The sequence below is a fragment of the Syngnathus leptorhynchus genome, chromosome 10, assembly GCF_054491065.1.
Source record: "Syngnathus leptorhynchus isolate UIUO chromosome 10, UIUO_Slep, whole genome shotgun sequence".
Taxonomy (NCBI): domain Eukaryota; kingdom Metazoa; phylum Chordata; class Actinopteri; order Syngnathiformes; family Syngnathidae; genus Syngnathus; species Syngnathus leptorhynchus.
Window position 1 is genome coordinate 5,141 of NC_141204.1, and position 1,103,831 is coordinate 1,108,971.

At 45.1% G+C, this 1,103,831-nt stretch overlaps 97 protein-coding genes, 5 long non-coding RNA genes and 1 other non-coding gene across 224 annotated transcripts; 49 read left to right on the forward strand and 54 right to left on the reverse strand.

Annotated features, from left to right (window-relative positions):
- Nucleotides 1–1,140: 1,140 nt before the first annotated feature.
- Nucleotides 1,141–5,852, reverse strand: LOC147049694 (uncharacterized). Of its 15 annotated transcripts, none has more exons than XM_085922981.1 (6): nt 5,179–5,852; nt 4,608–4,652; nt 1,997–2,100; nt 1,825–1,882; nt 1,651–1,751; nt 1,141–1,520 (listed from the first exon to the last, which is right to left on the reverse strand). In XM_085922981.1, the coding sequence occupies exons 1-6, from the start codon at nt 5,272–5,274 to the stop codon at nt 1,493–1,495; spliced, it is 432 nt and encodes a 143-aa protein (XP_085779107.1). In that variant the 5' UTR covers nt 5,275–5,852; the 3' UTR covers nt 1,141–1,492. The 15 variants fall into 15 exon arrangements, 4 of the variants coding, with proteins under 4 accessions (XP_085779107.1, XP_085779109.1, XP_085779108.1 ...); XM_085922983.1 differs by having other exon boundaries at nt 1,142–1,520; nt 1,993–2,100; XM_085922982.1 differs by having other exon boundaries at nt 1,144–1,751; nt 1,993–2,100.
- Nucleotides 5,853–6,575: 723 nt separating this feature from the next.
- Nucleotides 6,576–21,600, reverse strand: zswim8 (zinc finger, SWIM-type containing 8). 3 transcript variants are annotated; one of them, XM_085922468.1, is made up of 27 exons: nt 20,709–21,600; nt 20,279–20,432; nt 18,800–18,894; nt 18,343–18,515; nt 17,827–17,934; nt 17,365–17,446; nt 17,131–17,251; nt 16,426–16,627; nt 15,973–16,148; nt 14,512–15,706; nt 14,110–14,241; nt 13,759–13,938; nt 13,204–13,387; nt 12,860–12,958; nt 12,402–12,526; nt 11,718–11,973; nt 11,137–11,289; nt 10,680–10,902; nt 10,295–10,584; nt 9,905–10,128; nt 9,712–9,763; nt 9,260–9,636; nt 8,762–8,936; nt 8,525–8,686; nt 8,078–8,197; nt 7,435–7,613; nt 6,576–6,974 (listed from the first exon to the last, which is right to left on the reverse strand). In XM_085922468.1, exons 1-27 carry the CDS (start codon nt 20,884–20,886, stop codon nt 6,771–6,773), a joined length of 5,619 nt encoding a protein of 1,872 aa, XP_085778594.1. In that variant the 5' UTR covers nt 20,887–21,600; the 3' UTR covers nt 6,576–6,770. The 3 variants fall into 3 exon arrangements, with proteins under 3 accessions (XP_085778594.1, XP_085778595.1, XP_085778593.1); XM_085922469.1 differs by having other exon boundaries at nt 9,260–9,331; nt 9,467–9,763; nt 20,709–21,598; XM_085922467.1 differs by having other exon boundaries at nt 9,260–9,763; nt 20,709–21,598.
- A 420-nt stretch (nt 21,601–22,020) lies between these two features.
- On the forward strand, nt 22,021–25,098 carry degs1 (delta(4)-desaturase, sphingolipid 1). Its single transcript, XM_085922476.1, has 3 exons — nt 22,021–22,256; nt 23,060–23,802; nt 24,048–25,098. Exons 1-3 carry the CDS (start codon nt 22,175–22,177, stop codon nt 24,192–24,194), a joined length of 972 nt encoding a protein of 323 aa, XP_085778602.1. The 5' UTR covers nt 22,021–22,174; the 3' UTR covers nt 24,195–25,098.
- On the reverse strand, nt 24,288–30,178 carry ddx51 (DEAD (Asp-Glu-Ala-Asp) box polypeptide 51). Of its 2 annotated transcripts, XM_085922471.1 has the most exons (16): nt 29,688–30,178; nt 29,216–29,508; nt 28,953–29,125; nt 28,409–28,559; nt 28,186–28,331; nt 27,718–27,789; nt 27,443–27,549; nt 27,266–27,374; nt 27,058–27,206; nt 26,494–26,695; nt 26,302–26,417; nt 26,108–26,224; nt 25,723–25,824; nt 25,594–25,657; nt 25,377–25,511; nt 24,288–25,157 (listed from the first exon to the last, which is right to left on the reverse strand). In XM_085922471.1, exons 1-16 carry the CDS (start codon nt 30,113–30,115, stop codon nt 25,137–25,139), a joined length of 2,385 nt encoding a protein of 794 aa, XP_085778597.1. In that variant the 5' UTR covers nt 30,116–30,178; the 3' UTR covers nt 24,288–25,136. The 2 variants fall into 2 exon arrangements, with proteins under 2 accessions (XP_085778597.1, XP_085778596.1); XM_085922470.1 differs by having other exon boundaries at nt 24,288–25,511.
- Nucleotides 29,367–49,686, reverse strand: piezo1 (piezo type mechanosensitive ion channel component 1 (Er blood group)). Of its 5 annotated transcripts, none has more exons than XM_085922464.1 (55): nt 49,041–49,634; nt 48,124–48,219; nt 47,462–47,627; nt 47,246–47,387; nt 46,885–47,113; nt 46,544–46,757; nt 46,121–46,292; nt 45,638–45,748; nt 45,494–45,566; nt 45,202–45,296; nt 44,998–45,077; nt 44,730–44,910; nt 44,447–44,552; nt 43,974–44,155; nt 43,512–43,660; nt 43,276–43,434; nt 43,052–43,110; nt 42,779–42,945; nt 42,238–42,414; nt 41,863–41,988; nt 41,560–41,760; nt 41,166–41,370; nt 40,818–40,922; nt 40,505–40,661; nt 39,883–40,126; nt 39,582–39,678; nt 39,041–39,206; nt 38,665–38,754; nt 38,416–38,498; nt 38,271–38,330; nt 38,088–38,188; nt 37,798–37,942; nt 37,556–37,612; nt 37,081–37,253; nt 36,902–36,999; nt 36,550–36,723; nt 36,149–36,407; nt 35,643–35,831; nt 35,341–35,493; nt 35,084–35,258; nt 34,706–34,841; nt 34,394–34,541; nt 34,123–34,275; nt 33,824–33,885; nt 33,592–33,750; nt 33,372–33,519; nt 32,952–33,140; nt 32,619–32,711; nt 32,337–32,509; nt 31,856–31,978; nt 31,701–31,780; nt 31,390–31,579; nt 31,103–31,244; nt 30,853–31,013; nt 29,367–29,508 (listed from the first exon to the last, which is right to left on the reverse strand). In XM_085922464.1, exons 1-54 carry the CDS (start codon nt 49,102–49,104, stop codon nt 30,897–30,899), a joined length of 7,593 nt encoding a protein of 2,530 aa, XP_085778590.1. In that variant the 5' UTR covers nt 49,105–49,634; the 3' UTR covers nt 29,367–29,508; nt 30,853–30,896. The 5 variants fall into 5 exon arrangements, with proteins under 5 accessions (XP_085778590.1, XP_085778587.1, XP_085778588.1 ...); XM_085922461.1 differs by lacking the exon at nt 29,367–29,508 and having other exon boundaries at nt 30,300–31,013; nt 49,041–49,477; nt 49,621–49,686; XM_085922462.1 differs by lacking the exon at nt 29,367–29,508 and having other exon boundaries at nt 30,300–31,013; nt 49,041–49,477; nt 49,563–49,662.
- Nucleotides 49,687–49,966: 280 nt separating this feature from the next.
- Nucleotides 49,967–52,024, forward strand: aprt (adenine phosphoribosyltransferase). The gene is made up of 5 exons (XM_085922477.1): nt 49,967–50,183; nt 50,582–50,685; nt 50,914–51,047; nt 51,543–51,621; nt 51,699–52,024. The coding sequence occupies exons 1-5, from the start codon at nt 50,095–50,097 to the stop codon at nt 51,836–51,838; spliced, it is 546 nt and encodes a 181-aa protein (XP_085778603.1). The 5' UTR covers nt 49,967–50,094; the 3' UTR covers nt 51,839–52,024.
- cdt1 (chromatin licensing and DNA replication factor 1) lies at nt 50,725–55,331 on the reverse strand. 3 transcript variants are annotated; one of them, XM_085922474.1, is made up of 10 exons: nt 54,755–55,331; nt 54,443–54,672; nt 54,126–54,320; nt 53,837–53,982; nt 53,483–53,583; nt 53,225–53,413; nt 53,003–53,146; nt 52,689–52,890; nt 52,405–52,578; nt 50,725–51,939 (listed from the first exon to the last, which is right to left on the reverse strand). In XM_085922474.1, exons 1-9 carry the CDS (start codon nt 55,214–55,216, stop codon nt 52,415–52,417), a joined length of 1,833 nt encoding a protein of 610 aa, XP_085778600.1. In that variant the 5' UTR covers nt 55,217–55,331; the 3' UTR covers nt 50,725–51,939; nt 52,405–52,414. The 3 variants fall into 3 exon arrangements, with proteins under 3 accessions (XP_085778600.1, XP_085778601.1, XP_085778598.1); XM_085922475.1 differs by having other exon boundaries at nt 50,725–52,284; XM_085922472.1 differs by having other exon boundaries at nt 50,725–52,578.
- A 176-nt stretch (nt 55,332–55,507) lies between these two features.
- Nucleotides 55,508–65,743, reverse strand: nvl (nuclear VCP like). Of its 4 annotated transcripts, none has more exons than XM_085922034.1 (24): nt 64,863–65,742; nt 64,513–64,644; nt 63,993–64,066; nt 63,741–63,808; nt 63,272–63,324; nt 63,092–63,182; nt 62,975–63,017; nt 62,341–62,511; nt 61,937–62,030; nt 61,534–61,622; nt 61,219–61,353; nt 60,998–61,099; nt 60,806–60,923; nt 60,431–60,575; nt 59,744–60,323; nt 59,513–59,617; nt 59,168–59,230; nt 58,608–58,727; nt 57,923–58,022; nt 57,462–57,568; nt 57,023–57,099; nt 56,655–56,740; nt 56,342–56,439; nt 55,509–56,116 (listed from the first exon to the last, which is right to left on the reverse strand). In XM_085922034.1, exons 3-24 carry the CDS (start codon nt 64,047–64,049, stop codon nt 56,072–56,074), a joined length of 2,547 nt encoding a protein of 848 aa, XP_085778160.1. In that variant the 5' UTR covers nt 64,050–64,066; nt 64,513–64,644; nt 64,863–65,742; the 3' UTR covers nt 55,509–56,071. The 4 variants fall into 4 exon arrangements, with proteins under 4 accessions (XP_085778157.1, XP_085778160.1, XP_085778159.1 ...); XM_085922033.1 differs by having other exon boundaries at nt 64,513–64,714; XM_085922032.1 differs by lacking the exon at nt 64,863–65,742 and having other exon boundaries at nt 55,511–56,116; nt 59,744–59,962; nt 60,026–60,323.
- On the forward strand, nt 65,501–69,679 carry zic2b (zic family member 2 (odd-paired homolog, Drosophila) b). 2 transcript variants are annotated; one of them, XM_085922035.1, is made up of 3 exons: nt 65,501–65,672; nt 65,763–66,916; nt 67,913–69,679. In XM_085922035.1, the coding sequence occupies exons 2-3, from the start codon at nt 66,379–66,381 to the stop codon at nt 68,521–68,523; spliced, it is 1,149 nt and encodes a 382-aa protein (XP_085778161.1). In that variant the 5' UTR covers nt 65,501–65,672; nt 65,763–66,378; the 3' UTR covers nt 68,524–69,679. The 2 variants fall into 2 exon arrangements, 1 of the variants encoding a protein (XP_085778161.1); XR_015067394.1 differs by lacking the exon at nt 65,501–65,672 and having other exon boundaries at nt 66,765–67,458; nt 67,913–68,058.
- Nucleotides 69,680–70,057: 378 nt separating this feature from the next.
- Nucleotides 70,058–73,372, reverse strand: fbxo28 (F-box protein 28). 2 transcript variants are annotated; one of them, XM_085921859.1, is made up of 5 exons: nt 73,100–73,372; nt 72,759–72,868; nt 71,931–72,069; nt 71,057–71,252; nt 70,058–70,804 (listed from the first exon to the last, which is right to left on the reverse strand). In XM_085921859.1, the coding sequence occupies exons 1-5, from the start codon at nt 73,280–73,282 to the stop codon at nt 70,332–70,334; spliced, it is 1,101 nt and encodes a 366-aa protein (XP_085777985.1). In that variant the 5' UTR covers nt 73,283–73,372; the 3' UTR covers nt 70,058–70,331. The 2 variants fall into 2 exon arrangements, with proteins under 2 accessions (XP_085777985.1, XP_085777986.1); XM_085921860.1 differs by having other exon boundaries at nt 73,004–73,151.
- A 108-nt stretch (nt 73,373–73,480) lies between these two features.
- Nucleotides 73,481–76,605, forward strand: polr1c (RNA polymerase I and III subunit C). The gene is made up of 9 exons (XM_085921858.1): nt 73,481–74,002; nt 74,269–74,340; nt 74,410–74,517; nt 74,788–74,920; nt 74,996–75,127; nt 75,238–75,390; nt 75,591–75,743; nt 76,128–76,244; nt 76,391–76,605. Exons 1-9 carry the CDS (start codon nt 73,826–73,828, stop codon nt 76,507–76,509), a joined length of 1,164 nt encoding a protein of 387 aa, XP_085777984.1. The 5' UTR covers nt 73,481–73,825; the 3' UTR covers nt 76,510–76,605.
- chchd1 (coiled-coil-helix-coiled-coil-helix domain containing 1) lies at nt 75,389–80,562 on the reverse strand. The gene is made up of 4 exons (XM_085921865.1): nt 80,414–80,562; nt 77,666–77,825; nt 77,398–77,516; nt 75,389–77,154 (listed from the first exon to the last, which is right to left on the reverse strand). The coding sequence occupies exons 2-4, from the start codon at nt 77,802–77,804 to the stop codon at nt 77,044–77,046; spliced, it is 369 nt and encodes a 122-aa protein (XP_085777991.1). The 5' UTR covers nt 77,805–77,825; nt 80,414–80,562; the 3' UTR covers nt 75,389–77,043.
- Nucleotides 77,662–84,053, forward strand: pcca (propionyl-CoA carboxylase subunit alpha). Of its 2 annotated transcripts, none has more exons than XM_085921853.1 (22): nt 77,662–78,062; nt 78,457–78,636; nt 78,713–78,826; nt 78,923–78,976; nt 79,177–79,308; nt 79,413–79,449; nt 79,527–79,605; nt 79,688–79,790; nt 79,860–79,954; nt 80,087–80,237; nt 80,385–80,528; nt 80,751–80,825; nt 80,918–80,986; nt 81,052–81,127; nt 81,202–81,415; nt 81,514–81,616; nt 81,858–81,956; nt 82,041–82,094; nt 83,364–83,504; nt 83,603–83,680; nt 83,776–83,850; nt 83,932–84,053. In XM_085921853.1, exons 1-21 carry the CDS (start codon nt 78,009–78,011, stop codon nt 83,842–83,844), a joined length of 2,121 nt encoding a protein of 706 aa, XP_085777979.1. In that variant the 5' UTR covers nt 77,662–78,008; the 3' UTR covers nt 83,845–83,850; nt 83,932–84,053. The 2 variants fall into 2 exon arrangements, with proteins under 2 accessions (XP_085777979.1, XP_085777978.1); XM_085921852.1 differs by having other exon boundaries at nt 83,935–84,053.
- On the reverse strand, nt 83,076–95,461 carry vps8 (VPS8 subunit of CORVET complex). The gene is made up of 46 exons (XM_085921851.1): nt 95,317–95,461; nt 94,944–95,012; nt 94,650–94,780; nt 94,328–94,424; nt 93,952–93,984; nt 93,702–93,756; nt 93,495–93,619; nt 93,207–93,293; nt 93,069–93,136; nt 92,722–92,875; nt 92,587–92,646; nt 92,409–92,516; nt 92,173–92,253; nt 91,828–91,998; nt 91,626–91,700; nt 91,470–91,505; nt 91,302–91,392; nt 91,168–91,214; nt 91,006–91,095; nt 90,835–90,881; nt 90,354–90,576; nt 90,184–90,273; nt 89,785–89,836; nt 89,679–89,721; nt 89,520–89,592; nt 89,284–89,403; nt 88,977–89,048; nt 88,603–88,722; nt 88,398–88,454; nt 88,143–88,225; nt 87,843–87,927; nt 87,670–87,768; nt 87,318–87,407; nt 87,069–87,115; nt 86,848–86,992; nt 86,615–86,704; nt 86,322–86,489; nt 86,163–86,211; nt 85,776–85,858; nt 85,480–85,560; nt 85,255–85,424; nt 84,734–84,983; nt 84,628–84,672; nt 84,469–84,549; nt 84,255–84,384; nt 83,076–83,789 (listed from the first exon to the last, which is right to left on the reverse strand). Exons 1-45 carry the CDS (start codon nt 95,386–95,388, stop codon nt 84,259–84,261), a joined length of 4,239 nt encoding a protein of 1,412 aa, XP_085777977.1. The 5' UTR covers nt 95,389–95,461; the 3' UTR covers nt 83,076–83,789; nt 84,255–84,258.
- Nucleotides 95,462–95,674: 213 nt separating this feature from the next.
- Nucleotides 95,675–98,539, reverse strand: cdk1 (cyclin dependent kinase 1). Of its 2 annotated transcripts, XM_085921862.1 has the most exons (9): nt 98,379–98,539; nt 98,218–98,302; nt 97,679–97,717; nt 97,339–97,495; nt 97,001–97,124; nt 96,553–96,723; nt 96,308–96,471; nt 96,100–96,241; nt 95,675–95,909 (listed from the first exon to the last, which is right to left on the reverse strand). In XM_085921862.1, the coding sequence occupies exons 3-9, from the start codon at nt 97,713–97,715 to the stop codon at nt 95,793–95,795; spliced, it is 912 nt and encodes a 303-aa protein (XP_085777988.1). In that variant the 5' UTR covers nt 97,716–97,717; nt 98,218–98,302; nt 98,379–98,539; the 3' UTR covers nt 95,675–95,792. The 2 variants fall into 2 exon arrangements, with proteins under 2 accessions (XP_085777988.1, XP_085777987.1); XM_085921861.1 differs by lacking the exon at nt 98,379–98,539 and having other exon boundaries at nt 98,218–98,368.
- A 1,179-nt stretch (nt 98,540–99,718) lies between these two features.
- On the reverse strand, nt 99,719–101,281 carry borcs7 (BLOC-1 related complex subunit 7). 2 transcript variants are annotated; one of them, XM_085921863.1, is made up of 5 exons: nt 101,060–101,278; nt 100,634–100,696; nt 100,296–100,339; nt 100,200–100,220; nt 99,719–100,097 (listed from the first exon to the last, which is right to left on the reverse strand). In XM_085921863.1, exons 1-5 carry the CDS (start codon nt 101,207–101,209, stop codon nt 100,046–100,048), a joined length of 330 nt encoding a protein of 109 aa, XP_085777989.1. In that variant the 5' UTR covers nt 101,210–101,278; the 3' UTR covers nt 99,719–100,045. The 2 variants fall into 2 exon arrangements, with proteins under 2 accessions (XP_085777989.1, XP_085777990.1); XM_085921864.1 differs by lacking the exon at nt 100,634–100,696 and having other exon boundaries at nt 101,060–101,281.
- cyp17a1 (cytochrome P450, family 17, subfamily A, polypeptide 1) lies at nt 101,064–104,748 on the forward strand. The gene is made up of 8 exons (XM_085921855.1): nt 101,064–102,180; nt 102,279–102,417; nt 102,489–102,724; nt 103,034–103,120; nt 103,374–103,595; nt 103,664–103,833; nt 103,963–104,066; nt 104,358–104,748. The coding sequence occupies exons 1-8, from the start codon at nt 101,836–101,838 to the stop codon at nt 104,609–104,611; spliced, it is 1,557 nt and encodes a 518-aa protein (XP_085777981.1). The 5' UTR covers nt 101,064–101,835; the 3' UTR covers nt 104,612–104,748.
- Nucleotides 104,674–109,077, reverse strand: ctu2 (cytosolic thiouridylase subunit 2 homolog (S. pombe)). 2 transcript variants are annotated; one of them, XM_085921857.1, is made up of 16 exons: nt 108,802–109,077; nt 108,167–108,241; nt 107,903–107,981; nt 107,533–107,592; nt 107,339–107,399; nt 107,152–107,261; nt 106,768–106,997; nt 106,181–106,316; nt 105,987–106,118; nt 105,830–105,921; nt 105,666–105,754; nt 105,514–105,597; nt 105,396–105,441; nt 105,234–105,306; nt 105,090–105,148; nt 104,674–105,024 (listed from the first exon to the last, which is right to left on the reverse strand). In XM_085921857.1, exons 1-16 carry the CDS (start codon nt 108,855–108,857, stop codon nt 104,979–104,981), a joined length of 1,428 nt encoding a protein of 475 aa, XP_085777983.1. In that variant the 5' UTR covers nt 108,858–109,077; the 3' UTR covers nt 104,674–104,978. The 2 variants fall into 2 exon arrangements, with proteins under 2 accessions (XP_085777983.1, XP_085777982.1); XM_085921856.1 differs by having other exon boundaries at nt 105,396–105,597; nt 108,802–109,075.
- A 153-nt stretch (nt 109,078–109,230) lies between these two features.
- wbp1la (WW domain binding protein 1-like a) lies at nt 109,231–112,229 on the reverse strand. Its single transcript, XM_085922239.1, has 4 exons — nt 111,575–112,229; nt 110,670–110,772; nt 110,068–110,229; nt 109,231–109,967 (listed from the first exon to the last, which is right to left on the reverse strand). The coding sequence occupies exons 1-4, from the start codon at nt 111,635–111,637 to the stop codon at nt 109,525–109,527; spliced, it is 771 nt and encodes a 256-aa protein (XP_085778365.1). The 5' UTR covers nt 111,638–112,229; the 3' UTR covers nt 109,231–109,524.
- Nucleotides 112,230–114,636: 2,407 nt separating this feature from the next.
- Nucleotides 114,637–123,159, reverse strand: fbxw4 (F-box and WD repeat domain containing 4). Of its 2 annotated transcripts, XM_085922237.1 has the most exons (9): nt 122,804–123,159; nt 122,292–122,387; nt 121,885–122,070; nt 121,675–121,807; nt 121,497–121,582; nt 119,133–119,198; nt 116,129–116,269; nt 114,977–115,118; nt 114,637–114,803 (listed from the first exon to the last, which is right to left on the reverse strand). In XM_085922237.1, exons 1-9 carry the CDS (start codon nt 122,986–122,988, stop codon nt 114,669–114,671), a joined length of 1,170 nt encoding a protein of 389 aa, XP_085778363.1. In that variant the 5' UTR covers nt 122,989–123,159; the 3' UTR covers nt 114,637–114,668. The 2 variants fall into 2 exon arrangements, with proteins under 2 accessions (XP_085778363.1, XP_085778364.1); XM_085922238.1 differs by lacking the exon at nt 119,133–119,198.
- A 4,985-nt stretch (nt 123,160–128,144) lies between these two features.
- On the reverse strand, nt 128,145–131,536 carry fgf8a (fibroblast growth factor 8a). The gene is made up of 5 exons (XM_085922012.1): nt 131,508–131,536; nt 131,393–131,429; nt 130,670–130,850; nt 129,336–129,442; nt 128,145–128,429 (listed from the first exon to the last, which is right to left on the reverse strand). Exons 1-5 carry the CDS (start codon nt 131,534–131,536, stop codon nt 128,145–128,147), a joined length of 639 nt encoding a protein of 212 aa, XP_085778138.1.
- A 7,098-nt stretch (nt 131,537–138,634) lies between these two features.
- On the reverse strand, nt 138,635–141,076 carry slc2a15a (solute carrier family 2 member 15a). Its single transcript, XM_085922561.1, has 9 exons — nt 141,004–141,076; nt 140,781–140,926; nt 140,259–140,391; nt 139,973–140,160; nt 139,787–139,897; nt 139,617–139,718; nt 139,444–139,519; nt 139,212–139,339; nt 138,635–138,892 (listed from the first exon to the last, which is right to left on the reverse strand). Exons 1-9 carry the CDS (start codon nt 141,074–141,076, stop codon nt 138,635–138,637), a joined length of 1,215 nt encoding a protein of 404 aa, XP_085778687.1.
- On the forward strand, nt 140,811–148,885 carry LOC147049716 (galactose-specific lectin nattectin-like). Of its 2 annotated transcripts, XM_085921708.1 has the most exons (7): nt 140,811–141,341; nt 147,779–147,826; nt 147,964–147,985; nt 148,070–148,155; nt 148,217–148,351; nt 148,460–148,568; nt 148,646–148,885. In XM_085921708.1, exons 1-7 carry the CDS (start codon nt 141,261–141,263, stop codon nt 148,720–148,722), a joined length of 558 nt encoding a protein of 185 aa, XP_085777834.1. In that variant the 5' UTR covers nt 140,811–141,260; the 3' UTR covers nt 148,723–148,885. The 2 variants fall into 2 exon arrangements, with proteins under 2 accessions (XP_085777834.1, XP_085777835.1); XM_085921709.1 differs by lacking the exon at nt 147,779–147,826.
- On the reverse strand, nt 144,743–145,746 carry LOC147049717 (galactose-specific lectin nattectin-like). Its single transcript, XM_085921710.1, has 6 exons — nt 145,635–145,746; nt 145,480–145,501; nt 145,310–145,395; nt 145,114–145,248; nt 144,897–145,005; nt 144,743–144,819 (listed from the first exon to the last, which is right to left on the reverse strand). Exons 1-6 carry the CDS (start codon nt 145,680–145,682, stop codon nt 144,743–144,745), a joined length of 477 nt encoding a protein of 158 aa, XP_085777836.1. The 5' UTR covers nt 145,683–145,746.
- Nucleotides 148,886–157,871: 8,986 nt separating the features above from the next.
- On the forward strand, nt 157,872–160,213 carry tlx1 (T cell leukemia homeobox 1). The gene is made up of 3 exons (XM_085922327.1): nt 157,872–158,298; nt 158,946–159,183; nt 160,003–160,213. The coding sequence occupies exons 1-3, from the start codon at nt 157,872–157,874 to the stop codon at nt 160,211–160,213; spliced, it is 876 nt and encodes a 291-aa protein (XP_085778453.1).
- A 2,012-nt stretch (nt 160,214–162,225) lies between these two features.
- On the forward strand, nt 162,226–163,380 carry sdhaf4 (succinate dehydrogenase complex assembly factor 4). Its single transcript, XM_085922783.1, has 3 exons — nt 162,226–162,392; nt 162,764–162,877; nt 162,952–163,380. The coding sequence occupies exons 1-3, from the start codon at nt 162,314–162,316 to the stop codon at nt 163,059–163,061; spliced, it is 303 nt and encodes a 100-aa protein (XP_085778909.1). The 5' UTR covers nt 162,226–162,313; the 3' UTR covers nt 163,062–163,380.
- A 168-nt stretch (nt 163,381–163,548) lies between these two features.
- cep68 (centrosomal protein 68) lies at nt 163,549–168,043 on the forward strand. Its single transcript, XM_085922782.1, has 8 exons — nt 163,549–163,749; nt 164,495–164,762; nt 165,092–166,036; nt 166,487–166,616; nt 166,707–166,876; nt 167,032–167,145; nt 167,215–167,302; nt 167,379–168,043. The coding sequence occupies exons 1-8, from the start codon at nt 163,673–163,675 to the stop codon at nt 167,465–167,467; spliced, it is 1,881 nt and encodes a 626-aa protein (XP_085778908.1). The 5' UTR covers nt 163,549–163,672; the 3' UTR covers nt 167,468–168,043.
- Nucleotides 168,044–168,763: 720 nt separating this feature from the next.
- Nucleotides 168,764–175,723, forward strand: hells (helicase, lymphoid specific). 4 transcript variants are annotated; one of them, XM_085922996.1, is made up of 24 exons: nt 168,764–168,889; nt 169,204–169,240; nt 169,681–169,778; nt 170,066–170,184; nt 170,619–170,741; nt 170,859–170,891; nt 170,964–170,991; nt 171,077–171,135; nt 171,198–171,239; nt 171,316–171,543; nt 171,723–171,905; nt 172,050–172,193; nt 172,321–172,517; nt 172,723–172,816; nt 172,921–173,082; nt 173,307–173,434; nt 173,497–173,644; nt 173,763–173,846; nt 173,962–174,081; nt 174,146–174,262; nt 174,330–174,489; nt 174,748–174,844; nt 174,927–175,003; nt 175,168–175,723. In XM_085922996.1, exons 2-24 carry the CDS (start codon nt 169,233–169,235, stop codon nt 175,254–175,256), a joined length of 2,538 nt encoding a protein of 845 aa, XP_085779122.1. In that variant the 5' UTR covers nt 168,764–168,889; nt 169,204–169,232; the 3' UTR covers nt 175,257–175,723. The 4 variants fall into 4 exon arrangements, with proteins under 4 accessions (XP_085779122.1, XP_085779121.1, XP_085779120.1 ...); XM_085922994.1 differs by lacking the exon at nt 168,764–168,889 and adding an exon at nt 168,922–169,125; XM_085922995.1 differs by lacking the exon at nt 168,764–168,889 and having other exon boundaries at nt 168,921–169,240.
- A 181-nt stretch (nt 175,724–175,904) lies between these two features.
- On the forward strand, nt 175,905–178,085 carry calhm3 (calcium homeostasis modulator 3). The gene is made up of 4 exons (XM_085923000.1): nt 175,905–176,405; nt 176,583–176,710; nt 176,776–176,903; nt 177,326–178,085. Exons 1-4 carry the CDS (start codon nt 176,119–176,121, stop codon nt 177,758–177,760), a joined length of 978 nt encoding a protein of 325 aa, XP_085779126.1. The 5' UTR covers nt 175,905–176,118; the 3' UTR covers nt 177,761–178,085.
- A 114-nt stretch (nt 178,086–178,199) lies between these two features.
- Nucleotides 178,200–180,837, forward strand: LOC147049723 (calcium homeostasis modulator protein 2-like). The gene is made up of 3 exons (XM_085922998.1): nt 178,200–178,829; nt 178,980–179,575; nt 179,857–180,837. Exons 2-3 carry the CDS (start codon nt 179,024–179,026, stop codon nt 180,289–180,291), a joined length of 987 nt encoding a protein of 328 aa, XP_085779124.1. The 5' UTR covers nt 178,200–178,829; nt 178,980–179,023; the 3' UTR covers nt 180,292–180,837.
- Nucleotides 180,838–181,718: 881 nt separating this feature from the next.
- Nucleotides 181,719–185,407, forward strand: LOC147049724 (ras-related protein ORAB-1-like). The gene is made up of 6 exons (XM_085923001.1): nt 181,719–182,051; nt 183,265–183,337; nt 183,669–183,764; nt 183,991–184,086; nt 184,551–184,682; nt 184,978–185,407. Exons 1-6 carry the CDS (start codon nt 182,038–182,040, stop codon nt 185,176–185,178), a joined length of 612 nt encoding a protein of 203 aa, XP_085779127.1. The 5' UTR covers nt 181,719–182,037; the 3' UTR covers nt 185,179–185,407.
- A 1,552-nt stretch (nt 185,408–186,959) lies between these two features.
- ncapd3 (non-SMC condensin II complex, subunit D3) lies at nt 186,960–196,046 on the forward strand. Its single transcript, XM_085922993.1, has 35 exons — nt 186,960–187,361; nt 187,796–187,968; nt 188,141–188,303; nt 188,372–188,538; nt 188,667–188,819; nt 188,891–188,952; nt 189,032–189,119; nt 189,183–189,316; nt 189,496–189,568; nt 189,667–189,792; nt 189,851–190,109; nt 190,288–190,326; nt 190,411–190,497; nt 190,560–190,633; nt 190,707–190,841; nt 190,970–191,190; nt 191,255–191,446; nt 191,528–191,625; nt 191,700–191,809; nt 192,056–192,163; nt 192,275–192,389; nt 192,473–192,562; nt 192,622–192,860; nt 192,931–193,010; nt 193,172–193,306; nt 193,435–193,568; nt 193,814–194,013; nt 194,114–194,224; nt 194,387–194,554; nt 194,673–194,755; nt 195,027–195,088; nt 195,170–195,217; nt 195,312–195,371; nt 195,533–195,581; nt 195,762–196,046. The coding sequence occupies exons 1-35, from the start codon at nt 187,310–187,312 to the stop codon at nt 195,763–195,765; spliced, it is 4,092 nt and encodes a 1,363-aa protein (XP_085779119.1). The 5' UTR covers nt 186,960–187,309; the 3' UTR covers nt 195,766–196,046.
- Nucleotides 196,047–197,781: 1,735 nt separating this feature from the next.
- Nucleotides 197,782–204,504, forward strand: LOC147049726 (uncharacterized). Of its 3 annotated transcripts, none has more exons than XR_015067445.1 (8): nt 197,782–198,136; nt 200,768–201,285; nt 201,624–201,785; nt 202,091–202,220; nt 202,620–202,822; nt 203,074–203,189; nt 203,388–203,546; nt 203,983–204,504. XR_015067445.1 is itself a non-coding variant. In XM_085922512.1 (8 exons), exons 1-8 carry the CDS (start codon nt 198,058–198,060, stop codon nt 204,052–204,054), a joined length of 1,389 nt encoding a protein of 462 aa, XP_085778638.1. In that variant the 5' UTR covers nt 197,782–198,057; the 3' UTR covers nt 204,055–204,504. The 3 variants fall into 3 exon arrangements, 2 of the variants coding, with proteins under 2 accessions (XP_085778638.1, XP_085778639.1); XM_085922512.1 differs by having other exon boundaries at nt 203,438–203,546; XM_085922513.1 differs by having other exon boundaries at nt 202,620–202,723; nt 203,438–203,546.
- A 1,182-nt stretch (nt 204,505–205,686) lies between these two features.
- On the reverse strand, nt 205,687–213,024 carry prkg2l (protein kinase cGMP-dependent 2, like). Its single transcript, XM_085922514.1, has 20 exons — nt 212,954–213,024; nt 212,600–212,758; nt 211,565–211,915; nt 210,402–210,568; nt 210,182–210,295; nt 209,973–210,078; nt 209,786–209,849; nt 209,624–209,701; nt 209,320–209,414; nt 208,981–209,049; nt 208,786–208,884; nt 208,543–208,690; nt 208,304–208,440; nt 207,929–208,018; nt 207,666–207,807; nt 207,427–207,590; nt 206,798–206,920; nt 206,464–206,526; nt 206,332–206,398; nt 205,687–206,256 (listed from the first exon to the last, which is right to left on the reverse strand). The coding sequence occupies exons 2-20, from the start codon at nt 212,695–212,697 to the stop codon at nt 206,161–206,163; spliced, it is 2,271 nt and encodes a 756-aa protein (XP_085778640.1). The 5' UTR covers nt 212,698–212,758; nt 212,954–213,024; the 3' UTR covers nt 205,687–206,160.
- Nucleotides 213,025–215,297: 2,273 nt separating this feature from the next.
- On the reverse strand, nt 215,298–232,532 carry col13a1 (collagen, type XIII, alpha 1). Of its 11 annotated transcripts, XM_085922349.1 has the most exons (30): nt 232,415–232,532; nt 231,412–231,462; nt 230,120–230,155; nt 229,953–229,979; nt 229,608–229,634; nt 228,888–228,914; nt 228,786–228,812; nt 228,465–228,491; nt 228,013–228,084; nt 225,865–225,948; nt 225,691–225,732; nt 225,595–225,612; nt 225,450–225,476; nt 225,312–225,347; nt 223,505–223,582; nt 223,316–223,351; nt 223,183–223,239; nt 223,085–223,108; nt 222,863–222,916; nt 222,675–222,719; nt 222,530–222,571; nt 222,397–222,447; nt 222,232–222,258; nt 222,049–222,135; nt 220,751–220,804; nt 220,624–220,677; nt 220,486–220,521; nt 218,613–218,699; nt 217,020–217,058; nt 215,299–216,924 (listed from the first exon to the last, which is right to left on the reverse strand). In XM_085922349.1, exons 1-30 carry the CDS (start codon nt 232,499–232,501, stop codon nt 216,922–216,924), a joined length of 1,362 nt encoding a protein of 453 aa, XP_085778475.1. In that variant the 5' UTR covers nt 232,502–232,532; the 3' UTR covers nt 215,299–216,921. The 11 variants fall into 11 exon arrangements, with proteins under 11 accessions (XP_085778469.1, XP_085778475.1, XP_085778468.1 ...); XM_085922342.1 differs by lacking the exon at nt 228,013–228,084 and adding an exon at nt 227,429–227,470 and having other exon boundaries at nt 215,299–217,058; nt 225,865–225,945; XM_085922341.1 differs by lacking the exon at nt 228,013–228,084 and adding an exon at nt 227,429–227,470 and having other exon boundaries at nt 215,299–217,058.
- Nucleotides 232,533–233,301: 769 nt separating this feature from the next.
- On the reverse strand, nt 233,302–249,279 carry LOC147049729 (collagen alpha-1(XXV) chain-like). Of its 2 annotated transcripts, XM_085922363.1 has the most exons (3): nt 248,432–249,279; nt 245,279–245,348; nt 233,302–233,430 (listed from the first exon to the last, which is right to left on the reverse strand). In XM_085922363.1, the coding sequence occupies exons 1-3, from the start codon at nt 248,708–248,710 to the stop codon at nt 233,393–233,395; spliced, it is 387 nt and encodes a 128-aa protein (XP_085778489.1). In that variant the 5' UTR covers nt 248,711–249,279; the 3' UTR covers nt 233,302–233,392. The 2 variants fall into 2 exon arrangements, with proteins under 2 accessions (XP_085778489.1, XP_085778488.1); XM_085922362.1 differs by lacking the exon at nt 233,302–233,430 and having other exon boundaries at nt 244,191–245,348.
- macroh2a2 (macroH2A.2 histone) lies at nt 248,432–264,855 on the forward strand. 7 transcript variants are annotated; one of them, XM_085922355.1, is made up of 11 exons: nt 248,432–248,993; nt 257,365–257,429; nt 261,335–261,766; nt 262,524–262,707; nt 262,907–263,013; nt 263,143–263,346; nt 263,416–263,520; nt 263,601–263,700; nt 263,785–263,874; nt 263,956–264,130; nt 264,272–264,855. In XM_085922355.1, the coding sequence occupies exons 4-11, from the start codon at nt 262,536–262,538 to the stop codon at nt 264,435–264,437; spliced, it is 1,119 nt and encodes a 372-aa protein (XP_085778481.1). In that variant the 5' UTR covers nt 248,432–248,993; nt 257,365–257,429; nt 261,335–261,766; nt 262,524–262,535; the 3' UTR covers nt 264,438–264,855. The 7 variants fall into 7 exon arrangements, with proteins under 7 accessions (XP_085778481.1, XP_085778482.1, XP_085778484.1 ...); XM_085922356.1 differs by lacking the exon at nt 257,365–257,429; XM_085922358.1 differs by lacking the exons at nt 248,432–248,993; nt 257,365–257,429 and adding an exon at nt 260,277–260,293.
- A 541-nt stretch (nt 264,856–265,396) lies between these two features.
- On the reverse strand, nt 265,397–290,060 carry gbf1 (golgi brefeldin A resistant guanine nucleotide exchange factor 1). Of its 3 annotated transcripts, none has more exons than XM_085922336.1 (41): nt 289,708–290,060; nt 289,503–289,646; nt 287,752–287,855; nt 287,533–287,599; nt 279,371–279,502; nt 279,036–279,154; nt 278,766–278,874; nt 278,583–278,643; nt 277,708–277,762; nt 276,667–276,796; nt 276,366–276,586; nt 276,126–276,285; nt 275,636–275,847; nt 275,384–275,482; nt 275,107–275,301; nt 274,754–274,937; nt 274,463–274,594; nt 274,297–274,385; nt 273,980–274,182; nt 273,758–273,881; nt 273,213–273,338; nt 272,876–272,958; nt 272,557–272,793; nt 272,393–272,486; nt 271,931–272,107; nt 271,654–271,718; nt 271,425–271,548; nt 271,278–271,349; nt 271,093–271,187; nt 270,864–271,017; nt 270,417–270,645; nt 269,953–270,110; nt 269,552–269,801; nt 268,839–269,065; nt 268,535–268,685; nt 268,189–268,319; nt 268,021–268,122; nt 267,623–267,736; nt 267,372–267,549; nt 266,914–267,078; nt 265,397–266,838 (listed from the first exon to the last, which is right to left on the reverse strand). In XM_085922336.1, the coding sequence occupies exons 3-41, from the start codon at nt 287,845–287,847 to the stop codon at nt 266,609–266,611; spliced, it is 5,550 nt and encodes a 1,849-aa protein (XP_085778462.1). In that variant the 5' UTR covers nt 287,848–287,855; nt 289,503–289,646; nt 289,708–290,060; the 3' UTR covers nt 265,397–266,608. The 3 variants fall into 3 exon arrangements, with proteins under 3 accessions (XP_085778462.1, XP_085778463.1, XP_085778464.1); XM_085922337.1 differs by having other exon boundaries at nt 268,851–269,065; nt 289,708–290,059; XM_085922338.1 differs by lacking the exons at nt 287,533–287,599; nt 287,752–287,855; nt 289,503–289,646; nt 289,708–290,060 and adding an exon at nt 279,751–280,430 and having other exon boundaries at nt 279,371–279,643.
- On the forward strand, nt 282,113–301,954 carry pitx3 (paired-like homeodomain 3). Of its 3 annotated transcripts, none has more exons than XM_085922351.1 (4): nt 282,113–282,358; nt 297,336–297,481; nt 300,069–300,274; nt 300,706–301,954. In XM_085922351.1, exons 1-4 carry the CDS (start codon nt 282,129–282,131, stop codon nt 301,246–301,248), a joined length of 1,125 nt encoding a protein of 374 aa, XP_085778477.1. In that variant the 5' UTR covers nt 282,113–282,128; the 3' UTR covers nt 301,249–301,954. The 3 variants fall into 3 exon arrangements, with proteins under 3 accessions (XP_085778477.1, XP_085778478.1, XP_085778479.1); XM_085922352.1 differs by lacking the exon at nt 282,113–282,358 and adding an exon at nt 292,390–292,615; XM_085922353.1 differs by lacking the exon at nt 282,113–282,358 and adding an exon at nt 292,390–292,615 and having other exon boundaries at nt 297,348–297,481.
- A 2,499-nt stretch (nt 301,955–304,453) lies between these two features.
- Nucleotides 304,454–309,225, forward strand: LOC147049733 (inactive pancreatic lipase-related protein 1-like). 4 transcript variants are annotated; one of them, XM_085921519.1, is made up of 13 exons: nt 304,454–304,595; nt 304,697–304,848; nt 305,071–305,190; nt 305,498–305,632; nt 305,715–305,823; nt 305,896–306,015; nt 306,461–306,577; nt 307,358–307,476; nt 307,809–307,937; nt 307,986–308,115; nt 308,199–308,313; nt 308,552–308,719; nt 309,120–309,225. In XM_085921519.1, the coding sequence occupies exons 1-13, from the start codon at nt 304,541–304,543 to the stop codon at nt 309,187–309,189; spliced, it is 1,539 nt and encodes a 512-aa protein (XP_085777645.1). In that variant the 5' UTR covers nt 304,454–304,540; the 3' UTR covers nt 309,190–309,225. The 4 variants fall into 4 exon arrangements, 3 of the variants coding, with proteins under 3 accessions (XP_085777645.1, XP_085777644.1, XP_085777646.1); XM_085921518.1 differs by having other exon boundaries at nt 307,809–308,115; XM_085921520.1 differs by lacking the exon at nt 307,809–307,937.
- A 1,877-nt stretch (nt 309,226–311,102) lies between these two features.
- Nucleotides 311,103–324,026, reverse strand: hspa12a (heat shock protein family A (Hsp70) member 12A). 5 transcript variants are annotated; one of them, XM_085921508.1, is made up of 13 exons: nt 324,001–324,026; nt 317,498–317,574; nt 317,293–317,417; nt 316,986–317,172; nt 316,745–316,849; nt 316,476–316,592; nt 315,670–315,832; nt 315,573–315,587; nt 315,189–315,281; nt 314,350–314,454; nt 314,017–314,275; nt 313,811–313,914; nt 311,103–313,743 (listed from the first exon to the last, which is right to left on the reverse strand). In XM_085921508.1, exons 2-13 carry the CDS (start codon nt 317,567–317,569, stop codon nt 313,112–313,114), a joined length of 1,977 nt encoding a protein of 658 aa, XP_085777634.1. In that variant the 5' UTR covers nt 317,570–317,574; nt 324,001–324,026; the 3' UTR covers nt 311,103–313,111. The 5 variants fall into 5 exon arrangements, with proteins under 5 accessions (XP_085777634.1, XP_085777631.1, XP_085777633.1 ...); XM_085921505.1 differs by lacking the exon at nt 324,001–324,026 and adding an exon at nt 319,569–319,846 and having other exon boundaries at nt 315,189–315,278; XM_085921507.1 differs by lacking the exon at nt 324,001–324,026 and adding an exon at nt 317,831–318,185.
- Nucleotides 322,680–328,813, forward strand: eno4 (enolase 4). Of its 7 annotated transcripts, none has more exons than XM_085921513.1 (15): nt 322,680–322,772; nt 322,834–322,978; nt 323,525–323,653; nt 323,731–323,915; nt 324,059–324,192; nt 324,273–324,439; nt 324,516–324,647; nt 325,150–325,218; nt 325,632–325,796; nt 325,904–326,029; nt 326,160–326,334; nt 326,608–326,669; nt 327,398–327,515; nt 327,824–327,918; nt 328,437–328,811. In XM_085921513.1, exons 1-14 carry the CDS (start codon nt 322,735–322,737, stop codon nt 327,904–327,906), a joined length of 1,728 nt encoding a protein of 575 aa, XP_085777639.1. In that variant the 5' UTR covers nt 322,680–322,734; the 3' UTR covers nt 327,907–327,918; nt 328,437–328,811. The 7 variants fall into 7 exon arrangements, with proteins under 7 accessions (XP_085777639.1, XP_085777640.1, XP_085777643.1 ...); XM_085921514.1 differs by having other exon boundaries at nt 328,446–328,811; XM_085921517.1 differs by lacking the exon at nt 327,398–327,515 and having other exon boundaries at nt 324,516–324,608; nt 328,437–328,813.
- shtn1 (shootin 1) lies at nt 323,364–336,593 on the reverse strand. Of its 5 annotated transcripts, none has more exons than XM_085921522.1 (15): nt 335,647–336,055; nt 335,307–335,367; nt 333,793–333,887; nt 332,071–332,236; nt 331,905–331,993; nt 331,379–331,460; nt 331,153–331,247; nt 330,920–331,066; nt 330,335–330,488; nt 329,996–330,107; nt 329,831–329,913; nt 329,652–329,752; nt 329,282–329,332; nt 328,961–329,081; nt 323,364–324,159 (listed from the first exon to the last, which is right to left on the reverse strand). In XM_085921522.1, the coding sequence occupies exons 1-14, from the start codon at nt 335,785–335,787 to the stop codon at nt 328,962–328,964; spliced, it is 1,497 nt and encodes a 498-aa protein (XP_085777648.1). In that variant the 5' UTR covers nt 335,788–336,055; the 3' UTR covers nt 323,364–324,159; nt 328,961. The 5 variants fall into 5 exon arrangements, 4 of the variants coding, with proteins under 4 accessions (XP_085777648.1, XP_085777647.1, XP_085777651.1 ...); XM_085921521.1 differs by lacking the exon at nt 323,364–324,159 and adding an exon at nt 327,116–328,900; XR_015067358.1 differs by lacking the exon at nt 323,364–324,159 and adding an exon at nt 327,117–328,702 and having other exon boundaries at nt 328,775–329,081.
- Nucleotides 336,594–337,037: 444 nt separating this feature from the next.
- atp6v1ba (ATPase, H+ transporting, lysosomal, V1 subunit B, member a) lies at nt 337,038–348,609 on the reverse strand. Its single transcript, XM_085922376.1, has 14 exons — nt 348,312–348,609; nt 343,907–343,962; nt 343,624–343,722; nt 343,444–343,537; nt 343,277–343,354; nt 342,641–342,780; nt 341,458–341,559; nt 340,875–340,972; nt 340,665–340,788; nt 339,306–339,456; nt 338,667–338,749; nt 338,494–338,598; nt 338,213–338,342; nt 337,038–337,831 (listed from the first exon to the last, which is right to left on the reverse strand). The coding sequence occupies exons 1-14, from the start codon at nt 348,430–348,432 to the stop codon at nt 337,689–337,691; spliced, it is 1,524 nt and encodes a 507-aa protein (XP_085778502.1). The 5' UTR covers nt 348,433–348,609; the 3' UTR covers nt 337,038–337,688.
- Nucleotides 348,610–351,050: 2,441 nt separating this feature from the next.
- Nucleotides 351,051–375,768, reverse strand: vax1 (ventral anterior homeobox 1). 3 transcript variants are annotated; one of them, XM_085922845.1, is made up of 7 exons: nt 375,633–375,684; nt 366,681–366,777; nt 357,266–357,434; nt 356,911–357,180; nt 356,257–356,322; nt 355,742–355,929; nt 351,051–352,744 (listed from the first exon to the last, which is right to left on the reverse strand). In XM_085922845.1, exons 4-7 carry the CDS (start codon nt 357,122–357,124, stop codon nt 352,211–352,213), a joined length of 1,002 nt encoding a protein of 333 aa, XP_085778971.1. In that variant the 5' UTR covers nt 357,125–357,180; nt 357,266–357,434; nt 366,681–366,777; nt 375,633–375,684; the 3' UTR covers nt 351,051–352,210. The 3 variants fall into 3 exon arrangements, with proteins under 3 accessions (XP_085778971.1, XP_085778968.1, XP_085778969.1); XM_085922842.1 differs by lacking the exon at nt 357,266–357,434 and having other exon boundaries at nt 375,633–375,768; XM_085922843.1 differs by lacking the exons at nt 356,257–356,322; nt 357,266–357,434 and having other exon boundaries at nt 375,633–375,768.
- pla2g4f.1 (phospholipase A2, group IVF, tandem duplicate 1) lies at nt 369,617–371,062 on the forward strand. Its single transcript, XM_085922846.1, has 5 exons — nt 369,617–369,728; nt 369,799–369,978; nt 370,064–370,236; nt 370,326–370,512; nt 370,692–371,062. The coding sequence occupies exons 2-5, from the start codon at nt 369,837–369,839 to the stop codon at nt 370,907–370,909; spliced, it is 720 nt and encodes a 239-aa protein (XP_085778972.1). The 5' UTR covers nt 369,617–369,728; nt 369,799–369,836; the 3' UTR covers nt 370,910–371,062.
- kcnk18 (potassium channel, subfamily K, member 18) lies at nt 371,563–374,290 on the forward strand. The gene is made up of 3 exons (XM_085922562.1): nt 371,563–371,797; nt 371,877–372,023; nt 373,467–374,290. The coding sequence occupies exons 1-3, from the start codon at nt 371,563–371,565 to the stop codon at nt 374,288–374,290; spliced, it is 1,206 nt and encodes a 401-aa protein (XP_085778688.1).
- Nucleotides 375,769–376,545: 777 nt separating the features above from the next.
- Nucleotides 376,546–385,087, forward strand: slc18a2 (solute carrier family 18 member 2). 2 transcript variants are annotated; one of them, XM_085922003.1, is made up of 16 exons: nt 376,546–376,641; nt 376,720–376,927; nt 378,700–379,021; nt 380,140–380,198; nt 380,274–380,357; nt 380,886–380,978; nt 381,381–381,470; nt 381,550–381,593; nt 381,762–381,822; nt 381,958–382,053; nt 382,550–382,628; nt 383,159–383,210; nt 383,290–383,353; nt 383,425–383,544; nt 383,736–383,869; nt 384,367–385,085. In XM_085922003.1, the coding sequence occupies exons 2-16, from the start codon at nt 376,795–376,797 to the stop codon at nt 384,475–384,477; spliced, it is 1,542 nt and encodes a 513-aa protein (XP_085778129.1). In that variant the 5' UTR covers nt 376,546–376,641; nt 376,720–376,794; the 3' UTR covers nt 384,478–385,085. The 2 variants fall into 2 exon arrangements, with proteins under 2 accessions (XP_085778129.1, XP_085778128.1); XM_085922002.1 differs by lacking the exon at nt 376,546–376,641 and having other exon boundaries at nt 376,821–376,927; nt 377,547–379,021; nt 384,367–385,087.
- Nucleotides 385,088–386,612: 1,525 nt separating this feature from the next.
- On the reverse strand, nt 386,613–399,339 carry pdzd8 (PDZ domain containing 8). Its single transcript, XM_085922001.1, has 5 exons — nt 398,250–399,339; nt 397,235–397,360; nt 396,101–396,203; nt 389,410–389,572; nt 386,613–389,329 (listed from the first exon to the last, which is right to left on the reverse strand). Exons 1-5 carry the CDS (start codon nt 399,176–399,178, stop codon nt 387,042–387,044), a joined length of 3,609 nt encoding a protein of 1,202 aa, XP_085778127.1. The 5' UTR covers nt 399,179–399,339; the 3' UTR covers nt 386,613–387,041.
- A 535-nt stretch (nt 399,340–399,874) lies between these two features.
- Nucleotides 399,875–403,837, forward strand: edaradd (EDAR-associated death domain). Of its 2 annotated transcripts, none has more exons than XM_085922387.1 (5): nt 399,875–401,137; nt 401,572–401,654; nt 401,917–401,959; nt 402,577–402,644; nt 403,065–403,837. In XM_085922387.1, exons 1-5 carry the CDS (start codon nt 401,092–401,094, stop codon nt 403,500–403,502), a joined length of 678 nt encoding a protein of 225 aa, XP_085778513.1. In that variant the 5' UTR covers nt 399,875–401,091; the 3' UTR covers nt 403,503–403,837. The 2 variants fall into 2 exon arrangements, with proteins under 2 accessions (XP_085778513.1, XP_085778514.1); XM_085922388.1 differs by having other exon boundaries at nt 399,877–401,137; nt 401,575–401,654.
- Nucleotides 403,675–411,307, reverse strand: LOC147049744 (uncharacterized). Of its 2 annotated transcripts, XM_085922385.1 has the most exons (5): nt 411,290–411,307; nt 409,034–409,152; nt 408,095–408,283; nt 407,842–408,017; nt 403,675–407,444 (listed from the first exon to the last, which is right to left on the reverse strand). In XM_085922385.1, exons 3-5 carry the CDS (start codon nt 408,171–408,173, stop codon nt 404,004–404,006), a joined length of 3,696 nt encoding a protein of 1,231 aa, XP_085778511.1. In that variant the 5' UTR covers nt 408,174–408,283; nt 409,034–409,152; nt 411,290–411,307; the 3' UTR covers nt 403,675–404,003. The 2 variants fall into 2 exon arrangements, with proteins under 2 accessions (XP_085778511.1, XP_085778512.1); XM_085922386.1 differs by lacking the exons at nt 409,034–409,152; nt 411,290–411,307 and adding an exon at nt 408,380–408,967.
- Nucleotides 411,308–412,396: 1,089 nt separating this feature from the next.
- On the reverse strand, nt 412,397–417,981 carry exo1 (exonuclease 1). 2 transcript variants are annotated; one of them, XR_015067478.1, is made up of 14 exons: nt 417,851–417,981; nt 416,810–416,984; nt 416,609–416,728; nt 416,407–416,530; nt 416,181–416,318; nt 415,874–416,086; nt 415,589–415,779; nt 415,413–415,515; nt 415,091–415,301; nt 414,812–415,016; nt 414,287–414,689; nt 414,162–414,192; nt 413,497–413,666; nt 412,397–413,321 (listed from the first exon to the last, which is right to left on the reverse strand). XR_015067478.1 is itself a non-coding variant. In XM_085922970.1 (13 exons), exons 2-13 carry the CDS (start codon nt 416,968–416,970, stop codon nt 413,207–413,209), a joined length of 2,154 nt encoding a protein of 717 aa, XP_085779096.1. In that variant the 5' UTR covers nt 416,971–416,984; nt 417,851–417,981; the 3' UTR covers nt 412,400–413,206. The 2 variants fall into 2 exon arrangements, 1 of the variants encoding a protein (XP_085779096.1); XM_085922970.1 differs by lacking the exon at nt 414,162–414,192 and having other exon boundaries at nt 412,400–413,321.
- A 65-nt stretch (nt 417,982–418,046) lies between these two features.
- Nucleotides 418,047–421,442, forward strand: yipf4 (Yip1 domain family, member 4). The gene is made up of 6 exons (XM_085922971.1): nt 418,047–418,627; nt 419,053–419,206; nt 419,275–419,446; nt 419,911–419,988; nt 420,060–420,173; nt 420,521–421,442. The coding sequence occupies exons 1-6, from the start codon at nt 418,570–418,572 to the stop codon at nt 420,656–420,658; spliced, it is 714 nt and encodes a 237-aa protein (XP_085779097.1). The 5' UTR covers nt 418,047–418,569; the 3' UTR covers nt 420,659–421,442.
- A 106-nt stretch (nt 421,443–421,548) lies between these two features.
- birc6 (baculoviral IAP repeat containing 6) lies at nt 421,549–457,800 on the forward strand. Of its 4 annotated transcripts, none has more exons than XM_085922969.1 (73): nt 421,550–422,019; nt 423,608–423,789; nt 423,857–423,994; nt 424,533–424,726; nt 425,044–425,155; nt 425,372–425,454; nt 425,526–425,751; nt 425,852–426,021; nt 426,208–426,266; nt 426,394–428,031; nt 428,498–428,647; nt 428,714–428,939; nt 429,011–429,171; nt 429,312–429,443; nt 429,796–429,927; nt 430,226–430,392; nt 430,456–430,589; nt 430,669–430,830; nt 431,167–431,298; nt 431,380–431,477; nt 431,550–431,697; nt 431,953–432,086; nt 432,235–432,381; nt 432,468–432,655; nt 432,728–433,039; nt 433,128–433,227; nt 433,381–433,595; nt 433,835–434,043; nt 434,473–434,828; nt 434,941–435,160; nt 435,248–435,384; nt 435,498–435,635; nt 435,714–435,841; nt 436,048–436,179; nt 436,288–436,503; nt 436,735–436,918; nt 437,110–437,286; nt 437,447–437,580; nt 437,686–437,839; nt 437,909–438,025; nt 438,205–438,365; nt 438,449–438,575; nt 438,668–438,778; nt 439,004–439,262; nt 439,355–439,929; nt 439,990–440,165; nt 440,231–440,327; nt 440,420–440,614; nt 440,693–440,893; nt 440,999–441,278; nt 441,367–441,623; nt 441,728–441,836; nt 442,126–442,350; nt 442,469–443,321; nt 443,392–443,535; nt 443,827–443,956; nt 444,127–444,258; nt 444,348–444,509; nt 444,576–444,749; nt 444,961–445,160; nt 445,248–445,575; nt 445,751–445,968; nt 446,202–446,366; nt 446,648–446,819; nt 451,375–451,597; nt 451,717–451,862; nt 451,962–452,072; nt 452,682–452,893; nt 453,404–453,565; nt 453,739–453,816; nt 454,552–454,740; nt 456,119–456,253; nt 456,630–457,800. In XM_085922969.1, exons 1-73 carry the CDS (start codon nt 421,809–421,811, stop codon nt 456,849–456,851), a joined length of 14,982 nt encoding a protein of 4,993 aa, XP_085779095.1. In that variant the 5' UTR covers nt 421,550–421,808; the 3' UTR covers nt 456,852–457,800. The 4 variants fall into 4 exon arrangements, with proteins under 4 accessions (XP_085779091.1, XP_085779095.1, XP_085779092.1 ...); XM_085922967.1 differs by having other exon boundaries at nt 421,551–422,019; nt 436,051–436,179; XM_085922965.1 differs by having other exon boundaries at nt 421,549–422,019; nt 444,961–445,575.
- A 1,528-nt stretch (nt 457,801–459,328) lies between these two features.
- On the forward strand, nt 459,329–471,486 carry ttc27 (tetratricopeptide repeat domain 27). Of its 2 annotated transcripts, XM_085922963.1 has the most exons (21): nt 459,329–459,439; nt 459,506–459,650; nt 461,361–461,538; nt 462,183–462,315; nt 462,467–462,607; nt 463,276–463,378; nt 463,624–463,782; nt 463,975–464,108; nt 464,301–464,413; nt 465,125–465,191; nt 467,580–467,693; nt 467,866–467,961; nt 468,577–468,699; nt 469,269–469,496; nt 469,613–469,711; nt 469,941–469,993; nt 470,193–470,358; nt 470,479–470,676; nt 470,754–470,865; nt 470,923–471,023; nt 471,197–471,486. In XM_085922963.1, exons 2-21 carry the CDS (start codon nt 459,560–459,562, stop codon nt 471,320–471,322), a joined length of 2,535 nt encoding a protein of 844 aa, XP_085779089.1. In that variant the 5' UTR covers nt 459,329–459,439; nt 459,506–459,559; the 3' UTR covers nt 471,323–471,486. The 2 variants fall into 2 exon arrangements, with proteins under 2 accessions (XP_085779089.1, XP_085779090.1); XM_085922964.1 differs by lacking the exon at nt 459,329–459,439 and having other exon boundaries at nt 459,461–459,650.
- Nucleotides 471,487–472,246: 760 nt separating this feature from the next.
- Nucleotides 472,247–493,045, forward strand: ltbp1 (latent transforming growth factor beta binding protein 1). Of its 5 annotated transcripts, XM_085922124.1 has the most exons (31): nt 472,247–472,942; nt 473,607–473,680; nt 477,206–477,611; nt 479,130–479,263; nt 480,103–480,270; nt 481,211–481,408; nt 481,486–481,766; nt 481,854–481,956; nt 482,297–482,359; nt 482,751–482,873; nt 483,692–483,850; nt 484,217–484,393; nt 484,719–484,738; nt 485,101–485,203; nt 485,524–485,610; nt 486,003–486,128; nt 486,255–486,380; nt 487,360–487,479; nt 487,858–487,980; nt 488,104–488,232; nt 488,345–488,473; nt 488,611–488,739; nt 490,050–490,187; nt 490,275–490,436; nt 490,556–490,645; nt 490,704–490,832; nt 490,924–491,064; nt 491,139–491,315; nt 491,532–491,684; nt 491,938–492,087; nt 492,189–493,045. In XM_085922124.1, the coding sequence occupies exons 1-31, from the start codon at nt 472,560–472,562 to the stop codon at nt 492,359–492,361; spliced, it is 4,674 nt and encodes a 1,557-aa protein (XP_085778250.1). In that variant the 5' UTR covers nt 472,247–472,559; the 3' UTR covers nt 492,362–493,045. The 5 variants fall into 5 exon arrangements, 4 of the variants coding, with proteins under 4 accessions (XP_085778250.1, XP_085778251.1, XP_085778252.1 ...); XR_015067411.1 differs by lacking the exon at nt 492,189–493,045 and having other exon boundaries at nt 491,384–491,684; XM_085922125.1 differs by lacking the exons at nt 484,719–484,738; nt 485,101–485,203.
- A 710-nt stretch (nt 493,046–493,755) lies between these two features.
- Nucleotides 493,756–499,715, forward strand: rasgrp3 (RAS guanyl releasing protein 3 (calcium and DAG-regulated)). 2 transcript variants are annotated; one of them, XM_085921923.1, is made up of 17 exons: nt 493,756–493,836; nt 495,262–495,376; nt 495,498–495,597; nt 495,740–495,802; nt 495,905–496,036; nt 496,289–496,436; nt 496,584–496,757; nt 496,838–496,954; nt 497,143–497,415; nt 497,484–497,564; nt 497,674–497,787; nt 497,860–497,975; nt 498,046–498,193; nt 498,453–498,489; nt 498,830–498,976; nt 499,042–499,376; nt 499,495–499,715. In XM_085921923.1, exons 1-17 carry the CDS (start codon nt 493,810–493,812, stop codon nt 499,501–499,503), a joined length of 2,136 nt encoding a protein of 711 aa, XP_085778049.1. In that variant the 5' UTR covers nt 493,756–493,809; the 3' UTR covers nt 499,504–499,715. The 2 variants fall into 2 exon arrangements, with proteins under 2 accessions (XP_085778049.1, XP_085778050.1); XM_085921924.1 differs by having other exon boundaries at nt 493,835–494,050.
- A 774-nt stretch (nt 499,716–500,489) lies between these two features.
- LOC147049751 (cadherin-1-like) lies at nt 500,490–507,191 on the reverse strand. Its single transcript, XM_085922974.1, has 18 exons — nt 506,941–507,191; nt 506,278–506,392; nt 505,765–505,853; nt 505,400–505,540; nt 504,811–504,951; nt 504,505–504,660; nt 504,275–504,419; nt 503,873–504,045; nt 503,588–503,716; nt 503,326–503,511; nt 502,990–503,234; nt 502,768–502,910; nt 502,537–502,628; nt 502,166–502,298; nt 501,873–502,091; nt 501,671–501,801; nt 501,411–501,554; nt 500,490–501,298 (listed from the first exon to the last, which is right to left on the reverse strand). Exons 1-18 carry the CDS (start codon nt 506,992–506,994, stop codon nt 501,080–501,082), a joined length of 2,655 nt encoding a protein of 884 aa, XP_085779100.1. The 5' UTR covers nt 506,995–507,191; the 3' UTR covers nt 500,490–501,079.
- Nucleotides 507,192–512,217: 5,026 nt separating this feature from the next.
- Nucleotides 512,218–516,348, reverse strand: LOC147049752 (uncharacterized). Its single transcript, XM_085922975.1, has 8 exons — nt 516,023–516,348; nt 515,262–515,401; nt 514,548–515,199; nt 513,988–514,486; nt 513,614–513,684; nt 513,436–513,526; nt 513,245–513,363; nt 512,218–512,977 (listed from the first exon to the last, which is right to left on the reverse strand). The coding sequence occupies exons 1-8, from the start codon at nt 516,212–516,214 to the stop codon at nt 512,558–512,560; spliced, it is 2,184 nt and encodes a 727-aa protein (XP_085779101.1). The 5' UTR covers nt 516,215–516,348; the 3' UTR covers nt 512,218–512,557.
- A 456-nt stretch (nt 516,349–516,804) lies between these two features.
- Nucleotides 516,805–517,771, reverse strand: tmem97 (transmembrane protein 97). Its single transcript, XM_085922977.1, has 3 exons — nt 517,628–517,771; nt 517,401–517,545; nt 516,805–517,212 (listed from the first exon to the last, which is right to left on the reverse strand). Exons 1-3 carry the CDS (start codon nt 517,742–517,744, stop codon nt 516,947–516,949), a joined length of 528 nt encoding a protein of 175 aa, XP_085779103.1. The 5' UTR covers nt 517,745–517,771; the 3' UTR covers nt 516,805–516,946.
- Nucleotides 517,772–518,643: 872 nt separating this feature from the next.
- LOC147049754 (ras and Rab interactor 2-like) lies at nt 518,644–530,544 on the reverse strand. Of its 2 annotated transcripts, none has more exons than XM_085922972.1 (12): nt 530,279–530,544; nt 528,642–528,730; nt 528,061–528,158; nt 527,248–527,452; nt 527,026–527,137; nt 526,788–526,860; nt 526,571–526,662; nt 523,100–524,632; nt 519,816–520,124; nt 519,429–519,560; nt 519,171–519,334; nt 518,644–519,001 (listed from the first exon to the last, which is right to left on the reverse strand). In XM_085922972.1, exons 2-12 carry the CDS (start codon nt 528,699–528,701, stop codon nt 518,645–518,647), a joined length of 3,135 nt encoding a protein of 1,044 aa, XP_085779098.1. In that variant the 5' UTR covers nt 528,702–528,730; nt 530,279–530,544; the 3' UTR covers nt 518,644. The 2 variants fall into 2 exon arrangements, with proteins under 2 accessions (XP_085779098.1, XP_085779099.1); XM_085922973.1 differs by having other exon boundaries at nt 526,580–526,662; nt 530,279–530,543.
- A 587-nt stretch (nt 530,545–531,131) lies between these two features.
- Nucleotides 531,132–534,487, reverse strand: tslig3a (tRNA splicing ligase complex subunit 3A). Its single transcript, XM_085922891.1, has 8 exons — nt 534,328–534,487; nt 533,805–533,953; nt 533,592–533,726; nt 533,170–533,351; nt 532,952–533,032; nt 532,751–532,867; nt 532,487–532,654; nt 531,132–532,252 (listed from the first exon to the last, which is right to left on the reverse strand). The coding sequence occupies exons 1-8, from the start codon at nt 534,405–534,407 to the stop codon at nt 531,635–531,637; spliced, it is 1,530 nt and encodes a 509-aa protein (XP_085779017.1). The 5' UTR covers nt 534,408–534,487; the 3' UTR covers nt 531,132–531,634.
- A 451-nt stretch (nt 534,488–534,938) lies between these two features.
- slc24a3 (solute carrier family 24 member 3) lies at nt 534,939–554,563 on the reverse strand. The gene is made up of 17 exons (XM_085922976.1): nt 554,144–554,563; nt 549,366–549,491; nt 542,930–543,006; nt 542,522–542,596; nt 542,355–542,439; nt 541,933–542,036; nt 541,088–541,162; nt 540,968–540,993; nt 540,833–540,886; nt 540,622–540,749; nt 540,249–540,409; nt 539,932–540,175; nt 539,448–539,614; nt 539,024–539,138; nt 538,438–538,550; nt 538,283–538,348; nt 534,939–538,083 (listed from the first exon to the last, which is right to left on the reverse strand). Exons 1-17 carry the CDS (start codon nt 554,304–554,306, stop codon nt 537,934–537,936), a joined length of 1,929 nt encoding a protein of 642 aa, XP_085779102.1. The 5' UTR covers nt 554,307–554,563; the 3' UTR covers nt 534,939–537,933.
- A 2,618-nt stretch (nt 554,564–557,181) lies between these two features.
- Nucleotides 557,182–569,283, reverse strand: btaf1 (BTAF1 RNA polymerase II, B-TFIID transcription factor-associated). The gene is made up of 38 exons (XM_085922328.1): nt 568,863–569,283; nt 568,014–568,137; nt 567,750–567,864; nt 567,237–567,371; nt 566,636–566,835; nt 566,174–566,307; nt 565,894–566,026; nt 565,744–565,812; nt 565,552–565,641; nt 565,374–565,469; nt 565,108–565,284; nt 564,875–565,015; nt 564,634–564,758; nt 564,312–564,432; nt 563,980–564,084; nt 563,721–563,870; nt 563,465–563,607; nt 563,157–563,331; nt 562,874–563,077; nt 562,201–562,621; nt 561,928–562,106; nt 561,692–561,845; nt 561,510–561,619; nt 561,158–561,359; nt 560,927–561,075; nt 560,667–560,819; nt 560,469–560,590; nt 560,234–560,401; nt 560,071–560,148; nt 559,861–559,990; nt 559,652–559,793; nt 559,456–559,586; nt 559,230–559,349; nt 558,901–559,053; nt 558,603–558,811; nt 558,363–558,522; nt 558,108–558,278; nt 557,182–557,991 (listed from the first exon to the last, which is right to left on the reverse strand). The coding sequence occupies exons 1-38, from the start codon at nt 568,880–568,882 to the stop codon at nt 557,842–557,844; spliced, it is 5,559 nt and encodes a 1,852-aa protein (XP_085778454.1). The 5' UTR covers nt 568,883–569,283; the 3' UTR covers nt 557,182–557,841.
- Nucleotides 569,284–569,968: 685 nt separating this feature from the next.
- On the reverse strand, nt 569,969–572,780 carry ccnj (cyclin J). Its single transcript, XM_085921707.1, has 6 exons — nt 572,389–572,780; nt 572,087–572,179; nt 571,673–571,883; nt 571,309–571,608; nt 571,006–571,165; nt 569,969–570,900 (listed from the first exon to the last, which is right to left on the reverse strand). The coding sequence occupies exons 2-6, from the start codon at nt 572,153–572,155 to the stop codon at nt 570,609–570,611; spliced, it is 1,032 nt and encodes a 343-aa protein (XP_085777833.1). The 5' UTR covers nt 572,156–572,179; nt 572,389–572,780; the 3' UTR covers nt 569,969–570,608.
- znf518a (zinc finger protein 518A) lies at nt 572,551–578,449 on the forward strand. 2 transcript variants are annotated; one of them, XM_085921703.1, is made up of 4 exons: nt 572,551–572,565; nt 573,514–573,707; nt 574,723–576,667; nt 576,731–578,449. In XM_085921703.1, exons 3-4 carry the CDS (start codon nt 574,726–574,728, stop codon nt 577,372–577,374), a joined length of 2,586 nt encoding a protein of 861 aa, XP_085777829.1. In that variant the 5' UTR covers nt 572,551–572,565; nt 573,514–573,707; nt 574,723–574,725; the 3' UTR covers nt 577,375–578,449. The 2 variants fall into 2 exon arrangements, with proteins under 2 accessions (XP_085777829.1, XP_085777830.1); XM_085921704.1 differs by lacking the exons at nt 572,551–572,565; nt 573,514–573,707 and having other exon boundaries at nt 574,711–576,667.
- On the reverse strand, nt 577,875–590,167 carry blnk (B cell linker). Its single transcript, XM_085921706.1, has 25 exons — nt 590,033–590,167; nt 589,804–589,936; nt 587,289–587,402; nt 586,953–587,015; nt 583,437–583,483; nt 583,018–583,122; nt 582,589–582,645; nt 581,771–581,817; nt 581,385–581,428; nt 581,177–581,291; nt 580,817–580,908; nt 580,676–580,748; nt 580,494–580,519; nt 580,389–580,414; nt 580,278–580,305; nt 580,125–580,185; nt 579,958–579,982; nt 579,849–579,873; nt 579,740–579,770; nt 579,557–579,623; nt 579,460–579,488; nt 579,348–579,367; nt 579,201–579,284; nt 578,969–579,124; nt 577,875–578,634 (listed from the first exon to the last, which is right to left on the reverse strand). The coding sequence occupies exons 3-25, from the start codon at nt 587,295–587,297 to the stop codon at nt 578,488–578,490; spliced, it is 1,377 nt and encodes a 458-aa protein (XP_085777832.1). The 5' UTR covers nt 587,298–587,402; nt 589,804–589,936; nt 590,033–590,167; the 3' UTR covers nt 577,875–578,487.
- On the forward strand, nt 588,743–616,170 carry dntt (deoxynucleotidyltransferase, terminal). Its single transcript, XM_085921705.1, has 11 exons — nt 588,743–588,933; nt 589,788–589,962; nt 591,545–591,685; nt 593,745–593,915; nt 594,766–594,837; nt 595,042–595,165; nt 595,468–595,600; nt 599,202–599,304; nt 603,639–603,887; nt 604,004–604,087; nt 615,951–616,170. The coding sequence occupies exons 1-11, from the start codon at nt 588,743–588,745 to the stop codon at nt 616,035–616,037; spliced, it is 1,530 nt and encodes a 509-aa protein (XP_085777831.1). The 3' UTR covers nt 616,038–616,170.
- A 12,738-nt stretch (nt 616,171–628,908) lies between these two features.
- Nucleotides 628,909–644,714, forward strand: hs3st1l1 (heparan sulfate (glucosamine) 3-O-sulfotransferase 1-like1). Its single transcript, XM_085922254.1, has 2 exons — nt 628,909–629,144; nt 643,407–644,714. The coding sequence occupies exon 2, from the start codon at nt 643,581–643,583 to the stop codon at nt 644,490–644,492; it is 912 nt and encodes a 303-aa protein (XP_085778380.1). The 5' UTR covers nt 628,909–629,144; nt 643,407–643,580; the 3' UTR covers nt 644,493–644,714.
- Nucleotides 644,715–651,195: 6,481 nt separating this feature from the next.
- Nucleotides 651,196–652,108, forward strand: LOC147049763 (uncharacterized). Its single transcript, XR_015067434.1, has 2 exons — nt 651,196–651,478; nt 651,578–652,108. It is a non-coding gene; the product is annotated as an uncharacterized LOC147049763 (long non-coding RNA).
- A 3,493-nt stretch (nt 652,109–655,601) lies between these two features.
- Nucleotides 655,602–659,119, reverse strand: LOC147049764 (homeobox protein vent1-like). Its single transcript, XM_085922446.1, has 4 exons — nt 659,004–659,119; nt 656,399–656,625; nt 656,069–656,316; nt 655,602–655,976 (listed from the first exon to the last, which is right to left on the reverse strand). The coding sequence occupies exons 2-4, from the start codon at nt 656,601–656,603 to the stop codon at nt 655,716–655,718; spliced, it is 714 nt and encodes a 237-aa protein (XP_085778572.1). The 5' UTR covers nt 656,604–656,625; nt 659,004–659,119; the 3' UTR covers nt 655,602–655,715.
- On the reverse strand, nt 657,881–664,256 carry LOC147049765 (kinase non-catalytic C-lobe domain-containing protein 1-like). The gene is made up of 14 exons (XM_085922565.1): nt 663,969–664,256; nt 663,250–663,340; nt 663,084–663,181; nt 662,819–663,003; nt 662,568–662,678; nt 662,355–662,502; nt 662,141–662,290; nt 661,762–661,953; nt 661,533–661,615; nt 661,242–661,398; nt 660,839–660,961; nt 660,646–660,705; nt 659,847–660,001; nt 657,881–659,351 (listed from the first exon to the last, which is right to left on the reverse strand). Exons 1-14 carry the CDS (start codon nt 664,254–664,256, stop codon nt 659,120–659,122), a joined length of 2,073 nt encoding a protein of 690 aa, XP_085778691.1. The 3' UTR covers nt 657,881–659,119.
- On the reverse strand, nt 664,010–670,725 carry LOC147049766 (kinase non-catalytic C-lobe domain-containing protein 1-like). Of its 9 annotated transcripts, none has more exons than XM_085922442.1 (15): nt 670,400–670,725; nt 668,790–668,988; nt 668,314–668,372; nt 668,056–668,202; nt 667,752–667,869; nt 667,562–667,674; nt 666,871–667,428; nt 666,672–666,786; nt 666,509–666,580; nt 666,154–666,215; nt 665,777–665,935; nt 665,606–665,683; nt 665,441–665,528; nt 665,216–665,308; nt 664,010–664,157 (listed from the first exon to the last, which is right to left on the reverse strand). In XM_085922442.1, exons 1-14 carry the CDS (start codon nt 670,463–670,465, stop codon nt 665,256–665,258), a joined length of 1,887 nt encoding a protein of 628 aa, XP_085778568.1. In that variant the 5' UTR covers nt 670,466–670,725; the 3' UTR covers nt 664,010–664,157; nt 665,216–665,255. The 9 variants fall into 9 exon arrangements, with proteins under 9 accessions (XP_085778568.1, XP_085778564.1, XP_085778563.1 ...); XM_085922438.1 differs by having other exon boundaries at nt 665,216–665,314; XM_085922437.1 differs by having other exon boundaries at nt 664,103–664,240; nt 665,216–665,314.
- A 3,221-nt stretch (nt 670,726–673,946) lies between these two features.
- Nucleotides 673,947–738,571, reverse strand: adgra1b (adhesion G protein-coupled receptor A1b). 3 transcript variants are annotated; one of them, XM_085921954.1, is made up of 19 exons: nt 737,958–738,571; nt 730,368–730,439; nt 725,979–726,050; nt 724,661–724,732; nt 724,393–724,464; nt 723,660–723,823; nt 720,539–720,752; nt 717,097–717,261; nt 715,081–715,300; nt 714,818–714,967; nt 713,695–713,856; nt 713,255–713,476; nt 701,632–701,842; nt 701,115–701,323; nt 687,286–687,413; nt 684,672–684,795; nt 681,475–681,620; nt 679,545–679,640; nt 673,947–679,277 (listed from the first exon to the last, which is right to left on the reverse strand). In XM_085921954.1, exons 1-19 carry the CDS (start codon nt 738,182–738,184, stop codon nt 677,855–677,857), a joined length of 4,149 nt encoding a protein of 1,382 aa, XP_085778080.1. In that variant the 5' UTR covers nt 738,185–738,571; the 3' UTR covers nt 673,947–677,854. The 3 variants fall into 3 exon arrangements, with proteins under 3 accessions (XP_085778080.1, XP_085778081.1, XP_085778082.1); XM_085921955.1 differs by lacking the exons at nt 701,115–701,323; nt 701,632–701,842; XM_085921956.1 differs by lacking the exons at nt 723,660–723,823; nt 724,393–724,464; nt 724,661–724,732; ... (1 more) ...; nt 730,368–730,439; nt 737,958–738,571 and adding an exon at nt 723,230–723,467.
- Nucleotides 738,572–746,751: 8,180 nt separating this feature from the next.
- Nucleotides 746,752–766,033, reverse strand: LOC147049768 (gamma-aminobutyric acid receptor subunit pi). 2 transcript variants are annotated; one of them, XM_085922234.1, is made up of 10 exons: nt 765,873–766,033; nt 761,611–761,703; nt 755,189–755,301; nt 754,428–754,495; nt 753,071–753,288; nt 751,905–751,987; nt 750,237–750,374; nt 749,945–750,097; nt 749,335–749,528; nt 746,752–749,177 (listed from the first exon to the last, which is right to left on the reverse strand). In XM_085922234.1, exons 1-10 carry the CDS (start codon nt 765,902–765,904, stop codon nt 748,821–748,823), a joined length of 1,449 nt encoding a protein of 482 aa, XP_085778360.1. In that variant the 5' UTR covers nt 765,905–766,033; the 3' UTR covers nt 746,752–748,820. The 2 variants fall into 2 exon arrangements, with proteins under 2 accessions (XP_085778360.1, XP_085778361.1); XM_085922235.1 differs by lacking the exon at nt 765,873–766,033 and adding an exon at nt 762,016–762,739.
- A 6,020-nt stretch (nt 766,034–772,053) lies between these two features.
- cfap46 (cilia and flagella associated protein 46) lies at nt 772,054–793,653 on the forward strand. The gene is given in 59 exon segments (XM_085922901.1): nt 772,054–772,140; nt 772,452–772,526; nt 772,590–772,708; nt 772,925–773,056; nt 773,198–773,262; nt 773,923–774,087; nt 774,474–774,597; nt 775,419–775,513; nt 775,827–775,952; nt 776,291–776,390; nt 776,684–776,782; nt 777,233–777,423; nt 777,580–777,805; nt 778,155–778,272; nt 778,985–779,326; nt 779,444–779,559; nt 779,690–779,796; nt 779,972–780,184; nt 780,385–780,550; nt 780,639–780,794; nt 781,861–781,965; nt 782,396–782,577; nt 782,735–782,866; nt 782,946–783,111; nt 783,520–783,586; nt 783,664–783,799; nt 783,870–784,053; nt 784,191–784,344; nt 784,417–784,431; nt 784,721–784,944; nt 785,076–785,183; nt 785,264–785,422; nt 785,506–785,654; nt 785,860–785,958; nt 786,036–786,099; nt 786,197–786,337; nt 786,403–786,603; nt 786,671–786,777; nt 786,857–787,039; nt 787,144–787,282; nt 787,900–788,094; nt 788,566–788,754; nt 788,937–789,056; nt 789,377–789,559; nt 789,672–789,845; nt 790,206–790,303; nt 790,390–790,460; nt 790,828–791,000; nt 791,075–791,181; nt 791,284–791,360; nt 791,470–791,634; nt 791,749–791,816; nt 792,002–792,110; nt 792,253–792,355; nt 792,476–792,588; nt 792,666–792,747; nt 792,912–793,048; nt 793,123–793,200; nt 793,418–793,653. Coding segments are annotated over 58 exon segments (7,776 nt in total). The 5' UTR covers nt 772,054–772,140; nt 772,452–772,477; the 3' UTR covers nt 793,528–793,653.
- Nucleotides 793,654–799,876: 6,223 nt separating this feature from the next.
- Nucleotides 799,877–806,165, reverse strand: valopa (vertebrate ancient long opsin a). Its single transcript, XM_085921562.1, has 5 exons — nt 805,796–806,165; nt 802,830–803,040; nt 802,626–802,743; nt 802,152–802,385; nt 799,877–800,113 (listed from the first exon to the last, which is right to left on the reverse strand). Exons 1-5 carry the CDS (start codon nt 806,160–806,162, stop codon nt 799,877–799,879), a joined length of 1,167 nt encoding a protein of 388 aa, XP_085777688.1. The 5' UTR covers nt 806,163–806,165.
- A 5,454-nt stretch (nt 806,166–811,619) lies between these two features.
- LOC147049771 (uncharacterized) lies at nt 811,620–815,422 on the reverse strand. 3 transcript variants are annotated; one of them, XR_015067425.1, is made up of 4 exons: nt 815,361–815,422; nt 815,100–815,297; nt 814,863–815,022; nt 811,620–813,690 (listed from the first exon to the last, which is right to left on the reverse strand). It is a non-coding gene; the product is annotated as an uncharacterized LOC147049771 (long non-coding RNA). The 3 variants fall into 3 exon arrangements; XR_015067424.1 differs by lacking the exon at nt 815,361–815,422 and having other exon boundaries at nt 811,620–812,734; nt 813,324–813,690; nt 815,100–815,351; XR_015067423.1 differs by lacking the exon at nt 815,361–815,422 and having other exon boundaries at nt 815,100–815,351.
- A 4,500-nt stretch (nt 815,423–819,922) lies between these two features.
- On the forward strand, nt 819,923–822,097 carry nkx6-2 (NK6 homeobox 2). The gene is made up of 3 exons (XM_085922435.1): nt 819,923–820,400; nt 821,571–821,743; nt 821,834–822,097. The coding sequence occupies exons 1-3, from the start codon at nt 819,923–819,925 to the stop codon at nt 822,095–822,097; spliced, it is 915 nt and encodes a 304-aa protein (XP_085778561.1).
- A 1,549-nt stretch (nt 822,098–823,646) lies between these two features.
- On the reverse strand, nt 823,647–895,435 carry inpp5a (inositol polyphosphate-5-phosphatase A). 3 transcript variants are annotated; one of them, XM_085922280.1, is made up of 16 exons: nt 894,878–895,435; nt 887,196–887,237; nt 883,305–883,405; nt 883,014–883,101; nt 865,619–865,682; nt 864,083–864,186; nt 859,854–859,906; nt 858,769–858,888; nt 853,408–853,492; nt 842,398–842,493; nt 842,126–842,200; nt 837,162–837,235; nt 829,164–829,275; nt 827,287–827,355; nt 826,333–826,369; nt 823,647–825,269 (listed from the first exon to the last, which is right to left on the reverse strand). In XM_085922280.1, exons 1-16 carry the CDS (start codon nt 894,956–894,958, stop codon nt 825,220–825,222), a joined length of 1,251 nt encoding a protein of 416 aa, XP_085778406.1. In that variant the 5' UTR covers nt 894,959–895,435; the 3' UTR covers nt 823,647–825,219. The 3 variants fall into 3 exon arrangements, with proteins under 3 accessions (XP_085778406.1, XP_085778407.1, XP_085778408.1); XM_085922281.1 differs by having other exon boundaries at nt 826,282–826,369; XM_085922282.1 differs by lacking the exon at nt 894,878–895,435 and adding an exon at nt 892,818–892,873.
- Nucleotides 895,436–906,425: 10,990 nt separating this feature from the next.
- On the reverse strand, nt 906,426–913,357 carry pwwp2b (PWWP domain containing 2B). Of its 2 annotated transcripts, none has more exons than XM_085922673.1 (3): nt 912,382–912,553; nt 909,049–910,786; nt 906,426–908,094 (listed from the first exon to the last, which is right to left on the reverse strand). In XM_085922673.1, coding segments are annotated over exons 1-2 (1,740 nt in total). In that variant the 5' UTR covers nt 912,384–912,553; the 3' UTR covers nt 906,426–908,094. The 2 variants fall into 2 exon arrangements, with proteins under 2 accessions (XP_085778799.1, XP_085778797.1); XM_085922671.1 differs by lacking the exon at nt 912,382–912,553 and adding an exon at nt 912,704–913,357 and having other exon boundaries at nt 906,427–908,094.
- Nucleotides 913,358–916,574: 3,217 nt separating this feature from the next.
- On the forward strand, nt 916,575–940,508 carry stk32c (serine/threonine kinase 32C). The gene is made up of 12 exons (XM_085922641.1): nt 916,575–917,009; nt 923,505–923,560; nt 927,826–927,977; nt 931,769–931,942; nt 933,720–933,757; nt 933,894–933,983; nt 934,451–934,554; nt 934,741–934,857; nt 936,063–936,188; nt 936,294–936,422; nt 936,874–936,941; nt 937,788–940,508. The coding sequence occupies exons 1-12, from the start codon at nt 916,928–916,930 to the stop codon at nt 937,975–937,977; spliced, it is 1,326 nt and encodes a 441-aa protein (XP_085778767.1). The 5' UTR covers nt 916,575–916,927; the 3' UTR covers nt 937,978–940,508.
- On the reverse strand, nt 940,352–943,136 carry LOC147049776 (uncharacterized). The gene is made up of 3 exons (XR_015067454.1): nt 942,994–943,136; nt 941,463–941,554; nt 940,352–941,254 (listed from the first exon to the last, which is right to left on the reverse strand). It is a non-coding gene; the product is annotated as an uncharacterized LOC147049776 (long non-coding RNA).
- A 1,536-nt stretch (nt 943,137–944,672) lies between these two features.
- On the forward strand, nt 944,673–951,362 carry LOC147049777 (uncharacterized). Its single transcript, XM_085922564.1, has 11 exons — nt 944,673–944,788; nt 946,782–947,121; nt 947,198–947,314; nt 947,385–947,626; nt 947,717–947,882; nt 948,411–948,510; nt 948,585–948,660; nt 949,195–949,320; nt 949,996–950,163; nt 950,279–950,336; nt 950,951–951,362. Exons 1-11 carry the CDS (start codon nt 944,673–944,675, stop codon nt 951,047–951,049), a joined length of 1,608 nt encoding a protein of 535 aa, XP_085778690.1. The 3' UTR covers nt 951,050–951,362.
- A 648-nt stretch (nt 951,363–952,010) lies between these two features.
- tmem254 (transmembrane protein 254) lies at nt 952,011–954,318 on the reverse strand. The gene is made up of 4 exons (XM_085922211.1): nt 954,152–954,318; nt 952,828–952,931; nt 952,538–952,597; nt 952,011–952,458 (listed from the first exon to the last, which is right to left on the reverse strand). The coding sequence occupies exons 1-4, from the start codon at nt 954,236–954,238 to the stop codon at nt 952,341–952,343; spliced, it is 369 nt and encodes a 122-aa protein (XP_085778337.1). The 5' UTR covers nt 954,239–954,318; the 3' UTR covers nt 952,011–952,340.
- Nucleotides 954,319–956,908: 2,590 nt separating this feature from the next.
- mxtx1 (mix-type homeobox gene 1) lies at nt 956,909–958,653 on the forward strand. The gene is made up of 3 exons (XM_085922566.1): nt 956,909–956,930; nt 957,240–957,466; nt 957,943–958,653. The coding sequence occupies exons 1-3, from the start codon at nt 956,909–956,911 to the stop codon at nt 958,651–958,653; spliced, it is 960 nt and encodes a 319-aa protein (XP_085778692.1).
- A 2,604-nt stretch (nt 958,654–961,257) lies between these two features.
- Nucleotides 961,258–969,319, forward strand: LOC147049780 (rho-related GTP-binding protein RhoQ). The gene is made up of 5 exons (XM_085923058.1): nt 961,258–961,793; nt 962,069–962,127; nt 966,223–966,387; nt 966,493–966,588; nt 966,997–969,319. Exons 1-5 carry the CDS (start codon nt 961,652–961,654, stop codon nt 967,156–967,158), a joined length of 624 nt encoding a protein of 207 aa, XP_085779184.1. The 5' UTR covers nt 961,258–961,651; the 3' UTR covers nt 967,159–969,319.
- A 13-nt stretch (nt 969,320–969,332) lies between these two features.
- Nucleotides 969,333–972,759, forward strand: LOC147049781 (uncharacterized). 2 transcript variants are annotated; one of them, XM_085923056.1, is made up of 3 exons: nt 969,341–970,097; nt 970,675–972,345; nt 972,446–972,759. In XM_085923056.1, the coding sequence occupies exons 1-2, from the start codon at nt 969,791–969,793 to the stop codon at nt 972,204–972,206; spliced, it is 1,839 nt and encodes a 612-aa protein (XP_085779182.1). In that variant the 5' UTR covers nt 969,341–969,790; the 3' UTR covers nt 972,207–972,345; nt 972,446–972,759. The 2 variants fall into 2 exon arrangements, 1 of the variants encoding a protein (XP_085779182.1); XR_015067495.1 differs by lacking the exon at nt 970,675–972,345 and having other exon boundaries at nt 969,333–970,097.
- Nucleotides 972,760–973,544: 785 nt separating this feature from the next.
- socs5b (suppressor of cytokine signaling 5b) lies at nt 973,545–982,802 on the forward strand. Its single transcript, XM_085923057.1, has 2 exons — nt 973,545–973,948; nt 976,647–982,802. Exon 2 carries the CDS (start codon nt 976,683–976,685, stop codon nt 978,348–978,350), a length of 1,668 nt encoding a protein of 555 aa, XP_085779183.1. The 5' UTR covers nt 973,545–973,948; nt 976,647–976,682; the 3' UTR covers nt 978,351–982,802.
- On the reverse strand, nt 980,963–984,201 carry LOC147049783 (uncharacterized). Its single transcript, XR_015067496.1, has 3 exons — nt 984,075–984,201; nt 983,066–983,811; nt 980,963–982,990 (listed from the first exon to the last, which is right to left on the reverse strand). It is a non-coding gene; the product is annotated as an uncharacterized LOC147049783 (long non-coding RNA).
- Nucleotides 984,202–987,564: 3,363 nt separating this feature from the next.
- Nucleotides 987,565–991,704, forward strand: LOC147049784 (uncharacterized). The gene is made up of 3 exons (XR_015067437.1): nt 987,565–987,737; nt 988,099–988,276; nt 991,126–991,704. It is a non-coding gene; the product is annotated as an uncharacterized LOC147049784 (long non-coding RNA).
- Nucleotides 991,705–991,909: 205 nt separating this feature from the next.
- On the forward strand, nt 991,910–993,203 carry prop1 (PROP paired-like homeobox 1). 2 transcript variants are annotated; one of them, XM_085922449.1, is made up of 3 exons: nt 991,910–991,988; nt 992,555–992,784; nt 992,868–993,203. In XM_085922449.1, the coding sequence occupies exons 1-3, from the start codon at nt 991,910–991,912 to the stop codon at nt 993,201–993,203; spliced, it is 645 nt and encodes a 214-aa protein (XP_085778575.1). The 2 variants fall into 2 exon arrangements, with proteins under 2 accessions (XP_085778575.1, XP_085778576.1); XM_085922450.1 differs by lacking the exon at nt 991,910–991,988 and having other exon boundaries at nt 992,620–992,784.
- A 214-nt stretch (nt 993,204–993,417) lies between these two features.
- On the reverse strand, nt 993,418–995,512 carry mcfd2 (multiple coagulation factor deficiency 2, ER cargo receptor complex subunit). Of its 2 annotated transcripts, none has more exons than XM_085922153.1 (4): nt 995,356–995,512; nt 994,822–994,993; nt 994,547–994,706; nt 993,418–994,206 (listed from the first exon to the last, which is right to left on the reverse strand). In XM_085922153.1, the coding sequence occupies exons 2-4, from the start codon at nt 994,974–994,976 to the stop codon at nt 994,075–994,077; spliced, it is 447 nt and encodes a 148-aa protein (XP_085778279.1). In that variant the 5' UTR covers nt 994,977–994,993; nt 995,356–995,512; the 3' UTR covers nt 993,418–994,074. The 2 variants fall into 2 exon arrangements, with proteins under 2 accessions (XP_085778279.1, XP_085778278.1); XM_085922152.1 differs by having other exon boundaries at nt 995,327–995,442.
- A 314-nt stretch (nt 995,513–995,826) lies between these two features.
- On the forward strand, nt 995,827–998,343 carry haao (3-hydroxyanthranilate 3,4-dioxygenase). Of its 2 annotated transcripts, none has more exons than XM_085921979.1 (10): nt 995,827–995,988; nt 996,067–996,145; nt 996,558–996,641; nt 996,759–996,865; nt 996,997–997,086; nt 997,158–997,201; nt 997,278–997,423; nt 997,539–997,616; nt 997,721–997,803; nt 997,875–998,343. In XM_085921979.1, exons 1-10 carry the CDS (start codon nt 995,900–995,902, stop codon nt 997,945–997,947), a joined length of 873 nt encoding a protein of 290 aa, XP_085778105.1. In that variant the 5' UTR covers nt 995,827–995,899; the 3' UTR covers nt 997,948–998,343. The 2 variants fall into 2 exon arrangements, with proteins under 2 accessions (XP_085778105.1, XP_085778107.1); XM_085921981.1 differs by having other exon boundaries at nt 997,539–997,607; nt 997,875–998,332.
- LOC147049788 (transmembrane protein 229b-like) lies at nt 998,106–999,415 on the reverse strand. Its single transcript, XM_085922567.1, has 2 exons — nt 999,383–999,415; nt 998,106–998,893 (listed from the first exon to the last, which is right to left on the reverse strand). The coding sequence occupies exons 1-2, from the start codon at nt 999,413–999,415 to the stop codon at nt 998,414–998,416; spliced, it is 513 nt and encodes a 170-aa protein (XP_085778693.1). The 3' UTR covers nt 998,106–998,413.
- A 1,381-nt stretch (nt 999,416–1,000,796) lies between these two features.
- On the forward strand, nt 1,000,797–1,016,984 carry ttc7a (tetratricopeptide repeat domain 7A). 4 transcript variants are annotated; one of them, XM_085921977.1, is made up of 20 exons: nt 1,000,797–1,000,918; nt 1,001,172–1,001,358; nt 1,002,203–1,002,366; nt 1,002,445–1,002,613; nt 1,003,759–1,004,071; nt 1,004,361–1,004,439; nt 1,004,519–1,004,688; nt 1,005,103–1,005,166; nt 1,005,268–1,005,405; nt 1,005,884–1,005,967; nt 1,006,107–1,006,211; nt 1,006,899–1,007,016; nt 1,007,666–1,007,723; nt 1,007,897–1,007,969; nt 1,008,151–1,008,311; nt 1,010,810–1,010,926; nt 1,011,045–1,011,157; nt 1,011,386–1,011,520; nt 1,012,422–1,012,624; nt 1,016,156–1,016,984. In XM_085921977.1, the coding sequence occupies exons 2-20, from the start codon at nt 1,001,229–1,001,231 to the stop codon at nt 1,016,372–1,016,374; spliced, it is 2,613 nt and encodes an 870-aa protein (XP_085778103.1). In that variant the 5' UTR covers nt 1,000,797–1,000,918; nt 1,001,172–1,001,228; the 3' UTR covers nt 1,016,375–1,016,984. The 4 variants fall into 4 exon arrangements, 3 of the variants coding, with proteins under 3 accessions (XP_085778103.1, XP_085778104.1, XP_085778102.1); XM_085921978.1 differs by lacking the exon at nt 1,000,797–1,000,918 and having other exon boundaries at nt 1,001,082–1,001,358; nt 1,003,759–1,003,889; nt 1,003,947–1,004,071; XR_015067382.1 differs by lacking the exon at nt 1,000,797–1,000,918 and having other exon boundaries at nt 1,001,082–1,001,358; nt 1,012,385–1,012,624; nt 1,016,156–1,016,304.
- Nucleotides 1,016,985–1,022,039: 5,055 nt separating this feature from the next.
- Nucleotides 1,022,040–1,024,875, reverse strand: calm2a (calmodulin 2a (phosphorylase kinase, delta)). Its single transcript, XM_085922131.1, has 6 exons — nt 1,024,742–1,024,875; nt 1,024,023–1,024,053; nt 1,023,170–1,023,313; nt 1,022,990–1,023,096; nt 1,022,785–1,022,920; nt 1,022,040–1,022,705 (listed from the first exon to the last, which is right to left on the reverse strand). The coding sequence occupies exons 1-6, from the start codon at nt 1,024,742–1,024,744 to the stop codon at nt 1,022,677–1,022,679; spliced, it is 450 nt and encodes a 149-aa protein (XP_085778257.1). The 5' UTR covers nt 1,024,745–1,024,875; the 3' UTR covers nt 1,022,040–1,022,676.
- A 3,373-nt stretch (nt 1,024,876–1,028,248) lies between these two features.
- Nucleotides 1,028,249–1,040,924, reverse strand: LOC147049791 (uncharacterized). The gene is made up of 25 exons (XM_085922568.1): nt 1,040,920–1,040,924; nt 1,039,946–1,040,001; nt 1,037,772–1,039,853; nt 1,037,552–1,037,674; nt 1,035,420–1,037,408; nt 1,035,212–1,035,345; nt 1,034,747–1,034,917; nt 1,034,507–1,034,686; nt 1,033,394–1,033,985; nt 1,033,090–1,033,230; nt 1,032,785–1,033,002; nt 1,032,618–1,032,693; nt 1,032,245–1,032,535; nt 1,031,934–1,032,170; nt 1,031,579–1,031,731; nt 1,031,134–1,031,312; nt 1,030,776–1,030,968; nt 1,030,584–1,030,703; nt 1,030,392–1,030,511; nt 1,030,220–1,030,240; nt 1,030,069–1,030,130; nt 1,029,803–1,029,995; nt 1,029,535–1,029,663; nt 1,029,292–1,029,427; nt 1,028,249–1,028,451 (listed from the first exon to the last, which is right to left on the reverse strand). Exons 1-25 carry the CDS (start codon nt 1,040,922–1,040,924, stop codon nt 1,028,310–1,028,312), a joined length of 7,743 nt encoding a protein of 2,580 aa, XP_085778694.1. The 3' UTR covers nt 1,028,249–1,028,309.
- A 1,230-nt stretch (nt 1,040,925–1,042,154) lies between these two features.
- On the forward strand, nt 1,042,155–1,044,887 carry epcam (epithelial cell adhesion molecule). The gene is made up of 9 exons (XM_085922776.1): nt 1,042,155–1,042,499; nt 1,043,094–1,043,195; nt 1,043,289–1,043,547; nt 1,043,629–1,043,694; nt 1,043,781–1,043,847; nt 1,043,929–1,044,027; nt 1,044,110–1,044,307; nt 1,044,384–1,044,428; nt 1,044,514–1,044,887. Exons 1-9 carry the CDS (start codon nt 1,042,436–1,042,438, stop codon nt 1,044,535–1,044,537), a joined length of 924 nt encoding a protein of 307 aa, XP_085778902.1. The 5' UTR covers nt 1,042,155–1,042,435; the 3' UTR covers nt 1,044,538–1,044,887.
- An 838-nt stretch (nt 1,044,888–1,045,725) lies between these two features.
- plekhh2 (pleckstrin homology domain containing, family H (with MyTH4 domain) member 2) lies at nt 1,045,726–1,059,034 on the reverse strand. The gene is made up of 30 exons (XM_085921983.1): nt 1,058,905–1,059,034; nt 1,057,776–1,057,904; nt 1,055,152–1,055,214; nt 1,054,929–1,055,078; nt 1,054,761–1,054,844; nt 1,054,603–1,054,684; nt 1,054,342–1,054,527; nt 1,053,472–1,054,241; nt 1,053,034–1,053,109; nt 1,052,874–1,052,968; nt 1,052,648–1,052,807; nt 1,052,445–1,052,578; nt 1,052,060–1,052,173; nt 1,051,824–1,051,910; nt 1,051,587–1,051,745; nt 1,051,439–1,051,519; nt 1,051,196–1,051,369; nt 1,051,013–1,051,121; nt 1,050,791–1,050,903; nt 1,050,395–1,050,574; nt 1,049,748–1,049,845; nt 1,049,156–1,049,333; nt 1,048,691–1,048,849; nt 1,048,508–1,048,605; nt 1,048,304–1,048,445; nt 1,048,086–1,048,222; nt 1,047,866–1,047,995; nt 1,047,646–1,047,732; nt 1,047,424–1,047,552; nt 1,045,726–1,047,032 (listed from the first exon to the last, which is right to left on the reverse strand). The coding sequence occupies exons 2-30, from the start codon at nt 1,057,896–1,057,898 to the stop codon at nt 1,046,859–1,046,861; spliced, it is 4,272 nt and encodes a 1,423-aa protein (XP_085778109.1). The 5' UTR covers nt 1,057,899–1,057,904; nt 1,058,905–1,059,034; the 3' UTR covers nt 1,045,726–1,046,858.
- trnai-uau (transfer RNA isoleucine (anticodon UAU)) lies at nt 1,049,933–1,050,026 on the forward strand. Its single transcript has 2 exons — nt 1,049,933–1,049,970; nt 1,049,991–1,050,026. It is a non-coding gene; the product is annotated as a tRNA-Ile (tRNA).
- A 508-nt stretch (nt 1,059,035–1,059,542) lies between the features above and the next one.
- On the forward strand, nt 1,059,543–1,091,020 carry thada (THADA armadillo repeat containing). 4 transcript variants are annotated; one of them, XM_085922403.1, is made up of 39 exons: nt 1,059,543–1,059,727; nt 1,060,027–1,060,134; nt 1,060,218–1,060,333; nt 1,060,403–1,060,533; nt 1,060,613–1,060,761; nt 1,060,841–1,060,873; nt 1,060,938–1,060,986; nt 1,061,065–1,061,249; nt 1,061,457–1,061,551; nt 1,061,653–1,061,876; nt 1,062,053–1,062,774; nt 1,062,852–1,063,006; nt 1,063,083–1,063,238; nt 1,063,318–1,063,425; nt 1,063,501–1,063,624; nt 1,063,700–1,063,845; nt 1,064,066–1,064,137; nt 1,064,213–1,064,291; nt 1,064,363–1,064,498; nt 1,064,571–1,064,707; nt 1,064,776–1,064,913; nt 1,065,106–1,065,266; nt 1,068,932–1,069,041; nt 1,069,990–1,070,122; nt 1,071,702–1,071,824; nt 1,071,911–1,072,033; nt 1,072,181–1,072,272; nt 1,073,684–1,073,773; nt 1,074,666–1,074,797; nt 1,078,937–1,079,105; nt 1,080,822–1,080,925; nt 1,081,652–1,081,734; nt 1,084,402–1,084,766; nt 1,085,301–1,085,431; nt 1,086,174–1,086,246; nt 1,086,372–1,086,522; nt 1,086,611–1,086,733; nt 1,089,910–1,090,085; nt 1,090,162–1,091,020. In XM_085922403.1, exons 2-39 carry the CDS (start codon nt 1,060,062–1,060,064, stop codon nt 1,090,486–1,090,488), a joined length of 5,694 nt encoding a protein of 1,897 aa, XP_085778529.1. In that variant the 5' UTR covers nt 1,059,543–1,059,727; nt 1,060,027–1,060,061; the 3' UTR covers nt 1,090,489–1,091,020. The 4 variants fall into 4 exon arrangements, with proteins under 4 accessions (XP_085778529.1, XP_085778526.1, XP_085778527.1 ...); XM_085922400.1 differs by having other exon boundaries at nt 1,064,066–1,064,291; XM_085922401.1 differs by having other exon boundaries at nt 1,059,684–1,059,755; nt 1,064,066–1,064,291.
- Nucleotides 1,091,021–1,092,155: 1,135 nt separating this feature from the next.
- zfp36l2 (ZFP36 like 2 zinc finger CCCH-type) lies at nt 1,092,156–1,095,282 on the forward strand. 2 transcript variants are annotated; one of them, XM_085922726.1, is made up of 2 exons: nt 1,092,156–1,092,576; nt 1,092,692–1,095,282. In XM_085922726.1, exons 1-2 carry the CDS (start codon nt 1,092,484–1,092,486, stop codon nt 1,093,883–1,093,885), a joined length of 1,287 nt encoding a protein of 428 aa, XP_085778852.1. In that variant the 5' UTR covers nt 1,092,156–1,092,483; the 3' UTR covers nt 1,093,886–1,095,282. The 2 variants fall into 2 exon arrangements, with proteins under 2 accessions (XP_085778852.1, XP_085778851.1); XM_085922725.1 differs by having other exon boundaries at nt 1,092,157–1,092,576; nt 1,092,689–1,095,282.
- Nucleotides 1,095,283–1,103,831: the final 8,549 nt, after the last annotated feature.

Here is a 1,103,831-nt window from a genome sequence, read left to right on the forward strand (position 1 = left end):
GGGGAAGGGAGTACGTAGATTGTGCTGCAGGAGGTCAAGTTGTGTGGGCGGACCGATCAAACCTGCAGTAGAACCTGTTCAGCTGGTTAGCAAGCCTTGGTCTCTCCACAGGGCGGGGTGGCTCGTTTCTTGAAGCGCACAATGCTCTACAAACCTTTCCACACTGTTGAGGGATTAGGATTGGCAGAGAGGTGTCTCTCCAGGCTCTCCCCGTAACACCTCCTGGCTTTCCTGACCTCTCGGTTCAGTGTTTCTGGTCTGCTTGAACAAGTCCCGGTCGCCGGTCTCGTAGGCCTCCGGCTTGGCTTTCCGCAGACTCCAGAGGTTCGGTGTAAACCAAGGTTTGTCCTTGTTGTATGTGCAGAAGGTCTTAATCTGCACACACATATCCTCGCAAAAACAGATGTATGATGTGACAGTGTCAGAGAGTTCATGCAGGCCTGAAGTTGCAGCTTTGAAAACTCCCCAATCGGTGCAATCAAAGCAGACTTGACTCCACTGTCCACTTCCTCACAGTCCTCACTACAGGTTTAGAAGTTTTTAGTCTCTACCTGTAGGCCGGGACCACATGAACTAGTTACTAGACAATGATCCGAGAGGCCTAAAGCTGCACGAGCCAGACAACAACCCCAACAACATCAAACCCCCCAACAACATCAAACCCCCCAACAACATCAAACCCCCCCAACGACAACCTCAACATCATTCCCCCGATTAACAACCCAAACATCCACCCCCCCCCAACATCCACCCCTCCCAACATCAACCCCCCCCCCCCAACAACCGCAACCCCCCCTAACAACCGCAACATCAACCCCCCCCCCCAACAACAACCCCAAACCCAACATCAACCCCCCCCCCCAAACAACCGCAACGTCAACCCCCCAACAACAACCCCAAACCCAACATCAACCACCCCAACAAGATCAACAACCCCAACAAGATCAACAACCCCGCCAACGCCAACCCCAACAAGATCAACAACACCGACAACGCCAACCCCAACAAGATCAACCCCAACAAGAACCCCCCCCCAACAACAACCCCCCAAACAACCACAACACCAACCCCCCCAAAAACCCCAATAACGTCAACAACCCCCCCCCCCCCCCAACAACAACCACCGCAACAATAACCTCCCCAACAACAACCCCGACGACAACAACCCCAACAAACCCCCCAACAACTTCAACCACCCCAACAACAACAACCCCCCAAACACAACCTCTCGAAAGATTTCATGACCACAGATGTCTGTCCGACAGGTATGTAGTCATTCAATCTTGTAATGGCGGGCTTCTTGGCCACTGGAACAATGGTGGAGCTCTTGAAGCATGAGGGCACCTCACACAGCTCCAGGGAGCGGTTGAAGATTCGTGCAAAGGTGGGTGCCAGCTGCTCAGCACAGGCTTTCAAGCAGGAGGGTGACACGCCGTCTGGGCCCGGTGCCTTCCTGATCTTTTGTCTCCGGAACACCTGGCGCACTTCCTCCTCATGGATCTGGAGTGCAGGCACGGCCTCTGCAAGAGAGATAGAGAGAGAGAGAGAGAGAGAGAGTAGGTGACGGAGGTGTGAACAGAGCGGTTGTGAGTAGATTGTTATGTAGATTGTGCTGCAGGAGGTCAAGTTGTGTGGGAGGACCGATCAAACCTGCAGTAGAACCTGTTCAGCTGGTTAGCAAGCCTTGGGCTCTCCACAGGACAGGGGATTTGTTTCTTGAAGCGCGTGATGCTCTGCAAAACCTTTCCACACTGTTGAGGGATCAGGATTGGCAGAGAGGTGTCTCTCCAAGCTCTCCCCGTAACACCTCCTGGCTTTGCTGACCTCTCGGTTCAGTGTTTCTGGTCTGCTTGAACAGGTCCCGGTCGCCGCTCCTGTAGGCCTTAGGACACAGAAAACACACAAAATAAGACAAAGAAGCAGAGAGTGACCCACGGAGGCTGCCGTCCGCGGCGCCATCTTGGTCTCACAAGACTGCTCAAGAAGTTCAACCTGCCGCGGGAGCTGCTGAAGACCTTCTACACTGCCATCATCGAGTCTGTCCTCTGCACCTCCATCACTGTCTGGTTTGGATCGGCCTCCAAACAAGACAAGCACAGACTGCAACGGACAATCGGGACTGCAGAAAAGATCATTGGAATCAACCTCCCATCTATCCAAGACTTGTACCTGTCCAGGACCTGGAAACGTGCAAGCAACATCGACAAACCCTTCTCACCCAGATTACAGTCTGTTTGAACTACTCCCCTCTGGACGGCGTTATGGAGCTCTGTACGCCAAAACCAGCAGACACAGAGACAGCTTCTTCCCCCAGGCTGTTGCTCTGATGAACTCACACCACTCTTAGAGTCTCAGTCATTGCTGTGCAAAAACATCCTGCTCTCCACACCTTTTGGGATTGTCTACACTGTTTGTACTATGCGTCTTCTCTCCATCCATTGCAGCCTGGTCATCCCGGAAGAGGGACCCTCCCATCTGTGGTCTCTTCTCAAGGTTTCTCATTTCCCCTCGTCCGAATTTTGAGTTTTTCCTTGCCTTCATGGGAGTTTAAGATCGGGATGGCTGAGAATATTTGTCATTTTCACATAACCTGAGTGTTGTTAGTCACCTAAATGTTGAACAGAGGCTGTGATCTACCGAAGTCAAATTCCTTGTTTGGCACGCTCAAATATGGCGAAGAAAAATTCTTGAATCTTGAACAACTCCAACCCCCGCAACAACAACAACAACAACAACAACTCCAACCCCCGCAACAACAACTCCAACCCCCGCAACAACAACTCCAACCCCCGCAACAACAACAACAACAACTCCAACCCCCGCAACAACAACAACAACAACTCCAACCCCCGCAACAACAACAACAACAACTCCAACCCCCGCAACAACAACAACAACAACAACTCCAACCCCCGCAACAACAACAACAACAACAACTCCAACCCCCGCAACAACAACAACAACAACAACTCCAACCCCCGCAACAACAGCACCTAGGCCTGAGCACCTAGGCCTGAGCACCTAGGCCTGAGCACCTAGGCCTTAGCACCTAGGCCTTAGCACCTAGGCCTTAGCACCTAGGCCTTAGCACCTAGGCCTTAGCACCTAGGCCTTAGCACCTAGGCCTTAGCACCTAGGCCTTAGCACCTAGGCCTTAGCACCTAGGCCTTAGCACCTAGGCCTTAGCACCTAGGCCTTAGCACCTAGGCCTTAGCACCTAGGCCTTAGCACCTAGGCCTTAGCACCTAGGCCTTAGCACCTAGGCCTTAGCACCTAGGCCTTAGCACCTAGGCCTTAGCACCTAGGCCCAACAAAAATACTGAGTATGACATCACAAAAAACAGAGTATGACATCACAAATGACAAACATTACCCCACGTGCTCTTTTCAAAATAACTTGGCCAATGCATTTGTCTATTAGATTTGCTGCAATTCCAAATTTCACCAAAGGATGGTGACAAATCTTAACATTCAACATCCAAGAATTTTTATTCGCCATGTTGGGGCGTGCCAAACAAGGAATTTGACTCCGGTACATCACAGTCTCTGTTCAACATTTAGGTGACTGACAACACTCAGGACATGTGAAAATGACAATATTCTCAGCCATCCCCTGATCTTAAACTCCCATGAAGGCAAGAAAAAACTCAAAACTCCGACGAGGGGAAATGAGAAACCTTGAGAAGAGACCACAGATGGGAGGGTCCCTCTTCCAGGATGACCAGGCTGCAATGGATGCAGAGAAGACACATAGTACAAACAGTTTACAACCACATGATACTTAATAGGACATATTAAACTTTATTTTAAATTAATTAATTTGTTAAGTCGTTTTAATTATGATTTTGTATAAATAGTAGGTAAACAGAAAATCTACTACACAAAATGGGCAGTTTACTTGTTTGAAAGGGAGTGGGAAGAAGACTTATTTACTTTATTTGATCTATTTTGACATGAGACCTGTACTGAATTACACGTAACACAACTTTGAATCTTTTGAATAAATGAATAAAGTCATTTAAATTATGATCTTGGATGAATACTAGGTATAAACACAAAATCTACGACACAAAATGGGCGGACTTTACTTGTTTGAAAAGGAATGGGAAGATGTAAGCCCAGTTTAATTTATTTATTGGGAAGAAATTACTTATTTAATTTATTTCATCTTTTTTTGTTCCCAGGCAAATTTGGATTTGCTGCCATTCCAAATTTCCAAAGTGAATGAAGGAATGAAGTCATTTAAATTATGATTTTGTATAAATACTAGGTATTGACACAAAAACTACGGCACAAAATGGGCAGGCTTTACTTGTTTGAAAAGGAATGGGAAGAAGACTTGATTTATTTAATGGGAACAAGTAAGACTCATTTAATTTATTTCATCTGTTTTTGTTCTCAGGCAAATTTGGATTTGCTGCTATTCCAAATTTCCTAAATGAATGAAGGAATGACTTGAGACCTGATAGGACATATTAATGAGAAAGTACACTAGGAGTTAATTGCAAGTTGCAATACTGTTGGTGGATCAAACACGGCTGTCTGCAGCCAGTGGAAGTTTTAATAGGAGGTGTTTAACATAAATAGAGGAAGAAAGGGGTACTCACTTGAGACGTCTTCGCCAACGTCCAACCATTGTAGCACCGTGGAACCTAAAGGAATAAAATAGAAGATTAGCATTTAGCCTCAAGCAACATTCCCAGATACAACTACATTTCAGCTAGGGTTAGCTACGCAGCTATACATTGCTGTTCCTATTGCTAAGTGAACGCTAGCTACATCGACAACGTCAGTCAAACTACACAAAAGTAAATATCTTTAAACATAATGAGTTGTATTTACCGTGTACGCTCTAGACGTTCCAGTTGCAAGCAGAAAATATAGATATTTCTGTTGATAATCGTCGTGTTTCTATCCGCGGGTTTGAATTTATGACGTCATTTCCGCGGGACATGACTGCGACGTAATATTATCTAAAAGGGTAAATTAGAGTTAAATAAAGTTCTTTTTTAATCAACGCAATACAGCCGTTGACCAGGGAAAATCGTCGAAATTCGGGCATTTGTGGCTGGCAGCAGATGCCGAATTCGACGTCCGAAAACACACACACTGGCGCACTCACTCGCTCGCTTTACAGGGCTAAAAAAGTACTTTTTAAAAACAATGAGTTGCACTTACCGTGTACGCTCTAGAAGGTCTAGTTGCAAGCAGAAAATAAAACATTTCTCTTGTTAATCGTCGTGTTACTAGCCGCTCTGTGTCCCTTGGCGCCATTACTTACTCCCTGTTGAAAGCCGCGCCCACTGATTTGAATCTCTTCTTCTTCTTCTTCTTCTTCTTCTTCTTCTTCTGGATTTGAATCTCAGCGGAAGTTCCGCCTATATACGTCATTTCCGCGGCACGACTGCGACATAACATTATCTAAAACGGTAAATAAGAGTTAAATAAAATGTTCTTTTTTAATCAACGCAATCATTTACAACCTTTGACCAGGAAGAATCGTCGAAATTCGGCGTCTGTGACGACAGTTGCGGCCATGTCCGCGTCACATGACCGTGACGTGGCGACGTCATACAGCAACCGCTGTTTTGTTAAGTAGACTTACGGGTATTATCTGTTGACACAATGGTGCAGTTTTTACCACATCCACCGCTTATGCATGATGGTGCGTGTTCGAGGCCCGTTTCAGCACTTTTTCTTTTCTCCCTTGTCTGTATATACCTTAATATTCGAACAGCGAATCCACTTCTTACTTCCTTGTTGCGAGCCACGCCCACGGATTTGAATTTCGGTCATGTCATTTTTCTCCGAGTACCAGAAACGTGTTTAAAAATACAATAAAGTGCCACAGGCTTACCTTTCAAAGGCACATTTGAATGCATTGGCAAATTTGTCTCGTTCAAAATGTTTGCAAGAAAACGACACAGAATTAGGAGCATGCACATATCAAAATAGATATCCGAGAAACTGGGACTTGATCCATCCCATTGCTGAATGCAGGACTGCCACACCCAACCAAATACTCACACACCTCTTTGATTGACTCAACCTAAATAGAGAGAGACAGCTCATTGAAACTCGACTTTTTGCTTTTAAAATCATTTTCCCTAATATGTGTGATTGTGGAATACGAGTGAAGCGTCGAAATTCTCCCATTTTTATCCAACTTTGGGGTCAGCCATTTTGCCAAGTGCTGTTGACTGAAAATGACATCACGGTTGCCAGATCTCTCGTCACAACCAATGACCAATTTTCTGAAGCTGAATTGTGACGTCATTTTCAGTCGACAGTAAGTAGCAAAATGGCCACAACAAAACAAGTGAAGTTTGCCTACTTAATTTATATTCCACAAGCAAAATATTGTTTGGAAAAATGTGTTTCAACAAGTTGAGCTGCACACAACATATTATTATTGTGAATATTTTGGGGCTGACTTTGCCTTTAAGAATGCTTTTTGTTAGATAGCAATACAATGCTCTTAACTGCAAAAAGGAGTGGACCCAATACTTTTCTTGAAAATGACAAAAGACCGTCGTCAACAGACCAAGCTTTGTCTTAATGAATGATTTTCAGTAGAAATTGAAAAAAATCAATCTTATATTTCAATGTAATTACAGTCAGAAACACATGTTGTCTGACACAGAAAACAGGAACCTCGAGTGGACGCGTTTGCTCACTGTATATTACTGGGGGTGAGATGGGAGCAAAGTTTCGGACAACAAGTGTTGGAATGTGGCTGGCTCAGCCCATTGTGATGCACAATGGATTCTTCAAGGTGAAAACGTTGCCATCTCCATGGAAATGCGCTGCCATAGCTCCTTAGTCTGTTTGCCTCTCTTCAGGTTCTGAAGCACATCATTTAACTGCATGACACCCACGGGTGTGAGACAGAAAGCGGCTCTGGCGCTGCGGATGATGTTGACAAAGTCATCGTAGTCGGCGGGTGTCAAGTGAATGAGCCTGTGATGGATATACTGCAAAGAAAAAGGAGAAGGGCTGATTGTCAAACAATTCAACAAAAAAAGCACAAAGGACTCGTCAACTCCATTCCTTGTTTCTAGCGCTGTGTTGGGAGCTTTTACTATCACGATTTGGAGTAGATATTTATTAGTAAGAAAAATATTCAAGAACAGTCATATCACGTTTAGTAGTCGCTCAAGTGCAAGTGTATGGAAATATTGACTTGCAGTGTCAAGTTTTAGGAGAAAAACATAGTATGTCCTGAAAGAACAATTTGAACTAAAGGAAAACGCTGTGTTTTTCTTCAAAAGGGGTCTTTGGCCTGTTTGCCCTGTGTCACAAAGCCCCAGAAAACGTAGATCATTGGAACACGCAAGGTCCCTCTGCAGCGGTAAGGGGACGGCTCCTTCATCTACTGACTCTGAAAATGCTAAATATCACCTCTTTAGCAATCCTGGAATTTTGGTACCATACCTGCAGGTAGGAATGTTGGCAGCGCTGAACAAGCTGGTGGAAGGCAGGGGTTCTGAGGTGGGTGTGAAAGTGAGCAGGATTCAGCCTCTGAAGTGCCTCCATTATGATCTCCTGTAGAACAAATGGACTCAGGACACCTTTAGCCGCTCCCACGCAGAATTGGTACACATAGTTGACTCCTGAAAAAACACAATATAGTATATAAGTTGCTCAAGACAGTTTGATCAACATCTGAGGGAGGCTGCCGGCGGTGATGGCCAGGCAATGCAGAGTTTTGGTTTTTTTTTTTTTTATAAAACACAAACACATTGTACTGTAGTATTAATATCCAGAGACAAACAGAGCAACAACAAGAAGGTCAGTCTTTTGGTGGGTCGAAGGTTAAAGAATAATTAGCTCTGCCAGCAGCTATAAAGCGACCTCGCAGCCCTGGCAACATTGAGCAGGGGCTGTTTCATTAGAAGAGAGTGCAAGTCATCATTTTTGTAAGGCACGATAAACTACATGTGTGATGTGTGTGCCAACTTTGATATGTTTTTACGAATGTTAAGACCTTCAAAATATGCTTCTTTTTTTTTTTTTTTTCCAAGAAAACTGCATGGCCACGGCAACGGTCTCGGACAAAATAAAAACCTTTGCTCACCGAGTCTTGAAGCAAGTGCCAAAAGCCATTTGACGTCGTCTGTGTAGGGTGGGCTTCGGGAAAAGTTGTTTGGGTGATCATTGTGAGCTCTTCTTCCCAGCATCTCCAACGCTAGCATACCTGAGAAAAGGAGGTGGAATTTTCTTGTTATTAGGTTGTGTAGCCCTCTCCCCCTCTCTCTCTCCCCGTCTCCCTCTCTCCCTCTTCCTGTCCCCATCTCTCTCTCGCACTCTCTCGCTCTATCTCCCTCTCCCCGTCTCCGTGTCCCAGTCTCTCTCTCGCTCTCTCTTGCTCGCTCTCTTTCTCTCTTTCTAAGACAGTGCGCTGTAACAAAGGAAAAAAGCCTGCTGGTGAGAGGCCTAACTGATATAATAGACTAAAGATCGGCCACAGTTAGTATTTTTGAGACTTTTCCAGAATGTTTGAATAAGAGAAAACAATTCTCACCAACTCTATATGCAGAATGGAGATAATGCATGCCCTGCTGACTGATTGGCTGAAGGTGTTCATCCTCTGCGGAGTAGGAAGCGCTCGCCAGTAGATTCGGCTGGGAGGAAAGCGAGGAACCTTGGATAGCCTGAAAGGTGGAGCCGGTATGGAGATTGCCAACTAAAAAAAGATGACAGATGTGGTCAGTTCTCGGTCTCTAATGTACACACAAAAGCAGACACGGCCAGTCCTGACCTGCTACAGTCGAGTTCATTGGTAGACTGCTCTCCGAATGATAGGGATAGGCAATCTGAGTCATGGGCGGCACGGGGATTGCAGGGAAGCTCACAGCACTTGCTGCCATGGAAGGCGACGGAGCAGTAGCCACAGAAAAAGGATACTGGGCACCAAAAAAGGCTGGGTGGATACCCTGACGGTGAGACAAAAACACACGGCAGTGAGAAAGGAAGAAAGGAATTTGACCTCAGCTGTGTTAGGGATTTCGCAACTAGTATAGCTTGATAAATCATGGTTGTTGTTGGGGTTTTTCTGGGAGAGAGGGGGGGGGGGGGGGTGTTAAAAAAAAAATTAAGGGAACAAGGCAGGGACAGACTATCGTGTCATGAATTAGATCAACAACATATTACAGAAAGAGCCTCCTCAACTGGGAGAAAAAATTAAGGGAACAAGGCAGGGACAGACTAACTTGTCATGAATTCGATCAAGAACATATTACAGAAAGAGCATCCTCACCTGTGGGTATGCACCTCCAGACACAGGAAAGACAGCCGGTCTTGGTGTGTGCTGAAGAGGATGACCCAAGTACTGGGGGGAACAAAGGGGGGGACAAACTGTGGGCAGATGGGTTTGTATGGTGGCGTAGGGGTGAAGGCCATGTGTATGAGCATGAACCATAACCTGCCCTGACATGCCGTGGGACTGATATATGTTGGAACCCACAGAGATAACTGGTACAATAGCTGCCGCCGCCGCCGCTGCCGTAACTGCTACTCCGGCCGACTCGGCATTGGTCGTTCCGACCCCGCAGCTGGTCTCTGGGGTCCTTCTGCTGACACATCCCTTGGCCCCACATCGCCCCAAAGTCTCTCTTTGTTGGCTTAGGCCTCCTCCTATGATCGAATGTTCATACAGCCAGTACCACTGATGAGCCACCTCAAACAATACCTCGGGATAAACCCCTCCACCTTTAGCTGCTTCTTCGACAGCTACACAGGCTTTTTCTAGCATCGTGTTGTCCTGGGATGGGGGGGGGAGCAGACAAAAAAAATCAGATTAACTGCATCCATTTGTATTTTTATATTATTTTAGTCTGCCTTCATAGGCTCATTTTGGATTTGACAATCAAACTGACAACAGTTAGAAGAAACATTAGAGCACCTGTTCTTTGCACTGCACCAAGGCTCTCTGGATCTCATTCGGGTTCAGAGCGTGCGCATGAGGCAGGCAGCTCAGAGCCAGTTCGGCAGCTGCACGAACCATATTGAGGTCCCTCGCCCGTGAGGCCCGATCAGCCAATGACGCCACTTCTGGCGGTGTGAGGTGACCATCCCAACACTCCATCAAAATGTTGAGGGCAGCACTACCAATCTCCATAGCTTGTCCTGAAAGGGTAAGGTAAATGGCAAATGAAAAGAAACCCAAAAAGCATACACCTTGACAGTGAGTTAGAGCAGCAATTGAAATCCCCAAATTGTGTACTGGCACTGTCTACACTTTCAGTACATAAGGTTCACTCAACACGTCCGTCCACAATGTACCAAAACACACCAGTGATCCAGGACACATGTGATGAGTAGGTTCTGGACAGCCAGTTGGGAGAGACAAAGTTGTGGAGACCGAGAGCATATAGGCCAATCTCAAAGGCGCACAGATGAAGGTTTCTGTGAGGTCCCTGATGCACTCCGCTAACAGACGGCTGGGTGAAAATGGAAGTAGATGAGTTTCCTCCAGCTTTGATGAGCACCGTCTTTGCTAACTCAAAGTAAAAGTGAGCCGCGGCCTCTGAGGGCTGGTTGGGGACATGAGGCGCGTGGCATTCCGGACGACGTCCCTTGTATCTAAAAGTACAGAGGAAAATACATCTAGAATCATCTGACAATACCGTCGCTGCCAGGCTGGCGGGCAGGCAGCCAGGCAGGCAATAAGCGCTTACCTGCTGGTGTCCGTGCTCTTGGCCCTGGCCCCGCACCCTGCACGATTTGATCCGCTAGAGGAGGAGGATCCCAGTGAATCTGAAGACGAGCTACTGATGCTGTCGCTATCTTGGCCCCGACCCCACGACGTCGCCGTCCATCCGCCTCGTAATGGCCGTCGACTCAGAGTGGGAGAACTGTCTGAGGTCGTCTCCGGAGCGCTGCTGTCAATACTTGCCATACCTGTGCGGGCAGATTACATGAAAAGTGAATCTATTCTTTGTTGTCGTCATCATTCAACACAATCCAAAACATCAAGGCGGGGGTTAAAAATCTTAAAAGCGCATTGAGCGTGTTAAGTATCACTACGGTGAACGCTGACACTCAGCGACTTAGGGTTTTAGTGTGAATAAAACAACACGTGCTGCTACGATAGAAATATACAACAATCAAAATGAAACCAATTGCCAGTGGTACCAGTGTGTTTCTTCTTCTGTCGGGCAGGAGATCCCCAGCAACGTTGGCCGTATCCACAGCGTTCCCCAAGTGCCACTCTGCTCGACACGGTGTTGTTGTCAAGCTTGAATGTGCTTGACTCGCTTTGATAGTCACTTTGATTGCCTCCCGGGACTAGATGGAAGGAAGCAAAGTCGCACGATACCATACAAATCAACACGTATATTCTGAAGCAGCAATAAGAACAAGGTGGAATGGTTTGAATGAGTCAAGAACTGACATGAGCGGAACAGTTTAAAGGTGGAATGGTTTGAATTGCAGTCAAGAACTGGAGAAATTAGAGGGGGGAAAACTGAATGAGTCCATATACTTGTGGGTCTTGGGAGAATGGAGAGTTCTTGGAATAAGTAGGCATATCGGTTAAAATGCGTACAATTTAGAAAAGAAAAATTCAATTCTTCAAGATTTGGGGGGGAAATGTCGAATTTTTCATATGTGGCAACTTGGGAAATGGTGATTTGAATGAGCCTACGGTTGTGACTTTCTATTGGCAACGTTGTCAATGAGGACATTTTGCAAGGACCACATCTCACAATGCTTACCAAGATTAGGAGCGTTGCGTCCTGCAGTGCTGCTCTGCACCGATTTCTGCTCATCCGCCGGCTCTTGGTGAGCCAATGCGGCGGCGGCGGCGGCAGCCGCCGCCGTGGAGTTGAAAGATGTGCTTCCACACGAAGTCGAAGGGCCGTGTTTGGATGGGCTGCGTTGACTGGATGCTGCGGGCTTCTTGGAGTAGAAGGAACTCAGGGTCTGAGGTTTGTGTGTCTGACCCTCTCTGTCTAATAATTTATCAAGGATCTGAAGACGGACGGATGACAAAAGAGAGGATAGTGTTGAGTAAGCAAGGGAATGAAAAACACAAGCATGTACAAACAACCAAAGTGACATTTCACTCAAATGCTGAGCGGAGAAAATGGCTAGCGTCGTAGATCATTCTAAGAAGAATGGGGTGCATCAAACATGACGGAGAAAAGTGGAGCGAAAGCGGCTACTCTACTGGATATGGTTTTGTTCTTGGAACCTCTCCGAGCGGTGACCTAAGTCAAAGTCAAAAGTCAAAGTCCGCTTTATTGTCAATTTCTTCACATGCCAGGCACACAAAGAGATCAAAATTACGTTTCCCACCGTCCCACGGTGACTAGACACAGTACACAACATATGAAAGCGTCTCTCTCGTATATTGACAACCCTAACATGTACAGTTTGTCAGCACAGACTGTTTTTACCTTCTTGAGCTTGGTCTGGTCATCTTTATATGTGATCATGAGGGCCAGAGCCAGATCTCCCTTAACCCTTCTTGTTCCTTCACAAAGCAGAGGATGTTCTGCTTCACTTACTGTCGTCTTCATGCCTGCATACACAATGAAAGATGATTGGGTCTGGAGAAGACAAAAAATGTGTGAGGGACAAGGCGAGACGGACGTAAGGGGTGCTATTGGGATTGAGCCTATGACTCCCAACTTAATGACCCGCTGGATAAAGTGGCTCGGGAGGGGGAATTCTGGCTTTCTCTGCTAAAGCCGTTGACCCCGCCCGCATAAGCGGACGGAAATCCAAAGAATGATCGCTATAGTACATTGCACACACAAACGCCTTCATTCTAATGATGACACTACATATTATCATGTCGAATGCAAAATGACGAAGAAACAGCAAACTGTGAGCGGGGAGCATATGTACCGACCTAGTGCTGAAACAGCTGCATCAAAGCCAAGCTCTTCATCGCCCGGCTTTTCACTGCTGACCTTGCGACTGGAGGAGCTGCAGCCAGTTGGAGAGACAACTGCACAAAGACAAAAACAGGTTGTTTGGAATTTCTACCCCAGTAAGGCTATTTGACATCATAACAGACAAGGAAGATGATTTGTCAAGAACGAAACAGGTGATAACACAAACAAATAATGCGACACATAAACAGATGACGATAAATGTGGGAAGAATAATAACAAAAACAAATCATGCAACACAAACAGATGACGATAAATGTGGGAAGTGCTAGGCGTAGACTGAGCCACATTCGGTTCTTACCTGGGGCAGAGAGGACATCAAAGATAAAGCTGGCCAACATGAGAGGAGGGACCGGTCTGTAACCACAGTAGTTTCCATCTCGGAGTTGCACGGCCCTCTCTCTGATGACCGACATTTCCGGAAGACCCATGGGAAGTTTCTTCAACAAAGCCACAATATCTGACTCTTGGTAAGCCAGCTTCACCTGTTTAATTCACACAGAGTCAGTCCGTCTTCTACGTGAGATACATTTGTTTGTTTTTATGGCGTTAGATGGGGGCCCAAAGTTTAAAACTTCAAACTCAAAATGCATGTGTTGAGCTTGAATTTGGAAAGAGAAAAAAAATGGCGATGATGGTGTATTTCAAGGCAAAATCATTTTTTAAAAATGTTTTTCATCTCATTTTGATTCACTTTGGGAATGATTTGAAAGAAATGATTGATTGAAAAATAAAACAGGAAATACTGATTTCATTATTCTGCAGACAAATGCTATCTGAACAAATCTGCTTCAAAGCAAACGTAAGTTCCCTCCCTCCCTCCCTCCACACTTGAAAATAGCTGTAGCTGATTGACCTCGAAAGCTTTTGTCGAAGCTGGCGGTCTCTGGAGTTCCAAGGAGAACATCCCGGTGTTGAAGGCCAGGTTATGGAGCTCCGGTCGATCACTGAGTACAGTGATGAGGAAGGCCGCTTTTGAAAAAGTGTTGGTGGCTACCTGAGTCTGACGGCCTGTCGACACTTTATTCTTCTTACCCTAAAGAAATACAAAGGCAAAGATGAGGACTTTATACATCCATAGAAGTAAACATACTACATTTGAAATGTATTTGAAATCATTTTTGTTTTCTACACAATGAAATCTCTACAGTCCAAATCACAAGTCGTAGCCGCTACGACCGCCTAACGACTTACTAAGCTCACTTACCTTAGTCTGTGGCTGCTCCACTTTTAGGTCCGGAGGGTTGGCCAGGAGCTCCTTTGCTAAATCCACGGCCAGTCGACACGCTTCGTTATTATATCCGTGAGCATGTAGCGACTCGGCACAGGCAAACAGCACCTATCCAAACGACGGCATTTTGGCACATGCTATTGAAAGAACACCATATCCACTCGTCCCTTAACAATCATTTGTTCATGACCACATTGAAACTCAAATCACTTGTGTCTCCAATCCGCTTTATGAATGGAAATGCCATCAAAGTGTTCCAGCAACACCGCCAAAAGTATGTACCGTCATCCATATTTCAAAATATTAGACGCATACATGTGTTCAACCTTGATGTCAGAAAATGAAGTCATTGTCTCACGAAATAATAGTTGGACTCACCTCCATTCGTTCCTCCTGCTCTAATGGTTTGATCCCTGCAAAGATGTCGGCCCCGTCTTCATGGCTGTCAGCCAGCTGTCTGTATGCTCCCTCTTCTGAAGCAGGGCTCAGGTAGTAAAGCTGGTAGTCATCTTCACACACAACTAGTCCACCATTTGACGCTTCCGCTTCTTTCGGAGCAATTCCACACACAGCGGCTTCTCCACTTTCTGCTTCTGTTCCAGCACGCATTTCCTCCTCAAGCCCACCAAGAGGCTCGGGGGAAGATTCATTGCACGAAGTGGCAAGCGGCCGGTCACCGTGAACTGGCTTGACAGCTCTGGTCTCTTCCGAGCCCTCCTGTTGCGCCCGGTACTCGAATTGCTCGGAAACATCAAATACAGCCGCGTCTGACTCTCTGAAAGCGACGCTGGCGTGACTGCTGCTATGTTTACAATCCAAAATGTCGCCATTCTGGCACGAGTCTTGGGGCAGCGGAGCGTTGGAGGGAAACATCATCGATGCTGGAGGAGTATATTCAAACGTGTTGCTTGCCTCAGCCCCCAAAGTCAGACTACAGCCATCGTCAAGGCTGAGTTCAGCAAGGTCTGGCTCCAGAGAGCTATCCTCGCTGCTGGTTCTCTGTTTAGCGTTGATATTTTGACATCCTCCTAGAATAGCCCCCTTCCCAAAGCCCTTCATCAGTTTCAACTTCCCCCCGGAGGTGCTACCTGTTCCTTTGTAAAAGCACTTTCCTTCTCCATCTTCCAGAGACAGTGAGAGACCCCCTCCTCCCAGACGAACCAACATAGTTCCCCCGCCGTTGACTGCAATGGCCTTTTTTTTGGTTAGCACCATCTCCTTTGGCCTCACTACAACCTCTTCTTGAAACGACGACCGAGCGCTTCCTCTCGAATGAAGATCTGATCCTCTTAGTTCCGAAGATTCCCTGACAGCCGGTGCCGCCGCGGAGGCTCTCGCTGCTCTCTGTTGCTGCATTCCGCGAGGCCAGGACAAGTTGGCTGTCTTCTTTTCAGCGTGACAGCATGTGATACCTTCCAGAGGGTAGGCCATTTGCCAGTTAAAATAACATGACTCCACAGCAGGTTTAAAGCCCTGGAAGAGCTTGTCCAAGGACTTGCGATGTTGCCCACGCTTCACTATCTCTATAACCTTAAGGTGCCGGTGCTTCAGATGACTTGCCAGTTCCAGACGCCTAGGAGAGAAGGGACAAGATGTATTTTTGTCAAAAAACAAAACAAAAAAAACAATCAATCGTTAGGTCACTGTTGTTATGTTCGGGATATTCATAAGGCTTAGTACGTTCGTAGAGCTCCAGTCCAATGACAATTGCTGCCATCGTAGATGGACGGCCATTTTGAGTTGCACGTCTTGATTTTGTTCGGGATTTTTTGAAGGGGAGAATAAAGCTGACTGAACAAAACAAAATGTATACATATGTGCTTATGCAAATCATCTGACCTGCAGGGGCTGATAGTGGGGTCTAGCACTGCTAGTTTCCACAGAACCACAATTTCATCACACATGCTGGCACAGGCGTGAGCCGCTACATCTGATTGACCGTTGGTTCGTCCAGTGTGTCCGCTGGCACTGCTGTGTGATGCAGACGTCCGAACACTATACCACCAACTGATGATCTGGAAACAAACACAGCAGACAAATATTCAGAAACAATAACAATCAAATAAGCACCACCACAATTCCTACAAGAGCAATAGGGAACTCGCAGCCGTCGCCGCCCGGCCCCTTCAAATATCTCGTCGAAAATGTCTTCGCTCCTCTGGCCCTAATCCAAATGTTTCTATTTCAAATATTACGGACCTCGCAGAGCTCCTTGCGCAAGCCCGAATAATTCCTAGAAAAATAAACAATCAGGGGCCGTTGTTCAGGCTCTCGCAAGCACGGACGATGTACCTGTTCATAAGTCAGGCACTGCTCAGTGAGTATCTCGAGGAGTGGGGCAGCATTGCTGTCTCGTCTCTTGAACATCTCTCTGACGATGGATAGAAGGTTCCAGATGCCTTCTGGCTCTCGGCCTCTTAAAGGTCTTAGCAGACAGGCCCATTCGGCGGCAGCCGGTGGCTCAGTGGAAGACAGATACATGGAGTTGACGTCGCTACGAACACAAAGGCACGCACAAGCGATTAACAGCAGAGTCCGACTTAACGGCCGCCGACGTTGAATCGGTGTGTCGAGGTCTTAAAGATGCACGTGGACACGGCGGGGACAAACGACTACGCGTGCCCGAGATCCCTCAGGCGGCCTTTGGATTTGTGTCTTCTGACCATAAAGGTGGGAAGAAAATGCTTCATGTCAAACTTAGCACATTTTGGAGTTGCTATCATACAGTACATTATGCTGCATATGGAGTTGTAAAAGACAGTTTCATCGGTAGCAGCGCTGCACACGGCTATCGGCGGTGTCGCCATTCGCAAGTGACGAGGCATTGTTTTCTTAGCATGGATTGCACTTTATACAAAGAATAGCAAGAATAAGATGAAAATATTCAACTTTACGCAGAATGCGCACCACAGAATCATTCAAAGAGTTAACCCGAGTCGGTAAACGTTCACCGACAATGAAAACCTTGATAGTGTGTTTCCATTTGAAATAAACAACCTGAAGACAACAGGTGAAGGTCCGCAGAATTTATGCAGTGTCTTTTTGATGTTGTCACTCAGAGTGGATTCATCCAAATACCAGGTACTCTGATCAGAAACCGATGGTCCAGCTGTGGGGTCTTCAAGCGCACATGCACACACACATTTTGGGTTGATTGTCATTATTTTATTGCTGTTCATTCAGGATCAATTTGTAGTAGTCTCATATATGGGATGTTTTGGGCTAATTTACCTGGAGCTCCACACAAGGTGTTGATCGCAGTAGACTGAGAGGATAAGAGTTCATCAAGTAGTCGTTGGGCTGTGGGTAGAATCTGGAGAGACAAAGCCATCCGACGCACAAAGTACAATGAACGGTCTTGGCATGCCCTAACGCTGGCACAGACCACACTGCGCCGGAAAGTGACAAGTTATATTGGATTTGTTCCAAATTCATAGCAGCATAAAGAGAGGGGGGAAGACATTAGATGTAGAACATTATATGACAAAAAGACAGGAAATATAGTCTGGACCTCCGGTTCTGGGTCATCAACGACTCTATCTGTCAGTCTTTGTCTTTTGACATCATTCGATACGGCTTCACAACTTTTCAATCAGCCTCTCGGCCATCGCCTGCAACTTCTGCAGCAATTGCATTCTCTCCTTTTAGTTGCTTTCCACTCAAATGATTTGTTTTATTGAAATGAAAACATACCTGTTGAGGTAGCTCACTAATAAGATACTGGGCAAATTTCTGCAGCTGATCCCTCTGAAGCCTGGACAAAGACTCTGACACCGGGGCCCTCAGACAGACAGCTGAAGCCTGTCGCGAAAGCCAGAGTTAGAGTTATGCCATCCCTCTGACAAGCGCCGGTCGAGAGGCAAGCGGCACTTTGGACTTGGACTAACTGCAAACGCTTCATGGAAGACTGGTGACAAAGGAATGAATTACTATTTAAAAGTGCTGTGGAAAAGGAGAGGCTTGACTTTAGCCAGGTGCCTAAGATGAAAAAAGATGGCTTTAACAACAGCGCCAATTTGCCGCTCCAATTTTTTACTCTTCACTTTAAGACCCAAGTTTGACAATGTTAGCTTCGGATAAGGTGACGGGGTCAACGGGATGGGATGGACGACGATCAACTACGATGGTAAAAATACCTTCTAATATGATGGTGATCATTTGCTTGAAATATTTCATGTCAGCCATGCTTTTTTTTTTTTTATAACTTACATTGTGAATCCTGAACAGACAGAGTGCCACCACATGGGCACACCATTTTGCCCCAGCACCACACGTGCAACTGCAGGAAGTGATGCGACAGCGATCAAACATTACTGCCACGTTGTAGGTGCCTCTAGACTGTCCAGACTGACTGGGCACCACACTTGCACTGAGGTGGAAACCTAACAGAAATGGGGGGGACACACACACAACATTGGCACTGTGAACTACTGAAACGTCGTGTTTTCAAAAATCTTAGCATAAAACAGAGCAACCAAATATAGTTACATTAACAAAAACAAAACACACACACACACACATATTGCATATTATTGCAAATATATATATATATATATATATATATATATATATATATATATATATATATATATTGCATACATATTGCCGCATTGCAAAAGTGCGGCACTCCTTCATGCATGTCTATCAAGTGTGGCAATATACACACCAATTTGCAGAGGGTCTTTTACGGCTCTGATACGGTGCAACTGCTCACCACGCTGAAATTCATCAGGACTTCCGTTTGCCAGGCACGAATACAACCTGCAATCAGAGGAAGTACACATCAAAAAAGGAAATTGAACAGCAGCGCCTAGTTGGTAATGAAGTCGTGCAAACACCGTGAGCAAAAGTCTTGAAACATTTTGAGAGCCATCGTGTCAACACGTACAGAATCATTTCAAACAACTCTAGAAATGATGAATAGAATCATTTCAAACAACTCTAGAAATGATGAATAGGGCCCGGGCAGTGACATCTGTGAGATCCCAATTGTTTTTGTAGGAATTATTCCTCATTAGGGCCCGAGAATCAACCCAGATCCAAAATGATGCCGTTTTGGACTTGGCCGAAAATTCATGAATCTTTGCATCCACACCAGACCTGAGAAAATATTGACGGTCAGAGCCCAACTCTGCAGCGACTCGTCTGGCTTGCAGCTGGCTTAATGCCAGCCTGTGAATGATACCAAAATAAACAATTACAACAACAAAATATTTTGCTGCGGGCGGTTGGCATCCTAGAATGTCTGCAATGCGATTATTGTTCTGTTGTGGCGAGCGCCCTTCCCTCTTCATCAACGAGAGGGATGCCTCCCGCCTGGACAAACTGCTGAGGAAGAGGGGTTCTGTTGTGGGCGCGAAGCTGCCTGGTCTGACGGCGGCGGCAGAACAACAGGTGTCAGCCAGGTTGCTGCTGCTGCTGCCCATCAAAGACGACCCCGACCATCCACTGTACGCCACCGTCTCCGAGAGGAGGAGCAGCTTCGGTGACATCTCCACGGAAAGGAGGAGGAGATCATTTCTCCCCCGTGCCGTGAGACTTTGGAACTCGACGTGGGGCAGAGGGGTGTGTGCGCTCACGCTCAAATTGATCTGGGTTCCTCACGTTTAACATGAAGTCTGTTTCATTGTAAATTGAAAGTAAAGGTTTTTGTTTTTTTAGTAGTTAAAACAGTGGCAGGTAATCGCCAGAGTGCCTCTGCACCTAACTGTTGACTTAACGATGCTTGCAAGTATATACAAGGCTTTAATCAAATCGGATATTTCATCCGTTGGACTATCTTTCTGTTTCGACGGAATGACAGACTGACGACTGACAGGCAGGTGGAGCGATGAAATTTGTCGACAGAAGCGCAGTTAAAATAACTACGGTGCACTCACGATTACAGTTTGGTTTGGCTTGAAATGATGTTGAATTGACGATGGTCAAAGGATACCCTGGCCGCTGACAAATGCGGGCAACGGTTACTGATGGGGTCGACTACTGTGGAAGTTTTACGCATCCAAAAATAGGGATCTCACAGTGTTTGCTGCTCCACTCAAATAATGAATCATTCCATTTATTGTTGGGACCTCGCAGCATTTGTTGCTTGGGGCCATAACTAGATTTCTAAAGTACCATTTTTAAGTGTACGTCATGGGCCCACCTGATGTCGTCCTCATTTTCAGGGAAGCTCCAGTATGCAATTCGTAGCTGAAGTTGTTCTGGCACAGGGGGGTAAACCTTCTCCACTACCTCAAATGGGATGTGAAAGGCTACTTGTTTGGCTGACAACTCCACCAATGGAATTACCTGACCATCTAAAAGAAAAAGAAAAAATGACATTAGGCACGATAAACACATTAGTATCGTCTTCACGCTATATATCGCCATGTTGTCCAGCTCGAGAGGGGACTGTACATTACATAAGCCTGAGGGAAAAAAACAAAAGCCTTTGTATATCACACAAAAAGGAGAAGAAGAAAAAACGTTTCATGCAGTGCAGTCAGGCAGGCTTACAATTTAGGACAGCAGCAAGAATGACAGAAGTTGAACTTAAAGAGTCAATGGATAGAAAATAAAATCGCTTCCCCAACCTGTAGCCCTCGCAGTCGGAGATGCGGCTCCAGCAGATTGCTTCTTCCATCCCCTCCAGTTCTGGCAGAGGCTCTCAGCCTCAGAAATGAAAGAGCACAAAGAGTCCTCCTCAAATCGGTCAGAGTCTTCAAACGAGAATCTCTCCCCCTCTTCCCACTCGGCAAACATCAGTTCCATTCTGGCGACGATCAAGATTCATCCGCCGGCCGGCGGATCCGTCACTTGAGTTCTTCTTCACTTCTTGTCCATTGACTAAAATATCCAATGTTTGGACTGGTTTTTGTGTTTCATTGTTTGTTTTCTTGGGACGGGGACGAATATGACGTGTTTCTAAGCATTTGTTTCTATAAATCTGAGTACCTGTCCGGTTACAGTCTCGAAGAATTTACCATTGCGGGTTGGTCTTGCTCAGTTTAGGCCTAATATTAAAATAAACAACTGGTATTTACCTCAATGCAATGACAACGTTGGTGCTATACAGACTTCATTCACACATTTAGACCATTCCGTTGAAATCTCAGGTTTTGCTTTCGACAGGCTATTCCTTTACGTTGTTTCGTTCCCACCCAAAATGATGCGTTCCGTTTCCGTTTGACGTCACTTCGGCGTTCAAAGTGTTCCCGTGTCGAAAAACAAGGTGTCTAGCAAATGTTTTGTTTTTGATTTTTTTTTTTTTATCAGATTTTAAGTCACCACCAGACTAATGTTTCTATTCTCCTTCTTTTTTCTTCTTCTTCGTCTCTTTTTTTTTCTTCGTCTCTTTTCTTCTTCGTCTCTTTTCTTCTTCGTTTTCTTTTTTGAAAGCTTTATTCATATACTCGATACGATAACAAAAACACAACGCAACCGAAACAAAGAATACGTCTGCAAGGGGCTATCCACTTGTCATAAGGTCAGATAATCGGTGATGGATACATTCAAACCTTTCCGTTTTGATACAATGAAGGGATTTCAGATAGGTCGACCAGAAAGATTGTGAGAATGGGCGGGGACTTGAGAAGTCTGTGAATAAAAAAAACAACTTTGCAAGACAGAGAATCAGGCTATAAACCAGCTTGTTGTAGTCAAGAAACGTTCCAAATATCACTATGAGGTCTCTTGAAATAGGTGGAACGTCAAAATATCCCTGAGTCCAGTCATGCGCTCTCATTTCAGTTTTGTTTCATAAGTTTATTGAGCAATCCAAGCTGACAAACAAAACATCAATATATGAAAACAAAGGTTTTTTTTTTTGTGCTCTCCTCCAAAAGCATCGAGTCTTACTACGCTCAAAAAGTAAGTGCTCGATTGTTTCCATCTCGTTCTCACAGAAGATATGTGCGCGCATTGCCTGCACTGCAAGACTTCCGAGTACGTCATACGGGCGGGGTGCAGCTGCAGCGGTGGCGAAGTGCAAAGTAGAAGGACCACCATTTTATAACGTCGTATATTTTCAACCCGGGGAACTCGTCCAAGTTGTTTCGAGATGGGGAATCGGGTCACTCGTGAGGACTACGAATGGGTTTATACTGACCAGCCACACGCTGACAGGAGGAAAGAGATCCTTGGTGAGTTAGCATCTTTGAGCAAGTTGCATAAATCCCAAACCGTACAGACGTTGCTGTGCCGCCTCTCTTATTATCATTCTTACGATTCAAGTTATCCCAATTGGCTAATGGCTAACGGTTACAGATCAGTTGCGATTGACGTGATCGTGCCAGCAGCTAAGTCAATGCCATCACTTAGCTTCGCCTATTTAGTTATTGGCTGTGTCGTAATGTACGCGATTTCGGTCAGACCAGACTAGTCTGTGTGTGGAACGGTTAGTTAGTTCCCTTCACTCCTTTGGTTTTGAATATAGCCCTTCTACTCTTCAAATTAAAAATGGTTTCCCAACACGCGCACCGTTAAATACGTCATCGTTGTTACATACACCATACCATGGACGAATGCTTTTGACTCGATTGGAAACTGTAAAGATCAGCGTACTATGCTGTGTAAATGGGAATGGGTTGTTCGAATAGAAAAAAAGTAGGAGTAAATAAAATGTCCCCCGAGAGGTGCGCAAAGTTCTGCTGGGGGTGGGAGTTAAAACTCTTTCCGATGGGCTTCGTTCAGGACTTTGCTCAGAGGCACGCCCCGCCCCGCCCCGCGCTATTCAAGCGGCGTTCTTCCGGCGTCCCTCATATCATAAACCCGCTCTATCAGCGTCTTTTTAAACGTCACTTAGAAACCTGCGCATTCGCGGAAGCGCAAAGTGGCGAGGGATCACTGTACATCGTGTATATAGATATATATATATATATGTTTTTTTTTCCTTGACACGACTGCATATTTTCTGAATATAACTTCTTTCCCCCCCTCCCCACAGCAAAATATCCACAGATCAAGTCTCTGATGGGTCCTGACCTCCGGCTAAAATGGATCGTGTGCATGATGGTGGCCATACAATTTTTAGCATTTTATTTGATCAAAGAATTGGACTGGAAATGGGTTTTGTTTTGGACGTATGCCTTCGGGAGCTGTATCAACCATTCAATGACTCTGGCTATCCACGAGATCTCCCACAATACAGCTTTTGGAAACAACAAAGCCATTTGGAACCGATACTTTGCCATGTTTGCCAACCTCCCTATCGGCTTGCCGTACTCTGCCTCTTTCAAACGCTATCACTTAGACCATCACCGCTACCTCGGAGGAGACGGTGTCGATGTAGACATCCCGACTGATTTTGAAGGCTGGTTTTTCTGTACACGTTTCCGCAAGTTTGTCTGGATTATTCTGCAGCCACTTTTCTACGCCATTCGACCCCTTTGCATCAACCCCAAACCCATCACGCAATTGGAGCTGACCAATGTTTGTGTGCAGCTGGCCTTTGACATTGTGCTTTTTTGGGCGTGGGGAGTCAAGCCGGTGGTGTACATGCTGGCTGGCTCTTTGCTGGGTATGGGTCTTCACCCAATCTCTGGTCACTTTATAGCCGAGCACTACATGTTCCTCAAGGGCCACGAGACCTATTCTTACTACGGCTCGCTCAATCTGCTGACCTTCAATGTAGGGTATCACAATGAGCACCACGACTTCCCCAGCATCCCGGGACGTAGGCTACCTATGGTTAGTATACTTGAAGGTGTCACTAATCGTCACAATTATTCATGTCGGGCAAAGGTGATAGCCAACACCCCACAAAACAACCTCTAAGAGCGTCGGCGCCATTCGATAAATCTTATTGCTTAATCCGTCAAAATGAAACCACCGTTGAGTCAAATCCTCATTTAAATGCTATGCAAATTTTTCAGGCGCACACATTTTGGGCTGTGCGTGGTGGGCAGTACTCCTAATTGTCGGTTCTTTTGCAGGTGAAGAAAATAGCAGCAGAGTATTACGACGGCCTTCCCCAGTACACGTCGTGGGTTAAGGTCCTGTATGACTTCATCATGGATGACACATTGAGCCCATACTCACGAGTAAAAAGGAAGCTCAAAGGAGATGTCAAACTGGAGTAATTTCTTACGTTTCTGTGAAGTAGGAAAAACCAAAAACTAAGACAATTTATGTTTTGGAGATATATTAATATAAATACACACACACACAAAGTGTTAACATTCAATTGTGTCTTGTTTTTAATTCATGAGAAATTACCTATAAAACAACTTACCATACTTTCACAATGTGTAGGTCAAATATTTTCCTGAAATAAGTTGCAGTGAACCTTTTCAACTAACGACCTGTCATTGTGAATTTTTAACATTTTCTATGGATTCTGCAACCTATTTGTCCATGTATTAACACTTGCAAGCAGTTCATGAGCTTTCACATTTTTCTGCAAATTTCTTTCAGTATCAAATGCAATAATGACAGGAAATGACCACATTTAGCATTAAATGGCAGCCATCTTGGTTCTACAACAATTGTCTGCTTTATTCCAAAGTTTTCAATAAAGGTAATATCAAAAATGTAAATTTTATATTTTATGGATGGATGGGAGAAAAAAAGAAATGAATAAAAATGGATTATATCATGTATTAGCCGCATAGTTGATAAGGACACTTCTATTCGGTGGTGACGATAGTGATGAATAACAGACTAACGTGGGAATAATTTGAGGTATAGGAAACAAAATGATATACTTTATATAAGGTGTAAAATACTTGGTTGAAAACAATGATTGTTAGACCGTTTTGGACTCATGCAGATACTGTCCGTGATATTTGTTGTCTTGCGGACTGTAGACATGCACGTTTGAAAGAAACCGCAATAGCGAGTGTACAAGGTGACATCGTGTTAAGGCATTGTCCTTTAACAGCATAAAATGTTATTGAAATATTTTGTCATGTTGGCCAATATTTGTGTTAAAAAAAAAAAAAAAGAATCAAGTAAGACCATTTTCCATTCATTAACTGCTCTTCCGTCAGCTCACATCAGGGGGGGGGGGGGGGGGCATCACATCATATCTGGTTCGCGTTGCCCTTGAAAAATAGGAAAGGCATCATATTGGTGAGCAAGCAGTTTTCCCCACTTCGATGCTTCTATAGGTCTGCTATGTGCTTGTAGGCTCAGCAGAATCAGTTCAAGCGCAATGGAAGATTTGTCGGGCTGCTTTCCAAAGGGCCAATGCATTGACTTGCACTTGACCTCTTGTTTTCTGTGTGGTTATTCACTCATTAAGTCCTAAAGCTACTACCGACCTTAATGGCAGAAGCAAGCTCTTGTAGCGTTTGTTGATATCGGTCCTCTAGACTCTTCAGGCTTTCGGGTGCAATGATCTGCTTTTGGATCCCCCGGCTCCCTGCCTCAGTAACCATCTGAAGGAAGTCTTTCTTCTGAAGGGCCGACAAAAGATGTGTCAACGTACAAACCAATGATTTTTGTGTGGCTTTATGTATCAATGAAGATGTGTAATACCTGGACTTCAAGCAGAAAGGTAAAGGCCAGGCCAGGTTTTCCAGCTCTTGCCGTTCTTCCAATTCTGACAAAAGAACCCCCATTTAAGGTTCAATTGTTGCAACTCCGCATCTTTGTACGAGAGCTCACCTGTGAACGTACGTCCTGATGTACTGTGGCGCATCATAGTTGACGACACATTTGACCCCAGAGATGTCGATGCCTCTGGCGGCTGCATCCGTGCTGATCAACCTTCAAATGCCAACGTTCCCAATTACAATGTCTATATGGATGTATGTACCTGGCGTTGGCACGACGCTTTCATTTTGAAATACACGCCGACGCTCCGTTTCTTCAACTTGAAGAAAATACGCTTGCGGCGTCCGGAAGAAATAGAAGGCTTGTGGAAGGAAGGAAGGCGGGCGAGCGCATCGACGAACGCGACGGCTCGTCCACTGATGCCACTGTGAGTCAGCCATTAGGCTCTGCGCTAAACGCCCGAGGTTTTTTCCAAGGAGTGCGTGTGCGTTCTTACATGTGGAACTTCCCTTGTTCAAATTCTTTCAGCTTCTTCTGTCTTTCTCTGGGAGACAGTCGGGAGGAGAACTCTGCTACTCGGATGCCGCCAAAGAGTCGTATCAGCAGGTGAAGTCTGAGTCGAACAAACAGAAAGACGCTTTTAGACAAATACAACCGAGACTAATCCATGAAGTTGCTTTCCTCTCTAACCTGTGAGCTGTCATTCTGGAGTTAACAAAACAAAGAATGGGTCTCAGCTTCAGGCGCAGGATGAAGAGGAGGAGGATGAGAGGCTTTTGGCAGAGCGTACAGGGCACATAAAATTCCTAGAAAATATCCAAGCGGTGGCTTTTCAGTAAGAGAATCCATTGGCGTTCGTTCGCTCGCTCGCACCGAACTAACCGTCAGACTTTGGGGGAAGTCAAAGTGCTCAAGTTTATGGGTGTTGACAGTTGGCTGAGGAGACAAGTGGCGAGTGGCAGCGGCGTTGGTGGAGCTGAAAAGTCTGGGCTGATGGAGGCCTAGCTGCTGCAATTTCTCTGGATTTTGCGTGAGTGTGGCAGAGAAAAGCAGCTTCTGAAGTGGCATTTGAGGAGGAGATAAGCTGCAATGGCCACAAATGAACAACAATATGATAAAGCCCACAATACAATGACTATGATTCAAAGATGGAAAAAGAAGCTCATGTTATTGAGGCAAAACGGTACACAATAACAGCCAAAAAAGCCATTTCGTGGCCATGTAAGCAGCACTTGATTTATCATCAGGAGTAGGAGTGTGCATAGTAGTGGCAATTGTTTTGTGCTGTGCTGTGCTGTGCTGTGATGCCAAACAAAAGGAGTGGCAACAAAGTAGTCGTTTAAGAGTGTCAATCTTCTTCCTCCAATTGAGATGCAGGCAACAGCCAGTTTCAAACACCCACCTGCGCACTGCGCAATCATTGCAATGAGACCTCGAGGGACTCACCTGGCCGCTGTAACATACAAGGGTGCTTTTTGCCTGGAGAAGGACACCTTCTCTGCTCTCGCTTCTGCCATTCCATACACTGCCTTCACCACCTGGCTGAGCCAAGACTGGCGCATGCTGTCAATCATCTTGTCTGCCTCGTCAATAATCTGGGCCAAACGATGCAAAGAGTTTGAAAATATCCAACCTTTGAATGCCGGGAACTTACAAGAAACCTAAGGTGCTGCAGACATAAGCCCGAATTCTTGGTAATATGATCCACAAGTCGACCTGGAGTAGCGACGACAATGTCAGCTAAACAGCGTCTCACTCCCCCTCTGAGGAGAAGAAATCAAATGGATGACATCAGCTTACAGCTCCAAAGTTTGACTTGGACCATCATCACCTGTGTTCAGAAAGCAAAGCCTGCTCTGCCTCAAATGACTTCTGGCCTGCCAGCATGACCACTTTCAGGGCGCTTCCCTCCGCATAGGATGTAAAAACCTTGAAGACCTAAACGGAGCAAAAGCAACAACCGCTTCGGGTCAGTGAAAATTCAGAATCTTTTCTGGATCAAACTGAACATTTGGATTCACCAGTGCAAGTGATGACAATAATCCCAACGCATGCGCAAACGTTTCGCCACATACAAGTCAAAAGACGCGCGCGCGCGCACGAGACCTGCTGAGCGAGCTCTTTGGTGGGTAACACGGCCAAGGCACGAACTTGGCAAACGACCCTCTTCATCAGCGCCTGAAGGACAACATCATCATTAGTTTCCCCCGAAGCTCAAATACGTATCATGAATCCGGATGGGTGCTTGACATTCAAAAGAACAACATTAGTTTCCCTAAAGCTCAAGTAAAACGGATGCCGACGGGTGCTTGACATTCTGATTCGGATCATCTTAGAATCCAATGAGAGCAGCGAGAGAAGACAAATCCCTGTAAGGGCTCAATGAGCGGAACGCGCTTTATCGACACCATCCGGTGGGGGGGGGGGGGGGGGGGGGGGAAAGGGATGATTATAAAGATTTTGACAGATGACGGTCTATTGTGTCCACTGGGACTCCATTTCAAGAGTAGTTCAGAGATACCGGTAAAGCAGGAAAAGAAATCCTTGTACTTCAATTTTGAGTGGGCAGCTCACTTGTAACACAGGGATGACAAAAGCCAGAGTCTTGCCACTGCCCGTTGGAGCAGAAACACAAATGTCTCTGGGTTGATAGCCAGCTTGCCCAATCAGTAGTGCATTGCGTGCACCCTCCAAGATGACTGGGATGACCTCTGCTTGCACTGCGGGTGGAGAAAGGGCACACACACACACACATTGAGCACCGCACAGCACATGTACCAGACCGACATTGAGTCACCTGGAAAAAAGTGCTGAATTCCATGATGGTGGAGTTTGTTTAGCAGCGACACACTAAGTCCTCTGATATTCGAGCAAGGCACCAGTTTACTTTTCAAGTCCCGGGGGATCACATTGGGCTGAGCCAGCCAATCGGGCAGTACTCTGTGAACCTGGGAACAGTGTGCATGCAAAACTGAAGCAACAACAAGAACCGTGGCGATATTCGCTTCTCTGTACCCTTTGAAGAGTGTTACAGTCATTTAACGTGTCAGACTCGAGCGCTGGTTCAAATTTGCCCGTTGCTTATTCAGAGTGCTCCCAAAAGGCGGTCCCCATACTCGGGGTTCCGACCCTTAGTCGCAAGCCGACGAGTCAAATATGAAAGAAAGTAGTCAAAAGTGGAATGACTGCGCTGCAAAAGCTGATCCGTTTCAACAGCTCATCTTTGTAGTGTATTCAATTCTAGGTTGAACATGATTTGCAAATAAATATATTCTGAGGGTTCTTTACTTGCTTTGGCCAATTCGGAACAGTCGATAGTGAGCATCATCAATTCATTGTACCTTTTGAACTGGTCTGTTTTCAAATCCTCCCAGAATTGTGAAACCAGATGGAGTAGAAGGCATCTTTGAGCTGGGATTCGGGATGTCATCATCTGGCGTCTTTTCAACCTCTCTGTAGCTGCTGACGGCACCAGGCTCCTGAACTCTATTAATTTCACAGTCTGAAAGCAAATCTATCAACAGATGGAGAATTATCGTGTCATTCAAAAGGTACAGGAAATGTTGTGTATTAAAAAAAACTACACACACACACACACACACACCTGAGTGGATATTCTTTTGGTTCTCCATCTCAACTTTCTTTCTTCTCTTCACTTCATCCTCCGCAGGATGGATATTGTCCGAAACAGCCTTGGATTTCCTCTTTTTGCATCTTTGGCTTTCTTGGCTGCTGTCATTAAAGGCCTTTCTTTTCGTTTGATGACCCGATTCTGTTTCAGAACATTCTGTGAAACGTTGCTTCTGATTCTCTTGTGCCTTCAGATGCAGTTTTGAAAGTAACACCTGGGCTCGGGACTCCTTAGAATTACTTCCATCTTCATCGTCTCCAAGATACCTGTTGATTTAAAAATATTTAACTAATAGCTAACAATTTTTCATTTCCATTTCTAGCCGAAATAAAACACGAGACGTTTCACGTGGTACATTTACGTTCATGGTCACAAAGAGCTCCTGAAGTTTGCTAAAACGAGAAAGCTTCACAAACACTTTCAGTTAGTGGCCAGTATTTCCTACCTGTTTACCCGAAACAAGGACATTGCACTGAAATATCGAACTTCTGCGTGCTGAGGGAAACTAATGATGATGCGTTTTCTTCTGCTGCTATTTATTTCTCTTCTTCTACTACCACCAAAGCCAGCGCGGGGTTTTCTTCTTCTTCGAGGTTTAAACTGCGGATTAGATGCCTGAGGTTCATTACCGCCACCCACAGGATGAGTAAATCCACTACTAGTTTGGCATAACAGGCCAATGGATTTTAAAAGCCTAAAATGGCTGTAGTGTAATTCAACTGAAAATGTATCTGGGGAATCCGCCTTGTGCCACTTTTTAGCAGGTTGCCGGCATTGGCAAATGCCACACGTTTTTTTTTTAACTGCCTTTTGTTTCGTGCTGGCTTCTGGCCACCGATTGGACCATGGAAGCATGCCATTTCGACAGTCCATCAAACTGTGTGAGCAGGCCTGGTGGAGCGAGGCAGACTTTGTATTTTCCTTCCTTCCTTCCTTCCTTCCTTCCTTCCTTCCTTCCTTCCTTCCTTCCTTCCTTCCTTCCTTCCTTCCTTCCTTCCTTCCTTCCTTCCTTCCTTCCTTCCTTCCTTCCTTCCTTCCTTCCTTCCTTCCTTCCTTCCTTCCTTCCTTCCTTCCTTCCTTCCTTCCTTCCTTCCTTCCTTCCTTCCTTCCTTCCGCCGAGCAGTTGCCTTCGCTGGACCTGGCCTTGTCCAAACCAGTGTTTGGTCGCCTCAGGGTGCAGTTTTGGCATGTTGTCAGAGTTTAAGTGAAGGTCTGGCCTGGAATGCTGGGCTTCCTTTTATACACAGCCATCAACTGGTGAGCAAAACCTTTGTCTTACCGAAAACTGACCATTCTGTGTTCATTAAAATATCCATATTCCTGCAGTCAAGCAGCACATTTATTTTTATACATCACACCTCATTCAGAAGAGTTTCAGCTGTCATACGAGTCATTTCTATAGCCAATGGATGAATTTAAAGTCAGCCTTTGTTCCTATGACGTGGTAAGCGACAAAACTTCTGTCAGGGATCGTACATCAAAAGAACAAAGTGCCGACCTGTAACTCACTCAAAGGGCTCCTTAGAGTAACCCTAATAAATAATTTGGGGGGAAAAAAGGCCGTTTCGATATGGACGCCATTACACCGGGCACGTTTTGTAAACATAGACCTGATAAGAGAAACGCTATGTATTTCTGCCCATTTCAGTTAGCGTCAGTCTCTGCCCCGGACGTCCCTGGTCCATTTAATCATGGTTTCCGGTGATCGATAAAGGAAGATGAGTTTTGAATAAAGCTCCTCTTCCAGCTCCAGCTCTCCAGTTTCACGCACCTGAAATGTTTCCATAAAATGGATTAGCATAGAGGAGAATGAATGAATGGCTTTTCTTTGCCAGTGTACTAGAAAGACCAGAGACTGACCAGGAATATGTCCACACAAAGCTTCAGTATACGGTCGACGCACGGAAGCTCCTCAAACATGATGGAGTGAGAGATCTCACTGAAGAAGCCTCGGACAAACTTTCCAATGACCAAGACCACGGAGACGTACAAACCCATGATTCTAGAAAGAGGACACGGTAGCGTAACAAAATCAACAATCTGTATCAAACGAAGGTGAATGGACACCTCGAGTGAGAGAGGCTCAGCGGGGGATCAAACAATGATGTATATTTTGCTCTCATCATCATCACCATCTAATTCCTCACCCATATCCAGCCAGGAAGCCAAGACTGGGGGGGCTGACTTTGTCATTGAATATGATCATGGACAGGAGGCCGCACGCGGAAGGGGCGCAGCCTCCTATGGCAATGTCCCACCATTCCTGTTTGCCACTGGAGTCGAGTGAATTGTCACTCTTCAGCGACAGGGTGATATTCTGGTAGCCTTCTTCGTTTCCTGAAACAAACAACAAAAACGTGCGGATGGCACCCCACCTTGCAATGTATGTCGCTGGAGGTGTGATTTGATTGAGCATATGGGGAGAAGGCAAATATATTTATATTGCGCTTGTCGTGACCTTCGTATAGTTGACTGGCGGGTTTGGCCTCTGCTCCGTTGGGCGCCCGGATGTAATTTGGAAACATATTTGGAACGTGCCTGGAAAGAAGACAAGTTGCCAGTCAATTGACGTCGACGGACTCCCAAACGCGGCGGTCGTCTTTGCAAACTTACACCGGCTCGGTGCGATTGCCGAGCAGAAGAGAAGCCAGGTCGGCCCTTACGGGGTTCCCGGGTTCCAGGTCGATTGAATGTTTGTCAAACGTGTGCTCCACGGTCCCTCCTTTTCCCAGGTCCCTGTTTGAGATTAGCAAGCGGTTCGGTTCGGCCTTATGGTTGGCTGGCTGCAAATAAAGGTGAGGTGGCAAGAAAAACGCTTGCCGTTCTCAGGGTCATTAAAGATCATAAATTCACACAGCTTGCCTCGAGGTCGCCATTGTAAATGAGAACGTGTTCTCAATTGGCTTACCTGGTAAAACATTGAATTAAAAAAAAAAAAAAGGGGGGGGGGGGGGGGACGACGACCATTTGTAATTGTAACGTAAAGTCAATGGCCACAACAAAGATGTTAGCATAATTCCAATCCTCTTTGTTTGAGAAAGACAGATTGTCGAAATCTAATCTAATGTTTTGTAAGAAGAAAAGAGTTTTGGACCTTTGGAAATTCCACGCCAGACGCAACGTTAGGTCAGCGGGGCTTCCCAGCAGTTCTTTAATGACTTCCTGTCTGCTCGGGGGACTTATTCTCCACACTGAGCCCGAACTGCCTTCAATGGTGGCCGTCACCACGTCCTCGTAGCCGTACAGAGAAATGAACTGCATCGCCACCTACGACAAAAGTGGCCGAGTCAGTCCTCTTTCTTTCTTTCTTTCTTTCTTTGCTCCATGATGCTCCAAATGCTTTCAAAGGAGCAAAAGGACTCAAATCGTAACCCACCGCATTGTTCCCAAACTTCTTGGTGAGGTTTTCATATTCCACCTCTGTCAAAGGTTTGATGGACTGCTGCTGGACACTCATGGTGAAGAGAGGCTGCGCAAACAAAAACAATGCGCCATGGTGAACCAAACTCCAACAAATCCGACGTGTTCAGAAAACAACAGAACATATTTGTAAACAAAACATACAAAGAGGGATGAAAGAACTGAATCAAATCAAAGAGAATAAAAAGATGACAGAAGGTGGATGGAAAGAGGGTACACGCGTCAAGATTGCAGCAGGAACAAATTGCACCATCGTTTCATGAAAAGAATAGGCACGGCGAGCGATTACCTCGTAGCCTCCCAGCTTGACGGTGACAGTCACGTCAATGGGGTGGTTGACGACACCCACCACGGATCTGACCAATGAAATGAAGAGCAGCGGAAACCAGATGATGCACACCAAGAAGATGATGATGAGTCCGCCCATTCCGTATTTCACCATCTTCTTTTTCTTTTGTCCTTTGGGCTGGGGATATTTCTGGACAACATGTACGCATGTCAAGACATTGCTCAGGCTATGATGCTTTCTCTCAATCGTTAGAAAACAGAAGATCAAGATTTGCTCGTGTTGACATGGTAAAAGCCATTCCCTCCCATCAACGGCCAGCTCGTTTTGGAATGGCTCCCGTCCGATCCAGAAGAGGCCGCCTCGCCTGCTGCCCTCTTTAAAAGAGGGGGCATAGGAATATAGGCTCTCAGAGGTTCTTACCTTTTCAGTCTCACGGCTGCATTTGATGATGAAAATGTTGGCGTAAATGTCCTCCACGCACATCCAATCGGACAGAGACAGAGTGGTGTCCGTCCAAACCCAGTCCATTACCGCCCGCAACTCTACAAGGAAAGGAACCAGACGAAAACTGCACGCCAACACACATAGCGCACACCGTCAACTGTTTTCCACAAAACACTCAGACTGCAATTCTTCATACCCTTGAAAGAGAAACAAGTTGAGGTGGCTGTAGTTTTTAGTCAGGAAGTTGCCAAGAATACGAGTCGGGTAGCCGCAACGGATCTGGTACGCGGACAGGGCAAAGTAAATACACTTGACAAAGTACCACAGCTGGGCCACAAAGTTCTGATTGAATCTCCTAAAAACAGAAAAGGCGGTAAGGGCTGGCCGGCCACTGCAAAGTCACGGAATAACAAAGAAAAAAAACGGACCCTTCAGTGACAGCAGGGAGGATAAAGAACATCCACAGGTGTATCCCCAAGACGAGAACAACCTTGGAGAAGAGACAATGGTCAATGGGCTGTACTTGGAGCGCGCTTTGAGACCTCACACTGCTGACGTGGCACGGCACGGCACGGCGCGAGCAAGCGGGGCTTGGCTGTCGACATATACGTCCACTTTTAAAGAACATTCGTCTGCCAATCGTATTCGCACCCATCTGGTAGAAGTGTAATTGCCCGCCAGAGAATCGTCTCTTGACTCGTTCCCATACCAAGCGGGGCTTGCCAACCTGGAAAATGAGCTTCCCCAGGACGGCCTTCCGCAGGTACAAAGCTCTGTCGATGATCATGGTGGTGAACTGGATGAGGAGCATCACCAGAAAGGCTTCAGGAACTTGGTCCTCTGACAAGCTGGAGGCAATATCAGCTGCTGCGCTGTGTTTCTAAAAGACAAAATGCAACAAAGGGATTAAGGGACTACATCTCTCGTCCTTACACACTCCAAATCAAACGAGAATACTTCACATATGGAATGTCTCAAGCTTTGAAAGCAACGCTCACCCCGAAAGCCCAGAATCCAAAGACAATGATGATGAAGTCGATAACATCGGTCAAGAACATGAGCGCGTAGACGTCAGCGCCGACACGATAATCGGCTCGGAGAGTATCCAGGAAGAAAGCCCCGACCGGTCGGTAAAGTCCCCGAATCCTGTCCAGGGAGACGCAAAACTCGACTTTTGGCTGCATCCTAATAGTCTCGTGCGTTCAGGGGAACAACAGCGTTATTTGGCCTTTGTCTCATCTACTTTCGCTCGCCAGCTAAATTCAAGTGTGTTTGTATGAGAGGAATAAAGGAGCGACTGGTGAACTGACCCGGAGAGAAAGGCTTGTTTGAGCTTGCGTCCGACGGCCCGTATCCGATCGCCGACCGCTTCTTTCCTTTTGCCTTTCTTCTTTCTCGTCCGAAGCTCTTTGTTGGGAGGAGCTGCGCTTTCAGTGGCGGCCTTCGCTGGAAAGAGAGCAACATTGAGTGACTTTGGTAGCCCAAGATCAACTCAAGTCCATCAAGTCAGAAACAAAAGTATATTGTAAAGAGTTGGCATCCATGAAGTAACTATGCTATTACTCTGCATGCTTCTCTGGACAAGCATCGATTGACAATTGTTGTGCAAAAAAAAAAACAAAAAAAAAAACAATTCACGCAGTCATTGAAAGGGAACGTGTCCAAGTGTTGACGAGTGCGCCGCTGACCTCCAAGCTCTCTGGCTTTCTTGCGTAAGCGGAACCCGCTCTTTTTCCGCGTCCTTTCCCCAAAGACCTCTTTGTTGCTCCCGCTCATTTGCTCTTTTTTCACGCTTGTGGAATGATTCCAGCCGCACACGTGTTCTTGTGTGTCCAGGGATGCTGCTGAGTCAGCTGGAAAGAGCTGATGTACAGAAAACTAGTCAATCAAATGGCCAATCCTCGTCAGAGTTTGAGTTGCTCCTACTACGTACGTACACGCATACCTTTCCACGTTGTTCCAGGTTGAGCTTTTGTGTGCTCGACACCGACGAGTTTAGCGTGTCATCTTTGTTTTTGCCTTTTCCTTCACTGCCGTGACCTGATGAGTGACTACTTTCTTCCACCAAGGGGTCTTTGTGGTCCCACAAGCCATAACGCTGCGTACACATACGCATGTATGTATATACGCCTCGTAACGCAACGCATGGCAAGCGCACCAAGGATGTGGCGGCATCGTGCGCAGGCTTGAAAGCTCACCGCATCCGTTCATTGACCTCCTGTGGGAGAAATCCAATCAACAACTCACCATGAGCAAAGATCTGTGGAAGAAGAGAGCCAGCAGCTGGAGGAGGTCGTATCTTATGTAAGTGTCCGTTTTCTCCACGCCGAGGATGCGCGGTAGAAAGAAAGGCTTGTCTTCGTTTAAAGTCATCTCGTAATCGCTGTTCCAGGGAAAAAATCCAAACTGAAAAAGGTATTTGATCACCACCATCACCTGGAGGGAGACAACATCGAAAAGAGCCATTCGTTGGCAGTCGGCCTCAATTGGTGACTTTCCCCGTCAGTTGCATCATTTTGGGGCTTTATCCCTCCAAATCAAAGCCCTCTTTCTTATGAAACGCTCCAATTCTTCTGCGTGACTTGCCGGCAAAAAGGCACGCACGCTACCGTGGCGGTACTAAGCGGTGGATTCCAAACAACAAGCGCACATAGTATTTTCCACGTCTTATGTACGAACCTATATTGAAATATTGATGAAGACCCAATCTGACTGAGGATTTTTGATCCAGATCGGAGTCAAACGGGACCTACCTCTGTGTAGATAATGGCTGTCATCCAAAATGTTTTGCTGGGTTTGGGCACAGTCAGCATAGCCCACAGAAAGACGCTTATGGGCAATACCAGGGATATCACGGAGGCGCTGACCACGTGATTCAAGATGATGATCAAATAACAAACCAGCTCAGAGTTGGCCGCCAGCACATTGTGTGTGGCAAACAAGAGCTTCAGCATGCGGTTTTGTCTGTTGTAGAACGCCGTGCTGTCTTCCAGCTCTTGGATCAAGAAGTCCCTAAGGAGGCAAAAGAGAGTGTCACAAACAAACACCTTTCATCTGTAAATGTCTGTCGGCCGTGTACTCGAGGAGGAGGCAAAAGAGAACGTCACAAAGCAATACCTTTCATCTCTGTAAATCTGGTCTGTCGGCCGCGTACCTGTCTCCGAGCACTTCGCTGGCTGTTCTGGAGTGTCTGCGCTGTTGTACGAACGGGCTCTCAGCTGTCAGGTGGCTTCCGACCGGGAGTTCTGGACTCGAGAGTTTTGCCGTGCTGTCGCGTCTGGGTCTGGGAGGAGACGAGTCCTCCGCAATCTGTGTCTTCTCCAAAAGGCTACAAACATCAAGCAGACATTGCTTTGCTAGGATCCAACTGTTAACTTTCAGGGGAAATTCGTGATGGCAAGAATTGCTTCTTTTCTTTGCACTCACTAACCCGGAGCGATTGCTCTCAGTGTTAACTTTCAGGGGAAAGTCGTGATTGCAAGAATTTCTTTTTTCTTGGCACTAACCTGTATGGATTGCTCTCAGTCGGTGTCCCGTAGTATAGCGGTGGGCTCTCAGCGCCTTGAGAATGGTCACCCACGGAGCCTGCTGCTGTGCGAGGAGGCTGCCGACACAAGTGTTTCAGTCAGGCACGTCTTATAACCAACGCTAGCTACGTATATGCTACGAGATGCGTTGTGTTTACTTGTTCTATCTTGTGGATGAAGAAGTAGCGTTCGTTGCACAGAACGGCCGATGTTTCCCTATATTGCTTCGTCAGCAGGTTGAGCCACTGGGTCAATCCGTCCGTGACCGCCAGTACTATGGCCCATAAGAAACGTACGATATCCAAGATCCTCTGAACAATCTCTCGGCGACCTGTGGGAGACAATTCCATAGCCAAAATGACAACGTTTCCATTTTCAAAACACCACTTCTCCAGTTCAGGGTGTGCTGGAGCCAGCTCAGCTGACAACGGGCCAAAGGCAGACTGTACCACTCGGGGCTCTTTTTTTTTTTTTTGTTTTTTTTTCTTCTTCAATACATGCGACATTGCCCACGAGCGCAGTGGAAAAATGACAGAATTCTCTGCGGGAACATTCGTCCAGACAGACCTGGCAGCAGCAGCAGCAACAACAACAACAACAATCAGGAGGCTCGCCAGGAAAACATAAACTCACCAGACTCCTCCGGCTCCTTGAATTGGGGATCTTCAAACACGTCATTGTCCTCGGAGCCTACAGAAAGGGACACGGTGGTGATTGGTTCGTGCTGTGTTTGTTGTTCATTTGCTTTGTCTTCTTGTAGAAAGCACAGGCAGATGCCTCCGGGTTGGCTGCGGCCTTGCCCAGCGGCCTTGCCCAGCGACCCTTGCCAGGCCTTGGGCCAGACAATATTCAACATCCCGCAAAGGCGTCTGTACCTGTCACGGAGCAAGATTCCTCTGGCCAAGTGTGCGCTGTGGCACTCTCGTCCTCCACCGGTTCACGTCTTCTCTGCGACCTTCGCTTTCGCTGATGTTCTTTGAGAGCTCTTTTCACATTGTTCACCCACGCCTGATAAGCCAACTGGGAGAGCAAATCAACGAAGCATTGCGACGCGTGGCCACACCAATTTGACTTACAAGAGCTGCGTCCGTTTTTGCTGACTATTTGAAGTTATTGGGGCCCAAACGCTGGCAGGACCCGCCGATTATTTCTGTGCCAGACTGACCTGATAGGCGGTCTGTTTCGGAGGCTTCTGCTCCTCTGACAGCACTTCACATTCCCCCTCGCTGTCCGATTCAAAAAGGTAGTACCACCCTGAATGCAGCACTGTGGGAAAGGAATGACATACGACTTTTGTCTTCTTAACGGCGTAAGTGCAAATAGGACAACCCAATGGCGTTTCTCAGACCTGTTGCGTGGTCGAGCCACGATTGAGACCAGCTTCCGTTCTTTCTCTCCCTCTTCGTTTCTTAGAAACAGGCATAAGCACCCACAGATATTCACACGCACGTCGTATATCGCCGCCAAAGTGGTTTAGTCTGTAAGTTTCCTACCAGCACTCGGACTCTGGTCGTCTCGGTCGCTAACTTTATGTCCATCTTTGTACCTCTGCTGTTTAGAGCGAATTCTTTGCATTCTGGCAGATAACAAAAAGAAAAGAGATGAGAAGATTTGCAGCCCCGAAAGACATGCAAGCTGTGGTACAGAACATACACCAATTCTCAAGGGTAACCAAAGGATTTGGACGTAAATGAAGTACGACCTATGTTAGGTTGTCAAACCCCGGTCTCGGAAACACTTACGATCTCTTGAGCTGCGATAACGATTTCATCTCGGCCTGTTGGTGGGATTTGATGTTCTTCATGATAGTGGCTTTGAAGAGCTCAAACCCCCTGCCATTCAGAGAAGAAAACACGAGCAAGACGTCATTGCCATTAAGAATGGAACGTTGAAAAGAGTTGACGACAATAATAATAGTAATAAAAGCATGCCAGTGGCTGACTGGCTCATTTCCATCAAACAAATGAGTTCTTGTCACATTGCCCTTTTGGCATACATATGTATGTGTGTAGACACAAACGTAACAAGCATGCAAAAATCATTTCACATGATTTTCTTGTCCCAAAAGAGCAAAGGCCAATCGGCATTGATTCCGTTGTGTATATTGGGAGCGCTTACCTTGAGGCTTGTTTGCCAAATGCCTCCAATTCCGCTACAACGTGGAAGAAATAGAAACTGAGGAAGACCCGTCTCTGCAGCAGCAGGAAGAGCAAACAAATGCTGTCCCAGATGATTCCAGCTTCCTCGATGGGGAGGCTGCACTTCTTATCACTAACTAAGTTTGCTGTCAAGACAAAGAACAACACGGCATTCACCTACATGTACACCACGGATTCACGTATATGTATTATTATCCTGGAGGCGGGGCTCCGAGGCGAGCGCCTGCATCCCGGAGAGAGTACTTAATAATTGTAAATAAAAAAATCAATATAGAGTACTGAAACCTGAAAATACAGTATAAAAATACTTAATAATTGTAAAAAAAAAAAAAAAAATCAATATAGAGTAGTATATTGATATCCACTAATTTCAACTAGGTCTACTACTATGACAATTTTCAGTCACATGGCTCAGTCTTACGCTTGACCATGCCATGTAAATGATTGGTCATAATGCAATAATACTTGTTACTCACAAACACCATAAGGATGACACTTACGATCGTAGTACCCCTTGACTGTGCAGACTAAACTGAAGAGCTGGATCATCCAACAAAAGCCCTTTTGCATCTCAATAACAAACACGCATGCCAGAATCTGAAACAAAGACATCCATCAATCCAAATCAAATACAAATCAAATCAGCATTCAATCAAAGAGAAGAAGCAATGTCGTAAAGTGATACTGGTGCAAGCGGTTTGGTACGCAGCCTGTGAGCGACTCTGAACGCTGTTACGCGCTAGCAAAAAAAAGTCACAACGCGGTCACACTCTCCACCACAAAAGCCCATTGCGTACTTACTGATAAAATATTTTTGGATATGATGACTGTCACATTATAGATGATGAGACAGTCCCACATGGCAAGGCGCGTCCTGGAGGCTTGGACTAAGAGTTGGGTCCCAAAGAGCAAAAAAAAAAAACAAGCGAGAAGGTATCCCAATCCAAACACGGAGACCCGAGTCGCTCCGGTCATGAAAACCACTGACAATACAAACCAGAATAAGTGGCGGAAAACCAAAACCTTAGCCATGTCCAGGTAACTCCTGAAAACAGGAGAGAGAGAGAGAGAGACAGAGACAGAGACAGAGACAGAGAGGAAGCGTTACTCATACAGCAAAAGTAGCCAAGACAAAAAGCGCAAACAGTCAAAATGGCAGTCAGTTTTTGGCAGCAAGATATTCCTATGATAGACAATTGTTCTTCCAGCAAGATTTTGTCACAAGCCATGCTAGAAAAGCACAACTACGACGGCTTGAGTTGGACAGCCCCAAACAAATCGTTTCGACTCCTGATGCAGAGCACAAGAAATATTGCGGACTTTGCTTCTGGGGCTTTGTCCTCGGCCTGAAAGGTGACGTCACGTTGAAACATAGCCATCTAAACCAGAAGAAAGCGGCTCTCCTTAGAACAATCCCACTTACCTGCAGTTGACAAAGTTAGGCGCAGGATTAAGCTGTCCACCTTTCATTGGATCAGGGTCGTCTGTATTGTCTCCAGCCAGATGCACCCACTCCTCGCACTGCTCGCATTGAAATACTTTCCACTGCTGGGATGCGCAAATCAGAAGCAGAAAATCCACTGTGGAAGAGACAGAAGCCATTAGGATAACGGAGAGGGGGGTGGGAAGAGAGAGAGAGAGAGAGAGAGAGAGAGAGAGAGAAAGAGAGAGAGGGAGAGAGAGAGGGAGAGAAAAGCCAAAATCACAGATACAAATTCCAATCAACGTCAAGCAACCTATGAGGCTTTTGGAGTTGGGCGCAGAGTAGAAGTCTGGCAGATAAAGCCATTTGATAAGAGCAGAGTTCATCAGAAGTGGGGTGTTCCACCGCCATGGGTAATCTACGAGGAAAACAAAGAGACAAAATGCAGATTTGCACATGATGAGGATGGAAATAAAACAAAACAGTGGCTGGATGGCATGGATGGCAGGGAGGGAGGGAGGGAGGGAGGGAGGGGTACGTGGCCCTATGCCTCATTAAAAGCGGCCGTTTTTAAAGGCATGTTGGTTTGGATGTCATTTGTAGTACTTCTTTTGAGGAAAATACATTCAAATGTAGTCATATTATCCTGGTCAAGTCTCACCTTTACACAGAGCAGGTGGTATACCCACACATAGTACGTATTGATAAACGGTGAAGATGGCCAGAAAGACACAATATTTTGGCCATATCCTCGCAATGGCCGCCCGACGTCGTCTCACCAAGATGGCCACCAACCAACAACCGTGGATTATAACCAAGAGGTTCATCCGTTGGCCGATCACATTCACAGTCATCAGTAAGCAGATCTTTAGAGAAAAACATAGTTGACTTGGTTTTGTTTGTCTCTGGGATAGACGATCTTTAGAAAAAAAACACAGTTGACTTGGTTTGATCTGGGATAGAGGATAAGAAAATGTGTCTCCAAATCCAACCGGTTTAATAAATAAGAGCAAAACCCCAAATAAATGACGAAATAAGGCACACAGTGCTTTCACCTCTAATCCAAACTTGTAGAAGGCGTAGTTGAGCAGGTACTTGAAGCAGGCTAGGAGGCCTTGGTCTAAAGTAGCCCTCGTGGCGTCTGGGAACAGAGCAGGTACTTTGGAGGGGGCTCGTCGCAGCTGACGATAGTAGTGGGCCTGGTGGCGATACACTGTGGCCTCAAACACCAGCAACAGCAGCACGGCTAAATGCTTCTGGAGAAACACGACAAAGGCTCATTATTCAGACCTGTCTGCTGCAACTATATAGATATAGATAAAGATATAGATAGATAGAGATAGATATATAGATATTACCTTGCTATAGTCCAGTACACTCGCTGCCTTCCTGATGCCAAACCAGGCGGCCGGGTCCACCGGTGCCTTGTACAAGGACGAATTCAAGATTTCCCTTTGTAAAAGGTTGGTCTCGTTTACAAGCGGCTAATGGCAAAAGAGAAAGAAAGACAAATGGAAGAAGTGAACACATGCGAAGAAATACAAGTGGCTGTTTGTTGTGGGCAGATCATTGTGACTGGGAAGTAGCTGGCAAGCTGAAAAGGGCCTCGGGGTGCGCTGGAGCCAAAGACAGACCGCACCCCGAAGCGCTCACACAGCCCCAGACCAAGACGCAATCGTCACAGCCACCTCTCGACAGCGAGCGAGTGACTGCGGCGTTTGTGCAATTCTTACCAGGCTGCAGTTGTTGGAGTACTGGGTCGGGCTGACGACGCTAAGCTGGTAAAACATTTTACACATGATGATGACGCACACCCAGATCGTGGACAGGCTGGAAGCCATGGGTCGGAAGCCACTGAATGGCATGGCCAAAGACCACAGCGTCACCAGGACCAGGTTAAACACAGATGGCTACAAGAAGCACAGAAAGGATTGGATTCCTCAAATGCACATTGTGGCTGGCTGGCGTGAAGCTTCAATTCACTTCACTTCACTACACTACACTGCTCTGCTCTTCTCTTCTCTTCTCTTCTCTGCTCTGCTCTTAGTTGAGGTGCTTGCTGGAGCCTGTCCCGGCTGACATCTACATCCTGAACTGCCATGCCATATTCTTCTGATTTCCACAGTCAATTCAATCAAAAGCACCTCCCAGAATACGGTTGCAAGTGGAGTCAATGTAGCTAGTACGTATATTGTTTTGTTGTTGGGTGACGATCATTGCCAATCTTGTGTGGGGAACAAATAAGGTGATTTTAGCTTTGATGTATCTATTTACCTCTTCAAGTGCAACCCACACGGTGTAGAGTGCCACCATCTTAGTGATGTGAAGGTCCAGAAGAGTCCAGAGAAAGACCTGAGCTTTGTTGAGAATGTCGGAGGACTTGTCCAACAGGACCAGTAGCCTGTCAACCACCAGAGCCCATTTACTGGGCATGAAGTCCACTGAAAAGAAAAGGAAACAGGTCGCCATAACAGCCGTCAAACTTTTGGGAAATTCACTCTCGTGTCGTAGGCGAATCTGGAGGAAGCGATAAAGGTAAGTACGTACCTTTATCGTCCGATTCGTCGACAATAGCGGTTAACGGGGTCCGCTCGCAGCTGCTTTTCCTGGAGGGAGGGAGGGAGGGAGGGAGGGAGGGAGGGAGGGAGGGAGGGAGGGAGGGAGGGAGGGAGGGAGGGAGGGAGGGAGGGAGAAAACAATTCCAAGTACAAAAAGTAGCAAAAGTCACACCGTCCTAATACCCAAAGGCAAAAATGTACCAGCGCACTTACCGCTGAATCGGTGTCACGTGTTCGGGGTCAGTAATTCTCATGAAGGGCTTGTGGAAATAGTGCAACTGCAGAATACAGGCCAGCAAGAAGAATCCGGGGATCATAATACTGGTGAAGAGCTCGGAGAGGGCAAAGGTCTCTAGACCGATGGCTGTGAGCCTTCGGACACAAAGGCGGACTCGATTGGATGGATGGACCACTTTGGAAAAATAACAAGACGCGACAGAAGATCATACTGTTGTTCTGTGAGTCCGGTCAAATTCTTCCAATAACCAGGGAAGTCCTCAAACTGGAACGTGTAGATGGAGATCAATACCAACATGGTGTAGGCCACGACCAGCCACCAGAAGAGCTTCAATAGACGCCTCCAGACAGAATAGTAGAGCTTAGAAATGGAGAGACTATTGTCATTAAGATCATTTTGGTTAGCACAGAGGTGGCAAGAACAAGAAATAAACAATTTGTGCTCCTTGTTACTTTGGGGACTTTACAAAGCAGGCTTTGGTGAGTCGATGAAATATGGCAAACAGTGATCCGACCGGCATCAAATCCGCAAGCAATTACAGGAGGTTATTTTCCAAACACTCTTGTCATTGTGCTAATGTTGGTCTATAAGACCCTGAATATTATTGACGCTAATATCACAAGCATGTCGTTTCATGGTGCTAGTAGGAGTTTGTTTTTCTATTCTCTCTCACCTGATAAATACAGAGGCAGAGGAGGAAAAGCAGCATGTAGACCAGCTTGAAGCCAACAAGTTTGCCCACAAAAGAGACCATGAGGAACATCCCAGCGCAAACGTAGATCCAATATTTGGCATAGAAACTGAGCACCAAGCCTCCCAGGACCTTTGGCAGGGATTGGTTTGTGGAATCCATCCCTTGACAGGTAAAAGAGACATCTTTGGTGTCATGCAAAGGACCTTTTTTGGCCCGCACGCAGCATGAAATACAAAATCGGAACTCTTTGTACAAATGAACAGGTCTTCTAATGGACGTACTAGATATTTGCCCCGTCTGTTCTCACAGTCATAATATTTTGGACCAGTACCCAAAAACAACAGCGATAAGGTGTTCCCACCCCCGCATATACCATGACACAGTGTGCGCAACTATCATGGCATTTTCTAATTGTGTCTTTTAACGTTGACGTGTATTAAACTTGACACAACCTGTTGAAGTGACTTCTTCTAGTGGTGTGGCTGTTGTCCTACTCTTGCTGAATTTTTCCTTCACCGACTGACGTACTAAAAGCCAGAACGTTGACGTGAACAGGAGCTGAAGGGGAAAAATACGTAGATGGGTTGCAATAAAACGTTTTGTTGTTTTTTTTAAACAGAATGACACAAAAATCTAATGTATGGAAATGTACGCACCTTCTAGTGGATATATAGGCAAAGAGCACGTCTTTTTTTTTTTTTTTGTCGTTCAAGAAAGCAAAAAGGTTGGTCATACCATAGCTCCCAGTCTAAGACAGGGGTACTGGGCTTTATCCAGCCCTAACTGCCTGAGACTCATGCTTCCCACGGTGGTCGGAAGTTCCGGCGCAAGCTCCATGGCCCAAACGTATTGCAGACAACACAGTGCCAGCGCGTAGAGCATGATGAACGGAGAACAAAGCATGGCTGCGCGTCGTCTACAAACACAAGACGAGTGCAGAGATTTGAGGTACGTAGATGCGCAACGTACGCATGCGCGGCGGCGTCTATGCCTGCTTTTCAACCTTGCACGCAGAATCCAGATGAGACAAGCCCACAGGAGCAGCACAAATGTCAGCCAGCTGTGGTAGGTGATGCTCCAGACCTGCAAAAGATGACACGTTGTATGTAACATTTGCTTCGTTCATTCGACAGCTACGTGTTAACATTTGATGATCCTGATGGCTTTTTGTCATGGACTATGTTCGTTGCTTTGCATCAAGAATTACCATCATCGCTATCAGAGCGCAAACGTAACTCTGCCGCATGATTGTCTTGGCCAGCATCGAAAAGGGGCTTTCGGACGGCCGGCCGACAGCAGAACCTGTCGAGGAAAAACACCCGACACTTAGCGCAAAATCAGAAAGGTACAAACCCGTCCTCCATAAGCAGCTCACACCGCGCTAACCAGGAGCTCTCAACTAATGGCGCGTTCCGACTTCACGTTAGCTCGCCACGGGATTTCCTTCATGCGTGATCCCCAGCGCATAACATACTTGCTATCATGGGAAGAAAACATACCATTTTGTGCTGGACCTTCCTCTGCCACACTTCCCCCTTGACTCTGCTCTGTTCCCACACACAAGAGCATGCGCTGAGAAATGGGGGGGGAAGAAAAAGTATGATATAGAATGATATATTTCAAATCATCAGTCCTGACTCTACCTGTACGTCATCTTCACAGTCATCCCGCCTCTTTTGAGTCCACGCGCTCAACTCTAGCGTCTCGTCCTGTGGCTCCTTTGCATTTTTCACCTGCTCTTGCTTGTCTTCCTCCTAAGGAAAGAAGAAAAAACATGATTCCAGCGCTTCGGTTCTGAAGTCCAAAATTGGTTTTCTACCGCTCGCCCGCCCGCCCGCCCGCCGTACGTGCTCCCACAAAAACAACTAAGCATTGATATCAAAATCACAGCTCAACCTTGACTTGATCACGTTTGACTGTGGTTAGTGACTTTCCAATTTCACTGGTGTAGAAAAGAGATTGCAAAAGTGTTGCAGTCTGGCGAGAGCAGCACCCAAAAGCTCTCACCCAAGAATCGAGAAGGGTTCAGTGTTTAAAGACAACTATAGAGTCGCAAGCTCACAGTCCAATGACTCATTTTGAATGGCAGTTAGGGAAGAAGAAGCAAGTGAACTGTTAACAGAGACCTGGTTCAGTGATCCATGGCCTCCTGTCTTCAGAACCATTGCTGAGATGACGTAGAGAAGGAACAGTATTCCCGGGTTAACATACACCGGCCAGTCATATTCCGTGTTGAGGCTGAAGTCGTACGGTGTCGAGCAATTTCCAGCTTTGATAATATCCTTCAGACCAAAGAGCCTAAGGAGAAACAACCCAAAACAGAAAAGACGACGTCACCATCCGAGCCATCTCAGTGAAATTGCCTTGCCCGCCTGCATTTATTGAAGCATTTGCTTAATTTGGCAGGCAGGCAGGCAGGCAGGCAGGCAGGCAGACATGCGAACCAGTCAATCAATCTTACGCACGTAAACGCATCATGTCCCCAAAGATACACCTGACTGCAGTTACCTTCTTGAAAATGATGACTGTACGTACGTCTGTAATCTTACCTTGCCCACAGACTGCGAGGTGGAAAGAGAACCTGGGCCACAAGACACTGGTATAGGTAGAGACAAAGAATGTGACCAGCGGTGAAGAAGCCCACCATCACATAGAGCGTGTTGAAAGCCAGGGGACTCATTGGAAGGTGACATGCCCACCACGTGCAGACAGCCAGGAAAAGCAGGAAGTAGACGGCTGAGAAAGCCGAGGGCAATGCGATTCCTAGAGAGAAACAAAGGCAAAAGGGCACATGCTGGAAAAACATTTGATTGATTAGTCCACTCACATGATTCCCTCCCATACAACAGCCAACTCGACTGGCTAAAAGAAATATAAACGCAGGTCCCACCGGCCAAAGCAAGTAGGCTGACGGCAAAGATTCTCCAAAGGTCCAGCAGTACTTTATGGACCACGGCCTTCAGACGCTCAGCCAGCTGCTTGGCCAAGGTTGCGGTCGAAAGATCCCGAGCGGCGTCGCAAGGAAATGATCCTTCCTCGTCCTCGGATTCTTGCTCACTTTCAGCCTCGTCGTTTGTTTCTTCTTCCTCTTCTTCTTCTTCTTCTTCTTCTTCTTGCATCTGAGTGAGGGACAGGAGAGTATTTAAGGCTCATCATGAAGCCAAAACTAAATTTGATCCCATCCAATGCCTACTAATTACTGGCATTCCCAAATCCCCCCCAAATGATCATTTCACACAATAACAACTTACAGTGGTAAGATTTGCTGCAGCCAGTATGTCTCGGGTCATGACTAATCTTCTACAAAGGATGATGGTTAACAAAGAAATAGCACACAGCACCAGGTCGGGACACAGTAGGCGCAACACAGTCCAAGGATCCTCCAGTGGAAGCCTGAGGAGAAGACATTTTTTCATATTGGAGCCTTGGGATCCCCCGGGATGAGCTGGACCGACCAGGCGGCATACCTGGACAGTCCGATATGTCTGCTTATGGTAGCCATGTGCGAACAGTTGTCACCAATAGCAATGTTGAGAGGAGGATAGGTGTATAGGACGGTCTGGAAGCAGACATGAGCGAGTAGAAAAAGCAGACTGGTACAAAATATGGCTCTGATGAAATGGCCGGTATGTCCTGAAAGACAAAACACAAACAACATGGACATATTGAATGGAAGAATAAGGATGCTATCGGGCTCCAAAAATAAGCCTTCCTGGCGGGGCACCGTGAGTAATGCTGTGGTTGTCCTCCCAGCACCAGCACCAGCACTAGCACTAGCACCAGCACCAGCACCAGCACCAGCTTGTTTGACACAAGTGGACTGCTGTTGGGTGCATAGGAACAAACACCAGTCAGGAAGGGTGAAGGGATGCGACCTTCCCCTCCCCTCCCCTCCCATCCACCAGGGTGAACCCCAATGTACAGGGGCCAAACCAGGGGGGTTATATGAGCGTATATGATGAATGCATCTACAGTGAGCGCTTTTCTATGTAACCGTTGCTAGACGACAACAATAATGTTCCATTAGTTTGACGCGAGTTGAAGAGAAAACTCATGGTGTAGAAGGAGCCATGCCCGTTTTGTCATACGATAAGTGTCTTTTCTCAGTCACACGGGCGGGCGCTCTTACCTCTGATAGTGTGTTTGTTGGGACACAGAAACCAGGGCAGCAACAACAGGTAAACAAAGTAGACCAGGGAGAGTACGTTGTAGCGAAGAAGACAAGCTGCACAAACACAAATGGCAAACAGCATATTTGCCACTGATACGGCACAAGGAGAATGTTCATGCATTTACAGGTACGGCGGATCCCCGCTATTCACGGATCGGTTTGGCCTGTGAATGACGAGAACACTCTTTGAAAATTTTGGTGCATACACTGTTCTTAAAAAAAGCGTCTGAACGTGTGAAATAAATTGAGGTTTTTTTGTTTTTTTTTTACAGGGGGGGGGCTCGGAAAGAGTCTCGCCCAGGGAGTAACTCAGTGTAGAACCGCCACTGAGAAGGGGGAGTGCTCGCAAACACACTGTGCAGTCTGTTATTAACAATCAGAAATCTTACAAGCTACAATTCAATGAATTATACTGAAACTTGTGTTAGTAAATATCTTGAAAGACAGGTGAAAGGCACACATATGGCTTCTGTCAATCCCAAGGTAAATACCTGACATTTCATTTCATATTCCACGTCAAATGAAGTGTATACCACACACGTATACCAAAATGGAAACTTTTTCTAAACTACGGATATGACACATCACAACTTGCATTTATCTGCCCAGAACCAAGTGAATCGATGTGTTGTTAAGATGAGCCCTACATGTTTTCCAAAGATAGGGAAAGTTGGAGGTAGTTGAAAAGAACACAACTCTTAAACAAACGTTACGCCCTTAAACATAACGTTGATGTCACATTCAACGTGTTCCTGTCGAAAAGGCACATGACATGACGACAGTTTCGCTTACGGAGCTTGGAAAGTAGTGCACGAGAACAATGCCACACTTGTTGTCTTGACTGTTTTCATCAATTCGAAAGTTCGACTGCTTACCTGTTAACAAGACGACCGGCAGAAAAAAGCAGTAAATAAGCCAAACAGTCACTTGAAGATCCATGTCCCAGCAGGTCAATATGAACCCTGATGGCTGCGAAGTTTCGATCCAATGTTCACATATTTCAAGACCAATGATTGTCAATTTGCCAAGTGATTCAAGAAGGAAACCGTCCCGGTAACGTTGCTCGTGTACTTTGGGAGGACACGAGTCCAAAATGCGTCCTTAATTGTCATATCGCCGCCCCTCGGTGCCGTTTCGAAGCAGAGGGAGGCGACTCATTCCGCTGGTTCTGCCGGCAAGGAAAAGCTTGACTTGCGTGTCTTCCGCTGGAAGTGAGCCCAGCCGAAGTAATGTGGATGGAAAAAGTGATTCATGGGCCTCTGAAGGACGTTCATACTTCATAGTTGCTGCCTGGTGGTTGGTCACCTCGCCTCTGAAAAATGTTGTCCTTTAAGTCCGCAGAAGTGGAGCGTATCAAACCATTTGTCCTGAACCAATTTATCCTTACTGTAACTTACTTTTCATTTGAATAGTTTGTTGGATTGACAACAAATTTCAACTCGAAGCACTACTCACCTGTGATAGTCTCCACAGATGGTGAGCCGACTATTGTTGAACGGATGCCTCCCTCACCTGTTACAAAGCATTGCCAGTTTGCAAGTTATTAGCGCCCTCTAGCGCAGGCGTGTCAAACTCATTTTGGTCCGCTACAGCAGAATGCGTGTGCGTGCGCACGCACGATATATATCACGATATATCATCGCAATACGTTAATTTGTTATGCTAGTTACTCCTTTTTATGCATTTCTTTAAAATTGATTTCTTTCTAGGAGTTCAGCTATAGTGTAGTATAGTTTGGTTTTGTAATGTCTGCGTTAAAAAAAAAAAAAAAAAAATACATACATATATTTTTGACTTAGTGTTCTTGCCGTCGTTTGCGATTCAGGACGCATGCGCGAGTGTTGTCATGAACTTTATACGCTTAAGACAAGCGTATAGCAAACAGCAGCCCAAGTAAGTGGACATTAAGGATCAGTGCTTGTCACTTCAATGGAAGGACGCTCCGAATCCCAAATTCAACTGCTTCGTCGGCATATCCATGCCTTTCCAGACTTTCCTAAGAAGGGCATCTTGTTCAGGTAACAGATCGATCACTCCGAAAAAGGTTGCTGCGTCTGATCTATTACTCCTAAAACGTTTGGCTGACTGACCAACGCTTTTCAAATATGCTCTGGCAAGCGCACATGATCTATTTCTCTTTAGTTTTGAACGAATAAGGCATTAAATGAACGAGTGAGTACCCGGAAGCAGGTTTTGACGTGAAAAGAATCCTGAACTTGCTCAATTCTTTTGGATTTTTGTCAACTTGTGCAGATTTGACTGTATACTTGTGCACGCCCACTTATAAATGAAATATGATCACATTGATTTTCTAGCCAATTTTAATGCCACATTCTTGACTGCTATTTGACCTAATAACTGGTGTGGCTCACTGATTCTCATGGATATAAAATATCCATTTGTGTGTCTCCTCCAGAGATATTTGTCCCATCCTGAAGGAGCCAACTGCCTTAACAGCAGTTATTGACCTCTTTGAAGAGCATGTGAAAACCAAAAAGTGGGAGGTGGATCTGATCGTAGGTAAGAAGCCTCACTTCAATCACCATCTAATGTAGACAATCTGATTTGCAAGAGATCTGTTTTATTGTAGTGGCTACCAAAAGTTTTGCCTCTCATCCAAATTGATTCTAAAAAAATAAATAAAAAAAAAAGCAGCTCGGAATTCTTTGTCACAGTAGTGCCTGCGCTGTTATCAGGATGATTTTGGCAGAGTACAAAGCCATACTATGTTTTGTGTTTGACTGGTAGGTTTAGATGCGCGTGGTTTCCTTTTTGGGCCTCTTCTTGCCCAGCGGCTGGGAGTTGGCTTTGTCATGGTCAGGAAGAAAGGAAAACTCCCAGGAGCCACCGCGTCTGTGGCCTACGATTTGGAGTATGGCAAGGTACAAGCGCACAAGAAGTCACACTCCAAATGCTGCTGAATGTGTCATGAAGCCACTACATTTCCTGCCTTAATAGAAATAGTAGTAGTATCAATTTGGCCTGTGTAACGCCGTGAATTTGATTTGTTTTAATCGCGTGATCAAGGCTCACTTGGGCCTGGCCGGATCTTGCGAGAGCGGGAATAAACATGAGTCATTGGTGACACCAGTGCTGGCTTGGTAAGCACGCATTTCTCCTTTTGTTGCCTACGCCAGGAAACAGGGCGACAGTGTCATGCATTACAGTCCTCCTTTTATTTCGCACTATTCTAAACTCCGTAGTTTTGTTCTATCTTACAAAAAAAAAAAAATCTGTGTTTAGGATTGAGAGGTAATAAATAGATTTTGCTGGAGTAGGGAATGTTTTTTTTTTGTGTCTACTCGGGACCAGTCCGCGGTGGACATTTCCACCGCATTTGGTTCTAGGTATCCATCCAATTGATGGTACGGTTTCAGGCAGAAGTAGAGATCCAAGAGGATGCAATCACACCGGGGCAGAAAGTAGTGCTTGTTGATGACCTTCTCGCAACTGGAGGTGAGCTCTTTAATTTGCTGTCCAAGCCAAATGTTTCTCTGAGCGGCATTCTGAATCGGTTTTCAATGCTTCTCTAGGTACTCTGTTTGCAGCTTGTGAACTCCTGAAGAAACGACACGCGGCTATTCAAGGCTGCATGGTGGTGATCGAGCTGACGGAACTGAAAGGCATTGACAGACTGAAAGCGCACAGTGTATTCTCTCTGGTTCAGTACTGAGTACGATGGCATTCTTTCTCGACTATGTTGGACGGCTGGCTATTGGCCTTTTAGTACGCCATCCAAAAATGTATCCTCTTCAACCTGTATTATTTCATGGTCTGTAAAAAAAAAAACAAAAAAAAAACTCTAATTCCAGTGACGTTGGTGAACAAAATAAATACTACGATCTTTTCAAATGAATAATGACAATTCATTGCTGGAGGTATAGTAAAAATGAACTAAACAGTGTTCAAAAGTGGGTTTGTGAGGCTGTTTTTAACACTCCCAAAAAGTGTGGCGACCGCGTGTGTTTCGTGTCATTCAGTAAGAAGTAAATGGAGCCAAACATTTGCCTTCCTTTCCAACGCCATCTTTCTCAGATGACGTGAGATGTTTTTGTTCCTTTAATTTTTGCTCGTTAATATTTGCTCACAAAACTCTCCATCAATTATCTACAGCTATACCTGTATAAAAAAACGCAAGCAATACAATTAATTGAGGGGAACAAAACACGATTCCTTAAACATTTGCATAGCAACCCTTAATGAATGAGGTGAACGAGTTCATGTGGCGGGCTGGCTCACCAAATTGCAGTTAGAATTTCTCCTCTTGGCCAAGGTTACAAGTCAATTTGTCCAGAATTACACTCAGGTCCAAGTGCTTGTTCAATTTAAGGTACAAGTCCTTCCTGACTGGATGTATGGAAAGCCACTGGGGGTTGAGCTCCGCCAGCAATCGGATGTGTTTCTCCATTTCACCTAAAGGGGGAGAGAGAGAGAGAGAGAGAGAATAAATCCTTTAGGAAAGCGGAACAGAGTGCACTTTTCCAGATGATACGCAAACAAAAATCTTTTTGGTGGCGACTAACCTGAAGTGAAAGCCGATCTGGAGCTGGTGACCATCCGCTTACAAAGGACTTCCATATTTAAAGCTTGTTTTTTTTCAGACACAAAAACATTTCGAAGAATCCGAGCTAGCTCCCCGAGCCGGGACATCATGGAGAGACGTTCTTCCTGAGATGGACTTCGGGTCATGGCCGCCTGCAGCTTCTGGGCTTCCTTTGCCCTAATCTAGAAGAAAAAGAAGCAAGGGTGCGCTAACAAACGACGACACGGTATCGTGATAATTATTGTGCCAATGGTGCGGCGACGACGACAACAACAACAAAAGTAAACTACTTACTCTGTCTAACAAGGACTGCGAGACTCCATTCAGGACATTTGGAATACAAAGTGAAGCTGATGTTTGCTCGCGGGTCACATTTTGTGGCAACGTCTCTCTTTGATCTTCTGCCTTCTCAACCAGAGAAACCAGTGCTTTCTCCATCTAGGTGAGAGGGGGGGGAGATCCCATTTCATTTCCACTGAAAATGGGTTAATAATCTAGAAAATCCATTTGCCAGACCTTGGGTGTGATGAGAGATTGGGCCTTGTCCAAAACCTCCTGTGCAGTTGCCAGTTTGTCCACGCGAGGAGGTTGCGGCAGTAAGCTTGCTTGCACAGCTGGGACCGTGTCCACGTTAAAGTTCGGGTGCCAGCGCGTCAATTTGTCTTCTGGCACGCAGAGTGGAGGTTTTAACGAGGAGAGGAAAAGCTGAAAATGAAGGGATTGGGTTTGAAGTCCTCCGTTTGTTGCCAAAGCAAAAAAACACGTCCAACTGACCTTGTGGTGCTCTTTGACAATGGAAAGCAGCTTGTGATGGAAGATGCGTCGTCTCTCCAAAAGAGCAGAGGCCGTCAATGCGGGTCGACCTTCCTTTTGGCCTAGAAATGATAAATGGACATTGAGTGAATTGATCAACATCCACTGGCCTAGACAATCTCATGAGCAGATGACTTGTGGCAAAACTCAATGAAAACGATTGGCTACGAATCCATTTATCCTACACAAACGCCAAGAGAGAAAGTCTTAGGTCAACAACAGCTCAAAATGGCCTTGGCTTTTCCGATGTGGACTGACATGAAGTGGCCACAGAGGGCTTGGAGCAAAAATACAGTAACGGAAAGGTTTACACACCACAGCAAAGTACAGGTTCCACAGTCAGCTGGTAGCTGCTTTTCTTGATACAGTTGTTGTATGTCGGGATGTTCTTCTCCTGTCTGAAGGCGTAGGCCTCAGGGAAGACCGTCTTCATTTGGCCAATGTGGTGTTCTTCAAAGCGTCTGCAGATAGCCAAAAGATACAATTGTAAATACGCTAGCATCCAGCGAGAGCCATGCCTCCCATACGATTGTAAATACGCTAGCATCCAGCGAGAGCCACGCTTCCCTGAGGGAGTCCCTGCTTTCAGTATGCTCACGTTTACCTGTGCATCATGTCCTGGACTCCCTTTTTGATCTTGGCCAAAGTGGCAGTCTCCAAACGGTTGAAAAGCATGGCGACCACCGTGTCCGTGCTCCTAAACATCCCGGCCAGCACCTTGAAGTGGTAGGGCAGGGAGAGGCCCGGGGGAGTGTCCTGGGCTAGGTTGTGATACTTCTGGTATGCTGGTTGGTGAACGCTGTGAGACGGAAGTCCGCTTTATTGTCAATTTTTTCACATGTCAAGGCACACAAAGACAACTGAACTTAACTTTTCTATCTTACCGCATGAACGAGAAAAACGACAAAAAAAAAACCTCACCTTTCCTCAACTTGCAGCTCTTTCTGTAACTTTTCATCCTCTGAGTCTTTCTCCTTGGCCTTCTTAACTTTAGCTGCAAGCTCTTTTGCTCGCGTCACAGCTGCCATTGACACAGCAACGGAGGATGAAACGGATGATGGCGAAACACAAGTCGTGCCGGGGTCATCGGCTTGTTTCTTCAGCCTCCCAATGAGCGGATTATGGGACGTAATCGTTTCTCTGCAATGAGCCTGAAAGATGGAGTGAAAGTTTTTGCCAAGTTCATATGTCGTACATTTAGCTAAAGAAGTTGGCTGGGAACCAAAACATTACCTGTTCGTCGGGATGAACGGGGATACGTTTGTTCCTGCTCAATCTTGTCGTTTTATCTTGAACCTTCATTGTGTCGACAGAACAAACTTCTATTTGACGCTTCTTTGCTGCGCTGTGTTCCGTGGAGCCCAACACTGCGTCCGTCCCAAGTTTTGCATTGAGAGAGGTTCGCTTTGGAATCCGAGCTGTGGGGGGGTTATCTTTGGAAAGATCACACGCTCCTTTCGGTGAACTTGCTACCGCGTCGACGATTGGCAGAAGGTCATCACGGGCTTGACTTGGGGACGACTTCGAGAAAAGGTCTTCGTTTGAGGAGGAAGAGGCGACTGCTCTTGTTTTGCCCGCGCTGCTTTTGGACGAGCCACGACCACCACCACCACTAGCAGCACGACTCGGTTTGACCGAATCGGCCGTCCTTTTCTTACGACGAGAGAAGAAATCTGTTACCAGAGCCTGCGACATGATTAATAAGTCCTGCGGAAACTTGAGCAGCCTTGAGTCGTAGCCGAATGAAAGCCCACCTTGTCGGACGGTCGTGATAACAGGAAGGACAAACAATTTTCCCGCTGAATGGAATAAGCCGCGCCCACATATCCACCCCGCCCCGCCCCTACTATGCGGCTGATTTGCCGTCGGAGGGGTGAAGCCACCAACGGCCATTTTACGTTGCCAAGCTCTAATCCTGTCCGGTCGGAATACATTGCTTTCTCCCTCCGCCATGTTATTTTCTGTCTCTACAGCAAAACATGTACGGCATGCACTTGGCAAAAGTTGTTTAAAAAAAAAAAAAAAAAATTGTCCGTATGGTAGTGTGCTTGGTGCTACCCTAACATTTCGTGGTAGGTCGCTTGCGCCTTCATTGTCCATTCATTTTGGTTTAAAGTGTTTTTGTCCTTTGTTTCAAGTTTGACAGTGTACATATACTGTCAGGTGATGAGAAAGAACAATACAATTAATTACAGAATTTGTAGTTATTTTATCTAATTAATCACATATTAATGTCATATCAGATAAAGCTCCCCATATAAACATTTCAATTCTAAGACGTTACAAAATTGTCATTTGCCACTCATGAGTTGTATACAGCAGGAAATCCCAATTTTGTTGTTGTTGAAGTGTGCTTGGTTAGTCATGTAATTCAAAAGAAAAAACTGATTGAAAATATAGATATAGCTGATTCAAAACAGCAAAACATTAGCTCCACTTTTTTTTCCTATGTAGAAATTTAATGAGGGCTACAAATGTTTACATTGTAATATAAGAGCATTTTTTTATGATGGTGAATTGTAAACTGGGAATCCTTTTTTGGTCTTGCACTTATCCTCTCAGGGAAATTTTCAGCTGCTCATACATCATCTGGTCCTGCAAAGAAATACATGTGTCGAGTCACAACATGTTGCATGATATTTTTTAGGTAAAGGTGGATCAAAATAATAATACCTCGTCAGATGGCATTTACTACTTTTTAATGGTCTTTTTTTTTTTTCCTAATTTCTTTTACGTGAAGTAGGCCAAAAGAGGCTGAATCATAGCGTTGATTCAAGTGGATGGATGACATGGTTATCAATTCCACTTTTGATCATTTACCTTTTTTGACACTGATGGTTTAACCTTTCTTAAGGCATCTTCCACATTCTTTTTGCTCACTCTGATATCAGCGACAGGTTCAAAGGACAATGTATGGCCTGTGTAAAAAAAGCAATTTTTTAACACTTATTTTCCTGTTCCCTCTTTTCCCCCTTACAAACACGACAAATACAGTATAATATGGGCTGCAGGTATACAATATTTTGGTATTTAGTCTTACCATTAATCAGAGTCAATGAAAATGTACCTAAATTATAAAAAGCTTGAAGGAGCTCGTTTAACAAATGACATTTTACAATAGAATTGAAGTTACCAGACGATTGAATAGGCTGGGACTTCAGGTAGGCCTTCAGAGCATTAACTGATGCTTCCCTCACTAATGCAGTCAGGTCAGCACCACTGTAGCAAACAGATAGGATTAAATTAGGATTTAAAAGAAAAAAAAACAGACTAACACGTAGACACTGAATAAGCATGTAATCAGAGTGCTGTAACAGTACTACTGAATACCCATATTCTAAACAGAGGCTTAATAATACATTTGTTGCTACAACATCCGCCAGTCAATTGGGGACGCGTGTGCGTGCGTGCGTGCGTGCGTGTGTGTGCGTGCGCGCGTGCATGTGTGCATGTAAAAAAAAAAAAAAAAAAAGACTGCTGACATTTCCATTTGAGACTTACGTGAAGCAGTCACAGCGTTCATCATAAGCAATCTCTTCCAGACTAACATCTTGGTCCAGCTGAGGTTTGGTTCCATTCTACAGGATAGATAAAAAAATATATCATCATTTCTATTATGTGTATATATGCATGAGCCTTATTTGTGAGTCAAACCATTTGTCCTATCAGTTTTAATAGACAGCGGTTAAGTAACAGTTTTTTTAAAATAACTAATTGTGTTCATGATTTCTCCATTGATGATAGTCATTGCATTCCTTTGTTCAGACAAATTGCTCAATTCGTCTGAACAAAGGAATACAATGGCTGTGAACACTATATATCGTTTGCTAGACGGATTTTTGCATCCTTGCCTTTTCATCAGTGCGGCCCTCGAACGAAAACATTTACACAGCCCTGGTCAATGTAATGTAAAGCAAAGTATAAAAGTCAGATGCTTTACCTTTGTAATGGTAAGCAGAATTGCATGGCGGTCAGCTGGGGGTGGCAAACCCACATACAATGTTTTATCTAGACGACCCGGTCTCAGTATGGCGGGATCAATGATATCTGGGGAAAAAAAAGGAACAATTATATATTGTTATGAAGTAAAACAAAAATAACCCTAGCTATTCAACCACAGAAGCGAGGAGTAACACCCCCGCCCAATCAAAGTCGCTCGTAACTGTGAGGCTTCACCGTGATTAGTACGGTACGCTTGATCAACTTTCTTTGTTTGGCTTGGCTGGCGGTGGGCGTTGGGAGTCTCACTCTCTTCCGAGAATCGTGTATTCAGCCAATGTGAAGAGGTGACGACGTCATTATGCTGACGTACGCGACAGCACGCACTGAGGCTGTTTTGGGCTGGCCTTACATGGATATCCTAAAACATGAATATGGGTTTCCCAAAAGCCGGATCATTACCTGGTCTGTTGGTCGCAGCCATAATAAAGACTTGGCGCCGACTTTCCAAGCCATCCATTTCTGTTAGCAACTGGTTCACCACGCGAACGCTGGCTCCTGACTGGATAGAAACAACAGGAGTTTCAAAGCGGACCGTAAAAAGATGTGGGCATTCATTTTACGATGCAATTCTAGGAATAATTGGAAAACAGTCGGGTAGTATTTGCCTTAGGCTTCTGAGAATAAGCGCTAGAGAATGGATGGATGGATTTGGGCATCCCACCACCGCGTGCACAATTATTAGCAAAGCTGTCGTTTTGAGGATTCAATTTGGGTCGGAACAACTCCAGTGCTTTCGGGCAACCAAAACGTTCAAAACCCCAAACTTGAATATTTCAGAGAGTAGAAGGGAGATTCTGGCTTTCTTCGGAAAATGTCTTTGTGTGCACACTTAATAAGCAACTATTAGCGTGCACAAAAAAAACCAAAAATCGGTGCTCAATACAGCCAGCCTTCGTTTCAATCATGAAATGCTTGATGGTTGCGTGATCACGCCCTCAGTCATTTCAAGAGCGCTGAAAGAAAGACTTGGATTGTTGGCAAGCTATTAATCAGAATAGCATGTTGAAACCAGATACTATTGTTACGGAAAACAAAAGGACTCGACGGGCAAGCCGCAAATACCGCCGAGCACACGTGTCCTTACCTCGTGGCCTGAACGTCGAGGACATAAAGCATCGATTTCATCAAAGAAGATGACGCAAGGAGCAGAGTTACGGCCTCTTTGAAAGACTTGTCTCACCGCTCGCTCACTTTCACCAACATACTGAAGAAAAAGAAAGGACATGCACGGGCGGTGACAGTTCAGTATTTGGTTGATGCCGTGCTACAAAAAGGCCTGGTCGTTTCGTAATCGCACGTGTACACATTATCATTGGCGTCATGTCAGAAAAATCGGGCACAATGATGGATTTTCACAGAGTAAAAACACTTAGCAAATGTCCTACACGTATCGCCGTGCAGTCAAGAAGCTAGTCTGGAGTACTGCGCCGCGACACCCATCTATCCAGCCGCGTGCTCTGTCTGTCTGTGTCTGTCTGTCTGTCTGTCTGACTCACTCACTGACTCACTCACTGACTCACTCACTGACTCACTCACTGACTCACTCACTGACTCACTCACTGACTCACTCACTCACTCACTCACTCACTCACTCACTCACTCACTCACTCACTCACTCACTCACTCACTCACTCACTCACTCACCATGTTGAGAAGCTCTGGACCTTTGACAGAGATGAAGTTGAGACCCGACTCGTTGGCCACCGCCTGGAACCGCGCATTCAAACATCAGGCAATGTGCAAAACGTGGTTTTCTCACATTTTGCCAAATAGGAGTTGCACTCGTTATGAATTCAGAACAAAACTTGTATGTGTGTGTGTGTGTGTGTGTGTGTGTGTGTGTGGGGGGATTATTTCAATCAAACTGACTCTGAGAACGATAGTTCTAAGCCAATGGATAATACAGACCTGCGTAGCACAATATTGACACGTTAGTGGTGTTTGTGTCTCGGAGAACCTTAATAATGACATGTTAGTGTCTTGGAGAACCTTAGCGAGAAGGGTTTTTCCACAGCCCGGGGGACCAGCCAGCAGCAGTCCTGATGGCGCACTCAGCCCGAGAGCCCTGAACTGCTCAGGGGAGCGCACTGGAGCCTGCGTGCGTGCGTGCGAGCGTGCATGACACATGGTATGCTGTTAGAGTCCGTCATTTACATACAGTATATACTATACTATATACTACTAGGTACATATCTATACATGCAGGTCAAAGCGCTTTACCAAGATGGCCATTGTAAGCTCTTCTCTTATTTCACGAAGGGCTCCCACATCGTCCCAGGTGACATCAGGCACGGTGGCAAAGCCCTCCCTCTTGGCCGAAGGCTGCACGTGGGAAAGAGCCGCCTCAAAGTCGGACATGATCATGGAGAGGCCGCTCAGCTCGTTCTCTGCTAGGGCGTTGGCGTTCTTGAGCAGTCGCAGCAGGTGCCGCAGCTCCCCCTGAGAGAAAGCGAGTCCCGGACGGAGCTTGACCATATCGATCCGGTCGGGATAGGTCCTTACCGGCAGATGCTGGTCGTCAGCCGCCGCTGCGTTCTTAGGAGGCCACGCCGGACGCTTTTGCTCGCCGCTGTCGTTTGCCGCCGCTTCCGTAGCACGCGGCCAATCGTGGTCCGGGACCTCGCTTTTGATTTCCTCTGGCCTTTTGACCGCCAAGAGAACCCTGTTGACCGCGTTCATGGCCGCTTCGTGGCAAAGCGCCGTGAGATCGGCACCTACGTATCCCGGGGTGAGGCGAGCCAGCTTGCCAAAGTCAAAACCTTCCGGAATCTTCAGCTTCCGACACAACGTCTTCAAAATCCTGACAAAACACCACATTTGCCCGGCTATATGTGAGAGCGCCAAACAAGTTACTACTCCAAGATGGAAGTTCCTGACAAGGTTTACACTTGATGGCTCTTCACCGACCTGAGACGGGATTGTTGGTCCGGGATACCGAGGCATATCTCTCTGTCAAAGCGTCCGGCCCGACGCAGGGCGGGGTCCAGGGAGTCGGGCCTATTGGTAGCGCCGATGACCAGCACTTGCGTTGCAAATGAGATGTTGTTCAAGTCTGTCAGGAGGTTTGTGGGGGAACAAAACCTTACTTTCAACTTGAAGGCTCTCTGGGAATTGCATTTATTTCACTATTCCTAAAGACAAAATGATTTGGGGAATCAAATGTACTCTATAAAGAGGTCCGCTGCATAGACATTGTTTTTGCAGAAATTCTTCTTATTCAGGCCAATTTTGTCCACGTACGTACGGGCCTGCACGTTTGTTGGTTTGCATGTAGCTACCTACCATCCATGCAGGTGAGGAGCTGGGCTACAATCCTCCTTTCCATGTCTTTGGAGGCCATTTCTCTCTTTGGTGTTATAGCATCGATCTCATCAATAAACAGGATACACGGAGCTGAGCTCTGCAACAGAAAGACGCTTCAAACAGCAATTTAGGCACGGACGTGGATTTGTTTGTCAAATCAAGTCGCCCAACCACAGCGAGGTCAAAGAGCTCCCTGAGCTTCTGCTCCGACTCTCCTGATACTCCAGACACTAGTTCCGGAGCGGACACTTTGAGCAAGGGCAGGTCCAGTTCCTGAAATGGAATGGACACTCAGCCATCCCTGACTTCACAAGATGATGTGTGTGCTGAAAACGATCGCATCCCGTGATGGATGTCAGCAACATCTCGGAATGTGGTGGATCTCAACTCACCCCCGCCACAGCTTGCGCCAGCAGGGTCTTGCCACAGCCGGGAGGTCCATGGAGGAGAAAGCCCCTCGGAGGAGCCAAACCCAGGTGCTGGTATATCTCGGGGTGCCGCATGTGGATGAGCAGTTTACACACGTCCTGAAGAAAAGCGGGGCATGGAGTCAAAAGGCGTCACACGGATTGAAGTGAAAACACAAAGCAGAAAAACCAGGCAGGTCTGGAGTAGAAAATGACGACAGTACGATGAACATTTCTGGTGCTACTGTACAGAATATGTAGTATATTGTGTTAACAGTACTGATGAAAAGTATACCTTACCTTCAATGTCTCCTCATTACCACCAACATCTTCAAACTTAAGAGTGGGATACTGCAACTTTGTCCATCTGGATTTTTCCAAGGGTGTTCCTGCATTTGTCAATAAGATTGGGATTGTTTGCATCCGGGTGCATCTTGAAAACTCTCTTGACAGCTGCTCATTTCATGTCTGCTGAGCAGTGAAAGGAAATAGACCGAACCGACTGACCGACCGACCGACCGACCCTGGTGAGCGAGGCTCTTGAGCTGCCTGCCATGGAAACTTTGGTGCCAATTGATAGCTGACTTTTGAAGCCAACGGGGAAATGGGGGGAATCCTCCTTTGTTCACGTGGCCAACTCGGAATTCAAATTTGGCCGGCGTTGTCAAATCGGAACGGTTCTACTCGAGTAGGAGTTTCTGACCTTTCTTGCTGGAAGTCAGGCTCGTTGCATTTTCTTCAGGGCTCTTTTTCCTTTTCGCTGACCTTTTGGAGGACTCCGATGTTGAAAGGTCTTTCTGTTGATCCAAAAAATACAAACGTTTTCACAAGTATCTGTCGTCGAACTAGCCACTATGTGGAAACAGAAAGCCATCGGATGACTTCGACCCGGCGCGAGATGAAAAAAGGAAGGAAGACTCGGACGATAACTTTGCTTTTATGGCTTTCGACCACTCACTCCAATCCAGAGATGGCGAGTTTTTCAATTCTCTTAAGCTGTAGATGATGCTCAAATCAGAGATTTATCAAAGTAGACTCCAAATGGTGCATGCAAGTCAATCTGAGCAAATGTGTCGCTCGCTTGTGCGCGTTCCCGTTCACACTCACCGCGTCGCTCGGCTGATCTTGGCTCAGGTCGATGAAGATGTTGTTCTTTGCAGACCTTTTGCCTCGATCAATGAACCAGCCGCCTGCGGACACTTTACTGGCATCCGGCATCTCGCTCGAATCGGCGTTCCGGTATAGAGACGCAAGAGAGCTGTTCATGTGACTGCTGTTCTGCAGGAGGCGAGAAAGATGACAAAGAGTCACTCGTGAAGGCCAAGGAGTTTGTGGGCCGCGTGAAACAATACCACTTAGCTTCATTTTCAACTCATTGTCACTTTCTCTGAATATCCATGTTGCAGAACGACAGTACGTACTATACGGATTTTTTTTTTACATACCTACGACATTTGAACCCGAGTTTATTCCTTGAAACATTTTAGGCTTTTAACGCTACCTTTATCCGTCCCGTCAAAGGGTGTTTGCATACATCGTCAATCGGATTTATTTGGCTTTCCTAGCCCAAAGTATGCAGCTGGAATTCACATGAGCAGGAATTCAATGTTCCCGCTCTGGTTCCTGAGCACAAATTGGGGAACCCGGGCATAGGGTATCCTAATCTAAAGCAACAATCGTCATTTTGCAATGACAAATAATATTGCCGAGTGTGACTTGTGGCAGGTAAAGAGTCACTTACGGGATGATCCGGTCTATCTTCCGAATTGCTGCCGTCGTCGTCACTATGAAGCCCAAACGCCGTGATGTCAGCGCACGATGCCGAGCGCAGAGATGCAGCCAAATGTGCACTAATTACCTGGATTCATCCAGGACGTGCTTAGTTCGCTTTGTCAGGTGGGCATTTTCCACTTCATCCGGCCCAGACTCCCATTTGATTGCTTGGTATACTGGGAGCAGAGTGGGAGCAAAGAGTGCAATTAAAGATGGAGACATTTCAATGTCAACAAAGTTGCCATTCTTATCTTATCCGACCTACCTTTCTCAACTTGAATTCTGAATGCCGTCTTGTTTCTTCTACCATACTCCATTCTACAAATAATCAATCTTTCAAATGAGCATGAAAACAATAGAACGGCAAACTTTATTCATAAAAAAATGAAGTCTTTGGATTTAATCATCTTCACAATGCCTAAATATTGCTGTTGAATTTAAGGTTGAGCAACGTGCACAGTTCAAATTTGAGCATTTTGACAATATTTATTGTGACTTTTATTGCACCCAAAAGAAGTCCAAAAGTGAAGTCAAACCCTTCTTTTTCTAAACACAAATTTGGGTGTGACATCCAAGATAAATTTGACCCAAAAAAATAACGTATCAACTTTAACTTCTCAAAATGTACCGTGTACACACACACACACACACACACACACACACACACACACACACACACACACACACACACACACACACACACACACAGTGCATCCCTACTGTTAAGCCCTCACCTGTATTGTTTTTGAAGTTCTAGAGCAGCAGAGCACAGATCTACAGCATTAGTGCAGGAAGCCAAATACTGAAAAAGAATTGAAATTGAACACAGATTGGGGTTTTTGACAAATTCAAACACCATCCTATTGAAAGTTCCAACACGCACTAGTAGAGGGCATGGGTGGACTGACTGACGGACGGTAAATCACAACTTCCATACTTGAAAAAATACAGTCCAAACAGGCAACGGAAAGAGAAGACGTACATACCTGTTCCAATCTCTGTCTGAGCCGAACATCCAAGCAGCCAGCACCTCGGTTCTTCATGCTCTCTGATTTGGAGACTTTTAAATGAGGAAAAGAAAATTGAAAGTTTCTCCTGTTTGGTTTGACACATGACTCAGAGACTTTTTTTTTTAATGTATCATCTATGTTAGGCAACTGTTTAATTTTTTTTTTTTTTTTAAAGGTCACGGCAAAACAACGCTCGCAAGAGAATTGCCAGTCACGGCAAAACATTTACTTGCATCCAAAGAGTAATGAAGTCAACATCATGATTATGCGCAATTTATAGCTCCCTTTAACTTTCATTCAACCGAACCAGCACAAACAAAGGTGGTATGAAACACGTGTTCGCCACATGTAGGGACGAGACGTCAAAATGAAAATGCTTTCCAGCAATTTGTCCCTCTAAAGAACAAAAGAGTGTATATTTGGCCAAAGAACTGGGGACGTTACTATGTAGTCTGGTCAATATCAAATGTACATATTGTATGAAAAGCAGAGCTACCTTCTGCTGCAGTGACGGCTCCACTTTTGGTCACAACGACGAAATCTGTGACTTTGGATGATGGGCTCTCGGCGGCCCTCGCTGCTTTTGTGTGCTTGGCTGAACTGATGTGTGCCTGCAGGTCGTTGGCACCTTTATTTGCCACAGACACAAAAGTGCCTGTCTTACATATCAAGCACTCTGCTTCATGAGGATCACGACCCTGGCGAAAGCACGGGAATTTTGTATTCAACTCCACCGTGAAGGTGCATTTTCGTTTCGGCATTGCTTGTAAAAACACTAGGTCAAGGAAGAGCTATGCCACCTCCCTTACCCCTTTTTTGAATTTTTTAGAAGAGTGCAAAACAGACCTGTGAGACGTGTTCGCAGAAATATTGCCTCACGAAATAGTCATAAAAAATGCTTTTTAAAAAGCGGAAACGAGTCCGTTTTCACGTCGCGAATCTATTGATCCGGAGCGCTAGCTGGGTCCAAAATTGACAGGCTCTACAGAAAATGGATGGATGGAATAGCTCCAAACAAATAGTTAGGTAGCGTCCTTCAACGCACGGGAGGTACTGCGACGACGACGTGGCGTCATTTCCGGCGCGACAAGCCCGCACGCCGGTGTTACCCTACCCATGCAACGAATCGGAGCAAATAAATATATATTTTTGCTGGCTAAATGGCATGCTTAGAAATGTCGATACGTTACCCAGAAACCCGATTTATTTGTGTAACTATTGGTCAGTCCACAAATGAAAAAAAGCACTCGACATCTCGAGTACTTTATTTCTTCATGTCTACGTTCGGCACCAACTGGCAGTTGTGTTTATATGTTCCTAAATAAATACTATTTGGAAACGTCATAATAAGAAACAAAGTCGTCGCCATGGAAAGGAAGGCCAGTTTGAAGGCGGCGGCATTCGTGTGTCCCGTGACGTGTGCCCCGCGGCCTTCGGAGAACGCAGCCTGTGAATTTGGACGCACAAGGCCTGTGTCCAAATTCACCAGTCGCGTCCTCCGAAGGTATTCTTTCCAATTGGTTTGGCAGTTGGCTAACCAGTAAGCAGGCGCATTACCGCCCTCAACTGTACTGGGGTATATTTGCCATCCAATTTGATCCACATTCAACGTTCAAACGAGTCAAGTGCAAGGAAAACGAATCTATCCAGCAGCTGGTGAGATGCAGATATAAAATGACAAATGACTGCTTTTCTATACCCTCCACACATGGCAGCCATAAATAATCCAAGTGAAATTCTTTGTAGCCACCCTGTGCTTTCAAGCTCCATGATAAGATGCTTCCATCGTGCTTCCAAGGCAGCACGGTGACGTCACAGCGGTTCGCACGTCTGCCTCGCAGTTTGGATTGGATTGGGGGGGGCGTGGGTTCGATTCCATCCCTGTGTGGAGTTTGCATGTTCTCCCTACGCCTGCGTGGGGTTTCTCCGGGTCTCGTTTCTTACTTCTGCCACAAATAATAAATGGATAAGGTGATTCAAATATTGTCAATCGGATTCGAAGAGGACCATTCAATGTCTTTTTATGGTATTCTATAATTGTACATGCTTTGTACGCGTGTTATTATTCAAAGTGGAAGCCATACATTTTGGAGCGGGGATCGGGAAGACAAGGACGCCGCCGCCAAATAGTATTGGATCGCGGCCTGCCGACGGCTATTCCTTGCCTGCCTGCCTGCCTGCCTGCCTGCCTGCCTTCCTTCCATTCACCTTCATTTACACACAAAATAAAACCATGGAGGCTTGAGCTGTCGGGGACGAGTTTGAATTTGGTCATCACTGTGCATTGACACGGAGACGGAGCGAAGAACGTCTTTGGGTGGGATCGATCCATTTTGGACTGGATAACTCCAAGACAGTCGAAATGAAGCGGGTAGCTGTGGTTACCAGGCACAATGGCCTGGTAGCTCCGCTTGGTAACAACAACTCTGGAGCTACAAGCATCATTTCGCTAGCCCAAAGGAGAGCCGTTCACATCGTCGCCCCTTCGAGCGACCGATGTAGCAGTGAAGGCAAGGAGTGTTTATTCAATACCAACAGGAGCGCCGCCGCCGCCGCCGTCGTCAAATCTGAGCTGGTTTGCAAGTGGACGGGCCGAATTTCCTCCAGACAGAGGTTTGAGCGGACGGCTCCGTTTGTCTGCAACCAAACTTTTAGCTCCATGCACGACCTGGTAGACCACGTCACCGCCGAGCACGTCGCATCAGGGCTCGACACCCTCAGTCACGTCTGCATGTGGAACGAATGTGTACGCGAGGGCAAGGCGTTTAAAGCCAAATATAAACTTATCAACCATATCCGCGTGCACACCGGGGAGAAGCCCTTCTTGTGTGCCTTCCCCAACTGCGGCAAGATGTTTGCACGATCCGAGAACCTCAAGATCCACACTCGCACCCACACTGGTAGGATGAACGATTCTCTATTGGTAACGTTGTATCAATGACAGACAGCCATGATTAGAATAGGAAAAGAGAAAGGGGGGAAAAAAGACAACAACAACAACCGTCCCCAATGGATAGGATCTCCACCGTGTTTAAAATGGCAAGGTTCACTAATGAGTCACATCCGCCCTTTGCACTTACTGTACGTTCCGAGAGAGACGAAATAAGGCTTTCATTAATTGTGTCTGTGTGATGTGGAGCTCGGTGTTGAAAATGTCACATTTGAGTTGGCTTTTGAAACAAACCCTAGCAAAGCATTGTAACTTGCCTCTGAAAACCTCTCGCTTTCAATTTCAAAGCAGTGAGTGCTTTGATTTCAATGTCTTTGTTACATAACTGTTATTGGAGTTCAATACACTCAGGCAAGAGATGAAGTGATATTCTAGTTCGAACATTTCATTAAAAAATGGAGAGAGGGCTGCAATCAGCCCGCGGCCCGTAGTTTGGACACCGCCGGCCATGTATGTGGCGTAATGGTCCAGATGAAAGACTCCTCAACAACGGTAAGTCGATTCGATCAATGATATTGATTTGGAATCAAACATATTCAAATGGAATCTTCTAAATAACAACACATTGCGTCCATTTTCAATCGTGTTCATGCTGGAGCAATTGACATGGGGCCAAAGGCAGAAGACACCCTGAACTGAAGTAACTACAGTTTCTGTTATTGTGACAGTGGACAAAAATGTATTGAATTGGAAACTGGATCATGACTGGAACATAAATAATGCAAGCGTACATGGTTCTCCGTGGCTACGACAGATTTCCGTCAGGGGGGGGGGGGCTGGCTACATGTGCATTTGCTGTGGCTATCTAGCCCCAATGAAATCATCAACGGATGCTAGTCGTAGCACGGTTTGGTTCAGGATAAGCGGTTGACAAAGGAACAAAAGTCATCTGTTTGCGCTCGCTGAAGCTACGTACGTATGATTGTGGCTTTTGTTTGCGTTCCAGGTGAGAAACCATTCCAGTGCGAGTTTTGCGAACGACGCTTTGCCAACAGCAGTGACCGCAAGAAGCACTCCCAAGTTCACAGTTCATCAAAACCGTACGACTGTAAAGCTTTGGGCTGTACCAAGTCCTATACGCATCCAAGCTCTTTACGCAAGCACATGAAAGTCCACATCAAATCGTCACCTACCTCGGAACCCTTTGACCTGTACGACTCCATCCGTCAACAGCCAGCGCCTCAGCCTTTCCTCGAACCGCTTGACCTTAAAATGAACCATCTGTCACCCAACAATAAAAAGACTCGTTTTGACTTTGATAACACGACAGCCAACAAAGTAAGCCACAGGCTACAGGCAAGTTCATCTCAATTGGCAATGCCGTTGGACCTATCTCTTTCGGGACTGAAGAGTGACCTTGCCCTGCAGCAGCAGCAGCAGCAGCAGACTCACAGGAGCCCAGGGAGGAGCCATCTGTCAGTCAACCCAGCCATACCTAAATTTCCAAACATGAAGGAGTGGTACGTGTGTACCAGAACTACAGCATCCAGCTTTGCTCTCCCTCACCCAGAGGACATCAAATCGGAACCAAGCGATGAGGAGGATTATGTCACGTAAAATGGTGGCTTTTAGGCGTTTGCTCGTGGAACTGTGCCCTTTGTTTGAGGAAGCTGCGATGCGTTGAGGTGCTTTGACATTAGCCCTGGCTGCGCCACACCCAAACGCCCTTGCTTGGCCCCAGCCAGATGTTGCAGGTGTTGATGCGACAGGCCCGTTTCCTGGTTTTAGATGAGCCCAACGCTAGCTGTCGCCATCAAGATACAGTACATACAATGACCGTGGTACAGAGCTGAACTTACAATTTTATACGTGCTCATTTTGATGGTGGTAAAAAAAAAAAAAAAAATACGGTGAGCGGGCACACTAACCGTGTCTCATTCACTTGAATGAGAGGTGGAGGGAAGGGCACAGCACAGCACAAGCTCACTCTTCTCAGGAGATGATACCGGAGCGCTTCAGACCGGCGCCGCAGAGTGACCATGATGAGCCAAGTTGCACAATTGGGATCATCTTGCCACGCACGCACCTGTTGAACCGCAAAGGAGGCTGTGTGGAGGGCTGGGCTGGGCAGGAGTGCTCAGGGGGGGGGGTCTCACTACGGAATTCCTCAAGACGCCACATGCTCGACTTTTTTCCCATCAAAAATATGAACTACACTGCTATGCACATTTCAATTGTATGATAAAAATGCTCACCTGAGGTTCTGTTTTGTTATTATTGATTGGTGTTTGATGATGTCAACACTTTTTTTTCGGGATGATTATGAATATTTGAATGGATGATTACAAATGCAAGCCGGACTGTAGTTTGGTCCAAAAGTCTTTGCAGTCACATTATTATTTTTTTTGCTGGACCTTTATATGATACAATTGACTTGACTGAAAACATTCCAAATGTCATTGAAGAATTGAATTGAAGATGTTTGGCGAAAAATAACTTTGCAACAGTCTCCTCATCATAACAATTCCTTAGGCGTCAACAGCCCTCATTTACTTACCGAGCATACGTACGCCGATGGCGAACGCGAGTCAGCGATATCTCGGTACTTGAGTTTGTCAGCGTTCCAGCTTCCGACCGTGCGTACGGAAGAATAACAAAGTATCGGCCTCTGTAGAAACATCATCAACGACATCTTTCAAGCCATTTCGACTAGCACTAAGAATCATTGGACATGATTGGTTTGCTATTGAGATCCTAAATAATTCGCCATGACTTTCACCCTATTGCCTTTTATGGATGGATGGATGGATGGATGGATGGATGGATGGATGGATGGATGGATGGATGGATGGATGGGTGGGTGGGTGGGTGGCTGCGCTTACTGTATCAATCAGGGGAGCCCGAGTGCAGCCCTACGCCTGATTCAAGCCAGTGACTGTCCTGATCGTTTGAATCAGGCGTAGGGCTGCACCTAAAACAGACTGGACACGCAGGAGTCGCTGAGCTCAGTGATTTTCAAAATTGTACCTTTCACCTAGATTTAGCCAGTCATGGATATTTTAGAGTTGTTTGTTGGGAGCCCTATGCCAAATAGGTTTTGGCCTTAAACTCCATTTGGTTGTTTTCCTTTGAAGAGGTTCAAGTTGACAGGTAAAAACAAAAGCTTTTATTTGGCTTTGGTAGCAACATGCCGTTTATGAAGAAATCATGCCCATTTGCAAACGTTGCCACACATTTGAGAGGCCGGATTTTTTTCAAAGCAAAATCCCATTCCAATATGCCATGATCCCAACTTTTGAGTCACGAATGGAGAAGGAAGGAGACAAGAAGCCAATGAAAAGGACGTGGTTTCGACCTACCGTGAAAACATAACACAGTCACGAGGGACGAAAAAGCAGCAGCTTAGCACGAGATTGAAAGAAGGGTCATTTTTTACGACACAAACGTTTGGATTTTCTTAAAAGCTCGCAGCTTTTTCTGGTGCGTTTCAGTGCCGGCTCTCCGTCGCAAGCCAGTTCTCCGGTGGTCGAGGAGGCTCGGGCCCCGTCGCTCGCGCCGGCGGCAGCATTGGATGTGGACGCCGCGGATGCTCTGGCCTTGGCTCCTCCCAAAGCAGCATTACTGTCCACCAGTTCACGCAGTTTGTGTTCCAGTTCGGCCAGGCGGGCGTTCTGTTCGCCGATGACCTGCGTCTGTTCCTGCAGCTTCTGCTCTTGGTCCTGCAGCTGTTTCTGCTGTTCTAGTTGCTTGACACGAATTTCTTGCATCTCCCTCCGCAAAACGGTCACCGATGCGCCGTTGACTTTCACCTGCTGCTGCACCTTGGTCAACTCGGAGCGCGACGGCGCGTTCTTGGCCAACAAAGACATGGTGCTTAGGGAACTTGAGGAACCTGCCACTGAAAGAAACAACATTGGATTAATACTTTGTTCCCGGGTGGCGTTCACGCAGACGATGGGTGCCGAGGCGGCCCGTGGGCTGTTGGGACTTTTTACTCTCTATTAACTTAACCCTTTCTGGATTCCTCACAAATTGCGTCTACGCTAGCAGATCCATCTGTCCTCACTGTGAGCTACGCCGTTTGACTTTTCGTCCCAAAAGAAAAGTCAAGGATATTTGAAATGAACTTGGAAAAAGGGAGGGAGACTACCAGGAGCGGAACCGATTAGCCGCCCGGACAAGTCGGCTCCGGGCAGCTTCTTCTTCAGAATGGGAACAATCTTCTCATCAAAATACTCCATTGCCATGGAGGAGATGTCCCTCAATTCTTGAAGAACCTCATGAGCTCGCTGCGGAGCTCGAGTGGAGTTCACGTATCGAAGCACGCGGTAGATCTCATCGATGACCTGACAAAAACAAAAATGAAACGCTTTACCGAGACAGGAACCGAGCAATAAACGGTAACAATCAAATATGGCAAGGCCGAGTTGATTGGCTTAAAAAAAAAAGCAAAAAAAGCCGATTCCATCACAAGATGTGTCTAAATGACATGTATTTACTGTACTATTGTCCACCTGAGTATCAAGAAGAGTATTCAAGTATTTTTGAAAATGTTTAAAAATGAAGGCCGGTGAAAGAACGGAAGGAAGAAAAGAAAAAAAAATAGTAATAATAATTATCGAGGAGTCTGGTAGGATGTGGGTGGAATGGCCAAAGGAAGGAGTCTTAATGACGGATGGGATCGGTAAGAGTACTCAGTCCTTCGTGACTTCCTCCGTCAAACTGGGACGGGGCTTACGTGTCGGCTCTCTCTCGGACACGGGTGGCCAGTGACTCCAGGAAACAACACTGACGCTATGCTGCCTGCGTCCGAGTCATGTTGCAAAAGTCACGCAGGAGAGGAGCGGCGTTTGATACGTTGGAAACATTCACGCAAACGTTAATCAAAAGCTAACACATTCATGCGTGCAGTTGTCTCATTTTAGAAAAACCCAATTCTCAATGTATTCTTGAAGGAAGACTTGACGATCAATCCAATAGACAGTGTCTCTGGTGACTCTTGACTTAAAATTCAAATGGCCAACCTTTCCGGGGATGAAGCAGCAGAGATTGGAGTCGACATATTTCATGAAGGTCATGTTGAGGAGAGAAAGCCGCGTCTCCACTGCAGCGAGTATGTCCGCGTGTCGAGCCAGCGAATGGTTTCTCCGTTCAGACTCTCGTCTGGGGGGGGGGGGGGGGGGGGGGTTATAAATGAATAACTGTGTGGTCATAATGACAAAACATTGCACAAGATTTGCCTCAGACGCTGGCTCAAATTCTATCAATGGAGAGATGCATACTGCGGCCAAGAGCTCGTGTTTTCCAATTGCTGACGTGTCTTTCTTTTTTAAGTTCCAAATACCTTACCTTCAGTAGACTCGAACATTGCATGGCGGTCAACGGTAAAATCTGGGTGACTTATTAATGCCCACGGTGTTGCAAAATCGAGATAAACGGTCCTCGCGGCTACCGTAAAGACGGCAAAATAGAAAACAAAGAGGAAAATCAATCAGGATGAGCTATACAACAAGTACCGCTTGTGCTCTTTTACAATGTGCATTCAATGGGGGCTTGTTGATTGTCTTTGTTGCTCTGTCCCACTCGTAGGTTTTTATTTTGTGGCTGACTGAGGGCGAAGCAATTGCTTGCCTGTACAGCCCTGCTTATACTTGAGCCCCGGCGGAGCGGGCATAAAATAAAGGCGCTGGGCATGAGCGGAATGCTTAGTTTTCTTCGCAAAGCATCATTAGAATGATGGTCTCGTTATTACGTTGCTTCGTTTTATGGTGCACGTTTTATGTATCCGTCCGCCCGCCGCTATCCACTAAGCAGAGCCTAGTAAGCTTTTTCTTCGGAGAGTCGACCCTTACCTGGGTAGTTGAGCTTTGACTTGCCTCTGACACATGCTGTGATAACGCTCCACTTTAAGGAAGCCCTGATTAAGAACACGCTGGCAGATCATATCCATTCGCTTACAAACCTACAAACAACCAAAGTCAATGTCAGTCATGCATTTCACAGCTGCTAACAGTAGGTGATTGCCATTTGACTTGCATCATAATTCCTATTTAACTGTGCACACGTACAGATCATGCTAAGAATACAAGAATCTCACTTTTACGCTCCAATATTTCGCTTTGAGGTGACCGTACTGATTGATCAAATTCTAATAACAGTTGAGATTGCCCGTCACGCCTTTTGTTGTTCTTACCGAGCGCAGCATACTGATTTCATCGTAAGATAAAAAATGGAGGATAGCCTCGATGGCCACAATAGGAAGCCCTAAAAGCGGGTTGTTCTGATGGCTCTGATCCACTGCTTGTTGTTTGAGTACCGCAATATCTGAAGGTAATGAACTAACGCGACTATCGATTCGCTCCACGTTGGTAGCCATTTTGGACTCTGCTAAAACGGATATGACGTTGAGACCCCTTCAACTACCGTCTCCTTAGTCCTCGGCCCTGTCCGGAGAATCACACTACGTACGTTCGTTCGCTCTGCGTCCCTCGGTCAAGTGTGCAGGAGTTGAGCACTAGGGTGCGAGCTTGTTACGTCACCCACCGGGTTGCCGCCATGTTTGGATCTGCCCCATCGATAGTCTTTGTTTTGGCAATTTTCCTTTTGTATTTTCGAGTTCTTGTTTATGCTCTTTTATCTTTTGAATGCCAATTTTTTATCTACGATCCCCTTTGTTTGCTATTTTGTCTCATAAACGTCTGATATAGAATTTGATTTTCTTGGTCCTGTTTAAATTTTGAACGTAAATGCCCATTTATATTTATGGTCGGTCCCCTTTTGTCCAATCGGTGGTCAACATCTATTGACGTTTTCATATTGTTACCAAACTGTATCCTCCTACCCCCCGCCGTATGTAAACGTCATCGAGCAAATTAAAAAATAATAATAATAATAATAAATCTGGTACCGGCACCGACCTATGGAGGACGCAGCTACCGCGTCAAGACAAGGGAAGAAGCAGACGAAGAAGAAAAACAAGAAGCAGAAGAAGAAGCAGCAGCAGCAAAAGAAAATAACAGTGGAAATGGTGGACGTTAGTCGAAATGTCGAGGAAGTCCGTAATCGGATTCTTTTAGGAGAATTTTGCGTGAGAAATGTGAGTTACGTTTTGCCATAATAATATGATGTTCTGTAGTGGTGATGTGGCAGAGCAGGATGAAAACTCTGAAATTCAGGTCCAAAAAGTACCGGTGGTTCACTCAACCATGTGCATTTTCCTAATGGTTGAGTCCAAGCTGGTTGAATCAACATTTAAATTATTCCCGGAATTGAAAAAAAAAAAAAAAAATGTTAAAGGCACGTTTGCTTTGGTTAGCAACAGAATGTCTATCAACCTTATGATGATTCATTTGTCACGTTTAGGTTCACACAAGTGATTTCCCAGGAAACTACCCTGGCTATGACGACTCTTGGGATATGCAGGCTTTCCAAAAGGTAAGTAAGTATCTTGTCAATGCCAACCGTTTCCATCATTTTGTATTCATAACTGTACATGTTTTCCAGCGCTTCAGAATTGATGTGGCAGAGGTCAGCGAGAACTTGATGGAGTTTGACATGGTGGGGATCGACGCAGCTATTGCCAATGCCTTCAGAAGGATCTTACTAGCAGAGGTTGAAATCTTTCTTGAAGAAATACAGATTTCTGTTGGTTGATTTTGGCTGGAGTTGATGGCATGCAAATAATTCCGGCACCAAAACGGAGCCTTGCGGGACCCGATGTTCGAATACCGTGACCTCTTGTTCCCTATCTGCACAAATTGGGTGCTAATAGGCATGCCATTTATACCATACCTATTTAGTTTTTCAATCAACGTATGCAAAGAACGCGAGAAAAAAAGGGGCACGTCGGCTTGACATGAGAATATTTGATTGTGCTTGTAGGTGCCCACCATGGCTATTGAAAAGGTTTTTATCTATAGCAACACATCTATTGTCCAAGATGAAGTGCTGGCACAGAGATTAGGCCTCATCCCCATCAAAGCAGATCCCTTTCTCTTTGAGTACAGAAGTACCGGTAAGCCACTTTTAGCTTTTTTTTGTAACACTGACTTGCATCGCTTACTTGATAGGGCATTTGGTTTCATTTTAGAGAAGGAGTATGCAGAAGAGGAAGTTTCCGAAATAGACACAATTCAGCTATCCCTCAAGATTAAATGCACCAGGAACGCTAAAGCGGGCAAAGATATCTCGGATCCGCGAGAACAATATTCAAACAACAAAGGTAGGGAAGGCCGTGCGACTACGTAGGTAGGTATATTCCGTTTGAATGAATCGGAAGGAGGAATTTCAAAGCGAAGTCACCTTGTTACGTACATATTGTCGTTCTTCTAGTCTATTCCAGAGATATCAAATGGGTCCCAATCGGTAACCAGGCAGACGTGTTTGCTGACTCCAATATTGGACCGGTACACGATGACATCCTTATAGCGCTGCTCCGGCCAGGACAGGAACTGGACATTGTCATGCATTGCGTCAAAGGAATTGGTGAGGAAAAAGCCACAGTATTATTTATTTGTCCTTTTTGCATAAACAGTGCCAACGAAGTAGTGGCCCGTTTGAACGTCATCCGTGTAGAAATAAGCAATTTAACAACATTCATTCATTCATTCATTCATTCAAATAGGACCGGGAATGAACGGGTTCATTCAGTGCGTGATAATTACGTGTTTTTCTTCTCTGAATAGGGAAGGATCATGCCAAGTTCTCTCCCGTGGCCACAGCGAGTTACCGCCTCCTGCCGGAGATCACCCTCCTCGATACAGTGCGGGGAGAGAAGGCGGAACGTCTACAACGTTGCTTTTCCAAAGGAGTTATACAACTGGAAGATGACGATGAAGGTAACATTCCCTTACGCCAAAGTCAATTCAAAATGGCCTGATTTAGCACATAGCTCCAAGAGAGGGGTAGGTCTTATGTGTGTCTTGGGCTGTTACCAGCAACTTTTCACAGACCTAGTTGTGCGTACAACGTGGGCTGCTATTTCAAAATGTTGTAGGGGGCGCCACTGAGGCATCTTGTAAAAAATGATGCAAATATATAGAGAGAGAGAGATATTATTAAGAAATAAAATAACCTGTCATGTGGTTATTATATGTTCAAATTTTTTTTGCGGTTGTTATCCCTTTTTTGAATTGTTTGGGAGGGCCAAACTTAGTTGCCAGAAGAAATGAATTCCCGATTCCTAACAATGGATTGAAAGCTTTGCGTTTGTTTTTGTTCAGGGGGCAAGATTGCTAAAGTAGTCAACAGTCGCTTGGATACATGCAGTAGAGAAGTTCTCCGTCACGATGACTTGAAGAATGTGGTGAAACTTGGACGAGTGCGAGACCATTTCATCTGTATGCTCTTTTTTATTCCATGTTCATTTTATGTGCATTGAAACTTGTCAAGTGATGCGGCCATCTCCACCTAAATCTTTTTAAGGGATTGTGGTGTTGAAATAAATGTGTGCAATTGGAATTGATTGTTTTTCATTTTCAAACAGTTTCTGTGGAGACTACTGGAATTCTGCCCCCGAATATCCTCGTCACAGAAGGCATCAAAGTCCTCATGGCTAAGTGTCAGAGATTCCTCAATGCACTGGACTCGACTGACGCAGAGTGAAAGAATGGGAATGACATCTATTGCGGGGCTTCCTGTAGAATTGTTAGTTCATAGCTTCATTTTGCAATTAAACTTTGTGGGGGGAAAAAAAAAAAAGCATTTTGTTTGAATTTATTAGCAGTGTACAAATGCTGAAATGCCTATATAATGAGGTTTAATGACAGCCCTAGCTCGAGGTGAAAACAAGTACCAGGCAGGCATGACGCTAAGCTTGGATAAAATGAGCAAATATAGTCAAATATCAAAATGACAGCGCTAAAAATGGGTACACACTGAACACAATCGACTTCAGGCCGCAACATGATCATGGTTACAAAGGCTAATTGAACAAACTTCTATCCTTGACATTAATGAGACAAGTCAACATTTGGTGTAACTGGGATGGCCGTCCGAGTGAAGCCAAACAGCAAACAAATAAGTTTGACAGCCCTGGATTCGATTGACCGAGTCACGTACCTTGAATTGACGATACATTGCTCCAAATGTACGACACGGTGGCACATTTCAAGTCAAACACAAAATACATTCATGTTCCTAGATCTCAAATCGTAGAGTGGGATATCTCTTCAGCAGGGTGTTGGTTTGTTTTGGCGTCAGACGTCCTCCTTGAATACTTGTCTCTCCTGCGCTATTTTTCGTTGAAATCTGCAAATGAAGAGGGAGAGAGAGAGATTGATGCTGTACTGATCCCAGGGGCAAGGAAATCCACCAGCAGAGTGGCTGTACATATACAGATGAAATGGGTTGGGTACAAAAATCAGATCAATGCGCTTGAATTGAGCAGAGGTGGGCATGCCGTCTCCGTTCCCAGACCACGCCAATGTTCAGTGTAGCAACTGCCTTCGATAGAATAGAAATATCCGAAGCTTTCGTTTATATAACAGATACCTGAGCTTTTTCAACACACGAGTAGAAATCGGCCATTTCTTTGGAGCACAGGCTGTCCACAAAGTTGTTCTGTTTCCAACAGGCCATCATGACTGACAACTCTGTGATACAGGTGGCCTCTGTAGGGGGAAATAAATAAAATCACTGTTCAGTGGTCTGATCAAAACATTTTCGGCGTACAGCCAGAGACAGGACAGGGTGGGAATGTATTGTTCCGTCCGTTCGTTCCGATGCTGCCACTACGTTACGCGAGCAAAGGTTTACCTACCTCCTTTCTTGGCTTTGCGGCTGGTCACGGAATCTCTCAGGACAAGGGCTTTGTTGGGTTTCAGTACAGGTCTTTTATTCTGTTTGCAGAGCAACCGGCTGACCTTTTCCTGAAATAAGAGTCCGCCCTGGGAAGCCATTACATTGGGAGCCGCCGCAGCCTCCAGGCGAGAAGAAGAAGAAGACAAAAACAAGTAGAAGAAGAAAAACAAGAACACGAAGAAGAAGAGAAAACGTAGAAGAAGAAACAGTAGAAGGTGAAAAAAAAGAAAGAAAAGAAAAGTCAAGTAAAATAGAAAATATCCATTGGGAAAAAACGTGAGACCTTTCTGATTGGAGTCGTGATGGCAACGCGCAGTATCCTACCACCACCCGCCAGATTGGTGTTCGTTTTAAAGGTGAGAAGAAGAAGCAGGATCGTGCACCAACACAAAACGTTTGGGAAAACCACAGCAAACGTCCTTCGTGGTGGACATATGCTTTCTTTCATTGCATACATTCATTTCAAACTCGCAGCAAGCATAACTGCTGCTGCTGCTCGCGACGATGACGCGCGTCCTCGAATGAGCGCGCTCAGTATTGTAAAGCTTGATTTGAGTGCAACACCAAATATCCTTTGAGATTTGCATGGAGCTCTACTACTAAACTCTCTACCAGATCATGGATCCAAAATAAATGACCAAAAGGCTTTGTATTCCAAATGTCATGATAATGACATGGTAATAATGCATGTCTGTAAGGACATCATGTCAACCAATGAGCAAGAAAGATGCCTTGGCTGGTGTGTTGCAGCATGCCCCCTTCCAGTCTGGATGCAAGGCCAACTATTCCACCAAGCCTAAGACCAACGAAAAGACCTTTGACAAGATGTTAATCGCAAATCGAGGAGAGATCGCTTGCCGGGTGATCAAGACCTGCAAGAAGATGGGGATTCAAACAGTCGCCGTCCACAGCGACGTCGACTCCAACGCCGTGAGTTCAATCGGACTCTTGAGACAACAAGTATATGCGGACGCCGCTGTCCAAAGTGTTTGGTGTACCTACGCAGGTTCACGTCAAGATGGCTGATGAGGCAGTATGCGTTGGCCTTGCCCCGACCAATCGGAGCTACCTCAACATGGACGCCATTTTGGATGCTGTCAAAGACACCAGATCGCAAGCTGTAAGCTTGAACTTTTCCTCGCTCATCTATTCTGATTGTATATTGACGCCCCCGGGATGTGGCTGCTGCTGGGTTGTTTTTTTTTCTCTCCCCAAGGTTCACCCCGGATATGGCTTTCTCTCCGAAAACAAAGAGTTTGCAAAGAGACTGGTGAGTACGAGCCTCGTTGGCTCAAAGCTTTGATAACGAACAGCGTGTTGGGCCAAATGGACTTTAGGTTCCTAGCATTTGAAAGGAATACCTAGTTCCTCAGGTTACGTTTTCAAAATCTCTCGCCTTCAGGAAATTCTGCTTCCATGAGTTGAGACGGCAACTAATAAAGAAAAGCTATTTAACAATTGTTTTTCTAGGCAAAGGAACGTGTGACATTTATCGGCCCAGACACTCATGCCATTCAAGCCATGGGGGATAAAATTGAGAGCAAACTCATTGCTAAGGCTGCAAACGTCAACACTATCCCAGGATTCGACGGAGTGGTCGAGGTATGTGAAACATTCTGCCTTTTCGAGGATTGCATTGCTTTTAGTATGTTTGCTCAATGCGTTGTTTGAAAAATCCCATTCTGTTTCTTTTCTTTTTGCTCCAGACTCCGGAGGAAGCTGTAAAAATTGCACAAGACATTGGTAAGAATAGAATGGAGGCATCGTGTCAGGCGCGTTAGCGTCTAATTCTCGCTTGCTTGTTTGTTTTTGCGTGCTAGGCTACCCAGTCATGATCAAAGCATCTGCGGGCGGAGGAGGGAAAGGAATGAGAGTTGCGTGGAACGACGACGAAACAAGGTACGGACGGACGGACGTGCGCGCACGCGTGCCGCCGAAAGAAACAAATCAATCAAAGGATGAAATGTGTTTGTTTTCGCAGGGAAGGTTTCCGCTTTTCGTCCCAGGAGGCGGCATCGAGTTTTGGCGACGATCGACTTCTCATTGAGAAATACATCGATAACCCGAGACACATTGAGATTCAGGTAGGGGTACGCGTGTCTTTTTGTACGGCAATCCCATATACCGGTCGGTGTCTCCGCTTCTCCTTGTAGGTGCTGGCTGACAAGCACGGCAATGCTCTCTGGCTGAATGAAAGAGAGTGTTCTATCCAGAGGAGGAATCAGAAGGTGGTGGAAGAAGCTCCCAGGTTAGCAACAGTGGTGTTTGCGGGCTCAGCGGTTTGCATCATGAGGACAAGAACTCGGGGCGGGGCGGGGCCGATGAGTGTTTCGACACGAGCAAATATGTCCTATTTTGATGCTACTTTGGACTTTTCTAGTACTTTCCTGGACTCGGCGACAAGACGAGCCATGGGCGAGCAAGCGGTTCAGCTCGCCAAGGCTGTCAAGTACTCTTCTGCCGGGACAGTGGAGTTCCTGGTGGACTCCAAGAAGAACTTCTACTTCCTGGAGATGAACACCCGGCTCCAGGTAGATAGATGGCTTTTAAGGTGCAAATTGCTACATTTTGCACATCACGGTCGTGCGAGGCAACCTCAACCGAAGGCTTATTCAAATAGCAATCCGATTTGAGCCGCAGTGAGATGTTTGTTATACAGTAACGACTTTGGCTTCTAGGTCGAACATCCCATTACAGAGTGTATTACCGGTCTGGACCTAGTTGAGCAGATGATCCGAGTCGCCAAAGGTTACCCGCTGCGGCACAAACAGGAAGATGTCCCGATAAACGGCTGGGCCTTGGAGAGCCGCGTCTACGCTGAGGTTGGAACGGCTCGTCTCGCCTGCTCGCTCCGCTTGAAACGCTTCTGTAACAAATGAAATGACGTCCCAGTATGGAGACATTTTGGTCAGACGTATTGTCATCCGATATTTGTTAGTACGTTGGGAATGTGCGTTTTCCTCTATACTATAAAAGAATTGGACTAAACATGGGAAAGTTGACTCTTCTCAACTTGGACTTGATGTTTTCATTTGTTCTTTTAGGACCCTTACAAGTCATTTGGACTTCCTTCCATCGGAAGATTGTCCCAGTACCAAGAACCGAGAGATCTCAACAATGTAGGTCGTGTGCTCATGACAATTGGCCCAATGTCTCCGTCCTTGCTTAGATCAATTCAAGATTTTGAGATAAATCCATTTGTTGCGGCCAGGTCCGGGTGGACAGCGGCATCGAGGAAGGAAGTGACATCAGCATCTATTACGATCCGATGATTTCCAAGGTTGCTCAAATATTCTACTCAACAAGTAGATGAGGAAGGCGCTGATTTTATGCTTCTGTTTGAAGTTAATAACCTATGGTGCCACAAGGGCTGAAGCCCTTGCCAAGATGGAGGATGCTCTGGATAACTACGTCATCAGAGGTATTGTTTGCAGCTAGCTTTTCTTTTGAAAATTGCCTTGCTCTATCGAATGTGGGATTTTGGTTTGCCTTTAGGTGTAACCCACAACATTCCACTCCTGAGAGAAATAATCACCCATCCGCGCTTTATTTCCGGCGACATCAGCACCAACTTCCTTCCGGAGATTTACCCCGAGGGCTTTAAAGGTCACCAGCTACAAGTGGAACAAAAGCGGGAATTGCTAGCCTCTGCTGCAGCACTTTACATCACAGCCCATCTCTCTTCCCAGAACATCCTCGGTCACTTGAGGTGAGGAGTGAGGGAGGGAGCGAGCGAGCGAGCGAGCGCGCCATCCGTCCAGCTGGGGCACCTCCAAAAACGATCCGTCTTGTGTGTTTTCATTGCAGGGTAGCCTCAAAACCCGTGGAGAGCACTTGCTGGGAGCTACGCGCACAGCTCGGACAGCAATGTCACCAAGTGCAAGTTCACAAATCCGGCGACCTCTATTCGGTGAGTTAAGGTCGCTCTGTTGGAGTGGCAACAAGCAGAGGTGCAACATCCCGGCTTTTTCAATTGCTGCATTGAGGCAGCTTTACGCACCTACCTAATTAGTTTGCTTTTAAATTATAAACCACACTTAACCTATAAAAAGGTGTGTCTTTCAATCTTTCTTTGTAAGCGCCACTGGAGCTAATTTGTGACATCAGCTTATCAGAGTGTCTTTTTTTTTTTTTTTTTTCCTTCTTCCTAGGTGCACGTGGACGGAGAACGGGTGGATGTCCACGGACAGTGGAACTTGGCATCCCCGTTGCTACCACTCACTATCAATAGTAAGCACAGAATGTTACAGGTAATGAATAAACCATGCCGTTCTGAGGTACCTTTACTACAGCCGTATTCACAACAGTAATATATCGTATTTTGTTTGATCCAGTGTCTATCCCGAGATGCTTCTGGACACATAGTTCTACAGTATCTGGGCACATCGGTAAGGTTTGAAGCTTGTAGGAATTTGCTTACATGACATTATGTACACAATACTGTTTACATCCATTATGACATACATAGATACATAACTGTTTACGTCCCAGTAGGGTTGTCACGATACCAGAATTGGAGTAGTCGGTACCGATACCTGTCATTCTCGATACGAAGTCGGTACCACGGTAAAAAAAAAAAACACAACAGAATCCACTTGCTTTAAAAATCACTCATTTATTTGAAACTAACTGCTTACATTGTATACATAAAAAAGAGCAGCAGCGGGATGGAGCAATAAGTCAATAAAAATAAGCAAGGCTGATCATAAAAAACAATATTCAACTGTATACATCCCAAAAAAAAAAAAAAAGGAGACCAGCAGTGGCATAGAGCCTTCAAGTCAACCGTATCGCCCGCCCCGGCTCCAAATGTCGGCATATTCGGGTTAACATGATTTCTAACGTAACGTAACGTGGTGGCACAACTGTGATAATGAAGGGAAAATCACTCACCTGGAATTCCTGCCCTTAAGGTGTTTGGCCATGTTGGACGTGTTTGGTCAGGAAGCCTCTCGAGCATTTGTTGCACGTTGGCTTGCTTGTTCGACTCTTTGAGCGACCTGACCTGACCTGGCCGGCCGGCCGTTCGGCGTGTTGGAATCCCACTCCCACTTGCTGAAGCCATTGTTAAGAAAGACCCAAAGTGGGCTTTTTTTTGGGGTTTTTTTCCCTTCTTCTTCTTCAGCGCCGCTGACTGCTGCTCTGTGCTGCTCGCATGCGTATACTGCCCCCTCTCAGTTCAGGCAAGAATCGACACAGCTCGCTCTCCAAGCGAAAAGTTAAATAGTCGGTCTTTTTTGCGTGTTGGTACCGAATTGGTTCCGGAAGTAAAGGTTCTTGTGACAACCCCTACTTCCCAGAGGAGTGATTGGCTTGCAGAGACATTCCCTTGAGTCACTCTTTTGATTTATAAAAAAAAAAAAAAAAAAAAACGAGACTTGACCTGTATCTTGACTTTTTTTTTCTTCCATTTTATGTATTCAGCTGAATGAAATGTATTTGTTAATGTGCATGCTGGGAACGTCAGTTATGATTAGATTAGAAAAGTTGGGAACCACTGCCGGGGCTTCCATTTTGTTAAGGTTTAATTTAATTGCTGTTGCCCTTAGCAATGAAGGTCATTTTGAATTGCGTGCATAAGTGTAAAAAGTGGGATGAATGTTTCCAGTTGACTGATTCCAACCTTAATTGTGTTCAAACCTTTTCTATTTCTGCAGTTCAAGGTTCGCATTCTGTCCGAGTTGGCTGCCAAGCTAAACACATACATGCCAGATAAAGTTCCCGAAGACACCAGCAGCATCCTGCGGTCGCCTATGCCTGGCACAGTGGTGGCAGTTACTGTCGAGCCTGGCGACCAGGTAAACCACCATACATGGATGGCGCTGTCTTGATGCTTTTTTTTTTTTTTGCTCTCATGCTCATTGGCGTTTTCACGTTATTGTTGCATGTACTGTAGGTTGCAGAAGGCCAAGAGATTTGTGTCATTGAAGCCATGAAAATGCAGAACAGTATGACTGCAGTCAAACAAGCAAAGGTCGGTCGGTCGGTCGGTCGGTGTGACCACAATAGATGAAATCTCATTTCAAACGGACTCTTAGTGTGTTGTCGTCCATCTTTGTTTCTTGCCAGGTTAAGCGTGTCCACTGTAAGGCAGGAGAGACGGTTGGTGAAGGAGATTTGCTTGTCGAGCTTGAATAATTCCAGGTATTCATGATCCATCCCTCTTGAGTCATAATGGATGATCAGTACCAGGAAAACAAAAAACCCAATTTCTCCTGTCCCCAGCAGAGATTGGTGACCTCAACAGTGCCTGATGGTGGAGCTTTAGCAATAATATCAATCCTATATTTCTTGTTTGCTTTCAAGCCCCTTTTATTTGAACATGCTAATAAAATCATTTGAGCACACTGTTTGGCCTGTTTGGTTTTTTTTGCACATGCCTCAAAAAGAGCATCTGCCAAATCATTTGGAAGCAATTGTATTTGCAAACGTAATATACATTTAGCGACAAGTCTCACAGGTCACAAACGTATCGTACGTCATTCGAGCATCACTGATGAGGTGGGAACAAAATGAGTATGTTGGAGTAGAGTTTGGGATGAGCTCACCTTGCTATTCTTCCAACAGAGGTGGAGGAGACAGTTTAAGACTCAAAGCCTCTTGTGCCGGATGAGCTTGAATGAGTGTCCCTGCTCGATCACTGCTGCGGCGCTGAGAGAGCTCCGTCAGGATGGCCAACTGAAGCGGCAATTGAAAAACAATGGTTACATCAAATGGCTTTTGGTGGTGGTTGATGCAGTGGCGCCGTGCCAAATGACTTACCCTTGATGGGCCTTTGTATAAACAACGTAGCTGATCCCACGACTGCTCTTGTTGAAAATCCAGCGTCACCTCCTCCAAAACCTACATTGCCAGAAGAAACAAAGTTGTTTCATTTGTGACAACTTTTTGTCTCAAGATCCCTCCCTGTTAAATCCTGACCTTCTTTCGACGAGCTTCATCGTGATGCAAGGATGAAAGTCGAGTCTGTGGAACGGATATTCAGCAGAAGATTGCAGCAGAGCTTTTGGGTGCCTAAAATACAGACCTGTGCGAGGGATGTGCTCCGAACTCTCTTTGGTACATTGTACTGCCCGCCTTTTCCTCGATGGATGGTGGAACACTTGTAGCAGCTCCACTGCTGCTGCTGCTGCTGCTGCTGCTGCTGCTGCTGCTGCTGCTGCTGCGGCGGCTGCTGCTGCTGCCACTCCTGCTGCTGCTGCTCTGAAGCACCTCCCAAGCCACAGTCCATAGTTTGCTGCTGCTGCATGCACTGAACGTGGTATAGGTGACCACAGCTGAGAAGACAGACAGATGCATTACTATTGAGAATGTCATTGCACATTTACGCTTCATGTAGGATCACGGCACATTCGCAAGCCCCTCGGCTAGTCGGTGTACGGTGAGCGTCCGTCCGTCTGTCCGTCTGCCCGCCCGCCCGCCCGCCCGTCCACTTGAGGATCCAGAATTTGGGAATGGCGCTAGGGTTAGCGCGTAAAATGGAGCTTTGGCCTCGCCAGTGGCAACACTCATGTATGTACGTATGGATGTCATTTGACATTGTGCTACCTAAATAAAAGGATCTGCTCCGCCGGGTCCTGCCACCTCTTGTACTGTTGCAGGCAAATGTTGCAGTAGTCTTGTCTGGGGTGGAGTCCCTTTGTGACGGCCGTGCGCAGATGAGCCAGGGACCAGTGCAGGTCATGATTTAACAGACTCGTCGTCGTTTCAAATAAAGTCTGGAACACAAAATGAGTTATGTATATGACAAAGCCTCCCCCCTCGTCCATTTACCTGTTCATAGTTGAAGGTGTCAAGCATTCCAAGGATAAGGACTTGGATCTCTGCAAGTTGTCCTTTCTCGTAAACGGGACTCTGTAAGACAAGAGCTTTGGTCAGATGGCAAGTGACACCACCACCGGGCCGGGCCGGGCCGGGCCGCGAGTCCTTGTGCCGGCCACGCTTTGTCTGCTGGAGGTCATTCTCATTCGACACGGAACGGGTGCCGAGTTCATACCAAGAGTGAAATGGTATTCGCTGAGCTATCGACGCTTCCGTTTCAACAAAGGTACAAATGCGCGGCCGCCCACCTGCAGTATCTGCTGGATGATAGCGGGCATTGAAACCAAGCTGCTCATGCTGTTGAGAACGTTCATTGTCAGATCCTTCAAGACTGCAAAAGGAGAGCACAAAATGCCGCATGAACAAATGAGTCGCCGTTCAGGAGAATGGCAAGCATTCATTTGGTCAAAAGAACGGCTCGGGACAGCCTGAAAAAAGATCCCCTTTGCCGGGCACCGGTGCTTAACCACGGTTTGGTCATACATGGGCTTTTTTTTTTCTTCTTCTCTCCAAGTCTCCAGTATGTAACCTTCCGGGATGTGGTACGCCTGCCCCTGTAGCTCACATGTACTACATACGTACTGTGGCCAAGCCAAAGTGACACAACAAAGTAACGGACGAGTGAGCTTCTTTACCCTGTTTCTGGGGAGTCATCATTGTCTCCAATAAGGAAAACCACAGCTCCTGAATGGAAGAAAAAAAAAAAAAAAGAGCAGTGACGCATAACAAGGCAAGCTCATTCCTCTCCATAGCCAAAAAAGTACTTGCGCTTTCTCGACAGTACGAGAAATGACCTTGATTTGCGGCTGCTGGAGTTTCTTGGAGTTGCGCCGACCCAAAGCGATGATGCTATCCAGGGAATTTTCCACGCTCTTCAATACCGTGGACTGCTTTTCTTTGTCGTCTTCCTTCTGCCCTCTGCTGGCGTCAGCGGTCAGTAGTGAAAGCTGCTCTTTTAACGCCTATGGGGGGAGAGTTGAGGTGGAGAGCGAGACAACTGTTTTTGCTTCAATCGATGAAATGGGCAGCACGAACTCAGTCAATGGACTTCAACGATTCCGATCGCAGGTCGAAACGGAGGACGTACCTCCAACAAAACGGTAAAGGCTCCGTTGCAGTCTCCCTTCTTCTCAAGCAGATAAGCCGCGGCTTCACTGTGACGGTACTTCTCGGTGATCTAAACAAAGGATGAGACAAGTCAATCTCATCGAATCTCCCGCCTACACCTTTGGATGAGGACGCCATTTTCTTCCAAATTGCAGCGGGAGCAAGGCCGACACAACATTTCAGGTCATTTCCAATCGAGACAGATTGTCGTACTTGTATCGCTTCCTCCAATCTGTAGTGCTGTGAGCTTTGAAGGAAAGCCAAGAGCTGTTGAGGGGCAAAGCGGCACAGTAAGTCCAGCAGACGCGTGTGAAGATCACGTTCCAGAGGAAGGCTGGTGCCTGGATAATGACGCTCCCTAAGAAAGAGCAAACAAGTTGTCGGCGACGCAAAAGAAAGCCGGGCGGGAAAGCTTTGTACGAGAGCCGGCCAACCATGACTCCGTGAATGAGGTCAAAAAGTTGAACAGTAGCTTGCCATCCTGTAGAAAGAGAAGACCATGACTGTAAGCTGGACATCAGATGATCTGACCAACACGTACTACACTCGCTCAAACCAAATTTGAGGCTCTCTTGAAAAGACCACAAGTGCTTCCTTCAATTGTTGTTCACTTTGCAAATATTGATTTGGTGGTTTGGGACTGATGTGGCGGACAAACGACTCAATGGTTTGCGTGCACGTACCGGAAGAGCGCAAAGAATTTGATCCACCTCTTCGGCAAAGTGACACACAACCAGGTCGGCGGATTTGCTGGCATCAAAGATGATCAGATCCTGTCAACATACGTGTGGACAATTGGACAGACGTAGCGCCATCAAAATGACATATGTGTCAAACCAGGGCAGAGACAAAAGGTTTCCTGATGGAAGAGCGAGCCTTCTGACCAATGGGACAGGCACGCACAACGCACGCACAACGCACACTTCTTCACGTACGGTCCAGTGATGTCAAAATGATTTTTCCTTTGATTTGACTTTTCCATTGCATGACTGGCAATCATACAGTATGTACCATCTTGAATCAAGAGGAGCTGACCTGAATGTGTCGGAGCGTTTTCTTCTTGATGGTCTCTTTCTCCTGGGACGTGTGGCTTGACATGGACATCAGCTGCTCCACGTAGCTGAAGATCTCGCCCTTCACGTACGCAAAGAAAGACGCGCACGTTGGAAAGGGCTGGCTCTCCATCCGTTCCAGCTATCTTTTCTGACCTTTCTCAGAGGGTCTTTTAGGTAGCAGTCGACGGTCTTGTCGTACATACGTTTCTTGTCGTAGAGAAATTCCAAAATTTGGTAGCTGGATTGGAAGGGACGCACAAAAAGACCATATTTGCAAAGCTATTTCCTATAATATGTAAGGTCCGCTTGCCGAGGAAAGGGTGAATGCTGTGGTTTCATTGCAGCATGCCGCTCTTCCATTTGATTGTATTTGTTCTTTTTCCTCTCGCGTGCGTGCGTGCGTGCGTGCATTTCCTTCAGCTATCGTGATGTTTTTTTTGGTCAGCTACTCACAACTTGGCTCTCTGCGACAAAGTCACCAGCTTTTCTTCATCAAACTGGACCACTCCTCCAACCTGGAGCAGCTGCAGCAGAACCTTGAGAACAAGAAAAGAAGCAAACATAGCAATATAGCAAAACAACCTTCCTTTCTTGTCTAGAAGCAAGGCTGGCTATTTTTTGAGAATGATCATCGTGCAGACCCCAACGAAAAATCGGCGAGCAGACATTCTCGAGCGTGATGGTGAATATTTTCCATTCAATTCAAACCTGCTGTCGTTCGGCGTGTCGAGAGACGTCGTCTGGTCTGCAGAGGAATTCCAACACCTAAAACCAATATCGTAGAGAGCAATGACCAATGCAAGTCTGGCTGGAGGCAAATCATGCGTGTTCAACTTCAGCTCTCAAGTTGGGAAAGTGATGAATTTCTTTCCAATTTGGAATTTCTTTGCTGGTTTGAAGCAATCCAGCTTACCTGATCAAATAATTTTCTGTTGACAAAAAGCGTGTTGTCCGCTTTGGACAGCTGCCGGGCCAAAAAGGCAAAAAGGCCGCCCACCTGGCACGGTGTAAAGTCTGGGTTGTCCACCATCACCTGGAGCACATCATCCATTCCAAAGCATCAACATTCACGTCGTCAAAGCAGAGCAGCTTTGAGTGAGCAACAAAGGAGCGGCGGGCGGGCGGGTGTGTGTCATTGGATCTTGAACATTTCTTTGAAATCTATCGTTGCGTTGGCCCTTTTCCAACAAAAGAATCTTATGCTGTCCATGCAATAGATCCAATGGCATTGCTTGAGTGTTGAGAGAGAGAGAGAGCCCAGCCCTGTACATGTATGTATCATTTTACCTGAAGCAAAATGTCCACTATCCTCTGCTGGTACTCGATGGCTTGCTTGTCATTTTGAAAGTCTTCAAATGTCTAGAAAGAGGCAAAGCAAGCATTACTCATCATCAGCGCCTCCACATGAGAATTTCCTCCAGGGTTTACGAAGGCATGGAACTCGAGGTCCCCCGACTCTCCCGGGATTTTGTCTCTTCCGCCGGGGGCAGTTTAAACGCCAGTAAACCGGCTCTCGGACAAACACCAAAAAGCATTGAGGAAAACTCAGCAAAAAGCCCGATTCACTCAGCACATCGCATTGCGGAAAACTCACCATGGCCAGCACATTCAGGAATTCTCGAGTGTCAAAGTGGAGGAGGGTATGGATAAGAGGGTAAGCGTCAGATGAGGATGAGGATTCCCCTGTGTGGAGCACAATCAGGTACTCAAATACCTGACAAACACAGAGAGCCGGGGATTACATGCCACTTCCGATCGACTACAAAACAAAAGTGCCAATATCGTGGTCCGAGCACCCTCCATTGTTCCATCTGGCTGACGCTTTGATACCTGAATCTTGACCTGAAACACAAGATCCTCGGGGATGTTTCCTAGGGGATATGCTCTTCCTGCCAGACAACAGCTTCACACACACACACACACACACACAATAAACCCATGGATCCAGCTTCAAAATGGCTGCTATTCAACTACCCAATCTTAGCTTACCTGATGTACACCAACAGTTTGTTTCCCATCACGACTTGTTCAGCTGTTCAAAATCAGGCCAAGTATTAGTATTAGTATACAAATGAGTTAGAGAAAGGAAGCTGACCTGTTAAGCTCCTTCCCTCCCGAAGCGGGGGCCCAATCGCAGCAAAAAGTTTCTGAAACGAGAGGTCATCCTTTTTTGTTGTTTTTTTTTCCTTTTCAGAACAGGAACGGAGGTTTTTCAATCTCTGGATACGACTACGAAAGATGACGTCGTCTGAATGAACCGTCTTGTGTTGCTGAATGAGCACAAATGTCCACTGACCTGGCTCTCATTGCATTGACTTGATATGAAAGTCAGTCAGTCAGTCAGTCAGTCAAAAAAAAAAACCTTCAAAATCAAACTCTCCAAAAACAATCGGATAAAGGTGTGACACAAACCCAAAAAGCCAACAAAATCAGATCTCGGCTTAGCAACGTTTGTATTCCAAAGCCTTCTGATGACGAGAGTTTTCTCGAGTACCTCCATTGGTGTGATGTAGTCATTCATGCCACTGTTGAACACGTAGATCATGGCGTCATACAGTTGGTTTTCCCAACAGATTTGAACCACCTTGAACACACGTTGAATTCAATTTGAGGGGAAAGCAGCGACGACGACAATTGCACACGCAACGCACTCTTCTTCCACACCTGCTGTATATCCAGGCTTGTGACATCCAGACGCACGATGCATCTCTCCAAGTTGTCCATCAAAGCATTGCTGTGGTAATGGGCCAGGAGATCCTTCATAATAGGCGCGGGGAGGTGACCGAGTCGCTCCGTAACGACATAGGACTCCAGCGATTCCAGGAAAACACCCTTGGCGACCACGTTCTCGGCGAGCCCGGCGTAAAGCTGCTCAAATAGTAGATCGCTACAAGCAAAACACACATATTGACTGGAGAGTCACAAGAAGGGTGGAAATTATTGACACAGAATCAATACGTAAATAAGGACACAAAAGACGCACTTCCACTACCCGGCCGGATTGGTCGCTTAATGATGGAAAATTGGAGCAGATTTCATTGACTGTGGATTTTTCTTCCATGAGCAGAGGGCTACGAGCAACGTGTGTATTTTGCCCACATCTATTGTGGCGTTTGCAATCGTGCACCGCATCCAAAATACTTACGGCCTTTGTAGCAACAGGCAGAAATCCATCAGTACGGGAATGGCATCCTGAACACAAACAGACAAGCACTGACAGTGAACATGCCCAATCAAAGTGCGGGAGGTACCGGATCAAAAAGGCAGCCGCATAAGCGTAGCGTTTGGACGACAGTCGAGTCTGGAATGTGCTTACGTGAAAATGTTGCTCCATCACTTGGATTCTGCCTTGTTCTGGGCACTTTTTCATGGCGTGATCAGCAAAGAGCAGCAGTATCTCCACCATCTCCGGCAACACACACACACACACAGTTAAGATCCAATTGAAGTCCATAGCTGACAGGTTTTCAAAGCATACCTTGTCACCGACAATTCCCTTTCTTTTCACAGGATCTCCACACAAGCCTGGAGAAAACACAAGGCACCGTTAACATTGTCGTCATCCGTGTGACCAAGGATTCGTGAGATTCATTTGTTATCGCGAGCGCTCACCGATCACAGCCTTAGCTGTTCGCTCATGGAAGGACCAGGCCAGCGAGAGAGCTTCGACAAAATGTTCCTGCTTCAACAAACAGTCGATACGCTGCGTAGGCGGAGAGAAAATCAAATGAGGGAAGAACCACAGCGGACAACAAAGGGAAAAAAAAAAAAACAAGTTACCTCTCTCCAGGTTCTGAGCGTCATGGAATGGGCTGACTGAAAGAAAAGAGCAATGGGAAAGCGCTCGACATTAACGGTGACCTAATGGCTACCACCAGCACATGGTGTCGGGCCACCTCGGCTTTACAAACGCCGGGACTCCAAAACAGTACCTACCTTGGTGCCCAAACAGACCATCTGTCCTGCATAGCTTGAAATGGACTGGTAGCAAGCCTTCTCTCCAACTAAAGCCTGGAATACAAAAGAAACGGGAGCCAAATGAACACACACACACACACACACACACACAGTAAATCCAATTCAAGGCAACCATGCTATCAATCACTCATTGCAACTTTATGGCTTCAATTTTTCTCACCAAAGCCCGGGAAACATTTCCTCCTGTGGCCAGCGATTTGAAATGGCGGCTGTTGTATACCAGCTGCACCTGCTCCAAGTCCAAAATCTCCAAAATCTCCTGACTGGGACGGTCCACAACCTGGAGCTTTTCCTGGCTGTCGACCAGGACTAAAGTGCGACCGTTAATCCACTCCAAGTAAAATGGAGAGAGAGAGAGAGTCAATCGACGATACAGGAAACGCACCTTGCTTTACAGCTAAGCGTACATTGGACGGTGGCCGTGTGGAATCATTGAAAGGATCTGGTCCCTTGTCATCTCAATATTACTTTCCATTCCAAGGCCGAGATTTGTGTCGCTACTTACATTTAAACTGATAATATCACAGCTGAGATGAATATGTCTCTGTTTGATGACATGGATGGCACCCATCTCCTCTCTTTTGATCTAGGAATGGAGATGAAAACTGTACACTGGCAAATTGAACACCTTTGACCAGTTCATGTAGTCACTGCCACGTAATAGATGAAGACACCCAGAAATAGACGTAGTCACTTCCAAAAACAAATAGATACTGTGGCTTGAGGGACTTGAGTACATACCATGAGAAAGTGGACGGTATCTCCTTTGGAAAAAGCCAAGAAGGGGTGGACGGCCATTTGGACAGAGACAAAGTGCCACGCAAGCTGCGGGACGCTGGATGGTTCCGACTAGACGCCGACACAAGACAAACTCCTTGCTACGGTGCGTCTTTTGCATATGTACCTTGAAGAATCCCACCTTGCTGTAGGGAAAGGTCATCCAAACTTTGAGGGAGGGCTTGAGTCCAATCACCAGAATCTGCATCCAAAAGAAAGCAGGCTAAAGCGGCTCGCTGGCTGTTTCAAACGACCACGAGGGCTACGGCGGGCGCACCTTTGTGAGGGAAGCCAAAGCCAACATGGAATAATGGCATATCGGGTGCTCGCTGAAGTCTGGATACGCACGCAACGGTTCAATACAGCAAACCTCCCCTTTGGAACCACTGAAGAGACATCTGGAGTCACACGAACGCATGCCCATGACTCTCCTGGAAGCAACAATGCTTTCAGATCAAGCTTGCGCATCTCTTCGGCACTTAGTCAGTGACGTAAGATTCGAGTCACATCACGTGATAAAAGTGCTCGGATGCTCTATAAAGCGCTTTGCCACAGCTGAGCACGCCCTAAAGAAATGGCATTGCGTATCGCGACTACGGAAATGGGGCAAAGACGTCCGTTGACCTGAAAGCCAGCTCAAAAACGGATCCGCCGCTATCGCTGCATACTGCCAGAGTTGGGTCATCTGTGAACTTGGAGCAAAAAGAAGGGAACAAATGAGCAGGCAACAATTGACGTTTTTCTCCACACACAGCCGCTTACCTTGACGTGAAGGATTGCTGTTCCCGGAGGGTGCGCGTCTGTGATAGTTCGAAGAAGTTTCCCATTGGCCAGATCCCACATGGTAATCTTAGGAAGAAGAACACACCCAGCCGGCAATTAGGAGCCAGCTCCAATGGGCAATCGGAACGCCGACAAAATATGGTGGCTTTTTGTTTGTTGACTCGGAGCTTCGGGAAGCCAATTCAGACAGATGATGGCACGAGCTTACTAAATTGGGACGCATGCCAGCTTGGTTTTGGACAAGCCCCAAAATGATCAGGATTGTACCTGTCCGTTGGCAAAGCCACAGAGAAGTCTCGAGCAATCGTTGTTGAGGCTGAGGGCAGAGATTGCGCCAAACTCCGCACCCGTCGTTTTTGTTCCGAGACACAGTCTTAACGCTTGGTTACCATCTGGAGAGCAGAGTTCAAGCCGACACGTGGCATCAAAGCCGGGCTCGGGAAATTCAAAAGCACAAATCTGGATTTGCCTTACCAAAGACCAAAGCCAGACCGTGAGACGTTCCCACCACAATCACGCCGGCAAGCGTCTGAAGACGACCGACAGACAGACAGACAGACAGACAGACAGACAGACAGACAGACACCACAGCGTACGCAAAACATCAAAGCGATTCGTGAGCAAATTCCCAAGTGTATTTATTCCCCGTCAAATTCAACCATGCGGGATTGGATTCGGTTGCTCACGACGTGCACACGTTCCCAAATGAGCTCCCCATACTCACTATCGCAGTTGGTAAGCCAGCATCAACCTTGTCCTGAGGGAAGATACAAATGTTGTCTTTAGTCAAGCAGTTGTTCGGCAATACATTTTGCAAAATGATCAACTCAAAACTAGTCAACGCATTTAGTTGTTTGCCCAAAGCTCAAACAACTAGTAGAAAACGGACACTGAGGCACAACTTAGTAGGGTTGTCACCGACATTTTCAAATCAATTTGTCTATCATTTCTATTCATTTTGATCATGAAAATAGTTGTCACCAATCATTGACGAGAGCGGTCTTGAAAGCACGTCAACATTGACGCGACACAACCCGAAGTCTCTTTCTCTTCGCTTCGACTCTTGGTGATGAATGCGAACGAGCGTGCCGAAATATTACCGCAGCGGAGACGATCTGCGCAGAAATGCCCTGAAGTACGCTGTGTCGTAGAACCGATCCGTGAATGGCCGCTTTCCATTTCCCTGCCTTCTTCTTCCTTCAAGCCAGCCAGGCCATTTTAAGAGTGACAAAAAGAGCGTTAACACTCACGCCACATTTTTCAACGGAGCACATTTAGGTCGTGTTTTTTTCATGTACAATACAGTATGTGCAGTTGTGATACCTTCATTTGCACTGTGTTTAAAAGTACATACTGCACGCAACTTCAAAACATGCAAGTGTCTCTTTGTGTGCGTGCGTGCGTGCGTGCGTGCGTTCGTGCCGTTTGAAGTGAGCCGGGTCCCCGCTGTCAGAGCTGGCAAGAGAAGCAGTATCGCAGGAATGGGCATCAATATTTTCAGTATTCAGCACACACGTATCTTCCAGCACAAATGGTTCCTCCTCATCCTCCAGCTGCAATGCCATTGGGGGGAAAATGCACTGTTTCTATTTCGCCTTTACTAACATGAGCGACATGAGTTTTGGATTCAACATCATCTACTTTGTCATGAGGTGAGAAGATTGCCATCTCTTTAGGATCATAACAACAATACTGAAATGAAATCGACTACTACACCTGATTGAGGATGCTTTCCAAGGTGGGAGGTGTGTCCACTTGGGGAATGTCGAATTCCTTATCATCGATCTCAAGAGAAAGGTACAGCGTGGAGAGAGGCAAGCAGTAGGCACTGTTAGATACATCACTCCCCAACTGAAATGCGGTCAGCATTTGTGGATGATGTAATCACCCTCCTGTTTTGTTTTTTTTGTTATACTGTACGTACTATTTTGTTCTCAGTCATTCACCAAGCGTGCCATTTTCACCATGTTTTGCGGTCTATTGTCAATTGTACTAAATGTTCTGCAACTCAACACGTCCATGAAAAACAATGTTTTCCCACACACAATCTCTGCGTGTGTAGCTACACTTGAATATTTGTTGGCCTTACCACATCCTCGTCCATTGGATCGAGCTGCGAGGAGGAAGAGAGTAAAGGGCCAGCGTCCAAAGATTCCGACATGTTGAAATGGTGTCAATTGCTGTTTACTTTGCATTTTCCACCAATATGCTTCCTCATCTCTTCTTGTCTGTGAATTTGACCGGCGGTTGACAAGAAACATTCAGGTGCACTAGCGCCACCTAACGGACAGGAGTTTCAAGTCCCATCGTTTTGTGGGTTTCCCGTTTGCTGCTGCTGCTGCTGCTGCTGCTGCTGCTGCTGCTGCTGCTGCTGCTGTATTTTGTTGTACGTTATCTTTCGTTATTGTTTTGTGGTTTTCCAATTTCAATCCCGATAAGCGCAACCATTTCTGTGAGATGAGCGTAAATATCGCTTTATTGAGAAGGATGACAAGGACAACATTTTCAGGACTGTCACACAAAAGTATTTACAGGATAAACATGAGCGCTATATTTCAAAGTAAGTTAGGTCTTCTTGATGTTGGCCGAAGGGAGGCTCGTCTTGTCCAAATCGTCAAAATAAGGATGAGTCAAGGCCTCGCGGGTTGAAATTCTTTTGGGAGGATTGTATGCCAACATTTTCTGTCAAAAAGAGAAGGAAGGCAGAGTGGCTTTACTGCATTTTGAAACAGTCAAATGTGATGAGCTCCCTCCATCAGCTGGCTGCACTTTTCGATTGACAAAGCTTCATGGGTTCAAGCAAATTGTTTTGTACAATAGGCAGGTCTGACAATACTTCCCCTTTCTCTCTGAATAAACCAAATGAACTTACTTTGAGTAGGTCCAGACCATTCTTATCCAGGTTTTTCACCATTGACGCAAGGTTGCCAGGCTTCCATTTGGGAAAAGTGCTTTTATAGTCAGGCAGGCTTTCCACGTCAGGCCAAACAATGTTATCTGGCGTTCCCAGTGTCCTACAAACAAACAAACAAACAAAGGGTATTAAAGGAAAGCACACTTGCGACTACTTGGGACACTACCTGAAAATTCTAAAAAGCTGGTCTATTTCAGAGTCTCCTTGAAACAGTGGCTTCTTGGTGGCCAGTTCCGCAAAGATGGTGGCGGCGCTCCAAACGTCGACAGGAGTTGAATATCGGGGGGAGCCCAGGAGAACCTCGGGAGCTCGATACCAAAGGGTCACTACCTGGAAACAGACCTAGGACTTAGCAACGTCGAGACCACGACGTCTGTTCGTCGAGTTGCAATCGATCTGAGGGAAATATACCTCGTGGGTATAGACCCTGACGGGAACGCCAAAGGCCCGAGCCAGGCCAAAGTCAGCCAGTTTGATAACTCCCTTGTTGTCGATCAAAAGGTTCTGGGGCTTCAGGTCTCGATGGAGGACTCGACGACAATGACAGAAATAGATGCCCTCTAAGATCTGGTAGAGGTAGCTCTGAAGAAGCAGGGCAAAGAACATGAAAGGTACAGCATAGCTGGCTGATGTTGTCACGTGAAGAGTGGAACATCTAGTCATATCGGTCGCTTTTTCCTAACTTGAAAACAAACGGCATTTTTCTCTTTGGGCTCCATTTGAGCGCCGCACTCCAGTATTTGTGTTGTCCCTCGGTATGCGGACCTTTTTGCTCGGAGATTTTTCCAACGTAACAAATGTCCAACATTGAGAAACACGGACCAAACAAAAGGAGCGTGCTCTATAAACGGAGCGTTACCTTGACCAACATGGGCTCCATGTACTGGCCAGAAGGAATGGAGTCCAGGTATTTCTTCAGGTCCATGGAGAGGAACTCAAAGATAAGATAGAGACGAGACTCTTGCATCAGGACATCAAGGAGTCTGTGGAATCAAAGGGCCTTTTCAGTAACACCGTGTGACTCTGCACTCTTTTGCTCTCTAAATTTGGAAAAGATTCATTGGGGAAACAGACAGCACGATAGAAACGGCAAAGTGAGCAAGTGCGTCACTGTGAATAATTGCACTTGGTGGAAGTGGTCGCCACCCAGTGAGCGTGCGTGCGTGCGTGCGTGCGCGCATACGTACGTGTACGTACCTCACAACATTTGGGTGCTTGAGCTCCTGAAGCAAGGAGACCTCTCTCACCGCAGTGCTGGGAACCCCTTCCTCCTCACTCTCCAAACGGATCTTTTTCATTGCCACGATTTGACCAGTGGCCTTGTGTTTGCCTCTGTATACCACCCCATAGGTGCCTAATGAGAGGAAAAATAAAAATGGACTGGGGGTGAGAAGTTGTGTCACGAGACTGGGGAGCCTTGCTTGTTGAGGTCCTAATGGAGTGTGCGTGCCTGTGTATTCTGTAATGCCATATAACCAAATCAACAAACAAGAATGAAAGTGAATTTCTGGTAAAACATGAAAACATTTCTACCAACCTTCTCCAATTTTCTCGATTCTCAAATAATCGTCCATTGCTGCCAGAGGGGGAGAAAATAACACTTGAATGAGGACTGGAGCAAGACTGCATGCAGTTTTGCATCCATCTTGTCAGGGTTCACTAGATCTATCAGTGATCTATAGATATCGATATTGTTAACGTGCCACTAACACATAACCAACGTTAGAAAATCGTTGTGGTTGACTATCCATGGCCTTGGAGAAACTTGCTCTTTTAGTCTTGTCCACATTTTTTCAGGTAAAATGATTCTACTTGTTTTAATGACGCTGCCCCGGGCAGTTTGATTAGAAAAACACATGATTCCAAAATTCGAACCAAATACACTTTTTGACCGTTGTTTTGGCATTTGTTTGTTCGTTCTCTCTCTGTCTGTCTGTCTGTCTGTCTGTCTGTCTTCTCGCCTCGAACGTTAGCAGATCCACGATGAAAAGCTCCGACTTCAAAAGTGCACCTTTCAACCAAACTACCACAATGACTTGGTGAAATGGTCGATTAAACCGTGGCGACGAGCATTACCTGATTTGAGAAGAGTTTTGCTCCTTTTGTAGAATACGCTCTATCTTCGAGTGCACTCCGACAGACGACTGGCAGCGCAGTCAGACTGGTTTGAATAAGACGCCAAGCAACGTGAGATTCAAAATCGACCAATGAGTTTAGGCGACGTATTTCAAAAGTACCTATCAAAAACGGATCCCGTCTGTGCTCACGGGAAATGGGCGTTCGTTCTGAAACGCTCTTTCCACGTAGCCCTTAGTATTTTGAACAATCTTTCTTCCTTCCCACTGATCCCATCGTGGATGCTATTGTATGTTTATGCAAAACGTTATACATAACCTAAAGTTCCGTCGTGGAAGCAGGCCGGAGGAAGATCACGTGACGCAGAATGGAAGCCATATTACGTTGCCACAGTCGCGAACAACGTTTTTTTCTTTTCTAAACGCTGTTAAAAGTGCCACTTTAGGGTCCTGTATGTTGGCTTCAGTGTTTGCATGAAATATTGTCAGTGTTCAGTGAAGGAAATTTCACGAGCTCGTTCGTGTTTTGGACGAACGTCAACTGAACGTAGCGCATTTTTGCTTCGTGAACGGGCTCACTCAATCTGTGGCCAAGAAAGGTTTTTGAACGGCAGTCCATTTTCGTAGCAGGTCTTCTCCTTTGACTTCAAAGGCTTAGTCAGGCGGGGTCAAATATTTGGCAACCGCGCCACAATCAGTCGCACGGCGCTTGCGTCATCAAAATGCGACGCGTGCTTTTTTGTTGTTGTTGTTGTTGCTCACACTCAAATACTATGATGCGACAATGTAGTGGATCAAGCACGTGTCACTGTCATTGCAGACCCCACGCCTAATTCATGTCATGTAGATGTGAAATATTTGATTAGACATTCAAATGGCTGGTGTTTGACTTCCTTGGCAAGTCATTAGGTTCATATACATGTCATATCCAAAGTGTTACCTTTGATAAGAGCGGTAGAGAGAGCAGACCTTCACCAAGGCCAAATTCGGTGTCCCTGCCAAAACAATCCTTTCTCCCATCACCACTAGTCCAGGGTTTCTGCCTACTTTCTTCCACATCAAGCAAAAAGAACTCGAGTGCATTGACATTTATGTCAGTCATTGCTTTGCCGACTAGATGATGTCTCCTTAGTACGCGTCGACGGATGGCAACGCCAATTTCATTTTCGTACCATCGGGTCCCAGGAAGGAACCGCATTTGCGATTTGCATCTACAGCGAAGACGTGGTATGGCAAAACAGTTGATTCCGTATATTACCATGAACTGTACACCTGAATTCAGAACGCTAGGCTGTATTGAGCGTGCGCAGCATTAGGTAGCAGCTCAGCAGCAGGTCTCAGGGACACCATCATGGTCATGCAGCTGTTTGGGCCCATAAACTGCTGATAAGTTTGTCCTTTTGTCTGCTGGTGATGCAGTCAGTGAAGGGCATTTGATAACATGTACTCAATGTTTTAGCTTTTTTTTTTTACCATTCATCTTTTTGAAAAAAATGGAACCGTTTTTACTTCATGGGTGAAAACAATGTTTTAATGAGAACAAAAACCATCATTGTTCATTCGTGTCCCATGGACTACTAAAAAAACCGGAATAATTTCACATTGAACTCGTTTTAAGACTATTCTAAACTTCAGTGGCGGCTGGATTTTACCATTACATAAAGCAGTTCCAGCGCATGTCTGGTTCCCACTCTTCTGTAATATTCAATGGTAGGAAATGTTTGAGCAACGCTTAGCGGACGCCGTGACGTTTGTGCAACTATTGTGAGTGGATATGAGAATAGGTTGTTGCAAACATAATACACATAATCAGACGACTTGATGTCCATCTACTTTAGCAGGTGGATAAGTTGATCTTGCAAATTTCTAGAATGCTCCACACTGGGGGAGAGAGAACAAAGCAGCCTCAGCATCACGTGATATTATGGCTTAGGGTTGAGACAAACGGTTCTTTCTACTCAAGAAGGTCACGTTTAGACTTACTTCTTTTGGATGGCCTCCTGCCTAAATGGAAGAAAAGAAAAGAGAGGAGAATGTTTCAATGTGCATTTCATTGGAGTCAGGAGGAGAATGACTTACTGATATTGTAAATGTGTGGTTATGATGGACATTTTTCTCAGACTCTGAAAAGACAGATGAGAAAGAAGGACGTTAGCAGCACAATTGAAGGTACACAGTGTGAATGCAGTGATGGATTTGTTTATTTTGCCCCAATCCAGTTGCTTTCGGATGAAAAATAATGGAATCAAACACATTTACAAGTTTCTTTTGGTCCCTCGCCGATCACAACACAGGGTTGTGTTGACTGCCTACCTACCTACAGCCTCCATCCATCCATCCATCCATCCATCGAAACACACGGACTCAAAAGAGTGTTTCTAATCCATCCGCACAAATGTAGTACGTACTGTACTTACATCCTCCGAGTGTAGGATCGCGTCCTCCTGAATCACCATATTTCTGGCTGCTTGCCCGAGAAGCTGGAAGGCATCGCAATACAATTTGGATTTCCATCCCAAAACAACATCCATCCATCCATCCATCCATCCATCCATCCATCCATCCATCCATCCATCCATCCATCCAGCAACCCATACATGTGTTCATTCTGAAGTTGGGCTGGCTTTTCGGGCCCAAATACTGCATGTCTGCATTGGGTCTTCTCCAAATCGGCGAGACAACACCACCAACTTTACAGAAGGCTAACCGATTCGTATTGAATAGAGCGGAATGATACTCACATTGCTGCAATTGGAATTCAAGCGCACAAATGATTGGGCCTGCCTGTTCCCATTTCATGGGAAGCTGCTGGAGAAAAAAAAGCGCCTCGATGCTCAACCTACCTCTTGGCTGCGGGAAACTTTAAGCACCTGGCGTGTCAGGGCGATCACGTCTACGCTGCAAGAGCCCACTTTATCAGATAATAATCCTTTGACGGACTGGCCAAAGCGAGGTTGAGCTTCGGCCGCCGCAGCCGCCGCCGCCGCCGCCATGTTTGTGTTGCCACGGGCTGGCTGACAGACAGACAGACGACGGCGCGCGAGTTGGGACAAAACAGTGCAGCATTTTGTGCGTTCGCTTTTATTCGTGATGGGAGCAACCATTGCAGTTTACCAGGCTCTCGCCGTATGTTGCTGCTAGAAAGAGAAAGGACAACTATCCCCTAGGAACTTTGTGCAAATTCTAGGCCCGCGCATGGAATTTTTTAAAAACGACTTATTCATCATGTTATTGTGTGATGGGGCGGGCGATGGAACGGAAAATATGAGGTGACCCGGCCGCAACTAAAACGCCTACTTTACAATTTTCATTGAAACAAACGTGCATGTGTGAGAAAGCCACATATGTGGAGATAACCCACGCTTGGCACTTGTTCAAAGGAAGCCAATATTCTTTCTATTCATTGTATATATCCTTTTTTTTTTGTTGTTGATGAAATGTACAAAAGCATGTTTCATGATAGTGTTTGTTCCATGTTTCCAGGGCTGTTTGATTTGGTTTCAATTGGCACCGTTTCAAGGATGTGACATTGAAGGAGCAGCATAAAAAGGTGCTGTGCTGCAGCTCAGGGTCTCTCTCTCTCTCTCTCTCTCTCTCTCTCTCTCCCCCCCCTCCACTTATGCTGAGCATTTCTCAGACTCAAACAATGGACTGGGATCTGTGTCTATATGGGTGTTTTTTCACGCTCCTTAGTCTTTTAGCCCTGAAGTTAAGATTAAGAAAGCCGGTCCACAGCGACCTCCGAGAGCTCCCGTGCCTCCCGTCGTTCCCTTTGATCGGCAGTCTGCTGAGTCTCCGGAGCGTCCATCCCCCTCACGTGCTTTTCAAGAAACTCCAGGAGAAATACGGTCAGACGTACTCACTGATGATGGGCTCGCATCGCGTCGTCGTCGTCAACCAGTACGTGCATGCCAAAGAAGTGCTGCTGAAGAAGGGCAAGATATTTGCAGGGAGACCGAGAACAGTGGGTGCACCGTCTTTCTTCTCGTTGAAAAAGTCCCTTGCCCGCATGCCCGCCTGTCTTTCCTTGTCCACATTGATGCTCCTCTCCATGGGATGAAGGTAACCACCGACGTGCTGACCAGAGATGGGAAAGACATCGCCTTTGGAGACTACAGCGCTACGTGGAAGTTCCACAGGAAAGTTGTCCACGGAGCTCTCCACATGTTTGGACAAGGCTCTGCCTCCATTGAGAAGATCAGTGAGTCGCAAAGTGAATGACTTTTGATGAAATGTCGCCTTGAACTAAATGTGGCTCTTCTGCTTTGCCAGTCTGCACACAGGCCCAGTCCCTTTGCTCCATCATGTCGGAGAAAGCTGCTAGCGAGCCTTGCGTTGACCTTTCTCCTGACCTGGCGCGGGTCGTCACCAACGTCATCTGCTCGCTGTGTTTCAACTCCACGTACCCGATGGGAGATCCTGAGTTTGAGGCCATCCTTCTTTATAGCCAGGGTATTGTGGACACCGTCGCCAAAGACAGCCTGGTGGATATTTTCCCCTTGCTCCAGGTCAGCAAACATCATATGTGTGAAAGTGCTTGAATTGCTCACGTGAGAAACGCCGACGCATGTATTTGTACGCTTGAATTCTCCCACCGGACCGTAGCCGGACTCATATGCGAATGGCTCGACGGGCGATCGGTCGGGCGCGCCTCTCGACCAAACTCCTCGGCTGAGATAAGAGCCGGATCGGCCGTGACCCTGAACAGATGAATGAATGAATGAATGAATGACGCGTCGTGCCATTTCTCCGTGTGTTCGTAAACTGTGGGATGAAAATATCGGTGGAATTTTGAAAAGAACCGTTTGATTTTGCAGCTCTTTCCCAACGCAGACCTGCGTCTCCTGAAACAATGCGTTTCTACCCGTGACAAACTTCTACATCAGAAATATGAAGAACACAAGGTACGCTAGATCCATGTCTTGTTATGTCTGGACCATAGAGGAGGCTCATGGCAAAGAGGAGAAAGTGCTCAATCCTAATTGTCAAGTCATCAATAAAGTGTTCAAGTCAATCGTGTGAGCTTTACGGGTTCAAGGAAAGAAAAAGGTCTGAGCTGACATTGCAGCGTACGGGGGGGGGGGGCCTTCAATGAGATCTCGTCATTTTGGAATATTACAGTAATGGCCGTGTTAAACGCTGCCCCCTCCCCACCAGGCCCAGTACAGTGACAATTTGCAGAGAGACCTGATAGACGCTCTACTCCGAGCAAAACGCAATGCCCAAAACAACAACGACGCGGCAGAGATGAGTTCCGAGCCTTTGGGCCTGAGCGACGACCACATCCTTATGACTGTGGGAGACATCTTTGGAGCCGGGGTGGAAACCACCGTCACCGTCCTCAGATGGGCCATCATCTACCTCATCTATCACCCTGAGGTAAGGCTTATTAGGAGCTATTTTGGCAGATGGATCATGCCAGTGCGTGTGCGTACGTGGGGGCCCAGGTGCAGAAACGAATCCAGGATGAGATGGACAGCAATTTAGGGCGGGACCGGAGCCCCCTCCTGAGCGACAGAGGCAGTCTTCCTTACCTCGAGGCCACCATCAGGGAGGTGTTGCGGATCCGCCCCGTTTCCCCTCTCCTCATCCCTCACGTGGCCCTCCGGGACACAAGGTACACTTCCATTCTACAGTACAATCGTGCAAAATATGCCTTCGTGTTTAGCTCTCTGTATGGAGCTGTTATAGCTTTGTTTCCGCATTCCAGCAGACGTAGCCAGAAACGGACATTTTTGCTTTTCAGCCTCGGAAATTTCAAAGTGCCAAAGGGGACCAGAGTTATCGTCAACCTGTGGTCACTGCACTACGACGAGAAGGAATGGAAACGGCCTGAACTTTTCGACCCAGGTGAGAAGCAACCGATCCAATATGATATACGGCGAGTACATTGTGGTCGTGAATGACAAAAGTAGAGGAGAAACGGGTGGGAGCATATTAGAAGCAAAAAGTGTGGCAGGATTTCTACTTTCAGGATCTGGATTTGAAAAGCTAACATGTCACCTGATATGCCACAAGGATGGATGGATGGATGGATGGACGGACGATTCAAGTGGTGCTCTGGGTGTCCCAGTCGCCAAATAGAATGAGAAAAGTACTTTTTAGTGTGGACAGTCGCATTTCATTTGCCCCCCCCCACAGGTCGCTTTTTGAATAGCGAAGGCACAGGTCTGAGCAAGCCGTCGTCCAGCTACATGCCTTTCGGCGCCGGGGTCAGGGTGTGTCTCGGCGAGGCCTTGGCAAAGATGGAACTCTTTATCTTCCTGGCCTGGATTCTGCAGCGTTTCACCTTTTCCAGCCCAGCGGGTCAACCTCTACCCTCGCTGGAGGGCAAGTTTGGCGTGGTCCTTCAACCGGCCAAGTACAAGGTGACCGTCACACCCAGATGGAGTTGAAAGGCGTAGCGCAATTACCTCGAGTGACTTGACTTTGAAAAGTAACAAAGTTAACGCATGACTTTCAGCAGACGCCACACTGGCAAATATTTTATTGTTCTATAACTATTGATATTTGTACATATAATAAAAGAAAATCAACACTCTGACTTGACTTGAGTTGTTTTTGTCATAATAAAGAGAGCTTTGTGATTTCCCTGAACAGAAATGGACTTTTTTTTTTTCTCGAGTAAGTTGAAAATCAAGAATTTGGTTGAAAAAAAAAACAGCTGACGTCCATTGGAGATAGGTCCCCAACTACGAGAAGGAAGGCGTGCGTGACCACAGGAGATAGCAAACACGGTTCCTGATCCAGACAATCGCTCAACTAATCCTCCAGCAGGAAATCTCGGATTTCCTCTCTCATGCGAGACCTAAAGAACAAAAGAGTAGCGGCGTATTGTTTTCAGATTTGGAGAAATGCAAAGGCAGCGCTTACCTCCTTTGCCTGGTCTGAGCCTCCGTCAAGACGTATCGAGGTAGACGATCCGCCGAAGACTGAAAAGCAAGGGAAAAGGCTGTTGCCGGCTGCCGTCGCCGGCTTCTACGTCCAAAGCGACCAAGGCCTCGCGTGCCAACTCACCATCTCTTGGACGGTCAAGCGACAACTGTAACACAGCAGGCCTCCGATATCCGCGGCGTCTGGACTCGGAGCCCTGTGACGAGCGGTCAAATGGCCGTCCGCGCCGATGTGGGCAAACCGCCCTTGCGAGGAAGGACCTTACAGCCATTGTGGGAAACGTACCTGGCAACGGAACAGCGGCCTCTCTCTTCCGCAGTCAGTCGTTCTCCTTGGCGACAAGGTGTCGATTCTGGAAGCCAGCCAAATACGTACGCGGGACTAGAAATGGGACAGTCGCTACCTGCGTTTGCACTGTGAGCAGCCACACGTTTGCTCTGGGAGAGGCGTTCAGAGATTCGAGTGGACTGGAAGGCCGAAGCATTTTCTACAAAATGCCAAAGGCGAATTTAGGAGTTGAACCGGTGTCATTGTCACCTGACTTCCAACTTGTACCTATGGTCGTATCCAGGGAACACGCGCAGAGCAGACATCTGTGGCAAGAGGAGGAACTCTTACAAGTCGTCTGCAGCTTTTCACCGGTTCTTGACAAGAGAGCAACATTTCAGAGTCACATTTTGGCCCACTGACGTGAAGGATTGAGCCAATGTCCTCCCAACCTGTATATAGTGCTGACTGTGGATGGGAAATCAACTTGCAGTTTATTGACAAAGCTCTCGGTCAGACGTTGGACGCTGGCCTTCTCGCCGCTCTGTTGAAAGAGGGCACTTTTGACTTTCGACCTTTATCGTGCCAGTCCACGTGGATTGATCTTGCCTTTGTGTGCAGGTTGGGTGTGAAAACGCAAGGCACACGGAAGATGTGGTTATAATAGGCTATTTCTTTGGCCGAGTAGTCCCTCATTGGCTTCAAGGACATCACGTCGCCGTAGCGAGAGTCTGAGAAACTCTGTTCAAAGGCACCAAAATTGGTTACACTTTCTTTGACTGAACAAGATCCAAAACACTTACTGTATCTTGAGCAAGCTGTGCTCCTCTGCCCAAAGATAGGCTACTTAGAAGTTTGACCGCCAGTCGGGTGCAGTTGTCTCCAAACATCAATTTAGTGTAGCCTTCGCAACGAGCTGTGTGCACTAAAAGATGCTGTCTAGAGAGAGGGTGGGGGTGAGTGGGGGGGGGGGGGGGTCCCGCATCACGCCGCGTTTTGCTTCGGCATCACGCCGCGTTTTGCTTCGGCATCACGCCGCGTTTTGCTTCGGCATCACGCCGCGTTTTGCTTCGGCATCACGCCGCGTTTTGCTTCGGCATCACGCCGCGTTTTGCTTCGGCATCACGCGGCGTTTTGCTTCGGCATCACGCCGCGTTTTGCTTCGGCATCACGCCGCGTTTTGCTTCGGCATCACGCCGCGTTTTGCTTCGGCATCACGCCGCGTTTTGCTTAGGCATCACGCCGCGTTTTGCTTCGGCATCACGCCGCGTTTTGCTTCGGCATCACGCCGCGTTTTTGTCAAACATCCTCCACTTCTAATTCGATGTGGATGTTTGATGTCAAAAATGCAAATGATGAATCCAAACGCTTGCGGATAAAAGAGAAATACCTTAACACGCCGAGTAGATCTTCTTTGGCCGTCAGCGTCTTGGGAGCGTCAATAAGCTGCTGCAGTAAGTGAGTTTGGTCGACATAAGGTGAAGAAGTTTCACGCGGCGCCTCTGGCGCCAAACAGCTAGTATCGCCAACGACGTTATCGGCACACGCCGCGTAGGAACTGTCTCGTTGCGCCGAGGAAGACCGGGCCGAGGCTAGAACTGAACTGGGAAGCTCGAGAACCTACGAGCGGGGAAGCGCACAAAATGATCATCAGGTGGATTTCAAAATCATTTCCGTCTACATTCAGAGAAACACTATGCTAAGCCTTCTTTCGCTTTCATTTTGGTACCATCAGCCCAAAAGTATTTTGCCCTCGTATGACTGGGTGATCCACCTGTTCTAGAGGCACCACGCGGAAGGGGAATCCCGTGGCTTGAAAAATATCCCGAATCTTTGCCACCGTTTGCCGTCTCTCCTCCACAGGGCGATTGAAAGCGCCGCCGTCTGAAAGCAAACGCAATGCGGTCGGATTTTGGCGAGCGAGCGAGCGAGCGGGCGGGACCCTCTTTGATATTACTTACCGTCAACGTAGACGATGCCTGGAATGAATCTCAACTTCTTGTGAGCATCTTGACTCAAACCCTGGAAGTGGGGAGGGAGAGAACGATTGCTTACGTGCAAGCTTTGATCTCTTCCATCAGCGTGACAAAAACAAAACAAGCAGCAAAAGCAGCAAGGCCCACCAAAGGTGGGAACACTGCACAATCCTTCAAACCTCTTGGACTTGTCTGAGCATTGAAGAAGAAGAAGGACCTCCAGATACCGCCAGCAGTACCTACAAGGTACAAGAAAGGTCATGAGCAGAGAGAGGAGTTGCTGGGGACAGAAAGTACCGGCCACCTGCTTTGTGGGCACTAAGTGGAATGTCGAATCAATGGATAGACCTACGATACACCTCAAGCTATTGTCTCTTTTGGTTTTCATCCTTGGCTTTCTCTTTCGCTATTGGCCAGAAATGTTCATTTAGAATGAATGATAAGTGAAAGTACACGGTGATGTACTTTCACTTATCGTTTGTACGTAGGTACGACAACTGCGGCGCAATGGCAAAAGGTGTGAGTGTTGCTTTGTCCAAAGCACCGTACCTTTTCTCCAGGGGAAATCACTCTGTTTTTGCCCAGTATGGCCCTGAATTTATGACGGAAGTACTGTTCAAAACAGTCCCTAAAAAGAACGAATGACATTGCAATGAGCGACTGGGGCGTGGTCAGTATGAACTCAGTAGGGCTTCCCGAGAGATGCGTGCGTCTCAACGGCAAAGGATTCGACGGCAACGTCGGATTGGGCAACTTCCCAAACCAAATCATCTTTTCGGCTTTCCAACTGTCTAAGTCGTGTGTGCATCTTACCTGCAGTATCGGTCCCCTGCTCTGACGGCCACGACGGCGATGGCCTCCTTGCATTTGACACATTTCTTCGACACACTACGAGCAGATGGAGCAGTTCTCGTGAGAAAGCTCAGAATCGATGACATCAATTCCAATGTTTTCATGAGGACATTTGAGAAATGAAATGAAAGGATTGTACCAGATCTTGGATGACGACTAATTTGGTTTCAATGAAAAACACAGGATGTTAGTTACCCATCATTAACACAACTAAATGAACAATTTAAAAAAAGGCGTCCGTTTTAACTAACTCACTAAAGCGATCTTGGTGGCATCAGAAATGTTATCTGATGCCAAATGATTTGAGTTTGTGACCTTTTGAGACACTTTTCCACCTAAACTCAGCGACGCTCATTTGATTCTAGACGGGGATAGATAGCGAAGTCGAGTTGAGAAATCTCTTTTAGAATCGACAGTTTCTAGTCTCATAAAAGCGATGCTTCATGACGTTGTTTCACTCATTTAGGCTTACCTGGCCAATCACACATAGAGAACATTGAAGTACCTTGTCAAATGTGTACATGTGCGAGCACGAGATTGCGCGTAAAACTCGACTTTCGTCATTTGTACAATGAACCTTTAAAAAAAAAAGGTACCTCGGAACCTCCTTCTGCTCCAAGTCATCATTATAGGCTTCAGCTACCTGACACATCGGACCGAGCGAGCGAGCGAGCGAAGAAAAACAAGCCCAAAAAAATCACAAGGGTGGGTGGCTTGCTTGTCTGTCTCCGACGCCTGTTCGGTCGGACGTTTTGGCTAACTTCCGTCTTCGTCTTCTTCGGCTCTCTCTCTCGCTGTTCAATGGTGGTTGGCGTCGTTCGGGTACATTACCGCCCACTAGTGGCACGCAGCTCTGGTTAGGAGGAATTTCTCGTGAGGTTGGTTAGTGTCGTTAATTAATTGTTCGTTGAGTTTTGGAGGGGCGGAGCAAGTAGCTCAAAAATAAAGGGCAATGCACTTCACACACACACACACACACACACACACACACACACACACACACACACACACACACACTTACACACTTCAAGGTAAGTAAATAATGCTTTATTTTGAAACTACTGTATAAAATGTAATACATACATCATACATTTCCCTGAAAGAAAAGGAGCTCACACGAACACTCACATTGAACTGTGATGCAATGGCTCGCGGCTAATGAGCAACCTGTGGCGGGCGAAGCACGTACGACGCCTGAAAAATATCTCCGCATAGATTTGCAATGCGAGCGGAGCGACAAAAGGCTACAATGGAAAGCGTCAAAGACTTTTTGTCAAACGACTCGACATCATCCCTTAAGGTATCCCATACTCGATTGTTCACCCATGACACTGTGGGTCTGCGGCGCGTGCGTTTTGGTGGCTCAGGCCATCGGGACCGTCGGCGTGCTCACAACCCCGGGAAGCGCAGCCGACGCGGGCTTCTTCCTCTCTTTGTCCCCTTCCGTCATCCGCCTCTTCTCTGGGCAAAAAGCCCCCCAGCGGATCCCACTGCTCCTGGCCGTCAAAGACTTCGATGCCAGAGTCCCCTGTGAAGCGCCGGTACCTGCCCTGCGTCAAATCCTTGCCGGTGCTTTGAGAGCGGGCCGGCAGGCTCTCCGCACGGCTCGGGACGACGCTCGTGGCCGCGTGGCGGCAAGGTTCTCGGAGCGCCTCGGCCGCTGGCGGCGGCGTTGCCGGGACAGGTGTGTAAGGAGGAGGGGGAGTGGCCGGCCGCTCGACCGCCTCATCGTAGGCGGGCAACAGAGAAGAGGGGAGGAATCCTGACAAATGACAACAAATGAAGATTTGATGGAAGACAACTGCTGCCTGCCAGCTGTGTGCGGAAGATGCAGAGCAAGACTTCAAAAGTCGTGTCCTTACTGAGGTAGAGAGGAACCTGAGAGTTGTTGCGCGCTTCTCTGTAGGCAATGAGGTTGATCTCGTTCTGCCGACGCTGCTGTTGGAAGCGCTGTTTGGAGCGCCAGTGCTGACACAAACAGCAGCAGGTCAGAATGCCGATCAGAGTCCACACCAACCAGAACCCTGGAACAAATATGCCATTGGACGTAATGGAGTGGGGAGAGATTTGTCAGTGGCGGCAACAAAGTTTGTGCCTTTAGACGGACGGACGGACAGACGGACGGCGGCGAGGAAAAGCGCTGTTGCTCTTGAGTGTCTGTGATCAAACAAAAATAAATCAACTATGCGCCTGACGCGGAGACGGAAAGGTGATACGCGGCCAACTCGAAGAGCAGCCAGATATGCCTCTCGCTCATGTTGCGAGCGGACGTACCGAATGTATGCGGTCACGGCGGCCGGAAGCGGGCTGTGCCACAACTGAAAATCTCCTAGTGGCAGATCTTCAACTCAAAGTATCCATTCGAAGAATAGGATTCAAGAATTCTATTCAATGATTCCAAAAGCACATTTGGTTGGGTCAAAGGTTTCAGGGTGCCTAAAAAGGAGGCGGGTAGGTAACTCACACCACAGTTCGTAGTAGTAGCTGCAGCACTGTGTTTCTCCGCAGCAGTGACCAGAGTCACAGGTATAGCTCTGGTTGTTCAAGCCCGTGCACACCAAACTCTCCTGTAGATGCAAAGGTTGAGAAAGTGGACAACGCGTGGATTTGCTCACAGTTTGAGAAGAGACATTTTCACCACAAAACTCTTCCTACTCTTATATAAAATAAAAATGTTGCATGTGCAAAAAGAGAGCGTCCATACTTGATGGATAGAAGTGATTCCATATCGGACGAATTGAATTTGCAATGGAATATAATTTAGGGGCATTGGAAAAGTCTGAACTTAATCACTTGACTAATGCAGGTGATTTTGTTTTTTTTGGGCTAGGTCGTGTTGACACTGAAAATGCAACAACTACTCTTATTTTGTTCAAACACGTTCGAATGTGTATCCATCGATGCAAAATGGAGCTGAAACATGAAAAATCACTTTTGTACTGCGATTTCATTCACTGTCAATAGAGCAGAAATAAAAAAGGTTCATGATGTCATCAATGAGATAAGTTGGAGTTGTTTATTGTTGGAATTGAACGCGGCCGACCGGGAACGGACAAGCTGTCGAATAAACTCCACTGGGAAATACAAAGGTAGGTCAAAATCCAAGTCATTCGATTTGGAGTTGAAGAAGCAAACAGTATGACAAATGACATGTCAGAGGAAACTAGCTGCTTCTTGGCTACCGGTTAAGAGTTCCACAAAGTGAAGGCTAACGTTAGCATTCAGCTTTCAATGTTGTCATTGGATTTGTAGTTGAAGAAGCAAACAGTGTGACAAATGATAGGTCATAGGAAACTAGCTGCTTCTTGGCTACGGGTCAAGGCTTCCACAAAGTGAAGGCTAACGTTAGCATTAAGCTTTCGATGTTACCTCCGCCACTGTGGCCTCGGTCGCTAAACTTTCTTGTCCAACGGTGTACTCAAACATCCCCATTGCTGTGGACTTGTATGATTCGATCTCTCTTAATGGTCAAAATGGTGCTAAAATGTCACATTTTGGGCTCGGGGGGGAAACATCTGCGAAAGTGGCAGGCTGCTGCTGCTGCTCCTGCTGCTCCTGCTGCTGCTGCTGCTGCTCCTGCCCCTGCCCCTGCTCCTGCCCCTGCTCCTGCCCCTGCTCCTGCCGCCGCTGCTGCTGCCCAAAACAAAACACGTTGAGCCAAACTTCCAACAGTTGACTTGCCTCATCTGTCCACAATTGGTCGAAGCAGGAAGAGTGTGCAGCCATTGGCCGTTGGCAGAAAAAAAAATAAAAATACAATAGGTTCCTTTGATGCCTACCTCACCAGTCACTAGGGAAGAGACAATCCCTTTCTTTTTCAACACAACTAAATGAGAATCTTGTACATTTCGGAAAGGGAGTGAATGGAGAAATAGCTTTAAAATACGGTCGCTCCTGGCGATGAAGGAGCAAAAACTGGCCAAGTAAAAAAAAAAATTGAGCAAATTCATTTTGCCTTTCATCAATCACACCGTTGTCGCTCCTGAAGTGTGCTGCTGCTTCTTCCAAATCTATTGACTGCAGTTCTCAGTACCACCACCAGATAGAGCCAAATCACTAGTGTATGTACTGACTGTATGACCCGACTGTAACGTGCTTTCAAAGGCAAATTTGTGATATACACTGTTCCATGACATTACGACTGTGGTCCAAAAACGTCGAAGGAAATGCAACTCAGGCTCACGGTTTCTATGAAGGGCCAATCCTGAGCTATGAGTTGGGGTTTTTGAAAGCACCCGCCCAGGTTGTAAATACAAGGTACTATGTAACGCTGTGCTTGACCCTCTGAAATTGGTGATATACACTGTTTCATGACATCACGAAAACTCTCAGCTAAATAGTGAGAACGTTGAAGGAAGTGCAACTCAGGCTCACAGTTTCTACGAAGGGCCAATCCTGAGCTATGGTTTGGGAGTTTTGAAAGCACCCGCCCATGTTGTAAATACAAGGTACTATGTAACGCTGCGCTTGACCCTCTTTCTGCTTGGGTTTCACTCCCCCCCCCCCAGCTTCATGACTTGTCTTTTGAACTTTTCAGCCCAGTTGAAGGGAACAAAAGAAAACAAATCACATTGTCCTTTGAGGAATTTTTGTTTGTTTGCCGCTTTTCATGGCCTCTTTTTTCTAGGCACCTCCTCATTCAGAATCCCAAGAAAGTCAATGGTTCCTTACATCCCAGTTTGACAAGTCAGGAGGATACATGCTAATCCCCTTAATCTAGCCTTTCTCTCACACACTGCCACAGGGAGAGAGGGAGCGCAGAGAGTAATCCTGTCGGAGAAACAATAGGATTAAGGGCCCAACCCTGTGAGCGACAATCATGCGTCCGCTGACTGATCTGCAAAGCAGGAGCCCCGACCGCTCTCTAGAATGTGACTTTATTTTTGTTTGGCGGCTCTGACAAGGATTGAGGTGAAGGAGGGAGGGAGGGGTGGATGGATTGGGGAGGGTGGTGGTGGTGGTGGTGGGGGGGGGGGGGGGGGTCCTTCTTTGAGGGGCTGTTGGAGGTCTGACAGGCATTTGGTCTCCTGAGCACCAGGGACCCCGGAATGACTGACAGGTGAAGTGGAGGCTAGGATCCTTGGGGGTTGCGTGTGCACACTGTAAATAATACGTCGTTTTGGCTCAGCTACTACAGATATTTGCATTTGATATCATATTGGGCACGTTAAGCCTGAATTCAGGCCTGACAGCCTTATGTCTCTTACTACTTAGCGTCTGTGCTTTTTAAAATGCCACCATCAATTTTGCAAATTGCACAACAAACAGAAACAAGACAGAACTTCAATCCTAAACCCACATTTCATCGGGCTATAACATGAACTTGTGTTATAGGAAGCGATCACACCAATGTTGAGACTGACCACTTACATGTGAATGCACTTGATTTGTTTGCTCTAGAAAATGACAAAAAGACGTCATTGGTTGCGAGAGAGCAAAACGAGTGAGACAAATGTGCTGATGTACACATTGTTTTCGAAAGATTTTTCAGATCAAGTTATGATGACTTGAGTAGGTCAGCTAAAGCAACTGCATGTACTTTACCTCGAAACCACTAGATGGCCACATTAGTACAGTACAGTGTATAAACACGGATTTGGCAGAGGGGAAACCTTGAGTTTCTTTCAGCTTGGCAAAATCTCCAACAGCCAAATCCATGGAGTTGACCCATCTCAAAGGAGCAAGCACTGGACTGGACTGTGTCTCTCTAGACGTGTGGCCCCACACCTGTTCCATCCATGTACGATGCAGTTGAGTTTTAGTTGAGCCACCGATTTGATGGGAATTGATCCACTTTTCCACACTATGTACAGTCAACTTGAATTTGGTGCAGTTCAGAAAGCGGCAATTCAGTTGTACGGCGACCACCAAAGCCTGCAGCAGCCTTTGTAGTGTCAGGTGCACTAGATGTGTGTGTGTGTGTGGAGAATCCTGCCAGGTCTGTGCAAATGCAAGCCGTCTCTCGTCGTACCTTTGCACGGCAACAAGTGGATTTGGGGGATCAAACATGCAAATCCCCCACGGTGCTTGGGTCAAATGTACGTCCATGACTTTGTCAAGAGGATCATGCGCCTTCACCTCTTCAAAGCCCTCTGACGCATTCACAAAGAAATGTCTTCCTCACTCACTCACTCACTCACTCACTCACAAGCAGGCTGCGTTTGCATTCGACGGGCGTGTCGCGGTCCTGCTCAGGGATGGACCTTCTTCCGGCAGGCTGCAGCACGCGTGCCTCTTCTGGGCAACAAATGACTTTTGGATCGTTCAGAATCTTTCCATGTCGTATACGTAGGTGCCAAGGCTTCCCTCCCTCCGAGAGGGTGGGAGAAAGGAGCTTGGCCGGCGAATTTGAATCGCCGCGTTTCCTCCCTAAATTGAGAAGAAAAGCGACCGAGGGAGGGATCGTGCGGTATTAAAGAGACGCAAAGACATTTCAAGTTGAAAGTGGACGCTTTATTTGGTGTCATCTGATGGGGACGAGGTTGTGTCGGAAGTCTAATGAGTGGAGTGACGTTGCCAGAGCTGCATAGAGGTGCGAGCTGCTGAAACGCAGGCAGTACACTGGGCTGCTCGCGAGGTCCGAGCTCAACTGGAAAAACTGAAAAAGACGCGTTTTCACGCTCACGCTTTCAAATCAGTCTTTGATTATATATAAATATTTTTTATGATAGGGTCTTCATTTTCAATTCCAAATATGAGGATAGGCTTCATCAAAAGGAACATTTGAAAACAAACACTTGTTGGCCGACTATGACATAAATGTAACAACACCTGTAAGCATCGAGTTTGCCTTTTGTCCCAGAGTCGAACCACACCATAGTAGGAGGAGCCGCTGGCTATCATGTGATTTCCGTCCGTTTGCATGCAGTATAAGGCGCTGTCGTGGGGTTCCTCCCACTCCGTGACGTTCTTCCTGTCGGTAACATTGAGATGCATCCAATCGAAATTGCTCACTTACATTCAAGTGATGTACACGACAAATAAACGGCGCGTTCGGCGGAGATTTGTCCAGCCGTCGCTTGAAAAAAGGGCCGGCCGAGCAGAACGCGCCGCCGCCCGGCCGTTTACTGGCGACCTTCGAGCCAACTATTTGCATACGGGCAACGTTAAGCGGCTTTTGAGCCAAACTGACTGCCTGCCGCCGTCTCAAATTCACAAAACAGAAGCAGGCTTTTGGAAGAGAGTCATCGGTAGGAATCGATCCTCCACTCGTGCGCACGGCCTCATCAATAAGAGATTAAGAAAGACAGAGTGCTAGACAGACAGACAGACAGACAGCCATGCACGCAAGCACACAGTATGACAAATCACAGTGGACAGGAATAGACCGTGTGGCACCTGCATACATAGAGAGTTGAATTTAGACTTTGATCAATAAACACAGTGGGTGGGCCAATGTATAATTCATTGCACTGTCAATTAGTTCAAAATTGTCGATCGTCTGCGACTCAGCGGATTCACTTGACGCCGATCCAAAATGGTGGAAAAATCCCAGAGGAAATCGAGACGGGCTTTTTTTTTTTTTCCCCCTTCTCAACAGCATTCGCGGTGACGAGCGAAGCATCTATCTTTACACTGCGCTGTGGATCAAATCTTTTGAAATGTTGCCGTGCATTCACCTTTGTTGAACTTTGCAGCCGACCTCAAGCGGGATGCCGCTTAAGGTGGACTCCATTCATTATTGATAGAGAAAGAGGTCGCCCCTCTCCAAATGTACAGCCCAGCCAGCCCTACCCTTTTGTAAATCCCCTGAGTCATTGGCCAATCAGATCATATTAGGTTGACTCCAGTGAAGCCCATTAGCCCAAAATTGAGCGAGCGGCAGAGAAACCGCTGCCCCCCCGCCGACTTCTATAACAAGTGTTTTCATCACAACTTGAAGGGAAGCGTCGAAATACACTACGTCCGACACGCTCCACTCACCGCCGACTTAGGCGAAGGTCCCAGAGGCGAATAAATGTGTCGTAGCCGCAGGTGAAGAGGTGAAAAGGGCTCTCAAACAGCATATCCAACACACCGGCCCCTCGACGGAACCCTGAACCCAGACTGCCCGTACACTCGGACCTGGAGAGAGAGAGAGAGCGCCGCGTCTGGTTGGATTCGCCCGAGTAGGAATGACGAGCCGGCTCTCAAAGGCTGGAAATTGTTGAAACGGACAACAGCGACGGCCCTCTGTTTGTCAAATAAAAACTCCGCAGTGCTTCGCGAAAATGAATCAAACAATGAAAAGCAGACATTGCATCACAGAGGATCGGGAAGAAAATGCTAGACAAGCACGTTACATATACGTGTAGCCAATGAAGAGCATCTTCAGCAATCATCTTGATGTGGCGTGGAATTATTCAGAGGTCTATGGGAGCCCAAAGTCACGTGTTGCATAGTGAATGCAGATGGGACACAAAGTAAGGGCAACTCCAGATGGGGGTTTTTCTCGGCTCGCCGTGGCGTGGCGTGACCTGCCTGCGTGAGAGGGTGCAGCAGCATGCTCAGCAGCAGCATGCTCAGCAGCATGCTCAGCAGCATGCTCAGCAGCAGCATGCTCTTGTGATCACAGCTCTGTAGGGCTGGCTGGCTGGCTGGCTGGCTGGCTGGCTGGCTGGCTGGCTGGCTGGCTGGCTGGCTGGCTGGCTGGCTGGCTGGCTGGCTGACTGACTGAGTGACTGACTGGCTGACTGACTGACTGACTGCAGGTCTCTTGATTATTGGAGAATAACCTGCACTCAGCAGTGCGTATTATTGCATTCTAACTGTCTCTTTGTTGCCATCTAATACCCTGCGTGACCGTGACTGTGTGTGTGTGAGACTTTCACACATTTGATACCTGGCCCATAGCAACCATTTAAAGAGGTCCGCTAACCTTGGTGACCGAGCAAGCAGCCGCCCCGTCTTGTCCCCTCCCCCTGTGAAGCTCAATCCAGAGTGTGTGGTAATCCCTGGCTTTGACCCCAGGGGGCCACCTTATTGGACCAGGACCTTCTCGGTAGGGCGCCTTATTGGCCCAGAGTTTTCTCATTGGTGACAAAGTCTTAGCCAATGGGGAGTCCCTCATTTGGAGCCCGTGCGTGGACTACTGACCCCCCATTTTCTCCTGAACACAAAAAACAAGCAGTTTAGCACGACGCCAAGAAAACATGCAGTAAGACCAAGAATGACCAACATGTCAAATAATGACTTGATAGCCAAGACCTCAACTACAGAAAGATGACGTATTCAAACTGTGTCAGTCACTCAATTTTGCTGCTGCTGCACAACGTGAGAAGTAGCTACCAGTGTGCCATTTGTGATGCGGCTTTTGCCGTTGCTTTTTTTTCTTCTAAAAACAACAACAACCCCCGTAGCATTTCAAACGCTATGCTCGGCAGGGGCTCCCCGACCCCCGCCATTGCAAAGTACTTTTGTTGATGTAGACCAATATTAGCTGTTGGGGTGGAGATTGCAGTGGAGGGAAGGGGAGGGGAGGGGAGGCAGGGATGGGAAGGGAAGGGAAGGGGAGCCTTCGCCGCGGCAAGCACGTCTTGTGTCACCTTGCCCAAAACGTCAACTGTTAATTTCACTCTAAAATTGGGGGATTAGCCAAAGAAATGGCAGGCAGCCACGCAGCCATGCAGGCAGCCACGCAGCCATGCAGGCAGCCACGCAGCCGTGCAGGCAGCCACGCAGCCATGCAGGCAGCCACGCAGCCAGGCAGGCAGCCACGCAGGCAGGCAGCCACGCAGGCAGGCAGGCAGGCAGCCACGCAGGCAGGGTTGAAAATGGATGGATAAAGCGGTGGTGCCCGTGTTTGATGCTTGGGCACAGGCCCTAGACCTTGTTGTTATTGATGAATGTTTTTCTAATGCTGCTACTATTGAGCCTCATGAACAGCAAAACTAGGAGTCAAGCATAGTGGAAGAATCAATCCACATAACAATCAATCAAAGCAAACCAAACTGTGTGTTATTCACCCAATTTGGCGCTACACCAGGGAATCTATTAGTTACGAGGATTAAGCACCTGCGGCAGCGCGTTTTGGCTTGCGACGCGTTATTGATCCCAAAATAATGAATTTGTCGCAATGCCAAGTTAGAGCAAAAAAATGGACTTTGTAAAGTGGCTCCTAAAAGTGGGAATAGGAGCGCCTGCGCGCATGCGTGGTGTGTGTGTAGTCCCAGAGTGCGATTGTCTGGAGGGGCTCTCTGTCCCCATTTAAGCCTGTCCACTCTCACTGCAGGAGCCAGTGCGCTATTAAGGGCCACACACAGCTTGCGAATGGAGAAATCATTCATGAATTGTCAAAGGGAAAAAAAAATGCTAAAGCCATTATCTTCTGCTGCCGCCGCTGTGTCATTAAAAGCACTGTCTGCGTGTGCTCGGAGGCTACGTCCAGGCGCTGGGGAGCCACGGCCATACAACAAGTCAAAAGCTGGCTGACAAGTAGAGACCGGGCCGACTTCCCAACTGTCCTCGCAGGTCCCAACATCAGCAATGCAATCGCTGCGCCCACCAATGACGCTCGCATGTTCGAAAAAACAAGGGACTCAGGTCGGAAGGAAGTCATCAAGTTGTTTTTGGAAGTCATCGGGTTGTTTTGGCGACCACCTTTCTTTCCTTCTTTGGATAGCAACGTTTTGCTAACCCTTTCTTCCTTCTCCTATTTCAAGCCCTCGGCATATTGTCAGTGGCGTTGTCTGCTTTAATCTGAGCGGGTAAAGCTGGGATTTACACGGATGGATACGTTTTAAGCCGTGCCTTTCACACACGCGCGGGAATTTGACAATTGAAACAACTTCAAGTCATCAAGTTAACATGGACTCAAAACAAAGGGAATTCCCAATAAGACCACAGACCTTTTCTAACGCAACTACGTATGGGCTCTTGTGGTTCTGAGGGCTGATGTTTGTCGTGCGTTAGATTCCACTTGTGTCGGCCGTCTGCGCCGTTACTTTACCGTTCAACATCCCAGATGCGAAGAGGGGAGAGGTTCTCGCAACACGCCGTACCCGTTACAAAGGAGCTGCGCACACAGAGAGAAAGACACACTTTTTTAATAGGACAACCATCACCCCACGTTAGAAGAAGAATCATTTTGCCTTAGTAGCAGCAGACCTGGGAGGATCATTTGAGGGGGGGGGGGGGAAAAAAACGTTCGGCAATATGGCGAGGCCCTGCTAGGTAATTAGTGTTGGCTAAACTCATTTAGGGCCCAAAGGGGTGGCTGGGTTTTGAGGCCTGCCTGGAGCGGTAAGCAGGGTGGCTGACCTCTGACCCCGCTGACATAAGATACAATAGGGTTATGGTCACAATCACTATCCTATTACTCTCTATTAGTCGCCTGCCCCTGAATGGGTGATGGCACCCCACTTTTACATGTGTGCCCAGAACTCAGCCGCCAACAGGCCTGCCTGATCAGAGCTTGCGCTGGTATTATGCCTGCTAAGGGGTCAGGCCAGGCAGGTGTCCATCCTAAACACACCAGGCGGGCGGGCGGGCGGGCGGGCGGGCAAACGGACGGACGGTCGGTCGGCCGGCTTCGACGTTTCAAACAAAGGCAGGAAAGCCCGCCGTCACGTCAGGGTTCCTTCAAGGTTCCTCCAACAAATGGTCAAGACAAAGGTCTGGCCAACACCTTGAACCAATCCTGCCGAGAATAGCTGCCTTTGAAACAAACCCAAGTGTTGAGTTGGATTGGAGATGTCATTGGAATTCAACTTTGCATACATACTAGAACGGTCTTATTTTGTCGGTGCTTGGCCGTCCGTTCTCTGCGCTAGCTAGCTGTGAGAATGCTCAATCAAGTGTGTCTCCCTTCATGCATGCGTTGAAGTAATTTAAGGTGAGTGTGTGTGTGTGTGTGTGTGTGTGTAATGAGGGGCTTCAGCGTGAGCCGTGATTATTCTCCCCTCCTGCCGTGTGCATCTTGCTTTTAGCCTGTGGGAACGAACGCACATTGCGCCTGGCCCCTTATGGCATTGTTGCGGCCTCTCTCTTTTCTTCTTCCTCTTTTTTGGAACTAATTGAATTCTTGACTCCTGAACCGCAGGGATGGCCGGCCGGCAATGAGAAAGACGTGAATTTCAGGCTTTGAGTGGGGCAGAGCAGTGGGGGTGAAATTGGAGTGTGTGTGTGGGGCTGCTGCTGGTGCTGCTGGTGCTGCTGGTGGCTGGCCGGCTGGTGGCTGGCCGGCTGGCCGGCTGGTGGCTGGCCGGTCTCATACAAAAAGGCACGCCCGGCCTGGCTGGCTGGCTGGGTGGCTGCTGGGGCATCAGCCTGTACTTTGATAGCAAATGTCAAAGGTCACCCCCCACCGCCCGGCGATGAGAAAGTGGCAAATAGCTGACGGTTTATCCAACAATCATTTTCTTCTTTTAAAATGTTCAAAAGCGCTTTTGGCCCCTGCGAGATCTTTGTAGTTGTGCTTGAGGAATTCGAGACAAAACAATCCTCTCCCTCTCCCCTCCCCTTCCCTCCCCTCCCTGTTTCCAAGTCTCTTCAGGGTAGCTTCTCCCTTCACTGGCTCCTGCCCAGGCCAGGCCCCCTTTTCTTTTTTTCCTACACTAATGGTCAGTGTTGCATGCATGCATCCCACCCCACAGCAAAGGCAGTCACACAAACTCAAAATCGGACCAGCGCCTTGTTTGGCAGGAATGTGTGTGTGTGTGTTGGGGGCAGACGTAATTGGATTTTGGCTACTACACCATCAAAGGCAAACCAACAAATAATGGCTCTCCCGTTGGGTGCGAGTCGCTGATGAATCTGCATGCGCGATATCCAATTTGCAAATTGGGATGCTCTGACGAGATCAAGAAAACAGCCGGAACGAGAAGTGTCGCAAATGGTCCATGTGCTTATGTTGAGCAATTTTGCCTGGCTCTTGCTTTCTCACACCCCATGTTTACTATCGGACGGATGGATGGACGGATGGAAACAAAAAAGCAATAAAGCAGCGGCAGCGGCAGCAGCAGAGCCTCGTCTAACGCTAATCAGTGGAAAAGGGATTGCGAAGGCGCATCAGGGTTTAAGAGATGCGGGCGGGCGGGCGGCCATGACGCTCACACCTGCCTTGATAAGTCAACTCGGCTACAAGAAAGCCACGCTGACAAAGCTTCAGTTCATATACGTCGGAAAAATAAACACGGGGATTAAGCAAGTGGGAGGAGGAAGCCTGCCTGGCTGCCCGGCTGCCCGGCTGCCCGGCCGCCCGGCTGCCCGGCCGCCCGGCCGCCCGGCCGCCCGGCCGCCCGGCCGCCTTTCTCCCTGGCGTGTGCGCAATACAGTCTGCAGATGACCCTTTTCCAGAGCAAATTGTTCTTACCTTAGTGTCGGGTTAATTGCAACAGACCAGACTCGGTCATACAGGGGAATGATGTCTCGGGGACAGCTGGAGGCCAATGTCCAGATCTACACAAGGAAGGAAGTCAAGTCACAGCCAAATTTGGAATGAAAGCTTAAAGACAATGACTGACTGCATAGTAATAAAAATGAATGGTGACCTTGGTTGTTTGATCTCTAGATCCACTGATGATGAGTTCCTTTTTGGAGTCAATGCAGTTGACTTCCTGATTATGACCAAATAACTTCCTCGGGCTCTCGCTTCTTCGACCGTGGACCACAATCCTGCCATCACTGAAGTCGACAAAAAAAAGGAGTTACGATGAGGCGAAGTGAAGGAAGACCTATTTCATGCCACGCCACGCCACGACCTTCCGCCACTGATGAGGTGCGTGTCCGTGAGAACAAATCTGCAGACGTCTGCCCGGTGGCCAGAGTAGATTTGGATTGGCTTACGCCAAAACTTCTTGCAGTCTTGGCGCAGAGGGTAGGCTTGAATTTCGCCGGCTTGAGACAAAAATAGTGTGTCCCCATCCAGCTGCAACCACGGCAACAATCTATGGAAATACGTTACGTCAATGGAAAGTTAGTCAAGTAACGCTGTGCGGCTTTTGGAAATGAGAAGAAGTGGTCACGGCGATCAGCCTCCCACTTCCAAATGCATCTCTCTAGGACAATCTGTATCTTCAAAATGAAAAGACATGTATCCAAATGCATAAGCTCTACGTTCTAAGGTTCATTGTTGAACATAGACATTGGGTAAAAAACGATTCCATACTTTGGTTTCCATTTCAAAGGCGTAGTCCTTTTACAGACTCCGCGGCACCAGTTTTGAGCAATCTTCACTCGCTCCTTAAGCAGGATATGAGGATAGCTGCGGCGGAAATGACAATGACCGATTGATTATTGTGGATCATCACGTAACATATAAGTGGCATTGTATTATAGATGTGATTTAGGGCTATCCAAATAAACTTGACTTGACTATTGTCATTCAAATTCATCCATCCATTTCGCTCCCAGTTCAACCAACCGGCAGGCTACAAAGTGATTAGACTTGATTCAGAGAGCACGAAGAGGCTTATGAGGCAGAACAACGGGATGGAAGTTGACCACCACGGTGCACGCCTTTAAAGTAGCCGAGTGTGTACTTAGCAAGTACGGAGAAAGAGTACGTACTTGACACAGCCGCTCGCTAGCTCGCTCGCTCGCGTAGCAAGCTTGTGCTAATGCTAAATGAAATACCACACAGCACGCTCGCGTCACTTAGCTTAGCTTAGCTTAGCTTACATGTCTGTCGAGTATCGTGTAATTCCAGTATTTAACAAGCCTTTGGCGATCTTCTTCCACACCACATCGCGCCTTACAATGTGCCAAATGACTTTAGAAACCCGAGAGAGACGACTCAGTGTTTGACAGTCCAGATAAGACAGGATGTGATACAAAACATCCTCTGGAAGCTGAAAGAGGAGCATGCTTCAAAAGCACACGACGGAGTACACACAACTAACTGCACACTGGAACACAACTGGCCATTTTAGTGAAAAGAATTCGAGGATGAACGCGGAAAAAGACGGCGGCAGGCTAGCAGCCCATTCACTTCATGTCAAGTTGCCCGTGGTGTTTGGATGGCGACGGCGTGACGTATGACGTATGTGCGTATGACGTATTTGGGATGCGATGCTTCCCTTAAATCAAGTTGCCCCGCCCCCCCTCCAAGAAAATACACCGCGCCTACGATTTGAATTCAACTCATTATTTTCCCTTCAGATCCATTATCATGATAATTATGAACATTTTTTACATGGTGCTTGTAACAGGTTGAAAGTAGAACGGTTATTCTTTGTAAAAAAATATTCAAGTGTTTGTTTAAATAAGATAAGCGTAGAAAATGATAGAAAATCAACAAAAAAAATCCCTTTCTGCTTTACCCAACGACACCAAATGCATATTGAAATCATTAGAAATTTGAAAGAATAATCCCAAAATCTTGATATTGCAAAATGCAGTGGAAAACAAAAGTTGAATAGTCATTCCAACAAGTACAAGTGTGGGACATTGACTGTATTGTATGTTCAAATCTAATCCTGTTAATTCCATGTAACAGTTGAATGAAATGAGAAAGGAACCGAGTGCAGCCGTCCGGCCAGCGGGGCTGTTAACTGCAAAGGTTGTGTCACGGTCAAATGACTACCAAAAGTTGATTGACCTTCTGACATTCTGTGAGGCGCCTAACCGTTTAGCATCAGTAGCATCAATTTGTGCTCATTCACATCATGAGGCTCTTTCGACCTTCCGTTACAATTGACCTCCCGGCCGGCTCTTTGATCGTGGCCTGAACACACAATTGGAATATGCAGATTATTTTCTTTCACTTTTTCTTGTTTTGCAGGGAAATGTTGAAAGCTTTGCGCTCCAAAATGCCATTTTCCAAAGATGGGGGGGGGGGAACAAAAATCATTTATGGTTGGCTTTCCGGCTGAACTGTCATGGCTGAAAGGAAACGGGAGGGGGGGGGGGGGGACCTTTGGGGTTTGGGGGTGTCTTCCCTTTGATCTTTTGAGGGCAAAGTGGGGGAGTTGCTTGGGAGCTGGCTGGCAAACACATTTAGCCAGTAATTGTTCAGCTCAGACTGACAATCAGTCTTAGAAATGTATGGACAAACAAAAGTTTACAGCTCCAATTGGAAAAGTCAACAGATCTCACATCCATAAAGAATGAAACTATTGAGATGGATCTCCACTTTGATCAGTTGTTTGCCTTTCAATTATTCAGCCTGGTTGAAGCGCCGCCTTTTGTTAACCCTGCGCACATCATGGGCCGGCCTGTCATTTCCAATCTGGAAACATCCCTTGCACATGGGAAGACCCCTCAGAGAATGGAATAAAGCCATCCATCACAATTAGCACAGGACTAATTCCTTCATACATTTGAGCAACTAAAGTTGACTCAACATTTGAAAAAAAAAAAAAAACCCCCCCAAGTGATTTCAATATCTCTAGCAATGATTTCTTGCATTGCATTGCATTGCTTGTGTGACGATGACGACATCATTCAGGAACATCATTGAATGTGGATGACATGATTCTTTAGGTAACGTGATTTTGGTGGAAGTTACGGCGGCGACCTGTGCTGGAATCGGAAGGAACTCTGCATATCGTCAGTAATATTGATGGATAAAAAAAAAAAAAAAAAAAGACATCGGCAATGCATGCGGACGGTTTGTTATCGGAACACGATTGTTTCATTGCCATGCATGGGGACATTTCGTATGATATTTTTACAAAATGAAAAAACGGTTCAATTGAATGAGTCGAGAATGAAAATTTGAAATTGGCTGCATTGAAAATCAGCATTTGGTTGACCACTTGGGGGCACTGCTAATAAGTCCTCGAGTCCTCACATCAACATACCCTGACGGAAGATGAGGTTGAAAAAAAGAAAGATTCATCATCCATTTATCGGGGAAAGATGAAAATCCCATCTCTTTCACAAGGGCAATCAATGTATTGTGGGAATGAAAGGCATCCCATGCTGACAAATATTGCTTTCCATGAATGGCCAGCAGCCAGCGTCAACAAAAGTTGTTGGAGGTTGCGCGTGCTTTTGGATTGGAGCAGCTCTGCCGCCGCCGCTGAGCTCGGCAGGGAGGCCGCGTTCCCCGCCCGCGTAGGCCCGCTATTCTACGCCCCCTCGGCAGGGGGGTCGTGGCGGGGCGGGGCAGGGCAGGGCAGGGCAAGGCAAGGCAAGGCAAGGCAAGGCAAGGCAAGGCAGGCCAGGCCAGGCCAGGCCAGGCCAGGCCAGCCCAGGCCAGGCCAGGCCAGGCCAGCCCAGCCCAGCCCAGCCCAGCCCAGGCCAGGCAGGGGTTCAATTGCTACCTTTGTTTGTTTATTCTCAGGGATGCTAGTTGCGCTCAATAAAATGGATGAAAGCGATCCGGCCTCAGCGGAATTGCGAAAGGCGGAAGGTGTGATTTTTCCCACAAGCTGCTTCTATAGACGGGCTGGAGCAGTAGCCTCGTTGAATCCATTTACAGTCTGCCGCTGCCGCAGGCATGCAAATTTCAGAGCCGGTGCAATAAACGTGTCGTCCTGTCTGTCGTTCATCGTCACAAACCAAACGCGGCTTACCACATCAAGTGATCCCAAGGGACTGACTAGCTTCCAGTGTCCTTGTGTCTGTTAATCCAATGCGGAAGGCTTTAAGCAGATTCATGTCAAGTATTGTCAAGCGCCTTTCTTTTATTGGAGGCTCCAGATGAAGGAGGGAGGGAGGGAGGCAGGCTTTTGAAGCACGCTCAACAATCAGCTAACTGTCGTGTCAAGCAAATGTTTGGGCTCTCTGCGACTCATTTGTATGTTTGTCAAGAGTGTTAAGCAACACATTTTGTTGCCCATTCTCAACAAAGGTCGGGAGGTCGGTCGAGCACGAGCGCAGAACGGCTCGGTGGAGGTGTCCAACGAAGCCCGTTCTACTGTGACCGACTGACTGGCTGGCTGGCCGGCCGGCTGGCTGGCTGGCTGGTTACATAGTTTACAAAGGTTACAACAGATCAGCTAGTCATTTCTCTCATAGCTACGGCTCACTTTCCTCAATGGCCACCTCTGGATCTCAGCAGCAAGTCACGTCCTACTGTATGTGTGGAGACCAAAAAGCAACAGCACCATCCCAAGTAGGATTTGCGTCACGACTCGTGTTTCTGAACCGTGTGTCTGTGTGCTCGCCCTCCTGCCCTCCCTCCCTCCCTCCCGTGTGCCCGTGATCAGCGTGACCTCTCGTTACCTGTCGCTCGCTTATTTAAGTCCTGTCTGCGTGTCACAACCTTGTCAAATTATTTTTTGTCTCTCGTCGTTCCTGTCTTTCTGTTTTCTGTTTGCCATCCCTGTCGGTTAAGTTCCGTTAGTTTGCCGGTTCCGTTGGTCTCGTTCCCCTTATCTTCCCTTCCGACTCCCTTTTCCCTTCAATCGACCAACCCGGGCCCAAGCTGCATTTGGTGGCCCAGCTCCATTCCGATCCTGACAATTTGGGGAAATGACGAGGCTCGGCGACGTACGGCAAAGCAAAAGCGGTGTTCCGGAATACGAGACCGTGCGGGCCGAGCAATCGATCTGAACGTGACACAATGCGAGGGTGGTTCCAATGAGCTCGACAGGAGCCGTTTGCGCCCCTGCTGGCTGGCAAACAAACACGAGGGCGGAGAGAAATCACAGATCAACAAGTAACAACCATTCATTCCACTGACAATAAATAGAGCTCCGTGGATGAGAAGTTCCCGTTGCAGCAACCATATGTATGGGATTGCAGCTAGAGAGCGTGTCAGAGCCTTGCATATAAGCCAAAGACATCATCCTAACAGCAGCAGCAGCAGCAAAGGGCCAAACAGCGCTATCTAGAGAAAAGGAAGGAGGGCCTGGGCTCATCTTCATGACTTCAAATGACCTTGTTATCCTTGTTCACATCAGACTAAGAATACCCGGCCACTTGCTAGCTTTTCCTGCCTGCATGGCTGCCTGAGTGGGCTGCCTGCCTGCGTGCCTGCCTGCCTGCCTGCCTGCCTGCCTGCCTGCCTGCGTGGCTGCCTGCCTGCCTGCCTGCGTGGCTGCCTGCCTGCCTGCCTGCCTGCCTGGCTGCCTGCGTGGCTGCCTGCCTGCGCCTGCCCGCCCGGGTTTCATCTGGGCACCTTGTACGAAAGGCAAGAGTATTTCCTCTCAGCTCTGGCCAAAGCGCAAAAGGAAAAACAAATCAAAGCACAGATTGCTTTGATCAACTTTCCTCGGACCTTGGCGCTGAAAGCGGCTGCGTAGAAGGCGGAAGGCAAGGCGTAGGGTGCGTCGCAACTCCAGACGACTCACGCTCGCTCGTCAGGGCTGCTGGAGAGGAGGTCCAAGCTCAGAGCAATGTGGTGGAATCAAATCAAATAGCAGTGGCAAACAAGTAGCTATTTATTCTCAGTATTTTATGACATATTTCAATAAATATTTCATCCTTTTTTACACGTCAAATAAAATATATCCTATTTATGTATCAAAACAGACATACGAAGAACAAGAGAGTTGGAGGGGCAATGAGTATGTCCAGGATGGATTTTCTTTTCTTTTTTTTTTACACCGTAATGTCATAATAGTACTCAGTGCTGATATTCAAACGTGTTTGCCGCATATTCCCTCATAAATGAACGAATGAACACGATCATTGGCCACTGAACTGCGATCAAACTGTTCGAGGCACAGTTCAAGGGACGCAATCAAAAGAGATATTGAAAAAAAACAACAAGGCTCTACTAACTCGTCTAAAAAAATCAACTCACTATTTTAGATTTTATAGTCAGGAATTAAAAATCTGATGTACAAAAATAGAGTTCTTGTCTATTTACAGTCCCACCCCCACCCAGAAAAGAATACATCAACTACACATAGCAGAAGAGAGCACTGAATCAACTAGTGATGATGAAGGTAGCAGCCTGGCTAAGCCTGCCTCAGCCTGGCTCGCCCAGCCTGGCTGGCTCGGCCTGGCTCGGCCTGGCTCGGCCTGGCTCGGCCTGGCTCGGCCTGCCTCGGCCTGCCTCGGCCTGCCTCGGCCTGGCTCAGTCTGGCAATTTGTTTCCCTTCTGCCTCAGCACTTTTGGGATTGCTCAGCGCTCTGCGGAGTAGCGCGCACGTTTAGTCCTTTGGTTGAAGGGGTAGTGAAGAAAGTCAAAAGGTCGCCGGTGGCCGGTGTGCGCGGGCTGCTGACCCCTGGGCAGTCTCTTCATAAAATGGACCTCCCGCTGGTGCTGGCGCGTCCGTGAACCTTTTCGCGGCCGTCCTCGACGGGTGAAGGCCATGTACCATCCCTCGTAGCGGGCGTTCCTCAGCGCCGTGTAGTTGTTCTCCAACACAATCTCGGTGAAGATGCAGTCGCGCCCTTGTCCGTTTTTCTGCACAGTCAGAGTGATGCGCGCCATGTGATTTGCTTTTCAAAAGCCCAATTGGAAGTGCCCGTAGCCTGCATGCACAGACACATGCTAACGCGATGATGCCTCCTCCCCTCATTCTGGAAATGCAGCATATGTTACTTACATTACAACTGGGGAGGGGCGGGGAGGGGAGGGGTGGGGAGGGGGGGATGCTTTGGGTGAAAACAGACACTTTTCACTTACAAACTGATGATTGACTGTCGGCGTGACTTGTAGGAATTTGAGTCAAGCGGCCCTCTTCATTGGTTGATAACATTATGTCCTTTCAAGGATGATTTGTGACTCAACTCGCTGGACAACAAGTGCTAGCGCACGGACTTAATTGCAAAATAGGAGATGCAGGTACATCCAAAAGACTGTTGTTTCTTTTTTTTTTTTTTTTTTCCATGGGGCTGGGACATGCTGTAATTGAGCTACGGGCAGATGGTATACGAGGCAGGGTGCTGGCTAGGTGGGTGGCCGCCCACTCTCTTTGTGCGCGTGTGTGTGTGTGTGTGTGTGTGTGTGTGTGTGTGTGTGTGTGCGTGTGTGTGTGTGTGTGTGTGTGTGTGTGTGTGTGTGTGTGTGTGCGCGCTGAGAAGGGAGGGAGGGAGGGAGCAGATCCATGAAATGATTCTTCCAATCTTACCACCATATAGATCATCACTTTTCCATTGGACCTTGACCTATGCTATTAAATGTGTTCATTCAGATGTCTCTCATCTTGCATCATTGATGTTAGCTTCATCTTGCTTTTTGTCAATATAAAACATCATTAAACCTGGACATTTGTTCTTATGAATTGAGCTCACATGACCTTTGGCATTTGACCCGAGAGCCAAGAAGAAGAAGAAGAAGAAGGAGAAGGAGAGTCATGGGGGTTCTCACCTTGCCAATGAGCTTCCCCCTCTTGTTCATGCAAATGTAGAGGCCGCTCTGGGCTCCCTTGATACGCACGCGGCTTCCAAACGTATCCGTCTCCACGACGAGTTTGGCTGACCAACAGAGAAAACATTGTCACTAACAAATGACGCCGCCGCCGCACGCTAATGAGTGAGAAGGCTCCATGTGTGCATGCAGGTCTGAAATTGGCTTTCAGCAGCCTTTCTTTTCCCTTTCTTCCCGCCCGCACACAGTATCCACGTAAAACAAGAACCTGTGGAATCATTCCCTCCCATGGATGGATGTATCCTGAAATTCTTTCAAAATGATATAACCAGGTGTCTTTGGAGTCTTTGAAAGTAAAGGAGGCAAGCCCGTCATCCCCATCAGGAATTTATCTTCGAATAAATCTGCATTCACATTTCTCTCTATATCCACCCCCAAATAGTGTAACGCCAAGGAATTACGGCCTCGGCTGGATTGCTTTTCGGAGATCTATGAAGCTTAGTGATTTTGCAGAGCAATAGGCCATTTTTACTTTCCTACGCACTGGTATCACCGCCCTAAATAAATAAATAAATGCATCATCATAAATGTACAAAATTGGAGTAAATCCATATTCTCTTGAAAATACTCTTATCTTTATTCTATGATGCTAGTGGGGGCTGAGACTGGTGTTGAACTGAATACAAATCTATGACAAAGACCCCACCCCACCCCTCCGTATATTTTTGTTGCAAAAGAGACATCATTTTGTGTCATTGAAATTGAGTCAATGAGGCACACTCCCTCACCTGTAACAACAAAACGACAGGGAACTGCTGTGAAGTTCCACTTCAAGCATTTCAAATAGTCAAGTGGAAATTTTGGGGAGGTTAGGAGGTAAGACTTTAATGCTTCTTCCAGACGGACGTACAGAAAGATGTCCAGCACCCACCGCAGTCAAATGCCTAAAATAGTCACTTAAGGATGTTTCATCCTTTCTGAAATCCAAATATATCCAGCACAACTTGAGATCTACAAAGATCTTGCTGGCATTTTTAACCAGCAAAACTTCTCTTTCTGTTCTATTTCTAAGAAGGAATCATATGAAAATATTGAATGGAAATGACAAGAAATGAGAAAGGACCGTCCTACATACTTTAGCGTACAGGGCAATACAGTATATTCATGAGGTGCTCCGAGCAAAAGTGAAAATGTCAATTTGCCCATTTCAGCAGAGCAAAATGTTCTCTTTTTTTTTTTTTTTTTTTTGCTTGATTTGCTCCCAAAAAAAAAACAATGTCAATCATTCGAATCGAATTCCCTTTGGCGACGCATGCAGACGACGTTGCCCTTACCGTGCACATCTCCATCATCAGCCATGGCGTTGATCTTCTTGTTGGGCAGGACCTGCACATGCTTGCCGCTGGTCCGACTGTACAGCTGGTAGATCCGGATCAACCTGCGGCTCACGCGGTCTGTCACTTTGCTCTGCTCGCTTACATGCTGCGTGAAATTAGGCGGGGACTGATTGGTTACCTGTCAGAAATTAGATGTCATCACAATCAGTACCTCGACGCCTTCAAATGCAAACTCAATCGAGGGCGGCAGGAGTCGCAAACAAATTCGTTTTGGGGGGATTTTGATCGACGGCAGTTTAAAGGACAGCTTCGCAACAAACCGGGAAAAAAAATCCAAATGTATTTGCTTTTCCTCTCCATCCATCTCAGTCGGCCGTGGTGGAATGAGAGCAAGCTTATATAATTGTCTCGGAGCAAGCAAAAGCCCGTGCACCGGGTCAGCTATGTGCGAAACCGGAAGGGTGCCTGACCCGGCGGCCGGGCGGGCGGGCGGGCCGGCAAGTGGCCGCCGGGTCAGCTATGTGCGAAACCGGAAGGGTGCCTGACCCGGCGGCCGCCCGGCCCGTGGCCGCCGGGTCAGCTATGTGCGAAACCGAAAGGGTGGCTGACCCGGCTCCTCACCTTATGTTCAAATCCTAGTGGAGGTTGCGCTTAACAAATAAAGTCTTTCCAAATTGAAGACTGAACAAATATCGGTGAGGGAAAAATCAAATACCTTACCTGAGCATAGAAGAAGAATGCGAATACGTGTATAAACCTGTAATGCGCAAATCACATTTAGTTAGCGGATTTGGAAAAAGAAAGAGACATTTTTTTAGGTAGTAGGAATACTTACACGAATGTACATCTAGATGAAGGTCGCATATTGGATGGAGGGGAAAAGCACTTTCAGGAATTGAAAGACTTGTCAGTCCAGACGTTCTTGCGTGCGGGAAATAGATCCCTCAAGCTCCAAGTGATTTCATGGAAATCCACAAAAGTCACAGAGGTGCGTGCTGCGCTGCGCTGCGCTGCGCTGCGCTGCGCTGGGCTGGGCTGCGCTGGGCTGCGCTGTGCTGCGCTGGGCTGCGCTGGGCTGCGCTGCGCTGGGCTGCAAGCGCTGCAAGCGCTCCAAGCGCTCACGGGCGCACAGCCAACTTGTTTTTGACCATATTCGTGTCAAACGGACATTGTCCGTTGTTGTCCACTGAGCACACTTATTCAAGTTGTTTTCAACTGGTCCTAATAGATAATGCTGGCTGGCAAAACTCTTAAGTGCACTTGTAGAAGCCGGGAAGAGAGTTGAATTGTTGGAAAAGGCGCTGCATGGTTTAGTTAATCTACTTTCATTTTTCCTTCTTTCTTTTTTTGAAGTCCGATAGTGTTAGAAATTCGTCCGTATCATCAGACTTTATTTTTTTCTTCCGCCTGCTCTCCTCGTGGTCCGCGCGGTGCGGTGCGGCGCGGCGCGGCGCGGCGTTCAGGTGTTGCGTGCGCCGGTGCGGTCTCGTCAGTGGTTTCGGAGAGGTTGCAGAGGCCTGACCCACTCGGCTCTGGTAGAATTTCACACTGGACGGTGCACCTCCGCACTGACTGCATCCACCCATACACTCGCGCACGCACGCACGCACGCACGCACGCACGCACGCACGCACGCACGCACGCACGCACACACACACACACACACACACACACACACACACACACCGCTCCGCTTCGCCCCGCTCCGCTGTCAAGCGTCTCACTTGGCGCTCCTCGCCGGTTAAAAATGTCAAGCTGCTCTGCGAAGAACAAGCCCCCCTTTTCTGTCGAACAAAGGCAGACCCCCCCCCCCCCACACACACACACACTCTCCTCGCCCGTCGAGCCCTCCCAGCAATCCCCTTTGACTTGAAACATCTCTTTACCTGAGAGAAATAGCCAACTCTGGGACTGAGTGCAAATGCCAACCTGCGCCATCACAGTCATCAGCCTAGAATGTCTAATAAGGACATCGTCAATTTGAGCCCAATGCAGCCTCGGCCGAGTGAAAGCGTGGAGCGGCATCGGCGGCGGCGGCGGCGGCGGCGGCGGCATCCCTGCAGCATCCCGAGCGAGGGATGCTGCAGGCAGGCACGCACGCTCCCATGCACGCACGCACGCACGCACGCACGAAGGCTCACTTGTGTGTATTGACAGAGCAACGTGTCAGACATTAAAAGGATTACAAACGATTAGCGTTTTTTGAAAAAAGAGCCCTCCTTTCATTTGTAAAAGCTTGTGGAGTGAAGAAACGAGCAACCTTGTAGATCCTTTTATCTGCAACAATCAACGGGACTCGCGTAAAGTCTTAAGAGACTAACCTGTTTCATTATGAAACGAGCCATTCTTATATGTGTCAATTGACCGGTTCAGAGACAGGCCACTTGATGTGTATCGGTGACACTGCGCCTGACGATACAAATTCTCGTGAAATCGGCCAAGCACTTCAAATGGACTTTTGAGAACACTATTGTGACCTGTCCGTCAAGATGAAAATACTTGATGAAACAAGTTCCGATCTTTAATGCAGGGTAAGGCCACCAGTGGGGGCTCCTTTGTGGGAGGGAGGAAAACTGGAAGGATGATGGATGATGACGTGCCTGCCTGCCTGCCTGCCTGCCTGCCTGCCTGCCTGCCTGCCTGCCTGCCTGCCTGCCTGCCTGCCTGCCTGCCTGCCTGCGTGGCTGCCTGCATGGCTGCGTGGCTGCCTGCCTGCCTGCCTGCCTGCCTGCGTGGCTGCCTGCCTGCCTGCGTGGCTGCCTGCCTACCTGCCTACCTGCCTCCCTGCCTGCGAGTGAGCCCTGCATCCCTCCCTCCATCCCTCCCTCCATCCCTCCATCCATCCATCCATCCATCCATCCATCCATCCATCCATCAGCAGCCCGGCGGGGGGGTCAAATCCCCTTCCCCCTCCGCTACTCCTCTCCGGCTACTTTAGGGTCCCTCTCCGTTCCCCCAGCAGAGTTATGGAAATCAATTTTTGATGAGTTCCCATTTGACAGCCAAAACAGAAAAGAAAGAATCAGCTAACATTGGTGTGTTTGGAGCTCCAAAAGAACCTGGGAAAGAAAATATTGACGGCCAAACCTTCCATCAATGGATTGAATGTGTTTCTCGTGGAGTGTGTATGGAGCAGAATGAATTGATACGCTTGAGTGTCAATCCCTTTCATTTGATCTACGGTCATCACCGCTGGTAAGGCGTTGACGCTGACTATGGACACGTCCTAGGCTCACAAGTTTGGGGTTCCATCCCGACACATTTGGTTTTTAGTTTTGATCATCTTGGGAAACCCTCAGGGACCTTCTCCTTGCTTCACAGTCAAAAGCCACTGACTCCAATTTCAAAATGAAATACGGCCAGTGGAGCCATCTCCCTCCCTCGCTCTCACGCCAGCCAGCGCTTTGCACAAAGATGGTGCAGCGGCAGCCAGCAGCCAGCAGCAGCAGCCAGCAGCAGCCAGCAGCAGCAGCCAGCAGCAGCCAGCAGCAGCAGCCAGCAGCAGCCAGCAGCAGCAGCCAGCAGCAGCCAGCAGCAGCAGCCAGCAGCGGCAGCAGCAGCAGCAGCAGCAGCAGCAGCAGCAGCAGCAGCAGCAGCAGCAGCAGCAGCAGCCCCATTTGCATTGTGGCAAATTCAGTCTTGTCACTTGAAAATGATTGTAGCGAGCATATGGTGGCTTTTTTTTTTTTCTCCCCCTGTGTCATCTAACTTCAAATGTTGGCGCGCCATGACAATGACATTAGCATGAGCTGACGGGGACCGCACATGCTGAACTCTTCAAATTCCTCCAAGGGACAATCACCAAATGGGCCTGCTGTTGAATGGAGCAACATGTGTGCTCATGCACGCACGCGCGCACGCACGCACACATCTACATGAAAGGTGTGTCATACTTATCACGTTATCATAGCACGAGCACAAAATCAATCAATAAATAAAGAATTGAAAAAGCAGAGGGGAGGGAGCGCTAAAGAGAGAGAGAGAGAAGGAAGGTTGCAAAGGGATGTTCAGAGCTGTTGTTTCTCCTTCAGAGAGGCGCTGCGCCGGCTGTGATCATTTAAGCACACGTCGCTCTCGGAGCGCGCCAGTCGTAGCGGCTGGCTGAACCTGCGCACGCAGATGACCTGGAGAGCACCATTTCTATCCATATTCATGGTCACTAGAGAGTGGGGTCTTTAGTCACAATGTCAATTTCTTCAATGACATTTTCAATGGCTTCCGAGAAGGCCCAGCCAGAGGAAGAGCAGGGCCGTCGAACTCTGAGCCACCGGCCGGCCAAATTTGCCCAGCCGCAATGTCATTCTATTTGGCCCGCAAATTGGGCATCAAATTGTCTTCACTTTTATAGAGATGTCGCTAGCCATTTTAATAAGCATTCATCTTTGAAAAAGGTTCTTTCTTCATGCATTTGGGGATGATCTGGGAGGTTAGCCGCACGCTCGCGTGCTCGCACGCTCACTCGCACGCACGCACGCACGCACGCTCAGGTATGTGACACTTTAGCCGTTATCTGTAGTCCACCTATCACGGCAGGTGGCGACAGAGAAGGTCACTTGGCTTTCTGCCGTGGGCCGAGAACCCTGACAACTGGCGTAAACCTTTGGATTTGCGCACCTTGGCAAGACTTTTGATTGTGGCTAGCTTTCTCTCCACGCCGGGGTCAGCTTTGTACACCTGCCTGTCTTGCAGACCAATTGGAGTGTGTGTTTTCACGCAGCTCGTCTTATCAGGCCTAGTTTGGAGCGTGAACTCACTTGACCTTCTCAGAACATTCCGCCTTTTCCCTATTACACGGACTTATCAGCGGACGGAAATAGCCAGCACGATTGACGGAGGACTGCAACTTTGATTTGACTGGATGGATGGATGAATGGCGTGCCACGTTTGGTCTGGTTCATTCGAAGCTCAGCTTTCTCTTTGAAGGGAATTTGAAAGCTATGGATGGAGCGTGACGCTTTGCTTTTCCAAATTTGCAAGGTTTCTTCCCAAAACTTTTGAGCATGCTTTTATTGGATTCGCAGTTGTACTGCCTGCCTGCCTGCCTGCCTGTGTGTGTGTGTGTGTGTGTGTGTGTGTGGCGGGTGGGGGCAGGCTTGAGCAGTTGATTCATCTGATTTGACAAGAGGTGGCTCTCTGACAGAAGCTGTCACTGAAATAGCAGGGGGGGTCCTTATCAATCAACCCCCGTCCGCCCGCCAATCAAATGGCCTAAATGGATCCAGCGATTGCAGCGCGCACAACTGGCTCTTTCACTCAACCTGGGTCCGACGCGCTCGTTGCTCTTTCTCGAGTCAAGAAGGAAGCGTGCCTTCAAAGCTGAACTCTATTTCCAGTGTCAATTGACGAAGGTATTCTATGTAGAAATATGAGCATTCGCTTCCCTCGACCCGACCCGACCCAGGGGACGTGGCTCGGGATCTTGCAGTCGACATTGGCCAAGCCATCGTAGGTGCTGAACTGGGAGCCAGATCGCAGGCGGTCCGAGTCTCTCTCTGGCCTTTGACCCGATGCGTGCACAAAGTGGCCTGCCTGCGTGGCCGCCCGCCCGCCCGCCCGCCCGCCCGGGTGGCTGCCCGCCCGGGTGACTGCCCGCCCGGGTGACTGCCCGCCTGCCCGCGTGGCTGCCTGCCCGCAGCAGCAGCAGCAGCCCAATGAATATGTAAGGAAAATCCCCGAAAAAGAGCTGAAAGAGCCCAAGCTGGGGCTGTTTTTGCTCTGCAATCCCAGTCAGGCTCTCTCTCTCACACACGAGGCACTCAATCAAGGGTCTGGAAGGGAAATAGTTTTTAACTGATCAATCACTTGTAGGATGAGACTTAGAAGAGCAATCCGTCTATTGCGAATGTCACCGCTCTTTCTCTCTCTCTCTCTCGCACACACACACACTCTCTCACTGTCGCACAAGCTCACACCAAAGAAAAGAATCGAATATTTTTCATCCAGTACGTATTGTACAGACAGGTCCACTGTAAAGCTATTGTTGGCCCGGACTCCCAAATGTGCTCGGCGGCGGGTTCAATTTGCCGGCCTATTGAGGCTGTAAAGGCCATTCTCGGGGTCGAGGGAAACAAGTGGAGGGAGGGAGGATGACAACGGTGGGAAACGCTTGTATTGTTATGCGCCGGCCGAGGCAGACACTCGTGTGTGTGTGTGTGTGTCCACTATTTCAGGTAGTTGTGAACTGCCGCTACTTGTTAAGATGAGGCTCCCGGGACACAATCAAGCAGCCCGGATGACAATGACTTCAAATAGGTTTCCAGCTAAACTGGCTATGCAGCGGATAAAGGCCCACAGACTCCCTCGCTTGTGTATTGAGCTGCGTATTGGCTATTTGTCCTTTCTGGCTTTCAACAATGCTAAACGACTGGAGCAATAACAAGTGGGTGTCATTTTGCCCGTTCCGACATGAGGCCTTGGCTGAGCAACAGAGTGAAGCTGGGAACCGGTCGATTGGAAAAATCCAGTGAGGCAGCCACACAGGCAGCCGCGCAGGCAGCCGCGCAGGCAGCCGCGCAGGCAGCCGCGCAGGCAGCCGCGCAGGCAGCCGCGCAGGCAACATCTTCCTTGCTTGCTTGCTTGCTTGCTTGCTTGCTTCCTTGCTTGCTTCCTTGCTTCCTTGCTTCCTCCCTCCCTGCCTTCCTTCCTCCCTTCTTCAGCTCGCCAACGTGCTCCGCCCGCTGTCCCTCCACCAACAGACTGATCGCATGCATCGTCGGCGCCATCTAGTGGCTAAGCTCGTTCTGTGCAGACGAAAAGGTGGCGCGAGGCGGGCATGACGAAGCAATGTTGGGGTCAAAGCTTTTTCAACGGGATGTCCGAAGGATTCGAGAAGGAACTCGGGCCGTGCTCAATTGATTGGATGGAAAGCCAACCGAATGTGTTGTCTTTTTCAAAGTCAATGGATGCGACGACATACTTTGCTTTTGCTTCCTTCTGTCGTGTCTGTCTGTCGTCAGTAGGCTGGCTACTGCTGCTGCTTCTGTATCGTCTGGAGTCGTCCGTAAGAGGGCGCTAGCGAGTTGGGGAAGGGAAGGGAAGGGAAGGCGCCGCCTGGCCCACACGCCAGTAGGGCCTACAGGCCAGTAGGGCGACATTCCAGGGATCGATAGCAATCGGTCGGGGCTTATGAGGACGGCTGCACCCAACAATTTGTGGCATGGCATTGCATTCCTTTCCTTTCCTTTGCAATGTCATGTAACTAGCAATCAAAGCAAGTGGCAAGCCTGAGACAAAGCCTTCACACGCAGTCAAACAATTTGTCTCACTGTCATCGATGACCTTGGCTTTGAAGTCGGGAGCGGTCCGATTCAGCCAAGCGCGCTAATGGGACCGACCGTTGCGGACCGACCGTTGCGGACGGGGCGCAACACGATGGTTCTTTCGCAGGCAGGTGGACTCGTGCACGAGCGATGCTTTCGGAAGGCTTCCCAACCGCCTGCTTCGGGGAACAAAATACACAACCACCGACATTGTTGATATTTTGTCATCTGTCCAATGAGCCACGGTGTTCCTAACTTACGAATGCAATAATACCAGCGGGGTGTCATTTTTGGAGGGGTAGGCTTTATATAGGGCGGCCGGGGAAGAGGGTGCCATGCCCCGTCGGCTATCATAATACAATAAAACAAGAAAGCTGACTCGGATAATCACCTTGCCCGTGCGTCACACGGCAATGAGCCAGTACGTAAGCATCTCCGACAAAGTGACGAGTTAGTTGCAACTTGTTAGTAGAGTCACGCTTTATTAGCGCTAGCCATCGTTATTGTCAGCAAAAGCCTCGGCCGAGAAAGTCGCTCTCGAAACGGATGACGAGCAGAAATACCAGCGCTGAATCGATCCGCCCTGATTGCGGGCTGTATTTGACGGAACCGCTACGCTAGCTGAGTTACCTTCTGCCATATTTAGCCAATGTTACATAAGCAGCACGCGTGTGTCCTCAACAAACATCTGGAAGAGTTCACTTCATGAAGGTATAGAGGAGGAGCTCTCAAAGTCCAGCGAGTGATGTTCTAGGCCTCCGTAGCCGTTCAGCTTCTTCAGCTTCAGCTGATCCACCAGGAGAAGGCACTGGGTCTCGAGAACGGGCCGCTTCTTGGAGAACAAGCGGCTTATCTCCATGAAGGTCTTGTTTTTGGTTTCGGGTATGACCGCGTAGACGTAGACGGCCACCGACAGACAAATGCTGGCGAAGACCAAGTAGCAGTAAGACCCGGCCCACATCTAGTCATTGGATCAAATAGAAAAACACAGTATGGGACATTCAATTGTGCGCTGCTTGTCAGTGAGCAGCCTTGTACCAAAGCCATCCTATCTCATGGCGTGCCGTGCCGTGCCGTGTCGTGCCGTGCCGTGCCGTGCCATCTCATGCCATGCCATGCCATGCCATGCCATGCCATCCCACCCCATGCCATGCCAAAGTAGAATTTCTTCAAAGATGCACAATTTGCTCTGCAAAAGTACTCCAGAAAATGGGGTATTCGCCAGCCCCCCCCCCCCCGTACCTTTGTCCCCCCCCCCCCCCCCCCCCCAGCGCACTCACCTGTAAGAAGGGAAAGACAAAGCCCACAGTGAAATTGGAAAGCCAGTTGAGAGATCCTCCGACAATGTAGGCGGCTGGGCGGTGGGACTGTTTGAACAGCTCCGCCGTGACCAAAAAAGGGACCCCCGCTGCAACCGTGACATTTTGCAGAGAGAGCAAAGGTTTGAAAGGAGCCCATCCCAAAGGGCCAAAAAGCACGCCACTCATGTGACGTCCCCACGGAGCGACTTGCCCGGGCCGATACAGAATCCGGCGATGATGCCCACGACGCAGCAGACGCTCACGTAACGCACGAAGGATAAACGAGTCTGGAGGAAGGAAAACCAATGCTGTCACTGCGGATGGAAAGGCGAGAGCACCGCTACGGTACAGTCATCTCCTAATTGTTTGAGCCGCAACGCTGACCTGTAAAAGGAGGGTAAAGGTGATCCCGGCACTGCAGATTCCCATCATGGTGAAACCTCCAACCATAAGAGGCCTTCTTCCCAGCTTCTCGATGGTGAAACACTACGTGGAGCAGACGTCGTCCTCGTCGTCATTGGATAACGTTCGGTTTTAGGATCCGGCGTACCTACCCCGACGAGTCCAGCCACGATCTCTATCACGCCCGTGCCGGCTGTCGTGTAAGGGATCTCTGGCGTGGGAATCCCGGCGTTCTCAAATATGTCATTGGTGTAGAACCAGATCTATCAGACGATGAGATCAAGCCGCGATTGCGATCGCCCACCGAAGCCCGAGCCAGCTCAAGCCCTACTCCTTACGGCGTCGATGCCAGAGAGCTGCATGCCCACGTTGACGACCACCACGCTGAGGACCTGCCAGCGGACCGTCTCGTCCAGGAGCAGGTTCCGCACCGACAGCGTCTCCGCTGACGACAAGGAGCGCTGCTCTTCCTGCATCTCCTCGATCTCGGCCTGGATGTTACAATTGGCTCGGTACCGCTTCAGAGCTAAGGAAAGACGCGGCGGCGGCGGCGGCGGGCAAACGGCAGAGACGTGTCGGGAAAGCAAAGCAAAGGAACGGAGCGCTCACGATGCCGCTACTGACCTGTGATGGTAGCGTGGACGTTGTGCTTGTCAATCAGCAAGTACCTGGGGCTCTCTGGGAACCATGGCAACAGCAACAACTGGACAAATGTGGGTCCCGCCTCCACAGAGAGAAACAGAGGCCAGTGCTCTTCCTGCAAACCATGGGCACCATACAGCTACTTTACAGAGAAAGGGCATATTGGCACAGTGGCCGGCTGGCTGGCTGGCTGGCTGGCCGGCCGGCTGGCTGGCTATCTATCTATCTATCTATCTATCTATCTATCTATCTATCTATCTATCTATCTATCTATCTATCTATCTATCTATCTATCTATCTATCTATCTATCTATCTATCTATCTATCTATCTATCTATCTATCTATCTATCTATCTATCTATCTATCTATCTATCTATCTATCTATCTATCTAATCTATCTATCTATCTATCTATCTATCTATCTATCTATCTATCTATCTAGCTAGCTAGCTAGCTAGCTAGCTAGCTAGCTAGCTAGCTAGCTAGCTAGCTATCTGTTATACCTTTCCCAACAGTTCGTGGAGTCCAAGGATTTGGGCAGCAAAAACTCCTGTGCCGATAAAGATACTTGGCACCAGACCCAGAAAACCCCGGAGGTTTTTGGGCGCAATCTCACCCAGGTACATTGGAACCACACTCAAAGAGATGCCTGTGGTCAAAAGAAAGCCGCCTTAAAGACCTTAAGCTCTGCGTGGCGCTCACAGTATGGCACTTTGAGACGATGACCTGAGTGGATCCCTGTTATGAAACGACCCACTATGACCATCTCGGGGGAAGCGCAGCTCCTGCTGAAGCCCATTAAGGAACTGGCGATAAACACCAGAACTGTGCTCTTGACCACTGTCCCTTTCCTGAAAGGACAGCACAGATAGGCAAAAAGCCACATTCCCATACAATCCCAGGTACGGACGACCGGCCAGCTAAAGACAGAACCCTAATCGCCGTGAGGCTTTCGTGAATAGGATTCTATCAAGCCATGTGAAATGTTTCACCTGCCCAAGCGAGTGACCAGCACACCCACGATCAATGAACCCAGCAGCCCACCGATAGCAAATACCGACACGGTGAGTGAATACATCAGTGTCAATGTCTCCCCGCTGAGTCCGCTTCCATTGCGCCTCAACGCCGTTTGGTTGTAGAAGTCCTTTATATACTAAGGAAACAAAGAAAGAAAGAAAGACACATGATTCATGAGAAAGTGTGGCAGTCGATTTTCCTGGCATGGAATGTTGATCTCTCTCTCTCTCTCTCTCTCTCTCTCTCTCTCTCTCTCTCTCTGGTTTCATCTTTTGATGCCAAAGGTGGTTCTGGTGTTTTTGGACTCCAATACTTTGAGCTAGATGGGAGAGTAGCTTGCTTACCAGCGCTGGAGAGTTGACCACAGCTAAATTGTATCCATAGAGCATGGAACTTCCAAAGGAAGTCAGAAAAGCCACAGCCAACAGTGAGCCTGTGAGATGCTTTGGAAGCAAAAGAGAAAAGAAGACAAGTCAATGTCAAGGCAGTCCTAGCCGCTTGCCGCTTGCCCTTGCCGCTTGCCCTTGCCGCTTGCCCTTGCCGCTTGCCCTTGCCGCTTGCCCTTGCCGCTTGCCCCTGCCGCTTGCCCTGCCGCTTGCCCTGCCGCTTGCCCTGCCGCTTGCCCCTGCCGCTTGCCCTGCCGCTTGCCCTGCCGCTTGCCCTGCCGCTTGCCCTTGCCGCTTGCCCTTGCCGCTTGCCCTTGCCGCTTGCCCTGCCGCTTGCCCTGCCGCTTGCCCTGCCGCTTGCCCTGCCGCTTGCCCTGCCGCTTGCCCTGCTTGAGGCTCGTGCTTGGCATTCGGTCGGGCTCAAACACCGTGGCCCGTTATTCGTCAGCGAAACGCCATTTTGTTCTAAAAACGTCTCGGCGGCCTCGGCATTCCTCGAGGCCACCAAAGCGGGTCAGAGTGCGGGGACTCTTGTCTAAAAGCACAAACTATGGATAAGATCAGCGTCAAAGAAAATGTCACACGGAGGAGGGGGAAAAAAATAATAATCACCATATGGAGAGCCACTTTTAAATTGGACCAAGTTGATCTGGAGCACTTTGACCAAAGGTTTTACTTACCGGGATTATTCTGCCAGACGCCGGGATTAAAACCTCTTCGGCCATTTAAAATTGTCCTCGTGAATTTCCACGCAGTCGGGGAGAGTTCATTTTCCACTGCCAGTGATGGACGGCATAGCTGAACAAGTCACGGTGGGCTTCCAGTACAAAGCCAGCCACTGCGTCCGTCCGTGGGTTAGGCTTTGTAAAACGCAGAGCATGTCTCTCTTCCTTCCTCCCTTGCTCCCTCGCTCCCTTCCTTCCTTCCTTCCTTTGGCTGTGCACAAGATCCACTACACAAGCCGGATAGTGTCATCACATGACGGACTGCAACGTGACACACCGAGAGAAAGACCTGCGGGAAGCAATTAAGTCTAAGTCAATTTAGATGAGGAAAAATACAGAAGAGGGAGGGGGGGGGGCAAAAAGCAAAGGCTAGCAGAGTGGAGGACAAGAAATGAACAAAACACAGAAAGAAAGAAAGAAAGAAAGAAAGAAAGAAAGAAAGAAAGAAAGAAAGAAAGAAAGAAAGAAAGAAAGAAAGAAAGAAAGAAAGAAAGAAAGAAAGAAAAGTGAGACAATGAGTGAGCCCCGTTGTGAACAAATCAAACGGCGGAGGGAAAAGGAAAGGTATGGAGGACGTCGGTGGCTCGGGGAGGATTAGCGCTCGATTCCCAACGGCGCGGCGCCTTAAGCTGCGTGTGACACACAAATACAAACAAGGGAAGCCAACAAGAGTCATACAAAAGTTTAGAAAATACAGACTCAAATCGAGATTTGTCAAAGTGGTACAAATGCCAAGCACAACTGATATTTGTCACTCACTTTAAGTTTGAACATGGTGATTTGTTGTTTTTTGGTCTGGATAGCAACAGAATGAATATTGTTCATTCCTCTCTCTCCAAATGGCTGAATTGTCACGTGCAGCCTTATCCAACAAATGCCAGCGCATGCCAGTCATGTGCAAACGATGGTGATTTGTTGTTTTTTGGTCTGGATAGCAACAGAATGAATATTGTTCATTCCTCTCTCTCCAAATGGCTGAATTGTCACGTGCAGCGTTATCCAACAAATGCCAGCGCATGCCAGTCATGTGCAAACGGAGAAGGAAGGAGAGAGAGTAGTGTGCCTTCTTCTCGCCGCTTGGACTTGACCTCAACTCATTGACGATGAAAAGAAGCCTTTGTTCACATTTCAAAGAAGAAAAAAAAAAAAAAATGCTCCCAGCAGACTCTGGCCAGTGGGATAGCGGGAAAGGTCATTTGGAAGAAATTGACAAGAAAGCTGACTTTAGCCCATTTTACGGTGAAAACGTGAGCTGCCTCCAAACCGGAGCTCAATCGTCATTTGTCTCTCCTTCCTGTCGGGGGAGGGCCAAAGTCTTTTTGCATTTGGGGAAGCCCTTCTCTGGGCCGCCACGGGCGCGCCTCAGGCCGGCGCTCCTCGGCGCACTTGCGCGGGAGGCGCTATGCCGCTTGCGAGCGGACAATTTCTTCCTTACTGTCGGGACGGCCACGTTCCGACAAAGTCTGCCTTTGGGCTCTCGCGAGAGCATATTTATTGGGTGGGGGTGACATTGGACACGTCACCCCGGTAACTGCTTCGTCGGCGCCCAGAGTCCCAGCTTACGAGGTGACGGAAACAGAAACGAGCGGAGCGTTTTCGATGATGACAAACGAAGCAAGAATGTTTCCACACCGTTTGGCTACAACTCCAGTCAAGGAAAGGTAAAAGGTTGAAACATAGGGAATCATTCCAGTTCCACCCTAACAACACACACGCCTGCTAAAACACTGTACATTCCATTGTTTAGCTACCGCCAATCTGCTACGCCTTCACCGAGAGACACATTCTTAAACATAGGTGTGTCGAAATGCTGAAGGCCAAAACACACGAGCAATAAAGAGACAAACAAAAAGCCAAAGAATTTGCAAGCAATAAAGAGACAAACAAAAAGCCAAAGAATTTGCAAGCAATAAAGAGACAAACAAAAAGTCCCTCAAGCAAAAGAGCCACGCAGGCAGGCAGGCAGGCAGCCAGGCAGGCAGGCCTGCTAACGTTGTGAGCAGACAGCACTCCATCCATCCATCCATCCATCCATCCATCCATCCATCCATCCATCCATCCATCCATCCATCCATTTTCTGACCCACGGGGGTCGCGGGCGTGCCGCAGCCTATCCCAGCGCTCATCGCCAGCCAATGGCACACACTTGATAAGCATGCCAAAGAATGAATATAGAAAGAGTTTCTTGTTTCATTTATTGTCTTCACAATGATCATCAGTGGTATGGAAGCAAAAAGCAAAAACAATTGATTGGATGCACATAAGTCAATGACAGCTGCTCCCCCTTGCAAAATGCTACACACATTGACATTGCAGAGCAATCGGGCCGGGGCCGTCTCAAAAGTGTTTCGCATCTTTGGCACACACAAAGGATAGGCGATTGCCACAGCCACGATCATTCCACCCATCGTTATCTGGAGGAAGACAAAAGAGAAGACAAATTCTTTTCTTTGCTTTTCCCTCAAAATGTCTATTCCCTTCATCGACGTACTTCGGAAGTTGATCTCGACACAGTCTTGATTTGCAATCATGGTTGGCCTGCTATTCGCCCAGTCAAAGAAATCAGCCTCTGAGCCATCCGTCCATAAATAATCTCCATCCTACGCTCAAAAACAATGACCATTTCACTTCCGAGGGATGCAGAATGTCCGAATGGATGTCGGACAGACATCGGCTTGTTGAAAAAACCCAAAACACGCAGACGTTACCTCGATCCGGTCGTATAGTCCGATCCAAGACTGCTGAAAAGATCCAGCCCCCGCCAGAATCAGGTGGCGGACGACTTCATTTTCAAGTGGGTTGTGGATGGAAACCAGGTTTCCACCCAGAATGTTGCAGACAGTCTAAGGGTGGAAAAAGACAATGACAAGATGGACAAAAGAAGGCCGTCAGCAAAGATTGTACCTCGGCCAGACGAAAATTCAGCGCCTCGTTTTGAAAGATGAAACAGCGGGTGTCCAGCTGAGTCCAACCGGCAGGGCAACTCGGTCCTGACGCGTATTTGACAATCAAAAGGGTCAGACGGGAAGATGCCTGGCTCGCAAAGGTCTTCCGGACGGACGGTGGTTACCCACCTATTTTGACGGGAGCGGCCCACTGCCGGAAAGAAAGAAAGAAGGAAAGAAAGAAAGATCAAATATGGATGGCTGGAACAACTGGCAGGGAAATCCAAACTGTAGGTTGAGCGCCCGCCAAGCACCCACGCAGCGGTCGACGTTGTTCAACTTACACTTGCACTGATAGCACACAAGAGGAACACGGCGAGGGCAAACGCCATCTGTCAAATGAGAGAGAAAAACAGGACACGCCGTGACCATTTGTCTTCGGTTGAATTGGTCTGATGATGAACAAGCAAGCCTTGTTAACTCCGCTGCCTGATGTGAAACGAAGCAAGGAGCGCAAGGAGCGCAAGGAGCCCAAGGAGACCAAGGAGCCCAAGGAGCCCAAGGAGCCCAAGGAGCGCAATTAGCGCAAGGAGCCCAAGGAGCGCAAGGAGCCCAAGGAGCGCAAGGAGCGCAAGGAGCGGCTCGTCAACCTTGGCCTGACCTTAACTTTGAAGCTCATCGACTCCACCGGATAGTCTGATAAAAAGGAGACCTACGTTTGTTTTGTAATCTGTAAGCGTGCTCCGACTTTGTCTTGGCGTGCTGCAGTTTTCGTTGGTGTCTTCCCACACGGCAGGCAGGACTGAGTTCAACTGAGTCCCAATTCCAACTTGGGCCTCTTTTTATGGGCTGCGTGCATACGTGCGTGTACAATGCACAGACTGCATTCCTTGCATTGCATTGCTTTGCTTTGCCTCAGGGCCACAAGTGCATCATGCAAAGTGCATCATGCTTGCAAAAGTAGGCCTGAGCTCAGCCTGAGCCTGAGCCTGAGCCTGAGCCTGAGCCTGAGCCTGAGCCGGAGCCTGAGCCTGAGCCGGAGCCGGAGCCTGAGCCTGAGCCGGAGCCGGAGCCTGAGCCGGAGCCTGAGCCTGAGCTCAGCCTGAGCCTGAGCCTGAGCCTGAGCCTGAGCCTGAGCCTGAGCCTGAGCCTGAGCCTGAGCCGGAGCCGGAGCCGGAGCCGGAGCCGGAGCCTGAGCCTGAGCTCAGCCTGAGCCTGAGCCTGAGCCTGAGCCTGAGCCTGAGCCTGAGCTCAGCCTGAGCCTGAGCCTGAGCCTGAGCCTGAGCCTGAGCCTGCCTGCCTGCCTGAACTTAAGGTGTTTGCCGTCAATGGACAGAGAGCCCGACCGCTGCCCATCTTTCCGTCAAAAAAACAACCTGGGCGCTTGCCGGCTGATTTCATTGACGATGAGCTCAAATGGAAATCCAGCCTGCTGTTCTCAGGAGGAACGTGATGATAGACAGGGCTCAGAAGACGTTGTGAGGATTTTCAAGCGGCGCTCAGAATCAGTAGCGTCTCCAGGATGGCAGCCACAGCCCGCGACGCTCTAGCGGCAAAGGCAGCTTTCACCCTTTGGCCCTTTCACTTCAAGAAACGTCATTCTCGAATGGGCTAAGCGCTATACGTCGCTTCCAGACGTGAGCATTTGGGCATTTTTACATAGTGCTGGTCCTTGGCCGACATCTGGCTTCTTTGTCAATTCTAGCGCAAGTACGTATGGAGGCTTTGCTTTGGTCATGATTTGGAATCATCTTTTCACTTTTTCAAAATTGGAGATCTTCCACTTTCAACTCTTGTTTGTCAGGTTCAAGTCATTGTTTCTGGATGATGGCCAGAATGCGGTCTGGTCGGTGGTGCGAGCTGGGCTGGGCGGGCCGTGGAATCAATCCAGCTTGGAAGCAGCCCCAAAACGGAATCCTTTGTTTTGGAGCAATTTTAGCCGCCACCAGACATACATATATGAGCGTGAGGCCAGGCACAAGCCAATGGACTTGCCCAATGGTGTGAATGATTGACATGACGGCTGCTATGCTACTTCCTGCTTGTTCCCACGTTGACCCGGAATGATCTTAATTGCAAATGAGCCACGTTCCAACGTGACAAATGACTGACACGATGGCTGCTGTCTCATTAAACACGTGAGCAAGTCAGAACTGGGACAGCAGCCATGGTGTCAATCATTTGTCAAGTTGCCACAATCAATTATTATGATGAGGTATTATTATGCTGGAAAGGCCTACCCTTGTAATTACATTTCTTACACAAAGCACCAACTGAGAGGGTGCGTCACCGAGCAGTCGGCGCCGGTTGGTCAAAATAAGATGCTGAAATCATCAGGATAAAAAGCCAAGGTCACTCGTTGCGCTCTTTCATTCAGATCGCTCAGCAAAGGCAGCAAAGGTAACAGGGCTTGCTTGTTCATCATCAGACCAATTCAACCGAAGACAAATGGTCACGGCGTGTCCTGTTTTTCTCTCTCATTTGACAGATGGCGTTTGCCCTCGCCGTGTTCCTCTTGTGTGCTATCAGTGCAAGTGTAAGTTGAACAACGTCGACCGCTGCGTGGGTGCTTGGCGGGCGCTCAACCTACAGTTTGGATTTCCCTGCCAGTTGTTCCATCCAGCCATCCATATTTGATCTTTCTTTCTTTCTTTCTTTCTTTCTTTCCGGCAGTGGGCCTCTCCCGTCAAAATAGGTGGGTAACCACCGTCCGTCCGGAAGACCTTTGCGAGCCAGGCATCTTCCCGTCTGACCCTTTTGATTGTCAAATACGCGTCAGGACCGAGTTGCCCTGCCGGTTGGACTCAGCTGGACACCCGCTGTTTCATCTTTCAAAACGAGGCGCTGAATTTTCGTCTGGCCGAGGTACAATCTTTGCTGACGGCCTTCTTTTGTCCATCTTGTCATTGTCTTTTTCCACCCTTAGACTGTCTGCAACATTCTGGGTGGAAACCTGGTTTCCATCCACAACCCACTTGAAAATGAAGTCGTCCGCCACCTGATTCTGGCGGGGGCTGGATCTTTTCAGCGGTCTTGGATCGGACTATACGACCGGATCGAGGTAACGTCTGCGTGTTTTCGGGGTTTTCAACAAGCCGATGTCAGTCCGACATCCATTCGGACATTGCGCATCCCTCGGAAGTGAAATGGTCATTGTTTTTGAGCGTAGGATGGAGATTATTTATGGACGGATGGCTCAGAGGCTGATTTCTTTGACTGGGCGAATAACAGGCCAACCATGAACGCAAATCAAGACTGTGTCGAGATCAACTTCCAAAGTACGTCGATGAAGGGACTAGACATTTTGAGGGAAAAGCAAAGAAAAGAATGTGTCTTCTCTTTTGTCTTCCTCCAGATAACGATGGGTGGAATGATCGTGGCTGTGGCGCTCGCCTATCCTTCGTGTGTGCCAAAGAGGCGAAACACTTTTGAGACGGCCCCGGCACGATTGCTCTACAATGTCGCGGTACGAAACAATCAGTTGTTCATCAATCGTTGTGGGAAATGCTATTAAATGATTAACTGTGTATGGTTTTGCAGTGGGGTAGCAGCTGTCATTGACTGCCTTTCATTTATTCGCATCAAATCAGGTGCCCTTAAGGGATAGATTGTGGACATTGGAGCATTTGTGATTCTCAATCAATCAATCAATCAACAATAAAACCATTCTATGTTCATTCTCTACAATGCTTCTTTTTATTAGTGTTGCAAGTGTGTCATATCCCATCCCACCAGCAGCAGCAGCAGCAGCAGCAGCAGCAGCAGCAGCAGCAGCAGCAGAGTATTCATCATGAATTCTTAGAATGAAGTCAGCATTCATCGACGCTGTATAGGACCTTCACGGTGCTATGGTGCCGAGCCAATTTGCTAGCGCTCTACGCATCCCTACTATGCATGAAAAAAAGACATTGATCTTTGTTCTAACCCCCGCCCGACCCGACCCGACCCGACCCCGCGGCAAGACTGCACCGTTTGAATTGCAAATGGCGACCTCGGTAGGTAGGTAGCTAAGTAGGAGGGTAGGTAGGGACCAGCCGCCACTGCGCATCCAGTACTACCTCAATTGTAGTTCCGTGCCTTGTCGCCAAATGAAGTCACCTAAATATGTGAAAAAGCTCAGTGACGTCCTTTATGACCTTTTCATTTCAATTTGACAAGTGCTCTTGAATGGGGAAAATCCTAAACTGAGAAAATCAATCACAGAATGATTTTTGCTAGTTGCTCATCATGACACGTTTTATGCATGTTATGTGTAAAACCTTCAGCATCTGCCCGCAAATGGCTCTTTGCATTATATTGGCTGTCCCATTTTTTGCACTTCACAATTTTCGCATTACATTTGTGCACGAGACCCACTTTTTATTTCACACTTCTGTGGACAGAATGCATTGCTTGGGAATAAAAACCAAGTCTTTTCCTTTTTCCTCTCTCAAAAACCCAGAAGCACTTTTTGTTGAGAAATCCGAGAACATCGAAGCATCAAATCAAGATTTTTGGATTGGTGAAAATACTACAAACAATCCAGATTTTCAGTCATGGGGGAAAGTGCTCAAATTGCACTTACTTACTAGAGATGGCGTTACAGATAAGGCTCACTTTCGAGTCATTGTCGCTCTCACAATACACAGATGAAAATACAAGATGCATGAGTGACGGCAGCCGCAGCCGCAGCCGCAGCCGCAGCCGCAGCCGCAGCCGCAGCCGCAGCCGCAGCCGCAGCCGCGCCCGCTTATCATCTCATCTCATCTCATCTCTGACTTTCACCTCTGTTCTGTTGGTGCTCTCATTATACTGCTCAACCGCTAGAGGGAGTATGCTCACCGTCGTATGTGACTTAACCAGTGAGAGATGAGAAAAGACTACTTCCTTTGTTCACCTTGCCGCTTTGCAACATAAGATTGGAGGATAAAACTCTGATCGTTCTTTTTCTTCGACATGGATTTTCCCTTAATACTAGCAACAACAACAAAAGAAAACAGATGAAACGGAACGATTTATCCATTGAGATTTGTTTGTATCAAATCATTGACGCAATCCGAGTTTCTTTTCGTGCTCGCCATCCATTCATCCGTCCGTCCGTCCGTCCGTCCGTCCATCCATCCGTCCATCCATCCATCCATCCACCGCGCGCGCATAGTGTACCGCTCTGTCTCCTTCTGTCAGCCAGCGTGACACTGAAATCGATCTTGTGGTGGACAGGCAGGCAGGCAGGCAGGCAGGCAGGAGAAAAGAGAGGAAATGAAAAGAGCGGACAGACAGTCATTCAAGCCTTTGGCTTGGTGGAAGGCAGGCAGGCAGGCAGGCAGGCAGGCAGGCAGGCAGGCAGGCAGGCAGGCAGGCAGGCAGGCAGGCAGGCAGGCAGGCAGGCAGGCAGGCAGGCAGGCAGGCAGGCAGGCAGGCAGGCAGGCAGGCAGGCAGGCAGGCACGCAATTACAATATAGAGTCAAACTGGATCCGATGCGTTTTCTACAGTATTTGGATTGTCTAAATATTCGCCACGGCCGGACGATGGAAGTACCACTTGACTGCATTATGCGTATTGTATACGGACAGGGGAGCAAAAGCAGAATTTCTTCAGAGAGCGACTTTTTGCTAGTGGACACTCATTACAATGTGCAAGGCTCACGGAAGGAACGGAGCAGGGCGAGCGAGCGAGCGATTGAGCGAGCGCACCAAGTGCAAACTGACGCCACTTAACAAAACGGGAACATGACTGGCTAACCGAAACAGACTAGGGAAAAACGACAAGAGCCAAGACGACGACAAGACATTACGACCACAAGACATTACGACCACAAGACATTACGACCACAAGACATTACGACCACAAGACATTACGACCACAAGACATTACGACCACAAGACATTACGACCACAATCGTCCGACCGGGGCCGAGGGCGGGCCAGACGGGACTTATATACACGACAGGTAACAAGAGGCAGGTGAGAAGAATCGAATTAATCGTGGGCACAGGAGGGGAGGGGAGGGGAGGGGCGAGCACACAGACAGAAACCATGACAACAGACACAGACTGGCCTGGCCTGGCCTGCCCTGCTGTAAACAAAACAAAAAAAGACAAACTTCAGCATCCCTTCTTTGGTGATGAGGTAAACACAAATAACCTTTGTGCAAATACACTCACGCCTGGCCTGGCCTGGCCTGGCCAGTCCCCTGGCCTGGCCTGGCCAGTCCCCTGGCCTGGCCTGGCCAGTCCCCTGGCCTGGCCTGGCCAGTCCCCTGGCCTGGCCTGGCCTGGCCAGTCCTGGCCTGGCCTGGCCTGGCCTGGCCTGGCCTGGCCTGGCCTGGCCTGGCCTGGCCTGGCCTGGCCTGGCCTGGCCTGGCCTGGCCTGGCCTGGCCTGGCCTGGCCTGGCCTGGCCTGGCCTGGCCTGGCCTGGCCTGGCCTGGCCTGGCCTGGCCTGGCCTGGCCTGGCCTGGCCTGGCCTGGCCTGGCCTGGCCTGGCCTGGCCTGGCCTGGCCTGGCCTGGCCTGGCCTGGCCTGGCCTGGCCTGGCCTGGCCTGGCCTGGCCTGGCCTGGCCTGGCCTGGCCTGGCCTGGCCTGGCCTGGCCTGGCCTGGCCTGGGGACGAGACGTGACAGCAAGAGTTCCTCAGTCTGAAGTGCCTGCAGATCGTGTGCTCAGAAAATAGATGAGAGCCTAATAATCAGACAGTGTTGAATTATTTAGTTGCCGTCTCCAGTGAGTTCATATTAGAATAGAATAGAATAGAATAGAATAGAATAGAATAGAATAGAATAGAATCGTAGGCCACTCACTCATTGGACTGCTTCACTCACTTTAATTCCGTACAGGCACGGTGGTGGTGGTTTCGGTTCCTACTCAGTGTTTTTGTTTGTTTGTCTCAACGGTATAGCGTCTGCAAGGCTCAAATTAATTCTAGGACAGTGGCCCCCTGTTTTTTCCGCGGGAGATGCGTTCCAGGACCACCTGCGGAAAACGACAATTCGCCAAGTACAAACGGTATATGCATTAGTGCGCTTCTTGTTGGCCGCTAGAGGGCGTGAGTGTATTGCAAGTAGATGAGAAGAGTGCTTTTACTTGAATCAACCGATGCAAAGTGTCCATCCACCTTTAGAAAATAGCACACTACACCAACCCGATGGCGAGGGACATCATGCAAGTACATTTAAAATGACTGCGATGCTAGGCCAGACATAGCAACACACTATTTACTTCTGTTATATTGAGGAAGTGTCTGTGTGCCCGTGTGCCCGTGTGCCTGTGTGTGTGCGCCTGTGTGCGTGTGTGCGTGTGTGCCTGTGTGTGTGCGCCTGTGTGCGTGTGTGCGTGTGTGCCTGTGTGCGTGTGTGTCCGGCTTTGAGAGGGTAATCCATCTCCATCACTTAAATGATTATCCCCATTAATCTGCTGTAAACTAATAAAGTAAACAACATTCCCTCCTCCCATCTCTCGTCCTCTGTGGGCGCAGGATCATTAAGTCTTTAGTACATTAATTTGTCTTCATGTTCCTCCAGCATGGCTGTCACTAGAGGCTAGGGTCCCCCAGAGGCCCTGTTTAGTGGCTGAGGGGGTTGTGAGGAGGGACGACACGTGTGAGCGTGTGAGAAAGCACGTCACCGCATCCAGGTGATGAGCTCAGTGGATTTCATTTGGAGTCGGGGACTCAGATGGCCCCGGCGGTCGGCACGGTAATTTGCCTGATCGGGTTAGAGAGTCGGTGGCGCCGGTGATCAATCATCCAGAGTGTCACGGCGACTGGGGGGGGCGCTTGGCGTGGAGCCCTTTGTAATTGCTGTTAGATTGATGCGTCAACGTTTGCCTCGCTCGTCGAGTGAAAGTTTACACCGGGAAAGCGGAACGTGACGGTGGTTAGGGGGCATGTGCGGCTTCTCTGAAACGGCCCTGTGGAATGCAACGTTGGAAGGTTGAATGCACAAACTTTGAGGACCGATAGCCAAGTTCAAAGTGCATTGAATGAAATTGTCCAGACTTTTTTTTTACCTGTGCTTTTTCAAGTCATTTTAAAAGGCTGCAATTGTCCTTTTGTTTTCTGTGAACAAATGGTATTTTTCTTCGGGATGAAATGATCCGGCCGATAATATTGAATCGGCCAAAGCCGCATGAACTGCGCTCGTGTTGTCTGGTTACTTTCATTTTAAGAGTCAGAGTCTCTAGTGCATTGGCGCCGCTAAGTGCGACATAAAAAGTCAACAGCGAGACAACTGTCTTTCCCGGAGCGCTTCATTTGAAGGAGGCCGGGGGGGGCTCTCAGCCAGGGTGGCTCTCGACCGGGGGGGCTCTCGGCCGGCCGGGGGCTCTCAGCCAGGGTGGCTCTCGACCGGGGGGGCTCTCGGCCAGGGTGGCTCTCGACCGGGGGGGCTCTCGGCCGGGGGGGGGCTCTCGAACGGGGGGGCTCTCGACCGGGGGGGCTCTCGGCCGGGCCCAAATCTCAGCCGCCGGCAAATGTACATTTCACGTTCACTTTAAGGAGAGGTGCGGTGAATTTTCCTCCTTCTATGTACTTTGAGCTTCGAATTGTGTGGCGGAGGAGAAATCCTCGTTGGCTCTGACAGCTGAAGACAATGTCAACAAAAGCAGCAGACTTTTTTTCCCCCTTGGAGATAGCCGAGCAGAGCACGTAGCCCGTATTGCGTGACAGCTCCGGTCAGTGTGGAGTGCATTTTCCAGGTCAAGTTTGGGGTTAGGGTGCTTCTGCAGCTTCCTGGAAGGAAAGGAGGAAGCTCTTTACTGCTTGTCTCTCACCGTTTGACTTATTTATGACCTGGAAAGCAAAGTTCACACACACACACACACACACACACACGGGCACTGTTAACAGTAACTTGACTTTATGAGCCGGTTGTCATAAGTGAAGACTGAGGTCGAGTCGCTCCACGGCAGCGGTGACAGCATTAGGGTGATGTTCGATTGGACATGAGCTATGCGGTGAAAAGAAATGAAGGCAACAGACAACGTTTTCATATTTGCTCGGGGAATAGCAATCATTGCTGCTTTGCGGTCGTAGCCACTTGCGCTACTACCGCTTGGCTTTTGCCGCCTCTCGGATCCTAACTGGCACGTGATCTGCTGGCGCTTAGTCGGTCGGGACGGTCCGTTGAGACCGCCGGAGCTGACCTTTGACCTCTTCCAAAACAAAAAGACTCAACTCTCCCCTTTTCATCTGTTGTTGTGTTTCCAGGTCAAACACACTGCTCACGTCATTGCCGTATTACAAAATCTCAAATACAGATTGATATTTTGTTTGGAGGATGAAATCGATATGCCTTTGTTCTAATAATAAATCAGATGTGTGTCACAGATGCTAAAAGGGGGGGTTCACGTCTTTAAACGCTTGCGCAGACAGAGAGCCTTCTCTCAAGGTGGGGCCAAAATGTCGCGACGCAATGATGAAGTGACTCAACGTATCGGGCGGGGGACTCGTCGTACGGAGAACTCTGAAAAGCGGACCGAGCCGAAGAAAAGGCGACGACAGTACAATCGTGTGGAAGAGTACGGCAGGTTTCGGCATACAGGCGCAAACACAAATCCCCGGGGGGGGGGGGGCAGGCACCGCCCAGTCTACGTGTGTGTGTGTGTGTATAGTATAGATTTATATGTCTATACATTATTTTCACTTTTGAAAAATGAAGCATAAAATTCCCCAAGTACCATCACAGTTTAGAAATGCTACCAATGAGTCCATTTGGAATCACTCGATCCAAGTCCAAAGGGAAAACGCAAATAGGTGATTGGCTTTTTTCTTTCTGGTGATGAGCCCTCCAAGCCCGAATAATCATCAGCCAAAACATCCGGAAGCGTTCGGCCCAGACGGGAGGAGGGAGGGGTGACAGGGGCTCAAGCATTCTATCAGACACAGCCCACCTGCTCGCGTGTGTGTGTGGGGGGGGGGGGGGGCGGTCAATTCCTTCCAATTGACACAAACTGAAGCCAATCACTCCAAGCTGGCTTTGTCAAGTCCAAACCTCCATGCACAGTGGCTCTTTCTGTCACGACTGACTTGTGTTTGGTCTGAAAAGGCCTCGTCTCTCATTGTTGTGTCTCCCTCTCGGCACTAATAGCACACGTCGCTTCCGTTTGTCGACGCGCGGCCAAGCGACTTGTGAGCGCCGTGGACAGACCGAGTGGCGATAATGACATCTTGAAACGCAACAAGCTCCGAATTGAACCCGGTGGCGTTGTAGCATTTTCAGTTGACTCACTTCACACAAAGGTTTCATTCACTATTGGTACAATTGTGCAGGTTTTGGACTCATTTGACATGAAAGAGCCAGCCCTATTTTCCAACCTTTGTCATGAGGTCATCTGCGTCGCTCGCCCGCATGACAGACAGACAGACAGACAGACAGACAGCACACCGTCCAATCACAGCCACAGTTTCTTTGTGGAAACAAGGTCACGCCTACAACGACACTCAATGGAATTCATGATCTATATGTCCATTGCAAATCCTTGAAATAAGACATTTCACTCTCAGCATGCAAGTGCTCCAAGAGGTTCCAAATGTTGCCATTGCAGTTAGCCTTAATGGAAAGTGGAGTGAGTTGCTGACAGAGCTGGCGCCAGAGATTTGGAGGTCAAGAGTCAAGGACTGCAGGTAAAACCCAGCACAGGGAGCCAGGGAGCCAGGAAAAAACATCAACAACAACAACACAGTGCTCGGATTCAAAGAGCTGCTGAAGACACACGTTCGTTCCACAACCACCTGCAATAAATGAAGATCAGTCAAGTACAAACCACGTATGTATGTATGTATGTATTCTTTGGAAATCACACATTGGTTTTCTTGTTGGCCGCTAGGGGGCACGGGTGTATTGTAAGTCCGTTTAAAGTGTGCTTTTCCTTGCAAAGCATTGCAAAGCTCCGGTGAGTGAGTGAGTGAGTGAGTGAGTGAGTGAGTGAGTGAGTGAGTGAGTGAGTGAGTGAGTGAGTGAGTGAGTGAGTGAGTGAGTGAGTGAGTGAGTGAGTGAGTGTTGCGCACAAATCTGCCTCCCTCGGCCGTTGCATTGTGCTCCAGTCCACAATACAGTGAAAGCTTTTGAAGCCCTCCCCACTACTTTTACGCGACATAAAGCTTTGTTCAAAAGCATCTTTTAATGAGATCCATTAAGACCCAAAAGATTCATGAGTGTACAATGGGAATATGTGGCACATGCCATCAATCATCGAGCCATGTAGTACATAGACACTTTGCACTTTGCATATGTGTCTAATGAGGCTCCGTTGGTTTGAATGGTTTTGCAAGTACCCTCCCTTATCTTCATGATGGTCTGTTAGCATTAAAATTTGATGCTAGTCACTTGACCAATGAGGACCATTTAAAAGTGATGAAATATTCACAACCTACTGCCCCGCGTGGAGTAATTAAGTCCCAGTGGCTGTGAGCCGCAGAAAAGGTAGTTGCTGCTTGAATTCAGTTATTGGCACCTCTCCAAGTTGGAAATAATACATACTTTTGTTTCTATCAACTGCCATCCTTTGTATTCCAACGAATCTCCAAAGGCGCAATTCATCATTGCGTGGAGTGCAACACATGAATATTAAGAGAAGATGCAATGCAACATTCCAGCATCCGTCCTACACAGCCTCAGTAAGGAATAAAAAGCAGATCAGTGTTCGTATCAATTCCATCCCTCGGAACCTGAATGATGAATTCAGTAAGGAATAAAAAGCAGATCAGTGTTCGTATCAATTCCATCCCTCGGAACGTGAATGATGAATCGAACCTGGCTCCATGAAATAAGTCACTCATATAGTTGCATTTGTCAATCATTTCAGTAGCAGCTTTGAAGAAGAATAAAACAAGACGAGGAGATTTTCAGCAGAGGAACATGAACCACATCTCCATCTTTTTGGAAATGAATCTGTCCAAATTGTTGTCTTTTTTTTGGGGGGGGGGGGGGGGGGATGACGATGATGTGCATCCGGTCATGATCAAATGGACCATTTAAGAAAACGCTAGTGGCATTCCAAGACATTCGTGCTTCCAAAAGCATGCAGTTGCTGACTTGTTTTTATTTGTGCCTTTACGTCCAGACACCATTAGGCCCGTGAAGTGTGCATGAATACCTACCTGGGCGACCAGTCCAGAGTGCGCCCGCCCTGCCTCAGGTGGGATCGGCTGACATAGAAAAGAATTCCATTGTGCTCTTTGAAATGTCATGTGTTTTGCATTTGCTTGCCATAAATGCCCGAGTGTACTTTGGAAACACACAGGCGAATTTTTGCAATGAAATGAAGCGCAGGAAGGGGGCGGGGCGGGGTGGGGTGGGGGCGACTTTCATTGGGGATGCAGAAGCCTGTCTGCGTGGATGCTGCGCACATACATGCACGTGCACTCGCAACCGCCCGCCCGCCCGCCCGCCCGCCGGCCGGCCGACCGACCGACCGACCGAGCGGCTCTCTCACTTGATAACAGCCAGAGAGGGAAGACACGAAGGAAGGAAGGAAGGCCTGGGCTGGGCTGGGCTGGGCTGGGCTGGGCTGCGCTGCGCTGGGCTGGGCTGGGCTCACTGTTGTTGGAGTCAACGCGTGTGTGTCCACTGCGCCAGCCCGCCGCCGGCCGATGCGTGGAGGCCGACCATGGATCACATGGGACTAGCGGGGGCACATCTGCAGCAACACGCGCACGCGCACGCGCAGGAGTCTATCAGTTTTGGAATCGACCACATTCTCAGCACCGTGGAACAAAGTTGCATGCTGAGTGCGAGGATGCACGAGGCGGATTACGGACACCCGCTTTACAACTCGAACCCCAACAATGGCTTCGCGTGCGCCAGCGGCGGCAGCGGATACAACTGCAACAGTGTGCAACTCGGCGGCCCTTACCACATGAACGTGAGCGGGCCCAATCCCGCAGGGGTCATCCGCGTGCCTGCGCACCGACCGCTGAGCGCCGGCAACGCTTGTATGCCGCCACCGCCGCCACCGCCGCCGGTAAACAACAGAAGCGCGCTCACCTTCCCCTGGATGGAGAGCAACAGACGATACACAAAGGACAGGTTCACAGGTACGACATGAGAGTAGAATGGAATAGAATAGAATAGAATAGAATAGAATAGAATAGAATAGAATAGCATGATGGCACGGTATTAACATCAAGTCCACTCAATTTAACATGAACGCGTTTTTGTTGAAGTGACATCAAATGCACACAGGAGAAACTTCAATGCGAAAGAAAATAATCAGGGAAAAGAATAAAAAATGAAGCACTCAGGCGACAATATTAAAAGAAAATACACGTGATACAGTGCATAAAAACATTTGCTTTACAGAAAATATACTTAGATTGTTGTGTGGTCTAGTTTTATTTCCTCAACTGACGACTCTAGGCTAATAGAAAAAAGAATCGATCATCCGATTAGAAGAAAATGTATATTTGAAGACGATCAAATCAAAACATGAAAAAGAACACCGCAGCACGGCCAATAGGAGTATGCCTTTCTGACAACTTCAAACTAGACATTTACGTGTGTCAATGTGCAAAGGCCTGTGGCTGACGACTGTCATATATACATATATTTATATATTTATATATTATTATTATTATTATTATTATTATTATTATTATTATTATTATTATATCATTTTCATTCTCAATCATTCGCATGATTAGGATGATTATTTTGTCTCGTCCTCCTTTTTCGGTGTGTCCAGTGTCTCTCTCACCCCTCACTGTGACGCGTCGTGTCGGACACCCCTACCAGAACCGGACGCCGCCGAAGAAGAAGAAGCCGCGGACGTCGTTCACTCGACTGCAGATCTGCGAGCTGGAGAAACGCTTCCACCGCCAGAAATACTTGGCGTCTGCCGAGCGGGCCACCCTTGCCAAAGCCCTCAAAATGACCGACGCTCAGGTCAAAACCTGGTTCCAAAACAGACGCACCAAATGGAGGTGGAGCATTTATTTGTACTCTCACCTCATATTTCCTTCAAAACTCAAATCATTTCTGATTGCCGAATTGAGAAATAGGCTTAAAAACGTGTGTTGATTGGTTTATTTTACGGACGACATGGCAAATTATATGTTTTCAAACGTAATCAAAGTCGGAATTCTCTATTTTTAATGGGAAGATAATTACGGGAAAAAAAATGCTGCATTTATCATGAATAAAGAGGACACACATATCAACAAACCGACGTATGGATAAATCCAGCATAACCGGTAATAATCGAATTTGTCGTCATTTGAAAGCAATCTATAATTCCATGCATATTTAAACACCTTGCAATTTGGACTGTTGGAAAGAATTTGAAAATAATGTCAAAAAATAAATCCGAATTTTTCAATGAACGGTGTTCGAACGCTGCGCCCTAAAAATGCTGGGACAAAAAAAACAACAACATCCCAATTTGGCTTAAAATTGCACAAAACAACCCAAGACTTTTTTTTCTTTTTTGCAAAACAACCCTAGCATTATAGCCGGATTTTTCAGCATGTATATTTAGCTTGATGATGCTATTTTTTTTAGTCATAATTTAATTGATTTAGAAATCCTTTATTTCAAGCATATCCATCAAAGCATGAGAAATGAAAGAACTTTAGCCTGCATGACTCAATGTACATGATGCTATGCAAGTTCAAAGAGAACAAATACTGTAGCCTACTTCAAAACAAACTAACATTTGATTTGTTTATTTTGATTCTTTTTTTATTTGTGCGTGCGCTGGCCTGGCCTGGTCTGGCCTGGCCTGGCCTGGCCTGGTTGTGCAGGCGGCAGACGGCGGAGGAGAGAGAGGCGGAGAGGCAGCAAGCCAACCGGATTCTCATGCAACTGCAGCAGGAGGCCTTCCAGAAGTCCATCAACCAGCCGGTGACACCGGACCCGCTGTGCCTGCAGAATAGCTCTTTGTTCGCTCTGCAGAATCTGCAACCTTGGACGGAGAACACTGCTAAGATCAGCAGCGTGTCGTCCTGCGAGTAGGTGGCCAAACGTTTCTGCATGCGCAGCAGCCCATGTGACTTGCGGCGGCGGCGGCGGCGGCGGCTTATCTGTCACGCTGCAAACTATTTGCCGCTCGCGGATATTTTCCGTCCTCCTTTTCTCTAACTGAATGTGCCTCCGGATGGGGTCCCCTGCACAAACCCCGATCATCCGCCATCAGTCATGAAAAAACGACTTTGAGAAGGCGATGCCAATGGACTTCAAGTCTCATGAAGAGGTTGTTGTTGTTGTTGTTGTTGTTGTTGTTGTTGTTGTTGTTGTTTTCTCTTCTATCTATCTGGACCATTGGACAGCAATGTAAAATAGAGAGCACCTTTCAATATATGCCAATTGTTGAGATGCGAATGGCTATTTTAGTATGTGTATGGGCCTACAGGCCAATAAACATATCACGAATAAGGTATCGTGAAAATACACCACCGGACATGATTTCAACGTGACATTTCACATTTTTGATGAACATTTGTTTGTCAAAGGCCTTCACTTGTAAATCATTACAATTCACGACGGACAAAATGAAAACACACACACACACACCCCGAATTAACGTGCTATATTATGCTGCTGCATTTCTTACCAAACCACGAATTTAATTTGATTTCAATGTTTTATATTTTGTGCATAGGCCCGACTTTTGAACCAAAAAAAAAAGTGTCTAACACTGCTTTTGTGTGTTGAGCTTGACCATAACAAGCTTATATCTGCAATACAATTTCCATTCATGTTGGAGATTTGACTGAAATGCACTTCTACATCACAGCTGCTACTCTCAAAGACAAGCGCAAGAATTAGAAAAATTGCGTGGAGGTTATCTCCCGAAGCGATATGATTTGAATTGTTCACGTTGCATTGGCTTTTTTTTATGATTTTTTTTTATACGACTTCAAATATTCTCTTTTCTTAGAAAGCACGAACGCTGCAGCGATGAATTTTTTTGTATTTGTACGAAACGTACACGACACGACACGACACGCACTCAAACAGGTACACGCACACGCAATGGCTGCAGTTGTGGCTCAAAAGGAATGCGCCACTTGATTGAATCCAAATGCTTGTTGTAATTGTATCAATTTATTGACATACCTATCGATCGTTTATTTAACTAGTTGAACGAGTTGCAATTGCATCATGTTGCGTAGAGTGAAATGTGTGCTATGAGATCCAAATCTCCGAGGAATACTGCATTTTATAGAAAGAGATATGCGTACCAGTGTCTAAGTGTAATGTGACATTCCCCAGGACCACTTTCCTCAAACTGAAAGAGGAATTCTCTCTAACCCTTTCAACACGGGAAACTCTTTGAATTTCTCTGTCTCTCTCTCTGTCTCTCTGTCTCTCTCTCCCTGTCTCTCTATCTCTCTCTAACACACACACACACACACACACACACACACACACAGACACACGCACCAAGAGAGATGAGAGAAAAACACCATTCCGAATCCGAAAAGCAAATCATGATTCATCTTTTCCATGGTGCCTACATTTCCAAGTGTATTTATATTTGAGAGGCTACCCAACGAAACCAACGACACTGAAGACATAAACGGAATTTCAAAAGAACTCAAATTAATTTTAGGATCAAATCAAAAAACAGTTTTACACCCTTTCTTAAAGTGGTATTGGTTTTACTTAATTACTGGAATGATTGATGAATTGATTGAAAAAAATCAATCAATGTATGCCTAATAACTATAGTCCTGTACCTATAGTCAAATGTTCTTTAATTATATCAAATCATATGTGTTTTATTTTGATATTTTTGTTTTGCCTATTTATTATTAAGTTACTATCCTGGGCTTAAGAAATAAAGAATATTGTCTTTTTTTTGGAAAACTGCAAGGCAATTTCACCGATGTCAACAAATAAAATGCAGAGTAAGGCCAGGAAAACGTAAAAGCACTAAAAGAGAGCTTTGTCGCCCTCTTGTGGCGGTATAATACATTTAGAAAAAAGTCATCGTAACCCTACGTCGCAAAATGATGACGTAATTTGCGCGACAAAGCCTTCGAGCAACAACAATTACGTGTTGTTACGTGTTGCAACTGGGAGCAGTTGAAGCCTAGCTAGCGATAAGAGATGTCTCGCTTGCCGTTTTGTCTTTCCAGCTGCAAATGCTTATTTTCAAAGAGTCTTGCCTGGGAATCACCATTGACGGGTGAGTGACTCTCTCTATGATTTGAAATTGCAACGTTACTATCCAGCTATCTATCTATCTATCTATCTATCTATCTATCTATCTATCTATCTATCTATCTATCTATCTATCTATCTATCTATCTATCTATCTATCTATCTATCTATCTATCTATCTATCTATCTATCTATCTATCTATCTATCTATCTATCTACCTACCTACCTACCTACCTACCTACCTACCTACCTACCTACCTACCTACCTACCTCCCTACCTCCCTACCTCCCTACCTATAACTTGGATGGAGGCTGCATGCCTATTGCAGTTTTGGCCTGACTGTCGGAGGTACACTGCGGACGCCCAAGGTCATTTTGGGTTGGGTTGCACTCAGGATGCTTCCGGTTAGCCAGTGGTGTAGTCAAAGATCGAGAACCTCTGAAGAAAGCTGTAACTCCCCAGGGGCGCTTTGACAAGGACGAGGGGGAAAACAAGGAGGTTCTGGAAAGTAAGAATACTTTCTTTCTTTCATTCGTTCGTTCTTTCTTTCTCAGACTGAATAACTTGTCGTCCATCCTCAAGGGTTTCCTGAAGATGTAAATCCTGTGACCAAGGAGAAGGGAGGTCCCAGAGGTCCAGAGCCCACTCGCTATGGAGACTGGGAGAGGAAGGGTCGCTGTGTGGACTTCTAGTTCACAATCCCTTTGCACCTTTTTCTTCTTCTTCTTCTCCTCCCCTCGGTGGGCATAGGCTCTTGTGTTGAATTCTCACTGTTGGCAAATCATCTTTCCAAATGTATCTGTTGAGTTGACTCCTGTTGCTAGCTTCTGGATTTACGACAGCAACTTGACATGCGTCAAGAGTGGGATTAGACAGATGTAGCCGAGAGAAGGACTTTGTCCAATTGGAGACTACTGCTTTTGGGTGATTTCCAAGGCAACCCTTGCCCACTTTATCAAAGATGCTGCTGCAGAATCACAGAATCATTCTTGATGTATACAATCCAATACATTTCTCATGAATTGAACTGAAAAGCTTTGGAATCATTCTTGATGTTTATCATACATTTGTCATGAAGTGATGTCAAAAGCTCTTGAGACTTTCCATAGACTACACTAAAGGACCAGTTCTCTCAAATATTCTTCACCATCGAGTCACATGATTCGAGAGCATTCTTATTGATGCCTCGAATCAAAAGCCACTCAGAGATGGGGATTTGATGATGAGGCAAAATGCTACTTTGCCACATGCAATATGGCAGCCACGTTGACTTTATTTTGACCGCTAAACGAGTCATCTGCGGATGAGGCTAGCACCAAATGAAACTGCTCGTCGCTCCAAATCATGGACATTGGAAAGCAATATACTTTGCTTATTTGGGTAAGAAACGCGAGCGCATTTTCTAGCTTTCTGCCGGTTTTTAGGTTGGTGACCTGCTTAAACAAACGTCATTCATTGCATGTCGAACTAGATTTTCAGCGTTTTGGATTCAATTGCAAGGCTATGTAGATTTTTCACAATTATTATACTCCGATACAATTCGCTACAGAGTCTGAGTCTAAAGGTTGAATTGCTCGTGCGGAAGTTCTTTGTTCATATTGCCAAACTGAAGTTGTTTGCGCATCTTTTGGTTCGGCTTCATATTACCCTTTCCGCTTTCTGCTAATGTTTTTCCAAATGTATGTAGTGTGCCTGTCGCGAGATTCCTTGCACGGTACCAAAGCCAATGAATGCCTCGTGATGTATGCCAAACTCAAAAAAACAAAACAAAGCAACCACGACGGCATTGTTGTACGATTCCGTTAGTTCACTTCCCTCGATGTGTAATTCATTACCGCCGGCCGGCAGTGTATGAGAAAATGTTATGCGCTTAATGGTGGCAGGAAAGATGACATGATTGAGGCCTTTGTAATTGTCGCAAAGTAGACGGTATCTTTGCGTCTACATCAAAACCAGTCATTTTCAGTCATCTATCAATACAAACGAAATGATGCCCTCTTTGTTTGATGATAGTCCCTTGGGTTCGACCCTTAAAGTGGATCACAAAATGGATGGATTTAATGATGGTGAAAGTGTCATTCAACAAATATACACACACACACACACATCTCCATGTCTTTAACAGGAACTTGACATTTTATCCAATGGACACCACTGAATGTTGGAAGTTGCACGCTCCAGATACACACGCCATGAGATTGACTACGATGAACAGTGCGAGCGACAAAAGAACAACCGAATGGGAAAAAGAACAGCCCCAGAAAAGCGTTACCGTGGCCCCTTCTTCCTGCTATCTGACTGAACGGCAATATGTGATGAGAAAGCCTCAGTTCTCTATCCAACACTCGTCTATTTTAAAGAAGACGCAGCAACATCAACACCAACACGGGGGGGCAAGTACGCTGTTTTTGTACTCCGACATTGATTTTCACTTGCATTGACAGCAGCAGCAACATCAACACGGGGGGGGGGGGCAAGTACGCTGTTTTTGTACTCCCACATTGATTTTCACTTGCATTGACAGCAGCAGCAGCAGCAGCAACATTAACACGGGGCGACAAGTACAGTACTTTTGCACTCCGACATTGATTTTCACTTGCATTGCCATGACCGATTGAGTTGCTAGCCTTGTCTCCTAAGATTACATTTGTGAGCCCGACATCTTTTTTTTTTTTTTTTACCTTATTCAAACGGTGTCATCGACATTTTTGGTATTTCACAGGAGCTGGACGTCAGTTCCAGAGGGAACAAAGGTCAGCATTCCCCCCCGATGAATGGTCTGACCGGATTAGGAGAACCCCTCAATTCAGCGAGCGGCAGCTTCAGTCCCGCCGATGATGTTGCCTCTCATTCAGCTTGTGAAGACCTTTGCAGCTCACTATTGGCTATCCCAGATGTCAGCAGTCGGTTACACGAAGAAGAAACTTTAGTCGGATCCACTTTGACCAAAAGTGAACGGCTCCGGCGTGGCCTCTCCAGCAACATTGCAGAGTTCCAGCAAAAAGCCCCTCCTCCACAACTAACTTCCACTGCTCTGTACCCTACCTATAGCCCCAGCCCGCCATTTTCTTTTGCTCAAACCGAGCTGAGAAAACAAAAGAGCCGCTCTTTAGCGCAGGAGCCGAGAAGACAATCCGTGACATATCACCGAGCAAACTATTGGCACTGTGCAATCCCCACGTCTTTGCCCAAATTCACCAATAGGCACTCTGCATCTTGGGATCCAAACAAGGAGTACCAAGCTTTGCTAGACTACACTTACCCCCTCAAGCCTGAGCAGATGGACGCAACGTGGGACAACAGCACCGGGTTCCGGGGTGACTCTCTCCGACCTCAGAACCTACAGGATTCCGGTATCCACCTCGATAGCCCTCGTAGCAGCGTCCCGTCTGTGTCGGATTTAAACCTGAGCGACAGCGTCGGGCCCAAAAAAGCCTGGCAAATCCATTCTTCTGCAGAGTTGTTTTTGGATAGGTTGGACTTTGTTCTGGACCGAGATCTGCTCAGCCGTCACCAGGGTAGAAGTCAGCGCCATCCTCCGCTATATGCGCAATCCTCCCCCGTCCCAAGTGTTCTTCCTCAGTCCCAGTCCCTAGTCGGGGATCTTGACAAGGAGTTCTGGTCGCTGCCTGATAACCTGGAAGAGGTGCAACTCCTGGCTCGACAGGTGAGTGTTGCTGAACTTGCATCAAAAGTTGTAGTGTGCATTTACTCTAAGGGCCCACTTTCACCAAGCGGATCTGGAACCACTTCTTTGGTTGTTGTCAAAATGTGTGAAAGATGTTCAAGCAATCTATGGGGGTCCTTTTGCACACGACTGTTGTGGTAGCCAACCAGAGCCTTTTGCTTCCAAAATGGTGTATTTTTTCACAATAAGAACATTTCTTTGCAATTTTCCCGTATTTGCGCTTTGAATACTAAGTCAACTGGTTGATGCCTTCTTTGGGATAGCCTTTTCTTCACTTCCATTTGAAAGGCAAGCCGGTTGAAATATCAATGTAGCAAAGTACGGCCCGGGTCTCTGACCGACACTCGCCGACCGTCCCTATCGCACGCACGATATCTGGCACGGTGGGTGGTTGAAAAATGTGACCAGAGCTCTTTACTCCCATTGAAGGTAAAGGAGGTGACAGCCAGGCTGAAGCCTATGGGCCCTGCCTCCAATCTCCTGACTCAGCCGGAGAAAGAAGTGTCCAAAGAGCCTGGGCGGCAAGGGGAGCAGAATGACAATCGGCTTTATTGGCCAGGTTTGCGCATGCCAAACAAGGAATTTGACTCGGGTTGAGCTCAGCCTCTGTACAACATTGGAGTGAGTCTTGTTTCTTGTTTATCATCAGCTGATCATACCGACTCTGAAGCAGCAAGGAGTTTGTCGATGGAGTCTGTTGGGTCAGGACTGACTCAAGAGGAGGCGGGGACCTTGGTGGAGCGACTTTGTGGCGTCCACCTGAGAGACACTCACAAGGAGGAGCAGGACCAAAGTTGCTCTCTGATGCAACACATACGCGTGAGTGCGTCGACTAAAAAGAGACGCTGCTTTGAGCGGCCTGCTTCTGGATGGTTCCAGTGTTGGGATGTGTAATTTTCTCATGATACTGTACCTAGTAGTTTGCTACGGAACTGTCATTGTGTGCGTGCGTGCGTGCGTGCGTTTTGTTCCAGATGTTTTGTTCACTCTTGGAGCAATACATTCACTGGCTCTCCGAGGTTTCCCAAAAGACAGACGTGCGGGCTCGACCCATCGATAACACGAAGAGGTCACTCGCTGAATATCAGGTATCGTCCGCAATTTCACAGGTTCAAAAGCCAAAGTGACGCTACCACTTTTGCTCTCTGAAATTTCAGCAAGAGTTGAGAAGTCATCGACACCTGACCTCTCGTGTTCTGCAAACCGGTGAGCTTCTTCTAGGCTTAATGGACAACACGTCTCCACGTAAGGTTCCTCATTGGCATGGTTGACAACACACCACTGGAGAGAAAAGATTCAGCTTTTGTTTCTATCATTTCAGTGTTAAGGAACACGCTGCTGTTAATCGAGAGGCAATCGAGAGTCACGGAATATGGCACCCAACGCTTGATGTCCTTCGCTGAGCGCTGAGCCAAAGGACTGGGCGGGCTGACGGCAAAGCAGACAGCGCTCTCTCTCTCTCTGAGCTGACATTCGAGACGGTCGGTCGCCGGGCGGGACGCTTGATCAGGCAGAAAGTGGGCCGAGCTGTGTCAACTGAGGGAAGTCGTCGTATACGGCCGTCAAGTGTTCCGTTCCAAAACGTTTGTCTTGTTATTCCATATTTACACAGCCACTCCCTCCCACCCTAACCCCAAAACAATAGAAACCTTCACAAATCCCATATACGGACGGGGCCTTTGGTCATGTCGATGCACCTTTGACAGCAATCTTGTGGAAGAAGACAACGCAAGCTCAGCAAGCCCTATTTTTGAGAAAGTTTCTCTCTGGGTGACATTGGCAGTTGAGCTGATGCCGCTTGCTGCACGTGCCTCCCTCGTGTCTCTTGTTGCATTGTGGTCCAGTACACGATATTAAAGCTTTTTAAAACCTCCGCGAGACAAACCTTTTTTATTCCCTTCATAACCATTCTCACCTTGTTCTGCGCATGTCTCGTACCTTTACGCTCAATAAAAGAACAAACGCTTGATATTGTCACGTGTCCCGACTCCGTCTGCACCGCTTAGTTCGTGCGCCGAGCCGGCTGCCGTCTCCTTCGCTTGAGCTCGGTCACATTGCGTAGAGGACCTCAACAAAAAGTTCTTAACATTGATTACCCCACAATAAATGATCTATTCAAGTCGAACACACTATTTGATTGCCATCAAATTGCCGTCCATTATAATGTATGAATGAATGAATGAACAAAAATATACAAACAAACAATGTAGTTCATGTCAAATGCAAAAACATCAACAACAGATTGGAAATGATTTGTATGCGGGGTTGAGTATATTTCAAAGTTTTGCAGCAGTAGGGAGGCCTAATGGAAATCATTCTTCCAAAACAAAGGGTGTCGTACAAATGCTTTTTTTCAACCACTTTAAAGGACGAACGGATGTAACTAAAACTCCATAACAAATACACGAACGTACTGACTCCATGGCAATAACAAATGGCTGGCTATCTGATCCGGAGCCGTTGAAAGGGTCTGGTTAGCTTTGGTCCATTTGCCAAGCGAGAGGGGGTGAGACATTTTATGTTATTTTTTCTTCGTTCACTATAATACGTTATATTTCATGAAATGAAGTCATACTCGCGTTTTCTGTAACATATACGCACGTCATCGTCATACGCATTCCCCGTATCGTAAATACAATAGTATCTATGTTGTTAAAAGACCCCCGGTTTATTCAACAGTGGGTTTGTCTTCATTTGGCGCGAAAGGACAGCGAAAGCGCCGCTCCTTCCACGCTACGGCATGCGTGGACTAGTCTAACTGAGTACCGGACATGACATTTTATTTTTCAACGTAAAAGTATAGATAATGACAGCCATATAATATGTGTTAAGGTTAGCGTGTCCCGTTTTATGTTGAAAATGTCGAACAAAGTTTTCCGTCTTTTTCTTGGTGTCTGTTTTAATGTTAACGATCTGGTTGGCGAACAACGTTGAAATTCGGCGTTACGAGAGCGCTTGGTTAAATCCAATTGAACTGATATAGCCGTTTAGTTTGGAAGTAACCAGCAGTTTGTATCCGCTGAAAATAGCTTTTTTACAGCCAGTTGTGACCAAATAAGAACTTCTCGGTACAAACTAGTTGTTGTAATTGTCGAACGTTTTCTATGTAGTTGACTTATGAGTTTCAATATTTGCTTTGTTTCCAGATAAAGCTTTGTCCCTTCCCTTGGAAACCATGAGCTGGTAAGATGCATGAATTTGTGCTTTTTGTATTTATTTATTTCTTTCTTTTTGCTCACGTAGGCGTCCTTGCCCAAAGTTCCTAATTGTTAGTAAAGCATTCCGACACAGCACTTTGTTTGTATTCTGTGCGATCTTTCTTTCGCCCCGGCTGGCTGGTGACGCGCCAATGATGCCATGGCGTCTGAGGAGTGGCAATATAATGTGCTGTGATGTATTGCCCTTACTACGCCTTAGTTGCTTTCGTTTAAAAAAAAAAATTAAAAAAGCCCTCCCACGCACTGTGAATAAATGATCCGTTTTATAATAAGCGTAGTCTGATTGTCAAAAACGTTCGATGTGTAAATACAGTGATAGTCTATGTTTTAGTCAAAACATTTTGCTCACTCTGTTTCATTTGTTTTCTCTCGCTCTCCCATCTCTGTCTCTCTTTTCATGGACAGCGATAAACAAGAACCTGGAAGTGTTTCCCCTCACTGCCCGAAACCTGATGAGTCTGAGGAGCCACTGGGAACAGCAATGGAGACTGGAGCTGCCGTCGGTAAGTCGCGGGAAGTTCGTTGATTGCAAAAGATGCCCCTAAAGTACTATTGCCGATGCCGATCGATCGATCGATCGATCGATCGATAGATAGATAGATAGATAGATAGATAGATAGTCTATTTTGTTCACGTCTCTTAACATATGACCGTGTAGAGTCACGTGCGACTCAAACGCATCGTTTCATACTGATGCTAGATAGACATGGCACAATGTGTTGCATGGAATAATAGTCTCACTCTCTGATATTCACATCTGATTTTCTTTGATTTTTTTTCTTCTTCCAAGATACCGGTGTGAAAACTGAGAATATACCATCTGAACTCATTGTCACCAAAGAAATGGAGGAAGAGGAGAAACTTCTGAGGGAAGAAGGAGAAAAGAAAGAGAAGGAAATGATGAACAAGGTGTGTTCCAAAAAATCACTCGACTTACTTACATCGTACTGCACCGCTATCATGAAAGTCCACATTTTTAGTTGATTTTCACCTTTTTTGTAACGTTATGAAAGTTAGTGAACACGTGATGTGGGTCATTCCATGTTACTTGACTGGTATTTACCAAGCCCTATGGCCCCCGCTCAATGAATGGGCAATTTAACGGGCCTGCTCGGCGTGCAATAGCCAGACCCTTTACAACTTGACTCGTGTGTCGCCCAGTCAACGGCAGGGACTTCCGAAGAGGAAATAGCAGGCGTGGGGTGGGCCGTGATCAATTCCGACGTTTGATGATAGTACATTTCGTCTGACCCGATCTGTGAGAAGAGTGAACTGCATGTTTTTGGTGTGTGATGGTCTGCTTCAACAAATCAACTGTTTGTGCCTCGACGTGAAACCAAAAGGCTCGGCAGTCGTCGGAGAGAGACAGTCACGAAATGCGCTTCAAAAGACTGCAACATTTGCTCCAGAAGAGCAACATCTACTCTAAATTTCTGCTGACTAAAATGGAGCAACAACAGAATGAGGTAGGACGCACCAATGTGCTGACGCAGCAGTCGTCGGAAAACCTCTTGCGATGAGTGCTCAGCACGGTTGCTCGCTCCTTAAGAATTGTTTGTCGCTTTGTCTTTTCTCCATCCCAGGAGAAAACCAGGAAGGAAAAGAAAGCCAAGAAAGTGAGTCCATTTTGCGAGCCTATTTTTACAGACATGAATGAATGAGCGAACCTGTTTGTGTTTTCTGCGCAGAATGTAAACGCCAGTGAGCCAGGGAAAGGTAATGGTTGATTTTCAAAGTCGCATGAATGTTATTTCCTGCCGTTCAAATTGTGATTCTTTTTTGACTCTTCCTTCCAAACTAGACCAAAAGAAGAGAAGAAGGGCGGATGACTACAAAATTGCTGATGTCATGTCTCAAAAGGTATGGCTCCATTTGACTCTTCCTTCTTTTCCAAAGCCCATTTGATGATATTTTTCTCGCAGGAAATCATGTCACAGGCAAAGAGGGTTAAAGCGGAGGAAGCGGTAATAGGCCTTGCCTTTTTACATTGGGCCTCAAAGTCCGCTGTATGACTGAATGAATGTTCCACTTTGATATTAGGAAGCAGCCCCCGGCCACAAGAAGCTGGACGCCAGCGATCTGGAGAACATGAGCGATAGCAACCAAGACATCAAGAATCGTTTGGCCGAGACGGTGCGAGATAATGCCAAACATCTCCTGGACCCTGACAGGACGGTAAAAGGAGAGCCGGTGCCCGCTCAACAGCCGCAGCTCTTCACCGGCGGGGTCATGAGGTGGTACCAGATCGAGGGCGTCGAGTGGCTTCGAGTGAGTCGTCCTTTCAGCCTGATTGGGAAAGCGGCGCTTGGCCGAGAAAGCCCCGCTTCTCTTGGCTTTTGAAAGGATCCCAGATTGAGCTATTGTTGCGTCTTTCTTCCACCTGGGCATTGTTCCATTCCAAAAGGCGACCGACCCACCCACCCACCCACCTTGTGTTTTGATATCAGATGTTGTGGGAGAACGGCATCAATGGGATCCTCGCCGACGAGATGGGGCTGGGAAAGACAATCCAGTGTATCGCCCACATCGCCATGATGATTGAAAAGAAAGTCTTTGGGCCGTTCTTGGTGGTGGCGCCGCTCTCCACTCTGCCCAACTGGATCAATGAGTTCAAGCGCTTCACGCCACAGGTAAGAGGGGGTGGGCTAACGTCAGGTTGAAGAAGTGGACCTTTGTAACGTGTCAACTCCAGAGGGCGCAATCAAATCCAATCGCCACTCCTTGTTTGCGCTCTGCAAATCTGATAACATTTTGTCCTGACGTCATTTGTCTAGGTGTCTGTCCTGCTTTATCATGGCCCCCAATCAGAGAGGGGCAAACTGCTGAAGCACATGCGCAAACCCCAGGGGCCTCTCAGTATGTATCCTGTCGTCGTTACCTCCTTTGAGATTGCCATGATTGACCGAAAGTACCTTCAGGTATCGTCTCTGTTCTATTTAAACATTGATTACAGGAAATGGAAGGATTGCATTTTCTTTTTTTTTTGTATACAAACTGACACCTCGCTGTTGACCAAGTGCATATCTCTCTCTCGCTCCCCCCCAGCGATGTCAGTGGAAGTACCTGATCGTCGATGAAGGCCACAGAATCAAAAACCTCAATTGTCGACTCGTGCAGGAGTTGAAGATGCTACCCACAGACAACAAGCTGCTGCTTACCGGGACTCCACTCCAGAACAACTTGGCTGAGCTCTGGTCCCTTCTCAATTTCCTCTTGCCTGAGGTTTTCGACGACCTTAAGAGGTAAGACCTCTTCCGCCCACTTGATTGGCAACATTCCCGTGTGCAACTGTTTTCAAAATTCATACAAGAAAGTAAGTTGAGGAGGAGCATTTTTGAGCTGACATCTTTTTGGTGCCACAACAACTGTGTAAAAAGAGAGCAGCCACTGTCTCTTGAATTGAATTGAAGTCACTCTGACAACAGTAACGCCTGGGTTATTTTATAGCTTTGAGTCTTGGTTCGACATTGACACGCTCGGCGAGGCTGAAAGTGTGGTGGCCGCTGAGCGCGAGCAGAACATCCTAAGCATGTTGCACCAGGTCAGCCACGCACGCACGCACGCACGCACGAACGCATGCGCGCCCGCCCGCCCGCCTCCGCTCGTGTATTGCTGAGCCAATCCAGGCGACTTCTTTTCTCTCAGATTCTCACTCCATTCCTGCTGAGGAGACTTAAGACGGATGTAACGCTGGAGATTCCTCCGAAGAAAGAGATCATTGTTTACGCCCCTCTGACTGCCAAACAGGAGACTTTCTACACTGCTGTGGTGAACAAGTCCATTGCAAAAATGCTTGGTCAGCACAAGGTATCTTCACAAACCTGAACGGGAAAAGTTGTAGCCGATGATTATCACTTGATGTATTCCATACGATTGGGAAAAAAATGTAAAGTGTTACTTGCTTCCGTATTAAAATGGGACTGACGGGAATGCCGAGCCCCGCTTTCTAGTATTGAACTGTCCTGCCTAGATTTGCTGAAAATGTCACTGGCTTTCTTTCAGCCTTTGACCGCTCGCTACCTTGCTTTCAGACCGAAGGACCGGCAGCTTTGACGCCGCCGGACGGCAGACCAAAGCGACGCTGTCGAAAGCTGGCGGACTACAGCGAAGCAAAGGATGAGACGGGCTTGGAGAAATATCTGGAAAAGCGGGAGCAGAGGTCAGAAAGCAACCTTCCGCAAATAAGCGCTTGTCCATCAAAGAAGTTGCTTCTGCTTTCAGCTCTTCTGCTGCGGTGCTAGACATCCAGTGCCCTCTGGATGCTCAGATCAATTTAAAGATGCAGAATATTCTCATGCTGCTAAAACGATGCTGTAACCATCCTTACCTGGTGGAATACCCCCTGGATCCAGCCACTCAACAATTCAAGGTAGAAGCTCTCCATTCCACTTACGGTGGCCATTTCGGGGAGCGTAATCCCGCCCGGCAAGAAATGAGCCAACTCCTTTTCTGCGCCGCATTTTCTTTCTGTACCGTTTTTGACGCAGATTGACGAGGAGCTGGTTCAGTCTTCTGGGAAATTTCTCATACTTGACCGACTTCTGCCTGCGCTCAAGAAAAGAGGACATAAGGTGGTAACTCGGCGCTTGACTGAATGGAAAAAAAAAAAAAAAAAAGTCTGCCGTGGTAAATTGATCAGGTTTCAACAGTGACTCACTGCAATACACTTGACTGTCTGCGGTTCAGGTGCTCATCTTCAGTCAGATGACTTCCATCTTGGACATTCTAATGGATTATTGCTATCTGCGTGGCTTCCGGTACAGCAGATTGGATGGCAGCATGGCCTACGCCGATAGGGAAGACAATGTGAGTTGAAATCAGACCACGCTGAATGTGCGCATGGCTCACTTCACCACTCTTTTGCTCCCAGATGGCCAAATTCTCCAAAGACCCAGAGGTTTTCATTTTCCTGCTCAGCACCAGAGCCGGCGGGCTCGGGATAAACCTGACGGCCGCTGACACCGTTGTTATTTTTGACAGTGACTGGGTAGGTCACCGAGGGGAATCTACATTTTCACCAGTTTGCATTTTACAATGTTTGTTTGTTTGTTCAGAACCCCCAGGCAGACCTCCAGGCTCAGGACCGCTGTCATCGCATTGGGCAAACCAAACCAGTGGTGGTATATCGCCTGGTCACAGCTAACACCGTCGACCAAAAGATTCTGGAGAGAGCCTCGGCAAAGAGGAAGCTGGAACAGATGGTCATCCACAAGAGTTAGTCCATTTGGAATAGCAGATCTTCAATTGTGGTGGAAATCTGTGGAGAAGAGTGCTTGACGTATGCTAAAGAAGCCAAGCATTTAGTGTGGCGCTTTGTTTCTTTTCAGTAGCTGCAGAATCATGTCATCTCGCACAAGTGTCAAAACAATGGTGGAAAAAAAACAGCAATTTGATTCACATTTCCTTTTTTATGATATTGTTTTTTCACATGATTTACATGTGTATTTTCTTGACTATCTGTTTTGAGCGCAGATAAATTCAAAGGTGGCAGGGCAGAGTTGAACCAAACTAAAAGCTGCATTGACCTGGATGAGCTGAGGGAGCTGCTCCAAGCCAGAAACACTGAGAAGTAAGTGGCAATATTCTTCCACGTGATCTTTAGTTTTTCTCCACTGACTTTTTGCTTTGGCTGTCCCTTTTGTCTTTTCCAGGGAAGTGAAATCATCGAGCGGGCAGGTGATCAGCGATAAAGACCTGGAGTCTTTATTGGACCGTAGTGACTTGCTGGGTGGGTACTCGAGAACGTATTTGAAAAGAAAAGATTTTGTCAGTCAAGATTGGATTCCATTTTGGCAAGAAAAAAAAGAGAGAGCCTTTGCTTCTAGTTCAACTGCAGCATGAAATGAAATATGCTTGATTGAGTGTTACTGATGAAACGTTGTGGAATTCCAGATCAAGAAAAAAAGCCAATGAGGAAGGAGAAGGTTGGTGTCTTCAGAGTTACGGAGGCCACGGAATCATCAGACATTGCGCTGATTTAAAAAGACCCGAAGAGTTAGTTGACTTGGATAACAAAACATTCCCTCAGAAGTCAATTGAAACTCTGCTCAAGTGACTGCTGTAAAGCGGATGACGCCGGTTGCAATAATCATTTGCTGTACTATTTGTTGGCTCTTTTGGTTCACGTTGATTGTACTTGCCTCAGTTGGCTGTGTAAGCAAGGAATGACTATTGCCAATTCATGCTCTGTAGCGTTGACACTAATCACCTCTACAGACCACAACAGTCCTTGCTATTTGTGTGTGTGATCTTATGAGTAATTGACATTTCTCGCTTGTGTATTACTTACTGTCTTCTTTCATTTGGATGCTGCTTGTAATTGACATTTAGTTGAAACAACTCCATGAAAGTACTAACCCATAGTTCTGTAATGCATTTTTTAAGCTTCCAAACACTTGTAAGGCATCGGTCCCCCCCCCCGAAATAAAGTTGAATCGATTCACGTCCCATCCACTAAATTGTTGTTTCTTTTTGTCGGGCGGAGGCTTCAATTCCGGCTCCGGGCACGTGTGAGGGCATACGTCTGAAATGGCTTGACAGTACATGCCGTAATGTCCGCTGGCACGCAGGCAGGCAGGCAGGCAGGCAGGCAGGCCAGAGGAGGCTACTTGAGTCGCAGCTCTCGTCCTTCCTATGAATGCAAAAGGCTGGGCCCGGCTCAGGGTGTGTTCAGATGGCACGCAGCCGCTATCAAGCCTTCCCTGCGCACCCACCGAATGGAACCTGCTGATTTGCCTTTGGGTTCAGGAAATGAGCAGTAGTTGATTTGAAGCGCTCCGGCACACCGGTAGCCCAAGAAGGTAGTCGCGGCAGCCGTTTGTCCTCTGAACTGGCTGTGGAGTCATGGAGCGCCTGAAGTTACTTTTGCAGTATTTCCAATCCAACTCTGAATCCATCTCCAACGGCATTTGCATGGTGCTGGCTCTGGTCAGCGTCAAACTTTACACCAGCTTTGACTTCAACTGTCCGTGCCTTCCGCAATACAACAAACTGTACTCTTTGGGAGTGATGGTCTTTCCGCCGATTATCCTTTTCTTCCTCGGGCTCCTGGTCAATCGCCATACAGGTGTCATGATGGACGAATGGATGAGACCCCCTGGGAAACGCTCCAAAAACCTGGCTGTGGTCAAGTAAGTCCAGCACCATCAAATATAGTGACCAGCTCGACGTTGACGAGCTGAAAGTGCGCTCGCTCGCTCGCTGGCTCGCTGGCTCTCTCTGTCAGCTAGTTGGCCACGTCTCGCTACTGACACAAAATGGCAGAGCGTGAGGAAAAGGTGAACAAAGTGAGTCGTCTCTTTGTGCAGATATTTATTCTCAGCCATGGTCCAGCGGGCCCTCCTTGCGCCAATGGTGTGGATCCTCGTCACCTTGCTGGATGGCAAAATCTTCATTTGTGCCTTCAGCGCGAGTGTCGATCCTGAAATCTTCTCAGGTAATGAATGCTCCGGACCCAAGCGGTAAATTGATCTGGCTTTCTGACGGATGCCGTGTTTTCAGGTATGCCCAACAGCACTGGACTGGATGTGATCCAAATAATGGCCAAAGTCCCCTGCAAGGAGGATGTCCTCTTCAGGAATAGCTCTTTCCACAAGGCAGTGTCTCGTTACGTTCGCTGCTATTCGCAAGTAATGGGCCAGCCGTCAGTTCATCAATTGTGGGCAGGCTGAAGTGCTGCCGCCGTAAACCTTTTAGCGAGTAGCTTCTGGGTTGCCATCTCGACTCAGGACCTTTGGCATGTTCTTGCATTTTGTTTGGTTCAGGTTTTTTTTTTTTCTTCTTCTTCTTCTTTATTTATTTTTTATTGCTGGCTGGCTGGCTGGCTGGCTGGCTGGCTGGCTGGCTGGCTGGCTGGCTGGCTGGCTGGCTGGCTGGCTGGCTGGCTGGCTGCCTGGCTACCTGGCTGGCTGGCTACCTGGCTGGCTAACTGGCTGGCTACCTGGCTGGCTACCTGGCTGGCTACCTGGGATCGCCTGCCCACAAACAGAAAATTGATTTCAAACGCATTTCTTGCCACCACTGTTACTAATGATGACAAATTTGTGTCAAGGCAGTCGGCTGGTCCATCCTCCTTTTCCTGATCGTACTGGGAGCGCTAGGACGAGTCCTCAAGCCTTGTTTTGAGGACCACGCCGCCTTCCTGCAAACACGCTACTGGAGCAACTACCTCGACGTGGAGCAGAAGCTCTTTGACGAGACCTGTGTCCACCACGCTCGAGACTTTGCCCGGACATGCGTCGCGCGCTTCTTTGAAAACACGAGGGAGGACGTCCGATTGTGCCCCTCGCGTCATCCATTCGTACGGGACTTGACAGAGGACTGGCGAGAGGAAGAGGAGAAGAGACTTTGTGGAATAAGAAAGCAAGAGCAAGTGGACCACTTGCTGAAAAAATGGTACTTTAGTAAGCCTGAATTGGATGTAAGCAGAGCTGGCAGGATGTGCGCTACCTGCAAGGAAGAAAGAAAGAAAGACGAAATCTACTAGTCTCATGTCTTCTTGTGGCTAAATAGTACCTCCGTCAATCACTTCAAATGGTCCACTGTCAATTTTGGCTTCGTCGTCAGAAAGTCTTAGTTCGATTCTAGTCGTACGACACAAACGCTTTGAACAGGTGATGGATGGTACGGTCTTAAGCTTTTGCATAGGTTGGAAATCCAGCCACACGTTCTCATGGAAACATGCAAAGAGACATCCATCCACGATCGGAAGCGCTTCTCCTCACGAGCGCTAGGCAGGTTGTCAGCCGATCCCCGCCCGCCGCACACGCTATCCAACGGGCACGGGGACGACAGGCAGCCCGTTTGAACCGGCGACCTCTGAACCGCCGCTCCTTTTTGACCGACAATACGCAAACATTTGAAAGGTCATTTCCACGTTCCACGGGATATTTTCCTCTTGAAAACCTAATGCCTCATCCCGTTTGAGGTCGGAGGGTTAGGGATTGTGTTCCTCGAGCGTACAGCGCACAGAGAACCCGACCTAACACAGGCATGTAAGGGGAGATGGCTGGCTTGTAGAGTCAACAAAGAAAGAGTTGGACGTACCTCTTCAGCTGGGGGCGCCTGCCAATGGCATTCATGAATAGTTTTCAGACTTGAATTAGTACAGTATGCGCCAGTGATGTGCAATGTGCTCCGCTCCACTTGCAGTCTTAATCATTGTTGTTTTCCCCTCTAAGGCTACATCAGTTAGCATATGTTGTATACGTTCAAAGTATTCCATGCTAATCACTAATATTTGCCCCATTACGGGAGGTGACACAAATGCGTTGGCTGAACGAGCTTTTCCAGTTCCTGACTTGGCTGCGTTTGCACGTGTTTTCACTTGTAGTTCTTTTTTTTTTTTTTTTTTTTCTTCACTGGGGAGGAAACCGGAGGGCAGGGCCTTGCTGTGAGTCATCGTCGGTGCCCACAAAGCTCACACAAACTCAAAGTTGAGCTCAGAAGGAAGACTTCTCCTTCGGCTGGAAAAAGAGGCTTTATTTAGACGGAGGCATCGCGAAATCGATTCTAAAAGTCCAGTCGCATGTTTTGCCCGAGGACACTGGAAGGCTGTAAGTTAGCATGAGTGACTTTCAATCTAGTATACGCTTTATGACATGTGATGTGGATGTTTTTACACTTGAAAATGATGGATGACTGGAGATGATGTGAGAAGCAAATGTGACCCTTTTAATCTCTTTTTTTTTTTTTTTCCTCTTTAGTTTGACATTACTTCAGCTCAGCTTCAGTCACCAACATCCCAAGCATGGCCGCTTATGCCCTTGTGAGGGAAAATTTAAAATTTGGCTCTCTCTTCTTCAAGAGCAAAGATGTGATGATCTTTAACGGTATGATCGCTCTGGGCACTGTGGCGAGCCAGACGGCGTACAACGTTTTTGCTTTTGATTGCCCGTGTTCCCCTGGGAGAAACTACTACTACGGCATAGCTGCCATCGGTGCTCCGGCTTTGGCCTTTTTCGTCGTTGGAGTCATGTTGAACAAGAGAACTTGGGATCTAGTGTCAGAGTGCCGCCTCCGGAGGTTCAAGAAACTGTCCGCGCCGGCGGCCTTCGCCGTCCTGGGGAGTATCGCGGGTCGAGCCGTGGTGGCGCCTCTCACGTGGACTGTTCTATCCCTGCTGCAGGGTCTGGCGTACATGTGCGCCCTAAGTGAGTTTACTGACCCCAGGAGCGTCAAGGGCTTCCCCCCCGGTTATCATTCAGAGGACATGGCAAAGTTCCCTTGCAAGGAAAGCCTTCCGAGCGAGCTGCAAGGCTTTTGGCCAGAAATTGACCGACGTCTGAAATATGAGTCACAGGTAGTGGAAAACCGTAGTCTGTCTGTCTGTCTGTCTGTCTGTCTGTCTGTCTGTCTGTCTGTCTGTCCGTCTGTCCGTCTGTCCGTCTGTTGTTTTTTTCGACCAGAGCCGTAGCATGTTCACATCAGCGCTCGTCATTTGAGAAGAAAAAAAGAAATGTAGACATTTTGGAATGAAAAGCACTAACTGGCTGCAGACGATCATGTAGTCCAAGTCCAATCACGCAAAAACAGCACACCCAACCAACAATTGTCTGACTCAATGATGTGGTATGTTTTCAGCTGATTGGCTGGCTGGTGGTCGCCGGGACGTCTTTGATGGTTTTCTTAGTCATGTGTACGAGACATTGCTCATCGCCCCTGGGCTACCAGCAGGAAGAATACTGGAAGAAGTATCGCGCCAACGAAAAGACCCTCTTTAGTCGTACGGCAAGCGTCCACGCCCAACTCATGGCCGCAAAGTATGTGGAGAGCTTCTTTGGTTTCGTGGCTCTGGAGAATGATGAGAAGGAACACGTGGCGGAACACCAGGCCGCCGCCAGTCCCATCTGCAGCAACGAGTGGAACAGAGTGAGCGGCGTCTACCTTTACAGGGAGAAGAAAGGACTACCTCTTTACAGCAGACTTAACAAATGGGCCACATACAACGAGCAGAACAACGGGGGGGAGGAGGACTTTGAGAAAGAAATGGAAGTGTTTGACAGTTTAATTGCCTAGCACAATCCAAATGTCTGCAAACGCCGTCCGTGGGTTTCATTTCAACATGTTGCTCCTTTTTTTTTTTTTTCTACAAAGCAACATGGATTGCTGGCCTGGCACTTGCCTTCTTAAGTGGCTCAATTTCCAGCCAGTTGCCTCTCCTCTCACCGTCATTGTGAGCCCGTTGCATTCCCCCCCTCACCTTCTATTTGAAAATATCCTGTCCAAACCTTTGAATTGTATTTATTAGCTGGCCATATTCGATTTGTTGTCATAGCAATGCCAAAGTGACTATTGATAATAAGAATGCTGTCGAACGGGGGGCTGTGGCGCAGACTGCTGAACTATTGACAGACGTTGCGGCGGAGGATGATGCTATTTGTGTTAGGAGCAGCCAGCCAATTAGCAGCAGGCATTCTTCAAGCTTCTTTGGTGCCCTCACTCACTCACTCAACTGAACTGAAGGCCCATGTCTGTGTCCTTAACAACAAGCATTGAAATGAAGTCATGCTTCTACTTTTGTCTTGTGCTGTCTGAACCTTTTGTAAAAATACCTATAAATGCTGTGTGTAATCCTGCTAACTGTTTCGTGACTCAACCTTTGATTTGATGTTTTAAAGAGCGCTCATCGTCTACGACTATTTCATTTTCCGAGAGTGCAGAGACCTAACTATTTGCGTCCGTATGAAATAACGTACGTGTCGCCGTTAAGGTAGGAAACGCGGTCGTTTGGTTTCGTATCACACTCACTCGGGATGCGCTACGCCGGTCAGTCGGTCTCTTGGCACAATCTTGAATCCCAAATGGTCAAACGCTTTCATTGGTTTGGATTTCAAAAGATGTTATTCCAACTTCAAAAGTGAATCCTAAAAATGTAACACTAACAACGTCCCCAACCCCCTAGCCTTTTATCACAAGTGTCGCACGTGGTATGTCACAAGAATACTACATGATCATGGAAATCTTCTTTCAGACCGGAAGAGAGCTCTGCCACAATGACAATGGAAGGAAGCTCTTTATTTTCAGCACATTTGCAGTGGGCTAAAGATCGTTCGATCTTTGTGTGTAAAAAGACAATGATAGGATGAAAGTCCAATTCATTTGATTGGACTTTTTTCCAAGTTGATCACTTGTCCTCTTTTCCTTCCCGGCACGTTGTTTATCTTCGACAGATAGCCTGCCTGGCTCCATCTTAAGTACACGTTAAGTTACTTGACAGGAAATTGAGGCGAAAACATCCTGAATCGTATCAAGAGCGGAGAATGGCCATTGTCACCAGATTTGAGTGACGCTGTTGAAATGACCTTCTCAACACAAGCGCTTGGAGCGCGAATCGATCTGACACGATTTGAAATCCCTTTGCCACGTTTCACTCCTGACGTCAGCGGCTTCCGTCCGACTGACACTTTTCCGCTGCACGCACCAACGACTTCCGGTTAGTCCAGCGAACGGGCGCTTCGTTTTTGAATGCCTCTTTTTCTTGCTTTGTTGACCTTTTGTAAACTCTAAGGAGCAACAGTGCAAACTGCGCAGCCATTGTTCCGGTTTCTACCGTGCTGCTACTGTTATGTTAAGTGCTTCCTGGTTGGAGGGAGTCAGTCGCAGGCAGCCATTTTGGAATTTGGAGCGAGCGAGCGAGCATTGAGCAACAACTAGCCGGCCGCCGTGCTTCTGGGAGCCGTCAAAGTTAGCCACCGCTACCTTTTGCACGCATCATATCAAATCTTCCCACAAGACGCTAACACACTTTACAACAGCTCCACGATGAATCCAGAATAGTAAGTACTTTTTGGATGACCAATGTGGTGTCACGTTTGAGTTGGCAGTACAACAAACAAGTTAGCAATGGCTCTTAAGTGAAGCTACGTTAGCAGCTAACGTCAGCTGACTGCGTCTGTCCACCGGAACCTACCACCGACGTCTCTGACGATGAATAACACATTGGTTGTTAGTCTGCTTCTTATTCTTATTATAAAGGCTCGTGGCAGCTTATCGATCGAAACTTGCATCGGTTAACACCTTGACACCTTTGACTGTCATTTACATCTTTATGTATACTGCTGTCGTTATGGCCACCCTTGCATTCCAAACAAACCAAAGAGTATAGCTAGTAAGGAGGACGTCTTAAACCCACTCAACCCAAAAGCACTCGCGGAGATAGCTCTTCAATCCCCCCCAAAAGGCCAATTATTTACAATGAACATCAATCTCCGGGTTGACTTTCATACAAGAAAAACTAATCTAGTTAGTCCTGACTTTTTTTTTCGTGCTTTTAGTGGTTGAAAAACATGTATCGCTTCTCCTCCTTCAAAGCCAAAAGGAAAAGAAACACCTGTCCTCAATCCCTCATTATAAGTAGGAGGTGGCTGCAAAGGAGGAGGAGGAGACCTGACTGCCGCTGGCCCCATCATCTGCCTTCACATAGAGAACACAAATAATCCAGAGGCCAGACCACAAATAATAATGATACAATCAAATATAAGAAAGGCTCCAACAGCTGTATTTGGTTCACAACATCTGGGGGCTACTGATGCAAACCCGGGTGGGTTGCGATCATTCTTGTTAGGCTCGCTCGCGAACCCCAAATGTTTATTCTTCAGGTTTTGTTAGGCTTAGGGTTCGTTGAATTTGACGCCGATATGAAATTGGGCTTCTTTGAGCGAGCAAAACATAAATGTCATTGCATCGAAATTCCCTGAGAGTCCGGACATCTTTGTTGATATATTTCAATCGTATAGCGAGCGGGAGAGTCGAAGTCGAGCCTAAGTCAGTGTCATGGGGTCACATGCCAGGGCCATGCCAGGGCCATGCCATGCCAGGGCCATGCCATGCCAGGGCCATGCCATGCCATGCCATGCCATGCCATGCCATGCCGCCACTGAGAGGATATTTCTTTGACCAATCCACAAACGACTTAACATGTTGATCTTAATTGACCAACACATTCTATCTTTCTTTCTTTCTATCTATCTCTCTGTCTGTCCTTTACAGTGACTATTTATTCAAGCTGCTCCTGATCGGTGACTCTGGCGTTGGAAAATCTTGTCTCCTGCTCCGATTTGCAGTAAGTATAATTCTTCAAGAATATGACTCGCGATCTGTAATCTCTCTTAAAACCATAGTTTTATCACGCATTCCTCATTGAGTGCATGATGTGCGTATGGGAAAAGATGCAATGGTGTGTCTTCAACAGATTTGCATGCGAGAATTGTGTTAGGGACATGTTCTATTTTGCCACTTCTCTGGAAAGTTTGGCCAAAACAAAATTGGACCGGTTGCGTGTGTTTGAAAATGCCTCTTCATATTCATGATGTTTCATTGCACATTCTTTGCATGTGTGTGACTAAATCCCCCTGTTTCCCCCCCCCCCCCCCCCTCCCTCCCTCCCTCTGCAGGACGATACATATACAGAAAGCTACATTAGCACAATTGGTGTGGACTTCAAAATACGGACTATAGAACTTGATGGAAAGACCATTAAACTTCAGATTGTAAGTCACGCACTATTTGTCAAGTTGTAGAAATACAAAGCCAACATCAATCTTCAGGAAATGGCAGCCTTTCTTTCTTGCTTGCTTCTTCATTCTTTTTTAAACAAATGACAAAGTGCAAAAGTTCAATCATAATAAAATATGAAATCATAAAATAGAAAGTAATAGGAATAAAAGCTGACACTTGACATCTCCCCCCTCCTTTTTTTTGTTTGACATCGGACAGTGGGATACAGCAGGCCAAGAAAGGTTTCGTACAATCACTTCCAGTTACTATCGAGGCGCTCACGGTATCATTGTAGTGTATGATGTCACAGACCAAGTAAGTGAATGCATCTCTTACACTCGACCTATTCTATTTGAATACAAGTGGCATGGCTCTATTGTAGTGAGTGCAGCAGTGGTTCAAATCAATATTGATCTTATGAGGAGGTCCACAGCAGGTGGGAGGAAGTACACGACCATATGCCTTTTTTTTCTTCTTTTTTTTTTTCTTGCACTCATTTGAAGAAATGACAGTCGAGGATCCTTTTCTTTTTTCCATCCTCTTATGTTGTCCTGTACTGCCACCTGCTGTCGACTGAAATTCTGTGCACGCGTGATCAAGCACATATTTATTTAATTAGAGGTCGGTCGGTCGGTCGGTCGGTCGGTCGGTCGGTCACATAGCTGCTGTAGAAAGTTTGGTAAATCCTGGGATTCTTTGAAATTTGACGTTGGCACCAATTGTACACCTTTTTGTTGATGTAGTTCAGCAAATTGATGGTCCTCTTTTTGACATCACAGGAATCCTTCAATAATGTTAAACAATGGCTACAGGAGATTGACCGTTATGCCAGTGAAAATGTCAACAAGTTGTTGGTAGGCAACAAGTGTGACCTGACGACAAAGAAGGTGGTGGATTACACAACGGCCAAGGTAAGGCCTACTCGCCCGCCATTCAGCATTCGAGGATTTGCTGATTTCAAAAGACTTCTTTCACATTTATTAGGAATGCTCCTTTTTTTTCACCTTGTCAATGCATAACGTCGATTGAAATAGCTAAGGGTTGAGTCATTTTCACAAATATTTCCGGCCAATTTGGACTTTTCACTTGGGCTATTCTCATCTGCCGTGAAAAAAGGAAACTTGAGCCATAAGGAAAGTCCAGTTTCTGTTGCGACTGGAGTGCATCCGAGTCTTTCTTGTAAACTTTGTTTTCTCTTGGTGCCAGGAGTTTGCAGACTCTTTGGGCATCCCCTTCTTGGAAACCAGTGCCAAGAACGCCACCAATGTGGAGCAGGCCTTCATGACCATGGCTGCAGAGATTAAAAAAAGAATGGGCCCCGGGGCCGCGGCCGGCGGTGGCGAGAAGCCCACCATGAAGCTGACGCCCGGAACCACCGTCAAGCCTTCATCGGGCGGCTGCTGTTGAGCGCAAGCGCAAACGCCGGCCATTGATTCCTAGCTCGGTATGCCTGGCTGCTTGCCTGCCTGCCTGCCTGCCTGCCCTCTTTCTCTACCGCAAGCTGACAGGGTAGGGATGACATGACATGAATCACATGGTTATGTGAGAACAAGATGAAGTTGCCTGTATTTCTACCATCATGTAGCACACTACCAAAAAGAAAAAATAAAGCCTTCGTCTTGCTATTGATGACAAATTGGATCAAACGCTGATCATTTCACCAGACTTGGCCCAGACAACCCTATCTAGCCCATTTGGCTCACTTCACTCACGCTAGTTTTATTCCACCTGCTCATCAGACCCCACAAGTGTGTGCGTGCGTGCGTGCATGCGTGCGTGCGTGCGTGTACGCGTGTGTGCGCGCGCACGCACGCACGCATCACTGCATTCCATTTTGAGTTTGCTAACAATTTGTTTGGTGAAGTTTTTTTTTTTTTCTTTTGTATGTCTCTTATCTTGTTTTGGCTTTCCTTTCATCATTCTGTTACCTATCTGTTCTGTCTCTCTATGAAGCTCCCCCCCTCCCCCATTTATCGGCCACAGAAGGTTCACAATACAGCATCTCAACTTTAGTACTATGTGTGCAAATGTGTGTGTGTGTGTGTATATACACACACACACACACAGGAAAAAAAAACTTACATACTTGTGTGGATGTGTGTACATATATGTAAATCTTCTTCAGTTTGGCTCCGCTAAATGTATTGGGCGGATTGAGAGAATTGCACATTATCTTAATTTTTCTTAGTAGTCGTTGAAATAGTACTAGTAGACAACACGTCAGACGTATGACCGAGAACCCTCAAACTTGCCACTTACTCTTGGAGGGGACCTGAGCCTGAAGAACCCATACACATCATCCCCATGGGGTGAGAGGGAGTTTTTTTTCCCCCCGGTTTTATATATATATATATATATATATATATATATATATATATATATATGTATATGTATATGTGTGTATAGATATATTGCTATAAACTGAATTATAGGTGGTCATATTACTACGTCTATAGCATAGTACTATTGCTAGTAGTAGTAATAGTACTATATATATATATATATATATATATATATACACACACACACACGTCAGATCGCACATCTGTTCAGTAATGTAATGCATTCTTAAAATTGTCTTGATTCAATATGTAATACTAAAGAGAAAATAATGTACTCCGAGACTATAAAATGAAAAGGTCCTTCTGTGATTCTTGTTGAGATGCATTGTAAAGACTACACAATTATTTATTCTACATTTGGGGGAATTTGACAGTTAAATAACATCTGCAACCTGTTGTGTATGGTGGTAACCTAAGTGCAGAATTTCATATAAATACAATGTTCTCTTGTTTTCATAAAGGCAACTGAATTCAGTTTGAAAGATCCTCTGGGAATGTGTTTTTATTTCAAATCTGTTCAAGCTACTGGAATAGTGTCGTGTACCGCCTGATGGATGACATGTCCCATTCAATCAAAATGGATGTGAATGTATTCGCCATACACGTCATTTAAAACCTACTAGTATAAGTAAATCGTAAATCTACATTCTTGCTTGGAGACGCAACACGTTCACTGACTGATCCGTTGATGCGCGCACGGGAAGGAAGGAAGGAAGCAAGGAAGGAAGGAAGGAAGGAAGGAGGGAAGGAAGGAAGGAAAGAGGGAAGGAGGGAAGGAGGGAGGGCACTTCACCCATTGACTCGTTCGTTGGCGACCGGGAAAGTCAGGATTCGTTCCCTCACTGATCCGTCCGTTCTCACGATGAACTGGAAATGCGAATCATTCACTCACTCACTGATTCGTTCACTCACAGATTCGTTCGTGGGTGAACGGGAAGTTACGTCATTTTCTTCTTCGTTTTCTTTTACGGCGAGGTGGCCCCAGCTTCAATGGGCATTACCGACACTTACTTGGTCTTCTTCTTCTTCTTCTTCTTCATCTTCTTTTCGTGGCTACGAGGATCCCTTTAGGAAGTGACTCGTTCACTCTCGTTCACTGAAAAGGGTCGTTCTTTTGAACGAATCGTTCACTCACGAGCCAACACTAATCTGTACTGCGCAAGTGCAAAAGTGGCTGCTGGCGGGTTTTATTCAAAATGGAGTTGACGTCTCACTTGCGCTTCTTGAAGCTGAAACAAGTCCCACAAGGTAAAATTGCGAATACGAGATCATTGCAGACAAAATTACGCGGAACTTGAAGGTATGAGTCCCACCAGTTGAACCCATTCCATGGATCATCTGGATTCTTTCTGGTTTTATTACTCCACTTGTACACGCTGAGCTACTTTCTGGTTTCTTTTAAGCATGACCAAGGGCACAGCGGGCTTTATAGACATGACATGACATGACATGATGATGACAACAGTATCGGTCTTGATTTGGAGTCCTAGTATTTAGTTGTTTTACTGGAAATGAAAAACAAAACCAATCCAAACGGCATTTTGAAGTGACATGGAGAAAGATATTGGCTTGGCCCAGAAAGCCACATACCATGCAAGTTTTGTGAATGCCACTTGTGTTTCAATGTAATGATGGTGGATAGGAACTATTCTTGGTCATGGTATCAACTTGGATGATTTCAGCCTGGGTGAATGCAGTGTGGGATGCAGAATTTACAGAGATGCTACGGATGGACGACGATAACCTAGAGGAGGAATTGGCAGCCGGCGGAGAGGAACATTTCACAAGACTGTACGCATATCTGTCGGCGCTTTCTGAGGAACAACAGTCTCCTAGCGCCGATGACAGTTTTCAGGTATATTTGCTCCACGCCGTGAGAACAAGAAAGGGAGTGGCATTTTAAAGAGAAAAAACTATTGAAGGCTTTGTTGCCAAGCAAAATTGCAATGAAGCCGTTGCACACGTTCAAATTCGTCTGTAGATGCTACGCCATGGTTTGGAATGAAACTGCTTTTGTTTTGCTGCAGAGCATCTGGATGCAGCTGAGGGAGAACGGTGTTTCCGTGCAGTCTTTGGTGGCTGTGCTGTCCTTCTTTGTTTTGCCAGGAAAAGCCAAAGCAGCCAACGTTCAGCAGAGGGTGGCCAGCCTTCATGCTGCTTCCCTCTATCTGTTGCTGCTTGGAATCCCAGGTAAATGGAAAGTATAGTTTGACATGCATCATTTGTGTTGACCGCACGCATCTGCATCTGTCTTCTAGGAAGCATTGCCAACAAAGTTTTTCACGAGATTTTATTGGACACTTGCCTGAGTGCAAGCGCTCAGTGCTGGCCTCAAGACTTTGGCAAAAAGCGGAAGAAGGCCACTGTCAAGACTTCTCAGGCAGAGGGCAAGCGTTCCAAACCACACCGGCAGGAAACTCAAGAGGTCTCCCGATCTTAATGGCAGCTGTCGACTCAGCGTGACATTTTCAACCATTTTTCTTCCGAGCGCATTCAATGAATGATGTCGGGCGACATCATGCGATGCATACTAAGCGTGTCTGTCGCCTGCAGATGGAAGTCGACGAGGAAGAGGAGCTCATCTTCTCAAGTCAAGACCTAAATAAGATCAGAGACGCGCTGGTTCTTCTGCTTCAAAGTCTTCTTCGACTTTTGCAGACATTGTCACTCAAAGACTATGCGCAAAGTGCTTGCCGTTGCGTCCAGGTAACGCCTAGGCCGCTCGCTCGCTCGCTCGCTCACCTTTTGGTCACCGACCTGTTTCATTTTGTCTGCAGATTTTGACCAAGTTGATTTACTTTGAACCAGTCATCGGAGAGCTGAACTTTTCTGCCCGACGGTACGGTTCTGCTATTGGAGTTTTCCCTCGGTGGTTTCTCGCGGAACCTGACGCTCGTATCGTTTCCCTCCACCCGCAGAGACGTCCGAGAACCGCGGAGCGTTCCCGAGATGGCCTTCTATGGCCTGCGGCTGATTTGCGCACCAAAACACGGAGACCAAAGAGAAGTAATTTTCATTCCCATTCTGACGTCCCGAGTAGCCGCTTCACCTCTTTCTTTATCTGTCCAGTCGCTGAAGAGGGTTTTCCACCGACTTCTCTACGTAATCCTGATGATGAATAAAGAGGAGCGAAGCAGAGCGACCTTGCTCGTACTCGGCCACGCAGTAATCGCCGCGCGGGATCAAGCCATCCGCTTTGTCTGGTAAAGAGTCGAATGATGATGATGATGGGCAAATGCCGATGGAAGATCTGATTATGAATGAATGAATGAGCTCATCGAATTGTAGGGGATGGATGAACGTCTGGAAACAAAGGCAAATGTGTCGGATGTTTTGAGCGTGTCAACCTCGTGATTGTCATTCTTTCCCTTTGGAATTGTAGTCACATCGTGAAGGAGCTGAAAGAAGTGGCGCTCCCTCTCTTAAAAGTGCTCGCGCAGCACATTTGTTATCAGGTGAGCGAGCGAGCCAGCCAGCCGTTCAGCCAAAATGCGACGAGCGTTTGTGTCGCAATCGATGCCACCCGCTCCCCTTCTTCTTCATCGGCATCTAGATTGTGGAAAAATGTGAGTTTCGAAACCACGCGGCCCAAGCTGTTGGCACGCTGGTAGCAGAGATGTCGAGTAGAGACTATGCGCACTTCATCAAGTGGCTGTGTGACTTCTCCAGACAATCCAAGGTAAGCCCCACCCTGTTCCGTATCTGGATTGACAAATGATTCGCGGCCGCTTTGCTAGATGGTGTCTCGCCTGTTCTCCGTGGATGTCACCATGGTTCTACTGGGGCTGCCGGAGAGGAGGTCGGAGGAAGGCGGCGCCGAGCACGCGGCTCTCGCCCGCTACCTGCCGCACGGCTTTCTCATCCACAACCTGTTGTTCGCTCGACGCAATGACCACTCCGCCACTGTCCAAAGCCACGTCCTGGCCTGCCTGGCTCAGTGTCTGGAATTGCCGTCGTTCAACGCTACCTGCGCTATCCAAAGCCTCTTCTCTGCCAGTAATGGAAGAAAGATTTGATTTTCTTTCCCTAAAACATTGAAACAGACGGTGGTATCGTGGTACTAAGTGGCCGCTCGCCGATGTCGCCGTGACCAAAACAAACCACCGTTTTGGTTCTCGCTCGTACGGTGACGTCCTTGTTCCCGCAGAATGACTAAATGACCCTTTTCTTCTAGCTGTAAGCCAAACTGTGTGGGAAGGGGAAAGTACAGAAGGTAAAGTTTGGTCGGGCTGGCCATGTGGTTTCTGTGCACAATGTCCAGATGAGCCTGAAATGCCTTTCTGAATTGTGTTTTCAGGCGGTTCCCAGCATCCACAAAAAAGCTACCAGACCTTGCCCTTCAGAACTGTGGAGGTGGCTAGCACCGAGAGCTCTGTCTGTGATGGTGAGTCCTACTAAAGTGAACCGACGCCAATGCGTGATGGTTTTGCTTTTTCCCCAATGAAGCGAGAGACAACTTGGCTCTTCTCGTGCGGCGCGTGCAAGACTGCAAGTGTAACGTTCGCAAATCAGCACTGCAGGTAGTTTGCCCTGGCCGTCCGTCGTCCGTATCGGTAGGGACGGTTCCACGGCTTTCCTCTTTGCCTTCTCCAGGCCCTCGTCGGTCTATTGAAGCACGGCGTGATCCCGACGAGCTGGGAGAACCTTTGTCTGCTCTCGGAGCGCTGTCGAGACCCGGCCGTGTCTGTGAAAAAGAAAGCCTTGCAATGTGTGGGCGAGATCCTTCACGTGAGTCCGATGAAAAGGATGGCTTCGTCCGCTGCCTGCCCGCGAGCACCACGCAAGTCAAAAGCGGATTTTTCTTTCCAAAAAGAAAACAAATCGACCATTGTTACCGCTCGCTCGCTCACCGGCAGGCCAAACCGGATTGCGGCCTGGCGCAGAAGGCGTGGCTGCTGGGCGTGGTACCGGCGGTTGAAGATTGCGAGAGCTCTGTCCAGGAGAAGGCCCTGGAGGCTCTGGAGCACGTCTTGCTCAGCCAGGTCAAAGCGTACGCCGCCTGCCGCCATCTCGATAGCAGTCAGAGGCTGACCTGGAAGCTGCTAAATCTGCTCTGTGACGAGTGTCACGACCTTAGGTTCGGACGGCCTTTCTTTCCAGACCCGATTCCTATAGCACTCATTATTTGTTCTGTTCTCCAGCCAATATTTCAGCCGGGCCATCACCATCTGGACGAAACAAAACAAGTTTACACAAACATTTGTGACTCATCTGATTTCGCACACGGAGGCCGATCACAGCAGAGGAGCCTGGCTGCTGCTTTCCAAGGTGCTTTCTGCATCTCCCCAAATTCCATATGGCAAACTCCTGGATGCCTGGGACAACATGGTCAGGTAGGGTGGTAGGGCTACACGTAACCTAGCGTGTGCCGACAACCTCTTACCGCGGACGTGTGTGTGATGTGCCTTCCCCAGTTCCAAAAACGTGAGCGCGACAACCCGCTGTCACATTCTGGGTGTGATCGGAGACATTTCCGCTCACTTGAACCGAGACACAAAGGCTCGGATTGTCGGTGAGCCGTCGCGACAGTGACCTTTGTCCAACCGAGGTGACTTGTCTGGATGAATTGTTTGGCTTTGTCTGCAGATGATACCATGCGTTGGTTGAAGTCCTTTACCATGTCCCTTGAGGTGATCAGTGCTGCAATAGATACTCTGCATCAAATTGGCAGCAGTGAAGATGTCAAGGAAACTCAGGTTGGAGTTTGCTTTCGGTGACCGAGCGAGCGAGCGAGCGTTTTTCCGAGTGGTGCTCGTAAACTCGTTTTTCCCACTTGTCAAAGTTGCAGATGTACTAGCTACTACGTATGTTGATGAGCGCAACAGAAAGAAAGTTTGCACTCTTCAAACAAACAAACAAACAAACAAACAAACAAACAAACAAACAAACAAAGGAAGGTCTGAAGAAATCTGACAAGGTTCTTTTTTTTTTTTTCCCCTTAGGCTTTCCTGAATCATCACTGTGGTGAGTTGGTGTCAATTTGTGAGTCCTATCTGGCCGCTATCATCCTGACCAAAAACGGAATCCACAACATGAATGAAGAGCTGATGGTGAGAAATGCATTTTCAGATCTTGCTTTTGAATGAGTAGCTTTCCAAGAAAGCCGTGATTGAGGCTGTCTGAGCACTTCCTTCCAAATGAGCAATAATTGTGTCTTCCAGGTGAAACACCTTCACACCTTTGGCGTCGCCTCACTCAACTGTCCTGCTCGAGTGTCCAAAAGAATGATCTTGCTTGTGGAATCGCTCTTTATCCCAAATCCGGATAAATTACAAGGTAGGTGCCCCCCCCCCCCTTCTCCTCCTCCTTCATAGCGGTTGTTTGGATCCACAATTGTCTTCTCTATTTACAATTGACAGATTGTCAAGATGAGCTAGCGGCTTCACTCGCCGTCTTCGAAAGCAACTCGCTGCCGAGCAAAGTCCGAGCCCACGGCGTGGTTACTTTGGGTGAGCGATCCGGTGCCCTTCTTGATTTGCCTGGCGAATAAATTCTTCTTGAATACTAGGTAAGCTGTGTCTGCAACACGAGGAACTGGTCCAGAGGTACCTTCCCGTGTTCGCCAGAGAGCTGGAGCTCGGTACGGAAGTGGTCGTGCGCAACAACATTGTGGTGACGGTGTGTGACCTATGCGTTCGATACACAAATACGGTGGAGCGCTACATCCCCGACATTTCCGCCTGTCTACGAGACGAGCAAACGGCCGTCCGGGAGCACGCTCTCATCATGCTCACCAACCTCCTCCAGGTAGGGTTTAGGATGTTGTGACACCACTTTGGTGGAAAGGCATAGCATGTCTCCATCTCATTCATTTTAGGAGGAGTTTGTCAAATGGAAGGGCTCTCTATTCTTCCGCTTCACGACGGTGCTGGTTGATCCTGTCCCGGCCATCGCCAGGTGAAGGACATTTTGCATCACGGCAGGTTCCAAACAGTGCTGGCCGCCAATTTAGGAAGCACAGTCAAATGACTTTATCTTCAGACATCCTAACCAATAGATTGGCTCTGGGCTGGCCGCTGGGAATCAAATCTTTGCTTTCCTCTTTCCTGTCTGTACAGTCTGTGTGAATACTGCCTGGTTCACATACTGCTGAAAAAGAGCCCAGAAATGTTTAGTCAGCATTTCATTGAGTGCATCTACCACTTCAATTTGTACAGCGGACACAATTCCTACAAGTTGACTGAAACTGAAAGGTAAGGAATTAGAATAAGAGCCAAGTTGCCAAGAGCTAGATCGCTTCCCGTTGGTTTTTTTTTCCCCCCCCTCCTGAACCAGTACACTGCAGTGGTTGGTTTTTTTTTGTTTTTGTTTCCCTTTTTAGTGGAAGAGTTCGCTTCTCCCTAAATGGGCCTCAGCACCGTGAGAAACGTTTTCGGATTTACCGCTTTCTACTGCTACATTTCACAGATGCTCAACGCTTCAAGATCACCAATAAGATGAACCAAAGCGTCCTGGGTGAGTGTGACGTGCGACAAATGCAATTGCAAGTGCAATAGACACACTCAGTCGCTCAGTCGCTCGTGATTTGAAAAACAACCAGACGACAGTTAAGCGCCATGGTTTTCCCAAATCAGATGCTTGCAAATGTCTTCCACTCTGCCTACTTTTGAAATTGCGCTAGCTGTCTTGGTGACTGCGGCCAAACAAAGCACGCTTCTCTCCTTCCTTGCTTGCTTCCTTCCTTCCCTTTTCCATTGCAGCCTGCTTTGCCAATGAAGAGCTGCCGCTGAATGCTGATGGGGAAGACATTTTATCAGACACCTTCAACATACTGACTTTGAAAGAGATGAAGCTTCAGGCCACATCTCACGCACCTGCAGGGGAGGAACAAGAAGAGGAAAATATGAGCACCATGGCAAAAGCAGTTTTCCAGGCCGCTCGAAATAAGGTGATTTCTCAGGTGAGTGGACGCCAAGCGTGCCAGGCGAGCCGAGCCGAGCCCTTCAGCCCGCTCAAAGGTACTCCCAGCTTGCTTCTTTCTTTCTTTCAACCAACCCCAGGTCAGGAAGAAGGCTTTCGTAGAGGACACCGTTCCTCTGGTCATCAGTCTTAAGCGCTTACTGGAGCAGAGACAGTCTCCTGTCCTCAGAGATCTCACAGCCTACCTGCAGGTTGCTTGCTACATCTGCACTTTGGTCAACACACACAGAAAGAAAGAAAGAAAGAAAGAAAGAAAGAAAGAAAGAAAGAAAGAAAGAAAGAAAGAAAGAAAGAAAGAAAGAAAGAAAGAAAAGGCACCCGCCACATGTTGTTGTTGTTGTTGTTTGGATTAGGTGACAATGCAGGACTACCCTCAAGAAGTCAAGGAGTTTTTTGCCGGGGATGAGCAATTGGCAGCGGAAGTGGACTTTGCCCTAAAGGAAGCAGCCAAGGACCGCCATCCGGAGAAGCCCCTGGGCAGCTGCGACCCCGATGAGGTCTCCAAAATGCTTGCGGCTCAGGTTGGTTGACCACTCGCAACTCTCCCACACCATTTGGCAATGTTGCTAAACAATGCAGCTAACCACGACGCTTGTCTTTCATTTGCCACGCTTCATGACTCTGGCTATCTTCTGCTAGGCTTTGGCCAAGAATTTGCAACCTTTCAGCTTGTCCACGCCACATCCAAATCAGCTCCCTGCAAGACTTTGGCAGAGTGAGAGGTACGTACGTACGTACGTACGTATGGATGTGGTTGCCGCCATTTCTTCGGGAAATTCAACATGTCTGTTTTGCGGAGCTGTAAAAGTGAAAGAAAAACAAAACAAAAATCAACAACAACCAATCTTTAAATCCCAAAACTTGGAACCGTTCGAGTGGATCTCGGCCCGCGTTGAATCCGAGGTGCTTTAAGTGCGCAGACTCGCAGTGAAAGCGAATCTGAACGATGATACTATGGATATGCGTAACTATGAAAATACATTTCTGTCGCAGGCGTCTCCTGGCCGGAACCAGGTCCGAACGACACTCAAACTCCATGGCTCTGGGAAGAAGGGGTGCGCCGGCTCAAGTGTATATATACTCTAGGGGGTGCGTATAAATATAAACAAGGAGCACTCCATATGCGTGTCTTGCAGAAATGCCTGGAGGAGTCGTGAATAGCAGAGCCATCAGCACTCCGAACGGTACGACGCCAAACCCTTAGCTCGCGATGTTGGTATTGGCTCAAAGGATTGACCTTAGTCTTTCCATCCATCCATCCCACCTCAACCTTTCCAGATATGGGCATAAATGTGACTTTTGACGAGGGAGTCAGCGCCATCTACAATGACAAAACGAGTAGGACATTTCCCACCACTTGTCGTACGAATGAATGCGTTGTTCCCATTTTCCACAGACAACTTGACCTCGTGTCTGTGTCTCAGTGTGTAACAGCCCTACTTGATATTTGTCAGACGGTGGTGTGCGTGATCTTGAACGTTGTCTCTGTGCGCTGACAGGTTGTCACCAGGAAAGTAGCGTTCTTCATGTACGCTCCGATGAAAATCCGTGAGTTGTACCATTATGTTGTTGTTGTTCTGCTTCTTCTTCTTATCCCTCCCCCCTTAAGCCCTCCCTGTTTGTGCCAACATTGCTGAGCTGCAAACACCTTTTTGAAGTCTGTCCAAAGCTTTTCCGATTGTCTCCAATACTGTCAATACAATATTGTCATGCTGTTGTTTGTATTAGGTGACAATGCAGGACCACCCTCAAGAAGTCAAGGAGTTGTTTGCCGGGGATGAGCAATTGGCAGCGAAAGTGGACTTTGCCCTAAAGGAAGCAGCCAAGGACCACCATCGGCTTGATGGACAACTGCAACCCCAATGAGGACTCCAAAATGCTTGCAGCTCAAATGCTTGTCTTTTGTGGCATTTTAAAATACCCTTTTTGAAAAAAAGAAAGTCTGAAAAAAGTCCTATTTTTCAAACTTTGTATTTCTGACTTTATGATTTGATTTGATGATTCATAAGAAATAAAAAAGCAATCAAAGTCAAACAAGATGCTGTGTAGTCTGAGTTTGTAAGTGCCCACAAGGGGGAGCCGCAGCAGGATGGTGTATGGGGGGGGGGGGGCAGATTTGCATTTGTGCACAGATGACACTTGTCATTTACTGCAGTCCATCAACTCTTTTTCAGAATGAATCTTTTGGAGTGGTATGAATGGAAGGTCACCACGCTGCGCGCAGCTTGTCTGGTAGTGACTCCAGCAAATATAATGGCACAGTGAGATGGGGTGGACAAATCAAGCCTCCATGGCAGTTGTCAATTGCTCGAAATGGGCTTATTCTTAGGCCAGTAACCTCTCCAGGCCTTTTCTGTGCGTAATCGCGCGTGTGTGTGTGTGTGTGTGTGTGTGTGTGTGTGTGTGTGTGTGTGTGTGAGAGAGAGAGAGCACTCCTGAGGAAATGACTCTTCCTCCAGATGGGATGGCGGATGTTGCCTCTTTGACCGCCGCCGCCGCTCACTCTGCAAACAGCAGAAGGGAAAGCACAAGAAAATCACTCGGGACCAAAAATTGGACAGGCATCTGTTTCGACTCGTGCATAATCTGTCCAAGTGTTATGGGGAGCAGGTGAAAACACCAGATCAGAGGTGGCCGCTTGAGCAAATGCTGCAACTTTCTTTCTGTCCTTAGGCCACAACTAAGTCATAGTCAACAAAACCACGTCTTCCATTTCTCATGATCATTTCTTTGCTAAGGTTGGCCAAGGCGTGAGTGACATACTCTATTTGCTTTGGCTCATTCCAAGCCACATGTGCTCATTTTCCACACTGGAGGAGATTTTCAGAGGGCTGGCTGGCTGGCTGGCTGGCTCTTCCTGGCTTGCCAAGCAAGACGAACCTCCATTGACATCATCTAGAAAGAGCCAGCTTCAGAGACAAATATGTTTTCATTCAGCATAACAAGTTGCTATCAGGGAATCTCCTATCTCGTGGTAGTCGGATCACTCGACGGCTCGGTTCAGTTTCTCTGCTAATTCTTACTGTGCTGAGCTGAGCTGAGCTGAGCTGAGCGAGCTTTGCCTTCCTCGTGTCTTTGAGTTTTCTTTGGATTTTTTGTTTTCATCCCGGTTTTCCTGCGTCAACGTTGACCTTTGGCCTCTCGCCCGGGCCACTTCCGTCCACGCCCGTTGTGGATAGAATGAGCAGCGGCAAATGGCAAGCTTTTCAAGTCCGCACACTCATTTGAGCGGATAGCGATACAAAAGCTCAAGTGTATTCTTTTCAGCAAATGCTTGGGAAAGTTCCAAAGTACAATCAAGATGATAAAGCTTGATAAAAAGCCTTCCGTGGCTATTGTAACCATATGGTATTTTCTCTCCCCTATATTCATCCGATAGCGCTACATTACGGTCCTTCTTTGCTCGACGTGACAGGGAATACAACTCGGCTGGAATTAGGAAATGAAATGTATTTTGCCTTGAAATGAGATCTGCTTGACAATTGTGAGCATGTGTTTGGCAGTTTTTGTCACTCACTAGCCTGGAAAGTATTTCCCTAAGCCCAAGGGAAGAATGGATGGATGGATGGAGGGAGGGAGGGAGGGATGCAGCCAGCGTTCATTTCCTGCTTGATTTTCGACGTATGTCCTTTTGGCCTAAAAGCCTCCATTGTGACTCCTCCTCCTCTGGCTCTGGCTCTGGCTCTGGCTCTGGCTGTGGCTCTGGCTCCGGCTCCGGCTCCCGCTCCTCCACCTCTTGTCACTTGCTCTTGAGCACATTCCTCCACATTTCTCCACTATCTCACACTCCCTTGGGCAGGCGCTCTGCCAGTCCTCTTGCTTTTTTTTCTCTCTCTTCAACTTGTCCCGTTGGAGCCTGGCCCCTTTGATTTCCCTCAGCCGGAGCACGGTGACCCTCTACAAGGACTCGTTTCCTTCCATTTTGAGGGAGAAGAAAGGCAAACGTTTTTGTTTTTTTTTCTTCTTCCCAACGTCGGAATGAAGTGAGTGACAGGGCGAGCGTTCGATACAGAGCAGTGACAAGATGAGCGTCAAGAGGAAAAAGAGCGGGCTGATTATCCGCTGGCAGAAGTCATTCTCCGTCCTGGCTCCTTGGAGGAAAGGTACACACACACACACACACACACACGTGAAGTTGACATTGTGTGTTGTGCTCATCTGCTCCAGATCAATGGTTTGGCATCGACCCGCTTTGCTCATGAGCCTTTTTAGAAGCGATGCATGGAAAATGGAATCTTTACACTTTACAGCTGCCAACCTTCCCCCTCCAAACTTTGAGCAGTATTGTATGATTTTCTTCTACTCTTGTCAGGTGTCAGGTTGCGGCACATTCCATGCACAAGCCTTTCAACTAGGCAAGAATCCTTTCATTTGGTTCTTCCGTCTCCGCTTGGTGACTTTGAGTTTTGGAGTCGTGCGGCCCATCGTCAAGCAGCCTTCTTTGGAGGCCTCGTTCTCATTTGAAAGGCGCCGGAGGCTCCACGGGCTCGTGACCCGGAGCCGCCTCTGTCCGTCTCAACGGCAGTGCGCAGATCTCTTTGGAACTTGAGTCACGCGGATGGATGCGGAGTTAAAACCATGCCCTTGACCGACGGCCGGCAGTCTTCTGCGCACTCGCTGTAAGCGTACACCTTCAAATAGAAAATGTGGCGTGAATTGTTTTTACGAGACGCTTTCCAGGTGGTTAAAAGTGAGAAAGAAGAAAAGCCATCCCTCCGTTACAGGACTCCAAAACATTCTTTTCTTATCCAAATGTTTGCTGGAGCTGAGAGCAGGGAGGCATTTTGATAAAGACGTCTGGGACTCATCTGTGAGTTTGATGACACGGCGCTGCTGGAAAACAGGCCCGTGTGTTGAGAAAGAAGGTGGCCAGTGACTGGCAAAAATAGAGAGCAAGTGATACGTAGTGGAATGCCGCCGCCGCCGCCGGGATTGTCGTCTAAAACACCCGGGCAAAAATACAGCGAGCTCTACTTTCAGCAACAAACCCAATTCTCGTGAGCGCTCGTCAAAAGCCTCTCTTTTTCATCCCGCTCACTAGCCGGAAGATGAATTGAGGATGCAAAAACAAGTCAAAAGAAGCTGAAATGCATTGAGCTTCAGGCAAAGCCACACCTGAACCCCAGAGAATCACAATCCCACTGCTGTGTGGAATCTCACATTTATATGAGCAGGACATTTTTAGACAAGAAGAAACAAAAGCGGCTCGGTCACGTTTGGAAGGGAGAATGACCTATTTGTAATTATATGTGGGCTCGTTTAGACAGGCAGACAATTATAGGCGAGAGCTTTTTGAGACCTGTGTGGATGACGCAGGCCGGTCGTCGTCAAAGACGTATCATTAAAGTCCACCGGGTGTCAGACGGACAATAAAGTACAGTGCCGTGTCAAATGAGACCAGAGTGTCTCAGAGAAAGCGCTGAATTTCTAGCTGATGTTAACTTTGGCACTGCAACCTTCTTCCAGGGGTGAGAGTATTTCATTTTCAAAAGGACAGCCCTCCCTCCATGAGAAAAGGCAGCTTATGCCCCCTCCGTGAGAAAAGGCAGCTTATGCCCTCCTCCCCTTTCTGGGAAAAAGCTCCATCTTACTGTTCTTGAAAAAAATGCAGATTTTTCTTTTCTTTCCTCTTGACAGAAAGCCACCTCACATTGTTGTGAGAGGCAGGCAGGCAGGCAGGCAGGCAGGATGTGTCTTGTTTGGCCAAAAGTTGATGACGCATTACTTTGGAATTTTCATTGGATTCCAAGTTTGAGGTGATTGATTATTATGCAACTCTACAAACAACAAAAGTCATTTTCTCAGTACGAGATTCTAAATACGTTGCTTTGACTTCAACAAAGGTGAATAAAAGAGGTGAAAATAGGAAGTGAGCGTTATGGGAAGTAAAAACACATCACTAGCAGCCAGAGTGGCTAGCATTCAACCATACCACGTACAGTGGAGTGTTGTTGTGTCTGTTGTTTCTATACTATTGAGTTCCATAATCTAATCGACCGTACATTTCTGTACTTTGCAGCAACAGCAGCAGCAGCAGCCATAATAAGCACGTTGTGTAACTGCCTTCCATGCCAGATGATACTTTTGCACAGTTGTTTATTCAGCTTTGTTCAACAATAACTGATTTCCAGCACATGCTTCAGTTAAGTTCATCTTCGCACATGCATCATCTCTGTGATGGTGTTAAACTTTGAAACGTGAATTGTGACAATAAAAGAGTCCATGTCCACAGTGGACTTGTGAGAAACTGGCTGTTAGGCACATTTGCAGTACAAAGCGGAATAACAATAACATTCCCATATTGCCTGCGTGCGTGCGTGCGTGCGTGAATGGGCCTGTTTCCACTGCACGGCACGGCACGGCACGGCACGGCACGGCACGGCACGGCACGGCCGCCATTTTACACTGAGTAATAGCCCAAGAGTCGCTCAGCCTTTAGAAGGCTCTGTAAGGAAAGCTTATGGGGGCCCATGGAAGATGAAAGGCTCCGATTTAGCACTTGAAAGAACTTTTCATCTCATATTTGCCTCGGTGGCATCTGAAATTCACTTGCTGTTAAAGTCAGTCAAGTGCGGTGAGATTGAGGCATTTACAAGGTAAGCAGAGTGGCGTGGCTCGTGGCTGGCGTGCAAGTCCTTTTTGTTTTGTTTTTTCTTTTCTTTCCAGCAGTGCTATCATACGGATGAGGGCATTTTCTTCTCCCTGGTTGAGAAAGCTTTGCTCTTTCTTTGCAGGCAAAGCGGCCCGAGACACAGTACTGGACAGTGGCGTCGTGCTGACAAAAATCAAGCTATTTGCCCACTTCCCTGACACTCTCTCCGCACCTTCTGAACACAAGCCTTCAACGCGTGGCTCCGAAGACTCTCTGGTGGATTTCCAGCCCGATGGCAAGCCGGGACAAAGCACGAGCTACGGCCACGCAGACTACCTGTCGGGAATCTTCTCGGGGTCCTACAAGTCGGAGTCCGAGTACGAGTCCGGAGTGGAGTTGTCCAGCGCTAACTCTCCGTCCGCGGGCTCCGACCAGAGCTTCGCCGTCCGCAGTCGCGCGTCGTCCCGCGACTCGTCTCGTTTCGACTCGGACGGACAGAGCTGTGACGTTGCTCGCTCAGAGGTCGGGAGAAGTGAACCGCACCTCTGTGAGGATGCGGAGAGAGATGAGCGGCAGATGATTGAAAAGCAATCGGACCGTGACTCAAAGTCTCCGGAGGGGAGCGCCGCTCCAGACCGCAAATGCCGCATCGTCCGTGAGGTGAGTTACGATGAACCGGCCCGACGCCGACACTCCGTCGTGATTGATGTTTACGTCTGAGACTTTGTGTATAGCGGGCAGGAAATGAATGCATGATGCAAGCGAGCTACATTGTTTCCATTTGAGTTGCAAGTCGCTGGACAGGACAGGACAGGACAGCATTGTCCTGGGAAAGGAACGTCAAAGGGGGACAGGACGGTGGAAACTCCCAAGAGCTCTGGCTATCCTGCTTTTCTTGGCCCGAAGTTTGCTGCTTGCTCCCAGCAAAAAAGGCTTTTGGGAGTGGAGTCTTCATTGTGGGCCTTCCTTATCCATTCTGCTCTGCTCTGCTCCTCCAGACACAGGAATGGAGCTCCAATCCTTTGGGCTCAGGACTTGGCTATCTGGAGCACATCTGCCAGCTCATTGAGAAAATGGGCCAGCTGCAGGAGAACAACCTTGGTCTTCAAAAGCAGATCTGCCGCTGGCGGGAGGACGCCCGCTGGGCTAAGCAGAAAGAGGTGATTGTCTCACCACATTCAGGAAAAAATGACGCAGTGGCCAAATTCAAAAAGTGCAGTCAATACGCCAATGACAAAGTCCGCACGCCGACATGAAAATGACAATTTGACCAATAGCGTTGTTTGCGCGTCCGCTTTAAAAGCACGCCGCCGGCCGACAAGGCGTTTGGCGGAGGGAGAGCCGTTTAACAATAACAAGTAGAAGATCAGAAGCGTGGCAGAAGCGTGTCGTCACCTCCCCATCTCTGCAATGCGGCTGTCCATCTCAATGATGAAAGTGGCTGAAATGACTGCTGCGATGACAGGACTGGTTCCGAGCCCATTGCAGCTGCGGTGCGGCCACGCTGGCCTTTGAGGACATAGGGAGCGGAACGCTCGCCCATCTGTCCGCCAACCCAGAGGTCTCCCGCCATCAGCTCTCATCACCCCACAGCGGTAAGTCCTGACAATTCATTTACCTTGACGCGAGAATGAAAAATGGCTCTCGTGCTGGGCTACGTATGAAAAGAATGGACTTGAACGGAAACAGAGCCAGCAGATTGAATCTCCGCAGGTTTGAGTTTCCCGGCTGACACCTTTGGATGGAACCGTTTGCAAATCCCCGGCCTACGTCCGGCAAGCCCTAATCCAATTGCGTGTTTACCTTGTCATCAGACACCAGCTCCCCAAATTCTTTTCCAATTCTAACCCAGGCAGGCAGGCAGGCAGGCAGGCAGGCAGGCAGGCAGGCAGGCAACGAAGCCCAATTGCTCACAGTGAGGTGGAGATTGAAAGGCAGAAAAGGTCATATTCAGCAAGCAACCGAGTGTCTTGGGGATTGCGCTGTGCTTGCAGACAGGCTCCATGCTACTTTGACACCAACCAAAAGAAGTGACAACCAGGGGCACGTCTTCCTCCGTGAAAGCGCCCCGGGGCTTTCCATCATCCCTCATCGGCCGGTGAGTCACGCGCCGTGGCAGTATTTGGAGGGATGCCCGGATCGGAGTCGGCGGTGCCTGTGCTCGTGCTCGTGCTCGTTCGGCGCTCGCTACGACAAGGTGTGCTCGACTACACAACAGTGGGAAAAGTCTTTGGGTTTTTGCACACACGGCCTTGAGACTTTTCATAGCGCTATTTGTCATTTGCAATTGTCATTTCGCTCGGAAGAGCGTCCGACTCGTGCCCGCGTCCAAACGGCGTCCGACAGAAAGTCGCGTAGAACACCGGAGCTCCGGCCACTACTAATTGGGCCGATTTGACTGGACTTAGTGCTTTGGTGTGTGTGTGTAACGTTTTCCTCCTACCTCAGCCTCAGCCGGCTGATTGTGACACATGGGGCAGAGTCAAGGACCTATTGAAGAAAACAAACATAAGAAACAAGAGCAAAGTGGGATCACTGAAGATGTCCTGTCCACAACTCTACAGGTGGGCGTCACAGCAAATCTGCTGATGCTGATTCAGCAATTTTTCCAAAAGTAGGCCTTTTTTATTTTCCTCGCAAGCCAATACTCACATAAATCGACTTGTCACGGGCTCGTCTTCCGGATTGGGAAAGAGTGTGATAATTCCTAAGACGTACACGATGCGGACGTGAACTTTTCAAAGCAATCAAATTCCTTCTAGGCTCTTTGAAATGAAACAAATTCACTCGACCGTGACTTGGATTTTTCCAGGCCTGATGTGGGACTAAGGGAACCTGATGACAGAAAGAGGAACTCCATGATTGTCTTGGGGCACGCCAGCAAATTGCACATCCCTTGGCTACAATCAGAAAATACTGAGGTACAGTTGGAACATGCTGACTGACTGACTGACTGACTGACTGACTACTAAATACGGCATGCGTTTATCAATGTGAAAGGCAAAGAATATACGCAAGGCGAGTGTCGTGAGCTGAGGATGGCGTCCCCAAGTGGACAACCAGTGTACTGCATGTGTCGTGCAGCAGCACTTGCGCTCAAATGACACCAAGTGCACATTTATTTGCAAGGAGCTCTTCAATCATCCAGAAGCTTCCAAACAAAACAAGTTCACTATTTGCACTTGCCTTTCAAAAGCGCGCTTTGAACCAAATGTAAACGTGGCCTAGCGCGCGCTATGCATTTTGAAATCATTCATACAGCATGTGTCAAAGAAGCCCAGTTTTGACAAGGACGACCAAAAGTAAGAGAGTCAAACTCAGTAACACAATCCATCTTTCTCCTCAAATCCCATCCAGATGTTAGGAGGAGAGCGAACGGGAGCGGAAAATGCAAAGAACGGAGAAGACGAGCGATCACCGAGGAATTAAAGGGAACGTTCCGACGCTGCGGCTAGCTGTACGCTATGTGGGAAGAAAGGTCAAAGTGCAAACATTGGGACTTTGGCCCATGAATTTAGGGGCAAAAAAGCGGAAGAAACATGACGCAAAATCTTTCGTTTCCAGCAACATTTAGTCTTTCCATTTATTTACAGTCCATTGAATATAGTTAAGTGCTGCTCTACATCCAGTATGGATATTGTAGTCAGGACATTGGGATTGGGACAAACCTGGATCTTGGTCGAGACTTTGACGCTAGCACGATCTATGACGGGAGATCTTCTTTTATGTCACCATCGTGACGTCGTTTGTTTTTTATATTCTTTGATACAAAAATAAATACATCTACATTTGATTTTTATACTTGCCTTTAGGCGATATTACATGTTACTGTATGCATATCGCAGTGATACATTTTCCAAATACAGTATTTTTATGCTCTACCTTGTCCTGTGGTGTTTAGTTTTGGAATTCAACTTTTGTTCATGAAGCAGCCAATGGCGACTAACTTGTCAGACTTGGACCGAAGAGAGGACTCAGATGCAGAGTGACAAAATAAGACATTTGTTCTGGCAGGCTGGAGTCAGCAAAAAAACAAAAGCGCCTGGAAAACAAGCTGGCAAAAAAAACAAACAAAAAAACCCCACAAAAACTGAACTACTCAGAGCTAGGCTTGACGACAAAAGCTTTCTTCCCAAAAACTCGGTTCTCAAAAGGTCTCATTAAAGTCACGCGGTCGCTGGTGCTCGGGACGGACGGATGGATGGATGGATGGAACGCGGGTGGGCGGGGAAGACTGACTGACAAAATACACAAGGACACAGGTGCACACCATTAGGAAGGCTCAGGGAACACACACACACACACACACACACACACACAGGAAGGAAGGAAGGAAGGAAGGAAGGAAGGAAGGAAGGACCCACAAGCGGAAACAAGTTACTTAGCAAAGCAAAACAGGAAGTGACAAAAAGACAAGCCACCAAACATGACAACTATCTGTATCAGCCTGCTCTTTTCTAAAAGTCGCCAACCATCCCAAATGTTGCGCAATTATTTGTCATGCTGAGCCAACAAATTTCAGCTTGCTATCATCTCGACACAACTACCGCTAAAACGGCAATACTACGTACTTGGTTGTTTAGCCACTGCCTATAATCATTTTGTTCCATTTAGCTAACTGCACAATGGGAAAATGAAACCAGATTGCTTAAAATCAGAGTCCTTTTGCTCCATAATAAGCAATTTCAGATTTCATTTGCTATACTTGCCAGTGTACAGCAGGTGGCAGGAGAGAGCAGAGACAGACAGACAGACAGAGCGCTCATTTTTTGGAGAGATTGATTAGCAAGAGACGGCCTTCACAGTTTGCCAGAATGATCGAGCCTTCTCTGCTAGATGCGGAAGAAGGTCTAACCCCGACCACTAGGGTTTCTGCTCTTCTACTACGCTGGGCCGCCCTCCTGCGAGGAGGCGACTCTTGTAGTCTTGACTGAGAGCGACCTCTACGTACGTATCATAGAGAAGAGAAAGCTCATGAAGCAAGAGAAGGAAGGGTTACGGCCACAGAACGCCATAGCTCAAGCTACCTGGCTACTCACATGTGCCGAAGAGGCAGGCCTACGCTAACGCAACGGAGCAGGGCGAGCGAGCGACCGAGTGCGCCAAGTGCAGCTTGGACCGGGGCTGATCCCAGAACACAAACTAACAGATTGGCAAAACTGCAAAACGCCACTTAACAAAACGGGAACATGACTGGCTAACCCAAACAGACTAGGGAAAAACGACAAGAGCCAAGACGACGACAAGACATTACGACCACAAGACATTACGACCACAATCGCCCGACCGGGGGTGAAGGCGGGCCAGACGGGACTTATATACACGACAGGTAACAAGAGACAGGTGAGAAGAATCGAATTAATCGTGGGCACAGGAGGGGAGGGGCGAGCACACAGACAGAAACCGTGACAACAGACTGGGCTGGGCTGGGCTGGGGACGAGACGTGACAATATCCTCCTCGCTATCCTTGGACATTAGTGTTCTTGGCGACTAATGTCCAAGGATAGCGCTCAAATGGCTTGCCATAGCAGGGATTAGAAGTCTTTATCCCAGCCAGAAGTCTCCTCAGGGGTCATTTCTGTGTCAGGAGGAAAGAGGTCAAAGTAGCTGTGGTCCAGTGGGCCGTTGAGCTGTGGAAAGAAATTGGACACCCCAATTCATGATTTCTTGCATGACATTTGATACTGCTAGTACGTGCATCCTACCTCTCTCTTCAGGGGAGACGGGAGCTTGCGGCGCCTTAGTCCCTCCCAATTGAAGCCCTGGAACCATCTGAATGTACCAAGAGGTCACACGAGCCATCCGATTGACATCACGCACACCATTGGCGGACCTACTTGTGCTTCTTGATGTCAACGATCCCATTCTTTTTGTTTCCCACCCTCTCGACTGGGTTTAACCTGGACGGAAAGGAGTGGAATGCACACACACACACACACACACACACACACACACGCATGATTGATTGATTATTCTTGGAAAACAACTGAAACAACACAAAGCACACAACCAGTAGCCAGAACAGCACGAATGAGATGAGTGCCACATTTGAAACCGGTTAGCGTTGTAAGTTACGATACGTGACGTCATTGAGGAAGGTTTGTAGAAATATTTCACGCATGAGATTCAAACCATACATACGTACACTCATTGGAATGAAAATGTCCGTACTTGCAGAGTCTCCTGATGAGGTCATCGGGACGCTTGCCTATTCTCTTTGGAAAGTCCACCTTCTCAATGCCACGGAGGACCATGGTGTAGATCCGAATGGGGTCAGATCCAGCAAATGGGGGGCTGGAAAGAAAAGACAATTGGCAAAACCGGGATCTATTGTATCATTCATGAAGAAATAGCCCATCCTTTCTGTGCTCAGCTTGACAATTTTTACAGTCATCTACAGGTGACTGACTGAGACTGACTGAGACTGACTGACTGACTGACTGACTGACTGGCTGCCTGCGTGGCTAGCTGCGTGGCTGTCTGCCTGCCTGCCTGCCTGCCTGCCTGCCTGCCTGCCTGCCTGGCTGCCTGCCTGCCTGCCTGGCTGCCTGGCTGCCTGCCTGCCTGGCTGGCTGCGTGGCTGCCTGCGCGTCTGCCCGACCGAGCGACGACACAATCATGAGCATATCAATTGAGGCAATATTTTCGGCAATTGTCCATGCCTACAAGTCCTTCCTTTTTTACATTTGACTCTCTCATTGAGTCGTGCTCAGTATTAAGTGAAAGAGCAAAGCTTCTCCATCATGGTTTTTCCCGCCAGCCGTGACATAGAAAATGCATGTTCCAATCTACTGGCTTACTTGCCCGTTAGAAGTTCAAATATGAGGATTCCTAAAGACCAACAGTCAGCTCCAAAGTCGTGGCCTTTGTTCATGATGACCTCTGGGGCCACATACTCCGGGGTCCCGCAAAAAGTCCACGTCTTCTTTCCCAGACCAATCTTTTTTGCAAAGCCAAAGTCTGCCTGCGGGAGCCCAAATCACAAAGCTCGTCTGTCATCGCCCAACCATTGGAATATTCTCGACCACGTCTGACTCACCATTTTGACGTAACCTTTGGCATCGAGGAGAAGGTTTTCGGGCTTGAGGTCTCGATATATAACGCCCATGGTGTGGAGGTAATCAAACGCCTCCAAGACGCAACCTATGCAAAATCTGGCCGTGGGTTCGTCAAAATAATTCCTCCAAGGAAAAGAAGAAAATCAATCAATCAATCAAACAAACGTTTCTTTCAAAGCCTGCCTGCCTGCCTGCGTGGCTGCCTGCCACCCTTGCAAGTGTTTTGGATGGCAAAACGACTCACATGTCACGCAGCACAGTCCACAGCTCTCCTCCAAGACACACCTCCAGCAGCATGTAGACGTGCTTATTGTCACGAAATGTTCGAAAAAACCTCAAATGACAAGAATGATTCCATGAAGGGGACTGACAAGCAAAGTGTGGGAAAAGTCCAGCTCACATCTTGGCTGAACTTCTCTACGTGCAAGACTGTACACAAGGCTTTTGTTCTCCAAAGTCAAGATAAATTGTGGCAGCTCCCTCCCACCTTCCCTCCGCCGCTGTCTCCGCAGCACGGCCCTTGGCAACGGACGCCGGCCTATAGGGCAACTTCTCCCGGGCCCGCCCGCCCGCGCCATACGTGTCATCGGGTCCACTAGGCAAAGCTTTGCTCGCTCACCTGATGATAAATGCCGAGTTGCTTTGCTGAAGGATGTTCTTCTCTGAGTAAATGTGTTCTTGCTGTCTGGTGTCTACCACGTGCTTCTTCTTGATGCATTTCAGAGCAAATGCGGCGTCCTCGTCCTTTAGCTTCACCTGAGCCACAATAAACACGGTCAGAGGAAGGTAAGTACGACCAAGGGGTGAACCTTTGGAAGCCGCCTCTACTATCGTCGCTACGGACGGAGGGAAACCTACCAGCTCCACTCGTCCAAATCCTCCCATCCCCAGCGTCGCTATCACCTCCAAATGTTGGAAAGGTTGATGATGTGGTAAGGGCACAATCTTCTCCTTTAACCTTCGCAACTCTTGGGCTTCCGCAGAATCAATGCGCGGCGAATGCGGCCTGGGACGGCAATACCGCGACGGCAACTTTGAGATTTTCTCCTCGGAATATCCATCGATCGCAACGTCAGCCGTGTCGGCCGCTCTCGCACTCACAGGGCATTCCTCCTCTGGTCGCTCCGAGAAAGTTCTTCTACATATTCCTTCAGGTAAGATTGCAGTTCCTCGTAGGTTCCCACCATCTGGTTAAAGTTGCTGGAGAGAGAATCCACTTTTGTTTTGTTGGGATGAAAACGTGCACTCCAGCAGGCTTCCACTTTGATTCGCTGTCAGAGTCAAACTTCTACTCACTCTCTGTCCACCACGAGACATTGTGTGTCGTTCTCATTGCAGATGATGTTGGCTGAGCGGAGGTCCTCGCTGGATTAACATGACATTATTTAGAGGCATCAAATCAGATCTACAAAGTGTGTGCATCCACCCACCCATCCGCCCGTCCGCCCGTCCGCCCGTCCGTCCGTCCGTCCGTCCGTCCGTCCATCCATCCATCCACCCACCCGTCCACCCGTCCTCCCGTCCACCCACCCGCCCACCTGTCCATCCGTCCATCCGTCCATCTGTCCACCCATCCACCCGTCCGCCCAGCGTTTGACATATCAATACAGACAAGTAAGAAATATGTGGACAAACCTGATGAGAGCTTTCTCTCCAAAATAGTCGCCAACTCCAAGGGCCTTGATTTGCTGAGGCTCAGCAAAACCTTCTGTGCTTTGTGTCACAATCACCTACCAACATGAACATTTCAAAATCACTTTGCTCTGCTGCGACACAACAGAGAGATATGGAAAAGCTATCAAAAAGAAAGAAAGAAAGAAAGAAAGAAAGAATAATAATAATAGTACACCCCAAAAGATATACTGTATGTATATTTGAGATATACTTTGCTGCTTGGGAATGTGTGCGCGGCGCGTGGGTGTGTGCGCGTGTATCTTACTTCTCCCTTTGCAATGATAAAGAATGTATTCCCCTCTTCACCTTCACGAATAATGTAATCTCCCTTCTCAAAGTAGTCCTGCAAAAACCAAAACCAAAACCACATTTGTTCCACCTGCATACTCTACGTATAGACAGGGAAAAAACTCAATTCGAGACTCACCACTTCAAGACAATCAACAATCTTGGCCAGTTTCTCTTCTGGCAGTTCTTGAAGCAAGGACACACTTTCAAAAGAAAGCCATTCAAGATCAAAACATTTCTCTGTGTTGGATGGATCCAAACCCATTTGTAGCAGGTGCAGCTATACGTTCGTCCAGTCGCTGCAAATGTTTGAAAGGGTTGTTTACCTGCGCAAAAAGCTGAAATACTCTTCATGCCTGGCTTGTGCGGTCCGCATCATGATAGCCTGGAAAGTCTGGCGATCCAAGGCCCATACGCGGGACTCTGTCACAGCTGAAAAAGAGGTCCACAATTGCTTGTTGGCTGGCTGGCAGGCTCGCTATGGCTCTCTCTCTCTCTCTCTCCATCAAAGACCCCATGTACACATACTGGTCACCTTTGACAGTGGCTGTTCTTTTGCAATTGTACAGAATTGCCAATTCTCCAAATGCGGTTCCAGGACGCAGTTCACTGAGCAGCTTTCCACTCTGGATGACTTGGAGCAAGCCGTCTGAAATACAAAACAAACGACTTCCGCCAGGGTATGCAGTGAGTACAACAAGGAGTGGGAAACACATACAGTTCAGTATCTGCAAATCCACCACTTGTGAACTGACCTGCTAAAACATAGAGGTAGTTTCCAGATTCGCCCTCGTGTATGACGAGCTGTCCTTTAGTGTACACCTTCTCGTACATACAGTCGACCATCTCCCTGGTGTGCTGGGCTTCCAGTCTCTTGAGGAAGTCGTTGTTTGCGATGGCGTCGTTCGTGAGCTTTTTAATTCTGAAAAGGGAACGAGGGAGGCAGAGGGTTGTTGACTGAATGAATGAAATCATCAAAATAGACTTTTCAGGCACCAACAGTCAGCTTCTTTTTCTTTTCTTTTGCTTCCGATGCAAATTGCCCAGCGAACGTCCTGCTCCCTCTCGTCGACTAAACGGAAGGAAGGAAGGAAGGAAGGAAGGAAGGAAGGAAGGAAGGAAGGAAGGAAGGAAGGAAGGAAGGAAGGAAGGAAGGAAGGAAGGAAGGAAGGAAGGAAGGAAGAGCTTGTATATTGTCAATAGAAATTTCCTATGGATGGTCATTCTGATATGATTTGCCCCCCCCCCCCCCAAATCCTTTGTTTTCAGTCATTTTTCAAAGAACCAGGCCCAATGGAGCATGTGGAATAGGATTATTATTCAGGTCATTCCCTTTGTGTAAGTGTCGAGGTGTGTGTGTGTGTGTGTCTCCTCTTCATTACCACATCACAGACTCGATGTCAAAGTAAAAAAGAAGATGCTAAACGAATTGTGGAGAATAACGTGGGTTGTGTCATTGAAGGCAAAATGACTCTGCTTCTGCCCAGAGCCTTTTGTCTTTCCCTATTATCTGGCCAAGATCACATTTGCATCAGCGGAGTGCTCGGATCCTTTCATCTCACTGGCAACATCTAAAATCAGAGTATATTACGCAAAATCCATACTCTCTCAAATGCTTTTATGCTCAGGGTGGATGCCATCAGCACCACGGTTAGTTCCTTTCTTCCACCGGTTTATCTTTACGTTATTTCAGCAACCGTAACGTACATTTCGCTCAGCACCGATTGCACAGCCTGCATCCGTCCATCCATCCGTCCGTCCGTCCGTCCGTCCGTCCGTCCGTCCGTCCGTCCATCCATCCATCCATCCATCCATCCATCCATCCATCCATCCATCCATCCATCCATCCATCCACGTGTGTCTTTCTCCACAGTAAATGTTTTGGACGGTGCAACAGTGCAAGTTGAGTCAATCTTACTCGGAATCTTTGCGGACAGACTTCAGCATAGAAATGTGAGAAGGTCTCAGTCCCCCGCAGAAGTTTTCAGAAGTAGGCTCGGCAGAGACGCCTTCCTTTGCTTTAAGCCTTTGGCGGACCTCCACAGCGACCTTGCGGAGACGAGCGGCGCCTTCGTCGACGACGCCGAGGCGGCAGTGACACGCTCCTCCCGAGCCGCCGCCGTTGTTGTAGCCTATAGCATCCTGGAGTTTGTCAATCTGGGTCACCTTGGCATTTAGCTCCCTCTGCAGATGCTGGAGCTGAACTTCTTGAGCTGCTAATGCTTGGTCCCGCTGAACCAGCTCCAACTCCAGGCAGTTTATCCGCATCCTGAGATGAAGAAATTTGAAGTGCCCAAATGCAGGCTTGTTGAATCCCACGTTCAAATGCGAACACGGCACTTCCACCATGTGAACAATGAGAGAATAAAAAACAAACAAAGGCCGACATCAAATAGATTTGGGGGCGTTTTATCGTCTCAAGTAGCGAGGTGGGCAAAAGATTGAATAGATAGAGGCACCTCCTCATTGAAAGATGACATCACGTCATTGACTTGCATGATAAATGCCATCCGTCAAGTCAATCACAAGCAAAGCTACTGGTGCTCCTTGATTACGTTAGTGGCCTCGCTCGGTCCTTTATGAATGTCGGTCCTTGATTATGCAAGTGGCGTCGGTCAAGTCAAGATTATTTCTATGGCCAAGTCTCAAATTGGCTCACGTTGTCGGTGACCTTATTTTCTCCACATAGGATGAAATCCATCAGTTTCTCTCCATATACGTAGGTACTTCTGCTCTGCTCTGCTCTGCTCCCTGTTGTTACTTTGAAATGTTTGGATGGAATCAACACGCACGCAGCAGGGCTAAAAATGGGTGGCAATTTGTTAACAGGCCGCCATTTCAAACTGTAAAAACCGTTGAAATCTGGTGCCAGACGGCGGCCAAATTGATGGCTGCGAATGCAAAGTTCAACTCTTCCCAGACTTGAACATTTACGAGACTCGGACTGACTAACCTGAGAATTTCTGTGTCCAGGCTCGGGGAGTCTGCGTGGATGGAGACTAAGCAGGTGTTCTCCTCAGTCCTCGGGGCCTTGATTGAACCGTTGCCCATATCTGGCCGGACGCTCAGAAAATAAGCGCTGTCTGTCTAAGAAGATGCTCGGCAACAGGTTCTGGATGGCAAAAGCACCCGACGGTCAATGGAAGGAGATTTGGCAAGGTAAGCTCCTCGTCCGAGATTTCACTCGAAAAGGAATCAACATTGAATGCTTTCTTATTGCAATCAAAGATCAACTTTTTTTCTCCAAGAAACATTTGTGCACGATGAAATGGAATGAACAGACGAATATCTACATTTCAGTATTTACCTTTCAATTTTGTGTGCGGCTAATTCACATTGGTAAGCCATGTTCCCGCAGCTGCGTCTTTTCCTTCTGCTGCTGCTGCTGCCCACTGTGCACAATGTTTGCTGGGAGCTGCCTTCCTTCCTCCCTTCCTTTTTTTTTTTTTTTTTCATCATGCTTTGCCAAGGGGGCTTCGGATGAAATGGCAATATCTGGCAGCCCCTGGTGGTCTTAAGCTGTATGACATCGGGAATCAATACATGTATGTTTATTGTGTCAATGGGGGGGGGGGGGCACAGCGATCCAATCCGCCCAGGCTGACGGCAAACCTACACAAAAGACATCCAACTCGCTGTCTGGCTCTGCATAAACACTATGCCACAATCACAAATGTCATCGTGCACAAAGTACACAAGGAAGGAACGTTGAATGATTCTTTTTTTAATTCCCAGTTGAGCAAAAACAGTTTGGCATTCAGTAATGACAGCTGCCGTCGTGTATGAAAAAATAAAATTGTCAAAGAAAATCAGCATCAAAACATTGAGCCCACACTTACTTATCTTAAATGCGTGGATCTTCTGTACGTATAGCTCAATTCACTGCATTTGACGCATTTCGGTCAAAACATTCCATATTGGATGTATGCTTGTACATATCAATAAAGGAAAACAAAAACAACCCAAAAAAAAGCAATATACTGTCGTTAAAAGCGTACCCATCTCACGCAGTGTGTATAATGCCCTCGTCCGTAGTCGGACTCACCTGAATTCCAAATCGAAAATCGAGAAATATTTGATTCTTAATTATTCCTACAATCTTTCTGGAAAACGAAATATATAGCAAAACAAAAATGAATTTGCGTGCCAAAAGAATCGGCTAAAGTGCACGCTGCAGGAGACGAAAATGGCACAGCGCGACAAACATCAAACAAGACAACTAGGAGCTTTCTTTAAAACGCTCTCAATTGCAGCAGGAAACTTGTCGGACCGAGAAAGAAATACACGAGCAAAACGATTGAAACACTTTACAACAAAGCTAGGCAAAACATTCTTTGATTTGATCTTCTACATGTTTTTCGAATGAAAGCTAATCTGTGGTGCCCCTTACTCAATACCTTAAATAGTAGCTAGCGCCTGAAAATTGACATTCAAATAAATGCTGGCTGTCTTTTTTTTCTCTGAAACCCCGTCAATGAAATCTGCAGCAGGGAAAGTACTACTTCCCTACTACCTACCCTACTTCCAAGTAGGGAAGCAGGTCTACACTTCAATCACAGTTTATTGATTCAAAAAAAAACAAAAATAATCGATTGTGGTGGGAGGCAGAAAAACAACAACTTCAAAATCGATGTATACCGTATTGTATAAAAAGAAAAGCACTAGAGAGTAAATAATAGTCCAAAAAAATCCAATCAAAGGATCTGAAACAGACCATGCATGAAACTATACCAAAAAATAGAGACTCAATCAAATATTTGCTTCTTTGTCTCAATACGATTAAATCGTCAATATCGTGTACAAGTTCACTTTATGGACCGTCATCCTAACTCCATTTAACATGTCCACTTTGCACGTTTGAGAGGTTGTGAGCAGTGACCTCTGACCTTACAAATGTTAATCTGGTCAAATGTGAAAAGAAAAGCCCCCGAAAAGTGTTTTCAGCTAAATACCTCCGAATGTATGCATTGGACTCTTTCTGCTTGCCTCAACTTGTTGTCATAATAAAAAAGATTTGCTCAGCAAAGATTGAAACAACTGTCAATAGTGACTGAAGGAATGCTTTCTCCACAAGCAATGGCAAAAATGCTCTCGACATTGTTTTGTTTATCTGCGAAAGGAAGGCACGCACGTGCGCGTTGGCTCGGATCCCGCGGAAAGCTCTGTCGGGGAATTTACGAGCCGAGCTTGTTTAGTAGGGTGAAAACGTTGAATGCAGGCAGATGCGGTACTACGGATGTGGCTACTTTGCAATCCAGCTATACATACAAAGCCTGACTGTTTCCAGAGACGCACACGCAATGCTTAGGATACAATACTTACAACCATAGCTTTGAATATACATCAAATAGAAAACAAGCAGCATTATCACATATGTGACCGGCCATGATGTGAATGAAGCCAGCCAGCGAGCCGAGCCGAGCCGAGCCAGCCAGCCAGCCAGCCAGCCAGCCAGCCAGCCAGCCAGCCAGCCAGCCAGCCAGCCACTCTTCCAAGCTGCTCCCCTCAGATCAAATGCGGAAGGAATCATTACCCTGTGAAAGTGCTTCTCTTCACTAAATGTCTCCCAAAAGCTACCCATCAGCAGCTACGCAGTGTGTGTGTGTGTGCGTGTGTGTGTGTGTGTGCGCGTGGCAGCGAAGGCTGTTCTTCTCTACCATCACCTTTAAAAATCAACACACCAAAGCATTTTGCTCATCAACCATGACTGGATCTGTGGCCAGTCTCACAGTCAGATGTTGTCATGGCAACTCCAGCTTCTGGTAAAAACATATGCCTTGGGACTTGGCCCCTCTGCTCTTCTTACTTCTTAGCCAGTTGGAAGGGGTGTTGACCCTAAAATAGTTACCACAACATTTGAGTCAAACAATCAGAAGACGTTGGATGCCTTAGTTAGTTAGTGAGTTAGTCCAAAGTTTTGGGTACACCTGCTGTTGTTGTTGTTTTTTTTCTCTGGACCTGCACTTGAAAGATCCTCTGATTATCTGTGTGACAATGTATGAATCCAAATTTCCCATCATTTACAAGTGCGCTCGGTGTTTTGCATTGACGTTTGATTTTTGAAACTCACCTGATTGAGTGCATGCAGTGCGAGCTCCGAGTGGCCTGCCTTGATTTGTACGCTCTGTATTTGGAAAGCGACTCAATTTGGCCCTGGTCACTCTGCTTCGTGATGAATATTTGGAGAAACTCAACCGATTGACGATTCATTCATGGGCAAGTTTGAAACCAGTTTGGTTTTATTTATGGAAGCGTGATTGTCATTTTAGAACATAAACAACACATCCAAGCCAACTTGTTCATGCATACTGGATGTTATGTATATCATTAAATCCAGGCAGAGCAAAATCTCATCAGAGAGCAGTAGAAAAGAATAGAATAGAATAGATCAAGGTACAAACTAATCAGTGCAACATTTCCCCCCCCAACATTAGGTCGGTCACTTGTGACGTTAATTGGCACAACTCCATAAGGCAATCCATTTGAAACATCAAACAAGCCATTGACGCCTTTCATGCCATTCAAGCAATGAATGAACATTTGGGTTACGCTCACGATTGAGCCCTACCGTTTTTACAATCATCATCATCATAAAGTATTGGTCAAAACGAAATACAATGAACTGAAACTTTTCGCTGGAATGCAAACATTACTGATATGCAAAAGAACCCTTTCATGCATTTGAAATTTCCAAGGTGCATTGGATCTGTGACAGACAAAACATGACGAATTGGATTTTTAATGGAAGCAAAATGGCACTTTATGGAATTATGACAAAGATTTCATCAACTTTGCATGACATTCTTGAGTATAAATCTCATCTTACATTTGCCACGTGTTTGGGTTCAACATGATCACCTAGCCTGAGCTACGTTTGCAGTCCAATCAAATGAGAAAAAGAAAACTCAATGACGACTCTAAATAAGAGTGGAGACTTTTGACCTGGCTGAATAGATGTCATTGATCTGCTCTTTCCAGCTGCACAACCTAGTGTAGAATAAGTTCAAAAGCATCCGCGTCACAGTATGCACAAATATCATGCATATGTAACTAACTGCAAGTGACCAAATTGGTACGTACGATTCCTAAATGCGTGGATAGAAACCCAAATACACTGTGACTGGTGTTAAAACAAAAAGCAAAACTATACAAAACATTTGCTCTTTGTTTTGACGATTTCCTCGAATACAATACTAGGTTATAATACAATCGGGGAAAAGTACAAAAAATAAATATTCTATGTACAATTACAAAAGCCATTCCAGAGTTATCACTTCACTGCAGGGAGAAAGCACAAGGCAAAATATTAGTTCCAAAAAAGTCACTGGGGGAGTTAGAACGATGAGGTCAGTAAGGGTCAAACTTTCACTTACTTTGTTCCAACAGCCTGGTACGGGTAGGCCGTCATCTCCCTGGGAAAAGAAAAAGTCATCGTCAACACTCACCGCAATGGGCTGCGCGGAGAAATTCATCTCTTTTTGCGGAGGTGCAAATCACATGGAAAAGTGTCCCACAAAGCCATATAGTTATGGACGTGCGCTCGAATGCTTGGTTTTTCATACAATGACTGACTTCATGTGCTATTAGCAAACAACCCACGAAAAGCTCGGAGAACATCTTTATTCAACATAACCCCGTTCACTGCCGCGAGTGTCCTCGGCGACGTCTACGTCACTTTTGGACAACACGTCTTCCATTCATTTCATCCCTTCTTTCTTTGAATGAAACAAGGCTGATTGACAGACAATCAAAGGATATCGTGAATAAAGGCAGACTGATGTGTGCGGGTCAAATTGATTGGGCTGAAATGACCATTAAAGTACACATACGGAGATTTTTCCAAACCTTGAACAGTGAAAAGAGCTATTTGCAAACATTCTGCAATTTAGGTTTGCAAGTCCCTCCAAGCCTCCAAGCCTCCAACCCTCCAAGCCCCCACTGGTCGCCTGCCACTCTGCACGTGTCGCAGTAAAATTGAATACAAGCTCAATTTGGCAGTCAAAACAATCCAATAAGCCTCTGCTTGAATTGAGCCCATCATTCCGTCTAGTTATGATTCGCCATAACCTGTGGTCACGTCGCCGAGAAGAATCGGTGCTCCGTGCGGGCGACCAAAGAGAAAATAACAGATTCGTCATTGTTAGGAAAGGTTTGGAGTCCACTCGTACAGCCGGGTTTATCGATCAATCTTTTCCAATCAAAGTTGGGCTACGTCATGCGTTTGCCACAATGAGCGTGTTAGGATGGAGATAAAAGCAGCTCACCAGTTGATGGTACTTTCTTCAAATGAACAAAAGGAGTCAAATCACTGATCTACCGGACAGCAATGAATGGTTTCATGCAAACTTTTCATGCAATGCAAAACATCCTACTTTTTAGTTTCAAGTCTGTTGCTAAATGCATGCTGGGGAGGCAAGAGAGCGAGCGAGCGAGCGAGCGAGCACCATACCACAGGACAAGGGGCATCCAGCCCGTCCAGGCCTGGCAAGCCCGGTTCACCCTTCTCTCCTTTAAAGCCTCGGAAACCCTGTTTGCGAAATCAACCGTTTAAAAGCGGCTCCGCGGCCCGAGCCGTCGTAGCTGTCTATTCGTCCGTTGGGCCGCTGGATGCGGGTTGGCCTCAACATGCGGGCGACCCGGACTGGCGGGAACTCAATTGACTGAGATGGGAGCGTCGAGGTAAGTAAGCTTTCTGAACAGCTTAAGCTGAGAAATGGTGTTTTGGATACAATGGTGCGTGCGGTCTCTGACTTGAGACTTTCAAAAAGGAAGGAAGCTGATGACACGCATATCAATGATTGATTCCCGCCAGTCTTGTACCTAGGGAGAGAATAGAGGCCTGAGGGAGGGTGAGTGAGTGAGTGAGTGAGTGAGTGAGTGAGTGAGTGAGTCTAGCAGAGCCAAGAAGAAGGCTTCGCCACCTTTGTGTTTTTTGGCTCCGAGTCGTACACAGATTAGTGACATACCAACGGACACGGGGCATCTAATCCAGGTGCTCCTTGGTCTCCCTTATCCCCTTTGGCCCCCCTGTTGCCTTTCTTGCCCCTCTCTCCCTGCAAACAACAGCGTATTCAACAAATGACAAACTTTAGTCCTCCTTGGTGTCTGTCAATTTGAGAGTCTGCAAAATCAACCAATGTGCTTTCGTGTGTTGTATTGGAAGGAAATAAGAGAGAGAGAGAGAGAGAGAGAGAGTGCAGGGATAGTTGGCTGCTTAGGGAGAGCATATCAAAGAGCAAATGCATTTTGGGGACAGAATTGCTGCACTTTTCAAATGATCATCAATTATCAGGCATAGTGCCTTGATTCTAAAGATCTGTCAAGAAATCAATCCCTCTTGTATTGTTTTGTATTACGGCGCCTAGCTTGGCGTATTCAGTCCATGGTGTAACCAGTGCTTTTAAAGCGCTCCCTCCGACTTATTGTTCATCGTTGATGGGAGGGAGCAGGACACGTTTTGTTTCTTTCAGATTGGTTGACTTTGACACGCAATTATAAACATAGCGTTTTAGAAGCATGCAATGAAGGCTTGTCATTTAAGGGAATAGAGGGAAGGGGGCAGGCCTTGCTTGCTTGCTTGCTTGCTTGCTTGCTTGCTTGCTCGCTCGCTCGCGTAATTGAGCACTTGCATGGGAAATTGATGTGGTGTTAAGAAGGAATGGGAATGGCCAAGAGGAGGAGGATTAACCCAGGACTTGAATTAGAATGCAGGAGCAGGAGGACGAGCAGGAGGAGGCCAAGTGTTGTGAGAGGGAGAGAAGGAAGGCAACCCTTGCGACAAAAAGAGCCACGGGGCAAGGTGGAGGGAAGGAAAAGGGGGATAGGAAGACCTGTGGATACAAAGGACAAGAATAAAACAAAACAAAACAACTACACCATCCCATAGCTTCATCTTCAACACGTTCAACTTCACCATCAAATTTGGAATTCGTGTCCAATTCAAGCATGTTGCTTTGAGTTTGCTTCTTCCGTGGAAGTCAGTTGAATGTGTTGACAAAAGAAAGCTGATGAAATGTGAAGACTTGATTGATGGGAGAGGAAATATTAAACATGTTAATAGGAAGGAACAGGAACATTATTTTAGAGGGATAGTATCCCCAGTCATCTTACACATGATGGAAAGAGAGATTGAAAGCAAAAGTCACAAATACATCATTTGACACCTTAAATGAGGAAAAGGTATTTGGCTATTTCCTGTTTTTTTTTTTTTTTCTTCTATCATACATTTCGTCTCATCAAATCAACTTTAATATCTCACACTACAAAAACAATGAAAGATCCAAAATGGACTTGATGAGCCTGATAAATATGAAAAAGGTTCTATCTGGAAGGAGCCAATACTTTTTCACCACAATGCATTTGAAATGTGATTTTTTTTTTTTCTTGTTGCCCTGTTTCGATATGATCAAGTGAATCTTCTGTTCATCTTGAAATTCATTCTTCATAATCACACAGAATCAAAGCAAAGTTTTGACAAGTCGGTACTGCGATTCAGATGTGCCTTTGAAGCAATTTGAAGCAAAATCAGCTCAGTGGCAATTCAATGAACAAGTACATCATATCATTTTGGCATGATGAATAATGCTTTCGTTTTGGGTCAATCAAATACTCCAATTGCAAAAATAGGCGTGGCGGTGACAAATAGCCACTGGCCACAAGTAGCCACAAGTAGCCGCTGGCCACCACAAGTAGCCGCTGGCCACCACAAGTAGCCTTGAGCGACTGAGCGTGTTGACTTCCTTCAATGCATTTGGTTATCAGTGGAATGAAACCACTTAGCTCGAAGCGACTAAGCGTGGCTCCAATATCTGCAGAATCTTTCAAATGCTTCATTCTTACCCGATTCCCTTTGAGTCCTTGCGGTCCTACAAAGCCCTGAAATAGCAGATCGAGAATTCACTCACATCGGTGCGGTTTAATGATGGGACGTGTTCCAGATGAGCTCAATAATGTCTTGTGCAATGAGAAATGACTTACAGGAATGCCCTGCGGGCCAATTGGTCCTGGTAGTCCAACATCTCCATTCTCACCCTGCAATGACATCAACATAACTATCCAGTCAAGAAATGTCAAGTGCTGGCTGTCATAGTGGAAGGAAACTCACTCTCTCTCCTTTTGGTCCTGCTGGCCCTGCTACTCCTGCTGGCCCCAGCAGACCCTTCAAAACAGAACAAGCCAATCATTATCGTGGATGTCAAGTTTCAAGCAAAAACAAAATCGCCGTTCAGCACATCAACAAGCTTCCATCCATTCTAATATACAAAATGGATGACTCTTTCAAAGAAGAGATTAGATGGAATCCTTTTCCTTTGCTAAGCTTGTTGAACTACTGTCCAGACTGTTTGGTTAAAAAGTAGGGAAAAAGAAGAACATGTCCACAGCTGCAGGTAATGGAGAGGAAACCTGAGGCTCATTCCAAATGCAGTCGGAGTGCACGGACACAAATCGTTGAAGAACCTCTCAACATGCAGCGTGAGCGCATCTCCGCATGACACCGGCGCAGGGCTCCCAAGCCGAGCCAACCCAAGCCCACCCAAGCCAAGCCAACCCAACCCAACCCAACCCTGAACACTCACAAAACGTTCTTGCAACTCAAATACAAGCACGGGAAGCGCACATGACAGAAATCAAGCAAGCTAGCAAGTGTTGGAGGAGGAAGACAAGGTGGAAAAAGGAAGGAGAGAGAGAGAGAGAGAGAGAGAGAGAGAGAGAGAGAGAGAGAAGGGGGCCGGAACACCACTCACCACTGGACCGGGTCTGCCGTCTAACCCATGAGCCCCCTGGATAGCGTTGTACACAGTTAGAGAGCACAGGTGATGGGGGGGGGGGTCACATTGGGGAGGTGGATGACGGTGAGTGAGCGAGTGAGTGAGTGAGTGAGTGAGTGAGCCAGTGAGTGAGTGAAGCTGTGACTCAAGTGACTTCAACAACTCATTCAGATGGTGACCCAAAAAAAAAAAAAGTGTCATGGAAGTTTGGAGATAAGCGTGGTGATTACAAGTGCTTACAAGTCAGTAAAAGCTTTTTGAGCAGTTATAGTTTGTCGAGTTTGGCTTCACAATAAAACGCATCATTTTGGCCCAAATATGTGAAAACCTTGTTGAATGCATACTGTAGATGAAGTACTTAAACGACGGCTGGTTGGTTGTAGATTTTGTTTCCGAGAGTACGAAATACAAGCAGAAATCCCAAAGTACTGTCGGATGCTAGCTTGCGCCGAAATGTGCCCACGCAGGAGCAAATTAGCATGATAAATAATAACACATCTAGTAGACCTTTCCGTGCAACATTTGAACAAACACAAACCAAAACAATGCGTGTGTCTCCTTTGAACTTCATAATGTAACTTTAGTGATGGTTAAAAGCTAGGTCGTTCAAACATTTCTATTCAAATGCACTTACAGGCAGTCCAAGATGGCCTCTGTCCCCCTTGTCACCTTTCTGACCCGCCGCTCCCTTTTCTCCACGGAGGCCGATGCCTGCCTCTCCCTAGCGGACAACAAGCGCACGCACATTTCACCCACAAATGATGAAGAGAAAAACAGATTTGCAAGTAACTTTCTGTGCAAAAAAAAGCTACTGCACCTTTGGCCCTGAAGGTCCTTGAGATCCCTAAATACAACAGAAAAATGTCAGCGTCGTGCAGGTGCTTGCGATTCAAAAGCACTGCGATTTACGTCTACGCATTCATGTGTGTGTGAGCAATAGTGACATCAATGTTGATTCGAATTTGGAAAATATTTGTCTCACTGCTGGGCCAATTGGTCCGGAGGGACCCGGGGGACCCGGAGGACCATAGAGCTAGAAAAGAAAGGAAAAACAAGTTCAAGGTTAGGAGGACTTATAAGGCTTAGCTTATGATTGTCATATGATGTGATCATACCATCTCTGATCTTCCTCCTTCCCCAGGATCACCTTTTGTGCCCTGAAGACACCACAGAGACACACAAAATCGTGAAGTCCCTCTTTGCGCTACTACAAGCCATGATGACAAAATGTGAATGGAAATGTCAAACAAAATGTCCTACCTTCTCTCCATCAAGGCCCGGGGGACCTGGGAGGCCAACTTCTCCCTAATGATGATGACGACAAAAGATAAATGAGGCTGAGTTGAGGCTTGACAAGTGAAGGTGCTATACCCTGGATAGATTAAAAACGGATGGGCCACAAATGTGTCTTAATATGCCTTCCTCTGTCTTATAAAAACACATCTTACTTTTGCCCCTGAAAAGCCGGGAGGGCCTGGAGGTCCAGGTAATCCAGGCGGGCCCTACACGTTGGACGGAAGATACCGTTAATACATCTAAAATGGGAATTGAGTGTTGATTTATTACTCCCACGAAAAAAAACAACAAATCCATCAATAGACAGCCAGCCAGACAGCTAGCTAGCTAGTAGATATAGATAGCTAGTAGCTAATAGATAGATCAAACATTACCATCAGATGTATATTGCGAATATCCTGCAAGGGAGAGAGATCATAGGATTAGAAAATCTTTACAGATGAGTCAATGACGTGCAAGCAGAGTCGCATACGTTTTCATTATTGTGGATTTCAGCCTTTCCCGGTTCGCCGGTCGGACCTGGGGGCCCCTAGAAAAAGAGATGAAGATGATTGACATCGCCAACATTAGCATACTCCGTGAAAAGTCGTCGTGTCGTGACTCACTCTTGGTCCAGCTGGGCCTTCGGGGCCTGCCTGTCCCTAGAGTTCCAACAGTTCACATTTATTTGGGGTCGTCTCTTACGAGTTCTTTTCAAAACATTTCCCAAAACTTCAGGATCACACATAGCTGCTGTCCCTGATGCATGTCTTTTCACCGTCAGTCAAATTGATCAGACATTGGACTGGAAGTACCTTAGGTCCCATGAGGCCTGGCGCTCCGGGTGAGCCGGGTTCTCCTTTCATTCCAAGTGCAGAAATGATAGCCTCTCCCTAGAAAAGATACGATTCTGGATTAAGATCACTCGATTCGAAACCCGAGCGCCTTCACAACAATGCAAAAATGCGCTACGTTCACTTCACGCCTCGTGGTACAACACAAACATGAACGTGATGCAGTGGTGGCACAAATGTGGCACAAATGTTTTTTTTTTCCCATGCCGTGCCGTGCCTGCCTGCCTGTCTGTCTGTCAGTCAGTCTACCTACCCTATAGCCCCTCTTGCCAGGGATGCCGGGGGTGCCGCTCTGGCCCTTTTGCAGTCAAAGACAAATAGCTATGACCTACTCAGCTCCTTTTGAAGTACAGCACGACTAGCCAGCCACGTTATTACCTTTGACCCCGGAGGGCCCGGGAAGCCTGCGTCTCCCTTGACGCCATAAAGGTCAAGCAAAGACAGAAAAGGAAAGAAGAAAAAGAAGGGTGTTCAAATGGCAGAAAAAGACAACAGGGAGATGAAGTCAGGCTGATGAGGAAACGTCATGCAGACAATTGAACAACTGAACTGAAATGCTATCAAACTGGCTGAAGGCGCAGAACTTAGGGAGCTTGAACGTGGAGCATACTACGCATGTATTTCCTCAGCATCCAACTTCTCTGTCCAGTATGCAATTAGTAAGACACCACAATGGATTAGCACCGGAAAAGTCCGAGTGCTTCCTTCCGTGAGGGAGCTACTCAAAGTGGCTTTGAGCTTCGACGCCAAAGTCCATTCCTTTTGTAAAAATGGTTGCGACAAAAGCAAGACAAACATCCCATGGATGAAATGCATCCCAAAAAAAGACAACAAATCCATGCAGGACCTTCTATCCACTCCCAACGACATGCTTGGCTGCTGCTACTTTACCTACCTTCTCCCCTTTCTCTGGCGCAAAGCCCCTCTTCCCTTCATCTCCCTGAGGAGGCAATGGAACAGCAAAGCCGGAGCACCACAGAAGCCGCAAAAGAATTGGCTCCCTTTAGTTGGTAGAATTTACGACGGACTCACTCACTCACTCACTCACTCACTCGGTTCACGCATCGAAACGGAAAGCCGTAAAAACGAAGAAAAACGAGCGCAAAAATTCACTCGGGACTGAAGAACGGGGCTTTACATCACTGACAGAACTGAAAGCGTTCTATACTCAAAAGACCTAGGACAAACTCATCATCTTAAATTACCTTGGCTCCCTGGTCACCCTGCCAAGGAAAAGAAAAAGAAATCATTTAGACGAGAAGTCCAAGAGCTGAGAACTGTCCAATGGATTGTTAGAATCAAAGGCTGATTGCCCCAAAATCCAATGTTGATGAAAGTCCATCCATTTCAAATCATTGGCCGCCCTATTCTTCCATTTGACTCGAGTCTCTCCCTCCATCTGCACGACTGGAGTAGTTTCAAGACATATCATATGGCCTTCGATGAAGCTGTAGTGGCCGATTCGGCCCGAGTTGGTTTTCGCTCCCTCTCCCCGACCCCTCTTCCCCCACCTATGTCTCCCCGACCTCAAGGTTTCTCATTTTTCCCCTGGTAGGGGTTTTTGGAGTTTTGCCTTGCCCTTTTGGGAGCTCAAGATCAGGGGATGCCAATTGTCAATTGTTTGTCTATGTGAAGCCCTTTGAGACTGCTTGGGATTTAGGGCGATACAAATCAACTTGACTCGACTCGACTGTGCTAACAAGCTTTATGCTAACAACACGCCGCGCGCGCCCATAGGTCAAGAATAAGGCGGAGGTGGTGTGTGTACCTTTGGGCCTTCAGGACCTGGATCCCCACGATCGCCCTGTGGAGAAAGGCACCTTAAGGATATGGACGGACCGGACCCTTCCTTCATTCATCTTAGCAAATACAAACGTGAACGGAGGGTTTTTTGGAAGGAGCTCACCTTCTGTCCTGGTAAACCTGGCTCTCCCTAGACGCACAAAGATTTGTCATGGACTTAAACCACAGCAATCAATTAGGCTAGACGATGTGTGCTTTCAAAATACCAATTGGCCATCATCATCATCATGTTGAGGATTTTCTTTTACCTTCAGTCCTGGCAAGAGCTGGAGAGTCAATACAAACGTTTCATGGTTAGCAGACGTTTACTTGAGAAATAAGAGCGAGACCGCATCAAAGCTCACCCTTGGGTCTTTTCCAGGTTTTCCCGGTTCACCCGGCTTTCCCTGTAGGCAAATTATTATTCGATATCAAGACAGCCATCCAAATATAGAAAGAATCACATTAGCGATTGATTGTGCGCTGAAAAGCCTGAGTCACATCAACATTCTGTTGATCCGTACTACTTGTTGACTTACAGGCGAGCCGCTGGCTCCGTTCAGACCCGGGTTCCCCGGTGGCCCTGGCGGTCCCGGAGGCCCCTGCGCTCCCGGTTCACCCTGCTGAGAGACTTTGAGTTACGACCCGTCTGTCGTATTGCCAGCGCCACAAATTGACATGAAAACACAAATCTTGCAGCAGCACATTCATGTTAGCAGGGTTGCGTAGCAAGCAGTGACAAAGACACACTCAAGGTCCATTCTTGATCCTAATATGTGGCATATTTGGAAGAAGATTTCACAATGAGAGACGGCGAAGTTGCTCGCGCCTGACGGCCCTGTAATGTGTGCGGACAAAGGGGAGGTTTTTGGGGAAAAGTGAGCCTTGAGGATTCTGCCAATCGATTCATTTTCACTTTGACCGAAGCGTTGCTTACACCGGAGTGAAGCGTGACGCCTCGCTCGGACAGAGCCAACGCCAAAGCCAAGGTGGCCTCGCAATTCTATTTTTGTCAAATGTGCATCTGTTTGTGATGAAGGAGCAATTGCTCGGCGCTTGTTTGAAGAGCCACCTGGCCTGACTTTCAAAGCCATTTCAGACCCATTGGATTGTAAGATCATCCAAAACAAACTCATTATTCTCAGTCTTCCCTGACCGACCGCACTGTGGAGTGCTTCTTTTTGGGGTTACACTCATATAGAGAAAGTAGTGCTGCTGCCAAAATTCAAAGGAATGACCCATTTGATGACTATCGCGACAAAACAATGTTGTGAAAGTAAGGCACCACTTCTTTTGTATTTCAAGACAGATGATGCCGTCTGTGAACCAAAGTCCAAGTCCGCCAAGTGATGACTTGATCAAATCATCTGAACGTTCTCCCGGCTGAGTCAGCTTCTCAATCTAGCTACTACACAAAACGATTGAATGATATTATACTTGTATTGCTACAAATACTATGGACAGAAAAGACCTTCACCAATCATTAGCGGTAGCCACTGCAGCGCTTTGTTAATTCCAGCCAGACAGACGGGGGGAGGAGCTTTTATGGCCACGGCCGAAGGCGGCTCGCGTCGACCCCGCAGAGCCTCGAGCGAGCGAGCGAGCGAGCGAGCGGGAGAGACAAGTAGCGGGTAAAAGAAAATTGTACCTTGAGGCGTTTTAGGATTAAAGGGCTTATTGAGGGCATGTTGCGCACGGTGATAGGCAACATCTGCACAGGTGGCCAAAAAAGGTCACAGGGCAAAGGTCACCGGGAGGGTTATGGATGCAGCAGAAACAAAAGAGGGGAGACGGGACAAGAGGTCGAAGGGAGGGTGGAGAAAGAAAGAAAGAAAGAAAGACACAGAGAGAAATACAACATGACATGAGAGTGAAAAGCAAGGAAGAAAAGGGAGCCAAACAAAACAAGGTCAAAGGTGGAAAGGCACAGCAAACTCTGGGCCTGGACTGGCTAGAGGGTGAGCAGGAAGAAGCAACCCTTGGACTAGCCAGACCCCGAGATTGCGATGATGAATGAGTGAGCTAGGTGTGCCCGCCAGTCTTGCCACAAAGAGAGAGAGTACAGTAGGGCTTGTACGGAACACAGTGCATTTCCAGACTTACTGTAGCCAAGTGTCCAGCACAGGGCTGTACAATACGTCGCTTCTGTTGAGATGATGGGCGGCATCCAGTTTACAAAATTGCACTCAGAAATCAATCAATCAATCAATCAATCAATCAATCAATCAATCAATAGCAAGCTCACTCTATTTGACACCAAAGTGGACGGATTTGAGTGCAACTTGCCTACATTGTGTTGAGCACACAGTCCATACGTATTTCCAAAAGACCAATGTGATACAAGCTTGGCTTTTTTTTCTTGTTGTCTAGGTGAGCTTTGTCATCTAAAAGAACTGCTCTGCAAATATACAGCCAACGGGGGAAAAGGAGGCAAGCTTGCTCCCTCACATTTGTGGCTTTCCACCCCACCATTTACGTACATTTGAAAAATGGAGGAATGTGCAAGTTGTACACAATGGATTGTGACATTTGCTTGGGTTCTCTTTGGTGGAGAGCGTTAAATGCTTGAGGAGCGCCTTGCTTTCAGGGCAATGCCTGCCTGCCTCTCTTTGCGGCACGACTGAAAGTGTTATCCGTCGGTCGGTCGGTCGGTCGGTCGGTCGGGGTGTCTGTGGCCACCCACAAACCTTCAACATCAGCGGTTGACTGGAGCGCAAGGCGGCCAAGGTTTTCAAGGGAAGATCCTGCACAAAGAGGCTCTGCCGGAGAAGTGCAAGCCGTGTTGATAGCAAACCATTAGCCAAAAGAGAAAGAAGGGAAGGAGGAGTGTGCCTTGAGCTGACACAATACATCCAAGTCTTCCCCTCTTTCTCTTCTTGAATATTTCACTGCGAGTGCCTCAAAGGTGCGCCCCGCTAAGGGAAATGGTTTTTCTCGCCACCCTCCATCACTGAGCTACTATATCCGGCTTGTGTTCACTTTCAAATGTTCTGCTTTGGCATTTCTCTTCTCAACTATACCTACACATCTTGTGATGAACAGCTGCCGAATCAAACAGTCTACAAGTGAGTCAAATTCATCGAGACGACTGCGTACGATTGCTCGAAACACCATCGATGTGAACAAGATGCGTTCTTACCCGATGGGTGTAGTCGCCGCAGACACCCTGGAGGGAATAGAAAAGCAATCAATTCATTAGGCTTGACGTGCATCTGGGGAAAAGACTTTCCGCAGCATCAGATTACACCCGTTTGATCATTTCAAAAGTTACAAATAGCAAATCTTTCGATGAACTCGAGGTAGACGAGCAATATTCGTTCTGACCGCTTGAGGACGGCAGAAACAACTGGGATTGCAATCTTTTTGGAATGGATACATCTGCAAGTGTTTTCTCATCAGGTCAATTTCAGTCGGACGTACTTTCTGTAAATCACAACCCGAGGGGGTCTTGAGCACTTACTTTCTCTCCTTTAGGTCCCGGTTCTCCCTAAGTGAGAAAACAACGCACGTCAATTTGTTAGTCCGTCGTTATGGGGGGAGTGTTTACACAAAAGTGACTTACAGGGAGTCCTTTTGGTCCACGCTGACCCTGAAAGACATCAGCCAATGAAAATCATTGGAATACAAGTAGTGGTGACACAAATTCCATCGATTGTGAATTGTAAAGGCCTTTAGTTTGACTTTCCATCAGGCCCAGTGGTGTGAGCTGTCAGAGTAGAGCAACTGCTTGATTAATGAATGGTGGGAGGCTGAGCGAGCCACACATCTATTAGCGAACAATCCATAAGCGCCAAAGCTACTTTTGGAAAGCAGCGCTATGTCTAATATTAAACAGACGGCTTCTCAAATGTCTTCAAACTGCTCACTGACATATGTTAGGAAGAAGGCAATTAAAGGAGCGCATTATGAAAGAATAATCATAATACTCAACGCTCCATGTTATTTCAGCCATATACGACTACCTTTTGGCACACCGGGACGGGTCACTCAAGTGAAATTGGGGGGGGAGAAAAAAAACCCCAAAACCTGGCAGGAATAAGGGTCTCCCACTCAAGTGTGCCTGGAGTAATGGCTTGGGAGCCTGGCAAAAAGCTGCTGGAAGGAATCAATAGTGAAAGCCATTATGATGAAAAACAGAGCAGCAGCAGCAGCAGCAGCAGCAGCGGCAAGGAGAACAAAGATGGCTTGTTTGCTATTTCCTATTGTGACACACTCAAGTGCAAGTGTCATATGTACATTTGGATTTCAAGTACAGTGCTGGGAGTGCACATTGCTTACTTACCATGTCACCCTTGGGTCCATTCTGTCCCTGTGGGAACAGTCACGTTACCATTCAATGCACACATCTTCTAATCGAGCCATTTATAGAACACCACTTTGGTTCTCCACGTCTTATTTGGTACAAGTGAACAGATTCCTCAGATCAAGATTGACCCTCAAAACGGCTTTTCTCTCAACTGTGCAATTATGTTGGACGGTTACAGTGCGAGAGAAATAAAACACTTGTATTTGTTTGAACACGAATGATTCATATATGTATGTGTATGTCGTAGTGTACATTCCTTTGTACGATTTTGACTCCACAGCAGATAAAGCATTTTGCACAAGTGAATTCAAAGAAACTCACATGCTTGCCATCCAGCCCGATGGGACCCTGAAATCAAACCCCAAAACAGCCTTATTTAGACACAAATATCATTGGCAAATGGAACAGCAAAACACATATAAAAGCCAGTATTTAGCCAATAGAAGAACATGTCACCTAAGCTGTCGCTTGACTTTTATTTGACTTACCGGAAAGCCCGGAAATCCTCTCGTTCCAGGCTGACCCTGAAGAGAAAAAATGATGAACAAAAGGAAATGTTCCATATCCAGCAGAAGTGCCTCCATACGCGTAGGTACAGCCTCAACGCGGTTGTATGGACATACGTACGTCGACAAAAAAGAAAGAACACGGAAGACTGCAAGATCATTCAGGTGCGGCCCATACATTTCAAAGTCAACGTATAAACTATGCTCACCATCTTCTCATGTCTGCGCTAAAGCGCCACCCTCTGAGTGTTACTGGATGTTCTGTACTGTGAGGAAATTCCTCGCTTCCTTCCTTCCTTCCTTCCTTGCTTCCTTGCTTCCTTCCTTGCTTCTTTGCTTCCTTCCTTCCTTCCTTCCTTCCTTCCTTCCTTCCTTCCTTCCTTCCTTCCTTCCTTCCTTCCTTCCTTCCTTCCTTCCTTCCTTTCTCCCTTCCTTCCTTCCTTCCTTCCTTCCTTCCTTCCTTCCTTCCTTCCTTCCTTCCTTCCTTCCTTCCTTCCTTCCTTTATCCTTCCTTCCTTTATCCTTCCTTCCTTGCCTCCTTCCTTCCTTGTTATTCATGAGGCATGCCTATTAGCAGACCGGGCGGGCACACAAAGAAGCTCTGGAAGCTCTGAGCACTAAAACAGATGGCCTTGGCTCTTGAAGAAGAGAACAAGGTAATGTCATTATTACCATCCACCAATCCCTCCGTTCATTGGGAAATAATTGACAAATTTGAGCCAGCAGAGGTCTGGAAAAGTGACATTGACCCCCGATTGGTCTGGTTGCCTCATTTGAATGGGGGCCAAATGATACTACATCTTGAATGATTCCACACACACACTCTGCAATTACGTCCAATCATTTTGTCATTAGCAGAGCATTCGCCCACTTTTGCCAGCCAACATCAACCCAGAAGCCGGAAGCCGGGAAAGGCGAGGGCCCAACTTTGTCCGGGTGAGCAACGCAACTCGGATTTCGGTCAAGAAGAAATCCATGGAAAAAGATTTCTTCACAGACACGTGCGAACCGTTTCTGCTTTTAAATGACACCAGACGTGTGCATCTGATGACAATAACGCATGACAACTTTATTTGTCAACAATGACATGACCTTCCCTTCCCTTGATTTGTTATATAACGAGCCGATGGGAAATTTGATTTGCGCTACTGTATTTGAAGGCTAGAGAGTCAATGGTAGTAAGGAATGATACGTTTGAATACTCATTTGATGAAATGAGGTGACAGCAGAAACCAATTTGCTTCAAGGCAAGAAAATGAAGTTTGCACACTTACAGGTGGTCCCCTTGGTCCAATGATTGACAGACCTGGTTCTCCTGGGGATCCCTGGAAGACCAAACGGAAATAGTAAGACACACAAGTCATGAAAGCCTTGCAATACAATGGCTGCTCGAGACATGGAACACAATAAAGAACAACTTTGGGATCTTATGCCACTTCAGATTTGCGTACACCTTTCGAGGCTACCCGTGCGCGGAGGGAAGCCAGCCAGCCAGCCAGCCAGCCAGCCAGCCAGCCAGCCAGCCAGCCAGCCAGCCAGCCAGCCAGCAAGTTCCGAGGCTAACGTCGGATGACAGACGTGAAATGTATGCTGGTCATTTGCCGAGGCGCAAATAGCGTACCGGCACTGAAATGGGATTTCCGCGTCACATTTCCGGTCGGCTCGCTAACTTAAAACTCGACCTCGGTTGACTGTGCAAGAGATGAGGTACATCCCGGACTGGTCACCAGTCCTTCGATGGCAGAGCAAAAAAAGGAAGGCCTTCACACTCGCATGCACGACGGAGACATTTACAGTCAGTTAACTAAACATGCGTGAGTTTTGAAGCGGAACACTGATCGATCTGGCTCATATGCCCGTCACGTGAAGCCCTTGTTCCAACTGAATCCGGATTCGACGGGGCAGCCGACTGATTCGGCTCACTTCCTTTTTCCATATACAGGTCGTGCCTAATAGTTTGGATGAGAGGATCCGATCAATGAAGCATTCCATCAAACCGAGCCGTCCATCTGGTTATTTCCTTCTTCCAAAGGCAGGCCAGCTCTCGCCAGAGGTCAAAGGTGATCATCGTCCGTCAAATGCAAATCTATTCCTCGGTCGATCATCACTCCGAATGAGAAAGGCATACGGTAGGTAAGCCGTGTTTAGGTGTCAACAACTTTCCGGGGGATGGCGAGTGAGTGACTTGAGTGGAATGAACGAGGCAAAGTCACAAAGGAAAGTACATTGCAAGCGCATGCAGGCAAGTGATTGTTACAAAAAAACAAAACAAGTTACCGGAAAGCCGGCCCGTCCGGGAGGACCCTGAAAAAGGAGTGAGAGAAATGATGGTACAAAAAAAAAAAAAAAAGGAAGAGTAAACATTACGTTCAAATCGTGATGGAAAATATCCCTCCCGCCCGGCTAGGGTCGACATGCAATATAGACAGACAGGAGGAGCCCACTATTCCTTGTTATCATTCCATTGACAGACACAACACTTTGTTTTTGATGACAAAGCAGTCACATGCAAGGACTTGATTTTGGACGAAAGCATGCGGCGTTTTGCCCTCCCTCCCTCATGCCCCTGCACACTGACTCGTCGAAAGCAGCCCACGCCAGATGGCTTGACTATATTGCCAATACGTCCCGTGTCAGCCTCCCTCCATCAAATGCAACAGAAAGAGCTTTTCCGGGCCGACGAGTGGCCGCTCTCTCCGAGCGGAACCCAAATCGGTGGCTTCTGGCGGAATGAATAGGAGGCTAATTGGACGCCAGTCAAAACAGGAACTCTTGAAATACGCTTCACTGAGGAAAGTGATAGACAGCTGCCGTGGCAGGGCGGGACTATTTCCACCAATAATAGAAACATTGCACATCCATCCATCCATCCATCCATCCATCCATCCATCCATCCATCCCCCCCAAAATACGACATGCAATTTTCACCAAAGAGCTTTGCTCCTACTGTTTGTGTGCATGTAAGGATTTAGTCCCATTTCCCCCTGGAATGCCATCATCATATTAATTTGTTTTCTGTGGGGCATGTCAGCATCTTCTCCTGGATTGTTTCATTTGATTGGATGGTTACTGTAGACTGCTATCTTTTATTCCAAAGAATAACATTAGGATATTATTGTGAGACTGGGATGAATTGAATTCAAAGATGATTACGAGTACGGTGGAATGAGCTGAGAGATTGAGAGATTGAGTTACGTCACGTCACGTCTCGTCTCGTCTCGTCACGTCACGTCACGTTACGTTACCCCACACGGATCACACAAGGTGGCTGTCTCGTCTACTTACTGGAGGTCCTGCAAAACAAAACAAAGAAGAGGGACACACATTCAGCTGGTGGTACATGGAGTCACAGGTTAGCAAACTGTTTGCGATTGTGGCTTTGAACACAGAGATCGCAAAGCATATGGAGCCCACATATCCGTACGTACGCAGGCTTCTCGGCCTCCAAATGATCAGAAGCTTTCTCATCAGCGCATGAGAATGAAAGTGAATTTGGAACAAAGCACTTCACAGACAGAAAAGAGGAAACTCAAACACTATTTCAGAAAAATGTTCTTAATTGCTAGATGAAAAAAGGTTAAGGCGCAGCTCACGTGAGCGTTCAAAACAAACACCCAGACCGGATTCCTCCTACATTCCGGAGCTGCCTTCCTATCCTGTTGGCTCGAGCTGTTCACACAGGAGCCCGGCCGGACCCAGAGATTCCTGATCCAAAGGCACGTTGGGAGTTCAAATATAGTACAGAACTGATGAGCGGCTTTGTGTGCGACACGCAGCGGGCGCAACATGAAACAAAAGGCAAAGCCGTAAACACACCAGAGCGGAGGATGTGCTTTGACGGATCGTATGGATGCTAAATTTGCCCGGGATTAATGCTGTCTCACACCTGTTCTTACCACTTACGTAAGGGCGCCGCAAATAGAAAGCAAATCTGGCACGCCGACAGCCTGCTTTCATTCCCAAGCGTTTGTCATTTTCTTCATCGTTTATTGTCAACAAACACAATGACTCAACAGGGTAGACGCACCCGATTGAAAGGCACGGTCGCTTTCACCTGGACATGGGCAATTTCGATAGGCCTTCCAAACAGCACTTGCTACGTACGTGCCCCGACTTGACATCATCAAACAATGTCAGCTGTCATTTAAACCAAAAAAGCCATCCACTTTTCTCAGATTGCCTAACCTGCCTCAACAGTTGCTCCAGGGCAGGGCAGGGCAGGTGCAGACGCTTCTTGAGTTGCTATCTTTAAAAAATAAATCACAACTGGCTCTGCACTGAACACATCCAAAGTCACCATTGTCAGACACACCCGATTGCCAGATTATTCTTCATTATAATGAAGTTTGATCGCGCAAACCTTAATAAGGCGAAAATGGTCATTACAGGGTCAAAAATGGAAAACGAAACAGAGCGGCTTTTTCTCCATTCTTAATCTCATTTTTTTTCTTCCAAGAGAAGGTTGAGAGCACAAAAAGCAGGCCTGCTAAAGACGTAGAATGAAGTCATTCCACAGTAGAAAGTTGAGCAGAAAAGGAAGGCCCTAATAGCCTGACTTGAAATCCTTCACACCAGGAGGAAAGCCATGGATTGATAAAAAGCAGCTCCATTTGAGTCTGGACACAGAACAAGCTTGTGACCTTGAGCTGCGTATTCTCCGGTGCATTGCTCTTGTCACAATCTTGTCAAGTTGACCCTTCTCTGTCAAGCTCATTTGAGCCTCATTTGTTTCTCAAAAAGCAATAGTATCGCGAAAGAAAAGCCAGTCCATACTAAAGACGCAAGCGTCAGTGTGAAACGCTGACGCTTCCGAAAAGCCTGGGAAAGAAAGCAATGGTTTCCAAACAATTTGTGCCACAGGATGCTCCTCAGCACTAAAAACACTAGAAAGTCAGGGCCGCTTTTTTTCCGAGCTCCTCTTACTTAACGGTGGGCTCGCATTCATCCGGTGTGACCTCTTCAGCTTTTTCTTTGACGCATTGTCTCGGGACAGGCAGGAATTGGAACCACACAAAAGGTCTTTGGCCTAAGAGCTCCGGATCTTAGAAGGAAATAGTATTTACAGTAGCTACATGGGAATACACACAAGTAAGAGAGACGAGAGAGAAACGAGTTGGAGAAAAAGACGTCGTGTCGTCACAAAAGGCCCGAAGGAAGCGACTCCTTGCTTGTTCCTTTGCACCCGCCCCACCTTACCTCCCACACTGTAATCCAAGAGGGGGCCCCCTGTGCTGTGAAATAACCTTCAAAAGGTCATGCACGTTGAACTTCCTCTGCATAGGCAATGTCATCAGCAAAAGGAATTATGGCAAGTCAATGAGAGAGCGTGCAGTGGAAAGCCAGAGACGGCATTTGCAATTCATCTGCTCCAGCTTTTAAAATCATCAACATTGACTCAAACGTATCCGGTGAAGGCTTCCTCTCAGCTTGTGGCTTGGGTACTGGATGTCTGAGGTGGGAGTTGAAAGGGAGAGCTCGGCAGCAGGAGAAGGAGGAGATGCGGGAACCGAAGATTACGCTTAGGGTTATGGGACAGCTCCAGGGTGATATTCCCAGAAAGGTGGCTCCGTGGAGAGAGATGTGCAATACATTTGATCTTAAACTTTCAAATGATGTCCCACACGGAGGCCTTTTTGGAACAGGCCGGTGGGCCACTCGGACTAATGATGCAGTTGTAGTGTGCCAGAAGCACTTCCTGCAAAAGGCACACTTTCATGGCGCATCCAAGACTGGGCCGTGTTGACGTTGGCACCGTGCCAAGAAAAATGGATTTTGCCATTCATTTAACCGAGACAAGAGCAGATAGTAAACATTTATGACCCGTGCCCCTGCACTGAATCAATCAGCAGCGAGCTCATGATAACATCCTAGTCAGACAGCGCAAGCGATAAATGCCACTTCCAAAGGGGGGGGGGGTCTATTCAGGCGCCACTCGCTTCCTGTCAGCCGCGCTTTAGCAGCAGACTGGGAGTGAGCAAAATCCCACCTCTTTGGCTTTGACAAATGGGAGGGATGCCGGCCAAAGTTAAGACAACAAGAAGAACTCCACGTGCCTTTGGGTTCAAACAATAGCCTTTGCACGGTGCGCCATAGTTGCCACCTTTTGTTCAAGCACAAAAAAGGAGACCATTGTTGTTGGAAATGCTAAGGTTGCTCGCTAAAACCCGGCCAACGTCGTTGCTTTGGAAAACACTCAATTGTTTGCCGCTCAGTCCTGACAATTGGATGTTCAGTAGCATCGGGTTACAAGTACCCACTATATCCTACCAAATGCTCATTCCTGGCAAAAATGAATCATCGGGGCACATGGTGGGATTAAGATATGAAGGAAACATAAAATGGCTATTTTTCTTTGGTGACATTCCCCACACGGAATCTCACCGCAAGGAGAAGCCGTGTGAACACATCTGGGCAGGGCACGGAATCAAACGCAGACTCGTGGTCTTGAACCGAGCCAAAATGCCGACCGGCAGTCCGGTACGGTCATGCCTCGTGCTGCATCTCGAGGACGAGAAAGCCACGTCCCCTGCCCTGCTCGACTTCACGTCAACTGTCATCAGGATTACGAGAAAGGGGAAGAAGTCGAGCTGGCACACAGCGCATTGCGCGAGGTATAAAAACAGAAGCTCAGACAGAGAGAGGAAGGGCCGAGCTAAGACTTCTACCATCTGTTGTAGAGGTTGAGCAAGTTCACACCCCACAAACAACATCCTACATGTCTTTCATGTGAAAAAGTGTCTGGCTTTCATCATTGTGGGTGGGGATGGGGGGGGGAAATGAAATCATTTAACATGTGGGACAAAAAGAAAGATCAGATGGCCTGTATTTGGGAACTGTAAGGAAACCTGAGGATCTAGCTCCCCTCCTCCCGTGCGTCCATCATACTCGGCGCGATGTAGCACGATTGGGCTCGGGGGCCTTTGTTTCACTGTCCGTACCTCAATTAACCTCAATTTTATTCGTCCAAATAATCTGGAGGATAGCAGGCTTTTAGATGTTTTGTTTTTCCCCAAATGAAACATTTTCAACAAATCCAGTGACTTGGAAGACATTCACTCTGGCTGGCTGGAGGAATCCAAGTGTGTCGTTTGTATTTAGCAGGGCATACTCGGACTCACTTCAATGGCTTAGAATGGATGCTGTCATCACAGACATTAGTCAGCTGGGGCCACCTCCGTCAGCCATAAGAAATGAATCACATCTATGACGGGGATAAACAATCATTTGGAAACCACACACACATACCGAGGAGCCAGCCCACCTGAGCGCAACATGTTGCCGAAGCCTCGTTCAAACACACCAGCAGATGCGCATCTCCTTTGCGCTGAGATGTAGTCGGTTCATAATCGTCACCTCAGGCAAATCAAAGAAAGAGTCATTTAGACCAGGACCACGGAGAGTGCAAGTGAACGAACATATGTCTTTCCTTCAATGTGTTTCAGGAAACACAGCATCCCCTTTGTCATGGAGAGAAGACCATTTGAATCCAAATACAACAAAGTTCAAACCCTGCATGCAGTTTTCTTCCCATTCTACCAGTAACAAGCAACATTTGCCACAACATTTCAATGAACCACACCACAAATCTTTTGGCTATCTCACAGTATTGCATTTAGCTCGTGAGACACGGCACAAAGAGGAGCATTGTGATTCCGCTGGTAAAGGCAACGCTGACAATGCTCTGCGGCTGGCGTGCGTGCGTGTCTCATTCTCCTCCCAATCCAAATAAGCACTCATGTCTGATGAGGGATAGTATGTTCACAGCAAAGACAAACAAAATGAAAAGCTCAATCGCACCATGGAATCAGGTTTCATTTGGAGGAGCCCTAAATGAGGAAAGCAGGCTTGGCCACAAAAATCTCTTCCCCCCCAACCCAACCCAACCCAAGCTTGGCAGAGTTATGACTGACAAGACTTTCTCCAATTTCTTCATCTCAACACCAGTGGCCCCTTCCAGACTTCCATATGTTCGAACCTCATCCTGACCGACCCCAAATATAATCTGATAAGATTCTCTTGAAACGAGGCTTCGGCACTACAATGTAAAGATGCACAGCCGATAACGAAACATATATACCTACAAAATAACTCGTGCAAATGCAGTTTAGGTTATTGATTTGAAATAGTTTTGTGATGACGAGTTGCTTTTGCGCTGACTTGACTGAGATGAAAATCGATTTGTATTTCTTTCATGGCACCTACTATACAATGTAAAGTCAGTCAGCAGTTCTGGCAAAGGCAGTATTTGCTTCATGTTTTCCTCGAGTTGAGCCTGTTCAATAACATGCTTTGGATGCAAGTATTGCATCCTAAAATCATCCGAAAGTGACAGTGAGCGTGTGGCCTTTCTCTGAACTTGCTTACCGTCGTGACTGCATTTGTCAACGTCGGGTCGGGTGGTGAAAGGGAGTGTCAAGTGGCACTATGCAAAGTAAAAGAGCCATCCATCCATCCATCTAGCCGGCCGGCCGGCCATCCATCCATCCATCCATCCATGCCTCCCTCCATCCATCCATCCATCCATCCATCCATCCATCCATCCAAAGCAAAGTCCCCTCTTTGGGCGGCTATCTCTCATCTGTTTTCACTTCTCCCCCTCGCTCCCTTTTAGCCGTGCGCCGGTGCACTTTGGTTCCCAGCTGGGGAAGTCGTTGCGCACAGATGCTCTTTGTCATCACGTGCCCTCACGCACAAACAGAGCACTCGGCAACAGGTTTGACCTATGTCCTGAAAAGAGAGCATCCCCTCATAAAATCCTCCAAAAAGAACATTCACGAGCCTACTATTTTGAACACAATGGCTTGTCATCTACGTATTGGTCATATTCTCTTCAGATTCTATTCGTATTGCTCATTTCAGTGCCGTGCAGCAATATTGGTGGTGTTTCTCAAGACAAGATGAATAAAGCGTACGCTCAGATATATTGGAGTCGACCTTGGTGGAAATGTTGTCAGTTCTATTTTTCATTCACCGTGTAGGATTGAAAGGATGAGTTGAATTTCTGAAATAGTATTTGCAAACAACTGCTGATGATCGGTGGAATACATAGGGGCAGTTATTTCTTTGCAAGCTAGGATTGCGTCACAACTTGCTTTTGAAGTTGGCACCAAAGAGCACGGCTTTTAGAAGCCGGCCCGAGCATTCTCGGGAAAGCACTTTAGCGGCAAACGTCGGGCCATCGTTCAACTATTCTTAGTTGCGTTCGACTGGCAACGTCAGAATGGGACAGCTTTTCACGCCCGTTGAGAGACGCGTGCCAGCAATGGAAGACCAACTGCCTGTTGTGTAGGAGACCAAACCCGACATGAGGCATCTAGCTTCTCGTGGGGTGCGCTTAAATCAAGTCAGTCTCATTTCTCCGCCGTTCTCCAACCTCTGACAATTTCTGGAAAAGCCATAGAGCTCCCGCTACATTCTTCTGCTCACCTCAGAGACCTGGCGCGCTAACGTCTTTACAAGACAACATGGAGCCACGTCGAATGACTTGCTGGAGCAAAAGTCAGCAATGGCACAATCAATCCAAGTGGCATGGATTAACCCTGCGTTGTCATTGTATCAAGCAAGTGCGAGTGCACCGGTTGGACGCCAATGTGCTAACGTAAGACCGAAACAAACTGAAACCAAAGTGGTCCTGTTCACAACAACACCGACCGACAGGCTTTTCATCCCAACTGATGACGTGTTACGCCACATACGTACGTGTGCGCCTCACGCTAACTTGTCTTTGTTGTTGTCAATAGCACAAGTCCGGGCAAACCAGGACCCGCAGCAAATTGTCACACAACAATGACAATTTGAGAAAGACAATGCTTTCTTTCTTTTTGGTGGAAGGTTATCAACGTAAAAAGGGTGCAAAACCTAAAAGACATGGATGTATGCTTTTGGGGTTTTTTATAGCTCCGCTCGTGGCTGAACATTGAAGCCATTTTTGGCACACATCCTCTTCTGTATTCCAGGTTGTAGGTTTCATCTTTCAGCATTCCTGGCTTCTTTCACAAAGCCAAATATGCCCAGCGCTCTTCCAGCAACCAAATATAAACACGGAATAGTGTCTGCAGAAATTCAATAACAGTGGGATAGCCACACTTCGGAAGCAAACTAAGTTCCCAAAGCGCCGATATACTGTACGGACGGACGGACGGACGAGATGGCTGCGCAGCGCAAAGCGGCCTTCTATTCACTCCACAAACCTTTCATTATATTTCTGTCATCAATAGCTAAGTTGCTAAGCTAATGAAAAACGACTTTGCTGTCCAATGTAGAAGGGAGACATCCATCAACGTCACCACGGCAAATAAATAATCTTGGACATGATGTTAAATGTGGCCAAAAGAGACGTGGAAACATTGCCTAGTTACTGGAGCGGAGGACTTTGTCGTTGTTGTTTTTTTACAGGCAGACACACCATTTCTCACACTCTTGCTTTTCTGACCAGCTCAAGCGTGATGGAGAGCAGATGGCCATCCCTTAGATATGCACTTTTTCCCTAATTTCACCAATCAATCATGTAACACTTCAAGTCACACATACTTCCACACTTGTTTCAAAGAAAAACAACAATGGCTGCCGATCATTTGAGTTCATTTCCGTCTGCTATTAAAGGTGCTGCATGACCTTGTGCAAATGAGCTACTGCAATTTTAACTACCATGACTACTGCTCTCAAGTAACCAGCTGAGGTTTAAGAATCAAGGAGGAAAAAAAATCACGATCCGAAAAATGGAGATGAAATGTGCCGTTTCTGGCAGGCTGCCCAGCTGTGTGCTCCCTGTCGGTTTGTTAAACGACTCCGGTACCCACTGGAACAAAGCAGCATGCTTTCACACACTCGCTGTGTGTGTGCGTGCGTGAGCGTGTATATTTGCATAGGCGCAAATTCCACTCACTCTTAATGGTGAACAGATTATAATTAGAATGATACCAGAATTGTACAACCTGCATGACAATGTCATTGAACAAATCAAATCGTTCATTGAAGAACAATCGTAAGGCATCATTGGAGGAGTTGTGAGCAGTTGTGAGAGATTTACAGCAAAAAGCCCTTTTGGGGTTGAAGTGGTTGAACACGTTATCCCAGAGTCGGGCCCGCTTCTCTCCGGGTACTCTGACTTCCTCGCACAATGTCAACGTAAGGATCTTTCAAGGCTCGGGAGGCGTGAACGCGAGTGGGAATGACCTCTCACCCAAAGGGGCCGTTTAAAACAATGGAAGAACGCCGTATTTTGGGGGGGGGGGGGTTGCCCGTTCGTCCAAGATTGATGTTAAAAAGAAACAATTGCGTTGGCGTCTATCCACTAAAAATTGCTCACCTTTCAAAAGTGTGGAAGATTTCCTGTATTCGCTCTTCTTGGATATGTCACGTTAAAGTGAACATTTGAATTCACCCTCAACAACGGAACCGCTGTACACCGACCAACGAGTCACACTCGCTTAGAAAAGCTCATATTCATTTGGAGCTGCCAATGCTAATGGCACTTTGGCGCTCACAAACAATGAAGTTATTGACATGACAGTAAAACGTCTCAATCCAGTGACATTTCTTTCAATTCTAGTCAACCCGCTGAGGTCCGAGTGTCAAATTTTGTCCGTAAGTCTGAAGCTTTGCAGGGCTGCGGGCCAGTTTGCCAAGACAGCTGGCCTCCATTTGGAACTCCATAATTGGACTACAGTAAGCGGTGCGCACCAGGGAACGTCACACTCGGTTACGTCTAATTTCACGTTGATGTATTTACTATGCTTTTTTTTTTTTTTAGCATAAACTCAGCTCCAAATCACATTTGTGCTATTTAGAAGAGAAAAGTCAGTCATTGTGTGCTCTCCAAAGTCATTCAATTTGCATTTGCGAAAAATTCAAATTGGAGAAAGTGCCCATGAGGGTCTGTCAAAACATTTGTGACTTGGCTGTGAACGCTCTCCAAACAAGATACTAACAAGTTTAACGGCGTGTCGTGTTTAAGAGAGCTGCAATAGCGGGAGCAAGAGATCAGGTGGCGGAATGTTCACTACAACATTTTTTGATGAGGAAACCAGATGGTGTGTTTTCCTGGCTAATCTACCGCAGCTCACCTCCCTCCTCCGACGTCATATCTTTCCTTGTTCAACACGGCCAGATTGCATTCATTTCGATTCAGCTCATTTCCATCAAACTGCGAGAAAAGGAACCGTCCGTCCGTCCGTCTCTTTCGTCTCAAACTGCCAGCGGTAGGTAGAACAAAGGTGAAAACGCCAATCAACAAATACAGGCTGCCAAGGACATATCTCAATGAAGTGCAATGAAGGGGTAGATCGATAGATAGATAGATAGATAGATAGATAGATAGATAGATAGATAGATAGATAGATAGATAGATAGATAGATAGATAGATAGATAGATAGATAGATAGATAGATAGATAGATAGATAGATAGATAGATAGATAGATAGATAGATAGATAGATAGATAGATAGATAGATAGATAGATAGAGAGAAACTTTCAATGGCAATTTCATTTGTTCCATGAGCACATTGGTCCCTTAAATTCCATGAATTAGTTTCAGCCCCAATACTAAAATACGACTGTTGTCAATTGTTTGAATGAGGGAGGGGAGGGACGTGCTCTTCTGCAATAACTAAGGGGGTGCATTGGGTCGGGGTGCCATTGTGATTCCTCAATGACCTTGGTCCACCTTTGAGCTGTCCAGTGGCTTCCTTCAGCCCCATCCATCTCTGGCTGCCGCATTCCTCCGATTACGGCAGCTGCACTGTAAACTTATCGGGAGTCAAGAAAGGGGATCTGCTGTGCTCTCTTCCTGTCAGCACACATGTCAAGGTGAACTTGGGGGACTCCTTAAATAACCAACACCGTGACCCTGAGAAGGCACCGGCAAAAATCAATCAATCAATCAATCAATCAATCAATCAATCAATCAATCAATCAATCAATCAATCAATCAATCAATCAATCAGGTTGTAACGGTCGATCAGAAACACAACATTTTGGAATGAATTCTTCGTATTTGCAATAACCAGAGTTTGTAAGCTTCTTTCTCAATGTGTTGATGAGTATTGGTGCAAATTTGTCATCACAACATCAAGCTGCCGTCACCCGGTAGTCACAGTTGATCTGCGCAATCGTTTGATGTGCACGGAAACAAAACAAAAAATTCAAATTGGAACAATGCTAAATCTAGCCAAATCTGCCGAATCGTCAACAGGCATGTACCGGGCATGGACGATATAATACGATTCATTCTATATCTTAACTTCTTCAACCTGTGAAGTGCATAAAAGTAGCAGTGTGACTTTCTCTTGCTTGGAGCTAAGGTGGTCCGCCGTTATTGCATAGGCCGTGAAAGGGCTCTGTAACATTTAGTCTTACATTTTCGAGCCTAAAATGAAGACATTTATAGCTCGGCTATGTATTACAATACGACTTGAAGACTATCCAATGCGTGGTATTGTACCTACGAGCGGTGTGTTTTGCACGGCTGCTACATTTATAGTCCCAGATGATGTTACCACTTTTGATCATCTGTCACTGGAACCACTTCTTTCCTTTACGCTGGACTTCTTCATTGAGGATCCTGTCTCCATCAAGGCACCGCAGTTCTGCCCTCTCGCTCACCGGGCAATGCCAAGAATCAAAAGTATGGCATTCGTGTGCCACCGCTGATGACTGGCAGGAGCCAGGTGGGCAACGCTTGCGACCATCTCTCTGCAGCCACCGGGAGAATCAATGGCGAGAACACTTGACTCTCCACGTTTGGATCATTCTTCTTATTTGCACTCGTGAGCACAAGCAATTGCATACTCGCTTCTAATCTTATTCGAAAGGTGACCACCCCATCGTGCTAACAAAATGATTCCGTACGCCTGTCGCAGCACCGAAGGCGCATCCTCTTTCCCAGCCAGCAAAATCCTCCCACACCTGCAGCGAGTGGAGACAGACGCGCCAACGGGCCGACCCGCAGGCACTCGGCGCCACCTCGGAACACTCGCATCCTATTGACAAGACCAATTAGCGCAAATGTGTTGTGACGGCCGAAATTTCCCACAGCGCTGGGCTGGCTGCCATCTCACTTTGGCACACAATCATTCAGGGACTCACGTTCAAATTCTCTGACATTTGTACATTTACCATGTGAGATTTGTATGACTTTGATTTGGTGATTCGATCTACCACTTGGATTAAAAATGGGCGTTTCGCCGTAGTCTGCAATGTGGGTCTGCTCCAGATCTTTAACTGCTGGCCTTATAATAAATACTTTGATACATCTCATGGAGGACTTGGAGCTTTGGAGTTCTAGAAGGCGACTCCTGCAAAACATCTTATTCCCTGACTTGCATAATCATTTGGCTAATAGCAATTTCAGATATATTGCATAATCATCTGGTTAATAGCAATTTCAGATATATTGCATTCTTTTCTCTTCCACGTGGTAGGGAGTCAACCTTCTTTACTATACGATAAAAGACGTGTCAAACGACGTCACCGTTTGAAATTGCATTCAATTTCAGATATATTGCATTCTTTTCTCTTCCACGTGGTAGGGAGTCAACCTTCTTTACTATACGATAAAAGACGTGTCAAACGACGTCACCGTTTGAAATTGCATTCAATTTCAGATATATTGCATTCTTTTCTCTTCCACGTGGTAGGGAGTCAACCTTCTTTACTATACGATAAAAGACGTGTCAAACGACGTCACCGTTTGAAATTGCATTCAATTTCAGCTATATTGCATTCTTTTCTTTTTCACAGAGTACTCTCTTCCCTCCACTGGTTGGCAGCGCACACAAGCCTTCACAATCACACTTGAGGACAATAGCGAGTTTTCTGAATGTGGGATGAAAGCGGAAGAAAAGCCACCCACACGCAAATGAAGGAAGGCCCGTGCCGTATCGGAATCCTCTGCACCGTGACACGCTAACCCTTTGACTCCACTCTGTAGTCCTATTCGTCATAGACGTCGTTTGAGTTCGACCGACCCGACGAAGATGTGGCCGGACGTCAACCGTGAGGGACCCCGATGCCCCGCTACTGGTTATCCAAAAGAGAGGGAAGGAACATTGTACGCCACCCAAAAGCAAAATCTGATGACTTGATGTATACTCTTACAGTTTCTTCAGACAAGGCAAAAGAATGGGGGGGAGAAACATACCTGGAGGACACAAGCAGCTGTAAGGAGCTTCCCTCACTTCTCGCGTCTTTGGTAATCGCGCTGCGAGTTTCTGCGTGTGGAGAAAAAAGAAAGAATTCAAGCTCAAATCAACCACCACATTTATCTTTATTTGAATATCTTCAAGTCCTTTCTGCATATCAAAGTCTAATAGTCGACCTGATTAAAAGTGCAAATGTCTGCCTTTGATTTGACCCCAAGCAGAATAGAAAAGCATGCAAGTACTCCAAAGCACGGCGCTCAGGAATGGCAGCGTGCGCTCGCTGCATGTTTAGAGGCTGGCGACAGGTGCTGAAGCCCACGCCAGGCCAGGCCAGGCCAGGCCAGGCCAGGCCAGGCCAGGCCAGGCCAGGCCAGGCCAGGCCAGGCCAGGCCAGGCCAGGCCACGCCAGGCCACGCACTCTCGCCGCTTACAGTTCGCCGGTGCCTCTTGTCTCAGTCTGGGGCACCGTGGTGGTTTGATCAACAAAAGTTTCAAAAGTTGCTGTCTGAAACTAAATTGACTTCAGGAAAGTTGCTGATACCTTCACACAGATGAAAACTTACTGTGTGTGTGTGTGTGTGTGTGTGTGTGTGTGTGTGTGTGTGTGTGTGTGTGTGTGTGTGTGTGTGTGTGTGTGTGTGTGTGTGTGTGTCGGTTCAAATGTTGTTGAGGGTAATGGAATGTTAAAAGGGATTGCAGATGTTCAAAAGAAAAAATCTGCACCAGCAAGACACCTCAAGATTTTGGAAAGTCTTTCTTAAATGATAGAAAAGAAAACAAATCCATGTCTTTCTTTCTTTCTTTCTTTCTTTCTTTCTTTCTTTCTTTCTTTCTTTCTTTCTTTCTTTCTTTCTTTCTTTCTTTCTTTCTTTCTTTCTTTCTTTCTTTCTTTCTTTCTTTCTTTCTTTGAGCCAAAAGCCATTCAAATGAATTCAACTTTCTTGACTTCTAGGCGGACTTTTGCCATCATCACCAAGTGTAAATCTTGACAATACGGTCAATACAATTGCCAGCGTGCCTGCTTCGTCTCACGCTCCAAAGTCATTTTGTGCTGAAAGTAGTGACCCCTATTACATGTGTGGTGTGGTGTTGTGTGTGTCTCGAAGGATTTTCTATACGTGTGCAACTAACTGTCTCCTGATGGAGTGCAGAGCTATACACTGTTTGCAGTCTGCTTTCTGATTAGCATGTGTCATGTCTACTCCTAACCAAGTTATTGTGTTTGTGAGGTCTACGTAAAGCAGAGTTGCTTCTCAGTATAGCGAGTGACGGCTCCGTGGGGAGCTAGCTGTGTGGTTAAACCAGTGCAGCGGGAAAGAGTCTTTTTCACTTTTCTTCACCTCAAATGCGGTGTGGCGTGGCGTGGCAAGCATCTGCACTCACTATGTGCAACAGACTTTTCCCATGCATGCACAAAGCGCTTCTTGAATGATAGGAAACGGGGCCATGTTTAGGACAGGAGAAGGTCAGTCGAGGGCACGAGGGTGGCGATAGTGAGGACATGGCTCGATTTATATTCATAGAAAGAGAAAAGATGCCAAGGCCTATATTGTCATTGCGGGCTGTGCATCCCATCAATTGGAATGATGCTCCTCCGGAATGAAATAGCCCAGCTTCTTCTAGCACAAAGAAGTACAAAAAAAAGGAAGCACCACCACAAGTTGACGGTGCCAACACAAAGGACGCGGTCACAGTCGTACCTTGTATCAGACAATCATAAATCAATGGTACACTTACAAACATCATATATCGATATCAAAGTTAAAAGCAGAAGTCTTTTCTTTCCGTAGCAATCTTGTGCTGCAGCTGCACAGTCTGGCAAAACAACTTGACCTGCATCTGGCAACGGAAATTGAACGTTGGTCCAAGTTCCACAGGCAGCCAGCCAGCCAGCCAGCCAGCCAGCCAAATCTTCCCCACACACTACACTAGCTACCTACCTCTATTTGACTTGTAATCACCATTTAAAAGTGAAACAGTCATTCATTGAGACAGATACTCCTAACTTGGCTGACAACAAATTGAGAACAAGAATCCCCTTCAGTAGACAGTAGCTCCATGTTAGAGAAGAGTTGTGAAGGCTAAAATGGCACTAGGACGGCTTTGTTTCACCACGGTCAACCTCAAAACCTATTTCTTCCGTGGCCATTATGGAAAATTGTTGAAAACTTCAAACAAATGGAGGGTTGGCCTGTGTCCAAAGTTTGGAACACCTGTGTTGAAAATACACCAACTGCAAATGAGTTCAAAACAAAGCTGCTAAAAAAAAAACCAAATATAACCCCGACTCGTGTTTAGGTGAAAGTAACAGTCAAGTCTCTTTCTATGAAAGGCTCCATCTGGTTGTGCCCCATTAATAATGACCATGTATACGCACAGAGATAAACAAAAAAGGCCTTGCACTGCATTGCACTGCATTGCATTGCATTGCATTGCCTTGGCCAAGCATGTCTGCAGATGAAGGAGATTCTCATCGCTCTTGGCCTCAGATCTCCACAGCTCTTACTACAGCATAAAATTCAACTTCAAATTGCATTCATCAGGATGAAATCATCAAATGCATTCAAAGTGTACCATAGAAAAGCAAGAAGGAATAGTGCTGATGTTTGTCATTGAAAGGTGTACGATAGAAAGGCAAGAAGGAATCGTGCTGATGTTTGTCATTGAAATGTGTGGGGTGATCTGAAGGCAGACACTTTAGAGAGAGCAAACGCCTGCCGGTTGGTGAGAAAGCTTTGGCCAAACAAAACAGAGCAAGACTTCAATCACTTCTGTGGAAGCGGCCAATAAAAGGAGCAACACGTGAACGGACGTGAAGAGTGACAGTGGAATTTACAAAGGAATACACCATTTCATTTGGCCAAATTCATTCAAGCTCAATCATTTGGGCACATCAAGTGCGTATTCTTTTGCAGAATCAAGACAGCAATACAAATGATATGACTACTCATTTGTTTGGAAACAAACGATACCTTTTTTTTTTTCTTTTCTGTTTTAACACAATACTGACTTGGGAACTTTTTGATGAGGCACACTTGCATGATAGATCCCGCTATTTTCTTTTGGACTCATTTTAGTGCAAGTCTTTGATATGAGAAGCAACAAGCAAATGAAATGAGCTTTGAACGGAAGAGAAGCGCGCGCCCGCCCACCTTGTCCAGGATTTGGTCCAGTCTGTCCAAAATAAGGGGCTCCACCTGCTCCAGGGACAACATCCTGGCGGAGAGGTGCTGCTGCTCAAGACTTACTATCCTGGACTGCAACGCCGTGGTCCGCACACAAAAGCCAATGCATATTCCAACACATAGCAGAGAAACTGCCATGCAAACGCTTAGGGAAGAAAAAGCTCTCCACTTGAACTTTTGGGAAGGGTTCTTCTCCAGCTTTTCACTCATTTTCCCAGCGTCTGTCCACTTTGGCCCCGTTTCCATTTTCCACTTCAAATTTCTTTTGTCCACTTGAGAAGCAATCAACAGGATGAGGAGAACCAGTTGGGAATATCTTGCTGTCTTGCCAACCAACCAAGCAACCAAGCAACCAACCAAGCAACCAACCAAGCAACCAAGCAACCAAGCAACCAACCAACCAAGCAACCAACCAAGCAACCAACCAAGCAACCAACCAAGCAACCAAGCAACCAAGCAACCAACCAACCAACCAACCAACCAACCAACCAACCAACCAACCAACCTGATGTTCTAATTGAGACCTGAGGTGAGCAACTATAGGAAACTTGGAAAGAAATCCATGTTGTGGCGGCTTCCTATGGGGCAGAGATGCTCCTGACGGCGCCTAGAGATGGAGCGGTTGTCATCTCACTTCTACTCTGAAGCTTGTGAGCGAGCGAGCGAGCGACTGGCTGGCTGTGTGTGTGTGTGTGTGTGTGCCGCAGCGCAGGTCTTCTGGCAGTGCAGAGCAGAGCAGAGCAGAGCAGAGCAATGCAGGGCGCCTTGGTGTAACCTGAGCCAGCGTCTCTCCTCTCCTCTCCTCTGCTCTCCTCTGCTCTCCCTCTGCACGCTCCTCCTCCCTGGCCGCGGAGGGCTTTAGGTTAAAAGCCGGGGCGGGATTCCGTCGAGCCCCCCTTTGATGTGCGGGGTATTTTTAGGGGACGCAAAGCAGCAACTGCTGGGTCTGCTGACCCAAATGAAAATGCAAATTGCTCCAACTTCTTTCAAAGAGTGCTGCCGTGATTCTTCTTTGAGAATTGGCCCAGGTGGGCCTCTTATCATGTCATTGTCCGCTTGTAGTGTGGATCCCATCCGTACAGAAATAGCTAATAAAAATGTGGTCTTACCACTGTCAATTTAGGCGGATCATAGGATGTCCCTCCCTCCCTTCAGTGTCAGCCACATCTTAGGATCCCATGTGTGCCTGCAAAGGCTTATGACGGAAGCTTGCCGCTCCAAAATCACTTGGCATGCGTCATGTCGCCGCCATGTGCAGCTTGGCCTTATAATTACAGTGTGGCGGTGGCGAGCAGCTGCATTTGGGATCCTTCAAACTCTCGCAAAATGCTCCTCAAAACTGAACAGCTCTAATACCATCTGTGACTTAGGTAGGCTCAATTTATAAGGAAAAATGGTGAGGAGAGAAAAAAAAATAAATAAAACCTTGAAAGAATGAGACAAAAGGAAAAACCAAAGCAAATACGTGTATCAATATCGATCATGATAAGAGATGAGTGCACAAACAGAACAGGACAGCAGAGGAGAGCACAGTCCTGCTGTCCATCCAGCGTTTTGTCCCCCGGCTGCCTGCCCGGCTGCCTGCCCGGCTGCCTGCCCGGCTGCCTGCCCGGCTGCCTGCCCGGCTGCCTGCCCGGCTGCCTGCCCGGCTGCCTGCCCGGCTGCCTGCCCGGCTGCCTGCCCGGCTGCCTGCCCGGCTGCCTGCCCGGCGACTCAAATCAATTGATTGAAGGCATCGTTAGAGCGAGTTATTGCATTGCAAAGCCGCTTGCCTCTGCTTGACCTTGGACTCATTCAAGCCAAAAATTGCCATATTAGCCAGTTGGCCAATTGCACAGCCGCAGTGTCAGCAAAAGCGTACACATGTGCTGCTGAAGGACTCGTGGAGCTCAGGGCACCTTTTATGAAAGCTTCAATAATCTTCCATCTTTTGCTCTCTTACCACACTATCAAGCTGATGTGGCTTTTGAAGCTCTAAATTACAACCTCTTCTCCTCTGCTGTGTTATTAGAGTTACTACGTATATATTAAAGTCGAGCCGTCACAAGGTGCTTTTGGTCAAAGCTGCGTGCGTTTCAATAAGGATCCAAAGCTACCTACCCAGGGTCACATGCGTGCGTCTTTCTGTGACCAGTCATTCAATCGTCTCATATTTGTCATTTAACCGATGATCAGCCCCGTCATAAGATCAGGTAGGACCTGCCTGGCTGGCTGGCTGGCTGCCTGCCTGCGTGGCTGCATGCCTGGCTGCCTGCCTGGCTGGCTGCGTGGCTGCCTGTCTGTCTGCGTGGCTGCCTGGCCGCCTGCTCTGCGGCGTCAAACAAGTGTATGCAATCGGGTCACGTGACGGAAACTTGATGCAGATGGCTTTCCCGTTTCCGACATGTCCATCAGCCTTGGCTGAGGATGACTCGCGTGACATGTTGCCTTGCGGGACACAAACTACTAGCACATGCAAGCAGATGCACAAGTGCTTATTTGGTGGCCTCCTCCTCCCAGTCAGCACAGCACAGCGCAGCACACAGTTCCCACTCCCTACTTTGCCCACCCCCGGCGGTTGGACAAGTTTGCGCCAAACTCGCTACGACAAATTAGAAGCATCCACTTTGAGGTTTGACTGTGGGAAGCGGAGCCTCATTAAACGGAGAGAGAATGGGGAGAGAACTTCAAGGAAATCTAAAAGGTTCAAACCTGCTCTTTTTAAAAGTGTCCTATGTTTCCGTCTTCTGTTTTTGACAATTCACATTTCTTTTTGACAATTCCAATTTGAAGCCATCAATATTCAGGCTTAAATGGATTTCCATTCAAGCTACAACTTCATGAAAGAATCCCATACATGAGGAAAAGCACAAGGTGAATGAGCTCATTATTTTGTGAGCCACTTTGAAAAGTGCTGCTTCAGCACACAACCAGGTTTGTTTGGTCGCCCGCTGCCCGCTGCCCGCTGCCCGCTGGCTGCAGAATAGAAGCTGAGCAGACTGATTTAGATTCGGGGTTTGGCCTCTTCCGAGGCTGGGCCTTCAACCAGCACTGCTAAGATGATCAAGATCCAGCCGCACACAGTCAGCAGGCCATCAAGGCAGACGTCCAATCGGACTGGGGTCACCTGGCGACCGACCAATCGGGTTTCCACCTCTGTTTGTACATGCAGAAGGAACCGATGTGTCGCTATTTAACATCCTTCATTTTCACACCAGAAATGAAGAACAAGCCGACGTTCTTGGCTTGAACACATTCTTGTGGTAAAAACAGGCAAAGTTTCAGCACAAACTGTCACACACACACACTAAGCCCTGGGAGGTTTTGCAGATTTATGCGGGAAGACCGTTTTGGAAAAGAGGAAACTAGTACACTGTCAAGTTGAAGCTCCGATGGAGTGTCCGTGGCAATCAATGTTTCAGCCCAGCCATCGCTCACAAGCTTTTTGCTTTCATGCACGGAAAGAAATTTGACTGTTAGAGAAAGAACTCTTTCCCTGGGGTGCAGTTCTCCACTAAGGAGGAAGAGCACTTACTTTTCCATCAGCTTACTAGTTGCGCATATCCTCCCTCCTTCCATCGTAAGCACTCAATCTGGGCTTAATCAACAGATAAGATCTAAGCAATTTGTTAGCAGTTTTCCTCCCCGACTTGAGCGGCGCCATTAAAAAGAAAGACAGGTCTACAATACATGATGGCTGCCAAAAGGTGAAAGCAGCCTCTGTAATGGCTGCAATTGCAAGCTAATCAGCCTGCCTGCCTGCCACGGTCCAAATCAAATAGCAGCCAAGTGCTGCCTGGCTCTGTCCCAGTAGTCAGCCAGGCAATTGTCCTTTTCCGGGTGGCGCGTGGGTTTCTACTCCAATTGTTACTTGCTGACCAAATTGGGAACATCATGCAGATTTATGCAGTTGTATCTAAATATCCAAATGAGTCAGCCCATGACCTTCCTACTCCCACCCCAAATCACCTACAACTCTGCTTTTTTTTTTTTTTTTTTTACACCTGCCTCACATTTACGAGCTGTCAAGGCCCACAATCGCAGAACTCATTCATATTTGTTGTGGCATATAATTTCAGCCATTAGCGGTAAGTGATTGCCAGTGCTGAAGCTAATTGTAGGAAAAAGTAGGCCTTGTGCTTATTGAAACCAGACTTGCGCATGTGATGGATGGAGGACTCTGTCTCACATGTTATTAACCCATTCAGTGCCTTTATAAATGAGCCAACTCATCTGATTATTTTTCTTTCACGACATATTACACCGCAAGCAACACGGTGTAATTGCACTCGACTGGAAAACATATTGGCTTGTGTCAACGCGCTTGAGCGGAGAGAAGAAAACCTATATGTGTGTGGCCATGTACAGCGTCGATAAAGACACTTTCAGTATAGTCATGGTTAGAGGAAGACCACGTCAGACTTCTCTACACACTGGCTACATTCTCAATTCATGCTCCTGGTGCTGGTTGCGTAGCCACAGCTGCCCTGACCGGCCTTGGCTGATGGAAGGAAGGAAGCGTGGCTAACCATGACCAAGTGGGATTCCAGCACTTGACCCTTCACACCCACCCAAGATGAAAAAGCACCTCTTTTGAGCCTCTGGGTTTGTTTAGGAGCCATATTGTCTGTCTGGCTGGCTGGCTGGCTGCAGGCAAGGTGAAACTTTGCTTCCCGCCGGCCGGCCAGCCGTCCGTCCGCCCGTCCGTCCGTGTTAGCCTCAAAGGCAGCGTCAGTGCAAAACAGGACTGTGATCTGTCTGATGAAGCTTCCATAGGTACTGGCTGATATCCTTCCTCTTTTTAGGCTTTGGTGCTCGCATTTTGCGCCATATAAATAATGAAATATGAAAGGTGCAGGGATTTCTTTTCTCATAGCATACAAGGAGAAAACAAGGTTGAATCGTAATCAGTCAAACAAAACAATGGTTTTTAATGAAGAACGCTTGAAAGATGGGTTTGCATTTTCACCCACAAAGAGTCAAGCAGCAATGATAATCAATCTTGTGTGCTACTGCCAAGCAGAAAATAAATAGTATCATTATTAATGACTTCAACCTTGCTGTTTGGACATATGAAAAATGAATCACTCCCAAAAATGGAATAATACTGCTCCATCAAGGACGGTGACCTCACTTCTTCCTTCATATGTATTCCTTGACTTATCTGTACCTCCTCTCCTCTCCTGCCCTTCCCAAAACAATTATTGGGAACAAGGACACACACATTTCTATAAAGAATCCAGAGGAAGAAACAACCCAAATAAAGCACAGAAACGGAGGTTATTATTATTATTGCTGGTGGTGGTGGCAAACCACTGAGCACTTACTAAACATTACAGGACGGAGCTGGCCCTTCCCATTGCGTCATCCCACCACATTAGTACTGTGGCCACACAAATTGAGGAGAATTGAGTTCACTTGAGCAACACTTTGCCACAAAACGAATACACGTGATGTCCAATTAGCCTCAAGATTTCCCTTGTTGATCGATCCAGAACCTTTCGGAGCTTCTTAACATTAGTCCTTGTTATTCAGAGCTTACGGTCAGACGGACATAAAAATAGCCATGGACATGAGAAATAAGATCCACTTGCGCAATCTGGAAGGAAACCAACGCTCAACTCTGACATTGTCTTTGAAGTGAAAAATATGGGACTCTGTCAGTAGTAGACATGACATGAGCCAGGAAAGAGGCTGTCAAGTGGCCATCAAGACGATCAAATGTTGGATTTCCTTGCTTCTTGTGTTTATGACAGGGATATCCTGCTGATACTGCTAACTTCAGAACCATTGACTTCATTAAGACCTGTACAAAGTATTCTCTAGATTTCTAAAGGAAAAAGAGTGGATGCAGCGCTGGGACAGTAGTTACATGTGTTGTGTTGTTCAAATATTCAAATGTGTGTGAAACAGAGAGAGAGAGAGAGAGACAGACAGACAGACAGAGAGAGAGAGAGAGAGAGAGAGAGAGTCAGGCTGACCAGTGCGAACGCAGCTTCACACACACACATGCAGATATCAGTGAGCGATTGTTCCTGAATATAGTAACAGGATATAGCAGAGGCTATAGCACAGTTCAAACACTTCAACGACGTGGACACCCAAGTCACCAGAGGGTCAGTGTCAAAAAGACCTATCTTTTGAGATCATCATGCCGTTACTTTTGTTGAGCAAAATGGATCCAAAAGCAGCATCAAATGGATAAAAACACCCCGGGAAGTCAAGAAGTTCATGATGTCATGAACGGAACTACAGACACTAAGTATGAAAACATCCGGAAGAGAGAGAAATTCAAAAGAAAACCTCTCTCTCTCTCTATATATATATATATATATATGTTATATATAGATAGATATACGGTATGCCCGTAACTTGATAAGGTTCGGCGTCCCACATTTCTTCCTTTCTTTCGATGTGGCTTTTTCCCACCAGTCAGTTTCTCTCCTTGAGCCACCAACCTGGAATGTCCATCACAACCTGATAGAAATGAATCATGCACATACAGAGCCTGAAAAATAATTAGCACGATGGGCGCCACAAATGCTCGGATAGTGGGGAGGGACCCGTTGCTGACGCACACAGACGTCCCTCTCTCCATCCGAGCAGTGTTGGGAGGGAAACTTATAGCAAGCATGTGAATAGACTCCCCGAGATTATAGTTAGAAGTCTGGCCTCTCTCTCTCTTTCTCACGGTGACTCATCGAAGCCAACGTAATGAAGAGCAGCTTGATTAGAATAAGCAGAAGGTTGGAGGTAAACACCAGTACTCACGACGTGTTGTTTTGACGGCTAGCGGCTGTGCGGAGGAGCTCCACGAAGAGGTGGAAGCTCAGGGTGCGCTGCGCTGAAAACAACATCGATACAAACAAAACAAAAATCAGCTCTGTTTGTTCACACTGGCTTTCATGATTAGGATCATCATTATTGTTGTTTGCATTCATTTGAATAGAACAACAGTCCCGTTTTCAAAGTTGACTGTCACGGATGGGAACGGAGCAGGGCGACCGCATGCAGCTTGGACCCGGGCGGGTTGGTTGGTTGATTGAAAGGAAAAGGGAGTCGGGAAACCAGACAGCCAACAAACTAACAGGACTTCCTCACCAAAACCGACAAGATGATTGACACACCGACAGGGCCGTGACACAAAAGATGTGAAGGCGTTGGCCCTCCGACGGGACGGGGACTTATATACACGACAGGTAACAAGAGGCAGGTGAGAAGAATCGAATTAATCGTGGGCACAGGAGGGGAGGGGAGGGGCGAGCACACAGACAGAAACCGTGACAACAGACTGGGCTGGGCTGGGCTGGGCTGGAGACGAGACGTGACAGTTCAAGTATTAACATCCCTCAAGCCCAGATGATGGAATCCCTGATTTTCTTTCATCTGCTTTTGCCCAAGGTCAGGAAAGCCACATTTGTTTTTGGGTGTGCCCACCTGCACAAGGCATTTTTTCCACTTTAAGGCCAATCTTCTATTTTGTCCGGCATTGCTCCTTTAGTCTGGGCTTTGAACATTGGTTTCCAGCGAGTCTGCAGTGGGTCACAACTGCGGTTGACTTGTTTTGGTCTCAAGAGAGGGAAGATGGAAAGCCACAGGAAGAGGAGAAAAGAGGATATAACTTGTTTCCTCTGTTTTTTTCATTCACTTTAATGACTTCCTCGCGCCTCCTGATTGACATGATATGGCTTTTGCAAAGGTCGCTAAGGGGAAAGTTACTCATGGCGAAGGATGATGACAAGATGACAAAAGCATGCAGCGCAAAAAAACAGATTCCTTTCTGGAACTCTCTTGGGAGCAGTGACACAAATTAGTCATCTGTAAGCATTCACCATCGCACCGCGCTTGTGACGAATGCATCCAACATATGCGAGCCCAGCCGAGCCCAGCCGAGCCCGGCCCAGCCGAGCCCAGCCCAGCCGAGCCGAGCCGAGCCGAGCCGAGCCCAGCCCAGCCGAGCCGAGCCCAGCCCAGCCCAGCCCAGCCCAGCCGAGCCGAGCCGAGCCGAGCCCAGCGCCCTTTCCGAGCAGCACGGTAGCACGCAGCATTTCAAAGCTCCTGTGTCTGCTCGACTCATTGGAGCGAGCCAGATGGAGACAAATTTGGCGGGAGTTCAAAGTGTCAAGCTGTATTCCTCTACCCAAATTCTTAGCTCATTTTTTTCTCGACTTGTTCAAAAGCTTTTTTGGTATGACTTTTGTTTGCGTTGTATCTGTCGTAAGCAACGTGAAGCAAGTATTTCTTTTTTTTCTTTCATCATCACATTTAAATGTGGCTGGGTGAAAGGTCAGATACCCTATCATTTACATTTCCTGATCATTATAAGATCCCTGAGTCAGGATGTGATTCTGTTGCTCTCTATATTTACCAAGTACGTATTGTCCAGCTCGTCCAGCAGATATGGACTTGAAAGGGATGCCCGACTAAGAGGCTGGCATACTCACAGGGCCTTTGAAAGCAAACACCGCTTTGGGATGGCGGCGGGCTTCGGGGCAACTGTCCATCATCCTGACACTCCTAGAAGGAAACAAACACTTGTAACGATGAGAAAACTACAACTCACTCCCAGTGGATGGACGAGTCAGTCGCATTTGGTTATCTGGGATAGCTTCCCGGTAGCCCTTAAGAAGTAGAAAGAGGATATGCGTAGTCGAATGCTGACTGTAAATTTACACAGAGGCAAAACTCCACTGGGCTCTCGACTCCAGGTTATTTCGAGATCCTTTTGAAAATCAAAACGCACTATAAATACGGAACACATAAACAATTCAGAATCACAATCAGAAGTCGACAAATGCACAAAAGTCACTCGGTGAGATGCCGAGGATGTACGAATATCGCTCACTCTTTGTCGAGGATAAAGAATATTGGCCCGTCTCCACTTTTCTTGAGCCACTTGTTTGGTGCTTTGCAATACACAGAGCCCAGGAAGGAAGGAAACTCCATGCCATCGCTCTGGAAGATGGAGTCACTCACTGAACAGGAAGTAGGTATTACTTTGTCATAAACGTCTTGTGAGCGACTTCGGTCAGGTTATACGTGGCCGTCCATCCACCCGTCCACCCGTCCGTCCGTCCATCCATCCATCCATCCATCCATCCATCCATCCATCCATCCATCCATCCATCCATCCATCCATCCATCCATCCATCCATCCATCCATCCATCCATGCATCCATCCATCCATCCATCCGTCTCTCTCTCTCTCTCTCTCTCTATTCTGGTCTTTCAACATATTGTTTCGCGTTCATTTGTCGATTTCGGTGTCTTTACATTGTCTGTCGGTCTGTCTTCCTCCTCGCTTGATGGAACACGGCAAACCTCCAAAGCTGGGAAAGGAGTGGAGTCGACAGACTTTGGAAATAACCCTGGCAGAGCAGTGACAAGGAGCTGGCGCTGTTGTGACCACTCGGGCCATCTTGTGTCTGGTGTCATTAAAAAGGCCGCTTCTTAGTTCAACAATATGGAAGTGGATGGATGGATGGATGGATGATACACGTATGCAGAAGACTAGAAAGAAGAAAGCACAGCGAATACGCAACTCGATTGGCAGAGCGAAAGCGGCGGCGCCGTCCCCTGGCACGCAGGAGTCGGCTTACATTCACGAGATGACTGACATACGGTGATGGCCGCTCGTCTGCATTCCGCTTCCATGTTTTATTTCGAGAGCATGAATAACAGCTCTCATCACAGAGTGAGTGGTCTCACTTGTCACAGCGCTCGCTCGCTTTCAATACAAAGGTTGAGCTATTTGGTGCTTTGCTCAATGCTCGTGGCAGAAGGCAAGCTTTTGCTATGTTGCCATGGCGATGCAAGGTGCGCTGACACCAACGAGCGCTTGTGCCGTTGCTACGACGGAGCCGCTACCTAGACTGCCCGCCGCCGCCGCCGCCGCCGCGGAACTGAAGGAGCTTTGTAACTGGAACAAAAGATGAGCTGGACAATATGGTTGTTTTTCTCATCATCCGGAATGACAGAAACGACAGAAGCCATATACTTTTACAAATATGAATTGTCCCCAAAAAAAAAGAGATGTCATTTATTCTACTTCAATTGAAAAGAAATACACACAAAGTCCTGCCTGAAATTCGTGATTGAAATTTGTCTACAAAACAAATGTTGTCGACGCTCGCTTTGAAGGGAACAGGAAACGGTGTCAATCGACCGTACGGCTTTGTCAAAGGGTGCCAAGTACAAATGCCAGCGCTAAGAATATCCAGCGAGAGAGAGTTTAAGAGGTGGCAGCGTCCGTGTGCTTTCTCTTGAGGCCTATTTTGTCAAGTCCCCAACTCTCAGCAGATGTTATCGCATTCAGAAAGTACAAGAAAAACGCCTGTCTTTGATTGAAATTGGAGAATGATATCACGGAGCTAGCTTCTGTTGACTTTTCTGTTTTTTTCTTCTTCATTTGGCACACTGAGTAAATCAACACCCGCTGCTGCTAGTTGTGACATTTACAAGTTGAGCAATTTCAACAGGAGTAAGCCAAAGCATCTGTTGAGATGATCAAAAGTCCCCCGAGCAATGCGGTACACCTAAAATGCTTGAGCAAAGTCAGAAAGTGCAGAAGCAGTACCGTTCTTACCATTTGTTCCCCAGTCTATCGATCTTTTTTTTTGTTCAAGGCACAGATCTGGGAAAGGCTCCAGAGCCCCAGCTCAACTGAGAAGTGAGCTTCATCTGTCCGTAATTGCGGCTGGATGTTGGGAAGATGAAAAGCGGAAGACTCACTCTCATGGGGTCTCCCGTGATGTCAATGAATCAGAGAAGGGCTTGAACTGGAAAGGTTTGGGGATAATTGTATCTTTCAAAGATAGTAATTACAGGCGGCGGTGGCGGCCTCCGGAGGATTCAACTTTCCCTGAAGGGATGCTAATCTGCTTTCTGAGCACTGCAATTGAAGAATAAAAGCTCAAGTGCGGAGGTCAGCTTTGAAGGACAAACGCGCTTCTTTCTATCTGGCCAGGAAATAACAAGCGGCGGAATGGACGTCACCAATGTTCGCTCTAATCTGGGATAAGTGCTCATTGTTGTACAAAGTATCCAGATCCTCCCTCCCATCCTCAGCGAGCGAGGATGAACTCCATCACCTTCTGCCTGCTCGACAAAGACCCTGAAATAAACCAGCGTGACCTCCAAACCTGTCATTGCCTCCATCCATAAAGAGCAAAGAGGAAAGGCCGGGTTTCCCTCCCTTGACTGCACAAGGACAAATTGAACCTGGCTGACCAGGTCCTTTTCCCAGGATGAAACAAACAATGTTGCGGATAAGATGAACAGATGAATTCAAATGAGGCCAGATTTCAAGCCAGAAATGACAGTTCAGGGTTCATTCTAAACTCCACCGGCAAGGCATCATTTATTAGGTGGTTACAGACCCTGACCCTAACCCGACAACTTCAGTTTCAGCTATCGTCCAAATTGAGGACGACATATGTGAGTTCCTCCCACCTCTGCCCTTTTGCCAAAGTCCTTGCTCATGCGGCGATGCTTGCTTCTTTCATCCATCTATAATAAGCGCGCTCATTTGGTCAGGCCGGCTATGGCTTTTGAAAGTGAAGATTGGGGAAAGCGAGCAGGTGTTTTGTCCATTGCGAGCCAGCGCTGACTATGGCTGTCTATGCCCGTTTAGCCAGGAAGGCCTGCCTGCCTGTAAAAAGCCATCTGCTTGACTACTCACTTCAAGCAGCCTCCCCAACAACAACAACACCAGCAGCAGCAGCAGCAGCAGCAGCAGCAGCAGCAGCAGCAGCAGCAGCAGCAGCAGCAGCAGCAGCAGACTGCGATCACACTCTGGAAAGCCGATCCAGCCTTCTTTCAAGATACAAATGGACCGAGTCACAACTAACAGTAGGCCTAGCGGTTTCTGCTTAGAAAGAAAAGAAATAACAATGCGCACATTTTGGGATGGGAAATAGGGATGAATGCGAATAAGCCAATTTCTTTTTCTTCATACCTGAAATGTAAAACAATTGAGGCCCTCGGCAACCTTTCCAGTTGCACAAATGATTGGGCCGCAGCAGCTGACGCGTAAACTGATCACTTCAGACAGCTCTGCACTGACCTCTACTGGTCAAGTGCGATACAGCACCAGTGCACCCGGTGTCCAGCAGTTATTACCAAACGTGCTGGGTGGGGGGGAAATGGCACTTTGCTCATTGTCTCGTTCATTCCAATCACGAAGAGAAAAGAACGCCACGTTAGAAAATGGGATGATTCATGAAAGAATGACATTTAACAAGATGTGACTATGAATGTTTCCTGTTCAAATGAAAGAATTGCTGTTGGCAATAAAGGTGACGGCTATCGTCATCCAGTCGTGTCCTTCTATTGGCGTGGCGTGGCGTGGCGTGGCGTCCTGGTCCAAACTTAGCATGGACAATGTGTCATGGACTAATTACTCTCAGCAGCAAGTGAATGATCAGATCCCGATTTCAGCCCAAGGCCGTGACCAATTGAAAGCTAATGTTCTCTCGAGTTTGTCACTGCAGTTTTTAAAACGATCTCTGCAGCCCAGTAGTACTGCGTGGTCCGCAAAAAGGGGGGGGGAGAGGTTGTGCCCCGTTACGCCTAGCGACGCCCCTGAGTTAGTGATTGGAAAATGTCAAATCAAATCTTCTTATCCAAAGTTGGCAAAAGACGAAACCTAATTCATTGGAAATGTGGCCCTTCTATTTCTATTGTGACATGATCAGACAAACCACGTCAGCTCAATGTCAATATTTTACGGTGATGTTGTGCGATCGTTGGACTTCAGCGAACTCCAAATCAACTGGTGGATCACGACGTACGCTATAAACACTTCTTCAAGTCTTGTTACAGGGGGGCGTTTTCTCCTTTTCTTTTGTCCCCCCCACCATCGGGTATTGAATGTTCCCCCTTTCTTTCCAGCATCAGTAGCAGCACAGAGGGTTAGGGTTCTACTCAGCCACCCAGCAGCCGGCCAGCCAGCAGCCAGCAGCCAGCCAGCCAGCAGCCAGCCAGCCAGCAGCCAGCAGCCAGCAGCCGGCCAGCCAGCAGCCAGCAGCCGGCCAGTTAGCCAGCCAGTTAGCCAGCCAGCCAGCCAGCCAGCCAGCCTCCCTCCCTCCCTCCGTCCCTCCCTCCCTCCGTCCATACACCCTGCGCTTGTCCTTGCTGTGTTTTTAACAGGGGCTTGTAGGGGAAAGCAGCAAAATCACATCAGGACAGCCAGCTCTGCTCCGGCGCCGAGTGGATTCATCTGGCGTGTGCGCTTCAGGAGCAACGAGGACGGGCGGGCGGACGGACGGACGCACGCGTTAGTGCGTGCGTGCGTGCGCGCGTGCGTGCGTGACAGAAAAACAGGTAGGAAACTTGGAGCGTTGCTCTACATTTACGCATCGGCGCCGGTCTGATGTGCTTGTCATGAGCATCGGAGCTGTGCGTGACAAAATAAGACGCGGGTGGGAAGGAAGGAAGGAGGCAAGGAAGGAAGGAAGCAAGCAAGCAAGCAAGGAAGGGCCTTGCTTGTTCAAGTGAAGGAAAACGTCTGAAAATAACAGTAACGAGATTGTTGCAGATGTCTGTAGGGCACTGCGCGAGGTGTTTCTACCGCTGCGGATGGCTTTCGTCCAAATGTGCAATGGCAGCGTCTGCGCGGCTGGCTACGTTCTTGACTTGTGCTCCGCTCCGCTCCCCCCCACCGTCACGACACGACACGACACGACTCAATGGCGTCCACGTGCGTTGCAACGTTCCAAAATGTTGCACTAACGACGGCCAATGACCTTTCATACATTCCAAACGTCATCAAATGGTTCCCAGAAATACATTCAAGGAAGCGCCCAATATTATTGGCTCCGATTCGCGGCGCGCGCGGCGGATGGACCTGACAGCTACACAACAAAAGTCTTGGGACAGCCACCATCAAAAAGGTTGCTTGTCACACTTGCTACTTCTGACAGCTACACAACAAAAGTCTTGGGACAGCCACCATCAAAAAGGTTTGCTCCGTGCAAAGGGACAAATGCAGTACGCCGTTGATGTGATTGATCAAAAAGCTCCTCTCTGATGCCAATTCAAAGTATGTAGGAGCATTTGCATCCTTGTGATTTCCCCTTAGCACATTTGGAGGATGTCAGCCAGAGGGGGCAAAAAGAAGGTGACCAAGCTGTCCCGCTCAGCCCGGGCGGGGGTCATCTTCCCCGTCGGACGAATGATGAGGTATCTGCGCACTGGCACGCGCAAATATCGCATTGGCATGGGCGCGCCAGTCTACATGGCGGCGGTCATCGAATATTTGGCAGGTAAGATGTCAAGAAAGAAAGAAAGAAAGAAAGAAAGAAAGAAAGAAAGAAAGAAAGAAGGAAAGAAGGAAAGAAAGAAAGAAAGAAAGAAAGAAAGAAAGAAAGAAAGAAAGAAAGAAAGAAAGAAAGAAAGAAAGAAAGAAAGAAAAACCTCGCGTACCTGACGTCTGGTGAATTTCCACCGTCTTCTCCGTTGTAGCGGAGATTTTGGAGTTGGCCGGAAACGCTGCGAGGGACAACAAAAAAGGCAGAATCACGCCAAGACATATTAAGTTGGCCGTGGCCAACGACGAGGAGCTTAACCAGGTAGCGACGAGCGTCCGTTGCTCTAGTTAGTGAGCGCCTTTAGAAAAGGCATCATTTTCCAATCTTGATTGAGTGGGTGGGATGCTTCCAAATGAGAAAAGACAGTACCTTTCCATCCATATTTCCCAGCTTCTTCGTGGCGTGACCATATCAAACGGAGGAGTTCTGCCTCGCATTCACCCGGAGCTACTTTCCAAGAAGCGAGGAAGCCGGGTCAAAGCCGACAGCCAGGCACCTGTCCCCCCCGAGAAGCGGGAATCGCCCCGCGCCAAAAGCACCAAAGCCAGCAAAGCCTCGAAAAAGGTTCAAGGCAAACGAGGGCGAAAACCAAAGGTCGGTCACCAAAACAGGCGCGCCCCAACACTGCTAAGGTGAACGTATACCTGGTACTCTTCTCCATAGAGCACAGACAACGAAAAAGAATCCGTACCCAACTCCACGGTGGAAGATGGCCTAGGAGACGGCTTTACCATCCTCTCGGCCAAGAGCCTGTTCCTCGGTCAAAAGGTAAGACTGTCCGATCGATAAATGTCCGGCCGCATTTCCTCTTCACGGTGGCTTTTACTCCCGATGACGGGGAACGCCAGCTGTCTCTCACGGTGACTGAAATGGGCAAAATCGGAACCATCAAGGTGGACGCTATCATTAACCCTACAAATGCAGAGATGGACCTCAAAGACGGTGTAGGTGAGAAAGCAGCGCATTGGAGACCTCCTCCTACCAAATAGTACTCAACTGCTGCTGCTGCTGCTGCTGCTGCGTTGTTTGCAGGCAATGCTTTGGAGAAGGCAGGAGGTCAAGAATTCCTGGAGGGAGTCAAGGAGATACGGAAAGCACAGGGACCTTTGGAGGTGGCCTCAGGTACCCATTTGTCCACTGTTGGATCTTTGTGCCGGCCTCTCTCTATTTGCTGATGAATTGCCCACCCCTCCCACCGTGCAGTGGCAGTGAGCCAGGCCAGCGGAATGGCGGCCCGCGTCGTCATTCACTGCAACGTTCCTCAGTGGGGCTCAGACAAGTGTGAGGAGCATCTGGAAAAGACAGTGGAGAACTGCCTCTCGGCCGCAGAGGAGAAGAAATTCAAGTCTTTGGCTTTCCCGTCACTCCCTGCTGGACGGTGAGGACACGCCCACTTTTAGCCCCACTTGACTGAGCTCAGGGGGTGGGGTCGTTGGCAAAAAAGAAACTTTGCCTTTTAGCGTTTCCAAATGACCCAACTGAGAGTCTGTCAAAATTGTCAACCTCCCCTCCCCTCCAGGAATGCATTCCCAAAGCCAACAGCTGCCCAGCTCATCCTCAAGGCCATCTCCAAGCACTTTGTGTCCTCCACCAACTCCTCTTTGAAAAATATATACTTTGTGGTGTTTGACAGCGAGAGCATCGGCATATACCTTCAGGAAATGGCCAAGTTGGACTCCAAGTGAGAGAACTCGTGCTGTCGGTGAAAAGTACTCCTTTTATTTTTCTTTGCTTCCTTTAAGATCATCATTCAAATGTAAATATCAAACCACCAAATGAAGAGAGGACATTGGATTTGTAAAGGGGATCCAAACGATTCAAAGCTACCTTTTCCACAACTGTCAATATTTTCCTTTGCCTTTAGTCAATCAAATCACCATTTGCACTGCATTTCTTGGATTTACATTGGTTCGATGATCGTAAAAAAGGGGAAATTGAAAAAAGTAACCATTGGAGAGAGGATGCTTTTTTTTTTTCCTTTTCTGCCATTGGAGCAGGAAGTGTCATTGAAAAGGAAAGCTGTATGTTGCTGTCCCTTTGAGACTTGAATTATGTTGCCAGGTCTTTTTACGTTCAAATAGAAGTTATTTCTTGGCTTCGGTAGTTTCTGATACCGGGCGCTTCTCATTTTGCTTTGAAATCAAATGTTTTACTTCTGGGTGAGCATTTCTCATCTGAAACCAAGGCTGGATTGCAGCCTTAATAATGGCTGAATCTTTTAGGTGGAATGGTGACATTTCTCCAAACCTCTTTCATTTGATGGTATTTGCGCTATTTGGGGCTTTAGCGAGGAGGGCGTTTTGGAGCTAGACGGGATCAAGCGGCGGTGACAGAAATGCAGGTGTAGCGACGGCTGCGGCTATGGAAACCGGCGCTCCCCAAACCTTTCTTGCAATTTGACAATGACCACATTGAAGAAACGACATCTTGGCACTTTTCGAGCTCCTCGGTAGAGGAGGCTCGTGGGAGAAGATGACCAACGACGACAACTTATTTACATGAGCTTTACTACATAAGTACATCACCTTTCATATAGTATGTACAAATTCAATTGATTTGATTCCTCTTTCAGAAAAACATCAGCTCCAGATCCACAAGAAAATAAACATACAACATTGAATCAAAAATAAATCTCTTAAGGTGGTGGTGGTGGTGGTGGTGGTGGTGGTGGTGGTGGTGGTGGTAGGAGGGAGACTTGTTTTCCTGCTTGGTCTGGGTGGTGTGATGTTTTCCAAGTCAATAAATAACATAAAACATCACAAAGAGAACCTCAGGGCACCCTGTCCTGTCCTGTCCTGTCCTGACTTGGTGACATCACTGGGATTCAAGTAGTACATTTTAGAGTCAGAATGATGCAAAAACACAAGCAAGACATTCTCTTTCCAAATCCAGTAAATGTCACGTATCCATATGGTGCTCAGCAAGTCGGGGAAGATATCGTATATAGCTGAATACTCTTGAAAGGGAAATAATATGATCATGACCTGACAGAATTTATGGAAGCAAGCTAGTCAATGAAAATGGCCAAGCACAATGTGATCTTTCCTCAGGATTCATTTTTGAAATCTAAAAAAAGGTGCAACCGCATTCATTCACATACATTGTTGTCATGATTAACTTTTGCCGTATTGTTTGCGGGCCTCCCTCGTGTTTTTAGACATTGGTCAAAGCACGACAAAATAGCAATACTGCACGACATAGAATTCATCTCCACATTGGAATGTCCATCTGGTGATCCTCTGAAGGACTGCACGCACGCACGCACGCACGCACGCACACAAGGAGGTGCTTTCAAATGGCTTTTTGAGCAAAAGACAAATCCCCAACTTGCCAAGAAGACTTGATTCAATTGACATGCAGGATGGGAAATGTGCCTGCAATCAAAGAGGCATGAGCAAAGCTCACAACCTTTGGGAGTTTGGAAAGCACACGTCACTGGCAAGGTGACAAACTACGTAAGGGTCAAGTTGCTAGGCATTTATGGAATCCACCGTCACTTCTTGGAATTGTCACCACCCCACAAAATATTGATATAAATATATGTAGACTTATTTTTTAATGATAGATAGATAGATAGATGAATGGAATGCCCCCCCCCCCCCCACACCCTTTTGTGTGAATGTACATTTCCTTAAACTGTTATGGAGTGCCCAAACACTGCTAAAGCACAATGGCTCAAAGCACCAACATTTCCAGAGTAGCAAATGCACTCAAAAGGAAATGTGATGAGCTTGTTGTTCTCATGTCTATATTTTGAGTCAAAAGAATGACCACGATAAGTCGTAGCAGAGCCAAAAGGATCTGGGGGATCTGACTTGTGGAGGAGGGAGCTCCCACCACCCACAGAGCTCCTCTCCTACTGTACCTCGTGAGAGGTGCTTCCCGCCGGCCCCAGTGGTACCGGGGACGTGGCCTCAATCAGGGCGGGGTTGAGGATGATTGGTAGCGACATGGGCGGGACTCCCACCTGCAGCGGGGAGGCCAGCGGTTGGATGATGAGCGGCGACTGCTTCAAGGCTGCGCACACTTGACCGTGAGCCGGTTGCGCCATCGAGGGCAACGTTGGGGAAGATGATGGCTCTGCTCCTGAAAGACATTTTTCTTTTAGCCCGATTTCATTTCATAAGCTCGTGCTGTTATTACTCCTGTGCGCAATCAGACCGTTGGAATTGGCCACTTGGGTCTCTTGGGGTGATGCTGGCCGGCTGGGAGTCGGGGATTCTGCGGGGACAGGGGAGGGCGCTTGTTGGAGTGCAGGGACCCCGGACCCCTGCGGTGAGGGAGGCCGGCAGGATGAGGACGCTGGCTGCACCTCAGACGGAGCTTCTGAAGGAGCCAAAGATACATCGTTACCCATATCGAGTCACTCCAATGAACGAGGGAGACGGACGGCATTGGCACACGAGATCGATCGTTTGCCAGTTCAGAGTCGCTTCTTGACACTTTCTGCCATTTTGCAGGTGAGGAGGGAGGGAAACGGGGTTTTATTTTGTTTTTTTGGCTGTTTTTTTTTTTTTTTTTACTATGCAGGACAAAAAGTCAAAAGGATTGTCTGTTGGTTGTTTTGCAACCCATCTTGCTATTCTAATTGCTCAATTGTGTGAGCTTGAAAGAAGTACCTGGTAAAACAGTCTGTTTAAAGAGCTCCTCTCTCAGGTGAGGGAGGAAACAGTCGATTCGTTCCCACGTTATTTCCCACAAATCCGAATATCTCGTCTTGGAATCTGGGCTGCGGAAGATTTCCGCCGTGTCCATCACCAACAGCATGTTCTTCAGAGATTCTGGGATAGCCTCCAACTAGACATGGCAACACAGAGTTACTTATGTGCACACTCCTAAGCTCTACTACTCCAAGGACTTTTGTTCTCACCAATAAGTCACTGGATCCTGCATGCATGTACTTGTCCATGAAATCCAGAATGGTAAGCCACAGGGCAGCAAAGGTCGGCAGGGACAACAACGGGAGGAGGTGCTGCAGAAAAACCTGCGGACGTGACACAGACCAAAGTCAAGAAAGTCTTCCCGCAGCACAAGCCTAAAAGTCAAATATGAGGATCGTTTATCAAGAGGAAGTGACTGCCCGCCTGCCCGCCGGCCCGCCGGCCCGCCGGCCCGCCGGCCCGCCAGCCCGCCAGCCACAGCCATCTGAGACTACACCTGTACAATTGGCTCATCAGCTGCCTTCAATGTACGTACAAGCAGTGACTGAAATTCCAATGCCAATCCAAATACAGTACATTCCTATACCTATCCATTCACAGTGCCAACCTTTGATAGGATAGTGCAGGCTCTCATCCTGGTCTCCTCCATTCCACCGACATCGGCCGGGCTGATGTTGTTAAGCAGCTTGGTTAGTAATGGAAATAGCACCTGCAAGGAGATCATTGGCTTGGCTTAATATACGGACGGACGGACGGACGCCTTCTTCATATTCACCTTATTGAAGCAGGACTCCCACTCCGTGGCATTCAGCGTCTGCAGATCGTGTACCAGCAAAGCCCTCTGCAGGTAGTTGAGGGCCTGCATGCGCACTTGACGTCTGGCATCGCAGCACAGCCAAGCAATGCCTTGAGCACAGGAGGGGATTGAAAGAAAAGGATGACAGATGAAACCAGGGCTGTTTTCATCATTAAAACAGTACACTTGAATGGTTTCATGCATTCAAATGTAATGTTTTAATACGCCGCTGCTGCTATTAAAATGAAGAAGCCTTGATGGGAAAAATGAACTCATTCTTCACAAAACGATTGCAAATACGTGTACGTGCCAAGAGGATGCAAACCTTGCAGCAGTGGGCACCAGCAGCTGGTCCACAGTGTCTGGGAGTCAGCTTCAATCTTTTGACCGGCAGCCTCCAGATTGCACTGTTCTTCTGCCCAAGAGCTGTAGATGCCGGCGGCCCGAGTGTGCAACGTGTGCATCAAGTCTAAAAGCTGAGCAACATCAAAACAATCAGAAATGGCCATGCTTTTCAGCAATGCAAGAATCCAACCCAGATAAACATTCATCGTGCCAACGGAAACTCTTTGGTGAAAGTGATATCGATGACATTGGACGGAATGGAAAAAGAAGGCTCCGGTACTTACATCCCGACTAACCTGTAATGACAGCGTATGGTAACCTGCCGGGACACCCTCGTCCTCCTCATCATCGCTATGGCAACGCGACGGACGATGGCCGGAAGCCCGGCCTGCGCCGCCTCGTCTTGCGCCGTTGCCGCTCTCTTTCTCCTTTGCGCCGCCGGCCTTCTTCCTCAAACGAGACTTGGCAGAATCATACCTATGACTCTTCTTCTTGTCGTGGTTGCGGTAACCTGAGGACGGAGACGCGCTGTTACATGTTTGCACCTAACCTTTGCTTATTGATGAACCGCAGTGATTGAGCCTGAGCTCAACTATGTTTGCACCTAACCTTTGCTTATTGATGAACCGCAGTGATTGAGCCTGAGCTGCTCAACTTGGCTCCAGAGTGAACTATATCTATCTATATATCTATATCTATATATATATATATGTATATATATATATCTATATATCTATATATGTAATATGTCTCGTCACCGTGGGATAGTAGCAAACGAAAGTTGGATCTCTTTGTGTGTCTGGACATGTGAAGAAATTGCCAAGAAAGCCGACTTGGACGGGTTCAATGAACGGTGCATTTTCTATGTCAGTGCTTTGTCATTTCCTCCAGTAGTATCATTGCAGGGACGTCCATACGCGTTTGCGTTGAAGCGAGTCGTTCCAAAACAGCACAGACGCTGGCGCGCTTTCGGCCAACATTTGAGTACGTCCCTAACCTCCATTGAGACTGGCCTCCACGAAGACCCGGATGGCTCGAACACACAGCTCAAAGTTGTCCGGCGTGACGTGGGCGGCGTCGCGGACAATGAATGACAGTGTTTCCACACACTTGATGAGAGACTTGGTGTCATGCTGGCCGAGGTCCTGACCCAGCGTCAGACTGTACTGGTTCACCAAGGGGTGATTGAGTTGCGCTTTGGAGTCGACTGCCGGGCTCTTGTTGCTTTCTAAATCCTCCTTTCCCACCTAGAAACCAAAGTTGCGGCTTGGAAAATCAATGTCAAAGCGTAGGCTGGCTGCGCTGCGCAAAAAATTGAGCTTATTCTATATAAATTGGCTGATGTTATCGCACATTAAGCAGATATGTAATCTGCAGTAAACGCTGCGGGTTACTGACCACCAGCCATCCACTGCTCGCGACGTCCACATCTGTTGCGGAGCGAGGGACCCGGGCCTTGCTGTGTTCCGTGTAGACCTCCGAGTCGGATGTGTAGCCACGGTCTAAAGTCACTTTGCTCGGATGAGGGGACGGCAACTCGCTATCTGACTGAGCACCTGGGTGGGTGACCATTGATTGATGAATGCCAAAGACCGATCCGAGCGCCGCGGGTGACGATGGACGATTGTTTGATGAATGCCAAAGAGCGATCAGAGCGCCGCGGGTGACAATCGATTGTCGGACGAATGCCAACGAGCGATCCGAGCGCTCGTGCGTACGGCTTTTGCGTTTCATTTCACCCCATTTTTGGCCGACACGCCGGATGCGATACACGAGTTATCCATTGAAAATCGACCGAATCCAAATGCGTGCCCTACATCTACGGTATAGGCGGGCAGTCGAAAGTCGGAGAAAGATTTCACCTGTTTCAATGTCCGTGCTGGCAGAGGCAGTAAACTGAAAGGAGGCCGGAGGTTTGACTCCAGCACCGATGCATTCGAGCAACGAGAAGAGCGTGTACCAATGCTCCGTACTGTGGATGTTGGCCGCATTAGTCTTGAGCAGCTCGTGGAGACCGTAAGCCACCTCTCGGCTTACCCGGGACAAAACGTGCGCTTTCATCATAAGCAGAAGACGCAGGGAAAGGAGCACCTACATGCGCCAGTTCAAGAAGAGGGGGAATGAAGAAAACGAGAACCACATGGATTGAAACAAGTGCATGCAGATGGGTCATTTCCAAGTAGTATGTTCCACCTCCGCCGTGGTACAGTTGAGCAGTTCACTCAAGTCAAATCTATCTATCTGTCTGTCTGTCTGTCTGTCTGTCTATCTATCCCTTCAAAGTGTAACAATTGCGATGACGGCCGTACCTGAGAGCTAATATCTTCACGTCGTAGCAAGCGGATGGCAAGTCGAAGCAGGCCCACGACGGCCCTCTCCACCAGGAAGCAGCTCTCGTTGGCGTGGACGCACAGGTGACACAGGTGGTCGCGCACTGTCTGCCACACACACGACACACGGTCTCTAAAAGAAGATGAGAAACATTTGGAAAAAACAACTTCATCATCTTCCACCACCTCATCGTCTTCCCACTCCTACCGATTTTCCATGACAATACGCAGTAACATCTCTAAGCAGAAGGCGGCGTCCTCCTCATCGTAGGTCTCTTCATCGGGGGTGACCGATATTAAGGCCTGGAGAGGATCGTTTACTTAATGTATTTCATTTGGAATCAAAGCAAATTGGACAACAACGGTAGCAGGATAGGAAAAAATAACAATGACCTTCATTAATTCCTGTAAAGACTCCAGCTGGAGAAACTTGCTCTCTGTGATCATCTTCTCAGGGTCACATTGCTGAAGATGAAGACAAAACTGCAATTAGAAAGCGGACCCTTGTGGATTGGCGCTCGGGCATCCTATCCTATTTGCCTTGATGCAAAGGATAGCGGCCTGTTTGGCTTCTTGATTTTCCATCGATGGTCCTCGAAGTCCAGACTGCTCAGCGCCGCTCAGTGTCAGCCAGTTGACAAAACTCAGCACTGCCGACTCCCCACTGAAATGAGAAGTGCTTATTTCTTGAACATTCGGGAGAGATGGGGGAAAATTCACAGGTGATAATTACTATCAGAGGCTTCACGGGAGCAAACGACGCACGTACCGGATAGAAGGAGTTTCCTCTCGTTGAAGCGAGATGGTTCCGTTTGGTTCGAGAAAATCCTCCACCTGATTGGAAAAACAAACCGACCAACCCAAAACGATATTGACAGACTGCCAGTAGGTGGGAGCAGAAACCTCCAAATCAAAGCAGAGAAAACCGCAGCTCCGCACCAACTCAAAGAAGGGAGTCATTGAAAAGAAAAGAAAGAAAGAATGAGAAAAGAAACAAGATACAAATTGAAGTGACGGACGGTGGTCCCGATAAGACTGAAACGGACCTCAACCATGGCTTTGGGTAGGAGCTCGGCCCTGAACAGCTGCAGCACGGAGTCCATGATGTTCTTCCAACCCTCTCTCAAGATGTTGCCGTGCTGATGGGCCAGATCGAACACGGTCTTGGCGGCTGTTTGTGCCTTTGGGTTGCTCCCAAATACAGTCGGGAGATTTTCCACTGACTACAAAGGAGAACAGATAGATACCAATGCCGACGTTCCGTCATCTGTCAATGCAGACGCACGGAACTTTTTCAAAGGGACCTCCCTCCGTATATTTTCTCTCTTATCTTCTTCAGACCTTTCGTTAGTTTCAAGGTGGATTATATCATGCTGTGTGTGACACAGCCTTTGTGTAATGACGCGCATGGCGTCAAAGAAAAGGTTGACGTGTTTTGCCAATTGATAACAACAACAACAACAACGACGACGACGACAACACGGTGGTGACGAGTGCAGTTTTCCCACCTCACTGCTCAGAGTAGTAAACTTGCACAGCGAGATGATCAAATTGTCAAAAACATTGTTGAATCCATAGTGAGCAGCAATCTTGGCACATTTCCTGCAAGGGAACACACATGTTCAAAAGCTGAGCTCCTTCTTCTCGTCGGAGCCAACTGTCAAGAGCGTACCTAAAGCCGCTAATGGCCTTTTGGAGGATGTTGTCATCCAGACTCTTGTCAAAGACGTAGGAGAGCGCTGCGATAGTAGGACCCCAGGTCATGGTGAATAAGTCGTGGTCGTAGCTGCCGGGCGGCAGGTGAAGAAAAATGCCCTCTGGTGTCGCGCCGCGGTGAAGCAGCACACTCCACACGTAGTTCTCCTTCACTAAACCCATCTGCTCGTCCGGCATCACAATCTCGTCATTCCTGCAAAAGGAAGAGACATTCGTGCTCTGGGCTCAGAGGAAAGGCGGTACGGTACGTACGTGTGCTGTGTACTCCGGCTTACTTAATGGCATTGTAGATATCCTCCAGCATGTCCTGATTAAAATCCGTCTTTCCGTTAACTCCCTTCAGATTCTTCTTGAATTGCTGTTGAAAACAAAAACAAAACTTTGCTCCCTGCCATTGAATTTCAGCTCGTCTCATGCTTTTATTTGAAGCGAGCATCCAGTGAACAATTAGAAGGCTACGCACTCATTACGTGTGTGTGTGTGTGTGTCACTTAATATGGTTAAGACTCCCAAACAGGGATTAGGGCAAAGATCCTTCAGTAAATAAACATTACGGCTGAGCGATAAGTGACGGACGGCCTGGAGAAATCGAATAAATGAGCAATCGCCAACCTCAACAGTCATGGGGACATTCTGTTTTCGGACATTGTGGTTATGCTGGTCAGTGTTCAACATGATCACAGCGTAGGCCAAGGCGAATCCTGCATCGTTGGTCAGGAAGGGAGAGCCGTTGACTTTCTGCAAAAAGGAGTAACGAGATCACGGCAAAAGCCAAATGACACGCATCGTTTGGAAAGCAGAGAGTGGAGAAGCCCGAGTCACAATTCCTCATTGACGCTTTTAAGATGGCTATTTTGGTGTTCCAGCCAATAACAAACGGGTCACTACCGGGAATAGTTTCCAGGTCACGTGCTTTCTCTCGCTATTACGGGAAGACAAATGTTGTCGCCATCGAGTAGGCCTTTCTGGTGTGTTTGACCCCCGCTGTCATCCCACGACTAGAGTAGGCTCGTGTGACACTTGTTGACTTTGTTGTCACCATACGCATCGTCAATTGAACAAATGGGACGCCCTTGTTGTGTGTCGTGAATAATGGAAGGCAGACAATTCACTTAGATTCATGTAGAAAGAATCAATATCACCATTTGGTGTCTTACATGCCAGTTGTCCGTAAATGTTTCCAGAAGTCTATGGATGACAGGAGCCTCACCGGGTAACCTGAAAGCCTCCAGGTAAAGCCTCAAGGCCTCATCGATGCGAAGCCCTTGGAAGGCGAACGTGCTGCCACGCGACAAAGGAAATGGGAATGAGGGCCAAAGCTAGCTAGCAATCAATTGCTCGATCGATCAATCATCAAGCAAATTGGCAACTCTTCTTACTTGACAAAGCTGTCGAGGAGCGCCATATTATTGCGATCGCTGACAAATTCCCCGATCATCTTTTTGTCCAATCTGGGATTTTCCCGAAGCCACTGAGCCACTTGGTTGTTATCCATTGGCTGGTTGAGAAGGCCTTTCTCCTGGAGGAACTGAATTCCCTTCTTGGGTTTCAGATTAAATTGTTCCGTTCCGGTGATCAGAAGCTAGGGAAAAAGGCAAAATCAACAAGTTGACGACGACAGATGCGCTCTATTGTGTTTCAGTGTGAAAGAAACTGTGTGTGTGCGCGCGCGCGTGCGTGCGTGCGTGCGTGCCACCTTTTTCTTGGTTCTGATTTCCAGCAACTCTTGCGACTCGGGTAAATTGGAAGAGAAACGCTGAGGTTTCTCAAAGATTTTCTTGTCAGCTGAAATGGAGGGAAAATGGTCCTTTGCACGACTCGTATTGCTTTTTGTCCATCAGCGTGCCAGTCGCTCATCTTACCCGCGTCACTCTCTCTTTGCTCCTGTCTACACAGGTTGATCTTTTCTGCCATCAGATTTCCACTGGTCGCTGGGCCTCCTGCTCCACCGTCCACAAGTGGAAACCCATTGCTACTGGCCTCTTGAATAGGATCTGAGAGAGATCATCAAAATCTTCATGGACACATGGTAAAAGTCAGCACATGATCCAATATTGAAAACAAAGTCCACATCATCCAGATATATGTAGATACTAAATCATATCTCCCACAAGTAAACAATGTTCACGTAGGCCACTATGACTGGAGTTTACCAGCTGTAGCATCCATTCCATTTTTCATGAAACTTTCTCCCTCCGCTGGCACTTTTTCCGACCGAGCGGCGCTGTCGGGCACTTTGGCTTGGCAGTGGGCCTCGGTGCTGTCAATCACGGTGAGGAGAGCTTCGAGTGACAGAAGGTGAGTGGTGTAGAGCTGCCCTGATACAGGGAAGGCATTCTGCCGGGTCCAAATAAACAACAACAAGCAAACATCATTGGAAAGAATCATGTGTCATGTCAATGACAAGGGGGGGGAGGCAGGCAGGCAGGCGGGGAGGCGGGGAGGGAGGCGGGGAGGGAGGCGGGGAGGGAGGCAGGCGGGGAGGGAGGCGGGGAGGGAGGCTTACCTTTGACAGCAGCTTGGTCAGGTCTTCAAATAGATTAGAGCAGTAGAAGTCGCAGTCATAGTTGATGTAGAGCTCAGTAACAAAGCTGGGGATCCTCCACAGCTGAACCAATGCCTCCAAAGCCATTTCCTTCATCTCATACGGCATTTTCATATTCTCCGACGTGATGATGTCCATCAGTTTCTTCAGATACATCTGTCGGGTTTGGGGGATTACAACCAAGTACTATGTTCTGTTACCTTGCGAAAAATGGCTAATCATGACAAATGCTCATTACCTCCAGTTGAAATTTAAGATGCACTCTCATGCTTTCAAATAGCAAGAAGCACACTCGTAACGACAAAGCATAGAGGTTCATACGGTCCGTGCTCAGCAGCTACGAGAAGGGGGGGGGGAACAAAGTGATTCACCCTCATCCAAAGCATAACATTTCACTTGCCATCTTTCATCAAAAGGAGTACATTTCCGTTTTGAATTTGAACATTTCTGTGTATTCTAATCCTACAGTACAATGAATGACTGGGTTTACCTGGAAAAGATGCCTACAAAGCTCATCTTTGATGAGTCCAAGCAAAGACTGGTAGTTAACAAAGTGCGCCGACTCCAGGGCTACGTTCAGCAGTTGCAGGCCCATGTGCATCATTGCGTCAGTGTTGTGGCGGTCGTGAGGGTTGGTCAAGGAGATTAGAAAGCGGAAGAGCTCCCTGAGACATGGCAGACCGTAGGGGATGAGGGATGCACCTAAAAGTGATGGCAGGAAGGTGCAAAATGGTGAAAAAGTCAGATTTTCAAACAGGTTTACAGCGCCGGTGCTGTAAACTGACAAAACTAGAGAGGATTTTAAAACGAGGAATTCATTTTTTTTTTTTACTCGACATTAGAAATGAATCTAGAAGGAAAAGTGTCATAAGGTGCAATGACTAACTCCGACCAGCAAAAGGCAGCCTTTGCAGACTTAATAGACCTGTCGAAAGTGCAGGCTGAGAGAAAGCCGTAGAACACTTTACGAATATTCTTACCATCTCTTTGTGTGGACTGTGTGAATCGGACACCCCGAGGATTGACGTAGTCCATGTCGTGGACAGAGGTGCTACTTGACTGTTCGGCAACCGAGTCTTTGTCCTCCAGAACTTCCGGGATCGACTCCACCGATGCCGATTGAGCCGCTCTATCGTCCGACTTGATTGGCACGCAAAAGGACACGGAGCACGTTCTGAGCGTTACGCATGGGGAAAAAAAAAAGAGGACCGGGAGCTCACCTGCGCATTGGCGGAGCCAGGATCCGTCTCCAAAAGCGGGTTAGGATTGCCAGCTGTACCTACGACCAAGCGGCACGGATCCAGGTCAGAGAGGTCTTCCTGAGAAATGCTTGTGGAACACAAGTCCAGGCCGCTGTCCGTGGCGGTGGGACTAGAGATGGACGAGCCGGCACTCTCCGAGGCGGGGAGCGAACACCTTTGCTCCATTGAGACGACCGCGCCTAAAAAGAGGACGAGGGGAAATGCGGGCTCGGAAACATTTTCTTTCTTTGAAAGCACTTAGCAGACGAGTTGCTATTACTGAGGTCGGTAGACTGGCTGGAGTCGGTGGCTCCAGAAGCGCTCGGCACCACGTGGCGAGTTGCCTTTGGTGAACGTTTCTGCTTTTTCCATTTGGATGACTCACTCATCCCACCTGTACGCATCTTCAACTGAAAAGAGAAAAACAATGCACCTGATTCAATTTGGAAGGACCAACAAGGCAGGCCTGGATAATATACCGCGATTTGTGTACCATGTTGTATTGTATTCTTACAACTTATCCAGCGAGTAGATACTACATGACTTGGGGCGGACAAGAAAAGAGGATTTGGCTTTCCCAGATTGGGGTCATCGAGGCAATAGGATGGAGTGAACCGCAAGCAACGTGGTTCATTCTTCCCATGGGCTCACCAATCTTGGAGGGCCAAGGAACTCAGATTCAGTGATGGACAAAGGCTGGGAGGGAGCCTCGTGTTGCGTCAACCAACTACGGACAAGCGCCATCTGCTCCTCCCACATAACTCTTAAAATAGGGAGAGGAAATGTTTTGGGCCTGAAAGTCATCTTTCTTATCTGTACTCGTTTGTTTTTCCATAAGATATTGTAAGCCTCAGAAAAAAAGGGGAGTAAGCAGGTGCCCATGATTAGTGAGAGGAAACATGGCAGCGGCACAAAGAAAATCAGGCAGGCACAGTTCAGTACAAAGGCCGTCGAGAAAAAAAAAATTGTTCAGTGCGTCGTTTTTGGAAATATCAGCCATGTTGCAGTCTTATTTGCAAATTTTGCACGGGATGGGCCTCGCTCGGTTGGAGGCAGGAGATGGAAGGCTACAGAAAAACTCTCTGCAGCTCTTCTACTTTGAAGCTGTTGTTGAAAAACTCTCTGCAGCTCTTTTACTTTTAAGCTGTTGTTGACTATGCAACTTCCAAAATCAAATCAAATCACAACTTCTCATCAATCACCATTGGCAGGCAGGCAGGCAGGCAGGCAGGCAGGCAGGCAAGGAAAGGAGTACGCAAGTGTCAAACGAATGGGGGAAAAACGGCAACGACGTCCACGTACAGGATCAACATTTCATTACCTTCTTCATGCTGGCACCGGCGTAGGTTTTGGCCTCCTCCTTAAATTGGGGAAGTCTTTGAGAAAGGGAAACAAAGACAAGTTTGCTCAGAAGCGTACCTGTCCAAGATGTGACGCTTACTTCCCAAAATGGATTCCATCATGTCGCGTGATAGTGTCAACTCTTGGTTTTGGAAACGCATACGATCCATTTTCAGCTGCAAAATGGGATTGTACATGCAAACGGCCAAAAAGCGGGCACAAACGACGACTACTATGTTTGATCAATGAAAATGCAGCGGAATTGGTTTCTTTTCTCTTCAGCCAGTGTAGGAATATCATCCTGTCAGACACTTAAAAGCCAACAGAGATTGGCGGCAATCTCCACGTGCCCTGGTGAAGCCAAGTGTCTGCGTACGTCTTGACAATATTGTGGACTTAAAGGCTTTACTGGAAAATGAGATGTCACCAGCAATCAATTTCACAAACACTAAGGAAAAGGGGCCCCCGGTGACATCAAGTGTGATATTAGCCAGTTGTCTCACAAGGATGATTATTGGATGAGCTGTGGGTCCAACGGATTAGCCTGCTAATACTCTTAGAATCCAAGAGACGAGCGGCGCTGCTCATTCAAGGCTCCGTTTCATTCACATCCCTATTATCCGCCATCTATGGCCAGGAGGACGCTGGAGCTAAGTAAGTAATGTGGGAAGAATCCATTCCATCATTTTAAATGATAGATAGCTGGGCGTGTCCAAGCAGTCCTAGGTTCTCTCTCTCTCTTTTCTTTTTTTATGAAATGAAAGTTTTGGCAAAATACAAAGCATCTCGCCACTACCTATCTGAAGGACGACAACCGCAGAGAACGTCGCTCATTACACAGTTCAATCCATTTACCTGCTAAACAGTAGCTGCACCATATCCACGAGGGTGTGTTCGGCCGATTTTCTCAGAAGCTCTGTGTCAACACCAAAAAAACAATGCGTGATGTTGGAGGAGGGGAAAAAAATAAAAAAATAAAAATAATAATAATAATCACGAGAGAATCCAAGTTAGAAAAAATGAGGAGAGTGAACCAACCACTCAAGCGCATCTCAAAGCAGATTCGGAAGCAGGACTGCATGATCTCGCAAACGGATTCATTGGTCAGGTGAGCTCCAACCGGTGTCAGCAACAGGGTCCTTAAGACCTGACGGAGGAGGAGGAGAGATAACAAGCTTGGACTTGACAGTCTACTTTCAAATCAATGACATCAACATGCATTGCTTCAATATAATAATCAACAGCGAATGATGAGGATGTGAAGCTAATGTACCTCCTTGTGAAAATAGGTAGACCAAAAGACACTACCTGTAGAATTTTCATAAGGACCACCTCATCGCTGCCGGGGTCCGTTCCCACAAATCTGGCGTGCGTTACCGCATCGGCCATATTCTCGATGGCCTCGGCTACACCTTCGTGGTTGGCATCTGCAAATACGCAAATACTATATTTTCCATACATTGTTTTAGTAAATGTAAAAAACACTTGATAGGAATTACCGACGTGCCCGGCAACAAAATCTTACAATATGGGAGTTGAGGAAAAAAAAATACAGAATATTTTCTGCTAACCAGGACACAACACCGGGAGGGGGGTGTCCTCTGATTTCCACGATATTCTCAAAAAGATCGCTAAGCTCTTACCTATTAAGCCGTATGATAAGAACTTATTGACAGATGTAAGGGCGAGGCCTGTGATCGGTCCCGTGGTATCTTCAGAGCGGACCACCTCCAGGAACGGCCGAAGAAATATGTTAGGTTCAACGTCGGACGGTTCTGTAAGGAAAAATACAAACAGACGGCACATCATTGACGTAATCCTTTCAGATGGCGTGCTACGTGCGTGCGTGCGTGCGTGCGTGCGCGCGGACTCCACTCTGGGAGCCCATCTTTCACAGGAACATTCCAAGAGAGAGGCTGGGGTCATGGGGGTAAGGCAAAAAATAAAAAAACAACAAGAGGCAAAGTTAGCGGAGGGAGACACGCAAGCACGGCAGGCACGGCATCGTGAAAGACGCCCTCACCATAATGTGTAGATCATGGCTCCACTCCAGGCAGGGGAAAACCAAGTTGGGCATCAAAAGAGCTACAGCCAGAGCCCAACTCTTTTGGAAAAGTGCACATGTGACCACCTCAAATTAGAGCGTGATATCCAATAGCCCTACGGCTTTGTTTGGAAATAAAATATGGAATCATTTGGAACCTCAAAGAGACTTTATCTGCCGCCAAGGTCACTTGAAGGCTTCTTTACTTTCAAAGGCAAACCCATTACTTTCTGCTTTATTGAATATTTTTTCACCTGGTGTTTTATTTCGGGTTAAATCGGAGAGCTTTGAGCCATCATACTTTAAAGGGGGGGGAGGCGGGGAACCCAGTGTCAATTCAGAAGCAAGCAAAAGAAAATGGGAGCTTTACGCCAAGAAAATACAACCGGAGCACGCATCATCAAAAATGCATCATAATGGAATTCATGCTGAGATTTTGAATCCTTGTTTATACCTACAAATAAAGAAAAAAAAGCTTTTAGTGATGCATTACGGTTCCGGGTGGGTGGGGGTGGGGGGGTAAACAGGTCGTATTGGTGCTCAAATGAATCTGTCAATAAAATCTGATGAAGACTTTTTCAGAGGTGATCACCCAATAAGTGCTATAGCTTCTTTCCCAAAGAGCAGATTGAAAAACTAAATTGTGCCGTATTGATCGGGAGGGCCATCGGCGCACACGGTCGGTCGGTCGTTGCCGACCGACTGAAGCAGTCAGCAATCATAAATAAAGCCCAAGAACGGACTCGAGATTTGGAATCAGCCTGTGGTCACGGTGAAACAAGCCAGATGAGCTCCACTTGCAAATGACAACAGCTAAAGAAGTCCCGTCATTTGAGTTTGCTTATTTAAAGCCAAATCAAAGATAAAATGAATTTCTTGGAAAGTGCTAGAAAATGTGGACAGACTGATTGAGCACTAGCTTAATCCTTTCTGCTCTGAGTATCCAGCCATGTGTGGATTACTACTCCGAATGACCCCAGAAGAAAGCAAAGGTGCGCCGGTGAACCTTAAACCCTCGAGAGAGAGAGAGCACCTCTGGATAAAGCTGGCTTACTGCAGAAACAGAAGCTCGCTTTAACACATGCACATCTATTGGCACTGGAGCAGAAAAGGCTTAGAACCAAAAAAAACCCGGGAGATGAAACTGAGCCGTGTTGTCCAGACAATGACGAAAAGAAGTGAACATCAGAAATGAAATACAAACACGAGCTACTACGTAGCAAACCTTGTGACTATAAAACAATAATTCTTTCCATCTGGAGCGTCGACAGATTATCTAACCCAAGGCTGCTATCTAAGCAGAGTCAAGAGTTAGACAAACAGGGCAGTCTTAGGGAGAATCGCACAATTGAAGAGTGGAGCAAGGACATCAAAAGCAGGCAGGGTAGGATTACGTTGCAACTCTGGTCAATGTCAAAAGTTCAAGTTTGCGCAAGGAAGGGCTAGTTGATATTTTGGGATGGATGTGACAAGGAGGAAACACTCCCAGAAAAGACTGCAGCAATCCAATGAGTGAGCCTTAATTGTTTGTTGGACCTGCCGCCTGTCCTCCTACAATTCTCCACTCATGACATGCGGAGGGAGATTCCAGCAAGCACACACTGGAAAGGCAAAGAAGCAGCACTGTGATCATGGGAGCGATGCCACCGCAGCCACCCGTGCTTTTGACTTGCGCAAGACTGTGGCTATGTCACAGGTAGCAAAGACAATGCCTTTGTGCCACACAAAGTACGACGAGCTTTCTCCCTCCCTCCCGATTGGCAACGGCTTCTACTCGCCATGACAACAGCGAATGACTTTCAAACAACAGTGGCTTAGTTCCACGGACGGGCCGTTTCAAAGCACTGATACTGGCGACATTAAAGCCTATCAGGTTTAACCCCAGCGGCCCCGAAAGGCCCTTTTCTTAGGCGACAACTGTCATAAATGATTCCCCTGTGGATCCAGCCACATGTCTGCCATGCTAGGATCAGCTTTAGGGGGCTCTATTTAAGAGCACACGGGGAGGGAGAGTCATCAATGAAATGTGCAAACGAGACTTAGCTACCCGTCATTTAGCTGGATACTTCACTTGAGCTCCATCATAATAGCTTATTGATAATTGATGCTTTCATCAGTGGGGTGTCAAAGTCATTTTTGGCGTAGTCATAGTTTCCTTCGCCATTTTGACTGTCGAGCCAAAAGATAGGATGAACGTCTCATACCATATACAGACAGTGTAGGCTACGCGACAAAAAGAGAAAGAACTCGTTTTGAAATCAGAAACTCCACATTTTTTAAAAGATGAATGAATGGTAATAACAATTATGTTGGCAGATTTATATGGCCCTTTTTTCAAAGGCCACTCAAAAGTGGATATGCTACTCATTCACACCTTGCTGGCGGTGGTGGTAAACAACATTCTGCAACCACAGCTGCCCTGGCCTGGCCTGGCCTGGCCTGCCCTGCCTTGGACTGGACTGGACTGGACTAGCTTGGCCTGGCCTGGCCTGGCCTGCGGCAGGCTGACGGAAAGGCGTGGCTCCCACCGTGCACCTATCGACCACCGCCTGACATTCCCATCCATCCCAAACACCAGTGTGACAAGGTGGGTGAAGTGTCTTCCCTAAGTACACCACAAGACTCAAAGAGAGCGGGAAGGGAATCCAACAGCGGAGCCTCCACTTACTGAACAACCCTGATTTCCCAAGGTTGTGTTGAAATTTGCAAAATATAAATGAAAAATCCAACGGCTTCATTCTGGTATTGGTTGTGTTTTCCGAGGTCAGGGGGGGAGTCAAGAACGCTAGCACGGTCGAAACGTTTGCATGACTTGTTACTTACCGGAAGAAAAAAAACTTAAGACCACTATCATTTATTTAGAACACTGACAGACTTTTACAGTTGAGAAACTTCCTGTTAATATGATGTGAGGCCTCTAAAAACATGTGGACAAATTCTTTCCCATGAAGTTGAATTCTGCAGTGTAATGCACCTGTCTCCTTCCCAACTATCGGACTAACAGCAAGCATGATCTGCTCTGCTCTGCTCTGCTCTGCTCTGCTCTGCTCTGCTGTGCATTGTTTTGCTCTGCTCTGCTCTGCTCTGCTCTGCTCTGCTGTGCATTGTTTTGCTCTGCTCTGCTCTGCTCTGCTCTGCTCTGCTCTGCTCTGCCTGCACACGCAAGGCTGCGTCGATCCAATCTGACTGGCATCATGGCCATGGAATGCTGAAGTCCACATTTTTCCCATTCAGCAAGGAAAAGCGGCCTTTCAAAGCCAATCAGCTAGAAATGTTGCTTTGTTTTTATTTTCGACTGAACTTCCTGGAACCTATTATGGAGCTGTCAGGGATGTATATTTAGCTATGGCTACACAGGGCCTCCTCATCCCCTTGCGCCACTGCTCATGTCACCTCTGATAAACAGAAAAACAATTGGTTATTGCTTTTGTCACCTTTAAAGAAAATGGCACCCGGCCGTCATGTGGACAAGCGCTGGTAGGTACAAGCCAAGTCTGGAATCAAAAGTTGCCACCAATATGCACGTTTGGGCAACAACAGTCGAGGCGTTACGGTCCAAACAAAGTCAATTCTGGCAAATTGGGGGGCATTATTCCACGCAAGCAGGTTCAACGCGCTCTGAATCCAAACCCGCGTCCGGTGAGGACTTCCTTTGAACTCGAAAACCGGGCTCTTTCGGGTCCACAACCGCCGGCCAATCTGAATGAATTCAATCAAGTGGAAGGACTCTGGCCTTATGCTAAGATCGCCCCGACAGGTCAGTTCACCGTGGAAACGTCCTAAAAGTACAGCCATTCCTTTGCAAACTTGTAAAGTGTCAGTGGTGTTGAGTTGAGAGGAATTTATGCTTTGACTTAGTTTGACCCTTTACTTGACTCCCCAATAACAGAGAGTTGTCCACTTGTTCACAAGTTCATGCTCCTTTGACCCCTGAGCCTGAGTGGATTTTTGTTTGTAAAGACAGCTATCTATTTGGACCATTTTCCAGGGATACGCCATCCAAAGAAAGCTAAAGCCTCACCCTAATCAATCTCCAAATCAGTGTTCCTGGCTCAGAAGCACAGCAGGCACCGAGCGACTCCGGGCTGGACACCTTCAAGTGGTGGCCAAGCAGCAGAAGAGAAGATGGATCACTATGTCACACTTGCGGTATCTTTGTACGACAAATGTGAAACCCAAAGCTGTGAACGCTGCTTTGAGGGAAGGGAGTGAACACGGTGGTACATATCAGCAGATCTATTTTGCATTCAAAGCGATCAACACCTTGTTGTCTCTGCGTCTCCTCGTCAGCTGCACTGGCCCACCTACAACTGTCTTGCTTGGCTTCCTCCCTCCCTCCACTGTCAGCAGGTTGCCTTTCATCCAAATCTCTAAAAAGCTAAAAGCTTTCTGTCTTGCTTCAGCTCAGAACTTGTGACTCCCCTGGACACAATCTTGGGGACAAAATGACAGAAATGTCAGTAGCTCGGACCGGCTTACGTGTTGTCTTTCTCGGTTCAACTGGGTTTCGAAACAATATTTCTGCTTTGATTGCGAAAATGCAAGTTCAAGTAGCTGAACTTTAGCTGAAATGCTGCCTGCTTTTGCTGTCAACACATCAAGATCCAGCAGATGCCAACCTGTCCTTAATCGAAACTTTCCACCCTTTGACCCCTGCAGACATGTCGGCAGCGTGCGTGATTAATAGCTCTCTACTCCTTCCACTCGTCACATCTGATTCGGGGCAACAGTTGCATCCTTTTTTCACACTGAACCTAAGCCCCGCCTGTCATTCCCCACCCGCTTAGGACACTGTTGAAATTTACAGCGACTGGATGGCAATGTGTCAAAGCTGGGATGAACTACTGCTCTTCAATGAACCTTAGGTGTAAAACACCAACAGGCAGGCATTACTGGATCTGCTTTCTGTTGACGTCTGCCTACGGCACAAAATAGATTTGCAGAAAAACCGAGGCACAGAGGATCAAAGCAAGCGAGCCTGACGCCGCCCGCCCGCCGTCCGTCCGTCCGTGTATTGTCTTTTGACCAGGTCGTAAAAATAACACTAACAGCAAAGCGAGAGTCTCTTCCATGATCTCATCTTGAAAGCGACATGACCCCGAGGGTCAGGCGGCGGCTGCGGCGGCGGCGGCAGACATGTCAAGAATTTCCATGATGTGCATTCTCTTTGCTCCAAATGCCACCGCGCGTAAACATATTTGCATAAGTGGGTGAACGATATGAAATATGGTTTCTGCTCATTGGCATTTAGCAGCTGCCTTGCGCCCGCCCGTTCAATTGGGAGTGATATATGTGCAAAGGAAGATCAGATGGCATAGGAGGGGGAGGCCACCATCAGTTCCCATGTGCTCAGACCATGACCCACCCCAGAGACACCCACCAGCGCCTGGCTGGCCACAGCTGAGGTCTGAGAAACACACACACACACACACACGACCTTGAAAGGAGACTAAGATCGGCATCATGTGCGCATTCTCTCTCTATGACTGACGTGGCCGTAAAATGCGACCAATTAAGGATGCCTGCCGTCCGACTTCGACACGACCAGTGTGGCCAATAAGTGCTATCCAGAAAGTGGAGACATTCCTGTTAAAAATAGTCATTGGAAGTGAATTGTGAAGAGTAATTGCGCAGAGGTCGAATGTTTGGATGTCAAATGCATGGGAAATATCCACCAGATCCCAAAATGCAATTTGAAAGCATGTATTACTAAGTAGGCAACATACTCTCTGGTGCCAATTCCAGTCAATTAGATGTCAATGGCTTCGGCGTTGGAATCAAATGGAGGAACGCTGCGAGTCAAAAGGCCACTCAGGTTTTGCACCACAGGGGCTGGCTGGCTGGCTGACTGACTGACTGACTGACTGACTGGCTGGCTGGCTGGCTGGCTGGCTGGCTGGCTGGCTGCTCTTTTGAGCTCCAAACCTGCATTTGTATGAATAAGAATGAAGGGATTTAGGACTGCAGGAAAAACTGACCCCCATTGCAGCCGAGGGATGGAATTTGGACAGGACGGAAGATTTGAAAAGCTCCGTGACTTACTAGAACGCGGAGCAGTGTCTAACAAAGGATATTCCCCAAGCAGCCATACTACTAAGCCAATTCAACAACAAAAGAGACCCTCAGATCCCAAAGTTGGACCAAAGACATGGAAGTATTGTACAATTAATTTGGGAATGGCGTTCACCCCCAAAGCACGTCGTACATGTATACGCTCGAGGCCAACGAGGTGCCGGCCCCTATCCGACGGGGCCCCGCTGCCTCGGACAATGTCGAGCCAGTTGACGGATGGCGCCACGTGTTCCATCGGGGAGCGAGCTTGTCTTTTGGCTGGCTGGCTGGCTGGCTCGCTCTCATTGTTTCAGTCCAGAGAGAATTTTCAAGGAGATGATGGAAACTTTTTTCCCTCGCCTTTAAAAAGAGGGCAACACTTCCTTTCCCAGAACAATTTATCTCTCTCCTTGACAAGACAACCTGCTATATTTACCCAAGTAAACTCACAGATGATGTACTTCCAGCTGCACAACGCTCTGGCTCTGTGGCACATGCTCCCGTCAATCACGCTGCGTCAAACACAACAGCCGTTCGCCAGAAAAGAAACAACAGAGCAGAGAACTGGCCTGACAAACTGACAAATCTTGAGGGAGCCATTTCATAGTTTTTGTGCCGCGTGCAGACACGCACGCTTGAGTGAATGGCATTACGGCGCTTAGATAATGCAGGTTCAGCTGGGAAAAGCACAATGCCTTGGAGCGGCAACCAAACACAGCCCACCCGCAACATTTTCAAACAAAGGATTGTGTGCGCTGTTGAATGAGAAAGTGATGTGAAGTGGGCATGTTTTGATTTTTGGCTGCTACTGTGATCGTGGAATAAGGAAGGAAGGAAGGAAGGAAGGAAGGAAGGAAGGAAGGAAGGAAGGAAGGAAGGAAGGAAGGAAGGAAGGAAGGAAGGAAGGAAGGAAGGAAGGAAGGAAGGAAGGAAGGAAGGAAGGAAGGAAGGAAGGAAGGAAGGAAGGAAGGAAGGAAGGAAGGAAGGAAAAAAACACAGGAGGCTTGGTGGTGAATTTGTCAGCCAGCAGTGCCTGTCCATCTCACAATGGCAGCGGCATTCCCTGGAGACGGACGGACAACAGCAGCGCACAAGCACGGTGGATTGACTGGCCAATGCCGCTGCTGCCGCTGCTGCCGCTGCTGCAACTGGAGATGAAGAGCTAGCAAAGCTGCCTGCCAGGTCTCATCGCAAAAGCACCACGGCGTGCCGTATTGTCCCAGGCAGCTCCATCCAGTCTGGCAGACGTCCACAAACCCAAACTCATTCAATCACATCACCGCAATTTGCTACAAAGACAAATGCCACAGAATGTAACACCTAAAGGGGAATCGGAAAACTACTTTCAATGAGTGGCTGAGATTCAGCCAACGCTTTTGCACCAGGTTTTAATGGCAGCTTCACAATCATAGACGTCAGCCAATCAAAATCCACACCAGCTTTCACACTAGGACGATAAATGTCAGGCTTTTAAGCGGAGAGGAGGCTGCCGCTAATATATAGACATACAGTGTATATATTGGGGCTGTTCCCTCTGGGTTGTACATTTTAAAAGGAGAAGCCTTATTTGAGAGGAGCCTCACAATTGCTCAGAGAAAAATATCCATTTTCATATCCAATTTGGAAGGCAGTGTAATCTTGCAAGTAACCTGCTCGAGCCAGCCAGCCAGCCAGCCAGCCAGCGAGCGGCCGAGAATGGCAAGCGCTAACCTTTAATGTGGCTGAGTATTTCCTTCAGGTGGCCAAAGCTGTTCAACAACGGATCCTGTTCTTCATCCTGACAGCAAGCAAAAGGAGAAGGGGTGGCACAATATTACTGCTTCATTTAGTTGTCAATTAACGGATGATTGCATTTCTTCCAAGGTGTGTATTCAGAAAGAAAGGTGAATATTTTGGTCACGTCTGAAAACCAAAGTGTTAGCCACTTACCAAGGGAGTGTGGGTGTTCCATCTGGAGTTCCTCTTGATAGCCCCGGCAACAGCAGTAATTTCACCCTGGACAATGTAGATTCCTTTGTCCACCATGCTGAGTTCTGATGGAAAAATCAAAGTGTGAATGACTGAACTGGAGGGAAGACTGATGAAGACAGATTTCCATATCCCTAAAGTAAGAGAGCACCAGCACAGCTTTTGCATCATAATTCAATTTGTAGTTCATCAAATACCCTCTGTGGATTGCCAGATGAGGTGGCTCGGGCATCTCACCAGGATGCCTCCCTGGGGAGGTGTTCCGGCCGGGCATGTCCCACCGGTAGGAGACCTCGTGGGCGACCCAGGACGCGCTGGAGAGACTATGTCTCTCAGCTGGCCTGCCTGGGAACGCCCTCGGGATGAGCTGGACAAAGTGGCTGGGGAGAGGGAAGTCTGGGAGTCCCTCCTGAAGCTCCTGCCCCCGCCCGCTACATTCTAAGGCACGCTTATTCTTCAAAAAATGACATGCAAGATGTCTTCCTTGTCAACACCTAAAACCAATATGGATGACAGGAATCCAAATCCTGGGCTGTTCATATTTGAAGAGCGCATCGGAAAAATTGCCGGATTAACCTTTTGCTTGTGGAAGCCATTTCAGATAAAAGCCCTACTTTAAGGCAATATCAAGTGCACACGCCTCGCTGCTGAGTAGGTGGCACCACCTTCTTTTGCGTTCATGATAAGCAGTCACAAAGCGGATCAACACGTGCATACAAGTGACGCAAGAAGGGAGACAATGATAGCGATGATGGGTGGGCCTGCAGCATTTGCTGAGAATACAACACGGCGCTATATTTTGGATTACAAAATCAAATGGTGAAAAAGGGAGGCACAGAGGCGCCCTGGTTAGCACGTCCGCCTCACAGTGCACATGTTGCAGGTTCGATTCCGGCCCTGGTCTTCCTGGCTATTGGCTGGCTGGCTGGCTGGCTGGCTGGCAGGCAACTAGTTCAAGGTCTCCTCCGTCCACTGCCTGAAATCAGGTGCAATCGGCTTCATGCAGAAAACCCCATTAAATAAAAAGAAATTTGCATTTTAGTGAGTTTAATACGTATTGGGGCAAAGCATGGCTTAGAACTTGATGGTAAAATCCTTTCTTGCAGCTTTTGTGCACTGATCAGGAGGACTCTTGGTCTACTCCTCTCAGCAATTCATCTAGAAATCCTTCAAGTTTGGAGGCTGTCGCTTCGCAATTGAAAGTTTCAGATCCCTCCACAGATTTTCTATGGGATTAAGGTATGGAGACAACTTGGCCACTCCATGACCTTACTGTGCTTCTTTTTGAGCCACTCCTCTGATGCCTTGGCCGTTTTGGGTCGTGGTCGTGCTGGAAGACCCAAGCAAACTGACACAATTAGTGAGGGCTCAAATACTTCTTTCCTCTACTGTACATAGCTTCAAGTAAATAAGAGACTTGTGAATAAGTCACCCGTCCCTTCATTTCAGCATGCAGCTTCACGTTCCAAGGGTCGTTAAGAACGACTAGTGGCAGCAGGTTACGTTGTTCCGATCAGGAGTGTTGTCATAGTGAATGTTGGCCAGCGACCACGGCTCGAGTCAAAGTCAGTGAAGCTACCTGTAGCAAAGGCAGCCTAAAAGACTTGACAGGTGCAACTAGCATGTAAAACAACACGGGTAAGTAAGCAAGCATAACGCTCGCGAGAAATGGGTCTCTCCAAAAGGTTCACCAGAAATTAAAGAAGCATTACCTGTGTATGTGCGTGTGACTTGGACTTCGAAGATGGACGCAGCCCCGTAGAAGATACTGACAAACTAGCTGCGCAAGCTAGCAGCTAGCCGGCCGGCCAACAGTGAATGGAGAAGACCAGTATTGTAGTTCAATTCACCACAACCTATTGACAAACCACAAATTTGGGACATTCCAAGGGAAAATGGCATCGATTTTCCACGCACCGCTAATTTATTCGATCATCAGTAAATGGCGAACGCTTAAGAAAAAGAAAGCAGAATAACCCTGCAGTGGCTGTCAGTCTGGCCCTGGTAAACACACTGACGTGGAAAAGGCAATGCGCTCTCAACCGCACTTGAAAACTCCATTTTGATTGACAGTTTTGCACTCGCTTACAGGTGGCATAATAAGGAATATAACAAATCCTCTTTTAGTTGAAAATATGTCTTTTGTTTTGTAAAAACCAATCGATCTGTTAAACTACATATAAAAAAATGTGAATACGAACTATATTTAAGCAATAGAATAGAGGCGGAACTAACGCAGCAGTAACGTTAGATGAGCTGTGGAGGGGAAATGACGTCATCTACCCTGGCCACTACGTTTCCGTACCAGGATTTCCTCAAAGGAAAATCCCCCTCACAATTAGTTTGTAAATTGCGCATAAAACGTGATTATACTACTTGCAGTTCAATAAAGTTTTATCGGATCCATTTAAAATAGTACACAACATTTGCCCTTTCAATTGGAGGTTTCACTGAGTTGAATGATAAAGACACTTTTTTTTGGTCGTGATTAAGTCCAAAACTTTCATTGATACATATTCTTTTTGTATTTCTCTGTGACATCTAAGCTTTGGTTGTATTTTGAAAAACCTTCGTCGTGTATGGTGGATAGCATTCTCAACTGGTCGGCTTGGGACCCGAAAGTGGGTGGTGAACCTATTTTGGTTTATGCAATCTACCAGAAGACAAACAAAAGACACATTCTCAAATAAAAGAAGCCTTATCATCGTCCTATGATATGATATGATATGATACGAGCCACAAGTTTACCCCATAAACAAATACAGTTTGTTTCAGCCTCTGGCTCGTGGACATGAAGCAATATTTATCAAAGTAATACGATTTTGGGGGTTTTAATGCACTACAGTATCAAGCATCGTCAGAGGCGATTTTTTCGACAAAACATGTCGTTTGTTTTTAACATGACTAAAAGTGGAAAATGCAGGTGCTCATTGCTATCTTTCTATCTATCTAAAGATTGAAGGAAGAGTGTATTGTGGCTTACAGTACACAATCTGTCTTGTCAAATGGATGGCTTTGGCTTTGGCTTTGGCTTTGGCTTTGTCGTTTTCAAGGATACACGGCAGCGTGAGGAATCAGACCCCTGTTTACCTGATCCCAAATGTTTGCGCACCTGTTGGATTTGTCCTTTTCCATATAATATATATATTATAATATATCCATCATCTTAGCAGCTGGAAATCAATAAGAACTCTCCAGTCTGCATGAGGAAAATGGATGTGCGTCGTCACGGCTTGATGATTACGCTTTAAGTCCGCTCCTTCGTGGTTGAAACACTGCTTATTGTTCGATGGCAAAATGGCACTGAGATCAGATATTCCTTTATTTGTCCCACTTCCAAGTCATTGTGTCACAACGGTAGTATTTTCCAAGCTAAATTGTGACTTTGAGCAAGCAAGCACGTGAAGTGAAACATGTTACAGATCAGCAATGGCATGATGACTCTTTTTCCTTGCATGTCTGTTTTGGGCTCCATTTTCTCAGCCGCACGCTCGGTTGGCATTCGCTCTAATCATAAACGTGTCGGCTTGGGTTTATCAGTGGCGGCATGCGGCTCAGCTCCTTTTCCGAACCAGGTGTTACAGAAACAAATACACCTGCATCATTGTTTGCGTCACTTTTCGAAGCAACTTTGGCAGGTGATTTTGCAAGCCCCGCCACTCGCACAACATTAGTAAAGGTCAATGAAAGATAACAAACGTTGACATTGTGTACAGTGTCATATCTGGAGGCCCACAGCTGTGTTAAGAATCTGTTAATACTCTGATAAACATGTATGATTCATTGCTTCTTTTTTTTTTTTTATTCCCTGGATGTAGCAGGACTCTAAGGCCACCATGCCATACTCACTCACCCACCTTGAAATATGATCCAATGAAAACGGATTGCACATGAAAAGACTACCCAATCAAGTATGAAAACCCATCCGTGATCTCAACGGCTTATTCTGGAGCCTATCCCAACTGACTTCAGGCAGTAGGCAGGGAACACAAGCGATCGCCTCCGGGAGCCCAACTGGAAGACAGCAAAGTCGTGGAATGTGACTGGACAAAACACCTAAGACATATGCAAATTGGGGAAGGCAACATCTCAAAAGCGAGATCTGATTCTGGACTACTGTCATCCCTTGCGTGATGGGCTCAACAGCCCTCCCTTCCCCTATCCAATTTTGGAGACATGAACGGGCTCGGCGTGCCAGTCTTGTTCTGCAGAGTCCAAACCACGCCATTTTCTTATACAGATTCATGTTACATTGTGGCAATGCTGCGTGCGTGCGTGCGTGCGTGCGTGCGTGCGTGCGTGCGTGCGTGCGTGCGTGCGTGCGTGCGTGCGTGCGTGCGTGCGTGCGTGCGTGCGTGCGTGCGTGCGTGCGTGCGTGCGTGCGTTGGGTCGCTCAGTGAGACAGATTGGAAATGTGCGTGTGCTGTCCGAGTGAGTGGGAGACCAGAGGAGAGGAGAGGAGAGAGGGTAGCGCTCGCTCTATGGGGGCCGTCTTTTGGTGGACCTGGTTGTCACACAATATTTAGCATGAAAGCCGCCCCCCCCCCCCCCCACCACCCCACCTAACCCTCGCCCGCCCGCCCTCTCCCCACCCTTACATTGTGTGTGGGGGATCAAGCCGCACTCTTCTTGCAGTCTACATGACAGCCAGAGCAAGAGGGGACGAGCAACCAACAAACCGACTGCATCATTTTGGGACTTTTTGACAAACCGATGAACTTTTTGTCCATGTCACCGTCACACCTGAAGACAGGACAGCCAGCGGCCTCAGCAAAACTCTTTGCCTTATTCTCGACGGATTAATTGAACCAGACCGGGATTGGATGTAAGTGCTCGCAACCGCACCCCCCCCCCGTTTGCCGCTATCACGTTTTCCTAAAAGCCGCATTTGCGCCTTTGACTTGACGGATGATCTGGCTTGAATTAAGTTTCGAACACGAAAAGAAAATCCGCAATAAAAGCAAATGAATGGATTTTTTCCTAGCAAATTATAATCTGTCGTTGCCGTGTATCAAACTTCATAGTAAATTGTTCTTGTGCTTGAAAATCAAGTGCTTCCAATTAATTGCGGAAATTAATTGTACTCATTCTATGACTGTATAATAAAAATATGATTGACTTCGTAGAGGCAGCAGAAAAGTGTGCAAAATATTTTGAGGTCTAAAATTGATAGGTGGCAGGTGGTTGCAGGGCCACAAGAGACACTCCATAACACCCGCCCCTCCCTACACACACACACACACACACGCAGCCGCACGGTAATAAACAAGTAGAAGTTCACTATCACTTTACACAGAACTATTCCGTTAGTGTAAATATTTTTTGAAATATGCCATTACCTTATTTTTATTTGGAGTTAGATTAAAATGGAAAAAAACAATTATACACACACACACACACACACACGGAAAAGATTTTAGCGAATTCGGTATTGTTTCATCATCCACTACCCGATATATATTCTGTGTGTTTATGTTGAGATTTTTATTTGCAATTTAATTTCATCTCAAAAGAAAGAAAGAAGATAAAATAAAATTAAAAACGCCTTTCCAATATTGCAGCCATGCGCCAATGACACATACTCAGCAATGTTAATTTCGATCAATGTTTGGCCGGTGCTATATTTCTTTTTATGATTTTGGGGTGGGAGACGGTCATGAGGAATCCATGTGAAAATAAATATACAAATCATTTCTAATAAGAAATAATGAAGTACAAGCAGTCTATTATTGTAGTCACGCCTTTCAGCATTTTTTTAATTACATCATCAAAAATAACGCTTCGATCGTCAGAAATCTTAGTTATTCCATCAATGCAAAATGGCTAAAAGAAGTCAACATTTTACAATTCAAACCCTGTAAAGGAATTTGGTGTCACCGTACAAGCAGACAGGATGTGCTCAAATGTTTCGAATGATGTTGCTTTTCTCAGAAATGTCCACAATTAAAATAACAAATCTTTTTGGGTGACAAACTATAATAAATAGTCTGTTTGTCGTAAACAACTCGTCCGGACGTGCGCTGGTAGTTATTTGGTGGATGCTGTGTTTGATTGTGCAGGTCTTGGCCTCCTCCCATCCCTGTCTCTCTCTCTCTCTCTCTCTCTCTCTCTCTCTCTCTCTCTCTCTCTCTCTCTCTCTCTCTCTCTCTCTGTCTCTCTCTCTCTCTCTCTCTCTTTCTCCCTCCCTCCCTCCCCCAATCATATGCAAATGACTCTTATTGGAGGGCAGGAATTAACATCTACAAACACTGGAGCGAAATTCCATCTGCCGCCTCTTCAAGGAGGCCCTTAATAAGTTCTCAGACAGCAAAGTGACACACATCTTAATCAACTCTTAATCCCTAGAATTAATTCTCAACGCGTTTATGAATAATTCCCGCACCGATAGCTGCTGTCCGTGCAAATGCGAAGCGTCTGCACAACGGACCTCCAGATGGACCTGACAATCTCCCCCAAAATGAGAGGATTTTTTTTACAATCCTTTATTATCTTTTATTACTATCATCGTCATACATACTCAATAATGAGAACTGTGTTACCGGGATACTGTTTATGCTAATCCGCACAGCCACTGCAAATGGAATATTCAGCCAGTCAAACATGCCTGTAGCATTAAAACAAAAATTCACTGCTTGCAATATTATTTTAAATCTATATCTACATTTTTTCATATATATTTGTCATGAACCTCCCAAGTGACATTTGAGTTTGTTCTTAGATCACGCACCCTGTTCGCCTATGTGGCAGCTTGTTGGTCATTCGCGGGGGTGTCGAAGGATCTTGATTTTGGAAATATTGTCAAGTGGCCCGCCCCCTTGTTGTGTGTGGAGGCTGAGAAGGGCAGGCAGGAATGCTTGGAGAAAGGGGGTGTCAGGGTGCTGACACCTTGTCCTGGACAAAATGACTGCCTGGCTGCCTCCCTCCCTTGCTGCACCCAAAGGCGCTGCCTGGCTGCGTGGCTGCCTGCGTGGCTGGCTGGCTGGCTGGCTGGCTGGCTGGCTGGCTAGCTGCGTGGCCGCCTGCCTGCGTGGCCGGCTGGCTGGCTGGCTAGCTGCGTGGCCGCCTGCCGGCCTTCCGGCCCGTCGGCCCGCCTGCCAAGCCGCTGGGCCTCTCAGCACCACATTGACACCAGTCTGTCTGGCCATCCATCAGTGTCAGACATATATCACCCTTCTGGATTGTCTTACCATCGTATTCCAGACCAAAAAATAAATAGACCTTGCTCAGTCGCAAATGGGCCTGCTGCATTTCTGTCTGTCTGCCTGACTGACAGACTGACTGAGTCCACCAAAAGGGACTCATTTTGCGAACTCAAGCTTCGAGCTGCACGTTTCATTCGGGTTACACTGTTGCTATGCTGATTAATGATACTTAAAGGACACAAATATGATCATTTCCATCCATTATTAACACGCATGTGAACAATTGGAGTATAGTGACCTCCAAATCAACTTGAACCTCCAAATTCTCTATCAGTGTCAATAATCCAAGGCAGTATGCTTACAAAGATCAGCTCTCTCGACGAGGAGTTTATGACCTTATGTATAAAGCCCCGAATGTTCTTTCCCAAGAAAGGACTTTTAGCCCAGGGCTTTAAAAAGCAAATTTTGAGGTGAAAGGCGATGATCATTCTCACGAAGGCTCAATGGAAAACAGATGCAATTCACCGGCATCAAAATCTACACTTAATCTTTTGCATGCACTCTTTCACGTTTCGGACCTATTATTATTGTACAGTAGTCGAAACTATTACGATGAGCTTGTATTAACGGACCGTGGACCGCTCGCATTTAGTGACAATCCATCAAAATGATTTCGACGCAGATGGAATAAGAGTCTTTCAAGATTTGCTTTGCTTCGACACGTTAAGTCTGAAAGCATATCGCTATGGGAAATAGGAATGATGTCAGTCAATCTGGCTGAGAGATGACAGAGCCTCGTTCAAGTGTCTCCGACATAAGGACATGTTGGATCATCATTCCAAAATGAACCTTGTCGCGTGAATTCACGTGTAAAAAGTCAAGCACTTTGGCAGCTGCTTGTTCACAATGATGTCATATCGTATTTCTTTTCTTTTTATTTTCTTTCCTGTCCCTTTTCTTTTTTTTTTTTGTTCAAAGCAATAACTGGGGCCACGGTTGAAAATTCTTGAATGAATGTAGGAGAAAGCCCTCGAGTCGCCACATCTCATTTGCGAGGCGGATGGGGGTCCCCCACAACCGGATACGCACCAAAGTCGCTTCAGTTCTAAACATAGGGAGAGGCGGAGGGCCATCCGTTTACAATGTAAAGGATACATATTGTGGAATGATGGAGGGAGGGAGGGATAGGGAGCGAGGGCTCACCCTTGAAAGATTGCCTCTTTGCTTGTTTCATAAGCAACACATGGACATGAGTTTTGGGATACACCTCGTCGGCAGCAACTTTGAATTGCGGGAAGGCTTTTCCGTTTTTGAAAACACCAACACTTGATAGGGATCTCAAAAGCAAGCTTTTATAGCTTCAAATATTTTCACATGATGTGATGATGCTTATGGCTAAGACGCACAATCATTTGGAAGTGAAGCTGAGCGAGCGCCATGGAGTTGTCTTTTTATACACTTCAAAGTATGAAAGCTGTAACACCCACACATCCAAATATCGAGTAAACACGCATGCATAAAGAATGGATTATCACCTTTGAAAAGCGTGAATGACTTCCTTAGGAAAGGCTCGAAAATATTGCCTGGATTCCGACACAAGGTTGGATTGAGCTGAACTCCCCCCCGCCCGCCCGCCCGCCCTCCGCCCATGTTCTGTCAGGATTTAGTGTCTTGCAAAAAGCTACGCGGCATTCCAAACGTTACACTTCATATTCCGACATATTTTCGATCCATACCACCCAAAGCCCACGGATTGGAGGTGTTAACTGCTCTGCAGTAAATAAAATAAACCGTTTGCTATTTTGAGGGCTGGTCTCATCAGCTTGGCCTGCAAATGCAGCAGCAATAAATATTGCTTTTCCTCTCTGGCCTAAAATAGCCATTTTATGGCAGGGCAGGGCAGGGCAGGCCTCCATCACCTCACAAAGTGGGAGTGGAAATATTGAACATAACGAATGGCTTGGGCTCAATTCCACTTCAACATATAATCATAAGAATAATAATAATAATCATGAGAGTGATGATGATAATAATGATGATAATAAAAATGGAAACAACAACATTATAATCATAAGAAGAAGTATCAAATAATAATGAGGATAACAATAATAATAATAATAATAGAGGAAGGGAATAGAATATATGGCATATTTAATATATAACGATATACATCTTTCATATATAACATACATACATTGAATAAATATAAAAAGAAGAACAAATCCAATCCTGCGAATGCAATTTTCTGCATTGAATTTTGGAATTTTTTTCATCAACATTTTGGTTGTTAACACGCAATTCGTTGAATGAATGCATGAAAATCGGAAGATGAAAAATGGCGACCTTTTCGTTTTGTCAGTGATCAGCGTTGAACGTGTCTTTTGCTTCTCCGCCTGGGTGCAGAGAGAGAGAGAGAGAGAGAGAGAGAGAGAGCCAGGTTATGGATTTTAATCTTCTGACGGAAAGTGACGCCCGCAGCCCGGCGCTGTCGCTCTCCGACTCCGGAACTCCGCAGCACGACCAGGGATGCAAAGGCCAGGAGAGCAGCGGTAAGTGGCGGGCGAGCGAACCAGCGCGATTATTGGCCTCACCAAACTACTTCTGCGTCCTGATGATGCAAATAGCAACAATTGAAAAAGACAATGAGCTACATATCGAGGGGCTCATTTCAAATAACAAGATGTGTGTGGATGGATGGATGGATGGATGGATGGATGGATGGATGGATGGATGGATGGATGGATGGATGGATGGACGGACAGACGGACGGAAGGACGGACGGAAGGACGGACGGACGGACGGACGGTTTTGTTTTGTTTTGTTTTGTTTTGTTTTGTTTTGTTTTGGACGCTTTGGTTGGCTAAAAGTCTTGGCTGGGCCTCACGTCGTCTCCAATATTTCTGCTTCAATTATCCGAGAAGTGACGAGGTGGTTGCGCCACTAAAACACCACAACCACCGTTGTTTTTGTTCAGAATTTTTCGTGAGCACTAAAACGGCAATGCAATGAAAGGACACAACATACGTATGGCTGGCTGCACGCGAAAGAATTTGTCCTCTGCGTGGACTAATTTTCCTTCTTCCCCAGTCAAATCATTTCAGTGTGTCTTCACACGACCGCTTTGAATTAATTGGATAGCGTTGAATTATTCAGATCGAGTTATTATTCCGTGGTCTAGTTCAGACATCTCTGTCCTGCATAACCTGGATTGGATGATTATGATTTAAAAGTGTTCATTTTGTATAGTTCAATGAAAGCGCTCTTGCTTGTAAATGCATAAAGAATGAAATGCATGACCTATGAATGAAATGCATACGCATGACGTATCCTGTAATCCTCAATCATTGTCAGTTATTCGTGCTCACTCTCACGCATGTTCAGGTGATGGTTCATCGACTATAGCACGAGCTATTTTTTTTTTTCCGTCTACACTCAATGTACATTTGCATGGCTCGCAAAACATCCCGCGCCGTGCACACTCGCGTTCTTTCGTTTCATCCAGTGTTATTGTAAACGAAATGAAATAAAAAAGAGAATCTGGGTATGGACGTGTAGTTTTTTTTATAATAATAATAATAATAATATATTATGATTATGATTATTATTATTATTTAAAAATATATAAATATATCCAATTGCTTTGTCTGACCCAAACCAAATTTAGGATTGTAATGTATATTGTCGAAGATGCCCGTGACAAATCGAATCATTTCTGTCAATATTTCAGAGGGAATAAGCAGTTGAGAGGATGATAATGAATGAAGAACCATCCTTTACAACTAATCACGCGCAGGTATCAATTGCACAAAGCAAAATTGCGTCTATATGAGCAAAAATACAACCACTCGAATGACTTTGTTAAAGGGACATCTTGAGATAAATCTGAGCCTCGTCTTTTATTTATTTATTTATTTTTTCAAATGGCTGTTGTCTGATTCGGATAATCCATTTGCTGACGGCGGCTATGCGCGCGGTGCGGCTATGCGCCCGGGGCGGCTATGCATGCTTTCACGCCCTAACTAAGTGTCAAAGTCAACCTCCTATTCTGGGCCCAGCCAGCCAGCCAGCCAGGGAGCGAGCGAGCCAGGGAGGTCCACTGGTCCACTGGTAGTGCAGGGCCAACCACTGTTTCTTTTAGCCTTCGTTCGTTTGAGAAAAGTCGCACAAAGGGAATAAATAGAAGCGTCTATTTTTACCACCTTATGCTTCATTTGCAAGGATGGAAATTCAACATACGTCATTTTTTTTTTTCCTCCTATTTTTTTTTCCAAATGAAAAGTGACAAGACTGGATGCATGATCTGCTTCCCTAATCAAATGACATCATCGAGTGTAAATTGAATGAATGTTCTCCTAAACACCCTGAGAAATACTTGTTTCCTGCAGGGCAGACACCAAACGGTGAATGGCCTGAAATGAGTGAAAAGAGGTTTTCAATCAGAAGATGACATGAGCCGGGTTATTTGTTTAAAAGCCCGGCGTAATAAGCCGGCGGGCCGAAGCCGACCTGGAAAAAGTCGGGTTTGTCAGCACATTATCAGTCAGATTGCTCCCATTGTTAGGAAGCGCGTTGCCTGCCCTTTCCTCTCGATTGTGTTTTCCACTTTGGCCTTAAGTGACAGCTTAGCCAGTGTCAGTTTACTGGCAGATAACAGCCTCGGCTTGGCTCTTATTGGTTTTGCCGGTGGCCCTGCCGAGTGTCTTTTTAAACCCCGCTGATGATTTCCAAGCGCTCCCAGAGAGTTAAACCCTCACCAAACAGAGCCAGTCACAAAAGCCTGAGCCGCGGGATTAGCCGGCCAACTCATTTCACTTCTTTCTGTGAGGTCCTCGTTGCAGCCGGCCGCAGCCAAATCTGCCAGAGTCCTTCCTGGCAGACATAACACGGACGGACGGACGGACGGACGGAGGGTCCCCCACACTCATTGTGCTGCTCACTATTTCAGCCCGTCTCCAAACGGAATGCAAGCCGCCGTGAACTGGAAGGCATCTTTGAACGTGTTCAAAGTTGACGACAAAAACCGTTGTCGAACATTGGCAAACACATTTTTCTACCTTGACCAAAAGCCACAAATGTTTGGTCAGTCCAGTTCATGCAATGGCTGATCTTGACTATACCTTTATGCTATGCCTTTAGACACAGAGAAATCCCAGCAGAACCAGCTGGATGAATCCAGTACCGATGACGGCTCGCTGAAGAAGAAGCAGCGGAGGCAGAGGACGCACTTCACCAGCCAGCAGCTTCAGGAGCTGGAGGCCACCTTTCAGAGGAACCGCTACCCGGACATGAGCACGAGAGAGGAGATTGCCGTATGGACCAATCTCACTGAGGCACGGGTCAGGGTGGGTATGCCAAACGATAGATAGTCTGTTTGATTTGCTTGCAAGGAGCCATGAGCAGAATGTCTGCAGCTAACCGTTGACATTGAGCCCTGTCCATAAACGCCTTGAAGCGGCTGGCTCGTGTCCTCTCGCGCCCGGCCGGGGCTTCCCCTCCCCTCCCCTGCCCTCCCCTCACTGAGTGAGATGGAAAAGTCATAAGCTTTACGCTCATCTTGATGTCAACAGTCTTTGGTTACTACAATAACATCACGATAAGTTAAGTTAGCATGTCACGCAAGTCTGTCTATTTACAGAAAGTCAAAGTGCAGAGCTCAGAGCACTTTGGAAAGGTCATTTGTTCAGCCCTGATTTTTGGACTCGCCGCAAACTCCATTTGTCCGTATTCCCGCAAGCAAAATCCACAGACTCTTAAGATTTGTCTCCTTCTCCAGGTATGGTTCAAGAACCGACGCGCCAAGTGGAGAAAGCGCGAGAGGAACCAACAGGCCGAATTGTGCAAGAACGGCTTCGGTGCCCAGTTTAACGGACTGGTGCAACCCTACGACGATATGTACGCGGGTTACTCGTACAACAACTGGGCCACCAAGAGTTTAGCCGGCAGCCAACTCTCTGCCAAGAGCTTCCCGTTCTTTAACTCCGTGAACGTAAGCCCCCTGTCGTCCCAACCCATGTTCTCTCCCCCGAGCTCCATCCCCTCTATGAACATGGTGCCCTCAGCAGTGCCTGGAGTTCCTGGAGCGGGCCTCAACAACTTGGGGAACCTTAACAATCTCAACAGCCCCACGGCGGCGGCGGCGGCCACTTGCCCGTACGCCGGCACGGCCAGCCCCTACATGTACAGAGACACCTGCAACTCCAGTCTGGCCAGTCTGCGACTTAAGGCCAAGCAACACACCAACTTCACATATCCCGGCGTGCAGAATAGCGTGTCAAACCTCAGCCCCTGCCAGTACGCCGTGGATCGGCCGGTATGAGGTTGCCCTCTCGATGTGTCGCGGACTGAAGCCGACGGGGCAGGCAATTACGGCGGAAAAGCCCGTGACGGACCACCCTGGCGCAAAGGAACACTTTGCCTGCCTGCCTGCCGACTGACCGACTGCAACTACGTTTCTCAAAAAAAAAGCTAACAAAATAATCAGTCTTTTTCTCAATTGCACGATTGGAGTTGATTTAGTCAGCAGGGGTCAATGAGACAGAGAGGCTTCAACTGGACTCTTGATCAATGTTACTATTGCAGGACAAGGAAGCTGCGGTTTCCATGTCGGGAAAATTTCGGCTGTACATAACAGACTCTTTTCAGTTTTCTATGTGACAAAATAGTAGGATACTATCAGAATGAGAAAAAAAAAAAAAAAGAAGCATGCTCCTTCAATGCAAAGCTCCAGGCTTTTGACCTCCTTTGGGAAAATGAATACTTGTGTTGTGAATTCCGTTCCCCCCCGGGAAGGTCGCAGGTCAAAGGCCAATTTAGACAAGGCAGAGGGGGTGCGGTACTGGATTACGAAAATATCCACTTTGATGCAACAAGCGGGAATATTATCAACCTTTTCGACATGAAAAAGCCATTGCTTATATTGAGTTGTGTGCTGTTCTACAAAGGAAGTATGTGAAAGTCAAATATATGTAAGAGTGCAGTTGTTAGAAGAAAAAAGATGCCCCCTCCCTGATGTAGCCTGCTTTGTCTCATTAAAGAACAAATTAAAAGAACAGTTTTTTTTTGTTTTTTAACTCATCCATCCCATCGTATCACAGCAAACATCTGATCAGATATTGAATGCATTTCTGGCATGGTCGAAATCAATCACTGATCTACTGAATGTAAATTTCTGTTCAGAAATCAAGGATAGGTTGGCATTCATAAAACAAGTTTCAGCATGGATACGGCAAGAAAGAGCCACTGACTGCAAGTGACCATGTATATAGATAGATAGAGAGATAGATCTCACAGCCACGACGACAACGTCATGGAAAGACGGACGAGCGCAAGAGACACGGCGAGATAGTGTACGGTAGATGTTCTGGATTTGCGTTCTCTGACATGCTTGACCTACAGGCCACGCGGGCGGCTGTTACATAGGTTCCAGGAGCGCGACAAATGAGGGAGGGCTTGCTTAGCCGGGAGCTCATGGTCAGCTCCCGCAGTGCAGCTGTTTATTGCTGGGACATTTCACCACTTCAATGTCATTTCCGTGTCACGTTCACAACTTCACACCGCGGATGGAGAATCCAATTCCTCATATCCATCGACTGAGCTCGCTTGCATTCTAAAGGCCATAATGTGGATTTGGGACCTAGAATCTAATGGATGATAACGAGCGATTTGCCACAGCACGGCTGACTTTCCTTTTTCCGTCAGACTTGCTAACGTGGCGCTTTGCTAACGTGGTGAGAATATCAAGGCTGTTTTGTAGGATTCAACTTGATGAGAAATCAAGCCATGCGGCTGGATGTGGTGCCAGTTGCTTCATTCTAATTTGGGGGATGTGCTGGTGTCTATTTGCTCTCACACGTTTTGACAGACAATGAATGAATGTATTGGAAGACAGTAATTACGCTTGGAAAGAAAGTGTGACGTGAGCGAGTCATTCTCTCTCTCTTAGTACTGTTTGTTCCCGCCGACGTAGGGGATTAGCGCAAATTTCACCGGCTCCTTTCAAAGTTATTAACGAAACAAAGTGACTTTTATGAACTGTTTGTTCAATCTATCGAGTCTGGGTTATTTCGGGAGCTTGTCGTCCGTAACTTTCATCACGCGGGAACGTTATTTGTTGTACGTGACAGTTTGTACCAAAAGATAGGAACAGCTCTGGGTTGAAAACGGGTGCTCACTTCTATTGCAGGATTTTATAGCCCTTTGAGACTGCTTGTGTGATTTAGGGCTATACAAATCAACTTGACTCGACTTGACAGTGACTTCGTGCGGCTACTCGTCCATCAACATGCTCATTAGAAGCAGGCCAGAGTTCCAATGTCGCATACCTGTGCTAAGTGCTAGCGCCAGACAAATATTGCCAGTCAAACGTCTATGGACGCCAACTCAACTTTGAAGGTTCCTCAGAAAGTTCTTTGTGCAATCTATTGTTAGGTCTCGGGGAGCACAAATGTCTCACTTGTCATTTGTTGTGTGCAGAAAAAAGCTTCCACAATACATGAGGCTATCTATCTATCTATCTATCTATCTATCTATCTATCTATCTATCTATCTATCTATCTATCTATCTATCTATCTATCTATCTATCTATCTATCTATCTATCTATCTATCTATCTATCTATCACTCTCTTCACGCACGCACACAGCTTGTCTCCAAGCCAAGCCTGACACTCCTAATTGGCAGATATTTCTCCACGACTGTTTTCACATGGGATTAAGCCAGATCCAAATCTCGGCTGACTTTGCACAAGCTTTGGCCCCTGCCGGCCTGTTTAGCCAACACGCTGCTGCCATTTTAACAATATAGTGGCTTGGCTTTTTCCCAGCTGGCTTTGGGCTTGTGGTCAACCAATTACAGGGCACAAATAAACAACCAGTATGCTAATGAGAGCAACCATATGAAAACGTAGATCTACTTTGTGGCTACTCTTTCGTGATGATGACGACCCATCCTTTGTGTGCTCACCAATTTGTTATTGATCAAAGCCAATTATGCTGAGCTACGTATGGGTAGTCAAATGGGGGGGGGGGGCTTCCTGTGGGAACTTTGCATGCTTTTCCCACGCCTGCACGGGTTTTTGCTTTCTTCAGGTTTTCTCCAGTCTTCCTCCAACATTCCACAAACATGCTCCAAATTGTCCATACAGGTCTGATTGCCAGTGTGAAGATGTGTCTACCCGATTTGAGTACCTTTCCTCGTTTCGTGAAATGAACAAATGGATTTAGAAAATGATGGTATCGTCCTACTCCAAAGACTTTTCATTCTCTAAAGAGTTTCAAATTTGCAAGTGATGTCAAATTGACTGAATGATGTATCGGGGTGGAGCGCAGGGTCCATACCGATTAGCGTGACCCCAGGGTGAAGGCCGGAACACGCGCGAAGCCCGTGAGCCATGTACATATGTGTTGAGCAGGCTTTTGCCATCTGGCCGTTTCCCACTAGCTCAGGATTTGATGCATTTGCCTGCTGCACTATTTAAAGCAGCCCGCCCCGCCGCCGGAGCAAAGACAGTGTGTTTCTGCAGTCTTCTTGCCTGACCTTGTGGTAAATCATGCCCATTGTTTTGCATGGCCTATTATCGATGAAGACTCAAAGGCATTTCTTTTCAACAGATGTCACCAACGTGGAGTGTATGTCTGTTGTGCCTCTTTGCCGGTGCATCTTACGGTAAGTTAGAAAGCTGAATGTTTGCGTCTACTCTTGAAATGTGCTAGTCAGGGGTCTCAACAGCACAATGTCCACGTGTATCTGCTCCACCACGGGCGTAGCCGCCGAGGTGTGTTTAGGTGAGCTGGGTTGCTTTAATGACCAGCCTCCATGGGGGGGAACCAGCCAAAGACCCGTTTCTGCCCTCCCGTGGTCTGCAGACAAGCTAGGCACCCGCTTCCTTCTCTTCACCCAGAGAAACCGATACTACCAGGCAAGAAGGAGGCTCTTTTATTCTTTTCAACAGCTCGGCTGCTACACTGGGGCTGGGCTGGGCTGGGCTGAGCTGGGGGAAGCTGCCCTATCGTAGCCCCAGTGAAGCACCCAGCGCCTGCATTTTTCTCAGTAAGCCAGGGGGGTCCCTGCTTGTGACAATCCAAAAGCGTGATTTGTTTACAAAGTTAGCATGATGGAGCAGTTTTGTTGAACCCTTCAGGAGATCAAGACTGACCCAAGCATCAAGGCGTCAAACTACGCTGGCACGAGAAAGACTCGATTCATCATTCCTGGTTATCTGCATAAAGATGACGAAGACTGGCCACAAGAGATGTGCAAGGTGGGAATTATACATCTATTATTATTATGAAGGAATACTTTGAACGATATGACACAATTGGATTGGCCTTTGCGGTGGCACAGGCTCGTCGTACCCGAGCGAGCAAAAATGACTCATTTGGTATATTACTACCTTCCTTCCTTCCTCACATACGACTTTCTTCTTTGTCAACTTCAAAGCAGGAGGTGCGATCCAGTCAGTTTGTCACGCATCCCCCCCAAAAAAAATCAATACAGATGTTTTCGTGGCTGCTAACATTATTCGCACGGAAAGATCTGACTCCACTGTTTCTTTGTGAAATGTCCAGGTTATGCTGATGTGGGAGAATGTCAACTGTATCGCTGTCGAGTGGAAAAAGGGTGTGAGGACACGGTATTCCCAGGCAGTCAATAACGGCAGGGTGCTGGCTGCACAGGTGGCTTCCATGATGACATTTCTCATGGTGAGCTCGTCCGCCCCTGCACCCAGTTATCAATACATTTGCTTATCGATGAAGCTTTTATTTCTATATTTGCCGGCCCCAGGGCAACTACAAGCAGAAAGCAAATAGCTTCCAATTGATTGGTCATAGCCTTGGCGCTCACGTCGCCGGAGAAGTCGGTAGCAAGATCGGCGGCCTCGCACGCATCACAGGTAAAGCCGAGACAAACGCCACACGGTTGTTTGCGGCCCGCTTCACCGTGCGTCGTTTTTGTCACTCGGCAGGATTGGACCCCGCCGAGCCTTACTTCGGTGACGCAAATGCAGCCGTGCGCTTGGACACGACCGACGCCGCCTTTGTTGACGTCATTCACACCGACGGCAGTCCTTTCGGCACAAAACTCGGTACCCGGCATTGTCGCTCAAATTGTTTCGAGGGGACGTCCGAGACAAATTCTACATTGCATCACCAGCAAAATGATTTGTATTCAGTTTCGTGATGTCGGTCCAGTTTTTATCGTAGCGCTAGCCAATTAGACAGACAGACAGACAGATGGTAGATGGGGGCTGTTTCATCATCTGCAAGGTAAAATAGGTTAGATTTTACAGGGAGCCAAGGCGCTATTAGATGATTAGTATTGGAGAAATCGGATCCGCAGCAACTGGAAAAGACTTCTTGTAGCCACTGCCTGACATCAAACAAGCAAAAAAACACAAGGATGCATTCGGAGCAATTACAGTACAGCACAGCATATCCTATCGTGACAGAATTCACGTCTGTCGGCAGTACGATTGCTATCTCAACTATACTTTGGTGTCCTTCTTGTTGTTTTTCTTTGAAAACTGGCAGGTCTCGGGATGTCGCAGCCCATTGGCCACATGGATTTCTACCCCAACGGAGGAGAGCTGATGCCCGGCTGCAATGCAAACAGAGGCGCTTTCACCGACCTGGATGCTGTCTGGCAAGGTCAGATGAACTCACAAATTCTTCTCAAGTGGGAGGACTGATTTAGACTTTGTCTTTGATCATGTCAGAAGTGCAACATTCACGATGCGACTTCATTTCATTCAATACTATGCAAGAAAAGGGAGTTGTATCACTTCAACAGACATGTTTTGAAAATGTAGTCACAGGTCTGGTCATTGCCTTACCTTACCTTAGCGGACGGAGGGAGGGAGGCTTTGTCACCATATTCCTGCGACGGATAGCCGAAAGAGACTAGCTTAGCCAACGTGGTACCAATACAGCAAGCGTGACGCACGCTATGGACCTTTGGGCTCAAACAACGATCAGCTTTTTGTCACCACACATTTGCAAATTGTGTCAAAATGCATGCACTTTGAAGTGCCGTGCCTTCATTCCACTTTGTTAGAGGGTGACATTGTGCCAGCTGTAGCGAGATACATTGGCTGACTTTTTGCAATTAGTAGCACATTTGCACATGCACAGAGCACTAACAAGACAAAAACAAGTCAAACGGGACACTCACAAGTTGGCAGACCACCGGAAAGCCTCACGCGACAAGATGTCATTGACAGTACCCGATAGCCCGACGCCCTCTAGTGGCCGGAGGAAACCTCCACACAATGTCTATCTCCTTAGCTCAGCTGTCTGTCATCCATCATCCATCACCACTGAGCTTGAAGTGACCCTGGCTGAAGGCAGGTCTTTCTTTGGGCCTCGTTTAGCTCTTTTCTCTCCATCATTATATTTGCGCTAAGACACACACACCTTGTTCCCCGTCAGGTACGAAGAAATTTGATGCCTGCAATCATGTCCGAGCCTACCAGTACTACCAGGAGAGTTTGGTTAAACCGCAAGGATTTGTCGGTTACCCTTGTCCCGACGCTGCCGCTTTTGCAGCTGTAAGTATTTGTGCTAAACTTATGGTAGGTACTACATAAAGGAGGCCCGCGCGCGGTTGATGTCATTTCCGCCAGCCAAATATACGTTGCAAAGAAATGCAAAGCAAAAGGTGCTTTGATTCACGGAAAGCGACAGCTGGGAAAGAATGGGAGCGGAGCGACAGGCCGCCCCGCCCGCCGCAGCGTGTTTGTCCGGCCCCACCAGCTGTCGCTGCAACGTGACACCGATACGGCTGCGAAGCATTTATTTGCTTTTCCGAGACGATTCGGTGAGATTGGACTCGGGTCGCGGCAGATACGTCGAAACGGCTCTCCTTCCCTCCTTTCTGCAGCTGTCGGTGAAAATGGCACTTTTGATCAAAGGCGGCATTGTGTTTTTCTCGAAGCCGGCTGGCTGGCCACCACCAATCCGGTTGCCGTCCAAGCCAAATGTGTCTGAAATGCATGCAAAGTGTATCAAGGTCAAGCTGCCTCGCCTCGCCTCGCCTCACCTAGCCTTCTCTTCCCAGGGCAAATGTTTCCCGTGCGCTGGCGACAAATGTCCATTGATGGGCCTGCATGCGGCTAGCTTCCCCTTGACTGATGGCACCTCACAGACAAAATACTTCCTCAACACGGGCAGTTCTGAACCCTTTGGACGTAGGTGCAATTGTGCAATCATGCAAGCAAACAATCTAGTTTGTTATTTGTTTCTGTATGCTATTTCCTGATTGTGTTACTAGGTTACAGCTACAATGTAAAGGTAACCTTGGATGGTCCCAGCTGGTCTAACCCAGGCTTCATGTATGTGGCTCTCGCTGAAGAAGGTGTCTGCACAAAGGAATACCTGCTTCACGTGTAAGCCATTTAAGACACGACGCTGACCGTCAGTCAGATCTTTCCATTCCTCCGATGGATGGATCGATCCCGTTTATAAACGGGACCGGGATTTTGCTTGGTTTCCTCGAGTTGACACAGGTTGGGTCTCGCTACGATACGAGCTCACGAACGCATGGCGTTCCGTGCTATTTTAAGCCACGTCTCTCTGAAAATGTTGGCTACGAATTGCACAAAGTGATTTCCCGTCTCTTTTTAGGGGCACGATAAAGCCAGGAAAGACCTACGAAGCGCACATTGATGCTGAGATTGATGTGAGCCCCGTAACGGAAATCAAATTCCGGTGGAACAACCACATCTTCAACCCTCTGGGCCCAAAATATGGGGCGTCAAAGGTGGAGCTGTTGAGAACAAAAGACAAGAAAGTGTAAGTAAAGCAAGCAAGCAAGCAAGCAAGCAAGAAAAAAAGAACAGTGGTGTGGAGAATCCCCACATCACCACATCGCTTTAGTTTTCCACATTTGAGTACACACAAAACAAATAAGTGTCAAAAACACGATTCAACTGCTCTTTCCGAGCTGAGATCCCGAAGTACTTGACACGGCCGCTAGAGGGCAGCATTGGAGTATCTCATGTTGAGAGAGGGCAGCAATTGAAAGGAACGACAACTGGCGTCAACACGTGCCGTGCCGTGCCGTGCCGTGCCGGAGAGAACAAAAAGAGGGGGAGCCCCTTGAATATATGAACCCCGCTAACAGCGTTCAATCCACTGTTCAATGACAATGTCAGCTTCAAGTCTTGACTGTTCTCCTTTCCCTCTCTTGCAGCACTCACTTCTGTGGAACAGAAAATGTCGCCGAGAACGCCATTCAGTCTGTGCTTCCGTGCCAAGCTTAAGCGGCCGGCCGGCCTGCCAATAAATATGTCGGATGCAATCGACTTGCCTTCCCTTCCGTTTTGTTCACTCGTCGAGGGCCGATTCAATCGCTACCGTGCTTTGGGCTACGTTAAATGTCTGAGGATGGCAATCCCAAAAGCTTTGGCCTTCCCGCCGCATTGTGTGAATGAGGCAGGCGCTTTGAAATAATGGCAAGCAGAAGGTTTGGAAATGCTGGAAATATCCCCCTTCCTCTGCAATTGAAGGAAACATTGCAAGGATCGAAGCGATTGTAACCAGTTTACCAGTCGTCTTATTGAAAAGTGAACAAAAAAAGGGTTTTCCTCTCCACACGTCAAGCCTCTGACATGCATAGTTGTTGTCGCTGTCAGGACAAGGCAAGGGTAAATATTAGCCTGATGAAGTAAGGCATGTGCTATTTATGCAAACCACATGGTGAGATAGATCACTGCTTTCACCTGCCTATTTCAATGCACAATGTGTGGAATATAGGTGTCATTCCAAAGCCCGGAGTCTGCAATGCACTCATTAATCTGTCGGTGGCCTTTCGCCGCTTTATGAAGTCGTGATTGCGCCTCATTGTTTTGGCTTCATTTATCGAAACGCCCAGCCTGTAATCACGCTCGCAAGTACACGGCTTGAAAAAGGCGAGCTGCCATTCTCATCACAAAGTCTATTTGAAATCACTCGGAGCGGAGCCATCAGCGCTCGCACAATACCAATCAGAGGCTTCACGCCCGGCGACATTCAGAATATTAATAAAAGGCCAAAGTGAATGTGTGTGTGGGCTAAGAGGTGGCGCGGCGTGGCTGGCGCGGCACGGCGTCGCCAAATCCTCTAAAGACGTCCGTCTTTGTCTCACGCTCTTGTTTCTCTTTTCATTATTGGCTCATTGAAAGTGAAGGCTAATGACAAAATAGCAGACTAATTCCTGTAATTACGTGTGTTTGTCAGACAGAGACAATTTCCAAATGACAGCACTTCCTTTCTCCGCTCTTTAAGCCGCTAGCTTCCTTAGTGACAAAGCCTTTTATCGACAAGTCGTCAATTAGTCGAGGGATAGATAGATAGATAGATAGACGGAGGCGGCAAAGGAAAAATAGCAGGCCGAGAGGATGCTTGCAAAACAAACGTGACCCCCGGCCGTTCAGCTGAGCACAAAAGACAGGAAGCCACTTTGAGTTGACTTCATGTCAATGGTGGGCCCACCCTAACAATATTTGACAAGGTACCCGATGAAGGAAAAAAAATAAAAAAAATCTCAATCGAGAGCTTTTGGTGCTTTGGAAATGGCATCAATCTCCTCCACCTGATACTTGAAACAAATAGTCAGTCCGGACAAACACCGTGAGCAAGCGCTATTTGAGGAAAAGGGGCCATGCCAATTTGGTCCAGTTGAGCCAACATCCTGGGTTGTTTGGCCAAAAAGTTGGCTCACCTTTTTGCCCTTCTTCCTGGCAGGCAGCAGGTATCTCTCATCAGGTGGATGGGGAACATCTGCGGAGACGGCATTCAACCCGAATCAAGTCTTGGCCAGCCAGCTAGCCGGCCAGCCTTCGGTCAAAGTCAGCTTTTTTGTCTCCGTCTCAAAACTCGCTTTTGCCGATGTCGAGTAAAACCTGCCTGCCTGCCGTACTTGTAACACGACGTCGGACAAAGACTTGTTAGATGAAGAAAACAGCGTTCGGTTGGCACAGAGAGAGGCCGGCGCTGCGTGTGCACGCGCCGCCATCTTTGAAGGTTTCGACACGCCCTTAAGCAATTGCTCGCATTAGCCGTTAGCCGATGGCGCAAAGCAGCACAGATGTTTCTGGATCCTTCCAAATGCCTCATTGAGACATTGACAGAACTTCATTGGATTACATCCACGGTGTTCATCGACAACCAATCCATTAAAAAGAAAAGAGAGAAAAAAACCTTCTTTGAAATACACTTGTTTATTCATGAGAATCTGACCGTTGTAGAGGATTCGAATACACCTTATTCAATGAAATGAGCGGACAAAGACACGAAGCAACAGAAAAAGTATACATTCAGGAGTGATTGTATGAGTTGAACCACGTTGTTGTGTGAAGCAAATACAGTGCTTGCTTTACCATTCAGCAATTGAAATGTCACATTCCACACGACGTCTCCCCCTTTCCCATCCACCGTTAGCGACTCGAGTATAGTTCAAAGTGAGAAAGGCGTGAAAGTACCCATGCGGTACATTGCGTGATTCTATTTCATAAATGCAATAGTACAGTATCCACAGAGTGATGTGGCGCTTCCCACACAAGCAGCTGTCCATCTTGTTTTTTCTCACATTCATTTGGCTTGGCGAGCCATGCGAAGCGTGCCTTGCCGGAAGCGGCGCTGAACTGACCAGAGCCCCACGTGCGCTGCTGCTACTGGCTGCTGCCGGCTGCTGCTGCCGGCTGCCGGCTGCTGCTGCCGGCTGCTACTGCCGGCTGCTACTGCTGGCTGCCGCCTGCCAGACTTCAATTGGCATTTGAGATCATTCAAACAAAAAAGAGGTTTTTGCCTGCACAGCATGAATATCACCCCATCGAGGAAAAAAACAGCAAGTCCTCGCTGACCTTGTCATAACGAGGTCCGGGACCTTAGTGTCTCGACGGCACACTAAGAGTCGAGAACGTTTCCGAAAGACTCCGATCCCTTCTTATGAACGACACCTTACGTGTGTGCTATATTTCCCGAAAGTTAAACAAACAAAAGCCAAAGACGCGGCTCAAGCTTAATTGCTAATGTCGGCGACGCTTCAACAAGGCACAAATTCTCAGGTCAACAAAAGCGTTACAACTAAGTAGGAATGCAACGACAGTAAGATGCTGCATGTGTGCTTGCTGGCAGGCTGGCAGACTGGCAGGCTGGCAGACTGGCAGGCTGGCAGACTGGCAGGCTGGCAGACTGGCAGGCTGGCAGACTGGCAGGCTGGCAGACTGGCAGGCTGACGGCCTTCCTATCGTCTGTCTGCCCGACCACAGATTCCCTTTCAACAATTTGCCTGCTCTTCATTGATTGACTAAGACGATGAGGGAAGGAAGCCATTTGATCATGTGAATTGTGTTGATTAGACAATGAACATTCCATTGCCATCTTTTTGGAAGAGGCGCAAGCTGGCAGTGTTGTGACAAAATGGAAGCATAATGAATGAAAGAGCTGTTTGTCTTCCAAAAGTGTGCCCGCCGGCCGCCGTGCCGGGGCTTTCATGCGGTGCTCAATGAGAAAAGTCAACGCACGCTAAGGCTACAAATCTGTACAATATTTAAATAGGCTATATACAGAAATAAACAAATATTACTCAGATCTGCGCCTATCCAACGGGGAAAGTAACATGGAATGGAATGAAATAATCATACATTTGAGTGCAACTGCAGATGCTCACCTACTGTTGAGGCTTCATGGCGTCTTCCTTTCACCATTTCACGTTCAAGACTTTCAGTTAAAGGCACGCGCGCTCTTGCCTTTCATGCAAACACCTCACATTTGGAAAAAAACAACAAAGGTCAACTGCGTTCGGAGAGACGCTTGAATGGAACGAGCCCAATCCGATCCAGTGTAAAGGTTGAATTCGGAAGACCAATAAGCCTATATGAATAGTTGCCGCCAAGGTTTACTTGCACGTGAGCTCTTTTCTGCTGCAGAGCACATTTACCGGAGGCACATTCCTAGCATTTTTTTCAATGCAAATAATCCACACCTTTTTGTTTGGCTTTTTTTCGTCTAGTGTCAGCTAATAAGAGATCAGGGATAAAGAGTACATTTAAATGGGTCGGCGGGATTGGTTCAACGACTGGCCTGAATTGATATTACTATATGGATGTATAGCCCGAAAAGTCTGGAAGGCTCAATTTAGTACATGTGTGTGCCCGCCCTGCCTTTCTGCGTGGCTGCCTGCCAGCGTGGCTGCCTCCTTCCTTAATGGCTGAGGAAGTCAATACTGGCCTTGACTGTGCGCCCGGTGGACACGTCCACCGCCACGGCCCGAATCTCGGTGTCGCCAAACTGCATGAGCGTCTGGATCTCGCGGCGCGGCGCCGCGCTCTCCGTGCCACTCACGTCTAAGCGGAGAGAGCCGCACTTCTTGACGCCGGACTCGCTGATGAAGGCCACCTTCTCCTTCTCGGCGCAGTAGACGTGGATGACGATAATTTGCTGCGAGGGCTTGGCCGGCGTGTAGCTGCGCTTGACCATCTCGCCCAGCGCGACCGACTGGTCGGCGGCGATGAAGGTGTCGAAAACGTCCGTGCACCAGCGCGTTCCGTCCTTCACCAGCAGCTTCTCGGGAGGATGCTTGCCCTCCACAAAACGATTGAGGACGCCCACGCCGTAGGTAAGCGGCGAGCGGCGGACTTTGATGATGCTGGGGTCTAAACCGAACAGCACGGCGCCCTTCAGGATGGTCAGACCCACATCGTGGGGGATAATAATGCGACTGCGGCCCTGAAGCATGTTCTGGACGGCCAGCTGCAGCAGAGCTGACTCGGCGAAACCTCCCACTAGGAAAAGGAACTTGATGTCGCTCACCTCGGGTTTCTCAAAGAGCTCATCTGCGGGGGACACCAAATCAAATGGGTTTATTCACGTGCATCCTGGTTTCTGCAAAGTGCTTCTTACTGAGATGTTGAATGATGTGGTCCACGGTGGGCTTGAAAAGGGAATTCATGGCATCGGGACTCATCCTCAGCATGCCCTGCGATGACCATTTCACAAAATCCACACTGGAGAGAAGAGGGTTGGTCGTCGTGAAACAAACTTTGACGGACGTATATTAGCTAACAGGTAAGACCGAGAGAATGGATCAAACTTTTGGGCTCACTTACTTGCTTTTGCGCAGCGCGTGTTCCACACTGTGGCCCCTGAACTTCTTGTAGTAGTCGATGAAGGAGAAGGGCAAGTTAATATTGAGCGGGTTGGCCCTGCCCGGTGCCGCCGCCCGCTTCCGCGATTCAAAGGCAATCATGAGGTCCACCCAAGCGGCTGGCCGCTTGATTTTGAACTGCTCAATGAAGTCCTGGCCAAAGATCTGACACAGCAGCTTCTCAAATTCATAGTCGATCCCCAGGGAGCCGTACGGTCCGCCTGATGTGGAAAAGCAGTGAGCTGAGTCAAAAGCCAAAAGATACGTGCAGAGAAGTAGTCCGAAAAAAAGTTACCAGAAGCTTTGTACAGCTCTTTCAGATGTCCTTCTGGGAGACGGATCTGATGGACAGTCAGGTCCACTGTCCCGCCGCCACAGTCCACCACCACATATCGGTCGCCTGCGTAAAAAAAAAAAAAAAAAAAAAAGGGGTTTGGAGAGATCATTTGGGATGATGGGATCTCATTATGATGAGATGATTTGTGTCAATGATTTCACCCACATGCATGAACTTGTATCCTTCATAGGGGTTCGATTCTATTCCCACATACAGTGGACTCACACCATTCACAAATGGGTGTACGTGTACAACTGACGCCCATTGAAAACCTGGATAGACATTCAGTATGGCAATTTGGACTAAAGCAAACAGAGGCACCACTGTACTGTACTGTACTGTACTGTACTGTACTGTACTGTACTGTACTGTGCTGTGCTGTACTGTACTGTACTTCACTGTACTGCGCTGCGCTGCGCTGCACTGCACTGCACTGCACTGCACTGCACTGCAGTGTCATTGTAAAAAAGTGCCTTGTATATATTCCATGTAAAACGGGCGCGCTGGCACCACTTCCTGACTTTGGGAAAATTTGGACACCCCTTTGTTCTGGCACTTGATCGACGGCTCGTGGCCGAACGTACGTTAGCGGCCTTGCTCAGCCGTGAAAATAAATGAAGTAAGCTGCAGTTTGGAAACTACACTTGACTTTTCAGAACATCTCGGGAATAGAACTGGTCGGTTCATATAAATGCTAAGGTCAGACTGCATCAGAGGAAAGGGCAAGAGTTAGCGGCAAGCAGAAGCAGAAGGACAGACGGACAGACAGACAGACAGGCAGGTGAAAAGGACGCTACCTTCTTCCAGCTCCGACCAAATCTCCCCTATGACATTTTCCACCAAGAAGGTGCGACTTTGCCGGTTGCGCCGAACATGCTCCTTGTTGGCTGCTTGTTAACGGGAAAAAGAATTTGTGTGAGTGTGATAAGGAATGCAATGCCAAGCTCTGCTTTGTGAAGCTAGCGCCAAAGACACGCCGGCTTGGCTCGGCTCAGATGCAGCGCACGAAACATCGCTTCAAAAAGAACTCAACACAACATTGAACAAAACCAAGCCTATTTTGCCTTTGTTTCCATTTATGAGGATTGATTTCCATCTACACAAAAGGCATACATGTATATACTAGATATGCAATTGACTTTCCATGCATCTATCCGAATATAAAATGAAACTTTGTTTACCATGGCCCGGAGAAGCTACAGGAGAACGATAGAGCAGAGCAGAAGAATGTAAGTCACGGGAAAGAGAGACTTTGTGCCATTGGACAAGATGACTTACCTTGGCTCACATTGTCTGTGGGACTGCCGCCGTTCGGAGCGGCCGTCTGGTTGCTCAAATCCACCATCTGGTGAAGGCGGAGCTTACGGCAGTAGATGGACGCCGCCTCGGGTTCCAGAGCGATGATCAGTTGCTCCGGGTTGTCACGGGGCACCAGACCGGACTGCAAAACGGAAAAGGAAGGAAGAATCATCTTGGAAGAAATCAAACATCAATATGACAGTACAGGCCTGTTTTTAGGCTTCTCGAGATCAAAGTGCACTTGTCCTGTTTCAACGAATGGGGACGATCCAATTCTGTCTGAGGGGTTGGCTAGTCTCGGGCGGGCTGCGGATGACGTCATGGCCCCGGGAGATGGACTGAATATTGGATGGATGGATGGATGCTGCCTCAGCCCTCCCTCCCTCCCTCCCTCCCTCCCTCCCTCTGTCCTGTCCTGTCCTGTCCTCTATGAGCGACGGAAGCAAGAAGCTCAGTGCCAATGCTGAGTCACTGCGGATGCCCAACCCATCCACATTCAGCTCCAGACACATGGCTGATAAGCGCTGGCTTGCTGGCTCCAAGCCCTGCCTTTTCCTTCCTGTGTCTGCACCCATGAAATCATCCACATCCCGCTTCCTTTTTCACCACACACAGGAACAAAAGGACAACGTCACAGCGGCCGGCCCAGGCACACTGTGATGATGTCGTATCCCAAAACACATAGAGCCGCTTGAGACCAGATGCGAGGCAGCGCAGCCAACTGCTCACGGCTGACATAACAACAAATACGCTCATCCCATTTCAAGCATACGCTGTTTGCCCACCTTGTAAGCAGCTTCCCTCATGAATTGCTTTGCAGGCATTTTCCAGATGGCAGGAACGGTGATGACCCATCGGACATCGTTATTGTCAAAGTCGCCGCCCGTCTGGTCGCTCAGCTCCTGCCGGGCCAAGAGCAAACGCAGCCGTCAAATATGGATGGACGTATACGCTGCCCACCTATCGTTTGTATCGTTGCATAGGCCTTTTGTGACGCAATAGGCACCGTCAGTCCAATCGTGTCTGCAAATACAGAGGTGGGTGCCCTCATCACCTTGAGTGCTTGCTCCTTAAAGAAAGCCAGCGCGTAGGCAAAGATGTCCAAAGCTTTCACGCGCTTCCCGTTGGCTGCCTGGAGATCTGTGTTGATGGACAGATTCTGTTGGCGGGGATGATGACGCACGCGCACACGCGCACACGCGCACACACACGCACACACACACACACACACACACACACACACACACACCAAGGTCAGGGATGGATTTCCTGCTTTGTGTGAGCACGCTTCTTACCGCTGTGGTATGGAGTTTCATCTTGAATTTCTCCAAGTAGAGCCAGTGCTTGGACTCACTGGGCTCCAGGTCGTGGTAAAAGTCACGGGCTGCGTAGCCAAAACTGTGAAACTTTCTGTCTGGGGTCAGCAAGATTGTGGTCGGTGTCTTCTGGTTGGACACTCCAGGATCACCACCCTCCCATCGCCTGGGGCGGGTGCAAATAATCCCATATACCGAGATGTGCGTGCCATGAATGCTATATTTGCTTTTTCTCCTTTTGTCCATTTTTGAGAAATTCACGGATGGAAAGCATCAACATACGTACCTCATGGTGTGAATGCACTCGGGCTCCTTAGTGAAGGCATAAGCGTAGCCGCTGGACGTCGTGCCAAAGTCAATGGCCACCACCACCACAAAGGCCAGTCCCGAGGGAACCTGCTCGGCGTCATTCTGCCGCACAATTGAAAGGGACGCCGCTTAGCCGAGCTGGGAGCACGCGCATTCGCCAGCGCTGGACAAGAATTGATTGCCTGAATATGTGTAGGAGACAGCGGTGTGATTCCAGGGTCGCCTAGGCTCTTTGCTGGAGACGGCTTCGCCATTTCATCTGGAGAAAAACAAAAAAGGACGCAAGAATACCATGTCCGCTTTCATGGTGGAACAATAAGATCAACGTCATACAGCTCATACCGTATTGAACCAAAAGTCGCCCAAGATAAAAGCAAAAAAAGAATGGGATCGAATTATGAGCAGTTAATGTTGCTTTTTGTAATGTTTCCACACCTTGTCCATTTTGGAAAATGACTTGACATTTGAATTGAATGAAAGAAAGAAAGAAAGAAAGCGTGTCTCCATTTGTGTACCATTAGTTGTATGCGTCTGTCTTCATAGCCTCCACTTAAAAGTGTTGTGTGAATGCACACAATAATAGTCAATTTGTCAGATTTATTCCAAGCATGTTGTCGAATTGTCTCGCAGCATGACCTTCTCGTGTTATCCAATCCTTTTATGGAACCAGCCAGCCAGCCAGCCAGCAAGTGAGCGCACTGCACTCATTTTTCCACCCCTATGGAGAAGATGAGTGCTCTCAAGTCCCATAATACACTTTGGCAAGCAATTAGAGCGGCAAATTACGGACCACCTGTGGCTACACCCACAATCCAATTTTCAAGTGCCCAAATCACCTTGACAACGTCCCCAAAATGAAATCCCATCACGACTGCAGAAATACATGATTTTCTTTCACGCTTACCTGAAGGAGAGTCCAAAAGTGGATCACACGGATGATACTATATGTAGATATATATATATAGATATACAGGATAAGTGGACTCGTAGGGAACGGTCATGGGCGGCAAGGCTTTCTACGCAGACCGAAGCACTAACTCTTGCCAACCCAAAGTGTCCTATTTGTTGCATTCATTTGATGAATGAATGAATGAATGAATGAATGAATGAATGAATGAATGAATGACATTCCTCTGGGTCGCACTGCTTTCTGCATGCGTACGTAGTGGTTGACAAGTAGTCATTCTGGCTTGGGATTTCACTCCAGCCGGTGATTCCTCAAAAGGATCCAGTTTCTCTTTGGTGAAGAGGAGAAGCAGATCACAAAAGGGATGGACCATTACCGCTGAAGATCGTAAATACAAATGTTTTAAATGGACGCTATAAAGACTACTTCAATGACTTTGTTTCATTTCAAGACTGTTAGAATCGGCCTGGGCAGGGCAGGGCAGGGCAGGGCGCTGTGGTGCACCGCGGACTGGTCGCCAGCTAAGCACAGGGGGCAAAAGAGTCATTTGAAAGCTGAACAAATGAGGGGATTTTTGTTTGAAAACAAGTAGCAATGGGTATTTTTAATGGAAGCAGGGAAGAGGAATTGACTCATTCAAGTGTACTATGGAATGGCTGTCGGGCAAGCCATACATTGAATGATGATCAATCTAATGACGACTTAGATGCTGTTCATCACGCACGTCTTTGAATCAGACTTTGGTATTTTGCTTTTGTTCATTTGATGAAAGTGCTCCGAATAGGTGAAATTGTGAAGCTTTGAGATGCGATGTGGCCCACCCAAGCGAAGCGAAGCGAAGCGAAGCAAAGCAAAGCGAGCGAGCAACCGCAGCTGCAGCCAAGCGTGAAACACTGCGCTACCTGACATGGTGCAGATTTTTTTTTTTTTTTTTTTGCTGCAGTGTCTCAACTCTGGTGGGATGGGCCGTGATCCAGCTCAGTGCCGTTCTCAAGCAGCCGAAAGCGTCGGAAATGGCAAAAGATGGCAAAGGGAACTGCAAAAGGATGCTTAAGTTTGAATGTCGCCATGTTGTCTGCAGTGATGGTTGCTCGAGGGGGTAGGCGGGCGGACAGGCGGGCAAGCGGGCGGGCGGGCAGCCACGCAGGCGGCCAGCGTGGCTGGCAGCCAGCCACGCAGGCGGCCAGCCAGCCAGCCAGCCAGCCAGGCGAGGTCGGTTCACACCGCAGTTCCCCAATGAGGCAATGGCTAGCCTAGCGCGACCGACTCTGCTCGAAAACACTTTCCGGAGTTGACACGGAATTTGTTCAAGCGCAAATCCATTCCAGACGAATTGGGCACGTTACCTGTTATCATGTTGTCTTCTTTCGTCGTCATCGAGCCTCCCTCCTAGTTTCCCGTCCGTCCGTCCGTCCGTCCGTCCTCCGAGCGATCGTCTTGTTTTAGGGGGAGAACTCAAATCACATACAAAGCTAAGAGCGAGGGGGGGCCAATTGCAACTTCACTTGCCCTTGCAACGTCCCGTGTTGGGGAAAATAAAGCACATGGAGCAATGCAAATGCACGACCTGCTCTGTGAAGTCAGTGAAGTGTCGGGGAGGGAGGGAGGGAGCGAGCGAGCGAGCGAGCGAGCACGGAGGATGTTGGGACCCCTCATTGCGGCTGCTGCACTCAAAACCCCGCCCATCACATGCTCGGCTGTCCTAGCCTGGAATCATCTCTGCTGCTCTTGCTGCCGCCACTGCCGCCGGTGCGGTGCGGTGCGGTGCGGTGCTGCCGCAGCTTGACGCAGGACAGGCTCCCTGCCTGCACGGAGCTTTGCTGCCCGCCCCGCCCTGCCCTCCCTCCACACATTGATCCAAACGAATTAGCACATAAGGATGGGAGCTGAGGGCCCCATTAGGTTTTGATGGTCAGTGATATGTAGCATGAAAAAGAATTTCCTCAGCAATGACCGAAAGAACCGAAGAAAGGCTACGAGCGGCCCAAATGAGTTTCCTCTACCCCATAGGTGCCCAACTCCAGGCCCGGGGGCCATCTCTTTTGGAACTTGTCCTAGTGGGGAAAGTCTCCTCATCCGGGCTGGAGTGCAGCTAGGCGCTCTTGTGGAGCCAGGCAGCCAGGCAAGCAGGCAGCCACGCAGGCAGCCACGCAGGCAGCCACGCAGGCAGCCACGCAGGCAACCAGGCAGGCAGCCACGCAGGCAGGCAACCAGGCAGCCACGCAGGCAGGCAGGCAGGCAGGCAGGCAGGCAGGCAGGCAGCCGGCCTGGTTCATTGGCAAAGGCCGCCGACAATTTCCAACGCAGTGTCGTTGATCAGTAGAAGGTTGTGACCGGCTGGAGATTTTCTAAAGTCAACAGTGATCTTTGTCTTGTCAACATTGGCGATCAAATTGTTTACCTTGCAGCACTTCAACAGATGTTTCAACTCATCCCAGTTGAGTAACAACAGTTGTGTCCTCCGCATATTTCTCAAGTGAGGTCGGCTTGTGAGAATGTCTCGCGCTTATTTGCATGAGCTTTGCAGGTCAAACGCCGGCCAGGCCATTTTTCCAGACTCCCATTTGTCCCCATTTCTATGTGCACGACGTAAAGGAAAACACAATATGCAGCGAGGCCTTGAAATGATTCATCCCCCAAGGCCCAGTGTATAGACACACAAATAGCAAATTCACTAACATTGAGCTGTGTGCAGCTCCTTGTGTCCCAGCAGCCATCCCGAGCCATTCTTCTGCCGAGGAGCAATATCCCCATTCAAAGCACACCTGGCCAAGTTTGAAAACATGACTGGGATATTTTAATTAGGTGCAATTAGTGGGGGTGACGGAGCAAGCAAAAGCTCTCCTGCTCTTTAGTGGGAAAGAGAAAAAGGATGCACTAATGAGGCAGGCTGGGTGACTGGCTGACTGGCTGGCTGGCTGGCTGGCTGGCTGGCTGGCTGGCTGGCTGGCTGGCTGGATGGATGGATGGATGGATGGATGGATGGATGGATGGATGGATGGATGGATGGATGGATGGATGGATGGATGGATGGATGGCTGGCTGGCTGGCTGGCTGGCTGGATGGCCGGCCGGATGGCCGGCCGGCTGGCTGGCCGCGTGTTGATGTCGACAAACGCTGTCACTTTCACGCCGACGGACACAAAACGGGGACTGAGCGCAAGGCAGCTAGCTCAATGTTGCTTTATTTATCCATTTGTTGCTAGCTTTATTTCCCAAGCAGATGATTTCATACGATGGCTTGATTGAAAGATTTTGGGACTACATTGAGGGAATGAGGAAAGAGGAGCGGAAACATGCCATGCCACCCACCCCCGCTCCCTTACACAATGGAAACCAGAGCGGCTTTAAACAGACATTCAGCGTTACTCTTCAGTGATAAATTAGCCAGCGACACTTTTCATCCAGCCCAATTTCATGTGCCATTTATGTCAATTAGACCAGAGTGGCCCGGCTACATTTGGATGTCAGTTGCAGCAGCAGCAGCAGCAGCAGCAATTTTTTTAAAAGTGTTTGGACACCCCGCTGTTGTAACCTTCTGTCCTGCCGACGACAAAAAGAGAGAGCAAGACGACAACGACGGCCCAATTTGAGCCCGCTATATTGGACAGGCAGGAGAATGTCCACGTTCTTAGCGCTTTCAAACTCAAGAGGCTTTGCGCTCTTTTAGAATGCTTGGAAAGGTTGCCTTGCTCCAGCATTCCGCTCTATATCATTGACGTATGTATTTCTTTTATGAAGACGGAACAATGAGTGCGTCGACGCAAACAAAGAAAAGAAGTCAATAGCATGTTGGGAAGGGAAGCACAGGGCGCTGACAACTAAGTACGTACGAGAAAACAAGATAAGACTTGAGTGCATGAAAAATGGTTGCTCATTCTTGTTCTCTCTTTGCCCACTTTTGGTCATAAGGCGAATACAGTGATTCATCATTTGACTTAGTTGCCCCTGTTAAATATGTGGAAATAATGTTTGAAATGTTGCGCAAATGCAGTCGTAGCAGGTTGTCAATAATAGCCTCCAACTTTAAGGGCTTTGAAAAATGGAATATGTCCATGAAAAGAGAGCTCCTTCTCATCTGAATTATTGATTGCTTTTCCATTCACGTTATCACAGTCACTTTGGTTTGATTTTCACCCAATTTCTTACACCATGCAGATGAATGAATAGCATTCAAATGAATATTCATGAGAGATTGCGCACCTATCCCAACACAAGGCTTCTCGAGAATCATTTATCCCAATTTTCTTGGACGGAAAAGAAAGACAAAAAAAATCAACCTAATCCCACAGAAGTGGAGACATCGTTTTCTTCTCGAAATGCCATTGATTCTATTTTAGAATCCACGTATTTTGAACACTTGATGCATTAAGCTTGTTTTCTCCAATCAATATTCACATAGTATCTTGCGCGTCACAGAGGGAGGGAGGGAGGGAGGGAGGGAGGGAGGGAGGGAGGAGAGCAGCGCGGCGCGCGCGCGAGAGAGACATTGTCTCGCGAACGTGCCGTTCCCATGGTAACGGAAAACAGCCGTTTCAGCGACGACGATAGGTAGATAGATAGATAGATAGATAAATAAATAAGACAGCTCAACAATGTCTGCTTTCGTCAGCTACCTCTCGGAAGAAGACCAGGACTTTCACCAAATCAAACACGCAGCTGCGGAGTTTTACCGGGCCAACAAAGTACCCGAGGAGTTTGAGAAAGCCTTAGGAGAACTTTTCTTCCACAACCCCGAGGACGTCCACGGTTACCTGGTGCATCTGTCTGTCTGTCTGTCTGTCTGTCTGTCTGTGCGTGTGTGTGTGTGTATATATATATATATATATATATATATATATATATATATATATATATATATATATATATATATATATATATATATATATATATATATATATATATATATATGTATGTATGTATCTAATTATTTGGAAATTGAAACCCCATTGTATTGAAAGTTCCAACACGTAGTATTTCTTGTTGGCCGCTAGAGGGCGTGGATGTGTCGCAAGTCAATTAGAAGAGAGCTTTTCCTTGCCAAGCAATGCATGGTGCCACTCTAAGACACCGAGTTGCGCACAAATCTCCCTCCCTCCCTCCCACACACAATATTAAAGCTTTTAAAATAGACATCAAGCTTTCATTGCCGCACTGCTCTGTGCATGACTGATTGGAGAAAAGATTGATCAGCCCTTTGAGAATGTGCCCGTAGCATACTTGCTGAGAACCACCCGCATACATTGGGTTTGCAATTTTACCATTCCAGATTGTGTATATTTGAATGTTTTCTTCAACCCTAGGCCAATTATTTCACAAGGCTCTCCTCACATCCCTTCATCAGCAGACTGAATGGAAAGGAGGTCTATGACTCAAAAGGGCAACTATGTGCTGAGGCCCAAGTCTTTTGCATCATTTGCAACCAAGAAAAGGTAAAGCTCAAGAAATAGGCAACAGAGCGACGGCTCGCCGAAACGTTTTGCGAGCCACGCGATTTCTTGATGTCTAGCCGATGTCCTCGGCCGCCATCTCCAGTCACTTTCCGCCAAACCAGTCTTTGGCGGAGTGGCAAGCAAAAAGCCAGGAGAGAGCGCATCACGTCGCCACGGCTGTCCAGTGGATAGTTGAACCTCTGAAGGAACTACTGAAGGGACACGACCCTTGCGACCAATCACGAGTTGACCGACAACTCAGGTAAAATTCAAATGTATGGAGCTGTGCTTGTTTCCAAAGTTTCCATTCGGTACACTTTAGAGCAGAGGAAGAAACTCCAACAAACCTTGGACCTTTGTTTGTACAAGTCATTTCATCCGAGGATGTTGCTGGTCTTTGCACAGCCATTTCTTCGCCGCTCGCAAACAGGAGGAGAAAGAAAACAGGGAGAAGGAGGAGATGCTTTCTGCTAGTGAACAGGAGGTGGAGATTCCGCCCTCGCCACCTGAAAAGAAGAAAGAGAAGAAGAATGAGAAAAGTACCGGACGCATTTTGCTGTAGCTGACAGGACACGGCGCAATCGATTCCTTCAAAACTTGTGATGTGTTTGTGACGCAGAAAAAAAAGGCCATTCGGAGAAGCCGTTTTGTCCCGCAGAGCCACCAGAAGCGGTGCTCCCCGGCTCCTTGGCCATCGGCTCAGTGTCTCTTGCTGTGGCCAAGAGCGGGGCTCAGGTAAAGGCCAGTCCGCTCTACAAATACATCCGCAGTCTGAAGGACCCGGAGGTGAGAAAGAGAGAGACACACCGGCATCCAGCAACATGCTATATAGGTACTGACTGTTTTAAATATGTGTGTACAGGATGATCGAGCCAGATTTCACATACCTGTCTCCTTGGTAACGTTATTAAGCTGTGGCAAGATGTGTCCTGGAAAGCTCAACTTGCTGGAAGAGGTCATACTGATTCCCAACGCGGGACAACAAGTCAAACAAGTAGTAGTCGTATTGTTGCTTTAGCCTAGCGGTATGGCTGGCTGGCTGGCTGGCTGGATCCAAACGCTTGATGGGACTTCCTCACTTGAATGAACGTGTTTGGGCATTTTTAGGTGGCCATTCAGGAGCTTCTCCTCTTGCTTAAGCACAGATGGGCATCAAATTGGCAAAGCTTTCATTGTATCAGCTTTTGGACAAAAGAACAAATGCCACCAAGATTGGGGCCATCTGTCCTAAGCATGACTGACAGACAATCTCAACAGCCAGCCAGCCAGCCAGCCAGCCAGCCAGCCGGCCAGCCAGCCAGCCAGCCAGCCGGCCAGCCAGCCAGCCAGCCAGCCAGCCAGCCAGCCAGCCAGCCAGCCAGCAGCCAGCCCCCGTTGTTATTTTTGAATTCCACGTGGTCCCTCCCGTATGCGTGAGCGCATCCCCGTTTGTGTTTTTCACTCTTTCATCCAGGCATTTTTATCATGTCATACTAAAGCGTGACCTCCTTTTGCAGATCATCACAATGGCAACACAGCTACAGAAGGAAATGATGAGAATATTGAGTGAATCATCAAAGCCTGGGGTGAGGGACATTTTCATCTATTGATAAAGGAGTGGAGCATTTTTCTCAACAATAGTCGAACAAGTTTAATGTGAGTGGAGTTCCTTTGTCTGAAAAAGGTAGAATATGCATTAAGTTTCTAACTACTCTTCAAATCATTCAAGTCCCGGACTTGCGTTGAAAAGATGATTCAACCATTCATAATGGTTAACAATGGAAATTGTGAGTGGCGGGCGGACACATTCAACTGCCATAACCTTGCAATCCCGACGGTTACATTCAGACTCATTTCTTGTCAGTCCAACACAGCTAGATGTTTCTCCACACATCCGATTCAATGATGATGTCTTTAGTACAAATGATATTTTCAATACGCGTGGAGATGTAGGGGGGGAAAAAAAAAAAAAAAAGGGGTCGATTGTGTTGCCTTCGAGGTCACCTCGGCCATTTTGAGCGACAACGGTGTGCTGCCCGTGAGTTTTGATCGTCCTGAGCAAGCACTGGACCTGATTACGGAAGCGTGCAAAAACCTTGAGCTGGAACTGGGAACGGAGATCCATCTGGCAGTGAACTGCGCTGGCCCTGACCTCATGGACTATGTAAGCCGCTCATCCATGCTAATGACGGGGAAAGGGAGAAAGAAAGGCGGGGAGACGACAAACGCTGAGAGCCCCTCTCTCTCTCTCTCTCTCTCTCTCTCTGACAGGCGAAACAAAAGTATGAAATCGCAACAGGAGCCTTTAAGTCTCCAGACGAGCTCGTAAGCATGTATCAAAGCCTCCTAAGCAAGTACACTGCAGTGGTGGCTTTAATCGACCCGCTCAGGAGGGAGGTATGTATGTATGTATGTCCATCTCGCTTTCAGAGAAACAAATGTCCTGGATGTTCAAGAAGGCGCGTTTGATGAAGCAAATCTTTTGCCCGAGGTGGCTTTTTGTTTATGGAAGCTGTTTTTGCGCAAGGACACAGAACAGTGGGAGAAACTGAGCGATGCCGTCGGACAGTCGTGCGTGCTGCTCTCTGACGCCGCTCACAAGGCGCAGGCTCCGCCCCTTCCTGGAGTCACGGGTCATCTCTTAAAGCACACCAACCAGATGACGGTCAGCGACTTGATCCGCATCACATCTGAGCATCAAGGTAGATGGATGCATTCAACCTAAGCTTTCTCTTGTCCTGTGTTTGTATGGTTCTTTCTGCACAATCGCCTTCATTTGAAGGCTTTTTTTCCCCCAGATGCATTGCAAATACGTATATGAAACATGGAAGTTCCTTTCCAAACTCAGAGATGAGTCATAGGTTCAGGGCCCTCAATTGAAATCATTTCTAGATTTGGCTCGCCCAAAATAAGTCTGCATTGCTATTGCCACATACCTGTGGCACATTTTGTTTGCATGCGTGCGTCTCTTACAGGTTCTGTACTACTGGCCAAAGCAACCAACGAGTCCTGCCACGATGATTCTCTGTCAGACATAGTGAGTGTTTGCTGCTTACTCGCTGCCAATGTCATCCGTCGCCGTTTTGCATCGCGCTCGGGGACCATACGGAGAAAGAAAAACGGTGATATGGGAAACGAGGATTGGAATGATCTCACACCGTAGGGAGAGGACTCCAACGTACACGCAATGTGTTTAGCACCTCTTGGGAGCCCGAAGCACATTGACATTGCTGGCCATGGATGGGTTCAAGCTCAAGCGCGCTCAGTTCCCGCACGCAAACATCTGGCCATCGCGTCGAGCTCAGGCACTCTCAGTTAGGCATACGAGCGAGTCACCTCGGAACGGCTCAAACAAACAAATCGACTTTTGGAATCGACTTCAAGCGTACCAAATTGTCCGTTGGCAGCACGCCCGGATGCTAAAATGGAATCCCCGTACGGCGCGCACGAGACGCAGCCACCTCTGCCGATTGGCGCCCTCGCACGTCTACAAAGAAGGTGGACGGAGCACTTGTTGATTGTGCTGATTTGGAGCCCATTCACAAGTGGGTTTTGATTGGATGGCGCTAATCCACAAATGGGCTGTTGGATGACACATTTGCGGGAACAGGAATGTGCCACTTTGGTGAATGGCACAGGCCAATAAAAGTGTTTACACCTCTGATGCCAAGGGCAGTGTGAAAGAGACCACACACGCACACGCACACAGCGTAATTGTCTCTCTTCCTTTGGTGCCGTTTTTTTTTTTTTCCCTCCCTCTTTCAGGCTGTGGGTCTGGGCCTGGACTATGTCAAACTGGGAGGTCTGACCAGTGCCGAGAGGATGACTAAATACAACAGGCTGCTTTCTATAGAGGAAGAGCTGTCTCGACAGGGGATCCTGGGTATGCTCCGCGCTCTCTGAGCAAGAGAGGAAGTCTCACCCTCGCTCTCCCTCTTCTATCGTGTGTGTGAAAGAAAGACCCAATGTGTGTGTGTGCAAAAATGAAATCTCTTACTTTGGATGTGTTAATTGGCTGCCTCAATGACATGCGAGGACAAATTCTTCCCTTGTCTGTCAACCACCGCACACACTTCAAAGAAGAGTAAATGAGCCGAAAAAGCTTCTGCAACATGTTGTGGCTTGAAGTCCTCCAAATGAGTTGAGTGGGAGGGAGCGCTTTGACGATTTGACGGTTTGTCTCATTCACAGTCCCAAAGGAGCGACACTCCCGGCCACTGTTCATCGAAACGGAAGCCGAAGCCGAAGCGGAAGCGGAAGAGGAGGAAGTCTGAACGAGAGCATCGGTTGTTGTGACTTGTTGTGAGATTTCTACCGCTTTCAAGGGCCACAGCTCGAATGAGAAGCTCTCCCATCTTTGACTTGATACTGTACTTATTGTTACACAATGGTTAACTCTTAAGAATGACAAATGTGGCAGAAGAACTGCTCGGCTAGGACTGTATTTCCTGTTGCTTTTGAATCCCAACTGCCTTGACAGAGGTTGGCACTGTCATCATTCTTTTCTGAAAAAGCCAGAGGGAAAATTGAGCCGCAATGCTTTTGATGAATATGGCCTACGTCATTACGTCCGTTGTCCGGAGCAAACTAATTTGACTTCCAGCGCGCCACCGATCGCGGGGGTCAAACTGGGTTCAAATTGAGCTGCGAGGAGGACAACAAAAACAGCAGTTTGACATTTGGGGGGGGGGAAATCAAATCAATACACGCTTGGCTTTTCCCCCCCCTCATTTTGCTTGTCACCCGACATCATTGACAAATTCCTGTTTGGGAAAGGACGATTGACATTTGGCTTTCTTTCAAGCCTTTTCAGGGTGAACAACAAACAACAATGGCATTTCCTCCACACCGTGCACATGAAGGGGACGGCGAGCTGGAAATTACACCTCAGCGCTAAACCAAGCCTGAAACCTTAATCAGCAAAAGTGACAGGACAGGACAGGACACGGGCTTCTGGTGTTTCGGACCGGAAAGTGTCTGAGAAATGTGGCTGGCCAGGTGTCCAGAGAAAACGAGACAAGAGCGAGCGTCGCCTCGCACGGCCACAACTCTTTTAAATCCTGGCAACAGCTGTACGGACAAGAAGTGAACATGAATACAAATCTCTCCATGTGCAAACATGATGTGTGGAAGAATATTCACCAGAGGTTACATTGAAGCAGAAAGATTTTCCTTCAAGTCTGTTTATGCCCCTCCCGTCATTTTCTTCCCGCAAAACCGACATCATCAACCAATCAGAATTTGCTCGGCCAAGGGCAGATGTTAGGCCTACGTGATTTCAGCAAAAGTAAAAAAAACACGTCGCCAGTCGTGTCAATAAAGCAATACCCTAGGAGGTTTCCTCCAGTACGTCGCGGCGTCTCAGCAAGACCTTCTGCAGTTCGTCATTTGGGGATGGCGGTGATGAAGATCCCATTTTTGGCTGAGGAACCCTTCTGCCAGCATTCCCCTGAAAGACAGAAAACATATGTGATGATGTGTTGCGGTGAGCTCGGGTATCCAATGGAGCCCGTTTCAAAGTCGCGAGGGTTTCTGCGCTCCGCAGAGGTTCAATGAGGAGGAACCTCGGAGGCTCCTTTGCCTTTCAATTTGGAAAGTTGTCGGACTGCCGAGCAAACAATCGAAGGTTTGACAAAGGCGTAATATTACCATGATGGCTTGAAGTTCCTGGAAGGCGGAATTAGACGGCTTCCTCTCCATCTGATAAAAGGAAAATAATGGCAAAAGAGAAGCAAAACATAAATATGATACTTATTATTTCTCACGCAATGCATTCAGTCACCTCCAATTGCAACAGGATGACAAAGCCGAGCACGGAGGGAGGGAGGCAGGCAGGCAGGCAGGCAGGCAGGCAGGCAAGCGCCTTACAAGCCGATATCAATAATGGCCCATTTTTCCGTCCCAATTATTGTGGCGGGCCAAAGAATACGTGACAAGATAGCCTGAAGTCCGCACCTGCATAGCCATCCCATCACTGTATTTTATTGGTCCCCCTCCTAACAACAAGAGAATTTGGAACCTTTCTCCGGTTATTGGCTCTCTGGCTGACGGGCCGAAGCTGAACCCCGTTCTTGATCCTGTTCATCATTTCCTCCACAGCGCGCTGCCTGACATCCACTTCTGTAAAACACGCACAGGCGCTCTTTTTTTTCTATGTGTTTTTTTTTTGGGCCGAATTGCCGTCTGCAATTTGCCTACCTGCTGCTCTCTGGGCAGAATTGTGGAGCACAAGTGGAAGGTCACTGCTGTTTTGTCTCTTTCTGATCAATGACAGTAGGGAGCTGGAGAGAGCATCCAAATCAACATCACCTTTGGATCAATCTATCATTCCAATTTCATTCTACGAAGGATGGAAAGGTTTACCTGAGTGGGTTGAAGGCTGCCAAGGTCGGAAGTGGCGGCGGCGGTGGTGGAGGTGGACATACAGGTAGTGGAAGATGGCTAGCCGTTTGCAGTTTCTTTTGAAGTTCTTCAACTGATCAATCCAAAGATCAAATGATTGAGTGAATAGTCATTTCGAGTTGACCTTTCGCAAACACCTTTTGTTCCGTTTCTTAAAGACATTGCAATCGACAGGATGATGATGCGAAAAGAGAAATTGCACACAGAAGCCTTCCTTCCTTCCTTCCTTCCTTCCTTCCTCGCACCATATCAAAAGGAAAGGCTGGAATGCAGCTTGTTTTCATGGCTGTGTGTTGTTACCTGTGGACCTCAGATCCTTGACCTCTGCTTGGGACTTGGAGCACTCATCACTGTACTCCTTCTTCTCCTCCTCCACAAGCTCAAGTTTACACTTCAAGGCCGTCAGCTCCTTTAGCGCCTCGCAGCTACTCAGTTTCTCTTCCACTTTGTTGATCTGAACACACAGACATGTTTCCAACTTTGATAAGGAGGCCAGTGTGATTGTGTTTAGCATACATACATTTCAAACAGCATTTCATGTTTTGGAGTGGGGAGATGTCAGCTGACATTCAGTTGCCAATGGCTTTTTTTCCCTCACCTTTTCCAATTGTTCATCGCCAGCAGAGGTCAGTGATCCCACTCAGCTTTAATTGTTTTACATCGGAGTCAGCCAGTGGTGGGAGGGAGCTGGTTCCTGGCCAAGCTTCATGACCGGGCCTTTTCTTAAATGCTTTCCTTTATATCAAAGATGTTTGCTTAACTCTGAGGTTATCTTTTCACTCACTGCTGTGTTATTCTATCCTTTTGACAACAGAACATCAACGAGATGTCCCAATGGCGCCCCCCCAAAAACGCTCTCTCTGACAAGTGCAATGTCAGGTCTACCTGGCTCCGGTGCTCCTGCTTCAGGGTTTCCAAATCCTTGGTCAGTGATGTCACCTGGCTGAGCGCCTCCTGCAGAGCATGGCTCGGTGTGGTGCTCTGCATCAGGATCTGGCTGTGTCTCTTGAGTATCTTTTGTTCAACAACCATCTGAAAGCGCCAGCATTGGAAAACATAGCTAGTAGGAAGGGAGGGGGGAGCTACCGTGGTAATGGCGACATTGTCATAGAACTCACTGCTCTGGCAAAGTTCTCTGCCCCCTCTCTCAAGTCCCGCTCCAGATTCAAGGTGTCCTGTAGGCCTTGGTATTCCTCCACAGCAAACTTTGACACTGAATCGACAGAATTGTCACATTTTTGATTGTACGATTCACTATTTGACATCATCCATGCATCCATCCATCTAACCCTAACCACCCCCCCCCCCCCCAATTGTTTTGATTTCATTGCCTTCCATTCTAACCTCTGTTATATTTTCTCAGAAGCTGCTTTTGCTGCAGCGTCTCCGCCATTAACACGCTGTTAGCACGTTTTTCTTGCTGCAGCTGCAAATGGAAAAGAGAAAGTAGGATTCACAGCAGGGGAAACAATGAAGGAGGCTGAGGAGCAAGGCGCTCGCTTAGCACTGTGGTGGCAATCCATTTGTCCTTTGTTCTAGTTTTGGAAAAGAAACTTCCAATAGCTTGGAATGAATCAAATAGGTACAAATGAACACCAAACATTTGCGTGATGGATGCGTGATAGGATTCACGTCTGGTTCTTGAATTCCCAATGGACAGACAAAGCAAAACATTTTGTAGCCATTTACAGATAGATCATCCAGAGTAGTTGAGTGAGTGAGTGAGTGAGTGAGTGAGTGAGTGAGTGAGTGAGTGAGTGAGTGAGTGAGTGAGTGAGTGAGTGAGTGAGTGAGTGAGTTTTGGTGCAAAAGAGGCAGGCTAGGCTAGGCTAGGTACCCCCCATGGGTGCCAAAGCAGGAAATTCCTCACCTCTTGCCTGCTTTCCTCAAGTTGTTCTTTCAGCATTGCAAGAAGGTGATTTTTCTCCCTCAGTGTCAAGTGCAATTGACTTTGCAGCTCTGGAAGAAGAAAGATGATCATTTCGACTGGACATCCAGAGGCATGAAAATATTCACAAGTGAGAGAAACGCCGCACCTGATATCTTGCTCTGGCACACGCTTGACAAGCAGTCGGCAGCATTCAGCTGCTCACCTTCTTCATCATCTTCATCCTCGAGGTTTCTCCGGCCGACGGTCCCCGGTCCCAGTTGAGACAGCAACATGGTGCTCTTCCGTTTCAACGAGCGCTTCTGATGGTTCAACTACAGCAAAAAGATCAAATGAAGACGGATGCTTTTGGACAATACGAACCAGCCATCCTACTCATCATCAGCCCGTCGTGTGTGCGTTGCTTGCTTGGTTGATTATTTCAAAATACCAATGTGGTGTTAAACTGGCGATCAACAAGTGGTTGTCGTCAAATGAGCATTTACTTGACACTTGCTGCTTGCTCTTCAAAAGGTCATCAAATTCTTCAGTTGAGAAAAAGCCCTTGATGGCTTTGTTCATTCTCTAAGCACAGAACAGCGTTAACATAATTGCTTTTCTTTGAAATGAACATTTTGGACTGGGAATTATGCAATATGACAAACTGATTGCAGGCCTTTGGCTTCAAGAAACATCTTATTCGTAAATAAAAACTCAATCAGTCAGTCAGGAACAAAGAAACGTCTCGTGTTGACCGCGGTGATACGTGAGCATTTACCGCTGATTTCATTTCACACGACATAAAGACCTCGCTTTACGTATATAACGGAACTCATATTGAGATTTTCAGATGGGTGAAGTGCCACTGACTTTGGATGACAATCAGGGAAATCAAGCAACAAAACAAGTGACAGGCCAGATGAGCTTTTTCTTCTTTTCTTTTCTTTTGCCCTGCAATCAGTCATAATGGCAGGACACATGCAGAAGCAATGACCAGGTGCTTCATGAGCCATGACACATTGGATGCCTTTGAACTTATTTGCATCAAATATTTCTTTCCTATTTGCAGATTGATTACATTGAAAGTTCAATCAGCAGGACAGCCGTGAAGCCCGTTCCGAGCAGCTTATCGGAAATGCTGGAGATGAATGCAATTTGCAACCGTGTTATCAGAGGAAAGAAAAGTCAATTGCAGAAAAGAAAAACACACAAAGATGGGAGAGAACAGCCACACATGAGCATCGAACGCCACGGCACCCTAGTGAGAAAAGCAACGGGGGCTTTTTTTTTTGCTTTCAAACAACATCCGCCATGGAATAACACGTACATTGAGAAGAAACCCAGACATAGCCATGCTAGCGAAGCGAGGCGAGCCAAGTGAGGCTTGACAACAACAAACTTTTGCTTTCTTCACATTTTCATTGAAATGCCAACGGGCCGCTTAATTGTCATTCCGTTGATGCTGTTTGCTCAATCCAATTTGGATGGGGCATCACTGTGGTAGTAGAGATTGAAGCAACCGTTGGAAGGTAAGAAGAAAGGCGGAACTTTTCCACAGCCTGCAACTTTGCTTGAACCCGTTTTGTCCAGGAATTGAAGGAGAAATGATGACAGTCATACGTTCAAGCATAACGTAAAGAGAGAGCGGCAAAGTACTACGCCCAGGCTCCATCACTCCCAAATAACAACTCACACACAGCAAGGACTCCAAACAACGGATCCAATGCAATTTTGGATACCAGATCTATGCGGGCGCTTTTGCGTTTGTCAAGTCATCAAATGACTCGGACTATTGACTTGACAAATGAGTGATCCCCCCCCCCCCACACACACACACATTAAGTAGTCAGTCATTCTCAAAAATAAGTCATTGAGATGAACTGTTGTGCACCTCGGAGGCCAGGGCCTCAGCGCTTTCTCTGCACGTCCTCTCAATCTCCAGTTCCTCCTGAATGGCGTTGATCTCCTCAATGACCATTGTTGACACTAAGAGAGAGAGAGGCACATGAATTGATCAAGCAGGCGTCCGTCCTCAATGACATCCAGGCCCTCGGCGCTTTGAAAAAGAGGCCGAGCTCGTATTTTGAAAAACAACAATTAAAGGAAGCGCCACACCTATCATTTTCAAAAGCGTGACAGGTGAAAGTGCATGGAGAGCGCAGCACAACTGGCTTTCCATTTATTTTGCCCAAATCATTCTGCATAAAGGCCCGATGCTTTGAGACCACTTTACTGAAGATAGAATTTCAAATAGAGGTTGAGCTCCAACCCAAAAAAAAAAAACAGTGACGATGACAGCTATAGACGTTTTTGATGGGAATAAATCTGGCGGGCGCCGGTGCATGGGGCAATTCTCCAGCCAAAACACACATTATGTTTGACTCGCACGTTAATAGAGGCTGCCCGACTGTGCCAAGCAGCTGCATATTAAGAGCTATTACGTGATTTCATAGCTCTTAGAAAATTGCTCCTATTCACGACAAAACGGCTGGTGGGGCGGCAGGCTCGCTGAGGACACGGCAAAAAGTCCCCAACACACACACACACACACACACACAATGGTGCCTTTTCAATTGCTGATGGCAAGGTTGATGACAACATGACCATTGTGTTATAATGATAAGACCACAAAGGCATCTGCCCCCCTCATCAATTCTCCTGGCCTGGCCGTGGCTGCAGATACAATTTAATTCACTCTTCTGTTGATACCATTATGCAGCCCGTCGGCGTAGGGGTGGCTAATCACTGTCTTTCCAGAGAGGACCATGAATAAGGACACACACACAAAAAGAGAGAAGAAAACAGATGGAGGATAATGGGCATGCGAAAACTCACAATTAAGACTGTCATATTTGACGGCGGGGGCCCCGTCGACTTTCACCACTTCTACACTGCTGTTTGTTTACCACGGCTACCAGTAATCCTAATTAACGTCTCATTAGCTCCGGGGTGTCCATTGGAAGATTTGTTGGAGTGGCCGGCCGTGACAGGGAGATTGCGCCCAAAGGGAAGAAGCACAATGATAAGTGGCAGGCAGCTAAGTGCTAGTGAACGGCTGACATGTTAGTTCATGGGAGTCGCTTCATCCCGCCAGGTCGGCCGGCCGGCCGGCCGGCCGGCCAGCCGCCTGTCTTAATTGGATGTCACCGGGGGGGGGAAGAAATTGCCGCTGATCTTGGAACTTCATTTCTCTGGTGCTCATGAGTTAGCGGGAGGGCAAGCGGTTGGGTGCCCTTGTCAAAGCCTAACATTGTTTCTTGCAAATGTCACCAGTGTCAAAGCACGTCTCTTGACATGGTGGTCTTACTTAGCTCTTTGATGCAATCCATTCGGACATTTCACTGGCCACAGACACCGCTCGCATTTTCCAAAAGAATCTGCGGCTATGCACTGAAAACAACTTACCTTGTTGAAATTCATTGAGCTTCTTAATGGCCTCATCTCGTTCCTCCTCCAGTATCTTACACTAGGCAGATAGAGCGGTGTAATTGTGATGCGTTACAATTTGACACTTAACAATCCCTTTGAGTCATTTTTGTTCATTTCCCCAGTTAGGTTGGATGCACTCCAGCCAGCATGAAAAAGGGATAGTCCAAACACAGTCCTATACCTTTGAACAAACAGACATCTGACGGACCGATTAGCAATTTGACGCGACGAAAGGACCCGGATGAGTGAGAATAGTAGCGAGTCACTAAAAGCAAACAAATGGGATGTGTAGTGGCATATTGTGAGCGATATTTACCTCCTCCGTTGTTGCTTGGTGTCTCCTTTGCAGGCCTTCATATTCCTGTATAGCTGTGGGAAGCAAAGGGGGCCACTCATCCATCATCACACCCAAAATGCACACAAAGGCTCCTCCACGTTCATATGTTTCTTCACACATGGGAAATTCTCAAACATGTGATAACTTCTCACATACTGACTCATTCCGCTCATGTTGTGTTGAGTGCAGCACTATGAGGCTGGGTTCACCTTTTGAGTTCCTGAAAAGCCCTCATGTGACAATTTGGTCCATTTCGGACATCAAAAGGTTTCCGCTCTTGATTGATGCAATGTGAATGGTTGAACAAACCCGAAAAATGAGGATTCCGCCAGCTAAAAACATACTTCCGATTCTACTGAAATATCAAGCATAATGAAGAAGCACAAAACGTTTGCATTTGGAAAAAGACTCACAATAGCAATCTTGCGCTGCTAAATTGAGGTCAGTCGATCCGCCCGCTTTGTCGTTCCAAAACGCTCTGTTCGCTCCCTCCCCCCCGTTCAGATGAGATGCCCTTCGAGTTGTGCTTCGGGCTTGCCTATCATTCAAAATGTCGCAAGTTGGACTCTCGTTCCAAAGTACAGCTGGAGGGAAAAAGTCCTCGAGCCGGTTCTCCACTTTGGCATGTGAACCGAATCCATATTGTAGTCCTACTATGTAACGCCCGATTCAGCACCTTGCAGCTGAGTGCAACATGAGGTACGAGCCAATTGACGTTGTTGTTTTCAACCCCAAACTCATTGACAAGTTTTGCACCGGTCGTCCGTCTCACAGCAGGCTTGCCTACCTACCTTTGTTTGTCAAGTCAGCAATGGTGTTCTTTCGATCAAATTCTTCCGAAGCCATAGGACCTCTTCTAGTGATTTGCAGCAGGAAGCGAATGAACGTCGTGACACACCTGAACACTCCAGCTCGAGCATAGCTGTTCGAAGTGCGCGCGTGCACGTACGCACGCACGCACGCGACCCACCTGGAGTGACATACATACCGATCTTAAGGGAACACAGTATTCACCTTTTAAGAAAATGGAACATTTATGTTCATTTCATGACACTTCCAAAAGTTCAAGATACATGCTGGCAGTTAATGAGTAAAAAGTATGTTCACGTCATGTTCTTTCATTCAGTCTCAACACTTTTATAAACCCAAACTCACAATGCTTTTCTATTGTCTGAGATGTTTTCCATACCTTGCATGTTACCATAGCATGCATTCGAATGGGCTTTTTTAAATTTTTTATAGTACGCGCCATGCAGAGCGAGGCCGATAAAAGATGAATAAAGTGCCCAGTATGTCCTTTAAAATAGAAAATAAAATTGCCTTCAACTGGAAATAATTGAGATCACGGTATTCAGCAAGGTGAAAGACGGCTGGATGATGAATAACGACTTATACTCACTCATCATTTCATTTAATTCTGTTCACAAACTCAAGAAACAATCATGATTGCACAACAACTTGTTTTTTGCTGACTAATGGGAATGTTCGATATAACAGACAAAACAAACAACAAAGCACTAATCATGTAAACATCCACGATATCTATAGTTTGTATGCGGTCCCAAAAGAGTGAAGTACGGCACGACTACCACCTACCTGGCAATCTGCTTCACACCGACATCTGAGTGTGTTTATTTGATTGCTGAGCGTAACAACATCGTTCATCTTAGATCACATTGTTCACTGAGAAACGCTTTGTGATATTGGACAGTACATTAAAAGCGTCACCTGTACTATGGGCTTCACTCAATGTTTACAGATATGATCACATTTCCTCGCAATAAAGAGGAACACTAGCACAGATACTTTTCAGACGCCACGTCATTTGGACAGCAATACACTACGGTACACCCAGAAAAGATTTACTACTGTGATCTTGTGGGGCGAGAGAAGTCGGTGACCTTGGGGAAAAGGAAGCTTTGGGATGAGGGTGCTCAAGAAAATTCACCTGCATGCCACGAGGGAGAGGGAGGAGACTAGACGACGAGATGACAAAGAAGCAGAAAATTCCATTTGGTGCCTCAGTGGCGAGCGGCAGACTCCCTGGGATAAAACTCGGCCAGCGTGCTCTGAGGGATCCTCTTCAGCATCTCCTTGGGGAAGATACGGAGCAGCTGCCAGCCGATGTCCAAGGTTTCGTACACCGTCCTGTTGTCGTACGGGCCTGAGGGACACGCGTGGAAACGCCGTACGTTAAAATATCGGATAGCCTTTGTTCATCCACTAAAAGTGAAGGGATTGCAAGCAAGCTGATGTGATGCTCTTTTAAGGCTTGTGTTAATGGGGGAAAAAAAAGTGGCAGTGAAGATCCCTATCAAATAGAACAAAAGCACAAGTGGAAAAACAACTGCTGAAATCGACCATTTTCAAGCTAAAGCTCCATTTTCCGCAGACTTTGGGCTCAATCAAGCATTTTTGGAAAGTCTTGTTTTCTTTTCTAGAAAGGCATGTTTTGGGGCAAGCAAAGGGGTCCTTTGTTACACTGATTTAAGTCAGGCATGTTGTTGGGCAGCCAAAGGAGTCCGTTGGCTCTACGGCAACTCACCCTGGGCAATGAAGTTCTTTTCAAATTTCTGTAGGAACTCGAGGTAGAGCAGATCATCAGAAGTGAGGGCTTCTTCTCCCACAACAGCCTTCATGGCTTGAACATCTTTGCCAATAGCATAGCAGGCATACTAAAAATATGGGACAGTCAATGAAAAGAAGTGGCTTTCAAAAAAACAAACACGTCAGTCAGCACCAAAATACTCTTCAATGAAGTGTACCCGCTGCGACATACTACTACTACTTGTAAAATAGATGAGCAGACTATATATTTCCTGTTACCAGCTGGTTGGAGACATCGGCGTGGTCCTTCCTGGTCATACCCTCTCCAATGGCTGACTTCATCAGACGGGACAAAGAGGGCAAAACATTGATGGGTGGGTAAATCTGAAAGACAAGCATACTTGGAATGTCATTTCAAGAAAACTTTTCGGAAGGGCATCTGGCCAGCCTACCTGACGGTTGTGCAGCTGCCTGTCCACGTACACCTGACCCTCAGTAATGTATCCCGTCAGATCGGGAATTGGATGGGTGATGTCTTTCAAAGGGGGAACAAGACAACGACCTTTCAACGACGGGGTAAATCAACAAACGAGCCATTTTCATCCTATCAAGCTCACAGTGTAATCAAGACTTTGGAGCAAAGGTTTCAACAAAGCCAAATATAGAAGATGAACATGTAAAATTCACTTCTCGAGTAGCCAGTTTTTTACAACCTTCACTCGGAATCAAGTGCCCGAAAAGGGCTGGGAAGCCGGCCGTAGCGGCCGTAGCGGCCGTAGCCGTGTTGAAGTAAAGGTTAACACACTCACCCACCCGCCTGTAATGCTGTAATGGGGACCTACTCTTCAGCTAGATAGGAGTGTGCAGTTGCTATGGTAACTTCAGAAAGATCCAAGCTCATTTCGAATTCTTGCAGTTTTTTCATTGGTTTCATTCCCAAACGACACACTTTCTACACAAAATCATCACCATGAAGGTCCTTGTATGAAAATGAATATGCAAGGATAGCCACACTTTTTAGGAATCATTTCTAAAAACCTCCATTTTTTGATCCACCTATAAGCTTTTGTCGAAGGATTGACAACCCGTACCGTCATTGGGCATTGTGAGAATGGGGATTTGGGTGATGGAGCCGTTCCTCCCCTCGATTCGTCCCGCACGTTCATAGATGGTGGCCAAGTCGGTGTACATGTAACCAGGGAAGCCTCGACGTCCGGGCACCTCTTCTCGAGCAGCGGACACCTTTAAGGTAGAGAAAAAGCCTTGCTTGCTTGGTTGCTAGTAAGTGAGGAAAAGCGTTATCCAATCTGAATTTTAGTCACAATGACAAATTCAAATGGAATTCTCAAGATGAACAAATTTGACGCGTTGGGTCTTTTCAAAATGCGCATCTTCATTTCGAGACGATCAGGTGACGACACCGTCGATGGCTCAGGGCAAATAAAACAAAGCCCCGGAAAGTACAATGAAACCTCCATAGATTAGGGAAAGGGGGAAAATAAAGTTTTAGGTTGGCGACGTCAGACCTTATTAAGAGCTGAGATTAACTACTGCTGCTTACTGCTTTCCGTGAACACTCTCCTTTCCCTTTCCTCTCTCCTTTCCTTTCCTCTCTCCTTTCCTTTCCTCTCTCCTTTCCTCTTTCCTTTCCTTTCCTCTTTCCTTTCCTCTCTCCTTTCCTTTCCTATCTCCTCTCCTCTCCTCTCTCCTTTCCTCTTTGCTTTGCTTTGCTCGGAAGTCAGATCCTTGCTACTCACCCTTTTGTCTCCTTTTATGCTGCGCAGTTTGCTTTACAATACGCTGGCAGCACAATTGCAGGTTTTAATGGCGCATTTGTGATGACCTCAACCTTGACCCATGGAGTCTGTACTCAGCTAAGAGTTGAATTGCTTGATGTGTGGTTGGCGACGTACAAAGAAAACGAACATAACATATTCCTATTCAGGCAAGTAAAGGTTGAGCCTTCAATTGACACGCATATTTAGTCCTCATCCCCAACATCAAGCAGTGACTTGAAGAATAAAGGATTTGATTTTCCTTTCCCCCTCTGCTCTCAATTCACTTGACTTTGGAAGCATTTATATCAATATATTCAAGACTGGAGGTGTCGAAACGGAATGGCAACGTTTGGTCCCGTTATTTCCCTCCTAAAGCGGACACTTTCGGCTTTCATTTGCCGCGACTTCAGCCTGTCGTTGACAACAAACCATTTTCTATCGCTAAATGACAATCTGAATTCAAAAGAATATTTTCCATATACTACATTTGTATCTGTCTATCCATTTTCTATATTGCTTATGCTCATCAGGGTGTGCTGGAGGAGATTTCATTACGTATGTCACTGTGAGGAAAGGGGGGGGAAATCTATATATCTATAGATCGATAGATCGATCTATAGGTATATCGATATATAGATATGGCTATCGGCCAGCCGCCGTCGATGCGTTTACCTCTCTCAGAGCCTCAGCATAGGAGCTCATATCGGTGAGGATGACCAGGACGTGTTTCTCACACTGGTAGGCCAGATATTCCGCTGTAGTCAACGCCAGGCGAGGAGTAATGATACGTTCGATCCTAATTGGTAAGAGAAAAGCAAAAGAAGAAGAAAGTTGAAGAGGAGCCAATACCGTGTCCTGACAGCTCGCACATACAAGTCTTACGTGGGATCATTAGCCAGGTTCAAGAAAAGACAAACGTTATCCATCGAGCCATTTTCTTCAAAATCCGACTTGAAGAAACGAGCAGTTTCCATGTTGACCTGGGGGCGAAATGGAGAAACGGCTGTTTGTTTTCAAACTGTAAATGCTCCGGAAGAATGTGCAGAAAAGGTGGCAAATCTCTTTCTCAAGGGCATTCATTGCATCCCGCAGGAAATGGAACTCACAAAAAGGACTCGTGTAGCGCTTATTTGCAATGACTTAGCGAAGCGGGGGTGGGACGGATTCAGCAAGTGAAGCAAATTGGGACTTTGGTAAAGGTCAACCTGTCACAAAAGGCAGGCAGGCAGGCAGGCGGGCAGGAAGAGAATTTGATACTGGCGGGATGGCAGTGTTAAGAGTCTCTTGAATTAGTAACCTCTACGTGGCGGCAGGATATGCTCAGAGGTGCAGAAGTAACAAGAAGGACTGAAAGGTTAAATCACCCAATGAATAAAAGCGAGAAGAAAGGAGCCCGGCCGGCTGTCATCTCGGGGTTAAGAGCTGGATTAGCGCACGATAGAAAACACGTCAACTGGACGCTTACCCCCATGGCCGCAAACACAATGGCAAAGTTTTCCGAGCTGTAGTCCATCACATCCTTGGACTTCTGCACCAAGCCGGCTTGCCGACAGATCTGGGCTGCAATCTTAACAAATGTAGCATTGAGAATGATCATGATCAAAAAGATAACAACTGATTATTCCAGACAAAAACATTCATTTGAAACCGTGTCATCATTTTATAAGGAACCAATTGAGATGTGTGAAGGATATAGTACGTGATAGCAATGTCATTTTCTGAGCCAATCAGATGAAAGTTTCCACCCAGCACAATAATACTGGATCATAACAACAACAATAGGAAAGGATCATGTGAATACTTGATGGGTGCATTTGCAAGCGCCTTAAAAAACAAGGCTCAAAGTATCATTTTTAATCATGTCTGGGGAAAAAAAAATGAATATTTTCCATAGCAACCCTGTGTGTAATTGTGGTGTTTGTAACCACTGGAGTAGGAAGTCAAGAGTAAGCAGGCAGGCGGCAGGCCACCAGCCAACCAGCCAGCCAGCCAGCCAGCCAGCCAGCCAGCCAGCCAGCCACCAGCCAGCCAGCCAGCCAGCCAGCCAGCCAGCCAGCCAGCCAGCCGGCCAGCCACTCCTTTGTAGAAGGAGCGAAGAGGAATTTTCTGCTTTTCACCTAATGTGTGTTGATCCGGCCGCCGACCCCTCGATGCACCCCAGGGCTAGGCAGGCAGGCACCTGGTCCATAGAGCAACCCCCCAGCCCACAACATGAATGACCTATGTGACTTGTACTTAATGAAATAAGCAGCCAGGATTTCACAGATGGCACGACAAGCGGGTCATCATTAGGAGCTGTGTTTGTTTGACCAATTCTACAGTAGGACCCTTTTGATCAGCCAATTAGGAAGGCTGAATGAGATTACACATGGCAGGCAGGTGCATTAGCGGCCCTTTTGAATACAATCGTCATCATCGTTCAAGAAAGCGATGCCGATTGCACATACCTTGGAATCGGACAGTACAGTACAGTACAGTACTTATTGGAATGCAAATATGTTCAAACAAACGGTACTCGCAAATATCTTGCTGGCAAATAAATACGTCGCAACGGTACACGCAAATAGGTATTTGCGAGAACGTCGGAACGGTACTTGCAGATACATAAGTTCGAGAAGCACGACATGTGCGTGTAGGTCTGATCTCACTTCGTTGTGGGGCAAGCCAGCAGCGGAGAAAATGGGGATCTTCTGTCCTCTGGCAATACTGTTCATTCCATCGATGGCAGAGATGCCGGTCTGGATCATTTCCTCTGGGTAGATGCGGCACTGAGGATTGATAGGCTGACCTGGAGAGGAAACGCGGAGCTTTGCCGAAATAGCTTTCGTACAAGCCACATGTGCTGTGCTGTGCTGTGCTGTGCTGTGCTGTGCTGTGCTGTGCTGTGCTGTGCTGTGCTATGCTGTGCTATGCTGTGCTATGCTGTGCTATGCTGTGCTATGCTGTGCTATGCTGTGCTATGCTGTGCTATGCTGTGCTATGCTGTGCTATGCTGTGCTATGCTGTGCTATGCTGTGCTGTGCTGTGCTGTGCTGTGCTGTGCTGTGCTATGCTGTGCTGTGCTGTGCTGTGCTGTGCTGTGCTGTGCTGTGCTATGCTGTGCTATGCTGTGCTATGCTGTGCTATGCTGTGCTATGCTGTGCTATGCTGTGCTATGCTGTGCTATGCTGTGCTATGCTGTGCTATGCTGTGCTATGCTGTGCTATGCTGTGCTGAGCTGAGCTGTCACTGACTGCGAGTAGAACTAGATCCAAAAAATGCATGCAGATAAAAAAGGTACCTACCCATAATGTCCAAATAGTCTTCAGCCAGAACACTAGGTCCACGATCAATAGGTTTGCCTGAGCCATTGAACACGCGCCCTGAAAAAGAAAAGCAAATTGAGACAGACTAGTCATTGCTATCAACAAACGTTTCAAGTATGAATTGTGACGGGGTTTTTTTCGCATACCAAGCATATCTTCGGAAACGGGTGTGCGCAAGATATCGCCGGTAAACTCGCAGGCTGTCTTCTTGGCGTCAATGCCCGATGTTCCCTCAAACACCTGAAGAGACGTAACGTCCAAAATGTAGATTGTTACTGAAATTTCCAAATGCCTTTCTCGCTCCACGACGGATGCTTGCGTCTCACCTGAACAACTGCCTTGCTACCGATCACCTCCAGGACTTGACCGCTCCTTTTTGTGCCATCGGGCAAGGTCAGGTGTACTATTTCAGCATATCTGGGGAACTAGTTGGAAAAACAAACAAAAAAAAGTTACCATGTTAAAAAACACTGACCTCACTCCATTCCATAGGCTGCTGAAGTATTTGACAATTTGAACATTTTACATAGAAAGTAAATGTGACCAACAGATTCGGATGATGAGCCATAAAAAGAGCAGTTTCCTAGCCGGCAGTAGCGGTTGCCTCACCTTGACATTATCCAGAATCACTAAGGGTCCGTTCACTCCTGACACTGTGGAATAAGCTGAAAGACAAGATCAAACACAGTTCCTTTTTTGGGATTCCAGTGTCCACGCGTCACTCAACTACAGTCATTATGACTGTGTTCACATTTACAAGCTAGCAATCAACGTAGAAACCTGCTGCCACTAATTGCACTGAATAATCACAAGTTGACCTTTAACTGAAAGATTCACAGAGCTTTGTGCATTACATGCTCCAGGTCCAAATGTCAAAGGCAGGCAAATGTCATCATCAAAATGGAGACAATTCACTCGTCTGCCCTGCCCATGAAGGCCGTGGACAATTACGTGGACACACAAGGCGGCTAGCCGGCCGGCCGGCTGGCCGGCCGGCCGGCTGGCTGGCTGACCGGCTTCCAAAAATGAATGGCTCGTCACTAAAGAAGGTGAGAGCAAATCACGAGTAAATTAAACAACCGCGGCTCCAAAACAAATGGAATCAAAAATGCGTGTCTGGGCAATAATAACCCCACTTCCGAGCAGCAAAAGTATATACTGGCTGGTGATGACAATAATAAATAAGAATAATCACAACATTGCTTCACGTAATTATATAGAAAGCTTCTGTACATTGACAGCATCTTAATGGCAGATCCAGTAAAGAGGTAGCTGAAGTCAATTTTAGGACAAATATGAATTTCCACTTTCAGTAAAGCCATCATGCTACACTCACTCCCTTCTAAAAGTATTGAAATTTCAGGTAGACTGAAAATAATTTGTTTTGGCACTGAAGGATCAAAACAAGATAAGGTTCGTCTTTTTTTCCCCTCCGTCTTTTTCCCTGTACAATTTGATTCATATATTTATTGTAAGTGATGGAAAAAGAAGCCATTTTCAATCGGTAATCGTTTTTCTTCCGCCAAATATCGACCTCAAAAATTCCCAAATGCATCGCTGTCCATCTCTCTCACTCAACTCCTTTTTGTTTTTCTTAAATGATGCCTTCAATAACACATGCGTGTTAATACAGCAAGTTGATTGTAGTCTGCCAAAAAATCTTAAATGGCTTCTTATCCTTGTGTGGGGGCAAAGTGTTCTTAAGATTGATTGATTGATTCGAGTGTTTAGAAGATTGATTTCTTTTGATTTCTTGCGGCAGAACTTTGGAATATGTACTAGTTGTACTTTTGGAATCAAAACATCACTTTGGCAAAAACAAAACAAAAAACCTGAAGGTGCTTTTCTCTCGCTTGATAACAATCAGCATAAGCGAATGGACTACATGTATGTTTACGAGTTGCCATTAGGTTTGGCAAACTTTCTCCACCCTTCTTTTCTGCTGGAGTTCAAGTGCAGGCGGGGTCTTGGCTTGGCATGCAAGCTCAGTGTGGGTCACCCTGCAGCCTGTTCAACTGCCAAGCCCTTTGTGAACAAAGATGTTAATTGGTCCTAATCTGCCACTAGAGGCTGTTTTGCTAGCCTGACCTCGCACCCTGAAGGACACCTTGGTGTGAAATACTGAAGAGGCTATTCAAGTGCCAGAGAAAAGAGACACATAGCATTCCAACACAATTCAATTTTCAAGCTAAAAAGCGGAATGGGGAGGGGCGAAGGGGGCAAGGTTCTGGACCTGGGGTTGGGATGGATGGATGGATGGATGGATGGATGGATGGATGGATGGATGGATGGATGGATGGATGGATGGATGGATGGATGGATGGATGGATGGATGGATGGATGGATGGATGGATGGATGGATGGATGGATGGATGGGGCGCCACTGTTCTGACAATAAATGAGCGCAACAAAGCAGCGGCTGCTGTGATGTGCACCTTCAAATTCACAACTGTTCATTCCCACAGCCCTGCTCAAAGTGGCAATGCTAATTGCCTTACATTTGAGCCAAATCGCAGCTTTGCAAAGGAAAATCAATACAGCCATCCCTCGCCACTTCACCTTTTGCGGGCTTTTTAAATGGATAGGAACGCATGCGTGGACCGTGCATGATGACGTCAGGGCTACGGCCACCGCTACGTGACGCTTCAAGAAAACCAACCGACGCGGTCAAAAAGGACGAAAAAAGCAGGAAGCGGAGTCATGGAATGGGGGATTTTTGGCGGCGACGACTCACAAGTTGACTACTTCCTCTTCTTTCTGACAAAAATAAGGCAGACGGGCGGACGTCTGCACAAGAGGTTATTGAAGAGCAAGTTGCTCTCGCGGCCTCATTAGAATACCAATTAGGCAAGTTTTGATGGAAATGACAGACGAGGCTTTAAATTATCACCACGACTAATTAAATGTTCACAAAAGCTGCACTGTGCCTTCCTTTATGTCTTTTCATTGCACTGTCATGTGAGAATGCAGCAAAGGCTAAAACAAAGGCCACCGTTTCATGGACTAATCGCTTTTGTCTTGTTTGACACCAGAGAGACAAAAGCCCGCAGAAAGAAAAGACGCAGTACGATGAGAAGAAAAAAAAAAAAAACTCCTCATTTGGTGCCTTTTAAAACTTTGCATCTCCGAGAGCTCCGGCGAGTCGAGAAAAAGCATTTCAACATTGATCTGATGAACTGTGTGACTAGCATGCCCACATTCATGTTGAACTCTTGTCATTTGCCACTGACAGACACACAACTTTTGGAATTGTGCTAGGTAGTTTGCAATGCGTGGCGTGGCGTGGCTTAGCCTATAGACAAGAGAGACAGATGTTTGGCCTTGGGTGAGGGTTACTTTAGCTCTTCTATCTCTGACCTTGACACTCTCCCAGACCATGTCCACATGGAAAAGGTTTGGAAACAAATCAAGAGTGGATGGGATTTTTTTTCTTTTCTTTTCTTTTTCTATGGAGAGAGTATATTTGGCTACTATGGTATTTGTGAAGTTCTTTGAGCACAATACAGCGTAGATTCCATTTGCCATTTACCACAGTAAAAAGCTTCATTTTGAAAAAGCAATGATGCCTGGCAAACAAAACAAAATCCAGGAAACAGCTGTGTTGTTAGGCCTTAACTGGGACAATTTTTGTTACGGCAGTGAGGAAACAAAGCTTTCGTGCCGCTTGATTTCTATCATAGGCCGACAACAAAAAAAAGATATGGGACAGCAAATTGGAAGGAGTCTCTTCCAAACTGTAAATGGAGCCTTTTACATCAGCTCCCCCCCCCCCCCCCCCCCCGTCTTTAGTCCTTGCAAGGCCAGTGAACTGGTGCGACTAAGACTGCGACGAGCTCGCTCATGTAGCAGTTCCAAAAGTCTTGGCAGCAGAATGACACTATTTCACATTGTTAGGGCTAAGTACAAGGGCTGAATTACAAAGCGCCCTTGTGCTAGCACTAAGGTCCATTAAGTCATTTTCTTCTTATTCTCCAAGAGGCTTTTAGTCCATACACGCACTACTTGCCTCTCTGACATCAAGGTACAAAAAATGTAATCATGGTGTTCTGTGGTGAAAGCAATGTTAGGGAACAGACGTTGGTTTAAAAAAACAACATTCATATCAGTAATTTTGAAAATTCATCGTACGTCATCCACGGTCAGGGCTGTGCGATTCATCTCAATTATGATCACGATGAGCATAATTGTTCAAGTAAAAAAAAAAAAAACCTGCAATAATAGTTGTTATAATATCATTGTTAATATAATACTAATTAATTGTTTATGCAAAGAAACCATACCTAAATGCATGTTTACACTTCTTCTCTTTTCCTATTTTAGAATAACAAATATTACACACGAGTAGAGCAAGCGTCTGCAGTGAGTCACGTGACCTTGGCTCGTGATCGTATCACATGACAAATGATCTTTATTTGCTCTTCGCCAAGCTAACGGGGTTCTGCAGAGTTCCCCCTCGATGAGATGCTGATGTTCAAACATTTTCACAGGCGAGCCACCTAACAAGCACCGTCGATGGAACTTATTCATTCAGCGGCGGCTTTACCGCAACACCGGAGCTTTACAGCGTGACTCGCAGGCCCAAGAACGTAGTGCAGTAGTCCCGACAGCAAATGCAAATAACAGAAACATCAACAACACTTAAGTCTTAAGAACAACAATTGAGTGAATATTCGCGCGACAATGACATCTCGCCGAAATAAGCCACCTTTAGCAATAGCTTGCAAGGTAGCTTCACATTTTTGCCACTTGATGTGAATGACGCTTTTGTAAAACGACAAACACACACACACACACACACACCTTGCAAACCTATTTAAAAGAGTCCGAAAAGATCGAGCCTTTCCTTTTGCTTCCGGTTTTCTAGCAGCATTTTTAAATGAATGATTCAAACGACGCATTTGATACAGCTGCAACATCATATTCGATTTTCGGTAGCGAGATCAGGATCGATGATTACATTGACTCTCTTCTGCCATCTGTGTTAGCCTATAGCTACGGCTAGCTAGCAGCGTACTTAGCCTCGGTTGAGAAATGTAATTTCTGGTCACAGCTTGAGTGTGCGTCCTCGCCGCCGCTGCTGCCAAGCCGTTGTCCATCGCCCGGTTTGCCACCAATGTTGCCATTGCTGGATTCATTCACGACAAGTTGACAACGAGAAGGTTCTTCGCTGATCCTTAGCTAGCCGGGCCGGCGCTGCAAAAGCCAGATGACAGCGGTCATATGACTGACTGACTAAGCGGATGACGACGGTGGCTGAAACCCAGCTGAGCCCCGAGCCGAGCCGAGCCAACCCGAGCCGAGCCGAGCCGAGCCGAGCTGCGATGCGCTGCGATGCGCCACCGCGCACTGGTTTTAGGCGTCACCGAGTCTCTGAAAGAAGAATTTCGCGTGTGCTCTGTTTGAAAGCGTGTTTCATGGGAAACAAACAAAGCAATTCACCAAATGCGTGCACAATTTGACCACATTTTTTTCCTTCCTTGTCAACATTCGACCGTAATCTTTGTTCTTGTTTTTGGTTGAGTACTCACTCATCACTTGGTTGTTTTCAAAGTGTAGTTTTTGCACGTATTATAAATTGGCAGCAGCACAAAACGGCCATTATTTTCAAAAGGTATGCTACCTGGAAGCGTTGTCGGTCACTTTATGGGACGTCTGTACAATAGCTAAAATAGGTGTTTGAAGATGATATTTGACCCACCATGACCCCTACCTAACTAGCACGGCTGAAGGCAGCCACGCAGGCAGGAAGCCACGCATCATGCATATATGTATATATATATAAATAAATAATATATATAAATATATATATATATAAATATTTTATTTTAAAAGCACTAGAAAACTGAAGAGGCAAGCACTGCCAGGTTGAGGCTGATGCTAGTCCCTTGAGAGCTCATTCAAACATTTCAGGTTGCATGCAAAAATAGAAAAATAATGCAAGTGAAGGACTTGTGCCTACACAAGCTGTGCCCTCGTTTTATAAATACGTACCTGTTGTCTCCACTCTTTTATGATGAGGTCAAAGGGGTTGGATTTCCTCCCCGATGTGTAAAGCCGTATTTTACAATCATACCAATGCAAACTGCTTCCCTTTTTCCATGAAGCTTGTAACTAATGTTCCCTTGAACATGCGCCTCAACAACAAATGCATGAAATAAAAATCAAATTCAAACCTTTTTAAAGGAATAATAATTGATGCATTTTATTGAAAAATTCTGAATATGAAGAAAACATTCGGATTGATTTGATTTTCAGGATCTACCTATTGAATCGGGTAGCGTATAAGAAAAAGCTGCCTTTGGAACGACACCCCGCAATCTGACGATTGCTTATCGAGTCTGGCAACCTGAAGAATTCATTCCACATTCTTGACGCAGCCAATGACTGAATAGACGTGTTTGAAAACGTCATATCGCAGGTCCACTAATGAATAACAACAGAAAGATTGTGCGGGTCACAGAACACACCTGGCGGGGGCATATCAAACAAAAGACTGCCTATTTATAGCCTTTAAATCTTGACAAACGTATTTCAACAATTAACAATGGACCTCCTACAATGACTGATATGTTTGCCAATGAATATAATTGCTCAGCCAAGCTTCCTTGATATTCAATTCACCTGTATGCTGGAAGTCAAAAAGGATTCCAATTAAAGTGACAAGGCTGATACAATTTTAAACAAATCAAGCTCCATCTCAAAAAAAGATATCACATATCTAAACACGAGTAATACAGAGCTTGGCACGCCAAATGGATTTCACCTTCCCAACCAGGATTATGCTTGTTATTATTTTGTCAGCTCACAGGACATCAACCATAAAACAGAAGAAAAATGTCAAAGCTCCGATATTCTCCTATCTTTTTAGGCATCTGTTTATTCATGAGGGCGGACGGCACGCTGGAACACTGATGTCTTTGTCTGGTGGAAGGAAACCCACGCAGGCAGACAGGCAGGCAGGCAGGCAGGCAGGCAGCCCACGCAGGCAGGCAGGCAGCCACGCAGGCAGGCAGGCAGCCACGCAGGCAGCCACGCAGGCAGGCAGGCAGCCACGCAGGCAGGCAGGCACAATGACAACACGCAAACTCCACACAGGAAGGCCGGAGCCGCAATCCCAGCCTGCTCCGGTCGACTCGACTGCGAGGCGGACATGTTAACCGGGGCTCCATCATGCCGTCTTAAAAGACGAATGATGGAATGCCATATCTACTCAATGTTGTTCAATCAACATGTCTCCAATTTTAGCGGCAAGCCAACAAAGCTCAAGTAATAATTCAAGCGATGTAAATGTCATACTTTACATGGGCTTTCTGCTTTACAAATCCAGAAAGTGGCTTGCTCATCACTTGTTTGATGGGATTCATTATTTTTGAAAAAAGCAGGCCAATTAAGCTACGCAGCATGTTGTTTCCCCTCCGCACATGAAGACAAAAGGAGCTTCTTTGAAATATGTTTCAGGGCACTATTACTCTTGCAAGAGCTGTGTGAGTACATGAGCGCTGAAACGCAAGGCTCCAGAAAGAAAAGAGAGAAGAAAACAAGTAAGGTTGTGACCTCTCTTTCCTCAGCTTGAATACTCTGAGGACCATGTGACCAGAGAAAACGTGTTGGTGGTCTGCTCCTATGACTGCCCCCCACCCCAACCCCACGTCGACCCCACCACCCCAAAACACACACACATTGAAAAAAAAACCCCCACATATCTTCATCCTAATTGGGCTTAGGGTGAAGGCAGAGAATAGGTGGGGGAGCTTTGGAGAATGGCTTTGGAGGGGTGTTAGGAAGCATACATAAATGTGACCTTCATTCCCTCGTCCTCCTCCCGAGACAGATGCTGTCGAAACAAACGCTTTCTTTTTTCTGAACCTAGAAGTGCGATCCCGAATAGACTAAAGTTCCTTCTTTTTTGGCTCTACTCCTGTATTCATCATGGTCAAGAGCATTGAAAAAAAAATTGCCGTCGTACATATCAAACCACCATGTATTGGATGTACTAGAACAGTCATGGAATTGATCAAATTAACTGGATGAATGGGAAGATGAATTAAAACCAGAAAAAAAAAAAAAAAAAAGCAACGCATGGCGTCAAACACAATGCCCGATTTACATTATATAAAGTATGTATATATAGTATATATATATATCCACATTTGTACTCCACATTTGACAAATCTCACAGTACAGCACCAAATAGTTTTTAACAGATTACTCCATCCATCCATCCATCCATCCATCCATTCACCCATCCTCGATAAAGGTACTAATAATGTCATCATTACAAAATGGAATAATTTACAATAAAATAATAACATACATCTCATTTGCACTACAATCATTTGTTTCTGCCTGAATGGCCACTGATTTCACAAAGGCGCTGACGACGCTGAGAAACCTTTTCCCATTTTGGTGATCATCACAGCAAGCAGCACACTATTGGTGGTGGTGGTGGTGAAAAGCAAGCGGAGGGAGCTCTTCTTACGGACGATACAGCAAAACACACTCACAATCTTACTGAAATCACAGACGAGGGGAAAAATGATCAAACGCAAAGGTTAGCTACTGCAACTTGAGGACAAAAACGCCAGCTACGGATGTGGTGAAAAAAAGATTCAAGTCTTCACAAGACAATCTCTTTTCTTTTGGTTGAACTCCGCTTTCTCACCAACCCATGAAGAATATACAATACGAGAGAGACGCAGGTGACTGACTGTGAAAAATGGCTTCTTTCGCTTCTCTACAACTACTCACGTCACGTCACGCCACGCCACGCCACGCCACGCCACGCACGCCGTGTGTCTCGTTGGACCTAGCCGACAGATACAATGAAAGAATCGGACACGCTAAGGACACCCATATCTTGTATCTTTTGAAAAATGGAACCAAAACATTAACAGGTGAAGCCAAAAGCATACATCAGTCCACAATCTTCTTCTCCACCGATTCTTTGCCATTGGTCCGCGAGTAAGGCTCAAAAGCCGAAGAGCTCAAATAGCGGGCCGAGAGTTCTTGCAGATTGCCGGCCAATGAACTGGCCACCGTCAGCGGGTTCGACGACATGCGGCTGGCCACGCCGCTGAGTAAGGAGGGCACGGGGAAGCTAAACAAGCCGTGAGCCGCCGCCGCCGCCGCCGAGGAGCTCTGCAGCCCGGGCACCGTCCCGGAGCCGGTGACGGCGGGTAGAGTCGGGCTTCCGCCGCCGCCGCCGCCGCTACCGCCGCTATTGCCGGCCATGCTGATGGATGGGGGCCGCAGGGCAGAGCCCAAAGCCCCGCTAGCGCAGTGGGGCAAGATGCCCGGCAGGCCCGAGGGCGTGAGGAGCCGACCCTGCTCCAGCAGTCTCAGGACACTGCAGGTCGCCGCCGTCTCCGACACCACTGAGCGCAGCTCAGAGTCTTTGCCCTGGTCTTTTTTCTGCTTTGTGCGCCGATTCTGGAACCAAACCTTTACCTGTAGACGGAAAAAAAACAAAAAAAGGAATTCTTAAATATGCAAAGGATTGCAATACAAAACAAGAGGGGTATTAGACCATGGACATGGGGAACCCTACACCTTTATCCATCCATCCTACCATCAACCCAAACCCTGTGTCTGTAAATCAATTTTTTTTCTTTTTTTTTCCCAAACCCCTAACCCTAACCCTTTTTGCTGTAGACCTAACTTGCAATGAAGGCTTGCTGTTATACCTTAAGGGGCACAAGTGACTTTTCAAAAAATGAAAGATAAAAAGAAAATGTGTGTTTCTGAAATAGGTTTTGTGACCACATCTATGAATCAGATGGATGATAAAGATTGCCGGTCCACCAGTGTAGAAAGGGAATTTTGGTTTACAAGTCACGCTTGTACATAAAAGGTGGAACATATGAGGGGCCATTGGCCTTTTCTATTTTTGATTTTGCTCTTAACTAACCTCCTTTGAAGCTCACAGCCATGTAGAAATAAATCAGTGCAGTTGCTCCACAGCCACGCTGATTAAATACGTACAAAATGAACTCGCGTGTTGTGAAAGGTGTTTTCTGGAGCGTCACTAATTCATTCCTTTCTCAATGCCACCGAAAGCGTTTTTTCAACAAAATCCCAGGTTATGCGCAATTGACGTATTTTATTCACAAGGTGGCATGAATCGGGTCGTGTCCCGCACATCCAGCGGAGCGGAACGGAACGGAGCGGCTCGGCTGTTCCACACGCATTAAAGGCCTGCCTCAACAAAGACCGTATAGACCGTGCACTTAGGTTCAAAGTCCGTGAAATGACATGGCAGACACCACAGATGAAGATTTAGCCTGCCGTTCGTTGGTCTTTACATCAGCAAATATTGAAGTACATTCAACATCATCATTGAAATCTAAAATAAATGAGGATCTAGGACTTCAAGAAATATCAGTTGGAAAGGACAGACAATCTCTAAAGGTCCAGTCGGTCAAATCCAGCCTATTTAGCAATGTGTTCCAAAATGTTTGTCAAATTTCTCTTGAGAGAGCTTCTTTGACGTTATCAAGTTTTGGGTTGATTTAATTCTCGCAAATAAAACTTTCTGGTTGAATCTATTTGTTGCAAAGCGTTTGATGTCCTTCCACAAATATGCAATTTTTGTCGTCATTGTATTGTAAACCGAGGTCATATCATCATTTTTATAAATGCAATTATGAAAATGTATGCAAGTAACTCCCAAAAAAAAATCATTGGTCAATGGCAAAATATAAATATCATGTTAGCATCAAATTGATGATCTTAACAACAAAAGAAAAAGGCGCAATGCATGATTTTCAATTTGTCATGCATGCCTTAAGTTCTCATGTTCATTTGTGTATGCTCAAACATCTCAATCCAAATAAACTGCAGCAATGAATCTTTTTTTTTTTTTTTTCTCCCCCGGAGGCTCACCGGTCATTTTTACACAATGATTCTGAACTCCGGTGCAAGTGGCTCAAAGTCTGTCAAAGTCAATGTAAGGGGCTTAGAGAATTGTTTTGGGTAGGATTCAGAAGGTCCTTTATTTCTTATTTTGACAGAGCTACTGTATTGTTATCTACTTTTTTTCCCCCAACTGCTCGGTCCCAAAAGCCAAAGATATTTGTGGTAATTATTCAGTTAGCCAAATGATTGGATGTCAACAACGATCTCTTTGTTACGCAAGTAAAGATCCTGTCGCTCAAAGCAAAAGGAAGATTAAGTGATGAAAACCACCAGTTTAGAGATCACACACACATCAGGGATAAGATGAGAATAGAAATGATTGATTCATGGAGCAGCATGTATTTGGACCGAATGTCGCGTGTCATTTGGTCACTGAGAAGTGACACTGAGAACGCCAGCCAAAAAAAATCTGGCTGGCCTTGAATTCATCTTCTGTGAAAAAGATGACCTGCTGCAAAAATGACTCAATCGCCTTTGACCACTGATTCATTTGGCAAATTAATTAAAGAGGAAGACGGTAAGACTGACAAATAAGACTTGCGAAGCCAGAAAACATCCTCCAAAGTTTTGAAATATGGTGTCAAACTCAAGAGTGCAAATGCAGTTCAGCCGCGGCGCCCGAACTTTAGCTGACCCCAAGCGAGAGCGTCCACAATCTTTTCGTTTCATGCCGTCTTTCATCACCGTTGCTTCCGGTCGCAATGGAGCAGATGAAAATGTCGTTGTTCTACCAAGAGGTCAAACGTATACTCGTCTAACCCCCATATTGTGTGTGAACATTTTGCTTCCCACCCACATTTATTTTTGGAGAAAGGTTCTTTGCAGCCGTGAAATCATAAAGATTCACGATATAACAAAAGGCCTGCGGAATGACAGAAAAGAAATAGAAAACTACTCTTGAGCCTCAAGATTCATGGCGCAATTTCTTTTGTTCAGAATTGAAGGGCACTTACATTTCCGTAAGCAACAAGTCAGAGTCGTTTGGCTAAATGTGATTTTCAGACGTTTGAAATAGCCATGGAATGAAACCACAAGGTCTGAGCGTGTGAAAGAAAAGACACGGTCCAGCTCGGAGTTCTCCGGTGGCCAAGGGAAATGAACGGACAATTTCAACGACGGCAGCTAATGACGACGACAGACAGTGAAATCCCATGAAAATAATCCGGTTCAATGAAGGCACGTGCTTCCAAACATGAGCACTTTTTCTGCTACGCGGTGAGTGCATTGCTCATGAACGGATTGGCGTCATGTTTCTCCTGATTTATTGACGACTGTGCTCAGCCACAAGAAATACAACAAAGGTGAAATTGTATTTCCCACGTTTTGCCTTTCAAATTCAGCATTGTCCAAACGATTTCAATACATTGGACCGGACGCGATCGACGAGAGCATCCTTTCCTTTCCTTTCCTTTTCTTTCCTTTCCTTTCCTTTCCTTTCCTTTCCTTTCCTTTCCTTTCCTTTCCTTTCCTTGGAAAGTGGGGATAATTCATTGGTTTGGAGAGCAAAGTAAAAAGACAGACTTGACTTACCTGAGTTTCGGACAGATTGAGCTGCCGGGCCAATTCGGTTCGCTCCCTTCCCACAACATACTGACACCTCTGAAACTCCATCTCTAACCTGTAGAGCTGCTCTGCAGTGAAAGAGGTGCGGGTTCTTTTGGGCCGGTCCAAATCCAAACCCTTTGGTAGGATAATCTCTCGGATGGAGCCTTTGGCATCTACGACAATGACAACAAAGCCGGCCGACTCACACGGTGACAGTGAAAGAGAAGCGCAGCTCCAAGTAATAGGATTACACATTTGGATTCTTTGCCTTTTGACTGACTGTGATTGCTTCATTGCTAGTATTTGTCAACTACGGCAAATGTAAATAAAGTCTTCTATTCTATTGTCTCATCAAACACATTTTGGATTTAAAAAACCCTCTGTGTTTAACGCTTCATCGGAAAATGAAGAAGATTAGAAAATTGGAAGGGGGGGGGGGGGAAAAAAAAATACAGTAAGAGGTGTTAAATAAATGTTTGATTGATTTAGTACAAGTCTACCTTTGTGCGTCCAAATGTTCTGCCTTTCCCTTTTTGCATTTGGAGCGCTGCTGGTCAGTAAATCATCTTAATCGAAAAACATTGAGGAAATTTGCAACACAAACGTTAGCCCTTCATTTGCTAAATTCAAATCATTTCGATTTTAGCTGCACAAAGATAGACGTTGCTGGAATTTAGGACTTTTTTTGAATTGATTGACTGAATTGATCATTTATAATAAAATGATATCATCACAAATTATTTGTTTAATCATCAATCAATAATAGGCATTTTTATCAATAGTATCCGCACAAATAAAGGGATTCAATAAGAACAAAAAAACAACAACTTTTTTCCATACCGGATGCTAAAAGAGATCTAAAAAATGTAAACTTGTGTTTGATACTTCTCCGAAGGTTCAAGTAAGAATTCTCACACTAAACAAAATGAAGTATGCTTAAAGAAGTGTTTTTCAACAATTGCAACATTTGTCCTTGTGCTAACTGTTCAAATTCACCATATGATTCCAGGAGTGAATAGAATAAGGCCGAATATATTATTATTTCTAGTTCAATCAATCCAAATAAAGTGGTCATGAATTGAAGAAAAAGAAATAAATGTCAGGGTTGTTGTGGAACAATAGTTCCAACAGTTCATGGTTGACGAAAGATTTACCTCGCACAAGTATTCTCCGGCAGTAGTCCGGGTCTGCGTTGCTGCCCCTGTTTTTCTCGCAGTTTTCCACCGTCCCGGAGGAGGAAAAAGAGCTCTGTTGCTCCTTTAGAAAGCTTTTGGACAAACTGCCCTGTGGGTCCTTTCCGTCTTTGGCCTCCTTAAGTCCGTTCTTCAGCACCATTGCTTCTGTCTCTTGGTTGTACCTGACCTCCATACTCACTTCTTGGACCTGCAGCTCGCCCGCCTCCTTTTCCTTCTTCCTTTGTCCCGCTTAAAAAAAAAAAAGAGGGAAGTTCAAGAGAACACGGCGCAACAGATCATCTGACTAGCGTGGTTTTTAGTTTCAAAAGAGCACCTTTGGCCGAGGTAGCAGCAGCTATCTAATGCTGAAAGTCTTCCGTCCGTCCGTCCGTCCGCCCGCCCGTCAGCCAGCCAGCCAACCCTGTTATCACTGACCAAGTGCCTTGCCCAATGATCTTGGACGTCTCGGTGAAACTGGATGATAATTCAGTGCCCCCCTTTCCCTGTTACAAAGACATCATCAGGCTGATAGATGAGCGACACATAATCAGAGCCACGGACCAGCCAGACAGACAGACAGACCGACAGCCCCGGCTCCTTCGACTGATTGCCGTCATTTGGCTGCCTCCCTCCACATTTGCGTGAATACTTTGGGGAAATGGACCAGGTCTGGACGCTTCCTGTCCGTCAGCGAGTGAAATGATTGGTCTCCTAGGCGAGTGAACGCCGCAGTCACTGGCAGGGATGCGGCGACTCCTCCGTAGCCAGCAAAAGTTGCCGCTTCTTCCGTCCGTCCGTCCGTCCGTCCGTCCGTCCGTCAAGACCCAGAAGGCATTTTCTCCTCAACTTTTCACCGTCAGCAAACTTTGACCCCGGTTCTCCGCTGCCATTCCAGCGTCTTGTAATGCTGCCATCTACCGCTGTGGCAGCAAAGAAAGGCTACGAGTGAGCAGGGAGAAACCACTTCAAATGGACCAAGAGCTAGCTGTGACGCCAGGTTTTAGTTCAACCTTTTTTCTTCAAGTTTTTCCCCTCGTCCTCTTCCTTTTTTTTTTTTTTTCAGCCAGCCACGCAGAGCGAGCCGGCCGGCCGGCCGGCCAGGCGGGTCCGGGACGTGGCATCCCCCCCCCCAAAAGCAAACGAGCTGTGCCCGGAAAGCCACTTGGGCTCTCATGATCTTAACCTAGGCATTTGTAGGAAGAAAACTTGTCATTAGTGCTTGGGCTGCCTACACTCTCTCACACATGCATAGCCCCGGAATGGCCCCTACCCCTCTCCACCGCTCGCTCAGCCCACTAACCATCCATCCGTCCGTCCGTCCGTCCATCCAGCCACCCGAGCGGCAACTCTTAGCTATTTTAATTGTCCGTGCAACAATATCTCTGAACACAGCGGTAGTCAGTAATCCAATAAGACCATTGATTAGGCTACAAAGATTCAATTCAATCCAGCCAGCGGCCCAGCGCAAGGAACATTCTCCGCTCCTTCTCGTCACCTTAGCTGGCCAGAAGCCCCCTTCAAGCTGCCCCCCTCCCTGAGTGCCATTCATGTCTTTATGAGAAACAGAGAGGGAAAGGAGTGAAAGATGGCAATTATCTAATTGGACTATTAACAGACAATTCTGTGAGTGTGCCTGCCCGCCAGCAGTCTCAGGGTGGCTTTAAGGGCTGCATGTTGAACTAACTTGATTCACTGAATGTTTGGGGGGGGCTGCTGCTTAGAGTGGGGATCCATTGTTTGGGAAAGGGAAAAAGGAGGCTAAAAGGCCCAACCGAAAGGGGAACTGCAGAGCGCTGCCTCGGCCTGGGAAAGAGACGGAGGGAGGGAGGGAGGGAGGGAGGGAGGATACAACGTCTTGGCCTCTCGGCCACACACAATGACCGAGGAGGGGCGGAAAGAAAAATAAATACATAAAAGGCTCCCTGCGTGGAGCATTCAAGAAAGCATATTCCTGTGGTAATTAGTCAGAGTGCAGCAATGTCAAATTGGATTGACTAAGATGCACCGCAATTAGTGATGACATTTCCATAAGGCGTTGCGAGAGAGACAGACACAATTGAAACTGGTGCTGTTCTAAAAGAACTCCAAATATTTTCTTATTGAGGCAAATATTCACTCTGAAAACTATAACAATAAGAAAATCAAGACTTTTTCTTCTTTCCCCCCCATCAGTGGAAGCAAGATAAAAGGTACACAATCAACTGGAGACGCCACTTACACACCGGTCGCCATGCCTTTTTCTCACTATTAACGGCGACAGTAAAGATAACAGTTGTGAGCGAGTTCAAATCAATCACTCCATCAATGATTTCTTTTAGGAACAAGAGGGCTGCTCTTTCCTGTCTCTGGCTCAAGATGATGAATTTCACATGGCTTTCTCCATTGCGCTTTGCCTGGCTGCGGAAGGATGAGGAGGGGATGGTGGCGAGGCGGCCTTGTGGGGCGAGTAAGCCTCACAGTGCTTATTTTTCCCTTCAGGTGTATGTACGGAGCTCCGCGTGCAAGAAACGTGCATACCTCTGCGTGCTTCCCAGAAAAATGATGATTTTTTTTTTTTTTTTAACCCCCGTGCAAAATACGGATGAAAAATCTGCAAATATCTGAATCCATGAGACGGCAAATTTGCAGGGGGTTTAAAATATCGCCAATCGCCACTAGATAGCAGACACATCCATCTTTGTGTTACAGTAGGTCTCCTATTCATCCATCCATCCATCCATCCTCCAAACTTTTTTTCCCCACCTGGGTTGCAGCCTGCGGGTGTGCCGGAGCCTATAACCGCTCTCGTTGACATTTTACACGGGCACGTTTTGTCCAAAAAATGTGTGAAATTGAAAAATTGTGCCCCCCACCCCCTCCAGCATTTAACAAGCCCAAACCCCACTGTACCGTTTTTCATCAAATACTAATGATAAAAAAAAAATGTGCACCAAAATAAATCAATAAATACATACAATTGGATTCAAAGAGCTTACATTTGACTTCAATTTTACAACTATAAAACTGTGCTACTGACTGTACACATTCAGAAAGGCATAATAAAATATCTTCATGTTTGTGGTTCTAGTTTTTTGTTGGTTTCATTGTACTGCATGATACAAAGGCAAGTATTGTAGTCACCTTGCGAGATGGACATTGAGAGGCTTATTGTCAATAAACGTTTCCCACCATAGATTTCTATTTCCTGTTGAAGTGCAAAAAAAAAACAAAAAACCTCAAGCTTCAACACAGCTGGGGCAGCCCAGAGCACAAACAATAACAACAATTATTTCTTCCGTCTGATTTAATAGACCTATTTAGCAGGATTCCAGCTAGGATGTTTCCATACAAATCACATGCCGTACAATAGTCAGATAATTACTGCCAGGCTGGGCTGAATAGCCCTAGTATGAACAATCATCATTTTTACATTTTTCAATGCTGAAAGATGTTTGGTACAGTTGCTTTGGCGCTTAAACGCACCAAGATGAAATAATCAATCAGCGAGCGGTAGGAATAACACAGAGGCTTATTTTCAAGATGACCTGGCTGGCTGGCTGGCTGGCTGGCAGGAGCTTTTTGTTCTAAGACCCGTTGTTAATTCCAAATGACACAAAAGTGACTAAAAGGCAGTTAACACATCTCAGTCCAGGCAGGTGTGACCCTTGAATATTGTCAACGTGAACGGAATAGGTTGGCTCTCTGCGCTTGTATTATTGGGACTCCGAAAGGCTTAGTACGTATGTCCAGGAGAGCGCAAGCGCAAGTGCAAGTGCAAGCGCAAGTGCAAGTGCAAGTGCAAGCGCAAGCGCAAGTGCAAGCGCAAGTGCAAGTGCAAGTGCAAGCGCAAGCGAAGGCAGGCAGGCCTTGGAGAGCCGCGATGCCTGAGTGACAGACAACATGGTAACGCCGCAAGATGAATGGTTACATTCAGAGGCCTTCTTTATGTTGAAAAATGTGCTGATTATGTTCCACAGTAAGAGAGCAAGCTGTTCTTGAACTCTCTAAATAGCAATGCTGGAAGGAAGGCTGTGCTCTGCTGTGCTGGCAGCTGAGCTCCAAATCTGCTTTGTGGAGAGCTGGCTTTGCTTTGGGCTTTTCTTTTCTTTTTCTTCCCTTTTTCAACATTTAAGGCTGCCTGATTTGTTTTGATACTACGTCCGTCCGTCCGTCCGTCTTTTTTAAAAGCACTTTCTTTCCCTGCAAAAGACACGAATGGAATCCATAAAAGACTTTGATATCAATGTGTCATTCATTCCTTTCGGAGGTTAGAATGGCCAGAGTGCTTTTAATTCGACAGCTGAGCTTAATAATCAACGCGATTAAGTTGTTGTTTGTCTGTCGTCATTTAGGAAGCATGCAGAATAGATCTTGAGTAAAGCTTCTATTTTGCGATTGTTTGCATAGCATAACACGGCTGACGTGATTCCGTGTCAGGACAATTTTGTTTTCAATTCAGCTAAGGTCTGTGAACGTACGCCGGGCGGGCCCCTTTAACAAACAAGCAACTGTGTTTATTTGGAAAGAATGCTTGTTACATTGTAGAATAAAGCCTTCATTAAAAAGACGACAAGTTTCTAAAAAGTGTCTGAATTGAAATGTGACAAATACGCAAGCCGTCTATTCTCTTCTCTTCTCTTCTTTCTATTCTCCAGGCGGCAGTGCAGTGGCGGCCACTGAAAGTATCTCAATGCCATTGTACTAATCTTCTTTTGTGGAGCGCACGCAGACAGCCTACAAATCTACAACAAAGCCCAAACGGTAATTTATTTTTCTGTATGTTCCCCCTGAATGGTTTTAGGTGACACGCTTTTGTCCCAGGGATGGCGCCTTGCGGTAGTTATTGTCGCAGGTGTAATTTGAGCACTTCTTTTATTGCTGCAACAGTTACACTGTCTATCTTAGCCTCACAAAAGCAAGAATTAGAAAGAAAGCATTTTGCCGCTCCTTGTTGTTTGGCTCTTTTGCAGCTTAGCTCACCATTTCTTTGAAATGCACTGCTGATGTGATCCATTTGGATCATTTATCAGATTAGTCTTGCTAAAATCTGACACGGCGGCGGCACCGGCGGCACCGGCGGCATTGACGGCACCGGCGGCGGCACCGGCGGCACCGACGGCACCGACGGCACCGGCGGCACCGACGGCACCGGCGGCACCGGCGGCACCGACGGCGGCGGCACCGGCGGCGGCAGCAGCTTTTCCTTTGTCTTCCTTTTATGTTTCTGTCTCATTTCACGCTCACGGACGAAAGCTTCTAATGGTGCATTACAGTGTAATTATCCCTCTACTCAAGTTTAAAAGCTTAGACCCAAAAGACACTTTAAATGAACACAGTGTTTGGGCTGGAAATGTTTTTGAATATACACTGAAGTTGACATGATCTACTAAGCACTATTTCTACAAATCAATTGTCTTGTCTTCATGATGAAAATCATTGCAAGAAACATTGCAAAGTATTGAGTCATATTTGGATTCAAAGATGTCAACGGAAGAAGACTTGTATATTTTGTAGGCGCACAGTATTGAAGTCAAAGTTCAATGGGTTTACTCATTTTCATACATGATAAACATCTGAATGGAACTGCCTTAATCTTGCAAATCATTTCAAATGACTCTTTTGCTGTATGGAAGATGTCCTTGGAGCTACATTTACTTTAGTTCTTTCAACAGCAACAACAAAAAAAAAAAAAAAGCGTCATCAAGCAAAGTGGGCATAAGGTCTAAGTACGTCTAATTGCTGAACCCTCCACACTATCTTTTCATGACAACTGCGCATTGATGTGTCATGCCAACAGTTGAATCAAAATTTCACTTTGCCATCACTATTTCACCTATTAGCTTCCCGGTCGGAAAGCTGTGCCGAGCGCCATCCGATGAATGAACAGAGACGCATCAGGTTCAAAAGCAGAGAAATGAAATTGTGACATTCTTTTGTAATCTATTCCAATGACATGACAGGTCGGTCCTACGAGAGAGAGAGACGGCCGGTCGGACAGCCGGCCGGACAGCCAGCCGGCCGGACAGCCAGCCGGACAACCAGCCGGCCGGACAGCCAGCCGGACAACCAGCCAGCCGGACAACCAGCCAGCCGGCCGGCCGGCCTCCCGCTCCAAACTTACGTATGGTAATAGTAAGACTGGATTGTCACAAAATGTCATCCTGTACTGGGTTACGGGAGCTATCTCAGCTGACGTGAAAGCCCCAATATACATACTGTACTGGTCAATCACAGGTCAGACAAAGTAAAACAGCTCAAAGTCACGCCGACTAGCAATTGATTGATTGCGTGGAAGTCTATCAAGTGACTGCACTGTCGTCGAATTTTTCTCACCACCTTTTTTTCAGTGTGGTCCAAATACTCTTTTGTATTCAACCGCTGCTTTCATAAGTAAATAAAGGTCCATTCTATATTTCGCAGGGTTGGGGTGGGTTTTTTTTTTTCCTCCATTTTTGTCACTATGAAGATGAGGCAATCACAACATCTTAATCATCAGTTGTATTCAAAGATAAGAGAGGCCCGGATTGATGCCCTTTCGTCACATATTGCATTTATGTCTTTTGAAAATGACAATAGTTAAGTGGATCTCTTTTGAATGGACATGTCACGATGTTGGTATTTGAATCTTTCCCAACATGTAATCAAACGCCTATTCAGCACAATGGCTCAATGTACTTTTTTAATGGCCGATCGCATCCGAACGAGCGACGGAAACAATGGAGGCGAGGTGCCGGAAGACAGAACCGGCGCGAAGGAGCAACTACAAAGTCTTTGGGGCCCTCGTGTGGACAAAGCAGCTCATCTTGTTACACACCAAACATCTAGAATTGCGTTGATCATTTCATTTGCCGATCTAGAAAGTTGATTTCTTGATTAAAACTCAATATCCCCATATCCTTATTTGTACTATCTACAGCATAGAATAAAATGAATGATGCATTTGTACAGAACAATCAAACAATAATTGATTGACAAATTCAAAAGTTGAATTTATTGCAACCACCTTGTAATGGCGCATCCAGATGCAGAAGTATGTATTTTAGTAGTCCAAAATCCCTGGATGAATTAGCTTGTATGTATTTGGAATATTGTTTGCAAGAGTCCAAATGAAAAGACGGAACAGGAGTCATTTGGCACGCATACTGTAAAAATCACATAACAGCAAGATACGTATCTTGTGCTTTATTGTTGGAGGGAGGGAGGGAGGGAGGGCTTGCTTGATTCCTTCCAGCCCAAATACAGCCAGATTATTTGCATCCTAAAAGTATGGAAGTATGCCCGGAGAGAGAGCCAGCCCAGTCAATCATTCTGTTCATTTACTTGGAGCGTTGAGCTTCCATCTTCACAATGGCAACGGTAAGTTTTCCATTTCACGCGTTGCTTTACGGAATACTAATTCATGGCGTTTCCCGTCGGCACCGTTGCTAAGTTCAAAAGAGATTTCCACCTTTGTTATTAGATACAAAGCGTGTTTTACCTGTGACGATTGTTTCTGCAATAAACACAAAGGATTTGGGAGGATTTCGATGATGACCGGCTAACTCCGCTTTCATTCTTGCAAATTATAATTGGGCATGCGTGCACTTGCCAAGTGTGTTGAAAACGATATTCCGATAGATGCCGTTTTCTAACGTACTTATCTGGAGCACTGTGCAGATACATGAGCAAAACATTCAAGCATTTCAGGCAACATTTGCATGGATTTTACATTCTCGCCTGATAAGTGCGCCCTTAAAAAGGCTCGCTCGCAAATATCCTTCCAAAAACATACCGTATACAAATGGCTGCATTTGCTATGCTCATGAGGCGAGCTACTTTGCAAGAAGCCGCCATCCTGTGTCTTGTCACGAGGCGAGCTACTTTGCAACAAGCCGCCATCCTGTGTCTTGTCACGAGGCGAGCTACTTTGCAAGAAGCCGCCATCCTGTGTCTTGGCCCGTTTTAAAATACAATCGGCAGGCAGGGGTTGTTTGCTTTGAATGATGTCATCATTTGCCCCTTTTGGATCGCGCAGAATGAGGCCGTCTCCTCCTGGACATTGACCGTCACCGTGCTGAAGGCGGAAAACATTTGCTCCGCAGACTTTTGTACGTGAGAACATCTCTTGAAGAGCATGGCTGCAAATCCCTTGGCACGCTTGTATTTCAAGTTGGACATTTTGTCTTCATTTTTCAGGGTCAGAGGCAGATTGCTACGTCACGCTGTCTCTCCCGCCGGCAATTGTTTTCAAGACAAATACTGTGGCCAATGGGAAAAACCCAGTATGGAACCAGAGCTTTCATTTCAGCCTGCGCAATCATCTCCAGGTGACAGACACCTTCAAAGCTTCCCAATAGCATCCAACTTCATTCATATGGAGCGCAAACACGTCAAGACTCGATTTACAATCTCTATTCGTATTTGCTTCAAATGACACGACCTACCCGTATTGTGCTAATTATGAGACCACACAAATGACGCACTTGAAAAGTGTGCAACATTCATCGATGCAAATAGGACCAAAAGGTCTTTTGGAGAAGTTGATGTTGCAGGTCTCCCAACCATTGGTGGCCAGACCAGACTTTTTTTGTGCTCAAAATCAGACTGATACGTATACATAGTGATGATGATGATGATGATGATGATTGCACATCACAGACATGACTGTCTGAGCCTTCGATTGCTCTCGTATGAAAAGCTATAACCCGTTCATATTGTTCTTTGTTCCCAGACTACTCTTCGGATTAATCTGTATGACCAGAACCTCCTATTTGATGATTTGATTCAATCAATCGGGGTTGATATCAGCACGCTGACAAAAGAGAGAATGGAAATCACAGAATTTGCCGTCCCACCTCAGGTACTGTTAACATTTGCTCTGATGAGATTCCAGAAGGGGAAACTCAAATCGGTCACGGTGCAAAAGGTCAAAGCAAAAGAATCATCGAAAAACATCCAGTTTGCAAAGTGTTTGTTGCACGCGCATTACACCCATGGGGCGGGGTTCCGGAGAGCCTCATTTACATGAGCACGCCTGAATTCCGTGTATCGTCTGTATCTTTCCAGGGTCAACTTTGGATTGCCTTTGAGCTGAAGCAGAGGTAACTTTTTCTTTGCTGTCATTGAACAATTTCACATTTCATCTGAAAATGGATGCCTTTTCTTTAGTTCTACAAAAGGTGTCATCCGTGCCAAAGGCGTTGGTTTGGGGGTAAGACGTGGAAAATCTCCGGTGATTCCTATCCAATTGAAAGACACATGTACATTTGACCCCGATTGTATATTCCGTATGAAGATTTGAGGCAACGAGTGACCATATTTTGCCGTCTAAGATGCTAGAATCTTTTTGGAATTGTCAATGATTTGCTTGAACAGAAAGAAGTGATGTCTTACTGGAAATTAAACGTGACCGTCATCAAAGCCAAGACCCGTTCTTCAAACGATTACTGCAAGTCCAGCTTTCTCTCCACGATTATTGCCGCTTCTTTCGGATGACTCTCTAACATCTCCCTGTGACTACGTTCCAGTTTCGGAGTCTGACTTTTACGTCGCTCTTTGTCTTCCGACGGCAAGTGCAAGTGCATTCAAAACAAAAACGCTGTACAATGACGCCAATCCGGAATGGAACGAAAGGTTCACCTTCAGGGTCCCCTCCCAACTCAAAGTAAGTCCACCGAAGAAAGAAAGAAAGAAAGAAAGAAAGAAAGAAAGAAAGAAAGAAAGAAAGAAAGAAAGAAAGAAAGAAAGAAAGAAAGAAAGGATGGACATGTGGAGTGATGTGAAAACTGCACCTGTCAGAATGTTTTGGAGATCCATCTGCACGACGAAGACCCCGTTTCACAGGATGACCGCATTTCCACGCTTCTCTTTGATCTCAGCAACCTGACGCTTGGGAAGAAAGAAAGAATGGCTTTCAATTTAAATCCGGAGGTAAGCGCAAACAATTGGAACACCGTCGGGTCTCGTGTCCACCTCGGGAGCGCTGAAAAGCCCATGGTGGCGACAACTCCCCATTTTTGGGATGTCAAGTTATGAATGGCGCTTGCGTAATTCATCAATGGCTGGGAAAAAAAAAATCATTTGAGCATTTTGTAGCCCCCGCTTAGAAGCCTGAAGGTGCTTTTTGCCTTGCCTCGGTATAGCCGCATTCAAATCTGGCTTTTGGTTTCTGGACAAGAATCGTTTGGAGATTGGCTCTTGTCACCCTGACCACAGTGTTTCCATGCTTTTTCAGACAATGGACCAAATTTTGATTGAGTTTGAGATGCTGCGCAGGTGACACACTTTGAATGTTGCTGTGAAATGTTGACATTTGCACTCATTTGTTGGTTGCTTGGTTTGTTTGTTTGTTTGTTTCAGCGAGGAGCCCCAATGTGACTATGTCAGTAATGGCATTCTTTTGGTAAGATGTTTGGATGAATTTGACCCGCAGGTCCAAGTGCCTGCCCACTTACCATGACAAGTGAACGCTTGCACCTTTTGGTTCTTCATGAACAGATATTCCAATCCAGCCTCGTATAGTATAGTATAGTATAGTATAGGGCAGCAACAAATCCAAAGTCCAAAAGAAGAAATAGCAAAGGTCCAACTTTGACATGCTGAGTAATGCTCCAACGTATCTTTCCTTTAGGCTGCTCCATTCTCTGGTTTGGACGTGACTGTTGACGAGCTTCTACGAAACAGTGACGGTATTGTTTCTTTGCTACTATTTAGCCAAATCAGCCGTCGGTTGCGCTTGTGTTGAACATACGTGCTTTTAAGAGGCTACAAACTCTTTGGAGTGGATAGCACGCCTCCGGAGGACAGACAGCTAGCTCTACAATCAATGTTCAAACTGGGACATGTGCGGCAATCCCAAGGATTCCTTTACTCCGCAGATTTTCTGGGCAAAACCATAACGCTTGGCGGCGCCTGCCCCCCGAATCAGAGGTTGTTGGCAAAGGACACCGGCAAGCTGCATTTTTACATTAACAGAGACTTGGCGACCGAACTCGGAGTGGCAGTGAGTTTCCATCGCTCCTCGTGGAATGGCACAGATGATCCAAGCGGGAATTCATTGTGGAACGACTCCACCTACAAAGTATTGATTGGATTGCGTTTTTCAGCCCTCCGCCGTGGAGCCCCCCTCCATTTCGACGAGGCTTCAGCCACTACCGGCCGAACGCGCTGGCAGCGTGTCCCTCGTGATTGATCAGGTAACAAATCAGTTGGGGATCAAAAGCTCAGACGACAAGCATTTTGAAAAGGCTCGTTAGGACTAACACGGACATGTTCGCCCCGCCAACAGGACACGGTGGATTTAAAGGTCGAGACACACGAACGGTAAACATTTTCTTCCGCGCTTTCAATATAATTGCAAGTATTTACCGGCTGTCTTTTCTTTTTGGTTTTCCACGCGTACGTATTTGCAGTGTCGACGACCCTATTGCGGTTCGTCTGGATTTTGACATTCCACCACAGGAGAAAGAATTTTTGAAGAAAAGGAAACTTATTGTTGGGCAAAATATGCAGAAGCTCTTTGGCCTTGACACTCCACCATCACCAGAGCAGGTGCACAACTACAATTCCAAGTATTGCAGTCTATCCTCAAAAATGAAGAAGAAAAGAAGCTGCTCAGGTCAATACGGCCCAAAAAAATGTGTCTTGATTATTTAGGTGCCAACTATAGCGTTGGTGGCTTCAGGGGGAGGATCCAGAGCAATGACCAGCCTGTTTGGCACTTTAAAGAGCCTGAAGGAAATCAAAGTCCTTGATATTCTATCTTACATCACAGGAGTATCTGGAGCTACCTGGTGAGTTTCAAGTAATAGTAATAATAATCCATTTTATTTGTATGGCGCCTTTCACGGCACTCAAGGTTTCCTTTTTTTAAAAGTAGACAGTATTTTCATCATCTTGAAATGGAAATGAAAATCAATCCCTCCCAACGCACGGCCTACATACGGAGAATCATCGGAAGATCATTCTCCGAGCGTACGTTACGAACCAAATTCCAACGGTAATAGCGCAGTTGTCATTTTAATACTGCCAATAGGACGATGGCCGCCTTGTCCAGAGACGCAAACTGGTCGCAAGATGGCATCGATCGGACCATCGCCCAAATAAGGAAAGAGATATGTAAGGATGCCGTGGGTATGATCTCGCTGGAAAAAATGGAATACTACAAACAAGAGATGGAAGCAAAACTCAAAGAAGGGCATATTTTGTCATCCACCGATATGGCCGGCTTGCTATACGAACATCTAGTTTTTGGGGAGGTGAGTAGCGCACGCTTTGCTTTGCTTTGGGGTTGGTTTTTTTTTTCCTCCAGACGACATTTTGAATTGCAAAAAGAAATGGCTTGCAGAAAACGACCGCTACGCTTTCGGAGCATCAGAGGACGATCAATGAAGGTCAAAACCCTTTCCCCATATACACCGCTGTCAATATGAAGGAGAGGTTGGGCTGGGAATCAGAAGCTGGTATGTCAATCTCATTCCAGGAAGCGCACGTAGGTTTGGTTGTGACTTTTGATTCCAAATGAGCAGAATGGTGCGAGTTCACCCCCTATGAAGTTGGCTTTGAAAAGTACGGCGCTTTTGTGCGAGCTCAAGACTTTGGCAGTCAGTTCTTCCTCGGCCATCTGGTCAAGAAACTTCCAGAGGTCCGTCTCCCTTTTCTGATTGGTAAGAATGTGAGCGCGCGGAGTCCCGCTCATCTCGGACACTGGCAATTGAACGGTTTTATTCTTTTTGAATCCCAATGAGGAATATGGAGCAGTTTCTTTGCAATCAACCTGGCTTATTTACTGGAGCTTTCAACTCAAGAGAGCGCTCGCCAAGCAGATAACAAGAACCCAGGTAAAGCCACCGGATGGCATCGGGTATGAAGTTCAATGAACCAAATTAAGGGGTGCTTTTCTTTTGACAGAGGCTGAAAAGGATCCTTCAATCCTCGATACACAACTGATGGATCCATCCGGCGCTATCTCCAGAATCATCAACGATTGCTTGATGAATCGCCCACTTAGTTCTATCGTATACAATTTCATGAAGGGTCTCTTTCTCCGCTCTGACTACAATACAGACAGCAAGTTCCTAGCCTGGAAAGGTAGGCATTGCTTTTAAGGAGTAAACGCAGCCAGGTGTTCCAGGGTTTGGGCACAATTGCTCCTTTTCTATTTGGCTCCTCCCAGAAACACACCCTGATGCCTTTCCAAACTCCCTGACACCCAGCCACTCCTTTCTGCGGCTGGTTGATTCTGGTCTTTGCATAAATGTGGCCTGTCCCCCTGTCCTACGTCCAGAGAGAGAAGCGGACGTCATCATTTGCTGTGATCCTTCTTGGAACCCGGTCGACAGCTTCAGGGTACACTCCAACCGTCGGTTTGAAAGCGCCATTCATTCCGACGTCAAACTCCGCTCGATTGTCAATGTCGGTATCGCTCTGGTGCGCAGGAAATCAAGTTGACTGCAGCTTACTGTCGAGATCGGGACATCCCCTTCCCCCGTGTTGATTTCACTACTCTGGAAGGAGAACCTTTGAAAGAGATTTACATCTACCGAGAAAAGACCAATCCCGAGGCACCGATCGTGATTCACTTCCCGCTTGTCAATGATTCATTTCGACATTTCAAAGAGCCGGGTAAGCTGGTTGAAAGGCTCGCACGACACTTGGCAGCTCTCTCTTATGGGAATTTCTTTGGGTTTTCCTCTCAAGTAACCCTTGCCACTATTTAGGAATGGCCGTCGAGCGGGTCTGTTTCGGACACTTCTTCTTGTGCCATTTGGAGCAACGGAGACGTACCTATGTATTTTTTGTAGGTGTGAAGCGCCAGACCGCAGAGGAAATAAAAGCCGGAGAAGTGGACGTGCGCAGCGGCGACTCTCCGTTCACCACGGACAAAGCGCTCTACTCAGAGGAGGATTTCGACAATCTGCTCAATTTGACGGCCTATAACGTTGCCAACAATAAGGAAAGGATCATTCAAACATTGCGCCAGGTCTTGACATCTAAAATGAACACAACTCAGACATTGTGAACGCTTGAATGCTGCTCCAAACCAAGACATCAACGGTTGATTGTCATGGTTAAAAGTGAGCCAAAAGCAGGCGGGACATCAAATCTTGCAAAAATAACTTCCAGCTTGTACGTATATGTATTCATTCATAAAGTGCTCCCCTGTGATTTGCTTGTTCTGGATTGCCTTGGCTAAATATAGCGCTTCCACACCATGATATTTGTCTTGTGTTTGCCTATCACGCGGCAGGCAGGCAGGCAGGCAGGACGACAACCATGTCTGGTCGCTTATCTTTGAAGATGATGTCGTAGCTGCACTTTCTCAAATGTTGCTATGACACACAAGAGTCCATTTTGTGAAGAGCCAAAGACGTTAGATCTGAAAAAGGTGCCAATATTTTCCTTTGCTATGGAACGGATTTGACTCTAGAAATGCTTGACAGTGGTCAGTCCAAGCATGTCTGCCATGCATTAACTGCACCACAGGCAGCAAGCAGTACACTTAGCTACTGTCCCCTGGGAGCGCCACTCTTGGATTGCCAGTACGTGTGTGTGTGTGTGTGTGTGTGTGCATACACGGAGCAGAGCCAGAGCACAATTGCAGGAGCATCAAGGCAAGACGGGCGCTCCACCCCCCAACCTGGAGCTCTGCATCAGCGGAAGAAGAGGGCCAAAATGAGATCGGCGGCGCTAGACAAGCAAGCCACGGGCCCCGGCGGCAGTGAGCTGAAGGCGTGCAGAGACTACTTTTGGAAGCTCCTTCCTCACCTCGTGCTCTGGCTGTCTCTGGTCCTTTACGCAGCGCTGGGCGCGCTTCTGTTCCAATACGTTGAAGGGAGAGCGCCTCCGGCCAAGCAGGAATACCATGGCTTCTTGGGACACGTGATCCGCCACGTCCAGAATCTCAGCGGTGGGTGGCATTCTCCTTCGTAGACACCAATGAGTCGGACTCTAACTTTGATCCAACTGCTCTTTGGCTTGAACCGTAGGTAACGCATCCTACACTCAGCAAAACATAGTGGAGGAAGTGGAGCGTCAAATGCGGGATGGTTTTCAGACCGTATGGCTCCAACGACCCGAGAGCTGGACCTTCTTCGGCTCCATGTTCTTTGTGTGCACAGTCTTCACAACGGTCGGTGAGTGCATCGTTGCCGGAGATGGTTGCGACCTCCCGTTGTTTACCGTGCAGCGGTCCGATAAAGGTCGGGCCATTCGTTGGACTCCTTTGAAAAGCTGCTATGTTTGTTGAAGTCACATTCTAATTCCTTTGGGCCCGCTGCCGCCGCTGCAAAGCATGGACTCCATTTGCGGCTCTCGTGGACTGTTAACTTTGTGCTTGACGAGCGTGTTGATAAACTCTTCCCTTCCGTGGAATGCCTTTTGGCGCTCCCGCATACACACGCGTGTTCAAGTGGCAGCTTTTCGTGACGTGTTCATTCGGCGCACTCGCAAACCTCGATCATCATTCATCCGCTTTGAACACACAAATGACCGAGTTATTATTCAAACGGTAGATATTTTGTATTCCACATTAAACACTGCGAGCTTTATGAAAGAAATTGGAAGGGAATATGAATGAATCCAGGTTAGGTAACATTTGATGAGGGATCAATCTAGTTAGGTTAGCGCTAGGAATTCCATTTGAATAAGGAAGAAATACCGTGTGAGACGCAAGTGATCGATCATTAATAGCGGCCAGAAAAAAAAGAGCAGACTGCTCCGCCAACAAGCTGTGATCCAAAAAAAGCTTTGACTGGTAAGTGGGAGGGAGGCAGCTGCTTCTCCATGTTTGGAATAGTAGGCCAGAAGACACAGATGAGAAGATTCCGCCAGCCAATACGGACGGACGTAGAAAGGACAGCAGAGCCAAATACATTTCACCTCAGCAATCAATAGATTTAATGAGGACGACCACAAATCTTTTCAAAAGAAATATTGGTGCCAAGAGTATATCTGCAATTCATCCCGACACAAACGAGGCGCTACGTTTGAATGTATCGAAATGCGTCATGAGTCAGTTGAAGGAGGAGGCCCACAAATCAAACAGAAGAGGAGAAGGCTTTTCCTCCATCACCACAAAAAGCTCGTGAGCGCACACATTTCCTTCCTGTGTTGTTGTTTTGGTCATAGAGTTAAAAAGCCAGCTCATGCGCTCGCTCACGCTGCGGTCAAGTAATTGACTCCTGTCCTGGATGAAAGCAAGCGGATGTGTCAAATCACTTGACTGGAACTCAAGTCCACATCTCTCAGCTGATAGATGATTCACTTTGGCATAGTGCTGACAAGGAGAGGTGGAAAGGAAGCTCTCAGAGCATCCCAATATACTGCACGGGTCAAAAGAAACAGAGAAGATGACCCTGCGCTGAAATATGCCACCACACACTAAATAGCAAGCAATCACAATTGCACTGAATGGGAATGACATCAATTCAATGGCTGGCGGAGGGGAACTAAACGCCATGGCCATGAACTCCAAGCCTTAGCAAGATCAACATTGTAGACTGACTGCAATTTGTGTTTGTTTGTTTGTTTGTTTGTTTTGTCCTTCCTTCCTTCCCTCCTTCCTTCCTTCCTTCCAGGCTACGGGGCCATCTACCCAGTGACCCTCACCGGTAAGGCGCTGTGCGTCTTGTACGCCATGGTGGGCATTCCGCTCATGCTCTTGGTCATGCTCGATATCGGAGACTTCCTCGCTACGCTGCTCACCGGCGCCTACGTTCATATTCACGCCCTGACCAAAGTCCTGCGCTCACAGCAGCTGAAGGCTCATAAGAAAGCGAGGGAGTCCGATCGGCGGACCTTAGAAGACGGGACCGGCGTTTACGGCCGCGCCGTTGTGCTCGGCGAACGAGCCAGCATCCGGAAAGTGTTGCAAAGGCAAGTGAACGCCACGTCCAGTTCCCTGCAGTTGCAGAAAAACCGAGAAATCTTTGACAAGATTCTGGCCAAAGAGAATCTCCTGCAAACGGGCCGGCGGCGGGCCCCCCTGCTCAGGAGCGCCTCCTGCCCGCAACTGAATCAAATGGCGCCCTTACCCAAAGGATTTGCCATTTGGGACTTTGCGGGAATAGGAGACACCATGGAAACGCTGGACGTGCCGTTTGCGCTGATCCTCCTCATCGTGTTTGCTTACATCTTTCTGGGCGGTTTGATTCTGCCCGTGTGGGAGAAGCAAATGAAGGGCTTTGACCCTTACTACTTTTGTTTCATCACAATCACCACCATCGGTTTTGGAGACATTGTGCCTCATCATCCCAAATTTTTCATGCTCACCTCCCTTTTCATTATTTCCGGCATGGCCATCATGTCCATGGCATTCAAGCTGAGTCAGACGCGCCTCGTCAACTGCTACCGCCGCGGCGTCAAGATGGTAAGCGTCGGAAACAGTGAATACGAGAGCTGAGTCTCAAAGGTTCTTCTGGGAGCTTTCAACAAACTTGAAGCAAAAAGTCTGCATGCACCTACTAGCTACTGGTGACGCCATTCTGTTTCCACTGTCCTCTCAGGTACAATCTGCCTCATCTGGTATTTTTGACGTGCGACTGACTTGGTGCTGGAATACGTATGATATGGCGCTTGTTGGATCTCGTACTTTTTACGTTTACAGCCATCCGTCCGTCGGTCCGTCCGTCCGTCGGTAAGACTCTATTTGTTTTGTATTTCGAGCTGTGGGCCGCCCGGCCTCCATCTACTTTTGTTTGTCCTTGCAATCCACGTGCACGCACTTGTTTCGCTTACAATCATTGTCGTTGGTTTTTGTGACTTGAATTGTTGTGCTTGACATTCACGACCCGTATAATTGTGCGACATTTTGTGGTCGGTGGTTTGCCAATCCTAAATACACTGCTCGCTCAGCGAATAAAATGGAAAGACCAGTTGCAGTATCCTCTCATTACCACACGATGGCAGCACAGTAACAAAGAAAGACTCATCAAATCATGCACTCGAGTACAAAATCAAGTGGCGACATCTGCAATGAATCAAGTGATGAGCCATGCCAACTTTCAAAAGTGTCAAGATGAAATGGTGTTTTAAAAGACCGACTTTTGATTGTGCAAGCTTTTGGACTGCACTGCACTGCACCGCAAGTGTAAATTGAAGGAAATCTGTCCTATGCCGGTATGGTGGGTTAAAGGCCCAAGTACAATGCGCCATTTTCCCCTCGTGTTCTCTCTGATTGGCAGTACAGGCCAGCGTAAAGAAAACCAAATCATGGCAAATGTTGCTCTCGTGAGCTGATGTGACGAATGAAATCAAAAACAAGACGTCTGGACAAAATGATAGCATGCAAATTTCATTGCAACCAAAGCACATGCAAGCCGGATTGGAACTGTCCACTTCCGCAAGGCAGTTTCCCTCCCTCCCAGTGCTGCCCAATCATGACACGATTTAATGATTAAAATCTCAACATTTATCAATTTAGCATTCCTTTTTCAACAACATCCCGAGTTTCAAAGAAACGAGCCAATGGACAGGTTTGTGGGAAAACGATCAATTATTTACTAATAATTGATCGTTTTCCCACAAACATTTGCACTCACAGCCTTGTGATAATCATTCACATCTTGCAGGAAAAGGGACTTCCCTTTGCTTTTCTACATGCCTGTTTCGTTTTGAGTTCAAGAAGAACTAGGGCAATGGTTCGAAGGAACTTTTCAAAAGAATTTACAACAAGGCCGTAACATCATTGCAACCGAAGTCGATCATTTACGAATGCAAGGATTTGAATCCCTCGGGTTATTTACCTGGGGCAGGTGAGGAGGAGGAGGAGGAGGATAGTGATGCCTCGCTTGCTGTGTCGCCGTCATCGTTGTCTCTCAAGGGTGCAAACAGTCAAGTTGACCTACCCTATCAATCCTTTACGGCCCACGCGCTTTGGGGTGACGTCATTACGCAAGGCTGCATTCGGGGCACCATGGAAAGTTGACAACTTTTCTTCGACCGGCCCGGCCGGGCGGGCCCAGTCCGAACTTCGAAAGATACCGAAATCTGAGGTCATGTCATGGGTTGTGTCATTTTACACTTCGTGGGTATGCAGAGACCCAAACAATAAGAAGAAGAAGAAAAATAGAAACATTTCTGTAGTTTCCCCTTTTCCATAATCAGTGTTCTCTTTCATATTGTAACTAAAAGTGGTGTTTTGGAATCCCCCGAATAAAACTTATTGACCGCTGCCATCTTGCGACTATGACGCAAAATTCACTTCTGATCGGACCAGCTCATATGATGTCCGTAATCCAAGAAATATATAAGGTTTAATAAATGGACAAAATACAATGAGTTGATCGACCGGGTCATGTCATTCGGTACCTATGCCGAGCGCAAAATAAGTGGATCTTTAATTGGACTCGAGAAAATGCGCACTCCAAATGGTGAGCATTTCAAAGTAGCCTCACTTGTGCTATTCTTGATTCCCGACAGTGAAATGATTACATTTGGGCTCTGTGTATTGTCGTGTCTAATAGGAGCCCTCGCTCGAGTAGCCTACTGTGACGTCAGCAGCGAGTAGAAAGACAAAGCGCACCAGCCAGCCAGCCAGCCGGCCAGTCAGTCAGCCAGCCAGCCAGCCATCCGCGCTGCACGGACGCACGGACGCACGGACGCACGGACGCACGGACGCACGGACGCACGGACGCACGGACGCACGCACGCTCGTTCCTGTGAGGCTGAGGCTGGGTGCCGCTGACCTCTGTGCATCCCAGCCAGCCAGCCAGCCAGCCAGCCAGCCAGCCAGCCAGCCAGCCAGCCAGCCAGGTAAGATGCATGAAGCCATCAGCTTCACTCTATGCTTTCATTTGATGGCTTTTAACGCTTGTCTGTCTCCCTGCATAGACAGGACCAGCTGTCTGTCTGTCTGTCTGTCTGCCAGCCATTGGTCCTGCCTGATATTTCCAGGGAATTAACACCATGGGGAGACTGGACGCTTTCCGCCAATTTAATTTACGCAACTGGCTCCGAGACGAAAGACAGTCGAGGAAACTTATTCTTTTCATTGTTTTTGTGGCTCTGTTGTTGGATAACATGCTGCTGACTGTGGTCGGTAGGTACAAACGTTCGTGACGCACACGCACACACACACACACACACACACACACCTTACACATTTGATCTCCTTCTATTTAGGTGTTATCGGGCGCAACAGGTGGGGCAACTCCCAAGCATCATGCTTTGTTATCACGCAGACCTAAGTGAACTGGCACAGTGCAAAAGTCATCAAGGAGGACACGTTTGGCATTACGAGCACGACTAAGGAAATGAACGCTGTCTTCTTCTGACAAAATGCTCAGTTTTAATTGGCATACTTCCAAACTAACGCCTGAAACATTTCAGTTGGTATAGGTGAATGGCTATGAAGAGAACTATGTGTGGGGAGAAATGACAGATATGAATCATCTTTTCCATCCATTTTACGCCCGACAGTTCACAACAGAAATCTTCTTCAGGCACTCAAATATGCGTGAAATGTTATTTGTGACAGCAAAGTGATTTGATCATGTTTATGAAAGTATGTATTTGCTAGCGTTTTGTTTTTCCCCCCCAAAGCCCCAAAGAAGGTCTTTGTGTGTTCATTTGATCCCAGCTGTAGCCATTTTGCTGGGAAAAGATCTTTTTTACAAGGCTTTATGGCAGATCTATGTGTTCTTTTCCAATATTGGCAGCTGCTGCCTGCGTCTGGTCTAGGGCGACATGACCTCCTCCCCTGCCCTGCCTGGCCTATTTGGAAGTTGCTTTTCCTGGTACTGTCGTGGCCTCGGGGCACTGAGGGCGCTGAAGTGAACATCTCTGGTTTGAGTCTGGCTGCCATTGCGTGTCATTTCTCATTTATGTCTGGCCCTAGCTTCCCGTCAATTAAAGCGCAAGGCACCGCCAGCCACGCTGTGAAATCTTGAATATTCTGCAAATGGCTTTTTGGGATTTTGTTGTGATTCTCTGTTCCACTCATAGAACACAATGTAACTTGTTTGTATCGAATTCAGCTGTTAGATGCGTTGTTTGCTCATTGAAACGAGCCCGTCAAGTTCTGAACTGGCCTATTTGTTTTCCTTCGTTTAGCATTCGGGCCAAACTTGCATTATTGTTTGCACAGCGTGGAGACTGTTAATATGCCGTGAATATTTAGAAACAAGTGTAAAATACCGGTCAAGGATCATCGAGTAAAGCTTCCTTTTCTTTCCATCCAGCGGGCAGCCATGTTGTGTTGCCATTTGTTAACTTTTTGCCGCTTCAATTGTTGGATACGTAAAAATGCGTGGCACAATCTCCTGGCTTTAAATATATACCGTGACGTTTGTTGACGAGGTCACTCTATCGATATACGTGTCATTCGAAACAAAGCAAATCTTCATTTTTACAAAAACCTCTTGGGTGAGCAATGCAACGTGTCAGAAGATCAGTATTACACAACCACAAGAAGTCACAAGGCATAAGTAGGCACAAGAAATGGGGATTGTTAATTGTTGCCCCTCTTACATCTCGCCTGTGTCCACAATCATGTGTCCCAAATCAACCTAGTAAAAGCACACAAGAAATGTGTCTCTGTTCAGTAGCATGTATGCCAGTAACAAGCAGCTAGTAGGAAAGAAAAAAAAAGAATTCCATTCAATTCTAGCCCGTCACATATCTGCGATCCTCGTGTGAAGTTTGGAGCCATGTCCCGAGCGGGTCTTTTTGTTGACGTCATCCATCCCTCCCTCCATCCATCCATCCATCCATCCATCCATCCATCCATCCATCCATCCATCCATCCATCCATCCATCCCTCCATCCATCCATCCATCCATTCGTATGATGGCGGCTCTTTGTGCCCAACAGTGCCCATCATCCCCAGCTACCTGTACAACCTGGACGAAGCAACAGCTGAGGTGTCCAATAGCACCTTAGCACCGCTGGGGACCACTCCGCCGGCCTTCGATCGAATCGTGTCCTTATACGACAACACGGAGAGGCGGTCGGGCTCGGAGGCCGTCCCGTCCGCGGCCACCACGGCCGGCGCCTGGCTGCCGCAGAACTCCTCCGACTGCCCGCGCTCCACCAAGAAGCTGATCAACGAGAATGTCAAAGTGGGGCTGTTGTTTGCCTCCAAGGCCACCGTGCAGCTGCTGACCAACCCCTTTATAGGGCCGCTGACCAACAGGTGAGATTTGGCCTTCGGACGGATTTTCTGGTCTTCTTTTCTTTCAATTCAAAGCCGCTAATGCCGCTTCCTATTCTAATCTAGTGGCTGAATCCCTTTGATTGTGGTGATTATCAAGCACCTACGCCTTTGATTTCAATGGCAATTGTTGGGGCAAGTCCACTTTTCATATCTGTTTCCCCACGAGAGCCCTCAGGAATAAGGAGAAAGTCAATGGGCAGCTGTCCAGCTGTGCTACACGATAGACCTAGTGTCAGCAAATGTGATTGAAGAGTGATTACGGTTCTAATCCATTCACTGTAAAGCCAATATGTCTCTTCCCCAAACAAATATTTGAGCTGCCATGTCATCCTTTGGGCCAATGTCGACAAAGCCGTGCTGTATTTGAGAGCAAAGTAAATATCAGATCAGTCAGCCGTTGTTTCCTTCATTTGATCCGAGCACATTTCCAATGCTGATGCCTGCGCTTCATCGCTTCTTCTTCTAAAAAGGTATGCTTGAATACAATAGCCTTGACCTCATACGGAGATTTGCCAGAGTACCCCATTGACCATGACGGCCTTTCTCTCCCAATCTGAAAAGCTATCCAAATGACATTTATGGACATTTATTGATGAGCAGCGAAGGGACACCAAAAATATGGAGTACAACTGTTTTAGATCAGGCAGGCAAGCTGCAAATGTCCTCCCTCCCTCCCTGCCTCCCCCCCTCTCAGTCAAACAGAGCAGAGTTCCTGATTAAATGCATTTACATACATACACGCGCTTGTTTTGCCAAATGGATGCTTGCACACTGGGCGGGGCAGCTGAAATGACATCAAAGTCATCAATCAGCAAATTGTCATTTTCCCAAATTTCTCCTTACAACTTCACAGCATATTGCGTCTGTGCGAGTGCGCTGGCAAACATTATCGGCAGCCACCCACCTCCAAGGTAGTATTTAGTGTCGCAGCTGTGAGGAAGTGAGACCAAGAACGTGCATAGTCACCTTCCCTCAGCAGTCAGACAAGAACCCGCTATCATCCAAGAAAAAGACATTGGCAGCATAGACAGAAATAGTAGCAACAATGTGAAAGCAAGGCATCCAATGCATCCAACGCTGCTCTCGTTCTGTCCTAGGATTGGATACCAGCTCCCCATATTCATTGGCTTCTGTATCATGTTCATCTCGACAATTAGTAAGTTCCACTCCATACGTTGTAGTCGTCATTGAAAGAAATGCCCGTATTTATTTTATTCTCATTGTTGTGAAGTGTTCGCCTTCTCATCGAGCTACGCTCTGCTGTTTCTGGCCAGATCACTTCAAGGTGTGGGCTCCTCCTGCTCATCTGTTGCCGGTAAGATCTCACTGAATGGCTCTCATATCCACTCGTTCATTCCTTCGTTCATTCATTCATTTACAATACTACACCTGGCACTTGGGGGGGGGGGGATTCAAGCATATTTCAGGGAGGGGGGGGCCACTGCCCTGCCCTGCCCTGCCCTGCCCTGCCCTGCCCACCACTAGCTACGCTAATGCATGGGCTATGGCACCCTGCTAAAGGAGAATGAAAATAATATTCTCTCAGCTACGACCTATTTCCATATTTTTTGCTCACAGCTCGTCTCCAACTTTGCACTGGCAAAGCCAGAGCAAACAATTGTGACTCAGCATGTGCAAAAGCATAAAACATCTGCAACTTCTTGTCCTTCCTCTCCTCCACAAAGCATATTGTAAGAAACATTCGAATTTGAATTGTAGGAGAACTAGTCAGAATGTTCCTTCAAACCAAAATTGTGATCAAGCTCTATCAACACCCTCCTCCCCTATTCATACACAGATGAATGTGTACATGTGTCTGTCAAATGTGTGTCTGTCTTTACAGGGATGGGAATGCTTGCAAGTGTGTACACAGATGATGAAGAGAGAGGACATGCCATAGGGATTGCCCTTGGGGGTCTGGCAATGGGAGTCTTAGGTAAGCAACTGTTGGGAAAAAAAAAGACACAATATCAAGTTTCTTCTTCTGCTTTGTCTTTCTTTTTTTTTTTTCCTGTGTGAATTTTGGCCCATTGAAGCAGAAAATGATCTTTTCTCAGTCTGTTGGAACCGTAGAATTGTCGGTTACCACAATGTAGAAAATGTTGCTACGCAAGGTACCGACAGACCTATGAACCAAGCGGTATGGAAAATGGATGGAACTTTTTGTACGCTATCTATCGAGTTGAAATGAAGTTTTTGTTTGAATGAAGGGCCGTGTCCTGATCCTTTTGTGCGTGCAACGTACATTATACACGTCGTCATCTTGGAAAGTCGAAGCTGATTTGAAAGGGGTTTGATTGCCATCCGTTCCACCGACGATCCAATTTGTCCTCCACAGTCGGACCTCCATTTGGAAGCATCATGTACGAGTTTGTGGGAAAGACCGCTCCGTTCCTCATTTTGGCTTTCCTGGCTCTGTTTGATGGAGGTACACCGAAATGGTTTTACCACAGCAAAAAATAAGACGTATTCATGTTCCTCACATTTCATCCAATGTTGCTCAACAGCTTTGCAGCTTTTTATCCTTCAGCCCACCAAAGTAGAACCAGAAGTGAGTCAAGTCGAGTCATTGCACCACAAATTTACAAGTGTTCATGAAATCACATTTCAATTCGAGTTTCCAAAAAGAAATGGAAACGTTGTTTCACTTCGACTTTTGTGTGTGTGTGTGTGTGTGTGCGCTGTTTTTCTGAAAAGATTGTTCCTTTGTCTCCCACAGAGTCAGAAGGGGACGCCATTGTTGACCCTCATGAAGGATCCGTACATTGTTATTGCAGCTGGTAAGGACATACATCAAGCCAGTGTGCAAATGGCTATTTCCTGAATAGCGACGACAGCGGCGCTGTGCATTTGGTCCATCGGAATCCCCCGCTGTCATTTCTGTGAATGGAGAGAAACTTTTGACTTCCTCACAGGTGCTATTTGTTTTGGGAACATGGGCATTGCCATGCTGGAGCCAACACTGCCAATCTGGATGATGGAGACCATGTGTGCCAGGAAGTGGCAGCTCGGTATGTAGAATGTTGTATTCTGCTGTAAAAAGGGACATCGAAAGGACCTGATGTCAAGATACATTTTCACTTCAGATAATAGAAGCCATATAGCTTCTTGGTTGGAGCGGAGCGCCTTCCACTTGCCCACTTGATGTCTTTCAACATTTTCCATGTTGCCAAAGTATGCTGGTAGTCACTGGAAGCAAAGATTGGGAGATTACAAACCGTACACGGCGTTTCTTCATCTGATGGCATATTTATTGCTTTGTTCCTTCAGTGTGCAGACTATAAAGTCGTGGGTGGGATCCAAATAAAAGGACAAAGCGGATATTAGGGTGTCATGTGCTGGCAGGTGGAAAGCGCAGGTCTTTGTGACAGACAATGGAAGATGTACAGCAGTCAGCGCCCTTGCCTTAATGATGAAGCACTGATAGAATCTGCTTATCTTGCCACGCCTTCACTCTTTTTTCTGTCTTTTGATGTGTGTGTGTGTGTGTGTGTGTGTGTTGACTAGGGGTGGCTTTCTTACCAGCATCCATCTCCTACCTTATTGGAACCTACATCTTTGGAACGCTGGCACACAAGATGGGCAGGTAGGAGGGGAAATAAGCCTTATCTGGTCTCCTGGGCTGGCTGCGATATCTGTTTCCGCTTTTCAAAATGAGATTCCGCTCTTTGGGAGCCTGGTCTCATTGATATTCTTTTGGACTGACTTAACACGCTGCTTTTGTGCATTCAATTCGCACTTAATTGCGTGTTCTCAGCAGATATTGTGCTTTTCTTTCGACTCGGTTGAAATGCATCCGTTTCAGCACCGTATAGCGCTGGCTTCGTAGGGATGCTCTTTTCGGTAACGTGACATTTTCATCTGGTTCAAAGGTGCTCCGCTCGGCAGCGTTCTCCTCGGGCACCCCCCCCCCCCTCCCCCGTTTGGTCAAGATCTCTCTGTTATGCGTGCTCCCTGAATCCCTTTTCTGTAAAAGGACATGGGTGGCTCGAGTCATCGTTTATTTTGGGGAACCAGCCCAAAAATGTATTCAACCAATGGCGTCTATTTGCTACGAGTGACTGAAGTGACAATGTCGTATCGTTTGTTGCTCAATTGTCCATCTAACCCCAACAGATGGCTTTGTGCCCTTATTGGGATGGTGGTGGTTGGCATCTGCATCATAGGGGTAAGTAGAGGACAGTAGAAGTAGAAGCCAGTTGATTTGGATTGATGATGATGATGATCATTTCTGACGTCTGATGTAGGTTCCATTTGCAAAAAACATCTATGGTCTGATTCTGCCAAACTTTGGGGTTGGCTTTGCCATAGGTAAGTCGCTAGCACAAGATAATCCAGCTGGCAGCTTGATGGATGTGTCACCTGTTCACCCTTTCTTCCAGGCATGGTGGACTCTTCTATGATGCCTATCATGGGATACTTGGTGGACTTGCGCCACGTGTCGGTTTATGGAAGCGTGTATGCCATTGCTGATGTGGCCTTTTGCATGGGATTTGCTCTAGGTAAGGAAGCGGCAAGTCTAGTCTAGTAAGATGAGCCTGAACCGGTTCAATGGATGGAAAGGAGAAATTCTCTTCTGTGGTGGGGCTGCGGACCATTCGGAATGTTCACACGCCATTCGAGAATCTAATCATCGGCCAGCCGGCCAACGTACCGTCTTTGTTGAAACCAAGTGATCACGATTCTGTTTTAGGTCCATCTATCGGAGGATCCATTGCCGAAAGTATCGGCTTCCCTTGGTTGATGACCATTATTGGAATAGTGGACGTTTTATTTGCCCCCCTTTGCCTCTTTCTCAGGAACCCACCTGGACAAGAGGAAAAAATTGTAAGATTTCACACAAACTATTTGACATCAAATAAGGTTTAGGTCATGTGACGCAAACCACCAGAGATTATTGTGACATCATTTGATTTGGTCTTTCAGCTATTCGACACGCAATTCATTATTTCAAGTAGATCGCAACAAACACACTGACAGTTTATTCTCTCTTACTTTCGTGCTCCAAGTCAAATATTGCTGTTGGTTGGCGCTATTTGGATGACAATGAAGCTTAGCTAGCAATTGACCCTGGCAATGTGTGTTGTTGAATTGACATAGGATGGCTTCAACTTTCCTGGAATGAGACAGTCTTTGCAGACAGTCCAGCCCTGTGTTCCTTCCAGCAATTGTGCACAAATATGCCAAGTCCACTCCTCCAATGCGTTAGAGAACGAGTTGTTCTTATCAGCCTCTTACGAGCCTCTCTATGTAGCGCAAACTGTTGCAAGGCTGCAAGTAAGCGGCAAATCTACCGTCATGGCTAAATCCGCCTTTTCTCGCAGGCTATTTTGATGGAGAGCAACTGTTCGATGAAGACGAGGTCCTACTCCACGCAGGGAAATTACTATCAAGGTGAAAACGCGGATCCCGATTATGATGACGATTACGACTAAGAGGAAACTAGCCGTGGGTAAAAGCGTTCAAAGGATCTATTTTCTTGTATAAAATTCACAAAGTAGTCAAGATGTGAATATGCTTTCCGTCTTCTCTATTCATTGTCTTATTAGCTAGCGCTTGTACCGAGACAAACCAAAGTTGATCTTGATCTTGTGCGAGAGCCAACAGCCTTATTTGCTATTGAAGGTTTTTTTTTTTTTTTTCTTCTTCTTCCAAAAGGCAGAAGGGTGCTGGGAATAGATTTCACCAAATTCAGTCTGTTTGATGTCATGCAAAGCCTTTTTCGTCCTGTTTTTCCAATGTGATGTTTTTCCCTCGTGCCTAAATTGCTTCAAATTGTGGATGATGGTGTCGATGACATACTATACTATGTGAGCTACTTAAGGGGCGGGAGTGCAGTCAAATTACTGAGCGGCGGGCGCCTCAAACCCAACCTGTGTTCAATTTGTTACCGTTTGAATCATAATCGTAGAATATGAGAAATAAAGGTGAAAACTATACGATTAGTGTTGTCATACATGAGTCACGACATTCAGACGGTTGATTTGAGCTGACATAAACTGCAGGCCGTCGTAAATGAAGTCAAGCTTGTTTATTGAGGTGAAGTACGACAAAGCTTTGTTACATGAACCTTGAGGAAAAGTGTGCACAACATCCCTACCTAGCTACCTAGCATATGAAGAGCACACCTGCTGAGAAGCTGCCATGGGCTCAAGCAAATCACTATCTGTATCACGTAACATAACAGCAGCGGCGGCGGCAGAGGCAAAACGCAAACCTAGGCAGGCCTAAAAGTGACTTTTACAGTGGGAAAGTCTTGTTTGGACGGCTACGCTAATGACAAGAAATGATAGACATGACCTCATGTCCAACATAGGAATATTGCACAAAATATCAATAGACAGCGATAGGACCCAAAAACAAAAAATGTGTCTTGCAATCGGAAAGGGCGCTTTCCAATACCTGTGCCTTGCCAGCACCGACAGCCATTGTTTCTCAGATGGCTGTCAGTGGGGCTCACAAGTGCAAATTACCATGAGCATAAAGGTTCATTGGGTGACACAATATTAGCCCATGACTAGTTGACAGATCTCCAGATTGAAAACATGACTTCTTTCCTCTCTTCCAATGTCACCCTCATACCTGGTTGAATCATGACCTAATGTGAATCTCAAAAGATGCAGTCAAAACGATTGAAGTCCAAAAGGCAAAAGAAATGGACGTAGGATTCGGTGGCGGCCATATGCCAGAGCGGTCGGTCGCCTGGCTCAGCCACGTTTGATTGTCTATGTAGTGTGAAGCGCCTCTGTTTTGGTGCTGCTTTAAAACTATGAAATCAGAGAAGGGATAAATGACAAAAAAAGAATATTTCTTCATGCGTAGGCCAGATCAATGACCTGCAACTACTGACCTACTTCGAGTCATCTGGACAAACACTGGCTCAAATCAAGGGACAGCTTGTTCGTATGGGTTTCAACAAACTCTCACGCCGCTTGCTGTGCAGTGTTTCAGACAGAGGCTTTTCTCTTTTGATTTTGTGCCTAACTCTACAATTGTAGGAAACATTTCGCAACCCGCACCAACCGACCAATCAACCAATTCAATCGAAGGGTACAATCAAAACTATTTGTGGAGATTGGAAGTGGCACTAGGTTGGCGATAACACCAAAAAAAACAACAACAAAAAAGGTTCATTGTTTTGTGCTAAAGCTTGACGTTTTTTTTGTGGGTGGCTGGCTGGCTCTTCAAGCCGCATTCGATTGAAAGTCATGAGAAAACATTTAAGGAGCTGATAGCTAGTTAGGCCTGAAGACTCAATGTCCGCAAATAATGGAGTGACAAAAAATATCTAGATCGCAATAGGAGAAACATTGGCCACTCACACCGCTCATGAAGGCAGATCACAGAGTTCAGGTTTTTAAAGTACAATTCGATTTCCTCACGCACAAATGCTCAACAAAAACGTGGAAAAGAAAAAAAGCTCCGAAGACGGCTCAAATAGAATTTGCAAACAAAAACAATCTCAATTCACCAAATGAAAGAAAGATGTGATTTCAAATAGGAAGAAGACAATGACAACCTGTAAATGTTTTACACGCTATACGGAACATGTTTGGCTGAGGTGATCAAACGTGAATAAAACCATCATATTCATCCCAATCATTTTGTAGCTGCTATACACTAATCCCCCAAAGGCGGGAGTCATTTCTGAATATGAAAAGATCGGCATTTAAAAGTGCTTCAAACAAAAAAGTAAGAAAGCTTGACTGCAGTGTTCAATGTGAGTCATTTTGACCTTTACAGTAAATGACTACTGAGCAAGTATTTATTTTCATTGCACACAAAAATAGCGCCATGTGAAAACATTACTGAGAAGGGCAAAGTTTTACAAACACACGGGATCATCCGAAGAATATCAAATGCAAAAGCAACGATACGGTCTTTCCCTTTCAAACCTTAGGTGCAAAAAAAGCACTAATAGGTGCAAGCAAGGATCCAGACGAGGAAACTCCTTCATGTGTTTGGTGAGATGGAATGAACAACAACCGACCGGTCTCATCTAGTGGAGCGCCTCCACGCAGATCTGCTCCTCAGTGATGTCGTCCAAGTCCCCCGGGCTGCATACGTCACTGTCGTAGACCTCTGCTCCCATCAGGGCCTCCTCCAAGCCATCTCCTTTGCCCTTAAAAGAGCGTCGCTCCGACGGAGAGGTGCTCTCCACCGACTCCAAGTCTTCGATGCCGGCGCGGTAGTGAATCATCAGCAGAGTGAGCGCCTGGAGCCTTTCGCCGGACTTGGAAAGCGCCGAACTGATGAGCAGCTTCCGCCTGGGGTCGCCGCTCTCCCGCTCCTCCGTCAAAAGGGCGTTGTTGTGCTCCAACTCCTGATCGATTTCCTGCTGCAGCTTGTCCAGCATCAACTCCAGTTTTTGGGAACGCTCATCTGTGGGCAAACCTCGGTAGAGGTCGCGGCCTATTTCTTTCACGGCGATGAACACGCTATCGTCCAAGCCGCCCTCCTTGCGAAGGAGTTTGCCGCTTCCCCCGCCGGTGGCGCTGGCGGCGGCTCGCTTGGAGGGGCTGGCCCCACCGGCGTAGGTCTCGGTATCGCTGCTCTCGTTGTCGGAGGTGTTGGGCGTGTGTTTGGGGGAAGGGTCCGCCGCTCCGGGCGCCGCCTCGGTCACCTGCTCCACCAGGCGAGTCTTGGGGCCCTGGCGTAGGTTAAGAAGGCGGGAGCTGGTGTTGATAATGTGGCGGGTTAAGCCGCTGGTGGCCCGATTAATGGAGGACTTGGCCTCGGGGTCGGCTCCTCGCCGTTCGGTCGCTGCCACGCAGAAGGGGTTTTCAGCCAGGCACTTTTCCTGGCATTTCTTGTGGCAAACGTAGGCGCAGATCATACACTGTGAGGCTGCCTTGGTCCAAACCTTCTTCTTGCAATATTCACACCAGGTGGGGTTTTGGAACTGGGTGTCCTGGAAATTGTGTCGCACCTCCACCAGCTGCATGGCAACGTAAGCCAAGTCGTCACGCGGGGCTGCCGAGATATGTTCCCGCTCCCTGATATCTTCGTCGTGGAGACTCCCCTCCCGCTCCGCCGCTCCGGGATAGTCCAACTCGTCCCCCGCCAGGTAACAGAAATTTAAAGTGGCGTCTCCGTAGCACAACTTCTCGTTGAAGCCTTTGTGGGTGCTGAGGCTGCGTAGCGCCGTGCGGCTGACATTAGCGCGAGGCTCTGGAGGCCCCAGCTTGAATGTGCTCTGATATTCGGCTGAAGATGTCGCCATACATTCGAGGGCCACCTGCTCCAGCTGGAGGCTGACGTGACCCAGGCACAACAAACTGCCCAGCTTAAAGGGATCTTTGCACCAAAGAGCCACGTTAAGGTACTTATGGTTGCTTTCCACCTCAAACACAACAGAGGCCTTGGGCCAACGCGCGGTCTGGTTACGAAACATGCTTTCCGGGGATTCCCAGAAGGAGCGCTCTTCCAGACTGTCCCGTGTGCTGCAGGAACTCTCGGAAACTTTGTCCTTTGCCTGGTCGGCCTTGCCGCCCGCCGAGGACGAGATTGAAATATCGTCAGTGGCCTCTGGAGGCTTGGTGGACTTGCCTTCACCCGCTTTGACACTCATCTTCTCAGTGCCGGCGGCCACGTCGTCATTGGCGCCTGTCAAAAGGAGGTTTTCGGGACATTTCTCCGAAGCACTGGCGGCAGATACGACGGGAGTTGGAGTGGAGTCCAGACTATCGGAAAGAAGGCTTTCGGAGCTGGCCGACGACAACCGGATTTGAGGTCTCGGTGGCACCGGGGGGCGACACGCCGGCGCTGCTGCGGGACGCTGCAAAGCGTCTCCTGAATCGCTGCTGGTCTTCTGTCGGGAGGGCTTTGGCGATTCTTTAGGTTGGGCCTTTAGCGGCGATTGGAGGCCCACCAGGTTTAGCTTACGGTTAAGGATGGGCGATATGGTCCCAAGAGGTTTAGAAGCCAAGTTGGCCACGCTTTTTTTGGGGCTTTGGTTGACCGCAAGTAAACTATCCTCGCTGGTGCTGGTGGGGCCAACATTCGGGCTGGGTTTGGATTCCACAATCAACTCTTCAAATTCAGAGTCCACGTCTTTACCGTCAGTCATATCGGACAGAGTGGTGATGGGGGCCGGGTCTTCTTCGTAACCCCCTGGCTGGGATACGAAGCCCGGTTCCTCCAGCTGCCCAAATCCCTCCTGAAGAGTTCCCGAGCTTCCGAGGGACGGATTCTGGTGGCGGACCGGCCTCTCGTACAGTACCGCTACCCTGTCTCCGGCCTGCTTGAGAAGTTTGGGGACTTGAACTGATGATGTCACTTTGACACCTGTGTGAAAAGAAAAATGTATTTGCTACAATTTTACACTTGTTTGCATCGACACATTCATTAAAAAAGCCGTCTCCAACCTCCGATTGCGATGAGGCGATCGCCTCGCTGCAAGTCTGCCAAGGCCGCGGGGGAGTTGGGTGTCACCGTCTCGATGCTTACGTGGACCACGTCTCCCTCGGTGGCAGGTACGTGCCTGAACGTCATTCCCACGCTGCCGCATGGACCCTTGATGACCTCGGTCTGTAATACGTGTGTCCAAAAAAAAAAGGATTTATAAATGATGATAATTCAATGAGGTCATTGTAGAAAAGGCTTCAGACCGGTTTGCTTTTTGAAGACAAATAATGGAAAAGAAGGCATGCAAATTGAAAATGATTATTCGTCGTTACACCTTGTGTAAATTAGGAAAGCGTGCTCGAGATGCAACTTTTCTTTTTTTTTTTTTTTCCCTTTCTTCATCATTAAACTCATATTATTGTGAAATTCAATTAGAAGGTCAATTCTTTTCCACATCACAAATGCATCTAATTCTGCAGAACTGAGCGGCGGCGATACGCTCGGAGCCGACCGCCGACATCGTCGACTCAAACTGAAAGTGGCAATTTAGTGTGAGATGAAAGAGCTGCAATTAAAGCCCACCCGCCCCCGCCTGCCTTAATGACAACCACCGCTCACAAGTCACACATTGCAAGTGTCGTGAGGGAGGAAGAGGTGACCTGCTCCCAGGCTTCTCCGTGTCTGCGGACGTGTCACGACACCTCCGACCAATTCCATTCGACCGTCGCTGGCCAAATAGGATCAACTCGACCGAGCGCGGATGAGAACGCTACGCTACAGGTGCTCGCTCTGGTATACAAAGACGGAAAAGGAGAGCCGACACCACGCAGGTTGACTCAGACAAATGACTGTCGTTTCCGCTGCAGTAATTCGTTACACTTCTGCGATTGAGTTAGAATAAGCTGATGATGGCAAGGAAGGTTTCACAGGGGCTCCATGCCCGTGACTGCAAAACATGCGCTTAGCATAGATGATAGGTCAGGTTGGCCGCTTATTGCCATCATTAACCCCCAAAAAGTGTATTGTTTCCAGAAATCGTTGCCTCAGATCTCAAGCAAATGTTTGGAATCCAACCCGATATAGTGTAAATGTAAACAAAGAGCAAAATGTATCGTCTAAATGTCGAGTGACACGCCGATAAATGCCATGCCGCAAATATTCCAATTACGGTCCAGGTGAAGAAAACCTTGATGATTCGTGTGAGCTGCAAAATATCCCTCGCTCACCATTTATGGGGTGGGTGTGTGTGCGTGCGTGCGTGTGTGTGTGTGTGTGTCTCCAGGTCAGGTCTAATGTGATCTGGCTTTGCTAGCGCGCTTCCATGAAGACAATAACAACATTTCACTGTGGATGCAGGCCTATTCAGCTCCACTTGAAAGAAAGAAAGAAAGAAAAACAGGTGAAATTGTGTCAGTGGACCAGGGATTTGATGTTGAAGCACCAAAACAAGTACCTTGAAGCCCACTGACTAAGATGAACTGTTAATGGGTTTCTTCAAAGCATAGCTTGATTTTCCCCTTGACAGTTAAATAGTGCAGAGGTGAAATTCTTGACTCCAAGTACGATACATTTTCGCATGAGGAATTTGGGATTATTTCTGGTCGGTGGAATTGCTCCACAAAATGAAGTCGTCGCTCCTCCAATGTAGTCATTGATTGACAAAACTGCTCCGCAGAGGAAAAAAAGCTTTGAAAAAGATGCTGTCCTTTTTGTATGAACAGCTGCTGTGAGTCCGTAGGTGCTGAGCTGAGGCGAGCGCCATTCATGGGAGCAGCACACGTACCTACCTCCTCTGGCTGTGCGCTGTGTGTGCAGCTGTAGCCTACAACTAGCAACAATGACGCACACCATTGTGCCTTTATCAAGTTGATTTCAAGAGCAGATTCCAGTCAAACACGTGACAAAACCACTGCCGTGTTCCAAAAAAAACACTCGCCTCGTAATAATAATTGATATCAAATCAGCCCCAATTTTGCTATCCACTAAATAGTCGAGTTTAATTTGGGAGAAAATTACATTTTGAATTTTGGTGAACTAACCACGTTAACATTGACAAAGGCAGCAGAGCACCAAGGCAAGGCAAGGCAAGGCAAGGCAAGGCAAGGCAAGGCAAGGCAAGGCAAGGCAAGGCAAGGCAAGGCAAGGCAAGGCAAGCAGCTCCTGGTTTGAGAAGAAAAAAAGAAACAACGGAGGAGAAGCACCTGCTGGCAGGATGCAAATGGGACAATTGAGCATTTATTTCAGCAAACGCAGCCTCTCTTTTATCTCCAGCACCGCAATATGCCGAAATGGCGGCCCAGCACTACTTAGCGGCCGGCCAGTCGTATGGCTTTGATCCCAATCGCAATATACATTTACAGCACGTGACGTGTTGCTTGACAGCAATGGTAGACGCCTCGGATGACGCCGGTTTGGAGCGTGGAAAACATGTTGCACTGTACTATTTTTTGGCTTCCTGATCAGCCGCGGTCGTGTGCTATCTTTTCGTTCCTGGGTAGTTTCATTTTCATGATGGTTGAGTCAAATTTGCATCAACTAGAGCGCGATCGCCGCACGTGTGAAGCAAATGTTGGGAATGGCTCATCCGGAGGCGTATGGGCAGCGTTGCGCTCAATGCTGCCGGAGCGTCTCGTGTCGCTTGGCTGCACATCGGCCGGCCCGCTTTCACCCCAGCAAGTTTGCCAGGGTGCGTGCGTGCGTGTGTGTGAGATGTAGCCGGCCCATCTTTTTCCCTGTCACTGCGCTGCTCCGTAATTGAATCTAATACCACATGTCAGATCGATTTGTGTACGGTTATAGGGTAGGAGTCGCTGCGAGGCAAGTACACGGCAATTCCCTGCCATATCCAATTAACAACCCTTGTGCCCATGACCAGGTTGAGGGGTGCGCTCAGGTGTTTACGTCAGCGCCGCTATTACGCACTAGAGCGCTTTGCTTTCACGTCCCCGTCCAAAAATACACACACACACACACACACACAGCTGGAGCATTTGGCTATTTGAGTCAAGCGACTTAGTGGGTCAACCTCCAAATGTCCAGACCACAACAAATGTCATCATTATCGATCTTATTGAAGCAATAATGGCCCTCCACTGAATTGTTGGACTCTAAGCGCCACGCACACGTGTCAAATGAGCAGCGAGCTGCCTGCCCGCCCGCCCGCCTTTCATTTGGTATCATAAAGTGAATAGACATAACTCATGATGAAACCTGAATTTCAAGTTGCCTTTTTAGCATAGCAGATGGACTTCAAAAGCATTCACAACAAACGGGTTGTTATGGCGACGCGTGCACACAAAAAAGGAGCTTTGCCTAATTTGCACTTCATGAAAAGCAACGTCGCTCGCCCGCCCGCACGATGCCTTTTTTTGCTTGGATTACCATCGTTGTACCTGCATTGAGAAATCACGATCTGTCGTGGCTGTAGCCACAACCACTGGCTAAACATTAGTAGCACCGCCGGCCGGCCGTCCGTCCGTCACTTGTGTCAATTCTTGACTCGCCCACTTATCAATTTGGCATTTGCGTCCCTCTCTCGTCCCTCGTGCATACGCCGCTTCTCCTACCGAGCCAAAGCTTGAATGACATGCTGTTTGGCTGACGCAATCCGAGCGCTCCGCCACTCCGTTCGTCGTCTCAATCGATCGTTCGGGGTCGTTGCCGCCAACTCGACTGTTCTGTTAAAAATCTGCAATTCAAAAAGCGACACCATTTGATCGTTTCATCGCGTCATTGTATTTTGTGGTCAAGAGCATGAAAATGAAAGGCCGTGTACGGTCAGTGAGGGTCATTGCTCTAAATGTAAAAGGAATACTCTGGCCTACGTCAAGCACTGACGTACGTAATCCAATTGAGATTGAGATCCTGCCTGCCTGCCTGCCTGGCTGGCTGGCCTAGCTGTAAGATAACAGTCAAGCCAACCAAGTTATACAAAGACAGTGGTTCAAAATCAGGCCAGGCCATACTTGGAGGATGCTCATTTCAACCACTCAATGTCGGTGAGACGACGATGTGCTCGGGGGGTGAAAAACCAAAGAGTGACGGAAAGGGCACGGCGCGTGACCAATCATTCATCGATGGCGGTATTAGAAGAGCCGCCAAAGTTAAGTCGACGGCTAGTAACGTGTCATTTGTTGACTAATGAGAGCGCATGCTAGAGGCTGGACAAAAAGCTTTCCCAATGAAAAATAGCAGGAAACGGCTAATGCGCTTGTGCCGCGCACTGGCACGCACAAAGCGCCAGCTCAATTGAGAAGAATTGATCAGGGGAAGAAGTGATAAGAAGCAAACAAAAACACCGTGTGGAGAAAATCTCTCGTCTTTAATCTCATTTTCAGCGTGCGCCGAGCGATTGTCAAACACAATTAGAAACGGCCGTATAATTGACACGGAAAAACGGAAACAGACAGATGATGAACGCGTCATCCGTCAATGGACGGACGGCAAATGGAAAATTACCAGAGGTGATGGGATCCGTCCGACCAGACAATGCCGCTCTATTCTTGGACTCGCGCAATACGACGCTTCAGATATTCAAATCGCAAAATGAAATGTACGATACAGTATTTAAACGTTGTTATTTTTAACCATTCATGGTGGCCGGAGCACAAGGCCGTTGGAAAAGAGCACCTTGATTGGTAAATGGATTAGAAATGTGGGGCTCCAAATTGGCCAGCCACACTCGGCCCCTAAAATATCGGACAGCCCGAGGAAGGTTTTCTTCTACTTGCGTTAATGCGACTGGCAAATCTATTGATTTTTCTTTCTTTTTTGGGGTTGCTGACGCACTTCTAATGTTGTTTTTGACGTCCTGTTTTAGTTTTAGTCCCGTCCGTCCGTCTTTGAGTCACGTTCATAGTCTTTTTAGCGTAGGTTTCATTTTTCAATTGAAAGATGCACGGCAGCCGTGGCGGGAGGCGGCATCCGTTTTGTGCATATCCACACTGAATGGGTTGGTCAATTGAAATTTCCACAGCCGACAAGACATGTCATTTGACTATGATCTGGAACCTACGCACACGTTTGTTCCCATCCGAATCGACGTTATATTATCAAGGTTTAAAAATGTATCCAAACGGTGCACACAAAGTGACCTTTTCATTCTCTATTTAAATCCCTCATTGTTTGTCTCTCTCCGAGCATCTTTCATCGAGTGTCAGATTAAAGACTAAGTGGAACATCAAACATATGCCTGATGGCTGCTGTCGTGTGCCGAGCACGGGGGAAAGGCTCCTGTTGGTTTTGGGTGACAGCTGTGCACGAGACACTTTTCAAGCATTTTTCAAGACAAGACGGAAAACCGGCATTTCGACGGCTTGCGTGAAAAGACCGCTGGATTCAAACATAAAGGCAGCCGAACTAAAAGCAACGGAAATTTGATTGATAAAATCGAGCTGCACCTGAAAGGGCGCTTATCACTTTGTCTTTGTTATTGCTATCGAGCCCTTGGGTGGCAAAACAACAACGTTAAGGGCACCGTGTATTAGAAAAAGCAGCTAAACACACACACACACGCACAAATGCACTAATCAACTTCGGAACGTGACAAAAAAACATTGGTGAGATTCAAAGATTGTTTGATTTGATTGGATTTGTGACTAAACCTGCACTATACCCGTGTACAGTATTACATATTCATTTTGAAATAATGATATGATGATGATGATGTAAACTAGCTGCAGATCCTCCACTGGTAAAGTGTCTTTCAAAAGGGATGCAATCAGGAGTCAGAAGAAGAAAGGTAGATAAGACGGATGGTGATATGACCTTTTCCAGGTGGCAAAAGATAAGTCACACGCTGCTGACTACAGACAATTCAACTCAAATGCCACCCTGAATTGGCTTCTTCAAACATCAACCAAGCCAAAAATGTGCTGCGCCGCTGATATCGACAAGTGTCACAACTTCAAATAACGGGAGTGTGTTAAGGGTTAGTCCCCGTACTGTCACGCAAGCCCGACTCGGTGGGGGGGAATGGGTATGGCATGAGAGCTTTGGGGGGGGGGGGGGGGGGGGGGGAACAAAAACAAAGATTGGAAGTGCTGAATTTTCTCAATAAGAAACGCCATCAACCCAGCGATACAAGGGGAGCTTATATTTTACTGCCACCTCCTGGACAAGGCTTAAACTCCTCAAACGACACAATTGAGCAATGGCCATCTTTACCGTTTGAAATGTCACTTGCGCATGCAAGATGAAGGTTTGCAGCAGGAGCAGCCAGTAGTTAGGGCTGACATTTCACAACAAAATGCCTGGAGCGATAACTGTGCTGCCTGCCTGCCTGCCCGCCTGCCTGCCTGGAAATTGCCGCAATTAGAAAAGGTTTGCTCCGGGCCTCAAAATGTCAACAATGGGATCATCTCATGAATGGAAGGAGGACCAAAATCGCCTTCATGTATTCATGTGTCAATAACGGCGGGCTGCTAGCCGATCCATACGTCACATCTGAGAAGGAAGCAATTGGCTTACAGCGTTCATCTGTCTCTTTTGATTTAGCAATGCATATTTAAGATGCTCCGTTTCAAAACTTTCTTGCAAGCAGACTTGCTGTTGCTCTTTCCCGGCCGGCCAAATCATTTAGCGCTTAACATGCTTCATCCCGCAATCACACGTCTCACGATGTTTGTGGGGGTTTTTTTGTCATTCCTACCAGCATAGCAAGAAAAAGGAGAGAGAGAGAGAGGGGGGGGGGGGGGGGGGGGTTGGTCTTACTCGTTTAATAGAGCTTCGGGTTTTCTCCTTCCACTGGTGGCTGCTCAGCTCCAGAGTGCAGTGAACATACGTTTCTCGGTCATATGAGCCCAGGATGAAGAGTCTGTGGGACCAGGACAAGTATGAGAGAAAATATCCAGTGGCGTCAAAAAGTATCCATTTTCATTTCTGGATCCACGCTTCATTCACCAAAACTGCACGTCAGTCTCGTAATTGTAGAATTTGGAGCTTGGAGTTTTGTCTCCAGCCTTCTTCCCTAGCAAAAGCCTGTGTGAGCTCGTGCTCTATAAATGTCCTGCAAAGTTATCGTGAGCGAGCGAGCGAGCGAGCGCTAAGGTTCTGACCTCGGTGGGAGGTTTTTGCACTGGCCTCCTGAGCACAGCAGAGGGCAGCATTTGCCTTGCCAAGAACTACGCTGTGCTCGCCAGCAACTAACTCACTGACAGTATAAGTATGATGATTTGACGAGGTCTTTTAGCCTGCCTGTCCAAATTCCTTGTTCCTTGTAATGTTCTTGCTGTTTTATCTGGGAGCGGCACTTCATATCTGCAAAAAGCATTTGGGAGTCATCCTTCCTCCACAGCACAGTGAAGTTGCAAAGTGCTCACCTCCTACTCACGATGCTTCTTTGTGTGCCAGTGTCACCCAATTTTGGCTACACAGGAGCAATAATTAGGTTAATAGCAGTGACGTGCGCTGAGCTGGCCTGGGTTGGTGACTGCAATTGAAAGGTCAAGCTCTCCATTTTAACCAAGCTCATTTTTTTGGGATTGTAATGGACAGAACATTCATTATTGATCTGAGCATTGTGTACTCTATCCAGCGCACTCAGAAATGCTTGACACCATCAGACTTTCCAACACCACTTATCTGTCTGTTGCGACTAGGCTAGGCTAGGCGCGGCGCGGCGCGGCGGCTACACAAAACCACAGCCGTCAATGCACGCAATGCGGATACGTTGAAACGGCGCCTTTGTTTTGTGTGGAAACACTTTGGAAGTCCATTGCCTTGACAAGACAATAAAGGAATGGCTTGTTCAAAAATCAATACTTGCTGTTGTTTTTTGACATTCAGTAAAGCAGAGTTGAAAATAGAACAAATGAAATCATGGATTGCGCTCATTTGCTGACTGACCTGCTACATTCAATAAGAGTAACTTTGAGACGGCCTTCCACGAGTCTCCTGTCCTGGACTGACAATTCAAAGTCAGAGGTCGAGCCCAGACTCGGTTGCACTTGGAATGGGAAGAAAGGCTTGTATCTGCAAAGAAGCAAAGAAATCAGTCGAAATAATCAGGATATGAACAAATGTTCTTTGAAGCATATTATTCAAATGTTAGCAAATTTGGAAAATAAATCTGCAACTTGTATGGAGAGCCCAGCAAGCCTTGCCCTGCCCAGCCCAGCCCAGCCCTGCCCAGCCCTGCCCAGCCCTGCCCAGCCCTGCCCAGCCCAGCCCTGCCCAGCCCAGCCCAGCCCAGCGACACGACGACCATCTGTGAGAAGACAGAAAACCCAGAGGTCCCATTAAATCCTCTTCCTACACTCACTTGGAGGTGATTGACATCCTTACACCATCACCGCGGTCAGCTGGATATGTGGCTCATCATTTAACATGCATTTTTAATAAAGTCATTTGACGCTATCGCGATGTCATGAACGCACAAACACACACTCAGTAAGAAAATGCAACATGATCCACTTGTATGCCAACATTTTTGGGGCTGATGACAGAAGGCAAGCAAAGCCAAAGCTCATTGCCAAAGGATGGGGAATATTTTAGACGCGTTGATCAAAATTTGGCAAAACGTTGTCATTCAGTTGGGGTTAAGTTGGCAAAGTGATCAAGAATATGTTCACGAGTTCAAGAGCGACTGTGAGCGGAAAACTTAACGTTGTGGCCTCCAGGGACAATGCATGGAGCAGTTGTTGCTGAAGGAGCTGCTGCTTCATGGCAGCAGGGCAAAAACAAATAGCACATGATCTGCTCAACTACTGTTTGCATCACAGTTGAATCATTGAAAAAAGAAAGCGTCACCGTCAACTTCCTAAGAAGATTGAGTGACGCAATTCATAGTAGGCACAGTTAGTTGGAGGACATGGTAGAAGACTGAAATCAGAATCAATGATCTATCTGCTCAGTTTGTTACCTGATTTTGTAGTTGGGTAGTGTGTGTTTCTTTTTGATGACCCGCTTGAGTTGGTTGACGATGATGGAGGTGAGCTGAGGAAGAGGCCTGCCTTCAAACTGGGACTTGACCTCAAAGTCCACCAGTGGGTCCTCGAGGAAGGTGAAGGACCAGTGGGTGAAGGGCACGCGGGTGAACTGCAGCCTCAGTTTGCCCACCACGCGCCTCATTTTAACGAAGAGGTAGGCGGACTTCCAAAACACCAACTCCACGTCAATAGCAAGGTGGAAACCCCCGTTGTACTCAATGTCCACCTCAAAGTTGAGTTCCTCCGGCATGCCGTCCTCGTTCATATGCACCGGCTTCATGAGTTTGGCCGTCTTGAAAACCGGAAGAGAATTGCCCAAGGAAATATCTCGCAGGCTAAGTCCCTCCAGCAGCCGACCTGCTGTCTTGGTTTGCAGCAGCTCCTCAAACTCTACCTTGATCTTTTTGGTGAGCCAGTGTCTAACGACAGGAGTGTCCCGCAGCTCCCTGAACAGGAACAAAAAGATAGCATTGAGGAAATGACACGTCTCGGGCTTGTCCGCGTCAACCGAGTCGCCGTGTGCAGGCGGCGACTGTTGCTGTTGTTGTTTGGGGCTGCCACTGGTCACTGCTTCCTGCTGTCTGGTCGAGGGGGCCTCTTGCGACTTGCAAGCGGCAGAGGCTGTGTTGTCCTGCGGCGGCGGCGGCGGCGGCGGCGGCTGCTGCTGCTGCTGCTGCAGATGGCCTGGATCCACCACATGCTGGGAATTAAAGTAATCCTTCAATGCGTTATCAAGCACTACTTTGGCGTACTGCTCGGTCCTCCCGATAGGCTCTGGGCTCCTCCGGTAGATCAACAAGAACTGCAAAATCAATGTAACGACTGCTCCACAGAAGGCCGAAATGAGGATTAAGTAAATCATTTCGAGCAGCTACCGCGTTGCCAGTTCAATTCCATTCATAATCAATGCTTTGGTCGTGTTAACAAAGCAAGTTCCACCTGGTCGATTTCCAAGCTGCCATATCATCTGCTTCTTTACGGAGCTTGGGGATCTCCATCTGATTGGGCAAACGCCTTGACGTCACTCGGCGTCATGACGGAAGCAGGATGGGTTTTTTTCTTGTAGCGTTCACGGTAAATCGGATTTAACGCAATTGTATGAGAGGGAACCCCTTTCACGTTCAACACCATTTACGAGCCCATAAACCTGACGCACTTTCAGGAACCAGCTTGTTCATAAAGACGAAAAAGCAAAGAGAAGAAAACAGACAAATAACCACCCGTAATGACACAATGACCTACAAAGCAGGGACGTCATGTTAACCAAATGAGGACCCCCCCCCCCCCCTCCCTTTGCTTTCCTTAATTAACTCAGGAATTACTCGGTATATCAATGCCTTAATTGTTTTTCATTTTGATCTATTATTATTAGCCGGGGTTCGCGGCCCTGTAGTGGTCCGTGGGTGGCAAGACTGCAAGTGGTCCGCGAAATTGCAAATGGAAAATAATTGTAACATCTTTACAGTTAGACGTGTTTATTATTTACTACTCACAGAAATTGCACTTCAGGCGGACAACGAGGTAGATGATGGGCCAGCCAAGTGGCTCGAGTCAATACAGCAACGTAAGAAATCATCTCAGTTGATGTGCAACTGGACTGAGCTCCAAATGCTGACCGCTGCTTTGTTATTTCAGTATGTATAGTCAGCGAAGGAGCCGTAAAAAATCCATCTCCAACGCCAAGTAGCCAAGGCACATTTGGAAATGGAATATCTAAAACCTGAGGTTGAATACATCATGAACCAAGCTCCAGCCGGTGCATACGACCATGATTGTGGCCTATATGTAGACTGATCAAGTTTTCTCTCGCAATGGGGAGGGTGAATAAATCAAGAAAATGATCGAAAGGAATTCAAGGTCTCAAGTCGGGTGGAGTAAAACCGCTTCGGTTGTTGTCGTCTCCAAAAACTCAAGAAGGGAGGCTGCACCGCAAAAGGCGTGCGTATCCAGTAAAGACTTTTAAAACATCGTAAAAAGGCAGCAACAGCAACATGTATACACACGCAAAGAATGTGTAGCTTCCTCAGTTCCCCGAAGCTGTTCACCTGTGACTTTCCTCACCTGCCTCTGTCCTCAGTGAATGACACCAACAAGTGGAACTTCACTTTACTTGCAAGAGCACACCGAAAAGTCTGATGAGTTCGCACTGGACTAACATTAAGGACATCCTACAGAAAGAAAGAAAGAAAGAAAGAAAGAAAGAAAGAAAGAAAGAAAGAAAGAAAGAAAGAAAGAAAGAAAGAAAGAAAGAAAGAAAGAAAGAAAGAAAGAAAGGAAGGAAGGAAGGAAGGAAGGAAGGAAGGAAGGAAGGAAGGAAGGAAGGAAGGAAGGAAGGAAGGAAGGAAGGAAGGAAGGAAGGAAGGAAGGAAGGAAGAAAAAAGAAACGACTTCTCCAAGATGCACTTGCCATAACATTTCTATTGTCTTTTCTCACATTGTCCTAGTCAAACAATCTTCATTTCTTTCACAATTTGTTGAGGAGCGGGAGGTGCCTCACCTCACCTCGCCTCGCCTCGCCTCGCCTCGCCTCTTCAAAGCTCAGGAGCAATTCAGTTGTCTTGGGAAGGAGGTCCCTCCCACTCTGTTCCATTTTGAACATTTTGGAGGAGGATAAATCAGAGCTTACCTACCTGTTGGTTTGCTGAAAGGTGCAGCCGCTGGCTGGCAGGCAGGCAGGCAGGCAGTCAGCCACGCAGGCAGGCAGGCAGGCAGCCACGCAGGCAGGCAGGCAGGCAGGCAGGCAGCCACGCAGGCAGCAACAACTTTCAACTGGAGATGGCTTCAAGAATGAGCACTTTGAAAGCATGCAAAGAACCATTTGGTAAGTGGCAGGGATCACTTTGACGTGACTTCAAATGTACATCGATGGGAAAAAGCTGCTTTATGAAATGAACAAGAGTTAAGATAAGCTTTTTTTGACGTGTAAAGTCAGACGGCTCTCGAACGGGCTGGAGCCCTTTGTGTGGTGTGGTGTGGTGTCTGGGCTCGCCCACATATTGTGTCTTTGAAAGGGCCATCTTTTCCTCCTCATGTTGTGTTGAAGCGCTCACGCTGACGACACATATAGCAAATGATATTTTCACACATGAAACCTTTTTTTCTGAAGGATGGAACAAATTAATTGCATTTTCATTTGTTACAATGGGCAAAGAGGATTTAAGATACGAACGAGAGCTCGGGGGAGCGACCCAGACTCGTCTGCGGTTCGTATAAAAAGGTGAGCACAATTTGAACAAACCTTTGTGTGTTTGGAAGCAGAAAGAATCATCTCGGAGCCGGTGGAGGACACAGACACCACCACCACCACCACCACCACCACCACCTTTGTGGCACAGTTTGTGAGGAGCTTTTCACTCTCTACTTTAGGCTTTCTTGTTTGGTTTATGCGCATTTGCCTTGTTTGCGCTGACAAGCAGTACTGTAAAACTACTGCAAGCACACGAGGGCTGATTGAGGAACAAGTTCCGGCACGCTGCCTTCGCACAGTCCCATTATGCGTGTCGGGCTGCATTTTAGGCTTCCACAAAAGGGCTCTTTATTTTTAGCTGCTTTCATTTTCCTATTATGAATTGCTCTTTCCTTTTTTTTCTGTCGCGGCAGTCTTTAGAAGCCAATTACCCGGTGCAAGTGACTGATCCTAACGGTAAGTACGTCACACACGGTGCAACACGACGCTCTGGTTATGGGAAGCTTGTTGACCTCCAATCTATTAGGATGTTGAAACGAGCTAGCTCATCGTGAACTGTGGCAAAAAGGTATTTCGGAGTCATAATTCTCAAAGAATGCTTTTTATTCTTGTTTTTACTTGCCATGTAGCACTTTGAGATTCCTCCGAATATAAAGTGCGTTATAAATATAATTTATTATTATTATTATTATAATTCCTTTTCCATTTGTGGGTTCATGACAAAGCGGAGCCTTCACGAGTGACTTGTGGCCACATCCCAAAAACGTTACAGCAGCAATGCCTGTGCAAATATCAGGGCTCAGTGGCAATCAGGAGCATATTCTCCCGTCAAACAGCCTTTTCTGACTTCCTGCCTCACCCATTCTGTTGTGTGAAACTTGATACCTACCGCTAGAGTGGTGGCGGCATCTCAACGTCACAAGATTCTCATCCTGGATGAGAGACAGAGGTCATTTGGAAAAAAAAAATATATATATAATATAATGTTGGTGAGACTCAAATCAGCTGCTTTGGACGTCAAGTGTGGGCAGCTGAAATCCCAGCGGTGTTTGATAAGAAGTGTCTTTGGCCAGATGCTGTGACACTCCACCTGAGCTCCATGCCCCCTGGATACTTGAAGCCCTCGGACAGAACAAGGCAGGTCAGTATGAGTGAATGCTTTTGCATCATAAGCCATCTTTCACCCATTTAGTTCCGCCCCACAGGAAAGTTGCAAAAGTGCCTTTCCGGTTTGACTTTCTAACAGTAAACAGCACTTGACACATTTAGTAGCCAGCCCACCACCGTTTGTTGAGTAAAAGTAGTCATAAAATGTGGAGAGAGATTTTCCATATCAGATCGATCGAAATGATTCATGTCCATCTTACAAACACGAAATGATTGATGACCACGTCGGATTGAACGGCCTGCCCATATCCTTTCTTTGAGCGGACGTATGCGCTTAAGGCCTACATCGGCTACGTGTTTTTATTTATCGAAGGAAGGATGTAAATAATAGGGCGTGAACGAGACTACGATAGCGCTGTGAATAATTTGTATCTCCTGTGTTTTTTTGTCATAGCCAGTAAAAGAATGTCGCTGCCCAACGTCGACGTCAGCGGGTATGGAGCAGCCCGAAGAAGTCCAGTTACAGCTCAAGATCCCTTGTGAAAGGTGCCGGCGTCCCGCACCTCCTCCCAAGATCAGCGACCTCCTGAATGACAAAGATCTTCTGGACTCGTTGCGACTCAAGCTGGACCCCAACCACTGCACTGTGAAAAACTGGAAGAACTTTGCCAGCCGCTGGGGGATGAGCTACGACGAGCTGGCCCTGCTGGAGTACCGGAGCCAAGGTTCTCTGTCCCACAGCCCCACCCAGGAGTTCCTGCTGCGTTACAACCAGAAAGCCGTCAGCGAGCTCACCGAACTGTGTCGCTTTTACCAGCGGATGGACGTGCTGCGATTGCTGCAGAGCTGGATGGAGAAGGATTGGCCGTCACGCTGGCAGCAAACTCATTGACTTCCTTTGGCCCTCCCTGCCCGTAAATTCTTTCTCATCCATGTTTGTGATCGAAAGCTCCATCTTCTGGACCCAGTGAGATGCGTACCGAGTCGGCGGCGGTCCCGAGTGACCGAGTCACAATCGATCGATCGTATCGTTCGAAACAATCATCGCGAGATTGTGGATCTTTTCATATAGCGGTGTTTTAATTCAATCACATTCATCCGTCGACGTACTTTGAGTTGAAACACAAGATTGTGGTCATCATCACTGAATGGATCTTTTCATATACTGCTGTTTTTATTCAATCACATTCATTCACAGTTACTTCATTAAAAGGAAGGAAAATGTTACTTGTCGAAAGGGAAAAACACTTCAGTGCCCAAAAAGGCAGCAGACAAGGAAAGTATCACATTTGTAGATCAATGGTTTACACAGGAGAACATCTATCTATTTCTTGATAGGAATATATAAATAAGAGGGATATGCACATCGTTCTGAGAAACAGCCGTTTTCATTTCAACCTGAATTTGAGACCTCAAGTCCCAGCATGTTGGAGAGGCCCACCGATATTTTGTCACTTTCATCCGCTTGCTGGGCTAGCCTCGTCGGCTGGACGGAGCCCAGCGGGTACTGCGGCTTTTCCACTTCCAAAGTCCCTCCTGGAACTAAACTGGAGTCGACCGCATCTCCAGAGGCGTGGAGACCCCGCAGGCCGATGCTGCGCTCCTCTGTCGGTGAGGTGTTTGACGACGGGCCTTTTTCCATGGCCATTCTCAACCTCTCCTCGACGTCGACCCTTTCTCCATTTCTCGACGGCGCACTTCGGACCGCTAAACGGATTCCTTTGCTGACGATATAATCCTTGGCCTCGCGCTCCGATCTTGACAGGTTGAAGATATCCGGGGTTTCTTTCTTGGTCTCGATGCAATTTCTGGGCAAAGTGTGCAATCTGAATTTGGGAGCGTCGGCTTCAGCGTTGCTTTCGTACTCAGTGTCCAGCGAGTTGGATCGAAATCCCCATTTAAAGGGCCACTTCAATTTACTTTTGGGAGAACCTTTGATTTCAGCATCTCCAGCTCCGATTGCTACGTCAGGACTGTTGCTGCTCATTTCAGGCGAAGACATTTGGCCGTCGAGCGCCAGCTTTGGACTGACGCTTTTACTTTTGGATCCTGAGAAACTTAGTTTTGGAACCTTAAAATGTGGCAATTTGGGTTTTTCAAGACCCGTATCTACCTTTGGAGCTTCCACATCTACTTCTGCCCCTTTTATGTTCCCTTCCAACTTTGGAGCACTTAAATCTACGGTGGGAACAGATACGTTTGCATCTGCTTTCGGCGTACCTATGTCCAGCCGGGGTGCGTCCGCTCCAGCCTGGACTGAGGGACGGACACTGGGAAGTTCAACTCCGGGGCTGGAGAGATCCAGCTTCGGAAGCTTGTAATGAGGCAAGGTGAAGTCCCGCCTCGGGGAATCCAAGCCTACGACCGGGCTTTTCAACTGCGCGTCCGGGCCTTTCAGCTCTGCGCTTGGCAAGTGGATACCCGCATCCGCTACGTGACCGTTGAGCCCGACATCAGGTGCTTCCGAGATAGCGTTGGGCAATTTGCCGCCAATGTCGGGCACATGGACATTTGCGAGGCTCAGGTCCGGGTTTTTCATGTCGGCATCGGGTACCGTAGGCAGATGCAGACTGGGTCCCTTCACCTCAGTTTGGGGCAGATTCATGTCCGGCCATGAGTTTGTCATTTGAGGGCCGGAAAGATTCAACCGTGGTAATCCTAGGTCACCATCGGCTAGGTCTATATGTGCGGCATTTAAATCTGTTTTAGGGAGAGGAGCAAAACCAGCGTCAATGTCGGGAGCAGAAATATTCAAGTCTGCTGGATTTATATCGATAGGAGCCACATCAAGTTGTGGACCCTTGACATTAGCGTCCATATCAAGATCAGGCTTTCCAACCTTTGACAATGTTGGCAGATTGACATCAGATGTATCAAGACTACCTTCCAGCTTTGGTGTTGACAAGGACAGATCGGGTGCGTTTAGATCTACTTTGGGCATATCGACGTCTAAATTAGGAACATCAACCTTGGCCTCAATATTTGGGGAGCCTTTGACTTTTGGCCATTTTGGCATTCTCATTTTTGGCAGCTTCACTTTGCCATCGATTGGGCCGATGTTTGGACCAGACGTGTGGAGATCTAAATTAGGGCCGCTGATATTAGCCTTTGGCGTGCTGTCCAAATTGAGGTCTGGAGCTTGAATCTTTGGCGAAAGATCAACATCTGGTGTGGTTAAATTGAAATCGGGTGTCCCGAGATCCACGTCTGGCACCTTCATCTCACCGTCAACATCAGATTTTAGACCCGTCAGCGTACCAAATTTGGGTTTCTTGAGCCATTTGAATTTTCCAGATGGGGCATGACCATTGATGTCCAAATTGGGTCCATTCACTTCAGCGGTTTTTACTTTTAGATCCGGTGTGGTCAGCTCACCATCAAACTTTGGCGATGTGAGACTCAGGTCAGATGTAGAAGCACGAGCGTCCAAATCCGGACCGTTAACCTTTGGAGCCGACAGAGACCATTTGGGCATTTTCAGGGTGGGCCATTTGATTTTTCCAGATGCATCCACATCAGGCACTTTAACGTCAGCTTTAGGTAAATTCAGATCGGGGCCGACAAGCGATGGCTGTGAAGTGGAAAGTTTAAGGTCAGGGGCTTTCATTTCAGCGTCCAGATCAACACTCGGGCTTTTCACCTTGGGACCGGCAAGCCAAAACCTTTTCAGAGTTGGGAAGCTGATTTTACCTGATGGAGCATCAACGTCCACAGCAGGTTTGGGTGAATTCAGGTCAACTCCTGGCGCACTAATATTACCATCAAGGCCAATGTCTGGTGTCCTCACATCTGTGTCCAGTTTAACATCAGGTACTTTGGGTTTCTTTAACTTCAGGTGCCACTTTCTTTTCACCGATGGAGCATCGAGGCCAACGTGTGGCGTCTCGACATCTAAAGCGGGAGCTTTTAAGTCGGCTTGAGCATTAATGCCACTTTCAAGCTTTGGAGTTGACACGTGCACATCAGGTTGGTGTAGGTCTAAGTGGGCCTTTGGGCCTTTGAGTTTGGGTTTCTTCCATTTCGAAAGAGGCCAGGCAAATTTACCAGAGAGTCCATCGAAATGCGGCTGCTGAATGTCTAAATCAGGCTCAGCGTTTGGCAAGTTCACATTTGGTGCATGTAATGCAGCCTCCACTTGGGGGACGGCTGCATCCAAGTCCAGATCACTTTTGGCCCCATGAACCTTGGGCTTCTTCAGCTTCCACTTTTGGTGTGGCCGCTTGAAAGGATCTGATGATACACCAATGTCAGCATTTGGGGTTCCCAAGTTGACAGCAGGACCATTTAAATCCACTTTTGCTCCATTCAGATCAACATTTGTTCCATTCATGTCTAAATTGGGTGAAGAGAGATGAAGGCCCTTTGTTCCTCCATTAACAGAGGGAAGATTGAGAGCGCCATCTACTTGTGCTAGGTTGACCGCAGGTACATCAAATTTTGGCATTGTAAAGTGCGGAGCTTTGTAATGGTGATTGCCAGTCTTCTTGACTTGTGCTTTGTCCACATCAAGTGAAGAAGCACTGTGATTGTTGAGCTGGGGAGTGGCCAAACTAACTTTGGGTGCTGTGAGGGTGCCATCAAGATCTGGACCAACCTTTGCAGGGGAGGATAGTGGAAAGCCAGCAGCGGCAGCAGCATCAGCAGCGGCAGCGGCAGAGGCACCGGCATCAGCATCAGCTGACGGTGCAGTGAGATTCACACGGGGAACCTCATTGAATTCACTCCCAACGATCTGAGAGGCATGTAACTTTGCTCTCAGGCTATCAAGAGAAGAAAGATGCTTCTCAGCTGATGATGTAGACAGATTGCCCTTGACGAAGTCACCGCCGAGCATCTGTTGATCCAACAGAAAAGAAATTTTTTCAGAAAGAGATTTTCAGACCTTTCGTGTCAGACAAAGAGCAATTTTTTCGTTTTCTTTGCAGGTCTTCATGTCTGCTTCTGAGAAGCACTATTTTTGCAGCTGAAAGCCAGAGAGAGACCTGAAGCAGGGCTTTGATTTAACAATACAAATGCAACAATGTAAACAATTGGAGTTCTTTTTTAGATCTGTGACCATTTTTCAATCCAAAATTCAGGAGAGAGACATCATGGAAAAGCCACTTTTTTTTTTTTAACACTGCGCAAAAAGGAAATGCCACATACTAGCTCCTTCTTGATTACAAATGTCAATTCTTCACAACAATACTAGATCACCTCCAATTGAAATCAGCCAGAATGAGAAGATTTACCTCCGGTGGGCCTTGCAGGTGGAATCCCTCCGAGCTGAGGCCGGCATCGGCGCTGAGCTCCTTGGTGGTCACCACCTTCATGTTGTTGCCGTATGGCTGCAGTGCCCTCAGGATGTTGTGCACTTCACTTTGGCTGAGGTGATCAAGATGTATGGTGGCTGCTACAACATCTTCCCCTGAAAGCAATTGAAAAGTCATCTCGAGCGGGTTACGCGAAGGGCTGGAACAACATCTCGTAAGCCCACTCGCTTACCCGTGCCGTCTGGGATCCCTCCGGCGAGCGCTCCTCGCCCGGCGTTCTCCACCAGCAGGCTTTCCGAAAAGCCGCTCATGCCGTCTGCGCTCTTGGTTACAAATGAGACTCAAAGGTAGCAACGATCCGAGTCCGTTCCTCACCCTGATATCTTAGGTGTGTTTAGAAAGACGGGCCACGGGAGCTGCTCTGCAGATGAAAAACAGAGCAGAAATACCGGTTGGAGCAAAAGGATTGGCAAACATTCTACTACTAGAATAATTCATCGGCAAAAAAGTACTGTACCAAATTGATATCAAACAATGAGTGGATACGATCCAATTTCAGAAGTACAGATTATTTCATGACAATCATTCCATGCAAGCGATATGTCCAGATATCGAATTTTCCAAATACGTGTGCTACGTCCACGCATCAGGTCGGTGTTCCGAAGCCGAGAGACCGAAACAACAGCCGCCGCCGCACCTGAAGAATCTGAGGCCTTCCTTTGGAGGAGAATGCACGCATACATGCGGACCAGTCGGTTCACATTCCCCCATGCGCATGGCGCACTGATCCACACGTGCCTTCCGCCACATAACAGTGGCTCTGTTTGTCAACCACACCCGAACTCAGCCAGGAACATTGCAACATCCGTGGAGAAAAAGGAGCAAAAGATGTGTCCCAAAAGCTATCAATCTGCTGGCCAAAAATGAACGAGATCCATGTATTGACAACTATAGAGAGCATAGGAGGCATACAGGAGTACCATTTCAATATTGTCAATCGTCAATCGTTGTTGTGCAGTTGCACATTTTCAGTGACTGCATGAAAAAAAAGTATACACAGAGATGTGTGTGTGTGTGTGTGATGATGACAATTCAGCATGTGTACAAAAGCAATAGACTCTTGAATGACCTCTGAAGTCATGATGGAGAGCTAGCTAATGTGTGCACTCACTGTGTACTGCTTCCACCTGAGGAAAGCACAGCGAGCCAGCCAGCGAGCCAGCCAGCGAGCCAGCCAGCGAGCCAGCCAGGCAGCCAGATGTGTCTCCTCTTCGACGTGCTGAGTCTGCTCTGTCACAAGGATGGGAAGAATGTGCCAGTTAAATGCCTACAAGCTGGATGACAAGCAGGAGAACAGGTTGGGCTGCACCAGTAATGCCTCTCCTCATGCCCCCTGTGCCATTGCAACACACCTCAGTTGACAAACATGTCGGAGAGAGCGAGAGAGAGAGAGCGAGCCAAACGCAGGCCTTTTGGCAGTCGAAACCAGAGGAGAAGCACCCAGAGAGAAACACTCCACTCCACTCCACTCCTTTATAACTGGACCAACCAGGTTTGGGGAGAATGACACAAGCCCTTCTTTCTGCTCGCATCAATAGCTTTCTCAACAATACGTACCTTGTGACATTTTGGCTGACTGGAGTTGGCTTTTGACTGCATAGCAAAGCTTCAATCCCCTTATTACGTTTATTTCCAAGGAGCATATTCTTTCGAAAGCTCCTCAAAATGCCAAGATAACTCATGTGACCATCATCCACTATGTCATGTAGTCTCTGTCTGATCTTGTAGATGAAAGCAAGTCATTTGACCCCAACCTTTGCTCAAATGAGTTAATCTGGGTCGCAGAAATCTTTGATCAACGCATCTAGGAAGTGTTACGCAGAGCTCCGAGTGAGCATTTGTCGTATTGACGTGCACGCAAAGGCCCGGTCCAACCATGTCATCCACACAGTGACTTTGACAAAAGTAGATGCACCTTAAGCTCAACACCGCCTGCCCAGCTGCTGGCGTTGGGCTCGCTCCAAAGAAGTCAAAGCGCAGCAAAGGATACTGATCTTTTTTTTTTCCATCATGTCCAAAAAGAACGAATGACGCCATTTTGCATTCGCGCTTGTAGGACGGCAACGTCACAATGTCTGAGGCTCCTGCTATCGCATTTCATTTGATTGAACGCTTTGTTGGGAGTCGAATGTAAACGTGTCATTTGATAGATGAGGAGGCCCTTTGAGTGTCTGTCACAAGATTTTGGGTGTGAGTGTGCTCGTCTTGGCATGTGCACAACAAGCTATGGAAATGATGTTGAGCAATTTGTGTGTTGAGTTTCTGCCCTTGGGTCCTCATTCAGATGACGTGATTTCAGAAGGTTTGCTATCATCACAATGTGACCCCATAGGTCAAGCAGCACGTCGGGTGGCGTGGGATTGCTATGCGTTCATTCGAATGTTGAAATGATTCTGCTTGGCTCACCATTGGACTGTTCTGGCTCTGCTCTTCTAAGCGAGCCATTTGCTTCCCACCCGAGCAGTCTTCAGTAGCTTGTGCACGGAAAGAAATGACACGTTTGAGGTGTGCCTTTCATTTATTGCCATCAACTCTTGCCACTGTTTTACACGTGAGCGTAAACAAATGAAGCCTGCTAAGATGAGAAGTCAAACAGTTGCATATGCTGAGAATGTGTCTCTTGGAATGCGTGCAGTGGAGCGGCGTGCACATGACAGGCGCCGTCAGCGCCAAATGTTACATTTACACGAGTTGTTCGACCAGAATTTCGCCGATGCCGTTATTTTGCTGCCCGAGCAGGAAGCGACATTCTGCTGAAAATAGGCTGAAAAATTCAATTCCCTTGTCTGCTCTTGCAGTGAGGACGTTGCCTTGGCCACATCACATCACAGCTCACTTTTGAACCTCCAGGCACTTGTCATTTGGCCAGCATCCACGTCTGGCTGTTTTTGGTTTTCATCATGACTTCTGAGATCTGCAATTTAGAGTCACAGCATACGTTTGGAAAGCCAGACTCGTCTCGGTACTCGCGAATGAGTCGGGCAATTCGGAGCAAACCGACGGCAAAGAGTACGTCCCCCCCCCCAAAAAAAAATCGGCATCTTTTCAAAGAAAGACTCGATGTGTTTGTGTGTTATTTAAAACGAATCCAGCTCAGCAAATAAATGCGATTCCGAGGCGGGTGCAGTCGTGCAACGTTTCTAGAAAGGAAGAGCCCAGGGTAGAGCCTGCTAATCAAACACAGAACCAAGCGTGTGTGAGATTTGACCTTTCGAGTATTATTAAAGACTGTATTGTGAGCAACGGTTGACAGGCGAGCGAGCAGATACACATTGCTTTGGTGGCTGTTGTGACGCTAAGTGCTAGCCACAGGTAGCGATGCAGATCTGCTCTGCTCTGCTATGCGGAGCATGTGAAGGATAGTCACCTTCTTCAAGTGTCGCAAGACATTGGGAATGTCAAGGATGACATTGCTGCTTCTGCTGCTGCTGCTGCTGGGTTGGCTCTTTTGGAGGCAAGTGTTTAATTAGTAAGCACTAAGGAGAAGGTCGATTTAGCTTCATTTTATGGAATAGGCCAGCATAAAGCAACAGCACCAGGTGTTCATTTGTGGAACTGTCACCAACATCCTGAATGACATTTATTTGCCACTATAGTGTCTTTAAGATGACCTTCATAACATCCCAATGTGGCACTCAGCAATAGAATTTTGCAAAACATATTTGCTCATTTGTTTTAAATATACTACCAATGTATATCGATATATTTAAATATATATGACATTTAAATGAGATATATATTGAAATGGATTTTTTCCCCCCCGTTTCATCATTTTGCAGGCCACTTAAGCAATCCTGAAATAATTGACAAATTCCTCAGACATGTACTTTGAGAGGCGGGCGGAAGTTGTCACATTTCACTCAAGCCGTGTGTGTGTTCCTTCACGAGGGAATGCTGTGAAACAACATTCTTTGCACATTCTTTTTCAGACTGTTTGTGTTGCTGAAATTCATTCAAGAGTTCAGGATTAAACTCAGCCCTTTCTCCGATGAGAGGAAAAATCGCATTTCCACACTCCTGTGCCCAAACCTGGAGAAAGAAAGCCGCGACTGAACAAGTGTCATCTTTTTGGTTGTCTTATTGAGCGATACAACTGGCAATTTGCAGAAAGAAAGTACAGTTGAAGACGGAGAAGAGAAATCATCTCCAGTTCGCTTGGAGGCTAGAGCCATCAATGAGGCGGGCCCCTTGGACTTGCGCAACGCCAAGTCAGGCTGGTTCCAAAGAGACAAAAGCATGGCTGGTATTTGGATAAGCTCAAGAATGTCGCCACTGTTATAAAATCCACTAAGTACACATCGGTCTTCTTTAACGACACATGATGCAAGTGTCGGACATAAAAAGGTGAAGGGACTTGAGTTGTCACGTTACGAGGTAACCCATGCAAATACAGTAGGAAAGGCCAAACAACAAATAACGTGCCAATTTAAAAAGCACTAGCCTCTGGCCTTTCAAAATCTATTTTAAAAATTAAAAAGTCAGGCAAACTGCACCTTTTCAGCAAATACGAGTCGGGATAGACACGTTTATTACACATATTTGGCATGATAGAATCACGGAAGAAAACAAACAAAACAAAAAAAGTCCCATCGAATGGATCTCGAACCATTTGTTACTTTTTGCAGAAGCAAAATGATGCGTATCATGTCAAGTCACACACATCCCTCAGTGGAAAATGAAAAGAGATTTTGCTATGCCTTTGCTTGCTCACAAACAAATGAACGCAACTCATGCTCACTTGTTGTGTACTGTAATTGGTACTGGCACAAAACCAAGACGACAGACAGAAAGGAGGAAGAAACTTTCGGAGACCACTTGAACGTTGCTACTAAAATTAGTCTGCACTCGAAAAAAAGTGCCAGACAGGTTTAATTGTGACTCGCAAAGAAAAACTTTCTCATTGGATCAATTAAATGTGAGGACTTTTTTGGCGCACCTCCTCCCAGTGCTCGCATGTTAGCTTCATTCAAGAGTCCAAATGACCAATCAGAGATACTACATGGATACAAAATGGACCACCCCCAAAAATATTTGACAGCAACTCCAATCCGATTTTAGTCAAACAATAACGTCTCCACTGTGATGATTGAAGACTTGTAATCCTCATCGCCACAATCTAGTGACGACCGACCATTGTCAGTCAAACAAACGCACGTTCACTTCAACTATCTCATACATGGCACATTCTTCGATCAGACAAATGTTATGCAACCCTGTGGAAGAAAGAAGGAAATGGCTTTACTCCCAAAAAAACCCCCGAAAAATTCCATCGAAATCAAACTTTTCAGAGGTTTCTGATTGTGATGCCTTTCTCTGCAATCAACTCGCCAACCAATTGCCTTGAAGGGCAAACATCGGGTGGGTCTCCTTTCTCGCAAGATGTCATCTTTTGGCAATTTCTAAAAACACAACAACACAAAGTTATTGATATGATCACAGTCAAACAACGGCAGTTTACACAAATGGAGATTGGTGAGTTCATTTGTCCATTTAAAGAATGATCAACTTGGCTTCCACTCCTCAATCACTTTTGCTTTCTAAAGCGATGGAAAATGCTTTCAACAACCTCTTTACCTTTGGAAGCTGTAATTCTCCCACAGACTGCTGATGGTGGTGGACTGGGAACTTGGCTTGTTTTCATTGTTTGCGGAGGATTTCTTCCTCAATCCACTGGCCCTCGCCGGGCCCAACGCTTGCACCTCGGTGGCGCCGTTGCTCAACTTGGGCCTCGGCAGACCCGCGCCCTGGTGCGACAAAATGCAAAAGCAAAGAGGGCTGAGGGTGGACACCACAGGATCTCGTACGCCCTTCTAACTTGTCATTTTGGAAGACAAATTGAAAGCTCGGAAATTCAAGGCACCCACCGCACCGCAAACGACACGAGACAAGTTGCGGCATTAAGGAGATCTGGGCTAGCTTAACGGGCTAGAGCGGTCTGGTCTTCCATTCCTGATGATAGCCCCCCCCCCCCCCCCCCCCAGGGCCTACACGTTGACACATGTGATTTGCAATCTTTCTTGGAATGTGCGAGGAATCTAGTGAGAACACGCAGGACCGTTTCAAAACCTGAATCTCAGCGCTGTGAAGCGGATGCGCTAGCGAACTAGTCTTTCATCGTGACCGTTATGACCTCAAATCATTTTTGTGGGGGTGATTAGCAGAACAGAAGAACCCAGTAAATTCTCATTTCTCATATATTATGCACGGTGCCACCTTGAATCGTAGCGTTCCAAACGTACTCGTCTGCTCGGACTCTTTTGAATCCGTTCCCTAAGACAAGGTGAAATCAATACATTTCCCTGTCAGTGGTGTGGTCAGGCGCTTGAATCGCGCACAACGTAGGTATGGATCTGTAGCAACTTACAGGCGCAGAACGGAAGGGCTTGGGGCCACGGTGGGCTCTTTGCTCTTTGTATAATGACGCAAGCGAAGGCTGGGATTGAGAAAAATAGCCGCTGCCCTGGGAAGGAGGAGAGCCTTGGAGCTTTTCCTCCCCTTTGGCGGACGTGTCCTTCTTGTACTGGAAGTGCTGCAGGGCAGCCAGGCCTGAACTCCCTTTGAGTGTCTGTGGTTGATCCGTGAAGGGCAAAGTGTCTGACCAGTTAAACAGCCTGAGCCCCCGACTGCCCGAATGAGGTGGGCCGGGGCCTTCCGAGCAGTCGGGATCGGCCCTAGGGCTCGGCTCTTTGGACTCGCCACTGCGAGCGAAACCCATCTCGGCGGATTCCTTGAGCTTGCTGGCAGCTGGAGCGGAACTGCTGAAGAATCTACGTGCGGAGAGAAAGGGAGATTTGATCTTGCTCCATGTGTCGACAAATGGGGTCAACAGCAGAGCTGCTTTTATTTGTGGGGGGGTTTCACTTCAACCTATTCAAGGCTCGATAATCACCTGCTGCTTACGGCCCGGTCCTGGTCATCCTGGTCCGGGACATCCTGGTTCCTCCTCTGCAGGAGTGTGGCAAAGCAGTTGCGTGGCCGTGGCTGCGGCTGAGCCATGGCTGCCGACTTGAGCGCTTCTGGCTGCTTGTCTGACTTGAATCGCTTCACAGCGGAGGAATACTGCTGCAGCACATCTCCATCCGATAGACTGCTGTCTGCGGCAGGGAAAAGAAGGCGCAAATACAGAAATATTATTATCAGTCAATCTTTTAGAATGACAGCTTCTCACCTTGTGGCGGTCTCTTCACTTGCACACTGGTGCAGGGAAGCCTGACCGGGGTCAGGCTGATGATTCTCTCCTTCCCCCTGGTGGACGGAGGGCAGGCAGCGGGCTGGGCCGCTCCGAGCCACGTGGCTTTGATGCTTCTACTCCAAATACTGGGGCCAGCCGGCCTAGGGACGCTGCTCTCATTCCAGCTGCGACTTCGCTCTTTGGCTGGCTGGGGAAAGATTTGCCCGGTTGAAATCAGCGACCCCTTTGTGTTGCCAATCATTGCGGTGCTGACTTTGTCAGCCATTTGATTGATGGTGAGAAATACTGCATCAGATACCGGCGTCACGGGATTGTCTGGGTCAAAGTCATCAATCTTCTCCATCGTGTTGATGTCAAGGTTCCCTAAGGCCATCTGCAAGGCCGCGTCCTCTCCGACCGACCTACGGCCAATACAGTTAAGGTGCTTGTGCTGTCCGAGTGGGAGACAAGGATTCAATCGAGGGTGTAGGATACGCTCCAGCATAGCTGAGAGTGGCCGGGTTGACGTCCTCTTCGTACCGGTTGAGGGGGACCGTCTTCCTGCTGACAGGGTCAAAAACCAGCTGGTAAAGGAACGTCCGATTGGCCCGGACAAATCCCTCCGTGTACTCTTCGGGGACTACTAGATCCATCATATTTAGGTACTGGCCCATCTTCTTGATCACCTGACACCAAAAGGCAAAACAAGTCATGCTGACAATAGTGCTGCATGCCATCAAAGCAGATGAATTGAAAAGGGAGGGATCTGATCTCACTCACCTTTAGGATATCAGGCTCTTTTGCCAGTCTCAGCAGCTTGCAGGCCTTGCCCAGGCCAATCCCATGCAGAGAGGCCAGGTAGTCGCAGCCGGAGAGGATGCACATATAGCGAAACTTTTCCTCCGTGAAAACGTTGCCCAGCGAGCGACATCGACCGAGGTTGCGCTGGTCGATCTCCAGGCCGTTTCCCTGCTTGTCCATTTTTAGGATCACCTGCATTGCGTGTCTGAATTATGATGACGTCTGGCAAGTCACACATTGGCCGGCCCCCTCGTTCTTTTTTTTTTTTTGGGGGGGGGGAAGATACCTTTTGACAGCCAAACGCCAGAAGATCAGAATCTTCCGTGATGACCGCGTGAGCCAAACCGCACTTGGTCAGGTAGGCCAGTTGGGCATCGGCTTCATACGGGGCCACCAGACAGTCGACTCCCCTCGCCCTCGCAGCCTTGGAAAAGAAAACACATAGCCTCAGACTTTCCTTTTCAGCTGTGAATGACAGACAATACGTGGCAAATTGCACCACGAGACAGCACCTTAATCACACGATGAGCCATGGCCGGAGTCACGTTGATACAGCGGGTGAAACAATCCCTGGCCTCGGAAACTTTGCCGTCTCGTAGCAGCTGCCGGCCTTTTTGAAGGTTTGCTTCTCGACGCCTGGAGTGTACGTCAAGACGTGCGCAGTTATTCCGCAAACGCCGGATCTATTCACGCGCTTGCAAAGTTGCAACTCACTCTCTGCGAGCCTTTTCCACTTCTCGTTTCGAAGGTAGATTGCGTCCGTCGAATACAAGAATGGGTCTGACGTTGAAGGTAAACAGCATGTCGACATACTTCATACAGAAGCGTACGTACCTAGGAGTGGGCGCAAATCAATGACGGCCACGCAAGCTATGCTGAAGATTTAACAAGAAGTCGATTTTTAAATCCACTGACTGATCAGTTGGCTCTCCTTTGGCCAGCTTCTCGGCACATGAAAACGCTCCTTTATGGAGCCAGCAGTACGTGTCTACAGCTACCGTCTGGCCTTTGTATTTCTTCACATTGATTGGCTCCCCTGCATCTTTGATGAACTGCAGCAGGCCGGGGATGCCCATCTTTGGAAGTCACACTGAAACACGCAAAGTACAAATCATTTGAGCTGCAAAGGAAGAGTCTTGCCTGAAAATGTACATGAAGCTCGGGAATTTTGCAAATACAGTGTCACCAGGCTTTTCGCGGGGCAGAGGAACTGTGAGGAATTGTGAAAATCTGCGCATAATAGATGCCCCATCCTGACAATTATGCCACAAGATGCCAGCAAAGTACTACTTTTGTCCAACTCAAACGCCTCAGTTCACTTCAGCTAAGAATCCACACGATGGCGCTAAAAGCGTATTTTCATTTAATTTGGTCAGCAAATAACCGAGAGGAGGTTCTGGAAGAAAAAAAAAAACAACAACGCAAAATAGGTGAATTCACATTTCCCTTCCATGTTTTGAGGAAAACGCATATTTGATGTTTCTTTTCATTCATCAGTCACCTTATGGAATACAATTTGTCATCGAGGCAAACTGATTTCATTCTTATCATAGCCATACTTTATTACTTCCTCTCTGGTTGAAAAAGGCAAAGAAATATGAACTATAATAACAACATGGAATAATTAAACCCTGTTGGGATTGTTCAAGACCTCGTGCGTGAATCGTGCATCCGTTGTAGAAGTGCAATTGGAGTAGTGACCGAGCAGCCAGTGAGGCAAACAAATGGGAACCATTTCCAGCATGGCTTCATTATATCAAACAAGATGTAGTCATGGCAGAGCATTGTAAAAAGGTCGAACAATGAGCATATGCCATTAAGAATGGAGAGGAATCAACGGTAGGCGCGATCGTGACACTTTTGTTTTTGCTAGCACTTTCAATAGATTGCGTGCGTAAGAAAGGCACTTGGACACCAAGAGCACAGAAAAAGCTTTTGCAAACGATGAACGCATACCTCTTTTCGGTAACTTCTTGATTTGGTACGTGGCTCGGTAGTTGTTTGAAACGCACAAGGAGAATACGGGAAGCTTCATTTTAGCGGCAAAAACGACCCAAGTATGAACAGCGGCGACGATTGGATGAAAAGGAAGACAGGGCGGAGTCACAATATTACGTGTGAGGTGCGCGCTTACGTCACACGAGTCATGTTTTCTTTTGCATTGGTATTAATACTTTCCTCATATGAATACAAAACATGGGAACAATTGTTTTTTTCATGGGTCAAATAACGTATGGAGATTGCCAGAAGGAATATCCTGTATAGGCCCATCCGTGCAAATACAGATCATGATTGACAATCACACGAGTAGGGCTTCAATCATAAAGAATGAAAAAGGTAAGGTACGGCTAACATTAAAATTCCCATGTCAAGGGATGAAACGACTTGTGAGGCGAACCTGTGCAAACGTAAGACGTGTCACGCGTGTCCCATCCATTTCCCAGCTTTCCTTGCACTCGTGCACTTCCGCTTTCCATCACAGTGGTGTTCTGTTCTGTGCTGTGCTGTGGTGCGGTGTGCTGTGCTGTGCTGTGTTGTGGTGTCAACAGACTCGAAACAAGATGCGATAGTTCAACTCTCCAAAGAAAGAGCTGTGGTCAAAGACAGCCATCAACAGGGACAACGTTCCTATTCGAATGGTCTTTTTGTGAAATCGACGCGTTCAACCCGAAACCATGCAGTTTCCCCCAAACAACGGAGACTTTACGTTCGTCTCCTCGACAGAGGCGCAGGGTAAGCTAATGCTAGCAGAGCTTTACCCTGTGAGGCAGGCCAAGCAAGGAAGGCGACAACATTGAGGCTTATTGCCATCTACGTATTGTGCATGATAGTTATTTGTGTTGTAATGGTATCGTTTTAAATTCACTGTTGACGTGTGCTTGTTACTAGTTGTCAGTCCAATATCATGTATTTTTGATCCACTGCAAGTTTGATGTATTGTATCCATTACACTCTCAAGCTAGTTAGACTCATAGGTTTTTCAGGTGATAAGTTATGGAGTGACATTTATTTGATCCATTATTATGGTGGCCAAGTCTATATAAATGCTTATCTGTTCAAGGATACTATTGTTTATGGGTTAGGAATTCATCTAATCTACTGATCTATGTTTCATTTTCTCAAATGAATGAATCGTATTAATCATCTGTACTCCACAGAGCTTAGTGGCACAATTGCTGCCCCTGATGTCGAACTGAATATGGGCAGCGACGGTGGTAAAGACCCTTATGCTACCGCCTTCCTGAGGCAGCGAGGGTACGGTTGGCTGCTGGAGGTGGAGGAAGATGACGGCGAGGAGAGCAAACCTCTTCTGTAAGTCAAGGATTCTAGTAGTCTTTAGGACCACTTTGACCAACTTTCCTCCTTAAATGTGTGAGCAGTGATGAGCTGGACATTGACGTGAAGGACATCTATTACAAGATTCGCTGCGTGCTCATGCCATTGCCATCGTTGGGCTACAACAGACAGGTGGTCAGAGATAACCCGGACTTCTGGGGCCCTCTGGCTGTGGTGCTGCTCTTCTCCATGATCTCAATCTATGGACAGTTTAGGGTGAGCAGATCATTTTGTGCTGGTCAATTAACTTTTTATTGCAAACGCACAAGTGAGACGAGGGATGTTACAAATGGCATAATGGAATTCCCCGATGCCGGTCCTGAAACATGACCGTGGCAAAACTTAAATCATCACTCGTAAGCAGTGGAATAATAGCGCACCAAAAATACACACGCAAAATATGAACCTACGGTATATGACTGCGTTTGCCTTCGTGGACTCCTGAAAGAATACTCTCTGCACTGGCGGCAACCAATGGGGATCCTTAAATATGTAAAAAAAAAAAAAGAAATGCTGCACCGCGATGAAAGCTGTCATTTTGCGGGTCTCCTTAGCCTGCTTTGTACTTGGTTCTAAAATAAAGTAATAGTGCTATTGCTAGGCATTGAGCCAAACTGTCAGCCTGCCTCAAATGCCCGTTCAATGAACCCTTAGACTTAAATTGTACTTTGAATTGGCAGGTGGTTTCCTGGATCATCACCATCTGGATATTTGGATCACTAACCGTTTTTCTCTTGGCTCGTGTTCTCGGCGGTGAAGTAAGTCGGCGCTGCGGTCGGCAGACTTTTCCAAATATAATTGTTGTTCTAACGCGTCTCGTTTTAAACAGGTTTCCTATGGTCAGGTCCTCGGAGTGATTGGATATTCCCTTCTTCCGCTAATTGTTATAGCCCCTTTGCTTCTGGTGATCGGACGTTTCGAGATGGTTTCTACCTTCGTCAAAGTGAGTTCTATCATACTGAAAAACACTACAAAATAAGAAAATGTTAAGAAAGAAACTGCTTTTATAAAGTGTAATTAAGCTGGAAGTCAACGTGCACACGCCAAGGCTCCAGATAAGCAAATTGGCATGGGCGCAATTTACAGGTCAAAACGGGCCCCGATCAAACACGCTCGATGCAAAACTGCCAATGGGCGTTTATGTGGCAAAAGGCAGAGGGGGCCAAATGTTCTGGAAATCACTGAACGCAAACTCGGGGTTGTTTTGAAAATTCCGAAATCGTCGGAATGAGGCCTTTAGTTTTCCCTCGGCGAGATCTTGATGATGATCATTGTCTGCTTTTCTTCCAGCTGTTTGGAGTGTTCTGGGCTGCTTACAGTGCTGCGTCATTGTTGGTTGGCGATGAATTTAAGACAAAGAAGCCTCTTCTCATATATCCTATTTTCCTTCTGTACATTTATTTCCTGTCACTCTATACCGGTGTCTGACCCAATCAATTTGAACTATGGACCTTTTCACGGACAGTGACGCTGACCTCGCAAGGTGAAAAAGAATCTCCGGGGGTCTGAGCATGATATGTTCCTGATGTACGCATATACATTTGGACCCTAATGTCATCCTAATGTTCAATTCAAAAAGGCAGCTGCTTTTACGGCTTCCACCGTGCAGCCCCCACAGAATGGATGGTCCCATTGACCCAAGTTTCTTATGTTTTTAGAGCAAATAATGAATGCCCTGTTCTTCTTAAAAGGCATTGTACTGATTCTGAATAGGATGGCTAATATTTGTCTTGCTGGATGATCCGAGACGCTATTCCGATAGACACTTTTTGTTATTATTATTGTATTATTATTATTATCATCATCATTTTGCTTATTTCAAACTTTTTGGTGGAAATGGTCAATTATATAACTGCTATTGAAATTCAAAAGAACGTGGCCAAACTTGCTCTTTATTTTGTGCAACTCGCCATGAATTTGCTTAAGGTCCAATTTTACTCAAGTGATTTGCACAAATACAGCAAGACAACACATTGTTGACTACGATTCTGTGTGGAGACCCGTGAGACTCATTCATTCATAAGTGTTGGCAAATATCATTTTTGATGGAAGCGAAAAGGCAATATACTATTTGATCATAAAATGTGGTGTTCAAACGTTTTCCACACACGTCACAAAACGTGACGCAAACCATTTGAAACACATTGCAAACAAGTACGCTTTTGTTCATTTGTGGATCCATGTGAAATAACAATAGTAATTTACACAACTACTCATACTCACGGTTGTTGTTTTTTTTACTAGGCGTCTTTGGCACTGTTAAATAAAACAATGTGATTGTGCCGTTCTCGCGAGAAGTGGCCACGGCTACGCCAGTTTCGTTTGACTCTCATGTAACTGACAGCAGCGATTTCGGCGACAGGACTTTCTCATTGTTGTTAGTGAATAGCCGCTGCTACGCTGACGGGCGGGCGGACGGACCGACCGACCGACGGACGGACGGGAAGAAGCCGCAGAAGGGATCAGCGGTGGCAGAGGAGTGACAGTCCGGAGGTAGTCCTATAGGTTCAGTTCTATTGAGTGTGTCAGCGGTTCCTACCAAAACCGAGAAGGGACGGGAAAGGCAAAGTAAGGAAAGATGGCGGCCGCGGCCTCGCCGGGCTCCGGTTCGTCCACCCCCTCGGACTGGATTGTGCTCAGAGAAGGCTGCCTGCGTTGCGACGACGAGGGCCTGCGAAGCCTTTCATACCACCCGGCCCTCAACGCTATCTTAGCAGTCACCAGCAAAGGGGCTATTAAAGTCATTGACGGCACTTCGGGGGCAATTCTCCAGGCCTCTGCGCAGCACGGTAAGCATCGGAGCTCGGGCAGCAGCCACATTGATTGTCAACACGACTTGGGCTGAGAGTTCGTTTTCCAGCTAGCAAGCGCTAACGGTACTAGCAGTTGTTTTGGGGCCTAATGAGATGATTGAACCACGATTGACTTATTAGATACACACACTGACACCGCGAGTTGATATGTTTGATGCCTTGGGAACGAACGGCTGCTTACTTCTGTAGCGACAGTGTTCACGCTTTCGTTTTTGTATTCATGTCAAATCGAGGAGGAAAGCTAACAGCTAGTTGGCTCGCTTCGCACTCCGCTGCTTGACAGCGCAGCAGCCCAATACAGGAGTGTGTTTTGGCAATAAACTAACTAACTGCTCAGCATCGTGCGTCTCTGTGTCTCATGGTGAAACACAGAGAGGAAAGAACAAAGTGGTAGGTAGATTGTGTGAAACGGAAAGATCGTGCTTGCGGCCACCGGGCTAACTCTACAGCTGTAGTCCCATCGTTTTACACTGCCGTGCGCATTGTCATTGTCGGCACTGCGGAAACCATTTATTTGGACTGGTAAACAGTGGCTACACTTTCAATAAAGGACGTTGGACGGGGTTTTATCAGTCATCGTATAGGAAGTCATTCAGTAATTCAGACCAACTTTATTGATTTAGTTGGAGTGTTGTACACGTAATTGGCAATCAAAATACAGCACATTCATGTTTTCCCACAATCTAGCAGGGAACTCACTTTGAGCTCATTTGACTGTTGTTAACCAAAACAGCAGCACCAGACTATACGTAAAGAGTCGTGTTGTAGGTAAGTTACATAGAAAGTACAAGATATTATTTTACACGATCATCCCAGCTCGGAACGGGTGGGTTGAAGACACACCTGTACGGGACCTGTGAAGTTTACAACTCTTGATTCTTTGCAGACTGTCGTCCTGACATCTCCTTTCAAATAGTTGGCATTAACGCTCTGTGCTGAGGCTACGAGCCGCGCATGCTGCCCGGCGTGGCTTAGCTAACCGTTATCCTCCTGCTGGCAGATCTTCTCCTCTAAGTAACTAGTCATTGCTGCTATAAGTAACTATTTATTGCCTCTGTGGTGGCAAATAAGATACACTTCTGATAAGCACCGTCCATCCGTCCGTCCTTCCAATTCCATGGAATGAGTTTCTAAAAATATGTAGAACGTTTATCTGAATGGGTTTAGCATCGCATCCGTCCGTCCGTCCGCTCGACACTCGGCTGCGAACCGCTCCAGCTGGAGATCACGGCTTGATGAAGCCAGCGGCACCACATCATCAGCAAAAAGCAGAGAGGCCATGCTGAGGTCACCAAACCGGACACTCGGATGCGCCTAGAAATTCTGTCCATTAAAGTTGCGCAAGTTTAACAATGCAAAACAAATCAAATAAAAAGGTCAAGCCCCACAAAGATCTATCTACAGTTGACAGCTTGGCTCCTGTGGTTTTATTTAGTTAGTTTGTGGGAGGGAAAGTGACTGAAACCTTGATATTGACTTGATTCAAAAGTCAAATTGCTTGCCATCCTTTTGAAGGGAATAACACAAGTGCTTATGTTCCGCTTTCCTCTGCTGCTTTTTTCAGTTAAACCCGGTGGGCGCGTCAGATGTCAGTACTTCCCTGCTGTGGATAGGGTGCTTTTTGTTGACGACTATGCAGTAGGATGCAGGAAGGACCTCAATGGCATTCTGCTGTTGGATACGGCCCTGCAACCTCCGGTGACCAAACCCGAGGATCTGGTTCAGATGGAGCTTCCTGTCACTGAGGTAAAAAAAATCTTTCACACCATGCAGTGGTGTGTCATTTGACCAATAAATGTGTTTGTCTGCTTAGGCCCTGCATCTGCTGTCAGCCTGCCTGGAAAATATTGATGTTTCTAACACAAAGGGCTACGAAGTCTTTATCGTACAGCTGAAAGAAGGCCTGAAGAATACCTCACATGAGACGGCAGCCAATCACAAAGTGGCCAAGGTCGGTTTGACAGCTTGGCTCATCGCAGCTTCCTGCTCTTACTCTTGCGTCATTGCTTTTCCGTTCAGCCGGTTTACCCCAAAAACACAACACTCCCTGAAAGTTCGCTTTCTTTTATGCGCTGCTCCAATCTCTGATTCATGCTGTTTGTTGTACTTTTCCCCAAGATGTAAAAGTGATGTGAAAGTATTTCGTCCGTACATACATACATACATACATACATACATACATACATACATACATACATACATACATACATACATAGAGAGCGTTACATTGTCAATCAATACATGTTAATCACTTGCTAAATAATGAAATGACAAAACTATTGGAGTGTCACTGTTGGTTTTTTGCATTACATTGTCGACCAGTAATTGATTGGGTGTGTCACTTCCGTCTTGTTTTGGGGGGAAAGGATCACGTCAGCAAATGTCTTTTCATCATTGTAATTTGGAATTTTTAATATCACACATTTGTATTAAATTGCCTGTTTTTTTATATTCTTCAATAAGCCTAAGACTGATTTTCTTCTTCTCAGTGGGCAACAGTAACCTTGCAGCTTCCTCACCATGTGCTGAAGCTGGTTGCCAGTGCCATCGTCAGTGAGCTGAAGAAGATCAACCAGAACATTGCTGCCTTGTCTGTGGCCTCATCCATCATGGACAGACTTTCCTACCTCTTGTCAAGCGCCCGACCTGAACTCGGGGTAGGGCCTGGGCGCTCTGTAGATAGGTGAGCAATCTGCAAAAGAACTCCCGCTCTTCCGGTGATAGTTGAAGATGGCGGCTCGACCCGAGCGAGCGCATCATCTGTGCCGAGATTGAGCAATCCTCACCGAAGGTTATGAACAGAATGGGTGCCAAAGGGCAGTCTTGGCAAAGTTCAACCCTTACTGAAACGCGTCCAGATTCCTGCCGACAAAGCTTTGGCACCCATGGAACGGGGCACCTGGCATGTTTTTTTTTTCCCTGGGAGACTATTGACTAGATTCAAGTGTACTTTGCAGCAGTTCCTAGATTTGATTCTGATTCTCTTGATGTCCCGTGTAGATCTTTAATGTACAGCGAAGCCAACAGGAGGGAGACGTTTACATCGTGGCCACATGCCGGCTACAGGTGGGCTCAACCTGATCCGATGGCTCAGGCAGGCTTTTACCACCAGGTGGGTTCAGGGACAAGTCTACACCCATCACCTCTGAGAAAAACCACAATTTGGCCTGCATATTGGGGATGCAGTCCTTTTAACGTTAATTCAACATCGAGTATGCTGCGAGACACTGATATAAAGTCATGTCAAGTTGGTAGTACAGCTGTATAAGCCATTCTCAACGACCTTGACCCTCTTTCTCTCTCTCTCTCTCTCGCTCTCTCACCGTAGCCTGCTTCATCAGGCGACGACAGAGCCATGTGTTTCACCTGTAGCGTATGTCTGGTATGTTGGGAACCAACGGATGAGCCGTGGTGAGTGACTACGATCAAACGTCTTTTGTAGACACAATGTATGCAATTGAGCATTTCTCCACCTTCCGCAGGTCCGAACATGAGCGACACTCCCCTAATTGTCCTTTTGTCAAGGGCGAGCACACGCAAAATGTTCCCTTGTCAGTGACACTCGCAACCAGTCCTGCTCAGTTTCCCAACAGTCCTGACGGCTCAGACAAAATTGCCTGCTACGGCTTTGGCAGCTGTCCGCAGTTCTTGGCTGTCGCCACCAAGAGAGGCAAGATCTGTATTTGGGATGTCTCCAAAATGATGAAGGTCAGATTCCACACGTGCCGTGCCGTGCCGTCTCTTGCTCTTGCTTATGAAGCGTTTGAGTGTTGGATGGTCAGACCCATAAGCGTCTTCTTGTAAACAGGTGCACCTGAAGTTTGACATTAACCCATACGACCCGGCCATCCTGAGGCACCTCATCCTGTCTGGCGGTGAGCACAGCCAGCCCACGCCGACCGAGTCTCGGAGACCCACTCTGGCCTGGCTTGAGGAGTCCTCCTCGTGCTCAGACCTGCCCAAGCTTGAGGGGGATAGGTGAGCCTTACGTAGAGTTGAAGACCAAATTTCTAATCATTTTAAGTTTCTTCACAATTTCCCCAAGTAATCTTTATGAACAATTTGAGGATTGGATTGGATCTGAAAGAGATTGACCTGGTTATTTTGTCTTGCATCAATGCATTCTTGTCATTTCCTGACCACTGTTTATTAATTATCTCCAAGCGATGACCAGTTGGAGGATTCAGACAGCGACGAGCATTCCAGGTCCGAGTCCGTGACAGGTACCCGGCCCGCACACGGGCTTTGTTTTTGTCCTTTCATTTCAATGATCAGCGGGTGCCCCCAACGCTGAGATGATTCGTCTGAATTCTCTCTATTGTTTGAAACTATACATTTTGCCCTTCACAGGCCAACCGTCCCAGTGGGAGAGCATGGATATGAGCCTTGGAGTGACAGCGCTCAGTGTTCTCCAGCAACCAGAGGAACTCCAGTGGGAGGTGGTGGCCAGTGTGTTGGAGGACACAGTCAAAGACCTGGAAGAGCTGGGTGCCAATCCCTCATTGAATCAAACCAAGGTCCACAACCAGGCCAAAGCAAAGGAAAAGGTCCCCGAGCAGCACAACATTCCTTTCCCCTGTTTGCTGGCCGGAGGCCTGCTCAGTTACCGCAGCGCGCTTAGCAACCCCACAGCCGGACCTCTCCCCACAGTCCCGTCTTCAACTCGCAGGGTGTCTGACAGTCCCTGTAGAACTCAGGGCCCTGAGCCCTTCCAAGTAGGACCTATCCAGGACCAAGGTCCCATGGAAATAGATTTGTGTCATTCCCAGAATGCCGCCCAGGAACCGTGCTTCTCCAACTTGGTAGGTTGTCAGCCCCCAAGTCCCTCCTGTGTGTCATCTGTGCACAGGACTATACCTGTGCTGTTGCTATACAGTATCAGAGAGACGGACGACAAGAGCTCAGGGCAGGTGTTTGCTCAGATGAACAACCTCATGAGCAAAGGTCTCCACGACGAGAGCTTCACGGTGCCACAGATTATCGAGATGGAGTTTGACTCGCACGAGCAGCTCCTTCTCCAGGATCCTCCCATCACGTACATTCAACAGTTTGCCGACTCTGCCCCCAATCTGGCCGGCTTTGATGGTCAGATGGACAAATGGAGCACATTAGCTGCCGCCGGTTCCTCCGCCCCACCTCGACCCGGAACGCTAGTACAGTGTTTGAGGTTACCCAAGCAGCTGGAAGAGGAGAATCTTTGCGTGGACTCCATTACACCATGCTGGGATGGTGTGCACCTTTTAGTGGGGCTGCAGCCATGCGACGCCGAATCTCTAAGTGCGGCCAACCAAGTGGAGGCCCTGAACAATCTCAACCGCCTGCACTCGGCCCTGTGCAGCCAACAGAAGGGGGACACCCCTCACCCAGTTGCCAATGGAGTGGAGGAGAACCACCAAGAGGGCACAGCTCCTCAAGCAACCTTCATCCTGCCTTCAGGAGACCAACAACAGACGTGCCCGAGCGGCGGAGGCTATCTTGCGCTCTACAAGCTCAACTACTCTACCCGTATTGTCACCTTGGATCAGGAACCTGTTAAGGTGCAGCAGATATCTCAGCCTTGTGACGCAATTAGCTCGCTTATCCTGCTTCCTCCAGATGTGCTGGATAGCAGGGAAGACGACAGAGAGGAGACTCCGGACGGGCCGCCCCCCGGTTCCAAAAACGGCACCTCGCGGTTTGGACTTGGCCCGGCGGGCTCCGCTGCATCTTTAGCTCGCGCTGGGTGTGGAACAGCCACAGGCAGCGGCGGTGCCACTGCTACCGGTCCCTCTGCCACGCATAAAGAGTCCAAGAAACAGGAAGCGGTCGGCCTCGGCCACTTGGTGGTGACGACGCGGGGTGGCAACATTATGATCATGGACCTGTCCACCTTGGAGGTTCTAACCAAGGTGGAACCCCCTAAGAAAGAGGGAGCGCTGGACGAGATAGACCCATTTGTCTCTGTAACTTATTGCTCTGGGACTGATCGCCTTTGTGCGTGCACTAAAGGTGAGTGTTTGAATCGCATCAGCTGATCTCTGGTGTCTTTAAATACAATTGACAAGGTGTTGTTATTACTGCACGGTGACTTGGAACAGTGAAAGCGAGTGATTCAAACACCCCAAAAAAAGGGTTATAATTTAAATTTGAATAGAACAAAAAAAGTTAGCCACACAAATGAAAGAAATGAGGTGCATTTATTTAGTAAAAGGTAAAACAAAGCTGACACATTGGATTTTTTTTGCTGGATGCATGTCGACTACGATCGATTATGCTGAACGTTTTACATTTTGAGAATGTTCATTTCTTTGATCACATCAAGAATCATTTAAGAATGTCACATGCCGTGAGAGTTGGTGCCTGACATTTTTGAATGTCAAATATCAACTTCATTCCATTGGCTCGCTCAGTTCCTGTTGAAAATGTTCAGTGTTAAAATGAGTATGTTGGTATTCATTGTGTTCTTTCTCTGCAGGCGGAGAGCTTCATTTCCTTCAAATTGGAGGCGTCTGCGACGATATTGACGATGGTGATATCTTTATCGATGGCCCCATTTCTAAAGGGGCTGAATTGCTGCTGGAGTGGCCCAGGCCTTCCTCCAACCCTTCTAGTCCTGGGATCTCGGGTACAAGTCACATAGTCAATGTAACTTGTTCATTCTTTTGGCCTGACACGCTTGCTTATCGAACAGGAGTAGAACTCCTGGTGGACCAACCGCTGACCACAGAGAGCCTAATGTCGCTGGTGGAGCTGACGCGCTTCGAGACGTTGACTCCCCGCTTCTCGGCCACTGTGCCGCCGTGCTGGGTGGAGGTACAGCAAGAGCAGCAGCAGCGGCGCCATCCGCAGCATCTTCACCAGCAGCACCATGGAGATGCGGCCCAGCACACCCGCACCTGGAAGCTTCAGAGTGATAGGTTTGTAACCGTGGCAACATTCATTTGTCAGCAGGGGACGCGACTGTGTCGTCGCTGTGTCCTTTCTGTAGTTCCAGCTGGGACGAGCACGTCTTTGAACTGGTGCTGCCGAAGGCCTGCATGGTGGGCCACGTGGACTTCAAGTTTGTCCTGAATGCCAACATTGTCAACATTCCTCAGATCCAGATCACTTTATTGAAGAATAAAGCGCCCGGTCTGGGAAAGGTTAATGGTAAGGACTCAAGTGTTATCGCTCGACTCGCGTGCACGAGGGCCAACAAGCAGCTGCGATAGAGACTAGCCTTTCCTGCCCGTCCTGCCAGCAGAGTGCTTGCTTGCGTTTCACGTTATTTAACTGCATTTCTTTGACAGAGACCGCTGTTGATAGGCAAATCACGTTCCCCCTCCCCAATGTCTCCCATGCCAACGGGGAGAAGAACGGTCGGCCCTCCGTGCACGACTTCACCGAGGACATCCATCTTATGGACATCGAGGACAGATCGGGTAAGAATCGATGTCGCCCGTACCACTTGTCCTGATTATGCCGAGCTCAATTTGGAACCGCCAGACACGTCGCAGATAAACCGACATGTGTCGTGGCCGATTACGATGTGTCAAATGGCGAAAATCGGCACCGACAATCAGCTCGGCTCATAATCTATCCCTGGTATCGATGCCAGCGGTAACATCTCTGGTGTGCCAAATGTGTGCACACATTTGAATCACACATGAATGACTTCATGTTTTGCTTTGGTCCAATGCCTTTTTAATGAAAAAAAAAAAAAAAAGCAAAGATATGTATCACTTGAACTGCAGCACTACACTTGCGTTTAAGGTTATTTCTATTTTGCTGCAGGCTACACGTTGTGTCCATTCTTGGAAGAGCACAAGGAGGATATCTTGTGTGGACCAGTCTGGCTCGCCAGTGGGCTGGATCTCTCTGGGCATGCTGGCATGCTTAGTCTCACCAGCCCAAAGTTGGTCAAAGGTATGAAACCGCAAACCTTGTTTAAAGGAGCCATGTCTTGCTAAATCAGTGTTGTTGTTGTGGTTGTTGTGGTCCCTTTAGCTTGTAGTCATGTTAAAATGCCAAAGTAAAGAACAAATGTGGTGTTTTCCTCCATTGGCTCATTTTGTAACATTCCTGTTCATTCCTCCTCTCTAAGCAAAATAGCCTAATGCGTCTCCTTTAAAACATAGCCTGAAGCCATTAGCGATTGAAAGTCAACACATGAAGTTGAAGAAGTTGTCAGTGATCTTCAGTCCGGTCTATACCCTGTCTCTAGGCATGGCTGGTGGAAAGTATCGGTCCTTCCTGGTTCATATCAAGGCAGCGAGCGACAAAACCATGGAGGACAGCCCCAGACCTGTTGTGAGAATGCCCAGTGCCAAACCCCAGTGCTCCAAATCGCATTCGTTGTCCACTCTGCTGCAGAGGGCTCAGGCCTCAAAGGTACTGACTTGAACGCATGCCAGATGCAAGCTTTCAAATCAAACCGTGCGTTGTTTTATGCAGGACAAGGTGTCTGGAGTTAAACCAGATAGTCAACCATCTTCCAAGAAAGTAGAAAACCTGAGAGGCTGCGACCTACTGCAAGAAGTATCTGTCACAATCAGAAGGTTCAAAAAGACATCTCTTCCCAAAGAGAGGTAGGAAACGATGGCTACAGGGGTGATTTATTTCCACAACTATACACCCACATTGAAATGGGGTTTCTGTCTGTTGAAGGGTCCAGCGTTGTGCGATGCTGCAGTTTCCAGACTTCCACGAGAAGCTGCTGGAAGCGCTGTGCCAGCGAACAGAGAGTGGCCTCGCCACAGAACATGCTCAAGGCCTCATCCTGGACATCTTGTGCTGGCTGGCTGGTGTTTTTTCCAATGGGCCCTGCAGGTATGACTAAGGCCATGCCCATGTTCTGGGGCTTAATCAATTCAATCCACCATATAGAAATACACTATCCATATACGTACTCCCTGCTCGCATTTTGACACTGTACGGGCACTCGCTGTACCCTTCTTTTTCTTTTTTTTTTTTTTTTTTTAACACACTTCAAAATACTACAAACGTTTAAAAACACTTGATACACTTTGTTGAGACACTCTATTTCTTTTTTGTGTCTAAATGAAGGTGAAAAGTGCAAGTGATTCATATCCACTGTACTGCATACATGACTGTATGTCATTTGCACGCTATTCATCTTATTTTATCTGCCTAACTTCTCTTTAGCTTGCGAGAAGGAAAGGAGGGGCTGCTGTCCAAAGCCAGATCGAGGCTAATGGATATCGTTGCAGTGTGTTTCTTTGAGGCCGGCCGCAGCATCGCTCACAAGTGCGCACGCTTTCTTGCACTTTGCATCAGGTGAGAGATTGGGTTCATTTCATTCTTGATGAGGTTGTTTTTGTTACTTGTGGTCTCATCTTTTTCCTCCTCTTGCTAAAGCAATGGGAAAGGTGATCCCAGCCAACAAGGTTTTGTCACAAGTCTTCTGAAGGCTCTGCTGGACAATATGCCGTACTTGCCTGCTGCGGCAACAGGCGGTATGTAGTTGATCAGCTGCACTGTACGTACCACACTGTCCCTCGGTCTAATTGCACTCGATCTTCTTCCAGGCTCAGTCTTCTGGTACTTTGTGTTGCTGAACTATGTGAAGGAAGAGGACCTGGCAGGCTGCAGCACTGCCTGCGCCTCCCTACTCACGGCCATCTCAAGACAGCTGCAAGATCGACTCACCCCAATGGAGGCACTGCTGCAGACCAGGTAATTTCCAATTCATCAAGGTATTCATCGTTTGAACCAAAATGTGAGTTTTTTTTTTCCCATCGCCAGCAGTTGCATTACAGTTGTAAACCTTTTGGGATAGACAAAAGGTTTTACAGGCCAAGACTTCCGTGATTCTCTTTTCTCAGTGACGCTTGGGCAATTAATCAAGACTGGTTTTTCCACTTTGTAGGACATGACACCTTCTTTTCTACCGGATGCGTCATGTCAACTGTTATGTTGGTGTCGTTCCAGGTACGGACTGTACAGCTCGCCTTTTGATCCAGTGCTCTTTGATCTGGAGGTCAGCGGTTCCTCTTGTAAGAATGCCTTCAACAGCAGCATTGGGGTCCAGTCAGATGAGATTGACCTCTCTGACATTCTCTCAGGTAAGACAAATGCCCTTCTGGATAGCCATTGTTGTACATGAGCACATAATTTAAACATAGTGCATGTGGATGACATTTGAAACGGATTGTTTGTCAAGCAAACTACAGGATTCTCGGTACAACGGTGTTTTTTTTTTTTTTTTTGCAGGGAATGGCAAAGTAAGTAGCTGCGCAGCAGCGGAGGGAAGCTTCACAGCATTAACGGGGCTTCTAGAGGTGGAGCCTTTGCACTTCTCTTGCATAGCCACTAGCGATGGTACGCGAGTGGAGCGCGATGACGCCAGCATGTTCACCGGTGAATATGACATTTTTTTGTTTTCCATGCCATTGCTTCAAGTCAACTCACCATATGAGCTCTTTGGGTTTTTTTGGAATCCTCAGTGAGTACATTTGGCGTTACCCCTGCGGTCGGCGGCCTGTCGACGGGAACGGTCGGCGAAGCTTCTACAGCTCTTAGTTCGGCAGCTCAAGTGGCCCTGCAGTCTCTGTCTCACGCCATGGTGTCGGCTGAACAACAGTTACAGGTCCTGCAAGAGAAGCAACAGCAGCTGCTCAAACTGCAGCAGCAGGTGAGACGAGTCATTCGACCTGGATTTTATTCTTATTCCCAGACTAAATCTCTGTGTGTCTGCTGCGAGCAGAAGGCCAAGCTGGAAGCCAAGCTGCATCAGACCACGTCTGCGGCCGCAGCGGCCGCCTCCGGCGTGGGGCCCATCCACAACTCGGTGCCTTCCAACTCCTCCTGTGCTCCGGGTTTCTTCATTCATCCCTCCGATGTGATTCCCCCAACACCCAAGACCACGCCCCTCTTTATGACGCCTCCTCTCACACCTCCCAATGAGGCAGTGTCTGCAGCCTTCAGCGCAGAGCTAGCTCACCTCTTCCCTGGCTCCATGATGGATCCTGGGCCAGTCAACCTGGCAGCACACAAAAACTCCCAAAAAGCCAAGCCGGTTAGTGATGCTGCTATTTCTCTCAAGGCAAAAGCTTCAAGTATGTGCAAGCATTTGTTTGATTTGGGATTTCTCTCTCCCCCCGCAGAGCCCCATGGGCAGTGGTTTGGCTCTAGCCATTTCTCAGGCATCTCACTTTCTGCAGCCTCCTCCACACCAGTCTATCATCATTGAGCGCATGCACTCTGGTATGCCCTGTTTGTTTCACATTCTTTTGTCAGTATCATTTTGCAGCCATGGTGGTTTCACCTGTTTTATATGTGCCTTTACAGCTTCCTTAACTGTGCAACACCAGCCAGGTTGTTATCCCCATTGTAAATGGAACTGTCTTATTTTCCCAGGAGCTCGTCGCTTTGTGACGCTGGACTTTGGTCGCCCCGTCCTGCTGACCGATGCTCTCATCCCGACCTGTAGCGACCTAGCTTCTCTGTCCATAGACATTTGGACGCTAGGTGAGGAGGTGGATGGCCGCAGGCTGGTGGTGGCCACCGACATCAGTACTCACTCCCTTATTCTACATGACTTGCTGCCTCCACCCGTTTGCAGGTTTATGAAGGTTTGTTTCTATTTCTAATTTTCCTTCATTTTAGCCTTCACACGACCGAAAATGGTGTCGCTGGAAGAATTGGTGGAATAGCATTGTCAGCATTTGCATACAATTGTGGCAGAACCTTTGTCATAGTCATTGATTACTGTTAGATTTTGGTATTCCTTTATTTAGGTTGTGCAAGACTGTCATGGCAATGTGCAGTATATTTCATCTGGAGTTTCTCCCCATCCTTCCACAACTTTCAGATCACTGTGATTGGCCGCTATGGCAGCACCAATGCTCGTGCAAAGATTCCACTGGGCTTTTACTACGGTCATACTTATATTCTACCATGGGAAAGTGAGCTCAAACTGATGCACGATCCTCTTCGGGGAGAAAGTGAACCTGCCAGTCAGCCTGATGTGGATCAGCACTTGACCATGATGATGGCATTACAGGAAGATATCCAGTGCAGGTGAGACATTTTTCCCCAGTTGGTATTCTAAAATACAATTGATTTGCTTGATTAAATACTGCATGCTAAAGCTGACCACTCATTGAATTGGCCCCCAGGCTGAACAGAACAATTTGGCAACCCAGTCTAGATTAATAGCATATACAATACAATATAAAGTCCAAAAGCATTCTGGGATTTTGTCTTGATTCATTTTTCACTACACATTAACGAGAACTAATGTGCTGGGACTGGTCATTTTCACTCTTAGCTCTGTTCACCAATCTTTGAGTTTTTGATGAGAGTCCTGGAACACAATCAGTTCATGAACCGAGCTCCCAGTGTACAGGAGACATTTTTTGAATATTGACCACTAAAAAAAAAGAGTAAGAATTATATCAGCCTTTGAATTTCATATCCAGATTTTTTTTTTTTTTTTTTTTCTTCCAGGTACAATCTTGCTTGCCATCGGTTGGAAACCCTCCTACAGAATATCGACCTGCCGCCCCTCAACAGCGCCAACAATGCCCAGTACTTCTTACGCAAACCAGACAAGGTGGTAGAGGAGGACCAGCGTGTCTTTTCAGCCTACCAAGATTGCATCCAGCTTCAGTTGCAACTCAATCTGGCTCACCACGCTGTCCAGAGATTGCGCGTATCACTTGGTGCCAGTCGAAAATCTCTCCCCACGGCCGCCAGGTCCCATGAGGCGCAAGACCTGGTCCACAACTCCTCTACAGAGCAATTGAGAACGATCATCCGTTACCTTCTGGACACGTTGCTTAGCCTACTGCATTCGAACAATGGTGAGTAGGCATCCACACGCTTATGGAACTGTTTGGATGCCAAGGTTTTACACGATTATTGTTGATTAACGCACTTTTTTTTTTTTTTAAATAAACACATCTGTACATTTAGGTCACTCTGTGCCATCAGTGCTCCAGAGTACCTTCCACGCACAGGCTTGCGAGGAGCTCTTCAAACACCTCTGCCTCAGTGGGACGCCCAAAATTCGTCTTCATGCCGGTCTGCTTTTGGTGCAGCTGTGCGGAGGGGAGCGTTGGTGGGGACAGTTCCTTTCTAACGTATTGCAGGAGCTTTACAACTCTGAACAGCTTCTCATCTTCCCCCAGGACAGGTAGGCAGCCTTGCACTTGTACCACGTTTAATCATAATGTTTCATGTTGTTTAATCTTCATTTTTTGTGAATCTCTCTCTACCTCAGAGTGTTTATGCTCCTGTCCTGCCTTGGTCAAAGATCCCTGAGCAACAGCGGTGTGTTGGAGGGTCTGCTGAACCTTCTGGACAGCTTACTCTCTCCTCTGCAGCAACCGCAAGCTGCTATGCAGCATAGAACTGAAGGTATTGCTACAGGGTGACATACATAGGGGAGCAAGTTTCTTATCTCGATTTGCGCGTCTTGCCAAAGTAATTGAAACGTTTTTGTCAGACTGACTATTTCTTGTGCTTCACAGGGGTCTTGGATATCCCCATGATTAGTTGGGTGGTGATGCTTGTTTCCAGACTATTGGATTATGTCACCAGTATAGAAGATGAGGCTTCTGGTGGGAAGAAACATCTTGGAGGGAAAGAGAGGGATAGAACCCTAACAGGTGGGTGGGTGCATGAGCCTTTTTACTTCAAATGTTTGAATGATATGGTTTGGTAACCGCTGGAGAATTCTTTTTCAGGTATTCAGTGGAGCTTTATCAATAACAGCCTTCAGTCTCAGAACACCAGCAGATCAGCAAAGGGCAGCAGTAGCTTGGACAGACTCTACTCCCGCAAGATTCGCAAGCAACTGGTCCACCACAAGCAGGTACAGGTGCCTCATTCGGTTACAACGTACACCAGACGGTTACTTGGATGAGAGAATGGCATTTGCCACTCGGAGCGCTTCTCGTAGAAATGGAAAGTGAAGTTCGCACTCTTTAACCCTCTTAATCAAGAGGCATTCTTTCACAGAATATAGTGGGCGGGGAACATTTTGTCAAGCTGCTATTCATTGCGCCCCTTTCCTTTTAGCAGTTAAATCTATTGAAAGCCAAACAAAAAGCTTTAGTCGAGCAGATTGAGAAGGAGAAAATCCAAAGCAACAAGGGCTCCTCCTACAAACTCTTGGTGGAGCAGGCCAAGCTCAAGCAAGCCACATCCAAGGTAGGTTATAGCATCCTCTTTTGAAAGGGAGACTGTTGTTGTTGTTTTTCTCATCTTGTTTTGAAGACAATGTGGAATGAAATGGTTGAAAATTCATCTCTTTCCCAGCACTTTAAAGACCTGATCCGTCTTCGGCGGACGGCCGAATGGCCGCGCTCCACGTTAGACACGGAGTCTGCGACAGCCAAAGAAGCACCAGAAGTTGAGCCCCTGCCCTTTACGTTGTCCCATGAGCGCTGCATCTCTGTGGTGCAGAAGCTAGCCCTCTTCCTGCTGTCTATGGACTTCACCTGCCATGCTGACCTGCTACTTTTTGTCTGCAAGGTACTAAGAGGATTCATTTTTCAAATCACAAGCACGGTGTAGTTTAGGAATGTTCCATAGCACTTTTTTTTTTTTTTCCCTTCCAGACCCATACTAGTTCTCAGTAGAATAGAATAGTAGACTCAGTTCTCAGCAGTCACTGATAGCAATACCAAGAACTGATTCACGAGTTCATTCATCATCCTGTAGTTTGCTAATCCGATGAATGACTAAAAGTTGTCACCCCTTCAGGTCCTCGCTAGAATAGCCAATGCCACCAGACCGACAATCCACCTCTCTGAGGTAGTATCTGAGCACCAGTTAGAGCGCCTACTCCTTCTGCTGGTGGGAACGGACTTCAATCGAGGAGACATCTCCTGGGGCGGTGCCTGGGCTCAGTATTCCCTCACCTGTATGTTACAAGACATCCTGGCAGGTGTGTTGTTTCATGTGGTTGCTTTTCAAATGTCGACAGTGTGCATGTACACGCAAACGTCTCAACTTTACAGCAGCTTTACGGATGAGTGTTTTTTGGTCCTTGTCACACGCTGCCTGTTTAAAAAAAAAAAAAGCCAACCATGGCCAACTCACGATGATCTGGAATAAAAAGGAACATTATTGTTCCAGGTGAGCTGCTGTCTCCTGGTTCTTTGGATATCCTGGATGAAGTTTCTGTCGCTGAAGAGACCACCGGGGCTTCGTCCTCATCAGTTGGGATTGATCCAGACGATTCCTTGCCTCAGCCCACGCCGATCCCTTTGGTAGAGAGCATCGATGAGACCCTCGTGCCTGATATCATTGCAGGTAGAAGCGGGACTCTGACTGTGTGTGTGTGTGTGTGTGGGATGGCTCATCAATCATCACCTTAGATGTTTAAATTTTGATGAGATGAGAGCATATCAAACTCCTTCCCCTGTCTTGCCTGTCTGCTTCGTACAATTAAAGCTGTTTTCATGATCCAAAGGCGCTCCACCATTGTCATCCTTGGAAAAAGATAAAGACATGGACTTTGACTTGCTACAAGACCTGATGGATGTTGATATTGATCCTTTAGATATTGATTTGGAAAAAGATCCGCTTGCTGCAAAAGTTTTTAAGGTATGGAAAAACAACAACAACAACAACAACAACAAAGTTTCACGTTTTCTCTCATTGTTTTGCATGTTCACTTTCAACATCCTTTTCTTTTGTGTCTGTATTCAGCCAATAAGCAGCACGTGGTACGACTACTGGGGTTCCGATTACGGCACGTACGGTTACACACCATACATTGGAGGGGTCGGTATCCCAGTGTCCAAACCACCAGTTGCTGTTGAGAAGCCGGGATCACAAGGGCTTTCGGTCTCAGTTTCACAAGGTGAGGAGATGGATTTTTCTCCCCGCTATCAATATTTGTTTCTTATTTGGAGCGCCCCTTTGTCCTCAGCACTGGATGCTCGATTAGAGGTGGGCTTGGAGCAGCAGGCTGAACTGATGCTAAAAATGATGGCAACGCTACAAGCCGACTCGATTCTACAGGCTCTCACGTCGAGTTCCTCCACAGGTAACCAGAGCGACAAAGGAAGTACGTATAGGGTGGCAAATACATCACATTCGCGCCCAGGGAACGCGAGTCCTTCTTTAAGGCATAAAGTCTGTCATTCCTCTGCACTCTCAAAGGAGTCAACCGCTAAAATCTCACCTTGTCTTTGTGTCAGATTGACTGCAAGTTTTCTTTTCCAGTTTGCCAGACTACCAACGGCACAGATGACTCGTTGTTGAGGGCTCTTCATGGAGGAGGTTCTCCTCCTGGCGGCACCCTCATAGTCCAGCCATCTTCCATTCCCATGCTGAGTGCTTGCTTCAACAAGCTTTTCTCGATGCTGCAAGTTCACCATGTGCAGGTCTGTACTTTTACAAAATGGAGCATTTTTACAAGACACTGTCAGCGAATCCTTTGACAAATGGAAAACATTTGTGATGATAGTTGGAGTCCTTGCTGCAGTTATGGATAACGCTGAGTCTCAACACAAGCGCAAGTGGCAATGAAGATCACGGATCAGAGGTCTTCTTGTTTAATTCCAGTCGAGTACCCACCATTCCACTCAACCAAGGTCAGGATTTCTCACCATCCCCACCTGTTGTTTTTTTGGGATGAAGTCTTGTCGTGAAACGTGTACAAATATGTATCTCGCTGTACGTCTAGCATCCATTAGCAGTTTTCTCACTGTGCTGGCATGGTACCCCAACGCCTCCCTGAGAACATGGTGTCTGGTTCTGCATTCGCTGTCCCTGATGACAAACATGCCTTACCAAGGTCAGTATTTGACTCTCATCTTGTCATGATACAAAATCGCAGATCAAATTGTCACCTCATCATCCTGGCCCTATTTATTTGACTCAAGTCATATGCTTACGCAATGCTCAGCATGATGTCAGTGGGAAAGTATTATTGCTCGGGTTTCACTTTTATTTTCATTTTATTGTAGTGTTTTCCAAAATAAGGTTCTTGACCAGCTACTTGACATGTCCAAACTTTCAGGATCCAGTAGTGGAATGAACGGCCAAGAAAGCACAGCACATCAGATGGTGTCGGATCCCACGCTGGTTCATACCCTGGTGCGTTTCCTCTCCGGCAGCAACACCAGTGGAACCAATCAGCATAGCTCTCAAGTGGGACCCACCGCCACGCAAGCTATGCACGAGTTTTTGAGTCGCCTGCAGGTGCATCTTTCCTCCACCTGCCCACAAATGTTCAGCGAGTTCCTACTCAAACTTCTGCACATCTTGTCCACTGAAAGGTAGGTGTTCATATCCCAAGGGATGTTATATGCCTCGCTAAATTGTTCTGGTCTTTTAAGAGCTGACGCACCGCACCGTCTTGAACTTTCAGGGGGCCCTTCCAGTCAGGTCAGGGTCCACTAGATGCGCAGGTGAAGCTGTTGGAGTTTACTTTGGAGCAAAACTTTGAAGCGGTGTCTGTGGTCACCATCACCTCAGTCATCGAGTCCATCACGTTTCTCGTTCACCATTACATCACCTGCTCTGACAAAGTTGTCTCACGCAGTGGCTCTGATAGCTCCGTGGGCGCCCGTGCTTGTTTCGGCGGCCTTTTTGCCAACATCATTCGACCGGGAGACGCAAAGGCCGTCTGCGGTGAAACGACCCGCGACCAGCTGATGTTCGATCTCCTTAAACTGGTTAACGTGCTGGTGCAACTGCCTCTGTCAGGGGACAGAGAGTTCAGCGGTCGGTTGCCCGCCGTGGCCAGCGGCGGGGCAGCCGATAGCAGCGTGTCGGACGAAGAGAAGGTTTGCGGATCAAAAGAAAGTGTGGCCGGAGGATCCTCATCCAGCCAGGGTCCGTCGGCCGGTGTGGCTGATCTGGTACTGGCCAATCAGCAGATAATGAGTCAGATCTTGTCTGCGCTGGGCCAGTGCAACAGCAGCGCCATGGCCATGATCATCGGTAAGGTGAACTTTTACATCAACATTATCCGCTGATCTGACCGTACTCTTTGGTCTCCAGGAGCCAGCGGTCTCCACCTAACAAAACATGAGAACTTCCACGGGGGTCTGGATGCCATTTCAGTAGGCGACGGCCTCTTCACCATCCTCACCACCCTCAGCAAGAGGGCGACCTCAGTTCAGGTCATGCTGCAGCCCATCCTCACATACATGGCCTGCGGATACATGGGTCGACAGGTGAGCAAAGTGTTTGGACCGCTTGGTCGTGAATGGATTTTTGTCAAACCTTTCCCATTTTCTAGGGCTCTCTTTCTACTTGTCAGCTGTCTGAACCTCTTCTGTGGTTCATTCTGCGAGTGCTGGATACGAGCGAGGCGCTCAAAGCCTTCCATGACCTGGGTAGGGATAAGACTTTCATTCTTTTTCCAATCATCATCAATCACTCTGGTTCTAACTACACGGGGTGCTACGACTCGTTTCTCCCTGACCAGGTGGCGTACAGTTGATTTGCAACAACATGGTGACCAGCACCAGAGCCATCGTGAACACGGCACGCAGCATGGTTTCGACCATTATGAAATTTCTCGACTCGGGTCCAGGGAAAGCGTCAGACGGTAACCTCAAATCCCGAGTGATGACGTCCGAGCCGGACAATGCGGAGGGACTGCACAATTTTGCCCCATTAGGTGCTTAAATACACTTGTGCTCAACATAGCTTCTTGCAAGGACACGTCATCAGTTTGTCACGATCCGTCTTTCCTCAGGTACGATTACATCCAGTAGCCCGACAGCGCAGCCGGCAGAAGTCCTACTTCAAGCGACACCACCCCACCGGCGAGCTCGTTCTGCAGCTTGGTCCTACATCTTCCTTCCAGAAGAGGCTTGGTGTGACCTGACCATTCATCTTCCCGCTGCCGTGCTGCTGAAGGAGCTCCACATTCAGCCACATCTCGCTTCTTTAGCTAGTGAGTAGTGTAGTGTACACGGTAGTATGAATTTGGACAGAAATCTGATCCAAAACGATTGCAAGCAAATGGATTGAGCTGTTGTATTTTCTTCTTTCCAATTAGCCTGCCCAGCCTCGGTCTCCGTGGAGATCAGTGCCGATGGGGTAAACATGCTGCCGCTCTCCACGCCAGTGATCACCAGCGGCCTCACCTACATCAAGATCCAGCTGGTGAAGGCCGAGGTGGCGTCAGCCGTATGTCTACGGTTGCACCGGCCTCGAGATGCCAGCACCCTCGGTCTGTCTCAGATCAAACTCTTGGGCCTGACGGCGTTTGGTAACACCTCCTCTGCAACAGTCAACAACCCCTTCTTACCTTCGGAGGACCAGGTCTCTAAAACCAGGTACCGAATATCTACCCATCAACTGACTGTTGTTCAATCCGTATCCCATGTGCCCGTTTGAGTCCTTTTTCCCAACCCCGCTGTACAGTATTGGTTGGCTCCGCCTTCTTCACCACTGCCTGACCCATGTCAGTGACTTGGAGGCCACGATGGCCAGTGCAGCAGCACCTACAGCTAACCTCCTGCAGACTTGCGCCGCATTGCTCATGTCACCTTACTGCGGCATGCACTCGCCCAACATCGAAGCCGTGTTGGTCAAGATCGGCCTGCAGTCGACACGCATTGGTCTTAAGCTCATCGACATTCTGTTGCGAAACTGCGCCGCCTCCGGCACCGACCCGGCCAGTAAGTGAACTTTTTCTTTTTTTTTGTGTGTGTATGGGATTTGGGCATGAAGTTTTCATGAATGTCCATATATATAATCTACCATGAATTTGATCTCTTTTTAGATTTGAACAGTCCTCTGTTGTTTGGCCGACTAAATGGCCTCTCTTCAGACTCAACTATCGACATTCTGTACCAGTTGGGTACCACTCAGGACTCGGGAACCAAGGACAGGTATGTCGTTTTAAACCAGGCTGTCCTTACTGTCTGATTTTGTTGTTTAGCTTGACCGTTAGAATGATAAATGTTTTCCGTCAAGGATATCTCCTGTCGACGGGCTCGTAAACCGATCGTAAGAAGTGTCTTTAAGCTTATCCTTGTCAGCCTTTGCTGTCGCACTGCGCCGTCTGTTGCATTTTAAGGAAGGCGCTTTGACCAAGATGGCTTTGAAGGACAGTGGAATGGATCGTTGGCGTTTATCCGGACTCGTCATCCGAGTGTTCTCTGAACTTTATGGTTGCAGAATCCAGGCTCTTCTCCAGTGGGTTCACGATTCCTCAAGGGTTGCAGCCCTAAAAATTCCAATGGGTTACTCCAGCACCGGTAGCGGCTCCTCTTCATTGAGGGAGTACGGGCTCCTCATGCCCTCGCCGTCCCACCTGCATTGTGTAGCGGCCGTCTTGTGGCACAGCTACGAGCTGCCTGTCGATTATGACCTCCCGACACTGCTGAACCAAGAGCTTTTTGAGTCAGTCCTATTTCGTTTGAAAGATACATTTCATTTTGAAAGTCTGTCTTTTTTTTAGCTTTGAGCTTTTGTGCTTACCTCCTTCCTGACTGTGCTGTCTTTCATTTATTTCCCTTAGACTCCTGTACAATTGGTCCATGTCTTTGCCTTGCGACATTGCGCTAAAGAAGGCTGTGGACAGCCTCCTGTGTTCCATGTGTCACATTCATCCGAGCTACTTCTCGTTGCTCATGTCCTGGATGGGCATCGTATCAATGCCCAGCGCCACTCAATCTCAAGCCCAACAGCGCCGACTCGCCATGACCGATGATGGCAAAAAGCAGCACAATGCCAACGCAGCAGCAGCCGCCGCCGCCGCCGCCGCGGGACTTACAGATGACTCAAAGCATGCGAGACCTCCAGTTGCTTTATCAGAGTCCCAGTTAACCACATTGGCAGCCGCCTCGCAGTCCCCGGGAGCCATCGAGCAGCTCCTTGACTCGGGATTGCCTTCGTTACTTGTTCGCAGCCTTGCCCAATTTTGCGTGTGTCTACTGGCCAATGCTGAGCTGCCCCTGCCCGCAGCTCTGGCTGACAGGCGACATTACCAATACTCCACATCATCCACGTATCGTCCACCGCTCGCCGCAGAGCTGGCTGCTCCGGTTCTGCGCTTTCTCACCGAAGTTGGCAACAGCCACGCCATGAAGGACTGGTTAGGTGGCCCAGAGGTCAACCCTCTGTGGACAGCACTGCTCTTCCTGTTGTGCCACTCCAGTGCAAGTGCCAACACAAGTTGTCAGCCCATGGGCCAGGCCTCTTCTGGAGGTCCATCCCAGCCGTACGTCTCAGGTTCACGTTTTTCCCTGTCGTCTTGTGCTCAGTCGGGAGGGCTCACCACCCAGCAGAGAACAGCTTTGGAGAATGCCACAGTGGCGTTCTTCTTACAGTGCATCTCATGCCACCCTAACAACCAGCGGCTCATGGCCCAGGTAGGTTTTGCCTTTCTCTTTTATCACAAGAGGAGCTCATTTTCAACATTGCTGTATGTTTTTGCTGAAGGTTCTTTGTGAGCTCTTCCAATCAGCACCACAGCGAGGTCATGTGCCTCTCTCTGGAAGCATCTCTGGCTTCATACGAAGGCTCTTCCTGCAACTCATGTTGGAGGATGAGAAAGTCACCGTTTTCCTACAGTCACCCTGCCCGGTAGGTATATCTATCTGGTTGTTGGTTGGTCCACATCCAACTGAACTGCTTTTGATGTGGACGGCACTGCGCTGCATTTGTAAGCAATTTGGAATTGCTTTGCATTTCATGAAATGTCATTTTGAAGCAAAATCTCCATTTACAAAGCAGCCTCTCGGAACGCAAGTTGAGGACTACCTGTATGCCAAATTAAGATCTTATCTTGTTTCTGTGAATCCAATTTTAATCCACAGGGTTAAAAATATCTGTCCCTGTCTGATTATTATTATTATTATTATTTTTTTTTTTAAGTTATACAAAGGACGCATCAACGCTACCAGCCACATGATCCAACATCCAATGTATGGAGCAGGCCACAAGTACCGCACCCTCCATTTACCAATCTCCACCACTCTTGCTGAAGTCTTGGACCGGGTGTCTGGTATGTATCAAGGAGGAAAATGTTTTTGTAGAATTTCAAATAATTAGTATGAGAGCTTTTTGCCAATAACCGTGATCATTTCTGTCACTGTCCCGATAGTCTGCCGATTGTTTTGAAGGCGGAGCTAGCTGCCCGCAAAAGAAATCTTGCATTCTATTTCTATATTTTAGACACACCCAGTATTACAGCCAAGCTGATCAGTGAACAGAAGGAGGACAAGGAGAAGAAGAATCATGAGGAGAAAGAGAAGATGAAAGCTGACAGTGGCTTCCAAGACAACTACAGTGTGGTTGTGGCTTCAGGTAGTCATTTTCCATTTGCATCTTGGAGTTATTTTGTGTCGCTCAAATGACAAATATGTGAGGGAGTTTTACATATATTTGTTTTTTAGGTTTGAAGTCCCAGTCCAAGCGGGCTCTGTCAACACCTCCCAGGCCTCCATCAAGAAGGGGTCGGGTGATGAGTGACAAGTTGACGACTTCATCAGCTGTGGACCCTTCTGCCAAAACCATCAGCGTGCCTGTCTTCCACCTCTACCACAAGCTGCTTCCAGGTACGAGAGAATCATGTGCAAAGTTAACGTGCGTTGTCTTGAACTGTTTGTTGCATCCCTCTCAAGGTCAGCCCCTCCCACCAGAGATGACCCTGGCCCAACTACTGACCCTACTGTATGACCGCAAGATGCCACAGGGCTATCAGTCCATCAACCTCACTGTCAGACTGGGCTCTAAGGTCATTTCTGACCCTGCCCTATCCAAGACGGACTCCTTCAAACGGCTGTGCACCGAAAAAGGTACAAAAAGGCGCTTCTGCTTGACGAGGCAGAAAAGGTTGAATCACAAACTCACAATAAACAATCCATACCACGTTCAAACATTCTCGATCGATGCCTATGTAATGAGCAAACCGTGAGTAAAGGAAGAGAATTGTTTACATGGACACAGGGTGCGTTTGTCTTGAAAAATTGCAACACCCGGTTCTCCTTTTATTCTTCCCGTTCCTAGTGGATCACCTCGACATGCTGAACAGCTGCCCCGAAGATGAACCGATGACGCCGGGCGAGGAATGTCTCGATAGCACCACTGACGAGTCCTTACTTGAAACGCACCCGATCCAGTCGCCGTTGCAAGTCTTTGCTGGAATGGGAGGTCTGGCTCTCATCGCGGAGAGGCTGCCCATGCTATATCCAGATGTCATTCAGCAGGTGAGCATTAGAGCAGTCAGTCAAGAGGCAGCGGACACCTCTACTAAAGTGGGTGTATTTTTTCTCTTCTCTGCGTGGCGACGACAGGTCAGCGCCCCAGTCGTGCCTTCTGCGACACAGGAGAAAGCAAAAGATACAGATCAGTTCGAGTGGGTCACCATCGAGCAATCGGGAGAGCTTGTTTACGAGGCGCCCGAGTCCATTGCGACAGAGCCGCCGCCCATAAACAAGCAGCAGTCCCAATCGGCGTCTTCGTCGCCAGTGCAAACCATGTCGCCCATCCCTGCTCACTCCTTGGCAGCGTTTGGCCTGTTTCTGCGCCTGCCGGGCTACGCAGAAGTGTTGCTGAAGGAGAGAAAACATGCTCAGTGCCTGCTGCGCCTGGTGCTCGGTGTCACAGATGACGGAGAGGGCAGTAAGTTGGAATCATTTGACGTTTTCAGTGATCAACTAGCAAGTTTGACGCCCTGCATCTCGTCATACACGTCCTATACCAATGTTGGCCCCAAAACTTGACTGAAGTGTCTCTTTCATGCTTGATACTTGAATGCGGTTCTCCCTCCCTCCCTCCCTCCCTCCCTCCCTTCCAGGTCATATCCTGCAATCTCCGTCAGCAGACGTGTTGCCCACATTGCCCTTTCATGTCCTGCGAGCATTGTTCAGAAGCACTCCTCTTACTACTGACGACGGCGTGCTGCTCCGTCGGATGGCTCTGGAGATAGGCGCCATTCACCTTATCTTGGCCTGCCTGTCGGCTCTCAGCCACCATGCCCCTCGGAACCCCAACGCCAGCAGCAATGTCTCTGAGGTATGGACGTTTCATCCCTGCCTCTTTTGGCTAGCCCCTAATTAAATAGCACCGATGTTTATGTGGTGATTTTGACTGCCGCTGTATAGCTTTGGAGCTTTATCGATGCCACTAGATGGCGGCAAAGCACACCCTCTTTAGTTGGCCGGGCTAAGGGAATAGGGAATCTTCTCCGTTTTGTGACTGCAAAAAAAGCCAATGCTCGGATCATGTTTGACATCTGTTCTTTATAGCCACAAATGTCAAGTTGCCATGGTGGAGGGACCAGTGAGGAGCAGCAGCTGTACTGGGCCAAAGGAACGGGTTTTGGCACTGGATCCACAGCCTCAGGATGGGATGTTGAGCAGGCTCTCACAAAACAGCGTCTTGAGGAGGAGCATGTCACCTGTCTTCTCCAGGCGAGTCGCTATTCTATTCGACTGATTTAACGCGTCGCGTGAAATGACGACACTGCCTCGTAATCGGCCTTATTTGGTCAAAACTATCAGCGCTATCACAGTTTCACAATTTCCATTTTTTATTTTTTTTTTGGGGTGATGCGCTTGCTCAAACGAATAAGGATGAAAAATAGAGGGCCATTCATAGTTTTCAGTGCTGAAAAGGAGCGAATCGGTGATTCTGCTTGCGTACTGCCATCATATTTCAATTGAATGCGAATGAACATTTCAATCTTCACTAGGTCTTGGCAAGCTACATTAACGCTGCAGGTTCGAGCAGCTTCCACAGTTGTGATACATCTGCGGCAGAGAACAGAGCCCACAACAGCTCGGCGCTTCCGGTCGTGCTGCAGGAGCTGCTCAGTCAGTCCTGTCTCATCCCCGCAATGTCCTCCTACCTACGGAACGACTCGGGTAAGCTTCTGATCCGTTGTGTGGATGCGGCGGAGCAAGGCTTCACTTCAGCTCCAAGATGTTTTTCTTTCATGTATTTTGTCTTTAGCCGTAGCTGATAAAGCTAGTTAGTGATACGTGCCTCGCCCGCCTCTTCAAATATATCACCACTTCTATTTGAAGCTTGACCTGAATAATGCCAAATGCCACCGCATGTACTAAATTAACATGACGATGTGTTCAATATAAAGCTGGTGGCTCTTGACCAACTCGTGTAAAAGAGCCAACTCGTTGCCCAGCAGCTCCGGTCCTTTGATAAATGTCACCGAGAGTTGGCTGTAATGAAAAAGGGGGAGAGCCCTCCTCCTTCGATGTCAAAAGAGCCGTTAGCCAGAAAGAAATGGTACTGCCGCTCTATTTATTGTCCAGCCAGAGAGCGAGTGAATTGCAGGACTCAATTACCTATATGTCCAAGTAGAAAATGGCTTGAACATCTGCGCTTTTATCTTGCCAAGTGGTTTTGCATTCATCGTGAAGACTTGAGAATCGGGCCAGACGAGCGGCGCAGTGAACCGACCGACCCTGCGTTACGTGCTTAGCTTGTCTGAGTCACACACCGAGGTTCACGATCTTGGCTCTGCACTTATACTATCAGAGTGATTTAATCGTCGCGACATCCAGTCAATGATGATAGTCTGTCCGTCCATCTATGGCTTGATACCTCGCTTGGCCAAAATGAGTCACGAAGCTGCCCCCTTTCTCCCTCGCTCTCCTCCTCGCTGTCCCCACACGGTGAGAGGAGACGATGCCGCCCTCTCTGTCATGAAGCTTCATAACAAAGTTGAGGAATGTATTCTCAACAGTTCAGATTGGCTTTGAAACATGTTTATCTTTCTTATGACAAAAAGAAAAAAACATAGATATTTCAGTCACATTTTTTAAAATCCCCAGTTAGGTACTTATTGTGTAAGAGAGAGATTGTGACAGATAGAAAGAAACATAGTCAATTTATGGCCAAAACAACAGGCAGTGTCATCTATTAGAAAAATATTTATTTACAGTTATAATATGATGAACTTGTAATTGACATGCGGTGGATGCTGAAGCCTAGAAGTCTCGCCTTTTACATTGTTGAGCAACCCTCCGTTGCAAAGAAAAAATGCACAGCAGGCATCAGAAAAAAACTGTTTGTAAATGTAAAGTACATATTTGTCTGATTTGGTGAATAATCAATACATTATCAATCCTAAAAAATCAAATTGAGCAAATTATGAGGTTTTGTGTGTGAAAAAAAAAAAATGAAGAAGGGCAGAAAGGGCTTGAAAATCTTAACAGATGTACAGGAAACAGAAAATGTACATTTTTGTTAGCTGTTTATTCATATTGATTGATGACAGAATACCATCAATATTTGGGATGGATGGTATGAGGAGACTAGCCCTTCATATTTTTGCCATATCATCAGCATTACTTCCTACTCCCATTTGAAGAAATGCGTAAACATCTCTGTGACTGAAAGAACAAGACGACTGCGGCCTGCATGACTTTACTGGTTGCACTGGTTTTTCAAACTAGTGTCCCTGCTGATTCCGGGTGAATCACTGGCGAGTTTTTTGATTCTCTTTGGGGTGCCGTGGGGGTTAGGGATATCTCAGCAACTCCAAAAATATTGCAAGCACAATTAAAAAAAAAGAGAAAAACTCAGCTACAGATTCATTATATGTTCCCTTTGGGGGAATGGGAACATGTAAAAAAATATTCCCAAAAGTCAGTGATCTGGCCTGGATCATGGGGCATATTTCAGGGGGTGGGCCATTACCCCTCCTTGACTGGAGTCTATGACTCATTATCCTCCAGTGAAGATCTCCCCCGACAGGTTGGATCAGAGCCATTATTTGCTCGCACTGACTCACATCCAGCCACTTAAGAAAGAAAACAGTAGGAGGAGAAAATGCTTCTTGGGTCTCCAAATAATCCTCTAAACAGTTGTGCATTTTTCAATCTACAGCGGTGATAGCCCAGATATTGAGTTGTCCTTCTGTTATGACTTCACTTTTGGCTTGTATAGTCTTTGTCGTCATATGCTCGGTTGACTTTTGGCCATCCCCAGCGAGGTACTGAGAAAATCAAAGCATCTGCCAATATGCCTCTCAACGCGCTCGGTCATCTTGCTTTTAAATCCAATATTTCAGGTAAGCCACCACATGAATTGTCCCAGAAGTCAGAAGAAATTGTTCTGAATAGGAACGTCAGTCCTGGTTGACCTCTTGTCCATCCATGGTTCCAATAATACCTTCTCTCCCAGCCTTTTGCTATCTTTCAAGCTCATGACTCTGACTTGATACGTTTCCCGCCGTGTCTTCAGACTTATCCCTCCTCTTACTTGGGATAAGATTCATGTCAAACTTCCTCAGCTTTTCCCAAGTGTTCTTTCAACTTGTGGCAGTGGTTTGTCAAACTATAACGTGGTGTAGATGTATACAAAGACAATTACAAATAGGTTGAGGAAGGTGCCGATGATGCCCAACAAGGCCAAGATGGATTCCTCTTGCTCCTCCTTCAGCTCCAGTGCATGCACATCATCAAGGGTGATAACTGTGGTGCCCATGATCCCATCCCGCAAGTCGCCTAGCCCTTCGAGGTGACTCCTTTCTGGAAGAAAACCAAAGAAGGAATATAGATAGGTCCCTGTCACATGTAACTCAATCAGGTTGGTCCCACCGATGAATATGAATTGGACCACATACGGCCTCGCAAACTGGGGTCGCCATTTTCAACGAGATAAGGCTAATTGCAGGCTCTGTGTCAACAATTGCTAAAATGATCTGATCAGTGGTTAGATTTAATGGCAGGCCTTCTGCCAAAAGAAGCATGATTAAATGCTGCCATTAGCGCCCCTGGCACGGATTTTCCATGTGCTGTAAATGATCCGATAGCCCAGCTGCTCAGCGTCGTTGGTTCACGACATGGAAAAGAAAAAAAATACAATCAATCATTTGAAATGAAAGGCTACGTATAGACCCGTATGTGAATGAGGAGCTAGTGCAATCTTTCACTCGCTCACCTCTCATATCACACAAATGACTTGTACAAATGGGTGTCTTACCATGAGGTGGCTCTGGTGCAAAGGATTGTCTTTCACCATGCTTTTTGGATCTTTGTGAAATTCCTTGGATTGAAGCGCATGCTACACGTGGAATCCTGCTGCAGGTGAAGGGGGAGAGTCAGCAGCTCTGCTCAACTGTACTTCCAGGGAAAGCCAAGCCACCTTGTGTCCCAGTCCAGTGTTTCCTCGCAATTTTGCTTCTGCTTAATTACAAGCAGCTTTATGAAGATGAGCCCGCTTCTCTCTTCCCACCTTTCTTTCCATTGCACTTGCCTCTTTTGTGTCAACTCGTCTCCACAATTCTCCCGACTCCTTCCTCATAGTGTCGGTCAATTGACACCCCCAGCTTGTTCTGTTGCTTCGGATACCTCCGGGAAAGAATGCAATTAGCGCTCGTCAATCAAGTCTCCGGCTCCGGATGCATCCGAACCCGAACGAACCATGGTCGGTGTCTGTCTGGCTGTTGTGTCAGCTATTGATGTCTCTATGCCACCGAGCCTCCGCACGGGTCCCTGAAGTAGCCACGTCCGCTTGTTGATATTCCAGAGGAGAATAAAAACCCAAAGCATTCCATAGTTGAGATCACTGTGGAGAGGCAGACGTTTTCTCTAACTGTGGGGATGGATGGAAGGATGGATGGAAGGATGGATGGATGGATAGATCTTCAGGTAGCGCTGCTGATGACAGAAGTGGCTCTTCAACACCAGTTAGACACCGTGCATTGCATAACCAAGCAGAAGAGGCAGGAGGATGGATCCCGATGGCCATGGCGATGAACAAAGATGAGGGTGGGTGGGGCAAACAACATTGCTCACGCTTACCCTTTTCTCCGCCCCTCTCCCTGCTGTGGGGGCTGCTTGTGCACACACAAGCACAACACAAACACAAAAAGGGGAAAAAAAGAATTGTGTTGAGTAGAAGCCCCCGTCCGTCCGGCCGGCCGTCCGTCCATCCGTCCGTCCATCCGTCATCAGCTGCTGCTTGTTAGACAGAGCAGAGCAAAGCAGAAGGGAGATGGAGGAGGGGGCACTGTGAAGCGATACTGGAACCAAAAGTGCTTGAAGCTGGGCGGAGGACAAAGCAGGAGGCAGTGAAAAAGGAGGGGGGGGGACTCTGTCTCTCTCTGCACATCATCTCTTTAAAGGGTGATAGCCGCCGTGCTTGCCTAGGGTGAATGGATGGATACCGTACCGTATTTTAGATCCCTATTTATGTACGTGTTCTTAAAAAAAAAAAAAGCCATTTAAAATAACATTTATGACACTTTATATGGTTAAGAAGGTGAGGGCCTGATTGAGACTTCAAGTTGTTGAGAAGTAAATTCAGAATAACCTGAATCTTTCCTTGGCCATCATGGCTAAGGAAATGAGAAGATAGCAACTCTTATCTGATTGTGTTATTTGTTTGGTTAAATTGCCACCATCATTGATCCATTTTTGCCAAAAACATTCAGGAATTTTTGTTTTGTAGTTCTAGATATGGCACGCCACGTGCCCCTGTATCGAGCATTACTGGAGCTGCTCCGGGCCATCTCGACCTGCACGTCCCTCGTCCCTCTGCTGCTCCCTCTGTCTGGTGACCGAGGTCAGGATGAGGAAGAGGAGGATGAAGAACACTCGGAGGGACAGACCTCCGTTGGAATGCTGCTGGCCAAAATGAAGACATGCGTGGACACGTACACAAATCGTCTCAGGTGGGTGGGACGGAAGAAAAAGCCAACAGCGGTCACCAAATAACTGAGCATAACCATCAATAAATATGGCATTCTCTTATCTAAGATGAAAAGCTCCATTATATATTTGTGCATTCCAGGTCAAAGAAAGATAAAAGCAAAGGTACGGTGAAGCCAGATAGCTCCGATCCGGAGCCCGAGGGCCTGACTCTTCTTGTACCCGACATCCAGAGGACAGCTGAGATAGTCTATGCTGCCACGACGAGCCTCCGCCAAGCTAACCAAGGTACACGAATATAGAATCTTTTTGTACTAATGTAACAATACGGTCTCGCTCACAAGACCGTGTGCTCCAATCCTCTCGTCTGCGCTTGTCGTTTAACAGAGAGGAAATTGGTTGAGTCGTCAAAAAAAGTATCGAGTAGACCCAAGCCCCTTTCTATCCTGCGTTCTCTTGAAGAAAAATATGTTGCTGCCATGAAGAAGCTGCAGTTTGGTGAGATTGTCGTCTTGTGTTTCTTGGCAACCGATTGTAAATTGGCATTGCAAGTGTGAACCAACGTATGCCATTCTATCTCACGTCATCCTAAACTTTTTTTCATTTGACTTTCTTGCTCAATAGGCAGAATTCTCGTCTATTTCCTTTTTTGCCAAGTCAAGCACGAAAGCAAACAAGACCAGGCAACAAAAACCAAAGTGTAGAACTTATCTGTAGTTTTTTTGCAACTTAAATGCGGGTTGACAATTGGAGCCTGTGAGCCTCCAGGCTGGGCAAACGGGTAGAAATCTCCACATGCATTTGGCCGCGCGCTGAGGCTTTGGTGCCTATGAAAAAAATACGGGCACGGACAATGGTAGCTGTCCGGAGAACCCGATTCAAATGTACGAGTGGTTTGCAGTCACCGTTTTCTTTCAGTTGAACCACATGCTAACGTGACAGGCAGGAATTCTTTGATTACTTTGAGTGTCCATTGAATTTGCTCAACATTGGGATGTATTGCATCATTAGTTCTTGGTAGTGCTGATCTTGTGTGTGTGTGCGTGCGTGCGTGCGTGCGTGCTAGCCAAAGTTTGAACACTCTTGATTTCCTCCCTGTTCATTCAGACACGTTTGAAATGGTGTCAGAGGATGGGAAGTTGATGTTCAAGGTCAACTACCATTACATGTCTCAGGTGAAGAATGCCAACGACACAAACAGCGCCGCCAGATCGCGCCGTCTTGCCCAGGAGGCCGTCACCCTTTCCACCTCCCTGCCTCTGTCTTCCTCATCAAGTGTCTTTGTTCGTTGTGATGAGGAGAGACTGGACATCATGAAGGTAGAGCCAGACCAGAGGCCAATGGAATACATTATTGAACTATGCCTTTTGTTTTCGCACTCTTGGCTCGAGTCAAATCTGAGTGAAGCCTTCGACACTTGTTGAGTTCTTTCCAAATAGAGACCCTTTTGAAGCTTACTTCTCCTGCCAAAACCTCTTTTCCTGCTTTAAAGTCATAGACAATAAGCTGAGGAAAGTTGGAAGATGACAAAATAAATGACCAGAATAGCTTTTACTTGCCTCTTGGGCTTCTGACTTGTCGACACAGCAACATCAGCAAAATGTTGCCTGACCTTGGGTCAGTCTATCCCTGCAAATCCCTCCTGCGTGTATTTAAGATTGTATTTTTTTTTTTGCATGATTGTTTTCAGAGTAGGGCTGCATAAGATGTGGCAATATTGAGCCATGCGATATGGCCGTTTTTATCTGGAATCAATCGAGCAGTCGGACTCAAATTTGCATCGCCGTCCAATGGTTGGACATTATCTGAATTGCCGGTTTCATTTTCAGGTTCTCATCACAGGCCCGGCGGACACCCCCTATGCCAATGGCTGCTTTGAATTTGATGTGTATTTTCCCCAAGATTATCCCAATTCACCTCCTTTGGTGAACCTGGAGACAACCGGTGGACACAGTGTGCGCTTTAACCCCAATCTCTACAATGACGGCAAGGTGAGTGGAAGATGGAAAGAAATGCCATCATAAGTGTCAATTTGGTGTCAAATTCAGGTGTATATTAAAAGCAATACAGATCAGGAAATGTCTTCATTTTATATCTTGCTGTATTAATAACTGAGCGTTTATGCTCATGATTTTCTTTTTGTTTGTTTGTTTGTTTCTGTCAGGTATGTTTAAGTATCCTCAACACATGGCATGGGAGACCAGAGGAGAAATGGAACCCACAGACCTCAAGCTTTTTACAGGTACTTTATTATATTATATTATAGTTTCTTAGCAGTGCTCCTGTCCCAGTCCTGTATCCGTCCGTTCACACGTTTGTTTTTGTATGGTCAACGAGAGCAAAACGATCACATTGAACAAAAACTCTCAATTGGTCATCACGTCCCGCAGTGCCATTGTAGGCTATCAGACCCACCGCAATGTCCAGTGGGATGAAAATAAGATGGAATTTTAATACTGACCTCTTTTGCTGCGTTGGAAAGCACATCAAGAAAGTTCGTAGTCACCCTCGATTAGCGTTGAAATGAGCATGCTACAAATCAATCAGGAAAAATCAAAGCATCGGGTGCACGGGAGGCGAGGAAGTGCGCCGACATTAACTCGCCATCAGCTGGCATCCCATTTGGGAGCGATGGCATCAGTCGAAGCTCGTCGTTTTTCCCATAATGAGTGCTTTTCCAGCACACCGCGTGGAATTCTAGTGTGGCACGGGTCCAAGGCCACGCTTGTCATTTGCAGTAATGTGGGCAGTCTGAAAAATCCTGGGCGCCCGGCTTTTATGCTTGCAGGCGTATGATGTTTTTTGGGCCATCCAAATGTCTTTCATGAAAATGAGCCTTGTCACACACAACACCACAACAGGGTGCACATACTAAAGACTTTAAGAAACTTTCTGCTGCATTTTTCTCTGTACCCTGGTCAGGACTAAAATAAAGCAAAGTCTCTGTCTGTATGAGAAAATGTGAATTGTGCCGTAGGTGCTCGTGTCAGTGCAGTCCCTCATCCTGGTGGCCGAGCCCTACTTCAACGAACCAGGGTACGAGCGCTCCCGCGGGACTCTTAGCGGCACCCAAAGCTCACGGGAATACGATGGCAACATACGTCAGGCCACCGTGAAATGGGCCATGCTGGAACAGATGCGCAACCCATCACCGTGCTTCAAAGAGGTAAGACCCCAAAATTGCCGGCTGCTTGCCTCTCGAACATTGGAATTTGCAGATAGAACGCCGCCGGCGCCACTTTGTCTGTCACGCCTGCGCTCCATCCATCCATCCATCCATCCATCCATCCATCCATCCATCCATCCATCCATCCATCCATCGATACCACCAGAGTGATTTGCATTGCATAGCAAATATCACATGATCTATTCACCTTCAAATGGCACGATGCCATTTTATTTTTAGTCATTGTGTGCCAGTGCCTAACTAGTGCTATGGTGGGAGATGTGGAGGATGCTGCGCAAGCGTGAATTGCACAGCAGCAGGTTGTCAGGTGGAATTAAGGACAATCGTTTGTGTGTTAAAATATAAATGCGAGAGAGGAAAAGAATAAGTATGCACTTGGATTTTCGTGTGCAAAATGTGTTGTAGGTGTGAGAGTGGACTCATCAGTTCAACCTGATGATAAACAAACCGCTGCTATGAGCCAGGTACGGGAGCCGCAGTTTGCGTTAGTCGGTCGGCTACGGCGAGCCGCTGGTGGGAATACGTCATAACAGCAGTGCCGTTCGCTCCTGTCTGTCTGTCTGTCTGTCTGTCCTCGAGCCATCCGACAGAGCGCTTCCGCGTATCCATCCGTTCCTCGGCTAGTCTTCCTCCCCGCGTTGCCCTGTGGAATCATGAGTGGACGGCATTACCTCAAAGGTCACTGAGTTGATCCGGCAGCCAGGGATCTTCCCCTCTGCCAGTGCAGAGCAGAGCAGAGCTCATCTCCGAGCGCCCGCGTGTTTCCTTTGGGTGTGCATCCGTGTAGTAGATGCGCGGTTGTGCTTCTTTTCATTCTGTGATTGACGGCCATGTCCAAATAGCAAAAGTCAAGCGGCTGTTTGCCGTTGCGACAGGGGAGCCTCGGGGAAAACATCCTCTTTTAACCTCCATATGTTTGCCACGTCTGCGCATAATGTCGGCTATGTGCTTGTCGTTGCAATTTTTGTCACGAACCTTGCCTCGCAGCCGCTCCGATTGGCCATTTGCGCCGCACGTGGCTGACCTTCATAGCGTAAGCAGCCAGCGGGGGTGAGATGGGAACGGGTGACGGTGATGGATAGAGCGGAAAAGTCAGATGGAGATTGGAGTGGTCTACAAACCCCCTTTGCAGCAGATCAAGGCTTACACATCTATTCCCTGCTCAAGTTAGCGAGCGGAAGGCTGGGTATGGATGGGTAGGAGGGTAAAAGCGGTGAAGCAAAGTGCCGGCTGACGTGATTGATATTTGTAGCAAAGGCTTGAACTCAAGTAAGATGTGGAAATATGAGCCCTTGTTGATTGAAAGCGCCATCCATATATTGTGTCAGTCCTCATCACAACATGTATTTGTTTGCAGGTGATCCACAAACATTTTTACCTGAAGCGAACAGAGATTATGTCTCAGTGCGAGGGATGGATCGCTGACATTCAGCAGTACAGCAGTGACAAGAGGGTCGGGCGTACCATGTCCCATCACGCTGCGGCGCTAAAGGTAACGGAAAGAAAGGCCAGCTCAGCTTGAAACAATCCCACTGGACTGAGATAGAGCTTCAATTTTCAATGCCGACTCACAGTTCCGATTCCACATCCTGCGTTGTGCGCCGACGCTCCTCTCCGTCTTCAGCTCCATCCATCCAGCTGCACCAAAGTGGAAACCGTCAAGTAGCGCAGGCATTCCCAGCGCTGCCACATGCACGCACGCACGCCATCAGGCGCATATGTCGCTCCTTCCAGTAAAACACCATATGACAAAAACAACAGAATAGAAAACACCACTCACTCACCTTTGTGCTTTGCTGGGAAAATCATTTTCAAAGAGCCTCCAAATGAATTTCTTACATGCAACATTGTGTGTTTTTGGGATGCAGCGACACACGGCTCAGCTCCGGGAGGAACTGCTGAAGTTGCACTGCCCCGACGGTCTGGAAGCGGACGGCGGCGGCGGCGACGACTTCTCCGAGAAGAGCGCCACCCTGATCCTCAGAGAGCTGCCCGCTCAGGATTCCGAGAAGCCCGGCGGCAGTCAGGACGAGGACGGCGGCGGCGCCTCGGAGCAGATGGCTACTTTAAAAAAAAAAAAAAAGACTTGAGGCTTTGGAGCACAAGCCGCCACTTTGTCCATATTTGTATGTAAAGATCTAATAGTGGGACGCGTGGGGATGTGAGGAACCACAACGCCATGAGACCAACTCTGAACTATGCTATGCCCATCATAAAAACGGTCATCAAAGACTTTTATTTACCTTGAAAAAGTGTGTCAAGATTTTGTGCTCCCCCCCCCCTCCCCCTGTTGTGAAATAACCACTGATTGGTATGTTATTAAACTTGTTTATAAATACATGGCAGAGGAAAATTATATAAGGGAAACTACCTTTAGAAATGAATGTTTACTCAATTTTAATTTCCCCCCCCCCCCATCTTTTGGAGTGACAGCAGATGTTCTTGAGCGTATAGTGGCCCTTCTTAAAGGGCAATATTTCTGGAAAAGCAGCACTATAGAAGGGGAAAAAAAAAAAAAAAAAAGAATTGCAAAGCCCCTTTGGTCACACGTCGCTTCATTTGATATCTCTGGGATCATATCCACTTCAATAAAAGCTTCAATGTTATGTTCTCCCTCTTGCGAACATCTTGGATCATGAGAGCGACCGCGTGTCATTTGAAGGCTTGTGCATGTTGTATGTGCGTGCGTGCGTGCGTGCGTGCGTGCACGCCCAACAATCCCTGTGAGATCCAAAGCTGTGATGTGCCTTTGAGTGACACCCAAAATAGCCCCAAATCCTCCCTCCCTCCCTCCCTCCCTCCATCCATCCAGTCAGTCAGTCAGTCAGTCAGTCCACAGTGTACCTTTACTGACTTTCTTTTGCTGTTTCTACACACTGATGATTTTGGCGCCATCTGACATATAGAATTGCTTGGAACTTTTTTTTTTTATGTTGAAACTCCAGTGAACAAAAAGATGCACTTTCTATTTTAATCACTCCCTAGAACAGTCAGCCGCTTAATCCTTTTGCTAGGACATTAAAATGATGCTTGAAAGTATGCTTTTTTGTCGTTGTCCGCTTTTCTTGTGCAATGCTTTGACATCTTACTGAAGTTGACCAATTCCTCCTGCATTGTGCGTCACAGGGGAGGGGAAAGGTCAATCTCAACTTGTACCCAAAATGACCACATAACCCGCACTTAATGCTGCTATAGCAAAATGGGAGTAGAGTCAATATTTTTGTGCAACAAACCATTTGAAAGACGGCCGTAAGAAAAGGTCGAGAGGCGTTTGAGAGATTGTTTAAGGTCCTTAACACACTGAGCTTCATTAGCGACTGCTGACGGAAGAAAATGTCGCACAGGTATAAACTCGTGGCACAGTTGCCGCATCGATCCTTTTATGTGGCTCGCAAATGCCTTAACGGTTGGATTTTAGGCTGGCTTCAGATGGCTCCAGTTATGTGGGCAAAAGGCCACTCTTATTCCGAATCTGTGTGTGTGTGTGTGTGTGTGTGTTCGCTCACCTCTAAGTCACAGTTAAATGTCAAAGCCAGCTCTTTGCTGCTTTTAGTATTCCAAAAGAGTTTGAGTGCAGAAGCAGTGTAGAATGCATAGTTTTCACACAGCCAAAATGATTGCTCTTCCAAGTACGTAGCATCTTTTTCTTTCTTTTTGTCTTGAGAAAGGAAGGATGTTGTCATTCGAGGAGTGCGGTGACAGCTGCCTGGAGATGGAAAGCCTTGATCGTCAATGACAGGCAGGCAGGCAGAAAGAAAGAAAGAAAGAAGCGTGTCGTGACCTCTCTGTCACCCATGTCCGACCCACTCCACGACACGGCCTAGCTGACTACAGTACATGCATACGCAAGGGTGCTTTCCACGACAGATGGGTGCAGCATGGTGGGAAAAAAAAATTAAAAAGCTGCATCATTTTCAAGGCGTGAAAGGAAGCCAGTGTTCTGAGGAAGTACAAGTGTCTGTTCCTCACAAAAAAACGCTTTTGGAACAGAATCATGCTATTCGGAGAAACAGCATCCTAATCATCTTGTTAGTTATTCTGCATGTCCACAGTCACGCCTGCCATCATTAAGATTGCATTGGTTTTTTTTTTTAACCGAAATAACGCGAACCGCGATGTAGCGGGGGTTGCGTCCGGTGTTGTGCTTGTCTGCGTGCCTGCCTGCCTGCCTGCGTGCCTGCCTGCCTGCGTGGCTGCCTGCCTGGTTGCCTGCCTGCCTGCGTGGCTGCCTGCATGCCTGCATGCCTGCCTGCGTGGCTGCCTGCCTGCGTGGCTGCCTGCCTGCATGCCTGCCTGCGTGGCTGCCTGCGTGGCTGCCTGCCTGCCTGCGTGGCTGCCTGCCTGCCTGCGTGCCTGCCTGCCTGCCTGCCTGCCTGCCTGCGTGCCTGCCTGCCTGCGTGCCTGCCTGCCTGGTTGCCTGCCTGCCTGCGTGGCTGCCTGCCTGCATGCCTGCCTGCGTGGCTGCGTGGCTGCCTGCCTGCGTGGCTGCCTGCCTGCGTGGCTGCCTGCCTGCCTGCCTGCCTGGCTGCCCGGCTGCCTGCCTGTCTGCCCGGCTGCCTGCCTGTCTGCCCGTCTGCCAGCCTGTCTGCCTGCCTGTCTGCTGCTGTAGTGTTGTCACGTTCCCACAATGCAACGCGCAGCTGTCATGGCTGCCCGCTGACGGCTCTCGCTCCACATGGTATGTGCACATCAACATAGTCTCTGTTTTGACGGATGAAACAAACATCCTCGTTTCGACTTGCAGCAATTAAATCGTAGCGAGTGAGAGCAGATCGGGAAGTTGTGGCTGGCTGTCAAAATGTCGCTCGATGTGGAGCTCGCCATCCTCAGAGGCTTTCCAACACCTAGTGAGGAGACAGCATGGAAGCAGGACATCTACGGCTTTGCAGGTGAGACCAAAAACAGCAAGGGACCTTCACACACACACAGACAGACAGACAGACAGCCTTGTTTCTATTATTTAGTCTGAGGTCCGCTCGAGAGTACAACCAAGCAATGTTCTGTTGCAAACAAACGAAAAGTAGACATCATGGATTGACTTTCGTGGGGCTTGTGTTTGTCGTGCCTGACTCCGCTCAATAATTCACGGATTTAACAACGCGTACTTAACTAATGAACAGATAGCAACCCATAAAAAATGCACATGCAGGCGTGTGACTGACTGTGCTATTTGGGTTTTGAATAAGCTTAGCTTGTTTTCATCCATGATTTCTTCCTGATTGAAGAAGTTGTAACGCAGGCATGACAAAGGTGTCACCACACTCCATCAAGCAAAATTGGATACTCGTTAACAATTTTCAGGGGAATTGATGGATATTCTCTCTCAATATTGCTTTGCCGCCATCCTCTGGCGTCCATGATCGGAGGAGCTTGGTTTCGTCAGACCTGGGCAAATTATTATGATGGAATATTTTTGGACTCGTCTTTTTCTTTTGCATACGACTAGAAAGATCCTAGGTAACACCGGTGGCAATTGCTCCTTTAAAAAAAGGAACGCTTGCACTGAAATAACTTGCAAGAATATACTCAAGTTCTATTTCCTCCTACTAATATTTCGGAGCGACTGGTTAACATAATTGTCAAATGGATGTCTGGAAAAATGTCCGTGCTTCCAGAGCTGCGCTATATTCCAAGCCAAACAAACACCCCCCCCCCCCCCCCCCCTCATCTGGAATTGATTGAAGCTGAACGGCGAGTGAAAAAATGTCCAAATAGATTGTAATAACTCATGAGTCTGTCTTGACGTTGACTGGTGTTTGAATATCAAGCTCTTATTTCTTTTCCCCTTGAGCTGAAATGTGGGCAGTCAGGTCAAGCCTCCAAAGTATCCCCAATAGGATCTGGGCACAGATGAAACCGAGGCTACCTATTAAGTGATGGATATCCAGTGACCAGACACACTTGGCTTCTTAATGAAGGCTCGTGGGTTGAAGCGTCTACAGAGATTTCTTTCGTTGTTCATTTTGGACCTCGCAGGTCATTCAGCTGCAAATTCCGCTCGCTCCCCATTGCACTCTCTGAATTGTTCTGAATTATCGAGTAATTTGAGGACCCCGGCCTTGTTTTCCATAATTGCTGCCATTTCATCAGCAGACATGGAGAGTAGCTGAAATGTTATTCAACACTTGGCCATTTGTCAGGCTTTCGTTTTCTACCTCGTCACGCTCTCCCCCTCCCTGGCCTCATCCTCCTCTCCGAGCTTTTTGATGGTGCTACTTTCATTCCATCCACAGAGAGAAATCAAATCAAACTGCACCGCGAGCTGCAGATCCTTTTTCAAGCCAAGCGTGTACGGCAATGCGGGCAGTCAGATGTTAACATTGATGGTCATCGTAAACCAATTGATGGGGAAAGCCACTTGATGGTGCAGCAGCACATGAGTGTGCGCTGGCAAATGAGAACGTCCCAAAATAATCATCCACCGTGTTCCCTTGTTTAGTACGTTCCAGAAAATAGAAGCTGATTTTTCGGGGGGTGATTTAAAAAATGTGAATGACTTTGCACTCGTGTGAATTGACAAGCTCAAGTGTTCTGAATTTGAATTAGAATGTAACCTCCCCCCCCCCCCCTTTTTTTTTTTTTTCTTCATCTTCTTCTAGAGATGGGCTCTGTGTTGGAGTCCTTGATGAATGGGGACTTTGAAGCAGTTTTGAGAAGCCCTCAGGTGCTGGCACTGCTTACTGGGGATGGCAGCTGTCACGAGGGCGAGAGCATCGAAGCCTATTTAGAGAGACGCTTCCTCTCGTACCTGAGCGCAGATGGCGATCAAAGCAGCAGGTAAAGTATCACGCTCCAAACGACACGTGCCCTTGGTGGCGAAGCATTTGAGCGTACGGTTTGAAATTGTACGCAACTTGTTTTTTCCCGCAAAGCCTTTTACACATTTAAACATGCTTACAAATATGGCCAGAATTGTTTGTATCCTTCCTTCCGTTCAAGAAAGCGTTGTGACTTTTTGCGAGGCCCTTTCAAGTCTTTCACGATTTGCGAGCTCTGAAATCAAATTTTTGTGATCAATTTCCAAATGTATGTTTCTTGCAGTTGATAATGAGCTAATGAGGCGGAAGTAGCTGAGCTGATCTCAAGGGTGTTTGTTGGCTCCTATTAAGTGTCTGGATTCTTTAGTCATGAATGATTAATTCTCAATAAGCACAGCTTAACATCTCTCTTCCTCACTCACGCTAGCTCCAAAACGGCCAGCTCATGAATAAAGTAAATGTGACACATATTGCTCCTCCACTTGGCTTATAATAATTGCTTCACTTTCCTTCCCTTTCCTCCACCACCCTCCATCAATGTAGAAAGGAAGAAAATAGGAAGGCAGCGAAGCACGTCACTTGTTCCCAATTTTTTAATTGTCCATAAAGTGAAATGGCAGCTGAAACGTCCCTGAAGTAACCTGGAAACTTTTTTCTTTTCAGCTCCAGCAGACAAGTGCTGGTGATGACGGTGGCAGTGTCTTGCCTCCACATGTTTGTCCAAAGCAACTGGACCGGTCCCCCACTCTCCATTCCTGTCTCTGACCTTCTGCCTCCGGCCTTGCTCTCTCCTCAGGTAGAAATTGCACCTCAGCTATTTGCGGTCCCTGTGCTTGCTTGTACAGGTATAAATGGGATCATCCAGCACGATTGTTATCGAAGGACATGGACAATGGAGCATCACAGTCAACTTGATGGCCTCTTTTCCAATGCAATATGTGTTGTAGCCTCAGTCCACGGTAGAAGCGATCCACTCTTTCCTGCTCCTGGATGGTGAGTCCGTGTACAGCCTGGTGGCCAACCCATTCCTCCTCATGCTGGCGAGGGTCATTCTCACCAAATGCTGTTCCAAGATGGAGCAACTTCAGGTAAAATCACTGCTTTACAATAATATCTGAGCATCCTTATCTACGTTTTTGACCAACCTGCCACCGCAGATAGTCGAGATGGGAATAGTAGCTCATCCTCTCCACAAGAACGTCCACTCGGCTAACGGCTAATGACATCTCGGAGGAAGTATTTGCGTGGCATTGTACGTCGACATCCTCCTAGTGCGTTAATACGGTAACTTACGAAACTTTTTGCCATGCTCAGCAAGCCATGAGTCATTCCTAATGTGAGTGCAAATCAATTTTGAGCGCCCTAATCTGACATCAGCAGCAGCGATTTTCTGTCAGACGTGATTCAATGTTAATGTGCTCTTTAGATACTAATGGAGCAGAAGGAAATGAATTCATACTGCTGTTGTCTGCCAAGCTTGCGCCAGCTTTTAAAGCTTTACACTACCACTAAAGCCCCGAAGCTCATCCAATTGGCAGTCAGATATGTTTTGTTTTATTTGCATTTTGTTGTCCTCTTTTTAGACTCTTTATTATTATTTTTATTTTATTTTTTTAAAGGTGGTGGACAGTGTGACAAAAATAACTCGATGGAAGGAGTCTGTTGGCCCTCAGTGCATTTCATTTCATAAAGTGTACATAATAAACATAATCATGTATGAAGCATTGTCATTTGTATATTTTGAAAAACGTTTCAGCTTCTCTCCTGGTGGACTCTACGCTACATCAACCTCCACCAACAAATCCTGGAGGCGTGTTCTCAGCAGCTCTTCCAGTTGTCCCTCACGAGCATGGGAAAAGGTTGACGTTTTCTCATGTAATACCTCCATGTAGTGTTGGAGAGGTTATTTTATTTTGACCTTCCGGAAGTTCAAGTCGTGCCCGACCGAGTTTTGGCCAGCTTCCTCAAAAATAGGCTGTCCAAATGCGGCTTTCAAACGTGACGACAAACTGAGGAAAAGGACGAATGTTGAGTGATTTCTCTGGAAAGAAATGGACTGAGTGACTTTTGGTTGTGTTGCCTTTTTCTTCTTCCTTCCCCACAGTGCTGAAACGTGAGTCTCTGTTCTCTGAGCAGAGAAAGCTGGCAATCCAGTTCCACTTGGAGTGTGTTTATTGTAGTCTGACCTACTTTGAATACCAGGCTGCCAAGGAACACATTAAGAAAGCCCAGGAGCTCTCAATGCTTGATATCAACACGACCGGTATGATGTTTATAAATATTTTTTCTTCTTCTTTTATGCCAACTGGGGCTGCAACTGATGATTGTTCAAAAAATAACCAATCCGTGGATGATTTTGTCCATGAATCGATGCATGGATGGGATGTAAAATAGCATGAATGACTTGCTTTATTTCTGATTTTTATTTGTTGATATTTCTTTGTTATAAATCAAGGTGCCTTGGGGAAACGTACCTATTTCCAGCAAAAGTATTTGGCTCAGCTCATCCTTGAGGTGAAGAGAAAGGAGAATCAGGATGAATGCGTGGTCGCAAGTCCCTCACCAACGCCACAAGCCCTACTGCCCAAGGTATGCTACCATGGCGCGCTGTGGCCACACTGCTCGTTTCAATGGAATGTATGCTTTGTTCAATTCGTGTCATTCAAAATAAAGAGCTGAGTACAACTTTGAATGTGAGTCACAAAACAGCACGAGTTCCTCTTCAAATTCAAACTCGTTTCCTTTTCAAACGCACTCTGACATTGAGTGATATTTTTGCAGGATTGCAATCTCGGGGATGACACCGTGTTGGACAGGATCGATTTAGCAGAGCCAGAGCGGTATGAGGTGCCGGAACTCACTGCGGAGGAGCAGGCACTCATCCTGGGAATCTGGTAAGTCGACAAGAAACGATGAGTCTGTGTGTGTGTGTGTGTGTGTGTTAGAAGCTATTTCCCTACTTTCGAGTTGTTGTCGTGCACTTCATGATTCATTTATTTTGACATTCCTCAAAGTTAATGAAGTTTCCTTTTGTGCCTTGAACTCATTCAATATGTCGTGACAAAAATACATCCGTAAAAGAACGCTGTCTGGTCTAGATGTGGTGATGAAGAATTCATAGAAAATGCTCCCGGTTGGTTGGTTGGATGGTTGGATGGATGGATGCCCACGCTTACAGTTCATTTTTGAACACCAAGCACTTTGCAGTCTTGGCGATGGAAAAGTAATCAATTAGGTGAAAACCTGAAACGCCACTGAGAGTGTTGAGAGTTAAAGACGGAGGGGGGAAAAAAAAACCAACAACAAACTTCCTAGCGAGGCTTCTATACTAAAGCGCACACACAGAAGACAAGCAATAGGTGCTGGAGAGGCTGAATAGAAAGTCGAGTGAAGGTCAATGGAGAAAAAAGCCTGTGAGATTGCTTGGCGATGAATGAGCATCAGAGTTGTCATGTCATTTTATGGCTACGTACACATTGGGCTGTTTTGTAATCTGGCTGTTTTTGTTTGGCCTGAATCTGAACTCATCTGTTATTGTAGTTTTGTTTCCCTCTTGGACAATATTTGACCCCGCTATGCACTTTTGTGCATATTGTGTTTTACAGTACAGATTTTCACAAGAATAATCCTGTGCACAAACTGACGCAAGAGGAACTTCTGGCTTTCACATCAGTAAGTAGCTTTCATCGTATTAACATCTGTACATTGTTTTATGTCACCATCTAAGGGGAAGGTTGTTGCTGGCGCGTGCATTTGTGCCTTGCCTGTGTCTCTTTGAAAGAAGATCCTCTTTTTGCAAGAAAAATCTTGTTGTACACTAAGACAGCCAGCGAGTGGGCAATACACAAAGACAAAAGTGACTGGCTCACTGACTTTTATTTTGACTGTGCTCACTTTGGCCATTTATCTGCAATTGACAGGAAGTGTGGAAAATGTCTTCAGATAATTTGCTCTCTGTTTAGTCTCAGCGGGCCTGGCCTGGCCTGGCCTGGCTCTTATTAGATTTGGATCTCTTCTGTTTAAGCACGTTAAATCCCCAAATTGTGAAAAATGGTCCCGACTCCTTCATTGTAACCCTTTGACGCAGCCTATTTCATAACAATTCCCTATGGAGCATGACACTTGGAAAAAGTCCACATGTTTATACAGCTGCTTTGCTAAATTGCTCTCCCTGGCATTTGAAGATTTTCTTGCCCTAACACACAGTGTTGCCGGTGACTTCCATCCAACTTTTCTTTTCACTCGAAGCGGACGGACCGGCGCTCCGAGACTGAGCTCTATCGAGTCTCAAAACCATCCTTGTAGCAACATGGCAAGTTCATTTGGTTTAGCGCAATAGAAATATTTCATGTAGGCTACAGACAGTAGGAGCGTTGAATACAGCTGTATTTGGAAATGAATCCAATGTTGAAGGCAAAATACATTGAATTGGATTGTTCATCATGCTGAAGAATTCAGTTCAGCCGCCATCCAAAAAATGGACTCTGTTATTCCAAAAGAAGCACTAGATTTGAGGAGAAAAAGGTGTGATGTTTTTTTTCTTCTTGCCAAAAGTGACAGAGACTAGACAGAGTTATGGATGACATCACAAAATGGCAAGACCCAGATTTGTTTTCTTTCTGCTGCCGCTATATTTCCCTATGAGAAAAACGTGTTTTAAAGCAGAACAAATAGCTTACCAACTCGTCTTAGCCTTTGGAGACTCCACTGTAATTTGTGTGAGAGAGAGCCGTGATTACTTGGAGCAGCTGCAAAAGCCATGAATCCGTTGTCGTCCGACTCCGGTCATTGTGAGGTCATGTTGGCGGGATGAGGCCTTCCTGATGTCTTCAAGTGATTATCCTTGCCACTTGAGCACCAGGGACCCAAGTCAAGTTCCATCACTGCAAACTCAAGTGGAAGCCATAAACGTTGAAAGACAAGCTTGACTCTCTCATTCGACAGATCTCCCTCGGAGACAGATTGTTCGTCTGGAGACGTTTCAACAAAGAAATCCGATGACGATCCCGAATCTGTCCGGGCTGATAAGACTGCCCGCCTGTCAGGACAGGAAATTAAAATTGAAAAACAGCAGGTCTCCGGAGGTCCAGCTGGAATCCATTGATGCCAAATCATTCCGTTGCTTATGACACAAAGGAAAAAAAATGCAATTATTTCATTGTATTTGTTGTTAGTTACCATACTTGTGACATCTGTGTCCCAGGCGAGCTGATTGACTTGATTATTTGGTTTCTCTCTCTTGCTCGCTCGCTCGCACGCACAAATGGGCTGTTGTTGGGGGGGGCGTATTGGATTGGATCTGTTATCTTGCATCCCTTGATCAGGTTGCAAGCTAACGTAACGTAACGTCACGTGTGACAGGAATAGCGCCGGCCGGCTCTGTGAGCAGGCATCTTCCCAGTCTACACGTAGATCCGGCAATCTGCAGGCTGGTTAGATGGTTGTCACGTGTCTGGCCGTCTTCACCGACGACTGAGCTCTGAGTCTTTCGTGGATCGCCTAGATGGGCGAAAGCCAGCACTTTCAAATGCTGTGAAAAGGCCCAAACGGTCGGACTGTATGGCTTTAGCCCTCGTTCCTGGCGCGAGGCGCTTTATTCCGCTGCCGCAATAGCCGAGCCCTCTTCAAAAGATGTACGAGATGCACACCGGATTCATTGTTGACTCAAAAGCTTTTATGTTTGTGTCGATTTGATTCCACAAGCGGAATGTCCAAAATGCTTTCCAACATTGTCGTACGACAGAAGAAAATTGTCCTCGTAAATCTTGATGAATGTTGTTTCTTCCAAATGTTTGAAAGGACAGACTTATTGCAGGGTGATAATGCTCCAAATTCTGCATCACTCGCATTTTTAGCCCACGGCCAAAAGTGCGTGTGATCCAAGCTAACATCGTGAACCGTTTAAGAAAGTGCCGACCCGACCGACCGTTTCGACCTTGATTCTCCAGTAAGCTGTGCAAAAATGATTGTAATTGTTGATTCCTCTTTGCCAAGCTCCAGCGACGGCCATTACCCAGATGTAATCCTAATCATGGTTGAAATGTACTTGTTTGTCCACAGTTTTTGCTGTCTCAGCCCAAGTTCTGGGCTGTGGAGGTGACTGCACTTTGCCTCCGGACCAAACTGGAAAAGGGGAGTTCCCGACGTATTGAGAGAGCCATGATGCAAACTCAGGTAAGCTACAAACTTCACTTCATCGTGACTCCATTGACAGCGCATTTGCCAAGAGGTGGCATTTGGGGAATCGGATTTTGGCAGTGCCCTGACCTAGTCACCATAGTATGATTTGTTGTCATCGTCTGGTAAAAGTCTTCTTGTTGTTGGTTGTTGTTTTTTTCACTTTCAGGCAATAGTAGAGCATTTTGAAGACAAGAACTGTCCCGTGATTGAACGTCTGAAGATATTTTACTGCTGCCGTGCTCCGACCAGATGGGTTGTCCAGGTAACAGAGTGTGATTGGTTTTCTCTGACAACACTGTGGAACGTGCAGAAGACAAGATGATCTTCATTCCAGATTGAGTGGCATTGTCAATTCATACGTTTGAGACCATTTCAAGACATAGCGCTGTGTATAGCGAGGTTTCACCAAGACAACAAAATGGCTCCTGAAAAGATTTACAGCGGATAAGATAAGCTCAATGTTTACCTTTTCCAAATTTAGAGGATTTTGATTGCCTGCAGACATCACACAAAGCTTTACAAATGCTCGGGAGACCCCGTAATATGTGGAAGAAAAAGAGCATTTTGGGGGCGGAGCGCTCACCCAGGCGTCCTATCATAACTGATAACAGCAAGAAAGCTGGGGAAAAGAAAGTAGGTCGAGGCTCTTGATTGTAGCCGCTGATGTGATGTGATGTGATGCATTTCTTTCTGAAAAAAACAGGCCCCTTTCTTTTATTGAGTTGAAAATGGCCTTGGTGTCAGGTGATACTTTGGTGTTCATGCCAAATGATACTTTGAATGGACACGCGACCCGTTTGACTCAGAATTCCACTGTAGGTAGAAATGCTGGAGCCAGTTGACTTTCATCATGTTTTCTGCATGGCTTTGTCTCCAGAAACACTTGGCCACGCTTCTGACAGAGCTCGCCTGCGTCAGTTCAGCGCTACTCATTTATGAAAAGCTCCAGCTCTGGGAAGACGTTATCATATGCTACGAGAGACTCGGGCAGCACGGCAAGGTATACAAATTTGGTTTTCCAGAAGAATGGCTTCAAGTTTCCTCTCCTACCCCTTGAGTTCCTTTTAGCCCCTCCCTCCCTCCCTCCCTCCCTCCCTCCCTCCCTCCCTCCCTCCCTCTCCAGTCGTGCCTTCTTGGGCCGAGCAGCTTCGTGTGGGGCGAAGCTCCTTTCCTCGCTGTTCTGTCATCGGCGACGAAAAGCGGCGATCGTTTCGGCTCGATAAAGCGCCGCAGAAAAAGGCTGCAATTAGCCCAGCGTGACACCAAAAGGCTGCGGTCAAGGCAATAAGCGCATGAAACAAACAGCTCATACGTACGTACGTACGTACATCCTAAGCTTGATCCCTGGAGTGCTGGCCTTTAAATTGGACAGCCAAATGAGTGCTGTTGTTAAATGCAGCTTTTGCCGTCCGGAGAAGGTAAAGCCCTCCCTCAAACATCTCCGGTTGGCACATGAGCCCAATTCTGGCCAGTGAAGCGCAGCGCTTCCCAGCGCGCCTCCTTAAGCGGTCTCGCTCGCTCGCTCGGTCGCAGCGGAGTTTGCTTCCACCCTTTTTCCCCTGCGCTCAGGCCGAGGAGATTGTCCGACGGGAGTTGGAGAAAAAGGAGACGCCGAGTCTGTACTGCCTGCTAGGGGACATCTTAAGAGAGCATCGGTACTACGAGCGGGCTTGGGAGCTATCGGGACGTGGCAGCGCCAGAGCCATGCGCTCCAAAGCCTTGCTCCATCTCCGCAACAAGGAGTTCCAGCAGTGCGTGGACTGCTTCGAACAGTCACTCAAAATCAACTCCCTGCAGGTACTCAAAGTTGTTGCCGTTGGCCCGACGAGCCGATGCAACTCCAAATCTTAAACTCTAAGTGAATGCGTACAGTGTGTCCACGTTTGTGTGTGTGTGTGTGTGTGTGTGTGTAGCTCGGTGTGTGGTTTTCCCTGGGTTGTGCCTACTTGGCCTTGGAGGGCTACGAGGGAGCGGCCAAGGCTTTCCAAAGATGTGTGGGACTGGAGCCAGATGTGAGTCCCAACATAAACCTTACAGCAGTAGTCTAGAAGGAAAAAAAAAAAAAAGCCATAAATCTATGGTTCATATCTTTGTGTCTAGACTTGGTAAAAATAATGAATAACAAGTGTACAATTGTAGGAATTCACACTGGACTCAGCTCTTCTGCAGCAAGCGGTTCGGTTCAGCTCCAATTGAAAATGACAACACTCGTATGTCTGCTCTTTTCTACTGTGCCTTTAGAATGCAGAAGCATGGAACAACCTCTCGACAGCATACATTCGCCTCGGAAATAAGTAAGTGACGTGCTTTTTCTGCTGACCCCCCCCCAAAAAAATCACAGTATTTGGTTATGATTTCCTTTCGAATGGTTGTAATTTGAAAAAGCGTCATCACTTACAGCAAAATAATAATATTGTAGGTACTTTTTTCCAACAACAATAAATATTGCAACAGGTTGTTGTCAAATTGTTTCTCCCCCCCCCCCCCCCCCAGAAACCGAGCCTTTTGTACCCTCCAAGAAGCCCTTAAATGCAACTACGAACACTGGCAGATTTGGGAAAATTTCATTGTCGTCAGCGTCGACGTCGGTGCCTTCGCCGAAGCCATCCAGGCCTACCATCGTCTGATGGATCTAAGAGACAAATACAAGGACATCCAGGTTTTTTCTTGACCGCCCAAAGTCGATCGAGTTTGCTTCCACTTTCTCACGCGGCACAAGATGTATCAGAAGACGCGGCTGATACTCCCATTTACGCCTCCTCCGTTTGCTCTGTTGCAGATTGTTAAGATCCTAGTTCGGGCCGTGGTTGAAAAGTTGTCCGACAGCCGGGGTGAGCAGGCGGCGTCTTTGCGCTCCAAACTAAAGGAACTTCTGGGTCGGATCAGCGCCCGCCACAGCAACGATCCCGAAATATGGCAGCAGTATGCTGTGTTGTATGGGGGTGGCCGCAGCTGCAGTGCAGAAGAAAATGAAAAGGTCTCACGTTTCTTCAAAAGGTATCCATCTGCCCCTTGCTTCTTTCAAGAGAATCAATGATCATTTGGGCCTTTTAGGCACTGCAGTTTTTGGCCAAGGCCCATCGCTGTGAGCTTCAAGCCGGCGGCTGGGAAAAGGAGCCCCATCTTTTTAAGGAAGTGATCAAAAGAGCCGTCAATGTGGCTGAAGGTGAGTCTCGCTCAACTTGCGGGCAGATCAATGCTAACGTCTCTCTTGTTTTTCTAGTAAGCATCGCTTGCAGTGAGAAGAAAAGGAATCGTGCGGAAGCTCTTCCAATGCTCTCTTCGACACGCCTCAGCCTGAAGGGCTTGGCTAGCAAAGCCGAGGTACACACGTGCTTGCACAAAGCCAACACTGACGTTTGCATTTTCACTCAAGGGGGCAGCACTTCAACATAAATTTAGTAGGATTCAACCAAGATGAGGGATAGAAAGCCGATAGTTTGTTTCACTTAAAATGTCCACGGAGTCTTCGCGTTTCATCCAATGTTGTCTTCCAGCAAATGCACACCGATGCGGCTTCGGGTGAGATCTGCGCCGAGCTACGAGACGATGTCGCTCTTCTGGAGGATCTGGTTACACAGCTGCAGGAGCTGTGCGGAGAACTTCGTGGCCAATCGTCGTGAATACCCATTCAAATCCCAGTTTTCAATTTGAACCTAATTGCTGCAATCCCTCCACTGTAGGATTTGTGACATTTTGCTAAGCCTTGGCACTTTGTGTGCGATTCTTTTTTTGTGGATTGGAGAGAAAAGAAAAATTTCAATAAATAAGGCGCATCCCATCCTAATTTTCTGCGTGTGAGCCTGTCTGCATCCTTCCAGCCAGCCAGCCAGCCAGCCAGGCAGAGAACAAACACTTTGTCTGGTGCCGCAGCTTCAGTTGTGCATCACGTAAAAACGGCTAAGCGTCTGCCTTTGGTCCACGGGTCGCATCTGCTCGCTCCAAGCGTTCTCCAGCGCTCGGCCGTGTTTCTCAAAGACGCTCGTCTCCTTGCGGAGGGCGTCGGCGGCCCGGGCGGCTCTCTCCCTCCTCCAGCTCCTCCATCTTTTGGAGTGGCGTCCGAGTGCGGCCGCATTCCAGCTGCCAGAGCCGTTAGGAGCGTAGCGTTGGCTTTTTGCGCTCCTTCCTAGAGATGTGTTACTTTTTCCCCCCAAAGAATTGCTCGAGATGCTTTCTGTACTTTTTCCATTTGTATGTATTGTATTGTATGTTTGAAACATCCTTTTTTTTTTCCCCTCCTCTTTAAGCGGAAGGCGTACCTGGTGTAATTGTTTTCTTTTGGGTAAACAATGATGCATCTGATTGATGAAATGCTGGGCTGATTCCAGTCCAAGTAGAAGTCAGACACAATTGCCACATTCTTCACATGGGAATGTTTATTGAGCACAAAGGTGTCAGGGTGGATCGCTGTGCAGGTACGCGCGCCGTGCCTATTTGGCTCAGGGGCGACACCCTCGGAACTGCAGACTACCCCCATGTGACGTCACTTCTGGAGGCAGGCTACTACTGCTGCTGTTGCTGCTGCTGCTGCTGCTGTTGCTGCTGTTGCTGGGCTGGCAGCCTTCTGCTCCATCAAGAAACTTTTCTGGACTTGTGGAGCTCCTCGGACGTAGTGGCCGAAGCAGGACCTTCACACGCGGGGACAGCAGGCACTTTTATTTCTACTACTCGGTGCTAAGATTATTTGAGTGAAGTTGTCATTGTGCATTCCCCCCCCCCCCCCGCTTCTTTTTTCTAAGGACTTTACGGAGTTCGAGGACTCGTAGAATATACTCAAGCTCACTGGCGTGTTCTCATCGAAAATTCCTCTTTTCCGGAGCTCCAAACTTTTGGAAACTTTGGATTTCTAAGGACGCGGGCATGTTTTGGAGTAGGGGCCTCTTGCTTTTCTTTGGTTTCCTTCTCTCACCATTGTGGTTGTCAGCTGGGGCAGCGGTACTGCACAACCAGAGCGGCGTCAGGAAGCTGTACGTGCTCCAACCCGGGCTGGGTCCGGGTCCCGGTCCGGGTCCCGGTCCGGGCTCAGCGGGAGCTAACCGAGGAGATGCCTTGCGAGTCAGTTCCATTTCAACAACGCGTCACGGCGCGTCGGGGCTTCCGCACTCTTACAACGTCCAACTCAGCGCCAAATTGGGCGGCCAGGTTCGGAGCCGCCGGATGGGGAATCAAGCCTCGACAGCAGCCCAGGAGTCCATTGTTCGGCACAGCGCTCCGGAGCACAGGCAGCTTCTCAAGCAGTCTGGGTGAGTGAGTGAGGGAGTGAGTGAGGGAGGCGCACGCTCATACGCACGCTCGTACGCTCGCTCTGGCTGGCTGGCTGGCCTACCTTTGGATCGAAAAAGCCCTTTGGTGTCATGACTTGAATAGCTGGATGCAGAAAATCAGACACGTCCATGCAAATGCATATTTAAACAGGATATAATTGACCAAAAAAAAGCATTTTTCCCCCCTAAAAGAGCGTTGCTCGTGATGAATCAATTGGGTGGTTCCCAACAACCAACCATCCGCCCGCACTCACTTTGGCAGTAAACTCTGTAAGGAGGAAGGACTTGTGTTCCAATCCTGATGTGGATGAAAGTAAATTCACTCTAAAAACTGTTGCCTGGAAAGTAAGTGTGGGTACAATAGGCGCTTATAGAAAACAAGGTGCTAAAGCCCATCTCGTGTTGTCGAGAAAATCCAACCGAGCCGAAACACATCTGGATTTAGGATGAGATCGGAAGGCAAATATCTGGATTTGTTTTGACCTTTGATGGGCGTAGCACGGCGTAGCAAGGCTTAGGTCTGCCGTATTTTCCATCATAAAGCGCCACTACCACGCACATGCAGACCTCTGGTTGACAATATCATCCATAGTAGCTGTTTCATAGAAAGATTTGAAATTGAAATTCTGTTTTCTCCTTGCAGAGTGAACATATGCGGAGGCCAGTGCTGTCACGGATGGAGTCAAGCTCAAGCTGGATCCCAGCGCTGCACAAAGCGTAAGTAACCTCGAGCTAGCGTCGCTCCACACTAGGGATGGGCGCCGTGATGCAATCCATCAATGAGTCCAAAAATGTCCAGTTGAAACAAGTTGCCTGATGATTGTTCATTTCATTCATGGGACTTGGGGGAGTTGCTTGGCTCACTGTGACAAGGTCAAGCGTGCGGCAAAATGTCAAGTCACTTTGACAAATCGGCCTCTGCAACATTGGGACTGTAAGACAGCATTTCAACATCCCAATGGCAGACTGAACAAATTATATCCAAATCAATTACATTGAGCCAGATCCGTTTCCCTGCATGGATGTGAAACGTTTGCATGGCACGAACATCTTACTGTCCCTTTGTCGCAGAGTTACAACGACGCCCGCCCGCCCGCCGTGCACTTCACTTTGCTCATTTCTATTGACCCCAAAAAGATCCGCTACGTGGACCAACGTCGTCGTACATGCTGTGTTACCTCCCCGCTTGCATTCAAACATTTGTGACAGACCATTAGAACACCTGGCAAAATGCTTTTTCCACTTTTCCAAGAGGGCCCGACGTATTGGAGCTCATTATAGAATTACATGAGCAGCGCAGGCAGACTTGGTAGAGCTGTGCGCAGGTATGAAAAACAAATCCTGTCCATCCTCAGAACACAGCTCTCTCTTTGATTCTGCATCGCCTTTGAATGACTTATTCGTTTTGATCCAAGGGAATACAGATAAAGGTTCCACGGCATTTCATACTTTGATCCATTTTTGTGCGTTCATCCAGAGAAGTTCTTATGTAGTATGTTAAAAAAAAGAATCCACATCCTTTTCGGTATTCATTCATACAAATGAAAAAAAAAACACTCAATAAACCCCCCCCCCCAAAAAAAAAACCCAACAACAACAATATGTTCTATCACTTGAACGTACATTTGCAGTATACATGTTTTATATGCAATGCGCTTACTTGAGGGAACACTAAAAGTGCTTTGTGATGACATTTTGCCTGCACGTCTGCTGAAGTATTTGGCGGTAGGCTTTCTCCCAGACACTTTGGTCGCTCATTGCATTCTATCGCTTGGCCACCAGTTGGCACTAAATCCGACGCGCTGTCCTTTGAATAGAAGACATCTGCAAAATGATGATCAAGCAAAGTAGCAGACTTGGCTAGAATGACAGTCACATACGCCTTGAGAGGGAAACAATGAGGGACACATCATTATTGACCAGAACGGCAATGAAACATAGAATGCAATCCAAAGACAAGCACAACAACCGGCCCCATAAAAGCGCCGTCCGACTTAAGCGATCATTCACGTGAGGTTTTAAAAAGAGCATGCTTGGACATAATACAGGACATACTAGACAGATCCCAGCAAAAAAATCTCCACTTCCATCAAACCTTCTTGAAAAGGTCAGCGTATCTCACAATACCTCTGGACAGTGGCTCTTGTGCAACTTTTGGCTTCATGAAAGTCCCTCATACAAGGGCTGAATTCTATATTGTTTCTACAGAGCAAAGTAATATCCTTGCACCATGACCTGGATTCTGTGAAGGTACCGTTGAAGTGGCTCATAATGGCCCTTTGGAATTTGACAGCATTACAACAAGGTGACACAAAGAAAATCATTCTATCCCGATGTTGCTGCTTCTCTTCCACAGAGCACAACCAACCACACACTGAACTGACTCACTCATTCAGACAAGCCTGTTCTTTTTTTCAGACCCCCTTAGCGAGAGCTGCCTGGCTGGCTGGCTGGCTGGCTTTGGGGAGGGAGGGAGGGAGGCAGGCAGGGGAGGCGCAGCACATGCCAAACACGGCATAGTTTGATCAAAAGGGTGAGAACATCACCATGACTGATCTCTTTCCTCTTCCTGCTTAACAAGGAGATTACACGACTTCTTCCATCAACGTCATTGTCGCAGAGCAGAACAAAAGTCTCAGCTTGCCGAACAGATGGCAGCAGCTCTAGGCCGGCCGGAGGTGGGCGAGGGCAATGAAAACTATTTACGCTTGTCTGAAAAGAAAACAAAAAAAAGTTTGCTCTTTTGCAAAGCGTTAATAGAATTCACCTCCCAGTGGGAAAGAAGACAGCAGTGATGTCATCATTGGCTTGGGGCAGTCACGCTCTTTGAAAATGACTTGTGTATCTCGACTGGCTCAATGTTTCAGTGCTTTCTATCGAGTCATGTCGGCATTTCAACGCAATTGTTTTTTTTAAGAAAAGGATCTTGCGATGAAGGTTAATACAACACAATTTCAAAGAAAAAAAAGCAATCCATGAAGGGCGTTCCACTTTATAGATCAACCTGCGAATGGTTTAGACATTGTAAAAACAATTGTATGAGAGAGAGAACAGGAGAATCTTTTGAGTGTATATATATGTACAATATAATGTGATCCACCCTTGAAAAGCAGTCATGAATTAGATTGTATACATAGATAGCACAAGGCCACATTTGGAGCCAGATGCCTGCCAATATCCAGACAAGAAGCCACACAGCCTCCGTCTGCCTCCTTGCCCACACACAAACACAAGGGCAGGAGCAGCTACAGTGCCGTGTGGCCAGCCGGCCAAAGTCAAGTTGATCTGGCAGCCAATTTCTGGGATACCCCCTAGAATCTAGGGCCTAGATGGAACATTTTGGTTTCAGCGGGGTGCCAGATTTGCACACATCAAGTCAGACACAAAGAAAGAAAGTAAGCAATCCACCCATCTGTTCCTTTTTCTCTCGCCATCCTCCAACGCTTGCCGGATGAATTTGGCAGTTCAAAACCTGAGGCCGAAGGCTTTGTGGGAAAATATCCAAAGATGAACCGCCACGGTGATTTGAAAATCACCGCTTCACCTCGAAACGCTCGACTTCACTGGTCAGCTCTCTTTTTTGACACGTGATGGGCGCTCTTTTCCTTGTGGAAAAGATCCCGTCATTGGCGGCTCCTCCGTCCTTCCAAGTGTTTGTGCCCCGTCGGCATGGCTTCATACCGCAATTGCAATTACAAATAACTTTTAGGGCCGAGACACATTGAATGACAAAATGGGAGCAAGGGGAAGAATATCCCCAATTTGCTCATTCCTATTCATCCTATAAGAGGTGTCATTTGCGCGCTTCCAATGTGCAGGCTCAAAAGGGAATGTGGACTCTTGCGATTGAGCGGATGAAAGAAATTCGTCAAAGTTGAGCAGCTAATTGCTTTTATCTTCAAATCCATCAGAAGACGTCCTTTGGGAGAAACTTTGTCAGTGTGAAATTTTCTCTCAAATTTTTCAACCCAATTTTCCAAAGAAAAGGATTTTTCGGGAGCATGGATCAAATGCAATCTACGTTTTCTCTGGATTGCAATCTTAGAACTTTGCCACCACTAACCCTAACCCTTTGTGGGCAGCAGTAGCTTTCAATTGGGTTTTTTGGGGTGTTTTTTTTCAATCAAATGAATGAATCCATGTGTACACCACATCTGTGTCCTTGTCGCCGTCTGTCTGTCTGTCTGTCTGTCTGTCTGTCCTTGCTTTTCTCTTCTCATCTGTCTGGATTTTGTATTCCAGCTAACTGCATCCCTCAGTGCCAGAACGGAGGAATGTGCCTCAGGCCTCAGCTGTGTGTCTGCAAGCCTGGCTCGAGCGGCAAGGCATGTGAGCAGAAGACTGTGCCCACACACACACACGGCCCCGGCCCCAGGAACGGCCCCGGCCACGGCCACGGCCCCGGCCACGGCCCCGGCCCCGGCCACGGCCCCGGCCACAGCCCCGGCCCCAGCCACAGCCACAGCCAGCCCGGGAAAGGAGCGGGCAATGACTACAACGCAGGAGCACAGCGGCCCATGCCTCAACAAGCGCAAGTGCCTCCTAACGCACCTCAAGCAAACAACATTGCCCAGATGAAATTGACGCTCAAGCCGTCCGCACAGTTTGTGAGGCCGCCGCATTATATCCAACAACACATCCAGCAACAGTAAGTCAATAAACGTACACTCTAAATCGGCCAAATTAGATTGGAAAAAATGGTGCCTTTTAGATCAGTGTGCTTTTACCCTGCGTGTCCAGATTTGAGCTCTCGGGTTGCTGTCCCAAATTTGGACCTTTGTTGTTCTGCCATTCATTTGAGCATCATCATTTTGGAGCGGGCCTCTGTGAAAGCCTGCCTGCCTGCCTGCCTGCTTGCCTGCACAAAGATTGTTTTGGAGGTTGTACTTTGCAGAGGTGTGTGATCTTTATCATAAAGCGAGCTAAGTTCATCTTGCAGGCAAATAGTTGAGATGGAAAAGCCTGGGCTCAATTTCCCCACATATTTCTAGCTCCTCCTTAGATATGAGAAAAGATGAGCCGCTCGCTCCACGCCGGACCACATTAGCTTGCCTAAACACTGTTGTGATTGTCTTCCTGTGTCTTCTTTGGGGAGGCTTTGGTTCACATACCAGACAGACTGAGGTCACATTTCATATGAACATGAAGAATAAAGTCATGTCATGTTTCATGGAATATTTCCATTTCAACAGCCACCGCACTTAAATGACGAATGAGATGGGACGCACAATATATATATATATATAGTCTCCAGTCTAGCAAACTAATCCTAGCATGCCTGAAAACATGACTGAGTCTGTTTTGGAGAGGATTTGAATCCTGATTTGTTTCCCCTTTGGAGTGGCCTAGTGGCAGTCTTTGTGCTACCGCTTTGAGGCTGATCTGCTTCGGCCGCAGCATTACAAGAGAATTCGCCCGTCGTCTGTGACGGATAGGGTGGACCGCAGCGGTGGCCAAGAACATCTCGTCACATTCCTGTCCTACCAGCGTATATATACCGGAGGATTGTTCATATGGCGTCAGTGCCGTGCTTGGTCCGTTTGCTGTCACAATAGCAGCATTCGTGCTGGCTCATTCTTTCTCCTTCTCATCTTGGCTATCTAGTCGTCTGTGACTCATCGTAGAAGAATGGTTTCACTTTATTTAGCGCAGTGAGTCGTTTGTTTCACTGTCTACGCAAAATAATCGCTCACGGCACGCCGCACTCATCGTTTGACAAAAAATGGATTCCGTCATCAAAAAGAGACCCTTTCTGACGGCCCTCCCAAATTCCAACGCATGGTTTGGAAAGAGTGGCCATCGTGTTGAGAGTGACTGGGAAGAAGCAATGATGCAAGCAAAAGCTTGTTAATTGCTGTTGAAATGAAAGGAAAGAAAAGAAAGGGGCTTCAGCGTCAACTCTGATTTAGCATAAAAATGTCGTCATTTGTCCTCTGCAGACTTTGGTTACAGCATGAGCGCTTGCAGGGAAGGACTTCTCTGAAACAATGTGAAACAAATGAAATACACACATGGATTGTTTGAATCAAACAAATGATTTTTGTCGAATTTCTCACATCTTCTCAAGGGAAATCAAACAACCTTTAAGGACTCAAGTACTCTTTAGACATGAAATGGTCCATCAGACATGTCAACTGGTATCTGATCTTTTTTTCTTTTTTTTCAGAATCCGCTCGATGCCCATGCACCCAGGCCAGCAATATGTCCTAAAGCCCAAATATTACCATACACACAGCACCCACACACACACACACTTCCAACCTCAAGTTGAAAGGCCCATCCCTCTATCAGGGGCACACGGTGAGTCCTTGGCATTTATTTATTATGATTATTATTATTTTTTTCAGGAGATGATGTCGTTTCCATTCAGGGGAAAAAACCTCGCCATCCATCATGATGCATGCCGCATTGTAGCGCTCTGCCCCTTTTTTGTTTGTGCAAGAAAAGGCTTACTTTACAACAACTGAGTGCTGGCCATCCTTCTCGTGACCGTTGGAGGCCAGAGAGCGCAAAGAATCGGGCTCTGTGTCAGTGTTGGCCGCCAGTGACTCAGGAAGAGACAATAGTGTTATGACGGACGGACGGACGGACGGCTCAGGAATGACGGCGCTCTTACATAAGGTTGCTCAGCGACTCAACAGGAAGTAGCCTCGTGCCTTTTCCCACTGCTTTGGACATTCTTACTTGAACCATGTAGTGCGAGTGTGTCAAGGAATTCTTCCAATACCGAGTCCCGAAAATGGCAAAAGCATACACTACTAGTTCAGTCCAGTTCATCCGAGAGATGTTTTGCTTCCAGGAGGGGAGCTACGTTGACAGCAACGCTTCCTACTTCAAGCTTCATCATGTACTTGTGTCCAAACATCCCAGTTGTTGTTGAAGCAAAAATATGGCCCTTCATCCTAGAATAAGATCTTTTCAGCAAAAGACGCTCATGACAAAAGAAGTCGATTGGAATCTTGGATTTGTTGCTTGACCTGACACACTCAAGTGATAAGAGAAAGGAGCTGACCACTCCTAGTAATGATGTACTAGTAATGGTAGTCATGATCTCACTTGAAATAAGCCACTGGTTTGAATGCCCGTATTTGCATTTCTGTGGCTGAAAGCAACACAATGGCTGTTCCTCTTTTTGCCAGTGGGGAACCACACAGGGAGGATCAAAGTGGTGTTCACTCCCACTATCTGCAAATTCACCTGTGTGGGAGGGAGATGTCACAACAACTGCCAGCAGGGAAACACCACAACAATCATCAGCGAAAACGGCCATGCCACCGATACGCTGACGGCACCCAACTTCAGGATAGGTACGTCGTTAAGATGCCAGTATTGTCCAGCAAAAATCTGCTCTGATTTCCAATGAGCCATAGATATCTCTGGATTGGGCTTCCAGTCCCATTTCAAGCCCGAGCGCTGAGATCATTGTTGCTATGATCCTCGTGAACCTTTTCAAATGTTGTGCTTTGCATATTTGGAGTGAGTCGCCTTTCGTCTCATGCACTTGTCCGGGCTTGCTTGCTTCCCTTTCTTCCTTTCTTCCTTCCTTCCTTCCACGCATGGGACTGGGGAGATGAAAGCTTATTTGCTCAAGGCCGCTCACAAAGCGTCAAGAGACAATAAATAACTCCTTCCTTTCTTGTTGATCCCGCTAACATGACGAGAGAGGTCAAGAGTGATGATTTATGCGCCGATGGGATCCGTTGAGGCCATTTCCAAACTCCAAATATCAGGCCAGTGAGATCATGTTCAGAAAAACAATGGAAGATCAAACCAAACCAAAATAGATTTGGCGGATTGTCATCGAATTGTTAAGAAAGCATGCGGTGAGAATAGAAAACGAGGAACAATTTGTGATGGATGATGATTTTGCCGACGGGTATACATACATACGTATGTATCCCCTTTGGCCTGCTGGAGAGTCTGGGAAAGCCATCTTAGCACTTGTCTGACATTGTTTATGGAAATAGCCATCGGTTTTCAAATGGACATTTGCTTTGATCTTGCACTAATGATGCACTTTCAATGAACATAGCAGCGGCACATCCAAAATGAGAATGGATCTTTCCATACGGAGATGTGCAGCGCTTAAGCTGTTTTCTATTTGAGGAGTAGAAAAACATGAATACTATAATAAAAAAAAAAAAGACTAGACTCGTTGGAAAAAGGTGCCTTGGCTAAAAGAAGAGGAGAGAATGTAACCGTACTGGAAGCCAAACATGTTTATGGTTGTGCTTTCTTTCCCCTCAGTGGTGTGTCATTTGCCTTGTATTAACGGCGGCAAGTGCAGTGCCAGAGACAAATGTCAATGTCCTCCAAACTTCACTGGAAAGTTCTGCCAGATTCCACTTCAAAATCAGCCCCAGCACACATCAGGCAGCTACAGTCAAAGTCAGGTCCATTCCACACACACCTTGCCTCTGACCTCCGGCAATGGGCAAAATACGGGTGAGTCCACCGTCGACTCGGTGTCATCGCGGCCGGTAGGTGGCCGGTACGGTGAGTCGTTGTCGCCCCTTGACCAGTGTTCAGTCCCAACGTCGTCAACATCCACATCAAACATCCTCCCGAGGCGTCGGTGGAGGTCCACCGGGTATCTCGGCTGGACGAGCGATCGTCTTCATCCTCCGGCTACACTTTCCGTCACACCCAGAGCCACCGGAAGGTCCAGCACCGCGGCTACAACGTTATGTATCCGGGCCAGCACGGGGACCGGGTGACGACGACGACGACGACGACTCAGTACCAACCCGTCTCCTCCAAGAACACGTTGGGCCGCTGCTTCCAAGAAACTGTTGGCAGTCAGGTCAGTCAATCAAATAGCCTGGATTAGGAGAGATTTGGCCAAAATGGCCATTCGAGGCAGACCTAAGATATGCCTCGTATGTTTCAGTGTGGGAAAGCTCTCCCAGGGCTGAGCAAACAGGAGCAGTGCTGTGGGACCATGGGAACGTCCTGGGGTTTCCATAAATGCCACAAATGTCCCAAGAAGCCGCGTAAGTGCCGCCGTGAAGGAGAGAGAGAAAGAAAGAAAGACAGAAAGAAAGAAAGAAAGAAAGAAAGAGAGAAAGAAAGAAAGAAAGAAAGAAAGAAAGAAAGAAAGAAAGAAAGAAAGAAAGAAAGAAATCATTTCAGGATCAGGCACATCACAGTACAGTGCAGACATTTAGAATTCTCCATTATTTCAACTTGATGCTATAAATATCGTGGGACACGTGCTCAGCCACGGCAGGGATCAATCACTCACTTTAGGAGCTTAGCCAAGGGTGAATGGAGCTGACCTTTGACTTTTATGGAATCATATAGTAACTTAGGTTTCCCCATTTTTGGACTCAGCTGCGATTCCTCTGATAGACTGCCCTCAGGGTTACAAGAAAATCAACAGCACGCATTGCCAAGGTAAGAGCTTGTAGCATATTTATTCATTTCAATGATTGATTCATTCTCCTCACTTCCTTAATAACCAAATGGAAAAACGGATCAAGTGTAAAAAACAACAACAACAAGCCAATAACTCGAGTGTTCAAGCATACTTTTCTCCAGAGACCCAATAGAGGGTGCTACTGTCTCTTTTGACTCATTGCCATTTGATCCATGGACTTTTGACAGTTCGACTATATGCTTGAGCGCACGCGCTACGCTTTGAGTATATTTTAAAGACCATTGCATTGAATAATACAGAGGAAATGTCATCTAGAAAGTAAAAGAATATAATATTCTAAAATGGCAGGACAAATATCTGATCATTCAATGTATGACACCAATATCGTATCCATATTTTGTCCTCCAGATTTTGACGAGTGCCAGCTGCAGGGAGTGTGTCCGCATGGAAATTGTTTGAACACTGTGGGCAGCTATAGATGCACGTGTAAACCTGGCTACATCCCTGACCCCACGCTCAGCACGTGCATATGTAAGGATGCTAGTTACAAACTATGTACATGCAACAAAAGTAGAAGACATCTTCAAATATGAAGCCATTCTTTTCACATGCTTGATGCGATGCAGATGAATTTATCATGGAATGTTTTTTCCTCCCCGAAGCATGCATGCATGCGCCGCAAGGCCGACTGACTCTATGCCTCTGCATTGGGACTTTGATGGAACATTTCAGTGGTTGATGGCGTGTGTGTGTGTGTGTGTGTGTGTGTGTGTGTGTGTGTGTGTGTGTGTGCGCGCGCTTGACGCTAGCTTTGGGACTGACGTTACATGTGCACTGATCATTGGGTGCTGTCTGTATACGTAGTGTAGCGTACGGGCCAAGAAAGAAGCCATTTTGTTTGATTTGGTTGCGAGGGATTTTCCCGTGAGGATGAACAAAGGCTCTCTCCGGCCCACGTCCCGATCTAATACTGGCCTTTAAAAGCCTTTTTAAATCCCCTTGGAGAAAACTATTTTCTCTGTTCCACTTTGAACAATTCCAGCTGTCATTGGTATGTGGAGATGTTTAATTGCAGCGTTTGACTTGGAAAGGCAAAACTAAAGCCCTCTGCATGCCTTCCCGTCTCTCCGTCGGTGCTTGGCTGTAACGCACGTGGATGTTTATTGCGTGCGTGCGTGCAATGACGAGCCGGTGTTTCATATGTGTATTTGTTTGATCTGAGGCAACTTTGCTTGGGTGAAGGGGGACTTGTTTGTTTCTTCACTTTGTCATTTCTTCCCGCCGGTGCGTCTGTCTCCACGGCATCTGCTGCGCTCTGCTCCTCTCTGTCCGCACACGTACCTCCTCAGCCGACATAGAAGAGGAGAAGGGGGCTTGCTTCCGTTTGGTGAGCTCAGGGCGGCGGTGTTTGCACCCGGTGTCGGCTCAGCTGAGCAAACAGCTCTGTTGCTGCAGTGTGGGCAAAGCCTGGGGACCGCATTGTGACAAATGTCCTCCTCCGGGAACAGGTAAGGCTTTTCAAAGGCACGGCTGCAGTTCTTCCAGTTGTATTCAAATGCTTTAGCCAGCCAAGTGTTGGGAAGCTGCATGCTTCTCCCCCCCCCGTTTCACAGCTTGGCTTAGTAGTTGCGTAGACTCCCAAACGCTTTCGCCCTACGTGAGTTGTATACTTTTGCCACTGACCTTTGCTCCCTTTTTTTTCTCCCATTTCCACGAGCAAATGTCCGATCGAAGCATACCGCGTGATTTAAAAGGCTTTGTTTTGAAATCGTCGGGAAAAAACGCGATGGCAAGAAAACACATTCCGTGAAAACAATTGTGCAAATCAGATTCTGTCGATGGTCAATATTTGCTGTGGTTGTTTTCCCCTACAGCTACGTTCAAAGAAATTTGCCCTGGCGGCATGGGCTACACTGTTCTCCCAAATCCGCCCGTCAAACAAGCAGTTACGGTCCAGCAGACGGCCGGCGATGCGCTCACCCCCCGTCCTTTGCCAACACCGGAAAAACCCGTCATGGCTTTTGGGAAGCCAGAGAGAGACATTATACCAGGTGAGTCCATCGTATCAGATATCGTGTCAATATCCAGATTGAAAAGAAAAAGTACAGCTGAGTGATTTTGTATCGTGCCCTGCCATTCAACCGGAGACCCATTCAGCTGGGACCATTGCACAAGCATTTTGGGCCCCCCCACTCTACATTGTATGAAGGCATTCTTTTGCTGAGTCCACATCCTTTTTGTCACTTTGAAGATTGACAGCGGCGTGACTCGTCTTCCCGTGGGCCTTGTGATTTCTTTTCTATTCCAAGACACCACTGGGATGCAAATTGTATCTAGTTAACACGTTTGTTTGTTTTTGTATTTTGCGGTTGTTAGCAACCACTGCCCCAGATCAGGTAGGTTGCAATGAGACAGCTGGCATGCGCAAAAGCTGCTGCGTCGGAGCGAGCCTTTGCATGGAGTCAGACACCGAATGGAATAAGGCTTTTCTTCACTTTAGTGTCACCTCACGGCTCATACATAGTATATGTATTGGAATGTGTGCAAGCCAGCAGCAGGCTATTTGCTCAATCTTGCTTAGTGACTGAGGAGCAGTGGGTTACTGCTAGGGGCATGCATCTTGCATGGCAAAAGCTTGATGCTCTGGCTGGCTGGCTGCTGGCGGAAGCTAAAATGCTGGAGTGAAAAATCTGCCCATCTTATTTTTTTTGGGGTGGGGGGGTATTGTTCTGTGTGTGTGTGTGTTTTGTCATTGAAGGAGCTGGTAGGACCTGCGGTTAGTAATAGGCCAGTCAGTGATTCGGTTCTACCCCAACTATCTCCAGGTGTATCCACTGTCAAGATGAATGCATCTTACCCAGGTGTCTGTCTAAACATATACAAAAATGAAAATCGATATTTTGTACGCTACTCACCTCAATGGTGGGAGCAGTGATGCTGACTTTCACATGGGTCTACTTTGGCAGCAGCAGAACAGTAGCTCACTCTGGTGTTCAAATTAGAACGTCACATACTTTTCATGTCGTGTCCAAATATGGAAACTTTCCTCGTCCAATCCATTGAAAGGACCTTTGGGGATCAGGAAGTCACATTTCAAGTGACTGCTTTGGGCAAGGCTGTGAAAAGCGTACGTTCGTTCTCTGACGTTGAAGCTTTCGTTTGTGTCTTCTCAATTTGACAGAGGTTGTTGAGCAGAGTTCCCCGCCTGTTCCAGTGGAGATTTTCCCTTCAAATGCAGGCCAAGACATTGCACCAACTCTATCTGCAGGTAGGTCTGTACGGCTGCACCACTTACAGTGACTCAATGTTTGTCAAATCAAGCGCACTTTGGTTTTCCTGCCCGTGCAAGCTTGTTTGGGAATTGGGGCAATTGAAATCCAACAAGAGGAGCGGCTTGGTTTTTCCATAAGCAGCGGGCCGCCCGCCCCCCCCCCCCCCCCTTTTTGTGTCTGCAAAAATAGCAAATGAAAGGAAACGCCACCCATGCCATGCGCACAATGTCTTTATTTTGGCAACTTTGCCGTGGTCATTGTAAGCACAAAGAGAAGAAAAGCCTTTCTTTCCGTAGCGTATCTGGCCCTTCCAATTGGTCATGACCCTTCCACTGTATGACGATGACAGGATGTGCTGCAATGACTTTTTCTTTTTCGTGTGTAACAGAGGTGGACGAGTGCCAGATCAATCCTTATATTTGCGGTCAAGGGCTTTGTTACAACACAGCCGAAGGCTACACCTGCCATTGCCGTGACGGCTACCGCTCGAATGCTGCGCTCACCTCCTGCGTAGGTGAGGAGGAATTCAAATGTCTTTCTTTTTATCAGGAGGGACAACATTACATCTATTTCCTATCCAAACTTTCTTTTCCCCCTGATGTGATTTCGAAGCACATTCTGTGCTCTTTTGTTTGTTCAGATTTGGATGAATGTTTGGAGAAGCCATCTTTGTGCTCCGGTGGTCTGTGCCAAAACACCGAGGGTACTTTCCTGTGTGTGTGTCCGCGAGGATTCTTTGTTGATGAAGAGGGAACCACTTGTGTGGGTCAGTATGTGCACTCTTTCTTACAGCACCTTATCTTTTTGACGCCGCACGCCTTTTCTGCCTGTGTGTTTGGCTTCGGGGCATGAATACGTTTCAAAAGTCACCTTAGCGTTCCTCCGTTTGTGGCAAAACTATTCAAAGAGAGGCGATGTTTGCAATTCAAGGACAAGACGCAGACAATTGACAAGTTAGGTTATTTTGGATGACTCGGCAAACAAACAAAGCCTTTGGCCTCCATCTGATTAAGCACTGGTATCAAGTATCGAGGGAATTCAAAGTCGGTGGAAATTTGAATGGAAACACGCTGACCGCACGGTTCCTGAAATGTGCACCTCCCTGTTCTCAGTCAGTCATTATGTGGTTTCTTGCCAATTCAACACAGAATTCCCCAACCGCAAAGAGGAAACCGATTTGGAGCTGTAAGCGCAAATGAGCTGACGCTCATCACCCCAAAACCGTAGTGGTGAGAAAAGGATACGGTTCAAACTTTTTGAGGCTATGTTTTGGTTGATATACTTGAAACAGATGCCATTGATTTAGGACACGGAAACCTTTTTTTCATGACCAATTCACAGCGTAAAAATATCTGAGCAGAATGACCAATTCAGCTTCTTACGTTTTCCGGAAGTTGTCAAAATGGCGCTTTATTCTTTTGGCTTACTCTCACAAGTCAGTCGACATGTTTTCAATGTACAAAGCTCATTGTACGGAACGCTGAAATGTCTTTTTGCTAATATCGCAAATTTGCTAGCTGAAACACAAAGTGTTTTGTGATGATATTTTGCTTGCTTGCACGGCTGCTGAAGAAATTGGTGGTGGCTTTGCAAAGTGGCCTCTCTCTCTCTTTTTTGCACTGGGAACGTGCCACAAGAGTTAGCCTGTGTGTGATGCGAGCTTTGACAATCATCTATTGTACACCAAATCATGTCAAAGTGTGCGATACTTTCTATGAGTTCTGGATTGCTTTGGCTTTCGACAGATATCAACGAATGCGCAAACAGGACAGCGTGTCCATCTGGCATTTGCGTGAACGTCCCCGGGGCTTACGACTGCGGCTCTTGCCCTCCTGGCTTCTTGGCGCGGGGAGGCCAGTGTGTAGGTGAGTGAATGCCTGAGCGCTTTTTTATATACTTGGGCTTCCTAAAGACAATCTCATTCATTTGAAGTTGCTTTGAGCTTACGTGACCATTGGTGTGAGAGCTTACGGCTTCTGCGAGGAAAGCCGAGCCACTGCGTGGAGGCGCTGACGGCAAAGAAATATACCGTGCCGCTACAGTGTCATTTATAGCCCTCGACAAGACAGCTCACATATGTTTGCGCATCATTTTGGCTGCTAAAAGTCAGTGCACCATCTTTCATTCCATTACTGCACAGCCTCTACAAAGGTGAATTCATTGATTATGAGCGGTGGTTGAAGGTATTTCAAGGCCAGGCAAACTCAAAGTGACTGATTGCAAATATCTTTGTTTGTTCTCAGATGTCGACGAGTGCCAGGATCAAGGTGTGTGTACCAGGGGTCACTGCGTGAACACGGACGGTTCCTTTATCTGTCAATGTGGGCCGGGCTTCAGCGTGTCTCTGTCTGGTGACCAGTGTGACGGTACAGTCAAGTCCTAGCAGTGCAACCCATATGCTATCGTATCATATGAAAAGGTCATCTCTCACTAACAGAGAGGTTAAGTCGTAACTCCGGCCAATATTTACGCGTTTGTGGCCGCCGCAGATGTGGATGAATGTTTAGAGGACGCCAAGGAGCCCTGCCAGTCCATAGGGGAGTGCCTTAATAACATGGGCTCCTACACGTGTAGCTGTCCGCGAGGGTATCGACAGATGGACGGCACCAGCTGCGCAGGTTAGCGTGACGGAATATCTCCCACCGTGTCCAGGCTCACGCGTGTGGACGGACACACACACACACACACACACACAGCCTCTCAATAGGAGTCCTGTCTCTTTTCTTGCAGATGTTGACGAGTGCGCGGATGAGCCGGAACTGTGCTCGCCCCACGGCCAATGTGTCAACACGGAGGGATCCTATGCGTGTGCGTGTGGGAGTGGATTCAGCGCTCCTCTTGATACACCCTCCTGCGACGGTAAGATGTCAAGTGCGGATGGAAAGCTGCTACAATTCAACTTGTATTCTCGAGTCAGCATAAGTGTAGCGTCTCAAAAGGGCTTTAAGTTTGTCACATGCCTCAATTGTAACTCCTGCTTGTTTTTGGAGCAACAGATATCGATGAGTGCGGGCTCAATGAGACTTTGTGCAGTCCTCGTGGTTTTTGTGAGAATCGATTGGGTTCATTCCGATGCCTCTGTGACCCGGGCTACCGGGAAAATCAAGATGGCCAAAGCTGTGTGGGTAAGTAGTTGTACTAAGTTCATTCTGTTTCCTTTTTCAATCACTTTTTGGTTCTTTTATCACAAACAGGTTATTTTAGGTTGCATTACCTGACATGTTTCGGCATGAACTTCCGCCTTCATCAGAGCTACAGCAGTGACACTCCGATGAAGGCGCAAGTTCATGCCGAAACATGTCAGGTAATGCAACCTAAAATAACCTGTTTGTGATAAAAGAACCAAAAAGTGTGTGTGGGTAAGTCTTCCGTCACGTATACCATATACAATGATAGTATGGCGAACATGGCCCAAATGTTGATCTTTTTAAATGATGCGCAGAAACCCGATACACGCGGTGAAGACGTGTCCTCCGCGCAGCCCCCCAAAATAATAAATCAGCCTACCGATAACAGAACTAACTGGATTGAGGTCAGCATTCCTCAGACATCCGCAAACGCATCCTTTTATGGCACGCTTGGTCTTCAGACTGCTTACAAATTGTACTCGGAGGTTCCGGATGCCGCGGCTTTCCCCAAGCTAATTGGAAACACGCCGCTCGGCACAATGAACCCTCCCGCTATCCCGGTGGCAATTCCAGACTTGCCCTCGTTCCACGCAGTGTGTGCGCCCATCTGGCCGTCGTGCTCGCTTGCACCTAAATTTGGTCCAGCCGGCTGCCTCGGTCGGTGCAGTGGCGTGGCGTGGCGTGGCAAGCCTTCGCTGCGCGGCGCGGCGCTGCGCGGCGCGGCACGGCGCTGCGGCGACAACAGATGGACTCACTTACAAACAAGCACACAAGCGTGCAGCGGCGGTGTACCGCTAACCGTTTAAAATGCTTCCCGTCTCGACTGGCCGCCGTCCTGCCTTCCTTCCTTCCTTTCTGTCTACCTCGCGCCTCCTTGACACTTGTGTTTTGGATTATTTTCCCTGGGCTTACTCTTCCTCGAGTCTCTCTCTCACGGTCTTTGTGTGGTTTAGCCCTTTGCAGGCTGTCAAATCTCCATCAGCATTTCCTTCTCAAATATCCTACGTTCAATTTCAACATGCAATTTCATTCCGCGGTCTGCGCTGTCACGAGAATAAGACAAGGCGAGAAGATTCACGGTCGGCGGGGCTCCAAATCAAGGTCAGCGACCCGAGTGACACAGTCTGAATGGAAAGGTTGCTTTGCTGGAAAAGAGGACAGGCCGCAGAGCGTGACCAATCAACAGTGTAGCCTTATTTATCGTCAAGGTCACGTGTTGATGAAAGGGACGCCGCTATTGGGAAGTGACAAACCAACGCGAGTCTTTATTGATGCAATGATCCATTTGAACGCTTCTTCTTCTCCAGACGTTAATGAGTGCGAGCTGCTGAATAGTGTCTGTGGAGAAGCTCAGTGCGTAAACACCGAGGGTTCCTTCCGCTGCACGTGTCCCGGCGGCCAAGAGTATAACGTGATGGTCGCCAGATGTGAGCCCCTTCCCACAGGTGACTGACTGACCGACTGACTCATTTGACTTGCGGTCGTGTCCAGTTGAGGTCGCCAACTTGTCTTGTGCCGCGTTTGCCTTTCAGTCTCACCGATAGAGCGTAAGGAGTGCTACTTCCATCTGAATGAGGAGAACTTGTGCGAGAGCGTGCTCACCAGCCACGTCACCTTGCAAGAGTGCTGCTGCACGCTGGGAGCCGGCTGGGGGGACAACTGTGAGGTTTATCCCTGTCCTGTCAATGGCACAGGTAAGTCAGTATTCACAACAGGTGCATAATAGTCCCATTTGAAAAGAAGATGATGATGGATGGATGGATGGATGGATGGATGGATGGATGGATGGATGGATGGATCCGCCTCATTTCAGACCAGTTCAAGCAGATGTGTCCATCTGGAAAAGGATTTATCCCAAGTGGAGATTTGCTTTATGAAGTCCCAACAGCCGAGAGTTACAAAAGTAAGTTTGCTCAAAACCCCTCCGGAATTTACAAGGAATCAAATGAATCCTCAAACAGATGCAGATGAGTGCACACTGTTCGGCCACGAGGTGTGCAAAGGAGGCTTCTGTCTGGACACCGTGGGCAGCTACGAGTGTTACTGCAAGACGGGACAGGACTACGACTCGGCAAAACTGGAGTGCAGAGGTGCGTGGCTGCCAAAGCTCTGGGTTCAAATACTGCAGGTAGGTCCCAAAATAATCCAAGTCGTCTTTTGTCTCTGATTCTTTTCCGCCAGACATAAACGAGTGCCTGGACGAGTCGGTGTGCGTCGGAGCAGAGTGTTTGAACACGGAAGGCTCCTACATTTGTTTCTGTAATCATCCCATGGTGTTGGATCCCAACAGTAACAGCTGCATCTTTGTCCCTGACGTGGCTGGTAAGGTTTTCTTATTTAGGGAGAAATTGTGCGTGCGTGCGTGCCTACCTGCCTGCCTGCCCGCCCGCCCCCAGAGCAACACGAGGTGGGGCAGATGGACTTCCAGGGTATCTGCTGGCAGAAGGTGGCGGACTCCATGACGTGCACTCTGCCGCTGGGTGACGACAGGAAGACCACCTTTACCGAGTGCTGTTGTCTCTTTGGAGAGGCCTGGGGAATGGACTGCGCGTTGTGCCCGCCCAAAAACACAGGTACGCCGAGCAGCCGGTGGCTTTTAATTGATTCCTTGATTGGATCAACTGCCTCTATTTGTACACAGAAGATTTCAGACCTCAACCGTGTGATTTCAACAAAGGATCATCTTTAGGCACCAAATGCCTTTGCGGCCCTTTGTCGGGAAAACGCTGGCTCGTCCGGTTATGCCGGCGCGCCAGTCAGCATTTTATTTTGTGGGCTTTTTCTTTTAGCCGATTACGCCTCCATGTGTAACCTGGCCGGGCGGCATCCTTACGGCCGCGACGCCCTCGTCGCTGGTCCGGTCCACGAATATGAAGTGAGCCCAGACTATTCACCGTCGCCAGACGACAATCCTGCCCTGCCCTTTTACGACCATGAGGAATGTCAGTATTTTTGCCAATGTTTGACAACAATGTTCTCGGGCCTCAAAAGTTGCCATTCAGTGCTTTGCTTTGCTGCCATCTTGTGTGAGTAATGTCGCAGTTTAGCGCTGCCGCCGCCGCCGCTGCTGCTGCAACAGCCATTGTGATAGTCCACATATGCTCATAATTGATCAGTCACAGTGGAATATCATTCGAGCCAGCCACCAATAATGATCAAGAGTCAAATGCAGTGGTTGTTTCTTTTTTGTGACAGATCCATTCAAGGCGTTCGAGGGCTCGCGAGCAGACGAGTGCGGCATATTGAACGGCTGTGAAAACGGTCGATGCGTTCGAGTGCAAGAGGGTTTCACCTGCGAATGCTTTGACGGTTACACGCTGGACCCGCCCCGCATGGCCTGCATCGGTAAGACAAGCGCAGCCGACACGGCTCGGCCCAAAGGTGTACGTCGTCGCTGACGCTGTGCCCTGCCCTGCCCTGCCCTGCCCTGCCTCTCTTTGCTCCAGATGTAAATGAATGTTCAGAAGTCAAGGAGCGCACGGGGCCGTGTCGAAACGGCAGATGCATCAACACGGTGGGTTCCTACCGGTGCGCGTGCCTTCCCGGATTCACTCCCTCGGAGAAAGCAAACCATTGCGTGGAGACAGCGACACGCCAAACTTCAGCACGCACGCATTGACTGGACTGGGTGGGCCACAAGAGACGCTGAAACAATCACAAAGAGCAGTTTCAAAGAAAATCCACATTCCCGGTTCGGGTGACAGCAAAATTCCCCCGAATGCAAAACTCTTGCAAATGATCCCAACATTCTCTTTCCGCATTGCCCGTCCGTCTGCTCAATGTGAGTATGGTGACCGATTTCTTCTATTGAATAGATTTGAAATACCGATGAGTACCAAATATTGTCGAAAGGAACTATAATCTATGATGTCTATAAGTATTCCACTTTCAATGCCTTGTTTGTGTTCTCGAAATGACATAAATGGAGCGTGGCTACCTCGAAAGCTCAACCCCGAATGTTTCAAGGGTCCTAAAACGGATGTTAAGCATACAATCAATATGAGTTTGGAATTACCTGGCGAGCAAGTAGATAGTACTATACAGTTCATTTAACCCGAGAAAACCACAATGGAGCGGCGGGCCATATGCCCTCATAAGATGCCTCCCTCCCAAGTCACATTGCTTACAGTCAAAGTCCGTGGAAATCTCCAGAAAGCCACTGTATTTGACATCACTTCACAAATTGTTAGCAAGGGCCAAGCGTGGGACTGAACAGAGAACACAGCAAATGGTTTTTGTCATTTGTACTGAAGAAATACATTTCTTATATCATTTGGTAATAAATCACAACTTTTGATATTTATATTTATTGGTCTTTTTTGGATCCGAGCAGGAGCACACAGACAGACCCTGAGCGCCAATCTCCCCCTTTGAAAAAGTGAGACAATAAAAGTAGGGCTTGTATTCTTTTTGTCCAGGCTTCAGCAGGATGTGCGGTCACTGTTTTTGTTTAGGCAGACATTTTTAGAAGCCCATAGAGACAAAACAATGCAAACAACGTCATCAGAGAGGAATATGGGATGGGCTGACCCTCTCGCAGCAATCCAGAACAATGGAGACGCACGCGTGCACAAACACATTCAATCAGCACTCTGTTTGGGAAGTGAGCGAGCGAGCGAGCGAGCGAGCGAGCGCAATAATAAACTGATGGGAGAATGTTTTGCTCATTTGGAACCATGGCGCTTGTTAAATCAGTCTCGACTATACGCACGCAGGAGCAAACCTGCGTATTTTCACTAGGTTTGTCCATTTCCTGCTTGGCTTTGCTTTTCCACTCCACCTTGTGTAGTCACTAAATTTAGCCCCGTGCAGGCAGGCAGGCAGGCAGTCCTGACTAAGTTGGGCAAACAATTGGAGGAAGTCTAATAGCCATTTGGACAAACAAGTTCCAAATAGGAATCAGCCAATGTGGAGCAGCAGTGTGGCTGGCTGGCTGGCCGGCCGCTCGCTCGCTCGCTCGCTCGCTGCTGCTGGCACTTGGAAAGGTAGACAAAGACCACATTGAGAATATTCCAGTTTCTGACCCTCGCCGCTCCAACCTTGTTGTGGATATGCTTTCAAGGCTTCATGCTACAGTACAGCATCATCCATGAGGTATGTGCTCCGTCTTTATTTGACAACTTTACAGAATTTGAAAAAGCTCTTCATTGGAAAAGTAGCCCAGAGTATAGCTTCAACTTATTCTCTCCACTTCCCGGTGGTGAGTGGCCACCCTCAGTTCATACAGAGATGAACGTCCACGGACAAACAAGTCATTCCGATTCGCTGCGACTGTCCAAATGGTGGTACAATACTGAGTGAGTGGTAGGTAAGTGCTTGACTCCTGCAAAGCATTCGTAGCATCACAGCAGGTGCAGGAACACGCTGTACTTTCAAGCATATTCAGCAACTTGAAAGAAGATCGATACGTATAAGACACGGATGGCGTCGGAATGCTTCTGCTGTTGTGGTGGACATTTTGTGCAAATGCAATGGCATCACAATTGATGAGCATAACATCATCAGAACAACATTTTTGCAGAGTGCAAAAAGGAGCCTCCCTCCCTCCCTCCCGGGCGGGGCTTCCGCTGCTCTTCTTCTATTTGCTGACAAATGAGGCATGGCTATTTTTATTCAACTCGTTCGTCATGCTTTCTGTCTTTAGTACTACACTTGCACGATTAGAGGCCAAAGATCTGGCCAGAAGGCCGATTGGTTCCTCCACAGATGAAGTCATGAGTCTGTTTTGATAAATATATGACAAAAAGCACCCCTTTCATCTATCAATCAAGAAATATACCTTTACAATTCCACTACTTTATGTGTGTGGTGACATTGCTGCTTGGGTTGGCTGTGTTTACTAACAAGGAGGAGGAGGAGGAGAGGAGGTCATATGGTGGCGTGCTCTCTCTCTCTCTCTCTCTCTCTCTCTCTCTCTCTCTCTCTCTCTCTCTCTCTCTCTCTCTCTCTCGATAAGCACAAACAGCTTGCAGCAGTTCATATCTGCTTTGGTGGGACTCTTTTTAGTGGGCAAGTGTCATTTGTCTTCCATTTGTGGAATTGCTTCCTGTCAAAGTAGCCTTGAGTCAGAGCTGTCTTACGCAGCTGTTAGCGTGTTGATCCTCTTTGGTTGAACTGAGAACTTGTTTTCAAGTCACTCTTGCAAATAGGAAGTCAAAGAAACAAAAGTTTGTTTTCAATACAATTCCACTAATTGGAGAACTACTGCGTCCGATTTTATAGCCTTTTAAAATGGACAATGACAAAGCCACTCTTCCCATTTTCATGACAAGTGTTGCTTGCTTAACATTTCAATCATCAACTTGTCCTATGTATAAATAGATGTCCAAGTCCATCATTAAGAGCTGTAGGCCATCCTAATATTATGTCAAGAAAAACCAATATCCATTGACAGAATTCCCAAGTTGAAGAGAAAATCGCAGATGTTTCAAGTGAGGCAGGCGACAAAATGTTTTTTTCGGTGAGCGATAAGCAGAGACGTCTTCTGTTTCTGTGAACCGCATTTCTCGCATCTCTCAGGAATACTTTGAGCGGTGCAAAAGATTGACTCTTGGACTCGGCAACATGGGATCATCAACACTGGGAAAGGCGGCTTCTCTTGATGCCCTCTTAAACGAATGCATTCATGCATTTGGTGAGTGATCCACGAGAAGCACGAGTTGAAGAGCAAGAGAAAAACCCAAAATGGATTCATGCGATTGCCATTCCTACGTATTGGTTTGTTGGAATCTCCTCCTCATTTTGTTTGTTCACAGATGACAATGGCAAGCTACAGGCCAACCTTCCCCGCATGCTTCTGCTGATGCATCGCTGGTATGTTTCATCCTCAGAACTGGCTGGAAAACTTCTGAAGATATATCCCAATAACAATAGAAGGAAGAGTGGGAACTTGGACTCCACTTGCTGATGGAGCAAATGTGTTTGCAATGTCGCTGTTTGGTACCGTTGACTGTATTTCGGGTTTTCCAATGAAAAATGGTCCTTGACAAAATTCTACGTATCGCGAGTGCAACACTGATGACTGCCAGAAAAGCAGACTGAAGATTTGTTACTTCATGAGGTAACGGCGTCACACGCGGGCACGTCATTTTCTCATAAACCTGCGAGCCAGTTCACAGTTCTGCTTAAACCTTTCTTTTCGCTGTCCTTTTTTTGTCTTCAGGTACTGGATAGGGACATTCCCTGCAGAATTCAACCTGGACTTGGGTCTGATTCAGATAACAGAGGAGTTCAGGGAAGTCGCTGAAAGGCTCAGCTGTGAGGACCATTTCAAACTTATTGACATTTCCACCATGTAAGTCATGTTGCTTTTTGGGGGGGAATGGATGGATGGATGGATGGATGGATGGATGGATGGATGGATGGATGGATGGATGGATGGATGGATGGATGGACGGATGGACGGATGGACGGATGGATGGATGGATGGATGGACGGACGGGTGGATGGATAGATGGATAGATGGATGGATGGATGGATGGATGGATGGATGGACGGACGGACAGACGGTTCCATTCTTCTGCTGCATTGTCAATGGTTCTCGCAGTCCTTCGTATGACTGGATGCGCAAGGTGACGCAGCGTAAAAAGCAGGTGAAGAAGGGGAAAGCTTCGCTGTTGTTTGACCACCTCGAACCCATGGAGCTTGCGGAACATCTGACTTTTTTGGAGTTTAAATCCATCAGGAGGATATCGGTAGGCGCAATTTTCTTTTCTTCTTGCTTGACAACCTCAGCCTGTGGAATACAGGTGGAGGGAACCACATTGTATCCAATCATTTGACTTTAGCCTTTGTTTGAAAGCAAGCTCACGATTGTGATGACCCATTGCTTGCGTCTCCAGTTCCCTGATTACAAAAGCTACGTGATCCACGGTTGTCTGGTGGACAATCCCACACTGGAACGCTCCATTGCTCTGTTCAATGGCGTTTCACAGTGGGTCCAACTCATGGTGTTAAGCAAGCTGACACCTCCAACCAGGGCAGAGGTGATCACCAAATACATCCGTGTGGCTCGGGTAAGCCACACAAAAGGCTCAATCCAGTCTGGCTTGGAAGGGCAGCGCACTCATTTGGACAAATGACTCTTTGCCATCAGAAACTTCTTCACTTGCGCAACTTTAACACTTTAATGGCAGTGGTGGGAGGGCTGAGCCACAGCTCCATTTCTCGTCTGAAGGAGACGCAATCCTACCTCTCTGCCGAGGTCGTTAAGGTACGTCAACACAAAGTGGAGTAGCGGCCGCCGCCGATTGATTGTCCGTCAGTCCGCCCATAAAAGCAATGGCAACAATGGCGACAATGGCGACAATGGCAACAATGGCGACAATGGCAACAATGGCAACGTGAACAATGGCGGGCAAGAATTGCAATTTGTTGTTTGTGCAAACCGTCTGAACGCAGATGTGGCGCGAGATGACCCAACTGGTCTCTTCCAACAATAACTACTCGTACTACCGCAAGGCCTTCAGTGAGTGCCGAGGCTTTAAAATCCCCATCCTGGGTGTGCACCTGAAGGACCTCATAGCGGTGCATGTGGTCTTCCCTGACTGGGTGCAAGACAAGGTCAACCTGGCCAAGATGCAGCAGCTCTACGTGACTTTCAACGAGCTGGTGACATTGCAGAACGCAGCGGCCCAAGTGGAGCCCAACATGGACCTGATCTACCTGCTCACGGTGCCTGCCGATCGGCCTCCGCGTGTACCGCGGCCGCTGCGGCTTTAACAAATGCTCAACCTTTTCAGCTTTCTTTAGACCTTTACTACACTGAGGATGAGATTTATGAATTGTCACTGCTCCGGGAACCGCGTAATCCCAAATCACTGGTAAGTGTCCATCATCCAAATGGGAAGTAACTCCAGAAAGATTCTTTTGGACTTCTTCCACCGTTCTCTTCACGATAGCTCTTGTCAATGACCTAGGTGTCTTTTGCAGCCGACCTCTCCCACAACTCCCAACAAGCCGCTGGTACCGCTGGACTGGGCCTCGGGCGTCCCCACCAAAGCGGATCCCACTGTGGTCAACAAACACATCAGGAAAGTGGTGGATGTGAGTGAGTGCAGCATTGGCAGATAGGAATGTTAGACCGGAACAAACAGGACTTTTCTCTTCTCCCCACAGTCCGTGTTCAGGAACTATGACCCCGACCACGACGGTTATATTTCCCAAGAAGACTTTGAAAATATTGCCGCTAACTTTCCCTTCCTGGACTCTTTCTGTGTTTTGGATCAAGATCAGTGAGTGTCTATTCAATGGATCATTTCTTTACCAGCGTACCGTATCGTGCCGTCTTCCTTTCTGTCACAGAGATGGCCTGATCAGTAAAGACGAGATGATTGCGTATTTCCTTCGAGCCAACCCGCTGCTCCAGTGTGAGATGGGTCCAGGATTTTTGCACAACTTCCAGGAAATGACATATCGGAAGCCCACCTTCTGTGCACACTGCGCTGGATTTGTACGTAGATCTTGAGTGTTAGCGCAGCTGGCTGCTGGCGGCTGCCGGCTGCCGGCTGGCGGCTGGCGGCTGCCGGCTGGCGGCTGGCGGCTGCCGGCTGGCGGCTGCATGCGTCTCCTTGCACATGAAAATGCAAATGAAAGTGGCAAAATGTTTCTTCGCTCTCACACATTGTGTGCTTGAAAGCAAAGTCAGCAAGGGCCAGCCGTCCTTTATTGTTTGTGTGCCTTTTGAATCTTCCATTGCTCTTCTCCTGCAGCTCTGGGGCATCATCAAACAGGGCTACAAGTGTAAAGGTATGATCGAACAACGACAACGACGAGATGTGTTGGTATTGTTCTACATTGTTGTGTTGATGTCACTGTAAACTTTGTCGACGTTGATGAAATGAAATCACTGATTGGACTTTGACTCCCACTAGACAATACTCACTTGTCCATATTCCATGACACCTGCTCCAGTAATTCCATCAAGACGGGTTTGTAAGGCCCGTGTGCATGGTTGTCTCCTATCTTAAACCCGAGGTTGTCCTCAAATATCTCCCAAGCAAGGAGCAACCTTTTTGTTTTCAAAGTGGACTTGATGAATTGCCATTTGCAGGGAGCACCTTGACCAATTCCCATTTGGACTTCACAGACTGCGGCGTCAACTGCCACAAACAATGTCGGGAGTTGCTGGTTCTGGCTTGCAGGAAGCTGCCGCGCTCCGGTTCCTTTGGGCGCGCGACCCCCGACAGACTGGCCACGCACAGCTCGTTGCCCAGCAGCCCTGCGCTCGACACCGGTCAGTTCTACTTTCTGGGTCCGATGCTCCCGTCGCGTTCCGATCCTCCATTTCCTTTGCTTCAGACAAGGACGAGGTGTTTGAGTTCCCCTCGGCCGGTCCTACCCGGGACACCAAAAGCATCACCCTGATGACCGGCTCGGCCCAGAGGATCTCCGTCCGCCTGCAGAGGGCCACCGTCAGCCAGGCCACTCAGACTGAACCTCTGTGGTCAGAACACGGCTGGGCCGACAGCGGATCCCACACCTTCCCCAAAACCAAAAACCGGACGGGTCCAAATAAAGCTCTCGCCTCGTGGGAAGAGAACCAGGATAACGGGCCACGGCCGACAGATTTGGTACAGTGCGGCGCTCCCGCCCTGGACAAGATTCAAGATGGCAGGGTCGCACGCAGAGGGAAGGTAAGAGAGAAGCAAACAGGAGCATCATTTGAATAGATGACAAGAGTTGAGGAATCAGCATGTAGTGAACATTTCAAAGCTCCTAATCCAATGAACACTTCTCATCCCTTTGTTTCAGGACAGCTGACTTGGTGACCTGTGTGTGAATCGCCAGCGGTCCAGAAAGACCACGCTCGTGGCTGGTACCAGGAGGTTCTTCTGTCTGGGAAGGTGCATGGCTCTCTGATGTTCCCGATTCACGGAGCGATTCTGCGGCGTCGTCGTCGTCGTCGTCGGGTCACGCACGGTGTGCTCTCAGCGAAACGTGTGATCTGTGAGAAAGGAGAAGCACAATGGACAGGAGAGCGGGCGGGGCGGGGCGGGGCGGGGCGGGGCGGGGCGGGGCGGGGCGAGGCGGTCCTTCTCGCACACTCCCAGCTTTGAGACAGGCCGGAGGATGCTGGACTTTATTTGGAGCGTTCGACGCCATAACATTTTTACAAAACCATGTGTGCTGATTCATTTCCTTTGTCACGCTCGTCTTCATCCAGCGTTTGACTTTTGCGAACAGATAATAGGCCACTTGCGTGTGGATCGCGAAGTAACATGAAAAGGGAAAGTCGGGATAAAAAGGAAGGGCTCGGTGGAATTTGGAGCACAGTGCAATAGAACAAGAAACGTCGATTACTTTCATCACGTAACATGGAAACTATGCGCATTTGGTAAGTTCAGTGTTGAAACTCATGATCAGCTAAAAAGGTCTAGTCAAGGGCATATGGTGAAAATATGCATGCAAAATCAACTCGTGGTCCTTGAAAGCGTCACTTTGGGGCAAATCCGCCTGTGCGGCGCCATCTGTTGGTTAAATAATGCACTGCACGGGAATTTGTCCTCTTATCCAATCATAGGGGGTGACTGAAATTGTTCATCCAGATTTCGTTGAAAACACGATGGTGGCGCTATGATAACATTGGAAACATGATCGTTACTTTTGTTGATGTCCCGGAAGAAAGCAGTAGCGCGCCTCTTATGAATTGCAGTGGTGGCACTGAATACATCTTCAAATATTTAAGCGTGCAAATTGTCAATACAAGTAAACCAGATTGTTGAATGAAAGGAGAGTCACACATCAGAGACTGTATAAGATAACTTTATAGAATTCCAAATTTAACAAAGGTTTTAAGTCCATTTGGAAGCATTAGCAAATTTGCATTAATTCATTCAAGTAAAAAAAGATTCCATGTAGAATTGTGTCATCCAAAAGAAAAAATTAAAACAGAAGCATCAAATTCAAAAGAAGCAGTAGTATAAAACTCAGGCACTGCAAAGAACACATTGGCGCAATCAACTTTGGACTTGACCAGTGCATCTGCATGTTTCTCCAAAGACCCGTTGACAAATTCAATGATATTCAAGCTATGGTTCTTTAAACACACCAACCAACCAACCAACCATAAAAAAAGTCTCCAAAGGGAATTGGAACGAGGAGAAGCTATTCCAAATGGGCCACTACAACAAGACAAACCCAAAGAGGCGAGGCGAGGCCTGGCCTGCTTTGGCTTTCGAGCAGTGGCTCTTACGGGCAACGGGAATGTGCAATGAACAGTCTAATCAGTCCATGCTCACATTTGGGCACCATCCATCCATCCATCCATCCATCCATCCATGCATTCATCCTCTCTCTCATGCGTTCTGTTCTCCACCCATTCTGCCCTTTGGTCCATTTACAGCATGTCATCATCTTCTCCTCCCCCAAACATATCAGAGAGCTTTTTGAAGCGAGGCCCCCATTCGTCCAGGTGATCGTAGTCCTGGTCGCCGCCGCTGCTGGACGAATTCAGAGTGGACAGGCTACCCGCATCAGAGCCGCCTCCCTCATAGTCAAACACCAGCAGGGAGTCGTAGGGGGGGGCCGTCGGGTCGTTGTCAGCGGCCTTCAGGTTCTGCAATCCAGCACACGAAAAGAGGGAGGGATGGGCTTGTTTGTTCGAATCTCTGCTTTTTCGACATTCTTTGTGTATGGTGACGACGGGAAATAATATGCACTCGACTCACGTCATCAATGAAGTTGCCAATTTCCTCCGGGTTGGCGGGACGAGGTCGGTACTGCGGAGCTGTAAGGAAGACTGGCTTCACGTCGTTCCTGAACACCTCAGGACGGTTGTCTAAACCTTGGTGGAGAACACCGAGATCGTAGTCCTAGAAGACACATTGGTACAAATGGTCACTCGCTTCAAGTCAGAACGAGTCTGCAGAGAGCGATTCGGATACATATTGGTATTCATGGTTCATACGTGACTGAATTGTGTTTGTACCTGGTCATCCTCGCCACCTCCCTCTTCGTCATAGTAGTAGATGTTGTCTCGGATGTCGTCGTCCTGCAGTAGCGGCTCTTTGGGTTCTCTCCTTCGCCGTCTGGCTAGCAGCAGCAGTAGCAGCAGCAGCACTGAGCGCACAAAGACGAGGCTTGAGATGCCATTAGGGACCAAAGTAAAAGCCGATCAATGTCAGACTCACAGAGGAGCAAAAGGATTCCTCCCAGAATTCCCAGGATGACGGGAAGGTCTGCGCCGGCAGCCACGCGTCCTTTGCACATGACGTCTTCCCCGGTGCAGTCGCAGACTTTGGCCTGAACCGTGCTGTCTTGCTCCAAATCCCGGTTGTCGGCCACTCGAAGAATCACCGTGTATTCGCCGCTCGGCAGCTCCGTGGCCAAGTTCAAGATAATTCCCGTTTCTACCACAACAGGTGAACCGGCGTTACGAGCGTGACGCATTTGCAAAGTGGCTCAAAGGTGTTTGGATACATACTGGAGTCGTTCATTCTGGCCGTCCAGTTGTTCTTGGACATGCCCTCCAAAGCGACTCTGTAGGGAGCGGCAAAGCCGGGTCCGTCTTTATCCGTTACCGACAGCAACTGAGGCACGGGTTTTTTGTTGCACACCTGCCGAACGCGACATTGGATTCAATATTCAGTCCAAAAAGTGTGCTCATCCCTCGATTCAATACAAGTGCATTTACTAAAAAAAGGACTTCATTGGGCTACAATCGCCGTTTTCTTAGAAACATTGAAATGAATTTTCTCCCCTCGACCCGGGGAGGTTAACGTGCCGCGTCGCGTGTACGTTTGAGGTTGAAAAAAATAAAATAAATGAACGATACATCGGAGATGGGACTTTTACCGTAAAAAAACGCTCCTCAATGGTGGGTGCGTTGTCATTGACATCTTCAAGGAGGATCATGAGTGTCCCTGTTCCTGTGGCTGGAACTTCATCTAGTGGACAGACGAGGCAAGCTCAAAGAAACATTCCCTTGAATTTCATTCTTAAGATCGATCGCTCCGACCGGGCCGTGCGTTTGTTCAAGAAGCTCTGGAAATTCGAAAAGCATATGCCAGATTGCGTCTTACTTACCACTGTCATATGCGCCAATGAGCGCTGTGTATTTGTTGTCCTTGACAAAGATGGACTCTCTGTCCATGGCATGCTTGACAGTGATCAGGCCTGTATCTTTGTCCACGTTTAACCATCCGGCCGGGTCACTGACGATTTTATACCTGCATTTGCAAACCAAATTCAGCTTCCGTGCGAGATGCATACAAGTCGGCCAAAAAGAAAAGAAACAAGTGGTCTCACATGACAGTCTGCTTGCGTGCAATGTCCGGATCCGAAGCGGTGTACTGCACCACGTCGGCGTCGACGGGGAGGTCTTCCAGTTTGGACACAGATTTCTCCACCGGATCAAAGACCGGGGCCTCGTTAACGTCCAGCACGTTTACCATCACAGTGGCCGTGGAGGTGGGCAGGGGAATAGCGAAGGGAACTTCGTTCTCCACTACGACCAACAAGGTATGTTTGTTGGTCTGCTCAAAGTCTAGACCCTGCGTTGAGGAAAAAGAAAGATTCCAAATCGTGTCCAGGTAACTACATTGCGCTTTGAAGAAAAAAAAAAAACAGGACTCCATTTGATACCTTGACAGTAGTAATGATTCCCTCGTTCTTGTTGCTTCCGGTTTCCACAGAGAACAACTTTTTGGGATCGCCACTAATAATCTTGAACTTTGCATTCCAGGCTGGAGAATGTGGTTCATCACCATCTGTTACGGTCATCTTTAAGACGATAACGTCCACTTTATTTTCTTCCACCGATGCATCATACTGCGGAAATGAAGAAGACTTGAAAAGATGTTTTTTGGGACCATTGGTGAGCCGAATGAGGTCAACAGGTACTCACCGAGTTCTGGGTGAATTTTGGCGCGTTGTCGTTGCTATCCGTCACAGTGAGAATAACTTTGGCCTTTGCGGTCAGCCCCTTACCCCTCAGGTCAGCGGCCTCCACTTCTAAAGTGTACCTGGGATATTTCTGTTCAGAAAGAGAGGGGAGGGAGGGAGGGAGGGAAGGGAATGACTTTTGTTCAAGTGTCTGAAAACCATTTCCTTGTCTGCATGGTGCACTGACAACAGATTTGACCTGTAGTGCCAATCCAAATGGTTGCAAAAAAGAAAAGGAAGGCCTCACCTCTCGGTCTAAGCCGCCGGCATTGACTCGGATGCCGCCAGTCACTTCATTCATGGTAAAAAGATTTGCCGCGGGAAACTGTGGATCTTGACTCACGATACGGTAACGGATATCAGAATTGTCATTGTTTTCCTGATCCGCATCCGTGGCGTTCACCTTTAAGACCTCAAAACCTGGCAAGTGAAAAATGACAAATGGATGCTATGACAACCGGCAGGTAGTTAGTCGGAAGGTTCGCAGGTCATGAATTATCGTGCATCCAGGTCAGTCAGTCAGCTGCCGAACCCGCCCTAGCTACGACATTTGTTTCTTGTTCGAAATGCCGTCTTCAAACGTAGTTTCTCGTGCAATCTTTCCGTATTATTGCGTGTTGAATGGAGAAATGCATTCGTTAGCAGGTACCTATTGGTGATGCCTCAGCCACTTCTCCCAAGAAGGTATCTTTTTCAAAAACAGGGTTGTTGTCATTCTGATCGATGACATTGACAATAACTTCCATGGGCTCCTCAGCGTTTCCAGAACCATCTGCCACGGCGAAGGCTTTAAACTGCACACGTGTGGACAATGGTAGGTAGGTAAGGCAGCAGTGGACATTTCAAGCAAGGATTTCTCCAAAAGAGGGCCTCACTCACCAAGTACCTGGGCTGCTTTTCCCTGTCCAGCGGTTCTGTGAGGTAAAGATTCCCCGTGTCTCTGTCCATGGTGAAACGACCAACAGGAGGCTGATCAGCTCCTGGACCAGTGATGCTATAAAAGATCTTCTTCTGTTTGTCTTCATTGGACCGAATCTACACAGAAGGGAGGAGAAGTGAGGCTGGCTGGCTGGCTGGCTGGCTGGCTGGCTGGCTGGCTGGCTGGCTGGCTGGCTTTCGGTGTTTTTCCATTCCAAGTATTGCTTAGGTTGTGTATGCAGAATCAAATACTCAAACGGGCCTTACTTGAGATACTTTGAGGGGATAAGGACCTCGGTCATTCTCCGCAACGTTAATGTCTGGAATAACCCAGTCTCTCTTTCTCCTCCGTAATCCTCCATTCGACTGGGGGAATTGCAAGACTGGTACATCGGCATCATCAGTTCTCTTCAAAAAAAAAAAAAAAAAAAAATCACACAACGGGAGCAGGGAATGAACATTCATGCCACGGCTGCTTTGAACAGCACACCAACGCAGATGCTCGTGGGCCGCCATGCTGGATATTTTATATTATATTAGTAGTATATTAATATATTTTTTTTCTTCCTTCTCCAACTTCATTTAGATGACTCTCAAAGTTCAGAAATAAAAAAGTGCAACCATATTGTGCACTTTATAATGCAGCCACAAGAGGGCGCAAATGCGCAATTCAGTTATTTTCAGGGGTAAATGAACAGCTGACCATCAAAGGTCGAGTCATACAATCAACCTCATACTGCATTTGCATCATTTTGGACTTGAAGTAAATAGAGTTGAGCACAAGGGTAGGAGAACGTCACGTGAAAATTGTTTTGGAAAAGAACTACAAGGGTGTGTTGGCTAGGGGTGGTGCTACCTCGGAATGACTGGCAGCATTTTGGTGTTGGTTGTCATGATATAATAGCCTGACAGGAATGGTCATCTTGCGCCCTTGAGAGTCCCAGGTGTGCATCAAAAAGTCCATTTGACCTTCATGAAGAGACACCGGCCTGTTGACCTGAATAAAACGGGGAAAAAGAAAAAAAAAAGATAAATACAAGGCCAGCACATTGTTGAGTTTAGGGTTTTTTTTTTATATACACAATACAATTTGACTGTGCTGGACACAAACAGTCCACCATCTACTTTCTTTGATTGATTGATTTATTGGGTTTCATTCATACAGTGCTCCAGTTATGATGACAAAACAAGCAACATTAGAAATGAAACGAAATAGCTCACCTTCACGAAACCATCAGTTTGTACCGAGAAACGCGAGTCTTCACTTGTGAAACGAAATCTCGTGCGACCTGAGCAGTCTGAGAAGTCCACTAGAACAGACAAAAGAAATGACAACGTTTTTGTTGTGTCATTGGAAGTAAACCAATTTGCCCTTGGTGGGAATAACCTTGAAAATATACTTTTACAATACTATGCAGGCAGTGTTGTTACGTTACGAGAGAGGCAGAGGGAGAGAGGAGAAAGAGAAAAAAAAACAACCCAACCCCAGTGCTCTATCCTTGCAGCTGTTGACATGCTTTGAAAAGAAAGAAAGGCTTTGCAAAACAGGCTTGGGGACATTTAGTGAGTGCAGGAAAGATCATTAGATGAGCCAAAGCAAGCTGAGACTTGAGCTTGTTTTGGCCTCCGAGTATCACTCATGAAACGCACTGAAACATTTGAAAAAGTCCTAAGAAACAATGAGGCAGTCAAACCAAAGCCGTGGTTAGTAAACAACTTAGTGATTGCTCTTACCTTTGCCCAACACGGTGCCCCTTCCTAAGTGCTTTCTGGTCACAGCGAAAAGCTTCATGTCTGACTGAAAGCCGGGCACACATGATTGCTCTTCAGCAGAAACTACGAGCCAAGCCTAAAAGAACATCGACAGGGAGAGTGAGCTGTGCAATCCCAATTTTGAAGCTTGACTCATTGACCAAGTTTGTCATGCTTCAGATCAACTGCAATGCTCAGGTGAAACTATCTGGATGATTTCAGATTGCAATCAGAGTGAGAACATACGAGGCTTTCAAATTCAATGGCGAAAATATTCAAGAAGGCGAGCGTTGGTTAACCTGTCAAGGCGGGGCCAGGCCGGGCCGGGCCGGGCCAGGCGAGCGAGGCCAGGCCAGGCCAGGCGAGGCCCTTTCGCTAACGCACGCACTTTGAAACGGCTTTGAACGTTTGCAACGTCTTGCGCCGGCTCATTTTACTTCATCCGAATCAGGTCAATCAAACAATGGATTAAAAAAAAAAATTGACCTCCAGAATCTCGCTCTAAAGGTGAATTTCCGGCGACTAGATCAATTTACCGAAAGGCAAGCGCTGATATAAAAGTGGATTTTAGAACAAATGAATCCTTTACCTTCAGATAGGTTGTAAAACCTAAGAAAAATAAATCAGCATGTTAATGAAGCTCACCTGAAGAAGGACGGCCAAAGTTCCCCCCCACACCGCGAACGTGGCGGCCCTCATCTGCGCGCTATGATCCACAAAAGCACTCGATCAAATAAATGGCGTATTCCTCAGAGGAAAGTTGTCGTGTCGACGGACGGACGGACCGACGGACGGACGCCCTTAGTTCGGCGAGGAAGTTGTCCAAGTGAACACTCGAGTAGCTGCAGGTATTTTCAATGTGTGACGTCAAGTCACAGGTGCTCAACTTCCGCCTTCCACATAAGGGCACAGAGGGAGGGAGGGAGGCTGCCTGCCTGTCTGCCTGTCTGCCTGCCTGCCTGTCTGTCTGTCTGGACAGATACCGACGGACAGTTTCTATAGCCGCTTAGTCACAAATACGGACAGCCAGGCGAGCTTTTGAAATAAGATCTGTATCGATGCTTGGAGCTGTATAGCTACAACTTTCAGTTCCTCGTTGATGTTCATTCAAGGGAGGCCACACCTCCTCCCTTTGCTCTCTCTCTCTCTCTCTCTCTCTTTCAAGTCTGTCTGTCTGTCTGTCTGTCTGTCTGTCTGTCTGTCGGTTTCAATATTTACTGTTTCCTCAGCATGATGGCAGCAGCTTGTGCAGAACACACTGTATTGTCTTTTGAAATAACACAAGCGTCCGGCAGTGACGATGCTCCGTGAAGTCATTGGTCATGATGAAAAAGCCATTTCGAATTCATTGTGGTTGGCCGGCTCATTTTCTCCCCACTGCCCGCCCGCATCTGACTGCATCTGACTGCATCTGACTGCACCTGACTCATGGTCTTTGGCTTGCGAGTAACGTCGTCCATTGTAATTGCGACAGAAAGGACTGACGCGCTCAACAGTAGGAAGCTGTTGCCAAGCATATGCGTCAGCAAATGCGTGTTGTCTTCGTGCTTTTCTGCGGCCATGGCAAAAGTATGCCGCTTGGCTTTATTTGAAAACTCTTCTGTCCAGTTCACGGGTACCAGCCCTGATGGAGGCCCAGTCGTACAAAATCAAGTCTTCTTCCACGACTTGAAAAAGAGATATGAAGGGATGGATGCCGGGGACACATTTGGACTTTCCTAATCACGTTGACGATCCTAATCTGGCGTAATGTAACCGGCGTCATCGTTACAATACGACGAGGAAATAAGGAAGCGAAAGACAAAAAGAAGGAACAATGTCTCATTTCAAGGCTTCCCGGTAATATCCATGTATGGATGATGAAAATGCTCATGATCCCACAGATGGACAAAGAACCGTGACCGCTCCATTTACATTTGCCACCACTTAACAAGTGAAAGATGCGGCCTTGATGAAAAGAAAAGAGGACTTACAAAAGGAGGGGGAGTCCAGTTAAGTGGCAGGGAGGCAGCGTCACATTACAATCTTTGCTCCATTTGTAGGCCTTGAACATTTCTTCACAGCCAAGGTTTGAAGAACACAAAAACATTTTTGAACCGCTTTCAATGGTGCCCGACGTCTCCTTGTCTCAATCTGGGTTTTTTTTTTTTTCCTTTCAACGTTTCCCCTGCTTTTTTGCAAATTGCAATTGTATGACGTGCCAACACAAGTGTCCAATCCAGGTCCAGAACGTAAAAACCCTGTCACAGTTTGGCTTCAAAACGCTCCCAAATATCCCACCATAAAAAGCTCGTCTTTCCTTTTTGGAATTCTGTTTTGGATTTTTCGAGAAAGCTTTCTTTACTTTCAAAATGACTTCCATGTTACTTTTGTTTCCTTTGCTTTGGTTCTTTCTGAATGTTCCTTTTCGAATTGGTTTTGCCGGTGAGTTGCCTTGTGCATGAAATGTGTCATACCTTGTTAACCAGCAAAACAAGTCTCTCTTGGTGAGCACATGAAGAAAGTTAGCATTACCGCCAAGGGGAACTGCAACTTCTCATCCTAGTTCCCAGCAACAGCTGTCGACATTGATTCGTTTTTGGCTGATGACAGAGTTTTCACAAAAAGTGTTGGGCAGATTGCAACCGTTTTGCCGATCTGACATCATGGCCTCCAGAAAGAACATCCTTTATCTCTTCTCAGGAATGGCTATGGTTAGAACTCCCCACACATGTGAAAGCAAACCTACGGCTATTTTAGATGTGAAGATTTCATATTTGATGGATTGAATTTTGTCGTCCAATTCTAGACGTCGGGCTAATAGACGTCGATGGTTCTGCGAGCTTGACCGAGATTTGATCAAAAACTGGATCGACTTATTGTTGAATTTGTCCGAATGAAGATCTGAACGTCGACTCATCGGCCGTTTCTTCTTATCCTACGTGGAATTTGGCCCAGTGAAAATGTCTTCATCACCCTCACTCAAACAAGCACTGTGTCCTTGCACTTATCACGCTGGAATGTATAACAGTCTCCCATGAACCGTGTTAATTAGTACACGGAGAGAAAGAAATGTTCCCACGCAAGATAAACAGGCAAACAACGCAAAAGTTTCTTAATGAGGAGGAATACACAAAGACAAGGTTAAAAAAATGCACTGCACACACAAAAAAAGAAATGGTAAGATATACAAAAGTAAAACCTTTGTAAGAATGCTTCCCGAGGCATTAACGAGAAAAGAAATCCCGAGCCCGTCACTTTTGAATTCAATCGAAACTTGTCACTTCCGCCGGGCCTTCTTTTGCTTCAACGATAGGCGCAAGGATGAAGAATGAACAATCGTTGGCTAGCTAGTCATTATTGACTGGCTCACACATTCCTGACATGAATTTTAGTCAAACTATAATAATATTGATCAAATAAAAATCATCATATAGTCCAAACAAAAATGGTGCTCTGTGTGAGACATTTGCTGGCTCCCATCTGGTCAATCATTAACTTGCAAAGTTAATGTTTGTTTTTGTGCGCGCCAGCCGGTGAAGAAACTGAAAGCTTTTTTTTTTTTTTTCTTCTTCTAAGCAATGAGGTCATTCAGTTAGTTCTACAGTACGATAACTTCACAGAGGCAAACACACACATTTGAGCAAAATAACACCGTGTACTATGTTGGTAACGTTAAATGAACGAGCAGGTTCAAACGGGTCCTGAGTAAACACAGGGAAATGTTTGCTTTACTTATGTGTTTGAGTCTGAAGCTCCGATTTGCTAGCCTGGCGAGACCCAATGATGGCCCAGCAGCCGGCTAGCCATTGGCTTACCAGGCTAGCGGGTTTTGGATTTTCCATTTGGGTTTAGTTTAGTCCAAAGACATGTCCATTTCAAAGAAACGTAGTGACTATTGTCCTCGCTGGCTCGGGTGATTCTGACACGGAAAAGAAGAAAGTGGCCACTCATTCCATCCCTCTCTCCCACTGCTGCTGGATGTGTGGAGGAGTGTTGTTTATCTCAATGCCAACAGCTGACTCCAAGCAGAAAAGTGGACTTCCTCTTAAAAGCCCATTATCAGGCTGCTCATAGGCTTTTAGTTCCCTTACACTCAGCCTTTCAATCTCCGATGAGACCTTCACTTATTGTGCGGAAAGCTTTTGGTAGATGTATGTTTCAGGCCAACTAATTTGATCAACAAATATGATCATGCAAATTCTTAATGGGCTGGATTATGGGAGCTGGATGTATTAGGCCATGATAAACCATCATAACAAAAGTCAAAAGAAAGGCAAGGAGGAAGAGGGTGAGTTCTAATGACTAATCTAAACTTGTTTTATCATTTAGGGATCATCTCGTACATGAGGAATATCTTCTGAAGTAGCACTTCCTTCAACAAACTCCAGCAAACCGTCTTAATCCAACAGTTTTCTTATCTGCCCGAAGGTAAGGCCTGCACGTCGGACTGCCAAATATGCAGGCCCCACCCGCACCTTAACCCTGCCTGCTTGTGTGTGCTTAACGACTGCTCCTTTGTATTTGCCCATTCGGTGGGGTGTGGTTGCGCTTAACAATTACTACACACATTTACGTGCAAATCAAGGACGGACAGAGGACTGCTACTAATTCAAAGAAAGGATGTCGTTTCTCTTTGGTCCCATTTGAAATGCATTCACGTTGCTTCCGGCTAAGATAGTTTGTCAGGCGTCCATGTTTGAAAATTCTCTTTTGTCTGCCGCTGCTACAGCCGAGTCATTAGCTAGGCAAATGTTCCGCGGAGTATTGGCGTTCTGACTCAAATGAGGGGGCGGAGAGAGCAAAAGTGTCATTTGTGGAATTCACCTACGCGGGGGGTCATGGAGTGTATCGCTGGCAGAAAGGTAAGGGAGGGAAGGAACGCTGTGATCATATTTATTTCCATTCAGCTTTTCTGATCATTCATTACAAGTCAAAGTCAAGTTCAGGGCATTCTCATATGCTCTTTTCAAACTCAAAAGAGAGGACGTGCACAAAAACATTCTCATAATGTTCATCATCCACTTGTAAACGAGACACCCTTTACTTCACAGAGCTGCGTGTCATTTTGATTTCCCTGACATAACAACTGTCTTCATGGTGGTTTAGTGATTAGCACATTGGTTAGCACATTAGTCTCACGCTACTTCCTCTCACATTCTGTTTTAAAAGTAGCCATGTAAGAATAAGCACCCAAAGTCAACTGAGATAAGAGTCCTACTGATCTAAAGTCACAAAATGATCACCCGACTGCAGTCCTGTACAGTATCTTGCATGTATGAGAGGTTCAATACTTTTGGCAAATAAAATAGCCCATTGAACAATGCTAAAGATTTTCAAGATTAAAATCGGCCAAAGGGAAGTTTGCAATCATTTTTGTTGTTTGATGAAGGACTATTGTTACGTGGGACTGGAATCTCAATTCGGGTCCTCTCCAGACAACAGTGTAAGGCTCAGTCAGTCAGTCAGTCAGTCCTGGACAGGTTGCGACTTGATATGACAGGAATGTTAACAGCCTCACTCATCAAACTGTCCACTATTGCGCCACACTATCGTGGTGACTGCATGCTTGACGTCACACAAGCTTTTCTCTTGGAGTCTGCCTGAAACCCTTCTGGATACCATTAGTGCGTTATAGTAGAAAAACAAAAACAACCCAAATAAATCATAAGAATTGAGGCGCACCATCAAGTGCCAACTAAACCCATGACAGTGTCGCCACCTGCTGGTAAATATTATCTTAACACTTTTCTTCAGTAGTTCAGGAAAGTGATCTTTTGCATGATGTGGAAATCGATCCCAAAATGCTGCAATGGCTGCTCATATTTTGCTACAGACGTCAAATCTTTTTTGAGTCACCTACTATTGACTAAGGTGGAGTTGCCCTGCCCTGCCCTGCCCTGCCCTGCCCTGCTAAGAACGACACAATGAGCCATTGCCACTAGATCATCATCAATATCATATCTCTAACACACAAGTTGCCTTGTGAGTGACTCTTAAAACCATCTAAATAAATAAACGGCTCCCTCGCATGATTACATGACGGATGTGAAATTAGAAGTCAGTTTGTCCATCTGTTCTTTATTTCACAGTATTGCAAAAAGTAGAAAATGCTTGCAAAAACAATGTTTTCAAAAGTGACAATCGTTTTGAGTTGGAGTAAAGTGGCACACAACAAATGACGGCGGCCTTCACTCACATCCGGTAGCATCAAATGGACGTTGGCCTTGACACAAATCCAAACTTTTTTGTGACGCGTGTTTGAAGTTGGTAAGGAGCAAGGTCAATGTGTAGGATCATCCTTCTTTTTCTTCTTTTTCTTTTTGTGTGACTTTACTTTGGATTCATTTTGTTGCTGATCGCCTCTGCGGTGGCTTTCCTTTTTTTCCTTTCCGTGTTTTCGACGAGCGTGTTTCGACTTTCCATCGGATGCTACTCCCTCCTTAACTATGTCCCGATCCTCGTTAACTTTTGGAGGGTCGGCACAAACCGTTATGAGCATCTTCTCCTCCCTCATCTTCTTGGCCAAAGTACTTTGGCGCCTATGATGATCCTCTTTGATTCTGTGCTCCCTATGGTAATGATTTGCGCGTTTCCCGTTGTCTCCTCTCTCGTCTTTGTAATCCGCCAATGTAGGATGGTGTTTGCTGCTGCAGCTCGAGTGTCCTTGAGTCTCTTCTGTATGTTTACTTACCAGTATTTTCTGCCCAGCAAACAAAACAAAACAAAAACATTGACTATAGAGAGAATATAACACTATCCCAAGAAATCCAAAGATTATGGCAGCCCACAAAAAGGGTGTTGGGATTTTGTAACCTTTGCATTTGGTGTACAATGTGAAAGGAGATGGATGTCTTGGGTTCCCAACGGTCAGAGCTTAAATTCGCTCGGCCAAAGAGATGAATCATCCCATCCCACGGAGCACAGATGAAAGCACATCAAGGCGTTGTATTGAAAAGGAAATACTCACACGGCCACTGTTGCGATGACAATGGATGGCCGCGTGGCTTTCAGCTTGACTTAAATCTCCCAGGAACTCCTGGCATATCTGGCAGTAAAACCTCAAGACTGGGATGAGGAAATTGAATCCTGCCCCCAAAAACAAAATGGACCGCCTGAAGGCACGTATTCAGGAGCACCGACGACGACAGATTGCTTTACCGTCCTGTTTGAGCAATTCTCCCACTTCTTTCATCAAAGTGTCAATCGGAGTCATTTTTGCTGCTTTGTTTCTTTCACTTTCATCACCTGGCTACAAAATACAAAGGACGAGATGAAAAAGTCGGGCAGGCAGAATGCCGTACGGCGTTCACAACAGTTATCCTAGCAAATTCTTTACCTTGTGTTTCTCATCTGATGACAGAAGTGATGTCTCAACTAGGTGACTTTTTTCCCGCCTCTCCTTGGTTGCTTAAAGAAGCAAAAGCAAAATGTCAGGAGTGGCCACCTAACTGCAATTGGTAAAAGCATAGTACGCTAAGTATATCAGACAGCAAGCGCTTTTGCTCCAGCGACACAAAACCTGATCCTTGATCGCTGGAGAGAGAAAAGAAAGAAATCTTGCATTTGATCGGAGCTAGCGTCATCCAAATCGCCATCAAACATTGTGTAGACTCTACATTTCAAATCATTTCAGGCTCCAAAGGGAGCAGCATCCTTGCAAGCTTGATTTGCAATTCCATGCCATTCTTGAGGAATCTGGAAGAAAATCACCTTGGATGAGTGATTGAAGGGACTCCAAAGCGTTACGCATCTCGGGGCCTTGACACCATTTCAATCCTAACGACGCTGGCGGCCGAGGGCCTGACTCGCTCTCGTTTGTTTGGCCCAAAGCGTTCGAGATCTTTTGGATTTTCTCGCACTCGTCCGGATGAGCAAAGACTCGGCTCGATGACGAGAGACCGCGCAAAATACGGGAATTGGATCCATGGCGGTGGCGCTGTTGAGATGCGTTGGGATCCCGTGTCTTCATTTCATCCCATTTTTTTTCTGTGAGCAATTCTCCAGATGATGGATTTCGTCGCGTGGCGTTCTCGTCGCCGTATAAGAACAAGTCTTCATCTTCGAACTGATCAGCTTTGGGAGCTGTCTGCCATTGGGGCTGAAGCCAGGAAAAGTCATTGCCAACTCTGTCATGAGGGAGGAGCACGCTGTCACTTTCCAGCGACCAAGTCGAAAGCGCGCCCGGAGCTTGTTTGCTTTTACTGGAGGCCTGGAGAGAGAAAGCATTGTTTGTGGACATTTTAGATTCATTACGCGAGACACGGATCTACCTGAATCGTTCGGATTGCCTCTTTGAGAGAGGGCAGCTGGTTTTCCATTTCTTTGTTGGTCATGACCAACTTAAGTCCCTCTAACAAGCGAGCACTACTACTACAACTAGCGGCGGTGTCGCTGCCCATGCGGCCGGGACTCCTTTGCCGCTGTTTGCTTTTAGTACGGCTGCCGCCAGGACTGCTACTCGGTGACGATGACCACCTTGACCTGCTTTTGCTCCGTGCACGACTTTTTCTGGTTTGGCTTCGACTCCGAGCTCGACTCTTGCTTCTCGCTCGACTCTTGCTTCTCGCTCGACTCTTGCTTCTCGCTCGACCCTTGCTTCGCGCTCGACCCTTGCTTCGCGCTCGACCCTTGCTTCGCGCTCGACTCTTGGTTCGCGCTCGACACTTTTCACGAACGCGACTTTTGCTCCTGGTTCTACTCCGACTTCGGCTTCTAGCTCGAGATCTTCCGCGGCTGCGCTCAGGACTCCTGCTGGGGGTTTTACTCCGCTTTTGGAAAGACGGGTCCGACTTGACGGCATTCTTCAGGATACTGGCTGACTTCAATGCGTCGGCCAGGTTGTATTCCATGTTCCCTCTGAGATGATCTGGGAAAGGTTTATTTGCAGCTATGCATCTCAGGAACTCTTCTCCAGCACTGTCACTAAAAAAAGGGATATCAATCAACACCTCGAAGTGGCAAAAGGTCCAGGTAAGACGACATACCTGTTGTCTGGTGTAAGCTTGACAGACATTGGATTCCATTGGGAACCCGGAAGATGCGGTGGCGCCGGAGAGGCAAGCTGTTGGCTGCCTCCCACAGTTATCACCGTACTGCGGTCTATGGAGAACGAGCTGCAGTGGGGCTGAGAGTATCAAGAATTCATGTGAATATGACTTTGCATGAAAGAATTGTGGAATTGATGGCATATTTAAACTATTTCACGTTCCAAGCAACAACATTGGCAGTGGTACCTTCATTTGAGATGTTTCCCAACTTGGCCAATGGTAGCGTAGAAATACGGGCAGTGCTTTGGCAGTAAACTAAGTTAGAAAAGGCTATGTTTTTAGCATGTATCCTATTCTATTCTATTTCTTCTTGCTTACACACGAAACTCTACTTACTTTGATATGCTGTGACAGATCATCTGCCTGGCATGTCCCAGGAATTCGGAAGCGAAATATTTTGAAGTCATTCTCTAAAAAGCGAACGTGTATGTCCACTTACTGAGACTTTCACCGAACATGAGGACAAACTGTCGTCCCGCTTTGTTGACATTGGTCGTAACTAGCTTCTTCGCGAAGTCTGGAGTTACACCGAACTTGATGACGTCGATGTCTAACCCAATTGTACCATACAATCGAATCTAAAAAAAACACTTTATGATTTGGAGGTACGTCCTACTTGAGGACTTCATTTTAACTGCTTTACGAGTCCTAGCTGCCCTCGCCCTTACCCTTCAAGCATGAGCTTGTCGTGTACGTACGTTCATAAAATAGGGTGCTGGAGGTCTTGGAAGAAATTGGCTTCCCATCGGCGGCGCCGAAGACGAAAATTGTCCGGACGGTCGAGGAGGTAAATTTCCGGAAAAAGGCCCACAAGGAGCGCCGACATTGAAGCGAGATCGTGGAACACCGAAAGATGACGGACCGCACGGACGTTGACCGGGCCGGTACATTATTTCTCTTTGGATCAAGCAATCAAGACAAGTGGGATCAATTCAACTGCACAAAATGAACAGCTAGCAACTCCATCGATTCCGTTGCAGCCAAGGCAAGGCAAGGCAAGGAGCCGCGTCAGACCCAAACAAACTCTTCTTCTGCTCAAAACCAGATCGCATACAGCAACACTGCCCCGTACTGAACAGGAGCGTTATTGCAGTTTTGTTTTCAATTTCATTCGTCCAGCTCAAACATCAACAGGAATTTGTTCTATGATCATATCAATAAAATCCACTTCAGAGACACTTGAAAAGCATACTTTGAAAAATGACTTGAGCAGGTTACAGTAAAACAGCTACACAATTTCAAAGACATTTCAAACTAGAGAAATACAAAGTGAACAATGAATGTGTATCTAAAAGGTTGTTTTTATAGAGGCATATTTTATCAGGTTATTAGGATTTTTACAATGTTATTCCAGCTTTTTTTTTTTTTTAACTAAAATAGTTTTTCTTGTTGAGGGTTGATTATTAGGAACTTAATTCCATGATTAGTTTCTTTTTTCCTTGAAAAAGCTCAACCGAAATGGACTCCTATTTCTCCGAAATGAAGATTGCGGGGTTAGCACATTTATAAGATTGTATCTTTCCCACTGTATATATGTATATAAAGGGAAAGGATCGTCAGTGACAAGTCAATGCACTCCATATAAGAGACGAGATTACAAACAAAAGAGGTCTGGCAACATTTCAATGTTTCTTCTTTCCTTTGTTTGGCAATGTATTTCCAAATTTAGTAGGATTGTATGTGGATGACAGCAGCATAGTGAAGAGCAGCAGGACAGGGACAAACAAATACGGAGCATAGATTGCAACGAGCGTCCAACGTTCCTGCCGTGTTTGGGGGCCTTCAATAGTGTACTGATGAAAAATGATGTGGGAGAGAATTGGGATCAATGTGGTGGCGACATGGGTGGAATAAATAATAGCAGGAGTCCTGATCCAGTGACAGCTTCCTGGAAGACAGGAAACAGTTTGGATCCAATCATGAACTTTTCTTTACTCACGGAGTTGACCATGTATTCAAACACTCTCATAAAATGGATTTACTTTTACGCGCACGTTTCTTTCAGAAGGTCTATGATTTGTTTTTGTACTCCTCCCCTCACCATTCAAGTAGGAGTGGAAGTTTGGGTGAACTTACCTTTGTAAAAGGCATATGCTGCAATTGGAAAGAAAGGTATTTGCAGCAAACCCTCACAGACGATGAAAGATTGGAACCACTCTGGCGGCTGAAGGAGCATTGGGTCTTTGAACCCCTTTGAATACCACTGGAATAGGTCTCTCAGCTAGGGGAATGGAATGGATGGCATGGCATGACGGATATTAGACGGACGAATGGGTCTAATAAAGCCATGCAACGATACTTACAGCTTGGGGATACAAATACCCTGGTAGAACTGTTTGCAAGTCAATAAATAACGTGATCGGAATGTGCGATGTAAAATAGAAGACAAATATGGTTTCTAATAAACGAATGCTCTTCATTTTTGATAAGCAAATCAAAGAAATACAACAACACGTTATGACAGACAAATAGAACGTCCCGAGTCTCAAAGCAATGCAGAGAAGGAAGGAAGGAAGGTGGGTGGGTTGGTTTGGGTGAGTGAGTGAGTGAGTGGGTTGGTTCTAGTCACGATCCAGGGGCGGGCTGGGTAGGCGGGCTTTTCCCCGGTTGGCCATCTTCGGTTCGGCCGGTCCGGTGGGCCGATGGGCAGGCCGATGGGCAGGCCGGGGCTTCCGGCCACCAAACAAACCCCCCAAAATCTCTGTCGGCCACGATACAGACAGACTGATGACACCACGCCGCAGGGAAATGAAAGCGTTAGAGTTCGCTTGTCAATTCACACCGGCTGCGGTGCGGTGCGGTTCGGTTCCGAAAGGTTTCCGCATACTTTCAATGTTCTCTGGATTCCGCATCCGGATTTCATCAAGTTGATGAAATGCTACAAACCAGGCAGGAAGTGCGAAGTAGCTCCGACATATTTCAAAATAAAAGCGATCTGCAACCTCGCCCCATAAAAACACACACAATTGCGTTGTTGTGGGGAGATGATAGCTCGTTAAATAAATGAACACGAGTCAGACATTTAAAGAGACAAAAAAAAAAAAAAGAGCTTGAAATGAATTAAAGTCGACTTAAATCACATGAACACAAAACGATTACCCTACGAGAGCTCAAACAAAAGTCAGGAACCAAACTGAAGGAGCAAAGAACAAAGTTTCACTTCTGTCACCGTTTGATTCAACTTTCTCCACAGAGACATCCAAAAGGAGAAGTCGGACTGCTACAAGCACGCTGTTGTGCTCAGCATGGTCCAAGGCCGGAAGCGGTGAACCGTGTCCATCTGCGTGGCCGATGACCAAGAGACTCTCTCTCTCTCACCATTAACGTGACAGTCTGAGGTCCAAATCAGGGGAGGGGGTGGCTGGCTCAGGAGTGAGGTCGTCGGGACTGGCCGAAGAGTCCGGAGGGCCCGAGGCGCGGCGGTAAACAAAATGGAAGGCGGGAGCCTGCGGGCGGCTGTTGAGCTCCGCCTTGATCCTCTGAGGATGGGTGTCTGCTGCCAGCTGCTGGCTGTTGCCCTCCATCAGCAGGAACAAGCCATAGCTGGCAGGGTCAGACACTTTGAACTTTGTCGCGCACAGCTCACACACTTCCTCCACCGTGGCGTAGGGGTGGACCGGGAGGGTCTTAGCGGTGCAGCCGCTATCCAGCCCCTGCAGCGCCACCCGCAGGTAATTCTAGGAGAGAGAAGAAGGAATACATTTTCAGCCATCTTCACACATCGTGCTTTTCCACCCATCAGTCTCACACACACACACACTTTCAAGTCCATTAAGCGGTGCCAATAACCACGATTGTAATTGTACGGAGGAGCGTAATCAATCGCTCGTAATATCTCGGCCTTACTTGGAAGTCATCAAAGGATGGCGCCGAGTGCAGAGTGGTGCGTCGCTGGTGCCACTGGTGCAGCGTGTTCCTCGTCTTGGAGCTCAGCACCCTGGCGGCTTGCTCCTCTTGGAAGTTCCGGATCAATGACATTGCTCCGTACGCGCTCGTCAAATAATAGCCACCTGCGACGACGGGACAGAACCGTGACGCGGCAGCGACGGCAAATGTTAGTCTGGCTCCACGGCGCCAATAAAACGGCGAGCTTTGAACAAACACCTTCTCCGTGAAGCAGCGAGGGATCCAGTAGCTCCATCATGTAAAGTATCTCATTGTCCAGCTGCGGCATGTGGCATTGCGCCAACACGTAGGTCAGCATGGGCAGGAAGTCATCCGCACCGTACAGACGGCCTGAGACACACCCACACGCACACATCTATTTCCAACTCTTTTTTTTTTTTTTAAGACATCCAAAGAGTGGCATAGACGTACGTAAATATTAGATTGCGCAACTTCCATTTTCACTAGACACAGTGGTTTTCCTTTTTGTCACTGTGGGCTGAATGATTCAAAATCCCAATGAGGTTTCAAATCTGTAGCTTTACCGATTGAAATGTTCTTGGAAGCAATCACCCTTTGTGTGGTAGAATTTGAAAGCTGTGCTACCTGAATTGTCTTCCATAATGGTGTAGATGAGTTTGCAAACCCTCAGCAGCATGGTGACCTTCTTTTCCGGAGAGTACAGCTTGCACATGGTGTGAAACTTGCACTTGATCTTCTCTATAGCCATGGGATCTGGCGGCACGGTGTCCTCCACGCCCATTTCCTGCGGCTGTCGAGCTTTGGCCAGAGACATGTTGTCCCTCAGCTCCTGCCATTCCCCGCTGCGCACTTGAAACTCCTGCAGTGCTGCACTAATCATGGCTTTGAGAGGCTTCAGCACACACTTGTGCATGGCTTTCTCTAAGACGTGGTCTGAAAAGAGGAGGAAAAGAACGGAGGTGGTCACATTTCACAGAACATCATTAGTGCTGGCTGGCACCACTTTACTTTTTTCCCCTGTGGAATCGAAAAAGACTGCCGACTGCCATTGCTATTCATTAAATGGCCACACGGTGGCGCCAAACCCGTTCTAATAGGAAAATTGTACATTGTTGTTGCCAAGAAACAGTGCTGAATTGACTAAAAGTAAGAGAGGAACAAATTTGAGCCTACTGCATGTAGTTAAGGGAATGCACATAATTCTGCTGCATTTCTCTCATCTTCTAGATGATACCAATACATCGAGAAGACTTTTGTTTTTGGGGAAGATCGGTTGATAGTACATAAATGTTCAAACAGGTCATTGTAAATGACTGGGTTTTTCAGGAGACTGACACAATACCATGGACCTGTGGAGTTTGCATGGATCACAGCGTTGTTATTATTATTATTATTATTATTGTGACCTGCGTTGTTCTCAATGTTTTTGCTAGTATGCAAATCTATTTATTTGGTCCAAAAAATCTTTGTTTCAAAAAACTCCACAAGAGATGCAAAAAGCCAGAGCACTTTTACAGCTTGAAGCTGAGAACATCAACCGTGTTGTTGGGGGAGGAACAAGGGTAGGGAAGAGAAAAGTGCGCACGAGAAGCGGAAATGTGCCAGTATGACTTTTTTTTTTTTTTGACAAACACATGCCATGATATCATCCAGACAGGATGGAAAGCAAACCGCAGCACTGCTGAATAAGGAGGAATGCGCGCGTGTGTGTGCGTGTGTTTGCATTTGTGCTGCTGACTCTTCTCTCCAAAATAAGGTCAAGTCAGTTGTTTTATTTTCTGCCTCAACATAGGAGAATTCTTCCACAGCACTACTGATCATGGAATCATGTAAATCCCATCACATGTGTTGCTGCCTCAGCTCAACTGGAACTAAAGAGCTGGAAATAGACTGCACTTGTGCAAGACAGCACATTCTCACTTTCCCGTTTAAGTACAAAGTGAATCACAGCTTCCAGTATGTCTATACAGACCTTCAAGCCTGGTCTTTGTGTTTGTCAGCATTCTTCAAAGACTGAGTCGTTTTCATTGACTCAAGTGGTTAACTTTTCTTTCTAGTTATACTTTTAAAAATGAACAATACAAAAAGTGTCTGTCCAATGAATACTACATGCTTTGAGCCTGGAAGAGATTCTTTTACTTTTAAATCCATCATCCATTTGAGGCAGCCACCACAGTGTTTGGGAGTCAAAAATAGCCCGGACGGATGGACGAACCAACGAACGAGAGAGAGGCGTTTCTGGAATCTGTCACTCGTCTCCTGATACAGAGATTGCTTACTTCCTGCTAAAGTGACACAGTCTCAACATAGCTTTTCTACCTGCCCTCGGGTCAAACAAAACAAAACAATTCACATTGAAGGGAACACAGTGGCTGTCTTCCTTACAAATATGTAAGCAAGTATGTTTTATCAGACACATTTTTTTTATTTTTTATGATTAGACTGCCGACCAAGGACAAACACCGTTGGGAACGTTAGAGTGACCATGAATTTCTTTGGTGGGCACAAAACAGCATCTCTTTTGTTATCTCATTGTTTGGATCTTCAGACTGAATTGCTCTAAGTGTACATTCAGGCTGGCCGCTGTTCCACGTATAAGTATAAACGAATCCAAAAAGAGGTTTTCATACATACAATAGGACACCCGCAATAGTGCTTTCAAATAATAACTGAATAAATTGGCAGCAGTTTCAAAAAAGGCACCAGAATTGCGCTTTCAGAGTAGGTCAATTCATTGGTCTGTGTGCACAGTATAAGACAAGGGGGTCCATTCTTCTAAGCATACCCTCCCTCAGATTTCAGCACCCTACTCACGTCCCCATCTCAAAGAAGTCCCTGGAAAACTCCAATCAAAAACAAACCTCTTCAGTGTATAACCCCTTTTGTTCCCATTGCCGTTGTGATGAGGAAGGTCTCATACACACACACACATTCACTTGAATTAGTCAAGCAAATGTGTATGCTAAATACATTTGGGACAGCATCTGGAATAGCACTTAGGAAAAGAAAGCGTCACAAAGAAAAAATGCCAAGTGAGAGTCTGCAAAATAGACAGACTGCAAAATAGACAGGACAGGACAGGAGGGAAGGAGCCAGGGGCCTTGCTTCCAATGCTCGCTCGCTCGCTCGCTCGCTTTGATGTAAGAAGGATTACAAGAGCGCATCTTGGGATTGATTCAGCTGGGCATCGACACGACCAAATAGCGTGCAACAACAGCGCCACTCATTGCAAATTGTTTCTTCGTGATGCCAAGCAGCCTTCGTTGGGCCCAAGGTAAAAAGTCATCCTTTTGTTTCTTTCCAAAAGGTCGAATATTCTTTCGCCGGGTGTGGGTGGACATGTGTTTGACCCAGTGAGAAAGGTCAAGAGAAAGAGAGAGAAACGAGAAAGCAAAGCAAAGACCGCAAATAAGATGAACACAGACAACCTGTCCGGCCCTGCAGTTGAGACGATGGATACGTCACAAACACATCAAATGGCTTGCCGTTTGCTTGGGAAAAGAAAAAGAAACAACATTTCCACTACAACATGCTTACACATGAGACAAACTCCCGCCTCCTTGACAATGAGGGCTTTATGCTCCTACGGTTGGAATGGTGCGACCGCCGGCATTCCAGAAGATTAGAAAGTCAAGCGCTGAGACCACATTTTCACTCAAATGTTACATCTATAGGCAATTCAATGTGAAGATGACTATCGCTGATATGACCTGGCTGCAAGCAGCAGCAGCAGCAGCAGCAGCAGCAGCAGCAGCAGCAGCAGCAGCAGCAGCAGCAGCAGGTTGATGTTGCCAACTTGAGCTTAGTGGCAGAACCCCTCCTCCCTCCTCTATGCCAGACAAGACACTGGCCCCCATTCAGAGATACATACAAAATAAATCATTGTCAAAAAGAATGCATAAGCGTACCTATTTGGTCTTCAGGTATGAGGCTCTCAATGGGCAAACCCAGTTCTGAGCTTTGTCGCAGGTAACTCTTCATTTGTGTGAGAAACTGCCGCAGCGTCTGAAGGAGTTCCAGTCCAGAGGCAAAGCTTTGCCAGGTCGGGGTGCCCGCCCCTTCCCCCATGTAGCTCAGGTAGTCCTGCACCAGGGAGCCAAAGTAGGAGGCTTTGTCTTTGGACAATTCCACCACCCTGCGAATGGCTCTCTTCTCTGGTGTCAACAGGGAGCTAAAAACGCCACTCATCTTGCGCAGATGACCTCGCAGGGCTTTCTGGAGGACTAAAGCGCTGGCGCTGGGCCGCCGCCTCGTCCTGTGCCCGGGCGGTATCATGGTCAGGTCCTGGTCTTGGTCCTGGTCGCTTTCCGGGCCGACGTCGTAGTCGGGCTCCTCTTCGTCGTCCTCGTCCTCCGTGCTACAATACAGAAGATGGGACGAGGGCAGCGAAAGGGGGAGGTGGGTGTTGAAATCGGCCACCGTGGGTGGACTCGGGTCATGGAGAGGAGGGAGGAAGAAAGGCGACGACTGAGAGAAATCCAGGGAGTCTGAAGAATCCGTGGAAAGGCTCACGTCACTGAGACGCTGGCTCATCCCATTCTGGCATTGCTCTCCTGCTTCTTCTCCAGCGCTTTGGCGCACCGGCGCTTGTTGGCTTACGGTCATTGCGTCGGCGAGACTGCTGCGGGGCTGCGTGCGAGCTTTGCCGCTGCTCTGCTGAGATAGTTTGGCCTTCAGAAGCGCCTTTTCAATCGTTTGCTCCTCTAGCGCCAGGTGACACTGGGCATCCTCCAGGGAGGGAGACGGGGAGGATTTGGCCCTTCGAGGCGAGGAGGAGAGAGACGCCAAAGAGATGGGGAAAGAAGGTCTCGGGATGGAGATAGGGGAGCTGATGCCGAGTCTCTTGGGAGGAGACGACGAGGGGCTGCCGATACTGAGTGAAGAACCCAGACGGGATAAGAGGCTACTGCTGCGCTCCTTGTCTTCCGCCTTCTCCTTGGGGACATTGATCCAGGCAATTTTCTCTGGCATACTGCGCTGCCGGACGGGAGGGGCCAACTGTGGCGGACGACTGGGCGGCGGAGAGCGTGACGTGGTGTCTCGGGCGCTTGGCTCTTTTTCTCCTTGTACTTGCGTGTCGCTGCCAAGGCTAAACGCCTTATTTTCAATGGACTCTTGCTTGTCACTGATATTGGACTTACAAGTCGCCGGCCGGTTGCTGGGATTTTCACTCGGATCACAAGACTTGAATTCAGGACTGTGCTCGCTCTCTGGTTGATGAACCTTAATGAAAAGTGGGTTGATGAAGCAGAGCGCCCCGTTAGACTGGCAACAGTCAAGCTCCGAAGGGGTGCGAGTTTCCAGTCGAGGGCGGCTCGGGGCGGCCGCAACGGAGAGTGCTCGCTGGCCGGGTGGAGGTCCTCTGTCAGGAGCTCTGGCTCCAATGGAAAAGGACGAGGAGGAACCCTTCCTCTTCTCACAGCGTTCACTGTCCCAGAAACCTGGAGAATGACAAATGACATTGATTAGCGGTGTGATGGAATGTTATATGCTACTAAAAAAATTCTGTCATGACAAAAAAGCAACCTGTGACTAGTTTTATTCATGTATCGACCATTGCGGGCGTCGTTAGCATTAGACGTTGCACAGCAGTATGCGCAAATCACCAGAACGCTATACAGAGTTGATGACATCTGTGGAAATAAACTCACGCCATCATTAAGCTCTTCTCCGCATGCAAGACAATTACAGCAAAGAGTGCTTTTCAAGGCCGTGAGTGAGCGTCAGGTGTGGTGCGGTGATGCGCCTCGAGATTCTTTCCGACGAAAAGGTGTGCCGTGGATAAAAAAAATAAAAAGTTGGCAAACACTGCTCCAGAATACATGTAAAGACCTGAAGGAGCAACTAACTAAGTAACTAACTTCAGACGCAAATAGAGACGACGCATGTGGAGAAACTAGAAAGGAAAAGTGGCAAAAAAGCTCCGGAAAATATTCTGCCTCAGCTAGTCACATAAGAATCTCTCAAAATTTGCATCATTTCATCTTCGGAAACAAAATGTGACTTTTTGTTTTTTTTATATCTTCTCACTGTGTTTCCAGCACATCTGATATATGCCTGACTCAAACTTCTCCTCTCGGTGAGTCAACACAAGCACTTCAGCTTTAAATATAGCCCGCAACCACAGCTGCTCCTTGTTTTTTTTTTTTTTAACAAGCACAAAAATATCATTTTCAAGGCAATGTCACGCACCGATAACTTTCTCAAGTCCCGCCTGTGGCAGGCAGTCAAAGGAGAAATATAAAGAGAGATACAGCACTGGTACCAGACACAGAGCAACTCTTCCCGAGCAGAAAAACAATAGATGACAACAATACTCACTGTGATCCCAAAACGTGACGACAAACAAAGGAGAGGTTTGTCTGGGACAGAGTCCAAAATCTCAGCGTCTCCAAGTCCACTCCGACTCAACATTTGTTCAGATTTGTTTCTGGGATGGCTGTATGATAGAGTATGTCCAGCTCACTCTGTCGCTCTCTCTCTCTCTCTCTTTCTCTTTCCCTCCCTCTAAGTCTTTCAGTGACGCATGGCCAAGCCCCGTTTGCCCTCCCACTCTACACTTGTTTACGATCCAGTCTTCTTTACAACATGTTTTGATTGAACTTGTTCGTATTCGTGTTGCCCAATAGCTCTTTCTTGGAAAATGCAATTTCTCAGTACAGACGATTTCGTGTTGTACTAAAAGGATTTGGATCAAAAGGGGGATTTGCATGCACAAAATATCCTTTCAGTAATCTATGTGCATTTGTACATTGCTTTTGTTAATTGTATTTTGAACACATTTCCGCACAATCTCCACGCCATGGTCATCTGATCCAAACGTTGATTGTACGTTTTAAGTTGGCAAATGACGCAGCATTGTCAGAATGACGTCCTTCCATTCACTGCCTGTGTTGACTAACGAGTCGAATGGCACTGGGAAGAAAAGGCCAGTGAAAGGGGTTCTTTTTCTCAATCAAAGGAGTCGGATGGGGACGAGGCTCGAATGTGGGCTCTACTTTTGTTGCACGAAAGGCAAACGGAGCACTTCAAAGCCTCAGACGGAGGCTCGCTCTCATGCACAATCCAGCTCAAACTGCTTTCAATTCAAAAGTAGTGTAGTAGATTGAAGTCAGGGTGGGTGGTGGGATGACCTTTCACACTGGACGCCTACCTTTACATGAGGGAAAAGGCCCAGTTGTGACTCAACAGCCTGTTGAACTAAACTCATCCTTAAGAATACTATGTGTGGTCTAACACCCAAAAATAGGCACATTAAATGAGGTCAACGGGCACCAATGACATTGTCTGCTAGGCCAGCTTAGCGCCAGCTAATAGTAACGGAATAGTAACGCCCGTACAAAGAGCAAAATCCAAATGATCCAAATGCTATTGAATACCATCGGTACCTGCTCCAAGTTGAGCAAGCTCGGCAGAGGTTTTGGCTGAAGCGATGGCTTCTGGGAGCTTCAAGGTGAAGGGAAGCACATCCCTGAGAAAAAGGCAACAAAAGCAGAATGAAATGGAGCAAAACTACAAAAGAAGAATCAAGTTGAAGCAGGAGGGATTAAAAGCCTACCAGTCGCCCAAATGAGTGATTGCGAAGAATGAACTTACCTGCTGATGCAGCAGAAAGCCACAAGGCGAAACAGGTCCGCAAAACTCAGGCCGGATCCTTCCAAAGAAAAAGCTGGAGAACAATGAAGGAAGGAATAGAGTCATTGCAGGGCACCATCAAGCTTTCATCTTTTGATGCTATCTATTTGTCAGAACAAGCAAGGTCAAGTCGAAACGATAGCACAATGAGACGCCGATGCGCTTTAAAATCAGGAAGATAGAAAGTGTCGAAACCTACTGTACTGGCTCTCTTTGACAACAAAGTCTTTGACAGGAAGTGGAGAGTGCTTGTCCATGCGTAAAGATATGACCTTTTTCTGCAAGCTCCAAGACTTCCGCACCACAAATGTCTACGGGCCAGGGGAAGAAACAGAAGAGCTTCACATCAAACGGACACTTGGATTTCAGACGCCCACTTCTGATTGATGCTGCTTTATTCTTTTTATGATCGTTTCCTTACTCCGGGCGCTCGGTCCTGTAGGATCCGTACGGCGTCCTGATGGCTTAGATCAAGTTGGAGCCACACACAATGCGTATTGATTAATCTGTCCAAAACACTGAGTCGCCGATGGAGGGAATCGTAGCCCGAGTCCCTGACTCCGGTCGCCGCCGTGTCAGAACAAGGGGACGCTTGGAGGAAGAGACCCCCGACTTCTTGGCTCAGCCTGAAAAGCAAGCAAGATGGAAAGGAAGAGTGCCGCCATGGGGATGAGCAAGCAGGAAGTTTCACAGGAAGGCAACATGCCAACGCATCCTATTTGCTTCTCGCGCTTAAGTCGAGAGATGTATTACCGCACCAAAAAGGCCAACGAAAATCCCTTACTCAATGCAGGTGTAAACACCCACAGGTAAAAAAAAAAAAAAAAAAGTTCCAGAACAGGCACAAGCATGTTGGAAAAGGAAAAACAATTTGCTGATTTGTCATGAGAGCAGCACAGGTTGAGCCAGCATCGAATTTTCAATTGAATCCGGATCAGTAAAGTCCACAGAACTGGACTTCATCTAACACTTTTAATCATTACTATGTCATGACTTTTGTAATTATTTTAGTGCCCCTTTAAGAGAGGTAAGCCAACAATGAAGCCCTAAATGAGTGTTTTTATGATGGGGAAAAAAAAGAGGTACGTCAACATCTGGTGATCATCTACTTCTTTCTCCACAGCAATGGACAAGAAAAACTCAATTGTGCTCTCTGCTGTCTGTATTGTGCTAGTGCGTTCTATTAGATCAACAAACAGTAAGTACGTACGTACGTAGCTGAAGGATAGCTCACCCGTGCATTGAATCCGTCTTGTGCTCTTCTATTGGCTCAGGCTTTTTCCCCATCTCCTTTTTCAAAGTGCCAATTTCCAAAGCAAAGGATTCAATCAACTACAAAAGCAAAAGCAAAAGAAAGGCAAATACTCCATTTCCTTTCCCAGTTGAACATTTTCTCTGCTGAACTGATGTCATTTGTTTCATTTCCCTCTTGTTCAGTCTCTCTATCATCAACATGAGTCACAAAAAGATCAGCTCAGCAGTGGCCAAAAAGCCAGAAGCACGCAAGGTGAGCATTCCAAAAGCCCACTTGGACAGTGGACAGACACCATTTGGAATTTCGCAGTAGTGCAATGTAAACCTTGGTTTTTTTGGATACATTTGCTACATAAATTGCATTCAGATAGACTTGCTTTACGCAAATCAATCAATCTATCAATAAATAGATAGTCAAAAAACAACAAGAACAACAAATTTGAGGGGAGCGACACACCAAAGTCAATATTTCCTGTTTTCTACAGGCAAAACAGGCAAAAAGCTAGACTCCAACTCACTTCCCTTTTGAAAAACAGTCGTGATGCGTTGACATGTACGGACCTTGAAAAAACTACTTTTCCTCTCCCGTTTGGAAGGCTGCCGGATGTTAGGGCTGGACATCTTGTCGGACCTCCTGGACAGCTAGCTCCCTGGAAAGGCAAATTCAAGCACGACAATTATGATCGTTAAAGCTGCAGAAATGAGGTACAGTATTTGGAGGCGACAGACAGACAAAGCAAAACATTTCTACTCATTCACACCTACGGATAGTCTTCCAACACTTCACCTACCATGCACGTGTTAGGAATGCAGAACCGACACCTCTTGTCAAAACAAAAGCACGTGTTGGCCATTTTGGGAGTTCTATCCATCCGTCCGTCCGTCCGTCCACCCACCCATTGTCTATCGTGGGCGTGCTGGGGCCTATCCCAGCTATCATGGGGCACCCTGAACTGGGTGCAGCATTTTGGGAGTTCAGTTGTCAAATGTGTCTTTCCATTTGTGTGAGCCACATATGACTCAAAGTCCAGGCCGGAAAACCAGGAAGTCCAAGGAATATAAAACACTTTGCCAGCACGTGTTCATTTATATTGCCAGGCACAGTAAAGTTTCTTGTCAAATTAATGGAATGCCATCAAGATATGACTGAGTGGCAAAGATGGATGTAGGAGGCAGACCACCGCCTCCACGGAATCACCGGTCAAACTCAAAACTTCCATTTGCATTCACTTGACAGCCAAGAAAAACTTCAAGTGGAGGACACAACGACGAGATTACAAAGAGTCGGCCGGATATGGCCAACGCGACCCTAGGTCTTGACAGGTAAGGTAGCGATTCCCCTCCAAAGCACTGCATTACGTCCTTGAGTACTGTTTATAAATTTGACATTGGTGCAGCAAGCATCACCAAATTAACTTCTGCATGTGCAAGTTATTGTATTACAGTCAATTCCTGACTTTGGTTTGACTTTGCATAGTACATCACTGGAGTGTTTTGTTGGTCCTCAACACTTTTTAGCTGATTTGAGACTTAGGTTCAAAAATACCATTGCCTGTGAATGGAAGAAAGAATCAGACAGTGCATGACCTTAAGTTGAGACGGAGCACAAGTGGCAACTTTAAACAGCTATGTAATTACCTTGCAAACAATACATTACACACTGAGTTGCAAACGTTCAGGGGGGGGGGCATTACAGGACTTAGAAGAATAATACTTAAAGCGTGGAAAAGAGAAAAAAAAAAAAAAAACACCACAGGGCGGATTGGGGTTTTGGAGGGTTTATATGAAATATCACACACCTCAGTTGGGAAAGACTTAAGGGGATTTATTTCCACGACAACGTCATTTGTCATCAGTTTAAACAATAAAACATAAAAAAATGGATTGAAAAGTGAATGTTTGATGGCACAATACAAACGAGCGCATTTGAGATCGAGACTCGATCGCTAAATGTGTAAAAGCGTGTCAATGAGCATTTGCTTGTTCATCGACGGAAGCCGTCCGTTCAAACAGAACAGGTGCTAGGTAGACAGGCAGGCAAGTTGAGCAGCAAGTTGACCCACCGACCGACCGACCGGCCAGTTCTTTGCACCTCATGCAATCAAACTACGACCGGCCGACCGACCGACAGACCGGTTCGGGGGAAAGCGCGGAACGATCACTTACGAATGCCCACACAAACTTGAAACGATACTTACTCAGCGATGGGAAAATGGTCAGAAGAAACCCCCACTCCAACGATAAGATCTTTAAGGGTCCATAGCGTAGTCACTTCATCAAACACTGTGAACTCAATACATTCTCCAAGCAAATAAAGTAAACAAGATTACGACACACACAACCGGCGTCTTCTTTCCATGATACTGCGCTCGCTCGCTCGCTCGGTTTCTCTCCAGACTTGGCTGCGTTTCCCTCTTTGTGGAACTTTTGGCTGAGTTTCGACGCACAGTAAGGCTTCCGCTTACACCATTTCACAATAAAATAAAAACACCGGCGTGACGTTTATTGGACATGCCCGAAAATTGAGAAATGTATTCGGCACGGATGACTTAAAGATGGTTCCAATTAAAAGGATGATGACAGGGACGACAGTTAGGAATGATCACTTCTTGGTCAGACCTTTAAATTAGATGTTAAAATAATAATAAAAAGAGTCATGTTAAAAACAAGAATTAAGGTACTTTCTTTGCTGTGTTTGAAAGGTGGAAACAAGGATGCCAGTTTCATTTTTTGCCATTTGAAACAGATGGGGGAAAAAAAATCCCCTTTTAGAAAATACAGCTGACGACAGCTTAAAGCCCATGTCACAATTTGGTGATTTTTTTTCTATTTTCATAAAACCAAACAATGAGTCAACACACATCTTGGGTGTTATTTTCAAACCACTTATGTCACAATCTGGTGATATTGGGTATTACTTGAAAAATGATGGACCACTCAAGTGTTGAAAATGCTCTCCTCTTCTTGACACGACATGCAAATGCCACACTCATGGACGAGAGCAGAGATAGAAACCCATCATTTGTTGGGGTTCAATTTGCTCATCAGACAAACAGTGGAATTCTTTTTATTAGAATTATTATTTCATTGCACATTCATGCATTTGTAGGCTCACAATCCAAGGGCAACACAAGTTGAACTACTTATAATAAATTAGATTAGCTGTTGCTAATTGACAAAATGAACCCTGGCCATAAAAAGAACATTTCAAGTAAGTGTGTGAATTTTTAGAGCCCTTTGTGAAATACCAAGCGATTGCAGACAACCTCTTTTTTTTTTTTTTTCTCCTGATGGAGGGCAGTGAGGCATTATGATTGCGTTACTTGATTTCAAATTGAGCAAACATTTCTTTTTAAATTGTCATTGTGGATTGAGATGAGCCAAAAAAAAACAAAAAAAAAACCCAGTAGACTTCATATGTAAACATTCTTGCATACGTTTACTATGTGTGTAAGTATACTGTGCGCATCATTTACTGGTGATATGTAAGCTCAGTAAGGCCTTCCTTTTCAAGTTGTTTGCGGACAGTGCTGTAATGTCCCACACGACTATCTTCAACTATTGTAGTGGCGGCTTTGATTAAAACCAGCTTGGTTGTAGTTCTGGCCACCATGTTGAAAAAACTGTTCAAAATGTCCTCCTTGATTAACATTGGGGCCTCCTCTCCCTCCCCAGCCTCCTCCTCGGCCTCCTCTCCCCCTACCTCCTCTACCGCCGCCGCCTCCTCCTCCTCCTCCTCTTTCTTGATGCCAGTTTCCATTCTGGTGGTAATTGTCATTATAGCCTGAATGGTGGCCGGACTCCTGGGGGCCTCCGTGGTTGCTCGCGCCTCCTCTATAAGAACCTCTGGTTCCGCCACCGCCGCCTCCTCCTCCACCCTGATGAGCGGGCAAATCTTGATACTGGCCCTTGTTGTAAGTACCTCTCCCTCCTCCAGCCCCCTCGCCCCATCCTCCTTGCACTCTTCCGCCTCTGCCACCCCTGCCTCCTCCGCCCCTCTCATAGCCCCCCCGACTGCCTTGGGAATAATGATCGTAAGCGCCCCTGCTTCCGCCATACTGTCCACTAGCCTGGGGGGCATCTTGCCGCTTTTGCCACGAAGGCATTTCTGGAGGGGGCGGCTCAATCTCACAGGGACGGCCTCCTCTGTCTGGTACTCGACCCATTACAACCTAGGGGGTGAAACAAACAAAGGTGAACTAACACATTCAACATTCACCTCAAAGTTCTTCTCCCATTATGACCAAAAATATCTAAAAAAAAAAAAAACCCAAAAACATTCCGGCATTTCTTTGCTTCACGCTTTTCTCCTTCAACAAGTGTAAAGAAACAATTTGGGGAACGCTTACAAGGCTGAACAAGTTTGTAACTAACTTGGTTTTCTTTTTTTAAACCGATTGACTCACCTTATTAATGGCACAGGCAGTCTTCTCTCTCGACTTCCCACTGCTTGTGCGAAGGATTTTTGAAAAGTCTTGTCGAGCTGCAAGAAGGTGCGCTACAGAGACTTTGCTTTGGGTACCAAGGGCAGAACGTAGCGGCTGATAAACTTTCGCCAAATTCGCAGCATGCGACTGTCGTGTGTGTGTGGGGGGGGGGGGAATAGATTCACAAAAGGAAAATTAGAGCAACCACAGCATGCGTTTCTTCTTAAACAAGAGGCTGCATACCTTTGCTCTTTCTGACCAACCAAAAGACTGCACCGTCACATCCAGACGTTTTAACAACATCTTCCTTCTCACTTCATACTCATTTACAAGTGCTTGATTGATGGCTTCGATTTTTTCCTGTCAAAGGATTTTATTCAAAAGGCATGAGCTTAACTTCAGAGGACTGAATTCCCCCCGCCCCCCCAAAAAATAATCTTTTACCATGTGCACGGGTCCAAAGGCATTCTTCAACAAAGGGTCTCCTATATGATTGGGTGGCACTCTACTTGTGGCTTCTTTAAGCTACCACACATGAGGGCAGATAACAAGCAGTGTGAGAAAATACAGTAAATAGCAAACGTTTTGTTGCACCATTCACGTGACCCGCATGACTCCATTGGGAAAAAAAAAAAAAAAAATCAACAATTGGGCAAACTGACCTTCTTCTCAATGCCACTAAAAAACTGGAACATAGCAATGTTGGCTGGAGGCTTGGACATTCCCAGTGCCATGCAGATGCCTTTCAGTTCCTGGAAGGCAGGGCTACCACACTCCCGGGCTTTCTTCTGGGGTCTGTTGACCAGGATCATCCTCGAAGCCTCCAGCTCGGATACCAGAAAGGCTGAGAGGAAAAGGACACTTTGTCATTCTTGCAACTTGCTTGGTCAAAACATACGCAAGTGAATAAACGCTGGATCCCAGTTGTCGGCTTTAACGAGGGCTATATGAGCGACGGGCAAATCGACATCAGAATATTGCGCAGTCGGCTGCACGAGCGGACGTGACAACTTGCGGCTAAGTCCATTCATGCAATTTTTTCCCCTTCATATGGGACTTGAAGCTGTCAATGCTGCAAGCATACACAGCAGCAGCAGGCAGTCATTGGTGTTGAGAAGCCTTTGGTTGACAGCTCCACTGGTGAGGACGGAGTAAGGGCAAGCGAGTTCTGCCAACAGCCCGCTCATTTCCAGCTGGAAGCCCTCTGCCTCACTTGGACCTGCAGGAATAGTGATTGATGGCTTGAAACCAAAACATTCACAGCATTGACTGTTGCTATTTACATTTGAAATCTTACAGTTGGTTGCATGAACATTCTCCTCCAGTTGACTGTAAACTTTGAGCTCTGACACAATCCAAGCACAGAGCTTTGTAAACTCCGGCGAAGCAGCCCCACCATTCACAGCTGACTCCAGAGCTCCGTCCTCCAACAGTGGGCCTTGATACCTTCAATGACATAGCACGCATTCCAATTCTGTTCAAGTCACAACACTATTTCGATGGAGGCGAGGCTGGGCTTAAAAAAGGAGCTGCACTTGTCGTGATTGCAGCAGCAACAATTGACACTAGTCTTGGCACTTTGGCTTCTAGAGACACGTGTTGTTGCCATTTCTTTGAGACACTTGTTGCAATATTAGAATGGCAATCAGTAGAGGTGGATTCAATTGACTCGAAGACTAATATTAACTTCAACACCGGGTCAGCTGTTTTTTTTTTTTTTTAGCTAAAGCACACCACGTCGCCACATTCGCAGTCACGGTTAACCACTGAAATTGCAACAGTGCATTGTTGAATAAACTCATGAAGGCATTTTCACTTACCCCAAATCCTCGAGAGAAACGATAATATCATTCTCCATTGTATTTGTGCCTGCGTACGCTGAAAATGGGCAAGATGTCATGCACTCAAATGGAGCAGCTGGACAGACTAGCGATTGACTTCTTCGTTGCTTTTATTTTCTGCTCATCAACGTGTGAAATGGGCGAGATATTGCCCTCTAGCGACAGGATTCTGTCAAGCCAGACCACCAGTAAAATTGTTCCATGTGAAAGGTCCGTCATAGCTCCAATGTGAATGTGTGAATGAAAAAGAAACGGCCGTCAAAATGAATATATTGAACTGCAGGGATTTTTCACCAATAGCTGTTTGACCTGTAATATTCTCTCTGGTGTCATTGCTTAGTTTGCACCCTAGAAATCTTTTGGCCATTAAGTGCTATAATAAAGATGAATTTGCACAAATACAGTAGTTCGGGAGGGAAATGATTTTTTTGCTCGCTCATGTCCTCCATTTGATTTTAGAGCTCACATTTATTTCGATGAAATCGGACTTAGTCATTCGACACGAGGAAGAATAATTGTACACATAGGTTGTCTTGAGCAAATACATATTTATTAATGCTCTGGTAGCAAAATGATCTCTAAAATGACATTTGAAACATCTAAACACAAAGTAAACTATCCAGTTAGAAAGTTCCTCGATTCAGAAGCGGTAACACTTGCACATGTACAGAAATGTATTCTGCAAATAGCTCTAGTCTCCACCTCTATAAACAAGCAAGAGCATGCTGTTTGAAATAAATCCAGTGCTGGGAATTCAGTGGAATTCCATCCAAGTATACATTAAGATCATGAACTCTAAATCATTTGTTACAGTATATCGAACATGAATTTCCATGCGAGTAAACAAGTAGCTTGAGAGGTCTCACACATCAAAACAAAGGAGTACAAGGCCAGCCTACATTCTATGAAAATATATATTCGACAAATATACATGTGGAAACAAAAAATATATACATTTACACCTATTAGTATCTACATATAATACATCTGAAATATAGTATTATCTATATGGGTATCACACATTTCAGAAAATCCCAGACAAATTTTGACCATTGGTTGATTTAAAACACATGGTATTGTATACTGTTTTGGTTTTCGGTATATATTGTAAATAGCAGCAGAGGATCATTTCAAAACAAACCTGTAACAATTTGTCCTATGATAAAGTGCATGTTATGAATACGCTCTGTTCCGATTGACAATCGAAAGAAAAACATTCACATGCCAGACACTGATAATACTGAATATACCCAACATTTTTGGAATGTGTTAAGATCAAGAGGAGCAACGAGGACTATATGAAACATTTCTTGGATCAAATAAAGACATGGACAAAATAAACAACCGTTTGGTAAATTGTCCCGAATATCCTGGATCATCAATGCCTCGCATTCATTCCATTTCGGATCGATCAATTTCTTGGCACGCAAACATAACAAGTTGTTCTCTGGATTCAAATAATGTACTATCTTGTAAATGAGAATATTTTGCCGAAAAGACAAAACAGAGAAGCTTGGTGTTAGTCCGATGAGAATTACTCCTCAATACGTATATAAATATTTGAAACCTTAGGCTAGAATGTCATATTGTACAATATAGCCTCATATTAGCTCACATCTTCAGGGAAATTAATTCTCGTGGCAACTCTCAAAGTTCCTAAAAATGGGAATCCTCTGAGAGCAACAACGTGGAACGTTTACTAATGAATTCACCGGCATTAAAAAGGGGATTTCTTCAGTGGAATGGTGCAAGTTGTAATTTGATTGTTTAGTTGCAAAATGCATTCCTGTAATTATAAAAAGGGTCCTGTTTGATTGGTATGAATCGTTTTTCTGAGATAAAAGATCCGCTGGTGAAGTGTCACACCGTACATAAAAAAAAAAAAACACACCGCTTATATTCTTTTGATAATGCTTATCAATGAAAAATTCTTTCGTATTTAAAGTGGGATGTCCACATGTTTGTATGATAATAATTATTGCATCATATGTGTTCTTCAACAACTTTCAACCCTGTTTTCCTGTAATAGCACAGATGACATAACTGAACAACTGAGCAGCTCCCACCAAAACCAAACCAAACCAAAACAAACAATGGAAATTAGAATTGAAATCCAATTCCTTTTCTATTGTTTGACTCAAAACAAAGTGGAATAAAATAGGGCAAAACAACAACAGAAAAACATTTTTGAGGATACTGTGCAAGAATCAACAGGTTTTAACAGTTGTGGAAGTCATTTGAGGAATAAGTGGCAATTGTGTGCCGTTTGCCGACTCCTCGTAGTGGCGTAAAAGTACTCGGGAGCGCTCACAAACCTACGTTTAACATGCTCTAAAATCTAGTACAAATATTCAAATACTGTAGAACAAACCTACCAAATTGGGACAAATCTAAACATCAGGCCATACAAAATACAAAGTTTCTCGACGGAAAAACAAAGAAAGTATTCAAGCGAGGATGTCCTGATGTCTTATACAACATCTTGAAATCTACGAAAGAGTAGCTAATCAAATAATGCCATCAGTGTCTATTTCGTCAATATATGAAAGGAGCAAAAAGCAGCGGCAAAAAGTGTACTTTGCTTCTGCGTGTCACTCCTAAGAAACACTGTGTTCGCAGTGCTCGAGCCAAAAGAAATGCATCATCTTACAAGGAAAAGCATCCCTATAATCAGCTCGGACCATTTGAAGGACAACAAAGAGGCAGTCACAAGAGGTCATTTTCTAAAGCTAGTTTCGGCTCTATAGTGCAAGATCATTTGGACTTTTTTTGGTTCCCTAATGCTGCATCGAAATCAAGTCATCAAATTGTGCTTGTCATCTGTCAAGAAGTGTGCATTGCAGCCACCCTGGCACCATAAATAAACCTGTTCTGTGACCTCCAAAGGAGAAATGTGCGTATGACGCCAATAAATAATAAATCAGCCATCTGGGGTTATTTACACAAGGCTATGTACAAATGGCAACCGAAAAGCAAGCCAATTCATTTGAAATACAAAACATGGCTACGTCAGCTGTCTTGTAACATTTACAAAATATCAGCGGGTAATAATGCCCTGGTGTATTTTGGATATGTATGAGTGACAATGTGTCCCATCGCTCAATGCTATCAATTGTGGATCTGTCATCATAATCCAGAATATGCTCAGATAATGACAGCTGGGACAAAATCCCAGCCCATACCAGTTCATTGACTTGGAATCACACGGTGGTGGCACAGCGCTAAATTCCAACGTTTCCTCGAAACGATGACGGCCCACGATGGGGGAAAACAAACAAACAAACAAACAAACAAACAAACAAACAAACAAACAAACAAACAAACAAACAAACAAACAAACCCCAAAAGGTCCACCACATCAGAAAGTTGTGCTCGCCGCTGCCCGCGTGGGCCGTCCCTCCGCTTTTCATACTGATAGATAAATAAATAAGAAAGGCATTTGCGATTTCCACTGAGGGAACCTTGTCTGCACATTAATCCCGTCAATAAGATTTGCAATTTTGCTACGCCGCCATCTAATTCAACTTCAAATGCCACGTCTGAAAGTGTGTGTGCGCGTGTGCCCGCTGCGTGTGCGTGTGCGGCTTAGTCATCTCTGCAGGTGGGCAGGTTGACAAAGGTGAAGATGTTGTACTCGATGAGGCAAGAGAAACACAGGAAGACGGAGTAGAGGAGGAGACATATGAGACCGAGGCGCCTGTCCAGCGTCCACTTGTTGAGGTGAACGCCAATGACCTGAACACACACAAGCGCCCTGATGAGAAGCTGAATGAATGAAGAACGTGAACGCATCGTGCGCTAGAAATACTTATACGCTGCATCTTTTGTAGCATTGGTGAAATAATCACATGCATGCATACATTCATTGAAGGAAGCGATGAGGCATCTGCATCATAAAGACTGAAAGTGATGAGGCCTTTCCATGCGCACTCACCGTCAGAAAGACAGACGCCAACAGAAGCCCCACAGAAAAAATCAGTCCTTTGCTGTATAACTTGATCTGCAACAAAGTGTTTCAATTGAATTGGACTGCGATCCAACCAAAAGTAACCCTGGCCTTTCTCCTATTTGATCTGCCCTGCCGCTTACGTCGGAGCCGTAGTTAATGGCGAGTGTCTTCAGGGCCCAGGGGAGGCCAAGTCCCACCAAGATGTCAAACACATTACTACCGATGGAGTTGGACACCGCCATGTCTCCCATTCCTGCGCAGAAAGAAGCACAGGGAGAAAGTTGCTAAGTCGACTGGAACGACAACAACAACAAAAAGCAGACAGCGTGGGTGGGCGGCTCGGCTGGGGGTTCAAAAAGGTCAGAGCGGTGTCATCACGTGTCTGACTGATGTCCCCGAAGAAAGCACGATTTGAAGAGAGCAGAGCGAGCACAAAGCCAAGGCGGGGCGGGGCAGGGCAGGGCAGGGCAGGGCAGGGCGCACGTTTCCACACGTCCGGAAAAACAGACCTGTTTCAATATTTGATGACAGGAGCTAAAAAAAGCACCGATCAAAAGACAGTTGAAGGACCCCTCTTGAACTGTCCGCCCACTTTTCAGTCAAATATACGCCTGTGTGACGCCTGCCTGGCTGCCTGCCTGCCTGCCTACCTGCCTGCGTGGCTGCCTGCCTGCGTGGCTGCCTGCCTGCGTGGCTGCCTGCCTGCGTGGCTGCCTGCCCGCCTACCTTGTCTTGCCACGATGAGGCTGGCCATACAATCGGGGACACTGGTCCCAGCTGCCAGGAAGGTGATGCCCATGATGACGTCGGGGATGCCCAGAGTGAAGCCAATCACCGTTACCTGAGGGACAAAACACTTGAAAATAACGCCGCTTATTCCTGAGATCATCTTTGATGCTACATTCTAACAATACTACACGATATATGTTTCAATCCTCTGGAATTAGTTTCATTGTTGAAAGGAAGAACCTAGGAATCATTTGAATTGATCAATAAACTACAAGTGTAAAGAAAGATTCCATTTGTTATTTTGAAAATTTGGCCCAACTGAATAGCCCCGATTGACAGTGTTCAATGGCGGGAGAACGGCTGCACGTTTTCCATCCATCCAGCCACAACGGAGTTTGGGCGAGACGGTGAAAAGTCTCACCATCCAAACCATGAAGTAGGAGAAGGCAGCGATCCACAGGGTTGAGGAGACAAAGGACAGCATGAACCAGTTCTCCCAACGAGGCGTGGAACAGTTGGGCACGGTGAAGTAGAGCAGCAGGCACAGAGGCCAGGCCAGTAGCCACTTCACTTTGTTGCATAGACCCGCTGCAATACACGCACATACGTTTCAAATACAATTACAATTACAAGCCAAATTGGAATGTCGCGACCCCTGTTTGATGACCGTTTCACGCGAAATGGATTTCGTGACGCAGCGCAACAATTTCTTGGGATTAATGAAATGATTTGAATTGTTTTGCTGGGACCAAACTTCATATATACCACACATGAAACAATATCTTTTCGGTTCTTTTAACACAGCAGATGAGCGGTTCTTTTCAAACTACACAATACTAATGCTATTTGCACAAGAAGTTGGGATGTGGAAGTTTTCATTTGAAAAAAAGACTTCTTTCACCTACCTGGACACTGGAAGGGCACAAAAGGTCCTTGTCCATCTTCTTCTTCTTCTTCCTCCTCATCATTTTCGTGATTCTCATTGTCCTCGTTCTCCGTCTCATTGCCTTCCTCGTGATCCTCCCGCCGCACGTTGACACCGCGTTCTGCTCCAGACAGCCCGTTTTCTATAGCCCGCTTGCCCGCTCCTTTGGCGGGGCCGTCCGAGTCGCCATTGATCAAAGTTTGTGCGTTGATCAGACGTTGCCTCTGTACGCGCATCGCAAACCTCACGTCATCATCCCTCTGAGACAGTGGCCAGAATATTTCTTAAAGGCCTTACCTCAGTGATGAGCATTCGGGAGGCCATGGTGAGGCGGGTTCTCGGGGAGAAATGGCTGGTGATCATGATTCTCATGCCGGCTTCTGAGAAGGACAACTGGTGGGGGTATGCTGAAAGAAGCTCATCAACCATCAACACGGATGTTTTCCCGTGGCGGTTTGCTTTACGACACACACACACACGCACACACGCACACACAGGGTCAATACATTACGGATGCACTAAACACGATGAACAGGTATTGAGACATTTGTCCATTATAATAACAACAATTGGAAGTAAAAGGAGAAAAATTTCTGGGCGCCTACACTTGAGCTAAATGTAGTGCTTTGCTGCCATCATGTGTCAAACACTACAACTTGAGAGCTTTTACCTTTTTTCAGCAGGACGGCGGTCGCATCGGAGCCATCGTCTAGCTCGCCGTTACTCGCGGCGCCGTTCCTTAAAGTGGACGAGTTCTTCTTCCGCCGCTCCAGAAAGCGTAGCACATGGGAGTTGAGTCTGCAGGAAACAAATCCAACACTTAAAACTAGACTCATTTTCACTTCCGTTTGACTTGCTATGCATTTTGTTGTGAAACTTACTTCATGATCAAAATATAGACGAAATACATCAGAATCAAGGTGAGTGCTTCCCACCTAAAAAGCACAATCAAGATGTTTTTTTTTTTCTGGAACTGTCAATGGGAGGAAATACGTAATTTCATAAATGGCACTTACCAAACCACTTTTTCGTCATATATGAACTAGAATAAGGAAAGAAGGGGGTATACCGTCAACGTTGCATTTCTACATGCACTATATGGAAAAATGAGAATACAATTCCAAGTAGGCACTTACCACAATCAGAGCAGAGATAGACAGAGTGTAGTAGGAGGAGTCTCTGAGCAGAGGCCAGCAGGACAGATGGATGGTCTGGGGAAAACAATCAGCACTCACACTTAAGTGTTGACTACAAATGACCGGGTGATTTTTACTTTCCACATGATTAAGAGAAAGAGTCAATCAGTATGGTAATACTTATTTGACTTTGTAATATGACCGATTAGTCCAGTTGACAAAGAGGCGCTTGACGACTGTCACTTTTCACAAGGTAAACACATCAGTGCGTCATCTAGATGGGAAAAATATTCTTTCAACTATGTGTGGCCGTTGCTCAAAGGATTAAAGGGGCAGAGGGGATTTTCAAACTGGCCCTGACCTTACGTGTGAACTGTGATGTGCATTCATGAAAGAAAGAAAGAAAGAAAGGAAGCAGGAAGCAGAAAGCCATTCAAAACAAATGACAATCATTTGAAGACTAGATGCAATTCAAAGCATTTCTCCTTGACTTTCTTGAGCTCAATTATCATTGCGGTGACAACTGAAGGCTTTTCTCACTCTCTTTCTGGGGAAAATGACCTTTCTCGTATGAACTGATCTTGCGTCGTTATCAAGATCAATGTAATGTCTCAAAGCTGGCTGGATTGCCTCACAAATGAAAGACTCGATTGTTTTTGTCCTCAGGGATCCGTTTGAATCTTATCTTCAGTTTGTCTATTTTATTGTAAACGATTGCCAGCAAATTGAGAATTATGAAGGTCCTTGAATCCCCGTAACCGTTGAATTATGCAGATGAAATGTCCTCGTACCAAGCTGAAGTACTTGACGACAAACAACAACGGCTGCATTGCTGCATTTTTCACCTGCATGGAAAAGATCCCACATACTCCAATAATGCAGAGGATATTGAAGACAGCTGAGCCGACAATGGTGCCGACCCCAACGTCCCCTTTCGTAATGAATACTCCTGCAAAGCAGAGACGTCAACCATCATTACTGCACATGTTGAGTTGGGGGCATACATTTTGGATTGTTTCAAACATCACTTGCTGCTCAGCCTAAACTATAGAAAAAGAGAGGCCCCACGTTTTGCCAAATACAATTTGAATTTACACTTTAGAATTTGATTGTCTGTAGACTTATACGTAAATGGCCACATGCTTGCCAAGTGTGACGGAATAATCTTCGAGGAACTCGCTGAGATCCGTTGACTGATTTTTAGGTGTTCGATAGGAATCTTTCTTCTGTCTGTTATACGTATGTTCCTGTTGTGTACGTTTGTCACCTATGACCGAGGTGAACAATTCAGGCGCTGAACTTCCCGCAGCCATGAAGGTTGCCCCTGCGACATCTTCACTGAGATCAAGACGCTAGCGGGGAGAAAAAGCAATGTGAAAAGCCAACGAAAAATCCTCATGGCAAATTTGGCTAAAACAATGGTATAGGATTTACCTCGCATATCTTGTCCAATGAGGGGACGAAGTAATCGTCACACACGAGGGCCAAGGCATAGAACATATAGACGGCCTGCAAACACACACACGCACGCACCCACGCAGGCACGCACTTTCAACTTGACTGCTGCTGCATTGAAATCATTTCTGTCTACAGATTCTCTTCTTTTAGAGAGAAGCAAAACATATTTACATGCTTGCGATATTTCCTTTTATAGAGCACATCACTGATGTACATCCATATTCATGGCATTATTATGCAACTAAACACCCACGAGAGAGACATGACTTCTCCCTGGTAATTAGAATGCATTCTCATGTGTGAAAGTAGGAATGATTTCTAGCAAAGCAAAGACAAAAGCAAGTAGAAATATTGCAGCTCAATATTATAGGGTGAGGCACTCACACAGAGGACATGCAATCCCACGGCTCCGTCAACGCGCTCCTGGTTCGTGAAGTAGTCTCTGGGGAACTCGTGAATGGCTGCACACACAATGAAAGAAAGAAAGAAGCCCCTTAATATTATTATTATCCGCTGAGAAATGAGAAACGTCTCAATAGCTTGGCAGTGACCTCCAAACATTTAACAAGACCTGATCAAAGAGTGCTCGGTGAGGAAATATCATATATTTCAATCAGGTCGTGACCTCGACGTCACAATGAATTCATTTTGGAAGAAAAGAAGCCACATGGATTCCCAGGATTACATGGAAGTGTGCATACAAGCGCTTGGGTTAAAAATAGCTGTGGCCCAGCATGACCCACTCTGTGTGTCTTTGTGTGTATTTGGGATTGGCTGGGCAAGCTCCATTGTGCGTCTTCTTAACTTGCGCTGATGTGGCTGTGTAACAGAATGGCAACCCAATGTGCAGTGACATTCTCGCTTTCTCTCTCTCCCTCACTATAGCATAGCCCAGAGCTTGTGAGTCAGGCCATGGCACCTGCAGCCGGCAGAGAAGTCATCAAAAAGGAAATCATGTGGAGGAGCTACTCATAGACAAATAGGTCGATATAGAAAAATACTGAACATTTCATCAAGATAAATTGTCCCAAAAAATGATAGAAAAACATAGGGTCATTGCTTGAGGTCAGGAGATTGACCTGGTCATCTTTCAATTGAGCTTGCTGCTTGCTGCTTGCTGCTTGCTGCTTGCTGCTTGCTTGAGGTCAGGAGATGGACCTGGCCAGCTCTTTGCTGTCTTTTACTGCTATGTTTCAATATTCTCTGCACCGCAAAGGGCTTTGGAAACATTTGGCTGAGAAATCATCCCAGTGTTTTTGTCGGCAGTCACATCCTCAATGTATACAATATCGATGGAGAATTTGAAATGCACATTGTCATAACAACTCAGTCAGATATACTAAGCATCTGAAATGATTTAGGATTATGATGGAGGATATTTAAACAGACCAGCAATGATGTAACCTTCTAGTACTGTTTTAATCTCATGAAGTATTCCATGAAAAAAACAAAAACGGCATGTCAGAGCGTGAGCGAGACAAAAAGCATTGTATAATCTTTGCATTTAGAAAAGAAGGTGAAAAATCAATGCTTACCATATCTGCTGCGCTAAAGCCATTTGGCTAAGTATATAATCTGATCAAACGCTATTAGAAAGCTGTTGTGTCATCACCTCGGAATAAATAAGGTCAAAGTGGGTGTGCGGATGCGTTGGAAATCGCCCCCTTGGTGGTGCCCGAGAAAAAAAAGAAAACAATTCCCAAACATTGACTCATTTGAATATTCTAAGATGAGAATGCAAAGAGTCGCAAAAGGAGGCTGACAGATGAAGATGTCAGTCATTGTGTTTGGCGAATGGATAAAACAGGCCAAATGTTGAAAACAAAGTGACATTTTTTAGAATCATTGAGAATAAATTTGAAAAAAAAAAAGGATCATCTCCATAATTCCATCATTTGAATTGATCAAACAAAATAGTGGGAAGCTGCATGGTGAGTGTGACCTGATGAAGAAATCTGGCGTGTAGGGGCCAAGTCAGCTGCCAAATCCCTGAGCTTCGTGAGCTCAACGTGGATTGACCCAAGCAGAGACGGACGGACGGACGGACGGACGGACGGCTTGTCACTTGAGGGTTGGAAACAACAGTCGGCCCCCCTCCCCCCGCTCTCCCCGCCTTGCATAATAGCGCAAGCATTACATAAGAGTTGTGTGGCACTCATACAGACACAAACAGAAAGAGAAAAACATCTGACAAATCCTATACATCATTAAAGGCGTAATGGGAGACCTCGCTGTTTTCAGAGCAGCAGGGAAAAAGAAAAAAAAAAAACACTTTCATGCAGATGACAGATGGTGTTTCCTCTATCTACAATAAGCTCGCTGTTGTGGCACACACACACACACGCATTGTAAACACAATTAACAGGCTCAACTTCAGCCCTCTTCCAAAGTTGATCCAAAAACATTTGTCACATTCTAACAACAAACAAAGATAAGTAAACCGAAAAATAACTTGAAATACAAGAGGAAGTTGAGCAGCATCCCAAATTGGCTTCAGCGCTTCAAGGAAGAATCATTCAAACACAACAAAAGCCGTCTCGAGAGAAATACACTTGTTTTGACAAATAGTTTTTAAAAGTCACTTTGGAGAAATTGGAGACATTTCATAAAAAGAAGAAGTGATTCATTTATTTGGACGACATTACAGATGACTCAGTGTCCTTCCCATTCTTGTCAATCTCCATTTACAGACAGGAGAGGAGAGGAGAGGGGAGGAGAGCAGGCTGCTGCAGCACAAACGCAGCCACTTACTTCATGAAAAATGGAAGCCAAAGTCATGTCATACATACAGTTTGGTTTCAAAGCATGCAATTGCAACACTCGCACACACAGGCAGCAGCAGCAGCAGCAGCAGCATGTGCTTGCATTTATTTTCTGCCGCAAGTACTTCACTTCATGCGGGTGGTATTACCTAACACATCACCCAATCGTGAATGGAAAGAAAAAGGGCAGACTTGCAAGAAAACACACAGGGAGAAGAAAAGATGTCGGATGAGCAGCTTGACAGCAAATATGAGCCTTGAACCATTGAAAAAGTCAGAAGGCAGAAAAGACCCCCAAGAGCTGAACACTTGAGGTTGCTTGGCCTCCTCTCTATTTGGGGATTAACGAGTGTCTGCAGCCTGAGGGCGCAATTAGCTGCAGACACTGGCTCAGCCAATGGCTGCAGGCTGCTGCTGCAGGCTGCGGCTGCTGCTGCTGCTGCTGCTGCGGCTGCTGCGGCTGCTGCTGCTGCGGCTGCTGCTGCTGCTGCTGCTGCTGCTGCTGCTGCTGCTGCTGCTGCTGCTGCGGCTGTACAAACCACTCCAATGATGCAACAAATTATGACTTAACTCACTGAAATATTCAATATTGCTCTCCTTTTTATATGCGTCATCTGAAATAGCAGGCGGTGCTGACTGCTGAGTTCCCATCATTTTCAGCAGTGGTGCTTTTCTGACCAGGCTACCTGTCCATCGTTCAAAAAGGTTCACGCTCAAAATATGAACGAGTTTGTCAACGTTCCTTCATTTGAACGCGTTGAGGTACAACACCGGACGTCGCTGGAAGAAAAAGATTTCAACAAAGCATTGTTATCGTTTATCTTGTCCCTTCGACCTCCTCTACTGTGCTGAAGACCACAAGGTCTCATTCGAGGAACGTAGCATCTATTTGTGACTCACGGAAGAAGGATGGCCGAGGGAGAACATTTGGGAGAGGTGAAATAAATCACGCTGGGCCTATTCCAAGTGTGTGAACACAAGAGATACGAGCGAGAATCCGCTTTGCCAGCTTGCACGTGTCCGTCCGAAGAATATGAGTGACGGGGGGGGGAAGGGCATTGTGATGCACATGGACAAAACCGCACACTGAAAACTTGTTGCTTGTGCGTGCAACACTGAGCTAAAGGTTACATGCTAATAGTGGCATTTAATCAGGGAGGTGGCAACAAGTCGGATCAGAGGAAGGAAGGAAGGAAGGAAGGAAGGAAGGAAGGAAGGAAGGAAGGAAGGAAGGAAGGAAGGAAGGAAGGAAGGTTGCTTAATCCGTCCGTCACTGACAGACGCCCATTTTGTCCATTGACGGCAAGACTAAGAACTAGGTTTTCATCAATCATCACTAACAGGGTCAAGTACCGACGGAGTGTGTCACAGATGAAACGCTTGTCTCGTGCGTTCATTATATTTCACAAGGTTTTATTTGAGTAGACTATATTAACCATCTACTGTATGCACAGTAGGTGGTGGCGTGCAGCAGCGGCAGCGGCAGCGGCAGCAGCCTGGATCCAGTAAGTAGGCCACAATGCTGCTGCGTCATTATCAGGCTTGATGTCGAATGAAGAGCTATTAAAAAAACCACACTGTTCATAGCAAATAAACATGTTGAACCTCTCCAGATGTTTTTCATGACAGCTCCTTCATGAAGGCCACGCCTCAAGAAATCACCATCCTAATATGCAAGTGCTGAGCCCACAGCACACACATTTGACATGACTCAACACATGGCATGAATCCCATCATGCACACATTACTTGCAGTAAATGTTGCTTTTATCCGCGGCCTGATATGATCTTGCTGATTCAAATGATGAGAGCGCAGTACCTACGTCTGGTCTGCCGGCTGCGTATTATGCTCACGGTTTCCTTTCAAAGGTTAGGAATGAGTGGATGTCGGAGCTTTCAAACATCGTCTCCTTTCTGGAATGTCATATTTGATAGCTGCAGCGCAAGCAACCTGATAGAGCATGAAACACAGCTGAGCGTAAACAGCATTAATAAAGCAAGCAGGAACGCAAATGAACATTTGGGCTTCTTCCATCTCAGCTATTTCATAATCTTGGCAGGCAGGCAGGCAGGCAGGCAGGCTCGTCATTCATTTATCCGCTGGCCGCCTGTGCTTTTGGCGGCCGCGGAGTGGGCGAGAGCTGCCAAACACGTTGATTTGACATATCGCTGTTTCCCAGTGAAACGCTCAAATTTGAGCGTCATGTAAACACCGCACACATTTGTGGACACATGAATGCTTTTGGAATCTTGCGCTATTAGCTTTATGTTATTCAATCGAAGCAAATCGCCTTGACGTTTTAGCTGGTAACAAACTCAATTCATTTTGCTTTTGCTACGGCTGTGCATTGCAGGACTTTCATGGAAATTGCACATCTGAAAAAGATCACCAAACAACAACAACAAAATCTTTCAAAGAAATGATGCAAAAGAAATATTTGACCCGAGCACAAGAACAGCGAATAGGCGTGTTTTTCTAGAACAAACAACTCTGTGCCATATCAAGTTATGAAAAATGACAATTCTCTGTGTTTTTTAAGAAGAGCCACGTGAAGAAGATACACGACACACGCAGTTTTCGGTCAATTCAAACGAAAAAGGGTGTGCCATCTCTTAACAAGTTCACACATTCGGCATTATGTGAATAGCTATGTGGCTGGCTGAGGAGACTTTATTTCAATGAAACGGTGTTATCTTGGTCCCTGACCTTTTCCCAAAATAACGATCTGACTGCCTGTCTGAGGTCCATCGGATCAGGTTTTTCACTTTGGAAATGGTAACATCCCTGCTGAGGTTCAACAGTGTCACAAAATGCAGCCAAGCAAAAAAAAATATAGCCAAAGATATTAAAGGTTAGACAAGAGTGAACAACGTTATGTTGCTGCATTGGCCAAAATAATCATAAAAAAAAAAAGTTCTGTTGAAGTACTGCTTACTTTTTGTAAAACGCGCATCGCTAGCAAGTAAACAACAGACTCACACACACACACACACACACACACACACACACACACACACACACACACACACACACACACACACACACACACACACACACACACACACACACACACAGCGTACATACACCGGTGACATAGTGCACTGGTTTCCATGGCAGCAGGGGGATGAGGGTCCATTTTCAAAGCTAAGAGAAATTTGCATGATCAGCACAATGGTTCTAAAGTGTGGACTCTCAAAGCTGGTCTTTCCTCAAGGCGAAGCAACGATTCTGGAGAGATGGACAGACAGCTCACAAAACAGCTGTGACTCACACAGACCATAAAAATAGAGCTATAGAAAAGGAAGTCCAAGCCTATCCTCCCTCAGCCACCACTTCACTTTACTAGCACACGGTGGGTCGGATCAGAGACTTGCAAGCCTTTTCACCTTGAAGGATATCCAAGGAAGCGTTCTGACAAAGGGGGCTGGCTATTTTGGGGCCATTGCTGTCACGTGCGTGAGCATCACGCTTTGGCATTTACGGCTGTGGCTCCCTTTTCCTCTCATGTGTTTGGGCTAAAATCCCGTCCCGTCCCATCCCTCTCCTTTGCATTAAAATCAGGGCGCTGGCAAACAGAAATCGCGATGTACAGGTACGTTGCGAGATGAAAGCAAGAAGAATCAAACATTTCCAGAGACACATTTGAATGAAATAGGAACTGTGTCCCTAACATAGTACTGCACTTAATCCAATGAGATGACAAACAGAAATGTCTCTGGATCTTGAAAGTGAAAAATGAAGTGTGTGTGAGAGAGAGAGAGAGAGACTGTGCAATACATGTGTGGAGTGTTTACAATGAGATCAAGAGAATGCTTGGCAGGGGATCAGCCTCGCTCAGGCCCAGCCGGGATCCCACATGGAAAACACTCGTGCCAGGAGAACAACACAATAGTGCGCAACATCGGTTACGCAAGGAGGGAGTGGGCAGCAACTACCAACATATGTTGGGGATAAATGCACAATACACCTGTGGCATTCAGTGGAAGTGTGTTCACCACTAGATTTGACTCGAACACCGTCCAACTAACAAGTGTCTCTTCCCTCGCTGTTAATCTCACCTGGTTCGGTGCAGTTTTTGTCAAGCTCCGAGAGGAACTCGGATCGGTTGTCATAGAAGTCTTGCAGAAGGTGTCGACTCTCCCGCCTCGGCTCTTCCAGTATTACGGAGCTTGAAACGTGGTGTGCTGAGAGTCGGAATGGGATAAAACAGAGGAATTACAGGGATCAATACACTCGTCTTTTATGAGTCAATACATAAATAGTCCACAAAATAAAGCCCATGTCTTACACCTAAATCTCATTTGAGAGCCAAAGTTTAAGGTCCAGTGTTCATTGACATTGCATGAATATTTGAATATTGCATTAATATTTGCCACAGAACAAAGAGAGATGACATATGCGTGTTGTGTCAGCACGCTCCTGCAGGAACGCTGGCTGGCTGGCTGGATGGCTGAGATGGAAGCATGCAGAGCTCCATTCCGGTTCATTCATGTAGGTCACTGCATTCGCAAGCAGCCTTCTTCCAATCCAATGCAACAGGCCTCAGCATAGGCAGACTTTCCATAAATAGCAGCAGTCTACACTAAATTGATCCCATTTTGCAAGCACATTGGAGAACAGAATGCGCACAATGCTGTAGAGGGCAGCTACGGCACCATTTTTTTTTTTCCTGGCTTCCAATCCCGCTCGGATTCTTGGTGTTCAAAACTGTAACCGCGAAGAGAGTCGGCAAAAAAATGCTTTTGAAGGTTTTGGCTGTCAGTGAAAAAAGCAGCTTGCACCGGTCATTATTTGGGGCAAAATCACAAGCTAGTTGTATTGTGTCCAGTTCCACCGAGAGAACCCGAGGGTGAAATCTGCCAAGCTGCATCAGTGCTAGGCTGGGCTGCCCTTGCTTTGACACAGGCAGGCTTAATGTCCTCTTCTTATATGTATGTCCGTATGACATAAACATAAGACAAGGTCAAAGCAATCTATTTTCCTCATAACGCTAGAACAAAATTCTGACGGGGATTGCGCACGAGTGGATGACACGGGTTGAACAAAATGGACAATTCCATTTTGACCTTGCGGTAGACTGCAACAGACTGAAGCAGAATAGCACGGAAGGTCCTCCGTACTAACAGTATCCGCAAAGTCATTGATTTGAAGAGGTCTGAACCGAGCTACAATTGCAAATGATAATCTTCACCCTTTCGGATCGATGCGACTTTTTGGTGAGGATAAATTAGCAGCGAAGCAAGACAAAAGCTCTGACGACGGAGCGCATCTGTGCACAGACCTCATTGTTGATACCATTACAAACGTGAAGTGAAATACACACTGGAAGACGCTACGTGTGTGTGTGTGTGTGTTTGATTTGCTGGATCTCCTCGTACCTGCGCAAGCCTTCCAGCCTCTGCATCTAGGCCAACTATGCGGTGCATTTTTATCAGATGAGCGTGATATGGAAAAAAAGAAAATGCTTGTGGGAAATCATTAGCATCAAGAGATAGATATGTGTGTCCACATATTTCAAACGCATTCCTATCCTGTGTCCTATATTGTCCAGAGTCGGACGGGTATAGGTCTAAGTCGACCCCATAACGTCAAATAACACGGCCGCCCATCGCTCCTCAATGTCATCCCTAATTAGCTACTTCATCTTCATTAGCGTTCTTTGACAGATGTGTTCATGCGCAAAAGAATACGGCTAGGTATACACAGATGCTTTCCATTTTTGAAATGTTGGTTTTCAGGTATGGCAGATGCATGTATCGTTGAGCTTCGCGTCCAACATGGTGAGCAGTGGATTTACATTTTGTGAGCATCATCTTTAAACATTGTGCTCGCTCCCAAGAGAGAAGAAGAACCGGACCACGTTGGTATGTAGCACAGACTGGGTCTCCAAAAGATGGAGCATGTGATTAAGCATCTGGAAGCTATTTGCTAAAAATGGAGATTTGATCATTTTGCTCCAGTTGGATTTTACAGGTGGGAAAATGATCAAACAAATAAATGACATGCTCATCCTCTGATGTATGAACCTCGACATGGCCGGATGAGGAAAAGAGACGGAAATGAGGTTGCTCTGCTGGTGTCACTTTAAATGCTGTAAATACAAAAAAGACGATTATTCAAGCGGAGGAAAGAACAGCTTGCACCCGCCGCCGCCGCCGCCTCTCATCACCAGACTCAGGTGGAGAGAGAGTGAAAAGCTTCAAACTCCTCAAATCTTCACATTAGTTACGTCCCGCTGCAGCTTCTTTTTCAGTGGGACCAGTCAATTAGTGTCAGTCAAAATCAATGCGCTAGGTGGCTCCTGCAGTGTTGATATTCAAGGACGCAAGTGTTCTATGCTCACCCACAGTGCCGTACAACGAAGAAGAAGAAGAAGAAAAGGCTTTGAGTGACTCACATCTGCAGCTATTTGGCCCAAGGTAATGGTTGGCACTTATTGAGAAGTTTTCCATTTACTCTATTGCTCATCCTCACTCACTCAGCCTTTCCCAGGTGACTTCAGGTGAGAGTCGCTGCGTATCCCGGACAGCTCGCAGACGTACGTACGTAGGTAGGATGGTGGTTACCATCGCGTACCCGAAGGATGCGCCTAAGTCAGCCGTCATCCCACCCTTCGACCTTTTCGACGGAGGTTCTTTTTCGGCGGGCGCCGTCGGAGTGATTCAGCGAGCACGGCCTCATTGCGGAGCCAGCCGAGTGCCAGTTCAGTCTGTCGGCAATTACCTTTCTCCGGCATGGTGTCACGCCGCGGGGAGTCATCCCCCCCTTCCTTCCCACCCGAGCGGATGCCGTCACCACTTTTCCATTGTAAAATCTCTGCACTCGTACTTGGATGATGATTGTTATTTTGATAAGAAGTTCATTCCCCACACAGCTCACATAAGGCGGCACTTGTATGAGGATGAAATGGGCACGGAGGAAGCGTTGGACTCTTCTGGCGCAGTCGTCCGCCCCAGGCGATGGAGGCATCAGAGCACGCAGGGGAGGCGGGACCTGGCAATCCCTGTACAGCAAGTGCCGGCTTCCAAATTCATAGAAGTTGGGTCTCCCTCTTGTGCAGGCTGCGTCCTTTGCAACATTTTTGTCCCCATCGTGGCATCCCAATGTGGCATCCCAATGTGGCCCGCCGACCTACTGTTAGCCAACTGCTGGACATGGGCGATCACGATGGAGCCACACCTGGCCACTGAGCCCTCTCCTGCTCCATGTGACAAAGTCTCACAGTTAGAAAGAATGCATAATAGGTCAGAGGCCTCTTCATTGTGCCCGACTGCTTAATAGTAAGACATATTTGTTCACCTTCCTTGTCTCAGGCAATTTAGCGCAGTGCACTGAAATCCCACCTCCCTGTGTTTCTGTCTATTCCTTCTCATCTCCTTGATCCTACTGTTTCTTATTTCATAGCCTGAGCTGTCCCCACATGATCCCATTCCTCTTCTCAGCACGCACTGCACTGCACTCTTGTCTGTTTTCCTTTTTGTCCAATTTTGTTCCTCTGCTCTGAGTCCCAAGGCTTTGTCAGTACAAAGTGCTCCATCTGTGTCCCCCGCACTCGCCCCCCTCCCCCCCAACCCATCCTCCGAGCAAACACAAAGGACGAGACCCAACAAGCAAAGGTCCGAGTTATGTCATGAGGTCACGGACGCACTAATGCTCCTACCAAGAAATGGCCTGTCTATAGCATGAGCGGTAAAGTTCAGCCAGCATTAAAAGCTGGAGATAATAGCAGCTCATATACGTAGCTGATCCCTCCTTCATATACAGCGCTTGTCATTTGTGTCTGTGCCTTTTTTTTTTTTTTTGGACTGGGTGAAATACAACTGAGAAATGGATTCATGGACATGCCACATACATTATCTGGGAGTTGTGACTTGACCATCCAACGTCCTGTTTTTCTAACAGTCCAGCTCCACACGTACGTACACCCTGGACGGGCCATCAATCAATTCCACTATCACCATTCGCACTTCGAATGAAAATTGAACCATTACGCATGTTTTTGAAAGAGAAATGCCATGCAGGAATTGGGACAATATGCCCCACGGAGAAATCCAGGTTGCGGCCTTGGGAGCCGGCCACACGCACCGCCGTGCTGCATGGCACAATTTGTCACATTCAGATACCGTGGCTTGAAATGACGGTAGACCTCCACACTGCGGTCCAAAATGTGCACCATAGCCCAAAAAAGGTTGGCCACCATGAGTCACATGTTTTTTTTATGCCTGATGCTCTGCCCACCCATTTTTCATCACTGACCGATAATTCAACTGGCACGGTCTGCATGGAAGGATGCTGCAAGCAGTACGATTTTTGTTACACAAGGCAAACATGTAGACGCTATTGCGCTATTTGCTAAATACTGAACTGGAGTGCTTGCACAACAATAGTCAAGGCTCAACATGTCTGAAAGTAAAGCATGTCAGCCACTTCTGACTTTGTCATCATTCGTAGCAAGGAGTGAAGTGAAATTGTTCTTCATTTTCTTTGCAAGATATCAAACATTTCCTGCCTGCCAAAAAGTCCAGTCTGCAAATATGAGGGTTTTTTTTTAATGACCAACTTTTTGTGGTCCCTTTCCAGCAAAACAATGCGGGGGCTGACAAATGAGCTCTTGACAGTTGCTGCCTCCAAATGTGTTGGCTTGTTGTTCATAGAGATAGATCCTCAGCACATGTTCTGCGATCGTGGTTTGCATCATCATCATCATCATCATCATCATCATCACCATCACATGGTTCACATTCGATGTATATTGATGTCAGTAAAACGGAATACAATTTGAGTTGCTCATTGCTAAATGCACGCTTGACATTCGCGAACTTTGCGCGTTTCTCACCTTCCTTGTGTGCCACATTGTTGAGGGCAACAACGAGTCCCAGCAGAATCCCCATGAAGCACATCTGTATGGCGAACAAGTCCTTTCGCTTTCTCCGCCTGCCTTTACTCCTCCTCCGCCGGCACAGCATCACACCTACTCCCACGGTTGAGTCAGCAGGCATCGCTCGGCTCGGCTCGGCTCGGCTCCGCTCCGCTCCGATGGTTGAGCGTTCCGGCAGGTCGCCCAAAGACGGGCGGCTGCTGCAAAGATGGATGCAAGGATGGATGCAAGGAAGGATGCAAGGAATGAAGGAAGGAAGCAAGAAAGGAAGGGGACAGACAACGAGTCTGGGCTGCAGGGAGGAAGACGAGCAGCGTGTCAGATGGATGCACTTAGTGGAGCGGGCAGATGTGAGCGGCCGGCCGGCCGGCTTGTCGATGCACTCTGACAAACGCCAGACAAAATGAACGCATTCCTGCTTTGTCCGGTACAGACCTTCACAATAAAAGGCAAAACCCACGCACGGCACCACAATTTCGCCTACGATGCACGTTTTCAGTCAAGCGTGCACCTGGCTAGGTGAGGCAGAAGAAAACAAACTGATCAGACCAAGGAGATGTTTTTCTTCAACAGAGTTGCGGTCTCCTACTACAGTGGTCTGCAACCACCGGTGGGCGGCCCAGTACCAGCGGTCTGCGGCCCACGCAGAGATTCTTTTTAAAAACCACACACAAACACATAGATGGCACTGGTTAGCGTATCCGCCTCACGTATCAAAAGTGCAGGGTTGGATTCCAGCTCAGGCCTCTACTCGTTGATGCTCGCGTGGGTTCGGCTGTTCCTTCCTTTTCGCTACTTCATTCGGTTCAAAGAGCAGAATTTCTTGGCACTCGAGACATCAGAAGGAGCCTTTTATTTTTGAATAGAAAACGCTATCTGGGCGAAGAAAGGGAGAGCTCGATGTTTCAAGCACTTGGGACTTGTCATGGTCAGTGAAATTGAGCTGTCACAATTGATCTGCAGCTGCAGTGGAGTGCAGCACCAAACAACATCAGGTCTCATGTGAGAAGCCTTTGCACTAATCCTGTTTTCTCCTGCTCTTGCAGAGGTGCAGAAGACACACACACAGCTGGACACAGAGCAGGTGCACACGCTCAACAAATGTTCAAGGAGGCACACAATAAACATCACAGGGCATATGAAATCCATTTTAAATTCAATTTGGGCAATTATTCATTCATTCAAATGTCTGATCCACCTTAAAATACCAAGAGCCACTTAGAGACAGCGTAGAATTTTTTGGAAATAAAAAATAGATTCTAGCTCAATGACCTGGCTTTTCATTTATGTTGCCTCCATCTTTCTGCCAGTCATGACATTTGCCCAAGAAATTGCCGGTCGACTAGATTCCAAATGCACATGCGAGCAACTTAGTTTGTTGCATTCTATGAGTTCACCGCTGGGTCCCAAGTGTACCTTTAAGCTACCAATCCAAACAATTGCTTGGGAGGGGCGTGTCATTTTCCATCCAACATGGAAAGGTTGTATCAAAGAAATCTGAGTTGCTATCTGGATGAATAATCCTGCCCTCTGTAAAAAGATTAGGGAGTGTTTTGTGAAGGGTCTTTTTTTTCTACTTTCACAGATGTGCACGCATAGAGATAGATACACTGTGGAAGCCTTGCTCAGTGTTACACGGGCCAGAGAATTTCAAAAGAAGCATTTGACAAGAAAACCTAGATGCTGTCTAGGGCTCATTCCCATTGATAGACTCCTTTTGATTTAGGTTATTCATCCAAGTGAAGGGGGGGGGGGGGGGGGGGGGAAAGGGCTTTTGAAAAACAAACAAATCTTCTTGCTATTGTTGGAACACTAGATGTTCATTGATTGAAGGCCTCAAGGGGGCTTCAATTCTTCATTTGGTTTTGTGGGCGTGTGCAAGACTAATGGTGAGATAGACAGTAAAACGAAGAGTGAAATACAGCATGACTGACAAATCTGCTTTTCTGCTAAAGCGAGTTGACTAATCCTTCGGCAAGCCTAATGTGGGCAAACTAATGCCATATAATCCATGCAAGTCCACATCCACACTGTACACTTGCAATGGAAAAAAAAAAAGCGGGAGGGAGCGTCAACTCCTTAAGGATCACTTTCACTACACTACAGTACAGTAGCGCTCCAGCCACCATCAAAGCTTCAAGTGCACACATGCATGAATCATGTTTTCTTGATACAAGTTCATCACAAGAGCATATGGTAGAACTTGCTGCATTTCGCCGCACCGTCTCAACAATGACGGACGGCACGAAGGGATTTCGTAGAGATGTATAGCCACAGATTACACCGGCGTTCACTGCATGATGAAAAGAGCAAAAATGACCAGCTTCATCAAGCAATATGCGACGTGTGCTAGAGCATGTGCATGCACACACAGCTCAATGTAACGTTCTTAGGGCATTCTCTTCCACAGAGCAAACTCTATTAGCAAGCGTCTTCCCCCAGGGCTGACACTGACATCTCTTATCACGATCCCCTGTGCAAGAAGACGCACACACAGACACACACACACGGATGCGCCTCAGAGAAGGGAGAAAGGAAGACAATCATGAAAAAGGGCAGAGGCAAAAGGACACAAATAGGCAAAGGTACTTCTCAAGTAGTTATGGTAAACTTGTATAGTGCGGTATGCCATTTTTATGATTCATTGAGGAATATGGTTACATCCTCAGAAGAATGGTGGCCCACTATAGTTCAAATCAGAATTTGTTTCACCGCCATTTGAGCTGAATTATGTTCGACTGCTTTGACACACGGAGTCTTCTAATTTGCATCTACTTTGAATGTTTTGGGTCTCCAGAGACCTGAAATAACTTTTTTTCTTCTTCTTCTGATAAACAAAGCTATACACAGGTATCTTAACACGACAAATTTGTTTTGGATGTTTTCTAACGGGCAAATGCTTTGAAACATATCATGGCGCTGCACCAACATCTCTTGTGGCGTCCATTTCAGCTCATTTTTTCAGGATGTACAAAACAATGCTGCATGATGTAGCTCAAAGGGTTTGTAGAATTTATTTCGATTCCACTTTCATAAAGAAAAAGCAACTATTACAGAAATATGTACATAGGAGTTGCTTTAAAATACATTTCAGAAGCCATTTTCAGCTTAGCCTCTGAAAAAGGTTTCGTCTCTGAGACGCAGCGTCAAGTGCGCAGCTTTTCCTCTGCTCATTTTATACTCATTGGGAGGTTCAGGCTCTTTCCTGCATCTCTTTTGAATAACTCAAAAAACGGCGCCATCTAGTGGATAGGCAGAGGTGCTCAGTTGTCTCATACAACGCTTGATGTGCCACTAACATTTGGATTGGCAAAGTTGAACTTGAGAGCAGGGTGAGCGGATTCTGTCGAGCTTTATGACGGCGGTGGTAGGGAAGGGATACTGGATCCCTGGTATTGTGGAAGAAGGCTGCCACGACAAGTAGCAGCGACTACTGAAGAAACCCATTTGACGCTGCTAAGACTACGCGATCAAACTGATGACGACCTTTGCAACTTTGTAAATGATTCACCGAAAGCCAGTGAAAAAGGATTTGCAAATTAACTTTAGAGCAGTAATAGGGACACTTGGATGGAAGACGTTCTTTGCCAGATTCTGACCAGGTCCTGCTCGGCCAGCCGATAGATACCATTTCCAGAGGCAACGCGGCCGGCGCTCTACTGCAGAGAGCGCATGAAAGTGTCCAGATTATACTCGCTGTCGTACTGCTGCTGGTCCCAGAGCTCTCCCAAGCCGTCCAGCACCGACTTCATCGAGGTCTTTCCTGAGCTCGACGTGGACTGTTCACCCTTCTCGCCTCTGTCGTCCTGAAATGCGCACATGAACGAGAATTTCATGGCGGGGATGGATGCATAAATAAAAGCACAAGGTGTCCATTCAGCCCACACTTTAGTTTTCTTGTGGGTCCCTTTGGTATGCTCACTTTGTCAAGCGTGAAGAGGTTGAGCAGTTGGTCTGTTCCCATGCTCTGCAGGCTGGCATTCTCCTGGCTGATGATGGTGTTGGCTATATTCATCTTGAATTTCTGCAGGCCCATGATCTTCTCTTCCAGGGTGCCTCGAGTGATGAGCCTGTACACGTTGACGACCCGTTTCTGCACGACACAAAACAACGCCAGTCACCCGTGCTTCTCATCGGAGCACACCGCAGCGTGCCGTGGCCGCTCGGGAGTGAGTACCTGGCCTATCCTATGAGCACGGTCCATGGCCTGCAAGTCCCTCATTGGGTTCCAGTCATGTTCGACAAACACCACCGTGTCGGCGCCCGTCAGGTTCAGACCGAGACCACCGACGTGTGTGGTCAGCAGCAGCACGTCGATGGATGGATCGTTGTTAAACCTGGAGCCAAACCAAAAGCCGGCAGATCAGATTTTGATTTAGTTTGCCAAGAGTCACAGCTAGCTTGGTCAAATACCCACCGGGACACGATGGCGTGGCGCAGGCCGGCCTGCACGCTACCATCCAGTCGCAAGTAGGTGACCGTGGGCATTTTGGGTTTCAGAAGGTCATGCTCAACAATATCCAGCATGCTCTTCAGCTGACAGAAAATGAGCACCCGATGCTGAGCCACCACTGCCTCGGTGCTCTCTTCGGAACCCCCGCCGCCAAGTCCGCAGTCGAGGAGCAACTGAACAAAGGCGCAAATTGAAACATTGACCCGCACGCTATCGATCAAACAAGAGCTTTTAGGAATGAACGATGCCTGAGGTTGCTGACCTGTTTTAGAGCAGAGAGTTTTGGAGCGTGCTGAATGTCTCGCAGGTTGGAACTTTGGCCCGCTAGCTGCTCAGTGACGCGTTTGTACTCTGGATGCTGTGGGGTCAACACCAAGCTCGGGTGGTTGCACAGCTTCCGCAGGTACTGCAGGGCCTGAAAAAAAAAAAGAAAAAACATATATATTGATCCTGAAGTGCTTCTCAACCCTTGTGACACATTGTCAGAAGCCACTTTCATATCCCTTCAACAAAAACACCACGGTGTACTAATCATAAGGCCAAAATTCTAAAATCAGTGCCTTAGCTAATGAGGAGGCGGTGGCGGCGTACCTGGAAGACGTGACCTGTGGCTTTCAGTTTGGGCTTTTCCTCTTGCTCCGCAGAGGCAGAGATGCTATCGTCTACGCTCGCCTTGGCTCGGGACTTGGCAAAGTCTTCGTAGAGCTGAATCTGAGAGTTTGTATGAAAAGTCAAGCAGTGTTGAAAAAAAATATCAGAGCGCCATGAAAATGTCCCATCTAATGACATTGAAGTGCATGCAGGGTCTGGGACAAACCTGAAGAGGACTCAAGTTACAGTAGTAGTCCTGAATTATTTTGGGAGGAAGGTCCTGCAGTACATCCTCTTTCATCCTTCTCAAAAGGAAGGGTAACACTTGCCGATGAAGCGCCTCCATGGCCAGGACGCCTGCACGGATAGAGCTCGTGTCACATTGACATCACAGCAAGCATGGGGGGAGGAAGCTGCCCTACCGGCCTCCTGTTCCCGTGAGGAACTTTTGGCGTCACGACTGGCCAGGATGGGTTTGCCGTAACGTGCAGCAAATTGGCGCTCGGTCCCCAGGAAGCCTGGCATCAAGAAGTCAAAAAGGGACCAGAGCTCCAGAACGTTATTCTGGGGATGAGTCGACAAGAATGAGTCTTTTGGTCCGTTGAAACAAACATCGCAGGAAGGAACTCACCTGAATGGGCGTTCCCGACAAAATGACTCGGAAGTTGGCAGCCAATTGTTTAATAGCTTTGGAAAGTTTGGTTTTGCCATTTTTGATGATATGGCCTTCATCAAGAATACAGTAATTGAATTTGATATTTCTGCAAAGGTGGAAATATAAAAGGCACGATAAATACAAAAGAAAGATGCGTTTTGAAATAAAAGCAGACAGGGTACTCACTTAAAAAAGTCAATGTCGTTTCGTACAACATCGTAAGAAGCGACGACAAGATTGTGTTTGTTCACTTGGTGTTGTAACCTGACAGCAAAATAAAGGGTCATTGGCCTATCAATGAAAGGTGCATCCATCCCATCCCATCCCATCCCACACCACTCCAACGTACCGCATTCTCTCCGTAGGTGGACCGGTATAGTGCAGCGGATTGAGGTACTCTTTGGCGCAAAACTTGCCTACCTCGTCCACCCAGTGACCGGTCAGTGTGGGCGGGCACACCACCAGAGAGGGCAGCGGGATGCAGTCGGCCGCTTTTGTCTTGGCATATTCCTGAGACCTGAAAAGCAATCAACAAAGCGTTTGCTAAAAAGACACGGCACATTCATTTCACATTTGTCCAGTACCTGAGGTAGTGATCTCCTGCTAGAATGCAAATGGACTGCAGCGTCTTGCCGAGGCCCATGTCATCACACAGGATCCCGTGGAGCTTGTACTTGTTTAGGAAGGACAGCCAGTTCACACCATCCTAGGAGATGGACAAATGGAATGCCATTTAAGATTGTCTACTTTTGAGAGTCAGAAGATTTGAACAATCTGCATACCTGCTGGTACTTCCTTAGCTCTGCCTTAATGGGCACAGGGATGCTGTAATTCTCCAGTTTTCTGCCATCAAGCAGTTGTTCCAAGAAGCGGCGCTCTCTGGCCTTCTGTCGGATCAGGTCGGCAGACATGGCAGGAGGGTCTGGTATACCTGCCTAGGGAAAACAAGTAGGACGTCTCAGATTTGAAGTACGACAGGCGTGCCATAAAATGTGTCGGTCGGAAAGAGTGCATGTCGGGGTTCTTATCTGTGGGGTCTTACCTCCAGTGGCAAGAGGCGGATGAGCGTAGCAAAGCACTGTGTGGCCATGAAACGAATGCTGTCGCTAGGATCGCTCATACGTCCCAACACCGGTACTACCAGCAATACGATGTAGGGCACTATATCCACATCCAACTGTTCCATGACACCTAAAAGTTCACTTAGTGAAGGACAATCTCGCCCGAAATCGAAACGCCAATGAACCCTTTCTTGAACCGGTGCCAAGGATACAAGCCAGAGCCTCGATGGCCCCCTCCTGTTTGGTGCTGTCGTGAATAGCGGCTAACCAGGGCAGGACGCACTCCAGAAAAGCATCCATGGTGTCCAGCATGGATATCTTACTAAGCGCGCCCACACACCGAGCTGCCATGTGACGCACTGCCGTGTAAGGATGCTGGAGGCAGGTAAACAGATGAGGAAGGTGTTCCAGCAGCTGAAATTGAACACGAAAAGCAAACAGGATCATTGGATGCGGTAATTGGGACGAATGCCTCTGCAAGTAAATATTCTCAACCTGGAACCGGGTGGACCAAGTCAACATCAAGAAAGCCGTGTCAGCACATTTACTGCAATGAGGTCATACCAGAGGTTTGAGCTCGTGGGACATGGCTCCACTCATGACTTCAAGCACTTGGAGTGAGTTGACCAGTTCTTGAGCTGCAACGTCGCCTCTTTCCAGCTGAATCTGCCTATCTGGAAAAGGGCAAAGTCCCTTACAACATGATGTGTCATCAAGAGTGTGTGCATTTTTGGAACTCAACATACCGATCAAATACTTTTCATTGACTACGGTCCTCAAAGGCCCCACTGTGTTCTCCCAAAGGTACGGTAGCGACTTGGTGAGGTCGCTACCGAAATGCCTCGCAATGGTTGTTAGTGAGAAGTCCGCCCCTCTCCTTTGAATAAGACACGGCTTCCTCTAGAAGGAGAAAACGCGACGCCGGCAAAAGCCGATTTTGTATCTTAGGATAGATATCAGCTCCGAGTTCATTGCGTCATACCTCGTCATTGTCTACGCCGATGCCCGGAGGAAGGTCTGAAGTGGGGGTCTTGGATGATTTGGGAACAGGGCCCCTTTTACTGGTGATGGCAAATGCTGCCCTTTGATGACGGTACAGAGTCATGATGCCTTGAGTTTTGTTAACCATGTGATGCAGGCAGTCTTTGTCCAATCCGCCGCCTAATGTCAACAATGGAAAATAAAAGGCCAATTAGGTGAGAGCCAAATCAAATCAAACACCACCGCGCTTTGGATGGTGATTCGATTTAGTTACCTTTGGAATTTTCCTGGGCGGGTGGTACGGGGCAGGCCGACGAAGGGGTGACCGAAGAGTCTGCGCAAAGTGAGGCGCAGAGGTTTTTGATAATTTTGGGGTTGGGACACGGTGAGCGTCCAGCACACTGCTGCAGCAGCTTGGCAATGAAAGAAGCGGCGTAGCCCTGAATAAGCGTGTTCTCCTCCCGCTTAATGGTCTCCATCAGAGGTCGGACCAGCGGGTTGAGTTTGTCAGGAAGCACTTGCAGGTTGATCACCGCGCAAGCGGTGAACATGTGGACACGTAGATGCAACTGCTGCCATTCGTGGCTGGTTTCCGTGACTGTGGCTTGGGCCTGCTGCCGCTTGTTGTCCAATACCTGCCACGGTTTTGTCGTTATATTCAAAGCAGCTGTTGATTCTGTGAAGATGGTGGTTAACTAGGGAATAAGCAGGAGAATGGGAGTGGTCATGACTGGGCGCAAAGCTGTTTTCTATTTATCTCTTTTGTTGTCTGCCAAACGTCGGTTTTACAAAGGTCTCGATCAACATTGCGTGGAGGCGAGTTGGGAGTACATTTCTGCGTGCAAGCCAATAACCTTACGAACGGTAATGTGTTTCATTGGACACTGTTCAACATTCCGTATATCTGCCGTCTCCGATAACGCGCGCACGAGCATGTGTTCCCATACCAGCTCGTTGGCTTGATCAATAGTGAACACGCTACAATTGAGGCGGTCTTGAACGTCCACGTGAGCCTCAGAAAGCAAGGCGATGAGCTGCTTGCACTCGTTCTGCATGCGCGTGAAAGGGATGGCAATCTCGTCGTAATACAACTGCTCGGACAGAATGGCCAGAAGACGAGGCTGCACCGCACTCGACACTATCTGGCAATCCTAACGGGGAACATTTGAAACGGAAATCAATATTTGCTTTGAAACGAGTGGCTTCGCGCACACAATAAAAGTGTTTCACCTTTTGCAGAGAAGCCCACTCACAGAGTACAAGAGCTACAGCTATTCGCTGAAGTGCAGACTTTGAATTAAGGTGAAAGAGCAATAACTGGCCCAGAGACTCAGCTGGACGGATCTCCTGAGACGCGGCATTGAGATGAGGCTCGCATATGCACTTACAGAGAGCCCCGAGCAATCTGGAACAAAGAGATGAGAGAATGTCTAAAAATAAAAATACTCTTGAAAAAGGAGCCACGTCAGTCACAAGAAGAGGGGGGGGGGGGGGGAGAAAAAAAAGTGGGTTCATGCGGTGAAAGCATGCTCACTCACTTGGCAGCCATAAGGCGAGCACGGATCACCACGTAGTCCCTGGAGACTGGGTCATCGGTCACCGTCTCTGCCCCTGCTATGTACTCCTGGACTGTTTCCTTGATCTGGATGGTGCCTTGGCGTGCCTTTGAACCAGCTTTATCCTGTTATATTGACACAAATGTCAAGAATCTGATCAGGTCAGCATTTTCATATTTTGTGAAATACAACATATTTTTGGACTGGCACATGTTTCTTTCAAGTGATTCGAATGGACCTTGGCGCGAGTCTTGACTTCAAGCAACATGTTGAGGTCTATGGGAATGTGCGAGGCCTGCATCATGAGACAGAGCCAGGCGCCCATCCATGGACAGCTGGCTGCTACCACAAACTGTTGCGGGGCCTGAGAGAGTAGCTCCGTCCACACCTGGATGCAAATGGACGCAGCTTAATCGAAGCCTAGTAACTATGGACAAGATCTAAAAACAGAGGAAAAAGTGAAGAATCTCCATTCATGTCTCTTGGCTTGATCGTACCTTTTGGATAAGTTCCAGAATTTCCTCGTTGCTTTCAAGTATACAAGACTGGAACATATGACGGAGCATATCTTGTAGGATGGGGTTGATCCACAACGCACATTTCTGATGGAGAAAAGCACATCAGCTATGCATGATATTAGCATGCGTACAAAGGACATGTTAGCGATTCAATCAAAAATGCATATTTTTATATAAACACATTACCCGGTCAGATTCAGAACAGAGTGTATGTATATTGTGCAAGCATCCATACTGAATGTTAGCGATCAATTGGGAAAAAAAGAACCCACTTCATATTTCAAACAGTGATTTGTATATCAACACATTACCTGGTCAGATTTAGACAGAAGCGTGTAAAGCGTTTCTAGCGCTGCCCGTCGAACGGATGAGATAGTGTGCCTCAAAAAGGGCCAAACCCGGGGGACCAGCACCGTTAAGGACTGCTGCATACTACAGAGACCAAGAAAGTCAATCAACACAATTCCAACACATCTCCATCCAGAGAAATAACTAAAGGTTGAAATTGTCTTAACAGTTTAAAATTCTGGAAGAGAAGGCGTTATGTCATCGACATCGAAAGACCAAGGTCTCGGTGACGAGTTCAAATTGTTACCGTTCGGCTTTTACTCTGAGAACCTCAATCGGACCAACCTGCACTGTCGAACCTGCGGGTAGGTGAGCAAAGACGATAACAATGTCATGATGCTGTTGGTGGAAGCGGTGAGGTCGTCCAGATCCAAAAGAGCATCCCACAATGTGTTTATGATGAACGGTACCTGCGGTGCACAGAAACGTACGTCCATTACTAACATGAAAGCATGATGATGACAAAGTGGAAAAGGTTTCGTTAAACATGGTCATGACTGACAGTTTTTTTTTTTTTTTAACTAACCTTACTGGGCAGTAACTGTACCAAGCCTTCCACCACAGGGATGAGTGCCGCAGCAGCCACAGCCCTGACATCATCATCCAAGTCCTGAAGGCCCTCGGTGATGGCAGGGAGCAGCCGTGGGAGTAAAACAGAGATCAGGTCCTAAGAACGCAAACGATGGTTAGTGACGCTCCAAAGTATTTATGTATATTCATGAACATATGGCGATGGCGTCACGTCACAGGCGTGCGTACCTGTCGGACCGCAAGTGCATATTTGATTCCGAGCAGGCCTCCGTGACGGACCTCCCACTGGTCTTCTTTGAGCAGCTTCAGCAGCACATCGACTGTCATGGACACCCCAGTCTCACTCATGTGGCGCAGTGCCACACCAAGCGTCTGAGCGCACGTCTCTCGGACAGGAGCCACAACCTGATAAGAGATGAACGTGGAACAACACCAGTGCTTAAGCAAAGAATTGTGATGATGTAAAGCAGAGAGCGCCGTGAACACCCACCCACCTCATCCGATACAAAATCTCCAAAACGGTCCAGAGCAAAGACACACAGCAAACGGATGACGAGGTCTTGTATCCACTCCTCGTGCTGCCGTGACATCTGTAACAACATAAAAGTTAGTGCTCAAATACGTTATCAACTGGCAATAAGAATGATGATGATGATGATGATGATCAAACACCTGCTCTGCAGTGCTTCCCGCAAGTTTGCCACCTCCTGCGCCGTGGGACTTGAGGATTTCTCGAAGACCAGTGCCTGCGCCGTGACGGATCTGTAAACGACGTGCCAATTGAGGTGCATAAGTACGAGTGGCTTTTGCTGCTTTAGTTTTGACTTCTCTTTAAGGTTTGAAATAACTTGTGTCTTTTTTTACCTCCCAGGAAGGATTAAAGAGGTCGTTGCAGAGTTCTTCACTGAAGCTTTCCAATGGCCATTCTTGTGACTAAAAATCAAGAAGAGGCATGCGTCACACAATTTTCACACGGTATTGATACACGTATCAATAAATGCCCTATTTCATTACCTCGTCTGAAAGACTGGAGTAATCCTGAACTTTGTTCATTAGAACTTTATGTTCTGTTGCTGGCGGGTCAATAACTATGCTGGTAGTGGTTTTCCTTCGTTTCTCTTCAGGCTCACCTTCAAAACTGTCATTACTGAACGGGGGGGGGAAATCATCATGTTATTGAAACTATGTCCCCTGAAATCTGGGCCGGCTGATCAACCAGTGCAACCAAATTTCCTAGCATGTGAAATGCAAAACAATGCACTGTGCAGTTTCCCAATACGCCTTTTCTCCTCACCTTTTTTCATTTGGATCCAAGTCCCTGGATTTTTGTTTTGCAACTAGCTTTGCCAGCCTCTTTGCCTTATTCTTCTGGCGATTGCTCATGCCTGGCCGGAACTCCGAGTCTATCAATTCGGCAGCTTGAATAGGCTGAAACCATTAGATTTGCTCTTTCATTTCATCAATCAAGATGTACAGTTTGCAAGAACACCAAAAGAAAATCGTGCACCAATACTCAAAGAATTGTCAAATTCACGGTAGCTGTGCTCTTAAATGAAAAGCCGAATGAATATCTTACAAAGCAACATCCGAGGATACAACATCCAGCTCTGAGAATGATTTGCATCACGTGCCCCACTTCTCGTCCACCAAGCAAATATGTCAGACGAGAAGAGCTAATGCAAAACACTTGGTAGCAGAGGCTTACGCGTGCTCAGTTTGGGTCAAGAAAAGCTACGATGCTGAAAGGAAGACCTACGACGTGATTACGGGAGCTGGATCCTGCAGTAATCTTGCTTCCTTGAGGCCTCGAGACACTCGACGGACAAGTATAGTCCAGGTCTTCGTCATTAAACAGCTCCTCGGTGTCCATGCCAATGGCGGCGCCTATGTCAAGTCCCAACTTTTTCTGAAGAAGCTTTCTTTGGCAGGCCAGGCGTTCCTTGGGGTCCATCTCACCTGGGAAGCATTCAACAAACCAAGTAACATGACTATTGCAGCTGCAACAAACAACTTATTAAATAGACACAAACATTTTGAACATTTATCTTTTCGAGTCAGATTACGCCACGTTCTATCACGAAATTGTGAACGATAGCTCGAAAAAGTTGTTTGTGTGCACCTGATTACAAATGGGATGTGCTTCCGGGGCTTTTTAGCAGCTCTGTGTAAATATGGATCCATTTTGTTGAAGGCTGCTTTTTAGCAGCTCTGTGTAAATGTGGATCATTTTGTTGAAGGCTGCTTTTTAGCAGCTCTGTGTAAATATGGATCATTTTGTTGACATTTTCAAAAACACCACTGACACAAAAAACAGCGGCTTTCCTACATCAAGCTTGTGTTAAGATGGCTTGACTTACACATTTTGTCATCTTGCAATTCAAACTCTGCACCAGCGGATCCCAGAAGAGATGCACCATGTTTGAGTAGGCGGGAAATGTCAAAATGGTAGAAAGTCAGCCTCTCACTGGCTGGATCCTCAGGCGATAATGACTCTGGAAGAAAAGAAAGGGGCAGTCAAATTGACAATACGTTACAAAATACAGTTCATTTGGCCTTCTTTCTTCTATAAATACATAAAAGGAAAGACAAAAGTCCACTTTGAGAACTTTGATTTTCCTCTTGAACCAAATCACAACTTTGTAAGCACTCTTCACTATTTAGTTTAGTCAGTATTGACCAAATGACTCGCTACCTATCATGGTTACAGATCTTACCATAAAGTGAATTAAAAAAACAACAACAACAAAGCAGTGGGTAATCACAAAAAGTGAAGTTAATGTGACAGGTCCAAAATTTGGAGAGTCTTTATTGTCCGTAATTAAACCAAAGAAGCATGCAGTGAGTGTTTTATGGCCAGCCTTGGCAATCACCTTCTTTAGGCTTTGGGGTAGGGTTCCACTCTGGAATATTTTTCACAATAGCTTCCACTGCTTGGCCTGCAGCTATACGAGTGTCCCAGTTGGGACTCCTTAGATAGGTCAAGACCTTAGAATAGATAGAATCAATTTATCGTATTGACAATTCAAATGTCAGTTGAGCAGAACAATGACGAATGAAAACACAAACAAGCCAACGAAATAGCCCAAGTTAGCCTTGTTATGACCGCCATTAAAAAACAAAAAACAAAACCATACCTTAGCCAATAGGTTATTGAGCTCATGCGGGTGGAGTTTAACCACTTCTCCTAGCTGCTGGGCTGCTGCTTTCCTAGTTACTGGCGTTGTTCCAGTGTCAAGTAGGATGAACAAACGATCAAGTCTAGAAATAAATGTATATAAGGTCAGCACAAACAACAAGTAAGGCAATGAGCATAAGACAATATCAATAGCTCTACAATTACAGAAATTTGGACATGTAGGGGTAATTCAAGAATTTCTGATCAATACGTTCATATGGCATTTTTTGCTAAGGAATGTATGTCTAACGATGGAGGCGGGCGCAAGTGTGCAAGCAGTTTAAGCAGTCTATAAATAAAGCGGATGTGGATTAAAAGGTGTGCAGGTTTTGCCCCCAGAACAGTAGTGGAACAGTTACCACGGTCGCACCAAGAGGACTTGGAACATCCTCCGTGATCACAGCCAGCCCACAGTCATCAGATCATTCGAACAATAGTTGAAAGCTGATCACAATGACTCTTCTATACCTTCACTTATACTATGAGAGTGTTCGAGTTTAGGAGTCAGCGGACCCAAACATCATGTCATCACGTTGTCGTTATCCATCCTGCATCCAGCAACTTGACTTCACTCCATGAAGCAGATCAAGAGTAAGATGGACCCGGTGTCAACACGAATGTGTACGATGACTCAAGTTTTGCCCAACATTACACTGTTTCCAGACGGGCTGTTAGGACAGCATCGCTGTCGCTACGCCGTTCTCTGGTCAATCGAACGCCACACCGTTAAATCGGCTAGCTAGCCAATTGTTTGAGTGAAGTCCAACACGTAGAAACTATGCATTAGCGTAATATAAGCGGATCTTACCTTGTTACAGCCATGTTCATGAGTCCTGTCGCTCTTCCCGTCCCACATTCAAATCGAAACTGTAGACGATCACTGTAAAATGATTCCGAAGTGGCGAATAATGACAGGCTAGTTAGCAGCTAGCGTTAGCGAGTCGAGGCCCGGCAGTCTGCGGATGTGCTCCTGACCGCCCGCCCGCCCCAAGTGTGTCGAAACAAGACGCCGAGTTCACTTTCAATTCATGGCTTCTAAGTTGTCTCTCTTGCCTCTCCGGTATCTTCTGCCACCAAATGTTACCAAGTACAGCAAACATATGAATCCATGGCTTACGTTACCCTTCAGAACTCTTTGCAGATAAATATTTCAACCTAATTAGGTATAAAGAGTTATTTTGTGTCGCTGAGAAGGCGACCCAGTAGACTGTTTTTATATGAGGGGCCATCTTGCATTTATTCCTTCCTCTGTGGAAGGCGATCGCTGATTGGCTACACACATCACGGCAAGCCAATGAACGTACGCGTTAAAAGGGAATACGAATAAAGAAAAAAAAAACGTGAATGGACGCTTTTTTTTAAACCTTTGCTGCGTGCATTATTTTATTTCGCGTGGCGATCTTTAAAAATACGACATGTAGCCAATACACCACTTTGTGTGTTTGCACAAAACCCCATAATAACGTGCATATGAATCATATTTTGACAAAGCTTTGCTTTGACAAAGCTGGCTTTTTTTGCATATTCACGATTGCCGTACTGTGTCACCGCATGTTCTCTGGATTAGAATTTATGTTTAACAAGTCATATGTTTATGTCCAATTAAATAGGAAGGTAGCGTGTTGTGCGTGTGTGGAGGGACTTGACAATAGACAGAGCTGACCGTGGTGCTGAACACTTTCCCCATTGACAAGAAGAAGAAGAAAGCCTCTCGTGGGATGAAAAATATCCTGTTTGTGTGCATAAAATGTTTCTTTGATTTGTTTATCCTTGTCTGGGGTTTATTTTTGTCTATTTCCTAATTCCCGAAAGATTTTAAATGATATCAAACACTATATACAGTCTATTTGAGGCAAATGCCGCCAATAGTGTCAATACACAAACATGCTATTTCAGAAAGCAAATTGAGTTCAACAGAGATTTGTATTTTATTTAAAATGAGCATTAGTGCACAGCACTGACTGAAATAATTTGTCTACAGAAGAGCAACACTGTCTCTGCATATGAACTGATTCTTTCAACAGTTCACAAATACGTAAACAAAAAAATCTATACAGGTACAGAAAAAAAAAAAATAGAACAATTGCGCTCACAAAATATTCATTGCCCACAAACGGTCCCAAACCCTGTGCTGTTCTTCCCTCGACTTAGGAGTCATTAACAGCACTGGCTAGAAGTCACTTTGATCAATACTTCAAAGATACTTTGTTTTTTCATGAAATGGAATTTTGGCCTGATGCAAAAATTATAGTAATACAACCCTAGTGAGGATAAGCAGTGCAAAGTCACTAGCGGTACTCAACTGAACAAAAATCCTTCCACTGGTTCTCCACAGAAAATGACTACAGAGCATACATATTGCACATAGCTCAAACCTTGTGGTCCAACATGCTCATCAAGCCCTCTCAAATTAAAAGCATACTTTCTCATTTCAAGGACTTTTGATAGTAGTTGAATTTCTTCTCAATCTCTAAATACCCCAAAACCATCATCACCTGTCATAGCACGTAGCACAACCGCCGGCCGGCTTGGTAAGTAAGCCCTTTTAGTAAGGTTAGACTTTGGATCCAATGAGGCAGTGATGGCCCGAGTACTGCCCTGCGACGGGGCCGTTCGAGACCTGCAGGGTGGCGGTGTGGGCCAGATATGCGCTAGGTCTGTGGTTTGGGACCAGAGCTGACTGCGCAACTTGCTGGGGATACTGCGTGCCGGGCCGGTGCAGGTACTGGGCCACAGTGGCTGCCTGGCTCGAACTGTGGTAGACCGTCTGAACTTGCCGCTGTAGCTGTTGGCTCGGCCGCTGGCACTTGTGCTTGTTGGCCTCTTTCACGTCACTGTCATGTGCACTAAACACAAAGAGGACAGTTGACAACATTCTTGTAACTTTACAACAGTCATTTTTTCACGAGGAGAATTTTTAGAATTCATTGTCAGATCATTCAAATACACACATGAGGAGTTTCTCGGTACATGGCACCAGGTTCTCCAATGTATAGCCCGTGAGCCGCTGCAATCGGGGTGCCCAAGTAGGGGATACGTGCAGGATGAGGCGTGAGGCAGCCACGCATGCAGCGGCCACCAGAGAGGGTTCAAAACATAAAAACACATGATCTGGGGAAAAAGAACAAAACATAGAAAAATGGACACATACAAGCGAAGCGGCATGTCATTGCCGTTCTAGTTGGAGATGTTATGACCCCCCCTCCTCCAATTTAAAACAACTAAAAACTTTTCTTCAGCAATTCCTTCATTACCTTGCAGGGAGACTTCCAGGAAGTAATCGACATACTTGGCCATGTAGAGTTTTGTTTTCTCTAAACAGGCCATAGGCAAGCCATCGTGTAGGTCTCCCTCGTGAACAGCGATAGAAAGGTAGTATTCGATGAAATGAGCTGCTGTGGGGAGGTACAGGTTCCACTGGAAGGATTCCAACAGGAACAGCTCCATGTGGAGAAGAGCCTGCTTGGTCATAACTACGTTCATGGAGCGCATGCACCCCAGACTATTCAGTGTCTCCAATTTTGGAACCTTGTCCTCCCTTTCCTCAAATTTACCTGCACAAAAGGAAAGCAGAGCATTACTACGCAGTGAGAGAAGAAAGATCCTTCGCACACTTACTTGCCAAAAGAAGACACGAGAGCGAGACCATGTGAAGCTGCTGAGTCGTGACATCGTAGCGGTCCATGAAGAGGTCCAGCAGGTAGACAGCAAGGTGTCTCGCTGTGGGACACAGCCGGAAGTGGTTGCTGGTGATGGCTATGAGGTCTGCAAAGTATCGCCTCAAGTTGAGCTGAGGGGACTGGCCTTTAAAGGAGGGCAGGTTGAGCTCCTGAATGAAGACATGTTGCCTTTGAGAATGCCACTGTAGCTTCATTCTTTCACTCTACTATGCAGACTCAAACACAAGCTAATGAAAACAATTTTGCTAATGGCTGAGCAGACCGTCACTCACTCACTCACTCACTCACTCACTCACTCACTCACTCACTCACTCACTCACTCACTCACTCACTCACTCACTCACTCACTCACATTGTTTCGCAGCGCCTGGTGAATATCTTTAGCCAGTTGTCCTTGCCACCACTGGTCCTCTAGCTCCATTTAACACAGGGGCTTTTGAAACAACTGAAAAAAACAAACATAATGTCAATTACTTTCTAACGAGCGTCGATTAGTCAGTCCAGAAAGTTCAAATACATCCATGCTAGATAGAAACAGCTGATTTTTGCGGCACGCATGCAGGAAGGCAGATGCACCGGTTGCATAGTTCCATCTAGTTGCTTCAGTTGTTTAAAAGCATTGCATAAAGACAGTTTGGAAAAGCGAAAACTCACCCAGAGAGCACATCAATGGAATATAGCGGCCCGTTTTGCCAAAATAAATTCCAATGTATAGTCGTAGAACATGCTTTTGCAACGCACAAGCAATCAGTCAGTGAAGCTTCATCCCTTTACACAAGCCCAGCAAACGCAGCTGTGGCCTTCAGTGTCAACGGAAATTACATCATCTAGGTGAGTCCCCTTCAATTACAAAATGAAACAGGCCACAATGAAGGTTCCAAGTAGGCCCTATATTCGTATACAGTTGATGAGAAATCACCTTAGTATATATAATGTTCACAACATTCAAACATGAGGGTTTTGATCGCTACAGTTGATTTTCTACTCAGCAGTCACTGTCTAATTTGACGCATTTCTAATTGGTCATGAAAGCAGCACAATGGGGAACAGCAACAGGACTCAGCCAATTAAATGTAAATAGACATATTTAACAAATGGATAGCGTTCTGTTGTCCACCATGCCACCACTTAGATGCATCTAATTCTTAAAATGAAATCATTAAAAGTCAATCATTTGTGCAAATTAGTCTTTGCACAAATGTGCATCAAATTGACAGCCCTTCACATCAACCAATGCCAATGCAAGCTGAAGTCCACAAAATCAAATCAAATCAAATCAAATCAAATCCAAATCAGATAACCACAGGAAGAACATTCAAACACCACATATCAAGCCTGGAGCCTGGATTTGAACCGGCAACATTACGCTGCACATGTATTTTGAATGAAATAGAAATGTTCTTTGGCAATAAAAAAAGATATTTGATGAAAAGTTGTCCAAAATTAAGAAGACTAATGACGTTTTTACAGTCATACTGGATTTACAATAATTGTGAAAACAGTGCGTTACTGCCACCCACAGGAAAAAAGTGTTTCTCCATAGTGGAGAATATTCTTACTCTCAAGACAGCCAAAGTCACATTTTGTTTTAATGAAACACAAATGGCATTGAATTTACAACTTAAAAAAAGATATCTGCAACAACGATAAAAAAAATAAAAAAACGCCAGCCAGTCACAAGTTCATTATTTTTTGTGTAAAATAAGAGTTTTTTTAAGTTAATGGTCATCGAGGCTTAAAAGAGCAATTTGCAAGTTAATTCGCTTCTCTCCACACGAGTGCCGTCCGTCCGTCTGTCCGTCCAGTCGGCGGCAGGAGGCCCGAGACAGGACAGGACAGGACAGGACGGGACGGGGCAGGACAGGACGGGCTAAAGGCTAAAGGCTAAGTGGGCTCAGAGACTGTAATCCCCGGATGATGAAACCATCATGGCTGCCACTCGCTGAGCTGTCAAGCTCTCGACAAAAGAAAAGGTAACGACCGACACAATTGCACCAACAACTGCTTTCATTTTGACGTGTGCAACCCACAAGTTTGGAAGACCTTGATATCGCGACGTCACGCTAAAATGTGCAACTATCGTAACTTTTGTCGCTACGCGTTTTAATCCACAAATGATTGCACTATGCAAGCACTTGGTGCGTGACGTTTTGTTAAATAAGCCAAACGCCACTTGATTTTCGCCTTTAGCAAACAACCGCATGATGTTTTCCTGGGAAGTTAATGTAGTGACAAGTCTTTCGCTCGGTTGCTTTCAAATCGTCACTTCCCAATTCCCTGCAGCGTCTGTTGCTTACAGTCTCGTCTCGTCTCGTCGCGTCTCGTTACTTTGTTGTGGTTAACTTCTAGTACAATGGCCGCCCAATTTACCGACCTGGCTGCGGTGATCTAGTCACTTTGCAGACTCTTTCGCTTCATATATTGGTGCTTTTGCAAACTTCATTTTAATGCAACTACTCCTTAGTGTATCGACGGTGATCAAGCAGAGATGGACCTATATATACTGTAAAGCAAGAGTGGCCCAACACCAAATACCGTGTTGTTCCCGTTTAGGGAAATGTTCGGATCCCACAAAGAACAAGTTGAACTGTTGCCAGCAACAGGTGGATATGCAGCAATAATAGAAGTGCCAGGGGCGCAGATGTGATGGGATTTTGGACGTTTTGGTGTGTACTCGCCACTCCAGACAAATATTATGTATAGTCACCCACCAAGACGTATTTGAACTCAAGTCTAAACAACAGAACATTCAACATGATTCATGAAAATGAACATTTAAAATGACAGCATCATTGCGGTTTCCTATCGTGCATATCGCATAAACATCTTTTTAAGCTTGATTCTGGTATGAGTGAGCGCATTTGTGTTCTTTCTGTGTTGTAGAACCTCGATGCTTCATTTGGATATGCCTTGTGTGTTGATGACTTGTACTCTTCTTTTTTTTTTTTCTCTCTCTCTCTCTCTCTCTCTCTCCCTGAAACCTGAAAGGCCATGGATTTGGTAGAAATTTGCAAAGGTCCCCCTGCCACAAATAAGAAGCATAGAGTTTGGCACAAACGGCTCCGCCGAAGGAAACGTGAAGCTCAGCTCCCGACTATGCAACGTGAAGCTAAAAATGGACCAAAGCTACCAAAGCAAAGCACAGAGTGGCCTTCGTTGAAGAAGTCCCACTTGGAAGCACAACAAAGTGACTGCTGGACAAACCACAGTAGGCCTATAGATGCACTCAAGTTTACATGTAGTCAATGTAAAGACAATCTGGAATATCTTCCCAAAGACTTGATGAGCCACTTTGAGGAAAAGCACAGAGGGAGCTCACCTGTTTTTTCTTGTCATTTGTGTCCTTTTGCGGCACACGACTTCTCCTACCTTGGAGTTCATCTGTTGAGCCACAAGGACACGTTTTCTAGTTGCAGCATTTGTAACGATGACGTGAAACGCACATGGTCTGAACTGAGTGCGCATCTCACACTGCGCCATTGCCAAAATGGCAAATATTCATGCGAAAAGTGTCCGAGATTCTCCACCGGGGACGTGACTGTCTTTTTAGAGCATTTGTGTGTACATCATCTTGGCCTCCAAAGAGCAAATGAGATTGCTTCCAGAACAGCAAATCAAACTTTATCTTGTCCCCACTGCGCCTATGAAACATCACACAAGTGGGTGCTGGCAAAGCATAGTTGTCAGAAAAAGAAGGAAAGAAAATCAAACATCAGTCAAATGAAGCCCAGGTTAACGAGGAGCGCGGTGAGGGACATGTGCTGGTTGACAGAGGACTGCCTTTCTCTTCCGGGTCCAGACTTCCTGGATAAATACTGTCATTTATCTGATCCCCAAACCACATTAGAGACGACCCAGCAGTTTCTAATGAAATCTGTGGCGGGGGGAAAGGGCGACCAGAAATGGACCAAGGCTCTCAAGTCTGTTCTGTCTAACGTCCCTCAAGACATCAACGTCCATCCCAAGTCCGACAACGGCGTGGTGCCGAATTCCGAGGATCTGGCCGTCCTCACGGTCCAAAACAAGATAACGTTGGCTCAGAATGGCGCCACCTATACGAAGAGACCGAAGACGGAAAAAGAAAGCGTGAGCCCTGAAAGCCCTGCCGCTGAGGATCGCTTCGACATTGGCCACAAGGGAGTTCAAGTCATTTTCAACGACGACTTACGTTGCCTTGAGAATGAAACCAAACGAAGTAAACATCCGTTAAGTTCCTCCCGCAATGAACCGCCCGGGTGTGTCCGGATTCTAGAAAACGGAGAGAACCAGGAGACGAACTTGAATAACGGGGGGAAAGTCATAAGACCTGAAGATGCGCAACTCACTTTGGATGGAATCGATAGTTCTGCTCAGCCCAAGGTCACAAACGAGAGCCGAGAACAGAAAGCCACCTATAAAGATAAACGGAAAAATCCAACTCTGAGGAGACGACGGAAAAGAAGGTCCAGATCCAAAAAGGCAAAGAAAGCAACCTCCGAATTCGCCTTAAAGATTGTGTTAAAGAAAAATCCCATCAAGGAGAGGCAGTGGGTGTCACAAAACCCTTTACTTGAAAGAAACGGGCTACCGAATCCTGACTCGGCATTCCGGGTCCGTGTCAGCGATCGGCCCGACCCCCGAGAAGCCATTCCATCAGCACATGCGCCAGCAAAGGCTGAACATCCTCCACGTTGCTCTGCAAAGCCATCTGAGCCTAGAAATGCACTCGTAGACCAGCCTGCAGTGTTTGAAGACTTGCTATTGCCTTCTGAAAGAGAACGCCATGATGCAAATCAATCCCCGAACAACACGGCGTCAAAGACTCCCGAGAACTCCCGGCTGCCCTCCTCCGCTGCTTTCCCCGAGTCGGCGGCTGTTGACGGAGCCACTGGAAGCGGCAGCAGCAGCCACAGCGAGTGGCCCCCGCTTTCCCAACCTGCTACTACGTCACACGGTAATTCTATCTTTGGCTTGACGTACGTATATTTGGAAATGAGTGTCAACTTTAATTTCACAGATGTGATCAACTCAGGAGGAGCAAAGGCCGCAGCGTCTACGGAACACACTGACCGTTGTGTCGCGCTGCCTTCAGACTTCAAACCGTCGGATGATTCCTGGCCAGCTTTCGTAGGCCACGGGCGGCAGCCTGCTCCCAAAAGCCTGCAAAGAACCCTGAGGTTGATCGCCACCGATCCCTCGCAGCCCATAAGGCGTCCGCTGAGGGACCAGCCCGTTGTGGTACTCAATCACCCGGATGCAGACATCCCAGAGGTGGCCAGGATCATGAACGTAGTCAGCCGTTACAGAGGAGACGTGCACAAGGTGGTCCTGTCGCAAAGGACTCTCGACGCGCTCTCAGTCCTGACCGACGGGACCAAGCGTTATCTGGACGCTGAGAGCCCACCGCTGTGGCGTGGGGAGAACTCGGTCAAGGAAAGGTTTGTTTTGAAGCTTAGGCTGCGCAGGCTGAGCAGGAAAAAATACCAGGTGGTCGGTGGGCTTTCGGCCAAAAGGAAGACGGCGGAGAAATTCGCTTGCTGGTTTTGCGGCAGAGTCTTTGACGAGCAGGAAGTGTGGATGCTCCACCGAAAGAGGCACCTGATGGACTGGAAAAAGCCAAACTGTGAAAATACACTGGAAAAGAAACCAAATGCAAGATAGATGTGACAATCACCTTAATGACAAGTCTTAATGAAATATGATTGCACAAGCTCAGGGTAACATTAGCTGGCGGAATCTTTGAGTGGCACCTTCATGAAGGGCTTCATTTAGTTCTTCATAAGTAGCCTACGCAAATGCTTGATTTCAATACACTGTCACGTTTTACAAAACACTGTATTGCCATAGTCGGAGTAGGATGTAACGTATTTATGTTTTGCAAATGGGATGGATGGATGGATGGATGGATGGATGGATGTTCGATCGTCAAATCTACCAAAAACTGTTGTTCGAAGAAGAAGAAAAAACACCAATAAGCTGTTTTATTCAACATGTATTTATAAACTTTCTTTTTGGGCCCATGAAATAATTCTTGTAAATGGTCTGTAAATTCCAAATATGCTTCAAATCTCATCTTTTCTGTGACAGATATTTTCATGCACAGATATTCCTACATTTTTCTACCCAAAGTTGTGTTTTATGATGTCAGCGAATAAGAGTCGTTTTTAAAAAAAAATCTGACATCGACCGATTGTATTGTTTTTCAATGTAGTGACTTGAAATTTGTTCTTTTTTACTTGCACTATTAAGGAGGATTTTGATTTCCTTTACCTCACCGCAAGCAGACAATCTCAACCGCTGTTGTCCTGGGGCAAAAGATTTCCAAAAGCAGACATGCGATCTCAGTATTGACAGCACAGGAACTGTGTGTGTGTGTGTGTGTGTTTTGTATTCCAGGACCATCCCACTCTATGACTCACTGAAAATGGCAAACCTTCACATCAGACAAGAGGTTTCTTTTTGTACATAGTGGAGCTCGGGGTACTGTAAGAAGAAGATCATTTCCATCAAGTGCCTTAATTGGGTTTGTTATGCATGAGCATTATTTGTTGATCAGTTCCAATTGTGTGTTCCTGGCATGATTAAAGAGACAGAGTTATGTATTCCTTTTGCTTTATTTAAAGAAAAACACATGTAAAAAAAAAAAAAAAACAATCTGCCTCTGCCAGAGCTACATTGTCTTAATTTGAATAATGTGTGAGCGTTGCAAAGCATCTCAATAAACATGTTGAACGTCCTCGGAAGTCTGCTCATTTGACAAGGGGAGAATGCATCTCAAGCAGGCCACTGATGTCCACACGTGCTGGCTTGCGTCACAGGGAAACGCAGCTTGGCCGTATCCTTGCTGCTGCTCTTGCTGTCTATCAACACCAGCGGGATCTTCTGGTGGTTCTCGATGATGTGAGAGACACTGCGGAAATACTGAAATACCACTCCTGAGCGTTAAGACCTTTTCTAGCCAAGTGTAGGATTTGCATCCATCTTTTACAAAGGTTCGACTTGATCTCAATCAGAAAAAAAGAATTCCTCCACGAAATGCTGCTTGTACTATCTCAGGTGGCCTAGGTGCTATACAACTGGTCGTCAGCCAATTACAAGGCTTGATTATTATTATTTTTTTGGACAGTTCCACCTCTCAGGGCACCAGCCCAACATTTCCAATATAAAGCACCAAGTGAAGCCTTGGCAAGAGATTGGTGCTGGCTTATTCAAAGGCCACCATCGGCCGTAATCATCTCCAAAATGTGGAGCGTACCTCTTCTCCTTGCTTCTCCGTCCCCAGGGCGTATTGCTGCCTTGTGTGTGTGAAGCGGATGGGGATGTTGTACACTCTGCATTTATAATACACCACCAATGTGTAGGGCTGGTTGGCGTCCTGTCTGGAACTATTCCTCACCATGAAGGCCCCGTCCTGAAGCAGAAACCCACCGACACAGGGTCATGCAAAAGTGACTTCTAGAATAGCATTTGAAAAGAAAAAGTCCCACTCGATTTGCACGAAACAACAGCTTTTCTGCCGTCTTGCGGTCACAGTCTCCAGCAAACCAGGGCTTCTCCTTGACCTCGGCATCCTGAAAGAAAGGATAGAAGATCATTGGAATTTCACTTTAGCCATCTGCATTTTCCGCTCTAACCTCGTCTTGGTCAGTCGTTTCTGTCGGTACAAAAAGACACGTTTAGTGGCAGGGAAAAGAGCAAATTCTACTTTTCTTGAGCGTATTACAACAAAATCCGAATGCTACTTACTGAGGAAAGCCGTATTTGGAAGAGGTGTCCTGCAACATGAATGGAGTAATCCAAGAGTCATTTTGCACTCACATGACTCACACAGCCTATGCCTTACTTGGGTGCTTTGGTGTCCGGGGGAAGATGTGCTTTACGACCACGGTGACTCATCGCTAGCGTTGGGTCTGTAATAGTCCGCACGGATGAGCAAACTCTTATCCACTCATTCATTTATGTCATAAAGCGACACAGCAGTCCTTGGAAAAAAACACGTCTGCTTATTGCAAATACTAATACTCACGCTCAAAGTCTCTTTGCTTTCCAACTTGTGCCTAAAATAAGAACGATGTACCAACTTTCAGGAAGGCTCACAAAGCAATGCAACATATTGATTGATTGATTGAACGTACCAGCCTTAAGGGAGATTTTGGTGACCTGATCACATGAAAAACAAGGCTCCATCATTAGACCGCCATTCTAATGTCATGTACGTAGGTACGTAAGTCGTATGAGCCTTACCGTCTTGGGAAAGTTCTGGGTGGCCCTGCAGTTTGATCAATGATCATAAAAGGAAACCACAATAAGATGAGAACTTTGCTTGCTTTACTGTGCTTTCCACTCGTTGTTGTTACACTCTAAGTGGCACAACGTGCTAAATGACTTCATATCTTTCCTTTGATACCCACTGTCTTCGTGATCCCACGATTCATATGACGAGTCATTTTCGGCCCGCTGTGCCTGGATGATCTCACACACGCACACGCACACAATCAGCTTCCAATGCAACACAATGTATACAGTCCTATTTTTAGAGGGCTTGCTCATCTGTTAACACTTACAGCAGAAGGGAATCTCCTCATTTTGACTCTGAAAACAAGGTCAGAATAATTCCATTTCATTTTGCCACGGTAGACTTGAAATCAAGTGATGGGCAAAAATAGAAGGTTTACCTGTTTGTTGAGCCCACCATATTATCCTGCAAAGATCCCATGAATGCATTTAAGGAACACATTGTAATTGTTCTCACATATACACAATGAAATGCAAAAGCCCACCTCTTGGTCTGGAACTTCATAAAAATCTGGAAAAATGTGAGTTCAATGTATGGTCAGATATACAAGCCACATTTGAGTGAAATGACAGAGAGCATGAGTTCTTTTTCCAAGAACAGCATTTGTTCCCACTCTTGTCAAGTTTCACATTTATTCTTCTACTTTTATTGTGAAGTGTAGCTTACCAGCAACGGGGTCGTCTGCAGGTTCCACATAATTGTCATCCTCGTTACTGCCATCTGGACTGATGTAGTCTTCCTGTGGAGCCCAAAAGAAAAATCAATTGTGTACACTCAGTGGGACGTATCTACAAGCAGAAGGCTTACATCATTGTTGTCCATCTGCGTGGCTCCTTGTGATCCTTTACCCTGTTTGAAGGCCTTTTTGCCTTCCGACTTTGGCCTATTATAGCGGCTGTCTGGAATGGAGAAGCAAAGCGTCAGCGTTTGCATAATGCCATCTTCTCAATCCCCCTGAGCTTTGACAGTCTTTCTATTTCAAAAGCCCACACAAAGCACCTGATACAACGTTCTGTACTAGAGTCATCATGAAGTAACAGAAAATTAAACATAGCCTAGATGGATGGATGGATGGATGATGGATGATGGATGATGGATGGATGGATGTTGGATGGATGGATGGATGGATGGATGTTCACTATCAGTGGTAGTGACTGGCACACTGACTAAGATAGTCCTCTTGTGGGAAGGATGAAGAAGATGTTCTGGTAAAGACTTTTTGGCTGGGAGGCGGCTCATAGTCGGTATCAGGTTCTTGTAGATCGTCATACATGGTATTATCCTGGGGACAACGTGAATTGAAAAGTGTGCCACTTTGGAGAGAGCTGTAGAGCTGCCATGTATGTACATCTCTTTTTTTTATTTTCGGACTTACATATTCTGATCCAGAAAGGTCTTCTGGACCCATTATGTTTTCATCTGCAAATCACCATATTGTAATTTGAGGAAAATAGACACATTACAGTATCGTCCATTTGTCTATTCATTTTATGTATATGCATGTTGTTGGGATCATTCATTTGAGGAAACCTTAGAAGCTGGACTAAAAAGCTGAGAACAAGCAAACTCCACAAAGGAAAACCTTAGCTGAGATGAATTGAGACAGACATGTTGGGTCCAACTTATTGGTCATTGGCCTTAACCCTAACATGAGAAAAGAAAGGTTTGCGCCATGGATCGATTCTTTTTTTTTTTTAATAACTTGAAAAGTCTATTTCCGAGAGGCTGGTCTTCATCCCAATCATTCCGGTGAGATCTTACCTCTGTAGTCTCTCACAGGTACCTCTGGAACCGGTTTGCTTTTCAATCTGCCGCCACATGGAATGACAGCATAAAGAGAGTTATTCATTCATGCATATGTGTGGTGGTGGTGGTGTGTGTGACACACACAGTCCCTCATCCTTCCCACTGGACGAGGGTGATAAAGCAAATATTTGAGGCACGGGGTTGCGATTCCGCAGAAAAGAAAGCAGAGTTGGGTGGACCGATTTGAACGGAGTGAAAAGGGGAATTTACGTATTTCAAAAAAAGTATGTGAGACAGACAGAAAGAAGCCACCTGTTGGAGATATTTTTAGCTTCATAGTCTGTCCTGTGGAAATGACTGTGAAAGTGTTTTCGAGATCCCCCATGCTCCTTCACACACAAACAGGTGCACGTACTTGTGTGAATGGGTGCGAATGTGGCTGCGACACAGACACTTTTTTTCAAATGAAAAGCATCCTTCCTGTCTTAAGACCCTTCCGAGAGCACCGTGCCGTGCCGCGTGGGCACTTAGGTGAACAAAGTCAGGCTGTTCCCTTCAGCACTTACGGGATTGATGGCATTTCACCGTTTCAAGATTCCCACGCTGCCTATCATTTTCTACCATTTGACACAAACGCACACAAAGTATGTTTCCGTAAACAAATGTGGCCTGGCTGGACTGGCTTCACTTGGTTGCACAAAAGAATCACATGAATTGTTGAAGGTCATTTCATCCATTTGTAGACATTGACATTTTGTGGCTTTTCAAGAGGGTTCACTTTGACCGTGACAGTATGTAAAGGTTAGAAACAAATGTGAAAAGATGAAATGTACCTTCTAAATTTATTCAGGTAGCAAGCATCATTCTTCTGGATGTCCTGAGCAATCTGCCTAGAAAACATATCAACTTTATTGCCCTCTGAAAACCGAAATCTTTTTCTACAAAAGCAGAGGGGGAGTCATTTGAGTAAGTCCAAATAAAAGTCACGACATTGTTTACATGGTGCCAAAAGGTCTCGGGGCTTACCGAATCTTGGCTGTGGCAGAATCTGCGAGTTTGCTCAAAATATCCATGTTGTCTTTTAGAAGGCTCCTTGGTTTATGTCATAAGTACTGTCCCGGTAGTGTAATTAAGTCCCGCCTTCATCCCCAAGAGGTTTAAATTCAGTATAGTTGGCTAAAGAAATAGTATCACTTCTCTTTTCTACTCCTTGACACTCCCATAGCTAAAGCAAGACACACAAATGTTGATTTTCAACAAACCTCTTGCTGAGATCAGCGGCAGGTGCAGGTGCATGTGCATGTGCTGGGACCATCTTGGTCAGGTTGTTAGTATTGCTACTTCCTTCTTGACTTATTTTTGTCCTCCTGCAATGAACACATGTACACATGTAACGTACGGCCGTTGTATTCTTGACACTCACTCTTCAATTCATAGTATCATCATCATAGCATGTATAAATTGTTTCTACATTTATAAAGTATTTGTTTATAATAATGTATAAAAACAACTTTTCCAGTTATAATAGGATAATCGGTTTAAAATTGATTCCGCACAAGCAAGTGGAAGAGATATGAGGAAGTATTTTATGGTGCAAACTGAGATTTCATTTTGCTTGGAAACTTTGTGTAATTCATCGAGAATAATATCCAGGCTGAGGTGAGTGGACGTTGTGACTTACGGTTGATGGAGCAAGCTGAACTTGCTCTTGATGCCATCTGACATGTTCTGTTCAAATGACAGGATAAGGAACAAATGTTTTTCTCCTGATATTGCACGTCTCATCTGATTTCCAAACAGTGGATGGCAGTATTTCACTTCATCATTTTTGTGGAGGCGTCCTTTGCTCCTTAATTTAACATTTAGAGGTGCTTGCTTCTCCTTTTATTTTCACATTTTATTAGGCAGCGTGAGAACGACATCAGTGAGCAGCATTGTAGGAGAAGGCGCCCCTGACTTACTTGTGTTACGCGTCTCTTATATTTGAAAACCTCATATCGAGTTATGCAAGATTTATGAATCATTTTAGGACCAAACATGCAAAGCAAATCATCTGAAAAAACAATGACGCCGTTGTCACGTGGTGTTTGCAGAGCCACCAAACTGACCAAGCTTCATTTCAAGTAGCACATGACTATGCATCCCTTGATTTATTTTCTATCGTTTTCCTAGTCAGGCCGACACGGCGCTAATCCAGCTGACTTTTGCTGAAAGGCAAGCGGTCGCGCTCCGTCGTTAACCGCGTCGACAAACAACCATCGACCGCAGCCTCACATTCACACCTAGGAGACTTCTTATTACACTCGTCACACGTGTTTTGAAACGTGGCCAGAGTACCTCGACAAACGACACATAGGGAGATTGGAATGAGGCAGACACGCTAAGCACCAGGACACCGAGGTTCCGTGCTACCATCAACATTAAATCATAAAAAAATTACCACAAGGCAATCATAAATGAAAGGAAAATGATTAGCATAAAATATGCAACAATACCAAGTAAATTATGGATTCCCTTCTTCATTCGTAATTCATTGCTCCAGGTCATTCTTTGCTCCAACTCTTGCTCTTCGTTGCTCTTTCTTTTAAATTTGTGACAATAAAATGACACAATCAAAAAGTAAGATATTGATGTGTTCCGGTTATTCCTAGTTGTTTCATCCAAAGTAAGAGCAGTGATGTAAGAAAATCTACAATCGTCAAAATCATCCCAGGGAAGCCCGCAACATGACCTTTGTTTGAAGGTAGGAAGCTCCAGCCAGGTAAGAGAAAGCAGCCAAAAATAAGGGAGCTTTAAAGCACACTCTTGTGATTTCATTATTTGCAAATCAGAGAGTGAGATTGCTTCATATGAAAAGCTTTACCTCCTTCAAAGAAAATGAACCTTGACCTCACACTTCATCATCATGCGTCTTACAGTGGAGAAAAAGGTGTCTGTATAAATCAGATTTAGCCTTCTGACACAGAATAAAATATCAAATAATCCACCCCAGTGGATACTTAGGCACCGTCCCAATGTTGAATTATTTATGGGAGTGTCTGTGCGTGTTCAAATGAGACACAAGTTCTCTGCGAGCTGCGGTCCCTGTCTCTCTCTCTCTCTCTCTCTCTCTCTCTCTCTCTCTCTCTCTCTCTCTCTCTCTCTCTCGCTCTCTCTCTCTCTCTCTCTCTCTCTCTCTCTCTCTCTCTCTCTCTCTCTCTCTCTTTCTCTCTCCTTCTCTCTCCTTTGTATTGCACATTGGAGCGAGCCACTTTCAAATGTTCATAACTTACCAGCTGTTAGAATGATGTACTGGAATCCCTCAGCAGATCTTTCAAATGGGACTTCTCTTTTCTATAATACAATCCAAATATCATGAAACCACGGTCATCTCCGCTAACCTTGAACCAATTCCTATTTCCTCCAGTCCTGTGAGCTTGTTATAATTTGGGAAGTGCGCTGATGTCTCTTAACAGCATTGAAAATGCATTTTTCGGGATCACGTGACTGCCAAAATAAATACGTAACTGTAGCTCTTAGGGCATCTACCGTACATGCGTCAAAAGGAGGAGGTTCCAGTACACAATGAAAAAAAAGTGAACCAAATGTAAAACATGTCCTATCAAAAAGAATCCCAAATAACGACTGGAATAAAAGAGCAGGGGCCTTTCTGGTCAAGGTCAGCTAAGGTCAAATCATTGGAAAACATGTTCAATATTTCTGACGGTACAATCAAAAAACGAGCAAGATAGAAGACCAAAATGATGCAGGTAGACCTCGTTCCATTTCTTGTGCCATCACGCAATAGCAATAAGAACGCCTGTCATTTTGAGAAGGCTCTCTCAGTTTCTAACCATTGCGCAGTAATTTGTGAGGCTGCTGCTGCTGACTAACGAAACAGCTTCAACTGCCAATTGGCAATCCAACTCATCGCAATCACAACAAAAGCACTCGCACACTGCCTGTCTGGTCAATTTCACATGGCCTCATGTTAATGACTTTTAACAGTATGGCTGTGTCATCAGCGTCAGCATCACGCGATGACTACAAGTCGCTAATGATTTGAATGTAAACATAATCTGGTTTACAATCTTAGTTTAACAACTTGGAATAACACAATCTAGACAATGGGATCTTTCTAGCTGAAGAATGCCTGTGATAATAAAAGCATCAGTCCATTAAATATTTGATGAGATATAAAGTTTAATGCTGTGTTTTGTTTGGACTGGAGTGTTATTCCAGCAGGCACTCACACTTTGCATGTCACAATTGTGAGGTCTGGTTTTGAATCTCGGCTACGGCTGTTCTTCCACCGAAAGATCGAAATGGTTCGATTGAGATTGATTGGATGGTCCATGTTCTGTGCGATTGAGCTAGCCTGCCCAACGCGTGGACATTCCAGCAGCACAGCAAACTGATGGCCACAGTCACAAGGGCTTGTTTGTTTTTGCATGCACAAAATGTTGAATTCTGAAACCAATTGCTCAAGGGGTTAGTGGGAAGTTATTGCCACCAATTTTCTTATTTGCTAGAAATGATATTCGATTGAATTCCGATATTTCTTTGGAAAATCATTTTGGTCAGCTTTCTCACAAATGCAATGTGTTTTTGTTGTCGTTAAAATGGCACCGGCCGACCGATGGCTCATATCTGGAAACATTTGCAGGTTGGGTCCCTCGCGTCTCGATTGACCAGCGGATTTCCAATATTACGGAGGACGCTGCCAAATGCTCAAATGAACTCGGGGCTGCGCCGATGATTGCGCTGAGTAGAAACAAAGTAGACTCATTACTTTTTTGTAGGAAAGTGGAAGCAGAAGTGAACAATAATGGCCACTGATTACATCCTCCAGTCAAAAGGGAGAAGTGATTCAGCGGAACAGTTTTCTACATTTCATTTTGCATATGGCACAAAGGCCACGTTTGCCGTGCATTCAAATTGAAATACTCTATGTAGTCATGAAAAGAAAAGTGCCAAATGCAGTGCTGAATGTATACAGCCGACCAAATTGCCTGTTAATCATTTTTGACAGCCTCTTTCTATGTAATCCTATTGCTTGCGAGGATTTGTCCATTTGCGAGTAATTAGAATGACAAACTGCGCGGCCGCAAGCCAGATACGACCCTCAGAAGATTAAAACGTGAACAAATAATGGATGGATCCGTTATAGTCAAGAAAAAAAGAACAACCAACTGGGAGCGGCAGTACTCGTACTCACCAGGAGTCTGTGTCCGCTTATTCTCAGTTTGTTGACAGTTGCAGCGCAGTCTTGCATATTGTTCTAGTGGAAATAAACGTACAGCGCTTTGATCATTTGAAATTGGGGAAATGAAAAAAGTTCACATGAAAGCACAGACAGTGGAATAGTTCACTGCTGAATATTCTTCTGAATGTAGATATTTGGTTTTCCAAAGCAAATGAACTCCCTAAAGGATGCCTTCTTCGTATCTTTTGGATTCTCACGTGAAGTCATAAAAAGAAGGAAGTAGGTCAACGTGCCTTGTCGGTATCCATCAGCACATACTACTTTCAGATTGTTGTTCTTATCACTCACCTTGCCCATAAATAAGGCCACTTGGCGCTGGTCCCAGCCCTCGCAGCGCTCTCAGGATGCAGGCAAGTTCATTCCAGTCACAGCGGGGACACTCCGACTTGTGTGTGTGTGGCCCTGGAAGTACAGTAATAGGCTGACCTGTCGCAGCTTTTGGCTTGGGCACAGAGAAGTGCGCAGTGGGAGGTCACTTCATGATTAGTTTCCCACATCTTTAACTAATGCAGCCATTTATGGTGGAAAACATCGACTGACTGAGATTCAAGCAATGCATGTAAGCTTGGAAGCACGGATTCTCTCTGTATTTCAAGTCCTTACAAGTGACAAATGGAAGCATAAATACGGAATAGATCCAATCATCAAATATCCTACCTTTTACTTGACCTCGAGAAAGAAAGAAAGAAAGAAAGAAAGAAAGAAAGAAAGAAAGAAAGGGAAGTCAGAAAGAAAAAAAATCAAGCCATCTGGAGATCTGGGAGGCCGGGAAAGGCAGCAACTAATGAGTTCAGACAAAGGTTTTGTTTTGTTGGAAAACTCCAAATAGTTAGTGGACATTTGACTGCTGAAGGAAGTCAGTTGCCAAATTGGCCAGAGTAGCAAACGGAGACATTGCTACAGGGAGGGAAGTCATTTCTCCTAGTCATATTAAAATGGTCCTCATTTGGACAGGGGGCCAAGCACCTTCATACCCTGCTGAGTAATTGAGGGGATGGGCTAAACTGTCAAATGAGTCAACTTTGCTCTATGACACCCATTAACCCGTAGAAGGCCAAGGCTGCTAAGTGAAAGCACTCTGATCAATTCTGTCAAGCGACTTGGAGCAAAGTGAAGACGCTTTTATGAGATGCACCGTTGCGTTTTCTTTCTTAATTCAAAGATGTCGATCATTATAATAATAATAACAGTGAAGCATTTCCTTCATCTGCTTGGGCTAACTGTGTGTGTGTGTGTGCAAAGCTTGGGGATGAAAGACTCTCATTTTTAGACAGTAAACTAATTAAAGTGGTGCAGCAGATGGTGCTGACTTGCTCTGGACATAATGTGTGAGCAAGTGGCAAAATCAACTGGACATGGCAGGACAGCTGGGTGAGGTGATCACAATTCAGGCCTTTCCCTGGAGAGATGCTCCACTCGTACAACTTTTGAGTTGGTTTGCTATCGTGCACACTTCCTCTTCAAAGTTATTGCTGGAGAATCTACTTTGTATTTGGCAAGCAAAGCCATGCCAAATTTGTTGGAAAAAAAACCCCAAGCACCCACCCAACATTGCAGCTGCGACTATTTGGTAAACACCAAAATTCAACTCCAACACCTGCTGCCAGAAACGTATGCCAATAACCGTTGCACAGTTAGGGAAAAAAAAAACAACAAAAAGAAACAGTTGCCTATTTTTTTCCTCCATAGAAGTTATAAGAACAAACGCTGAAGAAACACTCGGCTCATTCCATCCAGAAAAGATGTTCCACGCTGCCATTGTGCCTTGCGTTAGGAAGCGCTCAAGACCGGCCAGCGTGGGTGGCCCAAAGCACGTGGTCAAGTTTAAGGAGGTCAGACTATACCTGGTGGAGAGGAAAATGGGATCCAGCAGGAGAAGTTTTCTCACCCAACTGGCCAGATCAAAAGGCTTTATTGTGGATGACCACCTCAGGTTAGTTAGGAAAAGAAGTTACTCCTTGTATATCTCTATCTATCTATCTATCGATCTATCTATCTATGGTTAATAACTTACACTTCCATGACTGTGCTTTTGGATTTCAGAGTACCACCGCACCACACAGCAAATGTTTGTAATGAGTTTGTCAAAAATGTTGCCGTCAAGTCACAATTTCTGTGTCGTTTCAAGCCGTGACGAATCATCATTTGTGGATGTCACAGGCCTCGTTTCATTTCTCTCACGAGTTGAAAGTATTCAACTCCAAAGTGTGCACATATTCTCCAGGTAACATCTTCCATATGAATTGACCTGCAGATCACAGTGCTAGGCAAACAAAAATGCACTATTATTTGTGCTCGTGTTATGACTTTGCGTCTTTGAATGTTAACCTCCACTATTTATCTTTTTCTCGAGGAAAAAAAAAGATTGATTTTCTTTCGTGTACCTTGTAATGCAGGGTCCTCATGAGTTGTGTGTGTGTGTGTGTGTGTGTGTGTGTGTGTGTGCGTCAGCCAGCAGCGTGACAGCGTGGCCATGGCAGCATTCCCAGAAACACAGCTTGAACGCTGCTTCAGTTACACTCGGCTTGATACAATAGTTTGAAAGCAACGGCAGGAAATAGAGCGTGCCCGCCTCAAACCGACGTTGCTTCCGTAAGCTGACAAAAGTGATATCAGCTGCGGTTTGATAGCAACAGCGCAACTTTCTCCTTTTAGCCAAGTTGAGGCACAACCTACGGCCGAGGGAATCGAGCCCTGGTTCATCTTGAAAATTCATCACATTTAAACTGGACAAATGCATCATTCATGCAATGAAGTATTCAAAAGCTTATCCATGTTCATTTACAGCGACGAGATCACTCACGTGGTGTCTGAAGACAGCAGGGCATCATCGCTGTGGGCGTGGCTAAAGGGCTGCGGCCTGAAGAATCTTTCCAAGATGCAAGTGCTCCACATCAGCTGGTTCACGGACAGCATGAGAGTGGGGAGTCCTGCTGCTGTGGAGAACAGACACCTCATTCAGGTTTGGATGCAAAAATCACACTTGGCCAGAGTTGATGCAATCCGGATGGCAATGTATGAAGCAGACAGACATGTTGTGAAGTGGCCACTTGGACACCAGCGTCCGTCCAAACACACGACAGGAGTCTTGCATCGGTTGACAGAAATACAGCCCCAAATTTGTTTGTTTTGGAATTGAAGTATTCTGCGAGTATTCTCCATTGCAGAGAGGAACTGTAGCGCACACAGAAAAGCATTTGAAGTGATCTCGCTCGCTTGACTCGTAACACAATGACAATCATGAATCTCATTTGTTCTGGTCGAGATGTCTTAAAAGCCCCCCCCACACAGCTTTGCGCTTTGCTTCGACCAATATGAATCCCACAGCATTTCTGAGCAAGGCTCATTTCACTTGTTACCATCCTGAGAGCAACTATCATATTAGGAAGTCAGACTGGTATATTCATACAGTAGGCTGCAGAAAATGACCCTATCGGGATATGAATATAAAAAAGCAATGTCATATCATAAAAGGTTTTCCAGGCCTTCTCCTCCAGAGCCTGTGGAATACGTCACACGTTTCTATGTTACTTTCCCATGAAATCATCCCGAAATTCATCTTAATATTGGCGGGCGCATGGACATTGTTGCTCTCTTACAACCATCATTGTCTTCAAATGACTGCGCTGATATTGCCGTGCTGGCAGTTCTCCAGGTGGCCATTAACCAAATGATGGCAACCGAATGATCAAGCCGAGTGATTCGAGCAGCAGCCTGTCGCATAGAGATTCCCAAAAAAGAATCTGTAGCTAGGCTGTTGCTGAGGGGAACTTCTCTTTGGCTCTTCTTGATAGAGTGTGTTTTATGTCAGAAATGGTCCAGAGTATATCAATCTGTTTGCATGCAATATTTGCAATGGCTCCATGGAGGCAGACTCATGGTGTATTCAGTTGACCAAGAGCTAAGACCTGCAAACATTTGCATTATATCCAATGTAGCCGTTTTTCTTTGGAACCTACATTAGATCACAAGGTCCAACTCTTAGCTTCACTGCTTTTAAGCGTCCAAATTGTCGACATCACCATGGTTGGACTTTCAGCCGTGCCGGTTCTCATAGTAAATCCAAGACTAATTGTAAGGACGCAATCTTCTCTTTGTGATGTCTAATTATCGGAATATATTTGATGACACCCTTGACATATATTTCACCAATGTTGAACCGTTTCTTCACAGTATGAAAGAGGCAATTTACAGGAGGCAAATTGGATGATGGCAAGCAGATTTATAATGGCACCGTTTCAGTGCTGGCTTGCTGGCTGGCTGTCTGGCCGGCCGTAATGAATTTGGATGCCACCAGACTGTGAGATGAGTGTCATTAGCCTGTTGCCCCGGAGACGCGCGCTTATGAAATAACTTCTCCGAGGCAAACGCTTACATTTTTATGTTCAGCTTGACACTTGGCACCGTCACCTGGGGACATAAATCGTCAGACTCATCGAGACGTATAGTAACTCAGCAATCGTGGAGTATCTGTCATAAAAATACAATATAGGCCGTGCGTGTATTTGTTTTTGAGTGCTTTTTTTTTTTTGTCATGTAAACAGGACACACCGCCTGCATTACAAGGAGGATCGGCCCCGGCCCCGGCACCGGCCCCGGCACCGGCCCCGGCCCCGGTGGCTCCCGTTTCTCAATATGCCTGCCAGAGACGGACAAGCACGGACAACAAAAATAAAATTCTGACAGTAAGGAACACTTACTTGTCATCACACATATTTTGCTCTGTAAGAAACACTTCGACCTGTCACACATACATATTTTGCTCTGTAAAAATTGGAGGCATATCTTTTCTCTCTGGCTGTGGCTGAGACTGTCAATGTCCTAAGTCTTGTTGGAGTAGTTTCTGTTAAAGTTTCTCTTTCTATTTTTTTTTCCATACGGTGAAGCTCGCTTGCTCTCTCCCTTACCGACACCACAAAATAAAATGGGTTCAAGCGGATGCTTCTGCAGCTGCAACCCTGGAAATGTACCAGTTGACATGTTCACAAAGCCGTGGCAGAGCGCTGGCATACACTACATAGCCTTAGGCGCTGTGGATGATGGACATGACAGTCCCCACCAGGACGGGGGAATCTGTTACCCTGGCTTCATGAACACTGGAGCAGGTGGGAAAACTGAACAACAGGGATATGGTCAAGCCAGGATGGAGAGGAGATTTTTTTCTTACCCCCATTTTGTTGACTGAAAATGCAACAAATTGATGTATGTACGTGCTTGAGATAAGGCTAATAAGTGGAAGCCATTGTAGCTGTTGATTGTGCTTAATTACTTCTCAATGGGGCTTCCAACCTGCTCTCACACTTTCTTTGAAGACATGCAGCGAAGCAGGTTGCTGCGTGAACATGACCCACTGGCATGGCCGCCAATACGTGCGAGTGGGGGGTAAATCGGCGTGCTGCATTAAAGCCTTCCCTCCAATGAGCCATAAGTCCTCATTAATGAGATGAGAGCCAAAATGGGTTCGCTCCATTTAGCTGATGCTAGAACGCAAATTGATAGACTGGCTTTATGGGTGTTTGTTAGTGCCTGTATAGGCCGAGGTAAAATTAGGTTGACTTTTATCGCTCGCTGCTTTCTTTGTTCGACGTTTTGTCGAAAGGCCCTATTTTCATGCTCAGCGTTAAGTCAGCACAAAGGGATGCCTGTCTTTTCTTCATTTTGGTAATCATGCGCAGGTCCGTAGAAATTAAAGTCCAAGTCTGCTTTATTGTCAATTTCTTCACATGCCAAGACACACAAATTGAAATGGCTGCAACGTTGTGGCAGGGAACACAGCTGACTCGATGGAAGCCACTCCAATGAGTCGGGCGGAGCCTTTGCCAATAGACTGTGAGCTCCAAGGCACGGTGCGCCCTCATCCAACAGTCGCACCACTGACATGGACATGGACATGGACATGGACATGGAGAGAAAGAAATAGAAATGAAAGACATTCTTAACAGATGAATACGTCAGTGTAGTCATCTCCATGTGGTAGTGTGCCACTGACTCATCCTCGTAACAGATACAGTACATTTTGTCATGAGCAGCCCAGCTTGGCGCTTCTGCCATGCATGCTGTGAGGAAGTGTATGTTTGCAAGCGACGCACTTGCTCCATCTCCACGTGGTGCACTAAGCGGGTCAGCGCGTCCCTCGGTGAGCTAGCGTCCTGTTTACCGACCTCTGTGCGAGCGGTGGGGCGGCCTCAAAGCAGGGCTTGGCTTCAGGCCGAGTGTTTATCATCTTAAACAGTGTTTAAGATCGTGTTTATCGATCTGGTCATATTGGAAAGTGTTCAATCCTATTTGGAAATGACAAAATAGTTTGTTAGCTAAACATACGTCACTCTAAGCCTCACGTGTCATCATATACTACCGCCAACATCATGTTTTTTTTCTGGAAGGCCAGACTTGCCAGTTTTCATAGATCATTTTGCTAAACAATTGAACTTATATTTGCAGGGAATGTAACGAATTATTGAGAAGTGAAAGCATTGCTTTTAGAGAGCATTGTGTATTCTAACTTGCAGCATAATAAAAGTGGCATCCATGTTCCCCTGTCACTGACGTTCGTTCCCCTGTCACTGTGAAGGAGTGAAGTCGTAAAGTCTGCTTTTCCTTTAATATCACATATGAATGAACATTTCATACATTTGCCTGAAAAAGCCCATTGTTATTCTCTTGCACTTCCATTATGAAAGGTAAAATAATCCTAACATGGCTTTTCTTTTTTTTCTCCCCCATCGTGGCCTTCTGTGCCCGCAGGGTGCTTTGGAAGTGCTGGCAGAGTACTACGAATTGAGTGAGATCAAGACTTGGTGCCTTGTCTTCAGGAGAGCTGCGTCTGTCTTGAAGAGTCTGCCCTGGACTGTGCAGTGTATTGAGGCCACTCGGGGCCTGCCCTGCCTGGGGGAGCACACCACGCCAATCCTGGAGGTATTAGGACATTTCATTATTTTGCAGGCAGAGGGCACACGTGCAAAGGGAGAACTTTATTTGAGGGAGAACGTGAAGATACTCACAAGATACACATTCCTGTGTGCCAAGAAAATGTCAGGTTGTCAGGCAAATGATAGCCACTGGGCTCTTTTCTGACAACGCGTTAAACTTACAGCATGAAGTGCGTTTCTCGGTGCAAGTTTCCAAATCTGTCAGATCTGTCAGCTTTGAGGTAGAGAAGAACACCAAATGCAAGTTAGAGTGGCGATGAATGACCTCTTGTTGTCTTTACGCCATTCAGATGCTTAACCATTTTCTTTTCACTTTGAGCTCACGGTTCATATATCAAAGCAAGAAAATGACACCACGCATCAAAACAAGGTGAAAAACAAAACGAACATGGAGCGGGCGACACTCTGAAGATAAAAACCTGCTGATGTAAAGCGCTGCGATGAATGGTCCGTCTGTGGGTGTGTTTGCGTTTGAAAGGTGCGCTGCTGTCTTCAAGGCAAGATGAGAGCTTCACTGACTAATTGATATGTATTGTGTAACAGAAATAAGATCTGAATTTCAACCTTTGGTGGATTTAAAAGAGATGATGTCTGACATGACCTACGTTCATTAGGATCGATATACTGTGGTCAGCTCATTAGATGAGCTCTAAGTGGGAATGAACACACTGAGGTTTCAAAGCAAATGATAACTTGGTCATTGCGGCGCAGCACTAAGCTTCTAAATAAAAAGGGGCTAGACCGATTCCGTTTCTCTGTCGCGAAAAACAACAACAACCCAACAACAACAAAAATCAACTCATTCCAAATTGGAATATTCCATTTTTGTTTTTCAGGAGATTCTCCAAAGTGGCCATTCATTTGACGTTGAGCGAATACTCTCCAGTGAGCGCTATCAGACCTTAAAGGTCAGTAGATAAAAGAAAAAACAGGTCCCGGCCGGTACTGTATCTCTATTTCTATGAACCCTGCAGCCTCCCTCGGCTTTCTCAGTTGAGGCGCTTTTGAAATGATTTGCATTTGGCCAATCCATATAGCCTTTCAAACTCCGACAGCGAACCTCTTCTCCAAAGTTGTCACGTCATGTCTTCTCTTTGCTCCTTTCCTGACAGCTGTTCACAAGCGTGTTTGGGGTCGGACCCAAGACGGCAGAGAAATGGTACCGCAGGGGGCTACGCTCATTTAGTGACATTGTGGTGGAGCCCAGCATTCAGCTCAACCCGATGCAACAAAGTGGTACGTCGACATCTCATCACTTGCCAACACTTTTCCATCCCGCTGATTAGAAAAGGACAAATCCACTTTTACTGTTCGAAATGGGTGGTTTATGTTTTTCCAAGTTTGACTTCAAATGCCACAACGTGACGAAACAAAACAAACGGTGGAGACAGATGAAAGCTTGAGGACATCAGTTCATCATTTAGTGGCTTCCAGCACAACATATCACATTCTATCTCCCTTTTAATTCACCTCCGAGCAACTGGCTGTGATTGATGGCTTGCTCCCAGACTAATAACCGCACGCTATTTCCCCTGTAGGTTTTCTGCATTATGGAGACATCTCAAGGGTTGTCACTAAAGCGGAGGCTCAAGCCCTGGGGAACATTATTGACCAAGCTGTCCGTTTGATCACGTCGGACGGCGTAATAGCGCTGACAGGTGGCTTCCGCAGGTAGAAGACGTGTCTCGTCCTTTCTGCGTTGATGTGCCGCTCGTTGTTTTGTGCTATTATTGTTCTGCTGGTATGCTCATGGGAATGCAAAATGTCCTTCAAGATCTGCTTCAACTTGAAACCACAACTTAGCGGTAAGCAGAATGCAATATCCCCGATTTGTTTGGATTGGTAATCATCTAAAGCGGCGGTTCCCAAGCACGGTCGGCAGCCTTCAGGAAATCTGCTTCCTGTAACGGTTGCAAATGTTTCAGTACTCTTGACTTGCAAAGAAACATCAGTGGCGGTGTTCTCCTCATACGACCTATAGTAACTCTTAACTTCAAAAGATCTGAGTGACAGCTGGAATGATGTCTTATTATGTAAATAACTGCCCCTCCAGGGAAAATGTGGTAAAAGAGATGGGGGGGGGATTGGAGCATCACGGATAGTTAGCATCAAGATGATGGGGAGCAACAGTACATGATTTATGGCTGAGGAGTCTGCTGAAAAGCATAACAGGCCCTATGAGAGAGCTTTTACGACTTCAAACTCAGCAAGCTGGAGCACACTTAAATCTCCTCTCATATTTGGTGAAGGCTTGCAAAGTATTTCTTGAAATCTAAGTGGAATCATGTAGAGCTGAATAAAAGAACAATGACTTGCCTATTTCAAGTCAGTAAATGATTCACATATCTTAAACTATGTTTAATAGTAGATAGTTAGGCTATGACACACCAAAATCATGCAAAATGTGCTCATTTATTTGCCAGCCTCAGCCTTAACCATGTCACGCCCGTGCCAGAGCACGCTGGGCCTGCACCTCCCTCGGCCACACCCCTCGGCTTACCGTAATGTCTGTCACCTGCTTGCTCTTGTTACCCACCCTGTGCTGTGCATTTAAGCCCTGCCCGTGTCTTTCTCCCTGTCGGTGCTCCTGGTCTTGTCGTCTGGTTTTCACTCCGTCTGTCGGTCTGGAGGCTCACGGTCAGAATTTTACCTTTTGCCTCAATAAATCCTGGTCCAAGCTGCATTTGGTCTCCCTGCTCCACTCATTCCTGAAAAACCACCCACTCATTTTTTTCATTGTGACGTTCCTGAAAAAAAACACCCTTCCAAAATGTCAACAGATTTAATGTCCTAAATAGCAATAGCCTTAATTCAATCTTGTTAAATAGTTTCACCCAAGTAACATAGACTACATATCGTGTAAGTGACACACAGCAGTAAGTCAAGCTGTCATTCACTTCACAGCAGAGGAAGACGACAAGGGTTTGTTGATGCCGCTGACATAAGCCTTATTGCAAGGACAGCTGTGCAAGAAGGCTGTCTCAGAGAAATGTTGTTGTTGGGGAGGATTAAAAATAGATGAGTCTAGAAAACACAGCTTCTGCCGGCAATGTATGCAAAGACTTAGCCGTGGATCATATTCAAAATCAAAATTGTCACTAGTGACACGGAACAGCTTTCCAATCCTGCAGCAGCAGCAGCAGCAGCCTCTCACTGCGATATATATCATACGTACATATCAGACTCCAGAGCGTTTGACAATATCTTGGGATGATAGCTTGCAGTGATCTAAAAGTGCACAATAAGACCTGTTCATTAACTTACAGCTCCTGTGTTTGACATCATTAGATTGTGCAGGTCTAGCAAATTACGCCTGTGCAAGCTAGTAGGGGCAGAGGCGGGCGAGATAGCTAGAATGTGCTGCATACAATTGCATTCCAAGCTTTCTTATCGCTTGCCACTTCTGAAGGGGAGGTGACACATCAAAGTAAAGGGACCCAACCGTTTCCTCTCTGTGGCCAGCCACTTGTGACTGAACTTTTCCTGCCTCACATTCCAACATTGTCTGTATTATTCATACATGTCACCCTGTCATCCACGCAAATTTGTAAATAACCTTTAATATTTCATGTGCTTTGTGCTGAAACACTCAATAATTGATCCTTTTTCCTCACGCAATATCGTTCGTAAGTGTAGGCCAGCTGTATTTACAGTGTTTCTTCTTTTTGTGTGTGGTGACACTGCAAAGAAAAGGAAGCAAAGCACCCTCTTGCCAATGCGACGTGTGCTTTCATGCACTTTTGTGCTGACCAAAGCTATATTAGTGGAAGTAGCTGCATAGCCCCGCAACATAGTAATAATGCACAGCTACTATCCGGTGAGCGTATATGGGAATGTGTCCTACTTGACTAGCCATTCCTATGCTATGCACTCACTGATGAGAGGTAATCCAAGAGAGCTATGAATGTATGCTGATCTCTCTCTCTCTCTCTCTCTCTCGCTCCCTGTTTATGATTTTGCTATTCATGGCACACATTTATTTATGCAGCACACTCGAGTGAGATTTCCCAGCGTAGCAGAGGATGCTGCTGAGCTGGAAAGCTTCTCCGTGTTCTTTTTGACGCCCTACGCCAAACTGGAAATGTCGCGGAATTTCCACTTTGCCAATTAAGAGTGCCGTAGGCTTTGAGAGACATTGCACATTCAGCAGATGGGGATCTACCATGAAAATAAACGTGTCCTACCAGTTAGATGACAAGGTTCAATTTTCACACGCCTAAAAGTAAGCGGGAAGGATATCAATTAAAGAGGAAATGACAAATGTGACAAAAGCAACATCTGCCGAGTGTGCTTGAAAGCAAAGCACTCTCAGGGGAACGTGCGCGCTTCCCGCCACTAACCCTAACCATTAACATTCACGTGTCTTGCTCGAGCAGTAATGGCTCTTTTCAAAGACTGGGTTCAATCAGCTTGGGCGAGCCTTTCCATAAAGCCATATTGTGGCTGTTTTGATGTTCCTTGCAACTCTTGCAGCATTTCATCCATCTCCTGCCTGGAGTCATAGCGTCATTGTCATCTCACGTTGCTGGTGTGTACAAAAGGAGTTGTGAGTGCATAATGATCAGTTTGAAATGGCACCTGGCCTATTTGGCAGCAAGCAGAGGCAAAGATAGAGCTGCTGGCCAACTTTGATAAATCAGGATAGCTGTCATCCACTCACGGCCTTTGTTTGCTGTTTGTGTCAGCACTGTTCTCACCGATGACAAACTGCACACGCGGCTGTTTTGGCGGGCCTCTGTAATCACGAGAACACAATGCTTCTTTTCATCATGGAATATGAGAAGTTGAGAAAACACCTTTTCCTTTTCCATATCTTTCAAAGAAAAATAGTGTACAGGTGCGAGCTATCATTGACAAATTCCAATCTGCCCCAAATCTGAGACCTGTGAGGCAGACGTGCACTCCTTTGGATTCTCGTCGACCTTCCGTTCTAAGGAGCAAGTGAATTTGGGGGCATGCTCTTCCAGCTACGGCAGAGTGCAATCATTCTACGGGAGAGCGCTAATGACCTCGCTGTGTCATGTCAGCTCGTGCCTGTGGCTGTTAACAAGCGATGCCGACCGACGCCTTGCTCCAAAATGTGATTGATGTTTTTGGATGACAGAGCCAGAAAGTTTACCTGTAGAAATAACAAAATAGATCCAAATAATTGTTTGCGTGTTCTTCACTCTTTTTCCATATTCATCTCAGGACTTAATGAGAGGCTATGTTCATGAGGTCATCGTATCATTTCCCCCACACAGTCAGCATGTTTGTGGTCTTTGTTTGCCAGGGGGAAGGACGTTGGCCATGATGTGGACTTTATTGTCACAACACATGAGGTGGGGAAGGAGGAATGTGTCCTGCGCCACATTATTGATTCCTTCAAAAAACAAGTGAGTATTTGAATTCTTCCTCAAAAAGTTGAACATTGTTAATCATAGCAAAGGTGAACAATCAATTGACACCTTGACAGAATAAAGCTGTAAAAATCAACTCAAATGTCAATGTATTGCTGCAGCTCACCTAAAAAATGCGGGAGGAAAGCGGAGGAAACCTACGCAGGCACAGGGAGAACATGCAAACTCCTCACACGGTGGGAGGGAGCCGAAATCGAACCCTGTACCTCTCGACTGTGAGGTGCACGTGCTAACCGCTGCGGTACAGTACGGCCCTGGAAAATAAGTTGATTCCAGAATAGAAAAAAGAAAAGCTTCTTGGCAGAGGTTCCAAAATGAACTCCAAATTGCTGTCATACTGCAAAGGACATAAAATAATAGAAGACCATCATATTTTTATTGTCTGTATAACCCGCTTGTTGAATTGGTACTGAACCAATAATAATTTTATTTATTTGAGCCTTCGGGCATCATAAATTTGACTATGTAAGAAGAAAATAAAACTAGATTCACCAGGGCAAACATAGTCAATAAACTAAATCTATTGCAAAAAAAAAAAAAAAAATCATCTATGACTTAGAGTCATAGTTTTATTATTTAAAATCACAAATAGTCAATTGGGCTGTTTGGGAGGTTTTAAAAGCCCCCCCCCAACCCTCTATCCCTTTTTAATAATAATGACCCCCTCCTTGCTCCATATTGTTCACAGCGCTCCAGTCCACCACTCGCAGCCATTTTCGAGCAGGTGAGCTGAAGTTGCGAAAAGCACATGTCAACACCACTGGCCAGATGGTGACTTAAGTAGCTAGGACAGGTGATAAAAAGCTTTTAGGTGGCCAGAATGCCAGATACGCTTGGCGTGAAAGAGAGGAAGGCCGTTTTGACTGTGATTAAATGACGTAATAAAGGTTGACTGCCCCCCGGTCCGGCTGTGTCATCTGGTCATTGAGAATCATGTCCCTGAGGAAGCGTGCGCATTCACTCAGCTAATACCGGCCGGGCACAGGAGTCCAACATGTCCTTACAAAACAAATGTCGTCATCATCATTTTCTTCCTGATGATTTTCATAGCATAACTGCAGGGCAGATTCGGGAGTCAGTGAATACCGTGTGAGTGTCATTCAATATTGTGCAAAGGCCGCCCGCCATAATTACGCCATTCAGCTTTATTGTTATGCAACTCAAGTGTTCCACCACTGGTTGGCTAAGTGATTCAAGCAGCGCTGCCCGTGCAGCTGAGATCTGATTTCTCATCCAAATCAAATCTGAGCAGTAAAGCCTACTTGGACTGGCACGCCGGAGCGCAAACAACACTAGCAAAGTCAAAGTACAGTTCATAAAATCTAAAAGAAGCAGATTCCATGCAGAGTTGAAGAACTTTGCCTCCCTTCTGTGAGTCAGACAAATGACCCGAGGAGCTCACCCGTCCAGGCTTTCCCTCGCAACATTGTTTGTCCTGAGAATGTCGGCCGTTGTGCTGTTATCTCCAAAAAGGCCGCAAGTAGATTACGAGATGGAAATAAAAAGATTTCAATCATCCGCCACCACTCCGAGGCAGAGCTTTTGGGGAAAGATTATTTTGGCGTCTTTCTAATTCCCTCTGTAAACTGTGGCATAATCTTACTCTCAGATGTTTTCCGATTTACCTGCTGCTTGGGAGATGACAGCAGAGCCATAGGGCTAAACAGTGCAGTGGAATCGTCAGATGACAACTTCCTGACATCCTGTTTATTTCAATGGATTTGGACTTGATGTGTGTCAAAGTGAAAGAGCAAGACAGCAAGAAATCTGAGTGACTCTGCTTGATGTGTGTGTATATATGTATGCCGGAGGGCCCAAAACTAAAGAGCATGAATTAAATGTCTTCAGGTACTTAATGGTCCATGTCACTGTCAACCCAACCGTGAATGCTTTTCTTCAAAGGCATCAATATCAGTCGAGGCCCAAAGTAATGCAGCGTGCTCAAAACGTGCAATGTCGTATCGGGTCCTGTCATCGTTTATTCGCAAAAGCTGTTTTCAAAACAGCCAAAATGAGCATTTTTCTTTTTTTGGGGGGAGGGTGTACCTTATCCTTCAGGTTTATTTTCACCATGATTGAAAATTCCAAGTGGTGGATGAAAAGCCACACACTGACTACTCTGCTCAACACAAAGGGAACTTGGAAAATCGTTCTCCCTACATATTAAAAGGTGAATGGTTGTCTATAATTGCAGAGAGAGAGAAAGAGAGCAATCCACGGGAGCACTCGACAGTGACACTTGAAAATGTGACCCGCAGCTGCACAACAAATGAGCTTCTCACCATGGCTAATAAGGGCCTTTAATAGTGAGAGTAGGGGCGCCATTTCTTTGCACTCTGTTCAAGCATGCGAAATGTTCACATGATATCTTTTTGGAAGAACAGTGGCTAGATGGTATGGAAAGTCGGCACGGCCGATTCCATTCGGTATGTCGAAGCAATCCGAGCAATTCTATTCTTTTTTTTATCAGGTGGACCGAATTGGCTATTTTGTTGCGAGTGCTAAGTTGATATGCACCTTGTAAAAGTTTAAGGGCCAGCCATAAAAAGGTCTATTGCGAGATGAAAGAAGATGGAAGGAATTGACCAAACATGTTACATAAAGGGCACACTGATTCAAAGCATGTCGGCAATATTTGCAATGCAGTCATCAAAGGTACAAATGAAATGGACACGCAATCATCTAGCATATTGGATAGTATTTGACTGAAAACTCTGCCTGGTGTCTGATGGCATCCATGCTAATGTGAAAGGGTCACGCTTCCTTTCAAGGCATACTGTAATCTTTGCAGCATTTGACGATAAAACTAAGGTCATGGTCAGCATTGCTGTAATTCAAGTCAAAGCGCCCTGAAGTCATTACAATGTACAAGCCAAGATCATTTCATCGCCATAGAGAGGAACTTCAGAATTATGAACAACAGAGAGAAGGAAAGTTGAGAGGAAAGTGAGCGCAAGTTTTCCACCTTTGAAGATCTAAATGAACACCTTGAACTCTATTAAAGAGGCTGTTAGATAAACACGCCAACGGATGACCCCGATAAAATCCACCGTTTCTATTAAAAAGGCCAGATGCTTTCATTAGGGGCACACAGATTTGGGGGGGAGCTCCGTGAGTATAGATGTAGAAAAGCAATATTAGGCTTCCAAAAGATTGACATTGTTCTGGTAACAAGCATGAGTCGCTTTTGCAGATAAATCAATCACAAATTATTTGTCGATCAAAAAGAGTTTGTCAAATCACACGCGCAGTGCTCCGATTTCAGAAGGACAAAGAATTGAACCCCCTCAAAAGAAGAAGGGTAAGATGAGGCCAAGGACATACATACCTTTGTGGGTTCCTGATGCGATAAGAGCCACACTTGGAGACTACATTCTCCAAATCACCATGGGCATGTCAAGTGTGCTGCTGACACACGATTGCGTCTTGATCGTGATCCACTCTACAAGAAAGGGGCAAGGGCAAAGTAGGTGATTGGCTCATGTCTTGGCATTATCGCACAAGTTGACAGATATTATTTATTCATTGATTGACAAGACTTTTTTTCCAATTCAAGGGGCTTGTTTTTGGAATATGGGAGGAATCCATGCAACAAATTCCTCACTGTGGTGGCTGGCCCTTTTTAAATGCCATAGGTTGAATACAAATTGGAGCGTGCGCGCACTTCTCAATGAGACATCTCAAAAAGTGTAAAACAAGACACGTTTGAACTTTATCAAAAGACGAGCACAAAAATAACTGCCACCCATTCGGGCAATTAGTTCCCAGATTTATTTCCCAGCTGACAACATTGTTTTCCAAAATAGCAGTCACAATGGACACACTTCTCCTTCCAGTTATTCGACGATCAAACTACTTCTTTACCTTTCACTGGAATTAAAAGCATCACCTTTCTGCCAGGAAAAGTCTGTACTTTAACCTACTTACCTCCATACATTGCAATTTTATTTGTATGATTAGAGGTGAAAGATTTACATATAAGAGCAGAAATGTTTCCGTATTTACCCCATCGGATGAATTGGATGCAACATTTTACTCGTGGGGAAATGTGCAATTTCCGATCCTCATATAATGTGAAATGAGACAATTATAAAGCTGAGCTAAAACATCTTTCCTTTCACTCTAGCAGACTGGCTGTCATTTTTTTTTCACTTGCCAACTTGTACAAGTATCTCACTATAGTTTTTTGATGAATTATTTATACAGACTTTCACTTTCCCACACAGCATAGAACCTACACAGCAAAGTTTACGGTTGAAAAAAAAAAGTGCTTTACTTTCTGAGTGAATCTGCTCTCCCCTTTCCTTTAGGGGATTCTTCTTTACTGTGATTACCAAGCGTCTACCTTTCACGTGTCAAAGCTTCCTTGCAAGAGGTTTGAGGCAATGGACTATTATCCAAAATGTTTCCTGATCTTGCGATTGGAGGCCAGCCAGGTGGACGGAGGTCTCGGCTGCGCCGAGGGGGACAACAGGGGATGGAAGGCAGTGCGTGTGGACTTGGTATCGCCGCCCATGGATCGTTATGCCTTTGCTCTTCTAGGATGGACTGGCTCCACGGTATGTAGAAACAAAGAAATCCCCCCCCCAAAAAAAGCAAACACTGATTATCATGGTTTCCATGTTTCTTACATCACCTTGAAAATGGAGTTGGTGTTTTTTTCCTTTCCCCACAGCAATTTGACAGAGACCTCAGGAGGTTTGCTCGGAAAGAGAAGAGAATGATTTTGGACAATCATACTCTTTACGACAAAACCAAGGTACAGTAAACACGGTCACATATTCTCACAGATAAGTCTGTAGTCAAGCCATGAGCATTTTTGGTTTCTTCAATCAATCGTTAGGCTATGCTTATTCAGCAGACAGGAAAACAAAAATTGCATCCGCGAAGCCGGCAAAATAGCTGTTGCTTTCTCCAACTTCTCTGCATCTTGTGGCTGCATCAAGTGAATCGGTGCGCAGATAGACGTGGGCGCCAGCCACCCTGTCACTGCCGTGTCCCGTGGCTGACTCTCTGGGTACAGAGGTCAGGGTCTCGGGGTGGGTCCCCGGATGGCACTTTAGTGACACTTTTATGCACAAGCAGCCAACTCAGATGGTGTTGATTAAAATGCAAGGACCTGCTGCTGACTGTGCAGCCATCCGTGCAATGAAATGGACAGGAGAAGTCACACAAAAACATGTGCTTATATTTAAGGACCTTATAGGGGCAGTTGAAAGTGGAAGAAACTCAAGTTAGCCACCCTTCAACTGCTTCAGTATAGCTTCCATTTTGGGGAAAGACAACTCTATGGATACGATTTTGGTGTGTCTGTGACACTTTCTCCAATTGTTCGAACTGTTATCACACCCAAAGAGATGATTTCAAATGTGACTCTAAAACTGTTATAGAAAGAGGAACTCTTCTAGCCTGACTGAATGAAAAAGCTACAATGATATTTTGGCCATCTTTCAGTTGAGCACTCAAAGCAAAAGAAAATAGCAGTACTGTATTTCACCTGCACCAAGGTCACCAGAAAGCATCAAATGTCAACTCAGTCAGAGCTCTGCACTCCAGGCCTCGCGTCTTCCTTGCTCCCCATCACAATGAAGATCAATACTTGATGTTTTGCTTTGAAATCCAGTACTGCGGGTCTGTCGTTTTTACATCCAAGAGGAGGAGGAGGGTGCACTGTTGTTGTCGTCGTACAAGCTGGTATAAAATGCTTCAAAAAAAAAACAAAAAACAGCTCTTGTCTCAGTCTAATGAACTCCCAATTAAGTGCAGCAATCTTGGCGTACAGATATACAATAACTTGGGCTTCATGCATAGTAAACAAGACGCTCATTTCAAATCTGTTTGTTTGCATAGGTTCCAATCGTGTTCAATGAAGAAAGGCAAAAACAAAAGTAAAAATGACACCAATTACGTCACACCATACCAAAACATATACGCACAATCCGAAAAGCTTGGAAAACAAAAGAAGCTTACCATGTCAAGTAAACGGTCTGGAAAATCTTTTCTACCTTGAATGAACAGCCAGCCACTTTTAGCTGAGCTAAATTTGTATTACATTGACAATTTCTTTTTCTGGATATACTCCCACTGTCAAATCCTCTAATCTGGCACCTTGACAGTTGAGCCAAAATGTTACTGCTTGCTGTCTCTGGAAATAGGGGCTTCAAAATCAAGCTGAATTAGAAACAAATATGTGGCTGGAAGAACCTGTGCCCATTTTTACACAAGTGATCAAATCATTTGTTCATGTTCAGTGAGTATTGAGAGATTCATGTGAAATTAAATGAGAACATGTGCCTGAGCCATGCAGTCCCAAAGATGTTCCTTTGAACTGCTGGGCCAGATTTACAAGCTCCCACCAAATACGGGAGGGGCATCCAAAGAATCAGGTAGAGTTAACAACCAACTTGGTCATAAGTGTCACTTTTATTTCATTCAATGGAATGATTTTTTTTCTTTTAATGAACACAGCCACAGCCTCAGTTCCCAACTCGTTAAAACAAGAGAAACCATTTTCTTAGATGTGCTAGATGTGCTCAAAAGTAGCTAAATGGGTTTCAAATATCTTTGTAAATAGCTGTTGCTTTCTTTCCATTGGCTATAGTCGACCACTCCTGTCTTGTCTCCCTCCTCCAAATGTTCGCTTCCAAGCCCCTTCACAATGGAAAAATGTAAAGTTTGGTCGACCTGCTGGTTGGGGAACTTGAAAGTTGTGGGTGAAAGCTGCTCCATTGCACTGGTGCAGTGAGCTTTAGATGACTGACTAAGTGAGGCGAGCGCAGAGATTTTTGCTTCTGCAAGCAATGACTGACATCTCTAGGCCAACAATTTGTAGTGCCCCAGGCAATTGGAGCGAGCTTCAGTACCCAAACAGGTCTGCTGCCATAGTTGTGAGCCAATGTCCTCTGCTGTAACTCTGAAGGTTTCTGATAATTAATATGTGTATTGGGCCTGATGAATGAGGACAGGTAGAGGATTTCATCATAGCGTGACAGACTGACTCCCTCCCTCCCCCCCTCCCTCCCTCCCTCCCTCCCTCCCTCCCTCCCTCCCTCCCTCCCTCCCTCCCTCCCTCCCTCCCTCCCTCCCTCCCTCCCAGGGCAGGAGGCATCCGTGACCTGTCCAACACCTCCAAACACATTTAACCATAGCATGTGTGGAATAAGCCATCGTTGGCACTTATTCTGCGTGCGCGCGTGTGTGTCATCACTCTTTGTCATATGTAGGAGTATGATTAATGAAGTCCAGGTGAAAAGGCTGCAAGTGTAGTTGTCGTGGCTAAGTCGACAGTAGTTGCAGATAGCAGACATGAGAAGAACATTTCAACTCTCACTGAAATGCCAAACAAACAGGTCCGAGGTGAAACTGTTGATTCAAAATTGCTGTCACAAAGGCAATAGAAGAGCCTAGCGTCTCGGAAACATTTCAAAATGTCATATCAATTACACACCGATATCATCATCGGAATTCATGACTTACTCATCATTTGAACGGACATTTGCGCTCAAACAAGATCTGCTTTCCAAAGATGACGGAATTTCTTAAAATAGCCTTTGGAATCAGAGAAATTCAGCAGATGGCGTCGACTCTTCCAGTTCTTCCTGGCATGCATAAAAATGTTTAATTTAAAAAGTGATCAGCCTGTAAAGATAGTTCTCTGTCACGCAGAAGTTCTCTGCCCCCAGGCGAAGAGCAGAAATGAATATGAAGCTCACTGTCAAATTTGAGAATCTAGGGTGTGGAGTGCTCACAGCTCTTTCGCCCGCCCATGAGCAGTGGATGACTGGACAATAACAGGGCAATTGCACTGGGCTTCGGGGAGCAAGAGTTCTGACACTCTCCCTCCTGTTTCCGAGCTGCTGAGATGTTTGAGGATAGCTGCCGGTCATGAGAAGGATCTTAAGTGTGAGAGAGACGAGGAGGAGGAGGAGGAGAGCTTTAATTTAGCGGATGGTGGCACACGGACCCTCGGGGTTTTCACATATTGTAAGAAACACACACCTGTGCGGACATTATGACAGACAAAAGAAGTGTGGAAGGTGTCCTCCAAACACTCTGTGGGGGCGTGTAAATGAGCCGCTGCACATTTACAAATGAGCGTGAGGTTCCCTTGCAGGTTTGACTATTCAAACCGACAAAGCTCACATGCCGTCTGGTCTTATGAATTTTAATTACAATTGAATTAGCAGAGGCAGATGAAAAGTATTGTGACATACTGTTTCAAGGTCGGATACGTCCGTTTCTTCTGCGCTCAAACTTTTAAGCCTTGATGAATTGGTCTGCAACAGCTGAATCTGTCTTTCTTTTTTTCCTGGTAACCATGGTTAGAAGTTGCATAGTTTGAAAAAAAAAAAACCCACAGTCACAAAGATAGTTAGATACACACGACATCTCACCTACTGCATGCTCACAATTTTTTTCCCAAGAATAAACGAGAATGACAAAGTTGAATCAGCTTTGTTTTGAACCTGCATGGCCTATAAATACAGGAGCATAAACATCATCCCACACAAGTGTGTTCTTTTTCTTTGCCACTTTCTATTACGGGCAAATTGGGGTTGATTCTCATTAACATATGCAATAACAAACCTTAAAATTGTCCTGCTTGTTGCCCAAATTTCAAGCCATCAATCATGGAAATTGCAGAAAACGGAACACGATAATAAGGCATGCACCCAATTCTATTTGGTGACCTCATTATAGTGAAGCGCTAGAGGGATAGTTTATTCCTCCCTTGCCACACATGGGTGCAAACAACATCTTGCATTTAATTAGGTACAAAAAGTCATCATCATTCTATTTTTGCAGCGTACAATGTGGAAAGGCATGTTTTATGGATTCATTGGAGTGAAACCCAACTGTTGGCTCAGTTGATTTCTGCTCAGTTTATTGATGGCCATAAATTGAAGTAAGGATGCAGATTAAAGTCAAACTCTCTCTCAATCAATTTCAACTGGCCCGAGCGATCGCAATGTTTTTTTACATATTATGATGAATGCACCGTACAAATGTGATGAAATGAAATTGTTCTTACACATATTCACGGGTAACAATGCAAAAATTGCAGCAAAAAAAGTCATCATCGCAAATGGCTTGTTATTAAGTCTGAGATACTTGCCATCCAATCATAGAGTCATAAAAACATGATCCCCCGGCAGGCAAATTGCAAAAGGTTTGCGCCGAGCACAGCTAGATGAAGATGAATTGTGGGATTTAAACTATCTCAGCGCGACAGGATGCCTCCATCCCCTTTCCCAGCGAAAGCATTCCAGCCTCCACCTGTGCTTCCAAGATAAGAATGGGGAATTATGTACAAATTACATTCATTTGGATTTGTAAATAGGATTAGGAACATTTCAAATATTGCAGCCTTGGAATGTGCGATGACAAAGTCAAAACAAGCCGGGAGCACATTTAGCAGCTCTTATAATTGGTGGCAGAATACTCAAGTGAGAAACTCATGCGGATGACACAAGTGCTAGTGTCAAAGAGTCGGACATTTTTCAGGCATCTGACGCACCGAATATTTGACCACGCTTCATATGGACTTTCATTGCACATAGAGGTGGTAGAAACAATGAAGGCAATTTAATGGGGATGATTAGAGAATGTGAACGCTGCATAAATGGACATATGTAAGATTGGTGAGAGCAGCAGAGCGGAGGCTGGTCGATCCCAAAGAATACATGTCCAGTCTTTTGGTCTTCCATTGCTAAGTTTTCTTTTTTGGCTACTCAATGAGGATTTGGATTGTTAGGATCCACACGCAAAACCTCACTGGTTGAAGTGAGTCAAATATCATTGATCCTTCTCAATCAACTGATTTTGATGGACTGGTTCAATAGCCCTTGTTAGAGCCTTGTGAGAAACATTCGACACATGTCAGCCATTGATCACAGTGTTGAATAAAATATACTTGAATGAGTTTTTGAAAAAGTGACTTCAGGTTCTCACTTCATTTCTACATGCTGCGTCCCGATTCTCAAACTGTGATTGTTGCTAGGCGACAACATGCAGGGTTGGCCGGACTCTCATTTTATCAGCACGTTTGTCAGCACCTGACCTTCATAGACCACAGGTCCCTAAATCGCTCTGTGTTTCAAATGTGCTTGTCAGACTGGCAACATGCATTAAAGGTCACTTGCTATAAAATGCAAACAAACTATGACTAAATCACAGTGGCAGTTAAGTCTTCAAGAAAAACTCCAGCTGAATGTCTTTTAATACATTCGGTGACGAGGAAGAAAAGCGAAGAAACACTTTTTAAGAGGACGATTCCTCCATTCGGCCAAACTCTTATCCATCCACAAACAAGAAAAAGGATGGACATTTAGTTTCTACGAAGGCAGTAAAAATAGAAATAAATTGCAGGCTATTATAGCGACAAGTTGCAGTCTTCCCATCTGAACGTACGCCATGGGATGAAAGGTGCAAATTAGAATGACGGCGGTGAAGCGGCATCGCAGGATGAGTCTGAGTCACATTTCTCTCTCTTAAAAGAGGCTAAACCAAAAGGTTTCAGGACCGCCTGATGCCTTTCATTGACACCGAGCTGGCGGTGGCGCAGAGACGCCCGCTTCCACTCTGGGCTCCTGTTTCAGGTTGGCCCATGCATGATTTATTTAGAGGAACACTCGAATGAACAATCGCTGGCCTGGTTCAGGCTGATCTTGTGGTCAGCGTGCAGCCTTTGTGTGATTTGACTCTACATTAGCAGGAAAGTGAGCAGACGCTATGTCTTGCTCAGAGGTGTGCTGACCTCAGACATGCTGTAACCTCACACTGTGACCTTAAAGCTCATGTTGTGAGGAATATGACCGAAAAAACGTTTTTGGGCAAGGTTACATTGATGCATCTGACGGTTACGACATATACTTAGAATGATTTTCCCAAAACACCATCACATGTTATTTATAAAAACAAAAACAAATCTATTGCACTCTTGAGCAATTTTTTTCCATGATTAATCATTTGAAATGAATGGGCTTGAAAACTTGACTTCTACTGACACGCTGGCCACATCCGTGATTGTTTCAAAAGAGGTCACTTCTCTGCTCGTTTTTAAAATGAATCCTGAAAAAAATCTCTTCCACAAAAACCTATTCCTGAGGGACTCTTACTCTAAATTGTTGAAACGATCGGATTTGTTTTCTCTTTGACAAAAAAAAACATAATTCTTAATATGGTAGAAGACAATTTGCTGACCTTCCTCCCTTTTATTCAGCTGGCGTTATTATCATGACAGCATCCAGAGATCACTAAGAAGGGAATGAGCTTACTTAAATGCCCTGATAGTTGGCTTTGGGTCCCCCCCCCCCCCCCCACACACACACTTGCAATTCACAGCCTGAATTCTTTTAACCTCCACATAGAGAATAGCCTTAATGGTCTTGAAAGCGCTTGCTTCCTGCTCAACAAAGCAGTTAATTATTCATGAGACTTGGTGCAAGAGAGAAAGTTAATTTTCTGCTATCATTAGTGGGGAGGGAGCTTGTTCTGTGTGGCTCCAAATGAAGGAGAGAGAAAATATACAATGCAAGCTCACTTGTCAATCTTCCAGCACTTTCATTATTAGCTGCAAAAAGAACAGCTTACCTGTCATAGGTGATTAATCAACACATTTAAGGCAATAGAATCAACATTTGCACATGTTTATCGTATACTCACAGAAAATAGCAGACTCGAATAACCTGAGCAAATCTTTTGGAAAAATCGACTTTTTGGTAGTAGAGGTTTCGGGTTTGATTGTCCGCTACGTTCATTTTCCACGAATCACATCAGCACGGGTAAGGCTAGAGTGTCATGTGACCAGACATGATTTGGATCGGGCAAAAGTGTGTCGGAGGAGACAAACGTCGAAAACAGGCAGAACAGCGGTACTCGCGGACCAGAATTGACATTTAAAAAAAAATATCGATTATGTTGTCGCAACACAGAAGATGAAATCGGATTGAAGAGAAAAACAAAAATACTGAAATGTGTCATCTGAAAATAGTTTTTGGTGGTTTTCCACAAACATTGAAATATGACTTTGGCAACTATGCTGTGCGGCTGACGATATGCTCATTCAATTCAGAATGCTAATAATGCATCACAAACTTCCAATGTTTCGTTCCAGTATTCATGGGACTGAAAACACAATTTGTTTTGGTTTTTTTCTATTGCTGGCCATTCATTACATTGGGGCAGCCAAACCCTCCAAACAATTTTCATTTGCAAATGTTTGCTCCTCCACAGGCGCAGAGAGCAATAAGATTAGCATATTTGGAGTTGGGACCTCCATGTTACTGATGAGGAATTCCTTATTTACTGGACCTTTGCCTATTTTACAGGCTGATTAGGAAGCCAGGGAAGGTTGGATAATGACAACAGCACTAAAGCCAATATAGCTGTTTTATACGCAGCTCTGTTTTACGTCTAATTGCTGGCGCGATTAGTGAGTTGCATGCGCCCTTGCGGGTTCTATCTCTGGGGTGTGACCCGAGCTCCTGCCGAATGAAAGACGGATGTGCAGCTGATGATTGTCCAAGGAGGGCACACGTGTTCTCGACATCTCACCTTGTCTGACAGCGTGAGAGTCTTTTTTCACCTTGACATTTGCTCTTTTCACAATGCTAAAATCATTTCTTTGTCGCAGTAAAGGGAAAGTTTGAGGTTGAATGATCATTGCTTTCTAGGAAGCATCATCACCAAAAATCACCATGCAAAGTAAGCATGTTCACTGTGATACTTCAGCTTTGAACTCTTTTACCACCACCACCACCACCACCACCACCACCACCACCACCACCACGTTGTGCACTCAACCTTGAAACAATGTTCCCCAGTTTCCTGTCACTGTAATTTAGCTGCACTAGTGTGATTCCTCACTTGAAGCACTGAGACACATCTGATCCAAAAAAGAAAGACTAATGGAGTTGAAAAACATCTCGCTAGAGCTGCCAAGCATTAACACATTTTCGTCTGGAGAAAACGTCAGGTCCTTGGCGGTGTTCTTCTTCTCAGACCCAAAATTGGCCTGAAAATGTGGACTAGTGTTTAAAAAGCTGCACCTTTTAACAGCATGCAGGCGTTCAGTGGAAATCAGGTCACTGTTTGATTTTATCATTCACCATACGCCCTGGCCTGTAGTTTGTCCCAAATTGCAGAAAGCAATTGTGTTCTGTTTTGCCACAGCCCTCATTTGTGCACTGACATGGTCAGTCCCGACACATTCTAAGGTCGAAAAATGATATTGCGCACCGCTGTCACAAAAAGTGGATACACATGGATAATTATATGTTATTTTATAATCATTTGTTCCGTCGGCCTCCAAATGACTGGCACGGATAGATGAGCAAACATGCACATTGTTATGAATGAATGATTCTGGGCCACTTAAGTGACATTTTCAAATTTCTCTCGTCACATCTCAAGAGCTCTCACGGCAACCTCGGCAAATTCATTATTTACTGGACCTTTGCCTATTTGACAGGCTAATTGCTACGCACGTGCTCCTTTTGCTTTCCAGATGTGGACGAGATGCACGTACACTACTTTGAAAGAAAGCGACATCATTTTCGCCCAATTTCCTGTCAATTTGTTTTGATTCTTGTATATCGACACGATATGGAATTGATACGCCTATGACTAAAATTCCCCTCCGTCTCTTTCGGTGGAGTCTGTCCGGGATGGGGCAGGCGGCCGTGTCCATCCACCTCATCCATCAAGCTATGGGCCGGACGGCACGCGGAGGGTGACGGCTTACAGAGAAGAGGCAGATGTTTGTCGTATGTGTTCACAGCCACGAGGGAAGTCATTATGGAGAGGACAGAGAAACATGTCGTTGATTAGCAGCTTATTAAGTCAAGGACATTGACTCACAATAACGTACTGCTTTCATTTGGGCCAGGAATGTTGATGGGTTACAGCAAGGACTGTGCATGCAGTCCCCTACAAAAGTATTGGAACAGAAAGGCAGATTTCTTACTGACTGGTGACCAATAACGTGACTTGTCGTATGTCTCATCATACAAAAATGAAATGGTCCAGCAAATTGTAGATTCAATTTGCAACCTCTTCCACAGTTGGGAATTTGTGCTAGAACCTAAATGATGGGTTTATTGATCATCTTTTTTGACAAAACAAGGCACAAGCATATGCAAGTGGTGGTGTGGAATGTAGTCCTGATCGAAATTAGACCTGACCTTGATGGAGGTCTTTGCTTGGCTGAGTGCCATTCTAGCCCAAAGGTAACTCAATCTATATCACCTCAGTCTCAAAAAATAACAGCTGCTCTGTGTTTTGAACTCCACCAACAAAAATAACAGGTTTTGTTTTTGCATTATTAAGGCTTGTCTTTCTGTTTATGCCCAATGTGTGAGTTATAATATTCATGAACACACCATAAATCAAAACAAAGTACGTGAGGATTTGGGGAATGTAAGAAGGTGAACAGAGCACCAAAGAAAGGATTGAAGTCCTGAATGGCTGAATGGTAATGTTGAAAATCTCATCTGTGTTTGCCCCTATAGTGGGATGCCCTCAATTGTCCCGTCTTCTCTCTGAACAATAGGCCCCTGCCATGTATTGTAGTAGAAGTGGATTTACTGCAAATCACATCAGCCATGTCAAGCACTTTTCTTCCACTCCTCCGTATAGCTTCAGTTTCCTATTGCCGCACCGTCAATGACAAGGATATGATTTGAGTTAAGTTGTCAAATGGGCCTAATGTTATGAGCCAGGCAAAAATTGAATGTGCCTCGAGATGATTTCACTCTTCTATAAATGTTCCACGCCACGGTAGTTTGTTTTTCTGAAAACAAACGATGATAGTATAAAAAAGAAAAAGAAGAAAACAAAGCACGTAAACAGCAAATATTAACAAGCCATAAAGTGGTTTGAAGAGGCAACCCATTTAAGATCATGAATTTCTATTTTTCTCAACTTCTACCAAGTCTGACAGGACTGGAAATGTGGAAATTCAGATGACTATAGAAGTTTCAGCCTTTGAAATCAGCTGATACATTTTTCATCAATGCAGTCACACCTTCAGACATCACACGCAATCTTCCCAAGCACCCATCCTGCCTGAATGTCTGATCTTGATTAAGGATGAACTATAAAATAACAGCGCTTTCCAGCTTCTGCTCTGAAAGGCTAGGTCTAGTTATGTACTCCCACCTTTTTGCCTCGTGGCCAGCCTGTCCTTTGCATTATCTTTAACAAGCTTAGAAGGGTGGACTTGCATTTCTCTCTTGGCTGACAACTTGTTGTTCCCAGTTACTGTATGCCTGGCTTCTGCTGACAGCTTTGCTTGCCGTTCTTTGGCTTTTTCTCCCATCCTTTTTGCACATGTCAGGTCCAGTTTAGCACTTGAAGGCAGGATGTGTCAAAATCACAGCTCATTCTCTGGCCCAGGCAGTCCCGCTCCCAAGGTGAGTCAGAGCTCGTCAGCACTCTTATGGAGACATAACCCCTCATCACACAGCAGCTGTTAATAACCTAGTCGTGTTTTGTCAGGGAAAGTGCTCATCTCATCTGCGCTAGCACGTGCGGGGAAGCAGCGAGGAAGGTGCCAACCAGCTAAAGGGTCTAAATGGGACATGTTCTTGTGACAAGCTGGGACACACAAAATGCACAGCAAAACAAAGTCAATCAATACTGTTGAGACTGATATTTACAGCTATTGTCATGAATAACATGATGGACGGGGGCAAGTCATCTCACTTTTATCCTGGTGAACAAAAAAGGGCCATCCTAAACTCGAGGAAAAATGCTGCCAAATGCAGCAAGAGCCCTACACTTGAATCACATACATCCTGCTGACAAACAACCAAATCCATTGATTCGGACCACACTGAGTTCTGATGCGGTCCTGCAAAACCAGCCCGCTGCGTGATTCAATCCGGGCCAGCGGGACAGCTCTGAAAAGTGAAAAAATATGACAGTGACCCTCCAGCTATACGACGTGTTAGGAGAGCTATCATTTCCCGCTGCCTGTGACAATGTGAACGTGTAGAGGCCGAGTGCTGAATCCTTGTGATTGGATGAAGAAGCCAAGGGAGAGCGGATAGCTAACTTTGTTGTCATGATTGCTGCCGACATTCAAATTAGGACCACACAGATACCACGAGGCGTGCTATCTGAACAATCAATGAAATGTATCAAATAACGAGGTGGGGGAACATATAACGTCCATCCACTTTAGGAAGGACTTATTCTCACGAGGGAGCCTATCCCTGGCTGGCTGGCTGGCTGGCTGGCTGGCTGGCTGGCTTGGGGCAGTGAACTAACTGGCTGCCAGCCAATGGCAGGGCACACGTAGACCAACAGCCGTTCGCATCTGGGGACATTTCAAAGTGTTCAATTAACCTCCCGTACTCGTTTTTAGAACGTGGGGCGGAAAATAGAGTAGCGTGAGAAGAAGCCCTACAGGCACGGAGGGAACATGCAATCTTCCCGAAGCCTGGGTTCAAATCCTGGACCCTTGTACTGTAAGCCACACATAAAAAGTAGCATCAGTATTAAATATTGCTAAATACAGAAGATGAACTATTTCATTGTGGACCCGGCTCCCTTTCTGCGTACGTCTTTGACAAATTCCTGTGCATGAATGACTTTTTAATTGTTTGTCTCCTCGGTAGGGAGAGTTCCTGACAGCGAGGAGCGAAGAGGACATATTCGCTCATCTGGGTCTTGAGTACGTCGAGCCTTGGCAGAGAAATGCATAGGCATTCACTTCTTCTTGGATTTGTCAAAGCCGCCCATTCGTCTGCTGCAAAAAGTCTTACTTTTGATTTTCGTACAGTTGTTTACCGCCGATCCCTTTTTTTGTTGTTGTTTTTTGCTTTTGCTTGATTGATGATGTAGCTCATTCACTGTTATCAGGAAGTGAATAAACACACCCCTTCATTCACCGTTTGCTTGTCTCCAAGTGTTGTAATGACATGCAATACAAAGACGATCGCTTGCCTTTGAGGGAGACTGAAAGAAGCGCAGGGGGAGGGAAAAGGAGAAAGCCGAGTTGGGGGAGACAGGAAACAATGAAAAAGAGTGGCGAGGGCTTGTCGAGAAAAATGTCGCAATCACTCTCTCGGCAGGAAAGTGCTCAGCGTGAAGCAGAAGAAGGTCTTGTGGGAATTGAGTGGCGGGTAATGAGCTTCAGATCAAGAGCCTTCCGTGTCGCCGTTCCATTTAGCCTCTGTTTCAGTCCAGGTCCAATGCGGATCAATTGAGCTGCCATCCGAAATTCTTTAGCCAATGAAACCTCTCAATCACACAGCAGACTCAAATGAGTGGCATATGTGAACTGATGCGGATATTTGAAAGGCAACACTGTGCTCATTTTGAAATTCACAATCTGTGAGGTGCCTCTAGCTGTGTGACAAGTTCAATAGTAGCTTGGGTTTTCCCTTGATTTTCTTCAATAGCGCTACGTTTACTGTTAGTTTGGAGTCGGAATATTTTGGAAGGAATTCATTCCATTAGCAATCACTGTCCAAACGTCAATTCGTCCTTGCCTTTTCTATTTCCAAGTTTCCAATTGTAAAAGCACATACCTTTTGTTTCTTCATGAGTCCATTTTCTACTGCCTTTGGCTTTTCAAAGCCTGGCATGCATGCACGCACGCACGCACGCACACATGCACAAGCTTGACTTTTTCCACCCAATTTTCACGTCTGAGAACAAAGATGATTGGTATGTGACAACATGATAAATTGGATGCAGTCATTTCCATGTAAGTCATTTGCCGATGTTGTGATTCAGTTATTTCTATGCGTGAAATCATATTCAATTTTCAGTGTTTACTCAGCCACCCACGACGCAGCAAAGACCCCTGGACGTGTCCAAATGCGTTCTGTTTGCCGCTGCATTCAGGTGTGTATTTGAAACTTGGACCCGCTCTCTCAGTCTTTATCCTGTGATATTTCACCTGACCTTTTGATAAGCATGTACAATTTGTTATGCGGCAGTGTCAAATGACATATGGCCGTCCCGCATCTATGCAGTCTGCGTGTCAGCGCAGATATCACATGATTGAGCGAGAGAGCTGAGGATGATATGTTGACAGTTTGCATTGATGGAAACTGCTCAATGATTAATGCTCTGTTCTTTGAGAAGGACACATGCACTGCACCCAGGGGAACATGCATCAAACGGCCGTCCCACCTGCAACCAACCCCAGCATTCCATAAAATAAAATACGATTGAATGTTACTTTCTATACGTTGAGGGAAAAAGTCAAATGAAATATGAATCCCCATTGAACACAGAATGATCAGAATCACGATGGCAAAAAGAATGAACGCTAATTTACCGACGATGTCCGACGATTGAATGCCCAAATTGAACAGCCACCTTCTAACATAGAATGTCATCTTCAAAGGCCAACTAAAGCTGAGCCTAAATGAATTGCCAACAAGCAGCTAGAAAAAAAGGAAGTTCCAACCATGATGGATGGATTGTCATTTGGTGGATGAATGATCCACCCAACTTTGCCCCTTAATGTTAACCATAATGAGACACAATCTACTTGCTGCAAGCACAAGTAGGGTGCTATGATTAAATTTGGAGGTGATTGAACACTTTCTTCACTTCATGTAAAACCATAACGAGTTTGATTTACATGACAGCGGCTGTGTATGGATGTGGTGAGCAGTGCGGGGACCAAATATTGATATTGTGATCATGTTCTGTTAAAAAACAGCAGTGATACACCAGCATCAAATATTCATGTTGAATGCAAATGTGTAATGATGAACAGACCCAGAAATCAGTTGGTTTTTTTCATACATCCTCCCAAACAGACATTATCGAGATATAAAATACATTGCAATATGATTTGACTTCACTCTCAACAAGGCAGAGGCATATCTGAGCAGAACTCCTGCAACAAAGTTTCTCTTGTTTTCTTCAAGAAGACAGTGATTTATTGGTTGGGGTTTCAGCGCATATGTTGGGACCACTCAAAGCCAACAGAGAAGGTGACAGAATAAGGACACGGCGGCGCATCCTTTCCCGTCACAAAGCCACTTGAGCCAGAGTGAAGCAAGCCAAAGCAATGTGCCGTGACCAGCTCCCAGACAGCACAACAAAGTGATTGCAAGACAGCTACGTACCAAAACGTGCCCACAGGCTACTATTGCATAGTCAGATAGAAAATCATCTTTAACCTACAGTGGCATCACGTAAGTAATGACATGCCTCATATTTTTTTGTGAATGTATCATAGAATATTTCAGCATCGTCACATGAAAAAAAAAAACCCCCAACATCTGTTCATATCATTTAGAATATTTCACACACAACACACAAATGGCATTTTTTGTGACAAAAACGAAATCATTTTCAAAACCTGTTCTGCTGCCATTCATTCAGACGATCTCTACCCTCTAATAATAATAAGGGTTAGGGGAAGAAGTCATTTGAGAACCTGAATGTTAAGATATAGGTACAGTGTTAAGACCACTTATGTTGAAAGACGATTGTAAAGTCTCTGAAATGACTTGAGTATGTGTATTTATATATTGGTAGTAAGGCATGGAACAAAATAAAAACCCTCAAAATGCCACTAAGCAGTTGAGATGATCTGGTATGATGGTTTTTTTTCCCATGCCAAGTCATTGTTACACTTGATAATTGCTTCTGTTTAATAGATGGGGAAGTGTTTTCACTGGGGAAATTTCAATGCATCTTTAATTGTCCATCTTGCTCAAAATGAGTTCCTGTCCTAATTTATTTGGCTTAATTTATCAACAAGCTCACTTGAGAGCCTGAACCTGCATTGATTTGTGCCTATGCAGTGATTTTAGCAGCAGCGCTTCTTATGGTTGGACAGGATGTTGCTTCCTGCTGTTACGATGGTCTATGTTTCAAGCATTGCATTACACGCCAATTTGAAAAAGACGTGCTGAGAAAGCTACAAACAAACAAACAAACAAAGAGAAAATCAAGTCAAGGTCTGTCTCCTGCAACATCCTGGGCACTCGCTCGGTCTAATGAGCCTGCTACTTTGACCAAGCTGCAGTATCGTAATCACTGGAGGATTTCAAAATATGGATTTCTTTTTCAAAGATGCTGCTCTTTAGCCATCAGTGTTGTAAAATAACAAGACAACTGAGAAGATTGAAAATGACTACATGTAAACGGTGTCACTCAATGCCTCGCAACTCTCAGATGGCCGGCCGGCCGGCCGGCCACAATCTTGATGTGTTAATGTCTTTGTAAATTGTTGAGGACAATTGATGGCATGCTTTCTAAACAAAGGCTGGATCTCAGAAGCTTCTGAGCCTGGCCCACAAGTTATTCTCACAGCAATTGATCAAACATCTCCACTGTCTTAAATTCACATTGAAGAGCAGGCATACTTGGGGTGAGTTGGCTCATTGATCGATCGATTTCATCACTCACGCTTTGGATCATTTGCTATTGTTTGTTTGCTTTTGTGAGGTTTTCAAAGGGGGGTGCTTGAAAGGCGCTTGACGTGACCCGCTGACTTTGAAGTAGTGGACGCCGCCGGGTTCTGGCTTGACTACTTTAATCAATGCCAGCATGTTTTTTTAGCATTTTGTTTTTATGTAGTATGATGTTAATGCCATTGTGCAGTAGGTACGTATACAACAACCAATGAGACGGTGCCCGGGATTTCACACAAAGCTTGCCAAAATGGGAAAAGAGGAAAAAAAAACATTGTCATTCAAAGTAATGTGATATTTTGCGGTGCGGCTGTTTTATGGTGTTTTCTACAATAACAAGGTTTCTTCTCCAGGGGCCCAAGGGTCTCTCTCTCTCTCTGTGTCTTTAGGTTGTGTGGATGCCGAGGTCGACAATGCATTGTACTTTATGGCCCTTGTCTTGAGGTCTGCGGGCTACACTCAGACAGCTGGAGGTAATTCACTTTGCTCCATTTTACTGGCTATCCACAGCTCATGGGATGATAATAGCTGTGCCAAACCTTAAATCATGTCTTCAAGAGCATTTAGGTGTTTTCTCACAGGTGTGCTATGATTATGTGCATCGTATGTGAGCTAGAGTAAAAAGGGCCTGATTATCCGAGTGGATTTGCGCCACGTATCATCCATCTTCTGCTTGAGGCTCGCTGTACGTAAAATGGCATGAAAATGATCCATGGTCCTATATGGTCCGGGCTACGCTGATATTGAGATACTCTATTAGTTGACCATTTTCTGTCACTGGCTCATTGGGCAAATTCCTTTACCGGCCCAGCTCGTGCACGGGGTGAGGCTTATTCCGCGGGAACCCGGCTAATCATTTAATGAGGACATTTGTTTTCGTCTCTCGCCCCCTTGTCGCCTTCCCTGCTCCAAAACAGAAGCTGTCGACGTGGGCTACGTATGAGGGTTCGCTGCGGCACATAAATAACAAAGCAAGCGTACGCCATAGCATTTGGCCCCGCTGATGACACACTCCGAGATGATCTCATTCTTTATATTCCTCTCATAGTATTCCCCTGCTACCATTCGAGTGAGAAAGTCGATGTGCCCGGAACTAGTCAAAGACTTCTTCATTCAGGACGCATTAAAGCAAAGGTGAGAGCGAGAGCACTGTATGGGTGGAGGCCCCACACCGTTGATTGCTTGACTAACTCCTTTTTGCTTTTTCCATCATTATTCATACAATTGACTACTTTGTGATTGTAATCTTACTCCCAGATCGTACTTCATCTGGCTGTCGATTCTCCGAGCGAAAAATGGTGCGTTACTGAAAATGACTCACTTATCGATAGCAAAAAGGGGGGATATTACTCACTGAAGCCTTTTTAAGTAACAACCTTGCTCTTCTTTCCAAGCCCAAGCGCAGTGAGAATTTGGCTGTATTTGGCGGGGGTAAAGCCGACATAATACATTGTTATTGATCACGTGTGAAGACGGCGGGGCTAAACAGTCAATAGCAAATGAAAGTGAATCTTCCTTTTTTATGAGAACATCCTGCTGAGAAAAGCTGCCTAACCTTGTAATGTGTGCTCTCTGCCAGCGGAACAGACAGCGTTATCTTTAAGGGTGCAAACTTCTGAATGCATTTCAGAAATGTTGCTTTCAGTAAGCTGTTCTTATCGCTTTTTGCAGACCAGAGCAGGTGAGTACTGGAAGAATAGTCAATTAACATACCATCAGATTTTATGGATGAATAATGTACATTTAGTGCATTTAAATGTACGCAGAGTTTTTGCATGTGGCAGGTGTAGCACCGACCGTCATGTAACGGTAGCAGTGAAGATAAGTAACGTCTACATCTCTGGATCTCATCAGATATTGTCACATTTATTTAATCCCATTTATTTCAGCCATTTCATGGTGAATTAACTGGTCAAGAATTGATTTCAGATTGATTTAATTAACTGGAGATTCAGCGCTTCAATCTCATCATCTCTATTGTTGTGTCAAGCGTGGCAGAAAAGAATAAGATTGAAATAAGTGGCAAATGATAGACAAGTGTCTTCATAGAATGGCTCATGACAATCAGTCAGTAAGAGAGCTCCCAAGTTGAGTGGTTGTGAATGAAAAATGGAGATTCATGCTCGGACTGGGTATCAGGACAAAAAATAAGCCAACAGCGCAAATGACCAACAGTCTGCACAGTACACTGCAGATGGGGGGGAAAAAAAAGTGCAAACGTTATCCAACATAAACGACTTGCTTTTCTTGTTTCTGTAATTGCTAATAAGCCAGTATTTAGAAGTTGTTGAACTGAAATGATGCCCAGGATTGTAAAAAGAGGCTTCGCTGTGGTGAAGTGGATGCAAAAGGCAGATGGACTCCCAAATGGAGTGGCCATTGCGGCTGAGCCCAGATGGAATTTCCCATTACATTTTACATTTAGGACTGGCTTTCTCACGAGCGCCACCTGTCTTCGTAACATATCGACACATCGCACATTATTAAAGGTGTGGTTGAATTCCTTTGGAGCGGCATCGATAAAATGATCCATGATTGATGCCTGACGATACAATGGAAAAGTCTAGAAGCTTATTCAAAAAGATTGACTCATCTTAAAAGAAAAACAGACATAATACAAAGGAAAATACATTGCCATTCAATTGTGGGCAAATCGAAACGGATCATTTGGGTAAATGAGCTCATCCCTGCAGCACGAGCTGGCTCTAATATCTTTTTACCCAATCTCCACATTCTACCTAATGTAGCGTGCAAAAGGCTCATCCAAAAACGGCATAAGTCCAATTATGGTTTCATCCTTTGCAATTCCACCTTATGTCTACCTGAACACTTAACAACTTAACAAGCATTTAAGGCATTTTCCGCTTACTTAGCCTGAGTGAAACATTTGCCGACTGGCAGAATTGACATATAGGTATATCATTTTTCCAATTCCAATTTGGCCACAAGCATAGAGAGTGTTAACCAGTGATGCTTTTATAACAGGCAGACTTTCTCTCTGGCTGTAAAGACTCAAGAACCTTTGTACATTAAAGAGAATTTAAAAAAAAAAGGACATTATGGAAAAGCTGACAAAGCTTTCACATATCATTGGAGCTCGCCATCCAGATGGCATCATTTATCGTCATCTAACCTTGCTGTTCTCACTGGTCGGAGCTGTAAATAATCAGTCAAAGCGTTGCATTGAAGTACGCCCGTACCCTCCTTCTCAGTTAATTCGGAATTTGAAGTGTTTACCGATACATTTCTTTCCAAGCCATTGCAAAAAAGACATGAAACGAAAGCGTCATGATCATGAGAGAAAAGCCAGCGCTACTCCTCATATGCTAGCTTTCGGTTTGAAGATGTTGAGATTGAGAATTTTGAGCCGTATCATGCTTTCTCTACTTTGGATTGAGTGACATTTGAATATGTCATTTTGCTGCCGGAAGTAGTCAACCTTTTATCCTACATGTCTTACTTTTGGCAAATGTATTCATTGCGAATGCTTAAAATGCCATTTGCTATTAAAGCTGCTTCATTTCAAAGTGGATTACGTGTGCAATGGTGCAAGATGAACTCATGACGTATTCCACAAATACGATCTTTTAGGCCAGAATTCCCCCGGTCCTCGTCACAAGCCTCAGAAAGTGAAAATCGTAACAAACCGAAGCCATCGACGGTTGTGTTTCTCAATTATAGCACTGTACGTCGGTGATGTTCTTTTTTGGATGGGGCGTGACTCCAACATTTGCAATTTGGCATCGTCAAAGAACTATTTGGGAGATTGCTTTGGGCTGCAGATGGTTGAAGCTGATAAAAGCTCCAAACAGGTGGGTGAGCGTGTCTCCTAATTAATATCCTCATTGTTCCTACTTGGTCAAGCATGCATCAGTAATCTGAGCAGCAAAAATCACGCTCCCTCTGATTGTATTCCCATTCACCAAAGCACTGCTAGCATTTTGAATAACTCTGATGTTCTCTCTATGCTCGATGGAGATGAAATTGCCTGTGGTTATGGTCTATTGTGGAGTTAGAGCTAATTGGGTATCTTTTGAAAAATTGTTTATTTAATGCATCAATTATACCTTCCCTTCCGCTCTTTGACTTTATCCGGACGCAGTAACTCCAGTGTGATTATTCCCACGCAGAGGGAATATAAATTATAATCCAAAGTCACGACACCGACCAAGAGCGCTTACAGAATTTGAATTTTTGTAGCTGAGGTCGAATACAAAAAAAACCCAAAAAACTTTTTGATTAAAGCTTATCTTTTGCACAAGATAATGAGATAGCGATAACGAGTGATGTACTGTGAATAGTGGAAGCACCTTTATTCCAGAACTAAACCCAGGTACACGCTTGGAAGAAAATTAGTACTCTTTGCTTTTGATTGACCATGAGGAAAATCACCACATGAAAATGTTGGTGTCTCAGGTATTGATCATTCCCTCAAAGGTCAAGGTACAATTTCTGATGATACCATTGACACTGTCACGTCAACTAACAGAGGCAGATCATTTTCCGGACAAAATATCAACTAGTCGCCCTCCGGACCTGCAGAGGGCAGAGAAAAACAGCCACATCACAATTGACCAAACTTCCCATCAGATGCCAGGGAGGGACAGACGGACGGCCATATTGCCTACAAACCACAAGGGAAAGCTAAGAAGAAAAATCCAGAGACTCCTCAGTTCTCGGTCACAGGCAACTGGTCGGAAATGGACTTGGATGCTATAGTTGTGAGTTTGGTTCATGTTTAGTTTGGTTGAAATATTTGGTTTCAGCTACAAGCTGTTTTTCTGAACTTTGAGTGGCTGACTCAATCCGAAATATTCACATAGGCAACGTGGATGCTTACGTTTAAACACTCAGGGGTGACCTTGGTGTTACAATTTTGAATGTATGAACAATTCATAGCAAGTCATTTCTGCTTCCATTGCCTCTGGTTGAATTTGGTGAATTTCTGTACTACCCATGAATCCTAATCAACTTAACAACACTGAACAACCTATCGTTTATTTCAGACCAGACAAAGCTTTCTAAATGATATTCTCCACCTGGACCTTTTATCCATGTGCTAATTGGATGCCTGGAATTTTCTCTTCAACTCTACATGAAAATGAATTCACTTGCAGTCCTAACGTGTCATTCAGTTGACTTTATGATGTGTCTGAAATGACAAGGCAGATCTTTTTTTTTTTGCTGGGTCCTGTGAAAGGGGAGAGGACGCCGGCCAGCCGGCCCGCCCGGTTCCATTTACTTCACTGTTGCTAAGCTATGAATGAAGGTTAAGGACTCTGTTCGGCATGCTTGGCTGAATATGAAATGGACTAGTTAAAAATGTACATTTAGCTCTCAGGAAGTTTGTGCTTGAATGTGTCACTCAATTTTCCATATTGATTATTTGACAAACTCCTTTTCAAATTCCTGCGGTATAAAAGAGGAAAATGCTGCTTTAACTTGAATTCTGAACCCACGATGCAGTATTGCAAGTGTGCTTTTGTTTGGTGAGCTGATATTTGGATGATTTGAAGTGCACATTCACACCGTTGTGCCTACTGCAATGCTTGAATATGAGGTGACTTATTTTTAGTACGGCCTGACAGGCAGCCACATTGATGGGGGGTAAAAGGTTGAACTAGAAGCACAGAAAACAGTGAATCATCTGCACTACATCTATAAAAACAATGTTTAGATTTGACAAAAGAAGTTCTTGCAGTAGGTAATTCCATTTTTAAAATGTGCTTATAGTTGATCAACAGCATCCAGAGGAGGCGCTGTGAAGAATCAGTGATTGGATTATTTCTCCATTGCATCAGTGCTTCTTATGGTCCAAATAATGCAAAAAGAAATATTTCCATGATGCCATTATTAAAGCCATCGATCACCTTGCCGTGATTGTGTGCGCACGTAGTAAACGTTGGTATTTCGTCAGGATTCCTAAAGGTTGCAAAGTGTTGCAAACTGGTTTTCTTGTTGCAAAGACATTTTTAACCGAGCGATGATGGCGACAGAGTGAGAGAGAGTCTTTCTCGATGGCTGCTGAACCACAGAGAGGGAGTAAGATACCTATGCGCTCTGATTGCCTCAAACATTATATATAGATAGATATGTCACCAAAACAAGCCATGCGCTCACCTTACCTTTCTTTGCCACTGGGACCTTAATGCATTCAGTCGCTGATGCTGAAAATCTGATCAAGAACACAGTCATAAGCAAGGTTGTTCTTGCAACTTCAAAATGTGAATGAAGCAATTCCATGGCACTTTGTATCACGTGCTTATGCTTGACTTTGATTTGCCGCCATGTCCATATTTGATGGTGATGGGAGCACATCTAATAAATACAATATTTATGAATCTATCAGTATTCATCACGCAGATGACAATTAATCGAAGAACCATCTCACTTTAAATTAGCTGCAAATGAAAGTGATTTAAATGAATCCCTCATGATTGACTCACAGACAAAATGCACATCAACGGTCTTTCCTCCCGGGTGAAACGCGGGGCTCTCGAATCCAGCCCGGGTTAACAAAGCCGGTTGATAACCAGCGTCCTAGAACCGCTTAGCTTGATTTTGTTTTCGGGCTTTGTCGATCCAGATCATGCAAAGAAAGCCCGGCCGGCTGTGTTGAGCTTCCTTCGATGGGCTTCCAGCAGCCGGAATAATGAAGACTTTGCAGGCATGTAATAACATAGCCTTTGCTCTGTATATGTGCTTTTGCATTATGAGATTTGTGCAGCTGTGCTAAATTACAGGCTCAAGGGTGCATAAATGGGTGATGAATGTCCGATTCCATTTGCAGAAGTCTGTGCTTTCCCGTAATCATAGCTTGAATTGAATCCACTGTTCAGCCATTAACGTGGTTATTTGTCAAGCCTTAAAAGCTAATAAATATGCAAACACGTATTCACCACATATCCCGAAAACAGGCCTTTACAAATCACCAAATATTTGCTGGCATGATTGTGGATTATTTCAACAAACACAGGTACATGAATCATTGCCCGTCAATATAGCTGGAAATTGAAATCAAATCCAATAAACGAATACATCATTGAAAGTGGAAAACACAACTTTTTCAGTCTACAGTGTCGAAGAGGGCAGAGCCAAGTTTGGAAGCACCTAGTTCGTAAGCTCTACTTGCCGTAGCTAAGCAGCAGTCTGTTCCTCCTGCAGAATCTCATCTATTCCATATTATTAGGCCCTTCTGAATGAATGTCAGCAAATTGAGCATTTGCAGATGCCAATCAATCGCTGTAAATATTTGACAAAGAGTGTGAGAAAGCGCTTCTTTGCTCCATCAGATGGGTAAAGATGGTCAGTGAAAAAGTATTGCATCCCCAAAAAGTTCAGGCTGCGGATAATAGCGTCGGAAGCTGACAAACAGGAATTTCCATTTGTGCAGTGTCTTCGAACAAGTCTCCCTGCAGCAGTTAACTCACGGCACGAGGCAGAGCTAGTCAATTCCCACGTGGTGTCTGCTCTCCCAGCCTTTTGTAGCACACGCAGAGGGGCAGGCATCATTGACGGATAAAGAACCGAGCCGCTGATTCTGGAAGGAAGCGGCGTGTGACTTATGGTACATGCGTACCTTAGGGAGGATCCGCTACAAACATATTAGGTTCCCTCCGCTAACAAGACATCAGTCCTCGGTGTGCTTTCGGATCTGTACGAGCTGACGCAAGCTGCCCGGGGATTCGGAAACTATGCTCGGCTTTATCTGCTTAATGAAAATTTCATCATCAGGAGTGTTTCACTTTTCAGGCTGGGATGGGACAAAGCTGAACAGTGTGTCTATTATGTTAACTAGATATCACCCCATAGGTCGGCCTATGTTGTTTGAATGTCCTGAAATAGATAGGAAATGAGCGTACCGGCGTTGACTGTGAATTTGTCATTCTTTCCTAACATACCGAATTGTATTTTAAAAATGGAAGGGTATTCAAATACAGCATATGCATTCTTAAGACAGAGTCAACGTCAAAAAGGTCATTTGGAGCATTTGGAAGTCGTCACTGCGCATGCAAATTGAGTGTTTTTTCCCTTACTGATTGGTTCTTACCACCCAATGCCAGGTCCTGGAGGTCTAATTTTAGTTTCCAGCCCTCAGCATGCCCTACAAACCCCGTCCGTTTCTAAGGCATCAGCCATGATCCCTGACTCCCTCGCTCGCTCTGTCCGACGGACCGAGCGAGCTGCTGAAATATAAATGCACCCTTCACTTTGCCCTCTATTTGGCTTCCCTTATGTCTTTTAGCCGTGGAGCTGCTGCAATATGTTCAGGCAGCATATCATCAGCATTGTTGATCGGGTTATTGGACACACGCTGACCCTTCATTGGAGGCTCCAAGGTTGGTCCAAGAGTCTGCATGAGCAGTGTGGTTGCTCAATTGTTTGTCATGTTCGACCTTGGGTCTCTCACTGAAGTAGGACAGCCTTGAAATTGTTGTTTTCTTTCGCCAGCATGTTATGTATTATATTGCTGCATTACATGTTTTCTTTTCTTGGCGTACCACACAGTTTACTTTGCAACGCGGTGCAGTCGATATTGTACGTTATGAACACAACTGGCGACTAATATTGCTCTTGGCGTAATCCAAACCACGCTGGAACCCAATGGGACTTATTGCCAGTGTCAAATTCTTTTCTATTGAAATCTTTTTAGCAAGATATTTGGCTTGGAAATAAGCATTCTGGCCATTTTCAAGCCAGTTTTGTTGGTCAGAAATAGCCCATTTTGAATTTGGGTGATTGTGAGGCCCCGCGGTGACACCACGGTTGTACAAATATTTAACATGATTTGAAAAATTCCGAATATGCAAATGCATGTTCTTAATTCATGTGCTAATTAAAGCAATTAATCAAATCGCCCAATGGTATGAATGGACAATATTTGTCAATACGTGTGACAGAGTGGAGTCCATGCACACTCCGCCTATTGAGCTTTAATAGGGTTGAAAATCACCCAGGAGCCTACATGACAACATGCAATTTCGAAAATGGATGGATAATTGATGTCAGGATTGTGGTTGATCGTCCAGGTACCACCCATAAGTGAGGAGAGCACCTTGACCTGATCACCTAACAGTACTCGGCCCCTCCCACCCCCTCTCTCTCTCTCTCTCTCTCTCTCTCTCTCTCTCTCTCTCTCTCTCTCGCTCTCTCTCTCGCTCTCTCTCGTTCCACGCGTGTCAGTGCTTGTCAGAAGGAGCAGCGGTAGGAGCCGACCCTCTTTCCAACTGCATTCGTCTACCAATCAGAGAAGCGACAGGAGAAAAGGACGTTTTAATTTGCGGTGGAGCGATCGTAGGCAAAAGTGCGCTCCATGCTGTGCCATGATCTCCATCCTTCCCTTTTCTCCTCCTCCTCCTCATCATCATCTTCCGTCGCTCCCGAAAGCAAAAAACGCCGAGACGCGCTGACATCCTCACCGAGGTAACCACTTTTTTTCCACACCTTTGTGTCTTTGTGAAATATACACTACGCGGGGTGCCTCGCGCGCGCGCACGCACGCAGGCACGCACGCAGGCACGCAGGCAGGCACGCACTTGCACAAAACAAGACCCGTCGGTTTATACTGTCGCTTATCGATACTCACAGGTGAGTCATTTCTCATTTAGGCGAAGAAGATAAAAAACATCTTCAATTACCGAAGCGATCAAGCCTTTGCTTATCTTAACGTTATGGCAATAAATCCCAAAGAGTTCACCTATTCAGTTCCTAATTAAAATGTCACAGCCAATAAATTAGCTGCTTATGATTCACAGTTGCACGCTGCCGTACAAGAGCAACTTAACAGTTGCAGTTGAAATGTTTTAGCTTGTTTGTGCACCTCGTTGTAAATGCCTATTGTACACTACTTGATATTTCAGGTGAAGTGACCTCGATGCACTCCTCCTGCAGCGTCCAGTCTCGGTCCAAGTTGTGAAATTGCAACAGCTTCTCGTTAACGTCATGAGAGTCGAGCGACCGCAGGCTGTGCAATTCACCTTTGATACTCTAAGCATGCCGATGTTGGGTGCCTCAGGAATAGAAGGAATTGGTCAAAGGTGCAAAGCCATTGTCTGACTGGAGCAGATGCTCTGATGGAACTCCACTGAAATACGGCGGCGGCGGACTTTATAAAAAGAACCTACAGGTAGATCCCGTATTCGATTTCGTGCTCGGTCCGAGCCCATCGCCTCGTGTTTAAGCACCTGAATGTTATTAACGTTCTGGCAATAACTGGGCTGCATTACGAGAGTTTCCGTTGGACACAGATTGACTTCAATCTCCAAATGAATCTCTTATCATGTATATTGGAAGGACGGCGAAAGCTCTGCTCTGATACTGGCTGACGTCTGATTTGTTTGGATTTCAAAAGATTTTGGAATGAATTGATAGCACAGTTGGACAAGCTGCCTCACAGTTGTGAGGATCTTGCTTTGATTTCCCCTAAGTGGAGTTTGCATCTTCTCCCCGTGTGGGGGGTTTTTCTTCGGTCTCCTGCCGTGCGCATTCCATGAAAGCATGCGTGCTCGATTAATTAGAAACTACAAATGGTCCTTTGGTAGGACGGTGGGTGAATGTTGTTTGTCTGTACGTGTAATCAGTGTGGCGTGCTTAGTTGAGATCGGCTCCACTTCGAGCTTGATGAAGACACGTACTATTGAAAATGAATAGAGTGCATCATGTGTATTATTCATATATCCAACTGTTGTCATCGTGAATGAACTGCAATATGAAGTCCCATTTGTCACAAAATAATGAACTATAAAGTTACAATCAAATGAACTTGCTTCTGTTTATTAGAAGACGGATAACTTTGGTTGTTTTCACTCTCCAAGTGTGCCCAATTTTGGGAAGAAATGATTTGGTCCTCCATTGCTTGTTGCTGTGTACAGTCACTTTGGTATGATGTCACGCTCGAGATGTCGCTCCACCCCCCCGCAGTAAAAACTGAAGCCGGATCAAGCTTTCCCGTCATATGGTGACGCGACGGACTCGACTCATCTCGATGTCACCTGGCAAAAATTTGAACAAGCCTTTTTGTTCAAAATGCCGGCAGTCTTGATGGATGTCTGGATTAAGATCTTAGGTGAGAGGATGTTACACTCCATAATGTGAGGGAGGAGAGCTTTATGTGGCAAGGCTATAAAGAGAAGAGGAGGTGATGAGAAAATCTCTTTCCTTTGAGTTATTTGTTGTTTATTTGATGGACTCCATCCAGTTGGCTCCCCTTCAGCAAAGCCAAAATATAGCAAAACCAAAACAACATGATTCCCTCCCTCGCAATGTGTTTTTTCTAATCGAGAGCAATTGAAAATTACAAGGAAGTGGAATTAATATTTGATGAAGCTTTGTTTGTTCAATTAAGGAATGAACACGATTAGCTGAGGCACACAGTGATATTTGTTTAAAATGTTAATTAATTCTTGAGCTTTTTTTTTCTCTGCATGCGAGTGTCTGAGGCGTGTTGGTTTATTCATCAAGGAGGGGAAAAAGATTTCTCATGAAAGAACAACAAGGGGCCTTTTTGCTCAACACTGAATGATTCCGTTTCCAGGCTTTGACTTCATTGAGAAATCCTGCTGACCTTTCAATTGATCTTGGCTTTGGATGTGTGATAAAATACTGTAGGATTTTAAATGTTTGTATACCTTGATAGCAACTTGATGATCCCCCCCCCACCTATTAGCTGAACCCTAATCATTAGAATAATATTCAATCTCTTGAGTAGTGGATCATATCAATTACATCCCTGCACTGTTTTGCGCTTTTAGCAGGTTGATAGATTTGAAAAAAAAAAGAAAAAAAAAAAGGATGTTTACAGATCTACTGGCATTATAAGCAGTCTGAGTTCTCCACAGAATTGTATCGTATGGTACAATTAAGACACAAGCCAGTGACTATTGGAGTTGTAAAATCCTATCTTGGTCACTGTTTGATCATTTGCCATCACCACAACTGGGCCAATGAGAGAAACGCCATGAATATGAGCTTGTCGCTGTGAATAATGTGGGTCAAAGAAGACTGGCTGAACATGAGTATTAAAATAGAATAGTAAATAAAGAGTAGAAGAACAAAGGGTTGGAACTAGTGGGACTAGGAACTAGTGGGATACTGAGTGGAAGAAGACTTTAGCCTGGGGAAAACCTGTAAACAAAACAAGTTCAAAAGCTTCCAGCTGCTTGGTGGGCATTCTTTGAAATTGAGGTGATTTAAAAAAAAAAAAAAATGCTGTACTTAAAATACAGACCTAAAGTCTACGTTTTTAATATGCTCTTAACAATAACTGGCTCAAAATGAAACAATAAATTTCACTCTGCTGTTTTCTTGAAATAACAGCATTCTTATTACAACTCGTAAATTTGAAGTCGGTCGCAGCAGAACATTGCTGCAGGCATTGCATTGTACATAGTGTTGACACAATGATGATGCCAGTGTTTGCTGGGAAATTGTCATTCATCTGCTCCTATTAGTAGAAGACTTTTAGTTTCATTTCCATCACCATGACACATTTGCCTAAAAACACAGAAAGCTCTTGAAGTGGCCCATAACACTTTGACATGTAAAGTGTATTATAGATCAAATGTATTGTAAAACATCCGTGTACAAAGTGTACATGTATTGAGGAACTGCAGGCATGTTGCATGTTTGTGCACGCTTTGCCTAAATTTGAGTGTCACAATGATGGTTTTGCATCAGCGCCTACTTTGCACGACCGCGCCAGCTGCAATTCATTCTCGTCTCCCGAGTACGAGGTGGCGAAAATCTCCAGACTTCTTGTTTAACGCGAGTTATCCGCTGTCTTGAGCTTAATGACTGACTGACCGGAGCTAATTATAGCTCAGTTTGTCTGAAAGCTGCAGGATTTATTTTATTAGTCTTTGAGCCTGCAGCTTGCTGTGTGTATAATTTCAGCATTGAGCAGCAGCAGCAGCAGCAGAGTGACTTCTTGAATGAGCTTGTTGACAACCCTGATGCTATTTCCCACAATGCAAGGTGCGATTGCGGAGTGTGTTCTAAATGGTCATGTTCTCCATTCTCCATCCCGCCTCCCTCGACTCATCGCTGATCGCATTTAACATCAGCCTTGTGGGGGGAAATTAGAGGATTAGCAGCAACTGCAGACTTATTCCCTATGTATCTTCCAGGCTTCCAAATCCAGTGCAAGCTATTGTTATTTTAAGTAGCTTGGCAATCGAGTGTGGAGGCAGGCTCTAATTGTTCCTGGGAGTGGAAAGAAGCTTGCCATTCGGAGCCACGTACCTCTCCTGCTATTTATGCCCCACCAAGATGTGAAAGTGTGCATCTGAAGGAAGCCGACTGCCAGGACCTCTCACTCCGATACTCGCTTCATACATAATAAATAAGTCACTGTAAGTTACAGTACAGCGCTATAACTAGGCTAATGCTGAGATTTGCATATTTGTGCTGAATTCCATAATTCATGAGAGTGCAGCAGGCGGAAATGTGTGGCGCTAAGACCTTTGTCCATATGCTGCACATCAGTTACAGTCTGGCATCCGCCATGTGCCGCATCAAAAGCAGGATTGGCGCTGTCGCACGCTCTTTTTTGGGTGGTGCGTCTTCATCAACAAAAGCCTCAGCTCACACTTTAGGGCACATTCCGACTGACTCCATATGTGACTATTCAGAAAATAGAAACGCACGCACTCAGAAACTCTACCCAAGTGAAACATCCTAAAAATAAACAATAGCGCAAACGTGCGTGAGGCCATCTTTTTACACTCCGGTACAGGTTTAAATCAAGCCTCATCATCGTCTGATGATGGATGAGGATGTTTATTCATTTGCTTTGTTGGCCACCTGTCTGCGGCTTTCCATGTCCGACCTGTGTCATATTTGGTAGATAAATGGTGGCTGTCTCTTCCAGGGGGAGATCGCGACCCTGTCTAGAGGAGAGGAGAGATTTGTTTTGATTCAGATGCCCCTCCAAGGCCAAGCTGTAAATACTGCTTGCGACTGCGTGGGTGGCCGCGTGCACTTTCACAAAGCCGAGAAAAGCAGATCATGAGGATGAGGATGAGATTCAAGTTGGTGAAATGCGCTGGTGACGACAGTAATAAATTCACTTTGCTTTCATTTTTGTAAATGAATCTTTGAGATTACTTTTTGGAGCTACAAAGTGACGTTTTGTTCGGGACAGTACGTAATTGCATATTAAAAAGAGCTCCTCCATCGTTTATTAGGCAGGAGGTTAGAGAAGCATGTGTACATACAGTATATAGTTTAAAAAAAAAAAAATCAACTTGTGCCAGGTGCTAAAATTGCTCTGTTTAGGCAGTGGCAGTGTTGGGAGCTCTCCGTTGTCCTGAAGACGAGTCTTTGTCTTCTTTGGCCAGATGATGCCCTCCCTAGTTTCCACCTCAAACCTGGAATTAATTTTTTAAACATTTTCAAACAATTTTTGACCATAGACAGGCCTTGTCTCAGAGGAAGAACTAAAGTTAAATGCTTGTGTTTCTATTAGAACCTTTCAAGCTTGTGATTGTCACTTTTCCATCTGGTAACCATATTATACAATGATGACTGTCTCCAAAAAAATGCATGTTGCAGATATTTTGGGGATACAGAGCCTCTGGCCATGACAAAATGTTGAAAAAAATCCACAAAAATAATCTAAGACACAAAAAAGTCAAAGTGAAACGTTTTTTTTTCGCAATAACATTATAAGGGATCATGGAATAAGCACAGACGTTGGTATTGCCATTTTAAACTCCAGTCTGGAATCCCAAACATATTGGCACTCTCACGTTAATCTCGTAATCGTGCTGTTTCTGTGAATCAACACTGTGTGGCTGTTCACCACATTTAGCGTTGCTAATAATGAGCTGTGGTAATTCTTCTCAATCTTTAATTTTAATCCTCGTAGCTATATTGTTTGTACACTATACTTTTTGCATGCAAGCAAGCCGTAGTAATAATATTGCACTCCACCTCCATCAAAGAAGTGAACACGGCAATTATGAAACATTAGTAGCACACTGGAACATTGTGCGGCTTTCTGGGCCCCGTGGCACAAATGGGGCATTTTCATGCCATTTTCAAGGGCAACATGAATCTGAGCCAGCCAATATAGCTAGTTATCCTTGGGTTACAAACACTTCATTTGCTGCTGCTGCTTCGTGAATAAATGTGATAGCATAAAGCAATTTGACGATCAAATCAATTAAAATCATCATTCAGCACATCTGCCTTTGCCGTGCCAGCCTACTGCACTTTTGGAATTTTGCAGCAGCTTTGATCGCAGTGCTTTGATAAGCAGCTTGCAAAGTACTTCTCCAATTTACAGTAGAGTAATGTCAAAGCAGTTTGGGCTCACGTTTAGTGCTTAATGAGCTACGATAAGATTACATGGTCCAAGGTGTGATCTACTTTGGAGGTCTGGAGCAAAGACAGGATTTGGGATGGTTTTTGATGTCACCAAGTACCACTATTTCTGCGCTTCCGGTGAGAACCGCTCGGTTTTTGTCATTTCAAAACACACTAATCAATCAACAAATCAAAGTTGTGCTAACTTTGTCTGTCTCAAAGATGAAAAGATTCGGAGATCGAAGCTGAGTTGGAACTGCAAACCTTGTTTTAATTCAAAGATGCGAGCGCATCCGATCGATCCCATCGTTCCACTTTGACATATATGGAGTCATCTTTTATTTGGAGAGCTATTTATTTTATGTTTTGAGTTTGACTTGCAAGTACAACAGCTACGCTGGCCTATGATTCAATGCAAGTCACTCTGCAAAAGTTCAGAGTCCTTGCAAAGTCATTGGCCAGTAAATGACACAATGATCTCCCGAGTTGGAGTTAAACAAGGAGAAGCGACTTATTAATGTCTGATTACTCCTTAATAAAGTCATCTAAACAATGACAAGCACTCACTTCCGCAGGTCATTTATGGCTCTTTTCAAAATGTGGACAGCAATTACTGCCATCCTTTTGCCACTCAAGTATGTTGCATGAAAAGACGAAAAACACCGAGCTGTCTTCATTATCGCATTTCAGTTTTCAGCAATCATTCCAATGCACCTTTGTGTTTTTTCAATTTACAAGTAGGATTACAAAGGTTCATCATCAATCTTCAGCTCATCTTTGTCTAATGCTGATGGAGCCTGATGAGTGTTGGGATAGAGATCAAATCAGCCAAAGCCAAAACAAGTCCTGTCTAAATGAATGTTGCTTCATTTGGCAAGAGGATTACCTTGTAAACTCCTTCCTTCATTTTCTATCCACTTTTCTATCCACTTTAGACAATGTTGCAACAATATACAGCAACATTTGTATCAACTTTGCTGCACCATTAGAGCAGCAAAGTTGATACTTTATATACAGTCTTCATTATGCTCCCTTTTTTTTTTTTTTTAAATATACAGAGCCTCCTCCCCTATGTGGGGAAAAATGTAATTAAATTGCTCATTTTCTCACACGGTATGCATAAGATCAATGTTCAGATAACAACCTTGTTCAATTAAAGCTGAGCTGGTCTCAGCCATCACTGCTTGCATTAGCTGTGTTTTACAATGGGACCAAAAGCTCCATTTCCATTACATTTATGCAATACAATCAAAGTTAAAGGAATCATCTGGCCGAGATGGTTCACTTTTATGATTCTAACCATCTCAAAATTGGAGTTAGCTTGTATTTTTAATTTCGGAGAAATCAGTAGATGACAAACGACCTTGAAACCTTTCAAGGAGGTCACCCAATTGTATTTCTATGAGCCAATATTTGGGTCGAAAAACGCGAACCGATCATTCACTGCACGCGGTCATACCGTACATGCAGTTCAACCGACCAAATGACCTACTTGGCCGTGAACCGATCATTTTGCTTGCCCCAAAATGTATCTCCAAAGCTTTCATGGCAGCCCAACAAGCAATATCCTATCGGTGATCTGCTTTATTTCCCCCTTAGACCCTTGACGCCTGGCTCGCAAACTTCTCTAATTAAGAATTCTTCTTCAGCAAATTCAACCATGAAACGTGGGGCGATAAAAGGACTTATTGGACCTGCGACCTCCTTTGCCTCTTATCTCCCATAAACACGTTGGTTGCTTTTACAAGGCCGTGGAGGCAGAGGAGGAGTGACTGATGACATATTCATGAAGAAGCAAGCGTGCAAGCAAAAAGTTTGGCATTGGCTTCATGCATCATTTGGACACCCAAATCATCCATTGTACTATCTTGTTTCTTTTGGGGAGAAATAATGCTACACCCTCATTAGCCTTACGTAGGCTGAGATAATAGCTCGCGGGTTGAGCATCAGGTCTGCACAGATGATTCTCTTTCTGTTATGAAAGTCACCCTGCTGAAATGGCACAATGTTTTATTCCCTCTGTCTCCTCAACCTGATTCTGTCACATAGTGAGGATGGCAGATGTTCAGATATTGCCATTACTTTCCAGACAGTTAAGATATTACAATTGTACAGTGGGATTACTTTCAAAGCTGCCTGAGGTACGCTGAGGCAGGCAGATAGTTCCTTTTTCCTCCGGTACAGAACTCCGAAGCTTGGTAAAAGTCCTCCCCTGGTGGCTATGGTTGAGTGCTTCTTTTTCTCAGGCCAAACACTTGTGCCTCAAGATCAGGGACATGAACATGTTCCCTGATTTACCAAGCATCCGATCGCAATGTTCTGGTGCTCCAACTTTATCTCAAGTAACAAATATCTTGTGACATTTTACACATCTGGGTATTGGAAGATAATTCCTCACTGCCGTAGCTTTGGGCCAATTAAAAGCTTTGGATTTGAACGTGACGAGTACGAGTAATATCGGGGAAAAAAAAAAAATCATATCAGGTTATCTTTCACTTGACTTGTTTTCTTGGTGGAGAAATGTCCCCCGTTTTTACAATGAAGATCGTGTGGTTGTTGAAGCTGTATTGAAACATGCTGATTTCTTGGTGGGTACCCAGATAGTGAATTTGAGACTCCCAAGGCATTTGTCACCAGAGCGCAAGGTAAGAAATGGAGCAAGAGATTGTTATCCTAGACAAACACTTTGCTAAGATCTTATTTGCCAGGCCAGTAGGAAATTGCAAGCTACTCTAAGTCAAGCATGGAGATAAGTGATTTGACTCCCCTGTAAGGTGTTTTCCATCTATATTCAGCCGGGCATCATTTATGCTGCTGTTGATTTAGAGTACAATTTATCAGGATTACCTCCAAAGCATATCGTTATCACGCAGAGCGACTTTTCCACCTGATTTTTGTTGAATAGCAGCACGCAGCAACTTAAATGACCTATGCAAATGAGGTAAAAGGCCATCTTTCAAAGAAATGTGACAGTTCAGTTACCAAGCAGATATCGAAATATTCCAAATTCAAGAATCTGGTTTGAACGGGTGTGTTATCTGTCGTTGCGGCTCTCTGCTCACCATCACGACCGAGCGTGCTTTGCACTGCATCTTCCATGAAGTATATTTCCCAAACACATGCGAGCCATTCCCTGCTGCAGGATGACTGTGTGTGTGCGTGTGTGTGTGTGTGTTTTACGCCGATGCATGCAAAAACAGAAAATGAGCTCCAAGTTGAACATAGCATTACGTGGCTCCTTGCAGCGCAGTGTTGGATCACATCAGTGCTTGGCAGCCCACAGCACATATTTGTGATAGCAGGAAAACACTGGCGGATGGCTGATATGTGCCTTCCAATGGGAATTTTGGGGTGCCAAAGCCAGCCAGGCTTTCCAACTTGATGTTGTTGAAATTAAAATAAACAAGATATAGTCAAGTTCAAACGTATAGTTTGAGGGGGTTTGTCTACAAAAGAAAGCAAGAATGAAGGAACAAAGAATGGATGGATGGAATTAAAATGTGGATTTAAGAAGTGTTTGGAAAAAAAACAAAATCGTTTGCCAATACCTACGAGCATTGTGTCAATTCTGTGAGCTCCTACTGCCTACATGATAATTAGTCCCTAACAATTAGTAATTGACAGTTGATTGAATTGATCATTCATGTGCACTTTCTTTCAAGCGAATATAAGAATAGCTCCCAATACACATCGCTACTTTTGCCGCTCAGTATTAATGAGGCTGAAAATAATCATTTTGGTGTGAAAACACACCCAACACACACACACGCACGCACACGTAGGTTGAGTCTATTTCATGATTGATAAAGCTATTTGATTCTCTGCTTCTTTTACAATAGATTAAAAGGCAATTCTTTTACTTGAGAGCAGGAAAGGCGTTGTTAGAATATCTTTAATCTGGCCCAGAGAAATTAGTTGTGCATTATTTACGTGAAGAGGCCACCGATTCCGATCGCATTGTAGGGGAAAGCTTTACCAGATGCAGCAAGCTCACTGATGATTGGATACCTTCTTGTAATGTCTGTCCTAGGTTATGACCAATGCTGACACACAATTCTGGGCGAGGTAGCTTGAGAAGCAATGTATGTTTGAAACCTCGTCGTATGAATTGACTGATATGTTAAGGAGGCAGAAGGCATCAGCACCCGCGCTCTGCACTCGTGCAGCGGGTCGACAGACTGATAATTGGAAGTGACAGTGTTCCGAGTGAAACCACTTTGCGGGAAGAAAGTGCTGAAAAGGCTGTCGTACTGTGAAGGTTTAATTCAGTGTTTAGCAGATCACAGATAAAATGCTAGAATTACTTTGCGGGGGTCACACGTGTCTCTACAAGCAAATGACACATTACTTGCTCTTTCAATTCATAACAAAGTCCTCTTCTCACGTGAAGATGCAGATCACCTTATTGTATATAGACTGAGGACACAACATTTGGATTTTTCTTTTTTTTTTTTTTACTCCTTCCTCTTACGAAAGTGTGATACTCGTCCAGCAGGTGGCTCTGGAGGAGAGTACATGGATTGAATATGTCTCATGTAGAAAGAATGTCTAGAAAACATGATAAATTATTTGATGCTCTCTCCTAGATCTGTCCTTGTCAGCAAATCAATTTGTTTTCTGCATATGCGCTATGGTCACCCTAAATGTTTTCCCCTTTTTGAACCAAACAACAACAAAATATTGGGCTTCGCTTCTAGTTTTCTCAAACGCTTAGTGATTGAATGTGGCAATTGGCTTGAAATGTCTCTAATAATAGTAAATAGTTCAGATGGGTTGAACACACCCATTAATCCTTCACTGCGTGGCAGGGCTTTTAGCAAAGCTGCTATCGTGGAGGGAGGTCAAGGTGTTGCCTTGAAACATTCAAATGGATGTGTGCATTTGGGCTGTCAGTGAGGACCACATTTCAATTCAGATCTGTTTGTTTGTCTTTTTTCAAACCGGTGCTACAAAATCGATGACATTGTATACCCAAGGATGTTATTACTATAAGGAAGAATAGATTATGTTGCGTCTACACATTCCCATAAATTACTGGTGGACAAAGAATTCTAGAGGGGGAGCTAAAATGCAAAGGTCCCCATTGTCTTGTGCGGAAAAAGCTCATATTGGGTCAGCCAGTGAATCAGGATGCCCGAGATAGAGCATCTTAACCTTAAATTCACAATAATCAATCATTGTAAGGTTCACGAGAGCAAAAATGATCTCTTTGTTGTCGTAATTATTTTGTACTCACGCTCTTAATGAGCGGCCATTAATGAAACAAGGCTGCGCTGTACAATGCCTGCTGTTTGCCACATTTGATGGCCGAATATGAAAGAGAGTTTGTTCCAAAGATGTATAGAGCCTGCTGTTTGGGTTAATTAGAGGAAATCTACCCCCTGCGACGCAGTAAACCTGCGGAGCCGTCCTCTTATGTCTTTTGCCGTATAATGAATGGACTGTCCTTTTGCTCTGATGGCAGGCGACTTTTTAAAGCCTTCATAAAAATGAGCCGATACTGCTCTGCTGAGATACTATTAGTTGGAATTGGGATATCGAATTTTCAATCATATTCCGGGTATCACAAATAAAATTGAATTCAGGGATCTCCAATGGGGTCAGGTTCATCGATATCATTCAAATTGATAGATTGTTTGAAAAGTGCATTTCACAATTGAGCACATTGTTTTGCGTACTGCATCATAACGTGAAAGTAGAAGTCGCTGCATTCCGTATGCAAGTTATGCAAACTACATTTTCAATACTAGACATCAAAAGTGAGCATAGTTATCTCAGTAATGGTACCATTTGATTTCCTTTTTCATGAATGTAACTCTTTTATCGGATCTCGTTAGATGGCGCAGCGACGTGAAATTGTGTCATTTGCATGTTTATTGTAGATTGTGTATTGAGTCCTCGGGGGTGAATGGAAAACACATTTGATCGTCAAGCAATTTCTCCTATATTATGCCTTGTGCGCTGTAAATTGTGCACACTGACCACAGAGGCTTTGCAATCTCTTCTTATGTAACAATCATATCTACACTTTGATCAACGGCCGTATAAAAAAAATAGCATTAAAAAAGATTTTTTAAAAGATAATGAAATCAAGTTATATAGAATATAAAAGCTAGCAGGAGACAATAACACACATAAAACGCATCTGTTAAAGTTACTGTGCAGACTCAAAGGTGATTTAATAAAAGCCAGTGGTAAACAAAGAAATTAGAAGCTGAAAATTGCAGCACTTCTGCAGTTCTCTGGTGGTTTATTCTCAATATGTTGGGCATAAAAACGGAAAAGTGCTTTGTAACAATGAGTCCCAGGGGGATTTTGCAGTCTAGAATGTTCATTTCTGTAGACTACAGCTATATTTCCACCTTTATACCTATGCCATTTATGTACCAACACTGACATTGATAGTGTTAAGCCAGCCCTTGAAGCAATTTGAACACAAATGCTTGAGCAACACAAGTCGACAGACAACATCAAATAACCCACAGTCATATATTATTCATTCTCTGTAATTGACAACTAACATTGCTGTATATTCTCACGTGTGTAGAAAGAGCAAACTTGGTTCAGTGATCTGCCAGACAGTATATCTGTCAACAGCTATGTAAGAAGCTGGAAGGGATATGCATCGAGAGCTGATTAAAGCAATAAGAGACATTGTAGTGTGAAACAATAACTCCTTCCAGGTGGTGGTGTTCCGTGAGCCGACTCCGATTGGATGGGACGGGGAGCTTGTAAAGCTGCTGAGCTGTTAGCATTGGATTTGGCAGCTCTTGGCCATGGAATGGCTGACAGGCAGAAGCAGAAGCGGGAGCAGGAGCGCCTGTCACAGCATATAAAGGCCTCCCACTGCTTCTGTAGGGTGCGTTGGCTCTCTCTAGTCCACCTGTTGGGGCTAGGCCTACACCGAAAAAAAAAAGGCCGCTGTTGGCGTTGTACGACAGGCCAAAATACGATGCGTGATAGAATTGAATTTGCAAACACTATCGATGTAGAAATGTTGCACACATTTCCAGATTCTTTTGTCACGATCAAATAATCACTGATGGCGTAGTGGTTCGTTTACAGGAGTTGGGACAGTTGGCACGGTTGCAAAATGAGGTTAGGTCCATTAAAAAGTCTGTACAAAAGTGGAGATGTTATTATAGAATGAGCTGTTCAGTGCATGGATGGATAGACAACACACACACTCACACACGTGCACACGCACACAAGGAAAGTTTAACGGTTTCAAAATTAAACCACCTTTTTGAATGCATTCAAGTTTTAAACTGCATTTAAAATTGACATGATATTTTATGATCTCCCGAGGCTTTCTCGGAAATCATTTTTATGCTCTTGACGTACGTGACAGAAAGAGGCTGTTGTCATTTGAACAATTTACATCTCGTTTGAACTGACAATTCTTTTTTGATCCTAACTGCTGCACCAACGACTCTCCTCAATAGTACATATATTGGAGGTAGAACTAACTATCAGATGTGCAGATGTTTCTAAAAATCAGTTCCCATGCAAGCAGTATCTTTGTTTGTGAAGATGACCTTACGAGGTTTTTTGTTTTGACTGGCACTGTTAGGCCCGGCTTGTTTTTCTCAAGAAGCTCTTAAGGAATGGATTTGAAATGATATCTGTTTTTTTTTTTTCTTCTTCCCTAAGCAAAGAAAGATGTTTTACTAAAGCGAGAAAACATGATATTTTATCAGATGTACGTTCTTATCAAGGTAGGTTCACAAAATAAATTTAAAAAAAAGATAAAAAAAAGCGATTCCATTCTTTGACTTTGCCATGGCTTATATGGTCGAATAATTAACCCGATTTAATGGCAGACGACAAAAGCCGATTGCGCTGGCTTCTATTGATCTTTCTTGCCATTTATAGGAAATCAAAGTCTCCTACAAGTGGGAACTCATCTGATTTCCTGCGCTAAATGTGTCTTTGTGTGTCTCAGCATCATTGATATGAAGGCAATCCGGCAGCATGTGTATTGATTGGAGTATTGATTCAGGCCTGGTAAAGAAAGACAAAGCACTCAGCAGGCCTTCAGCCTTTCTCGCATACTCCGGCGATGTCGCCTAACGAGCCGCATTGTTGGACATTTTTCAGCCCGAGAAATTACATCGTCAATAGAAAATGGCTTGATACAGTGAGAAGGCGAATAAGATTGGATGAAAGATGATAATGATGATGAAGGAGGCTCAGAGAAAGATGAATAGATAGCATCCTTCCAGGAGATATGGATTGTATTTGGGGCTGAATTGCAGGATTTTCAGGCCAATGAAGAAATTGCCACTTCCACATAAGACAGACATTCATCCCGCAGCAGCCAGCATTTCATGTCAAACCTAAAAGCTCTTCTTCTTTTTTTTTTGTGTTACTCTACAGATGTGCTGTGGATCGCCTACAATTCCTTCTCCCGCTGTTCAGAATCCATGGCTGATAAAACCTGCACTTTCCGCTGCTCTTGTTAGCGCCGAGCCCAGAGAGACAGATCTGCTTTACAGCTAAATCCCAACTTTGTGTTCTCCACCATTATTTTCCACTCTCCCGTCAATCACCATGGTGCGCTTCCTGGCATCCGCCTTCCTTTTGGTTCTCCAAACGTATGCTGCCCCACCTCAGGCGGCTTTTAGCTTGAACAGAATAGATCTTACCGACGACGACGGAGACGTGGCCTCGTCTCCTCCGCCGGGGACTAGCAAAAGAGCCCCGCATAGCATTATAATCGGGGTACGCAAAGGAGGTACGAGAGCCCTGCTGGAAATGCTCGACATCCATCCCGAGGTGGCCGCGGCGGCGACCGAGGTGCATTTCTTCGACTGGGACGAGAACTACGCCAAAGGCTTAGAGTGGTACCGTGAGCTGATGCCCTACTCCTACCCGCACCAGATAACGATGGAGAAGACCCCGGGATACTTCACGTCCACTCTGGCGCCCCAACGCATCTGCACGATGAACTCGTCCATGAAGCTGCTCCTGATCCTCCGCGACCCGGCCGAGCGGGTGGTCTCGGACTACACCCAGGTGTACTTCAACCGTCTGGAGAACCACAAACCGGTGCAGGCCATCGAGAACCTTCTGGTGCGAAACGGGGCCCTGAACACCCGCTACAAGGCCATTCAGAGGAGCCTGTACGATATTCACATGCGCAATTGGCTGGACCATTTCCCTCTGGAACAGATTCATATCGTGGATGGGGATTTGCTTATTCGCGACCCCTTGCCGGAGCTTCAAAAAGTGGAGCGCTTCCTCAACTTGCCTCCCAGGATAGTGGCCTCCAACTTCTACTTCAATCAGACGAAGGGATTTTACTGCATTCGAAGCGACGGTCGAGAGCGATGTCTGCACGAGTCCAAGGGCCGCCCGCACCCCGTGGTCAACGGTACTGTTCTCCAACAACTTCGTTCTTACCTGCAGGAGCACAACAGAACCTTCTTTCGGCTGGTGAAGCGCACCTTCAATTGGCAATAATCAAGCACCGCTGCATAAATAGTACTCAAAGGAGGCAGGCGGAAGGTCCTAATGAGGCCTCAAGCACTTTACGGAACTGACATTGAAAGCCTCTCCTCCATTTCTAGATTTGTCTTCTCTCCTTTCGGCTGACTGGTTATGAACTGCTTTTACACAATAAGGCAAAATGGAAAAACAGCTGCCAGCACACACCCACACTAAGTGATCAAATGAACTTGATGAACTCTGTCTTGTTTGATATCTTGATAATAAATTGTTCTTTGAAATCTTTCCGGCATGCCGGTGTGGTTTGTTATTTGGCCTTCTGTTTGAGCCGAGGTGTTGTGGAAAGTCGACGTTAATGCATGGAAACGGGTCCCTTGGAGCACAGCTGTTCAAGTACAGCTGGAGAAGTACTCCAATGACGCTGAAGGACCGTCCTTAGATTTTTTGGGGGCGGCTTGCCCGGAAATGCCCCAAGCCACGGTATTGTCTGTGTGTTCCATTGGAGTTGATGGCAGGAGACAGAGCAAACCTCGCTAAGAGAATTCTCCCTCTTGCTCAGCAGGGGGCACTTGCATACCAGATGAAAATGTAGTCCAAGCACTGTACACTTTCCTTTTTTGGGATGGTCTTCCCTGGTATGTATACCGCAAAAACGCAATTCCTCCCATCACCTTTCATTCCCTTGCGAGTAGCTCATCAAGTATTCACAAAAGTGGCACCGTTGCTCGCACGTTCCCTTTTGTAGCGGCTCAGACTGGGCAACTTTGGAGACTAACTATTCTTCGCACGCTTCGGGACAGAGACACTGAACTTTAAGATCAGTTATTTGGAGAGCCCAATGCAATTGATTGAGTCTCTTGTCACTGCATGTCTCTGATAAATGCCTATCTGAAGTGTAATTAAAGTTTGGAGGGGTGAGCCGGAGCAATCTGCACTAGATGTTTTTGCTGCTCTTGTCATTCTCACAAGCTCTAATGATCTGCCTGGATTGTGATTGATGAAGCACTTCATCAAATCAAAGTGCAAGGAACACGCGCTGCTTGCTAAACAGAAGAGAATCTTCAGGAAGGCTGGATTGATGGACGTGCACCAAACATTGCTTTACGTTATGATCCCATCTCTGTTTTGTCCTCCTTTGTGATGAACAAATAATTCATTTGTTTGTTGCTCTTTGTTGCATGGCCCGAGGTAAAGAGGGTGGGCCTACGTTTGATGACATCCTGCGGCACTCAAAGGGAGGAAGGCTGCTCCCGCATCCGGCTCATGGGAAGATAATAAGAACGAGCCTGATTATTTGCACAACATTTGGAAAATCTCCTTTGAAGTGATGAAAAAGAAATTAGCAAATGTAGAGGCGTGATCAAAGTTTGCAATGAAAACATGGAGAAGAGTTGCACGGTGTTGCACGACGCCGAAATTCTGATGTTTTGGTGAGACGGTGCTTTCTGTTTTGCAGAGAATCAAGTTGAGGGGGAGACAGGAGTGACGACGAGTCTGAGCCGGCTTCGCAAAGAAATGTCCCCCAGTGTCATTCGAATTGTCAAAGAACTGTTCATCAATTTACAAAAAAGACGCACATTTATCAATGAATTGATGGTTTATTTTTCTCGTGGTACAAAAGCTCAACTCAAAGAGTATATTCAGCTCAACTCTCAGCTGTCTTATTTATACAGTCAGATCCCCTCCACATGCACTTTGAGCACAGAGAGAGAGAGAGAGACATGGTGTCTGTTCTTAAGGCCTCAGTCACCTGACTTTGTCAGCCTCCTTTATTCCTCAATCCTCCCCGGCCGGCTGGCAGCTCATGTCTATTCATATCAAGTGGCGGCGGGCGCAAGTGTGACAGAAAACATTTTCAATTCACATCTTAGTTCCTTTGGGTGTACAGTAAAGCCCAGAGTCCCAGCTCTTATTCCTCCACATCCACATCCACAGGCAAACAACAACAAAAGTCGGAGTGCGCAGCCATGGCAGGCAGGCAGGCAGGCAGGCAGGGAGAATCCCATTTATAGCCAAGCCAGCCTGGCCCACAGGAGGCCAGTGTCACATTTTGCTATTTCCAGACCTTGTGAGAATGTCTCACTTCAAGTCTGTCACTGGTTTTTTCCACTTTTCTTTGTCAGATGGGATTATTGGCTTGTGTTGGATGCTGGATGGCACATCTTTTGTTCATTCGTCTTTTTTTATTTTATTTTTTTACATATTTATGGCTGCTTGGCTCCTGTTCACCAGGGGAGGCTTATATTTATATATTTCATAAAGTCATCCGTCGCCACAAACTCAATTTTATTGTTGCAACGGCTCTTTGTAGTGAATATGCTTCTTAACCTAATAACATTTCTTTTTTTCAGTAACAAATGAAGGATGTGACTCACACTGATATTGCTACTTGACTTCACAACAGCATGTGTTTGTTTCTTTTCTGCGTACAGACAGATTAAGATGTGTTGAAAAGAGACCGCAGCGGAAACGATAACATCAGCTCAAGCAGTCGAGCGTTCCAGGTATTAATCCACCTGCTGAAAGGACAAAAATAAGGAGAGCGCTCGAGCTGAAAAAAATCACTGAAACACACTCTAACAAAAAAATGATTGTGAACGTTTGGTGGAGTTCAATGCACTACGCAAGTTTCCGTCCATCCATCCATCCATCCATCCATCCATCCATCCATCCATCCATCCATCCATCCATCCATCCATCCATCATCAGGTAAACACGCTTACATGACTGCAATAGAAACGCAAGACGGACATGTCCAAGTGAGACTGAAGCGAGTGGAGCATGTTGACAATTTTGCACTTTTGAATGAACACACAAACAATCAATATGTCAGCTTTTCAGAAAAGCCCTCCCCTCTGTGAGCTTTTTTTTTTTTAAAGAAAATCATTTCATTTCTGCTGCGCTTTCCTTTCTTCCTGCATACATTCACTCGCTTGTCTATTCTTTGATAGCTGTATTTGCTGCATTGTGCAGTGAATTAGCATCTTCTTTTTAGAGGCAAGAAATGTACAATTGACAATGTTGTGTGCATGAAAAATGTTGGAATTGGTCTCCTCCTAAGCCTGCATCTGGACCTACTTAAGACAAGTGTGAGGATGCAACTGGCCCGTGACCGTTAGAAAATGTTGAAATTAAACAATAAGAATGGAACTGAAACTTGAGACCGACAGTTCAAGGAAAACTACACGGCCCCCTCTAGTGGAGGTGCTATCAAACATTTGGAATTAAAAAACAACAACAAATATATCTTTGGCAGAATACAGATTTTCTTTTTTTTAATGACTTGGTGTAATAAACACGTGTGTAGTACCAAATGTCCTCATTGACTTTTAGCCCAAGCAACACCTGGCCTCTGTTTATCTGATCATGTGGGAGACACAGGATGCATGGGGCACTGCTTCTTTGTAACGCATCCCAACAACAGGCATTCCTTCCTTCCTTCCTTCCTTCCTCCCTCCCTCACTTCTTTTACCGTCTCATTGCAAGTTAATGAAAGCAACAATTCATTTAGTATTCTTCAGTGAATGTTGAGGGAAGCGTAACTAGTGAAGGCTGGGATTTATGATCATTCTCTCTCCTTAATTGAAACATCTTTAAAGGGAAAATGATCAACTTCAGCAGGTTCAGGCCAAAGGTCAAATGAACCAGGTGGTCCTGACTTAACCTGACCCGAGTTGAATGGTCTTGCTGCTATAGGGGATCATCCACAAGGTTGACAGAAAGGTACTTATACACACACACACACACACACACGTGCAACCTTCATTCCCTTGTGTGCTCCAGTATCAGTGGTAGGAGTACTCCCTGTTCTCTGGAGGACGCCCGGAAGCCACGTTGCTATTCACCTTATCTCCGAGTTCTCACCACTGACAGAAAGGGAGATCTTTAATTGACCTCTTATCACGCTCCAGAGGATTGGAGCTGAAATAAAGGCAATGTGTGTGTGTGTGTGTGTGTTTGCCGTAGGAGGTCAGAGCAGCCCACGGCACAATGCCACAGGCCTACAACACCACTTTCCCACATTTGATTATTAGTACAGACAAAAACAGATGCACAAGAGAAATGTCTGGAATGCATTTTTTTCTAGCTCATAATTCATCTCAAAGGTGTTTAGCGGCATTAAGTTCAATCATAATTTTATACCCTACTCACCAACCTGTGCCAAATTATTATCATAAGCAATTATTATTAAGTGCAAAGCACTCAAGCCTAAAGGTAAGTGTCCATACATTCATTATGGACAATATGTTTGCTCATGATGTAGTGGACTTTCACTGGTTTCCACGTCCCCAAAACATGCATTTGAGATTCATCCATCGTGGAGGTGTGAGGATGCCAGTAAATGGCTGTTTGTCTGTGTGCCAAAGTGGAGCCAGCCACCCTTGCTGTCGTTCAAACTCGCCTGGGATAGCTTCCAGCTCACCCACGCGCCTAATGAACGCAAGCTCTTTTAGAAGACGGACGGACGGACGGATGGATGGATGACGCTTCATGCCTGGTCTAACACAAAAGATGTCTGGGTTAGACATCCACCAGTATCATAGAGCGCTAAGTGACCGTGACAATGAAGGTAATTAAGACGCTATTCTTAATCAATACAGAAATCCTATACAATTGTCCTTCTTTTTAGATTTTTGCTCAATGGTGAATAAAGTCGCTTTTAGAATCCATTGCTGGCAAAGTATTTCCTTATGGGATCTGGAAATAAAATAGCAATGGAGCTGTGTTTTCTTTTTTTTTCTTTCTTTTTGCATGAGTTGAATATTTTTATCAAAGCAACCCAGCAAATTTAAAATGCATTCTGATGATTCTACTGCAGACAGTTTTGTTTTTAGTATGGGGGACAAGGGTGCTCATGGGAGCCCTAAACATTCATCTGCATTGCCAAGAAGACGTAGTACAGGAGCGCCGGAGACAGAAACATCTCAGGCCCACCCTGTTAGGGTACCTGGAGACTCACAAACTTTTGAAGTGCTAATCTGCCAGCACCGACGGGACGGATGCCAAATTGAAATGTCTTTTGACAGTCATTGGAGCTGCCCCGAGGAGTGGAAGGAGAGAGAGAGAGAGAGAGAGAGAGAGAGAGAGAGAGAGAGAGAGAGAGAGAGAGAGAGAGAGAGAGAGAGAGAGAGAGAGAGAGAGAAACGTGTAGAAAGACTCATAAAAAGAGCCATCATGACACTGTTTTTGAAATGTCATTTTGGGGGAAATAGCTTTTGACTACAAGACATGACACTGAGGTCACGCTAGGTGTCATGAAGTCTTAAAAGAGAATCAAGCAACAACGTCCAGTCATATTGTAACAAAAAAAAAAGTACATTGATGATAGCAATTAGCGCCTGGGAGTTTGAAACGTCAGCCATGTCATACTTTGAAGCGCACTAAAAAAATGATCCCATGTTTATTTGTAGACATCACTTTACAATGCTGATTAGATTTGTTATTGTTTGGGGAGACTGGGATCAAAACATTGCCTCAGGTGATTGTCTTAAAACCAGAGACAAAATTGAACATTTTGTGCTGTGCTATTTCATATCGTTTATGCAAAATGCGGAAAAAAATCCTCTCAGTGTGATACGGTCATCAAAGGATTTAGCAAAAGACCTTGAAAATACTATTACTCAGGAATTAATGACACAAGTGGGCAGAGCGTAACATTCCCAAACTGAGACAGCTGTTCTAAATGAGGCAAAAGTGCTCCACGTTGTTTAGCATTCAATTGTTTTCATTCAACTCATACATTTGCCTCGAGCAGAAATCAATATGAACCATGAGAATGATTTGGTTTTACTTTAGCTGTACAAATGTCAATAAAGTAAGATGGTACGTTTTCACAGTTCACACCAAAGTCACTCAAAGTCCACAAAGATGATTTTATAAAAGCTCCCACTGTCACGGATCAAGTGGCAGCAATACGACAGTTGTAGATGTTTGTTTTGCTGGGGCTCGGGGGATAAACTCCCATCCCGTCTACATGTCAACTTTGATGACGGGAACTTGCTCTGTGGCTGATGAACAACTCAGCTACAGAGTGAGATAGTTTTGCTTAACTCTGCAAATTCACCCAAAACACCCTGAGAAAAACAAAAAAGTGGATTCAAAGTAAAAACCCCCCCAAAAAACCCAACCGAGATGCATGTTAAAGTGTGCCCAATTAAAAGCCGCTCTCCCCGGGAGACTGGCTGGAAACGAGGATTACATTCTGATCAAGCGACACTCTTACGGCAGACATTTTCTATTTTGCCACTTTAATTATCCAGAGCATCTGCAGAAATACGCGCATGAGGAGCCAGAGCACATATTATATCAGATAGTATCAGTACATATCTCATCCAAACACATTCCTGCTCATCAGACCTTGAGCAGCACAAAGGAGGGCGGCAAGCATAGCTGTGCACTGGTGTAAATATTTGATCCCACCAAAGTGTTTGCCTTTCTCAATAACCACTGGCGTATTGAATCTTATGGCCATCTCGACCCTGTACATTTATATTAGAACTTGCTGGATGAATGAAGTTTACGACTGCTGCCATCGAGTGGTGCTTTGTATCTATTCATATTTCATTGGACTCCAGTTATATGTCAAAGAATTCTATGTATGTATACTATCATGGGTATGCTTCTAACCATGTTTAGATGTACCTATCATTTCTATTTATGATTTCTCATGCATTGTTCCATTTTCCTCAGAAATGAGTTCATCATTTTAATGACATAAATTTCAGAGAAGTACAGTTTGGCCATGTTGCTCTGGCCTTGGCATGCCATAGCAGTGTGTGCGTGTGAGTGTGCGTGTCTGTGTGTGTGTGTGTGTTGCAGCGCACCCTGAGAGACCATGTCAAGAGACCTTGAGAGCTGAAAATCACGGAGGCCCGTCTTCTGGGAGAGACGGAGAAGTTAAAAACCCTGAACAGATAAGAAAGTGTTCCAGCGGGAGGAACAAGGCGTTCTTCTTCCACGATTTGCCTCTGACGTACATGCCATGTGCAAGATAGGATGTGGTAAGTGCAACAATAGACAACGTGTGCTGTATCTTTTTTTTCCTACCGAGGCATCTGGGGAGGGTGAAAGCTGACTAAGCACAAGCATTCTCTCTGAAGCATCTTCAAGGTCCCAGAGGAGGGATAAATGCCCAACAGGAGCCCATGCCCCACAAGACTCAACCGGAGCTCTCCTGGCCGACCGGTCGGCTGGCCGGCTGGCCGGCCGGGTAAGTCCTCTTCATACTTTGTTACTGTATGCGTAACTTAAAGTCTGCTTTTCATTGAATATGCTTTCCCTCCTTGCATTCTATGCACATTTAAATAAGTTGACTTGCCTTTCTCTTGTCATTTCTTCCTTTTTTTTCAGGGTGCAAGCAGGGCAAGGGGAAGCAGCTCTGTACTCGCTGTTCCTTTTTCCTATGCATATACCTCTTTGAGAAGTCACTTTAAAGAGGCATAGGGCATGGGAAAATGGGGCTGCCGAGGTATTCCGCAAATCCAGCTGGCACAGCCAGGCACTTCTCACACACGAACGGACGCAATCTTCTTTTTAGATTGTGACGAGTTGCTTTTCTGTTGACGTGATATTGCATGTTTACTCATCATTTGTCTGTTTGATATTTGGAATAAAGAGACCATGGATGAAAACATTCAAGTTGTTATTGAAAATGCAGACTTCATATTTTATGACAGTGGGTTAAACTATATATGAAAAATGATCGCTGCTATCTTGAATTTATGTGAATTTTATACATTAGGAAATGCTTTAAACTCATCACCTTTTTCCACAAAAATACATTGACAGATTAAAATACCTAACTACTATCAACATAAAATAGTGGATCATAAAAATGTATTTAATATGTACAATATGATAAAGATTTGATTGAATTGAATAGATACTTACAGTCATTTTAAAATGTATTGAGCTTTTTTTTTATCAGCTTTTATGAAGCTAAAAAACAGCTAAAACAATATAAAAGTGCACAACACAATACAGTTGAAATGAAAATATTGTGTGATCATTACATTGAGATATTTTATTGTGTAACTTTGTAGAAAAGAACATTGCCTCAATCTTTGACTTGTGTTCCCACAGATGAACTCCTTTCGTGTTATGGGGTTGCTCCATGACATAGGATAACATTTCATAAAATACAAATACTATCATGCCAAACAGGTTATGATCACATTCATGACACTACAGTATATCCACCACTGACAGAAGACAGTACAAGAAAGCATTTTCTAAGGCAATGCATCTTTTCACTACAAACCTTTTTTTCTCGGTTGAAATGAAATCTTCATCATTGTGTCCTATGATGTATGACAAAAGTCACATGATTTGGATAGTCTTTCCCCTATGTGACACCCAGCCAGTATTGGCTCCAGTCTGTCTGCTGCCATCCAGTTGTAACAGTTAGCACCTCCTAACTTTCAACTCTCCTGATTGAAAAGGATCATTGTCATTCCACTTACTATGGCTTTTCTCTCTGACAATTGAGCATTTATTGATGGCCATTAGAGCTGGGAACCCTACCATTTGCTGCTGTTGACTCTGGCCGGCTTGACAATTTTATTCAATAAATCAATCAATAAATAAATGCTGTGTTGAAAAGATAAATACATAAATAAATAAATAAATAAATAAATAAATAAATAAATAGCTGGATGGATGGATGGATGGATGGATGGATGGATGGATGGATGGATGGATGGATGGATGGATGGATGCATGCATTGATGCATGGATGCATGGATAGATAGACAGACAGACAAATAATTAAACTATTCTCCTTACTTACCATTTAGTACTGACCACGAGGTGTTTGCACATTTTACATGTGCTGTTTTTGATTGACCGACGACTTGCAGTGACTCATTCCACCAGCAGGTTGGAGTGTTTTCTTCTCTGGATCCAAAGTACAACTGCATTGAAGAGATCGCTCAACATTATGACAGAGCGACTCAATCAGTCACCCATTTAGCTAGTGGCACCTAATGACTTTAAACGTGAGGCAATACACACCTTTGGTAGACTTGAGGGCGCCTTCCTTGCGCAGCTTCCATGTACGTGCGAATTGTTCAATGGGGGAAACAAAAGAGCTCAATGGATGTCAATGATGTGGCACTTTCATCTGCTTTGATGTCTTCTTGAGGATGCAAATCAAGCTGGAGCAAGGAGCTGTCTCGGCTGGAAGTCATGCCACAAGACGCCAAATGAAAATATTTGCCCGCAGCAGCTGGAGAAAGCACCTTCCAAATAGTTTTTCTTTTTTTTCTAAATTCCATAAAAACACAAAACCTAATCCACTATTTGCTCAAAGTAAATCATCTGAAAATACACACAAGAAGGCAGCACTGAGAGAGAATACTTCATTTTAATGGGATTTAAAAATAATCATATCACCTTCATGACATTAACTAACTGCTAGAGAATGCTAGTTTAGTAGTGGCTGGCCACTGTGATAGTGTGTGTGTGTGTGTGTGTGTGTGTGTGTGTGTGTGTGTGTGTGTGTGTGTGTGTGTGTGTGTGTGTGTGTGTGTGTGTGCGTGTGTGTGTGTGTGTGTTAGATCAATAGAAGGTTGTTGATGAAGGAGGCGGGGGAGTGGCTGGGTTGCGCGTACTGCTGTGGTGGAGCTGTTCATCGAGGACGTGGTGCTGAAACAGGACAGGCAGCCGGCGCAGAACGGCGACGGGAAGGACGTCAGAGCGCATCTCGTGCACCTCCCGTTTGAACTTCATCCTTCTATTTTCAAACCATGTCTTCACCTGCGTTGGGGAACATGAAGTTTTCAACAAAATAACATTTTAAAACAACCTCCAAGAAACAACTTCCTTGAGTTTCACAAAGGTTAAGTTTCATGGCAATTTTTCTTTGTTGGGAGGATCCTAAATATTTATGCTTGTTGAAAGTGCGCTCTCGATTATTGATTTGCTCAGGGGTGAATTTGGTCCTCATCCTCCATTGGTGGAAAAGCTCCCCTTCACCAGATCACTTTCCGAGCCGGAAGTGTAGCCGCAACTGTCTGGGAGAGTTTGTGTTACTTTATAAAAGCAAACACAACTGACCAAATGCTTGAGTAGACTTAGTGTTTGGTGACAGCGGGGAGTTTTTGGGCTCATCAACTTGCACACTTTTGCGCAAAGTCTTCTCACCAGTGTCCTTTGCATCAAAACTTTGAGAGAGCCACTCCACCGAGAAGTTGGTCTTCAGATGTATCCTATACAGTCAGTCTGTGTCTCATGGCTCCTCTCATGGGAGGGGCACACTTTCTATTTGCATATGCGGAATGGTAGAAACTTGATGGAGGTTGTAATTGAGCTTAATAGAGGCCATCTTGTGGCTTTTCGCACCTTCTTTGCTGCTGGTGCCACTAAGTCTGCAGCTAACTGACAATGCCCTATCGTGATTGAATGAAGTCAAATGTCAACTGGCTGAGCAAATGAATTCATTCGAAATGTCTGGAAATGTCCGATGTTGCGTTCATATAGTCAGTCGTGTGTTTTGCGATTGCTCAAATGAAGTCTTTGTTTGTGACAAAAGTGAAAGACTTCTGTTTGATCTTTGTTGAGACATTTGGTGCAGAACTTCTCGTTTGCCCGAACCGACCCTCACACAGCTCTTAAAGTGTAGTTTACTCTATGGAACTTTCAATCTTAATTACATTTGTTGCCAAGAGACTTCAAATGCATTTCGTTTTAAATGGCTAGGATTGACTTTTGCAATCTTCAAAATCACATCACACAATCAAAGTGTTGACCTCAGGACTTCAAACCAGAGATTAAAATTCACGCACATACAAAAGCTCAGACTTGCAGGAGCCAGGCCGTATGCGTACCTAAATTACAACTAATTGTTGACCATGATCTGCCCTGTTAGCTGGTGTTTGAAATGCAAATGGCTAAGGCAGCATTTGGCATGCGTGTGTGTGTGTGTGTGTGTGTGTGTGTTGGGGATTTCAGGGAGCTCACGTAAAGCGATATTCAAAAATGTTGTTTTTTGTTTTGCCTGGATTATTTGTAAAATGCTCTTTTATTGTATATTGGCTGGTTAGATGGTACAAACAATACAAACGTTGATACGGTGACCAGATAGGAGACGAGAGAGTCCGTTGCTGCATTCCAAAGATAATTTTTTATTAGGCTGTTAAATAAACATTTTCTGCAATTATATACAAGTCTTGCATGGAATCATGCAAGAAAACAGACAAGTCACTTAAGTGTTTGAGTGGGAAGTCTTTGAAGAGTCTCTTAGTAGAAATGCGAGCTGTGGATCATAACACGGGGCCCTGGGTGAGGAGCCACCATATGCTGTCGCAGGACCAACTGCGGCGGCACAGGGACCACGGGGTAAAATGCAGCTCCGGCTGCTGGCAAGTGGCTTTGCTGTCCAGAAACGGCGTGATACTGAATCGGATGCAAATGTTGAAACATGAGCGGTTGGACTTGAGGACTGAGGTCCTGCACCTCCCGCTTGAGCTTCATCCTCCGATTCTGGAACCAGGTCCTCACCTGCAGAACGCAAACCAAATAGGAATGAATGAATAGGAATTTCAAAAATGGTATATCATTGCATTGTATTGTATTCAATGTAAGCATTGTACCTGCGTTTCCGTTAGCCCCAACTTGCGCGCTGTCTTCACCCTCTCGCCAGCATCCAGGTACTTGTGCTTGTTGAAGATCTTGATCAGCCTGTTGATTTGCTCCGGGGTGAATTTGGTGCGCACTCGGCGCTGAGCGCTGTCTTTCCCGGCCGCCGCGGCCCCCACCGCCGCCGTCTCGTCTACAGACAGGCACTCGGAGGAAGCAGCTTCACTATCGTAGCCAGACGAGTAGTCGCTCGTTTCTGAAACTGAAGTCAATGACATTCTCGTCAGAACAAGTTTGCGGGTGAGTCGAATTCAGATATGGGTTGAGAAAGCAGCCGAACTTACTTGGTGATGTGCAGCGTGTGGTCTCTGCAGGTTTGGATGATTTTAGTTTGGGCTGCACGTAAGTTTTGCCGTAGGCAGGCGGGCTCGGCTGCACCATGCAGGGAATGTGCGGCTTGCAGTTGGGCACACTGTCCATTGCAATTGCAGTCCCTTCCTTGTCATGGTGGCTCCGGGCGAGCCAATCCACAGAAAAGTACTTCACCATGTTGTCGTTCCTGGCTTGTGACCTGTCCAACAAGTGTCAATGCAAGTGTGTGTGTGTGTGTGTGAGCAAGTCCCGAGGGATCGGCTTTATAGGGAAAGGGCCAGCGCGCTCATTTGCATATGTAGAGCGTCTTGTTAACGCCCGATCGATCCGCACGATTAGAGCTTAATGGCTCGTTATTGAAGTCTTTCCATATCCTGTGAGTGTGTGAAGACCTGGCGCCAGTGAGTCTGTGACACCCCCCACCCAGTTGTCAAGCCTTGACTGAAACTGAAAGCTCCTGCAAAAACACTTGCATGGCAGCCACCCCAAGCCAAGCCAAGGCAACCCCCAGTTGCATACAGTACAAACCTAGATGCAATTATTTAGTCTGGATGTATTGAAAAGACACCCCTGACTTATGGTAACAGGAGAATTCTTTTGCTATTTCAAGACAAAAGCACATATCTGAATAAAATCACACTGTCACGAGTGAGGAAAAACATTCACCTTCATGGCAGCAGTGACTATTGGCAGTTCACCTCAACAATATGTATTATTGTAGGCATGTGTTTCAAATGGATTTACTATGTTACAAAATATGGATTTAAATGCACGTGCACGTATTATTGCTCCAAATGCTTCTTTAGGCCAATGTCATGGAACGCATCAGTTACAAAATAAATTACTTTTTGTACATAACCCTAAAACATTTTATTTGGCATAATTGGATCTATACTGAAGTTGCGTGATTTTCTTATAGGTCGCAGATTGACTGATATCATACTGACTATAAACTGCAAAATGAAGTCTGCCCTAAAAGGATGAAAATAATAACTGTTATTGGACGAAACAGCCACAATTGATGAAATATCTGACGTCATCTACAGTAAGGATTAAAAGTGCATAGGTTTGATTGAAATGTTTCTTTTGTATTGACATGTCTGCGACGCGACACCCCATGCAGTGCGCCGCGGCGCCAGCAACGCGCTTTTGACGCAATCCATTCACGCATTTCACATCAAAGCTATGACACAATTACTCACTGTTGAATGTCGAGCCATTCAAATGGAAACAAGATCATACAAGCAGTGAGGGAGGATGTGGGCATTTCATGCAAAAGCGAGCACAAAACTTCGAAATCAATTAGAAGAGGGATCCTTTTTGGTGCTTGTCAAAATTTCGGATGTGCGTCCCAGTGACGCGTCACGACACCCACCGTCAATGCAGACACACCCAACGCGTCGCAGTAGAAGAACAATGCTACCACTAAAGTGATCGTTTTTTATTTTCTTTTATTACAATGCTGATAAGGGGGCGACTCTGGTCTTGTCCGCTATCTCCGAGAGTCAGTCCCTTTGGCATTTTCAGGCGATTTATCTGAGAGGCTTTGAAGATGCTCCTTAGATAATAAAAAAAGAGCGCCTGTGACGTCGCCTTCACGCTGTGCTTATTTCCTAATAGCTGACTGACTGACTGATAGGCTTCCACCCCTGTCTGCATGGAGGCCCATAGTTGTGCGATCTTTTAATGTCATCACTCATTTTAAAACATTTGGTTCACTTACACTAGAAGATTCATTTGCAGAATATTATATCGTACCAGGAAAAATATAAAGAATCTTTCTTGTGCTTATATTGTAGGCTAAATCTGAGCCAGATGTGCTGAGTCAAGGTCCAGAAAGTAAAACTCCTCAATTCAATTCAAAATGAAAATGTCCAAAGAATTCAGTATTATTTAAAAGACAGCTGTAAAATACTGTACATCTGTTTAATGGTTAAAGTAAATACAAGTTCAACTTTGCTCCACGATACATGCAGTGTATAGCAGAAATATCCGGAAAATACATCTCATCACACAGGTCATTTTGGTTCATATGAAAACGTTATCGGTCATTAAGACAGCGAATAAGGAAAACAGCACACAATGCAAGAGCAAGTTCCACAGCCTAAAAATAGCCTAACCTACAGTGCTCCAATGGAATAGAACACAATTTGGCGAGAGAGGCAGAAAATGTCAAATCTGTCTTAATCCTATTCTCATGACAAGCCGCATTCAATCTTCACCGCTGAGCTGTGTGTCTGCCTGCTGGAGAGAATAGCCACTAAAAGTAAACGTGCTATCATAACTCAAAGTGTCATCTACTTTGGTCATGCTCTGAAATAGCAAGGCCTTTAGTAATAGCATTCATTTGCTATTTATGCAACTCATAAAATCCCAAATTTGTATCAGACTGGTATTAAAAAAATATATAATAATCCAGTAAGCTTATTTTCAAACTTTTAGACAGGCCGCATGTTTGGATATGATTCAAGTCAAGACTATGAATGATTATTTTTTTTTTTTTATATATGCTCCATATTTGCAATATATTTGTACTTTTCTTGCAGGTTATAACTAAAGTCTATCCGGCTGTCTCACCTGATATGATCGAATGTTTGACGTGGAAAAGTTCAAGCTCAATTGTGCCGGCCGCCATGGTAACAGAGAGAATTCATTGCAGCGCTTCAGTTATGGGTCGCTGACCGGGGCAGGACTCACTGGAGGGAGGCCTTCACCTTTGTCAGGATTTCCTGAACCCTCCTCGTTTGCCGCTCGGCGGACCGCTGGCAATCGGCATCTTCGGCAGCGGGCTGCCGGAGGCCGATGTCACAGTTGCCGAGCTCGGCGATGCGCCGGCAAAGGTAGGCTTGCATGTCCCGGTCCGGGCTGTAGGTGAATACCAGCTCCTGGAAGGCGTGGACCTGACTCACCACCTTAGCTATCCTCCTTTTAAAGCGAGAGGTAAATGATGAGATGGGATGAGGACTAGAAAAACAGTACATGCATGAAAAATGTTGATTGCAGCTCATCTGATTGTTAGCTTGGCCGTATTTTTCGGTGACCTAATTTGGAGACAACGTGAAGGACCCCGGGTTCAGCTCAAGCAGCTGTAGCTCTGCTTGTCTCTGCTAGATGTTATGACCCGAGCATCTGGCTTCTACCCAGCGGCTGTGAAGCATCTGGAGCGCAAGCTCTTTTCCAATCAAAGCCAGCTCCCACGGGCGCCATCTGCTACAGCAGTGGCACCCTTTCCTTCTTTCCTTTCTTCATCCAACTGCCCCTGTGACTCAGCATCTGGGCAGGTTGACAGGTTGACTGAAGGAGTGGGTCGCTGCCACCGATGGATGCAATCAATTCAACCAATTTCGGCTAAAGGGATTTTTCGCTTCTAGAAAAGAATATGATACTATTGAATACCCCAGCAGCTGTTTTTGATCCTACCGAAGCTTGGTCCACTTGTAAGCTCCAGTGGTGAGCGTGAAGGCTCCGATTTCCAGCTGTTGAATATGCATGGCCAGGATGTGCGCCGAGGGAAGAGTAGGTCTTCTCTTTTGTTCTTCCGCTATCAGACACATGTTATCACTCTTCAGAAACACCTGAGGACAAAGAAGTGAATCCATACGTACACACACGCATATCAGGTCCCGCAAGAAAAGAGGACTTGCAGGACAGTCAGAATTGCTGGAGGCACAGTTAGACAATAGAAACAAGCAAGATTTCTCAATCAATGACTTCATGAATAAGGGCTTGGGCTGGATCCTATGTTCTACCCATTGAAACTATTTCACATGTTGGCGATTTGAGGAAGGGCTCTTTGTTCTTCGGGAACTAACAAATCAAACAACTTTGGGTTGAACTACCACTGAGAGTGTGAGCCATTAGAAGAGAAGAAGAAGAATCCACCAGAGTCAAGTACTGTAAGTAAAAGCCAAGAAGATTGGTGGTGTTCACTTCAGTGCCTTGCTCAAGGGCAGTAGACAGCAATGAGACTCGCGCATCTCCGACAGGTCCTTGTTCCAAAGTCCGAGTACTTACACGGGAGACGTGTAAGATGCATGGAGGTTCTTTTGAAGATATGCTATCGTAAAAATGCCAGCTGTAAGCGCATCAATGCGAGCAAACCTGCTGGAAGTTGTTTTCCTATTGATTTCTTTGCCCTGAAGCCCACTTTCACAATGTGTGGCCAGACTAGCCTTCAGCTCTCTGCAATCCTCGAGTGTACACGCACACACAAAAGCACCTGCACGGCTCGAAGCTCTTCCAAGACCTCAAGCATCTTGGATGACAGATGTTTCCAAGCCTGTGGTAGAAAAGGAAGACATTTAATTCCAGTCACCATAGTGTAACTCCCGAAACTAAAACATAGTGATTTTGTAGTGTAAGTCATTTTCAATACACTTAGACATTGGGAAAAAAATTGTGAGTCAACCTACTGGTAATTGCCTGACAATGGTGTTCTCCAAACCTTCAAGGACCTGCATGGCTGTAGCAAAATTGCGGGATTCATAGCAATGCTTCCCAATCCACAGGTACTTGGTCAGCAAGGCAACTTGTTCCTGGTTGAGAGGAGAGCATGTAAAAAATCAGGTCACAGTCATTTGAAAGGTGAAGCTGAGGGCACGATACATTCTTTGAAAAATAAGGACATTTCCAAGTCACCCCCAAACAGAATATAATGAGCATTTTTAGGATTTACTGTTCACACATCACCCCAAATGTCTAATTCCAATAGCGGAGAGCCATAGAAGCCATTTAAATAAATAAAATCCATGATTATTCTTGTCATATTATTATTATTAGGCCCCACTAATGGCTCGTACCTTTCGGGCACCTCACCTTGACTGAGTCACAATTGACTATTTCACCAGCGATCCATTTCACGACGGTGTCGGAGTAAGTAAACAGCTGCTGGAGGGGGGACTCCGACTCGGACGCGTGTGACAGTCTGCTGCTCTCTACTGGTGGAATTTGTTGGGAGCCAGTACCCGAGGAGCTGTTAGGGAAAACTTAGAAACATCATCTTGAATGCTGTTTCACTTTTTTTTTCTTCTCCTGGTACATCGTGGTGAAAAAGAGGAACATTTGGATCATTTATGGAAATAAAAATCATGAAAGTGGAGAGCTTACTTGTTTTCTCTTAAGGGCTTGTCTCTGATGCCTTGTATTCTGGAATTGAGGAAATGGACTGGATGACATCCTTGGAAAACGTCCTGCATTTCAAAACATTGTACTGTCACATTGATTACATATCCATGGAGAAATAGCTCTATCTAGTGGTCAATAAAAAGCGTGCAAAATATAGTATTTCACTTGGGAAGTTTGCTGGCTTTTCTTTTTTTTTTTTTTTAAAACATACCTGCTGCAGAAGAGTGAGTTGCTGAGCTACTTGCTGCACACTGTAATTTTTCTGGCTGAAGGTGAGTTTCTCATCACCGCTGGAAGGCTCATCCACCAGGGAGATGTAGCAAGGCACAGGCAGAGCTGCAGCTATGGAGAAGTCCTCTTTTGCAACGGAAGCTGAAGATTCCACCGCTCTTGATATCCTCCACTTGCGAATACAATTGCGCAAATTACAGAGGCCGCGGTAGCACAGTATTGTTTGAATAAAAGGGCTTTCTTTCAAATCAATGAGATGAGGACACTCACTATTCAAGACTGGTAGCGCGAAATATCCCTCAGTAGACCAAAACAGCCCCCTTGATAACGGAGATGAGGACCATTTTTCTATTCCTCACCTTTTTCACCTGATCCTCAGTCGACGATTGAACACAAACAGATTGGGCCACACATTGGATTTGACTCCCTCTCCTTGTGCTCCAAATTGTCCTCGGAGGACTTTGCAGAGCAGCGAGAAAGACGTGCCCTCGACTATCTGTGGGGATGACCTGGCGGAAAACAAGAATCAGATTTGGCAGTAGATAGTCAAATATGTTCCGATGATATGTTTACCACAGTATGAAGAAAGTTTTCTAAAACCTCCACAACTTTGGACTTTGGCGTGAAGTCAACCGTTTTGCAATCGAGAATCCATACGTGCAACAAGTCCAAACTGCGATGGAAGAGGTTAGCATCTTTTTCCGATCTGTCAGGACCTTCTCTGTCATGGAAAACAAAGCAATATGTTCATGTTGAAGCTCATATCCTGCTCATTGATGTTTTTACCTCACTGCACTGATGAAGGTCTCCATGATAAACTGCAGTAATTGCTCACAAGTGCAGAAAAAGCGATAAGTGTACAGGAACTGCTGGATGAAGCCCTCGGAAGCAGCATTTCTGTTTCAAGATAAAATGAACTTTTGGTTACCTGTACCCTCCCACCCAGGTAAATATTCCAATTCCTTGGTCAAATTGTGAGAAAAAAAATGAAGCAGATTTCTGATCATGATTTCTCACAGTAGGAAACAGATCAATACCTCGCATAAAGGTATGCCATGAGACCGAGAGGAGTCCCTGCTTGCAGATTTCTTTTGCCTCGACACGTTGCAAAGCTCAAGAACAAAGTATCTTCAGAGCTTTGGGCAGCCAAAGACTTCAGGCCACAAGCAGACAAAGATGGCAGTAGCGCCACGTCTAAACCGCGCTGATCCACACGCTGGGTCTGCACAAAAGGACAAAACTTTGGGATGGACATCAAGCAAAGGTTGAGAGAAGGATGGAGTACAAGTTCTTTGGTAGCACCTGAAGATATTTCTTGACATTATCCAAGAAGATCACTTTAGATCTCAGTTCTTCAAGCTGGGCCTTGAGTTTGGAAAGGATTCCTTTGTTTTCCAATCCTTTGGGACAAACATTTGATTTGAACACACTGCATTGAGAGACAATAGGTTATAGATTGACAACAAACCTTTTGGTCTGTCTTGCTGAATTAGTTTCTGGTAGAATGTTCTCATTTTCTTAAGATTCCTTGTTTCAATCATCAGTTGCTGCTGCAGCTCCTATTCAACACAAATGCCACAAAGTCGTTATTTATTTCACGTTGGCCCGTTTCAATCATTTCCCTTTTTTTTTTTTTTTTATCCCTCATCACTATGGCAACAGATCCTTTGAAGTAAACTGTGAGAAATTACAGTCGATTGACTCTTCAGATGAGTTGTTAGTTGCTATTTCGAGCTTTCCGACAGAGAAGTGGGTCACTAAAATGCGCAAACACAAATCATTAGCATTCGTTTGCAAATGATAACTTTCTTTGCCAAGGGCCAAGTTCAACAATTTTAAGATTCAAATCCAGTTTGCAGAAAAGAACTTGCAAATGATCGCACATTTCTTTTTACCCCAAAGCTTGACAGTGCTCTACTTTCAGCAAATAAAAAAGTACAATTCCATTCCAGGTGGTAAATGAATCAGCGTTTTTCTGACTGGGATGTATTAGGCATGGGGGGGGGGGGGGGGGGGGGGGGGGGCTCTATTAAAAAAAAAAAAAAGAGAGAATTTTCTGCAAACTACAGAAGAAAAAAAAACAACGTGACTAGACAAATCCACGGGTTCTGAACGGGGGTCCATTCTAATAATAACATAAGAGCAGCATTTCGAGTCGCTGGAAGAGAATTTCAAATCTTCACCCACCTGCGTTTTCACATCCAGGCACGACGATCCTCTGTACTGGCCAAGACTCAAGGCATACTGGATCACTTCTGGGCTAAAACAGTCTTGTTCAAACAAAGCCAAGTCCCAGGCCGGCCTGAAGGACAGGTCTGCTCTGGATCCCAGTGAGATGAGCTGCTCCTCCAATTCCTCTGAGCGATCACGACTCATCTGGTCATCACAAGTGGAACGGGCTTCAGACGGGCTTTGGTGGCTGGCCCCGGCCAAGCGGTCTCCCTCACTGAGCCCGGCGTCTGAATCCGCGTCCATGTCTGCTCACGCCAAGGAGGAGTGTGCAGAGATGGGCCAGCCAGGAGAAACAAAAAGAGAGATGATTGAATCACATGGGCAGTGATGAAAATAGAAAAAACAAAACAAGATTGGGTTATTAAAGAGCAAAACATGGAGAGAGCCATTGGCACTGGGGAGGCGCTTGTATTTCAACACAACAATGAGTCCGCTGTGAAAGCAAGCGATGAGCTCCAGGGTAATTCATCTTCAACTCCTTTTCTCACCATTCCTTTTATTCCATGTGTCTCCTCAACCTCATTAGACAGAAGATCACACCGCGGATGCAAATGAGTGTCCTTGACCATCTTATCCTGTATTTTGCTCGTGTGCCCAAACAAAACAGGCCTCGGTCAAAAACAAACAAACAAACAAACAAACAAACAAACAAACAAACAAACAAACAAACAAACAAAAGTAAATCCCTTCTGTGGTGTCGTTTTGCATCATAAAATACTTAAAAAGCAGCGGTAATAACCCCCACTGCCTGACGTAGCTAATTGAGGATTCTCTCAAAAGACACAAGACCAAATGAGTAAAACATCTGCAAGAAGACACTTCACCGTCGTGATGGAGTCCTTTGTGCGGATAAATGAAGGGAGACATGAAAACAATGACTTGCTTTCATTCACACAAGTCCTTTACGGATGGTTAAGAGTGGAGAGGAGCGTCTACTGACCACTTCAGTGGTGGTTGGACACTGTTCAGCATTCAGTCAAACAAAACTTGTCACCACTGGCAACACAAATGCATACTTCAATTCAATGACGGTCAGTGTGCAAATAGAGCGTGGAGGATATTTACCTTGTAATAATGATGGTGGGTGGAAACAAATATTGATGATTTATTCATCATCCGAAGCGCTTATCGTAACGATATGCTAGTATTTTGGTGAATGTCAAAATCGCCTTGGATTACAACTCAGTATAAAATCTCCTTACTGGTCAATTCCATTTTTTGGGCTCTCTTCCCCTTCATTGGTCAGTATGATGGGGGTGCTTGTGGAACTGAAGGTCTCCGGGTGCTGGACTCCACTGTTGCTTGGACAGATGAGGAAACCAAAAGTTGGACTCAGCCTCGATCTGCATGTTTATTGTTTGCCATGTTGTAGGTAGTTCAACTTTACCAACACTCAATGTTTTGAAAAACCAAAAAAACATTCCTACCACTCCTCAAATGGGAAGACTCTTGACTCGAACTTTGGTTTGTGTCATTCAAAGGCAAATCTTCTCCATCAATAGATCTTGAGAGTGTCTGGGAAAAAAGATGGCATTGGCTGAAAACAATGATCCAAATGTCTTCATCGTGACTGATGATGAAATGCAGGTTACCGCATGAACCCTCGTGATGAGCCGCTTCCACACAGTCTCAGCATTTGTCCCTTGATGGCTTAAGTAGTCACAACAGCTCTAGAATGGATGCGTATGAAAATCGTTGATGAAAATCAAAAAGACCAAATGAGCCGGCTTGCAATAACAAGGATACAGACGTGACTAAAATACCTGTTTCGCCACGGCAATAGAAGGTCTCTCCACGGGTGTGTTGTTTGCCATCTCAAGCAGGAGTCGCTTCAGTTTGCCAGGCATTACAAGTTTCTGACTGGGCAACAAAGTGAACTTTGCCGTCGTCCACAAGATAGCAGCCACTCCATAAACGCAAGCCTGGACAGCAACACAACATTTCCATATCGTAGTCGCAAGATCATCAAAGTTGTGATGGACTAAACAAAAGGGGTCCGAAGGCTGACCCTCGAGGGACTCTAAATGTCATGGCCATGGATCCAATTCAAAAGTTCCAATGGTCACAAAGTAACTCCTTGTCTCCAAATAGGACCTGAACTATTTGAATAAACGCCTTGAAATGAGTCAAATATGCATACCTTCTCGGTTACAATTCCATGCTCTTGATATTCAGGTGAAAGATAAAATGTATCCTCAGATCCTGCAAAGAACACATCATTGAGATAAATCACAAGAATGTTCCTTACAGAATCCCGGGGTCTGTTCTCCTAAGGCTTGCCTGTGTTTTCAACCGTTACGTAGAACTGAACGGAATTGGGTGTGTCTTACGCTGTGGTTTTGAAAATGCTACATGAAACGAGAGGCAGCTTCTCGAGGACTCGCCGTCGGCCAAACACAAGAAAACGGGACTACTCCCCGTAGAGGTGGCACTTGCCTCTGTCTGTCTCTTTCATGATTTCTCCAAGCAATGAGAAAATCAAAAAGTGATCTTACCAAAGCTTTTGGGTGCCAAGAAAACCAACTCTCCCTGGCGGCTAATGTACACAGTGTCCAGGGATAAGAAAGCTTAAGAAGGAAAAATGGTTGCATATTTCACAATCATCTATGATCTTTTTTTCAGTTCATAAAAACTGCGTACATACATTTGAAAGCTCACCTGGAAAATCGGTATAGGTCTGCAGGGACGACAGGCAGGTGTAGCAGAGAGCCCAGAGCTCATTCACCGTGAGGCCCAGTCCACAATGAGCCAGTAACTCTCTTAGTGGGCTCCACTGATGGAAAGAAACATTTAGTCAGTCGTAAGAATTCCTATCTACTAGAAGCATGTGAGATGCAAACAAAAGACATCTGCTCACCTCATCCTCAGATTTGCTTTTGCTCACGTAGCGCTTGTGCCTTTTTGATATTTGAGCATCAAAGTTGTCATATTCTACGGAAGCTGACGTGCCGGATGGGGCTAAATTCGGACTCCCTTCTTCAAACGTATTTTCGTGACAGTCTTGAAAATGGCATGAAGACTTCACATTTGTTCTTCTTGATGTAGGACAATCCACAAGTGAGCTCAGACAATCTTCCGCGCTACTCCGCGTATACGACTCGCAGGACCTTCCTCGAGCGAGTCTTTTGGATCTCTTGTCGCAAACGGACTTGGAAGACAAATGTTCATTGGCTCCGATCTCAGTTAGGTCTGATACAGGTACGCTAATATTTCCATGCGGTGGGGTGGGAAAAGGCGGATTATTGGAGTCTGGGACAGAGCAAGAGCGATTGAGCGCCCCCTTCATTCTGTTGAATCTTTGCTGGGCCCTCGTGGTGACTGTGGAGCAGTCCAGCTCATCTGCGAAGCCCTTGCGCCATCTGTCTGCATTGTCTGCATCCTCAGCCCAGAGGGACGAGTCCCAACCCAAACACACCTGCGATATTTCACATGCACGAATTGAGAGAAGTCACACAACAAACAAACCAAAATGGATTTTGGACAACACAGCGCAGCTAAGAATGGAAGCTGCAACCACGGACTATCGACAATCATACGCGTAAAGCAACCTGTTGTCGGGATAGACCGTTTGTCTTCTTGGTGGTGTTCAGATAGATATCAAAGGAAGTCTTTTGGGGGGATTTTGCATGTTGCCAAATTGCCTCAGAGCTCTCTTGTCCGTCTGTAGAGGAAAGAGTCCGCTCAGAAATCAAGACAGAGAGCAAATGTTGACACAGTGAGCACAGATAATGGAATGACCTTGGAAATTTGATATCGATTCAATGGAGAGCACGCGTCGTCCGACAGAAGACAATTTACGGCACACGGCTGCCGACGAGGTGTTGCGCAATCTTGCTCGAGCCTGAAAGAGGATGTCCTGCCAGAAAAGATTCAACGGAAGAAAATTATTGAAAGCCCAATCAATCTTAACCACGCTGACCCACATTTAGCAGGATAAGGAAGCAAGATAAATTGACTATAATTTTTTTATTCTTGCCCACGCAGAGCTTTGAGTGTTCTTTCCAAACTCAATTTCGTTTTTTTTTTAATGCTCGGTTAATACCTGTATGAGCGGTCGATCCTCTGGTTTCTTCTCCTGCATTTTCTCCAACAGCTTTTGAGTTTCTTCACCCAGCTCAGCCTCCAGTTCTGGTTCGATCACAAAATTCAGTGCAGCGGACAGGGTTGAGCCCAGAGAAAAAACATGGCCCTGCATCCCAGCACAAACAACAAATTAGGAACGTTTATGTTTTTTTTCCACATGAAATCAGGATATTGTCACTTGGACCGTGATGCACAACAGCTTTTCAATATCTCTCACCTCAAATGTGCTGCCTGTATTGTCAAATTCAGGAGGCACAAAAAGACCCTCAGGATCATCTGGAGAACACAAAAGTATCATAATAGTTACAGTAGAATCTTGTAATCTCGGACTGCTAACCATGAATCATCACTTAAGTGAAAGAATACAGTAAAAAAAAAAAAAAAAAGATAATTCACTGAGAAATACAAATGTCGCTCCAAATCCTCACAAGTGTGAACATAAAGAACTGCAAGATTGCTACATAGCGGGCATGTTGTCGCAGCTGACCCAGCACTTCTGATCAATACTGGATAGAAATGACTGGACTAAGCAATAGTATCGATTTTTGTAAAAATAATAAATAATCGTATATAATAAAATAAAATAGTAAAAATAAATATAGCAATATTGGCATTTGTAAAAACGATTGGATGGACCAATAGTTTTGATTTTTGAAAAAGAAAATGACCAACACTCTTGTGTCATCCACTCACCGCTGAGCTGCTCCATAAAGCAAACATTCCCGTGCGCGTTGAAGGCCAGCGTGTCTGGGGTGATGCACAAGGTGTGGAAGAGGTGGGAGGCTCGAATGCTCTGCAGGGCCACAACGCACTCTGCGCACACTGCCCACACGTCCTCCTCACACAGACAGCTGTCTCGCAAAGTCAGGATGTCTGCCAGAGACACATTTTCCTGGAGACAAATGCGCATAGTCATCTTCAACGGTCCCACTTTTGCGCAAAGACTATGAACACTTTTGAATCCTTGTAACAGTCAGCACCACGGCTAAAATCGGCACATTCTTTCAGCAGGAAAAAAAAGAATATTATTCAATCGCCAATCTATTTGGCACACAATGTTTGCCACATCCTCCACTTGTACGCCGCACCATTTTAAATGATTCTACACCCACCCACGCAGTAAAGTGAGTCATCTGTGAGCAAAGATCCACAAATCTTAATGGCTACTCCATCAACCATAGTAATGTGGCCTTCCTCTTTGTTTTAGTACAAACAACTGCACTCTTCAGGGCAGGGCAGGGCAGGGCACCTTCTTGGCTACCGCTTGAAGTCAACGACTACCCGTTTGAATCCACATTTCTGAGGCAACACGTGCTCATGCTACTTTTAATCATGTTTTTATGTGCTACTCAAAGCAAAAATATCAAAACTCGCTCACAACTAGCAAACTACGATCAAGATGCGGCAACTTTTTTTTCTTTTCCAATAAAGCTCCAGTTTTGACATTTTGATGATTCTTGCCCTGGTCTAACAGCTGATTCTTTTTCCCATGATGTTATTCTACTTGTGCATGTTCACCTGTGACTGAATGGATTCCATTCAGAATGACTTTCAAAAGCAGAGAAGAAGGAAGCAAAAGATGACTGTTTTGCCTTTAGTATTCATGTGATCTTCCAGCATGACCACAGTTGCACTACTTGCAAAGCCATAAATAGACAGGTTCCCTTGAGAAGAATAGAAAGCCACAATTCCTATAGGCTGTCCTACATAAGCTTTGCGACGCCTTGAGAATCCTGGGGAGAGCGGGCGAAGGGCTTCAGTGAGAACTTCTGAAATGAACAGTGGAAAAAGACTGCAGAACTCACAGATGGTGTGCGATTTTGCTGTGTAATTGTGTGTGGCTGGTGGGAGGCAGTTTGTTATCTTTGGCACTTGGGCTTGAAACAATCAGTGCGATTATACAACCAAATTCATTTGTTTGCCGTTATCACGTCATCAACCTCATGACATCCATCCATTTCTTTTGTACCACACAATCATTCATACTCAGGCAAGTACAGTAAATAAATATCGGATGAGAACAATAGTTGACTGTGTGTGTTAAAAGAATGCAGGCAGTGGCACTAACCTCAAATTATGCACAGACAGACAGACAGACAGACAGACAGACAGACAGATAACTATAGCATCGTGTTTGTTTGGTGCATTCCCTCCCGAGATAGCTTACACAGAATCATTTTTGAAATGCAACCCTGGGTTAAGTCTTCCATGTGCACGCAGAGCCTAAACCACCTGTAAACTGCAAATGCAATTCTGGATGATACAAACGTGCCTCGTTCAACTTACGACGACGACGTACGTACCTCATCTTCGAGCAGAGGAGGAAGATGGTCGATTTCATAGTATGCGTCTCTCCACGAAGTCTCCATTGCAGCAACTTAGTTGGGCAGAGTCACGCTATTCCTGCCACAGACAACGGCGATTGCAGTCATGCCAGTGAAGCCCCCCCAGAGAGCAGCACCCGCCCGCCCGACCGGCCGGCTTGGTGCAGCAGCTACCGTCGTGCGTCCAAATGCACCCGCGGAAACGCAGAAAAAGAACTGTCAGTGTCAGTGTTGCTCACGACTGCAGTCAAGCTAGCCATTACTATAGCGTGCGCATACACGCAAACGCACGCGCGCCTGCACACCCAAACACGCGCACAGTCACACGCGCAAACACGCGCGCGCACAACCGGCAAACCACGCGGATTTGCTGAGATGATTTTAAATTGAAATCATTGGTTCAATTTGAATTGTTTTACTGACAAATAAATATAAACACGAGAGTACAGTACAAGGGCTCCAGATGAATATACTAAAAGTCGATATAATGTTCGTTCCCTTGATTGTGCGTCGGTCTGTGTTTAAATGGTTAAAAATCAAACTATAAACGGGGTCAAGTCATGGAATTCAGGTCAAAGTCAAGTCGATCCTCTTTTCGACTTTTTTCGGGGGGAATTTCTGAGCATCCACTCAGTTTTCACATAATTAATCGTAAATCAAATACTTCTTGGTTTTCTGAGCCTCGATCGCTCCAAAACAGTTCAAATGCAATCATCCTTAAGCAAGTGCAACTTTGGAGGGATAGCTTTGTGTCAATTGCAGATATACAGTTTGAATCGGAGAGGTTTTTTCAGTAGCAAAATCTTTCGCATCTTATTCCCACTTTTACCACAGGACGGCGCTAGTGTATAGACGGAGCTTTTGTGGATAGTGGAACATTAGGAATTTGATCACAATTATAATAAATAAATAAATAAATAAATAAATAAATAAATAAATAAATAAATAAATAAATAAATAAATAAATAAATAGATAGATAGATAGATAGATAGATAGATAGATAGATAGATAGATAGATAGATAGATAGATAGATAGATAGATAGATAGATAGATAGATAGATAGATAGATAGATAGATAGATAGATAGATAGATAGATAAATAAATAAATACAGTGATTATTTGCTAAACTAAATGGGAAGCCTCAACATCTTCCTAATAACCACTGTTATCCTTCTTCTTTTGAATCATTCAGACCATTGTCATGAAAAAGATTCTCTCCACCTCTACAGTGGGACGCAACATTTGACTAAAAGCTAAGAGACCTTCAGGAAAAGGCACAATTTTACTCAGGGACTCTTCCATTTCCACTCTGGGACTGTTATGTCATTTCCAGCTGCCCTGCTTTCTCTATGAAAGGAGGAGGTGGTGTGTGTGTGTGTGTGTGTGTGTGTGTTAACAGACTGTTGTCGCAGCCTCTTTATAATCCACTGTCTTGTTTCAGTCAAAGCCTCACATGTGCTCTGCTCCTTTACAGTTGTACAAGGTTGCGTCACCAATGGGGAAAGCTATAAATAACAAAGACATGCCGCGGGGGAGGCAAGTATCATATGGTAGATCACTGTCAAACACTAACAACAACATCACGGATTGGCAGCTATCGTCTGTCTCCGAATCCAAACACTTCTTTCAATGTTTGCTCACAAAGGATTTCATGCATGGGGAAATACGTATGACAGCACACTGGCTGCGGCAAGAAAACAAGTTATAGGCAATATTTTCATTCTGTTGAAAAAAAAGAAAAAAAGGTCTGTCTCAACAACTCCTGAGTGAGTTCTTTACTCGGGATTAAATGCTGGGTTGGTTGAGTTGTGGTCACTCGGGGAAAAGCGTGTGAACTTTAATGGAAGTTTTTATTACGTACACTGTTCGAGGGCAAATCTTCCCATGTCCTCTTGGAACAAAAAGTGAGCTGGTTTCTCTTTATTCTTATGTAGTCATACCGTTGATACTGTCAATCACAATTGTTGTATATACAATGAATGTCCATATTGCTTCCTCGTTCCTACTTTCTTGTATTTTTCTCCACCCCTCTTCTCCATCACTTTTCATCCCAATTAATCGGGGCAGATGCCCCAGCCAGATTACTCGAACTGATGATCATTTTAGCCTGGATGAATCAGAGATGTACCCGAGGTCCACATCACAAAGCCAATCCACCCTAGCCTGGCTCACGTTAAGTGATCGAAAGTGAGTCAAACGGAGAGTCCTGGACAATCCTGGATAAGTGACCCCCTGCGATGATGGTTATCCTCTCATCAATTCAATAAAATCAAATGACTGAACCTGAAACGTATCTTGCCGCAATGTCACTGCCAGTAACTGAAGAAATGTGCAAGCGGCTAAATGCTAAAACAAACACACTAGCTGAAATGCAGTTTAAAGGAGGATAAGAAGCAAAGATAGGATCTTATTTCACCCTCTTCCTATTTTCTTTTCATCTTTGATTTGGGCACCTCACGCTCTGCTCTGTGTGTATTTGCCCCCTCCTAAGCCTCAAATTACCCATCCAAAATCCTCAACCACCTGTCTCCTCTCCTAGACGACAAATGAGTCGAGAAGCTGTTATTTTTTGTCAAGGGTGGCATTAACAAGACCATCACAGCCTTTTAGCACAAGTCATGGCAGGGAGGAGTGAGTGGTATTTGTTATTGGCAAAAGAATGTGTGGAGGAAGGAAAAAGAGGGATGAAGGCAGGCAGGCAGGCAGGCAGGCAGGCAGGCAGGCAGGCAGGCAATTACAATCGAGCTAGGATAGATAACATGGCCTGCAAGGCTCTGATTTAAGATGAGAAAAACGACATCTTTAAAAAGGAGGAAAAATGCATTGTGCTCAATCATATGAAGTCCTGTGCATTGTGTCGTGAATGCCTCAGTGAAAGCAGTGAGCGAGTGTATGCAAAGTCCCGCTTGTTATTCCACATTTGATTACTCATGCAAGCCCACAGGCGTAATACATGGTCATGGCCTAACAACACAGGCACTTTCTCACTTGGCTTCTCCCAGCTCAGGCTCATATTTTCTAGCCTGTTTCATACAATGCCGAATGAAACTACAAGTCATTTTAGGACACATCTTTGCAAACAGAAGAAAGTTGCAATGAAACTGCTATATTGTTTTTCTTTAGCAAGCACCATGCCCACAGTCTACAAATAAATCTAGAGTTTCTGGGACAGATTAGCGACCTCGGGGCAACTCAGAGCTACGTATACATCCACTTTCTATAACAATTGTTGTTTTCATTGGGGTGGAGGCAAGAGGTGGCTTGCGCCCACCAGCCAGTTGCAAGGCAAGCATTCACACTCCAATTCACACCCATGGGCAATTTAGACACTTTTATCAACCTAACATGCGTGTTTTTCAAATGTAGGAGGAAGGCGGAGAACTGGGAGAAAATTCATGCAAGCACACTCAGAAGAGATTCAGAGCTACACATTTAGAAAAAAAACAAAAACGTTCTTGATGCATCAAACATGTTTCACCATGGTTACGCCGTTCTTCTGGTGTTACCTTTATTTAGGAACAAAAAGCGAGACTTTGTTCTCATGAAACAAAAGCAAACTATTCCCACAAAAGCCCTCGCCGATATTTTCTAGTGTATTTACAATCACATAAGCCCTTCTGGCGGCCTTCCTGTTTACTTTGTTTCTAAATCTTTAGTGAGCCAAGGCACATATTTTACACGAGATGAATAAAAATGCTACCACACACCAACAGAAGGCAAAAAAAAAAACATCTCACGATGCAGCTTAATGACGAGCACGTCATTGTTCTACTTGTCAATAATTAGGTCATAGACGGACGAACAATGACGCATTAGTTGTAGAAATGTTTATTTTTTTGGGACCACATAAGATATGATCCCTCACGACACACTGTGCTGCTGCACACGGATTAGAAATGATTAGGAATTAGAAATTGACATCCACTTCCATGAGACACTTTGCGCAAGTTTCGGATTCTATGAACGATGCTTGGCCTGACGGTTAGTAGCATTACGTGCACATAACGCAGCGCCGCCACACACACACACACACACACACACACACACACACACACACACAAACAAACCTACCAGCCAACACACACACACACACACACACACACACACACACACACACACACACACACACACACACACACACACACACACACACAGAGCATCAAATGTAAGCCTCCGGCATGTCGAAATCCTGCCCCGCAGCAGCTCTGTAGAAAAACTCCCATCACACAACACAGTCAGGCAAGAACTGAGGGATCGAAACAAAACACACATTGGATGAGTGAGAAAAATGGCAAAGATACTCTCACCAGTTACATGGTGAAAAAATACATTTATTGGAATCTGTGTCAATGTAGAAAAAAGTGAAAACTGGCTTTGGGTTTTGTCACAGTACCACTGGTCAGTTTTCAAGCAGCTGCGAAGTGACCCAAAACAAAGCAAAGCCGTCATGCTCATTTGGGACAGCACATCTGCCTGCTACTGATGACTACAATAGAATAGAATAGAATAGAATAGAATAGAATAGAATAGAATAGAGAGAGGGGGGGGGGGGTGTTCTACAGTGGCACTATGACACCAAACACATTGAAAGCAAACACTTAGCAAATACAGCCATTAACAGAGATCACCATTTCCTTCTTTCTCAATGTCTTTCTTCAATATGTGTTTGGAGATGGAGGTGCGTCATAGGGTCCGTGACCGGCCACCGCCATGCTTGAGGCACAGTTGACTCAAAGTAAATGACCATTTTGAATTGAATTTAATGACCTTTTTATTGTCTCTTTTTGGATTCAAAAATGTCTTGATCACTGAGACATTAAAAATAGAAGGAAGAATACGAGGGGATGATTTTGTTTTATTTATGCCAAGACTGTATACTGTGTACTGTATACTGTCAATGTTTCCTGTGGCTGCACTTGCCAGCTGGTGACTCTCCGTACATAAACATACGCATGTAAATGTATGTGAGAGCGAGCGAGGGAGCGAGAGAGACAGAGAGAAAGAGAGAGAGACCGTTCCAAACGAATGTCTCTGTTAACTGGAAAGGCAAAGTCAACGGCCGGCAGCATCTGAGTGACTACAAGGATATGGGCCAATATTTCACCACTCAAACTGAGCCTGTAATAAATAATTTTGTCCAAAAGTGTAGAATAAACTCCAGAGGGAGATTGAAGCATTGTCTAAGAATTCAATTGGGGTTTCATTTATAAAAATAAATGGCACAGAGCATCACATGATTGCTCCCCCCTCATTTCGACAGAAGACACACTTTTCTTCCAGTCTGAACAACCATTTGCAGAATAATCACACGTAAAGAATGTATTTGGAGAGGCCAACATTAGCATGGGTAGTGCATTTGTATATCTGATACATCAGGAAAAGTCTCAACACTTGGAGAATCTGCATACGCATGTTCGTGGAAAGAAAAATGACAAAGGCATTAGAAAACAAAAGACATTTCGAAACTCAGATACTGAGTATTAAAATTGAGAGGTCAGTATTTTCCCCATGACTTTATATAGAGAGAATGATTGAATTTATAAATATTTTCAATCTGGTAGAAAACAACTAGGAACCATTTTTTATTCACATAGACAAATGAAGAAAGACAATGCGCATGCCCAGGTGCTTTTGCGAGAACAGGGTTTGCGGTCTAAATGCTGATGATATGCACTTTTTATTTTTGACTTGATTCTTTTTTGGATGAAATGTGTCAGCCTCGCTCAGCCTCCCCACCAAAAAGATAAACACGCACAATCCATGAACACAAACATGCGGTTTCAGTTGGTACTCACGACCTGTCTTGCCTTCTTCTTTCGAATATTAAATCCTTTGTGACAAACACTATCTATCTATAAACATCTGAAGTTCCATTTCTATTTTGGGGTTCTTTGGGCAAAACTGTAACTAATGAGTGACTTTGACAGAACTTGAAGTGCAGCAGTCCTTTTGGGTCAAAGGCAAATGAAATCCTCACAGGTGGACAATGTTAGACAAGCAATTGAAGGCTTTTAATTCTACCTTGGGAGAGAAACACTAATATCACATTAAGTCAAAATCTTGTGCATACACTTTTTTTTTTCTGGACCTTCAGTCTGCACTGGAATTTTGACGTTAATATAATTGGTGGATGTAAATAAAAAGGACACAATTTCATATTTAACATTTGTCATATCCTTAATATCTTTGCATACTGTTAAATGTCTAAAATGTACGTTTTCTTTTTCTTGAACTTAAATATCAGTAGTCTTCTGTTCCGCTTGGTGTTTTTTGTCTTGCTTCCATTGTCGAGACAACTTGAAGAGTGTACAGTGGTGCCTTGAAATTGAAGTGAGTCCTCTCACAGTGTTTTCGTTGAGGCATTTTTTTTTTTTGCTTTAACTTGTGAACAAAAACTTGAAATACGAGCTCACACTGTTTGGTGACAGTGAACTCGACTGACTTGGCGAGAAGCAACACTTTGGCAGATAAACATGCTTCTCACCCAGTTGATAAACAGAGGATCCAGAATTACAGATCGTGGTGCAATTTCAATGGGGAAGACGAGTGAAAAATGGAAATTGCAAGGCACCACTCTATTTCTTTTGTGACTGAATAAAGTATCTACAGTATCTGTCAATGTGGTCACAGGCGCAACTGGAGATTCAGAGGCTCGTTAAGACAAACCGGAGTCACATTGATACTGTTGTGAACACGTCTCTTCAGAAAAGAAAAAAAACAAAGAATCGTGACAACGGCGTACGGAACACAAAATCAATACCACCCTGAAAAAGCATGTTTGATTTGACTTTTTTTCTCACGTCTCGGATGAATATCACTTCGATGCCAGGCAACATCGTCTTTGTCTGTTAATTCCAAAATGTCTTGTACATATTCACAGCTGTTTGATTGAATGGCAAAGAAACCCACCAAATCGAAAATTGCTGGTTTAGTTGTCTAAAATATGGATGCGACGAGTTCGTTAAAGTTTTGGTTAATTTGATGGATGCAGACTCAAAGGGTAAAATAATCTTGCAGCTTGTTGCCTTTGAGCACAAACACACAGTATCCATACGTAACAGCCATTCAATTTCTTTTTTTTTTTTACATACAGATAGATATCGGGAGTGATTCAAAAGAAAAAAGATATCTTCTGTTCATGTGTATCTTCTGACATGTTGGTACTATATTTAGATTGTTTAGTGAATGGGGAGATCTCTGTCTGTCCAGTAGAAGAGCACACATACAAATATGAGGACACTGATTGAGATGTTGAAAAGGTTTTTCAATTCTGTTTTTTGTTGTTTTCCTTGTCTGTTTTTGGTGGCATGAAATGTCGCTTCTGCTGCTGCTGCTGCTGCTGCTGCTGCCGCTGCTGCCGCCGCCGCCGCCGCCGCCGCCGCCGCCACCGCCGCCGCTGCTGCCGCCGCTGCCGCTTGAATCCATCGCAGACTACACAGTAGTTTCATTCTTCCAGGGTCCAGTGCGTATATTCCCTGTACTGTCTGAGCTGTAAAGGAGTCCCTCGTGCAAGCCGCCCTTTAGAATCCCATTCTGATTGGGTGGATTCTGCGGGTAAGATTGTCTGCGCGGGCCATGCATTTCCAAATGGTGATGCGCCATCGGCTCCTCCTCGGCCACTTTGCCGCACCCGCACAGGAACACGCCAGCGTCGGCCGTCTCCGCCGGGCACAGGGAAGGGAAAATGTCCGCCTTGGCGCAGCACATATGCCGATGGCAGGGATTATGACACGCCAGGGCCTCGTGCGCAGCCGCCGCGTGGCAACTATGATGGCCCTCGTGGAGGCCCTCGTGGAGGCCCTCGTGGACCTGATGCGGACACGTGTGGATGTGACGCTCGTGGGTGCTGTGGGGGCTGTCAGTGTGTGAGCTGTGCACGCTGCCTCCGTCAATATTGGAGGGGATATGATAGGCGTATTCCCTCTCGCTCCCCGCGCCGCCGCAAACGCTGGCGCCGGAGCGGCGGCTGAGACGGCGGCTTTTAGTCCTGATGCTGCTGCTGCTGCTGCTGCTGCTCTTCAAACAGGGGTGCAACTGGATGCCCGGCCGGTAACCCTCTGGATCGGCGTGAAGCAGCACGTGCGTGGCAGTAGGTTCCTCCTCCATGAGCTGCTGGCTATGCAGGGCGGCGCAACACGGAGTCACAGGCGTCAGACACGTGAGGTGATTTTGCGACGATGGGAGGGCGGCGTGTTTACAGTGATTGACGCCGCCGTGACTACAGCTCGGCAGCGCTTTACACGGCGAATCGTGGTGGCAGTGGGCGTGCCCGTGCGAAGGGGTATCTCCGTTGACGTTGACTTTTGGCGGCACTCGGCCCGGCCCGTGGGCTCGCCCCCCGGGACAACAAGAACACCAGCAATGCCAGACGTCGTCCCGTTTGGCACAGTGATGGATGAGGATGAAGAGGCCCAGCGTGACAGAGAAGGCACCGTACAGGCAACTGAAGATCATGTCCAGGAAATGACCCTGTGACACAGCCAATGCCCCAAAAGTCCACGTGGCCAGGAAGAGGAAAAGCGTAAAGGCCGCCGTGCGTAATTGGGCCTTGAAGGAGTGCTCGTTGGCCAGCAGGGCGGGATTGACCGGGACGCCCGGGCAACCGGCGGGGCAGTGGCTCCCGGAAGGTTGGGCCGTCAGGGCGCCGGGCTCGGCCGCCTGCTGGCAATGAGTCGGCACGTCCACGGAGGCCAACCTTTGCTGCTCTTCTGTCAAGCGTTTGAGCTCATACTTCTTTTCGGGGTGGCGCCGCAGTTGAATAAAGGTACAGAGGAAGTAGATGCACGTCACCAGGACGATGAGGGCAACTGGGCCGAAGAAAGCGCCCAGACTTGGCTCCCAGGCCATCCAGCAGCTGCGACACACGCGAAAACAAGGAGATAATCATCCTAACAGCAAAAGCAGGTTTTCTTTGTTGAAGCCCAAAATAACCTTATTGAAATACAAGAGACATTTCCATTCCATTGACATGCGGCATAACAACGATCAAGAGCACAGAAATTTACAAACCAAATCATGGATCAGAGAAAGGACAGCAATAAGAAATATGTATGCAATTACATTGATATATAAGCCTTTGAATTCATGGCCAAAGTTTCTCGAATTGAAAGTGTGAACTTACTATGGTGCTTGTTCCCCACTCCCATAGTTGTCAAGGTTGACAGCTGCTGTGACCCCACAGATGATGAGGGGCACGCCACCACTGATGAGATAAAATCTGGAAGAGACGATCAAAAGCGCTTGCTTGGTTAAAATCAATATATTTGAATGAAAGCATTCAGAAAGAGTCATACTGTACTTACACCATGAGTCAAAGTGAACACTGAGAAAATAAATTGCGTTTACCGGAAACATTGATATTTGAAGTTGATTTTCTGCACACACTCCGGTCAAGTCTTACACATTTATTTTCTCTAAATGTAACCATTTGTTCATCAATGTTCCATACAGCGTATCCTGTTCTGGGCCAGCGTGAAGTGGAGTCTTATCAAAGCCTGACAAAAGGCACGCCCTGGATGATCTCAGTGACTAAGTAAACCCACAATGCCTGCGCCCAAGTCAGTCGCTCGGTCGCCAATACACAGTGGCGAAAAATATAGGCAAAACGAGACTATGTTTCAATTCACTTCATTTCTCTTTCCAATGACACCCTGCTGTGAAATGAATGTTACACTTCCTCAGGGTGAAATCAAGGCCACGAATGCAAAGATTAGATCTGTCACCTTCAGGCAAAAGGTTCTATAGACAATATGATAGTCTGGCATTAGCAAGTGTTTAATCATCTGTCATCTGCTGCCTGATAAGGACAGCTTCTAATTGTAAAATGTGACGCTTGCATCACACCGACTCAAAAGTGAGGCTTCCAAATTGTGTGCAGAAACAACGCTAATCCGCCTCCACCGTGTCCTTGTGCTTTCCGTTATGCTATTTCCTCTTCAATCCTGTTCAATCTCCCTCCACCTTTGTCACTGGCCTAACCTTTACAGCACTCCATCTTCCTCCTTTCTCTTCCCCCTGTCTCTCCCTTCACACATCAGATATTCCCAAAAATTCAATTACAATCAAGGTGCTTGGCTTGTTTGGGACATGGAGGTCGGGTGATTGTGAGGAGGGAAATAGGGAATGAGCTTGGAGATTGTAGTGGTTGGCAGCATTAGCAGCCTGTCACTACTTCTGAGTGGAACAGTTCCCTGAGGAGCGAGCTCCCATCCCCCTACCAGCAGAAAGCCATTTACGCTCCTGTCAGCAAGATAAGTGTAAATGAGAATAAGCGCAACCTGACCTCTTTAACCTCCAGCTCAGTCCAGCACATGCCTAACATATGTTAATGGTTGCTCACCCAAATCTGTGCATGCTGTGTCATAATAAGAAGAATAAGAATAACCATATCTGGATGAATGGACCATATGAACAATAAAAATGATTAGAATAATAATATTCACCAAATAGAAAAATATGATGAGGCATTAAACATGACGCAGAGCAGATTTCTGACAAAATTGGCTCCAATTGTTTGCTTGATGTACCATTAGATGGAGGGACGGGGAGATAGATCAGCAGAAATAGCTTTGATAATGGCCATGGGGGAGATGGTGATTGGAGAATGGGGGTGGGGGGTGAGTAGGGCGCAGGAGGAGAAATTGATTTGTCTCCAGCCGCTAAGGCGTATTGCATGAGAATGTCTGACAGGGACCATTACAGTCAATCACTACGGATCAACATGGATGCAGTGCTGCATGATCCAAGCGCTTGGCCCTGGACAAATGATCTCATTCATAAGCAGTGCATGATGCTGGAGACTGCAACTTGTGTATCTATAAACCCAAGAAGGATGAATACATGTGAGATGTAAGGTAAGTCACAAAGCTACACGTTATGCTTCTGTGAATATCTTTCTTGCAGATTTTGGAGCCTTTCCGTGAATTTGGAGGCAAACAAGTCATTTATTGCAGTGAAGAACACGCGAGAATCATAAAATAGCATCGCAGAGGCATACCAGAACCAACACCGAGCGGTCAAGACTGGAGAGCAATGCCGGGAAATGGATGTACCTCAACAGTGGTTGTTTAGGGGGCCTTGGGGGGTCCCCATCTTGGCTCTGTAGAGGCTTCTTAGACACCTGCTTGTAAATGTTCCTGGCTGTCACACCAAGCCACAGCATGGTCGCTAAAGACGAATAGTGCAGCACGAGCCCCACCTGAAATGGTAAAAGAAGGAAAATGGCTACGATGAGTGGATTGACTTGTCTCAACTTTTGCTTGTACTTTCCTGTAAAATGTCTGTCGGGGATAAAAGTTTGTTCTCTCATAAATATGAGTGTCATTCCAAGGGTGTCTCTGACTGCTTTACTTCCACACCTTGATGCTGATGTAGCAAAGAGATGAGCGAGCGAGCACAAAGGGTAAAGGCTTGAATAAGTGCAAGGTTGTTGATAGCATTTTGATGCACTTTTACATTTGGCTCCTTATCAGTTACGCTAGAGGACATCTGGGGTGCAGCCAGAATAACAAATTAGAATAGAAATGATGGTCACGTTGGCAACTATCTTGAATGCACTGTAATGCCTACCTGCACTCTCTCTCTTCTTTGAATATTCATAAATCACATTTGAATGGGAGAACTGCTCTCACTTTGTCAAAAGGCGTTCACAGTTCATAACAATAGATGGGGGATGATGGGAAAATATTGAATGGCAACACACACACACACACACACACACACACACACACACACACACACACACACACACACACACACACACACACACACACACACACACACACCCGCCATAGCCAATCGGTTTGGTCTGTAGCAACCCGAGATGCTCAATCAAATGTCGTCCTTCCGTCATATAGGCCCTGGAAGCAAAACAAGTTTACAAGAGTCCTGGTCCTAATTGGATGGGTCCTTGAGCACGTTATGGACAACAGAAGAGGGCTCGCTCGTGTGTCCATCAGTGCGTTGGAGTATGCGCACTTCATTAGTTCCAAGAAAAAGGCGAAATAAGTCGGCTTGTGGTGATTTTTTGAGGCCAGTCCAAATATTGATGGCAACAAAAACAGAATGAACTGTTTTTCTGCCTTTATGTGCATGTTAACCATCTGACAATGTAGACACTTGCATTCATCTGTCCATCCATCCACCCAACCATCCGTGCATGACATAGCGAGATGAATAAAATCATAAAGAAATGAATAAACAATGAGGACACCAGAAAACGAGTGCAATTCATAGTACCATAAACATTGTCGCTCAAATGAATGACAGCAACTTTTCTATGCTTAGTCTGGCAAAATCTTACGATTTTCATCTGAGAAGTTGAGGCCAGTCCACGCAGGAAAACCTTGAACAAATATTAAATATTGAAGGCAATGACTGCCTCACTGAGCGGCACATTGATCACAAAGTCAACAAAGGATGAGCTGGAAACAGCCAACTGGAATCTAATTAATGTGTTTTCCACCAAAGAGCACCCGACTGGCAAATGTAGGCTCCCTACTCACACTGTTAGACCTTTTTTAATTGCTTGTTTACTGACCTTTTTCGCCATTTTTCTTATTTCAGACCTCACTTCTTGCAGAGATGCCATTTTTTTGATCTTTTAGGTAAAAAAACACGATGCTCTCAACATGCACCCGAAAAAACAAACAACAATATGGAATTGAGATGGACAATGACAACACTGGTGTCAACACTACTGAAACAAGACACATTTTGAAGTGTCACTTTGCCAAACATGCTCAAAAGCAAGTAACCTGAGCTTTATTCCACAAGCCAACATTTCCCTCTCCTTTTGCTTTCTGCACCTCCAAGCTTTTGCTGTGGGTTTGATTTACCGCAAGTGTTGTTTGGCTAGACTCGCGCATACGATCGATGGTCTTATGTTGATGACATTCAGCTTGCAAAGTGAGTGTACATCCATACGATCCCATAAATCTGGATCTCCGCGTATACTGGAGTTAAAATGGCAGATATACACATCGGAGATTTTGGGGCCATATCACGAATCAGAGTTTGAAAAAGAAAAAAAAAAACATCACCGTTGGGATGGTGTATAGTGAAGAACACACCCATCCATCCATCCATCCATCCATCCATTCATTCATCCATTCTCTGAAGCGCTTATCCTCACTCGGGTTGGGGGTGTGCTGGAGCTTATCCCAGCTGTCTTTAGGCGAGAGGCGGGCTACACCCCGAACTGGTTGCCAGCCAATTGCAGACACTAATGAACATTTGCATGTAACTATGCCAGATTATAGCCATTGGCTAGTTTCCATTTGTAGTCTCTTGGCAGCACCATGTAACATTTTTAGTATACATGTGTACTGATTACTGAGCATCACCGGGAGGATTTTTCAAGCATTTTGGCAGATATTCAGCAATCTTTGCAATGGAGAGGGGAAAACAAGCTGTGTGGTTTGAATAGAAAAAGAAAAAGATGCAGCCGGCTGTCTTAACGATTTATATGATTTGATATGTACTGTAAATGTGGCTAGAAAGCAAAGCACCAATACGTGGGGTTGCAGTCAGTGCAGCGGGTCATCAATAATTGCCAGTAGATTTTCCAAAACATTCCCTCCCTCCTTTATTATGGCTCATTTCCATGTCTTTGTTCTGCTTCTCTCTTGACAATCACACCATGTTTTTGTGAGTCAATAAATAGAAATACTGTATGTGGAGCTTCAAAAGGCTTTCCAGCAAATTTTCAATGACAATGCTTCAGTCACTCATGCATTTTTGTCATCCTTTCCCAGTGGGCCACTTTACATATTCGACAACATGGCTCAATGTCACCAAATTAGCAGGTGCTGCTTCTTGCGCTGGCAGCACGCCTAGATGAGCGCAACCAAACAGCCCCAAACACGCAAGACTGAACAAAAACTTACGCCTGTGCCAAAATAGTGTTGCTTTGGGTATTCTTATGGATTCATCCTTTGTGATTGATCACAGTCATGGAGCATGTATGTCCATCTCGCAGACAGTAATGTCTATTTGGCAGCTATCTTGATCCACAAAATACTAAGCTGCCAACTGTAACAGTTCTCGTTTCGCCATTCACTATAAATGGAGCGCAACCTTTGCCCTGTCAAGGTACTCCAAGTGCATTAGTGGTGCTTCATTGACTCAAAGTGGTGACAAGGCATTTTGGGGTATCAGGGCTGCCGGTCGGTCCTCTTTTCCACATTTGTCTGTAAAATGACACGCTCTCACACCATGAGAAACACACACAAAGATTGATTGCACTTACTGCCTGACATATGATGGGATATTTGATTCGATTGATGCCGCCAGCAAACACAGCGAAGGTCAGAGCCGTATGGAAGCAGAAGTTGAGAAGTATATGCCATCCCTTCCGACTGATGCGGATCGCGCTGCCAAAACAAACAGCAATACAGAGAAAATCAGCAATCGTATACTTTGGATTGGTATGTTACGAAGCACAATTTGACATCCATTTTGTTCAGTCCAAAAAGATTTTGAAAGACACTTTTCCCTCAACCTCACGCTGTCATTGAGTGGAAATTGAATCCACGCTAGCAGCACTAAAGAGCGTACTACTACACCACCCGTGACATGAAATAGCGACAGTGACTCCTTAAGTCTATTACAGTTGGCTAGCTCAAATTTGTTTAAAGCGATGGACCTGCGGCAAAGTGTCATTAATGTCACCGCACAGACTGTACATGCACATGGGGATTGTTTCCAGTTGGCTAGACCAATTGAAGCTCCCTGCAAAAACGATGTACTTGTATTAGATTTGAGCCCAGGGTTGCACAGCCATGGGCAAAGCACTTAACCCACTTCAGCGTGTTCTGAAAATACAGGAGATGAAAGAGGTCAAACCGTAACATACAGTTGGACACACTTGGCTACGGTCTTGTATGAACTACTTTTGTTGCAATCGTTGTCTCTATATAAAATATCATATACTAACATGGAAATTGTCAATTTCCCAAAAAGTAATCCAGTAGCGCTAGAGCCAAGTCCACGTAGATAAATCATTGGCAGGAGTGCAGCATGAGGGGTGCCAGAATTCACAGGTCTGGCAAAGAGCTGCTGCTTCTGCTGCTTCTGCTACTTCTGCTGCTTCTTCTGCTGCTTCTGCTGCTTCTGCTACTTCTGCTGCTTCTTCTGCTGCTGCTTCTGCTGCTGCTTCTGCTGCTGCTTCTGCTGCTTCTTCTGCTGCTTCTGCTGCTTCTGCTGCTGCTTCTGCTGCTTCTACTGTCTCTGCCATGGTCCAGGTATTGAACTGCATCCAGCAAAGAGGCCATAAATCAAACTGGCTGCTGGCCTCCCTGGAAGGAGGTTTTCATAGGCTCTGCACTGGCTTTTCATTGGGTCAAGTACATTAACCTGCAACTCTGCAGACTCCCTTCCTCCAGAGTCTGCCATGAAGTAAGCTGTCTTTGTGTCTCATGTTTGAGCCCTGAAACTACATTTTAGGAGAAGAAAAATTGCACATCTTCATTCTGGTAGCTGCCCACTAATTCTTATTCTAATTAGCCCACTTCTGAATCCCCTGAAAGTGTGGGGCAATAAAAAGTCACATTTTGATCATATATTCCATTTACAACTCTGCACGATCTCAATTATGGATCCAAACTTTGAGTTTAAAACACAGGCTCCTGGCTGAGTTCGGGCTCCAACGACAGACACCTCAAAAAGGGAGCCAAACCTCAGGCAAGCAAGCCTTTGGATTGGACTGAGAGCAACGGATACAAAACACAGGGAGTAGGGAAATGGTATTCATTTTTCATCTGAGCCAAATGAGAACCAAAATGATGAAAAATCACACAGAAGACGAACATTTGCAAAAAACAGTCACTAGATTACAGGATAAACTACAATGAGATTCTACTACTACTACTTGAAAGGGGGAACAAGACAGAAAACATTTGAGAGCCAGCCAGCCACTGCTTTCATCATCCCTTTAGTATAGGTGTATAATGATTTGAGGTTCCACAATCCATAATCTAGTGAATCTAGCCTTGAGCACTCCCCCTCGCTTTTTCCCCCATTTATCACCCTGTTAGTGCTTCGCAGACCCACTATCAGCTTGAGTGATACTACACAATTTAAGTGTTACGAAACAGAGATGGTGTTTAGTACTGAGGAGTGACAAGGGAATGAAGGAGGCATGGAGGGGGAGAGAGAGATGCTAAAATGGGTGTCCTTGACGGGAAACTAATCAGGTTGGACCTTTTAAAGCTTTGACAATACATGTACATTTGTCTCACGTTAAATGATACTATTTTGTCTTTGAAGAATAAGCACGTTGACATGCATGGCTCATTTTAGTATCATTTCATTCTAAAGCCGTTATTTAATGAAGCTACTTTCGAGAGCAAGATGGCAATACGTGATTCTTCAATTCAGCAGGCCAGATAATGCCACTCGTCTTGTTTCAAGGGAGCAAAATAGAAGAATAACTGATGCAAATATTTGCAGCTATATTGTAGTGAAGCATAAAAGATGGTGGATTTTGGATGAAAATGATTCAAGGGGCATTTATGCACACAGACTCTTATCATGTGTATATTATTTACATGTTCTTAAGCCCCTATCCCACTGAGCGGCGAACAATTGTGAGGGTTGCTGCCTTGGAAAACACTGAACGCTCAGTGGGATAGGGGCAGCGGCCGTGTTTTCAGCCAGACTAAAGTGGCCACGCCACATTGGGCACATTCTGAATAAAGGCGCAGAAATGAAGTCACTAAAACATGGCATGGAGCCATTTCTCCATTTTCAATTGGAAAAAGAACGATGAGAGGATCAAGACTCTCCCAGTTTGAAGCCAGACCAAGGCTATGTGGACTGATTGCTACTCCCCTTCCTTCAGCAAAAGGTGTGACTTTTCTTACCTGTGATGCACTATGTACGTGATGATGGAGGCAAAGAGGCAGAGCAGCATGACCGCCGTGCAGGCATACACGACCGGGTGCAAAAACTCCGCTGGGTATGGGGGGAAAGACAGCACCTTCTTCAGATCCTGCGGGTTGGGGGGGAAGAGAGGGAGCAAAAAGGAGATGAAAAGAAAGACGGCAGTTCAATGAGAAATCAAAATGAGCAAGTCTCCGTCTTTAGAAAATCGAAGCGAGGAAAGACAATCGAATCTCAGATTTTGAATTCTTAACTCAAATTATAATGCGCATAAAAAAAGCAAATATGCTTGTCACAAAAAGATGAGTGTACAAAAACATAAAACGAAGACGCCACGAAGACAACTGAGTTATCCAATCAACCCACCACCAGGGTGTTTACATATTGCAATTTTGGGAGCCAGATTGCAAATTCAAAGAAGTCTTGTGATAGGCAGTGGTCATTAAGTATTATCAGCGCAGCGCCATTGTGATCTGACTCAAAATGATAATAAATAACATTATGAACTTCATATCATATATCTGTTGAACAAAAATGATAGTTTCCATCCCGATGGAGCGATAGGAAGGCAAATATTGGACACTGGACTATTGAATGGTGATATCTGCAAACAATTTTTTATATAAGCCTGTGTGTGCTTGCTTATATCAAGCAAGGAGGTGACAGTATTGGGTCCTAACACACAGCCTAGATAGGGGATATTACACCCAACACTCATATTTGGATTTCACGATGCAAAATTAAGGACTGTATACATCATAACCATTGCATTGTCAGCTCAATTGGCAGCCAGTTCGCCAGCCCTATGACACAGATCCATTTCCCAAAAGTCATGTGCATACAGTGTACACTATCTAATACCATTGTCTGATGAAGACATGACCTTGAAAGGAAAAAAAGGCTGCGAGATAGTACAGGGTGAAGGCTTTTTGGCCAGGGCAGTGGCAAATATAGAGCAGTCAAAATAGTCAATCCTAGTAACATCACTGGGTCGGATGATGGCTTTGAGGCAAAAGAGAACAAAAGGCCAAAGACAATTTACTGCTTGGTCATGGTAGGATGATCCAGTTTTTGGGATCTTGATTTTGAAATGAGCAGACATCAGCCATTGGAATCTTGAATCAGCCTTTGAATAAAAAAAAAAAAAGCAACTACTAAAACATTAACAACGACATTGTCAATATTCTCCAAAGAAAACTCATTCATCTCCTGGAATTGCTAGAATGGAAAAAATACAAACAATCGAAAAAGAAATAAGAAGAAATCATGTTTTTACAATGGATGGTCAAAATAAAATTGCACTGCAAATATGTGCTGTACTTTCATTTGAGCACTGACATCTACAATGGCCAAACAATGTGCTGTTGCTTCCATTTGAGAGCTCATGACAGAGCAAATGGCCTTCCGAAATATCAAACAGCTTTAACCAGTTTGTTAATTAATGTTTGACAAGCAAATGTGATGTTTGTATTTACCCTCCGAGCGATGTCATAGAAGGACAATAAAAAATGGTTCATTACAATTGTAATGATGTGCAATGATGTCGATGGAAAACAAAAGCCCACGGCATCGGCAAGACAATGTGTTGAAACGGAGCTTTTCATTTCAATGGCATACATACATTTCGGGAGTCGAGGTATAAAAAGGTCATTGACAATTTTGGACAGTTGGATTTCTGAATCAGACCAATCCATCCAGCCGTTGTACATCCATTTTGATGATTATCATTTTTTAAAAAGAGCACAAGAGGGAGGTGTATTTGTATTTGTTGAACTGGTAGTGAGCAGGTCCCAGCCAGGCGTGAAGTAGACTATACCCACATCCAGCTCCTTCTTCAACGAAAAAGCACGTGAATTATTACTGAGTGAGCCGCTGCCCCAAGTGAAGGAGCTCATCTATCTTGTAGTATGGGTAAAAGAAGAAGAAAAGATCTGTGTCACATCACAATGAATACCAGGGCTGTTCCTTCTGCTTGTACAAAGTAGAGAAGAATGACGTAAGTAAAAGGGAGACAAGTCCCAATCTGATTGCTTTTCTTCCCCGTACAAATGGTTCCCCAGCATTAGCTAGTGATTGAAATCAGCGGCTAACTTTTTGCCCACCCTCCCCTTGCGGGGTTTGCATGTTCTCTGGGTGCCTGTGTGGGTTTCCTCCTTCCAAAAACATGCACGGTTGGTAGCTGGGATGGGCTCAAGCATGCCCGCGACCTTCGTGATGTCAAATTCTTGGAAATGGAATAAACAGCGCCTCTGCTGCTCGGAGTCACGTCGTGCACATTTTCCGGCGACTCCTCAAGCCTTATTATCTATCCCCGGCATGTTTTGTGTTTTCATATTGGGACTGCTTAAAAAGCCCTTGAAGACATTGTAGCAGCCCCGTGGACTCTTGCCAAAATGGAAGTGAAGAGACTTGCATCATCACCCTTGCAGCTTTGTGAAAAGCACCACTATGAATCAGTTGTTTGTGACTGAAGCCCCAGAAGCAGGGGAGGTAAACATGAACAGCAGGACACCCCATTCACACACACATAGCATACAGTCAGGATTTACTACCAGCCCAGTAGGAGATATGAACACTTTTCGAGCTTGTTGATCCTTCCTATTTTCAGCAGCAAAGTACGTAGGCGAGATTTGCTTTCAGAAAAGAGCCGCCGCCTTCAAATTGAGTCACTAACCCACTGCGTCGTGAAACGATATAGGATGTCCGTTTTAATTCCAGGGAAGTAAATAAACATCAATTCAACGTTGCGAGAACAAGCATTACTTCACCAGTCAGAGCAGAGAAGGTTCCCAAGCAATGACATCATATATTAAGCAGAGGCAGTACAACGCAGCAGCATTTTCTACGTATGCATTCATTCAAATGATTTGGTTTGAGCACATTTTCAGCTTTCAATGTCCCGTGTAACAGATTGTAAAGCCCCCTTGCTGACCCAGCTGTCACAATGAAGGATGGAGCAGCCACTGGGGCAGCTCAAATGTGTTGCAGAGCCAATCGGATGTCAACTAAGGATAGGAAGCGCCAGCTCCAGGAAATGCATTTCCTCCAGGCCCACAATTATATTACATCACTATACGGGGCCCACTTCATTACTCTGCTTCCACGGCAATGTGACCAGCCCTTTGACAGCACAATTCATTAGATCCATTAGCTTACAATGCAGTTTAGCCTGTTCTGGATTAGCACTGACATGTTACATCTGAACACGACTCTACTGTCCTTACGCAGCTAAACAGGTGCCTGATCCCACGCTAGCGCTTTAATGCATCATCTCCCCTCCCCTATCCAAAATCAGATTATAAAAGTCAATTAAACTTGATCTCATGCGTAATCTGGGCGCTCGGGCATAGTGGTACAAGGTTCAGGTCTGCACAAGCAAATGGCGCTGAAAGCTTACAGGCCACGTTTCTTGCTTGAGCCTCTGGGTTCTGATTATGCGCCGGACAATACATTCAACCTGCCAGTAAATCATCAGCAGGTATACTTGCACATTTGATAACCTTTGCATACGATTGAAGACATGGAAATTGCAGACGCAGTGCAGAATGTCATCATCAACTTTGCGCACTGCTCTGTTGTAATGACAATGGTCAGTGAGTGAGTGAGTGGAAGAATGCACACAAATGTAGATTAGAAGGCGGAAATAAAGGGAGAGAAGAAAACAAATTCAAATCCTCTGGCGAACAGCCTGCAGGCTTGCGGCGGGCGCTGTATTTTATCATCCTTGAGTGGCCCCGTGAACACTGGAACGGAACCAGCCTAAGTGTGCAAATCAAACTCACTCTGGCTTGCCCACACCCCACAGGATAACAGAGTGTGACAGAACACTGGTGAGACAGAACTTCCTGACTTAACAACAGTCTGAAAAATGGCCATGCACCATTAATGCGCTTCATTAATGATTCAGCGGCACCTTGAGGCTGTCACTCAGCTCGCAGCTTTGAGATACACTCAGGCATGAAATCAGCAGCTCCTGGCAAGTCTTCACCGCCGGACGCAACGCGACACACAAATCCCGTGCAACAGTATGGAAGGAATCATCAAGGGGCTGTTGTTTTATTAGCATTCACATCTGAAGTGTTTTCGGCTTAAGGCTTGCTTCTATCGAAAATGTACAGTCAATTAAAGGAGGAGCACAGCCATGTATTCAGCTCGCAGTCCTCCTGATTCCAAACGGAACCAAATAATTATGATCGTAATAAAGAATAGAACTACGAAAAAAGACAAATACCATCGGACCATTAGGATGAGAATGATGGCACTGGCTACGGGACTCCGAAGCGACGACCTGAAATTTGATTGCGTCGTCACCGTCTCAGTAAAAGTGAATGTCCGTTGACATTGTGCTCTTCAACGTTGGCCGCTACTTGATTGACATAACTCAATTCCAAAGATGCCCATGTGTTGTTTTTGATATTTTGCTGTCATCTCCAACCCCTTGGGCAACATAGGTATCTTGGAAAATGTTTCTGCAGAAATTTGAACATGAGCCAAAATGTCCATTAGAAAACACTGCTGCACAAAGATCTTTTGCGTATTGAACTCTTTGCATACAAAAGTTGTCGGTGGCCTCAGGGTGACGCAATCCTGTACTACACGGACCATATCCTCACTGAACACATGGTGAGTATTCTAATGTGCAACTCTGATACAAACTTGGCTATCCAGGATTTACAATCTTGATACCTTGACTTGACTTGAAGAAGTGCTGCACTTGGGAATGTTCTCTTTAATGAATCCAATGAACGGTATCTGAATCAACCATTGCATTTTAGCCTACACCGATTTACATGGGATTCTCTGACATATCTGAAAACATCAGACTTAAATGGCCCAAATCAAATGCAGCTATATCATTAAAATGGTTTCCCGAGATTGCAGATGAGCAAATATATCCAATATTTGAGCTGACTAACAAGCAAGGAGATGGAAAGAGTGAACATAGAAAGGAAAGCGCATGCGGGAACCGTCTTGGGCGGGCGCAGTGTTCACACCCTGTTCTCAGCTTGCAGAGACAGCTTGCATTGCTCCATATTTTTTCTCTTGCCAGATGATACATTTGACACATTTCTTCAACACAATAAATGAAAAATAGGACAGAACGTTTGGAATTCTGCTCTGATACTGTTTACGGACATGGTGACAGGACGGATGGAGTCAAAGTGGAGCAGAGAAACAGCATGCGGGTAGGCAGGCAGGCAGGCAGGCAGGCAGGCAGGCAGGCAGGCAGGCAGGCAGGCAGGCAGGCAGGCAGGCAGGCAGGCAGGCAGGCAGGCAGGCAGGCAGGCAGGCAGGCAGGCAGGCAGGCAGGCAGGCAGGCAGGCAGGCAGGCAGGCAGGCAGGCAGGCAGGCAGGCAGGCAGGCAGGCAGGCAGGCAGGCAGGCAGGCAGGCAGGCAGGCAGGCGGGCAGGCAGCATCTCCAACAATACATTAGACTCTGGCAGCGGCAATGATCTTGGAGGATAAACGAGGCTGCCTCTGTGGCGCTTAATAGCGTAACAGAGCTCACGTGCATCTGTTGCCTGCCATCATTTTCATGTGTGCTCTCTCTGGCTGTGACCTTTTAATGGTCTTTCCACAGTGCTGGCTGACTGCGCAATGTTGGATATCGGATAGAAATTACCATGCGAACTAAATCATTGCCTTGTGCAGAAGTGCAAGAGGTGCTGGCCACTTTGTGATGGTCAGGGTTTAATGATTATTATTTCATATCATCTGGGGAATTATCCATTCAACATTATTGTTATTAACCAGTCAGAGGTGGATTTCTAGAGTTGAAAAGTACGACAGCAGAGCAAAACCTTGTGAGTGGTGCATGAATATTTTTTCAAGAGAACACGAGATCACTTAAGTAATCCAAAAGTCAAATTCTTCCAATATCCCTCTGGGACAAAGAGAGAACGGTGGGTGGTCCGGATGCACTACAACGGATCCACGTTTAAGGACATGCAGAGAGGATACGAAAAATGCCACAGCAAATACATTTTATGACAGGAGGGGGGGGCAGAAGATAACTGGCGTGATAGAAAGTAAAGATAATAAAAATATACCATGGGGTGAGGAGACAAGATAATCATTACCCCTTCAGCCCTGGAAGCAATTGTGTCCCTCCCTCCCTCCCCAGCACAATGCAATTTGACCCGATTTTTCATTACAGATTGTTTACGATGGTCACAGCTCAGACACATTTCTCCTGTGACAGATGTGCTATCTGTAGCACTTAGCCTTAAGTGGACACGCAAACGTCTTTGCCAGCAATTTACATGTTTGCATCTCATTATGGAATGTGCATTTTCCATCTATTTTTGAAACCGTTTATCCAATATTCACACATTCAGATCATTCACCAGTGTTACTGCCTCCGTCGAAGAGCCATCTCCCATTTGTTGTTTCTAAATTAGGAATTTAGAAAAGCATAGTGAACGTTTATCTGGTTTATTCGTTAGAAAACAAGATACAACTGCAATTTATTTCCCTCAGGTTTGCTTTGCCTTGATCCTGCTTAGAAGAAAGTCTTCTGGGTTTCCTTGACTATTTGATGCATAAATTATATGTCAAAATTGACCTGTGATGTACTTTTCTATTTCATTTATGCAGTTTGTCATTTGCATGCTTTACCCTTTAAAAGTGGAAGATGTGCAATGTTGTGATGTAGGATGGTGACTCATTCTTCAAGTATGTGCCCTTTTCGGGCTTGCTACACACCCACTCAATTCGGAGAAGTTGAGAAATCAAACTGCTTCAATATCTTTTGGGAAATATTTATTTGGAAATATCATTGGTGATTCTTTTTTCCCTCCATATATGCAAATAAAATGCAAATGGCAGCTTTTTGGCCGAGGCAGGGAATGGGATGAGAGGCTTAAAGATGCACTGCAGCAGTAAGACAACAGATGCCTAGTTAAACGCGAAGTCAAGTCAAATTTAATGACACGGCTTGAAGGTCTGAGAGACTTTTGCAGCCTAAAATCAACATGAAGGGAATGGTCGGTCATGAGAGCATAAATATCCCCAAAATATAAGGCCGGGTTGAAATCAAATAGTTTCACAGCATGATGACCCTTTAAATCCTTAAGAAGAAACCTTTTATAAGAAACAAACCCCATAGTTCCTTTTTCTTGTGTATTACACTTGTACCTTGTTACAATCCATTTTATATTCAAATTTCTGTTTTTTTCTTGCATTGTTCAGTCCTTTAGTTTTTATGTTCAGCGACCAACCTCAAGGCCCAATTAGTGATTTATTGTGTAGCTAACTCATAAGACAAGATCAGACAATCAAAAGTAATCGCTTCTAATCCCCCTTAAATGACACTGCACAGCTAATTGACATTGTGTTAGTCAACAAATCTCACCAGAATTGCAAAACCAATAAAGCAAGCAACCCAATTATTTTTTCCCCTCCCATGTTTCCCATTGCTCATTTAAATCCGATGCCACTTTGGATATGTGGATTGACTTGGGGATACGGTTTTACAAAAATGTTCTTCCACCCAAATGAGATAAATATACTGTATGTTTGAATCTCAATATTAAAAAAAAAAAAGCAGTTTTACTTATCTAAAGCATGCAAAATAAATTTGGGTCATATCATCTCTTTTTGCTTACCATCATTTAATAATAGTTGGACTTGTGACATTTTGACTCGTCTACTTGGCACAGATTACTTTCCTTATCCAAGCCAATCTTTTTGTCTGTGACACTGGTGGGAATCAGCCCCATTACATATGAAACGCAGTAGCAGCATTAGCAATACATCACATCCATACATACATCACTCCCGTTGAGGGACACAGAGCTGGAGCCGGAGCCTTCAGGGTGACTTCAGGCGAAGCCAGATTACAGACATCCTGGACTGGTCAATTATAGAGCCCTGCACAGTATTCAACGGCAAGATGGATGGAATTTGCAAACAGGTCCCAATTCTGCCCAGAGGCGGGGTCAGACACGCTTAACAATTATGACCGCCTAACTATCTAATTGAGAGCAAATTTGCTAAATGACATTGAACACATTTTGAATGGGTGTATATAGACTGTAACAAGCTACTATATATTGTGTAGATCACTGTATAAGACCTTTAGCAAAGATTCAAAGAGCTTTTAACAGTCCTTGCTGTAAGATGCGCCTGCCACTTAAAATGATGCAACACTCATTCTCTATTGTCCTTATCTTCCTCACATTGCATCAATAGCTGGCCCTAATTAAAAGCCCAGCAACCAGTGACAGCTCTTCAACCCTGAGACAACTACAGGCCTTGTATCAGAATGATCTTTTATGAAGCCACTTGCAGGTTGAATGCCAATGATTGGCTGTGCTACAAAAGTCCGCCATGTACCGACTAATGACGCTTTTCAAGTCCGGTATGGAAATGAGAATCACCTTTATCCCTCTCTGCCATTTTTGTTTTTTTAAGCAGGAATCCAGAATGACGGGCCAGGATGTATCAAATAAAATAGAAGTGGCCGGCCCGATAAACACGATTGGACTGGCTCAACAGAGAGTGTTTGTCTTGATTGCATTGTGCAAACCAAGAACTACATCACACACATACAATCAACCAATTAACTTTCAGTGACAAAAACCCAGACGGAGACATGGGGGGAAGGCAATTTACACAGTATGTCCTCATTTTTACCAGTCTTCCTCTCAGGCTTGATGGCAGGTGGTACGTGTAGTGTCGCTACCTTCTTAACTACATTTCTCAGTAGTGCGGTCGTAGAAAAGCCTTTTTTTTTTTTTTAACATCAAATAGCTTTTCAGAAGTGAAACTATTTTCGGAATTCCATTGTCATAGTACGGTTGGTTTCAAAGTTGATACATTTTTTTTCAACCAATCAAAACCTTAAATGCCTCTATGTTTTATGTCACGTATTATGCACCTATCTTTGTTAACTGCCAACGAAGCTACTCAATAAAGATGAAAAATTAAAATGTGTGTGTGTGTGTGTGTGTGTGTGTGTGCATGTGTGTGTTTGGAACCCTGTCTCTTACGCTACTCCAAAATGCTCATTATTGCCGTCTGTCGCTCAAAGCTCTAATGAATTCAATGACATTGGAAAAATGTCAGGTAGCGTCATTAAAATTGGAGAAAGAGATGACTTTTTTTTGCCCAAGTCGAGACCTCAATAAATAAATAAATAAATAAATAAATAAATAAATAAATAAATACGATTCAGACGCATTGTAGTTTCCCCGAGGTCAAGTGGACTCGTCACATCTAAAATTGGCAAACAGCTCCAAACGTCAATGTTAATGGGTAAAATATGAAGTCAAATTGAGTTAACAACATTGACTTTCATAACATTGTGTTGACCAAAGACATTTTAAATTAAGAATGGTCTCTCTACAAGCACACCTGACAGTTTTTTCACCATTATGTATAATTAGTGTCAAACAGTTGACACAAATTTATATTTGTGTCACAAACAATAAGAAGCACCACTGCAGTCTTCCATCAGACTCCCAGTGGAGTAGACATGATTGGAATGACAATTACTTACTGCAATTACTAACTATACCATAATAAAACACATGTACGATGAGACAATTGCATATCTTTAAGCTATGATACATTTTCTCTTCGAAACTGATTACTCAGGGGGAAAGCTAACACCCCTATGTAGTTATTGGCAAGCCATGGTCTGAGCTGGAAGAATTGTGGAGATGGAGGTGGGTGGCTGGCTGGATGGATGCCCTTTCACACCAAAGCACAGCTGCAGGCGGCAATTTGAGATAAATGAGCCACAGCCAGAGTATGTGCACTACAGTATGTTGATGTGACTTAACACACAGTTGAAGCTGATTGGTGGATGCTCAAGTCAGAGGATAGTGACGAGGCTGAATGGCTGCCTACTCACATTGGGAACAATTGCGAGCCAGAGCGCGGCGGCATAATAGTGCCAAAGCTTAGCCGCAACCCCAAAACATGGTGAATTACTCATTACTCATGTCTTCTAAAAAGCCTTTTATTTTCAGTCAGCAGAATATATAATTTAATTTTCCGGTATACAAAAAGACTCATTCAACTCAAATACTAAAAAGAATCAATTGTAGCCATGCGGGGGTTTGCTATATATATATATATAAGGCTTTCTTTACCTTTGCCAAGTCCAAAAGTGTGAGCTATGGTTTTGATGGCTATTGGTCTCGTTTCCACGCTATAGCAATTGTCTATAAAATGAAGACAGTTGCTAAGGAACAGAATCCGCCCCAGACGTGTTCTTGAACCTATGTCATCCTTCTGTGCAGGACCAAGATCTCTTTTATACAGTAATGTGGGAGGAAGCCAGAATTGCGTATGCGCCTGAAGGTAATTCCTTGACGTGCACTGCCTCACTCTTGTCGATTGCCACACATTGCTTGCAAGCGCAAATGCGTACACTGCTGCCATCTTTCAACCTTCCTGGAGCTTTGGCTTTTTTCTTTTCAAGGTTGACGTGTATCTCTAATACGCTTGACTAATTTTACAACAGGGAGTCAGCTTTATGATCGGATATCATGACAAAGTTGAAACTGAATGGAATATTTGGTTGCACGAGCGAAACCACAGCTGTATCAAACCAAATCTCATCACACACATCGAAACACGCGGAGGCAAAAGACGTTTTCAGTAGTAAATATTATTTGGATTGCTTCTATCTAGCTTTACAGTGCTACAAGACATGCTTATCAAACTCTCAATTTGTCATAAGAAATTGTATACTACACAAAGATGGTAGTACACAATTTTGAGGCTGTTTGAATCATCCTCAGCAAGTGAGTGTGTATTTTTCAAAGAAGGCGATTGGCCTCAAATGTAGTAGTTTCATTCGCTGACTGCGTTCAGTTTAGTAGGCAAATAAGACTCTGCGCGCTTCGCCAAAGATACCAAAAAAACTATAAATGTAAGTAGGTGTCATTGTAAAATACAATATATATATATATACTGCTGAGGTAGGACCTGGCTCTTGCTCAATACCCACAAACATGAGTTTTGTTACAACGGGACATTCTTAATTGGCTGTCGAATGTATGACCTTGCAACGCTGCTCACCGTAACTAGTTGTTGACACTCATAAAAACATCCCCATACATTTTGCCGAGTCGCTCTGTGTCTGGTGGGCTTTATGAGCCTCAGACATTTCATATGATTCTATGCACCGATGAAAATGATTTAGGGAAAGCTCCTGATGATTGTGCCAGTTTACAAAGCCACTCCATAAGGTATATTTGGCTGTGTGAAAAAAAAACTCGACAGTCCTGAGACCCATCAAATATTTTCAGGAATAAGACATCCCAGAGGAGTCATGGACACCACATGAATCTGTCCCATGAAAGGACATTCTTGTCTTCATACTTATGATTGAAGAGCAGCTGTTGAAGACATTGTATTACTTACAGCAATTCCTAACGAACACGACTGCGCTTCTCTGTGACCTTTTAACCATACAGAAGCAACAGCAGATGTGTGTTTGGCTTGAGTGCGGGATACCTAGAAGCTTGTCACAATGATGGAGACAAATGACGAGGCTGCATTGCTGTAAACGCGTGAGTCAGCCCTCGCCTCGCCGCAGACAGACAAGGCCATGGGAGATGGGGAAGGGTAAGGTAGGGGGAGCCAGAGGAACTGTCCGTGGTGCTCAAACGTTCAACATTCAGAACAGCTCTGCTCTCATTACAATTCTGGGGGAGATGCATTTGGGCAAGCTGTCCTAACATAGCTGAGTGTTGAATCGTTGCTGAGACTGTGTAACACATCACTAAGAAAAATTCGAGCTAATTACACACAGGAACAGACAAACAGATCTCGATGAGGTATTTAGAATTGAGAGTCGAGATCAGAATGTGGCCACTGTGTATTTTTCTTTCCGAGCACAAGTCCAAGAGAGTCTCAAGGAAGTACTTTTACATCCTCATAAAGCTTTAGTCAGTCACCAGGGACAATTATATTGGGTTGTCAACTTATGTGTAGCCTCCATCTCACCCATAAACACAGAATCACACACCTCCATGTGAAATAAATGTATCATGCATTTTATCCCCATAACCTACTGTTTCGAATCGCAGGCACAGAAAGCGATCCGGCTAGTGATGTAACTGTTGTGTTTGTGTTTGTATAAATCACTGGCGCGCTTCTTATTGCCTTACTGTCACGGCAATGGAAGTCATTTTACAGCAAGTTGACCTGATTTTCCTCAAGGAGCACTGCAGCAGTGAACACAGTGGCTTTATTTCCTTATACACTCACTGTGGCTATTTGCGAATAAATTGCTTCATACGGACGACAGTATTCCGAGGAAATGCTTTAAAGCGTGACGTGTGACACCATTAAGCAACAGGTCTGGTCCCGGTGAAAGCCTTCCGAGCAAATCTGTTTATGACAGAGATGGCGAGAAGAAGAAAAAAAAAGAAGAAGAATCGCAACATTTGATGTGAAAGCAAGGCAGCGTGATGTCACAGGTCTGTTAACAGGGGTCTTTTTCGCGGGCACTGCAGAGACCAGGCGGGTGTGATGACTGCATTCACTGACGCGCAATCCCAAACGCAAACCATTGCACAGCCACAATTCCAAATCCCACATCTGTCCGTCCGTCACACGACAGGACAGACTATTGAAGTTTACGTCTAAGGTGATTAGAAGGCAGAAAAGGACAAACGTCGCGTTCTATCTATCTCGCTCCCTGCAGCCACTAAACGTGCGCCTTCTTCTCCAAGCCGGGGATTTGGGAGAAAAATGCACGCAATTACAATATGACATCTGCTCGGATGTACGAACAGTTTAGTATTCTCCACGGACACCTGCACTCTCGCATCCACCCACGAGCACTGTCGCCACCCCGAGAGCACACGCACGCATGCACGCACGCACGCACGCAAACAGGCAGCCACGCACACGCTGCCTGCATGGCCACACTTTGTCATTTCTATGCGGCGTTTTCCAGCTAGCCAGCCAGCCCGCCAGCCAGTCAGCCAGCCCGCTTACTTCCAACAAGCTGAATCGAGCTCATAAAATATGCAGGTAAACGGCAACTTGGAAAGCAGCGACAAGCATTTCAAGCACACCATCCCTTTTCATGCTCCACTGAGAACTGACCTCCCAGTCTAACGAATCCCACTCTTCGGTAAACATCCGGAGGATTTCTTTTCATCCAAAAAAGAAAATAAAATAAGAATCAGAGCAGGTGCGAAAGCGGCTCTGTGCATGGAGCCACTGGGGCGGAGCGATTGCCAGTTGCGCTTTGGTTATTCTCCTTATGAAATCAGCGTGAAGAGGGGACGTCGACTGGAGGAGGCATCTCGCCGGCGTCCACATCAACTTGAGCGGCACAAATGAGCCATGCTAGGCTTCATAGTCCAACATTTTCTCTCGGCGCGATGGTTGCGACCAATTAAAACACCACTTGCGCTCCAAGGCGAATAGCTCCTGACAAGACAGGCGCTCGCTCGCTCGCTCGCTCGCTCCTTCCTTCCTTCCCTCTCAGACCATCGCTTCTATTCTTATTCTCTTTATGGGAGGGGGAAAAAAGGAGCCCTTAAAAATAGGCTTTTTTCCCCCCAAAGATATTCCTTATTTTGGAAATATTAACAGCATTTTGCGCATGTCGACTACGCGGAATATTCCCCCAAAAATAATCCACGCATTTGACTAATCTGCGAAGAAATACACCAAGAAAGGGAGCTTTTAAATGCCCTCTTCATCAAAGCTTTCACAACACGTGACTCCAGCTATCCTTTATTGGGAAACGATGTTTTCGACCCATAACAGGCTGGAAGTGGGGGGGAGGGTGCTAACAAGAATGACACTGCCATCTATCTCATAGACTACTCACCATGAGCACGGCAAAGTTATTAAGATGGGTGCAGTGAATGGTGGTCGTGTTTCCACCGGAGCCTGTTATGTGGCAGCCCTCTGCCCTCCAACCACCATGTCCATCCAGCAGGTCAAAGTCCCAATAGGCTGCGGTGGGCTCTACCCCCAGTGCGAAGTGCCTGAGTGCAATAGTGACGGAGTGCACGGCGCTCCCCAGGCTGCAGCCATCTGCGGGAAAACAAAAATGAAAAGAAAAAAAAAGAGAGGGGGGAAATGTATTCAGTATAGAAAACCTAAAAGTCGATCAGTGCACGAGTTATATAGATATATATATATATAAAAGAGTGATCGTCGCATGCATGCATACAAACACACGCATGATGCTGTTTCCAAAGTGCAATCCAGTGGTGCAAAATAAACAAGTCCAAGACACATGTGGCGTAGTATTTATTTGGAAGGCGAAAATGTGACGCCATAACAAGACAGCATTGACATACCGAGCGGCACGATACATGGTCAAATGCATTTCCTCTTACCTAATTTGGTGAAAGCAACTGGTGTTGACACGCTCCTGCGCTTCCCATCGTCCGCGAGATTGGACGAATTCCCCGTGCACGGGAAGAGTTTGCCATTGCGGAAAACGATGAACTGCAGCCTGCAAGTGGAGTTATCAACAGATTGCAAGGCAGAGGAGGAGGTGTGCGGAGCAGCCAGAGGTAAATGGATGGAGGCGACTGCCACGGAGTTCTGCGGATTCAACGCAAAACATTCACATTAAGTCATCCAATTTGCCAAAGGACACGTGCAGGGGAAAAAAAAAAAAAAAACCCAACTCACATAAAAAAGAAATAAAGACAAATGGCTTTGTTATCCTCTATGGAAGAAACCATAAACACAAGAGACCAAAAGGCAGTGAGAATCCCTTTTGAAGCGTGCCTATTTGGTCAGACTCCCTGCCGCAGAGGTGGAAATGGTTCTTACCATTTCAGCTTGAGGGCACATCAGCACTGCCGTTTGATTTAAAGAGACAACTGGTCTGACTTGATCTTCTTTTCACATGTTGCCCCCCCCCCCCTCCCCCAAAAAAAGAAAAGAAAACCGGTGACACTGAGTGGTTTTGAGAGAAATACACGCATGTCACCATGGAGGTGACATGAACATGTATTTCATTGCATCTACATGTAAGGATGACTTATGATTTGTGACTATTAACACTTTTGATGATGGATGACAGAAATGTGGCAGCACCGAGTTAGTTGCAAGCAACACTGCCTCACTTCTTCGAGGTTCAGGGTTTAGATCTTGCCTCCAGCCTTCCTGTGAGGATATCGCGTGCCACTGTATGATTTTTGCAGAGAAACCGGCCTTCTCCCACATTCCAAAAATATCTATGTTCGTCTAGTTGAAGACTAAACGACTTAGGGATGTCGATAGGTTTTGAAAAAAATAAATAAAAAATGGGTAAATAAAATGAAATTGGGTGTATTAAAAAAAAAATGTCCCAAAAGAAAAATGTAAAAATTGGCAAAATGAAGTCCTAAAACCTCTGGACATGCATGAATGTTTTTTTGTTCATGAAACAAATTTGCATTTCAATCCGCCTTATAGCCGCATTGACTGATTGGCTAAAGGCTATTGACTCTCATCCTACCACACGGAACGATACAAAAGAGATAACATCTTGGCTCTATTTTTTCCAAACATCTTAAGTCGGTGGTCTACACTGAGTAGTAAAATTTGGAAACGTGCTGAGGAGGAACTGAGCCTCTTTGGTGCTGGGAAGGCACACAAAGAGGAGCCTCTTAGAGCCGCGAACCTCTGTCAGCTGACCCCAAGCAATCTTATCTTGTGTACTTGTCTTTGCATCTCTTTCTACATGATGCATCAAAAAGATTTACAAGGCGGCGAGTGCGATAGAAGCTGCAGACGCAACTCCCCGTGTAGACGACACATTGTTTTCCTGAGCTCCAGCAAGAGTTCCTTAACCCTCTAACACCTGTCACACACAAGCGTATAAACTGCCGTATCCTTCAGATTTCAGTGCCGACGCAAGCCTCGTTGTGCCCGTTTGAGAATTGTATTCATTTTGTTACGCCATGGATGGATGGATGGATGGATGGAAAAGAGCAGCACAGCTTGAGAACAAGCAGAACAGCTGGAGCCCTGACCAGCAGAATTGCTGCAGAGCAGAATGGGAGATTTGCATAATTTTTGTTGTCGTCGCAGGAAGTCTCATCAGCCGAGACGTGGTCAAAGACAGCGTGACCGTGACAAATAGGTGAGTGACGCGAGGATAGCACAAATCAAGAATTTGGGCTATTTGCTTTGTATGGACAGAGCTGTGCTGCAGCTCCTCTGACTCAGACTCAGACTGTTACGTCAAAGGCTTGTGCTGCATCAAAAACATTCACTTGCCTGCAACAGATAGATGGACAGCAGTGAAAAGCACGCTTGATTATGAGCGCATCATGTATTGTGTGCAAATGTAAAGGCCGACTTTGCATTAGGTAAACACAGAGAATCGCCTCGGGCCCCGAGCGACATCATAATCTGGAGCCAGTATCGAGACATGATCTAGGCTACTGAAGATGCAAAACTAAAGTAGATGCGATATCATGCCAGATATAGATAGACCTGCTGAAACGGATTCCAATTTTAGATACTGGATGACAAGAGAAATTGCAGCATGGTGTGTTCTTGAGGACAATGGGAATCTATGGATCTTTCAAGCTCTTTCACAGAAATGGTATCTCCAGAAACAAGATTTCTTTTCTTTTCCCCAGTCAAGACAGATTACAACAGAGGGGAGGGGATTCCTTCTGGGGAGCAGAGCCGACTTATTCCAACCGTATTTAAAGCATACCGTAGTGTCATTATGACTTGTAAACTCTAAATGAATGGTAAAAGAGTCATAGCTGAATGCCATATTCTTAACATAGATCAAATCAATGATATTTAAAAGTTGTTTGTTTTCATTTGACTGCAACATCTTGACCATGAGCGAGTATAGAAATGCCACTTAGGCTTTGTGCTTCTGATGCTTATGTTTACCTCTTGTTGAATTCATTGCTTATTACTACTGTGGTGCAACAACAGAATGTCGTCTTTTCTTCTGCTTCATTATTCATGTGCTCAAAGGAGAGCTTTGGCGCCATGTTTGGCACTGGATTGTTTTGTTTAGTGTTCTCTGTGACATGGAGCCCATCTACCCTTACTTGTCACTTTATAAATTCTTAATCAACACTTCACGCTCCTCCACAACTCCATTTTTGTTGCCACCTCGGCACATGCATAAAACAAGTTGGGGAAAAGGATGGTGCTTTTCCACACACCAAGCCACCATTTTAGACGCTACAATGGAGAGGATACGGTGACTTATCCCTAACATTTCCCGAGTTGCGATGGGCTCGATATTCTCATCGTGTCGCTCGTGCACACGGTTACTCCCACATTAATCAAATGGAAATTCCATTTTCCTCATCAAGGGCAGGCACAGTGCTACAGCAAACAACAAGAGCAAGGGATTGACTCCTCAGACTAGAAAACAATCATTCAACTCAATGGAATTCATTGGGGATTCAGTCTAGTGAGTACAAATTGGAGTTTAATTCATGGATAAACATTCGCCATGGACTAAAGGTAGGGAGGGATAGACTCCACGCACCAGCAAGTTAAAACAACATCAATGGAAAGTATTTGACGACTTATCTCAAGGGTGATTACAACACGGCCTTATGATAACATGCCGTCTGTTACCTTGTATCAAATAGGACTTTTAGTCTGTCGAGACCCCTTTTATTCTCAGTGCTGCTGGACCATAATGTGTCTGATTCCTGATGAATCGAGATACGGAGGCTACGCAGTCATGTCGTTTTTTTGTAGACATACGATAACAGCATTTTATTCAGTTAGTTAAGCATTAATATTAGCAAAAACTAAGGCAGGGATGGATTCAACAAACCTTAAAAACATCAGTCACAAACCTATTGGGCATCAAATAATACCCAAATTGTCTCATTGGCCACCAAAATATCATCGGCAAACAGCAAATACACTCAAAATTTGCCTGCCTGGCTGAACTGACGTTACAGTAGCCAGCTATCTTATGTCATCATAGGAAAAAAGAAAAAGAAAAGAAAAGCTGGAGGCAGTTTGAATGCAGAGTGAGTCCACTAACAAGATGAGCCGAGCTGCTGGCAATAGCAACAGATGATCCCCTCCTCTTTAGGATTCCACTTGGATTCCATGCATAGACAGACCACTGTGTCAAGAGCTCCAGTATGGATTAGCCAGGCTGGGAGTTGCTTACGCTCTTCAGGAGAACACAGCGCTGTGCCACAATGGATTACACAGCTGGGGAAATTGTTACACATTTTAACGCCACTGAAAGAGGCTTGAATAGAAACAGCAGGTAGACAAACGGACGCCATGCATAATCATTAGGTTTTCTGGTAGGAGTGGGGCATCTTTTCAATTCAACATTCAGGTTCAAACTTGAAGAACAAAGATATCTGCGTGTCTTTGTTACCTCAAAGACTGAGAATTAGCTTATTTAAAGCATTTGAGAAAAGTCAGCCAGCTGTATCACCATTTTTGGTTGAAATGAAATAATGTATGGCATAGAAAATAATTTACTAATAGGAGTCCAGCAAATTTCTCAATCAGAACTGATTGGGGCAAAACAGCATTAATGGTAGTTGAATGGATACTCTCTCTTTTTTTCTTCAGCACCACTTTGTTTGTTGTTCTTAAATGCCTTGAAGTTGAAATTGGAATCTGATTCAAACTAAATGTTTTTCCGTGCTCACTCGTGTTTTCCTCAACTCATCTTTCAAATTCTGCCAGGGTATGTTAACTTAAAGGCACAAGTGTGTGCATGCTCCTGACTGCGAGGAACATGAATAATTAACTGCAAGAGCTGTGTTTAATGCAGCATGGAGTTCAAATAGGGAAGTCATTAATTCAGTGGGAAAAAAAACAAACAAACAGGTGTCAATCAGAGGGTCCTTATTTCAGTATTTGGCCAGCATATGTACATGATTGTGATTTTTTTCCATTGTAGTTCCAGTCATCTAGCATTGCTTGACACAGCAGTCTGAAATCTAGTTTCTGAAAATGTAATGGATAACATCTAGACAGTGGGCAATAAAAAGGGAGTTATCGGCGCAAAGCGGCATCCGTCTGAATCTAGAAGTATGAAAGAAGCCATTCAACGAAGACGCCACGAGTCGTTATCGTTGAGAACAGTTGAGCTCCCAATTGTGCCATCATAACATCAGATAATACTTGTATTGAAAATGTAATAATTGTATAACAAATGTCCTTAGGGGGACATAAATAGGAGGAAATCAATTTTGCAACAATAGCAGGACTGTAAATTTGAGCAAAAGCTAATTAAAATGTTATAAAGCCATTAAGTATGCTTCCAGACATTTTATTGAGCTCACTTTATAAAAGACTGTAGCTAAAAATACGGGGTCCAACAATTAGGACGACAAATTCTCCATAGGTGTGAGTGCGAACAATTGTTTGTGTGTGCTTTGAAACTTGACAGACAGTCAGTGGGTGACCTCAAGCTCACCAAAACTTAAGCTTAAGCATGAAACGTTATAGCGGTCACAACCAGCTTTAGCGATAGGCAACATTCCATTCCATTTAATGTTAGTGTACGTAGTTACCTCCCATAGAGTTCATCAGAGCGTGAGCATATGTAAACCGCTTGCTATACACAAGAGGGAGCAGATGAATTTCAAGGACTCCCCGCTGCTGCATCTTCTCCTTCTGCCTTGGCAAGATGACACTAAGGAGGACTAGAAATGACTATGATTTGTAGTCCTAGCCAAAAGGTTGAAGTTGAAGCTGGACAAGGATGATCAAATTGCCCGGCCGAGTCACGAGAAGAAACTTTCAGCCTCTCTGCCAAGGAAGAATAGCACGAGATGATGAGCTTCATCATTTTATCCCATGTCTGCTCATTTATGATATTCTCTGTGTGTACACTGTTCATCTCCTGAATACAAAAGACATGCGTTTTCCAGATGTCAAAAGAGCCTTTGATCAATTTGTGGGAACAGTTAAGTGCATTCATAAAGTCTGGTTATTAGTGATGCCAACACAGCCAGATGATGAATGCCATCCCATAGTAGCGCCGCTGAAAATATATCAGCGCTATGTCATCAATGGTGACAAAATTAATGACATGACATGAATACTACTGGATTAAACAAAGGACATGTTCAACTGTTGTAAAAGATGGGAGTCATATATATTGTTGCTGTGGCTGTGTTGGACACACATGAACATTGTCAATGTTCCTGTTTTTATCAATTGCATGTGAAACATGTGCTTGCAGCAGTCACTTGAACATTTCTGCAGCTTGTAAATGATGTCTTATCATAACGCGTTATCGTATCATGTATTGGATAAAAGGTTACGAAAGACTGGCCTGGAGTATTCTTGTTCCACGGAGATCCTTCAATGGCACACATTTGAGTCTTTATATTCAACCACACTGTGGACATAACCATGAAGGCGAGCTAAATAGAGAAATGACCGATTTTTTGTTCAGAAGTCAGAGTGGATTCTGGTGCAAATATGGGCCTAATAAGTGGGCATAGGAAAATGGTAGTGGCTAAAGTCATACAAAAAATAATTGGGTGAATTCCTCTTGTACACACGCACACACACAAAGGCAACAGACTATACAGGACAAAGGGAGGCTCGTGTCTGATTATCTCGGATAGTTTGACAAAGTACTTTCTATGATAAATGAATGTACAACTGAGTAAGAACAAAATGAGGACAAACAGCAGCAAATGAACGCAGGCTTCGTTAAAAGAGTCGAACATGAGTGATCCCAGGCAATTGGAGTAAATGATGAGATTTAAACAAAAGGTTCAGCATGTCCTGCACATTAGTCTATACGGGGAAATAGATGGACAAAACGTCCCTACTCCTCCGCCAAGGGAAATGTATCTTTGTCACTCACTCATGGTAACAGACAGCTGTCCGTCCGGCCGTCCCTTGAGCCTTCTGGCTTTGAGTCATTGATGGAACTATTTGTCTTCCTCATTACTCGACACACAGTATCATCTTGTTCTCAGCGTCAGATGGGATTTGCTAAAGGCTTGCACGTGCTAAAGTGGCCACAAACTCCATTGCTCGCACAAACCTCTGATTGTCAGTTAATCTGGCGAGGACTCTGTATATGCAATTAAAAAATGTGACACTTGATTCTGTATCTTTAAAGGGACAGTATGTAAAAGGTGTTGGGTCATTTGAAAAAAAGCCACTATCCATTTCTAGAATATGCACCTTTAATTGTATGACGTGTGTTTTATGGGAACATTTGCAGTTTTCTTTGCACATGTAGTGCCTTCCTAAATGTTTCAAGGCAACGTAAAGCACTTTTTTGAAAAGAGGCTGTCACCATCACTATTCCACCCACTTTTATGCGCATTCTGTGACAATGCACATGGAATTTCATGCCTACTATTCATAAATCAGGCACTTAGTCTGAACATTTTCTAGCTCTAGCTGCTAGATATATCCACCTGTCTGCCTCTTGCCCCTCTTTTGTCACAGGCCACCACCAAATAATCTTTTCTTTGTCAGTTTTTTTTTTTTTGTCACCTCCTTGTTCAGAAACAGTTGAAGTAAGTCTTTGTCCCGAACATGATTGATATGAATTATGTTAAGGGGCCCACCCCTGCATAATGGCAGATGTACGTTCCGAATACATTTACAAGCATGAATACATGCACTTGCAGCCAACTCCCTTTTTATTCAGATGAAGTGACTAATACTCTTAACACCCAGTGCCGTTTTAATCAGGCATTTGAGTGCAGTTTAACACCCATGTAATGAACTCTAGCTTGTGTCTAGCTTGTCAAATCAAAACAACGTCATCATCTGTGATCTTAGCGCACACACGCTCTCGGGTCAATATGTAAATGCACAAGTTACTAATCCTACTTTTCTTCTGAGATAACTGTGCACATTGGGTCCTAACATATTCCAATTAGAGTCAAATTACCAGCACATTAAACATTCATATTCATAAAGCGGCATGTTTACTGAATGGAGATAAACTGGGTCATATTTGGTTGTTTCAGATGCCTGTGTTTACTGTGCGGCAGCTGCTGGCTCAATTCTGCTGCAACAGTGTCCCCAGATAGAAACTTCACCTGGAGGCCAGCTGATGCATACGCACATCACACACACCATAATGCCCCAAAAAAAGTACATCTAGTACCACCAGCCCTCAAGTGGAAAAATAAGTACATAAACACACCCACATGCTGCAATTAAAAGGCAGTGAAGCTCTGTGGAGCAGAGAAAGGCTGTCTGAAGAGAAAGAGGTGTGGAGAGGGAGGACGCACTACTTGCTCAGCCTACAGGCTTCTACTAATTACCTGTCAATGGTGAGGAAAGGAGAGGTCTTAAGTAGTAAATATTCTTCTAAATTCTTACCTTCCATGAACCATACAATCTGCAAAGCAGGTCAAAAATGGTGCCAACTGACTTGGAAAATAGACACAATTGCTATGTACGGACTAATTCGTTTGAGATCATTTCCAAACAAAAGTCAATTTAGTTGTAGAGGGAGGACCACTGGGAGTAAGGTAGAACCTGGAAATATTCCAATCATTATTAATCAATGACATCTATTGTTTTTTAGGATGGCAGCGGATTTATAAATAAAAATCATTGAAAAAAATATGTATATTTACTGAGCGGGAAGCGTAACTAAGAGCTCATTTTTGTCCAGTTCGTGAATTAACCTCAAATTGATCACAGGATTACAAAAACGGTTAGTCTGTCGTCAGTGCACTTTGATTTTCGATGAGTAGTAAGGGAAAAGTGAAAAACACATTGCTCAAGGTCACATCATCCATCATCAGACCATTTCTGATCCATCTGCGAAGCATTCACAGCATGTTGTTCAACGGGGTATTAGGGCTGATTGAAGAGTTAAAGGAGTGCAGCTACTTTGTATGACTAGATGGCATTCATTGATGCACCCCAGATACAAATAAATGCATCTCATGCAGAGATCACACCCTTAGCAGAAAAAAAGCCTTTCTAGCGGAGTAAATATTCTTTTCACGTTTTGTCTACTGCCACTGCTGTGCCATTTTATATTCAAGCCAGTTAGAAGAAAAAAGCCATTTGGAAAGGGTTTTATCATTTATCATGACGAGGCAGTGCAGTTCAACACAACGGCAAACCACAACCGCAATAAATAATGTTTTTCAACTAATACTTCTGAGACGTGTACTGTTTATCACATTGCAAGTGGCTACAAACGTCGTGGCCGCACTATGTGTATTCAAAGATAGGCGCCTCATGGAAGACCACGGTGTTTTTTTTTTTTTCAAACTTCTTTAGTACATCGAGTGGTAGCCACCGAGGCCAATGCGCATCGTCCAAAGCAAGGTCTTGTTATTGACTGTTTGATAAAAGCCATTTAAATATACAAGGACACTAGTAGAAAAACTGCTAGTGCACTTTGAGATGTTTATGGAGCCAAAGAGAATGAGCTGAGCTGCAAACTCTGAGAACAATTCAAATTCAGTGGCTTCCACTGAGAATAGCTGTCCAGATTCAAAACAGAAATCCTTAAGCAGGCTTAAAAATAAAAAACAATATTGCTCTGTTGCTTTTAAATCCTATCAATATGAAATGTAGTCAGTTTCTAGCCCCAAAACGAAGCTATTCCACATTGGCTGGCCAAGCGATATCAGAGCAGAGCTGGAATGAAATTAGGCTAAGTCCATCTACAAAACAAGAAGCAAACGTGCGCTTATTACTGAACTGACAAATTGGATGTGCCCGGTGAACAAACATGGCTGATGATGAAGCCGATTTGGCTCAATTGGATCAAAGCCAAAACTGTGGGCAAGCAAAAATGTTGGTGTACCCTTGTACAAGATTTTTATCTGCGGCAGAGACATCAGACCTTTGACGAGATAGCGTTCCTGCTTCTCGCCAACAGAGTTTCGACACCCCATCGTCGTCCTTTATTGTATTCCAAATACAATTGTAGTTTTCTACAATATATGCGTGAAACCATAACTAGATCATAGCCTGCAGCAAAATTAACACAACACAACACAACCGATCTAGTCAATGAATGTGTACATTCAAAAGGATCCATGGTGTTGCAAACTAGTGAATACAAATGTGCAGACATTGTTCTATTTTTCACTGTACACCGGTGATATGATAGGAGTAATTATGCACCCCAGCTCTGTACGGTTAAGGCAAAAGCACTCGTATGCTCTATTTGCTGCAAGGACTATAAAGACACATGCCTTTGTTCCACCTCAGGAATAACTTGCTATGCAATTTGCTCAAAATGCAATTACCTGGCTATCAGTGCATGCAAAAACGGAATCCAAAGAAAGTGAATGAAGTGAAATGGCCCTAACTTTGCCCGGGGCATTGTGAACTGAGGTGAAGACGTGTTTATTCGAGTGAAAATTTCTCATGCCGTGCAATATATTTATCTTAAGCAATGAAGAAACGGCTAATGAGCTTCGAGGATGACTCCGTGCAGATGACTGACTGGGCTAGGCACGTTCGAGCCGCGTGTTTCATTTTCCTTCGGTAAAAATGGCTGAGACAGGTATTCAATTTGATATCGGGCTCACTTTTCCATCCTGCCATTTCCATTCAAATAAACATATGAAATTTACATTTGATTAACTTTCACGGGTGGTCGACTGGTTAGCACGTCCACATTGGGTGAATTTCTACTATTAACCTGGAGAAATATGCACACTACCAATTGATGAAAAAAAAAAGCACACCATTTGATAAATAGCAGCTATACTGGGAAGTAAGTCATTTGCACCAGGTCTCCCCAGTGTTGAGCAAATTACTTTCAGTAATGTAATTTGCTAAAGATACTAATTATTATTCCCCCAAGAAGTCATTGAATTAGTAGGAGAATTACTTCTTCATAATTCTAATGACTTATTAGGGAAATATATTAGAACTCAGCTTACGTGGAGTAGAAGTGTATAGACTGGTACTTTATATGTATTTATTGGACTTTAAACCACAAGTGGCACAAGTGTTCCTTTGTTTCGACTCGCGTATTATCACCTTTCATTATAATTTCATTTAATTATCACCCGACTTGCCGGAATCTGAAAGAGTTTGGAAATGCTTTGTGTATGAACAGCATCCATCTTCTGATTGACTAAGAAATAAAATGTGACTACCTGAGTCAACCAGGATCACTTCAAGTATACCATCATAATTGAAAATGTAGGCAATTCATTAGATGAAGTTTTAGTGAAAATGAATGCCATTTATTTCAAACGCCATTAATCCAATCATTGTGTCTCCCGAGAGACAAAAGCTTTGCAGATTGAGGAACATTTAATTAGCACCTCAATTCCTCTTTATAGTCACCTCTTGGAGATTATTTCTCAGCCTCCTATTTTAAAGTCCATCTGGAAACATTAAAGAGGGCACATTGGGAATCATTATTTAGTGTTGCATTGTCCTCACCGAGTGTAACATATAAGCCTGCATGAACATGCGCAGACCGTTGCACAAACAGCCCTGAGGTAAAACCTAGTCGAGTACTTAAGCTGCTGCCAAAGCGCAGACATGACAGTCTCAGCAGACAAGATTAGAAAAGTGGAATAAGCTCAGTCGCACAAACATGGCCACTGACTCTGTCTTGGCAGACCAGCACACTAACACCATCTACTCTCACACAAATGATTGAATTACCAAACAATTTGCTGTTCTGCAATTTTTTCCATCTCTGCTGGTTAAGATATTGCCTGCTGAGATGACATGGAATGGCAAAAGGACGGTGTCATCAAGATTGAGCAGATTTAAAGTGACAGCTACACAAGGCCGTACCCAAAAAACAGCCATCTACCAAGTCCCATCCGTGTCACCTGTCCCCCAACCTGACCGCAAGCTGATTTGTTGTGTCATGTAAAAGCTAAAAAGAGAGTCGGCGTTATTTCTGCCTCACAAAAATAAACAAGCCACCCCAAAGACTGAACTGTAACAAATATATCACATTGTTTTTGAAATAAAATAATCAGCATGCATTTTTTTTCTAGGCTTTCCTGACACGAGGGAGAATTTTGTGAGCAAATATAGCAAGAGCACATTTTCAAACATTACCATGCTGAGCTGACTGGCCGCTGAGCTTCGATTTATCGTGTCACATTTGAAGTTGAGGAACGATTCGCCCATGGCATCGTGTTCTCGTCTCGTATCCTTGTACTTGGGGGCGTGGCTTTCCGGCGTGGTAGACAGCGGAGGCCGTTGGAGTGCCGTGCAAGACAGACCGAGAAAGTTGGTGGGACGTATCAGAAAAGCCTCCAGTGCGATGTTTGCCGAGACCTGCCGAAAGACGTAGCAATGTCAATAGGCAAGGAGAGGAGAACGTGTTTCAATTCCACTCACCCTTCTATCAAAATATATCCTTTATTACCCTGTTGAAAGGGTCACAGTACCCAGAAAAGAGGTCAGAATTACATGAAACCTGCATCATTTGATTCCTTAAGGTCAAACAAAGTGTTTCACTTGTCATCATTCCGTGTTGATTGAATATTTCTCACCTTGGAAATGGCCCGATTGTCTCCAGTCAGTGCCAGGTCCGCAATGCGCTCCACACACTGAACAATCCGAGTGCATGCTCTCGCTTCGTTCTGGGCCATCCACAGGATGTGCTCCTCTACCAGCATCATGTTGCTGGCTATCTCTGAAATATAGTCTCCCAGCTGCGGAGATATAAAGGAGACATGCATTCAAATCAATGCGTATGCAAAATGATACATAAGCTTAGAGACAAGGCAGCTGATAGATCATGCACATCAATCAGGTCAACAATTTGGGATCACAATTGCAAAGGGAGGAATTGTGGCTTCATTCATTGTAGAGATATTTAATTTAGATTAGTAGCTCCGAAGGGGAGTAATTGCTTCCCTGGGATGGCACCTTGCTGTTTACTCACTGTACTTCTCATTGTTGCTTCATTTGACGATTTCTCATTAGATGAATATGTGTGGCCTCCGCTGCCTCGTCTAATACTTCAAATAGATTTTCCCCGGTGCCCCGTTAGGGCTAATTGGACACGCGGGAATTCAGCTCGGCACTACCTGACATTCGATGCGATTTGGGGTCTCTGATTGCCTTCGGACAAAAGATAAGTTCACTTGAAGCAAAACTAGCGTCTTTCTTCTAGCGTGATTGTCATTCAGAGAGGAAATGGAGAATGCAACAACTTCATTCCTGCGCTCAATGAAGGTTACAAATACCCATTTGGAGTGACTTTTTAGCAAGTCCCAGCTTTCTCCCCCTGAATATCTTTTTTCTATTCACTCAATCATGCCTCAAAATAAAATACATTGTTGTGGTTGTATGAGCTTGCAAAGCTGCCAAAATGACAAATCCCTGCTTGAAGACAGTTTAGGGTTGAAGTGCTTTTTGAAGTTTGGAAAAAGCATGGAGAAGAAAAGCAGTTGACAAAAAACACATACATTATACTGGACTTCAAAAGCTCACAAAAATTGTGCAGTCATCTCATCAATGATCACCAATCAGAGACATACGTACTATTTAACATCTGCAGAAAGAGCTGAAACACACACATTTTGCAGACGAAACTTGGCGGGATCCCAACTATTTTGTTCACTCGCACCATGTCACAAGGACAATGGTGTTTTTTCTGTTCACACTTACTTCCTTGCGTTTCTTTACCAGCCTGGTCAGTCTCTCAACTAGGTGTGTAACAAATATGACGTCCATGACATCAGTGAAGTGAGCCGCCCTGCTGGTGAAGGCCACTAATTGCTGGCCCAAAGGCTGAGCATTGCTGGTGTTGACGGTAATCTGTCGGAAGATGGAGCATATTTTGAAAAACATGACTACCTTGACATTCTGAGTTGTTGTTTTTTTTTTTTTTTCAACTATTAGTGATGGTGCGTGCCACTTTTTATCGATACCTGGGTGAGCTCATGTAGCACACGTGTGAGTTCACTGGCATAAGGGCACTGAGTGTAATCCTCTTCATCCCACCGTCCGGTCCGGTCACAGCGCCGCCATGCCTTCTTGTCCTTATGGCTGGAGGGCACCGGAGCGTTGCCCGAAGGGTGAGGCGCAGAACCAAAGGTGGCAGGAGCGCAAGGTAAAAAAGCCAAGATGCCCGCGAGAGTCTTTGGCCATCTGCGAGTACAATATCATTACATTATCCAAAATTATTTATTTAATAAAAGACAGGAGAGAACTTTTGGTTCCTCCCATCGGAAAGTTCATTCAACCATGTTCGATATGGATTATCCGGTTCAGGGTAGCTGGGATCTGTCATCACACTGCTAAAGCACGGACACTCAAATTCACACAGAGTGGAAATGAATGCAAGTCAGGTGAGCGAACCACTACACCACACTGGAACGGAAATTGAACCCACTCCGTCTCCACAGCATCTACAGGAAGTACCGCGTGCTTTGATTCAACGTGAAGAGATGGAGTTTCCCGGAACCAATGGTGGACAGGGAGCTGTCCCTATCTGGCAACAACCTCACTCAACAAACCTGAGCAGCTGGCTTCCTTCTGCCTGGCGCCAGCCAGCACTGAAAGTTCATCTCCTGGGACAGAATCAAAACATGTCAGGAAGTGCACAGCTTCATCCATTGTTGAGTGGCAGCCATAAGGACAACTAGTCAACTGCTCTCAGGTTGCCCAAGCATGCCTCTGCTCTGGCTCCCACTACCTGGTAATAAATGGAATTCAAATGGTCCCAAACTAAAAAAAAAGGGGGGCTCGTTTTCCAGCTCATTAAGCCAGTCCGCCAAGAGAGGCTGAATGTGTATGCTTATGCAGCGGAGGAGGGCGAGGATGACAGCAAGGATGTGGTGAGCTTTACTGGTAATAGAATCGCAGTGTGTCATTTTTTTTTGTTCCCCTGGGAAAAGAGCAAAAGGAACAAATCCTCCCAGATTCATAGCAGTGACGTAAAGGTCACACACAAGATACGTGTGGGACTTCATCTTTGTATCAATATGAGAGTGAAAATAGCACATTGCTCATTTATGCTCTATATTGCTTGGCACTGTTGTCCAACCTGCATTTTCCCATTGTGGCTCAGTCATGGCCCAATTCATTGATAGCAAAAAACAATTAGGAAAGCATACTGTTTAAACGTAACCTTTGTATACACACACACGAACACACGATACTTTTAGAGCACCTTATTAGGAAATTAATGATAAACGCCAGGAAATGGCTACTACCCACCTGCGACCCACCAGGTCAAACGTAAGATTAGTCTGCATTTAATTAGCGTTGAATCCAGAAAACATCTGTAAAGCTGGGATAGGCTCCAGGACGCCCGAGTCCCTTGTGGGAATCAGATAATGGATGGATAAAGTTTCAAATGTGGTGAAGTCAGATGAAATCATCTTTGACTTGTCTAAGAATATGATACCTTAACAAGATGAATTTTGAGGTAGATATGGTGAAATGTTCTGCTAATATTCAATTGCCACAGCACTTTATCAAGGTAAAGAAAGTGATTTTTTCTTTTCACTGACTATGTCAGTGATCTGACTTCAAGCCAATAGAGCATACTTTTCAGTTATGGAAGGCAAAAATATAAAAGCGGCAAAGGCCATGGAACTCATTGAAGCAAAAAAATATTATTCCAATGCATTCTGGAATTGAAACACACGTTGTACAAATATCTCAGAGACCCTGCCTGGAAATAAAGGTTGCCGAGAGTCATCTGTGAGGACTCGTGCTTTGGAACCCAAGGGTCACAATTTGACTCCAGCTATGGACAAAAAAGAAAGAAATGCTACACACCAAAACTCTTACAACCCAAGATGGAAACGTAGCTGTCCTTGAAACCTGTGGCCCTTGATTGATTTTTTCCTTTTTTTTTTTAATTCTATTCTTGGTGTGAGGAACCATCCTAAACAAAACCGTTATGATGAAGACAGAAGAGTCACGAGGTGACTCACCTGAACTCTCCCTTGTTGTTAGTGAGTCGGTCAGAAGGGCAGTACGGCGCAGACATCTCAAGGACAACCAGCTCCATCTGCCGAGAACTGTTGCCACGGGAACTCATCACTAAACACTCCCAAGTACCAGCAAGGCCCACGTCCATGTTAGCGAGGATGACCTCACTGGTGGAGAAATAAAAACAGGAGTCAGAATTTTAGGAACATTAGATATGTTAATCTACTTTGTCGAAGTCACATAAGGGTGGATTAAAAGTGAGCGCTTCAATGAGATTTACAAAGGATTTGAGGGTTAACCGAATTCCAGTGATGACATGATTTTTGGGTGGCTGTGAATTATTTGAAGGATTTAATGATCATAATGTGTGGGAAGTTCAGATTTACAAGGATTAAAAAAAAATATCTATATATGTATATGAACATCCATTCAGCTGCGGACATCACACAGCTCGGCTTTTCACATTATGATTTTCCTACATTACTAGAAAAAGGTCAGTCACACACATCATGAAGAAATCAGTCATTTGTGAAAAGGTACATTTATCAACCACTGACCTACATACAAGGTAGCACCGCATCATTACGTGGAAAAAAGACCCAGCGGACTCATAAGGAACATTTGTGCTCGCTGGCTGATGTATAACAAACTGATTGCATAATGTTTCTTATGAGATAAATTCTCAATTAGTCCTTCTGTGCAGTAAATGTTTCAAAGTTGGCCCCATTTTCAGGAAAGCTTAAACAGACTTTGTAAAGGTATGACATAAAATGTGACCCCAAATAATTGCAATAACTTTGATGAAAATTCTTATGCCAACTAAACAGAGGAGTTTTTGAGTGAAGAGCCAGAATGGAATTCAGTGGCAGAAACTCAGTCATACAGTATTCCAAAACTACGACGAGTAACTTGTTAAATTACAAAATGAACATGACAAAAGTAACGCGTTACCCCCCGACACTGGCAAAGGCATCATTGTTTTGCAGTCATATTTCCCAAGCATTTTCTTGCTCATTTTGTACAAGATTACGCTGATTAAAAATGGAAGGGATTAAAAGGGATACATCCAAAGTGTCTGCTGCAGCTTGCCACAGGGCCGTAAAATGTTTGATTAATGAAACATGACTCACAGGATGGTCCCACTGCTACTGCTAGTACAGTTAATATTGCGAATTTGGCCTAGCACCATTACTCAGCAGGAGTCGAGCCGAACCATTCGGGCCTCGGGGGGTCTAGGGCTGTTACGCTCACTGTGAGAAATGCAAACAAATCATCTTAACACGACTGCAGCAGCGGCAAATAATGCACTGTAATTACGTGGCGCGCTGCGACGAGGGACCTGAAGGCGAAACCGAAGACACCCAAACAATGACTAAACAAAAACATCACACTTTCGCCTTAATCTGTATCGCCAAAAGACGACACCACGCTTTGACGTCTCGAAAGCGGCGCGAGTGGAATCCGATAGCCTGAAACGTGTTGAGTTCACCTTCAAAGAGGTCACTTCACTCAGACTTTGGCATCACTGCTGCAGCCAGTGTGACAAATCCAGACACAGGCCTTAAGCCACGTACTAAATCTTGTGTACTCAGTCTTTCCCCTCTGATGGGACATGCAAGCATGCGAAGCTTAATGACTCAGAGGACATTGATCCAAGGTGACAAACATCAACAGGGGCCGCCGCTGTGACTCGTCAATTGTTCACCGTGATTGAACAAGCGTGCAAAATGACCATGTGTTGAAGAACAAGTCCACAGAGATTCAAGTGTTTATTTGTTGACTTAAGGAAGAAAGCAAGTCAGATCTGTAACTAACACCGCACAACATTCTCAGCTGATATTTGTGTGAGCGTGTTGGTCCTGTAAGACACTCAAAACACATGCAAATGTTTTCTGCTCCTATTAGGGAATTTGCAGATGGGAAACATTTCAGGTTCCAAGAAAAACATGGGCTTCACTTGGTGGAAGAAAATGCATCATTTGTGTATAAATACAGGCCAAAAACAAGTCATTCTTAGAACCTTGGAGAATAATAAAGAATTCACCAAATCTGATGTATCTACCATAACGAAATTGCCTGCCTACACATTGGGCTTTGTTGAAGCACACAATACAGTGCGAAACAAAGTTATTGCTTTTTTTTGTTCTTGTTTTAAATGTCCATCAGCTGGGTTGACCGAGCGCCTTCTGATTTCCTGCCTGGTTTGTTACGTTCCCTTGTCTCCTCCCGAAGGAGTTTTATCTGCGCTGCGGTATGGATGGAAAACTTGAGCTGGCAAGCAATCCACCGTGTGTGGTTCCACCTTATTTGTCATAACATTGAGGCAGCTGGTGACAAGTTGGGAGCATGTTTCCCACAGCAACTTTCTCAATCCTCTGTCTGTGTTGGCAGGATTGGAAATAAAACAGAAGCAATATCAAAGGATGAATGATTTGTGATGTCCTGCTTTTCCCACCACGCCGGGCCAGTACAAGTTGTCAATTTGAAAATTTACATCACCGCAAGATTTGTAATCACAAGACCAAACTGTGAATTTTGAGCTCGTACAGGAAAACAAATTTGGGAGGAAAATTATACAAAAAAAAAACAAAACACAACAGTCATTTCAATGCACAACACTCATGTAAGTCTCATCAATATTTACTTGAAAGGAGGAAATGAATACAATTACTTGTAAGCTCTAGGAATATGCGAAAAAGACGTGTCAATTTTGGACTTAACTTTGTCGCAACAATTATGTTTCAGCATCTGTTACTCTTAGCGTGTGATCAGCAAGAGCTACGGGTGGGTTGCAAGGCCAAGCTCTCTCGGGATTGGCTGCAGATTGCCCGGGGACGATGGCCCGCTGCCAAGTCAATTCTTTCCTGCGCTTTCAGATCCTTATCGAGGGCACCAATAACTAAAGTTAAATCCCAGCTACTTTAGATGATTGAGAGATATAGGAGGACGCGGGGTGTGTGTGTGTGTGTTTCTTTACATCTGTGAGCTGCAAATTAGGTTTACTATGTGTACTGGATTGTGTTTTTCATTCAATAGGGGTGTATAAAGTGAGCTTTGTGGCTCATCAAGTCATTATGCTTTGCTACTTATACTGCAGTAACAAGCCGAGAGGAACATATACGACTCATGAATGTCACTTGTTAACACATTATGAGTCGTGTCTTTGCAGTGGACACCACTTTCACAGACCTAATGAATAAATGTGCATTGTCCGTTGCATTGTTATGGAACATTTAAGGCTTTATTTTCGTCAGCCCCGTGAATATATATATATATTTTTTAATAACGTCATGTCCGCAGTTAGTTGTGCTTCGTTTCGCCTCGGAAATGCACCTCGTGAAACTACTGACCAGACTCAATGGCTGCTACAGCGATGAGTCCGGATTTCCAAGCACATTTTTCAAACGTCATCCATTTACAAATCATCCGTTTTGTTGGTTGTACCTGGTCAGCAGACAACAATCATGAAGCAAGGTGTCTTCCACGTAAACACCTCGGTCCTCTTGCGTGGTCACAGCGCGGCCGTTGTGATGCCACTGCAGCTCAACCGAAGCGTCCAAGTAAGTGACAGTGCACTGAAGAGGCAGACGGTCTCCCTGGAAAACCAGCTGCCTCTGGGAAGGGATCAAATGAAAGAGGGGTACCTCCAGAGCTCCATCTAGGAAATGAAGAGATGGAAGCATATCAAACATCTAATGCATTCATGTAGGGCATGAGCTCAAGTTGGGCATCCCTGTGATGAAATGGAAATGAGGACTTGCTGTGGAGAATATGTCTGTGGACTGAATTTTGACTCATGCATCATCAAAAGCATTCTTCTAATCCATCCTTGCCTCATAGCATGCAAAAAGCAAGGCACCGTGGCCACAAAATAGCATTCCGTCAAGGTCATCCTCATCCCCTGTCATTCTCACATGATGTTGCTGCAAGAGAAGAAGAGCAGCTGATAAAAGAGAACAGCCTTGAGCACTCCTCTAGACTCTCCTTGACTCCAAGCATGTGCGTACATAATAATGGAAGGCCGTCATCAATACCAATTGACGTTGAATTAGTTCTACTACTATACTCCCTTTTTTGATCACTAGGATTCCATATTAAGATGCATACTGGCATGAGCTTGATATACATATTAAAAAAAAATGCAAGTGCAGCACATAGTGTGATATTTTTGTGTTCTCCGACCATTGACTGTCCGTTTTATTTATGAAGCAGGATTAGCCTCAAGCTCTGCCAGCAAATTGTACCACCTTGGGAATGATTTCAGAGGGTGTTCAATACAAGGCTAGACATTTCCTTGGACACGCTCCAAAGAGCAACACAGTCATTGCCTCCACTTGTATGCAATGATTTTCGGTTTGGCCGTTTGTTGATAGATAGGCGTATGCTTCATGAACGTCGTCCATACCGCAAAACACTTGTTTAAAAGAGACTTTCAGAAGCATTCCTAAATACTTGCAGCAGTATTTAGCAAAACTATATAACAGCACACTTATGCTAAGCGATTTGGGGACATCTGTTTATATACCAAGTGTGAGGGAACAAATATTTGTGAGGTCAGGGCTCTCAAGTTCTGTATATTGTTCAGCATCATATCAAATTCTTCTCTCTCTCCGTCTCTCACCCTGAAATTGGCCTGACACTTTATGTAACACATAATGGGGCATCCTTGGTGATGACATTTTTGTACAATTATTTTACCTCCCTCTGTTGCAACGTTCCATTGTATCTTGGACTTTGTGTCATCATACTAGTAACAGACTGCACAAACAACAATTTGGAGTTAGCCAAATGCTGCGACTTTTGAAGCCTTGTATTTTTGCGTCGGACACTGCCGAAGCAAAACACAAATGATTGGTCGGTTGGTTGGTTGGTTGGTTGCAAGTGAGGTCGTGTCAAGGAGAGACAACAAAATCGGACATAGTGCTGTTTGTGGGAGCATAAAAGCATATCAGTGTGCCTTTTGTCTATGGAAGAATCATTCACTCTGACAAGCAAATGTTGTTATTATACAGCTAAAGAGTCCCCTTTGGAGCATGATTGATAATATTGTTTATACTACATTTAGAAATTAAAAGTCTGCAGGAATAAACCGGTCACTATTTTACCACACTTTGGCAGAGTATGCACATTCAAGTTGAATATTATATCTGCATATCCTCTTCAGGCTGAAGTACCCGGAGAGAATCTAAGCAAGCATGGGGAAAACGTGTAAAGTCAAAAGATGAGTTTTAAACAGAAAGTCAGAAGTGTGAGGTGTTTGCCTACGTGAAACCCTGGGGAAAATTGCTACAGTCATATTTTTCATCATGTCCATTTGTTCATTGATTGATTGATTGATTCAAACTTACTACCTGGAGGGCTTTTAATCGTTATATTGTGCCAATGATTCATAGAGGGTAAAAGTGTTTTGTTTGTTGTTGCCCCCGCCCCGCCCCGCCCCCACTCAACCCTCTCCGTGCACCTTATAATTTGACATTGGCGCTGGTTAGTCACACAATTTCCTCAGCTCTCACATTCCACTGATAAAAAGTACAAGTTATCCCATAAGGCCACGCTTCTGCAGAGCGAGACTTGGCTCATAACACAGGGGACCTGAGGGATAGATATGGGAATATTACCATCAACTGCTCGGCTGCCAGCCTTGTGTGTGAAGCAACAGTGTGAAACAACTTTTTCAGATAGCACTTCAACAATTTGGCTTGTCTAACGTGTAGCTGAAATAAAACCATCTTAAGAGCTTAAAAAGACACAGGTTAACTATCCACTTATATAGAGCGGCCATTGGTGGGATTTCTCAATATCAGCTACTCCTTCTTACCGTTGGCGGTACACAACATATTTGGGCACGGTTACTCTTCACTCCCCTGATTGTCAAGAGGTTTATGTTGCCCGAGACATTTATTCAGCAGTTTCTCACTGGAATTCATTCTTGCTCTTTCATCCGTGGTTCTGAGTTCCCAGCCAACCTCCTTCCTTTCTTAGTGTACAGTTTTGGGACGCTGACGTTTCAACATCATGTTCAACTCTGACGCCATTGGAAAAATGCATTATTGCATGCACAACCATGTGGCTAAACCGGACCTAACAATACTGTGAGTTGAGAAAAAGAAAATATCGGAAAGTTGAGTGACCCACTTTCATTGCTGGGTCCAGCCATGCTAGTGAGAGATGATGTGCCATTGAACTAGCAGTTGACCGGGCAGATGGCACGAGCAGAAGGAGCAGCGGGTGAAGATTGTCAGGCTGAAGAGTTGGTGAAGGCCAGGCAGCGGGGTCCAACGGTAACGTTACCAAATGTTAGGCTTTATGCTTTAAGCACAATGTTTGATATGAGTGGCACTTCAAAATTGATCCCCCCCCGTACTTATTATTGCGTGGCAAAGAGGGCTTTATTGTTTTAGGATGCTATTTAAGTTTAATGATGAAGGTGAAATTATTTTCATGATGCAAATGACCCTTTTAGCACCGCCTGTACGGTTAATGCTTTCATGACGGTGACAATTTGACTCTTGGATTTCCATTATTTTCGAATGGAAAAGCAGTTTGTCAGAACGGAGGCGCTTACCGCATGTGAGCTGCTGTCCTCGGAGATTGCGAAACTCCAGGCCGTGGAGGTGGGTGGGAAACATGCATACCGTGTCATTGGCAATCCTCACTGAGTTGCTTCGGGCCCACAAGAGAAGCCATTTCAGCTGACAGTCACAGAACAAGGTATCTGTCCTGAAGTGTCTGGTGAAAACAGCAAAATACAAACCTGTTAGTCAAAAATCATATTTTATATGACACTCTTTCTTATCAGAGTGCATCAATTGTTAATGCTGAGTTACATTTGTGGTCGGCATTCTTGAGCAGCGTCAAAATGGCCTATTGTCTCTACAAATAACTCCAATTTATTTTGATATTCATCTTTTAAAAACATTTTACATATTGTAATTGTGGAGGTGTAGGTCATCTGAAATGTTGTTAAAAAAGGACTACAATAAAATATATATTGAGCAGGAGTGTTTCTCTTGAAAAATTGTGGGCTGCTGTGTTTGTAATGAGCAGAATAATGCCGCCCAGAGGAATAGTCTCACGTTGGTACTTCGACTGCATACTAAATTAGATGAGATTGAATCAACTATGGTTGCAGCCAAGCAGTGCATACTATTTCACCTCAATTGCTTCAACAAATGACAATAAGAAATTCCACGTAATGCATTCATCCTTAATAAACTTATGGACATATTTCTTCTTAAGTGAATGACCTAGATTTCCAGAACTAAATCCTCACTATCAAATATGACATATTTTCTTACAGTACTCTTAGAGCCACGAGGTGTGAGAAGAGTCCAACTGTCAACGTGGAGAAGATATTCCCAGATAAATTCCTGCAAGCAGAAAACCACACTTCTCAGCCACATAGGCGAAATAGTTCTACAATATCCATCTATCTGTCCATCAGCAGAGAAGCGTTCCCTTCTCACTTCCTCTCCAGCCCCCCCGAGGAATGCCCGGTTTTAGAATACCTTCTAATGACGGTGATGCAATCTCAATATCATTATTACCAATAGAAAGACAACTTACAATTTGAAAAGATTGCCCAGATGTAGAAACATTTCAGGGGAGAGGCAACCTATTCTGTTGTTGGACAGGTCCCTGGAATGACAAAAGATGGCCGTCGTAACACACATTGGCAAAATACGATGTACGTGTTGTATTAAAAAAAGAGTTGCAGGTAGCGAGTGCATCGACCTTTCCTTGTGCCCTTCCGCTATGCATTTTCTGGTTCTTTCCCTCAAACGCCAGCTTAAGCACTTGGGCCTTGTATGGAACAGAGCACTGTGCATCTGTCGTCTAAAAATACATTTCTCAGAGTGAAACATTATTTTACGCCAATTCCTGTGGAGTCGCCAAATGTTTCAAAGCAAAGGAACAACACTGTTTTTTGTTGTTGTTTTTTTTAAGAATAATAAGATAATCCTTGCCCATATCATATCCAGCTCAAATATGTAAAAATGCAGGGGGGTTGCACGTCTATAGATGTGTGCCCTCATGCTCTGTAATTAAAGACCAGCTTTGCTGGAGCAGCTGTGGGAAAATAAGCAGAGCATTCACATAATCACCGGTTGGGGAACACTTAAATTAACACTTAGCTTCTCCCTGAATTCACAAACGCAAAAACAAGTATGCGCGCGCGTACACACACACGCACACAATAACCAACTACCAACCACAATAACCAATATTATTATTGAAATAACCATTCGAAATATGCACAATGTTCTTGTGCCATCTCAGAGATGATTCTTTCATAGCATCTTCATTCTAACGAATTAGTTCGACATCTGTCCTAGCTAGGCGTCTAAAATAAAAGCAGGCGGTGTGTATGTGTTTTCAAAATATTCCAAAGAAACAACTTCAAACCGATCCGTGTTCACACAGACTTGCAAAACAGACACTTGGGAAGAAACACTACCAGCATGACCAACTCTTGAAAGCCTTTGCCAGCATAATCCTGTTGCTGGGTGTTTACTGTTTGGAAAATATTTATCATGCTCCCAAACATGAGTGGGAGAGTCCATCATGCACAATAGAGCTGGTCAATTTGTGTAATTTCCATTTCGGCTCCTCTCAAAACATTCCAATTAAAAAAGATTCTTCATGTGCCGAGCTGAACACGAGTACAAGAAACAAATGCAGCCTGCAGGCTATACGGTATAGGTAAAACCTGTGGCTGGACCTTAAAGGATAACATCTTTTCACCTTTTCATGCAAGGAAAATGATTTGCTTGCAGTTCATTTTGACATAGGACTCAATCTATATTCTTGTAATCGCCAAAGGCCAAATGAGTTCTTCCCTCGGCTCCTGAAGAAGACCGTGACGAGACTCTATAATACTTACAGTTTCCTCAGAGTCAGCAGACCACGGAAGGCCCAGGGCTCCACTCTGCTTATCAGATTATTCCTCAGATCCCTGAAGAGGACAAACAAGAAGGAGTCAGAGACAAACGGCGCAAAAGCAGAGACTGTGAACACATGCTTTCCATGCAAATAGGACTTCATACAAATCATAGTACATGTTATTGGGATGAAAAAAAAAAAAAAACAACGATGAGGAATAAAATGTTGAAAGAAACTTTGAGGAATATCAAACCTTGCCCATACATCTTATTCATATTTTTTTGTGGCTAAAATGGAATGATTGCCTTTTGTGCCGGTAGTGTGGATTTAATTCCCAATCAGTGACCCAACATGTTTTCTGTGACCAATCCAGTTTGAATGTGAACAGGCTGAGATGGAGGGATGGATGGATGGGTTAAAAAAGGAAAGAATAATATTGGGTATAGTGACTAAGTATAAAAATTCAGAATTCCATCAGAGATATTATTCTGGTTTTCAATCTATTAAAAAAAAGTACACTCTTGCTATTACTAACCATTTCCTGTTTCTGTAACACCCTGACCACATCCCGGCGAGAGCGTGGTTTTACTCAAGGACTCTGCGTCAACCACCACCACCCAAAATAAAAAAAAATAAAAAATGCAATCCAAACACTGAACAGTGGCGCTTACATGAAAGAAAATGCACCAGAGCTGGCCTCATGACATATGGTGGTGGCCTCTTAGTCCAGGCAGGTCCATGAGCGGGTACCTCTCATCTTTGATCCATTCTAAATTGTCTTTGATCATGTGCAACATCCAGCTAAAGAGCAAATGGAGGGTGCGGGCCCAGAAGTCACCCATTGTGCCTGCAGCACCTTCTTTCATCTTGACCTGTGTTACCAGCCCTGGGCTGCTTTGCTGAATTAGCAGATAATGACTCCACTTTCATATCAACTGACTAACTTGAATTGCAAAGGTCAATTCTCTGTGTTTACTGACCTGTATGTATATAAAAACACACACAGCTAATGTGACCCATTCCTTTCTGGATCAATACGAGTACCACAATCACACGCATGCACATGTTTTCATCTTGTGAATATTGATGCAGTTATGAGAATTTTTACAAAAGGTCAAGTTCCACCCCAAGTAGGCAAATAAAAGTGAAGCCCGCTGCAGGCACTTGGGCGGGCACTCATCCAAATGGAAAGTGACGCTGTATGATATATTTGATTGCCCACACACTTAATGAAATGAGACAATGGAATGCACTCGTTTGCATCACACTAAGATCAGGGTGACTCAAATGCGGGGGGGGGGAGCTTGTGGATCATTTGTTTCTTCATAATACAACGGGCTCTATTTCCGTGGACAGCGCATGTGCATTCGGGTGTAAAAAGTGGCGCATCTTGATTTGCAGAATAAATCAGGCCACGCACTGTCGAGAGAAAATGTCAATGGTGACGGTTAAAACAATCATTTGATGCATTTGAATGATAAATACGTCGTCAAACAATGAATGTGGCTTGACTAATCTGAGCTGTAAGCACACATGTGAGGTGTGTTTTATGACCTGTTCTACAGCCTCTGCATGGGTGCCAAAGTTAATGGTCATCAACTTCAGGGTCAATTCACACACATTTGAGGGACTGTGATTTTTATTCTGTACATTTTGCCAACACAGCTCAGAGACATTTACTCTGGTCTCCTCCCTTAATTAGAGACTGCTCGCACCACCACGCTTGCCGTAAAAATAACCTTTTAAAAATACATTACGCTCACATAGCTAGAGCTACCAGGTGGGTTATTAAAAGGCATCACTAAGCATTAGTCGAGTGCGTATGTGCTTTGAAAAATCTTGCAGTTCTTTGATGGACAAAAAAAACCCTTCTATGCTGTATTCAAACAGCCACCGAACCTCATTCTTAGGTCGGTTGAAAACTTCGATCAATTTGGCAAGTTCAAAACCTCTGATGTCACACTTGACAGACAGCTGTTCTAACACAAGCCGCAACGCTCGGCCGACTGCAAAAAGGTCAAGAGCAGGAAGGCAATGTACAGAGAGGGAAAACAAATGTGGGCAAATCATGGTGTTTTCCCTTGTAGTCCTGCGTATTATAATAGAATATGCATAACACACAAACACACACAAAACAGACGCATTTGAACAACACTTCTCAACATGTTAAGTGTGATTTGTGTTTTCCATTCATCAAGGACAGAATCGGCTTCAGTTGCCTTTATACATTACTGTGCCAAAAAAACAAAACATTTAATAGTGTTCACTGACAAAGCCCAAGAAGGAGCAAGACCCACAAATAATCAAGTACAATCGTTTATTCACACACAAATAGCCGAGTCATGGTCATTTTGTTATTCTGTTCCTAGACTTAACCTCTGACACAGGACTTGATACGGATAACCTTCCAGACTCACAGCGGTCGCACAATCATAACAGACAGAATAACGTGGACACTCCAGACTCGCCATACTCTCATCAATCACTTCCCAAGGAGAAGCAGAGGCGGAATACAATTCATTACTTCAGACGAAACAAGAGCGAAACTTTTTCAGATACCTCATCTGGTGCTTCGCAATGAGTTTGCTGAGCGAACAATTGCAAATGCCAGACGCCAACTTCGGAGATTTTTTTTTTTAGCATCCATTTAGTATGATAAGTATTTTGACATGTAAGCCAGTAATTAAAAGAGGATCCAGAGTTCAGTTGAGTATTTGGTGAAGTCTCAATTTTTTGGGAGCCTAAAAAGCATAATCGTCAGTATTAATAAAGGTTCTCTGTGTATTAGATAATGGGCTGACACCCCCCCCCCCCCCAAGCACCCAGTGTCTAATATGCTGTTAGTGCCAGTGGGTCCCACGGTAGCAAAGCGTGAACAAAGCTCGTCACTGTTCACTGCTCAGTTAGTTTTGCCATTTCATCATGGGTTCCCACCACACAAAACTCATTGTTAGAGTGCCAGTGAGGAAGGACATTGCCTTTCATTTTTACCTCTACCGTCTTTCTACTTCATAAACATTCCAAATTTGACAATTTTTTTTTTTTTGTCCCATACATTTTTGTACATTAGACATAACACAAACCTTCTTTTTCTTCATCTTTCCCTTCTTCCTTTTTTCAATCTATTATTATTATCATAAAGACTTGGCATTTTTCAATGAAAAGAAATTGAAAGAGCAGCTTTGATTTTCTATTGAATCACTATCACAATTTCCCATGATTATCACGCCAGGTCTGTTTGCTTTCCAGGAACAAGCCAAGCAACATGAGCCCACAGTAGCAGGTTGAATGGTGCAATCGCACGCAAACACACACGTGCACTATTAAAGCTGTCAATCCATTGCCAATTTCTTTTGATCCCGTCATGCAGCCAGCCAGCCAAGCACACGACTCCAATGTGCCAGACCAAGGAACAGTTGGCAGTCACTTTTGCGTACCTGGCCAGGCATCAAGTGCATTGACAAATGTACCCAAATGCTCCAAACGGCAAAGGAAAGAATGGTCTACTGCTCTCTGAGGTGTCACTTGGATCTTTTTTTCCACCTTTTTTTTTGTTCCTTATCCTTTGGAACCAGTTGGTCTCCGGTCGGGCTGTTAGCCAAGTCTGACCCGGCCTAATGTCTGAGATCAGATGAGAGAGTGGCAAGGCTGGGAGATGAATTCATCACTCTATCATCCAATATGATAGAGGAATGGCTTTTGAAAAATTAAAACACGGGCCACCTTGCGAATGAGCGGATGTTTAACTTCCCCACTTTTGGCAGCGAGTGCGAGAAGCTATCAGAGCAGGGTACGTTTGAAACAAATGTTACTCGAGTGCACAACATTGTCACAGATCATCAAATCAAAGTAAGTGGCCGCACCAAAGTATATACTACATCTGTAATAGGACAGAATTAAGAGCAAAGTACATCCATTGTCCTACTTCCTCGTCATCTCCAAATGTCATCCAGCCAGATAGAGAGAGATGGAGGGAGGGAGGGAGGGAGGCAGTTCTTGGAGGGCTCCTCAAAGGTGAAAGCAATCAATCGTCTGACTTGAGGGGTCAGGCATGAGTAGGAGCACAGTCATCATAGATCTCATCATCAGGCAAGTCTCCTGGGATATTACATAAAGTATTCGTCGTATTTGCGGACAAGGTTTGCACACTGTCCAAGCGTTGCGCACTCCATTAGACCTCGCTATGATGCTTTCTACCATCTATTTTAAGACATTTACTGTAGCCATTGAGGTTAAGCGCTCGGGCTAAAAGGTGGAAATGACTGGCAATCCTCCTGCAAGTTGCACTCCTAATTCTTACTATGTCTTCCTACAGCTTCAGTACAATGACAGCTATAGTGGCACTCGGGGGAGGACAAAACAATAAAGTGAGCTTGATTTAGGTACTTACAGTTTTTCCAAAGCTGCCAAGCCATAGAAGGAGCCGTTCCTCAGCACAGCGATCTTGTTGTTACTCAGATTTCTGGTCAAGGGTAAACGATGATTAGAAATGAGGTCAACATAAACAGTGACAAGTATGATCAGATGACAAAAATGAGCGTCTTCAAAATACTATGACATTCTATTGTGAGTATGTTGCAAAGAAATGATCATTCAGGACTCTGGAGTCCAGTCAATTAGATGACGTGTTATGAGCGATGATGAGTAATCATGCAGAAACCCTATCCAAGAATCCAATATTTTTATTGAGTCATGAAATGGTACAAAGACAGGAAATATACATCTGGTGGTAAACATACGTATGGACTACGAATATGGTTGGATGTAAGAGTTCTGCACGTTTATCTATTTTTTTTTTAAATTGATTTAACGATTCATGGTTTCTAACTCTTTTCATACAGGAAAGAACACAGGAGCCACAAAAGCCTTTTAACAGCTGAAATGAAGATAACTGGAAATTGGCAGCAGTATTGATAACTGATGTTACACCTTTAATTGATATGATATATTACCATATTAAAGTATAATATGTACATAATTGCTTGCAATGCGCACGTCCAGTGTTAGACAACTATAATAAGACATAAGCACCAAGGTTCGAGTTTGTGGGCATAACGTTTTGTCCAACTCAATTAAATGATATTACTCAGGCAGTATTATTCAATTGAAAACATTTTATGTGCAGCTGACTGGAATAAAAAATGATGGTAAGGTAAGACAGGCAAGCTATTTAATGTGGCTTCTCGTGATGACTTATGGGGACATATTGTCTATAAAAGTCCATCAACATTTCCTGTAACTTGTGATATTCATGTTCTCACTACATGTTACACGCCAGTTGCATCACTCCTATTAGCATCAGTGAATAAATTCCAAACAGCACGTATAAATTATAGAAGATTAGAAATATGTTTGAAATCCCTCTCTCGTTTAAGACTTGTGAAGGAAGTACTTTTCCAGTTTTTAAATTGTTTTTATTTAAGTGATACAATAGCAATCAGTGGCCAAAACTGTCTATGGATAACAGAGTATAGTTTTAGGAAGACAAAAATTCATATTTTGCTGTTCTGGCAGAAGAAAAAAAGTCTCTATATTCCTCAACTGAATGTTTTCAGTTTTACAGGGTTGTTTTGATGTTTCCAATTCAGCCACATTTTCATTTCGACGCTATACAGTGTAGTCTGCAGATGAGTTATAGGAGACTTATTCCACTGCCTGGATTAATGTCACTTGAAACATCTATTGAATGCTGTTTCCGGATTTCCTATCTGCTAAGTATTGATGAAGCGATCAAGCTCTTAAATCATCACGGCAGTGCTGCTTTACTTCTCGGACAGTTCACCCCGACTACTATGTATTCTCTCTCCCACTTGCAGTTAATTCAACTCAACTCCACTGTGTTCATTAACTGGAGCGCTTAAGCAACAACCCCAAAGTGCTGTACATCAAACATAATCCAAATGATCATAAATAATAAACAAGCTATTTTTAACAAAGTCCAATTCCAATGAGGTTGAACAAAAAACCCCCAAAAAAACACCAAAAACACTGTAATAAAAAATATTGTCTTTTTTTTTCAAATTGCATTTGTATTCAAGATAAGATGTGAGCTAGATGATCCGACATTTCCTTAGGAGGTTGCGATCGCTCGTGTGCACCAAGATGTTTAGTCTACTAATTTACTTTGCTGTTGTCTGCTAGTCTTGTGTGTTATTTTTGATTACATTTGAATTTCAAATGGATTAGAACTTTACATGTTAGAACTTTCACTGGAGCATAGAGAGGGTTACTGGATGTCATCATTTGTGCAGATGCAATCAAGTAGTTATTATGGTGGAGAGGAGCTATAAAAATCACTTCTAATTGATGAATATTTAAGGAAGGTGCCATCTTGGTTAAGCATTGTTGTGATGTCACGATTACAACAAAAAATGTTGATTGTTTATTTAACTTTTTATTAAGATTTTTTGGTGTCATCTTTTTTGATCTTATTTTGAAATGATCAATATGTCATTTCTGAATATATTTGGAAACACCACACTGGATGAAATGGAAGGGAGCCCAAAATCAGAGGGCAACAGTTATATGTTTTCATTTTGGTTGATCCAGACATCAATATCCCACTCGGGCCTTGTCAACTCCGTTTTATTTTCCACGCAAAGCTCTCCAACTTGAGATGTTTTGAACCAATAAATACCAGCATGAAGCAAAATGGCTATGGTAAGAAGGTGCTGACAGGGTCAGGTTCCCCAAATACATTTGCTGAAATTGAAAGCTGAAAATGCCTTTCAAAGAAAACACTGCAATCCTTTGGAGAGTCACAAATGTATGTTGTGAATGTGAAATCATCAGATAGATTGTTCTGTCACTAGGATTCATTCTTCCCATTCCCCCGGACACCTACACCTCCCTCTTTGGACATCCTTCACAGAGACAGGCATCCTCTGTTTGAACAAACTCAAGCGTGTCATCAAGTGCTGTGGATGTGTGTGTGCCGGCCACACTACTCAGGCACATAGCACACACACACACAGGCATCTGCCTAATGTCCAGGAAATGAATGGAATAACATGATTGATCATTATGTAAACAAAGCCACTTCTGGGTATCCGTCCAACTCATTATTTACATTGTCAATTATGTTCTGTGCGGATCAACTGAGAGCGGTTCGAGATTATGTGGATTGCAGTTCATGGAGTATTCCAGCAGGAGCTAAATTGACTGAAAAAAAATAAAATAATGTTGACTCAATGTTGCAAGTGTGCATGTGTTGTACGATTGAACTTTGCGTTACCCTCCATTCATCTATCCACGCATGCATTCCAAACACAACCCGGATTTTGAAACTACAAGAACTAGCAGCTGTCATTTTGACAACGTGCACTCTGTTGTGCTCTGACAATGACCTCATCGCCTTAAATGATTATTACTTGATTATTTATCTGCATGATGATGGGGAAAAAAAGTCACGTTCACGTTAAGGTCCGTCAAGCCGTCCAAATGGGAGACAAGTTCAATCTACGTGGGTTCTCCGTTTAAACAGGAGCTCAGGCTTCTGCAACTGGGAGACACGCTGTGTGGTCTGACTGAAATGGAGTTCATCTAGAAAAGAGGCTGGCGGCCATGCAGCCGAGACAACCAGCTGTATTATTACACAAGAGCAGAAACCAAAATAGCAACCGACACCATCCAACACGGCCAATCATAAGGAGCGAGAGGAGAGATCACAATGTTAACTATTACAAACATTTGGATCCGCCAGCAGCTCCAGACACTTTCCCCCAATCGGCCAAATGTTGTGTTATTCTAAAAGATAGAGTTAAAAGGCACGGCCAATGAAAACACCATATTTGATATCAAGCGGCACTGAAGTTGGATGGGAAAGTGACATTGCTTCAAGGGTTACCTAGGAGAAGCAGTCCATCTCCCAGCCTCTACGTGATAAGCGAGGCCCATCTGCCAGGGATGCAACCCATCAAAACGGAAATTCCCAAATTGTTTATTCAAGTGCAAGAGAATGAGGCGACGGGGAATTTTGTCCAATAAGGTGACTCCTTTTTGACTGATTAACCTCATTCTGAAAAGCATTCCTCTCTGCATTTGAATGTTGAAACCTTTCTCAACAAGCGGAGTCAATTGAATATACGTACATACTTGCGTTTATTGCACAAGTGACGCACGACATTAAAAAGTCAATCTAGTAGTTTGGATTCAATCGCATCCCCAAAACAGCAGTTTTTCAAATGGTGTCGACTGTTTTTTTTTTCTTTTTTAAATCAAAGAACAAATGAAAAATGCTACGCCCCTAACATTAGATGGCAGAAGATACAATCAATCTGTAGTAGGTCCTGTCTTTCTGCAAGTACTGTACATCAGCTTTGTGGCCCAGAAATCCCATTGCTTCAACATCTCATTATTATTTCAGTACTTTTTGTGACCTTTTCATTATGAATGACGACCATTCGTCTGCATATTCCAAAAAATGTCAATGTTATGTTCATCAAAAATTCTATGTTCTCTGCGTGTCAATCATTCGTATTATTTCAATGTATATCCAAAATCTTGTACAAATGAGATGCTTTACAATGGAGCAAAAGAAGGATGCAAAGGAGGAAGAGTGGGAGCCACGTGAATGTAAATTATTCACAGCCACTAAGCATGGAGCTTTAAAGCACTCCATAGTGCTCAGCCAAGTCTACTTGTTAGTGTATCAAGAGACAAAATCTTATGCCACATCATTTTCACTACAAATCCTCCTTGGTGGATAGCTAGATAGATAGATAGATAGGTCATTGTCTGTTTATTGGCCTACTCAGAGAGGAACACGGAAACTTGGAATCTTATTTTGTAATGCATCTGTTTTATTGTGATTTGTTTTTTTTGCAAAGTCAGCAGAAGTTTGATCTTTGCTGGTGGCATATTTACTCGTGTGCCTGTGTGGAGTGGAGTGTTTTTTTTTTCTTTCATGCAACACTGCTTCTCTGTTGGATCAGTGATGTGATGATCCGATTAGCTTGGCTTTGCACCATCCTCCATTTTATTCATTCGTTACTTGACTGACTTGACACTTGGTCAAGCTGATCTGTGCTTTTTTTTTTTTTTTTTTTTTTTTTAAATGAACTGTCGCACGAGTTTGATCACGGGTGTTTGACTCCCGCCAGAGATGAAGTGGGACATTACTGGTATCCGTAAATAAGGGAAAAGGTCCCACTTTCTTCATTCCCTAAGCAACAATGAACGACACGGCAACCACAGCTGCTTTCTTCTTGTCATGCCTCATGTCCCGCCAACTACAGGAGCATCAAGAAGCACACAGCTGCTCGTGAATTTCGCAGCGCTTCTAGCGAATTGGGCTTGGCATTTTCCCAGGTAGTTTGGTTCACTGGTTAGAGCTCTGTTCCATCAACGTGCAAGGGCCTCGCCTTGTAATTCAAGATATCGCTGTACTTGGTTGTTTCATTTCAAAATAGAAATCTAAATCATCCATTTTTCATAACATGTACCCTTTGTAATCCACAAGCTGATTTACCGCACTTGTTTCTAATGTTGTCCATCGAAGCGTTACGTTCTTCATGAAAATGTTCTCCGGCGCAATGCCCCCTCGTCGCACTGCCGGCGAGAACCCACACAGCAGACGACTTCATGCTAAACCCAAAGATCAGGATCAAAAGATTTCTTCTTTCTCTCAAACAGTACTGAAGTAGGCTTTGGAAGAGCTTAGTGTGGTTACGTCAAAGAAGATACGCAAATCCAGATGAAAATCACTTTGGCTCACTCTGAAAGTGCAGTGGACCAGTTCACCGAGGTTTTACTGCAGTACCGTCACACTGGGGATACGGACGGCTTGAAACAATGAATGGTAATTAACATTTTTCGGTCAGAAAATCCAGTCAAATGTAGTAATAACTGTCCGTCAAAGACAATGAATTGAATAAACAAAGTTGTTGAAACACAATGATATTCTTGACAGGAATTCAAATTTATGCAAAGACATCAGTCATTACCGTAATATGCGACTTCCAGAGAAATACCGTACAATTTGAGACTCGCCAATAAGAGGTGACATGGTGAAAGGGTTTACAAACAGGTTTCCCCGGGTGGTTCTCTAGCTGTACTTCAGAGACAGCCAAAAATAAAAGCACTCTCCTCAAAGCTCCGTGAGCAAAAACATTTGTAAGCATCTTTCCTTCACAAGATGTATAGAGATGAAATGAGACAAAACAGTACACTAGCGATTCGTTTTGGGGGGTTTGACGGTCCAAAATTCAGGCAAATTTAAATTTGGGTCTCAATCATCAATTCTATGTTTGTTTGACTAAGTGTGATTTGTTTTTCCTCATGGTGAAGCTTATTTCGTTTCATTTGGTGGCTTTCTTTACCATCTGTGCATTACACTCACTGACCACATGTTTTTTTTTTAGAAGGTCTGCAATTATTTTCAATAAGCTATGGGACGGGTGACTCACGCTGGACACCCAAGTGAGGAATTGGCATCATGTCCATAAAGTTAGGAAAATGGAATTGGTGAAAATTGGTACAACCACAAGTAAACTCTATTTTGCCTCAAGTCATTTCCATGAAATGAGAAGATTTTGCATCCCTTGCTGCCACACACTACACATACAGTTGCTGAGTGCATTTCCAAAGCACTGCAATACTGCAAGGCTCTCTCTCGCTCTCTCTCTCTCTCTCTCTCTCTCTCTCTCTCTGTCTGTCTCCTCAGCAATATGAAAATAAGAAAATGCAAGTATAAACAAGTCCAAAGAGGCAATGGTTTCCACGCTTGAATGCAACGTGTTTCAGTGGTCTCTGAGGAAATGCTTTGACAAGCACTTCATTGTCCACGTTGCTTATAGGAGCAGGAGAAAATGACAAGAGATCATTTGGGGAAACATTTGGGAGATTTGTAGTGCTGCCTACACTTGACATTGGTATGTGCACACTTCCCTGGATATATGTATTTATTTGCACAGCACATCTAAACAAAAGAGTGAGCAGGGAGGCCACTTCAGCCTGACAAAGGTCACATTTCCTAGCGCAGGAAAACTGCTTCCTGGCCAGCCAGAGCAGGCGACCAAGAAATAAGGCGGAATCGTCACGCAACTCCATGACTGGGTTCCTGTACGTTTGACATTTCAAAATTCGGAGAAAAAACTAAAGATAGGATTTGATTATTTTTACATCAAAATAAAAAAAAAAGATAATCATAATAATATGATTGTTTTGCAACTTTTAGATATCATTTCCATATCATTGTTCCCATTTTCCATACTTTTCTAAATCAAATTCCATATTTTCCCATACTTTTCATCTCTTGCTATGAAAAAAGGTCAATCTGCCAAAACATACTTCCAAATGGCTCCATGCATAATTGATTATTTGCTTCCTTTATTTCTACTTTAAGATTTCAATTTCCTCAGCACCTGCAAAAAGCATCCAATTGACAAATGCTAAATACAGAACCCAGCCCTTAACCATTTGCCACTTAGAGGAACTAAAGTCCCCTTGGCTGCCTGCACAAAAGAAAACTCCAAACTAAATGACTGTAAGCAAAGTGCTAGCATTAATCAGCTGAGTTCGCCGTGCAAAATGCTTGGCAGTAATTTATCAATAGCCTTTATATTTCATAGTTACTGAAGGCACTTCTCAAGAAATAAAACTGTTTATTGGGGGAGCAGTCAGTCAGTGCACCTGCAGAGAAGCAAGGAACATTATCAACCCCCCTAAGTGTATGAAGTGCTATTTCATCAACAGGAGAGCACACGGGAGGGCTTCTCAGATGTGCAATCAAAGTGGAACATCCACATTTTAATAACTTGCAATTATTAGGGTCTACTTTTGTCCAAGTTTGCTGTTTTGGGGGTGTCAGACAATTTGTTTGGCTGATTTCCTGGTCAGGTGTATGGAATTCAAACCAAATGGAGAATTTCTGTCAACCTTAGAATGTAGAGAAAAAATACAGTTGCTGCATACATTTGAAAATTGGAAATAAACGTCTGTGTGTCATTTCTTGCATTTCTCATTTGACTTCCTTACTTACAGTGAGAAGGTTGTGTTGGGCAAAAAGCTCGGGTGCAGTGTCTCCATCAGGTCCACATCATCACACACAACTTTGACTCGGACGTGCTGCCTGCTCAGGTCTTTGGACCTTTCGGCCGAACATTGACAGCTGTCCACGATCAGGTCCGGGCAGTTGTTCCTGTTGGCCACGCTCACGCCGGAGCCCCACAGCCCGAGCATGGCGCACAGTAAAGTCACAATCCTCATGATGGAGTGTGCTCCTTCTCGCGCTCATCTGTCAAGTGATGTCCTCCCAGCTCGCTCCCAACATGGGCTCGGTGTCAAGTCCAGCCTGCGAAGCTCTCACGCCGTCATCTCCACAAACAGCAAAGCGGCGCGACTGTTTTCAAGCCTCGATCGGAAGCGTGGCCAATGTTTGTCTTGACTTGTTTCGTTCCATTCTTGCCATCAACAAGTGGTGCGCCATGCGTAATGTGGACAGCGCGCTCCAAAAGTCTCGACAAACTTTGGCGCACGGTTTAATGACACTTTGCCTCTGTAATTATCATTTCAAAGGTTTTGTCAGAGCTGCTGGCAAGCGCTGCCGCTGTCGTTGTCCGCAAAGTCCCTCCCGGCAGCTTTAGTGCATGGGCTTGGACGTGCACGCTTCTCAACTTGACGGAATCCAGAAGTCACATGACTTTGCCGTCAGTACATAAAGTAGAAACGCTTGTCTCAAAACGGCATAATCTATGTTTTGATTCGATTTTATTTGCATGTTTTTTTCTTGCTCTTTTGTCCCGTTATGTTGTGTCCACCTCTGGGATTTTTTTACGCATATATTTACGCATATATTTAAATATATGCGTAAATTATTTTCACATTTTATTTGGTATTCTAAATTTAGAATACCAAATAAAATATTGACAGGCCTTAACTCTCCTCAACTTGTGTTTACCCATCAGCTCCCTCAGACAGGTAACCAGGTGTTTCTTGTTGTTACCTACCTTTTTTTTTTTTTTTTTTTTGCTGCACCTGTTTCACTTCCCTGCTTCCCTGCATTTGGTTCCGCACCCATGACAATAATGTTTCATGACCCATTTATGCGGGAATTGATTCCAAAAGATCCATATGATCTTTCCGAACTAAACCCCACATAGCATCCGAGTTTCACTTTTGCAATTGAACTACTAAAATAAAGTTTGATTGAGATGCATCTGGAGAACTAATTCATGCTTGAGAGAGAATCTGATAGTTTTGTTCCTCCATGAAGCCTAGTAGGTATGTGTGCGAATTCCTCCCTCATTATCTATATGGCTGTGAATGTAGAACAAAAGATCATTAGAGCCCAGTCTCATTGACCTGGCAAAAGCAGTGCGTGTTCTCAAAAACACACTCTATTCCGCCAAGCAACATGAATAAGCTACACAGGGAGCAACACATCCTGTCTGCTGTGTTTATTATCCACACATGGAGGCCTGGTTGTGGTTCCCTCCCCATTGTACTCACTTGACGCCTCCCAGGGCTGCCACTCACGCATGTTTTCACAGATGTACTTGTGCGCATTGCTACTCTGTGGGGAAAGTCACCTGGCCAGTCTGAAATCACACTTTTTGGTGATCCATGCTTGTGATCGACTTGAGTTGTCGTTAGGGAAAACACCTTCAACTGGCAATGACGTCACCACAAATGAATTGGAGGTCCAAATAAATGAGGAAAAATGATCATATGAAACATTCTTTCAACAAGACAATACTGCAATATTGGTGCAGTAGTAATTTGAGGTAAGTGCTCACGTGGGTGCAGCAATGGAAAAGGCCTTTCTCTGCAGAAGATGTTTTCACTCATGCTCATGAATGTTCACGCCTGTTCATTATTACTCGCTGACAGCGATGAATAGTCTTTGGCCGGCAGCAATCGCAGTTCTCACTAAATATTTACCTGTTCCACTTGATGAGGTCACAATCAGGATGGCAGTGTTCTCATGTTTTTTTTTTTTTTTACTAACTCGGTGCCCTTTGGGAGAAAAGCTGTCCTCATTTTAAGTGAGAATGCCCTGTCTTGCCTTTCTACACTGCGGTTTAGCTTTCAGCACATCACACAGGATGTCTCAGCAAATATTAATATGCGTGTGTGAAAATGTAAAATGACATTACAATGCTCTCCTGATCACTAAAAGAAAGGCAAAATGTGTCCAAACATGTCATCTGTATGTAAATAAAGTGTGCCATCATGTTTCAATTGCTTTGGTTATTCAATAATTCAATGCAATAGTTCAACTACACAAAAAGTTACCCCCAATCCCCCCCTATGGCAACAACAACAGATGAATTCTACAGCTAAATTTGAAACATTCATGAAATAAAGAGTGACGGCTGAATTATCTCACCCCACACACACACACAAATAAAAGAAGACCTTCCCTGCTTCTCGCCCTGTTCTAAATGGACACATAGTGCATTGCAAATTGTGTCAAGTCATTTCCAAGCTCAACGCATAACAATCTTTCCATGGCAATGTTTTCAAAGAAGGCTGCAGACAAGCCAGTCCAGTACTGTGTATTTATTTGTAATCACTCTTCTAACTCTCAACCCCCATCCCAAGATGCTTATCATTATTATGGTGTTGTCTGAACACTCCAGCAATATATTTTACACGTTTGAAGGCTGCAATATTGGAAACAATTTCTTTATTATGTGCGGCTTATTTTTTCCTCTCCGTGTAATATTGTTGAGAAACAGCAGTGCTGTGTTGTCAGTGGTGTAGAAGTCATTTTACAAATTCCCACTCATAATCTAGCCTGTGTGGGAAGGGATCAAATGCACATATGAAATATCAGGGGAATATTTTATGCCGGAGTGAAAGTGAAAGGGCACGGACAAACTCAAAATATTTATTTTACATTTGATCATATTTTATGTCTGACTTTACTATGACGCATCTAATAAAATGATGGAAATAGCCTTTTCTCAATACAATGTATTTTTGTTGTTGAAACATTTCCCTTTTATTTTTCTTAGTGTGTTTATTCGACTTCCTCAATTTTATTTTGCTTTTATGCAAGAACTTTGTTTGAAAACAAACAGAACGCTTTGTATTATTTGTAATATTTGAATATTCAGAATACAAAAAATCATGCACAAAATGGATCTGGAAATTAAGCTCTGTTCGGGAAATGTGAGAGACTACAGGATGTGAAAAAAGTTTTTTATTCACTGGATTCCTACTGTTTATAGTGCAAACAATGGGAAGGATCAAGAAAGAAGAAGAGGAAAAATGTTTCATATGAGTATGTTGTCTTTCTAGTTTCTATTTTCGATGAGCTCATTTGAACAAAGATGCATTGTTGAATAGGTTCAAGCCTTACGGGATGGCTCGCATGTGAATGCTGGCTGACCTTAATGCTCGTCAAGTTGAGTCGGAACAACTAACAGGCAGGAGTCACTTTCCTGGTCTACCATGCAGCCATTTTGGGGAGAATAATTGCCGCTTGTTCTCAGCCAAGGTCGTCTCAGAGTCAGCGCTGATGCGCTCCCGTGAGAGAGATTTCGTGGCTGTCGGTGCGGCTCTCTCAACCCACTTTGCTATTAAAAAGGCTTGATTCTGGAGATCTCAGACTTGCCTCAAAAAGATTGCTGGCACACATCACTTTGTGTCCATCCTTCTCCCAAACAGTCCTGTTGAGAAGTTCTTTTTTTAAACTCCCCCTTATTCCTATCCACTCATCTGCATCGTGGCCTTCCTTCACGGAGAAAGAAACGTCTCTTTTCTGCTGGCCGCATCAAAGAAGTCAACTTGGAGGAAATAAGGAAAGCACATGTCGCTGGCCACACAAACCTCCACTTTCACCACTCCCATTCCCAGCACGAGAAGCGAGGAGCGAGGAGTTTTTTCAATCAAAACATTTTCTTGGTCACAAATGAGGTGGTGATCTTTGAACCTGCCTTTATCTAACTCTAGCATCCAATCCGATGCGTTCAAGGCCTGGGAATCAAGAGCGCTCTCTAATTGGCCCAAACCGCACGTGTGGTGCAGCCTCACCACGCAACGTTCAAAGACGGCGGGCGCTCGGTGAACTGTTTCAGCGGGCTCGTTAAAACATTCGACTTTAAAGATAGAGGACATTCTGAAGGTCATTCTTGGAGCATCAAGTATGAGCATGAAATCATACTGCAAATTTAGAATTGTCCATGCGTACGACATAAAATTCGGCGTGACGTTTTAATTCCTGATTCGGGATCGTTTGGACTCTTGTTTTGCAGCAAGGCAAGGCCCACTAACACACGATCAGAGCCACTGACCTACATTTACAACTTCAATGTGTGATTGATGCACATGTTATTTTGTACTTTGCAATTTTATTTCATTCTCTGATGGAAAAAAAAAGATTTGGTATGTCTTGTTTCATTGAGTGGAAAGGTAGGCAGCAATTGTGGTTTTATTGATCGTGGTTTGGTGCCTTTAAGATGAATATAGATGTTAATTGGGATCATTTGGGACTTTTAGGTTCCCTTGGAAAAATAATGTCATGTAGGCTTCCTTGTGTTCACACATGCTGTAATCTCGAGGGAGGTCTTGGAACAAGATAGGTGGAACTTGACTGTGCAGCGCAACTCCTGGAAGGATGGCTAACCTCTGCTCCTCTTGCTGATGGCTGTTTTTTTTCCCCTCATTTGCTCTCCTCTGAGATGTGGGGCCCACTGAGTCATAATTGCGGACAGGCAGCCAGTGACAGAGGGCGGCAGTTGGCTGTCAACTTTTCAAGACACTCCAGCTGAATCCACTGTCCCAGCGTGGTGTACGCGTAACGCACATACAGGGTGCTACACCCTGAGATGCAGATATATTTGTCATTACTATTCCGAAAATCTTATGTGGTAAATAGGCCCACACGCCTCTGACAAACTGCAGTTAAGACTCTGACTTGTTGTGAGTGTTCTAGTTTGACTTGATTCCCTTGTCTTCCATTGACTGACACTGGAAGCAAGCCAAGCAAAATGTTGACCTGGGTTCCCTGACGGAGCTGCTTCTGCAGGACATCTGCTCACAGCAACACAGCAGCAGCAACAGACAACCGCCAGCTGTCCACAGTCAACCGGTAGTCATTAGTCCAAAGCACATTTCCAAACATCCAAATTTGATTTCACTAACAGAACACAGGGTTGGCTGGATGTGCATGCTCATCTTTTACTGACTATATCAATAAGTTTCAGTACACCATCTCAAATTTAAAGGAAAAAAAAATACACTCTCCAACGTTCCTGTTATCGCAAAGATCGCATTAATCTGTTCTTTAGATTTGGAATGATTTTCCTTTGTCAATCTACTTCCATTGCCCTCCCCATGAGTGCAATGCTCTTTGGATTTTTCATTTCATCTTGTCTGGTGTATTGTTTGAGGATGCTACGGCGTCAACTCTGGAGAAAATACACGTCCATTGCATATATAGTATTTGGGTATGTAATAATGCAGCGCAAACATGGTATCCTTTGCTTGAATTTGTGTTTCACATTCCAAAAGAAACTGCTCAAGGGTTTTCATCTATCATGAACAGATATTAAGCATGCGTAGCTGCATTTCACTAAAGCCCTGATTATAGACTGCAAATGATCCAAAACCTCAGAGTAGTATCAGAATTTGATTGCAGCACCCCATTAATGAGCGCCAGTTCAAGATGAGTTCGGAGTCCAACTCTTTTTCGACCCGTGAGGCAATTAGGGCCAAATTGGAAACCATGCAAAAACAACAAAAGTGCATTCAGGAACTTTTACAGACAAAAATTGACAGCTGAGTGGGCCCGTGTAAGGCAGAATGTATTCATCACACATCCCTACAGTGGAAACTAAATTATTTACAGCAACTTGGAGACCTTGAAGATGGCCACGTTAATTAATTTGGATGCTTAAAATCACACATCTTTCCTGTAACCCAAATGACATGTTTGTGTTACTGCACCGACAGAAGTTTCCAAGATGATTTCTTTTTCTGGCTGGTTGTCAAGTCTATCCAATGATCACCGCAGCCGCGCAAAGAAGAGAGTGAGTGAAAAACTGAAATATACATCACAGCAGGTTTTTCTTCAGATTCCTTCACTGTCTCTGGAAGTTCTTGGTCGTTCTTTAGTCACTGAGCGTTTACACTTAGGCGAGGAGACGCAAGAAGAATACAGCTGAAGCCTTCATAATGCAGTCAGGGCTTTTAGTCGCTGCGTGAATTTCAATCCGAGTCAAATTAATCAGAGATGGTGAAGTCTCTTGACGATTCTGGGGGGGAAAAAAATGCCGTCACACGGACGTCACACTGCAGCATATTACAGGATTAGGGTTAGACAATGAGATCATCTACTGCTGAGATGAGCCATTATTATGCATAACAATGCACGTAAATGTACGTATATGTCTGCGGGTGGCCATGAATATTCTCTGGAAGCTATGACTTCAGAAGCTTTTAAAAGCTTTGCTAACAGGATTCATACTCTATTACAATGTACGAAATGTACTGGCATCAGTAACAGATACAGATGACTATCAATTGAACAGAGAGAAAATGGAAAATGAGTCAGAGCCATTGCAAAAACACTGGCCGTAACCAATGAAATAGGTTGATGACAGAAATATTTGTTTTGCCTAATGCCGATAAAACAAATGAGCAAAAAGACATTTTGTCTCACGTCTCTGGAAATTGGCTGCTCTCATCACCGACCTTTCTCTTCACTGCAGGTTTTCAAAAGGCATAACTGGGACTGGATGACAGGAGGTCTTTTTATTTTTACTTGTTATCATTTCAGAATGATATTTTGCCGAGACCTGTCGTGAATCTGAGCTATGAAACACCCGCAGCGACGACACGGCTGGTGTGGCGGCCATACTAACATACTAACAGCGCAAATGGGCCCCAGGACGCCACTTTGAGATGCCTTTTCTACAGGCGCTATGAGTGAAGGTCATCAGAACAAAAATATATACTCAACATCACCTAGCAAAAAAATGCAATTAGTTTGACTGTTCTAATGTTATTTTCTTTTTCCCCTGTGTTTTTATTTCTACCTACATATTGCCCATGTGCTCATTGTTGGCTCCCGTTTTGTATGTGCTGGTAAATTGTGAGAGCTACTTTGTATTCCGGACTCCCTATTGTGATGCAGAGGCTTCAGACTGAGCTATGACTCATCATGAATGCTCAGTGAGATCTCTGAGGTCAGACACAAAAGCGTGCAGGCAGGCAGGCAGGCAGGCAGAATGGCAGAGAGATGTACTGAGCACAATCTGCCAGGTGAGAGCCATTCAACTAAAATAACCTCTGACAGAATGGCACACAGATTTTTTTTTTTTAATGTGTGAGCGAAGGAACAGCCAAAAATATGGAGGAAGTGACGTTTGCATGATATGCGCCAAAATATGGCGACACCCGAGCTGTGCAAAAATATGGGAGGGACACTCAAGCTATACCTCTCCACAGGAACTGGAAACTCAGAGTCAAAATGAGTTAGAGAATAAACTAATGTGTCTCACTTAACCCCGTATTGATTACCGGATGAGTAAAAGTCTTGTCTTAGTATGTGTGCCAATTAAGCATGACCAAATTGATCTGAAGTGTCCACGTATTCTTTCTAAGTTTAAAGCTCCAGTCCACTGTTGCCTCTGAGTCACTTTTTCTCCAGTTTAGTAGATAAAGGAGATTTTGTGATGTCTGCAGCACAATGTTATCACACACGATGCCTTTTTAATAAACAGATTTGGACCATGCTTGCAATTTCAGCCCAATTATATTGTTGTCATGGGTGACAAGGTAGCTCACGGATCGCTCGGCTCTCAGTAGAGGCTAAACGCTGCCAGTCTAATGGGATCGCACAGACGGGCAGATATGGAAAAGTTAGCTGGGAATTTGTGTGTGGGCCAAAGACAAATTGGATAAGACTTTGGAGCACATCTGATAAGAATGTTGTGGCTTATTGTGTAACACAAGCCAACGTGACAGCTGTATGAGACCTTTGACTCCGTTTATGTGCAAGTTAGTTACTGGCACCCAGCTTATGGTTTACATCTTGCCACAATGTATTTCTTTTGTATTGGGCTTATCCCTACCCATCACAGGATCAAATTGAGACTTGAATGACAGACTTGACCTCTGGCCAACGCACGTCAGGTTTTGTGGCAGTTCAGAATCCAAAAGTTTGAGCTTTGACTTCATTATCCCATTAGCCTGAGGTTCCATGAATCAGAGTGGTACCACCCTCATTAATATTAATATTGTTGTGTTGGTTAACAAAGGGAAAATAATTCTTTATGCAGAGAGAGGGAGAGAGAGAGAGAAACAGAGAGAGAGAGAGAGAGAGAGAGAAACAGAGAGAGAGCATTTTGCATTTTGTGGCAAGCTTGCGTCTTGCTTCATGAATGTACATTCACTCAGAACATATTTGATGATTTTTATCATCAAAGTGAATGTGCCCCCTCCCCTGGTGACCCCCAGCTGTGTTTCATATTAGCACTGTCAAACAAGACTGCTGTATTGCCAATCAAAATGCTCGTATAGCTCCCCAGATGTGCAGCGCGTTACTTACTGCATGCTGCAGATGCACTGCGGCAGCTTTGAGCATTTAGGAAAGATGATTCCACGGCGTCATCTGCTGGTTGCTTAGAGCAGTACGTGCTTCTCAACCTGTTTGCAGCATTTGTGTTCAAATCACTCAAAAGTTCATTCTTTAACGAGTTGCACCGTTTGGGTTGAAGCATCCTGGTATGAGGGCAAACTGGGCTTTTAAGATCGTGACATTGAAATCAAGCCTACTGAATGAACTTATACGTTCCTGTTATATGAACATCCATTTCTTCCATACACACAAACTATTTTATTGCTCTTATCTATTTCTTTACAGTAAACATGCACAATGGCGGAATTTATTTACAAATGATACAGCAGAAGAATATGGAGATCATTGTCGAGCGACAGTAAAAATACAACCCTTTACACCAAGACGTCCCAGGTTGGTCGTCAACATCACCGTGAGGTATTATTTGACAAGTTCTAGAACGTGAAAGGAAAACGGGTTAGTCCATCACTGAGAAGTGTGTCCATTTTGAGCTGTGCTCCATCGTCATCTCCTGGCATTTTTTGCCTTTGAGAGGTCCTTGAAACTAAGTGAATGAGTTGCAGCTATAGAGCCATGCTAAAAGGAAAAAGGAAAAAAAAAAACACTTATCTAACCTTGTGTCATTTCTATTATCTATTATCATTCTATTATTCTCTGTAGTTTCTCTTCTGTCACTTTGGCTGGATATATAAGAATTAATTCCCCATCCTTTTCACAAGATAAGTGTCCATTGTAAGAGAAAGGTGCCGTATATATTGTGAAAGGATTCATGTGAATCATTTTAATCTCTCAGCGCTTGCCTGCTTCCACTGGACACAGCCCAGTCCAATATTGGAACACTTCTGAGAGTGAAGATGAGAAAAGAACCAAGAAGAGCTGACAGGTTGTTGTTGTTTTTTTTTCACACCATCATATCTAACCCAAGCAAAGTAGATGAACGTTTATAAATAAAGTTATAGGTTCTGATAGGCATGCACGGAGAACAAAGATTAGAAATGAAATTGTTAACGTTGTCATTAAAGAAGGAGGGCAGATCCCGTCCATTAAAAACAGCAAAACAATAGTTTCTCAAGGCAATGCATTCAGTTGGATGCAAAAGTCATGATTTGAAGAAACTTGCAACTCATCCCAGTAGTGAGAGCATGTTACAGCAGTACTCAACACAACAACAAATGAACATGCAGCTTTGTCCTGTTGTCACTGCAGACTAACGGCATGCCACTACTCTATTCACATTTGAAAATGCACTTGGAAATCTGATTATAATCTTTGGTTTCAATAATCAGCCACCAAAAACGATGCTCCCTCAACACAAAGACTGTAGAAGCAGATTGTACGTCATATCAAGGTTGTGCTATGTCATTCAAACACTCAGCCAAATCGAATTCAGCTACACTAAATTTGAACTGAATGTGTTGCTGAAATGTTCTTGTCCTCTTGCCTGCCCAGGGCATTCCATAGGAACTTGCTTTGTGGGGAATGACAAGATATTCAAACAATAAATAACAAGTTGGACTGAACCAAAACAGAAAGTCATTAAAGCCCTAATTTAGTCCCACAAGTGATAATATTAAAGTCAGACAAGCAGCCATGGATAGTTACTGGAGCTGATAAGGAAGTGTAGATGTCTTCATTTTGGATGCCTTTATTCCAGGGTGCTCTGCTGTCTAAGATAGAATGGTTTCCTCTCCAGTATTACAAAAGGTTTTTCTTTCAACGAGGTTGAGTCATGTGATTTATGAACGGTGCAGTCTACTGATTTGGTAGAGATGCAAACTATTAATAGCAAACGAAGCAAATGATGTCTTCATCTCCTGTCTTTCAGGTAGTATTGACTTTTTTGTGTACTAAAGACAAACGAATAAACACATTTAGTGCTATTTGCTCCCATACTGTGCAAGTTTTTCCAAAACACATCTGCTTTCTTTTTATTTCTGCCACTGTCCATCCGTTTGACCTAGTTTTATTCAAGATGTGAACCTTCAGGCAAAAAAAGGATCATCAAATATTATCGGGAAAAGTCCGGCAAAAAGCGGAATGTCCTTTCAGCCTTTCACAGCATCGACGGACATCAAATCGAAAATTGAATTAGCCACTAACCAACTTTTTCACGTCAACCTTTTCTGTGTATCGGACCTCACTTGTCAGCATTAAGTAGGCAAAAACAGAGGTGCTGAATTCAAGCACTCCTAAAAAAAAAAAAACATTCTCGTATTATTATCTTCATCATTATGTTGCTGCTTAGAAATAGTAAAAAGTCACCTCAGAACCACACCTAAGTCACACTTATTGTACGGACTTCCTGTCTAAATACTAAAAGTACAAATAATACGTCCAATAAAGAAGATTAACGAGAACAAATGACAAGGGGAAAGTGACTCTTGAGTAGTTGTCGATGTGGTGTGGATTTTCTATGTGACAACAGCTTATGAAACTGAGAAGTTTACGAAGGATGGCCAGAACAACCAGACAGCGGTTGGGGGGTTCTGGAGGGGAAGCCTCGGCCTTGGGCTCGCTGCCCGTGGGGCTGGATGGGTCGACCGCCAGCTCGGTGGAGGCGGGAGCGGCTGCCGGACCTGCGTCGGGTTCCTTGCGTCTCTTGGTCCTGCTGGAGATGGTGGTGACGATGCCGTTCATCTCGTCGTCAAAGTTATGCATTGGGTGGCCGTACTGTGAAGCAGATGTTAAATGGCAATGTTAGCTGCGCAAGGAAACTTGACTTCCTCTGAGGTTTGGAAGAAATAATAGATAGCATTTCCAGAGGAGAGAATCCAGAAAGGTTTTCCGGTCAGAGAGCAAAGACAGGATAATAAGAGGAGGATCTCACCATGAGCATGTGCGAGTCACACACGTAAGTGAGGGTGCAGAAATGAGCCACAGCGTACTCGATGAGGGCTCCAAAGATAAAGCTGAAGCAGATTCCCAAGTACACGTCAATGGCCTTGATGAAACAGTTGGCGTTGGGGAGCGAGGTGCGAGCTCCCATCATCAGAGTGGTCATGGTCAGGACTGTTGTCACTCCTGCCACGGAACACATCCGCAGCGCACCTTCTTTTTCATTTGTCATTTGAAACAATGAATTTGAAGAGGCATTCAAGCTAGCTCACTATGCTCAATTGCAAAGTACGCTAATGATCCAGAAAATTCACAATTGTGAAGATGTAGGCTGTGAAGAAAGACTAATCCGTCATTTGTAATAATAAAACAAACAATTGATTCGTTACAAATGAAAAAAAACATTGCTTACCACCTATTGTTTTCATTCCTATGGACGCCACTGTTAAATAATGTTTGTTTGCATTGTGACACTGTACATCATTTGAAGAGGTTACATTCATCTACCGTATGCTTATAATTAGGGAAATAAGGGTGGACTTTTTTCGTCCATAATTGAAGATCGGGATCTGAACGCTTGGTTCTTTGCGAGCGCAACATACCTATACAAATTCGAGCCGGGACAGAGGACAGGGATATCCAGAAGGAGACCCAAGAGAGGACCACCAACAGGCTTGATGGAACGTATGTCTCCAGGATGAAGTACAGGATGCTCCTCTTTAGCTCAAAATGGAAGACCAGCTTGGGGTAGTGACCTTTCAGACAAAACCATCGAGAAGCTCAAATGCTTACATTTTGGCAAGTCATGTGACAACAGTGCATGAAATGAAATGGACGGGCCGAAATGTCCTAAACGAATTTCTTTCCTCTTTTAGGTTTTGCTGCTCTGCTCACCAGTTTCATAGATAGCCTCTGACACAGAAGTGTAGTGGTCTTCCACTGTGTATTGAGCGAGTTGAAGAGTGTCTAGGCCGCTGACAGACTCATTTCCTCTGGTCCAGTAGAACATGACATCATTGATATTGTAACCCCCTATGGAACAAGAAACGGATGAAAGTCAAACGTTTTTTTTTTCAGGAACATTTGACAAAATGAAGAGATACGGGACTGGAAATTAATGAGTTTCCTTGAACAGAAATAAGCACACTAGGATATTGTCAAGTGGATGTGCACTTTCTGCATCAAACGATTCTCCTCACGTCACACAGACAGAATGTCACTAGAGCAAAATGCACCACTACTGAGGACACCTTAGGGAATTAACTATGCTCCACACACCATTAGGTCATTAAAGGATTACAAGATAGACTTGACATAAAATCCCACAAGGAATGTGTTAGCCTTGAGGGGGATACAACATTCAAATCATTCTGCTTTCATCACAACACCTGAAATGGATACATTGTGGAAGAACATCACAAAAACCTTTGAAATATTCTCAGCCACAGTGCAAATGGAATATTTTCACCGTAATAAAGTGAACACAGACCAATAAGAATTGTTGACAGAAATGCATCCGTCATGCAAAAATAGAACTCGTTTGATGGAACACTATGTTATTGTCAAGAACCTCATTGGTGTGCTTCACACATTTTTCACAAGAGGGTGCAAGAGATGGGGGGGGAAAAAAAGACTATAATGTTTTTCTACTTCACTTTTTAATTACTCGTCATCCCTCCATGTATTATTTAATGTATTATTGATACTCTAAATAATTGAGAAGAGAAGCCCTACATACTAAGAGCAAAAGTTCAAGATCTATTTCCCTGAGCATTATTGAAGAACCCGACTGCACAATGGATGTGCCTGAAATTTCAAATACAGGATCGAATGGTGACCAAATGTAACCATCATATCCGACATATCTGTTCAAACATTGCTACCAAATGTTTTAGCACAGAATGCCGGGCAGCCTCCGACAGTAGCGCCGTACTCTGCTGTCAAGTGACTTTTGGCATATTTTTAGGAGAAATGAATCTTTGACTACATCTTCACACTGGGAGATATGCAAAACAGAGGGGAATTAGGGCAAAATGAAAGTGAGAGGGAGATAGATGTCAGTAAAGGGAGCCAGAAGATCAAAGAGAAACTTGAAGCAAAAGTGGCAAAGGTGCAGGCAGATATTTAGCAGGGAATTATTGAGACAGCGGAGGAGGGAGCCATCATCCTTTCAGCGCCAACCTCGGGATGTCCTCGTGTCACTTAAGGGGGATTGCAGCCCCCTTCATTTTGGCATGATGGCTCGCTTGGCTTTTTGGCAGGGAGCAGAATGGGCTAAGCCTCCCTCCATGGCTGACTGTCATTTAAAAGGCAGCAGATCAGCAATGACAGCGGATCACCGAGGGTGGCAAAAAGCGCACAGGGGATTGTTTGTTTCTCAAATCAGAGTCTTGATTTGGCTCCAAAGATGCTCCTGCTGCCTTCCCGATACATAGAAAAGGATTTGTGGGAGAGGGGACAGATTTGACCAGTGGTCGTCAAGCTTTTTGAAATTTTGCGAGAGCTAAATTTCTGGTTGCTCTTCTTGAAACACTTGGCGAAAGAGAACGACGAGGTTCTTACAGCTCTCCAGTTGTAGTGTGCAGGTTTGCTTGTCCATGGGATACTTGGTCAAATCCATGTTACAGGCCACAGTGGTGGTAATTCTGCGGGATATAAAAGTTGCAATAAATTAGAGAATACCCGATGGCAATTTGATTTTTTTTTTTTTTCAATCAATTCAGATATACAGACAGTTTTTTTTTTCATTTGTGTTTGCAGTCTTTTTGGAGAGTATTGGTGGGCCTGTGTTTAATGATGTCATTAAATTGCTCACTTGTGTCTTTTCCCTTTGGCCGTAATGCCGCAAGTCGGACGAACAAGCTGATGGCACCATCAAACACGCATTACGTGAGAACGTGAAAAGTGATGCAAGATGCCGTTATATCATTATTTTGATATGAAGGCATTGCACAGCATGCAGCAGTAATTACTGCAATGAAGAGGCAAGTGTGCTTCTTGGAGATTCATGATTAGTTTTGTGTTATTGCTTTTTAGGCTCTGCACAAATCCTTCAACTGCCATGCAATTAATATCTGTTCATTCTAAACACATTTAAATCAACCTTAATTCTAATGGATATTTAAATCTTGATTTGTGAAAATGAAATCTCTCCTCTAAACCACTTGACTGTATATACATCTCAGTGCTTTCTCATGTTGTCCCCAAGGCGAGCACTGAAACATTTATGAAAGCCTCACATTTCTCATCTCATACCGTCTCCTTTCTCAGTCCCAATTCCTCCCGGTAGCCATTCCTCTTCTTATCCTGTTTCACTCTGACTAGCCGAAGTCTCCAAACAGCATCTCACTTAACATTTTGGTCTCAGTGGACCAAAAGAAATACATTGTTGGCAACACAACCGACTCCTCACAGTAGTATGCCTTCCAAAGAGATGTGGTCCTACAGACCAATTCAATTTGACCACAACAAGATCTTGGCGTTAATTTATTCTCTGTAAGTTGCAAAACTGCCGTTGACAAGAGTAGAGAGGTATCCCATGGGAATTTGTCTCTCTTTTGCCACTCGACAAATGTGCTTTGATCCATCGGTAGCGGTATTGACTCCCTGTTCTGCAATGATGTAGTGGAGCCATATGTCAATTTCTTCTCCATCGCCCTGACGACATTTCATGATTTAGTCAAACAGAGAACACACCCGACAACCGGCAGTTGAGCTCATGATCTGACCTCAGCGCATAAAGGACGGTCCCATTTGGAAAGATGCGAATCAATCTGTTCTCCACGGTGATGTCATGAAGAAAAGACTTCTTGGAGTCCACAATGAAAGTATCAGGGACCCAGAGGAGCTCCACAAGCCGTCCGTCAAGGCTGAGGCTCTTGTTGCCTTCAAACACCAATCGCTCGTCCGTCCAGCGCTGCCGAAGGAATATGGTGGCTGTGTAGTCCTACGAGATTGAGGTCAAAAGGTTAGAACAAAGCTAATGGACTATTTAACTGGCCATGTCCAAAATATGCTGACAGATAAGCAATGATTTTGCTAACTATGACATTCCTGTGTAGTTGGAGGGCGGGCGTTTGTGTTTTTTTTGCACCGTTGGATATTGGTGGCATCACGTCCCTGAGCTGTTCTACGCCTAAAGCAATTGAAATGCGCCACATCGCATCAAGCCAGCAAGTTAGCTTCTACGTTTGAGAGAACACAGCGGGATGGGTGCGTGTGTGTCAGGAATCGTGTGGCGATGCTGCGAGTCTTGTTCTTTTGATAGGCGCTAACGACCTTGGAGCTTCCGACTGCGTTTGTTCATTGGACATCAAAGGCGTGCTGCTAAGGTGAGTAAGCGAGAGCAAATGCTCAGGTAATTGTTTTCCATTGGTCAGTGAAACGGGATCATTTGCGTGGCTTCTGAAGGCCTTGACAGCAGGCAGGACAGCAAACCCGACGAGGTGTGACACATTGTCACATTTATTCTATTAATTGAAGGCTATGATGAGTCTGTTTCATTTTTAAAGGTCAGATAGACGGTGGCAACAGATGAATTGCATTACTGACATCTGGACGACAATTGATATTCCCATTGGATGGTTTGTGGAAATGTGCGTACGGCCATAAAAGTTGAAAGTAAGATCACGAAGATAATAAATACCCTGATTAAAATGGCCTTCAGAGAAATATTTGCTTTACTGCCTTCGTATAGACAAGCACTGTATGCATCTTCCACTGAAGTACACATCTGCTGTGTTGATTTGATCAAGTTTTTGCACCTATATCGTCCATTCAAAGATACTGAACATTGGCAGAAATGGAAGCACAAAAGCAAGCCAAACTTGCTCAGTGCAATGGAAGAAGTGCGGCATGCTGCAGAGACCAAAACATCTGTTTCATCCGGCTGATCTTGGAGGATTTCCCAAGTCGTGGACTGGCATGCTCTGTGTTTGTGACATTTGTTGGATGTACACCCAACTCTGAAAATAAATCTTGGAAGGACTTATAATAGACAGGAGTCCGACTAAATTAGTTCTGTCCTGGTTGGACATCACTGCGGTTCTTAGAACAGATACGATCACTTAAATTTAACAGTCTTACCATATTGATCTCTGAAATGGTGTCAATACTAGCAATGTCCAAGCTCATACCAACAGTCACAGGACCATCTAGAAAGACAAAAACAAAAACAAGAAGTAAATAATGGATACAGGGGGATTGTGGGATTACACAGTAGGTCATGTCATCAAGAGTTGAATCATGCATTGTGTTGAATAGTCAAGTGGTGATGAGGGAACACTCATAAGCCCTAATATTTAATGGCATCATCAACTATGCTTTCTTAACAGTTGCTGTAATGTGTTTGTTCATTATTCCTTGTCATAATCAAGTTTAATGAGGCTCTCTCAGAAAAAAATACAAACGACAGCCCAAATTTGATACAAATGAATAGCCATGCTGATGAAGAATCATTTGAGTCAATCTTCCTGTCAATCATATGTATCATACTGCACATTTTCTTCCATCTCCACAATGGAGGGTTAGTCAATGATGACTTAAGTCCACTTTTCAGCAAAAAGCAAACTGTTTTCATTGCCTTCTTCAGATTTTGACCTTGCCACAATCATACTGATACACTTGAAGCAAACTCATTTCGTTTGTTGAGTGTATTTGAGTCTTTGACTAAAATGACATTGAAATAAATGGTGAATGTCAACTTTTTTTTTCTCTGTGCCCCACAAATAATATTGAAGATTTTTGATATGACAAAAACTGTATGTATGTCCTTTGATGACTCTGATTGTCCACACAATCTCTCGCTGTGAAAAGGTCAGTGCTGCGTGTGGATGCAATTTGCTTACTGTCAAAGAAAGGCCTCAGGTACTTGTTATAGCCTTTCATCAGCTTTTGAATGGTTGGAGGCAAAATTTCACCTTCCTTCATTTCTGCATTGAGCATGGAGCTTTCTAGCAACCTGAGGAGGACGGAAAGAAAGCAAACTGGGAGAAAAGAACATCTGCACACACTCACATATTTACCAGGTAAATTCCCCGATACTGTGGCGTATCCATTTAGTTCTGGTGAGGGAGCACATGACATGAAATTGAGAGAAACGGGATTTTCCATTCAAAATAAACATGCAGCTTACATGAAAGGTTGTTTCATTATTTTGGAGTCACTTCTCATATTTAATGCTATCCGCACTTGCTTGCATTTTAATTGGTGGCGTTGAATATATTTTGCTACCTCCCCAAAGGCTCATTGGGAGTGTGGGAAGACAATTATATAGCTTGTAATTGTGATACGATTCGTCCCATTTACCCAATCTTTAGCTTAATTGTGTGTTTGTATAGAAAGTGGGAACTGGAGAATAGAGGAGCTCTTACATGTCATGATATAACACTGGAGGACTGGAGGAGGAGACTCATTCCCATCGCTGACTATTCCTCAACGGCAAAGTTTGTCAAAGCAAAAATAGGATGGCACCGGCGTAAGAAAATACACTGTTGAGAATTGGAGACAAGCCTCCTCGGAGAGCGCACACATCATTCTGTGGGGGACTTCCTCTATTTGACAATAGCACACACTTGATGAAGTCTCAACTGAGCTTTGTTTAACGCGGTCGTTTTCACGTGGGTGGATGAGAAGAAAACCAAATCCAGACTAAAATCTGTTCTAAAATATAGTCAATCTTGTTGTTGAGCTGCAGCTTTTCGCCTTCTTTATTGTTAACAAGGCAAACAATGTTATGCAGAGGTGTACTTAGAACAAATGTAGAGACAAATAACACTATTGTCTAGTTGAGCTGGAGTATTTTGGGTCCAGCATATGTTCTTCTTCCTAGGGATGAATCATTGAGAGGCACTGGTTTAATGCAACCAATTAAATATATGGCATATAAAAGAAATTGGAATATAAATGCAGTAGTGCAGTACAGTAGTCGGAAATTAAATGAACTACAGGGAGCGAATGATATGTCTTTTTTTTTTTTTTTTCTGTACCGAGTCATTTTACATCTGTGGCACCGTGCTAATGATGTTTCATGAGTCTACTGTGAGCAGTAACATTTTATATGCTAAGCTTTGCTGCTCAAACCTTGTCGGGTGAGTCAGAAAGGCTCCAGATTTGCAATGCACCATGTCAAAGACTTGGATAAATCCTTTATTAACATCAAATACCTACCTTTTAACAACGCATAACCACTCGATTATGGATAATTTGCAGATTTGGGAAGTCATAAAAATGCAATAAACAACACGTACGAATCTTGTGAAAATCTGTCTGGTGCTCGTCCACGTGGCATCCGAGTGGAAGCGGTGCCGGAGCTGACAAGCATGGTGGCAAATGAAAGTGAAGTTGAGCTTTCAGAGCACCTGACTGTGTCAAATAAGTGGAGACAGCTGGTAAGTTGCTCCCAGCACCCCGTTGCTATGCTATGCTGCACCAAGTCTCATTCACATGGCCTGCAGCCTGTTGTTTCACTAGGCAACAGTCTTGGATGCCAAAGCCGGTGACAGCGCTCTGCCTCTGGCCCGCCAAATTATCATTCACAATTATGCTTGCCAAGCGCAGGAGTGGATTCTTTGGCCAAACACACGCACACACAGAGACAGATATACTTTTCATTGAATTGATCTATTTTGGTGGATAAACATAAACAAAACTGCGTGCATCAAACCCCCTGAATCATTGTACAAATCAATTCATTGAACGCATCTTCATTAGTTTGATCGTTTTCCTTCGCAACTATAGGTGCTATTTATTTCCATTTGAATTCTATTTTTGAACTGCATTTGAAAGCAAAGTCTTGAGAGAGCACATTTTCCCTGGGTGGAATCTGACAGACCTGACACACCTGCCCACTGGGCTGCCTATCAAGAATAATAAGATGACACACTGAGTGCCCACAACAGAGCTCTGGGGGCTGATGCCATGCAGACACAAATCCTGACTTAAGACTCAGCGTAAAAGAAAGGAAGAAAAATAGCGGCGAGGATCCAGATTCCATGAGTACGACCGCTCGACATGATCAAAACTACACATCCCGTACAATAGCTGTGAGAACAGATGGTGCGAAATATGTCCAATGCTAGCTGTGGAAAAGATACTGCAGACATGCAGAAGGGTATTTTGTTGAGCTTCTTTCTACATGTTATATATATCTGAAGGAACAATACTCGGGCAGCAGCGGTAGCACCGGCACCCTTGCGATTGTGTACACGACAGATGGTATGGAAAACGGATTGATTCTTTTCTGTGTGACTCGTCGGTGCCGATCAATGAGAAGGAAACACAAATAATGGCAGCGCCGTTAATCAAGTAGCAACCAATCAATGTGCAAAAACACACACACAAGGACAAAAAAGGCACATTAAAGGGCTGCTCACCGCTTCCTCCTGAAGAACAATTCATTAACGTCTTGGTATTTATTTTTAATCGCTACATACTAAATGAGATCAATAGATTAGCTGAACAAGATCCCAATCTAATTGGAGTCTTATCTAAATCACTTGAAGAATGTATTTCCTCCTTGAAGGTCCTTGACCTCTACTGCCACGTGCAGAATGTGACGTTAGAAGCTGGAGTAACTTGCGACCACTGGACGGCCTTCAGCTCTCTATACATTCGGGGGCCTGAAAGCTACGTTGTATGAATCAGTTCAGACATAGTTACACAGAGGTGCCTTGGAATGAAGGTCTCACACCCTGTGGCAGAATTTGCCTTTTCAGATACAGTTTCATGACATAACCTCTGGAAAGACCTCCCGCCCCCCACACACTCTTCTTTCCCAATCTTCATTCAATTCAAAGGAAGCATCAGTCCAGGCGGCTCTTGCACATTTCATAACACATTAATTTAGATGAACGTAGCCCCTGCAGTGAAGTGAGTAATGCTCTCCATGGATTTCCTACTCCCCCCCCCCACCGTCTTTCCCTTCATGCGTCCTCCCACTCAGCGATATGCACGGGTCGTAGCGGCTTCCCACACTTCCTTCATTGATTCATGTCATTATCCCACTCCAGCATCCACAGCATGTCTTTTGTTGTACAGAAATCCCATGTGCATATGCACAGGGAGCCAATCCGTTTTTTTTTCTTTTTCTTTCTGCATTGTGAAGCATTTCATTGCTGGCAGGGATACAGTTCCGGCAAAGTTTGTTGTTACTCCTAAAACTCTGACTCACAAGGGATTCACTAATACATTTTCATGGGATTTTTTGAACACTAGATTTATTAAACCCGCGAGTCATATTACCATAATGTATGCATTTTCTTCCATACTTGTAACTGAATTAAAAACAAGGTTGGAAGACCTGCTTGTTGAATTAAAAGGAGTCATTGATCTAAAATGTCCTTAGTTCACATTGAAATGATTTATTTCAGAACAAAAACACATTTTTTAAAAATAGATTCATTCCTAGATGAAGCCGTTGAATTGTATTTCTTTTCTTTCTGTGTAGACATGTCATGCAACAAAAAAGTGTAGCATTGCTTTGTTTATTTGGATGGAGTACTATTTGAATACATTTCGCATATTTTACTACTCTACGAGCGGCTTCTTATTTCCCAGGTGTTGAACAATGAGGCTTTGGATGTGATGCAGGTAATTTATGAATTTTAACTCACCAGCTTCAAGATGCCAATAAACCAAATCTCATCACAGTGGACAATGAAAGTTGGTCCTCTTCGAACATTCATTGGCCATTGGCGCTTAGAGTGTGCACGCGTGGGAGTTTGATATATGCGGAGCGGTTGGAGATAGTCTAGAGGTGCAACTGAGAGCAAAAAGACAGCCGTGTGTGCAGCGTGAGGCCCCTCTCTCGATCTGTTGCTTGTTTGTTTAGCAGCTCCCGCCATTGTTAACAAAAGATGACAGGCGTCCCCAGGGGACAGCAATAATGGCTCCCCGCATCTCCCTAACACTTAACTGGTTCCCAAAGCTGCTTGGAGAATTTGTCTCATGTGATAGATAAGAAGATAGACTGTGAGAGATTCGGGACTAGAACCAGAGTTCAGGAAATTGTTCATAATTTGGACAATCAAAGTTCATCATTAAATTTAGCACATTTTTGCTTTGTGAACACGCTCATTCTGGGGCCAATGAACGAACGCTTTGGAATGGCAGTCCATGTTTTGTATCAAAATGGAACAAATATGAAGCTGTGCTCCGTATTTTCTTGCTAACGTGCATCCAGTCGTGCTTTTATGCTCATTTAATCGAACCAAACACTTCCAAAAGTGCATTTTTCTGTGTGGACAGTAAAATGGAGTGTCGTTTTGGTGCAATGCACCTTGACTAATGAAAATGGCCAGTCACATGTGACTTTCTTCGTCATAAACACGTGATGTTTTGATGAGTGTAATTCATTGCGTCTGCTATGGGATATTATAAGTAGTACTGGAGCCAGAAATTGCCCTACCCGGTCAGATGTTTATAGATCCAAACTCCTGCTCACCTTTTAACGTCGTTACTGGTCTGAGAGTACGCCACTGTGTGATAAATTGCTGTTGGTATCGTCTCCTGACTGGGCTCCATTCTGGTGCTTTGCTGGCTGTCCATAGTATCATCAAATATTGCTGTTTGACTCTTTCATGATATTTTATGGAAAAGGTGAAAAGAGAAAACCGCCAACTGACCATCCCTGGGATATTCCACTACATTTCAGAGCACCACTTCTATGCTCCTGTGTCCCCAATACCTGCTGAGGCACCAAGCCGCAATAGCAGGACTTCTGGAATGTGAACGGAATGCAAACCAGTCTTAAACTCAAAGATTGAAATGCTGCCACCTGTGTAGGAACTTGCTGAACTTCCTCTCAAAGCTTTCCATCAACTGGTCTGCTTTTGCACTCTTTTGCGCTGAGCAGATCACTTGTATTTCATTCCTAATGGCCCAAATAATGCTCTAGGACATTGGCTTTGGTCAGCCATCTTTGCGCGTGAGCAAATCAGCAAACTCTGCACTGACCTCCGATTGTAGCAGGCCATGGTGCAATGCGGATGATAGTCTCAACTCTTGTCATGATTTCAGAGGGGAATTTCTCCGAGGGCTGAAAACCGACTCGTGCAGTGGCAAGAAATCAGGTGAGGGTGGAGAAGGTTCTGGCACTGAACCAGTCATATGTCTCAGCTTAGCGTTCTGTAACTGGAGCTCCTTCAGTGGCAATTGACAGCACTTTTTTTCAAATCTAGTCTTTTAAATTCCGCATTTGCAGGATTGCGTTGAAAATGTCTTCACGCCATCTTCAACAAACTCTCTTTTTGACACTGCGCATTATCAAAGGCATCAGTGGACTTGCATCCACAGCTAGGGAAGGAAATGTTCCATGAAAAGTCTACCGATGTTGAATGTGTTGAATATATATGGCCAGTGGATTTAGGCATTTCGCTAAAATGTTAAGGATCTGCGTACACTGTGACTAAACTAACAACTGTAACAAAGAAAAAACAGGATGCAGTAAGGAGCATCCTTAGCAAAGCTATCTCTGGCAGCAATTGCATTAATTATGTATTTACCGCAAAACTAAGCTTGCATGCACGGTATCATTGAGCTCCAGGGTGCAATTAATGCTACAACTTTAAAAAAACTGCTGCTTTGGCCAAGATAATCAGTTCCATGAAAATACTTTGTAGTGTCAATTTTAATGAATTAATATGGGCCTTAGATCTTATTTAAGCTTTTAATAGCTGGATCGTGTCGAAAATGTTCTTTAATAAAGAGGCAATAGCACCGCAGGCCTTCAAATGGATTACGTTTTACCATGGTGCGCCTTCATTCCCATTTATTTTGTATTGTTAGCAATCTTTCAGGTTCCTCTGCCGTGAAGAAAACAAAATCCCCTTCCAGACCAACATTTTCTACCTATACCAGTTCATTCGGCAAACGAGAACACAAAAGAACCCTGTGGTTTGAAGCTTTTAATATCATGGAATAGAGAAACCGAGACTAATCACTTAGGAAGATTAAAATAACTCCCAACAGAGGGAAGATATTGTTCCAGATAGGGGACCGACAATTAAGACTGATGAATATGCCAAAGAGGGTTCGTTCTGCATTGCATCGGCAATGAATAGAATCGTCAAACCATAGATCCATCCATCCATCCATCGATTAGGTCACCAGGGTCAATTACTTCAACTGTAATAAGGTACGGCCTCAAAGAAAAGTCATTCCATCACTTTGAATGCCCTAGTGCACATGCAATAAAATACAGCCCGATGCCTTTCAAGCTAAGATCCCCAAATTCCAACGATTGTATTCCTTCTTTTGAAAGCAATTTTACCTGCTAATGAGGAGCATAGAGAACAAGGTCCCCGCAGATACAAATGGACCCATGGCTGCAGAGGAAGCGAAGAGGCTGAGTGGAGTCTGGGATCTGGAATAAAGAAAACAACAACAACACAGCAGATGATTGCATGGAAGTTACCATGACGCAAGACTTGATAGATTGTGTTGCCTTTCAAATGAATACTCTTTTCCGCATCTAAAAAAAACAATGATGCAAGAAAGTGTTTGTGCTTAACAACACACTTGAAGATCCCACAGCTACTTCAAACCAAATTCAGATGCCAGGCATCACAGTCTTGCCGATTGCTCAAAATACTGTCAAATATAGTCATTTAGCACTTGTGAAAGAAGGGAATGGCCTCTGGCTGTCTGATGACCTCAAAAAGCCAAAAGACCGTACCTTATACAGCGGTGAGATCCGATGGTGACGTGCCCTTGAGATATTCTCTATCCAGCATAATGACATCTTGTTAATGACTTTTCCTTGTGAAGACTGTGCGCTTCAAAGCCACAGCTAGATACTTGGTTGAAACGCAAAAACAAGCAGCACAGTTTCCACCAAAGTGGGGCTCTTTGTTTTTGTCATCTCTCAGAAGTCGAAGATGAAAGTCATCAGAAAGACTTGTGAGACTTGCACGTTCACCACTTGAACAGACTGCTGTCGAATGCAAATTCATTCACACGCTACTTCGTGTTGAATGGAAGGCAACTGCATGTACCATTAAACAAACAACCATTCATATCCAAAAACAAAGTCGAGTCTTCAATGAACAATATGTGCATGTTTTTGCAATGTGGGAAGAAATCAATGTTTTGGTGAATTGTGAAATAACTCAAGCAAGCTGCAAGTGCTCTCTGTTCTCTTGTGTAAAGTGTCAATTGCTCTCTTACTAATTTGATATAATATCATTTCTGTCATCATTCATGACAAGTGGGCTAATTATTATTGTGTCGAATCAAAATGAAACATTGACTTAAACTTGGAAAAACAAAGATCGATATTAGCGCCTGTTTTCCGACACGTTACAGAGCAAACTAGGAATCGAACCATAATTAATTTGGGGTTGCACAAGCAGTGACAGAGTGACCATGTGGAAAGCTGGATAATAGGGAGCAACACAGGTAGGAAAACAGAATGAAGAGGTCGGGCAACCGACAGGTAGCATACAGGTAGCAGACAGACAGGTAGCCAGCCGGACCAATGGCTTTGCGGGCTTTAAGTAACAGAGCAGGTGTCGTAATGAGCAGCTGGTGAGGGCAACCAAAACAGGACGGGAGGGGCAGGAGCAGAGAAAGAGAACTGTCCAAGGTTCTGATCTGTGCCAGCCACGGCTGAGAACAATTGACACCAATTTGAAGAAAGGGATGTTTTTTTTTTAAATCTGACTCATTAATCGACAGATCAATTATCAAAATATGATGCATTTCTGTTATATTTCTACTTGAGCTTGAAGTGAGCGAGGTATGTGCTCAACTGTGAGTGAGTTTCCCCAGAGGCTCAATTCCCCACACTGTAAATAGTCAAATAGTGCGGGAGAGAGTGACATTAGCTTTGGAGAAACCTTTACAAAGTCTGACACCAAGTTTCAAATCAATATTTGGCAAGATAGAATGAATTATCAGTCGCCTTGACTCAAAGATGAGAACGATACAAATCTGCATTTCACACCATGTGCACCATGTGTAAGAGATGACAAGCACAAATACAATGAAGTCTCTAACGAGCTGTATTTAATAAAATGATAACAATGAAACACCTCATCAGAAGAATTGATCCATCCATTTTCTATGCTGCTAGGGTACAAATAGATAAAGAACCTTTTCACATTCATGGTCCAGTCATATTATTTGAAGTTCAAGCATGGTAGATATGGCGTAACTGTTACATTTAATGTGACCCCGATAGTTTCAAAACAATCTAGCGACTGTGATGGTCGCCATGGGAACATGTTATGTGTGACAAACGACAAACCCGCCCGCATCTGCTCATTTTCAAGTATGCTGGTGTTCATCGCTCTTGTAGGTGCCTTCTTGTTTTTACTTTTTGTGTTGTTTTCTTGGATCTTTTCTAATATGTCTTGTCACCATGGGATAGTGGGAAACGCAATTCCGATCTCTTTGTGTGTCTTGGCATGTGTAAAAATTGACAATAACGCAGACTTTGACTTTGACTTTAAGAGTGGGAGTCTTCCAAAATGATGCACATCATCTGTGGGTATTTTGATTTAAAGCAGACTTGAAAAGGGCACAAAGAAATATAAAAATATATGTCAGGCAAAATTGAGTCACTCATATTTCTTTGTCATAGATAAATATATATATATATATGAGTCACATCTGGCCTCAAAATATTATACATCACTCACTTATTGTCATTTGCAAGTTCCAAATGAATCCCCGAGTGGGTTTGTTCACAAATGATGAAATAATGGCTGTGCTTCACCAATTTAGGATTCGACTGAAGCCACGCCACAATGCCAAATGCATGCACGCCATAATTAGTCTGGCAACCAACAAGCAAAGACGCAGACGATGAGAAATGAGATTAGCTGGTCTAATGAATTTCATGCAGGCATGATTCATGGGAGCAAAGAAGTGGAACGTGCCAGACTCAAATCCTATCGGACATATGTGGAGAATGGCTACATGAAATGTGCGTGGCATCAATCCCATAAAGACTGAATTCGATGTAAGGATGATGCATTGCTCTCACCCTTAATCAAAAGGGATTTTTTTTTTTTTAAAGCTTCTCAGCATCCCCATATCTAAGCTTTGGACACATTTCTTTGACACGTAATCCTTGAAAACGAAAGCCCCCCGGGGAGACCTTTTTCTCTGAAGAAGAATCTGGACACTTTGACATTTTTGAATTGGACAATAGCAGACAGATTTATGCCCCTTGTGATGTATGCAACTCTACTTCAAACAAACCTGCAGTGTCCCACATGATGATTTGACTGCATGCAAGTGTCCGAAAGTGAATGCGCCTGATGACATCACTAATGTGCTTGTTGTGATTCGGAGCTCCCCATTCATCATTTTACAAGTTTAGGTCGAGTTAACAGGCCGGTTAGGGGGATTATCTCGATGATTATCTAGTTATCAGATATGTCTTGAAGTCAAGAAAATGAATTGGCAGATAAAATAGATTTACAGCCTACCTACAGGCACTCACACATGAAGTGTATGCTTTGGGCAGCAATTTGAAATCAAATGAAAAGGAAAGAGACATTTTTTCAAGGTTTTTAAAATAGATTTTCATTGTTTTGCCTTTAAGTCTTGGTCTTTTCTTGGTTTTAGTGAGTTCTCTTGTCAGGCAATTATCGTCTAGTGTGCTCCCTGATCAAATCAATACATTGTAAAGTTATTTTGTGTTCATTTGTTACAAGCCTCCCTCCCTCCATCTAAAAGAAGGAAAACCAACAGCACTTGCAGCTCTGGAGTAGTGATGATAACACCTCCATTTGCCACACAACTCTATTTATGTAAATGACATTCCTCTAGCCTCCAGTGGCGCTTTGTAATGGTTGGCCTGCATTGTGAGATGTGAACACTGGCAGCTGGCACTTTAGAACCAAAAAACTCCAACAATTGAGTATGCCTTGCAATCTGGCTTTGGTCCATAGATAAAAGGCAATTTGAGTGTTAGCCTACAAATACTTTGTGAAATTAGAGGAGACCTTAGAGAGTGAGTGATTTCCCTGAATTATTTTCTACGTGTCATTGAACCTACTGACAGTATAGATCAACAAATCAATTTGCTTGTCTTCTTGTTTAAATTTCAATTTATTTCAGAGATCGCAGCATTGAGCACATTGAGGCTTCATCCCTGCATGACCTTCAACTTGTGTTAAAGGTTGCTTAATTCTAACCCTATCCCAGATTTGATTTCTCCTGAGTCCAATGCCAACAAAAACAAACATTGAAACAAAAACCCCTCAGCCCCCCGACATTTACATTTGACACCAACCAATGTTCATATACGAGAGAGAAATAATTCAAGCAATTAAAGCTGAGGCATACGCTCCTGATCACTATTTGAAGTTTTCAAAATCGCCCGCATCCTTCAAAGTTGCGTATCCTCAGCGGACTTCAGATGCCTGCCGATGCGCATCGGCGCGCTGAAGAGAAAAGCGGCGCACGAAAATAGACGGCTTGAAACATGAAGAAAAACAATGGCACCGAAATGAGAGCAGAAAATACGACACTCGAGAAGTTAGAGCACCAGTTTTACGCGGAGTAAAAGAGGAAATGTACCTGAAACTGCCCGTCGCTGCGATGTCACACATTAGCGCATCCTTGATGTTTGACTTGTGCCATCTGCAATGGCAGAGATCCCCTTCTTGTCTGCGTCCTTGCACTTGGAGTTGGACACCTGCTGCTCACGTAAGAGCGGCAGAACAACCGCTTGTGCTCATTCAGCAGATTGCCATATCACTGATGGGCTGGCTGGCTGGCTGGCTGGCTAACTGGACGTGCCTCTGCGCAATGACGCACACCGCGCATGCCAGCACATCGACTTCCCAAAAAATGCAATCTCCAATCTGATACGTCAACGACCACTGTGCCTTGTCCTTCCTTGCTGCGCTCTGTGGGTTAAAAAAAAGAAGAAGAAATGGAAAAAAAATTAAAAGAAGAAAAAGAAAAGAAACACACGCATGCCCTGATCAAATGATAAGAATGAATTGACACGAAAATAATATGAGTTCCGTGCACTCACAAGGATGAACTCCAATTGTAGCCTGAATGAAATGGGTATCGGCTCCCAACATGCACGCCGTGTCATCTATTTTGGTTCTTTGAAGAAATCAAGTGACAGTAATCCTGTCAGTGCAAATTTAACGCTTGGAAGCAGTACCTGCAGGCTATTATGCTTTCTAATCGACCACAGTCTGCTTTCAGAAAGAAAAAAGACAAAATCTGCAAAATATTCCAAGGCTCAGGATGAGCTTGAACATTTTTCCTGCAACCTCACTTGTTTTCTTCTAAGATGCACCTGAAACATGTCCAGAAGGGAGGATGGAGGTCACTCACACACACTCCTGCAGCTGTTAGCTCATGTGCGCTGGCTACAATTGTTGAAGCTCAGTTGATAAGGCAGGAATAGTGCCACCATTCATGTGGGGGAGCGTTTGCTTGCCCCTATGTTGACTAACTGCCAGGATGTTGAATAAGCTTCCACCTTCAGGGAAGCTGCTCCGTAGCTGACCTCTGACCTGTCACTGAATTGTGAAGGTTCAGATTATGTAAGGAAAATAGAGTAATGCCGTATGTAGGCCTACTACATTTGCCTGTGAATGAAAGATATGAACAAGGTGCAGCAAAAGTTGATTTGAAAAGGAGTGCTGGGATTATGTAAGATGAATATTTATTTCACCCTTCTGCAAGTCTTCACTCATTTGCATTCAAGTTGCCTTGAGGTACAGCCACTTGCAAAAGGTCAAACGTGTGCACACAGGCCGCACGGAACATGCAGATTTAAGGGTTTTATTTTTAATTTGGTAGGCACTTTAAAGTCACCATCACTCTTAGCAATATATTTCTTTGTGTGTCCATTCCTAATAAACTTTCACTTCGATTCAATTATAAAAAACACCAAGGTGTTGAGAGGACATTCAAAGAGGGATTTTTTATGTCACCTTCGTGACCTTCGTTTTTTGTTCATGACATTAACTCGTGACATTTTTATAATGCCAAATAGTTCACATTTGCTTCCAAGAAAACAGAAAAAAAGGTCAACAGTACCACCAAAGAAGAGCAACCACTCGTTTGTTACTAAAAGTGTAGATTTGAATATTCATTTTTATTTTAGGTATCAGCCAGATGTTCATATGTGATTTTGGGATATGTCATTATTATGCATTCTCTTGCCATGCCTTGCCAAATGATATTGGAGCAGCCTTCCAAAATTGCCTCATGGCAAAACACTTCTCTCCCAGTCTGCAATTCAGTGCCATCTTGAGAAGCTTTACAACCATCACTCTACCTCAATGCCCAGTCCAATTTACGTCCTAAAAGTTTTTGGTGAACGTGTAATCTTACTTTTAAATTTCATTCTGCTTTGTTTGCGCTTGCTGCTGGTGTTTGTGAGTGTATGGATGTGTGTGTGTTTGTGGGAGGGAGGGAGGGAGGGAGGGAGGGAGGGGCTCAGCCCCTCCGGTTACCAACCAACAATGCTGCATATATTAAAGTTCTACACCAGCCTGCTCCCGCATTGGTGTCCATTTGCCCCAAGGACACTGTTTTATATGTTCATGTATTCTAGCCCCACTGCAAATAAGGAGTGGAACATAAGATACGGTATGTTGTTCCACATCATGTTGATCAAAATGGTTGACTGTTGGAAGAAAAAGATGGCCTTTTCAAAAAAAACAATCACATTTCTGACGGTGAGCTTAGAGATGATAGTCTTGAGCCAGCCACTGAACTTGTCTGTCAGCAAATATGCATTTTTTTTGTTCAAGAGTCATGAAATGGCTTGTTTGAGGAATGTCTGTATGACAGCATTTGATCCCAAAGTCAAGTGGGAGATGCTCACCTGGGACACTAATGAGAAGAAGCTGCGTAGGAAATGGATGGATGGATGGATCTTCTGTACATCCTTGAAGTTCCAACAGTGCCTCTTCTACTTGTTTATGCATGACGGAATGTGAGAGCGGTGACCACTCGAAGGCAGGTCATCCAGCTTTCAACTTGCCCACTCATGATGAATGCACCTCACCGTTCCTTGCCATTATAATTCTGCTGAGGAACGTCACCACATGCACCTGAGCTCTCATTCATCTTCAGCTTTTTACATAGCAGCATGTGCATATTTTATTCATGGTTGATGCGTGCTATCATTCATGTTTGTGTTTACGGTGCACACTCAAATCAAAGCCATTGAGTTTTTTTTTTTTTTTCAGTAATGTTTTGGACTCTCAACCAATCAATTTTGTGAAATGTTATTTGCGCATGAATACAAAGAAATGATGACCTTTTTCTTCCCCCATGCGATTAGTGTCCAAGGTCAAATGATCATCCGAGCATTCAAGAGTTATTTACCATGTGACCAGAAAACAAGAGGAGCTTGCTAGCGTTTTGAAATGGTTTTGCATTATTTATCATTTCATCTGCTACAATGGTTATGGTAAAACAATTCACTTGTTTCCAAAAGCTTCAATGGATTTGAAGGGTGACCTTGCTTTCCTTCCTCATCTGGGTGATGAATTTCCATGTAAAGCTTCAGAAATCATTTGGCCACAATCTATTCCGTGAGTGTTGCAAATACACTTTCATATAAACAAAACAAGATCAGTTGGACGATATTAGGGTTGTCATTTTTACCCAATTGTGTATCTTCTCTCTGTAAAGTGGAACTTGGCATGATATTGGACTATTTCCAGCATCCTGGCTATCAGGAACAAATGTCATCGAACGCCTTGTCATTTTCCCTGAGCTTTTCCTCTATTATTTTCCTGCCATGCTCATCTTAAATTGTCTTGAGAGTTTGCTGACACTGTGATGGCTGACGCAAGCCTGTGTACACAGGAAAAGGACGTGTGCTTGTTACAAAACAGACTCCCATCAAGAGATAAAAATATAAAACATGTTTTAATAATGTGTGCCGCAGCTCTATAGGGTTTACTTGCTGGCTTCAAGATGGCTTTGAATTAGAGGAACGGATAGCATCGTTTGGGTAGATGCTACTTCAACATTGCAGTCGAAGGTTCTTTCATATACGAGTCGAGTTTCTTACTCTGATTTCCTGCCGCATTCTTATCTTGCGTGCCTTTCTGCAAATATCTTTTTGGCTCATTCAGACACATCTTTCATTCAGGTTTTTGTTTTTTCTTGTTTTGCCCACACAGAAGCAGAAATAGCTGGGATTATCGGCTAGATGGAGAAGACGTTCAGGCATGGATGTCATAATCAGGCTAACGTCTGAATATTTATTTGATCCATTTTCAAATAAATGTCTTTCATCATCCAGATCTTTGGTGGCAAACTCACGTGACACCTGCAGAATGCATTATGGACTCACTGAGTAATTAAAGGAAGCCTAATATTTACAATTGCTTCGACTAAAGTCACACTTCTGTTGACTAAAACTAAGTATTCAGTACTTGGGTCAGGTGTCTGTGATTCCATCAACAATATTGTAATAAGAGCCCTTCTCAATTGAGGAGTGGGTCATTTTTATTAGTGAATGAAAACATGTAATTGAAGTTCTATGCAAATAATTGTGTAGCAAAAGTACCTCTGAAAGCATACTGGACAAAGATGGATGACTCGCAAGCACACGTTTTCAATATTACCAGTGTCTGGCAAGCATGATTAATAGCCCACTCATCCCATTCATTTATCGCATGGAGATACGTTTTGGATGTTTTTGTATCTTTGGAGTTAATTACAGCACATGTTCAACAAATGGCAATACAGTGTCTTGGAAAAGGTTAAGGATTCTTTTATCAGGAAAGGGAAACTATACACATCAGCAGCCTATTCAGATGGGAACTATGTATAAATATTTGTACAAATGCTTTCATATGCTGTAGTAAAAGGTGATATTTGCCGCAGAAGCAAGAAAAGTAAACGTGGCCTGATTTCACGGGTGGAAAAAGTATTACGTTGGATTAGTTGTTATCGCACGTTACTGGCATCACTGCCTGTAATCCCCCAACACAACTTGACCAAGCACATGTAACCTTTACAAAAAAAACAACGAGGCTGTCGTCGTTTCCTTCAAAGAGTTGATTTTAAGAACTGGATCATTTCCACCCAACGCCTCACTAGTATATAGACAGTTTTATAAGATAATCCTTTGTTGATCCCCGGAGAGGAAATTCCTATGTTACGGGGTAAAGCACCAGCAGCTAAAGATTAATTTAAAAAAAAAAAAAAAAATTGAAAAGTCATACTGTATGTGCGAAATGTCTATGGAGCCTCATTGGTTACGTCGTGATTGGAGCTGATGGATGCCCCTGGCCCTGGATGCCAATTTAGTACTATCTGACATGTTTCCAAATCCCTTTAGATTAGCCAGTTCAAATGAAATCACTTGACATATTAAATGCAATGCATACAGCTCACCATCAGGGAACCTGGGTTGCGCTTGCATGTTCTTGCATAGGACACAAACAGAAGAGGTACTGGCGTAAATATCTGTGCAATAGTGCACATGGTGTCCTTCCGCTTCGCAGCAAAACATACATTGGGTCTTATTCAATCTAAAAAACATCATATACCACCTGTTGTCTTGGTATGAAATGTGATTTATTTTGAGTCATATTACTTTCTGGTAAATTGTCACCATGAAAATAATTGTAAGGAGAAAACAAAATGAATATGTTCAATGACACAGCATAGCGGCAATATCGTGCGCTCTATTATACAGACTCAGAAGGTCCTCGCGCTCCCATTAAGATTGCTGGGAGCATCATTTGTATTGATTGACAGTGTTTAGCAATTCCACTAGCAGCATGGCAAAATCAGAATGACTGCAAATCAGTTATGATTAGGAACACTGTGATTGCTCCACTGGCAGACATCAATAAGCCACTTAACAGACACCGGCTGGATGAATCCGGACATTGTACTCGTGCACATCCATCATCCAAGCAAATATCGTTCATGTTCATTTCGATACAGGAAGGCCCAAGTCTTTGGATGGAAAAGTTTTTTTTTTAATGATTCTGTCACAATGGGCTTGAATTAAATCATTGATTGTGTATGAGCTTTCGTGGTCTATGCATGAACAATGTGCTTCTTTTCTTTGTTTCCAGAGCTGTTGTATGTTTCAATATCCTTACTGCTCAAATTGCATTAGTGGGATATTGGAAGGACCCGCTTCGAATACAGGCGTGGGAGATCAAGGGGAATGTAGAAGCTGAGAATCAGTCCGAGTCCCTTCCAATCGATTGGGAAAGGCTCTGGGGTGCCCTGCTTAGCAGCAAATAAATTGTTTGTCCCCCTGAGGAAGGCATGAGGGTATTCTATCCATTTTGACATGCCCTGATGTACTATAAGAGGCTTTTGAACTTTATCCAGCGAGTGCCTTGGGGTTTTATGTTTTTACTATATTGTGTTTAATAATAAGGTGGATAATTATATGGCTAGAAGCAGCACTTTCAAGCTGAAATGAAGCACGAGTATGAAAACATCTTCTAAAAAAGGGAGTGGAATAAATTACAATTTTGTTGTGCTAATTTGAATACATTCAAACAATTATGCTGCAGAACAGATGTATGCTTGTGACATAATGAGTGAAGGGAACACACATTTTTCATTTAGCAAACCTATTCATCATGATTAAGGACCATCTGTGTGGGGCGGACGCAGCAGATCAATATTTACAGAGAATAAAAAAGCAGATGAGAAATGTGCAGTACTTTTGTCTTTTGTTGCTTACCGTAGGGCAAACACGGCAGCTCTGTTGCTAAGCAACACACCAAACAAATGACTAGTGGTCATAGTGATTGAGTTTGGAAGTTTGGAAAAAAACAACGAGCAGAAGACATTTTCATATTTCAATTCTACTACACGGGTAATTTGACAGTTTTACGCTTTATTAAACTAACTAGTGAGATGTAACATTTAGGGTCAGTTTGAAATAGCTAGAATGCAATCAAGGCTTGTTACACACTAAACTCGGAATGTACCATTTTTGTAATTATTGATGAAGCACCAAAAGTATAAAGATCTGATTTAACATGAACAGGTTAAAAAATGAGCCAGGAAAAATCGCGAGTATTTCAATTCAAATTCATAAGCCTGTTTGTTTTGTAAATACAGTAGTTTTTGAGACAACAGTACTTGCAAGGGAGCTTGAGAATCGGTTTATTCCTGCTTTTACAGGACGTGCTCTGCAAATAGACGGCAAAATGGATCTGGATGTCCTCCAGTATTTGGCCAAAGCCAAGAAGAAAAAAGGTTGGTCTTCTTGCAGGCTCAGTTACTGTGAAGTTGTATTTGACAGTTTTGTTGTATAAACAGACTCCGGAGCTTTGCAGTCAGCCTTCAATGAATTGGAAGAGATGGCAGAAGATGACTCAGGAGGAACAATCAGCTTTGACCGACATATGTACATCTACTGTGCAGAAGTTGCTCTGGAGGTATACCCCCCGACAATTGAAATCATGACAATGCAAACCTTAGTTTAGCTGCAACCCTGATACACGAGCTCAATGTAAACACACAGAGATGGAAAAGGAGAGTTTCAATAGGCCCGCTGTGCATGCTTCTTGGATTATGCAGGTGTTCCTAAATAGAAGTGTCTTAGCATGGTCTGTGCGCAATCCAAATGTCATTTTGTTTGCATTGTGTTTTAGCTGGCTTGTTTGGAGATAGCGGCAACCTGCCTGAAGAGGTTCTTTGATGCCAATCCACCACCTGATCAATATCTGTGTCGCGCCTTGCTCTGTCAGAGCCAACTGAAAGTTCCCCCGCCCACAGGGAACATGGTGAGTACAGTCAATTAGGTCCAGCTTCTTGATGGACTCGCTTCTGTTACTTGCACTCAATAGAAAGAATGGCATTTCGAGAAATAACTCTTTGACACAGTGTGTTTGAGGTTCTCACTGCCCTATTTATTTGTCTTTTAGGGAGACTTTAAAGAGAATGTCCAGTATTTACTGAAAGCTATTGACATTTCAAAGCGGGAGAAAAGGTAAAAAAATCCTTTTAGACAATTGATTGTTGGAATAAACCATCAAGACACAAGATGCATACATAGTCAAATATACCAGCTGTTGACAATGCAGTGCATGAATGTGTATAGTTAGTTTTATTTTTCATGACATAAATGTTTGAATGGCAAACAATGAATAATTCAATGTTATCTACTTACTTAGCATGACCTCTTATTCACATCTGGTCCATCTGTCTTGTGTTGGTTTAATTCAAACAATTTTGTGTTTTTTTTTCTATATACAAGTACAGTACATTAATTCCCTGGTGTTTCACTGTAAAAGATATTTGGATATTTGTTAAGAAAAGGGGAATGTGTCAAGAAAAGGGTCAAATGTGCAAACCACCAGCAGCACCTAAGGGGATGTATATAGATGTATGTTCAAGATGCTCTCTGGTGGATAAATTAGTAGCACTAAAGTAGTCTATTTAAAATGAACACACATTTACTTTTTATACATTTCTCGACTGTGGCTCATTAAACAAATAGTTGAAATGTCACTCTTTTTTTCCATTTCATCTTATTTCGACATTGATCACAACAATAAGGTTGCATAGATATATTTATAGGCTATGCCTGAATGCTCTGTTTTCTTTGTTGCGCTTGTGGTTTGTTTGTTTGTTTGTTTGTTTCTGGCAGCTCGCACTACCTCGTGTTCAATGCCTCAGTACTGTATCTCCAGATGGTACGTCCTCTTCTCCAGCCAGGGCGGTGCTGCCACCTCATATCCTCCCTCAGGCAGGTGGTCAAAAGTCTGGAATTGGTGGCAGACAAGGACCACAGCTGGAGGGCTCAACTCATGATGCAAGTGGCACCTCATTGCACTCTTATGTTCATTCTTCAATCATAATCATCAAGCTCATTAAGCAGCGTTTGGTGTGCTTGACAATTAATTGGCTTGCTTTTGGTGTAATTGCGTGAGGAAGTGCGCTGATGTAAGATATCTCGTCTTCATGAAAACACCTCAGGTTCAAATGCTAATTTTGTTTTTGGTCACCAGACACCATGTACAGTGCGGTGTGTTGAGCGTGACTTTTAATTGGATTTACAGTGCTTGCCTGACAGGATCAGATGGGGTGGATAACATTTTGGTATCTCAGTCCGCACGCTCCATTTTATGATATGCACCGTGTACAGATAACCATTGACTTTTTGAAATGTAATGTCCATCAATGCTTGCTTGTGTTCAGGTATCTGATTGACTCTCTTTTGGATGCTGGGAAAAGTGATGATGCTGCAAGTTATGCCAGAGTTACAGAGGAATTCATCAGAAAACACTGCCCTCATCTTTTATCAAACGTCTTTCGCTTACAGGTATGCAGTGCAGTGCAGTGCAAGACAAATACAAACATATTTACTAGACGGAAGAAACAAATTAGCTTTGTGGGGTTTTGTAAAAAAAGTTATATAAGCATTGTAAACAATAGAAGACTTTTTTTTTATTTTGTCCCTCGTTCGTGAACACGGAAAAAAAACATTGATACCCCTCTGTTCATAAAAGAAAAAAAAGAATTGGAAATAAGAATTTGAATGAAAAATAACCATTTGTGATATTGCTTTGGAATTGTGGTTCAAGGGACATTTTTGAAAAACAAACTGATGACACATTATCGTCTAGATGTATTGTCTAGAATGATCTTTCGAATGTCTTGAGAGAATCCCCTTGTGTTTTTTGTTTCGTGTCAGCCAATAGCACACTGGCTATGTGTCATCATTTGAATGGGATGGCTGACCGCTTCCGTGTTTGAAGACATCTGTGATTCTAATTCAAGGACACGCCTTGGTTGAATGTCCATATGTCACTTCCAATCTGGTACCATCATATTTGTTTTTGAAAATGTGGACCCCCAATTCAACAGCAATGTTTATTTATGTGGCCCTTAATCACACGTCTCGAAGGACTCCTTCCCACGTTTGACAAATATGTATGAAAAGGACTTTTGGAATGAATGGCCCTTGGTTGTGGAACTATTCATTACAGTATGGTAAGCAACAAAATGATTCTGCAAGGGAATTCACAGACGCATGCACACGCACACACAAAGTGTCCACAGGCTGTATCAGGCATGAATGAAGCGACTCATAGCATTTGTATCCCAGAAGTATCTATTGTAACCGCATTCCTCTTGCCTTAGGTGTGGAACAACATGTCCAAAAGGGATATCCTGCTCAAAAAAAGCCGTCAGTCTACTACCTTGACTGTCATTTTCAAAATGCTGCAATTCAAAAGGTAAGGAACTATGTTACTTGGAATGGATTTCCTATTTGTTTTCTCTCTGCAGGTGTTTTCCACAAATTTGGTGAATTAAAGTGATACATTTACAATATGAACTAAATATAATCTCATTGATTTGTGTAGTCTACCACCATCAGCAATTTGACACCGTTTTTTAGCCATATGTAGAAATATCTTTGATTGTATCATTGTTTTATGTGACGTGTTCTGTTATATTGTTTTTTTATATATATTGTGCAAAGAGCTTTGTTTCAGCAACAGCTGTTGTGAAAGTGATATAGATATATATATGATGCTACTGATTTAGGCTGTTGGGAGAAATAAAAGAGGAGGAACTAGCAAAAAAGGATTTGAATGAGCTTGAGGAGCTTTTCAGTCTCCTGGGGGACTCCACAAAAGCTTCTCTTCGGACACCCATTCCGCCAGCTGAAAGGTATGTAACCTTAAAATCCATTACACTTATTCATGTCTTACCTTTTTTTGGGAGCCGCAAATACGGTCAATAGTACTCCCGAGTACGTTCAAACATAGTTTAGTATGTTAGAACAGATTCACAAATACCTTCCAAGTACTCGCAAATAGGTTTGAATGTCCTTTTGACTCATTATGCCTTTGCTATTGACTTGTGCATGCATGAATAAAAAGCGGTTTTGTTGTAAGTATTTGTCATTTTTTCCCGCTACTTGTTGTCATGTAAATGATGGCTGCTCTTGTCATGTAACATTTTGCTTTTGGCTGACACTGCACATTCTATTTGACCTTGTATTTCAGAGTGGCCTTCCTCTTGGAGCTGGCTCTATTGGCCTTACAAGGGAAAAATCACAAAATGGCTGAGAAATGCTTAAAAAAACTGAAGCCGGCAGGAGACACGGTGAGTGCCCAATATTCTCGTAAAATCTTGTGAAAGACCGTGTTATTGGGAAACAGATCAATATTGATAACAGACCTGTGGGCTACTCATTGGTGACCCTTGCTTCATACCATACCAAAACATCTTTGGAAAGATACATTCATAAAGGGAAGGCGATGAAACGAATGAAGCGTTAAACGATGCTATAAATGGCAAGATCTCATGTATAAATAGCTTCTTGGGTTTCAAATAAGGCAAATCTTTTTTCTCTTATGACATTCAACACTAACTCTTGAATCGCTCTCTCCTTTTAGAGTATCGGTGAACAAATAATAATGGAATGTATCGTCTGTGAAATAGAGCTCCGGAAGAAAGAGACAAAGACGAATGACTACTCCAAATCCAGCGTGGAGGTGCTCCATCAGCAGACACATCTCAGATGATATTAATCATCGAGCAGTAACTTTTGCTCTTTGATAAGCACTTCAATGTTATTAGGGTTTTCCTTTATCCATTCATCTTCTAAACCCTCACGAGGCTCACAGGCGTGCTGGAGCTTATCCCAGTAGTCCGGTTGGCAGCCAACCACAAAGCACATATTGACGAACAACCACTCGCACTCACAATCACACCTAAGGACCATGTTTTTTGGCAATGTGGGAGCAAACCCGAGCACCCGCCTGTTAACAGTCTCACTAAATGTTAGTTCAATGAAATGCTGAAAATGCTGATCAGATTGCGTTTCATGTTCATTGCTGATATACACTGTATTCATCCAGTAAGACTAGATGATTTATCTGCTCACTCTGTGATAGAAGGCTTGTCTCTTGTGATAGCTTCAGAAGATATTGTTTTCCCCCCAGGCCCGTCTAAAAGCAATAGGAAAGCTAAATCAGTGTCTGCTGGCTGCAGTCAGAGAGGGGGACCCTCAAGCTGTGCAGGCAGTTTGTGCAACCCAGTGGAGCTTCTGTCTTCCACTCTTACAGCATAATCTCCGCCAACACGTTAAGACACCTATGTTGCGGATGACTCAAACACTAGAGGACATGCAATGGTAAGCCCTTTGATTGATCCTTGCTAAATGTGCCCATCTCGGCCTTTAAATGATGGATGAGAAACGGTTCTGATTTCGGTCCTATATTCCACGTATATCCTAACTTTGACTTTGGTATTGATTCCTATTGTAAGAATTTGAATTTTGTTTTCCCAGCATGCTGTTCCTAGTTCGAAGTCAGGTCCACGCTGAGCTGGCCGCGTCCGAAGAGGAAGACGGACTCCTCGAGGCTTCCATGACTCACCTACAAAAAGCCATGCTGCTGGATAACGGCACACACAAAGAAAGATTGTCGTCAGCTTTCCATCTCCTTCAGCTCAGAAGAAACCTTTATCAAACGCCCTCTCGGACCGAGGATAAAGCCGCCATGCTTATGCAGCAGGTTTGCATCACACCTTTGAACAGTCCTGGAAGCTGTGCAAGGTAGAAAATTTGGACAGAAAGGATACTAGTCAAGCCTATTATCGAGGAGTAGCCAAGAAAATCTAGACATTGTCTATATGTGTCTACATTTCCAACTTTAATAAGGCAGTTTAATTGCCCCTTGTAATGACATTTTCTTATAGCTAGTCATTTCTCCCCTTTATCAAATCAAACACAGTAATAGTGATGCTGTGTCCTTTTGTGCAGACGACTTGGGTTTGACTACACATGGCCAAATCCACTTGGCTATACGTACAGTGCCCTTCATTATAGTGTACTTGGGAGTAACTCTGCTCTTTTTCTATCAGGTCAAGGACAGGCAGCCCCAACAAAATACAGATTGTCGTCCCTTACTGCTGACTGTGGGCCAACTATTGGCCCCCGCTGATTTCCAGATGGTGTTGAATGCAGATAGCATCTCCAAAAGTACAAATTCTTCTTCTTCACATTCAGTGGTCACATAATTGTCAATTGATTTTCTTTCAACACATCTTGCACGTAAACCAAACATTTCCCAAATGTACTTGCGTCCTGTCTGCATGGACTGAAACTAAAATTCAGACTGGCATGTTAGTGTCACATGACTTCTTTATGTCTTTGTGTAGAGGCTTGGAAAAATAGATTTGATCCATTCTTTCACATGAACTGTGATATTGCGGCATTTCAAAGAACATTCCATCATGGGAGATGACTGTTAATTAAAAAGTCAATTAGAACACAGAAAGCAAATGGAGTGAAGGATTAGCAACAACACACACACACACACACACACACATATACTGTATACATTTTGAACCATCTGTTTTCCTAATCTAATTTGGCCACCAAATGCCCCCAGTGCTGCTGAGACCGTAGCGTATCTAAAAAAGATTTGAAGGAGAAGCTCTCTTTTACGCTCATCGTCTTGCTGTGTAAACCACTTGTGACTTTTTTTACACACACCTCTTCCTCCTGCTGTGTGCATTTATTCGATGCATATTTAATCAATTGTAAATAAATGATAGGCAGTCACTGAAGACCAACAAAGCGCAACAAAACAAATAGAATATTATGTGCACTCGTAACCTCTACAATATCGTCCGAATAAATTATGAAGGTACGATTTTGCATCGTAATTCATTGAGTTTTGTTCGATTAGTTACCAAAGCCAGTGTGGGGTGTGGACCAATAGCTCAGCTCTCCGCCGAGGCTCATAATTACTATGCGGCCGTACAGAAGTTGGATGGATACCTGGATCGACAAGGAGAAAACGCTGACAACACAGAGAGGCAAATCTGAATCCGACTTCAGAAAAGCTGATTGAATTTGTGTACCATTTCATAGAAGGTGACGTGTATCTATCGACTCTTGTCTAGGTTGAGGTTATGGGCTACACTTGCAAAGACAGCAAGAAAACAGGAAGTCTGGGATGTGTGCAGAGTGGCTGGCCGATTCTGTTTGCTCTATGATGAAGCCAGAGCAAAGATGCCCATTTGTCGCAGTAAGATCCTCAATGAAATGATCTGCATCCATATTAAATTGGCATGAAGACAAAACGTTCATATTGAGTTGCATTTGTTACATTTAAACAAGGAGTTGTTGCCCATTTTGTGTACAGAATCCAAATGCTCAGAGGAAGAGAGCTCCACTGAGAACCTCAACAGCTATGAAGAAAATCAACCTTGTGCAAAAAAGTTGCGCCTTTTGGCTGAAATATGCTTTATCACTGCTGAGGTAGAATTTCCTCAAATCCATATTAAGAACATATTTAGGAATTGTGATCTGAAAGTCTGGAATTGAACTTGCTTTAAAGTGGTGGTTGCTTTTGTGCATATTGTGTGTAATTCTGGAACGTCTTATTCAGGCTACTGCCCAAAAGCTCCAGATGCAAGGTGTGCAGCTCAACAGCCCTGCAGTCCTGCCACAGGATGTAGGTGTATCTGAGGATGACCCACATTGGATTATTTACAGGTAAAAAGACAAACGCAACTATGAGGCCCTTTTTGCTAGCAAATCAGGGAAGCATAACATACTGTCCACTAAATATGATCTATCCCATTGAACTGTTTTATTGCCGATGAAATGTAACGATATCAAATATATTTGCATGTTATGAACTGAATCTTCTTGATGTAATTCCACTCAGAGACTGGATCCAGGATCTGTCCGCTTACGCCACGTCCACTTTCCTGCGCGCGGCCGAGCTCGGCACACAAATCAGGGAACCCTGGATTGTTGCAAATTCTGCCATTTACTTATGGAACTACAACAGGCACTTGCTGGTTACCGGAAACTATAACTGTCTCATCCCCACCTTCCAAAATCTGGTAGAGATGTTCCAAAAGACTCGGTGCACAGGGTAGGTTTTACTTTTCCGAAAATGGATTTAAAAACAGCATCAATTTCAAATGACTGTCCCAAAAAGGCCTTCGTGCTTCTGTTTGGATTTAAGCAGTGGTCTGGAGTTTTAGCCTTGCTTTGGGCCTCCCACGTTATGCTTTAAAACCATTTTGAATGGACTTAACCTTCCCCAAAACATTTCTTTTCATTCATCCATAGAAATCATGCTTTAGTGGTGCTCCTTTGTGATGCCGTGGCCCGAGGTTTGTATGAGGAGCTTGCGCTACCGATCAACATGGGAAAAGGGAAAATTGAGAAGACAAACGGCGCTCAACCTGCCCTGCTCGACCCTGATGCTCTCCTGAAGGTTCACAAAGCTTTTGAGGTTTGTCCGTTTGTCTCACTTTCATTCATTCAAGTTCCAATTTCTTCCAGTAATACTCAACATATCTATGTTTTGTCTTCATTCTTAGCTGTGTAACTACGCCCTTTCCATATCCCACGGCACCACAGGGGAGGCAGTACCCATTGCTGTCCAGAAGCAACTGGTGGCCACGTGGGCACAGATCAAGATCCTCCTGCAGCAGCAGGCTGGCTACCAAACGGACATCGAGGAAAAGTCCTCCACGGTACCCACGGTGAGGAAGTTAAACCTTCTCTAGATGGAAGGAATTGTACATGATACTCCATTATCATCCAGTACTGGAATTGATCATTTGGGTTCATGTTTTTTAAACCAAAAAATAAATCCATCTTGTTTTACACTGGCTAAACAGTGTTTTGAGTTTTTACCTTAACTAACAAGGTTGCTTCCTCCATACCCAGAAAGAAAGATCCAAGACTTGGTTTAACAAAGACATCACTGTTTCTGCATGGCACTGGATCAAAAAGTGAAAGTTTTTACAACCCCAAAAAAAAAAGTTCTCAACTACATTTGGCTTTGTATTTCTTTGACACCCACGACATCTATTCTGTTTCTCTCGCCGACTACATAGAGAGAAAAGATTTGCTTCTTTTCCCCACATATCAGTCATTCAAATGAACAAGAAAAGCAAAAGAGCACAAAAATGGCTTTATTATGATCTTAAAAGAGAAAAACTCCAGCTCAACTCAAGCGTGACCCATTTGTTGTTTTCTGTTCCCAGCCAGTGCACGTTTCCTATGCGCTAGACATATGTTGACGTTATTGCCATTTTCACTTGGACAACTCCGTATGCATGCAGTCAATGAAAAGGCTGCTTATATGATTTGTCACAGAAATTGACTGCTAGATCACCATAATCCTATAGCCCTGAGCTTGATGTGTTTTTTTGTGTCCAAACTAATTCGATTTGTTCCTCCCCGGGCTCACTGAAAACTCCATAAATGGTTTCTATTTATAATTTCAATCCATCATTCATAAAGTGTTGTTCTTTCAACGTGCACGTTTTTTGGGGGGGTTATTGAACATACATTGCATTATAAACAACTGAATCTGTTTTATAATTGAATATGCTTTTTCATTGGATAATGACACGACATGTGCACATAGATGACAACCTACACTAATGTTTAATGCTACTATTCTACAGGCTTACCTCACAATGTGTTAAATGCATGTATAATTCATAAGCAAGCATGAATACAAACATAAGTATGTAGTCAGAAAATGACTGCATCCAAACATCTAAAGCTAATTCTTGTTCTATCATTCAGATTGAAGAAATGTCACCTATAACTCGTGTGCTGATTGCAGTGGAGATGCTTCAGTCGTATAAAAATTCCAGCTCCTCGGAAGGTTATGATCCCAGTTTCTCAGCGGTACGTACCTGCACCGGCAGTTGCCTCGGTGACCGTACATTGAGCTCGCTTGAGAATGAGTCACGCCTAACTAAGTTAACATCGGCCCAGATTTTCGCCTTTGGCTCTGTTCCTCTTGTTTTGAACGGATGTGCGCTACTCAACCTTTGCTCCGTCTATTGTTAAATGTTCTTTTTCTTCTCCCTCATAACTCAAACTCATGCACCACTATCTGCTCTCTATGCCTCGTTCCCATTCTTGACTACCTCATTATTTTTATTGCTTCCGCTCGATTTACTCCCTTATCATTTCAACTCTCCTCATCACTTGCTATCAATCTCGTCTCTTTCTCACTCATCGCTTTTTGTATATGGTTCCCATGTGACAGTTATTAATCGTCCTTTTGTCCACACTATCACTTTCTCCCTCCGTCTTATCTTGTCCCAAAAAGTTGGTGAGCATGGTGTCTCAATGCAAGTGGACTGATGCTGTGGTAGAGCTACAGACATGGTGCCAGCTGGCTGCGTTCTGCCACCATGCCAAGGAGTACACTTTGGCCCTGAGCTGCACAGAGAGAGCCATGGATCTTGAGGATGCGGCATCAAAGTGTCTCAACACCACACCTTGTCTTTTGTAAGTACAATGACTTAATCGCATTCCTGAAGTCGGAGGTAGATCGAATTGTATTCGTGTATGAGGGCTGAGATGGAAATAGCTTTGGTGAAGGGAGAATGTTTCCTGAAATGACCAGGTTCTAGAGACTTCTTAATTTTTCTTCTCACGGCCCTAGGTACGGCTTGCCCGCAGTGAACGAGATGCTGAGCACGGCAGCTTGCTTGAGGGGGTTAAGCTCAATCCACAAGTCTATTGGAGACGTACATATTTACAAGACAGCTATGGACATGCTTCTGTCCAGTATCAGGTGCACCTGGAGCCCAAGTTGGTTGGAGGATCCCTATCTTATGGAGTTTCTCAGTTCTCAATGTCTATTCTCCTCCCAGGTATGCACAAAAGGCAGGGCATTCGGAACTGTGTTTTACAGCTGCCAGGCATTATTGGAACAATTGCCTACCTCTGACGCATTCACCGGAGGAAAGACACCAGCTGAAAGAGCCCTTGGAGGCCATTCTCAATGCCCTCCTCCACACCTATCCCAAGCATACAAACGTATGAATCGCTCGCTTCCTTTGGCCATATTGACACCTGCTGCACAGACATATTTATTTTCCACTGTGGAATTGTGCCTGCTGCCAATATTGGCAGCCAACATTTTTGTTAATAGTTGATGTTATTTTTCGAAATGAAATGGGTTTCCTTCCTATCAATCTGAGTACATACTATAGACAGCAGGGCTCCAGACTAATTCATTATTGATGAACCGGTGACAACGTGTGGATAGGATCAGGAGTGAAATGTAACATTTGAGAAATCTCGCTCTCACTCTCTCTTTCTCTCTCTCTCTCTCTCTCTCTCTCTCTCACACACACACGTAAAAAAAAAAAAATGCTTTCTTCCTGCTACGGTAACTGTACCAGAGCACTTTAGTACTAATATTTTTCAAACTTCATGTTTCAGAAGCAGGACAAAGTGAAAACTTTGCAGAAAGGAGTCCCTCTTGGAAGTTCTAAACCCGAAGCACCAAGTAAGAGCGGCAGTACGTAATACAGGGATCCTGGCGTGGTTCTTCTCTTAATTCTCCACTCTTGTGTTTGTGAGCAGATGAAGAAGTCCTAACCCTAAGATCATCAATGTACTGTCTGTTGCTTCAAATCTATATTGATCGAACAGATTGCAATGGTGCTTTGCAGCTGTTGGATAATGCCGTTCGAGATATGCCTGCCACTAAACACCGACTGTAAGTCAAATCTCATTTCATAAAAGTGAGGAAGATAAAAGCAAAAGTTCTTCTTATCTGTATTTGACAGGTTTCTGCTGAAATGTCGCATCCAAATAAAGGCACGGCTGGGGGAAAGCGTATTGATGGACATGCAAACGTTACAAGGCAAAGAGGAGCAGAATTGTTCCTTGATGTGGCACAAAGCAGCTCTGTGTTCTTGCCATGTGACGCAGCAGCTGACCTGCTATCAGAAATCCGTCACCTCTCTCATGGTAAGTTCCAATCAGACTGCAAAAAAAAAATAAAACTGGGATCTTACCACCATCTTGTGGAATCAATACAGGATTACAACTGTATAAAAAAGAACGTGTGCATGATGCTTCTGTTTTCCATATTCTACGTATTGAAGTCTGAAGAAAATCAATGGCAAAAGGTCAGCTTCCTGCTTGCGTTTGGAGCATGGATGTACTGTCACAACTTGTCTACAGAGGAGGCCCAACACCAGGTTCAGTGGGCCATTGATATTCTCCTACATTTGGAAACAGAGCGGTCGGAAAAATCGGGTACAGCACGGTGGCTCGCCATTTACTGGTAATCTAGTTGCTTTGTTGAATTCCTATCTTTTATTTTGACAGGTGTACCTGCGTCAGGTGAGTGTCATTTCACTCCGTTCATGACCAAAAATGTTTTGATAGCTTGATGAAGAAAAAGGCTGTCCCGGGATTCTTTTCTTCTTTTTTTTTCTCTCAACTGTAAGGACAGCCTCATGTGTGAATATTATAATCCAAAAATCTAAATTTTGGATCTTGTTATTTGTACCAGCGTGAATGTCATTGGTTTCCTCACACTCCAATCCTCTTATTTTCCACCTTGACCTTGCTCTATGTATCCGACATCTCCTTATTTGTTTGGATTTTTTTTCTCCACTTTTCTGTCTAGAAGAAGACTCTCAGAATCTGGATCCGGGCTCAGTGAAATGTGAAACTCTGGCTGTTGTTCAAGGACTGTCATTCACACAAACTGTGTCCAATGTGAAGGAGGTGCAACGCCTTGACAGCTTGGTACAAGCGCACACTCTGCTTGCTGTCATGGCAGATAGGAATTCACCGGAGCACCAGTTGAACCTGCTCAGAGCATATGACTTTGTTCTCCAAATATGGCAGGTGAGTCCATTTATAGAAAGCTTTTGAAATGTGCTTTTAAATGCATATTGACAAAATGGGTTGATGATACACATGGATTGAGCCCCGAGGCAGCCCGCATTTCTTTTTTTTCCTTTTGTTTATCCCCGCAGACGTCAGCGGCAGTTGTTTCTGCGACTCCCATCGAACAACCAAAAGGCCAGAATCCCACACCAGTAGGGAACAAAAAAGACAAGGGAAAAGGCAAAAAAGTCAAAGATGTACTTTTCCACTACTTTTCCTCATTTGTGTGATTGCGCTTGTTATGAAGTGTAGCAATATGATTTCCTTGCCCTACCAGCCTACCCCACCAGTGGTGAATCCCAAACCCGTCTTGGATTCCACTCTTTTTTCTACTCTGGAGTATTGGGTTCGATTCTCTTGCTCTGATCAGGTCCGTTACACCTTCAAAACAAATTGTAACCCACAGTGCATCAATATTCACAGCATTACAAATCAGGTAAGTCCACTTCAATGACATTGACTAGTGGTTTGAATGGATTGATTTTCATCTTTTTTTGTTGTTGTTGTGCCTGATGTTAGACCCAGAGCTTGTTTTATCTTGACCTTCTGGTAAAGGAGCTTCACTCGCTCTCACTGAGTCACCTGACCCTACCTGTTATGCACCTAGCAGAGACGTTTGCTCACGATCTTTTGGATAGGAAGAGCCTTTCGGACTTGTATCGACTCAGGTAGAAACGCTGACACGTGAATCCCCTTTGTAGAGCTAATCTGGTGAAGGTCGTAAGTGAAAAGATTTATGGATGGGATTTAAATAACAAGAGGGAATTAGTTTCATTGGTAGCCATATCTTTTAGAAATATTTTATAGGCCTAGTGTGAATCCAACATCAGGGTCATGATTTTTTTTTTCTTTCTGGCATTCTCTCCTTTTCAGAATAGTTCGGACCTGCTGTCAGCTTGGCATGGAGACCGATACCTCATATCATGAGAGTCTAATGAATCTGATGAAAATACAAGAACAAGAACAAATTACGTATGTGAAGGACAACGATGCGTTTTTTTCTCCACGTAATACTATTTGCCTATAATAAACTGTATTCGCTGCCTTAGGTGCCATGGAGCAATCACACTTTTACAGGAGAGAAAACGCCTCTACACAGAATCGCAGAATCAGGTCAGCCCAAAATATTCGATTTATATAGTAATCATTACCCTTGCTTGAGAAATTGAAGAAACAACGAGTCTGCTGATGCTCCTTCCACTGCCGACAGGAATCCGATATGGAGTCACATTTACAGAGGAAGAATTTGTTTGGCTTGAATATTTGGGTTGACAAAGCAGAGGTCTGCCTGGAGATGGGATTGTACCAAGGAGCCCGGCAACTCCTGGCAGAAGCTCAGTTGGTCGCTCTCGTGAGTTGAGAGAATGGTCGTTCGAGTTAGCTTCAAACATGTCATGCTTGTTTCCTTTGTATTAGGAATTCAAAGACCAGACTGTCATGCCAAGAATCTTGCTGGGTATGGCTGCTCTCGCTTGTGAGGAGCAGAACTATGCGCAATCCCTCTACCTCCTGGAGAAGGCCCAAGCCCTGGATGGGGACGAATACTTCTGGTACAAGTTTACCCTCACAAAGGTTGATGCTGTGTTGGGCCAGAAAGTCCAGGATGCACAAGCCAAGGTCAAGAAAAACATACTGCCATTTCTCCAAATGGTTTTTACATAAGCATCCGTTTTTTCTTCAACAGATCGATCAGATCATCAAACAAGGGTGTGAGGCTTTGACCGTGGTTCTGAAGCAACGAGTGAACCGAGTCTCGGAGATCACATTTTTGATGACGTCGTTAGAAATGAGGTCATTGCGCTTGATTCAAACCATGTTCTTTAATGGCCAGTGAATGACCATATTTGAGACATCTCGTCTTTTGTTTTAGGGGTGCCATTGAGTCTATAAGTGGCATTTCTGCCAGTGAGCCTGGGGTGGCACTGTCCACTAAGGAATTCCACATACTGAAAGCTGCCTGTGAGACACTGGGGCATGGTGCCAGGCTTTTCACACAACTCAACTACAGAGAACATGCTGCCAAGAGCCATGAAGCGTGCACATATGGGTTGAGGTCAGTGAGGGCAAAGTTACTCTGGATTTTGGGGGTCCCCCTGTTTCATGCAGACACTATCTATGTCTATGTTTTGCTTTTACAACATTGTCAACCCTCTGAAGATTTCTGGCCACCAAGGCTACGGACAAAAAAGAGAAGCAGCGTTTTCTCCTTGACGCCTTCTCCCACATGCAGTTATCAATCTCAGAACAAGAACGTGTGGTTTTGAATGCTGAGAACCTGCTTCACCTGGAAGAGGCCGTAAGTCAACGGCGCCAATTTAATGTCAATAATGCTCTCAAATGAACACTTAAAGCTCGTTGTCATTGTCAGCACATTCATACGAGATGGGCTTGAGAGCAGGCGCTGGCTGATTTATTTTGAAACACCTCTTGGAGAACCGAGCACATATGCGACTTGGGTGTCTGAGAAACAGTAGTGAGAATATTTGCCCAAAAGATGGTGCTGCTGCTCTAGTCACTTGTTCTAGTCATCTTTTAATGGCTACAGTCATCATCAATATTCACATCATTATCTGTATTTAAAAAAAAAAAAGACACCTGGTGCATTTGATCAAATAAATACATGCACTTTCTGATAATTGGAAATGTAAAGCTTTGCCATTAGTAGTTTTGCTTTGCAGTAAGTTATTTTTTTCCAGATAACCTGTCATCACTGGCTGTTTAGTCTTTCGCTTTTGTTCATTCATTTATTTTTTTCTGCTAAATAATTTAGACCGAATATCTAAAAAGTTGTGAAAATGCTTATCTTTTTCACAATAAATGCAATTTGACTGGTGTGATCTTTTTTATTTGTGGAATACAATACAATGATGCATCTCTCTTCAACATGGTATGTTTGTTTTCCTTCTTTGCCAGAGCTGTGGAGTGATATTATCACCCAAGTGGACACTACTACGCCTGCGTCTCACCCTGGCAGATGTTTGTTTGGCAATACTAGAAGAGCATTGTGAAGAAATAGTCAACCGAGCCCTGGTCAAGGACAAGAGTACTGCTGAGATTGCAATTGAGGATTTCATGCGGAGCATTCCTGAAACCAACTCCATTGAACAGGTAGATCTTGCGTCAACAAAAGTCATCTTTTGGTGCTATCCTTGGCCACCCCCAAGTCAAAAAACTTAGCTCCGCCAGTGCACTCAGTATTAATAGGTTGAAGATGCCAACGCTTGAGAGAGACATTTAAGGATGTGAGTGGAAACAAGTTTAGACTGTAAGAATTGCTTCAATCAATTTCACGAGGAGCATAATTGCAAAGGGGTGATGTAGTTTAGCTTTGCCCAAGCACATTGCAGTTAAGTATGTCAATCATTCTCTCTAATGAAGCTTTTGCTTCCTCCCACTCCACCTTTCTCACCGTCCATCTTCCCAATGGATAATAACAAATAATCATGGCCGTGAGGACAGCACAAGTACTTGATTTCCATTTTACCTGTCTATTTTCTTTCAACCGGTATTTTGTTGCTGCCAAATCAATTTGTTTCTCACAAATGGTAGGCTTTTCACACGCTGTTGCATCTTACACAGGAGTGGATGAACGTGGGAAGCACATTGGGCCAGATGTCATTGTGCCAGCTGGCTGCTGTGAACTCTTGCTGGCTGGACGACATTGAGATGAGAGCACGTTTCTTGAGTTTGATGGGAAAGACCCTGAGACTGCTGGCTGTGCAGGAGGATCCAGTGTATATGTCTTCTCTCTGGGACAGACACTTGAAGGTACAAAATGCCCAAGTCTTCTCTTTTGGCTCCCACAGTTTCCAACTCAGCAAAGTCTACAAAAATAGCAAAGGAAAGAAGAGTCCACCCATGCACCATGGACTGAGCAAAAAAGAAAACATCCTTTGACCATGCGATGCTTTATATTAAACCTGTGATCTTAAAATCCTTCTCCACAACAGGAATCTTCTTATGGCACTAGTACCACGGTTACAGAAGAAGACAGTTCGGGGAAAGAGAAGGAAAGTACTTTGAGCAGTAAAGAGTCCAAGAGGACCTCTGCTAAAAGCGCTGAGCCACAGGTACATACGATTTGACTCATGTGTCAGGAAATGAGTTGAGCCAGGGCGACCAAATGCAGCTTGGACCAGGGTTTATTGAAAGGGGAAAGGGAGTTGGAAGGTGGGCAACGAAGACACAGAGACTCACGGCCAGCAAACACGTCCATTTATTTCTTTATTTCTAACACATCCTGGCATAGCATTGTATTATTTGATATGGAATGTTTGGGTTCAATTGATCCTTTATTATTAGCGGTCCATTTGAACTGATTCCGATGACAGTACACAATCCCAACATGACAAATATTTGTTTGTAACTGCTACCTCTTTTTGCCATGCAGCCAAAAAAGCCCAAGGTTGAGCAGCTTTTGGCCCAAGCCAAGAACTTACTGTCTCAAACGGTTAGTCTATGTCTTCAGCACAATTTGCCGGCCTGCATCTTGAGCGATGCCTCTCTCAATATGCTGGAGTGTCTTGGCCAGTCAGACCATGAATTGGCATGTCAGTATCTGGCCTTGTTTCAGGTAAGGTTCTGTGTCAATAAATGTATTGCTTCTTTAATCATTGCCAATATAGCAAAGGTCATATGTCATTTGTTCTTGAAGAATGCCACCTCCAACTACTTTTTCTCCCTAGAGCGCTTGTACCGTGGATGTGATGGCTGATGTTTTAAATTTGGCCTGTGACGACATCAACGTGTCCCAGCTCTCGGCTCTACTCAGCCTGTACAGGAAACTCGGTGTGTCTCAAGAGGGTAGACCCACAAAAGTGTTGGAAGGAGTAAGACACTCCCTGAACAGCATTTCCAAGGTAGCACACGACCTGTGATGAATGCTTTCTGTCATAGCGCGTTGTCGAGTTCCCTTCGTGCTCCTGAAAATTGCTTCGAGACGCTGAGCTATATAGTATATACCGCCTCAAATGCTTTTGTACATTCAAACTCGTGTTAAATGACATTCAGTCAAGTGCCTTTGCTCAAATGTGAAGTGAAGATGTTTTTATTTATTTATATGTTTTGCTTTTGAGCAGAAGTCAAAGGGTTTTGTGCTAACACTGACTGTTCATAATTCTCTCCTTGGTGATTCAGACTCCAGTAGAAGGAAAATGGACTTTTTTTCGAAAGATGTTCTGCATGTTAAAAACCATTTGATGTTACCACTCTTTTTGCAGGCCTTTTCCCAACTAACTATCAACCCCAACCACCTCCAACTTCTTGCAGAACTTACATCCAACCTGAAGATTATTTTACTGCAGCACTCTAAAGATGGGTAATTTGGGGATTTTTTTTTTTTTTTAACGATAAACCTCCCATGTACCTTCGTAACATTCCATCACTGTGTGTGTTGTGTTTTAGATCTGAACTTTACGGCGCACTCTACAAGGTGCCTGATCCTGCAGAAAGTCAAAAAGGAAAGACATCACAAGGTTAATAGCGCACATATTCTTTCATGTTCACAGTAACACACGTACACCATACTCGTAGGGATGTGTTATCGCAGTCTGCAGTTCAATTGAGTTGGAATTTTCTGATGGACAGGTGCTTTGCATTTGAAAGATGCATGAGAACTTGAGTTTGACCTCTTTGCATAAGACAAATATGGAAGTCGTAGTCATACTTTTGAGAATGGGCTGGTTCCGTGAAACAGAAAATGCTGAGGGAGAAGGAGGATAGAGAAAGGAAAAAGAGGGATTGAAGATATTGGCAAGGGGTGCTCACTGGGACCAATTACAAGTGGTGTGCTGCAAGTGTCTCTCAGCATACATTGAGTGTGTGTAAATGTATTTGTTGTAGCTTGGCTGCCATGCTCTAGAGTGGCTAAGGTTTCTGTCTGCCCGAGGGCTCTGCTGGCTCTTCGAGAGCAGACGCAGGCCTTTGACCAAAAGATGAGACACGGACTCCTAAAGGAGTCCTGTTTGCATGATGGACGAGTGGAAAGCCCTGAAGAGGATCACATTTCTCATCTGGTATGTTTGTCCTCCTCTCTTACCTACCTACTGCAGTAGTAGGAAAAGCACCGTTCTCTTGACGTTCTGAACAGAGATCTCATCGAGAAAATACCTTAACGCTTCACTTCAAAGAAATTGTTCAACAAATGGAAGAATACTTGAATCCGCTCCTTTCTCAGTTTGACTTCACTTTCTTAAGGTATCGATTCGCAACTGTGCTACACTTGATGCCTTCACCATTTCATGAGAAGACTTTGTTTGTGTCGCTATGCAAATTTTTTTTTTATTTTTTTTATCGCAGTTCCCAAGAGTCAACTGTATCAGTTTCTGAAAAGGCCGAAGACAAAAGTGAAGAAAATAAAGTATCCTTAAATGAAGGTACAGTGTTTTATCCTGAAGCATTGCAATTCCATATCTTTACTCTTGTCTTCATCCAATTTTGTTGCTGTTTACAAGACGCTAATGTGTGTTTGTCTGTGAAAATCAGAAGCTCCAACAAGAGAGTTTGTGGTGTTACTAGCAGACTCCAAGTTGATGGACTTGCCATTAGAGGCCGTGTCTGTCCTTGAGGGAGACCTACTAAACTCTGTATCTCGAGATTTCTCCCTCCAGCTTCTCTGCAGCCGTATACCAAAAGAAGAGCCTGTAAAAGGTACTGAAGACTCAAATGTGCACCAATCGGTCAATATCTTGGGACAAATTGAAATCAACGTTAATAGACCATGCAATCCAACATGCATGCATTTGTTCATTCCGCTTGTCGTAGTGGAAAAGGAGCCCAAAGGAGGTAAAGGCGGGAAGGGGAAACACAATCAGAACCAACCCGTCAAAGTGGTGAGTAAACTGATCTGGTCCTACACACACTGTAGAATTGGCAAAAAAAACAAAACAAATTACACTAGATGGTGGTCTAAAAAAATAGTTTTTGGAATATTTTGGTTTGATATTATTCATAATGTGGCAAGTTGAGGTAACAAAGACACTTTTGTGCAAAGCAGGTATGTCTAATATTTCCACAGGTACCTCCTGTCGGTAATGTCTTGCCTGAACACACCGTCCCAGTGGACACACGGAACTTCAAATGCATCTTTAATGACAAAGAGATTGTCAATACCTTCACCAATGTTGGTGAGTAAAACTGAATGCCAGCTAGAGTTTTTTTTTTTTTTCTCATGACTTTTTGCGGAAACACAATATGCATTCAGCTGCATATTCCCCTTCCTGTGACAAGTGTTTATTTCATGACAATAATTGTCCAAATGTTTTCCAGAAAGGACCAGTCTTGTTGATAGTATGAAGATGAACTGGGGCTCCTACGGTCAGAATTTTAACAATTTGTTGCCGGGCTTTGTGGGCATCAAACAAACTCCCAGGTGTGACTTTGTCCTTTTTTTTTTTTTCTTTTCATTTCGATTTCTTTGACAAAGCAGACTTTGCAGGGGTCATCGAGGAATGCGCTTCATCTCATCTATGTTTTTTTTTTTTTTTTTTAGTTTGAGTGAATTGGAGACGGTGCTGTGCAAATGCAGTGGATTCATGTACCTGGGAGCAGAACACTTCTTGGCACCGATCCCACCTGCCAAACTAGCAGCACTGAATTTGCCAGGTACTTCTTTCCCCAATACACACATACTCTATATATTTAGTTCCTTACCTAATGAGAAGATTTTCTGCTCTTTTCAGAATGTCACTTGGCTCTTCTCTTTGATCTGGTCCAGAGTAAAACCAGTGCTGCGCACTCATCGAACCTTGACATGCACCAAAGGTAAAATGAAGCCTCCTTTATTAGAACATGTATTTATTTTCATTCTTTTGTCTTTAGCTTTGACATTTCCTTTCCCTGTCTCCACTTTCAATGGGCTCTCTTTTTGTTTGAAAAAGAGACGGCTCCATTTTTTCCTGGCAAGCCTACTGACTCTTTTGTTCCAGGGCCGGAAAACACAGCCTGGAGAAGCCACTGGAGGTGGCTCTGCTGTTGAGCTTGATTGGTGTCAACTGTGTTGTCCTCAATCAGTGGCATAGCAGCCTTCAAGAGAACTCGGAATACATCACCAACTTTTTGGACAGTATGTTTGTTTCTTTAGCTGTTGACATGTTTTTTGTTTTTGGGACTTGAGAATAAGAAGAATCTGCGTTGTAGATTTTCTGAGCGGCAAACAGACCTGTGGTCAGATTGTCCATTTCCTCAGACGAGATGATGACGCAACGGGATCAAACGGTAGGGGACATTCTGCATTCCATCTAAATGTTCAAACAACCTGGTGTTTCTGCAAATGTATCCATGTTTTTAGAAAAGTCTAATCCCCTTCTAAAAACATTTCCACCTCTCGTCATCTCTCTGAAAAGAGAAAGGCATCAAATAGCCACATCTAACTGCAGTAGATACAGACTTGGACCTCTCAAAAGTGGACTTTTTATTGCCCCCCTCAATGCAGATCACAGCTCTGCCTCTGATTCGGATGAAGATCTTCAGCACAAACCTGATCTGACACCGTCGAACTTCAATTGTGTTCTCTATGGATTCCCTAATTTAACTGGCACATAAAGCTATTCAATCAACTCGGATAGTTTGATAGAAGTCATGTGAAAAGTGAAGAATGGATATGACGCCTACTACATTCTTCATGACGTTCTATTCTTTGGTGTTTTGGTTGGTTTCATAAATATAGAATAACATCACCTTGAAGCTGTTTCCATGCCTTTTTCTTCTGCAAACTCAAAAAGCATTTGTCTAAAACAAATCAGCAACACATCGAGAAAATTATTCATCCTCTATTTTAAACATGCACCTAGCCCTCAGGTTCCAAAACACCGGGTTGACATTCGTATTGTTTATTTTTGCCAGTTGTATGCAGAGGATGGAGTGAGACTGGGGCTGGACTTGTATATCGCTTGACCTTTGCGTGCACTTCATGTATGCATGTGGGTCAGTGCAAGAGGGCGCTCCAAATGCAAAGCTTGTAAGCTCGAGGCTCTCAAGAGACTGCATAGAAATGTGTTGAAATTAAATGTTATATTAAATAACTCATCATGAGGTAGTGGCTCTGATATCCATGGGTCTGGACCCTTAATACCAAATGCTTGTGGACATTTTTGTTTTACTCTTGGGGTTTCGGGACACATCAGTAAGGCACGCCTCTAGATGACAGGAATCTTTTTCTTTCCAATGACATATAATTGAATAGTGTCCACATCATAGTGAAAACTGGTGTCCATTTGCCTATCATTCCCCCAAAAGCAGGTGCTGAACAATATAGGTCCAAGTACTGATCCCTGTGGGACACCACATGTAACATTGCTAAATGCACAAGTTAGTACATTGCGTTTTTCAACAAGTCAACAAAATCCTTGTTTGCTTGGTAGTCCTTTAAAATGCAATCAACAAGTTCCTTTGATTAGTTTAAAAAAAACTTGAGGTGTTTTTTTGCATGATTAGACTTCACATGTTTGGACTTGATCTTGACTTAACCTCTGGGAGCATCTGGCGCCTGTCTGCCATGCCTCAAGGTGGACATTAAAGCAGCCATGATGTGTCAAACAGAGCGGTAAATCGGATTTCCTCCCACTTTAAACAGAACAGGAGTCCACAGGCATTATTTTAATAAGCATGATCTTCAATTTTATAGCAAAGCAACATTTAGCCACATCACATTTGGCCAGCGTATTCATAATCCTAATAGCCAGTGCTAAACTGTAATTAGATTGTCTAATCACATTAGGTGTTGCAGCGGTATTGGCTTGCTCTTAGCACACATCTGTTATTGATTTTATAATTGAATGTGTAAACAATGTTTTCCAGTCAGCCGCTGTCAGTCTATCCATGCAATTGAAGTGATTCTATAGCATGATGATCATAAAATGAATATTTCAATGGTCGTCATTTGAATCATATGGGAAGGAATGCCAAAAAACAGTCTTATTTATTATACCACATCCGATATTTTATATATGTATTTCTATGTTATGACCAATTTTGGAACCTCATTTTGAAAATATTCAAACGTATCACCTATTTTTGGCAAAATCCATCAGTGACATGTGCAGTTCTATTTGGGTTTCACCAAATGACCCAAATGGACCAACAACATAGGGGCTTTTTGATCTGGTCTGTTTCATCGTCTGCCTTTTCCTGGGATAAAATATTCATAGCAAAAGGCTGATGAATTGATGACAACCTATAAATTAATGATGGGGATATAGAAAGCACCAATGTTCTTTTTCATTTTGTGAAGATATGAATGATGCGGTCGAATATTTATACATTAGCCATTTGACCAGGCAATTTGAGGCAAAACCTGATGATGCCATCAGGTCTGTTAGTTGGCCCCACTGATGATAACCATCAAGAGTCTCTATAGATCAGGCAACTCCCCGCTTGTCTTCTAACGCAATATTCTCGCTCTAAAGTGGATTTATTGCTAAATGATTTTCTTCCCCTGAAATTGGGCTCATTTTTAGACATGAGCCTTTGCCAGCCAATTTTATGGTTGTTACATGTCGCAATTATGCTGATACGAATCCAACCGATGCACCATTTGGATCGTGTTTTCATGGTCCTAATAGAAAAACAAATGTGTTGCAAGATTTAGTTCTCATAAATCATTTCAAGTTTGATTTATAAAAAAAAAAAAAGACACGCAAGTGTCTCAAGAGAGGATTGTCTTGAGGATGACTGAGAGGACGGCACGGGAGATTGCCGGGCAGATCAGTGCCATGCCGACTCTGTGACAACTCAGGGAATACCTTGGGATCAGAGCTGGTCAATGTGGCTAGGGAGAGGGAAGTCTGTCTTTTCTTGCTTAACATGCTGACCGCCAACACAACCCTGGTAAATGGATGGGTAGATAGATAGATAGATAGATAGATAGATAGATAGATAGATAGATAGATAGATAGATAGATAGATAGATAGATAGATAGATAGATAGATAGATAGATAGATAGATAGATAGATAGATAGATAGATAGATAGATAGATAGATAGATAGATAGATAGATAGATAGATAGATAGATAGATAGATAGATAGATAGATAGATAGATAGATAGATAGATAGATAGATAGATAGATAGATAGATAGATAGATAGATAGATAGATAGATAGATAGATAGATAGATAGATAGATAGATAGATAGATAGATAGATAGATAGATAGATAGATAGATAGATAGATAGATAGATAGATAGATAGATAGATAGATAGATAGATAGATAGATAGATAGATAGATAGATAGATAGATAGATAGATAGATAGATAGATAGATAGATAGATAGATAGATAGATAGATAGATAGATAGATAGATAGATAGATAGATAGATAGATAGATAGATAGATAGATAGATAGATAGATAGATAGATAGATAGATAGATAGATAGATAGATAGATAGATAAAATGATAGATTGATCCGATGGCTCATGCCCTATATTTCATTCTCTATCATTTACTGGTGAGTACAGTTCATTTATAAGTAAGTGTAAAGTATAAAAGCAATCAAATCTAGTGTTAAGAAAATATATTTTGTAAATCTACAGTATTGTATGTATCTAGTCAGTGTTTATTCTCTATTGCACACATAAAGGTTTAGTTCAAATAAGATTTAAAGGCCTCTATTGCATTTTGTGTTTGTTAAAATCTTGGAAAGATTTAGCTGGAATGTTTGCATGGTTAAAGCCACGCAGTATGTCTCTGGGCACATTGGACGCATCAGTATTTACAGCCACCTCTCTCTCACTATATATGATCCAGTGTCACTTGATTTAGTTTGTGATGTGATGTGTGATGTGGCGTAACATCCATCATAAAAATAAGATAAGTTGCAAATATTGATCGCTTCAACCTGGCAATTCAGAAAGACCTTGAAAACACCAATGTTGAAGACGGACAATCTAAGTTACAAGCTGATTTACTTTCTTTTGTCGCCACCTGAGGCTAAGAACAGATCACAACAAGAGTGTTACATGAGTGCTACAAGAGCAGAAAAAGCATTTCTACAATTCCTCTAGGAAAGAAACTGTTTGGAAATCATTACTCTCTCTCCAATTTCTGAGACATGTAGCTAAAAATGCAGACTTGATAAATTCCACCTGGGAATGAAAAACGGGGTGAGTCACCCTGGATATTGATTTATATATACCAGGAAGCTGTTTGCAAACTAACAACAACAGCACAACTAAATGTTTATGAACCTGCAACGGCCCATGATAAAAAATGATAGCTTGTGCATGTCTGCGGAATCACTAAGTCGAATACGTCTTTGCGCAGATTTACACTTAGCCAGATTTGCAACCGTCACAAAAATAGAGCGTGTAATTACCTCATCCTGTTTCAAGCCTCGTAATCGCAAGTTACGGTGTCGTCTGATGTCAAAATGGGAACGCTGGGGACTTTTTGGAAAATACCAATTCTAATTGAAGTGGTGATTTCATGGATCTCATGTGCACCACGACCATATTTTCTTATGTACCGACCTGGACTTGGATGAAGACGCATCGGTAACCTGCACAGATATGTGCAAGCAATTTTGATTACGATTTCAAATGAAAAGAAAATGTTTTTCTCATAACAGTTGATTGAAATGATCAAGATTGCTGTCATGCTTTGCCGGCGTGTTGGACGAGAGATGCATCTCAAACATTGCGGATCGGCGGCGCCTTTGAGGAACAGAGTTGGTGACCCCTGTGCTTAGGTTCCCCTCCATATTTTGTTCGACTGGTATAACACTAGCCACAGACCGCCTAGTGTGTGTGGAATTAATTCATTGAAACACTGTCACACCTTACTGATTTTTGACCGGTAAAATAATTGGACGAAAGGGCAGATCAGTGAAGGAAATATCTCTAGAAGCAATTTCACAATCACAGTTATGCTCTTAAGACTATTGTATTGCATATGCCATTTATTTCTCATTGATTTGCAATTGATGATAATACCAAGTTGAGGGTAATAACAGACACGTACAATCTCATTTGTCATATTATAATACGGTTGAAAATGATAATATGTCCTCTATATGGCGTAAATCACAGTTGAGATGAACAATGGGCTCTTTAACAAAGCAACACAATGAATTTGTTCCACCAGATTGGGCACAGATTTAAACACAGCAAACACCATACAATTACTTTCAAAACATAGTGCACCATGTGGAACTGAGACTACAACAGTATTGGACATAGAAAACAAACATGCAACACAAAGGCAAGAAAAATAGAACACTTTGTTTCATTTACGTGTGTGTGTGTGTGGGGGGGGGGGCGCGTGTTTCTTCAAACGTGACCTTCTTTGATGAATGTCAACAGTATTAATTCATACATGCTACCACGGAGTTTGTCCTAAAACAACAGATGACAGTCGAAACACATGTATGAACACATACATCTATTTACAGTATCCACTTTATGGAAAATAGTATCGGTACATTGGCATAGACTAATAAGACACACAACAGCTATAACAGCTATCAATCCCTCTTCTGTCCATTCATCCACGAGAGCAAAGTGGTCGATACAACCGCACTTACGGACTGTATTGGCTACTCAAGTTGGAGCCCACCAAAGTCTTTTGTGTTAGGTATAGTCACGCTGCAACAGAAAAGAGCCTCAAGGTATCACCACAAAGTTGAAAGCATACACTTTGTAGGAGCTTAAGACAATCAAATGTGAAGATTACCCCTCTAGTACCTTGTTTTCATTGGTGTATTGAGCTTTCATTTCCCGAATCTCTCAGTTATGGTGAGCTTTTCCTGGCTGCAAGAAGAAATTCCAATCAAATAGCAGTCAGGAATTTGTAGCCCGTCTAATTCGGTGCAAGTCCTGAACAGTTATGGCTACTCAAGTCAGGCTTTAATCAGCAATTGACGAGGATAAAGCCGCTATAGCTAATTAAGCATTTGTTCAATGTACAAAATTCAATCACCCTCACAAATATAGAATTGCTCAAAATGGCTTATGGTTCATGATACAGATTTAATTTATAGAGATATCTTTTTATATATGATTTATAATACATTAAAATGCAAGGAAAATGGATCCAGCCCATGAGAAGATAATTCATTGAAGTGTGTCAATCAATTTATTGCCTATATTTAGCAAGTGCTTATTTACTGTGTGCTTGTTGATCTCATTTTCACGGCATAGCGTGTCTTGCTTGCCCTTGTATCTCAGCAGTCCAGGCAATAGGGACTTCCCTCATTGACCATGTGCAGTACGGATGGATAAAAGTCTTGCCAGTCCCTAGTCAAGCCACTATGAACAAAAACAAAAGCCTACAAATTCTGACAGAGGTTTCTAACTTTTTGACGGGTGGATTTGACTGAAGATGTGCTGCCAAACTGAAACAGCATAGTAAAACAATGCATCCTCTGCAGGCTTTGTCTCAGGGCTTGAAAAATAAAGAAAGTAGAGTAGATGAAAGGCAGAATTTTGGTATATGAAGATGACTGACTAGCTAACTCAACTGACGTACGCTGTGATTTTCCAGGAGCTTCGTATTGGTATGGCGTTACCGTGATTCAAGTGCAGGTTGCGTTTGGTGGCAGGTTAGAAGTTGTGCAAGTGTGGTCAAGTTTATCTCTTGGGTAAAGCTTTGAACTTTTCCATCTGGACATTTTCTTTTCCACCAATATTTAGGGCTAATTCAAATGAAATTTCAATGCACTTCAGCAGAAAGCTTCATTTGCTTTTGATTCCTCAGCGACTGCAAGTGAAATGCAAAGGTGACAGACAGACAGACAGACAGACAGCTAGGGAAGAAAAAAAATGGTTAGTCGTCATATCTTCAGCTTCATCCGTCTCAAAAATGAAAATGACTATCCAAAGATGTGTCTGGCAAGAGTTGCGTGTTATTATTATTTTTCCTTCAAGTTGGAGTAGACCTGCTGCAAGTAGCCGTTACATCGGACACACTTTATTCTCCGGGATGGGGAGCTGCGCAAAGGAAGCGCAGTCCGTTGGCGAATCTTCCGACCTGGGCGACGTCGTACCGCCGATGGGGATACGGGCCGCAATGGCAGACATTTCTCCCGTTTGACTGTCCGCAGTGATTCCCGGTCGCTCTGATGTCTGGTTCATGTTGCTTTCGGGCATGGCCACTATGCCGGTGAAAAGCTGGATGATGCACTTCCTGAACTAAACACAAATAAAAAGCGTGAGGAGTCTAGCATCTGCTTTAAGTTTTCTGGAAATAAACGGCTCCTCATCTGGTTCCACTTGAGACTACAGGTTCTTTTGTGGAACCGAGACCTTGTGCTGCCATTTCTATTCTTTTTCAGTACTTAACTTGAACCTAATTTGTCATAGCCTGCTTGAAATTCTAGATTCTAGATTTCCCTGACCTTTATTGAGCTAAGCAAAAAAACAGAAAAAGAGACTAAAAATATCTAAAGTAATGTGAAACTTGTTTTTTTCTTTTACATGCATCCATCCACATTTTGAACGTGTAGGGGTCAGAGTGAGAGCTGAAATCAATCAGCATTGATTTGTAAAATTGCAGAGTGATTGTGACTGCTGAATTGAATGACAATTGAGCCTGACCCCCACCCCCGCCCCCCCTTCACTACTTTCCTGACATGAAGACAATACATCACTATCCATGTATTTCTATTGTTTGTTTGCAAGCTTATACCAAAATGTGTCATTAGCACACACATTGTTCATCTCGGAAATCACATGAATCGACATCACTACTGAATTGATCTTGAAATGATGTGATTCGCTGTCAGTTGGGCCTTCACATTTTAATGAGTTCCTCCTTGAATAGAAGCTGCTCGTGGTGCCAAATGTAATAAAAATGATGCCGTGAATTCCAGAAATATCCCACTCGTGAAAATGGGTCAGTTGTGAGGTTACAATGGCCTTGGACTGAGAGGGGCTTAGATGTGACTAATAGAACAGCTTCAATGCTGTTTAAGAGAAGTATTTTATTTTAAGATCAGGAGGACGGATTAGGTGAAAAGATGCTAGAAAAGCATCTGGACCACGAGGTCTGTGGAATAACAAAAGAACGGCGTTTTTGGGTTCATAGCTTTGGGAAGTCCGTTACACAATCAACAAAGCTTTATACGGTAACCATCTTTGTGTAGATTTTATTTCTTCATCAGGTGGAGTATGTCCATGTTAGTCATCCAATGATGTGTAGCAGCCAATTTTAGCAGCACAGGATGATTTGTTATCCAGCCATGGCTTGCTAACCCTATACAAGTCAAGTAAGGTAGCACTCTAGTTTGTGTCATTCATTAGTCTGTAAATACAGTCTGCTAACTATTAGTAGACTCTTCTCATGCGATCTCTGTGCAGAGACTGAACCCATTCCCAGACCTGTACCAGGGCCAATGCCAAAGGCTGTTGCTGTGTTTGTCAATCCGCGTGTCTCAGTCTGTAATTGCGTTATTGTAAACCTTATTCGCATGATGTAATAAAGGTCACTTGACTTCAAGTACTGGCTCCTTAGTTTAAGGAGTAGGAGTTTGGATTCTGTACTTATTTGCATCTACTTTCCATGTTGACAGAGGCTGACCCATTTCAACAAGTAGGACAGCATGCAGTTCCCTGCAGTGGAGTCTGAATGGCTTTTTTTTTTTTTGGCAGTTAGTTGGCGGTATGTTGCATACACAATTCCCATCTATAATATTTAGCGCCATAATATTAAGAAAGCCTCCTGGTGTATCCAAGACCTTGTCAGTCTCTGATCATTTGAAATGATTGAATGAGCAGTCATGTTCTTGAAACAAAATCCAAGGACCAAAATACCAACAGTCACTAAGGACTCGAGTGCAGTGCAGTGCAGTAGAGTAAAATCTCTTCTTCTTTTTTACAAACTTAACATTTGTCAATATCAGATCAATCAATTATGTTGCGCCAAATACTGTTTCTGTAAGCTTTGCAAATTTATACAAGAGGAATGTGACAGGAATGCGCCTGGCGGTAGCACTGTCCCTCTTTACAAGCATTACATAGGTGGGTTATGCATTTTTCCGCAGGGCTTCATATGGACAATTGTACCTACTGAATTGTACATTTAATTTATTCATATGACATGCATTATTTAGAACCACACAAACTCCTCTGCCACTATAGACGTCTTGGGATCCACTGCAATATTCATCCGCTGTATGTATACACATAGTGAGTGATATGTCTAAGCTTCCGTTATAAGAGGAAATATTACCTGTCTGTTCATGAACACGTAGATGATTGGATTATACACCGCCGCCGTCTTGGAGAAGAATGCAGGGATGGAAGCCAACCTGGCATCCAATTCAATGGTTGGATGAATTGTAACCAGTATTGCAAAGACTGCATATGGTGTCCATGCCACCATGAATGCTATAATCATGACGATGACCATCCGGGTCACCTGGCGCTCAGGCTTCCTGGCGGTGGCCAGACGGCCGTGGGACACCTACAGGGGAGGAAAAACGCTTCTTGATTTCATTTGGATTTTGCTGATACGGTCAGATGAAAGTGGACGTCAAATGCACTTTTCAGTACACTGGTACTGCTAGACTCAGGTCAGAGAAATCATCATGCAACTGGTTCATAAGCATTTGGGGATGACAATTCTCTTGTACATCTGTTATGCTCCTATAAATGCAATCAACGAAAAGTACGATTGCCTTTGGAAAGGAAAATATTGAGTGACCTTCCGGAGCTTCCGCAGGAGCTTCCCATAGCAGAAGAAGATGAGTCCAAGAGGCAGAATGAAACAAGTGGAGAAGAAGGTGATGATGTAGCTGTGGCCATTGATGTCGGACGTATACCTGGTTGACACACATCCATTGAAACGCTCTTTAGTTTCACCATACGCCAATGACATCCACATATATGAGCCGAGAATGTTTCTCACCAGTCGGGCTCACAGGTGGTCCCAATCTTGCTGACAGTGTATCTGTTCCAGCCCAGAACCGGAGGGAAGGTCCAAACGAAGGAAAAGATCCAGACAAACAGCAGACCCATGACGGCGTGTTTGGCTTGCAGCCGAATGTTGCCCAGAGGTCGGCAAATCACGAAGAATCGTTCGAAGGACAGAACGGCCAGAGACCACAGGGCTACGATTCCTGGGACAAACAGCAGGTCAGTCGCATTGGCAGAATATCAAAGCCGCGTAATGAAATGCAACCCATGCCAACGTTCATATACGAAAACCCCAAGATAATTGAACTTCTCCATTTGAGGCGGTATTTCATCCCCTTACTGGTTAGAGCAGGGAGCCATGGTCACAGATTTAGAGCTGCTGATTTTCATGGCACTTGGCTGAAAAGCACTCCGGTGAGAGTTGACATGACCAAGCCAACGGCACTGCATTGTCTGCAAAAAGGCCCCTTGCATGCACCTAGAAATTGTCTTCATTAAGCTTAGAAACACAATCAATGAGAAAGGCCAGCCTTAGTGGTGCGCAACCCTTACTGGAAACCAATCAAATGACAAGTGGACAGGTTAAAAAGGAGGCCCGCCCACCACCCAGATCTGCCCATCCAGAGCCTTTAGGAACTCTGGGCGGCGCTCAAATGTCCACTTCCAAAAGGCCATGAATCAGGTGATGTGTGTTTAACCAATGCAGTAAAGCAGTTAAAAAGTTCATCTTTTAATATGTGCGCTCAGTGCTTCTCATTTGTTATCCACCAGCGTAATGGAATTACATTGAAAAATTCCAGAATGTTATCATGTAAAGTGCGTGTGATTTCTGCATTTCCAATGACTTGCCTCTCTTAACTGAAAATTGTATTATGGTCAATTGTATTATGCTTGGGAGCATATGGAGATGGGATGGCCCGGTTATAACTCCCCTTATTTATTATTGTTTGACAACGGATCTCAATTCTATGAAGCCAAAGGCGTGTCAAGTTACTAACGCTAGAAATAGTGAAATGATTCAAGGTGGTTGAATTAGGCTGCCTTATGATAGAGTGAAAAAAAAAAACTCTTTAATTATGGTAATAACTCACTCAGCGGGTAATTACCTTTCTCTGCACAACCAAATACACTCAGTGTCTGAGCTTAGTGCGGAGGACAAAAGAGAGTGGTGGAAACCAGGATGTTCAATTAGGTTTCACACATGATTCACGAATGAAACGGACACTTTTTGTGTCTTGTAACGAATAGAGAAAATGGTGCATTCATTTAGAAAGACCAACACACATCTACATATTTTCTATTCACTCCTGAGATCCTGAGCAAAATAACTGGGACGACTTGTTTCCTGCTTAGTTCTATTCATTTCTAATTTATCAACACACACCAACGCGTCTGACCACACGAACGCAGTTGTCGGAACTTAAGACAAGACTGGATTTCCTCTTCAGTCCAGGACTATTGATTATACATCACTCTGATCGTATGTATTATGCAAGATAGTTTCTTTTGGTCATCGTTGAAATGCAATGGGCCTGATTTACTTGCTTTCCAAATGGTATGTTTACTCTGACAGACTTCACATACTGTTCGGAGGTGTGATTTATTAAGATCTTCTACCAAGAGCTGAAATATTCAGTATTTGACAACAGTTGTAAAAATGGTAGCATGGGGCTTTCCAGCTGATGGCAAAAAAAAAAAAAAAAAATTGGAAGTGTTACTGGAAGACAAACAAACATTACAGCATTCCCTTGCTAGATTGTGGTTCAGCTTTTGCGGGCTGGTTTTATACAGAGATTTGGGGGGGGGGGGGATGTCATCATATCTTGCTTTTATTGACTTATTTGTTTTACAGCGTAGTATTGAATAGCAAATGTCAAATAGACGCCATCATTTGTAGACTGTGTTTTTGCATGGTCACTCCTGTTTGCGCCTGTTTTTGCATGCACCAACCCCAACCTTGAGTAAGTCAGGCCAATTGTGTTTTCTGCCACCACCATGAAAGCGATTTGTTTCAACATATATCTTAATCATGCGGTCATAAATCCTCCGTCTTTATTTATGTGTACTAGTAAAATGGGCTTTATTGGCTAAAATGAATGTGTACCTTGCAGGTTTTCATAACATCTATTTACTTCCTATTTTTGAAACTTTCTATACATGCAAAAGAACAAAGCACAGTATGGAGGATTTTAGCTAATAATGCAAGGCACTGCCTTTTGCATGACACAGAATACGTAAGTACCATTTTGTGTCCGATTTCTAAGCAAGCTTTTCAACTTGATTTTCAAATGCATGCCTGTATGAACTTTACTTTGGGTGACCTCAGCAGATGCTCAGCACAGCTCTTGACCCAATTCACTCAGTTGATTGAATAGTGGTAACTCACTTATGATAAGCCACGCAAGGTGATTGGCCATTCACATCTGCTGAGTCCAATATTGCCTTGAAAAAAATCATCATCATCAAAATAATGCAAGAGCCCATTACTGTCATAATGGTCAGTGACTATCCAGAGTCAAATCGGCCATGAAGTGTATTTCTTGATGAATATTTTGAATCTAGAAACCTTTCTCCAAATTGTCAAGAGTTAACCTGGTGATCTTCTTTTCCACACAGGGTCGAAACAGATGTTGGAGTCATGATCAGACGTGCGACTTTTGTGTCATATGAATTATTCATCATGGTTGTAAAAGAAGCAAAAATGTCGCAACACTGACACCTGCAGCTTGAAATTAAGGCACAAACAGATAGAAAAAAACAACAACTCTAAACATTCATGAAGCAAGTCTTATTTTGTCTAACGGCCAACTTTCCGAACATAACTTCAATCATCATCATCATATGCTAGAATATCTATCTGAGTGGCAGTCAAAAATTGCTTTTCACAACAACCAATTTGAATCCAAAAAGTCACAATCAATCATCCATGTGAAAAGAAGTGACAAAAGAGGCACCTACCGAAAAAAGTCACAGCAAAGCCCTCCAGCACACAAGCCCACCGGCCCAGGAAGAAATAACCTCTCGCATTTGTCAGGAAACTTATGAGTCCTCCTGTGAGGGACACTAGAAAGTCAGCTATAGCCAAATTGACTATAATGTAGTTGAGTGGCTGTCGGAGTTGTTTGAACTTGTATGTGGCAAACATGACGAGGAAGTTTTCGCTCAGCGATAGAAAGGTCACCACAAACATGAGCAGCGCCAAAATGGTGAAGTTCCACGGGGCGATGTTCTTGATGGGTCCGGTGAAGGGGTCATCATCGATCGGGTGCAGCTCAGCCGCCACAGTGTAGGACACCGCGTTTACGGACAGACTTAAAGCCTCCATAGTCCATGACCACCGTGCACGCACGCTACTTGCAAATCCGGATTTGGCTCATATTTTCAACTTTAAGTCAAACGCGCTCAGTGCGTGCCGCAAGCCTCTTCTGATCAACTTTACGCCGCGCTGACATTCCTGCCGTCTAAATTGCATCTTAAAGCCGTGGTGGAAAAAAAATCGAATGAAAAAACAGAGTGCAAGATGTTTGCGAAAGGGGAAAACGTGAGCGCAGAGCTGCCGGGCGGGCGACGTGCATGCGCAATGGACGCTTCACAGGCTGAGCGCAGCACTGAGCGCGGAGCTGCCGTCTTGGGGTGTCATTTATAGGCTGATGATGATGCTGCTCATGATGCTGCTGTTGCTGCTGATGCTGCTCATGCTGCTCATGCTGCTGATCCAGCTGCTGATGATGAAGAGCATGATGATGATGATCATTCTCCTCCAAATGCCAGCCATCCTCTCATTCTTCATCATTACCACCACCACCACCAAAAAGATTTAAGGATTCAGAGTTTTCATCAGTGACATGGCTTGTTCATTTACTCGTGGCGTCACAACTTTAGTATTTTTGGGTATAGGCTATATTCATGAATGCGCTTCCCATAAATAAATAAAAATTCAAAATAGACAAATAAAATAAAAAATAAACAAGTCAATAAATATATGGATGGATAAATCAATCAATCAATAAACATTTATGAATAAATAGCCTGTGTAGAATGATAGGACACTCTCTGTAAGGTTTGGGCATGACCGGGTCACGCACGATCGAGTAAAGAAGGCGTTCCCCTCGTGATGGAGATCTTACTGTCATTAGCATGTGCATATCTCCTGCACACATTCCAGTGATGCTTCTGCCATGTAGACGGCTCACCTCTCTTGGGCTGAACTACAATGACTGCGCCAGTCTGCACTTCACACGACATCCTAGACTTGCGCTGGCCGCAAAAAGTCGATCCTCTGTCAAGTCTGGCAGCAGTCCGAACTTCAGGCCACTTGTCTGTTGTTCATCAGATAAGAATTTGCAAGCTTTGACAGTGAACAGGTTTAACATTTCGGATTTGTCAGCCAGACTATTTTCCGAGCAGCTCAGGGAGGAATAATTACTCTTCACACATCCCACCCAAGGGGATAATCACGCCGTTTAATCTTATAGCAAAGTCGGCAGAGAAACGGTTGACTAATGCTTATCCATGCTCCAATTTGCTCTGATTGATTCAACGGGGTTGGAATATTTTTGCATTCCACACTTACCTTAAAAATACATAGTAGTTGAAAAGCATTTATGTTATGAGCCACTTGACTAAACAAAGTTTTTTTTAAGATGATGATACACATATTCCAAATGTTTGCTGATCTTGCATATTGCATACACCTTCTTGAATGTCACAAAGCTAAACTTTTTTTTCGGATTTTCCTTCTTTTTTAGAGGTGAACCAAAGTAGGATTGTCTACAGTGTCGCTCGACCCTTGGTCTTGTTCGTTGTGGTGGAAAGCAACTTGTCACACATCAGCGACCCTGTCCTAAATGAGGATTTATTGTCCATTGGGTCTCGCCAGACCTCTGTATGACTGACTTTGTTGGGCAGGCTTGGAAAGCAACAGTGCCAAGTTCAACCTTGTGAGTGGGTCAAGAAGAGTCACGAGACCACATCTAATTAGTTACACTCCAAACTCTTTTCACACAGTGAAATGGAAATACTCCATCAGCACCCAGTTTTAAACATTAAAATGATTTCCAAAAGTAGCTCTATGACACAAATAATACAGAAGTGTGGAAAAAAAATGCCTTTGAACTCATTCAGTGCCATTGACAGTTATGAACAAACGTCAAAGATATTAAGTGGCTTGGCAGTGAATGAGTTCATACCACTGATGTTTGTCTGTGAATAGCCAACACAAAGCAATCTTATTGCAGGATAGTGAACTACAAGTCAGGCAGTGACCTGTGGAATTGGCTGCAGGATCCAATAGAAGACCACTGGGGGAAAACCATAATGCAGGTGTGTGTGTGTATACAATTATATTTGGGATTGGCTTCCGTCATGTTCAAAGCTGCAAGAGGTGCGCTAATGCATAGGAGATGCAGATACATCCATCTGTATTGATGTGGCATATAGTTATTGAAATACATATGACATGCATGAAATTCAATGAATGTTCTTTGCATGAGTGCAGGTTGGTTTACGTGACCCCTTTGGTCTCCTCTACTCTCCTCTCCCGGCGGCCTGATGAGCCTTGTTATGTTGTGTCCATGCTGGAAAGTGAAAAGTTCAGCAAAAGCCTGCAGCCAGCTCCAAAGCTCTACTATTAACGCATGGCGTGTGTGTGTGTGTGCGTGCACGTGTAGGTGTGTGTGTGCTCTAACATCCTATGACTTAATTAGATAAGTCCAGCTATTTTTGCTCTGCTGCTTGTATGAAACAAATATTGCAATGGATTCTACTAAGCATGCCTTCTAAAGCCTCACCTTACCCTGTTTTTTTTTTTTTTAATCAAACAGGATTTGGCCTTGTTCAGGAAAAACTGACCTCTGTGTTAGAAGTAAGATAAGTAACAGAAAGTCGTCTCTTTGCATTTTGCACAACACGGCAAGATGCCACCGAAACATCCTGCTTCTTCTCAAGCTCCATGTGCGGAGGTGTAATTGGGCCCGGCCCAGCCACCAGCTGATGGCTCGTTTCAACAACAACAACAACAACCGATTCTTTGTACACCATTTATCCATTTGACAAGTGACCTTACAAGTGTGGTGGCTGACACATTCTTGATTTTGCTTACTGATGCTAAACATGTTGCCGCGTATGTACGTGTCTGAGGGAAGGTTTGCGAGTTCATGGAAGCACATTATCATATGAAAGGGACTAATGTTTAGAGAGAGACAGAGAGAGAGAGAGAGAGAATAGATATACATACTTAAATGTTCTGAAGAGACTGTAGAAAGCAGCTCCATATTTTCCTTTGAATGCCATGGTGAAACAATTGTCTGCCATAAATAGCGTGGGTGAACACAAATGGATTTCACATCAGTCCAGTTTACCTCTTGGACACGTGAATAAATGTGATGCGACCAATGTGTTTCCTCCAGTGTATGGCTGTCACAAAGAGGTCACGCTAATTCATTCTTTGTGACATGACAATCAAGTGGATCAATAGTCCCCAGCAGCTCAAGCAGATGACCTCTACTATTCTTGCTTTTCCAAGAACGCAGCTGGAAAACCAAGTTTTGACCAATGACTTAGTTAAAGCTGTTGTCTTGATTACTCTTCAGGCTCCGCTGGATGGTTCACTCAGGGAATTGTATTACCTAGCCACAAAGTGATTGCCCACAAATCCCCTGAGGCCATCCTACCTTTGTGATCATTAAGTGTCACCATCTGTAAAAGGGTCGACGCGTGCCATCGACACGATATCATCACGTTTGGAATCGATCGTTCATGTTTACCCTAGTTTAACGTCGCAATAAAAAGCCCTGAGTTGACAGGATCTGTATCATTGCAGGCAGATCAGCAGTGGTGCATTTGTGCTAGAAATAAATAAAAGGATGCGTGCAGCAAAATTATTGAAACCGTGTCCAAGTACAGGACAATGTCCCTCTCTGCCCTTGGCAAAAGAAGTATATCTGGCCGTCTAAATGATGAATGGTGTGCATTTAGAGGGCACAAAAGGTGAGAAAACTCTTCAAAGTAGCAATGGTGACATGAGTAACGTTTGCTTTATTATGACCTCATCAATCACTGAAACAGAAAGACTCCGCTAAAGGTAGCTGAATTTATCGTCATCAGTGAAGAACGTGATGATCACTGTTTCTTTCTCTTGAGGCATTCCTTCTCTTTATTATGTCAAACAATAAGTACATTAGACATTTTTCTTTGGTGAATGCAAATAACGCTTGCAAATCCCTTGAATAGAAACCAGACTGGGTGAACCACGATGTTACCGTGGCGACAATGATTGCACTACCTTGTTTTGGATCCCAAATCATCGAAGAACTTTTCAAACCAATTAAACATATTATAATAACGCAATGTCGAAAATGTTTACTTTCAACCGAGTCAGCGGGAACTTTATCATATGTCATTTGGGAGTCACCCAAATATTTGCTTGATGACTTTGAAGCAACACCTGCTACGTTTGTAGGCCCCTGGTATGTGGAGCCGAGATGACCTATAAGAAAGTGTCAGTATCATTTCTATAGCTCCAACCTCAGCTAATTCGGGTCTTTGAGAGATCAAAGAGCCGTAGTTCTGACTCTGCGTCTCGCCGAGGTAATTTATGCTGCGGGCTGTTTAGATGACACTCACTCCGGGACCTTTCTTCATATGCCAGTCGTTCCAGTGACATTACACTTTGCTTTCTGCCAGTTCATTTGCTTTCCCTCTTATCAGGCACATGAGAGGACCAGACAACCCCCTCCCATCAGGAGACAAATGAAAAGTGTCAGCGCTTTTTTCCAGGAAGACGCAGGCATGGGAAATGGACTGGCATTTATCGCCCATCAGTTGATTGGTCAAGCTGAAAGGCTGCCAGCCAGCCAGCCAGCCAGCCAGCCAGCCAGCCAGCCAGCCAGCCAGCCAGCCAGCCAGCCAGCCAGCCAGCCAGCCAGCCAGCCAGCCAGCCAGCCAGCCAGCCAGCCAGCCAGCCAGCCAGCCAGCCAGCCAGCCAGCCAGCCAGCCAGCCAGCCAGCGAGTCTTCGGGCAGCTGAATACAATCTGATTTTGCCACGGGCGCACACCTAGACAACAGGCTTCAAGATATGGATATGCGCAACTTTAACCTCTTCATTCATATCACCAATAAAAGGAAAAAGTGGCAAATTGTTCCGTCTCTTCTTGAACTCATTTTTATTCCAATCTAATAATGTCAGATGTATTTTGTTGAATGGTCAACACAATTCTCTCAAGACTTTACTCCGTATGTAGTTATCTTCATAACCTATGTAAATGCTAATTAGGCTTTTGTATTGGTCAGAAGGCTCACCGTGCGCACAATGCATTATGATTCCATAATGGGCAAATGGAAGAAACAAACGCTGTGAAACTGTCCATTAACCTCTTCCTGCCGTGTTGGATAGAACAACCTAGTGTGGTGTTGAACTTGTGTTTCGTGACACTCCACCTTTTCAAATGCGGGCCTGTTTATGTCTGCTCGTGAATTGACCTCAAGCACTTTATACATGGGTCTATGTTTGCACAAACAAGTGTCACTACGGCGCTAGATGATAAAGTGAAAGAAGAAAAAAAATGTGCAATCGTAACATCATCTCGATAATAGATGAAGCAGCACATATTTACAAAAAATGCTCATGCATCTTTCCGCCACTTCACCCACAAAAAATAACACACAAAGTGGCTCAAATGCACCACCGATATAGAAATGTTTATAAAATTGTGAGATCATAATAATAATAATAATGTTAAAATTGATTACACACCAAGAACAAGACAATTTCTTGTTCCAAAAATAAGATTTAATCCCAATGCAGCGTTGACGTCAGTGGGAGCACAGCAAACACATTAAAAAGGCATTTTGACTCAACTTCCATTAAAAAAAAGGTAAAAAATGTTCACAAGAGGACTGATTCATTTGTCATTGGCAATTTTCAGTTGTGACTGTGCCGGTTCTTGAGTTTAAGATTACAGTCAGAGAGTCATTACGGTGATGTTTGCCTCCCATGTAGATGTGTTGCTATTTGAGCGGCGCCCGAGGTGAAGACTGTTTGGAGCAGCTGGCCGCCTGTTGAGACCTTCAGCAAAACCTAGTCTGGATGCCCTTGATGCATGTCTTAGGCCCCAGACACGTCCAAAAAGTCACCAAGATTCAATTCCCACCCACGCCCTACTGCTGCATTTAAATTTTTCACATCAAATTGTCAATTTTGCCAAAGGCCTAAAACGGGCCACATTGAGACAGACCATAAGGTTGCACAATTGATCAGGAAGGCGGCGTCATAAGTGTGCGTGCATGAGTAGAAAAAGAGAAAAGTGTCGTTGTTTTTTGTTTGCAGCTCAGTCAATTCTTTGCAGGTTTTTCAATGGTAACTGCAAGTCTTTCCACGAATCCCCTAATGAGGCGAGTTGTACAGTTTGAGATGAAGCATAAATCATGTCAAGATGGCTGCTTGAAAACTAGCTGGGGTAAGGAAGGGGGGGGGGGGGGGGGCTCAGACTGCCCGGCCGGCCAGGCGCAGCTGTTTGCCCGAAGACCCGACATTCTGCCAGCAAAGTGTGTCACCTCCAACACAGCACCCAGCACCCCTCAGCACCCCTCCCACTGTGCCCACATGGGGACTGGACACGTATGATGTCTGATTATATGGCAATTACACAGCATGGCCCACTTTGATCACTTCATGTCGGATATGGTCATCCTACTAGTCTTTTGTTTTCTTCCAAAAATGTCTTCACTTTCCATCATATTGAATTCCAAATCCAATGCTGACTTAAACGTGTCATGTATAAATGAGGAGCAAACTTGGTGGATGGATCGGAGAGTGAGCAGGTTAGTGAGTTGAAGAGAGCAGCTTGAAGGTTGATGAGGCAGTCAAGTGGACATCCTCTCCAACAGGGGTCACCAACCTTTTGAAAAATGAAAGCTACACTATTACTTGGAGTGATTAATGCAGAGGTTGACTTATAAAATAACAAATAAGTAACATTATTATTCATAATGTTGTCCTGGGCCAATCAAGTCATTTTCAACCGGGTGGAAAAGATGTTGTTTTATTTTCTTCCATTTTAAAGGTGACCATTTAAGATGTTAATTTTGTAGGTGCATTTTTTTTTTAATGGATATAATGTATTTCCAGGGGCATTTTCAGATATCACCATGTTAGAGCTGAGAGAACATCTTGATTTTTCACCTGATTTGATATGAGCCTAATTTTGCAGGCCTGTAAACAGCCAGAATTGGATTGCTGAACCGTGGGGATGCAAACAAGCCGTAATTCCTTCTTCCTTTTCTCTGAGCACTCAGCAGAGGCTCCAACTTGCTCTGGAGCGAATACAGGAAGTGAACCAATTTGTTTTTGACTCACACTAAGTCACTTAAGAAGTGCTGCACTTGTGTGAGCAAAGATGCAGAGAAATGCATGAACAGACATCAGTGAGGCTTTTTTTTCTGCTAATACATTTCAATAAATTTGAGGAACAATCTTGTCATCCATACTTGATCATATTCAGCGCGGTTGTCTCTTGCCAGGGTTCGGCTATAATGTGCATTGTTTGGCCGACCCCTCGCTGGAGTTTATGTGTTGACAGTGATCTTCAAGCAGGAACATCCAGCCAGCCAGCTAGCCAGCCCATTTCCATCCTCATGAATTCATGGGCCCGCCCGGACCAGTGTTAGTGACTCCTTCCTCTTGCTTCCAGCTCTCCTGGAGTGAATGACTAAATGGGCCAGAAGCAGCAGCCCCCAGGGGAGCGCTTACAGTCAAAATGCTGCAACACGCTCGCTCACCTGGATGACGACCTGAATCCAAATCCTGACAATATTTGATTGCAACACGGATGTAACTGGCATTATAATTGGGCATCTGAGGAGAGAAAGCGAGAGAGAGAGGCTGTGAGAGAGAAATCAATAGTGCTATTTTTGTTGATGTGTAAGGTTAACAATAAAGGAAAGTGAAAAGACTCTTTATAATGGAGAAAAAAAAAAAACATTTTTGGGCATGGACTATATCTTGTTACTGCTTCAATTTGCTGACTTTTTCTATTTCTAAAGCAGGTCGCTCATAACCTGAGGTTCCTGCTTGAAACTTCAACATCCGGTCAAGGTATGTGTCCCAACAAAATATACAGTTGAAAATATACCATAACACTAATAACCCCAAGGTTGTTGTTGTTACAAATCTTTTCCTAATCCCCAGATTTGTGTGAGTCAACGTTTTCATTTCAGCTCTGATATTGAAAGAGAATGAAGAGGGAGCATGCAAAACAATTTCTGACTAAGTCCCCAAATTTAAAATGAATATAATTAATATCCCCTTTTTTTTTTTTTTTTTTCTCAATAACCCTGACATCACAATGCATGTCAGATGGTCCATCGGGGGCTTTCTACACAACAAAAACGAGCAAAACAATATCAGAGTAGTCCAGGAGCAGTATTTGCAGAGTCGACAGGATTTTGCAGTCGTGTCACTGATGTAAAGCAATATCAGCCCTCTCTGGAGCTCAAGTGATTGGCCATTTATTTGCGATTAATGTCTTCATTGTTCTTCTCAACACCTATTTGCAATGTCGAAACGGAGCCATTGTTTAGTTGCCTTCTTCAAGGCTCACTTAGTGGCCCCTTCGTCTCACGTAGCTAATGATCTGGCTTGCCTGCTCTCTTGTGGTGTCTTGCAATTGGTATTTCCTTGCCATTCTATGTGGCAATCAGAATTCAAGTCTTTTGCTACTTTGTGTTATTTGTTCTTTTGAATTGCTTCGACTTTTATTTGAAAGTTTCTAAAGAAAGAAATCATTGACATCTCACCAGCTACACTGAGGAATTGCATGAGAGAAAATAAATGCTCATAGATTATTGTGAGCAGTGTACATAGGTGGGGGTAACATCAATTCCGCACTGCAATGGAGAAGAATAGTTTGAGAAATTCAAAAGGAGCTCAATAGAAGTCTGATCTTGCTGAATCTCTCAACAGCAAAAGAGTGTTAAGAGTTAAACTGAAAGACTCATTCAAGGTCCTCACACATTTTTCTGACTTACTTTTCCTCTGTCTGAATTGAAGCTGTCAAGATACTCCTCTTTGTACTGCACATGGAATCGGCATCTTTTAAAAAGACGTATCGTATTTCAGATATGGTAATGACTTGATGAGGAAAGGAGCACACCATTAGCGACCTTTTTTGCAGAGTCAGAAACATGGCTGTGTGAAACGTTCATCTCATTAGAATTACTGATGGTATTAATGCTTCTGTTACATAACACGCTTTTGTGACTTACTTTGAACTCCAGCCACATTGCATGAATGGAGATGGACAAAAAGTCAGAGATTCAGTTTTCTTCACTCATGGTTTTACCATTCGTTTGACCCACACCCAGAAACCAACTCGGGAGTCCCAAATGGATGTGGAGCCTTTATTGAAGGAGTGAGGTCGCGGCTCCCGGGCTCGGTCCGGTGCCGGTCGGAGGATCCGAGAGCTGGAAGGAAACGACAAAGAGTCAGAGTTCGGTGGAAACGAGGCCACGAACCGACGGGCATACCGGAGCGGGGCGCTGGCGGCACGCTCCTTAAAAGCAAGCCTGTGGGGATGGATGGATCAGCCACACCTGTGGGGACGGATGGATGGATGGATGGATCAGACACACCTGTGTCAGCTCACAGCTGCCCCCTGTGGAAAAGAGAAAAAACCTCCCGCCACCTGACATTTTCAACCGTGAGATGGATTCAATAAACAGTGGTGTTGATTCTAAAAGCCTTGTGATGATGGTGATGATTTGTCCAAATCTACATAGCCTCCTTTGTCCTTCATCTGTCTTGAATACTCTCACTCTTTCACTTGGCTCCCTCGACAGCAGACATCAACAGCGTCCCTGAAAAAGGCCCAAAAAATGCAAAATATTTACAGGAAATTGGAGGCGCTAGCTTCTGAGACCTTCGCGCTGCGTCGGAGGCTGCGGTGCCCTGGCGATGATGACCTTTGCGTGTCAAGGCAATCAATCAAGCTGACCCTGCGGGTGCTCCTACTCTCCCAAAGTACCCTTGATGGCAGCCTAAGAGGAGACATTACATTAATCTCCGTGCCGACACGCCAGTGTCACATACACTGAGCAGAAGTTGAAACCTTCCACGTGCTTAACTTTCATTTTATTTCAACCCAGTTAGCATTTGAAGGTAAGCATCATTTCATCTGGCCATTCAATAAGGCCAGTTAGCAGGCATTTATAGGCTTTGTGCAAACACCGTGACTCACCAAAAGGACACAGACATCATTTGTTCAAAATCATTGACAAATGAACTTTCAGAATACTCTCAACTGTGATTTTTTTCCCAAAGCATTAGCATTTTAGGAAAAGGTTAATGTTTCATGATTGGCACATTCTGTATTTCATTCCATTCATCCACCCATTTGCTTTGCTGCTTGTCCTCATTGGGATCATGGGCGACTCCAGCATTCCAGAACGGTCCACAGAAGGCCTTCAACCATGCCAACTTGACCACTCTGCAATGACACTTATAGGTTGAGGGATGATGAATTTCCAAATTTGCAACTCTATCCTTACAATTGCAACGCACACTCATGCATGGCATGCAGCAGGGGAGGCTCATGACGCAAAAGAAAACATCCAACTCGCATTTCTTTGAACTAACCATCTTTCATCTTTACAGTGGGCCACGGACATGAAAAAATAATATGGCATTTTTATTCTGTGGAGACATGAAAACAACACAGTGGAGAAATAATGTATTCAAGCTAGGCGCCCTTATCTTCTACTATTGTAAGATGCGTGTGAGGTTAGGTTAAAGGACATTTTAGGTTCGTTGAAATTGATCTCACATGAATAAATAGCCTATGGAGCCTGCAGGGGGAAACGCTTAACTTAATGAAGGTTGCCATCTAGTGGTTAGAAATGTTGAAGTGAATGACTATCAGTAATATCGATCACGACTAGATTTAGATTCAGAAAAAAAACACATGTAAGCATGAATGTACATACGGTACACTACGTTTTTTAAAAGAGATTGCTCTCATGTAATATTGCAATTTTCTGAAAACTGAATGCTAGTTTTTGATTATCTGTTAGATAAAATCATCACAATTACACCCAGTTAAATTTGGAAATATTCTAATCCATAATAATATGATCTTCAAATATGTATTTTGAATTTTGCATACAAACAATACGTTATTATAGCGTTTGTTTGACCGGGAAGCAGATTTCACTATCACGATTTAGAGTTTCACCACAGGGTGGCGCCAACTACCTGTTTTCCAAGCGCATTCGTTGTTCACTGAGCGACGCTTCTTTTAATTTGCACCATGCACGCACGCACGCACGCACCCATCTTTTCAGCGCTTTGCGCCATTGATTAAACTTTGTCAAATAATTGATGCATCCCTGTTTTCACCTGAAAACACAAAGGCCGTTTTTTTGGGTGTGTATTTTTATCTTCAGGCCGTTAAGTGATGAGACCATGAAAAGAAGAAATGAAAGAAATCGGGAATTGAGATAGCCGGCCTGGTGTCTTCTTGTGTGCAAACATCTGCTTATCTTGCCCCTTTTTCTTTGCCATCTGTGCCCAGATTACAGGCCGATAATCTTATCGTTTCCATCTTTATGAACCCTTTCCCATTCGATGGATAGACAAAGGCCTCTGGTGGAGGGAGCCATTATTACAAATAACAATAGACTTTTAATGGCGTAAATCAGACCCTCTTATTTGCCTGCATCGCGGCCGAGCAACAGGTTCAGATTGTTATTTAATTGGGATCAGAAATTGTTCAATGTAGCGTTTCATGTTGATAGTACCGTCGTTTTATAGTTAGCAAACCAAAATACACGTGTGTGTGTGTATATATATATATATATATATATATATATATATATATATATATATATATATATATATATATATATATATATATATGTATATCATTTTAAATGTATTATTCTATTTATATATATATATATTTAATATATATATATATAATATAATATACATATATATATATAATTTAAAATGTATTATTCTATTAATATATATATATGTATATATATATATCATTTTAAATGTATTATTCTATTTATATATATATATTTAAATATATAATAATAATATATTATATTATATATATATATATATATTAAATATATATATATATGTAGATATATATAATTTAAAATGTATTATTCTATTAAATTATGATGTTAATCTAATCGAATCCGTTTTTTTATCTTCGTTTTGTGAGCACCACGGCTATTTTTGGAATATTTCAAATGAAGTGATGTAAATTCTTATTCAATTGAAAGTGCCATTTCGTTTTACTGTGACGGCCTGTATGGGCTGGCAGAGTAGCGTTTGGCTGCAGATGAACTGCATGAAAAATGAAAAAGTGGCCATTTTTTTGTCATTGATCTCTCACTGACTGCTTAATGTACCATTGAGATGGAGCCTGGGATTTATTGTGTTTCTTTCCCAAATTGATCCAGTAGTGATTAGCTAAATGTAGATTATAAAAGAATGCACATGGATATCCAGCCAGGTGTGATATTTGAATGAAAACCTTCTCAATGTGTACCCTTTCAACTTTGAAGACATACTATCACAATTGTGAATCAGCTCGCGTTGAAAACCTTTTAAAAAATCACAATCTTTTCCTTGGTGAGAAAATGAGAAGCAAGGTGCATTTGGTGCCTTTCAAATGACAACATGGTCATATTTCACTCTTACAACCCTACATCTCCATAAAATATTACAGCACTCACAGTGATGACTGAAGCCCCCCCCCCCCCCCCCACACACACACACACACACACATTCTCTCTTCCTTGTGTGATAACATTGTTTGTCTCCAATGCAAGCATTAGTTAACTCGTGTAAAACTTTGTCCTTTACACTGTAATGTTCAGATAACTGGTTGTTGTTATTCTTCTTGTTGTTTTTTTTAAAACAACAACATCGGGATAGTTAAAAAAAAAAAAGTCAGGTAAATGTTTAAAATAATTCAAATCGAATATTTAATGCAAAGGTTTCTCTGGTCTAATTTCAGATTCGTATTTATACAGCAGTGAAATAATGGAGCAATATTTCAAATTGATCACGTGAAATATTCATCATTTGATATCTTATTTGGATGAAAAGTCTAAAATGATTGAATTACGACGAAATGTAATGATATAAAAAATCGTTCCGAATGTCTATTTTCTTCTTCGCTACCTCCCGTAACAGTTTTTAATATTTTGATGGCGTGCATTTGTTATATCTTTTCTATTAGATGCGTCATGATGATGAACTGCAGTATCTCCTGCATTTAAGTTGACGCAGATGTGGATACATAATATTGAAACGCTTTATATACATCCATCCATTTTCTGTATAATAAAAAAAAAATGGACAGCACCAATTCGAGCACTTAAACATATTACATATTTCGCAACTTCTCCCCGAGAAAAAGTTTGGTTTGCAACTGTGACGATTGCTGCAATCGTTGTTAAAATACAGCACGGATTTGCATGAGTCGTAAAAAAAAAAAAAAAACAATTATAAAGACGACTTGTATTATGTAGAATGACATGAACATATACTAGCCTACTTTTTAAAAGTGATGGCCCGGAGTGAAATAATAAATCCGGTGAGGAGTCCTCTCTTCGGCGTCAACGTTAAAGTTGTCTTTTTTCGACGGCGCATCCAAGCCGCGCTGCAGCCCTGCGCAGCTTGCTGGAGAAGCGGACTTTTCTGCCTCATCCAATCGGAAGAGAGAAGCCCCGCTATCCCGTCCAATCAACGCACGGCGGTCCTCCGGCTCGGCCAATGGCAGGTCCGAGCGTGCAGACGGCTGCGCTGTTATCAGAGGCTCTGTTCTCTCCTCGCTGGCAACACACCGCCAAAGAGTCCGTCAAAAGCGGCCAGAACATCACAAGAACGTCCGACTTCCTGTCACTTGGCCCGGAGCCCACGCAAGCCACCCCGAAGCCAAAGAGGACGTCTGGGAAGAAGAAGAAGAAGAAGAAGAAAAATTGGTGTGTTCCTGCACCGGGATAATCGGGGAACGCGCCCCGACTGAAGAGTCCATTAAGTTTCATCGGCGACTTCATGTTGACAAATGTTAGCCGTGGGGCAGATGGAGGCTAACCGGCAGCAGAGTGCTTTCGTCCTGGGCAGCACCCCGCTGGCGGCCTTGCACAACATGACCGAGATGAAGACGTCCCTGTTTCCTTACGCGCTGCAGCAGAGCCCGACGGCTGCAGCGGCGGCGGCGGCGGCGGCTGCTGCCGCGGCCGGTTTCAAAGCGCCGTCGCTGTCCAACCTCAACTCGCATCTGGCCAACGGGGCCACCCCGCACGGAATAAGCGACATCCTGGGGAGACCCATCACCACCGCTGGCCAGCTCCTTTCCGCCGGCTTCCCCAGGATCAGCGGCATCAACGCCGCCGCGGCCGCCGCCGCCGCCGGGATGTACTTCGGCCCCGCCGTGTCCCGTTACCCCAAGCCGCTGGCCGAGCTCCCGGGGAGGGCGCCCATCTTCTGGCCGGGCGTCATGCAGGGATCCCCGTGGAGGGACCCGCGCGTGCCCTGTCCCTGTAAGTACCTTTCGGAGATATCAAATCGGAAATGCTTCGTTTCACTGCAAAGCGCTTCAAGTCATCTCCAGCAAATATCCCCAAGCAAACCTGCAAAATATGTCAAGCGAGGAAATATTTATTGCTGCTAAGAAACGGGCATTTTCTCGAGGTGTCGCTCACATTGATTGAATTGAGTGAATGTTGACTTGAGAGGGCCGGGCCGGGCCGGGCCGGGCTGGGCCGGGCCGGGCCGTGTCACCTCATCTTATTATTGCATACGTTTGTTTGCACAATTGTCCCTGACTTCAATTGGCATGATACTTTTCATAAGTCAAAAGTAGCATCTGTTGATCCATTGGCAATTTATTAGCCGTTCTGCAAAAATAAATGTGGTTTAAGGGAAGACAAATGGTCAATTCTGGGGATTTCATTTTACTAGTGAAAAGAGCAATTCCATTTTGCAATAAATATGAAGTAAATAGTTCATTTGCTCCAGAGGGCCGCATTAAATCAGTTGGCAGGCCGGATCTGGCAACTGCCCCCAACCGCCTCCCCCAGGCCTTGACTTTGACACATGCGATAGACTTATACACACACTTGGAAATTTTGCTCTGTTAGTTCATTTGATTTACACAGAAGACCTAGAAAGCTCTTCACATAGTTCAATAAAACAATGAGAGACTGCTTCAAAATAATTGCTTTAAGCCGTGATATTATTATTATTATTATTATTGTTGTTATTATTATTATTATTATTATTATTATTATTATTATTGTCATCATCATTAGTATTATTGAAAGGTTTCTATGGTTGTGAAACAAGCTGAGCAAGCAACGTTGGCTCAACAAGTGTTTTTATTTTGTTTGTTACACCTTTTTTTAAATTCTTACCGAGAGCTGAATAAATACAGAAGCACAGTTCAATTCAAATCCAAACAAAAACAACAATGATAGTCTAAATTGTGCTTTACTGCTTTTTGTCAAATTATTATGCCAACTTTATAATGGCTTGACTAGAAGGCCATATTAGATTTAATCATAACTTGTTTTTTGCTCATAAAAGAGATATCGAATAAAATCATGTATAACTGAGGATCATTTTCTTTGCATCAATAAATATATATATATATATATATATATATATATATATATATATATATATAACCACGCACGTCTTTTTTTCTGCAGCTCAGTCAAGCCTGATGATGGACAAGGATGGCAAGAAGAAGCACTCCAGGCCCACTTTTTCTGGCCAGCAGATTTTTGCACTGGAAAAAACCTTCGAGCAGACCAAGTACCTGGCGGGTCCTGAGAGAGCTCGCCTGGCCTACTCGCTGGGGATGACAGAAAGCCAAGTCAAAGTAAGGAATGTTAGCTTGAAATCGAGCTTTTGCTCTGTCTTTTGGGGGAGGACCTGTTGAGCATTCGTGCGCCCTTGTGTCCACAATCAGGTGTGGTTCCAGAACAGGAGGACCAAGTGGAGGAAGAGGCACGCGGCCGAGATGGCCTCGGCCAAGAAGAAGCACGACTCGGAAACGGAGAAGATGAAGGAGAGCTCGGACAACGACGAGGACGACGAGTACAACAAGCCGCTGGACCCCAACTCGGACGACGAGAAGATTACGAGACTGTTGAAAAAGCACAAAAGCGCCGGTGGAGGCGGCAGCAATTTGGCCCTCATCAGCCCCTGTAGTAACAGCTCGGACACCTTGTGATGACCCCGGCCCGCCCCCCCCCCGCCCCGCCCGCAGCACGGCAAAGCGTGGGGATGGTCCAGAGGAGACATTCGGAGCCCATTTGCACCTGACACCATCACCGTGGAGAGGACACGTACGGGACGGGACGACCGACCGGAGTTCCAAAAAATGTCAACACAATCTGGATGGCAACTCTAATCCACAAGTGAACCCATGTGCTTGTTTGGATCCCCATAGGTCCTATTTTTTATTCCACATATAATTGAGACAAATGAAATGAAGACTCATCATTTTGTGAATGAGTGTGAATGCTTGTCTTTATGCGATTGGCGGGCGACCGGTCCAGGGTGCAGGCTCGGTTCACCCCTGACCCCGAGGACAAACGCTATAGGGACAAAATGGATGGATGGATGGATGGATATTGTTTGGACTCCAGATGATTTTTTTGGGCTGATCCGGACTGAACAGCGGTGTTTGACATGTCGGGTGTGAAGGGGCTCTGAAGCTTTGAAAGCTCAGTTTAAGCAGGGTATCCACTGTCCTAAAAGGCTCAAAGAGAACGAAAACGGATTGCTGCACGTGGCAGCTCAAAGACGACCACAAAGTATACATGAGATTGTATGTATATATTTTTTACAGAATGAATAACTTATGTTGTTTAAAGCGGTGGGGAGGGGGACTGTCCTCCTCGCAGCCCTGATACGCGCGCGCTTATTTCCTCCATAACAGAGACACTGCTTCCTTTTGACTTCTTTTTAAGTCACACACTTTAAAATGTTGTAAATAGACGGTGCAAAAAAAAAAAAAAAATATGTAATTGGCACATTTCTGTTTTGACCTCATCACACAACACTGGACCATGTGTTTTTTTTTCGTTGTTGCTTTTAAAGAGTATTATTATTGCAGCTTGTGGGGAGGTTATAGAGAGGAAGAAAGAAAAAAAACACTTTGTATTATGAATAAATTATTTAACAAGCATCTGTTTTGTTTTTTGTCTTAATGTGTACTGGGCTCAATATGAATTAAAAATGTGAAATGACTGAAAGTTGATGTTCATAGAATGTGCAAAAAATAAAAATAATTTGAAATTGAATGTAGAAACCATAAAGTTAAACTTTATGATTGAATTATAATTTTGGGGACTATATTGTTTATCTATTCATGACAATTTTTACAATTTGTTTGATTTAATAACCCAGCTTCTATTTTATAACAAAGGAAACACAATTTTATGGCAAATTCAAAATATCTTAAATTATAACTGAATTCTCTAGTGTGATATTTTTTACATTATGCAATTTTAGATACAACACAGTCTAAACAACACTGATGGAATAATGGCTGTACTTTGTTTTTCATTTATTTTTGTCAAAAAAACAAAACAAAAAAAAGAGAGACCGATGAAACGTTTGAACAGATAAAGGCCAACTGCTAATGTGGCCCCTGTGTTCTGAGTTGGAATGACTTCAGCAACACATATTAACAAAATAAAATAAAAAACAATTGATTCAATTTAGTGCGGAAAGACATTATTGAATAGTTAAAAAAAGGACAAGGAGGCATTGGGTGAGCTCTAATGTTTATTGCTTGGCAAGTGCATCACCTGTAGGCCATGAGGCGCTCCACAGGGGCTGGAATAAAATCTCTATTTGCTTTGATACTGTAAAATGGAGTGAAGGAAACTGCGGCTCATAGTCCCACAGTCAACTCACAACCAGCAGCGGGAACAAAAACAAGCATCACTTTGTTTTATCATTTCCCTACTTGTTTGCCTAACAACCCAAATCGCATGCACTCACACACACACGCACACACACACACACATACACACAAAAACACATTCTGCAGCAGGCATGAAATTATTTTCCACTTGCAGTGTTTTAAATGAAAACAAAAATCACAAAGGATCAATCGAATGACTTAACACGTGTAGTGTAATAAATTCAAACCATAAAAACAAAACAGGTATTCCCAGTCACGTATAAATGCTCTTTTCCTTGTTTTTGTTTTTTTGCACTGAAGACTGTTGCAGGCTACATGGATTGCAAATAAAAGCAAATTCTTTGACTTGGTCTTTTCTTGCATTTAGAGTTTCAAAAATAACCATATCCTTATTTCCACACTTCATTTCTGGGTACTTGGCACCATAACAGCAGTAACGAAATTGACAAAAGGACACCCGCTCCTACCTAAAATATTACATTCAGAACCATATTATTATTGAGTAGAAATAAATTAGAGTAAGAATGATAATAATGCAATAACGTGAGTGTGCTATATATATATATGACATTTGATACACTTTTCTTGGTCTATGGCACTGCTTAAAAACATTCTTGGAGAGGAATAAATCACCGTGGTTGGACACTTTCTCATCATTACTCAAAGGTCATCGTGGCTGCAAGGATCTCCCAAACGCAAGAATTATAAATTATCTCTCCTTAAAAAGTACAGTATATAAAATGATGTGGTCATGTATGGCAGCGAGGAGGAAAATAAACACACACACACACACACACCTTATATTTATATATAGACGGCTGAAAAGTTCTTTCAAACAAATAAGAGAAAAGCACTAAAACCAGCAAGGAGCCTAATGTTATTCTGTCCAACGTACAAATTAACCTATTGAAATAGAAGTTGTTTGCATTGCACTGTTTTTTTTTTTTCCTCTTAAAACTTCTTACAAATAGACATAAAGGCAGAAAGAAAATGGCAACGATGTGTAGCACGACTGATTTTTCCATTAGAGTTTTGGCAACAATTAGGCCCGCCGTCCCATTTGTCCATCCTCTTCTATTTCTTTCTGTGAGTGGCGCTGGGGGTGAGGGGGTTGCATGGCAACGGTGAGGTCAGCGATGTGTGACTTGTCTGGAGCCGGCCGGGGCCCTCACACCCTGGGGTGCTGGTCCACATTTTCAACAAGTGTTTTATGGAGAGGAAAAAGGACCTGCTTTCAACTGAATGAGCTGTGGGGACGGCTGCTCAGCACTGCTGGAAAAGTTTGGATAGCTTCTTCTTCAGTGTACGCTTGTGCAAAGTGTATGTGCATGCGTGGATGTGTTTGCACGTGTGTGCGTGTGTGTGTGGTCAAATGTGTGTGTGTGTGTGTGTGTGCGTGTGTTCCTCTCCTTGTGTTCTCACAGAGGCGCTTCACAGAATATATTCTCCCCCCTTTGGCAACAATTTCCTGTGGGGCGGAAGACAGGATATGTTTTTAAGTACAAGTAGAAATGTAACGGGGACATTTTTAAATGCACACCGAAGCTCAAGTTTGTGAGTCAATCAATGTCTTAAAATGACTGCAGCATTTTAAGCAATTAGCAAAGGTGATGTGTGAGCTCATACTATTTGGACAAAGGTTTTAGAACACACTTTTTGATGAATTCATCATCAAGTTTTTACCAAGGACATTGTGAACAATGAAGTCTATGCGTTGAAATTGAAGGGCCCTATTTGGATCCAGAGTGGCAAGGCATAGTTTGGGATGAAAGAATGTGAGAACCCTGACCTCAACACCCTCAAAGGGATGAAATACAGCAGCCGTTGACTCTTAGTCCCCTATGAGTGTCCTCCGACCTCACACATGCTCTTAAAGTGGCAAAATAGGAACCATGCAAGTCCATCTATCCACTTGTATAGCGCTTGACCTCATTAGAGACCCGCGCGGGAGCTGGAGCTGGAGCTGGAGCTGGAGCCATCCATTGGGCAAGAGACACCCTGGAATGGTCACCAGGCACTTGCGGGTGGTCGCAAAAAAGTTGCTGCTGTAAGCAAAATGTGCAATGTAATGCAATGACAAAGAACACCATCAATTTGGGAGGTGTGCGTGTGTACTAATATGGTTTATCATTTTTTGATCATGTGGTTCGTTGGTATGTCTGACATGAATTAAAGAAAGATATGAAATTATATTGACATCATTTAGACACAGAAAATGAATGGAACTTTTCACACTGCACATCTTATGATCAATATTTTAGCTTGATGATTGCTCAAATACTCTGAAGGTTAGTGACTCAATCCAAATGGAAATGAAATTGAAAATCCCAAAGTCTTCATCATTCCCAATTCCTATAGCGCTTGTCCTAACACATTTGTCCATAGTACGAATTGAACCGAGACTCTTCAAGTGACCATGTGGGATTCACAAATCCAAAAATGATGAGTAAGTGTAAGAAAGAAAAAGAAAGCATATTTACCACGACATCACTGCACCACACAACACTTGTGCTTATTTGCATTACGTTTACCTGCCCCCGGTGTTATTCGGAAGGACAGGAAGACAGGCTGCAAGGGGGGGGGAGAGACAAATGACAGTGAGAAGATGCCAAAAAGTCACATTCAGTTCCTGAACACTTGATTATTAGGATTGCCCCGCTTGACAAGTGGAAGCTTTCGTGTGTCACGGAGGTTAAACTCACATACCAGGCCGGTGTGTTTTGGAGCCTTCCCGCTAACAATGTGGGACATTTTTTAAACATAAGCAGCTGTGATTTTAGCACCAGTGTGCGGCTGAGAGCCCGCCGGCTCGGGTCACCTCGCACACACACGTCAGTGCCTATGTCACAGTGAGTAACCATGAAAGACCTGACTTAAGGCGCCTCTCATTCAGAGCCAGAGCCGCTCCGCTGTCTCACACTGAAGCCACACTGTTTGACATCAGGGGCCCATTTGTGTCATAGATCTGAAAATCACGACTGAAGATCCTTGAAAGGAGTCACGGTGAAGCTGTCTATGGCACCCCAAGCAAGCATCATGTGCGCCTGCCTTCATGCAAACATGGCAGCATACGTGTGATCTCACTTTCATGACTTCAGATCACACAATGAACGGTTTTTGTCAATGTGTGACATGTGTTTGTCCATCCAGCATATCCGGCTTAAAGTAAATGTACCGTATTTTTGTGCGAGTCTAACAACTCACAGCATCCAATACATGAGGATAATAATGCTCTTTTTTGCAAATACACTAGGATAATATAACGCCAGTGTACAGGTATTAATGTTGACCCAGCTCTTTTATTGGCTTTGCAGGTGTACCTAATATGGCCAGTGAGTACAATCACTTCATATTCAACAGATTTCAAATATCTGAATCAAATTAACATAAGAGTATAAAACGTGAGAAGGGTTACAAATACCTGTAGTAACCTATCAGTTTGACAATGTCAACCTGGCACAATTAAACTTGGAGTGTTCAAGTACCTTGTGGTCCCCCATGCAGACATTGGCCCCGATGTTATCATAGACGACAGACTTCTCCTCATTTTCTGGCTGAAAACAAACAAAAAGAGGAGAATACGTGAATAGTCAGCAAAAGCATAAGGTACGCCTGGTTTGTAATGAAATTAAAATTCAATTCAAAGGAATATCATGAATAAATACGTTTTTTAAAAAACATGCATTTCATATTAGCTTCAAATGTAGAAGAAAGAAAACTTCCCATTTGTAGTTTTTTTTTTTTATATTTGCTCAAACCTCTAGGGAGGATGTCAAATGGCAATACAAAGTTGCTGATTAAAAAAAAAAAAAAAAAAGGAAAGTTAGCGCAACCCAATCTACTTTTTGCAATAAGTTGCAAAACAAGCTCTCTCACTGTTGTAGCCACTGAGCGGAAAACACCTTTTGAGATCCAACTTGTGCTCTGACCAGTGAAGAGAAATGAAACACAGAAGTCATTTTATAAAGTGTGTGTTTTGCTTCTGCACTGTCGCCGTCATCTCCAGCCCATCTGAGGGAATCGTGTTTCAATTTCACTTTGTGCACACAAAGAAGCTGTTACCCATGCAGACGTGGATCTGCAGACTGGAGAATAAATCACACTTGTCTGGTTGAACTAAAGAGTTTTTAAATAGCCATCATCCCGCCCCCACCCCACCACACACACACACACACACACAATCATTGTGACATGGTGAAGTGCACAAGCGGTTCAGAAGAAAAGAGACAGGGAGCTCGAGAATGAACCATAAAGTGAAATCCAAATTAACTTCAGGCCAATCCTACGGCGGAGCGGGGTCAGCACGCACAGCGGCGCCACCTCACGCTACCTTTTTCTCTGCACCGGCACCTCTCTATATGTCTGCCAGCCAGCCGCTGCCTCCCAAAGCCCGCGCATACATTCATCAAAGGCGCACTTGATCATTTACAAAGGCGCCATCAAATTGTGCATTTTCAGGCTGCCTAATCTTTAGACAGATAAACAAATTACCCGGGGCCCCTCCGGCATAGGAGGAGGAGCGTTGCTCACTCGCTCGCTCGGGTAAACATTCATTACCGTCGTTCCTGGAGCCGGTGCCGTGCCGCGCCGCGCCGAGCCGAGCAGAGCAGCCAGCAGGCAACCTTTGGCGTGTTAGGGCTCGGCAAGCAGAAAATAACATGATGGCGAGTTAACCGACCGTGCCATGATAGATGACGCCACGCGCTGGCCTGTTTACAGGCCCACGTCTCAACAATCTGGAATGCTCAGAGCCCGGCAACGTGTGCTCAGTGAATCATCAGCCAATCTGCGGACACACTAACTGTCGGCCGCATTACAAGCCATTAGCTTTCGCTCCACGGAAACACGGCAAAGAGCCCAGGTGCGCCAAAGCCTTTTCTGCGTTCTGCGCTTATTGTCGCTCCGGGCGGTCAGCAAAGAAGAAAGGTCAGGAAGGAATTCCTCATTTGCGGTGAACAAAAGAAAGTCAAACTTCCTGAGCGGACCCCCGTTGAGGGGACATCTCGTTTCACAGCTCAACGCGGCAATGTTTGGCTCTCCGCACCCAAATATGTGCTCAGAATCCAAACGCTAGGATCAAAAATGCTTGCTTGCTAGTTCTCGTAGGTCACGCAAGCTTTTCATCTCGGACTCTTTTTCATTCACATGATCATATAAGGAACGCACGTGCAGGAGAGAACACACAAGTTGTGGTTTTATGAACAAGATGAGGCCCCCAGGAACTCGATTTACTAAAGATCCCAATTAGCGGGCGTTAAATCCGCGTACACTCGCTCAAACAGGATATGACGGCCATTCAACGGACAAAAACGTGAAGGCATCTTAAATGGCATTTGATGATAATCAGGAGGATGAAGCTGACCTTTAAGACGAGGTCTCTGGCAGATGAAGACATGAGGATTCGGTCACACCAGGCAGGGCATCTGGTGTTCATGTACTGCTTCCCCTGACTGCTGTCTTCACTGTATGGGTAGCTGGCACACACAATCAGTAAGGTTGCGTTTCAATTGAATTTTGCAATCAAAACATTCATTGATTTCAAAAGATCATAATAAGAAAGAAGCAGACAGATACGTATGAACAATCCATATCAACATTGATGCAAATAAATCTGAACTGCCACCTGTAACGTGGAGATATGAAGATGAAAGCGTTGAAAATAATGACATCTTCTGCTTTATAACACAAAGTGATCCAAGTGGTTTCAAGAAAACAACAGGAGGTCCATTAGCATGACTAGTCATCCGAGTAATCTCTTGAATCAACACATACGAACGGCTTAATCAAAGTCATATTTCTCTGCCAACCGCGCAGGTTGTGAGTGTGTGTTTGGCGGAGAGAAACGAGAGAAAGGAGGGGGAAAATAGTGGCGAGAATGAGAGCGATCTAGGCGGAACTGGCCGGCCGGCCGGCCCGGGAAGACTCACTTGCCGATATGTATGACTACATCCCTACACGGTCATCAAAAACAGATTAGGTGCGCCAATAGAGATTGCACCTGTCTCCAAACAGCATGGAATGATCACTTGATTTAAGCAGAAGGAGGCAAGGCAAGGCAAGGCAAGGCACGGGGCCGGGCCGGGCGAGCTGATAAAGATTTACATTGCGGAGAATTCAATTTGCCCGTTCGGCTCATCAAACGACTTCAGATTTACACAGCGCCAATCCAATTTGTTTGCCGGCGCTCATCAGGGTGGAAGGGAAGGCTTACGTACTGTAATGCCAATCCAATTTGCCACTGCTAACTGTAGCGGAACGCAAAGTGACTGTTCTCTGCAAGCGACGTTTTGGAAGTCATTTTCTTAAGATCTAAAAATATTCAAAAGAGACTTGCGATACCATTAAGCATTAATGGACAAAAAAAAAGATGTCCCCATGTCATCAAAACTGAAGGTGAAAATACAAAATGTGAACTCAATTTCAACAGTCAGGCAATTGTAATTTTCAGTTTTTCATTTCAGAAGCACTTCATATAAATGTTGACTGCATTCATTTTCCAATCAAATCAAAATGGCAATTCCCAACCTTTATTGAGTGAAGCTAGAAATTTGAATGTTAAAACTGTGATAATACATTTTTTACAGTTATCGACAGATGAAAAAAAGACACTTGTAAATTGTTTTTTTTTTTCACAAATGAAGTGAAATGTGTTCATTTCCCGCGGCACACCTTAAGAGCTCTCACAAAACACTGGCTGAGAATGGGGTTAAAACCAGGGCACAAACAGGGTCAACACACACGCGCGCACACACACACACACACACACACACACACATGCACACAGGGTCTGCCGCCACCCCACCAGGTGAACAAACAGACCTGCGGAGCACAACTTAAAGAGTTTCCCTGCCTCCAATTAGCATCAATAGCACTTAAACCACAGGGGAGATGCATGATTTTTTTATTTTTTTTTCCGATGCTAATCAAAAGGCCAAAGAAGTGATCCTGATAAAAGACAGCATCAAGAATAGGATGAGTCAAACAGATCCAAGAGACAGAAAGAGGCTAAGGGAAGGTGGAAAAGAGCAAAATCTTCAAAGGACTTGTGGAGATGCTTGAATTCCGGGTGGCCTCCTGCTTCCTGAGGGAGGGAGGGAGGGAGGGAGGGATCGCGCTCTTCACAGTGAACAATCGTCCTATCAGTGCCCGACTCCATGACGGCTTTATTGAGCAACAAGAAAGAGATTGAGAGAAGATGAGAAGTTTCCCTCCTCTCTTCCTTCAAAGCATAAACTTCCACCGGATAGCAATTAGCCAGTACTGGTAGTTGTAAAAGATGATTATGAAAGTCTCCCAATTGCGTGTGTGTGTGTGTGTGTGGACATAAAGGCCCTTCCCCTTTTTGTGTTGGTTCCGAGCCTTAATGCAACAGCAAACAGCTGAACGCTGCGCTCTGGCCAAAGTGATCAACGTGTCCGATGAGTGACTTTACAAATTTATCACGGTGGGTAAACGGTCTGAGAGGGCGTGTGGGCTGGAGGCCATCAGTCCTATCAGACCCTTATTGCCCATAGCAAGACTAATTACAGTAATTAATTGTCCGCGCTGATAACGTTGTGCACCTGCAGAGAAGCCGTGACGCAACTTAGGCGCACACGGCTACGAAGCTACTGCGCGTTGAATGAGATCCAACAGAAGAGCAGGAAAAATAAAAGAAGTCTGATCTTTTGAATGATATGCTCAAAATTGTATTTTGCAGTCGTGTACAATTGCACTACATCGTACTGAGCTGTCTCATTTTGCAACACAAATTATTATGATTATTATGAATTAGTATAGCACCTGTTAAAAAAAAAAAAAAAAAAAAAGAGACCCTCCTGTTACCGATCGAATGGAGCAGGGAGACCAAATGCAGCTTGGACTAGGGTTTATTGAGGCAAAAGGTAAAATTCTGACCGTGAGCCTCCAGACCGACAGACGGAGTGAAAACCAGACGACAAGACCAGGAACACCGACAGGGAGAGACACACGGGCAGGGCTTAAATGCACAGCACAGGGTGGGTAACAAGAGGAAGCAGGTGACAGACATTACGGTAAGCCGAGGGGTGTGGCCGAGGGAAGTGCAGGCCCAGCGCGCTCTGGCACGGGCGTGACACCTCCAGAACTTATACATTTCTTTGAGTTGTCCAGCATTTCTTCATTTCTGAAAAGCAGCGATTCATTTTCAATCAAATTTACCTGAGATTCTTTGCAAAGTCAGAAATCTATGTCACAAAACATTGACAAACTCACCCATGAATGTTTCTCTGGCGCAAAGAAAAGATTAAATACAGTACGGATTGACTTAGTATTGTTTTAGTCTGCTAGAGTATCTCGAAGGTCAGTTGTGGTCAACTCTTCAATTTACCATCCAACCGTATAAATGAGGCTTTGTTAGAACAATGAAATGTAGATTTGTATAAAAACCTAAGCTTTCGTAGAACTGCTGCTGAAAGTTGAACTTCACAAAAAGATGAATATGATCTTCTGATCCCAGTTACAGTCAATTCTAGGCACGGGGCGGCTCAATTCAAGTCTAGCCCGGCTGACACCAGGCAAGGCAATTATCTTGTAGTCATTTGTAATAACCGCCAGGTCTGCCCCAGAATAATAAACTCATTTGCAAAACACATCTTATTTAAGTAGACATTTCGATTTTCTGATTGGTTTGTTTGGCCATTTTTTGTGCCGCTGACCTATCATCTCCGATGATGCATGAGAGTATGGTCTCATATCCAGAGTGTGTAGAGCCCATCAAGGGCTCACTCATTCACGCTTGGTTTAGGGCTTAATGTTTGATTTGACTGCAGACGCATTACTCACATTTACTTCAGCTTGCTTGTTTTCACACAGTAAAACCAGGCCTATTGTATTTGGCCCTACCTATTGACGAAGGGGGGCTTGTCATTCACAAGCGACGCACTTGATGAATGCGACACTTGACATGCAGATTGAATTTGCTACTTTTTAAAACACCAGTTGTTTTCATTTGAATCGTACACCAGTATGGATTGACTGGGAAGAATCTAGTTTCCATATTTGTAATGACCGAACTGGCGAGCCGGGTACGAGTCTTTACGAATCATAACGGTCATCGAGGGAGAGAGCGGAAGGGCACGCGGCGGGAGGGACGTCGTCGATATTCGAAGGGCTTCTATCGGCCGAAACGTCAGACAAAGCTGGGTTGCAAAGTTTGTGTTTGCGTTGTCAGGGGAGGCCTGGAAAAACACAAGCCGACATACACGTACTAGCGGGCGCGCAAAAAGATCAGCCAAATGCTATCAATAAAGCATTGTGTTTGTCGAGCCGGGAGCCTCGCAGGCACAACGTTGGCACAGCGCAGTACAAACACAGTCAAATGCCATCGGTAGCTCATTGCTCACAGCTTGCTCGGGTTCAGCTATGACATGCGGAGCGTTCAGTTTCTCCACGGCCAGGGAAGAAGTCACAGATGGCCTCGATTCAATCGTCTCCAACAAAGATTGTTTTCAACAAAGCCCTCCCTTCAGTGGCATCATTCCGGGCAATGACACATGACAGTGGACATTATTCAGCTATTACGGAGACAATGGTCCCTCACCGATTTCACAGGCTCTCTCGTAGTTAGAATGATGGATGCGTAGATGATTAGAAACAATGTTGGTGTTCAGGAGATCAGCTGTTTTCCTTCACGAGCTACACACACAGCAGCGCTTTAATGGAACATTTAGTTTGTTCTCCATAAATGGAGAGCGTGCATCTAAATCAGTACACAATGACTTGTTGGCAGAGAACAAAAAGCCTCTTTTACGCTGGAAGTAACAGAAGCCGCGGCGCAATCGGACAAACGCCGCCACAAGCAAATGCACAAATGATTACGGGGGGGCGGATGACATCACCCGTGCAGCCATCGGAAGCCGAGGGGCTAGTTTGACAAGATACTGCTTTGGGCTCAAAAATATTCTCATGCTACGCCACGCCATGCTATGCGATGTTATGACAGCAGACCTTTTTTTGTTGTTTTTGGAAAGGTTTGACATATGGGCAACAATGTTGGACCTGCAAAAATGGCTGAAAAGGCTTATAGGCATGCCAGGTTGGCATATTGTGAAGCACTAATGCATTGTCTTTGTGGAAGAAATGGAAATTGAATCAAAACTTCCACTATGAGACCAGCTTTCATATATTTCAGCTGAAAACAGGCTTGCGTAAATTGCCACTTGAAAGAAATCTTCATTGCTCAGGAAATTGACTCTTTATTAGCGCTCCTATTAGCAGTTGAGGAATTGGCGGAAGGCCACGTGTGCAATTATTCATATCTTTCTTGGAAATGGCCAAGGTGATTCTGCCTGAAATAGTGCCGTACTTCCATCCTTGTGCCTCGTCTCTCGCGTTAGAGAGAAAAAAAAAAAGAAGCTAAGGTTGGCCAGGTTGTTTCTAGGGGAGCTTTCAGTAAGCATCGAGTAAGTCACCTTTTGACCCCAGAGCAAGAGGTCCGCACTTCTCTCTATCCATGTCTAGACTTGCAAAAAAACACACACAACTTTGACGATTCTACTGGCACTCTTGGATTTCCATCATTTGATGAGGTGGCCAATTTGTTTTTATTCCATGTATTGGAAAATCATCTTCAGTGGCATTTGTCTTTCCCACATGTGTCTTTCTCCATGTTTCCTTTCAATTGCTTCACTTTTATTTCCTTTCCCTGAAATCACTCATGGTTTGCCACATGGGTAGACTTGTACTGTTGGTGGATGTCACTCAAAATGTTTCTCCAAGCCCATTTCCACTAACCATGTTAGGGGGTGAATACATTGTTCTGTTGCGCTCTGACTGTCCACTCCCGATTGAATTTTTCCATTGATTTTGTGCAAAAAAGGAGCAAATAAATTGGATCAGAGGAATACTAAAAGCTTTCCACTAAATCAATCAAAATGCATGAATAAGTTTAAATATAAGTGATGCCGTGGTATGTTTTACGGGATATCTATCTATCAAATGTAGCCAATGTCGGACTGATCAAGGATGTTATTGGAATATACATCCACTGGATAGTGTCCTATGATGATAGAGGGCGCTGTATTTCCAAAGTGATACTTTTAGGGTTGCAGAATATGGCCAATGTACTGCTCCTCACAACTCCAAGTGTGTACGGTGGCGGATCAGCGCATGGCAGCCCATTGGCTCCGGGGCCAGCTATGACAAGTTGAGGGTAAATTCCTCACCTCTGTGCTTGAGTACTTATACTTGTCAGCAACAACTTTGACAGACAATTTTTGAGAGTTTTGCAAATGCACAGGAAAAAGTGCTACATACAAGTATTTGTGGTGGGATAAAAGTTACAATCTGGATAAAAAGCACGGAAAGATGATTCACTTGTCATATTCGTGCCAGTTATGCCGGTTAGATCAATGAAACTAATGACGCACGTTGCAACCTTTTGGTTGCTGGTAAAAGTGTTTTTCGGACAACATCCTCTCCGGCAAGACAAACAAACAGAATTGAGTTTGTGTCTGACATTCAACACGTCCCAAGCCTACCCTGTCAACGGACGAGCCGTTTTTTTGCTTGGCATGGGACGAAAGCTCCGCTCTTATAAATTCCTCACAATGCGCAAAATAGCAAAAGTCCATTTGAATGTCCGTTTCAAAACAGAAGCTTCATTTAGCGAAAAGGCCAGAGATCATTTTGAACCATAGCAATAATAGTAAGTGCGTCTGTGTAATCTTTCCGTCTCACTTTGTGATTTCTACGCCAGCGCGACACAACAGACAGATGAAATGTTTGTGAATAGAATTGATTTATTGATTTGAACAAAAGTGAGCCGTGTGTGTGAGGTTGTCATCTGATGGCCGCCACTAAAAAGAGTAATTACTCCACAGATGGTGAGGGGCTGGTCTGGAGCAGACTATGTGATGGAGAACAATCATTGAGGCTTGATTGCTCAAGAAGCACAAGGCAGAGCTGACAGGAGGAGGGGTTCCGCAATGTGCCATGATCAGTGTGTGTGTGTGTGTGCGTGGAAGAGAAATGGGGGGGGGGGGGGACTGTTTAAGTTTAACTAGGCCACTGCGACCCATTACCGGCCTTGACAAGGATGTGGTTTGTTACACACACAGAGTAGATCAAATGAAATTTCATGTGCTGCTCCTGGGTTTCATCTATTTGATTCATCATCACCTCAAGCATGAGCAAATCATTTGTATTCCAACACGGCGGCGGCACAGTCATGCCTCCCCGTGGAAAGATGATTAAGTATTATATGGATAGGTGCAAATGTCATCGTGTATAAAAGGACAATAAATCGGCATGTCACTTATGCAAAGTGATGTAAATGGGGCCCCTGATTAAGACACACAGTCATTTAAAAAACAGGGACCGGCAGAACCTTGACACACACGCACACCTACTGCGTCTCGGGCTCTCACACACACGGTCGCTAAGTCAATTTGAAATTCAACATTGAGTACGTCATACGACACATGCCTTTTGATAACGACTTCAAAATCTCTCTCTGTCTCTCTGTCTCTCTCTCTGTCTCTCTCTCTCACACACACGCAGAGAATAAAATCCCCGTAGCCATGTGCCTGCCACCAGAGCAGTTTATCAAGTAATTATTGTTTGATTACAGCGTTTCATTATCTGCGCTGATTGAGTCACAAGCAACGGCAAAGGTCAAGCGCCATTAACGCGCTGCTCCCGAAACATATTTCCACGCCGACAGCGTATTTGCCCTCCCTCCCTCCCTCTCCTTGTGAAAGGGCTAATTGCAAATGCATTTGTTTGAGGAAAGAAGAGAGGAGACCGCATGCTCTCAGTCCCGCTGAGACGCAGCAATATTAATCCCGTCAAAAAAGAATTGACACAGATTCAGACGTGCGCGCACACATTGAAAGCTGTTTAGGCCAATTGATGATGAATCCATTAACTGCCATGAAAGCGTTTTGTTTTTATCTCGGATAACAAGTTAGATGGCACAGTGGTCAATACAAAGTATAGCACAGACTCCATTTGTATTCACTTTTGCTCAATATCATTTTACTGCGAACATTGCACACCTTATTTGTAAAATATCTGTTTGACATTACAAGATGCATGCAGTGGGAAATTGCATTTTTCATCGCATTTTGTTGCCTGATCTTAATAAAAACCATTACGCAAAACAAAACATGACCTCTGTTTTGGTTTATATAATGCAGTAGATTTATCATGAGAAAAAACAACAACATTTTTGGAATTTGGTTAAATGTTTGGTGTGAGTTTTAATTGAATAAAAAAGGTTACATCTCAAATTTACTGTAAATACAAGTAAGCTGATAATAAGTTTGTACAAGTAAAAAATAAAAGAAGAAGTATAATACAGTATTGAATGAATATCCATTATGTGTGTGTTTGCGCGTACCTGGGTGGGAAAGATATTTCCAATTCATGCAGTCGATCCTTGAACACTGACAGTTCTTTGTCGTACTCTAAAAGCTGTGGAGGTAAAAAAAAAAAAAATCAAAGGGTGCAGGGAGACACAAGCAGCAAGAAAAGTTCAATTGTAGTCTGCAGCTACTCCAAGGCTTCAAATGAACAACACAAGCCTAATCTAGTCTGTGTCAAGATTAAAATTTGGGCTTTGGCATCAGGAAAGCTGCTAGGTGTTCACAAACAGACAGGCAATGACAACTTACATTTTATCTTTGACAGCTTTTCTGATAGAAGAGCTGCACTGACACAAACTACTCAATAACAGCAAAATCCAATAGTGACTACTTTGATTGATTACTATCCATCCATTATCGCTAGGGCTTATCCGGCGCAGGGTCGCTGAGACGTGGCGCCTATGGCACAATTGGCCAGCTGACAGATAGCGGCGCACTCTCAATCATACGTCTGGAGCGTATTTACTGTGGAACAAACGCTCCACGGAAAAGCCGAACCTGAGGAGGCCTTTTCGTTGTGAGGCAACTTCTCTCCAACTCATTAAACCGAGAGCAGCCTTTACTTCATCTTAGGGTGTGCAAAATAATTCTCAAACTCACAAATCAGCACAAAACCATTTGATATTACCAAAAATTGAAAATATAAAACAAGTAAAAAAGAACTGAAACTATAGCTACAATTATAGGGAAAAATACTCATTGTTTTTGCCTTTGTAGATATCATACATAAGCGTTCAGGGTTCATCATTTATATTTATTTTGGCACTGTTGGACAGAAGAAGGAAAGTCAAATAGCCTTTTGACAATTGTCGTTCACCAAGCAAACAAAAACTTTCATTTCAATTCAATTAAAATGAAGCGTTTTTGAAGACAAAATAAAGAACAAACCTACTCCAAATACTAACCTCAAAATAACTGACATTACACAACCAAAGTCAAAGCACAATTAAAAAGTAACAGGATGAAAAATCCCAAACTACGTATTATCACCCTGACCCACACAAATGTTTTTTTTTCCCACTGCCGTCTTTGATTTAAAAGATTCAAATGTATTCTCAAAGTCTTTTTTTTTTTTTTTTAAATGCATACTTGAAATCAGTTGTAAAGGGATTCATGTTTTATTTCAATGACAGCATCTAACTGTTTTTAATTCTGTCAAACACTTTGAATTGTTGATACATGAATGGTGCAATACAAATAAACATGCCTAGTAGTATTCAATAGAGTTGTAAATAATAATAACACTAATGAACATTCACAACAACCATAATAACAACACAAAATTGCAATAACCGTTAAAAACAACAGCAATAAAAATTGAATAACACTTTCTCAACACTGGCAATATCTGTCACTCTGTGTGTGTGTGTGTGTGTGCGTTGCCCTGTCCGACAAGGGGGTTCTGTCGCCACAGTGCCAGTCCATCTCCACACTCTTCATTAATCATGTCTCCTCACCCAGCTGTACTCAGTGGCTAGAGTGTACACACGCACGTCCCCCAATTTACCCCCTTTCACAAAAGCCATAAATCATTAGTGAAAAGTGCAATTAGTGGCTTCTTGTATACATTAATTATCTGGGAGATGAACAGGTAGCTATGGCACCTGCATGACTGCTTCCCTGAGGGACTGACGCCAATGTTCTCTTAGCAACCCTTGGAGGGCCCCGCTCGGTCCGGGCCTTTTTCCTTTCAAAACATCCTCTCGGATCGGGGACTCTTGATTTTCCACAGCGATGAGAAGCATTTGACGCAAAGCGGACAGGCGAGTGGACATTAATGACATTACATTGGTGTATTACACACGGCGGGCGCTACGTTGACGCGTACAAGATGAAATCTCAACAGAGATGACTGGGTGGGTTCCGTTTGAGAGGAGAGTGGGAACAAGGCTTGTAACAATCGCCTGGCCTGACAAATTTCTGCCGTCGAGGAGTCGGTGGCGCCGTGTGTTAGTATTTGTGATTATGTGTCAGCCATGTAGAACAGTGGCCATTACTTGCAGCCAGCGGGGCCCTCCCGTTCGGAGTCTCTACGGTTCAAGAGGGCAGATGCGACGCATTCATCAAACTCACGCTGCCGGCCGGGGTCATAGGAGAGACTCACACACTGTGGATGAGGGATGGCAGAGGAGAGGATAGGATGGGATGGGATGGGATGCAAGCCCACGCTCCACTGTCCACCCTGTGCCACCATCCATCCATCCATCCATCCACCCACCGCACGCGCGGGTGTCAAAACAATCAAAATGTTGCCGCGCGCACTATTATCATTACATGAGATAATATATCTCTTTTTTTCAAATAATAAGGCACACGTTCACAGCAGCGTAATGAAAAGCTTTTTTGGGGGGGTTCAAGGCACATTATTGCAAACAAAGCAGTCCGGCAGGCAAATGAATAGAAAAAGAAAAATCAAGAATGTCTGATACCCTTACTGCCCCCCCCCCCCCCCCCCCCCCCAGCCAGAATTTCAATTTGATCTTCATACCAACTGCAAGGTTGCGAATGACAACAGAAATGATATTTCTGGGGATCAATTAAGGATCTAATCGAATGGATTTTCTAATCTTAATACGTAGCATTTCACATATACATTCTGTTCGGTGGTCACATTAGACGTATCATTAATATTAATATGAGATTGAGCCTTGGACACTGATTGAGGTAAATGGGGTATAATACAAATACTTTAAGTGGGTGGAAGAGTTGATACAGCAGATGAGTGGCATATGGCCGTGTGTGCTCGCCATCTCTTCTAAGTGAATGTTGAGTAATTCATTCAGGTGAACGGACAAGAGCGCACGGCAGAATTTCACACTACATTTAATCCCAGGTCAATTAAGCATAATGCTCTCGGCCGGCCGGCCGGCCGGCCGTCGGCGGCGGGTGACTGGTTTAAAAATCAGCTTATATTGGTTCAAGGCCTCTTGACATTATAAAGCCAACAGTAGTTTGTCAAGCAGAAATGACCTTGGGAGTTGTGGAGGAGGTGATGCCAGATGATGCAGTACAATATCACACAGGGGGGAGATGAAGAAGTGTCTGGGTAAAAACTACCCTGTCAAGAGCTGGAATTTCTGACTTTGCTTGGATGAAAAATCGGATCCTAAATCAAAGAGGCGGCTGATAGTTGAGGCCGGAAGTTGAGGGCAAAAAAAAAAGGGAAAATGAGGCGTTGGGCCCCCGACTGTCCCTCTACTTGTCGGCCACCTGTAATTGTGCTTTGATTTAAATCTTGTCAAATATCCTCTGTGACAACACCTGCTGCCGTTAAAAGCCATCAATAAACGTTGGGGTGAAAGGTCATTTAATTTGATTTTTACACCTCATACTTGGCTTTCATTGCAAGGGCAATATTTTTCCTTCTTTTTATGGGACCTTCATTATTTGGTGTGGAAAAGCCATAAAGGGAGTGACAGAGAGGTGGCCGATTGGTACCGAGCGGGAGGGGAGCGCGCCAAACAAAGCTGCACTGCTGAACTTTCATTTCCGCCATAAGTGAATTAGGTGCTAAAGAAGTTAGACGCATGTCAGGAAAAGGACACCAAGTCCGCAATTTGGGTTAACGCACGGAAGGAAATGCCTTGGAGTAACTTTTCAAATCTTGAAGATCAGATTAAAGTACATGAGGTCTTTTCCACATGAACTGTAGCAGACAGCAAATGATTGATTTCGCTTTCATTTAGCGTAGCTTCTCGATTGCTATTTGGGAGTTGTATTCAAATATGTTTTTATCATATTTATAAATATGTTTTTATTTATATTTTTCTCTCTCTCTCTCTCTCTGCACTTTAGTAATATCGCGGGCAATACTGATGGCATAAAAAAAAAAAAAGAGGCCAGGTCAGACGACAGCAAGGTTCATCACTTACTACCACCGCCCCCCCATCTGCCGACGCTACACTGATAAAGTTACAATAAAGAGATTCTGAAACACAATCAATGAGCACGGATGTGTGTGTAGAATCTATGTGGGGACTGTACACAACACAAACATGAAAGAAACACACACACACACACACACGCACACACACAGTTCCATCTCTCCACTGGAGCAGAGCCCCGCCGTGCCCCTTGACGCCACAAGAGCCCGGAAAATTTAATCTTCCCAAATACTCATCAGGGCTCTCCATCGTCCCGCCATGACAGCGCCGGGGATAATTAATTATACAATTTCGATGGGGATATCGACTAAACAAACCTATTAATCATAGCAAAAGTCAATAGGCATGGACACATTCAATCATGTCCCAGCCAATGATTACTCCTCTCAAAATACAATAATTATTTTTAAGCGCTGCCTCGAATTTAATTTCTGTCAAGCTGGTACAAGTCTTACAGTTGATGAAGGGCGCAATGATTTTTTTTTCCTTCCCCTTTCCAACTGGAGGAGGGATATTTATCCATTTGGAAAGGTAGTTTGTTTTATAAGGATCATAACATGGTGTGTTTAACCAGACCATCAGATTATCTCTGAAGCCCCTATTATGTCGTCTATCTTCTCTGACTTGGCCCAGGAGGAGGAGGAGGAGGAGGGAAGAGCAGCTCGGATTCGTCTACTTAGAAATTGAATTGTTTCTCTATGCTATATGATACATATAAAAAAAGAAAAAGAAATCCAACTTGATCCATTTTTAACAAACACTTGCACATGGACAATCGAATGGAACCCAATGGCATCTTCTGTCTCTTCAAATATAATTGACACAACACCTTCAATCAGAAAAACAACAACAACCGATTTCTCATTTGCCATACACTACAACAAAAACAGATGCTCTGTACTGAAAATCAACGTGAACCACGGCAGCCATAGCCATTATACTTTGGGGAGAGAAAGTCGGCATGGTCAATAAAAGAAATTAAAGTGACTTGGAATGAAGAAATGATGGAGAGTGGACGAATATACAAAAGGTTAGGAGGCATTTGGGTGACTTACCGAGGTCCCATTGTTTTCCCGGAAAACGTCTTGGTTGACATAACTAAAAAGCTTCTTTTCAAGCTGAAGGACGACCTGAATGGGTGGCAAGAGAGAGATGGACCTCTGATTAATACCATTACTAATGGGAGCAGCACTTAGTAATTAGAGCTCTAATGAAGAGCGCTGTGCGCTGGCTGCAGTCTTGCGCACTTCATTCTACACGCGTCTATAATATCAAATCACACTCTACGTGGCATTCAAAACACGCCCGTATCTCGATTCTGTCTTACCTTTCTGTCATTATCGCTTTCCCTAAATATGAGCTTGTCCACTTCATTGGTGTCCGTGGTCCTTACTGTCTGCATGGTGGCGGTGGAACACAAAGTCTGCAGGTGAAAAAGGAGACAATATGCTTATTCTTATGATGGACAACTAAATACTATTCACAGTCATTCCCTGCCAAATAATGACGGCAACACAAAGCATTGGAATGATTTGAAAGAACCATATGATCACCTCACTGGGACCAATGTAGTGACACCACGCACTGTGGTTGAATTCCCCTTTGTGGACTCTTTGAACAATTAGTTCAACATTGGACCATCTGTGTTTGAAGACAGTTGAATGAGGTAATCCCCGAGCCAGTGGTTCCCATAGCACACAACAGACACTGGATGAGCTGATTGCAATTCAAAGCACAGATTAGATAATCGGGTCAAGCTAATATAGCCCACAGAAAAAGCCCTTTGAAGTGAAATGGTCCAAATTTTTGCCCAGGAAGAAATGTCCCGACTGGCACACTAGAGTAGCCCAAATGACGAGAAGAGGAATAAGCGTCGACTCGAGTTCGCCGCCGCGTCTGTGTGCACATCCCCTACAAATAGCTCCGTCTTCCACTTATTTAGGCAATCCAAATGCAGGGTCAATATGGTCACCTGGCAGTGAAATGCTAATGCTCTTAAGTGCGCTTAAGCAGCTTTGTGCAATGAATAGGCCAAAGAAGGCACTAACGAGAGGGCAAAGAGATACTTTCCCCCCGTCCAAAAGTCATTGTTCCTTACATTCATTGAAAATCATCTTTTTCCACACACACACACGCAATTCAGAAAAATGTGTCACTGAACACTGAGCACTAGAAAATACAGCACTCCCTTTTTTCCTTTTTGAACACATTAAAAAAATGACAAATTCTTTCCTAATTCCTAGAATTGAATTTACATATTCTAATTAATATAATAACTATGTGGGATTTTTTGGTGTGTAAAATAAAATGAAAAAAACAAGACCTGTAACACAGGCATGATACTTTTATCTTATTTCAATAATTCAGCTTGTTGGTTGCTTGAGTTAAGTTAACTAGATGGAGATAATAGCATGTTTGGGTATAGTAGCAATAGGGACTGACCTGCCACAGCTCCCCCTTCTGTAAGTTTCCCTGGTGCTCCCTTTTCCAGGGTCTGGCACTGTTATTTCATTGCAGTTTGAAACTGATCATTGGATTCAAAAGCACACGCAAGGTAGATGCAATTTGATCGATCATCAGAAGTGATATTAGCAAAGGAAGGGAGGATATCCTCAGTCATTTGGCCATTTGATCAGATCCTGCAAAGTGACTTGGCATTACATTGCTGCATTATGTGTCACAGGTCAACAATGAGTGTTTGTAAAGGGCCAGAAGCCGGGGGGGCCGGGATGGGATGGGAGCTTGCCGAGAAAGGCGCTGGCTTTATGCATCAATGGAGTATAATCTCATGACTGTCGGAGGAGGAAGCGGCTGTTTAAAGGAGCTCTCTATTCCAGCTGCTCCTTTTAGTGGAGAGGTTAAAGCAATCTGCCCCACTTCAAAGACCAAAGACCCCCCCACACACACCCAAACCTTCTGTCTCGGGTCCTTCCAGCAGATGGAGGTGAACCACTATGCCACACTGAGAAACCCAACGCACATTTGACCACGTCAATCGTAGGGGGCTTTAAAAACAGATCATATTTGTGCAGCCACGTGAAATTGATTTCTTTTTTGTACAAAAGAGCCACACTGCCTGTTGCAAGTTGAATGAGTATTTTAATTTGTGTTCCTTATTCATTCATCCCCTTTGAGGGCCACGCATATTGTAGCGTGCTCGCTGATTCTTTTGTGAACAGCTGTTACATTAAACTACCCCCTGGGGACATATCATTTTAACTTAATTTAATTGAATACTATTAATATACTGTGGTTAATCTCACACGCACACACGCACGCACGCGCCCGTTCGAAACTCATCGTAATTCTTTCCAATAGGTTAAAAAAAAAAAATCTAACTGGCCTACGCTCGCGAGTGCTTTAGAATGTATGAATGTGTTGCGCGACTCGCATTAGTTCACAGATCACTTTCTTCGATGACTTGGTGTTCCCCCTTTAGCAGCAATGTTTTCCCTCTGCATAAATGATCATTTCCAATCAAAACAAATCACGATTGACAGAATTGTCTTCATTGTCTGCTACCAAATATAGGCAATAGTAGCACCGCTCGGTGTCATCAAAGTCAAGGATGAGTACACAGTTTGTTTTTCACAGTCGTATTCAAATGTTTCTTAACAACATGCACGAAAAGTTAAAAGCCATTTTATAACGGGGAAAAAGCTTTATCCCGGCTGGATTAATTCAAATGTCATACTTTTCATTTACTAATTTGAAATTCAAAGTAATCTGCGGTCAAGCATGAAGGGATTGATGGTATAAATATTTCTGAAATGTTTCATACAAGTAGAATGAAATAAATCTAATAATGGATTCATCTTCTTGATTTATCCTTTTTGAGTCGAAATGATTAAGAAATGAGTATTATTCAATTTACTTACAAATCATCTTCCGGAATTTTGCAATTGCAGAAGGGGAAACAAGATGAGCGGACAAGATTCTTTTTTGTCAACAAGCGCAAGCGCAGTGGCATTATCAGAATCCGGCATTATTTTCGTTGTGTGCCAGCCAAGCTGGCATGTTCAAGCAAAATAGCTTAGCACCCGATCACTTTTCCTCCGTTTGCCGTCGTTCATCATAGCAATTCTGCATGCGTGATTGCTATGTCTGCCCAAGTGTGTGTGTGTGGGTGGGGCAAATTTGGCCCTCTACTTTCCAGCCAGCTATTACACCCAAAAGCCAGTAAATCAGTGGTGACTCTCCCCACCCAATGTGACTGGACACAAGCCAGAGTCATCCACTCTTGCCTCCCCTGGCTGGCCAATTTAATGCTTCCAAACAAAGATGAATCACTGACAAACACAACAGGATTGGGATTCAAAATGGAGGTGAGGTGAGAGTGGACACATTATCAAGAGCAAGGATAGCCTACGCGTGACCCGACCCGGCGGCCATCAACTGTTGAGCCTACCCGGCCGGTGTCATCCTTAACGGCAAGTGACTCTTCCTGTCAATCCGCCGGACTGTGTCATTGTGAATTTTGTTAGCGATGCGTGCGCCCTAGGAGGTCTTCCAACCTGCCACGCCCTCGTCCAAAAAAACACTCTGGAGATGGCGATAATGTGCCCTATTATAACATCTGGGAAACTTCTCTAAAAACAATGGCGAGCATTGAAGGCTGCCATTTGGGTTTTACCTCCAGAAACCAGCCAAAAGCATTTGTCCTCTTGGAATAGATAATAGACAGGCCACAAATCATTCAAGACAACAGGCCCGAGCTCGGGGTTTGTGAGTGTGTGAGAGAGAGAGAAACCCAATGTATGTCTATGTTTAGTGTGTGTGTGTGTTCCCCCCTGGTATTTAACTTCTCTGCTGGCCCATTCTGCAGGGCCCCGCAGGACAAATTGCCCAGCATGGATGTCTTTGAGAGGCAGTGCAGCGCGCAGAGAAAGAGACAGGGCTGAAACACAGGGAACAGGCCCATAAAAATTCATCACTTTGACCCCGACGACCTCCTGCAACCGAGGAGGGGGTGTTCACGCGCACACACACACACACACACACTCTCACGTAAAAAAAAACGCACGAGCCTACCAAACTTACTTATACTCAAGGTTTCAAACCGCTATTGGGGAAGATACTCCAAACACTCTTGGGTTAACCCCGTCCAATAGGATAAGTGAAATTCCCAAATGTGGAAAGCTTCTCCTTCAGACATTCATAGCGCCAAACACAATAGGCATGGAAAAGCTTTTCCACGCAGGAAAAGGCCACCAGATGCTTCATTGTGACTCTGTCTCTGTGTAAAGTAGTAGCAGTAAAAGGAGGGTGGGTTGGGTGGGTGGGTGGGTCGGTTGGTTCTTCTTCGCCCCAGTAAGAGGAGGTCATTGTCTCAAAGCCGACCGGGGCTCTCGACACATTACGGCCACCTGTACAAAGAAAAGCTAATGAGAGATTTTCATTGGAGATACCTCCCCTGCCCCTTGTCGGCATTTTGAAACCAACCGCGGCAGATGTCGCCAAGACTGTTTAACGTAGCCCGTTCTTTTGACCTCTCGATAATGCCGTACACGCACGGAGAAAGAAATGCGCTGAGCTGCCTTTCTGAAAGCAAGCTTTGTTATGAGATGAGCACAAATGCCATTGATGGTTGTTGTTGTTGTTGTTTTAAAGAACATTTGTCCAGTTCATGAGAAAACAAATTCAGGTCCAAGCCATTGAATCCCATTTAAATATAGCCAACAGAATCACTATTGATGGAGTATAAACACTTACTAAGCACTTAAAAAACATTGCACTCATTTAATTTACCTATCCCACCATAGCTCGAGTTAGGAATCAATTAAAGGAAACAGATAGTGAGGTAATCTGTTGCTGCTGAGTCAATTACTGGATATCGAAGAGGCACTCAGTGATTAGTGATTATCCAATAAGAATGCAGAGTCCTGTGGGTTCATTACAAAGAATGAGATGCAACAAATACTGAAAGAAAGGGAAAAAGTTGCGTACGGAGCAGCTAGCCAGACCGACGATTCCTTCGGCAGTGATTTTACAAGATTTGTCTGTCGCTTGCCACAATTTCCAGCCCGTTTCATACTGGCAGGTGACCGAGCAGCTTCTTTTTTTTCTTTTTTAGCGAGGCAAAGACCCCAGTGAGGCATAAAAAGTCCCCGTTCACACACAAAGAACATTGATTCATTGGAGCACCACCCTTTAATTTGTTTGCATCATTTCATCTTAATGATGGGCTGAGAAAGAGGTGGAATTCAGTCGGAGGAAGGTAGCGGGAGAAGAAGGGTGGGCTGTTGACACCCCGCCGCAGAGCCAGCGCTAGGCAACCATCTAGTGGGTGGGCTTTGTGATACATTTTACCAATTTTTCATGGCCATCCCTCTTGATGTGACCCCACTCAGGGCCTTTTATGCCGCTGACAGCTCTGCGCAGGAAAACATGCTGCCGCTCTGATAGCATGAAATCGGGAACAAAGACCCCCAGGGAGAGGAGAAGGGGGCCGCTGAGGCCCACTGTGCTCCGGTCCCGCCTGGCTCTGGCCACAAACAGATGTTAGGCCAGCCCCGACTCTCTCAGACCCCCCTAAAAAAGGAGGCCCTTTAGGATAAATGGGACTGAAATGCATTGTTTTGGGCACCCACTAAGACAAAAATGGGAGCGGATTCCGAAAAGGGCCGGTCAATATGTCCATCACTGATAAATCACACTAAGAGCCCATGAATTCTAATGTGGCCCTTAATGGGCACTCTTAAATATGATGGGATAGTTGTGAGCAGGTGTGAGTGGAGCTTAGTAACTTAATGTCAGTGGGCAGAGCTGTTTAAAAGCTCACCAACGCTGCCAGCAGCAAAACAATGAGAAGCGCCACGCCACGCCACGCCACTGATGAAGATGACACTGAGTACACAGCAAGTTGATAGGACGATCAATTCCAGGTTGGCAATAAAAGACAATTTATTCATTACTCATCACGCTCCTCTCTCACTTTGCAAAGGCTTGAATTCAAGCCATTAAAAGAGCATGAGCTAAAGGTTTTGCTCAAGTGAATAGGAATTGGGACTGACTTGTTGAGTGAGCAGCCATGTGTAGCCAGCCTCTCTTTTACAGACTGCTTCTTTGCATATGCATAGAGCAAAGTCAAAGGGGATGGATGCTATGTGCACAACCCCCCACAGTCAATACATTATTTGGCCAGCATCGAAATATTTGCAAACAAATACAAGACCAAAAGCTTAAAAAGAGGAAGTTAAGGCTGAAAAGTGAAAGAATCCCCAGCCAAATATCATCCTCTGCATCAATTTATGCACTTGCGTTGTATTTGTTTAAGGCCATTTTATTATTGCAAATATGTTGCCCAATATGTAATGACTCAGATTTTTTGTTTTATGTCGATCAATGTGAACAGTACAAGCACAAAATCGATGAACTCAGACCTACATAAGGGCCCTTATTTACGTCGTATGACTTCATTCTCAAACAAGTGGGCTTTGTTTTTAACTGATGGTGATCAGTTGTAACAAAAACATGGCTGAAGCAAGATTTCCACAATGATTACATGTGGGAAAGAGCAGCGCAGTACTGAATGAAAGGACACCTGAATGGATGGACTCAAGCCGAGGGCTTATAAGGCCACGTTCCCTCCCAGGCGGGCCCTGTTAGTGCCAGGCTCTGCGCTCATCCGTGGCCTGGCCAATCGCACCGTCTTACTGTTGGCATGGTGTTGCCAGTCACAGAAACAGGACACAATGGCAAAAGCATAGCTGGTGCCGGCCGGCCGGGCTCAAACGGCCTGTTGTTAATGAGTGGGACCAACAGAAGCCATTGCTTGTTCTTTCTTTGCCAGCATTTTAATGATATGGACATCACTTCCAGCAAAGCACAAGTTAAGCCCTCATAGCTTAACTGTTTTTTTTCCCCCACTGTCTTCAGCGCTATATTCATTAGCATCAAACACAAACAGAGAGAGAGAGAGAGAGAGAGAGAGAGAGAACACACACTGTTGTCTAGAGGGAATAGTCTCCTTGTATATCCAGATGGGTTATCGGTGATATAATGGTTCCTCATTGTGCTCGATTGGACTGTTCCAGCCAGATAATATGCCTTCATTGTATTGTTAAGAAAGCACTGGCATCAACTATATGGCAATAAACAAGCATAGCTGCTAGTAAAAGCCCTGTTTAACTTGCATGGTGCTGTCAATGGGTGGAGTTACCTGCAGTCAGGCAATGGAGATAGCGTCGCTATGAATGTCTTACATAAAAATAGGTCTCCACCCAGGATGACATTGCAGTAGGGGATTGATTAGTCAACAACCAATTTGACACAATTGATCCAATTCTTAACGAATTGATGACAAGCACAGACCTTGAAAAGCGCAAATAAAACATATCATCATATACGTATAGAAGATATAGATAGAAATACAATAGCAGGTGTGTATTTACATGCATGTACACACTAGTATCTGTAACATCATGGGTCTTTAAGTACATGACTGTATTTGGGGAATTGAGTGAAGTCAAATCCCTGGTGTAGTGGGCTGGGGTTCCATAGAACAGAGGCAGGCCCAATCAGTGCTGGGCCGCTGGTTAATGGATGGATGGCCCCCAAAATTAATTAGCCTGACTAATGTAGTGTACACTTAATTACACTCGCTGGATTTTGATTTATAGCTCGCAAGTAACACACATGCTTGTCAAAGACGGGCTAAAAGGGAAAATTGCTTAGCCGTTACTGATACAAATTATTTACTCAGACTAGGTTCAACAGCCACGACAATGACCATAAACTACTTCATGAACATGTTTGCAATATCACAAACAACTGTGGAGGGAGGTCTGGTGGACGTGCTGGAAGACTTGATCGATTCTCTGAAAAAAACGATTGATTGTCATCAAGTAACTATTTGTAAAATAGCAGTAAACATAATGACAAATGAACTTGATGCATGTGTTCATTGTTTGTCAGTACTTGCTGATTATGTTATCTCCACCGATTGTTTGTTCGTTCGTGTGTGAGCGTGTAATTTCAATCTGTACAAAATGAATGATCTATCATGTTAAGCCATCATTAAAGGGCATTTTACAGGCATTCATTAGGAAAGGGGCTAGTCAAGGGCCCCACCTTTAATTTCATGCTGCTCAAGCAAGAGAAAAGACGCAGGACAAAGGACAAGAGATTGATGCTCACTCGCTTCCTCTGCATTTCAAGCAAAAACAGACAGGTGGTGCTGATTCAAAACGCTCTCTTGTGAGAAGCAAGCTAAGTCTAATGAAAGCTATCCATGTAGCGACAGATCGGGCCGATTTACACAGCCCCACGCACGCACGCAGGCAGGCAGGCAGGCAGGCAAGCAGGCCGTGTCGTGGGCACAGTAGATCAAGTCGCCAATTAACCTTCCTGCCGGCCTCGATCAATCCACGACTTGGAGAAAGCTCGCCACCGCCGTACATTCCCTACAGATATTAAATTGACATTCAATTAAGTTTAATTAGAAGGGATTTTAAATATAGTAGGAGTCTAGGCATTGCGCCCTCAGCTTGTCACCGTTGCAGTTGATTCACAGCCACGGGCCACGTCAAAGATGCGCACATACGCCGTGACAAACGTGCACGCTTGCATTCACTCAGAATATATCTTATGCTTCTGATTTTCTTTCAAAAACTGTCTGTAATGTTCAAGTATAAAAAAAAGAGGATCATTTGCACTAGGCAGAAATATTGTTTTGTTTTATGGGGAGCAGCTGCTACCAGGCAACGCTATCATGAGTCAATTTCAATCATGTGAAAAATTGCATCAATGTACTTTTCTTTTGATAATCATAGGCAATTTTAGTGTTTTGCTGAAAAAATATCAATCGTGATTATCCCAAAAATATTTTTTTAGGTAATTGAAATCGCAATTATTGATTGCGATTATTGGAGCATCACACCTAGTTTGTACATTTAGAAATGTACAGTTACTTTTGACATCTGAATAATCAACCCCAGACAGAGTGAAAACAAAGGTAAAAAAAGAAACGGCAGAGAACAAAAAGTTCAAACCGGCCGCCTTTGCCGTTTCATGTTACATTAGCACTGATGCAAAGCACGATCAAGCCAAAGCATGAGGAAAGGGACTGGATGGGCCGGGCCCCAGGCTGCTCAGCCCTAACATTAGTCTCCACGTGGCTGTGTCCTTTGTCTGCCAGTCAAAGGGCCGCCAAATAGAGGTCAATTGAAACCAATTCCCTCTGTCGGACACAATAAATAGGGTTGCCCAGGCTGGAGAGAGAGAGAGAGAGGGGGGGGGGCACACTGTGGGCCTTTGGTTACTGATCCTGCTGCAAGCATGCCAGGAATTTGCCACCTGGAATTTAGCCTGTGACAATAATAAAGCCACCCACCCACCTCTTTCCAAACCCACCTGCTTTTTTTTTTTTGGATGTATCTAAAACCCTCAAACACAAAACCCTCAGCAGCGCAACAGTTTCCTACAAGTTGCACAGAAGAGCTGACATAGAAAAGGAGCCAGTGAAAATGAGAGCCGGCCGGCCCGCCCGGCCTGCGTGCGTCTTCAGATAAGATGGGCCATCGATCCACTTAAACACTTTGGTGGATGTGCACTAATTGTCCACTTGACATTAATTGTCATTAGAGGCTTTAAAAGGGCCTACAGGCTGTGAGTTACATCCTGTGGCATGCTTGCGAGCCATTTGTTTATTGGTGACATCACAGCTCTCTCTCTTGCTAATACGTAGGTCACTGTTAAATCAGACAAGTTGACCACTGCATCGGTCAGACGGACGGCTTTATTTGAAGTGGAGCAGCTTCTTTATTGGTAGCTCAATGACGTCATCACTTTCTGGCGTTGCCTCTATATGTTTGAGAAACACTCCTCAAGACTTACTTCTTCTGTGTTTGTGAGTGTACTGTATTTGTCCACAACTCGACTTCCTAAACCAAAAGCCCCCCAACATTGATGGCACACCCCCTTCCAGTGGGTGTAACAAATTAGTTTAGATGAGTGTGTGTGTGTATTCACCCTGGATGTGAATGGGGGGGGGTAAGGTGCATATGAAAAGAGCAGCGCAGAGGGGAGGGGGTAGAGATGGACACATACTGATGCAAGCCCTACACATCCCTGGAAAAGGGGTCATGACCCCGACCACACTCAAACAGCATGTCAGTGTGGTAGAGACAAGGAGTGGGTTCGTGCTTACCTACCACAGAGCAGAATGGACAAGAAAGGAAACACGAGGAGAGTTATCTAGATTAGGTACACAGGTGTAGCATTGAGAAGCTCAGATGATAGGGATGGAGTGGAGTACTGCTAATGATACAATATTGGGGATTTTATGGCCTATAGGCATGGCAGCTCCATCTATTCATCCATGCATCCATCCATGCATCCATCCATCCATCCATGCATCCATCCATGCATCCATCCATCCATCCATCCATCCATCCATCCATCCATCCATCCATCCATCCATCCATCCATCCAACCCATCCAATTACTACGGCAGGCTAAATCTGCACCACGTGACAGTTAACCGTAATGATTGACTTTTCAATGGCCCCACTGTTTGTACAATCTTCTGTTGAGAATCCTTGCCTTGGAGTTATTATCTCCAAAGAGACACATTCACATGATGGGTGAGTTAATGTAACCTAATTAGAAAAGCCAAATCAAATGTACCGCACCAACTTTGAGGCCATGTGTACCACACAGAGAGAAGTCCTTCCTAAGCCATTTGAGCAAAACCCCTCCATTCAGAAAACTTGCCCTCCTCCTTTCTCTCATGAATGGCTTTTTGGTTGAAGCGCACAATGCCCACACCTTGAACAGGGCCACTGATTCCAAGACCATTGTAGTCGAGCGGAGGGAGAGGATTGTGCAACAAGGGCTTCTCCCACTCTGTTATCAACCAACACCCCGAGTCTCCAGTTTGCCTTTATGACTTGTGATACCCCCCCGCATCTGGGGAAAGCTGAATGACTGCACTACCTTGCCTCTTGCTGGCCTCATTTGCACCAAGAGAAGGAGAAAGAAGAGAGGGAGGGAGAGGAAGGCCAGTGAATGGCAGCAAAACATAACAATGCACTTGGAGGCACAGTTAGCAAACACAGCTGGAGCATCCACAGTGAAACCTTTAATGAGTCATAACTCTAAAAAGACAGTGCTACTAAAACACTTTTACTACTTTATATTGCAGCCAGCCCCGCTCTCTCTCTCTCACTCGCTCTCTCTCTCACATACGTCACAATTAGTTGGATAGAACGTTACGTTGCTTGCATTGAGTGCATTATGAGACAGCTCTGTCCATATTTCACACATTACAAAGACACCACGAAGCTGTTTAGCATGTTGATTGCTGGCTCATCAAATACAATAGAAGAGCACTCACCTCAATAACCTGTTTGGAGTCCAACCTGAAGTTAAAATCCCCAAAGACGAAATAGGGCACCCTTTCAAAGCGCTGGTCCGTGATCCTGCAAAACATGACCAGCAAATGTATTGAGCGGGATGATCTGTGATGCTTCTTGACACTACATATTTATTTGGAATCATTTTGCAATATATCATCTGTTACAGTTCAACGGTGCACCGCTTGAAGTCGTCAGATGATGAGGGTCACAGCACCACCTTGTGGCGTGATTCCTTTGAAAAGATGGTTTGCATGAGATCTATTTTCCAAGACAGGTTTTTCTCATGGAGCTCAGCGCAAGACTGTAGGTGTAAGAGTTGATGCTCCTGTTGCTGGGATGCATTGGCTTGTTATTGAAGCAGATGAATCAATCCTTGACATGTTTTGGCTGACAACAGATCGGGCATTTGGAATGATCACAGATGAGTTGAAAACTCGTGATCACGCTCAAATGTAAATCCCGTGCAGCCCTAATGAGAACATATGGATTCTGAGACAAAAATCCCAAAATAAGGGTAAATATTGACAAAATGCTTTTGGAGAATAAGATTGATCAAATTAGAATAACTATTTGTTGGGTTCATGTTGGAAATTGAGGCGAATGTAGGAGCCTTTGTGTAATGAAGGATTCAGGATGCTTGGCTCGCTATCACTACTAATCGTGTGGATAAATCTGGCCGTGAACTTCCTAGGCTCCGCTAACAATATATTTATGGGGCCGTAAAGCGAGAGGCCACTTCTTGCTGTTGTGGCTGCCTGTCTTAATGCACGCTCACTTCCTCTCTGTGAGTCAGTGAGAGTGAAGGGCAGGAAGGTGAAGGAATAAGACAAGGAATGCAGCTATAACTTCAACATTATATCATATTCAAGTGACATAACCCCAAAGGAGCAAGCGGGATAAACGAGTGTTGAGTGAATACAGCAAATGCCGAGCATACCACTGAAAGCATCGAGGCAATTTGCCAAGATTTAATGCATATCTGACTTTTTCAGAACAGGACTTTTTATTGTGCTTGACTGTTTTTTTACATTACGTATAGCAATAATTCTACTATTTTAAAATGTAGCTATGTTAATAATTTCAACATATTACTTTATTCGAATGTAAGTTCTATGTATTATTTCTTTATTTTCTTGATGATCTGTCATTACTCCTCACCTAATTTACGTGGCAACAGTTGAATAAGAAAAAAAGAAATTGTCAGCAGATTGCTCTCGTCCAAAAGTATCCTTTATGCACACACCCATTGTATCCCACAACACTTCATGTTCTTTCTTAATGACTTTACATCCAGGTGCAAAGAGACTCAACTCTATTGAAACACAGTGTGTCTCACTTCATCCCGTTAGGTTACATTGAGGGCTGTAAAAAGGATGAATACTTGCACCAGGCGGTTAATACATAATGTGGCCCATGCCTGCTCCTTCTGTTGCTGCAAAACCATTAAAATGGAGTCGCTCTGTGACATGTATGTTTTCCAGTTGCCTTGAGGAGTCTTTCAAGGCGCTCCATTCTGTGGCTTGATCCCACTAACAGCCATGTCTAATACCCAAAGCTTGGCTGTTTTGTCCGCTGCTCCAAGGTATCAGCCACAGGTCAGAAGGTAACATTCTGTTTACACGATCATTTCCTAAAGCACTCATGCTGACCCGCTGGTGTGAAAGTTGACTTTTTTTTTTTCCCCCTCCCCTCCTGCCTTTGTGTGTGGAACGAAGAATTGCAACATTAGCTACAGCTACTGGGTGTGAAAAGGCTGTGAGAGTGGGGGGTCCAGAGAAAGCCTCCGAGCCACCCCCGCTGGCTGGCTGGCTGGCGGACTGGCTGACTGGCTGGTTGGCTGGCTGACCCTCACCCTTAGCCGGGGCCCCCATTAGCCTCGTCATCACAGTTCATTCAGGCAAACTGTAACAGTGTCAGTGACATTGTAGCACAAAGCCACACTCCTTTACACAGTCTATAAACATGCTTTCTCCTGGCCAATTCATCGTGCAGTGACACTCCTGAAAGAGCCTCTTCACAAGGCCCGTTCTCACTGAGGTTTGGGCTTGGGCCTTCATAGGGCCTTCCTCGGGGCGGGGGCACACAAAGACAGGGGTCAGACGCTAATTTATAATATGGCCCCCCAACTCTGCTCCCAGGCTCCTTAAAGCACCACTATTCTCTCAAAGCAACACTTCACCAGGACATCCAATACGGCAGATCCGTACGTAACCAGCAGATAGATAGATATAACGAAGATTCCCTCTCTCTTTCTGCAGTCACTCAGTATTCCTGGCTGACTTCTAGCGGGATGATTCCCGGTGATTGGCAGCTAAACCGGGACGTAATAGACAGCCGATATGGGATTAAGAGGGTGAAAGTGGGGCTCATGTCACGATGATATTGACAAGATGACTTAGCATAATTTGGCCCGGCAAATTCGACTTTGCACACAATAGCTGGGCCGTCCATTGTCAGTGAATGCGGAGAATTTGGTCGAATGTTAAACATTGTGAAGAATGTGCTGGGTGACATCTTCCTGAATGGGTCAGGGGTGGCCCTGACGGGGCCTTTGACACCGCCGAGCGGGCCTTCCCCACGTCCCGTCCCCGTGTTGGCGCCACACAGCTCTTCTGCGACGCCCACTCCAGCAAGAGAGCGTGCTGTGTGGGATGTTTGGACGGTCACACAGAGGTGAGCAAATAAGTCAATTAAAGGAAGAACAACTGTGAGAAATCCTTGAGAACAAGTGGCCACGATGGCAATTTGACAAAGAAGTCAAACAAACGGAAAGGAATGGAAAGTCTGCATGGAAACAAAGCCTCATTATTATTGAGAATGGAGACGTTAAATCGACAGCGGACCTGCTCAGGTGTTCTGCACAAGTCTCTCTTGAACGACATGGATGAAAAAAATGCATCAACCGATCTTCAATCTGGAAGGCTGACCAAAATCTCTATTCAATCTCTGACTTTGAAAATGTCATTCAAACTGAATTATTCCGATGATTCATCGAACAAACAATCGTATCAATGAATATAAAAACGAGATTTTACACATGCACAACAGTTGAGAATTCGAAAGGTTTTCAAAGATAGTCGTGCAAGCAATTTACGTATAGACACTTCAAGAATAGTGCCATAAAACAAATTGCTTCTGCTTTTTCAATCCCAGATATTTGGAGTGTAACTCATGTCAAAACATTGCGTTACGTGAACACACCCACATACTATGACTGGTGTCATTTGAATCAATTCATCCTGGATCTCCTTCAGTTGCGCTCTATTGGCCAAAGACTAGCCGGCCTGTGCGCGCCGGCCGGCTCTTTCAGCCCGTTGTTCTGGGAAAAGCCGAAAGGGAAACATTTAGGTTGTAGGGCTCTTTGAGCCGCTCTGACACTTGACTGATGAGCGTCCATAAAATGACAAAGCATGGCTGTGTGGTAGCCAGTGTGGCCCACTGCCTCCCCATGGGAAACTAATTGCTTTGAATTGTTAAGGGCAACATTATTTTTCTGCCAATCACCGCCTTTGAATGGTCCCGAAATGAGCATGAAACGAGCCTTTTCAGCCAACAAAAACGCTAAATGTCCTCAATGTTGATCAAATTAACTTCAGCACTGTGACAATGGACTATATTGGTGTGAAAATAATGGCGTGCCACCAAAGGAGCCTTTATGGCAGGATTTCACAGTTATAATGTAAAACTGTTCTCCCTCAATGAGGCAGAGCACTCTGAATAGAAGTGGGGGAAAAAGAAACAAACTCCAAAACACAATAGGCATCTTCCTATCTCACACTGTCTCACTCGAAATCGCGTCTTGAGTCTTGATTCGAGAGCACAACCGCGATGGCTGCTGTTGGCAAGTAAAAGAAACTTCCGAAGGGTGCAAAATCTTTTGCTTTTGCATCAGTGCATAAAAAAGCAGCCCGAGCGACAGAGCTGTATGATTTTTAATACTGAGGTCTGGCTGGCTGTTCCTTCTCAGCATTGTTCCCCTGAGGCCTTGAAGCACTTTGGAGATAAACACCGTTTAGCAGTTAAAAGAGGCACTGAGGAAAAGGCTTATCAGATCAGATCACTTCTCAATGGGCTGTAAGCTGCTGCATTATACAGCCTGGGCCCCAGATAAGGTGTTAGCTGAGGTTTGATGCCCACTAGCCCAGATCTGTCCTCTCTCTCTCTGTTCGACTTCTGTAATGACTCCTTGTGGAGCTCAGCTGGCGGTGTGCTGCCCTTTTTGCTTCTCCCCTTATCCCGCAATGTGAGCTCAGAGAGGCAAGCGAGAGGAGAGGAAAGGAAAGGAAGGGGAATGGGGGGGATTGGCTTTAGATATTCCCCCTGTCCCTTTTCCTGCTCTGCTTTCTGGGGGTAGGGGAGTCACATTCAGGACAATAGTCCAAAAGATGGTTCCCAACCAGCCAGTGAATGGGAACACTGTTGGTGGTAGGACTTCATTCAAAGCCCAGCTCGGGCACATTGTCCTCCCAGATCAGCAGAGGATAATGGAGTTTGCTGGTGGCTGCCAAAAGGTTAGCAGCCTCTGTGAAAGGACCGACCCATTATTTATTGCCCTTTACAGAGCCCGAGGACCCTTTTTGTGCTCCACCTCCTTTCCTTCTGCACTGCCAGCTTTTTTTTTTTTCCTCCTCTCTGACTCGGGTGCTCCGGATCTGCGCACCGCAGGTTCCCCCAAAGCGAGGCGCGGTCGTCCCCTGGACATCCGAGCCTGCCGGGAAACGTGCGCGCCCCATCTTTTCCTTGGCACTACTTAGCCCCGATGCCCGAGCAGATAAAAAGAAGTTTTAAAATGAAACGATATGACCCAGAAGTAACGGCAAGGTTAAACGCGAGCAGGGAGCGTGGAAAACGCCACTCAGCCGAGTGAATTTTCATTCAGGCCTTTCTGCCACCCAAGTGCAAGTCTGACACTCAACTATTTACATCTATTTACAAGCTGACAGTAGACCGGGGGGGGGGAAACAGCTGTAAAAACCATCATAAAAGTGGAGGATTCAATCAAAATAGAATCTTCATCATGCCAGTAAATCCAGTTAAGTAAGGGCATCATAAAAATGCAGGAAAACATCCTTGTCCATTAAAAGGTGGGCCATTCTTTCATCAAAGAGAGAATGGTGTAAATAAAAGGTGTCCCGTAATTCAAGCGTGTCACCCTTATACGTATAGTGATTCAAAGTGGAGACGACAGGCGCGCATGTCGTGCATTTTGATGACATTTATCTGGGAAGTAACCCAGCAGGTAGAGGACAATTCTCAATTCTGTCAATATAGCAAATGATCAATGCGGCGGGATGTCACAAGAAAACAAATGCGGATAAGGTGAGCCGTTACAAACGTACCGGTCTAAAACGTAGCCCAGCGCCTTCTGCCTGGTCCCGGAGTAGATGGAAGGGCTCTTCTCCCAAGCCACCAGATTGGAAGCATCGTGGAAAAGGTGGATGTTGACCAGGTCCAAACAACTGGGTTGGAAAAAAAACAAAGTGCACATAACAAACATGACAAATCGGCATTGATCACAAAGATGTGTATCTACTTTTTCTTTGGTATTTTGTCAATGATTTGTGCCATTGCTGTTTGGTGCATTGAATGATTTGAGTTTTGAGATGTTCTACTGACCAACATGGCAGCATTTAGTGAACTAGGTCGACTCATATTTCACTGGAAATTAGAAAGCCATTGTGCTAATCATTAAAATATTCATATAATAATCATAAATAAATATTTCCTTTCGTTAATGCTGGGAAGCTTAAAATAGAGTTAAGATTGGACTCCTCAGCAGTAGACGTCTACAACTAAAGGGGCTGATCCGTTTTTCTTCAAGATGGAGGCGATAGCTCAATACATTGATATCCCTTGCTGATCATATCAATCTACTGTTTGTTTGCATGAAAGATCTCCCGGGAGGAATAAAATGATGCATGCGTGTCCTCCTTTATCGCTGCTATCACTTAAGCAGTCAGTCTCTCTTTCTCCCTGCTGCGCTTGTCAAACATCATGCCTCTATTAAATGCCTAGCGTTTCAACTCTTTAGTTCTCATGTCATACCTCCATTAGATTAGCAGTCACCCCGACCCGCCCTTCCCTTCCCTTCCAAGCATCCTCTGCTCTTGCAAACTTGAAGCTGCCATTTGCATTCCTCCCACATAGCTTCAATTGCATGTAATGTTTTGTGTCATCTGTCATATGCAAGTCCTTGACTAACATGATTAGGTCTAATCAAATCCCCGCGGGCGGGTGGGCTCGCTCGCTCGCTCGCTGGCTCGCTTGCCCGGCCGGAGAAGATGCAACTATGTGAGTAAGTGTCAAACACAGCTTTTCTTTGTCAAATGGAAGACATAACATTCACATTTGAATGGTCATCTTCATTCACAATCGCTCCGGCCGTCTTAAACAATGATGTGATGGGAATAAAAAAAAGACTCACCACTCAGGTAGGGCCCATCGAGTTCTGATGAATCCCTTCCTGGACCACTTGCACTGAAAAACACAAAATGGTTTTTGAATCAAATAAAATCATCATCGCATAGGGGTTCTCACATTTTAGCACCAAGTACGACCTAAATAAAATAAAATAAAACAACCGCCAAGTAACAATAATAATAAAAGAATCACTCTCTTTTCCACCCGAGCCTATCTTCTATACGTCAACATCTTAATTTCTGCCAGCTTTCTGTTGTCTGTTCAGTACCACCTGTTCTGGTCCATGTTGTTCTTTTAGAGAAATGCATATTGCGAATTTACTCATAAAACACAATGTACTTGTAATTCTTCTTGGAAAATAAAAAAAAGTTTGATGCAGAGTGTGGACATCTGGTATACAACAGCTGTTTGATCAGGTCCCACCCGTCTTAAGTTAATTATCCAATCACAAGCTCTTTCTCAAACACCACATGATTCAACATGAAGCTGCTTATTAAATGAGGGACAAATTGATGCTGTGAGTGTTCTACTTCTTAAATGGATAAATAAGTCTCTTTCCCGCAGCGTCTCGTTTGCTGTGCAAGTCTCTCTGATACTCCTAATGGGGAGTTAATTGTAGTGATGAATAAACTAATTATGGGCCAGGTCACATCATTACAAATGGACTCATTTCATTTAAAAACAAAAAACAAGAACAACAACAAAAAAAACTCAGCTTCAGATGAAAGGGCTAAGAGCTATTTGATTGCGCCTCACATCCTTCAATCTGCATTAGAACAAGATGAAGTGTATCAAATTGAATTACATTAGCATACTTGAATTAATCCATACGGCCTTAAAAGGATGTATGGACTCAATTATGACTTGCTGCCCAAATATTGTGACGTTAAAAGCAGCAAATGGAATTGGATGCGTGCAAACTATTGAACCTGTAAATAAATAAATACAATTTGGGTTTATTATTAACGATAAATATTAAAAATGACGACAAAGACCGATATCCATTTGCACCAAAGGGTAAAATCCGCTTTCCCCCTGCGACCTGTTCAGGTGAAGTTGAGGAAAGAAAGTGAGTGCCTAGGATGATGAGGGACAAGATGAAAAGTGATGCTGGGGGTGGTCGTGCTCAGCGTCCATACGAGCACCGACTGCAGCCAGAGACGTTTAATCTCGATTTAATTTAAAGAGCCATTAACTGCAATCACAACATTAAAATCAATCACTTCCCTGACACCTGGCCCCAGATTGCCCCATTTGCTCTACGTATGACTGATCGGCCCTCTGCTTCATCGCTTGCTTATAAACACGACACACACGGGCGGGCACACACACACACGCGTGCGCGCGCGCTCGCCCCCACACATGCAACACTCGCATACAGCAACAGCCACATTTTGTTTTTCCAAACAACAGAGGCAATTTCTGTTTGAGCAGAAATTCACTTAATAGGATGGTGAAATCAATCAAAGGCAGAGGAAGTGACATCATCATTTGGTGGCTGACATTCAAGCAGACACGGTGACACGGATCATGTCCGGCTTCATCTAAACTCCACGCGTGTTACAAAAAGATTCATGTTGGCAATATAGTGTCACTTCTTCAAAACAGCAGACATATTTGGATGAAAAGGATAAGTGACGTGTAATCATATCATAAATCAGATTTAGTGGCAGTGAAGAGTCACTGGGCGGGGATGAGGGTGAGTGTCAGAGGGCAATGGTAGAAGGTCGCAAGGCTCCAGGTGACATTGGCTGACCCAGCGCAGGTCAGTGATAGCGTCTCTGCCCGTGACAGTGATGAACGGCGGCTACACGCCAGGTCACGTCCAGGGCTGTCAAGCAATACATATACGGGCGGACTGCAACACATCCGTACACACAAATTCAGAAGGAGAACAACAAGAAAAAAGAAAGACAAATATTATTTGGGGGCCTGGAATGAATTCAATGCTTTTATGGACATGCTTATGGCGTGAACAACAAATCCAAACTCCTATGGGAGGTCATCTACCGACCGCCTGGCTGCTATTTTCTTCCCGCTTCTTTTTTTTTTCCCTTCTCCCGTGTAAAACAATCAATAGCAAGGGCACGTTAAGGTTTTGCTTGTATTCTTTATTGATATTGGGCAATGACAAATGCGTATGATGCAATGCTTTGCGGAGGCCACCGTGTAAATAGATTCATGTTCAGCGGGGGGGGGAAAGTATTATATAAACAACGCCAGACAACAAGACAGCAAATTCATTATGGCAGGCAACCTTTCAAAAGAGATTTGCAAACTTCCTTCTTAATGAGTATGTTAATTAATCGACAAATGATAATAAATGCTCATGAGTATGAATTGCAAATGTAATTCATCTGCCGAGTTTTAAATGACAATTACATGTCGACAGAAGGCAACAGACCAAATTTAGCTTGTGATTTTCCCCCCCATCATGTTCATCATGTGTACTTATTACACGGAGAATACGCTCAAATGATTACACCACTGACATCAAATATTGGGGTTCACGCTCGCCTTACTTTGGGCAGTTTGGGTTCACTTCACACCAAATGAAGTTGTTGAATGGTTGGCTGGTGTGTATGATAATAATTGATAAAGACAGAAATAAAGGAAATGTTGGCTATCATTTTAGTTTGCGCTATTTTGCTTTTTGCCAACTATAATAACCTTGGTCCGAAATTCATTGGAGTTGGGGTTTGTACATTTTTCAGGTCAGGAGTTGAAGTTGTTTCCGTTTTTTCCGCCGTACACAGACACACAGTGAATACCGTCACAGCGTGATGTCATCATCATCCAGCCCAATGACATTTTATTGATGAGGACCTATAAAAGGTAAGACAGATGCCGTGAAGCAAACATCCGTCTTCCGGCGGCCAACTCATCTGTCTGCTCTCACTCTATAACCTCCGACAGTCGAGTTCTTGTGACAAATAAAAAAGTAGTTTATAAATGATCAAATATCTCATCCAACCTAATGAAATATTTCATTTGAAGCCAACTTCAGTTCTGAGCATGTTAACTCATTGGCTGCCGTTGACGTCAAAGTTGTATCTTATCTTTGACGTCTGTATGCGTGAATGAGTTCACAAATATACGGTGGCCGGTGGATCTGATAAATGTCTCCTTCCAAATCTGTCACTCCGATATCACGGCTAAGACTGTGTAACCTGAACAAGCTGAGACTGGAGCAACTGGTTTGGGACGGCTGCTCAGTCCAAGATCCATGCGCATGTAATAGGATTCCTCAAAGCCTCAGATGGATGGCAAATGTAGGCAGTTTCATCTACTAAAAGAGGGCATAAATCACACGGGGAGGAAGCAGGGATGAGGCAGGGGTTATCACCAGTCTGGCTCCCTCATGAGAGCTTTGCATTAAAGCATTAGTGAAATTAATTCATCTTTCATAAGAGGTTTGAGCAGTATCTGTGATCTATGATAACAACCAATTTCTCACTATGGAGGGCCGGAGGAGGAGGAGGAGGGAGACGGGGAAAAAAAAAAAAAAATACTCAGCGACCCTGATAGACTACACAAATCTGCTCTTTTTAAATGGGCTAACATTATCTGGAGTGCCGCTCTCCGGAGCATCATCCCAGATTCATATCCCAGTCAGGAAAGGGCCATAAATCACAGGGAAAAAACTTTTCTTAGCTACCTCTCTGTTCTTCCCACATCACTCCCCTTCTCGCACTCCGTCGTCTTTTCTGCTTTTGGATGCTTATCCCGCTAAATTTGACAGAAAAACGCTTGGAAAAAAATTGGATTTGCGTCAGGCAATTAATTTGACATCTAACATATCCAGATTGGGCATCCATCTCTATGTGTGGATTGATGTTGGTCTGCAGAAGTCGGACGGAAGCGAGACTTTGCCAAAGACATGGAAATAGGGGCCGGCTGATTCCATCTGTTTTGCATATATGTGCAGAGGCGGGCGTCGGAGCGTGCTTGACAGATGAGTGGGGAGCGCCAGGATGACACGCGGGCGCTGGTGCTCTTCATGACTACATCAGCACAGCTCTGTTCAACGCTCAGCACCATCATGTAGCATACATGGAAACTGAACGCATCAGAGCCAGCGTGGAATTGTTCCACGAGAGCCCACCGGCACTTTCTGTTTGCTGCTTTTCATTTAGAGACTATTGTTGTTTCAGAGTGAAAAAAAAAAAGTCATTTCTTTCTTTGAGGGAAATTCTAATGTCCTGACACGCAGGAAGACAAACCATCACCCACCTCAGGAAAGTAGTCCTGCGGAAACTTCTCCTTCTCCAGCGAGGGTGTGCTTTCCAGGGTCTCGGAGCAGGTTTCCTTCCCAACCACCTTCCTGTATTTCTTTGCTGAAGATTGAAATAAACAGAAAAATATTCTTTAAAAAGCATTAGCGGCCACTATGAGCAAGAACCTTGTACAGACAACTGCACCATCTGCTGGCCTGAAAACAGAACATAATGAAGCAAACAGCCAGTCCAGTCCAGTACTGCAAAGTCTGGCGCTATGAACATCGGTGATTCTTCTCGAGCAGCTTTGTATTGTCGCAATGCATAATGTGTAAAGGAAGAATATCATATTTGCCGGTGTAAGTGACTTGATGAACTGTGTGAGGGAGAATTTATGCGGTTAGTTAAAAACAGATGCAAATTAAGAAGCAGAGGACTAAGTTATTTTATTGGTTTAATTTTAATGGGAGTTTATTATCCTCATGAAATTCATACTTTATATATTTTATGTCTGATGCAAAAAAAATGTAAAAAAAAAGTAATACATGCAGGATAGCAATGAAGGAAATATTTCACTTGAAAATATTTATGAACTATACAGTGGAAATGTTGAGAACAAAATAAAGTGAGAATAAATGATTATTCCGTAGGGGTCAAGTTTTGGAATCCAACACAAATAACATAAATGTGGGAATTCAAAGTACAGCCTGATCCAATTTGAGCGGAATTTCTTCCGAAAAATGAGGCTTAGCAGTGTGTGTGTGTGTGGCCTCCTCATGTCAGTATGACCTCCCAACAATGTGTGGGCATGCTCCTGATGAGACAGCCAATTGCCTCCTGAGGGATCCCCCTCCCAGAACTGGATTACGCATCAGTCAGCTGGTGGCGCAACATGGCATTGATGTATATGGAATGAAACATGATGCCCCAGAAATGCTCGACTGGATTTAGGTCTGGGGAATGGTCACGTCGCTTCAAATGCTGATCGCGCCGCAAGGGACGACGGGGCTGTGCACACTTGAGGATGTCGGGCCTTCATAGGTATATTATTGAATAGGAAAAATATTAGTCAATCAAAATTCGGAAAATGCATAGAGCCTGTGCCATGGCCCTGTCCTGTCCTGTTCTGTTCTGTCCTTCACTGGGGTAACTCGTGCTAATGCTGACTTGGGTCTAATAAGAAGCGCGACGCGGCGCCTCGCCTCGCCTGGCTTGGCCTGGCCTGGCCTGGCCTGGCCTGGCCTCCACATCTATATCTTGTCTTTAATTAGCGCGGCCACGGGACTCCGGGGCCCTCTGACACCACGGGATGATGAGACCGCCGTAACTATCCAATAACCCGCCGAAAGAAGGCCATTACCGCAGGCCCGAAATCTTTGGAATTAAATTCTAATATTAATAAGCATGATCGCTCCTTTTACATTATCCTCAGCACCAATCTTAGCTCGTTGCTTTTGATGGAAATGGGAATAGCCTACAAATGGTTGTGGGGAGGGATGAGGGGCCACCGTAAGGGGGGATTTCATTTCAATTCTGTTGCTGTGCGACTCACCTTTAAAATCAAACTGCTGGATGTTTTTCAAAGACTCATGAATGAAGTAGAAACTTCCCAGAGCCTGGAAGAACAAAAGACAGAAGATGATATATTTGGAATAATCTTCAATGAACACGCACGTCTTTTTTTTTTAAATCGTCATTCAAACACTAAAAGTCACAAGTGAATTTGTTGAAAATGTATTTGATGACAAGTTTACACACAGTACAGTAAATCTTCTAACGGCCGCATTGAACGGAACACTTCAATGCGTAAAGATCCACTTCAATAGGCTTAAAATCGAAATTTTCTCTGTGAACAATCGGAAAACTTTCCCAGGAAAAAGTGAGTCTCACAGATGGGGATTTGATGCGGTTCACAGTCCACTACACTGCTTTCTCTTGGCCCTATTTACATTTAGGGCAAGTGAAGGAAAAGCTCAGGCTCAATCCGCAACGTCTTTCACATGGCAGACCTCGTTCCGAGTCTCTTTTCAATTCTTAGGAAAAGGCCGTTCCCTTTTTTCCATAAAGAAGAGTGCAAATTGAAATACTAGCGCTATTGCGAGAAGTTAATGGCTAAAAGGACAGGCAGGAAGTCAAGAATGAGAAGTGATGAAGTGACCATTTGAGGAGCGGATCAGATAAAGAACGTAGTCTTGCTATATTTTCCGTGGAGGTCTGGAGAAAACGCCTCTCTTCGACAGTCTGGGCCCTGCCTGCATTATTTATGAGTGCTGGCACATCTTGAGATTAAACATTTGCTGATTTGTCAAAAGCACAAACATGAGGTCCTGCTCATCTCCTTGACATATAAGTTCAGCCATAGGAAGAAAAAACCCACTGTCGCACATTTAATTGATGAGGGGAGCGGCTGGTGACCTGTGCCTCCTGTGCGCTCCCCTACTTCCTCGCTCTGATGGAGGACAGAGAAAAAAGGGGGACACATAGAGGAGGGGGGGTGAGAGAGAGAATAAGAGCATTGGGCAAAGGCAATACTCAAGGTCACATCTTCCCGTTTTTTCCCTGCTTCCAAGAAACTCGGTGTACACTTGTCTTTGGCTTCGATTTCATCTTTTAACAAACAGCAAATGTTGTACAAGTTGGAACAAAACTGAAAATTTGTGTTGTATATTACAAACACATTTGTATGTTTTGGATTTTGACTAGACCTGGTTTGTTTTTATGTTTTGTGATTTGTACATTTTTACATGCTGTTGTTGTTTTTTTTGGTGTATTTAATTATTGAGCTGTGTTTGTTGTTGTATGATGAATTCTTGCTCCATGCACACAGATGAGTTGAGTACCTTTCAAAAGTGACTTAAGAAAAAAAATACTCTATGAACACAGCCCTAAAAATACAGATAAAGTGGAAATAAAAATACGATGAAATGATCAAACTATTCCCATCTCTCCTTCTACTGGCCAATTTTAAGACAAATGGATGAATGCCTTTCGCATCTTTCTGTACACTACTTAACCCTGGTAAATATTCCATTTACAGGAAGGTGGCTGGCTGCGAGCGCTGGCTCTCATCTGCCCGGCCGGCTCTTCATGAAGAAGCTATTATATTAGCAGGCTACAATTAATCCATTTGTCTCCTAACATGACAGGCAGCAAATATTCATTAGGGCTGGGCTGCGCTGACAGGCCATGCTTATCATTTACCAGGAGCTTGACAATGGCCCGTGTCAAACGTACGTTTGTCACGGCTCACTTTATTGATTAGCTGCCAGATTTCCATGAAATAATTAAAAGTATATTTTACATATTTATAAACCCCCGCTGCCACAGCGGCTACTTAATTCCCCATTAGTAAAATGCACTCTATTAGGTGGATGATGCGGGGGGGGCTAAGGGGGAAATGAGTAATCACCGTAATTGTAGACAGAAAGACAATAAGTGCACCATAAAAGCTAGGATTTTATGGCCGGTTCTGCCAATGCTATCTCTTATCGCGACTTGTATTGCCAATGCCTCTCAAAGATAAGAGAACATTGCCTCGGCTCTCCCTTTGTGGCCGCCGTCCGTCCGTCCGCCCGTGTGTGTGTGTGTGTGTGTGTTCATGCAAGTGTGCAGTTGACATTTCTAATACTGCGGCAGATAAGAGCTGAACAAGTCCCAATAGACTAGCTAGTAGAAAATAGAGACTTGAGTGCCGCAGTACATAGCCTGCATACTTTGCTCCCATGAATGCTTTATCGATAGCCGGGACTGCGGGAATTAGTTCTGGCCAATGGAGAGAAGCGCCGTTCCTCTGACCTCTGAATAGATTTTCTGCATTTAATGTGAAAAATGGCCCATAAAGCAAACATAAAAGTAATCATTTTTCTTCAAGGTCTCACCTCCAATATGTGCTAAGGGAAAGGCGGCGGTCCCGAGAGAGCCGCCACGTACACACTCCGGTGTCATCCCGGTGTCACTGTAAAGCTTCTCAGAGTAATATTCTGCTGTCCCACAGCCATGAACAACAGAATGGCGCGGTGTCCAGTGAGCAAAACTGCAGACTGCAGATTTCTTTTGTGCAAATGACTGGTTGATTGAGAAACATCTCTTTGGGCTTTGGGTTATGTACAGCCATCTCATCCCAACCCAAGACTGGCCTAGCAAATCTATTGGCAAAGACTTGATTTGGAGATCCACAGTCAAAGCAATGATTTGGAGGAATTATGGAAAAGCAAAAGGCCAATTAATATGCAAGATGTCGGGCTCAATGAGAGCTTCCGTCCGATACTGCACCAACAGCTTGTTTGCCATCAATGCCGCAAAAGTAGGCTGCGTCAATAGAAATGCTGTGCCCACTGATAGAGATGGAGAGCTCTTCGTATTTCCTATTGCTGCTGCTGAGTACACTGGCCACCCCCAACCTGCCATATGTGTTTGCCAAGGTCCTCTGGCTGAGCCATTGATTGAGTATTCACAGTATTGAGCCCCAATCTCTATTATTCATTGGCTGCCTGGAAAGCCTGACTGGATACACACAAAAAACTCTCATTAAAACTACTTCCATCACTTCCTGTGATTTGAAGGAGGCCCAAGTATCGGAACCATCTGTCATGGCCTGAATAAGCCCTTTCCTCAACTGGGACTCTTTACGACACAGCACGCACACGGTTAAACAAATGTTAAATGTGTTAAACGGGTCACAAAGAAATTGGAATATTCACTTCATTTTAAAGAATCATTTAAAATTTTAGGTCTAGTATAGAAGGTGGTATGTGTCTCAGTTGATTGGGGAACAAAGAAGAAGGTTGTCTGTGTTCAAATGGGAACGATGCAATAATTTCACACTCAATTAAAAAATGCTTTTAGCTTCCAAAACACTGTTGCATATCAAATAAAAAGCCAAAATTCTTCCAATAAAAAGAGGATTCGAATCTGATGATACTTACTGTACTTAGATACAGATGATTGTTTCGCACACCAAATCACTTCAAATGAAAATAACAAATATACTGTATAGAATTTGAAACATCCAAATGCGCACCAGATTTTCCACATGAATTTAACTGGGGATTTTTGCAACGGTGCAATCCTGCATACCTGCCGAGGAAAGGTTCGATTGTGGCGTTGGCTAAATTGACCAAAATGGATTCAATTTCAAGCATTGCCATAAAGGTCCGGTTTCACATTCGGCAGCGTCTTTCCAGGCTTCATCCTTCTCAAATGTCCCAGAATGCCGAGCGACACGCGCTCACCGCCGATCTCAAAAGCACTGATTGTATTTTGGTTTGAAGAAAAGATTATGGATGGGGCTAAACAAGGCATAATAGGCCAAAGCCACGGCAGCGAGCGCCTGACCTGCCAACAATCCAGGCCCACTCCCAAGGTTGGCTGCCTCGCTGGGAAATATTGTGCATTAATTTCATTTAGTCTCCCCTCCGACATTCAATGGTAGAAGTTAATTAAATTGCTTGTCCATTGTGTTCATCCACTTACAAAGTTAATGATATTGTGGCGGGGAATTAAAGAGCATTTTATAAAGCGCACTGGATGGGAGCTGGCAGGCACTACATTGCCCAGTTGAACCCTGTCAGTCGGCCGGCTTCTGGACACCCTAATTAGCGGTGAAATGGATGCTTCCATCTGCCAATTTCCTGCCATGCTCATCAGTCGTGGGCTCCCTCCTCTAACCTGCCCGGCCGCCAGAGGTCTAAAGCAATAAAACCATCACGGCACTGACATCCAACTAAATCAAACACACACACAATACAAATACATTGGACTTTAAAATGGACTTTTCCCCCCCAAGGCTACAAGTAAGAAGAGTTTGATAACTTTGTTCAAATGTTTGAAATGCACTCTAGCTTTTTGCCTTCAGATAAAGCACAGCAAAAGCCTTATGATTCATCTTATATCCATCAAACCCTATAGCATCTCAATTCTTATATAAAACATTAGCACTCCCTCCCTGTAAGATCAAACTCCAAAGTCCGAACAATTGAGATCATGAAAGTGACATTCCATCCTGCGTAGACCACTGCTGGCTTGCCACGGCCATGATTCAATTGTTTCGTTTGCTGGAAGATAAAAAGGCCTTTAATACACTTATCCTCATTCATGTAAATCATATTTGGCTATGGATGTCCAATAATCCAAAAGAATATTTCAACTTGTAATTCCCATCTGAAACACGTTCCCATTAAGGAAATAGGCCTGTGCAAATGACAGGTCCTCAAATTCATTGATTTCTTTTTTCCGTCTGCAATCTAAAGAGGCTGCTAATGCTGTCACGGACTGTTCATCAATCTATATTTTCAACTGATTTGATATTGCGCCTATTCACGTGGCCTGGTTTGTCAAAGAATTGATTGAATTAGGATCATACAGACTGAAAGGAATGCAAGCCAATTATTCCCAAGAGGCTGCTGCGGTTGGAATAAAGAAGCCTAAAAGTTGGACGTGGCCGTGGGGACGTTCAGCGTTCAAACTTGCTGGCTTGCCTCGTGTGGCCCGCGATGGGTGCGCGCAACGGCCAGACGAAAGGCGACAACAGAGCATTAAATGTCAAATCATTTGTATTGAGCAAAGTCAACTGCGGCGAATGTCATGTGGTGTCAGCTGGAAAAAGTCATCAGTCAGCTTGTGTCTGGAGATGCCTCTGTCATCGGCCTCTCCCGACCCAAGACAAAGTGGCCTCTCATATACACACCTACATCCAAATCAAAAGGAAGCCTTAGTTTGTTGTATTTTGCCACCGATGAAATAATAGGATGGGAAAGAAAGCATTCGTCGAACTCTTTCAAAACAAATGGCACGAAGCGTCTATGAAATATGACAGCTTCATCAACACACGGACAATCGACGGATCTCCTCGGGTCGAGACATTGGATGGCGCTGCAGATTTAAGCTAGGCGGCAAAATATTCGTATTCCTGTAGGGAAAAAAATAAGCAGCTTTCTGTCTGGGTAAGAGCAGAGGCGTTCTCGGAACACAACGGTGAGCACAGGAGCGTGAAGCTTTAGAGGACGGGAGGCAGCAGCTCGTCTGAGGCTAAGACGCCCGTCCAGTGGTTCTTTGTGACCTTCTTTGTCTTTATGTAAAAAGCAATGTGCGACAATGATGTGTTATGTAAAATTCCCAGAGGCTTGATCGAAACGCTTGGATATCCTCCATGCTAGCTTAGTTATACTCCAGTGCATTGCCACTAAGAGCGCATGGACGCTGCGTGAAAAGCAAATGGAAATGCTTCTTAGATATCGAGAAATTATGTCATCGCTCTTTTCCTCTTATTGTGTCGTTCTAATAATCAATTTCAAAAAGGCAACAACAGAAGACTTTTCCCTCACGCAGATGTTTCTTTTCAGCCGTACAATGGCAGTAACCAGCCTTTTACGTGATCCCTCTTAAGATTGAAGGCCTTTGATATGCGTGTGAGCTGGAGACCTGCGCCAGGGCCGAGAGTGGCAACAAACCCGTCCGAAAAGAGGATTTGAAGGGAAAACAGGCACGTCTCAGCTGAGCAGGTGCTACTTACTGTACGCAAGAATAGCGTTAGCTCACACGTTACCAAATCGTTTTTCAGCCTCATCAAATCTATAGATACAGTAAGCCACATATATAGGCTACGTTCTGTCTGCGTTGGCTAAAGATAGTTCGATTTTTGACCACAAATGTAATCAGGAGGTTAAAACGAAGATACTTGAATTCATTTGAAAGAGGACAACATCCAATCGAATTAGAGGGCTCTTTAATGAATTGGTAATGAGCTGCAGAATGGCGCATTTAGGGTGCAACTGCGATATGAACTTTAGCTGAGATCCTGTTGACTGAGGCACTCTTTGTGTTAGATGACTCGCCATTTGGGAAGGATTACTAACTTCAGTAGTGTGATACTTGACATCATTAGAGGAAGGAAAGCGCCCAAGAATGCCGAATGCTACAATACGCACTTATGGACAGCGCTTTTTCAGTTAATTCCTGGTTGGCACCAAATTATTGGGGTGGTTGGTTTGGTTTCTGTTTGTTTCCCAGGTTCTATTACTGATCACTAAAAAATGGATAGAAGTCGAAACATAGTGTTTTCTTGGTGAAAGAAGAGAGTTTTGTTTCTTTCGATAGGTTTGGTGCTATATTGTCGCAAAACATAACATTGTGTTGAGTCAAATGCTCTGACAGCAAATGAGCTCGTGTTTTATAATTAGCACTTCAAAATGAGGAGCTAATTGAATAAATATGACCGATTCTGTTTGCTTTGAGCGTAAATATATGTGTGGCTCAACGAGGTGCCAAAAAAACTTCCGAGATAAATATACACCATAAAACAAGGGCAAAAATATCAAGCAAGCAACATGGGTGTGATTGAATACATTCAATAAATGGGCCAATGCACTCCCGTGGTCAAACATATGGAGATGTATTTTGTGTATTAAAGAACATTGTGACAATTCACCATGAGCTATTGCACGCTCCGCCCTGAAACACGTCCAGTAGTAAGTTTCATCAGGCAGACTCTGGAGGTCCCCTACTTGCTCGTTTGCCCAGCACCGCCCCTCATCTGCTCAAAGCCGTCTAACGTGACCTCGGGAACCTCACGGCGACTACATTAATTTTACAAACAAAAATCAATTGGCCAAGAAATAGGACGAAGAAGAAGCCTGTTGTTAATACACCAAGCGGGGCACACCCTCAGCCTGAGAGTTTATGGTTGTTTTTTATCGCTAATAGTTTAACAGCCGCTGGCAGCTAGGGGACAAAGGAATTGCTCATTTCCTATGACCCGACGGATGAAAGACATTCCAAATAAAGCCGCACACTGTGTTTATCATTATTCTAACAGCTGGCCATTAAGACACATTTCAGACTACTGAATTTGTTATTTCAAGCATATGATACTTATTTGTTCAACATGACATTGTTGGGATTTGAAGAATGCAGTGAGTCAAGGAGCAAATTGGAGCAAATTTCAGCCCATGTGCCCTTCAAATTGTTATTGCTCTGTTTATCTGCTGCTTTGCAACATTACCTAAAATTACATTAGCAAATTATGATCTTATAAATGACAACCTGTTTCCATTAAGAACAAATGCTTGCAATTTGGTGCAAAGAAAAGTGCCATGTAATTGAGTTGAAATGTACTTTGGGAGCTATAAATAAGCGCATAACACAGAATTAACACTGGAAACCAATTTAAAAATATATACCCAATAACTACATTTTTACACTGAAATATAAAAAAAGAAGACAATAAACTAACATTAAAATTAATGAAGAATTTTTCAAAAACTGAATTGAATAAAACACGGAAAACCTATGAAAAGTAACTACATTTAAAAAGAAAAACTTAAACCAAACAATCAAACAAAACCAACCACAATGAAAATATAGATATATTTTTAAGTCTATAGAAAAAACAATTGGGCTTACTTTTGGAGGTGACTTTATAAACAATGTGTCAATGGTATGCAGAGTTTTAACAGTTAATTGTATACGATAGAAAGCGGCTGCATCATCAGGTGAGAGAGAGAAAACTGAGTGAGTGAGTGAGTGAGTGTTTCAAATGGCCTATGTGTTTGAAATGTGCTGCACAATACCTACTAATTCGATTAAGTGCCTCTGTGGTCTAGCAGTGTGGTTTTGGGTTGATGTAAATGGAAGGCTGGTTGACTAAACAATGCAATAGCATTAGAATAAGGTGATTGGATGGCAGAGTAGAGTAGAGGAGACGGCCCAATGCCTAGCCTGCTTGGACCTTGCCAAGTCCATTATGCGTATTGGAGACAACTTGACATCCGTCATGGTGAGCTGCCAGCCCCGAGAAAAAAAGGGGCTGCTGCTATTTCCTTTCGCCTTCCACCTTTGGCAATATCAAGGTACGGATCACGCAATCAGATGAAGACCTCGTGAACGAGCCGTCCCGCTTTTCAATCTCCACCGGTTTGTTTAGAAAACCCTTTTAGTCAACTCGCTCAAGGGCGTGCATATAGACTTGATTTGTAGCGGGCGGAGTTAAGGTTTCATGATGTGTTACTTTTCTCAAAAAGTCTGATTGTTGTTTTTTAGCTTTAATATTTCATCTTTATTCGTGGGAAATACGTACGCTGCGTGCACACTGCTTCACTCCGACTGAATTAATTCCAGTTGGACGAAATTTTGGATAACAGAATTTTGTTTTATTTTTGTTTAAAATGGCAATCCCTTCCATCATCTCTATCGTGTCAAATGTTTTTTCCACATGGCTCAGCACTGCACTTGTGTAAAAAAATGGAGTTACCTCCAGCTCTCATTCATTTAATTCAATTTTAAATGTTAGTTCAATTCATCTACCCAGGTCACACATGTGCAGACATGAAAAGACAAATAACAAATAAAGAAATGTCAGATTTTCCGTACTTCATTCTTAGTACATTTTTTTTCGCCTTGTCGTCATCAGTGATCGCTTTGTGCTTTCCTTTCTTCAACAAAACATTTTGGACATTCAGCCCATGGGTGTGCAAAGCATCAGCTTTATTCCTTAGCCAATTACTTTGGCGCGGGGAATTTCAAAAAAAGAAAAAAAAGCCACTTGTTTAATGTGCGATTGCTGAGTGTGTTCATCTGAGACAGGTGTCAAGAGGTTGTTTCAACTCTAATAATTAGCCCACAACAGCACGCTTAGCAGCAGACAAGCCACAGACAGCCGGCCAGCCCTTCACCAAAGCAGAAGAAATTGCTTGGATTTAATGTAATGATTTTCCCAGCAGCCCTCCACTGATTAGAACAGCTTGTGCGTGACACTCGGCCGGAGTGAGGAGATCAATTCCCCAGGAAGGCTCGCTTGTCTTCTTCCGACAGGCCAATGAGCCAGGATGAGCGCGACAATCACGGACGCACGGCACATTCGGCGCCACCCTCTCATAACCTTCTTGTCCGTCAGCTAGATGATAGCGAGCAGTGGGAAAGGCGCTCCCCTCGGACCCGCTGAGCGACTGTCGACCCGTCCCTCCCTCCGTCCGTCCATAGGAACACACGTCTAAAGCAGGAAAAAGGTCAAGCCGGCTGAATGTGGCTGGCAAACAGGCAGCGGGGGGTCTGGTAGCCCGCGGATGAATCACAGGAGAATTGGTGCATGGCAGTGAATGAATAACCCGCCATGGCTCCCCAAACCCCATTATTTCCCTCCTTCTCCAACAGGGCCTGAAATTCATGTCTGCGCATGCTGCCAGTTCATTAGGGGGAAGATGTCATTCCTCTTCTGGCTGCTGCAGGACAGGCCAGGCCAGGCCAGGCCAGGCCAGGCGGGCCCCAAGAGGACCCAGCTCTGTTTAATTCCACATCAAGCGCTCCAGCGAGGGCCGTAATCTCTGCTTGTGTGATCAATACTATATCAGTGTAAATTAAAATGACAATTTTAAAGTAATTAAGCCTGTTAATGCTCGATTCAAATGTCATTATTTGCACAAGGAGAAGCAGAGGAGAAATCTCGCTGTGTGAGTGTGTGTACGTGGGTGGGTGGCTGGGTGGGAGGGAGGGAGGGAGGGAGGGAGGGGATTTGCAGCGGATTTGCCGTGCCGTGTCCACAGCCACAGGTAAAACGCTTTAACTAGAACAGCACATTTTTGCCGCTGTAGTCACAAAAAGAAGGCTTTAACAAAAGCAGATTAACTCTCCACCCATGCCGGCCCGGAGACCTCTCCAATTTCAGAGGAGGGTAACCCAATTGCTGGAATCTCATTTGTACCAGCAAACCCAATTATGGCCATATTAGATGAGAAGTGGCAGGGAGAGAATGCTTGCGGAGGGAATCAGGGAAAAAAAATAAAGGGAATGTTACACAATAAAAATGCACTTAAGTATAGAATGAAGCTCAGCAGTAATTGCGTGATTGGATTATTTGTGTCTACCCCCTCACTTTGTTTTTGAAATGCTATTTAGAGTCATTGTGATGGTTAGAGTGAAACAAATGGGGCCCAACGTTAACCTTGTGTCTGTGTGTGTCCTCCCTCATGTGAGCTGAGGTGATGTGTAAGTGAAAAGGAAATTAAATGATCACATTGTTGCTTGTTATTATGACAGGCTCACAGCCAATAGCCGGCGACCCGCTACTCCTCATAGACCACATTCACCAATTATGTCCAGTCACACCAGTGAGGGGCCATACTGGGCCACTGGCACTATTGTCTTTATGGAAAAACATCACCATGAGCAAATATCTATCCATTATCTGTGAAATTGTTTTACATGTGCTTTACAAATTGCCCCAAAAAAAAAAAAAAAAAGTGGCAGGGCACTTGGGAGATGGGAGATCATATCCATATCTCCCAACGAGGCTGTCGAGGCAAGGGGATGAAGAAAAGCCAATAGCAAAGACGAAAAGATCAATCATGGATGTGTACGTTTTGTCGATGCTCCACTCCTTAAGCAAAATACACACACCACTGAAGAGACAAAGCTGTTGTCACCATTTTGGAAAACGGATGTTTCATGTCAGTTCCATTACAAATGTTCAGATTACCTTGAAACAACGTAAGATTATCGACACGCTTACGATCGCCAACACGCGGCGATGAAATTAGCAGTCGAGATGCACGCCCGATCAAGCGGGCTAAAAGATACCCAGAGGGCCCAAGAAACGTGCCATTATATTGGTTGACGTCCAAGCTGTCCGATATCCATCACGCTTGCGTGTTGGCTCCACTTTGAAGAGCCAACCCATATTAATTATCAGCTCATTTGGAGGAGGGGGTGACAAGAGTGGAGTGTTAGAAATGGCTGACAGGAGCGAGCGAGTGATCAATTCAAGCCATTGCTCCACCACAACTCTACTGAGGGTGATTCAGGTTCCAGGAGAGCTAAGGTTGCTCAAAGGTTGTGGGCTGGGAAATGAGCCAAGGCAAACCTCAGGGACGGCACGTTCACGTCTCAACCCATTTCGATATTCAATCAACAAAATATAGAATCAGAAATCAAATGTCGGCGCTCAACAGTCTTGTGTAACTTTTTCAAATTCAACCTTGGTTTTGTCAGACCATGTGTATCTGGGAGATTTTATGACGCTCCAATGTCATTTTGTCTGAAAAAATACGGAATTTCTGAAATATGAGAAAAGTAGATTGTAAAACATATATAATCTGCTCAGTCGCTATGACAGCGTTGATCAAAATGGTTGCGACCTGTCGCTGACTCGACAACTTGTGCTTCTGGCTCCATTACCGGCTCCACACGTGACAAAAACAAATCTGTATTGTTTCATTAAAATAAGAATCATATTTGTTATGGATATGTTCATATGCTCACCCTTGGACGGTGATATGTCCAGCAATAAATGTCAATCATAAATCGTATGACAACATCCCTCTAGAGTTTGCCTATGCAGGCGTGCTTGCTTGAAAATATCATGCATACTGATTGATTATTTTAGAGTGAAGTGGGGGGGGGGGAGTTGGGAGGGTGATGTTTTTTTTCTCCTTGGAGGACTGTGAAAACGGAGGGCTCTCAATAGATGGGGGATTATGGAAATCAAAGAGATTAGCTAATGGGAATATAATGGCCAGCTACTGCCCGGGTCAGGCGGGCCATGCAAATGAAGCAGCGATAGCCACCGTGGATCGATATGTACGCTGGCTAATGAGAGCCCTATATCAGATGTGCCACACGCACACACGCAGATACGGTATGGAGTGGAGAGGCCTGATGGCAAAAGACCCACGTGAGCTTTGGAGATCTCGCCGTTGTCAGCACGCGCAGCCAGACGCAGATACGGCTTCAGCCTGATTCTCCACACTCCAGCGAGCATCTTTTCATCCCCGCTTGGCCTCCAAACACAACAAACGTCCTTGCGGACAATCAATAGCGGCGCTACGGCTCCGGACTGCCAAGTATTACCACGGAATTTAGATACACTAAAGAGTTGATTTTCCTATAGACTGTGGACAATGTGAGAGTGTGCAGGTATTAACCTTCTCCGGATGGATGAGGTAAAGCCATATCATCAAATGCAACAGACGTGAAAGCTTTTATCATCAGAATAATTGGAACATCACCTCTCTTATATATCAGAATAGCAATTTTGAGCATGTCGGAAAAATTTCAATTCCAGGTGCGGGGTGGCGGGGTGGCGGGGTGGCGGGGTGGCGGGGTGGCGGGGACCGGCGTGGCGGCGGGTTTGGCCTCCCCCCCCCCCCCCACACACACACACACCCACCCACCCACCCTTTCATTTTCATTCCCGCCCGCCCGCTCGCTCGGCACAGTCATTCATCAGGGCCGGGGCAGAGGACACTTGCCGCCTGCTCACGAATGCATGGAGCAAGCAATAAAATTAACCTTGTGGCAATTGTTTTCCCAACCGTTTGATGGCTCCGTGTCAGCTCATCTGTTAAAACTGAGAAACATAAAAAAAGTCATACTTGGATCTACAAAGAATTATGACTCGTGAAGGAGAGCGATAACCCAATGAAGCCGGACTAATGCTGGATTATTGAGTGCCATCAAGGAGGAGATGGTTGCCTTTTGATTTGTGCCCGGGGTGGTCGGTAAAGAGAATCCAGCGCTTTATGGGTTAGGATTATAATCCAAAGCAAAAACAAGACGGTTGGACAGAATTTAATGCCGAGGTCGACATCACCGACCCGGCCCGGCCCGTTCACTGGGCCGGTGGGAAAAAGCAGCGGACGGGAAACCACGTAAAAGGGGGAAGGAATCAAAATCCTTCACATGGTGTTTATTTGCGCTCAACAGCTCCAAACCAATCAATATTTTTAATTTGGGTCCGAGTTATTATTTTTCACATCACTGCATCCGGGTGCGGCGTAAAGTGGCTCATATTTTAGCACTAAAAAGATCGATATGACAGGCTCACCTTCACTCTGCACCCTCCGTGGACGGGATGGGATGGGATGGAGGGGGCCACACATCATAATGGGGCGCGAGCAAGGAGCAAACTGCTCCGCCTCTTTCTGCAATAAGGACATTATCGGTGGAGTTTGCGGCGCGCGTTTGTGGCCATTTTGTGTATGGGGAAATGAAGCTTCAAATTAGGTTGCATTTTTGGACTTCTCTGGATGGCACAATGGGCTGAAACCAACGCTGCCACCTTGAGGGGTCCAAAAAATACAACAATTGGTTCATGAAGCAAGCACCGGAAGAAGTCCACAAAGGAAGGCTGGAGCAGAGATTCAAATCCGTGCTGTCTATTTGGTAGCCATTCATTATATATCCATTTCTGGAAATATTTTTAGAGTCAATGCCTTCCTTCTCCCTTAAGGGCATAACTCAAGTGATGGCAGATTCATGGATTGTTGCTCAAAAGGTGTCATGAGTGGAAGTGTGATAGCGCGCCCGTTTGCATGAGTGTTTATTCCACTTTGACACCGGCCATACGCACTTACGTCTGGTCTGAACCTATGAGTGATGGTCCGAGAGAGTTATTGCTTAGCGATATTACAGAGCTACTCAGCTTAACCGTATTGAAATAAGAGCTCACTTAGATTTAGTTTGCAATATCTGAAGCCTGGGGAGGGGGGAAGAGCAGCTCCTGCTAGTTAACCTCCATGTGTAAAACCAACAGAGTGTACACAGGGACTCCCCCTCTTTGACCCCACTCTCTCTTACGCCGGGCTGTATATAATCTCTACACGCAGCACAGTTTTGTTTTACCATAAAAATAGAACAGGATGCTGTTTAAAAAGGTGATAAATGCAAGCGACACACATTTCTGAGGCGTACTGTACGGAGGAGGCCTTGGCGGCCGGCACGGAGGGAGGGAGGGAGGGACGCTAAGTGTTCATAAATTCTTAGCTGAGCAAGGCGGTAGCGATGATTGCATTACAGCACGCTGCCTGGAACAAAATTAAGGACTCACCTCCAGAGCCGAGTGAATCTGAGCTACGGGCATTTGCTGACAGATCTGTTGTTGAAGCGGGGATTATTATGTGCTGAGGACCATGTAGCCATCAAATAAAATATCCACTACTTCATTTACTTTATTTCTTTCAACTCTCCTATACGCAATAAGACTACGTCAATAAAATGTCTTTGGTATTTGTATTTATTTTTTTACAGCAAGGAGCCGAAAAATAACATTTGCTCAAATGCCTAGGATTTTGATGACAGGGAATACACATTCATTTTCATATTTGATTACAGTATTCTAAAAATAAAGATTCCTCTATGACTCTTTAACAGCCACCAAGAATACAAATACTAACACATTGATAGTGCATTCAATTTTAGATTTGAAGTTCTGATTTTGTACATTTCATTCTTTTTTTTTTTTTTTTAAACATCCTTCTTCTTATGCGTCCATCAACACAAATTGAATGAAAGAAGTCTTGCCCAACCACTGATTGATTAAATAGTTGATTAAGAGGTATCAGTTTAGTCTCTGTTTATTACTCTGATAACGGCACACACACAATCACAGACACACAAAAACAAACACACACACACACACACACAGAGCACGGGAGGATATATCGTCTGTATCCAGTCAAGCCACATAGGGTGATTTATTCTCTGTCATTGCTCTCATTCCTGTCCTGCAGACCACAGTTGCCTTTAATTTCCCATTCTAATGCTTTGGAACAAGTGAGCTTGAAGACACCAATGTAGAGGATGCAGCCGGACTTGATGAGACATTCTCGGTCAGTGTGCTGTGCCGTGCCGTGCCGTGCTGTGCCGTGCAACTATTAAGACGTCCAAAACATCGGGAGACATTACAGCACATCATTTCAGATGACATGAAATGGAAGTCCAGGGCCGAGCCCACTATAAATATTAATGGCCGAGAACAAGCGGATTGGGAGTTGAGTTATCAGGGCAGGCCTTTCTAATTGACATTTTACCTGCTGTATACCTTAACGCGGGTTGTAAAACCCACCGTCCACTCCCAGCTGTAGGGGGGGGGGGGGGGGGGGGGAGTCGTGTCACTCAAAAGATCTTGGCCACCGTGGTGTGTGCTTTATCTTTTAGGAATTAATATCTAGTTGCATTTACATGACATTAGTTTTGAGTTGTCTAGGATTGGGAGGAAATACAATTACAATGAGATTAGAGGTGCATTAATTGACAAGTAATTGATGATTTTTGATAAGGGATTAATTGTTTAGATACCTTTTTAATTTGAAATTTCATTTGTCAACAGTAAATATTCTCCTATTTGTGGCATTCTCCATGAAATACAGAATAAAACCTTTGCTTTGACTTTGAAAACTGATCAACACTTTTTCCCTACTTTCCAACGTGATACGGAGCAGATTATTAACTGAATCAAAATAAATTTTTGCTCTCTGTACTGCTAATGTGTTGCATATGATAGCCTATAAAAATAAATATGTTCTCAAACTAGAAAAAAAAAATCCATTTTTCTAACGATAAGGAAATCAGGTGTTGTGGCAATAATGGAGCTCACATTTGAAAATGTGTCAATCCAAGTGAAAAAGGCCTTCCCTTGCGCACACGACACACAGCAAATAAACAAGCTGACCTTTATCTTAACACACACTGGCTCACCCGCTCGCTCCATTTCCATACTGGCACTCAATCAAACAATTCACTTCCTAAAACACCAGGCAACTGCATATGGAATACGACAAGCCAGGAAAACTTCCCACTTACATGATGTGAAAATGGACAGGTGGCACAGACAACAAACAATTATCCCCGCAGCACCGAGGAGAGAAATCGAAGATTGAGAAAACAAATAGGACTGATGTGTTTGAGGCTAAATGGCAAGCCCTGTGTGAGGAAGACTCACAAGTCTATTCATATTTACTGTTGCCTGAATTTCAATCCAAACATCACGGAAAGGACACGTCACGCCGTGCCGTGCCGTGCCGCGCCGCGGCGTGCCGTGTTTCTCTTTCCATCTGAGACGAGAGCAAACCCTGATCTCTATTTGATGAGAATACAAAGACAACAAAAAGGTTAATCTATACACAAACACTATTAAATAAACAGCTCATAATGCCAGGATATAGGAAATGGCACATAATTACATTTCCAAAAGGCCAGCGTTTGTAATATTCTTTTAAAGAGCATATGTGACTCAGCGGGTGCTGTGATTTATGAGCGTTTGTGGAGATGCAGCCAAGCGCGCAGGAAATGCTGAAAACGTGTTGGAAAACACCGGCCCGCCGACTGACCGACCGGCCGGCCGGCAGGCACACACAGCTCAACAAACACGCACACAATGTGATCTCACCACGTTTTCCACCAAAGTAACTACATCTGGCTATTTTTTGGACATAATCTACTCGTGTCGAGTAGAGGCTGCCTTTGAATGTAACATAAACCATATTTGAAGCCATGATGTCTTAACAATAGTGGCTATTGGATAGTAGAAAGAAAGAAAGAAAGAAAGAAAAAAAAATCCTCACTCAGTCCAGCTAGTTTGAGTCTTTGGCTCCATCAAGAGGACAAAGAGAGCCTCTGAAAAGCACAAATGTACACTACATTTGGGGTTCGAAAGACATTTTTCTTGATTTTATTTTTCATTTTTATGGCTATATTCCTACAGTTTTGTACATTGTTATGTTTGTGTGCAACTGAGGCCACCTGATTTGAACAGTATTGAAAGTGTGCGATATTCATACTGTTGTTATATGATAAGTATTAACTGTAAAGTTCCCGTCAATTGGATTCACTTCTTGGACATCTAAACATACATATTCACTCACAGATAGTTTCAATAAGCCATTATTGTGCTATTGACTCTTTAAAATGAAATAGTGATGAAGACAAATGACACATTCCTGAAGAAAATGAAACAAAGTAGAGCAGGTAAATATCTTACGGTTGGGGAAATGAATACATTCAAAAATACACCTTGATCTGTGTCATGAGAAAAACATCTTGGTGAACTAGGCCAGGCAAAAATCTATTCTCAAAGCACTACTACCACCTTGTGGTTGTAGAATATTGTTACAATCTGTGCATCAGAACATGTTAAGGATCTGGAAGTAGCAGAAATTTGTGAGTTGTGTTTGTAGACTTACCGTGAAATGTTCCTGGGACTTGTAGTTTTCATCGAGGTAGACGCGAGCTCTGCTGTACTCCTTCATGGCATCACTGGACAATAGCTCTCTGGTCAAAAGATGACAAAAGTGTCATTCAAGCAGTGGAGAGAGTTGTCCGCTCCATTTATGACTGCAACCAACAGTAAAAGTGGCAAAACAATATTGTGCAAACTTGGGTTGGATTTTTCAAGACAAATGTTGTGCTCTCATGCCAAAAGTGTGCAGATAAAAAAAAAAATACTGGAAATCACTGTGAACGACTCTACTTACTTGACAAAAGTGTCCACGTGTGACATGGAAGCTTCATAATTCTTCCCACCCACTTCTTGACAGTGCACAGCTAAGAAATGTGGCTTATGTGACTGAACTGTCTGTAAGGACGGAGAGACAAAAGAAGAAGGCGTCAAAACTGGACGTCACTCTGCCAAGGCACAAGCATCAAATGTAGATTTGACTATGATGACATGCTCGAATGTTTTTTATCCAAGCACAGCAAGTGCCTCCATCACAACAGCAGAAGTTACTGAGTGACTTTGACGGCCAAGCACAAGTCGGATCTTTCACCTCTCGTGACTTGGGGATGTGCCTCGCCTCTGGCGCCGAATGAATGTACATTAGGGTGCGACCGATGCTCCTATGTCAATATTTGTCCGAAGGTATTCCTCTCTGAACCAACACCGGCTTTGCTACTGTTGCAACAACATGGCGGGAATGCTAACCAAGAATCTCAACCTGTGGGAACGCCTACCAATGCATTTTGGAAAAGAAATGACACACTTGAGTGTTTGTGAATATGCCGCGTGAGGTGTGCAGAGAGGCCGAGCTCTAATGGAAAATCAATAGCACAGAGTGATTTACAGCACTCGGGCACTCACAAGGTCGGCCGACGGATGGCAGGCGAGGCTTTACATCAATGTCACTAATGTTGTGGCTGCTGAAGCTCTAAATGCTGTGTGGACCCTAAGCCATTCTTGATACTTCACAGGCAGCTCACCTCGGCAATGCATTATGCTCACTGCAGGCCCAATCAAATCAAAATAACGTATGGCAATAACACCATGGATTTTCCATCAACCTCTTGCCTCTTGAGCGAGAAGGCCGAAAGCAGCTCAAAGTTGGAAAGATTAGCGGGCCTAAGTGGGAAAGGGCACATTCTCAAGAAGCTTGCAACTCCCTATTAGCAGGGGAGAATGTGACTTGACGTGGACTCCATTTGAGGTGAATTTGAAAAGTGTCAAATGCAAATGTGCTGTCAAATCTGAACATATTGAATGAATATTCAAAACACCACAAAGCACAACACGGTGACCTTCGACACACATATCTCAGCAATTTGGACATTTCCGAAGTGAATGTGGAGACCCGGCACAATCACTGGCCTGTGATGATGCAGACAATGCAAATTTGGGCCGGGTGACTATTCAAGAGTGTGGCACAATGCAAATCAATATTTACCCTACTAGACCAGTGCCGGATCTCCATTTACCCAAGGCCTTTGCACACAAGGACCGAGCCATTTTTATTGATTGTATTTTTTTTAACCAACATATACAATCGGAATATTCAGTCTGACTTGGCTTATGTTGTAAAAGCACGGTTCCGTTTTGAGGCGATAGTATCCTATCCTGTTTAGATACACAACACCCCGCCTCTTTTAAAAATAGGTCTGACAATTCATCCAAATTTGAAATTGGCTGGCGGCCAGTTCAGAGCGTACCCCGCCCCGCCTAACATCCTCCAAAGACTGCTGGGTTGGCTCCAGCACGCTAAGCGGATAAGGAGGAGAAGCGCTTTGGAAGATTGATTCATGAATGAATGAATTCATCAAAATCAAGGAGGAGAGATAAAAAAAAGAAAAGGACCATAAACAGGCTATTATTGGCATCACCCCTAACTTTACATGGGGGTGAAAGTTCTCCACTAAAAAAAACGATATCAATTTCCTAAGAAGAATGTATCGCTTAATCGTTTCAAATACAGGACAGGACTTTCCACTGTTGCAAAATAAAAATAAATCAATAAAAAATACATACAAATGATAAACTATAAAGAACAATCATAAAAATAAATATAAATGTCAAATAAAAAAGGTTCCATCGTAAAAGCGATAGATACATAGATACCAGTGCATTGTTAAAGGCACTAAGGAAGCCCTTGCACCTATCTGTGTCATAAAGTGAAGGAGTTGCATTCTTCTGAGGAATTCCCTCAGTTTATCTGAGTTGGCATATACAGCCAGACTCCAAGTACTATATCAATATGGGGAGGAGGAGCAGCTGAGGTTTAAACAGGGCGGCGGCACACTCTGACCTTTGCTACAGTTGCAAGTCGATAAAAGCCACTTTAACAGCTCCTCTTGTTTATTTTCCAGGACGTTGCATAGGAACCTCAGAGGGCACGTCGAAAATAAGCAAGCCTTTCCTTATTGGCCTCCGGGTCAGTCACCGTGGATTGAATGTCAACTGCATCTAGCAGCTTTTAAGCACTTGTCTTTCAAAGTCAGACCTAACTCATTGTTTTACCTTTTATTTGGCGGGAGAAAATACGCCGCGCAAAGCCGCGCGTCGGCTATTCAAATGAATTGGGATCACTTTGTCAAATTCTACCGCTTGTATAATGCTGGTTCATTTGCACCCTGTCTATTGCTTTTCTTTTTCAAAATTGCTGGTGCCAGGCATAATTCTTGTACCTCCAAAATCACTACTTGTCAGGAGTGGAGTGGGCAAAGGTTTTTTACAATTTTAACATTGACAATTATCTATAATATTCAATTGGTGCTATTCTTGAGAAATGACAGTCACCGAAACTCACCCACCACCCGCACGCAGCACGTCCGAATCTGATCCTGGATAAACAATTTTGGTTTATGCCGCGAGGTAACGACCCAAATGATATCAACATGCTCATTTTAGACCGCAGCGTACATTGTAATCAAGACTTTATTAGTTTTTTTGCTTGAATTACTTTCACGGGAAATGTTCTCTCTCACGAAACACCCAATTTCTTTTCCAAAATAGAACAGATACAGCTGTAAGAGGACACAATAAGCGTATTGTGCATGCATGGACCACGGTGATTTATTTCATTTTCGTTGAGTTGCCGTTGAGGGTTTTTGTTGTTTTTTTTCCCCCGGCCACCACGCACAAGTTGAGAGTCATGCGTTTTTCCATGACGTCAGCCGGCAGCAGCACAGAGCTGGTTGGCTGGCTGGCATGCAGGCCGGCCTGAATCACCCAGGCCGCACCTCACCTCACCTCACCTCACCTCACGCTCCCTCTTCGTGCTCTTCTCGTGCGTTCCCCCCCCACTACGCAAACATGAAGTGATGTTAGGCTTTTCTCTAAGATGTGTAAGCTTGCTCCCATAACGCAAGGCGTTGCAATCCACTGACTTGCTGAGCAGAAGGCCCCGCTTGACACAGTTACTATACTTGATTTCACATATTGCAATGTTCATATGATATCTGGTTGAGCGTGCTCAATTGTGTCACACATTTTCAAAACTTCCCTTGATGTTTATGAATTATTTTACAGTCGGCATTCCAGTTCTTGATGGGATTCATTCGACGATGCAGTTTGCGTGGTGAAAACATGACATAGGTAATAGGCGGGAAAAGTCAACAACAAAGCAAAAGCAAGCTTGACAGGTAAAAAGATGACTGTATGTATAATTAGCGTGTGTGCACTGAGCAATATCCAATTATTCTAATGTATGTGAGGCAAATGTTTTTACCCTGCAGCAATATGTGAAAGACTGGGACTAATACAAAAAAGGAGTAAAAATAAAGTGTGAGAAGTCTCCATATTATTTTCCTGTGGCAATATTTGGATACTTGAGAGATGGTATTGGTGTATACACTTAAGGCAAAATAGAGTGATGTCAATCAAGTATTGTGTGTACAAGGTGAGTCAGACCACAATCAATGGGGACCTTGGTTTACATTTGCTTTGCAGTCCAAACTTGTTCAATCCATTTGGGAGAACAGAAATAGGAAAAGCATTGGGACCACTTGTAAGCATGGAAACACAATTCTGGAGCAAATCATTTTCATCAGGGGATTTTAAAGGAGGCAATTTGTCTCCCTATATATATCTATCTAACAGTTTCCAGGTGTTTGAATTCCATGTGTGTGACACGTGCGTCAAGGTCAGTCATACGTACCTGGTAAAACTCCTTCAGCCACGTTTTCTGTAGATTGTCAGGCTGCAAGGAGAAGAAACAAACGGTCAATCAAATCATCATTCATGAAGCGATGCAAGTTATTTTCCAACGGGAATCGTGTAGGATTTCTTTTGACAGGCAAGACACCTGCTGGTGGCAAAGTGGAAAAAAAAGCAACATGGAGACTAGTCAAGTTAAGCCATCAAGCTTATTTGACCTTATTTTGCTAGGGCTGTATCATCATAGCGGCCTCTCTCTTTCCACTTTAAAAGGCTATTTTGAGAAGCGGACTTCATTTCCACTGTACAACGGGAAAAGAGTCGAGTCAGGGCAGGGCAGGGCCTTGGGCTGTCTACTGTACCATTTAAGGAGACATCTTCCTCTGTCCATAACTCGCTCTGACGAGCGGCAGTTGTGTATACATGAATGCATGACTTGGTGTGTGTGTGTGAGCTCTTATGTCAAACCCTCCAGATGTCTTTGAATGATCAAAGTATGCTTGCTTGCTTGTAAGTTGCACAAATATAGGTAAAAGTGACGCAGGTAAGAGCTTGAAGCAAGACCACAAATTTACGAAAGCTAGAGATGGCCGGGATATCACGCCAAAGCTCGCAAAAGATCCGTTCAGAAAGAATCAATCTGCATTTTGCGATGAGGTTGAAAATGTGCAAGCACCATCATCCAACCTTCAGCCAGATCCGACAGCGCATATCGGAGCTCTATATAAGGACATGAGCGCTGGACCTTGTCATTAGTCACATGAACAGAGGAAGAGAAATGGAGGGGAAAACTAGAAGAGAGACACCCAGTCATACAAATGTTAAACAAGAAAGTGATCACCTGAATGACCGACCACTTTTTACTTTCACTAAATTGTCAAGTGCCAGAGAATATCAAGTCGGTGCGCATGAACTGTACGCTACTTGCCCGTTGTGGTTAGGAGCGGCGTATTTCCAGTCAAATGATGTTTCGACTGAGATATATTGAAAGAAATATTCATCATGAACCTCGCAAGAATCAAACTCAGAAAACGGCCCGGAAATTGTCAGGAGGGAAAAGTGGCCCACAGATTCCCAGTACTTGCTCAGATGTAGGCTGACCCAGCTTCGGTGGGACAGATGTTGACCTCGCCGTGGAGGCTCAGCTCGAGGCCGTGGAATAGAAAAGCCATTGAGTGCCACTCGTCTTTGGAGACTTGGATGCCTACCCGTGGTGCTTTGCTTATCAGGATGTAATTTGCAGTTAATTAGAGAGCGAGGCTCCACTCCAAGAGGTAAAAATAAACCCATGGCATCCCAAGACTGTACACCTCCACTTCCTCCTCTGGCACCCTCAGCCACCTAGTTTTTCTCGACCTCATGTTTCCAACTTAATGGCCTACTTAAATCAAAGTCTGGAGCCAGATGTGCTGTATGTATTTTGGTGAATTCGGGGTGAAAGAACTTCATCATCTTTGTCAAACACAGTTGATTAGCTCCAACAACAAAATATGTTCCAACGCTCAGATGTCTCTCTCTTCATCAAACAGAAGTGATGGATTGGATTTACAAAAGGAATGAGGAATGAGGCAAACGTGTGGAGAATGTAAATGACATTTTTGAAACAAGGTCATTGGCTCTCAGAGGCATCGGCAGCTGCCTAAAAATACCTTGCCAAGATTGGAGGACACTGGAGCAAATTAGAAGAAGGAGGACAGCAGAAGAAATATTACAGGAATAAACTGATTGGATGCTGTGACAACTTTTTCAATGTTTTATTCAGAGGCAATCGTCAAAATGAGAGACGGCAACTTTTCGGCAATGTCGGATGCAGAAGCGTCACTCACGCGCTGTTCGGGAATCCGAAGAGGCTCATTAAAATGCATTTGAACAAATCCACAGGGATCACCAGAGATGAGATAAGCTCCTGGGAAATGTCCTCCTTGAGGAACATCGTGTACCAAAGTATGGAGGAGGACCTTGAAAGTGCTCGAAAGAAGAATTGTCCCACGCAAATGTTCATTCCTTCCTGCTGCTTTGAGAAATGCCTCATAGATGCCAATTAGAACCCTCATAGCACCAAAGGTGGGATCATGTCAAATATGGGAATGTATCAAGTGTTAACCTTCAAGTCTCCATGAGCAAGTCACTTTGTCAAGGGTGAATCAAGTGTCGACTCACTGTTTTATCATCTTCATAAAGAGAGGAAGTCCAATCAAATCAAATTAGGATCAGATTTTCTCATCCGTACATACGATACAGAACATATTGAAACTAATTGGAAATCACTTCAGTCATGGTTGTGATGATTTAAATCAGAGTGTGCGGGCAGCCAACATTGGTGTTGGGTCTGATTTAAAAAATAATAATCATTTTGACTTTGGAAAATTGGACTGTTGCTCCATCAAAAACAACAATTTTATGGCACTTGCGACCATAGCGTCAAAGAAATATTGTGCAAAATGCAAACGGTAGCGGAGTGACGTGTGTGTCAGTAAATCAGCTTCACACACCCATTTTCGTGTGCAGTCGCTTGCGATTTGTGTAAATGATGTGTCATCAGAATACAGGAAATTACAACAGCCACAACAAAGCACCGTGGCTGAATGTCTCTGGGGTGCAAGCAAAACTGTGGGGAAACTCACTACAATTCAAAGTGCAGGATTTTCAATTTGGACGTCCAAAATGTTTACCATGCCATCGCATCTCTTGCGGTTGGCCGGTGTTGCGCAATCCACAGCAGGATGGAAAAGAGCTGTGCCAGTGATTTGTAGTATCTGACTCGTTTGAGCTCTCCCACTCACACCTCTGCCGTGTTACTCAACAACAGACTTTTTTTTTTTTAGCTATTCCAATGTCCGTCTTCAGCAATGCCTCTGCAGTCAGAATTCAATCCGGAACATAACAATTCAAAAGGTATGGCTGAGCTGAGGAAGAATTCCATGAGTTGATCATCTTCTGGCTAAGTGCAAAAAGCATTGACCGACAACACACTGAAGAAGCAAACTTTGCTTGAGGGATATTCCAGCAGCAAATACTAATATACTTTAGGACAACAATAGCAGCAAGTTTCAAACTGTACAAACAGTTGATTTCACATTGTTCAAATTGTTTGTGTCCTTCGTGACTTTCACTTGGGTTCATGAGGAATCTTGTTATTCTCTAAACGTATACATCATTATTCATAATAATGAGAGTCTGAATTCCAATTCATGTTAAATATTCAGTTTCTTTTCAGCTTGAGTTGTACTCGTGGCAGGATACTAACATAATTCATCAACTGAGGAAAACATGATTGGGGTCAGCGGTTGGAAGTGACCCCATTCCGGACCAAAGTTGAGCTGATTTCTCAGGGCCCGAAAACAAACAGACAAGTAGTGTTTCTTCATATGTGCACAGCAGAGGAAATTTGAAGTTACTTCCCATCTTGGCTAGTCTATCACCCTCAGTTTAATGCAATTTTTGTTCTTTTTGCTGTCAACTATTCTTATCTGACATCACTCTCATGCACACAGCATCCTGTTTGCTCTGGGACAGGAACTTTGCCTCTGCGTGACGCTCTTTCACAGACATCACATTTTCTGCATGCGTCAGACGCTTATTTACAATTACAAAGAGGAATAACATACCAAATGAGAATGGAGACTTTCTTCTTCCATGAAATGGCACAAAAACAAACAAAAAAAAAACATTCAGATGATATACTCAACAATGATGTCTCAATTCCTTTTCTACACCACCTAAGCCTTTTATGCAGGTCTCAGATGTGCTGGAAGCTGTCCTAGCTTATTTCAGCGTACACGTTGAACTGGTCGCCGACCAATCCGTATAGCAATCGTGACAAAAAATTCAAATCGACTCCAATGTGACTCAAGAAAAGAAGCACAAAGCAACCTTGCTATTCATTCTTTTTTTTTTTTTTATATACAAAGACAAATCTGATGTGGGAAACCTTATGCCACCATTTCTGAGGTGATTTGTAATGAAGCTGACACAACAAAGTCATCATTTTCCACTTACTTTACAAGCCAGATGCACCAAACAGATGGCAGACCTTGTAAAAAACAAAAAAAAACTTGTCCTGTTTAATGTGAATTGGACAGCTTCAAATGACACACAGCTTCCGTGACACGGGAAAGACGGGTGTTTCTATCATACAGCCTTATTAAAACGGACGTTTACAAAAGCACTTTGACCAGGTTTGCAACCGTACTTCACAAATACAGGCCAAACAGACCGATATATATGTTTTTTTTCAGACCCTAATGGCAAATGAGTTCCTTTCTGTCTTTTCTTTGTCAAATGTTCTTCTTCTGGCCAGGTAGTCCGAGATGAATTGACATCCAAATGGCAAATCTGCCAAATGGCCACGCTTATGTGTGTAGCTAGGCCAAGTGTGAAGTCTTTCAAAAGCCTCTCAACACATTGACACATGCAAAACGTAACAATCATCATTTTGGCTACATAATGCCTCCCTCCCCACGGAGGCAAATTGTGAATGACTATAAAAGCATTTTCAGAACCACATTATTTTTAGCCTTAGACAGAGAGACTCAGAGGTAAAATATAAAAATAGGGATTGAGAGACTTTGCATTGTTTGGAGCTATTCACAGTGGAAAATTCAGTGTTGCTGGGGGAAGACCAAGTGCAAAGAGCAGTTTGATAAGACAAGTGAAAGGAAAACACACAGGATAGATGCGTTGAAATTTGGATTCATGCATATTTCAATGTTTTCATGGCGTTAAAGGCACAATTGATGTCAATTGTACTGCACATTAACTCTTCCGTTTGCATTTTTTTCTGAGAAATGTAACACTGACAGTAGCCACGAAAGAAACAAAAATGTGTTTTTGTTTTTAAAGACAAAAAAAATATACTGTTCTTAAACATAAAGTATTCACAATAAAATAGATTGTAAAGAAATCAAGCGTGTGGATGATGATTTATTGCTGAAATTCAGTTCATTGTGCTGCTCCTACTGGTGTGCCCGTCTTGGCCACCAGGGGGCAGTCTAATACCGTCGTGCAGACAAACTAATAAGTGACATTTTGCTTTTTTTTGTTTGTTTGTTTTTAGAATCAAGCCATGCGGACTTTGCTAAGGCCAAACTGTGGTTGACTCAAACACACGAGATGTAATTGTCTGTTTTATGTTTAGTTTGACATGAGACTTCAAGTGGGTGCGGCATTAAAGCATGACAACTCTTTTTGATGAATTGCTCCCTAATTGTGAGGTAAATTGAGTCACCGCAAAGCACTCATATCTCAAGTCAAAGCCAAAAAACAAATTGCCCAAACGGCTGCTCGAAAGCCACGTGCCGGGTCACTCCTATCTCAAGGCACTACTGTACATACGTCCAACAAATCAATGAAGTGTGATTTTTTTTCTACACCTTGCTCACTCAACAAATGTGAACTGTCAAAACAGGCTCATGGACTATTCTGCCACGATACGGACAAACAAGTTAGCTGAGCTGCAAAATGACAAGCAGGACATTCAAATATACAGTTCCATATTTATTGGAATATTATGGATGGAGATTTTCATCTAACCCTTTCAACTTGGACACAACTGTGGGAAATGCCTGCCACGCCTGGCTGAAGGTTGCTGCGGCACAGAGAATACCAAAATAGCACATCTCACCTGTGTTTCACAAATCTTTCCATTTGGTCATTTAGTCACAGTCTTAACTGTTGTACTACATCATCATCATCATTATTAATATCATTTCAGATGCATTAGTGTGGCCTGCTGTTTATTGTTTGAAACAAAGCTTTCTATCCCTCATCTGTGAAGCAAGACGAAATGTACCAAATAATCTTAGAAGGCATGATCAAGGAAAAGGACTGCATCGCATCACCGACTCGTGCTTTTTTGCAAAGCGGTATTTTTGCCACAACCTTGTGGGCTTTCCCGTGACGATGCAATGGCATAATTACGCTAGATGTTTGACAATGCCAGCATCTGGTCAAAGAGAAGAATTGTTTTCAACTCGGAGTGTTCAAGTTTACACATTGCAGTGCTCCTACACAGACAGAGTTGGCGTCCCGCTCGCATCTGCATCGGCTCAGCTCTGCTCTGCTCTGCTACTACCTCTGAAGGCAAAACATTCCCAGGTCACCCCCACAATGTTCCTGTGACTTAAAGACAGACAAAAGAAAAGTAGGAAACAAATGGCAGCACTGAGTGACAGGCTCGATGTAGTATTTTGAAGATTGGGAAAATGGTCACTAGGCAAATAACAATTAAAAAAAAATAAACAAACATAGGCAGTAAATTAAATTCATTTTAGAAAACACTAAGTTAGCTTGCACGTGCTTTAAATCATATAACTTTATCATTGAGTTCAAGAAACGACGCAAAAAAAATCACAATGAAGTCATGGAATGAGGTTCAGTTGAAAGTTTGAGTAGCTCTCCTTTTCAACATGCATTTCGAAACATCTCACATTGGTGACATTTTCACAAGAGTTGACTATGAATCTGGAAGAAGTCAATACGGAATTGTTGGACTTCTGTACGTCCGGCACAGAAATAACTTGTTGTCCACAAATGATTGCATCTGTCTCGTTGAATAAAATCCGAGGAAGTTCTAACCAAATTCAGATGGCCTCTTTGTGTCTTAGGGTCTCACATGACACTTCTCGTGAGCAGACCTAAATTTGGAATCCAACTCTACAAAGACTTCATTCAATTGTGACTTAAGGGGTAACCAACACACCAGGAGCTATAAATAGAACACAAAACCAACCAACACAAACAAACTCTCATGGCCATTTTCAACGTCTGGGGGAGAAAAATCCACCAGACATTCAAAGCTGAGTTGAGAGGCGGGATATTTATAGGCCAGAAGGAGGGGGGGGGGGGACTCTTCCAACTGTAGTATACCAAAAGGGAGACACACTGCTAACGCAACTGAAAGGTTTGGGAAACTCAAATACAAAGGCATAAAAAAAGAAGAGGAAAAGATGTCAAGGTATCAAAATAATAACAATGTAATACAGCGGAAGTTAAACATTCCCAAATCAGTGCATGCAAAATGTGTGTGCATTACAAGTTGTTTATGTCCGAAAGCCAAAAAAGCAAAAGCCATTATGATGTTTTGCACGACTTCACTTTGGTTGAATTTGAATTCGAAAGATTTCACTCCAATGCTGGAGGCCAAGACAAACCATATTGCCGTTTGCTCCAAAAACTTGCCAAATGCCGATGAATGACAAAGGAAATCCTTTGACATCACATTAGCATCCAAATCAAACACTTACATAAGATTCGGTGTCATAGACAAAAAGAATGGATGAGGGTTTGTTTTTTTTGTCAGCGTTGCCTCACTAATCGGTCAAACCCAAACAACGTGGGCTTGTGTTGTGAATCTCCTGACAGTCTGACATCTTAATCATTTCGATAGGCACACAAGCAAATGAGTGAAAGTGGGCCACGGCAAACAACAGGAAACGTACAACAGAAAGACCCGCTCGGTGAGCCTGTTTGAAAACTATGACAGCCTCGCTCGCTCGCGAGAGAGAGCGTCGGGCGGGCGACTTGAAATGCGCGAGTCGTGACAAGCCCAAATGTTGGAAGACTAACGCGTCTTTGAAAACGTCAAGCAAAAAGACAAGTGCGTGCACAACGCTGGGAGCGCTAAAGGGAAAGGAAGGAAGGAAGGAAGAAAGGAAGGCACGAACGACGGAGGGACGAACTCACATCCTCGAACAGGGATCCAACGTTGGCTGTCACCAGCAGTATTCCTGTGCCGCCTTGCGCTGTTGTCAGCTTTCCAGCCATGATATTCTCTCTCGCAGGTGGCTCGACGACTGGATGGGGAACTTGACAGGTAAGAAAGAAACCGGCCGGCCAGCCAGCCAGCCAGTCAGCGAGCGGAGCGGAGCGAGGCGAGGCGAGGCGAGGCGAGGCGATCGTCTTGGACAGCTGCTTAAAAGACGGGGAATTTGCGACTGAAGCCGGGGATGAGGTGGCTCGGCTGGAGCATATTTTTCAGCAGGAACGAGGAGAGGAGTCGCTTTGCAGTGCAAGGTCCGTTCGCTGCTCGTTGCTGCTTCTGCTGCTGCTGCTGCTGCTTCTCTCGCTACTTTGCCTCATCCATCGTAAAAGTTTCCGTTTGAGCGCCTGTGGGTCGTGATGCATTTCAGGGGAGAGCCTTTCCCTTGCTCGGAACAGTGCAAAAGTCTCCCTCGTCAAGCAGGACCATTGCGTTCAGTCTTCACAAACCATAGGCTGGCTGGCTGGCCTGGAGTGAGTGAGTGAGTGAGTGAGTGAGTCCCGCACTGCTGTGACGTCACGGTGCCGATCGGAAACACGGGGCTCGCTCGCTCGCTCGCTTAAAGGGACCGCGCGCGCGCGCGGGCGCCGACGACAAACAACCAAACAGCTGTTGCTCGCTCTTCCAGTGCGCCTCCCGGACTTGTTCCGATTGCAGCTATCAGGAGATTGTGGAACGCTTTGCAAAATGCATCGGTTCACTTGTGCTTGCACATTTCACTTTGATCTATTCTGAGGAAAAATCAATGGTCTTGCACTTAAAAGTGAAAACCGATATATTGGAAGAACTTTTTTTTCAGAGGGAAAAAGGTACAAACAACCTGTGCATCCATCCATCCATCCATCCATCCATCCATCCATCCATCCGTTGCCATTGGTACAACAGAATAAGTCACGGCTCCCTATAATTCCATTTGTTTTGTGTTCAACTATTCAAGGCTAGATTTCACAGTAAATGCATTATTTCACCACACATACTTTATTTCACAGTAAATGCATTATTTCACCACGCATACTTTTTGTGATTTTTGTTTTGGTGGTTTACCATGCGATTTTTCTTCCACAAAAAACAAACCTTGGCTCAGAGTCAAGTCAAGGCAAATGTATTTATGTAGCCCTAAATCACAGAAATGTCGCAAAGGTCTTCGCTTACCCACAGTTGACAAATATTAACGACATCCCCTGATCTGAAGCCCCAGGAGGGCAACTTGGGAGAAAAAACATTGGGGGGAAACTGAGAAACCTCCAGAAGGGGACTTTAAAATGTTACCTCTAAATTGTGTGTGGCATTCATATTCCAAAAATGCAATCCAATCGTTGAGTCACTGAGATTTTGCAGCATGAAATCCATGATTGTTCCCATCAGGTTTTGCGTGTGAAAGCCAACATGTGGCGTCATTTAAAGATCATCATGCCGGAATGATCCCAGCTCCCCTGGTGATTCGAAGGAAGCCCGAGAATAAAAATAGCCGGCTTCAGTTTAAGGTAGCTGGGGGTCAGCGGCTCCGGGCAGGGATGTGACACACCGGATAAGCGCACAATGAGCTCCTGAGGAGGACAAACATTCAACTTTCTGGATTGATGAAGTTACCAAAAGTCAACATATTGGATATTTTGGGCCCATTCGTGCAGTGGAATGTGATGGACGGATGGACGGACAAACATTTTGGGTATATTTCCACTTTGTTGATGTGTGCAAATTGAACCATGGCTCATGAATCATGGCTCTTTTTGTGTGGAGTAGCTGAGCAATGACTGCCAGAGTATGCGCTCATGTCATAGTACAATTATTAATTTGACTGATAATGGCTTAAAGGATCCTTAAAATATCACTTAACCCTTTTCATGGCATGGATTTCATTTTCTCTTTGAAGGGCAAAAGTGAGGAAAATCTTGATTGAGCAAATCTTTTATTTTGGATAATCATTGTTTCAAATTGAAATCAAACTGACTTCAAATGAACAGAGAGCGAGGAAACAAGCACTTAACTTCCTAGAGCAGAGCTTGCCGACTTTATTTGGAAGAGGGCTGGACCTTCAAATAAAAATTCAATAAAAATCTATTGTAGTATTTATTGATTCTTGGGGTTTTTTCCATTTCATTACAAACCTGAAGGTATTTTTAGCCTTTATAGTCTCAGTTGTTCTTTTCAGTCGCTTTAGTATGGACCATATGATATTTTCACTTCCAACTTCAACTATACGTTTATGCGTCATCATATGAGGCAGCTTCACTCCACCGACCGACCATCTCAGCCAACTGGTTGACAACGGAGGGAGGCGTGCCTCCACCATTGTCCTAATTAAACAGCTTGTAGGCAGACCAAGTGGAAATAGTCCTAAAAATACCAAGGCAAATACGTATGGAAGTCTGTGCACACAGATAACAGTAGCGCCAATGTGCACGTTGCTTAACAGTCAGTAAATACAAGAGCATTAGTCCCAGGCAGGATATCCCAGAGGGAAATGCAACCACCGTGGATGGATGGATGGATGGATGCGGATGGCTTGGTGGGCCTATGCCTGTGTGTCATAAATAAAGAGATTCCACACACGTCGAAACTCCACCCTTTGCACTCTGGGAAATGGAAAAAAAAAAAGGGTTGGAATGCCAGACAGCAAGCAGCTGTGCACTTTGACCCTGGTGTCACAACTACTCAAAATGACATGTCTAAAAATAGGCAAACCCGGAAATAATCTGCCATTCTAATGTCTGCAAAGGAATACTGTTTCAGATACTGTTTTTGTCTGCTGGACCATTCATACAGACCATGAATAAATGATTTTGCGCCCATGCTGCTTTTTCTGTTGGGTGATAGTCTCTGTGTTTTGATGGTACCCTTGAATTGCTGACATATTTCTCCAGCAGAGTGAATCCCACTGTGATGAGGCCTATTTTGGAGCTCCCACTGCGTGCTTTATAATGTCGTCCCAACTCATTTATCCTCCTTACCAATTAAATTGGAACATATTGTTCCTGCCGTACAAAGGTCAGTTATTTTCCGAAAGAGCTCGGTGATGACCCATTTTACTTCAGGGGAGACTGACTGCGAGGATTAGCTGGCTTCAGCTCTCAGTTCATCATCTTGGGGGGGGGGCTGCATCATGCTTTAGGGACACTTTTCATCACCTGCAACTGGAGCAGGGAAATTAGAAACGCTTTCAAATAGCAGTCAGGAAATGCCTGCTAAAACACCTCAACTTGATTTCAAGTTAACCAGTGGTACTTGAAAAACTGGCAGGTGGCTGTTGACCTCATTTAGCAACAGTCTTTATTTTTTTTGTCCCGTAAAGAGTAGGCCTTGTTTATGAGATGATGAAAAGTATAGAGTAAGTAACTCAGTCACTGCCAACCCAGTTGGTATCTTTGACGTCATTGGCACTGAATGAGTTCACGTTAAAAATATCAAATTGTGCGCGTGACCCTGGCTCACCGGAAGCCCTCAATCCATTTCAATTGAAGGTGGCAAAAAGTCAAGAGAGCGACCCTCTGAGTCAAGCTGTCATGAGAGGTCTGTCCTAAATATAAACCCAGAGGATCCATGTCGAGCAGAAATCTCCCAAAGGTGCTGAAAACAGGCCTGAGTGTATCTAGGAAACGTCTGGTGCCAGAATGGAAAACAAGCCGTGCTCTGTGCTTCTCTCCACAGGTCTTATATAAATGTCCCAACAGAAAAGGCCTTTAATTGGCATTAAGCGGTACCGCAGCCCGGCTGAAAAATGACAAAATTGTTCCACCTTGGGCTCAGCACATGTTTACTTACAGAATCATAACGGAATCTTCTCTTCCAATGTGTTTTGGGGTTAGCGCCAGTGTGGAAAGTGTCTCCTAGTAACCAACAATTTAGCAGCACAGCAAACACTCAAAGTATAAAACAAGCTTGACTGAAGTCAAGACAAACAAGGCTCTTGTAATTACACTTGTAAACAGTGAGCAAAAAATGTCAAGTGGGAAGCTTGTGACTTGAAAACACTTCAAATCATACGCAAGAAAACCATTCACACCAGTGATTCTCCGCTGGACTCGGAAGTGGTTTCCATGCCATCACTTTGCTCTATTGAAAAACCCTTTTTTATTTTTTAATGGATAGAGCGAGTGAGTAGGAATTAAAAGAAGAGCATCATCTTTCATTTGCCTCGTATGGAGGCAGCGTGCCATCACCAAGTCACCAAATGCGGAAAGTCTGGAAGAATGTTCCTAAGCACCTCACTCGGTTCCTGCTCTGGTGTTCCAAGTAGTACAAGCGATGAAAAAGTGAGAGTGTGAGTTGAAATGGGTCAACTTGATGATTCTGCCAATTCACTTGCAGTATTGCTTTTATCCCAATAGAGGGCAGTAGAGAAATTCTTGCTGAGGCCAATCTATTTTGCAGCGCAATTGTTATTTGATTCCTTCAAAGTTTAAGCATGTAAATCAACAACTCATTTAATTTGGGAAAAACTGAAGAAAATAACACGCATGGCACATTTTTGGAGGAGTCAGAAAAATAGAAGGAACGGGAAAATAAATCAAGAACACTCCAGTAAATCTTATTTTAGCTCGGATTATTGAATTGAATCTATTTCTTGCAATTCCACAGTAAATGGTCTCAAAATATGAATGCGGTGCTAGACACAATACGGTCTTGTTTCAATCATGGAGCATTGTTCACATGATTCTTTGATGTTGTAATGAATTGAAATGCATTGAAAGGAAAACACCATGAATGAGGATTCAAAACCTGTTTCTATTGATTTGACTTTCCCTGGAAAATGGTATCTCCATTGTAGTATTGTTTGGTTCCCACTGTTTATTCAGCTGCATGCATGCATGCCCTGCTTTGGAACTGTCAATGACATCAAGTCTCGCAAACTGCCAAAGTAAATGCCACAGGATTTTTTTTATCCTATTTATGTACAGCATTTATATATATTTGAAAATAGTTTCTCCTTCGTTTTGGACCGTTGTTAGTGTAGGGGTTGTATAACTCAATTTGACCACTAGACGTCAGTGTTGGATTAACTTTGCTGTTGTTGAAAGGCATTTGTCAAGGGTCAGTGTTATTGGCTTCAGAGCTAAGTTTTAAAATTCGCTTAGGTTGTACTGTAAAAATTGTCAAGTGCATCAATTGTGCTCAATGACTAAAGCGACCTAATTGCCTGCTTGCCCCCCACCCCAAAAAAAAGCATGATTTATTATTATTTTTCATATGAAAACAATGAAAGAGGTTCTGTCATCAATACAAACTTGTTTCAGTAGTAGTCAAGCACGGTAAAGGGAAGGGGGCCCCAAATGGGATTGTGCTGAGGGCCCCTGAAAGACTTGGACCAGTAGTGGATTTGGCTAATGACCACAGTGTCCAGATGATAAGACATGAGTGACAACTCCATGGCAGCTGTGCGTGTGCTCCCTTCCCAAACAAGCGCTCCATCAATGTCTCTGTTTGTGTGACAGCTGCCTGGGCCCCTCACAGCTTTGTAGATCCAAAAGAGAACCTGCTCCCTCTTTCAACTTAAAAGTCATGAAAACCCTTCACACCCTCATTAAAGGAATGTGAAGCTCGAACTAAACCTTTTGGCCAACATGATGTTTGCAAGTGGTTTGATTTACAGGTAGATGTCATTTCATAAATGATTATGAATATGTACTGTAAATGATTTACTATTTTCCTCGGAAATCTTCTCTTCCCATCAGGTTAACAATCAAAAATCTACCAAAATGAAATACATCGCATTTCAGAACGAGACGAGTTGGTAATTGTTTTCTGACTTTTCATTAGGTCACTGCGCTGCTCCACCAGACTTTTTCCTTTTCTTACTCTCCAGAAAGAGATGATTCGTAATGTGCACGGGTTGAGATTTCTGAAATCGAACTTAAACAGGTGCTGCTCTTGAGTCATAAAATGAGTCATACTTGGCCAACACCAGTGAGTCATTATCTCCGTTGCATGCCCCAATATTGTCGGAACAGCTGGAGCCAAACCTTGCATAATGATATTCCTAGCAAAATCTTAGGTTTGCATTCAGCTTGCATACTTCCATCTTATTTGACCATCCGCTATCTTTTTTGTTTCTCAGCAACGAGGCTGTTTTACGACGCTTCCCAGCAGACGCTGTGACTGCTCTTTGCCATAAATGGACAGCCTTTGTGTTTAATTGCAAACCTACAAGACGTATGGCCTGCATATGCACACAATCAACCTTTCACAACTCCTGTCACGGGGAACAAAGTATTCAAGTATATGGACAACTTTGGAGCACTGACTCAGCTGAGGTTTCTCAAGGTGTATAATTCCTGCTCGTATACCATCTTGAACCTGTCAAGCAAATCCATCAGAACCCACAAGACAATTTAATGAGAATTACGTTTTCCAATTAAAAAAAACAAAGGAAAACTAGAAAACACCAACATATGATTGTTTAGCCTTATTTTCTTATTTCTCTTCCTTCCATTGGTGGAATCCAATGGTAAGAATAATTGTCAAGTCTTCTTCATCATATTAAAATGAGATCAACATATTTCTTGTTGATTGGCTTAGTTCACCTTTGTTCCCAGTGTCATAAATTCCAGTCCACGTGACTCATTCGATTTGGACTAAATGTGATTATGTTGGTTGGGCTACAGCGTTGTGATCGAGGCGTTTCATTATGCTAATCAATTTGACACAGCACTCATTTTAGACTTGATCCCAATTCATTTCCACACACAACATGCCACATCCAATGAGGGAGGCATTATTTGTTGCTTTCTAATAAGATGATTACCACGTATCCATTGAAGCTAAAGTATACTCATTAAAATCCCGACGGCTGTGACAAAGATTCCATTGAATTCTTTCAATCGGGATGATACTGTGTGCGCTTCCGCATACATGCACATGTGAGTCACTCATATTTGAGCAGGCAATCAAAAACGAGGCAGCAGTTAGCCATCGCTGCCGGGAATTGTGGGAGCCATTTGGACTTTGATATGGCTTGGATGGAAAACATAACTCAATCAGTATCAATGAGTCCAGAGGAAATCTTCTTGTCTTTTCTTGTCACAAAATGGTGCCTCTCATCTGGAGTGCGGCGACTTCACAATGAAGTGCAGATAATGGAGGCACCGACCATGGATATGAATTTGCACTTTGGCATTTCCTCTGGGATGACAGACAGTCCACAATCCAGGCCTCTAGCAATGAGTCATTTGGACGTTTGTCCTCCATTTTTCCCGCGTGTCATTCTGACTTCATTTCCTGACAGGTTGCACAAGTGTTGGGGAGGGAGCCATATTCTTTTCTTTTTTTTTCAACAATAAAGCTATATAGTACGATACGGCGTGGATCAAGTGCGCTGTCGTCCCTGGCCCCACCCCCAGCGGTCTCGTTCTTATTCTCCTGTGGTGTAACATCTGATGGCCATCTACCATACAAGGCTAAAGAATGTCAAATATGAAGGAGGGCAGGGAATGCATGAAGTGAGCTTCTTCTTCTTTCCCTTCACATTCCCTGTGCATAGCTGTGAGGATTCATGGATGAAAAGAGAAAGCCACATGTGCCTACACACAAAGGACACACGTTGTGAAATATTGACAAAGCAACAATTCCCAGGCCCCAGGAAATGAAAGCTGTGCTAGCTCAGCTGCTACTGACTTACCGCAAGCAAGTGAAGTGAAACAACAACCAACGCCATTCCTCCCAGAGAGATGAGGAGAATGCTTTGCTTTTGCTTTCTTTTTATTTCAATTCCAACAGCAGTAGTAAAAAAAAATCCACTCACCTGCAATAGGTCAAAAGAGCATGACCCCTCTCACATTTTCATTCCTTTACATATTCCTTTGTCATAAATTGGAAATAATCGTAGAACATTATCTCAAATGTTATTTCTACACGAAATGATATCCTTGGATGGAATCTGATGACTTTCAGTGTCTGGACTTTTTCAATGAGCTACTGCATCCAGATTGCTATTTCCTTTTGTCAGAATGAAAAATTCACAAGCATGTAGTCTTTAGAAATTGAAATCGGACTTGAATGAAGGCGTTTTTCTTTTGGCCCCAGTGTCAGGCCAGATCCCGCTGCTGTTTCAGCAGGCGCTAATCCACCCGATCCTGTTAACCTCACACACACGCATGCACGCACGCACGCCCGCCCCCTCCCCATTTCTTCGGCTGGGAGACTTTTGGAAGCCGTTCCGAGCGCCGATGCGTGCTGCTCGCGGTGCGGCAATCTTAATAGTCTTGGATTAGTGAGACCATTTTGGAGGAGGCAAGATTCACAGATGGGGATAACCTACGCAAACTCCACACGGAGGGCTTCAAACCCAGAACTCTGCACTGGGGTGCAGAAGTGAAAATCACTCGTGTTGGCGTCACAGAACTAAAAACACACCCAAAAAGAACTATTTTCATGTAAGATTCAAGCATCATTATATGGTCTCACAGACACTTTTCATTTCAATTGAATTGCTAATCATAATATTGCTGCACTTGACCTTTGAGCTATCCCATGCCAAAAGGAACACGATGCTTTCTTTCTGCGGTTGCACACATACACTGTGTCAGACTCATGGTGGTTGTCGTTTGGAACGATTGCGCTGCGGCTTCAGAAAACAACGTGATGACAATGCAGGAGCGATGAGATAAGCAAAAGGAAGTTAAGGAACACCCAAACAAAGCCACTCGCGTCGGTCGTCCTCTGGGAAAACTGCTCGCACAATCGCTTAAACAAATTTCATGAGGAGATGCGGAGGGAGTCGTGGCCTGTGTTATATTATGGATGCCCATCCCCCTTCGGGCCTCGCAGGCTGGTAAAGTTGGGGGGCAGGGCGGCCAATGGCTTTTCTTTGGGTCTCCAGAGCCCCACCGAGCGAGCGAGCGAGCGAGCGAGCAGAGCCACTGAGCGAGCGAGCGACAGCTGCTCAAGGAGGCCCGAGGCTGTTGCTCGCTGGGCAGAGGCAAAACCGCATCCTGGGGGAGGACTCATGCATGCTCACGGCCACGCAGCTGAAATCAAGGCATCGGCCATGTTGACTCAATCTGTCCGCTTATGGAAATATTTGAGGAGTCGCTAAAGGGAGGAGAAGATCAACATGACACACCGTTTCAAGGTTTTTGGATCATTGTGAGCGGCGGCTGCTTCTTCTAGCCCCACACACACTCTCATTACATAGGCCACATGGCTTGACCTATGGTTTGTCATGTAAATAGTGCACCGCACCCAAATCCTTGGAAAATGTATCAAGTCTCCTTCTGATTTACTTCAGGCACACAGTTGTCGCTTAAAGAAAAAAAAAAGACTCTAAAATGAATTAAAAGTCTTTTTGAACCAGCTTGCCCCTCCAAGCTTGATCTGCACCATCCCAATAAAATGCAGACTTTTTTTTTTTAACCTAATGGAAAGACAACCATTGATTTATTGGCAAAGTGGGCTGAGTTGAGCTTCAGTTTGTTGTGTCTGGAAGCCATTTTCCAATGTAAGCTCTATTTTGTTTTCTCCGCACTGATCTTGATAATGTCAGGAACACGGACGTCTGCTTGTTTGGTTTTGCTGTAGATCCCCCGCACGTCATTCAAACCCAGATAGAAAAGCAACTTGAATATAATGACAACATTGAATGGGGCTGCACCAGATGTAATCATCCTTCACCATCATGTCAATAGAAATTGAATTGAGCACACCCCAGTGACTCATTAGCATGAGACAGGATGAGCTCAAGACAGGCCGAGGTCTAATCAAAGGTGAAAAGTCATCTGTCTTGATTCGATGAAAGTATGACATGTTTTCAAATGTGACTGCTCAGGCTCTAATAAAAGCCGTTTATTGCTAAAGCATGACATCAAATGATTGCCGCCCCCCCCCCCTTTAGTTTCTGGCCTGACCTCTCACCCATCCTTACAAAATAGATCAATAAGATTGCTAAAGAGTGGAATGAGGACTTACGGACACAGATGTGGCAAAACCACTTCAACTGGTTACTGTCCACAAAATACACGTCTCATTTGGATAACTTGTCATCGTGGAAAAATACACACGGCATACATTGCTTCTTTTATCGTACTAAATTGGCAGCTTGAAAATATTTTCCCACATCTTTGTGCTTGATTAGCCAATGATGTATGTGTGTGTTTTTTCACATCAGACGGAGTATCTTTGAACAACAGAAGGTTCTCGGGCTCTTAATCTCATTCTCCAAAAAAAAAAAGCCCCTTTTGACAATGTAAGAAGTCGAAAGTACAGCTACACACTGGGCCAGCCGGGCGGCCGGCCGGCCACCCATGGTGCCTAATTTAGAAAGGCAGCTATGTCTTTTGAATGTCATCTAAGGTTTGCTTTCCTGGCTCTTGCCTCCTAGACCTTTTCTGTGAGCGACATTCTTCTCAAGCAGTCAGGCCGGCCGCGCTTCCACTCAAGTTAATTATGGCCACAGCTTGCATGGAGGCATATCATTAGCAGTAATTGCACACAGCATCCCTCTGCCATTTGCCTCTCCTGTTTTTTTCTCCCAGTTACGCTGCACTCATCCATGGAGGAGGGAAGGAGGGAGGGAGGGGATGGGGAGAAGCGAGCCAAAGTCGAGGTTGCCATGTACAAGCATGTGCCCGCACGTCTGAGGGAATCGGGGTCGTGATATATTTTCTCGATGCTGTTTGTAGAAACAAAGGGATTACTGTGTGCTTGTTGTGTAAGTATATGGAGAAGCAAACGTATGTTTTGATACAAACATTAGGGCAACTGCTCCCTACAAACCGGTTCATACGTGCTGAATCGTGACGTGGAGATTGCAAACCATAAACACTTTGCAAGTATATGAACATACAACACCTGTATGGGAATGAACGGATCTGAAGTCCACTCACAATATTAGGTACACCCTGCTCAGGCCAATTCGAGTGCTTTGCACCGAACTCAACTATCAGCTGTTAGAAGTTGCTTGTTTACGTTCAAGCTTATCTTGTACATCCCCCTGGCAAAATAATGGAATCAACAGTCTCAAAGGATGTTGTCCCCTTCAGTTTAAATTTGTAGGGGAAAAAAAGGCATCGAGCAAAAACTGAAACGTTGAAAACATTCCTGGTGTGTTTCTTGCTTTGATTTGAAATCAGGATACAAACCTTGTTTTATGTCTTTTTAAAAATCCACCCGTGCCTACTGCAGCAATTCCTTTGCGGGTGGTTAATTCGCACCTATGAATAAAATCTAATCTAGCCATCTAAGTATGTCAGATAAAGCTGGAATGTGTGCCACAAGTCCCTCGGGGGAACAAACAACAGCAGCCATTTTGTTCTTAGGCACATGAAAATGTTGCTTGTTGCATGAACAAAATGGAAAGTTCAACAAGTCTTGGAAATGCAGCTTTGCCTCTGTGGTGCTCCGTTTCACCTGCGCCAGCCAGCGAGGGAGGGAGGGAGGCAGTGCCTGAAGGAGGCTCGGCGCCAACGTTGAAACTACACAAACAGTGCAGCAGTAATAAACGCACAAGCGCAACCAGATGGGAACTTTCATCACCGTTCTTTTCACGACATGTGTGTGGTGTTGTATTTAATTGGAATGTGAAATGCATATAGTTAGGATGACAACTCATATTATATGTGCATATCATTCATTATTAATACTAATTCACAATCCTATACTGTAATTGAACTTTGGCAGCCCTCCAAATAATCACCACGCCAATCCACACCACACCAGCACTTATATTGCTTGTATATTTTATTTTATGCACTGTACATGTAAAAAAAAAATAGCCAAGAACATTGACCAATATGGGCAACAGTTGATAGCCATGTTGCACATACATAGGACACGTTTCCCCTCTCTCAGGCATCCATACTGTACATTTAGAATCTTGTGTAAGGCTGCCTGGAAAAGTAGCCGGGCTTGATGGCAGTCAACGCATAGAGCATCACAATGGTGGTTGTCTGCTCCCCGAGGAGGGAGGGGAAAAAAAATAAAAAATAAACCATACTTCCTTCGTTGGCAATCAATGAACCGTTTTCTGGTCTTGATCACAGCTAAGCTTTTGGAGGCAGGCGGAAATCAGAAGGACCGTGTGCAGTTTTTTTTTTTTTTTTTTTTTTTGGACTGTGCCGTTTTTGCTTGACTCTGCCCTCCCTTATTGAAACAGAGCTGCAGTTGAATTCACAGTACTCTTACAGCATGTTCTTTCATTCTTCCCAAAGTCAATCATAAAGCTTTAACTGATACTGCATAGGGAGTGTTGACACCAATTTGACCCATGTCTGTCCAGTGGAAATGTTCACGTGGGCTTTTTGTAGTGTGTAGTGAGTGGACAATACAGTGTACACAAACATCCAAAAAAAACAAATGTGGACAAGACTAAAGGAACAAGTTTCTCCAAGGCCATGGATAGTCAACCACAAGGATTTTCTAACGCCCCTGCTGCCTATCTGGGCTGCATCTCACTCACAATAGTGTTTCAGACAGTGAGCTTACAGCAGGCCACCAAGGTACCGATAAAGTGCTTCTTAATGCTTTAAATAATTACAAATGATGGGAAAAACAAAAAACATAGATGGGTTGACATATCTCAAGTTCAAAATGAAATGTAAGGGTGACATACAAAGGATGAGTATAAACATGCACTAATCCAAGTAATGTCGGATGGAACACTGGTCACTCAATTAGGAACAGTTACTATTATCACTGGATGGAGCTGTTCACATTTTGGAGATGTTAGGTTGTTTGGGGGAGAAAAAAAAAAAAGGGGAGGGGGGGTAAGACTTTTTGAACCCTTCCGTTAAATGTCCTTGTACAAACGGTGGCGCGCGCAGGGATTCATGACAGCAGCACACTTTTTCCAGATAGAAAGATGGATTCTGAAAATATAGCAATAAATACATTCTGGTTCTTGTTATGTTGCTCGTTGTTCGCTTCTATCCAAACATGATTGCGGTGGGGGGGGGGGGAGAATAGTCCCAGCAGACCATGTGGTGCATGGTCCTTTTGTTGGTGTTGTTTTTGTTTTGCTCCCATGTCCTAAACAATCCTCCACCTTGGCAGCCATTTTACAACAGCCTTGTGAAAAAGAAACGAAAGAAGAAGGGAGGTGGTGGTGGTGGTGGGCAGCATATAAATAGTCGCCGAGGCAACCGCACATACTCCCCTCCTGGGTCTTGATGACAGGGTCACAAAAAAAGACCTCCCTTCAGCACCCAGCTTCCTGTACAAGAGAAAGCACAAAGTAAAGACAATCGGCAAACAAAGTTTGATTTTGATACTTTCTTTTCGTAGGAAGTTTCATCACAGATGTAAACCTCTTATCTGCTAACTCTGGAGCGAGCGTTAATGGCTGCCAATATAATACGAGAGCAGCATCATGACAGTTGTTTTTGGTGTCCTTTACCCGCGATTGATTTCAGAACGCCATTGTGTCGTCGGTGCCAACTGTTTGAGACAGCAAAAGAGTTTCCCTAATTACAGTCGGGAATACGTGTCAGCGGTCTAGCTGCAACACGCTGCTATTGAAAAAAAAATGCGTCCCAAGGCATACGTGATTCCTGGTAAGGTTAACTAAAGATGTGTTACCGTCATCCACGTGTTCCTGACACTAAACTTTTTCACGAGCCTGAATACGTTTAAACAGGTACCCGAGGTAGGAATAAACCCCTCAAGCATTTTTTTTTTTTTTTTAAACCGAGGTAGTCAAATTTTCAGCTTTACCAGTAGGCAAATAGTTTGTAAAGTTTGTCAACTGTAAAGATGGTGATTCATTTTAAATGTCATTTTGCACCCAAAAGCACATTTTCATTGTTGCCGGTGGCATTTTGCGGAGGAAAATAACTTTTCAGACTCCTTGAAGCAATAATTATTCACATCAGTCACTGTATGAATGCATAAAATATGTCTGTACTATAATATTCAAATAAAATGAAACATTTTGCCGAATGAAAGAGAGAAATATTCCATTCTGTAGTTTGTGTTTACGCTAACCTCAAAAGATCAGTCCAAAATTCTCTTCATTGTCACCATACTGAGATGGCTTTGTTAAATAAAAATGGTGGTGCCCGGTGCAATGAATTTCCATTTTTTGGGGTTCACATTTCCAATGACCAGTTGACTGAAATGAAATCCTGGAGGGAATTTACATCAACCCGTCGCCAGCGAGTCAACTAACCTATGGGTCGCAGTGAGAAAGTAGCGACGTAATCTCTGGGCTCATGTGTCCGACGGCCTTGGCCGCCTCCAAGATGGCTCTCCGGTACATCCCTTTCTTTTTGCGGTTGAAACGAGACCTGAAGAGCTCTCGGAAGGGTGAAAGTTTGGCAACGGAGAGCTGGGATGTGGTGGGGGAACCGAACCACGCCACCTTGGCCTGGGGCCACTGGGCTTCGCACGTGGCCGTTTCCTCTTTGCGGGTGCCGCTGATGCTGAGGACCCGCGCGGGCCACCAGGGGAAGCCGTGGATTTTCCCCCATACAATGTCTCCCACGGCCACGGCGTGCCCTTCTTCCGTCACGCATTTCGTCATGCTGCGAGTGTGTAGGCGCACAGTGAGGGGGGGCACCGTCTTGCAATCGTCCCGTGAAGGTAATGAAGATGAGGTTACGGAAAGGTCTTCGCCGGGCGCCAGATCGCAGAGCTCCGGCGACGTGCCGTCCGAGCTGCAGGACTTGGATTCGTCCAGGCTATCGCTGCTGCAAACCGACAGGCTGGACGAATCGGCTTTGCGTTTGCGGAAATTGATAAGAAGCGTGAGGTCGTTGTGGCCGCGCTCGGCTTCCTCTCCGGAACTCCCCGACCACAACTCCAGAGAGTTCTTGCCTTCTCGCGAGTCCTCGGAATGGGCCAGGCAAGGTCCCGGCGCCCTGGGACTTTGTCTTCTGGCGTCGCCGACCAGCTGGGCCTCGTACTCCACCACGCTCTGGTGGTGTTCCCGCTGTCTCAGGCGGATATTGGGCGAGGTTGGTAAATCCTGACACACGGTAGTGAAGGGCCTTGTCAGTTTGAGTTTGGGAATGGATACGGTGAGACCGGAGCGGCGAGCGTCTAAAATGTGTCTTTGCTCCTTGGTGGCGTTGGAAGGAATCTTGCCGTTCTCTCCCAAGCCGTTATGCGCTAGCTGCTTGGGACAGAAGGGTTTGACTGAACCGTGGACTCTGGAAGGGATCTTCATGACCTCTCCTTTGCCCTGTGGAGTGCTGTATGAAATCTTGATGACAGGACTGTGGGGAATAATGTCGCCTGTGGGGAACTTCTCCCCTTCGGCGTCACTCTTTTTGTCCTTCCTGAGACGTTTGCTGTCCACGCCGGTGCCGTTTTCCCGTCTCTTATTGTCCTTGGCGGCATCGTTTTTCTTGGAGAGCTTATTCGGCGTATCTTTGTCATCGGCGTCATCGTCGCTGTGTAGTGTGTTTTCCTTTCGGGAAGTCTTTGTATTGTTCACGCCGTCTTTGCTGTCCTCGTCGCTATTCAAGGTGTTTTTGCACTTCTCGCAAAGTACCTGGCGCGGCCGCAGCCGGATGGTACTCATGGTCATGCGGCCGGGCTCTCGCGTCCGCCTCTTCTTCCTCTTTATGGGTCGGGGAGGGGGCTGCGGTACCCATTGGTTGTAGCTGTGGCGTACCCATAAAGGCTGGGGGAAGGGGGCTCCTTCAAAATAAGGAGGGTATGGCGTCTGCCCAGCTGGCACTGGTGTGGGAACTGGGCAAAGTGGTGGTGGTGGAGGAGGAGGCGCAGTAGCTAGACTGCTTTCAGGGAGACTATTTTCATCCTTTGGTCTTTGTGCCGCCTGGCTGGGAGATTTGGAAGCTTGCTCCTCACCCAGAACTTCTGCTATTTCACAAGTTGTTTGAGATACGGCCGGGAAGTCGACCGCTTTCGCCGCTAAATCTGGCAAACAGAAGAGCCCGGTCCTGAAATGATGATGAAGAAAAGAAAAAAAAAATAGACATCAGTTCATTCAAACATTCCGATCGCATTGTTACTTTGACACAACAATTACATTCCTAGCTTGAATGCTTTTATTTCACCACATCTGAATGTAGCACAAATCCACATATTGTGTTTGATCTAAAATAGAAATGGCACAAAACTGAAAAGAAAGTAAAAGGTGAAGGAACAATAAGGAAGTTGTAATACTACTGTCATAAAGTAATATCTGCCTGACAGTTTCACAAAAAACCAGTCACTGTTTCCGCAATGTTTCTGCAGTGTTCTAAATAAGGTTAAAGTTGAACAATTTCAAGGTTACGAAAGGTGCCCAAAATGAACTACTTTGTGCAAAACTGTGAGAGTACAACAAGGCAATTCCTGCCACACTTGTGTTTTTTTAATCAAAATGTTTACAATTATGGCATTTCAAAGTTATGAACTATTTTGCACAGCGTTGTGACAATAAGTTGTCAAGAAGTCACAAAAGCGTGAAACAATTCTTTTCACCTGTATGTTGAAAATTCTTCACTTGTGGGGCCTGGGGACAAAGTGTTTTGCACTGGATAGAAGATTTAATGTCCCTCTCAAAACATCCAGACAGACACTATGCTGCAATAGTATTGTTTTCATTAGAAGACAAAGCCACTAAAGTGACTGCCTTTCTCCTCATTTGTATTACATATAAATCTATTTATACATTCCTGGCTAATTTGGGGTTATGTGTGGTGAGATTTTTAATTAGCGTACAATTAGTGTGCTGGTCATCCCCTGGAGAAGAAGTAAAAGTCTCTTGACATTTTGATGTGGTACTCGGGAAGCACAATACTCACCTTTACAGCGCGCACACGCACACACACACAATGCTGTTGACTGTGACAGCGAACATGCAAGGCAGGTCAAGCATACCACAAGGACACGGCATATAGCTCAATATGATGACGCTTGATGATCTGCTATAGCAATTGTGAAATTTCACAATGTTACGAGGACAAAGTCAACATTTTGTGACCCTCAATCACGCTGGACTTGAAATGAAGGAAGGGTAATATGAAGAGCAACCTACACATACTTTGCGGGCAACTCTGTCCCAATCTGATTCTGCTGGTCTATTAATAGCTTTTAAAAGGTGCAACAACAATTCCATTTGACACACACGCACACAGAGAAGACACTTGGCAACAATGTTTGCCTTTATGGGCCTCACTTTTCAAAAGGGCTGACTTACTTGTAAGTGTCAAAAGATTCAATTTATCAACCAGAACTCAATGTTACTTGAAAGCTCAAGTTAGATTCCTTGTCAGCACTGCGTGATCACATGAAATCATAATACTATTCAATCTGTGACAGAATAAATAAATAAAAAAAAGATGTCTTTTGAATCAGCCTTGCTACATGCAATACCTGACTTATTTTAAAAGGAGCATCACTAAGGAAAAGTTGTCACATGTAACGACGTTTTGAGACATTTCATACACACTGAGTGCCTGAAATAAAAACATTCCCTGTTTCTACTCAATACGTAGGAGCTGATTTGTATGATTAGTGCTAACAATAAGCTATAGATCAACCTACTGACATTTGCTGTTGTTCCCATCAAGCCATTTGCAATCTCAGTAAATGGGGCATCTTTCTTGACATTGGGGTCACGGCGGAGGTGAAATGACGCTCTTGATTGTATTATCGTCAGCTATTGTGAAAATAAAGACATTAGCTTGAAAGCTAGCACGATAGCTACACTGTCAGCTTCAATCACCCATATGCTTTTCTTATTGAGGCCCAGGTGGCTAACTAGCCTGTGCTAGCAGCTAGCATCCATCCGCGGTCCACTAGCCGGAAGCTAGATCCGATTAATTTGAGCTGTAAAAGATCAAAGTGAACACGAGAGAAATGAGACTCACTTTTTGTTGCAGTCGAGTAATATCCCCGTATAGCTTCTCTCTCGATAGGTCAGCGTCACCAATAGCGTATCGTTAACTATTTGATCGATAGTGACAGGTAGCCGAGAGCCGGCCAGCAGCTCCTCGGCCGCAGCCTCCATGTTTCCCGTGGTGAGGTATCCGGCTCGGCGGTGCTCGATCCGGGCCAAGGGAGCCACGGTCGCGTCGGCTAAAGCTCCGTCTCCCCTTCGCTATTGAAGCAGGAGGCTACGGCAGGGCATACAATGACGCCATCACCCCTGCCAAGTCAATTTACACCAATACTGCCACCGCTGACATCACGCTGCCTGTGCAAGCAAGAGAAGCGAAAAGCTCTCAGGACAAGGCCTTCCCTTGCCTTCCCTTGCCTTCTCCTGCCTTGCCTTGCCTTGCCTTCCCTTCTTTTCTCTTGCCTTGCCTAGCCTAGCCTTGCCTTTCCCTGCTCCCTGCCTCACTTTGACTTCGCAGTCATTATTGGCAACGTTTTGCCTGGGAAATGTCTTCCGTTTTGTCCGCAGCTTGACAAACACCACGAGATTTTTTACACGCCAAATGTATTCGAATTCATTTGAATAGGATGTGTTACAGCTAACATCAAATACACGCTACAAGAAAAACAACAATGATATAAGATGCGTTTTGCAATCCCAGTCAGATGGGCCCTATAATTAACCATCGATTATGTTTTTTTTTTTACATTTGATTTAATAAAAAAAAAAATGTCGGGTGAAGTCATCTCAGACTGACTTAGTTCATTTTAATTTATGAGAGTTGGTTAGTATTACAAAAAACACTTGGTAATGTGAATCTGCTCACATAGATGATCACCTAATGTCATATTTGTTTGTACTTAGCAATTTACTGTATAGATTAGACATACAAACTAGTGAAAATTACAGTAGTATTGCCTTCATTTTGAAAATAAATGCATGATAAATGATCAGTATAAATGTCTCCTATAATCATTGCAAAATATTGTTTTATCACATCCAATCTGAATTTTTTCATCTTCTATTCAGAAAAAAGTCAATGAAATGACATCAACATGGCTGCTTGTGCTAATGAAGTAGGTCAGACTGCTTCCACATCTTCATGTGCAACTGCTGCAATGTGCACACCACCTGTGACCCTCAGGTCTATCTTTTCTGACATTGCATGCCCCCTAAGATGAGCTGCCATTTGAGATCTTACTTAGCAGATTTGGAGGGCCGAAAAAGGTCAAAGGCCAAAGGTAAAACTAACCTCTGTACCCACCTGTTGCCATTCATACAATAGAAAAAGTCATGGCTTGCTTCGTATTAAACCACATGAACATCAATTTGTGAGTTAACCGAGACAAGCTCATATTCATTTGCCGAGTTTTGTTTGCAGTGGATATTTTCTGATGTAAAACGAATGCCATGGCACTGTAAACATTGCTTTATGTTGCTACTTTTGAGTATCATAGTCTATTCTATCGTGGATTGGACCACACGTGACATATCGTCTGTCAGTGGAACTCGGATGGTTTAACATTTGCACACACATCATTTGTTTCCACCTTAACGTCATGCAAAGTGGAACAAAAGAAGGGATTTTCTTTTGCAGGCCTTAAAAAATCCACTAGGTGTCTCTAGTTTCACTGGCAGATTGAGGGCTTGTCTGCCCTCTTGTGGTATCTGTCTAGTAGTTAACATGCAGTTTTGTTTTTCTGAAAAGAAATTATAAAGAGGATAAGCTATTCAGAGAATGGCTGATACATTCGTTTTTTTTCTTTCAGCAAAAGTACTCAAAGTGCCCTTTCTTCAACACTTTTTTGTTTTGAAAACTCTATAAAGGATTCTTGGCTTCTGTGGGTGAGCCAAACCAAGCACATTGTAGTGTTTGTGATGAAAGAAAAACAGTTTTGACCTTCATGAATGTGACCTGGTGAGCCTTCTGTTAGGACACCATCATAGTGCGTCACCATAACATAATATTGTCACGACAGGATTAAAAGATCTTTAAGGGTACATCATTGCTCCTCGTCATCAGAAAAGCTTGCTTGTTGTCCGCTCATCTCAATGCAGGATGTTTCTTTCCAATGTTGACTCTCAAACAGCAGAACTACGAGAGCTCACTATTTAAGATGGCCTTGTCGGTCACCTTTTATCTGATGGAGACATGGAAAAAGGAATGGTTTCAATTGCTATCTTCAATGATCCATTTTTTATTCAGGTTTAAATGAAAAAACATGTTATTTTTGATTGAAAACGGTACTGCATCCAAGACAATTATGACAAGACGGCAGATTTTTCCCAGGAGACTGCAGGCTTGTCTTTTCTAATAACCTTGGCGGAAGTGAGATGAGCAGGGGTGACTGTGCTCATTGTGCAGGAGCAAGCGCTCCTGTGGAGGGCTGTCTTGGTCTTCTTCGCAGTGATTAGCCACAGACGGCGCTTGGCCAGAGTGCTTCCGTTTGGAACCCGCAGGTCATCGATTTATTTTTTTTTTCTTCTTCTTCCATCTGGCTAAAAATATTACAGAGTTGGAAGTGGAAGGCTTCAACTGTGTGGCAAATGATGTCTCCAAGGGAACAGAGGTGACACTGGAGAAGCAGGCCGGGGAGCTATTTTAGTGGACAGACAGTTGAAGAGGGAGCAGATGGCAAATGTGCATGGTGAAACAATGTTTGCTGAAAGTTAAGGTGCCTTTGATTCACCTGGAAGGGTCGGTCACTCTCTTGTGGCTTTAGGATAGGGCTAATGGAGGGAACTGGAGACCCTCGTGCACAATGTCAGTTGAAGGGAAAACGGCGGGGCACTTTCTCTCCTTCAGTGTTTTGAGGCTTACCACACTTTGTTTGCAATGAATGCGGTGTTTGAGCTTCAACAATTGTATTTGATCTTAAACATTTCAGCACAAGACGTCCTGAGGCAATTCAAATCCCCTACTTTGGAGCTGTGGGGCAGATGTGCCCCCTTTTTAAAAGCCCTTCAACCAAATTTCATTTTTTGATGCTCATATTTCTGGTTCATAAAATGTTGAAATAGAAAATGGGAAAATTGCCAAAGCACATGATGATTTCTTGATGAAGATATCAAATTATAGGTATTTACTCTCTTGCTATAGTTATTTTGGTATATACTTAAAAGGTAGGGTATTAATAGAAAAGGCAAATGTCAGCAGTCAGTCAGCACAGAAGAGTAAAAGCAGAGCTACCTTCCTTGTGCAAGCCAATTTCAGATACAACTCTTATTTCTGAGGTACGGTCGCAGCAAATTCAATTATGAAATTTGGAAGATCTGATTTCCTTCAAGGGCTGAAAAGATCGCTGAAAGCTTGCCGGGAAGCACTTGGGTGTGACACAGTACTCGGAGAAAGCAATGTCATTTGAGAGGTGGGATTTGTCAAAAGAGAAACCATTGGGCTTGTTGGGCTCTTCTCTTCCATGTGCTTGTCATACGTGACAAGTCGCTCTACGTCGTTTCCATTCAATGTCCAGCCGTCAGCGGAGTTGAACAACCACAACTTCCGGTTTTACGTTTCAACATAAAATATCTTTAGGAAGGTTCTGCAGTAATTACGACCAATTATCAGTCGTGTAACGCCGCATCGTTCAGACGAAAAAACATGCATTCTCATGATATATTAATCCAAACTTTCACCCGTATTACTTCTCTGTGGTATTAGGAGATTTGCTTTTTAAATTTTTATCAAATGTAATCAATATTAACTCACATGGCAATGTTAATGCGATGACAAATCCCCACGTTGGGTATACTAATCCAACATGTTTTTGAAATACGTGATATTATTCTTCAAACTGAATTGATTAACTTCCGATGTGGTAACTTCGTGTAGCTTGACTCACCTCTCACTCGGAGCCCGAGAGGCTCGAGTAAAGTCCGTGCGGTTTCCTTCTCACGGACTACGGAAGACGATCGAGACCGATTGACAAGCCGACCGTGCCCGTGGAACGAACACATTTGCACGACACCGCCGTTGCTTGCTTCTCTTAAGGAAAAAAAAAAAAAAAAAAGACTTTAACTCGCTCTGCACATGCATCACTCTGACCAAATAATATTAGTAACCCGGGCGGTATGCAGCAAGAAAAAACAACAACAACCAAATAAACAACGGGTTCGGTTTGCGTGAAATGTGTGCGCATTTCTTCCTGTTTAGCGTTTAGTCTCCCACTGAGGTGTAGTTTCTCTTCAAGAGGCGAGGAATGCTATCTGAGCATCAATGTTTCACTGGGGAAAGTGGAAGAAGAGGATGGGAGCCAATAGTTCTTCAAAGAGACCCGTTTTTGACGAAAAGGAAGATGGTAAGTGATGACAAAGTGCAAATAACACTCCTTTCGGAGTTTTGAGCCATTGTGCATGCTTTTCAATCTTTTGTTTACATCGTCTGTCATTAGAATTAGCTTTAGAGCTTGCTGCAGCCTACAGAGTTGACCAAGTTTCAGCGCACCCATTGTTTTGTCTTCATATAACATTGTTCTATTTTCCTTTCAGTACCTGCGATGAAAAGTGTTGCATAGCACCCACTAAACCAGTACCCGTAAAATGTCCAAAATGTCAATTGCATCCATAAGGCAAGATTAATGTCATGCATGGAAGTCATGTTCATTCATGATGGCTTGTCAGATGTCTCTCTGAAGTCCACTGCTGAATCTTGATGATAAAGTACAGAGCTTCGGTGGTCAAGGGAGTTCGAGGGACAACTTGAGTAAATGAGGTCATTTCACCGCAGGGATATGGTTATGTTGCTTCCAGTAGTCCACAGCTTCCATGACTGCAAGGAATAACCAATTTGAGCATCTTTTTTGCTCCTCATGTAAGGCGATATCCAGAAGAAATGTTTTTACACTCCTGACAGTTGTGAAAGTTTCAAAAAAAAGTGTCCTGAAATGTGAAGAAAAAAAAAAACCTGCAGACAGCGCCATGTATCTAAATTATCTTTTTCTGAAGTTGAGTCATTGGCGAACAACTGCAGTCCCTGCAATAATCTGGTCAAATCTCATTTTCGAAGAAGCTTGTGATAAAGGGGGGCAGTACTGCCACATATTAAAAAATGACACGAGATCATTGTTAAATTTCAGCCATTCAAGTGAAGTTCACTTCTGGACGTTCAAAGTGAACCATAATAGAAGTCACTATTGACTTATTTTTACAAATAAAGGAGTCAGTGATAAACAAGAAGAAGCAGATTTTTGTTTGTGTGTGTCTTTTTGCATGTCATCATTGTTCCTATTCATTTACTATTGAGTTATTGTTGCTGTGGTCATACAATTTTGCTCCAATTGCTGGATGGGGCATGAAAGAGGTTGCAATTATTTCTCTCAGTCTAAATTTGCCCTTCATAGGTTGAGTTATATATCATCACCCTGAGATGACACCACAAATCACTGTTTTTGAACAGATTATTTTCAATGGCCTCAAGTCATGTGTGTGCGCGCGCGTGTGTGTGCGCGCGTGTGTGTGCGCGCATGTGTGCGCATGTGCGCGCGTGCGTGCGTGCGCGCAGTTTCGAGGCCAACAATCAGTCTTTGGCAGAGGTGTGTCTCTTGAGTGCTCTTTCTAATTCATTTGCTTTAATTACAAAGCATTGAAAGTTATTTACCCTCCTTGAAAAGTTTACAAGTGAGGATTGTGCAGTTTGTGAAGCAGCAGATTGTCTTTCATCAAAGGTTGTTGATGCTGTCTTGTGTGGCTGCCAGCGTTTTCGTCTCATGAAGAGCATGTGCTCTACAAAAATGAAAACTGTGTGTTCTCTACTACTCTGTAGTGTGCAATAAATATAAGGGCTAATAGTTATACAAACACAATGAAGTGGACAAGGTCAACTCATTCTGAAAATTCTCCAGGGAAATGCAAGTTTATGCTTTTATTTGACATTATTTGACATCTATTTTATTCAGTTCTAAGAATGACTGCTAACAAAGTAGTACCAAAGCTGGAACAGGAGGTTTCTTTTTGCACCACAATACTGTTGTGTACTTTTGAGGCTCCTCGCTCAAGCCAAAGGCAAATTTCCACTTATGTGGACAATAAGCATGCCTCCATTCTTGTTTTGCGCACTTGTGCGCGTGCGCGTCTGCCTGAATGTCTAAGTGTGCGTGACTGCTCTTCCCGTCAAGGATAAGTGTATGAGGCAATGAAAGCAGATTTTGTTGAGGATAAAGATAGCTGCAGAGAGATGGCTGATTACTTGCACTGAATGCCCAGACACCCACTTGCTTTCATCTGTGTTACAAACTCCCAGTTTCACCGCTTTTATTGGACTGCCTGCAGCTACTGGCCTCTTACAAAAAAAAAAAACAAGCCATCAGCATTGGTCGGAGCCGTCGGAGCGCAATATGTGAGGAATACAATCAGAATTATCACATCTAAATTAAATAAATAAAACAACAAACAAACAAACAAACAAACAGTTGTAGCATGCTTACAAAAGTGAACACGATCAAATGTCAAGGAAAATGGAAGCCTTGAAGTTGGAAAAATGTAGTTGGGCAATTTGGGTTGAAGAATGTTGACATTTGACATTTTTGGCTGAAATGTTGCTCAGAGACATCCATTGTTGAAAGGCCATAACCTTTTCTCTGTGGAAAATTGTAAAAACCTAAACATGACTGAAAATGAAAATCAGAAAAGATCTCATGAACTTGTAGCAAGTAGGAAATACATCTTTTATTGTCATGGGAAATAGCACTCCTGAGAAAATGCATTAAGTGCATTAGTTGGAGAAACAATGGCATGTCAACTTTTCATAATTTATCGCCACTCTGTGTTCTTAACGTAAACTTACAATTTAAAGGTTGAATCACAATCCAAAAAAATGAAAAGCAGCCCGGCTTGATGCATCATTTCAATTCAAAATATTTGGTCATTTTCTCCACCAATTTGAACACTTCCCAAGGGTCTTAATAACATAGCTGTCACTCCAGGGATTAACAATTTTCGCACACTACGATCACCAAATGGCAGAAAGTATATTCCAAAGCGAGGCTTTTCTTGCCGACACCGCTATTTTACAATTCTCCCGCCACCATCGGCGAACCATCTGCTGGGCTGGCTTTTACTTCCCATATTGCTTCTTTTGGGCTATCCCCAATCTATTCCCACTGCTGCAATTTCAGTACTACTGTAGGTTCATGATAAAAAAAAAATTAAAAAGAAGAGATGGAGCAGTCGTGAGAATTCCTGTGGAGGAACCTGAATTGAACCGTTGGGATATATTTGGCTGCAAATAGAGAACAATGACTAAATCAGCAAGAGTGACACAACATGCTTGAGATGTTGGTCCTATTCATTAGGTACGCTCTTTTATATGTGGAGCTAGTCCAACGTAAAACAGGATCGCCCTCAGAGACCAATTATACTTTTCACACATTATTATTTATTTTTTTCTCCTTCTGCATCATTTTTATGTCACGGTTAATGCAGCTTGCCTAGAATGATAATTTTCTCGCGTATTTGTATGTCTCAACTAAAAATACAACAATATTCATATATTAGTGATTTTTTTTTTCTTTTTACACATTTGCAAGACTATGTGCTTTGTAGGCCACATTGAATGTCTTCATTTGACTTGTTCAGGCTTTGTTGCAGAATTTCGAAGATGACATAATAAGCCAGTCTGATTTGTCCCCAATGGGCCTGAGGTTTGTTTTTGTTTTTTTCTGACAATGATGGAGGATAAACGCATGCGTCCGCTTCTTACACCCACTCCAGAGTCAAGAAGTGAATAAGAATGCTTTCACTTAACATTTGTTTTCAGCACAATAGAGGAGGAATGCCAACATAATGTGCTTCCACTTGTTTGAAACGTTACAATACTTCAATTTGGTTTTATTATTTTGGAAAGGAACTTTATATTTGAATGAATCACTGGCAGCAAAGTAGGAGCCTTTCTCTTTGAAAGTGGCTCTCCATATAAAATGAGGTTGCAAGAAGGTGAGTGTGCTCTTCACATCACTGTTGGAGGACAAGGCAGAGCGACCAGTCTCAGGCTCCGTCTCCCTCCCTTCCTCCCTCCCTCCCTCCATCCTTGGCCTTTTGTTTGAGTTCACTTGTGTTGCACTTGCCTAGGGCTTTGCTTTGGAGTTTTCACGATTTGATTATATCATGTAAATCAGCGTGTACTTCTACACAAAATGCAATAAGAGTGTTGCTTTAAGAGCAATGTTTACATGCTGTAATTCACTAATCACATTTGCCTCCTACCCAAAGCATATCTTGCTAACCCCGGGCCTCCAATTTGATTATTGAAGACAACTAATAATCCTTTATTCGATCATGTGGCCTATGAAAAGCTCCAGTCCTTTTCGTGCTGGCCTGCTTCTCTTCACGTGGTGTTCTACCTTTGCTGAAAATGTTGTTAGTTTTTCCCTGACGCAGCCCTCGTCTGAATCTCCTCATTCTGGTCCAATTATCATTTGAGAGCCATTACTGAGACGGTTGCATCTCATTGATAACGAGCTATGTAGCGCTGATGAATATTTATGAGCACCGTTTAGAGAGCCCGGTGACTACGCTACAGCGGTGATCAAAGAAAACAAAAAATGATGGTGGCAGCTCCGTGGTAATAGTCATTTAAGTCAACCCAGTCATCAAAAGTGGCTTTCGGCGGGAACGTTGTGCTTCAATTTATGCAATTGTTTTTGGTAGAGTATATTTAAGCCACAGTTCCACTGAAGATTTGTTTTATTTTGAAATATTCTCACTTTTTTCCATTCAAATGAAGTCTCGCATAAGAAGCATCTCAGAAACGGAGCTTGCCTATCAATGAAGCCACAATATCTTTCATCACTATTCAGCCCAGTATTCCAAGGATGCATTCAAGATCAAACATCAGCGGAAGGTCACAGAACTCTTTTTTTTTTTTTGGAGCACCTTTGAAGGGGCAGGAAAATCCCTGCAGTGAATGAAATTTCAAAGTTGACATGTTGGTGATACGCATCCAACGTTGACTCTCAGCTCTGCTGAACATGGCTAGCAGCGGCAATCAAATCTGAAGTTAGTTTTGTGTTTGCGTTGATCCTTGCTGCTACTCCTGACATTCAGTGTGGGTGTCTGCCGAATCTTGAAATCCCTCCAAAACTTTATTCTAACAAGGCCGTGAGTCAAATGTGGATTTTCAAAAGGCAGAACAGGAAGGTATCGATTCCAGGAGGAGGTAAGATCACGTTCCACGGGACTATACAGTTCAGTCACAGGCCTCACATGAGCTTCCGTAAGCGTCTTTATGCGGCCGGCATTCCTCCAAGATTGGCACATCAGAGACACAACAGGCAAGCTAAGATTTCTTTCTTTCAGAGGGCACCCTCGCAAGCGGCTTATTGCCAAGAAGGTGCATGCTTGGACGCGGCTGAGACACAATTCCGGATATTTAGATCATTAAGACTGCGGGATGCCTCGACCAGTATCAAAAATGTATGTCAAACATTAATTTTTTTCTTTCATCCATGACTAAGGCTTTTGAAGAAATGCTCAGTTTCAACTTTTATTTTTGTAATTGCCTCACTGAAAACGTCAAATGCAGAAAGACTCACTGTACTGTAGTTAAAATGGACCTCGGATATACAGAAGCGGTACGACAGCGGTACTTTTAATCCTAATGGGATTGCCCACACATGAAAGATATCAGGTTGCCCCCATTAGACCGTGCTTTGGCCCTTTCGCAGTCCTCGCCTCGCTTGAGTCGGAGCTCGGCTCAGTACTTGGGTAGCAGCTGACAGGGGAACTGTATACCTCCTCCACTTTATTGATCATGTAAGGATCCTCTTTTTTTTTTTTTGCACTAAGTAGCTTCCTTAGGGTGAAACTGGAGGCCACATAATGGACAATACGATGTGGGTAGAAATTGAATTGATAGAATACTTTTGCTTTGTGAATGCTACGTATTTCCTTAACGCAAACCTTGTGGATCCACATTTGTTGATTCCGATTCTATTTTTCCTGAAATGTCCACCATGACACGGGCTGGTCGCCAGGAGCAGCTCCTCCCTCCACAGGAGCCAATCTCCCAGCGCGGACGGCGACGGGTGCCCACTCAGCATATCACCCTGGTGTGTCAGCAGCTTCCTAAAGCAACAGGGGAAGATGTTGTTCTTTCACAATCTCTTTGATAGATGAAATCCTGTTACGCTGCATGCTGCAGGGACTGCTCAGTCTTTTGGAAAGCGTCTAGCCCAACCTGGGAAAACAAATCATGTTTCCCATAGTTTTAAAGATGAGTTTTCTTGCGGCTGAGATATTATCTATAATTTATATTGATAATATCTATTTTTTTCATGATCTGTAAGTCCTTTTTCAGCTAAGTCCTATCCTATTTTTATCCTTTATGGAGAGTACACACTATCATTTATTTTGATTTTTTTGTGAGTCTGTTTACTTGACTTGATTAGCATTCTCTGGTGAGAGACATCAATTATAAAGGCAATTTGTAGTATATGCATGATTGAAAGTCATTTCCATAAACACTTGAAGGATATATGACTGAAGGTGACTGAAGCTGATGTGTGCGTGCATACGTGTTCTTTGGGGACTCTGTTGATTGTCTTTTTATGAACGGGTGGGTGCTCTCGGTCTGTTCTTTCATCCCTTTCAGCTATCCTCAAGGCAGTGTGTTTGTTGAACTTTCCACAATATTAAATGATGTGTCACTGCTCAATTGCGAATGATCCAAAGTACAAACACATGTTTATTAACATTTTATCCATCCAGCTGTAACAGGGACTTTGACATTCTTGCTAATGTGTTTCTTGCTCTGTATTGTGACAAATTTAAAATTGATACAATGCCTTTTTTTTTTGCAGTGAATTTTGACCACTTTCAGATCTTGCGGGCAATCGGGAAGGGCAGCTTTGGAAAGGTAAGCTTTTGAAGTACTGCTGCACGTATATTGTGGACGCTTGATTTGCAATAGCGGTCGGTGGCTAGCGCAGTCCTTTTCTCTGCCAAGGAGTCAGACAACTTCTGATTGCATTGGACTTCCCATTACATTAAGCTTACAAGATGTATTATTTTCTGACTTTGAAAGACTAATTAATAAAAGTCACTTAGAGGAGAGTCCATTTGCTTTTCAGCCCATGCCAGCAAACCTGCTGGGAGTTTTGACCCATATCTACGTTTAATTACAGAGCAGTACGATACTGTCTGCTTGTGCTCAATAAAGCAACTCGGCTCCCGCGTGTGTGTGTGTGTGAGTGAGGGAGGGAGAGCTGAGTTGTCGGAGCAGTTGGTTTTGTGCATTTTGATGGTCACGCGTCACATCGGTGTTCAAAAAAACTGTGCGAGTATTAAGAAGTAAAACCCGGCCGGGGGAGACGTGATGCTCTGTGTGTGTGCGCGTCAACACAATTGGGCTCGAGAGATGATCGTAGTTTATCTTCATTTTGAATCCTAAATATGCTGGCAAATATTTGTTAAGCTTTTCAGTCTCTGCATGTTTTTGCAAATTCATTCGGTTTTGCTCCTCTCTAAACAAAATATGTCTGTCTTTTGTGGAAAGTCATTCCCAATGCTGAATACATTACCATGCAAAATTATGTTAATGTGATGTATTCCTTTGTTCCACCAAGCTGCTGTCACTTTCCTTCTGACACCGAGCGGAGAGACCCGAGCGGGGTCTTCCAAACCTGTAGAAATCATAAGATATGATTTGTGTGGTCCGCTGCTTGAGTTAAAAGCAGCAGCATCAGCGCAGAAAAGGACATGTTCCTCCCACAGTCAAAAAATCAATACGTTTTAGTGAGTAAAGACGCTGAAAAGAAAAGAAGCATTTGTGGAAATGTCAAATGAGTCTCATTTCTCATTTCATTTAAGCAGCGCCATATCTCAGCTTGCTCATCTCAACAGAACAAAGCAAAGCAAAAAAGAATCAAGCTTAACAAAAAGTAGGACATAAATATAACTATCGCCTTGTATTTACTTTCCAAGTCCATTGTTTTTCTCACAATTTCAAGTGAGTTTTTCTTCCACATTCATTGCTTCCTACCTATCCTCCTCTCTCATCCTTTGTATCTTTACTTGGGCAAGAAATGATTAGTAGGTTGCTGCGATTCTAGCCACAGGAGCGGAGGTTGGACGCCACATACACACGCCTGCCTGCCTGCCTGCCTGCCTGCCTGCCTTCTATGTGGCCATGCAGCACCACTGAAAAGATAATTGCCTGCCCCGCCATCTTCTACCTTTCCCCCCCCCCCCATGTGTTGTCAGCCCCCTCAGTACTTGGAGACAGCTTTCACATCCACAGGGCTCATTAAGGCCTTCAGATGAAGCACTCGGGGGGAGTAAAAACACCCAGACGTGACAGTCATTGACACTGACAAGAGTTTAGTGACAGCTCCTTGATACCGAGAGAAAAGAAACACACAGAGGTTGATGCATTAAGACAAGGACGGTCAGTAGCGCTGCCAAAAGCTCAGCTGGTGGATACTTCCCAATCCCGCCGATACACTCACTCACTCACTCACTCACTCACTCACTCACTCACTCACTCACTCACTCACTCACTCACTCACTCACTCACTCACTCACTCACTCACTCACTCACTCACTCACTCACTCACTCACTCACTCAGCAGCAGTAGTAAGTGCTCATTAGGACCTAGTGTGAAGTCGATGTTTAATAAGTGAGAGTGGAGAGACAAAGTGAGACCCAGAGAAGCTGCAACACCTCGTCATGTCGGAAGACACCAGTTCCTTTGGAAAGGTCAGAAGATGATTAAGCCATTGTTAGATTTTTATTTATTTTTTTTTTCCATTTTGCTCTCCAAGCCTCCAGGCAGGTCACTTGATGCCTTTAAAAAAAAAAAGGACACGAGGAAAACTTTGTAATTGGAATCAGAAATGTGGGGGGGAAAGCCAATCAAATGTTTCAAACTTTGAGGGATCACCGTACTGCTCACTGGCAATATTTGTCCTAACATCAATCCACAAACGTAATTGGAGAATGATGGATGTCGTCTCTCACGGTGCAGTATATTTCACACTGTGTTATAGCGCTGAGCAGAACAAATGCCGGCCGGCAATGCCTTTGAGGGAAGTCATTCAATCATTTCTCCATTATTAGACACAAAAGTAGTACTTTGTAACTCAAACCTATTGTGATAATACCGGGCTTCTTTCCCGAATGTTCTGCTCCCGCATGAAGCTTTCAAAGCGCCAATATACCACTAAAAAGTCATTTTCTGATCCTCGCTAGATATACAGATGTGATGATGGGTAATTTAAAATGGCTTTGCAATGTCACACTCCTTCCTATATTGCTTCTCGCTATTGAATTGATTGTTATTGCAGATAAATCTGCCAGAAATGATTGCGATGAATATTATGGAAATTTGCTACCAACCCGAACTGAGGAGTTTATGGGCATTTCCAGCTTAGGAAAGTTGGATTTGTAAAAAAAAAATGTAATAAAACGATTTATTTTGAAATAACATATATATATATATATTTTTTTTAAGGTAAAGCTATTCCCTGTCTATAGCCATTTTTTTTCTTTATGATTTTTAAATGCACAGGATTTGTTGAATTGCTAGCACACTTTGGATGACTCGTGATTTTAGGAAGGAACCTGCTGCGATGAGTGTGATTCTCCTTTCTTCATGCTAATTAGGAATAAATGCCCGAAGACAAAGAAAAAGTTACTGTCATGCTCCAGCGATCAAAACTATTAAATGTGACTAATGAAGCTTTTATGATGTCAAATTGAATATATTCTTTGAGGAGAGCGATGAGACAGACATTGTTGGCTCCCGAGTGAAATCAATTTGTTTTTGTGTGCTGGTGCTCGTGGCTGTCTATCTGGCCACCTCGAAAAAGCTATTTGGGAGAGTTAAACAGGTGCTCTGTGCAGCTGCTGGTCAAAGATTACAGACAACAATGTGACAGCATCTCACTCCGCGCCAGCACTGAGCTCAACAAAGCCTCACACTACACTTATTGATTGAACAAAAACAATCAAGCCATTTTCATTTGATGATGCATCAGCTGCAGCAGCGCTAAACCACCTGGACTGCAACTTCCTGTTTGTAAACACAGCTGCTGAAAACACATTTTCAGTATTCCCCTTCTACTATGTCCCTTGCGTTTATGAAGGTGGGAAAACTAGTCAACAGCAACTTAACCGCTGTTAGTATCAAATTGGAACTTTAGAGTCAACTCTTGCTGAATGAGCGAAGAACTGCGGCAAGACTTCACCGAGAATTGCTCCAATGTGTTTTTCATACTGTTTCCAGTTCAGGTGAAAATGTCTCCATTTATATGCAAATAGCTTTGAGGACATTGAAGTGGCATATTTCTGGACTACTGATTTTGCCTTCTCCACAATAAGGCACTTTAATGCACTGGATTTCTTCTAGTCTCTATGAATATATGAATAAATCCTTTTGAACTTTTACCATTTTACTGCGCTGACCAAATCTTAATGATTCTAGGCAGGAAAGCGCTATGGGTACACGCTTGATAGGTTCGGACCTAATAACGATCCTTGACCGTAATCCCGTTAATAAGAAGACGGACCGCGGATCAAATTGAATTGATTTGCCCAAACCTTGATTTTCCTCCCAAGTGCATTTCATTTTGTTTTGAGCCAGTGAAACATGGAATATGGTTGAAACATAAATAGTTTATTGCTTATGTTTTAAGATTTGTTTTTGTCTCTTCAACATTTGCTTTGCAAGAGTTTAAAGGGTGTATTTAGACTCCCCCCTAGCACGGTGAAGTGCAGATGGCCTTGCTTTGGGCAAAGAGAAACTGGGTCCGTGATGAGCCAGATGATCAGGGTTGGCCTGGAGCTATGTATTGTAATGGTGATTGTTGTCCAAAGGAAAAAAAAACAACAAATGTCAATAAACTGATAGGCCATGTTCACAATGCAGGTCTTAATACTGGTTTTGGGATTTTTCTGTGTGTGATTGTTCACGCGACATATGCAACGCAACCTCGATCCATCTGGCGTGTGAACAAACATATGCATCCCCAAAGTGACTCGTATGCGCTGAAGAAGCCATGATGTCACTCGCTACGTAGAGGAAGTCAACCCTATAGTGATCAAATCCTGTGTTACGTTATTGCGCTTGAAATTGCTGACTTCCTAATTCCTTTCCATTTTTCTCTCTATTCTGTCACCAGGTATGCATCGTGCAAAAGAGGGACACAGAGAAGATGTACGCCATGAAGTACATGAACAAACAACAATGTATCGAAAGAGATGAGGTCCGAAACGTCTTTAGAGAGCTTGAGATTCTACAGGAAATTGAACATATTTTTTTAGTCAATCTCTGGTGACTATCTTCTGTTTTTACCCTTTTCATGTGGAATGCAATGCTTTGTCTTTTGCCTGCGTGCATGTCTAGCCAAAAGATACTCATGGGCGGGGATGCATGTTTGGTTCAAACCTGAAATACGTTCTTTGTGGATAGAATGCACCTGCAAAAACTTGATTTGGCACTAGAAGGGGAAAAAAAAAAACTTTTGCAAATGCTTTACAAATATCACAATGATTAACTTTGATCATTTACACTAAATATTTTGGACTCATGCAAATACATTTGGTAATAAGTGTGCTGCGAATTGACCTCACTTCTCCCTGGAGTTGGATAAGTCAATGAACGGCGGCGGCGGCTTTCATTATTCAACGCTCATCTCCGAGCGGGACACGTTTCTAAATGTAATTGGGGACCTGGCACGGCATTCATGGCATATTGCACAAAGCACTTAACTCTCTTGTAATTGCGAGCATGATATTGCGTGCATCCATCAGCAAGGAGATTTTGTCTCTCACACATCATAATATGCAGTTAGTGACAAAGCATTTTAGTCGAATTGTGAATGCTTGTAGCCACCTTAAGGAGACCGGGCCATTTTAATCAGTGTACGTACAGTATGAGCTTTTTTTTAGAGTTCAATTCCCACCACGAGTGTTTGGCTGCCATGCCAAAGCCCTCCCGTGTTCTAGTTTGCCATGCGCATACAATCCTACCTACAGAATTTGGAGCAGCTGACAATCTGACACTTTTTTTCTCATTTAGTATCCATAATGGTGACAAGCATGTATTAACCATGACTCCTAAAGTTGACAATGGCGTTAGCTCCTTGTGAACAATGTTTACGTGATTGCTGGGGGTGTCAATGCGCTCAAATTAGCTTTTCATTTTCTTGGACTCTTGCTTGTTTTTCACACTTTGCGCTCCGTTTCGGCATGTAAAAGCAAAAATCTGGCCGCCGAGTGATGGGCAAATCCAGCCCACTCGTGAAAATTGGACGACTGCCCAAACGAGAGGAACCAAATGATGTTTGGAGAGTGGCAAAAAAACGTCCCCTTCAAGGTAGCGCCATCAAACAGAAGTGCTGTCTTGAGCTCAGCGGTATTTGTCAGATGTTCAGACGCACCACTGCTGCGCGATGGAGTCGGAGCACAGCTGTATTTTGTTGACGTTCAAAATGTTGGCAGGTAACAACCAGGTGTTTTATTCCAAGGTTATCTTACTTCCATGAGAGATCATTGACTTATTAAGATGCTCCGTTACCTGCATTGCATTGAATCGACTCCTTTTTGTTTCGTCACGACTGGAGATGTTAGGAATTCCCCCGAAAAACGCTATAGATCTGACACATCCCGTGTTCACGGGCTTACTTACCTCTTTGGCGTTGCAATTTCTATTGCTTAGCAATTTTGAATGCATATGCAATAGAGCCGCCGGGGAATCGGGGAACTCGCTCGTCTCAAAAGCAAACATGTGAGAAGCTCCAGCCTTGATATGGTTTTAGATGTGCTTTTCTTGAGACTGTGCCAGGAGAGAGCCAAATACACATCTGCAGGAACATACCAGCCAGCTGTCACAGGAAATCATGATTCCTACAGAAGAGTGCTGGGCTGGTATTTTGCTTCTCGGATATACAGACTGGATTTCCTCCATGGTTGACCCACGCGCAGTTCATTCTAATATCCTGTTGGGTTCTGTAGCTGCGGAGGCAAATGATTCAAAGGATACCTTGTGAATCCCATCAGCTGCCTTAAGCAGAGCTGATGTTGACTTTACAACAAACACACTGTCAGACCCTCACACGGCGGAGTTAACTGGATTACCTTGGAGGGGTGACTATTGAATATTATGTACTACACGTGTCAGATCTTTCCAAGGATTAGAACATGACTGACTGACTTCTTTCTTTCTTTCTTTCTTTCTTTCTTTCTTTCTTTCTTTCTTTCTTTCTTTCTTTCTTTCTTTCTTTCTTTCTTTCTTTCTTTCTTTCTTTCTTTCTTTCTTTCTTTCTTTCTTTCCTTCTCTCACGTGTTTCAGAGTTTAGAGGTCACCTTATGGTTTGTTATTGGAAAAGAGCATTTTGCCTTGAGCACGACAGCAAATAGCTCATACAGCATTGTCCGTTTTCCCTACAGAATCATTGGCCAAAGTATGTGGCCTTTGCTTGGTCGAACCACTGATAGAGCGTCTAGAGTGAGTGTGATGTGCAGAAGGATGGTGTTTTTCCCCTTGTTTATTCCCCCCTTCATCACGATCCAATTGCACAAGAGGAGTGTAGTGGATAAATGCGCTGCGTCCTGCTCACACTCCATTAAGAATATTGATTTCAGGCATGGGTGAAACAAGTCCTTTCTGCAATTGTGGAACAAAGTAACCCTTTATAGCCTCAGTCAGATTTCATAACAAGCTGACACGCCTGCCTGAAAACTGGCACGTAACGTTAAAACTTACATGAGCGGTTTCAGGCGACACGTCGCTGCTACTTTTCGACAACCGCTGTATACAAATGGGAAAAAGTAGGGCACCTGCCGGTGGACACGCGTTGTTTTGTTTTCAGGCTTTGAAAGCAGGAAGAGTTCTCAGTCAAATCCTCTGAGCTACCTGCAAGCCCATTCAGTCACTTCCAATTAGCCTATGGTCAATTTTATGTAGGCCGCCCTAACTTTGCAGACAGGCAACGGGATAGCAAATTGTCATTTTTCTTCTTCTCTTCCTCGTTCCCTGCCTCCCCGTGCTCATTTGTCACCGTGGCCTGATTATTTCAGCCCTTTCCTCGGTCGCCTTCTTGCCAGAACCTTCGTCAGTGTGACTAAAGCAGGCCGGTCCCCTTTCCAAGTGTTCCAAGCTCTTGCTGCTTTTGAACAGATCTCCGACCTCAGATTGCTGCCTTGACTGAGTTTGATTCAGGTTCGTCACTTTCTTTGCAATGTGGGGTGTTAGTGGCAGAGCAGTGGAAGCTATCTTGTCAAGTGGCTCCTGTGAGTTAGATAGTGCCCATGAGGTGATAAATAGGTGACAGTGAGCCATCGTGCATCCTGGGGCCAGCCATCTGCCATGACAGTGAAGATGATCTTTGCATCTTTGCTTCTGTATCACCCACCGGCCGGCCATTTATTTGCAGTAGGAAATGACATTTTGAATTATTTAATAGCAACACAAAGCAGAACAACCCATTATCGGTCCTATCATATGAAAGTCAAGAACAAGTCAAAGGCTGCTTGAAATGGGTTGTTTTTTTTTATCCCCTCTTTCTTTGGAGCAAGGGCATGTGCACTTTGTCTTTGGATTCATTTTCACTCGCATCCATTTCTCAAAGTTGAAGGGTTTGGAAAATGATATCTTGAGTTTGTTTGGATCCGGTTTGTTCAGCCATGTGCTTAATGGATTGGTCAGTTTATGGAGCAGAAATCATGACGTGAAGCATTTGAAATCCCCAGCCTCTCTCTGAAAGCCTGTGTTTTAATTTGATGTGCACGGTTAAGTAAGCCTGATTAACCAACGTGTCAACTTTGGAGCAAAAGCACTTTCCAATGAAGTCACATTAAGCAAAGATGGGCTGCATTGTCAATTTAACCTCGACTTCATTGAAAAGTGGCAAAATGACTTTGGTGGTGCGTTTTATCCACAAATCCCAACAAAGTCCTGTTTCAATGCACATCTTGAATTCCGTCATTTTGGGCGGGTGTAAACAAATCCATTGAAGCCAGTGACGCATGTTTTCTGTAATTGCATGGAGTGCGTCTTTGCTTTTTGTGTACAGCTTGAAAAAATACATTGGTGACTTGTGTCCATCCGTAAACCCCACCCAGGTACTCGTTCCAGGATGAGGAGGACATGTTTATGGTGGTGGATCTCCTGCTCGGAGGAGACCTCCGTTACCATTTGCAGCAGAGCGTCCCGTTCAGTGAGGATGCCGTTAAACTTTACCTCTGCGAGATGACACTTGCGCTCGACTACCTGCAAAACCAGCACATCATCCACAGGTACTACAGAGTTAAGCTCTTCTCATTCATGTGAATTGATGCTAGCGTCACAGATGGCAGCCAGGAAGAATGTGTTGACAGGAATGAAAAGGGCGATAACGTTCAAAACAACTGCTGGCAAACCGAGGTGGGCAGGCATGGAGTGAAACTAATCCCAGCTTTAAGCCACCCATCGAGGTGGAGAACATGGAGCCTGCCTGGGATTGAATTTTGTGGCTACATTTCATATCGTGTCTGGATGTGGCAGTTTCAAATTGTTTGAGGGAAACTTTAGCTCAGGGATAGATAAAACTGTTTTTCTCAACTGACTGTATCTATCTTCTGCTGTTGTGTTTATTTTGGTTTTAGATGATATCAACAGTATCCGCGTTTGCACCAATCTGTAACTGTCTGAACGGATAACCCCAAGGATTTAGCGTCATATTGTTCACTCGTAATTCATAGGCAGTATGGAATTCCTTTTCATTGAAAGATCCCCTATATGTTCCATTTCCAGATCATTTAGTTGGATGCGGTATCCACGGCGGGCATGCAGTCTGCAGCCTTTGTTTTTCAAATGTGCTGAGAACACCGTTAATTGTTATCTGGTGAAAGAGCTAGTTCCCCCCTCCCCCTGCAGACCCAGATTTAGAACCACGGGAGGTAGAAAAAGAGTTAGATTGGAGCTCATTGGAGCTGCGGTGTACCATCTGACAACAGTGCGCTTGTGTGGATCCATCTGCAAGGGAAGCTTTTAAGCCCGATATATACATTGAAAGAAAAATGTGTATATTTATTTACTGTTGAGCTTCTTCCCTTTGCTACACATTAGGTGGCACATTGAGCCGAAAAGTCCTTTTGCCTTTTTTGTCACAGTCTGCTCTCGCAGCCCTAATCCAAACCACAGCCACCGCGAGCTTCTCCGTTTTGTTCCACCCTACAAGTTTTTGACAGGAGAATACCGTACAATTATTTTACTGCACTAGCTGAGGGAAGAAGGTCTCTGGTCTCCTAGCAACAGTCAGCTGCTGCTGCTGCTGCTGCTGCTGCTATGCCCAAGGAGGCAAAATTTCTTCTTTTGGTGAAGAAGGCAAAGGGATGAGTCCCTCTTGTGTAGTCTCCATCAGGATTTTAATGCAGCAACGGCTTGTCTCATCTGATTTCTTCTCACTAAAGGCATTTTTGGTTAACAATGAAGAAATCCTGAGTTTTTTTTTTTTTTTTTATCATGCTGCAAGGGTTATTAGTGTATCTGAACTTGAGAAGTTCTCCTATGAATATGCATGTATGCCCCTTCAGCCTGCAAGATCATAGTAGCTTCCCTTCCATTTTTTGGGGGGGTGGGGGGAGCATTTTAACATTTGGGTCTTGGAACATTGGGAGTAATGGCTCCACAAACGTTTGTGTTATGCAAAGTAGTGTGTATAATATAATTAGTTTGGCATCCAACAGCACATGAATCATTTGGTTTGCCTGGGAACTGCTGAAATATGAGGCATGCTTGACTAATATTGAGCCACGTGCTAACAAATCAGCAGCAGTCTCCGTGGGGTCTTCTGGTGCATTCTTATTAATGAAGGATGAAAACATCATGTGATGGTCATGCTCACACATGCACACTTGCAAAATGTATTTCACACTTAATGTCCATAGATGTTGAATCAACTCCCACAGGTTTTCATATACTATATTTCCAATTAATCCCAGTGCTCCCTATTTACTCCCTAGGCTATGAAAAATGACATGACTGACATGTTCTGAATGAAGTCATGATTATGTTGTGTTTGTGTTCCTTTAGAGACGTCAAACCAGACAACATTCTTTTGGATGAGCAAGGTAAGGATTTGTTGAGTGGGAACTGACCGCACCATGGGAGGATGTCTAATTATGTTCTCCTTTTGTCCTTTTGCTCATCTAAATAATTCATGAATGATTCTAAAAGAGTGAGTATTGTCTGATTATTTCCTTTCAGGCCATGCTCATCTGACAGACTTCAACATAGCCACAATAATAAAGGATGGAGAGCGAGCAACGGCCTTAGCTGGAACCAAGCCGTACATGGGTAACCCTTCAGCTTTTTTTGCATACTGTCTGGTGAAACATGGACCACCGTCAGAATTTAGGCCTTTGAATTTGCTACCTCTTTATTCTTCAGCTTTCAAAAACATGTTGGATGCTTTCAACTTCATGAGACAGTTGAGGGGAGGTTCTTTTTCTCTTCTAGCATGATTGCACATAAAGCTCCTTCAATTCCTTGATTTGGTTTTGGAAGCACTTCAGAGCCCCGACCTTCGAACTTACAAATATTTTTCATTGTGGAGATCTGACAATGCAAGCATTCCGATTGGCACATCCAAACTGTTGGATCGACGCTCAAATAATCCGTGTGTGACAAAGATGATGTCGTCGCTCTGTGTGACTCGAAGCTGCAGAAAAAGGCCTCCAAATGGGATGTCTGCTGATTTCATCATGGCTTCAGAAACACTTGAAATGTGAACTATCTGTACACCGTGTTCCCTCCCCTCTCAGCTCCGGAGATCTTTCAGTCTTTCATGAATGGAGGGATGGGCTATGCATTTGAAGTGGACTGGTGGTCATTAGGTGTGACCATTTTCGAAGTTCTACGGGGATGGGTAAGGCGTGAAACTCAAACTCTCAACTTTTTCACAACCGAAATCAGTTTTAAGCACATTTCTATGACATGCTTCATATCCCTACTTGTTAGATTTCACACTTGATGGTTATGCATCTAGATACAAAGTATTTTTCTCCTAAATGCTTCTTTCATCTTTCATCTTTCTTTCCTTCCTCTCTTCCAGAGGCCCTATGACATTCATGCCAGTAACTCACTGGAGTCTTTAATCCAGCTCTTCAGCACAGTCAGTGTCCAGTACAGCCCGGCCTGGCCCAAAAACCTGGTTTCTCTTTTGAGGAAGGTGAGTGGGGGACATCAGATGCTGTTTGTTAGTTGTCTTACAGATTGATTTGCCCTACATGACGTCATTTCACCACATTCAAATTTATAGGAGGTAGCTCATGTATTTCATTTGAAGGTAGTCAGTGACAGTGCACTTGCCTGACTTCAATAAAATAGAAAGATTCTAAACATAAGCCTCTATTTTTTTTTTTAAGACGTTATGGATTATGTCACTCTCTTGAAAATCCACGACTAACACAGCCATATTACACCTACAAATAATATTTCTTATTTCTAACCATCTAACTTGGTTTTCTTTTGATTGAGTATATTTTTGATGGTTTTAATTTTCTACAGGCCTCCCTGTCATAAACAGGGTAATTGTAAGACATTCAGTTTTGTAAAATCGAAACATAATGAAATCAAAATCAATTCAAGGGCCAGCTGAAAGGAAGAGCAGAGCAAAACAGACAGATAAAAGGGTTACATCAGAGGTCACATCGTGCTCGGGTGGGAGGTCGATGGGAAATGGCTTGGCTACAGATGGAGGGAGGGGGAAAGATGAGCGGAGAGACCCTCACGACTACGAGGCTAGAAATCTCTCGTGGAGGCACAGGGACTAACTGTGGATATTGTGCACTATTTTATTTGTTTTCAACTCTTTAACTTGATAATGAAGCTCCAAATATGCTTCAATCTGTTCAATACTTACTGAATCAAGAATACTTGTTATTTTTCCTTCTTTTACTTGAGCTCCATTCTATCATTAAGATAAGAGATTGATATTATTTGGCACTCCTGGTGTGCACATTCTGGACCAAGAGCTGGACTTTTCCACTCGGCTGCTAATCGATACGTCTATGAAACTGCACAATACTGAAATGTACAAGGGGCCAAAAAAATCACACGCGTGTTATCGTCCGAGCCAACGAATGGCACGCACTGTGAACTACCCCCCAATATTCAGGGAGAACGGTATCAGCTAATGAAAACTGCTTGGAATAACACTGCCCTCTATCCGTGTCAAACCCAAGGCCCGGGGGCCAGATCCGGCTTGCCATTTCATTTTATGTGGCCATGAGCTTTCTCAAATCTGTACCAAAATTTAAATTTGAAATCATGAGTGATAAATAATAATCTCGACATTTTTTCTTCCCTTCCGACCGAAACTTCTGTCTCTAGCAAAAGTGATTTGAGTGTGTGTGTGTGTTTTGTGTCCACCAGCTACTTACAGTGAACCCTGAGCATCGTTTCTCCAGCCTGTCTGACATGCAGACTTCTCCCTACCTCGCTGACATCAACTGGGACGCCATTTATGAAAAGAAAACAGACGCTGGATTCGTTCCAAACGTTAGTCTCCAGCAACCCGACGTGCACACGCACTCGGGCGATACTTTCATGAAAAAATCAAAACGGATTAAATCTCTTCTTTGGATTCCTCCTATGGTCATACAGAAAGGTCGTCTCCACTGCGATCCCACTTTTGAGCTGGAGGAGATGATTTTGGAATCTCGTCCCCTTCACAAGAAGAAGAAAAGACTGGCAAAGAACCGCTCTAGGGACAACAGCAAAGATTCACAATCTGTAAGTCCAATGATGTCAATTAAGACGATTATTTCACCAGTTTTCTTCGTGCAACTTTGCAAACTTCAATAAATTACACCAATTTTGATGATTAAATCCCCAAGTAAGTTTAAGAGCGATATTTATCTCCTCCTTGGTCACGTCCTGCCTGATTAAAACAAATTGAAATTTAGCAAGTGAGTGGAATTCTTTACCACATTCCCCCAATTTCCAGATGTTCACCTTATTTGTAAGGAAACTGCATTAAATGATGCAGAGCTGTTGCCATGCCCTCAAGAGCTTTCAGAAATGCAAAACATCCAATTTTGAAGAAGACAATTGATGGCTTATTGTGATAATGAACCTGATCTCACAGGTGACATCATCACGTGATGCAAATTGACATTGACGTTTATTTATGCCACTAATGCACAAACAATCCATGTGGGGTTTTTTTTTTCTGTGTGTGCAGGAGAATGACTATCTACAGGAGTGCCTTGAAGCAGTGCAGCAAGAGTTCATGATTTTCAACCGAGAGAAGTAAGCCAACAGCCAATTGAGACTGCCTTGACTTAACACGATGCAAGTGACACAATCCTGATTATTTGTTGCCAAGTGACAGAATATGGATATAGCTCAAAATGAAAGCCTCAGATTGCAATCAGGCCTCTTCAAAATGGAGATAAAAATGGCGAATAAAAACAACAGCAAGAAGCAGAGACACAAAAATACCATGATTGCCAACTACAGCCATTGTAATTATGTCAAGGTTCCTTGCATTTAAGTGCATATCACGGTTCATTCATATTGTTGTTACTTGACCATCTTGACACTTTTTGACACCGTCAATTAGCTGTTCTGCTTAGCGGCGGTTGAAGCTATTGCATCGCTCCACATGCATGTTAAGGGTAAGTAAGAAACCATTAAATGGATGAGTAGCTAGATAAAGGCGTGTGGAGGGGGAAAGAAAAAAAAAAAAGCAATTTATTTTCACGCTTGACTCACTGAAGCAAAGAGGAGCATCCGCTCCACAATCATAATGGCAGCACCTGTCTGTTCATCAACCTGTGTTTTTCCGTGCCGACAAGGTCTTTGCGCTACCAAGTGACAGTCTACGTACATATTTAGAGTTTAGGCCGCCGTACTCCAAACTAATATTTCATCTCATGCAAATTGTAGGATTTGAGAAATGACACATTTGAACCTAACTGGGTGATTCTTCATGAATCCCATTTCTAACATCATATCACACAAGTGCTCTCATTAAACTTTCAACATTGTCTCTTCCATTCTCCAAAATCTATATTCGCTTCTGGGAACTAAAAATAATCGTGTCAAATATGAATCCCACTTGATCATTTGAAGTGTGCGGACTCCGTTTTCTAGGTTGAAAAAGCGTCAAGAAGAGGCGCACGGCGGCGGCGAGGCCGGGGGAGACGCCGAGGCCGGCGGCGCCGACGCCGAGGCCGGCGGCGCCGACGACGACGCGGCCAATCCCGAAGCGGAACCCGAGCCCGAATCCTCTTCCAAACTGAGCATGTGTGGCTCGGTGTGCTCGTCCCCCGGCAGCTGCTAGCGCATCAGCTCTCTACGCACGATCCAGGATGAAGAAGGTCTCTCTCTTAGTGCCATGCCCATCGATATTTTCTCCTTTGCAGTTGCCAGGAGGGGAGGAAGCGCACAGCGGGACTGACTCACTGTTGGACCCAATTAGTTTCACCCCCGCCCGCTAAGGCAAGAACGAAGCAGATTGTCCACCTCCTCGTCGGCCCTCCACTATGCTCCGACTTCTATGCAACGTTGCACTTCATTCATTCAGAGCATCGCACGCGAGGGATGATGACATCCTGCCTTGCCTGAGCAATTGCTCTCTGTGATATTTTGGTGGCTTTGCTGGTTTTGGTCCAGATGCATTTTCCTGCCTCCTATTCAAAATGAGCCTAGGATGTCTGAATTATTCAACACGCACAGGCAGTTTTACAGTTTTAGCTTGTCTCTGCTTCACTCCTCCTCTCAGCCTCTCTCTCTTATGTCATGAATGGCCTAATTCAGAGCAATTGTATTTTTCATGTCCTTCTATTGCCACACCTTCCTAAAATCATTGCAACAGTGTCAAAGGAAATAGAATTGACATTGTTGCGTGGCTCAATTCAGACGTCGTAAGGTACATTTAAGATTTGCAATTAGCTGTCGGTTGTTCAAATTCTTTTCACAATCAACTCCAGTATTGCCATAATGATAGTTGTACATTTCAGTTGAAAGGTACGGGAAAACGTAGCAATGATCCACTTGAAAGCCCGTTCCAAACTGAAAACCATGTAAATAGCGCAAATTGTAGGTAACAAATAAAAATCACCACAGTTTTATGTGGCGCTGCAAAGTCAACATATTTCAAGTCAACTAAAGAAGGAAGCTTGTGGAGTCAATCCTTCGCATTGCTTCATTCTGCTCTTGGCTCCAAGTGTGCAGGCACATCTTGTAGGCAACATAGGCCAAAGCTTTTCTACCATTTGCATAACCATTTCTAAGCAACTATGTGAATGAATGTGTTTTTCTTCTTTCTGTAAAACAAACAAACAAACGAACAAGCGGTCAGTATTGGGGTCATAAGGGAACTTAATGAATCTTCTGGCCTGCGTGGCGTCATCTGGCTAAATGACATAAAACAGTACTTTTCGATATCTTTCAGTCCAACACGATCCATCGCACCATGTGAACGATTTCCATTTTATAACTAATCCGACTCATGATATTTCACGACAATGTAAGGATGCATGACTGAATGTATTCAAAGAAATGTTTACTGTAATACGTTACACCATGCAAGGAGCAAACCAGAGCGTACTTCTGTCTTACTTGGCCACCAAAAAAAGCAAAACATTCAAGTTTTGTAATCCTTTGATGGACCCATAATATATGAAATCTTTGGATCTTTGAATTTCGAGGTTGGACTCAAATAGTGTCTCTTTAAAATACTGACTGTACTCACGGTTTACTTAAAATGAATGAATGAGACATAAAACGTAGCATCCCCCAAGTCTGTCATATTCTGTCTATTTTTCCCCCCTTTATTTTTGTTTTTTGCATGTGGAGTACAGTATAAGCCTGATTTTGCCAAAGCCTGGAGCTTGAGCTTTCACGGCTGATTTGTGCATGCACAAGCTATCGATAATAGCATACCTCAATTTTCACACCATTGTTGACTCGGCGTGCAACTGGCCTGCCTCTTTTCTGACATTTAACTGTATTGAATTGGGTGTTATATGGATGGCATGGTATTAATTTCATGTATCAATTAGCATTTGGGATCCTGTTAGTTGTCTTGATAGTTTTCATGTTCATACGGCAATGAGAATGTTCTGGTGTATTTTTTTCTCCCCTACAGTTGATGACTTGTCATTACGGTGAATACAATTGGACAGTAAACGTTTGTTTCCAAGTTGTATGAAATGAAAGAAACCAAAGCGCTTAACGCAAATCCACTTGCATTGCATTTATGTTCTGGACTCACCTGCAATGAAAAAATGTTTGTATAGTTTGGGGTCTACCGTGCGCTTTGAACAAATTGAAATACATTGTGAATGCATTTGAACATCAAGAAGGGGGAAAATACTGTACAGTATTGAAAAGTGCTGTCAATACCTCGAGAGGGCAGTCATGTTTGTAGTTCCATAGCCAGGTACGTTGAGTGTCAATTCTCAACTCCTTGCCTTGAGTTCTTCCAAGTATTAACCAACAAGCATCCTTCATAAAACATATCAAGGAGGTTTATTTTCTCCTCTTCCTCTCCAAAATCCGATGCCATCTCAAAAGTATTCTATCCGAGAACGAGCCTTGTTACCAGCAGCCCGTCCGAGCCGAAACTCCAGTGATATTGCTTCATACACGGAACATATTGCTTGAATTGTAATATATTTCTTTTCAACACACTACAGTATTTATATTTAGGAAAAAAAAAATGGAAACCCGACAGTACTACACATAAACGGTAGACTTCTCAAAGTGTGCCATCTGAATGGTTTCAAGTTGTTATTCTACATATTAAGAAGGGGTTCCAAAAAAAGAAGAAAATGGGCATATTTGGGCAAATTGAAACAGTGGACACACCATTTCAAATACAATCTGTATGCATTACGCTGTATGGCTAAATGAAGAACTGTTTTGACGATTGTAGCTTTCAATGCCGGCTTGGTTTTTTCTCTTTCTTTCGATAGCGGTGATCATTCCCAGATGGACATTGCTTGCTCACTTTACTGGCGTGTTCCTCAAGTCGTAGTTTGGATGCTCTTTGGTGTTTTTAAAGCGCTCTGTGCTTGTTTTTGAGCAGCAAAGCATGTCTCCTAATCAGCAGTGGTCCAGTGGATGCCCTGAAGGAATGCAAAAGTCTCGATGTTTGAACTGTCCGTTACACTTTGAAGGTGGCTGCCCTGTTCCCATTCAATTCAGACGATGCAATTTATGTTTCTCCTTTCTTCCATATGATCCTACAACCCGTGGGGTTTTTATGAGGGGATTTGATGAGAAAACCTTGTTCTGCAAACTGCTTTTGTGTTCTACTTCAACTGCTTTCATAAAGAAATAAAACTCCTTCCCAGAAGGTGTCATTGGGCTGGCTGTTTTTGTCTTGTGAAGGAATTTGTTGACAAGTCGAGCACTGGCGAGTCAGTCAACTCATAATATCATATGCAATACTGCAAAATCCCTCTCGTTTAGGAGTTAACGTTCACCGGGGCTTCCAGAATGTCCACAGGTGTTCCTGTATTGTCCAGTCGGGGGCGCCACTTAGGATCTTCGATGGCCTCCAGGAGAGCTGCCAGCTCAACTTCCAACTTGTCTACAGTGTCCTCCACTTTCTGCAAAATACAGACGGTATGTTTGTGTCCTTCCAGACTAAATAATACATTAATAAGCTGTAGTATGAATAATGGAATCATCAGTCATGAATTATACAATACTTTGATTTGTATGAATAATACAGTCGCCCAAAGCAGTTACTAAGGGAAGGTCAGATGAAGTATACGACTTCTTGATGAGTTTTTGAGATTGGCTGTAACAAATCACCTTCTCCACTTCATCCAAGCGATTATGACGACTGGCGTGTTCTTGACACGCACCGGAAGACACGGCTCGAGGAGACCGCTCGGCATCCACCTCTGAAAATGCACACGTGAGTCAAGTCACACTGGAAAGCAGACGCAAAACTCACAGAAACGGATCACAAAATGTTCAAAATCTTCGGAGAAGTCAAAGAAATTAAAGGCTTGCATCCGTCGAGTCCTGAATGAGCAAAGCAGCCCCACCCAGGCCAACATCAATTGGAGTTTTGTCTTATCCGTCCATGTCATATTGTCCAAAAAGTCCATTTTCAATTTGCTGCTTCTCAATAGAGTCAACAAAATACAAATATGCAATGGTCGTTTCTTTTTTGTCTGGATGAATGCTTCATTGCGGGTTGGATGAAACTCGGGCGCCCCGCTGTTGCCAAACTGCCTTTTGTGATATTGAACGTCCAGGCACTGAGAATTACTCTGGTCTCCATCATTACACTGCCTGCCTGCCTGCTGTGGCCCACCAGACAAGAGAGACTGAAAAACGGAGACACTCACTTATTGCTCACTTGTGATTTCCTATTCACGTCCAACTGGAAGTGGACCGAGAGGAAGGAGGCCAACGTATTGAGATTGCTTTCCAAAAAACAAGCCCAAAACATGCTTTTCCTGAAATAGAGGCCTCACGTTTCTTATGCTCATTGTCATTATTTTCACCTTCAATTCATCGAATCATTTCTAAAACATAAGTTACAGTGACAGACAGTGGCACAAATGAGATCAGGAGGTACAATTAGATGTGAGCTTATCAAAGTAGACGCTTTTTGCTGGGCCTCCAATTGGCTCTGAAAAACCAACAGCACCCCTTCCCCTAACCACAGCTGTGTTTTTACATCAGCGTGTTTGTAGGATCAGCGTGCACACATGCAATTTGGAAGTGAGGGGAAAAAAAGCCACTGAGAGCAACATGCTGGTATTCAAAATGAACTCCTCACCCACTGAGTGAAAATTCGCACTTTGCTGCAAAGTAGCTGACTAGTTATGTAGCCTCAGCTAACTGTTTCCAAAGATGCATTCATTCCTGTTTGCGTTGGCCGACGTTCGCTGAAGAGCTGCACACAAAGACTGTCTGTCTACAAGAAAGGCAAACGGACGTGGTGATGTAACGTAGTGACCGCGCCAGAAGACAAAGGTCAATGAGCTTGAGTGCGTATGTCACGTTCCTGCCTGCAAGCGCAGGCTGAATTCAATCACAATTTGGTGCAAAAGAAGCCACCGGGTTTTCTTTATCCCACCGACCATTCTTGCCGTGTGAAGTCATCGGAATGCACGCGCAAAGGGCGTCAAGTACTTTCCCATTGAATTGTGCTTTACGCAAACAAAGCGACGACATCTGATCAGAACTAAATGTTGTCTTTGAGCTACAGCTGCAATGAATTACAACCACATGTGCCTCCACCGACATGGTGCAGTTGAGCTAAAAGTAAAAGTCACAAATGTCACACCGATGTGTCGAAATCTCAAGCTCTGCTCCTTTTTCTTACCTGCCACGGTGTAGCCAATCAAGAGGATGATGAGTCCAATTGTGAAGGTGAAGGGGTGGACCATGGTGTCTTTTACAAAGAGCAAGGTGAGCAATTAGTTTGGACTCCTCTATCCCACTTTGCTGTTTCCTCTGGAATGGTTGCGCCCAGATTCTTAATGAAAACATGGAATGCAGAGCAGAAAGCTGCGTTTCTGGGAAGGGGTGGGATGTTTGGACTGGGGAGGGAGGGGAGAGACATCTCAGTCACACCAATAGACTTCCAATGAATTCAGAGTTGATCAAGCCACACTGTTTGTTTGGTGGTGGCTTTTAATTGGACTTCATTTCTAGAATCGATCAAATCAAGAGAACACAATGTTTAGGCCGCTGCTGTTTTTCTCCAAACTTCTCTCTTTCCAGCAGGAGCGCTGTGAAATCCAATCAATTGGGCAGCCAAAAATGTCCTCTATAAGTATGTAATGGTATCGATTGGTTCCTTTTAGCGAGCCCGACTTGGCTTCCTCCGTTCTGCCTCCCTCCCACTCATGCACAACCTGGTTGCAGTCAGCATGGTTATCTTCTTTAAGCCAGACTGTCTTCATCCTCATGTTCTGCTCACTTGTCTGCCCTCTTAAGCGGATCTACAGGTTAAGTAGCAGAAACTGAAAAGTGGAGGAAAAGTGAGAGTGTGACACGAGTCAGGCTGGGATGTAGCAATGCAAAGAAAATTCAAGGAAATATGCACGCAAAGAGAGAAGGTGATGGCACCTGGTTGAGCTCATGTGTCATGTGACACACTGCTTGAGGCGGGGTCACCTTCTCCGTCTATTTCTGTGCACTTTTCCACTTGTGTCATCGTGACAAAACATCACATCCACTGGGAAGGACATAGTGTTACAGTTCAATGCTCGCTCTTGTGTTTGGGGGGAGATTAAGAAAAAGATTACCTGGAAGTGGGGGTCATACAAGAGGTTGGTTGAAGTTAACTTGGGCTTTAACGGAAGGATAACGTAATCTGTGAGGACCGTCTGGTTTCCGTACACAGAGCCCAATGCAATGCTCGGTGACAACAATGGTTTCAACTGTTGCCTTGGATAGATTGAAGTAGGTATGTCTGAGATCTCTTTCCAATCATTTCCTTTGGCTAGATCATTCAAAACTGGAATCCATCCAGGCTAGGATTCACTGTGTGCAGTTTTTGTTCTTAACTGCACTCGATCATATTTGAACCAAAGCAGGGATCTGAAGTTGCCTACAGAAATGTTAAGACTCATTTACGTACATTCCTTGCTGTCTTGGAAAATGAAGGTATAAGTTATTCATTTCTGATCCAGCCCCATTCCTACTGGTCTCCCCTGTCTGGTTTAGCCTCTGGATCACTGCTCCTGAGATAAACCCTAAGTCTGCATCTATCCCCTTAGACCGTCTGATTTGGTCTACGTCACAGAAAGGGGACGTAATCCCGGTCTGGGCCGAGAATAGAAAGTTGGGAGGGGCCAACTCACCGGAGAGACGCTCTCAAGTCACCGTACATGTGTCCCTTGTTAATCCCTTCTTAAACAGCTTCTCAGCTGGGTACGAGTTTGGGAATTTGGGCTTAGACCGTGGGAGCTGTACTGGGCGGTGTCGGACACCTCAACAACTGAGGAGGATTCACACACTCAAACAGAACTGTTTGGATTCTCTTCTTCAACCACGATGAACTTTGCTGCCCAGTTATTCTACTCCAGCTACTTGAGTGAGCGACTGGAACGATTGTTTTCCCCAAAGCCTGCACTTAAAGGCATGGAAGAAAAGGACCCTTTTTGGCAAAGGTGGGAAACATGTAATGATCCAGACCCGACACAACTTTCCTCAATCCAGTAGTGATGCGCTGTCTTTGTGACAAAAAGCAACCTCCACCTCAAAACAAAGACGAGACTTCAGTCCCTATCTCTTCCTGTTTTTCAGCTTCCTGTAGCAAAAGCCCCTCATAGCTCCCCTCGACCCTCATTAATCCACCTCCAGTCCAAAACAAAGACGAGACTTCAAGTGTAAGCTCAGTTCCGGCCTCAGTCACTGGTCCTGTTTGTTCTTTACTCTTACAGCGCTCGTTAAAAGATACAGAAGAGACAAAACAATCGGCTTGATTTGACTGCTTGTGTCTCCAAAGTTCCACATGATCTCCCCGAATCTTCATCCCAGTCCCTGTGAGCACCAACCTCTCGTGTCTGCCTACCTTCTAAACCTTCAGTCCCCTGTTTCATATCAAGAGAAATGGCTTCCTTCCCTGGATGTCCCAGTAGACATTTTCCTTCCTTCAGTTCCGTTGTTCTCCTCTTTGTTGCCAGGTCATGCGGACATTTTGTAAGAAAGCCTTCATGCCTGGTGCATATATTTGGTTTTGGTTCTGATATGAACCCAATGTTAAGTTAACTGCCCTCTCTGATCAATCATTTCATTATTACAGACAAGTTTTGACCTAACTCTGGTCTGTCGAGGTAGAAACACACATGCTGATGTTAGCTGTGCACACTGTGTAAACAGAGCTCCATCCAGCCTTGGGCTTTTCCATTGACTGTTTTGTTTACAAGTAGAGCGTGTGGCTGAATAATGGACTCTAATAAGTGGGGCAGAGGGCAATCATAGAGTTGATGATGGGAAAAGGTCAAAGAGTTGTGCTTGAAATAGAAGCAGCTCTGAATGAAATGCACTCAAGATGACTTCATCGACCACGTGGTAAGCAGTCATGAAATCCAAGCAAAGCACCCCGAAGCTCAAGTGTAAATGGAATTACAGCACACTTCCTGACAAGCACGCACTTTGTCAATGTATCCGTGGACGGGCTCTAGAAAAACACAAACCTTGCCGTTAACCAAATGTGATTTTCTCTAGCGTCTAGGTGACGGGGTTAATCTCCAACGGGCGATAAGCCTATTATTTTGTTTAGACTGTGTGAAAGGCCTCCTAACTAACCAGGCGGTGGCAAAAGCAGTTCTTCCACTTTATTTTTTGAGGAAAGTTTTTTTATTTTACACAGTGGTCCGATAATATGAAATGAAACGGTTGAAATGACTGTTCCATTATATTGGAAAGCAATTTACCAAGCTGCTATGAATCAAAGTGGCCTGTCTTTTGCCCCTAATTGCCACTTTAATCCTTAGTGTGAACCATGAAAAGCAAAAGTGGACAACTAATGAATCATAAATTAGTTCCGAGATGCAATCTGTCATAGTGAGTAGAAAATGTTGACATGAAAGGTGAACCCATTCATCTTAGACAGAAGTGGGGGTTCTCATTCATATAGTTTTTAGACATTAGGTCCTAATTATTTCAAACTGCCACTTTGTTCACTTTCAAACATTGAATTAGCTGCGGTTTTATGTCTCAATGTCAGTGTTTTATGATCAGGCCTCTGAAAATGTACTTTAGTATTATCAGGATATTGAGCCAAAAAAAGACCTCAAACAGTACATCTGTTTGAAACGTATATATTCTGAAATTTTCAAGAAGTCTTTTTATTATTTATATGGTGTCCAGATTGCATGATTTTTTTTCAATATCCAATCCATAATGCATTCCGCTTAGTCATGTTGTAGCCATCTGATGGAGCAAATTGTTGACCGTAGACTTACCGAGGCCCCGATGTTTTGTGGGGGAGGTTTGTCGCAATTTGCAAAGGATTCGAAATGAAATCCCAGAATCAAAAACATAAATATCGTCATTTGATTGTCTCCGTCTTGGGTTTTGGCAAATCTTTTATTCTGTGGTCATTTATTTTCATATCATAGTCCAGATGTAAAAAATGTAAGGACTTGTACCTTCTAGAGAGGAGCTGCGTCTGGGCCCCGCAGAGCCAGATGACCTTTACAAAGGAGCGCTCCTCAGCAATGGCACCGCCGTCGGCCGCAGACCCACCCTCATTGAACCAGAGAGGCTGAAGGACTTTGGTGAGGAGGAACTCCTCAATGGTGACGTGAAGGTCCGTGACACCAGAGTGCCGGCGGCGGTGGAAGCACCTGCGATGGCGCTAAAGGAGCCGCCCAAAACCAGACGAGTCAGCGAGTTCAGGATCGTCCCCAGACCGCCCATTCACTACCTGCGCTTTGAGGACATCAGTGCCGCTGCCTTCACTATCCAGTCAGGAATACAGAAGACACCCTGCACAGTAAACAAATCCCAATTTGAAACATTGTATTTTGCTTTGGATTTATCAAATACTCTCACTGTCCTGTATTTGCCAGTACTCCCGGCTGTCCAAACAGTATGGGATGGAGATTTATCTGAAAAAGGAGCACCTGAACTACACGGGCTCAGTGAAGGAGAGAGGAGTGTTGTACCTGCTCTCCTCCCTCACACAGGTAAGATCATCCCTTCCTGTCCGGGAGCTCATAAGAAGTCACTCAGTCGGATCCATGTGGCTATTTTCAGGAGCAGCAGAAGAAGGGAGTGATCGTCGCCACCGACTGTAACTTCTCCATGGCGGTGGCCCACCACGCGGTGGAGCTGAAGATCCCCGTCTTTGCTATCATGCCGTCGTGTTGTTCGTCGCCTCGTCTCAGGATCTACAGAGACTATGGCGCCATGGTCATCTCCTATGGCAGCGCCGCTCACGACTCTCAGAACCACGCCCGACACCTGGCCCAAGACAACGGATATCTCTACCTGGAAGAGTCAGTCCTTTTATTTATTCTTGGAATTTGTTGTAGACACATTAAGAAAGCTGAAAAACCTAATTGAGGCAAGCTTTTTGTGCTGTTCAGAGACGAAAATTCCAGCTACCTGGCAGGACTGGGCACAGTCGGCCTGGAGATCTACGAGCAAGTGCCCAAGCTTGATGCGGTGCTGGTGCCTGCGGCCGGACAGTACGGTCTACTGGCGGGCACGGCGGCGGCCATCAAGCATCTCAACTCGCACATCTGTGTCATAGTAAGAAAATGGATCAACTTTTCCAATCAATTGATTCATTTCCATTTTCCACCGTGCATGAGGTCACATTAGACAAGTTGTTACTCGCCTCCTCCATTTCTCCGGTCTGGATGTTTTGGGCTTTTCTTAACAAGAGAATTGTATTTGATGTTTCTTCCTGTTTCCTGTTTCCCTTATCAGCCTCCTGCTGAAAGTCTGACAGCTTTAGGTCTGTTGACACTGGAGGGAGGGAGAGAGAGAGAGAGAGGATGAGCCTCATATTTCTCATCTTAAATATATAATAGAGTGTTCTGGCTTTAGCGAGTGCTTTACGTTCTAACGCACGGACGGTGAACACGCATGGATGCTCTCACTAATTTCCCGTGATCAAAGAATGAAAGATATGCAGCACATTCCACAGAACCCCGCTCAGTGTCTGTGTGTGCTGTGCATGCGAGGGCGGCCGGCCTAAAAAAAAACCTTTTTATACTCGGAATATTTATTTGTGCGGTGCACATACTAATTCTGTGCGTGGACTATCTTCAACAGGGAATAGAACCCGAAGCGTTCCCTTTGCTGCTGCAATCTCTAAAGACAGATGGCCCCGTCAACGACGTTCATTGCAAGCCGAATACCAAGCTGTATGGAGGTAGTCATGAATGCTAGCTTGGCTCATCCTTTGTGTTTCCCGTTTGCAAATGTTCATCTCCTGTCTGTTGTCAGATTTGGCGGGGTGCTCGCTCGGTATCAACACCTTCCAGCTGGCAAAGAAACTAGTCGATAAAGTCATCTCTGTCAGGTAGTCGGTCCACCTTCGAGTAGATGCTTTTAGACAACACGTGACGACATTACATTCAAAGTTTTGTTTTGTCGAATGATTTTTGCCTTTCCACAATGGAGTGAAATCAAATAATGATGTCATGCGGCTGACAAAATATCTCCCGGGAGGAAGCTTGGCAGGAAATTGGGGATTTCAGGATGCCTGGAGGCTCCAAACTTCAGGCAGTCATTAACTCTTAAGGATTTGTTTTGTTTTTTTCACATTCAGATGGCAGACTGTAAAATGTCTTGATAAACTTTAGGGCTTGATTATTTCCATGGTGTGACATGGAATAAATCATTCGAATTTAAGACATATTCTTGTTCCAGTATCTCTGCACTGCTCCCAAAAACCAACAAACAAATGCAATCGATTCCTTTCAAGCAACAGATATTAGGATTTAAATAGTTAGATCTGGCGGTTTCTGAAAGAAAGAAAATCTCAAATGATAGCGTTTGTATCTGTAAAATGCTAAAAGGTATCTGCTGAATTTCTTGTGTTTATCCCCGGCAGTGAGGAGGATTCTTTGGTGGCAATGTTGAGGTTTCAAGAGTTTGAGCGTTCCACTGTGGACTCGGAGGGAGCCATGGGATTGGCAGCCATCTTGGCCGGACAACTCAGCGAATTGAGAGGCAAAAGGTGCGTTTGATTGATTTCCGTATGAAGACTTTCAAATGGATCAGATGGTGCGCTTCTGTCAGACGCTTCCCTCGGTGCTAAAGGAGGTATTGCGCTTATTTGCATGCAAAGATGATCATATTTGAGGGATTTTGTGTAGAGCTGCCGCACATTTCCCCGAGCGACTTCTGAAACGATGGGATGGCTTCAAATGATGAGATATTCCTGTCACGCTGCGTGATGAAGTGTAAACAAACTCTGGAACGGATTGAATTGTGCTGACCTGTCTGTCATTGCTTTGAAAGTCTGTGAACGTAATACGAGTTATTTGGTGAAATTGTCCTTCTGGGTGCTAATGTTAACCGTGCTGAATTTTCCAATTTGGCAATATTGTAGTGCATGACTAGATATCAACAGAAATGTGCTGTTGCGAGCATGTATTCATGGACGCTGCTTTATGACAAAAGCATCCCCACAAACTTTTCTCTTCAAGTTAGAAGCAGTGTATAATCACATTTGGATGACCTAAACAATAATAATGATTCAGTCAGCAATTATGCATGCTAATTAGGGAGGTCTAATCGGCCTTTGTGGAAAAAAACAACTGTACCCTTGACTTCTCTCCTCTCGAGTTTTTTCCTGATCTCTCTTTTCTCCTTAGCACACAAGCGACATGTTTGCCGTATGTCTACGTAGGGTGGCAGTGGTGGTGAGCAGCGCTAACATGGAGCTGGATCTGGTCAGGCAGTGTGTGGACCGAGCCCTGGTGCTGGAAGATCGTGTCAGCAAGTTCTCAGTACAGCTAGGGGAATGGCCGGGAGACATGGCCAAGCTGTTGGACGTCCTGTCCAGAGAAGACGTCAGGTGACTCAACTCACACTTTCTTCATGATTGTACAGTAAAGTCACCCCACCTATAAAAAAAAGTCTATCCTTGAAATAATCATCCCATTTGAATATTGTGCCGATGCCTTCCTCAGGTTGTTGGACGTCAGCCATCGGAGGCACAGTGACAGGTCCAACCTCTTCAGGGCAAAGGTCAGCTGTCAAACATTTGCATTTGTTAAATAAAAAAAAAAAATCAGAGCAGTTTTCTTGGTTGCATTGCTTGCAGTTTGCGTTTGTGAGACTTTGCTGTCCAATTAGATTTCAGCTTGGGTGTTAAGAAACAGTAGTAATAGGCCACGTCATTTCAAGTGTACGCATATTAGCAATGGCTTTGTTCCTTTATCCAACTCCATTTGAAATAAGCCCTCACAAGCCAGCAGCATTGTTAGATCCTCCCATGGGTAAAAAACCTGTCCATCAGCCTCAACTAGCAAAAAAATGTACATAGCAATCGGCACGCGTTTATCCCTTCAATTACTATCAGCCTCTCTGCTGACTAGGATGTATTGTATTTCAATATTTGATGATTTTCTCATTATATGTATTATTATAGTATTGATTGGTTTCTATAAATGTGATGTGATGGCTTTGGTATCAACAGCTATCACATGAATCCAACATGCGTGATTTTGGAATATGTTGGAGGCTGTCGCAAAAGGCCACGCGATACAGTCGTGCTTAATATATGATTTCCTCAGAGCGTAGCAAGGTGACGGGAGGTGTCTGCCGTGTGACATGACACTTCCATGCATTTGCCTTGCCAGGTGGAGTGTGTGGTGGAAACCAGGGACAAGACCCAAAGCGCTCAGCTGAGGAAGACGCTGGGTGAGCGCTATCCGTCTATATGCTGGCTGGAACGATGAGGGGAAAAAAAAAAAAAAAGATTCATACTAATGAGAAATCTGGCGATAAAATGACATCGATAACATATATGGGAGAAAAGAGGACTGAAATCCCATTCAAACAATGGATGTTCATAATATCTGTGTGAGCGCTGAAAAGTAAGACAATTATAGACCAAATATTATTCATACGATCACGTCTACTCTTTGTTGATACGTGGGAGTAGTTAGAGGTTCTGGAAAGCTCAGGTAGTTTCCTCTCTGATGAAGATGCTCCCCAATAGACTCCGTTTTAGGGACACTCACACAATCCACTGGAATACCACTCAATATGAGCAGCATATGCGTATGTACATATACACATACTATAAAGTACTATATATATTAACAAATATTAAAATGCCTCTATTTGCAATTGTTATTTTTGAACTGCTGTAAATATGTTTCAGTATGATTTATACTGTTGTGTTAGGTGGTATAGTCAGTCACTCCAAGCAGAAACTCCAAAATACTGAATAAAGGTATACAGTAGACGTCCCATTTTCAGGGTTGCATTCTATGGACATTTTTAGATGAGAATGGACTGATATTAAAGTTCGAATATGATAATAGCAATGTTTATTCGTGTAAATACAATGTGTCGCAAAAAGTGCAGAAAAAAAGACAAGGACACGCTTAGTTTTTACCATTGTACGGGTATAATAATAGACATGGTGTCGTCTGTTTACGGTGGCGATTTAATTTCAAAATTAAGACTTGTGCATGAGGCACGAAGATGCCAAAAGATAGCGCATAAGCAGCATTTTTCTATTTTCATGGTTTTGGCGCCGTCTTGTGGCCGTTTAGGGTCATTCAGAAATGCAGCCCTACTACAATACAGTGAAGCCACAAAATGGACATTAATGTTCCTGTCCATTTGCTGACCTACTTGGATATTAGTTGATAAAAGCAAGAATATTTAGGCAGAAACACACAGCACATCTGTTTGGAAGACGTTTTAATTTCACTTGTTAGCATTAAGAACATCAAGTGTAACATAGTTAAGTAGAACACAGCAACTGGAAGATTATTGTTATTCTTGGAATGTAAACACCAGGAATGTATGAAAACACCTCATAAAATTGTATTTCCCTCCAAAAATAGTTTTTCTATATAAAAGACTATTCAGAAAGAAAAAAAATACAATAAGAGTAATCACAGCAGTGCAAGATTCAAGTTTTAAAAAAATGTGTGATCTACTTCACAGAATACTTCAAGATTAGAAAAGTTAAAAATGTCATGTTCCTTGGTTGGCTTTTTGAGGGAGGACGCATCAGCGCTGTTTGCGCCGCTGTGGGTTGTATTTGATGAGCAGGCCGAGAGAGGCGAAGCCGAACACAAAGGTCTGGAGGAACCACAAGTACCTGGTGGGCGCGGTGATGCCTTTGTTGCTGAAACGAGAGATCACGCATGCAACATTTTGAATTTCATGGCGACGGCGGCGTTATCTCCTGGACAATCTCCTCTTACCGGCAGACTTTCAAGGAGACCAGGGCCTCAACAACATGAATGGCCACGGTCGCCCACCACCTTAAAAATCATGTTAGATCAATAAGGGAAAAAAAACAGGATCAGAAGCGTGAGGTGAAAAGCTGCCCGTCACATGAAGACAATTTGCCCTCGGCAAAAGCTGCCTGCCCTGCCCGTCGGCCAACATGAATCCTGGGCATCCTGTGTATTGCCACATAAAGCGTGACAAGGTATTGTGCCAGTGGGCGTGGTCATAATGAGCCTTGAGGCAACACAATATGAAGCCGTACCCTTTGTACAAGACGCCCGCATGGTTGTCCACAAGATATCTGCAGAAGGTACCAAAGGGGCCCAGGAGATGGTACGGTATTATTTCAGGCGCAAACACAATGCACTGCAACAGAAAGAAGTGCAAGTTTGAGGTTCCCATGTTAAAAAAAACAAAAGTCAGCAAAAGATCAACTATGTGACTCCCCAACTGCCAAATTTGTGGACAAGCCACAGAACATATGATGCTCCTCGCTCTCTTAGGCTTTCTGTTGTGAACCGTCAAAGCAACACTAGTCCGGGTTGTTCCATTTGACCACGCTTCGGTGTGGATGTGGCGCATGACTGCGTCGACGGAATCGAGAACAAAGTTCAAACCCTGTTTAAGACGGGCCACTGAAAATTGCATTTGATGCACCTCAGCTTGTGAAAAGTCAAGGATCGATGGTACAAATGCATTATTATTTCATACATAGAAAACATATTTATTATATTAAATAAATGATCTCCAGCATAGTACGGACTGTTTTATTTTCAATCAATTTATTACAAAACAGGGTCTGCAATATCGCTCACAAAATAAGCAAAAATGTGGGGATCATTGTACTTAGACATTTAGCCCGCCAATCTTTTCATGTATTTGCACTTCTACTCGAGTCAAGGGTGTGAGTACTTTTGCTACCTCTGGCTAAACATAATCAAGTTGAACATGTTTAACTCTTAAAAGTCTTGAATTTTTCATTTTGGATTGGGTAAGTTGTTAAAGAGTACGTTGTTCATAAAGTATCAACTACTTTTCCGAATAGTTGATTGATCCAGTGCAACCCGATTTTTTTTTTTTTCAAAGTGCAACGTGGCAACAAGAAGGGGGCAAAATGTGTACTGCGCCCGCAGTACTAAAGAACAGCAGAGCATTCCAAATAAACACTCGTGTCATGAATTTTAAACGACTAGGCACAATAGCCCGCCCGGACCGGTCAATACTTGAAATAAGTCGCTGGCTGGAAATGAAAGGCTCCTGTCTGACGTCCAACTTTGGACTTTATGCAAAATGTAATATCTGCTTTCTTTGAATTTGATAAGATAAAACATGTTCACAACAGATAAACAATGGCAGAGGCCTCGGAAGCATTTTGCACCAAAATCTGTCAGAAATAAAAAATAAAGAAACAAAATGTGAAAATAGATAAAAAAATATATATCTATATATGCATGTGATCGCTTGGCATGACGTTTTATGGTATCCTAGGGACCTTTAACGCAACACAAGCCAGTCGACCTGGAGTTTGCAAAAACAGCAATTAACGTTTTAGTACTTATTTTACATGCTCAAGTAGTTTTACTTACACTAAAATAAGCCAACCCGAAGGTGACGGAGACGATCCAAAAAAGACTGGTTCTTTTAAAATAGTCACTTCCATCACTTTTAGCCATTGCTACCCTACCGCTGCTCCTGCTGTTGTTGATTTGTGGTGCAACTGTCAAATACGTCCGTGCATCACCGTTGCCTTTTATGCATTGCATTGAAATATGGACACGCAATTTACTGTACGTACACGTACTACAAAGGAACGCAGTATACGATTAGCACTGCAACATTCATTCATTCAAATGTTAATTTCAAGTTATTTTGTTTTCTGATTGCATCATATTAGGCATCCAATATAATAGCGCCACCTCGTGGTTGCAAAAATATCCCCTGCAGTGATTCAGGTTGACGTCAAAATACATCATTACAAATTTTACAAAGCATTACAATGAATAGTTTACAAACATTCAATTCAAATTGCTATTTTTTTGTAATCATTTATCTCATTTCTTGTTAGATTGGTGCAAATATGAGAAATCAAATTGAATGGAAAATAGAAGTTTGCAAATAGTGTGGGACTGTTGAAATCATAAATGTTGGAATGATTTAGCATTTGTTAAATGTCACATTACTATATTGAATCACTTGATCACTGTGTGTAAACTTAGCAAGTACTTAAGGATAAGGCTCTTTTCCATGCTTATTTAAAGACAATCAGAAAATCATGGCAATAGTATTTTTTCATCATCAATAATATATTTATTTATTTTGGGGAGAAAAATAAAACCAAATAGTCCTACTGAATATTTTATATATATCAATAACAATAGTCAGCAGCTAATTTTAATCAGAGATGGCTCAATGGGTCACTACAGGTACATATTGGCAAAAAAACCAACATATATTTGTAAAAAAAGGTGAAGGGAGTACGTCATGTTTAGCAGTAAGTTTAGAAGTATTTTGTGGGGCCACTAAACTGTGCAAAATGTGTCTTCTGATCTCTGATAGGATTTGGATGGACTCTGCAGCGAGTTGGTGGGACTTTGAGGAGCCATCTCCACTCGGAGCCATTGATTGTGGTAGTTACTCAGATAAAGATTAAAGATTGCCTTGGTTTGTTTAGGCAATGTGGGTCGGTCACCTTCACACTGCACTGTTTTCTAATACTTGTGCAAATACAACTTTGACCTTTAGCACTGTGTGGTTTTTCTGCATGTTTGAATGCATGTCTTTTATGTTCTCATGCTCTCTTCATGCTTCCTGCTCAACAAGATGTTGACAACATGCATCAAGTTTGAAGAATGACAATAATCCTTTTCTGCTAGCTCAGCACATTCAGGTAGGTTTGTGAAATGGGGGCTAAAGGTCAAAGCATTTGCACACAACCTGGCCAAGGCCTGGACACGTTTAGCCTCTTGACAAGCTTGCCACTCAATTGGATGCGCTTCTTGAGTTTAAAAAGGCTGCACGGTGCAACCAGTTAATCATTGAATAATGAGCCACCTTTGTCTTTCCTCTTGTGATAGCAGCAAAGTGTTTTGCATATGAAAGGAAAACAGTAGTAACCACTGATAGGCTTTAGATCACATTGTGCTTTTTGCTATATTTATAAAAAAAATAATTCTTGCTGATTGACATGCAGCAATAACAATTGTCACATGAGCTATATCGGGAATGAGGGAACTGCTTTGATGTACACGTGCAAATGTATGCAAATGTGAAGTGATGTATGTGCTGAGCATGGTCGATGACAAGCCTTGAAGCCTGTTCACAAATGACAGGATAAACTAAGATAATGAGTGTTTAAATGGAAATAATCCTAATCATGCTAATATTCAAAACAGATGACTACTAATAACATTTCACAGATTGTTTGAAAACATTCATTCTGTTTTTTTATTTTTATTTTTTGATCTTAAGTAGCCATTATCAGCAGTAAAAAAAATTTGGGGCCATAATTATTCTGATAATGTCATTTTTTTTCTTGCTCACCTGTGTTCTGGGTTTGGTCATATGATATTCACAAGCTGAGCTGTAAATTGGTTGAGCCCTCGACACAATGTTCATGAAAAATAATGAAATTAGCAAATGTATTATGAAAATAAGATCCACTTTTTACTGCTATCAATCACTTTTGTATCATTTGCACAATTTGAAGTGACAACCTGCAATTTACCTTCTTCACTTGACTTTAACTAAATGCTTTGCTAAATGTTACAAACGCAAGCAGACAAATTGACATAAAACAAATGAAATAGTCATCATTGATAAGAATGAATTCTCCAAATTTTCATCAAGGTGCCTTGCAGTCTTATATTTTCCGATCTGTTCAGAGCATCCAAAAGAGTCACAGCCAAAAAGAAAGGCAACAGCTGCAAGGATACACTTGTTAAGTGGTATCGACGAGGCTATCTTTCAAACTTCTTTTATGTCACATTTGCTATTGGCCTTGAAAACACTTGGATAAAGATGGAGCGATAACGATGGGGGGGGGGGGGGTCACACTTCTGCTGCTGACCACAAAGAATAAACCCCACCCCAACACTGTGTCGCTGCTTTACCAAGTCCTCAGCTGATCAATATATAAGGTATCCTGACATAAGCTGTGGACGCACAGCCAAGGAACACACAACCACACTGACCTCTGTCACATCAGAGCAAATCCATTCAAGCCCTGCCTGCCTGCCTGCCTGCCTGCCTGCCTGCCTGCCTGCCTGCCTGCCTGCCTGCCTGCCTGCCTGCCTGCCTGCCTGCCTGCCTGCCTGCCTGCCTGCCTGCCTGCCTGCCTGCCTGCCATGTGGAAGGACTCAAATAACGGTAAGCGCAAGCAAAAACAGTGCATTGGGTTCATTTTGGGCCATTGGTTTTCAAAGGATTGGGAAAGCACAGAAAATTCAAGAGTTTTGAATGACAACAGCTGATCAAGAAGGATGAGGGAGGGACAGGTAAACAATATGTTGAATTGTTTGCTGCGGTCGTTAACATCATTCACCTCTTTCTGCTGACATTTCACTGAATACGCCTTTTACAATTTTTTTTTTTTTTTTATGGCTGCCAACGGTGTGTAAATATCAGACACATAAAAGTATGTTTGGTATCTTATCTGTTTTTTTGTTTTCACCTCAGATGACACCAGAGCCACGGCTTCCGGCGGCACCTCCAGCAGCGCCACCTCCAGCGGCGCCACCTCCAGCGGCTCCTCGTCTCGCAGCGCCAGCCGCAGGAAGAGGACCAGTTTCTCCAAAGAGCACGTGGAGCTCCTGCGGGTCACTTTTGAGACCGACCCATATCCTGGCATCAGCCTCAGAGAGAGCTTGTCTCAGACCACGGGCCTTCCAGAGTCCCGCATCCAGGTAGGGCTTTTATTCTGCGACGAAGATTTTGATTTGGAATTTACTGATCAATTCTATTTTTCAAAAATGTCTGCTTGAAATGAGGATTTTAAGTCCCCATAAACTTCTGCCATGACACACTGCTTGATAATAAATGAATTAACTTCAATCCAAAAGCCAATAAAAACCATCAAAGTGTCACCAATGCTGATTGAAAATGTTTACAGATGGCATGAGGCACCTACACATGTTGTAATATATATTCTTATCACCGGAAGGCCTGTTTTCAAATTGCTATCACTTCATTTCCTTCAAGAAAATATGACTCAGGCACTTTTTTATCAGCTTTTTGTTTGAGGTTGGAGACGGCACAGCTGACAGTCCCTTGATCGGAACACTCCCCGCTTCTAGAAAATGATTAACCGAGCACCAATGCCTTCGATTATCTGTCGGGGGTTTGTTTTTTTCCGATCTAACCTCCTGTTTTTCTGTCCCAGGTGTGGTTTCAGAACAGGAGAGCCCGAACGTTAAAGTGCAAAGGGGCCAAGAAAGCGCTGTGGCAGTCTGATAGTCCAATCCAAAATAGCCCAGGTCCAGCTCCATCTCAGAGTGGCCAAGTCTCGACGGGGGGACAGGCCCAGCCGCCATCCTACTCCACTCGGGTGAAGGAAGAGATGGAGCAATCGTGCTTTTATAGACAGTGTCTTCCAATGTACCCCGTTATTGAGGAGTATCAACATGACTCTATGCACGCTCTTCATCAGAGCACACCGCTGAGCAATTGCTCCAGCCCGTACCTGAGAAGCTACTGGTCCCAGGCCAGCAGCCTAATGGACCCCATGACCCCACTGTGGTCTCCAGCGGAGGGGCGCAGCTACAATTTAAGCGCCGTGGCCTTTATATACCCAGAGCCAGACAACTACTCGGCCCGTGCCGGCTCTCACTCGGCCAGCCCCGAAACCCCTGACTCGGGATACTGGGATGCCAACCTTGACAAAAGCCCCTCAGCGGAGAGTCACTACTCACAGCTGGAAAACTCGTGGAGTGTTGGAGAGGGTTGCAGAGGGTCTGGACTTCCCACAGGGATCCAGCATGCTCCCTTGCCGGAGTTGTCCCTGCAGGAGATCCTCGGGGAGCTAGATGAGGACTGGCTGGGGGGAGAAGGATCGGACAGCCACGCTACTCATGAGAAAATGGCTCTGTGTTGATGACACTAAGTGAATATGTCACAAGAATGACAAATCATATGGAATCTTTACTTTTTTTCTGTTGTCTGTTGCTTCCGAGGCATGTATATATATATAAAAAATAATAATCAGATACTTAGTGTTACAAATGGCATCAACATGTTAACACTATTGTATTTATTGATTCAGCCTCTATTTATTACCTATATTTATGTTTTTCTGCACTTTTATATGAATAAATCATTTAAAGTAACACCACGTTTTTTTCGATTGACGTATTTATGGATATACAGGCGAGACGCTAAGACCAAATGCTCAGAGGAGCATTTTGAATCTAGGGGGCGTCAAAAATCAGGTGAAAATGAATTAAGTCAAGTCAAAAATGTGTATCATGCTTATATTACAAGTTACATTCTTTTACCATCAACATTTTCTCGTGTTATTACAGCAAATATCTATTTCTGGATCTAATTCCAATTCCTTTGGCATTGCCAGTGACTCATGTAAAGAATGAAACTGGATGAATTGTCAAACTAGTGAATATTAAAATCTAAATAAACAAAATAAATAGTGTTTGAGCATTGGAGAAAAAAAACCCTGATGAAATCTGTGTATGAATGAATGTATAAAATAAAAGTTGACAAAGAACCACTAGATGGTGCCTGCCTATTAGTAGGACACACTTTTGTATGGTTGCTTTTTTTCTTTATGCCTTATGCATAACGACATTCGTGTGCTTCCATCTGAAAATAGCATCATGTTAGTAGATGAAAATATATTCCTGGCATAAGCTAATTCGATGAACGTAAAGTAGCTGTTTCAGCTGCGAAGCTTAGCTTTCAAGGTGGAGGTCACTTTGAAATTGAACGGAAAGCGATGAAAAAAGTCCATTTTCCTCTGCCTGCAGGCCAGTCTTTACAGGCTTGTTTTGTTGACACACTAAATATTTCTTTCAAAGTTGACCTCCTGCCTTCATCCACAAGATGAGTGGAAGGAAGTTGTCCTTTTGTTTGCCTCCGGTGTTGGTTCCTTCAATGAGAACGTGACTCCTCAATGTGCTCCTCGCTAAAGATAGCTCAGGACAGGAACTAGTGCAGACTGTTTCATGTACGCCGGGCAGGTGTTCTCCTTCTCCAGCGGTCAGCTTTCCAGGGTAGTTTTAGTTGACTATTTTTAATTGTTTGCGAACAGTACATTTGTATGAAAATGAAACTAGCTTACTTTTCTAGTTTACATCAAAGCGCTCCACACACAAAACAAAATTGCATTAAACCATGAAAAAAATGCCGTCATCACATCTTGCATGTACACATTTTAGAAAAGACAAACTTGGGCCAGACGGATGGATGGATGGATGGATGGCTGCATATATGAGTGATGGTCCTCAGCTGTTTGCAGTTCCCGGCAATGAAGGTTAAGATCACTAAAAATAAAGCCTGTAATTCAAGCAAACCCTCCCAAGGAGTTGACACTGGCCGCACGGGCTAATTTAGGAGCTCATCTGGGTTCTTTGTGATTGCACCGCTCCACTCTCGCTTATCTCCTGCCTGTGCCAGACTGTGATTAATGTTGCTCACAGACCGGAAGGAACCTTGTGTCAACGTGTTATTTATAGGCTATAGCATATACTGTACGACAATACCTGAAAGTGGATAGGCGCAAATACGCTTGTCTACCTTTCTTAAAACAGAGCGCGAAATCCCTTGCAGAGCACAAGCAGAGGTCTTCCACTAGTTAAAACTAAATTGGACATTTGTATGGTCAGTATTCTTCATCATTTGTTTCCCAAAATAGGGTGGGTACCACCGCTATATGCCTTGCAGCCTCCATGGTACTAATCTGTTGCTTTTCTATTTTGTAAACAGTATTTGTGTTAGAGTTGCACAATCGACTTGATTTTGAGTTCCACCACAACCCATGCAAATCATTCAAATGTGTTTGATTGACATGAATCCATTGCATCAATATTGTGATACACAGAAATCCCAGAGGCTGGCTTGATGCGTCACACCCAAGCAACACAGAGAGGGGAGCGCAGTGTCTCCATTGAAACACCTTCAGCTGGAGTACTACATGGATGAGGTAATTGTTCATGTTTGGTCACATGACCTGCTGCAGCAGCTGTCAAATGTAATGTTAGGCGAGACACTCCTCGGCCCCGCCTCCTTCAGCTGATAGGGCAGTCTACAGCAGTCTAGGGACTGTCAACCAGGATTTTATTCCATACGCGCACACAGTTAAGTTTAGAGTTGGAACGATCCCCCAAAATAAAAATAAAAAATACACACAAGCATGCATAGAAAACACAAAGCACAGATAAACCTCCAATGTGCGTTTTCCACAGAACAAAACTATGGTTGGCACCCCACACCCAAAGGATTTTTTTTTTAATGCAAAATGGTGAGTCAACTGCATTATTGTTTTGGTTTCGAATGTGGAGAGATTCTATATTCAATGTAGCCCTATATATAAAATACAAATAATGTGCAATACAAAACTGTATTTAAGTTAGTAAAACGGGCACCGCCACCACCACCAGTGGGTATGAAGTGCACTTTATTGACGGTGCCTTGGTTCCAAATGTAAGCTCCGCCTCTCCACCAAGTGCACACACCTTGTTCTGGACCCAGCTGCTCCACAGAGCGTCCAGCAGCGTGAGCCACACCAAGGGAAAGCGCACTCCTGCACAAAAGCTGCAAAAGCTGCTTATTGGATTAGAAAGCCTCCGTTGAAACCTTTGCACGAAGATTGTGTCAGAAAAGTGCTTTTCGTCACACTTGGGAGCAGTGGTGCTGGTACTGCTGCTGCTGCTGGTGCTGCTGGTGCTGCTGGTGCTGCTGGTGAGTTAAGAAAAGATGCAGTTGCGTCGCCGCTCGGTGCGCCCTGCAGCCAGGCACCGAGGCTGGTGATGCCCACCGCTGTGAGGTGATCACCAGCGGACGCAACAGCGGAAAGAGGAAGAGCCGAGGATGATGACGAGGATGCTGGTGATGAGGATGATGACTTTAAGATCGAGATCATGGCAAACGGAAGCGGTACTATTATGTTAAAATGTGTCGTGGTCGGAGACGGTGCGGTGGGCAAAACGTGTCTTCTTATGAGCTATGCCAATGACGCCTTTCCTGAGGAATATGTCCCAACAGTCTTTGATCATTATGCAGGTAGGTACACCATGACATGTCATCATCTTGTTTCCAACAATGTTTGGATTGAGTTGAATTGGCGAGAGTGCACTCCCTTTTCCTGCTGCACTCCAACTGCATTGGCCTGTTGTCATCTGTTGCTCTAATCCAAACCACTTGTTTGGGGACCCACAGCCCCTCCCCTCCCCTCCACTTGATGCAGCCCTTCTCATCAGCCACAAGCCTTCCTTCCTTCCTTCCTTCCTTCCTTCCTTCCTTCCTCTTTCTAACCGTTATTTGTTATTTCCTCACAGTGAGCGTCAATGTCGGAGGAAAGCAGTACTTGTTGGGACTGTACGACACTGCCGGACAGGTACGCTTTTGCTCCATGTGACTTTGGTGTGGTGCCAAGCATGTGAAAGATTAACACACACACACCAGTCGACAAAAATCATCCTTACGCAGGCTTCATATTCAAACCAGAGTAAGCTGCAACAGGTTTTCTCACTTATTTATTGCTAGTCCAGTGTAGCATACACAGTGGTGGTCGTGATGGGCGTTCAATAGTTCCATTATGTCAACAACAGGCTTCCTATGTCCAGTCATGATGTCACAGATTTGTTCATAGGACTGCCTATTGCTGAGATTTGTTTTTTCCCTCAATGTGCCATTTAGCGCACAATCATTAAAACCCAGTTCCAGCAGCCTACACATGCAGACACGCACAATATTTTCACTCAACATAAGGGCCTGTGTGTGTACGCACATAAACAAACACACACGCACACACACTGGATGAAGCAACCATGCAAAGAGAAAATGACTCAATGTTGAGAAATGTCTGCTTGCAACTTCCTGTATTTACAATGTTAACGACAACCAAAACTGTATTTTATTTCTTTCTAAAATCCCCCCCTGAAGTGTAAATATTTTCCATTTCTTGTCCTTTTGATTTGCCATATTGTAAAGCAATTACTATGAGTCACTGTGAACGATTGTCAAGATTAAGGAAAGGCGCCTCAGAGTTTGAGGCACACAGTGGGGCCTACAAAGGAATGTTTCCACACTTTTGCTCCTCCTGCCTGATTTCTATTGGTACCGTGCACAATGAAACCCGCTGCAAGATTTATTCTATATATGCTTGGGCGTACGTACGTGATGAGGGCCATATGCTACGTTTGGTAAAACTGGAAATATCCCACTTGAAGTTTATGAATAGTCATCGACGTGGCGGCCGTTATTCACCATTCAGACGTCATTGTTTGACACATAATTCGAATGTGTTTGTTTTTCAACTCTGTTTTTATGATGTTAGTGAAGATGGTGAACCCTGGTATCATACATAATTCGCAGTATAAGTCACAGAACCAGCCAAACTATGAAAAAAGTGTGACTTATAGTAGGGCAAACCCGAATATACAATATTATAATATACTTGGTGTCTAATTGTGACCACACTCTTAATGAGACTCAACAGGTCCTGCCTGGACAGTTCACACAAGGACTGTGGCAACAGTCCAGAAGGGAAAAAATAAAACTAATCTAAGACTGAATGTCTGTTGGCAATCTGCCAAATATAAAATATGACCAAATTTAATGCTACTTGTAAAAGTACCAATAGTGATTCCATTGTGATTTCCTGTAAGTGGTCATTGTTTGACCCATCCATCCATCCATCCATCCATCCATCCATCCATCCATCCATCCATCCATCCATCCATCCCCTGTTGTCTCTCCTGCAACCTAAAAATGTGCACGCCACATGTTGGTCAACATTGCTCTGACTGGATTTAACGGTGTGAATGAGTCAAGATCTGAAACCAAATCCCTTCACCGGGAAACAGATAAACGAGGCACGTAAAGGTCAAGAGATTTCGCCAAGTCTCTTCATTTTGGAATATCAAATCAATCTTTTGACCCAACAATCCATCCGAGGCTCTGCAGAACACATGTAGCAAAATAGTTACGCTTCCTTATTGTCTATTCTGGTGTTTGTTTTTAGCCGATTGTGACACGGCAAAGTTCCCCCAGATGTCAGCCAGGGAGAGTAGAGTTTCCACAATTGAAAATCCGCCCCCCCCCCCCTCTTTGAGGGAGCGAGAGGCCAGCTGGTAATGTTTATAGCTTCAAAGTGCGATCAAAGCCTGTTGGCCCAAATAGAGGCGCAGAACCACTGCGGAGCTGGAAAGAGGAAGATAGACAGATGTGGCAAAGACAAACAATGAGACAGGATGGATTTTTACAGAGGGAAACTGCTTATGAGGAACAACTAGTCCCTCTCTCTCTCTCTCATAGTATGTTGAAATAATTACAATCATGTGAAATCGGTCGTATGTTCAAATCAAAATGAAAGTCAAAGTGAAACTAAGGGCTTTAGAGGGACTGTTGCGAAACAAGTCCTCAACTAGTGCGCAAGATGGCACCAGCCGTTATGGTAAAAAGGACTTCAGAAGATCCAGACAGATATTCTCGGATGCCTCTAGCTTTCATGAAATGTCCACCGGTGTCATGAATGAGTCACCGAGTAGGCACTTGCGTGTACAGAATGTGTCTGGGCCACGTCATCACCGCTCAGTACAATATCTTGCTGCCTCCTATTGTCTAAAAAGAAAAAAGAAAAAATCATCAGGTCTCGCCCATCCCGACCGCTACCAATTTAATGATTCCATAGGGAAAGTCGGCAAAGCCTTTATTGCGGAATGTGTCAGGGAAGCACAGGGCAAAGCCTTTATTTATTCATTTGCTCACCCCGCTGCGCCTGCATTCAAGACAACCTTCTAAAAGTCCACTCAAGGAGCTGGAGGAAACAGCAAGATCTGAAGGAATCTCTTGATGCTAGCCAATTACAAAGAAATATTGTGCAGATCTGATGATATTGTGATTGGCATTTTTGCAGTTTGCAGCACCTTTGTCAGATCTTATTTGACTGAAGGTGTGCAGCAAGAATTGTTTTTGTGGTTGAATGTTCAGTGGGCGGCTAAACGACTTCACGTCGGGCAAGTGGGTTCAAACAAATGAGGATGAGTAAAAATAGACACGCTTGTGTTCATTGTATTGAGGAGTGTCAACCAGTCAAGTGTGCTTTGTTGCTTTGGATATTACGGTAACAATTTCTTGACGCAACATGGATCATCTGCACTGATTTTCAAGCGGTAGCAGTTTCTTCATTTCCGCTGCCTATGAAGAAACCCATTAGCTTTAAGTGGATGGCATGATGTTCTTAATGTAAAAATAAATAGCAAATGCTGATGACTTATTCATCACCATGAAAGGGCAAGTAAAGGGTTTTTTTTCTTTTTAGGTTAAATCCAGGTTCGCAGAACCCTGTGATTTACAGACAGTGTCGACTTTGTGTTGCATTCTTCCCCGACGGCTTTTAGTAGAAATAGCTTCCGTTCTGTGAAGCGATCCACTTTCTAGAACCCCGGAGGTGGTTGGTTATCTGAAACAAAAGACAATGAAAATGGGGATATGGTGATGACTCACTGGAATTGTGCTCATACGTCACTGAGTCACACAGTGAAGATCAGCATGCTTTCTTCTCTTCGTATTTGAGGTAACACTTTGATGTCGAATAAATCGGAATACTTAATGGAAGGATCAGCTAGTGCTGCTATTATTTGGTGGCAGAAAGCTAGCGATGGATGCAGTGTTGCTGCAATGTCACGAATTGTTGAAGTGACCTAATAAAATGGTGGCAATGAAACACTGAAGCTAACAAAGTGGCCTCTGAGCAGCAGGAGGGCGGACGAAACCGGGCCAACCAGCGCTCAACAGCGATTGAGTAGAAGAGCTGAGTTAACGTCTGAAGCGCCTCACTTGTGGCCAGAGGACATATTGCTTTTAGTGTGAAGGAGAAAATTGCTGAATGGATCCCACTATGTTTCCATAGTAGTCAAAGTCACAGGCAAAGAACCACTTTAGCACACCACCAAAGTATTTTTTTCTAAATGTGTTCACCTGGTTTGGATTGTTACTTGTACATTACTGTCAAAACATTTTGTTGAACCGGTGATCGATAGATTGGTGATTAAGTTCAATGATGTGAGTAGATACAGAGGGCGTGGCATTTAATGCCTCATGGCTGCTTTGTGACTCGGGTTGCATTGAAGGAAGGACAGCAGGTAAAAAAAATTCAAATTGCCTGTCATTGAGAGGACGAAGGAGAAAGTCAATCCCACGTGAAGGTCTTCACATGCCTTTCCCTTCATAAGTCAAATCCAGTTGACGGTTTTACGAGCACCGAGCCTGTCATAAAATGACACATCATATGTGAAAAGCAGAAGGAGCTTGGCAGTGTGTATGGAACAAACCACTTGATGGGCTAAGAATAAGTTCTTCTTCCCCAACCTGGCTTCAGTGAAGAGAAAAACTTCCAATTGTATGCACCTAAATAGTTCACGATTCATTTCAGTAAAGAATGAAAAAAAAAAAAACCGAGTTTCCTAACGTCAAATTTTTTCCCCAGGAGGATTATGACCGACTCAGGCCACTGTCCTACCCCATGACGGACGTTTTCCTCATCTGCTTCTCGGTGGTGAACCCTGCCAGTTTCCAGAATGTGCGTGAAGAATGGGTGCCCGAGTTGCGGGAGTACGCACCTAATGTTCCCTACTTGCTCATTGGTACTCAGGTGAGTTCCAAACAGGATGATTTTGAATAAGATCCAATACAATGGCCTCCAAACGTCCAACTCTGGATTTAGAAGAGTAATAATAGCTGCCATGCTCATCCTCAGATTGATCTACGCGATGACCCAAAGACCATTGCCAAACTGAATGATATGAAGGAGAAACCTATCGTGACTGAGCAAGGCCTGAAACTGGCAAAGGAGGTCAGTTATGTATTTTGAACCCAACCCCGAAAGCTTTTACGTTCCGTGCAGAGAACCTGCCAAGCTAAGTTCAGTTTTTATAGCTGAAATTATACGCCTGAAGATTGTTCAGTCCTTGGATCCAGAAAGGAAAGAAAAACAATTTCATCTTCCAAACAAACGGTGATAGTCAGAATCAAACACCGAAGCTCAGATTCTATTCCAAAATTCCAGTTTGATTACGATTGTTACACTCCTCAATGACAAAATTGGCATCATTGGGGAAAAAAATAAAATAAAATAACAAAGAATTTAATTTGACTGAGTATTTTTTTTTTATGTGGACACATTTACTTGTTTTGTAGCAAAATGATGAATACCTGACTTACCAACAGCTAAATCCTCCTCCTCCTCTTTTGTACCGGTCAGATCGGAGCATGTTGCTACGTGGAGTGCTCGGCACTAACCCAGAAAGGTCTGAAGACGGTGTTCGATGAGGCCATCATAGCCATTTTGACTCCCAAGCGAAAGAAGGGAGCTTTAAAAAGAAGAATGGGACCCCGTTGCATGAACTGCTGTCTGATCACATGATGGGCCCCTGCTCGGAACCTCCGCAAAGAGACTGATGCCGATACAAAGAAGCGCGCTGACAACAACTGAGTGAGTTTTTAAATGCTGCAACGAACTCCAAAGGAGCACAAACACCAAGAAAGCTCTTGTCATTATTCAGGTGTTTTACATACGTATAAAACAAACATGAATCAAAGAAATGTTTGCTTTACAAAAGGGAGCTGGATTTGTAAAATGTTTTCAGACTATATATTGACTTTTGATGATATTGTGAGTTTCTCAAAGCAAAAAGCGCAACGTGCTCTTTTTAGGACATATTGCCATCCGCCAAATTTGTCTTCTCATGATTTGACAATGTCTGTACAGGGGATGACTACATCAAAAATATTTTCATCCGAGAGATATTTTTTCATATTCTTTGTCATGCTAGACAGTACAAGTCAAACAAATGTCATCAAAAGTGGGTGGCAAAAATGACCTTACACTTTATATTAAAGGCTCAAGAAACTAAGCACATTCCTCTCTGCTTTAAAGCATTGCCCATCTTCCAGCACTGAGGATGCACAAACATGTAGGCACAAGCTTGAACCGTTTATCATCATGCACATTTTTCATACGAAATCAAAGCCCAAAATTCCGTCATTATGTATTAGATGTAAATTCATTTTTCAGACTACACAGGGTCAAGCTTAAACAATGAAATAGATGGGAGAAAAAGATATCGAATTACAATATTTGTCATTAGTTACATCCATACCTATATTAAGCATCAGATTAAAAATGAGTGTGATACGATTGCCTAATAGACTTATGAAAGCTTCCTAATAATATCAACTCTGCCTCATTTTTCATGTGCTAAACAATACTAGAGAGAAAGAAAGCAAGGTATAGTATATTTACAATCGTAGTATATTCAATATTCGTTAATCTTTGTGTTTTGCATTTTGAGTTCAGCTCAGGAAAAAATGAGCCAAAAAAAGCACCATTTTTGTTCAGTATAATTGTGACTAATAAAATCATTAAGGCATATGAAGGCAAAGGAATATCCTTCCAATGACTCAATGCCAATAGATAAAGTACACTTTTAGACCAAACAGTACCTTCATATTTTATACGAAGAAACTAGAAAGAAAGGTAGCGAGCGCATTTGAGTGTCTGATAAAAGCGAGGGAAATGCTCCAAGAAAGAATGACACCACTGCAGTCCAAATGTGAATGCTAAGACTTGCTTCTTTATTCTGATACACTTATTTATTGTGCCATTTTCTCGATTGCCGCTGGGTGAAGAGGTTAAGACGTAAAAAATAACACTTTGGACCTTCAGCGAGTAAACAGTAGAGGATGAGCCTTTGCTACTTAGGATCAAGTTTGGAGGCTATGAATTCATTTTTATATAGCAAAATGCCATATTGACCCCATTTATGACGGACTCGCCCCTTTCTTCAGTAAATGTAGGAAAAATGACGTAAAAATATCTGGCACAACTTGACTTTGGTGTACAATTATTGTAGTTGGACAATAAACCCTCTTTTTACGAAAACAACACCAAATAAAACATGCTATGTGAGTGAAGTGAATATGTATGCAGTTTTTTTTCTCCTTTTTTAAATGCCCAATAAGTGCTGGGATAGAAATTATTGGCCTTAATTCAAATATGATAAAGGAATCCAAGATTTGATAGTTTCTTGATTTGTATTTGTAGTCATATCAACCGTATTTAAAATGAGCTACTGTATCATGTCAGTTTTACAAGGCCACTGGGCCCTGCACTTTTCCTGCAAGCCAAATGCCCCCCCCCCCCTCCTGCAAATGACCTATATTCTGTTTTGTTTATTTGTTGTTGGCTTTAAGTACGTTTTGAAAAATGTTGCTTAAGTACGGTTGTTCTGTTTGGACCCCAATACCATGCCTGACTGATTGCTTTGATGTAAATGGTGCTCCTTTTCTCTAGTCCAGCTTGCACGACTGACCCACTGACTGACTGTATTGTCGCTTTGAGTCGCAGGGTGTGAAACATTTTGCTGCGTAAGTCCACCCTGAAGTGTGACTCTGAACAATTGCAAGCATTCGTGCATTGATGCGCCTGCAACTTAATAAAAGTGCTTACCGTTGTCTTTGGAAGTTAACTTTGGAGTTAATAGGTGAATTGCCTGGAATCGAGGAGGTGCCTAATTCAAGATGTCCGATAGCATTTTTTTTCCCAGACCGATGCCGGTACGATTACTTTGTGAGTAGTCACCGATACAAATACCTAGTAACTGTTCTCTCTCTCTCTCTCACACACATTTGCTCTGTAAAATTCCTATGAAGAAACAAACTGTCTTATATTTTATAGCTCTAACGTTGCGTCACATAGATTGTTCTATTTTCGTAGGCATAGATTGTTCTATTTTCGTGGATAGGGGGGGCCCCCCCAAATGTTAGATTGATAAGGCCATGTGACATCATCACAAAGCTTTAATATAGGGTCAGCTCTCTCACGATTAGAACTTGGCCTCTATGGTTTTGAGCAGCGAAAGCTTTACTCTATATGGCGTGCTGTCGGCTCAACAATTTAATACGCCACCTGAGAGCTTTAATTGGGCCACATTTTTCTCGGACTGGGCACATACATACCTGCTGAAAAATATCGTGTGCTCGCTCGGTCAGATCATATGCCGCACATGGGTTGGCGTAAAAAAAATGACGACCGATTCTTGATTTGTGACGTTCGAGAAGTCACTTCAGTGAGAATTTACGGCCTAAGTCCAGACAGAAACGCAAAGATGGAACTGGATCCCTCATCTGATCCATTTGGACTGAAGAGTTTAGTGGACTGTATTTTCCGAGCAATCTATTTTTCCCAACCGAATGACATGGGTGATTTCATCCACCAGTACATAACGGATCTGATGAACTACATAGGATTGCACCAAGAAAAGAGTCTCAAGCTTCTTTTTGTGGTCTTCCAACAACAATGGGGTAAGATGCACGTCTAACTTTGTTCTCATGAAATGTTGTCAATTTGTAGATCCAAATTTACTTCATTCAGGCTACAAGGACACTACTTGATTACTTGTTTGACTTAGACCACAGCATTTGTGTGATGCAAGTAGTACATATACATAGAAAGTGAATTTCCTCAAGTTTGGCCTGTACTATGGCCGCAACTGGTAATGTGTCCGGATGAATGCTTCTATCTTTCACACAGCTGGTATAGGTTTGATTCAGGGCCAGGTCCTGGGGAGACAAAAAAAAAAAAAAAATCAGGTTGCGTCACAAGGTAGACCTTCTTTTGTAACGTTTCAACATTTGGTTGGCTAGCACAAAAAGTCATGTAATCATTGCACGCAATTGAAAACACAACACACCATTGTTTTTAAGCTTATTCATCATAGCTCATAAGATTTCTTGACAACTTTCATTTCTAATTCTTTAGTGTCCCCTAAAAAATCAATCCACACGCACGCGCACTGTATTTGTGAAAGGATTTGAAAATGTTGCACCTATTTTTGAAGTATAAACTCATGTGTGTGGTTTTGTAAACGGCTCTCAACAGAGAAGAAGTTTCTCGCTAGTAAAGACACAATAAAACGCTTGGACTCTGTCCCATCCTTACAAAATATATCGGAGACAGAAATCGAAGACCTTTTGCAGAAGCTCTACAAGGATTTGGCAATGGCAAATGTATTACCGAATGAGGTAGTACATCAAAATGAAGAAAACCGCGAGACTAGAAAGAAGTCGGAAAATAATAATTGTGAGGTGAATTTCGAAACGGATCTAGTGTTCAAACAAGAGGAGGAAACGCCGCCGAGTGAAGAACCACTTGTGCCGAGTTCACCTGAGCAAATGAGTCTTCCTTCACCCACTTCACCTGAGCTAAGGAGTCTTCCTTCACCCACTTCACCTGAGCTAAAGAGTCTTCCTTCACCCACTTCACCTGGGGAAAAGAGTCTTCCTTCACCCGCTTCACCTGAGCTAAAGAGTCTTCCTTCACCCACTTCACCTGAGCTAAAGAGTTTTCCTTCACCCACTTCACCTGGGGAAAAGAGTCTTCCTTCACCCATTTCACCTGAGCTAAAGAGTCTTCCTTCACCCACTTCACCTGAGCTAAAGAGTCTTCCTTCACCCACTTCACCTGAGCTAAGGAGTCTTCCTTCACCCACTTCACCTGAGCTAAGGAGTCTTCCTTCACCCACTTCACCTGAGCTAAGGAGTCTTCCTTCACCCACTTCACCTGAGCTAAAGAGTCTTCCTTCACCCACTTCACCTGAGCTAAAGAGTCTTCCTTCACCCACTTCACCTGAGCTAAAGAGTCTTCCTTCACCCACTTCACCTGAGCTAAAGAGTCTTCCTTCACCCACTTCACCTGAGCTAAAGAGTCTTCCTTCACCCACTTCACCAAGGAAAGAATGTGTTCTCACACCTAGTCCATCAAAGAAAGTTTCCATCGACGAAGTTCGGACAAAAGCACCGAATGGGGCCAACAGAAGGATCTCAAAGAATAAAACATCAGAACCTGAGAAAACTAGGAGTGTGAGCAGGGGGACTTCTGATAAGTCCAAGGGAGAGTCCTTTGGACTCAGAAAGTCAGGGCCGGATACCAGGCCCAAACAAAACGAGCCCAAGAAAACCAGGGCGCCGTCTTTCACGTCACCTCAACGACCAAGATCCACCAAATCGGAACCGCCGACCAGATCGTCAACACAGTCCAAATTACCCAGGCTGGGTTTCAGTCAGGCATCTGGACCGAGGAAATCGGATAGATCACAAAGCAGTCTCACCATTCTGGAGACCGCCGGCGTGGTCTCTCGGCTATGTGGACCAAAGCGCTCAAAATTGGGAGAAATATCATCTTTACCTGAGGTGAGGAGAACAAGGTTGAGTCTTCACCGCTTATATGGAGCAGAGAGGCCCAAGACGCCTGGAGCGGAAATCAAAATAAAACCCAAACAGCCATGGAAAGATACCCTCAGTGATCCCCCGACAAAGGAAGGACCCGCGCGGGTTCTTTGGATGGACAGGGAACGAGTAAAGCCTGTGCATAACAGAAAACATTGGAATATTCCTTCCACCATCTTGTTTTGATACTATTGTCTTTTTCTTCATAGTGTATATTTTGAGCCGTTTGTTGTCTTTTTGCATGCTTTTGAGTTGGAATGGTGTCTTAGTGACTTCCTGGCAAGTTCCCACCTCAGCCCATGGATGAACATCTCTGCCTAGCTATGTGAGATCCCACTGGGGTAACACTGGCAGCAGGATTTGGTTTCCTAACAGCCCACGTGTGTCTGTGTTACGGATTATCACAGGTTTTCTTGTGTCCACAGGAACTCCAAGGGTGTCATTGTGAGAGGGTCGGACTAGGAGTGAGCGGAAACCACCTGATGCCATGAGAAGGATGTTATTGGAGCCTGTTCCATCTTCTCTCCATGATAAAATACTCTCAAAACTCTCAACACGCCCTGGAACCAATATTTTGTTTATTGGACTCAAACTATTGTCTTGTACTTGAATCAGACTATTGGCAGTACAATGTGAACATCATTTTCCTGCCCTGAGTCATATCTGTAAATAAAAAGTGTGCACGAGCAGCAACCACTGAAAGCCTCTTTTTGGTTGTACGGATCTCGCCACTGGTTTGCCATGCTATTACAATCAATAAAATACCTTTGCACTTAAAAATATAGGTGGACAATCCATGTGCATCTAATGCTGAAATGGTTGTGTATACAGCTCTTCTTGGGACAAAGAAGGGACAGGTCCGTTCTTTCTCTTTTGCGGCCACAAGAGGGCAAAAGAGCGCTTAGACTTAAAATGGGTGAACGCGGGTGAATAGGCCCACAAAGCAAACAAGTTGATCATGTACTTAGAAACTGGTGCTTCATAAATCCAAACAACAAAGACCCCAAACCATTGCAAGTGGAACTTGTCGCTTGCAGAAATTAATTGGCAGCTACTACAAAAGAACAACAGTCTTGTTAATTGAGCAAATCAATTGGCTATCACAAATTCTCAAATGTAGAGCTTTTTACCTCTCGGTCCATATTTCTTGACCAATTGAAAGCATTCTTGCTGGAAACAAGTAAGAATGTTTACTTACTTTTAAGAATTAAGAATTATTCTCACTTGATAAACAAGCCAATCACCTTTTTCAATTAAGCAGAATGAAATTCCCAAATTAGACATTCTTTAATGACCTCCTCAATCCACTTTTGTCAGCATATTGAAATCATTCCCATCATTCTAACATTTTATTTCCCTCACGCACTTCAGAAATGTCCATTTTTTAGTTGTTCTTACCTGGGTGACGTCATGGGCGAGTGCGGCCTGCTTCGGTCTCGCGACGGTCCACGTTTCCAAGTAGCTGCCAGCGACTTGCTCCATCCAGGGCTGTGCGCTCATTGGTGGCATGGGACGCCCATCAGTGGGATGCAGCTCCGGGCCTTTCCCTATCCGCGTTCCCAGTCGGAAGTGCAATTGATTCTCCGGCTCTCCATTGGGCCACCACGACGTCAGTCGAGCTGCGAGTCGAACGAGCGCTCCCCGGCCGTCGCTTCTCCGAAAGCGCCGTCATATTGGCTGCCGGAGCCTGCAGCTACTAGCTCGTTCAACTAGACTCCCACGGAGAACGGGAGTGGATGGCTGGAATTTGATTTGGCCTTTGAAATGTTCTGCACGGTATGTTTTGAAAACTAGGGATGACACCATCAAAGATCGTCGGACCTTTTGCGCCTACGTCCGACACCGCGGATATATGCCTGCTCTGGCTCAATAGCCATTTTTCGCAGACAAAGGGGGCTGTTGAATAGGGCTCTCAAAAAGGCACAAGGGTAAGATATATTTTGACAACACACCCCGTTACACACGTAACATATTCCATGTGTCCGTCCGGTTACAGTTACACGCTTCAATTTGCCCCATTTAGGCTGGATTATTTTTTGGGGGGGGATCGCAAACCATGCTAGCCTCATTAGCTGCGTGGCTAGCTAAAACGCTAGCTGTAGCGTCCCTGTCAATAGAATGCTAATGGTTAGCATTTATTCCCCCCCCCCCCCTCTAATTGCAGATATTTATGATATGTTGAACGTAGACTTTGCGTGAGCGACTCCTTCGTGTCTGTTTGGCAGATCCATGTGACTGTTACCATTTTTGTCGGTGCGTTTTACGTTGTCAATGTTAGCAAGGAAGCTATCTTGGCTGGGATTAGGGGAAAAAGGAAGACGTCTTGCAGATATGAAAGGCTCTAGCAACTGTAATTAAATCGCTCTAACAATGTATCAATCACGTGATCGCTCATGTTATTGTCACGATCGAGCTAACTCGTATGATGTGGAACCACAATGGAATCCAGACTGTAAAATACGCCAAAAGCATTCAAAACTACAATCAAGTTTTGTTATGACTTGACTTGCTCAACATTTCTTTACCAAACCAGTTTTAATTGTGTCCCAGCTACTGGTTTCCCCTTTACCAGGTATGTGTGCACTGTGCACAATTCTAATGACTATTATTGTCACGTATGATTTATAAAATTGGTGCCAGGTATACAAATAATAAACCAAAAAGTCTAGATTGAGCAAATACTCTACAATTTGTGAATCTATAGCACAAGGATCACATATCACAATTCGTTTTTGTAATTGTAGTTCATGAAATGAGTGTTTGAAGCTATGCAGAAAATGAGGCATCATGGCGGCTCAAAGTCATTTCACCATTGGCACCTGGCAAAGTGTAAGCCCCAAAACAAGTCTGTCAATCTGCCAATTTACTTTAAATTTGGCGGTTGCATAAATACTGTCATAAATATTCTCATTTGAATTTGAGGAACCTTCCTACAAATGTTTCTGAGGGCGGGTTGTCAAATTTCTGTTTTGCACCATTGTCCAGTGGTTTGTATGAAAACGGCGGTTCCGATGTTACTCAAGATGCACAATCAAACGCATACCTATAATTCCTCTTTACACAAAACACTGCTCTGTCAAAAATACAGTCATGGTAATGAGTCGTGTTTTTTTTTTTTTTTTTGCGCAGTGCATATTTCCTCCAAATTACATTTGCCAACCTGCGTTGAAAGATTGTCGCCCCGCCCTCTAATTGAATTGCTGGGATCAGAACAAATGCCCAAATATCTTCTCCACTCTGCTTCTTCCTTCATCATGCCTTGCCAAGAGGCATCGCAGAGATCACTTTTGATCCTAGGAGAATGGGTGTGTTGGCCTGCCATAAAGCTCAAGTAGCAGTTGTTGGATTTATACTTGCTGAATATGTTATATTGCAGAAAATTGAGTGGCGATGCTGAATTTGAATTGTGCAATGCCTTGTATGAATAAAGTTGCATTAGAGGCCATGATTCCTAGCTTATGCACAGCCTACTTTCACTGTCTCTACTTCCCATCATGTCAGCTAGCTAGCTGTAGCTCACACAGAGCAGAGGCGCTGTAAAATAGTGTGCACTTAGCCTTCCCTAATACACACAGCGGAAAAGAGCCAGGTGATGCAGACGTAATAATATTTCCCTGACAAATTACAAACATTTAGCAACTTGATTTCACGCGTTGCTAAGGTCCGAATCTCTCCCTTTGTGCAAATTTATACCTTTTATAATAAATGTAGTGTTTAAAGTGTGCACCCCTAGTCCAGACCAACTTAGTCTGTCACTCAAGGGCTCTAAACACTGACACCGGGACTTAAGGGATCATTTGCAGTTTTCCCGAGATGGCAGGAACGAGCAGTCATAGACTCTGCTTGTGGTTTTCCCCATAGTTTCACTTAGGACGAGTCACAGCAGCCAGCCAGCCAACATGATTCACTTGCAGTCTGGACACGGAAGGGGCGAACATCTCTTGCTGTGACATCTGTCTCAAACGTTTTGTAAAACACCACAAAAAGTTTCGAGACGTGTCTCCGAAAACAAGATTTGGAGGCTAATTTACCCCACAATTTTGTGAAAATTAGTGTGCGTGCATTAATACCTGCAAATGGTACCCTGCAAAGGGCATTAGCCTTGATGTCAACAATTACTTGGCAACATCATGTCATACTTTATGCTCAACTTGTCTTTATTTAGACAGAAATAATAATAATTTAGAAACATATGACTTCAAACATTTACGAGAAGAATAAAATCATCTAGCAAACCTGATCAAGCAAGACAAGATCAAAGATTAATAATCATAGTACTTCCCCACTCCTAATTCTTGATCTTACATTTTTGGACAATGTAATGCTGCTACTATGCCTCCGGTGGGTGGACAAAGCAACACCGGGGTTGTCTTCTCAAATCGCCGAGTGCAAAGGATATTTGTATGTTCCCCGTCTGCATGGTTTCAAGGAACATTTTGGTCAGGTCTAGACGAGCTCTGTAATACAACGCATACCACCAGATCAGTTGTGAGCAGATCCTGGGTCATTTATAGCCTTGGCCTTGTGTCACTGCATGTCTGCCTGGCAACCCTTACCTCCACTGTTCCAACAGCTCAAATCGACATTTTAATACAAGCTTTCTTTTCTTCTTCTTTGGTTTTGCAGGTCCCCGGGGCTCTTGTTGAAAAGGAATCCAGCAATATGTGGAGTAACCTGAAAAGCAAATGCCAAACTCTGTTTCACAGCAACAGTTCAGGACCCAACGAAGGCAGGAATGAGGCAGACGCCGTCCACTGCGTGGTGGATCTCGGCCACGGAGGTGCCTCCTCGGGTTCGCTTCAGGCGTCCGAAGTCTCCACCTCGTCCAGTAGCCTCCTTCCAGTGCCAATGGTAACCGTAGGGCGGCGTCATCACAACTGCGTCTCCGACGCCGCCCCTCAGATAGTCGAGATCACTATCGACAAGGACACCGAGGATGCGGGCGGGGGATCGGTCCTTCTGGCTCGCAGAGACTCTTATTCCCGCCACGCTCCGTGGGGGGGGAAGAAAAAACACTCGTGTTCCACGAAAACTCAAAGTTCCTTAGAGGTAGAGCGACGGTCCGGCCGCCTGCGAGGGAGCGGAAACCGTCGAGACCGCCGCTACGGAGTCTGCTCCATCCAGGAGATGAGCGACACTATGTCCGGGGGTCGCAGTTTGAACGGTCGCTCTCTGCGTCAGCGACTGAGCGACACCGTGGGCCTTTGCTTACCGCTAGCGGCTAGCAGACGCTCCGCAAAGAACCCTGTTCTTTCCAAACGAAAGATTCACCTGACTGAGCTCATGCTGGAGACCTGCCCCTTTCCACCGGGCTCAGACCTTGCCCACAAGTGGCATTTGATCAAACAACACACGGCGCCGGTGAGCCCACATTCCTCCACTGCCCTGTTGGACGCCTTTGACCCGGCACACCCTTCTCCCGAGGACGAGGAGGAACGTCTGCGCGAACGCCGCAGGCTTAGCATCGAGGAAGGCGTGGACCCGCCTCCAAACGCGCAGATCCACACCCTGGAGGCGGCCGCGCCGGGCTCGTCTGTCTACAAACTGGGACCAAAGATGGCTCCCGGCACGGGGGACGCCCCCGGCGACGGCCGAGCCTCGGGAGCCGCCGGTTCCTTTGGAGCGTCCGCATCGGGGGCTTGCGGACAGGCGTTAGGGCCCGCGGCTTCAGCCCAGGACACCGACTCCGAGGAGGACTCGACGACCCTGTGTCTACAAGCCAGGAGACCAAAACAAAGGCACGCCTCCGGGGAAGGTCACCTGAGCAGACAGCAAGCCGGGCCCTGGAAGGTTCACACCCAAATAGACTACATCCACTGCCTGGTGCCAGATTTATTGCAGATCACCTCTTTGCCCTGCTACTGGGGCGTAATGGACCGCTACGAGGCCGAGTCGCTGCTGGACGGCCGTCCGGAGGGCACCTTCCTGCTGCGCGATTCGGCCCAGGAGGACTATCTTTTCTCGGTCAGCTTCCGGCGTTACAACCGCTCGCTGCACGCCCGCATCGAACAGTGGAACCACAACTTCAGTTTTGACGCGCACGATCCTTGCGTTTTCCACTCTTCCACCGTCACGGGGCTACTGGAGCACTACAAGGACCCGAGCGCCTGTATGTTTTTCGAACCTCTGCTCACGGCGCCCCTCCATCGGACATTTCCCTTCAGCCTGCAGCACCTTGCGCGCGCGGCCATCTGCCGCTGGACCACTTACGACGGGATAGGCTCTCTGCCGCTGCCCCCTGCCTTGCAGGACTTCCTCAAGGAGTATCACTATAAACAGAAAGTCCGAGTTCGCTGGCTGGAAAGGGAGCCGCCGCTGAAAGTCAAATAGTCCATTTGCCTGTCAAACCGTGGAGGAAGATTACAGAACTTGACTGACTGAGTGACTGCTTAACCCTCTTTCCAATGGGGGTTGCAATTCAAATGTAACAACCTATACAAGATTCATTCTAATCTTTATTTTAGTAATTACTTACAGAAAAGCATATGATTATATCTCTGTAGTGCTGTCTGGCAAGCACAAATAATTGAGTTCAATGATATGTATAAATACAGTATACACAGTACCGGGATATATATATATAGATATATATAGAAATATATTTTGGATGAGGGCAGGGAGGAGTAGCACAGATGGTGCAAAAACCTCCTGCATCTGCCTGATCCCAAAACATCACCCTGCCTGTAGACCTTCACGCATGCATCCTTGTCCATCCCCCAAAATTCAAATAGCTATAAAGCCACATTCTGTAGCTGCATTTGTACAGGTCACTTTTTACGCACTCGGTTGTCTTTCTTGTCGAAACACGCAGTCGGTCGGGCACCTTTCCGAGAGGTGCGCGCTCGCCGAGGCATCTTGCATTCTGGGCTTGTCTCATAGATCAAGCGACATAAGCCACATTTCTTTTGCACATGAGCTAGCATTAGCTTAAGAAGAGACAAGGGTGAATTCTGAGAGGGCCCGTGACGTTCAGGAAAGTAGTTCAGGGAATTGAAGTGCTTTTGAAAGAATGATAGATGATTAACAACACTGATTGTGATTGATAATAAACCAGCCTATTGTTACTTACTTGGTATAAGATCAACTTGTCAAGTTGATTCTCTCGCTTTGGGCTCAGGCTACTGCAGAAAGGTACGCTTCCAAATTCAGATGCAGTTCTCAATTCAGTCAGATTGTGCTGTTATTTAATGAACAGTGGGTTTTTTCCATCTTCATGACAATGCTTGTCTTGCAGTAATCTTGACTCAGTGAGTTCATTATGCTTAGGTTTTCTTTACTAGCCGGTTGTACCATGCCTGCATTTTTTTTTTTTTTTTTTTCATTTCAAAAGGGTTATGAAAAGACAATCAGTTAAATTTGTCCCACAGTTTTTCATTTGGCTGTGTGGGTCACAGGATTGCGTCGGAAATGGGGTGCCAGTTATCAAAAAGAATAGTTGCAAAACAAAACGATGGAAAAGCATTTCATTTGTGTCATTCTATTCCGTGCCGTTGCGCTCCCAGTTGAATTTAGTTGCAAAGGCACCCATCCGGCCTTCAGAACATGGCGGTGCTGATGATAATTCAAGTCTGAAGGCCCCCCAATCCATCCATCCATCCATCCATCCACAGCGTGAGTGTAACCTATGTGCCTTTTCTATTGAATTTCTTTCCGCTAAATTGGCAGCAAGTTGTGCTTCTTCAGTCCATTGATGTCATTGAATCACAGTGAAAACAAAAAGGAACAAATGGGTGCATGAGCTCCACGCGGAGCACATAAGATCTTTGTCAAGTTTTCTGGTGCTAAATTGGATAAGCTATGGAAAATCAATGACATAATTGTAATTATGCCTGGATTAGGATTTCTTCTGCATGTGCTCGAGCTAATTGGACATTTCTTGCTGAACTTCCAAGAGAGTCGTGAAAGAAAGAAAAAAAGTCTCGTGTATTTCTCGCTCCATATACATTTGTTGGGTAGATGAAAAAAATATGGGTCCAATGCCATCTCTTCTGTCGCTTATCAGTATACCAGTTAAGCCCGAAGCAACTGATTTAATTCGACAATTAAAAAAAAAAGTCTGCCCTAATAAGAGAAATGTTATCTTTTAAATTGAACTTGCATTCAATTAAAACTTAAGCCCAATAGTTAGGCCTGTTAATTATTTTAAGTCTTTTTACTTCTTGTCATTATCAGTGAACAGAAATTCTGAACAAACAGTGCTTATTTATTATTTTTCATCACTCTTCTGTTGCCATTGAAGGGGGAAAAAAAAAAAGGCCCGTGGCCATGTAACAACATGATTGTGTTGTAATCATTGTTAGTGTTCTATGTGCTAATTCACATTGACATTTAAAAAAAAAAAAAAAAAAAATTTTACTAGACCAAATTTGACCCTTTTGTCAATAAGAAAAATCTTTTTGTTCAAACTTGCTCTCTAAATTCTCACATTTCATTTGGATTTGTTTAGCAATGGCAGTCTGCCTGACATTGTCTCCATCACACTGTGAATTGATCAGAATATTTCGATGGAAAATAAAATTTGGAAAAGGGCCAGGCAAAGTTGGCTTGAAAATGGCTACTGCTTGGAAACAACATTGTCCTTTTTACTGAGGAGGGCAAATTTAAAAAATGGATGCCGTCCCCCTTTTTCCTGTCATTCTAGTCTCTCAGGGGAACAAATAGGCTGGAGGCCTGTCGCTAGTCAAAGTTGGCTACTGTCCCTCGAGTGCCCTTGCCCATTCAGACTACAATGTATTTTTTTTTAACAGCACCTTAATTGTGGATTTTGTGTTATGCAGTTGTACAGTGTTTTTTTTTTAGTAATAGGCATAGACATCCAAATCAGTTTCTGGATGATTCCAATTTGACCAATTTTATGGCAAATAACTAGGAATGGCATTGGACTAACATTTCCTCCGTAAAAACAAAAAAGGAAATGAATGAAGTAGGAATCTCTGAATGTAGCTCAAATTTTGTTGTACTGCAAACTACCTGTCGTTGAGACTAAATAAAACAGTGTCCCTGCTGGTTGCAGCAGGTAGTGCACTGTATGTTGCCACAGTAACACACAATAATCAGTTGTGTAAATTCATCTCAATTGTCAATGATCAAATCCGTTTTTTAAATGGCCATCCATACAAGAAACCAAGTTCCGGGACAACCGTCACAGATAGTTGGTGAACATTCAAATATTGTTGAAAAAGAATAGGACATATATTCGATTAGTTTTGGGTGTGTACAACGTTCCTATTTCAGGTAGTGGCCGCCCGATAGATGGTTAACATTGAGGTTGGCAAATAATGACTATTTTATGTAGTTATTGCATATTTAAATATGAACTCAGCAAGAGCTCCATCCTTGTTCACGCTACAGTGATTTCAATCTTCACTAACTTCAAAGCCCAATTTTTTTTTTTTTTTAAATGTCTACTGAACAAACAAACAAAAAACCCTCGAGAATTATTGTCATAATATCCGCCAACTGCACTCAACTAATGTATGTGTTCATACAAAACATAGCCTGAAATTCCAGAACTTTACGTTCAGGCAACATGAGCAGCAGGAGTACCACCATGCAGCCAAGCCCGTTTGTGTGAGTGTGTGAGTGTGTTTGTGTGTGTGTGTGTGTGTGTGGAGCCCTTATGGAAAAGATGCAGAGATGCCTGTGAGGGGTGATGACTCCTGTGAACAACACCTCAGTCCCTATTCCACCCCGTTAAAATTGAAACCGGTCCATTTCAAGGATGGTCCCAGGATCTTCTGAATGCAGTGTTTTCCCTTCCCCATGGGAAGTCCAATATAACTCAAGTGACATGTGAGGAGAGATAAACCATTGTTAATATGATCTACTGCAAAGTAATGACACCTGATAAGACGTTTGCTTGGCACAAGCGCACGTGGGGAAAAAAAAAAACATGGACCACATTTAGTCAGCACCATGTTTGTGTGATTTTGTGGGGGAAAAAAAAGCTTGAGAACAAGATGGGTGTCTACATTTAGATTATTGACAAAAGGTAAATGCTTTTGTGATGAAGATGCACTAGGAGGAGCCTTGTTTGTGGCGAGACACCACCAGGTCTGAAGAAAAGAATATTTCCACCAAATGATATATTTTACAAAGTTGATTTAAATGCTGTATACAAACAGAAATCTATGTATGAATGAATTGTTCCTTTGACATCTCGGCCATATGCAACAGAGTCTAATGTAACAATGGTTGCAATCCTGTCACTTTAATGCTGTATGTGCACATTAGTGTGGGTGTGGATGGATGCATGGATGCATGGATGGATGGATGGATGGACGGATGCCAGCGCCGAGGCAACGGGACTTGACAACGATGCCAACTCATGATATTGACTCTGCAGTACGGCCGTGCATTCCCCCAGACTGCCTTGTTGGTTGTGACCAGTGCTGCCTGCCCTTCTAACTCGCTAGATCCATTGGAAGTGGGCTGGCCGCGAATGAATTCATGCGGGACAGCAGCCGCTGCCACACACACACACACACACACACACACACACACACGCTGATGTCAAAGGAATATGGCTGTTTCATTGAGCTCAATCCCACAGCCCCACCTGTTTTCTTTGTCACTAAGGTAGGATTTGGTGTGTGTAAATGGCATCATCATGTTTCACAGTTTGTTGTGTGTGTGGATGGGTGGGAAAGTTTTCCAATGTAAGCTGTTCATTTGGAAGAGTCCTAATGCTCTCCGTACAAGTACATGTAGCTGTCACTCTTGGTGCTTGGCTTCTGCTTCATTGTCTTAATATTCCAATAAAACTGTTAAGTGTAAACCACACTGACCTGTGATGCAATGAGTGATTTCGTCTCCCCCACCTGCACAAAGTCCCTTTCCTGCCTTAACAGACAGACCTAAAGCCTTCTGAGCATGGTCATCTTTTGTTGAACTGTACGCTTTCTTGGCCTGCATGTCTCCGGTGCAGCCATCCAAAGACTCCTGGACTGTGCAGTCACTGCCAACGCTCGCTAGAAAGTATAAATAGAAGACGGGTTATCGGTTTCAAGTGAGCTACCCGAGGATTATGAATAATTGATGCGCACACAAGAGGGTGGGAGACTTCTGGGAGGTCACAAAGGCATAACTTTCACCACCGTCTCATCAGATGTCCAACATTGAGTTGGATGCGAGAAGAAGATAAGGCTTGCCCATTGGATTTCATCTCCACGTAGCCCAATCGGCCTCGTGTCGTCTCCTTGCGGCCCCAAACGGTAAAGGCGCTGCTCTATCTCTGCTGGCCACATTGGCTGGCCTGTGGCGACTTCATTTTTGCCAGCAGCATCAAAAAGCAGGTCAAGAGTGACAACCCTGACGCTGCTGTTCAGATTAGCTTTCTTTTTTTTTTTTTTTTTCTCCTCGAGCTTGACCTAAAGTATTCACTCACCTGCCCTGACTCACAAATGAATGAATATGAACGTCTTTTTTTTTTTTTGTGCTGACATTGGCATTTCACAATCCACTCCCTCTGGTCATCTTCAGAAAAGCATGGAAAATATTGATGCATATCCACAAGTGTCATTTTTGTGATATAACACAGGTTTTCTTTTTGTGAGGATTTGAGTTCGAGATTGACGTTGCGTTTGGTGCTTTGTGTTGTGCAGCCCACACACACAATGCCACCAAAAAGCTTCATTGCTTTTTTTTTTCTTCTCAAACGATGTCAGATGTCTTGTTTCTCAGCAATTGCAACAAATAGAGAAGGTCTTTGTCTTTGTGTCATGAGGATGCACGCGTAGAGTTGTCCTCAGCTCCCTTGTCAACGCTGCTTTTTTTTTTTTTTTTGCAAAGTCTGGGAAGACGAAAAAAGACCGTTTTTGTCAAGTTGAAGTTACGTCATTTGATCAACTCCAGACAAGACCTGTTGAACGAGATCCCAGTAGTTTTTACGATCAAGTTGATTGATTTCATCAGTTCACTTGAATAAAATCATGTTTGAGAAGGTCCATTCCAAGCTAGTTCCCGTATGTGTGGCGCTTACCTGTAAATTAAAATAATCACTCTCTGCACTAAATCAATACGAGCGTCACTTTTGTAAATGAACTTGACACTGACCTGATAAATTCTCCCCAATTTTCAAATGTATTGCGATCCTGCTATTTCCAATATGCACCCTTTTTGGGCCGCTAGTCAAGCGATTTTTTTGTTTGTCAGCAGTAAAATGGGCTCTGAGCTCACAGCCACCCACACCACATCTTATCTGCAAACTGCAGTCCTCTGTTGAAAAAGAGGCAAGAGAGACAGAGCCATTACTTTGTTAGAGAGCCTCCAAGTCTGTGGCTCACAGCCATGTGAGCGTTTGACCTTTGCTTGACCTGCTTATGAATGCACAGGATCAGTGCATAGCAGAATTCGATTTACTTTACTAATCCCTTCTTTCATACTTCAAATGATCTATTCCCTTTCCTGAACACGTAAAAATTACTTTATCAACATGTAAAGTGTTTGTCACGTTTTCTTGATTTTGGCAGCTAAAACAGCACCGAGCGACACTGGCAGAGCAAGAAGTGAAATATTTTTGCACGCGTCCAGATCATTGACTTGTGTACATTTTCCAATTGTTGTTCTTAATGAATGTTTGTCATTATTTTCTGAGATACACTTGTTGCTTTCTGATGTCATCCAAATCTGTGCCACTTAAATGAAATGACCCCATTGTATGCCGTTTACCTGCTGTTCTTGGAACTCGTCTTTTATTCTGCCAAAGATACATCATCTGATTTAGAGCCATAGAAAGGAAAGGAGGTCTTATTTGCTTAGCAGCTCTACCGCCTCGAAATTCTTCGACCTCCCAGCTGTTCAACATCTTCCGGGCAAAATAGTTCAGGCTCTGTTTCCAATAAAATGTCATGCACTCACATTTTGCCTCCCCTAAGACCTAAATCTCTTTTTTCTTCAATTGCATGTCTGTTTTGAACCTGCACTCGTCGCAAGTCATTTTGGAAATGTCCAGGTCAAATTGCAAGCTGCGTCCTCCCTCTCCAGCAACGTTTCATCTCTCACTTTGACACAAATACACAGCCTCGTGTATCATTGGCGCTTGGCTGGCCTTTGGATAAACCCTCAGTCTGCCCAGCAGCCCTGCTTCTACTCTCACCCCCTGGAAAGTTCTCCTCACTTCACTCAGAGCAGAGCAGAGCAGAGCAGAGCACTGGCTGGCTGGCTAGCTGGCTGGCTGGCACCACCATCTGAATCCATGCATGTGTTTATGGAGCTCTGACAAATTCCTTCCTCCTCGCTCCCTTTCTTGAGTTGCAGACTTGACATGCGAGCATTATATTTAATCCCCGGTTCCTAGTGCACATAGAGGCCGTGCGGTGGAGCCGGCCGCTACGGGTCTCGGAACTGGACCCGTGCCTTCCGTGGCGGATCCAAGCAGGCTGCCTGCGCTATTCACATTTGTCATGCGGTGGAACTATGATGGAGCTGGGTCACTGCTTTAGACCAGGCAAAGCTTGGCAAGTTTTGAATCTGCTCAACTGACCCTTCCTTCCACTGACTCCACTAGTCATGAATCATTTCATGTACCTATGTGCACTTTTCCTTTTCCTAATTCATTGAGTGGAAATCTGAAATGCATCTAATTCTGTTATGTCTGCAGAAATGATTCAATCAACAAAATTGGGTGTTTGGATGTGTTTTGGCAACAACAATAGCAACAGAAAGAAGTTGCTCGATCGGCTGGCGCTGCGTTTTGGCGCTAACTTCAAAATCATTAAGAAGCTCTAAAAAGAGAAATATTCAGCATCTACCAAATTCCACATGGGTCCAACTTGGGACCGTGTGATTGATCACAGCCCACCATTTTTTATTTCACTCTCACACGCAGCAGCTGCTGCCATGATGTGGGCCACGCTGCTCCGATGCATACGCACATTCTGCTCCCTGTTCAATGTATACTATTTGAAGAGTCAGTCTACTCTACAAACATTGTCTGCCTGCCTGCCTTGTATTGAGTTGCCAGGTCAAATGTTAAAAAGCTCTTATTTAACTTGACTTTGCCAAACGACAACATTTTAAGAAGCAAAGAATAGAGCCACTGAGCCTTTGAGTCTTAACTTGCGGCCAGCACGACAGGAAATGACACAACTCGGCACAGTGGCTAAAAATAATGCTCCTTGTTAAGAGAGAATAGCAGCAAATATTTTTGCAATTCAACCGCAGGCGGGCCTAAAACCGAGGTTGCTTGTTTCAAAGAGGAGAAGGAAGAGAAAAGTGGACATGGAGAGGAGTTTCCATTCTTGCCAATGGAGTGAAATGCGCTAAGATTCCTCAGGTTATGGCGCAGCGCTTGGCCGTTACCACCCTGAACAAAAGCCGAAAGAAGGGCTTGCTGACTGAGGGCTGGAACTGTGGAACACAAACTGACACCGCTGCCACTCCAGTTCACCTCCCCCTTTTCCAAGTCTCACACACACACCCTGGCACTCAGCAGCGCCGAGCTAAGAATGGAGCACTCCTCCAGCTCTGCTCACGCAATGTGGTGTGCTGAAATTTCCTGCTCTGAAAAGGTTATTGGGAAGATACCCATTCAAATGTGTGAGGGAAGAGGAAAGACACCAGCGCTTGCCAACCAACTGCACACACACACACACACACACGGGATAATAGAGAAAAGAAAAGAAGGCGGAGGAGTGGATGGAAATGAGTTTAGTGGAGGAAAGTTAAAGAAAGAAAAGCACAAGAGGGGGAGTGCATGCTTTCTTTGCTGACCACTGGCTGAAATGCCAGGCTTTTTTAAAGGGGTGTGTGTGTGTGTGTGTAGGGGGGGTTGCTATTTGCATTCCCTTTCTCCAAATTGTGTTTTCAGTGCTCCTTCGAACTCTTGACTTTCCCAACCCAAAAGCTATTTCCTGATTCACTCCCTCCCTCCCTCTCTCATATAATTATTCTTCTAGGCAGTTCTTTTTTCAGCCTTTTTTCTTCCAGCACTGCCCGTTGTGTATTTAGGGTGACATCACAGCCTCAATTAGGCAGTCCGATACAGAACGCCGGCAATAGGTCAGAGGTCACGACTGCTCCCAATTTTCACACATACGACATGAAAGATAGTGTTGTTAGAAACATTTGAATGGGAGATTTGAACCATGTGGCAGTGAATGGCGTCATTTTAAGTCAATTCATTTATTGATTTTTAATTTTCTTTATCATTAAGACATTTCTAAACTTTGGCAATTCAATTCTCTGCATTTTGGGGCTCGGCTAAAACAGGACAAAGCGAAGCAGCGCTGCCGTACTCAGCGAAACGTCAACTCCTCTGACAGTACTCATTTAGAGTGCCTCATTGCTGGCAACGAGTGCACATACGTCAGACAGAAAGATGAAAGTGGGAGGAAGCTGGACAAATGTTGTAAAACTGAATCATAACCCTAACCCTTAATAGCCATGATGTGATTTTGGCGTGACCTATATAGAACGCCTTTGTCAGGTTCCGGGAGGGTTTTTTCCTCTTTCCCACAGGGGGCAGCCGTGAGCAGATCGGCGGAGGACCCACAGGTGTGTCTGATCCATCCATCCATCCATCCGTCCCCACAGGTGTGGCTGATCCATCCATCCCCACAGGCTTGCTTTTAAGGAGCGTGCTTCCAGCGCCCCGCTCCGGCCTGTCCGTCGGATCGTGGCCTCGTTTCCACCGAACTCTGACTCTTTGTGGGTCAAACAAATGGCTAAAACCATGAGGGCCTTGTCGTCAGCCGGGATTGCTCACAAGTCGCGGATGTGAGTCAACCACATATTGCAGCAGAAAGTGAATGAAACATGCATGATTATTTGCTAAGGGCGGATCACAGGAAAGCTTAGTTGAGTTGTCACAGTGCATTGTCTGATGTGAAATGAGTCCCACGCAGTATAAAAGCTTCCCTATCTGCTCCATAAATGGCTGCATTGTTGTAACTTTTTTTTTTTTTATATAACAAATATGAATGATTTGGAATGTGGCCTCCAATTTCTTTTTTAGAGCCCACAACCGCACAGCATTAACAATGTATCCTCTGCATGTTCTCCAAGTGCGGTGGCGGCGTAAGCTGTGTTGACACTCAGTTCTTTCCCTCCCATCTGTGCGCTTCTGTCCCCATTCCAGCTGTTCTGGGTGTGGCTGCTGCTGGCACCATCAGGAACTTGAGCTGTGTGCAAAAACGGAATATGGAGATCTGGTGATACTTTTGACAACTCCAAACCCCAAAGAAAAGAAAGCAAATCAATTTGAAGCTTCGAGTACAACATTTGTGTTAAGACGCACGTGGAGGCACGTCATACCAGTGAGTGCATCTGCTGGGTGTGAGGTCAGGGTTGGCATGCTGGGGATCACAGCGGGGTTTAGCACCACTGACCCATCATGTAGATCAACATACTAACACGCTCATACACACCAACAACAATGTACAAGGCTGAAAAAAATGAGATGATTTACAAGAAATTGAAATTCATCAAGTGAGTCAACTTTGCTCACAAAGCATTGGAAAAACAAAAATCCCCGGTGAATTAAAGAAAAACTTCACAAATGTTCTTCTGCAAAAATCCATATTCAGTATTTGTATAACGACATTATTTGTGATGCAGTCAGTCACATGTAAATGCTGCTCCTCATCTGCCTATCAACACATAAGAAAATGAACATGCTGCATCTTGTTTAAAAACACGTCGGAGTACATAAATCATGTTGGGTTTTTCCCCGAGAGCTACGCGGTGGATTTTGGCACACTGACTTCCTGGAGTCTTGACACACTGTGCGCGCCAAGCCTCAAGCAAAGGCGGAACATGTCTAATCATAACATAGCCGTAATATCATTCATTTGATAATTGAATGTGAGGGGCTTTCGTAATTGGTCAGTTTGCGGTCAGGTACCCGTGGAACCCGAAAGGTTCACCTGTGATTTCCAGAAGAAACGAGATAAGCAAAAGATGATCTCGCAGCTTCTTTCCTACGGTAGCACATACATACATAGGTTCTAAGTCCGGGTGGCAGGGATGAGCTCATGGAGCGCCTTTGAGGATCACAGGAAGCCAATAAAAGGCTGCCGGGAAAGAAAGGGGACACCGCCGAGGGAGTCTGGGGCAGGAGGCATCCAGACGACAGCTCTGCAAATCCACGGGCCTTCTCTGCCAAACAGCTGAACCTCGAAAACCTCTTGCAGGGCATGTTGCCACATGCTAGCATTAGCTACAGTATGTCATTCTGCAATCAAGCTGACATTTTCGTCAAAGTGGAAGAGAGAGAGAGAGAGAGAGACCCTTGTGGTTATGTTTCTTGAATGACATAGCCAGTCATTGTGCTTCTATTTCCCGTTCAACTGTCAAAGCTGAGTTGGTTCATATGGAAATGTGTCCAAAGTTGTTCCTCTTATTTCCTTGAGTAGTGATGATAAGTCCCAAAATTGCACAGTATCAAAGAAAAGCTCATTGGAATGGTTGCGATGATTCCAAATGTGAATAGCGACATGTCGGATAGATGTCCTTGGAAATCTACGTGGAAATAGGCACTCAAAGGCTATTGCCATTGGACCTGCTGAGTAAATCCAGCTTGAGACCTCCCACTTTGAGACTGCACTCACTTATTTGAACCTTTGCCCAGGAAGTTATGTCATCACTGCTGCAATTAGCAGGATTACACCAAAATAGCAGGCCACTTTCTTTCAAATGGACGGCGGAGACATCGATGCATGTATTATGGAGATGTGTGCCAGACACAATGATTTTCCCTTCTTGCTGTTTGTTGTTGTGAGTTCCAGCTGAAAGTCAGGATTGGATTCATGAGCGCCAAGAGATAAAAGGCATCCTTTGCACGCGACCATTTCTGGCCTCGCACAGCTGGCCGAGAAGACTGCCGGATGGATGAGGAGGGCCGGAGTCTGAGAGGGGGGGGGGGGGCTATTATCAGAAGGGAGGGGCGGGAGGGGGGGTACATTCCTTCCATCGGATCTGTACTTCTGCCAACCAGGTCACTCCCAGTTCAGTCCCAGGAAACTGTAAGGAAAAAAAAAAATCCTAAATGTGTCTATAATGGACTCGGCCAGCATGCTTTGGAGTATTTGAGGTGTGTGTGTGTGTGTGTGTGTGTGTGTGTGTGTGTGTGTGTGTGTGTGTGTGTAACCCGGCACCAGGTATTGAATATCCTGCAGGTTATTTGATCGAAAGAAAGAAAGAAAGAAAGAAAGAAAGAAAGAAAGAAAGAAAGAAAGAAAGAAAGAAAGAAAGAAAGAAAGAAAGATTGCTTGGAGAACAACACGTGCAGAATTAGTGGATAAAATATTGCACATTCCAAATGATTCCTCTTTGCTATAGGCAAAAAAACGACCTTCTCCACATCATTACTCTAGTGACTTGGTCCAAACTGTCCGTGACCTCAAATGCAGTTTAGGACAGTGATTAAACCAAGACAAATTGCTGTTTCTATCGTGTACTTTGTGGCTGCGGTGGTTTCCTCTCTTGCAGGCTTCCCTGCTGTATTCAAGATGTTGAGATTCTGACTTTTCTTTTTTTTTTTTTTTCATGTAGCCTGATAACAGAAAACATGTCTTGAATTTGTGTTGAACTACACAGGCTTTTGATGTTGGGCTATAACTCTGAAATGCACGTCAACATGCATGTACACGTACGTATAACACCAATTTTAATACAAATTTCTGATGATAAGGACTCAAACTATTGTCCAGGTGGTAGCAGCAGTTGTCCACTTGGAAGCCCCGACCCTGGTTTTAAACCCTAGTTTGAAACCCTAACCGTAGTTTGAAAAAAACCTTTGTTAGTTTTTTCAAGTCCGAAATGATCTTGGTAAGATCTTTTGAATAACGAGCACGGCCTATGAATTTAGATCATTGCCATCCGTCAGTTCTAAAACTGTCAAAGCTGCATGCACAACATATGGCTGGAATTGATCTGAAAACAATTGTGGTTCATTTCATCTTTATGATGAGTACAACATGATCTCTAACGAAAGTAACTTTGCATTGCATAGCTTGACTCAAGAGCATGTTTGGACTTGAATGAAGGACTTCCATATGATCTGATACATTATGTACAATGAAAATAACCCTAACACCAATTCAAACAGTGCAAAATGATCTCCTGTGTGCTTTCTGCTAAATATGGTGTTGATTGTTTTTTTCAGTAAGAAAATGGAAAAAGTGGGCTCCACGGGCACCAAAAGATGGTGACTTGCATGACGGCAGCTGACATCAGCATATATCGTGACTACATGGACATATGTTTTGGAAGAATTTGATGAAACCAGTGTGGCATGATGGACTAGTGGTTACACACATCTGCCTCACAGTTCTGAGGATTTGCATATTCTCCTCAGTCTGGTGTGGATTTTCTCTGTGCACTTCATGGTCCCTCCATAGTTTTTTTTTTTATCTAGATCATTCAGATTCTTATATTTGATCACAATGGATGGTAGTTGTGTTCAAAGGTTGAGTCACGTTTATCCTTCATATGTGAAAGATTGCATCACTGTCACACACAATTTCTTTCTGCGAATTTGACACAAAGTCTCTCGAAAAAGCTTTTATTGCCCAATGAAGAGGCTCCAGTGGCTTTACGTCCCATTCTGATAGTACAGCGCTCCCTTGTGGCCGAATAGATGTGTCAGTCTTTCCCAACTACTAACTAACTAACAAACTCAATTTATAATCATTTGATCATAAAAAAATCAGAATTGACTGCATGACCCCAATGATTTGCAAGCAAAAACAACTGGCAAACAAAGTCAAAAGTGGAAGATTTGAGTTATGTCACGTTGGTCCTCGGCTCTCATCCACACCTGGAGACACAAAGGTAAGGAGACACGTGACATTGCTGCTGCTGCTGCTGGCTGGCTGGCTGGGCTGTGCATATATGCAAGTGTTGGATGGCCACATAGCGCTAGCTGACCATCAGTGAACGGTGCAGTGATGGCCCAAGTCAAAGTAACAGGGGATGCAACCAGAAGCCACCAGGACTGTGCTGACGTGTACTCCAACGTGGCCACAGGTAGGTTTTATTCCAAATCCTTCTTTTGCCTATCCCAGCAATTAGTTTCAATTCATTACATTTTAGTGTACACTTAGAATAGATTGTATACAATGAATAGAAATTTAAACCCAATCAAATAAATGCTATGACACTGATATGATATATACTATACAGTATTATTTTTATATCATTAAATCTGTCTATATGAAAAAAATTGCCTATGCCATTTAACATGCAAGCAAGTCACAGACGACTTTTTTTTGTGGTTAGCTGAGTCCCCCCACTCTGGCAAATGAGTCCCTTTGCTGGTGGTTGTGTAAATAATCTGCATGAAATCCCTGCTTTTCTGCTATCTTTTTCTCACGAGCTGCAAAAGCTCTCTGGCTCTCATGTTGCCTCATGGCAGTGGGAACCATCAAGTCTGGGTAATCCCTCTTTTATCAAAAAAGTCATCATTGAGCTAACCAGTTAAGTCATGCTTTTTGCCGGATGCCGACTTGGGGAAATGCAAGAAACAGGAGCTGAGGAATTGTCTTGAAGTGAAGGTAGAAAAACCTCAGCCTCTTTGTTCATCCTGAAAGCAGAGATTGGAGATTCCTTGAGCAAGGGGTCATTGAGTGAGACCTCTGCGGCTGCGGGTGTTACTCGACGGAGTCGAGCCTTTCCCTCCCCGGCGAGGAGGCGCCTCCGCACCACCTTCAGCCGCAAGCAGCTGGAACATCTGGAGATGGCCTTTGGACAGAACCAGTATCCCGACATCTACTACAGAGAGGAGCTGGCCCGAATCACCAAGCTCAACGAGGCTCGCATTCAGGTACCTTACCTGCTTTTTTTTTTGCTCCGAAATGATGCTTGCTATTGTCAGTCACCATTTGCGTCTTGTGTGCATGTGAACAGGTGTGGTTTCAAAACAGGAGAGCCAAACAGCGCAAGCATGAGCGGCTCTCCCAGAAAGTGGGCGTGATGTCGGGCCACAGGGCGCTACTGGGCAGCATGTCCGTGACCCGGCAGTATTACGGCCAGCCCCTGGGCCCCATTGGGCCCCCCGTCAGTGCGGTGCTGCCTGCCAGAGCGTACCCCCAAGGTCCCGTCAGCCCGTGCCCGTGTCCTTCCGTCACAGCGCAGGCCAGCTCTCAGCAGCGCCATGAAGAATGGTACAGTCATGTGAGGAGCAACCTGAGTTCCACAATGTTCTCTTTGACACCCCTGGAGCCCTCCTCTCACTGGAGCTAAGCATTTTAGAATTCCAAGTTCAAATTAAGCATCAGCAAACCCAAGTACATGCATGTTCCCTGTCTTGTTTCATTTGTGACTTGGATGAGAATATTTTCAATTGATCCGATCTTTTTTTTTTTTTTACTATTGAGCAATAATTGTGCAACTGGTGTTCATACCCACAATTTCAGGTGTATATTAGCTGGTGTCGGCAAAATCAATAAAAAGAACACAATAACATTGTTGATAACAGATTTTAATAGTTCACGTTCTAGTATTATTATGCATTTATTTTTTAAATATTTCGATACAAGATGACAAAATAGATATTTATAGAATAACAAACTGTACATTATCAAAAATCACAGATGAATTTGACAATTTGAAAGCTCGAGGCAGCTTATATGTGAAGTTGTGTGTGTGTGTGTGTGTGTGTGCATGTTGTGCGTGAACTTAGCTTCATGGGTTGACAAACTAAACAGCAGCAAGGTGACTAGTCTTGTTCAGCGATGGATACAGAGGCAGCACTGCGTTACATTCATGTCTTCCGCTGGATGAACCATCACGCTCATTGGCTCATGCGGAATACTTGTGACATTCATGACCAAGATACAAGTTTCAGCCTAAAATGCTGCATGCTGCGGCATTATACAGCGCTTTTTGGAGAAAGCCTTCACTGTCCCAGTGGCAGACAACTGCCAATCAGCCTTTAACAAGGCACTAATTGTACAAGAATGGAACATTTTGCTACATTCCTTGTTCTACTCTTTTGAATTGGCAGGTTTGAGAGTCAACAAAAGTGACTGAGACTCTTGTGGAGAGCCATTGCGATGGTCTGTGCAGCTCCCTCGAACATAAAAAGGAAAACAGTATCGTGCAGGGTGACGTATTACTCTAGCGATTTGGCAAACTCGGCATAATCGATGTAACCGTCATTGTTCTTGTCGTCGTCCCTCAGAACGTCATCGATCAGCCTTATGAGATCTTCCTCTCCTATTGGCTTGCTGTCCTCTCCTCTCTCCTAAACAACAAACAAAAGTACATGTCAAAGCAGCTGCAGTCGTGTGAACACAAGTGGGCCAATAGAGGGCGCTCTGACGCCATCCTACCGCTCAGCTGAGTCACTTGGAATTAAAATCAAAATAAAGCTATAGACAATGAAATAACATAACAATTCCCGATACATGTACAGTGGACCACCTGCTATTTGCAGGAGATAGATACCAGGCATTGTGGGCAAGCTCTCGCGTTGCAAAAAGTCACAAATAATTGACATTCATTCAATTGCACTGTGATTTAAGCCCTTCCCCGAAAGACTTATTCGTGATTAATTCCACCAAAAATAGGGGTTGAGCTCCTACCTCTTTGTGGACGTGGGTGATGGCTGTGGCCAACTCCAGCCCATCTAACAGGTTGTTGCCATCATAATCGTGCATCTTAAAATAATGAAGCTGAAGTTCCTGAGGTGACATGTCTTTCTCTGGTTTGTCAATCACACCCTCTAAATGCTCCATAATGTGGCTGTGAGACAAGAGACAAATTGTTTTTGCACACTGCAAGCTGGGTGTGTGCAATACGGAAGGAAGGAAGGAAGGAAGGAAGGAAGGAAGGAAGGAAGGAAGGAAGCATGGCTCACTCTTGATCCTGGATCATGTTTTTGTCAAGGCGACCGTGGCCGCCGGAGAGGTGAGCTGCACTCTCCACGATGGGGGCCGGCTGTCTCTGATGCTCAGCCTCCACGTGACACACAAGACAGGAGGACAAGAGAAGGAGGAGACTGTGATGGTTCATTTTGTGGCAACAGACACCTGCAGGGGAAGGAAAAGTCACAAGAAAAATCACTCAACTAAAGACTTCTGTTAATGATTTGCTAGTTATATCAACTTCAACGTTGATTCCCAGCCACAGTGTGCATCTTTGTTCATAGCTGGAAAGCATAGGAAAATTCTATTCTATGAATTGAAGCTGAATAGAAGTTGAATAGCACAGACAAAAAGTGTTTGCATAATGTGCCATCCCATGCACGGCAAACATTGACAGCAATGACGTTGCCGCAAATCAAGCTTGTGCAGCAGCTCGCACGGATAGATTATTTGCGGCACACATTATTGCAGTGGAATTCGTTTTCAATAAATAATAACCTCAGAGCTGCACGAGATTTTTCTTTTACCTGACTCCAAGTTGACTGTTCCTCTTCTTCGTGTTTAGTAGCCAGGAACCTTCAAAGGTTTGCCAAACCTAACCGCTTGCCGTAGTTCCACCTTGTACACGACATCGTATTGTGATTGGTTGAGGTTGGCAAAGACGACTAAGTAAAACAAGATATACACCTCCATATATTTTGCTGCCTTTTCATTCGCTTTTTGACGCTGTAAAAAACAAATCTACAGACAAATCTGAAATATTGCATCACTAGGACATTTTCACTATTGAAACCTAAGGCTATTCATTCTGAAAGACATTTGACACGAAGTTGACTGTTATTATTATTATTATTATTATTATTATTATTATTATTATTATTATTATTATTATTGCACAACTGTAACAATTGTTATGACTTGTTAAAATGCAAGTGACCTTTCACCACTCCAAAACTCCTCCCAGTTGCCACCGCCTACTTTTGTATTTTGGACTTTAAGGGAAAAGTCAGGCTGCTTAATGTAGTCAGAGAAAATTGTGGCATAATACAGCAAGCGGCAAGGATTGAAATCATGAATGATAATCACCTTCTTGTGAATGTGGACAAATGGATAGCAGAGAACCAGAATGCTTTCCTGCCACCAGTCTGCAACAAGCTGATGTGAGTAAGCTGAGATTCCGACATCCTCAAGAAATGGAATGCTTGTTTGTTTCATTGTTGTTTTGATATCTCATTCAGGCATTTTTCCCAGTTAAACGTTATGTTTGTTGGAGGACCAAATACCAGGAAGGATTACCATATAGAAGAAGGGGAGGAGGTATGACAATTTGGCAAATAACTGTTTGATCATAGAAACAATCAGGTAGACTTTTTTTTTTTTTTTATCACTTCAGCCACAATGTAAAATAACAAGTCTTTTTTGTGTGTGTGTTGATACCTATACTGCAGTGTGCCCCTGCTCAGGTCATCATAAGGCAAACTGTAGTCTGATGTTGCATTATTATTATGATTATTATTGCATTATTATTGAATGATCAACCACTTTGAGCAAAACCTTTGTCTGTATAGCATTTGGATCCTGCGGTGTTGCGATCTTGTAGTGAAGATGGTAGTCAGCTGGCAGCTCCATAGAATATCAATAGTGCTCACATGACAGGCAGAAGTTGTACGAAACTTTGTATGAAAGTTACAATAGGTTGCGGCAATATTGTATACTGTATTTCCAACAGCTTTTCTACCAGTTGAAGGGGGACATGTGTCTGAAGGTGATTGAAAACGGCAAGCGCAAGGATGTGCACATCAAGGAGGGAGAGGTGAGCCCAATAGCATCTTGGAACAAAAATGCAGGATAAATAGGCCTTCCACCTGATTGGATTTGATCTTATGAGATGCTGATATGTAGCAGTTCCATTGCTAAGTTTCATTTTCAGATGTTTCTGCTGCCCGCTCGGATCCCCCATTCCCCTCAGAGACAGGCCAACACGGTCGGACTGGTAGTAGAGAGGAAAAGGCTGCTCGCTGAGACCGACTGTCTCAGGTGATGCATTCACCTGCATACTTGGAAATGGAAGGAATAAGAGATGAAGATTTTGTATTGCATGATTTTCTTCTACTATGTGTGTGCTTTAAAGTCATCATGTAGACACCAGCATGTGCTGGTGCCTTCAGGTACTATGTTGACAACACAACTGACATCCTGTATGAGAAATGGTTCTACTGCCAAAATCTCGGAACCCAGCTGGTGCCGATAATCCAACAGTAAGAAAAGCTCATTTCATGTTTCCACGCTGGTCAGACTGGATTTAAGATCAAATGCCTTTTATGATCAGGTTCATGGCATCCGTGCAGTACAAGACGGGGAAACCTGATCCGAGTGAGCTGCTCTTTCTCATCTGCAATTGCTTAGCCTTTTCAGAATTTGATGGTCATTATTATTATTTTTTTTTTAGATGAAGTCTTCAGCGATCCTCCATTCCAGATGAACAACATGAACGTGATGTCGCCATTCTGCTTTAAGTCCTGGCTGGAAAAACAAAAAGCATTCCTTGCCAACGGCAGCCCCATTAACATGTTTGGAGCACAGTTTGAGACCGAGGTACATACAATCAGGGATGGGACATTTTCATGACAACAATCAAAGCGATTTACATTGATACATTGCTATCTCGTAAGTATAAAAATGAAATTGAAGTTCTTTGTAACCCTGACAGGTAACTATGTTTGGACCTGGTTTGTCTGAGGCACCCTCGCCACAAAGTGACGTATGGATTTGGCAACTGGTATGTTCTGTACGTAAATAGATGACGTACGAATGATTTTACACATGGAACTTTTTGCCCATTTTTGTGACATTTTGCAAAATTCACTATGATTGTGTCTCCCCTTCTGTCAGGAGGGATCGTCAGCGGTCACCATGAATGAGCAGGACTTTCAGCTCTCTGCCGGAGACAGTTTACTCATTCCCCAGCACACACAGTCAGTAGCCTACACGCAATCATTCAATCAATTTACACGGAGCATATCATTGGTTCTTTCTTCTCACGTAGGTACCAGTGGAAGAGAGATGTACAGACTGTTGCACTGGTTGTGGTTCAAAACCCTGAGCGGAAAAGACACTGATCACACCTCACTCAAAAAGTCTTCAGACATAAAAATGCAATCATGGAAAATGTATGACTGCATAATTGCCCATCAAATGTGACCTGACCTGTGTGACGTCGATATTAAATGAATGGGCCGACACTAGTTTCATTCAACTAATACCGCACAAATACGAATTATATTATTTCATGTGTTTATTGTACACACCATGTCACAATTGACATACTTGTAACGCTTTCACAATAAAGTCGCATTGGTAGATTGGATCAAAATGCCGTCGCCATTTTTGATGAGATGTCATCTCCAATCCGATTTAGAACAAAAAACAAAACATAGATCCAGAAACCGGGAAATGGGAAATGAGTCCAACATGACTGCATATAAAAACAATGGGAGGGGGAATCATAAACTTGCTTTAATGTGCTTTGTTCCCAAATAATTGCTGATAGCAGCTGCTGGAAGCCCAAACGGTAGCAATAAACCTTCACTCGCACATTCTTATCCTCAGAGTATTTTTGATCACGTGCTGCTCCGCTAAGAAGGCTGCAAGCGCCCAAGCTAGCGCATACTCCAAAGTCACCACTCCTCCCAGATTGTATTTATAACCCGAGTAGTCCCAAGGACAAGCCCCCAGCAGCCTGAGCGCGTTGCCCCAGGTGAACTCCCACAGGTAGATGAAAAGCGTGTAAATGATCAGACGCACGGAGAGTCCCTGATGATGAGTCAGCAGCCAGCTTCTCAGATTCTCCATCAGATAGATTGCAGTGGCATACATGGGCAGCGCCCAAAGGCTGCTGTATCCCATCATCCTCCTGTCTTGGATGCTGCACCAGTCCAGCACAGCAGTGAAAGTTACTTCACAGAGGCAGCCGTGCAACGCGTACACGTAGAGGCGAGCCAACGCAGAGAGGGAACACGCGGGAACCCTGTCACAGAATTCGCCTGGGTCACCGAGAGAAGCTGGTTAGTGCGCTGTGGAAAAACAACATCCATTCCAACATTTTGGGCTCCAACACAGCATGGGATCACACTGTCAAGATTTGTGCTTTGCTTGTGTTCCATTCCAGATACAAATGTATCAAAATAAAACAAAAAGGAGTACAGCTTGTGTCTCGGTGCGCTTTTCAGGAAGATATCGTCGGCTCAAGGACTGACAATCTTGTGTGCCTTCTCTAATTAGGATTAAAAAGACATGAGGTGACCTTAGCCAATCAAAGACTTCAAAAAAAAAAGCGCACTGGCATTTCAAACTCAAACCAGTTTTCTTTTTTTTCTCATCCTAAAACAGATGAGGCACATTTCATTGCAACTTCATTGTATTTCCTTGACACACATTTAACCACAATACAATGACTCAAGCTGCATCCGTTATTTTTTGCCATTGCCAATAAATAATACACCAAGTATGAACATGAGCAGTCATTAAGATTGAGTTAACGTCCGTAAATCTCACCTGAGTGGCCACCACCTTGTGCTCTCCTCTCATGTACTCGGCGCGCCTCCATCCTCGGACAGCATGTTTCCCTGTGGCTTTTTAAGCCCTCGTATGTGTGTGTGTGTGTGTGTGTGTGTGTGTGTGTGTGTGTGTGTGTGTGTGTGTATCTTGGGCTAAACATTAAGCTGATCCATGTTAGACAGAGAAGTGCCCATCCCAGGCTGAGATCCACGACAGACGGAGAGAACCAGCGAGCAAACTTGGACCGCCTGATAAAAATCGTGTGGCACGAATAGCAATATCGATCGCCAAGTTGCTCATGTAAACGTTAGCTTTCACAACTTCACTAAATGTGCCCGTCCTTGCTCCAAAGCAAACATAGGGTCACAAGTTGCTGTGTCACTTTTAAGGCGACAATCGACCCCGAAAAGTTGAGATATGTCACTAAAGTTAATAAAAGTTAACAATTGCCACTCCACAGTGTTAATTCTATTGATGAAGCGCTTAAAAATGGCTTTGTAGATTGATCTAATTCACAAAGGAGTAGTGTAAAGCGAAATGAGATTTCCATAATCAAATGAGATGAATGCGACAAAAAGGTGGCCGCCTCGTTTCATTTATTGCATGCACGGCATATGGCGTTGCCATGTGAGCATATCAGTGCCAATTTGGGATGTTTATTTAGTGTAACCACCAAAAACCAGTTGGATGAATGGTAGACCTCCAGATCAGAGTCCAGGGAGTCAGTAAACATGCATGTGCAAGGGGAGTACGCCACTTCATGACCATAAAGTTGTGATGCTGTCTGTCAAAGTTGGAATGCTAGATATATACCATATTTCGTGCTCTCGCCATAAAAGTACCAATGATCGGGAATTGTGTTCTTGACCAATTTTGGCGGTTAACCAGCTAATGTGGCTGCTTCTTACCAATCTTACCAGTCGACGTGACCTCCACCCGGCACTGTGGATATTCGGAGGTGTTGCAGTTGATCAAACCTACAGTGAAAAAGTATTTGTGCAAGATAAAAACATTGCTGTGGCGCCATCTAGTGGCAACAATGTTGAAAGTTTGATTTCTTCAGGCCATCCTGTAGTGGCAAAAGTGAAGGTGAATGCCAACTTTCGACAGCAGGATGCGCCAAAGAGTCTCCACGAAGCCACCGTTGGAACTGCAAGCAACGAGCTCCTATTCTGAAAGAAAATGTCAAGTTTCCAGAGAGAAAATGACCCGGCAAAATCTCTGTTCAGAAGATTTGAGGTTCTATTTCACCTTTTCTTGTATATGTTCCAGGATCAAGTAGTTTGTGTCTGTCCCTCCCATCTTCTCCTATTCAAGTGTGTTTGTGTTTGGTCCTTCCTTGAAAGCGGCCGGTTGACCTCAGGCAGCCCGAAAAAAAATCTGCAGGGTCAGGAACACGTAGAACAACCAAACAAAGTGGGAATATGGGTCGTTTCCAATCAGCCTATTTATTTTCCGTTTTGATCTCCTCCATTCCACTATTAGACACAGAAGCATTTTGCGGTTTCTTCAGCTCTACCTGATCCACTTAAGGTATTAAAGGAAAAAGCTTAAGAGCAGATGCCTTCACTTCTGACTCCTTCCATCGACGTTGGAAGTACGAAATATTTATAAATGGATGAAATAGCCAATAACGATTTTGTTCCGCAAAGTAACTGTATGAACACGCACACACACACATGCGCGCATGGCAAGCGCGCCCCCCCCCCAAGCCAAGCCAAGTCAAGCCAAGCCACACGCGCACCCGCTCCAAAGATTCCATTTTTTTTCTTCTTTCTCCTGTAAGTCTGCAGTCAGTCCCATCGTGTCAGGGGATTGCAGTCAACACCGGGATCGAGCTGCCATGGCCTCCCGCATCTCCTTCACCCAGCTGCGGCTGGAAGCGGACTTGGATCGCTACCGGGCCGAGTGTCAGTGGGAGCGGATTCCTCCAATCGTCGAACACATGCAGGCTGCACGGATGCACGAAGATGGTGAGCGAGCGAGCGAGCGAGCGCACAAACCATTTCCATACAAATACAATTCCATTTCTGATATTTGTGTGACTGTACTCAAGTTGAACTTTGGACTGTTGCAACTAACTTGTTGCTGTCAGGTCTCATGATCTGTTTCTGCGTGGGCTTGTTAGTTTTTCTTTTTTTTTTTTAATACTAATACTAAAGATTGCACATTTGACATTGACAGTAACATAAACCACAATAGTAAATTCGCCAGGCTGGCACAAGATAAAGAAAAGAGAGCAGCAAACTTACTTTTATACATGCAAATCAAATGTTTTGGTAGGCACTGACAGGGTGTTATTGCTAGAATATTGGTGTACGATATAAAAAAGTAGCATTCAAAGTCCCAAAATACTGGGGGGAAAAATGTGGTTTATGATACCCAAATTTCCATTTGTGAATATCCAGGTCTTAATATAATTCATTGGATTTATCTCGTGGATTTTTTCCCCCCTCCATCTTTGTTACTCTTGACAAAGTTGAAATTTGAGTGAACAACAGTAATTATATTCTCTCTTTGATTTAGTAATCATGACAGACATGTAAAAATGATGATCTGTTCTTCTTGGACAGCAAGTTGAGTTCAAGACATAAACACTTGGCATATGAACATACACAAAACATTGAAGAGGAGCACTTCAGTTAAGTGTGCATATTGAAAAATGTGTCAACTGTTCTGATTGAATGGTTACATTTCAAAGTATCACGGAAGAAGCGGTTTTAGAGGCACATCCACTCCAGAACTTGCTCAACTCCTGAGCGTGACGTGAAACCTCTGGAAGCTGTCTACCGTGACTTTTTTATGTCCTGCCTTCAGATGATTATGGAACGCTGCTGTTGGCAGAAGCACTGCTGGAAGAGTCCCTGCAGGAAAATACAGACCTGTTGAGGAGCTCCATACCTTTGATGGACAAAACGCAACCCAAATTATGCCGGGCCAAAAGCTACCTCAACATCATCCTGAGCCGAGGCCGTCTCACTGTCAGTCTTTCATCCGCCGATTCCAACCTAAAGAAGGAAGCATTTACCACAGAGCTCTGTTTTTTTTTTTTCTGCCAGCCCCGGTATTTGAATGAGGCTCTACTGCTGATGGCCAAAGTGCACTACGTGCAAGGTTGCCATCGCGACGCCCAGGGAATGTGTGCCAGGGTGGGACTGGAGGAGCTGACGCAGGACGATCAACCCATCTACCATCTCCGCCTGCTGGCTGAGGCCTTTGTCATTAAAGGTACGGGCTGCGTCAAAAACATCCTTTCAAAAATCTGAATAAAAGACTCTTCTTATTTTTTCTTTAAACTTCAGTTCAATTGGTGAAAGTCCCCCAAATTTAATTTGGCCATGAATCATTTTTAATTTCAAAAAGGGGAGAAAAAAAAAAAAGACCCAATACTTTTGTTTTGCTTAAAGTCGAGTCAATCTGTTGAAAAGTGCCCCTGGACATATTTTTGTGTACTGTCCAGATCCTTAAATGCTTTATAGTCACTTGCATATCCAATCTTTGGAAAGGGTCAAGAGTCAAATCCACAGAATATGACACTGCTTAATCTTGTTATCTTCATGTCATTACACGGAATCTTTCCTGATGAGCGGATGTGATTTCCTGCTTGCTGAAATATAATTATGTCACAGTCACCAGCGGATTTGAATTGTAGCTTGCTTTCTTGCAGACTCTTCCAAATTATTTTAGCTCGGACTAATATAGATGATGTCAAAGGCTGCCTGCCTGAGAAAGTCAAGCCATTCTTCGTTTTCTCTAGATCTTGCTCCGACTGCATGCTGTTGTGGGAATTAAAAGTGCTCTGAATGTTTTGGCAATGATGTCTATTTGCAGCACATTGCTTATTTGATGAAGCCTGGCGTCTTGCCTGAAGATACCAGCCGTATCGGGCTTTTTGCTCGGACAGGGGGATGAAACCATTTATGGTTTACCTATAAAAAATGGATAGTAAGTCAGTGTGAAGTCTATTATTGCAAAATATCAGAGATGGTTAAAGTCTTCTTGGTTTTTTTTTTTTTTGCTTAGCAGGTTCATCTGAAGCACAGGGAGGCTTCTCGTTTATAAGTCGCTTGGGGCCTCTATTTCTATGGCTCTCTCTGTTTCTCAACAATAACTCTAACTGTGTGATTCCTACATTTTCACTTTATATTTGTGTGGGTGTGACCCTGCAAAATGTGTTCAGATTAGCCAAGGCTAAAACAATTGAATCAGATAAAAAAAACATCTAAATAAAAGACAAAAACAGGTCACACGGACCCCAAATATATTCTGGTCTTCAAACCAGAAGTCCACAGTTGCATACTAAAGCTAGCACAGTTTGTTTTGTTTGTTGAATTCCTGCCCAGGACATGTGTATGTGTATGTGTATGTTCCAGGTCTGTCTCTGGACCACCGGGCTCTTTCTTCACTATCTCGTATCCGTCTGTTAGAGAGGGAGGAGGAGAGTCTTTCCTGTTACCTCAAGGCCTGTGATACGGCTCTGTCGTACCTTCAGGAGCTGGATAAGGTCTCTTCTGATACTGTTTGTCTTTTCAATGAAACTACATTTGAGCTTTCTTTTCAGACAGTTGCAACGCCCCACCCTAAGACAGCCAAAGTCACTCTGTGTTCTCCACCTGTGGACTTGGACCTGGGTTTTTTCCTCCAGGCAGCCCTACAAAGTGCGTACCTTTGTTTGCTGCAGAGAGGGTGAGTACCGCGCATGTGCACACATGGAAACAGAGAAGGGAAAAAGGATTTTTGAAATTAAGAGGCGGTCAAATGTTTCACCAGTAGATGTCAGTATTGTTTTGGGGATTCTAAAAAGATTGTAAAACAGTCTTAACCATTTTTGCATGAATACAGGATAATTCTTAAAGCATTAACATGAGCTATCCAATCATTTTAAGCGAGCATAGTTTTGTGCATCTTTTATCATCTGCTTCTCCTTGGTGTGTTTTTTGTTTGACTGAAAATACACTTTGTGTGTCTGTGTTAGTCATCTTGCACAAGGTGCTCACCAACTACGTCGCGTGATGAGGGTGGTGGAGTCACGGGGTTCTCAGAGTTTCAGGAAGGTCAGCTTCCTCAATCAGCATGGATTCAACTTCAAATATTGCTTTCATGTAACTTCAAGATACTTTGGTACTCTTCCAGACTGCAGCAAGGAAGCTGGCAGAGGTGCTGCTGAGCTCAGTGAGTGAAGACAGTTACTGGCCCCCCCTAGGCCCCCCACCCTCGGCCTGGCTCCGTCGAGAAGGAGCGGCCACGTCCAAAGACGCGCTCTACCCCACCATCAAACCGCCGCAACGTTACTCCACTGACAGGTTTCAACCCTCTGGCTTTGCTTTTTCACCACCTCATTGTGCCCATTGGTGGCTTACTCACGCCCGAGATTTTTTACAGTGGGCCACCGTGATGACATTTTTTTTTAACAGAACATACACCTGGTAGGGTCATGGGCAAAAAATAAAATGGACAAAATTGAGCAGGCGGAGCTGCGTATTGATTGCGGCTCCCGTGTTGTCACATACACTTATTGGGAATGGAAGTCGTAAGCCTTGTGTGGAGATAATACTGAGAACGTGTCTTGTATGAAACTCCCAGGGAGGTGCGGGCGGGTAGGATTACACGCCAGGTGAGTCCGAAAGCGGACACTGGCTAAACTCCAAAGTAAATGATACCTGTGCCTTTGCGCCCGTGTCGGCAAGAAGACTAATCTTGTTCTTTTGTCATTGCAGTTGCTTCTGCCCCCAGGACGTGGTTGAAGAGGCTGTGCTGCTGCTTCTCATTACAGAGTCCATGGTGAGACCACACATGCGTTGCCATTTGGAACACAAGGACACCTTAATCAGTCATTATCTTCTCTTCTTCACTCCAAATACTGTTTTTTCTTTTTAATAAAGGCCAGTGGCGATGCGGTCATCAGCCGCCTGCCAGATCAGGTGGAAGCTCGCCAGGCCACCCTGCAGGATTCGGTCTCTGTCTACGACCTGCTCGCTGTCGGCATGGCTAGGAGGGGCCAGTACACCATGTTGTCTGAGGTCTGCGGACACACACACACTGCACATGTCAACGAGAGTGCAGATGAGTGGTCTTATCGTTCCCATTTGGTTGCCTTTTAATATGTTGGTCCGAATGATTTTCCTGTACTCCAAGTTGTGGGCTCCAAAATATGTTTTCGATTCCAGTGAGTCAGTTAGAATGCGGTTCATGTCAGACAACAGAAAAGTAGACACCTGAAAATAAAAGCCCCTGATATGTCATTACCTCAGCAGCGTTCCACGACAAAGCCGTGAAGACTTTTTGCACTCGTGCTGAATCTGACTGATTGGCAGTTCATTCCTCCTCTCATTCGTGCACACATCACTCACATTATTATGGACTAAAAGATGTAGAGTGGCTGGCTCGGGGGTGTTGACAGTCGTATCAAGAAAAAAAAAGCGTGCTGTAGAGACGAAATGAGAGGCAGAGTCAATGAATCGATCATGTTGATATGACTGTATTCCCACATTCTGTCAGTGTCTGGAACGAGCAATGAAGTTTTCTTTCAACGAGTTCCACCTCTGGCGCCAGCTTGGCTTGTCCCTCATGGCGTCTGGAAAGGTGAGCTCATTTCTTCTTTAAACACCATGACGCTACAGACAAACCTAAAGTTTTATTATGATTGCAGTCTCGGAGGGTGAGAAAGGGATGCATGTCTTGGGCTAAATGTACAGAAGAGTTCCTTCCATTTATGTTGCAGGCAGTCGGCGCTGTGTCGGTGTTGAAAGAATGTGCCAGGATGAGGCCAGATGAGCCGTCGCTTCCCCTGTTGGCCGCTAAAGTCTGCATCGGGCAGCTGCACTGGGTGAATACAACCGGCTAAATCCATATTCAAATGAAAAAGACAAACATTTGTGGCATAAAAAGAGAACGCAGAAGGTTAGTGAGAGAAAAGGGCTGGATTAGAAACCAAGAGTTTACAGGGGTGAGCACAGTGTGGCGAGCACATCTGTCAGTGGCTGGAGCTCACGCTAGGCTGGCCGACCGACCGGCCGGCCGGTCAGAGACAGTAAGGCGCTTACGCTCTTAATCACAATGGGCCACTGTGGCTGCTGCACAGTGGGGCATTACATAAATGGGCCACCATTATCAGCCGTCAGAAAAAAATGCACAACTTTTTGTGTGTGCGTGTGTGAGCATCACAATCACTGCACTTCAATCCTAGGACGTCACGTCACCGCTGCGTTTCTAAATTCCTGAAAAGCACTTTGGGTTACTGTTTATATTTTGTTTTTTGGCGACTTAAACATTGCACTTTGAAGTGTCTTTTTTTTTTTTCCTTTCAAATATGTTCCAAATAAAGAAAATCAATATTTTCAGTTTATTATATAACTCCATATCGGCTCTCAACTCAAAAATAGAATATTTAGACAAAGAGAGCATTGAATTGAAGAAAGAAGCAGATGAGAAAACTCCTGTGTCCTTTTATTTGGTCATTGATTATTGCTAGGTCCAGCCATTTGTTACATCCGCTGGTTTCTGTGTGTTTAAGTTGTCAGAAGCGGAGGCTCTGTCCCAAAGCGTGGTGTCCATGGGTGAGGGAGCTGGGCAATCTCTTCCTCGGGCCTACCTGGCTTTGGGACTCTCCTATAGTCTGCAGGCTTCTGATGGTGAGAATGCATCTTCTCAGATGATGCTGGCTCCACTTTATTTGGCACTTCATTTCTCGCTCCACCCCTGGTCGTCATGGTAACCCGAATCCATACTCAAATTGGCTCAGCAGTTGCGTGAGACAAGGCAGCCTTTTGAAAACCATCTCTTTACAAATTGGTAAAAAAATATGCTACGATATTTTTCTATCTTTGGGCTGTTTTGCACAAAGCAAAAAAAAAAAAACACATGAGAAGTGTTAGAATGAAAGAAAAAAAATCATGTTATCATGTTTTTTTTTTGCTTATTCTTGTCACGGTTGTTTTATTATGTGTAGGTTGTCATGGTTTCTGTCCGCGTGTGTGTACTCGCCCCTCCCTTCCTGTGTCTACTCACAACCAATTTACTCACCACAGTCACCTGCCTCTTGTTACCTGTCTGGTATTTAAGTCCTGTCTGCCCCTCGCTCCCCTGACGGCTTGTTCTCGTCTCATGTCTTCTTGTTTCTTGGTTGCTGTCGGTTATGTTAGTTTGCCGGTTGTGTTGGTTTGTTCTCCTTCTCCTCCTTCTCCTCCCTTCCAGTTCCCTTTTCCCTCAATAAACCCTGGCCCGAGCTGCATTTGGTCACCCTGCTCCGTTCCGATCCTGACAATTCTGTCCTTTTTGTAGCCTCTTTGAAAGAAGATCGAAACGAATACAACAAAAAAGCTCTCGGAATTCTGAGAAAGTAAGTCGTTATGAATCCAATTAGGTCAGATGTTTGTAAAATCAGTTTTTCCAAAATAATTTTCCAGCTATCTTGAACAACCTGTGTTAGATATCTGAATTTAAAGTGCACCACAAGTCGAGGAATTTTTATTTATTTTTTTACAATTGGATTGAATTTGTGTGTGTTCACAGAGCTCATTCATTAGACCCGCAGGATGCTCACATTGCCATGTGCTTGGCTCTGCAGTTGGCTCTTGTACGCCAGGTGAACGCAACCAAATACGTTATTTCCATTGTCAAATGATCCAAAGTGTTCGAAAATAATATCATTGCATGTTTAAAAAAACAAATGCTGGATGTCCTCTCGTGTTGACGCACATTTTGCAAACCTGTGACATTCCCAACTTCCGGCCAAAGTGACTCGATAATGAACGTGCATCTGCCAGGTATCTGCAGCCATGGAGACTTTGCAAGGGGCTTTATCGCTCCAAGGGGATGACTTGCACTCCTTACACTTGCTGAGCCTTCTCCTCAGTGCTCAGAAGCACCACCGCTATGCGCTGGACACCTTGGCGCTGGCCCTCAGCCAACACCCTGACAACTTCAAGTAAACCCACTCACACATGCAACACAAAATGCCCATTGGGGAAATGAAGCTCTAGAAGAGAAAATACACTTTTCCAACTGCGTAGTTTCTTAATCTTTGAGAGGGATTGGGGGGGTAGGGAGAGAGAGAGAGAGAACCTTAAGAAGCCACGCAGCACCAACACTTGTCATCTTGCAGGGATAGGGTGTCTCAGCTCCACTGCGTTGGAGGCCAGGCGCGCGCCGACACACACATGCACATGCACACGCACACTCGCAATGCCTTATTTAGAAGCGGCAGAGTGAAGGCCTGCATTGCGGTACCCATTTCCCCTCATTCACCCCTTAGCCTTTTAACGCTGCCGCCTTGACCCCAGCCTGCTCGCATACTCCCAACATGGTCACCATTTTTCACGCTTGCACGAGTTTATTTTTCTCAAATGAATTTGATTGATTATATCAAATGATCAGCACACAAATAAAACAAATTGAATCATCGCAACACGCAGAGAAAAGCTCGATGATATTTGAAAGTACAAGAGTTCAGGTCAGTGGCTTCACACAAATGATATTATGAAAGATGATTGCATCATCACTGAAATGTGAACTTAGCGTTTTGGACTCCTGTAAATGCATTTGTCAATGCAGCCGTTAGGGGTCAGTGTTGACTATCATGAGTCCCCACACCAACAGATGGTGTACATCACTACCTCAAGAAGAATGAGAAGAGAACAAAATTGCACTAGCACAACAAAGGAAATGCAACACACACATACACACAACTCTTCAGAGACACTTGACTACTTTGACCCAGATAAGTGCTCTTTTCCGGACTCAGCCAATCACCTTGGCTCTTTGAGTCAGGAATCCCCATCACCGCGGTAACAACGAGGTCGTATGGGTTAGACAGATGATGCAGCATCCATCAGTTGTCATTCTGAAGCTTTTCTGTATGAGCTTAGACCAAAAAATGGGATTCTGAAAATCAAAGTGCTAGAAAAAAAACATTTGATTATAAATATTTCTTTTTTTGTTGCTGTTGTTCAGATTGGTGTCAGTGAGAGCTCCTCTTGAAGAAATAGGCTTATGATTTGTGCGCTGTCAATGAGCTTTCCCATCATGAGGTCATTCTTTTTCAAAAGTCTGTTTGTTGAAATAAAGGAAGGCGGTGAAGCCGACACGGGAGTCCCAGAGACTCGCATGATGTGGCAAAGAAGAACTAGGCACACGTGAGCTAAGAAGACATTCATCAGCTTGCATTTTATTGTGCTAGCCCTCGGTGGAGTGCTATTCTCTGTAACGAGCTCTTTGAATATCATTTGTGTTGAGTGAGTGTCGCACATCCAAGGCGGCAGAGCATCGTGAGCTATTGCACCACAGTTGTGAAAGGGACTGATGTAGCACTTGTGTGTGTCTAGGATCTTAGTCTTGCACATGGATGATGATGTGTGTCACTGTATTTTTGTATGTGTGCATGCATGTGTATGATCCCTGTTAGCTACTGGCTCTCTGCACCACAGCAAAGTGTCAGCTTGCTGTAGCATATCCAATTTCTTCGCTCGCATCCTCTTCCACCAGCCACCCTGGCTTCTTTGGCCTTGTCTTTTACTCTGGACATGATTTTGAAATCATTCATTTTCTCCGTGTGTAAATGCAATCACAGCAGGGATTGACTTTTGCGTTAAACTGAGACGTCAGCATCCTTATTCCAGACATCTTTGTGTGTTTTGTACATATGTGTCCACCTGCTCACAGTGGAGGGAAAATAAAGCGATCTGTGGGGGTGCACGATGAGTAATACACTTTTTCAAGGGAACATTTCAAGCTATCTATTTTTAAATGCAGTTGATGCTGAAAGCTGGCCACCACCAAGCACAGAGCCACTCATCAAGACTATGTGCATCCCCGGGAGGCTGAAAATGACAAGGCTTATAATTGGATGTGTAATCTTCAGATCCACCTTTTTAATGGCGTTGTCAATGAAAACTCTGTTGAAGAATGTCAAGGTTGGTCTCGGATGATGACATCAATTAGAATTTCCGTATGAAACTAATTTCGACGGAGATCACCCTCTTGTTGACTGTCTGTCGTCGCTCCTAATTGATGCCGTGACAGACCCCCCCCGGCACGCACACACATATGCACACTTGGCGTTCTATCTGACACTCGCACGTCACTTAACCAGTTGTCTTCAACTAAAAGGGCTGAGTCCAAACACTATGACCTCTCATCAACCTTTCAACATACCTCGCGCTAGGTCTGACTAATGTGAAATAACCGCGGCTGGCGCTTGGATGCACCTAATCGGGTTTCCTGTATTCACTTCCAGTGATTCTGCAGTATAGTCCGAGGGAACAAATCTGAATAATGAAAGAAAAGACAATTCATTGGATTAAGGAAATGAATCTATCCTGGTCAGCATGTCTGCCTCGCAGTTCCCAGGTTGATTTCGGCCTACGTGGGTGAAACTAGTCGATTGAATATATAGTACGTGATAGCATTTGTGTCTTTTTGCTCTAGTTTGTTGTTCACGAAGGCGAAGCTTGAAGAAGTCCTGTATGGCCCATCTGCGGCTTTACAGACCTGCCAAGAAATGCTGCAAATCTGGCAAAGTCGCTATGATGTCAGCCGCTCAACGTGAGTAAATCAATCATCATTAGTGTAAAAAAAAAAACGGGAGTGGCCCTGGCCTGGTTTTGTTTCATCAGTGGTGTAAACAGAGGATGCCCATTGTCATGTTATTTATTTTTTCCAGTGAGACGGATGACAGTAGCAGTATACCGGTGGTGGAGAGGCTGGATGCCAGTTCTGGAGTCAGGAAAACATCCATCTACCTCACTCTGCCCGACTTCCAAGATACCTCCACCGGTCTGCCTTTAATAATCTTTTCGCCGCCTTATCGATCGCACACCTGGCTCTGTACGGCAGCTTCTCTCGGAATCTGCTTCAAATTCTTAGTACGATTGGAATCCTCCACAGCGGGAGATCTAAAAGCGGGGAAGCCCAGCGTCTGCAACACCACTACAAATGTGACAAAAGCTTGAAAATGTGTCATTTGGCTTCAATTTCACGATTGTACGTATTATCTTCATGTAGGTTCAATGAGTCCATCGTCGGTTGCTGCGTCCCGTCTGGAAGCGGCGCTCTCCGAAGTGTCAGATATAAGCTCCACGCATCGCCAAGGGCCCACGTACATCTGGACGACTCTCCAACGTATTTGGCTGCAAGCTGGTAAAAACAGCAACGCACCAGATTCAAAAGAGAATCCTCATCATCATAATACGGACTCTTTTGATTGGGAATTTGGAGAGAAGGATCATATGGATCACATGTTGGAGGAAATCGAGCAGTTCAAGTACTAATCCAGAGGATTTATTGAGAATAAAAAGTCTTGACTGACAGTTGTTCCCAGTGTGGATGACTGCAGGTGACTTACCCTAACGACAAAGAACAAGTGAGGCCGAAAAACAGGCAGAACAGGTAGTGGCTTAGATGCAAAAACAAATACAAAAGTAGGACATCGAAACAAAATGAACAATTGACGATTCTTCCTAAACTGAGTCAGTGATGTACACCATGTACAACTCAAATGTGTTTGAGAAGGCTGCTTTTAAAATAACAAATTGACTTTTAGTCTCATGGCCCGATACACCACGAGTGGGCAAAGTTTATTTTTAACAAAGACACAACAGTTCGAGCGGAGGGGGGCAATTTTACAACCAGTGTGTTTGCAGTGCCCTGGAGGCTCGAAGTGGGTGGGTGGGGCAGAAGGAAGTATGTCGGGTGATGTCCCCTGTGACTGCTAGTGATTTCAAACTTTTTCGTATGCTGAGAAACAAGACATCTCTCATTGGGTTTACTTAGTGTAATGGAACCAGGCTAAGTTGGCCATACCCTTCCCTAGCATTCCACAATCTTCCTTTCAGTATATCGATCAAGTATTTTGTACTTGTACAAAAGTTACTGTCAGGGGCTTTGGGAAAGATCTGTGATGACCTTATTTAGGCAACACTTCCATAAGACTGCATTTCTTTGGTGAGTGTGTATGTACTTGAGTGTCTTGTGTAATTGAAGTCCACACTGTTTATATTTCAGCATCCTGCAATAAGGCAACTTTAATACGTCCCTGCAGGGGAACTGTTCATGGAGGACGGGCGACTGAAAGAGGCCCAGTTTTGCCTGGCCGAAGCCAGCTCGCTCTTCCCCAACTCGCACTCGGTCTTGCTGCAGAGGGGACACCTCGCTGAGCTCCGGGGTCAACTGGAGGAAGCCAAAAATCTCTACGACGAAGCCTTGGCCGTCCACCCGACTGGGGAGTGCGTACTGGTGCACCTGGTGAGCGACAGCCGAAGACTTCAATGACTCAATGGAATATTTAAGCCTAAAAAAAACTCCCTGCAATTCATGACAAAAAAGTAGTTTTCAAAGATAAGACTTGTTCCCGATCATTTGAGCGAGCCCCTTTCCCTGGCTCTCTCATCCAAAGGCACTTCCGCTCTCTAAAGATCCTTTCCCGCCCACTCGCCATGGGTCTCCATGATTAACCACTATGACCTTTGAACTGTCTATTTCCTGCCAAACGGGATGTTTGGTGCAATAAGGACTTGTGCCCACTCGACACATTCACCCACACACGCAAATGCCAGCGGTGTCCGTACTTAGCGTAGATGTGTCGGCACTGGATTTCTTGTGACCACATAAGGCGAGTGTGTTTGCTATGATTGCAAGTTGTGTAGTCACGTCTCTTCCTTTTTTGGCCTGTGCTAAAGCCAATCCCTAGAGGTGAAATGTTGAAACAAAGCCAGCTGGCAGTGTCCCTTTCTGTAAGTCTCACGGGGCAGATGTGCTCTCTCTCTGTGTGTGAGTGGATTTCAGTCTCATGTTGTCGTGGCTCCTCGTAAAACCTAAAGTGTGTCTCTTCTTCATATTTTGGATTCGATCCGAGACATAGGAATGGAGATGCTTCCTTGCTTTTTGGCTGCTAAGTGGGACATTTCACTTGGAGATCTTCCCATATTTCGCAGTGGCTGGAGATCCCTGCATTTATTTTTATACTGTATGCACCGCTGACACTTGATGTGCCAGTGGCCCATTTATTCTGCTGCTGCTGCTGCCTTGAGGGGAATTCTGATTATTCTTCCTTGATGTTCTGGAGTTATTATTCGACAAAAGAACATTCTGTTCTGTACGTTCCTTGAATATCCTCCAGATTTTTACACTTTGGGGTTATTGGGGGTAGAAAGAAAATGAGATGTAGTCTGACTGGTGCTTGTACAATGAGGCTAATATTATTTGAGGGTAGTGGCCCCCTGGGGGTTTTGCTTTTGTTTAACTTTTCATCTTAATGAAACATAATGGGTCGTATGTGGTTTGGTTTGTGTCCAATATAGTCTGAAACAGCAACAACTGACATAATAAAACGGATAGCAACGTGGCAAGAAATACGACAGGTAGAGCAACAGAAGGAAGTGAAACAGCTGGGAACAGGTGTGGAAATGAGCCGGAGGTGCGGCCAATAGGCCTAAAAGCTGCCGATGGAACGGAACGGGAGGGGCGATGAGCTGTCCAGGATACCGGTTATGCGGATGGCTTCAGATTTGTAATCAAGTAGATCAAATATAAGATAAGTGGTGTTGAGAATGGACGGATAAGATGCATGGATGGACATCAAATCATCACGTTATGCCAAAATTGGATTTGCATTTAATTTTCACTTCTAGTGACGAGAGTTGGACCGAAGCATATTTTCAGTTTATTTTTAGTGATTAATTTTCACTTGTCAGACATTGGTGTCAGCAAGTGGTTGCGGACATGTGTGCGTTTGGGGCAGGTGCTAGTACGAGTAGTATAGCTGATCCCAACACAAGTTGCGCTGCTGCTATGTAATGAATCTGACCCACTCCCAACATCCTCCACATTTCATTCCCTCGTGCGCATAGTCGCACCTGCTCTGAGTCAGCCACACACGCACGCACGCACGCACGCCTTCCTTCCTCTATTACCCAAGCATGTTCATACACATGCATGCAAAATCTCAAGGACGGGGACTTGTGCTCATTGAATTCATCTTTTTCCCAATGATCAAATGCTCCCATCTCTCTCTTCTCCTCTCCTCTCCCTGTGCTCGGGGGTGGTTGTCAGCTGATTGGATCATGCGAATACATTATTTATAACACTTCTTGCCATTTTATGGGATTGCCTAGCAACCCGGGAAATATATTCTGTTCTGTTCAGGAAGACCAGAGAGGAGGCAGTGGAAGACATTCACAAACACGAGCTGGCTTGGTTGCTATGCACGCGTGGCTCGTGAAGTCGCTTGGCATTCGTCTGCCCTTTCCATTACCAAGCTTTAGCTAACTTTAGCCATTTGATGTTGGCCAACATTTGCATCCTCAACTTTCCGTTCCCCTTCCGCTACGGATTGCATCGGACTTGTTTCTCCAGCCTCTATGTGAGGCTATGCAAAGGTGTGGATGGATGGATGGATGGATGGATGGATGGATGGATGGATGGATGGATGGAAGAACGAAGGGAGGGAAGAAGCTTTGAAATCCAGGGATCAATTGTGGAGGCAGACAGACATGCACACAAGGTCCAAAGACAGTAACTTAGGCCGCTGCTTGTACAGCACATGAAAGGATGATCAATAACTTTGTTTTCTGTATCGGTGAGGAAATACATCTTTTTTCCAGTTTCACCTGATGAGATGGAGATAGATACATAGAATGGTCAATTCTGATGTGGGGGGAAATGGCAACAGATCTGAACCACAAACCTAAAAGGGATCTCGGTCAGACCAAGTCCCAAAACACAAGCGTGTGGGGGGGATTGGATTTGATACAAGCTGATCACTTTTTTAAATAGGTTCCAGATTTTTTTCCCTCTAACAAATACAGTCATCATTTCAAAATGCATTTTGTATGTACTTGGGGTATGGCGAGGTATCATTTAGGTGCGGTAAACCTGCTCCACCAAGTTCCTTCCGATCGGCTTGCCGTTGAAGCAGATGGCTTGGAGCACTTCAAACAAAACCAGTTTTAGTTTCTGTGATGCCAGGAACAAGCAGTCCCAAAGTTCTTCATCTCTTTTTGTTTTGGCTTCCAAACTGTTCTCTCTCTGATAAGCTGCCCACTTTTGTTGGTCCGTCTTTGGAGCTGTAAAGATTGTTTTTCCATGACCTCTGCCTTGTACATTACTCTCTGGAGAGTCTCCTCCTTCTCTGAAATCTATTTTGCCAATTTGCCAGAAGATACCTTTTCATGGTTTTATTTTCGGATGCTACGATGAGAACAATAGATTATCTATCTCGATTGATTTTCTCCCCAAGGTCATCATGAGTTTATTTCCAACTGTAACTGTCACCAACTAAACTATTTTAAGTGGCGTTTGATGAGCTGCTGTCAAAAAAAATATATATAAAAGGAAATACAACAGAGGTAGACGCAGTAGGTGTGCACGCTCACACTAAAAGTTTCATCAGAGCTCCTAGACACCTACGTGAATTTCATCCTGATTAATCATGTGTGCAGGGAGGCACAGTCCTTGTATGTGAAGCAAAGTGGGCATGTCTCCAGCAGCAATTTACTCATTCCCAGCGAGCCTCAAACTGTCCGCTTTCCAAGCCGGCCACTTTTTTGTTCTTATCATCAGCTTTAAAGTTGACAATACAAGATGATGTGTTTGACTGAAATCTCCACTTGCTGTTATAAACCGATTTCTACAAATATATTATGAACTCATTCAATGCCATTGTCAAAGATATGAACTGGGTTGGCAGTGCATCACTTAATACAGTTCTTGTACTTCCGTCGAGTGTATATTGATTCAACAAAATTGCAAAAAATATCTCGTGTCGTATTTCCGCAGGGTCGGCTGCTGGTGAAGACAGGGCGCGCAAACCTCGGAGAGAAAGTCCTACGCGATGCAGTTCAGGTCCACAGCACGTCCCACAAAGCGTGGAGTGGACTGGGAGAGGCCTTGCAGTCACTGGGATCCAGTCAGGCCCCTGATTGCTTCCTCACAGCTCTGGAGCTGGAAGCTTCCTCTCCCATCCGACCTTTCACCATCATTCCTAGGGAGCTTTGACGAGCCCGCTGTCATTTTTTAAACGTGTTCATGATCGCTATTGATTTAGTACGGAATATATTCACGGCGGTTGCTACTAACCTTTTCTCAAAAAGATTCCATTTTTAGCTTTCAATTTGTTTCAATTTCAAATAGATTTTCTGATTTAATCTGATGTATTTGCCAGTTAAGAACACACACAGCATCCAAAAAACATGGAGCCTACAGACTTATTTTGATGCTTCAGCAGTTTTCTATAAAGTGTCATCATGGATCGAACGTCCTCCGTGTGGTTGAGCTGAATACGGGAGGCAGAATGTGGCTTGCTGTTGTATCCTTAGTGTGAAGCCATACATGAATTTTGTATAGGTTGGCAGGCACAACAGAAGCTCAGCTTCATCTTATTTGAACCTCTGATGTGTCTTTGAGGATTATTTGGATTGATGTATCTTTCATCACATCAACCTCATATGGTTCGTTACATCCCTTCCGTTATTAACATTAAAGTCGACGTATTTGTACTGTATCATCGTTTGTGTGAAAGAAAAGACAAATATTGGACTCACAATGCCTGTGGTGGATTCTTTTTTTTTTTCTTTTTTTTTCTCCTCCGTATCCTTCCCATAATAAATAATAACAGCTTTTCAAATCACTGGCGGATGCTGCGTCTTCACCTGCCTTGTCAGTTGTGACTAATGGGCATCACTTCCCCTCCGAGTGTCTAACCGCATTAATGTGAACACTGGGACTTGCCTACTGGCTTATGTAACACTGCCAGCACAGTTTTCTGCCCCCCCCCCCCCCCCCTTCCCATCAGCACCATCTCTCTCGCGCTCTCTTCAGGCTAGCCTGATGTGATGTGGCTCGGTTGCCTAGCAGCCAACCCCCCCCCCCCCCTTGTTTGAGTTACTGGGTAAAGTGGAGAGATATCTGGTCTTCTTAACAACACACTCACATGCACACATACAGACAAGATGATGTGTGATGACTGCGTGCTGATTTTGACACTGGCTGCATCATTGGCTTAGTCTTTATTCTGAGAAAGCACCCCTGTCCTAAAATCATATAAAAAAAAACAAACAAATAGAACCCACTACATTCTCCAGTATGAAACCCCCTCACTTATCAATACCCCTAATGACACAAGCCTTATTGATCACCGTCTCATATCTATTTTTCCTTTTTCCTTCATTGCTTGACAGCCAGCTCTCCCTTGTTTCCAGCCTTCCTCTCATTAGCAGTGTGTGACACCCACACTGGAGCTTTGGGAGATGAACGCTCTATCCCTGTGGGGGAAAGGACTGAAATATTACTGCTTGTCTTGCATGCGTGTATGTATTATAGTGGCTGCCTTGACACATTCACGCAACTGTTAAGACTCTTGGAATGTCAACGGGCAAATGCAGCCGTTCAAAACTCGGACGGAGGAAGCAAATATGTCAGCAGTGAAGGTCTTGATGGGAAATGCTCGAAACTGAAGCCCTTGAGATGCAACATCTGTTTTGCGTGGAGGTTCCCACTCAAGAGATACCTTGCTTTGGCATCTCCAGGGAGGAACATGAAAATGCGCTTATAGGCTCCAATTTTCAGGCGCTCATTAACTGCAATCATTTCCAAATGTGCTGGTTTTGCCTCGTTTCTTTATGTTCATGTTTTCAAGTTCACTTGAAGCCATCAGTACCCCCGCTGGATTAAATAACAATCGACTGCAATTAAAAGTCAGGGCCGGCCACATTGCGGCCGGCGCGTATGCACGGTATTCAGGTCACTGTTTTGTAAATGGGGATGTTTTGCTAACCCTTATGGATAGCATGAGCACCACAGTGAATGTGCGGGTTGCCAGACAGTAAGCCATAAGCCCTTTGTTTTGCCCAAACATTTGGAGTCTCTGGCATTTATCATTCTCCATTTTCAGTCCATAAAGCTACTGCTATAATAATAACAATAAAAGATCAGCAAGTTTGAACCAGCACATTTTCAAAAATGTCTAAAAATGTTACGTTTCTAAATGCCTGAAAAAAATGCACGAGAGAGCACATGATTCAAATGTATCTTCAAGACACGCCTTCACAGATGCTTTGCCAGGTGGAGATTAGATTTGATAAAATAGCAAATAAAACCTAAAAGTGCACCATTGCATTTCATCCAAGCTATGAAGCACAGTCCATAAAGTGAAGAAGCCAGTTTGATTGACAGTGAAGAAGCAGGTGGGTGGCCACTCCTGCAAAAGATGGGGGGTGTTAAGTCGTCACTATGAGACATATGTCACATCAGCATTAAACCATAGAGATGACTGAGATAAGAGGCCAGGGAGGGCTCCAAAGGTTGAGAGAGGCAGATTATCCAGGGCTTGGCCTGAACAGGAAGAATAGCTGCTCGTGGTTCAACGGCCATTCAGTGCATGCCCCGTCCTTCTTTCGCCAGTGCTTGAGATTCAAATGTGCTAATGTGCCGCGCTGCTCTGGTGACACACAAAAACACTTTAGTGACACCACTGTCTGGCATTTAAAGTCCCTCATTTGCATACTAGCAATAAGATAGTCAGGCTAACTAAATATAGGTGCAGTCCTCACTAGAAAGACAATCCAGCGCATTTGATTTTCAGATGGATTTTTATTGTCCTCCATAGTGACCTTGGGTGCTTTGAAAGCTGCCTTTAGACACAATGTAGTTTTGAAGCTGAGCAGATCTTATTTGCTCAGCATACTTCAGATCATTCATTCATTCATTGCTTGGAGTTTGGGAGAACCTATTTTCTGCTCCAAAAACAAGGTCCATAGAAGAGAGCGGATGACCCAAAGAGACCCCAGGGCTTCATCCCATTAAACCCTTTCAGGGTGAACGATAACAGAGATTGTGAGCCAGACCCTCTCATCCAACATCAGTCACCTCTCTCAAATGTTTTTTTCTGGATGAATGGATAAAAAGATGGAGAACAACATCACACAACTCCATATTTTTTTTAGTTTCTGTGAGCGCAATCACAGAATGTCGCCCATTACACACCTCACATCGTTTCATGTACCAATAGAACCAAAGTATTGTCAATATCCTTGCCATGCAAGCTAATGATATGGATGGATGCATTCATTGTAAAGGCTAGCTATCTGAGTATGCTTAGCATGTAGTCCCGGATCAATACATTTAAAAGTTTGTTCTTGCTCCCCGTTACCCAGTCATGAACGCCACTATCATGAGTGCATTTTTGTTTTTCCCTCGTCCAACATTATTGACCGCGTTGGGTTTTGCCGAAAGACTATGCAAAGTAGGTAGCGATAAGAATAGCTGTTTTATTGTGCGCCACTGCCACTGCCTTGGCTCATAACAGTGAATGTGTTATCTGGGGGAGCAGCATGCCACACTAAGCTATGTGCATGTGACGCATGGCTGAGCAGCATTCCTCCTCCTGAGTGCATCGCAGGGCAGAGATAGTAGGAAGCCATAGCTGCCAACAAGAGCGAGCAATGCAGAGGAGACATGACAGCCACACTGGGAGGGAACACGGACTTAAGTGGAATAAAGTACCCTTTGTCGCAGATAAGATCATTTCCTGGCTAAAGGGATTTCAGACACAAATCAAGCTTATAATTATGCTTTTGGCACACTACAAAATCCATGCAGATAAACATCAGTCCAAGCATTAAGGGACTGCAGCTTTGGTCAATTCAATTTCGTTTATGACTGGATGAAGACAGCATCACTGGCATGGGTGGGCGCTGGCTGCTCTTAAATTGTCAGGAATGGAAGAAGAGGCTGAGCTGACAGAACAAATCATGCGCCTGACCCTGGGCATTCCTCTGATTAGTACAATGGAGGGACAGAAAAAAAAAAAAAAGGCCATTCCTGATTTGATCGTCACTTCCGATGGGGACAACATTCACTCAAATGCGTCACGTGTCAAGTGGTACTGCATGCGGTCGTAACGGGAGAACAATATAACCGGCCAGCTGTCCGCTGACGTTGACTAACTTTCGATGAAATTTTAAAATCAATAAAACGCCGTCCGTTCATACGTGCCGCAGGATTTGAGTAATGAGCTTAACCTTTGACAATTAGCATGTCCCGGAGTCGCCGTGACACCGTTAAGTGCAGAAAAGTGCTCCCAAGTCTGCAGTAATAACACCCTGGGGATTTCTTTGCGCCTTTCCTTCTGTGTCAACACTCGGCAGCTGCCAAGGGGTCTCAAATATCCATCAGCTCCCTCCCAGCACGGTGACACGGTTAAGGCTGCAACGCCGTGCAATATGAGCCTAAGCTGACCCTCACGCGCCTTCAAATCGGGGAATGGCTTTTCTTTGGCTCTTGGGGTTGTCATAAGCCGCTTATGCGTGACATACACATTACAGTAGGCCACAAGTTGTAACCAAAACCTATTGAAAAGGCTTTTGAAACAAAGCGCTGGCTGGAAAGACTGAAGAAGGGATCTTGGCCATCACAAGGTGGAAAGGTGATCCTTTGCACAGAGAAGAAAATGAAAGCTGGGACGAAAGAACGGGCCCTTCCATTTTTTGGGCTTTGAGAAGATCGAAGAGAGAGCGGCTTACGTATGACTGAATAGTCGACTTGGACAGAATATGTTCATAGCGTTCGTTTCATGCCCGACATCTTTTCACAAATGCAAAACAAAAAAGCATTCATACTCAATTGGACTTGACGTGCGCACAAGTACAGAAGCCTGGATCTGCCAATGTGGATGAAATATTTTTTGAATGGCAAATGTAGTACATTCAAAAAATGTTTACGCCACACTGGCAGTTCTATACTCCCGTACATAAGCATTCAATTAATCTACACGTGCTTTTAGACTATAGAAAGAAGTCTGAGTATGTGTCAGCTGCCCAACGTACATTTTTCTTTTTAATATCCTTGAGGCATCATGCTTGACTGGACTCATGTCTGCACTGTTGACAATGTGGCTGACCGGAAATCCACTGACACCTTTGCACCATTAAAAGTGCGAGTGTTTCTATAGCAGCAATCAATTTTGAAACATTGAGAGCTACCTTTAGACTTGTCAAGGGAAGAAACAATTGCAGGTACATGGAAGCTGTGTTTTTTCAATTAACCTGAAAATAAAAAAGCTTAAAACTACACAACCTCATCTATTGTAAAGAATTATGTATCTATTTACAATAAATTGTCACTCACGAAACAGAATATGCAAGTAAAATCTGAAGCAAACATATGAATAAATGTACTTGTGCTTACTCAAAGGGAAGCAAACAATCCACAGGAGACAGTAATCCACAATAGAGCTTTATTCTGTCAAAATAACAAACTTAGTATCTCTGCAAGCTACTGTAACAAACTACTAGAAAACAAAAGAAAACAGGTACACCTTAATTCACAGCAGTTTCTGATGTGGGCTCCACCCCTAGTTAAGACATGTGGCGGGTGGGTAACTTTGATAATGGTGCAATGGCAACAGGATCAGATCAATCAGCAACAGCAGTTGCCCATTTTGTCAAGTACTTTTGTGCATGCTCCCAAAGTAAAAACTTTTCACCCCACTTTGCTTTTAGAGGAATTGGCTTGATACGCCTGCCTCGGTGTTTGAAAGATACTCAAGCAAAGTAGGAGAGGGGAAACCTGATTTCTCCATTTAAAACAAAGCACACAGCCCTCGATACTAAAAAAAAAAAAAAAAAAAGCAATTAGAACGGAGAAAACAAGACCAATTTTCAAATGCGGGTAGATTGTAAATTTTATTGGAAAACAAAAATATACAACTTGGAATGGATTGTTTGAGGCATGACCAGAGGCCATAAAAAAAGAAGAAGAAAAAGAAAATGAGTGAGTAAAACATGAAAAAGCATGGTAAGATTTGTCATTTTCTGGTATATAGAACAGCAGATACAAAAAGAGTTTGTACGAGTACCTAGGAGATAGACCCGTGTCATTTTTTTTTTTGCAGTAGTGCAATGCTGAGAGATTTTCCCATATATATTTTGTCCATAGTCCATGCAGAGTTTCAACTCCTCTACATTGTTTCCATGCCAACAGTGTTGCCAAGTGACAACCAGCTGACAGGTTTCCAATGTCGCCTTGCCAGAAAAGGCCCCGAGTACAATACAGAAGAGTCGGTCGGTCCTTGGGCTCCCGAGGGCCTCCGCAGGCATCTGCTTGGCTGACCGTTTGTCACTCAAACACCATGACAGCAAAAGAAAAAAGGGGACATGGGGCGAGAAGAGCCTATGCGGTTTACATGCAGTTCCTTTGGACAGCAGTAGGGGCAGGGACGCAGGGGGGGTTATAAGATTTTACAGATCAATTACACAAAGATAAAAGGCAAAGTATTTATATATGAAATCTGTACAAGGCCCTCACTTCGCCGTCATCATTTGTACGAACTCTGCAGAGGGGAGAAAAAAAAATGAAGGGGTTAACAACCTTTCCGGAAATGATTTATAAACTCAACTCCATGTACAGACCTTCATAGTTGACCTGTCCGTCGCCGTCAATGTCTGCTTCTCTGATCATCTCATCTACTTCTTCGTCGGTTAACTTCTCCCCGAGGTTTGTCATCACGTGACGAAGCTCAGCAGCACTGATGTAGCCGTTCCCATCCTGAACAAGAACGTCTTTCAGCGTTCACGCCAAAGCCGGCCGCTCGTGCGTGCGTGCGTGCGCGCATACCTTGTCAAAGACACGGAAAGCTTCTCTGATCTCCTCCTCGCTGTCCGTATCCTTCATTTTTCTGGCCATCATTGTCAAGAATTCCGGGAAATCTATCGTGCCGTTTCCTGGAAAGCCAAATGTGTCAAGGAGGGGGAATTCAGAGTTTCCACACCACGAGAACGGTTTCAAGCCGCTCACCATCAGCATCCACCTCATTGATCATGTCCTGCAACTCTGCCTCGGTGGGGTTCTGCCCAAGAGAGCGCATGACGGTGCCCAGCTCTTTGGTGGTGATGGTGCCATCGCCATCCTTGTCAAAAAGTGAAAACGCCTCCTTGAACTCTGAGGGGAAAGCCACAAGAGCGGAATTAGGTCACTTGTGTTTTCCAATATCAACTGGAGGTACTCAATGCTTTCTGTTCAACTAAATGTGACAGCAAACAGAGGGCCGGGTAACAGGCGCACCGTGGGGGATGAAAAACCACCCACTCCTCAAGTACATGTTGTGGCATCCAACAAACTATTTGCAGGATCAACACACAAAAGGCCATGGTGTTCTTCAGTGAAAAATATGCTACCAGGTGGACACTGTCCCCAATGTCACAGAACACACTGTGCTTTGTTCCCAAGCAACGGAACATCTAAAGCTGCCATTGAAACAGCAAATATCAGCCATTAGAGTTCTGCAACAGTGAAGTGATTGGGAAACACTAAAGTCACATCTGATAAGCACTGGCGTTTTAAAATGCCACATTAATAACATAAAGCTTTGTCCTAGATATCTTCATTCCATGGAGGACACACCCTGGGCAAAGGACATCATGCTCACTGAACACACAGCCCTGCCAGATTACATCATTTATTAGATGTAGCGCTTGCTACATTTTGCATGGGCAAAGCCGACATTGCCAATGCACTTTCTTTCATTCATCTGAAAACAAGTAGGTCACCATAAAAGGAAACTATAGAAATCTTGGATAGGATCAATAATGCAAGCCTTTTTTGAAGAATGGGAGGAAAGCAGCTCAAGAGCAATATAGGGATGGCTTACCAGCAATCTGCTCTTCTGTAAGCTGATCAGCCTGGACAGAAAACACAATAATTCAAAAATGACAAATCTGCATCACAAAGTACTCTTGCGTTGCTGAGTGCTCAAGTGATGATTGAGTCACATTGCAGTGCGACTATAACCCCATTTAAAGTCATCCAAATGGGAAGGAAGCATTGATGAGCTCAGCTCAGCTCAGCTCCCACCCCTGCACATGCACATGCCGTCCATTTCCAGTGGAGCTTTTCTGCACGAGAACATGGCCACACGATACATGACGTTTCCTTGCAATTTGGCGGCAACAGAATGCCTATCCCGCCCGCATGAACTAACGCGTCTCTCGGGAGCATGCTCAACACTTTTAGAAAGAGAAACGGTCGTCAAGTGCTATTTGGTGACGGATAACGCAAATGAATGCGCTTTCATCACATACAATTACATCATGGAATTGGCCATTAGACGTATGGAAGTGCCGATCAAAAGAAACCACAGACGCGCTTGCATGTACGGCTTTCATTGGGAGACACAGACAGCCGAGGTTAAGACTTACTTTGACTGGGAATTAAGCATTATTAGCGCCAATTAAACCGATATGTAGTCAGTAGCGCTGCGGCATATGGGGAGCATCGTAAACGCTGCCGATGACAGTCATCTTGGTTCCGTCACTCTGCCCCATAAAATTCAAACAACGACAACGACGAACGGTGTTGTTTGTCGCTTACCATTTCAAAGTCGAAGGATCTGCTTGTTGACGACAAAAATCCCCTGCACGCCTATGCTAGCACGGACCGTCGCCTCGCCAAACTGCCAACCCGAACGATGAACTAACCGTAACCTACCGCAACAGGGCTCGCCTTTAACCGTTATTCGAAACTCCGCCCCTTTTCAATATCCCTCCGCTCAACTGTCATTTTTGGACTGACTAAAATCACACGCTTGAGGCTTACTGAAGCGACAATCACATGTAAAAATGTACAAAATACTACTTTATCGCGTGTGTGTCTTGTGTGCGGGTTCAGACTCCGTTGAGACGAATTATAAACTTGAATTGACGGTGGTCTAGTTGATGGAGTATGCATAGCCAGGCTTTGGATGTGATTAGGCACACGCCCTAGCTGAAAGAAATGGCGCTCTGTGATTGGTTTGTTTGTACCTGCAATGCGTCACTCCCCATTTTGTGCGTTTCGCTGCATCTTAGCCCAGCCAGTAGCCATCCTGGCCTCTCTGTTACTACTTCATCCGAAGCAGGCTAGCTTTAGGGGAACTCCTTTGCATCTATTTATTTAGAGCTTCATGTCTCGCCTCGCATGCTTCATCTCCTTGTTGTTCCAATTTGCTAATATCACTTTACAGTACATTCATTTCATTCCCATGTTAACATGGTCAAACTGCTCTCCCAACTTGAGAAATGATGCATGCATAAAGAGAGTCATGTCTTGAATTTGTTAGCCATGGGTCATTTCTCCGTCCATCTCTGCATTGCACATTTTCAGAACTAATTATGCAGTTAGTGCGAAGCGAGTATCTGATAGCATGACAGCTGATGCTTGACTGCACTTCTGTTTCCCAGTGGCCACCTGTCTCGCTCGGGCCTTCTCCAATGAGAGAGAATGAGAAGGAGAACCAGTTTATTCCTACAATAACGCTCTCTTTACCATTCTTAATTGCCAAAAGGTGATGACACAAAGGCCTTTGTCACAAGAAGCAGATAAATTGGAACATGCACGGATGACCCATAGTACTATGGACCATGACCATACAAAGATCAGTATCTTGCAGCAATAGGGTTCAGAGACCCTCGCTCAACTCTTATTTTGATACAAGGGCTTACTGTTAATCGCATCAGAGATTTAACTTGAGAATAGCTCTGTTTGTCTTTTCCCATTGGCTCACCCTTGACCAAACTGTACAACAGGCTGTTCTCTTCAACGAGCCATGACGGAGGGTTGAAGGCTAAAGGTTAATTCGGAAAGCCCATTTTGCAACCCACGAGACATGACTTATTGCTCCTCAATAAAACCTAAAACCAATCTCAGTGACGTAAGCAAAGCACCGCTTCTGGTGGAGAATAAAATATATCATATCCCAAACGTTTTCAAGCACAAATACCTATCACCTCTGTGAATAAGTAACTTGTACACTGAACCCTAAACCTCCTTATCTGTCATAGCCCAACCCAAAGCATTGTGATGATTAAGGTGCTTTCATTTCCTTCCAAGAGGGTTCAAAGAGCCAAAGCTAAAGTCACCCTTCCATCTTCATTCATGGCCCTTAGAATCAATGGGTCCCTATGATTTGAATATAGCATTTGAAGGTAAATGACAAATATGAGGCAATGTTTATCTGTGTAACAGAGAGACACCATTACAAATGAATGAGGCTGTGTAATGCACCTGCTGGTTCAATGCCAATAGAGTAGAGCGGATCACCTTTCATGAGAGGAAAATGGCAGGTGTTTGCAGTCAATGAAAAGATCATGACATCAAGTGTTTGAGCGATGTTTGTTTTTTCTCATCTCTCGGAGATGCAATCCGAATGCTTCTTTGTCAATGCGTGTGTACTGAGGCTAAAACAAGATGGAATGGGTGTGATCATTTGTGGATGAATTTTTTATGACGCATGGGCAATTCAGCTGGATCCCAACCGTCTCGCCACACTAACATGCGAAAAGTACGGTTCAGTTAGTGGACAACGTAAATGAGCCCAGAGCAAAGCATTTGGAGTAAGCATGGCTGCTTTTTACTGTACCGATCCCATCCAGCACGTTGGCCTACCTGCTACTGAGAAATGACTTGTTTTCCAAAATTACATCACCAGGCAGAAATGATTAATGGCCTCAAATCGGATAAGAGGATTTGGTGGTGCCTGCCTGTTTCAATCGTGTTGTGATGAAATGGATATAGTAGCAACAAGTGTGTCCTCGCTTTTCGATCCTTATTATACATATTTGAGGGGATCCGTTGAAAGTTCCAGGAGAGTTTTCTTAACAATCCTGACAAATTCAAAGGATTAAAAACAAATCAACAAATCCCATAAAAGACCATTAAGAAGTTTCAAAAAAATAAATACAAATCAAGCCTATCTCTCTGCTCTCAAACGCTGTGGGTATGTCCACTGAATTTTCTCCGACCAAAATCTCATTTCAAACAACGAGGCACTCTAAAGTGGCTACAGCAGTGAACTTTCCAAAGGGAAGATGCTGTTTTTTGGATGTAGACAGCTATCCAGCAAATTACATGTTAGCCAAGCCATTAAAATCAAACATCACGAATGTAACATTGAATGCCAGTGGCAGATTCTTACATTCTCTGCTGCAGTCTCAGTAAAGAGCTGCTGTTCATCAAATTGCTACTTGGGCCTTGGAGAAGTGTGCCACTTGAAAATCTCTCTAGCAATGATGATTTCACCCTCACTGGCTATTTTTCCTGGTGTCCTTGTCTATCACGTGAATCTGCAATTCTCCCTTTGCTGAATACTTAATGTGGCCTATGCTCACATCTCACCGTCAGAAATGTAAATAACCAGAGGAGAAAATGATCCTGTGTACTTTAATATGTAACCACCAATAAGGAAGTGACAAGTGTGTCAAGGAGCACTGCGTCCTTGGGCCTTGCTCAAGTACAGGTGAGGTCTTTTGCTGCAGGAGTGGGGCACGCACAGGCTTGTCACCCTCACGTCTCCTTAGGATGAGATCATTCTACTAGGAGATGAAGTCTGCAGAGCAGGTGTCATGTCGCCTGCGTGTCTGTGCGTGTGCTGCATTTCTCCTTAGATAGCGCTCGTAAACAAAGCCAATGCATCTGTCTGGCTAGGAAGACCCCGCAGTGACATCTTGTGACCAGAGTTTAAATTGCTTTGAACATATACAACAATGGAAATCATTTCAAGTTCAACTTCGAAATAAAAAGGTTTGTGATGCAATAAATCAAATCTTTTCTGTATAAAGAGTTTGATGTTAGGAATTTGGCGGATGCTAATGAGGCCCTTATGGAGATTGTCTTTCTCTGCTGCTAATTGTTTTGTATATTTATGTGATATATTGTATATTTTTCTTGTTAACTATTGTTTGCAGGAACAAACAAAAACATGTTAAACTGGCCATTACTCATTTGAAAAAAAAAAGACAAATTACAGCCTTTAAAAGTCACTCAGGTTTATTTGTTGTTCACAATATAAATAAGTCATTCTTCTCCATGATAAAACAACTGCTTGAAAAGTGCTTCCGGTATGTTTTGCATGTCTATGTGCAATATGTATTTTTTGGAATTTGTCAAACCAATTCTGCATGTGCTATCTGATGCGTTGCCGTGGTGCGATGTTGTCTATGATCCGGGGACTGCAGTGGGAAATGTAGTGCAGAGTCGGGTCCGAGTAGTTGAAGGACAGAGGATTGTTTGCTTCCTGTACGTTGTCTGCTAACAAGTGAGGCAGACTGAAAGGAAAAGAAGAAAAATCATATGGCAGCTATAACTTTCTCCGAGTACAATAATCTTGTCATTTATGGGCAACAGGCTGACACCTTCAACTCGTACAATGTGAGTCATTGCCTTCTAAATACCGCTAATACTGATAACTAGCGTTATTAGAGCTCAATTACGGCCAAGAGGGACATCTCGGTGTAATTTGGATGTATCGCGGATGTCTTTCCGTGTTCGATGTGAAATAAAATTTACATATGGCAGGCAATAACCTCAAGCACTTTATGGCAATGTTTAGATAGAAGGCCTATTCCGTAACTCATCAATATTAAAGCACAATCCGCCCGAGATCATTAAAGAATAGAAATAAGATGACATTCGAAGCTAAAGCTGATTTATTTTTGTTTTCTATTTGCAGATGAGATGGGGATTTTTTGGTGGTTGGCAGTTGTCCTCATGGTGCAAACATGTAAAGATGATTTCATGCAAAAGCACCACATATCATGACTCACTCTAATCCAGCATTATAATCCCACAATACTAGTGCCATCCTCCTACATTATATCCATAGGGTCTAGTTTACAGATAAAGCAGGCCAGTCATGGTGGGGATTATGTGCCTCAAACACCTGGCCCAGATGCCATACATCTCAACAGACATGCACAATCTGCCAAAGTATTTCAGCATGGATTTAAATCCAACATACAGAATTATTCATTATATGTGAAATTGCAACATCTGATCTGTTATTATGTACTCATTTTGTTAAGGTCAAGGGTCACCAATCATTACACAGCAGACCACTTGTAGAGCCCTCCGGTGTCATTTGCAGGTCGAGTCAAGAGTTGACTTACTCTCCAGTCACCGTCTTCTTGCGGCAACAGCAGAAACAGGCCAGTGCAGCCAAAAGAAGCAGCATGGGGATGCCGATGCCAAGAACCAGGCCCAATATAAGATCCAGCTTGTCTGTGTTGACGTTTTCTCGATCTGCTAAATTTAAAATACAACTATTCTTCAACAACGCGCCGTTCGGTCCACAGGCGCAAACGACATTCATTTCAGAGTCGTTCTTGTTTAAAAAGTCTCCCGATACTCACTTAATACACAGGATTGTGTTTTATCCACTTCAGTTGTGCCATTGCACACGCACCTGTAGCCCCCGTAAGTGTTGATACAGAGGGCAGGGGGCACACATGCCGCCTCCTTGGCCTGACATTCATCCAGATCTGTGGGGAGGAACATGTTGGAAAGCCTCGGCAATACATTTTCTTCTCGAATATATTATGGTCCAAACCAACAAACAAACAAACCAACCAAAAATGGGACATTTTAAAGATGGCGTAAATGAGTGGTGTGTGTGTTTACCATCAACGTCTAGGCTTCTGATGTCATAGTGGCTGCTGACTCTGGCCAGGTAATCTCTGATGTACCAGTGAGGTGTGTCACTGGACACGTTGATACGATACTCAACCGGACGTGGACTGGAACTCTGGGCTAGATTCTTCTTACTGGCATTATAGAATTTATTCTGGAAGCCTAGGGACAGAATGTTTTCCAGCTGAAAAACACAAAAAAAGATTTTTGGATGTGAGTTAGCATCCAGCGATCATATTTTTGCCGGAGCCACTCACCTGTCTAAGTCCATCAGCTCTGTTCCTCCTCCAATCCACAGACACGTTGAACACATTACCCCCTGTAGACACATCCACACCCGTGCGTGTAATGACCTTCTGACCCAATATGGACGTGTTGGTATTACAATGAATCGATAGAAATAATTACCTGGGGGATTGGCCGAATCACCTGTGGAGTTAAAGATTCATGTATTGGTGTGATGGTTGTCACAAATAGGGCCCACAAAATGTGGCAGTATAAAATAGATTTAAAATCTCAGAAAAATGTATAAAAAATTGTAATATGGGAATTATGGTAACATATGAATATATACACATACCACATCCATCAGGGTCCTTATCGTTCTGGTATCTGCAGAAGCAGTCGACAGATCCCGGTTTGTTCCGACACTCAAACTTGGCATTGGGACACGTTGACATCTCAGCACACTCGTTTATGTCTTTAGCACATACACAGCGAGTGGATTAGATTTAGCGAAGGCGGGATTATTTCTCTCCAGGGTACGCCATACCTGTACAGTTGAATCCATCTCCGACAAAGCCGGGTTTACACGCGCAGGTGTAGTTTTGTTTCGTGCTGGAGCAAGTGGCATCTTTGTGGCAGGGGAAGGTGAAAGGAGCCATGCACATGTCTAGGAAAATACAAGAATGAGAAGTCAAAATGCTTGTGAGAACCTTAGCGTTACCATTGATTGGTGACTCACCATGCTGGAAGCACTTGTATCCCTGCTTCCCGTTGGACACGGTATTATTCGGGCACTGTCCGCAATGGAAGGTCCCGCTCTTTAAATCCGATAGACACTGTACTCCTCGGAAACATGGCTTGCCTTTACATGGGTTTGCAATCTCCCTACAAAACTTGCCACTGAATCCTTTAGGGCATAGGCATCCTGACACCTACGACGTGAGTGATAAAGTGCATATTCAGAATTGACTGATTTTTATTATTATATTTACATTTTTTAGAGTCAAAATTATAAATATATATATATATATTTATATTTATTATATTTTATTATAGAAGATGTGTCTGACTGTTGGAGGTAAATATACATCTGTTACCTGGAACTTTCCGTGTAGGTGGTTTTCAATGATGTTGTCAGACACACAAGTGCCTCCATTAAAGCAGTTGCAGAGTCGCAGAATTGGCGTAAACAGGGAGCTGGACAGCTTGTCTGTGACCTTAATAGTTAGCTTGACGGGCGTGATGCCGAGAGGCGTCCACGTGAAGTAACCATCGCCTGGATTGAGAGAGAAAGAAAGTGTGTGTTGTCTGATTGGATCCCAATTCAATATTGGATTAATTAATTCATTCATTCATTAATAATAGAAAATAAATAATCATAAAATAATAATCCAATAATTCATATTGGTGGTATACATAGTAAAGAACAGAAAAATTAGAGAGTGCCAAACTATGCCTAAATGAGCAAGGAATGTAGGTCATCCTTCATCAAGGGTAAGAAATGTGCCAATGTGTGTGTACTCGTGTATTTGTGCGTCTCACCACTGCCAATGGAGGCCTGCGGGGGTCTCGGAAAGAGTATTGAATAAATAATAGGATCTCCATTTGGATCCTGGGCCATAATTTGTATGTTGACAGTCGTGTTGACCTGAGCGTGGATCAGTGTCGGTTCTGTCACTATGGGCGGTGTATTGCCTACCGCAACAGACAGACGCAATCCATCAATATAGTTCAAAGTATAGAAGAAATAATATTCTCAAAACTTGTCGTATGTATTTTTCAACGTCAAGAAAATGGTATGGTGCTTTAGAGAAACCACACTTTGAAATACTAAATAATAAATAAATATAAGATGTGCATAAACCAATTCTGCACACTGTTCCTTCAGACATCTTACCATATATTAGGGCTAAATTCTGGTATTGTTTCTCTGCATTCAGGGTTTGAAGCCCCAGTTCAGATGTGCCGGATGCAAGACTGTCATGGACACATTGCACGCTGCCTTGGCAGGTTCTCCTCATATCCTCCACCACGTCAGGACTGAAGCCGCTCAGCAATTCATTGAGAGAGATTGCTTCAAATGGATCCAGAGGAGAAGAAGAGAACAGCAGGCGCTCTGGTTGTGGGACTGCCCCTACAGACGCAGTTTAGATGCTCATTACAGAATAGACACAAACATAATGTCTTTTTTTCTTGCAAATCACTCACAGGATAAGCCAAAAAGATACAGCTTGTCTTCTGAGGGCGGATTACGGTCGATTGAGGACAGCGGCCGGCCATCGGACATGAGGAAGTCATCTGAACGGTTCGTGCTCCAGAGGCCCAGGAGACCCACTGTTCGGTTGTAAAAGGTCTGAGGAACTTGCACCATGGCCGCCAACTGCTTGTGGCCTTCCACACGCCACACCAGCACATGCAGACCACCAGCGTACAAAGCTGCACAGCGATCCAATGAAACGCAGCGCACGGCAAAGTCTCTTTCCCCCACGTGCACCACACCTGGTAATTGATCACACCAAGAAAGCTCCTCACTTTAAATTCCATACACCACAACGGTGTGCAAAAGGTGTGTAGCTGTTACCAACAGTGACCAAGATTTCAGCGTCATCTATCAACAAGCGCAGTCCTTCTCCTTTCTCCGCACACCTCCATTCAATCTGCAAGAATCAAGCCAATCTAGATCCAGTCCACACTTCTGTCTCCTTTATTTTAGTGTCCTTTTTCCCTCCGCACAACGTGCACACTGACCTTGCCAATGCCCTGGTGGAAGGCGGCCATGCGTACCACCACTGGGAAGTTCATGCTCCCTTTTTGGTGTGTGCGCTGTCGCTCAGTCTGTCCTTGCAGGGTGAAGATATTCGATCCAGTGTTGGAAGATAGGCGAACTATCACAAACACTCCTAATCCCTTGAAGGAGTACTTTGTGCCATCAAAGGTGATGAAATGAAGGCTGCCATATACTAATGCTGGGGGACACACACACAAAAGACATGGAAGAGTTAGAAAGGTGCAAATAGGAGAAGAAGATATTCCGAATGAAAGTCAGTGCTTACCGACACCATTGGTTGCCGTGTTGCCTAGCTTGGAGCTGCCCCAATTGTAGCCTTGGCAGCGGTCGATTGGCCGCTTTTTGAGGTAAAGGTGGCAAAGAGGAGATCCAATGCAACACCACTGGAAAGGCAGAAGGTCTTCATCTGAAGGAAAACAGCCAAAATGAGAAGTCAGCTGCTGAAAATGATCTGCTCAGAAGGTGAATGGAAAAAGAAGTAGATACATAAAGATATTTGACGGTCTATTTTTACACTCCTAAATCTAAAAAGAAAAACTGGCACCGAATGTGGTCCTTGTATATATTACCGATATGTTTCCGGGTACTTTGTCTTGAGAAGTAGCGCTCGTTGTATCCCGCCAGCAGAGGCCCCTGCGGATCATACAGGCATCTTTTTCCGGCTCCGTATTTGTTGGCCAGAATGGAGCGGAAGAAGTGGCCCCCATCGGCACCCCATCTCTGATCCCTCAAAATCTTCAACTGTGATCCTTGCTCAGCGCTATCTTGCAGAAAGGACAAATCTTCCAGAGCCTGGCTGCGGGTACAGTGACATGAGGGTAAGCCACGAGTCCAGTCAGCAGGATCAGGCTGCTTCATTGCCCATGCCTGGCACGCGAGTCCTGGCTTGGCCTCAGCCTCATTAGGTCCACTTAAATCATACACAATCTGGCCTAACTTCCCCAAGGGCCCTTTGACTTGTTGCGGCCTGTATCTTCCCCCCGGGCCGAAAATGTTCCCGGGGGGAGTAGTGGGCTCCTTGTGGACGCTTTTCCCAGCCATGTAGCCGATAAGAGCATCGTGATGTTCTCTCTGGCCCGGACCCCATCCCATCTCCCCGTATTGCAGGAGGGCAAAGGACCGGACCCCATCCGTTGCCAGAATACACTGGAAAGTGTTTGTCTGGAACGAAATAACACAGGTATTTATATGTTTGATATTTCCGTATTATATATATATTTATGCACATTGGTGACGTTTGATTTCGTTTTGTTCCCTGGTATGCCGTGACTTAAGCCTTGGCTAAATAAAGCCAATAAAGAGTGCATATCATCACCAAAATTCCTAAAAATAATAAAACAGAGCCAGATATTGATCATATATGTTCATCATTTTATTTCAGGGACCATCTGTTTATGGTACCATAGGTGGTCAGCATTATCAGGAGATATTTAAGGCAAATAAAAATGTCACAATCTATGTTTTTTAGGCCGATAACTATTATTGTTTGGATGCATTGCAACAGAAACTAAGCTGCCGTGCTTTTGTCGTGCCTCAAGGAGGCGCTTAAATTTAATCTATCAATTCCAAGAGCAGACACATTCAAAGTGAACAGCCAACTAACTCCAAGGCTTCTGATATTAGTTTGTCTTTCGGTATGTGTATCAAGAATGTCCAAAAAGTTGTCTTCATAGTTATGTTACCTCTGACTGATTGATCTTCTGGTAAGACACAGCCATTACATGGTCCCAAGTGATTTTGAGTATCCACAAAGGGGTGAAAGCAGTCTTCCCTTTCTGCCCCTCAAACTTTGAAACATCAATGGCTGTACGATTGAACACGATGTGGGAGTACACATCTGCCATATCGGACTCGTGGTATTCCTGGAAAAAAAAAAAGATTCAAATATTCTCTTTCAACTTTATCTCTGGATGACATCTAACCTTGTAGAACAAACGACCATGGCCTTGGGAGAGGTCAACGTCATCCCAGAACACGGCCAAAAGTGACACGTTCGTATCAGTGGGAAAGCTGGCGGCGGCTAATGGAGCTGGAAACAGATACTGCTCATTCTCAGCAGCAGACTGAAACTGGACAAGGCCATTATCAGAGAACTAGAAAAGAAAAGAGCCACAGACATCAATAAAAAAAAAAAAAACTAGAATAAATTTAGAATTTGAACCTTATTTGTTTAAAATCCAGGTTTAAGAGTAAATAGATATCCTACACATGGATCAACTATTTGAAAAGAAATTCCATCATCAACCTGCATAATATAACTCAATTGAATGCAGAAGCACAACTGCGCACACCCAATTAACCAGAATAAACCAGTCCTAGTCAAACCCAGGTTAAATGTGGGTCAGTACACACAAATGTTTTCTTGCAACTCAAGAACACCAACTTACATAAATTCTGTCATATAATTTGCCCATGAATGGAAAACCTATCGGCGGTTTGATGTATGGAGAATTGACATCTTGTGTTTCCGTGCGTATTCTTCCATCACCAACTTCGGCTCCAAACGGGTACAGGTTGCTCTCTGTTGGTGAAGTTCAGAGTGTTGATCAGTGCAAAAACAAAAACCAAATGAAGAATCATAAATGTATTGCCAACCATTCTGAATCATGTTGCAGAGTATATTTTCTTCTGGACAGGAACATGTGTAAGACCCGGGCAGATTTGTACAAGAAGTTTGCCCAGGACATGGGTGCCCAGGTGACCCACATTCATCAAAGTCCACACATCCTCCTTTTCCACGACCGCTGTCTTGGGTTGCATTCCAGCCCGGATGGCAGGTACATTGAAAACCTCCCACATGATTGGAGCAGGTGGCAGCAGAGTGACACTGCCCATTGGCCTGTTGGCATTCATCAAGGTCTACACACATGGCTCCAATACTCACAAAGCCACGTCTACATAAACATACAAATGATCCTGGAGTGTTGTGGCAGCGAGCGACAGGTTGGCACGGATGGCTGAATGCGACACACTCGTTCACATCTTGGCACCATGAGCCGTTTCCCGCAAAGCCCAGAGGGCAATGGCACGAAAAGGAACCGGGCCTGTTCCAGCACCGTGCCGAGGGATGGCAAGGTAAATCCTCGCATTCGTCGGTATCGACGCACGCGTTCCCTTCCTCGTGGTATCCCAAAGGACAAGCGCAGTCGTACCATCCGGGAATGTTGGTGCAGACCTGATCGAGGCGACAGGAGGTGTTGTATTTGCATTCGTCGATATCTTGGCAACCCGACGGAGAGGGAGAGTAGCCAGGATAACACTCGCAGATGAAGGATCCCGCTGTGTTATTACAGAACGAGTGCTCGGGGCACAGGCTCGCAATTGGGCCTTGACATTCGTCTAAATCCCGACATTTGGTGCCGTTGATAACAAAGCCCTCGTTGCAAGGACAACGGTAAGAACCGAGGGTGTTGACACATGTCGACTGAGGCGGACATACCGTTGCATTGTGAGAGTCTAGACATTCATTTTCATCCACGCATGTTGTTCCATGACTCAAAAATCCACGAATGCATTCACAATAATAAGATCCAATTGCATTAATGCATAGCCCATGGTTGCAAAGTTCCTCAACATTCGTTTCATTGCACTCATTGACGTCCACGCATAAGTTGTCGACATAGGAAAATCCAGCACGGCATGTACATTGGAAGCTGCCGTTGCTGTTGATACACGTGCTATTATCCGGGCAGGTGGAGCTGTTCTGGCACTCATTAATATCCTCACAGTCACTATTGTTGTCTCGGTAACCTTGCCAACACTCGCAGAAGAAAGATCCCACTGAATTCAGACAGCTGGAGGAATTAGGACAGCGAATTAATCCCAGAGAGCATTCGTCTATATCCAAACATCTGGATCCATTGCTGGAGAAGCCTGCATCGCAATGACATTTGTAGCCCCCGTTGACATTGCTGCAAGTGCTGTTATCAGGGCAGGTGAAGTTCCCCGTTGCACATTCGTCCATATCATGACAGTGTGTCCCATTGTCCAGAAAACCTTCCCAACATTCACACATGTAAGATCCATTGGTATTGAAACAGGATGAGAAAGCGGGGCATACTCGGACTTGCTCGCATTCATCCACATCGGAGCATTCCCGGCCGTTGCCTTGATAACCCTCTTTGCACCCACAGTAGAAGGAGCCCTGATATTGGTGGCACTCCGCCAGGGGATGGCAGACCAAGCTTGCGTTCAAGCAGGCGTCTTCATTCACACAGGTGCCCTTGTCGTACACCAGACCAAGAATACACAGACAGGAGTAGGAACCCATGGTGTTGCTGCATGACATATTTGTGCTACAAGTGGTGTTCTCCTGACATTCATCTAGGTCTTCACAATCAAAGCCGTCGCCCAGGTATCCATCCCGGCACTGGCAGTCGTAGGCTCCGTATGTGTTGCGGCACAAACCCTGGCCGCTGCAGTTGTGCGGCAGGGTGGAATTCAGCTCGCATTCGTTTACGTCTCGGCATCGATAGCCGTCACCCTCGGTGCCGACGGGGCAGTCGCAGGTGAACGAGCCGGGTGTGTTTATGCAGCTGGCAACGTTATGGCATCCTCCGTTTTGGACTTGGCATTCATCAAAGTCTATAATTCATCCAAAATGGGACATTGTCAAGGAAGGAGCCCCAATTGGAGACGGAGAAAACCCTCAAGAGTGTTACTATCAGATCGGATCAAAAGAACCATATTGTGCACTGAATGTGTACGGACGGGGAGTTGACACTTACCGGAGCAGTTCTTTCCGTCGCCCGTGAAGCCTCTGAGACAGAAGCAGGCATGACTTCCCACTGTGTTGACACACTGTGAAAAGTCACTGCACTCGTCTTGTCCTGTTTCACACTCGTTTACATCTGACAGAAAAGGAGTAGATTAAAAAAAATGGTTTGGTTAGAAAACTCCCAACTCCTAAATAGAGACAAAAAGGACCACTAAAATATTTTTCCTTACCGGTGCATTGAGGTCCACTGAGAATGTAGCCTTGCTTGCAAACACAGGAATATGAACCAGGGACGTTAACACATTCCGTGTCATTTTCAGGACAAATGTTGTCCCTTTGGCACTCGTCCATATCAAAGCAAGCCAGTCCGTCGCCAATGTAACCCAGGTCGCACACGCATTGATGTCCGGCGGGTGAGTTGTGGCACAGTGCGTTCATGTGGCACCCTGGGTCGCAAAGTGGACTGGGTGGCACACAAGTGTCATTCAGGGCCACCGTACCGTTCAAACATGAGCAAACATGTGCTCCGGGGGAGTTGACGCACTTTGAGAAATCTGGACAAATGCTATCCAAGAGCACGCACTCGTCTACATCCTGGCAGGTGAAGCCATCGCCTTTGAACCCTCGCTGGCACGAGCAGGAGAAGTCCCCGATAAAGTTGGTGCATAGTGCCCGTGGATGGCACGTGTCCGCCGCAGAGCACTCGTCAATGTCGTCGCATCGGGCGCCATTGACCGCGAAGCCTCGGTTACAGGTGCAAGTGTAGGAGCCCATGGTGTTGAGGCAGGTGGCGTTAACGTGGCAAGGATTCTCCCGACACTCGTCAATATCCACACAGGCCATGCTGGCGGCGGGCCGGTAATATCCAGTCTGGCAAGGACATTCATATGAACCGTCAATGTTCTTGCATTCTTCATTGACACCACATGGATTTTCCGGTGTCTCACATTCATTGACATCCTGGCAAAGAGTCTCGTTAACCAAAAGAAATCCAGTCTGGCACAGGCAGGTGAAAGAGCCGAGGTTATTGGCACACGTCGCCTGATTCCTACAGCCTCCATTATCCACCAGACACTCGTTGACGTCGCCGCACCTGATCACACCGTCTCCAGAGTAACCCGCTCGACAGGTGCAGTTATAAAGACCGGGCAGGTTGGTGCAAAGAGCGTCGGAGTGGCACCGAGTCGAAATGGAACATTCGTCCACGTCCACGCATGTCAAACCGTCTCCTCGATAACCTGCCGCGCACTGGCACGTGAAGGAACCGGCGAGATTAGTGCAGATGGAGTATGGGCTGCAAAGGCCTGCCGCGCATTCATCCAGGTCGCGGCACTCGGAGTTATTAAAGATGAAACCTCTGCCGCAGTCGCAGAAATACGACCCATCCGTGTCGACGCAGGTCGTGGTCGGAGGGCAGATGTTTGGTGTCGCGCACTCGTCGATATCCTCACACAATCTGCCATCTCCTTGAAACCCCTCCAAACAGGAGCACTCGTAACTCCCGAGTCTGTTAATGCATACGGAATTGGGATGGCAATCGTTGACCTCGTTGCATTCGTTGATATCCACGCATGTCAGGCCGTTGCCGAAAAAACCCGGGTCGCAGTTACATTTGTACGACCCCATGGTGTTAGAGCAGTCTGCGAATAGACTACAGATGTTGCTGGAGCATTCGTCAATGTCCACACAGCTCCGGCCGTTACTTTCAAAGCCGTCGCTGCAGGTGCAGCGATAGCTACCGGGTAGATTTTTGCAGCCTTTGTGACCAAACAAGGACGAGCACACCTGCGGACTTTGTGAACATTCGTCGACATCCAGACACAGGTAGTTCCCGTTGCCCTTATAGCCGGGATTACACGTGCATACGTAAGATCCGGGTTTATTGGTGCAGGTTGCATTCCAGTGGCAAATATTTGGGTTGGCGCATTCGTTTTTATCCGCGCACTGGAGGCCGTTTCCCTCGAAACCGACTTTACATTGGCATTTTCGGCCGCCCTCCACGTTGCTGCAGAGCGCGTCGGCGTGGCAGCCTCCGTTTTCTTTTTGACACTCGTCGATATCCAAGCAGTCGGTCCCGTCGCCGACGAATCCGCTGAGACAAAAGCAAGTGTAGCCGCCGATGGTGTTGTTGCAGCGGGCCTTGGAATGGCAACCGTGCAGGCCGCTGAGGCATTCGTCGATGTCACTGCACTGAAGGCCGTCGCCCTGGTAGCCCATGCCGCACGCGCAGGTGAAATTCTTTTGGACTTTAAGACATTCCGCCTGTGGATGGCACTTGCTGCCCGCGACCTCACAATCTCTCAGGTCAGCAACTGATAAGAAAAAAAATCAGAGAGAGAGAAAAACAATGAAGAACCCAAATCATTTTTAGTATCAATGAAGTGATGGTAGTAAGTTTGTTCACCTGCAGAGAAGGACTTTACCATCGCAAAGAGAATGATCAGCCGCAAGTGTGGGAACCTGTCAAGGCAGAGAAAATATTCAAAAACAAATATCTGAAATCATTTCAAAATAAAGTGGATATTCCTCGTGCTGTTTTCTTACAGGTCCGGGAATTTAGTCGTAATTGTAATTTATGCAACGGACTGAGAGTTGAATTGACCTGGATAGGGACAATTGTATGTTCTTAGTTTCAGGTTGTGCTCTCACAAACTATCATTTCCATCTTTACAAGGACGTGATCATTTTAGAAAATAAATCCGCTGTTTATTATCAAAGACCATCTGTGCCAAGCAGTCAATTACCAGAATGATATGAATAATAGCTCTGATTGAGTTACCATCTAGATGTCACGGTTCGCTTCAGGGCACCTCAGGCTATTGTGTGTGGTGAAATACTGGTGGACAATACTACCATTACATAAATGCACCAAACTTTACAGATGGATTAAACACTCGGCTCTTTTTCAAATGAGCACCAAACAAAAATAAATATAACTTATAAGGAAATCTTTTTCAAAATTACTGTAGCCTACAAACGTTCCCAATGTTTTTTAAGGATCTTTTGAGAGATGGCTGCATTTAAGACATTAAAGAATGGATCTTTAGTTTTGTTTGCTTACTTCATTCTTTGTATCAGTTTAGCAAAGAAAATTACAGTGACCCAAAGTTTTTCTCGCTCATTTATCGTTCCTAAGCTCAAACTGTACCGCGTTCATCTTTCACTCAGCAAATAAGGTATCGTAAGTGTAGCATCATTTTGCAACCTGATAGACATACATTCTTTTTCTTTTGTCTGCGAGTGCTAAATCACAATATATTTGCATCATTCCAGGCAAAAATGTAATTTGGGTGACTGAAAAGCAACGCTTGCAAGGATTCCTTCCACCTGCCTGTCCCGATATCTGTCCACCTCAAAAACAGTGAAATTTCCACTCACCCCATTCCTCTTCTTCTTGTGAATTGCCCTCACTTGTCTCACACTCAAGCTAGACTCTTCCAAAACTTCCCTTTCCTCTTCAAGTGGCTCCTTCCGCTTTCTCCTCCTCCTTGGATTCATCCACCCCAGGGAAAGGGGACAATAATGTGCACTGCCCTGACATCTTAAACCTCTGGGAAGGGGAACACCCATTTTCCCCTGGCTTTCGTGCAATCCGTACAACAGTTCTCCCTTGGGACTCTGATTGTTTTTTCCTCTGTATTCAGGGATGCCACACATCAACGTGATTTGAGAGAGCAGTAAACAAAAATATTGTACGACCATTAATACCGGCAAGAAAACCATATCATTGCAGAGGCATAGGAAGTAAATATTATCGATATTATTTACTGAATGGTAACTTTCATGAAGACAATGCTGCAAACAATATTTTCCAGGTAAATAATCATTGAAACTTAAAGTGTGACTCATGTACATCAACTGAACGGTGACTCACAACAGGATAAAATGGTTTCTCAGTTCTGGTTTCAGTCCTTAAACATGTTGACTCAACATACTGGCTCAGAAAGCCCATGACGTCATCAAATCAAGATGTACGTCGTCACTGCTCACCCCCCAAAAAATGGCAATTAGGTTATAGCAGAGCCACTATACGAGCTGTTGTTAAATGGCAGGGAAGCAAATGTTTCCAAGCCACAGAAATTTGGATCAATGTGTTTTGCATACGGGAACGATAAGTTAGATTCACAATGTTGTGCAAAAAGGAAAATGATTCTAAAGTGTTGGTGAGCTCTGATAAAAACAGCCCAGCTTACTTGGTTGATACAAAAACGTCACAAACCAAAATTTCACAGCTGAGACTGCCAAAGAAAACACCAACGCTTCAGTCATGGAATTTAATCATCACAAAATACATCCAATGAGCAAAAAGAAAGGAAATCATGATGAAAGAGTGAATGTACCTGATACAGGTAAACGTTTTTGGAATCGTGAAGATTTGTGATTCATTCATTTGGTCGGGTTTTTTTTTTTCAAATCTATTTTTAATGCGACAAAACAAAAGTCGCATACTGAAAGGTGGCGAAACTAATTTCCAAATATGGCCACGCCGGAAAAGGTGCGCACAACTTTTTTTTTCCACCCAAACTCCACCCCCTTCACACCTATGCAAATCAATGTGACGTATTGAGACTCCCAGCATTATAAATTGTCTCGATGGTTGCTTATCAGTTTATAGACAATCAAAGCTTATTGAGAAAACTCGTCTTAGAGTTAACTCGAGAGACACGCCTGTTGCTTAGTGAGCCTTTCCCCTACATTGCGCGCGCACGCACGCACGCAAGGACGCACGCAAGGACGCACGCACCAAACAGGTTTGACAAGGGCGTCACACCTGTAGGAAGAACAGGAAGCTTTTTGTTTCAACTCCATTTTTGACCTCTGTGGACGACGGACGGATTGAAAGCAAACCAAAGAAGGACTTTCAGCAAACTTGTTTTTTTTTGCCAATAATTGAATGATGAAGATGTGGATTGCGCTTGTGCTTGCTGCCCTGGCGGTTGGAGCTTCGGCCCAAAACTGTAAGTCTTTTATTTATTGATCCTTTGCTATCTTTTTCATCTTCAACGACCTCCTTCGCTCTGGTAAACTTTTGAAATAGCTCAAACAATTTAAAAAACAATAATAATCAATGTTTAAATTGAATAATAGTGTTTTTAAACTATTTCCCAGATATGTTTGTTTTTCAATCATCATGAGTCATTGAAAAATCGGTCGTTGTAAACCATATAAGGTGTTTCTTATTTGCTAAGAAAAATCAGATGTTTGATTTCATGCGGATATCAAGCGCATTCGGTTTAGTTGTTGAGTGGGGGTGGGGAATTGCTTAGTCGAGCTTCTCTGTTTGGAGAAACCAACGCCCAGAACTTGATTACCGCGTCTTATTTGCTTTCATTGCGCTCGCGTCAATTTGTATTCACGACTTTGGGCCCTTTTAATAATGTCAGGAAGAAATATGTATTTCTTAAATGCAGAAATACATATTTCTTCCTAAAAGACCAATTTGGCTTTCCCATTTGGAATAATTGCAAGTCCCTCTCTATCATATAAGAAGGATGCATGTTCTAACACGTTTGTTTCCATCATTGTTTTCAATCTGGGCTTATGCTCTTTAGGTCAATGTGAGACCATGAAGTGGGCCACCTGTGATGGAGATCCTTGTGAATGTTTCATTTTGACCGGTGATCAGATGAGACAAGATCTGGACTGCGCTTCACGTAAGTCAATACGTCATCTCATTTTTACTTGAGGAACACGATTGTTTTCCACCAAGGAGCGGCCTACTTGACGCTCGCTTTTTCCAACTCCAGTGATCCCCAAGTGCTTCTTGATGAAGGCTGAGATGTACAGAGCCAAAAAAGGCTTAGACACTCGTACGGGAGGAAAGCCCGTGGAGACGGCTTTTGTGGATAACGACGGCATCTACGATCCCGAGTGCGAGAATGACGGCAAATTCAAGGCCAAGCAGTGCAACAACACAGAGGAGTGCTGGTGCGTCAACAGCGCCGGTGTCCGCCGAACAGACAAGGGCGACAAGAACCTCAAGTGTGAGAAGCTGGTGGAGACCTAGTAAGTTATTCTTTCCTTGATTTGTGTTGGGAAGCCACACGTCATTTCTTGGTACATTCCTCAAATGTTTTTGTCTTGTAGCTGGGTCCGTCTTCAGCTGACGCACAAACCAGTGTCTGGTCCCGTGGATCTTGCACAACTCAGAATGTAAGTGACTTTTGTCAGCATCGGACTATGGTGAAAGTCATTGTTTTTGAAAAGATGTTTAGTAAAGACCATTCTTTCCCAAACAGAGCTATTTCTGATGCCATCCACAAGCGTTACGACAACTTTAACAAGGACATGGTGGAAAATGTTGAGGTAAGTGGACTCTTGAGGATTTGAATTGAACACGTATTTACAGATCTGATTTTCATTGTTTTTATTTTAATTTTCCTGCAGTATGATCCTGATTCCCGCATGATTGTGGTTGATGTGAAGAAGCCGAAGGGAGAGCGCAAGAGCGATCTGACCAAATTGGCCTACTACATGGAGAAAGATGTATACTTCTATACAACTTTTTTTTTTTGTCTTCTTCCCTTCCTGTAATTGACATACTAATTGTGCCCTCCTCTTCCCACAGGTGAAAGTGCTGCCACTGTTCAGAAACCAGGAGAAGTTTGAGCCCATGGTGGGCAGTCAGAAAATGGAGATGGAGAACATCTTGGTGTACTATGTGGATGAGGAGGCACCAACTTTCACCATGAAGCATCTTCCCGGCGGAATCATCGCTGTCATTGTGGTGGTCGTGCTGGTTGTGGTGGCCGGCCTGCTATTCCTGGTGAGTCGATACCAACTCTCGATCTTCATCGTCATCTATCACGTTAGTCGCTTACAATTTTTCTGTCGGTGTGTAGTTTTTCTATAGACGGCGTCAGAGTCAGAAGTACAACAAAGCTCAGGTGAGTAATACACAATGCTTCAGAGACTTTCCTTCTGGAAACATTATTCAGGTGTTCATCTTTTCATTTTTTTTTTTTTCTGTAGCAAAGAGAGATGGATCCCATGTAAATTGTTGCTCGCTGCCAAGCGGCCAGAATCGTCGTTGGATGCGTGTGCTTGCGGTGTGCCGTATGGCGTTCTATAAGGAAGACCAATTTTTTGTAAAGAAACAATCAACATCCTCGTTCTTGGCACTATTGATACTGCCGTTGATATTTATAAGTTGTGTAAAGATTTTAGCACTCTACACCTCTTTGCCACGCTTCCATTTTGTCCTATTAAATGCCATTTAAATTTTAGACGCTGTTGACCATATAAAATTTCGTGTTGGATTGTACAGTTTCTTACAAGTGCGTGTGTGTGTGTGTGTGTGTGTGTGTGCTGTTGTTGGAGTGTTTTTAATAAAATGTTTTAAAGGCTGTCTTTGAATGTTTTGTGTTGATGTCAAGGTGATGAGTCGTTAAACCGCTCGTACCGCCAGTCGTTGTGACTGGTTGATGTCAAAAGTTTTTAAATGAGGAAAATTGACAGGTTTTTTTTCCTCACCCTCTCCATAAATGCTTGACAAGCCATTTTTTCAAATGCTTTCTTAAATAATGGCTTTATATAAGGTTTTATTAAGACCGTACATGTGCAAAGTTGATCAAATTGCTGTCAACTGATTTATTATATGATGTTAACTTAAACTTTAAGTGTTAAAGTGTGACTTTTTGGCTCTGGTGGTTAACTCCCCAGCCTTAAAACCAGAACTGTCACTCGGGTAAGTAGCTGACATCATTGTGACCGAAACCCCAACCGATGTTATTCAGCTAAAATGCATTCGGCTTTGTCGTAGCTGAGAGTGTGTTTTGACAATACTCTTATGGGTATGAGAGCGGCCTGCTGGGAGGTGTTGTTTCCTTGAAGCTTCATTCCGCTCAACCTGAAAGTCAGGTTTTGCTTTGCACATATTCATGCAACAAGTCACACAATAAGAAAAGCTGCAGGTGAAGCGTCAAATATCAAAATGGCCATCAATCACAGCTGAATGTTTGTCTGATTGCTTTCTTATGTTTCAATTGGATAAACACACAAACTCTAGCCTTTTATGTAGTACATGCAGAGCGGGTCTATAGCAACAAAATGAAGTAAAAAAGATGAAAATGAAGTAAAAAGATGAAAAGGTGTTTTTGATGGATGTGGCAGGAAGCGAGGTGTGCTTATTTATTCTCGTGGATTTCCACACACAATAGTCTTACAATGAGCAAACAAGGGCAGGTACTGTTATCATGATTTGTATTGACTTGTAACCATTTCATTCTTTTTGCCACACCCAATTTTTGACTTCCCCCTTGGCCCTCCCTCTTTTTGATCACCGTAGCAACGTGGAACAAAAGCACGTCTGAAACTAGTTCAGACAGGTCAGGTATCGGATATCCTCCCCCAGCCTTGTGTGCCGGAATGAGGGAGGAGTGTCAGCTGCCGGTTCGTGGTATCAACACGTCACTCAAATCACGCCAATTAGGCATTTTTTGGGGGAGGAGCATCTTGACTCAACATCTAGTAGCACGCTACTGGTAACTAGTGCACTCTTTCGCCTCACTCGTAACTTATTAAAGTTATTCTACCACTTAGGACAAAGAGCTTTGAGATAGATTCATCCAATAAAAGGCCTTGTCATGCTGAATGTTGAATTTGGCACTGAAAATCAAGCAACCCAGCAGGCCTGGATTAATGAGATAATGTTGGAATTTGACATATATATTTTTTAATTTGTCATAGTTTATCCATTCACATATGTTCAAAAGAATGATTTAAATAAAATGCATTGCCACAAAAAAAGAGTCAACGGGATATATAAAAGTACCGTATATGAAATGGGTTTGTATCTCCACTTGTGTGCAAAATGAAAGCGTTTGAGCCCCATTCTGCACCTTTAAGATGAGTTTCCCCTTTCCGTCCTGGTTATTCAGTAACTACAAAGCACATTGCTGGCAGGTTTGTTACTCTTTTACAAGTGGGCCTTCTGCCTGAGCAGACACCTCAGATCATTTTTCTTACTGCATTGCATTTGGACAATTCAGCCATTCTCGTTGCTTCAAACTTGTCTTACTTTCATGAGCTTTCCCCTTCTAGAAAGTACGCTTCACAAAAATGATGCTAATACGTAAAGTCAAAATAAAAAATCTCTGCTCCTCCAGGCCACAGTGTTTGTACATTAAAATGCAGCAGACAGCAGAGATGAAAAATATCGAGAACATTAGCTTAGTTAATCAGTAAGCAGTGTTGACTCCTCGGCCAGGACAATGCTGCGGATTAGTTTGAACCTTTGCACCCACCTATAAAGCGAGCCTTTCAAGTGCTACGTCGAAAACGCTCCAGAGGGTCTCTGGAGACCTTTGACTGTGCTGTCACAACAATGTGGAAGGACCCAGCGCTGGTGGAGACTTGCTCCTCAGCTCTTTGCATTTCAGGCTGATTGGCTGGGCCACCATGAGAGCAGGGGCGGAGAGGTGATGCGCTGCAGCTTTCTGCTGATGTGCACTGTTGATGTAGCTGCAGATGAGGAGGGTGATTTCTCGGATCTGTTGATCAAACACAAACCACAGTCAAGACATCCGTCCAATGCATATGTACATGGATGTGAATAAATAGGTCTTGCTGTCATGACAAATATTTCTGATGCAGAGAAATAATAATGTGGCTCTTTCTGCCGAGCAACAAGGAACCATACAAAAGTGTCATGTGCTATAAAACCTCTCTGTCGTTCCTGTTAACTTAAATTTCAAAAGGAGACGTATAGTGCAGTATGATGGGAAATGTTTCATTGTTTGCACTGTTTCCAGATCGGCAGCGTTTGATGCACATTTTCAAAGTCAAAGGCGTAAACGTCCTTCAGGGAGGGAAGTGGAGCCCCGATGATCTTACTAGCAGTGTTCACTATGCGCTGCAGGGCCTTCATGTTTCTCTACTAACCTTGGAAGTGTCCATCGCAAAGGTATGTTTCTCTTTGTTGGTGTTGTTCTGTCCCACCACAAGCATAAAGTCCTGTTTGCAGCCCCCGAATGTCATCACATTTTTGTAGGGGTGGGATACCAGTAGTTTCTGAAAATGCAGACATAAGAACCGATTTCATTTCATTCAAACAGCAATTCAGTCGACTGAGTAAGATGCGCAGATCATCTGAGAGAAACTCACAATTGAGTTGTGCTCCAGAACGCTGATACCATCTTCGTGAACCGCCAGCCAGACACGTGCCGCTGGGTCTGGAGAGGGAGTGATGGACTGAAAACACAAATTAGAATGACAAACTCGTGTCAAATTCAGTGAAAAGAACTGTTGCTTGTGGAGTTTGTGCTTCTGTGCATAAAGGTTACAGCATTTTTACTCCTTTATTTTTAAGTTGACAAACACTCACCTCAGCTTCAAATAGTTTGGCACCAAAGAACGGCCACTTCTTGGCCACCGTCAGGTAAATCCTGACACACTCAGATGAATTTCGACCTCTGAGTGAGGACCAGCGAGCAGAGAGACGCTGGAGCAATTGTCTGGGGGGGAAACCCAAACATCAATCATAGTCTTGTGGCTTCGCTATCATTACTTTTGCTACTAGTGCTTCTGTACGTGTATTCTGCTACCTAAGTTGTTCCTCAGACGTGGTCCGACGGTAGTGCTTGGGGTAGAATCTGTCCAGGACCTGTTTCAAAGTTTGGTTGGACTTTGTTTGAACAGGTCCAGGAGTCAAGAAGGAACGTTCAAAATCACCAAACTCAACCTGATAAGTCAATGAAAAGAGTCCATAAAATCACCACAAAGATTTTGAAACAAGTCCAAAATACTGTAGGGCCTTTCCGACCTGAGCCAGTAAGGCAGCCATTTCCAGGGCCAGCTCCTTGTTGACGGGGAAGTGTCCCGCTACGATGGCCTCATTGATCTGATAGGCCAGCAACAATCTTTCCCTCTCTGACTCTCCCCGTACCTGGCCGGTGAAGTATAGCCTGGAAATACAAAGATCATTTTGATTTGTAATTCATTCTCGAGGCTTTTCGGTGCTTCATACCTGTTCTTGTAAGTGAGACGGACTGTTCTGGTATTTTCGGACTTGCCCGTATGCTGCTCTTTGGATGCTTGTTCCCATTTGGATATAATATCACAAATCTGCCATGGACACAGAATGGACACGTGGACTTCAACTTCTACACTCAACAAATGCCATTTTAATGTGATGATGATCGGAAAGCACCTTGATGCTCCCTTGATGCAAGCAGTGCTCCAACTCTCGTCCAGTGGGGTCATCGGTGTACACACTGAAACCCGACAGCCCCGTTTTCCTCATACCCGTGTCCTGGTTGAGACGACACTGGAACTCATCCACTGTGGTCGACGCGTCGAAACTCACTACCTAGGAAACGGCAAGAGAGCGGTGCGATGCCAGAATGATTATTGTGTTGTGAGTGTCGAGCGGGCAAACTGCAACCTCTCCCCGAAAAACATTGTCAACCTCCATCACAGAAAATGTTTTATTTGGATTCATAATAAAATATTGGATACCGGCACAGAGGAGGCAGTCCGGTGCAGTGGCTCTATAAACAGACTATATGACAGTTGTCTTTACAATCCAGCCACTCACTCACTTTATAGCTACAGGACACCATTGTGGAGCTTATCAAATAACGTTGTCATCATGTCTATACAACGGTATTATTACCTGGTAGGTGTTATTGAGGAAGTGCACAGGCACACTAAAAGGCAGGGAGTGGTGATAAGGATTCCTTAGCAGAATAGAAAGGATCTCCATGCGGGATGGTCTGGCCTGCCTCTCACCCTTCTGCTGGGTGCGCTCCATTGAACGTTGGCAGTAGATGGCATATTTACCCACTTCAGTCCTGGGGACACAATTTCAGGCACTGATCAGGATTTTTTTTCCCGACACTTCTCGAATTGGTTCTCATGAAAGGGTCACAATATTCCACCGGATGACTTCATAAAAAAAATCCATCAAGATGTACTATTAGAACGTTTGACCAAACATTTGAAATTGTACAATTTACTGTTAACAACATTTACCAACTCATTGTGTGAGAACTAAATGGCAGAAACTGGGATCAAATTATCATCTGTTTATAGTGAAACAAAAATAGCAACCAAATAATATTGAAATCAATTCAGAGCAACCAGCATGACAAGTCCTTGATTTTGAATGATATTTGTATGAAGACAATATGGAAAACATTTTTATGGCAAAAATGAGGTGCAAGTCATTTCAATCAAGGTGAATCATCTCAATACTGATCCGTCACCTGGAATCCCCATGCCTTTTAAGATGGACTTGGAGCAGCCAGAGGAAAGGATGTTGAGGCAGAAAGAGTCCAACGCACAAGGCTAAAAACTGCCAGCCCTGAAGAAGAGTGACAAATGGCGTTAGCAATGCGGGACAGCGCCACCATTTGACCTATATTCTGAGCCATTCTGCCTTCTTTTCCAAGCTCCAGTGGCGCAATCGGTTAGCGCGCAGTACTTATAAGACAGTATGGTCGCAAGCAATGCTGAGGTTGTGAGTTCGAGCCTCACCTGGAGCAGACTTTTGGGTCAAGTGTTCAACATCACCGACTAGGACCAGTTCAGTTTTCACCATCAACTAGCAGAACCAGTGACCGATACACTGAACTTCTTCAAACTTGCCCAAATAACCCACTTACTGTCTGTTTTTGTGCTCTTCAAAAGTGATGGCGTAAAAACAGAAGTCAAATTTGCATCTACATAGGCTGGAACGGGGCCCTCGAGGACCAGACTTGGTGACCCCTGGCCTCTAGAAACGGATGGCTGTGCCCTCTTGCGGTGACTTAACGTGGAGTGCATGGTTGCTTTGCAGGTCACGTGACACGAGCTTGCTGCAAAGCGTTTCACCATCATGATAGTGTTGCCACCAGGTGGAGAGCACACGCACCTGCAGGGGTCCCGGATGGCCACGCGGTTGCCTTTTTTGGGTCTGCTTGATGAGCTGGCAGAAGAACTCATTTTGAAGCTCAGGATGAGTCAGACACACCTGTAGGGCGCTCTGAGCCAGGGAGACGTGATAGTCGATGGCCGGGGCATCAATGGCCACATTGATGAACAGCTGACAAGTCTGAGAAGAAAAGTAACCAAGAGCACAAAATGAATCTACTCTGGAATTTACAGCAGTGTCGCAGAACCAGACGTGAGATTTCAGGTCCTATCAGCAGCACATGAAGTTAAATTTGAATATTTGCTTCTCGAAATGATACGAATTTATTCCCAGAAGCGTATATAGATAGATGGAAGATGCCAAAATCAGATTTGAAAGAGCAGAGAGTCTCCTTACCTTAAAGAGTTTGACCGCCTCTGTTTGCAGGGCCTGCGAAGGTAGCGTGGTGAGCGGAGACAATAGCGCCTCCTTACTGAAACATAGTGTTGGGTTTCTCCAAATCTCTGAGTCTAAAAATCAACAATAATAAACCTCCAGGAGAGCACGGCAGGACATAAAAACAAATAAAAAATACATATTTGGGGCTTGCAGTCTGAACAAGGCCTCGCACATGCTTACTTGGCTCTCCGTCCACTTGAAAAAGTTTCCCTGCCAGTTTTTCAAACTCAGTGCCGATTTCCCCCATCATGGTCCCTGCTGCAACACACAGGTGGTACAGCCACGAATCCTGAACGACAGCACAACGTTCGTAAGCAATTTGACCTCACCTGTATGTTTAGTATGGAAAGAAAACAAGCCCACCTTCTCATGGCGAGATTCGATGAGCAGGTAAGTTGGGTCTTGATCCCGAGGATGGATGGCGATGGTGTAGGCCTGTAATCCACCCCCACATGCTTTCAAGCCATCATCCGAATCCCGAGACTTGTCCACCTCCTCCACCTGGGCATCCCAAAGCTTTACCTGACCAAGTGGAAACTGAGACCAGAGACAAAAATGTTCACTTCATCAGCCATTAGAAATTGACAAACATTTTGTCATTTATACCTTGTCCTCCTGGCTCCGGAAGTAGTAGAGAGTTTTCCCAATCAGAGCGCACCAAACCCGCTTCGAGTAGCCATGCTTTACCTGCCATTGAGCAAAATTATTCAAATCATAAGTGGCAGCATTCATTGCTGAATGCTAATGATCTAACCTTGACAAGGTGTCCCTTCATGCCGGGCCGAATATCCGGTTGAGTGTAGAGCGGACTTGCAGCCTTGACTCTGAGCACACTCTGCAGCACCATGAGCCATTCATCCAGCAGATTAGGGGAGTCTGCTTTCAGGTAGCACACTCGCTTCCCCGTCACTATCTACACAAAAAGAATCATTCAAGTCATGACAGGGAAGTCAAACCTGTGTTCTAGCATCCATCAATAAATGCTGATTACCTGGACCACTTGTTTTCCTTCACCTCGTGCGATGTTGCTGGTGGCGTTGACCTCAATCTGACCTTGAGGTTTCCTGATCACATTGCTCTGCAGAAACATCACAGGTTCTCTTTAGGGTTGAGCTCAGGTGGGCCAGACCTTGAGCATGATCATTATTTGACTGCAACGGGTTCAGTTGTTTTTACAGGTTCTTAAAATACCTTTCGTACTATTAGATGAAGTAGCGACAATCTCACCGGGGATTTATAATAAAGAAGCTCTCCATCTTTCAAGACAAACCAGCGTCTCTTCCAGGTTTTCTTCCATGTCTTCACCATTTTCAGCAGGTAGCCTGATTTCTCCATGGACTCCTAAAACAAGCAATATTCAGAAGGAGGAACTTTGGCAAAAGCAACCCCAAAATTTCTGTCTTCTGGATTAAAAACAAACAAACAAATATAACAAACTATACATTCTTCAGCATGTTTATAATAGAATTTGGCAGTTGTCAGGCGGGTCAATAAAATATGTCATCATTCCTTTTTTATATGCTGGTCTGATTTGAACATGCTTTGAAAAAAAAAACATATCATGGTACAAAAAAATCTATATATGGCCATGGCTTTAAAAAAACAAACATACACTTTTGCTGTCAGCAGCAGAGGAGCAAGTTTTGGGGAGTTTCTGTTCCGGTCCCGAGCACTCAGTATCGGTGGAATAGGCGTCAGGTGGGATGGCGTAGTCGCTCTCTGATGTCATTGAAGACATGGATACGGCTGCAATGGAAGCAAAAGCACTTTAGCGTCAGCTGATGATGCTAAGGTCATCTACTGACGTGTCCGTACCTCTTTTGATTGAGCGTGGGCTGCCTGGATTGCTATCCTTGTTGGAGCCAAAGGACGCCTGGGAACCGCATAAGGAACCATCCTCCTCGCCAGAACTGGATGACTCGTCAGAGCTAGATGAGTCATCTAAGTACGGGTTGTTGCTCAGCAGAGTGGCTTTCTGCAGGGACCAACGAGGGTTGTTTGCTTTCCATAGATGTACTTTTCAAACCTGTGTTGGACTTACCCCCTTCAGTGTAGTGTAAACGGGTGCGGTCATATTTTTATAAATGAGCGAAGTGTAGATGACAAAGGCAGGATAGGAGGATTGCAGCGAGGGGTCTACGAAACAGAGTTCGAGGTAAACGTACGAGAACATCACTTGATCGTCACAACGGCAACCTTACCTTTGCTAGTTGAATCTGTGCATGATGTGTCAGACAGCCTGATTCCCGATTTAGCCACTGCGTAGATGCGACTCTCCTTTGGAGACAAAAGGAGGTTTATGTAGCGCCCGCAACATATTGAACCATCATCCTCCTCATCATCGTCCTCATGATCATCAGCATCATCATCAAGAAGTCTAACATGAGAGCATGAGTAAAATGAGAAATGAAAAAAATGCAATCTAATTGAATAACCTCGCCAAAATGTCATGAGAAAGAGAAAATGGAAATTTGCTGTTTTGCATATCTCTGTCCTGGCTGCTTATTAGAATATCAAAAAGGAAAAAAACGTTTACCCTGTGTATAGTAAAACCCACTGAAATTCAACAAGTAATATAAATATTATAAGGATGAAGGGTTTGGAAAATGGAAGGTTTGTGTCGAAAATGACATTCTTACCCAGGAGGGGAGCCTGTGTAAAGGGGGTGTCGGAGGTGAGCTGTGACTGCCCGACTTGCTTTCCAGACACGCATCAGCAGGGACCCCGCCGGGTCTGGCCTGTATGGAAAGCATTGCGGCTTTGCCGCGGGAGCCGGGGCACATCTGCGACGACGGATCCTTCCCTGTTTCCATATCTACTTCCTGGACCCGCTCCAGGTCGCTTTCGGAGCGCAGCATGCTGAGAGCGTTACGTGTTTGTCCGTGCGCTGCCTCTGTGCTGATCGGTGGTTGGCTCAGATGTTTCTTGTGAGTCGAGCCCAAAGCCGGCGGGGTTCGCAGTCTGGGTTGTTTGGGAGAAGCAGGGGTATCTCTCAGGTCTTGGGGCGGGTTGGGTCGTTTGGGAGTGAGAGCCGGTGTGACCACGGGGCCGGGCGGGTTCGATTCGCCGGACGAGGACGACGAGTCCAGTCTCTGCGACTGGAATCGTTTGTTGAGCTCCTCTGAAGTACTGTCCTCCTTCATCTTATACTCGCCGGGTGTCCCATCTGACGTTCCCGGACTGCCGAAGCCGGTCCTTCCCGTTCGCTGCGTATCGTCGTCAAACAGAGAGCTGCTGTCATCCGAGGCTGTCAGGTAGGCCTCGCTCTCCAGGACTTCGCAGCCTTCTCCTTCAGCGCTGGAGAGCACCGAGGAAACACTACAAGACTCGGGCCTGCTCAGATTAATGTTCTCATTCTCGGTTTGATCTGGTCTCTGGCCTTCGGCGCCTTTCTGCTTGCTTTGATTGTCTGTCAGAGGAAACAAAAGGATGTCTTTATATACAAGATACTTCATCGAACGGGATTGCGTCAATCCAGATCTTGTCAAATTCATTTGTCGGACACTTACCAATGTTGATCCCGCCTTGGGTTTCTTCCTCGGTGCTGAGGCTCCTCTGTGATGGAATGGGGCCCGTCAGAACCTGCGCGCTCTTTCCTCTCACCTGGAAGCAGCCGAAGGTCAGGCTGCTAACTCGGTGGGCTTCACCTGCCTTGCACGCAACTGCTCGTCTACCGGGAGACCTCTGCTCAAATTCTGAACAAAAAAGACCAATACATGATATAGAACATTTCAGTCGACGAATAAATGGATTTTGGATCTCATACTGACCTTCCATTTTCTTCTTGAGCTCACCAATCTGAGCTTCCTGTTGTTTGTTAGTTTCTCTTAGTGCCGCGTTCTCCACCTCAAACTGAGGCGGAAACATGCCTTTAGCATAAAATGTAAATCCATTGAATTGGATTGTGTGTTTCTTTTTTTTTTGCTACCTCTGACAACTTTAGCATCACCCATTCCTTGATCTTTGCTGCTTTTTCCTCCACAGTCTTGGCATCTTGAAGCCTTGACTGTTTCTGTTTTGAAAAGGACATTTTTTGAGTTTTCCACTTTTTGGTCATGATATTTTCATCTAAGCTTGCGTGTGTGTTTTGATGTACCTGCTCTTCCAGCTGCCGCTCCAGCCGGGTGATGACATCTTCCTTCTCCTGCACTATGGCCTGTAACTCCTGGCAGCGCTGAAACCAAATCTTCTCAGAGTTTTGGAGCTGACCGTCTGGAGCCCTCAGCTTCTCCTCCATCCACTGCGTCTAAAGTTACACACGGGTTAATTCTCAGAAGCGCATTCCATAAGGTCAATATTAAGCTGCTGGTGATGGTTACCTGCTGCTGAGCGGTCAAAGCTCGTTTTTCAGCATCAATCACTTGCGTCTCCAGTTGTTGAATCTGTGACACAAGGGGAAATTGGACTGACTGCTTGGAAAGTTTCTTCCTGTCAACCTCTGGGGGCTTCAGAGAGGATTACGTGTCAATGGAAAGAAAATCAGAATGCCCTCATTGACATCATCTTCAAACAATTTGCTTCATGAGAGTACAAAGAAGACGAGCTTCAAGTTTCTCCGAGTTTCCAGCGCTCCCCGTGAAGCCAAATGAATCTATCTGCAAACACTCCATACAAAATAAAAGAATTGATGTTACAGAAAGTAGAATCCTCCAAGAGAGACTTTTTTTTTTTCACGTTTTGGTTGCTTTTGGATTTTTATACTTCAACTACATTTCAACTTGTGCTGAGAGCAACAAAGTGAACTCTCTGTTCTCCAAAAGAGCAGAGCCACACCCTGCCCAAGCCATTCAAAGTTTCCCCAAGCCAGGCCTTCTTTGGACACGTGGCCTTTTCTGCAGCTTTTGTCAATATCAAGTTGGGGAAAGTGTTTCTTCCAACATGCCATTTTAGGAGATGATGTCACTGGATGCGTACGTTTATTGAAGGGCCCGTTAATAAAGCATGATGACATTGCTTTGTAGCTTGGAGGATAGAATCATTTGCTATTTATTATTGAAGGAGATGAAATATCAAATAGAAAGCAAATACTTGTTTGCTATGGACAGACAGACATGAAAATGGTGAATACGAGCCAAGGCGCTCTTTCTCTCGTCACTGCACCGCAAACCACACCCGTCACTCCAAGTAGCAGATTTAGCATCTGGCAGGGAAAAGCACGCTGCTAATTACAAGGCATCAGTGCTGCACGCTATAGCTGCTGCATCCCCCCCAACACACACTCCCAAATTCACAGACGCACAACACCAGACTTAACCTAAAAAAAAAAAACTATCCTGTATAGCTCAAATGGGATGAACAGAAACATTTGGAATTTTAAAGTTGGTTTCATCAAAGATTAAATGCAATATTATTCACGTCTAATATGAGTTGAGTGACACACTCTGATACCTCGTTTTAGTACTCTGTCACCTTTTGCAGACGATTCCCTTTTCAAAACCTTCATTCCTGGAATTCCACAACTGGCGCTCTGTGTCCAACCTCTGCTGAACTCTGGCCCTCCCTCCCTCCCTCGTCCGTCTCTAGCCAGCTCACAAAGCCTCTTTCTGTGCCGTTATGACACACATCCCCGAAAATACATTACTTACGGGTTGAGGACCAAACAGTCAGTCAGTCAAACTCGGGCCAGCTAGAAATTCACAAAAGCCCATCAAAAGTCAACTGGAAACATTTTGTCACACTTCAACTCAATCACTGGCCACAACCTGCACAATCAATTGCACTCTTCCGTTTATACTCTCAGAGCTCAAAGAAAAACCTGCTTATTGTCTTTTGTAATGTTTCTAATAAATGGAACGGCAAAAAGGAGAGCGCGAACGATTGAAAGGAAGCAACATTTGAGTGGACACAGAAACACAGACATGTGGAACAAACTCAAAATGACCTCGTTCTCCAACACATACGTGAATACACACACACACACACGGTTAACTAAACTAGCTATTTCCTCCCTTGGGGAGCTCAGTCTTTACACCAGGCCCTACTCTCCTCTTTCCACTTTATTTTCATGCCCTCATTCTCAACGTATCATTTCTCTGAGGCTTTCTAGGATTCATTACTTTGCCAAGAGACAGTCATCGAGTGTTTGCCAAAAGAGAACTGGTTTCAGAAATCGAAATATTTTCATCTCATGACGGCAAAATGATCTTTATACGAGGCCACCTACCTCCACAAATACAAATCGGGGGTGTAAAAGTGTTTGTGCAAAAGCACACAGCTTTAAAATAACAAGCTTTGTTGGCAGTTCAGCAGCAAAGACCAAAAAAAGCAGGCGACTGCTGGACGTTAACCGTGACCTCATGATATCAACAGCTTGACCTGGACAATGAGGGGGACCGACTATGTAAGAATTGAAAATAGTTTGGGAGAACGCCTGTAGTTATTCTGATTACACCCTACCGTTAAATGAGAATTGTTCTGACTTGATAGACTACATTGTTCCAGCCACAACTATTGCTTGCTCGACTGGAGTTTCTTTCTTTTACCACAAAATAGTACTATCCACATTGACGAGACGGCATCTTTGACTCATGGTAGGATTTATTGTTAGGGATATGGATTATAAAACAATTGATCATTGAATCAAGCAAATGGGGGTGGACTATTTCATTACAAACAGCAGAGGTCTATGCAGACCTGCAATGGAAAAAGGTAGCACTGTCATATGAAATAGTAATTCACCTTTTTCCGCCTTCAATGGGCAGAGTAGAAAAAAAAAAAAATCTTAGTATGTGAACTCATGTTGGTTACTGGTTTCTTCCTGTGTTTTTTCATTGAGTTGAAAGGGACTATTCATGAAAGTAGGAGTGGGCACTCTATATACTAGTATATACTGTACTATATAGACAGTAGGCTACTACCTCTAAATAACTACTAGAAGTACTAAACTATGCTAACTAATGATTATTAAATGTGCTTATAGGAAAAGAAATATGCTCCAACCAACCTTGTCGGCAGTAAGTTCTCGGATTTTGATGATCTGAACCTTGAACTTCATGAGGAGCGCTTCGAGGACCATACACTTGTCCTTCCAGTCCTCTTGACTCATGGTATCCTCGCCTTCCGCCATATTGACCTGGAACACACACATACAACATTCAACACTGTACAACGCAATATTGGATCCAACGTTGGTATAATGGAGAGCTTTGGAATGTTAATGGAAACAAAGAGGGTGTGTTGTCGCCCAGATGTTTTGCTACTAGCCAGCACCTGAAATATTCCAAAGCTGAGCCCAGCTGGAGCGGTGTGGGCAGTGGGCGTATGGCTTTGCTTGGCCAAACACTAAAAGTTTTCCAATGCTGATGTCGGAAAACAGATCAAATAGATGATGATTTTTAATGGCAGACAAGTGCGACATGGCTTTCTGCTCCATGTAATAACCTCTCATTACCCAGCTGGCGTCTAAGCAGAGACGGCAAACATGCTGAGGATGACGAGAAAGTGGTTTATTTGTAACGATTTCTAGTTTCTCCGCTGGGATGCATATGAAGGGTTGTTTTCTTGAAATACACTTGCTTCTTGAGGTTTATATGCAAAACAAATACACATCAACATGTACTGTACATATGTTGTATTTTATTCCTGGCTCCATAACTTGTTTTCTTCATACCAAAAGAAGAGGGATTTTAAAATAGTTTTTCTTTTGTTTTTTTGTTTTCTGTCTGTTTTCAAATTTTCTGCTGATGAAGACTTGTCAGCATTTACATGTCATATTATTACTATATATTAAGCCCTCACTTTGATAATAATGTTTATGGAAACAATTATTTCATCTCAATATAGGTGGAATCCAGCCTTTAATAAGTCCGTTGTGGCGCCCTTTCAATGATAACAATGACTCACATAGACTATTCAGTGTTAGTACAACGCCGGCTGGCTGGTACTGTACTATCACTTCATTGATAGGAACGGACGTCATATTCTAATGGAAGAAAAAAAAAAAAGTCCAACTGCGACGCCAAAAAACAGCTCCCATCAAAACATGATGTGAACAATTAAAATAAAAGATATCAAAGTTGAGTTTTGTTGAGATCTAGCGGTTTTTCATGATAATACTGATTTTGTCCACGTACCGTGAAAAGAAGTGATGGATGGAAGGAACGGCGCTCGCTACACGCGTGATTTCAAGCCATGTCCATGCCGACGACTATATCGTTCCTTCCCCTGGACGTTTTTCACATCAACGACTTTCCCTTGCCAAAGAGTTCCAGGGGGAAAAAAAAAGTTGCTTTTGTCAACAGATCCAATCACATATTTAGTGGGCGTTTCACTGCGTGGGAGAAAAACGGCATTAGTTTGATTGACGTAGAAATTCCACCAATCAGAAGACTGAGCGCAATTTTACGACCGAACGCACTTTTGCAGTTTTTACAAATGGCTTAGGGCTTGACCACAGAGAAGAAAGAAGAAAACATCTCATGCAAACAGCCCTCGAGTAGAACAATATTCGCCCTCATGACGAAATTTAATGATGAAATCTTATTTTGACGAAACGGAAGTATACACATGGTACTTTTCTTTTTTTTTTTAACGTTGAGCCCAACAGCGCGCTACAATATGATTGGACACTACTCCTAAACTTAACCTAACTAACGCGATTGCTTTCCTTTTCTACTCATGTGAAAAAGTCATATGGTTTCCTCCCAATCCCATTTGCTGTCATTCATCAATCTGCAGTGGGTGACGACTCGCGGTGAACGAAAACAAAAGCATTTGAATGAAAGCGAGTTTATTTCTTCAAATATCGCCTTTTTTATGCATCGTTATGAAGTGTTATCATGAAAATGAGTTTAATTCTGAAACGCAAGCTACCGGAAAATGTCGCGTTATGGAAAGTGACGCAAATCGGAAGCTTGAACCTAGTAAGCAAGCAGTACCACATGCAGCAGCAATCCGGTGAATGCCAATTTCGTCTTATTGTAAAGTAGGTTTTGTCTTGACATGATCTAAGCCTTCACTTTCTGTCATAAACAACTGTTATTTTATTTCATCTCCACCCTGCTGATATATTCGTCGGATAGTTCACGTTATGACGAGAAAAACCTTCTAGCTGCAGCCGGTTTTATATTCTACTGAGGCAGCAGTCGAAAAAGTAGTGTTGAAAGTCATCTTTTGGTTGTATGTGGGAAACTTTGCATGCTTTACTTTTATTATTTCTTTGAAATTAGGCTCAGTGTACCTTTGCTGACTTGTAGGTTTCGAACGCTGCTAAGTTGAATGCTGCTGCGCTATGGTTGTCAAAAAGAAGACACCCAAAGTGGAGGCTTTGCTTTTGGACGACGAGAAACTGCACTTGCTGTTAGGTAAAGTGCTTCGAACCATTGCACATATTGATTGTAATCCATTTGCACATGGGGAAGAGTAAACAGTGTCCCTTTGCCTCTAGCATCTTTATCTGTGGATGGAGGGCATGACGGCGGCGGTGTCAGGCAGGTGGCGAAAACTTTGCATACTTGCTTAGAGCTGAAAGAGCCAGTGCAACAGATCCAGCTGGTCAAAAAGGTGAGCAGTAATACACCAATAATAGTGTCTATAAGGAGTCATGTGGCATTTGTGTTCTTTCTGTACCAGGCGGGATTGCTGCTTGGGGCACTCGGTGAAGAGACCATTGATGGAGACATTTTACAAGCTTGTCTGCAAACATTGGTCTTGGGCTACATTTCCCTGCAGGCCAAGAACCCTTTGCGACGTGCCATTTCCAGGTGCACGCTCATGAATGACTTTTGGCATTTTCCTCATATATTTGAAGCTTTCTGCAACATTTTGCTCCGTTTTGCTTAGCGCCCTGGCTACAGGACCGACCTGGCTTCAGGAACGAACGACAGCTTGTCTGTCCAAGTGCCTGTCAGACTGTTTGTCGAATCCAACTCCAGAGCAATACTCGCATGTTGTGAATACCGTCGCTGGGTGCATGGATGGCTTCCCTCTGGGTAAGTAAGTGCACAAGCAATTGCTGTTGATTGTCTCTTTCTGACCGATAACTACACTCTGCAATCAAATCATTTCCAGGCGAGAGATGCATCAATGAACTTCTTCCAGAAGGTTTGTTTTTGTGGTTGTCAAGATTATTTTGAGAACGATCCATTGACTGTTATTTTCTAATTAGTTTTGCAGTTTCTTCACAAGGGTTTACGCGAGTATCTTACTCAAAACAGGTATGCATTTACAATTGACAGTGTCATTTTAACAAAGCTCTCATAAACGGTGTATGTCGCCCTCTGCTGTTTGTAAAGTGGTGTCGCAGGTCGTCACATAGCTCAAGCCCAGTTAATGCATTCGTGTCTGGCAGCAGTGAAAACGTCAATGCTGGTTCTCCAGAGATGCCAAGAGTCCGTTAGTTCTGCCACGACAATCCACCAGACACTGAAAGACATATTGAGTAACCTGCTTGATTGCTACATAAGTATCATCACTGATGGTAAGCTATAAAGTTTGCTTTTATCACTGGGAAATTGATTTATATATTTTTTTCGTACTTTGCTGTACATACATGCTGTGCATATTACCCGGGTGTTGGTACAATCCTACTTGAATATGATACTGATATTTAAGTCAATACTAATCTTGTATTCAATCGTGCAAACGATAAATGTGACTGACATTGCACATTTCACATTGTTTGCAGAGGACTTTGTGCAAGCAGTTCAGAGTACATCTGGCATGGCCATAGTCTTATTAATCAGATCTGTGATGGGTTGTGGAGATGATGTTGCATCAGTGGTAAGCGTTCAATTGTTAAATGCACTCATTGAATGTGCTGTATTTCACATCAATTCAAATGTTCTTCAGTTCATCAACACTTTTGTCCCGTGCCATTACAGGTGTGCAGTTTGCTCTGTAGCTCAGTAGCTGGTTTGGACTCTGCGCCCGTGTGGATTAAGCAGAGGTGTGAGAGCTTGTGTACAAGTGCTCGTCAGCCCAGCGTCTCGATGTATCTGTGTCACGGGGCGCTGGCCATGTTGAGTTGGAAAGGCTCCCCCGCTGGCCCACACTGGGAAAAACTGCTCCTGCTGGTGCCAAACATACTCTTGGATCTCGATGTCAGGTACTTCATTTTGGGAGAAAAAACAAAATCATCATGCCACTGTCCTATTTTTACAAATAAGATGATTTTACATTCAGCGTTGAAAGGCATTTCCATGACTATTTTCCTGATCTATGCATAGATTTGTTGTGGCTACAAATGCTCCTGTTTCTTTCTGTGTCATAATATCTCTCCAGTGTAAAAGAATCTAGTAGCGTTTTGCTGGTAGTTCGAGTCCTTATGCTGTGGAGCAGCGCTGCCCTGGACTGCCTGCAGGGAAAGGCTCAACAGCTGTGTGCCCTCAGCCTCCAGCAGTCCCTCGATGGCGGCTCTGAATTACACCGCCGCCTCCTGGAACACATCTACTCGCACTGGGAGCATCCCTTAGACGGAGTCCGCCACCAGACCTGCTCCCTATTTCGCAACCTCCTCCTCCTTCATCAGCGCATCAATCCTTCGGAGGCAAATCCAGACAGCTATGTCTTGGAGCTCACGCAAAGACTTTTCCAGCTGGATTGGCACATGCGGGGAAAATACGGGGCTTTGGGCTGCCTTGTGGATCTTTATGGTGCCGGCTACCTGCTTGAGATCCAGCCCGAGCTTCCTTCGTGTCTCCTGGGTCTGATGAGTGACCAGCCTTTGGCTCCCTATGCCAGTGACCTTCTGGAGAAGCTTTTTATCAGCCATAAAGACCAGCTTGCTGCTGAAGCCTCAATGGGGAAAATGAGCACTACAACAGACTGGATGGAGCGCTGGCACCGGATGTGGGTCACGCCTCTGCTGCAGGTGCTGTGTAGCGCAAGAGTGGATGACACCACTTACATCCTGGATTATTTCCTCCCCAAATTGCTGCGCTGCAGCCCGTCCAGTCTGTCGCACATGGTGCGGGCGTTACAAGACAAACTGCCCTGCTGCAAAGGTAAAAGCACAAAGACGGACGGACAGGCGTAAACATCCATCCACTTTTCATTTCCCATCTTTTTGGATGCTCAACAGATTCAACTTGCAGCAGGGGTGCACTCGGGGCTCTGATGACATGTCTGCGGGCAGCCAGGTCTCAAGGTGTGATGCAGACCCCCAAGGAAGGTCTTTGCGAGGAACTGGTGCCCTTCAGCCTGCTTCGGCAAGCGCTTATACATAAACACGATCAAGTGAGTCCGTTCGTATGGCGTCATATCCCCATGAATGCGTTCTATAACATATGAAAACCATCTGCGTGTCTTCCAGGTGAGGATGGATGCTTTAGGTTTGGTGTGTGAAAGCCACCGCAGTACTGAAGTTCTCACCTCACAGGAAATGGACCTCATTCGTCACTTCTTGCTTCCCAACCTCAACAGCCAGTCACCAAGTGTCAGACAGCAGGTGGTCAGTCTTTTCAAGAAGGTCCGTTCGCTGTCAACGTTGGTTTTTTTGTTAGTATAGACTTGATATTGTTAATTTAGCTCAGACCTTTGTTGCACAGATGCTTTGCCGAGTAAAGGACAGTAGGCAGCTGTTGCTGAAGAGACAGAGCCAAGAAAGAGAGCAGGAGCAAAGAGCCAAAGACCAGCATATTCTATGTCTTTATAAGGTGCACTCAATATATAGTTCCTCCTTCATTGTCAGAATAAATAATAATATGTGGGTGGATGTGTGTGTGTGGTAGGAGTTCCTGCACGAGTTATGTTCAAAGTTGTTTGACGTTTTGCTTCCTGGAGCTTCTTTCTCTAAATGCATCATGTCCCTCAACTTGCTTGGACTACTGGCTGAACTCTTCACTTTTGGTGCAGGTAAAACTTCAAAATGGAAAAGCTTTGTTTGTGTGGAAACAGGACGAAAGGTTTGTCATTATCTTCTGTCCTTAGAGCCTGATGGGTTTGCCCTGGGTGAAGTGGTGACGCCGACTTATGCTCAGAATGTCCTCTACTGTGTAGCGAGCAACTTCATGGAAGTCAAACTACTAGCGACAACATTGTTATGGAAACTTCCTCTGTCAACCCTGGGACTAGAGGTTAATACGGGACCGAATGCTTTTTCTAGTACTGAATTTCAAACTCATGTCTAGGTTATCTCATTATTCGTTTCAAGTATGGTCTTGAATTATAATGATTATATACATATAAGACGGAGAAGTTTTAAATGGGATCATTCCAATGTTTTTCAGTATACTGTAGTTTGATCATCATGAAGTATCTCACCAAACACCTTCTGATGTCTCTTGTTGGTGTTAGGAACCAGATGTGATGCATGCTCTCCTTCAGGCTGCACTGGACCTAAGCACCAGCACCAAGCCCTTTGACAGTGTAACAGCTGCCCACCTGCTCAACCTGCTCCTCCACCAGCCCAATATGAACCAGGCACTACTCCGCTGTGCCCAGGAGCAGGGACTTGATTTCCAGCCTCCCTCCTCCTCATTGCCGCCGGAACCTAATGTTCAGGAACTTAACACTTTATCTGGTATGATTACGTTCCAATGACAGCTTCCGATGATTCCAAAATATGACGTGCCCTATATTGTCCTTCCGCAGTGATTCAGTTCTTGCTGCGCTGTCTGCAGTCCGAGGTGTCCAAAGCCGAGCGTTGCCTTTTGCAGGCGGCTGCTTCCTATCCTCTCTACGGCCGAGCGCATTGCATCACAGCCGTCCTTCGGAATATCCACACAGAGTGAGAGCAATCGCTGCAATCTAGATCTCTCTTTAAAAAAAAAACCAGACAATCCATTCTTAATGTTCAAAGGTGTTTGTGTCAAACTGAGGAGTGGAGGCGACTGTTGTCGGAGCTCATGGCCACATGTTACAGATTGTCAGATGTGGTTTCTCCTATTGTCCAGAGCTCTTCTCCCGAGGGGCTCATCCCCATGGATGTTGGCGCAGGTCAGTCATTTCTGTTTGGCTGAAGCACGTGCCCATTTTTGCGTGCACTATTCATTTCTTGTATACAGTAACAGACACGTCAGCGGGACTGCAGAGAATCCTGCATGAAATTCAGCCAAGGGACACCAATGATTTCTTCAACTGCGCCAGAGAGCTGGATACGCAAGACGAAACTCGGACAACACGCACGGTGCCACCTGACACCGGTGAGTGACACACATCAGTAGTGGGAAAAAAATCACTGCTGAGTGAATTACTAGTTTTGTTTTGTTGTTGTTAGGTTAAGGATGTCCTGATGGGGGCAGTGGTTGTCCGTTTTTTTCTTTGACCCTCACTTAGTGTGGATGTGAAAAGTGATGAAACTTGTCTTTTTTTGTTTGTGCACGTGCATGGTCCAGGTGGTGAGGGCTACAGGGTGACAGCCCAGATGGTGCTGGTGTGTTGCTGGCGGAGCATGAAGGAAGTGGCCATGCTGCTGGGGCAGCTGTGTCAGAGTCTGCCACTGCACTACTCCAATGACAACAAACGCCCACATCACGGCCTTATCACAGAAGAACAGGTAAGACCTAGGATGTATGCCCTCAATAATAATAATAATAACAATAGCATATCAATCGTCTGAATCATTATAATCATTGTAAAAAATGACAATTTGTGCACTAACCACCAGCTCATATGATCTGTCCCTAGTCTGGACTTTCAAATGTATAGATAAATGCTCCCATTATATTCTGGCTGGTGATGTACCACATCATAATGCACCCACCCAATATGTACAGTAATGTATATAAAAGTTTTGATTTGCATCCAACCAAATCTTCTTGGCCCTCTAACCTCCTCCACCATCACCCATAACATTTCTTCTCTGAGCCTCATTAACAGATTAGCTATATTGAAATCAATTGATGTGGTCTTATCTATTTATAGTACGAAAATTACAACCCGAGTTATGACTTAACTTTAAGACCTGAATTATTTATTTATAAACTTGAGATTTGCGGAGCAACACTTCCAATGATTATAATCTTAGGTACCTTGAGGCTTAAAAAGGCTCAGTTAACATCTAAGGCGGCTCTTCAAAGTTGGAAAAGATGTTAAATTGATAACAAAAATATGTGACTGAGTGGCCTTGACTGCCATTTGTGGATGTGTAATAGCAATTCCAGACTTTGATTGTGCTTTCCCCCAAACCACTGCGGTACCTCCCAAGGGGATACATGTTATCTATTTTGGACTGAAGCTGTGTCATCTTGCACACAGCAAACTAAGTGAGGCAGGAAGTCCCAGACAAAAACAAAAAAACTTCAATCAATACAATGAAGCAGTTATTGGAGAGCTCGGCTGACTCCTGCACTATAAATGAGGGTTTGGGAGTTTGTACTATGAATGCCATTTTTTTTTTCAAATCAAGAAAACATGCTGTTTTGCGCTATGGTGCGAAGCTGTACAATTAGCATGTGGCCTTGTTCGCGTCAGGCTTTGGTTGAAGGCATGACCCCGCTGCTTTAACGAGCGCAATCCTCCTCCCTTTTCGACTGCATTCTTTCCAAATGACTTCCACCGCCGCCACACTGGGTACTACAAAAGTCTACTAGCACAGGAATATTTGTCTGAGTGCTTCAGCATGTGAACGAGAGAACCAGACAAAGAGCCTGTTTGCCTTTGTAGGGGGTGAAGAACGTGTTTGCGTCGTCTGCTTGTTTTTACCCGTTGAAACGCTGAGCTGAGTGGGAAGTGTTGGATGTGCTGAATGTGTGACTCGGCGGGTGTTGTTTCAATATTGCGGTGACAAAACAAAGCAACGTTAGTTGAGTCGTGAAAATACCAATCATCTTTCTGTGGCCCTCATTGAAGTCCAAATCCATCTTGAACATTCAAGGCGAGCGAGCGGAGGTAGAACAATCGTAGCAACTGCAGTGTGTAGCCGTTGAAAATATGACATCACAACGCTAAATGGAGCACGGAGACACTTTTGAGTGCTGTGTAATATTACGTAAGAAGAGGAACTGTCCTTTTTTTTTTTTTCTCCTTTTTCCCCTAAGCTATTTTTTCAAGGCAACGCTATGCGCGAGTGAGTTGTTTGTACGTGGCATCGGCGGTCGGTCTTTGGGGTGACTCGGAAAGTTGGGTGCAGGCAAAATGCTTGGGCCCTACCGCAGCAATGACACGCATGAGCACATGCGTGTAGTGTGTGAGTGCTTATTTGGAAGTCAGCATTGTGTGTTCCATCTCCGTTGGCCTGGTAACACTGCAGATGTTTCTGTCCTTGGGTGGCACCATGGCAGCAGCAGCTGTTATTGATGCGCACCGATCAACATAGTTTGAGATCATATTTGGCTTGTACTTAACTCCTTCACTGGACAATTGAGGTTTATAGGCAGCCGTCAATGGTTACGGCAGGATGCCCATTGCACATGATTCTATTATTGATCAGCCAATCATTGAGCGGGCGCAACCTCTGAAGTTCACGATTCTTTGAATAGAATACAGTTGAAGCAGAAAGGACAACAAACATGGCCAGAGTGCCGTCTAACCCATTTGGGCCAGAGTCACGGGTACATGTAATTAGACTTGGGAAAGTTCTCTCTCACCGCAGGGAAGTTTTTCATGGAAACAGGCACGCTTGCAAACAGGAAGTTGATGTCTAAATAAATCCCTTTCCCTCGCCCTTGCTTGCTCGGCCTTTTTGAACAGTTACACAGACGGAAGGAAGCTTTAAATACGCCGAACAACGGCCCGGCTTGGCCTCGCTCGGCACCGCAGTGGTCTGGGCCCGGCCGGCCCGGCGACCTTGGGCAGCTAACAGTGACTTCTGTTTTTACTCTGGTGAGCTCAGGCCTGTCCTGGGTGTCTATTCTCCAAGCTATGTGATAAGTCATTGTGCTCGCTGCACTTGCGGTTTACTCGTTTATGTCTGCGGGGTCAAGCAAGTTGACCAAACTGGAATTGGACGATATAAAGGGGTTGGTTATATGTTTTTATATCCAACCGTCCGTTCATCCTTTTTAATACGGTACAATACGTCAATATTTTCTATTGTTGTCTCTTTTTATATACCTGTGTTGTTCCATTTGAAATGAAGGGTTAGCCTCAGTGTCATTGTTTTTTTTTCTTATGGTTTCCCGTCTATTTTTTCTCGTGATGCTGTGTCAAAGCCACATCCCAGAAAGGGTCCTTTTGGATTGTTTGTTTGTTTGTTTGTTTGTTTTTGTGCACTGGAAGCTCAGCACTCCTCCCTGTGCCCTCTGTGCCACCCCAGCCTAAGCCGAGAGTGGAGCGTCTTAGTGGTAGCGGTGACACCACAGCCTTAATGACAGGGCGCTGGAAATGGGCGTCCGCCTCGCCCTGCCGCCTCACCTGCTACACACTCACCAGTTTACATACTGCCACAGAAATGCCACTAGTGTGTGTGTGTATATGTGTGTGTATAGTTAGAATAATGTCACTAACACTATTACTAACTGGATGGTTTTACTTGGACTGGCTATTATGCGGATGTCTCAGCATCCTTATTTGAACACACTTGTCACGCTACTGCCATGCTGCTCTCATGCTGGACATGCTCGCTGGCCCAAAAGTAAGTGGTGTCTCTAAAAGCGGCCTGTTGCTGGTGTTACAACTTTAGTTTGAGGGCCAACTAGAGGAAAGGCGAAAGTGGAGCTTCAGTTGAATAACAACTTCTTTTTTTTTTTTTTTTTTGCCCCTTTCTCATCTGCTTCTACTTTCCCATTTCCAGTAAAGATGATAGACTGCCAAAAAGCTGTGTCAGCATTTTTTATTGATAATTGTGGGATGACGTAATTGACTTCGATGGGTGCGGGACAATGGTTTTGGTATTAATTTATTGTTTTGTTGTAAAATGACTCACACAAACATGAAGTTCAACGTTTATAGATGCGGTTTCATAAAGAATTTAAAGACTTCCTTTTTGTTTTAAGGGGACATCTGGAGAAAATCTGCTCACGGTTTATGATTATATATCCACCAGGAGGTTTGCCATCGTTGTGCCAAAAATCACTTTATCCCAAAAAATCTGTCATTTCAATGAGGTATCGCTGTTGTCAATGCAAAATCAAGTGTTCCAGTTTTTGGATAAGATTCACATTTACTGTCATCGTACATCACCATTTAAAAATGAAGAATATTGTGCCCCCAGTCTACAGACACGCACGGATCTATCTACCCAATGCCCGCCTAAAAAAAATCCAATGTCATTTCTTGCAGGTGGCTTGTATTGGCTTGTACTTCCGTCAGCAGCTCCTGCAATCCCGCCATCGAGGCGCCTTTGAACTGGCTTATGTGGGCTTTGTTGGCCTCACCGACATGCTATGCAGGTACGTGGGAATACTGCTCCGCGGACACACACTTGCACAAGAGTAACTTTTGCACATGGAATGAGTGACTCGGCACATCCTTGAGGTGTTGGGATGGCTTTCTGGACATCTCACTGTGGATGTAAAAAAAAAAAACTAATTTCATTTCCATCAAGCAGCCTGGTTGGTTTTATTCATGTCAATCCACATTTTCTTTCCGTTGCCTTTAAATGGCCGCATGTTGAAGGCATCCTACTGTCATTGTGTTGTTTGAGGAAGGGACGTGTGGGGGTGGTATGCAGGCTGTGTGCTAGGTTATGGGGTGTTGATTGCAGGGTGCCTAACCACAGGCTTTTGATGCTGTGTCTTGGGATCTGGCATGAGTGCGCTCCACCGTGTTTGCACTCTCAGACGCTGGCTCTCTTGTGCTCTCTTCTTTTTCCTCACTTTTTGTCTCTTTAACTTGACTTTCACTCTCCTCTGCTCATTCATTCGTTTGTCGAAGGTATGTAGGATAAGATCCAGAAATATAAAATATATGTTTGCGTGTGTACGTTTTATTTTTTTGAAGCAAAGCAAATATGTCCCCATAGGGGAATGTATGTTAGCGGGTATTCATTATTTTGTCTGACATAGCAGACCATAGAAGACAATGGCCTTATTTTCTCAAGATGGAACGTAGGTCCCAAAAGTGAAGCGTGTGGAACTCCAAAAGACTGCATAGCAGAGCAGTACTCAACTAAGAAGACTTAAACACACACTTTTGTCTGCCAAATAGGACTTAATGTGCACTTTGGTGGTCAAAACATATGGCAATTTTCGCTCTCTCTCTCTCTCGCTCTCTCTCGCTCTCTCTTTTTGAATGGTAAGTCTTCAGACGGTATTGTTGTAAGTATTTGGAAAGCAGTGTTAGACTATACATTAAAGCTTCCAGGCCCATAATCATACTGTATATGTTGTGTGTGTAAGGAGCGGCAGTAAAGTCCTACAAGAGCTTCCAGCCTGCTGGCTCGCCGAGGTTTTGGAAGAGGTCAAATCTAGTGACCCGTCATCCAAATTGTGTGCCACAAGACGCAGCGCTGGAATACCTTTTTATATTCAGGTGATTTGTAAAATCCATCTTTAGCAAGTAGGAACTATGATTCAATGCCGATCGAAAGCGTGGCTGTTATAATAAAGATTTTCTCCACTTAACTTGGCCATCAAAACAGAAACATGCCAAATTGTACATTTTTTAACCTCATTCCTGTAGAGTCTTCGTTTTTATGTTGACACTCTGGCTAGTACAAATAGTAGTAGTGGTAACCATAGCAAAAGTCCAGCAGAGGGGGAAAAAAAAAAAAGAAGAAGATGTTTGAAGACGTCAATTGAAGTGGACACCTTGGCAGAGGTTTGGCCAGCATTCCCGACTCCCGGAATGACAGAGTCAGATCTGGGAAGGCTGCTTCTCTCTGACCAACATACACTTGATAGGAAGCAGACTGGTGTTTTCCTTCCACCGCCTCTCAATCCCCAAGGCTTCGTGTTGCCTTCTCCTTTCCTCCCTACCTTCATTTCTCCAGAACTCCCATGCCTAATTCTTAATCATAACTAAAGCCAGATGTTTAATCTCAACTCCCTCCTCAAGATACCTAAACCTACTTTGTACATTTCCGCCTCGAGACACATACAAATGAATGTATGTTGTCCCCTTTTGTTTAATTGCAACATCATCTATTGTTTACTAAATCACAGACCCAAAAGTACCATATCATATGCCCCGAATTCATTTTCAATAAATGATAGACAAACAATACAAGGGGGACCTCTGAAATCAGCTGGGGTTTTTTTTTTTTTTTTTGCGCAGGGGATAATAGAAATAGAAAATTACTCCCAGTGTCAAAGTGTAATAATATTAACCTTGTGACTTGTTTCTAGTCATTGTCAAGAAATATTTCATTCAATTTATTGACTGCAAAAGTGAGTCACGTTGCAGAGACGGATTCTCAGTACCAGACTTATTAGAATGTAATCACAATTATTAGTAATGCATCATTGACACGTGAGACTGGAGTACTTCATATCTAACCTCTGATGCATTTCCTAGTATTTGCTGTAAGTGATTTCTTGTGAAGAGCATTAGGAACTTCTGGGAGTTAGCAAGACTGGAAACTTCGTTAAAAACGAGAAGCCAGTGAAAGGGAATAGACAGAGATGATAGAAAAATGAAGCTGGGCTCTTAATTGACATCTGAAAATTGACTGCACTTGGGAAAAAATTGCTTTCTTTTAAAAGCATAAGCGTGACTGAAAGAACACATGCTTATTATAGAGCCCATCGCAGGAAAAGGTTTCTCATTAATGGCCAGTCTACGCTTGAGGGAAGATGCTTTTTAATTTCATTTTGAATGGGACTTTTTGGGTGGAATAGAGGCTCTTTTCATTTAACAATTGACATGGGACCATGTCTTTATTTTTGGATGTTGGGGGGCGGGAATGCATCTTGTTCATTTATTTGACAAAAACCAAGAACAGCAGCCATGTTCCCGAATCCGCTTGTTTCCAAATATGTTCCCAGCACGCTTCAATACGACCGCTTTGTTGTTCAGGTGTGCCGAGCAATGAAAAAAGACAAATATGGTCATATGGAGTGAAACATACATTTGTTCCATGTTGTTGTTTTTTTCTTTTTTTCCTGTGCAGGCTCTTCTCTCTTCTGAGCCCAAATCCTCCAGTTGCAATCTGTTGAAAATGACCATGAGAGAGTTGATTACCCTCGCCATGCCTTCTGCAAACAGAAATACAGACGCTTCCACTGTTCCTCAGGTTTGTAGCGTCAACAAATGGTGTCATGATCTCAATGGTAGCTAGTGACCAGTGTAATGGGCAGCCTATTGTATTTGCCTTTCCAGGTCCACGCTCTGAACATCCTGAGAGCTCTTTACAGGGACACTCGTCTGGGAGAAAACATCATTTGTTTTGTGTCGGATGGAATGCAGGCTGCTGTACTTGGCTTCACCTCTCCAATATGGGCAGTGAGTTGCCATTACTTTTGTACAAAGAAAGCGAGACGTCGCCTAATATATCATGGCCGACTTTATTTTTCAATCCATAGAAGATGATGCCATAAAACCAGATCTTTCCTATCTTCATACTCCCTCCCATTTCCACTCTTGTTTCAGGTGAGGAATTCTTCAACTCTTCTCTTCAGCACACTGATCACAAGGATCTTTGGAGTGAAGAAAGGGAGGGACGAACACTCGAAAAAAAACAGGTCGGTCGGCTCCGTTTCCGTCGAGGCAGAATGAAATGTTTATATTGGCCTGCAGTTCATATAAATCAGCAGCCATTCACATACAAATTGTGTAAATAGCATCAAAAGCTCACAATTACCGGTTACAAAAGAGTTATTTACTCAGCCGTCTATATTTTTACATTTCAACTTTGAGCCAATTTAGATGCGTTTTGAGTAGATGCTTCAAAAAAACAAACACCACCAGGGGACACTATTGTAACATTACTGTGGCTTCATTTTTTTCTGCTCCCTCTCCTCCACTTACCTCATGACATGCTCCGAGAGCTGCTATAAGCATCATATTCTTATTTTAAAGTTAAAAGAAAGAATGCAAAATTATACAGCAGATGCCTGCATTGGTATCATCAGAATATTATTTACAGAAAATCATTCTTTTTATGATGAGCTGAATTTGCCCGAATCCTCGGAAGTCCGCAGTAAACCTCAGCAAATCAATTGCGCCATTTGGAGTTGCCATAGTAAAGATCAGTGAAGGTCAAGCCTTAGTTGACGTCACGTTGTCGTTCAGACCACTCATTTGTCAATCAGCACTGCCTTTGGTGGTTGCATCCAAATTGTGCACTCAATTTTGCTCCATACCATTAATGAGCAGTCAATTCCAGCCAATCACCGCACGGTGACAGTTTGTCTTTGTTCGCGTGGCTTTTTGTGGGCTCTACTAAAGCCGGGAGAAAGCTCACGACTTTATTGACCTCCTCGGTTGTTGTTTTAGAAGACTTTGCTTCTTGCTTTTAGCAGAAATCACCGCCCGTGTATTTGACTTGAATCCAGATGTAATGTTTGTGGATGACTGCTCCATTAACTGAGCCCAGACTCGGGCCTCTCTGCTTCGTGACCTTGCATTGATATCATCTTTAGCATAAATACAACCAGCTGACACCGAAAGATTGCTTAGCAGGTTCCATCTCAAACGACCGACCTCATCACGCCTTTCGAAAGGACCCCTTTTCCTTTGTATAATGTTTTTAAATGCCATGTTTTTGTCATGAGGTTTCAGAAAGACTACAAATATATGTTAAATATAACATTTGTCATTTTCACTCCCTTTGAGCAGCAGAACCAAAGCAGGCTCAGTTTGTTTACGGTATGAAAAAGTGAAAGGCAGTGTCTTGTTATCCTTCTGTTGAAACGCTTAAAGTGTTAGATCCCACTGGAGAATCAGTGGGAGACTTTTAACTGGTTTTGTCTAACACTTTCCACATGAACCGATGATAAATGTCTGGTTTTTTTTTCACCTGTTTACTTTTTTAGTTTGATTTCTTTTTCCCCCCCAGTATGATTCAGACTTATTGTTTTGTGGCGGTAAAAGAAAGATAAACCTTTTTTTTTTCTCTCTCTTTTCCAATAATTTGGTTCCCTTGTGCTTTAGAATGACCGGGCGTGAGTTTTTCACCCGTTTTCCAGCCCTGTATCCATTTCTTCTTAACCAGCTCAAGGAGGCAGCTGTCTCAGTGGAAAGGTGAGTGAGGGGCCGTCATTGAATCAACCTTGACTTTCTCATATGTCATTTTCTTGTTTAACATCTTTTCTGTTAAGTCCACGAGGATAAAATGACCGAGCTCTTGAATATTATCGACTTCAACAACAAACATTTCTTGCACGGACCGAGGACAAGACTTTTGAATTCACCATTTGTGTTTAAAGTTTGACTAACTCAATTGGCCAATTTGTGGTCAAATGTGTCACCAATTTGTTTCTGCAGTGAAGAGTTGGGTCCGCCGAGACTCATCTGCCATATCTTTCGCCACTTGGACAAAAGAGTCTTTTTAAAAGCATTTGAGTCATCAGCTAACGGCTCTCTCGACGGCCTTATCTTACTTTTTGATCCAATTAATTGAGGACTCTTTCCCAATCCCCCTCACTCCCTTGGCTGGTTGTTTAAACATTCATGCTTTTCCCACGGAACCTAATCTCAACTTTATGACTTTCCCCACATCATCTACAGTCAAGCGAACTAAATCTCACTAAGAATTGTAGGACATAAGAGAGAAGAATTGGTGTATAATAATTCATAGTTAAATGCTGTGTAGAACATTTCTCTATGTAACAGTTTGTTGTCGCTTGTACAAATACTGATGTAAAAGTAATTTTTATCATTGCTATTGCTTTTTTTTTTTGCTTTTAATTTATCTGTGTTTAACTAGTTACTGTTTGTGGCTGTGTAGATTGTTTGTTTGTTTTTAGTGCAAGTTAGCATTATCACAACCATCAGTTTGCAGCGGTGTGACTTTTCATGCCTCTATAAAATCACATTCATCAATGAAAAAAAACCTCAAATTCCTGTCAGGTTTTTTTCAGCTTTATTTGTGCAGTGTATAACTGTATCCAATCCATGTACCATGTATGTCTAGTGACAGTGGTCAAGTCAAGCTGCATCCCAGTCTCTTCTTGCTGCTGCTGGTGCTCAGTCGCCTCTACCCGTCTCCAATGGATGGCTCCTCTTCACCTCTGGGACTTGCCCCCTTCACGCCATTCATCATCAGGTAAGTGAGGAGGCAAAGGCGTACGCGCCAATCCAGAGCTCCTTCTCCTGGACGCGGTGGAATGGATAATCACAGATGACATTAAATTGCAATTCATTTGGAGCTGGACCAATAGCCCAGGTCAAGTTAATATTGTGGCTTGCTTGAGTGACTGCCTCGAATGATTTCTTTTTTTCTTTTGGACAGCATATCACATGTCATCTAAATGGTTTTGAAAATTCCAGCAAAGAACACATATGCTTTTTTTAAGCCAAAATTATTGTTTGCCTAGTTGCCACAGAGTCTTGCATATGTTCCAGCTCAACCGTCAAGCGTGGCAACATGTGAGTGACACATTTAAGCATCTTTTGGATGCCAGGCTTAATGAGTAACTGAGAAGACAATGGAGGGAGAAAAAAAAAACAACACAGTTGTAAAACAATTTGGAATCCCTTCTAAATGACATGAGTATGTGGGTTTTCAAGAACAAATGGAAATGATATACTGTTGGCGATTTCGAAGAATCACACATGACAGAACGGCGCAATGTTTTTTTTCTGTCCTAAAAGTTGAAGTGCCCTTGAGCAAGTTGAAAATGTGCGTGTTCCATCCGCACCTCGTCCCTATTGTCGTCACTATCAATGAGAATGTGACTTGCAGGCTTGTGGAATGCCGTATCGCATCAAGAGGGTCACGCACCTGCTCACGATAAACTTCTCAAACAAACGTTGACTTTCTAAGTATGGAAACATGCAATCATCAAGACATAACACATGTAGTCTAAACCTTGTGTAGCTGATGATTTCTTTTCCTTTGCAAATTATCCACAAAGTCATATTCCCATAAGATATCAGTTGTTTTTATTGATTCTATCTGTCTTAAACTAAAAATGAAACAAATTGTTTTGTTTTTTTGATTTGAACAAAAATATTGTTAGTCTGAGGCTATGTCATAGAGTATATATTTTTTTAAATTGCTTACATTGTGTTTTGCCATTTCAGTCCCAAAGTTATTCCAGAGATATTTTAAAACTGAGCAGTCTTCATTGTAAATGTGGGACATGATATCCAGCGTGTAAAGTGTTAACACCACAGTAGACAAATGCACAAATTCTATTTCTGCAATGACAGCTATGAGCGCGCGCGCATGTGATATGCTCAATTAAATATATTTGTCTTCTGGGCTCGTACTGTAGACTTGTGCCTTTTGGGATGGATGGCATCAAGTCAGCTGATACTTTGTCAGGCCTTCTATTGTGTGGGTAAAAATGGGAAGACTTGCCCCAAGCATTTTAGGAGCCCCTATTAAAAGTTGCCACTTTATTGCTAAAACATGAAGGTGACTCCATATTTGCTAGATGGCAATTTTATTTCTTCATGTCTTTTGGTAATATCCCGTTCTAAATTTGGGTGCATGACTGTTGAAACTTATTTTTATAAAACACTGGACATAATTTCATAGTTTGGGCTTGCGAGGCTTCTTCTGGCACGGACTCACTTGTCATGGTGATTTAGCACAAGGTTGAACTCAGAAACATTTTGTCTGTCAATTTGAAGTGGAAGTAAAGTCAGTATTTTTTGTTTTGCAAGAATATCTTCACCCTACTAGTCGAAACTCTTGTGGTGTGAAAAGACTATAAAGATGATACCGTTAGAAAACGTGACATTTTTATTTGGAGTGATTTGATTATGTTGGATGGATTCAAAATTGTCATCATGATTTGCAATTAGTCCCATCACATTGTCTGACTATTTCAAGTCTTTTCCAATACTTCTTGCTCACAGTATTTCGTAAGAAAGACAAGAATGATATCAGATCCAGACCATGCCTGGCATTAAAAGCTTTTCTCTTATTTTGATAATAAACCCAAATGTTCAGAGGGAAAAAAAAGGCACTTACTGCTTGTGCTCGGAAAATCCTGTTTATGTTTTGAAAATATTCAAGTATTTGTGGACTTGGCCTTAGTTGGAAGTTTTGGTTTTGAAAACGTTTTGTTGTTTGTGCTGTCTAATGTCAGACTTTGTGATTAGATTGCGAGTGTTTTTATCTCTGTTTACTGGGGAGTCCAGCTTTCAGGCCAATGGGAAACTGCTTCATTTTTCACATTCTTGAGATGGAGAAGTCTGCAAATATTATTCAGACATGTTCATGTCCTGCGCCTGCAAATCAGGCCTGACCTGAAAGTCAAAGCGGATTGGGCAATACAAAGTCAACTTTAAACTGTTCTAATTTGTCCCTCATCTGCCTTCAAAATAGCTTTTTTGCTCAATTCACCTCAAAAGGAATCCGTATCATGGTTCTCAACTCATTGACATCTGAATTCCAACTTGCTGCTTGACTGTCAGAGAAGATATGCGGTGAATGTATCCACCCAAAATGAAGAGCACATGTTGAAGATGTTAAAATTAGCATCCAGCCCGCTCATTGTGTTTTGTCTAAGGCAAATGTGTGAACACGCCTGATGATGTGAAGAAGTGCCACTCCTTCCAGCCACCATCCAAATTGTTGACATCTTTTTACATTTTGCAAGTCTTATGTCACATTTTTCTTTAGACTGATGATTTTTCCAGTGCTGAACAACAGGTGTGTCTTATCTCCAACAATGTCTCTATTTTTCCTCTTCCTTGTTCCTTTTTTAATGGCAAAGCTTCAGAGTTAGGTGATTGATGATAGCAGTCCAGACATCTCTCCTCCCTTCTTGTTTTTACGATTTTTACGATACTCCCATCACATTTCTCTTCTCTAGTCTGGTCAGGGGGGCTCGGTAATGTCCTTGCACTGAATCATATCCAAAAGGTTCATTTCCAGCATATCTTATCCGACTTTGGTCTAGACTGATGGTGCACGGTGACACGTCAAAAGTCTTTGGGCTCAAATGATAGGAAAAGAAAATCGATTGAGTTATTGAAGCATAAAAATGTAACATGCAATCTTGCCAGCAGTTTTTGTCTTCCAAAGTTTTGCTGATACTTTTTGTTACCGTCAGTAATACAGCCACAATCAAATACATTGTACACGTGAATATAAATTGAACTCATTGATTTACAATAATAAATACGATATAATATACATATTTGATTGTAAACACTAAGGGAATTGTGGGGGTTTTTTTTGGGGGGGGGGGGGGAGTCAATGGAGGCAGCAAGGGTGTTTTGATGCAGTGGTATCACTCTTCGCGATCTCCATTTTGTGTGAATGGCCAAATGGAGCCCTCTCATTTGAAATGAGTCACCACTCCACTTCCTAACTTGTGTTCATTCCCCAGTGACACACTTGGGCGCTTGGGTTTGTTTATCCAACAACATGCTCAATTCCCTGTACAGGAAACCATTTGAAGAGTTTTCTTTCAAATGAAGCCCAGATGAGACTCACCCATGCCAGTCAACAACTTTCATACCCAAAGCCCATTGGAGCTAAAATTACTCCGTCCCAAAATGTCATTTCCTTTCGCAAGAGTTTCATTGAGACAAATTACAAAAGATAGTTAACATCTGCGCCTTCAATAGAAAGTGGTCGGGCAGCAAAATAAGGAACAGTCAAAAGTGTGTGTCTGGCTCTGCATACAAGTAAATAACAATTTGTTGTGTTATTATTTCAGTCAGCCATTGACTCCTTCATCTGAATAGCCTCATTTTGTTTACCAACAGGATTGTTGTTTATTCGGTCCTCTAGCTTTATATCCATTTCTATTTTTTCGGCGGAATATGATTAGTTGAAAAAGAAAAACATGTCTGAAGATGAAGAAGAAAAGTTGGCTTTCATTTTAATCTCTGCATTCCTTTGTAACAATTTATTGCCACTATACATAGCTTCCAGACTTACACTTGTTTTTGCCCAGCTTTTTTTTTTTCTTGGCCAAAAATTGTAATAGCATCACCAACACCCCTTGCAGCATGTTACGCCAGCATTGGCACTATCTTGTGCGCGTGTCTAATAAGCGTGAAGTTGTTTTTATTAAAGAAGCACTATGTCCAATGCAACACAGAACTATTGTACTTTGTCTTCTTTAGAGTATTTTTTTTACACTCAGAAATATATTTTTTTTAAAAATGAACCAGATGAATGGCGTTTTTGTTAACAAAAAAAAGAATCTTAGGCTGTTTATATTTTTTTTTGATTGGGGTTTCTCATGGGTTGTGACTGTTGTTTTTGTTGTACAGATGTGGCCGTTCAGCTGTATATCGGACTCGAGAGATGGCGGCACGAGCCCTGGTTCCTTTTGTACTGGTCACCCAGGTCTCGTCAACTGTCCACTCTTTGCTTCAAGAGCTTCCTCCAGGCCCAGAACCCCACATCCAACACAATTACATTCACGGGACCCTACTACAGGTTTGCACGAGAGTATGTTTTCTTTTCAAACCAAAATACCGATAATAGCTTTTTCATTTTTTTCCTGTTTTATTGGTTTGTTTGGAGTTGTTTTTTTTTTTTGCCCTAATTGGCTGTGGCCAAACGTCAACATTTCTTTGTTTTTTTATGCGAATGCCAATTTCTATGGCATGGTGCTTATGTTTTAGTGGAGAATTGACATCCGCAAGTGTGCTTGCATGCTCACTGCATCATGTGGTCAGTCTGTGGTTGCGGCAGTAGGAGGGACTGCGGGGCAGGCTGATAACAGAGTCACATCCACCAGCACTATTTTTACCAGGCCAAAATACCGATTAAGGCTCTTTGCTACACACATTCACATACGGAAATACACCTCCATGTTTTCAACTTACTGAGTTGCACCTGCCTCTTTTTTTTTTTTTTTTTTATGTTGACGTTCAATAATAGGGCATATGTTAATTATGTTAGTTATAATAGATGACCTCATTTGCATCAACTGTATTCTTCTGTTTGCCACACGTTTGATCGTTTCAGAATTTTTTCTCAGGAGTCATTTTTTTCCTTTTTTGGGGTCATTACATGATTTTCTTCAGTATAGTTCTATTTGCCCCCCTCCCAACACACACATACTACTTACTTTGGTAGCAGTTATATTCTGTAGTTTATATGCAAGTAGGAAGACAGAGGCTGCATTTTCTATAAATATTCCACTTTCTTCTTTCTGGTCTGGATCTAGTCTGTTGAAATGCCATGCAGGGACTTTCCAGCCCAGTCAATGAATGAATGAAACTGAGAAATTTGAATACTACAATTGAGATGAACTTGTGGCTTCCGTTGCTTCTTATGAGTTGTAGGAATACAAAGCTCGATAAATATAGTTGGACTGTATTTCATAGAGAATTACTCATGACGATTAAAAAAAAAATTAAATCATAGAATCATTTATTTATTTAAATCAGTTATCCAAATATTTTTGAAAGTTTGAAAGAAAAAGTGAAAGTTTTTACTGTCCTTTTATAGCCACTGTGGCTCGTAAGCCGACTAGCGCGTTTGTAAAAGCATTTGAACGGTTCCATATTTGGTTTGGGATTCCATTTGACACTGGCTCCTTGTAATGGAAAAGCCCTTTATAAAATGACAAGAGAAGAAAGCGGGTGCAGGCTCTTCCAGGCTGTTTTTGTGACCCACTGGGTGTTGCCTCGCTGTGGAAACTGCAGGAGAAGGGGCAGAGTAGGCTCAGTGCAACGTGGTCAGCCTGGTTTTTCCCCGCGTTGCCTTCTCTGCATAGTGTAATGAATGGCTTCCTATTTGTCTGTGGCCGTGGCCCAGACCTAAAGAGTATACTTACCAAATCCCAGAATACACATCCCAGCCAGTCAGCCACCCAGCCAGCCAGCCAGCCAGCCAGCCAGCCAGTCAGCTAGTTATCCAGTCTTCTGGCCTTTGAAAACTCCCAACCACCAGTCGCATCACACACCGTCACGTAACTTGAGCATCCTATTTTATGTGGGGAATATTTTCTCACACTCACGTTGTTCGTACTCAGTTGTGGATGAGATAGTGAATAATACTGTACATATATGAAGTGCTTGTTTCTAAAATGAGATGAAAGTCCAGTTTAACAAATGCTTGATTTCGTTGTCAGATTTTATTAAACTGAACATGTTTAGGCAGAGCTACAGAAACATTTTCTAATTGCGTTGAATGTATTTGCAGGTGCTGTTTCTGCTTCAATCTTACCAGAGTGAGTCACACAGACCCCTGCCAGCAGGAAATGGAATCGGTGAAGCTGTCCTTCAGCGCATGTGGCTGGCCTCCCGGTAATCTTAGACACATGCACGTACAGATAAGCATCCCTCCTGCGTCCCTCCCAAATCCCCCAGCAGAAGAATAGTTCCTTGTCCCACCGCTCGTCCCCTCCCTGAGCATGTCCGCTTCATGTCCTGCCGAGGCTTCCATTTCAAAGGGACTGCCGTGTGTCCTACCTGGACCCCCCCCCCCTCTCTGGACCTCTTCCCCAAAATTAAAGTATTGAGATGAAGCACAGATTAGGGGCCGGCTGCAACCCCGCCCGTCCGCCCGCCCGCCTCTCTCTTTTTATTTCCTAGCTGGGGTCAGTCCAGGGTCTGTGTTCTCATCTGATCAGCAGGGTCACTGGGTTAGCAACAGTAGCCCTGCGAGCTTTGCATGGTTACACTGATGAGTCTTAATTAGGATGACAAGGTGAATTCTTGCTTACTAAAGCAGCAAGATTGGTTTTGTGTTCATGCAGCCAGAACCAGTACATAACTGACTGAAACACACACACACATAACCTCACCCCAGGCTTGATAAATCGGCCCCTGCTAGGTGTCAGGTCAACTTGCCAGCTTCATTACGTGATGTGTTAAATGCACTGGACACAATTTGCAAAGCTACCATCATTTTGTCAAATTTAGCAATTCGTCGTCTGTGTGTAGACCAAAATGAAATCATATCGTATCGTATTCACAGGAGTCCGACCGGCAAATATCAAATAATTTCTCTTTTTCCTCATCTCTTTTAAGAGCCAATAGCTGTGTGGTCACCAGAGGAGCCTTTCTGGATGTCCTGGTCTGTCTGTGTGGGCCAAAAACGAGTCTTGTGTGTGGTGAGTAAATAGAGAAGGAGATCGTGCAACGTTTGCTCCCTCTGAGCGACTCTTCACAAAAGTCATGCCGAAAAGCATTCAGGGAAGCGCCCCGCTACTATTTGGATTTGTAATTGTGTATCTGTGTGTACATGTGTGCCGAGCCATCTCAGTGGGGGTCTCCTCGGGAGGAATGTGAAACCAAAGGCGCGCAATCTCAGACAGATGGTGGGTTTGTGCCTTTGACCCACTTTATCGAGTGCTAGGAAAAAAAGAGAGGAGAGGAGAGGAGAGCAGAGAGGGTGAGGAACTTGTGTTTTCCGTTGGCCATGTGCTGAACACATGTTTGCATTTGACAGTGGAAATACCGAGGATTTCTTAAAACAAGCCAGTAGATTCAAGACCGGGCTTAACCCCCCTTACATAACAAAATAAGCACCTTCCCTCTTACTTACGCACCTTTTCATGCCTCTATTATTAGTCTGTTTTAGCTTGACTTATCCTTTTATTCCCTCTTTTCTGCTCGAGGTGGATTCCTGCTCTCTTTTTTAGAATCCTTTCATTGAAGTGTAGCCCTGTTGAATGCATTTTCTTTTTGTGTTCTGAAACAATATTCACATTGGAATTAAGAGAGAATTTGTTTTCATTTGACAGTTTCAGGAACAATATATTTTTTTTTAATACAGCATCACGCCTCAATTTGCATTAAAAATGACACCCAATGTACGTAAATTCTAAAAGTTTCAGTCTACATTTGCATGAACAGGATTACAGGTCTGAGCCATTATTTTTTGTTTGTTTTGTAAATGTCCTTCTTTTGGACTTGTTTGACGCTAGCAAAACAGCCATCAAACATGTTCCCATACTTCGCCCTTCATCAACCACACAGCGTGATTGATATTCATCCCTGACAGCTTGCCTAAGCTTGTTTTCCCCCATAATTCGCTACTTTCACTCATCGTTGAACTTCAAGATGTGCTTTTATTGCCCTAAATCTGCACCAGCCAATCGAAATTCGCTGCTCTCTCCCACAAAAAAAAAAAAAAAATGGTAACGTTTCTTTGGTGGCTCTGTATTTGGTCTTAACAGTCTCAACTGTCTGAATTGGTAAAGAAGACATTAAAGAGGAAGTGTCTCCAACGAAATGACTACATAACCAACTGCTATTTATTTCTCTTGTCAGAAAACACACACACACACACACGCACGCACGAGTCTGGGGTTTGTTTTTCACAGTTTGGCTAATGATGGTGGAAGTTGATGTGAAATCCAGCTGTGTGCTGGCGTGTAAGAGCACGTGCACGCGTCTTGCCAAGCTTCGAGCTTGAGACGGCCAAGCCCCTTTAACTGCCACTTTCACAGGGCTGTGGGCTGCTCTGCACAAAGTTGACTTGCCTCATGTACGACTTCATACAAATCAACTTCTTTTTCTTTTGGTATTAATGACCCTTTATGTGCATCACACCCATGTCGTTCGGACACACTTGGATATCATGGCACTCTTGATTTGAATGCGACCGGCTGGAATAAGATGGGATCTGTTCTCGGGTTGACCGTCCGTGCGGCCTCTTCGTGTGAACGTGATATCTCAGGAATGCCATGAAGGAATTTCATTACATCTGGCACAAGTATCCTGTTGCCCACAAAGATGACATCAATAACAGTTGTTTTGCACAGGTCACTGACCCCTTTCTTGACCATTATGACATGAAAATAATTATTTCAATGGCTATCTCTCATATCTGATCAGATGGGGATCCAAGTCTGGAGAACCGATACTTACTGATCATTTCTTGTTAAGATTGGAACGGACGTTTGCACCACACTTGCTGCCAGCTTATAATGCAACCAAAACCAAAAAATGCAGTAAAAACTACATGTAATAGCTCTGCCCTCTGATTTATAATTAGATTTGAACAAACACGGCTTTGTTAAATCAAGTGTTATTTGTAATCAGATATGATGGATCACATGACCATGACCCGAGCCCCTGGCTTGGTACACCCTCACATATTTGGATACATACCATTGTAAAACCAATTGTGACTACTGATCTTTTTTTTTTTTTGTACTTCCTCCACCATGTAGCGGATTTCTCTCTTTACTCGTCTTGACAGTTGATTTGTATCAAAAGCAGTATTTCCATCTGACATGTGGACTTTAGTCATCCTCCCTTGGTCATTGGTGTCATTACTGTGTTCCTGCCCACCATTATATCCATTAGACTACGGCTGTTTGGCCCCGGACCCCCTTTTGAGTATCAGGTTCCATAGTAACCTGGCCTGCCTGCCTGCCTGCCTGTCTCCACAGTAAAGCAGCCCATCTCTGCAGGAATGCTGCATTTCCCGCTCACATTTTCACTTGTGCTGCAGTGGCGGATTGAGTTGCATTGGCTTGGATGTGTGTGCCTACTCCAGATAGACTTGGCTGTCAAAGCAGGATCTGTGTAGGGCCATGGAGAATTACTGTAGGCAGGAGTGCAGCCTTTCAATAGTATCACGTTACTAAAATGCCATCAGGATTTCTTCTTCATTTCAGAGGAAGCGGTAAGCTTTGTATGACTGTGATGGAGAATATCAAATATGAATCGTATTTGTATGATGCAAGTTAAACTGTTACAATATCCAATTCAAAGTCTTTTTTTTTCTTTTAATTAAATCTAAAAATGTCCCTCTTCATGTGTGCCAGATTCAGAGGTCAACAAGCTCCGTCAAGAGACTTTGTCCCTCCTGATGACCTCAAGCCTGGTCTCCAACATCAGCCCCCCCACATCTAACCTGGAGCCGGGCAGCATCCAGTACATGCTGAGCTTGACTAGAGTAGCCCTCAGTGCCAGCGTGGAGATTCCTGAGCTGTGGAGAAAGCATCCACTCACCTCTCAGCTCCTGGATCTTCTGCTAAAGTGCCCACAGTATGAGGTGAGGGACTTGGTTCTGGAAAGGGTCCTGATGAGACTGAAAGAGGAGAGGACGCCTACATGGCTAAATGAGGCCAACCTTTTGAACCTGACAAGCCTAGCTCTTCATGAAAAACACCCCCAGTGTCTGGCCAAGGTGAGTGCACACACACTCCCAGATGCACACACCTACTGCAAATAGTAAATGTGTTTGGTTTCTTGTTTAGGCGTGCGTGCGCTTTGTCATCCACGAGCTGATATCCAAATGTTGACGTGCATTGCTGTCACCCTGCTCCACCCACACAAATTCAACTCGATAATATTTCTTTTCAAGACCAAGTAACACATAGGGGCCCCTTAGTCAAAATAATCAATGAGATATGCTGGAGAAATGTCAACAACAGTTCTCTGCTGGATTTGTGTTTTGTAACTTGGCGGAAAACAACGTCTTTCCTTCCCTGGCAAAGAAAACAGTGTATGGAGAGAGAAACAGGCTGGGAACGAGTGGGCAAAAGACACCACCAAAAAAATTGAATGGAGTGGAACTGAATGCTTGCTAAAGTTGCTAAAGACAGCAAAGCTTTTTTTTTTCCCATAGACTACCCAGAGCAACTTTCCTCACACATAGCACTAAGTGTTTGAGACAACCATGTGCTACTTTTCCTTCCACCCTCATCTTTGTTCTCCGCAGGTGCTCCAGGTGTTGAGTGTGTTGTGCTGTAGCAGTGAGCTCCACTGGATGGATAGTGTGCGACAGCAGCATTTGTCTCAGCACACTTTTCTGCAGCACCTGCTTGCTCTGGTTCAGAGGACCGCTCACAGGTCAGAAGATGCTCACATCTCATGATCGCATGACAAAGGATATTTTGCTCTTGATGAAATTCAAACAAGACCGACACCTGTTGATGTGTTATGGCTACCAGAGTCGATGCAACGCTGCTCTGTTTTTCTGGGCACCTCCACATATGAAAGAAGGCTTCGATATACATATAATATTGCAGTATTTGTGTATATGCCGAGACTGTAATCCCTTTGACATCTACACACGCCTTCCTTGACAAGCCACTGCTGCACTTTTCTCACCAATTCAAGAAAGAACAGGCCTGAAGACAGATCAGGTTCCAGAGAGTATTAGAGCTATAAAGCCTTTTTCTGACCACCATCTCAGAAGCCGGGATCTACTTTCCCTTCTGGTGGCCTCAAGGTTATGATTAGAGGCAAGGCAGAATGAGATTGGGTTGCCGCTTGCACTCATCTTCCCTGCAATTGAATGTGAGTGAGTCTGGCTTTTGTGCTCACAATGTTTTGGTGAGTAGCAGCACACTTCTTTTGTGGAAAGTAAGCCAATACAGGCTTGTTGTTTGCCAAGTGGATGTCATTCCAGGTGCTTTCACACAAACTGACATTTTAAAAAATCTTAGAAAGTTGAATTCAATGGGAGCTTCTCTTCAAGTGCTAGAAAGTATTTGAGGGGGGGAATCTGTCCCAAAAAAATCACAAATCATTCTTATATGCTGACTAAGTTGATGTCAATTCATGTTACCTGACTCTTTGTGTGTTTCAGTGTGGAACTGTATTGTGCCGCCATGACATTGCTATCTCAACTGGTCATCCAGATTGTAAAATCGGATCCAAAGGTAAAATATCATCGAAACTCTTCATCGGTTCATTTTCCGGATTTCTGGTTCTTGTTGTGTCTTGAATGGAATGGAATCAACAATTGACCATTTTCAGTGACATGCCTTCCAACTTCCTCATGCAGGATGCAGCAATAACGACTCACTTATCACAGTGGGGGGCGCTAGTGTGCTCATCCTGCAGCGACGAGCAGCATGTGGAAATAAAGCTGATGGTTGCCAAGGTGTTGGTGGACTCCACAAGGGCACTACTGACCAGCTCTGAGCTGCCGCTTGGTGAGTTGAGGAAATTCACTTTGAGATGGATCATAAAAGTGGTGTGAAAAATAACATCCTGAACACACGTGCATGTGTTTGTCTTTAGGTCTAGTCAGCACAATGTCTCTGTGGAGGACTCTGTTTATGCTGTTGCAGGATGAAGACCAGGAAGTTCGCAGTTGTGCCTCTGACTATGTTGCGAATGCACCAACTCATCTGATTTGTTCAGGTACACACACTCACACACACACTCAGTGTATCAAATGGGTTTCAACTGGATGGCTTTAAAGCGAGGGTTCCAATGGTATCGCTCAAGTTGAACTGTTTCCTTCAAAGTGGAATTGCAGCGTGTGAGTTCTGCATTTGAGGTCAGACAATGACAGCTAAGCTGTTAGCTGACAATTAGAACCACAAAACTCGACTAAGATAGAGGGAGAGAACAAAGTGCACATCTTGTCTGAGATATTCTCCCTTTTGTAGTCTATATTTAGTTGCCGTTTGTGCAATTTCGGGAAAGTTCTACATTTACTCTTGGCCACGCGACTTGAGTTTTCCCGAAGTCGTATAGTGCTCATGAAAATTTGAAATTGGATTCCAAAGACGTGTGATACAAACAAAAGGAGTGTAACAGTGTACTGTGGTCATCTAAATTGAATGTGTGGCCAGGCCAGGAAAGTCACATTCCTCAAGTAAATGAGAAAGCACCCAAAAACCCAAAAGAAATCACATTGCATTGTCTGTAAAATGAAAAGCCACAGAAAGCTTCAATCGCTAAAAAGATATATATATTGTCGCTCTGCTGTTGAATCTCAACTGATCTCACATTGTGAAATTAGATATGGATGAGTTGAAATACTTTTTTTTATTTTACAAACCGAAGCTACGATGGAAACAAAATGTCCGTTTTCTTCTCTCATGTAAATTTTGTGTCAAATCGAAGGACATCATCAGACCACCGTGCTCATAGTTATTTGGTTACTCCACAAAAATAGAAGCAATCAAAACGACTAACACCGGTCAAGTCCATCGTAAGGTTCATTGAGGATTTTTAATGACACTTGGAAATAACCATGGTGTTGGGACTTACCCGTCCTGTTCTTTTCGACAGTATTTATGACTTACTGCTACTATTATCAAGCCGTCAAGCCTGTGCATACATATCATCGGAGGGAAAATCCTTCTCAAATGGGAGATAAGAGTCTGCAACCCTTCAAGAACAAATGTATCATCGCTATTGTAACTGATTGGATTGATCCAAAATGTCTCAAGTAGCATCCATCGTAACATCATGCAGTAGAGTCTAACAAAGAGATGTTGGGCGCAGTAAATAAGCCCAATTACTGTTTGTGTGTTTGCGTACGTGTTGGCGACTCGTCGTGAGTGTGTGTGTGTGTCGGGTTTCTCCTTTGCGTGTCTTTCCCATCCCCTGTTGTTCTAGCGGTGGACTGTGATCATGTGTGCGCTTTATTACCTGTCATCAAGAGTCTGAGGTGTCAGTTGCTTGAAAGGAAACAATGCTTCGACCCCTTTGATATGGACTACACACAAACAGTCACACCATCCCTTCCAGTCCAAAATGTCAAACATTTTGAGGACATGGCATTTGTTCAAGTGATTCTTTCCCAGCACTTTGAGACACAAAGAAGCCATGGATTCTTTTCCCACATCCACCACTGGCCAAATCCCTCCAAACTAAAATCCAACTCACTGGAGCTCCACTGCTGTAAGGGTGGCAACTTGACGTGTACATGTGGGCAGCAACAACAAACCAAAGCAAAGCAGAAAATAATTCTGAAGCAGATATTGTGAAGACAAGCTGCTGTCACGTGATATCAGGCAGGTCCTAGCCCACTTTGCTTGTTGTAAAGCAACAAGTGCCTTTTGTGTCATCCGACTTTCTCTTAGTTCATTCATTAACAGCAAGCGAGCCATGTAGCTGACTGACGGAGTGACTGAGTGAGTGATAGGGAGCAGGACACTCATTAAACAGACCTTGTCCTATTTCAGGAGGACACTCACCCAACTATTACAACAACACCACCAATGATTAAGTATGTCACTCTGCTTGTCATTTCCTCACACTGTCACATTTCCTTCAAAGATATCCATTGGAATGTGTGACAGAAAATACACAAGCAACATTTTAAGTATGTTTGGATTTGCCACGCCACATTGAGAAGAGGAAGGAAATGGATGGATGAGCAACCTTTTCAAAAATGCGTGGCGGCAGAGTTTTGTATTTCTTCAAAAGCCCTCTTGAGTTTCCTTCTTTTTTTTCCCCACCCCCCATTTTGGAGGTGACTTTTGCATCATGGTAAGCTGGATGTTCCTTATTGTGGTGGGTATTTTCACCCCTCCCTGGCTAATGTTTCCTGTCGGTGTCAGGATTGTTGCATTTGGTCTACATGCACGGAGCAAAGGAAGTCAGAGCTATAAAGACTGTTTTTGTTTCACACCTCTCTGTATTTGGCACTTCGGCTTCCTGGTCTCTCGGCTCCAAAGTGGTTTTGTGTGAGGTAGTTTCTGGTGTGAAGAAGACCATTGTTTTTCTTGGCTCGCCCACGCGACTTTACTGGTGAGATTTCCGGCAAGTCTCTTTTTTTTTTTATTTGTATTTTTTTTAACCGCACCTGCCTTTAAAAAAAAAAAAAAGTATGTTGTATGTTAGGTGTAATAATTTGCATTGAAAAGGCAATCATTTGTTATTTTTTAGTAACAAAAATGATCCCGGGCACTTTTACTGTAACAGTCACAGCCATCCGTAAAAGTTGATCTATTTCCCTCAAATGTTATGTGTGTGTTTGGTTTGATCGGGTGTAAAACAACTCCAAAACAATTTATACACTACAAGTAGCTCATTCCCCTGCATACAACTCTCCAGCTCGCAACCCCCCCCCCCCCCCCTCAATACAGTCACCCAACACTCATTCTGGTCATGCTATGAAAGACAATCTCCTTGAGAAGCAAGTATTTAACGGCAAAAGCTTAAGGAAGGAAATCACATTACAAGATGCAGCCATTCTGAGCCTTTATGTTTGGAGGCAGGGGTGCTGCTAAGTGAACTTTTACATCAAGGATGAAGTGTCCCTGGGAAGAGGTAGCTTTTGTTTTTGCCAAAGAATTTGTCACCCAAGCTCTTAAAGGGCTAAATCTCCTCTAATACTGTACAATCAGTGGCCTGTCATGTTCACATGCTACGTACGTCGGTCCTCCCCACTCAGACTCAGATTTTACGCCTCCAGAGGAAAGGGGAGGGGGGGGGGGCTGTAAACCGTCGTGGTTGTGACTCTGCAAAGCTTTTGAGGTCTGTGCTGTCATTGGTCAAGGTGGGATGGTCATCTTCATCGCTCCCATCCCAAGCGTTTGCAGAAATACAGTTCAATTGTCACCTCTTTGAATTTTCAGATGCGACGGGCGTGACGCTGTGTCCTCCCGTAGCCCTGGACGTTGGTGTGAAGCTCTTGTGTCACCTATTGCAAGTGTGGAAGCAAGTACCGCCAGGCGTCCTGCTTCTGACAGAGTGGCTGCTGGGAGAGGACGAAGGCAATGAGGAGGCAGGCGCAGATGACGCCTCCATTCTGGTCAATCAATTTCTACATGTGATTTGTTTGTCCATAGGTGCCTTTTGTGAGCAATTTGTCTGTTTTGATTGAATAGGATGAAGAGGACTTTCTGTTTGAAAAGGGAAACCTGAACCTGTGGGCCGAGCCAGTCCAGTGGGTGATCCTGCTGCACAGACAGCTCATTTCCCTCCTCGTTACGTACAAACAGACGAGAGACTCGACAGCCACTGGGTCTGAGCAAATGGACACGCTGGCTTCCAATGCCAGGAGGAAACTGTTGAGCTCCAAACAAGCCCTGGATGCCCTCCCAGTCCTGCCCCAGTTCTCCTGCCCCGTGGAGCACGGCCGTCTGGTACTGCAGCACCAGAGGGCCGCTTTGGCTCTGGATGTGCTTGACACCCTGAGAGGAGAAATTCAGTGATATTGACTTTTTTTTTTTTTTGTGATCATCAGTGACACCTCAGGGTTGTTTTTAATCATCCTATTTTTAACATTTTTTATTTTTATGACATCTGAAATGTAACACGTTAGTAGCTAAACATTGATGCCATGATTAAATCATTCATATACTTTTCTCAGTCAGGCTTGTTCAATAGATGATTAGGAGGCTTTTGGGCAGCGATGGTTCCAAAGAAATTGTTTCATCAATAACATCATGGAAATATAACCCCAAAAAGGATATCTTGAAAATTTGGCGTTATAAGGTTACTGCAAGCAACATAAGCATGATGGCTTCAAGTTGCACATTGTGAATCTTCTTTAACTTTCTTTCCTTTGCTGGTGTTTAATAATCCGTCCAGTTGGACTTTGTTTTGTCCTACCTTCTGGTTCTTTAATCTAGAGGACAGCACAATAGCTCACTGTCCGTGCCTGTGCGTTAATAGTGGCCATATACGAGTGGGCCCTGGTAACCATGTTCCTTCTTGCAATAAAACTGACGTAACGTTTTCGAACATTCCCCAACGTAAAGAGAGTTGTGGGATTCCAGTGGACAAGAACGGTGATTTCTCCAATCCTTTGCCGCGTATGAAAGTGTTTATCTCGAGTGGAGAGAGCAAATGGGGCAAATGGTCTTAGAGTAGCTTACAACCTATTTTTAGGGCGGTAGTAGTAGATTCCAAACTCTTAGGTCATTTTTTTTCCCCTCTGCCTGTTTCTCTTTCCTTCACCTCTTGAGAGAATATGAAATCACGTCAGAGACTGCAAAAAAAACTTGAAACATTTTTAGATGCTGTTTTGCAATTATGATCTTAAATTAAAAGGCTATCATGGTTACTGGTGTTGCACAAACCGCTCATTTCGGGTATATGTATATAATTTTTTTTTTTTTTTAGAAAAGATGTATCTAATTTTGCTCTGCAGGGGGCGCACTGGCTTCTTTTTTTGGGGTCAGTTTCTAACATGTTCTCCAGGGGGCAGCGTTACACTGTTGCTCTGCATCGAAACCACATTCCTTGACTGACTGAAAAACAACTTAGATAGATGGAAGGGGGGGGGTGAGTTTTTACCACAGTCGGTTTTGTTTTATTTTTACTGAGCTGCAGTGATCACAGGTACCACGTACTGCGGTTAATTATTAATGGTTAGTTTGTAAAAAAAAAAAAAAAAAAGTTTTGTAGGTAGTTCTGACTGTCTTGTTCCTTCCTCCATAGGCTGTTGTTCCTCTGATTTGTGGATTATGCAAGGGGGAACTGCTAAAAATTGCCCTGCACTCTGCCTGGACTCATACTTGTGGTCGAGTCACTTTCCTTTCTTCCATTCCAAATACATGTGCATGCTTCCTTCCAAGTTTCTGTTGGTTGAAGGAACTTTGTCAGGATACAAACAAAAAAAAAAGAATGCAGTGGTTCAAATTAAAGTCCTTTTTTTTTTTTCTTCTACTAATTTGGATGTTGTGTGATTTAAGAGGTTTTTTTTCTTTTTTTTTAAAGAGGAGGGAAAAAAACTTGGGATGTGATGATGGACGATGTGGGGGGGGGGGGGGGGGAGAGGAGGGTCTTTGGGGTTGAATTTCAAGGCGTGGTGTCAAAGAATAGGCAACCAACCGGTGAATGGGTGTTTTTAATAAGAAGACGGAAAAGAGGAGGTGGCTCTGGCAAAACTTTTCGACGACTTAGTTGACTTAGCCCCTCCCCGCCCGGCCACCGGCAGGCATTTATAGCCCGCAAAAAGGAGCCCGAGCCTGCAGTGAAGCATTTTTTGGCTCAGCGCTTCTTCAGGGGAGGAATCACACCCATCTACTACTCACCATCACAAAATCGCACCCCCCCCACCCACTCTTGCCTTCGTGGGTCGCTCGCTCGCTCGCTCGCTCGCTCGCTTTTTTGGAAGCAACTTTCCAAAACATTTGCCCTCACCCTAAAAGCAGTCGTGGCACAAAGCAGCGCTCGTAGCAGTGCAACCTGCTCGTTCCTCCATGAAAGAAGGAGTGCACCAGCAAATTTGGGGAAACGACGACATGTCTGCGACCGTCTTGTCCGCCTTCTACGACATGGAAATGCTTTACAAGGTAATTTCTTTCATTTGACTTGCAACAGGTTGGATGGAGCCAGCGCCATGTGACTGACTGACTTGACTTGCATTGCTAACTTGTTCTGTGGTTCTCTCCCGTACGCACGCAGCAGGATAAAAGCACCAATATCAACGCCCTCCACATCAACAGCATGCTGGACAAGAAGGCGGTCGGAGCCCCGGTCTCCTCCGGTGGCCCCTTTGCGCCGGGATTTTTCCGCCGAAACTCCACCAGCAACGTGGAGGCCATGAACAACGGCAACAAGTACACCCTGAGCTCTTCTTACGGCAGCGGCAGTGGCGGCAGCCTGAAGGAGAACATACCGAGCGGAACCACCACTCTCATGAACAAGGAAAACAAGTTCCGCGACCGCGCGTACAGCGAAAGCGGAGAGCGCGCCGTGCTGCAGCAGAAGGCCGGCTCTCAGATCAACTCCACCCGCTACAAGACCGAGCTGTGTCGGCCTTTCGAGGAGAACGGCTCGTGCAAGTACGGCGAGAAATGTCAGTTCGCCCACGGCTACCACGAGCTCAGGAGCTTGTCCCGCCACCCCAAGTACAAAACGGAGCCGTGCCGCACCTTCCACACCATCGGCTTCTGCCCCTACGGTCCCCGGTGTCACTTTATCCACAACGCCGACGAGCGCCGGCCCGCTCCGGCCGCCAACGCCAACGTGCAGGCGGGGGAGTCCCGTGGCTACGGGCAGAGGGACATCCTCCCCCCTCAGCAGCAGCAGCAGCAGCTCTGCTACACCCAGAGGGACAGACCAAAGCTTCACCACAGCCTTAGCTTCTCGGGCTTCTCCAGCCACCACTGCCTGGACTCCCCGCTTCTGGAAAGCCCCACGTCGCGGACCCCGCCGCCGCCCGCCTCCTCCTGCATGTCCTCGTCCAGCTTCTACGACGACGTGCTGTCGCCCAACTCCATGTCTTGCATCAACAGTGCCTTCAACTTCCCCGGGCAAGACCTGAAAGCTCTGCTGGCCCCGCTGGCCGTGCACACCTCCGGCGGCTACTCCAACAACCACTCGGCCGGGGGCGCCCACTACGGGGGCGTGCGGGGCAGCGGCGCGTGCCCCCCGTCTTCTCCCACGTACAACATGAGCCACTTGCAGACGCTGCGCCGTCTCAGCGAGTCGCCGGTGTTCGATCCTCCGCCGAGCCCGCCCGACTCTCTCTCGGACCGGGAGAGCTACGCCAGCGGGTCCCTCAGCTCTTCCGGGAGCCTGAGCGGCTCCGAGTCGCCCAGTCTGGACGCCGGGAGACGTTTGCCAATCTTCAGCAGGCTGTCGATTTCCGATGACTGAGCGAGCGAGCGAGCGGGCTTGTTTTTGTAGTGGATTATGTCAGCAGCTTCCACCCTGCTGAAGTGCCTTTGAGCAGCAAGACATTGATTTTTTTTTTTCTACCAGCCCAAGGGGTGGCGGGCGGGCGGCCCTGCTCTGACCTCCCTGGTGGGGGGCAAGTAAGGCCAGTTCCACCCACGGGGATCAATAAGTGTCCTTGACCTGGCATTAGATGACTTTTTTTTTTGCGTTCTCTGTAATGTATAGCTGTATTAAAAGTTTAGATAGCAAACAAAAGGCATTCCATCAGTGCCTTGCCCAAGGGCTCATGCAAGCCAGCCAGCCCCTCCTCCCATATTTTTTTGCTCTAACAGGCGAGTCACACTTTCCCTGGGATTAGTTGACTTGACAAGACAGAGACTGTAAAAGCAAGTCGATTTCCTCCTATCCTGCCAAGAATATGCCTCGACTCAAAGTAACCTTTTTCCAAAATGCTTTTGTTTTCCTTCTGCTCTGCTCTGCTCTGCTCTGAAAAGCTTCAACTTCCATTCCATATCTGTCTTCTCACAGCGCCACCCAGTGGTTAGGTTGCTTAGTGTAGCTTGTTGCTCGGTTAGCACTCTTGAGTTGGGTTTGTTTGGGGAAATCACTGCTGATGGTTGAATATCTATTTTTTTAGCTGTTTGAGTGATTTGCATAGCGGTGCATAACTGACTATGGACTATTTAACTTATTTATTATCTTGTGAAACAAGTATAGGCTACATTGGTAATTTGTGTCCATACTATATTTATCAAGTATGATGAAGCAATAGATCTATATTCTTTTATGTTTAAATTATGGTCGCCATTATTAATCTGCATAAAGTGGAGTGTATGTTCTTTTCACAGTAATATATATTGTTTTCTCCTTTTTTTTGTAACTTCACTTGGTTATTTTTTATTGTAAATGAGTAAAAAAAAAATCTTAATTTAAGAGAACGTATGTGATATTTATTTCATTAATTTTGGTCCCTTGTTTACGTTTATTAAAGTTTGCATAATTGCTGTTTGCTTCTGAGCTTGTGTGTCAGTGCTGTAGAAGGCTTTTTTTTTTTTTTCTCCCCCCCCTTTGGAGACTCCCTATTTAGATGATTCTGTAGAATGTAAACACCGTGTGGTTGTACAGACCGTCCAAACCTTGTTTTATTTAGATCAGCGACAAAAAAAACAACAAATCCCAAGTCAATAAATTAACCAAAAATGTTTTTTTTTAATTTTTTTTCTTGTTTTCCTCTGTTTGCACGAGGTCACACTGTGATTCCAGCCACGTGCTTAAGAATGTAGCAATCCCATGTGCCCCAGTATTATTGTGTAGTGCCTATGGGGCTCACCAACATGACATGCCTTTAAAATTAACCAAATAAAGTATTTTTCTTACATGGCATCTTTTTATACGCAGGTTCAAATGAATGTAGTTTTGGATTCTATTTTGATGAGGTTGTTACCACTCAGATACTCTGACAACAACAACCATAAGCTCTCTTAGTCCCCCATTCCTCTTCATTTGATTTTTCTATTTGCTCAGCTTTTTTTTTTCTTCTTCTCAAATCTAGTCTGAGTATTGCCTTTGCTGCAGAGGGAAGTGGTTGAGCATATTTGGTTTGTACATAGTTGGTACAGGGGGATGCACACTATGTACTTTTGACTACTTTATCAGAAGTAAAGCTTTTTGAATGTAACAAAATGGACAAAAAAAACAGCAAGAGTTGTTTATTTTTCGGGGAGTCACTTCACTACAAATTGAGTGTGAGACTGTTAACTTTGTACTGTACATTTTTTTGTAGTTCTCCCAATAAATAAAAAAAAAACTTGGAAGACAAGTTTGTTTTTGGAGTCATTTGACATTTGAGGCCATTTTAACGTGATCTGTCGCAGTCACCAACACAAGCAATTTTACTATAATGCCACTTAAGTTTATTAGATGGAGAAAAGCAGCTCGGAGAGCATTTCGAACGAGCCCAAGACTCCAAGGAGCCTCGTTTGGCCTGCGTCATTTCTATCTAGCTTGAGGTTAAATTCAACAAGCACGCACATGTCCTCGTGAGACACAACTGCCTTCACGAACCAAAAGGAGGAGAACTTCATCCAGATGTCAACTGCATTACGAGCATAGCTGGGAACATTATCCCAATAGCTGCAGGTAACTCCATCTGACATCAGATACAAAAAAGAAATGAGCATCACAGTTTTGATATCCTCTGTTTAAAATATGATTACTTTTTCTATCATTTGGATGGAGACAGTGAAGTGCGAGCATCTGGAATTAGATCCCCGCAACCTCAACCTACAAAGAAAGAGATCATTATGGGGGGACAAAAGAAATGCATATGATGTCGCTTTTAAGTTAAAGACGAAGGAAATAGAGCTGTTGCAGCTACTGTAGAGGTTTCCTCCGACCGCTAGAGGGCACTTGGCTTTTGTTCAAGACTTCTTGTTGTGTCACTCTTTTCAGTGTTTTTTTGTTTTTCTTTTCGGGTCATGTCTTCTCCATGCCAACTTGTAAGTAGTCCCATTTGATTGATTATGAGTTGTGTGTCCCTGCACATTGTGTTTATCGTGGTTGTCGCTGAGATTTATGCATGCTTGTATGTTTGCAGAGCTGCTTCATCTCTGTCAACAAATCCTGCAGTTTATGTTGCAGTGTGGCTTATATAGGAATAAGAGAAGATTTTCCTCCTAATTTTCGCTGGTGCGGTCTATAATCAGGATCATTTTATAGTCCAGAAATGACAATAATTCATGGATGATAAATGCTCGTTTGTGTTCAATTAAACATGATCATCTAGACATGAATCCGTCTTTTATTTCAAATCCCACAATCATCACAACATTGTCACCATCCAAATACTTGTGGACAAAACAATAACTCTCAGTAGTAACTTGATCAACTGGCCCAATTGTACAATTCTAGTGTCTAGACAACATTCTAATCTCCGACCACGGTGGCTGTGCTAATTTTCCAGGAATTTGTAAAAGAATACTGTAAAGTCTTTTCTCCACTCTGTGAAGTTATCAGTGGTAGCATAGGCATTAAGAAAATAAAAGGCCCAGGAGTCATGCAGTGCCTGGAGTTCACGCCAAGATAAGGTGCTCTGATAAAGGCCCTGGCAAATATTTACGGTGTCCTCAGTATTTCATAATGAAGTGTGTTTATCAGAGCAGAGCCAAGGGGCCTGCACAATGCTTCGAGCTGTGCCAAGTTGGATACCTGTGGCTAAGTGTGTGAGTGTGTGTGTGTATTTACGCGCGGGCCTGTGATAAAATGTCGTAAATGGCTCAGTGTGCCAATGGCTAAACCTACACGTTATGTATGATGAAGTGTTTGGCTCTGTTAACGATAAACTCCTGCAAAGCGTGCTGGTGTGCGCACGCTGGGCTCTTACTGGTTAATGAGTCTGGAGTTGCCACAATGAAAGGAAATTCTCCGACTTGTGATTAGGGCAGGAAGAACGCTGGTTCCTGGCCACCACCCATTTCCACCTCTTCTCTGTCTTGCTGTTTTTCCCTCCTCCGTCAGTTTCCTTTCTCCTCTGTAGTGGTGGCCAGCGGCTTCTCCAAGTTACTATTTGTGTTCCACGGCCGCATTGGGAAGCTCAGCTCGTCCTGGTATTGTTTTGGGCATGCTCAGGGCCGACCTGAGGTCAGACAGTAATTGCTCATACGTTCTAGACGTTGTTTTGGCCTCCGATGTACGCCAGATGGGTGGACCGGTGCCAAGTAGAAATGAAACAACAAATAGTGTTCCTCACGACTTAAGCGGCAGTTTCGATTTTCTTGATGGAAATGAACTAATCTCCTTTTTCTGATGCAGATATGATAAAGGATTCCCTCTGTAGCCAAAGTGCTGTAAATGCCGCAAAGGTGAGTCAAGGTGAGCTGAGAAAGCTCATCTTGTTTTCCCGTCGCAGTTTGCCGATGCTGATCCACTTCAAGCGTTGCTCCTTGGCCCGCTGCGTTCCTCTCCCAAACACGGCTGCCAACTTGTAAATATTTACAAAGCAGCTTGTGAGTGTTTACTGCCAATGTTTGTGGCTCCTCAGCAAGTGTCTGTGCGGATGAAGGGAGAGAGGGAGGGAGGGATGCATCTTGCTCGCTGCACAGGAGAAAAAAAAAAAAAAAGTGTCGGATGAGGTACTTCCCTCGGTCTCCTGTGTTTACTAACACTGGGCTTTGGCTGACTACCTCCTGTGACCCTCGCAAATGCTAGAGACATGCAGGAAGTGTTTGTTTGAGTTGCCCCACTCTATATAAAAGCACTGACATCATGTTTTTGCAGACAGGATATTATCACAGAAGAGATTTTCTTTGACAAATGTCAAGTGTTTGTCTGTCGTAATATTCCAATCCAGCTTGGACGTGTGCTAAAAGCGTGGCCGGTGGTTTAACTGTTGATTACTGCGCGGCTCTTTTCATTTCGAGGTCATGATATTCTTGACTGCAGAGCTCGAAAGATCAGGATGAACTTGACACAGCAAAGCCTGTTTTTAAATGAATGTCCATTTTGCAAAAGTCAAATTAGAAATGTAAATCTAATATTTCTAATCTTATTGAAAAATGGAGTGACAAAGATTGACTTGATCATATTAAATCAATACAAGGAAATTTGTGAGGGCAAAGAAATGGATGGAAAATGAAAACCATGAACAAGCAATCAATGTCATTTCTGAGAAAAAGATGAGCAAAATGAATCATTTAATTATCGAATACTTAGCGATAACATCATCATTGGTTACTATTGATGGTTGGTGTTCTTTATGAACTGATCTGTTTTTCTCTTTTCCACCCAACACTTATCATGATTCACCATGTAACATAAAATATCAGCATGACTGACCAACATTAACAGCTCACAAGCCAAAATATTGTTCAGCAGTCTTGTGTTCCAATTGGATTGCACATCACAAGGCGCTGTTCTTCTTCCAAGCCTCCAGTGTCCCAATTCCAAACATATGAATTGGCACCACTATGGAGATGATGGCGGTGTAAGGTCCAGGTTGTCGATGGGCAGGCGTGCCTCGGGCTGTGCTGTTTGACAGCCGTAAAATGTAACATGTCCCGTCTAGCTGGAGTGAAAAGCAGCTTTACTGAGTCTAGGCGTGCTCTCCAAACACGTGAGAAGGTGATAAGGAACTATCTGCTTGGCCTATTTCGACTTCCTCCATCAATTGCGTTCACAAAGAAGCTTTACATACGGTCAGCGCTGCTGCAGGGGAAGGCAGAGAGAAAAAACGAGGCGTATGGCATCGTTTTGTGGTCTTCATTTGGAAAATAGACCGACATTGACTTCTCTCATTTATGCAGCAAGACAATCAGAATGTGCAGAATTCCGTGAGAGGATGTCCGAGCACCGTGAGCAGCGTAGAATAATCATATATAATCATCCAAATGTTTGTGTTGCACAAACTTCATAACTACTGGGAATGAGAGGCCGTGTTAGTCGTGAGCTGCCGGAACGATGAACGAGGCCAGATGTTGCGTGATTCACGGGGCTGCCGGCCAGGATGGGATTGTCATGCTCTTCACCGCATCGACTACAATCGGTCACAGAGATGGCCTGGCTACAAATGGACGCCGATACCAAAATTCATTTCAATTGAAATAAATGAGCTCATTTATTATATTTATTGACCAAATAAAGAGCAAGGACATTTTGGCGTTTTTTTAGTTTGACTCATTTGATGAGTTTTCACCCCCTTGATAAGTAAAAGTACGGTAAGGCCACGGTTTGTTGAGTTTTCTTCAGGGTTCGTCAAGGTTTGCAAAGACATTCACCATACATGTCCCATCATTGGGAAGCGCTGCCCGAGTGGGAAGAGAAAGAAAAAGGTCCGTATGATTACACTGGTAAATCTAAAATGAAGATTTATGAAGCCCCCTCTGGCTGAAAGAGGTAAAGAGTTCAGGTCACCTTTGAGGTTTGACCTGCATCTGGTGGAGACTTTAAGCGCCTATTCCCAGATGCATTGTATGTGCCTGCCTGTGTGCTGGGGCAGAGGAAGAGGGAGGGCTGTTGTTAGTTCTGCTAGTTCTAGTTGCAGTGTTGTAACTCACATGGTCCATATTTCATATCTGCAGCTTTCAAACAAAAGGCCGTGTTGATATAATCTGCCGGCCAGTCCGAGGAAATGAGTGTTTGTATGCTCACCAACCATGTTTCTGTTTTTCTCTTGGTGTGATCCTGTTTTTCCATCAAGCTCGTTAAAGTGTCCTGCTTCATTTCTTAGCAGAACCACATCTATTTGTTCAAGAAGTCAAATCATGCCCTCCCTGCCATTCAATGGGAGAGAGAAAGAGAGAGAGACTTCCATTTGGTTCTGTTTAACTTGAATTCATTCTTTCTCATGGAAAAGGTGAATTGCAAATTTGGGGTAAGATCAAATATTTATGTCACTTCAAATATGCCACTATATGCTATTTTTGCTCCGGTTGACAACGTGTGTGTGTGTGTGTGTGTGTGTGTGTGTGTGTGTGTGTGTGTGTGTGTGTGTGTGTGTGTGTGTGTGTGTGTGTGTGTGTAAAGCCCAGTTTTGTGAGGCAATCAACATGAAAGCCTTTAACTTGCAGATAAGCTTCTCCTCAGCCTGCTCTTAATGGATTTAAGAGTTGAAAACGAGCGTTCACGGGTACTATCTGGGCGAGTGTCGGGATCAGTAAATCCTTGCATGCAAGACGAGACGATACGCATCTGTGAGCAAGCTGAATCGGAGAGCTGGAAAGCAACGCCGGGGGAGTCCTTCAACTGGCAAATTGAATCAGCCATTTCAGCAAGACCATCGACGTTCAAACATTGTACCCCACGGCTAAATATTCTCAGGTGTAAGTGAGATACAGTATCCGTATGTGTAGTGAACTTTATTTGTATTTAATTTTGTTTTGTTACTGCACCATCAACTCCAATTCTTTTCAATGGTGTGCTAAACTCGTGGCAATTAGTGTGAAAGAAAGCTTAAAAGTAGAATGTTGGTGCAAATGTCAACTCCTCCCCTGCTCTTTGGGGAAGGGGAAAACGTTGTTGTGAAATATTTGTTGATGTGGCTCAGTTCAATAACAAACACAGACCTCTTCCATCTGCTGCCAAGGACTGTTAAGATAATAATAATCTTGCAACATGGTACATATGGAGAAAACATTTGGATGCTTCGCTAAGGCGGTAAAGGAAAATCCGATTCCACAAAATCTCACCTCTGTCAGAGCTAAGTGACTTTGAAAACCTCTGTTCTAATTGATATCCCAGGGCTCTTGGGTTCTTCCACGCACGGCAACTTTTGCAAGATGTGCTCAGGCCCTCTCTCGCTCTAGCTTCAGCAGGCCTGGTCATCCATCAATGCCCCCCTTTAAGGGAAGGTGGAGGCAGCACAGACCACCTTTATCCGCCACTCTCAGGACACTCATTCATGCTCTTGCGAAGGAGAGCTACAGTATGTGTAAGTGTGTACACTAAGTCAAATACTATTGGGGAGTGAGAAAACACACCTCCTGCGCTCATTTGCAGACTCTCTATGTGTGTCTTGTGTATCCCCTATTAAAGTATACTCACTAATTGCAGTGCTTCTTGTAAATACAGCACACTTTTATATCACAATCTTTATTTGAGGCAGTTGAGAGGCCGAATGTTGGCTAGGGTTCTTCTGGTCTTTGGGAAGACTCGAAATTGTGAATGGTTGTTTGTCTACACGTGCCCTGTGATTGGCTAAGATGAAGCCTACCTCTCATTCAATGTCAGACGAATGAAATTCCAGTGGAATGGATCTTCAGTTGATTGCTCATCCAATGTCACCATGTAAATGACTTGTTTACACAGAGCAAAGATTTGTTTCCGTCATGAATATATTTGAAAGAGTACACACGTGCAAGATATTAGCGGGCAACAGCAATTTCTGCATGTCCAAACACTGATAAGTATCGAGACGAAAGAGTGAGTCATTAGGCCTGGAGCGGTTTGACTGCTTAGCATCCAGTTATTGGCCGCCACCCTCCTCTCCTTTGCTTTGCTTTGCTTTGTTTTGTTTTGCTTTGTTTTGTTTGTGTGAGTCACAACTGCTAACACACTTTACTTTATGTAACGTCGGTTTCCGGGAGAAGCGCAGGAGGTCTTTCCAAGTCACAAGTGTCTCATCAGAGCAACGACATGAGAGAAGGAACAATGTTTTCACTGTTTTTCCTTCCCAAATGTGTGACCCAAGATTCTCAGTAGACAGAAAGCCGTGTATTCACTTAACTAGGGCATTCCTACTTTTTCAGCTTCAAGGCCTCAAATGAAAAAAAACATTGGATATGGTTTTACAAATCTTACCTTATGGATTTTTTTGTTTTGTTTGTTTTTGCCATTGAATGAATGAATATATACGTTCAACACTCAAACAAAACCTTTGTACTATATTAGCAAAATGCCCCATTCACCAAAATGTCACAGTTTGGTTGGAGTTGTTCTTGGAAAATTGGAGAAAAATACAAAAAGTGTTTTTTAAACGTAGCGAAAAAAAAAAAAAATCATGAATGCTTTGGAACGGTAATTGGAGATTAGACCGAGTCACCTCCGTATGAAGTCAGGATTTGCCTGCGGCAGGCTCCCTGCTCCGTTTCCGCTTGCAACACTGACCTACATTCTCTCTTAAAGATTACCTGCCGGTGTGTTGCACGTATGTAACACGATAAGACGTGCAGGTGGTCACGTCAATGCTGAAGTTCAATGAAACCACTCTGCTGTCCAACATGGCCTCATATTTAAACACGGCAAATTTACCACTCACTGCTACTTCCGATTTAAGGATTGACTTGGAGACAGTCACAAGAAGGAATCACGCCATATCACTCTTTTCAACTTGACCTTTCCGTACGTTTTTGAACAAATAGCGCTGGTTGCATAATAATGATAAATGCGAGCAAGACGTGGGCTGGTAAATATTTCAAGTAAAGGCAACTTGCTGTAGCGGGGAATGCGGCAATGACAGAAACCCCAAAAAATCCCATACATGCAGTGTACACTAATGTGAGGTACATACAATTGCTCAGGACGAGTTCAATCAAAGAAAACATGCCTTTTTATTTGTCATATCCATAGTGACCCTGTTTGATTATATTGGAGGAGCAGCCAGGACACTTCTCCTTGTGTTAACACTAACATCATTGCTGATGTTACTGTTTAAAGTACGTACGCAGGCTTGTAAAAACATATCATGGGCTAAATGGATCACCATGTTTACTTCAGTGATCATGTTATATATATCAGTCAACATTTGTTAGTCTTACGCGATCAACTTTTGACCCCGTCTCCAAATATACACTGTACATTATTCCCCTCTCATTGTCTTTCAACGGTGGCTTGAGCAGAATTCAACTTGGCACCTGTTGCTTGAGCTATCTCTTACAAGCGTGAAACACATTGGTAGTATGAGATGAGGGCAGTCAGAATGTTGTTTGACTTGCTCACTCTTGCTCCAGGAGAGAGAGAGAGAGAGAGAGAGAGAGGCCCATCCAATAAAACACGGTGTGATTGTATGACTCCTGGCTACTGACGACTGCTTTCCACATGACCAAATAGTGTTCATTCCTCCAAATGGTAAACAGCACCCCCGCAGTAAAGACTGCTATGTATGCATGTGCAGGCGCAAGGCACATAACCTGCTCAGACGGTTGAAGGCATGACTGTGTGTGCGTGTGTGTGCTAATGATTGTGTGTGTGTGGGGGATTGACCCACCCAGTTGACCTACACGTTCAGGTAAGGAACAGCTGGAGGGGAGACCTAAACATCTGTTAGTCGCGTCAAGCGCGCACTTAAAACTCGGGACACAAAGACGTCGCTCATCATCTGTGGAAAACTCACTCACCTAACTGGAAGTAAATGGACGCGCCAGTTTTGAACAGCCAATTTGTGCGTAGCCCAAGTTCCCTGTGATTTATTATTTTATGGATATTTGACATTTTT

Bases quoted from the DNA above. Each gene is read 5' to 3' on its own strand.
- LOC147049694 (XM_085922981.1), bottom strand. From the start codon at position 5,274: ATGGCGCCAAGGGACACAGAGCGGCTAGTAACACGACGATTAACAAGA. The intron at 1,883-1,996 runs GCAGGTTGAACT...CTGTGTCCTAAG, and splicing joins GGTCTTCAGCAGCTCCCGCG to GCCTACAGGAGCGGCGACCG. The intron at 1,521-1,650 runs GTTTGATCGGTC...TCTCTCTTGCAG, and splicing joins CTGAACAGGTTCTACTGCAG to AGGCCGTGCCTGCACTCCAG.
- zswim8 (XM_085922467.1), bottom strand. From the start codon at position 20,886: ATGGAACTGATGTTTGCCGAGTGGGAAGAGGGGGAGAGATTCTCGTTT. The intron at 18,895-20,278 runs GTGGGCCCATGA...CTCTGATTGCAG, and splicing joins GAAAATGAGGACGACATCAG to GTTGTATTCGTGCCTGGCAA. The intron at 14,242-14,511 runs GTGAGTCCAACT...TCGTTTGGATAG, and splicing joins AGCAGGAGGAACGAATGGAG to GTGCTGTTTGCCTGTGCCGA.
- degs1 (XM_085922476.1), top strand. From the start codon at position 22,175: ATGGGGAATCGGGTCACTCGTGAGGACTACGAATGGGTTTATACTGAC. The intron at 22,257-23,059 runs GTGAGTTAGCAT...CCCTCCCCACAG, and splicing joins CAGGAGGAAAGAGATCCTTG to CAAAATATCCACAGATCAAG. The intron at 23,803-24,047 runs GTTAGTATACTT...GTTCTTTTGCAG, and splicing joins CGGGACGTAGGCTACCTATG to GTGAAGAAAATAGCAGCAGA.
- ddx51 (XM_085922470.1), bottom strand. From the start codon at position 30,115: ATGGACTGTCGAAATGGCATGCTTCCATGGTCCAATCGGTGGCCAGAA. The intron at 26,696-27,057 runs GTGAGTCCCTCG...TGGCCATTGCAG, and splicing joins TTGTATGTTACAGCGGCCAG to CTTATCTCCTCCTCAAATGC. The intron at 25,825-26,107 runs GTAAGAACGCAC...TGGCATTTGAAG, and splicing joins GAACAAGGGAAGTTCCACAT to GTTGATCAGCACGGATGCAG.
- piezo1 (XM_085922464.1), bottom strand. From the start codon at position 49,104: ATGGATCTTCAAGTGACTGTTTGGCTTATTTACTGCTTTTTTCTGCCG. The intron at 46,293-46,543 runs GTAAGATTACAG...GTTTCTCCTTAG, and splicing joins CCTCGCAGTCTGTGGGCAAG to GCTCTTTGGTCTGAAGGATA. The intron at 41,371-41,559 runs GTGAAAGCACTG...TTTTCTCTAAAG, and splicing joins TCTACAAGTTTGGATTAGAG to ATCTGCTTACTGATGACTGT.
- aprt (XM_085922477.1), top strand. From the start codon at position 50,095: ATGGAAGGACGCTCCGAATCCCAAATTCAACTGCTTCGTCGGCATATC. The intron at 50,686-50,913 runs GTAAGAAGCCTC...TTTGACTGGTAG, and splicing joins GGAGGTGGATCTGATCGTAG to GTTTAGATGCGCGTGGTTTC. The intron at 51,048-51,542 runs GTACAAGCGCAC...GTACGGTTTCAG, and splicing joins ACGATTTGGAGTATGGCAAG to GCAGAAGTAGAGATCCAAGA.
- cdt1 (XM_085922474.1), bottom strand. From the start codon at position 55,216: ATGTCGCAGGCTCTGGTAACAGATTTCTTCTCTCGTCGTAAGAAAAGG. The intron at 54,673-54,754 runs GTAATGTTTTGG...TCCATCTTTCAG, and splicing joins CCGTTCATCCCGACGAACAG to GCTCATTGCAGAGAAACGAT. The intron at 53,983-54,125 runs GTAAACGTGAGC...GGCTATCTGCAG, and splicing joins GTCCAGGACATGATGCACAG to ACGCTTTGAAGAACACCACA.
- nvl (XM_085922031.1), bottom strand. From the start codon at position 64,777: ATGCCGAAACGAAAATGCACCTTCACGGTGGAGTTGAATACAAAATTC. The intron at 64,067-64,512 runs GTAGCTCTGCTT...CTCATTTAAAAG, and splicing joins AGCCGTCACTGCAGCAGAAG to TCTCCAAATCAGAGAGCATG. The intron at 57,100-57,461 runs GTAAAGCATCTG...TCTATCCTGTAG, and splicing joins TTCTGCTTACCATTACAAAG to AATGGAACCAAACCTCAGCT.
- zic2b (XM_085922035.1), top strand. From the start codon at position 66,379: ATGAAGCGGGTAGCTGTGGTTACCAGGCACAATGGCCTGGTAGCTCCG. The intron at 66,917-67,912 runs GTAGGATGAACG...TTTGCGTTCCAG, and splicing joins CCACACTCGCACCCACACTG to GTGAGAAACCATTCCAGTGC.
- fbxo28 (XM_085921859.1), bottom strand. From the start codon at position 73,282: ATGGCTACCAACGTGGAGCGAATCGATAGTCGCGTTAGTTCATTACCT. The intron at 72,869-73,099 runs GTAAGAACAACA...GGTTGTTTGTAG, and splicing joins AAATCAGTATGCTGCGCTCG to GTTTGTAAGCGAATGGATAT. The intron at 72,070-72,758 runs GTAAGGGTCGAC...CCCCCCCCCCAG, and splicing joins GTCAAAGCTCAACTACCCAG to ACGAGAGTCTGAACGGAGAA.
- polr1c (XM_085921858.1), top strand. From the start codon at position 73,826: ATGGAGGACGCAGCTACCGCGTCAAGACAAGGGAAGAAGCAGACGAAG. The intron at 74,921-74,995 runs GTAAGCCACTTT...GTTTCATTTTAG, and splicing joins CTTTGAGTACAGAAGTACCG to AGAAGGAGTATGCAGAAGAG. The intron at 75,128-75,237 runs GTAGGGAAGGCC...TCGTTCTTCTAG, and splicing joins ACAATATTCAAACAACAAAG to TCTATTCCAGAGATATCAAA.
- chchd1 (XM_085921865.1), bottom strand. From the start codon at position 77,804: ATGGCTTCCCAGGGCGGACTCTTATTTCAGGAAAAGGTCAGCCGGTTG. The intron at 77,517-77,665 runs GTAGGTAAACCT...TTCCCCCTACAG, and splicing joins CCGCAAAGCCAAGAAAGGAG to AGGCCACCTGTATCACAGAG. The intron at 77,155-77,397 runs GTATCTGTTATA...CTTCATTTGCAG, and splicing joins CGTGTGTTGAAAAAGCTCAG to ATTTCAACGAAAAATAGCGC.
- pcca (XM_085921853.1), top strand. From the start codon at position 78,009: ATGGCAACGCGCAGTATCCTACCACCACCCGCCAGATTGGTGTTCGTT. The intron at 80,238-80,384 runs GTAGATAGATGG...TTTGGCTTCTAG, and splicing joins AGATGAACACCCGGCTCCAG to GTCGAACATCCCATTACAGA. The intron at 81,957-82,040 runs GTAATGAATAAA...TGTTTGATCCAG, and splicing joins GTAAGCACAGAATGTTACAG to TGTCTATCCCGAGATGCTTC.
- vps8 (XM_085921851.1), bottom strand. From the start codon at position 95,388: ATGTCGGAATCTTTGGACGCTGGCCCTTTACTCTCTTCCTCCTCGCAG. The intron at 88,723-88,976 runs GTAAAATGATAC...GATGTGCTCCAG, and splicing joins TAGTGGACATTTTGCTTCAG to GTGATGGTGGACAACCCAGA. The intron at 88,226-88,397 runs GTTTGAATTGAA...CTTGTTCTCAAG, and splicing joins GACACGCCGAACGACAGCAG to GTTCTGCTGCAGCTGCTCCA.
- cdk1 (XM_085921862.1), bottom strand. From the start codon at position 97,715: ATGGACGATTATTTGAGAATCGAGAAAATTGGAGAAG. The intron at 97,496-97,678 runs GTTGGTAGAAAT...TCCTCTCATTAG, and splicing joins AATCGAGAAAATTGGAGAAG to GCACCTATGGGGTGGTATAC. The intron at 96,724-97,000 runs GTAACGCTCCGT...CTGCTTCTTCAG, and splicing joins TGGAGCCCATGTTGGTCAAG to AGCTACCTCTACCAGATCTT.
- borcs7 (XM_085921863.1), bottom strand. From the start codon at position 101,209: ATGGCGGCGGCGGCGGCGGCTGCGGCGGCCGAAGCTCAACCTCGCTTT. The intron at 100,697-101,059 runs GTAGGTTGAGCA...GATGCCTTCCAG, and splicing joins AAGTTTCCCGCAGCCAAGAG to CTTCTCGGGCAAGCAGCCAG. The intron at 100,340-100,633 runs GTAAGTACAGTA...CTGTCTTTTCAG, and splicing joins CGATCCTACACTCGGAGGAT to AGTCTGAGAAAAATGTCCAT.
- cyp17a1 (XM_085921855.1), top strand. From the start codon at position 101,836: ATGCTGAGCATTTCTCAGACTCAAACAATGGACTGGGATCTGTGTCTA. The intron at 103,121-103,373 runs GTACGCTAGATC...CCTCCCCACCAG, and splicing joins AGAAATATGAAGAACACAAG to GCCCAGTACAGTGACAATTT. The intron at 103,834-103,962 runs GTACACTTCCAT...TTTGCTTTTCAG, and splicing joins GTGGCCCTCCGGGACACAAG to CCTCGGAAATTTCAAAGTGC.
- ctu2 (XM_085921856.1), bottom strand. From the start codon at position 108,857: ATGTGTCAGGTAGCTGAAGCCTATAATGATGACTTGGAGCAGAAGGAG. The intron at 106,998-107,151 runs GTGGATCACCCA...CCCCGCTCGTAG, and splicing joins GCGTGGTGCCTCTAGAACAG to GTTCTCGAGCTTCCCAGTTC. The intron at 105,922-105,986 runs GCAAGATCAATC...CTCTTTCAACAG, and splicing joins CACCCAACCTGCACACAAAG to AGCGGCGAGAAGGCCAGCGT.
- wbp1la (XM_085922239.1), bottom strand. From the start codon at position 111,637: ATGGGGATGTTTGAGTACACCGTTGGACAAGAAAGTTTAGCGACCGAG. The intron at 110,773-111,574 runs GTAACATCGAAA...TTGCATCTACAG, and splicing joins CCGAGGCCACAGTGGCGGAG to GAGAGTTTGGTGTGCACGGG. The intron at 109,968-110,067 runs GTAAGGACACGA...GTCATTTGTCAG, and splicing joins TCAGGTTCCTCTCTACCTCA to GATTCCTCCCCTCTTCTCTG.
- fbxw4 (XM_085922237.1), bottom strand. From the start codon at position 122,988: ATGCTCCTCTTTCAGCTTCCAGAGGATGTTTTGTATCACATCCTGTCT. The intron at 121,808-121,884 runs GTCGTGGCGTGG...TGTCGACTTCAG, and splicing joins CACCTCATCAGTGGCGGAAG to TGATGGCAGGATTGTGGTCC. The intron at 119,199-121,496 runs GTAAGAACAATT...CTGTGTGCGCAG, and splicing joins GCAATTAACCCGACACTAAG to CTCCTTTGTAACGGGTACGG.
- fgf8a (XM_085922012.1), bottom strand. From the start codon at position 131,536: ATGCGACCTTCATCTAGATGTACATTCGT. The intron at 131,430-131,507 runs GTAAGTATTCCT...TGCGCATTACAG, and splicing joins TCATCTAGATGTACATTCGT to GTTTATACACGTATTCGCAT. The intron at 128,430-129,335 runs GTGAGAACCCCC...CTGACTGTGCAG, and splicing joins GGGGGAAGCTCATTGGCAAG to AAAAACGGACAAGGGCGCGA.
- slc2a15a (XM_085922561.1), bottom strand. From the start codon at position 141,076: ATGGGCTTCAGCAGGAGCTGCGCTTCCCCCGAGATGGTCATAGTGGGT. The intron at 140,392-140,780 runs GTATAACAGATA...CATGGTTTGCAG, and splicing joins TCCACGAACTGTTGGGAAAG to GAAGAGCACTGGCCTCTGTT. The intron at 139,520-139,616 runs GTCAGCGTTGCG...TCCTTCCTCCAG, and splicing joins CCTTTACCCTCCTTTTACAG to ACTCGTTTATCCTTCGTGCG.
- LOC147049716 (XM_085921708.1), top strand. From the start codon at position 141,261: ATGTTTCACCTGCCCAAGCGAGTGACCAGCACACCCACGATCAATGAA. The intron at 147,827-147,963 runs GTAAGTTGAACA...TCTTTCCGGCAG, and splicing joins TGTGTGCTATCAGTGCAAGT to TGGGCCTCTCCCGTCAAAAT. The intron at 148,569-148,645 runs GTACGTCGATGA...GTCTTCCTCCAG, and splicing joins TGTCGAGATCAACTTCCAAA to ATAACGATGGGTGGAATGAT.
- LOC147049717 (XM_085921710.1), bottom strand. From the start codon at position 145,682: ATGGCGTTTGCCCTCGCCGTGTTCCTCTTGTGTGCTATCAGTGCAAGT. The intron at 145,502-145,634 runs GTAAGTTGAACA...TCTTTCCGGCAG, and splicing joins TGTGTGCTATCAGTGCAAGT to TGGGCCGCTCCCGTCAAAAT. The intron at 145,249-145,309 runs GTACAATCTTTG...TTCCACCCTTAG, and splicing joins TGAATTTTCGTCTGGCCGAG to ACTGTCTGCAACATTCTGGG.
- tlx1 (XM_085922327.1), top strand. From the start codon at position 157,872: ATGGATCACATGGGACTAGCGGGGGCACATCTGCAGCAACACGCGCAC. The intron at 158,299-158,945 runs GTACGACATGAG...CGGTGTGTCCAG, and splicing joins CACAAAGGACAGGTTCACAG to TGTCTCTCTCACCCCTCACT. The intron at 159,184-160,002 runs GTGGAGCATTTA...CTGGTTGTGCAG, and splicing joins AACAGACGCACCAAATGGAG to GCGGCAGACGGCGGAGGAGA.
- sdhaf4 (XM_085922783.1), top strand. From the start codon at position 162,314: ATGTCTCGCTTGCCGTTTTGTCTTTCCAGCTGCAAATGCTTATTTTCA. The intron at 162,393-162,763 runs GTGAGTGACTCT...GGTTGCACTCAG, and splicing joins CTGGGAATCACCATTGACGG to GATGCTTCCGGTTAGCCAGT. The intron at 162,878-162,951 runs GTAAGAATACTT...TCCATCCTCAAG, and splicing joins AAACAAGGAGGTTCTGGAAA to GGTTTCCTGAAGATGTAAAT.
- cep68 (XM_085922782.1), top strand. From the start codon at position 163,673: ATGAGGCTAGCACCAAATGAAACTGCTCGTCGCTCCAAATCATGGACA. The intron at 166,617-166,706 runs GTTTGCGCATGC...GTTTATCATCAG, and splicing joins CAATCGGCTTTATTGGCCAG to CTGATCATACCGACTCTGAA. The intron at 167,146-167,214 runs GTATCGTCCGCA...CTGAAATTTCAG, and splicing joins GGTCACTCGCTGAATATCAG to CAAGAGTTGAGAAGTCATCG.
- hells (XM_085922996.1), top strand. The intron at 171,136-171,197 runs GTATGGCTCCAT...TTTTTCTCGCAG, and splicing joins CTGATGTCATGTCTCAAAAG to GAAATCATGTCACAGGCAAA. The intron at 171,544-171,722 runs GTGAGTCGTCCT...TTTTGATATCAG, and splicing joins AGGGCGTCGAGTGGCTTCGA to ATGTTGTGGGAGAACGGCAT.
- calhm3 (XM_085923000.1), top strand. From the start codon at position 176,119: ATGGAGCGCCTGAAGTTACTTTTGCAGTATTTCCAATCCAACTCTGAA. The intron at 176,406-176,582 runs GTAAGTCCAGCA...CTCTTTGTGCAG, and splicing joins AAAAACCTGGCTGTGGTCAA to ATATTTATTCTCAGCCATGG. The intron at 176,711-176,775 runs GTAATGAATGCT...CCGTGTTTTCAG, and splicing joins CGATCCTGAAATCTTCTCAG to GTATGCCCAACAGCACTGGA.
- LOC147049723 (XM_085922998.1), top strand. From the start codon at position 179,024: ATGGCCGCTTATGCCCTTGTGAGGGAAAATTTAAAATTTGGCTCTCTC. The intron at 179,576-179,856 runs GTAGTGGAAAAC...GTATGTTTTCAG, and splicing joins GTCTGAAATATGAGTCACAG to CTGATTGGCTGGCTGGTGGT.
- LOC147049724 (XM_085923001.1), top strand. The intron at 183,765-183,990 runs GTAAGTCACGCA...GACATCGGACAG, and splicing joins AGACCATTAAACTTCAGATT to TGGGATACAGCAGGCCAAGA. The intron at 184,683-184,977 runs GTAAGGCCTACT...TCTTGGTGCCAG, and splicing joins TGGATTACACAACGGCCAAG to GAGTTTGCAGACTCTTTGGG.
- ncapd3 (XM_085922993.1), top strand. From the start codon at position 187,310: ATGGAGTTGACGTCTCACTTGCGCTTCTTGAAGCTGAAACAAGTCCCA. The intron at 188,820-188,890 runs GTAACGCCTAGG...TTTTGTCTGCAG, and splicing joins GTGCTTGCCGTTGCGTCCAG to ATTTTGACCAAGTTGATTTA. The intron at 195,089-195,169 runs GTGCGCCGGCTC...CGTGTCTTGCAG, and splicing joins CATGGCTCTGGGAAGAAGGG to AAATGCCTGGAGGAGTCGTG.
- LOC147049726 (XM_085922512.1), top strand. From the start codon at position 198,058: ATGAGCGTCAAGAGGAAAAAGAGCGGGCTGATTATCCGCTGGCAGAAG. The intron at 201,786-202,090 runs GTGATTGTCTCA...CTGCGATGACAG, and splicing joins GCTGGGCTAAGCAGAAAGAG to GACTGGTTCCGAGCCCATTG. The intron at 203,547-203,982 runs GTACAGTTGGAA...AATCCCATCCAG, and splicing joins TACAATCAGAAAATACTGAG to ATGTTAGGAGGAGAGCGAAC.
- prkg2l (XM_085922514.1), bottom strand. From the start codon at position 212,697: ATGGGCAACGGTTCAATCAAGGCCCCGAGGACTGAGGAGAACACCTGC. The intron at 209,702-209,785 runs GTGAGTCTCGAA...TGGTTTTTGCAG, and splicing joins TTGTTGATTGTCTTGAAGTG to GACTACTTTGAGAAGGGAGA. The intron at 206,921-207,426 runs GTAAGCCAGTAG...TTTTCTTTCCAG, and splicing joins TTTGAACTTCTAACGGGCAA to CCCCCCATTTGCTGGATCTG.
- col13a1 (XM_085922339.1), bottom strand. From the start codon at position 232,501: ATGTTTACTCTTCCTTTTTTTTTTTTTTTTGTACCATCATTTCTCTCA. The intron at 225,949-228,012 runs GTTTGTGGGTGG...AAAGTCTCTCAG, and splicing joins GTCAACCGCTGATGTTGAAG to CAGGGTGAACCGGGAGCGCA. The intron at 222,572-222,674 runs GTAGGACATTTT...TGGTGTCTTCAG, and splicing joins CGGGCCTTGATGGAGAGAAG to GGCACAAAAGGTGATCCTGG.
- LOC147049729 (XM_085922362.1), bottom strand. From the start codon at position 248,710: ATGGAAACGGGGCCAAAGTGGACAGACGCTGGGAAAATGAGTGAAAAG. The intron at 245,349-248,431 runs GTGGGCGGGCGC...CTCCACACGCAG, and splicing joins TGGACCAAATCCTGGACAAG to AAACTCGCAGCGCGATTACC.
- macroh2a2 (XM_085922355.1), top strand. From the start codon at position 262,536: ATGTCAGCCAGAGGGGGCAAAAAGAAGGTGACCAAGCTGTCCCGCTCA. The intron at 263,521-263,600 runs GTAAGACTGTCC...GGGGAACGCCAG, and splicing joins GCCTGTTCCTCGGTCAAAAG to CTGTCTCTCACGGTGACTGA. The intron at 263,875-263,955 runs GTACCCATTTGT...CCCACCGTGCAG, and splicing joins ACCTTTGGAGGTGGCCTCAG to TGGCAGTGAGCCAGGCCAGC.
- pitx3 (XM_085922351.1), top strand. From the start codon at position 282,129: ATGCTACTCATTCACACCTTGCTGGCGGTGGTGGTAAACAACATTCTG. The intron at 282,359-297,335 runs GTGGGTGAAGTG...GCCTGGGTGCAG, and splicing joins CCAAACACCAGTGTGACAAG to AGAGAGAGAGAGAGAGAGAG. The intron at 297,482-300,068 runs GTAAGTGGCGGG...CTATGCCTTTAG, and splicing joins CAAAGGCCAGGAGAGCAGCG to ACACAGAGAAATCCCAGCAG.
- gbf1 (XM_085922336.1), bottom strand. From the start codon at position 287,847: ATGGTGGACAAAGGAATCTACATTGTCCAGGGTGAAATTACTGCTGTT. The intron at 276,797-277,707 runs GTAATGAAATGT...TTCTCTTTTCAG, and splicing joins CCGGTGCCAGCATGAAGAAG to TTGAAGATGCGTACAGGTGG. The intron at 267,737-268,020 runs GTTGGCACTGTG...TCACGTCCGCAG, and splicing joins CCTGCACTATCCTATCAAAG to GTTTTTCTGCAGCACCTCCT.
- LOC147049733 (XM_085921518.1), top strand. From the start codon at position 304,541: ATGTCACCAACGTGGAGTGTATGTCTGTTGTGCCTCTTTGCCGGTGCA. The intron at 304,849-305,070 runs GCAAGAAGGAGG...TGAACCCTTCAG, and splicing joins AGAGAAACCGATACTACCAG to GAGATCAAGACTGACCCAAG. The intron at 306,578-307,357 runs GTCAGATGAACT...GTTCCCCGTCAG, and splicing joins CCTGGATGCTGTCTGGCAAG to GTACGAAGAAATTTGATGCC.
- hspa12a (XM_085921505.1), bottom strand. From the start codon at position 319,599: ATGACGACGAAAGAAGACAACATGATAACAG. The intron at 317,418-317,497 runs GCAATCAATTCT...ATTGTGCGGCAG, and splicing joins TGTCTCCTACACATATTCAG to AATGACGCCGAGCAGGTTCC. The intron at 314,276-314,349 runs GTAACTTTTTTT...TTTCCACATCAG, and splicing joins AGAGCTGTACAAAGCTTCTG to GCGGACCGTACGGCTCCCTG.
- eno4 (XM_085921511.1), top strand. From the start codon at position 322,735: ATGGTAACGGAAAACAGCCGTTTCAGCGACGACGATAG. The intron at 324,193-324,272 runs GTACCGGACGCA...TTTGTGACGCAG, and splicing joins AGAGAAGAAGAATGAGAAAA to AAAAAAAAGGCCATTCGGAG. The intron at 324,440-324,515 runs GTGAGAAAGAGA...ATGTGTGTACAG, and splicing joins GCAGTCTGAAGGACCCGGAG to GATGATCGAGCCAGATTTCA.
- shtn1 (XM_085921522.1), bottom strand. From the start codon at position 335,787: ATGTGTGAAGAAACATATGAACGTGGAGGAGCCTTTGTGTGCATTTTG. The intron at 333,888-335,306 runs GTAAGTTGTTTT...TCTCTCTCTTAG, and splicing joins GCTCAATGAATTTCAACAAG to TGTCAACAATGGTCATTGAG. The intron at 329,333-329,651 runs GTTCCAAATTCT...TCCTTTTATCAG, and splicing joins GAGCCAATAACCGGAGAAAG to ATGGAGAGGAAGCCGTCTAA.
- atp6v1ba (XM_085922376.1), bottom strand. From the start codon at position 348,432: ATGAATCCAGCAATGGCAACATTGGTGGCAAACCGGGCGATGGACAAC. The intron at 341,560-342,640 runs GTGAGATCAGAC...ACATTTGTTAAG, and splicing joins CTGGCTTGCCCCACAACGAA to ATTGCAGCCCAGATCTGTCG. The intron at 338,750-339,305 runs GTACGGGTTGTC...CCCCTTTGAAAG, and splicing joins TCTCACAATGCCCAATGACG to ACATCACCCATCCAATTCCC.
- vax1 (XM_085922842.1), bottom strand. From the start codon at position 366,705: ATGGATCTCCAAAACATTCTGACAG. The intron at 357,181-366,680 runs GTGCAGTTTTCA...TTTTTTTTTAAG, and splicing joins TCTCCAAAACATTCTGACAG to CGGGACAAAGGAAGAAGGAA. The intron at 356,323-356,910 runs GTAAATCTTTCG...TTTTCGATTAAG, and splicing joins CCGGAGAATACTTGTGCGAG to ATGATTTACTGACCAGCAGC.
- pla2g4f.1 (XM_085922846.1), top strand. From the start codon at position 369,837: ATGGATCCATCCGGCGCTATCTCCAGAATCATCAACGATTGCTTGATG. The intron at 369,979-370,063 runs GTAGGCATTGCT...GGCTCCTCCCAG, and splicing joins CAAGTTCCTAGCCTGGAAAG to AAACACACCCTGATGCCTTT. The intron at 370,513-370,691 runs GTAAGCTGGTTG...TATTTTTTGTAG, and splicing joins TCGACATTTCAAAGAGCCGG to GTGTGAAGCGCCAGACCGCA.
- kcnk18 (XM_085922562.1), top strand. From the start codon at position 371,563: ATGAGATCGGCGGCGCTAGACAAGCAAGCCACGGGCCCCGGCGGCAGT. The intron at 371,798-371,876 runs GTGGGTGGCATT...CTTGAACCGTAG, and splicing joins CCACGTCCAGAATCTCAGCG to GTAACGCATCCTACACTCAG. The intron at 372,024-373,466 runs GTGAGTGCATCG...CCTTCCTTCCAG, and splicing joins CACAGTCTTCACAACGGTCG to GCTACGGGGCCATCTACCCA.
- slc18a2 (XM_085922002.1), top strand. From the start codon at position 378,537: ATGTCCCGAGCGGGTCTTTTTGTTGACGTCATCCATCCCTCCCTCCAT. The intron at 381,471-381,549 runs GTACACCGAAAT...GTTGCTCAACAG, and splicing joins CCTGGCTCTGTTTGATGGAG to CTTTGCAGCTTTTTATCCTT. The intron at 381,594-381,761 runs GTGAGTCAAGTC...TGTCTCCCACAG, and splicing joins CCACCAAAGTAGAACCAGAA to AGTCAGAAGGGGACGCCATT.
- pdzd8 (XM_085922001.1), bottom strand. From the start codon at position 399,178: ATGATTTACTTAATCCTCATTTCGGCCTTCTGTGGAGCAGTCGTTACA. The intron at 396,204-397,234 runs GTCAGTCAGCAA...CTGGTCCCACAG, and splicing joins ACTCTTATTGAATGTAGCAG to ACTCTTCATCCTGGGCTCAT. The intron at 389,573-396,100 runs GTAAGACCAACC...CACGTATTACAG, and splicing joins CCCGAAGCTCTATTAAACGA to ACCGAGGTCATCAAGGGTCC.
- edaradd (XM_085922387.1), top strand. From the start codon at position 401,092: ATGGCTTCAAGAATGAGCACTTTGAAAGCATGCAAAGAACCATTTG. The intron at 401,655-401,916 runs GTGAGGAGCTTT...CTGTCGCGGCAG, and splicing joins CCACCTTTGTGGCACAGTTT to TCTTTAGAAGCCAATTACCC. The intron at 402,645-403,064 runs GTCAGTATGAGT...TTTTTGTCATAG, and splicing joins CCTCGGACAGAACAAGGCAG to CCAGTAAAAGAATGTCGCTG.
- LOC147049744 (XM_085922385.1), bottom strand. From the start codon at position 408,173: ATGAGCGGCTTTTCGGAAAGCCTGCTGGTGGAGAACGCCGGGCGAGGA. The intron at 408,018-408,094 runs GTAAGCGAGTGG...AATTGCTTTCAG, and splicing joins AGGGATCCCAGACGGCACGG to GGGAAGATGTTGTAGCAGCC. The intron at 407,445-407,841 runs GTAAATCTTCTC...TTGGATCAACAG, and splicing joins ACCTGCAAGGCCCACCGGAG to ATGCTCGGCGGTGACTTCGT.
- exo1 (XM_085922970.1), bottom strand. From the start codon at position 416,970: ATGGGCATCCCCGGCCTGCTGCAGTTCATCAAAGATGCAGGGGAGCCA. The intron at 414,690-414,811 runs GTGATTATCGAG...CTCCGCACGTAG, and splicing joins GACCGGGCCGTAAGCAGCAG to ATTCTTCAGCAGTTCCGCTC. The intron at 413,322-413,496 runs GTAAAGAGGTTG...TTGTGTTTTTAG, and splicing joins GAGAATTACAGCTTCCAAAG to AAATTGCCAAAAGATGACAT.
- yipf4 (XM_085922971.1), top strand. From the start codon at position 418,570: ATGCAGTTTCCCCCAAACAACGGAGACTTTACGTTCGTCTCCTCGACA. The intron at 419,447-419,910 runs GTGAGCAGATCA...TTGAATTGGCAG, and splicing joins CAATCTATGGACAGTTTAGG to GTGGTTTCCTGGATCATCAC. The intron at 420,174-420,520 runs GTGAGTTCTATC...CTTTTCTTCCAG, and splicing joins TGGTTTCTACCTTCGTCAAA to CTGTTTGGAGTGTTCTGGGC.
- birc6 (XM_085922965.1), top strand. From the start codon at position 421,809: ATGGCGGCCGCGGCCTCGCCGGGCTCCGGTTCGTCCACCCCCTCGGAC. The intron at 435,842-436,047 runs GTACAGGTGCCT...CTTTCCTTTTAG, and splicing joins AACTGGTCCACCACAAGCAG to CAGTTAAATCTATTGAAAGC. The intron at 439,263-439,354 runs GTAGGTGTTCAT...TTGAACTTTCAG, and splicing joins CACATCTTGTCCACTGAAAG to GGGGCCCTTCCAGTCAGGTC.
- ttc27 (XM_085922963.1), top strand. From the start codon at position 459,560: ATGTCGCTCGATGTGGAGCTCGCCATCCTCAGAGGCTTTCCAACACCT. The intron at 467,962-468,576 runs GTAACAGAGTGT...CTTTGTCTCCAG, and splicing joins CGACCAGATGGGTTGTCCAG to AAACACTTGGCCACGCTTCT. The intron at 469,712-469,940 runs GTGAGTCCCAAC...CTGTGCCTTTAG, and splicing joins GTGTGGGACTGGAGCCAGAT to AATGCAGAAGCATGGAACAA.
- ltbp1 (XM_085922124.1), top strand. From the start codon at position 472,560: ATGTTTTGGAGTAGGGGCCTCTTGCTTTTCTTTGGTTTCCTTCTCTCA. The intron at 490,646-490,703 runs GTAAGTTTGCTC...ATCCTCAAACAG, and splicing joins AACAGCCGAGAGTTACAAAA to ATGCAGATGAGTGCACACTG. The intron at 492,088-492,188 runs GTAAGACAAGCG...TCTTTGCTCCAG, and splicing joins GCCCCGCATGGCCTGCATCG to ATGTAAATGAATGTTCAGAA.
- rasgrp3 (XM_085921923.1), top strand. From the start codon at position 493,810: ATGCTACAGTACAGCATCATCCATGAG. The intron at 497,565-497,673 runs GTAAGTGTCCAT...TGTCTTTTGCAG, and splicing joins CGCGTAATCCCAAATCACTG to CCGACCTCTCCCACAACTCC. The intron at 498,490-498,829 runs GTATGATCGAAC...TGGACTTCACAG, and splicing joins ACAGGGCTACAAGTGTAAAG to ACTGCGGCGTCAACTGCCAC.
- LOC147049751 (XM_085922974.1), bottom strand. From the start codon at position 506,994: ATGAGGGCCGCCACGTTCGCGGTGTGGGGGGGAACTTTGGCCGTCCTT. The intron at 503,512-503,587 runs GTGAGTACCTGT...TCATTTCCGCAG, and splicing joins CAAAATTCACCCAGAACTCG to TATGATGCATCGGTGGAAGA. The intron at 501,299-501,410 runs GTGAGTCGAGTG...GCTGGATTGCAG, and splicing joins TTGGCAACTTCATTGATGAC to AACCTGAAGGCCGCTGACAA.
- LOC147049752 (XM_085922975.1), bottom strand. From the start codon at position 516,214: ATGTACCGGCCCGGTCAACGTCCGTGCGGTCCGTCATCTTTCGGTGTT. The intron at 515,200-515,261 runs GTATGTCGTCTT...CCCTTTTTTTAG, and splicing joins AAGCTTACACCAGACAACAG to TGACAGTGCTGGAGAAGAGT. The intron at 512,978-513,244 runs GTGAGTATTTCC...TTTGCTGGGCAG, and splicing joins GTCATCGCAACAGTGGCCGT to AAAATACTGGTAAGTAAACA.
- tmem97 (XM_085922977.1), bottom strand. From the start codon at position 517,744: ATGAAGAGCATTCGTTTATTAGAAACCATATTTGTCTTCTATTTTACA. The intron at 517,546-517,627 runs GTAAGTATCGTT...CCATTCCCCTAG, and splicing joins GGTATTTGTATCCCCAAGCT to CTGAGAGACCTATTCCAGTG. The intron at 517,213-517,400 runs GTAAGTTCACCC...CCTGTCTTCCAG, and splicing joins AGCATATGCCTTTTACAAAG to GAAGCTGTCACTGGATCAGG.
- LOC147049754 (XM_085922972.1), bottom strand. From the start codon at position 528,701: ATGTCCAGCCCTAACATCCGGCAGCCTTCCAAACGGGAGAGGAAAAGT. The intron at 524,633-526,570 runs GTATTCAATAGC...GTCATTCTCCAG, and splicing joins ACTTGGAGCAGGTACCGATG to GTTTCTGGGACAGTGAACGC. The intron at 520,125-523,099 runs GTACGCTTATGC...TCCTCTTTTCAG, and splicing joins CATACCTGAAGACCAAATAG to ACCACGTCTTAGAGAAAGCC.
- tslig3a (XM_085922891.1), bottom strand. From the start codon at position 534,407: ATGACATCTTGCCCATTTTCAGCGTACGCAGGCACAAATACAATGGAG. The intron at 533,954-534,327 runs GTAAGTGAAAAT...ATGTCATTGAAG, and splicing joins GTTTCTCTCGAGGATTTGGG to GTATCAAGGCCCACTGTTGG. The intron at 532,655-532,750 runs GTATGCAGCCTC...CACACACGACAG, and splicing joins GTTGGTCAGAAAGAGCAAAG to TCGCATGCTGCGAATTTGGC.
- slc24a3 (XM_085922976.1), bottom strand. From the start codon at position 554,306: ATGCCTGCTGACTCAACCGTGGGAGTAGGTGTGATGCTGTGCCGGCGG. The intron at 549,492-554,143 runs GTGAGAAACGCG...TCCGACTCTCAG, and splicing joins CAATGTGGCACACAAGGAAG to CACACCACGTTTCAAGCTCC. The intron at 543,007-549,365 runs GTGAGATTAACA...TTGTGTGTGCAG, and splicing joins CAAAAACTGCACCGAACCAG to CCATTCACGAGTTCCCCAGA.
- btaf1 (XM_085922328.1), bottom strand. From the start codon at position 568,882: ATGAACATGGCTGTAACAAG. The intron at 565,642-565,743 runs GTAAAAAAAGAC...CGTCGTTTACAG, and splicing joins TCTTTAATCCTTCCTGGGAG to ATCCGTCACGGCGCAGGCAC. The intron at 565,016-565,107 runs GTACGCACGCCT...TTGCGTTCTTAG, and splicing joins ATGCACTTGCGGTCCGACAG to GACCTGATCTCTGTTTTACT.
- ccnj (XM_085921707.1), bottom strand. From the start codon at position 572,155: ATGGAGCTAGAGGACCAGTGGTGGCAAGGACAACTGGCTAAAGATATT. The intron at 571,884-572,086 runs GTGAGTGAGTGA...GTCTTCATTCAG, and splicing joins ACCAGGCGCTGCGAAACAAT to GAGCTCAACCTGCCCTCCTT. The intron at 571,166-571,308 runs GTAATGAAGGAA...CTTTTTCCCCAG, and splicing joins CCTGGAAGTCTCCCTGCAAG to ATCATGTGTTTTTATGTTTT.
- znf518a (XM_085921703.1), top strand. From the start codon at position 574,726: ATGGATTTGGTAGAAATTTGCAAAGGTCCCCCTGCCACAAATAAGAAG. The intron at 576,668-576,730 runs GTAATTCTATCT...TTAATTTCACAG, and splicing joins ACCTGCTACTACGTCACACG to ATGTGATCAACTCAGGAGGA.
- blnk (XM_085921706.1), bottom strand. The intron at 580,186-580,277 runs GTAAGTGTTAAC...TGCGTGTGTGAG, and splicing joins TGAGGAGATTCCCTTCTGCT to ATCATCCAGGCACAGCGGGC. The intron at 579,624-579,739 runs GTGAGTATTAGT...GGACTATTACAG, and splicing joins AAAGCAAAGAGACTTTGAGC to ACCCAACGCTAGCGATGAGT.
- dntt (XM_085921705.1), top strand. From the start codon at position 588,743: ATGTTCCACGCTGCCATTGTGCCTTGCGTTAGGAAGCGCTCAAGACCG. The intron at 591,686-593,744 runs GTAAGGAACACT...CTGTGCCCGCAG, and splicing joins ACAAAAATAAAATTCTGACA to GGTGCTTTGGAAGTGCTGGC. The intron at 595,601-599,201 runs GTAGAAGACGTG...TTTGTTTGCCAG, and splicing joins CTGACAGGTGGCTTCCGCAG to GGGGAAGGACGTTGGCCATG.
- hs3st1l1 (XM_085922254.1), top strand. From the start codon at position 643,581: ATGGTGCGCTTCCTGGCATCCGCCTTCCTTTTGGTTCTCCAAACGTAT.
- LOC147049764 (XM_085922446.1), bottom strand. From the start codon at position 656,603: ATGGTGAAGTACTTTTCTGTGGATTGGCTCGCCCGGAGCCACCATGAC. The intron at 656,317-656,398 runs GTAAGTTCGGCT...CATTGACTTCAG, and splicing joins CACACGCTGCACATCACCAA to TTTCAGAAACGAGCGACTAC. The intron at 655,977-656,068 runs GTACAATGCTTA...TGCGTTCTGCAG, and splicing joins TGGGGCTAACGGAAACGCAG to GTGAGGACCTGGTTCCAGAA.
- LOC147049765 (XM_085922565.1), bottom strand. From the start codon at position 664,256: ATGGACGCGGATTCAGACGCCGGGCTCAGTGAGGGAGACCGCTTGGCC. The intron at 661,399-661,532 runs GTAAGCTCTCCA...TTTCCCTAACAG, and splicing joins AAGCCCTTAAGAGAAAACAA to CTCCTCGGGTACTGGCTCCC. The intron at 660,706-660,838 runs GTAGGTTGACTC...TTTCTACCACAG, and splicing joins CCATTGTCAGGCAATTACCA to GCTTGGAAACATCTGTCATC.
- LOC147049766 (XM_085922438.1), bottom strand. From the start codon at position 670,465: ATGGAGACTTCGTGGAGAGACGCATACTATGAAATCGACCATCTTCCT. The intron at 667,870-668,055 runs GTATTAACCGAG...CTTTTCTGGCAG, and splicing joins AGGATCGACCGCTCATACAG to GACATCCTCTTTCAGGCTCG. The intron at 666,216-666,508 runs GTAAGATCACTT...TGTTCTTTGCAG, and splicing joins CTTGGCACCCAAAAGCTTTG to GATCTGAGGATACATTTTAT.
- adgra1b (XM_085921954.1), bottom strand. From the start codon at position 738,184: ATGAGGATTGTGACTTTACTGTGCGCCATGCTCGGGCTGTGGGGCTCC. The intron at 723,824-724,392 runs GTAAGAAAATAT...TGTTTTCACCAG, and splicing joins CTCGTGGCTCTAAGAGTACT to ACACTTCAGGACAGATACCT. The intron at 717,262-720,538 runs GTACAACCAACA...TTTCTCCACCAG, and splicing joins GATTGTTGTCTGCTGACCAG to TGAGGTCATCCTCGCTAACA.
- LOC147049768 (XM_085922234.1), bottom strand. From the start codon at position 765,904: ATGTGTGACATCGCAGCGACGGGCAGTTTCAG. The intron at 755,302-761,610 runs GTAAAATTGCTT...CGTCCTCCTCAG, and splicing joins TCTATGCTCCTCATTAGCAG to GTTGCTAGAAAGCTCCATGC. The intron at 749,529-749,944 runs GTATGTTGCGCT...GTTCCGTGGCAG, and splicing joins CCCGGCTCGAATTTGTATAG to GAGTGACAACAGTCCTGACC.
- valopa (XM_085921562.1), bottom strand. From the start codon at position 806,162: ATGGAGGCTTTAAGTCTGTCCGTAAACGCGGTGTCCTACACTGTGGCG. The intron at 803,041-805,795 runs GTAGGTGCCTCT...TGTTTGTCCCAG, and splicing joins CTTTGCTGTGACTTTTTTCG to GAATCGTAGCCCTGTGGTCT. The intron at 802,744-802,829 runs GTGAGAAACATT...TGTGTCAACCAG, and splicing joins ACCACCTGTGAGCCCGACTG to GTATACGTCCGACATCAATG.
- nkx6-2 (XM_085922435.1), top strand. From the start codon at position 819,923: ATGTTAGCCGTGGGGCAGATGGAGGCTAACCGGCAGCAGAGTGCTTTC. The intron at 820,401-821,570 runs GTAAGTACCTTT...TTTTTTCTGCAG, and splicing joins CCCGCGCGTGCCCTGTCCCT to CTCAGTCAAGCCTGATGATG. The intron at 821,744-821,833 runs GTAAGGAATGTT...GTCCACAATCAG, and splicing joins TGACAGAAAGCCAAGTCAAA to GTGTGGTTCCAGAACAGGAG.
- inpp5a (XM_085922280.1), bottom strand. From the start codon at position 894,958: ATGGCTGGAAAGCTGACAACAGCGCAAGGCGGCACAGGAATACTGCTG. The intron at 883,406-887,195 runs GTACGTATGACT...CCGTCCTTACAG, and splicing joins GGCTGAAGGAGTTTTACCAG to ACAGTTCAGTCACATAAGCC. The intron at 842,494-853,407 runs GTGAGTGCTCTT...TTTCACCTGCAG, and splicing joins ACTCCAAACAGGTTATTGAG to ACTTTGTGTTCCACCGCCAC.
- pwwp2b (XM_085922671.1), bottom strand. From the start codon at position 912,843: ATGGAGGCTGCGGCCGAGGAGCTGCTGGCCGGCTCTCGGCTACCTGTC. The intron at 910,787-912,703 runs GTGAGTCTCATT...TCATCATTTCAG, and splicing joins TTACTCGACTGCAACAAAAA to GACCGGGCTCTTCTGTTTGC.
- stk32c (XM_085922641.1), top strand. From the start codon at position 916,928: ATGTTTCACTGGGGAAAGTGGAAGAAGAGGATGGGAGCCAATAGTTCT. The intron at 917,010-923,504 runs GTAAGTGATGAC...TTTTTTTTGCAG, and splicing joins TTTTGACGAAAAGGAAGATG to TGAATTTTGACCACTTTCAG. The intron at 934,858-936,062 runs GTGAGTGGGGGA...TGTGTCCACCAG, and splicing joins TGGTTTCTCTTTTGAGGAAG to CTACTTACAGTGAACCCTGA.
- LOC147049777 (XM_085922564.1), top strand. From the start codon at position 944,673: ATGAACTTTGCTGCCCAGTTATTCTACTCCAGCTACTTGAGTGAGCGA. The intron at 944,789-946,781 runs GTGGGAAACATG...TGTACCTTCTAG, and splicing joins AAGGACCCTTTTTGGCAAAG to AGAGGAGCTGCGTCTGGGCC. The intron at 947,627-947,716 runs GTCAGTCCTTTT...TGTGCTGTTCAG, and splicing joins GGATATCTCTACCTGGAAGA to AGACGAAAATTCCAGCTACC.
- tmem254 (XM_085922211.1), bottom strand. From the start codon at position 954,238: ATGGCTAAAAGTGATGGAAGTGACTATTTTAAAAGAACCAGTCTTTTT. The intron at 952,598-952,827 runs GTACGGCTTCAT...ATGATTTTTAAG, and splicing joins GCGGGCGTCTTGTACAAAGG to GTGGTGGGCGACCGTGGCCA. The intron at 952,459-952,537 runs GTAAGAGGAGAT...CTCTCGTTTCAG, and splicing joins GTCTCCTTGAAAGTCTGCCG to CAACAAAGGCATCACCGCGC.
- mxtx1 (XM_085922566.1), top strand. From the start codon at position 956,909: ATGTGGAAGGACTCAAATAACG. The intron at 956,931-957,239 runs GTAAGCGCAAGC...TTTTCACCTCAG, and splicing joins GTGGAAGGACTCAAATAACG to ATGACACCAGAGCCACGGCT. The intron at 957,467-957,942 runs GTAGGGCTTTTA...TTTCTGTCCCAG, and splicing joins TTCCAGAGTCCCGCATCCAG to GTGTGGTTTCAGAACAGGAG.
- LOC147049780 (XM_085923058.1), top strand. From the start codon at position 961,652: ATGGCAAACGGAAGCGGTACTATTATGTTAAAATGTGTCGTGGTCGGA. The intron at 962,128-966,222 runs GTACGCTTTTGC...TTTTTTCCCCAG, and splicing joins TGTACGACACTGCCGGACAG to GAGGATTATGACCGACTCAG. The intron at 966,388-966,492 runs GTGAGTTCCAAA...GCTCATCCTCAG, and splicing joins ACTTGCTCATTGGTACTCAG to ATTGATCTACGCGATGACCC.
- LOC147049781 (XM_085923056.1), top strand. From the start codon at position 969,791: ATGCCGCACATGGGTTGGCGTAAAAAAAATGACGACCGATTCTTGATT. The intron at 970,098-970,674 runs GTAAGATGCACG...GGCTCTCAACAG, and splicing joins GGTCTTCCAACAACAATGGG to AGAAGAAGTTTCTCGCTAGT.
- socs5b (XM_085923057.1), top strand. From the start codon at position 976,683: ATGTGGAGTAACCTGAAAAGCAAATGCCAAACTCTGTTTCACAGCAAC.
- prop1 (XM_085922449.1), top strand. From the start codon at position 991,910: ATGGCCCAAGTCAAAGTAACAGGGGATGCAACCAGAAGCCACCAGGAC. The intron at 991,989-992,554 runs GTAGGTTTTATT...TCCTGAAAGCAG, and splicing joins GTACTCCAACGTGGCCACAG to AGATTGGAGATTCCTTGAGC. The intron at 992,785-992,867 runs GTACCTTACCTG...GCATGTGAACAG, and splicing joins TCAACGAGGCTCGCATTCAG to GTGTGGTTTCAAAACAGGAG.
- mcfd2 (XM_085922153.1), bottom strand. From the start codon at position 994,976: ATGAACCATCACAGTCTCCTCCTTCTCTTGTCCTCCTGTCTTGTGTGT. The intron at 994,707-994,821 runs GTGAGCCATGCT...CTTGTCTCACAG, and splicing joins AACATGATCCAGGATCAAGA to CCACATTATGGAGCATTTAG. The intron at 994,207-994,546 runs GTAGGAGCTCAA...TTTGTTGTTTAG, and splicing joins TCACCCACGTCCACAAAGAG to GAGAGAGGAGAGGACAGCAA.
- haao (XM_085921979.1), top strand. From the start codon at position 995,900: ATGAATGATAATCACCTTCTTGTGAATGTGGACAAATGGATAGCAGAG. The intron at 996,642-996,758 runs GTGAGCCCAATA...TTTCATTTTCAG, and splicing joins TGCACATCAAGGAGGGAGAG to ATGTTTCTGCTGCCCGCTCG. The intron at 997,804-997,874 runs GTCAGTAGCCTA...CTTCTCACGTAG, and splicing joins CTCATTCCCCAGCACACACA to GTACCAGTGGAAGAGAGATG.
- LOC147049788 (XM_085922567.1), bottom strand. From the start codon at position 999,415: ATGAGAGGAGAGCACAAGGTGGTGGCCACTCAG. The intron at 998,894-999,382 runs GTGAGATTTACG...ACAGCGCACTAA, and splicing joins ACAAGGTGGTGGCCACTCAG to CCAGCTTCTCTCGGTGACCC.
- ttc7a (XM_085921977.1), top strand. From the start codon at position 1,001,229: ATGGCCTCCCGCATCTCCTTCACCCAGCTGCGGCTGGAAGCGGACTTG. The intron at 1,007,724-1,007,896 runs GTAAGTCGTTAT...GTGTGTTCACAG, and splicing joins GCTCTCGGAATTCTGAGAAA to AGCTCATTCATTAGACCCGC. The intron at 1,007,970-1,008,150 runs GTGAACGCAACC...TGCATCTGCCAG, and splicing joins AGTTGGCTCTTGTACGCCAG to GTATCTGCAGCCATGGAGAC.
- calm2a (XM_085922131.1), bottom strand. The intron at 1,023,314-1,024,022 runs GTAAGCCATCCC...CTTTCCCCTCAG, and splicing joins TACAGAAGAGCAGATTGCTG to AGTTCAAGGAGGCGTTTTCA. The intron at 1,022,921-1,022,989 runs GTATGCGCGCAC...GTTCTTGTTCAG, and splicing joins CTTTCCGTGTCTTTGACAAG to GATGGGAACGGCTACATCAG.
- LOC147049791 (XM_085922568.1), bottom strand. The intron at 1,033,231-1,033,393 runs GTAATATATACA...GTTTTCCTTCAG, and splicing joins AAGTACCCGGAAACATATCG to ATGAAGACCTTCTGCCTTTC. The intron at 1,030,704-1,030,775 runs GTGAGTCACCAA...GTATTTTCCTAG, and splicing joins ATACAAGTGCTTCCAGCATG to ACATGTGCATGGCTCCTTTC.
- epcam (XM_085922776.1), top strand. From the start codon at position 1,042,436: ATGATGAAGATGTGGATTGCGCTTGTGCTTGCTGCCCTGGCGGTTGGA. The intron at 1,043,695-1,043,780 runs GTAAGTGACTTT...TTTCCCAAACAG, and splicing joins GATCTTGCACAACTCAGAAT to AGCTATTTCTGATGCCATCC. The intron at 1,044,308-1,044,383 runs GTGAGTCGATAC...GTCGGTGTGTAG, and splicing joins TGGCCGGCCTGCTATTCCTG to TTTTTCTATAGACGGCGTCA.
- plekhh2 (XM_085921983.1), bottom strand. From the start codon at position 1,057,898: ATGGCGGAAGGCGAGGATACCATGAGTCAAGAGGACTGGAAGGACAAG. The intron at 1,052,174-1,052,444 runs GTATGTTTGTTT...TGCTTGTTTTAG, and splicing joins CTGCTGCTGACAGCAAAAGT to GAGTCCATGGAGAAATCAGG. The intron at 1,050,575-1,050,790 runs GTAAGGAGACTC...TTTTCTTCTCAG, and splicing joins AGGCGGTCAAACTCTTTAAG to ACTTGTCAGCTGTTCATCAA.
- thada (XM_085922400.1), top strand. From the start codon at position 1,060,062: ATGGTTGTCAAAAAGAAGACACCCAAAGTGGAGGCTTTGCTTTTGGAC. The intron at 1,060,987-1,061,064 runs GTATGCATTTAC...CTGTTTGTAAAG, and splicing joins GAGTATCTTACTCAAAACAG to TGGTGTCGCAGGTCGTCACA. The intron at 1,063,239-1,063,317 runs GTCCGTTCGCTG...TTTGTTGCACAG, and splicing joins TGGTCAGTCTTTTCAAGAAG to ATGCTTTGCCGAGTAAAGGA.
- zfp36l2 (XM_085922725.1), top strand. From the start codon at position 1,092,484: ATGAAAGAAGGAGTGCACCAGCAAATTTGGGGAAACGACGACATGTCT. The intron at 1,092,577-1,092,688 runs GTAATTTCTTTC...GTACGCACGCAG, and splicing joins ACATGGAAATGCTTTACAAG to CAGGATAAAAGCACCAATAT.